This window comes from Phyllostomus hastatus, unplaced genomic scaffold (genome assembly GCF_019186645.2).
Source record: "Phyllostomus hastatus isolate PE091 unplaced genomic scaffold, TTU_PhHast_1.1 phas_scaffold_21, whole genome shotgun sequence".
In the NCBI taxonomy this organism is placed as follows: domain Eukaryota; kingdom Metazoa; phylum Chordata; class Mammalia; order Chiroptera; family Phyllostomidae; genus Phyllostomus; species Phyllostomus hastatus.
Window position 1 is genome coordinate 30,653,060 of NW_025334017.1, and position 1,153,433 is coordinate 31,806,492.

The 1,153,433-nt window shown below is 35.1% G+C and overlaps 1 protein-coding gene, 1 non-coding gene and 3 pseudogenes across 4 annotated transcripts; 2 read left to right on the forward strand and 3 right to left on the reverse strand.

The window, feature by feature from the left end:
- Window positions 1–15,911: 15,911 nt before the first annotated feature.
- Window positions 15,912–907,105, reverse strand: CSMD3 (CUB and Sushi multiple domains 3). 3 transcript variants are annotated; one of them, XM_045861255.1, is made up of 71 exons: window positions 906,928–907,105; window positions 810,261–810,483; window positions 794,894–795,006; window positions 711,602–711,796; window positions 648,812–649,019; window positions 614,536–614,648; window positions 569,315–569,626; window positions 554,195–554,272; window positions 546,545–546,632; window positions 535,051–535,175; window positions 483,636–483,757; window positions 453,748–453,851; window positions 437,952–438,064; window positions 380,468–380,650; window positions 378,626–378,952; window positions 375,476–375,670; window positions 356,804–356,942; window positions 350,426–350,613; window positions 347,274–347,462; window positions 344,152–344,268; window positions 338,436–338,651; window positions 336,779–336,967; window positions 304,519–304,688; window positions 295,096–295,252; window positions 281,320–281,511; window positions 276,383–276,509; window positions 273,972–274,174; window positions 254,214–254,405; window positions 247,441–247,579; window positions 244,013–244,200; window positions 240,787–240,981; window positions 222,254–222,370; window positions 161,452–161,565; window positions 160,848–160,943; window positions 159,101–159,304; window positions 148,192–148,316; window positions 139,830–139,926; window positions 137,678–137,782; window positions 126,158–126,276; window positions 124,775–124,844; window positions 119,164–119,280; window positions 115,947–116,156; window positions 113,384–113,572; window positions 112,520–112,697; window positions 111,504–111,649; window positions 97,637–97,717; window positions 96,824–96,937; window positions 94,319–94,507; window positions 93,797–93,943; window positions 91,113–91,301; window positions 85,575–85,760; window positions 84,216–84,410; window positions 81,229–81,402; window positions 75,076–75,249; window positions 72,245–72,418; window positions 70,868–71,053; window positions 68,730–68,903; window positions 66,063–66,245; window positions 62,998–63,174; window positions 52,576–52,755; window positions 50,390–50,563; window positions 45,405–45,578; window positions 43,945–44,018; window positions 37,064–37,175; window positions 34,782–34,961; window positions 32,076–32,141; window positions 28,555–28,713; window positions 24,314–24,426; window positions 21,668–21,755; window positions 19,308–19,443; window positions 15,912–17,662 (listed from the first exon to the last, which is right to left on the reverse strand). In XM_045861255.1, the coding sequence occupies exons 1-71, from the start codon at window positions 907,103–907,105 to the stop codon at window positions 17,503–17,505; spliced, it is 11,124 nt and encodes a 3,707-aa protein (XP_045717211.1). In that variant the 3' UTR covers window positions 15,912–17,502. The 3 variants fall into 3 exon arrangements, with proteins under 3 accessions (XP_045717211.1, XP_045717212.1, XP_045717213.1); XM_045861256.1 differs by lacking the exons at window positions 84,216–84,410; window positions 569,315–569,626; XM_045861257.1 differs by lacking the exons at window positions 160,848–160,943; window positions 161,452–161,565; window positions 554,195–554,272; window positions 569,315–569,626.
- On the reverse strand, window positions 295,882–296,043 carry LOC123833398. Its single transcript, XR_006788238.1, has one exon. It is a non-coding gene; the product is annotated as a U1 spliceosomal RNA (small nuclear RNA).
- LOC123833150 lies at window positions 537,257–538,005 on the reverse strand (annotated as a pseudogene).
- On the forward strand, window positions 789,411–790,772 carry LOC123833149 (annotated as a pseudogene).
- A 244,602-nt stretch (window positions 907,106–1,151,707) lies between the features above and the next one.
- LOC123833284 lies at window positions 1,151,708–1,152,274 on the forward strand (annotated as a pseudogene).
- Window positions 1,152,275–1,153,433: the final 1,159 nt, after the last annotated feature.

Here is a 1,153,433-nt window from a genome sequence, read left to right on the forward strand (position 1 = left end):
ACCTGGAAGTCAGTTCTGTGATTATCATGTCTTATTATACTGTGGTGTCATAAAGATACAACTGGCATTATGAAATTGTTGTTAGGTATTCACCTTTAAGAAATAACCTTACCGGAATAGACAAGGGGATGCTAGGAACAGTATAGGCCATGGAGAAGCTAACGAACTTACACGTACAACCCATGGACATGACCTAATGAGGGGGAGTACAGGAAGGAAGGGGGCATCCTGGCAAAGGTGAGCAAAGGGGGCAAAACTGAGACAACTATAATACCATAATCATTAACACATACTTAAAAAAGAATAAAATTTTATCAGTTAAACCACAAAAAGAGAAAAGAAATAAAAAAAGAAAGAACCTTATCATATTAATTTTCTTAAAAACGCTTTTGCTAAGTCAAGGCCTACTATCTCACAAATGATGACACCTGTCAGTGTCTTGACAGAGAAAATAATGCTGAAAGACCTTAGAACATTTGCCAACACGTGGATAACTCTTTTGCAAATTTGTCAGTGTGATTTTACTCTTAACATAAAAGCTTACCAAGTTTACTTTGTTAAGAATCTGGGTCAAGCCCTGGCTGGTGTGGCTCAGTGGATTGAGTGCTGGCCTGCAAACCAAAGGGTCGCCAGTTCAGTTCCCAGGCAGGGCACATGCTTGGGTTGTGGGCCAGTTCCCCAGTAGGAGGCACACAAAAGGCAACCACACGTTGATGTTTCTCTCCCTCTCGTCTCCCTCCCTTCCCCTGTCTAAGAATAAATAAATACATAAATTCTTTAAAAAAAAACCTGGGTCAGAATGTTACACCAATATGAACCAAATAACTTAGAATCTAATTTCCTGATATTTGAGCTATTTCCAAATAGCTCAAAACAAATTTAAATTACTAAATGGAAAATGGCCTGACAGTTTGAAAGTCTGTTTTCTGTATCTATGAGTTTTTCTTTATTATTGTTTGTTCATTTGTTGTCATTTGTTTTTATCCCAGATATGAGTGAAAGCACATGGTTCTTGTCCTTTTCTGTCTGACTTATTTCACCTAGTATAATATTCTTGTGATTGTCCATTTAGTTTCTGCTACATAGTGGAATTGTAGCTCAAAAAAAATAATCAAGGTGAGTTACATAACAATAATGAAAGTTATATTTCTTATGCACTTGTTTTTGCAACCTGAGATTTGAACCTGCTAGGCAAAGCCTTAAGAATAAATCAAGCTCCCTCAAATAATCGAAGGTACATTGAAGAAAGTACACATGGAAATAAAGATAACAGAAGCTCAGAATTTTAGGGCCTGAAATATATCAGGGCTTTTTCACAAAGAACAAATATAATTTAGAAACTGGAAAATACACGAGAACTCCAGGGACCGGGTTATCTCTACATGCCCTCAACAGCAAGAATGCATTACTCTTCTGGGTGGTGACTCAGCATCTCTGTATCCGTTTCTGTTGTTCCTACAGATAATAATCACCTTACATTTTTCTCTCCCTCCATTATTCACCTTACAGCATGTGTGTTGTTATCACTTTTACTTATATCTTCTTAATAGGAATAGGCCCCAGCTTCCTGTGAGTTCCCTTTGTCTTTACAGCTCCTGCTCCCTATATAAACGGTCTCATTCTGTTTCTATATTTCTAATTCAAATTCCTAATAGAGATACTCTGACTGGCCCAATTAGTCACCCTTATATCCAATTGGACAGATGTTATGGTGCTCATCAGCCATGGCCCCTTAGGTCAAATATAACATGAAGTTGTGGCTTATATATTTCCCTTAAGTGGGACTTTCATATCCTTATCTCTGCAATAAGATTAATTATAAAATTTATAATATGTTGCTTAGTTGCTTATATTCTTAGTAGACTAGTGTTTTTCAATCTTTTTTTGACTATTGCATGCCTATGAGAAAAATATTTTGAACATACATTTTGAAATTTAACATATTTATTTAGACATAATCAATATGTACTATTGTGCTAATTCCATAGGTACATTATAGGGCATACTAACCCAACAGATTTTAAAATTGTTAGAAACACTAATAAGAAACTGAGTCACATGTACTTCCCTCAACTGCAAAATCGTTTTGTCTACAATAGAATCAATGAACTGTTGATATTGTGCTACTGTATTAAAAGCAATTAAGCTGACTGGTGCTAATTAGTATTAAAAATAGGAGTAGTAATTATAGTAGAATTAGCAGTAAAGGAAATGGTAGTAATAATTGTACTGCTAGTAGTAATATTAATGATAAGTGTAGCAGTTGAGAGAAGTCACAAAAATATTGATTGAATGCTTATTATTACAGGTACCATGTTAAATATATATATATCACCATACCTTCTTCCCTGGTATAGATATTAAATATAATTTCACATTATATGCAGAGAAGATAAGGCTTAAAGGAACTATACAAGTTGCTTAATGTCACACAAACCAAGTTCATAGATACAGAGAACAGATTGGTGGTTGACAGGTGTGGTGAGGTTGGAGAAGGAATGGGTGAAGGGGTTAAATTTATTTTTACAAATATTTTACAGAAATAATCTATATTTTATTTATACTTTTTATAAACATTTTTGTTAAGTATGCCAAAATTATATTCGAGAATATATATAGTTATTACATATGTAGTAAAATTCCACATGTATATACTTATGTATGTATATGACCCCTGCAGAATTGCATGTGTGTACATGCCTGCATGTCTGTGTTCCTACATAAATAATTCTAATTCCTTGAGTGTAAAACATCTCAGCTGAAAAGATTCAAGTCAGATACTTTTCCTATGGGATCTTAACCTCTTCTGAAGAGCTTATTTTGCTACTTGGCAGTTATGAATTAATAAAAGATGCTAGTTGGCTTTACAAATGGGAATCATAGGAGGAGATGAGAAATAAGGAGTGAGGTCAGGGACCAACTTTACCTGGTTCCCTTCTTAATGGATGCTCATTGCTGCTGGATCCTTCAGCCAAAAGCCAGAGCCCAGCCCTTGCATGTGGTGTTCTCAAGCCTGATGGCCACTGTCCCCATCTTGCCTCTTGATACTTAAATAGTGGAATAGAATAGAGAGGAATAGAATAGTTAGAATATTCTATTTATTAGCCTAACTGAATTACTGGTATTAACTTATTTAAACCATATAGTGGTCCAAACAGCCAGGTACATCCCCTTCTATTAATGATCAAAGATCTTAAAATACACATTCCCGCCAAGTCAAAGGTACCATACTTTAAACTGCTCTCACACATATTTTCAAAAGGAGAATTTTGAAGAAATCATCTTATTAATTTGCTTTTGTTCAGAACTTAAAAGACTACTTGTGAATGAAAATCCATTGAACTCCATTTAAAATTAAGTAATTTCTTTTACTTTACTATTTTATATTTGTTTCATTTTTCTTCCACATTGATGATTATTTCTCTTTCAGTTGACAAATTTCCACTTCTCTCCTCTTAAGTAATTTATTTAAATGATTATAGTTTCATCTGCCATTTCCTAACTGCACTTTTAAGTCTATTCTTAGAGGTTCATGAAAAATGATTCAAGTTCTCTGTCCTCACATGTGAAGCTGGTGGGCAGAATTAACTGGCAATCAAACAAGCAATTGTGAGATATCTATGGGGTAGCTACTCCATACTTTCCATTATGCTTAGGTCCCCAGGGAATGTGCATATATATATATATATATATATATATATATATATATATACACACACACACACACACACACACACACACACGCATACACATTAATCTCTGGCCTTGAAGGCTTTCTCAATCTGTATGTACAAACAAGGTAACTGGAAAAGATTTTGTAAGCTTGATTGTTACTGGTTCATCATATTGTAGCTATCCATAGTTTTAGGATAAATGTTGTCAACCATCTTTAAAAACTTATGTGATAAAAATAGGACAATATTTTAAGGTCAATCTGTGTACTTTTGAATGTATTTCACCCCGGTAAGGGAATCTACCAGACCAAAAAACAGAAAACAAAAAACCGATAAAATGTCCTTAACTTTTCCACTGAATATAAATTTTTCTACTTAAAATTTTTCATCTTTGATTCCAGTTTTCACAAACTTTCCAGTGCCTGGGGCTTTAGTTTCATATGGCTCTAATGCTCTTTTGTAAAAACTATTTTTTCTCTTGTACCTTCAGGGTGGTTGAAATAGGTTGGTGTTAAAATAACCAAAACAATACCTCAAAAGATAAAGATCAAACGTTAAAAAAACACTAATGCAAAATTTTTAAAAATGATAAAAAGTACAAATGCAAAACAGTGTGAAATGATTCCAGACTACTAGTTGCTCATAATGAAAAGTTGTCTGTAGTGTTCTTAACCACCTTCTTTCCACGTTCTCATAGAACATCCCACAATTCCAAATAAAAAATGTTCTCCCAATTTATCTGCTCTAGGATATAACTACTTATTTGAGATATGATTGAACACCAGAAACTAAATATATTTAAAATTGGGCTTAAGACCACCTCTCTTATATTGATCAACACGTGTGTTTTCTCTTGCACTTAATTTTATCCATTGTTACCATTCTACATCTGCACTCTCCAAACCAGAAAATTGCAGATCCCATTTAGACTATCCCATTAACGTACTGTCATTCTCTGTCTCCCAGCACACTCAGCTTGCACCACGTTCTTCCAAGTCCATCTCGACTCTATGACCCCAATACATACCCTCTGTCCCAGCCAACTAGAACTGGTTTACATCATCTTTCTGACAGACCTCATGGTCTTTTCCAACCAGACTTCTTACTCTAAACTCCTCTCCTCTAACGCTGCTTTTCTCTGCTTCCAGAGTGATATCTCTTTCCCTAAACAAAAATTTCATACTGTTTCTAAGTCTAAAATCTTCACTGAATACCAATTTAATGCAGACTAGAGTTGGATTTCTGTATCATTGCACAGGGGATTTTCTTGATCATGTGCTTCTAAAGTTTCTAGTTTCATTATTTTTCTTTCCTTCAAATGTACTTTAAGCTTCAGGGTTTCTAAACAACAATGTTAATTCTACCATTTCTGTGTCTCCCCATATTTTGTCTCTTTGCTGCTATTCTGCCTGAACTTTCCTTTTACTACCCACTTCTGTCACCAGTTATCTACCTTTCAGATCCTTATTCATCCTTCAAGAGTCAACTAAAAGTATTTTATTTTTATGTAATCTTTATTATATTCCATTTTCCATTACCATTTAGTCCCCTTCCACTCCCCTGCGCCCCACAATCACTACACTGCTGTGCACGTCTGTAAGTCCTTTTCCCTTTGTGCTCACTCCCCCCACCCTCTAACTTCCATCCCCACTAGTTGTCATCTGATCTCCATCTATGAGTTTGTCGGCCTCATCCAACAAGGTTAATCACTTTTTCCTCCTTGTTTTATTAGTACTGGGGACAGACTTTGTCACTTATTGCAAGGCAACATGTGTGATTTACAACCTCACTGTGGCTGCTTTACAGAGGACGGGCTAAGAAAAAGAGGACAATGTGAAGAGAGTACTTAGCAGGCTACTGTACTGTATAATCTGAGAGAAAGATGATGTTACTTTCAACTAACATATTGGGCAGAGAATGGATAAATCCAAGAAATATTTAGCAGGCAAAATTGGCATGACATTATCATGCACTGGCCTATGGGAAATGAAGGTGAAAGAAATGTTAAGGGTGCCACTCCACTGATGGTGTGAATAATGTAATAGCTGGGGTGCAAATCATTGAGTCAGATGCCTGAAACTGGTCTGGTTTTGATATGCTGAGTTTTAATGAGGGAAAGTAATTGAAACTTTTAAAACAGCTTTTTGAGGTAGGAAAAAAGTTGTTCCCTCAGGAATGTGAATACTTTGAACAAAAATCTACTTATATCCAGTATATACAGTCACACATTCATTACCTAGAAACTTCCGGCACTGTACACATATTTGTTTAAAACCACTTTGTTAATGGGCGTCTAGTTCTCATGTTATGAAACTATTACCTACCTATGTTATGTAAATATATCCTAAATGTTTATTTAAGGTTTATAAAAAGAATCCACAGTTTATTAAAAATCTAATATCATACATTACAATAAATGAGGTAATCAAAAATCTGTACATGGAGATAACAAATAATCTCCTATGACAGTAATCTTTTAATAAAACATTTCAATTGTTAGCAATAATGAAATATCCTGCAACTGTATTAGCATAGCCCTCCAATTAAAGCTAAAGGAAGAAAAAAATTCAGCCTAAATTCTGGTATAACTCATGTTATCATTGAGTCCAAAGTAGACTACATCTGAGAATGAGAAAAATGGCCCCTGACATCCAGGCGCTGGCTGGCCTGGTGGAATCAGACAGGACTTTCTGTGACAATGAGTTACCTTGGCCCTGAGATAGAACCTGATGTTTTCCTGTTAAAGATGGGCAATTTCAATACTGTATGACTATGATGGATCCATATAAATATGAGACCACACTGTAGTCGTATGTGAACAAAGACAAACTACGAACATTATCCAAGCATAACAGTTACCTCTTCTGACCAACGTGCATGACTCTTAACTTCTGTACCAATTATGGCTAAACTCCAGTTTAATGTTTCCTCTTTGTGATGATTTATTAAAATGCTCAATCATAGAATTGGCCCTGCTTCCAATCCAGTGAAGAAACCCACTTACGTAAACACCAAAACCATGTAATACAAGCCCAAAATCTACAATCTGTCTGTTCTCACACTTCTTACTGAGGTACACGATGATTCCCCATGGTGTGCATTCTCCATGACTGAGACAAGTGATAAGACAAATTTTTTCAAGCATATGTGTGTTCCTGGCAGCCTTCTCCTGAAGGAAATTGATACTAACACATTTAAAGTCAACTAAATGCAAAAGAGTTGTGTTACATAAGATGAGAAAACAATCTATACTAAAGCATGTTTCACTACAAGGAAGAAAATCATTATTAAATAATTTTATTTCGTTACAGAGTTGATGTTGGTTTGTTACTGGCACACCTTCTAGAATAAAGAACGTGGTGAAATAAAGGAAGCCACCTGGAGATCACTGATGAGGTAGGTCCTAAAGGCAGAGCCTCCGTCCTCTTAGGATGTTTCCTCACTATGTCTAGAAATCTGTAATCTTCTCACATCAAGCCTTTTGCATAGGGTATTAATTAAATAATTATTCTCTTAACAGATCAAACCTTAGTAAAAATTATTTTTAAAGAAACCAATTGTAAAAAATTACAAATATTTGAATTCTTGTGCAAATTACCTTAATACTTTTAATGACATTTCTTCATCCATATTATTTTTACCATAAAATACTTTCATGAAAGATTGCTACACATCTTTCTTAAAATTTATAGTGCCTTAACACAAAGCAGAATTATTTCATAGCTTCAGCCCTTTGGTCAGAAGAATATAGTGTTGACTTTATTTATCTAAATAGTATTAACAGCATTATTTTTATGCTAGTTACTATACAGAAAGTTTTAAATACCTTTATTATATAACTGCAACAAAAGTATTAAATGCAATATATTTTATAGACAATGCTTAACATAGGTATACCTAGTATCTTCCCTGGTAAATAATGGATGTCAGTAAACATTAATTTTTTCTTCCCACCTCAATTGCAGCTTCACTCAGTAGAGTGAGCTACAAAGATAAGATTTGACCTTGGAAGGGTTCACATAACTCATACAAGGTCAGATATTTCATCATACAAATATGTTAATATATCAGCTATTATTAATGTAGATAAGAAGGATTATATGAGCATAAAGGAACAACCTTGCTTTGCTTGGATGATTTTGAAAGCTTGTAGGTACAGGTGATTAAGAGGGTAAAATAATGGGAAAGAAATGTAAAATATATGTATTTCTGTGCAGATTTTCTTATGTACATTTCTTTGCCAATAAAATTTACTTGAATAAAAATATTATTTTATTTTTTGAAAGGTTTCCTGGTTCTTATTTGTTGGTACTTTAGTATATTTCCTACTAACATTTTGATAATACTTATCACTTTTTTCTTACCCAGTACTTTTGTGAAATACAAAAGTTAGGGAGGGAATATCTTTTAGTTGTGACTGAAACTCACACTGGCAAAATATCAGAGTTCATAAATAATTCTTCTTTGAGTTACAATGCATTGTTCCCTGTCTACAGTTTCAGGTATTAAGATATCAATGAAGATAAATAACTTGATTGGAATATTTTTTGGTTATTTAAAAAATATCCTATGCTAATTTGATTAACTACAGAGAAGTTAACCTCTAGACAAACATAATCCTAAATATTTCTGGGCTTAGAGGTGTGTTCCCAAATTGAAAAGGTCATATAGATCTTTACTTTTTCCAAATTATGTTACCAGAAATTCTGGTGGTCTATGTGATGCTAATAGGTATTCCATGGTTAAATATTTCCAGAAACATTTTATTGATATTCTCATTTGCAATATTTAATGCACATTAGATTGTTAAATGTTCTGAGAATTTCTAGGGGAAACCTGTTCTATTCAAGGTTTTCTAAACTATTTCTGGCCATGAAGTTTTTATTTTCAAAACATCTATTGAGCATTTTGAGGAACACCGGTATCTGTGGAACATAATATAAGAAATTTTGTCATAGGTGCTGAGCAATACACTGAATGGGACCTATGGCATATTGAGTAAATAGTATTTATGTAATAATTTTTGTTCAGAGAATATTAGAAAGTAGTCACATTCATGGCTATACAGAAACAATTAAAATCATTTATGACTGGTGAGAGCATAAAATGTCACAAACCTATTTTATAGTTCTTTCAAAACTTCAAATGTACCACATCGTTTGACCCAGCAGTTTTGGTTCTACGAAGTTAACCCATAGACCTATTGGTAGGTGTACAAAATGACAAAAGTATGAAGTTCGTTATTCACTGCAGTATTTTTGTAATACCTTTGACTAAAACGTCAATGGAAATACATGTTGATAGGACCTATTTATACAAATTGTGATAAATATGCATACAGTAAAATGAGGAAGCTTTCTGTGTCTAAATAAGATCTTCAAGAAATATTAAATTTAAAAATGAGGTACAGAAAAGTATGTATAGTTTTCTGTGATTAGCTTAAAATAAGAGGAACTATTACCTCCTGTAAGCATAAGATGATTTCTGCAAGAGTAAAGAACAAATTTAAGGAACAAATTAGTAAGACTAAGGTTCATAGGACCTATATGTATGGGGACAGGGATAAGAGAGAGATTTTTGCTTTATGGAATTTTATTCTTTCCAATGATTGAAACATATTAATGCATTAAAAATGGGAAAACAAATATTTATAATTCTGCTCTAACGGGATATAGTGTTATTAAAATTCACCATGGTAGGCAAAATCATTCAATAAAAGGCCACAAGGTTTTGAGGAAAATTTATGGTTAGGGGCATGACACTCAAGAATATTGCCAGTAGCACATGAAGGAAAAAGCCCATACAAATCTAATTAAAATGATGGTACAGTTATGTAAATATTAAATGACCCCAAAATATGCATGCATTACAATAAATACAGCACTTTAGCTTGAAAAAATCAGAAGTGTGTTTTTGGGAGTGAATGTTGAAAGGATGGTAGCTTGTGAGTTACTGGGTGGAGGAGGGTGGAGGGTTAGCTGAAATCTGAGGACAGCTGTACCACCACGTGTAGATGGTATTTGCCCATGTATTTCCATACAGCTTAGTTCAGTGTGTGTGGGGGGGCACTGTCTGTGTTGACAATTTCTTGTGGTTGGGGGAGTCATTTATAATCAAAGGCATAATTTGTTTAAGACTCAAATTGTTTCCTGAATATCAATCATATTGGAACAGATTCACATTTTCAAAACAAATGATAAACAACTATGAATTTTGCCGTTTAAAGACTTTTTTACACATTAAACTTATTTTGTGAATGTTTACTTTGTTGATTCTTAAAGCCACTGAGTTAATGTTAACTTTTACGCATGTTACACTAATTACCCATAACTTTACTTTCATTTCCTCTACATTTTTTCTATAGATTCTTATACACCTTTGTCATTGGCATAATGTCAATCATATTCTGAGAACTGGAAATGACATTGTAATTTTAAACAATAAGTTACCACGAAAATAGTGCCTCGGATTCTTTATGTATGAAAAATTAAGGCTTGTTCTCCCCAAACAATTGCTGCTAAAATCTGCCATTTAATGCTTCATGTGGTAGGTAGGGGTAGAGGGACGTATGAAGACCTAAAATTTCTTTTAAATAAAGAAACCACTTATTAAATTACTGGGTAAATAATATGCTTTCTGCTTCTTTCAGTACTTAGGAATATTTTAAACTGTCAGCTAATAATGATGCACTTAGTCACATAGCACTGTTCAAGGTAAAAGTACTTTAAATACATCTTAGTAACAGAAAATGCCACGTAAAAGGCAAAGGATTTTCACAGTCTGAAAGAGAAACCAGAGCATAGGAAATGTTATGTAAAAAAAAAATAGGTTGGGTAGTGTAATTGCTTTAAGTAAAAAAAAGATTCATTAACTCGATAGGCTCAAAGGAATAATCACAAAGTTCTTAACATTTAAAAAATGTTATACAGTCAAACCATCTACTGTCATAGTTATTTGGAGAAGTATTTATTTTCTAAACCAGATAGAACAAACTAAAAATGTTGCTTCAGCTTCTTTTCAGTACCATAGTTACATTTTTAGAAGTTCAGTTTTCATGAGAAAAAAAATTACCTGTTTGTCCAATAATATTCGGGGTAATTTTGATGCACTGCAAACAGCTAAAGGAAAGTGAAAATATATAGGCATTAATCTATTATTCAAAGATTAAATTTATTTATTTAACTTATTTAAACAATTTCCTGCATATGTACATTATCCTTTTTAGTTCTAACGGGTTTTATTCATATTGACATGGTTAATGTGAGTTGATGTCCTAAACTCAGGCTCTTCAATTATTGCTTCCAGGTCTAGATATTTGTCTAAGTAACTCGTATCATCAAAGTAAAATCTAGTTTTTAAATTTCAACTGATTTTTCATTTACAGCTATTATTTTCATATTGAAATTAACAAATATGCACCCTGGAAAAAAGTAAAACAAGAACATTGTAATTATTTACACACATTCCTGATAATCAGATCTACTATTCACATTGTATTTCTTTAGTTCAAAATATCTGTGGTTGTATATGTGTGTATTTGAAAGAAAAGGAGAGAAACAGGGAGAGAAAAAGAAGTAGTCATTTTTGTTTTGAATGCTGAAGTCTCCACACCATTAAAATTTAAACATAATTTTTAATAATTAGTTATACATTTATGGTCATTTCTAATATAATTCCAGATGAATAAGTATTTATATTGCTGACACATTGGTAACTAGCAATGTATTTTTCACCATATATAAATAATGCATGACTTGAATAGCCATGCCAAATCCCTCTCTATTTATTTCTGTTGGATAACCTATTAGGTAGATTTACTAGGCAACAAAGAACAATGATTTTTGCTCACCCAGAAGATAGTGTTTCTTTAAATATACTTTGACATCTGTCTTGTCTTGTATAATTAATTTCTATTGAAGCTTTTTCTCTTACATTTAAGTGCAAACAATATTTTATAGATGAAGTCTCAACTAATAAATATCCCTAAGGAAACATATACAACTGAAATAAAAACAGAGGGTAAAACATACATTGCTCAGGAAAACTTTGAAGAGCCTATGACCATAATGACAGGAAATGTCCAAATTTTCCGTGTAATTAAATTGACCTGATCTACAATTTTAAAATAAAATCCATCACATTTTGAATATTCTGAATAATATGTATCAATGACATATAATCAAAATGATTTCTATACCCCTCAATCATTTGATTAAAAAAGGCAGCATCTTATTCAACAGACTAAAATTTTAAAAAATATCTTGTTTATAATTTCATAAACAAGAGTCAATCTTAACTAATAGAAAATAGTGAGAGAATGTATACATAGACATACAATAGATAACAGAATTATTATTTGGCATTTTTTGATATACTTGAAGAATTTTTAGTAATGTGAAAAGACTAGTTTACTTTAGGATAAGGTCCATATGTTTCTTGACATTTTATTCATCTAATATTCATTATACCTAATGTATAGTAGTATGCACAGGCTTAATGTTAAGAAATATATGTTGCATTAAGAAATTGATGACTGGCATTTTGCTATTTATGCTCAGTCCTTCACACTGGGGATTTCTTCTTAGACTTTCTACTCTTGTTTGGTGGTCAAAGTCCATATGAAGCACTGTGCTCTCATTGCCAACAGCGCAAGAAAGAAAACTATGTTCCTTTCTGCCCCATCACAATGCACTCGCTGTAAATTCAAGAATCTAAGGTTCTTAATCTGGTACACAGATAGAATTCAGAGAGTTTGTGAAGTTGGATGGGAAAAATGTATACTTTTACCTTCTTGATCTGCTAATAAAAATATAGTATTTCCTTTAGTAAAAAGTTGGGCAAAAATAGTCTCTGCTTTGGCCACCAATAAAAAAAATCCACAGATATTTGCATGTCATGTTAAGTATTGTGGGTACCTCAAAATATTGTTTATGATACTATTCCAAGTTATAGACATTATTGGCTCCCCTGCTAATTTAATGTATCAGAAGAGTACAGAAGTATGTATTAGTATCTCTTTATATATTTTTATATATTCATGTATATGTATATTAGTATATAAGGCCTGTTCACAAAAAGTCCAGTCATTGTTAATATAACAAGAATGGTGCACGTGACATCAGTGTAACCTGGCAGCCAAGGAGAGTGGCCTGCAATGCACATGCATGGCAATGACAACTTCAGGGCACTAGTCAGTAGGAGGCAGTAGACACCACCAAGTGAGCATGTGTACTGTGTGGCTGTCACATTCAAAATGAGCGAGTAGAGCAACACATCTGCATCAAATTTTGTGTTAATCTTGAACATTCTTCCACAGAAACTATTTAGATGATTCACAAGGCAGCAGCTATGGGTAACTGGTGACTGGTAGCTTCATCACGACAATGCACCTGCCCATGCATCGTGTCTGGTGAGGAATATTTTGGCAAACAAAACATCAAATCACCCAGGTGACTCAGCCCCCTTCCACCCAAGATTTCCAGCCTGTGACTCCTGGCTTTTCTCAAAACTAAAATCACCTTTGAAACGGGAGAGATTTCAGACCATCCATGAGATTGAGGAAAATACAACAGGACAGCTGATTGTGATTGAGAGAACTGTGTGAGGTCCCAAAGTCCCACTTTGAAGGGGACTGAAGCATCATTGTCCTAGGTACAATGTTTTTTGTATCTTCTATCTTCTTCAGTAAATGTCTCTATTTTTCATAGTACATGGCTGGATACCTCCTGGGCAGACCTTGTACATACTAAAATATTTTTAAATGTTTTTGAAACTATTTTGTTCTGATTAATTTGTTTTGTACTTCATGTTATGCATTTAAAAACATCATACATAAAAGAGTGCCATAGTGTGAGAAAACTGTTTTAAAAATAAAAAGATTAGGAGTGCATGCTCTATTGACTTGCTCTGTCATTAACTGTTAACTTGCTTATTGGGATTATAGTGCCATCATATGATATCCTCCAGATAACATATTCCATTCTAACAAGTTCCTTCAGGAGATGCAAACTCTGAACTCAAGGGTGTAAAAACATCCTTGTTCAGAAAGAATCCTTTTGGTTCATATTAAGTTACACCACACAGGTAGTTTTATATTTTTCTCTACATCTGTATATCTTATTGGTTCTGCCAAATACACATTTTCATAGATATGCTGACAGTGACAAGCAAGGTTTGGATTTTTATAAGAGTTTAAACACGAATTTCGTATATTGTGTCTTGTGCTACAATTTATAGCTAAGAATTTGAATGTACAGAATATACTTCTTTTCCAAGAATAATAAAATTATTACACATGAGAACTTATTAAAAGTTGGAAGAGTATCTGGTAGGTGTTCGCTGTGCCCATTTCTTTGCATACTAAAGAAAGAAATCGGATATCCTGTGGCCATTTCTATTCCCTGGTAGCTTTAAAATAGGCTCTTAAATTACTTTGGAATACCCGGCTCATGAAAGTGATGACAGAAAAGTATTTCTCAGATGTTTATGACATGCATATCTTCTCAGATCAATATCTCATCTCCTCCAAAGTCAGCCTAAAAAAACAAAAAAGAAGCAGCAGCAAATCAATATTACTTTCAGCTACATTTCAAACTACCTGTTCTAAATTATTTCCTAGACACATAAGCTTCTATAATTCTATAAAATAGTTTTTGAACCTTTAGTTTCCCTATTTTAAATTTATAGATATTTACACATTAATACTTTGATAGACAGTGTGTTCTCTTATCCTCTTTCAGAGAGAATTGCCTAGTTATTTTTATTGACGCTCTTAGCCAATGTGTGCTCTCTTTTTTCCCCTCACTTGTAAGTGAAAATGACAAGTAAAATAACTCTGATCCTTGGTCTATTTCCACAACCATTATCATCAGTCCACAGTGTCAAAAGATCATGCTGGAACCTATGGCTTTAATGTGCTTACATATAAGGGAAGCACAGGAAGACTCTTTAAAATTGCTTTCTTAATGGCAATTTGCTAAGAGTGTAGAGCTTAAATGTTCTCACCATAAAGAAGAAAGTATACCTTTAGTGGATCATCACATTTTAGGCTTCAAAGACCTTATAATATTGTTAACTATACTTCAACAAAGCTTGGAATAAATAAAAATAAAATTACCTTATTGTTAACCTTTGAGAGGGTTAAGTACAAAGAGCACAGAGAAAAAAGAGAAATAATAAATGGTTAATAAGAATAATATGTGCAAAACTAAGAAATACTATTAAGAAAAGCATCAGGAGAGAAAGAACAAAAAAATAGAAAATGAAAAAGGAAGAAAGAAAGAACAGAGAGGAATAATTTAAGGGCAAAGAACAGCAAAGGAAAATATAGACAATATGAAATGAGTGAAAGGTGGAAGTCATATAGTTAACAATGTAAAACAAGAAACTAAAATTATATCAAGAAGCATTTATTTGTAAAATGAAAGTGTAATAATCAGAGATAGACTTTAAAGGCTGGAGTCTGAGGTTTTGAAATATAAAGACAACATCTATGTTATGAAAAAGAGTTCTCTGAGAAAATTGAACTTAAATAACTTGTGATTTGCACTTAATAAAAACTTGATTACTTTCTTGCGTATAAAACTTTACATGTTCCATCATGGCAAGATACCTGTTTTTGAATATTAGTTTAATGTAGCTATTCAAAAGGTTACTGTGTTCATCCTTATGAAGCATATTAAACATAAATATGTCTAAGAAAAATATAGAAAAGAAATATTAGAAATCATCAGGTATCCTTAAATAAATTCAGATGGCATTATTCAAATGTTTATATTCGAGAAAAATTCCAAGATGAGGCTCTTATGATACTATTACTTTAACTGGGAATCTATTCAATTCTGACAGGGTGCCATAGATGGAGAACAATAGAATATAAAGAAGAAAACCATCTAAACTTCATTGCTACATTGCTAAGTGTATATAATATGCAGTTTTGGCACCTTAAAAAATCAAATATATATGGGTTGTTCATTCTTTTTACTGATCATTCCACTGTCAGACAATTTTTTTGTAAAAAATACACATTTTACAAAAGCAATTATCCATTTTTATTTTGTTTACATTGCACTGAAAATTTACATCATACTTTTACAAAGTTTTTTTTTCATAAAAATATACTTCTTTACAAAAGTGTATGCATTAATATAAGAGGAGTAGCCAGTTGCAGAAGAAACATCGTTTAAACAAGATCATAAATGTATTAACCTTAACATTAATGAATGAGTCATTGTTATTGCAGTCATTTGAATAAACAAGAATAAATAACTGATGGCATAAAATTTAAAACAGCATCCTGTCAGTAGAGTACCATGTTGAGAAAATCGCATGAATTTCCAAAACAAAGTATCTCCAAGTGGTTTACAAGAAATTCACTAAATGTTGTAGAGATAGATCCAAGCAGCGCTCCGGGTGCAATGATTTCTCTTAGGCACTCTGTCTCGTGATACAAAAGGTCAAGACTGTTTACAGAGTTATCCATATGTGAAAGGGACAGCAACAAAGAGTTCACACTGGGTACATAATTTATTCAATGAAGTAAAACATGCTATGAAAGGAAGACAATGGCCTATGAAATCAAAATGTGGGCCTTACTGTGTGCCATGGATGTAAATGAGCCACCAGTAACTTGAAATGCATGTCTTAATTTGACAATGAAAGAAACCTGTCATAGCTGAGCCTACGTAAGAGAACAGCATACAATTTTTAAAATTAATGAAAAGTTTTTAAATCCACAACTTTAGGATTGGAAAGAATCAGATTTTTTTGTCATTATGTTTGGGGACTCATCCAAAATGTATGATTAACTTGTTAGATAACATTCCAAAACAATGTTAAATTAATTTGAAGGCTCAACCGGAAGGGCAAGTCTAAGGACTGTTAATGAAATATATAATAGATTAGTAAGTTTTATTTGGTCTTTCAAAAACATGGGGAAGTTTGGTAAAGGATGATGTTTGGTGTCTCAAATAACTGCAAAATCATCATTGTTATAGACAATGTTTGCCAGCTAAAGTGGCTTCTGTGTGACAAAACCAAACGAAGCAAGGAGTTAACACTGCATCACGGCTCACTGAATACTATTGGTCCGAATATAAAGGGGGAAATCAGAACACAGCATGATGATCCTGACATTTGCGGAAACTATGACAACCAGTCTAAATAAAGAGGAGCAATGTGACTGTGAAAAAAAAAAACAAAAAACCAAAAAACAAAACGAGTCAATTCAGAGTGGGTAATCATATCTCTTCTGTGGCATAAATTAGCTCATCCACATTTCAGGGCTTGACTCAAACTCAAATAACCATGGAAATAAGGAAAGCAATGACTTAATTAACAAGACCAAATAGCCAATAGAGTGCTGTGAAATACAGACTGATGGGTGTGATGTAGCACATGACAGGTAAAGTCAGTGATCTACCGACTCTTGTTAAGTATAGCTCTTATTGTCTACCCTATATCATTTTTTTAAAACCCAGTCCCTCTAATATAGTTTATAAAGCACAGAAATACTGATATGGATGCTCCTCCAATATATGCAAATAAGTTTATGTTTTAGAATAATCTCCTTTTTTAAAAAAGCAAATAAACTGTGAGTAAGCACTCTCAGAGTGCAGCCGAATCTCTGTAAAACTCTCCATGGTAAACACGAAGAAGAATTATGGTCCAGTTTATGAAAAAACACTCTTCTCTATCATTCCTCAGGAAAAGGTGACCCAGCAAGTCCTGAAAAGTGTGCTTTATTTTTTTTTTTTTTTAGCAGTGAACTAATGTGCACTGTTCTGTGTGTTGACTTCTGAGCTTCGAGAGAAGGCAGAGGGTTGCCATGCTATACCATTGTGCAGACCGTGTTCAGGTTGGGATCGAATCGCACTGCCTTCCCTTCCACTGACTTGGCATTGGTGTCGTACATGGGGTTTTCAAACGCTGCTTGGCCATTGTTATTTTCATGAACTGAACATCCCGTGTACTGTGTTTTGGGTGCAGTCCTGTTGATGAGAACATTGATTAGCTAAGTGTTAAGTTTCTTCCAGAAATAGCAGCGTAGGCTCAAATATAATATTCTTCAGTTATCATCGTTAATGGACAATGGACCTAGAAAGTATTTACTGACAAATCATAAACAGAATACATCTGATTTGAACAAGTTACTTTCACTTTTAAATCCTGGGTGACTTCATTTACATATAATACATATATATATACAGCACCAATATGAGCAACACAAGTATAAATAAATGCTATATTATGGCTACTATCTTAAATTTTCTTATGAAATAATAAGTTATCATTATGAATTAACATGTATAAGTTGTGATGATGATGAATTTAAATCTCATTACTATTCATTCATTCATTTATTAATTATTTACTGAGCATCTATTCTGTGCCAAGCATGATCCTAGACATTGAAAACATATGTATAGTTTTAATGCATATCAGTACTCTCATAGAGCTCATATTGTAGTGACAGAAAACAAAGAACAAATTAAATAGAAGTAAAACAAAAAATGTTACCTAATCAGAATTGTTTTGATGAAAAGGAAAATGGGTACTATGATAAGAACTGGAAGATACTTTAACACATAAAGCATAGCTAAGGAGGTAAAATACAATCTGAGACTTCTGTACTAAACAGGAGGGGATTCCAGGAGTAGCAGATAACTAACGCTGGGGCCAATTTGAGAAGAGATTTGGAGTATCTTCAAGACAGAAATACGCTGTTCTTTAAAAATGCTATGTTTTAGAGCATGTAAATTCAAAATCTCAAAGAAGAAATGACTATACTGATACTCAAGTCATGAAAACAGTTTGCCTTTTAGTTAATAAAAAATATGGAGTCCAGGCTGGCTTGTGGAAGCTGCTATGGCACAGTCCTGCTTCATTGTTTCATTCCTCTCACCTGTGGCTAATGCTTATTTCCAGTTTCTCTTTCCCACATCAGTCATTTACTGACACTTGTAATGGAACAGAGGCAGACTTGCCCCTACCTGTTTCTGGGACCTAATTCCTAGAAAAAATATATATTAATATAAATGTTTCTCAACTCCTGTGTTTACACCAAGCACCACTAATTTTAATTATATTTTATCATGACTTATATTTGTCATTATATAATTTCCCTATCTCAAATGCATTTTCTGATTTTTTTTTATACTGAAAACCATTAGGTAATTTGAAAGACAATTTTTTAAAGCAAAAAGCTATCTCAAGTTTCTTTTAGAGGCATCAAATATCTGCTTACCTACACATTTTCTTTTCTTGATAAAGGATAGTCCTAAATATTGTAGAATTGCATAGTAAAGCCCCTCACCAGGAAGTTGTAATGGACGTAGTGAACAAGGACCGACTTATAATATGTATAAATCCTACGTTAGACATATCACAAATATAACATATCAATTTCATAATCTCCTAAAAGCAGGTATGTTTGGTAAACACATATCTTCTTAGTGTATATATGTTTGGTAAAGAGGCAGGCAGGGAAAATAAGGTCTACAAAAAATGTGGCAACATTTGGCACAGATATTGCAACAACCCAGAAAACATAGAAATTACAATTTGAAGTAGGGTAGTAAAAAGAACTCGGATATAGATTTGGAAAATATTTGTAGTTAAAATAAACAAACTTACCTTTGTTTATAAAGATAAAATCCAAATCCTGCAAATATAAGTGCAAAAAAAGGCACAAGAATAGCAATGGCCACAGAACTACTATTTGTACCATGAGGTTGATTTGAAGAATTTAAACCCTCTGACACATTCAATCCTATAAAATAAACAATAAATTAGAGATATATAATCAATTCAATTTTATCACAATACATTTTTACTTTCTGAACCAATTAATATATTCCTTTCTTGGAAATCTACATAATATAAAAAATAAGTCATGAAACTTTCAATTCATTTCCACACAATTTTGCATGGTGCCTACTATACCTAAGATATTTTTTTCAGAAAAGGGTACAGAATAAAAAATAAGTGAAGTTTCTGAACTGAAGAGTTCATACAAGTGTAGGAAGAACAATAAGACAGAAAAAAGTGAATTCATTGGCATGAATTAATGATTAATGAATGCACTTTAGGAAAGGAAGGGGTAATTCCATCGGTGGTATGCAAGAATGTTTTCTGGAGAATATACAGTATGAGCTTGGCCTTGAAGAATCAGTAGAGCAACAAATGGAGGACGATGCAGGACCATCATAAACCTAGAAACGGGAAGTTCAGTGGCATGTTCAGGCAATGTGACTAGCATTAGGCATAGTACTGTGGAAGAGCCTCTGCTAGGAATAGGAGGCTAAAATGGTTAACGATGGCTAGACGCTGAAAGGGCATCCATATCCTAAAGAGCTCAAACCTACTGCTCATTTACAGTCAGGGTTAACTGAAGGTGTTTAGAAATGAAAGCCTCAGTGATAAGTCATAAGAGTGAGAATGGTGGCTGGGGTAGGACGGGCTTGTGGGAGTCCAGACTGACAGACAGAGCAGTTTGAAGGCTGCAGTAAAAGCCCAGACAAAACAAAATTAAAATGTGAACTAAAACATTAGAAAGAGCATGAAAAGATAAACTGAGGGGAATATTTTGCAGTTAAAATCAACAGAACTTGTTTGTGTGCATGACAGAGGTAAAAAGGCGATGCAGGCATGTCCAGCCTTTTCGCCTCTCTGGGCTGCACTGGAAGAGGAAGAGAAGTCTTGGGCCACACATTACATTCATTGTGACACATAATCACCAAAAAATTCTCGTAATATTTTAAGTAAATGTATGCTTCTGTGTTGGAGGCATTCACAGCCGTCCCGACTGCATGTGCCCGTGGGCTGCAGGTGGGGAACCCCGGGTAGACTGTTTTACTCGGGCTGAGTAAATGGCGAAGATGTTAGCACAGTTAGAAAATGAGAACAATCGGGTTTGCCAACATTTTGACACATGAAGCGAGAGAAAATAACTAACGGTCATTTTTCAGTTCCTTTCTTACAGGTTCTTTTTCAGACATGTCATGTTTGAGATGCTTTTGGAAATATTACATGACAACATCTTGCATTTAATTACATGACTGGGTTAGTGTACTATGCTAATGTCTTACCCTGTTGTTAAAAATAACATGATTTTACATAAGACATTATCAAAAATGACATCTTATTATTACTGTTCATTTAGAGAAAGCTAATTTCACTTTTTGATAAATAGTTACATTGAGGTTAATATCAATAATACCTTAGTCCAGGTTGAAAAAGTTAGTAACTCATTCTATACCTATTTTTTTAGAGACTCATAGTATTTATATAAAGTTCAAAGTAAATAAATTTGTTAAAATAAATATAAAATGGTAGTTTTGGAGCCTGAATTTATTCTTTATGTATCAACACCACAATAAGATAATGGGAGAGAGTATAACCAAAACTATGCTAATAAATACACTTCAAACAAGGCCATTTGATGTTTACATATATTTTAGCAGAGTCCGAAATAAGAATGAGAAAGCCCTGTGTCCTTCATCACAGCAAATTTACATAACTGCAGAGCACAAAGTCCTGAAAAGAGATCCATTCCTCAAAGTTATTTTCCCTTTCTGGACCCTATGAGTTTCTCAAAATGTCACTGAGTTTTGGAAGGAGTAAGAAAATTGCAACAATATTCAAACTAAAGAGAAGTATTACAGTTTTCATAAGATAATATAATTTACAGTTTAATATTTTCCTTTATATCTATAACACTTCTCCTTTTTATTTGCTTAAGGGCAAGACAGTTTGTCATGTTTATTAGAAATATGATGAAAACCACATTGTGCAGATGTGGTACATGGAGAACCAATATTTTGAAGAATGTGATTCTTTTAAAGGCTATCAGAATGGATCAATGTATATAGTCCTGACAATACAAAACTCAAACTATAGTAAGTGTGCCTAATATACAGAATTCTCTGCATTTTCTTATGATGTCTAGAGTAATAAAGAAACTACATGAAAATGAAAATGAATAAATACATTACCCAGTCTTTGTAGTCCAAATTGCCCATAATCTTTGCCTTGAATAAATCCTTGAAACACATAAGTAGCTCCATCAGGCTCAGCAGAAACCTAAAAATATTTATAATTAGATTAAATGTGAATTTGGCCACAGCTGTATTTCCCCAGACTTAATGTTTAATTTTATCCTAAATGAATATTGTGCAATGTTCTTTCCTCTAGATCTTCCTCCTCTGTAAAGTACAGGACATTATACAAATTTGCCATCATTATAAACAAAATCAAAATTTTCATTTTTAAATAATTTTGATATCAGAGAGGTTACTCATTAATATTGTTGTATATATACATAGATTTCTTTCAGGTCAAGGAACCTATTGTCAAAAAAATAGAGACAAAGATATGGTGAAACAGAAGGGGGTAAATGCTCAATTAAAAATTAGAGTAATAAAACACTGTGTTTTTTAGATTCCATTACTGTTCAGCATATATGCACTTCTCTCCACTCCCACTGACCTTCATGGAAAGAGTATACTTCCCATCTCATTGAGTCAGGTTTGGCCCTGTGACTTGCTTTGGCCAATGGAAAGTGGGTGGAATAGACAATGCCAGTTCCTAGCCTAGGCCTTAAAAGGCATCATTCCCATTATGTTAACTTAAATAAGTCAGTCACAAAGCCCATGTATTACATGATTCCACTGATATGAAAGTCCAAAACAGGGAAATCTGTACAGACAGAAAGCAGATTTGTGACTGCTCAGGGCTGGGTGGTGATGAGGGGTGGCTGGGTGGGATGACAGCTAAAGGATATGCAATTTCTCTTTGAGGTGATAAAGATCTTATAAAATTAGCTGTGGTGGTGGTTACTCATCTCCAAATAATGAAGAGCCACTGAATTCACCATTTTACATGGGTAAATTCCAGGGCATATGGATTACATTTTAATAGGGCTGTTAAAAACAGGAGCGAGTGCATATCTTCTACTATGTCCCTCAGTGCTTCTGACCTCCAACAAAAAAAGAAGGTGCTCCCAGTAGCTGCTGCCCCTCCAGCTTGGGCCCCAGAATTAGATACCTGGATCTTATCTGAACTTGGTACCATGGCTTCAAGTAGAGCCAATGGAATGTGAGTGAAATGAACAATGAGTCTATCTACAGCCAACTTCAGACATATTAGAACCATATACTGGCCCTGGCTGGTATGACTCAGCAGATTGAGTGCTGGCTTGCGAATGAAAGGGTTAGTTTGATTACCAGTCAGGGCACATGCCTGGGTTGCAGGCCAGGCCTCCTGTGGAGGACACAGGAGAGGCACCCACATATTGATGTTTCTCTCCCTCTCTTTCTCACTCCCTTCCTCTCTCTCTCTAAAAATAAATAAATAAAATCTTTGAGAAAAAAAAGAGCTATATACTAGTTGACTGTCTCTGAAGATTTTGTGGCAATGTCTAATGCTGGAGTGTATTACATATTCAAATAAGACTTTACAGGCATAGTACCATTTGATCTCATAGATAGAATAGGAATTGAAACTTTTCAGCATTCCTGGTTAAATGAAGTTTGCTTTAATTACCAGTAGCTGCAATTAGCTACCAAAGCCATGTATGCTATTGTAAAAGTTGTAAAAACAAACAAAAAACCTTGAATCTTGCCCCTTAAAAGCAAAATATCATACAAAACCATCCATGTAAGTTTGATACATCACCACAAGTAGTAAGATTTATTCTTTATTATCAGACATCATACTCTGGTCATGGACATTTTTAAAAATTAAATGCTTCTAAAGAGAATAGCTCAAACTCTATTTTTTAAATGTATTTATTTTGTTTCCTACATGAAATGATGCAATTAAATGACCTGAGTGCATTGAAAAAAGAGTTGGTCCCCAACTCCATGAATAATGGCACAGATGGGGAAACAGAATGGACATGTTTTCCACAGGAAACTAACTAACTGAAGGCTGTGACTTACTATGTATGTTCTCTCCCACTAGGTGTTCCTTGTAAAAGAAGGCTTGTTATTTGAGAGAACATGGCCAGAGCTCTTTCTCTCATGCTCATTTTTAAACAAAGGATCCTAGGCATTATGTGAATATAAGACTTGCTTCCAACTCCCAATTTAGAAACTCCATTCACACAAGTGGCTGAATAGGACAGGGTGACTCCATGGTGAAGCTATGGCAACTATCTCCCCACATGAAGCAATTTATATAACTTCCTGTTCATAGACAATTTTAGAAAATATTCTAAATCTGTGCCTAAAGTTAGTGGGCATACTTCATCTTTTCTGAAGCCTTTTATTATGGTGCATATGCCTTAAATAGTGGTTCCAAAGACTGAATTATATTTTATCCAGATTTATTTATGACAACTGACTTCAAACAAAATAAATTTAATGAAACCAATGTAAAACTATATACTACCCCACACATAAATATTACAGAAATAAGGAAAGCTCACCAGAATCTAATAATTCCAGGCGTAACACTCGAGATTAATAAATATACTTGGTCATTTTTTCCAAAAAACTTACCCATAATAGTAATTTTACCATTGGATATGTAGTGTTCATAATTAGCTAAATTTAGGAACTCACCTTTTCCAGGAATCTGAATGACAAACCTAAGCACAAATTTGTGTCAGCAGCAGGCTTGTAAAGAACTATACTTACAAAGCCATCCATGGCCCAATTTTCCTCCTTCATTTTCTTCACAGAAGCATGAGCTGGTACTTTAATAAGATAGATGTGCAACATTAGGCGAGCTTCCTGGCTTTTATATACTCCTGTAAAAACAGTTATGCTTTATTTCATTATCTATAACTCCTTAAATATATCATGTAATACACATGATTGGAAAAGAAATAAACAAGGCCAAGTCAAGGCCAGTTTTATTGGTAATACTGTTTACCAATCCTGCAATATACGTTTGGTCTCTCTTTCAGCTGAAATGCTCAACTTACATCTTCATTGTGGGTTTAAATGACCTACACTATTACAATGAAGTAGCACTGTTCTTAATAGCACCATTCCATGACAGTGCAAAGAAAAGTATCATATTTTGAGGTATATAATGCACATTTTTGGCCCACATTTTTAAGGGAAAAATAAGGATGCACATTCTACATGGGTAGTACTAACTCAGCATCTATATAAATGTTTTAAATTATTTTATTCATGCTTATATGTTAAAAGTGTAACCTAGAAAGCAATAACGATATCTGTATGCAAAAATGATACCCTGGAATATGATAATCAGTTTTGTTTCTAAATATAAATAAACAAAACACTTAATTAAAATGAAAGATTCATTTACTGAAAGTTTGGGCCAAAAACGTGGGTGTGCATTATACATGGAGTGTGTTATAAGTGGTAAAATATGGTATTGCTTCCCCCAAACATATTTAAAATCTGTAAAGATATTAATCACATTCTAAAACTGCTTATGTTTTTCTTAAATTGGGTGGCAACCATGTGAAAGAGAGTATTCTAGATGCAACTTGAGCCGCAAAGACAAATATATTTTGTTCCTATATAAAGATAGGATGCTTACAAGTTTTCTCCATGAAGTAGAGATTTAAGTCAGGTATACAACTAATTAAAACAGATGAGACAATACGATAGGTAAAAGACCAGAAGAGAGGGATCATTTCACACTGGAGTGATCAGAAGTGCTTACTTAAAAAAGGCATTTGAGCTGGGTTGTTGGGAACCGCCCTGCTTGGTATCAGAAGCTGTAACCCCCGCCTAGGCTAAAACTAAGGGAATGCCCTTGGAACCATAAGCCAGCAAGGGGACAAAAGCTTATCTCCCTGGCAGGAGCCCTGCTTCTGCTGCTTCATTCATAACTGAACCCCAAAGCTTGATTGGTTAGCCAAAGACAGGTAAGATTCCCCAAGGGGGGAACGATCTAAGACAGGCACTATCACGTGGGAAACCCCCAAGAAAGGACTTTGGGGGCTACAGCAAAAGGGGGTGATGGACCCTCGCTCCTCGGCTTTGACATAGCCTGAGTCCTCTTAGACTGGGAGAAAATCTCCTTATCTCTTGGTTGCCTTAGTTCCCTTGCTCCACCTAAGCCTGAAACAATGACAGGGTGGTGCAGCTCTGTGCTGAAAAGGGCAGATTCCCCAGGTGATCAGGCCTAAGAAAGAACATGTAAATTATTGTGAAACCTGCTTTGTTTAGAATGCTCTCAGTTGAATGGTAAGGGTCCAAGGAAGAAGTAAGTTTGTTCCTCAAAATTTTACAGCTCTTTGACCCTGACTCAAAATAGGCCCTCAGACTTCCTTGTTTTCTATTTTTTGATCCTTACTTCCTAGCAATGAGTAATTAGCTTTTACCTGAATTCTTATGCAAACAAAACCAATAAAAAACCTCTCCGGAGGGGGAACGGCGCACTCGCCCCACCAGGGAGGGTGGCCATGGTGCCCTCCAGGAGAGAGGGTGGCCAAGGCACTCCCCACGTGAGGAGTGGCCTTGCTGTTCCTATTCCCCCACAGGACCTGGTTGTCTCTGTATATGTTTTTCTCGTGTTTCGACGAGCCATCCGCAGCGTTCCGTGATCACTGCTGGCCGGTGACCCACGCATCACTGGGTCTTGAACAATCAAGTGGGATTTTTTGTTCAGCAAGGTCAATATAGGTAATGGCATAAAAGACAGAGGCAAAAATATATACAATGATTTTTTTCCCCTTAAGTTGAGACTTTTTTAAAAGTAGAAATAAGCTGGAGTATAAATGTGTTCAGGGGAATAATAATAAATATAATCATAAGTAAAAATTTTGTGTTTAACTGATGTCTGAAATTTGACTATTCATTCTTTCACTTAATCTTCTTACCTATGTGATAAAGCATCATTAGAATGTGCTGGGAACACAAAATAATGATAAATAGATCATAATATAAATGATATAATATAAATTATAATTAATAGAAAAAAGACATAGGGGTAATCAAAAATAATATTAATGGGAAAGGTTATAATTCCTGTATATGGAGACAGTGATAGCAAATGAAATTAATTTTTGTGTTTGCTTTTCTATATTTGTAAAATAAAATTTGAAAACTTTCTCAGAGCGAGTACCCTTGACCCTAGAACAACATGGTGTCAGAGGCACGGACTACCCTCATGCAGCTGAAAATCTGTGTATCACTTAAGCCTGCTCTCTACTTTGGCAGATCCCAACTGCTTGTGTACCCTTGACCAACTCGAGTTTGGACTACATATGTCAACTGGAAAAAATCCACACATGAAGTGGACCTATGCAGTTTAAATCCACACTGCTTAAGGTCAATATATGCATTTATTTTGTCCTAACTCTTTTACAGAAAATTTTTAAAAATCTGCTTGTTTCAAAGTCATGTAAATCAGTAGTCATAATTTAAACTCATTGCTCTTGTTCATATAAAGCTTGTTTCAAATTATATTGCACAAATATCTATAATTTTAAAAATGTAATACATATTAACTTTTCATGCTTCTATTCAGGGTTTGGTGCAGGATCATTCAATAATTTAAAATGATGCTTGATATATTTCTACCCATAGGTATACTTCCAAGATCCCAGTGGATGTCTGAAATTGCAGACAGTGCAGAACCCTATATATAGTTGTATATTGTTTTCCTAAACATAAATACCGATGATAAAGTTTAAGCTACTAACTAGATACAGTAAGATGTTAACAACAGTAACTATGAAATAGAACAATTATAACAATATACTATAAGAAAAGTTATATTTGTGTGCTGTCTCTCTGAAAACATCTTATTGTACGGTACTCACCCTTTTATGTGATGATGTGACATGATACAGTGCTTATGTGATGAGGTGGAAGCAAGGCAGATGCCAGAGGCACTGCGACTCAGTGTGGGGTTGCTGCTGATCTGCTGTGGATACGGATACTAAGTGACTAAGGGTGGGGAGCATACAGCATGGATACCCTGATGGGATATATCACTTCCCGGCTGGGAGGGATGGAGCAACCTAGAGTGATATTTCCTCATGCTATGCAGAATGACTTGCAATTTAAAACTATGAAGTTCTCATTTCCAGAATTTTCCATTAAATATTTTTGGACCATAATAGTCTTGGATAACTGAAACTGTGGAAAGTGAAACTGCAGATAAGGGGGAACTGTATTTAGGATATAAAATAGCCAGGATGTGTGTGTGTGTGTGTGTGTGTGTGTGTGTCTGTATGCAATATCAAGACATAAAATAATTTTAATGAGAGCAATAATTCATATTCATTACTTTGACAACATTCTTTGAGGCCTATTTTTTGGATGCTGTTCTAACCTCTGAGATATAATCTGACTGTGTTTGTAATACGGAGGCTACATTAGAAGGGTAATCAGGCATACTGTTGACAAGATGACATTTAAGAAAACGTGAGTGTTTTCTTAATGAAAGAAGCATGCACCAGATAGAGAGAACAGAAACTTGAAAAGGTGAGCAGATGGACAGTGGTCTGGGTCCATTATGCCTGTTTAAAGTAGTGTAGCTCTTACCCCTTCTGTCTTAACTAATTGAGCCCACATAAATATTTTCATATGAAGAATTTTGTGACCATAAAATAGATTGCAAATCACAGATCCAGTCTACTTGGTGTTATGAGAATAGAGTAAAATTTCATTGTATTCAAATTAAAAGTTCTGTCCTACTTCACAATGTCTCATTCTGACTACAGAAAAATATCCTTGAGGGAGCTTATTTCAGCATCACGGAGATTTATATTTGTGTAGAAGTATTTATGTGTCAATCCAACAACCAGAAAGCTTTGTTTCTGGATAAATTATAAATGTCATAAAAAAGTAACAAATGCTTCCCAGTATTAGAATCATGAACAAAAATGACGGAATGATGGAAATGAAGGCATGAAGGCATTATTTGTTGCTCTTTAATGGGATACCTGAGAGTAGCAGCTCCATGTTGCTGTTGCTGAGTGTTGCATTGACTCTCCCGGTGGAAGCATTGAAACTAGTAACTGTCAAGGTCATGGGTTGTTTCCTTCCTTTGAAATTGTAAGAGCCTTTCCATATATAATTTTGGGCAAACACATCATCAGGAACTGTGAATGGATTAAATAAATACACACATTAATTTTATGGTGTCCCATAAATACAAGCCTTAAGGAGTGGATTAATGAATATTAATGTGTTGGATAATGAAATGTGCTAAATACACAATAGTGTGGAATGTGTAATATAAAATAAATTTCTCACATAAATGTGTTTCCATTACTTTAGAATAAACCAAAATTGTAATAACCTAGATTTGTACATGAGTCATTAATAAAAGATAAATAACCACTACCAATTAAGGACATGGAACTCATAGAATCCAGCTAAATAGCAAGTTTCTTTGCATCTGTTCTCCCACAATAGTATCTTTACTTCAGGAGGAAAACAGAATGCTTTTATTGGGCTAAGTCGGTCTGTACACCAGCCCCAAGAGGCTTCCTTTTCTCCTGGCAGTGGGGATAGACTCACAGGAGCGAGAACACAGAGTTTAGCTCCCTTGCAAAATAGCCCTTGAAGATTGGCAGGAGGGACACTCCTTTGTCCCCCATACGGAGTTCTAGTTCAGTTATTCCAATAATAGATGCTCCTGAGGAAGAGCCGGGCTCCACCATATTCACACCTTTGAAGATAAAGGTATTTTTAGAAATAAAAGAATTGCCACTAGAATTGCCTGTCATGGGAGAGAGACAAATTGTGGCAGAACTAAAGATTTTTCTAAATGCTATAAAATGTCCATCTAAAGAAGAAACACTCTTGTGTTAGATACAGCCAATTAAGACTTAGTATATTTGTATAAATTGTTATGTGACATAGTTAGATAATTTAGACATGTCAAACTCTATTCAGAACCTGGGAAAAGGCTGAGAGAAGTTTCCATTAATCTTATACATCATTGTAAGGATCACGCTCAGCAATCAACTAGTCAATGGATACATGCCTGCTGGGGTCAGTGAGTAAATGCATGAACTTAGGAAAACGGTATTTTTTTTTTAAGTTACTCACATTTGACACCTGATCTTCTCTATCATTAATATCATCATGCAGATAAAATAGGGAAACCTCAGGTTGTATACTCACTGCATAGTTGCTAATAAAACATGTACTCAGCAGACATGTAATTAGCATCATGAAAAATCCACAGTCCTGACCCTGTGACCTTTGCCAAGTCATCCTTCTAGTGGCATCCCTCCTCAAACCTCAAATTTCACAGTGATGCTCTCTATGTAGAGGGTACCCTTACCTAAAATTTTGATAGCGTGCATGGGTAAAAGTCCTTGATTTGGTAAGTATCTTAATGAGTTTTCAGCTTTTAAAAAGTATATCTGGAACAAGTTTGCAGGAAGTAAGAAGCTAAACTGCCCTGTGTTACAAAAATTGGGAATTTCAAAGTGTTAGATTCTTAGTTGTACAGGTAGGAGGAGAGCAAGGGGGAAGAATGTTCTGACAAAGAGCAGGCACTCAGTGAATGGCACTGTGGAAATGGTTTTGACCGCCACTTTGCTATGGGATTATTCAAGTTTTATTAGATCCAGTAACATATACTTTTCTAGTAATTTGTCCATTTAGTTTAATAATTTTTAATTGACAGTTTTGATAGTTTTGTGTTAATATATTTCTCATTTATTTTATCTACTCTCTATGTAATTACATTCACATTTAATTTTGTTTTTATTTTTGTTGTTTTCTTGATCAAACATACCAGAAATTTTTCACTTTGGTTTTTCAGCGAACTACCTTTGGGTCTGTTTAGATTTTTCTATTGTATCTTTGGTGTTTACTTGTTTGCTCATGTTTATTACATTGACTTATGATTTTGGGTTATTCTGTCATACTTTTTATATCTTCTTAACAGGAATACTTAATTCACTAATTCTGAGGCTGCCTTCTTTTCTAATGTAAAGATTGAAGTGTTTAAATTCTCCTGGTAACTTTTCTTTTGCTTCAATTCCCAAATTTTGATATTTAGATTTCAACATTAGTACTAGTGTTACATTTTTCATTTTAATTTCACCTTAACTCATGATTTATTCATCAGCATTAATTATTTTCTTAATTTACAAACATTCAGAAGTTTTAAAATGCATCCATTTTCTTGTTAACTTTGAACTGTATCATGATCAGAAGAAATTGTATTTTGAAATTTGTGTTGATTATTACTTGATATATGATCAATTGTTACAGCTGTCCTATTCCTTTAAAGACAGTATATATTCTATAATTGTTTGATGGAGAAATCTTTACATTTGTATATCAGCCAAACTTATTGTGTTGCTTAGTTTTTCCATATTGTTTTTAATTTTGGGGGTCTGCTTGGTTTATTTATTGGTGAGCACCGGCTGTGTTTTGCCCAGGACAGTCCAGGTTTACACGTAACATTCTGGAGTTATTGTTCAGAGCACCCTTCTATTTCCAGATAAAGCAGCTCCCACAGGGAAATTCTGTGCACTGATTGACCATTATGGTTTTCTGACTCCTTGCTAACCTTCCTGTCTTATGATGATTGAAAGTCACTGTCCTCTGACTGCTTCAGTCACAGTCTGTTATTGCTGAGTGTTGAATAAATCAGTGTCTCAGGGTTCTGTGGGCACTCCAGTTTGGTAACATGTACATTGAAAATTTTTGAAACCCACTAGAATTAATCTTATCATTGTTCTTATCTCAGAACAACTGGGCCAATTCTATCTCCAAAGATTAGACTCTAAACCTGTAATTTTATTAGTAGCTTTTCATTTATATCATGTAAATAAAATTCTAATATGAAAACAGCTGCTTTTGTATATGAACCCTTACTATTTGTTAAGCATTTTGTACTTCCTTTTCATACAATTCATTTATAATAATTTAATCATTGTATGTTTTGTTAAGATATATAAAAAAACTTCTCCAAAGTCATAGGTTAGGAAAGATACAACATGAAAATTGCATCATGGTTGTAGGACTTCAAAGCCCATGTTTTTAATGACTATGCTAGGGTTTAAAATTTGCTTTTTTAAATCTAACAATTGAAAATAAACTGGACCAGTTCCAGAAGTTTCTGAACTTTTTACTCAGATATAAATTGCATATGGTTTCTTTGTTAAAAAATCTGTATTTAAAAATTGTATATAACATCTCATTTTTAATTTATATTTCAAATATAATAATTGATACTATTATTTAGTCAATTTTAGACACTCTTGAAAGAGAATTTTGTAGAGAAAACTATAAATAATATTTTTGGAATATTACTAAGTCACATCATTACACTGGTTGAAATTCAACATGTTATAAAACAAATTATCAAATTCCAAATAGTCAAATGCATTGTTTTCACATACTGAAATAAATTTTTATAAATAAATACTCATTTTAAAGTAGTCAATAGCTTTTAGATATTATGATTTTTAGAAAAAAAATTGACGTTACTAACCACTTAGCTTTGGGCTGGGTGTTCCTAGCACCGGTCTAGGATCTTTCACCAATATTTTGGAACCAGCTATGAAGAGAAATAAAAAAAATGTTTAAAAAGTTAATATAATTAATCACATACATAGACACACCAAAAATATAGTGTCCTGTCAATTTTATTTTCCGACTTATCATATCGTTTACTCCAAGACGTCCTATTTTTCATGGCACCGCTGCCCCTCACCGACACTCCTGTGGCCAGCATGCATTTCCAGTAACTCCCCCACCACGTGCCAGTGACACAAGAGGGGCATTAGTGCCGCCATATGATGGGTTACTGTGTCTCACTGTAGAGACATATCTAACATGGAAAATGTGGGTTCTGACATAAACGTTGAGGGCTGAGCTCATGTTCCCTTTGCAAAAAGGCAAAAATCATTGGTATAAACCCTGATTTTAAACACAAATTTGTGTTTAAAATTCAAATTTGTTGAGATAGCTCATAAGACATTGGGTAGGCCCAATGATGAAAAGTTAAACCTAAAGCTTTAAGTCAAACCCAAAGTAGCCCCCCAAACCAAGGACATCCCTGGGGTGTTGGAAGTGCCTGGAAAGTTACAGGAGTCCTGACAGCCAGTGCTTACAGACCATGTGAAGGCTTCTATCTTTATCTGAAGGACCATGTGACGCCTTTAAAAGGTTTGAAGGGGAAGTGATTTGGATGAACGCCATTCTGGCTGAAAGATGGAGACAAAACTGAACAGCAGTGGGTACTGACATGGGCAGGGAAGTGAGAAGGCTGCTGCCGTGATCCCGGGATAAGTAATAATCCTCAGTGAGACTACTGCAGTGGTGATGATAAAGCAGAAAAGGGGACAGACAAAAAGCTGTTGAAATCCTGGTGGATTTAAAGGGATAGGAAGATGTCAAAGCCGACTACCAGGTTTCTATGCATGACATGATGATAGACCACTGAGACAGGATTACCAAAAGAAGACTATGGTTAAAAGAAATTCAGGAGTTCAGATTAGCATATATCGAGTACTGAAGTTCTCTGGGGAATTCAAGAAGAGATGTCAAGTAAGCAACCGAACATACAAGTCTGGAGCTAAGAAAAGATAGATAAGCTAGAAATATTAATATGCAAATAGTTTCCATAAAAGACACTGTTGAAGACATTGGCTTAAATGAGCTTACCTAAGGAGAGAGTATAAAGTAAAACAAAGAGATGGCTAAGAACCAAGCCTTCAGAAAACCATGGGTAGAAAATTAATTTATAAGGGAGAATAGATAGGCAGAATTATGAAGTAATAACATACTTATTTTATTCAAATATTTATTGAACAGTTTGCACACGCAAGGAACTGATCTCAGTGCTAAAATTAGAGTTTCAAACACGTTGAACAAAGGTTTTCTATTTATTGAGATTATATTCTAGTTGGGGAGGAGCAGATGAAAGCACAGAATGGAGAAAGACAATGAGAAGCAAACAAGAGAATAAGGTCTCAAGGGCAGGTATTTCTATCATAAAACTTTTCCAAGTTAAAAAATAATGGTAATGTTCTAGCTAAGAGAGTAAAACCATCTCAAGAAGGATAAACTTACTAACATTTGTCAGTGCTGCAAGAGATCAAGAATTAGAAGGTCTGAAAAAATGTAAAAAAAAAAAAAAGAAAAAGAAAAAGGTAGTTTATTGATGACCTTATCAAGAATTCAAAACAATTTCCTTTTCTCTTTCTTCTGGAAATACAACCCTATTTTCTCTGGTAAATTTCTTACATCTTGTCCAGATGGGAACTGTCCTAATTAAGCAGCAAGAGGAGTGGTCACTTCATCTAGACAAGGTCAGTGAAACCTATCACCCCGGTTGACTATTAGTGGATTTGGATATGGACTCTGTTCAGCACCGTGACGCTCGAACTTCTGAGGAGTGCTTTCACGACCAAGCTTTGGGAAAGGCTCTTTTGACCAGGGTTGCTCTGCCAGAAGCCTATGAGCCTAGAAATGTCGGCAGCAATGTTCTCTCCCCTAGTAGGTTGAAGAGTATACCCCCCAAATTTATGTTCACCAGGAACCTCAGAATATGATCTTATTTGGAAAGAAGGTCTTTGAGGATATAATCAGTGGGGGCTCTCACGGTGAAATAATCCTGAAATAATCCCTAAATGTAATGACTGGTGTCTTTACAAAGAGCGGAGAGGACATACAGGGATACGCAGGACAGGCCGTGTGATGATGAAAGTAGAAAATGGAGTAAGGCTATGAGCCAAGGAATGCCAAGAACAGCCAGAAGCCATGAGCAGTGAGGGAAAAGTAAGGAATGCAGGGGCCTTTGGAGGACATATGGACCTGCTGACCGCTTGATGTTGGACCTCTGGCCTTGAGAACTGTGAGCGAATAAATTTCTTTTCTTTTAAGCCACCCACCTTGTGCTATTTTGTTCCAGTTAGCCCTATACAACCAGTACAACTACTATGAATAGAAAACTAGAAGAAGTAATAAAGGCAAGAATAAAAGCCAGAGCATAGAAAAGAAGCTATAAAGAACTGAATGATATTTTTGTGCCTCTGGCTCCCAAAGCATCTACATTACTCCTCTCCTTTAATTGTCCAACAAATTTCCCTTGTGTTAAGCTAATTTGAATTGACTTTTTTTCTGTCTCTTGTATCTAAGAGAGGTCAAAATAGTACAACATCTTTTGTGAAAAGGTCTTATACATAAAACATACCTTCACAAACAGGAACTTTTCCAGTCCAAGTGTTATCAGATCTACACACCCTGTGTTCTGTTCCGCCAGCTAAGAAGAAGCCAGGCTGGCAGGTATAAATCAGTGTATAGCCGTGGGAGGGAAGGTCCATTCCTATGACATTTGCATGAGCAGGAGTTTCTGGCTGTTTACAGCTGTGGGCTATATTTAAAAAAGAGAAAGAGAAAAATGTTCATTTTTATAGACATGTTAAAAGAAAATTTTGAGACTAGAGACATGATATATTTTTAGAGGTATGTTAACATCTTTATATAAATATAGTTTAAAACAATTACTCTAATGAGTCAAAGGAAATGTACAAGTGTAAATATACATTCTGATTTCATAGATTAGCATTTCCTAATCATCCGGTGAATATTATGTTAATAGGTAAACTGAGGGAAAAAAGATTGTGTATACTTAAGCCTGTAAATGTATACTATATCACCATTTTAGAGAGTCATATTACATATTAGCATTTTAAAGGGCCTAAAAAGTCTCACAATAAGAAATGTCTTATAGTATGTCAAACTCTAATTTTCTATACCAGTTTAGGGAATATTAGTTCATGATACTTTATTATATTTACTTTAAATTAAAAACATTTTCTAAAGTTAAATCCAACCACAGCTCATTATGTCATTCTGATATTAATTAATACTCCCTAATGTAGAACGTACAATTTAATGTTTTACATGTAAAATTTTTTGGACATATCTTGGGTTTATATGCTGGCAGTACTTTTTCATCCATTAATGTTTTGTCCCATTTCTTCTCATTCCTAGTTCTCCACCTCGATTCCTCTTCAACTATACCTTTGTCACTTCTTGGCCCTGACCCCCCAGTTCACCTGTTTATGTCCTTTAAAGACCATTCCTTTATGATCAGAAATAGGTGGTACAAGAATTTTCCCCCCTAAGACAACATTTCTGATCATTTGTTCATGGATAAAAATCTTTAAAGGGTATCTGAACTAAGTGTTCTGTGGATAAATTTGGGAAAAAAGTTTTCATTTGTCTCCCAATGGAGATTTACAAAGGTATAAATAACATTTTTAACACTATGATCACATAGTGTATTGTATTACATGGTTTATATTTGATATAATTCTGTTAATGAATATGATCCTCATGAAGTGAATATTGCTAAGGATAAACACACATAGTCAGCTCTGCTACATTCTTAGTCTTCTCATTATACACATATTAAAATTCTGAGATGCTTTGCAGTAACAGAAGCTGTTTAACTTCATTTAAATCATCATATCCCAAATGTAGGTCATCAAGGAATTTAAATTTACTATGAAATACTTAGTCACGTTCCACACAGCTGTTCTAAAGTGCACACTGAGGAATTCTTTTAAGGGATTTTGCCACATTTAAACATAAACAAAGCGGGTGTGTGACACGACTTAGTGGGGTGTCCTGCTGCTTTTCGGTGACCTGCAGGTCCATGGGGGCTCCCATGACTATCTGGGTGGTACTGACAGGGCTAGAGTAAATTCTCAGGTCTCATTTGAACTTCAGCAATTCCTAAAAGTTACATACCATTCTCTTCCTGCTTACTCTTTATTTTTTCTCCCAAGGGGGCCAGAATTTAAAAAGATGGGGGAGGAGATAAAAAGAGGAGATATGAAGGAAACAAGAGATAAGTAACTTACCAGCTGAAATCGATTTCTAACTGTAAGTAAGAAAAGACTCTTTAGTAATGACCTTGGAATCTGTTCTAATTTACTGTGTACAGCAAGTGTTTTCAGTTTAGGGTCAGTGCACATTCACAAGCTCCAGGAAATCCCAAATTAGTATTCCAATTTTCAGTCAAGGTGCATATTTTCTTACATGTGTATCTCTAGCATTCCTCAGATTCTCAGAGTTTCACAAGTGATAATATTAAGAGTCACTATGTTGGAGTCTCCTGTATCTGAGTATTTCAGGTTCATACTACAGATCTATAAATCTAAAAAATAATTATCATCTAAAATTACCAGGTGACTGGACTGAACACAATGCCCAGGGCTTTTCAAAAAGAACAAAAATGTGCCTCCTGCCCTCTCATTTCTTTAGTAACAGTGCTTCCCAATGGACACAGGGCTATGACATAGAAAGAAAATCACATAGATGAACATATAATATATGTTCATAATAATATAAAACATCAATGTGATGCAACCATTGTGTGGATATGCATTTATTTTCATAATTAGAAGAAAAATGCATACACATTCCTATCTATGATAAATATAATTCCTTAGCCACAATACTTACGTATGCATTCAGGCTGAATTCCACTCCATGTGAGGTCGGGAAGGCAAGTGCGTGTTGTAGAACCCTGGAGAAGGTGTCCTTTTTTGCAATGAAACTGTACAACACTTCCTACCTGTAGCAAATTACAGAGGGAAAAAACAAAAACCGATACCACAATGCAACTTCAAATATGGCAACAAACAGAAAAAACTTTGGGAAAATAGTTCAAAAGCAATTGTGTATGGTGGAAGTTGGAGGGCAAATAAACTGAAATCTGATTTAAAATAAAATGGGCGGAGGGAAGAAAAACAGATCTCTTTGTGTGCATATCATCATCAAATATTTGAGTATCCAAAGTTTACAAATATGCCAAACTTTTTGCCATAACATTAAGAAGATATATGGGTAGCAAAAGGTCAAAAAACTACATATAAGTACAAGGTAGAGTAACAGAGAGACTGACAGAGGCTAAAGATAGAGAAATAAAGATGGATAACGATAGATATGGGAATAAAGATAGCTAACAATATAAAAGGCAAATGAATATAGAAAACAGTAGATGCAATATTATATTTGATGTAAAAGTGTTTACTGAAGGTCATAAAGGTAATAGAAATACACAATGGAAGACATGGAGTTTGCACTGAGTTTTTAAGGATGCAGATTAGAGATAAACATATATAGCAACGGTTCTCAAAGTGGGGGCCCAGGACCAGTCTGGGAAATTCTGGGACCTTACCCCAGACCCACTGACTCAGAAAGTCTTAGGGTAGGGATTATCAGTCTGTGTTTTAACAACCCCCCTAGGTGATTTTAATGAACACAAATGTTTGAGAGCAACTGGAATAACAGTGGAAAATATAAAAAAAATGATGAGAAAATGTGTGGAGGTTAAAATACACATCATGTAGTTTAGTGAAAATGAGACTACATTTCATTGTTTGACACGGATAGTTCACACAGTGAGCAGAGAAGCTGGGGGTACAATGGGCGGCAACAAAATACAGTTTCAAAAGAAAGCAGACCCCACGGGGATATATACTTGGCTTTAACTTTGGATCTGATCTTACTTGAATAATGTATATCTCACCTTTGAGACTTAACTTCCCATCTACAAATAAAGATGATAATATTATTTGCCTTGAGATTTGTTTTAAGGATGAAATAAAATAAGATACATAATCCACTCCACACAGGGATGGCATACAAGTTTTAAATAAATTCTAGCTATAATTATTAAGTCAGACATCAGTAAGAATTAAGGGTCTCAAATGGCAAAAAGGCAGGCTATGACATTTAAAATCTATTTTTTAATTGAAACAAATTTGCTGAAGCTTTCAGAGCAAGTAAAATTGGTATAGAATATAATATCTTTAGAAAATTAGCTGCCATATGAAGAAACTATTAAACAAAATGAATAGTGAATGGTGATTCTGATTATGAGGCTGGCGCTGCCATTTGATAGAATTGAGTGGGTGAAAGCTGGGCTAACTTGTGGAAGGAGATGGGGGAAGGAAGTTGTTTACCCAAAATATATTTCGAGGAAGAGCTACCAGGATTTATTAAATGCTTAGAAGTGGAGGACAAGATAAGGGACTGTTAGAGCCTGCCACTTCAACCTGCCTCCCCAACCAGAGTCTGAGATGCTTAATTGCTCTCTTAGGACTTACCACTGAGAACCTGCTCCCACTTTCCCCTTAGTCCCTACTGCCACCTGCTAAAGCAACATGAGGCTAAGCCTAATGCGACATAATTTAATACAAATTCTATTTGGACCCCGAGACTAGCTAAATTCACCATTTCTCATAGTCTCATTATCTGCCAGAACTATACTCTGCCAGAAACACTTAATCCCAGTAGTCATTCTTTTATAACAAATGTTATCCATCCAGTTACTTTGTATTATGTCTTCCACAACACCTTCACTTTAGCCTTTAGGAAATATCTTATCTCTTCAATGCCCCATTTCATCCAAGATTACTATATTGCTCAGCTCCAGGTAGCACTTGCCATGCTGTATTCCATAGAAACAGAGTCCCTTGAATTGTTCCAGAGCCATTCACAGATTCCCTGAGATTGTGTAATACAGTGCTACAGATTCTTACTTTCTCCTGTGGCCTAGATTATGTGACTCATCATGCAGATTTTGCAATTCTGTTCTTTAAACAGTTCTTCAAAACCCATCAATCCAACAATCCTGCTTCATGCTAGATCTCAGTTAATGGGGCTACCTCTTACCCCTAAATCTACCCTCATTTCATCTACTACCAAATGCTGACAGTTTTACCTCCTAAATTTTTATCAAACCTTCTCCCCATTCCCTTACCACTTACATAACCTGTTTTAGTCCTCAAAATCTTTCCTGCAAGCTTTGTTTCTCCAAAGTTAGCAGATGTCATGATCGCCAGGAGGACTTACCAAAACACACATAGCTGAGGACCCCTCTAAAGTTTCTGACTGAGTAGAACCTACATTTCCAACAAGTTTCCAGGTAAGACTGCTGCTGCTTGGTCAGGGACCACACTTTGAGAACGACTGCCGTGGGCAATTACCATAAGTAGTGAACTTGTCTGCATTTCTCCAGTCTTGACCCATGAAATTGCATGCTATTCTTCCTGTATGAAATGCCTTTCCCAACTTTCTTTTCGTAATCTTACTCTAAAAGATTTAGTCCAGACAACATTTCTAGAGAGGCTTCCCTGCAGCAACCAACTAGGAAAACTATGTGCTTCCTTAATACCTTTCAAGTTATTAATGTTTTACCCATCCTATGAGACCACATATTCCATCTGACTCAAATACCAAAATCTTCCAAGATTTACTAGTAAAAAGTGCTATTTGGTTCTGGCCAAGTTGCTCAATTGGTTGGATGTCATCCGTACAACAGTGGCTATTTTGTGTTTGATTCCTGGTAAGGGTGCATACCTAGGTTGCAGGTGCAATCCCAGGTCAGGTCATACATGGGAGGCAACCAACTGATGTTGTTCTCACATTGATAACATTCTTTTTCTCTCACTCTCTCTCCCTTCCTCTCTCTCTAAAATCACTAAACATATACTTGGGTGAGGATTTTTAAGAAGTGCTGTTTGTGTAAGCAGTTATGTACAATGTGAAAATTAATACTGAAAACTATTTTTATATCAGGAGTTAACAATCATCCATGTTGTTTTACTTTCACCAGTATGGTAATAAAAATTACTTTAAATCAACCCAAATCATCATGTTGTATGCAAATGCATTATAAAACTTTAGGTCATGTCTAATTAGTACATATGGCATCCTTTTTAGCTCATTATTTCTTCTTTAAATGTTATATCTCAGTTTCTAAATCATGAAGTTTAGAGAACTAAATACAGGATTAATTGAAGTTTTTGCACAAACTTAGAACTTTCTAAATAAGATCTACCTTCCCCTTTCATGATATTTCATACTAAATGGCTGCTAGAATTTTCATCACTGTATTCATTTGTATTTGATTTTTAATATCACACACTTGTTTAATTTGAGTATACAGTATAGGTCCCAACAACTTTCAAAGTATACTTATAGTTAAGGTTTTAAAAATTTATATGCTCTCTGTAATCTATTTTAAACTAGCTTTCTACTTGTATTTTTATTATGCTTATATTGCACATTATACTCTTCAAAATTGAGGTAACTATTAATAGAAGACATACATAAGTTAAGGTTAATAGAACTGAAGGAGAAAAGTAGGGTCATAACAATAAAGGAATAACGTGTTAAGATGAGATGCAAATGGGGGTTTTCACTGATCATCAATTTTTAACCCTGAGTTTCCTGGCTTTTAAAAAATCTTGTGAGTTTGTATTAAACATAATCAGATTTTAAATGAGCAAATAAAATTTACATTTTTTTGTTTTAAAAATTTCTGTTGTCATATTCATCATTTAAAGATAATAAGACACTAGTAACATAGTTACCTTATTTAATATACTTATACATTAATTTGGATTATAAACTAGAAATAGCACAATCAGCATGGTCATTTAGTTAGGGTTAACTATTTTAGTGTTAAATATCTTGGGGTTAACCATCTAAGAGTCAGATTCAAAACATTTCATATATATATACACACACGTGTGCACGTGCACACGCATATATATATAGCTTTATGTAACTAGTCCTAAATCTAAATAATGTGTCTTCTAAAGCTCAGATCTCAATTTAAAGAGTGATACAGTAGTTAATGAAATATATATTTGGCATATATCCCATAATTAATCTACATGTTGTATCAATCATTTTGACAGCTATTCCCTTCACTGCCAGCCTATTTCTAGCAAAAATTGTTCCAATTTTCAAGAGTTTAGATAAAAAGATAAATTACAATATGTTGAGTATTTTTTTCAATGCTAGAATTTTCATCATCTCTATCAAGAGGTGATACATTCTTATATGTTAATAGTTATATCTATGTCCACAAAAATCTATTAGTATTATAAATCCATATAGGAAAGGAGAGTGAATAAATGAACACATAGAAGAGAAAATGATATGAAGAAAATGATTGGAGTGCTATTGCAGTCATAATTTTCTCCTTTTTCTTGTCCCTCCCAGAAGTGAGGTTCCTACAGCTCTTTCTACTTAACTCTCTATTGCCACCTGATAAAACCAGTGGTGGATACAAAAGTTAGAACATTCTGATTCTCTCTCTGGAAATCTGGAACTGAGATTGAGGCAATTAATCACTTTCTGTGTGTGACTGAAGTGTAAAGAGAAACAATACACCCCTGGCCATATGGCCAATATGCAGAGAGAGAAAATGAAGTAAACAGACGAGTGGAAAAGACTGAGTACTGTAGTCCAGTTACTAAATTCTGGGCTTGGTGGGTCTCACTTGAATCCTCTTGTGGCCTCAGACACATCTGCCACGTGGCATGTAATGCCTTTAGGGTTAAGCTAGTTCAAAACAGTTTCTGTCACTTGCAAGAGTTTTTCTCAACCAATAAAGATGCCTTTTCTGGTTATATAAGACCATATGCATTTGGAATATTAATAAATTGATAGTAGTTAGAATTAGAATTTTTAAAATTCTGTTGGCTCTCTGCAGATTTAGGAAATATAATTAGTGCATACCAGAGGGGCAAAAGTAGGTTTAGAGTTGTTTGCATGGAAAAAAGTCCAATAATTAATAAATAATAAAACAAGAATATACTGTTTTGCATACTCACAACTGTAAACCTACTCTTGGACCACCCTGTATATAGAGTAAATATAATTAGTATACATAAACAAACATACACATATACCTGCCATATGCATGTACAAAAGTTGATTTCTAATGTAACATACTCAATATATCATTTGTAATTATAATAGAGATTAATATAATTATATATAGACTTTACCATGTTTGAAATCTAGTTTATTCATATATACCTAGATAGAAGATAATGCTCTAATATATTTTTATGAACCAAATAATATGGATTCAGGGTTAGTTTCATTTTTAAATAAATTTTTAATGATTGTAATAGAATTCTTAAAATGCAGACTTAAGAATGCTATTCATTTTTTAATTTTCTTTTTCCATTACCATTTGTCTACCCTATACCCTCTTCCACCTCCACTCACCGTTTAATTAGTTGACTATTACAAACTCAATTTTGATCATTTCTATTTCCATTATTTCAGAGCTAGTTTACTGGAAAGAACCCATGTTTTTTTCAGAAAAATCACCTGATCCTGTGCACAGATAGTAGCTTCTCAGCTCTGTGCTCTGTGAGAACACTGTCAGTGACTCACTCTCTGGCCACAGACACGTCACACTCTATTGTAGTTTCTTTGCCCATATGATGAAGACTGATGCTGCTTAGCTAGTGGTCAACGTTTCAGGATTTAGATAAACTGATAAAACTTTTCTGTACATAGGAATTTAAAGTTTTCTAGGACATCAATACAATAGAGACTGAGACACTTCTTTTACACTTTCATTATCTAGGCAGGCCTGAGGCAAAAGGGGAGAGTTGGAAATGCTCTCAAATCAGTGTCCATACTGAGCCTGATCTGTAGATAAATGAAAAGTATTCTAGCAACAAAAATATGGCACCTTTGATGAATACTCTTTTTAGAAATAGATGTTCTTCAAGTTCACACTGAATTTCACACAAAATAGCACAATTTGAAAACCCTACAACACAAAGCGGCTGGGTGTTGCGGAAATGGACAATTTCCTTTTGGAATCAGTATGCACTTTGGCTTCCCCGAGGCCCTGTAATGAAAACCTTGCCGAATCTCCACACAAGATCTAAATTGGAAAAGAGAGAACAAGAAAGTCGGCCACACATGACTGGGCGTGCTAAAGAATTGTAATTTAACCATCCAACTACGCATGGTGTAACAACAGGTTACGGTTAAATTATTTTCTCAGATGGTTCTCACATCAATGACAATGTGTAAAAATATTTTGGTATTATATACACATTATCAAACAAAAATATTTTAGACTTACTGTCTTACTGAACAACCACATTTTATGTATTAGGTAATTCAGTCTCAGTGGCCTCTCCTTTCCCCTCTTTCGCCTGTTCTGTCCCTCACTGTCCCCACCTCTTCCTGTAGAGTGTACTCATTCACTCCCTCACTTACTCTTACTCCCCCTCTCCTCCTGCTTATGGATTTCCCTATGCTCATAGCTATCTCCAATGTTCCTTTATCCTTATGATCAATTAGGCTCTTACTATTGAAGCCTATTTTTCTTTTATTCTCCTTTCACTTCAACTCTTTGTGTTGCTTGTTACCTTTTATAAATACATTCATTAATGCAGAGATAAGTGTAACTTTTCCTCTGTTTGCATCAACAGGACTTCGTGTTCATGAACCAATAAAGCCCTTATGATACAGTTTGATGTTAAATGGAAATTTTTATTTAAATCACTCACTTGAAATCCAAATGTATTGTTCTGAGATCCATGCCGTGGCACCCCTGGGTTTTCACATGAGGTACGAGTGGGCTCTAAAGTGAAGATTAAAAACATAATATTTCTTCAAAACTTACAGTTATATTTAAATGTATATTTCTCTCATACAAAACTATTTTAGGTGATATCAGCTTTAATGAAATGGCCCTGGGTAATACGAGTGTAAATCTAATAGCATCTCACCATGGACAGAAGCCTACTAATAACACAGCAAGCAATCCAGGTAAATTACATTTTATATAAATTATGCAATTCTTGAACTCTGAAACCTTGTACTATAAAAGCACTTGACATGCAACTAAATCTGTAGATAAAAATTTAAAGAAAAGTGGAGAACACATACATAAAATATTTGTCTAAGAACTTTGCTACATTATAATCTCAGGTATAATAATATTCCCCTCAAGAAGTAAGAGTTTTTTCCAGTCACAGGACCTAGTTATTTGGATTATTTTACTGATATCTGTAGCAGATTCAGACATAAGAAGGGTAGGGCTGGTTGTCTCTGAGTTGGCTAGTTTGTATGACAGGTTATCTGGTTAGTTTACCAAAAGTGGCATTTAGTTTAGTTAGGATTATAGAAACGTATTTTGACAAACTGTCAGTTATAAAAATAGTCACACAGTTGTAAAGTAAGCATAGGGGATAGAGTCAATAATCATGTCATGGCTATGTATGGGGCAAGATGGCTACTATACTTATTGGAATGATCACACATTCATAAGGTATATAATTGTCTAATCACCACATCGTACACCTGAAACTAATACAATATTGTATGTCAAATGCAATAAAATGTAAATTCATTTGCCCTGGCTGGTGTGGCTCAGTGGATTGAGTGCTGGACTTCGAACCAAAGGGTTGCCCATTCGATTTCCAGTCAGGGCACATGCCTGGGTTGTGGGCCAGGTCCCTAAAAGTGTGTGTGAAAGAGTTAACTACAAATTGATGTTTCTCTCCCTGTCTTTCTCTCTCCCTCCTGCTCTCTCTAAAAATAAACAAATAAAATTAAAAAAAAATTAATTCATTTTTTGTAAAGAATGAACTTAGAGCCATTTATAAATCAATGTATCTTTGGTATATTTTTTGGAGCAAGTTTAATTTAATTTGAATAATTTTTATTAATGCTAAAGATCTATACTGATGTTAGTACTTAATAATGTTACTACTAGGAAAGATTTTGCCTTTTTCATTTTATTGATAAACAACAAAAAAGGTATTTCAAGTGTTCCTTCTGGAAGTTTTCCATGTTAAAAGTAATATCATGTCTACCAATGTTCATTTTCAGTGTCATCTATATTTTACATTTGTTTTTCACGTTTAGTCAAATCCAGCTTACAGGTTAAAGAAACTCATTAAATGCCACTACTATCTATTGGATACAAAATTACAAAGCATGATCAACCTTTCATTGACGTTACCTATGCAGTGAGGTGACGAGCCGCTCCAAGTGCCATCTGCTTGACATATTCTGGTGCTCGATCCCACTAATATGAAAGGCGAATTGCAACTGAACGAAACCTCTGACTGGTAGATAAAGCTTTTGCCTTCTCGCTTTCCCTGGGCAGGTATACCGGGGTCACCACAGAACTTTGCTGGAAGTGAAAAAAAAAAGACAATTATAACAAAGGTTTAGGATGCATTAGAGTAAACAATTTAGAAAAACGGTGACAACTAACTGAAATAGTGCACTAAAGTGACATACTATCCAGTTAATCTATCCCAATGCATTTTTTAGCTTTTGTCTACATGAATACTGAATGTTCAACTCAGTATACTATTTTACAAATTAGTCTGATTCAGATGTGTCCCACCCAATGGCCCCTTAATAATTGCAGGGTTTTTAAAAAATATTCACCAGAATCAAACCACATAGTATCTGTAAATACAGGCTGCAAAGTTGAATGTAACCCTGAAAAGGCATGTGCTCCTCAGATAGCTCTGTCAAAGGGAATCGACCCATGGCATCTAGGTCGTACTCTCCAGAGTGCTGTGTGAGTCAAGTACACGGTCACTTGTTCTGTAGTGTACTGCTGACCGAGCACACACCCCACTCTTTTGATGCCTTCCTCTTCAGAATACTGTGGGGAATTTTGAGTGTTTATCTTTAAGAGAAGACCATCCGATTTCAAAACTATACAAAACTAAGGAAACTCAGTCTACAGCAACCTCTAAAGGGATCTACTTCTCAGGATTTTTCACCCAATTGATTAGATAATTCCATTCAATCTTTTTGATTAATTAGCTCCATTGAATCTCTCATATTAATAGCATTTTCTAACTACTGAAACACAGTATTCTATATCGTTGTAGACACGTGGACTTATCAGTAAACAAACTAAGATCCCTGCCCTTGTGGATTGCCTGTATTTGTGAAGAAACCAAACAATAAACATAATAAGTAAAGGTAATGTATGGGAAGGTGATAAGGTCTTAAGAGGAAAAATTATGCAGGAGAAAGAGATTAGGACTGTGGATGCGTGGATGAGATAAATGGCGAGGGCTGGGAGTAGATTTTAAATAGTGTGACAAGGGTGTCTCTCACTGAGAAAAGGTTTGTAGGAACAAGGAATTTAGCCACACTGCTACCCCAAGGGAGAGCATTCCAGATGGAGGAAATAGCATTGCCAGCACGTTGGAAGAAGAATAAGGCCAGTAAGGCTGGAACAGAGTGAGCATGCAGGAGTGTTGTTATAGGGAGTAAAATCAGATGGTTTCAAATCTAGTAGATAACCAAGGCATCTGTACGCTAGGCTTCCAATTTATTTTATTGCAGTACAAATACATGACAGATAATAAGTTACCATTTTAACTATTTTTAAGTGTACTCCATTTTTTAATTTGTAGAGTCAGCAGCTAAAAACTTATTTTCCTACAACGCAAACAAATAGCAACAATAAAACATAAATTCTGCCTTAAGATGGCTATAGGTTGGATGACCATAAAATGCATTATCCAAACCAAGACACTTTTGGGAGTGAGAGGGACCTTCTCACTGGATCAGACAGCTATGGGGACAAGAAGAATAACTAGGAATGCTCCAGGCAAACTGGAATGAATGAATGCCCTAATTATAGAATACCTCAGTCTTAAGCTCAATGTTCAAAGAAAGACTTTTGCTGAAATTCAAGACACTACAAGAGACTTATATTTTCAAAACTATTTTTTTACAAACTTTTCCCCTTTTTAAACACTTGAAAGTGATCATAAATAATAAAATCAAATAAGTCAATGGAAAAATTGAGAGTAAAATGACACAGGTAAAATAAACATTTTTACTGTGTGTTGTTTCAATTGTCACCATTTCTAATATATATGAGCACTTCTAGCAATATAACATGAAACCCTAGACTCCCAGGCCAGGCTCCTTGTCTCACTATTATATCTCGAGTACATTTTAAATTGAATGGTGATTTCCTCAGGGATCATTATCAATGGGCACTTTAGCTTTAGCAATTGTTTCTATTGCCAACTTATTTCATAACTCATTTTTGAAGAGTTTCTCTTACACATACATTTCTGCTGAGTCACTTACCTCAAAATCACATCTTAGCCAAAAGAGAAAGGAGAGAAACACACCCACTCACACTCCCCAGGGCTGTCCCATGCTCATTGTTCCGTCTGCTTCTATCTGCAGATTTTCACATCCCCAACCAAACCGCCTGTGGGTGTCAGGCTTAGAGGCTTAAGACGGTTTAATTTCAAAGGCTCCAGATCAAAATGACAAAAATTTTAACACAAAATGACATGCTTTGAACAGATTTAAAAAGACTTTCCTCTTTATCAAGATCTCTAAAATGAATGAACTTGCCTATTCAATGGATAAGAGAACTGTCTGTTAAGTCTACCTTCTCTGAACTAGAATGCATACTCAGTCATTTCCTGGCAGTGTAACCATCGGCCACATAACGATGTGGCTTGTTCCCTAAATAATGACAGTATTCTCACTATTTGATCTCTGAGCCCAACTGTCATTATCTATTAAAGTGTCATGACTGAACATATTTACCCGGAGCTCTTGTTACATGTAGTAAAATTATATATGTAAAACAATTGGGACAAAGTTAGCCCTATTATATTTGTATAGTTATTATTATTTAAATGTCAATGACAAGAATTTTATTATTATTTGTATTTTAATAGGTCAAAAAATAAAACATCATTATCGAGAAATGCTTTAAAACAATCTTATGATGGGTGTTTTGTTGAGCAGAATAGTGTCTATTTTAGAACACTTGCCAGAAATAATCCATAGATGATGAAATGCCAACACAAGGCAATACACATAGCACACACTCCAAAGGCTGTTACGACTGGGAATGTCACAATCCTCTTGAGATAACACTGTATATAATGTGGCAGCTAATATTTATTGAGTGTTTCCTATAAGCCAGTTATGGGTACATAGGAAGGACTCAACAAATATTTTTTTAATGAAAAGAAATACAAGAGAAGGTAAACAAAATAAATATTACTGTCATCCTTTGAACTTCCCAGAACTTCCTAGAGACCATCAGATTGGATTTACAGCATAACACTGTATTCTAGGAAAATGCAAAAGGAGCTGAATGGAGGGATGGGCAGCATCCCGCACTATAAAGATGTGTCAGTGTGAGGTTTGCCTGTGGCTGCTAGGGAAAACCATTTGATGGTGGAAAAATGAAGCACAGAGAGGATGACTTTATTCCTGTTTCAGAAGTAATCAATGTGGGCATCGGGGTTTACCCCAGACTGCCTGATTTACGCCATTCATTAGTGAGTGGTCCCCATGGTAGAATGCTTTCAATCCAAGATGGAACCCCAAACTGTTCTGTAGAAGATGTCAGAAAGATGTAAGAAAGCTCTTGATTGAGATTTTTTCATTTATAGCAAACAAACTTTGCCATAAGCTCATTTCTGTAATACCTCCTTGTCCCCGTCTATGTGTAAGCAGCCATACACATTGATTGGTTATTTGGCGTGAGAGACCATGTGTCTGTGTGTGTGTTGGTAAACCGAGTGCCTTGTTTCATCAACTGCAATGTCCATTCTTTCCCTGACTGCTTAGCTCTGTATTATGCCAAGTATCGTGAATGATTCTGTACTCTAATGTAACATTGCTTTACCTTCCACCCCTGCACCAATGTCAAACTGCCTTAGGTACTATAGCATTCTAAGTTTTGATATCTGCCAAGCGCTGTGCTACACACCTGAGACACAACCTGAGTGCAGGGCATCATACATATAAACACAGTAAGGAACATGTAGAGTGTGTTATAAGGAGAAAAAAAGAAGGGATGACAGGAGATGACAAAGGAGAAAAAAATAAAGTCTAAAAGGGCAGTGTTATAGGTCAACATATACAATTTTAATTATGATGACGAGAGAAGACAACATTGAGAATAGATACTCTGAATAAAAAAGCCCAAACAATAAAAGGAAATTTCCAGGCGAAGTAAAAAGTGAATACACGAAGGACTGATGCCAAAGCCAGGCTGAATGAATGCCCAGGGACAGGCAAGGAAGCCTGGGTGCCGGGGTTAGAGTGGATGGAGGGAGAATAGCAGGCCATCGCGAGGTCAGGGGAAATATGGAAAAAGGCCGGATGAGGCTGCAGGCAGGCAGTTCTGCTTCTCCTGTGAATGAGCTGAGACTGCAGGATGCTGTGCCCCTTAGTTCGCCCTGCCTCACCTCAAGGCCATGGGGACAGGGAGAGTGCTCTCCTATCTCATGCTGGGAAGGAGAAGCCTAGGAACAGGATAGCAATTCCTGTCTCTGAATGCGTACCGCTCACATCACGTGCTGAAATAACTTAGAGAAAACAGAAATCTGGCTTTTTTTTGGTTTTGTAATCTTACAGGTTCATCTTCAAATGATATTTGCTGGGATATAGAGTATACAAATACTTTTGCAACCTTTCTAACAAATAATAATCTCTTATCTCTGCGCTTAGCAGTTTTAGGTGTCTAGTCACAATCATTCTCACACTGAATGCCATTATAAGAACTTGATTTCAGTGAACACGTAAAGGTAACATGAATTTATTGCAGAAAGAGATTTGGGGTTAAATTAAAGCATTCAGCTGTGATATTCCAGGCTTAAATAAGAATCATTTTCTGGCAGACTAGTCTCAGAGGTTCTCTATTTTGAGGAATAGTTTTGAAAATTAAGAAAAGTTTGCAAACACAACAATTTAGTCTAAATTTTAGAGTTAGAGCAGAAGAAACATAATGGTTGGATTACACGAAAAGTAGCTACATCAATAAATACTGACTTTTTAAATTAACCTTTACACTTTGGAAGGAATAAGCTCATATTTATTCCAACAAAGTTAAAAATTGTTAAGTAACAGTTGTAATCTAAGTAAAATAGTTCTAAGAGAGTGGAAATGGGGAAATATAATTTTAAGTATGGAGATTATACTTACGTAAGCACTGCGGTACTTCCCCACTCCAGGTACCATTCCCTACACAGGTCAAAACAGCGGGAAAGGACAGCTCATAGCCTGGAGAACAGATGTAGCTAATACTGAAGCCCCAGTCGAAATTTGTTCCTTCCAACCTGCCGTTGGAGATTTGGGGAGGGGCTGGGCAGGTAACAGCTGCAATTACATCAAAAGCGATTAGACACAGATTTTGAAATATCCTGGGTGTAAAAAAAATAAACAAATACCAATAGGAGAAGCATTTGTGCTATTTTAACCTTTTAGAGGACAATACGGTGTGTGATGTTTTATTCTCCTGGTCATATTCCTGAAAGCTTCCTGGAATTAGTCCCTCTAGAACACAGCTACTCCCCGGCAGCATTTGGCCAATGAAGGTCAGAGATTGTCTTACAAAACAACAAACTGCCTGACATCTCAGGGGAGGCACACAGAGGGTCATCTTCATCCAGTACTGTAACGGATAAATTACTGGTTTTATACTCTTTTCCAATGACATTTAGACAGAATAAAGAGCTGGGTTGTTTAGCTATATATAGTGTGTGTCAGCATTGTCGTAAGGAATGAGGTAGTAATTATATGATATTTTCGAAAACCCAAATCATGTTATCCCATTAAAATATCTAAATTGTTTCTATTATTCACTTAGGTTCATAGGTTAAAATTTAATGTAGAATATTTTAATGCATTATTAGATTTTTAAACATTCATTTTAAAAATTATTTTGAGTTGTCCTCAAACAGAGATAGGTTGGCTCAGGTGACAGAGAAGAGGGGAAAAAGAAAGGTACCAGCTACGAGAATCTAAAAATGAGGAGTGATTATATGACTAGCAACATATCTGAATAATTTTTGGACTTGTTTAACATTGTCATTATCAGGATCAATTACTTGTATGTGAAATAACTTCTAAAACATAAAGTGTCTATTCACACGTCTTCATGTCCTAGTTCCAGTGATCTGATTCCCAAACGGTGACATCAATAAGAACAACACACATCCGAGTTTTTTGTGTTAGATTCTTTGTTAGATGCCAGGGAGATACAAACTTATCAATGTATGGAGAGAGACACCTCAATGGGAAATCTAAATTCGTTTAAAAGATCAATAGTATTATTATAAGATACAAGTTACATGACATTACAATTACGTTATTCCACAAGCAATCAATCGGAAAACCTGACCAAAAGTATGAAAATATTTCCAATTGAAAAATAAATACCATAAGGTAGCAAATCTATGTCTATATTGCGTAAAAGATTAATTTTAGATCCTCCTTTTCTTTAAGGAAAATTACAGTTTTGTATTTCGGGTTAACTGTTTTCAAACTACTAGAAAATTTCCCCCTATCCATGTATTATTTGATCCAAATGAATCACCAAATTAAAGTTTTAACAGTGATTTTCAACTGGCATGCTGTGAAAAATTTTAAAACATGCAATAACTGACTACTCAGGGGCACTGACCTCTTTTCCCTCAGATTGTCAAATTAAAAAAAAAAACACTGCCAACACAACAATAGCTGACCAGTGTGAATACCTTGTCTTGAAGCATAAATACATAGGTCATGTAATAGAGTTACATCTTATTGGTTATGTTGCATAATAAGGTTGTATCTGATTGATTAATTCTTGGTACCAGAAATTCTTATATACAAGTATAGGCACCTGATATTTTAAAGTCACTTGAGAGCAAAAAAGTAGTTATTTACTACTATTTTTTTTGCAAGTCAAAATTATACCTTTGTTTGTCAGATTGGCAAAAAATATAAATTTTTGGTGTGTCACAGAAGTTTAGTAATTAGTTTATGCATGTCATGAGATGAAATAGGTTGAATTGCTATTCTAAATCATGAAGGTTATATTCACCATTAACTATTCACCAGTCAATGTAAATGATAGTAGTGTTCACATGTCAGAGTACATGATATTTTTGTTGGTTTTGTTACATTAAAGTTCACTGTCCCTACACACCATAAGATAAAATATTTTTGAATCCTATATATCATTATCTTATATATGGTTCAAAAATAAAAACTAAAGCAATCATTTTTTCAGTTTCAAAAAAGTGAAGCAATCCACAAGACACCATTTAAATTTACTTTAAAGCTGCACACTAAAAATGGACATCTGTGGTCCTCATCACTTATAAGTAATGAAAAAGTCCTGGTACCTCTGCAGCTTGGCATCACTCCACTCCATGTGCCATTAGTTGTGCAAGTCCTGATTCTGGAGCCATTGAGTTCCATGGTGTAGCCTGGCTGGCACATGTACGAGACATTTTGTCCAACTACATAATCATCTCCATATCTCAGTCCGTTGGCAGGTATACCTGGGTCTCCACAACTGATGACTATCAATATTGAAATATAGAAGCAGATGGTTAATGCGGTATATATTTAATAGAGAGGAAACCAAGCATATGGCATACTTAATATGTAAGTAGGGAAAATTAGTCATTACATTTCTCTTTAATCATAAAAGACAAGCATATTTAAACCACACACTAGAAATTCTTGACAATGACCAAGTATGTTTATTATGGATTCTATACATATAGTTCAGCAATTGTCATTTACATCTTGCAAAGGCTAGGTTATTATGCCATTATATGGTAGGGAACTCTGACACGGTAGCCTGTTTTAACATGCATCAGGTGATCATGAGTAAGCCATCCATGGAATCAAGATTCTAGCATATTTAAATCTGTATGTTTATGTATGGCTATTGAAGTTTCTAATGAATCAGGCTTGTTGGACTGAGAAAATATTTTCTGCATGGTGTTACTCAACTGGATATTATAATAGTTTTTAATTAAAACAATGCTAGGTGCAAAACTAATTTTTATTGAATAGATAACAGCATGAATAAACTCTAAATTGTGAATTTATCATGTACAGGGTGGGATACCTAATTTGTGAGGCTCAGTAAAAAAATAAAAATGCTACACACAGCTAGAGACAGAGAGATCAATTTCCCATTTCCAACAACTCATTGCCAACCTAAGTGAAAGAACAACCCAGAAAAAAAGAATAATCTTTACTCTGGAATGAGCTTGCTCCCTGGATTAGGTGCAAGTGAAGAGCTTCCATCAAGGCTTCTGTCAAGTGCTGCTAAATATGCCATGGCATGGTGGGCCCAGGACAGAGATAGTCTGCACCAATTCTGCATGAATACACCAAACTCTGACTGCCCTTTGCTTGCAAAAGGCAGCCAGCCCTTCAAACAGGATGGAGAATGGAGATGTAACATGAGCCTTCCTCAGCTGAGGACAGGATGGAGCATCTGAGCAGTGAGCATCAGTGGCCCCTAAGCAGGGGTGCGGTGTGAACAGGGAGGCCAAGCGGGCACAGGGGGGCCAGGTGGTGGGGAACAAAAGGCCTACAGCCCATTGCATTCTACAAAGATGGGGAGGCACGTGAGCTGAGGCTCCAAACCCTCATCACATGCTCCACTGTGCCAGGGGACTTCAGTTATAAAACACACATTCAAAGGTAAAGTGATTGAGTCTTTTGAGATAGTAATCACAAAGCATTAAATCCTAAGCACAGAGCCCTTTGAAGTTCTACCAGCAGCACTTGTCCATAACGCATGCTTTGATTACTTATATCATCACTTACGATGCCACCCAAAAGCTTTCAAAAAGACTTAAAACAGCATAGAAGATTAAAAAAATCCTAATATGACATTTAAGAATAAGTCATAACAGATTATACATAAGCTACGAAAGCACTTGCTGTTTTGAGCACATGATTTAAACATGATTTGGGCAATGGATAGCCTGAAAATTTTCTTGCTGCTAAGAGAAAAAAGAGAAAGACAGGGTATACTTTTTCTTTTCTGGATATAAAAAAAAACAGTGGTATGCTTGTCTTTTACTTTTTTTTTTTTGCTTCTTGAATCTTTTTGCTCATAAAAGGGATAATAACTACACCAGGTGGATCTGGGTTATATTTACTGATTCTTATTTTTAGGTAATTCTTCCTAGGTACCTACATACATAGGAAGGAATTCAAGTAACACCTTCCTAATTTGAAGGTATGAGGGTTAAAGACTAAAAGTAGATATTAGATATTAAGTCTTGTACTTATTAACTTAACATTAGGAATTATGATCTCAACATTTCTTTCATATTATTCTAATCTATTGACCCTAAGAAGTTTTAGGACCATGAATAATAGCAAATACATTAAGAATGATGTTCACAGACTCCACCTGCTAATCCTCAAAGCTCTGGGGGAAGGTTTGCTGAAATCACACTCTTTAAGTGTTTCTATAGGACTCCTAATAAGACTTTCTGCACATAAAATTATTTTTGTTCTTTTAATTATTGATGAAGAAAAGATTTTTAAATTATACAACCAAGTGGGATAGGAAATCAAATCTTGTCATTTCCCCAAACTATGCCTTTTTTTTCTGCAGTTTCAAAAATTTTTGAAAGTGAGTATAAGCCTTCAGTTTATTTTTGTTTTATGTTACCTTATTTTATATTTTTAACCTAGATTCCAATTATGAAGAGGAAAATGAAAGAGAACACCCACCATTGTTATTTTGGGGGCAGTGCCTTACAGACTGAATTAGAATCCTGGCGAGAAAGAACATCTAACAGGGTGGAAAGGCACAGGAGCTGAGATGTGTCTATCAGAGAGAGGACAGGGGGGTTATTTTGCAGAGACGCTGAGAAAGAGTTCTGCCTAGCATGGCAGCTCATGAATGGAGCACCGGACAACAGCAGCTTCAGAAGGATGTGTTTGGTGACTAATGAAGCAAAGGCTCTAATGAAGCAAAGGCCAGTGAAAGAGGCAGTCTCCAATAGCAACGGTCTTTTTAAACAGCACCTGCTCCACAAGTCAATTCATTCACCACCAGCGTGTTTTCAACAACAGAAAGAGGCTTTTGGTCTTTTTGCGTGAAACTTTAGAAGAGTAGCTCCTTAGAGCTGTACCTTAAAATTCGCAGACATCAGTACTGATGATGGAGTGCCTTGGTTTATTGCAAGAAAATCTTTTCAAAAGTCATGAGAATCGCTAAGGACACAACATTTACACACACACACAAGCACACTTACAGACACACACACACCAATAAGCTCCATGAAGAGGGCTGATCTCCTTTCCACACTGCTGCATTCGCAGAGCCTAGTCTAGTACATCACAAATACAAAGTAAATACTTGTTTCAGGAATAAATTAGTGAATGAGCATATAAGGAATGACAAAATAGCTTGGATTTGCAAAAACACATACGTTCTTTTAAAGATTTGAATTTGTTTTTATGGGAGGTTTACTCATTAGCTTCTATCACTTAACTGATGCTCATTTGGTATCATTTATGATAAACTGAAGTAGATAACCTCTATGCTAAAAATAAAACATATCTGTCATAATTTTAATCTATGGCACTTCAAAACATCTTCTTAAATGATCATTATAAATATGCATATTTAAATAAAATAGGATCATACTACCTACACTTTTAAACATAATTTATTTTTACTCAATATCTAGTGGATATTTTTACGTGTAAATACACATAGATCCATGTAACGTTTTAATCACATAATACTCTCTTATATGGATAAACATGCAATACAATTCATGAAACCAACACCCTGTGGACTGATGTTTTGACCAATAGGAAAAGGAAAACCCATTGTTTTCCTATTAGAGACAATGTAGCAATACACTTGCTTGCTCAGGCATCCTTATGCACTTGCTTTGCCAGGTTTCAAGCCTGGAATAAAATTCTACTATAGCAAAACGAAGTTCCAGAAAGGTGATCAACTGTTTCTCTGACAGCGCTTTTGGTTTTACATGATCTCTCAATTCAACTGTTGACTTTGTTTTTAGATCTCAGTGAGGTAAATTTTCTTTATTTTAACCTTGGCACTATTGACAGTTGGGACTAATTAATTCTTGACTGCATGAGGCCACTCTTCTCATGGAAGGTGTTCAGCATTGACCTCTTCCTGCTAGACACTGTTAGCACACTCCACTCACCTACACTGTGACAGCCAAAAATAACCCCAGACATTATCAAATGTCCCCTGAGATGCAAAATTGCCTGTTTAAGAACCACTGCATTTAGCCACAGCGCTCTCTCCTTGAGGAGATTTAGATGACTTTTTAGCCTCACTTCACCCCATTTCATGCTGGGATAGCTCCCAGCTTTCTCTTGTGTGAGACTAGCCCCATCTCCCTGGCCTATGGTCTACAAAAACAAAGCAACTAACAGACAAAAAACTCCGAGAGTTCTCGGGTTGGTAACAAAGTCCAGTGAGGACCACTTCTGTCCTGGTCCTTTGGAACAACGAGCCTTAGATTCATTTATGACTGGGTCTGATTAAGGATGCTGTCCCTGACCCAAATGACGAGACCTGCTGGAGGCAGGGCATTGGTCATGTTGGAAGAAGTTCTAGTAGATTTTTAAAAAAATCCAAGAAATAAGTGGATGTATTTCTTTTAGACTTAAAAGCCAGCCCTTACTCTACCTGACAAGCCCCTCCCTGGTACGGATTGTATCTTTCTCTCCAAACACTACGAGCACTATGTGCTCCAGGTTCCAGAGGTGGCTCAGCCTCTAAGATGGCAAAAGGTCCTATCCTATACATACCCTGAGTGGTTCTTGTGCTGACAAAACAGAAAAACCATAACAACAAAATAGTATTTTTGAATGAGTAATTTACCTGTGCTTAGTTTTTAAATCTTTTCTTTCAGTAAGAACATCACAGAGAAGAACTTCAATAAATTTTATAATTGCTGTTATGAGGTACCAGTATTATGGCAAATACTTTCCTTTCCAGTTTGGTTTAGTTCTGTGAATGTTTCTTAATATTTAAAATTCCTCTGCCAATGTGTGCACAATATTTGAATGTGTGATCTTAACCTCAAGATATATGCTTGTACCCACCCTTGAGGATATCTGGAGGAAGACTCACACTCCAGCACGGGTGATGAGCTTGATAAGGGCCTGTTTGGAGTTGTAGAAGGATGGATGTAAAGAGAAGGGGAGTGTTCTTATTTGTGAGGCTTAATTTTAGAGAAGGATCAATTAAATGGGAAATTCCCCAACTCACTTACAATCTGAAGTTGGTTAAATATTAGCAGGTAGAATTTATGGGAGAAAAATGTTATACTTTTACCAACATCTCCACTATGGTGAGCTATGAAGGGGAAGCAGAGGGGAATGACCGTTGTTGTTAAATAATGTATCTTCCGAAAATGTTTCACAAAAGTTCAAAATGTTTCATAAAATGGGGAAAACAATCACAGATGACACATTTATTTATTTATTTAAAAAAATTTAGCTATTTATTTTTAGAGAGAGGAGAAAGGAGGGAAAAAGAGGGGGGGAGAAACATCAGTGTGTGGTTGCCTTTCACATGGTCTCCACTGGGGACCTGACCCACAACCCAGGCATGTGCCCTGACTGGGAATCGAACTGGGGACCCTTTAGTTTGCAGCCCACACTCAATCCACTGAGCTATACCAGCCAGGGCTCAGATGACATATTTAAACATATGATGGGACTGGAGTTTTTAAAGGACATAGAAGAACATGTGTGTGCATTTGTGAGATGGCTGTGGTATGTGCATGCACATTACTACTGGACATTCAAGCTAATAAAAGGTATATTTTCAAATCACCTCAGTGAGGAATTCTCAAAGGGCAAAAATCCTTGGAATCCCAAAGCTACTACACCGGCCTATAAAATATTAGAGACCAGAAGGCTTATGTACTGAACTCTTTATTCTCATTTCCTGGCAGAGTGCCCGAAGGTAGTAAGTTTTGTGTAAATGATTTTTTTATTAACTGAAGCTATAAGTAGTCCAATTGCATTATATCCCCACAGGTCTCTATTTCATTTTAACTGTATTTATAGATTAAAAATATATATTGATATAAGTTAAAAATAAAATTACTGGATCACTTCTCTGGTATTCACTATGGAGGAGGCACTAAGGACAGCATGCCTAAGGACAACTGGCCTCGGAAGAAATACTTCAAGGAAGCAAGGTTTTATTTTTTTAAGTGGAAAACTCCAAATTAAATTTATTTATATTTTATTTTCATCACACTATTGTAAACTGTAACTTATTTAGCTGTCTTTCAAGGACTTTATTAATTTCTGCAAAGGTCTCTATTAATTCTTTAATATTCAAGTCACCCTCTTTTGAACCATCTATTACACCATCAATCTTCCTGATTTCCTGTCTTTCCACTGATACTGTCCTAATTCTAGCTGATCCCTCTTGTTAATAATTATATATGTGATTCAACAGTACTTGGTTCATTTCCTTTGAGTCATTATATTAAACTATTTCATCTCTTGTAAGATTTTCAGATGTATTATGGACCTATATTTGTACTGTATGTGGGATATTTTATCTTGAGACAAGCAATAAAATTACTAAGGATATAGAGAGTATATTGCAGTTTTAAGCAGAAAGGATTGTTAGGCAAAAACAAATTTTACCAGTGGTCAGATCAATGAGAAATGATACAGCATTGTAGTACTTAAATTGGTAATGTAGAGAAATTGAAAAATTTAGAGAAATAGATTATATAACTTAACAAAATAGTTCCACGTGCATAATAAACAATGTCCTATTTTACATCACGTCAAATACACTTGACTATTGTAGCAATGATAGTAGATAAAACAAGAAAACAAAATGGAGAAAAATACAAAAGGAGAAAATGAAATGAACTTGAGAACATTGCACTTTGAATCAAATAGACTTGGGTTTCAAACTTTAGATCCTGTATAAACTAGCTGTGTTTCCAGGGGAAAGTTCTGTTTTCTTTATAAGATACCATTTCTTCAAGTGTGAAGTAGAAAAGATAATAATATATACTTCATAGATTTATTATTAGAAATAAGTGAAAGAATATATGTATAGCACATAGCACAAATCTTAACAAATGGTAAACACTATTATGATAGATATTAGTCTTTATGAGTAAAATTGATTACAATTTCAATTTTAAAAGGGAAGTTATTGTTTCAGTAAGTTTTCAAAAAATTGCTATCAGGGTTTTTGTTTGGAAATTTAGTTCAGGCACTTTAATTTTTTCATAATTAATTTGTTTCAGATTATATTTAGGTCCTTGCACATAGATACCAGAAAAAATAATGTGTAGCAAATGCAATTAAATTAAATCAAAAGTTATTTAATTCTTTTTATTTGAACTTAACCTTTCTGGCATGTATAGAAAATGCTAAAATTAAATGGCAAACCCAATCCATTTATGTTTAGCAGTGTCAGAGTCAATTAAATGATTTGGTGCCTCAGTTTCCCTACCTACACATGTGAGTCTGTAACACAATCTCTTCCAGCTCCAAAATTACAGAACTTCTATCAACCAAATATTTATATTAACTTTCACTGCAAATTAATGAGAAGGAATCTGAAATATCAATTCCAACTCAATTTGATCACCATATACAAGCATTTTCAGTATATTAGATTCTTTAACTACAGAAGTTTAATCTATTCTTATTTTATTTTATTTTATTATTTTATTTTATTTTATTTTTGATCCTCACTTAAGGACATAGTTTTGATTTTAGAGAGAGGGTAAGGGAGCGAGGGAGAGAAGAAGCATTGATGGAGAAACAAACACCCATCGGTCCCTGCTTGTACATGCCCCAGCCAGATCTAGGCATGTGCACTGACCAGGAATCAAATCTGTGACCTTTTGGTTTATGGGAGGATGGGTGAAACAACTAAGCCACAGTGGCCAGGGCAGTTTAATTTATTTTAATTGCTACTGAAACTTTACTCCTTGTTCTCTACCTGGGTATATTTTTGTGTTTTCTTTTGGTTTGGGGAGTTCTTCCTAGGGAATTAGCAACTTTTTTTTTACCTATAAAGTCAACTGTTAACACGTTTTCAGTTTTTAGTTTAATAACAATTCATCATTTAAAAGCTGATGCTTGAAATACCTTCCTTGACACAATATTTCTCCTTGAAGAACTGACATAAACAAGGGACTTTCTTTATATTTTTGATATGTTATTTGTACTTCATCTTTCTTGAGTTGAGTGATTTTTAACTTGACTTACAACTCCTAAGGAAAAATGAAGACCATTAAATTTTAAAAAATTAATGCATTAATGTAATTTTCAATCCAAGAATTGGGATATGCTTACCTGTTTATCTTTATAAAAATTGGAAAATATCTTAAATATAATACTTAGGTATTTATCCATGATGAAAAAAATCATTATTCTTATTGTGAAAAAATGGATGTGCTATTCAGATTTCTTTTACTCAGATACACTCATTATTTCAGCCTTTCCATGAACTATAATTTTAAAATATACAATCTACTAGAAACTTATAAGCTCTTTCTGCAACTACTTTAAAGTGGAGTGAAATAATAAGTTATGTATGCTAATAGGTAAAATAAAATTCATATGCGATATTTGAGTCAGTCAACAACTATTAAGTCACTCGTGTGTCACGTGATGTGCTCTACCCTAGAATGGCAATGAGACAAGCGGACCTAGTTACCAATTCCCTACAAAGTTTACAGGTTAACCTACAGGTAATTGTTAGAAGAGTGACATGGTATAGAGAAACCACTTTAGCCAGAAGGAATATGAAAAAGCATAGTGCTGAAAAGGCTTTTGTCAAATGTGCATCATTTGAACTTATACTAAAATGGCACCAGTAAGAATATTAAGGCTCACATGGGTTGCTATAGTGTGAAATAGTACAGCCTATTTGTTAATTATTAACAAATAATTGCAAAACTGAGACATTTTCAGTCAGTAGGGGGACTTCTATCTTCAGGATGGAGAAATAGATAAGACTTCACTCTCCATTTGAAACAATCCCCTCCAAAAGGACACGGTATTAAAATAAAACAAACAAACAAAAAAACAACAACAATTTTTTTTTAAAGTTTCAAAAGGCAGCAAAGCACAGTGGTCCTTGAGTGAGAGGAAACAAATGAGATGAGTCCAGAAACAGTCCTGTCTCTGTCCTGTTGCATTAGGAGTTTCCAGGCTGTAGCACAGGGAGGAGGACCCCACACAGAGCCCAAACAACTCCCTGAATTGGAAAGGTGTATCTGAGAGTCAGGAGAGAATGAAGTGGACAGAGTTACTGAGACAGTCCCCAAGAGGACACAAAAAGAGATCTTTGGAGATCTATAGGGAAAGAACTCCTTGAGTGTCCTGCAGAATACTGCTCAGCCTGCGAGGATGTTGTGTAAGGTGAGGTAAAGAACTACCAGGAGATTGGATGTGTCAGCAGCATTTGGTGCTGACACGGGGCCAGAAATATTACTTGTCACTGACTGATCAACAGCTAGAAAATGTTTTGCTATTATATTACTGACTTGTCCGTTATGTTCTATTCAGAGCTTATTTCAACAGCCTCTTAGCTATAGTCTGCCTTCACCTTTCAAGAGACACTGTACACACGGAGTATCTCAATAGCCCTGTCAACACACACAATTGTGCAGGCAACATATTAACTACAACCAATTTTCTCCAGAATCACAGGTATGATGTGACAATACTCTAATGGCATCCTCCCCTGAGTAGATTTATTTGAACCACTCATTCAGGATATACAAATAATCTCAAAGAAAAGGAGGCAGATGGTACAAGGCCTGGATTCTCACTTAAATTTCTAGGTGTTACTAGCTGTCAAGAGCAAATATTAGCCTCTTAACCCTGCCTGTTAAGAAGCCCAACACCTTTTTAGGCCCTGGAAACAACATATCCCTCATTTACAAATTTTACATAAATCCAATTTATTTTGTTATTCGCAAACTGACCAACTTTTACTGAAGCCCCTATAGCAAAGACACATGTAACACGTCCAAAGTGCAATACAAAAGGCATCCTTTACTCTCCCCAGTGTCTCTTTCACTGTGGAGGCTTAGTGACTTCTCAGGACCCCTGGAGTCTCGGAACACGGCTTAAACAGTCCTCCTTTCTAAACATCCCATGATCTCCACGATGCCACCAATGTTCTTCTAAATGAATAAGCAACCATGGTTTTCCAATAGACACATTATTGTTACTTATATAAATTCTATTTTATTCCATACATAAGCATTAATTTATACATAGGAATTTAAAATACATTTAAAAATTTTCTTCAAGTGAATAATTTTATTATAATACAGACTCTCTAACATACCATATTTTTTTGAGCCTATCAAAAGGGCAAATCAGCTACCAGGACTCCCAATGATGGAGATGCAAGAAGCCATGAATAATCAGTACAATTTTAAAAAATCCAACTCAGCTATTGATATGTGTTAGACGGGCAAAATAAAAATTGCATTCTTTTTATTAACCTTGATTATAGCTCATAATATATCTCTATTCTTCAAATATTGTTAAATTTCAATTAATAGCACTGATTTTCTGTGATCCCTCTTTGCTAACTGATTCTTTAAGTCACTAGTATAAACCCTACCCATAACACCATCATTTTTTAATCTGAAAGACAACACACATAGTCAAAACCTAGTACAGTTTGATTAATTATAAATTGCACCTATGCATGCATATACTCAACTACTTCTCATGTAACTAGCAACACTGACAGACATCGAGGAGAAACGTACTTGTGCAGTTGGGCAAGGTCCCGGACCACGTCCCGTTGGCCGTGCACTGTCTGACCGACGGCCCCAGAAGGCTATAGCCCTCCATGCAGGAGTAAATGATCGAACTGGAAAATGTTGTGCCATCAATCCGAAAAACCCTTCCATTGGCTGTTGTTCCTGGGTTACCACACTGTACAGCTACAAAAAAAAAAAAAGTTAAGAGTATGTATAAAAATAACATAATTAAAAATCCTCTCACAAAAACTTAATGACTTAAGTTTTGTTTCAAATTATCCAGAGGAGCTATAAAACCCTCTAAAATAAGCATTAAATTATCTTTTACAAGTGGATGAAATTCGAGATTAATTTATGTTGATTTTATTACTTTAATCACTAGAATACAAATTGTACAACAACAACTTTTTCAAAGTTTTTTGTTAGTAGCTATGGTAAAAACTTTATAAAGTAATTACTCAAAAGTATTGCCTTTGGGTACCGCAAAATCTTTCAAGGAACTATAAGAGTCTCTGCCTAAAAAGCAACTAATGTAAAATGGAAAGATATGTGATAATGAGATGCAACAGAGATTTATTATAATTAAACTTCTAAGAGGACAGATATAAAATAAGCAATTTAAATACTTTAAGTATCCATGTATATTTTTATTTATGTAAGTATATAAATTCTGAAACGGCTTTCATTAAATTTTCAACATATTGTAAACAGAAGTCACAAACACAATGCCGTGTGTGATTCACACTCTACTACGTTTAACTATTTGCCATTAACACCATAGTGACTTTTAAAACATATCCTAAAAGGAAGCCCATGTCCAACATGATACTAAATTTTGTTGTAATATAAGAATTTAAAGCTTTATTATCTTCATAAATATAATCTAAAATTATACTTTCTGAAAATATAATACCATCTATATCACTTACTGCATCATAAATATTTGATTTTGCCTGCCCTTTACAGTGGTGCTGCATGTTTCTGTATGTATGTGTTAGAGACAGGGGACTAATACAATTTATACAATTGCAACAAGATCAAACTGTGCATAGTATTTTCAGGGGAACCTGTGATATATTAAAAATGTTTACATCTGTTGTTCAGAGTAATTATCCTCTTCTGTATTCATTAGTATCTGCCTAAAATAACAATCTGGTCATATGTATTTATGTGTCACGATCCATAGTCTTGACACAAAAATCCAAGATGGATTTGAAAAGTATCATCCTTGTTTGGATGAACCACAGAATATATATGTATAACCAACAGACACGGACAACAGTGTGGTTATGGCCAGAAGGAAGGGGGGAAGGGCTGGGTGGGAGAGGGCAAAAGAGGGGCAAGCGGGGACATATGTAATCATATCAACAATAAAGTAAAGTTAGAAATTTAACAAAATGCCAAGTGATTTGCATTTTGAAATAGAGACCTGGGTTCAATTTTTTTCAACAATAAAAATGAAGAAATTTATAGATATAGACAAATCACACTTATACTTCTGTCCTCTTGTCTCTAATTCCTTCACATTAATACACATTTTTTTATCCACAGTATTATTTGAATTAAATACAAGTACATTAACTTAAGAAAAGAGGTACTGTATTTTTCAGACTATAAGATGCACTTTTTTACCATGTTTTTTGTTTCAATTTTTTTTTTTCCTATTTTCCTCTTCTAAAACCTAGGTACATCTTATGGTGTGGACCCCAGAGGCACCTCGGTTTTAGAGGAGGAAAACAGGGGGAAAAATTTTGAAGCAAAAAATGTAGAAAAAATGTGTGTCTTATAGTCTGAAAAATATGGTAAGTGCACCCCCTATCTAGAGTGAGGGCTGAAAGCTCTGTGGACACAGTGAAGAAAAGCAGCAAATACTTTGCCTCTGAAATGTTTTTCTGCATTTTTTTGTTCATTTCCTTTGTGCATTCATCTACTAGAATTTGTTTTTCTAAATGATTCGTATAAGCTCTATTTATGACAACAATATTAATTCTGTTATATTTTCTACAACTCCTTGTTCTTTTTTCTTTGTAAAATAGGTACTAATACATCAGTCAGCACCAGGTGGTATTTCATCTAAAACTCTTCGGCAGTTCAGATGAACAAAGGCCTACTTAGATATCACCCAGTAATGTCTGACATTATAGAGACTCCACCTTTGCAAAGTCTGAGTGATAAAGCTCATAGTTAAGTCTTACTGTTTCTTGCTCAACAGCATTGTCCATCCACTCCTTTCCCTGCGACAGCTACTGAGTTGTAATATTCTCTGAATTAAGGTTGCCAAATGTGCTACTTTGAGATTACGATCTTTCCTAAAATACAGATCCTAATTTTAAACACAACAAGTTTCTGAAATATAATCAGTGAAAAAACTGTCAAAAAACCTTTGGGGAATTATTTCCTATTTATAAAACTAGCACATTTGATACAATATGGAATAACTTTCAAAAATATGTTTGCAAGTTTAGTTTTTGCACTAAAATCATCTCAAAAAGAACAATTGAAATTATAAAGATAATTTTCCAGCAACATTTCATTTTCTAGCCGATCTTGTAAATATTTAAATACGTGAACTCAGAACAATTAACAATTTTACCCAAATATCCAAAATTTAAAAAATTCTAGTTACAAGCAATGCAATCTATAAATAGAAATATCATTTACATTTAGACATCTTTGTATATGTTCTTATTTCTACAAACCTACAAACTAAAACAAGTCTTGAGATGATGTTGATGTAAGAACCTATTTTCCCCCAATAGTGTCTACAATACAGCACTGTGATAAAGAGGAAAAAATAAACCTTTTAAACAAACATTTTAAACTTTTCCAATCCAGATGTTTGCTAAGATGTGAACAATGTTTGTATGTAAATGACCCATGAGAGATATTTTTATAATTAATATTTATCATATAGAGAGTGCTGTCAGTAAAACTGAAATACTGCTGCTTTTATTCCATGGTTGGGTGCAACAAAGAACTGGTAGGAATAATTTCATTAGTACTAACAACTTGAATTTGAATACACATTAAATTCCAGCCATTTCAACATATTCATTTCCATTCGAGCTTACCTTTGCATTCTGGCTGCCTTCCAGTCCAACTGCCATTAGCTAAACATGTTCTTTCTTCTGAGCCATGAAGGATGTAACCAACATCACAAGCAAAACGTACAGAAGTTTGGGTTCTGAAATTGCTTTCCTGTCTGGAACCATGACCGGGGGTACCTGGATCCCCACAGGTACCAGTGGCATCACCTGCAATTCAGTACAGTGCAAGTTAGCTTATTTCAATAACCATTTACTAGGATCATAATTTAGTTTGACATTCTTATAGGCATTGGTTTTATGCATGTTATTTTTAGTGTGAAGTTGATCAGGTAAAATCATAATTCATCTTTCCCATCTGAGTCCAGCCTTAAGAAAAAGCCTAAATGAAAAAGAATATAGTTTCAGAGTGTGGTGTTATTTTTCTTATCAGAGATATTTGGACTTATTAATTAAGGTCATTTTGTTAGTATTTCCAGCAGTTGGTTAATAATGAAGTTATTGGAAAATTTATAAATGACAGTACTATAGGCTTGTATGACAGTGGGTTTACGAAACTAAAGTTAAAAAACTGGATTTGGTAATTTACATGTTTCCTTCTTTGCATTTTCTAATTAATGAATTTTGTTGTTGTTAAATTAGATCAGTAGTGTGCTGGAAAATGTAAGTGTTACAATACAATATTCCCCGAACACTAAAATTTCACGCCCCAATTTTCTCTACCAATGATCACTGCCCCTGGTAAATGAACTGTGTACTTCTTATACCTGAAATATAAAAATAAACTGTAAATAATCAAAGATTAAAAACTCTGACTTAAATTACTAATTAGGATTTTGTTCATGGCTAGGTGTTTACCTTTTTTACTGTTAGGAATTTACTTAGTCCTTTTATCATTTCTTAAATATTTTATTCCACCGAGCCACACCAGTCAGGGCTCATTTCTTAAATATTTCAAATAAAAGTTGCTATAGTGTTAGTATGTATTAAGAAAGAGAAAGAAGAAAAGAAAGGGCGATACCATATTTTTCAGACCATAAGATGCACCTAGGTTTTAGAGGAGGAAAATAGGGAAAACAATTTTTAAAGCAAAAAATGTGGTAAAATATGTAATAACATAAATAACATAATATTTCACCAATGTAAATTTAAACAGAATTCAACAGCAGTGTTAACAACCGTTATTCCTTCAAAATGGGGGTGGTGGTGGTGGTGATGCATTTTATAGTCCGAAAAGATGGTATATAAGTACTGAAAACGCTTTCTCTCTATTTACATACCTTTTTTGACATGCCCTGTGTATTTGGAATTCTTCACACTTTCTCATTTTCATGAGATTTAATATTAATAACCATATAAATTTTAAGATAAGTGTATCACTTGTAAATATCTATGTGCAATTTCTATTTTTGTAATTCAATAAAAGTTTCCCAATACATCAGAATGTATGTGTATAAATGTATGGGATTTTATGCATAAGCAGTTATCTGACAGTTTTTAAAGCCCTATAAAGCTACTTCATAGAGATTAACCACTAGTTACAAGGAGATTATAAAATAAGTAACCACTTAACAACTTTTACTCCTAAAGGGAAGACAATATAAAACAACTCCTCATAAGTTTTTACCATGCTCTCTATAGATGTAAAATCTATAAAGATAAGTGGACAATATATAAATAAAAACACAGGCAGAAAAAGCAGCACCTGTATCTGGTTACTGGGTAAAACAAATAGAATAGGTAGTATCAAATAGGGAGAAGTCACAGATCTAATACTTAAATGACACTTTATTTTATTTTTTTAACATTTTATTTATTTTAGAGAGGGGAAGGGAGGGAAAAAGGAGAGAAACATTGATGTTCAAAAGATACATTGATAGATTGGTTGCCTCTTAAACACACCAGACTGGGGACCTGGCCTGCAACCAGGGCATGTGCCCTGACTGGGAATTGAACCAGCGACATTTTCCTTCACAGGCTGGCACTCAATCCACTGATCCACACCAGCCAGGGCTTAAATGACATTTTAAAGAAAAGCATTAAATGAATCAAAAAAGATTTATCATACATTCACTCTGCGAAAAAAAAATATTGTTTAAAAATAGCCTTAATATTCACTTATTCTAAACTATTAATAACAGAGCAGTGTGGGTTAGAGAGACTCAGAAGGTATATGTTGCCTATTAATAACAAAGAAAGATAGAAAACATAAATATCTTTCATAAAACTTAGTTTAATTTAAAACATTTAAACCTTTATTTTAATGTATACTATTAAGCAACCAATTGTTTAGAAAGTGTGATAGACACGAATTCTAACAGAATATCACCAAAACAACATTGCCCTCTGGGAAAAATTGTATTTGGTAACACCATTTTAATGAACATAAGTACTTTACAGAGTAGCACTCTAAAACCACTTATTTCTTAACATTAGCCACAATACAGTACAAAACATATTATCTGTAATTTACCATCTGCAACATTAGTACTAATATATGCTCTGAATTTATATTGCTTTAAGAAGTATTCCAATAAATGTATAAATAATATTACAGCCTCTCTCAGATTCTTTTTTGTTTAAAAAATATTTGTTTAAAAAAACAAGTATTTTATTTCTTTTGTGCATACATTTCTAATAATAATACTAATAATGTAATTTCCAACAGACACTGTCCAATTTTCCAAGTGGTACCTGAACAATGAGGCTGTGATCCACTCCAGTGGCCATTTAATTGGCAAGTCCTTGATGAATGGCCTAGAAGGACACGCTTTCCTGTGCAGGAATAGTGCACAGTGGACCCAAAGGTGTACTTCTCACCAGACAGGACTGCATTAGGAGGAACTCCAGGGTGTCCACAGTCAATCACTACAATACATAATTATTGAATATAAAATTTTTTTATATCTCCTATCGAACAACCTGTACCAACTTTCTACAAAATAAATCAAAAGTAAATTATCTGTTCAGATACATCCAACCTCAAGAAATCATACATCCCGGTGAAACCTGACTCTTTAAAAAATAAAGTGGAAGTTGCAGCTATGGGAGCAATTCTGTTATCCCACTTACCCCGAGCATGAATTTTAAAGGAAGTCTGTAAGTGAGCATAAATGATTGAGTGAGTGTAAGTCTGCATGTATGGTGGTGGTGAGTGTGTGTTCATACGCATATGTGCATGGGTTTGAAGTACATATGTGCCCAGACAAGGGTGTGCAAGTTGGGGAGAAGAGTATATGTGGATTGGCTAAACAAGGATATAAGATGCCAATGGAATTCAAAATGAGCCCACATAGAAATCAAAAGGGAAGGACTTTGAGGGTAAAATAAAAGGGGTAAGGATGTATCTGTGCCATGTTATCTAATAAGTAGTTTAGAATAATTATATTCCTAGTCATTAATAAATAAATTATGCTGTACAAAGAGAATAATCAGTGGCTTGCTAACCCAAACACTGCTGGCACAGCAGAAGCAGATGCTAATATGTTGTAGAATTTTCTTGATGACCTAGAGGTAGCTGAGGAACTTACTGTGTGCCTGCTTTTAAATGTAACTTGAAAAAATATTGAGCACAATAAGAGTGCGGAGTATTAAATAGCACATAAGAGGACATAAAATTAATAAGTCCATTGAGATCTTAGCACAATACAAGGAGTGCTATATGAAATAAAGAAAGGTAAAAAAGTATATGAGAGGTACAAAAATCTAAAGTTCATGTTTACATGTCCTAGAAAATACTTTCATTTTAATGTTATAGCCACATAAGGGCAAGTAACTAAATTAGTCAAACTACTGGACCAGTGTACAGCAAGAAAGTGAAATACATTTTAAGGAAGCCATAAACAACTGACTTAATGATTTTCATAGAATCTGAAATTTAATAGACATTGCATAAAATTTTAATTTAATGCATGAATAATATTACAAAATTTTCAAAAAATCCTACCACATAAATGTGAAGTGCCTCTAAATAAAACATGATCATAAAAATAATTTTATAATTTAAAATTATGCATAATCAAAAATTACACAATAATTTTTTGACATACTACCCCTTCAATCTGTAAAGTTATTTTTTCTATCATGTCCAAGATTCTCCAACTCTTTGAGAAATGTGGCTATTTTTGAAATAGCTACAACCTATCAACTTACTGAATTCCTAGAATTCATGTTCACTTTCCTATTCTTCACATAATTTTTATTCATTTCTATTTTCTCAACACACATATCAATTACATGTATATCTGCTATTAGTTATCAAATTTATATTCTACAACTCCAACATAAATTTAACTAAATACATTCCCCAAATGTTCACTGACTTGAAAGATGATATATATCAACACACCTATATTCATATGTGTATGTATTGGAAAATGATAAATATTTATGATCAATTAGTTTTAAGCAACACCTTTGTTTAAATCCTCAAGTATTCTGAAGCCCTAGTGGCTGTTTACATGAAGACTAATATTGCCTTAAACGAAATCTGAAATAGCAGTACAGAAGACGATCCAAATAATTGCCCTCAGGGGATGATAATATAGAATATGAAAGATGTCTGCTTTTCATAATCTGTCTGCTCTTTCAAATTTCAAAGTCAAAGAATGATAGAGAGATATAAGGCACATTAATATTAATAAGAATGACATGTAAGCATTGAATTAGTAGAGTATAGGAAAGTGTAGTTTCAAAATGAAACAAAATAAAAAGTCAAATTAAAGTAATATTTAAAAACAAAATCCTTCTGATTAGCTCTAGATATAAGACAACAAACATCCATGTTACTTACGTGGCATTTTCTCAAGGAAGAATTCACATTATCTACTTACTGATACATTCTGGTAGTGGTTTGTCCCACTGTCCATTTGGCTGACATATCAGAACTGAAGATCCAAATAAAAAATATCCAGGATTGCAGTCATAGAACACAACAGTACCATAGGTGAAATTCCCATGTTCTATTTTACTTTCTCTTTTGGAATTGGCTGGAATTCCGGGGTCAGAACAGTTCACCACTAAACAAATGACAAATTTTAAAAGTGTGTTTGAAATAACATACATATATGTATGTAGATTTCTATAAGAAATTTAGAAATTTGTTTCAAAGGTAAATTAAATCAAGCAATAAAATGTGTGTGGTTGAAATATAGAAAAAAGAAAACAATTTTTGCAAAAAATTTTTGAACAATAGCAACTCCATAAGCATTATACTTATTACAGATTTTGAAACTGATTCATTTTAAACTATAGTTAAACCATATAAAATGTAAAGTTTATGATTGTGTTTTATCACATATGAAGTATACCATACTTTATAACATGGAAAAACACCGAAAAAAATCTTTAATTTGTTTCTATGCAGAAAACAACAAACTCCCCATGTAGGGGTCATGGTAATTCAGGCCTCAAACATACTTACCCAAAACATATATTTAAAAATTTTTTATTGTTGTTCAATTACAGATGTCCTCATTCCCTTCCCATACTCTCCCCTGCCCTCCCCACCCCCTGCCTTCCCTTGCCCTCCCCACTCCTACATTCAATCCTCCCCCTCCCTGTTGTCTTTGTGCATGACTCCTTTATACATGTTCCTTGACTTGACCCTTCCCTTTCTTTCCTCCACTTATAGAGAAAATAAATGCTAAAGTTGAGTTTCATTAAATATGGAGCAAACAGTCTTAATGACACTTTTTTCAACCCTCACATGAGGACTTTTCTTCATTTCTTTTTAGAGAGAGAAAAAGAGGACAGGAGAAAGGGAAGGAGAAAGAGAAACACTGATGCAAGAGAGAAGTGTTGGTTGGTTGTCTCCTGTATGCACCTGGACCAGGGACTGAACCCACAACCTAGGTAGGTGACCTGACTGGGAATTGAACCCACAACCTGTAGGTTACGGGTTGACACTCCAACCAGCCGAGGCAGGGTATGATCTTAATGATATTTCATATGCAGACATAAAATAGGAACAAAAAAATAAATACAAACGGTTAATATAAAGCCTGCTGGTGTTAACTTTAAAAAAAAAACAAGTTAAAAATGAGAAAAATTAAAAGCATTGCTAACGAGATGACATCAATATTAAATCTTTTTGTTTTATTAGCTGAAGACTTCCCACTGTTCTGCCCAAACTGTTTCAAATGCGGTCATCTATGTTTCCACAGACACATCGCTACCATGACTGAGCTGGAGGAGTGTGAGGCTCGTACCTTTGCACATGGGTGGGGGGTGGCTCCACTGTCTGTTGGCCTGGCACTGGGCCTTGGTGGGCCCTTGCATAAGATACCCAACATTGCAGGAGAATGTTACCACATCATTAAAGTTGAATCCGTTCCCACTTGTTCTTCCATAAATTGGACTGCCAGGGTGACCGCAGCTGACAGCTAACAGCAGGAAGTGGGGGCAGGGGAAGCACAAAACAGTATTTGGTTATCAGTCATCACATGTGAATTACCCCTAATCATTCCAAACAATGTAGAAAGAAGGGCACCTTTATGTGAAAATATGTCTAAAGTACTTTCACTAATGCAGAGGAATGATTTAGAATGCTGCAAAAATCTAATATAATAGAAATATATTAATAAGTAGACAATTATAATTGTGATAATTTTATGCAAGTGGTACACAGATGTTTACAATTTCATGGTACTTTTCTCTATGTTTTTAAAGAAGAATATTGAATTTTAGGATTCTGGGAATGAATAAAGTTCATATTATTAGTAACAGAAAGAAATTAAAACTGAACTATCTTTTCCACTTGAGAACTGAAAGATACTTGAAAACAGTTTTTTGTATTTAACTTTTTTTACTTATACAATTTTTATAACTAATGATTGATAAGCAAATATGTGTTTGAAAAATAATTTGTGACTATAAAATGTGGACAATAAAAAATAATGCTGTACTAGAATTCTTACTGGTTTATGTTCTTCACAATTGATATCTGATAACTTAGCACAATTTTGTTTGTAAATAATGGTATCGATTAGATGCATATTTAAATTCTTTTAGTGTTACAGTCTATTCCAGATTTTATGTAGTTCTGGCTTTTCCCAAATACTCCATTTCCATGGCACCTGTTTCACCACATAATCTCACTCTATTAATCAGAGCAAGTCTTGTAATAGTTCTTCATAATTGGGCACAATGAAAAACCAGAGTCACTTCCAGTACTTTTGAAATGACCCAAGAGCAATTATTCTTCAGCTGTATTGTTAATGTCAGCCTACTCATTTGGAAATGTAATTGCATAGTATTCTTGTTAAAATGATCAATAAGGAAACCGGTTTTACCCCAAGGGCCAATTTTCATTTATAGTCTCAATTATTCAACAAAAAAATAGCCAAGTGGTATGACTTGGTTATGCTTGAATATAAATGAAAGAAAAAAGATCTAGGGAAGCCCAAGCACACTGTTGCTGTCTCTAAGTCACCAGACATTCTGTGTGTGTGCTCACGGGCATGTGCAGGCTCACATCACCCTTAGTCAAGCAAGTTTAATTGTTACCTATATGCTGCTCTGTCCTATTAAATCTCAACATACAAATGTATTTTCCATGAATCTAGAGTTTCAATAAATTTCTGTTGGTTGAATAAAAATTGACAATGATGTATTTTACACATATGGATATAATTAGTTACAGAATAAATTAAATATTTTTTGTGAATCCACACTATGAGACCAATGTGTTACTAATCTGAAACCTCTAAAATCTGTATTGTATAATCCTAAAATGTTACAATAACAACATATTTTCAGTGTTCATTCTCATTTTCTAATATCACTTTTAATGTAAAGGTCAGTCATTTGTAATACAAATAATTAGGAGGAAAAAAATAAGAAACACATTGATAATTGACTTCAAGTCCAGAAAATGATAGATTATGATATGAAACATGATATACAGCTAAAGATTCGATGGGGTAAGAAAAGTAGAATTATCAATATTCAACTATCTTCTGATTTTAGTAGTATAATGGTCATAATAGATGCACAATGGGCAAATCTATGTCACAGATACAGCAAACGCAAAGCACAGCAGGTATAAAGATTAATAATAAAAATGTACTATTTTAAAATCCCTTTAATTCTTCGTGTCAAGTCCTAGGTAAATTAACTTAAAAGATCAGATAGATATATTTGTTGAACTACTGAGTTATTATATTAAAATAATTTCAAAATTACAAATGGTTACACAATTTTCTGTGAATTTACAAATAGCAGGAAGAATGCTTGAGACATATTTTTAATTAAATTTAATATTTTATAATCTATCATAAAATAGTATAATCTCATTATCTATGTATATATAATCTTGATGTATTTAAGAATGGCATAGATTTTGAGCCACAAAGGGTCCATAATGATAAATACTTTTAATCATTTACTTTATATATAAGGTAATTAGGGCCTAGAGAGATTAAAAGACTTTCATTAGCTCACCTAATTAGCACTGAAACTGAAATGAGAACAACGGTTCTACATGTCATGTCAGATGACTGTCCCCACACTAATTGTACTCCATGAATATCTGATTTTTATATGACACTATACTATCATAATTATTAGTAAAAAATGTATCCAAAGTATATTCTGCTATAAAAAGTTACACAGTATTACATTACAGCAATACTGACACTACTACAACACAGTGGTCTGAAGATAAAATCCTCGTAACTAAAATTTGTCAAGAATGCATCTTGATACAAATATGTTTGTAAATATTATATAGACCTACTAAATACTAGAATAGTTCAATTTAATTTTTGTCTTTATAATAAAACATAAATAATAGACACTTTCTTCCACTTTCAAAGTAGATGGCTTTATATACCTCTGAACACACCCTGTTTTAAAGAGTAGGACATAGCAATATTAAAATGACTTTTGAGAATTTAGTTTATGTCTTTGTCCTTAAAAAATATATGAATATATATTTACATATACATGTGTGTAAACTTATATATCTTACGTAAGAATACTATTACTGGTAATTGCACGAGAACAGAGGTTTCTGATTACTTCTGCCATGCTTACTTACGCACACAGGATGGGAGCTGACCGGACCAATTGTGATCCTGTTGACAAATTCTCACTGAAGAACCAATCAATCGGAAACCAGGATTACACTGATAAACAACGGTGTCTCTGTATCCATAATTTTCTCCAATGACTTGACCATTCACAATGAGTTCTGGAATTCCACAGTGACCCGCTGAAATGGGTCAGAAAATAATATTTTTAATACTGTGATCTACATTTATTTTATTTGTGTATGTCTGTACATGTGTAATATTACTAAACCTTTAAAACTGACTTAGAAGCATGCCACAGACAATGCAAATGTGATTACATGGCATAAGCGACTGAGTAAAAATGCCAAGTATTAGGGAATTTAAAAAAGAGGCACCTCTAGTAACACTTGCATCTAGTAGAAATTAGAATTTCAGCCTGTATAAAAATGAAAATATAATATTGAACTTTAAGAGATTCAGATAAAGCAGTGCATGGTGGGGAAATTTATAGCATTAAATGCTTTACTAGAAAGGAAGATATATAATTAAAGACCTAAGATTGAACTTTAAGAAGAGGAAAAAATGGAGCAAAATAAAAAAGAAAAGAAAGCCAAAGTAAGTAGATGAAACACTATATTAAAGTTAGTGAAAAAAATCAAGAGAAAAATAGAAAGACTAATAGAAAATATCATCTAAACAAAAAATTCTTTAAGAACAGCAACTAAATTGTGAAACTCCTATCTAATCCTATCAGCACAAAGTAAGAGAGAACAAAATTACCAATAACAGGAATGAGTGAAGTAATATCTACATAAACTTACAGAAAATCATAAAAAAATATAAAGAACAGTTTTATGCCAATACATTTAAGAGTTCAGAAGACAAAGTCTTGGAAAATAACATTATACCAAAATAAACAGAAAAATAGAAAATTTTAATAGTCCTTTATCTATTTAAAGTATCTATATTAAAACCTTTTCCACACACACAAAAAAAGTGTCCAGCTCAGAGGCTGTCACTGGTAACATTCAATGAAACATTGAATAATAATAAAAAAAATCTTACACACACACTTTAAGAAAGAACCATTTCCTAACTTGTTTTATGAGGTAATCACAGCCACAATAGTAATCCTGAAAAAGACACAGGAAAGAAGCAGTGCCCTTTATGAACATACCAAATGCTAAACCCCTTAAAAAATTTCAGAAAATCAGTCCAGAAACATATGTAAATAATAATACATCATATCTGGGGTTTATCCAGAAACTAACAGTTGTTTTAAAAAAGATGGAAAATCAACTACTGTAACTTATCATATTGATAAAGAAGAAAATAATACACGTACAATTACTTCAATAAATGAATAAAAAGCATTTGGTAAAACTCAATGCTCACAGGTGATTGAAACTAACAGCAAATCAGGTGTTTAAGAAAAATTTTCAACCCAGTGAAGACATCTGTGATATTGTGACTTATAATAAGAAATATACATTTAGTATTGGTTTCTTTTTCTTTCTTTAACAGAGCTCCTAAAACCCTTGGAATTACCTGAATGTTGAGAGAAACTAAGGTATCTTTTGTTATGCTAACTAGGTGACTTTCTGACCTCACCCGAGGGTAGGGGCTGGTTGCCAGTGGAGTCAACTAGGTGATTAGAGGATTTAAAATTTCAGCCTCACCCCTTTAGCCTCCAGGGAGGGGAGAGGGGCTAGAGGCTGAATTAATCACCAATGGCCAGTAATTTAATCCACGATGCCTTTGCAACAAGGCCTCCATAAAAAGCTAAAAAGACAAGGTTCCTAGAGCTTCCTTCCCAGGTTGTGAAGAGTAGGGATTCTGACAGAGTGGTGAGCTCAGAGAGCAAGGAAGCTCCCAGCCTTTCCCTCACATTTTGCCCTCTGGATCTCCTCCAACTGGCTGTTCCTGAGTTACCATATTTTGCCGTGTACAATATATACTTTTTTGCCCAAATTTTTGAGGGAAAATAAGGATGTGCGTTGTACACAGGAATTAGTACTAACATGTGGGTACACATTATACATGGGAGTGCATTATACACGGCGAAATACAGTATATCTTTTTGAAAAAACACATACTATCCTAATCAAGTAGTAATTATAGAATAGGTGGTACTAACAGACTCCTAGAAAACTCACGTATTAACAGCTTTCTTATGAGTAATGTGTAGGTATCAGCAGTTGCAGTCCCTGCCTGAGCAAGGAACACAGGACCCTGCCCACAAGAACTGGACAAATGTCAGGAATTCCTATCAAAACTCGCAGAAACATTGCCTGCAGGTCCTGCTCCTGAACGTGGGCAGTGAAACTGTAGGTAGAGCCATGGGGCTAGATCATGACACACACAGGAGATAACTCTGAGACCACCCCAGAGCAGAGCTGGGAAACTGCACATTGCCAGAAATTCCTTAGCCTCCCGCTTCCCAGGGTTCCTCCATGAACACAGCCGGGATGTCTGAGCTGCTATGAAGGTTTTGCAGGCATGAGCCTGCCATGTTCTCAGGCTGTCAACTCCTGAAGAAACCCCTGGCCTTCTCAACCATAACCTGCCTCACGAATTTGGCTTTGATGATGGTGGGCAGCTGGACCTCTGGGTCATTTTCCCAGTTTCACTTTTGTAACAAACTCGTGAGCTAATAAGTAAAATGTTTCTCTTAGTTCTGTGAGCCTCTTTAGCAAAGTAATCAAACCCAGTAACGAAGTCACTGGAATTGCCAAACTTAGCCAGTTTTTCAGAATCACAGGTAACTAACTACCAGGGCTTGTGACTGGGGACAATCCTGTCAGAGTGAACACTTAACTTACAGAATCTGATGGTATCCCCAGGTAGATAGTGCCAAAATAGAGTTGAACTGGAGGACACCCAGCTGGTGTCTAGAGCATTGCTTGTTTTGGGAAATTGTGTGTCGAGCACCCAAAGACATCTAAGAGAAACCTCCAGCTAACATCATATATATGGATGAAATGTTGAATTCTTTACTCATGATACACTGAGAAAGACAAGGTTGTCTGCTTTTAGCAGTTCTACTTAACATTGTTTGGTTAGCTCTATCCCGTGTGAGACAGGGAAAGCATAAACCTGAGAAATAAGAAATTAAAACAGCTCTATGCTCAGGTGATACATATACAGAAAATCCTACTTTAAGTAAATCCTAAAACTAATGAGTAAATTTAGCAAAGTTGCAGGATACTAGGTAAATGTTTTAAATAGTAGTGTTTTTATGTACTACTGAATAGCAGTAAAAAATTGGGAAATATAGTTAAAGATGAACAATTTTGCTTACAGTAGAAATACATTGAATGTTTTGAGGAATAAATTTAGCAACAGACATACATGATCTCTATGCTAAAAATAGAAAATACTGCTACTGAAAAAAAAATTAAAGAAGAGCAAAATAAAGAAATAAATATAGTAAATATACTGTGTCCATAAACTGGAAGGTTCAACATTGTTAGATGCCAATTTTCCACAGTGACCTATAGATTCTGATCATTAGTTAACAGGCCTTTTAAAAATAAAAATCAATAATCTAATTATAAAAGTTTTATAGAACTATAGAGGAATTAAAGTATCCAAAGTTGTCTTGAAAAAATAAGACCAAGTTTGGAGAACTAACATACAAAATTTTAAGACATAAAATACATTTTATGAATAGTTTCAAATATCTTTATGGGAACAAAAAAACAAAACAAAACAAAACACCTTGACTTTACTCTGCAATACTTACAACCACAACTTAAAAATAAGTCACAGATACAAAAGCAAAACCAAAACTGCAAACTTTCTAGAGGAACACATAAAAGAAAATCTTTGTGACCTATGGCTGAGCAAAGGTTTCTCAAAATCAGCTACACAAAGTAGTAACCACACAGTGAAAAAAAAATATAAGATAAACTATCAAAATTGAAAATTTCTGCATATCAAAAGACACCATTCTGGAATGTCTACACAAAATATTCAGAAAGCACATAGACCTGGCAACCAGAATTTACAGAGAACTCCCACATTTCATAATAGAAAACAATTCAATATAAACGATACTTTTACAATGAAAATTTACAAATGTCCAGTAAGCCCAAGAAGCTGTAGTACATAAGTAGTTATCAAAATAATGCAAATTAAAATCTTATAACTTTATACACCCAACAGAATGAATAAAATTAAAAAAAAACTGACTATATCACATGCTGGAGAAATTGTGAGACCACTAGAACTCTACCAGGAAATTTACTCCTGATTATTAAAGAGAAATAAATGCATATGCACATGACAAGAGTTTTACATGAACATTCATAGCAGCTTTAGTTAAAACAGCCCCAAACTGGACAGATCTCAGGTGTCCAGCAACAGGGGGAAGGCTAAGTGTGGCAAATTCACACAACGGAATTCTACTCAGTGATTAAAAAAAAAAATGCTGATACACACATTAACATAGATGAAAGAGAATGAAAGTAGCCTTAAACAAAGAGGTACCATTCCAAGCCAAAGGTGTCTGGAGCTCTAAAGACACGTTGTTTTCCAACATTAGAAGAATGACTGGGCTACGTGAATCCATAAGGTCACTTGAAGCTTAAGATGCTAGGATTTGCTTGTTTGACAACTGCACTGTCCTCCTACCAACATCCTTTCAAATTCACGTCTGATGTCAGCTAAGTCCTCTGCAATGGAGGATGACACTGCTCTCACAGACTGAGAGGCAATGTGTTCTCATAAATATTTTGTTATGTCGGGTCTCTTCGGAGAACAGAATTGGGATTCTAAATAGCTGAATAAAACCATCCTCTCTATACATAATTTTCAACAAGCAACATACAATAACAGTCCATAAGGGCAAAGAACCATAAAATATAATATTTTGATTTTAGTTTGCATATACATTTTCAAAACTGCAAGTAAACTAAGTAATCTGTAATTAAAATCAGTATTACCAAATTCAGTTTAGGAATTACTAGAAAACCTTTTTATTTGCTTATTTAACCCTATATTAACATAGAAAGATTTAATTTATTTACTATTTTCTTTTTATACAGTAGTCTAATAGCACATTTAAATGTATGTGCTCTTACAGAGAAACAATTGTTGCTATTTCCAAGTACACCAATTAACAGATATGACTGAAGTTGTTAAAAAAATATAATTTTACCAAAACTTCTAACAAAATCTTTTAGGCTTCAAATCACCATTGCATTACCATGAATATTTTCAAGTTAATTAACAAAACAACATGCATTTAAATTGCTAGAGTATAGAATTTTCTGCAATGTGTCACATTGTAAACAGTAAAACTTCACAAACTACTGTACACATTTATCATTACCCTGTTCATAATAATCAGCAATTTTGAGTTGGTAAACACAATGATTATGCCTGTTCCCAAAAGACAAGTGAATAATTAGAACAATTTTTATTATACCTAACTCAGTACTGGCTGTCACACCTTGATATCACTGAAGAGAAAAGTAAGGCATAAATCATACCAGTTTCTTCATATTGAAAAGATACTGACATCTTTGCAAAAGGAGATAAAGCATAAATCATAATATTATTTTAATCATAAAAGAGGAGGTGTTAGGAGAAATAGCTAATTCAGTTTTTTTTTACTGCACAATTATTTTTAAATATTAAATTCAAAGAGCCCCAAAGAGAAAAAAAAAGTGCTTTTGCCCTAAAACCAGGTTGGCAAACATATATTTTTAAAGTTTTAGTAGAAAGTAATGTTACACATGTTGAAATTGTGAAACAAAAAGGGAGGAGAATTTTTAAATGTGGAAATCATTTCTCTTCTTTGGTTATTACCTTAAACAAATAGGTGAAGGAAGAACTGACTGTGGTTTAGAATGAATTAATTGCTACAGCAATTAATCCAGCTGAGTGTGCAGATACACATCTTTCAGCCATTAGTTTTCACCTTTTTACTTTCACCATGCCTGGAAGACAATGTGTCACTCCTTAATGACGTGAGTTTCATTTGCCATAGTTGACTATTACAGTTATTTGTTAAATAACTTTCTACCATGAAACATTTGTAAATTAAATATTTCCTAGTGTGAACCCTTACTGAGCAAATAAAAGTTGTTCCCTCATATTATGAAAAAAATGACTGCATCTTTTCCAGAGGGGAGGAAAAAAAAGGTTGGTTAAAATGATTTAAAGATCCTTACCTAGACATTTGGTTTCGGACCCACTCCAAAGACCAGAAGAGAGGCATTCTCGCACGGCGGAGCCCACGAGAATGAATCCCGAGTCACAGGTAAAGATGGCAGTGGAGCCGTAGGAAGTCTGGGTTCCAATCTTATTTCCATTTGGAGGTGTAGGTAGTTCTCCACAGGAAATAACTTCAAATCAGTGAAAAAGTTAAAACTGTTAGATACATAGTCAATATACACGGGTAACAAAACCATGCTTTTCACATTCTGAGTTTCCTTTGACTGGACATATTTACGTTGAAACTGACATCTGTAAACCATGTTTGAAAGAGTGTGAAAACATAGAGAAAATATGTGACATCACTTAAAATGTATCCCTTTTCAGTTCCAATAAAATCTAAGTTAGAGTGCCATGTGATGAAGCTACTGTAGTTGTGTTTTTGGCTTAGCCAACCTGGTTACTCAGCAAATTGTAGAGGAGAAAAAAAAAATCAAAAGATTAAAGGGAAGCTAAGTCATTAGCCCAAAATCTTTCTCTGACTTATCAAGTGACACTGGGCAATCCCTTGACAAACCTGAGACAAAGTTTCTTCATCATCTAAACAATGCTAAGACAGTGATTATAACTACTTTTTTTTGATGACCCTACTATTCAACAAGAATACTTCACATGTGAAATATTTGGTTCTCACAAGAACCGTTAGATAAAGTTACAATTCACATTTTGTTTGTAGGCTTTAAAATGGAAAAGGGCAGATTAACTGACTTTCTAGGTCTTTCAGAACCCAGATCTTATGACTCTTCTATATTTAAAGATGACAAATGAATTCTCTTTCTAGGAAAAAGAAAATAATGGATCATGTTTATTGAGTCTTTATTTGGTACCAGGCACTATTACTAGTGTTTTTACTTATGTGATTCTCCAAAGAACCCTGAGGGAGATGCAACCATTATCAGAATTATATACACTAGGATGTGGGCACAACAATTTAAGTAATAAGATTATTCAGCCTGTAAGTAGATAATCAAAATTAAACCCAGTAGTTGAACTTCAAATCCAATACCTAACCGTCAACCCATAATGCATTATCCTGGCTCCAGCTCTGCTTTCAGGTCAAGCCTTTAGATGGCCATTAGATAGACAAATAGAAAGTCTGAGAACTTTAAATTGTTACACATAAAACTGAAAATGAACTGACTGTTTTGAACTAATCCCCAAATAATCCTTTAAGGTAGCTATACTATTTATTAATATTAACAGCATTAATATATATTATTTGAATTTAAATGATGAGCAAATGGAGGACCAGAAAAATTACTATTTTTCTATTTCTCAGTAAATTGCAATCATTAGATTCCTTGTTGCTCCCCATTCTTAGCTTTTGGCAGGGACCTGATCTTACAGACCAAGTAAACCCTTCTGCACGATAGAGGACGGAGCACAAAGAAACCAGACAAACATTTGTTGAATGTCTCATTAATGTTTTTGTTGGAGAGAGTTTTTATTACCTCTTTGAAATATCTCTATGTTACAGGCCTTTTTAATGAAATTATATTAAAAAAAAACACAATAAAGGTGGAGGCAGAGAAAGATCCTGGGAGAAAACCCTAAGGAACAGGGCAAAAAGTTATGAATACAGGTGCATATTTTTTTTAAAGATTTTATTTACTTATTTTTAGAGAGGGAAGGGAGAGAGATATATATAGAGAGAGAAATGTCAATGTGTGGTTGCTGGGGGTTATGGCCTGCAACCCAGGCATGTACCCTAGCTGGGAATAGAACCTGGGACACTTTGGTTCCCAGCCCGCGCTCAATCCACTGAGCTATGCCAGCCAGGGCTACAGGTGCATATTTTTAGAATATCCACTATAATTTAAATACCTATATTTGAGATTTTAATTCATCAATATGATTATCTTATAAAAAGGACAACTCAAAATTTTATGTTTACATGGAGATTAAGAAAGTAAATTACAAAACAGAAATTAATTATTAGAATAAAACTTGGTAACTGTGTACTTACTACACAGATAGTTGTCTGCTGTATTAAACTTCTTATTTATCATTAGATTTCTGATTCCTTTTTTAGTGTGTGTATATACTATATATAGTATTTTAGTGTGTGTATTTACTATATATATATATAGTAAATGTCTATGCCACAGATAGCTTAGAGTTGTGTTGGACACAAAATAAAAGGATGAATTTTCAGCCTATTTCCTGGCACTAAGTAAACACTGAATAAATGTAGTCAAGGAAGTTCAAAGTGAGTTCAATAAATTTCATCTGAATATCCTGTGTTCTGTTAGTTTATCTACATTAGACGTTGGCCATTTATATTATAAGAATGCATGGAAATAGAAAGGCAATATATTCAATTTGATTCAATAAATATTTATTGAGCTCCTGTGGCGAATCAAATTCTAGCTGATATTTTTCAACATATCATACCATTAAATCTTTATAATAACTATGAGATGGGCATTTATCATAATTTTATAGTTTAAAATATTTGAATTAAAAGGAATAAACACCTTATAACATAGTGGTTAGAAGACAAGGGTGTAGTCAAACTGCCTGGACTGAGTTCCATTTCTCCACCATTTATCTGTGACATGTAAAATAATGCAATCCCTTTGATAAGATGAATATAATAATATCAACTAATCTGTAGTATGGGAACTAAGGCATAAATAAAATAGTATATGAAAAGGGCTAAAAGTGGAGCTGGCATAGTGGAAGTATGCAACAGCATTTTCTAGTTGTAGTAAATGACATACCGAGAATTCCAATACAGGTTTCTGAAGCCAAAGCCTGTGCTTTCTGCATAAGCAGTTACTAATGCAAAATAAGTTAGAAAATTTTAAAATTTAATGAGAATAAATAATCTTTTAAGTAATATCATGTCATTATTGCTCAGTGTGCTTGGACACTGGGAAGTGACCAAGCAAGCACTCACCCAAGGTAGCTTATGAAATAAATTAGCAAAGTGGATACTTACTCTGGCAATATGGCCTTTCATTTCTCCAACTCCAGGTGCCATTGGGAAGGCATTCAATAGAAGCAGGACCTAGTCCATGGTAACCAGGGTCACAGCTGAACACTACCTTGGTTTTGTATTCATAATGGGAACCATTCACAATTCTCCATCTTCCATGTTCCAAGGTAAAGGAATTGATGCTTGGACATGTAACAACTACACAGACGCCAAGAACATAAATGAGAATAAGTCAGTTTGTCTATTCTACCTCCTAATTGTATCTCAGGTCTATTCCCTCCTTTACATCATGGCTGCCTTAATTCATTCACTATTGTGCCATGCAAGGTCCTTTAACATTTGTTTTTATTTCTTTTCCTTGTGATCTTTTCCTCTGCTCTATGGCATTGCTGGGAGTTGAACATGCCTTGTTATTTCATACTTCAAAGTCTTTGTACAGGTTTATTGAGGTATAATTGACAGAATGCAGAAAAAGGGAACCCTTGTATAAATTGGTGAGAATTTAAACTGGTACAGCCATTACAGAATGCATACATACAGCTAGTATAGAGGTTCCTCAAAAAATTAAAAACAGAGCTACTGTATGATTCAGCTACTCCCCCCCCACCCACCCCACCAGTATATATCCAAAGGAAATGAAATCAGGGTCTCTAAGAGGTGTCTGCACTCCACGATCATTGCAACATTAGTCATGACAATAGGAAAAGCCCATTCTCTTCCTTCTTCATAAGTTTTGGAAGGGCTATATTTTAAGGAAATTTGTTTTATTAGAAGGGTCTTTTAATGCAAGCATTGTGATATAAACTTGGGCTAATTCAAAACTTGCTCAACATAAGCATTGTTAGACACCTATGTTAAGACTGCAAATAACTTAACAAGACTCACTTTAAATTAAATCACAGCTCAATTAAAATGTTAGTACCAAATTTTTAAAAACCATTGAAACACAGAGAAATAGTGAAGCCTTTATTAGAATTATAGTCTCAACATTATATAATATTCATTTACCTTTTAATGTTGCAATGACAGCAATGGGAAATATTCTAAATGTAAGTAACCCAAAGAATACTGACAAAATCAGAAGTTATGGATCATCTTGGCAGCATAATTTTTTATTATAAAACTCAGGACCAATGTATTGAAACATAATTTATTAATGAAAACTTTAAAAATTTTTCAAGGGCCTTTACTTTAAAACACAGATTGATCAATGAATGATGAAATAAATGAAGCATTATTATGTAAGACAGCTAAATTAACTTTTCCTCTTAGACATCACACTTCATTTAAACATTACATAAATTCCAAATCATGTAAGATGCCAATAGAAACACAATGACAAACTTTCCTTAACGCACATACCAACACAGCGTGGGGTCTTGTTGTGGTTGCTCCACGTTCCATCTGATTGACATACGGCAGTGGTGAGTTCTTTAGACGACAACCTATATCCGTCATGACAAAAATAGGTGACTCGGGTGCCTACCAAGTAGTCTGTTGTGAGTATTCCTCCATTGGTTGGAGCTTTAGGAATCCCACAGGAAATTGCTAGAATAAATACATAGATACAAAATTATAGAAACAGGAATACAATCAATGTTCTAAGTCTTTTAAACTGTAAAGCATGTAAAGCTATTTGGGATTTTATTAAACCCTGAAACAATATCAGAATACCTCCTAAAAATCCTTTTCTGAACCAAAAACTTTTTGAATAATGTATTTTAAACCCCTATGACTGTGTTTTTTTATTTGGTGAATCCATACATAGTTAACCTTTGTTTCTAGTTTCTGACTTATTTTCTTGTCACCATGTGCATGGTTATCAGCTATCATATAGATTATATGAGAATGCAAGTAAGGTAAATATATAAAGCGTATATATAGGGCTTACCAATGACTATATCACCACATAGCAAGTTTGGTCCATTCAACATAACAGGTAATTATTAAATACTATAAAGGGAGTGGTAACCAGTAGTAAATAGGACTCTGGCTAGGAATAAAACAAATAAATTTATTTGAGCTGGAAGCTGGTTCGTCTTTGTCTTAGGACCAGCCACATTCTACATGCTTGGATGCATCCATGAAATGTCATGAGTAGGGGCGTGTTTAACAAATATAAGGCCAGGACTTATTGTCTTAAAAACTAGTTTTAGGCTTCCTGTATTTCATTAATGTGTCATAAGTGTCTTCATTTTCATAAACAACAAATATGATTTAGGTGAAAATTAGTTTTATCATAATCATAATGTGACAATTACAGTTCAACTTTTATATTTAAATAGATTATGTATATAGGATATTTTTACATCTTATTAATTCCAATGACTATACAGACATCTCCTAAGATCATTTGGCATCCTTCTCTGCTCTACAAGTACACAATTTGCGTCTCAAAAAGAACAAGAGCGTAAGTATTCAAAGAATACATTTGGCAGCTATGCTCTAAAGACAGTGAGATTATCTGTATCTTTTATATCATATTCAAATATGTGTAAATATTTATACATCTCTGCAGCAAAAAATTAGAATATAAGTATAGCCACAGGACCAGTGAAGTTATTATGTAATATTTGGTATATGTACTATATGTATATTACTGATTCAAAATCAGAAAATGTCTGAATCTTGAAATATCTAGTATTATATGTTTCAGAAAAATTCTAGATTTGCAACTATATATATTTTTCTCATATCAAAAGAAATAAAGAACAGAAAGACATGAGCTGAGTTTCAATGTTTACAAATGCCGTATTCCATTTACCTGTCTCCAATTTCAACCTAAAATTGCTTCTACTTTTAAAATCTATCAGTAAGTTGTTTAATTTTAATTAATCCATATGAATTAAATATAAAGTAAAAAATTTTAGTGAAATCTATATGAAATTCTTACCATTTAAACTTCTGTAATTTGATAGCCTACATATTATGAACAGAAAAGCAGTAATACTGGCTAAATAAATTGTATAAGCAATCTCATGTAATTATGTTATTATCCTTAATATCCAATTACAGACGTTCTAAAATAATAGTGTTATAAATGTAAATAGTTTCCTGATGTCTGTTAAAGAAATGTTTGTATTTCCATTTAGGACTTCTGGGAATTTCAAAAACCAAAGATGGTATATTGCTTGATCTTTTAACAATTAACTCTACATTGTTGGAGTAGTATAGGTTGAATTTATATCAAAGTCAAAAGACAATATAGGTTAATAGTATAGACAATAATAGTATAGGTTCCACATATGTGGTTAATGCAAAATAGCTATATTTTAGAACTGGAAAAACCATCACTGAATGGTTGACAAAGAGGTTTCTCTACAGAACTCTCAAAATAAAGCAAAAATTAAAAGTTAGGCAGGGAGTACACAGTGACAGTTTCTACATAATACTGTGTAATACTCAATTGTATAGATGGATGAAATGGTTCAGTTCCTGAAACGTGTGGGGGTAATCAGTGAATGGCTATTTGGTGTGTCCACAAAGAAACGAAACACCAAACCAAATCCAAATAGAGGTAGTAAACTAAATTTTTTTTCTTTAAATATGCTCACATTGTTGCTCAAGTAAATATATGTACAAGGAGACTGAAGAGATAGAATAAGGATAGAGAATGTAAAAAAAATGGAACAAAACAAAAATTTACATTATGTGAATAGCTCTTTCCAGTGACATTTCAGCATTTTACTTTAAACATCTGTCTAAACACAGATAGGTCACATACAACAAACATTTTTAGAAAACAATCTATCAAAATTGTTCAATGGTAGGGGTAAAGACAGTCCCTTCCAGTAAATATTGTTGGGAAAAGTGGACAGATACATGTAAAAAATGAAAATAGACCACTTTCTTATACCATATACAGGAATAAACTCAAAATGGAGTAAAGACTTAAATATAAGAGCTGAAACCATAAAACATCTAGAAGAAACCATACACAGTCAATTCTTTGACAATTTACTCTTAAGTAATTTTTTTTGGATGGAACTTCTAGGGCAAGGGGAACAAATGAAAAATAAATGGGCTGACAGTAAACTATAAGGTTTTTTGCACAGCAAAGGACACCATCAACAAAATAAAAAGACAACCTACAATACTGGAGAAGATATTTGCCAATGGCATATCTGATAAGAGGTTAATATATGAAATAAAAAAGCTCACATATTTACACTAAAAATAATCCAATTAAAAATGGGCTGAGGACCTGAATAGATATTTCTCCAGAGGCCAACAGATATGCGAAAAGCTGTTTAATGTCATTAATCATTAGAGAACTACAAACTGAAATCATAAAAAGATATCACCTCACACCTGTCAGAATGGCTATCATCAATAAATCAACAAACAAGTGTAGGCAAAAATGTGGGAAAAAGGGAACCCTAGTGCAATGTTAGTGGGAATGCAGACTGGTACAGCCACTGTGGGAAACAGTATGGAATTTTCTCAAAGAATTAAAAATGAAACTGTCTTATGACCCAGCAATTTCACTTATGGATATTTATTCAAATAAATCAAAATATTCCTTCAGAAAGATATATGCATCCCTGTGTTCACTGCAGCATTATATCTGATAGTCAAGGTATGGAAACAACATAAATGTCCATCAATGGATGACTAGATAAAGAGGAGGTGGTTCATACATATAAGGCAATGTTACTGGGCCATAAAAAGAATGAACTCTTACCATTTGCAACAACATGGATAGACCTAGAACTATAGATAGCACTTAGTGCTATACTAAGAACTATGGATAGACTTAGTGCTATACTAAGTGAAGTAAATCAGAGAGAGAAAGACAAATAACATGATTTTACTTATATTTGCACTCGGAAAAAAGTAAGCAAACAAAACAGACTCATACATATAGAGAACAAAATGATGGTTGCTAGAAGGAGAGGTTTGGGGGACTGGGTGAAACAGGTGAGGGGATTAAGAAGAACAGATTGGTAGTTGCAGAATAGTTATGGGGATATAAAGTACAGCATAAGGATTACGGTCAATAATATTATACAGTAATAACTATGTATGGTGTCAGACTTGTCAAGGAGGAACGCTCCATGAGCTATATAACTGTCTAACCACTATGCGGTACGCCCGAAACTAATAAAATACTGAACTCAACCTTAACTAAAAACAATGAAAATTAAAAAAATAAGTAATATTGTCCAATGGTAATAAAAGTTCCACTTTGGAATGACTGCTTGAATTACAAGTATTTCATTGCATTTCAATTTACCTATTCTAATTGTAAAACAATTTTAAATCAATTAAAAAATATGATTCCATATGTAAATGTTATATTATATACAAAAAAATAATGAAATTTTAGAGCTGACTACCTAGCAATTTCAAAGTTTCAGAAATTGCAGGATATATTTTATTTTAGCCAACAGTTAATTATTTCCCTAAAGATTCCTAATGATTATTATATATTAATATACATTTACTGCACATAATAAATATACATATTAAATATATAAATAATTCTTATATAATAAAATGGAATAGTTAAAAATTCAGAGCATTTTAATATTTATTTAAAATGTATGACATAGCGGTAATTATACATACATATATTTGAGATTCCCACAATTATAAAATTATGAGATCAAAGATTTTTTTCCCAAACAAGTTCTTAGAAATTATTTAATACTAAGAATAGGTAAATACATCTGCTACTCATGGCTCAAAAGAAAGCAGAGGTTTCTATATTTATTAAAACATATGTATTCTACATGAAGTGGGCACCCTCAGTGTTTGCGACCTAGTAAGGTCATGATACTTCCCACAATTCTAATAAGTGGTTAATGTTTCCTGCATCACTAGAACAAGGAAACAATAGTTCTTTCATTTCTCATTTATTTACACATGTCTATTGGAGATATTATCTTTTCATGAATTAAAAATTGCAGCTTAATATCTAAGATAAGCCATTTCAGGTGTCAGGTAATATCTATTCTCTGCTTATTTTAACTTGCTGTTGTTTAATTTTTCATTCTAATTGATTTTATTAAAATCAATTTTATTACATTTTATTTATTTCATCAAAATCACCTCCATTAAGCAGCCTACAGGTAAGAACCATCATTTATTAACTAAGAGCATGAACATTTTTTAATATGAGGATTCATAGTTGTCATATACACCTCCACATTGTGGGAAGGATACATCAGATTTAAAATTAAATTTCATATTGACAATATAATGTGATATGTTAAATATTTTAAAATTCCAGTGATTGATTTTCTTGATGCTGAATTTGTCTTTGTGACTCTACCTAGTGAAGAGACTAAACTGCTTTTTCAAACAAGACTTGGTCCAAAGCTCTAATAATGTGTCATTTGTTAATTTTGTTTTCAGTAGCAGAATGCAATGCTCAGACGGTGCCTCGATTTTTAACAAAATACAAATGAAAATGAAAGACATCTGTTGAGTTAGCTGAACAGTGAAAAAACAATGCAGTGACTATCTACATTGCCCTCCCCCAAAAGAGTTGCTCTGCCAGTACATTTCTGCGTACTCAAGAGTGAAAGCCCTCAGTGCTTGCCCTCTCTTATCCACTCCATTCTTCCTTAGATGCACAGTGCCACCACCTCCAGCTCAGGGTCGACCACGCTCTGACAACAGAGTAATGGAAGTGGTGGATGTATGAGCAGGGTGTGTACAACAGTGGATAGAATAAAGGCCTAAATCACATGACAAATGAAGAATTTAAAAAGATATATGTCAAATTCTCCTTACATTCATCCCTCTGTATTTTTAAGCCATATTTTCATGAGAGGCAGCTATAATATGCTTCTGAATTTCTATAACTCTGGAAATTACAGTAATCCAATTTTTTTTAAGGAAAAAGAAAACTTTTATTAACGTGTTTATCCTTTCATGAATAAGACACTTTACCTTGACAGGCAGGAACAGGTGCATCCCATGCATGATACCCATAGGAAGACTTTCTGCACACGGCACTGCTTTTTCCAACAAGCCGGAACCCTCGATCGCAGGCCCAGCGGACCATGCTATTAAGCTGTCCGCCCGTCTGGCTGATAATGTATCCATGAGGCGGGGATTCCGGTGTACTACAGTAGAACGCTTTTCAAAAGAAAAAAGTATCACTGTATAATTAACAAATCTGCAATGCCTTACAACCCAGTTATAAAAACTTCTAAGTGAAGACCAGTATTGAAAAAAATAGGCTATCTATATAAATTTTATTTTATATGAACATTGTGTTTTTTTCTATCCTCTTGACAATCTGACATAGCTCTTATGACACACAACTGTCTCTGAACTTACTTCTTTTATTTCTTATTGTCACCAAAGATGCCCTCTAAATGGAAATATATCCTATTTTCTTTTTTTAAAAGATTTTATTTATTTATTTTAGAGAGGGAAGGGAGGGAGAAAGAGAGAGAGAGAGAGAGAGAAAGAGAAACATCAGTGTGCAGTTGCTGGGGGCCGTAGCCTGCAACCCAGGCATGTGCCCTGACTGGGAATCGAACCTGCGATGCTTTGGTTTGCAGCCCGAGCTCAATCCACTGAGCTACACCAGAGCTACATTTTCTTAATGCCAGAGAGGTACAGAATCCCTGCAAATATTTCGGTGACTTTGGGGTGTGAAGACCACAGCCTGGGTGAGCATATTTGAGAGCGTGTAGTTACACTTCACTGTGGCCTTATCTCCAGACACCTACATCACTTTAGATCATGCAGTTAATGTTGGTTCACATTTAAAAATGATCCCCTCAGTCCTGTAATCTTTTCTCTCAGTTTATTAAAGGGTTCCCATGCTATCAAGAGGGCTTACAAATGGTGACAAAAATGTCAATAAAATAAAACCTTTTTCATCTTCTGAAGTCTGAATTGCCACCAGATAATGTCAAGTGGCTTTTTCACGTACGTGTACTTTGAGACCGACTATTCAGCCTGGCAGGATCCATTTAGCTTTTGAGACGCCAGTGTATACATCTGAGAAAAATGAGACTTCAGGGGTGAATGGTAGGAAATAGATTGGACTTGGAATATATGTGTCATAACCTGTCACTTCTAAAGGAAAAACATATGTTTATTCAATATGTCCAGCTGTTTGGGGGTTAAAAGTGGTGCTCTCACTGTATTTTTACCCGAATGTGTCATAAATTTCAAAAACATAAGGATTTATTCTAGAACTTGGCAATCTAATGCTTATAATGATTTGATTTCAATGGTTTCCCTTTAAGTTACTCTGGTCTTTAAAAATACAATTTAATGTGCTGACTTTTAAATGACATCTTTGGGCATGACTTTAATAAAAAGGCATTTACATTGTTCATATGATAGAAACATAGATCCAGATATAAAATATCTTAAGGAACAATGCATATATTATGACTAGATAATATATTTCAAGTTTTTAAACCATTTCTCCTTTGCAAGCCCAAAACATTTTTTTAACTTTATAGAAATCTACTTGGTGATAAAACTTGCATACATATTAGTAATATGATCTTAATGATAAAATGCTTCTAGTATGTAAAAGAAAATTGTTAATAAGTTAAAATCAAACTATCATCATATGGTTTTAAAATCAAAGTAAATAGACAAAAATTGTTTTATTTACATAGTTATGCAAATTAGTCTAGATGAGTGAAATTTGAGAGTATATTTTTAGAACCAAAATTCATAACTCATATAAGCCTCTGACGAGAATTGAGTTGCAATTGCTTATAAAATATTCATTAAAGTAATTTTCAGTTGACTGAATTAGCAATGACCCATGGCTTGGGGAGATGTGACCCGAACACTGAATGGAAAGAGATGACCTATTGGTTCAGAAGTCTTGCATTATTGAACACATGACACATGATATGAATTAGGATGGCAAACAAAAACAAAAGGAAAGAAAGAAAGGAATACAACTTTTACATAACAGAGACCTATTTATGTACACTTAATAAGAAATTACTAACTCAGAATAGGTACACCTTATAAACAAAAAGGCACTTATAAAAAGTTATTTCATGTTGAGATTAAGTATTTCCAGCCCACTTCTTTCTAAATATTATTAAATGAAAAAACAGTAAAACAAAGATTTATTTCTTAAAAAACATTTTAAGTGATATACTAATTTTCTTTCAATATTTAATATTGAAAGTAATATTTAGCAAGTATTGCAAAGTGGTGAATAACATGAAAACAAATTAAACAATTGTATGTTTATCTTTTGTTTAAAATTGTCATTTAAAGAAAGTCTCAAATAGATCAGATATACACAATTGAGAAACACTATTGACTTTTTGTGAGAGTTCCAGGGAAACAAATTTACTGAGAAAAAAAGCATTAAAATATCAGAGTTTAATTGATGATTAATTTAGATACAAATATCCTAAGTTTAATTTTTTCCAAAGACATATGACCAAGTTGTAGAATTATTATCTTTATAATGAGGAAACAGACAGAGAGGATACATAAATTGCTCAAGAATCATCAATGGAGGAAGTGTGATTTAAATTCACGTCTAATTCCATAGTGTTGGTGTCCGCGCTCTTTCATCACAGCCATAGTGAGGACAGAGATGAGATCTGTATTGAAGTTTAAGTATCACATACCTATGTATCTTATCCGGAAGCCTTTCTTGTTATTGCCATGATCTGCTGACCACTGAAGAAATACTTCATGACCGTTGCTTGTTATATTAAAAGCAGAAGAATAGTCTCCGCTGAGGGAAATAAGCACTGGACTTTGAATACTTGGTCCTTCAAAAAGAAAATAAAACAATTTAGATACAACTGAATAATTATCTTCCAACTTATCTTCAGCATTTTATATCTTTAGAACGGTGTTAAATATGGTTAAATTGCTCCACAAGCAATTTAACTCATCAACAACTTAAATATAATATAAAATATTTGTTTTATACATTTTAACTTCCTAGCTAGAGAATCTACAATTTGTGCAATAATAACTGAGTTAACTACAATGTTCATATGGTATATAAGCAAAGTTGACAGTGATATTCTAGAAATATAGCATAAAATAATGTAGGTTGTTGTTTACACTGAAGGTCTGTGTGTACAATAAATAGTTGGGGCTGAAATTATGAATATCCAATAAACATAACCCATGGTTACCATCATACACCTGAAGAACATCAAATTCCTTTTCTGTCTGGAAGAATTCTACAAACATGCTGATATTATATCCCTTTTCTACTGAAATGCTCCAGGCACACATCTGAAGATTGGGGTAACTGTCAGGATATCCAGGGCTCAGGATGACTCCCGTGGAATCAAGTCGTAATTCATTAGCAGGGCAGAGCACTGGCACAGAAAAAGATCATTATGTAAGATTAGTGTTTTAGGCTTATATAAAAACTGCATTTTAAATACTGGATACTCTGCTTTCACATTCAATACTAGAGAAATATAAAAGGATACCTTAAATGATGTGTTAGAAGACACAACTTATATTAAGCTTGCATTTCAAAAAATGGAAGAATGGCCTAAAAATTTAAGGTATGGATTTCCATGTTTTTTACCTTTCTAGACAGTAAATAGATAAATAATTAAAATATGAGACATCTAAAGGGCACAGTCTTGCAGATTCATCTGGATGAAATCCATATATTTAAACACCAAATGTAATCACTCATTATATTTCAATTATATAAAACTCTTTGGAATACACCACATTTAGAATTGCTTTCCATATTTTAACCGTGAGATAGGAAATTAAAGAGGATCTAGGAAAAGAATAACAAAAATGATGCAGTATCATTTAGAAAAAGTAAAAAAAAAACATAATAATAATAATCAAGTAATTTAAAATAGACTAAAAACAATGCAGATTTCTTTTAAAATAATCCAATCCGATGACTGTTTCAGCAAGCTTGCGAAGTAACTCAAACAAAAATGTAAAGTAAGCTTTTTAGCGTAAGTATCTGGTCAATTATTCAATATAGCAACTCAGCATGGACTCATTCTGAGGGATGATTTATTAACTTTTAGCTCACATCTGATGTTATTATGAGACAACAATTTATTGTCTTGTATTCTCCACAGCAGATAGAATAAAAAGAGGTGCAATTACTAATCTATAGGAAATTCTGATTTTTAAAATTAGATATTGAAATTCTAAAAGATTAGTGATTGTGACATAAGTAGGTTATGCAAATATTTTATTTTAATTTTTAAAAAGTATTAAATTGAGATCCAAGTATAAAATAAAAAAGTTCTGCCCTCCAAGAGAGCACTCACAATGTAGTTTGCACATTGTGGTCAAGAAAAAAATCCTGGCATATAACTGCTCATTCATGCCTTCCTGCTCCACCCAAGTCCTTTCCCCTGCATGATCTCCCAAAAGCTGAGGCTCTGTCTTCCCCATTCACATATCTAAACATCTATACTGAATCCTAAATAATTTACTGTAAACAATAAATACATATATACAAGAGAGTTGTATATAAAGAAGGAAGTTGAATAAATGACATCTAAATATCAGGAATATATATGATAGATTTCAAAATATCCAACCAACTTTGAGATGTTCTAAAATCATGACTAAGAACAAGGCAAGTTCTCATATTGGCACTGGTTTATACCTCCAAACTGTTTTCCTTTTTGTTACTGTAAAAGCCCCTTATGAAAATCCTTCCTTCTTTTCGTAAGAACTCCAATGACACAGAAAATCAAAACTTAACTCCAACTTTTAGCAAGTTCGATATAATAAACAGAGCTTTTGTTGTAGGCTTATAATAACAGTAAAGATAGTGCACAGGAGACAGGTTTTCATTCCTCAGAAAGAACCTCAATGAAACAAATAATCCAAGAACATCTAATTTTATTTGAATCAACCAATATTGATAAATAGTTACTATGGGTGATGCTATTCTGGATCCTAGAAGCTACACACATGAACAACACGTGATTTCTGAACATCCCAACTGCTGCACGTCATTCAAATCCATCATTGTCTTGCCCTTCAGCATGGTGAATTCCTCATAGTCCACACACTACTGTTCTCCACTTCTGTGTCTTTACATTCGCATCTGTCCCTTGAACCACACTTTCCCCATCTCTGCTCTAACAGAGGAAGTCTCACTTGTAATTTGGAACTCGTGCCTCAGGGGGCAATGCCTCCACAAGCTTTCCTTTCCCCGTTGACAAGTACACATGATATGATTCTACAGCCCTCTGTCATAGCCCTTGTGTTATGCTGCCTTCCTAGTAGGGGCTATTTATAAGTTGTTTTTTGTTTTTCCCTTAGATCCTCAAACTTGACAGGCGTTCAGTAAAGTTTAATGAATCAGTGGTTAGATCAGAAACTACTTTCAAATTAAGGCAATCAACATTGAGCCTTTATTTAAAGTGATGTATCTTATTTTCCACCTTTTGGCAAAAATAATTTAAGGAGGTTGAACTGACTTTGGATAAATTAGAAAAATTAAAACTTGGAAAAATAGAAAAAATGTTTAAAGTCAAATGTGAGAAATAATGGAATTAAAAAAGAATACCATATATGAGTTGCATAACTGTTAACATTATTGCTAGTTAAATATTAAGTATTTAAAATTATTCCTGGTATTGAGTTAAACATAAAACAAATATTTAGAAATAAGTAATCATAATAATCGGTACCTTGGCAAACCGGAGGTGCTCCATCCATCTGGAGTCGTTCTCCTAATCTGCATGTCAGAATTGCATTACCCACCAAGGTAAACCCTGGAAGACACTGGTACCTGATAATATCACCTATTAAAAGAAAAGAAAAGAAAAGGCAGAGGGGCATCAGAGGCTTCTGATGAGCAACAAGGTGAAAATTAACAGGTGTTTCTAAAGCAACAAAAATGCCTATTAATTTTGAATCAGTATTAAAATTCTATTAACTCTAAGTAGGGCTGATATTCAAAATATTGAACTACTAGTACTTCACAGGCACTGATCAATCAGTGCCAAAGCCAAGAGTAGATGACCAGTAAAACTGTACTGTGCATGCCAGTTGGAAAGAAACAGTAATAAAGTAATAATCTGGTTGGTCCAGGTAAGATACTCATTAAAAATGTATGAAACAGTTAAAATTATTCTTAGTTATTGCTTTTACATTAAGATTAGATTTACATTGGTCATGGATATTTCCTTACATTTATCAACCAAAATCAATGGGATAATAATAAAAGTTTTTTACGGCAACATTATACAGTTATGTGGTTTGAAATCCCACACTGTTGTCTAATTGTACATCCTGGAAATACAGAATTCCTTTTCCTTGTCTTCTATCTAGTCCCCTTGCCTCTTTTCACTGCTGTCCATTCTTAAGAATTCTAAACATTTCCCATCAAAGAGGGAAGATGGTCTAAGGCAGGCTGTAACTATTCTTTATTTTTGTTTATTTTTAAGCAAATAGCTTTGTTAACAGTGCGGTTGCTTTGAAAGTAATTTCAGAGACATTACCTATTTCAAATTCATCATCTTCTGTCAAAATTTCAGCATTCGGTACGGGTGGTGGAGGTTGGCACACTCTTAGTTGATAGGCTAGGAAAACAGACAATGTGTTTATTCCTTCTCCAAGCAGCTGTATTTACTCCAAGTGCCTGGCACACAGTCACAACAGCAAACAAGTACTCTGCACTTACTCGAATCCAGGAAATATTATCAACACTTCACTTACATTAATTATATTAGCCCTTATACAATTCTATTTATTTTATTACTCAGTTTATGTAACTATTTTTATAATTATTCCCATTTTATAAAAGAAAAAACTATTAAAATTAAAAATTGGGTCTACATCACATAGCTATAATGTGGTAGAACTGGAATTTAATCAATCATTTCCTTGATCAAAGCTTTTTTTACTAGAACTCCTTTTTTAATTTCTTTTTTAAATATATAATCTTTATTATATTTATTTCCAATACCATTTAGTCCCCTTAAACCGCCTCTCCCCAGGAATCACCTTTAAAAAATATACTCTTGTTCACTCAAGAAACACATATTAGTCAGGGCACATGCCTGGGTTGCATGCCACGGCCCCCAGCAACCGCACATTGATGTTTCTCTCTCTCTCTCTTTCTCCCTCCCTTCCCTCTCTAAAAATAAACAAATAAATAAAATCTTTAAAAAAAGAAAAGAAACACATATTAACTATTATAATATTTGAATAAAAATGTGTTTTATATGCTTAATTTTATCACTTAAACATAGAAGTTATTTATACACCTCGGTGCTTAGATGTGACAGGTAAGACTTAAAGAACACAGGGACTCGTCTGTGGTCACACAAGCAGCACAGAGCTCGCCAGCACCACCTCGTATATCCCCGAACTTCAAAGCCCATCCCTTCGGTGTTTTCCCTATCACACTACAGTTATTATTACTAGAGTATTGAGGTACATCAATTAGACCAGTTAATGAAGACTCCTGTAAAAGCAGATGAATGAGATGAATCTTGAAAGATGAGAAAGAGCCCTGACTGGTGTGACTCAATGGGTTTGGCATCCTCCTGCAAACTGAAAGGTCGCAGGTTCAATTCCCAGTCAGGGCACATCCCTGGGTGGCACGCCAGATCCCTCTGGGGGGTATGGAAAAGGTAACTGATCGCTGTTTCTCTCACACATGGATGCAGCGATGTTTCTCTCTCTCTTTCTCCCTCCCCTCCCCTCTCTCTAAAAATAAATGAATTAAATATTTTTTAAAATGCATAGTATATTTCCAGTTCTGAAAGGTAATCATGAACATAAGAGCATTTCAGATGTAGGAGAAAACAAGCAAAATTTGAGCACCGATTCATCATCAGATAACAACAAAAAACATTTATAAGAGGTTAAGAGTAATAAACTTCCAGGTTACTAAGAACAAAGAAAGAGAAAACAATTTCAAAATGCAGATGAAGAGGGACAAATCAAGGGAGATTTGTTTCAATATCAAATCAAATAGCAGGATATTTCTTTCAATATCCTGCTGTAAATGGTTGTCTGTCTCTTCAAACATCTTCCTTTCAGTGCTTTAACCTGTTTATAAAAACCCTCGCTGTGCAGGGATGTTCCTCTGCAAGTAAAACATTGCTCTACACAGACAGAGGAGTTTCTACTGAAAAGAAAATCGCTGGGAAACAAGCTCTGGTCAGAGAAGCATAACCTAGATTTTTCTTTTTAATTGTTGTTCAAGTACAGTTGTCTCCATTTTCACAGTTGGGAGTAACATTAGGAATTTTGAAAATCATATTCCTGAATTTAGACCTTAAAAGGGATACGATGGTCAAGGTAACAGGTCACTGTAAGACATACTAAAGAGTTGAGAGAAAGGGGAGGAGACACAGAGAGACTTAACATGGAGCAATTCTTACCAAACTATGCTTCTGAGAAAAACATTTTGTCTGATCTTACCATAGAGCAGAGGTAAACTCAGAAGTTAGAGAAGTGCAGAGATGCCCGTATGTATATTATTTTACTTTTGTTTGACTATAAAGTTAGTTTTAATTTTCATGCTAATCATCTTATTGTCTTATTTAAAAAGAAGCACATTTTTATCATTGATGAGCCCATGACTATTGCAGCTTCAGAACATGCTTAGAATGACTCAGGTAACTCAGCTGCAGAGTTTATAGGACCAGAGTTTGTAAATTATTATTAATGAGGAGTGTGATGTACAGGGATATGTCATTTTCCCAAGACAGCACAGGTGCTATGAGCTAAATTCTATCTAGTTCTCTGCCATTTCTGATCACCAACACTTTCACAAACTGTTTCCAGAGCCAAGGGACCGCCGTGGGGTCATGGAGGGGTCCTAATGTCCTTCTCTCCCACCTCTATGTCAGTGGGACCAATTCTACTTTCATCAATTTTATAGCTTTGGATTCTGAATAAACTTTCCTTTGAACAAACTTTCTACCATCTTCACCTAAGTGATTCCATGGATTTCTTCACTTCGAGTATGACTTCAAGTTTCAAATCCCAAATTTACATTACCGCAATAGGCATTTCTTCCGAGCTCCTGACTGCCTACCTCCCCTTATCCTTTACTGTTATTTTCAAATCATAGAACTCTTTTATGGCACATGTAATACTGCCTTATTTCAAAATCTATAATTGTTCATCTGTTGGCTTGCTTGTTCATTGTTTGTGTCTCTATCTAGACTTTAAGTAGCATGAGGGAGGTGACTTTTTCAAAATTAAGTGAAGAAGATAATGGGGAAAAAAACCTTTGTGTCTTTTTCTTTAGACTTTTGAAGGCAAAGAACTACAAAAAGTTAAATCATAAATGGCTTCCAGCAATTCTATTTTCTAAACCTTGTCAATTTCTACTAGTTTGTTTGTGAAAATAGGTCTAAAATTTTCCCAGTGTTCTATTCCTTCTTGTTGCCAACATCCTGGTGTGAACCCCTATCATTTCATACCTGTCGTACTGGGTTGAACACTATTCCCTAAAATGTATACCTTTCTGGAAACCTCAGAATCTTATAGGGAAATAGGTTCGTTTCAGATATAACAAACGGAGGTCAGATTGAATTAAGGTGAGCCCTTAAACCACTAGGAGTGACCATTATAAAAAGAGAGGAGTTAGAGATGGACACACAGGGAAGTAATGTGATGATGGGGACCAAGAGTGGAGTGATTTATGTGCAAGGTAAGGAATGCCAGTGTTGCCTGGCTGCCCCTGAAGCTACCCACAGCCTTCAGAAAGAGCATGATCCTCCCGAGACTTCTTCACACATCTACTTCTGTGTCTTCACACTTCTAGCCCCCAGACCTGGGAGAGAAAAACATACTGTTTTCTTAAGGTACCCAGCTGTGGTGCTTTGTTACAGCAGCCCTGGGAAACTAATACTTCTATATGATGAAATCAATCTGCAGGATGTTATCTGGTTTCTGTGTCTTTGTGGCATAACCCTTCCCATGGACGAGCAAAGTGGTGCAAGGGAATTAAGACAGTATTTACACGAAATCCACTGTGTTCAAAGGAGCCGGCGAATGTGAAACCAGCAAAGACAAAGGTCAGGGGGTTAGGGGCTAGGGTGAGAGAGAACCCAGGACAGTCTATGGGCTGAGTTCAGGACCAGTTTATTTTAATTCGAGGCCAGTGGGAAACCTGTGAAGAGTTTGAAGTCTGGGAGTAACATAATCAGATTTCTCCTTTTAAAAATTGAATCCCGCTGCAGTAGGAAAAAAAATATACACTGTTGGAAGGGGACAGGCAAACGTGTTCACCCAGACTCTACACTGTAGCAGGTGTTCAATAAACACTTGTTGATTGAGTCTAAAAAAAAAAACAAACCTCATATGTGTCCCCAAATGACTTGACATTAAATTAAAAGTCTTGGCTATGACCCCCAAGAACATTAAATTAAAAGTCTTGACTATGGCCCCCAAGGGTCTCTAACTTTGTTTAATAAACTGTAGCCCCAACTATTAACCAGTTTATATCTTTAGCTGTAAACAACAAAAAAATAGGTAGTTCCTCTCTGCTTAAAACTGAAGTACCCTGATTTGTTATGTCACCCAACTGCAATGCCCTTCTCTCCTCACAAAAAGATGTTAAACTGCATCTCTTCACTTTTTCCCAAAAAAAGTGTTTGAAAAATCAAACCTGTCCACAACCTCACCCTTACCATGGTCTCTTCTATCCTCTAATCAGCATAGCTCTCCAATGGTTGCTAGTGTAACATTTGATAGTGTGGCTAAAACCTTATGCTCTATATAGCTTTTTAGATTTATTTTGCTTTCTTTTTTTTTTACTTTTTTTATTGTTCAAGTACAGTTGTCTCCATTTTCCCCCTATTTTGCTTTCTTTGAAACCTATCTTCCTTCCTCATTTTAAACTTTATTCTCAGATGACTAAAATAGAGACATTTTCACTGCTACCTAGTGTTAACTTCTTACAGTTATTATGTTTCACTTGTCTTTATTTCCACTCTGCCAATTATCACAGTCTGTAAGAATGATCTGTTTACTGTCCATTTTCTTTCACTAGAATGTAAGCTGTGTGAGAACAGGTGCTTTCGCTTATGTTGACAACTTCGAACTCCTAGGGGCATAATACAGTAGATAACATAGCAATGATCAGTAGTTATCTGCTGAGTGACTGAGTTCTAGAGAAATGAAAAACTACATGGTGCATGAGTAAATCACATATAAGTAAGTACTTTCTTATGATATTGAGCATAAATTCTGTCCAGACTCTGGATTTCAACATCATTTCTAAGGCTGACAAATGGAGACATTTGGGGCAAGTTGCCTCTCTTCTGCCTCATTTTTTTCTCGTTTGTAAAACAGTAATGATAATGGTAATAATTTTATGGCACCTCCAAGGATGGCTATGAAGACCAAAATGTTTATATATGCAAAGCACATGGAGCAGCGCCTGGCACATAGAAGCACTGTGTATGCGTAAGCCCTGATTATATGAAATTGTGGCATTCCATTACTTCCAGATAATTGGTGTTGAGAGATAAATAAAAACATTTGGTAAAATATTAATACTTTCTGTCTATCCCAAGTTTTGCTTTTATTCATGAAAGACATTTGGATCTGGCAGTTACTGAAATGATTACGAGCAAAGGTTGGTCACATTATCCCTGTTGGCGGGACCAGGCTGTAATAAATAAGGCAGCAGTCTGAGGAGCAATGAATGCCTCAGATGTGTCTCACTGAAGGCAATAGTGGGGAATTAAGCACTGTGGCTTCACTTCTCCTTCTGGTGATGCTTCTGTCAAGCTAGTCACCATCGCTGGGAAATATATATCCTCCATCTTGTGTTGGTTAGTAACAGTTCTGTGTGCAAAACAGCCTAAGCTTCTGTTTACCCTGGAAGCTTGCTACTTGTGTTTCAATCTCTGTTCTGCTAGCTCTGTGACCTTAGGGAAATTGCTAAGACTCAGTGATTCAATTTTCTCATCTGCAAAATAAACACAGAACCAAGATTGAGTTAATAGATTGTAAAGTGCTTAGAACGGTGCCTGACGCCTACTTCAAAGGGAAGCACAAGCCTTGTGTGTCGAAGGTTAACCTGAGCCCAGCTGCTGTGACGGCAGCTGTGTCCCGAATGCAGAGACCTCAATCCGAGGTGACCCCATGCACAGCCCCGAAGCCATTCCAAGGGCTAGTACACACGCAGCTTCCCAGAACACATCAAACAAGTCATTTTGTTTCTACTCTGATTTAAATTGACTATGCTTTGGAAATGCTGAAACTATTTATTTATTTTATGTTGATGCACAATACATTATACTGTGATGTAAAATCCTTGAGTTTAGCAATGTATTTTAGAGTCCTGCATAATATATGCTGTATGTGTCTGTGGTCTCAAAACTGCTAGCACAATGCCCTGGAAATCGTATTCGATACATACTACCTGATAACTAATTGAATCAAAACATGATTGCATCCTGTATAATGCATATACTTTGGTTACTTTGGAAGACAATAAATAGGTTTAGGATGAATACGCCCAACACTGTATACGTTAGAATCAAAAGTTTTTTTATCTGAAAGTCACTGGGTAAATCACCTATCCTGTTTGCTTTATTTTGCTGCACTAGAGGAAGGAGGAGACCTAACGGAGTGGAGTGAGCCAGATAAGGTCACACACCCAGTTATGGGCACAAGGGAAATGTTTAAATGAAATTAGTGTTTGGTATGAAGTTAAAGCAGGTTTAGCATTAAGTTTCTCAGAGTAGCAACTTGAGCACCGACTTCAACAATGCTCTGCATGTTTGTAATGAACAGTTTTTGAAAGAGCTACTTGCAAACTACACAATGTTAAACCAGGAAATGGCATTATATTATAATATTTTTTAAAAAGCTGTCAGTACTTTGCACACTAGGTTCAGCAATGTATTCTTTCAAATAGAGAAACACATTTGAACTAAGGGATGCATGTATTGTCTATTACATAATGTGTAATTAAAATGTTTCCAAAATCTAAAATAAATAAATAGTGTCATCTAAATTTTAAATAGTATTAGCATATATTTTAGTTCATGCTTTTTATGGATTATTCTATTAGAAATAGCCTTAGAATTATGATCATTAATGAAAAAGCTGCATAACACAGATATTTACACATTTGATCTAAATCTGTGTTATCTTTAGAGGAACCACTTATTTGACGTGTCATTCAACTTTAAAATACCATTTAAATTTAATAACTACATGAGGATATATTCAACATGTCAGTATCTTTTGAGGATGACTATTATTTGAATTATGCCTTGTTTTGGTTCAAGTGTATGTAGCTGCCTGGTTCCTGGCCAAACACATTTGCTTATTGAAAATACTTTAGGCTTTGATTCTGGAAATATTTTTTGGTTATGTTTTATTTCCTATTTCCTTTGTAATGAAACATCCAACCTAATTCCAGGAAAGAAGCTGTATTTATCTACTTTACTTCAATGGAGCTATTCAAGGCTCTTCAAAAAAGACAAAACCGAACACTGGGCAAATTGCCATTCTTTCTCTTACCCAAAACGGCACAAGTACACGGCCTTTCTGACAAGTAAGAACACAGCATTTCTTACAGAGGGAAAAAACATAATATTCTCTGTTCCATTGTAAAACTCTAAGATCTCTATGACCACTGGCATACTTCAGTGGCAACCCAGATTAGTTCAACTACAATAATTTGACGATTTGGGAAAAATTGTAGGAGAAAAGCATATTGATAATTACATAGTCAGTTATGTAATTCAGGCAATGTTACTATAAAAGTTATATAAAATAAGTTTATAAGTCCACGTAAAAGTGGACTGAGGAGTGTTTATATACATCTTCTATTAGTTGTAATTAAGAAAAAATAGTAAATAATATTATTCTATTTTGGAAAAAAATCTGGTAGTGAGTTGTTATGAACCACGTAAGTAAGTTTCGGCAGTGGTTAAATTACTTACCTATATCATTTTTGTGCCACTAATATTTTATAATTGGTTTATTTCCCTGCCTACAAAAAGAACCTCAGAAATTAAGAGAAATGCTCATCCCTAAATTTAGAGATGATACAGAAAAGTCTCTAAGATGAGAAATGAATCAGCAAGAGTTACCTCATTCCTGGTATTTCCCTAGAGATGGGATGACAGAAGAACAGTAGGCAAAGCTATTGGGAAATCTGAATTATCCATAAGAAAATTCCAACATCTGTTGCATGAATTGACTTCTCCCTAATCACATAGCTAATGTAAAGTATCCAGCCTTTGTGCTCAGCACATTAGAACCTAAAAGTAACGTGCCAACAGTCACCTGGCATATCAGTAGATAAGAGCATATCAACAGTGCCAGTTTTTCTTTTTCAGTCTCTAATTTCTTTTCCCTCTTCACTACCAAGTTGAAGTGCTTTGGGCTTTAAAGGGACATGCTTTAGCTATCTTTATTACTTTAAACTATTCTGCATATTAAAGAAAAGAAAAAAGAAAAGAAAAGACAGGACACAGCTCCTGTGTGCTATCAGCTGGGAGCTGGCTTGGCTCTAAATGATAGACCATGATTTTCTACTGTCGACCATAAAAAGCTTCACTAACAGCTAACATCAGACATGATAATTATTTGACCTTGTTGGAAAAACACAAACACAAGACCTTTCCATAATCATGTCTGAGCACACAAAGATAAAAACAAACAAATACCAAAAAAAAACCCCACAAAAAAACAAAGAAGCAAGAACACAGTCCAAACAACCAAACTGACCAAGAGTCTTCCACCTCAGCTAATACGAGTGAATGGTGCTTCCTACTACAGTGATTCTAGGTTAGGGATGTTCCCATTCCTCACACCTTGTAGAAAAAATGCATTATGATACCCAATTGTAGAACTGCTCCAACTTTCTGATAGTACCCAATCCAGAGGAAAGCATGTGTCCTTGAAATTTTCCAGAACCATTGAACATTGCCCACATCCTACTACTAGCTCCTCCTAACACCTTCTTACTGATATGCCACAGGGTCACTCGAGGTGTATTTATCTCACTCATTGTAATGAGCCAATACACCCAACTTTATTTAACTAAGGGTTTTTTCCCGATGGACTTTGGCTGGAAGGGGCTGACAGTAAGATATTGTAGAAAATAAATATCATAGCTTATCAATAGGTGTGTACATACAGCAAAATGTCAACTATAGTAAGCAATTTTGACATGTCTTTTAGTTACTTAACTAATCACTAAGTAGTTATTAAGTAATAATAAATGACATTAATTCATAGTAGCTTCACCAGTTTGGTATTTAGCTTCAATATATGTATTTATATATAATTGTATGACATCTATAACCCTATGTTCTCTAGGGAACATCAATGAAACACTTTATGAGTTCAATGCATTATCTACTGAAACATGAAAGGAGGTCAGACCTGCAGGTTGTGTGAGGTGAAGGGGTCACATAGTCCAAAGCAATGCTGATTTATGTTTTTGTAAAATGTGCCCTTACAGCTGCAGCAGTCTCTTTTAGGATGGGACTTTCTGGAGTTAAACATACATGTCTCCAAATGCAACACTTATTGTAAATCCCACATAATCTTAAAGGATGACTTAAAAGATAGTGCCGTTCTTTTAAATACAATTTTTAAAGTAATCTGAAAGTCAATATATAATCAACTCATCTTTTTATAGAAGATGTGCCAACAATAGAAAATAGTAAATAATATGTTATTAAATCATATATGATTACTAAGAAAAGTCTTCTGAGTGTAAATTGAGGTACCCTAATACTCTGATATTAAAAAAATAAGTGACTTGGATAATGGATTTAAACATTAAAATGATACCTTCTGTTTTAAGTTAATAAATACATATTCTGGTTATACTACAGCCTCTGGTTGTTTTGATTGGAATAAGTCAGATCCTCACTAAAACTTTTTTTCTCTCTTCACAGTTACCATAGAACATTCTGGGAACTATAAAGAAAAACGTACTAAGTTGCGATAAACCTATGGACATATTGTAGTTATCTTGTAGGTCCTGAAGGAGAAGCACTAAGGAGTCTGAAGCTCCACGTTGTCATTAAGAAGGGGTATTTTCTAGAAAATAAGATGACCTACCATCTTGCTAAAAATGAAAATCATTTCTGCTCATTTTTAATTAGGTTTATATACCATTAAATACAACCTGGGCATGGGACAGTACCAGTTTAGGGCATTGCCTGGCACTTACATTATTGCTGCGGCTGTTGTCACTATTTAAAAAGAGGTCGTTTTTTGGAGTCAGACAGACCTATTTTGAATTCCAGGCAGCCCTTCTATTTATTAGTTCTCTGGCTTTAGGTAGGTTACAATTTTTTATTCAGGTCTTTCATTATTAAAATGAGAATGATAATGCTTACCTTGCAGAGTTAAAACAAAAATTAGCAATAATGCATGGGAAGTACCCGGTGTAGTGCCAGGCATTTTAAGTTTTCTGTAAATGGCAACTATTGCTATTATAGTGGCTATTATACAGAGTCAGTGTCTGCAAAAACATGTGGTTAAGTAGATTTTGTGCAGTTTACCTCCAAAGAGTCATTGCTTAGGACTGAATAGTGTTATTATTTATTATAAGCCAACTCCATCTTGAGTATATGGCAGATATCAGGAAAATTCAGCAATACAGAGGGAGACAAAAACATCTCTCCAGATGAAGAAAAAGTATGATAGCTGAGATAAAGCACCTACACATGTATGCCTGTCCTATTTTTTCATTGCATAGAAATTGTATTTTTCAAAGCTTTTTATGAATGTTATTTTTGATCATGAAAGGTTTTATGAAAGTGATATTTTATAAAAGACAGATGGCTGGCTGGATCTCATAAAGGAAGTTCAGCTTAAGGAGAAAAAAACACTGTTTTCATTCTTTTCAAATATATTAAAAATACATTAATAAATAAAACCTAAATGATCAGTGTGACCTTAAGAAAATATTGATCTATCAGATTTATAAAATAAATATACTAGTCTTAAGAAAACCACTTCTGACTTACAAGGTTGGGCACAACAGAAACCAATAGGGGAGTAAACCATTCTAAACTTAGCTATACCTAATCAGCTTAAAATAAGGGTTAAACAGTCATTTATCTACTGGCTTACTTATTTAAAAAGTACCAAATGACTTGAACAACTCTTTTTTAACATTACAAGAATTCACTTTGGCACTAAGCTACAGGTACTGAATATGGGCCCAGGATATGAATAATATATTTCAGATGCATTAAATTATATTAGTTTTATAATACTAATTTGAACACTGGCATCTTTGTTTCTTTGAGAGGGAACTAGCATACATCTATATATTATAACATAATATTTTTAAAAGTTGTCACTAATACAGGTAAAAAATTAAACAACTCTTTGAAAGAATCGGAACATACATTCCCTCTGTAAGACTAACATACAATTAGTCAGCCAATCAGTCAATAATAAAAAATATGCAAGGGCTACAAAGCAGAACTATGATATATCTTCAAAAAATGCATTCATTATTATTAAGCTTGCACACTTGTAAAACAAGATACTACCATATTGTAATTATGTTACAATATAGTAACATATTGTTACCATATTGTAATTAACAATTCTCAAAAGTTTGGTAAAAAGAGCAAGTGCTATCACAGAGAAGGTGGCAGTAATACCTGTATGCTGGAATTATCAAGAAATGGAAGAAACGAGACTCAAGGTGGGGAGACTTAAGGACTGAAGATAACTATCGAAGTTCAGGAGACAGTGAGAGAAGGAATCTGCCTGGGGGGGAATATTCAGTAGCCCAAGTGATAGGGAAACTTTACATTTGATTTAATATAGGCATCCTGTATTCTTGAAAAGGTGAGTTGGGATGAAAGCAGGGTTTAGGAAAATTATCCTAAAGCAGCTGTTGGAATGTCAGGCATGTGTCAATTTTAATGTGAGCCCTGGCTACAACCCCAAATTTCAAGGTTAGTTTAAGGTTTGGGTAATATTTCCAGGGATGTTGATCCAAATGTTGGGATTCTCTAGGCTCTGGCAATTGTGTCTTATTATGAAATTATTTAAAGCATAAAGATAAGTGTCCTATCAGAAAATCTAAAACGTGAGATAACTTGCGGTAAGGAGAGGAAAATGCACTGGACATCTGCTCTGCCAGGCGCTCTAATAACTGTGTATCATCCATTCCCTCCGATTCTCCGATCATCTCAGCAATTTGATGCTGATAACAAGGGCAATGGCAGCGATTATTTGGGTGGAGCTATGCCAAATTGCCAATATTGAGCATAGTTTTACCAAAATTTTATATGGTTGAATCCAGTTTATTCCAGTAATTAGAGTGATGGCTACATGTACAGTAGCTCACTCATCCTCTCAGCAATCCTGCCATGGTGTTTTACAGCAAAAAAAGTGATTGACCGAAGGGTAACTTGTCCCCAGTCAACAAATCACTGCAAAACAAAGCACCCCAAAATATTTGATCTTCTTATTCCTAAGCTAGTTCTATTATATATACATAATTTTATATAGCTTATAGATTATATAATTATATGTAGCTTATATAGCTTATATAAGCTATAATTCTTATAGTTTAAGACTAAGATTAAATATATACGAAAATATAAATATATAAAATATATAAACATAATATATGTATATTATATAACGTATATACAATATATACCATTCTATATTGTGTATATTATATAATATATATGTATAAACATATAAAACATATATAAATATATATATGACTCAAAACCTAGTTACAAAACAGGTGAAACATATTTTACTATGAGAATATATTTATACCTTTTCGTAAGTGTCTGTATAAATCCACATCTGTATGTTGTGTGCAGACATACATTCTATCCTCATGTTTTCTATATGAATACAAATACACAGGCATCTTTTTCTCTGACCTTACTTTCCCTTTGAATCATGTCCTAAGTTTTATAATAATTTTACATTCCTTATAAGGTTATCTAATGCATATTTATAGTCCGTGTATTGTTATTTGTTCAGGCAGGACACAAAATAATAAAAATATATGCAGACATCCATAAAAAGAAAAAATGTTTTATACAAAATGCAGTCAGCAACTAATTCACCCTTTAACTTTGTTATTTAATTTATTGGCTTCTGGGTTATGGTTATTTATTAAAATAATAAAGCTGTTGTTATAGTCTTAGACTAGACCTACATACTGCTGGCATCAGTGTCCAAGTCAGTAAAAAAGGCAAAGGGGTTACTTTGGTGAAAGCCGGAATAACATTTGTCTAGCTGCATGTCCCTATCTTGTTGGCTGTGCTGGAATGTACACACAGCTCCAGCAGCTGTGGGTCCTGTGGAAGTACAGCTGGGTACCATTTAGCAGCTGGTGAGTGCTGAGATTAAGTAAACCAAGTATTTTCTGGTCTATGCTCTGACTATATCCAAACCTGATGTACTCTAAATGTGAGCATAACTGTATTTGACGTAGCATATTTCTCATAAAACATAGGATTTGGGTATCAAAGTTTTAAAGCTTTGCATTAAAAAAGATGAAAGCATTAAATTGTATATCAATGTCATAGACAAAACACAAGTTCATGTTGCAAATTTTCATATAACTTACAAATCTAATTCAATAGCTTATTGATCCTGTGAACTATTCATGGAATTCATCTTACATAATCATATAAAACAGAATGTGTTTCATGGAAGTATGGTCATAGCAGATAAAGGTATGTACTAATTGGAAATAAAATGATATTTTATATATAATTAAACAAAATCAATTTGAGATGCAAGACATTTTTTAAAACTGTGAAACCACCTGAATGTTCTTTCAAAAAGTTACCATTATAAAGCAACAACCTAGAATAATCCTATACAAAGAATTCAAATTGAAACTCTTCGTAAATTATTCCACAGGAGTACAGCTATGAACTTAATGATCTGAAATAGTCACTTAAAACTGTAAGAGTCTAGAACAGATATGGTTTTGAGACAAGAGTATAAATGATTAATATGATTCAAAGCATAAAGATATTGGGTAATCATTTTAGAAAGACTCACAGCAGGTTGAATAGATTAAACATTTTGTATTGAAAAATCTATTAATGTCTCAAAGTTACATGCAGTAAAATATGAACAGCTGGTTCTCTTTTATTGGTTTCCATGTGAAAAAAATGATTTTCTACTGGGTAATAATTGAGTGATTTATTTCTTATTTCTACTTGCTTATATTTTAACTTCCCTAACTGTTTAGAAGAGGTTATTCTTTGCAAGTAAATGTATTTGAAATAATGAAAGTGTCAAATTGTAATACCTTTTCAATCATTGGTTAAATATATTTTACATTTAACTATCCAGAACTATTTTAAAGATTACCAAATGAAATATAAACTCTTAGATAATACAAACCATGATAACTGAGCACAAAAAAGCCACTTGTGGTGAAATCACTGTGGAATTTGATTAGAATCTGATTCGAAGTGCTATAGACTGATTCCAAAGCAGTATTGCCACTGAACTGCCCAATCTGAGGTGAGTTTTGATCTGGCCCATCCCTAATAGAAAGAGACACAGCAGAGAGGGAGAAAGAGTAAGATTAATTTGGGGGAGTCTTCCACCAAGTGTAGTAAAAGCATTACATATGAGATGACATAGAGTAGAAGAAATAACCAATGAGTGGCAAATCATATCGATATCCTTTATATTTACATAGGTGATAACATTTAAAACATGAAGTGTAAAAATAGATCATAGTTTTACCTGAATAAAATACAATCACATAGTTGTTATCAATTACACATTTTGGTTTTCTGACCACAACCCAGAGCCTCCCAAAAGCTTAAAGTTTGCCATCCTTTTATGTTCTTCAAAATAATCTTAAGTATCACAGACTGTTAAATTAGAAGGAATCTTAGAACTCATACAGTGGCTCTATTAACCATTTTCAATAATTAATGCAGATATTTCTTTATATTTTTAGATAAAGATGTTTCAATTAACAGGATAATGATACAAATACATTTCATAACAAATTATTATGACAAATTCAAAAGTTATATTAAATAATTGTATTTTGAATATAGGCTTTCAATTTTCACTGGTTTTGTAAATAGAGAACTTTCTTATCTTAAACTTATCCTGATATTAATTCTCTGTTTTGGCATATTAATTTAATCATACATTTAAATGTTTGTCCACATATAAAGTTTTCATTCAAAGTGTCTAGCTGCTTTATGAGCAAATGAGCCAAAATCTATTTCTCTTTTGTCTCATTCTACAAAACACAAACTGCCACCTTCAGTCACACAATTCAAATATCAGATGTCAATTTCTGTTTACAGAGGACTGTGATGTGTATTTTCATTCCGACCTTGTTTCACTGGTATGCATAGCTGAATCAATCAATAACAATGGTCCTGGCTTACCACACAGTAATGAAATCATAGACTGGTTCTGTTTGAAGAACAGTAAAATTGATGTAGATGCCGTTCCCAGGGGGTACTCGTACAAGCCAAAAGCAGTCTTGGAAGTTGGGATACTCATCAGGATACCCGGGAGAGTAGATGGTGCCATTCATGGCAGTTATATTCCCTCCACAAAGAGCTGCAGAAAAGGTGTGAAACAAAAGTTAACATAAAATAACATGAGATGATTTGATAAAAAGCCAAACATTTTATTCCTCTTAAGCAGTATAAAATACATCTGTATTAGTTTTTACCTCAGTGAGGTGTATGAAATGAAGTTGAAAACATGAACAAAATACAGTCAGCTTTTACTTATTTTTCAGTATGGCGCATGCTACATAGTTATTATCAACTATCGCTAGATTAGTAAAGCACACCATCTTCATCTTCTTTTTTTCCAAATATTTTATGGATACATATATTGTTAACTCTTATTTGTCTTTTACCATGTCTGCATATATAAGTTCTTACAAGAGGTTAAGGCATTATTATGTAAAAGGTTTTTTTTTAAAGAACGAACCCAAATTCAGTAGCAGTATCTGGGTTACTGGTTTATATAAGAATGATTATTAAATACATACACCTACACAAATACACAAACAGGAGAAGCTGTAAAGTGTTAACTTTCTTATGGCCAATGGGGAAGATTTGGACTTCTTCCAGTAATAATAAAATCAATTATTCGTTATGGGGCTTTGAGGGTTTGACCTGTGTGCTAATCACAGTTACTCAACTGAAAGGGAGACTCTATGTTTAGCATGCTGTTTGAAGAGGAAGACAAAAAAAAAATGCCCTGAAAAACTATTGAAGATAGATGAAGCATACCTTCACACCTGGGAAGTGGATGATTCCAATTACGACTCACTCCATGGAGGCAGGTGAGAGCTGAATTTCCAATTAGTGTGTACCCAGGGAAACATTCAAATGAAATGGTTTGACCCACAGTAAAATCGTTGCCGATGACAAAGCCATTTCGAAACGGGCGTGGATCAGGGCAGCTTTGCAACTGGTAGGCTGCAAAAGGGAAAAAAAGTCCTCTGAATTTTGGAAGACCACAGATGGGGTATTATTTGCAACTTGCAAAATAGATGCAGTGCTGCTTGTAGTTGGTTATAAATAGCAATTCAGATTTATAATAAATAATGTCAATGAGAGTATGTTATGAACTTCTTCTCAAGTCTCCAATTTTCACATTTAAATGTTAGTACAATTCATAAAAAATGCATTCAGTTTCTTCATCCACTTATGCAATCTGAATTACAAGTTTTAATGAAAATGTAAACTACTCTTACAGCCACAATTTTAATCAAACATATTCTGATTTCTTTATATAGAGTGTAATTGCTTCCTAGTTACACCGCATATACATAGGATAAAATAAACACACATGTAACGCTAACTCTGAGCCTTTTTGAATTTTATTTTTACTACTTTTTCTCTAAAAGAAACATGCCACTGTTAAGTTTCTCAAAAGTTACTTAATCATATAAAGTATTAGGAAGCAAATTTCCTCGTGATGTAAATTTTGTATTCCAGTTGTCACAGTATTTTAGCCACTGCAGCAAAACCACACGTGCACTCGTCCCTACTCCTCTCACTCTGCGTTCCACATGAGATCAACGCTCCTGTTTTGTTTGTCATTGTGTCCTAAGCCTTGCTGACTGCCCTTCACATAGTAGGTGCTCAATGCACTCTGCGGAGTAAATTTTGAGCCTGTAAGTAATATATACAATGCATTTTTCCAAAGTTCAGGAAGTTCTTAAAGTCTAATCACAAGATCATTTAAAAATAACATTGGTTTATGACCGTGCATAAATTAACCTATTTCTCAAATATGCCATTAGCTCAATAATATCAATGCAGTAAAAGAAGAGATAGTTTTAAAATTCTATATAACTCACCAATAATATGTAGTGATGATCGTAACACATTGTGGCTGATGTCAATAATATTAATATTAGATCAATAATGGTAACCAATTCTTTAACTTTATACTTTTATTATGAAAAGAATTAATCTTTTCTTCAAGGGCATATTGATGAAAATGTAGTGAATGAAGTTCAAATTCCAGTTTTACATCATTCAAATATGAACATTATTTTGAGCGACAGAGAAAAAAATGAGGGCGGGGAAAAGAACCTGAGGCCAGGTTTGGGTTAAATAGCAAAGTGCTGGCATCAGGCCCCGTACACTTTCCAGAGAAGGACAACAAAGATAGCTCCGAGTCTTCTAGAAACAAAGAAGAAAATAAGTAGTTGCCCAATTGTTCCTGAAATATTTAAATTCTTTGGGAGCACAGTTAATTCTGTACTGCCAGGTGGTAGAAATGACTCCTATTTTCTGTAAAGGATAATGTGTGTTGCAGTGCTCTTACACTATATCTGCAAATATGATTCAGGTTTTCATTATTTTAGACCCATGCAGTTGGACGTTACAATATCTCCTTTAACTATATTTGTAAGGTCTTTCAGTTATATGTGCTTTTTGTGGAAATCACATCCTAGAGCATCACATACTCATGAGGTCCTTAATAATTGTGGCAGATGTATAATCAAATTTTAAGTTATTTTATTAAACACTGAAGTCATTGGAATTACATCATTTGTGTAAAACATCATAACATTAAATATTTCATTTTAAATCTTCGACTTTGAAGATCTAAAATAATATAATAACAATAATAATAGCTAAAATGCACTAAATACCTACTGATGGTATATACCATGGTACATATTTTACATTCATTTTATAATATAAAGTTCAAAACAACTATTACTAACATGCAAATTAAAAAAAACATGGAGTTGAGTCCCAGGCCACTTTAGGTTGAACAGGGGCATTGACCTCCGATTTTGTGTTACCCAAGTCGAAACTATTCATAAGGATTGTGCTCAGGGTCATGCAGCACTTTTATATTAGAATAAAGCCTAATAGAATACGACTGTCAAAGTGTTTATTTCCTATTCTCATGGCTATGAAATGGAACTAAGGAATGTCATACCATTCTATCATTAAAGGTAAAAAAAAATAATTTTACATATAACAGATGAGTACTGCAAAATATTTTCAACTCATTCATGTTGATATAAAAGCTAAGATAAATATTTGATGTCCAGCTTTGCTTAACTACCTTGCCTTGATGGGCTTAATTTCACTGTGCATTAAGATTAATTGAATCCTTTTGTTCATTATACGATTTTTCTAAGGCCTCAGAATGACATCATTCCCCCTATATAGTTGCCTGAAGATTGAATAATTTTAAAAATCTTGCTAACTGAAGGTTTAGGTTATTCTCTTTCTGAAACAGAAAATAGAAAATTCAGAGTTATTTAGATTGCTAGTAGCTGATTTGGCACTAAGTCAACTTTCACTTTGTTATTCATCTCACCTTGGTATACAATGTGGAACCCTTGCTTGTTTTGTGAATAGTCACTGTGAAAATACAGGCTGGTTTCATGAGTAGTGCTAAATAAGGAAGATGGGATCTGCGGACCACTAAGTCGGCCGATAACAGTACTAGTTTCTGAGGTTCCACTTCTTACTTCCAAATAATCATGTATAGTTTCTGTAGAAAAATTAACAAACTGGAGATGTACACCTAAAGAAGAAAAGCACACAAAATACTACTTTATTTTTTTAATAAAGCAAATGCACACACAAACAAATGCACACGTCCACATTAATGCACTTAGACCTATTTCCATTTAGGCTGCGAGGTATACTCTCTGGATCTGGGCCCTGGATTTGCTGTCTGCCTGGGACAATTAACTTTGCTATATGGTTCAAAGAAACGCTATTGCTCGCAAACGCCCACTAGTGGCCACATGAGGAACATCTTCCATTTTACTATGATGCCACCATAGTAAAACTAATCAAGAAAATGGCTTTCGCTCTATTTAATATTATTTAACAATATATCAACCAACTCTGAGGTAAAAAGAGACTCAGTAAATTGTACTTTGTAAAATACCTATTGGAGGCCAAAATTTAACTGCTAAGTTTCTATATAGTAATGTAATCAGACCCCATAATTACATTAGAAATTAGTCATTCATCAGGGGGAAAAAATTAACTTCTTTAAAATATCATTCAGAGGCACACAAGGTATCAGTATGCTCCTTTAGTACTTTGATTGTCAGAAACTAATGCTAAATGTTATGAAATAGTCTCAATAAAATCTAGTGATCCGTGTTATATGCCGAAAAAATTGCCAAATAGTCTTAGTTTCTTTATAAACAAAACTAAAATATGAGATAGTAAATATCCCTGGGATGCAAAACAACATAAAATAAAAGCTCATAAAGGCATGTTTGCCTAATTCAATTTATATTCAATTTTAGTCAACTTGGTGTTTTTTCCTACAACGACCATTCTGCAATTGTTAATAATAAAATCTGACATTGAATATTTTCTTTCAGCTAGGCACTGTTTTAAGGGTTTGTTTAATGCTCACAGTTACTCAGAAAAAACTGAGGCACAGAAATGCTAGACAAACAAGCTAGGTTTGCACAGCAACTTACAAAAGCTGAGATTTGAAGTCAGACACACGGGCCCTTGAGCCCTTGCTCTTAATAACTAAACTACACGAGGGTTCTCAAGTCAAGCTGTATTTTGTTACTCAGAAAAGGGTCGCATGGAAAAGAGTTCCATAGACAAATAAAGATGGGAAATATTGAAAATATTCTTTAAAATATTAAATATATTCCTCGACAATGAGACAAACTTCTTAGAATTTGGACATGATACCTTTTTGTGTGAGGTCCCCAGGGATGCAGATTCACTCTAAATTGTTTCCCCAAATTTTTCCCTGAGCCCCTTTTCCACAAATTATCTTGTCAATAATTTTTTTATGAGCACAAGAAAATAATTCTACAATTATTGATCTGTACTCAATTTTATTTAAAAAATTATAAAGTACTTGATTCAAATACATTAGAACCAATATCTAATTTAAGCAAAAGTCAAAGAAAACAGTGAGATTTTTTCAATGAAATCAAACCAGAAACAGTCTCTTATGTTTTCATTTCTAAAATATGTCTTTTTTATTAGGTGTGTCTAATAAAAATTAGATGTTTCTAATTTTTAGTGGACAGTTTTTCAAATCAAGGAAGCATTAGCGACAGGTAAATTGAAATAATGATACTATTGAAAATGTTTAATAATATATTTTAAAATAATTTATTTAACTCCATAAACAACATGGGGTAAGTAAAAGATAAAGAATAGCCACATTGGTGCAAATCTATTATTCATATTTGTCAGTATTCTCTTTCAATCAATGAACAAGAATGTGACTACTTCAAACTAACAGTTTACATATTGTAGCCAGAGTAATGCTCATTAAAAAGCCCCTAAGCAGTCTTTTTTTCAATGGTTTCCTGTTCTCTCAACACCTGCGTGTAATAACACTGTGTTCTGCCTTGTTGAAGTTCTTCAGTTTGTCTAGAATTTCTTTCCTATTTCCCATAAAATGACCCTTCTTGTCGGACTGACTCTTCCCCATCTTTAAAGGCACAGTTCAGGCATCAGCCCCTCAGGCAATGCTTCTCTGAATTTTTTGGACTAGGCTGGTTGTCTGCACTGTCCAGCCCTGTACTCTTGATTATACCTTAATAGCATAGTGACTATCTGTATCCTCATCGTGACTGTAACTTATTTGGGGAAAGGTACAAAATCCATTTTACTATGCATTTTATCCCCAGCACTTAGCATAGTACCTGAAATATAATATGTACTCAGTAAAGAATGATCAAAACTATGAATTTCTGTGAAGTTCTGTAAAACATTTACATATAAATTTTTATTCTGAGGCTGCATATACTTTTGGGTAACCAGGTACTTGAATTCAGTCCTCACTAAGTGAGATAGTACAGAATTTCTAAATTGCACTAAATCTACCAGGTTTCCACAAGAACTGCTCACTCATCCTAGTCTTTTGTGATTTAATAAGCAATCTAGAATATCTATTTATGCATTTATAGGTTCATGTGATATGAAGTTGCAAGTGAACATATTTGTGATGTAAAGTGAGAATAAAATTATTAAGTGCAATATATCCAAAAAACTGGGAATTATATTATTAGAATGAAAAAGTAGTATATAGAAGTAGTATTTAAATCTAACATTAGAAAATATGTACTATTTTTCAAATATAAAGTTTTATTTATTTACAATGAATATTGAATAAATTACATAGATTACTGGAAAATAATTTGGTTACAAATAAATTACTACTTGGTTACAAAATGAAGAGAGTTTCAAAAATAATTATACATTAAAAAGTTAAGCTGAATTCATCATTGCCACACACATCTAATTCTGGCTACATACATATGTATCAACTGGAAAACGTCATCAAGTTATCTATTTATCTATCTACCTATCAAATTAAAAAAATCCCTATATGTTTTTAGTTATTCAAATATTCTTGTCAAAATTATTTGGCTTAGGCAATTATCCAAATTCAATTCCACAATTTACATAAATGTACATAATCCAAAGTAAACTATAATTTTGTGAATATTTTATATTAGACATTGATATTTATTTTCAAGGATGCATTTAATGATATTGAAAACTTTTTCACATGTTTTTAATGTACATACCAAAACCTACGGGCAGCTTTATTGTCCATGTGCAATCTAAACTGCTGGGGTAGTTTCCAGGGTACCCAGGGCTGAGAATCACGCCACTGAAATCAGACATGGAGCCGCCACACTGAGCTGCAAGATAACAGAGGTCCCACGTGAGCCAGGGTGGTGGGATGCCCTACTGCAGTAAGAACAAATCAAAATCATTTCCAGACTTGTCAAGTCTCTGAATTAAAACTGAGGTAAATTTAAATATTGTCAGCTCTCATTCACCACACACTAGAAATCAAATATAATCAACTGACAATGAATTTTCTAAAATAGCACAGAAGACAAGATGTTTCCTTTCTCAGCAACATATACAAGGAAAACGAGCTTACAGCACAGCAAGGGGTAGCTCGTGTGCCATGAACGCAACCGAGTGAGGAGCACTTGTCCTTTTCCACAGTGGGCAGCTTATTCCTCATCCTTAGGTACTTCTAGTAATGATTTTGTTCATTCTAAAGATGATATAACTCAGAACAAAATCAAGCCTACAATACCCATTCTAAGTACCATGTTCAACAGGGAGCTATTTTTACAAACTTCCCTCCTTTTACTCATTTTGTAAGAAGGATAAATAAAAATAATTAAGAAAAATATTGGTTTATATCAGGAATGTGTGAGGAATTCACGTACCACACATGGGGTATGGTCTTTATCCTAAAAGAATCTAAATAAAGAATAGGGAAGTACAAAATATGTAAAAAGATACACCTAACTTGGAGAATTTAGGTATAATTTATCAATGTGCTTGCTTTAGAATCTCTGTAACACTGATTTACTATTGATAAGGTAAGTAAAAATTATAAGAACAGATGATTACCCCAAGTTTTAATTTTTGGATGATTAAACAGAACTTCTTAATATAAAAGAGTAATAGCATTTTGGAAGCTAATTCTTCTAAATGAACATTTTCATCATTTCATCATAAAAAGACTAAAAAAAACACATCTGTTAATTGTGGGTTGAAGAATTACATTTCATGACTGCACATCAAGTTTGAAAGTTACCTGTACTGAACACTGACTTATAATTTCACTCGTTTATTTCTTGTTAAGAATAGTAACAGACATACGCTCAAACTTCAGGTTATATATCAGAAAGAAAAATTCAGTAGAAATGCTATCAATGTTCTGTAGGATAGGAATAACAAGTTTGACTGCTATCTTTATGTGAACTGAATAAATTATGTATCAAGTAGATTTTATTAGGGGGATATACATAATCTAGCAGTCCATCTGCATGTAAAGCTTTTTTTCCAAACATGACTACCATTGAGATCTAAAGATACAACTGTATGCTTTTCCATCCTTCTGTGGCTCCAGAGTAGATTTTGTGCCCCATGACACTTTTTGTTAGGGACACAACCATAACATAGCACTCCAAGGTAAACTACTCTTTGATTCTTCCTTCTAATTTGTCTGTATTACCTAAAAATCTCAAGTGACTTTTCCTTTCTTCCATCAAAGTGTCTGGCAGATTATTTATTTTCCAATTCACTAGGCTGTAACCTTGTAACTTGATGATGAGACTTTTAACATTCTCTGACTTAGCCTCATGCTATCAGTTTCTCCTTATAATACAGCCATGATGCCGATTCAAACACTGTTATCAGTATAGTGCAAACTCGGTGTCCAAAAACTACAAAACACAAAATAAGATGGGTAGAAAAGAAATAAAAATGCCCTATAATTCCACTTCTCACAGCCTGTTTATATTCTTTTTTTCTCTTCCGAAAAATATGTGCATGCATGTGTGTTTATATGCATATGTACATAATGAGAATAAAATATACTGTTATTGCATATTTTTCACTATAACAGCTACTACTCAGTGTGTTCCAGGTTCAGTGATAAACACTTTAAATGCATTCTCCCCTTTAATTTGTACAGTAGGCCTGTGAGGAAGATATTATTATCCCATTTAACAGGTGAGCAAACAGCACTGCAAAGAATAATATACTACCAAACATACCTATTGTACACTAGCTAAAATTTGAATATGGACATATTGGACATCCAAATCTGTTAAGTATTCCATACAGTTTCATATCAATATATCCTGTGTAATAAAACTTAAACTTCTAGCTAAATTATATTAATATATCATTTCATTCTAGTACTTCCCTTGTGAATAAGGTACAACGGGGAATGGATGCATAGTTAATCAAAATGCAATACTTTGCCTAAAAAACTAGCAATTTAAGAATAATAATTGGTGCTACTAATATAGAAAGATGAAAATCATCATACAATACTTTGTGATATTTAACATAATAATTTTATGAGAGCAATTTAGCAATGTTTATGAAAGTCTTTAAACAATTATATACAATGGCTTAATCAATCAACTTTGGTAAAATCTTAAGTAAACAATTAGAGGTATTCATGAAGGCATGTGAAAAGGCCTTATAAATATGTATTGTGAAGACAAAGCACAATTCTAACAAAAAGAGAATAACTACACAAATCAGATTTATGCTATAAGCCACGGAGCCATTTTAAAACTCAGGCTTTTAAAAACATGTTATGGCCCTGGCTGGTGTGGCTCAGTGGATTGAGTGAACCAAGGAGTTGCTGGTTTGATTTGCTACAAAGGAGTTGCTACAGGCCACGTCCCCAGTAGGGGGCACCTGATCTTTCTCTCCCTATCTTTCTCCCTCTCTTTCCCTCTGTCTAAAAATAATTAAATACAAAATATAAAAAAAAAAACAAAATAAACAAAAACATTACAATATGGGTAATTCCTCTAAGTTAATATCATGAAGGGAAACACAACATATACACACTGTAGAATCCCAAAACTTTAATTTGTTCATCAAACAATATTTATGGGATGTTTATTTAAAATGACAGCTTTCATAGGCATTGGAAATAGAGTAATGAACAAAACCCTACACTCTCTGCTCTCATCAGCAGAATATACACGTTATTTGTTTTTTATGCTCTTTTATGTTCCCAATTTTTATACACAATTGGATACACATACATACACACTCGCACATATAACACATGCATAATTGGCATTATCTGTATATATACATTTTAAAATAGACATTATATATATTTATATTTTATAACTAGTATTATATGCATTTGTAAGTTGCTTCTGATATTAAAAGAAATACAGCCTTTAAAAACTATCATCCACTCTAAAGTCTGAATGTTGTCAACATCTTTTGCCAATTAAACACATCCTTACTCTTAAATGTTATTTTCCAGTATTCTCCACCAAGAATTGTGTACACGGTACAAAGTGTTACAGAGTGAATTGTGGCCACCCAACATTCCTATATTAAAGCCTTAACTCCCGATGTGACTCTGTTTGGAGACAGGGCCTTTAGGAAGTAATTGCAGTTAAATGAAGTCCTAAGGGCGGACCCCTAATCTAACAGTCCTGCATCCTCACAGGAACAGGCAGAGACACAAGGAGCACTTGCTCATGGACAAAAGGCCATGAGGAGATGTAGGGAGAAGACAGCGATCTACAAGCCCAGGAAAGAGGCCCTCCAAAGTAAATACTCCTGCCATCACTTTGGCCTTGAATGTCTAGTTCCTAGAAGAGTAAGAAAATTAATTTCTGTTGTTTAAGCTATCCAGTTTGTCGTATTCTGTTACGGCAGCCCAAGCAAACTAATATAATTCAGGTTTGTCATTGCATAGAGGTAGGTCATACAAGTCACACCAATTCTTCTGCCTTTGCCCTTCTTCCTCTTCAGAAAAGGCTTTCTTCTTCATCCATGTATCGTAATTACACATACCATCCAAAAGTCTCTGTCAATTATATGAGCTGACTACGTTTCCTAATGACTTCAGTCAACAACAGCTCATATTTCTGAAAGTCCATAACGTAATCAATGATTAATTTAACACTAAATTACTCTTATTTCTTCCACTCTAAATGGTAAATGGATATTTTAATGACAGGGATCCTCTCTGACATATCTTTTCATACTCTGTAGAGCTCATTATAGTAATGGTTGCATACAGATAGCAGAAAGGAGGAAGAAAGAAGAAAATTAAATGATGGAAAGAAATAATTGGAAGCAGCATTAAGTTAGGGCAAAAGTTTGCCCTTTTGGTATATGAGGTCTGTCCAGAGAGAGACCAACAATTGTTAATATAATGAAAACAGTTTGTGCAACTCCATGTAACCTGGCAGGCAAGGAGAATGGACAGGAATGCACATGCATGAACAATGATGACGTCACTGTACTAGTCAGTGGGGGCAGCAGATGCCACTGAGTGAGCATGTGTACCGTGTGGCTCATTCAAAATGACTGAGCCAGTAGAGCAACAAATATGCATCAAATTTTGGGTTAAACTTGAGCATTGCCCTGCAGACATTATTCACAGATGATTCAAAGGGTTTTTGGGAATGACGGAATGGAAGTTTCCTGGTTCTCCACACTAGAAAAATGTGTGGCAAAGTCACAGCAAGATCAAGACTATATTAACTGTTTTTTGATTGAGAAGGTGCTGTCCATCACAAATACATCCCCTAGACCATACAACTAATAAGGAGTATTACCTCAATGTTTTTCATCGGTTGAGAGATGAAATAAGGTAAAAATTGCTGCAACTATGGGCAACTGTGATTGACAGCTTTGTCATGGCAACTTGCCCACTCATGCATCATCACATCTAGATGCAGAGGTTTTTGGAAAAACATCACATCACCCAGGTGACTCAGCCCTGCTACAGCCCAGATTTGGTACCCTGAAACTGCCTTTTCCCAAAACTAAAATCACCTTTGAAAGGGAAGAGATTTCAGATCATTGAGAATGAGGAAAATACAGCAAAAGGGCAGCTGATGGCTGTTCCAACAAAGGAATTTTCACTATTTTGAACAGTGGGAGAGATGCTGGGAGAACTGTGTGAGGTCCCAAAGTGCCTACTTTGAAGGGGACTGAGGTGCCATTCTCCTATGTGTAGTGCTTCTTGTCATCTCGTATCTTCTTGGAGGCTTTCTCGATTGCCTGTCACCACTGAAGATATCCCATGGAGTGTCATGCTGCCTTTGGTAGACTCCAGATTCCTTGTCTATTCTGCTCAGTAGTAAGCAATAGGATATTTACTATTTTCCTGATTCCTGGGTACTTCTATCATATCATGCTATAAAAAATTCTCTGGGGATGCCCATGCTGGTGTGGCCTAGTGGATTCAGCACCGGCCTGTGAATTACAGCATCACTGGTTTGATTCCCAGTCAGAACACATGCTTGGGTTGTGGGCCAGGTCTCCAGTTGGGGGTACATGATAGGAAACCACACACATGTTTCTTTCCGTCTCTTTCTCCCTCCTTTTCTCTAACAGTTAATTAATTAAATTAAAAAGCACTCTGGGAAATCAAAAAACCTAATATTTTTTCTCAATTTTCTACAGTTTTAAGTTATCCATTGATATAGAATTGGGGTTAAAAATGTAAAAGTTTAAAACAAAAAAAAGATATATAACATTTATATCAAAGTATCATTTCCATAAAACCTAACAGAAGGCAAACTATATATTTAAACAATATCATATACAGAGTGTAATGTTAAAATTTGATAAAGCTTCTAAATGATTTATAGTTCTTTAACTTACCCAAACAAATCGGGATTGGGTAATTCCATCTTCTTACAGGTCCAGGCATACATGTTATGTGAGAATGACCCTATATAGACACGACAGTGCAGGTTAGTACACCTTTTACAAGTTAAACAAAGCATAGTGAATGATTATTATGAAAACAAGCTGAAATATATATTGTCATCTTTATATTTTTTAACTTACTATAAATCTTAGTATTAGTTAGAATAAGAAAGGTAATTATATATACTTGTGACAAAATGTAAAAAAAATAAAGTTGAGATAGAAAAATTAAGACTCCATATCATATTAGAATTGCATTTTAGGTCCTAGCCAGGCAGTTCAGTTGGTTAAAGTGTCTTTCCTATATGGTAAGGTCCCAGGTCTAATCTCCAGTCAGGGCACATATAAGGAGCAACCCAGGAATTCATAAATAAGTGGAACAACAAATTGATGTTTCACTGTCTTTCCCCCGCTCCTTCCTATGTCTCTCTAAAAAAAAAATCAATCAGGAAATACTTTTTTACAAACTATATTTTAACATTTTTAATCAAAACATTCTAGTAAGATATTGCAATGATTACAGAAGTGAAAGGGCCATATGTGGTGGTTTATAATAAATTGCTACAATATTCAAGGTGAGATAGGTTAAATAATTATGAAATCCTTTCATAAAATATTAAAACAAGTCAGTTAAGGTATATTAAATTTTAAGTTGATATAGAAAGTCCAGAAATATCTGATTGCCCTTCTGGAACTAATCATTTGAAACACAACTATAAAGACTATAAATTATTAATCTTTAATTTAGCTTCCTCTGAGAAATTTACTTACTTAACATGTGAAATAGTTTGTGCATCAATTTTTTCCTTAATTTTATAATATGTCTAAACTTCAGAGAGATTTCTTACGATACCATAATTTTGAGACCCTTAAAACACCTACAACACATGGTCAATATAAATATAAGAAGTATGAATACACATTGCAAATCCACTTCCTTAGCAAAGTATATGTATGGTTAATTTTCACTAATTTGAAGAACTTATTATCATGGAAATTTAGTTTAATGCTTTACATAGTAATTCATTTTTATTTTCAAATTCTAAAGAACCAGGAGTTCAGTTGTCACACCCCATGTGAATAGAGAAAAGTGAAGAATCAATTTTGCTTCAAAAATCACTTTAAATTACTTGCAATCAACACAAATTTAGTTCATTCCAGCAATTTCTCTCATACACATATTTTAATGAAAAATTAAATGTCATTTAACTTCAGGCTAAATTAGGAGGACCAATATCCACATTGTTTTAAAACTTGAGGATTACTATCATTGGTTTGTTGAAATATTCTGAAAGGGCAATGAAAATCAAAACTGTGATCTTAAAATAAACTCACCTGAAGAGAGTAGCCTTGGTCACACTGAAAGGACACTACATCACCAACCATATATCTGTCTCCAATTTTAATTCCACTGCTGGGAGTTTGTGGTTCAGGACAGGAGTCCAAACCGATTGCTAGGAATATGTAATGAAAATATAAGTAACCTTCAAATAATGAATGCTTAAATCATGCCTGTTAAATTAGCAAAACTGAATATCTGGGTCATTAAAACCAGATGTTGCATTGAGACATTAAGAATATTCTGTGAACAAGATTTAACTGTAGATGTTAAGAGCAATGTGCTTTGGAACTCCCCCATAAATTTTTTAATTTTCATGGTACTAACTATTAAATAGCTCTGTGATTATAATTAAATTATCTTTTAACTCCCAGCCTATGTGTCTTCTACTGTAAGACAAAAACAAAAATCCTTGAAAATTAAATCCATAAATAAAAGTAATAATGTATTGTGAGAATAAAGTATTCATAAAATTTTCTTATTAAAATGACTAAAAATTATTTGTTACTTCATCCATATCACCTGATTTCTTCTTCCTTCACAAAGAGTGGGGTTTTAATGAGGTATAGTTTAATATATTTATTACATGTAAAATTTTAAAAATGTAATTATAAGTAAGATTTGTTTTCCCAACAAACTATAATCAGAAAGGAGAGAAACAAGTATCTCACTGAGACCTAAAAGTGTTGTGTAATACATGAAATCAGTTATTTCTGAGAAGATAATGATATAATTCAAAAACACTTTCATTATTTTATAGTAAAAAATTTATTTTTAACACTAAAGAATAAGAGTATATAACATGTAAAAGATTTTCTTAAATAATTCATTTAAGACTTAAAAATTTGTTTAATGTTTTTGGCCAAAATATTTTTAAAACATTGTTTATATTATATACTATTAAAATCTTTTTATCTTCAATAAAAGCAATCTTTATTATATTTTTATTCACATTTTAAGCAATCATCACTCCAAAATTATATATATATATTCATTTCATTAAAATGCATTTAAACAAAATTCTAAAGCATGACAGTGTTTCATATATTAGTTCACTTCTCAACCACATGATTTCCCACTGATAGATTCTCTCACAGCACCAACTTCTACATTTCCTCTGTGGCACTGAACATAAAATAATAGTGAATAAATAATTATGTGATTTATTTTCAAGACTGATCTTCTCTCTCAGAACAGAAGCTCCATGAGGGCAGCTCAAAGCACAGCATCATATTAAAGAAGCATTCAGTAACCACTGGGTGTATGGATGAATATATACTATAAAAAAGAAAGTAATTCTTACTGTAACTACTTTTTAATAAACGCAAATTTCTATGTCTGCAAATGGAATATACTTTCCCTATTTAATACTACAATGAATGGTCAGAGTAGCTGAAAGTCATGCCTAATTAGGCAGCATTTAAGGATAGGAAATAGCAGAATGGCAGTAACTTGATAGAGTTATGATTAGATCAGGAAATAAGACAGAAAGAGGAGGAGCTAATTGTTCATTTGGAACTGCATTTGAGGAAGTCCTGAAAGTCTGTGGAATGGAATCCCAGTGCCCAGTACCTCAATTAGCTAGGTCTCTAAACATATATAATGTTCTATTTTTCTTCCTTCCTCCCTCCCTCCCTCCCTCTCTCTCTTTCTTTCTCTTTCTTTCTTTCTTTCTTTCTTTCTTTCTTTCTTTCTTTCTTTCTTTCTTTCTTTCTTTCTTTTCTTTCTTCTTTTAGTAATCTTGAATTTATAGACCTAGAAAAGATGTTACCATTAAATTGTGACCTACTTTTAAAATTTTAAGGGATAAACTCTCACTTCCCCAACTATATTGTGAGATCCAAGAAGACACAAAAACTTGGAATTATTTTAATCTCATTTAATACATATTATTGGGCCTTACACATTACATGCATCTGATTTCATAGAGCCCTTTTCAGGAATTACTGAATACAAGGAAAAAATAAGTTATGATATAGACATGTGTCTTGTCGATATGATTTTACCTTCCTCTGGTTTCTTGGGGCTCCTGAACAGGGCATTTATTACCCTTCCCCATTAAGGTCATTCTCACAGTCATTCTTATAAAATAATAAACTTACATTTTTTTTTAAAGAAAAATTTGGCCTGAGAAGAGCAGGCCAAATTTTGTTTGGCCTGAGAAGAGCAGGCCAAATTTTGTACATGTTTATTTCTTTCCCTTTCCATCAAGGTCTCCATTCAACAACATATACCTGGAAAACTACTGATAACCAGATGTGTCGATTTTCTCCTCTGGGAGGAGGATAAATAAAACTGAGCCAGTGATGCCATAGATATTGTGAGCCTCACTTTTATGCAAGGTTATTGCATAATACAGAATAAAATAGTTATGGGAGGGTTTTACATTTATAAACTGATATGAACTCTTACGAACTATGTAATAGCAATGTTGTAACTTAAATATTCTGATATGTATATAATCAGAGAAAAATGACCAAAAGGATATATGACAAATGTTAGCAATGATTATTCTTGACTATGAAATTTTTGTGACTTGTATTTTTCTGCATTTCTGAAATTTCTATGATGAACATAAATTATTTTTGTAAGTAATAAAATATCTTATCTATTGGATAAATTAGTACTAGCTGAGAATTTGCGGGTGTGAGAACATACTTCCTTCTATTTGTCTAAAAACAATTGAGTTGGACCAGCTAACCTGTTGAATAAGAATATTTCAGGGAAGAAATTAAGATGATGAGTTGATTAGAGATGCAAGACAAGTCATATAATGGCCTCTCATTTTTTTTTGCATCTTTTTTTATGTGTACTAGAGGAAATAAAATTGAAATACTTGACAATAGTGCAGTTCATATTTTATAAACACATTTTACTTACACAAACCTCTGAATATTAAAAGTAATTTTAAACTATTTCATTTAAGAATTATTTTTCATTTCTTCTGAAGTGAACAAACCAATAAGTTATTATTTATAGGAATGAACAAAGAAAAAGAAGTTTTGTAAAAATGTTGCAAAAGATTCATTCATGCTTAACCATGGTAATCAAAATATTCTCATTTTCAGCTTCGTGAGTGTAAATTTTATAAAATTAGGCCCTTTGCAATCACAGATGCTCTTTGACTGAATTTTTCTTTAATGAGAATTGGGTCAATTAATGTGCTGTTGTAGCTGAAAACAAACAGAAACAAAGCCAGGGACAAATCCCTATCAGAAGCTGCAGAGTTAAGTTTGGTGTCAAATTACTGTAGGCAATTACATTGACTGAAACATCATAACCTCAGTTCATCATTCTAATATTTATTTATAGCTACATATAATTCTCTCCAATTCTGTTTAGAAAAGAATCAATCTGGAGTAGAAAATATTGTTAATCATATGATTTATATCAGATAATTCTGATTATATAATTACATGTATATTATTTCCTAGTATTTAATAATGATTTAAAGGAAGCTTTAATGCATTGAGAGAGGGAGACAGGACGAAGAAAGTGTATTACTGCTAAGACTCTCAGTAACATTGTTCTGTAAAAGGAAACACTCCTTCATAAATTTTACTTGACAACCCATGTATTGAAGATGAAGATGAAAAAAACATGGGGTTTGCATTTATGTGAGAAAGAAAGAGAAATTGAATCATGTCTCTGTGCAGGAGGTGGTATTCACTGAGAGTGAAGATCTTGCTTTTTAAATATATTGCATGTCTTCGTTTAAAATTTCTCTAAACAATGGGTACAAAAGAAATAACTATTATTTCTATGTTTATGGTACCTTTGAGGGTATTTTAATGTACTAGAATTATCATTTGGCATTTCACACTTATCATTTTGAGGTAACAGGTTGAGAATCACATAGAAGTCGGTGGTGACCAAAGTATGAATTCAATATGTGTTGGTCTAGTGCAGGGGTGTGAAACTCATTTTTACTGGGGGCCATATCAGCCTTGAGGTTGTCTTCCAAGGGCCGAAATAATTTTAGGACTGTATAAATGTAACTACTCTTTAACTGTTAAGGAGTTGAAATTACATTCAACCCTTTGAAGGCAACTGCAAGGCTGGTATGGCCCCCAGTGAAAATGAGTTTTTGACACCCCTGGTCTAGTGTGAAAATGAAGAAAACTACAATAGTAAGCAGGCAGGCTTTTTTTCTGGTAAAATATACCTTTGGAATTCATAAATCAACTAAACAAATACCTATTTGGTAACAAGTAACTTGGCTGTTTGTGGATAAGTCTTTTTAGAAGGAACAATTCTGACATTTATTAATCTCCTATGGGCACTGGTGATTTAGGAACATGTGGCACAGGCTTCATTCATATTTACCTTGATACTTAACATTTTCTTTATTTATGTTTACCTTAGTTAACATTTAATTTAGCACTACTGTGGATAACTAGTTGGATATCCAATAATAGGTAGCACTTAAGAAATTTTAGCCTACAGAATAATGCTAAATTAAATGATAAAATGTTTGATGGAATCTGACATGAAGGTACCATTCATTCCGGTAAATAAGCAATTACATAAGCAATTATTGAGCACCTATTGTATATTTGTATCACGCTAGATGCTGGATATGCTAAGATCGATTAGCAATATAACCAGGTTCTGATCTAAAGGAACCCATTTTGGGCCAGGAGAGAGGTTAGTTTAAAAGATGATTACAGTATAGTAGAATAATCACTCTAAATGAAGGTTTTTCTTTGTTTGACTAATTATTTAATAAGGGATAACTTAACAGAGCACTAAAAACTTTTATGTTGTACTGATTTATGACAATAAGGGAGAAGGTAAGTGCGATATACTTTCAAACAAAAATAGCATGGAATTCTGAGTGATTTTTCTTTCCTTTATGTAAAAGAGAAGTGTTTTTCCTGAAAACATAATGTAGAATTAGGGGAGAGGCAGCAAGAAATGAAGCTGAAAAGGAAGGCAGGGTATAGATTGTAAACAGTCTTTTAATCTTAGCCAATATAGGGAGTTGCATTTTCCTTCTGCAGGTAATGGAGGGAAAATTTGGGATTTACAGCCAAATTAACAATGTATTCATTATGGTAATTTAGCTATACAGAAACACTTTTCTTTAACGTGGCTCTTTCTCCTTTCTGCACATCCATTCCACTCCCTTCCTTAACTCATAAGCCCTCAGGACATGAGGTTCTGGTCAGCATCAAACTGTTTTAGGAACAAAGCCTCAGGTCTGTTGATCACAGAAAAAGAGTATCCTTCAATCTAAAGATAACATTGAGACTTCAGTTGTGTTTCAACCCCAGGCGGAAGAAAGCAGAATGACCCTAGGAACCACACCCTCATGAAACCAGACAGAACAGAACAATGCCATAGCAGACATCAGGACCTGACACAAGGACCCTACTCGGGCCCCAGCCAATCAGGAGAGCCCACCACCCAGCTCATCCCCAGGAAGCCAGGGGAGCCAGGTCTCTGAGCACAAGCTCACCTGCGACTGTGGTACCACTTCCTTCAAAAGAAATGTTTACTTCCTTGGCAGCAAACTTCTGTTTGCTTTTGATTTGTCTTCACTGTGCCCAGGCAATGCATGCCTTCAATCTGGTAACACTAAGTCCTGCCTTTGGCTTCCTCAGAGACTGCACCCTGAGACCTCTAACCACCCCTACATTCCCAAACAAAACTACTGCCTGTATTTTCCCCTTTTAAAATATATACCTGTTATAAATTCAAACCCCAAAACTGTTCATTGATTTATATATATTCTACTTTACCTCTAGGAATTTCCATTATTTCCAAATGTGTGTCAAAAAATTTAAGGAAATGTGAAGAAACTTACATATGCATAAAACAATCAAATAGTTATTTCAAAATTATCAATGATGAACCTTTACCAGAATCACAGGGGCTGAGAGACTAGAAATTACAAATTCACTTCATGAAAGCCTACTAACAATTGATATATTTAATGGCATTCCATGTACAAGGGACATTTTCCCTACAACAAATAGATTTATGCAAGACATGTAGTTATAACCAGCATCACATGTATTTAAAGACAAAAAAACATATGAATTGTCATTTTAAAAATTGATTCCCACCACCTCATAGATTAGGGGACAGAGAAATTTTATACTTTACATTAAAAAATATTGGAAATAACATATTAACTCAGAGCAGCTACATCTATTCACATAACTACCAAATCAGTACACTTTCTCAACAAAAAGAATGATGTAGCTTCATGTCAACTTTTGATAACTCAAGTTAGAACAAAGCAAAAATACTAAGCAGACTATTAACTAATGTTTCAGCTTCCTTTTATTGAGCAGAGAGAAATGCATCCTCTCAACTCTGGAACTACGGTATATATGCCTTATGTTTTCCTGTGCCTCCCAAGGCATGTGAAGAATAGATTGGGCAGAAGAAACATCAGATTTGTTTCATATTATTAATAATAATAATCAGGTATTCCCAAGTTAAAATGTTATGATCTCAAATTCAAATGAGCATTATAGATAAAAATCAGTCTCTTCACTAGCACTTACTTTTTAAGCAAATAAAAAGCAAAGCATATCTATCTAGTAACTATGCCATCAAATAATCTAGTTTTTTGTATTTTTTTTTCCTGAAAACCTTACTTTCTGGAAGGAATCTCAGCCAAATTTCCTTTCCTACGACAGGACACATGCCATGTTTCCTGAAACCTTTACTATTTAAAATACTCCTTTAGGAATATAGTGTTTACTTTCTTGGTTTTAAAAAACCACATGAAATCTATCCTTTTTATAGCAAACCTTAATGTCTTCTGCATCTGTTGCTGGTATTCAGAGTGTGATTATGAGACTGTTATTTGCCCGTTGTGATTCCTTCCTTATGTTACCCCATGGGCAGAACTTTTATCTTAGAGACTGTCACAAATGAAATACCAAAGATGTGCAGTGAAATAGGTATTCTCCATGGAGAAAAGTAAATATAACTGTTGTATTTAAAATGCACACAATTATTTTGTCCAGAACACAACTGCTTAAGCATGACACTTTTACTTAGCATGACAGCAAGGGATTAACTTTTGTTTCCTTTTAGCCTTTTTTATAGTCATTAAAATATACAATTTTCTCTGGTAGAGGCTATTGTGTTCTCATATCTCAGCCAGTGACTTCAGGGCTGTCTCCATATATAAAGTTCTTTAAAAGTTTATGTCTACTTAACATAACCTGCCTCCATCAGTGAACAGATTCTTGCATTAGAACAAAATTGATGTTTGTCCACTAAGGGAAATTACTATTTGAAACTTGACAGAAATGATGATTTCCTTTCTAAAAATTAGATGGAGTATTTTCAAAAAAGCCACTAGGCTTGGGCGTCGTCTCTGGAGTTCCTTGAAACAGTGTTCTCTGGGGCACTGAGTGATGCTTTTGCATTCGCCCCGCTGGACACTCCACCCAAACCACAGCTGCTCTAACACATTGTTGGTCCCACCAAATTCACTGCGGGTACCTGCTTTTCACTCTGTTATTGACAAAGCAGCCAAAAGTGCTGCCATAGCTGGTTTCATAAATTTGACCTTAGAGACTAGAGCAGAAGTTAGTTATGTTAATTTGTAAAGCTGTGTTTCAAATTTCCTTGTTTAACCTCCCCCCATTCCCTTTCACTTATAATTTTGCAATTATTATGTTAATATCAATGCTAATTAGACAATGGATTTGAAAATATGAAGAATAGTCCCAAACCCTTCTAATTACTTTAAAGAATATTAGGTATCCTCTGGCACTGGTTTCATTAAATCTACCATTTTTTCTTTCTTCTCCGCTCTTTCTCTGTCCCTCTTATTTGCCCCTCTTTCTCCGGGCTCTGTAACTCTATTTTTCAGCTATCTCTCTACACTTCTTCAGTTTTTGTTTATAGTTCCTATTTTAGTTTAAATTCACTCACTTTGTTAAAAACAGCACATACAGCTGGAGTATTTTTATGTGACAATATTACTAAGTTGTAACTATTTAATTGCCCCCTCCGGAAAGGTCTTTTTATACCTCGAGAATATTTTCACTTCTTTGTTTCAATTTGATAAACATTCGTGTCTTAATATAATTCCACAGAATTTTTGTAACACTGGTATTTTTAAATTATATTTACTTTAATCCAGAAAGTTTTTCAGAATTTCATTATAATTAAAAGGAAACAGAAAATATTTCAATGTCTTAGTTTTGGGCCCTCAATACAATGTTTTAAAAATCTGGTGATCATCTTATCATCGTCTGATAATATTCCACATTCTGGTTTCTGAAAAATACAATTAATATTCTCGTGTCATCTAAATAAGGTGTTTAGTTTTCTGTTCATTTTCCTCTTGGGTGGAGGATCCATACATCTAATGATTCTTAGGAAGTATCTGGGGATCAGTTTAAATACAAAGCATGATTTTGTGAACATGTACTTGAGTTTATGTGAATTAAAAGCTAACGAATTAAATGCCATTCACTGTGAGTAGCCTTCAGACCACTAGGAGTGTTGTTGGTCTTATTTAAAGCATCTGCACACAAATACATCAATACACCATTCGTTCCTATGCTTATTCATTAGCAACAGGGAGTTCTTTCCCGCATTTCTTGAGTTTAAAACAGATAAGTAATTTAGGAAGTAACAGCATTCCTTCTTCACTGCTCATTTTGTAGAAATAACTGTTATTTTATAGTTGGATAAATAATCACAAACATAGACAGAAATCCACATTTGACATAATCAGGTTAACCTTGATTAGGACAGAGATGTATCTCATTCATAGCCCACTCCCCCTACAGTTCTAATCAGAGTTCCCTTGACATGGTTAGGTGCTTGACTTCTTAAATTAAAAATCATGATTAAAGATGCTTAAATTATATTTAGAGTGCACCTTTTCTGCCAAAAGATTGTAGTTTTTAAGACCAAAAATTGCAAAATTTAAATCCAAAAGTCATTTCTTTTCCTTAAGAGTAAACCCTCAGTTCTTCATCTAAAAGACAAGCTACTATGTATACTAACACCTAATATTTGATAACCAGGATATGGCTCAATTTTCTGCATTTATTGAACATAATTAACAGTTTCTAGCCAAAAGAACAGTTTGAAAAATACTATAGATCATTGGATAACATATCTCATTAAATTTTAATGTTCTTATATTATCTACCATATACCAATAAAGGACCTTCCTGGCATTTAAGAAAACATTTTAGAAATGTAAAAGTCATATACAAGGGGCTTTAAAAAATTGTTGTACCCTGGCTGGCGTAGCTCAGTGGATTGAGTGCGGGCTGCGAACCAAAGTGTCACAGGTTCCATTCCTAGTCAGGGTACATGCCTAGGTTGCAGGCCATGACCCCCAGCAACCGCACATTAATGTTTCTCTCTCTCTATCTCCCTACCTTCCCTCTCTAAAAACTAATAAATAAATAAAATCTTTAAAAAATTGTTGTAATTTATTTTTGATTATGAATAAATATCATAACATGTGCTGCTTTTAACTGCATCACTTACAAAAAAGTTAAATTCCTGATCATGACATCCTATAACTTTCAGGAGTTGTCCTACCTATATAAACATTAGTTCCTTGTGCTGCCATAAACCTTAGCTTAGCCCTTCTGAACTAGTTGCAATTCTCCTAACAAGCCATACAAAGGGGGAACCCAGTGAATCTGGACTTATCTTCTGGAGGGTGGGACCCTTGTAATAGGCTTCTCTGCCAGGTGAGTGTTCTGGAACCCATCTGTATCAGTGTATAGCTGGTATTGTTGTGAGAGGCTGCACTCGGCTTCAGTGAATGTTTTTTGAAGACTCTTTCAACACGTTTGCCCATTTCATGAGGAGTGATTTACGAGTGGACTTGCCCACAGTAGGCCGAGCATTCAAAAGTTTTTGACCAAAAATGGTCCCCATGATCCCCATGCCCCATGCTTCCTGTTCACCCTATCATACCCAGAGATACTTTTTTTGTTTCCCTGGATGGAAAAAAAAATCCTCGAAGAGAAACTCTTTGCTGATGTGGAAGAGGTGAAAAAAATGACAGAAGCACTCAAAGGCATCGAAATCAACTGGGGTAGTGGAAAAGAAAAACCTTGCTAGGTGCATTGCATTATATGGAAAGTGTGCTAACAGTGACTACAATTAAACATGTAAGAATAGATACATAATTTTTTATAAATAAATACTGGTTTTTGGAGGGGTCTAGCCTCATATATCACAGCACTGTCAGAACCCAAAGTTTTCATGCTGAAAACATCCACTCTTGTCAAATCGTGAAACTCCTACTTGTTCATTCAGAACAGCCAAAGTGTCACCTCCTATTTGAAATATTTCCTGAACTTCATAAATGAAGCTGATTACCTGCTGCTTTTATGCACTCTACCATAAATATCTCCATTCCTGTATTCAGAACACTGGATTTTGCTTGATTTCTTTGTCTCTTCTACACTGAGGTCTCACCAAAAAAGATACTGTGACGTGTTTATCTTTGCATTTCCCATGCTGAGCATAGTATGTGATATTTAGTAGGTGTTTCAAAAGTTTATTGGTTGAATGAAGAATAAATGAATAAATGTGTTTTGACTTGTAATCTGTTAACATTACAAAACAGTAAGAAACAACACGCACTGGTGAGGATGTGACAAAAGGGAATGCACATGCTCTGCTGATGAGGATGTACACCAGCACAATCACTAAAGGTGCCCCCAAAATGAAAAAATACAAGTATCATAGAATCCAGTAGTGCTGCTTCTGGTTATATATCCAAAAGAAATAAAATCAGGATCTCAAAAATATATTTGAGACTGTACTGTGCACTCATTGAAGCATTATTAACAATAGCTAAGGTATGGAAATAATCTAAGTGGCCTCTGTCCATACATGAAGAAATGAAGATGTGTTATTTCTCTCTCTATATGTATAACATTCATATGGAAAAGACACTATATATAAATATTATTCATATATAAGTGTATGAATATTATTAGAACCATGGGAAAAAAGGATATCCTGACTTTTGCAACAACATGGAAGGACCTCGAGAACGTTATGCTAAGTAAGTAAGTCCGAGAGAGGAAACAAATATTGCACGCTCTCATTTACACGAGAAACACCAAAAAGGTGAACTCTCAGAAGCAGTGAGTGCAATGCTGGTTCCAGGGGCCGAAGGGAAGAAGAAGTGGGAAGCTGCCGTGCACCAAGAATAAAGTTTAAGTTATGCAAGATGAGAAAGTCCGAGAGATCTGCTCTATTTGTGCCTATAGTGAATTCTACTGCTCTGTGCACTTAAACATTTTGTTAAGGGCATAGATTTCATGTTCGGTGTTCTTAAAATTAAAAAAGGACTTGTAAATTCTGATGAACATCAGGACTTCATGCACACAGATTTGTAACTGAATCCAAGGAACACATCAAAATCTTTAAAAAGTAAATCGAATGTTCTCTTTTGACAAATTCCAGTTAATTTCTATGTTCATAAAAATGATATTTAAAATTTAATACAATTGTCTTTAACTTCCTTCAATAGCACACACTATTATATTTACCTGTGTACTCAAGATGAAATCCTGCAGCAGAAACACTGATGTCCGACTGGAAATTTAGGTACAGATTGTTAGACGTGCTGTTCAGAAGGTGAGGTATTGTGGTTCCTGAAATGGTAATCGAAAAGGCAGGTCAATGTTCATACAACAAAAAACACAATAAAACTAAGTAAGTTAACTACAATCAGCCAGTAGGTTATCATTGAAATGATGTATTTGTTAATTTTTTCAATAAATGTCTAGTACAAATATTTCTCCCATTTTATTGTTCCTGATTATCTCCAAGGGGACAGGTCTTTGAGATCACTTAAGATTGCTCCTTAAAAATAGGAGCAAAGAGAGCTGGTAAAAGTTAAAGTAGTAAACGTTATGGTCGCCTAAAATAAATGTTTTGAATTTCATGTGGACTTCAATATTTCATACAGTTAACTTTAAAGTTTGCATGTGATTTTTATGGTATACTAACTTAAGGCTTCAGAGGATATACTCATTTATTGTCCTTTATTATAATATATGTTATTTTTTATCAGGTCAAGTACCTTCATGTTTTTTATACCCTAATAGCAAAGCAGGTAGGTAGCATTCAAAAAATCCCATTTATGAGCTAGCGTTAGCCTTGTCTTTCAGCAAATGCATCATAATGATGTTCTTCTAAACTTCTAAGAGAAATCAACTTTATTCAATTATTGGGTAAAAATATAGAATATCTGTTTAAACCAAATACTTCTTGACTATTTGACACTGAGTAATAGTTTAAGACCCGTAAGATTACAACTCCAAGCAGTTTCAAATAACAAGCACAAAAATAAATGTCAGTTCTATGTTTTAAGATAAAGTCCAATGAACATATCAGATGATAGTGTGCAAACAGTTTTTGGTAAGTAACTAGTTACTTTACACTTGCTTTGCACAACTCTGTGAACCTTAACCACTGGTTCTTCTATAAAAGAAATCACAGCAAACTCATTACAGAACACACAATAGCCTTTTTTCTTTTTTCCTGAACTTCGTCCACAGTTTCCACAGTGAATCACTGAAGACAGGGGTAAATAAAACCTCAAAGACCACTCAACTGGCCATTCACCCCTTAGAGAATCTAAGTCTCAGTCCCCTGGCTCTGGAGTCACATCAGCGGGGTCCTAGCCTCATTCTGACTTTAACTGCACAACCCTGGGCAATGTAATCTCTGTAAGCTGCGATCGCCTGTGAGGACTGCAAGATAGATCAAATGAGAAATTGATGACAAGCCTCCCACAGGGCTTGGCTATCATGAGCATATCATTTATCACTTTTATCATCTTTACTTTAGTATCCACTGTTAGGAATATATTATACCTAATCTATTATAAACAAGTATATACTCAAAATTTTATAAATATTTTTTTCAGGAAAGTTTTGTCAAAATATCTAAAATATATTTTAAATCTAAATCAGATCACTCCTACTCTAACTATGTCTTCTTTACTTTCCTCAATGATGATGCTAAAAAACTGGTTATAATACTCTATTTAAAACATAATTTTAAAAAATCCATTCAAACTTATTGCAGTGTATCTAAAACATGTAATTTAACAGTTTAACTACATTCATGTTTCTAGAGTTTAAAAGTATAATTAAAGTGAATGTAAAATGCATAGTTAAAATTAAAGTAAAACTTCATGTAACCTTACATGCTACAAGAACCTGTTGGATTATTACATAAATTACCTTTAAACATCTTAACAAATTTTAAAAGCTTCTAATCTTTGTACATGCGTATACATTATGGTATGACCAAAGGTGGACATACCATAATTACCAGGTAATGCCTAATGTTTATTTACTATTGCTCACTCTTTTTTTTTTTTTAAGGGTAAAGGCACAACACATATATCACCGATGAAGCACAGGGGAAAATGCTACCCTTAACATACAAGCATCAATAAATAATTACACAAATATAGTAAAAAATATAGTAAGGCTTTAAATAGAATTTCTATTTCATTACCTTTAAAGCCTTTTAAACTTCTACCTTCATGATTTAGTTCATTACATATAGTTTTTAAAAAGCAAATTAAAACCACCAAGTCAGAGTTGCAGGGAGCATTTTTTAGAGAAAGAGTTTAAAATTACTAAGTTCAACTGTACTTTAATTAAGCCCAGCTCTCGTGTTTACCTGAATAACTTCCAAGCCTTGGAGCATTGCTGTCTCCCCCATCGTAAAAGTCCAGGGAATCCCAATTATGTTCTGTAGCAAAGCTGACAACTTGTACCTGTGAAATAATAACTGCTGGTAAGAACACACGTTTCTAACAAAATAAATATGCTGTCACTTATCTACACGTCCTAGAAGAGAGTGCTAAAGCCTGGATCCTATCACTGTGGCCCTTCATAAAAGGACCTCAGCAGAACTGATCTCTGGCAGTACGCCTTTGGCCTACAGGAGTGACTGCCATGAGAAGAGCCTACAGGGCACAGAGCAGTGTCCACTATGGATGCAACACTGAGTTCGTCACCGTCTCAGAGCATTCCCCTCATTAAAAGCTCTGTGTTATTCTAATATCTCAGTGCTAGGATCCCAATGCATATTCCATTCAACTAGTTAACTTCTGTGTTTTGGAGTGGTAGATTCTTGTCAGTGATTGAGTTTTCTCGTTTTCTTTAGCTAGTAGAAAATAACCAGATTTGTGGTCTATAGGTATACAGGACCTTATACTATAAGTGTTCCTAGAATTATGCAGGATACAATATATTTTCATTTATTTCCATAACCTTTGTTTGATTTCTTATCTTCTATTTAAAAAAACGTTTCCCCATCAAATTGTTTATTAGATTGATTAAATAGCTGAAAGATAATTCATTTTGTTTGGTACTCTTCTAGAAAATATTGCAAGTTTTAAATGAACTTTTAATGCATAAACAAAATTATTTTACTGTACATAAAAGTTTTAACATTACTATTCCCTTTGGACATATTTAATAGGTCTCAGGATAGATGGCCAAAATGATACTTTGTAACTAATTTATGTACATCATTTGAAGATTATTTTTTATGAAAGAATCATAATCACTGGGAAAGTCTTAAGGTTAATAAGGGAAATGCTGGAGTGTAAGTCTCTCATGTCTTAAATTTTATTTAAGGAAAGAGGCATGTGTTACTTTGTTGCACTTCACTTAGCACAGCTTGAGCTTCACAAGAACCCACAGGATCCTCACAACTGTGGATGTTACCTGCTCTTCTCTTTGTTTAAAACAGAGTTGACAGCTTTGGAGATGGAAAAGGAATAACTTTATTAAAGTCCACGATTTTATTTGGCTGAAGTGTTCTCAAGTATTTAGCTAAAGAAAGCACAACATACTTGCTAAATAATTATAGCGGTTGCATTCATTAAATATGTCTTATCCACAAATAGTCCATCACCATTCTTCCATTCAAGTGAAGGCTAGTGCCTCCTTCCCAGGGGTGAGTGCCACATGGCAACAGATACCCTGCCTGTGTGACAGGCATTCTGCCTGATGGCAATGCCCCAGGACAGGGAGAAGACCAGAATTAAAGCTGTGTGATTATACTATAATCATCACCTCCTTAAACAATGATCTATTCTTTTTGAATATTTTCTTTCCCTTCAATTCAGGAAAAGAAAAGATTACATTCAGCTCAAAAAAAAATTGAATTAAGGATTCATGCAGGGACTGACATTTGAGATAAGCTAAATGCATTGAGAGGTTTCCACCAAAAGGAATTATTGAGTTAGTAAAAATGTAGAGAAGTCAAGCCAAGAGGTGGATTTAGTGAGCCATTAGTAATCCAATTTAGCCACAGTGGAGGGTATTTGCATAAGAGGAAATATGCATGCAAACTTCCAAAAAGGAGAGGAAGTTTAGAAAGAGGAGAGCTTAGTGGATAAATAAAAGAGATATTAGAGTCAGAGTGCCTGCCTGGGTTTGCAACTTCCTGGCTCCCTCTACTCTCGGGTTTTGCAAGACCCTCTAGAGTTTTATTGGCATGTAGACCTGGAGGAGTGGCTGATCACTCTATGCCTTGGATCAGTGGTTTTCAACTGTCGTGCCTCAAGAAATTTTAAAACGTGTAGTACCTGACTATTTAATCAGGGCCACTGACCTCTTTTCCCTTAGATTGTCAAATAAAAAATGACAACTGCCAATACAACAGTAACTGTCCAGTGCAAGTAAACCAAAATTGTACCTATTTTTTGTCAGATCAGCGAAAACGACAATTTTTTGGTGGGCTGCACAATTTTAGTAATTAGTTTCTGCGTGTCATGAAATGAAAAAGGTTGAAAATGGCTGCCTTAGATTACTTACATAAATCATTGTAATTAAGATATCTGGTTCATAAATTTCTTATAAAAACCAAATTAATTTTAGCTTAGGATAGCACCCAGTGTGTGTTAAGAATTAAATTTATCTTAGCTAAGAGAGAGATCGAGAGAGACTTTTAAGAAGAGACTATAAAGGCTGAACACTATATTAGTTATGCAATGATGAAGTGTGTTCCACTAACGGTTTTAGAAGCAGGTAAAAGGAGCACAGTCAGGACAGTGCTTTAAATTCAGTGCTGTGCTGGGGAGAGGAAATGAAAGTGAAGAGATGACTTCAATGTCTACTGCCACAGCCTGTGTGAGAAGCAACGACAGACTAAAGCAGGCTGGAGGCTGGAAGAGGAGGAAGTGGTACCCAGATGTCACAGGTGTTGCTGTAGGGAATGTTACTGGATTTTGCATGATATGAACAAGGGAAGAAAGCGAGAAATAAGATTTAAGAATAATTTATCTTTTCGTTCCTGGCTCATTGAGATCAGGCTGGTGGTAAGAACAGAAATGTAGACATCTCCAGAAAAACCTATTACCTTGGCAGGAGGAAGAAAATATGTCTAATTTCGGGTGTGGGTACAAAGGTGCAGCAGACTGAATAATGGCTCCCAAAGATGTCAAGTTCTAATCCCTTGGGGCTTGTGAATATTGCCTACATGGAAAAATGTTCTTTCACATTGGATTAAACTAAGGATCTTGAGAAAGGGAGATTATCCTGGATTACTCAGGTGGGCTCTGAATTCATTTCACATAAGAATGATTAGTTTTATGTGAAAGATGCCAGGGAGATTTGACCCAGACAGAGGAGGAGAAGGCAACATGACCACAGAGGCAGAGCTCAGAGTGAAGTGACCAGACAGTGAGGAATGTAGTCAGACACCAGAAGACAGAAGGGGCAGGGAAGGACTGTTCCTCAATTCTGCAGTCAGGCGTGGGGAGGGTGGGGGCTGGGCATGCAGCCCTGTTTTTCAGCACACCTGAATTGGATTGGAAATTCTAGCCTCCCGTACCATGAGAGAATAATTTTTTTTTTAAATTTAAGATTTCATTTACTTATTTTTAGACAAAGGGGAAGGGAGGGAGAAAGAGAGGGAGAGAAACATCAATATGTGTTCGTCTCTCGTGCGCCCCCTATTGGGCACTTGGCCTACAACACAGGCATGTGTCCTGACTGGGAATCAAACTGGCGACCCTTTGGCTTGTAGGTTGGTGCTCAACTCACCGAGACATACCAATCAGAGCTGAGAAAATAAATTTATATAATTTTAAACTAAACTATCAAATTCATGGTAATTTGTTACAGCAGCCACAAAAGACTACTACAATTTACTACTAAGATTCTGGTCAAATTATAAATGCAGTCTGGCATAATAAACACATAAAATGTGTAGAAAACTCAAGTAAAATAACTGAGGACAAACTAAAACAAAAGCCAAACAAGAGTCAAGTAAAAGATAAAAAGAGAAGCAACTGGTTCAGTGTTCAGAAATGCTTCACGTTAGGAGGAGTTGTCCGCCATAGATAGCTATCCCTCCCATAGACATTCAAATCTCATTTTGCTTTGTGTAAAATATATTAGTGATGACCATTCTATAAATTAAGACAATTAAGTGACCCACTATTTTTCCCTATGGTTTATCACATAAAGATTTATCTTTGTTTCATAAATCTGCTCCTGTTGAATGTAGCCCCTTTGGAATTCTTCCTTCAATATACTTTGCTAAAATGAATAGGCAACCAAATGGAAATCTTTCTCCCCACAAACTTCTCACATAATATTAATGGAAAAAATTGATCTATTTGTTGAGGTTATTGCCAAAGGATGCTAAATCATCCTATATTATTTGTAAGTACGTCAGCATTTCAAATGTTTCTTCTTTTTTCACAAGTGGTTATCACACTTCATCTCATATAGGATTTATTGGGCATTCATGTAATTCCTTATCCATACACATAGTCAGCCCAATAGAGTACAATGAAAAGAAGCATTGCTTTAAATCTGGCATACCCACCAGGTAGCTTTTAGGTGAAGTCAGTGAAATTTCAAATATGTTATATATTCCATATGTATGTGTGTATTCAGATATTATATAATTTCTTATGATTTAATGATATGTCTAAAATTAGCATACTTATAAGAGGCTAGTTAGAAATACATGCTTGGTAGTCCTTTAGAATATTTAAAATTATAAGTTCAATATGCTTCACACTTTACAAGTTTGATAAATGCTCTGCTAAACTTAAATTTGTTTTCTAAAGTGGATTCATTAAACAAAATGCTTTCTCAGTGAAAAATTTTATAGTTTCATTTATGTGTGTCCAGTTTTGAACAGTGTTTGACTAGGGCAAGTGATATATAACATCCTTTTTTCCCACAGATTTGTTATTAGTTTATTATGTTGTATTAACTCCTTAAAATAGCCCAAAGCTTCAGTGATTGTGGATGTATTCATTAGTTCATTCTCAAAATATTTATTGGGCATGCATTGCCACGCACTGTGTTATCTGCTTTAGCAGACTAGATCACTACTCTCATGAACTTATAAATAAGTAAGGCATAACAGTAAAACACAATGGATGTTATGGCAATGAAAATACAAGAATCTGGGGACATATAAAATGGGAATTTAATCCTGTCTCAATTTCATGGAAGGTCTTCCACAGAAACTGACCCTAAGTTGAGACAGAAATAATGATTAGAGTAAGCCAAGTCACAGCAGATTGCAGAGTGTGTTGCAGGCAGAGGGAACGACACGCACAGAGGCCCAGAGGCACGAGAGGGCCGGGTTTTTATAAAGAATGAAAACAGTGTGAAGAGAAGAGGCAAGAAATGGAGATGGAGCACAAAGACTTAATCAACTGCGTGAAGGCATTGAGAACAGAGGGGACAGACAAAGAGGCATTATAAGCAGGAAAACGCTGGTATTAGACTTTTATTTTTAGAAGGTTACTCGATTTGCCCTATGAAGAATAGACTGACGGAGAGTAAGAACTCGAGCCAGGGATGATGGCCACCTAATCTTACACGGTAGAAGTCTGGGTGGAGAGAAATATTTACTTAGGTTTGTGAAAGACAGACCTGACATAGTTTGCTCAGAAGAGTAGCAGACAAAGAAAACTCTTCAAGATTTCTGGCTTGTGCAACTGAATGAATGAAGGGCTCCATCTGAGCCAGAACACACCAGGGAAAATTTCCATTTTGAGAAAAAAATCATGAGGTCAGTTTTGAACCAGTTGAATTTAAGATGCCAGCAAGAAGTTTAGCCAGCAAGAAGAAAATGTCCAGTTGGGTCATTGGATACACAGGGTGGGGCAAAGGTAGGTTTACAGTTGTGAGTACAAAACACACAGAGATTATTCTTGTATTATTATGTATTGATTTTTGTATTATTTTCAATACAAACAACTGTAAACCTACTTTTGCAACACCCTATAGGTAACACAGCTTACGTAACAGGTCTGAGTTGTTGGGAACCGCCCTGCCTGGTTTCAGAAGCTGTAACCCCTCCATGGCTAAGGCTGAGTGAGCAAAGTTTGGGCCATAGGCCAGTAAGGAGACAAAGCTTATCTCCCTGACAGGGGCGCCATTTCTGCTCCTTTTTCTTCACCCTTCCTGGCTCCCAGTGCTTGGTCAGTTAGCCAATGATGGGTAAGATTCCCCAAGGGGGGAACAACCTAAGACAGATACAATCATGGTGAGGCCCCAGGGAAGGACTTGGGGGCGCTATAGCAAAAGGGGGTGATGGACCCTCACCTCTCAGCTTTGACATAGCTTGGGTCCCCATTCTGTCTTTGGGAAGTCTCCTAATCTCTTGACTGCCTGACTTAAGCCTGAAACAATGCATTAAGCCTGAAACAATGCCGAGCGTGGGTGCAGCCCTGTGCTGGAAAGAGTGGGTTCCCTAGGGTGATCAGGCATAAGAAAGAATATGTAAAATCCTGTGAAACCTGCTTTGTTTAAAATGCTCTCAATTAAATGATAACGGTTCAAGCAAGAAGTGACTTTGTTCCTCAAAGTTTTACGGCTCTTTAGCTATCTGACCCTGACTCAAAATAGGCCTCCAGAGTTCTTTGTATGTTACCTATTTTTTGATCCTTACTGCCTGATAATGATTAATGAGCTTTACCTGTATTCCTGTGCAAAACGAACCTAATAAAAGCCCATTGAGGAAAAGGCTCTTGGCCCTTCTCCTTTGAGAGATCGGCCAGCAGATCACGTCTTGGTAGACCTATTCTCATCTGTGTCAACTGGGGGGGGGGGGTCCCTGTGGGAAGAGCCCCCCACACACACACTGAGTTATATATTTAAGCTTTGAAATGTCATTTATTCAGTTCTTCATTAAAAAATGTTTTCTAGTGGTTTATTATGACTCAGGTCCTAGGCATCAGGACACACTGGCAGCAGAAGCGGTGCTGGCAGACAGGTGGCAGAGAGACTGCTGTGAGGAGAGGAGAAGGCCCGGAAATCTCAGAAACACATCTGAGGAGCTGAAGAGGAAGAGGAGACCATGTGCCTGCATGTAAGAGCAGGAGCATAGATACAGAAAAGAAAACAAAAGTCCAAGAGAGTAGTGGTGCCATGGAAACTAAGAGGAGAAAAAGTGTTTGAGAGGGGAGGGGAGAATCTGCAGGACAGATTGTCACCGACAGACTCAACAATGGATTTAATGACAAGGTCCTGAGCGCTCACTGTGTGACTGGCTCAATTAGAGCGCTGTGTGCTGCAAGCACATGGCAGGCATCAAAGACGCAGAATGAGGAGTAGAAGGAAAACTCCAGTGTTGCATTGTTTTAAGATGAGATAGAAATGGACAAGCTGATGCTAACATAAAGCATGCTCTAGAGTGACCTTCATAATCAAAGGGTGTAATACATGTTCTATAAAGATTCTAAAGGTTTCAGTTTCCCTGTTTCTAAATTCTTTGTTCCTAAAATCCTTGTTAATTTTAGTGATGATAAGGTAGGCGTGATTGGTTATCTCCCGGGTTTACAAATTGGTCAGAAAGTGGTAGTAGTTAACCAGAATGTACACACAGATCTACAGTATTTTGATTTTTAATGTCCTTAAAACACTAAAAATGTATGTTTCATGTTTTCTTATTGGCTTACTGACCTATTTGATGCCCGAAACCTGTCAAGTAAATTTTTTAATTTCCAGAAATATTATAAAGGTAAGTTAAAAATTAGATTTTTTATTGTAAATTATACTTTTACCTAATTAATGATACCTTGGCTACTTTTTCCATAACCAATACATCTCAAGTTCCTAAAGGAAAACCTTATGATTCAATTGGAGAAGTAATCATTATTTTTATGGAATACAGACTATGTAACATTTTGTAAAGCATAATTACCTTCCTTGGAGTATATGAGGATATTTACTCAACAGTAAAATGCCATCAATTTATCTGGAAACAATCTCTTTGTAAAATGGAATAACCAGTCAAATCACACCCCCACCAAAAAAAAAAATGGTCATAAATGAAACAATAGGGCAGAGACCGCTATCTCATAAAATAGCATCCTTGAGAAGAGAGAATGGGTTTATTCAATTAAATGAGAGCTGTGCACATCAGAGAAGGCCAGGCTCCTTGCCTGGTCCAGGTACATAACATTGATTTGTCTGAGCCAAATCAGAGTAAATCTTTTGCTATTGCTTACTGCATAGCTCAGGAATGGATATGGTTAGAATTTTGATCAAGAGCACAGGGGAGGAAGTCTGCTGGAAGTTTTCTTGAAAAGATCTTTTATGCATTTTAAAGGTATATAAGACAGACACGTTCGGTTTGGGGTGCTGGATATTGCTACGTAAAGGCTGTTGTGCTCAGGGCTGTTGCCGCCCTCCACCACCAAAATGGGAGCCCAAGAACCAAGCCAACATGCTGGGATGGCAGAACAGAGACATGGGGAAAAGATCTGGTCCAGAACGATCTGACTGAAACATTGAAATAGACAACCCTTGAGTCATCTTATCCCAAGACTCAATGTTATAAGGGGAGCAACACATTTTTCCCACTTTTTATGCCATTTAGAATTGTCATTCTGTTACTTGCAGGTGAAAAAATTAATAATAAGTAGCTTTCTATTAAGTTCAACCATGTCAGTCAAAAGGCTATACCTTTGGCAATAAGGTACATTCTGTTCTCTCTGAAAAGATTGCTTTCACACATACAATGAAAAGAAGTAAAATTTAAATATCCTTACTTGAATGCCAGCTCCCTCTGGCACTGTGATCTTCCACACACAATTCAGATTGTTGTCGTAAGGCTCCGGGTACCCGGGAGACAAAATTGTTCCTTTACGCTTAGTTAAAATTCCACCACAGGGCACTAAAAGTAAAGCAGTCCAAGAGAGGAAGTTAATTCTAATGCAGAAAAACCCAAAATAAGACAAAAAGTGATAGCTAATGTGTTGGGTAGATACTAGACTTGCAAATACAACCAAATCACGCTTTTGTAAAAAAATCACAATTTTTAAATTCATAAGAAAAATTAAAAAATAAGTCTTCTTATACCACAGAAATATTAAAAATTAATTCGACACATTAATGGATAACCTTACAATTCCATATCTAAAATCATACTGTAACTAACTTAATGATAGCATGTCACTCATTGTGTAATACTAAAAAGTTCATTGACACATTCACATGAAAAATTTCTAAATACAATTTTTTTGAAAAAGTGTTTTTTTATTTGTTACCTTTCCTTTCATGCATCCTGTGAGGAGTAACAGCATCCTTTGAGGAGTAATGATGGTGAGGATAAGAATTGTGTTGTAATCATGACATTTATCTAGAGCTTACTCTTTGCCAGGCGCTCTTCTAAGCACTTTACATATTTTAACTTACTATAGTTCAAACAATGCAATGTGATGTGAACTAGCATATTCTCCATTTTAGAGCTGGGGAGGTAGAGTCATGAAGAAATCAAATAACCTGTGCAACATCATGTAAGAGAAGCTAGCAAGAGAAGGCGCTAGGATTTGAATCCTGGTAGTTGGATTCCAAATTCTGTGTTCTTCAGGGGAAGGAAGGAAGATACCCAGTCTGGGTGTCAGTCTGCTTATTGCCAGAACAAGTATTATATGAGAGAAGTACCTGGGCCTGCTGTAAAGTCAAAAAAGTTGTCTCTCAAAAGTCCTAATCTTGAAGTAGAATTCTCATAGTATCACCTTGGTTTGCACATGATCTAATTTACAATTTTAAATACTCTGAGATGTCAGACATATTCCTTAAACTCTCTGAAAATCAGGTACCTTGTCTGTGAAATGGTAATGTAATTGCTTCCAAAGAGCTTCTGTGGAAAATATCACATGGTAATGTGTATGAAGAAGCTAGCTCATTACTTCAAAAACAGAAAAAAGTCAATAAATCATATTTCCTTTTGCAACTCATTTTTTAGGTACCAATGACACTGTTACCCTTGGGCATTTGTCCTAGTCTGGTTATAATGCTGAAATATCTAAATAGATCTTTCATAATTTTTTTAAAGTTAAGAAGACAGTTTTGTGCCACTTCCAAAGCCAAATGCAAAAATCTAGAGTGCTCAGATGTTTTTAATAGTGTGATAACATGTTTTTTTTAGAGAAAGTCATTTTGTCGTATTTTCTTATAAAGTATATTACTGAGTTACACACAAATTTAGGTTAAATTGGTTGGAGAGAATTTAGCTCCTTTAAAAAGAAAACCAACAGTTTTGTATGATTTAAGAATACATGCCAAGAGTGGAGAAAGTACTATAAAAAAAGATTCACCCCAAATACAGGAGAGAAAGAAGTGATTGATGACGTGGTGATCCTGAGTCGAAAGGAGATCCTTCACGAATGCTCCTGCTCTCCATGTTCACTGGCACTGCCCTCCTCCACTCATTTTTTCTAGGTTACTATATTAATCACTTCAGTGGTCTTCCTTGTGACTGCTATATTTTCCATGTAATATAGTATCCATATTAGTGTTAAAACGGCCTTTTTAAAAAGAAAATTTGATCATATTGCTTCACTGATGAAAGTCCTTAAGACATCTTCCTACTGCCTTAATTCTACAAATAAATACAGTTAATTAATTAGCTTTTAACTACAAGTCCAAGTTTCTATGTACCCATAATTTCCCAACAGTTCATGATCTAAATTCCCTATCTCCAGTCAGCCTACTAAACTAATATTACCTCTTACTGCTGTGACTTGACAGTCCTCTCCCACCTGGCCTACCCTCCGTGGACGTTCAATGTCACCATTACCTCTCTCATTCTTCACTGACTCCGTTGTGTGTTAAGTACCCTATAGTTCACCAAGTGCTTTCCTCTCTCTGAGTTTAGCTCATACCATGTTTTCGTATTCTTTATGTCAGTCTCTTTCAGTAGGCTGAAACCTGGGAAGATGAAGTAATCAATTTTTTTTTGTCTCGAACTCTGTTGACTGTGTGTGGTACCAGATAGTAACTCCACTACCCTCTGCATTCTAGGGTTTCCTTCCCGCTGCCCCAGTGACAGTCAAGCTATCCCCTCTTCCTCACTTCCCATTCACTCCTCTACTCATTTCACAGGCCTCTGTCTTTTCCACTCTATTGAGACGACAACATCAAAGTCACCAGAATGCTCTTGTTGTGATATGGTGGTCAAATCTTATTTTTCATTTTACTCAATCTATGAATAATTGCCTACCGTATTTTGCCATGTATAATGTGCACTTTTTGTGCAAATTTTGGAGGGTAAAATAAGGATATGCGTTACACATGGGCAGTACTAATTCTGTATTTATATAAATGTTTTTAATTATTTTATTCTCCTTATGCATTAAAAATATAACTAAATCTATAAACCAATAATAGTATCCATATGCAAAATAATACTCTAGAATATGATAATCAGTTTTGTTTCTAAATATAAATAAATAAAAATTGAATTTAAAAATTAAAATGAAAGAATTTTTTTTCCTGAAAGTTTGGGTCAAAAACATGGGCATGCATTATATACAGGAGCACATTGTACGCAGCAAAATATGGTACCTCCTACTGCCCAACACTCCATCTACATCAGTCTTTCTTCGCTTAGTCAGCAAACAGCACACTCTCCTGCTTTCTCCTATGCCACTGCTTACAGTCACTTTCTTTTGTTTATTTAGCTCATTGTGTCCTTTCTGATCCTTCAGTACTTGGTGCCTTCTCTGCTTTTCTAACCACCAGGCCTCAAGAATGGCATCCATTTCCATGTCATTTATATATTATAACTACTAAATGCTTATCTCTAGCCATGACTTCTGCCCAGAACTCTGCAATAATATGTCTAGTAAGTATCTCAAAATTAATGTGTCTAAAATAATACTTTTGAAATTCTCTCCCATCCACACTATTTCCCATCTCAGTAAATATCACCACCTTTCATCCAGTTCTCAGGCCAAAAATACAGAACTCAATTTCTCTTTCTTACATTCAAGTGTACATTTACATCTATATTCAATCCATCAGTAAACATGTCAGCTCTATCTTCAAAATATATCTCAAAGGTTACAAGTTCTCATCATTGACCTTGACCTTCCCATCTAATCACCATTACCTTTCCTCTTCACTACTGCAACAGGCTTCTAATCAATCTTAATGCTTCTATTCCACCCCTCCTGACACTAGCCATTGTTGTTATTATTATTATTATTTTAAAAACTAAAATCATATCACCACCCAGCTCAATAAAGTCTCACGCTAGTTAGAAAAAAAATCACAGTCCCCACAGTTTTTAAGGCTCGATATGACTTAGCCTTGGTTCTGCCTTTCCAAATGTTTTTCCTGTCGGTCTCGCCATCACTCACTCTTAGTCACAGGTTCTTGCTGTGGCTTGAACGTGCCAAACTCTCCCCCACAGTCTACAACTAGCTCACTCCCAGACTTTTATATAACCCTCCATTTTGTTTCATTTAAGTATAAAATAGCAGCATGTTCTGGATGTCTTTTTCTAATCTCCAGCCCTGGTTTACTTTTCTCCATCATCCTCACTACTGTCTGGAAGACGAGAATATATTTGGTAATGTGTTCTATTTCCACTAAAATATCAACTGCATAAGTCAGGAATCTCCTTATTCAGAGCTTTGCTGCCAGTGCCTGACCCTTAGTAAGCATTCAATAAAGGTTTGTGGAATGAGATGTTGAATGACTAGTTGTATAGCCCAGTGTATCTTGTGGTTATAAATTACTCTTTACCAATCCCACATCATTCCTTTATCCCAGTGTTTTCCTAACAAGCCATATTGTTTAAAATTCCACTTTAATCATTTTATAGTTTACCAACAAAATGCACTATAAAAAATGTTCCCAAACCTGATCACATACATAATGTTTTACAAAGTTTGACTGCACATGCATATTACTTAACCTAACACTTGTTTTCTATTTGAAAAAGGCTAGGTTACACATTTCCTTTTTGATCAGTGTTATACTATACAGCATATGCATGCATTAAGAGAACAGGCTTTAGAATCAAGCAGCCTGGGTTCAAACCCTAATTCTGCTTTTTTCTTTAGTAACTTTAGAATCACTAAAGTCTAATTCTGCTTTTATTATCTATAAGAGAGAAATAATAATCCTATCTACTTTTGATATTGATGTCAATACTAATTGAGATAATGCTTCATAGTGTGCTTTATACAAATGCTAATAATTGCTATGCATTATTATGTCATGCTTCATACAAATGCTAATAATTGCTATTCATTATTATATTTAACAACTTTTTCATGGATGAGTGGATGGATGAATGAATGAATGAATTCTTGTCCTGAATGAATGAATGAGTTCAGGTCCTGTATATATTTCTTCATCTATTTCTTTCCCACTACAAAGAAAGATGATACAGACAGGTGTTGCCATGGAGCCAATACAAATAAAATGCTTCTTTCTGAGTCTCTAAAGAATTTTGAAAAAGCAAACCCAGACAGGGTAATGGAATGATCAGCTGATTAAAGGCTCTTGGCCTAGGGCTAGTAAGTGGCAGGTTCAGGGACTTTTCAAAAGAGGCCTCCCGGCACCACCCACACTTACGCCTCAGGCTCTACATGGGGAGCACTGTTAGTGGCTGCAGGGGCTGTTTCTATCCAACGTCTCAGCGGGAGCAATGCTGGAGGTTTTAAGAGACTAAAAATTTTAAGAAATCTGAAGTATAACAAGGTCAAGTTTCAAAGATGGAAACTCAGTCTTCAGCATATTTTTCAGTTTTATATTTGTTCCAAGATCAATGTTCTTTAAAAAAATCACTGTACATTATTGTAATTTACCTAAGAATGGCTCAATAGAACAGATTGGTATAAAATCATTAAATTTTGTTTACATACTGGTATTTAAGTTTGTACATCCCTTAACTTGGTACCTGACCATTTTTACTCGAAGCGCAGCTTGCCTGTCATGTCTAATGGGGCTGCTATCAAGTCAACAATTTAATTCCAGTGTGTCAGTTTATGCAGAATTACTGAACATTTTATTGTGCTTTACTCTGACAGAAAAAGAAATGGAAGTGTTGATAGCAGTATAATAAGAACTGTGAAACTGAAACAATACAATTGAGATGGAAATCATTAGGAATGTGCAAAGCTGTTTTCTTTTCATTTAAATTGGATCTTCACTTGGTTTAAGCTGTTAACTGAGCATTCATTTAACAGTAAATGCACAGAAAATACAATCATTATGTATAAAATTCTGACAATAAATAGTCAAAGATTATGTCTAAACTACAAAGTATAACTAGAGAATTTGTTTTCTCTCAGAATAAAAATACACATGTCATATATAAATCTATTGTTTGTGTTCTGGCTGTGTATCCTTTCTAGGGATTCACAGAGTAGTTTTAAACTTGATTTCAGATGGGTCGTAAAGATCTAAGCAAGCAAAGAGAGCAAGAACATCACCATGTGGTGAAAGTCTGAAATTAAAATGCATGGGCCCTGGACTCAAAAAGTTGGCCAGTTGTTCAACTTCCACAAAAATTCAGGAAATGACAGTTCTTGGCTAAAATCCAATCATTAAACAAGTGTTTACTGAGCACTTACTATGTGCTAGATCCTTTTTAGTGTGAGCAGAAAAACAATATAGTGTCAGAGGAGAGATGGACAGCAGAGATTAAGACATTTTTTAAAACCACATAGTATGGGGTATAGTTGCTATAAAAATTTTTAAAAAGCAGAGTAAAAATACAGAGAACAAATGGAAGATGGATGCAGAAAATTATTTTAGATAGGATGTCCAAGGAGAATAAACAGGTGGAGACTTGAATGAAGTGAGGCAGTAAACCCAAAAGAAATCTCAAGGATGCATGTACCAAAGAAAAGAAATACAAAGGTCAAATGCCTTGAGAAAGTCAATGTGCCATCCATTAATAGATACTAAAAATGAACAAAAATTGAATATAAAGCTTCCATATTAATCTAACTCTGCACTCGACTCATATTTGAATCTTTAAGACAGCCAGTTCTTTTTTGAATATTTTAAGACAATGATTTTTTATTCAGAGCATTTGAAGCTAAAAATATTTATAGTTAAAAAATAGAACTGCAAAATATGTTTTCATTTCTGTAAAGATAAGCAGTTGGACCAAATGGTAAAACCTAAGCTGAGCCATTATCCAGCTGTCATTTAGAATCATCACCTTTCTACTTCTTGCTCTACACAGATCCCATATGTCCTTCTGCTCTATATTCGATATTCTGGATTTGTACCTATTTTTACAGAATGAACAATATTTTTAAGTGGCGTCAAGTAATATATCCTTTTCATGTGATCTTGGCAGGACACAGAAGCACTGATACAATTTCTGTCTCTAGGTATGTACTTCCAAACCAATGCAGAAACAGAAGTTGGTCTGTTCTGTGTGTGGAAACTATCCTTAGATGTAGTGACACATTTCTGAAAAAGTCCAGGGACCTTCAAAGAGAAGAGTTTTTGACAGAGGGATTGTAATGGCTCCTGAGAATGTTGTGTTTTGCCTTTAAAGCAGAAACTGTGGCTGAATCCCTGCAGGGTGAGGGCAGTACCTTAGCATTGACTCCTGAATAGGAATGTCAGCCATGGACTTGCACAGTCTTTCCTGACTGGCAGGAGCACCTGTCATTGCAGAGATGAACCCATTATTGATGCCATGACCTTCCTTTTACTTGCATGGAATTTTACTTCTGATGGCACAAATACAGGGATTAACAAGCTGACACATTAACACACAAAAAAGCTTTATAATAAATATATAGGAGTTTTTTCTACTTTCAAAATGGTTTATGTTTCTAGTTTAGAGTTCTTATTCTCTAAACTTCATCTCCCAAAATATTCTTTTACTTTAATTTTCCTTTCCTCTTTCTAAGATGTTCTTTTTTCCTCTTTTCTTTAGCGTCAGCTCATTTCTCCCCTTTATCTCTTTCCTCTTTCTAACTCTATCTAATCAGCATACCTTGTGGGCAAAAGAAATTTCTTTGGATACTATGATGTTTGGCTTTTTTCAGGGTTACAAAAACATGAAGTGCAAACCTTGGTTAAATATGTATATTTTCAAGGACAATTAGAATTGTAGTGATTGTTATTTTAATGTTAACTTTATTTTTATTTTATACCCTTGCAAACAATGAAAACAAACCATATCATGATTGCATGCTTATGGTTTTAAATCTCTGCTCTTTATTTGTCCTTAAATGCATCAATTGATGGAAAGAAATTTCATTGTCTGTAATAGCACAGTCTAACAAATAATTACTATAATTATAAAACAAACTGTCATGATATTTCTTCAAAGCCTTCCTTAACAATTTTAAGTGCAAAGGAAAATAGTGAATTCAAGAAACCCTAAATTATTAGAATTGAAAGAATGAAGAGAGATCATGCTTTAGCCCTTTCTGAGATTCACAATCATCTGTGGAAGATAAATTTCAGATATAACTTTAAAGTATTATTAAATCAAACTATCAGTAAATAAAAATCAATAATATCAAATTCTTTATCAGCATTGCACATAAATTTTATATTCTAGATCCAATACCTTTAGAATCTTCTGATTCTATGTTGGAGGATTTGGCAACAACAAGAACAACCTAATTTTAGGATACATACTTGGTTGCAAGTGTGCCAAGACTTTAAATCATTTAATAGCCACAATAAATCTAAGAGAAAGTTCTCTCATTTTCCTGTTTTATCAATATGGGGGATAGAGAATCTGAGATTATGTAAATTTTCCAGAATCACATCATAACTCAGTACCCTTCAGATTTACCATCAAAAGCCAGACTATTACCCAAGATTTAATTAATACTTATGCTAAACTCTATTACAATTCCCAGCTGTTGAGATTTCATTCAGTTTTACACAATTCTTTACAAATTTTCTCCAGTAATTAGGACATGAATGTAAGTATACAAACAGAACTTTTAAGGAGTAATTCATAGAATTACATTTCAGTACTCTGTATATGTAGGTATTTAGAACACTCCAACTGGAGGAATAGATGGATTTTTTCAATAACATTTAAAGATTAATTTAGTAGTTTGTGAGTTTCCATTATCTTATCATATAACTCTACTTTTATAATAATTGGTTATCTTGAAGGAATTTTCTTTAGATGTATGAAACTAAGTGAAAATAGCTACTTATCTAGTTACCTTCTATTATATGATTTTGGTATTTTCTACCAATACCTAAATAAATAAACTTAAAGGGACATAGAAATTATGTAAATAACTACAGGCAAAAGTGAGACAGAAATAATGAATGATTCCTGATGTGTACAGAGAAATATTTTTAAAATCCACTGTGAGCTGAAGAGATTTATTATTATTATGTGTCTATCCTCAATTATTAAACTGATTTAAAGCACTGTAATATCTATTTATGCATATTATATGACTAATTTTGTCACAAAAATAGGAACATTTCTCTCAGCTCATGGTTTCTTAATTTAGAATTATTTATTATTACTTTATAAGAGGGTGCAGTCAACATATATTGAGGCTCAGAAAGAGGAACATATCTCTCTTGTCTTTCTATGAGAGTATGAAAGTGTGGGAAGAGGAAGACCCGTTTGTCCATTATGGTAGCTCCCTGCTCAGCACAAAATAGGAGGGGCCATCAAGTCCAAATGATTTATTCTCCTTTACTTACTGATTGTCAAAAAGTGTATTTTAATAGGCTAAGAAATTCCACATTATAAAAATGTGTAGAATTCTAATTAGAAAAAAAAAGCTACTTTTAAGTCAAATCATAAAGAGAAGCAGTCTCTTATCACTGAAGTTCGAGTTAGAAAAAATCCTGCCCTTACTTCACTGGCTGCTTTAGGTTACGTCACTCTAAAAAGAACTGTTTTACCTCTCTAAGATTCAGTTTATTTGCATAAATTCTGAGAGTTAACTTCATAGGTTTACTGTGGGGATTCAATTTGTATTTAAATTATTCAGTATGGAACCTGGAAAATAGAAAGCATTAAGAAATGATAACCATATCAGAGATTGTGGTTATTTAGCTGACAAATGAGACAGCTGAACAGTCATTTACAGCCTTCAGGGTTTTAAATTATTTTTATAGGTGGTTTACAACAAAAGAACGAATAATAAGAGAACAATTCACATTTCATTCATTGTAGTGGACAGAACTAAAATATCTGCTATAAAAATAACAAACTGTGAAATATGCTGGATAAATCAGCTGTGGGGCGTGGTATCAAGTTCCTAGAGAGATCAAGTGACCATCCTTGGTCTACACCATTTTCCCAGGAAAATTATTCGTGATATTCTGATTTGGATGATAAAAATATATGTGTATTCTACCCATTTAGACCAGATATATCCTGTAAAAATTACATGCCCTGTGAATACATATCAACAGATTTTACCCTTTCCTCAGCAGAAATTAGTGTACCTTCCACATTATTTCACAATTTAAAAATATATTTTATTTTAATGAACTGTGAGCTAATGTTATGTTAAATCTGTGTAAAATATTGGTAAAATGTGTCTTAAGAGTTAAGAATAAAAACTACTGACACATGTAAGTGCTTTTTAGGTATGGCAAAAATGTCATTAAAATAAATTTTATGAATTACCATATATATGTTATGTGTGTGCATATGTACACTCATGCTTTCTCTATAAAAATTAGAGAACTGAGGTTATTAAAATAAAAACAAAATTTTGCTTCAAAATAAAAGAAAAATCTTTTCTTTTATTTTCCAAATCACATACCAATAAAAATTTAATGAAAAAGAATTCAGCACAGTAGAAGTATTTCTTAACTGGAAGTTTTACCACTCTTTTTTTAATTTAATAGCATGTAATTAAAAAATAAATAACTTCCAGATATGATCTGGAGACAGAGAGGAAAGAGACTTCCTGAACTTCTACATTTTCCACATTTATGGAACCAAGAGCCACTGTAATAATTCTGGAATACTGTACAATTCTAAACTACTTTTTATTGTTTAGAAAGTGTTTGTCTGTTTCATGTAACTTAGCATGCAAAGGGCCCATCACTTAGTGTGTGTTCTATTTACCAATTGAAGTTGGATATAGTATTGAAAAAATAATGCTTAAAGCAATGAGATTTCTGGCTAAACCTATGCCTTCTATGTATTAAAAAATGTTACCATTTATATTTGTAAAAGACTATTAAAATCCCTTATTTTATATTTTATACATATTTATAACTAATGGAGAAATATATTTATTTACTAATGTATATTTTCTAAATCTTCTGATGCCAAAGTAAAATATGTTAAAAAATATCAACTTCTATGATCTTTAAAAGACATGCAAGTTCTATACATATTGGCATAGAAATCTTCACATAAATTTTTTTAAAATGAAAAATGATGTCTATTTCAATACCTTATTAGGAGCAATCAAATTCTGTTATTGGAAATATGTTGTATATTTTTAGCTATATAATACATAAGTGAGGAAATTTTCCAGCTACTTTTTCATTGACTGCAGCACACCTCATTGCATCAATATTCACTCTAATTTATATATTTAAGTATAGTATAACTAATAAATTAATTAAAATTAATATATAACTATTGAATCTGAAATAGAAACACCAAAAGAAGCAAGATGGCTAATTCGATAGAAAGTCTGTACAATCACAAAGCATACACATTTATATACTCACCAATACAGGTAGGTAAGGAATCATTCCATTGGGCCAAAGAATTGGGCACTGTATCACACCTAATTGCAATGGATCCATGGAGGATATATCCTGGACTGCATTCAAAAAGAACCAATGAACCGACTGCAAATTCATTGCCAATTCTTCTTCCGAATCTTGGTTCAGGCACAGAACTGCACTGTGTGGAACTTGTTCTAGGAACAGCTGCATACAAACAAGTCTCGATTTTAACTTCGCAGTTGATAGACAAAGACAGGTTTCCAAATGTAACTATTTAAAGAGATTTCAAAGAAATCTTCACTTTTTATCAAAGCTTCAATTAAAAATTTAAGTACATTTCTAAAAATTTTAAAATTAATACAGGATTGATACAATTAAAATGAATATTGTTATCAAAGTTTTTGTTGTTAAAAACATTTTGCTTTGATCGTTTAAGCATTATTTTTTCTACTTCTTTGTTTTACAAAACTCTTATTAATATAACAAAGTATAGTTTGAATTATATAAGTCAATTTATGGGATGATAACTGAATATATGTTTTTCTTTTTAAACTGGGATACTGAGTTCAAATAATATGTGTCTGATTACATGAGGTAATGTCACAATTTTGTCAGTAGTTGTTCCTTAAAAACAGATTTGAAAAAGCAAACACAACACTTTATTAATTTCATAGCACGTTTATAATCTTAGTTGTTCAACACATGTTTGTTATTGATGAAGACTAGAACTACATTCAGGCTAAGCAGAAGTCAGACAGATTAACAACAATAGAAATTTATCTTTTAATAATTATGCAATATCAAATTTGAGATTGCTTTTAGAATTATTATCATATCCTTTAATTGTTACTTTTTTTTTTAGTAAAAGAGAATGATAACAGGATGTTTTTTCTTTTTAAAATACATAAAGATGGGATCAAAGTGTTTGACAATGCCCCCCAAAATGATATGATGAATTCCAAATAGATTGATTCCTATTATCTGACTTGAGTAAAAGTGATTCAATTTTAATAGTGCCTTTTAAATTCACAATACCCCACATTGTTTAATAGAGGGAATACTATTAAAAAGAAACTATATTATAACCAATATTATAAATAGAATTAGAGGGCTTAATAAAAATATCAAATCACAAATAATTACAAATTTATTAGAAATGTCAAGATACATTTGAGAATACTATATGTTCATATATAACTCAAAATATTTCAAATGATAGATTAATTTAGTTTAGTGATAATGTGGATGATTATCTGTAAAAGGTGAGAAAAACAGTGTGAACCTATGTTTAATTGTGCAAGAATATTTAATAGCCATGAAAAACATTTGAATTTTCCTGAGACAATGAGAAACTAAAATTTTAGAATGGAGTAATGTTTCCTTGGCATACCTAAGTACATCAGCACAAAATTTTGTACAATTCAATTTAGAGTTCAAAACTATGAGGAAAATAGAATATGTAGAATGTGAAGAATTGTCAGAAAAAAATGACTTTTGAAAACAAAATGTTAGAAGAAAAGGAAATTATATAATCGAGAATGATGATGAAGCAATAGGTCTTTTTTGACTTTGGTCAAGGTAATAGTGCTGTAGTGATGGGGAAGGAACAGGGCAAAACTGTCCAAAGAAAAACACAGCGTGTGTCCCTCTTATATGATTATGAGGATTGGATCATTCAATAACTCTGAACACAGCATGGACACTGATATCATTCCTTAGTGTGTTACTAGGCTACTGGGTCACTTACCTTGGTAAACAAAGTGAAATCCCTTAGCTGTTATTGGTCCAACTGAAGTAAATCGAATTGTGATCTGATTACCTGAACTCAGTGGAAGTGATTCTCCTACTCAACAAAACAAACACTAAGATATCATAAATAATTTCATTCAGTAATCCTAACAAATTATATTAATTTACACTGTCACTTGAAAATATGAATCTATGTTCTATCAAATTACTTTAGTATATCCTATTGCTGACAATATATTTTCTCTGGGTTCAGCTTTAATTGCAACCTTTTTACTGGCAGGCTTTAAGTACATTTTAATACATACTGCCTCATTCTTTAAAGAATCCTTAAATATTTTATATTACATTAAACACCAAAGACTAAGTGACTAAATATTATATTTACTTGATCACACCCCCAGCAAACAGTTGGTTATAGTTTTCTCAAAAGTTTGACTCGCTATTAATTCCGTTTCTATTCTTTTTTTAAAATAACGCGCAATTCTATTTTCAGTTTACTTTATCTCTAATATGGATGACATAAATCTCAATTTTCACTACAATATCAATCAAAGTCAGTCTTTAATCAATAACTGAGGCATGGCAGTTCTATTAAAGGATACCTGAATGGGATCCTGAGAGGGAAGATAACAGAGAAGACTGCTGAGTTGGCCCATCATACACCTCAACAACATCGTGGAGTGATGTCTGGAAAAATACAAACTGGCCAAACACCACTGATCAACAGGAACCAGGAGAAGCAAACAAATCACCAACCATCCAAAAACAAAAACAAAAAACAAAAAACAAAAAAAATAGAAAGAGGAGGAGAGAGAGAACAAAGTATTACAACATAATAGTCATCTTTTTTTTCTATATTTAAAAAAAGGATAGGTGCCAATTGGTTGATATGCCTAACATATGTATTTCAGGTCATAAAAGTAATGACCATGGCCTACAATTTTAAAAAGTTATAAAAAATAAATAAAATGGTTATAAGATTTAATTTAGATTGGAAATCATGAGGTTGGTGATTAATGCTTTATAATAACTATTTTTTGATTTTCCCATTGGTAATTCTTAATTCTTTAATTCTTATCACTTTGTGACTCTCTTCTCTTTTTCTAATTTTTTTTTCCTCTTTTATGTGAGATAGATGGAGTTTTAACTTGGGGGAACTTTATTTTAGTTTGCTTTTAAAATACTATCCCATTATGAGTAATTGTTTCACTGGAAAAAAATATCAGCAAGATATTTTTCAGGTATAGTGTTTAATTCACACTTTAAGTTAAAAGTGATCTCTAAACATTTATTGTTAATCTTCTGCCACAGTAAGGAAATACTATGTATGATTCCTCAGCAATTGAGATATTATAAAATTTCACAATGTGATTGCTTTTTCATGGTAAGTACAGATCTGAAGTACTTATCTAAAGAGCTTTAAAAATGTTTCTTTTTTACTTCATTTCATACTTTTCCTTAAGTTATGTACTTACTTTATGTGCAGAAACTACCCAAAGTATAATTTAAAAGAACCTGTTTCAAAACAGAAATCAGCTTGTTTTGTGTTTTAAAAAAAGAAATGGATAATAAAAATTATTCTGAAAACATTTCGTAGGTAGAAAAATTGTGGGGTTTAAAAGGGCATGCTTTTTTTTTAAGTTTAATGTTGTAAAATAAAGGTATGTTTTATAAATTCAAAATCACGATTGTAATTAAACTATACAGTTCATTATGATCTATAATATATAGCGAGTTCTTCACATTTTACACCTTAAATCAAGATTATGGTCATCCCTTGGTTGTTCTATGAAGACAGGCCAGTTCATTAAAAAAATGCTGGGTTTTGCATATGAACACATATACAAATACTGTATACAAAGCTATACTTATTTTTTGGCCTGCTAAAATAAGCTGGTAACCTCAGTCCAGATCTTTGTGGAGTAAAGAGGATGAACAGGGTTGCTGCTTCGAACAATTTCTGGAAATTAAAGTGGTAAATCTCGTAAAAAAATTCTCCTTAAAACATTCCCTATAAGTCACAAAAGCAAATTTATATTTCTACCAAGTCGTATAAATGTAGTCAATTATTTTAATGGTTTGCAAGTCATATAAAACATATTCAGTTCAGACCTTTTTAAAAGATCCATATTTTGATCTAGCAAATCCCAATCTATTTCAAAAATACTCCAAAAGACAGTAAGAAAGTTTTTGTTTTTTGTTTCTCCGCTTGTTCAGATTGGCATTTAGATGATCTGCTTTAAAATGTGGTTTAATGGGTTCTAGTATAAGGCAGACTTTGCCATTGTCTTTCCATATCCAGAGACCAATCACAGGGACTTTGCTAAACCAAGTACACTAGGCTCCTGACGGGTAACATTCTTTCTCTATGTCTTTTTGTGAATCATTAGGAAAAAAAATAACATTCAACATCTTTTACTCTTTATGCTAAGTACCTCAAATTTCCAAGCAAACTACTACATTTACAAGCAACATCTAAAACAACCAAAGTATGCATCAGTGATCTAAGATATTTTTCTAAGGAAAAACAACAACAACAACAAAACTTCACTCTTTTGTTTTTGTTTGTTTGTTTGCTTGTTTTGTTTTGTCTGTAGGCCTCTTATTCTCAATTGTTATTTCTATAACTGATAGAGTAGAGTTTTATATCACCTGTAAACTGGGTATTTAGACTATCACTTTGAACAACAGATCCATTAGTATCATTTACTTGCATTATGTTAAGTAGAGAAAACTGTAGGGCATGCCCTTTAGAATAACTTGTGCCTATAATTTATAGTAGCAATTCTAAAGTGAGGTTAGGGAGAATTAAGAAATGTAGGGGTTAATAAGGGGATTGTTGAAACCTGCCTTACTAAGCAAGCAGTAATCTACTTTTCTTTAACTGTGACCTAATTTTGCATTAACATGGCCAAAGGAAATTTTATTTAATTATTTATTTATTTTTGTTTTAATATAACTGCTCTTTTTTAAAAAATGTGGTTGTTACACAATATTATATTAGTCATATTAGTTTCAGGTGTATAATATAGTGATTTAATATTTTTATACCTTGCAATGTGATCACCCCACTAAGTCTGGTAATCATCTGTCACCATGCAAACTTATCACAATATTGTTGGATATATTCCCCTTCATTTTTTAACACATTTTCTCAACTATGTCCCCATGTTCAATGGAAATTTTAAATTAAAAATAGGTTTAATTAGAGAAGGAAGTTATTCTGAGAGGATACTGAATCATTATATCAAAGGTAAAGTTAAATACACTTTTAATGTTTTTTGTAGTATGAAAAATCAAGAACACTTGCATACCAGATCTGATTTTTTAAACATCAGGATAACTATTTTCTTACTTAACTGATACATTTCAATTCTAAATCAAATACCCTCTTCTTATCCAGAAATCTCAAGAATTAAATGGTACCCTTGAATTTGCTTCACCATTCTATCTGTAAATGTCTTAATTTACTTAGTTTTTTAATGTTCAGATAGCAGCAGGCCTTCTGTTTATAAAATATTTTGAATGACCAACTGTACCCTTTGCATGTTTTAGACTATGTAGGAAAAAAAATTGTGGTAGACTTTAAGGTGGACCAAAAAATAACTGGATGCTGTTTTTTGTAAGCAAGATGTTGTCTAGCACATGCTTCTGTGTCACCTGTGTTTATGCTGGCTGTGGTACAGGCAATGGATCATCATCTAATGGACAGAGCTGTTTTGTATCTATTTGTAAATTCATTTCATCCTCCACCCATCATTGATTATTCAAATTCTCTTTCAAACCATTGTAACATCTTATTGGTTCCCTCATTAATTCACGACTTAAATATTTTATAAATGTTTGTGCTGTATTTGTATGGGAGCCATAATTATTTCCTCTTTAAAACAGAAATAAAAACAGAAAAAATGAACATTTGTAACATTAATCTACATGCTGATACTTGAACTTAATGACTGAACCACCCTTGTGTTTCTAGGACTATAATTAACTCCCATAACCTGGGCTAAATACACCTTCTGGAATTATCAGCAACAGTCTATCTTCTTTTTCTTAGTTTTCAACAGAAATACTGAGTTCTGTTCATCTCAGCTGTGAGTTTCTTGCCATTTTTCTGGAGCTCTGCATGTAGATATAGAAAGCACTTTGCTCTTAGGCTATTAGAGTAGTCTATCAACACTAAGCTGTTTCTTAAGGGAAACACCATTTTAAAGAAATTTTTCTTTTTTAAGTGTAACAGATATTTAAAAAGTTTTAACTCTTTTGTTAAAAATCTAATTTTATATGTTATAAGTATCACAGCAAGGTAAAAAAAAGGTAAGAAAAGGGAAGTCTACTAAGAAAGAAAGAAACGAGTAAAAAATCCCTATAAATAAGCCTATGCATAGAATCTATTATTATGCCTCTAACTACTTCTGAGACTCTTATTTACCAAATTTTTCTTCTAAAATACAGTATATTAATTCAGCTACTATCTGTTGATTCTCTTTTATGATGTACCAGGAACTGAGCTAACCACTGGGGTTAAAAAGGTAGCCAATACATTGAAGGTCCCTGTTGTTAGACTGCATTAATTATATTTGTAGTTATTCAGTGGAGTGTACCTACTTTTCTCCTTATAAAAAGATATTAAATCAGCTAATTAATTATAAACCAACAACAGGACTCGCAGGGTACGTCTTTCCATACAGATCGCTGCTGTGCTAATCATTTAAGTCATTCTTTTAAGAAAGCTGTCTACCATCCTCTAACGGGTAACATTTGCAGGCGGTCCAGTTGCATTTTTAGGAAATCTGTAATTTAGAATTTAGAAAATCACGTTAAATTCTGATCAAATCACTTAAATAGAGAGAACCTTTAATTTAGATCATATTGGTAGGATGCTTACCCCAACTTTGAAATTTTGTCCTGGTTCACTTGATTGTCCCATGACCGGCTAAACTCAGATGAGACCAGATATTGTGTCTGTCTGCAGTAGGTGGTTAGGTATGAGCAAGAATGGAATGTCGTGGGGTCGGGGGGAGCACTGGGTAACTATCAACAGGAAACTATAGGGTGGGACCTCGCCCCCAGGGTGACCTTTCCTTCTCTAGCACATCCTGGGTCATGTGATTGAAACCCTCCCACCTTTCCTCTCCTAGCTCGCTGCTGTTCTTGTGGTAGACCCCCTCACAGGAGGAACAAGGAGGCTGGAAAATGGCCTCAGATAGCCCTTGCATGGCCACTTTATTAAGTGTTAAGCCCTCAAGACAATGAGGTTCTGAACCATATAAAACAATCTTAGGAATAAAGCCTCAGGGCTGTTGTCCACAGAGACAGAACTTTGGTCAAACTAGAGGTAAGATCTAGGCCTCAGTTGTGTTTCAGCTCCAGGCCCAGAAAAACAACAAAACCAGGCAGGGCAACGCAGTGGCTGACATCAGGACCAGGTGCAGTGACTAATGACCCCCTCCCCTAGTGCTAACCAGTCAGTAGAGACCACGATCCAGAAAGGACACACCTGGAAAGCTGATGAGTATTCTATTGAGATCCTCCCTTGGGACCTCCCCTGGGATCCCCACCTTTAGAGAGGGGTTAGCAACCCTCAGAACAGAGAACTCAGCAAGCTCTCTCTCTCTCTCTCTCTCTCTCTCTTTCTCTTTCTCTCTCTCTCTCTCTCTGTTGCAACCTGCACCTTTCCCTTCCTTTCCTTTCCTCTTTCCTTTTGCACCAGCACCTCTTGCATGAGTTTGGCTTTTGTTGTGACAGGCAGCCGAACCTGTGTTTCAGTTATACCACCACTGCTTAAGTAATTCAGGAATTTTTGGAAGTTAACCCTTATTTCTTTTTCCATCAAAATAACTAGCTAGTAGACTGGACAGAGGCTTCCCGATTAATTAACTTTAAATGAGATAATAAGCAAGCATGGGCACGATTATTGTTATTTAGTGATCAGGACTGGAGTTATTAAATAAAAATGAAAATTGAGCAAATAAAATTCAAATAAATTCATAAAATTCATATAAATTCAAATAAAGAAGGGTTTCAATGTTATTTTTGTAAATTTTGTTTTTCTCTCAGAAGGAAGTAATTCAGAGTGTCCTAATGGCAGACTAGTGTGAGAAGGGAAGAAACTCAGAATCAGTCTGAGCCAGGACCAAGGGAAATACTTTAACAAGTTCTGGGAAGGTGGTAACTAAGGTAAGATTAAACTGTCTAAGAGTTTATGGAGGATTCAGGTCCATGAAACTTCCTTTGACGTAAAAGGGCTCACATTTGGTGGGGAGCGGCAGTAGGTGTCTCTGGGCAGTGGTAGTTCTGCTAGTCAGACGGGGGTGCCTCATTCATTATCATACATACCACAATACTAAAATGACAACATTTCTTTGCTCCACAACAGAATGGATAAAGCAGTTTAAAGATTGTCAGCATGTGTGGCTGAGAAGATTTAAAAAGACTGATGCTTTCAAATTACCACTCTGTGAATCTGACATCAGGGCATTTCAGAAAACTACCTGATGAACCGTTAAGGATTCAGTTTCTGGAATCAGATTCTTTAGGATTGAATCCAGTATGTTATACACAGGAAAGTTACTTTACCTTTGCATGCCTCAGTTTCCTTATCTGTAAACTAGGGATTATAAGCATCCTCAATTTAGTAGGATTGAGGCAGATATTACTTAAACTGATCATTATAAAACCCTTTGCATGATGCATGAAACATAGCAATAAATATTAGTTACTATTTCTAACTACTTAGCTGTTATTATTTGTGGATAATTCATTCTGAAAATTTACTGATGGACTAAATTTAATTGACCTTTGTTATTAAACACATGTCCTTTCTCATCCTCTGCTTTCCATACATGTATTTTTTGAACAAATGACAGAACTGTTTGGGTTAGAAGAGTGTTCCAGCTGTTACAGTCCAGGTTCATTGCAGTTCAGAAAGGCTATGCACTTCTCTAACCACTTGATTCTATACCCTCTCCCTGTGGGTGGAATGTGCAAATGTAATTAGTAGCTTTCTAAGTGGGCAAAGAGAAGAGGCAGACAAGAGGCCATTCTGCTTCTGTTTTTGTTTCTCTCTTCATCATAATTCCTTCTGTTGCAAAGGGAAACTCCATTACAAAGACCTGTTTCCACACAAAGGGAGTTTGGACAGGAAAAGAACTAGAAAATATAAATTCCTATTAGATCTCAGCTTGATTCTCAATGTGCCTGTAACTGCTTTTGAGAAATCTACACATTCTTTAGTATTTAAGGGTTCATTTGGATTACATTAGGCACTCAGCTAGCTGGTCACTATGCTAAAATTTTTAAGTCATAACTGTTTTGCTAAGCTTGCTTTTTATTAACCAACGCAGTGCAGAAGAAAACACACATGTGCACTCGCATTACTAACAGAACAGAAATAAAGGATATTCGAGGCAAAGGTATGTTCGGAACTGTAGTTGACTACGTATGGAGGCATAAAAAATGACTGTTGGTGACATAAACAATCAAAAAGCTTGGCTAGCTTTATTTGCATTTTGCCTCACACTTTCATGTAAATATTTCAAGACATTTTGCAGAAATGTCCACCTGTGCCAAAGGCTTCCTCTTCAAATTAGTAACATCAACACAACTATTTGTTCTCTGTAAGCTCTGAACGTGAGACTACTTATTGTACAAACTGCTCCAAGGATGCACTGTGGAACCAAACTACTCGGGTATGTCATGATTTTAAAGGCTCTCTCATTTAAAAATAATTATGAGGTATCCAACTGACACTTCTATTTTATGAAAAATAAACAAATAAGACGTAAATATTATGAAAATTTACTGTGGAAAGCACCAAAAGGCAGCATTTTAGAAACCATCTCAAATCAAATCGGTGCACTACTTATTTTTTAAAAAGTCATTTAGTGGGAAAGTTGAATTAATTGATAAAATAATAAATGAGAGTATCATTAGTATTTTGGAAGTTTATAATTTCTACATATCAGATTTCAGATACTGAAGGTTATTATAATAGTTGTAACTCTTAACTCACAATGAGGTGCTTTATACTGATCTAATATTTTAGTTAAGGTAAACCATGTGAATCATATTTGAATTATCTAGGGGACTATTAAAACCTCCACACAGATGCTTGGCTCCAACCTAGATGTAGGGACCAATCCTGCCCTAGAGCAACAATCTAGAAGGGCTGGGTTAGCAGCTCACGGAGCACAGTGAGGTCATTCTAGCTCTGCAAATAAATGTGCCATACCTTATTACTGCTATTTTGTAATAATCAGGAAATAAAATGTTATGTTAAAAATTCATTGATTTTTAGAGAAAGCAAAGGGAAGGGGAAGAGAAAGAGAAACATCGATTTGTTGTTCCACTTTTTTATGCATTCAATGCTTGGTTCCAGTATGTGCCCTGACTGGGGATTGAACCCCCAAACTTGGCGTATATGGGGATGATGCTCTAACCAACTGAGCTACCTGGTCAGGGCTTCTAAAATGTTTGTGTGTGGAGATATATATATATATATATATATATATATATATATATCCATGACACCCAATTATTTAGTAACTTAGTAGCTCCAGAACTCTAGTCCTGTTTGAGGTCATAATAGTAAATAGGATTCTAATTTATTTTCCTGTTAGCAATTTCTGGTGTGATACTTCTGTCAATCCATAAACTAGGCTTACTGACTAAATCCATAATATTTACTTTAGGTTTCCCTTAAGCTGACTTTCTGTCTATATTGTGACCATTTCCTGACTAGCCAAATTTCAAAACTGCCCATTTGACATATTTTAAACATATAAACATCCAAAAAAAAAAAGAAAAAGCACCTCATATAGCAAATATATTTAAACTTTCTTTAATTTTTTTCCAGGACCAGATATCTGTTCAATTGCAAGCCAGCAGCTTATCTGCAATTTGGCAGTTGTAACATTTCCCAACAGCTCAAAATTAATTTGGTGTTGAAAAAGCAATGAAATCAAGAAAAACACAATAAGCAGTTCTACAGAATGTCTGAAGAATTAAACGAGGAAAGCAAAGGAAAAAGTTTAAAGTGTTGGAATATTACATTAACACTTTTTTAAACTCAATTTCAATTTAGATGAGTGTTTTTCTTGAATCATCTGTAAGATGTTTTTCTGCATATTTGGTAGAATATGTCTTCCAAATACCAACTAGACCAGACAGGTTTAGGTCAGGAAAAATTTCTCACATGGATAGTAAAATAAATTTGTGAGATATTTTTTAATTATGGAAATTTCCAAATATGTACACAATTGAAAGAACAGTGAAGCAAACACCCAGGAACCCATCACCTGGTTTCAGACCTTGTTGACACTGGCCCATCCTATGTCAGTTGAGTTTTCCCATCCGCCCTGTATCCCGCACCTGGCAGTGCTGTAAACAACTCCCAGTGTCTGCCCTTTCCCCATGAAAGCTTCAGCATTTATGTGTAACAGATAAGGACTTAAAAAAGAAGCACAATGAAATCACCGTATCTTAGAGAACTAACAATGTCTTTCTATCATTTAATAACCATTTTGTGATTCCATTTCCAGATGTTTCTCCCTCCAAAAGGTAGTTTCACAGTTGCTTTGATTAAATCGGGATCCAAACAAAATCCATATATTTCATTGGGTTGATATGCCCCTAAACTTTGCTGGTATAACATCTTTGACTCCCATCTTATTTTTAATATCATGTACTTATGGAAGGATAGGGGTCTTTTGAAGTTAGGTAGACTAAACTAAAATAAAACCCAGCTAATCCACATTAATTCTGTCATCTAGTTTTTGTTGAGGTTTAATTTTATGAAGTTGCTATTAAGCAAGTGATGTTCTCTGTTTGGAGGACACCTCTGAGCTGAGAGGGCTGCTCTGTGGGCATGGTCCCTAATCCTCCCAGGTCCCATTTCACTCAGGGTGGTGTGAATTTCCCTGTTTTGCATATGGGACTTCCACAGACAATTCAGAATTTAGCCTGAACTCAAAGTCTTGCTTTCACTGACTTCTTAAACTAACTCAGGATATTGCCTCCTACACATCACGTCTTTTCTGTGGGCACAGCCCCATCATGAACCCCTCAACTCCCAAAGTTCTGCCTAAGAGCTCTTCAGTTGGTAGAATTTATAACTATTTTAGGATGGCAGATGAAAGGGTATATCATAGAGCAACATTTTTTAAAAGTTTCTCAGTTTTTCCATAAAATCATCATCAGTCATCTCTTTAATTTGGGCTCTAATCTCATAACATTGAGAGTCATGCTTGTACATAATCAGAGCAGAAGAAATTCCAGGCCTACTTATTCTTATTATAGACATAATCCTACCATGTTCTGAGATTGATTTTCCTGAACCAGTGTTAAAAATGTGAGAGAATCTGCTAATGCTAGAAATTTAGAAAATGGGATATCTGGTGTATTCAACTATTTACTAAATATATACAAATATATTTAAAAAGTCCTAAAATTATAATATTAACCATTTATCATTCATTGAACCTTTATTATGTATAAGGATATAGGCTAAGTTCTTTTTTCATATCAGCTAGATTGATCCTCAGAACACTGAGGTAGTTAGTCACTATTATCTCCATTTTAAATATGAAAAATACTGAGACAAATAAGCTAAGACAACTCTCAGAAACAACAAAGCCATCAAGGGGAAGGAAGAGCTAAGATTTGAATTTGTGAAGTATGACCTAACATAAGCACTGATGGTAGCCTGGGGTCTACTAGTGAACACGTTGCTTTCAAAGTCATTGAGGAGAACTTAAGGCAGCAAAACCACGCAGATAAGATACATGATGAAGACTCTGAACTGAAAGAAAAAACAATATTTTGCTGAGACAGGTGAGGAAGATATTTTTATAGTAGATTTATAAATGCATCTGTCCTAAAGAGCCAGAATGTTATTTATGATGATTAAAAATATGGGAGTCAACTCCTGTTATCTGGAAAATGCACTCATGTCACTTACATGAAAATGTATTCTTAATAAATAAGGTGTCATATGTCCTGTAGACTATTGGCAATATGTTTTAGACTTCAGAGTAGTAGTAGCTGGATCTATAACTTCTGTGGTTATAAAGATTATAAAACAAAATGTTAATTGCGAAGAGCCTGAGATTTGCAGTCCTGTAAACCTGGATTTGACCAGCTTTGCTCCTTGCTGTTGCGTGACCTTGACCAAACTACTAAATCTTTCTGAATATTTTTTCTAATCTGTAAAAAAATACCCACTCCATAGGATTTTTTGAAAGATCAATCTGTAAAGCGTCTTAACCAGCAGGTGCTTAACATACACAATGTCATTCACATATATACACACACAGAAAAACATACCTCATACCTTGTGACCTTTCTAATGTCTTCTATTAAAAGGTTTAAAGTGAAAATATAATTTTATAAATAAAATAAGGTACCCATTTATTTTTTTTAATTTTGTCAAACATGATGGTCAGCAGTAATGTTCAGTAGCAATCTTAACAATGAAAACAGTAATGATAGATTGTCAATTTTGATGCTGTCATTTTGTCCAAATCATCAGGTCTGTAAATATCTTTTTAGTCCCTAGCCTTCCCAAGAGAGTACATACACACGTAATGGACACCCACATGATGGAGTATGGAGGGCTTGTTGAAATAATTCTACAGATTATATATTCAAGGAACACACTGAGGTGTATTAGTGGACAAATTATCTTATTTATGGTTTCAGTTTCCCAAAAGATTTCTCTTCTATTTTTTTTTCAGAAACAGTTTCAAACTATTATTATCCATAATTAAAAAAAAACACTAAACTAACTGCTGAGAAATTTATAAGCAAATGGAAATCTAGATGTCATAAATATGAATATGTTTCAGCTTTTTATATAAATATATTTTGACTAGAAATTTATTTAGGTATACAGATAGGTGGAAATAAATTTGAGATGATTTTTTTTCCTTCACTTGGTGTGCATGTAATTGATAGTTATGGTCAAACAAACTAACCTTCCACTGAACTAGTAAAATCCCATTTCTGAGTGGTGGCCTTTTATTAACAAAGAACTATACCTCATGGAAAAAGTGATACAAGGGCCCGTGGTGGTTAATGACAGGGGGTCCCATACCAGATCCATCTACAGTCTGTAAACGGGTTATGTTTGAAAGGATTACCGGCAAGCTCTTAAGATTTTAAAATGCACATTTTCACGGAAACAGTGTAAAAATAATAGGTGCCCAGATTAACTCACAAAACCAATTTGACCTGAAACCAGCGTAGTTCATGAAAATAATAGAATATTTTAACTTTGTAGGAGATTTTGCAACCTTCTGGTTCAATTCTTTGTTCTACAAATGAGGAAAATGAGGCTCAAAAGAGGCTGAAAGATTGGTTTGCAATCTGAACCCTGTAGGAATGCATTCTAAGGTCCAGCTGAAAGAGCAAGCAACATATCCCAGCGGGATTTGGGATTTCATTGGGGAAAGAGAGCTTGAAGCCCTTCAACACGACTGGAAAACATTGCTTAGTCTTATGATGCCTGTGCTGTTATACTCAAAGATGCCTAAGTTGATTAATAAGGTGGAGAAATGGAAAAAAGTGAGGACTTCATACTGAACCGCAGTTATCTTCACATTGGAATAAGCACATGTGTTTATGTGCCCGACAAGGGTCCAGACTAAGAATGACTGGACACTTGCTCTTAATTTAAATTAATAAATTTAAATTTAAATTACTTTTAAGTTTCCATTCCTAATTTTTGTGCCTTATTCTCTTCGGACTGTGTCTACCCACCTCCAGCCACCCCCCCCCCCCGCCCCTCCACTCCCAGCGTCAGAGGGTGAAAGCCCTTGGAGTGTTGTGTGATAAAGCATTTAAGACCCATGTGTAGTCTAGATATGTCAGAAGCCGTGAAGTGTGGAATCATTCTAAACAATCTAAATTACTTAATAAGTTATAACTCCATGGAAATAGCTCACTTTATATTGTAAAGGAGCATTTTACTTGTATTTGCAGAATTTATTCATAGAACTGTATAAAACATTTAGCTGTTAACAGAAGCTGTGTGAAAAATGTGTTTTGGATTGTCTTCAATAGAAAAATGGTTGCAAATTAATCATTTTGGTTCTGAATGCAAAAAGAGCTGAAATAGCATCACTTTCACTCCTCCCGACTTACTTGTAGGAATGGTTAACTGTTCAAAGCCCTGACCAAAAATAAATAAAAATAAAAATAAAAATAAATATATATATAATTTAAAAGTAAGATTTCAAAAAACAACAACTCATCTATTTAACAATTTGGTTCTAGATACCATAGCAAAGTTAAGAATAATTCATGTTTAACTAAAAATTAGTTTATAATCACATAATGATTATTAAGAATGTATATATATATATATATATATATATATATATGATTATTAGGAACACAAAGATCTGTGTATGGGACTCACTTATATCACCTGTTGTTAAGTGGTTTACTAAGCCATGGTCACCAGTTTCAAAACACAAATGGAACACTTTTTTTTTCCTCAATGAATGGATCTTCATTTTTAGTGGAGTTTTTGCTAGAACTCCCGCTGGAGATCAAGGATATAATATGTAATTCAGTAAACTTACTCCACTTTCCCCAAGTATGTCTGACCTTGATCCAAATTACCATAATGGAATTTTTGCTCCTTTTCACATTTCCATGCTTCTATTTTTCTCTTTTAATTAATTAGAATACTATTGTTTAAATATTTCTTGTACAACAGCTATTCTGAGTAAGTGACTACATTTTATTTCTTAATTGTTAGTTGTTAAATATTCATTACAGTTAAATAATGCTGGGCCCTAATGAGCAATACTCATTAAGCAAAGAAAGTACTGTAAAGAGGGACTCATATAATTTATCAGACATCATATTCCAAAATAAATAAGAGACTCTGAAAACCTTTGGAGAGCATATGGTAAAAAGGTCACAGGTAGCTTACAAGTCAATTTTTGAAAATGAGAACCATAAGAAATCTTACAGTAAATCCTATTTTATGCATTTCTCATATTTAGAGATGATAGGTATAGCATGTTAAATAATATTCTGACTTCAATTTGTGAGCTCCAGACATTCTTCAAGGTTAGTTTGGCTTTAATTTATAGCTTAGATAACTCACTTCAGTTCTGCAGAGGGTGAGGAGAGGCCATGAGAAAAGAATCCAAAGGAAGCCTATTGCCACTGTGATGGCCACATTTGCTGCCCTTAGTAATGCTGCCAGGGGTTGGATGTGTATTTGTATTTTCTCGGGATTGACTAGTGATGATTTGAGCAGAGTGTTACTATCCCTGTTTTGAGGATAAGGAAACTGAGGCCCAAAGGCCGCCTCAAAGGACACTTGTGCAGCTGAGATTCACACCTAGAGCCTCCTGAACTAACACCCACTTTTAGCCACTGTAGAAAACTACGGCCTACCAAACAAATCAGGCGTGCAGTGTGAATCATTTGTGACATTCCCTCCCTCATATGGTAAAACTACTTTCATTGACAATCAGAAAATAAGCAAATAATAACGGCCAGAAAAGATACACAAACAGTGAAAGAGTTTCTTTTATTGAACTGAACTGTGGTGCGTATGAGGGGGGACCCCAAAAAACTGGAATTATCTTCTGGAGGGTGGGACCCTTGTAGTACAGGCTTCTTCCATTGGGTGGGTGTTCTAGGAACCTATCTGTATCCATGTACCAGCTGGCATTGTTGTGAGAGGCTGCCTCTGGCTTCAATGAATTTTTTTTGAAGACTCAGTGCATTTGCCCATTACACAATGGGTGATTTACGAGTGCACCTGCCCACACCGCACTGAGTGTTCAGCAGTTTTTGACCAAAAAATGCCAGATCCTTCATGCCCCACCCTCCCTATTCACCCTGTCTTGCTCCCAAGTGATTTTTTGTTTGTTTGTTTCCCCAGATGAAAAAATGTTCTCAAAGGGAAATGTTTGCCCATGTGGAAGAGGGGGAAAAATAGCAGAAGCACTAAAAGGCATCAAAATTGATTAAGTTCAAAAACTGTTTTGAGCAGTGGGAAAAAAGTCTCAATGGGTGTTTATATCAATTGAAGAGTATTTTGAAGGTGACTAAAGTTTGAACATGTAAGAATAAATACAAAATTTTTTATAAATAAATCCCAGGTATTTTGGTTCCCCCCTCATATATAGTGGTTATAATGTGTACATTATAATTTGCATAATTATATAATTATACAATTATGTATAATAATGTGTTATAGTAGTAAAATTTTCAAAATAAGAAAACAAATATTATAATACAGAAGGTAAAATGTAATGGAGTAACATTTTAATTATACACCTGTAATTTCGAAAAACATGGGAAAATACATCTTTACTGAACTTTGGACCCCATTTCAGTCCTTTCAATTTTAAACAAAAATAAAAGATCCAAGTGTCCACAGAGGATGGCTTCACTGAAATAAGTGAAACTCAGTTTCTTTGCTTCACCATCACTGCTCTATCCTGTGGATACTATTTAAATGAAGGAATGTGTAGTATGATGGGGCTGCAGACACGAACCCAGTCATTACAGCCTTTAAGAAAGGATAGCATTTGCTTAGTTCTAGTGGGTAAAGGGCAACAAGGTAAGTAAAATAAAACAGCTCTTGTGAGCTAATGTCTGGGTAAAGACATTTTAAAAATTAGTTACACACTGCCCTAGATGTATTGTATTGATTGTGAACTTCTTATAATATTTTTAGAGACAATTCTTTGAATCAAAGGAACAAAATAGAACCCCATGTCTGGTTGAATTTTTAAATTTATTTTATAGATAAAAAGCAAATAAAAGTGAATTATCTAATTGATGAGTGATTCCTGGTACTCTGTGAACCCCTTTTTTCTGTATATTCTCCCCAACTTCTTTCCTGTATATTCTCTCTGCCTTTGCATATCTAGACTCTCTGCATCATTTTCTAAGCGAATGTCTAGTCATCTCTGCAAACTCCAGTCAGAGAAGCTGTCACTGAGTATTCACTGCCATCACCTCAGCATTTACTGGGTTAAGGGCTGCTTGCATATCTCCTGCTTATTCTGATCATATAAATTAGCACAGTATTTTGAAATTTTGGCTTAAATGTCTTTTTCCTCCACCATTTGATATTACTCATTTGTGTATCCCAGTACCCACGTCCCTGGCTCACAGATTTGTGCAATGAACATAGAAACTTCAATTATGTTCAAAAAACTAAAATAAAAAAATGCTGAGAAAATGTTTTTACTCTGTTCAGATAATCACAATATCTTGTATCCATTTCAAATACCAGGTGTTAAAAAAGATTGTGTCAGCGTGACAGGACTCTCCTTTTTTGTTTCCTTGTTTTGTCTTACAAACAACATTATTTAAGCAATTATCAATCACGTCTGGCAGAGCTTCCTTAAATATAAATTGAGTTGTCATAAGTTGTTTAAAAAAGGATAACAAAAATAAAGGTATTCAGTTCAGTTCATTTGAGATGGATGGCCTTGAATGTTTTTTTAAGGAGGCAAGGCAGGAAGCTACCAGTCAAAAACAATTTGCCTCCTCCTCTGCCAAGTCTCTTGAGAAAAGATATGTGCCTGGTCACCAGATCCACTCTGCAATACGTATGATGACCTACTTTGCACCTATGCTCGGTCCCAAAGCACAGGGTCTGCCCCCGAACTGCTTCCTTGAATGCTTCCTTCTGGTAGCCTCACATATAGAATCACACAAGTCATTACTTTTTATCTTCTAAATGTGTCTTGATTCTAATTGAACCACCTTCTCTCCCTTCCATTCCTATTATTACATCAGTGCAGGCCCACTCATCTTTAACCTGCTCTGTGATGTCCCTGCGTAGAAATCGGGGGCAACTCCACCTCATTCTCCACACCTTTATGGAAGTAATTAATCTAAAATGCAAATCTCTAATCATATCAATTCCCTATCTAAGACAGTTGTGCTGTGGAATTGAGCAGATGGGCTACATGAATAGTTTGATATTTTCATGTTCTCTCCCCCCGCAACTGTTTCCCTGGCATTTAATTTCTAAAGCTTGTCTAGATCCCTGCCCACCACCACCGTATCTACTGTTAAGAAAAAATACTCACGGACACTTTTGCACTTTCTGATGTAAACTGTAGTTCATTAAGCTGTATTAGTGTCTTGGTAATGCTCATTAATTAAACAATTGCAACTGTTTTTGCAATTTTTAACGTCTTGATATGTAACTAAATCTTTGGAAAAGGGATCTGGAGGTACTAAAAGCCAAGCTAAAATCAGAGTATTAAGAATTTAAGCACACACACACACAAATTGTCTTCAAAACATAATTCATCATAGAAAGTAACAATTTAAAATATCAAGCAGCCAAAAAGAGATTTAATTTTAAGAAAAACAAAGGTGGGAGGGTAACCTGAAAACTTGGCCTCAAGTTCATGAACAAATGTGAAGTAAGGCTAATATCCAATTATTCAACAAATATATTTACTGAACATTAGTAATGTATAAATAAATATTCTTGGAGCTGAAAATATACAGTCCACTCCCTCAAGGATCTTACAGGCTAGTGGAGGAGATTATGAGAATGTCTTTGAGTTTTGCCCCGTATTTCTGAGGCCGGGAAAAGAGTAAATATGTTTATCACATGGAAGTACTTGTACTGTGTGCCTCATGTCAGGAAGCACTTCAAACCAGCTCTCCACCCCCAGTTCTCTATTTCCTCCTCATTACTCACTTCCCCAGACAAATCCAAGAATTAGTCATACAATGAGTATGTTCAGCAAAGAGTGACAGAGGCCAGATTAAGTGGGAAAAGAGAAAGCAGTTATTACCAAGCCCCAACAGTGCCCTCTATAACTCTTCCTAAGATAAATACACTGTCCTATGGAAAACTGTCACATGATTAAATTCACTTATTTATGTCATCTGTTATAGTAATCACTATCTACGACTGGTACCCAGGGTTTGCTTAAAGCATGAGGGCATCCCCAGCTTGCTGATAATTTGTTGTTCCTTCTAACCAATGTAGTATTCTTTAAATACATTCTGAAACTAACAACAAATTTGTTTTTAAGTAATAAAAATTGTATATATTTTTATGTTCAAAATTTGGGATTTATTATATGTGAATATGAATTTATAAAACAGTATTGATGAATCAGACAATACATATCTTAGGAGACATAGCAAACTCTTTACATAAATCACCTGGTAAACAACCTTATGCCCATCATTCATAGGTTTCAGAATTACAATTAGTGACAACTTTTGATTTTGGATACTACTGAGTTCACTAAACCAGAGATTGATGGCACAGATTGTAAAATGTAATGTGGCTCCTATGTTATTAGCCTGTCCCAAATGTACTCAAGAGAGATAGATCAACTGAGGGAAAAGGGGATTTAATTTAGCTGTTAAGGAAGTGTGTGTGTGTGTGTGTGTGTGTGAGTGAGAGAGAGAGAGAGACAGAGAGAGAGAAAGAGAGAATGTTTCCACTTGAGGTAATTGGATAGGGATTCTAGATAGGAATGAGATTAATTTTTATTTCTGTGGATTGATGCCTAAGATCTCTCAGCCCCAAAATCAAGCTTTCTGGATAATTCAAGCCATTCTCTACTCTCACAGATATAAAGGCTAATAAACATTTCAAGAGTATAATGGAAATAGCCTATTTCTAATAATAGAAATTAATAATAATAGAAAGAGAAGTAAAACTGAAGGAAGGCTTCACTACACCTAGATATCATACACTTGATATTTCCTTTTAGTTTTGATGTTTAAAAGGCATGCATTATTATTAAATAGAAAAATTCATTTTTAACTTTATCATTAAGAATTAATGCTTTAAAAATGTATTTGTGTTTAAAGCTGGCTGACCATATAAAGCAGAGGTGCTGACTTCTTTAAGATTAATTTCATGAAAGAACAGTTTTTCACTGCATAGTTTCTACACATAGGATATACAGTAGTACACTCTCAGCTGCAGATTGTTAGCAATGACTTAGAGCAAAGGACAGTAAGAAAAATGAATGGGGATGAGGTATGGCATGTGTCTACTGTTTAATTTCTTTGGAGAGGCAGAGCTTGAACAGAGAAATGATGGATGATTTCTGTAGACTACATTACTCAATAAATATATGAAGGCCACCTTGAGCTGTGAAATTTACTCTCTTAAAAAAAAGGAAAGGAAAAGAAAAAGTTGAGCTGACCAATGCTTGTCACCCTGAATGTGAAACTTGCTCTACTTCATAGATCCATGTTAGTTTTCAGAGATTGACTGGTTCTGTGGTAAACATTCATCAAGTACCACCTACTGAGTAACAGCCTTCACAAGGATGAACATGCGAACGTGCCAAAAATGGAGAGGAGGTAGAGCTTAGTAACACCCATTTTTCTTTCAAAACGATTTCTCCTCTCCTACACCCAGCATGTAAGACATTTCTCTCATCTTAGAGAATTCTTTTCTCTTAAGCCCAGTCCTAACCTTCAGACATCAGTTTTTCCTATCCTCTCACTTTTCTATTTCTGATTCCCTCTCTCCCTTTTCTTGACTGTACATTGTACAGCTCTACTGAATAATCTGGAAACTTGCAGATTCATCCTGCATGGGGTGGGGAGCAGGGGGAGAATGAGCAAAGCAATCATCTAAAGTAAGGGGAGGTGTAGGGAACCTCTTTGCATGGTGTGGAAATGTAGCTCAGCCTCCACTTAGAAAACTAGTGGGTAGCAAGTGGCATGCAGGACCACACCCACAGATAGGTTCTCCTGTGGGGAATCAGGCCTGCACTGTACCTAGACTGCTATGAGGCCTGCTTTTGCTAAAACTCCGTCATCCTGAATTGAGGCTGCAAGTGCTTACTGTAACTTCCTAAAGTCTGTGCTAAACCTCCTAAGTATGGAATGTGACAGTTCAACCACTTTTCCTCTTGGTCTGCAACATCCTTTTCTTTGAAGTAATTAGCAGCATTATTTCTTCAGTTATCTGTAAAAGGTTGTCCCCTGCAGTGAAACTGTGCATAGTAAATGAGGACTATCCTCCATGTAATGTACCCAGAAAAGCAATAAAAGCCTGTCCAGGCAGGGGCCGGAGCCCTCTCACCCTCTTGCCCTCTCTCTCTCAGAGAGTGGCCATGCCACTTTTTCTCCACAGGACTTCTGTAGTCCATGTGCATCTGTCTTGTAGCCACAACACATGGATCCTGTAGGCCAGGATCCACATCAGGGAGGAGTAAGGCTGAGAAAATTCATGTGATAACAAATATATCCCTGCCATAAAAGAGAAAAACATGTCTCCTGCATCTTGTATGTACCCAAGGTTTTCTGTGAAAAGTGTTTTCACACTGAATGTCAAGACTCTAAATAGTTTATGAAATCAATGTATTAGATCAGAACAAGCACTGTATTTTAATGAATAAGAGCAATATGGAGTAAAGGAGACCAGACCAGACCAGAGACATGTCAGAAAGAAAGGAAAACTGAATATGAACTGAGTTGAGAGGTGACACATTTCTTCCTGTGGGTCAAAAAGTTTGTCAAAAAGTTTGAGAGTCTATACTGATATTAGGTGCTATACTATTAATTTTTACATAAAGACAAAAACTTTATCATGAAATATATTTGCTGCAAATTTTTGTTAGAACTATTAACCTAGGTCCAACCATATTTTGACATGGATTAGGAAAAGTAACTGTGGCCCCAATTAAACTCTTATTCCAAAACTACTGGCTGATAAGCTCATAAAGTTTGTGTGAGAGCAGTGCTATCATTGTTTATTTAGAAATAAATTAAGAGAGTAAGCTCATATTCCAAGAAGACAAAATAATTCAGCACCGTAGACGACTACCTCCCAAAGGCAGAAGTGATCTATGACAGGGAAGGAATGAGGAACGTTCCTTTTATGTATTTTACCAGCTCTGTGGAACAGATCTAAGTTCTCATGGGCAGAAGAGTTTAAGAACACATTTATGTAGCTACCTGTATAATTTTCTGCTTTACAAATGACTGTAGAAGTGCTTAAGTTAATAATTAACTTTTGGGTTTAGTGAGTTAAAAAGACAGCAGTAAGTCAATTCTTTCGGTGGCAAATTACTTGTGTTAGGATTGGTTATTTCCTGCATTTATTGTAATCTATAATGGTAATTGTACTGAAGTTACTGGCAAAGTCTCCTGAGTGTTTTGCATATGGTCTAGGAGCTATTTTGTTTCTTAAAAGGGATAGTGGGGATAAAGCTGCCAGGGAACTGGGTGGATTTTCATATATACTAACTCCAGACTCCTTTCACTTGCCGAGAGAATAAATTTAGACATCCTCACCCATGCTCAGACACCCCAGGGAACTTGTGAAGGCAGTGTGAAATGGTCCACGTGCATAAAGTCTGATAGGCTCGAGCTGCAAACCCTACCCCAAAACTTGCTAAGGAAAGGACTTTGGGCAAGTTAATAGAACAAACCTACCTCATTCCATTGTTACAAAGTTTAAGTGAGACAAAAATGCACACCCCTAGCTTAACGCCAGGCCTATCATTGGCATGATTGCATTTATTGTTATACAATTGATGTAGCAGAACTGGATTTAATATCAGGTCGGTTGTTTAACTTATTAATAAAACTTCCAGTTCACTCTACTAATGTATCATCATCGTGTGTACTGTTGTACTCACATTGATGAGCACGTGTCTCTCATTCTCCTTCTCCAAATAGCTACAACATGCTTCTCTCTCTCTTTAGGACTCCTTAGTACTTATAATCTGTGCCACATCATACTATCTAAGATACCATATCATTTTATAAATACACTGTGAAGTTAACCAAGTTCCTGCCTTGCACAGGCTTCTGCCAGGACCTTGGAAGAGGACCATCAATGCATTTACAAGATATACATTTTGGCAAAAGTGCATATTCTTTTTCTTAAAAGGAGCTCCCCAAAACAGATCAGCTTTAGGGCACACAAATCCTGTATGCATTCCTACCTCTGAGCAAAAACTCAAAGGGAGAATTCATTTATTTGTAAAGTTGCCTCCAACTTTAAAGTTTTGACACTCTAAATGTGTGGAAACCCATTTAATTCTGTTGAAACCTAGTTCAACAGAGTAGGTCTTCAGGTTCACAGTACATCTTGACTCACTGCATACTTTCAGGAAATGGGGAGATGCACATTCTTTCAACTGCTCTTCAGGCTGTAGAGCAGCTCCTCTTGGAGCTGCCAATCAAAACAGCACTTAGATTTTGGAGGAGTGAATGAAACGAAAGAATTTGGGAGCTGTCAGCTCTGGGACAATATTTAAAAAAAACATAGGTTTGATTCAGGAAAAATAATGCACAGAAAGACGATTAACAAGTAGTTATTTTTCTGCAGAATAGAGAATACTTTTTTGTGTGGGAGAGATAGCACTGAATCGTTAAGCATGCCAAAAATAATAATAAATAACAACAGCAATACAATAATATCAACAAGAAGAGTGCTAGATGTCTTATAAATTCTATTTTCAAAGTTGAAATAATTCTGTGAGGCAAGTATTAACATTCCTGTTTAACATGTGAGGTAATTGACACTTACCATTAAATAATTTCACATGATCGTACAGCTAGTGAAACACAAGCCAGTACTAGAACCTAGTCTGTTTGACTTTTAACCATTGCACTTATTGCACATGCACTATATGCCAAACAAGAGAATCTTGGCCTTTAGAAGAAGGAAAGCAGTTGAAAAGCATATTTATTCATCATGAGCTCAGTCCTAAGGTCAAATTTCTTAGGTGCATTTCAGTGAAGGCAGATCCAGGCTCTAGAAACGAATAAACCTTGGTTATATGGTGTAACAACTTAAAATATTTTTTGTTAAGTAATCATTTTTCACAGCAGTTAGTAGAGTGCTTACTAAGACAAAACAATAGATGGGACACATTTTTTTAGCTTGGGTACTTTTCGAGATAGCTTAAAATGATTTATGACTTATATTTCAGAACTGTGCCTGATACACTAGGCACTGAACACAATGTGCATTTTTTCCTCTATTTTTTCATTGTATTGTCATTGTTAATTGGTGAATGTACTCTCAGGGCCATGTTTCTAACACTCTGAAGGACTTTTATTTATTTATTTTTAATTTTGGAGGCATTTGCAAGCCTAATGAATTTCATATATATACACATATATGTATATCTACACACACGTATGCATATATATGACATGTGTGTATATATGTATATATATATATACATATATATAGAGAGAGAGACAGAGTGCATTTTAATCCAATTACATATCAAAATCATTGTGGCAATGCTCTGAGTACAAGAGAAAAAAAGGCAAATAAGACATGACACATTCCCTCAAGTGGTTTCAATCCTAGAGTGATGGTTGTCCAGGAGAGTGCACACAGGAATCATTTTGGATGCTTTTGAAATTAATGGAGGAGCTGTTCCCCAAGCACCTCAGCTATAACATTGACATAGAGCCTAACTAAGGAACCTACATTTTTTAAGAAGTACTCCACTGATTATTGCATGGCTGGTCCTGACCTTGAGAAATGGATCTAATAAAAAAGACAGACATGCATACAACCAATTGCAATATAAAACATATTAAAATAGGCATAATAAAGTTATAAAGTAAGGAAAGATGAATTCTTTTATGCATCTTTTTTGGATTAAAAAATCACTATTATAGTCATTCTCTATTTACAAAGAAAACAATTGAGACAAAGCATGAGTATTTAGAAAAAGACCCCCTTCTTTTATCCATACATGCACTTACTTATAGTATTATACACTACACTCTGTACTGCTGACTAGAATAAACTGTTCCCAGCTACAGAAGTAGTTTTTCTATCCTAAAAACTTTCTGAAGAAAATTGTATTATATTGTGTAGACATAGGCACATTTTACCCCATCAGTGTTGTTATTCAGTAATAAATGTTTCTTCCTCAGTTCTAGCAGGATATTTTATGCTAGTATAACAGCAGTCTACTGAAACTCTGGCACTTGAAATATATTATTGGAAATTAAGTCAAAATATCAATAAAATGAAATGTGTTACAAACCCCACACAAAGCAGAGACATATGGCATTTGAATGGATGTGAATGCCATTGTGAGTACTCAACTGTGGTTGCTCAGTGGGAAATCCTTGTGGTTTTGTGTCTAGTCTTTATCCAATGTGGACTTTAGACTTGGCTGAATAACAGGCTCCTATTGGAGCACAGCTAGATACTGATTAAGTTAGGTTCTGTCTACACCATAATGAAAGTCACCGAATTTATATAAGCTTTGGCACCTGAACCAAAAGAGATATGAAGAGTTATGTCAACATTAGAATGTTGAAAAGGAAAAGCTTTTGGAGTAAAATCAACAGGAGAAATCAGTTGAAGCATCAGTCCATTTAATTATTTCGAACATGTTCCATGTATTGCTGTCAATTATCATTTCCAACAAGCAAGCAAATGCTGCTATATTTCAATCAATTTAAATATCCCATGAATGGAAAATAGAACCATAGTTTAGTGTATACGTATTTAAAGAAAGAGTTTATCTATACTTTGAATATGCTTTTTCAGAAGAACAGATTGCAAACGTCTCAGATTAGGAGTCAGCTTTGCACATTGCCTTTGACATGAGGGGAGCTGGTGCCTGTTCACTGAACAGATGATAAAGGGATCCTTGGCACTGGGAATGTATATGTCAATAAAATGGAGGCATCCATAAAACATGGTTTTCCTCTCTTTTGGAGGAGGAGAGCCTTTTCTGAAGCCCTTTTTTTGGCTAGGTACCTATACAAATCTGAATTATATGGCTGAAATCACTTGGATTTGTGAAGCTTTTCCTGTGTAACAGAACATACTCTTTGTTTTTGTTGTTAGATTTTAGTGCTTTTTACAGCCGTACAGTCAGTGGCTCTCCGGTACTTTCATCAATGTTAATTCTTACAAAACTGGCACGAGCATGGCAAATACAGTAGCATTATTCAGAGCAAAAATAGTGATTTTTCCAAGTTCACATAACTATATAAAAATTCAAGAGTGCTTCATAACTCCCATAAAGATACCTTCAGTTCCTCAGACTTCAGTGATTCTCTAATTTTCCCTCCTACATTATTCAAGGTCCATTCTAACACTTAGCACTTGATGATATTTTTTCATTTAGTTCTATATTTGGTGTGTCATCACCTCCACACACTAATAACTCTTGAAGGGCAGAGGCTCCAATTTCTCTCAAAAACAACTCCAATACCATGTTCTCAGTCACTGAGTAGTAAAGTCAACTTGGATTTCTCCATCTCACCTAACTTCTCCACCATGCCCACACATTCACCGGAAGTAGAAGAATCATCTCTCATATGCTTCTTGATTCTGTCACTTTCCTTCTGTCCATGCCAAAAGTTTCCATAGAAGTTACAGGGGCAAAACATAGGAATGTAAGTGAAAACAGACCAATATAAATTAAGAGACCAGCTGTTGCCATTTTAAGAGACAACTCAGTGAAAAGATGAGGAGGTAGAACTTCCTGAAGATAGATGTTGATTTCTGATTACAAAATCTAATATGTGGCAGAATGCTGACCATTCAGATTTCTGGGGGAGTCATGGAGGTACTATTTTGTTGAGTTCACTTTCCACTTTTCTATTTAAGTAGCTAAATTAATCTCATTGACATCACGTACTGTCCTGAATGTTCAGAATTATGTCATCAGTATTAATTTCAGCGCTGCTTTTAAATACTTTTCCCTAATTCTGCTTTTGGATTTTCTATTTGAAATCTGAAGTAATGGAGTATAGCAGAATAACTGTTAATTTAAAAAAAAAGTAAAGAAAAAATTTACTATCTTTTAAATATTTTTCTTTTATAAAAAAGTACTAAATTAAAGGGAATCCTTGGTTTTCCCCAGGCAGTGTTGAAATGACCAAAGGGTCATGGATTACATCTTATCCATCTTGATGCAGCTAGTGCCCAATAGCAAAGACTAATAAAAAAAGATAGGATTTGGTTAGATAGATTTATAAAAAGTTACAACCCAATAGTAACTCCTTAATGCAGGATATTATGCCCTCATGCTACATTTCCAATGAGTTTTAAGTGAATTTTCTGAATCTTCTCCAAAGTGGGCACTACCTTATGAGGGAGGCTGTAAAGGAATAGATTCTGATCCTGGCTGTTATTCATTATCTTGTACTCTGGCTGAAATTGTAAGACATTGAACATCACTAAGTTTTCTCATATATGAAATTATAATAATCATACTTTGCATGCTTCACAGGTAATGTAATGATAAAATGAGAGATTCTGTATCTATAAACACTTTGTAAAATATGATGCAAATAATATAATTTTAAAATGATTGTCCCATTTTGGAGACTGGACCAATTGTCTCATTAATAATAGCATAAATGTATATAATCTGTATAAACATTTTAGATAAACAGTATTTATTTATACATTCAAGCAAGTTTTGGAGGCACGCAATATAGTAAGAAGAGCACAGAACTTGGGGATATCATTGATATTACTTTCACCATTGTGACACCTGAATTTGCATCTCCCTTCTGGCAGTAGTGTAGGGCCACAGAGAAACTACTTAACTCTCTGAGACTCAATATCGCCATCTAAAAATCACATGATTTGATACATCTCAGAAAGATGATTTTTCCCTTCATTTGTACATCTTTCCCTTTCTCCCTATAGCTGAGAGAACTTAGTGTTCCTCCGTATCCAATCTCCCTCATTCTTTCAGTTTACAGTAGGGCTTATAGCCATCTGGCTAGCAAGTCCATTCCCTGGGTTCCCCCAAGGCCTAATGCACTTTTGTGACTAAGCATTCACCCACAGAATAGGAGCAGAAGTGGTACAACTTCTGTGTGTCATTCTTTAAAAGGAAATGACTTGCCTTCATTTCATCTATTTCACATTTCCTACAAATAGCAATGCAAATGTGATGCAGATGAGTTTGATTCCATCTGTAAACAAGTACACAGCGTGGCCTACGAGACTTCAGACCAGGGCGGCACTGCAGGTCCTGCCTACCTTCTGCCTGTCAAACAAGAAAAGTACACTTCTATTTTGTTCAAGCTACTGTATCTGGGGGTCTTTCTGATGCATTATCTTGGTCTCTATCTTAAGAGTATAATCCCCTTTTTCCTATTTTCTTTGTCTACTTTCTAATCTTATTTATTGAGTGTATAGCTGGTGCCAGACATTTAGGTATGAATTTAATTTAAAAACTTAGGTAAAGTGCTTAGGACAGTGATGCTCCATAAATGCTCTTCTTCTCTCACCACATGCCAGGAGCTAACCTGACAGACAGGAAACCGAAGATGAACAGGTCTGACCCTTGTTTGTGACAATAACTAGACAGGCAGTGGCACGTCTTTATTCTGAAATAACTTACCTCATGTTCATTTAATACAATTTGGCCAAAGTGAAAATATGAAGGAAAAGGATGAACAATACCAGTAAAATCTGAGAAATATAATTTTTGTGTGAATAAAAAGAGCACAGTCCAACAAAAGCAAATTTCTAAGATGTAATCAGGCAAAATACATTTTATCAATAGTTGTGAAAATTTCCATGGGGAAACAGTAAAATATTGATATGTATATGCAGAGCTGCTTGTAAAATTTCTTCATCAAATAAGATAAGCACATAGGTTCCTTTCTTTTTGCTTTGTTTTTTGGCTCATCTGTTTTCAGATGAATAAAAAAAGCTAAGATGAGAAGGGGGAATGCTTTTGTTACGTCTATCTTGATATTAGAGTCAGCTCTATTAAGTTCAATGAGAATACACTTCATAAGGACAGATAACATCTCTGTTTTGATAACCATTCTTGTCTCTATGGTTAGCAAAATGTCTGGCCCTTAACAATAGTTTCAATAATATTTATTAATTAAGTTTATTATTATTAATATATAATATTAATACTGCCATTGAATACTTACCATGTGCCAGACTCTGCCTTAAGTACTTTATATACGTTGATTCATTTAATCTTTCTAAGAGGTAGATGCAATACTCATGCCCATTTTATAGAAAAGGAGGACAGAGATAAAATTTCTCACAGTCATAATGCATTACAATGTAGTAGAGCTGAATGAATACTTCAGAATTTGTCATTCAAGAAACGACCAAATTAATCTATAGTGATACAAATCAGTGCTTCCTCTGGGAGGGAGGAGAGAGTTAAGGTAATTGACAGCAAAAGGCACAGGGAAACTTTCTCAGGTAATGAAAATGCTCTTTATATTGATCTGACTGATGGTTATAAAAGTATATAGACTTGTCAAAAGCCATTGAGGTATATACTTAAGATCACTATATTTTATTACATGTAAGTTGTACCTAATGAAGTATGATTGAAATAAAACAGAAGCATATAATATTAAGACTAGCTTTAAGAAAGAATATTGTTCAATGTTGCTAAAAAAGAAGGGGGAAAACTTTCTGGAGAAATACACACAGTCATTTGTCAGTGATGCGATATATGTGGTACAGCCATCTGGCCTTATGATGATACCATTTTTTATGAAACCATGTTCCAAAGCTAAGTGTAAATTTTATAAGATAGTACTTACTGCAATCCCTTCCTTCATGTAATGGAGTCTACAAACCGCACTTGAAGAGTCAAAGCTTTTGATCATGAAAAGCAACTACTTTGATTTCGGCATTATTTAGATTTTTTTGTAACAGAATATATATAGTAAAAGCTATTATGGATAAACACTGAATGATTCTACTTACATGGGGTATCTAAAATAGAAACATCGACACAAAGAGCAGAATGGCAGTTGCCTGGGGCTAGTGGGAGGGAAAATGAGGAGTTGTGGTTAAGTGGGTATAAAGTTTCAGTTATGCAAGGTGAAGAATTTGTAGAGATCTGATGAATGACACTGGGCCTTATAGTTAAGAATGCTGTATTGAGCACTGAAGATTTTGTAAAGAATGTAGATTTCACATTAAGTGTTCTTAGTACCACTACAACAGCAAAAGTTAGTTCCTAAATAGTTCTAGGAAAAGGTAAACACTTTTCCTTCCAAAGAGATTTTATAAAATGTAAAGTTTAATGTTTTCTATAGTTTACTCTTGAGTCAGCTAAGACTCAGAGACATCATTGAACTTTCCCATGGGCATGTAGCTAAGAAGTCTTGTGACCAGAATTTAACAATCAACTAGAGTGTAAAATTGCAACTTGTGCTCTTACCTCATTAGGCTGTCCTGTGTCCCCCAACTACACTGTGTCCCCTGATGGAGTTCACGCTCAGTAACACATTGTTTTACTTAAGCACAAATGTTTTCACAAAACACCAAAAATAAAATTAAATGTGGCAAGGCCTCTAGCATAGTTACCTGCTAATACTGACAATATTCACACTTTGAGACATACTGCTGAGGACATTTTAAATGTGTATGTAAGAACAGATGACTCTTGTGCCCTATTTATGACACCCTGCAACCGAGTCATTCACATTCATTCTTACCGCATCAAAGCTTCTGAATAAGAAGCCCTCCCCGATTTGTTGATTTCTATAGTTTTTATATTTTGTCCTGTGGTTAGTTGGCAAATTTTTTTCAAATTATTTTTCAACAGGAATAGTGTTAATGTTTGTTATATATGTAAAACTTTTCTCCTTGTACTTTAAAAAATATTTATTATTTACAGTATCTTTAACTTCCATTCATGAAAATTCAACCAAGTTACTTTTGAGAACTTAGAAAAGGTAGAAATAGTTCATATAACTCAAAAAAACTTAATTCCATCAGTAAAAAACTAATTACAAAAATTGTAATTATCAAATTTTAATTGACTTCATATGGTGCTAATTTCTAAGTGTTTGAAGCATTTTAAAATTATAAACTTGGGGTAAAGTTAAGATATTCCAGGTGTTCTTTGTTGGGAACTGGATGGGATCTTCGGGATCACTGATCTGCATGTGGGGTGGATTTGTCATGTGGAAAAATCAATTCACATTTATTTTTCTTAAAATGTACTTTGATTTTCCCCCCACTGCATTACAAACCTCATGCTCATCCCATATAATTTGGTTGGGACTGATTTCTACACTCCATCCAGGAATACTCTTAATTGGTATAAGTGAATCAATATTTCCCATTCAACCACCTCACTGGACAGTTAGGGATTGAAAGCTAACCCGATCGGAGTTCTTGAAATATCAGGAATTATTTTGAGGTGACTCTTGCAGGAAAAAGATTAATTTCCCTTTCCTTTTCTTGTTTAAAAAAATCAAAGAGACTCTCACTCTTCCAATCATGTGGTATAAAACCATGAGGTTTAGAATTGCCCGAGTGCTGAGTTGTGGTGTGGGGAGTGAGGCTGGGGACAGCGACATGGAGCACCGCAGGGAGAGTGGTGATGGCGCTGCCACTTACAGAAGAGTCAGGAATCCGGCACCATGGTTTTATTGGCTGGATCGGGTGTTACCTGAAATCAGTGTCCTCTGGAAATTCCAATTATGTATATTGTTTATTAAATCAGTGATCATTTATATATTATATCACTTAGGCTCAACCATCAGAAATTTGTTTTGAAAGATTGACCTATTTGTCGTGAGACTTTAGTGACTTTTGAAAGGCAATAAGAATGTCTAATATTTCTATTGCAAAAACACTACAACTGAGGGGGTTTAACAGTTCAATTTGTGCCTATAATCTGAAAATAATAGTTTTTCTTAAAAATATAACCCCCCCCCAGAAAAGCACAATATAAAATAATACATGGCATGAAAATTGATAATAGGCATACAGGCTGATATTTTAGAATTATATATTAATAGAAGCAGATACAAGTTTCAAAATACTTTAAACAAAACATGACTAAGAGTCCTTGAATGTGAATCGATCCTCTCCTTTCATTTTAGTTATTTCATACCAAGAATAGTTTTAACATGTACTGAGATAAGATATTTTAACATAATACAAGCCAAATATAAGACTTGTATTTTTTGGATACTAACTCATAACAATCTTATCTTACAAATAGCTCAGAGTATATATATATATATTTAGAATATAGATATGCTAAAATAAAGATGATAAAAAGTCAGTCTTCAAAAGTGTTCTATAAAAATAGATAATCTAAAGCAAAGAGTTAAAGTGGCAGGAATGCTTCGAAGCACACACAAAAACAAAACACTTATCTAAAACCCAGCTGCACAGGATCCTCTTCCACTTCACGGTTCTGAGAAAGAACAATGGCACTCCAGCGGACCGCCGGCAGCATCAGGTCAACATCCGGACTCACATAGGTGCTCATCTGCAACCTCTAGTTAAACATTTTCACTGACAGAGAGAACTCACGGTGTGGCAAGGAAACTGCTTCTTGTTAGAAAAACCTACTTTCCAGACCATCGTTTTTTATCATGTGCTAGAGTCCACCTCCATGCATTTGCTTCCCATTAAGTCACATTATTCCCTACGAAGTTTCCTTGACAGTGAGCCTTTCTTGGATGTCCCTTGTCCTTTAATTATGTCTTACATATAATATGGCTTCCAGATAGCTCACCATCCTCAAATGGGGAAAAATCTCATATTTTAGTGACCTTATTAACATTCCTGATCTAAAACAAATTAAAAAAACAAAAAAACAAAAACCTGTGCACTATCCTCCTAGGCTCATTTGAACATGATGTTATTTATATGTTATTCGAATCCCAGTCATGGGATATTCAACATCAGTCATGTTTCCTGCTATGGTGCATATGACATGGTAACTTTCATAGGGTGTTTACCACTTTCTATAAGTTATATTTATGATACATTTATCTTTTCATCTATACTAATGCCTCATTAAGATTTCAGCATCTGTTAAAATGAAAAAAAAAGAAACAATCATTTTACATGCTGTAATTAATTCATAAGCTCCTGAGTCTAAAAATTTAGCTTTAAAGAAAGTGTTAATGGCTCAAGAGATTTTGGATATCTTTTACACAAAAGCTTCTTATGAAGTCATGTGAGTACTGATCTGTTTTAACTGTATCTCTTCCTGGTTATTACTTAAGTTAGAGAGGAAAGCCAATGCATATTTACCGTTTCCTCAGTCAGTTTTGTTATCATTTAATAGTTTCATTCAATTTCTTTGAATTTTCTAATGTGCAATGGTATCATTTTCAAGTAATGACATTTTGCTATTTTCTGTTCAGTATCCATACACCTGTTTCATATCTTATAACATTCCTAAAAGGAGATTAAATAATAAGCTTGCAAGACATTTTTGTTTCACTCTAAAGTTGTAACCAGAATGCTCTACAGATTTATCAGTTAGTAATGTACTCACATCTGGCTAAGAATGTATTTGGTAAGTTGAGAAAATATATAAATATATATATATATATTCACTATATATATATTCACAATACATATATATTCAAAATATATGTATATATGTATATATACTAAGGATATATACATATATCTTTAAATTCTAAATTATTTCTAAATTAAATAAAAACAAAAATCTTCAAGAAGACAGAATAAGAGTTAGGTATGTGCATGAGAAATCCCCATACTGCAGAGAGGTTGTGAAATGATATGATATGCAATGCCTCTGTTACATATCATTTGTTCATAAAAGCACATTAATTTTTTTTTAAATTGTTGAAGATATTTTAGTCAAATGTGTGGGAAAAGAAAGACTTGATTATTTCTACTATGAGATAATAAAGTAGTACTTGTTAATGTTTAACAAGCAGTTTCTATATTCTGAGCACTTGTACATAATTACTTCATATAGAAAATCCTCCTGATAACACTATGAAATTATTATCTTCCTTTTACAAATGAGGAATCTGAGGCCTAGAGAGGTAAAGAAATGTGTCCAATGTAATAATTCTATTAAGATTGGAAACCAGATTTAAAAATTAGACCGTCCACAGATTTAAGAAACACACTATCAAAGGTTAATATGATCTCTGAAAATGCAAATGTATGACAGATTGCATTTTCTTACATTGTAATTAGTATACAGAATGGTGTATATCACAAATCGTTTGAACCACCAAACCAAGGGAGCTTTAAAAGTTTCACTTATGGGATAGAAAGGCAAAAAAAATAAAAACCAATCTGAAAAACTGAAATGATTGTAGATACCTAGCTAAAAGCTGTTTTTGAAATGTTGTTTATGAAAGCACAACCATTTCAAAATACCAACCCAATAAAAATCGGTATACTATAGTCTTACAAATGGACAGATGCTTGATGCCTAAACTAAGACGTCATGTGAAAGGTGATGCCCAGTTGTGGAGAAGAGAATGCAAGTCATGTATTGTGAGGGTATAATCTGTAGCAAAGATCATGTTTTAGCTCATCATTAGTTTGAAAATTAGACATTATTATCACTGAATTATTTTATAAAATGATTCTGCACTCTAAAACATAATCTTCAGATTTCAGTCTATAGGACTTTACAGTCAGAGAGAAAATGTATCGGTTTGCTAAAAGTAATATTCAGGGCTATGTGGTATAGATATTTCCCTGTGCAAACTAACAAAATGTCACCTCATTTACAAATCAGTATTTGTAAGTGCGGCTGAGGATCTGGAGTCCCTGAAGACCGGTTCAGGACTTCGTTTGGCAGTTGCAAAGCTGAGGACTGAGTTTACTGAGTACATCGGGGTATGAGCATCTCATGAGGCTCCTATTGAATTTCATTTTTTTCTGGACATTTTAATAGAAAGAAGTGCTTTTGAATTTGCAGCTGATTGATCTACAACTTCTAACTAAATGACATAAGCTTCTAACTAAATGATGTAAGCTTCTAACTAAATAGTAGGAAGTGCTTTTGAATTTGTAGCAGATTGATCTATAGCTTCTAACTGAATTCAAAAAGCAGTCGAGTACAATAATGTAGGCAATTATCATTCTTTTTGGTGGGACTCTAAACTGGCTAAACTTTTCTGGAAAGTAATGTAAAAATATGTATCCTCAGGCGTTTCAAAGAAGTTCACGCCCTCTGATTTAGGAATTTCTTTTGGGGAATCTAGTCTAGATATTAATCAGATTCAGCCAAAGACTTATATTAAAGCATGTTTGTCACAGTGATATTTATGAAGGAAAAAAGGTGGGGAAGAGAGACGATCTGGATGTCCAGCCTTGTGGATATGGTAAAATAAATTTAGGTACTAATATATGATAAAATAAATATTATGCAACTATTGAAATGATGATGTAGTATGATAAAATATTTAAAATACAGTTGGCTAAAAATAAATAGAAAATGATATCTATTCTACATATACTCTTTCAATAAAACTAAGTGTAAAATACTTGGAAAAAAGCTTCAATGTTTATAATAAATTATCTCATGATAGTGGCATCATGGATGGTTTAAAACAGTCTTTGGGTCTCCTATTTTTTTTCTACATTTAGTATAAAATATTTAAAATAGCCCAAAGACATATCTTTAAAAATTGTACAGGCATTATTCTTGAAGGTTTTCAAGAAACCAATCAATATGATTTAAAAATGAAATTACTCTTTTCTTAATTGTGCCTTTTTTTTTCACTTTGTTTGATTAATGATATGGCCTTTTAATATTCTTGGTGAACCAAATTAACAACTATATGTGAGTACAAATAATCTTTTAAAGGATAGAATTTTAACTTTAGACTTTAATGATGTTTCTATTTTATTGTATGTAAACATATTCATTATTTAGAATTATTTTTTAACAAATTTTGGGGTAATTTATTATCTTGGTTACATACTAATTTTCCCCACAGCATCTGCTCATTTGGCTTACATTTTCACTACTGAACCAGTGACTGAAATCCTCCCCAGCTGTGATTTATGATCTGTTTATATACAATCTGCCAGACCACACTGCCATGAAGTCTGTAAGATTCTCAGCTGAGAGGAAAGTGAGGTTGTATAGCCTATTCCAGACTCCCCCATGTTTTACTATTTAAATCTTTGCAAGCTACAAAATTAACTTTGGATATAAAAGAATCTAAATAGCTATATGATGAATCCATATCTGGGGTTTCCAAAACACACTTTATTCTTCAGTGCTGGATTCTAGTTTTTAATACGTTGTGGGAAGGGAAATTTAAAACATGTAAGCCTTACAAACACACTGTTAGTTGCCTAAAAATATGAGGATCTTTAATTGAAGATTAAAAGAGCTGACATTAAAGATATTTTTAAGTATACACTATATTTGTAGGTAACTGCTTCTCAAGACATGGAAATGTAGCCCAGTACTCACGTGGAAAACCAGTGGGGTGTGTTGCAGCACACAAGACCACACCTGTGAAGAAGTTCTCCCATGGGAAATCAGGTTCGCATAATACCTAAGCTGCTCTGTGAAGTGTGCTTGCTGAATATCTTTAAAGTAACTTCCTGAAGCCTGTGCTAATTCTCCCAAGGACTGAAGTGTAACCAGACTTGTTTCTCTTATCGTTCCCTTGCACTTGCAATATTTTTCAATGGACTGAATTTACAAGTTTGGGTCCTAGCAGCCCTTGGGTGCCCCCTTGCCTTAATCCTTATTTGTGCTTTATGATATATATATAATTTTCGTAAGGTCAAATTCAGAAACAGCCAATAGTAGTTTTCACAGGCTTAACAGCTACAGTTGATTTCAAAAACAAAAAAGGGGGTGATGTTGGTAACCACCCTACCTGGTTTCAGAAGCTGTAACCCCCCCTCCCCCGCCCCATGGCTAAGACTGAGGGAGCAACCTTTGGACCAGAAGCCACTAAGGAGACAAAGCTTATCTCCCTGGCAGGGGAACTGCTTCTGCTCCTTTTACTTTATCCATAACTGGCCCCCAATGCTTGGTCAGTTAGCCAATGATGGGTAAGATTCCCCAAGCAGGGAATGACCTAAGATAGGCACGATCATGTGAAGGCCCCAAGGAAGGACTTGGGGGGCTATGGAGAAAGGGGGTGATGGACCCTTGGCCCTCGGCTTTGACATAGTCTGAGTCCTCATTCTATCTGCAAGAAGTCTCCTAATCTCTTGGCTGCCTTACTTCCACTGCCTGACTTAAGCCTGAAACAATGACAGAGGGTGATGCAGCCCTGTCCTGGAAAGGGCGGGTTCCTCAGGTGATCAGACCTGAGAAAAAATATGTAAAATCCTGTGAAACCTGCTTTGCTAAGAATGCTCTCAATTAAATGATAAGGGTCCGAGCAGGAAATGAGCTTGTTTCCCAAAGTTTTGTAGCCCTTCAGCTAACAGACCCTGACTCAGAATAGGCCCTTGTAGTTCTTTCCATGCTATCTATTGTTTGATCCTTACTGCTTGACAATGATTAATGAACTTTACCTGTATTCCTGTGCAAATTGAAACCCAATAAAAACCTGTCAAGGCAAGGGTTGGAGCGCTCTCCTCTTGAGAGAGTGGCCAGGCTACTCCGAGGTGCTCTCCTCTTGAGAGAGTAGCTGTGCCATCCCTTTTCCTCCACAGGACTCAATAGTTCATGTGAATTTATCTTGTATCTCATCCATAATGCCACAGACACTGCGGGCCGGTGTCCACAACAATATTGTTTCTAAAAAGGTATTCATATGGTTTTAAAAATTAAGAGTAGAAAAAATTAAACCATGTTTTCTAAGCCAGTAAAATTTTTGTGATTAAATTTTTTGTGAGGGGCTTCTGGTCAAGAGATGAAGTAGGTGAATGTAATAATCACATTCTCCCATGACTATATAAAAATTATAACTAACCTACAGAAAAACCATCATATTCAGAACCAGCTGAAATCTAACTGAATGGAAGTCCTATAACTAAGGTACACAGAAGAAGGCACATTGAGACTGATAGGAGGGGTGGTGAGGGAGAAGGGCTCCTCCCACATCCATGTATGGTTGTTAAAAATAGGGAAGGGTCTCCACTGCAGAGGTCCCCCCTGAGGAACAAGGGTTTCTGATTCCCCACTAGGTATACCAGTCCAGGTTTCAGTGCTGTGAGGATAAATCTTCATTATTTCTGAAAATCAGCCGGAATGATGGCTAAGTGAGACAGAGGACTGCTACAGTCCAAGGTATTCCTTTTTACACACACAGACTTTCTCAGAGTGTCTGGCTTGGGTGACCACGGAGGTGGTTCCAATGGGCTCCACAGGATACCTACCACAAAAGGCCACTCTAAGACTGCGAGATGTAGCAGCTCTACCTAATATATAGAAACAAAGAAAGAGAGGCAGCCAGAATGAGACAAATAAATGTCCCAAATGAAAGAAGAGAATGAAACTCCGGGAAAAAAAATGTAAACAAAATGAAGTCAAGCCATCTACCAGATGCAAAGTTCAAAACACTGATTATAAGATTCTCAATGAACTTAGGACTCAGTGAGAACTTAAACAAAGAAATAGAAGACATAAAAATTAAGATAGAAGACATAAAAAAGAATCAGATAGGAAGAATACAAACACAGAAATGAAAAAAAATATGTTAAAGGGAATGAATAGTAGATTAGATGAACTACAGGATCAAATAAGTGATTTTTAAGAGAAGAGAGCAGAAAACTTAATGAGAACAGCAAAAACAAAAAATAATAAGGACAGTTTAAATGACCTTGGGCACAAAATCAGTCCTAATGACATTAGCATCATGGAGGTGTTGGAAGGGAAAAGGAAGGGAGAGGAATTGAAAACCTAGCTGAAAAAATATTGATGAAAAACTTCCCTAACCCACTGAAGGAAATTGATGTACAAATCAAGAAGCACAGAGTGTCCTACACCAAGGCACATCATAATTAATACACCAGAGGTTAAAGGCAAAGAGAGAATCTTAAAAGGACTAAGAGAAAAGCAGTTTGTTATCTACCAGGGAGCTCCCATAAGACTATCAGCTGATTTCTCAACAGAAATTTGCTAGTCAAAAGGGATTGGCATGAAATATTCAAAGTGATAAAAGGCAAGAATTTACAACTGAAATTATTCCACGCAGCAATTCTAAAAGCTACCATTTAGAATTGAATAAAAATACTTCCCAGATAAGAAAAAGCTAAAAGAGTCCATCATGACCAAACCAGTACTATAAGAAATGTTCAAGTGCCTTCTTTAAGAAGAAGAAGAAAACACAAAGATAAAAAACATGAATAACAAAATGTCAGTAAGCAGAGGATGGGGCAAAAGTAGGTTTACAGTTGTCACTCCATTAAGCACAGAGTTTATTCCTGTATTATTATTTATCAATTTTTGTATTATTTTCCATACAAACCACTATAAACCCATTTTTGCCCCACCCTATACATTTTTAGAAACAATTACTTTAAATACAAGTGGATTAAATGCTTCAACCATAAAACATAAAATGGCTAAATGGGTAAGAAAACATGACCCTTATATGTGCTGTCTACAAGAGACCCACTTCACACTGACAGTCCTGCACAGCCTTCAAGTAAAGAATGAAAAAAAGCTCTGGCTGGTGTGGATCAGTGGATTGAGCATGAGCTGCAAATCAAAGGGGTTGCCGATTTGATTCCCGGTCAACAGACATGCCTGGGTTGAGGGCCAGGTCCCCGGTGGGAGCCACATGAGAGGCAACCACGTATTGTTCTTTCTCTCCTTCTCTTTCTCCCTCCATTCCCCTTCCTCTAAAAATAAATAAATAAATTTTAAAAAAGAATGTAAAAGATATTTCATGAAAATGGAAACATATAAAATATATAAGAAGTAAAAAAAAGTCAGTGACAATACTTATACCAAAGAAAATAGACTAAAACAAAAGCTATAACAAGATTTTTTAAAAAGCAAACTAATGAACAGCAATTCCACTTTAGGGTAATTACCAGAAGAACCCAAAACACTAAATCAAAAAATATGCATGCTTCCACAAGTTCATTACAGCATTATTTGCAACCACCAAGACATGGAAGCAATCTAAGTGTCTATCAATAGATAAATGGCTAAAGAAGAAGTGGTGTATATATACAATGGAACATGACTCAGTCATAAAAAAGAAGGAGATCTTGCCATCTGTAGTAATGTGGATGGACTTAGAGAGTATTGTGCTGAGCAGAAAAAGTCAGACAGAGAAAGACAAATGTCATATGATTTCACTCATATGTGGAAACTGAAAAACAACCAATCAAGCAGAGCAGAAGCAGACTCATAGATACAGAGAATATTTGGATGGTTGCCAGAGGGAATGGGCATTGGGAATATGGCTGAAAAAGTTGAAGGGATTAAGAAGCACAAATTGGTAGTTATAGAACAGTCATGGAAAGTCATAACTATAGAATAGTTATAGAATAGTCATGTAAAGTACAGCATAAGGACTATGTCAATAATACTATAATAATAATGTTCACATGTGTTAGATGGGCACTGGATTAATCAGGGTGATCACTTTGAAAGTTATATAAATGTATCAATCTTGGGTTGCCCACTTGAAACTAATAAAATATTGTATATTAACTGGAATTAAAATATAAAAAATGTTAAAAAAGTTCTTTAAAAGTTCTTAAACTTAAAAATCAGTACATAAATTGATACTTATAACTTTCTTTGGTCAGAGATGTGAATAGTTAGTAGAAAGGCAAGTTTTTATTAAGGTTTTAAGACATTTTCAGTGACACCTTTTTAGCATTTTCCAAAGAGCGATATATTATCTGGTAATTATATTGAACACATGTTGCTTGTTTCAGTAATGTGTTTTTTCTTTAATTACCAGCTTGAGAGCTCAAACAACTAAACCTATGCACATCTAACATAATCCTGTGCATGTCAGGACATGGCTGCTATGGGAATATCACCATCTAAATTAATAATTTAGTTCACATGAGTAAACAGGCATATGCACCCACTTATAACAAGATGTATACCTTTACTTACCATGACATCTACATAAACAAATAACATATACTGTTCTGGTACATGCAACACAGATCAATACAAATAAATTATTTTGTACATTTTAAGTATGTTTTCATTGACAAATTTGCCTTTGTCACTACAACATAAATTATAAAAATTACTTTCTGACATATTTTGTAGAATTATACTTCCCATCTTCTGAACCATGATCTATGAAATATAGTGAACTGAAAAAAATATTAAATCTAGTTTAGAAAAAAATTAATGGCCTCAGAGAGGTGATATTGCAAACAGTTGATATCAACTGAGATTTTGTACATGCCACCTACTATGTTAAATGCTCTAAATAAATTATTTCTTATTAGATTCTTGATTCTCACTAGAAAGCCATTAGGTTGGAACAGTTATTTCCTCAGATTAAGAAAGTGAATAAAATAACTTGATCAAAATGGCCAACAAGTACACGGCAGAACTGGGATGAACATGAATCTCTACTCACTTCTAGAGAAGTCAGAGGAATAGAACATAACAAACAGGCCAAGACAAAATCAAAGTGTAAAGAAATTTACAGTGACTATATATCTAGAAATATTTTATAAAGTCTTTATAGATGAGGAAACTGAGACAAAGGAAACTAAATGGTTTTCCAGCTTCATATAGCTTATGAAATAATGGACTACAGGCTAGTTGCCACATTCAGTCTTTAAGAAGATATAACTATTTAAATCTATGGAGATCTAAGGTATAAGAAAATGAATAATTTATAAAACATTACACAGTATGCTGCTTCACTGGGAAAACTACCCCAGGCAATTCCTCAACTCTTGGTGATGTAAGTTAAAGATTAAAATATGTAAAGGTATAGATTTTACATTTATTTTTATCCCATTTGTAAAAAGAATACTGGTGAAAGATTAATTGATTTTTCAAACATTTTCATGCAGAAAAAAATTTTAATTATAGACTTGAAAACAATCTGGGGAAGCAAATCCCAGATATTGTATCATTTTCCAAGTAAATATAAACACAAAATTTTAAAGCAGGAGAAAAGTAGAGGATGATTCTGTTTTAAATGTTATAATAAAGAAAAACAAGTGATAGAGAGCTAGAATAAAATGACTAATGATATGCTTTATAATTAGGTAAGAACTATAAGTGTGGGCTAATTTTTCAAGTAGGATATCCATAAAATAATTATAACAGAAATGAGCAAAATGAAGGGGAATAACTTGATAAATTTTAGAAAAATTTAGCAAATTAGTATGGAGGGCAATGACCAGATAGCTGAAACTTTGTGATCAGCAGCTTGAAGAGCTCAGATTTCATTTAATAAAGGATTGTAGTATGGTCAAAATTTATTGTCAAGTGCAGTAAGCAATGTGTAGAGATAAATGGTCCTATGAAAACCTGTTAATGAAATATGCATGTACCTCCTGGGGTGGAGAAGAGTCTATTATCTGAAGGAAATAGAACCAAACACTTGCTCAGTACTCAAAAAATATTTAAGATATGATTCTAAAAATTATGTCTTAAAATAAATGAATGAGAAAATAATACATTGAAAAGATTATAATTAACCTTTACCTGAGCCCTAAAATTTACAATATGAGCACGCACACACACATATTTTACCCTTACAGAAAAATCTTATGGATTATGGGGCAGGAAAAATTACCCCTGTTTTATATGAGATCATCTCAAAAAAGATAAATGATATGCCTCTGGTCACAAGAGTGGTAAGACAGAGTGTAGCCCTGGCCAGGTAGATCAGTTCATTAAAGCATCATCCCTATATGCCAAGGTTGCAGGTTCAATCTCCAGTCAGGTCACATACATACAAGAATCAATCAATGAATGCCTAAGTGGAAAAACAAACTGATCTCTCTCTCTTTCTCTCTCAATCTCTCTCAAATAGATGATGAAAAAAAGAGAGAGCGTGAACAGCACTGGAACCCAACTCATATTAGCTTTATGAGGTCTGTCCAGAAACAGTTCAGCCATTGTTAATGTAATGAGAATGGTTTGTGCAACATCAGCATAACCTCACAGCTAAGGAGAATAGACTGGAATGTGCATGCATGAACAATGACAACTTCACTCTACTAATCAGTGGTGGTGATAGGCACCACTGAGTGAGCATGTGTACTGTGTGGCCATTGCATTCAAAATGACTGAGTACAGCAACAGATCTGCATCAGATTTTGCGTTAAGCTTGAACATTCCTCCACAATCACTACTGGGATGATTAGAAGGCTTTTGGGGAAGATGCAATGAGTGCAGAAAAAATAAAAATGTCACATGAAGGCTTCAAAGATGACCGAGAACCTGATGAAAGTGATCCATGTTCTGAAAGGCTTGCTCTGAGCAGAACACCTGAGAATGTTGAACATGTTCAGGCTGCAAGCAACAAAAATCAGTGATGGACAGTGTGAGAACTAGAAGTTGATCTGGGTGTTCCCAAAACTACTGTGCCTGAGATTTTGATGCAGGATCTTGGTATGAAACAAGATGTGGCAAAATTCATTTTGCAGCTTCTGCTACCAGAGCAGAAGGAACATTGTGCTGCAGTTGCCAATGACTTGATTCAAACCACTACTAATGAACCAAATTTCCTCAAGAAGGTCATAACCAGAGATGAATGGTGGGTCAATGGCTATGATCTGGGAATGAAGGCCCAGCCATCTCAACAGAAATTTATTGGATCTCCAGGCCTGAAGCAGCAAGATCAAGACCATTTTAACTGTATTTTTTTATTGGGAATGTGTTGTCCATCATGAGTACACACCTCCAGGCCAAATAATTAATAAGGAGTACTACCTCAATGTTCTTTGTTGGTTGAAAGATGCAATATGACAAAAGCAGCCATAGCTATAGGCAATTGGTGATTAGCAGCTTCATTACAACCTGCCACCTCATGTATCATGTCTTGTGAAGTCTTTTGGTGAAATATCAAATCACCCAGTGACTCAGTCCCACTACGGCCTTGATTTGGCTCCCTGAGACTTCTTGTTTTTCCCAAAACTAAAATCACCTTAGAAAGCGAAGAGATTTCAGACTGTCAATGAAATTCAGGAAAATATGACAGGGCAGCTGTTGGCAATTACCACAAAGGATTTTGCAGAGTGTTTTGAACAGTGGAAGAGACTTTGGAAGAACTGCATGAGTTCCAAAGGTGCCTACTTTGAATGGGACTGAGGCATCATTGTCCTACATACAATGTTTCTTATATCTTTTTCAATAAATATCTCTATTTTTTCATATTACATGGCTGGATACTTTGGACAGACCTATATGTTTGTCCTTTTACAGAAGAGATTATACTTTCGGTTATATCAATGGTCCCCAACCTTTTTGGCACCAGGGACCAGTTTTGTGGAAGACAATTTTTCCACAGGTGGGGGGGGTGGTGGGAGGGAGGACAGGAGGTGGATCTCAGGTGGGCATGGAAGTGAAGCTTTGCTCACTCACCCACTGCTCACTTCTAGCTGTGCAGCCTTGTTCCTAACAGTCCACTGGACAGTACCTGTCTGAGGCCTGGGGGGTTGGGGACACCTGATTTAAATGGACGTGGCTAGACATAAACCCTCATTATGTATGAAAGTAAGCTTACAACATGATGTGAAAAAATATATTAAATACATACAAATATTAATCTATTAGTCAAGTATAAATACAACAGGTACATTCCCCAAAATTATAAATAAAACTAAGCATCATACACGAGTCTCTTTTATAAAACTGCTTTATATTAATGCAAGAAAATATATTGTGATTTTTGATATGTATTAATATTTCCTCCCTCCATCCACAGAACCTTGTACCTTATACCCTTCTCCATATAGAGGCTTCTAATTCTATTCCTACCACACTTTAGGAGAAGATTGACATAACTGAACAGAAATAATGGTCAAATTCACATTTTTTTAACTTCAATGATAAAATCTAGACATCAAAATAAAAAAAAATTGGAATTATGTCTGGCTAGTCAGATGGAGTAATTCTTCTGCCCCGCGCTACCACTGTCATCCTGGGTAGAAGCTTCCCCACACGGGGAGGGAGTGAAAAGAGCCTGAAGATGAGCATGCAAACTGGTCGCCAGCAGCAGCCTCCTAACTGTGTGCCTGCGCACAGTCCTCCCCAGGCCGGACTCTGGGAGGCACCCTTGAGTAGGATAAGTAGCTACTCGAGCCTCGGTTCTTGGAAGGAATTCAGGTGAGCATCTGTCTTTGGCTTCGTCCTACATAGGCAGACATTCAGCTGTATCTGGGAGAAATCAGGTGAAGGAGGCACCTTGCAGCCACAGTGAGGAAGATGGAACAGCAAATGCTGTATTGGCACTCAAATCAGACACAAATGAAGATGCCTCAGTGGGTACTGAAGGACTAAATGCTACATCGCAACCTCCCAGAGTTCCTCTTTACCCCTGCCCTGCTCACAAACCCCCGTGTTTACTCTGGCCTGGCAATTTCTAAACTTGAAGAATGTAGATCAAACTGGATAAGATTGGAATTCACATTTCTTGAACACTTTAATTTGTGACATGAGGATTGTATCATTTCATGTATTTTAAGAGCATCACAGAATATTTCTCCATAGAATTAATTAAAATATTTCAGCAGGAAATATGGGTCACAGAACATGCTGAAGAATTCTAATTAGCATTACACCTTTTTTAGAATTTCATTTAGAAGAGAAATTCCCAATAAAAATATTCAGGGTCACTGTTTCCAAAGAATCCAAAGACAGATAACGATAGTGCCAATAAAAACGGGAGTTTTGTCACCATAAAGATTCACTTTCAATTTAATAGATGTTATTTCTATGATTTAAAAATTAGAGTATTTAGCCCTGGCTGGCATAGCTCAGTGGATTGAGCATGGGCTGCGAACCAAAGCATCACAGGTTCAATTCCCAGTCAGGGCACATGCCTGGGTTGCAGGCCACGGCCCCCAGCAACCGCACATTGATGTTTCTCTCTGTCTCTCTTTCTCCCTCCCTTCCCTCTCTAAAAATAAATAAATAAAATCTTAAAAAATTAGAGTTGTTGTGTACCATGCTTACCTATAACACGTTTAAATTTTTAATTGGTAGCCAAGGTAGGACAGTAAAATAAGTTAGAATCAGCAACAAAACATGACGTGAATGGTCTTCTAAAAGAGAAATCAATTATAAGCATTTCCTTAAGAAATTACATGTAGCCTAATTTTATGAATATTAAAAAGGAGTTATCAATGAAACAAGCATATGCTTGATGGATATACGAGTATACTCATCTTTTGCTTACTAAATATGATAGATAAGAGTCTAGAAAAAAAATAAGGATATGCCATCCCAACCCAGGATAAAAGTTTACTCAATTCATTTATTAATCCAATCAGTCACACTCTTAAAATACAAATTGGGTTGTTATAAACTGTCTGAAGGATTATCAAGCTCTTAGGATTTAATAATAAAATAAAATTTCTGGTCACAACTTACACATTAGTGCAATATTGTTATTGGGGCTGTAAATTCTAAAAAAGAGCCCCAACTAAATATGTAGAAATGTATACACACACACACACAGATAAATATGTATACTGGCATATTAAATGTTCTCAGAAGGCTAAGAAGAAATAAACCAAAAAGCCTTTCATACTTTTTTTAACTCAGTGTTTATAAACATTCTTTTAGGGTTTCTGCCCCTGCCCCTCTAACCCATGTGTTAATGTTCGCTCCTGATACTTTTGGAAAGGTTGGTGTAGTGGATTCTAATGAAAGAAGTTCCTTCCTCTAGGTAGGTTAGAATGCTTCTTCCAGCTATAGTTACTGAGATGACTTTCCTTTCAAATGTCATTAACAGTCTTCCTTTCAGATGTCATTAACAGTCAATAAACTTCTCATCTATAATTTGATAAATAATTTTTTTTGTCACAGAGTAGATTTATTCATCAATATGGAGGGTTTTAGGCAAATAGCCAGGACAAATAAGCTTACCGGATATTCTCTCACCATAAATTAGCTAATTGGCAGTGCGATTTATACATCAGTATCTTCTGGGTTTGGTTAGCAGTAATCAGTGTAAACCAATCTCCTAAAGTTTGACAACCTCAAATTGAATTGGAAAAGCTTATGACTGGATTCTGGATCTATGTCTGGCTCAAGTGCAGACACCAGGAATGGCTTTGGCTTGGGTCTTATTGCCTCTGTGATATCACTTGGTCCTTTTCACTCATATGCCTGCCTTCATCATATTCTCTTTGCAGACCATGAATTACTCTAGAATACTAACCAACTATGTATGTTTTGTCCACCTCTGATATTCTCTACACACAATGAACTGTTCCTCCCTTCTCCTAATACTTAAGTCAATGTCCTCATTGACTCTTACCTATGACTCTCACCAACCACTGTCTCCCTGCCACCAGTGACATATCTGAAATCCCCATGAGGCTGTGCTATTCTCATGCTTAAATAGTTTCACTAGTTTTTACAGCATACACAACACATTTCAACCACCTTTTATCCTTCAGTTTACAGAGTATTGCAATCTTCACTAATTTCACTGAACTAATTTTGATTTTTTTTTATTAATTTCTGTTATAGAACCTTATTTTTTTCCTTACTCTTCACTCCCCAAAGCAGGATGTTAGGTCATAATTGTGTGTGTGCAGGTTTGAGTGTATTCAATTATATTTACAAGGTGACTCTCAAAATATATAATCAATATGACATGGCCCTGCCAGTCAGAATTAATGCTAGGCTAGGTAGTTATTTAGGTATTACACCTTTAATTGCTGAGGGAAAAGGCTAGATGGCCAGAAAAATGAGGAATCATTCAAGACTACCAATAGCATGGAAATATTTCAAAATTCTAACAAGTGGCTGTGCCAATATTATTCCTAGATTGCCTGACCATTTAACATACAGTGTTTGCTACTGAACCCAATTAAACATTCTGTTTCATTGGGCATCAGGTATCCCCAGCCCAGATAATGTCTCTCCGTAACATAGTGGGAACTCAGTAAACATTTTGAATTGATCTAAATGTGGCATACAATGCCTTCCATAATCTACTTCTCCAGTTCCAAGTATATTAGTTTCTGAATAGTACTTTGTTCTTCAACCAGAGAGAAAAATGTGTACTACAGTTCCTTTTAAACACCATGTACCATATGTCTATGCTTTTGCCTATCTTGTTCTCTCTGGCTACAGTATTTATTGTTCAGGCAGCTTACAGTTCCTTCTCAAAGACTCAGGTCATGCATCATCTCTTCAGCTAAGCATATCTGACCCCAATATACTATGACCCCAATTTCCCAATCCTGTCACCAGTCTGCCTCAGGTGTTCCTTCTCCATTTTTCCTTAGTAGCCTCATAAACATCCATATAGCATTTTCCACATTCTTTTGAAATAAACTCTTCAACTATGGAATTCCTTTTCTGTGATCTCTTGAAGAGTAGGAACCATTGTTTACATAACTTACATACTCCAATTCTAGTTCAACACTGAGTATGCATTCGGTTTGAATAAATGATCCAGTTAGTGAAAAATTGCCGTTCATAAGCAATATAATATAGATTTCTACCCACCCCTAGGTTAGAACTCATACAATGACATTTCTACAGATTTAGAGATGGTAAAATACAGCAAAGGGGTAAGGGGAAGGAAAGTGAAGTCCTTGAGTTTCCATACCTCTAAATGAAATACCACAAACAGATTCAGATTCTGAATCTGATGTCAGATTCAATCCACTCCTGAGTTTTGTTTGGATCATATTATATTTTCAACATTCCGGAATTCACCTGTATTCAAGAAGGCATGGATCATTCATTCACCAGACACCACCGTTTCTTTCTGACTAGGCCCATATCCTAGCATCATTTATGTCATCTGCCATTAAGTCAAGGCTTTGAATTTTAATTTGAATTGGCAACCCCTGTTACAGTAAAATATGTATTATGCCATATTTTTAAAAAAATTTATAAAATGTTGCTAACAGAAGCAATAGGACAGATGGAACTCTGACATTTAGTTTGGAATTTTAGCAGCTAAGATAGCTTTAGTAAATTTGGAAAATATAATTACATATTTGTTTTAGATTTTCCACTCTCAGCAAAAGCAGCTAAGTTAAAAATATTAAGAGTTTTAATAAACTATAAGAGAACGTACTTAAACCCCACTTAACTCGGGGACTGGAAGGACACTTCCATAGTGTGTGATAAGCACTGTGTGTCTGTGTACCAACCAGACAACAAACACTCAATCATGTAAACTAATTTGAAATGCAATTCATTGAGTTTTCAAACAAATGAATTATTTCAAAATTCTGTTTTGTTAGGTCTACAGCAGACAAATTAATTCATATGAGTCACCAAAACAGAAAAAAAATAAACATCTGTATTTAATTGTAATCAGCACTGGATTGCAGTGCTGAACAATCAGAGATCATTATACCATCCTTAAATATCAGTGGGAGAATGTCAAAAATGGTAAGCACTCCGTGTTTACAGAAGAGTCTGCCTGTGGCATGCTGTGTGCTTTTGTGAATCATTTATCTTCGAGCTTTAATCTGTCAGAGTATGAAATATTGCAAATGTGAGTCTGCATGACAGAATAATGAAACACTAAAAAAGCCTGTATTTAATGACTTCTCCATAGAAACTTTTTCAGAAAATGTTATGCATACATATGCATTTCTTTTCCTTTCCATTATTTCAGATATTCTTCCATACCAAGTTCTTAAGGGAAAATCACCAATTTTATAGTGAAATTGCAGGTAACATTTTCTCCCTAGATATGAGTATTTGAGTTCATTTATAGAATTATTTGGTAACCCAGCTACCAGTAGGAAAGTAGAATAGGAAATTAATCTTCTAACATTAGTAGTGAATAAAAACTTTAAAAAATGCTCTGAGAAGTATTTATGGAACACTGATGAGGAATAGAGGGAACAAAGGTGAAGATAAACATCAGGGATATTCTGATGAATAAAACCAAACCAAAGCAAATAAAACAGAAAAGAAGAGGAGAGGAAGAGAATAAAAATAATGTAGCATATCATTATTATATAACTTATCTCACTTTTGCAGGAACATAGAAGACTCAGAATTTGTTAAATTCACAGTCACCTTTAGAATTAACTGAAATTACACAAATCCATATATTTACATAAGGAGACTCCAGGATTTCAGAAAAATTGGCAGGACTTTCCTATACTATAGTTGTCTAGCTGCCAGTGCCATACTCTTTATGAACGAAGACAACAGGGGGGATTGAATGTGGGAGGTGGGGGAGGGTGGGGGAGGGGAGAGTAATGGGGGGAAATGGGGACAACTATAACTGAACAAAAATAAAAAAGAAAAAGAAAAAGTAGATTTCATATATGTTTTGAAATGGGCAGATCATTGGAGACCACCGAATCAAAATTTTATTGACTTATTCTTATAAATAAAGAAAATGAGGGTCAGAAAGCTTAAATAATTTACTTAGGTCACACTAGCAATGGGAGAGAGATAAAAGACTGCAATTCAGACCTTTGGACTCCTGGCTCGGCTTGTTTTCCACTATTCCACAATAACTGTCCAGTCTGTTCCTCAATCATTTTATCATTGTTACCTTCATTGACTTTATTACGTTGAATCTCATTCCAAAACCGTCTTTGGCAATCTGATGCCAGCCAATTGGTATTAAACAGCCTGATGAGGCAATGACTGAACTTATCATCGTGGTAAAATAAAGCAAAAAATAAAAGCAAACATGAATTGGAAAAATACTGCTATGGTGAAATATTGCTATTTAAACAAATTGTAAAATGTCTAGTCTGATGTACTTGTACTGTGTTCTACAATAATTTCTTCAGAATTATTGCATAATTTATTTTTATGGGCACTATAAAAAATGAGAGAAATATGAAACATCAACCTTGACATTCATTACACAAGGAGTGCAAATATACTTTTACCATAATGACCTCATAGGTCATTTGACAATTACTTTGAAAAGCCAACTAATCACATTCTACTCAGGGGTGTTCAACCTTTTGTTGTCTCTGGGCCATACTGGAAGAAGAGTTGCCTTGGGCCACACATTAAATACACAAACACTAATGAAAACTGATGAGCGAATAAAAATGGTTTTAAGTAAATTTACAATTTTGTGTTGGGCTGCATTCATAGCCATCCTGGGCTGCATGCGGCCTGCGGCCTGCGGGCTGGACACTCCTGTAATATTATAGTTATTCACTTGGAGGCTGAAAGGAAATAATTTTGTTTCAATTGGAAAGAGAATATTATTATAACAAGAGAAAGTTTGAGATATATATTGATATACATATCAATATACATATCAATATATATGTTATATTATACAATTTATATATTATAAATGCAGTTGTATAAATATAGCTTATATTAAAGAGTCAAAACCATCTTTTGTATTAAAACTCTAAACCATCTTTTGATGTTTGACTGTGACTGGCATTCAAGCCCCGCCACTCTCCTCCCCCTTATCTGGGCCAGCTTATTAGGAAGCGTAAGTCCTACCTCCTTTGGCAATAGTGGGAAGTTCAAATCATACAAGCTCTGAGCTGAACACAAAACCCTCACCCACCACCATTCCATAACCACAGTAAAACTCCACAGCCAGTTTTCTTTCCCTGCTCTCTCATGCTATTTTGAATCTGTTTAAGATCCTGCTATGCTTTCCCCAGAAAGTCTAGCTTATATGAGGAACAAAAATGTTCACACTCCCTTGGTGGTTGAGTGGTGCCATCAGTTTCCAAGTCTAAACCGACTGTGGGGTAACCACAACAGTCGATGCAGTGAGGAGGGCACTTAGGTGACCACCACTGTGACTGAGGGTCTCCCTTCTCTTACTTTGTCTAAGTACCTGGCTCTGCTACCTGCTAGCAATCTTGTACTTTGAGCTGTGCTGCCTCGGGCTGCATTTGCGGAATTCTACCAAATCATTACCATAGATTTAATCAACCTACATCATAAGGTATGATAACTGGCATTTAGAAACAAGAGTTAGGGTCTTCCTTAAAGTGACTTTAGGTTGTGCTTTCGCCTGTGTCTACCAGTGTGTCTCAAGTTGAACAGTATGTCTTGATCCCAGTATAAGCTGTGACTAACGCTAGGTTCAGAGATACAACTCTTACTTTGTGACTGTTGTTTGTGAGTCTCAACCAGGCATTGGCTTTCTTTCTATAGAGTTCTTATGGAAAACGAACACAAAAAACCTGATGCCCCGTGCAATACATGGGCCACTCTGGTGGTCAGTTGTGTGGAAGAGCAGTTAACATGCGGCACACTGAGGTCTACATTCCTAAGAGCAAATGCCACACTAAGATCCTATAAAAATGCTTTTACTTCTGCACAGGCTCCTTTGCAAGACAGATCTTCCTTCATGGGCTTACTGATGAAAAAACAAATGGTGCCCATAACACACAAATAAGGAGGTAATTCAAACTCAAACTCCATATCCTTAAACCTTATAAAGCAACAGTTGTTATGGGGAAAATATCTAACTCAGATATTACAGATTTGATACTTTCTGGTGGAGAAAATTTAGAAATAGGAGTAGGGTAAAGAGATCATTCTTCCTCCAAAGTATGTCCAGGAACTGATAAACAAACTAGATAAAAGGTGAGAAGAGACAGAATTAAAGGAAGAGTTCCACAATTTGAGCCAATTAGAGAACCAAAATTTGCTAAAGAATGTACACAGCAAAAATAAAAAATACCTCTAATGAATTTTGAAACTACAACAAAGGTTTTGAATTAATTTTAACAACTGAGATGCACCAGCTGTCCAACCTTCATGGTCTTAATTGATACACAGGATGGAATTATAGTTATTTCTTGGGGATCTCACCTAATTTAAATGAGGTATGAAATATAAAACATTAAATGAAGAAGAATTCTTCACCTTAATAATCAGAATTATTGCCCTGACTAAATATCCCATAGTTGTCATGGAAAGTTTGACTGAAAAATATAATATATTAAATTATGTCTTTTGCACTTACAATAAATAAGCTTGACAAATTGACACTCCATGGGTCTTTCCCTGCAACTAAAATAGTTAATATGTTGAATATGTATTAAAAGAGAGCCTTAAAATATTAAGTAAAATAATTATTCAGAGAAGTGACATTCATTCCACTATTTCTTCATTTAACAGCCCATTGCCTGTTCTTAAACCTGGGAAGAATGAATGATACCTTGTAACAGATTACTGCAACCTTAATTCTTGGTCCCACCCACTGAAAGCCCATAATCCCTATTATTGAAATTACTGACTCCATCCAATCACCAGTGGGTAAACCTTTAGCTATTATTGATTTGACCCACCTGTTCTATTTTATGCTGATTTCAACAGCCTCTTACCCATAGTGTCCCTTCACCTTTGATGAGATACAAGACTTTCTGCTTTCAGCTTCAAAAGCAAACATGTGCTTGACTACCCTAGTGGTTTTCAACAGCTCAGCCATAGCACCCTGTCTTAGTAGGCTGGATCATGGATGGCATCCAACTTTCCCAGGCAGAATAAATAATGACATCACACTGATGATATCTTCCTTCTAGGACATCCATTCGCTATGATCATTCAAGGCATACAAACACAAAAGAGCTTACACAAAGGGGGAGGTTCTATTTCCTCACACATAACAGGAGGCCTTAGTTAAATCTCTAGGAAATATTTGATCAGCCAGAAGATGCTGTATCTCTGACACCATTAAAAAAGTACAATTAACCTCATGGCACAGCAATGTTATACTTTAAGAATGTTTGCATTTTGAGTATGATATATTACTCATTTAATATTTTACTTAAGTCCATTCCTGCTGTTCCTATCTGGCTAGTCACCTCAAATAGAGCCTTCTACGAAAAGTCCCTAGAATCTTTCCAAATAATAATTATATAGGCACTGTCCCCTGGAGAGTCCTTTATTGCAGAGGCTTCAACAACCTCTTCTCATACTTCTTGGAGTCTCTGGACCACCCAGGACAGCCATATGTTGCCCATGGACTTCTGATGTAAGAAGCTCCCTTCCTAAGCCCCATGCCATAAGCCATTACAGTGGTGATTCTGCATTCTGTATCTCTTGGGAACAGGGGCCCTCACAGGGTTTGAGGCCATGACTCTGTATCCAGCTGCCCATCACCACTTGGGTTATGGAAGTAGCACCCTGAAAATATGGTGTGACCGCTAAGGCCTCCTTGGTAAAATAAAAATGATACCCCTATGCCAGAGCCAAACCTAGGCCCTCTGGCATATCCCACTTGAATGAGGGTATGTGCTTCCCTGTCCTCAGTTCCTTGGTAGATTCCACAGATGGTCACTCTTCTGGACCTGTTACCTATTTGAAGAGCCCCTTGGCATAAGCTGAGTGAGCAGCAAAGGGAGTCTGTATACCTTACAGATAGTATGGCCACCATCATCGCACATAACTGAACTTTCTGGAGAGCTGCTGCTTTTAATATCTTAACTAAGACATCCCTGATAAAGGACTCAATTATCAGGACAATTACCCAAACTGTAGACAGTCACCTCCGCACCAGATGCCCTGGTTTGCAATCAGGTCAGTAATCTGTTCCAGCTGAACATTTTCAAAGACCCTCCAGCCACTACCAATTGTCTGGCCAATGAAACAACAATTTCCTAATCCAAGACTGCTCTTTAGGGGTTAAAAATTTCTGGGAATATTGCCTCAGAGATACCTGAAATATAAATTAGTGCTACGCATATCTCCACACACAACGCAAGGCCTCACCACTATACTGTCTATCTTCTTCAGCATTCTAGTTGTGGTTGACAGTGTTCAAGGCACTCATTTCACTTCTCACAACACGTAACAATGCTGAACTAGGCACTCAGTAGAATTTTTGCCTCCCTAACCAATCTCTAGATACAGGCCTGATAAAATACCATCGTGGTTTAATGAAACAAGACCAAATTGTATTAAATTAAACATGGCATGGTTCACTCATAAGTCAAACACCAAGAATGAATTGTGGTAAAGTCTAATCAATTTTTGATGTTTGACTACTGACAGCTTTCCAGTCTCACCCCTCTTATTCCCGCCTCTTCACCTTCTGCCCCGTATCTGGACACGTTGTTAAGAGCCTGGGCACAAGCTCCGTAAGAACCAGCAGAAAGTTCAGACCGCACACAGCCCTGACCTGTGTTAGGGAACTTCCACTCCAGTGCCAGCCACCCTGGTGCCACAATTAAACCCCAAGCCACTCGGCTTGTCTTACTCCCTTAAACGATTTTGGATCATTTGGAAATCTGCTCCGTTCTTCTCAGAAAGCCTCATTAGATGTGTAATAAAGCTTTTCACATCCTCTTAGTGCACATATGGTGTCATGAGTCTTGACATCCAAATCAGATTGCAAATGGGGGGAGGTTCTGGTCCTACCTGGTAATTCAACATACCTTCAGATATAATTATATACATAGTACCCAAAGGATTAAATAATGTAATTATTAATATACATGATGATCTCATTTTCCTTACTCTAAAATGTTAGGCCAACAAAATATAAATGGTTCTCTTTGTTATAGGCACAGAATTAATATATAATAATCCTCCTTTACCATTGGAAGATATACTCCAAGACCCTCAGTGGATGCCTCAAACTGGAAATGGTACTGAACCCTATATATACTAAGTTTTTTTTCCTATACGTACATACTATCATAAAGTTTAATTTATACATTAGGCTCAGTGAGAGATGAATGAAAATAACTACTAATAAAATGCAACATTATAATAACATACATAATAAAAGTTATGTGAATGTGGTATCTACCTTTCTCTCAAAATATCTTACCCTTCTTCTTGCTGTGATGATGTGAGATGATAAAATGTCAAAACTATTCCTGTATCTGTGTAATCAGACTTTACCTGCGATAAATGGTTCGTGTCTCATTTCTGGGCATCCCAGATCTGAGGTCTTCATAAATGCTTTCTGGCGCAATGAGTTACCATCAATTGGAACATGTTTTCCTTTCACGTCTTCCACCACAAATTCAATGCCTTTTCCTTCTTAACTAAGCACTTATTGCTCACTGTGGCTGTCATTTTTGCAGTTTGAAGTATGGCAGCAAAATTAACACAAATTTGTTTTTCCTTCTTCACAATTTCATTGATAGAAGATTCACGCTTACTATAGATCTTAGCAACCTCGATGTAAAATTTTTCTTTACTTATATTAAGTGGAGAAACTTCACATTTTCACTTAAAGGAAGCATTTTATGGATTCTCTTTAGCATCGCTGAATCGCCAGCATCACTAGTCTCGCACTTTGGGGTTGCCGTTAAGTAAAATAAGAGTTACGGGAATACCAACACCACCATACTGTGTCAGTGGGTCTGGTAACGAAGATGGCTACTGAGTGACTAAGGAGCATCTTAGCATGGAGATGCTGGAGGGAGGGAGGGTTTGTGGCCAGCATGGGACTGAGTGGGTCGCATGAGATTTGTCATGTTTTCAGAATGGCACACAATTTAAAACTTACAAATTTTTTATCTTATGAATGTTATTAATTATTTCTGAAAATTTCACTTAATATTATCAGACTGCTATTAACCATGGAAAGTAAAACCACAGATAAAGTGAACTACTGTATCATTCCTGCATTTTTTCCCATAAAAACAGCCATTAATAAAAAAAAAGTTAAGGTTCTCTTTTCTTTTTAATTGTTCCCTATCTAATAAATAATGATAAATAGTAAACTTAAATTTTGAATAAACACAACTTTGTGATCATTAATTATCATTTTTAGTTAAGTAAATTCAGTATTTACAAGATAGTGAGAATTGATTTTGATGCAATTCTACTGTTAAAAAATAGTGTCATGCACTTTAAATATAAAATGTAAAAAAAATCTTTATTGACCATAAAGGTTCTTTCAATACTGAAAATGTCACATAAGGAAAAACAGAATGCCAATGAAATGATTTACTGACTTAATGAGCATACAAAAAGTATTGCCAAAAAATTAGTGACAATAAGTTACTGAATTAAGTATTAAAACAGGTCATGATAATATAAGTTATGTAAATGATGCCGAATAAAATAGATCATTTACAAACACCTAGATATAAGATCAAGGGGCAAATGGTCGAATATATGTAAGTTTTAAAGGAGACTATACATAGTATAAAAAATAGCTATTAGTTTTAACATATAAGATCTGAAGAGTTAGTTAACTTTACATATGCAGGTCAAAACTACATTAGTATATATTTACATATTAAAAAACTCAGATTACCCAAAGGAAAAACATATATATGTACATTTATATACATATATATCTCGGTTTTAATTTATTTTTTCCTTTTCCTTCTAATTTCTAAAACCTACATATTTTCTTTAATGAATTAATTTAAAAATTGAAGTTATATTGATTTATAACATTCTATACATTTCAGGTGTATAACATTATAATTTAACAACTTATATATACTACTACAGGCTCACTGCAAAAAGTCTAAAGTCTAGTTTCCATCCATCACTATACAACTGACCCCCTTTACCTACTTCATCTTCCCACCAGGTCCTTTCCCTGTGGCACCCACCAACTTGTTGTCTGCATCTATGATTTGTTTTCCGTTGGTTTGTCTTTATGTTCTATATATCAGTAAAACCATACGGCATTTGTCTTTCTCTGTCTAACTTACATTATTTGGCATAATAGCTTCCAGGTCCATTCCATGTCACTAATGGCAAGATTGTATCCTTTCTTTCTTTAATCACTGAGTAGTATTACATCTTCTCTATGCATTCACTTGTGGGTGGACACTTCGGTTGTTTCCTTATATTAGCTATTATAAATAATGCAGCTGTGAACACGGGGTGCTTATATCTGTTCAAATAAGTGTTTTTGCATTCTTAGGATAAATACCTAGAAGAAAAATAGCTTGATTATATGCTAGTTTTACTCTTAATTTTTTGAGGAATCTTTATACTGTATTCTATAATGGCTAAATGAATTTACAGACCCACCAATGGTGTATCAGGATTCTCTTTTCTCCACATTCTTTTCCATACGAGTTACTTCTTATCTTTTTAGTAATAGCCATTCTAACAGGTATGAAATGATATCTCATTGAAGTTTTGATTTGTGTTTCTCTAATAATTAGTGATGTTGAACATCTTTTCATTTGCTTGTTATCCATCTGTATGTTTTCTTTGGAAAAAAGTCTATTCAAGTAATCTACCCATTTTTAATAAAATTTTGCTTTGTTTTTGAGTTTTATGAGTTTTTTAATGTATTTTGGATATTTATGCCATATCACATACATGATTCAGAAGTATCTTTTCCTATTCAGAAGGTTGCCTTTTCATTTTGTTGATAGTTTCCTTTGTTGTAAAGAAGCTTTTTCGTTTGATATAGTTCCATTTGTTATTTTTGTTTTTGCTACCTTTGCTGTTGGAGCCAAATCTGCAAAACCACCCATAAGACTGATACACAGGAGCATAGCATCTATGCATTCCCCTATCTATTCCATGATTTCAGATCTTAAATTCAAGTCTTTCATCCATTTTGAGTTAATTTTTATATAAGGTGTAAGATAGTGGTCTAATTTAGTTCTTCTACATGTGGCTATCCAGTTTTCCCAACATCATTTATTAAAGAGACTTTCTTTTGTCCACTGTGTGCTCTTTGTAAAGAAACCTAAAATTTTAAAGACTACTTTTACAGAGAACAGTTTATGTAGTAATCTGAAAGATATGATATTGCAAAAATAAATTGCATTTAACAATCACTATGTAGTCACTTAAGTCTATAAAAGAAAATATTAAATGTAATGAACATAATTTAGATAGTTATCTAATCACTACCAGTATTTTAATAAAGTATTATGGTAATACTTGAAATTAAAAAAAAAACTACAACCCTTTATTATAATCAGTGACATAGGGAAAGGTGCTTTTGGACTGGCTGGAGGAAAAAAACAGCAATGAGAAGTAGAAAAAATAATGGCTGTGACTAAGAAACCAATAGAAGATATGTAGAAGTAGGAGAGAATTTCAAGATTAAGACAGTTATTTAAAAAAAAAGCCTCTCCCACAGCAATACACAAAATGTTTTAAAAACTCTATGTGCCCATTGTACAGAGTAATTCATTATGCAGAGTAGACTAGAGTGACAATAACTTTTCAGTATTGGGGCATTCCTAAGTTTGAAACCTACACAACCAAGAGCCCACACCAACAACACAAGACATATATGTATATATATAAAAGCAGATTAACTGGGAAATCCAAGGAGAAAAATGTGAAAAGGTTTTCATGCACACTTCCAAGATTCCACCTGGGGAAGCTAAGCCTGGGAAAGAGTAAGCTTTGTAGCTTAACCAATATGCATTCAGGGTGGGTCTTTCAGGATTTAAAATTCTCTGGGAGGTTACACACAAAATTAAGTCACCATATATTATCATCTTAGCTATCCTCAAGGTGATTTATATATTGAAATTCTCTGAGAAATCTGAATAACTTCAAATGAAATCCGATGATGCTCATGGGAATATTATAAGTGACAATTCTCTTATTGAGAAAAAAACAAAACATAGAAATTGAATGATAGGTCAAAGAGTATTCACTTAATCAACCAGCAAAATAGAATCAGATATGTGCACATTTAACTTATATGAGTTCAATTCTACATCAGGCAAAAATAAATGGAAATAATTTGGTTCCACATGACCTGTATAAGAAACCAAACGAGCTTGTCTGGTACTATATTAGCAAACTGTTGTCTGGTTTGGCATTGGAGGAAAAAAATGTCTTGTTAGAATTACTCAAAGACAATATAGCCTGTGCAACATCATGTAGACAATCTTCTATGGGAGGTTTAAGGTATTTCATAGGTAATGGCTATATGTGATTTTTCTCCTTAAATAACTTGTGAACCTTCATCCATGTAAAAAATGAAATCCCAATGACTAAAGTGAGTGAATTAGACCAATATTATGCTAAATGACTTACAAAGTAAAATTCTAGGAGTGTATACATAGTCAGCATATAAAACATACAAAGTAGACATGATTATGATTTGAGATAAATGAGAGAAAATAAAAATAAGTGTTATGTTCCCAATATGGCAAAAGAAGGAAATTAAGCAGAGAATGAGAGGTAGCCAAAGCAAAACAGAAATTTTATTTGTAGAGACCTAGTGACTATTGCTTGATCATCTCACAGTGACTAGGCAGATGTAAAGCTAGGACAAACTCAATGATTGATCCATATTTATTTAATTCTGCTATTCTGCTCCCAAACTTTAAGGAATCACAAGGTAATTGGATATCTACTGGAGATGTAAAATACAAAATATTTGTTTGATGCTTCAATTACACAATATAAATGTTTTATTTTTAGTCATGCTACTCTTAAGAGCCTAGTCCAATCTAATAATCCAGGTCATTTTATTTTATCTTTTTTAGGGGGTGTGAGGGACTATGAATGTGAACATAAAGGAAAGTATGTGCATATGTGCCCAGATGTGTTTATATGACTTATTATGTGTTATTTGCCACTTACATGTATAGTATTTAACTATAAAATAACCCTATGATGTAGACATTTATCATTTCTAGTTCACAGAGAAAAGTAAGGCTCAGAGAGGTGACGTGATTTGTCTAATGAAGAAGAGCAAATTGGGTTGGGCTCTGAACCCAGAAATGTGACTCGAAAGCTGGCACTCTTAAACCTAACGGTATTGAGCATGAACTTTATGCAACACACTTTATACGTACAATTGCACTTATTCCTCACAACGCTGCTCTGTAGACATAACGATCCTCACTTTGCAAATACAGAATCTAAGTCTCAGAGAGATTATATAATTGTCTAAAGGTAGATTGCTAAAAGGTGATAGGCTGAAATTAGAATCCAAGTCTCATCAACTTTATATGTATTTTGAAATTAAGAATGGTGCAACATCTATAAATATAAAATAAGTTTCCTTATTACTAGATCAAAGTATAATCGATTTTATTGACAATCCTAGATTTGTTTTTTTAAAAAATAGTGTTAAAAACTCCTGATTACTGGTTGCATTATTTTTATATTAAAAAAATTAAATTTACCTTACATTACCCTATTAAAATAAAGATTCCATTCTTTATGAATCTGTTAATAGACCTTTATTTTAATCACTATTTTTCCTTCTCTTTTTGAACATACTGTAAAATATCTCCAGGTGATCAGCATATCTACCTATCAGAGAAAGAGCCACCTATTTTTCCACTTTTTCAGTCTTGTGGCCACATGGCATCCCAAGAACAGTGTGCAGTAAAACAAATCAATGGCTTCTCAAGATGACTCAGATGGCCATGAGTCTTCTGGACCATTGTTGTTGGGATTCTGTCTGCAACCATGTAACATTTTTGGTAGCTGAAGACTATATGACCTTTCCAGAAAAGAAAGAACTCTCTTGGGCACAAAATGTAGCAACAGCAACAAAAACACAGTTCAGTAGAAGATATTTTTCTTTTTAAACTATTCTTCTCCTCACAAAGAGGTCAGCTCTAATTCAAACAATCACAAAGCTAGGAAGAACAAATATTTTGTCGAGTACAGAAACAGACACCTTGCTAATCCTGGCATCATCACTCTATTTCAAGGTTAAAATAAAAAGTTTAGTACATCATTTTGGATGACAATATTCTCTCATGTCAGTTAAGAATCTTGGACTTATTTCAGAACAGAGAAAAGGAGAATATATAGGTAGTATCCGGTTATAAAAAATTGGACTAGAAGCATCAGCTTATTTTATAAATCAGCAGAAACCTGAAGTCAAGACATGATCTAAAAAACCTTGATATGATAAAATCCTTGTCCTTCTGCTATAACACTAAGTCACCCAGACCCACACATCCATTAAAGCTATAGCAAATCCTTTACCATATAATACAATGCTGTAAATCTAAATTCTAGAAATCTGAACTTGCAGCCTCTCTGCCATACTTTACTGTTCAATAAATTGCCTTTGCCTATCAATCTATAAGCAGAGCTTAACGGGCGAGGTCTAGCTGGATCTCAGATCCAAAACCTTTAGAGGCAGGCTGGCGACTTCTAAGACTTGTGATCAGGGAGATGTAAAGGCAGCAAAGGACACATTATCTTCTCAGTGCCAGCACAGACGAGATTGTCAGGTTGACAAGATGAGCTGAAATGTCCTTCGCTGCCTTTTAATGCTCATGGCTGCCCCAGAAACTGGGTCTTAAAAACAAAATTTCTTCTTTCTGGAAATGTGTTCATAAATATGACTTACATGATTGTATTTTAACATACTTTTGTCATTATCATATTACTTCTGTATTCGACTTTGTGCATATTTTCCAGAGCAAACTGCTTTACGCTCCAGTGATTACCCATTTTATATAATTCAAATATGAAGGCACTTGCAAGGTTACTGGATGTACTTATTTTTAAAAATTAAAAACAATCCTGTTTTCATTTTTATATTGTTGTTCACCTGTGTATTTGACTGTAAATTTAAATGGAATAAAATGACCTAAAATTTTTATTTTTATTATAAAGCTATCTAAAAGGATTGCAGAGTAAAGTACTTTATGAATATTTTCATTTTAAAAGTAACATTTTTGAATAGCATATAGTGAAAAATAGAGATGTCTATAATGAAACACTACACGATGAGATGAATCTTACTTACCAAATTCCTTGGGAACTGCTATGGAATAAACACAATTATGTCCCACACTATAATTTTTGGGGTAATTTGGTGATAGAACAGTGCCTTCTGAACCTGTTGAACGACTTCCACAGGGAGCTAGAAAATAAAATAAAGTGATAAACATTATTTTTGAAAAAATCAAAAATCACATTATGAGTATTTTCCAAACACAAAAATATGGCTACTAGATTTTAAGGTGCATCGTGTATCCCCATATTTTAATGAGATCCCACATTGTCAAGTATTTAAAAATAAAATAAAAGCTGTGAACAAAACATTTCAAACATCAAGATCCACTCTTCTCAGAAATACAATAATATGATAATGTTGTAATGCTGCCATCTCTACAGGTAATGATGATGGGCCTGTTTTCACTTATGAAAAAAGTGTAATGATAATCATCTCTTTTGTAATGATAAGAAATTACATATGCAAGGGAGAACCATTTCACTGCCAGGCTTGAAATCTACTGAAAATCAACCCTGATTGTGCTGTCACCAAATTAAGTAAGGATTTCTAAACATGGTATAAGGATGGCTGTACAAATACATTCACTTACTCATCTAACTAGGATATTCTCTCACCATCTTTTATCTGTTTATATAACTTACATTTAAATTACAGAGGGTGCTGATGGTATATAGAGGCAGACTTTTTGCTACCTCAACCCTCAATGTGCTATGTTCCTAAAAGAGATGGGAGTGAAACCAGTGCTCCTGGTACATGTGCAGACGCTGGCCCCACTGCTTGCAGGAAACATGAACACATTAGGATTCATAGTTGTGGAGCTCAGAAGGAGACATGAGCTCCTAACAGATGCAGGTATCCAAAGAACAATAAAGAAGATGGTTGATGCTTTTTAAGTGAATGATATCACTCAGAAAAGTATATGTTAATAGAGTAGGAAAAGATGGTCAAAAAGGAGGTCTGAGGGATGCTCAGATCACATAGAGGGCAAATACAGAGAAATTAGTTTCTTGGGAACCCAAGGAGAAGACAGTCTCAGTTAAAAGAGAGTTCAAAAAGGTTACAATTTGTAAAATGGTAATACATGAAAAATGAATCCGAGTGGATTTGACCATCTGGAGTGCCAGGGAGCAAGGAGCTTCTTCTCTATGCCCATGGTTTCCCTGAGGAGGGATTTTGCCTAGCATGCCTGTCTGCTGTGGAGGTGGAATGAGCTTCCCGATTTGTGGGCTCAGGGCAGGAGCTGGACTGACAGATGGTCGGGAGCCACCCTGCCTGTACAGCACAATGGCTTCCTCCTCTACAGAGTATTTCAGGGTGGGTCTGTTGAGGGGGTGGCCGGGGTTGTTGCAGGTCACCTGCAAGTGTGTAGGAAGCCCAATGTGACTACTTGTCAGCTTCCATTAATATTAAAGCTGGTGGTTGAATTCCTTCAGTCTATCTACCTCTTAAATAGCTTTGAACTTGTGCAGGATTCCTTTCAAGCACACAAAAAGGAAGTTTTGGGTATTATTAATACAGTAGTTTTTATCAGAGAAGCTTTCTACCAGTTATAGCCAGCCAATTGTACCCAGCCCACGCCAAGAAAAAATTTTTACATTTTTAAAGAGTTACAAACAAAACAAAAGCTAAGACTATGTGACAGAGATATGGGGCCAGCAAAGCCCAAAATGCCATTTGGCCCTTTAGAGAAATAGTTTAACCCTTGAAATAGAGAAGTGGTAGCTAAACCCTAGTTGAATGAAGAGTAAGTGGTGGATAAAGAAATGCAAAAGTAATCAGAATCCTAACCACAAAGAGAAGGAGAAGGTAGAGACAATGAGACAAAGATGCAAAGTGGAATGAGTTTCTGGTGTGTTGTGTTGTGTTGTGTTGTGTTGTGTTGTGTTGTGCTGTGTAAAGGGAGGAAGGAGTCCTTACAAAGAAAACATCAGGAGTGCTGGCCTGGAGGCTTAAGAATATAAGATTAAGAGCAAAAGTGGAGTGACTAGTCTCTGTACCTGAGAAAAGGGCTCAAAGTGACATAGTTTGGGTCTATGTTGAAAATGTTGGAGTTAATGACTGATTTCCTTTTTTTTACATTTTCAAAATATATTTTATTGATTATGCTATTACAGTTGTCCCATTACCCCCCCTTCATTTCCCTCCACCCTGTACACCCCCTCCCATCCACATTCCCCCCCCCTTTAGTTCATGTCCATGTGTCATAAGTTCTTTAGCTTCTACATTTCCTATACTACTCTTGCCCTTCCCCTGTCTATTTTCTACCTACCATCTATGCTACTTATTCTCTGTACCTTTTCCCCCTCTCTCCTCCTCCCACTCCCCTGTTGCTAACCCCCCATGTGATTTCCTTTTAAGAGAACTGAATGGGTTGTGCTATGTGGCTTGAGAGGTGTCATGCAAGTTTCAAAAAGTGAAAACTTTGGATTGATTCCTGGCCAAAGTTTAAAATATGGCAAGCTACTAGTATATTTAAATACATACACACACACACACACACACACACACACACACACACACAGTATGTTCTACTGAGATGGTGGCTAATAACTGTTCTGCCTTTTTTCTCTTTTAACGTTCTATAAAATGGTAATAAATAGACTTTCAGATACTAAAATGAGAACTCCCAGAAAAGCAATGCATTGACAATGATGATAATAACCAAAGACGCATGACTCTCATCACTCATTACTGTTTGACATTAGCCAGGGGTATTCTCATTTTGGCACTGATAACTCAATTCAAATGATAATACTGCTGACTAGAGAATCATTCAAGAATAAGTAGTATATTTTATCTTAACTTTCTTTCTGATTTTAAGGTGCTCCCAAATCACATACTTTGAATGTATGTGACAAACTCCTATTTTTTTTAAATTTTGCAAGTATGAACAGAAATGAGAGCTTCTGAGTGAAGCTAAGCTGTTTGCCTTATGAATATTCTGCCATTCCACGTTAATGTACAGCTGACAGCTCAATTTCTTTTGTGTATTTTATTTTGCATAATGGACATTCAGGGCACCTTTTGTTGTAAATATAATTTATAAATACAAAAAAAGTTTTTATTAAACCACTGATCAATATATATAAGGTTGCCTCCACTCACATTCCTTATGGTGACTAATACTATGTTAGATTCCGTTATTTGTACAGGTAGCAATAATTTTATATTTCATATGGTCAGAGATTATACTATGGCTTAATTTATACTCAGTTATGCTGATTGCTGTAGTGACTGAAATATTTTATGCAGTTATGTAATATAAGTAAGGGAAAATTAACTGGCATGAGATTTAGTTTTATTGTAATTGGTTTTATATTTATACAAATATAAATGCAATAATGACTAATCCAGGCTAACTTTACTAATTTTTCTAGTATTCTCTCTCCCTGGTTTAATTTCATCTTCTTGGCTAACAGAGAAATGGACATCCTTTCTCTTCCTGGCTCTGTTAACAATCCGTAGAAGAAGATACAAGCCAGCCAGGACTTGAATCTCATGCTTATTTTTTCCCACCTGGCTTATACATTTAGATCTTTCGTCAAACTGACTGCTTTTCTCTAAACTGCCTTTGTTACTGGAATGCATTAAATGCAAGAGCTCACCTATTCCTGATCACAACTTATGTGACACTATGCCTACCTTAAAGCTGCATTTTAGTAGCAGTTTTGTAGAACATGTGAGAAGAAATGGTCCTAGGGCTAAGTTTGGGAAATACTGGTACATAGATTTAAAAAATGAGATTCTTTACTACAGGAGTTCATTGAATTGTTTGTAAGATTTGGGACATCATGTGATTTCTCATAAACTTATTTGATCATAAAGTCTGTTTCACTCCAACAGCACTAACATTCCCCAGAATGTACCTGGCAAAATGCTAGACTTACGATTCTAAAATAGGCTATTGCACTGGCAATAACTCTAACATTTTTCATTGACTGCAATTAATTATGATTTTGCAGCACTATAGAACTGTGTTTTATGTTTATATATATAGCCAAAGTATTTTAAAGATTTAAAATGTCAAAATTAGCCTGTTATAAAACACCTATACCCTTGTTGCTGTCTCCCTGGCTTTTGGGCTCCAATACATCATTTGTTGTTTGTGCCCTACTATAGCTGATCAGCCCCTCCTGCCCGCCATTGTAACTGCCACGATCCAGACACCCAGTGGCTTCCGTGAGAACTCTCCCAATGCACAGCCAGCTTTCCTCATCAGCACATGTTCTTACCACTTCTAGTTATGTTTATAGCACATGTGTCTTATCAACTCTTGTCTTCCAGAACAGTTTTGATAAACTCCTCAAGGTCTGTCGCATGATTAAATGAACTGCACTCGCAAGACCAGGCTACTACAAAAGAGTGTTCCACAGTCAGCACATAACACACACTTCATTTGGTTGAAATTACCCTAGAAATTCACTTAAATCCAAGAAATAATTGAGCAAACCATCTCTTAATAAATCCATATACATCTGTTTTTCTTTCTGTGATTAAAATCACCAATGTTTCTTTAATTTCCAGGAATCACTGTTGCTTTGCCTTTAGAAGCAATATTATGTGAAAGATTATGTCTCTTCAAACATTAGAAATGTATTCAATGATAAGATTTTTACAACAGGAGAGCCACATGGATACTGAGCTTCACTGAGGAAATACCAACCAGCAAATGCATACCTACCACTCCACAGTAGCAAATTCATGTAGCTAACGTTTATTCACTCTGGAGTAGTCCCTCACCAAGTAAGCAAAATCAGCCCCACAGTTTAATTATTTATTATGCTTTCTCTTCTCTCTTTTACTGTTTGTGCTTTAAAATCTTATTTTGGCTGAATTTTATGGTTTGATTTGTGTAAGTGAAATGTGCCCATGCTCTAACTGTCTTGTATATGCTTGTTTCACTCCTGAACTAGGAAACAATGATAGAATAGATGGATGTGGTATTTCCAGGGAAACGAGAGGGTGAAACTGCAGCTGGGGTTTAAGGCTTCCAGCCATCTAACATACATACTTCCCACCTGTGGCTTGATCACATGTGTGGGATGGAGGAGGAAGATGAGAATGATGATAACGATGACGTGCAGGAGGAGGGGAAGGAGAAGGAGCAGGAGGGGAAGTCTTCCCACTGAATGAAATAGATGAATCCCAAACCATTTAGAGGGAAGAAGCACTACTTAAATGTCCATATATCATAGACTTTTAATACATGCAACATTGCCTTGAGCTACTTGCAGTTTCAGATCTGTCTTTTCACTTACGTTATTTATAATTTATTATCAAATATACTTTATAATGAAAATTTTTATATAATGCATATTTTTCTCAGAAAGCAAGATCTGTACTTTTAAGTGATGGATTCTTACAGGTCACAAAAGAGCAATATGATATATTAAATCAATAATTTACTAGATGTGACCTGTGACTCCCTCAGTTTGAAAGAACTGCTGTACTTTACAAAAGTCCTCGTCCAGGTCTAGTGAAACACTCATACCCTGATGTAGCCTGATTGAATGTCACAAATCACACATCCTGATATAGAATGTGTTGAAAGCTTTATCAACCACAGAGTCTTTTCTTTTTTTCTAAAGAAGGACTTTTATAACCTTAAACTCTGTGATGTGAATTTGTAATGCAGGCAGCTAGATAGCCATTATTCCCAGTATTGACTTTAAGATTAAAATGGCTATCACCTCTTTTTTTCCTTTGTTCAAAACTTTGATCTTAGTAAAAATGCCTAAAAATCCACCTATTTATTTCATTCTGCTCTTCATGTCTCCTACATAAGCATGCATGTTTCATTTTATCTGCCTTAGATTTTAAACTTCCAATATGGCTATATTATCATAATGGTGATAAATACTACTGTAATTATAAACCATTACATTAAGTAACTTATTTGTTTTGTTCCTCATTTTCATCTGCATTATGTTGACACATTTACATTTATTTACGTTATGAATTTTCTATCGCTTCATCTCTTCACCTAAATGAAAAAACAAAAATCAGCCCTTATTGCTTATGAATTAGTTTTGTGTTATAATTCCACACTCTTGTTTTGCACACACAAAAAATGAAGTCCATCTCAGTGTTGTAATCAGTGGCTTTTAAACCGTTTTAATGACTCACTGAGTCAACTTAGTAGGATATGAGCTTCTGCATCTGTCACCTCACTGATTGCTGGGCCTCATTCATTTGCTTTTGCTGGTTGGAAGTCATTCTCTTCCCCCTCCAGTCCGTGAGCCATGTTCTCTCTCAGAGGTGTGTTCTTAGAACAAAAAGAGTCAGTCTATGACAAAGGCTTTGAAATAGCCACATTCCTTGGATAGGTCTTTCATGTTACCATTTACAAATTCTACTAATAATAGTAGATGTGGATGTTGGTAGTTTATAATTGGTAGTCATATCACTCATTTTAGCCTCATTTTCAAGATTGGGATATAATCCTTTGAAATTCATGAAATTCATCCTTTTAAAGTATACAACTGAGTGTCATTTTTGAAAAGCAGATTCACAAAGTTGTGTAACCAGTGCCACTATTTCATCTCAGACTTTGTCACCCCCCAAAGGATTCCTGTACTCATTAGCATACACAGTCCATTCACTGCACCCCATGTCCATAGCAGTCTCTAACCTATGATTTTATGGCAACTGTGTAAGGGAAGACACATTCTTAAAATGATAGTGAGTGAATTATTAGCACTTTTGAAAAACTCAAATCCCTTTCATCACTTAGTTTTCCTTATTTCTAAATCATAGATTTTTAGTGATGACAATCTTTTATTTTTGATAAAAATAGTTAAAACAGTTAATGTATTAGTATTAAATATGTTTAGATGGGAAGAACCCTCTGTAACCGTTTAACTCCTACTTGATCTGCCCTCAAATGTTGTCTTCTCAGGAAAGTCTTCCGTCTGCCAGACTACTTCAGAAGCTCTCATAATACAACAGTTCAGCAGTTGTTTTTAGGACACTGATTACAACTTGTAATTATATATTTACCTTTATGACTCTGATTAAAGCCTGTCTTTATCCCTAGACACCAAGATCTATTAAATTAGTTTCCATGTCTTTTAAAAATATTTATAACCCTGGAGCCTAGCATAATGTCTGTTTATATAATAAGATATATATATATATATATATATATGGAAAATAAAATATAAATTTTATTAGTGTCTTTCTGTTGACTAAATGCATAAAATATAAAATTCATGGGTTATTCAAACCCTTTGTTTAGGGTAGCAGAGAAGAACGCCATCCAAATCCAAAGATTTGGAATTGGAAAAGACTAGGTTTAATTTCCAGCTTCACTGTTTATTCACTGAGTAGCCTTCTAAGAGAGGAAAATCAAATCAGAACACTGGAAGTGTCTGTTAGATTTGATATATGAGGTGGGCTTAAATAAAATGAATTAAGATCTCTCCTAACTTACTATAGAATCATCTGGAGGTGATATAATGAAGCTTTCATAAAGGTCTTAGGGTGATGAACAAACATCATAAATCTCAGGAAGGAGTACAAAGAGTAGTGAAAGGGCAGGAGGAACTTCCCTGGTGTTTCTGCCAAACTCTTCTCTTGAGAGTGTTAGGGATAACTTTTGTGACCCTCTCCCCTGACCACCCAGGGCATTGTGTATAAGGAGTTAAGGTTTTTCTTTTCCTGTCCTAATTTTTCCCAACTGTGAAAAGCACAATGCTCCATCCCAAAACAAGAGGAACCTAGAACTTCCATCCAGCTCTTTTCTCAAGGGGTGCAGTCACTGCACCAGCTGTTAATGGTCAGTCTGGGTGGGGTCCTCTGTGTTTTCAGACTCTTTTCTTCTCAAGTCCAGGCAGAAATAGAAGTTACCACTATGAGTGAAAAGGAGGAGACATTGCCCCATCTTCTCTTTTTCCATATAATTCAGGGGTTCTTCTCATTGTTTCATGAATTTTAGATGGGGAAAATGTCTATATTTTCACTAGACCCTACATTAATTTTGTTTTCTAATTGGATTTTAGCATTTCCTTTCATTTCAAGTGTAGACAACAAAGCACAGTAGTATGAAAAGTAAGTGGGACTTTGTCACCAACAGAAATCAGATATTTTTCTATTACGTTATAACTGATGCCGATACCTCAGCATATTGTATATGCTCATCACTACTAAAATCCCAGTAGTTATGAGACCTGCTACTATAGCTTTTAATTGAGGCATTAGTTAAGAAGTAACATATGATTACATCAAAAATGTTTTTATTATAGATTTTTAAGTACTTTGTAATTTGTTTATTTTTCAAGCTTACGTGCTTTATTTTATTTTATTCACTTAAAAAGATGATTCTAAGGTCCATCAGGTTCATTAGAGGGAGCACAAAAACACACAAGGAACCCTTGTTCTATTAGATTTATCTACTCTTTTCCTTAAGGGAGATGGCTTAGAGACTGTGCTTTGGCCTCAGGAGATCTGAAAAATATTACTTTTATTGGAGGATTCTTTCTTTCCTGCTCTTTTGCTTCTTTTCCTAACAGGACAGATTGATTCTTCCTTGAATCAGAAAGGTTTGGAACTTGGGGAGAAGTATGCAGTGACTGGACTGGATGAAGCTTGAGGCTATTTAGAACCATAGCCTAAACATGGCTGAGATTTACTCACTAACCCATCCATGTGTTTCTACGCAACTCACTAGGTTTCTGTTTCGGGACTTGGAACCAAATTCTTGGTTACACAGAAAACTCTATATTGTCTTCTTTTATGCATGTATATCTGTTAGGAATCTTGCAGTGAATGGCTCACTGGTTGAAGTTTAAGTGTAAAATGAAATTTTCCTATGTTTAATAAAGAGGAGGGAAGTGTCAATCTCCCCTGTCTTCCTTTACATCATCTCCTTGAAAATATAATGGACCAACTTTTTCATTTTACAGGGTAATGGTGCTGACCTACTGACCTTTGGAAATATAAACATATATTTCTGAAATGAACTCAGGATCCATAACAAGGTATCCATGAAATAAGGTACATCAACTGATCTCTCGGAGATGGTGTTATTTGATCTTTTTTTACTATATAAATTTGCACGAGATTCTGTCTGGTTTTTGCAGTGTGTTTAATAAACTGCCTACAATGTGCACTGTACTCTAGTTATGCTCATTCAATAATAACACTGCTTACTTTCTCTTCAAGGTCCTGTGGAATTAACTTTGTTAGTAAGATTTCTGTTTCCCTAATGAAAGTAAAGATTGGTCTGTTCTTAGATCTCTTTTCTTAATACCTTAAAATCATTCTGTCATATAATTTGAATCACACTATGACTACTAATAATTATCGTTATATACATTATTTTCTTCATCTATAAGGAAAGAATCACTGGGTTGATTCAGTTTTCTGTATAAACAAATTCTTTTCTTTTTTCTGCAATACCTAGCAACACATTAGGAAGGTATGTTTGAAGTCTGACTTAAAAATAGACAGCATTGTAGCAGAGAATGGGGACATCTTTGTACATTGAGAGGCCATGTGACCACCTTTCCCAAGATAAGGAGTCTCATTAAGATGCCAAAGGCAGGGGAAATAAAAATGCTTTAAATATGAGCTCTAAGTCAGTGGTCACAAAAAATATTCTGTGAATTATAGCCATTGATTTGCAATCAAATTTCTTTTTACATGGTCAATTCTACATAGTATGCTCCAGAACCCAGAGCAGCAGAGGATGTATTTATAACAATGCTAATGATTCTCTAGAGTAGCAGGCAGGAGGCCAACTGGAGTGAAAATTACGTAAGAAGGCCTAGAAAATAGCAGGTACTTAATAGCATCAGCTTTTTTTCCAATTTCTTTCTAAATAATACTTTCACCTGGCTGGCGTAGCTCAGTGGATTGAATGCGGGCTGTGAACCAAAGTGTCGCAGGTTCGATTCCCAGTCAGGGTACATGCCTGGGTTGCAGGCCATGACCCCCAGCAACCACACATTGATGTTTCTCTCTGTCTCTCTTTCTCCCTCCCTTCCCTCTCTAAAAAATAAATAAATAAAATCTTAAAAAAAATAAAAATAATATTTTCCTTCTATTGTATGAAAATGAAACATGCTTTAACCTTATCCCAATACTACCTTAACTTGTTTCAATACAAAAATACATCACACTTCTTTATAGAACATTGTTCTGACACAGGGTCTGTATATGATGTCCATGAATAAAATTCCTATGTAGCTGATGAAAGGCAGGTTATCTTATCAGATACTGAGAAATAACTTACGACGAGGTCTAAGAGATCTAAGTTTGTTTTATGAATCTTTCACCCATATGCTTTAATTATATCATGTATTTAAATGAAGAGCAATTCTAATGGCTCAGAATATTAGACTAGATAACCTGTACATACATGTATAATGAAACAGGACTACAGACTTGTTTCACATCTCCAAAACTGATATACTTCAAGGACAGTTAAAATAAGAAATTAGTCCAAGGTAAGTTATGCCATTTAAGCAGAAGATCTGGAATAAAAGTTCAGTTATTTATTTCTTCATATAGTCTAACAGCATGATTTAATTAAAAGTAGGCCATACGAGGCTGCTAATGGGAGACAACTTTAAAGTTAGAAAGCTATAATTACAAAATGGCCATTTTATTTTTCATTTCTTTAGTTGTTTCATTTTTTTCTTCTTCAGTTGTTAGGGTAAGAGGGCTCTTTTTTAAAAAAAAAAGCTTTTATCATTCCCCATATATCTAATTGGCAGGTGAACAAAGAATAATGTCAGATGACTACTGGATGTCTAATAGTGACATATTCATGTTAATGCACGTTGGACAGACTTGAAGGTCATCAGTGATTGAGATACTTCATTCTTTCATTTTTCACTCCCCCACCCCCAGAATCCAGAACTTGTGTTAGCATGATTGAAACAAAGGTATTAAAAGTAAGTTGCAAATTTTCAAAAGAACTAAGTTGGTAGTAACTGCATCTATTGTCATTTGTATTCTGTGCAAAGTTGATTTAAAATGGAATGGAAAAATGCACTTCAGATAAATGCTTTTATCAGTTACTGGTAGGAATTTACCTTCACAATTCTCACACTTAGCCTGCAGGGAGATTTCAGAAGTAAGTGGAGAACCCTAAAACTCCCCCTTTATTCTTGGTGCGTCAAGTCCGTTCATGAAACATCAAACCAACTAAAATACGCCAGGTACTCTTAGGCTCTAGAGATACAAAATGATCAATGCAAAGTCGTTTGAAGAACTAACCAGCCTACCTATAGGACAATGATTAAGCGTATGGACTCCAAAACAAGGCTGTTACACAAGTGTGCCTTTGAGCAAGTGACTGAACCTCTCCGTGTGTCTTGGTCTCCTCATCTGTAAAATGAGAGTATCAGTACTCCCGAAGTGAAGGAGTTGTGGCGAGGTGTAAAATAATAGTGGCACACAATTACATGTTGTGCTCAGCACAGGTAGGTGAGCTATTACTTCTCATCATTCTTCCTCACTATGCACTTGCCCTATTGAGCTGCTTTAATTTCTATCCGAAATTCCCTGTTTACTCTTGTTCCTGCATGTTCACATATGCTGAACCCCAGGGGTGCAACACCATCCCCTCACACCCTGTAAATCACCTGGTTCCTTCTTATTTGTAATTTTAAGATTCAGTCCATGTATCACTTTTATAAAGAAGACTTCCCCGATCTCTCTCTGTAACTAGGTCAGACACGCCTTCATGCTGTGTGCATAGTAGTTTGTTTTTATTTCTAGCAATGGACCTTATCTGTCTGTATCTCATCAGATTGTAACTCTTTACAGGAAAGGATCATACTGAATTCACGTTTGGTCCCTAATAGTGAGTATAGAACCAGGCTGATAACTGGTACTGTTGAATGCCTTTAAAAAGGAATGAATGATACCATGTCTTCTTTAGAACAATTGGCAAGGTAGTGATTATTTAACAGTCCAAATACTTTTAGTCCTAGAGTTTTATTATTATAATTATTAGTTGGGTGTTCACTGTATGCTATGACAATGAAAAAGGTCAAGAAGGTTGTATTGGTCCAGTTAAAAATAAGTAAGTCACAGGGCTGTAATGTATAGCACATGACTATAGTTCATAATACTCTATTCATAGTTGAAAGTGGATAAGGAATAGATCTTAAAAGTCCTCATCACAAGAAAAACACTTTTTTGGTAACTATGTGTGGATAAGGAAGTTAACCAGACTTATTGTTGTGATCATTTCTTGATATATACAAATATCAAATCAGTATGCCATATACCTGAAGAAAATACTATGATGTTATGTCAATCTTACCTCATTTAAAGAAATATTGATTAGAATTATGGCCAATACTCTCAAATTTAATGATTTACCTTTTAAAGTTCTAAAGCACTAACATAACTAAGGCTTTGCACACATCCGGGCTGTCTTTACACAGGGTATATTGTTTCAATTTTAGATGTACATGATTCCATGCTGGGAGCTTTAGGGAGCAGGGGGAAGGTTAAATGATAGGTTTTTTGTTTTTTTTTCCTAAGAAGAAATGTGACCATATATGCCTAAAGGAAATCAGAGAGCTCGCCAGCCAGAGACTGGGGGAACTACGTTCACACAGCAGTGACCACAGAAGCTGAAGCTCTGATGCAGAAATGTGAGCAGTGCTTTGAAGAAACATGAAGGCAGCCAGTGTGGCTCAGTTGTGTAGTAGAGAGGGGGACCAGTAGAGAGGTCGGTGTGCATACAGGCAGATGAAGTAGAGCATTATAAAATGCTTCGCATTTATTCAGATTTGGGAAGTCACAGGTGGATTTTGAGTATATATGTGATACAATCTGACCTATGATTTCAAGACCACTTTGTGTGTTCATAAGAAATGGAAGAATCAGGGAACGGAAGAAACTAGTTGGGAGAGGGGATAAGAAGTAAGCGATGGCTGGTGCCCTAGATGTGTTTATATAAACAAATGCAATGCCATCAGGTGAAGGAAGTCAAATCATGAATATTAAGGAGAAAATATGAAATCAGTCACTATTTGTGTTTTATTACCTTTACTTAACATTGAATCAGATCATGGATAAGGATGATATAAGGTAGTTATGTGTCAACAGTTATTTTTTAAACTATGTAAAATAACAAAGAAAAATTATTTTCTAAAAACATTTTTTATTACAAAGTGTTTTGCAGGTACAGATATTCTGTTCTGCTATCATTTAATGCATGTGACTTTCTCATGAGATAATATGCAGGGTTTCTTATCACTGAGCAGAACTTCCCACAGGATGCTATCATTTTGGGTATACTTTTGATAAAGATAATCTCTCAGTGTCCAACATAAGCTCTTATAAACATTTTTTTTCAAATTTAAAAGGTGCACTTAATCCTAAACAATGATAAAAATCTATAATCTAAAATAGAAAAACTTTGTGCATTCTTACGGTTCGATTCAGGTTAAAAAATATTTACTTGGAGCCTTGTTGTATAAACTAATGCACTGCATGCTGAAAGGTGGTATGTAGCACAGGGCTTCATAAGTGTATGGTTTTTGAGGTGAGACTAAGACAATATTATGAGAAAAAGTAAAATATGTACAGTTGCATTTTAAACGTGTGCAGAGTAAGGTCATGTTTATTTTTGTATAAAAAAATAAAAAAACCTTATTTCCGCCCTGGCTGGCGTAGCTCAGTGGATTGAGCACGGGCTGCGAACCAGGCATTGCAGGTTCGATTCCCAGTCAGGGCACATGCCTGGGTTGCAGGCCATGACCCCCAGCAACCACACATTGATGTCTCTCTCTCTTTCTCTCCCCTTCCCTTCCCTCTTTAAAAATAAATAAATAAAAATCTTTAAAAAAAATTACTGTATTATACTGTAACTAGAGTTGTTTAAAAAACCTGGCTGGCGTAGCTCAGTGGATTGAGCGCGGGCTGGGAACCAAAGTGTCCCAGGTTCGATTCCCAGCCAGGGTACATTCCTGGGTTGCAAGCCAAAACCCCCAGCAACCGCACATTGATGTCTCTCTCTCTCTATCTCCCTCCCTTCCCTCTCTAAAAATAAACAAATAAAATCTTAAAAAAAAAATAAAATAAAAAAACCTTATTTCCTTATTTTGGCGTTTAGGAATCACAGTCCAATAGCCAACTTCCTACTTATACACGCTAAAGCAAAGGCTACCAGTCAGTCTAAAGCTCCAAAAGACTCAGCATGAAAAGCAGCTGAGACTCGCCATCTAACACGCAGACACTGATGAAAGCGAAATAGAGGCATGAGCAAATTAATAATGACAAAGGCAATAGCTAGAATAAGCAAAATTTATATATCTGCGGAACACTGAAGAGGGGGGCTGTGGATGTGATGTAACTCCTTATCTCTTATTTCAGGGAATCAATATATGTTGTCTAGAGTTGGTGAGACAAGAAATGGAGCTTCATAGGTAATGCAGGGTCACATAGAGGGCCATTAGAGCAAACAGGAATAGAAATTATTACAAGACTTGGCTGACACTTAGGATAACGGGGGGGGGGGGTCGGGGAGGATGACCATTGCTTTAAATGGTAAGCTGTTCTCTATTATATTTTTGGTTACTGCATGCATATTTTACTTTAGTAAAAACATCAGTTATATCTTAATTAAAAGTAACTTATCCTTATGAACAACAAACCCTCCCATCACTAATGCACATGCTTTACACACTAATTTTGACTTTTAAAGTATTAAATGAATAAATATGAAAGCCAGCCAGTCCTGTGTGTTTTGGATTTTATATGATCACAACAGAGAAAAACAAATAGATATGTGTTAAGCTGATAAAAAAGAAAAAAAAAAGCATTAATCTCTCCTTACTGTGTGACAGTGACAGTCACAGGACCAAATGCTTTAAATAAGTTATTTAATATAATTCTTGCAAGAACTTTACAAATGACACAACATTATCTCATGCTTAGATGTACAAAATAAATAATTTGAACAAGGTCACAGAGCTGACCCAAGCTTTTTTCTCGTTTTTAAATCATTGTTTATATTTAAATATAGCTAACTCTAAAACATGGGGATCTTTTTCCCTTCCAGTATACCAGAGATTAACAGTTATAGTCATATTTATAACTTCAAAGTATTTTGACTGTTTTCTAATAGCTTAAAATATGCATTGAATAACTTTTATCTGTTTTCCATAATACCTTGGCATTATGGTTAAAAGTCACATGAGATCCAATTATATTTATGGTAAATTTTTTTACCTCTAAAGGAATTTAAAAATACTGAACTCCTATGATACCTTTAGGAAGGGGGTAAATATGTAGCCACATGATGACATTAATAAATTATATTTAGTTAATATTAAAATGACAAAAATATAGTATTTCAACTAAAATATAACAGGCAGTGCATGTTTTCCAGTGCTATGCTTCTTGTTGAAAACTTTACTGGGTCCTCTGTATGTGTCATGTTCATTAATGGAGTCTTTGCAATAACTTATTGCAATAAAACTATTATCCAGTTTTAGTGATTTAAAAATTGAGGTTCAGCTTGCCCCAGGCCTTAGGTACATGAGACGACTTGAATCTGGGTCTCTTCTTCCCTCCAAATTGTTTGTATATATTACTATTACCAACATGGAACAAGATATTTAATTGGGCTGTAATTAATCCAATAAGAATTCATTTGTGTATATTATGACATACCCCTTGCTGATATTGGTACTGCTGTGACCTATCAATGGAGAAGAAATGGGATTCCTTCCCTGTTGGGAAGGAATGGGATTATTTCAAGCAAGCACGTTCTTAGTGAGCACATGCTGTACTCCGGTACTCTCGCCTTTCCCACCAAAATCAACAAAAGTCACCTATTTAATCATTTATCCCAGTGTGCAGAACCTATTATTTTGATCTAAAACTATTTGCATACTTTGAGTTTTGTCCATCAGAATTTTTAATTATTTTTTGTCTGGATTCTGAAATTTTCCGTAGTTTCTTGATGATCACTGAGAGTAAGTTTTGAAAAGTGTTTTAGTATGCTTATCTGGCTATAAATAAATTTCTCTTTTGTATAGCTCTTAATTCTGAGACAATGTAATAACTCTTTTCTTAAATTTCCTATTAACCTCCATGTATCCATTGTTTTTTCTTTTTTTCTTTGGGAGAATTAAATCCAGACTAATTAATTCTATTTTTATTTCCCTCATTTTCTGATAAATGAAATGATCAATTCAAGGCAAGAACTAAACAGCTGTTTTAATAGTAACAAAATGACCCTTTACTAGATACCTACCTTTTCTTTACTTCTTTATAACAACATTTTGAAGTAAAGAATTTCAATTTTCCCCATTTTAGAGATGAGTCAATAAGCCTAGAGAAGTTTAATGGATTGTGTTTTAGTCAGAAATCATCACATGCAATTCCAATCTATCCACATATCATACAAGTTGAAGAAATTACCATGTGCATCAGACACCAAGAATCCATGATTTTAACATCTGATCAGGGCTGTAGGGGTATTTCTTCCCAGTGAAATTCATAGTAAGCAACACAGTGCATACCATAAAACATAAACACCGGCATGCAAACATACATACTTGTACAGGTATATTGACTCCATCTTATTTATCTCCATATGTAACCAAAAAAGTTCCACAGATAATATTTATCTTTACTGGGTTCTTTGAATTATAATGTTTTTCTCTTTTTCTAATTTGTCTTCATTTATTTTATTAAATTTTATGTCAAATATAAAAATGCTAGTCATGATCCAGTGGACTGATTTTATGACTCACAGGTGATGACCCAGAGTTTGGAAAACCTGCCCTAGATGATGTCATCTCCATGTCCATTGTGTGCAATGCATTAGGATCGTTCACCTGCCTAGACCGTCTGTGATGACTTTCCATTGTGGCATCATTGTTTCTCTCTCCTTATTGACTGTTGTTTCCACTGTATTGCTATCCTCATAATATAGTTGTAGACAAGCATATCATTTTTGAACATGCAATACTATTTTTCTAATATAATTATTTTATTCCATTATAATACCCAATTCCAACAGCTCAAAATACAAAATTGCCATGGTGTACAATTGAACTCTCTGTCGCTTTCTTTTAAAATGTCTGTTTTTCTCACCACCACTTTCCCCCTCTTTCCAGAGACAACTATATTCAAACAACAATACACAAATGATTAAAAATAAAATAAAGTGTTTGTTTTTCATTAAAATAATTTCTAAAAACACTCTGTATTTGACTTTCTGTTTAACACTCAAATATGTTTTTTTTGTGAAAGGCCACAAGTCACTAGTTCCACAAAGTTGTGAACTGGTCCTTGTTTTGGAGAATTCTCTAGGAATTCATTCAAAATATGTATTTATAAAATTCTGAACCACCAGCATCAAACCTGCTTCATTGTTAACTGGTGACTTGCATGATTTCCCCTCTCGTGCCCAGTCTTGTCCCTTCAAAACCATCCCCAAACTGTTCATTGATGCAGCTAACTGCTTAGCAAATTCCGTTCCCCAAGAGAAGGTGCCTCTCCAATTGGTAACTGCCTTCATCTCAAAAATATTAAGTCTCTCCCCTTTCAATGTATTTTTCCTAAGACTTTTTCTAGTATCAGAGGACTTCTCCTAGCTATGATCATTGTCTGGTCTTTTGTCAAATTCATTCTGATGACTGGTCTTTTACTAACTCTAGCTACGGCAGTTCCGGCAACTTTCGTACCTGATATCATGCCACCGAAATTAGCTTTAGGTCCGTCTCCACCCTGCTGTGTCGTTCGGTCTTCCTTGTGCCACTGGAGCTGTCTGAGCAGCTCCGATTCAATTGTCACTTTTACGTGACCAGATTCTTAGGAGAAATAGATACTTTCCTTTACCCCTATTTCAGATAAAGATCGATCACTGATTCTTGATGATATTTAAGTTATTGCAGTTATCTACTTCTGTTGAAACGTCAGTTGCAGTGTGTTTGTTCCTCATTTACTCAGCCAGTGTTTTCTGAGCACCTGAGATTTCAGGCAATCTCCGAAGACCCGAGCACAAATGAAGAGGTGCTCTTGCTGCTCTCAGCTCCCAGCTCTCCTACCATCATGTGCATATTGCCTTAGAGACACCTGGGAATACAAACACTTTCCAAAACCATGTCTTTATTGAATTCAATCTAAAAACCCTTGATAAAATCTCTGCATTGCTATATCTAATTTGTAGGTTACGTGTTAAATGGTTGATTTTTTTAAAGTACAGACATGATATTAAATATTTATTAATTCCTTCTAATAATAAAAAAAAACAACTTAGCAGCCCTGGCCAATGTGGCTTGGTGTTTTGGAGTGTCATCCATAAACAGAAGGGTCATGGATTTGATTTCCAGTCAGAGCACATGCCTGGGTTGTGGGTTCAGTCCCCAGTTAGGGTATGACCAAGAGGCAATCAATGTATGTTTCTCTCTCACATGGATGTTTCTCATCCTCCATCTCTCCCTCCCTTCCCCTCTCTCTAAAAATCAATGAACATGTCCCGAACATGTCCTTGGGTGAGGAATAAAAAACAACAACAACAACAACAACAACAAAACTCAGCAAAAGAAAATGCTTCTTACCATGACAACTCGGTAAGGGTCTGTTCCATCCAGGTCTTCCATCATCTCCCATGATACAGGTGAGTGTTGAATAACCTTGAAGAACATAGCCAGCATCACAGTAATAGGTGACAGTTGACCCTAATTTATAATCCATTCCAAGTCTGGTGCCATTCATTATATTGCCTGGATCAAAGCAGGACTCTCGGAGTTTTGCTGTAAAACAATGTTGATATAAGTGAATTGTTTTAAAATATTGTTTTCTACATAGCCTTTAAGATTTCTGCATTATCACCACTAAAGGAGAGTGTCAGCACCCTTTCAGCCTCTGAGTGCTTGGCTTTTAAAGCAGCCCTTAACCATATCTGGCCGTTTTGCTAATTCATATTGCTTAGTAAGAGAATAAAATGCTTCATTGGTTTTCTCATTTAAATTAGTATCTAATATATATATATATATTTGACTATACATATATATAGACAAATATAGGATTTTAGGGTCTATATAAAAAGAAGTAGGACTCATTGCCTTATTTAATATTTCTTTGTTAATAGGCACCCGTTCCATGATGTCCCTGCCCATGTGGAGCTCAGTTCATTTCACCACTAAGGGGAAAATGAAAGACACTTTCTTTTGTCCTGAAAACACTTTTCTTAACCTACTTGCTCTTGTCATTTCCCCCCTATTTCTATCAGACGCCTGGCCATTGTAAGATGGGAACAAAATCTTTATAAAACAGTATCCAGAGGGGAGAGGGGAGGGAATTTCAGGGGAAAGGGGGAAGGGTTTACAGGAACAAGTATAAAGAACACACGGACGAAAACTAGGGGTGGGGTAGAAAAAGGAGGGAGGTGGGGAGGGCTGGGTGGGTGGGCTGGGATGCAAGTAAAAGATAGAAAATTGTACCTCAACAGCAATTAAAATAAAATTAAAAAACAAACAAACAAACAACAAAAACCAGTATCTTTTAAGACAGAAAGTTTGTCAAACTAAGCACTTTCAAAGCAAATAGAATGAGACAATTGTGAAAATATAGTCCATTCATGACAAAGGAAATGCTTCTTGCACACCCAGGTGCAGAATAAATTGAATAAACTCAATTTTTGAGTTACAATGCAAAACTAAAAACTTGATCTCCCAAATGTGTGTACCTGTGTCAGCATGCACACTTGCACACATGTACGCTCACACAATTTGCACCCACTTATTATATTCACTGTAGAAATTGTTTTCCAATCCAAGAAACTATATCTCTTCCCAGATAAAATATCCATACAATACTGTTTTCAGGTAAGAATCAGTGGGGCAAACACTAAATTTAGTCACTAAGAACCAGGCTTTAGTGTTGCAGGGGCTACTTGTTTAGTTTTAAGAATAAAACCTCACACTGAGTCTCCTTAAACAATCAAGAAAACACAATGTAATTTTTAGGCAGAACAACCACCTAGCATTTAAAGCTGGCCTTCATGAGATTGAACTAAATCCCATGAGGGAAATGGAATGATTGAAATTACTGGTTAAAAGGATCACTCTCTGACAAGTCTAACAGCCTAATATTTATCTTTTGGAAAGTTTGCCTTTCCTTCTTTAAAGCTTCCCCAAAAGTCTCTATCATTGATAAAGCTCAACAAAATTAAAGGCAACATTTTCCACAAAGGTATGAACATGATGGAAATTTAAAATTATGCATATAGGATAAAGGACAGGAACATGATAGAAAATATAAAGACGTGTAAGTATTCAAAGATGAAAACCATAAGCACCACACACAGAATTAGGAAGGTACTGTCATGAAAAAGTATGGCTGACTGAAAATAGCCTTGGGTGCTCATCATGTTTTGCCTGGGTCATCAGTGAGCAGGGTCCTGCCACATGGTGTTGGTCGTGAGCTTTTTCTAATAGAAAAAACTGATTGAGTGCTCAAGTTCAACTCTCCACAAGATGCTTCCTAGACCGCAATCACAAGGTCTAAACTTCCCCAGGGTCCTGTGTTTTGGAGCAGTTAGCATCTGCGGACAGCCCCAGTGAACAGCTGGCACCCCAAATCCTCACTGTTTGGTACCAAGCAGCCTGTGTATTCTCCTGGTGACATGGCCATTGTCCTACTTGGCTCTGTAAAATGGGAGACCCGGAGAAGGCTCAGTCTTCCTATTGGAATAAAATCCATGCCATGCCCATGCCCAGCAGACACCTTGTCCCTAGCATGCATTCCAAAAAGTGATGAAGATATTGGAGGACTCCAAGCAATTGTATCTTTCTCACTTGTGAGTTTTTCCTTTCCCTAAAAAAGCCTTCCTTAACTCATGGTATATAAAGTTGTGGAATTTATCCTGACTTCTTTTGATAGCCCTAAAGAGACAAACCCAGTCCCATGGCAATCACAAAAGACATTTAATTGTATATGCAATATTTTATTTCTTAAAACAAGAGTTAATAGATCTGAAGCAAATGTGGCACAAGGCTAAGGTTTGTCAAGCTAAATGGTAGATACTCGCAGTTTATTTTATTATTCAATATTACTTTCAGTTATTGAAAGCACTTCATAATTTTAAAAAGCCAAGTGGTATGTTACAAATCCAATATATGTATTTTCAAAACTCAACTGACAGCTTCAGTTAAATTATCACTATGCTCTTTATGCACTCAATTATTGAAAAATAAATTTTAACTTTAAACAGCTAAGATCTAATTTGTTTATAATCACTGAGAGTAAAACTTAAGGAAAATATATTTAGAAGCATCCATAGGCATTGTAATATTGATTCATTTAAATACATGCAAAATATTCTAAAATATTATAATTATCACTATATTTTATTATCCTTATTCTGAATATTGACATATTTAAATTACATTAGACATTTAGACATTTTCTGAAATATAATTATCACTATACTTTGTTCTCTTTATCACTGAGAGAAGTCTCTGAATAAAAAATATTTAAATGAATCTTCAGCTCCTCTAAAAATGAGTTTTTTAAAATTATTTTGTGGTTTCAGCCAACTCTCAGAGTATACTAATTGCTAATTTGTTTGCTGATACATTTCCTTTGGTAGTAATTAGGGAAATGCTAATTTCCTTTTCACAGATAGGAAAAGTCAGAGCTCTTTATGAGATGAATTGTAGGTAGCTTGCACTAAGAAATACACAGATAGTAACCACTGACAACAGCCAATAGAACATTATTCTCCTTCATAAAATACTCACAATTTAAATCATGATGCTAAAGTCAAATGTTCACATTTACCTTTATATTCTAAATGAAATCCAGTGTAACTAACAGATCCATCGCTCCGAAAAGCCAAATGCATGGTATTGGAGCTACTTTCTATTCTCTCTGGTAACTTGCTGTCTTGAAAACTTCCAATGAGTAGACTATTACTGTCTGGCCCATCGTATATATAGAGGAAGTCATAGTTTGGTTCTATGCTAAAACTAAATGAGAGAGAGAGAGAGAGAGAAGGAAGTGGTATGGTTATTACTAAGAAATTAACCTGAAGCCATATAATCATATACTAATATGGTCAGGATCTTTAAAAATAACAAGTCTCTTCAAAAATAAGTTAATTTGAAAATTTGCCTGGCAACAACACATTGAATATGAACATCAAGTCAGCAGTGAAAAACAGAAAAGACATCTTGATATTTTCAAATATGTCTAAGTTGGCATTGTATCTTCAGGGAATAAAAATGACTGTAAGGCAAACAGGTTAGCTGATGAAAGGGTAAACGTTTTAGAGTCATAAATGTAGGTTCAAACCTTGATTCTGTCTTTGTTAAGGTATGTATTCTTATATAAGTTACTTTATATCAGTAAAATGTGGAGGGTGATATCTATTTTTAATTTTTTCATTCAGATATTTTTCATCAGAAAATGAAACCTCTTTTTCTTTATCAGTTATACTACTTGCGTTGATTTCAAAACTTATAAGCAGTTTTGCTGTTTTAAAAGTCAACTGCATATTAGATTCAATCAAAAGTTTGAGATATAAATTTGCACTTAAATTATACAAATGAAGCAACACATAGTTTTAGGTATACCTTTTTGGGAAATAGATATATTTTCTTCTTTTAAAACTTAATGTAGAAGAAATCAAACACACTGTCAAAATTAAGTAATGTGCAAATAAAGACATTTTAGTATGTAAGTTTTCTAAATTGATACTTTAATATTGTAAAAATTGCACATTAAATTTGCCTAAGAAACCTGCCAAGGTATGATAATTGTCCCATAATGATTATGGAACCCACGTATGCATAAGGCAGAACAAAGCAATCATTTGTCTCTCTATCACCCAGCTCACATTTTGGCAGAGAAGGTAATGGACTTAATTGGGTCATTAGGAAAAGCTAGTAAGTTCATGATAAAACCAGTAAAGCTTGTCATTGTTGAACATCCGTCAGTGGAGAAACTTTTTTCACATATTATCATCCTTGCATCTAAATAAGAAATGTGTCAGGTGACAGATACTTTCAAATCTACTAGATTTACAGAGGTTGTTTCCTCCACAATTCTAATCCTTTATGTGTGCCTGGAGGTATAAGGGAGGGAGATGCCTCTGCTTACTTGTGCATAAACAGTGGTGAAGCAAGTACTGGGATAATGCAGAGGTTCCCAGCCTTTGATGTACACAAGGGACTCTGCAACATGAAAAAATTGGGGGACCCCCTACTTTGCTGTATTTTGTTTTCATTCATTCAGTTGCTTTACAAATCTAATGCAATTAATTGATCTTAAAACCTTTCAGTGCATACGAGGTCTGAATTTTAGCTTTTGCTGTAATATAGCAGAAGTTGGAGAATAGGGCCTTATTTTCTTACTTACTAGCCTTGGTCTAGGGTAAAACACAACCTTTCTGAACTTCATCTCTTTCAATTTAAGATTTCATGAGAATTACAACTTTCCGGTCCATCTCACTTTGGGGATAATCAGGACAAACAAGTGCTCTGTAAATGATACATTATAGTGGTGTTTACTATCCTTGAAGGCCAGAAGCTCAGTTAAAGTTGGATTGCAATACCTTTCTTTTTAATTTGTAGTTTGGGGTTAATTAAATACTTCAAAATATTGATTCATAACTTCTTTGAAAATGATAATAAAACAAAAACAGTGTTTTTCTAGGAAACCTTTGAATATTAACTATAATGATCATTTTTTCCTGAAAAACTTGAAAGACAGTACATTCTAGTAATACATTGTATTTTATAAGTCACTTTCATAAATATCAGCTTGTTCAGACCGATAATCCTGTGGTATAGGGAAGGGATCATCATTTCCATTTTCTAATGAGTGCACTAAGAATATGAGTGGTCTCCTTAAGGTCACATAATAAATGACACAGCTGGAAATCAAATTTAGGTCATGCACTTCATGTGAAACAGCCTCGACCACTCATTTACTTAACTAGAATAATTTTATAACAAAGCCCTGTATCATACATTTCATCATTTTTAATGTCAATGTTGCCATTTCCTCAACTGTAAAATAGGAATATTAATAATACTTACCTCAGGAAGTTGTCTTATAGCTGGGTCCTGCATATAACTAATAATATCATTGTTGCTTTGTTATTACCAATTATCAATATATCACTACAAAATTATAGAAATAAAAATTCTATACATGTACACTTCTTTTCAAATGTTCATGAATTCAAACTATCTTTAATTTTTTAGAAAATCTATCCCTGATATATTAGAAAAAATGCATAATTAATCTTGACCTTTTACCGAACTACCGAGCAGTTTTAACACACTAGCAGAAGGAGGAGTTGTGTTACTCGAGCCCAAGTACATGAGTCTTGGACACTGAAGAGTTGTAACATTTCTACTTAGGACATTTTTGATTTGTCGATACCAATGACTCCCAGTGAAATGTTAAGGGCAAGAGGTATGTCAGGTTTTGTCATCACAGCCTATTAGCTCCATGTGAGAAAACAGAGACTCATTCAAATAATGTACCCAAGGTGACAGGGATGACAGCGGCAGAGCCAGGGCCCAAAACTCAGCTGTCTCCTTTCTCACACAATACGCTACATTCTCTGTGGCTTCCGTACTGACTGAGCTAACCCTGCGATCAAGTACAAGGTTAAACAACAAGTGCCAATTTGAAAACACTTCCGTGGAGAAATATAAGGAGGATCCATGCAATTCTTTTTTTGTCAGCTTGCTTTAAGGAAACCACCAGCAGAGGTGGTAAATAGATTCTACATCTTCCCAAGCCCAATGGTGGTGCTGCACAGATGGATATTTAGATGCTTCGAAAGATTTTGGGTGACCCACTTATGGAGGAAGAAAAAAATCCTTGAAGTACTGACCTTTTCATCTTGAAGCTTAGGAAAAACTGAATTTTTTGAAGCTGTGATGGCAAGTACAAGGAGGCAGAAAAGGTTATAAAGAGATCACATTTCATGCGAGTCAATAAGCCACCTGACTTTTAACACGTTTCCCGTTCACTGGAACCTGGTGAAGATGCTCACTCACCAGCCTTCTGAACTGCACTGGCACCTCTGCTATTAGACAGGGCTTTGCAAACTGTAGACTGTGGCGTGTTGGTATTGGAATTAATAAGCAATGATAAAAATGTCATGTATAGAAATAAAAATTTGCCTAAGTAAACATTAGAGCAGATGACAACAAGATTTTTTTTTTATGTGGGAATGCACAGGCCCTCACCTGATAAATGCCAAAGAGATGACATAGTCTGTGTTGACAGTGATTGTCCAGTCACAGTCCCTGCTGTGGGGATACGGGTGAGGGAAGTTTGGCGAAAGAATAAAGCCCGAAGATCCCGTTAAGTTGCCTCCACAGGGTGCTTGGAATAAACAAAGAAAACCCATTAAGTAATTAATAAAATGTATTAGCTATCAATATTTGTAAAGACAGTTTTTAAAAGATGTTGAGGCTCCTGGTGGTAGAGTCTGACTTTACATAAATGAGAAAGACAGAGACAGATTGAGATACTCGTGATTTCATAATGACTCCTGTACATACTCAGCACATCAGAACTCTTCTTTTAAAATTATAATTTTCTCAGGTAAATTTTACCATTTTGTTATAAGGTAGTCCCCATTTTGTTGACAGCATAAAACTGGGTGGGTAGGAGGAAAATTCTGGTTCTGGTAACACTGCAGATCTCTGTTTTTTGTCTGAGTCTAGATATGCAAAGTCATGAACACAATTTGGGAACTTTTGCCATCTAAATTATGGATGTCCACCATTACAGTTCTCCACACCCCTCACTACCCTGGCCTCAGTGTCTCAGACACAGTAGGGTAACACAATCAACCTGGTCAACTATGTGACCAGGACAACATCCTCAACCTGGTCACACAGTCCCTCTTTCTTCTCCAGAACTTTGTACATTTACCTCCTGCACCCTCTAGCTTCTTCCCTTCATCCACAGCATACTCAAGTCTCCTTCATCTTAAAAATAAAATGAAGTCCCCAAAAAGTGTTTAATTTTTTACCTGAGGGTCACTTAAGAAATCCCTTCGACATTTTGTGTGGGGTTAAATGAGTTGATGAATTCACTGTTTTTGGCACCAGGGACCAGTTTACTAAAAGGTGGGGGGGTGGCAGGGAGGACAACAGGGGACTGAGTTGGATGGGACATAGGAGGCAGAGCTCAGAGCTCAGGTGGGCTTTGATGCTCACCCTCTGGGGATTGCAGGGTGGGGCTACAGGAGGCAAAGGGGAGCTCAGGTGAGCTGGGCTTGCAGCTCTGTTCCTAATAGGCCACAAACTGGTAGCAGCCCACAGTGGGGGATGGAAACCCCTGCAATAACCCATCCCTTTCATTTTCCTATGACGAGCCCAGGCACAAACCCTGCTAATTCCCACTGTTTGACTCAAATGGTAAACTGAACTGCTTGTCCACCCAGATCGATCAGCATTAAATGCCCGCGACCAAAGTAGGGTTATATTTCCCTCATTCCTCTTTGTCCCTGAACTTTGGCCCACTCTTAGCCTTGAGCCAGCACACAGCCACTCCTGAGAACCAACCGGACTCAGCACAACACTCTCTGATCTAGTATCCTGCCCGGCCACCCTTGCATCCCACCTCCCCGCACCTGGTTGTTTCTGGCCTTGTGTACTCCTCTCTATAAGAGCAAACTGCTTTTCACTTAACTCGGGGTGCTGGGACATCTCAGGGTCACATGAGTCTCCCTGTCACAGCAGTCCCTGCCCCCACTGCCCTACCCTGACATCATTATTTTTTAATAAAAGTCTCTTTACCTATTTCAAATTTACCTTTTATTTTACAAGGAAACTTTTGAAAAGCAGATCTAATCACATTGTTTCATATCTGTGTGCTGTATTTACCCACAGGCTGACTAACATGATTAGCAAAGCAAGTCACCACTGGGAAATATGGTTTCTCATGTTATATTTCAAAGAAAAGCACCACAGTGTTCATTTTGAGAAACCTTATTTTCATAATAAGTTGTATTTGGAGAGACACGGTAACTTTTTTGTTGCTTAGGGATCTAGATGTCTTTATTTGGTACTCTCACCTCTCATTCTCTCGCCAGTCATGGCTAGCTCCCTTGCCAACAATACAAAGGCATCTCAGCTCTCCCTGAAATGACTTTTCCACTGACTCGTGCAATGGAGACTTTCCTGCTTTTAGCTTTCTCTTCATATCTGTACTCATCCTTAACTGTTGACTACATTAATTTCACTGTCTTTATTTTCAAACTCCTAATTTTCTTTGTATAGACCTGTTTCATCACCAAGGAATTTTTCTTTTACTTCATCTTACTATTTTATTATTCTCCTATGTTTCTTACCTAGTTATCTCTAATTTTCACTCTATCACGTTCTTAGTTAACCATACCCATTTTTTTACTTTGTCTTTGATTATATATGGATGACTTTTTTCCTATTTTCTCTATCAGATTTATCTGCTTAATCCTACATCATATGCCCAAATGCACACTGGTTATCTCTACCTGATAGCCTATAGGTACATTAAAAACAGAATATCCAATATGCCCAAAGCTCAACTCAAATTTGTTTCTTCTTTTGCATTCCTTTGTTGTTTGATTAGCACTATCATCCACCTATATCCCCTAGCTAGAGATCTAAAATTATTCTTCTCTTTTCTTCACTTCTCTTTCCACACATACTTGTGTCCAATCCAATCCAAAACTCCACCTCTCTGACCCTCATGGATATTTTTTAGCCCATCTCTTCTCTCCGTGCCTAGTAGCATATTTCTAGATCTGACCTTTGCATCTGCCTCCAGAATTACTGCTGTGGCTTCTTGTTTCCCATGCTTCTAGGTTCCATCAATTCATCTCTCCCCTAGTAGAAGCATCTAATTATACAATGCTCAAGTACAAAATCCTGCAGTTGTTCCACATCACACAAAAGATTATGCCTCAGCTCTAGCACAGATTTCATAATCTAATCCCTGTGACCTTTCCACTTGATTCAACCATTGCTCTAGACATAATTTACACTCAAATCCCACCAAGGTGCTCAGAGTTCCTGTTGCTTCCATGTACTTGCCCATACGACTTGTTTTTCCTGAAATGCCTTTTGCCTTTCTATACTTATATAGCTTAGTTACATTTCAAGATTCATTCTGCCTCTAGGAAGTTTCTTGGAAATTTTCAGTCTGGGCTCTGTTTAAACTTTCTCCAGTGCACTTTAGTATCCATAGCAACCTCTGCCTATCTCCATTATTTCTCTTATGATATTTTATTTAAATATTCCTTTCAGGTGTTGGAATTCACCACTAATCTGTGAGATTAAGACTGTGATTTATATGTTACTTTATCCCCAGGATTCAGCACTTACTGTACATTCCATACACGTTTGTGGAACTGGTAGTGACCCTTTGTATTGATTATGAAGGTAGTTAACATGACTACAGATGAATGTGCAAATCTAATTTGTACCTATGTGTTTTGATAAGAGTAATAGCATATTTTGCCTTTGATACTTGTAAAATCAATGTGAATTTGAAAATAAATAGAAAAATATGTGTCATAACAGCAAATATATGTAAGTATATATGCATAAAAGACAGAAATAATAGCAAAATGTTTCTTGTGTTTATTTTCATGTGTTTAAGTTGTGGGATTATGTGTAATGTGATAGAGCACTCTTTGCTTCACTTTTTCTTATTTTTCACAGGAACACTGGTGTTTTTATTGTTATAAATTTTATACACATACACACATTCATATATATACTTATGTAGGTATACCCTTTCTCATAAAATATATAGAAAATATATTACATTTTTAAGTATTTTATGGAATATATTTCATGACTATATTATATTTGGGTATAAGATCCTATAATTTTTTTCAAGATTTTTATTTATTTTTAGAGAGGGAAGGGAGGGAGAAAGATAGAGAGAGAGAAACATCAATGTGCGGTTGCTGGGGGTCATGGCCTGCAACCTAGGCATGTACCCTGACTGGGAATTGAACCTGTAACGGCACTTTGGTACACAGCCTGCGCTCAATCCACTGAGCTACACCAGCCAGAGCTAAGATCCTATAAATTCTTTTAATTCTATTATTTAAATTATTTATCAAGGTTTTTCTGATTTATTGATGTAATTGATTCTGAAAATCTACAAGAGCCATTGAAATAATAAAAAACATTATTTGACATTTATATATTTCAAACACTCAGTGAGTAAAGAAAATTTTTGTTACCTTAAAGGTACTCAACTTTAATACCATTTGAAAAATGCATATTTTTAATGCATCTAATGGTACAGCATGAAGAATAAAATTCTCTTCAAGTCAAATAGATTTTTCAATTAAATATTCAGTTGGGTTCCATGAAATTTGGACATTGATATTTTTTTCTTAGTATAGTTTCTTATGACGAAGTTACACAGACCACTATTGATAACTGTTTTACAATCTTCTTAATTATTCACTCCACTGCAATTTTATTTGTGTTTACTGTCTATCTCAGCAGCCCACCCACACTGATGTCTTTGTTATTTACCTTCATATTGAGTGCTGCTACTTTCCCTCTGGCAATGTCACAGTAATCTTCACACTGTCAATTTTGTGGGAATGAATTCTATTAACTCTCTTAAAGATGACGTCCTTCTGCTTAGCACTTGCCATAAGGCTGACTACTTCTACATGCAAGCAAAATGCTTTATGCTCCAGGGTCTGAGACACAGACTTATGGAGTTTCTAAAAAAGTTCAGGGTTTAATCTTTGGCGTCGTGTTTCCAATCACGGAGTTCTTTCTTATCAGTTGCAGAGGTCAAGCTTTCTGCAGCCTTAGCAATTTTTCAGACATTTTATTTTTAGGTTATTTTCTTCCTCAGAGAAGCTCTAATGCATATCTTCTCCTCAAGCTATCTTTTCCTACCAAACATAATATGCAGCACCATAATCCACACAAAAACTTTCCACAATCAGCTCAATTTAAGTAAGATTTAGTGTTCAACTGTTTCCCCCCACCCCACCCCAGAATTAGGACTTGCTAGTCTTGTTTACACATGGAATTTTATAATAACCAATCTCAAAATTCTTCCTTTGATTTTTATTTTAGTGATTACTAGAACTTCAGTAAAAAGCTGTTCAGTATTTAGAATTCTAAACATAAAAACCTACAATAAAGTCCTTCTGGTTATTCTACAAAGCAACACCCTATTAACCAAATCTAAGAATCACAATGAACAAGAAGTTCTACATTAAGTCTGCGGTGTTCTGTCATTTGCTCTTTACACAAAGATTCTCTTTATGAGACACTCAGTTAAATTCCATTCAGTTGGAATGCGACATTGTGATTTAATGGCATTTTTTTTAGGTTAACTGAGTAGTAAACAAACAAAAACTTCACTGTTCCAGTTTTTTTTCTTAACAAATATTTATGCTTGCTTCTATGAGTTTGTTACAATGAATATGAATTAATTAATTTTGATGACTTAAAATCTTGCAGGGGGACATGAAGAGGTATAAATGGAAATAATAAAGTGCAGAGGGAGATATGGCTAAATCAGAAATGGTCCAAGCTATGCCCTTATTTTGTGTTTTTTAAAAAAGTCTCTATAATAGGATTTTCCTTGGACATGCACCTCATTTTCCACACAAGTCTAGAACTGTCTGCCCTCTCCCTGCCTGGTCTGAGCTATTGAATATGTTTTGCTTAGTGAATCAGATGATTTTTTTTTAATACCAACATACAAAATACAAAAAATGTGATGTGACAGTTCTGATTTTTTAGTTTCACTTCACTAGAAAGTAGCTGTGCAAGAACAAGAAACTTCCCTGTTACGTTTTACTAATAAATTCTCAATGTTTAAGTCGGTACCTACAATATATTGAGTGACTAATAAATTTTGAGTTTGCAACTCCAGTATAAAAAATTACAAAATGGGGTAAAATAAATCTAAATAATTGAGTCATTGAATTTGTTCACTGACTCGCTAGTTAAGCTATTATCATGTTTTAAAAAATACTATAAAATGATTATTTAAAATGCATTTATGAGTGTGATTAAGTAAAAATATAAGGCTTTTTCTCTTAAATAGTGTAAGAAATATACTATTTTGTCTGTGCTAAATGGCATAAGAAATACAAGGATGAACAAGCTATGGAATCTTCTCTCAGGTTGTTTACATTGGAGTGAGAAATAGAGTATGTGAAGAAATAAAACTTTGAGTAGAGAGCACATATATTGGTGAAAATGTATCATACATTTAAACACCACCAATTCTAAAATACTTAAGCTAAAAGGTTGGAGATTAAATGAGTTTAACATAAAAAATTAACAATGAGATTTTGAAACAAAGACTACATAGCAAGTTTTGCACTGTTTTTATTCCAAAGGTGGTATATCCCTCTCACTTTTTCTCAGGCCCAGTACAGCAGTGAAATGCACTTTAATTTTCTGGAGTCTAACTTGGGGATTCAGGAAGAGAGCATGGGGACTAAAGGCAGAGAGTTGGAGGCAAGAACAAAGCAGTTAAAACTCCTTAGATCATCAAACTCAGAACTAATATTCTTTTAGAATACATAAATTGAATGAAAAAGTCAAAGCTTTGAAGCACAAGCTTAAGTTCCAATAAAATTTTTTTCTTAGAAGGAATAACTATTACAGAGGCAAAATCAGTATGACCCATTTAAAATGTAGTCTAAACCACTGTTTAAATACTAAAAGCGGTGTGTAACTGCATTTCTATAGTAGATAAAGAAAGATCAGGATTTTTCAAGAGCTTTGTTTCTTAACTCTTTTAAGGATCTTAGGACTACTGAGAACCTAATAAAATTGTGGACCTGTCCCTCACAGGAAAATTATGATCATTTCAATAAAGGTCATTGTACATTTTTTGAAGGTTCATGGATCTTTGAAATCTTAGACTTTCATATTAGGACCTGTTCTTAATTAATGATACCAATGCCCATTTATAACCACTTTATACTTATTTAAAATTTTAATTGTTCTTTAATTCATACCTATACAGACTGGTGGGCTGGGCTGCCAGAAGTACCGATTTTCTACCTGAATGCAGGTTATTCTTTCTTCTCCTTGAAGTTCATATCCAGGGTCACACTGAAAGACAACAGTGTCCCCAGGTTCTCGGCCATCCCCATTTCGAGTTCCATTCATGGGAACACCTGGATCACGACATGCAGTGGCGACAGAACCTATGAAAAGATAGAAACACAATTTTAGTTTTGGAGGTACCAAATCAATTCCACAGTTCCAGACACTAGAGTTAGAACCTTCCACGTACCTACGTGCTTCTAGAAAATTAAAAATCCTTCAGCTGATCTTTAATGCCCATACAATACATATTTAAATATATACTAGTTAAGTAACTTGTGTGCTAAATTATTTCAAGAAAGGGTATGGCATTTCAGTAGCTAAATGGTAGATTTACTCAGAATTATTAGATGCTCTGTGAAAGACACTGTGAAAAGTATGAAAAGAAAAATGCATGCTGGGACAACATGTCTGCATGGAATATATTCCACAAAGGATTTGTATCTAAATGTATATAAAGAACTCTTGAAACCCATCTATAAAAAAGAAAAAAAAGAAGCAGAAGAAAAAATCTAATTACAAAATAAACAAAAAAAATTCAGTGAAGAGGATTCCAGATGGCACATGAAAATGCATTCAACATCATTAGCCATTAGGGAAATACAGATTAAAACCACGATGAAATATCACTACACCTATCAGAATGGCTAAAATAAAAAATTAGATAATACCAAATGCTGACAAGATTCTGGAGAAAACTAAACTACTTATCCATTGCTGGTGGGAATGTAAAATGGTACAGTCACTCTAAAAGGAAGTATGGCAGTTTCTTGCAAAACTAAACGTGTGCTTACCATACCACTCAATGATTGCACTCTTGCCCATTCACCCCAGAGAAATAAAAACTATGTTCTCATAAAAACATGAACACAGATGTTCATAGCAGCTTTATTGGCACTAGTTGAAAACTAGGAATGACCCAAAAGCCTTTCAAAAGGTGACTAATTAAACTGTGGCAATTCATATCACAGAAAAGTACTCAGCAATAAAAAAGAATGATATACACATGACAACTTGAATGGTTCTGAAGGGAATTCTGCTGTGAGAACATACACCAAAAGGCATGCACTGTTTGACTAAATCTATGTAACATTCTCGAAGTGACAAAATCATGAAGATGGAAAACAGGTTAGGAGTTACCAGGTGTTTGGGGCTTGAAGATGGAAGGAGGTGACTGTGTTCATAAAAGTAACACGAGGGGTTCTTGTGATGATCTGCACTGCATTTTTGATGTACTGGCAGTTGTCATACACATCTACATAGAGCTAAATCAACACCCACATGTATATTTAAAACTAGTAAAATCTAAATAAGATCAATGGATTATAGGTCCATTTTCTGGTTGTGACATTGTGCTATAGTTGTGTAAGAACTGTTATTGGGGTAAACTGGGTAAAAAGTACGCAGGATCTGTCTTTATTATTTCTTACAACTGCAGGTAAATCTAAAATGATCTAAAAATAAAAACTTTAAGCACAGCAGTGGAGGAGAATAGTATGAAACCATGGGAAAGTAACATTTTTCTATGCACAGTATATGGCACATTTAATAATAGAATTAACTCCAATTATGTAGGTTAATGGAAAGTATTATTTTGAATTATCACAAAGTACATTTACCCTAAAGCATATGCCAATTAAGTATCAAGACAAAGAAGCTATTAAAACATCCATTTAAGCCATTATTAAATTATATTCACAAATGCAGGATTCAGCACTTCTACAAATTATTTGATGAGGTGCATATTAAAGTAATGAGACAAATTGCTGGTTTACAGACACATAACTGATATTCACTCACTCATTCACTCACTAACAATATATTCCAGGTATTGTGCTAGGCACTAGACATACAAACAAGAAATGAGCAGATGCAAATAGAACTGCACAGGCATCAAATTGTTTTGTATAGTGGTGGTACTAACAGATTCTACTGGATACATTCCTAGTAGGTGAGTAAGAAGGTAGGTAGACATATAGATAGATAGATACATAGATAGATCAAATGATTAATCAGTGTGTTAATCCATCCATAAAATTTATTCTAACTTATCCCTCTAATACACATAACAAAAAAGAAACCAGAGAATCTGTACACAGCATTGTAATATCCTGACTCTCAAAGTTGTGTGACAAATAAAAGAACTTTATAAATTTAAAACTTAGCAAAAAGTGGATATTGATGGTATGTATAAAAGCAGCAATGACAGCAAAAAGTAGTTGTATATACATTATATACATACATACACACACACATTTTGTTTACAACTTTGAAAGAATAAAAGTGTTTATTTTTTAAAGGGTTGTGTTTTTTTAAAAGGATTACAAATGTAGACTTAAATTTTATTTTACCAATCACTTAAATAAAGCAAAATTTATTAAATCGAAACTCTTATAATTTTGCTTCATTTTACTGATGAACTAGTGATTCTGAGCGATGGCCTAAAATAGGGACTTTACATGTATACTTCTTTTAATTATTTTACCAAACCTATGAGTCCAGTGTCACTATTATCCTCATTTTAGAAGTGAGAAAACCAAGGTTTTCTAGGAGGACTAACCTGTCCAATCCTGCAACTAAAGAGTCCAGAACCATGATCTGAAATTGTCTGCCTAATTTCAAAAACCAAATCCTTAAATGTTGCACTAGACCGCCCTGTCCTGTTCTGGTTGTAATTGTCCCAGAGATGCAGTTTCTCCTCTCAGTTAAAGTGAAATGATAAACCACAGAAACAAATTATGAGAAAAGGTGGAGAATATATCCATAAGTAAAAAAGCTACAGGGAGCCTATATCCGAATCCTCTTCAAAAATATTTAAATCTACCTTTATGTAAGTAATATATTTTTGGGATATGTGTTTTTAATTGTTCATGAGACAAAAAATTGAACTCATACTAGAGAATATCAAGGGTAGAGGGGCAGGGTCTTGATTCTAATCCCTGCATTGATTTGTTCTGTACAACTATCTGTGACCTTTAGGGAGCAACCACCATGCACACAGAGTCCGGGCAATGACAACCTTTGAATACTGATAGTTTTTGTAAACTGTTTTTGTGATAAACTCCTTCATTAACATTTTCCTTGAAGTGCTCTAGGGCAGTTTCCACCAAAACTAAAACTTATCTATAGACTGGTTTTGCAGTATATAAGTGGAAAGCGATATTCTACAAGGCTTATATTTTAAATGCTTTTATTGAAAAGAGGTGACATAAATGTGCTATTGCTTTTAAATTGAAAAGTGGGAATAACAAAAAATTATGAGAAAACTTCATTTTTTTTGAGGCTTCCCATGTGCTGGATTCTGTGTCTGCAAGAAGTTTTAATCTTAAAAATCACATTCTCAAAAGTAAAAATGTACATATAACAATGTTACAAACACATATAGAAATTAAAGCAGTTGCTATAATCCTGTCCTAGCTGAATTTGAGGGGGACTATGTTGTTGCTCTATTGTCAGATTTACTGTGCTTAACGATTTAAAGTGGAACCAAGTAGCTATAATAAGATACTGTATAATATGTGAAATAGCAAGCTAATATATGTGAAAACATGCATTTGCTTTTGGGTCTGTTTGACCCAAAGAAAGAAGTGGTTAATAACTATTGTTTCTTTTTCTTTTAATTAACAAACAAATTAGTAGTAAGATTTGAAGGCACTATAGAAAATGACGGGGTTTAATGAAAGACTAAAGAAGTTTTTTCCTCTTGCAATTACTTGAGTTCTAAAACCAATTAGTTAAATACACACAGGAACAATTACTTCGTGTAAACACTACTGTCTTATTTTCTTATGGAATGTTTGAATACCATAATGGTTACATTCCGTGTTTGTGGGTGGACAAAATTATAATAATTTTAGTGTCAATCATTCTTGTTCTTTGTATCAAATAGAAAGTGTAACCTTTGAAAAAAAAATAGATAACCATTTAGAGAGCCATGCTATCTCTCCTTAGGAATTTGGAGTGAAATAATCTCGCATACTTATATAGATGATTAAAAACAATACATGATGTTGGAATTTAACAAAGCACTAGTCACACGTGTTAAAATAGATTAATAATTTTATTCAATACTTATTTTTCACTTTTGAGGAACATATAATTCTTAAAATATATAATTCTTATTTGTATTTTTTGTGTTACATATGTTTTCAAGTAGATGTTTGATCATCTCTATTTTCTCCTGTTCTAAAATAAGATATAGGGTGCTTTTTATAAAATGAAGACTTCTTTGGTAAGTAAGCATTTTATTTTATCAACTACTTTAAACATAATAAAAAGTATATGTCAAAAATATACTTATCACTGACAGAAAATTATTATTTATTTTCTTAATTTCTTCAGTTCAAATTGCTTCTAATTTAATTCATGAAATGAATACCTGCATTTGTTCTTTTAGGTTTAAATATGTTGTTCATTTCTGCATTTTCCAGACATAAATATGTACAATGAGCAGAAATTCCAACAAAGATAAGGGGTCTTAACAACCTTGTCGTCTTGCCTATAATAAAACCATAGAGAGAACATTCTGGAAAATGCATCTACTAGGCTTACATGCTATAGCGTTCAAATACAGCTTGAATTTAACTTACAAAACCTTATGTTGTTGATAATAAAAGATAACATTTTTTTCTTCTTTCCTTCCTCTCAAAATAGGAATTATCAAGTGGCTAGTCTTTACGTAACTGTAGATAGTATTCCTTATACTAGCTGATTACTCAACAGAAATGATAAATGTCATAGGGAAAGTTAACATTGTTATATATAATATTTATTGAGCACTATCTTAAAAAAGCACTATGTTGTGGGCTGTATCTCAGTCAATTTACAAGAAGTGGGGCTACTATTGTTATCGTATTTTTTTTCAGTGAGAAAATTGAAGCCTAAAGGGTATAAAAAACTTACCCAAAATCGCATACTTACCTAGGCAGTTAAAGTGGGAATGCAGACATGAGACCGTATCAAAGGGATATTTCTTAAGTAAAAGTGATAGACACTTCCTAATAAAATGTGCTTAAAGTGTGGCCTATATAAACTCAAATGATATGAATACTTAATCTCAATAATACAAAGCTCAAATAATGTGATTAGTTAAATTAAAATTTCTAAAATGTTATTAATCTTTAAATGTCATTTTAATATCAAAAGACCAACTCTCTACCTGCCTATCATTCTATGGGAGTAATCTAAAAACCTGCACAATATTTAATTTTAAGTGTAATTGATCACTTTTTTTACTAAAAGAATGACATAAATATCAATTTTATAGCCTTATCTACAGGAATGCATTAGTACATATTGTATCAAACTGAAAAAACTCTTGTGTATTGAAGAAAGAGATACAAGGTACTTGTTTAACATGAAGGAAAGTTAATTAAGAATAGATACCAGTAAAATAGTTATAATAATGATGACTCTCTGCTGAGAGAATATAGTTCATAAGATACTTCTCTGGAGGCTAAGTTTATACTTTAAGCTGAAACAAAAAATATTTATGAACTATTATTTATAACAAAATGAGTTTTGTATCTAGTTACTAGGATAAGTTTAAAATAAATTTGTAATGACAAATTTTTGCTTTCAAAATGGAACTATTTATTCTACCAAAACCAACTTGTATCCATAGCAGTTTTTCTTAATAATTCTCAAGACCCAGAATGTGACAAAAAAGACAAGCAGGAGTAATCGTTTCATAACTACTATTGTACATACCAGGAACATTTTTATAAGATATGTATGTTGTTCTTGTGTTAATTATTGGGTTGGCCAAAATGTTCATTTGGCTTTTTCCATAAGATGGCTCTAGTAGCACTTAGTTGTCTTTAGCTTCATTCTAAACAATTTTGTTAGATTACATTGTGACAGACTCATATCAATGTGCATTAAAAAAACCCTCAGAATTGGTAGATTTTTGTGTAGGCATTTTAATATTGAAGATGAAGGAAAATATGCAACATTTTCAGCATATTATATTATTTCAAGAAAGGTAAAAACACAACTGAAACACACACACAAAAAAGATTTGCGCAGTGTGTGGAGAAGGCGCGGTGACTGATCAAACATGTCAAAAGTGGTTTGCAAAGTTACATGCTGGAGGTTTCTCCTTGGACAATGATCCACCGTCAGGCAGACCAGTTGAAGTTGATGGCAATCAAATCAAAACATTAACTGAGAACAATCAATGTTATATCACTCAAGAGATAGCCAGCATACTCAAAATGTCCAAATCAATAAAGTTATTGGTGAAAATGAAAAATGTGTCTTTCATTTTATGGAAAAAACTAAGTGGACTTTTTGGACAACCCAATATACATGGTCCAGCAGAAGTAACACCTGTTTGAGTGTGGTTGGTAGGGTATGTGAATGCCTTTTACGAGATGGGCAACAATTTGAACATTTCACCTAATATGTCATATGGTGTGCTTGAGTGTGATATTGTTGTTACACGGTTGCATGCGTATGATTTTGAAATAGAAGATTTTGTAGAAGAAAAGGGGTATTGCCCTGGCTGGTGTGGCTCAGTGGATTGAATGCCACGCTGCAAACAAAAGGGTTGCCACTTCAGGGCACGTCCCGGGGTTGCAGGCCAGGTCCCCAGAACTGGGCACATGAGAGGCAACCACACAATGATGTTTCTCTCCCTCTCTCCCTCCTTCCCACTCTTTCTGAAAATAAATAAATAAAATCTTAAAGAAAAAGAAAAGGGGTATTACTTGTGCCAAACCCTGTATATAAGCATCTCTCTCAGCATGCATTAGAAAACAGTTTATGCTTTAGTTGAGTAAGTTTATATAAATGTTACCTAGATGTATTTTTTTTAAATTGCCCTCAGTCTTCACCAATGATCTAAGTTCACTGAGTTAACTGCAGTCATTAAATAATGTGACCTTATCAAAACAAGCTTTGTCCTTTAAATTGTCCTAAGATGTTAAGAACATGAGAAAATCTCCCACAACAATTAAAAATAGCTCATTAAATAAATATTTATAAAATAAATGAATGGATAAAGGAATAAAAGTATAATTTATAATGTCAGTGTATGCCAAAAACTTATTTCTGTTTCAATGATTTTCTGACACTGGGAAATATTTATTCCACATATGTGGTAAGGGCATTAATATTACACTTTAATTTGTTTTAATCTATCTGGATAACCTGAGGATGTTTCCAGAACAAAAGATTACCCAGATTTACAAGATACGATTGAGTTCTCATCATTGCTAAAACTCACTGATATTATGAATACATTTCTAAATTTTCATTTTATATTTGTGTTCATCTAATAGAGTGTAATTCAATTAGAAATATACACTTTACCTAATACAGATTTTACAGTCCTAATGAGTGCATGCATAGGTTTCAATAAAATTATACATGATAGGGTGAACCATTTTTCAGTGATGGAGCCTACATTACTGTCTTGGTGACCCTAGACAAATTAACATTCCAGTTTTCTTGCTGAGTCACTTTCTATAGCAGATAATAAATACACTAAAATCTCTCAATATGTTCTCATGGGTCCCTCCTGTTAAGAAAGTTGACTCTAGTATAAACTTTTTTATCTCAAGACCTTTCATAAAAGATAAATCTTGAATTTCATACTGCTAAATAAGTACTGTTATCAAAAGCAGGAGACACTAGATTTTAGTCTCTAGTGCAGTAAGAAAGGGAGATTAAGTAGGTTGTAGACATTCTCTGAATTTTAGCTGTCTCGTCTATAAAACTGGCAGAGTAATATTTTACCTGCCTGTTTTAGTAGCAGATAAAATCTCAAAGTTTCACTGTAACAACAATATTGCATCATTTTAAGGAAATATCAATTCTGAAATGAATTTTTAAAGATGAGTAGATTTTATTGTACTATTCACTGTGTAGTTTATCTAAAGATAAAGCCATTTTATGTATTTTTGTAGTATCAGGAGAGTTCAGAAAAGTTGTAGTTCAAATGTGATATTCATAAGGTCTTACATTCCTCTCTTTCAGTTCTATTGTCGTATATTGTTGTATTGATTAAGAAATGACACTATATTCTTCACTTCACTGTCTGTAAGGAAATAAAGTTGGGTAACAGGAATGTTTAACCTGGAAGGAAGTCCCATCCAGAGTCAAATCAATCAGAACATATTTGAAATGCAGATGGTAACCTAGAGGTGGATTTCACCCTGGAGAATTTTGACCTTGATTGAGCCCTTGCTTTGTACAAGATCCATCAATTTTATAAAGAATGTTCAACATCATTATTAGGTCTGTGCTCTGCCAACTACTCAGCAACGTGGCTATCTTTAGAATTTCATTATGTTTCTAAGGATGTACCTAATGATATGGCAAGTCAGGTTATAGTAGATGGCAGTGTGACAGAGTCATTCCCATGGGGGAAACGAAGTGGCTTAATGCATGGGATGCAAAAGAAACCTCAAAGTCAGTGTTGTAATATATTTATAAGTATACAGAAATCTCATTCAAAAATATATTTATTCATTTAACTCAACAGAAATTGTTGTATGCTCACAGTAAGCCAGATATTTTGCTTAAGATTGGAGATGTATTTTAGTAAGAGAAAACACCTCCCTATATTCCTTGATTATTATGCTCCCAAAGTGGAGACAAGTGGGGGGTAAAATTACGGGTATAGTTTTTGTGAAATCAAAAGGCATGTTAGGTTGAAGTCTATCAAAGTTACCTATACAGGAAACTGATTTCATATCTAAAGGTTATAAAAGATAATGCACATAAGGGTCTAATTTGAGATAGAATTATTATATTTGGGGATCACCAGAATTAATGAACAAAAATCAAAGAAAAACCAGACAAATTTCTTTTACGCTATTTCTCATAGGCAATACGTATATAGCATTAGTATGCTTTTAGTTTTACATTATTATTTTTTTTCTATCCAATCAGATTATTTTACATTTACTAAGTATTAAGAACCAGGTGCAGGGCAAAGTTCTGTGGAAAAAAATATCAACATTGTAACATCCTTGACCTTCAAAGGAACACAACCTAAAAGGAGCCGTGGATGTGTACATGGCTTTCATATAATAAAATGGGTATTAAAATCAGGTCACATTTTGCCATTCAAACTGAAAAATTCTGGGAATGAAACAGGAAGCTAAAAATAATTTAAATAATGTCAAAATATGGAACTACTAACAGAACTGTTATGTTAATGATGAACATTTCAAAATAGTTATTCATACAAAAGCTATTTTAAAAATAAAATAATTTATTTAAAAATGCCATATACCTTTCTTTTGCCATGTGCAAAAGAAACACATTCTTTATATAAATTATTTAAACATTAAGAATAATGGAAGCAGAACAATCATTTGTAGTACATCTGTATTTTTAAATATGTTTCTTAGTCATATTCAATGCATTTTTACTTTTTATGAACAATTTTTTTCCAAATTTTTATTTTCATTAGTATTGCTATAAGAGTTTTTAAATTGTTGATATGTTCAACAGATGTCTCCATAGGCAATACTATTTTGAATTTAGAAAGGTTTTTCTCTATAGGTGCTGAGGTACCTGCTAAATTTTCGGCTAATTTTTTTTAATGATGGAAAATTATAATTAGATTGATTCAAAAACAATGTATATACATTTCAGTTTAACTATTTTCATAGAAACTGAATGTTTATTTTTCAGAATACCTTCTTTGACAAATTTTTATTTCGTGGCAATCAGTGACTTTAAGATTTACAGTGACAATAGTTCTAGTCAACATTTTATACTTACATAGCAGCCTTCAACATAATAGCAATTTTGTAACTACCAATTCTTAATCCTTTCACTTTCTTCACCCAGCCCCAAACCCCCTCCCCTCTGGCAACTTCAGTGTATTTTCTGTATCTATGAGTCTGTTTCTGTTTTGTTTGCACACATGAATTCATACAGCATTTGTTGCTGACTTATTTCACTTAGCATAATATCCTCTAGGTCCATTAATTTTGTCACAAATGGCAAGATTTCATTCTTTTAACAGCCAAGTAATATTCATTGTATATGTACCACACTTTTTATCCAATTATCTATTGATGAGCACTTGGGTTGCTTCCATAGCTGTGGACTTCTGAATCATCTGAATAGTTTCCATGGAGGAATGGTCAAGCTTAATGCACAATCAGTCATTTTTTAATGCAATCACCACACGGTACACATGCTCACTCTGTGGGATCTACTGCCCCCCACTGACTAGTACAGTGAAGTCATCATTGTTCACACATGCACATTCCAGTCCACTCTCCTTGGCTGCCAGGTTACACTGATGTTACGTAACCATTCTCATTGTTTTAACAATGGCTGGACTTTTTCCAGACAGATCTCATATATCTTCTTGAATTATTGTTATGGATTTCTTTATATGTATAAAGAAAACTGCTGGATATTAAGGTAGTATATTTATTATTATTATTTTTTTTTTTACTTTTTGAGGAACCTCCATAATGTTTTCCACACTGGTTGCAACAATTTGCAATCCCACCAGCAATGCATGAGAGTTCCTTTTTCTTCATATTCTCACCATCACTTGTTTGTCAATTTATTGATGACAACCATTCTGACAGGTACAAGGTGATATCACATTGTGTTTTTAATTTGCATTTTTCTGATGATTAGTGACATCAGATTTTTTTCATTTTTTTGGTTTTCAGTTGTATGAGATTTTTATAAATTTTGAGAATTAACCCCTTATGGGATATACCATTGAAAAATATCTTCTTCCATTTGGTAGGTTGTCTTTTGTTTTGTTGATGGTTTCATTTTTTTTTTGCAAACATTTTTTAGTTTGATGTAGTCTCATGTGTTTATTTTTTCCCTTGTCCAAAAAGATATATCAGAAAAAAAATATTGCTAAGAGACATGTCAGAAATTTTATTGCCTATGTTTTTTTTTCAAGGAATTTTATGGTTTCAAGTCTTACAGTTAAGTCTTTAATCCATTTTGAGTTTATTCTTGTATATAGTATTGTTGGGAACTGCCCTGACTGGTATCAGAAGCTGAAACCCCCGCCTAGCTAAGGCTAAGGGAGAGCCCTTGGAACTGTGAGCCAGCAAGGAGACAAAAGCTTATCTCCCTGGCAGGAATGCTGCTTCTGCTGCTTTATTCATGACTGAACCCCAAAAAGCTTGGTCGGTTAGCCAAAGACGGGTAAGATTCCCCACGGGGAGAACGACCTAAGACAGGCACGATCACTTTGGGAGGCCCCCCAAAAGAAGGACTTTGGGGGCTGCAGCAAAAGGGGGGTGATGGACCCTCGCTCCTCGGCTTTGACATAGCCTGAGTTCTCAGCATCTGGGAAAAAACCTTGTCTCTCAGTTGCCTTAGTTTCCTTGCTCCACCTAAGCCTGAAACAATGACAGGGTGGTGCAGCTCGGTACTGAGAAGTGCGGATTCCCCAGGGTGATCAGGCCTAAGAAAGAACATGTAAATTACTGTGAAACCTCCTTTGTTTAGAATGCTCTCAGTTGAATGAGAAGGGTCTTAGGAGAAAGTTATTTTGTTCCTGTCTTACAGCTCTTTGACCCCCAACTCAATAGACCGGCAGAGTTCTTTGTTTTCTATGGTTCCTTACTTCCCCCTAATGAGTACTGTACCTTACCTGAATTATTATGCAGAATGAGCCCTAATAAAAGCAGGTATGGACTGTAAATCAGCACGCTCCTCACTAGAAGGGGTGGCCATTTCGCCCCTACTTCTCCACAGAAACTAGTTTGTCTCTGTGCATGTTTTTTCTCGCGTGTTTATCGTCGAGCCATCCACAGCGTTCCGTGATCATTGCTGGCCGGTGACCCACGCGCAACATAGTATAAGAAGGTGGTCTACTTTCATTTTATTTGCATGTACCTGATCAATTTTGTCAGCACCATCTATTTAATAGACCATCTTTACCCCATTGTAGGTTCTTGCTTCTTTTGTCAAATATTAATTGAGCATATAGGTATGAGTTTATTTCTGGGCTCTCTATTCTGTTCCATTGATCTATGTATCTGCTTTTATGCCAGTACTATGTTTTTCTGATTACTATAGCTTTATATTATAGTCTGGTATCAGGTGACTTAATACCTCCAACTTTATTCTTCTTTCTCAAGATTCCCCAAGGCTATTCATGGTCTTTGGTGGTCCCCTATACATTTTAGGATTATTTCATCTCGTTCCATGAAAAATGCCATTGGTATATTAATATGGATTGCATTGAATGTATAGATTGCTTTGGGCACTATGGATAGTTTAATTATGTTAATTATTCCTATCCATAAGCATGGTATGTGCTTCCATTTACTTTTATCTTCTTCAAATTCTTTCTTCAATGTCTTAAAATTTTCCAAGTACAAGTCTTTTACATCCTTGGTTAAATTTATTCCTAGATATTTTATTTTTTGACATAATTGTAAATGGGATTTTTTATATTTCTTTTTCTGACAGTTCATTATCGGTGTATAAATATGCAACAGATTTCTAAATATTAATTTTCTATCCTGCTACTGAATTCATTTATCAGTTCTAGTAGCTTTTTTGGTGCAATCTTTAGAGTTGTTTATATACACTATTATGTCATCTACAAATAATGACAGTTTTACTTCTTCTTTTCCAATATGGTTGTATTTTATTTATTTATTTATTTATTTTGTCTAACTGCTATGGATAAGATTTCCAGTACACTGTGGAAGAAAAGTGGTGAAAATAGACAATATTTCTTGACAAAAATATGTCATGTGTCCCTTGCCTCATCTTAAAAAGTTAGTATATAACTGTCTGCTTAAAATTAAAAAATATATACTGTGGTATTAGCATACATAGAAGTGAAATAAAGGAAAACAATACCCTAAACACAGAAGGGGAAATTGGAAATAATGTAAGGCTCTTACATTATATGATAGATGGTATAATATCACTTGACTATGTGTTTTAGTAAGTGAAAAAATGCATGTTACAAATAATAGAGTGAGTACCAAAAAATGTATAGCTAACAAGTTAATAGAGGAGCACAAAATGATAGTAAAAATAGAAACACAAAACAGGTGGATCCCATAAAAATATACAATAATAAGTTAGACAAACTCAACCACATAAATGATTACATTCAATGTAGATGATCTAATTATTCAAAAGTGTATAAAAGGGAGAGATTTTCAGACTGTAGAGAAAATTAAGACATAGCCATGTGCTATCTACTAGTTAATCTAAAGAGCTATTCTAAATATTTTCTTAAAATTTGTAGGCAATTTGTTCACAACACAAGAATACCAAATATCAATATCTTAAAATTTAATACAGTATTACATTTAAATTTCCAACATCTCATGTGTTAATATAATACATACAACCTCCTCGATCAAAATATTTCATCTGTCATATAAGGTCAACAAATTATCAGCGAAAAGCTGGCCTATTACTATGAATTTTGTGATGCTAAGGACAAATGCAATACCAGAGAGTACTTTTATTTAGGAAGTAATTCCACTGAAAAGAATATGGCTACCGAAGACAGCTACTTTAATATAATTAAGGCATTTAATATACTGAGTATTTAAAAATGACAAAGCTAAAGTTAATACTTTATCGTGGCTCCAAATCACCATTTAATTATGCTTCATATTTTATAATATAAAGTCACCCCCGCCATAGCCTCCTGAATGCTATAACATGACACACAAAATAACACTCTCATTATGTCAGTATCATACTCACTTTTTGGTTGTGCCAAAAAGTGCCCAATCCACATGAGTTCCCCTCCAAAACATTTTTTACCACTTATCTAACTATGTTTTATTGAAATGAAATCATGTGGCACTCCCTGCTTTCTAAAAAATGTGTTTTTGGAGGTACTAAAATACTTTGATTTACAAACAGTGATTAAAAAATTATTCTAGGTTCTTTTCTACTACATTTTTGGCCTTAGTTTCAACTTCTGCAAGGATCAGTTTGTCTGACATCCCTGGGGACCCCTGCTTGGAATCTTCTCGAGAGACCCTGTAATGGACTGACCTTCTTTTTGGACATCTTGGGGGAATTAGCTTTCTTTTTCTTTTCTTTTCTTTTTTTTGGGGGGGTACACAAAAGTGATTTTAACTTTTTTATGTTTTTATTATTTTTCTATTACAGTTGTCCCAACTCCTCCCCGTGCTTTCCCCTGTCCTGCCCACCCCTCCCTCCCTTGTTTAGTAAATAATCATTCACTAGGCCTGTACTTTCAAAAAGTCCTCTGCTGCCATAAATATTTGTTACAAAATATTTAAATATCTCTATGATAAAATAAATAGTTATGGTTTTACTCCATAAGATAAATAACAAATACACTTATAGCAAGAGCATTCAGATTATATCTCAAAGCAGCAATTTTCAGCTGGTGTGTTGTAAGAATTTTTAAAACATGCAGTGCCTGGGTATTTAGTCAGGGTCACTGGCCTCTCTTTCCTTAGTTTGCCAAATTAAAAAAATTACAACAGTCAAAACAATTCCCATCCAATGTGAATGAATCAAAATTATACCTATTTCTTTTTGCCAGACTGGCAAAAGCATGTATTTTCTGGTGTGCACAGATAGCTTATGTGTGTGATGAGTTTACAAGGGGAAAAAAAAGGTTGAGAATGGCTATTCTAGAGCTCTATTGCATATCTGCTGAGCCTCTATTTTCGCATGCAATTCCCACTAATTCTGCCAGTTCGTAGCCTGACAGCTTTATGTAGCTGTCAAACAACAGCACAGACTATGAGATCACTTGCTGTGATACTGACTAGCTGGAAGGGCAACCGCAACAAATGCATGCTCCTCCCACTACCACCTAAATCGGAATGGGTTAGGTGTTCATGTCAGAGACTATTTCATTTTATCTACAAGCGCCCTGTCTGCTGTCCTTGAATGGGAAGTATGAATAACCTAGTATCTGGAAAAGATGGGGAAACAGAAAGGAATAATCAGTTTTTATCCTTCAAATTTAACCATGTATTATAATTAATCTGAGCACTGCAAACAAATCTCACACACTACCAGGTGAGATCAAGTAGAAAGTAGAGAGCTAAGAAATATGCTTCGGCTAATTTAGCAGAACTATTATTAATGATACTTTACTTTTTAAAAAAATGTCAAGTGCAGGGCTAATGGCAACCAGTCAGGGTGCTGGGAAAACATCCATAAGCCAGGACTGTCCAGGACAAACCGGACATGTGGCCAGTCTAAGAGAATACGCACACAGTGTCACAGCAGTGCGGATGTGAGAGTGTCCAATTAGGAGTTCATCGGTACTAGAGGTGCTCGGCCTGGGCCTTGGAAAATGACTAAAAGTTCATAGAATCTGATATGGACATACATGCTCCAGGAACAAGGAGGGGGTTTGTGAGAGAAGCAGAAATGTGACTGCCGTGCAGTTAGTGACTGGCTGTGCCAGCGAAGTGTGAGGGATGAAGCTGGCAGGTAGTTGGGACACAAAGTGTGAGGGCTGTAAGTGTAACCCCAGTGTTTTGAACTTATGACTGTGTGGCCATTAAAGAATTTTAAACAGAGGAGTGATGTCTGAATTGTAGTTTTAAAATATCAGTCAGGTGGAACTGTGGGGAAAAGCCTGGCTGGAGGGATAATGAAGCAAGAGGCTAGCTGACTGTTACAGCAATGCAGGCAGTAATGATGAGGGTGAGAAAACAGGCGTGGGTGCTATGCCAGCCTTTGAGACTGGGAGGCATCAACCTCTCATGGCTAAAGGAGTCCATTTCCTTGAGAACTTTAAACAGCATAAGCGATAGGCCTTCGTATTTAATATTACCCAGCGGGGGCAGATTCTTAACAGAGAGGTCAAAGACTGAAGAGCACAGAAAATGCTCTGTCAAAATCCACTATTCTGTGGGCAAGTGACAGTGTGATACTCAAAGATGCCCTCCCTGTGGAACTGAAGTGAGACAAGCAGATTACAGTTTAAGCAAGGGGGTATAGTGGCTGACTGCTGAGAGCCAAGGACATAGGACAACATGAGATGCAATGTCAGACTCAAGTAGCTCTGATTAAGCAACAGTGCCTTGCGGACTATAGCACCAAGCGGCATAATGACAGACCCCACACAGAATGAATAGATCGTGAAATAGGAGGCATGAGGCTGCTTGTAGTGGCTTGATGATGATTACAAAGTTGTTACATGACCTACATTTCAGTTCCATTCACTTTGCGCCAACTTCAGTGAAATATATTTCATGGGTTGCGTTCTGTTGTTGAAGACTGAGCTGCTATTATACTTTGACTATTTCTTTTTTTTATTTATTATTTGACATTCAATAAACCACAGCTTTTTGCTCAAAAGAGGGATGCACATTGTGTGTGTGGGGAGAGTAGGGATACAATAAAAGTCTGACAGCTAGTGGGGGAGAAATGGAACAACTGTACTTGAGCAACAGTAAAAAATAAAAATAATAAAATGACACATCCTGATTCAGCCACAACTGTTATTTTATGCCTATTGTCCAGTTTAACTTTTAATAATTTCTGCTTTTACTCTCAAAACCTACCTTAGATTAGTAAATTAAACTATCCCTCAATATATATTTGGGGAGCAAAGATCATATAATTCAAACATCTTCGGGACAATGCATTGATAAACCATTTATTCTCGTCTTCATTTGGAAAAAATCACAGCTGGTACCTGGGGCATGGGCTGGAATATGTCTAATAAAGAAGGTCAGAAAGTGTCTTATAAAGAGAGGTCTCGGTGCTGTGTCTGTAAGAAAGAGTAGGACTGCAGCGGAAAGGAACAGAACGACATGTGAGGTGAAAGAAGGTTTAGAGACAGAAGTCAGCAGAGCATTCTTGGGGTGGCCATGTGTTATGAAACCAAGATATACCTCCGTGAAAGGGGAGGTGCAATTGAGAAGTAATTGGTGATAGACACGTTTAATATCTGGCCCTTACTAGACTCTCCTCAAACGAATGAATGAACAAATGAATAGATGGGTAGCGTGAGATAACTGTATCTAGGGGAGAGGACTTTAGGAAGGGCACTAAAGGGGCAAACTGACCTGCAAGACACATTTGACCTAAAGTGCAGTGGCTTATTGGCTTATGTAGTCTGTTAACATTCCCTTTAAGTTTTATTGTTTTCACCGAAAATTAGATGACTTTACATAAAAAATACTTATTTCCAGTTGCACTTTAAAATTAGCCTGTCTTCCCACAGCACAAAATGACTAAAGCTAGACAGGACAACTGTCCCTTTTAAATGGGCACGTGTATGACCCAGTTTTCCTTCAATCCACCTCAGTGCTTCGCTTCTACAAACCACCTGCTTTTCAGAGTGTGACCTTAGAAGTGGTTCTTGAGAGCGTCATCACGAACACAAGCTGATGAAATTGTATAACTTCATCGTAACTAATAGGACTAAAAGCTTCCTATTTCCTCCAGCATATTAAAGCATGTACACAAATAATAACACAAGCATAATAATAACAATAGCAGCTAAGCATTTTACTGTGCTCCAGGCACAGTGTCAAGCTCCTTTCAAACACCTGGACTTGAGTCACAGCTCCAGACTCTGCTAGTGGTATGACCTTGAACAAATTGACACACTTTCTAAACCTTAGAGTGTTTATTTGGAAAATGGAGATGAAATAACATATCTCGTATGGCTTCTTCGAGGATTAAATGAATGACATCACGCAATGGAAACATTTAACACCATTCTTGATATACACATAAGAACTCATTAATTAAAAAGATACTTTCACATCTGAAATCTGGGCACTTGGTAAGCTGTGTAAGCATGAGTTACAGAAGATAGCCAACCGAGATGTCCAATCAATTTTCATTGGCTGATGCTATTCACAATATAGTAAACCTCAAAGCAATTTTATTTTGATACGTAAGTGTTTAGTCTCAGATCACTAGTACAAATTCCTATGCTTCTTAAAAGCATATTATGAAGGCAGATTTAGCAAAGATCTGGTATTATATGTATTAAACATATTGTTTTGAAACTTGAATATACCTGACAAATACAATAAACATAAAACCACATTGCTAATTTCACACAAAAAATCCTCATTAAAAATTCCCAGAAATTCATATGAAACTCCCAATTTATCCAAAGAACATGCACTTGGCATTCACAAGCACTAGACTGAGGCACTGTTTAACATGAGCATTTTCAGACGTTTAACCACAAAAACCATTTATTGTAAGACATTATATGCATTATATGTTACTAACTTAAGGTAAAGGAAATGAGAACTGTTAGCGGTCAAACTATAACTAGAAAGAACTGAAATCAGACAGCAGTCAAAAGCAGTTCTCTGACAAACTGTTCATAACTTAAAAGACAGAGGGTGGTGGGGGACGGAGGGAAGGAGAAAGGGAGGGAGGGAGAGAGAGGTAAACATTAGAAAACAGAAGATAAAAAATATTTGGTGTTTCAGAATTAGAAGCCATTTATGTTCACTAATTATACAATAGTTTTCTTATTTTTATAACTTTTTGAAAATATATATGTATTTAAATTACAAATTTAAAGATTTTGATTCTTCTACATTGACTTACACCTCTCACACAAGCTTGGTTTATACACTGCCAAACAATTCATTTCTATTAGTTAACTATATCAAACAACTCTATTCCACAAGCAAAAAAATCCATCAATATTGCATTAACTAGCTGTTTACCTAAAACAATATATTTGTGGAGAGTCAAATTTTAGAAGTCCTCCATGCTTTACCCATTTTTTTCAAGTTTAATTTTATATTTATTCATATAATAATAATAGCTCACTGGGCACCATCTACTCACTACCAAGTATTGTGCACGCATTATTATTCCTATGTGAATTAGAGCACAGACTCAGGTAATGAGGTCAGGTGCCCAAAGTCAGCAATTAGTAAGGAGCTAGGACTTGGCATTCAGGGCCATTTGAAGAATACTGGCTTGCACCTTTCTTACAGATGACCTTGCAAATTTGGATATGTTTCTGTCAATAAATTTTTTAAACACCCTACAATGAGAAATTCTATTAGGTAATTTTATTAAAGACACAATGTGTCTTGGCAATAAAAGTAAATTGTAGCAATTAAAAACTGGAAGTTGTATTTTTCTCCAGCCACTAAACCATAATTCTTTTTAGCAGAACAATGTACTTAGTCATGTATGAATGCCTTGGAAAAATATAAGAAGTGAATACTGGTAATTACGTATAAGCCATATGCTTCATTGTTTAAGCAATCTTAAATTTAAAAGTGGGTCTAAAATCTTTGTGTCAAAGATATCAGTGACTATATAATAAAGATTTTTTTAACAGAAGAAAACAAAATTTGTAAAAATGTAGAATTACTTGTTTTTGTAATGGTAAATATTCATTTCTTTACTTACCTACAAATATTGCACATTTTGGAAATATATTGTTTGATTGTAAATCCAGATTGCAAGCTTTTGTAATGTAATAATTTCATTTGTGGAATCATTATAACACCACCTATATTTTAAGGAAAATCAGTTTGACAATTGGAGAGAAGGTCTCAACAATTAATTTTTTAATTCAAAGTTAACCGCATTTCTTTTCTCCAAATATATTTTACTTTAACTGTAGATTAATAAGAAGATTAGATAAGACTATTTAAAATCATTAAAATTTTGAATAGTACAGTTAACAGAACTATTCGAATACCATTCTTATTTTGCATTTAAGAAATAAAATAGTAACTCACTTGAAAACTGAATTGCAAATCCAGATTTGCTGATATAAAAATCCGTGTCAAACTGGATGGTCACAATGTTGAGGGTGCTATGGATTCCTTCAGGGATAAGAGATCCACTAATTTCCTTTAAAAGCATCTCATTTTCTGGCGGACCATCCCAAACTCGGAGTATATCATGTGATGCTTCCGTATCGAAAGCAAGAAACTGTAGGCTGTGGGAAAGATATATGTTTGATTATTTTAGGCACAAATTGAGTTTTAAATAAAGAATACGACAAATGTGCATCTTTGCTTTTAATAATTGTTACTTTTATTCTATCAGATAAAAATGTAAACAGCATATGTATGTAATCTTAATCAACTTCTGAACTTTTTCTATAATTTATTTCTTTTAGAATATGATCAAATGCACTATTATGTCATCTTCGCAAATTACCAAAATTTCAGGTACACATCCTTTCCTGTGTTCATGAACTTCAACGATGACAACAGCAAGTGACACTTTTGGAGGATCTGGTACATGCCAGGCACTGTACAAAATGCATCATTTTTATTTGTTTGTTTATTTAATTACTATAATGACCCTATAAAACAGAAACAATTTTATCTCAATTGTATAAATGTGCTAAATGGAGAAACTAAATAAAATGGTCCAAAGGGTGGCAGAGTCATGAACTGAAGTTTTCTGATTGCATAGTATACATTTTTTACCAACGTTTCATGCTTGCTTTATTAGAATCAAATGAGATTTATTCCCAATTACAAGCATAGTTCACACTCAGAAATCAATATCATCACAATGACAGATAAAAGGGGGAAAAATCACATGAACATCTCAATATATACAGAAAAAATATGAGTGTTTTTAAAAAGTCGATGTTATAATTACACACAATCTATGAATAAAAGGAAACTTCCTAAACATGAAAAATAATGTTTACCCACCTCCCAGAAAATGAATAAGCCCTCCAAATTGTTTTATATTAAGTCCATTCTACTTTATATTTAATTCAGACAAAATTAGTATCTCATACTTTTCACAGCTTATGCCAAATATTATAAATCCAATTATATCAACAGATCAATTCTTTCTACATATACTTCATACTTATGTTTGATATGTGAATTGTCATAACTTCAAATCTGAGTTGCAATTAAATATCAACTTTTGTTCTTTAATTTTGAAAAAAATCCAGATACCCATTGAAATTAATATTTTCAAGTTTTCTAATTCTAATATTTAAATAAAACAATGTATTATTTATGCTACATAAAAATAGGCTGAGGATCAGCCTTCCAAAAACAACATACCAGTTCATGTCCAATAACATACTGGTTTACGCCTGACAATACACTCAGTATACCTTTCAGCATATTTTTTGAATGATGATACTTGTTTTCTATAACCACTTGCACCCCCCACAATCCTGTCTGAAATCCCATTTACAGAAAGAATCAATTCCTAAGTTTAAAGTCATTGTTTATAAGCAATGATAACTAGCTCATATGACAAAGACAATTTGTTCATTTATTAATCCATTACCAGTCATAACCCTGATATTTAACCTAAGGTTGAGAGCATGTAATAGGGTTAGAAACCTGCTTGTTGTTGATTTAGGAAGCTCTCATCTAATGGGCATTGATGTCAAGAATTGATAGCCACCTAACTAAGCAGGGGATGAAAATCCAATCTCAGTAAAGGGGCAGAGAGCAGGTGCTCCAGGGTTATGGTGAAAGCCATGAAAGGCATGGGGTAGTCTAGTCCCATTTCTCTTCTTATTTTTTCTAAATGTTTGTGAGGTTAATTTTTTTAAATATTCACTTGAGGACTTTTTTTTCCATTGCTTTTAGAAAGAGAAAAAGGGAGAGAGAAACATTGATGCAAGAGAAAAACATGGGTGGGTTGCCTCCTGTACGTGCTCTGACAGGGGATCTTACACACCCCGGTCCAGGGTTGAACCTTCAATCCAGGTATGTGCCCTGACCTGGAGTCAAACCTGCAGCCCTTGGGTTGTGGGATGATAATCCAAGCAACTGAGCAACACTGGCCAGGCCATGAGGCTAAATATAGAATTGTGACTTGGACAACTGTGTACACCCAAAAAAGTTGCAGACTCGATGTTTTAAGTCATTGAGAATTATATGAGTAGAGTGCCCAAGAAGCAGAAGAATTTCTTTCCCTCTGTGCCCTCTAATAAATATGAAAAGCTTCTTTTTAAGGTGTTACATGAGCTGCCAATGTGACCCATAAATCAATAAATCATGCTCATTAATAATGTTTTCATCTGTTTCACAGATGAAAACTGAGTTTTTCTTTACCAAAATTTAAAGATATTGAAAAATCTTGATGTTGATTGGTACTGTTTTTAGGGGCTCATCAGGAAATCCCGAGTAATTTTGACAAAATGAAATCCGTTTACCTGACAATGTTTCCTGGGTCTACTTCAATCATCCACATGCAACGCAGGTTATTGTCATATGGGAAGGGATAACCAGGGGACAAAATTCTTCCTGATGATTCTCCTTTAAAACGACCTCCACATTCAGCTAATAAAAAAGTGATGACAATTTAACTCACAACTTAATGCCAATCTTTTCAAAACAATACAAATTTCACAGGCGCGCACACACACAAACATGTATGACTGTAAGGAAAATGAGAATTGATCCCCCCTCTTCTTGCAAGATGTATTTGTGTATGCTTTCTCAGATTAAGGTATGAATTGATGCAAGAACATATTGCGCAATGAAGCAAGAGAGTTGAGTTCGATCCCATAAAAGATAAGAAAATGAACACAATTAGGGATTTAAAACAAAAAAGACACATTCAAAAACTCTGAGTTTAGGCTTCCAAACACTTTAAGATGTGTTGTTAAATAATGACAATTTAAAAAGGAGAAACAGATGGCCAGCTGCTCACTGCTAGTTGGTTGCAGGCTGAATAATTCATCATCTTGCTACACCACCTCCGAGAAAAAACTAATCTTTCCTTCAGTCCCTCAGGCCTTCTCAATTTCATTGCCCTTTTATTCCCCTTTAAATCACTCTAAATATTTTCCCTTTTAACCTTCCAAAAGGCAAAGTGTCATTTTTATTAGATTTCTTGCTTCAGTTAAATATAGTTTGGTTTGGATTTAATGTGGTCTGATTTTCAGGAAATTCATTGAATTAAAATGTAGGTATTGTCACAAAATATAATTAAATTGTTATCTTGTGGGGGATTCCCTCTCCACTTTGACACTACTTAATATATCATGACGTCTGCTGTGGTCTTACTTCAGTGAGCAGATAGTCTAGAAAGAACTCTGTATTCAAGAAGAGAGAAAGTAAATGTTTTAGTTAGTATATTGTACAACATTGCTAAACCCTAGAAATTAGGAAACACTATCTCATATATTACACATTTTAAAAATCTCCAGCTTATTTTCCACTAAAAAGTAATCTAAACAATGTTTACTGTTTGCTTAAATATTTGAAGATATTCTGATATTTTTCTTGTTCTCTCAACTGTTTGTATTTTACTTAAATTCAATGACTGAATTTATCTTCTTGGCTTTTGTTTTGTTTTGTTTTGTTTTTATTATCAGAGCAAGGCTCAAAGACAAAGTTTTAGCTTTTGGGAGAGACCTAATAACAGAGCCTAACAGTTCAAATTTGCAGGCTTTGTTCACATAGGTAAATTTGTTTAGAAGATTTTAGATATTACATTTCAATGCACTGTGGTGGCTAGTTGGATGTGGCAAGTAGGCGAGGCTATAGGACCCAGTTATTTAATCAAACACTGGCATAGGTGTTGCTATGAAGTTTTTATCAATGTGGTTGATATCTACAATTAGTTGACTTAAAGAGATTACCTTTGACAATGTGGTTGGCCCTGAACCAGTCAAATGAAAGGCCTTAGAGCAAAAATTAAATTTTCTAGAAGAGAAGAAATTCTCCATCAAAACTGCAGTATAAACTCTTGCATGAGCTTCTAGCCTTTTAGTCTTTCCTAAAGATTTTGGACATTTCAGCCACCACAATTCCTTAAAATAAATAAATCTTTTTAGAAAGATCAATTATAGATGATAGATAGATAGTTAGACAGACAGACAGACAGATAGATCTAGATCTACTATGGATTCTGTTTTTCTGGAGATGCCTGGCACACATACACACAGAGCACTAAGCAACTTTATTTTGTATCACAACATCAATTCAATTAATAACAATTTGTCCTTTTTAAATAAATAAGTGGATATCTATATTCAAAATGTCACTATTACTTGAGGTTCTCATTTTTCAACAAAACTTTTGTTGAACAACTAGAACTACATAACTATATTATTTCATGTTTTGTCATTTCTTATAATTCATCACTATTATTGGCATATATTTATTATGCAAACATATTTGATACTTCATTTCTCTAGATTAATTTTTAATCAACTGCAGGTCAATCTGGAGCTATGTGCACTATGTTGTATCTTGAATTTAACCTAGCTTTTTTTCCCTCCATATTTCTTTGCTACAAATATTGCTTGGTATCTTGACTTCAAATGAGCCAGGGTCATATGCCATAGCACTAGTGTTCATTTCTGTAAGGAGACTTATATTTGCAGTATAAAAACGAAGGTGTGTAAAGAAGGTGTACCAGTTAAATCCCTCCAGCTATGATGTTTAAAAATTAATTTTTATTTGATCAATATATAAGCCTCAGAAAATTATCTAGAACTAATTCATATATTAGAGAAAAGTTTCTTATTTGACAGAGGCCAAAATATAGCCATACAAACATTTAAGGTTAATAAACACAGAAAATTATAATTTTAAGCCAAGAGGTAAAGCTATTCATTGTTGTCAGTAAAGAACACCACCTAAAATAGAATTGCTCCTTCTGTTATCAGGGAAATCATCAGCACAACACACCATGTGTCCAGCTGCTTTTGAGCTGTTATTCCTGATCATCCATCATCGAAAACAACAACAAAACTTTACACTTCTCATGAAATCTTGAGCAGTAGCAAGTCACTAAGTTTGTCTTGGGATATTTGTAACTATAAAGTTCATTGATTCACTGCAAACATAACTAAAATCTTCTTCTGATCATAGACCAAATGTCCTTCCATTTGCGTAATTTTTTTCCAAAATACAAATAGTGTCTTCATCTTGGTTCAAAGTAGATAGAAAATACATGGTTTTAAACTTATTTTGTGATTTTAATTTTAGGGATAGCATGCAAATCAGTACTTACAAGTTTATAGTTTTATGTTGTTATAAACCTTAATGATTCCTAAATTTGTTTCCTACACACATAAAAAATATAACCACAGAGAGAATTAATCAATGTTACATTTTTTTTCATAATTGATGCCAATGGGCTGATTATTATTCATATTCTAAATTCCACACTTTATCAATTTAGATTGATTATTATTTTAGCTATAACCCTCAAAATCTATCCAAAATTCAGATGCTGTCTGCAAATAAAGGACTAAGTTGCATTTTGGTTTGACAAAAACATGTTTGCTTTCTGCATGAATTGATGTTTTAATAATCCAATAGCGGTTTTATGGCACCAAAAAGACTATGCAATTAATCTCTAGGCCTTTAATGACTAAAATTCCATTTTTTAAAAAAATTGTATTCTAGCAAGTTTTGTGAAAATTTCTATGTTGTCCATACCAACTAACAAAGATGAAATTTTGTCTCACAATGTGCAAGGTTCCAAGCTCCTCAAGTTGTATACAATAAATATGTACAGTTTTCTGGGGTATCAAGTATAGCTCAATAAAACTATTAAAATTATTTAGGTTAATTTAAACCATGTGGATCTGATGTGGAATGATTTGCGCCTCCATAAATGCCATGGTGAAATGAATGACTGAGGCATCACTGCAGGTTTGTTCTCTACCAAGGAGTTGTGTTTTGTTAAAATGTTGGATTCTTCGTGTTGCCTTAGTATTCTCACCTGGCACCTATTTAATTTTGAGGGGAAAAGAGAAAAAGTGAGGTATTTATAACACTTTTCTATCTACTGGCCACCACACATACCCAGTGCTCATTAATTGATCTATCAAATGGTAGAAAAGGATCATTCCCTAGCTTCCCATAAGCTATATATCTGAGGCCACTTTCATATGAATCTTATGGAAAGCAGTTAATTATGTTACACTACATACACATTAAAAAACATAAAAAACATATACAGTTCCTTAGATTTTTGAAAAGTTAAGTATATAATGAAAGACTTTTTGAATTATTGAGAATAGTTTACTGATTTTAATCTACCTCAATAGGAGGATAGGACATAATTTTTTATATTGAAACAAATCTGTTCAATGTGATTTAATAAATGTATATGATGAGTCTTAATATCTTTTTGTAATGAGCTAAATTTTATATCAAGACAGGAAAAATAGAATGACTTCATATTATACAAAATAAGTATTCATCAGTAAAATTGTTAAAAGGATACATTCACTTTCCATTAATGTCCTGTTGACAAATTTGAGTTCATTAACTTATTTTTTTAATTTTCAATTTTTAAATTTTTAAAAATTATTTTATTGTTATTGTTATTGTTAAAGTACAGTTGTCTGCATTTTTAAAATTAAGACAACTGTACTGCATTTTAAAAATCTTTTAAAGATTTTATTTATTTATTTTTAGATAGGGGGAAGGGAGGGAGAAAGAGAGAGAGAGAAACATCAGTGTGGTTGCCTATGTAGTGCCCCCCACTAGGGACCTGGTCTGCAACCCAGGCATGTGCCCTGACTGGGAATCAAACCAGCAACCCTTTGGTTCAGAGTCTGACACTCAATACACTGAGCCACACCAGCCAGTGCCATTAACTTATTTTTTAAGGTTTTGAAAAGAGTGTATTTCTTAGTCATAATATATATTTTTAAAATTTTTATTAATTCTATTGGGATAACATTGGCTAATAACCTTATATAAACTTCAGCTTTACAACTTTATAGTGCATTGTCTACTCTATGACAACATGAATGGATCTCATGAAATGTCAGACAAAAAAGGAGAAGAACTTATGATTTTGCTTCTATGTGAGATAGAAAAAAAGTGCCAAATGAGCAAGCAAAACAAACATACAGAGAAACAAACAAAAACCTCATAGATGCAAACAGGAGAATGGTGGTTATCACAGGGGAAAAGAAGGTGGGGGGGCACAAATTGGGTAAAGGGGGTAAAACACATGGTGATGGAAGGAGACCAGACCAGGTGGTGAGGACACGTTAACTTCTTGATTTCAGGTACGAGCTGTGTGTACCCAGATGGAGTCACTTGAAAAGGTACAGTGTATTTTGCTTAACACTTCTAAAGAAATATTTCATTAAAATCTAAAAGAGCACCCTACCAATGCAGGAAGGCAGAGGGTAGTCCCATGCCCTTCTCTCCCCGGTCATGCACTTGAGGAGGCTACTTCCATGGAGAGTGTAGCCTGGGTTGCATCCGTAAATGATGGTGCTACCCGCAAAGTGGCCTTGGTCACTGATCTTGTATCCAAATTGAGGAATGCCAGGATCCTCACAATGGGAAAGTTCAAAGCCTGTGAGAAGAGTATAAATTTATTAAAGTTGAAATTAAACAAAAAAAAATAAAATTCTACAAATCATTTCTTCCTATTATTTTAATAGTTGCATTACTATTTTTTTCTTTTTTGTTTTTTAAAGATTTTATTTGTTTATTTTTAGAGGGGAAGAGAGGGAGATAGACAGAGAGAGAGAGAAACATCAATGTGCGGTTGCTGGGGGCTGTGGCCTGCAACCCAGGCATGTACCCCGGCTGGGAATCAAACCTGGGACACTTTGGTTCCCAGTCCGCACTCAATCCACTGACATTACTATTTTTCTAATTGTAGTATTCTTGCCATGTTTAAATTTGATAGGATACAACAGCCCTAGAGAACTTTTTTTTATTAGAATTTTTTGTTATTTTCAAATGATATCCCATGGTCTATTTGGCTCTATCATAGCTTGTTACAGTACAAAGCTTCTTGCCTGCTTCTAGTGATTAACAGCCAATAATAGATTCTGACCATTGTAATTCTCAGGATTCTTTCATCAAAATTTTAAAATTCAGACAAAGTATGTGAAATCATAACTTTCCAAGCAACGAATATGTCCATTACAAATATAAATTCAGACTCCTCTACTTCTATAGTCTTAGAAGAATGTGAAATAGTTCCATATTTAATACATTCTTTATCAAGGGGTAATATGCCACAGTAACTAACATGAAGAAATCTGAAATGTTATATTCTAATTTCTCCAGAAATGCACAGCTCTGAAAAACTCTCACAGGAAAAAAAGAAAATCACATATGTTTCTTCCTAAATGTTGTCACTGTGGGGTATAATAATGCTGTATTTCTGCAGAGTGGGGCTTTTTGCATTAATTTTACTGAAAACTTGGGGATCTGGGGCCAGAGCAATGCTTGATAAGTTATTTTGCAACTGGAACAGTGGTAAGAGAATTCCATGGAGATCTACCAAACTTAGAGGAGTTTGTGTTTACATTCAAGGGAAAATGAGGCCCAGGACCTTACAGACATTTCCAGATTACAAAAACTAAAGACACAGGAGGCTAAGCTGGTCTCTGGAGAGATGTATTTGAATTCCAAAGGTTAGAATAAAAACCTAGGGTCCTTCCTGTCTCATCTCAAAAGTGAAAAGATTTTCCCCTCTCCTTTCCAGAAAGGACAGGGCAAAAGCTATACTTTAAGCAGAGCAAGCCTATTTTTCTTCACTCCTTGTCCCCGTCCACCTGTGCAGGTTTTTCTATCCGATTTTCATTTTGTTACTACAGGGTTAAGGGCTGGGTCAGAGGGGGCTGACGGGCTTATTATTGCTATTGTTACATCTCCTTAATAATGATTTGATCTCTCTAGATCCAGAAGACTTTGTGTGCACATTCAGAATAAAATTAATAAAGATGGATATTAGAAACCTAACAATCAGAGCATCATGAACAGTTAAGATTCTGAGAAGAAAAGGATCCTTCATTAATTTAAACCAAATATGACACTAGTCATCAAAACCTAAGCTCCCCAGCTATGGAATTCTAGATTTAACGTTTTACAAAACATAATAATAGGTGGAAAATTATATCAGTTATGACTTCTGAGACTAGAGGATGACAAAGAATATTCCATAAGGCTGTTCCATTTTTAGGTTTTTGAGGAAATAACATACTGTTTTCCACAGTGGCTGCACCAGTCTGCATTCTTACCAACAGTGCACTAGGGTCCCCTTTTCTCCACAACCTCACCAGCACTTGTTCTTTGTGGATTTGGTTATGGTAGTCATTCTGACAGCGTTGAAGTGGTGTCTCACTGTGGTTTTAATTTGCGTCTCTCTGATGGCTAGTGATGCTGAGCATCCTTTCATATGTCTCTGGGCCTTTGGTATGTCCTCCCTAGAGAAGTGTCTGTTCAGGTCCTTTGCCTAGTTTTTATTGGGTTGTTTGTCCTCCAGGAGTGGAGTTGTATGAGTTCTTTGTATATTTGGGAGATCAAACCCTTGTCCAAGATATCATTGACAAATATATTTTCCCATACAGTCGGTTTCCTTTTCACTTTGCTGATCTTTTCTTAAGCCATGCAGAAGCTTTTATTTTGATGAAGTCCCATTTGTTTATTCTTTCCATTATGTCCCTTGCTCTAGGGGACATATCTGTGAAAATATTGCTGTGTGGAATATCTGAAATTTGCCTGCCTATATACTCTGCTAGGACTTTTATGTTATCAGGACCTACATTTAAGTCTTTTATCCATCTTGAGTTTACTTTTGTGTATGGTGTAAGTTGGTGATCAAGTTTAATTTTTTTTGCATGTAGTTGTCCAGATCTCCAAACACCATTTGCTGAAGAGGTTATTTTTACTCCATTTTATGCTTCTACCCCCTTTGTTGAATATTAATTGACCATAGAGACTTAGGTTTATTTCTGGGCTCTCTATTCTGTTCCATTGATCTATGTGCCTGTTCTTATGCCTATACCAGACTGTTTTGATTACTGTGGCCCTGTAATATAGTTTGATGTCAGGTATGGTGATTCCTCCTACTTTGTTCTTCAGTTCCACTGCTGGGATTATACCCTAAGAATACTGAAACACCAAATCAAAAGAACCTATGCACCCCAATATTCATATCAGCACAATTTACAATAGGCAAATGTTGGAAGCAACTTAGGTGTCCATCAGTAAATGAGTAGATCAGAAAACTGTGGTACATTTACATGATAGAATACTATGCAGAAAAAAACAAAGAAAGAGCTACTACTCTTCATGACAGCTTGGATGGAATTGGAGAGTACTATGCTAAATGAAATAAGTCAGGCAGTGAAAGACACATACCATATGATCTCACCTTTAGGTGGAACCTAATCAACAAACAAACAAGCAGCAAAATATAACCAGAGACATTGGAATGAAGAACAAACTGACTGCAAACAGAGGGGAGGAGGGAGGGAGATAATGAGGGAAAGAAGGGAAAGTATCATCAAGGAACATGTATAAAGGAACCATGGACAAAGCCAAAGGGGGGAAGTATGGAGCATGGGAGGTGGGAGTGAGTGGAGTGGGGGGAAAGTGGTGGCAGGAAAATGAAAGTAACTTCATTCCGACACCAATGGAAAATAATACTCTATATGGCATCATTCATGAGGGAAATATGTGATTTTAAGACACATAATGTTGGAGACAAGGAAAAACTTTGCGTCTTAAATCATAGGATAATCAAAAAGAGATTTCCATCACTTTTATAGGCCAAATGATCCTTGACCCTTGACCAAATTAATCTAAACTTGAACTAGAAAGAAAATAAAAAGAGCGTGAATTAGATCACTGATGTCAAATAACTAATTGACATCATTGGCTTTTTAGAGTATCAAAACATACATAAAATCACCAAAACTTGTAACCTGAAAGTAATGAGTGTATACACTTCCTGTATTGTGAGGGATACATTAGCTCTTGGAGGAAAACAAAAAAAGAAAGGATTCCTTCCTTGTCTCTTTTAGGACCCATTCCTTAATCATTCCCTCCTCTGTTAACCCATAGAATCACTCTGTACATTTTACTTCATTTACAATCATTTGCTTCTTTTGTTTGTTTCCCTAAAACTGGAATGATTTTTTTTTCTTTCCCACAATGCCCAACCAGCACAAATCCTGGCACACAGATGTTCAATAATGTTCATGAGTGCATTTGGATTCTTACAGGCAATTATCTCCAGGTGTCAACTAGAAAAGAAACCAAAATAATGCTAATAAACTGAAATTCATGAAACAATGAAAAAAGCCACATGAAGGTACACGATCAAAAAAGTCAGTCTTTCAGCCCTGGCTGGCGTAGCTCAGTGGATTGAACGCAGGCTGCGAACCAAAGTGTCACAGGTTCGATTCCCAGTCAGGCCACATACCTGAGTTGCAGGCCACGGCCCCCAGCAACCACACATTGATGTCTCTCGCTCTCTCTTTCTCCCTCCCTCCCCTCTCTAAAAATAAATAAATAAAATCTTTAAAGAAAGTCAAGTCTTTCAAACACAGAAGTAGAAACAGTAGAAGTTGTAACTTTAAAATGGGTAACTTTGCATGGATCTGCATATTTGGTACTAGTTTTAAAGTGCCCCTGCTGAAAAATAGCAAGATCTCATTCTTTCTACCAGACATAATATTCTGTTTATTCAAGATGCAACCACTTTTGAGTTTCATCACATATCATCAATCAAAGCAAAAATGTAAATCAAGTTTTCTTTTCAAGGGTTATTACTAAATGCATCCTTCCTTAGTTTGAATATTCTGTGAATGTGGTCTGCAATTGCTGGAGATGAGGTAAAATGGAGACATTCTTTGTAAATTAAGAGAATTTTTAGTATTTTGCATTGTAGATAAACATGCACATGGACAATAGCACATAAACTACAAAGTACAACATAACTTAGTCCAATTTGGTGGAATTATTGTTGCTTATTCATAAATATTCAGAACTCTCTTATCTTATGGAAACATTCAGCTGCCAGTCTTTTCATTGAAAAGCTCAAATACTTAAAACTTACAATTAAATAAAGACTTGTATGAAAAGTCACATGTGCTATAAATATCCCCATTCCTTGTGAAATTTGATAGTCTGATGAAATGAAAATTTCTAGAGCACAAAAGTAACTGAAAAGTTCCCACGACCTGAATCCTTTTAATTTGCTGAATAACTTAAACTGAGACCTAATGCCTTTCCTGCCACACGTACTCTATTTTCTAAGGGTTTCTAATTTAGTTTTTAGTTTTAATTTGAAACTTACCAAGGGGTAGAAAGGATAATGTTACTACCATCTCACTCTATGACATTCTGGAGTCGTGGTAGCTTCAGGTTAATATTAATTTTAATTAAAATTCATTTTCAGATTAATATAATAATTGATTAATAGTCATAGTAACATTACTAATAAAAGGACAAATGTTGCAAAACAAGTTCAAGTTCCATTTGTGTCCCTCCTCAATCCCTGTCTGGTCTTTCCCTACTAAGAGTTTGTGAATGTTCTGAATTACCATAGTTTGCCATGTATAATGAGCACGCACATTCTTGACCCAAACTTTCAGGAGAGAAACATGAATGTGTGGTTGCCTCTTGTGTATCTCCTACTGGAGACCTGGCAGCATCTCAGGCATGTGCTTTGACTGGGAATAGAACCAGCCACCTTTTGTTTTGCAGGACAGTACTCTATCCACTGAGCCACACCAGCCAGGACTACAAGTTGTTTTTTTTCAAGTTAGCATACAACATACTCATTTCAGGTGTATAATATAATGATTCAACATTTGTATATACAGTATTGTGAAATGACCTCCACAATAAGTCCAGTTAATATCCATTACCAAATATAGTTACAATTATTTTTCTTGTGATGAGAATTTTTAAGATCTACTCTCTTAGCAACTTGCAAATTTATAATACAGCACAATGAACTATAATCACCATGTTGTACATTATATTCCTAGAACTTATTTTATAACTGGAAGTTGGAACCCTTTGATGACCTTTACCTATTCTAAGGAGAAAAATGAGAATTAGATTATTCTATTATAAGTAATATCTACAGAACACTTTGTTGGATTTAATTCATAATATGTAGCAGAGTAATCTTTAAGAATTATATTTAATATTTAGGCATTAAATTTCATTTAGGCCATCAGTCTTGAAAGAAAAAAAGACTAAATGACTAAAGACTAAAAAGACTTATTTTAGTATTCTTTATGTTTATATTAGGATGTATATAAAGCAGAATGTCAACTTTGCTCTTTTAAAATTCACAAGCAGGAAATAATCCATGACATACACAATAGCTATGATGATTCTTTTTGATTCAGACCTAATGAAGAATATAATGGGAGTATAAATAGAGACTGTTGACAAATAACTACACATTCCTTTTTCTCACTGATCAAGTGAATAAAATATTGATACACACTTATTTTCACTAATCAAACTATATCAAGCATATCAAATTTTTGAAACTACAGTTAAATTCTGAAGGCTTTCAGAAGACAATCCTCACAATTTTTAGCTTGTAGAAGTTAAGAATTTAAACAAACAAAAGATTGTGGAAATTATTGATATGTATTGTAGGCTAGAGAAAGAAGAGGTAAGGTAAAGAATTTTTTTTAATCTGCTGACACTCTAAATCCTATGTATAAAGTTCAGAGAAAAATGTGTTGGTTTGTGTATATAAATCATTCAGGAATGGTGATATTCAGCTTTCCCTGAAATTTTTTTTTTAACCATCAGCCATTTGGTATTTGGCCAAATGATAAGTGGTGCAATCTAGATACATATATTAATAATATTTTACTGGTATTGCTAAATTACTAATCTAAGTAGCTCTACCAATTTATATATACCAAAGATAAAAGAGTTTCAAGCTATGCAGACTGTCATCAACACTTGGCATTATATAGCTTTTTCAATTTTTACCAATTTTGTGAATATGCAATAGCATATTACTTGGAGTTTACTTTTCATTTCTTAATTTCTATTAAGCATTTATTTCTTTTGTATATTGTCCGTGAGAGTATCCTCTACTGTGAAGTTTTCTTTTATCCATATTTTCGGTCAGAAATTGTTTTCTTATTCACTTGTAGAATTTTTTCATAGTGTATGTTTTTCATATATATGAAAAATATATAGATATTAGATATATAGATATAAAACATTATATATTAAAACATATAAACATATATACATAATACCTCCTAAAATGCCTTATCTTTTTACTTTTTTGTGGTATGTTTGTTATAGAGAAATTAAAAAATGTATTTAATGACTGGGGCTTGGTCAGGAAAACAGGAGCTCCTAAATAGTTTGAGTTGCTAAGATTCAATAGAAAACAATTAGAGGGAAAATATGACATGTGGAGGGAGCGAAGGTCAGAAGACCACTGCTGGCTTCCAGGAAGTCCCGTTCTGGGAAGCTGCTGCCACACACGTCCACCTGCCAGCTACACCCTGCTGCCTGAAGGTGCAGGAGGGAAATAACGGTGTCTCCACTGTCCCACCTCCCAGCCTCACAGGCTGCCTTTACGTGGCAGGTTCTAAGCAGAGATCCTCACTGGCAAGAACACAGGAAACACAGTTGTCAGGTTTCCACCTCTGCCCTTCAGGACGTGCTGAGGAGGGCCGGAATGCTCCTGCCTGTGGACGGGTCTCTGCGTGTATATTTTGTTTTAGAAATCTTTCTCCAACAGAGCTATTTCAAGAGACATCTTTTTTCTAAACATTTTAAAGTTTTGATACTCTTATATGTCCTCAGCTGCCAGAAAGGAAATTTTATGTAAAGAGGAAATTCGTAGGAATGTGGAACTTAAGTTCGAAATTTACAAAAGCTTTTGGGATGTGAAGGCTGTGAAAATGGTAATGACTCTTGTCATTCAAGTTCAGTTATATCCAGTATTGTCCATATAAATAGATAATCAAGAAATATTTCTTTAATATTATAGTTAGAATACCTTTTGTTACAAAATGTATCATTAATTGGTATTTCCTTTATTATTTGGTTAATTTAAGATTTAAAGAATAAAAGGAATGCCAAAAATATTTGTTTTAAGTGGCTATATTTGTTTATAGGCTATTTAGGAATACATGGTGTAACTCTGTTGATCCCTTGTAATTTAATTATTTTTTTGCTTGCCTTTGCATTAAATACATTATATACTAAGAATAAAGTTAGAGTTAATTGGTCATTTGATTAATTTTCATGGTTAACATTGCTAATAAGATACTGGTAGTTAAAATAAATGGTTTATTTTTCAATGTAATCTTTATTGTATTCTTTTACATCACCTTTTAGTCCCATTTACCCTTCTCCCCCTAGCCATTACCTTCCTACCTATCTATAAGGCTAGCACATGAGAAAAGGCATCACACATTGGCTAATGCCCATCTTTAATTTGAATATGAAAATTAAAATGGCCCTGTTCCGTGTGTCTTATTAATCTTTTCAAGGAAACAAACAAACAAACAGACAAAAACTTGGAAGGCTAAAAGAGTCCAAATATATCTGAACTTTTCCCTTTGTGGTAACACGTGTCTCGGTTAGGCTTTTTAGTGACTTAAATGTACAGAAGTTATAATGAGGGGACATCTGAACCCAGAGGTACTGCCTAATGGCTGTTCTGGACATTTACCAGATCAGCTTTACAGAAGACTATGCTATGATCCATCAAAAGGAAACAATTTAGCTCTGTTGTGGATAGCTTAAAATACCCCATTCGTTTCTACTGAAAGAAAGTGGAGTAACTACAAATAAAGAGCTAAGAGAACCTACAATGAAGAAACAGAGTTTAAAAGCCTGATGAACACCATAAAAGAGACAAGAAGCAAGTCACTGCCCTACAGACCACTTACCAATAGGAAAGCATTCAGGCTCTCAGGCATAAAATGACAAAAGTGTCTTTGGGAAGAATTGCATTAATGTTTATTATCGCTGGATAATAAAAAGTATTCATTCATGGAATTTTAAAACTAAAACGTCTCCAATAGGTTGGGAGTTACAGAGTGTAGTACTTAAGAGCATAGATTCTGGAAGCAGAACGTCTCCGTTGGGTTTCCGTATCTGCATTTATCAGCTATGTGACCTTGGGCTTCGTTTTTCCTCCTCTTCTCATGGGGAGTAACAGGACCTCACTCACAGGCTTATGTCTTATATCTAGTAGGTGGCAGATAAATGTGAGCTATTGTTTTAAACTCTTATATTTAACATGGTATTTTAAAAGTCTCGGTGTGCTTTTTAAACAAAACCCAAGCCCCCTAGTTTAGCCCACCTCTCTCCTGCCTAGCTTCCACTGGGTCCCCTTCTTCTTCCTTGTCCAGCTCCAGGTAAACAACTCAGTCTCAGGCCTCGTTCAGGCCTCTGCACCTAGTATCTGCCTAGAGCCCGCTACCCTCAGATCTGAATGCGTTGCCCCTTTTTATAACCCGAGGATCAACCCAGGTGATGCTTCATCTGAGATGGAGTCCCTGAGCCAACCAGCTACCGTAACCCCATCAACTTCACTGTATCTATCCCATTGTCCAATTATAAACTAATTCTAACTGCAGTTCTCTTATGTTTTGTTCATGTCTTTATTTTCTGTTTTAGCTCAATTAAAACGTTGGCTCCACTAGGGCATACACTTTGTCTTGTTCATTGTTTTTTTTTTGTTCCTAGACCATAAAACATGTCAGTGGGGAAAGACAAAATTTAAACCTATGACCAAATTAATAAATGTTTTCAACAATAAATAAGTTAGTTCTAGTTTAGGAGAGAAAGGGAAGATAAGACAAGTCACCAAATAAAAATGACATTTTTCACAAGGTAGCCTTTAAAGAAAGAAATGCAGTAAAGGAGACTAGGTTTAGAAATGCATTCTTGAAATATGCATTGAGAGGCTAAGGGAGTCTGGTCAGAGTAACTCATTAGGATTTCCCAAGTTCAATTATGTAGAGAGTTATCCAGAGCAGAGTGATGTTTTAGCAAGATACTCTATTGAGACCCTAATGTCTGATCTGTTCTTCCAGCTTTAGAAAAAGGAACGGTAATTTTTCTTACTTTACTCCTCTACACCCTCTAGGAAAGATAGCTAGCTACATCTTCAACGCTCAGAGGGAAATTAACCACTAATTTGTGTTATACAAAGCACCTGAAAATATGCTTCATCTAGATCTTTATTTGGGGTGAGTTTAAGATTTCTCAAGGGCAAAAGTAATTGCTGCCATTATTTTGAGGAGAATGGAAGAGTGATCTGACTCAAGGAAGTAATTACTTCCGAGAGGCCGGAGGGATGAAGAGCAGTGGGATCCCCTGCCTGGTGCAGTCAAGGTCTGGCCAAGTGCAGCAGAGATTTTATATTCAAGCAGCGTATCTGTCCACACTTCAACTGTATAATCAAACTAGGATTGACTGAGAAACTTATTAGGAGGAAAAAGAATAACTCCACAAAAGACTAACTAACATTATTCTTGACAACTCTAAAGGATAAAGACAGAAGAAGTTTAATTTGCTTTATAACATAAAGGAATAGGACATGTCTCCCCTCCAGTGTGATGGAGCATTTTTATACTGAGTACGTATATAATTTATTTATTGTTGGAGGAAAGTGAGAAAACTTTACTGTCTTCTTACTGTAGTAAAGCTAATATTAACAATGGGTAAACCAAATGCTTTTCTTTTCTAAACACCCAAGATTCTCTGGGCTTCCACAACACCAATGACCATGGAAGCATACAACAATACAGTATCTTTGAACATACTTTTTTGGAATGTCTGCTACAGCTGTACCTAATAGTAGAAACTCTAGGTTGTCCTTTTAATGTCTCCTTTTCACTTCTTTCTCAGTAACAAACTCCTGGTTTTGTCCCCAGCAGAAATAGAATCATATCAGGCAATGTATCATGATGGTCTAATAGCAAACCATTTAATCAGCCAAATACTTAATTTTCTGGTGTGCCGTGCCGGAAAATTTAGGCAGAGCTACACGCCCAGTTGTAGACAAAGAGAGATTAGAGAATGTCTGACAGATGATTGTCAACCCTAATAAAACAAACACGTGTGGTTGGCACTGCCTATTCCCTCTTTCCTCCTGCCCTGAATGTATCCATCTGTGACCGTGTCCCAATGAGCACGAGGACAGACAGAGAACACTAGAGATGCTGCAGCAGCAAGAGAGGGGCAGGGCCCTTGCTGACCAGATTGAACAGTTGAATCAAAACCTATGCACCTTCTTTGTTGTCCTTTGTCTTGTATTAACAATAGAAATAAACCATGGTTGTTTAAGCCATGGCTAGGTTTTTCATTACTTAAAGCCAAAAGCAGTTCTCTCAGCCAGCATTTCCACCAGTCCATTTTGCTATTCGTAATTAACCAATGGACCAATGAGACAATTGAAATAAAATACAGCTTAAAGGCCTGTTCTAAAACATTTCTTCATTTTTATCTTAGTCAAATGAGATTCTGTCTATCCAAAACTGAAAATAACCACAAACAGCAAGTGTTATTAAGTCAACAAAACAGACAATACTAAGATAGAAAGTGACTTTCATTAAATAGTGTGTCATTAGACAAGGGTGGTCATGAAAGGCTTCTTTATGCTAAGACTAAGCTATGAGAATCTATGGAAGTAGGATTAATCTGAATTGTACTATATGCCTTGAATGTACTTAATGAGTTCTTTCTAATCTCTGTGCCTTTCTTCATTCTATTCTCTTTGCCTGGAGTACCTCCCATTTCCTTCTGTGGCCTACCAGCCCTACCTTTAATACTATCTAATTCATGGATCTATACCTGACCTGCCTTACCCTAATGTTTTCTCTCCTCTCTCAAATTCTCTTAATGGCAGGGGTGGTGTTAGACTTAGGAATGACTGGACACAGGAATTCAAACACAAATATGTGCTCTTTTTCATGTTTTCCTATAAGTGAACACCTTAGCAAATTCTCTCATGTTAGGAAATTCATTATTGCTTCTAAGAATTTTATGAATATTTGAAATATGTGGCCTGGTAGAATCTTCTGTATCACAAAGGCATTTTATAAACTCAGTATTAAGATCACATGTTAACTTATTAAGAATATGGAAAAAGATGCAATTGAACTAAAATCAACTAAAAATATTAGGAAGGGAAAAACAACAAAAAGCTATGCACAATATGTTTGAAAAATATAGCCACCATGCAGTGTGATAACTATTATATTAGTTGTAGATATAAACACACATTTATAGATGTACATCTGCCCTCTTAAAAATAATTGCCTTATACTCTCTTCTGAAAATCTTTAGCTTCCCATCTTCATAAAGATGTGCATTCCATAATGACCAACTAGAGTCATTCGAAAAGAAGAGTGACTTCAAATATTTGCTTTTTAAGGTTTCTTTCTCTTTTTTTGACACCCAATTGCTCAGGCCAATGACAAGAAAGTCAATGATTTTCCTTATTCCAGACACCCAAGCACCCCATACAATTTAAAAATCCAGATATGTCACCCCAGTAAATTCAATTAAATAAAAATTCAGGTATGTCCTACAGTGTACAATATCTTTGCATGAATAGTCTCAAGTTACACAGAGTTTAAATACCAGAAAAGAAAATCCAGATTTTCTCTATGAAATCCATTAACATTTTAGACATGGATAAATGCAAAATGATGCAGAACAAAGAAAGACTATTATGTAAACACTGAGCCATGACTTGAAAAATGTCAGCAGCCGTGTTTGAAAACAGAGAAAAGAGGAAAGTAGATTTAAAAATATTTTCCTTTCTGAAGAGATCACATTAATTATATCTGAACAATAATCCTCAATACCATTAGTTTAGTCTATCATACAGTAATATTTGTAACACAAATTGCTTGCATTTCATTTGTCTTTGGAAGGACTTCATAAGAAATCACATTATATAACAGTTCTCAGGAATTAAAAGTAGGCTTTCAACATTCATTTTGTTAATTTATGTTTTCTTAATGTTAATGATGTAACAATTAAAGAACAAGTAGAAAAAGCCTTCAGATAATCAGGGAGCAAGAGTAATCTCTCAGTTTTATACACAAGGATATTTTAATATAATGAATCATTATACTCTCTTATCTACTACTCCTCATAACATTAAGAAAGACTATTTTCAGAAATGATAATTTGATTCAGATTCCCTCTAGGATCCCATGTGAATACCTTAAATGCTGTAACCTTTTTAATTTCACAGTTTCTGTGATAGTTTCTATGCATCTGACTTCTTTAGAAAATTTATAGGGGTCATTAGATTTTTTTTCCAAATATTCTAATACTAAAGATTCCTGGATATTGCTACTTAATTTATTTTGCTATATTAAATAAATAATATAAACTTTTAAAAACTAACTTGATCTAGTAGATGGAAATTTATTAAACACATGTAACCGCTTCAATTTTACATGTGCTTTACTTTTAAGTAGTGTCTTATAAATATGTTATTTGAATATAATTTATTGGACATGGATGCTATTAGTCTGTTTCTTATATTGTGACATTGATAAAATAAATTCATACAACAATTGAAGTAAGCCACCTGGTTCTCAGTCTTTGAACTGCTACCTGTTAACTGTTAGAATAGTTGACTTCAATATCATAGAATAGGCTTGTATGAAGTTATTTTTAATAAAGCAGTTCAACAACAACAAAACAAAACAAAACAAAACAAAAACTTAGCTATTCTTCATTATAAAATTACCTAAAACCATCGTTTGTCATCAATGACTGTCCAATTACTATGGTTACATATGTATTGCGTCTGTTTTGCAATTATGGTGGGAGCTGAAATATTAAATGTCTATCTCCCAAAAATTTAATTGTGTATTTCTTAAATATTCAATGAGGAGAATAGTGCCATTTAGACAATACATAAATAAGCTCAAAGTTACAGATTAATTAGCTTCTGAACCTTAGTTGTTTCAAATGTAAAATAGCAACAGTGAGGATACCTATAATTTATGGAATTGTTGTTAGGGTCAAATAAAATTATATATTTAGAAGGGAGTTCCATACCACAAGTTGGATATCACTTCACCTCATGTACTTTAATTATTTAACAAATACTCAGCATTAGTGTTTGATAACTTTATTCTTCCAAAATACTTACTGGTATAGACAAGTTGAAAGCCTTCATCTGTCCCTTCAGAATCAGAATTAAATTCTAGCCAGAGCTGATTTGAAGTACTACTAAGTGTCAGTCCTCTCAGAGATGCACCAGTGAAAGCACCTAATAGATGAGTCGTTTTATCTTTTCCATCATAAATCTGTAAAATATATGTATAATTACAACATAAATGTGCCAATAATCACCAACTCAAAGGATATATTTATATATACATGTAAAAGAGAAAATTATTATACTCTTCTTAAATCAGTTTAGTTCATGTTTCCAAAGGACAATTATAGATGCATATAAATTCCTACAAATATCAAGTTAAGAGTTAAAATGCACATGCATAATTTTATTACTCCATGCTCAGTAGAATCTAAGTAATATTCAAACTCATGTTATGTAATTTTGCTCTTATTATAAAAGCAATGACTTTTTATGGCAAACAACTTAAAATTGAGAAGACCTATGGAGAAATTAGTTTCCTAGGTTGGTTGGTTGTTTTTCAAATGCAACTCCCTCAAGGGGACCAAACACCTGCTTTTCTAGTAACATAAATAATATAAAATGCACTTGCTTATTTTGCAAGTTCTATAACTTACCCATGTTCTTTCACTTGTTTCACTTTTTACATTTATTAAATATCAAGGACAAGAGTACTAACTGCTTTTAGAAACTAATTCGACAAGTCAAAAGTATACAAAAACAAAATTGATATGCTCCCAAGCATCACTCCATTGCACTCTCACTTGCCTTGTTTTATTTCTTTCTTCTTTTTTTTCAGGGGAGGGCCTGAACATAGGCCCCCACTAGCATGAATTATGCAGTCTAGTTTCCCACATTTGGGGAAACGGTAGGGGTCAGCACAAGCTGAGTGTAATGGATAAGCCTCGCCATGGGGAGACCACCTTCATGATCATGGTGTCTCCCCTGCCAGGTAAATGTAGCTTTTCTTTCACCCACACATTCTGGACACCTCTTCAGGTCAGTACATAGAGAGTCTTCCTTTTGAGCACTGTGTAGTATTTCATACAGTGACGTTAACACAACTTCCTGTATCATTTCCATATTAACAAACTCAAGCTTTTTGCCACTAAAAGTAATGTCAAAATAAGCAGATTTTGCTGGGGCTGGGAGTCTCTTAGTTGAATGCTAATGAGTAGAATAAACAGAAAAATTCTGCTCAAAGTTATGTCTCTGGCTTGGAAGTGTCTTTCTCTGACCTGACGTTAGAGTCAGAATTGGGTCACTAACATCCTAATCCAGTGATCTTTCCACCAGTGCTTCTCAAGTGTGGTATTTATTACATTTTTATCACCTAAGGGAGGATTTCTAGGTCATGAAAAATGGCAATTATTGTTATCCTATTAATCTGAATGATCTATTTTTATTGTGCTAGTTTATTTGGTTTAATTTGAAAATCTATTTACAATGTTTTCTATAATTTATAAATAAAAACTTATGTGTAATTTTCTTTTTTTCAAATTATCATTAGCAGGTTTTAGTGTTAAGTTGAACTTAATCAAATGAATTGGAAAATTTTAACCATATTTCTAAGCTGGATTATTCAAACAAAATAATGAGCCTTTTCTATCTGCAGATTCAAGACTTTCTTTAACACAAGAAAATGTTCTGGAGTTTTTATTTATTCCATTATTCTGTCCTTTTGATCCTTTTATTTTCCACCTGGAATTCCTATTATTTACATATTCAAGTCTCCAAACTACATTGCAATTCTTTTATATTCTCTCTTCTGAAATTTATCTATTTTTCCCTCTGGAAACAATCTTTCACTGGATCTTGCATACTAACAATTAGAGTTGCACCAGAGACTAATTTCTTTTTAGGTCTTCTAAGACAATTCTAAATTTTAAAATCATTAGTTAAACTCTAGCAAGTCTCTCTCTCTCATACTCTATTTATATTATTAAGATTTCCCATAACTTTTAAAATTATCACAAATTTCTCTTTTAATGCTTTCCTAATTCAAATTAATGCATAGCTCTTGTTATTATGTATTTGTCTTTGTCTTTCTTCCCTCTGATTACTTAATTCCCTTAAGTATGTGCTTATTGATATTCAGCCATTTTCAGTTTTCTGCTTACTTATTCTGGATACAAATTTAAATGTTATAGGGACAACACAAACTTGAACATACCACACAAATACATTAAGGACCTTTAATATACGCTTCTAACCACATTCCCCATTCCCTTTTCTGCACAGGAAGTTTCAAATCTACAGTGACAAGTCCTTTCTGCTCTCTACCCTTGTGTTGAGAGAATCTACAGCCTCATACACATCCTCTAAGCCCCACCGGTTTATTTACTTGCTGCATCACCACAGAGAGGGCGGTGGGTGGGAATAAGTCCAAGCCAACATCTTCATTTAATTCCTAATAGCAAACATCTTACTAGCTACCCTTTTTTTAAAGGTCTTTCTGACAATTAAAAAAAAGTGTGTTGACTATTTAAAGAATGTTAGAGGTAATAGAGAGAAGGCTGTATGGACAAATTTCCTAAAATCATATAGAAATATCTTGAATACCTGGTGGAATCTACTTTATCATACAAGCAAGTTTCTGTTTTAGATAATAGAAATAATTTATTTGTCTTCAATAATGCCAAACCAAATGTTGAGGTTTTGTTAGTGCAGAAATGTTTTTTGTTTGGTTTTATAAGATTCAACTTTTCACTTAAGAATATTATCAATCAGGGATAATCCAGAGCAAGGATCAGAAAACACAACTTTTGTGTCTGTGAGTTTCAAATGTTCAATATTGCCAGAAGTCCACTTCTGAATACATTTGTTTTATGAAATGAAATAGTTCATATACCCAATAAATCTGCTAGATCTTATTTGTGTTAATATTGTCAAGGTAACCCCAAAGAACAGTTCCATTTTATTTCCCTTAGTTCCCATCAATATATAATTTGATTCCCATGTTAAATATATATAATTGTCTTTTGGATTTCACCTAGTTCTGAATCATGTTGTAGACACACTGAAAGAACTTCCAGTCTGTCAAAAACAGTCAAATAAAGGGAAAATATAAACTAAACAAGTACTTACTATAACTGAGTAAACAAGAACTGGTTGTTGAAAATTTTTTAAGTCTCTCCTAACAATTTTTTCTATCAAATTTTGATGGAAATAAAAAATGTTTAATGATAGCAAGGGCCATTACTTGACTCCATATTTATAAGTCATTGCTGTATATAACAATGTAAAAACTAACAAAGTAATTTAACAATATTTCCATGCATGTGTTTGGTTCTAGGAATAAAAATTAAAAAAACATTAAGACCTTCTTAACTCAAAGAAAATTTTAAAAATTAATCTAATATTTTCTATTACAGGAGAAACATTTATTTTGGACCTTTGTATATATTTAAGCTAGAGGCATACTTTCTTCTTTTCAAAAGAAACTTTCTTAGAGGAATAATTTTAAGAATAATTACTGAAAGAAGGTCATGGAAAGGAAAAACATTAAAAAACAGGGAAAGAATTATCTGATGCCCATCTGGGAGGACCTAATTCAATGCCAAAATGCAGGAACTACAGTTTATTTCACAATGTATAGTCAAAAGATAGAAAACAAATGCTAAAGAAGCACTACCATAATTAAGAAAGTACAATGAAGCGTGATTATCCAACCATGAATTTTAAAAGCATGTACAAAATTATTAAATCCAATGAAAAGCAAGTGTTCAGAAGGCTTTTGGAAAAGAATAATTTTATAGTAATAAGGTGATGCTGTTTAACTGGTAAATAAAATCCTTCAAATGTATTCAAATAACTATGGAAGCATAAAGGCAACACGGAAGGACAATGTAGTGTAGCCAAAAACAAATTACTTTTGAAGGAAACATGAGTACAAAGCACACAAATAAGAGATCATAAAAAAATGTACCTTTCAGTTAAAAGTAAATTTACCATAACAGTCATTATTGGGGTGATCAGAAGCATGCAGAAGCATGAGGAATTTTATTTGGGATTGTTACTTGTCACAATTCTATTCTTACTAAAATCAGGACCTTTAAGAATAGTTTTATATAAATGGGCCTATTTTTTCTTTTTACGATGCATTGTAAATTAATATTATCATTATTTTCAGCATATATCTTAATCAATATCTAATTTTATCAGAAATTAGAAAGTTAAAAAATTAGATAACTGTGTAACACATTTTCGTTGGAAGGGAACAGACTCTTAGTGTTGCCCACAGAAACATTCTTAGTCACTGAGCACCTAATTCAGACCCTGAAGACTTATTTTTATGCCAAATATGGAATTTCAAGTCAATTTAAGAGTTAATATCATGAAAGACACTGAGTGATTTTATAATGTTAATAAAATTATTTGATAAGACTCTAGTTTGTTAAAAGGTTGCAGTTAATTTGGTAGTCTAACAGTGGAACAGACTAGAACTTAATATTGCCATTTTTCAATTACCAAACCTTTTGTAATGGATCAGGCCTCTAAATTAGTTATGGTGTACAGAGCCTCCTAAATCTGGAAGGTCAAACCCTACGTTAATGAACTGATTATCAACCCTCAAAACTGTTGTTAATTTTATAATACGTGTATGATTAGAAGGCATACAGTCAGTCATTTTTCCAATGAATTAGCAAGAAAGATGTGATTTAAACCTGAGAGCAGAAAGTACATAAAAAGTAAAATCAAAAGAGAGAAATACATGTGTACTTATGTGTACAAACCTCCAAATTATTCCTGCTCATGAACATTAGAATTTTTATTTTTGATCATTTGTTTTATAGATTGATTTGGAAACGTAAATACATGTTTTTCTAACAGAGTAAGATACCGAATTGTGAATGAACAAGAAAGAATACATTTTACAATGGTTAATCAAAAATGACTATATTTTACACCTTATATGTTCCTCCAAAAGTAATGTGAAACAGAGCAGAGAACTTTTGTTTGCATTCAAATATTTGTGCCTTGGGAAGAGCTATATTGTGTTTCTCAGATATAAGAGCTGGTACATTTTAGTGAGGGAGTTGGGGGCACAACAAACAGCCAGGGGCATTAGCTGTGTTGTTAGGTAACTAAGTTGACGTCCCAACTTTATGGTTCACTTTGTGTGGGCTATCATTAATCATTTCACTTCTGTGATCATCAGTCGAAGAGAGCTTGAAGGCTTTTGTGAGGCATAACACATCACATTAGGCTAATGGATATTTAGAGTGCTTTTGGAAGGAGTGATAAAGGATTAGCAGCGAACAGCAATAAGCAGAGTTGGTATGTATGTGTGGTGGTCATCTGAGCTCACTGATTCGCTGGAAAATGTTTAACAACTAGCTCTCAAACCAACAAAACTGGGAGTGTATACGTTCATACACTTTTTTAAAAAATAACTTTTATTGGCATAAGGAGAGGTTGATAAACTTTTTCTGAAAAGCATGAGATAGTAAATATTTTAGACTGCTGGGGTCAGAACATCTCTGTTGCATCTACTCAGTCTTCCCATTGCTGCACAAAAGCAGCTATGGACAGTGTGTAAACGAATGAACGTGACCTTCTCCCAACAAAATTTTACTTACAGAAACAGGTCTCAGGCCCATTTTTTTCCCCTTAGACTGTCATTTGGGAATCCCTGATTTAAAGGATATATAGCACACAATTTAAAAATAGTAATAAAATACACAATATTCATTGTTATAAGTCCCACAGAGTTGATTGATTGTTACAAAGTGCTTTCAATGTTTTTTTGCCAAACTATTTTATCTACACTTTTTCATTGCCAACTGACAAACAACAGTAGTTCCTAAATGAATATGACTTGATATTTTTGTTAGACAAAAGTGAAATATAAAAAAAGTTATAGCAGAAGTTAACTGGTATGAAAATGATATGAACAACTTTTCTAAGTTGAATAGTTGATACCTTTTCAAATACTAGAAAAGGTATTGTTTCAATTTGTGGTACTACTTACAATGTACAGATAATGAGCAAAACAATAAATGAGGTCAGGATTTGTGGTGCTTGCCAATTTCTGCAGTATAAATGCTTCGACTGTGACCGTGATCGCCCTAGCAATGGAACATCACTGAACGTAGAGTTGGGAAGGGATGCCCACTTGGATATATTATGTCCACCACAGAGATACAATATGCATAACTAACATAAAAACACAGATAGTCAAAGTAGTAAAATAATTAGGATATTAAAGTGTATTCATTACTTCTGCTATTACTATAATTTAAATGTAAATAAATTTAATAGTAATCTAATTCAATTTTTAATAGTGACTATATATAATACCAAGCTCACAAAATTACTGAAAATCTAACAATAGGCCCCTAGAAGTGGCACACCCAAATGATCACATATAGGTTAGGAAAATGGTTTGAAAATAATACATCTTAGAAAACAACAACAATAACACATTAATAACTTTATCACACTCCTAAAAGATATTATTAATCAAGTTCTTCAAATATCAAATTTTTCATAAACATGACACCAATTGTCCTAACCCTTTCTTTGGAATCTCAAAATCAATTTTGAGTTATTTTGCTGTCTCTTTTCAATAATCACCCTTTTAGTCTACATTCTGCATAAGAAATAAGTCTTAAACTGTATAATGCTCACTTTGATAGAAAGATTTCCTTGAATTTTGTCTCTGCTAAACAGCAACAAAAATGGGAACAGTATTTCTGATTGGTATTCAACTTTTGTCCTATCAGGCTGACGATGAGAACTCTTCATTGTTAATTGTTTAGAGTCGACATCTAATCAAACACCTCCTATAAATGTTAATTGAAAGAATTAATTACATTACATATTTTGAGTGAGGGTTTAGGAAGGTCAGTATTCTTGCCCATTGAAAAGAGTAGAACCAAAGAAGGATATACTTGTAATTCTCAAACCTGGGGTCATCAAGTAATCTGGAGAGTTTTATAAAAATACATAACCCTAAGTGCAGACCAATAGAAACAGTTTTCCCAGGCTTGAGTCAGAAAAATCTGTCAGTGGCACCAGGAATAGACTACCTAGAAGGGTCATATGACCCTTTACACTTGCTATAAAGTTTATTAGTGTAGCTATAAATAACTAAAGTAGTTCATGGAAAGAAGGGGGAGGAAGAGAGAGCATGAGTAAGTGAGCAGCAGCCCAGATTGTGAGCTCTCAGAAAGGAAAAGTGTGTGTGTGTGTATTTAGAAATAGATAAACACATACACATATTTTCTGTTGCTGTTTTTGTCTTTATTAGAACCCAAATACAGTGATGTCCTAGTGTAAATACTACCAGAAAAAAAAACCCACTTTCCAAAACCAGTATTTATATAAAATTACAAGAGAATGTGGCCAATCCTACCACATAAAGAAAATAATACTTTTAAGTTCTTTCAGTCAATGGGGCAAAGGACTCTACAACAGGCTGTTTATTGTTTTACTCATTTCTTCTTATCTCTTAGGCCAAATGTGGGGAGAGAACTGATTCTATTAGGTTTGATATTAGAAAGTGCTGGGGATTGGGACTAGCTCTCAGGGACTAGTTTGCAGTTAAGACAAATGACCTTTCATCCTTAGAGGACTTGGGCTCCATCCACAATCTGAGAATTTTTCCTTTTTCCTCAGAGGGCACATCTGACTGCCTGTGCTTGCCTAACTCTACCTGTGCCATTAGGTGTTTGTGAACTATTAGTTGTCCATGGGATGAATGGGCAGAACTAGGTACCATATTAGCAATTTACGTCTTACACTGATGGAGAGACCATGGAGACAGACTTGGAGTGTAAAAGCCCATGATCCCAAACTGTCTCTAGAGAGTGGTTTGTGGAAGTTATTTTAAAGTAACAATTTAGAATAAATCCCAGGCAGATTACCAGTAGGGGGACTATTGAATTTGCATGTTTCTATTTTAATATTTAGCATATAATATTTTCAGTTTTGGGAATTACTCTAAGAAAATTACCAAAAAAATCTTAAAAATTGCTAGGTATATAAATTTCTATCCCCTCATTAATGAAGGGAATTCATTATTTAATGAAATCCAATAATGTATTAAATTGATATTTTTTGGCCTGCATTTATCTCTCACCATCATATCCCCTCACTTTTGTCACTTATTACCGAGGTCCTACGCTACCTCAAGGTGACACATGTCACAAGTGCATGTTCCCATACCCAATACAAGTAAGACTTTATAGTCAGAGGGCACGCCGAGGAACACATAAGAGCTATTTTATTTTTAAGAGATGTAAGCTGTTATTCCCAATTAATTTTCCAATAAAAAACATTATTCATGCATACATTACTCATGCATTCATTCATGAAAAAAGAATGCATATATTTCAGCATCCCAGAGAAAACAAATATTCTAGAAAAAATGGGGACGTATTTCCTGGCTTTATGACAGAAATACATGTTTATTATGTTGCTTGTGTGTTACAGAGTAGTGGCTGGGCTTACCCTACTCTTTATGTCTCCATACTTCCCCTCCCCCACCTATATTTAGTGTGATGAACAAAACTGCAAAAAACAGAAATGGACCTAAAATTAATACCAAAATTTTATGTATTTAGGTGTACTGCAGGAAATCTTTCCCATGTCTGTAAACCTTACATGCATACAGTACTGTTTGTGTTAGAGAACCATGAATTATCATTAAAATAATCTATATTCTTTTTTAAAAGAAGAAAATAACCAACATACTAAAATCACTGCTTATATAAGAGATAAGTCAACCTGAGATATCTTAATTATTTTCAAGATTGTGAAAATAGAATTGTGTTATTTATGTTTACTTAATTCTTATGTTAATTATGTTTACTTTTATTTTAATCATATATATAAATTATATTTATCAAAACCGTACCTAAAAAAATAAAAATCAGTAAATATGGAAATATTTATTTGCTTAAAATTAAATCTTTTAGAGAAAGATACCTGATTATTTCCAAATTTTAATACAAGTAATTAATTTTATTCTAAATGTTTATTATTAACAGTTAGTTTAAAAATAATTTATAAATATTGAATTTTTAGTTCTATATATTCATAAATATGAATTTTATAGTCATATTTGCAAAGAATTATTGATCTATCAACACAAATAACTTTAATAAACAGCAAAATAAAAACACTTATGACTATATTTCTTGAATAAATGACTATTCTTTTAATTATTATCTATATATACATATTTATCAAATATAAGATATCTGGCATGAAAATGTTTTTGTGTTGATGTTAATAAAACATTAAACTTTTTGTATCATAAAATAAAGGTTACTTATAAACATTAGAAACAAAACACTTTATCTCAATGAAAATAAAAAAGAAAATAAAAATGAAAATTTATAGTTGATTATATATGCATATATATGTATTAATGTATACTTAATGACTAGGAACAATCAAAATACAAGTATGTCTGATGTCACTTACCTTAAGAACATCTCCTTGTGCTAAATGAAATGTTCTGGCTGAAATATTGATTCCCTTTCCTGCTTGAACCTGAATACTATAAATGCATTCATGGTTGTTTTCATAGTTGAGTGGGTAATTTGGAGAGAGCAAAATTCCTTCATTACTTGTTGCAGACGCGCCACATTCAGCTGCAGGTAAAACAGAATATTGAAGTACAGTTTAATAGAAAGCATTACCATTTTCAAGTAATGTAATGTATGAGTGTGTAAATGTATTTCATTTCAACTAGAGCCTAACAGGAAAATAATGTACAGAATGGCTATGTGCTGTAGATGATTCATTGCCTCAAATATTATATGGGAAGAACTGCCCGTGGTCAGGACACTTGTACATAAATGGAAATATACAATAATTTCAGTACCTCAGCCCCTTCCCCATGAAAGTATAGCAGGGGAAAGTCTGAGAGCAAAAGATTTTCAGAATATACTTTAAGTTTCTAGATCTTTAATTTATTACTTTTAAACTTACAGTTTAATTATTTAAAGTAAAATAGTTGAGAAATTAATTTTGTTTTGTAGTGATTCTAATTGGATCTTTTTATTTTTACTTTTGAATTTGTCCTTTTTTTCCTCCCAATAGTCAGCATTCTCCTAATCCAAGAACTTCAGTAACAAAAAAGTAAATGAATACTACATTGCCTTGGAAAAATATATAACAAGTAAAACCCACTAACCAATAATTATAATAAATTGGGTGTCTTTAGAAATGGTATCACCTTTCAGTTTAAAAGATAGAATAGTTTAAAGCATTCTCTTAATCAGTGTACGGTACTGCTAATTCTCCAGGACTGATTATGCAAAATTTGTAGACATGTCTAACTACTCAGAGAGAATTAGAATTTTCTTACTTATTTTTCAAATTTAATTTCAACTTATTTCTTAAAAAGATTGTAGCAATATTGCAATGTCAAACAAGGCCTTATAATCCCCAAACACTTTCCTTATATCTCAGAAACTAATAACTCTGTTTTTAATCTTATCTAATAACTTGCTTCATATTACCGTTACCATTGGGAAAGTTATATTTTTAAAGGATTAACTAACCAGAATGTATATAATCATTATATTCCAGAAATAAGACTTTTTAAGTAATAATTCATGGGAACAGTCATAGGAAGTCTACAAGAAGGTGAGTGACAATGAACTGCTTTACCTTTTAAATGACTGAACGTTAACAAAATTAAGGCAAAAGAAAAAAAGCCTAATGAGAAAATGAAAACGATCAAGACTGCGCAATCATTATAATATCAACATAGTATAAAATAATAAAAACTAATGATGTGATGCTAAAACTCAGTCACATGAAGAAATCTAGCCTAATATAGTTCTTTCAAATTTATTTCAAGTAAAACAAAACAAACCTTACAGACTCCCAATACTGATTTAAATTATTTTGTTACTTAAATATGTTCAAATATAAAAATAGATAGGTCCTGATGCTGTTAGTTGTGCATGATTATAACACCAAACCAAGTTCACAAACACAGGATAAAAAACTCCAAAAATAATTAAAATAAAAATAAGAGCGACAAGTATCTAATGTGGCATAGATTGTGTCTTCCTGAAATTAAATTGCCCTCGGCAATGTGAATAAAGAGCCAGCTGCCAGAGTACTGGCTTTTGGAGTTTGCTATGTCTTTCATTATACTGTGCTGTGTGATGGTTCAATTCTTCTGTATCTTACACTTTTCTGAGCTGCTGAGAAACTTTCATGGGTATAGTGTAAAACGATACCATGAGTCCTTCACTTAGTGGAAAAGAATCGTTTAAATTTTAAATCTTCCTCCTTTCCTTCTCACTAGCTTATTAGAATCTAGGTATGCTTGTGAGGACAAGAAGATAAATGTATTGAACCATACAGATGATCCAGAATGCAAACATAATTTTATAAGCTTGATAGAGAATGTGAAGAGTTTTAAAGTGTTATAAAATCATGGGGATCTGACAATATATTTTTGATGCCAGTTTGCAAAACATTGATATATTGATTAAGAGCTCATGCTTTAAACTTTGGAGGTTTAGTTTTCAAAACTAAGCTGTATCTTCTATCTGCATATTTTTGGCAAGTTATTTGTTCTCTATCTTACACCTCAATAGTGTTATTATTACAGCGGGAATAATAACACCCTCCTCAGCGGATGTTCGGTTTGTCTGTGTATGAATTGAAAATACATGTACACTGATGATACCTGTAGAACATTAGCAAAGGGCTGGCATATGACAGCAGCTTCATAAATTAAAGTTATCATTATGAGTATTTTAAATATGAATAATAATGCTGGCACCATGTAATACACACACACACACACACACACACACACACACACACACACACACACAAAAGAATTTGGATATTTATATTGTCCCTAATGTGACTATCCAGGCGTATACAGATACTTATATATATGAAAAGCTGGAGGATTCTTCCTAATTTTGGAGAGTCACTTATGATATTAAAATCATTTTAACAACTTATATAAAACTAAGATTTTGCTCAGTAAAAAGTTGCTTCAGCTATCTTTTACAATATACTAATAATTTATTGTTCAGTTTCCAACATTTGAATAGGCTGTTAGAACTTTCTGCCATAAACATGATTAGATTTATACTGTATAATTTAAAAGAGGTTTGCTATTGTATGAAAAATAACCTGCTTTTGTTATACTTTAATATTTCAGTTGCTTTAAAATGGATATGAAGGACTTCTTATTTGGTAAAATAAAATGAGGACTTAAACCAGAACAAAGAAAATTAAGAAAGAAAATGTCAATTAAGTTGGCACATTTTTCATTTAATCAAGGATAACTGTAAGTCGTGGGGCCCAGTGCAGAAGGAAAACACACTGACCCTTGTTGATGTGTATTAACAGTTTCAGGAAACCAACAGAGCGCTAAACCAAGCATAGGGACCTTCTCAGCTTGGAGCTGTGGGCAACTATCTGTGTTCAATGCCAATGAAGCCAATTCCACATTTACTCCTCACAACAACTTGCAGGGAAAAAACTCTTTTCGACCGTTTTATAGATGAAGACACCAAAGTGAGCCTTCTTGCTGAAACCCAATAGACTGTGTCAGAGCTGGGATTTACATCTGTCATTGCACATGGTGTTAATCTACATACTTTTTAGTGTGAAAGGAGGCACCTTTGATAATTATCCTATGGGACTAGAGAAGTAGTTGTGTATATTTATACATACTCATATAATGTATATATCTGTAATTCATCATACATAATTGGTAACATTCAGAATGATTATTTCATTTGAAAGGAAGATCTTGAAATATAAAATATATAAAAAAAAGTCAACCCTGGCTGGTGGGGCTCAGTGGATTGAGTGCCAGCCTGAGAACCAAACGGTTGCTGGTTCGATTCCTACTCAGAGTACACGCCTGGGTTGTAGGTCAGGTCCCCAGAGCAGAGCGTCTGAGAGGCAACCACACATTGATGTTTTTCTCCCTCTCTTTCTCCCTCCCTCCCTTCCCCTCTTTCTAAAAATAAATAAATAAAATCTTAAAAAAAACTTTTTTTTCAGAATGTACTACTTATATGTACAGGAAAATGGACACATCATTTTTTCAGTAAGGAATTTAATAAGTTATTGACTAACAGTACGTTAAGGAGGAACTTGTTGAACCAAAGAACTGAACTCCAGAAGCTAGGTGATTAATAAAGAATTTATTTTTACATGGAATCCAACCTTTGGTTTTATCTTTGAATTTAAAATTTACCAAACACTGGCTTCCCAGTACCCAATGCAGCACTAACATTTACCTTGTATAAGCTCTATCTCTGCATTTCAGCTGCAGCAGTCTTGTTTGTCAGTTGAAACTGAACAAGATTTAATGTTGAAATTCACAACAAATTTTGAACAGTGTGACCATATGTCTAGCAAGTCTAGCAAGGCACATGCTTCCATCTCTGTTGTGTAATAAGCCGACACAATGATATTTTCCAAATGCAAATCTGATCTTGCACTTTGCACCTAAAATTTACTCATCATCAGCAAGTCAGAGTCCACAGAATGTCACACAAGTCCATTTATAATGTGAACACGGTCTAGCTTTCTAGCTATTAACTATCATTCTCTCCCCTGGCCTTTGCAATTCAGTTTTCCTAAACTACTGGCCCTTTGCCACAGTCTCATACTCTTGGCCTTTGTACATGCACTTTTCTCTGCATGTAAGCATCACCTCAAGTCCCAAGTGATGTGATTCCAGGACCCAAATAAAGAAAAAAAAATAATGTGATATGGAATTATACTATTATGATTCTTTCAAGCACTGGGCTGCAGCAATGGTGTATGAAATAAATGAAATAATGTCATATTGAATTATCAAAGATAATTCTCACAAATAGTCATGGCTGCAATGTTATGCATGTCTGGGAAAAACACCATAACTACAACTTCTCATTGTATAGGACATGAATATAACAGCAAGTTTTCATGAAGCATACTTAAATGAGAAGATATGAGTATTGGCAAACTGTGATTGAATATTCTCAAGACATCTTAAAGTTAACTGAAAAAGAGCAACCAGCAGAATAGCTAGCCTAAGAAAGAAGGGTGGATCCTAGGAAGATATGGGTACATAAAACAACTAACTACATGGAAAAACAAAGGAGTTTGAGTAAAAGAAGTCCTAGAAATTCAAGTGGCAGAGGTAAATTGAAAGTAGTCATCATTCCCCAGTGATAGTGACATTTCTGAACTGTATGCAGCTGTAACTGAACGAGTCTGAGTCTGTGACTGACCACGCATGGGCAGTGCCTGAGTTTTCACACGAGTGCATCAGGGTTCAGGGGTTGCAAGGGTTTCTGGAAGTAAGATAAGCACATTTTCCCTACCTTCATGTAATCTCAGCAACTGTTTCCCTCATGTTTTGATCTACAGTGAATTGCATGTTCTTGGTAACATCACTAACTTTTAAAGCCTGTGGCTATTAATACAATTTCCTACAAAATAATCAATGTTAAAGTATTAATAGCTGATAATGTCTCTTTCCTCTGATTTGAACTGGGGGGCCATCTTGAAATCATAGAAATTAATAATATCAAAATACTACATAATTTAGCAGAGTACTAGGGAAATATTTTTAAGAAAATGCCTTCAGTACTAATTAATAGACTATAAATACTTCCTACTTATTATGATGCCTTTATTTTGTAAAAGACAAAAATCCTGTTTATATAACATATTTTTATTTAAACAAACAAATTAAGAAATGTATTTGATTTACCAATATAAAACTCTTTGCAGACTCGAAAATAGTATGTTGATAAACGTGGCCTTAGCCGGACTGGAATGGAGGAGATATGTGTGCTGGAATCTGGTGATAAGAGTCACTGCTACAATGAGAAATACAAGAGAGCTGGCGTATCCATTGAATTCCATTTTTTTCCCTCACATACTGAAAAACAGAGCAGCCCATGCGTCATTAATCTCCATTACTGTGGTAGGCAAATCTGGTAGTATCTATTGTTTACACACAGTCATATATTTCCAGATAAACTGGTAAAATGCTTTTCTGTAATTTGGCTGGAAACTTTGAAAAATGTCTATAACGAGTGAAGTGTGTAGATACTTTTAAGAATTTGCATTGCAATTGAATTCTTTCTTTTATGTTATTTTGATAGCACCACAGGTTATTTTTAAAATTGTTTTATAAAAACAGTTAAAATAAACTTGACTTGGATTATTCAAGAAATTCAGCTTTTAAACGGAAACATATGGTATGCTAAGTCAAGTAAGGTGTAGAATTAAGTAGAAATATATTTTCCATATGTTTCCAACCAGTGAAAAATAACGGTAATACATGATTGTGTTCATACAGGAGGGGAGTGGGTTCAAGCTGTCAAATCCAAATTAGCCATTTCTTCTTGTCATATATGTGAATGTGCCTAGCTTTCTAGTTTTATTTTTAGTTTGTTTTTCAGCTAATTGAACCCATTATGTTCCAAATCCAATTTCTACATTATTTCTTCAAATTAAGACACCATAGAATGTAGGAGGTATCATTCATTTACATGCCTCTAAGAAAGTAAAACTGTTGACAGTAATATATAATAGCCATTGGTTATGGGATACATGCCAATTTCAGAGATGTTAAAGTGTTTTGAAAAGAGCATCTGAAAATTGTGAAAAATGATAAATTGTGTTAAGATTGAATATATTGATGAGAACTTCTAATATGATTTTATTACTTGGCAGCATTAAAAATGTTTTTTTAAGAAAGTTTTTATAAACATTATTTTTTTTAACTGGGTAACTGAAAAATGCTTGGATTCTCAGAAAGGGGTAAAAAGTAGAAGATAGATATAGATCAAAAGAAAAGCTGGGATAGAAGTACTTGTATCAGTCAAAATACACTTTAAAACAAAGCCTGTAATAAGAGACAAAGAAGGACATTTCATAATGATAAAGGGATCAATCCAACAAGAGGTTACAACCTTTGTATACATTTATGCATCTAACACAGAAGCACCTAAGTACATAAAGCAAAGATTGACACACAGAAAGGGAGAGGTAAATAGTAATACAGTCATAGTAAGGGACTTTAACATCCTATCGTTATCATTGTATAGATCTTCCAGAGAAAAAAAATCAGCAAGAAAATGAAGGCCTTAAGTGACACCTTAGGTCAGATGTATTTAATTGATATTTTTAGAGCATTTCACTCCAAAGCATCAGAATGTACATTCTTTTAATTAGCACATGGGACCAGCATTATTATAATAACCAAGATATGGAAGCAACCTAAGCACCCATTAATGGACAATTGGGTAAAGAAGATGTGGTATATACATATGATAAAATATTATTCAGCCATAAAAAATAAATTCTTACCATTTGCAACAATATGAATGAACCTAAAGGATATTGTGCTAAGTAAAATAAATCAGATACAAAAACAAATACCATATGATTTCACTTACATGTGGAATCTAAAAAACAAAATAAATGAATAAATGAAATAGAAACAGACTCACAGACACAGAGAACAAACTGATGATTGCCAGCTAGAAGGAGGTTCGGGGGAGGGGGATGGCTGGGTGAAAAGGTGAAGGAATTATGAAGTACAAATTGGTAGTCACCAAATAGTCCCAGGGATGTAAAGTATGGCATAGAGAATACAGTTAATATTATTTTTGTAAGTAACTATATGTGGTGCCACGTGGGTACTAGACTTATCAAGGTAATCATGTAACAAATTATGCAAATGCCTCATCACTATGTTGTACACCTGAAACTAATATAATATTGTATGTCAACTGTAATTGAAAAATAAATTTTAAAACATCTATGATTCCCAATTCTATATTTCCAATATAGTTCTCTTTTTTTCTTGTTAAGTTTACTAGGCCTTCAAGTTTTTTTTTTAATTGTTCAATTACAGTTGTCCCCATTTTTTCCCTATCACTCTCCCCTGACTTACCCACCCCCACCTCCCACATTCAATCCTCCCTCCTGTTGTCTTTGTCCGTGGGTCCTTTATACATGTTCCTTGACTCATCCTTTCCCTTTCTGTCCCCTGTGATCTCCCTCCTCCCTCCATTCTGAATCAAGAGGAAGCAGAAAGCCTGAACAGTCCAATAACAGCTGGCAAAATTAATACAGTAATCAAAAAAACTCCCAGCACACAAAAGCCCCGGACACCTGGACCAGACAGTTTCACAAGAGAATTAAAAAAAAAAAAACATTTAAGGAAGAGCTAACCCCTGTCCTCAAATTATTCCAAAAAATCCAAGAAGAGGGGATATTCCCAAACTCTTTTTATGAGGCCAACATCATCCTAACCCCCAAAACAGATAAAGAGATAAGAAAGAAAGAAAACTACAGGCCAATATCACTATTGAACAAAGATGCTGAAATCCTTAACAAAATATTGGCAAACCACATCCAGCAATACACTTTTAAGACCATACACCATGACCAAGTGGGATTCATCCCAAGGATGCAGTGATGGTAGAATATGTGCAAATTAATAGACATAACATATCACATAAACAAAAGCAAAGATAAAAATCACATTATCATATCAATAGATGTGGAAAAAGCATTTGATAAGGTACAGCACTCATTTATGATAAAAACACAGAGAAAAGTGGGAATAGAGGAAGCATTCCTCAACATAATAAAGGCCATATATGAGAGAACTACAGGCAACATCATACTCATGAGCAAAAACGAAAAGCTTTCCCACTAAGATCAGGAACAAGACAAGGATGTCCGCTTTCACCATTTCTATTCAACATAGTATTGGAAGTTCTAGCCACAGCAATTCAGACCAGAAAAAGAAATAAACAGGCATCCAAATTGGAAAAGAGGAAGTAAAACTGTCACTGTGTGTAGATGACATGATAGTGTACATAGAAAACCCTATAGACTCCACCAAAAAACTACTCGACCTAGTAAGTGAATTTAGCAAAACAGCAGGATACAAAAGTCACCATTCAGAAATTGAAGACATTTTTGTACACCAACAATAAATTATCAGAAACAGAAATTATGAAAAAGTCCCATTTGCTATAGCAATCTAATTCTCTTTATCCAGCTCCAGATTTGTAAGCTGCTGTCTACCACCTATCTCCATGTATACATATTATAAGCAGTTCAAATTTCCAAACTGAAGGTACTTACTTCATCATCCCAATTCGCAGCCTTCTGTGCCCTTTTGCACCCTATCTCAGTGAACAGCAGCCAAGCAGCTTGTCAATACCTATACTACCACAAATGTGTTATTCTTCTTGACACTGGACTTTGCAGGAGACGTTACCCCTCAACTGAATATTTTCTCTTCCTTTCACACCCATTCTCCCACCCAGCATCCATGTATCTAACACCTGCTCATCCCTTAGTCTCAATTGGAGATCGCTTCCTCTTGGAAGAACCTCCTGTTTTATAGCATTTATCATGCTCTATTAGAAATGCCCATTTACTGTTTATACATCCTTAGACTGTTGGCTTTCTGAAGTAAAGGAACTTATAACGATACTATATCTCAATTACCCGGCATAGTGCCCACCCCAGAGTGGTTCTTATTAAGTGAATACTCAGTAAATCTGTGTTAATTAAAATAGTCCCTTAGAGTGCTAATCTTAAATTAGGTTCCATGTCTTTTTAAACTAGGTCAAAACTTTAAAAACATGTTTAATAAACGGCTTGTTATTTTCTAGCCTCAGTAACTATGAGTAGAGATGTTTCCCACTTTATGTTTCTAATTATGCTAATCTCTAATAAATAAGTTTAGGAAATGAATTAACTCAACAACTCTAATTTTTATGCTGAACCATGAGAATAGCAGTAGAGTACTTTAAAATTTAAACATTTTAAACTTAAGCATCTGAAAATGAATTAGCAGACATGTATAAAAGGTACTATTTGTGTACTAAATTGGTTCTTAAGAGGTTTTTAAACACTCAAAGTCCAATCCTGGTGACAAACACCTTAACAGGTATACAGGAAATGAGGTTTAAACTAAAAATAATTTTAATTTTTAACTTTGTATAGCTCTTGGTTTGAAATAGAATACTTTGTTTTAGGAGGGAATGGTTAACAGTAAGACTGAGAATGAAATTCCAAAAACGAGAATGTAGCTGTCCATGGAACAGACAGATACACAGAAACTCTGTAATGGGAGTATTCAGTGTGTCATGAAGCTGTGTGTCAACGTGTGTTTGTGTGAGCGTTGGGATAAGGCAGCTCAGGGGAGGTGACATTGGAAGCTCCAATCACAGCCCTGGAGCAATATCCCTCTAGGGTACTTTGTTCTGACCCTCAGGTTATCAAGCCCCCTTCTGATGACTGATTTGCTATCCCTGGAAACATAATGTTAGAAAAGAAAAACCTGAAAATGACTATAAAGATTGTGATGGGTAGAATAAAATATATTCCTCTCCCAATAAATTAATACATTCATATAATCAATTTTGTCTGGCATATGCAAATCCACTGGAAGTGCTTTGCCAAACTGAGTTCCTATCCTGCAATCTGGTTTTGAATCAGGGGACTTCACCAGAGAAAAGACACCCATTGAGGCTTCATAGAGTGACCACTCTAGTTGCAGCTTCACATAACAACTTTGTGCATGTAGAGAGTGGGTTTTGGACTCAGACTCACCTGACTTCAAAAACCCAGCTTTTCCATTTACAAGCCAAGTAAGTGACTTTTGGCAAGTTATTTAACCTGGTGTCCCAGTTTCTTTATCAGTAAATTAAGTAAAATCTCTCTTACACTAGTGAGAATTAGAAATTATAAACTTAAATTGCTTAGAACCAGGTTCAGCATATAGGAAATACTCAATACATGACAAGTAGTAGTATCCATTATAGTAGTAATTTAGTAGTAATACTGCCTTTCTCTAATTGCAATCTCAAATTTGTCTAAATATTAGTTACAGTGTATTTTGTAATCAGAATTATAGAAGTTAAGACCGTAGTACTTACTGACAGGCTAGCATGGAATGCAAATTAGGCTGTATTAAAATATTTAATTGAAACTTAAATAGTGAATAAAAACTAAAAATAGCCCTTTAGAGCATAATATTATATTGGGTTAATCTGCTAATGGTCATTTGCACCATATATACAAGGTCTGCCCAGAAGGTATCCAGCCATGTACTATAAAAATAGAGACATTTATTGAAGAGGATACAAGAAACTTTGACCATAGGACAATGATACCTCAGTCCCCTTCCAAGTGGGCGCCCTGGGACCTCAGTTCTACCAGTCACTATCAGCTGTTCCATCATATTTTTCTGAATCTCATCAACAGTCTGAACTCTCTACCCTTGCAAAGATAATTTTAATTTTAGGAAAAGCCAGAAGTCGCAGGACACCAAATCTGGGCTATAGGAGAGCTGAGTCACCTGGGTGATTCAATGTTTCACCAAAATACTCTGCATGAGATGTGAGGTATAAGTGGGCAAGTTGTCATGATGAAGCTGCCAATCACCAGTTGCCCATAGCTGCAGCCTTCTGAATTATCCAAATAGTTTCCATGGAGAAATGTTCAAGCTTAATGCAGAATTTGATGCAGATTTGTTGCTCTACTTGATCAGTGATTTTAAATGCAACTGCCACATAGTACACGTGCTCACTAAGCAATGTCTACCATTCCCACTAACTAGTACAGTGAAGTCATCATTATTCATGCATGTGCATTCCAGTCTACTCTCCTTGGCTGTCAGGTTACAATGATGTCTCACAAACCATTCTCGTTATATGACAATGACTGGATTTTTTCCACACAGGCTTCGTATATAATCTCAATTAAATTGTTAAGCATAGAACACAACCACCAAATTTAAATATACATTTTTGACAGTTAAGAACATTATAACTTATGGAGAAGATTACTTAATGTCCTAAATTTCTTTAAAAGATCATAATTTACAAAAGTGACTCTAAACTAAAATAATGCTACACAGATATTTATGAGATTTTTATGTTGTCATTTGAGATTTTATAGTTTGTAATTTGAAGAGGACTATTTAAGCTTTTTCTGAAGCAATGAATTCAGGTAAAACTTCAAAGTGTGCTATTCTATAAAACATACTACAAATATGTTATTTACTGATTATTTGGATAGTCATATTTTTATCACTTTGAAGTTCTCTTGAATTATGTATTTTGACTTGTCACAAAATAATATTTCTGTTTTTTTAATGACCTACAACGAATGAAATTTCAAAAAAAGTTGTAATTCCTAACAAACGTTGAGCTGAAACTTAAAAGTGGTAAAACCTTTTTAATCATGCTTAATGTAGCATACCAAATGCTATCACAAAACATGAACTTGAACTGTCAAAACCCATTGTAAATGAGATTAATTTCAGAGCTTTGAACCATGACATTATATAGCATTTGACAAAAACTGAACAAATATGTTTCCCAGAGTTAACCTACCAATAAAACTTAAACACATTTCCTAAAATACCTTTTTAAATGCTCATAGAAGTAGTCATAAAATTACTGAACCTTCAAATTTTAACTGAGAGTTTGTTGATCTTTCCACATATTTAAGATAGTACAGTAATTGGTACCTAGAAACATGCAGAAAAGTACCTTATCATGAAACAAAAAAGTTCAAATAAAAAGATTTTTACAGTTACTTTTGACAAGATATAGAATATGTCTATATCATACAATTTAACCAATAATGCAACCAATACTTGCAAAATCTATAATGTGATTCTTAAAGAAAGACAAAACTATAACCTATATAGCATGAGTTGTCTGAGAAAAAATGTTAGTATTCTGGGGCAGTGTTGTGGGCATTTACCTATTGTCCCTAGGAATACTGGAACTGCCATAAACAAAATATAACAAAGGGGCAGTGGACATATTCGGTTATTAAATTCTGTCAGATAAATCTGTATGTGGAAATATTCATATGAAATAAATATCAGTCTTGTTTTTAGTGGAGGGCACCAGTAACTTACTGACTCTGGAATTAAGGAAAGAAAATCCATTTTCTCCTTCTTTAACTTTAGAAGCATATATTCCCATAAAAGTGGCCATGGGCCTTGTTTGAACTACCATTGAAATCGTAATGTTAGGGACGTCATACTAACTAACTAGAGGCACAATATAATACAGCAATTAAAAGTGAGTTGGACTTGGAATTTCTGGATTCTCATTTGAGCTCTGACGTCAAGCATGCTAATCTCTTCAATCTGGATATGCACCAAATTCTGTGTCCTCGTGAGGATTAAAGAAGTTCGCATATGAAATGGATTTGGAACAGAGCCATGTATCTGGTCTCTAGTCAATAAATAATATCCGTTTGTGTTATTTTATCCTCATGTATAATCTTTTAGTGTTGTTCCTATTTTAGAGACACAGAAATACATGAGGTCAACATACAAGGATTGAAAATGTCTATCACATATATTGTTCTCTTCCATGACATAGCACTGCTGCTCTACTAGATAAATGAACTGTAGGCACTTATTGAACGTTTCAGTTCAGAACATTTTCCCAATGAGTTGCGTTATTGTCAAGTGGTCAAGCAGCCCCTCAGTAGCAGTGCAATGGCTAATAAAGCCAAAAAGCCACTACTGCAGCTGCTAGTCTGGCTTGCCTCTTCCAAAGGTTTTGTTGGTAAGGTGACAGCAAGCCCAAATGGATTTAGTTTACTATTCACAGGGGCAGGAAACAGAAGATCAGCATGATGGCATCTTCCTGTAGCCCCTTCCCCACAGGATGATACCGAAGAAAAAGAGGCCAGGTGATAGATGGCGTGGGTTTCAGGTCACTATGCCATTGAGGAGCTAACTCTAAATTACAGCCAACAAGTTCCCAAGGCTTATACAGAAGCTTGCAAATGTTCCTTATGAAGGAACAGCAGAACGTCGTGTGTTGACCAAAACCAGGGAGATGGGTGAGAAACAGCCTGGTGGCCACACTTCACCAGGGTGCCTATCAATCACATATTCCAGAAGGAACCCCAGGACATTCTACCAAGAGTCACATCAGGCTGCAGACAAGTCCCAGACACATGATGTACATGGAAATATGCAATGTCATCAGGACACTCACAATGCAGTGAAGCTGTTTCCTCACAGGTGTGTCTTCCTTGAAACATTTGAGAGTAATACAGTGTAAAATCTTCACAACAAACTAATATGGATTACTGTAGTTAGGGGAGGAGTAGATTAACACTAATGTATATAAACATGACCTTCCATGGTCCAGCACAAGGTGAAAAGAATATTGTGTTCAATTCTTTTTCTTAATTTAGGCAAAATATTAACACCTATGCTATAAAGGAAGCCAGGTGATTGTACTATTTCCTATTTAAAAAATTACTATTTCTCTAAACATGCATAGTTCTGGCCCAGGTCATTATTCGACCACAGTAAGAAAGCACATGAATTAGGGTTTAAAACACAAGTAAAGTCTTTGCAATATGGGGTAGATTATGTGTAAATATGCCTAAGAGAAAAAACTCACAATAGCTAAAAATATTCAGGCTCATTAGTAAAGCACGCAGGAGTTTCAAATCTGTAATTATCTCACTGAATAAAGAGTCTCTCTTCTATTACTTAAAATAATGCATTTCACATAGATCCTTGAAGGTCAAAAACTCAAAAGTTTGAGATTATGTTAAAGAAATTCCCTGGCTAGGAAACTTGCAAATAACCTGGCCTTTCTCTGGCTTTTTATGAGTTAGATCCTAGGACCATTACGCTGATGTACAGTCTGTACACGCATTTAACAGGCTGTTTCTGGGCTTTCAGCTCAGCGTAGGTATGGAGAGACCCTTGTTTCCTACAGCACACAATTGCAGCTGCTGCAGGGTTCACCAGGACCACTCTTTTGTGTATTTATCTGCATCCCTGTATTTATATGTAGGAGCAGACATAATTTCTGAGAAAGGTAATGAAACCTGATTATTTTAACTCTACCTTTGAGGCCGACACCTAAAAATGTGCCTGATAAACTGGAGGGGTTCCAGTGGAGGCCAAAGCTCCAGGATGGAGGGCAATGTGAGCAAGAACTCACCATGCGCTCAGGAGGCATGGCAGGCAGACTAGAGGCCTGAGGGGGATGCTGAATGTGGCACCACCTAGCGCTGCAACTGCTGAAACCTGTGTGGCCAGCTGCCTTGGAGCCCTGGATCCATCCTGGGTAAAGTAGTTACTTGCGCATCTGGAGTGCCTTATTACCAAAGTGCTCTAATGTAACAGGGTATAACAGCCAGGAGGCGGGGGGCGGGGGGGCCCGAATAGGGATTTGGGGTGGGGCCCAGAGCTCAGGGTGTTCAAGAAATATTAGGATGTCCTCACCTCCACCCCCCAGATGTGGGTTGGGGGAAGGGACACATGGAGCAGGGCCATTGAGAGCTGTTCCTCATAGCAACAGTTTTGCAACTAACCTCTGGCATGGTCATTTAATATATCTATAACCTTTAACTGGTTACATAAATATGTTAAATAGCTGTAGCCATGCTCTGAGCTAAGGGTAATGGAAGTAACTTCCCCACCAAGATGTAACTGGGGGGGCAAGTCCCCCGAGTTACAGTGCCTACATGGGAGCTTGGAGAAGATTGGCTCCATGATATGGGGCTACACCTGCCCAGACCCACGATGGCAGCCCAGTCAACTTGGAATAATACAGGAATGCTGGCAGGTGTAACTGCTTGTAGGAGGAGTCGGAAATGGGGCTGCAGAGGAGGACTGGCGCAGGGATTTAAACCCAGACGCAGCAGCCGTTGGGGGGAGAGCCACGCAGTTTTGGCTGAGTGGGGACTCCTGCGGCCATTGTGCGGAGAGGACCACACGGCTGGGGCAGTGGAGAGAGAACCTCGAGGCTTTGCTAGAGTGGGGACCCCTGCAGGTTTAGAAGGGGGAACCACTGCCCAGCTTTAGCAGAGATCCCGGCGACACAGTTGAGGGTGCTGGAACCGAGGGAGGCCTACCAGACGAGAAGGATTACTGAGAAGAACTGGGGGCTGCCTGAGCCATGGATTTCTGTTTCTTTTCCTGAGATACGGTACCCCAGACTGGGCAAAGGGGGAAGGAAGGACTGTGTGTGTTTGTGGGTGTTTTAAGGGACTTTGGGATTTTGATGAAGACATTAGGTCACTACTTTGTTTGTATAGAATTAAATAAACATTTCCTTTCCTTTTCATGAATCTCTGGCATTGAGAGACATTTTTCCCCTGGCAGCAGATATAACAAAACTAGGGGGTTCCTTTCGGGTAATAGTATATCGCCCTTAGGCCCCCCCTTGTTGCTCTGTAACACTAACACTTTGGGTTCAGCCACATTGTCTGTAAAACGCTTTTGGCAGAAGTCTTACCCAAAGGCAAGCATTATTTTCCCTCTCAACAGAGAAGGTTTAGCAAACAGAAATGGTTCAGCTCAGTTTTTAAAGACTTTGGCTTTGACTCTGCCCACTCCCTCCCCCTCCCCCAGCATTTTAATGGACCTGCAGCTCTGTGGGAACTTTATTTGCAGGAACTTTTTCACAGTCACCTATATAAAAATAACTAGTAAACACAAACATAAAACATATTCTCTTCTTTTACATGTTCTCCCATAAAATTTTCCTTCACAATAACTTTATACCCATTTCAATCCCAAGTTATGAAGGACAGAGGGCTAGTGACTTGTTAAAGACAACATAGCTGATAAGCAGTAAGTTAGAACTTAAATCCAGACACTCTGACTTGAAATTCCAAAGTCATTCTATCATGCCAATTATTTATAAGCAGGAGCATGAAGTGATAAAATAGCACTAGCTCAGGAAAGTAGTCAGTGCATTCATTAGGGATGATAGGAAAAGAAAGAAAGACCTCCTAACAAGAGAGGTAGGACTACTGAGGAAAATGCTCTGGATAAAGATGAAAGAGTTCTCTAGGTTTCAAAAACAAAGCAGTGTATAGACACTTTTTCCTGCCTAACATCATGGCACACAATAAGATTCAGAGCAAGAAAGAAAGGTTATTGAAAGCAGAGGGTTTTCACATTGTAAAGGAATTGCCCAGGAGACTTCCATTTCTTATAACTCTCAAGTTAACTGAAATTGAGAAATAGCAATTAAGAAGAAAAACAGAAATAGAATGAGGAATAGAAATAAGATTATTAAGTCCTAGTCAAGAGAGAAGGCTTATCTTTTATGGATTGGTATTGTGTCTTTGAAAAAGGAGAAACTGAAACTTTTTTGCAATCAGAATATTAGCAGGAATCATCCCAAACTAGATTTACCAATGGGGCTTAAGTTTCGGGGACCCTCATGTGCAGGGGTTCCCTCCAATGCTCTGTGTCTAATTTTGCATCCATAACTTTCTATAATTCTCAGAAAGGGCTCCCAAATTCTTTGGGCTTTAGGTACTATGAAACCTAAATCCATCTTCAAAGGCTACTAGTCCAATCTGGACCATTACAGAGTATACATGCTGATGACTGGGGTTGGCAACAGAGAACAAAGACCATAATAACATTTGGGGACTCAAGTCAGAACAAAGGCAATAACTAATCTTACTACTTGCTAAACGTTTTTATCAATATCCTACAGAGGAGTGTTAATACTGAAGAGTTATCTAAGTATGCCTGCATATTTTACAGGATATACTCATGATTAAGTCAAGCTCACGACCAGTTTTTCTGGGCTTCAGTGCCTTTCAAATCTATGGTTTGGATCTCTATTTTGGTTCGGATAATCTTTATATTAAAAGGCAGCTGAATCAAAGTGATTCAACAGGCCCAGAAATCAGGCTGAGAGCTGCGATTTCTGATCCTTTACTTATTGACCGCATGGCATTCTATTTTATCTCCCTGTGCCTCAGCTTCTGAATCCATAAAGTGAAGATTATGATAACAGTGCCTACATGGGATCGCTGTGAAGATGACATTTACGTAAAATCTGAGATCAGTGCTAGGTGTATCACTAAGTGCTCGGCACTGATATTACTCATTTCAATGCATTCTCTGCAGTCTTCTCCAGTAGTGGCTCTTTCCCCTTCTGTGCTCCATTTCCCACTTGGCCTGCAGGGGGCGCAGAATTGCTTATTACTCACCATTGCTCGCTCCCCTCCTTCTAGGCTTCCACATTTTATCAGACTGTACTTCTCTTGTTGCAGTCATTACAAGCCCTCCGCACCTCCTCCTGCCCCACATTTCTTCACTAAATTCACGCTCCTGGCCCACTGTTACTCTCAAACATAACTACTGTCTGATTTTTTGGTGCTTTTAAAATTCCCTAATCCATTCACCGCCCCCATTCTTTAGTGACTATTTCACACCTTCGTTTCTCTCCGCCAAGGCGAAGGTCTCCTCCTCACCCCTCCTCTTAGCTAATGACCTTGCCTCTTACTTCACAGAGAACGAGAACATGTTACAGGCTTCTCCCCACACAGCATCTCATTCTCCCACCTACTGTGTCTGAGCCCACGTCCGCTGTCTCTCCACGGTGATCCATTGTTTTCGGTGCTCATGCCTGTGCTTAAGGTTTGTACAGTAGTCCTGCCTATGCAATGGCATCCCTTTATTTGCCATAAATTTTTCCTCCTCATCAATTTATTTTCATTGGATCATTTTCATTAGCATACAAACGTATTTTTTTTGCTATCTTATTTTGTTCAATTACCTTCAATCAAGTGATCAAACATCATCCATAACAGTGACACATCCAGATTTTTATTCGACACTTAATGATGTATAAGCATCACCCATGAAGGATTAGCGTTAAAAAATGTTTAATCAGAAACTAATCAAGTCCTGACACCTAGCTTTCTGTTTACATGACAAACTGCAAGGGGGTTAGGAGTGGGAGAGTGGTGTAACTGGATAAGTTAAATGACCCGTTAAGAAAACAGACAAATCCAGAATATGGAACATTTTACATGAGAACTGTCCCAGATCTTCAAAATGTAATTTTACAGGGGAAAAGACTAACAAATCATAACCAAAGGTCAGCCTGAAACTTGATTCAGATCATAATTCGGAAAAAAACAGCTACAATGGACTTTTGGAGGAAAATTTGGGGAAATCTGAGTATGTGTGAAATGGTAAGTGATTCCAGGCATAGTAATGGTATTACAATTATATAAGAGAATGACGTTATATTTAGAAATAAATGTTAAAATATTCTGGGGTATAATATCTGATGTATGCAATGTACTTCCAAGTATTTCAGGAAAGCAATACAAAAACAAACATGAAAAATTTAAACAATCATTAAACCTCAGCGGTACTTATATGAACATCCTATTCTTTTGTCACTGAAGCATACATTTTTTAATTATCATAAAAGGTTGTGGGGGACTCCCTTGATCCAACATTTCCCTCCAGCTAGCACTGCATTACATGGATATTTTCAGCAAAACTCCTCAAAAGAGCTGTCTGGATTCACTCTGCAATTCTCCTCCCTTTTTCTCAAACTTTCGCCCTGTCACTCACTGAAATTGCATTTGTCAAGTTCACCAGTGACTTCTACATCACTGCATACATTCACACCCCTCATTTTACTTAACCTGTCAGCAGCCTTTGGGGCAGGGATCGCTTTTTTCTCTTCCAACCCCTTTCTTCACTTAACCTTGAAGGCATCAGTCTCTAACTTGTTTTTCTCTCCTGTGTTCCAGACTCCTCCTTCCCCATCTCCTTCACTGGCTCCTTTTTCTCTCCCAGACTTCTAAACATTGGCAAGGCCCAGGGCCTGTCTTCTCAGTATATGCTTACTTCTGGCCTTATCTCATCCAACTTCATGGCTTTTGAGAACATCTATATGCTGGAAAGCTGTACATTTTTTCTCAGCCTGGAGCTCTCCCATGATTTCCAGATGGTGCATTCGGTCGGAACCCTCCTGTGTCTGTAGCCTGGAGACCATGTCACAGGAGTAGGGAGTACTTCTCCCTGCTCTCTCCTGTGCTATACTCAAGGGGAAGTGGGTTCTTGGAATGGTCTGAAGTCTGGCTCTGATATAAAAGCAGTGAAAGAGCATAAATAAAGGTAGCTCTGTGAAATTCTGATGGGGACGCCAAGAATCTGCCTCTGAATGGGAGACGTTTTTCTAAATTGATTCGAGGAATTGTGACTTTACTAGGCAAAAACTGCTGTTGCATGTAACTTGGACAAATTATGGAACTTGTAATTAAACATTCTGAGACTCTCTAGCACCAATATTCTTCAGTTCTTAAAATGCCCCCACGTCTCCAATTTTAGTGCTCTGCCGCTTGAGCTTCTAGGTAGGACATGAGAACTCCTTCTTAATGGATTTCTCTAACTTCGGTAAAGCAAATACAAGTTAGGGAAACCCAAATCCATTATCCATACATGTAAATACCTTGTAAAATGCAACTTTGATCATATCATTCCTTTGCTTAAACATCTTAATGGGTATCAGTTACTCCTTAACGTAGTATACAAGATTCTGCATCATTCAAACTCCATCTGCCTCTTATTTTGTCCAGCCTTCATCCTCTTACACAAGGCCATGATGAATGTCATGCTTTGGCTTTCTCAAAGAGTAAGCCTTCTAATCTGGTCTGTATGTAAAAGAATGAAGGTCATTCATGCTGAATTAGTGGGGCCCCTTCACAACAATGTAAAAGTTAGGCAATGAGCATTGTGTTATCTTTTTTTTTTTAAGATTTTATTTATTTATTTTTGGAGAGGGAAGGGAGGGAGACAGAGAGAGAGAGAGAGAAACATCAATGTGTGGTTGCTGGGGGTCATGGCCTGCAACCCAGGCATGTGCCCTGACCGGGAATCGAACCTGCAACACTTTCGTTTGCAGCCCGAGGTCAATCCACTGAGCTACGCCAGCCAGTGCAGCATTGTGTTATCTTGAGCACATGGCTACTTAAGTAAAGCAGCGTTGCTGTATCTCATTGGTCTCATCTGAGAAATGGAGATGTTAATAATACTTTCTCCATCATCTTTGCTGAGAAGATTGAATGGGTTAAAAAATGCAAAAAAACTTAGCACAGTTCCCCACCATAGTACGAACTCAATAACCTCCAAGATTTTTAAAACTGTATCTTCATTTACAGATGGGGTCAGAGGGGTTAAATATCTTTTCCAGCTTGCCACAATGACTAAGTTATGAAGCCATGATTTGAACCTAGAGTGTTGTTTTCCCAAATCCAGAAATATGAAATACTGCAGTTACTACTTATTAATACATCAATTATACTAAACCACATACAAAGGCTTCTGAACAACACCGAGAAAGCTGTGAAATAAGAACTATTTATCATTTTAAGAAATGTGGCCTTCATGAATTGATTAAAAACAAGAGAGGAGGAAGCATCAGCTACACATTGACTACACATTTCACTGGGATTTCAAACGGAGTAGACCCAAAACAGATTTGTAAATATATCAATTTTACCTACTTGATTTATCTTATATCCTTTGCCTATGATGCCTTCCTCACCTTTTCTATTTGGAAAAATCCAGCTCATTTTTGTAAAAATGGCATTTTCGAGATGCTGCTCCCTGTCTTTTCAGAAAACATCTGTTTTCCTTCTCAGCTACATTAAAGATTTGATTTATCATTCTCATCTTGTGATGCCATAATTAGTCTTAGGGACTTCCCCTTGTGATATAATAGGAGATCCTCAATGAGAGAGTATGTTTATATTTAATCTTTGCCATCCAACTCAGTGTTCACTAAAAATTTGTTGAATTGGATTAATCTAATTAATGTTGGATAGAGGAATAGATAAATCTATCAAACTTATTAGTATGCCCTAATAAAATAATTGCTAATATCTAATTCATCTTCACCTTTACTTAGCACAGCACAACAGGCATTGTTGTCAGTCGAACTAAGTTCAGTGAGCTAATGAATAGATGAATGAATGAATGAATGAATGAATTCTAAATTTCAAAGGGCTGAGATTAGAGCTTCCCAAAGATAAAATGTAAGAGAGCTTAACTTGAGAGAATGCTGATCCATTAAATAAATGACTTATTTTGGAGAGTAAAGGGGATATATTCTTAAAATAAACATAAGCAATAAACAGCAAAGTTTTTGAAAGTGTTCAATGCTATAATTCACAAAGAAAAAATAATTCTAACCCTAACTAGATCATTTCACGATATTTATTGATATTTGATTCCTGTTATTTTTATTATCATTTCTATGGAAAGAACATATAACATAAAGAAAAAAATTCTTAAAATATTCAGAAATTTGAAATAAATTAAATATCATAGAGCTACTGATCCTAAAAAATAAGTTAATAAATTCAAGGACAAATTCTTTGGCAAATTTTATAATTTTATTTTTAGTCCCCAAACTATCATCATTTCCCCCTGAAGAAAAAAAAATTTAAAAGGACCTAGTCAAGGAACACGTATAAAGGACCCATGCACAAGGACAATGAGGGAGGACTGAATGTGGGAGAGGGGGTGGGCAAGGCAGGGGAGAGCAATGGGAGAAAACGGGGCAACTGTAACTGAACAACAATAAAAACATTTTAGAAAATGTTCACAGAATGACAATATACTTCTCAAAATGTCTTGCTGCTTAATTATCTGCCATTATTACAATTCTGTATGGAGTATATGGAATATGGAGTATAAGACTTGGAAGATATAAAAATCTATACTTTACGTACTCCTGTGACATTCAGTGTAAGTCACTTCACCTCCTTGGACATTGCTCTCTCAGTATGAAAAGTAAAAACATGAAAACCTATTTAATGAAATTATGGGAAGGGGTAAATGAGAGAATAACTTTACAGTATCAGACACACTGCCATGCACATGAAAAGCAATTGACAATGTTACTACTCATCCGTCTCTTTTGTCAGACAACTGAATGGCTGGACCCTCTTTTCAGATACGATTTCCGTATCTAGGGTATTTGGTTTTGACCAACCAACGACTCACAGGTCCCTTGCTGCTCATAAAACCACAGCAATTTGCATGTCCTCTATAATCCTGCTGGATTACTTTTTAGGCATTTCTTCATAAATTGTTTGTTTCTACTTTTATGAGAAAGACATTGTGAGATCACTAAATATAATATAATCAAATGAGGATGTTTCAGGGGAGGGATAAAAAACATTAAAGAAAGAAAACACAACAGGAAAGTGTAAGGTTTGTAGTTTTATAAAATTCACTAGTTTTTATTTGCCCTCATTCAGAAGGGAGAAGGCAGAATGCCTCTTAAACAAGCTACCACGGAGGTAACATTGAATGAACTTGTATTAGATAAATAAAGGAATTTGGCATAAAGAGGCATAGGAAGCCTTGATCATATACCATCAGAGGAGTTTTTCTACAATTTTTCCAAGAAGTAAAAGGTATCAGCCAGTCTTTCTTTGACATATAGGGTTCAAGGATAAGGAGGTGATGCACTGCTACAGTGTTTTACAAGTAATTGACACCAGGCGTTTTCAAACACCATGGTTGAACAAATGGGAAATTCTCTTATGCATCAGGAAAACAGAACACCCTCGATTTAATCAAAAGTTTCCAGAACAAACTAAATCTAGGATTTCTTTTAGAAGACAGTGATCAGATTCAGTTGAGATGGCAATTTACATGATAAGAAAAGGTTAATATTTTACGTGTGCAGAACTCTGTAGCCAAGGATGATAAAACATCAACTAGTGGGAATTCAAAAAGGTATAGTAGAATGCATGAAGTAAAAACTATCCATCACCTTTTGAAACACAGTATTTGTAGACAGATTAAAACACATGAAGAGAAAAATGTGACCTACACATTGAGCATACCAATGATGGAACTGGGATTCAAAAAGAGCTACAAAGAGAATATCTTGATATAATACAGAGATATAGAAACCTGCCTTATAGCCAGACATTTAGTCTGTGGGAGGCTTACTAATCTCCTTTTTAAAAAACACCTGCTTGAAGGGCAATATTTAAATTCTGAAAATAACTTCCTAAAACTCTACGTTCATTTTTCTCTGTTTTCTGAGTCATTTACCTTGACATTTTTAAATGATTACCAAAGTTATTGCTTATTTAAATAAACACTCTGTCTCATACCTGACCCATATGCCCCTTCTTGATTCTGGATTTAACTTATGATGCTTATTTTACAACATTATATTATTTCCATGGCAACTGTTTTGGTATAATAAACAAAAGAGGATGACTTTTGCTGCTTTATCCTGCAGTGAAGGAACTGGGTTTGAGATTGGTAAGTCTGAACTGAACAGCAAACAGCTAACGACAGAATTAATTATGAAAAAAAAATAAAACTCACTTTATTGCATACCCTTGATTAAGTGCTGAATGTATTTACTAGGCAGAAAAATCACAGTCCTTCCTACTCTCCTGGACTCCACATAAACCTACCCCCGTTAATGCTACTGAACTTAAGGCTGGCTGGCTCCTTAGTAAAATGCACTGTTACTATTTAATAGTTCTAGTCTATTCCATTGTTCTTTTGTCTGTTTTCAAATCCTTAGCTACATTTAAATACATCTTAGCTAAGTGCATCACCAGATGACAAATAATAACACCATTTATTAGAAATATACTTCTGTACTGACATACATTTCGCTATTATTTTCAATCTTATGAAACTAAATGGAAAAAAAAAACTATACATGTATGTCATACAAAAACAAATGGATGCATGAACTTTATAACAACATAGAATTAGATGTAGTAATTTTAAAACCTTTTTGCCTAATGTGACAATGACCTTTCCTTTCAGTTTCAAAAGGCTTTTAGGAACTGTCAGTCTATTGCAACTTCCATTAAACCCTGCCCTCTCCTGAGACTAATTCAGTTACAAGTAGTAATAACATTTAATTATCTCCTCCAGTTAACTACACTGCCAGTGATAGTATTTCCTGAGAGCCACAGATGTCACTGTTGTAAACAAGAACCAGGTTGGGGATACGGACTGAATATCAGAACCACACTGATGTGTACAATGCTTTTATTCCTTATGGCTCATATTTGCATATAGCAAACATTTGCTTCCCATCTGAACTACTTCAAACACAATTTTTGTTAATATATTCTCCTAGGGAAAATTACTTAACCTTCCTGCGCCTCAGTGTCCTTATTCAAACCTCATAAGAGCATGCCAGGCATTTGGTAAACACACAGCTAATATTAGCCTTTATTATAAGCTCAGGTAAACTATTTCTTTTCTGGCCCTAATATGTAAGTCACCTTTGAATTAAGTGAAAATATATTAGGCTAAAAGCAAAAATTAATTTTTCTCATGAAAAAGTTGATGAATTGCATGCATTCTAGGTTATTAAATTTAGTTTTAAACACTTATAGATATAATTATTTCCCTTTCTTTCCAGCATGTTCCCCAATGTGCCTAGGTTAAGTTTATTAGACACAGTTACAAGAAGAGTATGCTATAGGTATTTATTTCTGAACTTGGGAATAGTCTCCACAAGACCAGGAAGAGGTTACTCAGAGACCATACGGAGGTTAGGTAGCAGCTAGGAGGGAGCAGCCAGAGGGCACTAAAGGCAGGACCCTGGCTATAGCAATCTAATGAAGAACTTAATACAGAAAGCTAGAAGCAAAAGGAAGACACGTCTCACCAATGAACTTAGCAGCCCCAAGCTTGGTTTGATAAGATTGTCAGGTTGTCCCTAGCATCACAAGTAAAATAATGCAGGAGAAGGGGAGTGTTTGAGACTGTGCTGAGAAAAGGGGGCTTTTGTAAGCTTCTGTAACCATCCCACTAAGATTGCCAGGTGTCCTGAACATCATAAGCGGGAATAGCCCAGAAACAGGAAGTGGTCCTTGAGATTCTACCCTGGGAAAGGGGACCTCTGTAACAGTTTCGCTAAGACAATGAGCCTTTGCTAACTGAGAAAGAAAGCCTTTGTAGAGGTACATTGTTCCCAAGTTTCCAAGGGGGAAGAAGGAGGAGAATTAAAAGCTAACTAAGGTATATAACTCCTGAACCCCAACAGTTGGTGTAATTAGATTAGCTAAATGCACACGTGTTGGCTTGGCTCAGGTGTATAGAATAATCTCACAAACAACTTTATTTCCTCTATTCGTGGGGCATTTAGACTAGCTGCGTGCCTGCTTACAGCTTTGTGCTTGTATGTATTTCATAAATAGACTTGCTATCTCATTCCAACTATATGCATTTCTCTTTCACTTCTATTTGTGTCTTGCAAGCCAAACAAGAACCCAGGGGAGGGCGGAGGGCCTCCTAATTTGAATTTCTCTCCTTCATCTGTAACAGAGAAAGCAAGTTTCTTTGGTACTTTTGTATACTTTTGTGATTGTTTCTGGTGTGAAACCCTCACTATTACAATTGTTCAAGGACATGACCTTGAAGCATAGCTACAATAAATATTTTGCCTTTTGCCCCTGTTCTGTGACTCAACTCTCTAAAGCACTCTGTGCCCCCTATGTAATCCTAAAACTAACTCCATTTCAATTAGCAGGCAAATTGTAGCTTGCAACAAGATTTATAGTGAGAGGGCATATATAAGGTATAAAGTGTTTTAAGGAGTCTGCTCATTTATCATCTTAAAATTTTAAACATCGTTCAAGGGTATTTAGACTCTAACAAGGTAGAGAATTGCTGTAATGAAAATATCCTTAGGAGTGAATCACTCTGGATAGCTGTACTCTGATTAACTTGGTGCATGGTGATCACGTGGTGAATTAACTTCATACTGTCTTATGCTCCAAATGAGCAACTATGGTCTGCCAAAGCTTACAATGGGCACACAGGGGGCACACAGATGACTAAGGTACAGCCTCCACCACCCAAAACAGCGTGTATTCACTTGTCAGTTACAGTATAATAAAGTTTAGAAGCTTGTCTGCTAATGGGCCAGTTAGATTATAAAAGGTTCTCCATGAATCCATTTGCTTATGAACCCCAAAGGAATGAAAAGATTTTAAGCTCACAGTCTTCAACGCATTTTCATTATTTGGAGCTATATATTGATTATTCACATTTGATGATCAGTTTCTATCAGGCACATCTTTTCTTCCTTCATTTACTTGAATTTTTAATAAACTTTTGTTTTAGATTAGTTTTAGATGTAGAGAGAAGTTACAATGATAGTAGAGTTCCCAGATATGTGGCACTTTGTTTTACCTACTATCATTAATTTTTAAACTTAATAATACATAATGATCAGTATATGTCATAGAAAAAGTCATAAGATGTAGATGTGCACTGTAGAATTGTCATTTTTTGATTAATGATTAAAATAAGATTGTTATTTGTCCAAGGTCAGATAAAAATTAATGACACAAAAAATTAGATACAGATATAGATAAGTTAAATGGAGGATTTTGAGGATGAATGAGTGTCTTTAAAATGACCAAAAAAGTGTGGACTGCACCCTACAAACAAATCGTTACTAGTATTTAATTTACTAATCTACTTTCCAAAGTATATTCTTTCATTAGCTCCTTGTTTATATGCAACATGACCTGGCTTGATGTATAATATATTTGGAATGCTTAGTAAAGACATAAAGGTTTTTGTCTTGAGTTTCTGTATGGCTAAAGAAAACATCAACAAAATGAAAAGGGAACCAAACATATGAGAAAATATATTTGCCAGTGATACCTCAGAAAAGGGTTTAATCTCCCAAATATACAAAGAACTCACACAACTCCACTCCGGGAAGACAAACAATTCAATTAAAAAATGGGCAAAGGACCTGAACACAGGCATACAGAGGGCCCAGAAACATATGAAAGGATGCTCAGCATAACTAGACATCAGAGAGATACAAATTAAAACCACAATGAGATATCACTTCACACAGTTCAGAATGGCCATCACAACCAAAACAACAAACAAGAACTGGTGAGGATGTGGAGAAAAGGGGACCCTAGCACACTGTTGGTGGGAGTGAAGACTGGTGCAGCCACTGTGGAAAACAGTATGGGATTTCCTCAAACATCTAAAAATGGAACTGCTTTTTGACCCAGCAATTCCACTGCTGGGATTATACCCTAAGAATCCTGAAATGGCAATTCAAAAGAACCTATGCACTCCAGTGTTCATAGCATCTTTCTTTATAGTAGCCAAGTGCTGGAAACAGCCTAAGTGCCCATCAATAAATGAGTAGGTCAAGAAACTGTGGTACATTTACACAATGGAATAATATGCAGCAGAAAGAAAGAAGGAACTACTACCCTTCACGACAGCATGGATGGAACTGGAGAGTATTATGCTAAATAAAATAAGCCAGGTGGTAAAAGACAAGTGCCATATGATCTCACCTATAAGTGGAACATAATCAATAAACAAATGAGAAAAACATAATCAGAGACTTGGAAATAAAGAACAAACTCATAGTGACCAGAGGGGACGGTGGAGGGGAATAAGTAGGAAAGAAGGACAAGGGTCAAGTCAAGGAACACGTATAAAGGGCCCGTGGTCAAACACACGGGGGGATGGAGGACTGAATGTGGGAGAGGAGGGGTGGACAGGGCAGGAGAGAGTAATGGGGTAAAAATGGAGACAACTGTAATTGAACAACAGTTTAAAAAGAAAAATAAAGAAACATGATGGTGGAACTGCCAGTGTTTTGCTGTGATGTGAGTTTCACAAAAGGAAATTAGGGACTTATTTCTTGACTCAAAATAGGGCAGTGTTTCTTATTTTCAAAGTAATCAGGTTTCATAAACTTCTTTATTTTTATTTTTTTGCTTTGGACATTTGGTTGCTACTTGAAAAGGTGACCAGATATCCATTTATCCATCTACTTAGAAACACGCCTTTCCAGGATGATCACTTTAACATAAAATATCTTTACTAAAATATCATTTTGCCTGTTATGTTTACCTTTTTCAAAATTTGAAAATAATAATGAAGGTAAACTTTTTATCTTGATCATTAAATAGTGAGATGGTGTGTGTGAAGTACTTAGCTGCAGATAGCACACTACCTCTCTTTTCTCTCCTGCTGGTTTGTGAAAATCACTTCTCACAGCTATCAGTGATTGTGGCTCAAAGGAGAATTGGCAATATGGCAGAGAGAGTTAGAGGTGTTAGGAAAAGGGACGAAGGTTTCCTGAGCAAATGCCATGGGTTGAGGAGTTCATTGGGTAACCCACGTGTCTTTCATTGTTCAGAACGATAACCTGTCTTGCAGCATTTGAGGAAACTTGGCAGAAAAGAGATCTGAACAACTTCCCAAAGATCATACAGCTTGGGAAAGGGTGGAGTGTAAATATGAACTACATGACTACATTGGAGGCCAACGCTTGGAGAGAAGGATCCCCGCTTCTATGTGGGGTGGTATGTCCTGGATTTCTATCAAGGTTCTTCTCCTGCCTCTACAAATTTATGGGGGATACTTATGTTATCCCCCATAAATGGGTCATGGTTGAAGAAGTTTCCTCCTATGAAAACAGAGGACAGCATAAGGAGTTCTCTGAAGCCACGAGCCTACTAGAACCAAGGCCAGATTTTCTCCTAACTTTTGAAGCGTCCAGTCAAAGACTGTATTGTGTTGCAGTGAACCCAGCACAGGCCTGGGGCTCAGAACACTGTGACAGGCATGGTTCTGCCCCTAGGTTTGTGTGCACCACGCGTTTTTTTATAGACATTGCATTTTCTCTGACGGTCATGCTAAATCTACGTTCACAGCATTGGTAGGTTTTGGGATGAGATGCTGCATGATAGAATTCTTTATAGAGTGTAAGGACTATAAGGTGGTGTTATTATTCTTTAATATTTGTTAAATTATCACCTGAGAACATAAATGCAAAGATTACTCAGAAAACTGCTTAAATGAAAACATTTCTTACTATTCATTTGTCATTCAGCATTACAATAATTTTCACCAAATGCTACCAACAGAAATTGAAAAGTACTGACCAATTTATAAACTAAATATAGAATCAACATTAAATACACATAAACAAAAAATGAGCAAAAAGTAAGTTTCCAGAATTAGCTTTGTAACTTAGTTGCCTTACTGTCAGATGCCTTCTTATACAACTATGTCTAGACAAGTTTTTTTAGTAAATGGTGGTATTATTTTTACACTTGATATAAAATTTAAAACCTCATCTGTGGTTTGTTTTGAGAAGGTATCCATCCTTTGCTACCCTATGCCAGGGAAAGGCATTTAGTTTCCAAAACACTGAAAGATAAGCAAACGCTTGGAATACGACCTACTTATAATTTGGCCTATAATGTAAGTAAGAGTCTGGCAATGCTGAGGACTAAACAATAGTTTTTGAGCCAGTTACAAATCATGTACATTTTATGTGACTAAGGACTGTGAATTTTGAAAAGACAACAAAATAAGAACTATAAGGGACCCAGAATAAAAAAACGAAACACATTTGTTTTAAGTCAAAGTAGTGAAGAAAAGTTTAAAGAAAATTAGAGAAGTAAAATTTTTAAAATGCCATTTTATTTGGAGAAATATTTTTCCCCATCTTGTAATTTAAATGTATACCTACAGTGGCATTTACTAAGGTCAACAGATTTAATTGAAAATTTCATAAGCTTAAAAATAAGCATAGTTAACTTTAAATGGGGGGGATTTCCATGGCAATAACTTCACTTTCTAAATTTTCCCCTAGGGTGATTTTATTTCATTCTTCCCATGAAAGATTTCAGCACAAATAAACCTATTCTAAAAAAAAAAAAACACTTTAATAAAACAAAACTAACTTGAAGTTACTTTTTTCCAAAGTCAGATTTCCATAAATCCACTTATTGAAATTTATTTTAAACATGGGCAAAACTTTAAAAATATACATGCAACAATTTATTTTCAGCCCGTGTTAGAAGTCTGACACATGGAGAAAAAAGCATTAATTTTTGTGACTCTGTATGGCTGATAGTCCTTTGAGATCCACCTTTCCTTAGATTTTTTTGAGATAAAATCATCTGGTGGGAAAAAACGTTGGGTTTTAGAAAGAGAAAGACTACATACAAATCATAGTCTGCCACTTATAAGCTTGATGCTCTTGGGCAAGTTATTTAACTCTAAGGCTCAGGTTCTTCCAATGAAAAATGAGGGGAATAATCAGGACTGCAGCAAGGATTCAAGGTGATGGATGTGTATGGACGCCTAGTGGAACCTCATACAGATTAGTGTTTTATGAAATGCACTGTATTCCCTACTACCTACGACTTTATAAATGAGATCGATGGGTTGGACAGACAGCAAACTATACTAAAATTATAATTTATAATGACATTTAAACTCTTGGTCCTTTCCATATTCCAGGGATTGTACTAGGTGTCTGGCTCACATGGGTAACCTCTTTTAATCCTCATGACTAACTCATAACAATGAACTAGGTACTACTGTTGTAACCATTTAGCAGATGAAGAAAATGAAGTTTAGAAAAGTGAAGGAACTCAATATCAAATGACCAGGATATAAACCCAGACTCTCTGCAACCCTCAGTTGGACTATTTTCAACATTCTCATTAATTGACCTTTGAAAATATTCACACAAAACAATAATGAAAATGGGGGCAATTCAGGTAAATAGAGGAATTCTAAATCTGGCAACAGCAAGGGAAAACAAAAAACAAACAAATAAAAAAAACACAACAAAAAACCCAGAGAAACTGCACCCTCCTATCTTCCAGGAAAATATGTTTTGAGAGTGTGACTGATCATCACCTCCCAGCTTTAAGCCTCTGTGGTTGCTTGTGTCATCGCTATAAAAGCCTGTGATTTTGAAGAGAAATTTCATTTGTTGTAAGTCAACTTGTCTGTTATATAACCCGTAGGGTCTGTGAAAACTATATCATCACTATAAAGGCCTTCAGAACCACATTAACCTGGAGATCATTCCTTGGACTTGATTTGGAGATTCACAGGAAGTGGACAATGTGTGGAATAAGGCACATACGGCATTCTCATCTTGACTCTCATTTTCATATGAGCCCTCTGCTGAAAAGGACAAGGTCTTGAAGCATAGATCAATTTGCCCAATTTTGTAGCATATTATAATTTACACAGATCCATGACCCACAATTAAATTTACTAAGTATAAATTATATGCTCTGGAGAGTTTTAATAGCTTTATGAAATAATTTATAAAATGACCATTTGCATCTTATTCTATTATAAAAATAAGAACTGATAATGGCTGAATGACTAATGAACTGAACACATTCTTGCTTCTCTATTTTTTAATGATTTAAGTCCTAACACAAAAAATCCTTCATTTTTGCTATAGGATTTTTTTTATCAATCACAACATTAATTTCCAAAGATTGAGGTGGTGGCTCCCAACTTTTAATACTTTAATTATTGCTTCTTAATTAATCTAGATGATTAACTATATAGATGTATAGAGTCAATACACACCTTGAACACCATTAAATTATCTATTATTTATTCGACACATTTTTCCTTGTAATCATCTTTTATAAATGTTAATTCTCAATGATAAAATATTGTTAAAACTTCAATCAGAAGCCATGGAAAATCACCTATTGATAGAACACCAGAAAGTAACTTTCTGTAAGGTCTCTAGATATGATTCTATCTATCTATCTATCTATCTATCTATCCATCCATCTATCCATCCATCTGTTGTTTATCTATTCACTCCTTACACCCACCATTTGGAAACAAATTTAGAAGTATGGTTGCTTGTATGGAGAATTTGAAAAGTTAATTGAGGTACACCAGATTGCCAAGTGGAAAAAAAAATTGAAATAACTAATATGAAGTAAATGGAGAATTTCAACAGATTGTAAAAAACGAAAGGTGTATAACCATGCAGTTCCATGAACAGTGACTACACATACAAGCAAATGAAAGCAGCTGACCACGTACCCACACACCTTGGCAGAGGTGCACTCCACACCCGTCGGCCGCCACCAAGACAGATGATCTCTGATGTCCCTTCCAGTCGATAACCTGATGAGCACGAGAAGGTCAGAGTGTCACCAACCCCAAAGTTGAAACCAATTCTGTTACCATACTGAGGAGTTCCAGGATCTTCACAAGGTTCAAGGTTATATTCTGTAAATGAGGTGAGAGGTGGATAGAGAAAATGATAGAAGTCACTTTTAAGGTATATTCCCATACTTTGCAAACTGTATACTCTCAGAGCCTAGTCATACATTTAAAAACTGACTACATGTATAATTATGGGAACATGCAAGTGACACACAATTTTTCTTCTTTTGTTCTAATAACAATAACAGTAGATAATATAACAATAAGTTATAAGATTTAATAATAATAAATACTTATATTTGGGAAATTCAATATAGATAAAATGTTAACTTCTGAGTGATAAACTAAAAATGTGGCTATTTATCTCAGTCTTTCTTTTGCATTATAAAATTCATTTTATAGATTTTTGACTTATAATACTGGCATAATAAATGAATGTTTTCAAACACACACACACAACATTTGAAATGAAATCATTTGCACTTTGGAGATGCATTTTACCTAGTGGTTTCAATCATATGCCTCTGGTGTACAAGGAATTCAATTAATCCATATTCTGAAAACACCTGACTTCAGATGCAAGGGTTTACATAAGAGTGAAGAGCCCACACACTGAAAACTGTTATATTACAGAAGCAATGAATGAACCTCATGAAAATGAACAGCTAAACACTCTTTAAAGGATGAGAAAGTAGAACTGAATGAACAATATTATGCTACCCTAAAAAGAAATCACTTATCTAAAAATATTCCCAGAACAGTCACTTACTATGTATTGCAATGAAGAACAATAAGAATTGCTTCATGTCAATGAACTATTATTATATTGTTCAAAAATTCATTTGTATATACCGTCAACATTCTAGCTTAAAATGATTTATGCTCATTTACTACTTATTATGGAATATGTGAGTTATATAATAAGTATTTCTATGCAAATACTAAAATAACAGCTAAAGAAAAGGTTAGCATTTGTATGATTTTATATATTTATAAGTTTTAATTTTAGCAAGTTGGTATAAGGTTATTTATTGTCCTGTATGAAACAATAACTACTTTTTCACAATTTCACTTAAGTAGACAGTAGAAATCCAACTGATGGGAACACTTTTTATTCACTTTGATCTTATAAGTTTTATTTTTTATAATCTAAGCCATAATGTTGCCTACAGATGAGGTGGTTCTAAACTAAAGTGATGACCACATTAATTTATTTCTTGATCATATAGTTCCAAATGAGTATATTTAGGATATCTAATTTTTGGCCTGTAAACTATCTCTTTTTCAAGATACTTAAAACTATAATATCACTGGCTTAATTCACATTTTATTTTTAAGTCCAATTGAAACTTTAAAATATATATTTGAATTTCCATTTTAAGTTCACTAGGTATTTTAGCTAGTTTTTCTCTCTTTTAGAATTCTACAGGAGAATAAATTTAAAAATATGTAACAATGTACTTCTAGTGGATTTTTTAGCAAATTAATTTATTTCTTTGAGGTATTTCAAACTATGTGTCTATTTTCTTACCAGAGAATGTAATATTGAATCCTTCATAGGATATGGAAAAATCGGAAATGAAGCGCAGCTGAGCCCTGAAATTTCCATAGAGACCAGCATTGATGGTTGGAGGGAGTTCGGAACCGGTCAGGCGTGCCAGCGGCCGGGTAAAGCTCCCGTTCTCTGTGATCAGTAAGTAATCGTGATGGTCTTCCAGGTGAAAGGTGTGGAAGTTGAACTGCACACCTGTCAAGAAAAAGGGGAAAATTAGATTCACAGAGTTACCAAAACAATTCATAAGAGTTGCCAAACTAACAAAAAAAACAGGCCCTCCTCATAACTGATTTCTCTGAAAATGAGAGGCACTGTGATAAAATATTCCCATATTATCTTTTTTATTTTTTAAAATCAGCCCCCTTATAAGAGATACAGTGAGTCATGCCTTAAAAACTGCTTGGAAATAAAATGTAAAAATCAATTCCTAAAAATAACCCATTTTATTAAAAAATCATAGAAAATGTATACTCTTTATTTATAATAGGAGTACAGCTTTCTGTTGAACATTTTACATGCTTCCTTCGATTCCTTCTGCAAACCCCTCAACCAACATAGCACCTGACTTCCAAAAATGGTTAACTCTATTTTAGAAGAGAGATATAAAGCAGGCATAAGGAAAAAATATTTGTTATGTGAATATAATGACTATATTTTTCACACCTTTCAACCTGTGCACATAATATACTGAAAAATGCTCACTGAATTTCATGAACTGAACACACCTTTGTCAATGCACCATAGTAAGCAGACACACTACCAACACCCAGAGCTCCCCTCACTCAACTTTTCTGTCGTTTCAGTTAGCCGAAAGCAACCACTTACTCAACTTCTAATGGCACAGGCAAATTTTACTGCACTATATAAATGTTTCTGTAGTTCATATAATAGATTCATGTGTCATGCACTTTTTTTGGGTCTGAGTTCTTTTACTCAATGTTAGGTATGGGAAATTTATCTCTGTTTTTGAGTATGGCTGCGGGTTGTTTATTTTAATGTTGTACAGTAGAGCATATCATTTTGTGAATATACCACATTCATTTATCTTTTCAATATTTGATGGTCAATGTTTGTATTTTAGCACAAATGTCGACAGTACTGCCACAGCATTCCAGATTGTCTTTGAAGAACATATGTGCTTACTTCTGTTGGGTAAATTACTGGACCATGACATACATCTGTATTAGAAACTATTTGACAAAGTGACTGTGCAATGCACATTTCCATCACCAAATCTGTTTGCTCTGTATCCTCATCAGTACTTGACATTTTTGACCGTTTTTTTTTTCCTGTTCTAATGATTATGACATGGCATTGCATTGTGGTCTCGTGTCAGTTTTTGATGACATTGTCTAGAGTACATAAAAAGACTAACAATTAAACACACACAAACACCCATTTGTGTAAGATCCCAAATGAAATATACTATGTGTAAGGTCCCAAATGAAATATATGATTATTGTACCATTCATCTTTCCCTGAGTGCTTTATTTTTCTTAATCGACCTAAAAATTCACAATAATCTTTATTCAAAATCCCCCAAACTAGAGTATGATAAGTGACATTCTTTAATATTATTTGTTTACATGTTAGTTCTTAATGCTAAATATTTCTGGAGTCCTCTTTGTTTTTTAAAAACAAATAAAAAATGATATGAGACCAAAACAAACTGAAAACACAAGCAATGATAAGGCAACATCTGGCAGTGAAGGCAATGACCTTCAAAAGTGAGAAATGTGTGGAGGAGCAGCCCTCGGGTAGACTTTCCAGGAACAAGTGCAGACAGGTGAAGACACAACCCTAACAGGGCAATGGGTATTTGAGGAATAGTAAGGAAAAGTCAGTGGTTCCAACATCAGGGTAGCTTCTCCTAGGAGTGATTATTCATGAAGCCCTATTAAGGCGATTTATGTTGCAGAAATATATGAAAAGACTTGGGCTTAAAGTAAAAGTATCGTGAATATCTAGGTTTTAGTTGTCACGCCACCAACCATGACTTTGAGGGTGCCATGCTGACTCCCGTGTATGTCTTTATTCTACCTTTAAACAAAGGATTGGACTACACTTTATCTAAGTAAGGACAATCCCAACTCTAAGTGTTTTTTATGCAGATTTTCCCCCTCAGGATCTCCAGAAGGTTACAAATAATTAGCATCCTGGTTTCTGTAAAGAGTTTAAGGAAAAGACCTTCTGGTATTGTGTACATAGGAACAATACAGTTCAATGAGACTGTGTGTAAATTAATGTAAAATGGCCAAACAGCTCTATGTGTTCAAACACCTTCCCTTAGTGTCAAGTGGTGCAGAGATCACTGATGGTAGGTTGGATGTTTCCTAAAGACTTGATGGTCATGATTATTCAAGAAAATTCTGACTATATAATATAAATATAAATAAAATAAAATTATTTCAAAATGACCTCACCGGAACTCTGGATCAAAATTAATATGATAAATATAACAGGAGTAAATATAAAAGCCTGTACTAGAGAGAGAAAAAAAGCAATTGTACAACTACAGAATCTTAGGAATAGGGCTTCACTATATTTTAAAGTTCCAACAATCTACAAAGATGAATCTGTTGACTACAAGCTCATTATAAATTAGTAGTATGACACGGCAACAAAAAAGTTAATGAAAGCAAACTGATGATGGCCATACTGCATTTCCTTCTGGAGAAACACATGTTTAGAATATTGGTGTCCCTGGATATCAATAAACTAGAACACACTCAGAGAAAAGTAATTAAAATAGGGATGATAATGAAAATATTTTACTATAAAGATTGGAAGTGAGGCAGGAGGTAGTCAGGAAGGAAGCTCCCGAGGCCCCCGCAGGGCTGAGGTAGAAAACATCTATACATGACAAAGACCCCCTAAGATGGGTGGTTCCTGTTTTCTGGGATAACTCTGAATCATAGAATGCGCCTGCCTGCGAGCTACCCCTGATTCATTATAATATCATTATAATGAAATAACATTGTGGGACTCCCTTCTCCAGTAGCCAATCAAGAAAGTCATGGGAAACCATGCATGCAGCTTTGAAATCCAACTCCTTGTACCTGCGCAGGAAAAGCCCGCCAAAGACTAGCAGGGGGCTTCTGCCCCTATAAGAATAGAATCCCCCAGCCCACGTGCCCTTTTTTTTTTCCTCTGCCCAGAGCTGGCTCACTCCCGTGTCCTGTGGTGTGTACTATCACTTAATAAACCTCCCCTCTTTCTTTATGCTATAAACTTTGTGTGTTCGGTTCAATTCTTTGTTCTTGATCACTAAGAACCTGGTTACCTGTGCACACCTGTGCACACCTGTGACAGAAGGACCTGAGAGTTTTTAGTCTGGAAAAAAAAGGCTTAGATAACAGTTTGGGGGTAGTGGATGCGTTAAACTTGGTGGCCACAGAATAAATACAGGTACATTTGAAGAACTTTAAGTTGGAGCAGGGATTAGGGTTGATCAATTGATTGATTTTCTAATTTCAAGGAGCTGAACAGGGATAACAGGTACAGAATAACTGCCAAACAATTAAAACTGTACACATACTGGGCAAGTTTTCCTAAGAAGTTTGAGCCAGTTTTCCCATCAACAGAAGTATCAATATTGCGTTTCCACGTCGTGTTTCTGGAACACTGTAGAAATCAGTATGCTGGGTGAACGTTTAGTCTAGACTACCTTGACAATTTCTCTGGACTTTAAGAGATTATCCTTTGACACAGGCTGAGCTTCTCCTGACAGGATTGGCATTTTCTTCAGCTTTACAGGAAACTCTGCACCCAATCAGCAGCCATACAAAACTTGTACCAGTAACCACAGGGACCTGCATTACTGGACTGGACAGAGGGACTTTCAGACCCTGATGAGCCACAGAGTGACTTCTGCCTGATCTTATTCTCACTAGTATAAAATGCAGCCTGGGCGGAGATTTAACATGCTAATGAGACACATGACACATGAATAAACGTACTATATTGTGAAAGTGCCAGACTTCCTGCCTGTACATGCTTAGATGTCTTTCTCAGACTTCATATTTCCCACTTAAACTCTGTAAAACACCTCCCCAGCCTTTTTATTTTCGAGAGCAGACATTTCTTTCCTCCTTTTGGTGTTGTCTCCCTCCTACGAGCTAATAATAAATCTCTCCTGAGCACTCTCTTTGCGGCAAACTGTCTCGATTTCTACCTTGTGAATTCCCAAGGACCCCGGATGCTGGTAACACCTTCACATAACTTTGGCTATACTTTGGAATAGCTATACTTCCAACAAACTTTGTTGGCTCTTAAAAGAATGAAATCCAAATCTAGATTTCTTGCCATGTAAATACAGATTTAATTAACACTTGCAACCTGTGAAGATGTAAAACCTTAAGTGCTAATTAAGCCTCTATTTACATAGCAAGCAGTATGTAGCCTTCCATTTTCTTGTATAATACGGAAAAGCTTATTTTAAACTCCTTTAATCCGCAGTGCCTGGGAATAATAGGATGCTTTGCTTAACTTCCAGCCAAGTGTCTTGTGTTATGAAGAAAAACAAAAAACAGTTTATAAAATCTCCTACTTTGTTCCTGTTGTTCAATACTAGATTACTAAGTTTTACATTTTTCTCAATAATTAATTTTATTATAACAATCCTTATATAATTCTTATCCTTGATGAAATAATATATAATTTTAACAAAGAAAAAGTTCATTTGTGAAAACACAATGAATTCAAATGTATTGAACACATGCTTTAATTTTTTAAATTATAACATCTTTTCATTAGGATTTTTAAAAAGCTTTTCTATAGTAAAACTAACAAGTACAATGTAATAGTAAAAATAATGAGAACAGTACAGCAACAGAGTTAAAAGAAAACATACTTCTCCAGAGTAGTTTTTTAAATGAACAAATCAACTCATTTTTTGAACATTAGTATATGCATATTTTCTGGTCATTTTAATCCATTGTTGTGTGGATATATTATGATGGCCATTTGTCCACTGTTAAGTTGTTGCCTTAATCACTTACATTGATTATATACTGTCTTGGTTGTGCTGCATGCATGAACTCTACTCAGTGCTATAAGGCCTTTCATTTCTTTGTTTGAAGAACATTTGTTAATGTCTATCATACGCAGAGTGCAATTTTGCACCCCCGTTCATTATGTGAGATATACCTGCCGTCCTGGTAGAAAATTTAATACATGAAGATTTCTGAGATGGTTAAAAATTTGTATGACAATACAATTATATGCATTATGTCATATAACCATAAACATTTTAACAGTCTAGTGTATATAAACATGTACTTTTTGCTTTGCTGTTGGTTCAACACTTCCAACCATCTTCATACACTTTGATATAAACTTTTGAACTTTGAAATCAACCTTTTAACACTCTTTTAAAACTATGCCAGAGACAAAAGCCATCCTGTCTGCGATTTCTTTGATTTGCAAATTCCAAATAACATTAGTTTAACACATCAAAAGAAACTAAGGCTTTCTTATCACCATTCTGGTAGAAACATGAGCATATTATAATGCTATAGAAAAGTAAATATAATCCTCTGTTGCAGTTACTCAAATTGAATATTGTTTTAGCTTTTTTTACTACTGATCTGTTTTTCTCATGCAAAATGATTCTGTAAAGGACAATGGAATAAAAATAGATGCAATAAAAATTCAGAAGATAGCCCAATTATCATTGGATGAAGAAAATTACCTTTTCCGTGGGTTACATCAACAGTCCATGTACAATTCAGAGAATTTGGATAAAATTCCGGGTAACCAGGTGATAAGATTGTTCCACTAGGCCCTCTAACATCTCCTCCACATAATGCTGAAAATAAAAAGAAATACAATTATATTATAAATCATAGTTAGAAAGGAAGAACCTGAACACACTTCATGCCTCCTCCCTTGAACCAGAAAGAGTCTGATGTTCTTAGGTTTAGCTACTTCCTGGGAGTAATGATAGGGGACTCAAGCCTTGGGAAATTTTAGCTTAAGGTAAAAAGTTGTAAGTCTAGTAAGTAATGTATATGTTAAGTTTTTGTTTCAGCAACTGCAGATAAGGCCCATCCTGGTTCCTGGAAAAAGCAGCTGACCTCCTGGGGCATTGGCTAGAGATTACCATCTGGGGACGAGTTGGAGGCCTTTTTGTGTCACCACCTGCCCCCTTGGGAACAGCTAAAGGCCAGAACAGGAATGTTGCAGCTTCTGAATTTCAAAGCCCTCACTGCACCTTGTTTGTCCTCCCCCACCCCATTATAAAAGATCTGGCCAGGAAAGAGAAGGGAAGATGGTTTGTTAGGGTATGAACCCGCCATCTTCTCAGATCACTGGCCATCTGAATAAAGCACCCATAAAAGATTCAATCCCTGTCATTGCTTATTGGATTTAGTAGTGACAGGTAGCCTGAACTCCCGTGTCTTTTCCAGTTACAGTAACAGCAGTGTGTAAAGACCTCCTCCAATACTGAGAAGGCTTTTCATCCATTGCAGCAGCACCAGAGAAGGAAAGGGTATGTAATAGCCTCTGAGAATTAATACTGGCCCCAAAAGAACATAGCTCAACTTGCCATGTTTGAATTTGAAGTAAACACTTATATATTTCTAATTATAAGCAATATTTGCATAAATTGTACATGAATAATTAATTGTTTAGCAGGCCCCTCTTTTACTAAGCTTTAAGAAAACAAATTGTTAATTATATAAAATTCTTTTAAATTCCTAATCAGATATTTGCCATTCTGCATAGAATTATTTTTAAAACAGTGAAATAAACTAAAATTTTGAAGGCTGTTTCTTTTTTTTTAAGATTTTATTTATTTATTTTTAGAGAGAGGAGAAGGGAGAAAGAGAGGGAGAGAAACATGGGTGGGTTGCCTCTTGTACAGCCCCAACCAAGGACCTGGCCCCCAATTCAGGTGTGTAGAAAGCAGAAAGGAGATCAAACTGGGCAGAAAGGAGAAAGATCTGGAAAGGATGGAGTCCACATGGTTAAAGACCAGAATTCCGTAATTAATAATTTGAGCTTCCATACTTAGGCAACAAACATCCATTAAGTACTTTGACATAGGGTATAACATGGAATGACTTCAGTGTGAAGGATGGAGGTTGACCAAAAAAGTTGGAGGCCAAGTTTAAGCTTGACGGTAGTCATGATGACAACAGAAGATGGGTCTGTGTTGCTCCTGGGAATGCCAGATGTATTCACTTTTATGTTTAATCAAGTTTAAGCATGTTGGTATACTTAGGCATTATTTTTATCCCTGCTTCTCCTGATATCATTACCTTCATACTTTTCCATCTTGGTGAATTTACTCATGCCAACCATATGGCTTTACCAGAGCCTGACAAACATAGTGTCTTTATACCACTATCATTTGTCTCAGCCACAGGAACGGATGGACACATGGCCTGGTCAAATCCAACCGAAGTGGATGCTTCTCTTTTACTATAGTAACTGGTCTGCAAATGGACCGATCAGAGACCTTTCCTGGGATTTTTCTACTTGGAAGAACAAAGAAAACTCTCATTCTTCTCTGATAATAAGAGGCTAAACATTTCAAAATTCCTGAGAGTGTAATCTTCCCCGCCATTCTGCTGTGCATAAAAAGCCTGACTGCAATTGCAAGGAATTATGGTGATGAACAGAGACTTGACTTGGGGCAGTGAACACCTATACAGTGTGCAAAAGATATGTTGGAGAAGTGTGCACCTGGAATCTGCACAATTTTCTTAACCAGTATCACCCCAAAAATGCAATAAAAGGACAAAAAAAAGAAAAGGATTTTGTGAATGTACAGAGAAACACCTAAGAAAATAGAGAGATCTTAAAAAGTTTTGAATTCATGATCATAATTATTTATGGTAAGTACACCACTGTGACCTTTTCTAAGATTTGAGTAGTTGTACAACAAATTCTGTTTTTATGTTTTAAAACCAGTTAGAATTGAGTTTCTGTCACTTATCATCATAAGAATGTTAGCTATTACAAATGGTATTGTACCAAATACTGGGAGATGTGCTGACCACTTTTTCAAACCTTGTTATAAAAACGAATTGGACTAAAGCTGTTACAAAAAAATGATAGCACTGACAGTACTTGAAATTTAATTATAAAATGAATAATGTGGTCTTTCACTTAGAAAAAAAGTAAGTATAGAAGCTGAAAATAGTGTTATAAATAAAAATTAAAGCCCAGAGCTAAATAGTGCATAGATTTACACTGTGGGTGCTTTTTGGAAAAGCAAGTATGAAAGTACTTCCCAGTCTTAGGGAAGCAGTTTCTTCCACTGTGTTTTCATGTGTCTTTTCTAAAAAATGAATCATTTCTTACTTATTCTCCGGGGAAACAAAGAACTAAAAAAGACACTGGTATACTATTCATCATAACTCGCGACGTGCCACCACAGGGCGGCCTGGCTGCACTGCCCAGGTGGTGTGCAGCTAGGTAGCATTTGAGTTGGTACACGTTGCCTTCCAGAGCAGGAGGTAAACGCTCTGTTCTTCAGGGCATTCATCCGGTGCCAATTTGCCATTTTCAATGCTCTTTTGTCAAAAGGTCCAAGCACACAATATGCAGCTAAAATGATTACCTCAGCACATTCAAAAATAGATATAGCATTCTTGGGCATGGGGTAGATTTGGCTGGTTATCAATATGCATTCTTTCTTTTCTTTATTAATGGTTTGATCATGTAAAATTGCCAAAAGTCAAGATTTCATTAAAAAATGTCAACTATTTTTAGTTATGTTAAATCTCACCTTTTATAAAGACTACATTGATTTCTGTTTTGGTTTATAACTCAGTTTATTTTGCATATTGAATGCATTCTTACCATCACAGGTTGGGAGCGGATGACTCCACCAGTGGTTTTTTTCACATAGAAGGGGCTCTTCATGGCTCAGCCTGTATCCTGGATCACAGCTAAATGAGACAGTAGATCCGATGGAGAAATCCTGACCATAGCGACGGCCATGTACAGGTATGCCAGGGTCCAGGCAAGAGTAAGTGTTCACTGTAACACCTGGGAAACAGAGGGAAATGACAAAAAGTAAGCTTGATGGGAATCAGATGCGCTGAAATTTTTATCTTTGAACAAATTTCAAATGATGATTTTCACTAATAAATCAATGTACTCAGAGCTTTATTTTAAAATAAAACAATTTATGTAACAAATTTGTTTTGTTGTTTCCTTTGACATCCCCACAAAGACTAAATTCAGGTCATTTAGTTTTATAAAATCTCTATGAAAATATATAATTATCAAACTCTGTGTTATTGTAAATTTTATATACATGCACACACATACATATATATATTATATATTATTATATATAATATAATATATATATATATATAATCATAGTATTAATTAATGTTTCTTGAGCTTATCATATTCCAGGGACTACACTAAAATTGCTTCATTTAGTCATTAAAAGTCACCTCTGAAATTAGTTTTACCATGAAAATTTCATTTGATTGTTAGGTGACTCTAACTCTGGAGCCCTTGCTCACAACTGATATTATACTTAAGGTTTATAATGACTTTAAAGTTTTAATCAACTTTTAAATTGGAAGTTTATCATTTTGATAGACAATGTATATAAAAAGAAGAGTAGAGGCTTTTTGCTATATATGAAACCATGAACACTGGTATCTTTCTAAGTAAAACAGTACTTGTTACAGTACTTGTTGGGACTCTCAATTGCCTATAGTGCAGTTTGGTGTTTTCTGATGATGATCTCTCTTCAGATGTAAAATCTTTAACTGAGACCATATCATGACTATGCTTTTCCCTTTAATAAGACCTGGTTTCCCAATTTTGGCACTGTTGACTTTTGGGGCTGAATAATTCTTTGCTGTGGAGCTGTATTCTTCTTGCAGGATGTTTAGCAGCATCCCTGGCCTTGACCTGCTAATTGCCGATAGCATTCCTATAGTCATGACAATCAGGGATATCTCCAGGTATTGCCAAATGTCTGTTGGGGTGCAAAGATGCCCCAATCAAGAATTGGGGTACAGGGTAGAATAAATAATTATCTTATTGTTCCTAAAAGGAAGATGTGGCAATAACTAACTACTGATTAAATATTACAAAAATAATAATTAGCATTTAAAAAATTATATATCATATTCAATCTCATTCACATGAGAAAATATTTATTTGTATTAGTGACCCAATTTTAAAGTGAAACTAAGCAAAATACTAAAAAATAAGTTCAATTTTAAAGAAGTAAAGTGGACATTTAAAGTATATTTATCAACCATATTTATTTTATTTCAATGCTGTTATTTTTAATAAGAAACTAAAATGTATCAGAAAACTTTATGTTCAACACAATTAGTTGGCCTGCTATACTCCTCTTCTAAACATGGCCATTATTCTTTTAGGCACCCAAGGTTTTGAAATCCCCTTTCATTTTGAATCCCTCTCAGAACATTCCTTCAAAAAATATGTCTGAAATCCATTGAAAAGCACAATATCATTCATTCTCTTTATCCTACCCAAAGCCTTCATCACTGCAAGTGTGTAACACAAACAATAATGTATGGCCTTTATTCCAGTATCTTCCATCTCTAATCTATTTTATGTACAATTTTGGATATATACATCCCTAAAACCTGTTATGTCATCGCTTCTGTATCCTATTGCTAATGGTGCCAAGTTCATTATGTCCCCGTAGTCATTCTTCATTTCCAGTCAGGTAAGTCTCCTCATCAGTTTTAGGCTTTATTTCTCTGCCAGGAATACCCTAAATTTTCCCCTTAGTTTACACAATTGTCTCATCTTTAACAGACAAGCTCAGATCCACTCTCTTTGAAGTCTTGATCTTCTATGCTCCAGCTCACATATAACATTCCTTTACTCAGAACTCTTACATTGTAATGATATTTAAGAAATCAGGTAAATGGGGGTTTAAAGGGGTTACACAAAATGTGAATTGTGGGAAATGGAAGATTAAGCATTTTTAATTAATCAAAAGTGATTTTATTTTATTTATTTTTTTGAAAGATACTTTTTTTAAGATTTTATTTATTTATTTTTAGAGAGGGAAGGGAGACAGACAGAGAGAGAGAGAGAAACATCAATGTGCAGTTACTGGGGTTTATGGCCTGCAACCCAGGAATGTACCCTGGCTGGGAATCGAACCTGGGACACTTTGGTTCCCAGCCCGCGCTCAATCCACTGAGCTATGCCAGCCAGGGCTAAAAGTGATTTTAATTGTTTCAGATTACTCAGAGTAGAATCCGTCAGTGAATAGTACAAGGATAATCCTTTGATTTGTCCTCCTTATCTTTCCAAGTGATACATGAATAAGATAATATGTTTCTTGTAAGTTCCCCAGAGTACTATACCCACCCACCACTTACAGAATGAGTCTGAAAAAATATTTCATGATTGACTGACAACCAAATAAGGGAATGATAATGTTACAAAACCAGGAAAATCACAAAGATAATGATAAACAGATAATATAACTTATTGACAAATAATTGTTAAATTTACAATTTTGTTCATTTCCAAAATTTAAAAATCTTCTAAACAAAATAATAAAATTGAGTATTTTAAATGGAAAATGTGTGCAATTATTAAGTAAAATATAAAAGAACCATTGAACTTAGGAAATAAATGCTAAAAGAATTTCCCAACGTTCACACACATCTTCCACTGACATTCACTGCCTATGAGCTTTTCAGGCTATACACAGATAACTAGTATGTGAGCTTATTTTAAACATTTTGTTGTTTGCTACTTCTGGCATTTCCTTAGTATTTCTTTCATAATGATATTAGACAGATATTGTTAGAAAATCTTTGGCAGAATTTATTCAAATGCACAACCTGTAAACTATTAGCATTCTCATACACCAACAAGAGCTTTGATTTTTAAAAGAATACATTTAGTTCTCTTAACAATACAATGGTATAATCAAATGTAGGGAAAAGAGAATAGAAAAATCAAAAGACATTTTTGGCAACACTTACTTTCATAATGAATCTTGAAACCATTATTAGAACGACTGTTGTCTGTTGTAAACAGCAGGTATATGAAGTTACTGCTGCTAAATAGAAACTGGGGCACTTGTGTGCCATTGTAAGATCCAAGCAAGGGTGACAGGAGATTTGGCCCATCGTGAACTTCCAGGACATCGTAATTGAGTTCAGTCTGAAACCTGAGATTAAGAGACACATGCAAAATATATTTATTAGCATAACACTATATAGGAAAGTAGATTATTTTCCTGAGATTGCTATTTAAATTACTATTTAAAATGTTCACCAGTTTTGTAATTTGCTTTAGCTTATTTAATATATATCACTTAAGATGTCATCATGTGCAAATACCAAAGTTATGAATTCTTATTCCTAAGAATTATCATTAAAAAAGTAAGTGTATATATTTGTTGCTTATAAGTAAGATTTCTTTCAAATGTTATGAATTGTCCTTGGTAAATAAGTAAATGGCTTTTTCACTAATGAGGCATATTTTTGGATTTACTTTTCTTTTGTCCTTGTTTCTATGAAAAACTATATGATTTATATTTATCTTCAATCAGAAAATCAGATGCTCATTAATTGTGTGTACACACACGTGTATATATATGTATGTATATATGTGTATGTTTATATATATATATATAATCTGAACTTTGCTTTATATAGGGGTTTGACTTTGACAAATGTTTTGGACATTAAAAGACATTAAATTTTTATATAGTTTTGATTTAAAAACAGAGGTTCTAATTATAAGTAGGTAATAATAATGATGATGTAGTTGATGTTTACTAAATACATGAAGCTCTGCTAAATACTTTATTTACATTAATTTATCTAATCCTCCCACTAATTCTGTAAATTAGCTCCTATTATTATGAGCACTTTGAGGGTGGAAACTCCTGGTATTTCACTGGTATTGCATTTTCTTAAATGACAAAGCTGAGCCTTAAACTCAAGCATCTCAGTTCCTGACCACCATTCTATCCTGGATGCTTTTATTGTTGGATTTTTTTTTTGTTGTTGCTCCTATCATTTTCAAATTTATTTAAGATACAATTATTTTATACACTGCAACCAATACAGAGCTACTTTTAACATTCCTAGCACACATTAATAAAAGAGCGTGTTGCATTCCTTCCTTGTACTTCAAGATTATGTATTCTAAATCTGGATCAGAAATCTTACCTGTGAAAAACTTCATGTGGAATCACAGAAAACTGAGCATCTTACTTCCTTGCTCATGATAATCCTGCAGCCCAAGAAATTCTTTTCCTACCTTCACCGAGGTTTTCCTACAGGTCTCACAGTATTCAGCTGAACTGTGCCTTAGGCAGACTATCCCTAACATCACTGTAGGTCAGTTACCTTACTATATTGCCACAATATACCATGCCTTCTGTGACATTATCACAATTATGTTTGCTTGTTTAATAACTGTCTCATTCAAGAGTCTATAAGGTTGATGAGGTCAGTTAGTGTTGTTTTTGTCAATGTTTTGCATGTTGCAGCCATGAAATGAATACTTAGTGGATAAATATAAATGGATGAATCAATGCATTTTAATGACAAAATTATCTTTCATTTCTCTAGGGCTGTTAGCAACTTGATGAAAAAGCACTCAATAACATGGATAATGCAATTTTAACCATGCATTTTTATCCTTTTAAAATGTATTTTCCAAAACATTTTTGGTAACTAGGTATCTCTAGTACACTTCAAAAATAATTTTCAGTTGAAATGTTTACTTATTTTTAGATAATCACTCTTACTATTAAATCTACCAGCCTTTTCAGGGTTATAAGATTAAACTACATTATTTTTCAAAAAAAAGCAGAATCAGACAAATAAAACTCAGTATCTGGTCAAAATAAATCAAATGGGAACTTTAAAAATTAGAAACATCATTTCAATACAAGATCTCTGATGTGATTTTGAACATGGCATGCAAGTGGTCAAAATTAAGTGTGTAATTTAAAGCTATTTAAGAAGTACAATTGATGGCACGACTTATATTTAAGTCTTTTTATCCATCTTGAGTTTATTTTTATGTATAATATAAGTTAGTGGTCAAGTTTCATTTTTTTGCATGTAGCTATCTAGATCTTCCAATACCATTTGTTGTATGAGAAAATATATTTGCCATGATACATGGGACAAGGGTTTGATCTCCAAAATATATAAAGAACTCATATGACTCCACTCCAGGAATACAAATAATCCAATTAAACAAGGAGCAAAGGACCTGAACAGATACTTCTCCAAGGAGGAAATACAGAGGGCCCAGACCATATGAAAGGATGCACAGCATCATTAGCCATCAGAGAGAAGCAAATTAAAACCACAATGAGATAACACTTCAAGTCAGTCAGAATGGCCATCATAAACAAAGCAACAAACAAGTGCAGGTGAGGATGTAAAGAAAAGGGAACCCTAGAACCCTGTTGGTCGGAGTGAAGATTGGTGCAACCACTGTGGAAAATAGTATGGAATTTCCTGAAAAAACTCAAAATAGAACTGCTTTTTAACCAGCACATCCACTGCTGGGATTATACTCTAAGAATCATGAAACACCAGTTGAAAAGAACCTATGCATCCCAATGTTCATAGCAGCACAATTTATAGTAGCCAAGTGTTGGAAACAACCTAAGTGCCCATTAGTAAATAAGGGGATCAAAAAATTGTGATACATTTACACAATGGAATACTATGCAGCAGAAGGAAACCAGGAACTACTACCCTTCACGACAGCATGGATGAAACTGAAAAGTATTATGCTAAGTGAAATAAGCCAGATGGTGAAAGACAAATACCATATGATCTCACCTATAAGTGGAACCTAATTAACAAAACAATCAAGAGAGCAAAATTGAACTAGAAACACAGAAATAAAAAAACAAACTGACAGTGACAAGAGGGGTGGGAGGAGGGAGAATAATGGAGAAAAGAACAGGAAGGGTTAAGTCAAGGAACATGTACAAAGGACCTGTGGACAAAGACTAGAATTGAATGTAGGAGGTGAGGTGTGGGCAGGGCAGGAGAGAACAATGGGGAAAAATGGGGACAACTGTGACTAAACAACAATTAAAAAAAAGGAAAAAGGTACACTTGGAATATCTTTCAATATGTACCACTGTTCATTCTGTTAAGCAACACTTAGTAAAATGAATGGATTTCATAAGTTTATCTTACTTTTTATTTTGAAACCTGGAATATATCATATTTTTTCAAAATAATTTTTTCAATAATATAATCTAGGATAGGAAAAGTATAGGAACACAATCATTTGTATAAGAATGCACAATCAGACAACTGTGCATTATGAATCCTTTATTTGGTTGTTTAGTAGTCCATCTATTGTAGTATTTAAATTGGAGTTTCACTTTGATAGGTAGTCAGCTGATAATAACCAAATTAAAATGCACAGAAAAGTCGGGGATTACTTCGAACTGAAACATAAAGTGACTTAATTCTTAATAGAATAGAACCATTAACTGGTGATATAGAGAACATTGTTCAGTAGGAGCAAAGCTTTATATAGAAAATCATCACAAATTTTCCCTAAAGAACTATAAAAACATATTATGCTAACAAAGGGAATTGAATAGGGTTACACAATAATTTGAATTTTACTTTACACTTTAAAATTGCTGTTTAAATTTCTCATGAATTGCCTTCGTCTAACGTTCATTTGTTCATGACATTAACAAATTTATTGTTATAAAATCACTAGATGATATTTAACAATGTAGCTGGGTCTAATTTTACCAGTTACTTGTTTTGTTTTTAAGATTTTATTTATTTATTTTTGGAGAGAGAGAGAGAGAGAGAGAGAGAGAGAAACATCAATGTGCGGTTGCTGGGGGTCATGGCCTACAACCCAGGAATGTACCCTGGCTGGGAATCGAACCTGCGGCACTTTAGTTTGCAGCCCACGCTCAATCCACTGAACTACACCAGCCAGTGCTCAGTTACTTGTTATTTTTAAAAAAACATTCTTGGTATTAATTCAAACTTGTTCTGACCATATTGTGTTAGCCCTCGTAAATTTAAAAAAAGAAAAAAATGGTCTCTGGAAGACTGACGCTGACTGCTTGTGGTCAAGAATTGTAGTTGAGGATGGGAAAAGGAATAGAAGGGAATAAGAAAGAAAGAGGCTTGGCATGATTAGTAGTACAATAAAATATGTTCAGTTAGGAGCTGCTATATACTGAGAAAAATTTCAGAACTGTGGGAAGACACAAGGCAAAAATTTCTCTGTGGCTCTAAGGACTAGACTTGTCAACAGTGCTTGATTATGTCACAAAGAGATAAATGCTAAAAAACACCACATATGTTCAATGGCATTATTGGTACTCTGTTTGTACTTGATACACAATTATATTTCTGAAGCTTTCAGTGACTTAAGCTACTTGAGATGACCTCAAGTAGCTAACTAATGGCTACTATGTTTGTAATGCTTTTTAGTTTTTTCTTTTTTTCCTGTAGATTCATTCTAACCAATTTATACTAGACAATATAGGAAAACATTTTTCTAAAAAAGCTATGCCACCATCTCCATTATAGTAAATAGATAACTGTGACACCATCTTAATTACACTATCTGATATTTTAAAATTTCATTTTTAACATAATTAATTTAAGTTATTCATGAGTACTGTTACTGTAAACAGTCAGGTGGAGCCCTGGGGAGTCCTCCTCATTGGTCAAGATGGCGACAGGGGGAGGTTCTTACACTGAGCACGCCAAAAGCTAGAATTATGAATGGATAGGGTCCTGAGCACGCCAAAAGCTACAAAACTAATTGGATGGAGAAAACGTCCTTCCTCCCTAACCCTGTATGGGTCTCGGGCTAGAGCAGGAAGGTGGAGACGGTTTCTGAGGCAGGAGTCCACCACTATCCCGGGTTGCACAGCACCTGGGTAACACCTCTTTCCTACCGCCCCAGCACCTGCCTCAGGAGTCTGGCTTTTGTGGCGGCAGGCAGCCGAGCCTCTGTTTGGTTTGTTTACAGTACTAGAGAGCAAGTGACATAACTCTGTAAAAAATACAATTCATTATTTGGAACCAAATTCTATTAAAAATATTCTCAGGATGAGAGGGACTATTAAAGAGTTGGCAGTGTCCTTATGAAAGCTTGGCTGGAATTCAAAAGGAAATAAGGTTTTTCAAGAACATAATTCTTGTTATATACTCCAGAGATAACTTGTTTCTTAAAACAATTGTAAGGGAAAAATGAAGCACCAAGATACTAAGGGTCACTAAACAAGGAAATGATGGATGATTTCATCTATCTGATATCAAAGTGACTATTTCATGACACCACACTAACGGATTAAACTCTCATTTATTTGCTAACTTAATGAAGTTTCAGTGTTTTGCTACTGAAATACTACAAACCACGTGACAGCTGTTTAAGATGTGGATTATTTTAAGGAACCAATTATCTAACAAAGCACATGGAGTGTTAGCAGTTCTAAAGCAAAATTTCATATCCTTAAAGGGTTTTAGGAAAGAAGAAATGAAAGATATTTCAATAATTTTCCCATCAGATAGCTGCAACTCAAGAATCTTATGGGCTTGTTGTATGAATTATGTTTGTTCAAATCAATCATCAGAGCATAATTCTACTGTATTTATAAATTTATATGCTTACTATGTGAATGCAATACTTACAGAGGTTTCTTTCTTTTTAAAGAAAGGTGTTATGAAATGGAATCAACAATATAATTAGGAAATTATACAGATGCTTCTATTTGGATTTCTGAAAAGCAATCCAATCACAGATCATAAGCTTCATTCTTGTAGTCATTGATATTACAACCACGTACCTTACAGATAACTTGCAATAATAATTCAAAATCAGTAATACTAACTTTCCTAGGAAAGGCACAACTAACCAATAATTAATACACATTAATTTGATAGTCATTTTTCTGAAAGACTTGTAAGTGTAGGGATATGGGTAGTGTGAGTAACTGTCTTAGGCTACAACAGATATTGATTTGAATGTGTTTACAGCTCCTTTGTTGAAATCTGGCACAGCAGAATTCACAAGGCCTTCAAAATATAGGGCAATTAAATCATTAATTTAAAGGTCACATATTAATTTCTCAGTAGAATGCATATATATTTAAAGCTAAAAGGTCCACCTTACATATCTCAACAGTACTGATACAGCACTAAACAAATAGAAAAATAACTTGAAAACAGACTGGAATGTTAAAAGGGGGCAAACCAGATTAAACATTCAAGGCATAAAAAATATTTTTTACAGCAAAATTATACATTGATTTGGTAAATAAAATGGGAAAGTCAACTCTTCCTTCAGAGAGTATTTTTAAGATAAAAACAAATATTTCCAGAGACCTTTCAAATGTAATTTTGATAGAGTGTCCAGGTTCAGCTTCAATCACCCACTCACAGTTCAAAGAGTCTTTATAGTACCCTGGCCATCCTGGCGAGAGAATCAGTCCACTGGGAGCTGAGAAATGGCCACCGCATGGAGCTGAAAAGTGAAATCAGAGAGTGAACACAAAACTTTCAGAACAAGTTACAGAAATTATTTTTAGCATTTCCTATAATTTTTAAAATGAATCTCTGCATGTACTATTCAATGCTAGTTCATAATACTTTTAAAGTGCATCTACTCCTTCTATTATTGAATGCTTACTGTCCTTAAAAAGAAAGTAAATTACTTTTTAAAATATGGCATAGGTAGCTACACATTTAGCATGGCAGAAAACTTGATCACCTCAAGTCTCCTGATAAATCCCCTAAAGGTGTTCTTGTGTCTCCATCTTCATCCTCAAAGCTTGAAAAAAAAGAGTGGTTAGTTTGTTTTTCATAATTTTCTGAATTATGTTTCCAAACACAACTAATTCACACTACATACTATCTAAGACTTTAATTTTCCTTTCTCCGAAGTCCCTACTACTATTTAGGCCTTCATCGATCTGTTGTTCTCCTCTGATTTTCCGTCTGCTACTTTCTCTCTTGCTTCAGTCCAGCTGTCAGATTAATGTTCTTCAAATTGTAGTTTCATCATACCTTTTCTTTTCCTAGATAAGCCTTTTCATCTCTCTTCTTTTCAATCCAGGTTATTTAAATACTTATCAAGTATTCAATCTTTTGCTTTTCCCTACACTTACATGCAATTTAAACCATAATAATAGCATTGCAATTTCAGTAACGACATGATTAGGTCTTTTAGTGTAAACACTTCATTTTGGAGATAAATAAACCAAGTTCTGAGAAGAGAAGCTTGATGGAGTTCACAAAGTTTGAAATGTCTCAAAAGTATTTTCAAGTCAGTTTTTACAAAATGGAACCTCAGAACAAGTCCTCTCCCGTTATTTCCTGTACCGGTAAATGAAACTACCACTGATGTAGTTGTGTAAGCCAGAGAGCTAGAGGTAGTCATCTTTCACATTTGCATTATCCTTCCATTTACCCCCTTATCCAACCCATTCCAAAACTCAATCTAGCTCTGTAGTCTATAGCTGCCATGATAGCTAAATTACCATAATCTCATCCATGGAGCAAACCTTCATAAATGACCTTCCTAACTGGTCTCCACATTCACGTTAGCTATCCTCCATATTAGAGTCAAAGTGCTTTTTGAAAACAACATATCTGACACTGCCCTTCAATGGCTTCTTTCTGTGTTGCTCAGTAAGGCCGTTCATAACCTAGGCGTTTCTTACTCTCTAGCCAAGCCTCTGAACTCTTCCCTTCAATCAGCAGCAGCCCAGCTGCATTGGCCTGCTCTAAACACCTGCAGGGAGTACACATAGGAAAACATGGAGTAAGGAGTATTTGAATTGCTGAAAATTATTAAGAAAGAAAAAATGAAGTGTACTGGAGAACATTCCAATGACTTCCCCAGTTATATTTTTATTTTCTTTCAATCTTTCCATTTAAACTCTATCTCTTATGTTTTATTTGTTGTTGTTTATTTGTGTCTTTCTATTTATTTTACAGAATTTATAAAAACTATTGTTCCAGACACTATTTTATACTTTTTCATTCTTCAGATAATTTGATGTAATACAAATGAAATAGAAAATATTTATAAATTGGCCTAGGAATCAAGCATTACTGAACAATGTCCATTTAGGAAAAAATATTTTCTATGTAAAACTGGCAAAATGTGTTATTTGTATGACAAAAATATCTTTCACATTAAACTAAATATCCTTCCTTAGTAGAATTTAATTGTTTCCTAAAAATCTTTTGAAAGGACAATTTTTATGAAGATTATTCACTTTTCTTTGTCATAAGGACTCATAAGTAGGTCTCCTGTAGGGTTATTATACATTTAAAAATACAAGTATGTGCATATAATTATTTAAAGTACTGTATTTTTAAAAGACAGAATAAAGTATTTTAGTGAGAGAAGGTCTTGGAAATATAGCGAGTTTCTGACAAAAATTCTTGATATGTCTTCAGCTCTCCAAGAGGGTATGAGACCTAAGAGAAAGACGTTCAGAGCTTGTGAGTCAGGAAAAGCCTCATGACCATGCTGACTAGTGGGCATGTGACAGGAAACATGCAGATGGAGAGGCCATGGTTGCCACAGCAGCAGAGCATGGAGTGGACAAAATGAAGGACAAAAATAAGAAGAAACCAGTGGTAAAGAAAAAAAAAGATGTAGAAATCTACTCATAGGAGAAAGCAGTATAAAATATAATACAGAAAGAAAAAAAAAGCTTTGGAACAAAGAACTAATAATAATAATATTAATAACAAAGATTTGAATTTGTAAAGAGAAACCTAACAATACAAACAGAAAGTCAATAACTTAGTTGCCCCAAACTTGCAATTTTGTTATATGCATGTACTCCTTATATTATATTTAATAGTTTTCTTTACATAGATACACATTGATTTTAACTTAAATGACCTCTTTAGACTTGCCCTAAGCAAAAATATCTGTGAAATCATAGCTTTTGTATGCTAGTTACATTTTTTCCCCAAATGCCTGGAAATAAATATGTAACTATTGAAATTTAAGAAGTGCTTATATATTTAACACCTACAATAAGTTTGTGTGTTTCCAGGTAAAAAGATAGTACAGTTTAAGAAAGACTTCTGTAAAAGACAGTTACTATCCCTTACCAAACAAGGGAAACTTGGAACATATAGAAAGCAGAAAGATAAACTATAACAAGATCATTCATCATTTATTCGTTCATATTTCAATCATTCAACAAGCAATGTCTCAAAAGTATTGTGTGTCTGGTATGTGCCTGTGTTGTGTTTGTACTACTTCTACTAATTAACATTTATTGAATATTTTCTATGTGTCAGCCACTGTGTTAGAAACCCCTTCAATTATTTTATATAATGCTCAAAATAATCTAGACTCATGTGCAATTGTTATAGATAAGAATAATGATATGTAATTTAAACAATTTGCATGTCAGCTAGCAAGGATTTGAACAGAGGTAATTTGACTTTAGAATATCCCTTCAAATGTTATTCAGATAGTCTTCTTCTTTCCTCCCCATTACACATGTGCAAAAGACACAAATTAAAAACAAAAAGTAATAATGCCATAAATACTATAAAATATGGAAGTCAATGGGATAAAGGATCTGGAGGAGGGCATTAATTAAGGCTTCATGAAGAAGATTGTGTTTGAGCCTTCAAGATGTCAGAGTTCACCAGAAAGAAAAGAGAGAGAACATATTGTAAGTTGAAACAACATGTGTAAAAGAGTAGGCAGATGAGTTAGCACAATATTTTTGAGCAACACCTGTAAATTTTTAGAAAGCTGAGAAGTAATGGGAGATGAAGGAAGAAGGGTGCAAAAGGATTCAATATGCTATGGGACAGCTTTAACAGTATAAACAATAAAATATAATTTAAAGTAATAAAAAGTGAACGAGAATACAGTTAATAATATTGTGATAAGTTTGCATTGTTACCAATGACTACTAGAATCGGTGGGGTTATAACATGGTAAGGTATAAAAATGTTAAATCACTATATTATATACATGAAACTAGTATAGCTAATATAATATTATATACCAACTATATTTAAATTAAAAATTATGAAAAACCTTAATCATTGAAAATTATAAAGGATATATATATACCATATATATATATATATATATATATATATATATATATATATATATCCTACACCTATCTACATATACATATCTATAACTATATCTATATGTGAAGAGAGAGAGACAAACAAGATTTCAATTTAAATGGAAGTTACTTGTAATATGGATTAGGGGCAGTACACGTGAAGTTGATGAGATCAGTTAGGTTATCTAGGAAAGTCATAATCAGATTCTGAAATACAGTTATTATAGGGAAGGGTCAAATATGAAAGATATTTAGGAAGCTGATTGAGTAGACTCAAAAGTATTGATGGATTACATGTAATGAGTTAGCAAGATTCAGTGTAACCGGTTGTTGGGCCCCTGGCATGTATAACAAGATGGACAGTAATTCCATTCACTAAAACAAGGAATGCAAAAGAGGAAGTTTTATGTAGAAAGGAAATGAGATTCAGTGCTGAGGCTGAAAGGTCTGTAAAATATTACAACAAACAACAGAAAATGGAATCTGGATCTCTTGGCTGTATTGTGTCATTTTCAACATAGATTGATCTTAAAGTTTCAATGTAGGTAGAACATTAATGTGAATACTTAGAAGAAAAAATAAAAGATGGTTTAAGATTCAACCCTTTGAAAAATATTTCAGCGTAATAAAATAAATAGATTTGACCAGTATTCATTATATCAGTAAACTAGGGCAAAGGCTCACATGGGTTATTTCTATTGGGCCTTCCTTTCCCCTAACTGTGTGAATTATTATAATATTAGCTGATAAAATAAATAAATGCCTAGATTTTCATAGCTTAACATTATGTTTATTTCTTATTTGACCAAAATGGCCTTCAGCTTGACTAAACTTTAAACAGGCTCCTTCAAGACTCTAAAACGCTCACCTAATTTCCTCTATTAGAGGAAATTAGTATTTTCCCACAAGATCACAGCAGTTGAAAAGCTCCCCTCAGTGCAGTTCAGTTCAATCTCTCTCCCCTATTGCAATAGTCTTGGATAAAGTCTCCCTTGCCCATTTAACTTTGGTGAAATTTATCTTTGACACATTCTTGTAACAGCACAATGAGGTAAACCTACTGGCAGAATAACTGTCTTCTTCCTAGTTTCTCAAGACCCACAACGGCAAAGCCTTGGCCATTCTCACCACCTGACTCCCTAGATTACCTTGACCATCTATTCCATTTCAGGTGGCAGGAAAGGGAACAGAGCATGGAGGACCACACTGTGTATGCATTTTATGGACCATGGCCTGGAAGGTATTTTTATTACTTCTGCTTACTCACATAATTTACCTAACTGCAAAGGAGGTCAGCTGGTTAGCTATTCCTCTTCTATAACTCTATATATGGGGTAGCACAACTTAAAGGTGAACAGCCAGCCATTTCTGTTATACTAATTAAGATAGTCATAATGGTTTCCAGTTTAGCGTATACATTTATGCGCATCACTCAATTTGATTCTTTTAACAATCTTGTAGCACAGCAATGCTGGTTTCTTTCCTATGCCAGTTTTGCAGATGAGGAAAAAAGTCATGAAACATATGACCATATGACTGGTGAGAAACACAGATCTAGGTAGTGGCAGAGGTGAGATTCAAATCAAAATCTTTAAGTTCTAGGTTAGGAACGCCCTTTATGATAGGTCTATTGAATTAATTTTCCAAGAGAGACATCTATTGAAGCATATCTTATCCTCTTTAAATTAGGTTTAGTGAAGACAGAGAAGGATGATAAGGGACAAAGAGTATTCTACCCAAAGATTTTAATATAAATCTGAGATTCTAATCACCCCATTTTAAGTGCTTACCCATTATTAATTATTCATTATAGGGGACCGGTTTGTTTTGGTCTGGCAAATGTGACTCAGCTCTGTATGGAAAACCTACAGAAGCGAGGTGGTGGGCAGGAGCCAGACCTTCAAACTGAGTTTTCCCGTGGGAATCATGGGAAAATATATATAGACTGTTATGGCCTGCTCTTGCTAAAACTCCCTCACCCTGGTCTGAAACAGTAAATGTGTATTGTCTATCTTCAAGGTAATTTCCAAAGCCTGTGTGAATTTTCCCAAGGACGGAGCTAATCAGTTCATCGCCTTTCACTTCTGCATGTGTTATTTTCATTTCCTTGATTGTACCTAAAATGTAGACAATAATATTCTACGTAATAGATAATAAATCCTTCTTTGATGTGAGACTCTAGAAAAACAATAAAAGCCTGTCTAGGCAAGGGTCAGGGTGCTCTCCTCTTGAGAGAGTGGCCATTTTGTCCCCCTTTTCTCCACAGGATTGCTGTAGCCTGTGCATTTATTCTCATCTTCAGTCACAACAGGTGGACTCTGCTGGCCAGAGTCTGCCACAATTAATGTGTTTATTTATTTCAAGTACAATTGAAAGTCAATATTATGTATTCATTAATTCAAAAAGCATTCAGTTAGTCTCTGTATGTGTATAAGATACTATGCTAAAGGCTAAAATTGAAAAAAATATATATGACATTTTATCTGTCCCCAAGAGACACGAATGTGCAAGCAAGACAGGCACAGCTAACATGCAATGTAAGGAGCATGCTTGAGCTGAGTAGATCAGAAACAAAAAGACTGCACATGGGAGACAGAAAGAACAATAATGGGAAGTAAGAAATACTAATGTATATGAAAGGAAGTCAAATAGTTTTTCTTTCTGATGCTGATAGTGGACTGAGGAGAGAACATTTTGATTTTATGCAGTGGTTACTGCTTTTGAAGACCTTCAGTCCTTGGTGGGTATCTAGGGGACTTGTTAAAAGGCTGATTCCCATAAGGTACTTCTAGTATAAATGAGGAGATACCCCCAAAATGGACTTTATTTACAAAAAATTGTGTATTTACTCTTACAAGTGTAAACTTCAGTCACCTTCAAAGTACTCTCCATTTGATGCAATACACTTATCTAGATTTTTTTCCACTGTTCAAAACAGTTTTTGAACTCATAGATTTTGATGCCCTTTAGTGCTTCTGTTATTTTTTTGTTTTATCTCTTCAACACTAGCAAAGCTTTTATCTTTGAGGACGTTTTTCATCCAGGTAAACAACAAAATTTCCTTGGGGTGAGGTTCAGTGAATAGGAAGGGTGGGGCCTGGGGGCCATGCTGTTTTTGGTCAAAAACCACTCAGCACTCAGTGCAACAGTGTAGGCAGATATGCTCATAAGTCACCCATCATGAAATGGACACACTCATTGAAAGAGTCCAAAAAATTCACTGAAGCCAAAGGTAGCCTCTCACAACATCACCAGCTAGTGCACTGATACAGATGGGTTCTGAGAACACTCACCTTGCAGGGGAAGCTTGTACTGCAAGGGACCCACCCTCCAGAAGATAATTCTGCTTTGGGGGATACCCCCCTCATACAAAGTGGGGCCCAGAAATCTAAATTGTTAACAAGATCCTCACCCCACCCAATAATTCAGGTCATTTTATTGCTGTTGTCTCACAGTCCACACTGCCAAAATCTAAGAGGAATTGGCTATCTTGTAGCTCCCAGATTCTCTTGAATATTCTATTAGGTTTCTAGGGTAAAGAGGTGACTTGTATCTATTAGTGAAATGCATATTTTTACCTCTAATTCCCCCCTTATTTATTAGCAATGAAAATAGAACATGAATGATAAATATAAAATAGATAGTTTATTCATCTAGTCATTTTTCTAAGGCCAAAAGAAAGTCAGTTATAAATAATTTGTATTGGAGTGCTGATTCATTTTTGTGCTACTTTAAGTAGAATGGACAAATTCAAAATACATAGGTATTGTAAGACCTGTATGAGAGGGTCAGAAGTGCCTGAGACTATTTAGATAAAATTCTCTTGAATAAAAATGCTAAGGAATTCTAGTGATCCACAGCATAAGATGCTCTGACATCTGAGAAGTGGCACTTAGTTGCTCAGCAGGGAGTTAGGCACTGGATGAGCTGGGTTTTGATGGCAGGGATTTTGCTGTACATGAATTTTAGAAGTGAGCATTCTAACATTCGGGCTGATAGACTTTCTGTGGAGCTGTGCTTGATGAAATCTAGAGGACACATTGTGAATTATCAAACAATGATGGTTCCATTTCCTTACTTTTTTAAACTTGTTTTATAGTTATACATATGGTAATTAATCACCAGCTCTCTCTAATCTCAACACTGGATAATGTTTCAAAGAAAGAAAGTAGAATAAAAGACTTAAATATAAGTCGCAACAACATACAAGTCCTAGAGGAGAATATAGGCAGGAAAATTTCAGATGTTCCATGCAGCAATATTTTCAGTGATATGTCCCCTAGAACAAGGGATATAAAAGAGAAAATAAACAAATGGGACATCATCAAATTAAAAAGCATCTGCACAACTTAAGAAAACATCAGCAAAATGAAAAGGGAACCGACTGCATGGGAAAATATATTTGCCAATGATGCCTCAGACAAGGGTTTGATCTCCAGAATTATTAAAGAATTCACATGACTCCATTCCAGGAAGACAAATATTCCAATTAAAAAAATGGGCAAAGGACCTGAACAGACACTTCTCCAAGGAGGACATACAGAGGGTTCAAAGACATCTGAAAGGATGCTCAGCATCATTAGCCATCAGAGAGATGCAAATTAAAACCACAATGAGATACCACCTCACACCAGTCAGAATGGCCATCATAAACAAATCAACAAACAACAAGTGCTGGTGAGGATGTGGAGAAAATGGAACCCTAGTGCACTGTTGGTGGGAATGCAGACTGGTGCAGCCGCTATGGAAAACAGTATGGAATTTCCTCAAAAACTAAAAATGGAACTGACTTTTAACCTGGCAATTCCACTGCTGGGATTACACCCTAAGAAACCTGAAATGCCAATTCAAAAGAACCTATGCACCCCAATGTTCATAGTATCACTATTTACAACAGCCAAGTGCTGGAAGCAACCTAAGCGCCCATCAGTAAATGAATGGATCAAAACCCACGGTACATTTACACAATGGAATACTGACAGCAGAAAGAAAGAAGGAGCTCCTACCCTTTGAGACAGCATGGATGGAACTGGAGAGCATTATGCTAAGTGAAATAAGCCAGGTGGTGAAAGATAAATACCATATGAGCTCACCTACAAGTGGGACCTAATCAACAAAACAAAAAAGCAAGCAAAATATAACCAGAGACATTTAAATAGAGAACAAACTGACAGTAACCAGAGGGGAGAGAGAGATGGATAATGGGGTAAAGAAGAGGAAGGGTGGTCAAGGGTCAAGGAACATGTATAAAGGACCTATGGACAAAGACAAAAGATGGGGGGAGGATTGTGGGTGTATGGTGGGGGTTGGTGGGGCAGGGAAGAGGGGTGGGGGAAAATGAAGACAACTGTACTTAACAACTATAAAAAAACTTCTTAAAAAAAAAGAAAGTGTGGGAAACAAGTTGGTTCTGTATTTAGAATAAAAAGAGGAAACTAGGAACAGGCATTAAAGGTCCAGGATGGCAGAGAAGCAATCACGGCTCTGCACCTCCTTCCATTTCTATAAACGCTTCCTCCTTTTGCCCATCTCCAGCTCTAAGGAGATTGATTAGCAGCAAAACCCTGCAGATTGTTACTAAATTAGTTTCCCCTACAGTAGTCCTCTAGAAGACCTGGGATTTAATACTACCTAAATATGTAATTAAAAGAGGGGGTTACTTTTAGGTATAAATATGTATACATGTGTGGACATATATTCTCTCTATGAGAACTATAAATAAATTCTGATCTGTGCATCGGACTGTTACTCTAACTGCTCCCTCAAAGGAGTGCTCTCTGAAGGGAATACAATATCTGTGAATGAGAAACATTTTCTTTCCTCTGGGGCCAATTGAGATTCAAGAGAAAACCCCTTATCCTCAAAGGGAAAGTTCATCAGGAATGCAAGTCTAGACATCCCTCAAACAGTTCTCCAGGGACTTCAGTCCCATCCTATTCACTCAAGGAATTCTCTCAGATATCACATTAGGGAGCAGAAAGGAGCATAACCCACAGTTATGCAGAGAGTTCTCTGCTGAGGGCAGAGAACTTCTTGCTTGTGTGAGCATTTTATGGAATATTCTGAAACTGGGGAACAAAAACAGAAATTAGTTTCTTTTCTTTCCCCCTGATTACTGCCTTTGAACATTCCCTGATGAATCTCCTCCTTAAAAAAAATGTTGGGTAGATCCTCTAATTTTCTTATTACTTTGCATATTAAAAAATTCCATCCAATCCAACTTAAAATTGTTACCTTATTCCCTCCACCCACCCACCCAAGTGCATCTTTGAGCAATGGTCAGAGAGACTTAGAAGATGGAGAGGTGGGTATTGATGGAGGACCAGCACTTGCAGATTTATTTATCCATTCATTTCAGTACTTGGAGTAGAAAACACATAGCCTCCTTATTGTCATCTTATCCCCTACTTCTGAATTTTAGGTCATTCTCCCTGCGGTGTATTAGGGCTGGGATGCGGAAAACAGTGCTGTAAAAGTTTCCTAGCTGTTGTTTCCTTCACTAACTATGACTCATCTCTGATGTCTTTCAAATGTCAGATATGGAAAAGGGTTGTTCTCGTACAGTAGAAGCTCAACCATTTCCAGTCCCTTCCCTGCTCCCACCCTTGCCAGAACACTGCAGGTCTGTGGCTGTTGCATTTCTTTCCCAGGGGAGCCAAGCCCAGGCACTGTCTTTGGTAATCTTTCCATGCACAGGAAACTCACATCGTTGACCTGCCAAATTGTTTAAACTAGACAGCTTTCCCTCTCTTCAATCTGCCAGCTTTCACCAATTTTCTTTCACGTGTTCAATGGGCATAGAAGCAAGGTCAGCAAGTACACTGTATAATAAGATACCCAAGTATGGATTCTAGCTTCATTTTCTCACAGGCAACTACATTCTCCATGAAGGATTCTTTTACAGCCTTTCTCTTCAACTTGGCTTGAAGAGAAGGAGAGTAGCATCCTCCTTCCTGTTGGGAGGCAAATAACAACCTGAACAGCTTTTGACTTCAACAATTACAGATAGATAGATAGATAGATACATACATACATACATACATACATAGCAAATACGTACATACATAATAATATAGATCTTAATTTCGGTTACTTTTCTTTTGCTGCTTATATAAATTGGGAATCAGATGTCTGAGGTTGTGACTGAGAGAGTCCAGTCAGTTAGGACCCACTTAATAGACATGCAGGGGGTATCTGGACCTCAAATTTTTGGAGGGGGGATATTGAATCTTTTTTATCCCTTAACTAGAGGTCTAAGTTGTCGATTCAAAAGCAATTGGAAAGTTTGCCTCAACATCTTGTTATGCACTTTGCTCCTATTATGTTTCTTGTCAGGGACATTATAGTATAACAATATACAAACATTATGTCTCTACAAGGAAGGGACAACTTTCCTTTAATTAGTGTTAACTCAGCATCTGAATTAAGTCAACAGCTTTAATCCAACAGCATTCATCTAACTCTTCCAATGTATTTCATTACATGTAATCCTCTATATCTATAAAGCAGTCCAGTGAATGTATTATGTCTTAATTATATTCAAGTACATGGCCATGTAACTCAGAAGGCCAATATTCCATTTCCAGCTTTGTTGAGAGGATTGCTTTAGATCAAAGAGGGCAGCGCTGGATATAGTTCAGAAAGGATGAAAGACAAACCAAGTAAAAAGGAGAGACATGCATAGTAAATATGCATCAGAGTCTCTGAGTCCCAGAGAAGAAGTGGCTAAGAAGAAACTAATCTGTGGGCCTAGGTAAACTGAACAACAAACCATTTCTACAGAACCAAAGAGCAGCAAGGACAGAAGCTGGGAGACCAGTTAGAAAGCTACTGCAGTAATCTAGACCAGAGATGACAATTGCTGGCACCAGGATGTCAGCAGTGGAGAAAGTAAAAGGCAGATGGGCTTTCAATCTATTTCAAAGTTAGAGCTAATGTTTTTTTCTAATGGTTTGTGTATGGATGTGATAAAAAAAAATCAGGAATCACTTCAGGAGTTTTGGCCAGAATTACGGGAAAACGGAGTGTCATTAATGATGATGGAGAAAGCCTGTGACAGTGGCATGTTTGGAGCTGCTAGGGGACATCAGATCAGTTTCTGACAGGCCAAGTGTGAGGTGCTTATTAAACATGTAAGTGGCATATTAAGTAGGCAGCTGAGTATAGGAGTCTAGACTTCAGGGCAGAGAACTAGGCTGGAGATATATACATTTGAGAGACATCAGCACATGGCTGGTATTAAAGTTGAAGCGTGGATGAAAATTACTAATAAAGAAAGTGGAAATAGAGATGAAAAACTGCCTATGATCTTGCTCTGTAACACATACCAAAGGAGATCACAGATAAGAGAAGAAACCAGGAAGAGAGGATAAATAAGCCTGGGTAGTATAGTTAATAAAATGAAATTTTAAAAAGTATACATTTTTAGACCTATTTAAATTATTTTTCCATGAATAGTTGAATAATGTTATACCTTGAAACTATTAAGAGACATCCCATTAAAAAAGGTAAATGGCAGGCATTACAGATTTTGCAGCAAAATAATAGATACATTTTAACCCAACTCTCATATGTGTTCTGCAAATAAATCCTTTTCATCTTCCAGTCTACATGAGTACAGTTTAGTAGCACTTAAAAATGGCATTCACCAATAAATAATAAATCCTCATACACAGGAATAGTTCCTTTTGTGACTGAAACAGAGATAGAAGATTTAATGTATGTCCAACTGCCTTGCTTTTTAAAGCACACCTAGGAAGAAGAAACCTTTCATGTTTTAATCTGAGTCTCATGGCATAGCATCTCTTTAAAGTTCTTTTGGGATTCATTGGTTGACTTTTTATTGGCAAATACTGAAACAGCTAGTTATAATGTAGAAATGCAGCTCAGAAGGTAGCATGAAAAGATATGTCAAAAACTTGATCTCCCCCTTTTTGTAGGCAATGCATAATCCCATATAATAAGGTAGAGGAGTGTATTCACCAAGCTTCCAAGAAGACAGAATCTTAACTGCAAACTATTAAAATGAGATGAACGGATCTTTCCTGGGATCAGAGTTCAGTGGATTTGGCAGTTTAAGGATGGAGGAGAGGGTCTGAATACGTGCAAGTGAGGACATGGAGGAGATAAAGGGAAAAGAAGAGAGAGAAGACCAGTCTAGTGATAATAGGATTATGGGTACAAGCACAAAAGGAAAAGATGATGGGGAGGAGGAGGATAATTTTTACCTTAACAGCTATCTTGGTCAGAAGATGGGGGAAGAGATAGGTTAGTAAGATACTTGGAAGACTTTCTGTTTACTGCACTATATAAAACTTTTTCCATCTGAACTCTAAGGAAAAACAAAGTAAAAAATCTCCATTATTTATGAATGCTTCTTGAATAACTGTAATTTCTGAGTCTGCCTGAATCAAATCATGCTACTCAATTGAGCCACATTAGCAGCTATATTATTTGGAAAAAAATGTATTGCCTAGTGGTGGAAAGAAATCAGACGGGAGCATAATATAAATGCAAACCCAAAAGGACATTGCAGAAACTTATTCAGAGTCTGAAATGATGTCCAGGGAGAATGCAGAGTTCAGGATGAAGTGGGCTGGCCAGATTCTAGGAGCTAGAGGGTCAGACTTGAGCAGCATTACATAAATTCACAAAGAGGACAGACCTAAAACTTTTTCATGAAATAACTGTCAGGAAAATGGTTTTTACATAAGTGCAAAAGACAACCAAGTTCTTGGAATATTGAGATGTTTTCTCTAAAGGGGAAGAGTGGATGGCCTCTTATCCACTCCTTTGACTTATCACACTTCCCAAGGGATTGGTCACTGCTGTTTGATTTCCAATGAAAGTGACCTTCATTATCAGTAAATCAAGCCATTTCCCTCTTATAAGACACCTTTCTTCTACTGTGCAATGAGGGACTGCATGGGCTAATAGGAACGCTATTGTCTGTTGTCAATGGTATCATTTTTATATTATTAATTATTGTCATTACTGTTAAATAGAGAAATGTCTATCTGTAACCATGTTCCTGAAAAGTGAGACATCACACCACACACTTAGGAGGGTAGTCTGTTTTTTTCAACCCATCTAATTCATTTCTCTTACTGCCTTGCTAATGTAGGCACGTGGGGTCATGACTGCTACTCTACTGCATTGGGTATGAGGTGTTACTTTTGGACTCAGATCCATCCAAACCTCTATCTAATGGAATTTGGCTTCACCATATTGGAGAAACTAAATATTCTATCAATTTGGGTGGAGATCTAGTGTTGGAACACTATGTTCTGGATAGGTGCTAAACTCAGAAATAGTTACAGTTAAGACATCTTCTGGGAAAGGGTATGAACCGATGCAAGGATCAGAAACACCTGTAACAAGTTCATGGCAGAGTGGACTTCCAGCAAATTCACCAAATAACCAGATTCAAGCCCCACTACAAAAGGTGCCATCAATCTAGTGAAGCAATTCAGAGTTGAGAACAATGGTTTAGCTGTGGCTATATATAAGAAAGAAGGCCTCAAACAACATAGATTTTCATCTAAAAATGGTAAAAAGAGACAATTAAAAAACAAGGCCTAACGATGATCATTTGAGGTGGGATGATAAGGCAGGCATGTCTCAGCCCTTAGGACTGGTCCTTGGCAAGGCAAAATAAAGGTGATGGAAAATAGTGTTTCCCAAAGCCCAGTAAGGAAACCACTCAGAGTGCGTCCCATCTTTCACCTAAATATGTGCCTTCTATATAGCCATGCTGGCCAAAAGAAAACTTCCTGTGACTAGAAGTCCTCTGGGATTTTTCTCAGTGAAAAAAAAAAAGATTCCAGGATTTGAGGGTCAGGGGTGGCTCCAGTTTACATCACTCAGCGCAGTAAAGGAAATCTGGTCATCCACTACTCCCTTGACAAAAAGAACAAAGTGAAAGCACCATTTTACTCATGTCTCAGGAGATACAGGCACACACACACACACATACAGGTAAAAAAAACAAATAAATCCAAGTGCAGTTATACCATGCTCCCCTCCCACATCTCCAAATTTCCTAGAGCCTAGGCTGGTGGAAGGGACTTAGAAAAACACAACCTGGGTGAGGCTGGCAGTGCCCTCAGGGACCACAAGGTAACTCTGACCATATTTTGGGAAAGAAAAAGGGTGTGGAAAGAAGGAAATCCAAGGGAGAAGATTCTCATGAGAAAACCTTACTTTTCAAAAGGCTGAATTTAATGAGGAGGCTCACAGGTGCCCGACAGGGCACATGGGCTGTGTGGAACAGAAAAATCAATGAATTCAAGGGCAGGAGGGTCATGAAGGGACCACTGGGCAAAAAAGGGAGAGTGTTTGTGCAGATGCTATGAGTGAGACACTTTGGTGGAGAGAGAAGATTTTTAGAAAATGTTTTAGGAGGTACATCATGAAAAGCCCTATGCTGGGTGGACCTATGATAACCATCTACACCATTCTTTATGGCTTTGTGATGTGTCTCTGAAGGAGACACCATGCAGAGACTGGCTGTAGAGAAAGCCAGTTTTATTCAGGCTACAGTCCCAGCACGAGATGAGTCAGTGATTGTCACTAAACTGAGTTAGGATGATCATGGAATTCAAAGTGAATGATGTCAATACTGAATGTAGTGATTCATGTATTTTGTTTTCCATTAGCAAAATCTAAATATAATAAGGCTTTAAGAAGCATCTTTCTTCTTCATGAGGAAATTTGATGAGAATCTATTCTGAAGAAATAGATTCAAATTTTCACAAAGGCATCCTAAATCTATCCTTAGTTATACGTCAATGATGAGCTTTAGGTCAGTGAATAAATTATATAACCCAGTTCTTTTTGATTGCAGTTAAGCTATGTGAAATGAGTCTACTGTGAGATCCTAAAACTGAAGCATATTATGATCTCATTTATCTCTTTTGGTGAACAATTCTTATTCAAGGACTGAGGCAAATAGTTTCCTTTCGCTTTTCTCAAAGCTTTACCATAGCTTTAGAGTTGAAGACTGGTTGACAAGGATAAGTCACTAATTTAGCAATATGTCTAAACTTCTAGACAATTGAGGTGGAGAGAAATTGGAGGGAGAAGGAAACTTTTGAGTGGGTTGCAGCCCTGGATTGTCTTATCAAAACATTTTATACAGACTTCCCTTGCTCCAGAAACTCCGATTAAAACAAATAACTTTCTACTTTCTAATTTTAACACATACAGAACAACCCATACACTAGGCAACTATTAATGATCTGTTTGATTTGAGAGTGTTTTTGTCTAAAAATAATCTAATGCAAATAGAAATTTATTTGCATTGATCAGAACATATAAACATGTATGTATTTCATCTACATAAAATATTCAATATGATAATAAAAAAGTTTTAGCTAAAAGAATGAGCATATTATTAGAGGCAGTAATAGTCCTCTAAAATAGACTATAATAAATAATAAGCAAAACTTTTCTGTCAAAATATGGACCCTGAAGAACCAAGAAGATAGGCAGAGAGAGCTCCCAGAAAGTTCTTTTTGGAAGTGAGGGTGGCTGTGTGGCCACTTGAGGAATGGTGAAGGGTGGGCAGGGGGTAGTAGTTAAAAAAATAGAAAACTTAGGGGAAAAAGAGTTTTCCTCAGCTAGTTTCAAGTTTTTGTGTTTTGTACCTAAGTAGAATTGAGGCAAAGTTAAAGGAAATCTTTACAAAACTGCATTAGAGTTGAAGAAACAAAATTTCCTTAGTTATATAGGAGTTGACAATAGTTTACTTTATTGGGTGGAAATTGGCTCCAAACACAGTCTGGGACATGGCAGGTAACCAGGGGGTCGCCATGTAAGAGTGCTTCCAGCCCCCTATGCCTCTGCCTTTTCTGGCTCCAACCCTATCCCTAGTGATGCCCCCAGCTTGGTGTTGGATCTAGAACTTGGCAGGAGAGCTATCTGCACATAACTTCACTCATGCGTGCAGGAAAAACAAAAATCTTCTCCTTTGGACACTTTCACGAAGTTCTCTTCTGGGGTGGGGAGGCCTGTTGGCCTGTGCCAAATAAGAATTCTGAATACTTCATTTTACTCATTTTTAAAAGTTCTATGCCATTAATTTTCACAGTGAAAAATATCACTGAAATTGTTTTCACATTAAGCAGCAATTCATAACATGATTTGTTGATACCGACCTCATTATTTTTACCTCTCCATGCAGCTAGACACTGAGCAGCTCCTAAACCAACACTCAAGTTAGGCAAGTGAGGGTCCAACAAGGTTCCGCAGTTCCCGGGAGGTGGCCTCTCTGTCTGTCCATTAGGACTGCACTGGACCCCCAGTGCAGAGGACAGACTGACTCAGATCATGTCACTTCCTGCAGGCTACAGGATAATTTTGAGTTTGCTTAGCACTCTTAAAGCATGTCACACTCTGGACCCGACTGGCTATTTATCAAACCACTATCTTCCACTCTAGTTACATGAAACCAGTGCTGTCCCTTATGTCTGAAACACTCTTCTCCCATCTCCTACTTTTTCTTCAAATACTAGCATACATTTTCTTGACTTATTCCCCAACTCTGAGCCAGGAGCTGTGAGGAAAAAATGAATGAGTTCAGGGGAAATGTATGTTGGAAAAAATTGAACATCACTTTCCATTTTTCCCTTTTTATTGTGCATATCCATTCCATTTTTAAAGCATAATAGCACAGTCATAACCATTACCAGGGGTAACACCTATAACATTTGAGGTTTGGAAAGGAGCAGTGAAGTCATCTTGTTTGGCACCCCTGATATTAAAAATGGGAAAGGCAATGGAAATGGAGAGAGGTAACTGAAGGGGCTGATAGGAAAACAACAATTGCATGGTCTGGGTTACTTCATCATGAAACATTATGTACACGTTCATTCAATGAAATTCAGCATTTACAGATAATGGCTGTATCACTCAATTAAGTCTGCTGTACTTCTGAAAAGTATATATTCAATGTTCTCAATTTATCAGCTAGAAATTGAAAAAAGGTTCCATTTTTAATGTGGGTGTAGGTAGGAATAAAAATTGGGAAAGCAAGAAAAAGAAGAAACTATTACAAATTATCACGTAATCATTACACAGTGATTTATTAAAGGGTGTTTCTTGGTTGTAGTTCATCAATTTCTTAGTAAAAGCTCTTCTATATCTTAATAAAATAGATTTGTAACTTTAGGTACTAGATTGGAAGGCAAACAGTAGAATTCAGAATGTTAATCTCCACTGGGATAATTCTGAATAAAGCTGCCACCTGCACATCTATAGATTCTAAATTGATATACTATATATCTGTTGTATTTTACTTTTAACTATGAGCATCCTTCCTTCTTACCAATATAACTTATGATTTTGTATATGTGCATATATTCAAAATTATATACTTCCAAAGAGTATATATGTATATTACACATTTATGCATACATTGTCCTGAATTTTCTTGACCACATTTATTAGGGCAATCAATATTTTTAAAAAATAGCAAACTGTGTCCATAAAAATTATACATTTTAAATAATGGCTGCTTTAGCACAATTTATTTATTGTCATTAATAATTGTTAACACATTTTTGATAATTAAATGTTTATACCACCAATGGTTAAAATACCCCAAAAATGTGAACAGAAACTATAAAGCACAATAAACTATAACTATAAGGTATACTAAAGAGAATGTGAACATGCAATCAATATTTGCCATTTATTAATATATATCTTTTCATAAAAGCTCTTTTCAAAGAAAACTTCTAAATGGTTTCGAAAATTATTTCAACATGGAAAATTAAAAGTGTAATTTTTAAAACTATATATGTCTAATGTATAAAACTAGCATTTCAAGAAAAAGATCGCAATGGTTCTGGTAGAACAGTGCATTTCCTGTTACAGTTTCTGGTGTGTCAAGATGACAGGGTTAGGTTTTTGCATGGGCCTGCCTGCTTACCTCCACATTTTGGAATTGGTCCACTCCACATCACTTTTCCGTCCATAAGAATACATGTAATTGTTTCTGTTCCCTGCGTTTTAATAAATCCCTCTTCACAAATAACTGAAATCGAGCTTCCTAATTGAAAGTTGTCCCCGAACCGCCGTGCATTGATTGGTGTGCCAGGGTCAGGACACTCATTGTGTCCAAACGCTTGAGGAGAGAAAACAAAAACGTGCAAACAGTGTGAGAGGAGCACTTGGGTATTTGAGGAAACAAGATTTTTTAAAGAGTTATGTTTATTTCTAGAAAAGTCTTTATTTTTTAAAAAATGGAGTCTCTCTTTTGCCCACACCTATTTGCCAGGATGTGCAATAGGTGTGATTGTTTTAAAACATTAATTTTACAAAAATTTCTAAATACAACTTTTTCTGCTTGTTTTTGGACAATATTAAGCTTAGTCTATGCAAAAATTTTGAGTAAAAGTTAGTCCATATTCCAATTAGTGTGAATACAGAGCAGGTTAACATACACCATTGCAAACTTATCTTATGATTCACTGTTTGGAGTGAAAAACTAGTCTCATTTTGGGAATTAAAGTGTTTCCATCTAGCATGAAGGTCTTACTATTTCTTTATAATTTTTCATATGTCACCTACTTTCTGCCAGCTAGGAAAAGGGAAGAGAGATAACTCTTTTGCAATTACTACGTTGTAGACACTGTGATAGAAGTTTTAGAAATGCTATTATCTGATTTAACATTTAGAACAGCCTGGTGATCAAAGTATCACCACTTTGTGAGATACAGAAAAACGTTAAATAGCTTGCCTCAGAGCACAGAGATGGATAGAAACGTATCTCCTGGTCTGGCTTTTCATTTTTTCTCAACAACATATTGCATCTTGGGCTGTTTGTCTCATGTTTCTCATGGGAATGTGAGTTCTTGAGTTCAGAGCCTGTGTCACATTTCACCTTTTGTCTCCCACAGGGTGTATGCTAGCACAGTCCCGGCAAGAGCAGAAGTGGAGTGACGATGCACTTTTTTGAATTTTTCAGAGATTATAGATTCCATGAGCCCTACAATTTTTCCTTATTTGTCTAAATGACTCAATATGCATTTTAAATTTTTAAATTAGTATAATATAAATGGAAGAATATTTAAAGCAGCAAAGTCTAAATGTATAAACCATTTTATTAGGGATTTACAATTTAACATTATTATAGTCATATTGAATAAGTACATGCATACTCTGGTTTCTCTTCAGAACACACAAATCGTTCACCTTTGCCTGAATAAGTACATGCAGTTATTTAAAATATTCTCACTAATCCTCACTTTGATATTGTTCATAAATTATATAATTGCATTATCGATACTTCTTTTTTCTTTTCTTACCTTTATTTTTTTATTTTATCAGGATTTGATGTTGATTTACATTCTGGGTCTAAATATTTTTAAGTTAAACAGTATAAAATATAACAAAGTGAATTCTAAAATATATAAAATACATATTTAGGTACACATAGCTAACCATTGTTTTCTACTGTGCTTTTAAACCCAACTTAGATTAAGCCTAGTTGCTCCTATACAAAATTCCTGATAGATTATTTTCAGCAAAAGAAAAAAGAAAAAAAAACAAGAATTTCATTAGTAATCATTAAATATAGGAATTTAAATATGATAAACTAAGCTTAAGTAATTACTATATCAATGGAACAAGGAACAATGAGGCATATTTCTGTAATACCCCAAAGCACCAAAATATTAAAGTAAAAATATGTGTTTAAGATAAAATAAATACTGGAAATAGATATGTGCATATATGTATATATATTTATATATAAAATGTTTCAAAAAGAACTTTCAGACAAAGCAAACATTTTAAATAGCAAGTGTCTATGACATGTCACAGGCAATTTAGCTTTAATGATGAGCAATTACCTGTTGACACATTAGTGACAGTATTCACCACTAGTGACACTTTGAAAAGGCAATAACTGTGTTTTATTACTAATTGCTAGAGCTCAGCATTCAACAGACAGAGATGTGGGAGGGGTGCAATTCTTTTTTAAAAAGTAGAAAACTAAATCTTATTCTTATATGACATAAATATTAACTTGTCAACTTGGTCAATATCCAACATTGTGGAAGCTTCAAGGAAAAACAATAAAAGTCACTAGTAATCTATGGTTTCAGGTAAAACCTTTAAAAATGGAAGGATTAGTATCTAAGTAGATTAATTTACTAAGATTGTTTTTTTCTTTATGTAAATTATCTTTTGGTAATATTGATGCCATTTTTTGGGAAAAATCATATTCTTTTCAAATACAACAATATGACAATAGCTAGGTAACATTGAAGGCATCTCAAATCTAGAACAATATAACAAACACAATAATATACTATTAAATGTCAAGGTAACGGTCCAAAAGCCAACTAAACAATAATAGCTGGTGTTTTCTGAGCATTTATTAGGTACCATATACTCTATGCTAAATTATTTACATGCATCACCTATTTTACTCCTTACAGAAACCCAGTATGGAGGACACTGAGGCAATGCTATTAAACCTAAAATATGAGGCAAAACCAAAACCTGAAGCTGCAGAGTTTGGCTTTAGAGCTGATCTTCTTAATTGCTAAGGTATTCTCCCCTCTTGGTAGCTTCACTAAATCAGCTCAGCAGGTGACTGTCCCTAAATTAATAATTTCCTTCTTTGTGATACTTTCTTAGCCTCATGGATTTGTCTTTGAAATTATAACTCTGTGCTGTTATTATTTGCTCCAGTCTCCTCTTGGTTTATGAATATCTTGAAGGAAAGTTCTATCTCCCTTTTATCTTTGCATAAAGACAAAGCAAAGCATGTAATATATAGTAGGTCCCAGGTTATGCTTACAAGATTTAATAAAATAAGATAATATATTGGCTGATATAATAATGATGTTTGAAATATATATCTTTAATATCAGGCCTCTCAAAAACAAAGAGAAATGAGCAACAGGGAGTAAAACATGGTTGGAAACCAAGGATGGAGTGAAAACCCCTAGAGCAATCATGTGTATTACTTGGTGAAGTTTCCTTCTCTATGGAACAACAGAGTTGCTTTCCAGAATTCCTTTCTAACTGTACTTTGTAGAAACACGTTAAGTGGAAAAAATCCACTTACTGTTATAAGTGATGTTAAAGCCACGTCCTGACATTGAGTGGTCAGCTTGAAATTCCAACCGTAGTATATGACTGTTACTTGTCAGATGGGAAGGCACCTCAGCCCCAGTGAAGGTTCCAAGAATCGGAGAGTCTGGAGAGTCTCCATCTTTAACAGCAAGGAAGTCAAACTGAGATTCCAGATCAAAGTCATTAAAGGAAAGGTGTATGCGACTCCCGGGATCAGAGATTATTGTCCAGATGCAGTTTAAATTATTTCCATACCCTTCTGGATAGTCAGGAGAAAGGACTGTTCCCATCGGTGCAGTAAAGTTAGAGAGGCAAGGAACTGTTAAAAATAAGATTATAGAACACAATAAATGTTCAAAAGTCATATTTTACCTTATTTTGCCATATTCCACCATTAGATAGTCAATTACAGTTTAAAAATAATATTAACAATTTAAGTTATCATATAAGACAGAAAATAAAAATACCGTTTTTCAGTACTAGAAAAAGCAACTAATATTTTGGATGACTATACGCTTAAATACGCACCAAAGTATAACTGGAGCAATAACAGCAATTTATTTAGACACTTAGGTTTGCATTATTGTACACAGTTTTTGTTCCTGTGCTTAAAAATACTGTAAGAGAAATATTTAGAGATTTCATAGAAAGCAATAATGCTCATGAAATAATGGAAGATGCAATATATTATGTGACTATTAATAGAAATGGGCATAAGAGCAGTGAGTTGTTGAGTTTCGCTCCTGCGGTGGCCATGGGCTGGGTGCTCTGACAGTCAGTAACAGAAGAGGAGGTGAGTTGACTTTCATAATCGCTGCCACAGATGGCTAACAGTGGAAAAACAAGCAAACTTTCACATCAAAGTCTGCACCCACCACCAGAAAAATACATTTTCAAAAGTGGAAAATGTATTTTTTGGCATATTTATAATTCAGATAAAATGTAGGTCTTGAAAAATGCCAGTATTTTTTAAAACCAGGAAAATATGGAAGTGAGGTTTGCACTAAGGTCTTTGCAAGAAATGTGAGATTTCACAAATGAAAAGCATTATGATTGTAAGTTGGATACAGATGGAAATTCTTATATTTAAAAACAAGAAAACCAGTTTTACTGGCATGATTTTTGGCATATATGTTTTCATTTGTGGATATTCAAAATGAAAATTCAAACTTTTCAATATTGCAATCATACCCAGCAAATTGTATTTGTTGGTAATGAAAACAGTATTTAATTGAACCTAAATGTGCCTCAGTATATAATATAAATTATATTTTGTTGCAGTTAAAATAATTTTTAATGTATTTGAAGAAATATATTTTAAGCCAAGTATAGTGTATTTCATAAATATCGATGAATTTTATTCTCTGCAATATAAATAAATGACATTTAAGTATGCATTAATGTGAGCAATTACAAGCAAAACTAAGTTAAAACATCATGCATAGAATATAAGCTTTAACTATATAAGTGTTTTTGATTGCATATAAGCATATACTATCTTGTTGAAATAAATGAGTCTATTAGAATTAGCTCAGATGTATCATTTCCATAAGAAGTGTGCTATCTATATAGTATAAAATGCCACCCATAAAGTGTTACAAGAACACATGTAATATATACTTTGCAATTAACAAGTGAACTATGTTAACTTTATTTAAATCTGTAATAAAATTTATAATTTGGCATAAGTACACTTGTTAAAGATAGTATCACAAAGTGCTACTCATTCAAAAATAATTACATGGTTCCAGCTCTTTGCAATTAATTACAAAAGCAATTATATGCAAGGACAGGGTAACATATGCTATCTGGAAGCAAAACATTTGGTACTCACAGATACAGATGGGTATGTTTGCAGACCATTGGTTATTCTCTTGACAAATAATGGATTTCTCTCCAATTAATTCAAACCCAAACTGGCATTCGAACCTTAAAACATCACCATTAGAAAATCCATCGCCTTCTCTGATTCCATATAAAGGTGTACCAGGATCGCCACAGCTTTCTTTTTCAATTTCTATAAAAATAGGTTAAAGTCAGTTTCCAAGGCTTTCAGGCATTTAAGATACATAAGTCCAGTTTAGTTCATATATAAATACTTTCTATAGTTGAGATATTTCAGAGCAAAATATAAAAATGTTATCCAATGGTGTCTTTTTTCCTTTGCTACTTTTTTGAACCTGATCTCATGAACTGATCTGTAGGGAATAATTAGTGTATTTCTCTCATTTTGGGAAAACTGAGGTCATCAAAGCTACTGGTATTTTATTTTTATCTATGTTGCAGTAACACTGGTCTATACTTTTTGTGTTTGCACTGGTTTTACCAGTGCAAGGATGCAAGTTTAATATCAAGGGACAAGATTAGTGATTTTCTAACTTTCACTAGTTTTGCACAGCAGATTTTATAACAAAAAAATTTGCATCCTTGGGTATTAGAACTTGCCAAAAAAATAGCTGACTGAATCTGGTATAATTTTGAGGTACATATCTGACTACCATTTCTATCTCCTCTAAAATTATTTTCCTATTGAAGTATGAATTTTAACACATTCCTTTGTAGTTGAATCAAGTTCACTTAGTTCAGCATCATTCAATCATTTAAGTTATTCAGCAAGTATTTATCTGAACACCTGTGATATGCCAGATTATGTTCTAGGTATGTGAGTTAAATCAATGAATAAACAATGATTTCTGCTCTCTGGTAGTGTGAATTCCGCAGGTTTACAAATAACAAACAACAGAAAAAGCATCTTGTTTTAGAAGGTGACAGGTGCTTTGGGGAGGGTGTTGAGCAGGGAATATTGGGATTACAGTGCTAGGTCATGGTGGAATAATATTGTTGCTAGACTCCAAACTTTTATTACTTATTGAAATTGCTTCTTGTCTTGAAAGAACGGATTCTTCTTCACCTGAAAATGTCTTTATTTTGGAGGCATTGATTTATGAAATTCTCAACTTACCTCTAGATCTCATTTATAACTTTATATGTTCATTTATGCTTATTTATTTTAGGGATGCCCTACAGCCTCATAACAACTGAGATTTTCTCTTCTTATTCTTAAGGATCTGTATATTACTTTTAAATGTTTCTCATCATTGTTGGGTTAGGATTAAAAGTGTTTATGCTTTAAAAACCATACTTTTTAACTTTGCTCTTTCAATTCAACATTCTTTAAAATAAAGGAAATATTTTCAAATAAAGGCATAATTTTGAAGCTGCAATACTCTCTTAGACAGAAAAGCAACAATATGCAGTAAGTAAAATAAACATATACCTATTGTATATAACTGTTTTTGACACTTCTTTTCTATCCAGGAGACAAATCTAATATCTGAACAAATAATTCATGTGCAACAGATGAGCACTATACTAGAGATATGTACAAAGAACAATTGTGGATAATGTCAACTATCACTTACTGAGCATTGAAACTGCACTGGTACTATAAAAACATTTTAAAACATTTACTATGTAATTTAATTGTCATTTAGCCTATGAGGGAACTATTGTCATCAAATTTACAGAAGAGAAAACTGACAGAGAAGTAATATTATAGACTGAATATTTGTGCCTACCCCTCAATTCATATGCTTCCCCAATTCATATAGTGAGACTTAACCCCCAATGTGAATGTGACAGTATTTGGAGGTGACGCTTCGGGAGGTTATTAGGTAACGAGTGCAGAGCCCTCATGAATGAGATAATGTCCTTGTACAAAGGACTTAAGTCCCCTTGTCTCTTCTGCAGTGTGAGGACACAGGGAGAAGATAGCCATCTCTGAACCAGGAAATGAACTCTCTGCAAACACTGAATCATTCTGTGCCTTGATCGTGGACTTTCTAGTCTCCAGACTGCGATGTTCCTGGTTATAAGCCATATAGTCTATGGTAATTTTGTTACAACAGCCCAAAGAGGCTAAGACACTAACTTGTCCAATTTCACACAACTTGTGAATAGCATAGTTTAGCAGTGTCTGATTCCAAAGTCTTCTGCACCAAGTTCCTGTGGAAGAATTTTCATTCAATAATTACCAATTTATAAAACATTTATTTAGTTTCTACAATGTATCAAAACCAATACTAAGCACTAAGAACATAAAAACAAATAAGATGCAGTCTCCATCCTTAAATGAGAGCACAAAGAAGCCATAGCAAAGACCTCTTACATGTGGAAAGTAGCAAATAAGTAAAAGTTTCAGAGCATTGGTGACTTTTGAGATATCTTTGAGTTATGCAACTGAGTGAACTGGGGAAGAGTGAGGAAGAAAAGGTATCCAAGTAGGAAGAAGAAGAGCAGTGTGAGACAAGATATGAAGTGTTTTTCCTTCTCTGTCCTTCCTCACACCATGACTTGATTCGGGTTAGCCGGGAGACTGCATATTACGAATGAAGGATTTGTACTTGCATAGCTGTCATGACCGTGACAGACAGGGAGAACCGAGAAACACATCCAAACTGAAGGAAATAAAGGCGACATGACAAGTAAAGGAAATGAAGTTACGTGGGTTGCATCCTGACAAGGAAGGAAAAAGAGACATACTTGGATAGAGAAATTTGAATGGGATCTGTGAATTATTTGGTAGTGTTGTATCAATATTTTCTAATTTAGATGGTTGTTATGTGAGAGTCTTTATTTTGGTGAAATGCAAAAAGTATTTGGGAGTGATGAAGTATTATGTTTGTATCTTGCTCCCAGATGGTTCTGTGATGGTTTTAAAACATGTCTGCAGATTCTTTACTGTTCTTCCTATTCAGGGGCGGAGTTAAATTCTCCTCTCTTTGATTATCGGTCAGTGTTAGTAACTGACATATAGTGAATGAAATATGGTACAAGTGACAACCACGACCATTCCTTTTGGCTTCCCTCCTAACACTACAAGTTGTCTCCAGCCCCTGCAAGTCTGGAGCATGGAGTGACCATTGGTATAGTCGCCTTTATCTTGCCCGTCGTGGCAAAAACTATAGCAGCTCCAGTAGCCATATTTGACCCCACAGAATTGCCAGAAGCATGATCTTCCTCAACAGCTTTCCTAAGGAGCTACTATGAAGTTGAGAGAGTTAAATGTCTGAGGGATGAACTTGGACCACCAAGAAGCAGGAGATGGGAAGGAAACCGGTAGATAAATTGTTAACCCCTCTTCGTCCAAAACAGATGGCTCCAAAGCAGAGCTGGTCCACGTAGCCCACATCACCCAATACACAGCTGTGTTTTTCTCGAGGCTGTTACCACTCAGCAACACGCCATCCTGTGTTTGATTCTCCTGTTTCCTTGTTATTTCTCTCTCTCTCTCTTTCTCTCTCTCCCTCTCAACTCATTTTACTGTCTTGGAATTGCATTTCTTCCTTCCTGCCATAAAATATTAGTCCATAAGCTTTGCCTCAGTGCCTGCTTTCTAGGGAATCAGAGACAAACGATGTCACGGGCACAAAACTAGTAAGCAAGGTAAGGGAATGAGCTATCTAAAAAGTATAAGCATAGATGTGATTTCTAGGAACATAAGAACATTAGCTGTCATTACCGAGTGACTATTTGAAGGAGGTTTGCTAATTATTATTACTGTTTTAACTCATGTATTTCTTATTGGAACATGGAGGACAAGGCACTATTTTTCTAGTTTAACAAATGGAAAAATTAAGTTGGGCAAGGCTGACCAAGGTCACATATGTAGAAATACCTCCAATGAGATTCTACTCAACATCCACCTGACTCCAGTGACTGCACCCGGCTCCCCTATTCCATGCTGCTCAGCAGAAATGACAGAGAGAGTATTGTGATCCAGGTACTGGGATAACTAAGAGAGAAGATTCCAGTATTGGAAGAGAAAAGACAGCAACGTTAATTTTTAAGTGTTTTGTCTTGAATACTTCAACACACTAGTTCCACCTCTGTGTGGCTCAGCTACAGAGTGATTTGAAAACTATTCAGATCTCTTCAAATTCTTTTCTTGTCTCTCAAGTCCTGTCTCCCACCATTTTCGCTACAAGCTACCGAAGTGTCAGGCATGTAGAAACACTCGCTGTTCCCTTTCACACCTACATGCCCTTAGGCGTGACAGGTTCTCTGCCTAGAAAGGAGGCGTTCTCCCGTGATGGAAAATCGGAGGAAATTCTTATGCATCTCCCAAGGTAAACCTGTACCTCTTCCATGAAAGCTTTATGCTTGCCTTAATCTTGCAAGCAGTTACTTCCTCTCTTCTTTGGGCTTTTATAAACCTTAGGGCATACTTGCATTGGTCCATATATTTTACTATAATTATTAATCATTCATCTGTATCTCCCCGTTAGCTTTATTGATCTTTGCATTTCAAATGTCTACACACATGGTGATAAACATTTATGTATCATTTATATGTTAGGCAAAATTCTAAATACTTATTACATTAAATGCTGACATGGCCCTACAAGGTCCCAAGGAGATAACTTGTCTAAAGTCACGCAACTTTTAAGTGGCAAAACTGGATTCGCACCCAGATGAAGTGGTTCCAGAATACGAGTTCTTAAGCACTACATGCTCTCTCAGAGCCTAATATTCAATAATAGTTGTGGAACACACAAAAAAGGAAGGAAAACAATAAAGAATTAGCATACAAAAGTATGTGGTTCTATTAGTAAACTATATAAACCATAAAAATTCATGCAGTTATACAGAACTACATACATTAAAAAAGCATAGAATGACACAATCACAGCTCCTGAATTATTTAAATGTTAGAGCTGTATTATTATGGCAGGATTTGAGTGGTGGATATTTTCTATTAACCCCACAAGAATGATTCTCCACACTTTTCTGCCTTGGTTTCCCCCCACCCCCAAGCATGGGAGTAGAGGCTGGCCCACGTGGACCCACACGAGGCTCCTGTGCTACCAGACTTCCCGAGTGTGCATCAGGTGGTCAGGAAACAGGTGGCCAGGAGAAAAAGTACAGTAGGGGTATTTTCCCCCATTTTTCCCCCATTTTTCCCCCTGCCTGGTCACCACAGGTTGGATGCAGCCCTTTACCAAAAGCCAAGCTCATTTCAGGCTGCTCTGTCCATACAGCTGTCCTCCGAGAGGAATGCTCCCATTCCTGAAGGTGGGGAGGGCTCCCCAGTAGCACCAGTCAGGGGAACTGTATAACCCTTGTTAATTTCCTCAAGCTCTGCCCACACACCCAGAGTTTAACACTGGCTGTGTCCTTTATTGACCACAATATAATTCGCCATTGAAATCTTCCACCTCCTACTAACACTTGATTGCATTTACTTACAATATTTTGATTTTTAGAACATAAAATAAGGTTGGGATTCCTTTAACAACTGTTACCTCTTTTGGGAATCAGCTAAATAGTATGCACCACTCGCAACTACATTTGGGAGGAACAAAGTGAGTATACATTCTCAGAGTCAGAGGGTGGGCACCATGGGATAGCACCTGGTTCTGCTCTTTTTCTTCCTTGCTGCGGAGGCAAAGAAATCAGAAGCTGGGGAAGAGGTGCTAAAATACGTGAGAATGGGAGATTAGAGGAAATATAAGCAGAACACTCCAGAAGACTCACCTGCAGTGAGTTGAGAACAAAAGTGGAAATGTAGGTTTAAATGGCAACGGCTGAAATTTGTACAACAGGACTCTTTCAACATTTTTTTTCTTTATTTTTTTTTGTAGTGATCAAGTAACTTTGATCCTTGATGCCTAAAGTAATAAACTCTAATTTTAAATTCAATCAGATTTCCAGGCAAAGACTAACATCTGGCCTTAAAGTGACACAGAAATTCCCATTGATCAATCTCTGGCTTGACAACAGTTGACACAGTAATTCAAATACTTCACACAGAAACTGTGTAGGTTAAAAGAAAGTGATCTGTAAAACTTGCAGTTTTGCTGATTCTTAATGTTAAGAAGCCTCTTGGGAATCTCATTACCTTGGCAACGGGCTTTCAAAGGTTGCGAAATATAGAATCATGCGGCTAGAAAAGACCTTGTGAGTTAAACTCTATCTCACCTTCAAGCATTTCAGACAAATGAGACTACAGTCAACATTTAAAGATATTTTGAGAAGGAAGTCTATAACTTCCCAGGCAAAGCAATGAAGGACATGTTTGCAATAATAAATGTAAAGTGTTTTAAATCATGATGAAAACACTGACATTTAAAAGCTTCAGATTATGTACAACCACTTAATTAAAAATATGCAAAATTTATACTGCTGATAAATAGACCTTGAGATAAGACTCCCAGATTTGACCATTTCACAGAGCTAGTATAAAAGACCACCCACAATCAGTACTTAAATTATATGCTCTTTTGAGAGGTAGCAAATGCAGGCACTCAAAAACAAAGAAACTAAAATACCTCAATTCTTAATCATACTTCACCTTAAAAATTACTGAATACCTTAATATATTTAATAGAATTGGGAACTTCTTATTTGTGGTAAAAATAATTTGCTTTTCTTTGGTTCTAAATATAATGTTATCTGACATATTATTGGAGTTTCTTCTTTTAATTGTGTTTATGTATTTATGGCAAACCATTTATACATTGCTATCTCAGTGCCCAAGTCTTAAATGGGGAAGATAACTGAGGGACCTACAGTTAATGTCTGTGGATGCAAAGGAATTCCCTGGACTTCATAGGTGCCATGGTCTGGATGTGTTCCCTCCAAATTCAAAGATTCCAGTGACAGGAGTTGGCTCCTGTGGGGGGTGATTAGGTCAGGAGGGCAGAGCCCTCCTAAATGGCATTTGCGCTCTTTCTAAAGAGGTCCCCTGGGGAACCACTGCCCCTTTCTACTGTGTGAGGACACAGCGAGAAGGTGCCAGCTATGAACCAGAAAAGAACTCCCACCAGAAAGTCACATGCTGGCACCTTGATCTTGGACATCCAGGCTTCACACTGTGAAAAATCAATTTCTATTGTGTATAAACTACCCAGTCTGCGGTATTCTGTTATAATAGCCTAAATGCACTAAGGCAGTAGGTTTAAAATCTATGAATTTTTATTGTGTAGCATAATCCTCCAACCCAGTGATTATCAGACTTTTGGTCATGAGTATCCCAGGATTTTATGCAAGATAATACTAAACGATTTTAAGTGTACACTATTTCTCTCTCAAGAAAACATGCTGAAATATAAGAGAGTGGGACTAAGGTTAATTTTAGAGAAAATACTAAGTATCTTCTAATTTAATTAAAATAAATAATGCACAGAAGTAGGTATCTCAATCATTATTCACAACAGATTTCTTGAAATTTCACAACAGGTCAGAATAAACCACAATGTAACAACTCCAAAACTGAGAACTGATGCTAACACAGTAGTTCCGTGGTATATAAACTTATTCCATTGTTCAAAACAACTTAATTGGAACAGATGGGAGTCAATTAAAAAACATAAACAACAGCAGTAACAAAAACAAAGCCACTTCCTGATGATAATAAAGTACCTTAGTTCAGGGAATCTAAAGGCTATTCTTACCAACTTCAAAGCACTTAATCAAGTTACTTTAGTTCATCATTTACTAAGGACCCATGGTGTCCCAAGAACTGTGTAAGAAAGAGTGACCACAGGTGCATGTCATAATCTCAGCCCTTAAAACACAGTCCTTTAAGAGCTGCCAGATAGATGCATTAAGGATACAGTTTTACTTCCTTGGCACACATTTTTAAGAGAGAGACTACCAGTATGCTCTGAATAACACTTATGTCACAAAATGTAAACTTTTTAAAACAAATCTCAAATCCAAGATGACTTGAGAAGCAAAATGCATTACCTATGTATTCTGATTTAAAGAAAATCTTCAATATGAAATGTCCAGTGACAAGTGGCTCCTCCCTGACTTGCTCTGAGGTAGCATCCTTAAACTCAGCCCGTGTGTTTACATACTTAAGGTCCTTCAAACAACCTCGTGGGCACTTGCCTTCACTTTGTGACGAGGTTTCCATACAGTGTTTGTGACAGAAGGACAAGGTGGAGGGCTGATTGAGATTTGGATAGCCAGGAATACATGTTCAAGGGCATTTTCACCATAAAAATCTCATGTCCTTTGATGACATCAACCATAGCCAGCTAACTATAGATAGCTTCATTACCAATTTTTTCAGGTACAGTGACCTTACCCATTTCTACTTTCATTCAATCACCTATTAGTATTGCCACTCAAGAAAAAATGTCTTGAAATTGCACTATGTCCTAAATGTTGGGAACTTAGATGTAAGACTTAATCTATTAGTGCTTACCAGGAAAAGACAAGTATTATAAATAATATAGTTTTAGAATAAAATACATGGGAGACCTGAGAGGAAAATCAACAATTTTACTTAGAAATGGAAAGACAAAAAAGATTCTACAAAGTGAAACAAAAACTAAATCTGGGCAGATTTTAGGAATGTGTGTGGTTGGGGAGGAGAGAGGGTGTGTGATAGGTTCAGACATTTCAGGTAGAGGGAACAATTTGACCAAAGAGATGATAGTGTAAAATGTATCTGGAGAAATTCAAGTAGCTCCATACTGCTGAAGGTTGGCTGCAAGGGCGGTGAGGTGAGGTTAGAGAGATGTGGGATACCCCTGTGTGCTATAGTAAGGACCTCTGACTATCTTCTAAGCAGAGATAAGCATTCTCATGATGTACATCCAATAAACACTCTACACAAAACAGTCACACTAATCTTGTGCAAAATGAACTAACCATGAAGAGTCAATCAAGAGACATGACTGTGCTCTTTCAAACGTATAGTCTAATAATGGAACACTAAAAATAAAAATATCGGGAAGCACACCTTTTTAGAAGACTCCATAGCATTGTTCAATTGCAACCTCACTTAACCTTTCTATTCTTTAAACATTTTCCTTTGAAGTACCTTGGATGAAAGAACAAAGTGAAATATAGATTTTTGTCTAAATCTCTGTAGCTACCTGTTTAAAACAGTTCATAAGCAGGGATAGATCAATATTTTTTTAACTATAATAGTAACCAAAGTAAATGGATTTTTCTTTCGAAAGAACCGTAACTGCTAGGAGCCTAACAGCAGCCATCAAAAACTTCTTTATTGCTCTTACTGCATGTACCAGATGGTAAAAGGACTTACAATTATTTGAAGGTATATCTACAAAGCAAGTAAGAAAAATCAACTAATCTTATTATTTTAAAAAAAGACTACATAGAGGAAATGAGCAGAATACGCCTTCTGTCTTAAAAAATAATAACATTGCTACAAAAATAGACCTTTATGAAATTAAGCCCTGGCTCTATTCTTGTGCCTTTTTTCTATCTAAGAAACATGCATCAAGCTCCCATATGTGCTGAGCTAGTCACTGGGGAGTGGGGTGGGGTTGGGGGAAGTATCCTAGATGAACTGGTCTAGGTGTTTGCTCAAGAAGATAAACACAGCATTTAATCAGGCATTTTGAAGCACTGGTGATAGGTAAGGTTTTTGGATCTGGTTCCTTCATATAATTTAGGTCTCTGGGGCTACTATGATAACCACTTCTGCATTGTATTTTCTGTATTTCAGGTTCCAGGGACTCTGTCTGCATTTAAAAATCTATTCTCAGAAGAGGACCCGATGTCAATCATATCTATATATATATATATGTCATTCTGTAACTTCTTATAAGCTATGTCCTTGCAACTTTGAAATTGAATGATCATATAACTCCTTACAAGTTAAAATACTGAATAATATATAAAAGATATTTTACAGGTTAAGAAGTACAAATTGCCAATTACAAAAATAGTTACAGGGATGAAGGTAAAACACAGAAAATATAGCCAATAATATTATAATAACCATGTATGTCATCAGATGGGTACTAGACTCATCAGGGTATTTCATAAGGTTCATAAATGTCTAATCACTATAGTATACATCTCAAAGTAATATGATATTGTATGTCACCTGTCATTTAAACATTTTAAACTTAAAAATTTTTTTTAAAAGGAAAGACAATATTTTCACCAGGTAAATTTCATCCCTAATGAGGAGATTTTCCTTGCAATGTTCTAAAATAGGCCAGAAGGCCCTAAGTGGAGACCACTCCAAAACTGAGAATACAGTATATCTCAAAAGATTTACACAAAATTACACCTGTGATTTCCATTATTTTTCAAAAATTCTGGAGAAGGCAGCAAATGGAAGAGAAGAGACATATTAAAGTTAATTGCTATAATAATTTTATTTCTGTAACTAAAAAAAACAGAAGAAAATAATATCAGAGAAAAAAGTAGAAAGTGTTGAACTAGTTTAATTAATTGTGGACTCCTTAAACAGCAAACATTTCTAGGTTATCTTCATATACCTTGAACACAGCAAATGGGAAGCATCCAACATGTTTTTTTCTCTTTTTTTTATTTTCATGAATTATAAGGGAAACCAGACATAGACAAATTGGAAGCTAGAGCTGGACCTTGAGAGAAACCCCAATTTTCACTAATTAGTTGTTACTGGACTTATCCCAAACACAGTAATCTGAATTTATAAATAGGTGTGCTACATTTGATTTACAGAGAACCATTCTAAACAACTGTGTGATTTATATGTCATCACCATCATTCAAAAATAATTATTTATTAATCATATAGCAAGGCATTCTAGAACAACATGCTTTAGGACGTCATGCCTGGTCATTATGTGACTGATGGTGTGTGAATCTCTGTGGACCTGATATAGAAGGAGATGAAGGGGGAAAAAGTTACGTGCAGAGGCCAGAGGGAAGAATGAGGGACTCCAATGACTAAGAAATGTTGCTTTTTGGACCCTTGCTGGCCCAAAGGAAAGAGTCTGATCTCAGATAGAGAGTGAAGTTGGGTTCACTGAACATAAAAGACAACATATACTGAGTTTTCTTTTGTATTTCCCTGAACATATAAAATAAAATATGCTAAAACAGAGACCCACATTAGGGACTGATAACATTCAGATGACATATTTTGGTAAGTAACAAACAGGTTACATTATTTGCTGATGGGAAACAAATAATAACTTATCTGTCAATGCATCTATGAAATGTAGAGTTAACTTATCAGTGCAAAAATCGGAAAAACTAGAAATGTGATCATCATTAACTTAAGCATGTATTGAGGTGGAACCACTTGCTCAGTTTGAAAGAAATTATTAACACAAGGAGAAAGAATAGGGAACACTGATATTACAGATTTCTTAAATTATAAATGATGAGCACGCATTTTCTCCTGAATCTCCTTGTCAGTAATGACAGAATATGTGCTGTCCCTATTTCCCAGTAAAGGAGCTATCCCGCCACTGTGCCACCAATGGGTCCAAACGGCGCAGGACACCTCTCATGAGCGCTTCCGTCTGTATTTGCCTGTGCTGGTGAGTACATCAGATTGGACACGTCACATCTCACACTCTCGAAGCCTTCGAATGGATTAGCTGGTGTATTTCATTAAAGTGTAAGATACATCCTAAACATCAAATGTCAGCAACGATCACTTTTCAGTCTTGTCAAGAAACAAGGCTATTACTCTTCATGCGCATCACCAGGAACTTCTTTTCAGAGTTCAACCCACTTTGCTACACAGATTTTAGATGCAATAACGAGCTGATATTAACATGGAACAAAACAGAACACAGGCTTTGGACTCAAGCTACTCGGGTTTAAATCTAGTCTTTGCTACTGTTGCTTCTGTAACTTTGGATATATCACTTAAAATCACAAAGACTCAGTTGCATCCTCCCTTCCAGAAGGAACACAGCAATAACTACCTCATAAACTATTAGTATGCTTAATTCATGTAATTAGCAATGCACATACTAAGCACATAAACTCTATTATTCAACAGTAATGTACTGGACACACACTCTGTGCCATGTACTACACCAAGCACTTGGGTAGAAAGGGTGTATGCAGAGAAATCAATTAGAAAATTATGGCAGTAATCTAGATGATTGGCGATGGTGGCTTGACCAGGCTATTAGCAGTGAAGGTGGTGGTCTTGGGTGCATTTTCCTTTCTTAAAAAAAATGTGTACTTATCTTTTAATAAACATTGTATTTTATATGGAGTTAATTTGGGGAACTAACAGTTATGCACTGGCTGCCTTTCTTCATCCTTTATCCTCCCTCCCACCATGTGAGCTCCCCAACTCACACACACACACGCAGATTCAGACACAAGAAAATTTTCTCACAATTTTCTTGTGAGAAAATGCATCCTTAGTGGTCAGAAATGTCTGAACTCACTTCAGGAGCAGTATGTGTCTCCAGCTCCTTTGGTCTACTTGTTCCCTTATTTAGACAAGTAAAGTTTGAAATGAACCATCATAAGCAATAACTTTAAAAACAAAGAGACTTAATTTGCATTACTTCGATTCTTTTTTCTTCTCTTTTTAATTGTTATTACCATTGTCCCAATATTTCCCCCTTTGTCCCCATCCTCCCTTTAGCAGAGTCAATGCCAGCACCCTTGTTCACATCCACGGGTGATGCATATATGTTCTTTATCTAATCCCTTCACCTTTTTTAACCCCTGCCAACTTTCCCCTCCCCTCTTACAGCTGCAGACTTCTTTGCTTCTGTGTCTCTGATTCTATTTTGCTCATTAGTTCATTGTGCACCTCAGATTCCAGTTATAAATGAGATCATGTGATATTTGTCTTTCATTGCCTGGTTTGTTTCATTCAGCCTTGGTCTCTAGTGCTTCCGTCCATGCTGCCACAAAAGGTAAGAGTTCCTTCTTCTTCTTTTTTTTTTTTACTGCTGTGTAATGTTCCATTGTGTAAATGTATCACAGCTTTTTTATCCACTCATCTACTGATAGGAGCTTAGGCTATTTCCAAATTTTGGCTCGTAGAGTGAATAGGATTTGCTGATAGATGAGATGAGGAGGGAAGATGAGAGAAAAAGGTCAATCAATGATGTCTGTGATAATGTTGGTTTTAGTAACCAGAAAGATGACATTTCCATCAATTGGGATGGAAAAGACTGTGGGGAAGGCAGTTTGGTAGAAAATCAGTTAAGTTAAGTTTGGGAGTTCTGATAGTTATGATGGTGAAAATATCAAGAAAGCCATTAAATGTCTGGAGCTCTAGCAGAAGATGACAGTAAATGTGAGTTAACATATGCATGGTAATTAAAACACATCAACATATGGAATCACGGAGGTAGTGAGTTCCAGAAGAGAAGAATTCTTGACTAAGGACCATATACATTAAGCAACTGGGTATAGGAGGAGAAAGTGTGGTAGGAAATGAAAAAAAAAAGAAAGTGTAATGTTCTGGAACACAAGGTAATAAAAGGAAAGAGGAAGTCCAAGCATTTAATGCAGAGTTAATTACTGCTGATTTGTCAAGTAAGATACGTACAGAGGATCTACTGCTAGACTTAGCAATGTGGAGGTTATTTTTTTTATCTTGAAAAGAGATGTTTTAATGCCACAATAATACCTCTTTGAAACACTGTGTATTTAAGAGACTATAGGAGATGGCAAATCAAAGATAAGCAAGAGTAATCAAGTCTGTTGAGAAATTTTGTAGTTAAGAGATGCAAAGCTATGGAGTAGTAGCTAGCAGGGGAATCGGGATTAGGTAACTGTTTTCCCCTTTTAAATTAGGGGAACTAAATCTATGTTTGCATGATCAAAGGGATAATTCTATAAAGATAGAACATTTGATTTTGCAAGAGAAAGAGGGGAGACTTGGCTGGAGCGATGTTCTGGAGCAAGCAGTCGGCAGTGGGACTTAGTGTCCTAGTGGAAGGGTTGAGGTATAAGCATTGCTATTCCACTTATAGTAACAGCCAGGGAGACACCCTAAATAGGTAAAAGTCTGGATATCTGTGTAAATCTAATAATAGATATGGCATATAATTAATGTCAACTAAAATCTGTTTAACTGCAATGGGAAACGTGAACATGCTAATTTGGTTCTTTAACTCATCCCGCAGTGGTTCAAAGGGAAGCTGATTAAATCCAAACACATGGAATCTAAACCATTTTTACACAACACATTTATACAAATTAGTTTCTAGCAACCAAAATACAGTTTGTTTTCTTTTGTGTTGATTAAAAGGATAATTAACCAGCAACTGGTTTTACAGGCTTTTGTAACATCAAGATGTAGTACTTCAAAATTTCTAATGTAATTTAGAACAAAGACAAAAAGATCCAAAGCATTCCTTTCAAATACTTATATAAGTGATAAAGTTCCAGACATTTGGATTTCAATTCACTAAAATTTATTTAAGGTTTAACTAGTGAGATGAGACTTCGACATGAAAGGAAAAGAAATATGTGATTGTAATTGCTCAAGACACGCAGGTTGCTACTTTCTGTTGAGAGACATCAACAGTAATTATATAATTATGGTTTAGGTGAGGGAGGCCCTTGATGTTAACTAGCATATCACCTTTGCTTCCTCCTATGCTTAAAATACATCCTTAGCATTTAGTTAATGACTATGATTTGGGTCAATAGTTGAGATAATTTTATTAATGTCTGAATGTTTGTGCCCTCTTCCCAAAATTTGTATGTTGATATTTTAATCCCCACAGTGATGACATTAGGAGTAGGGGCCTTTGGGAGGTGATTAGAGAGAAACTGGCAGTTTGTAACCGGGAAGAGGGAGGGCTCTCGCCAGTTATCGAGTCTACCAATGACTCAATCTCAAACTTTCCAGCCTCAGAACAGTGAGAAATAAATACTTTCATTTATAGACTCCCCATTCCATGGAATTTTTGTTCTAACAGACAGAATGGACTAGTCAGGGAGGTTATTGGAGAAGGTGCAGGTATTAACAAGGCCACCTATCCTTGTAAGCTCAATACTGAGCAGAATGTCTGGCGCATACTATACTCAGTTTATTGATTAGATGTTGATTAGATTCAGATTGTACTTTGGAAGAAGGAACATTGCTTATCCAACCAATAGGATTTTGGCCTTTACTAGTTTGAAATTATTCTTTACCCCATACCATTACAGACATAGCTAAGACAATAATGGAATCGAGTAATCCATACACTACAGACCCCTCTTTAAATTAGAGCAAAAGAGGCTGAGAAAGGAGTGATTGGATAACTGATGTATGGTATTAAATTTAATGCTTAATTAATAACACTGGGCAACAAAATGATGCTGCATCAAATAAATAAAGAACCAGTGAGGATAAAATTCAAGAGAAAATGGCTGATTGAAGCTCACATTTTCCTCAGTTTAGGTTATGGCCAAATTAAAAAAAAAAAACTTAAAGAAACAACAATGGTACTACTTGACTTGTTTAGCATCATTCTTCAGGTATTTCTAAACCTCAAAAATATAGATAGTATTAAGAAGTTTCATATGTTATTAAATACGCTCTTAATTAAATATTTTCTTAATTCAAAATATATGTTCAATCCAAGCCAAAACTACATAAATGTTAACAGGGGAAAGTAGGGGAAGGGTCAAGTCAAGGAACACGTATAAAGGACCCATGGGCAAAGCCAAAGCGGGGTCGGATTGAGGGTGGGAGGTGGGGGTGAGTGGGGTGGGAGGAAATGGTGGTGGGAAAATGGAAACAAATGTACTTGAACAATAATAAAAGACATCAGAAATAAAATAAAATAAAACATTTCATTCTCTCAAAAAATGTATAACTACCTTGAATAATTGTTTTATTCACAGTAAGCTTTGTTAAGCTTACTATATAGTATATATGTTAAGGCCATATATGGAATCAGCAGCAATGATTTGTCAGAAATAAATTGTGGCCTGAATCTGATTTTCCACCAACTGAATATAATTAATTGGTTGTAGTTTTGCAGATGTGAGACTTTGAGCAAAACAACATAAACATAAAGGATCTCTTTTATTGACTAATCATAATCTTCTCTGGCTTCTTGCCAACTCTGTTTAGCGTGTGAACATGATATTTTCTGTTGAATTAAACTAACTAAGGGGATGATTGAGTATTTAGACTCCAAGGACTATTCTTGGAGAGTGTTACATAATACTTGAAGATTTTTAATGACCTCAGTAGAAATGGCATAAGTTCTCCCTTCACATTTTGACAATGGGGTTTTTAAAAAATGCTTACCACCAACCAATATATAATTACAAAGGATAGGATCAAAATTTAATTATCTCTAGTTTTAAACAAATGTCACTATAAATCTTTTATTTTATAACACTTGACTTTAGAGACCCAGCATTCATTCTATAGCATTAGTCTATTTCAAATTACTTTTCTGAAATAAGCCCAATTCACCCAAATCTTATTCAAAATGAAATGCAACAGTGAAATACTGTTTACATTGTGGATTCATTATATGTGAAGTTATCCCATTAACCAAACAGTGATTTTGAGAACATCAGATAATTAAATCTTAGTATTGACATTTGACTTATCATATTGTCTAGACTGTAAACTCTTAGACTGAGATGGTATCAATTTGAAATTATATTTTGTAGTGCTAAGTTTCTTTCCTAAAAGCAGTTACTAGTTGTTTATGATGAAAAACAAAAGGCATTAACTCTGGTTAATTGGTGGTAGTTATGTGATAGAAAATGCAGAGCATTTGGAAGCATTAAGCTTTGTAAATTGTAGTCCTAATTCCCCTCTATGAAGATTAGCTAAAGTGCTCTCAAGACTAACAGATTATGACAACCTAACAGTATAACTAAATTTATTAGGTCAGAGGCTTAAGATATTGTTTTGTTAATTAGGTCCCACTTATAGGTACCATCATATAGTATTTGTCTTTCACTGCCTGATTTATTTCATTTAGCATAATACTCTCCAGCTCCATACATGCTGTTGCAAAGGGTAGGGGTTCTTTCTTTCTGCTGAGTAGTATTTCATTGTGTAAATGTAGCAAAGTTTTTTGATACACTCATTTACTGATGGGCACTTAGGTTGCTTGCCATACTTGGCTATTGTTAATTGCGCTGCTGTGAACATTGGGGTGCATAGGTTCTTTTAAATTGATGTTTCAGGTTTCTTAGGGAATAATCCTAGCAGTGGAATTACCAGGTCAAAAGTCAGTTCCATCTTTAGTTTTTTGAGGAAATTCCATACTGTTTTCCATAGGGGCTGAAACAATCTGCATTCCCACCAATAGTGCAATAGGGTTCCCTTTTCTCCACAACCTCTCCAGCACTTGTTTGTTGCTTTGTTTATGATGGTCAGTCTGACTGGTGTGAAGTGGCATCTCACTGTGGTTTTAATTTGCATCTCTCTGATAGCTAGTGATGCTGAGCATCCTTTCACATGTCTTTGGGCCCTCTATAAGTCTTCCCTGGGGAAGTGTCTTTTCAGGTCCTTTGCCCATTTCTTAATTGGGTTGTTTGTCTTCCTGGTGTGGAATTATGTGACTTCTTTAAATATTCTGGAGATCAAACCCTTGTCCGAGGAATCTTTGGCAAATATATGTTCCCATTCAGTTGGTTCCCTCTTCATTTTATTGATGTTTTTCTTTAGTTGTGCACTACCTTTTTTAATTTGATGAAGTCCCATTTGTTTATTCTTTTCCTTATGTCTCTTGCTCTAGAGGACATATCGGTGAAAATATCAGTGCATGGAACATCTGAGATTTTCCTGCCTATCATCAGTGTTTTTATAAGAGAGGCAAAAGGAGATAACATAGACACACAGAGAAGGCAGCATAAGGATGAAGACGGAGTGAAATGACATAATCATAAGTTTCAGAATGGTGGTGCAGACACTGGAAGCTGGAAGAGACAAGAAACAGCTTCTCCTCTTTTTAAAGCCACAGCAGGGAACATAGCTCTATCAATCTTGCACTTCTTGCCACCAGAACTGAGAGAATAAAATTCTATTGTGTTGAGCCACCAAGTTTATAATAATTTGTTACAGTAGGAAACTGGTGTCACCAAAAAACAAGTACATAGTGGCATGTGTATTATCCTACATATTAAAGTAACATCTGAGGTTCAGTTATGAACCTGATGTGCCATTACTTGGTCAGGTGGTATGGGAAAAGGATACTTTCTTTCAAACATGATTGGAACATTTCTAGATGAGCATGGCATTACAGAAATAATAAGCAGTAAAGAAGGCAATTTTATGGTTTTTGCAAAAGATTGGTTATAATGAAGGATGAAACTGGTATCTAAAGTAGAAACAAAACAACAAGGGAATAATGAACAGTAAAATAAATAAAGGTCTATTAGTCAATAAATTGGAATATACTTCTTGTGAAGTGCTCAAATTACAAAGTTAGAAAGCAAGAGATAAGGTCACTGGGAAGTTTGTTGTAGAAATGGCACAGGGAATAGAATTATTAATGCTAATAAATAAATGTGTTGTGCCAAAGTGGCATGATAGGCACTTTGCTCCAAAGAGATTCCTTTATTTAGACTCTCTGACCAGCTTCATGATTAAGGGCAGATAAACGTCAATTTGGGGTTTGAGTTTCTGAAGAGGGGTGGCTTATCACCCTCCATTCCTTGCTTTAACTTTCTTGATGTCACCTCCACCCTTAGGTACTATCTCCTGGAGTGCCGGCCATCTCCTGGGCTAAACACATCTCGATTTATTTACGGTGGGAAATAGTATACCTGTGTCCTTGACAGTTCAAAGACCATCTCCAAATTGAGTTTATGTGCTTGACTTGTGTCATATGGCTATTACTGCACCAAGTACATGACAAGGGTAACAGAAAGTGACTGGCTTAGCCCCATCAGCAGGCCCATATTTGGGGGTGGGAGTGGGCTCAATGCATACAAGAAGAAAATAGAATTTATTTCAGCTCAAACTCAAAGAGTAGGATTTCTTTCATTATGTATTCATTATGTATTCATTTATGTATTTTTAAAATATCCAGTAATTTTTACATTAACCTCTCTCATTTAAGAATGTGTTTGACCTTCTACATTTGTTCGATTATCTATCCCTTGAGGAATATGAATCTACCTTCAGATCATGGGTTATGTGTGGAAGGTAGCCATAGTAAATAATAGTATGGCCTAGTAAAACACTAATAGTTCTTTCTCTAACAACACATGGCCAGCCTTCCCCTTCTTCAACAGAACTGAAAAATAAAATAAAGATATGACTGTGTCCTTCCAGATAGATTCAGTCATTAGTTTGATGTACACTTTATTTCACAATTTAAACATGTTTTCATACTTCTGTTTTGGCTAAATAAATTATAATTTGAAAAAAAAAGATAGTGCTTCACATAGTGCTTGTTAATTGTTTTTAAAATTCACTATAAGTACAGTCTTATTAAAGAGTCTTATTAAAGGAAGATCCTCTGTAAAATATCAATAAATGTAAGCAGAGAATGCCGCATTTATAAATGTCCCTGTGTAATTACTAATAATGATAAAGCTCAATGATGCACAAATGGATTGAACAACTTTAAAGAAAACTGAGAAATAAATGAAAGGAAAGTAATTTGTAAATTTTATGGTAATTAGTATTGATTTAATAAGAAACTAAGAATACATGTATTTACTACTTTTGTAAACATATTATGAAAAGAGCTTTTAGTCATACAAAAATGAGATTATGCTAATTCTACTGAGAGAGAGAAACTGTGAGACACTTTATTTCACTTCGGGCAAAATGTTAGTGTCTGTGTTATTTGTACATTAAAGTGAAGATAGTGACAGAATCTCGAGGAGGTGCTGTGAGTCTTAATTAATTTCTTCAGAGTTCTATGGGCACGAGAAAAGCAAAGGCAGCCTGGGCATTTTATTACTAGTAGTCCTCCAAGAGTTTTCCTTGGTGCTGTCTGAGGAGTCCAGGGGAAAGTCCACCAAGTTACTGAGTGCCGAGAAGGAAGATCCACACTGAACAATAAAATAAATGAATTAAAAGCTGGCATTTGAAAGAAACCTACAGCAGGTGAAAAAGTTCCCCATTTGGGGATAGCAGAGGGGGTTAAATAAATTAACCGTATAATGTACAGTTTAACAAAAAGTAAAAATAATGTATGATGTAAGCTTAAAGTCCTGAAACAGAAGGAGAGAGGAAATGACATAGGTACGGAGAGAGAGAGAAACAAAAATTAAAAAATAAAAGAGATTTTATATGTGTATATCTTACATAAAGGAAAGAAGAAGGGGGTGTAGGAAGTGGGGGAGAGCAGCAGGATGAAGGGTATGGGTTAAGGTCATTGTCAAACACTAACAAATTGAAAAAAGATTAATTCAAAAGATTATAATATTCTAAAGTGCTTGGAGAGCTGTTAAATCTCTTCAAAATAATAAAAAAAATTACAGCAGAATTAAGATTGATGTTCAGAACTCAAATGATTTCATGAGCTGTCTGACTCGGAGAAATTATAAAACATAAGTCCTAGGCGTGGATAAGTTCACATTTTTGTGAGGATTTATTGAAAATATTTCCATGTAAACTACTCAGAAGTTTAGCAGATAGAAAATGCTGTCATTTTTAAAAGAATTATCATTATTCAAACCATAATGATGCACAAGGTAAAGTTGCACTAATTTCTTGCTATGTCATGTTTTCTCTTTTATTTTAAATATTTTATGTTTAAATTATTAGCTGTGGATGTTTGGTACTATAAGAGCAATCCCAAGTCATAATTTGAGTGACACTGAAGTTTTCTGAATCATTTTGAAACTTGGAACACATTTTTCCCATAGAATCAATGTCATATATAAATGTTGTTTGTTCCCAAGGCATAAGTTCTCTGTTCTTTGGATATTTGTTGAACAGTGCTTTGTACCAGTCATTTGGGAGAAAACAATACTAGGAAGTGGTCTAAAGCAGTTTACTGCTTAATGAACTGATTTAAAATACATAAATATGTGAATAAATTAAAATAAATGCAATGTAAGATAAATGCCAAGAAATATGATATTTAATTCTAAGAGAGAAAATATTTCTAATACATTACTTCCTTCTAATATCATACTCATTCCTCCATACTTTTTATAACTTACCAACAACAGGGTACACTCACTAAAAGGTCCCTGAATTAATAAAAATGGAAGGAAGTGGAAGGGACAGCTCATTGGCCAGTTTTGTGCCTTGTTTAGAAAGTTCCTCTGGTGGTGTCAGAGAAAATACATGAATTAAAAAAATAACATGGGCAAAACCAAGAAGAAGGGTGGAAGCAAGGGGGGGAGGTGGGTTTGGCTGGGGTCGTGGGGCAGTGGTGGGGAGAAAAAGCAGACAACTGTAATTGAGCAACAATAAAGTAATTTAAAAAATAAAAAATAAGAACATAAATAACTATAAAACAAACAAAATAATTGTTCTTTGGGAAAAAGTATCCAACTCTAAGAGAAATGCTTGAGCAAAACAAAACAAAACCAAAAAAAAACACCCTCACAGTTATTAACAACCACACCTAAAACAAAAACAAACTAAGCAAACAACTAGAACAGAAACAGAGTCACAGAAATGGAGATCACATGGAGAGTTATCAGCAGGGGAGTGGGAGGGGGAGAGAGGGGGAAAGGCACAGAGAATAAGTAGCATAAATGATAGGTAGGAAATAGACAGGCGGAGGTTAAGAATAGTATAGGAAATGTAGAAGCCAAAGAACTTATATGTGTGACCCATGGACATGAACTAAAGCGAGGGTGGGGCGGGGGATGTGGGTGAGAGGGGCTGTGCAGGGAAGAGGGGAATAAAGGCGGGGGGGAATGGGACAATTGTAATAGCATAATCAATAAAATATATTATTAAAAAATCTGGGTTTTTGAAAAAAAAAAGAAATATAACCTCTATCAAAACCTCCCATTTATTCTACCAATCTGGCTTGGCCTATATAGTTAAGCATGACCTAAAGTTTTGTAAATACATGATGATTTTTTAAAAACTGCTGAGAATAAAATTAAAAAACACATACAGAAATCTTAGAAAAGCAAGCAAAGTACAATGTGAATGGAACAGAAAATTCGGTATACATTCTTGCCTCCAAACAACACAGCAAACAAACAACTTGAGTACATTAAATCCCAGTTAAAGCCCCTGATCTTGCTAATGATGAAAAATACTTTAGATCTGAGGTCCCCTTGTAAGTGTTAACTTAAGTATCCTGTATTCAAATCCTGGTACCCATCTATCTTAATTTTGTTTGACAATTATCTAAAGTTTTATCTCTCAGCATTTGTTCTAGGCTGAATTCAAAGACATAATTCTTGCTGAGAAGCAGCTTATAGCTCAGAAAAAAACAAAGAGTATGTAAACCAACACTTGATGAAACCTGCAGGTTGCTAGCAGGTGCTCACCACTTGAGGTCCGCTGTCGCCTTGAATAAGAGGCCTGGGTTTATTGGGTCAATGCCATTTTAGGAAAATATATGTTTCAGGCACAGCCAGTCTAATATCGATCGCTGTCACACTCTCACTCACCTTCTGGAGAAATGTGCCGAGAACAACATGATGCTTTGTACTGTTTTTATTGATTCATCATCTATCTTTAACTCTCTGGACAGGGATCAGTCGTGGGCTCAGATGTATGAGTTTAACACAGATCCTCACCCATGCATCAACAAAGTCTAAACATTATAATTATATATTTCAAGGACTAGGGTAGGCAGGAAACCGACCGTATTGCAGTTTTCATTTTTTATAAAAAAGATACTGTGCTCAAGTCCTCTTCTGTTTACGTAATACTTTACTGCCCTGATTCGTCTTTGGATGCTCACCACCTGGCACAGTATTTAAGCATAAGTACATGTAGAGTGCATGAATATGCGGTTTCATTGCTTCTGGATGAGTTAAAGGCCAACCTCCTCGTCACTGATGGACTTCTCTTAGGCCCTCAACATTTCCCTCCATGTTTCTACAACTCCTTTTTTACACTGTTAACCAAATTGGTTTTCTTTTTTTTTAAATATTTTATTTATTTATTTTTAGAGAGGGAAGGGAGGGAGATAGAGAGAGAGAGAGAGAGAGAGAGAAAAACATCAATGTGCGGTTGCTGGGGGTTATGGCCTGCAACCCAGGAATGTACCCTGGCTGGGAATCGAACCTGGGACACTTTGGTTCCCAGCCTGCACTCAATCCACTGAGCTATGCCAGCCAGGGCCAAATTGGTTTTCTTCATAAACACCTCTGTTAGATCCTGCTAACTCTCAGTTACAAACCCCTTCCTGTGTTACCTAGCTCCACTAGCACGCTGACCTACCGGCCTTAACAGGCACCACCTCGAGGGTTTCTTGCGTTCTAGTCCCATGCCCCTGCTCACAGCTTGCTGAATGCTGCGTTGCCCTCTGTGATTGATTACATGCTTTATGCGAACTCCCCTCGGCCTGCAGGATCATTTCCCACTTCTCTGCTTGGTAAATGCTCACTCATGCTTTGGGATTCCACTGGTCTATGAACTCTGTGAAGCTTTCCTAGATGAGAAAATCCATTTTGGTAGTCTTTGATGCTCTTCTCTTTGCTGTTCTATCGGGTTTTGCTCTTCTATGATACTGTGAATCAATGTTAGTGTATTTATCTCTCCTGCTGGACTGTGAGAGAGAAGCTATGTCAACTCTCATTTTGTATTTCTAATGTAGCACTTGACTGTAGAGAACTCTGTTGACTAAATAAGTGAATGAATGAATGAATAAATAAATGGATGAATGAATGTATTTTTTGTCAAAAAAGAATGTGAGGGAATCCCTGAATCCATGCCAGCATTTAGTTTCCTGACAGAAATTAGAGCTTTTGCGTCTACTAGGCTCATAGAAATAACTGAATCAGTTTTGCAAAATTTTACTGCTTTCACATCTCAAATGTGTTCTCTTTAAATTCTTTAGAACGTACTTTAATATTGTTACCATTTATCTCTTATGCCCACTTTTAGAAAAGTTAAGGCAATCTTCCGTGGAAACAAAATCCAGGAAAGAGAGAGAATTGAAGTAAGGTAGAACTAAGTGCTTGGATAAGCCAGCGGGTAGCTTCCTGCAGCCAGCACAGTTTGCTGGAATGAAGGGGCAGGGAGATGTGTATAAAAGAAAAGACTCTGTACAAAAGAGTGTACCATTTCTGGAAATTTCTGAGACCTTGACAGGATAGGAAGTTAGTAATAGGTGGAAAGGCAAGCCTATAATTAACACCATTTAGAGGATATTCCCTTGCTGGACATCTGTCTTTTGTCTTTTGTTACATATGCTAAAACTTTTCATAGAGCTAATGTTCTGATTATTTGATGGTGTTTGACACGTAAAATGATCAGTAGCTAAAGGCAAATTTTGGCACAGAAGTTAGAAAAACAAAGTTCCAAGACAGGCTACCCTAAGTCTTGGCTTGCCCTGGACTGTTCTGGTTTATGCCTATTACATCACCCGCATTACTCATAGCACCCCATACCATTCTGAGAAGTATCCTGGTTTGAACGATAAATTATGTTTTCACCTTAACAATGAGGAAAAAAAATGGGCTGATGAGATACGTAACAAAGCGTCTGGATGTGCTGAAAACAAGTACAGACATCCTAACTGCTGACCCCGATTCCTTAGGGCTGACACCTACAATTCTAAAGGAAGCTTTACTTGCATATCCCATTTATGCAGTTGAGGAACATGGTAACAATAAAGAAAACCCTTTTTGACCTTTCCAAATAATGAGCTTATGAATTCATTACTGTAGCTTACATTTCCATCCATGAACCTCTCTGCTGTAAATTAAAACACGCCGGGTCTCGGGGAGATTATTTATTAATGTAAATTATCGTCTAAACTCATCTCCTATTCTTAGAGCTATGATTGCCTTCTGATGATAGTTTGATTGATAGCTAGATAAAAAATAGTCTTGATAAGCAATAAACATGGAAGCTTACAGTGATATGACCTGACCCTGGTTTACATACGATGGTGTGCCATTGTTGCAGGTGAAAGGGGAGGGAAGAGGGATTAGCCAGGGATCTGTAAGTGTGCTTGTATGTCGCTCCGGCATTTTTCAAGTAGAAAGTTGACTCATATTTTAAATGATTAAGCACTCATTTTATGAATGTGAAGTTTGAATCTCCAAGGTTGATTAAATAATCCTTTCTAAGTGGTAGAATATCAAAAGATGCAGCCATTTCATCATTTCAACCAAGTATTCCAACAAAGTCCTTATATAAGTAATCAGTACCAATGATTACATAACACAACATTATAATGTTATGAATTTATTCACTAGTCAACTAACCACTTATATAACTATAATCATTCAAAAAGCCCACTACATTTAACATTAGTAAATAGCTCCCTTCCTGCAATTTTTTGGGGAAACAAATTTTGCAACTCTTGCAAAGAATGATAACATGCTATTTACTTCACAAGAGAAATAGCTGTACCTCAAAGATCTGAGAGACTCTTGGGAAAAATAGGGAAATCACTAAAAATTTTTCTCAAAAAATGGCTCTCATTATGACCATGTTAAATGAGTTACATATGAAATGAAGAAAAATGTTTTGTGCTTAATATTACTTTTAAAATGCCCAGAAGAACAAGAGAGCTCTTGACTTATTTTTTGTATGTATTTTAAGACCTAATGTTCCATTGTAATTAGAGTCTAAATTTTGCCTAAAATTGAATGCAATGAATTTATTTCAATAATTTTTTATTTAGTTTCAAGATAATGTTTCCTGTAATTCTTTCCAATATTCTAAGTTGCAGAGATTTGGACAATATTAATAGGACACATCCTAAATGGATTTTCTGAATGAAAATCATCTTCAGCATAAAGACTTCCTATAGTTTCATAATTCACTTATTGATTAGATGCTAATTGAGTATCTATCTAGAAATAGATCTGAATCAAAAGCTTAAAATAGTTCAAAAATCATTTTTCAATGTTCACCTAAACAAACCCAAGTCAAATAAAAATAGTGTATGATAAGAGTATTCAGAATATGAATGAAAGGTTGAGTTAATTAAGAAAGCTGTTTTTTAGCTTTAAACTATACATGCTAGCTAAAGAAGGAAGGAATTTGACATGGAAAGCCTACTCTTCTAGAAATTCTGTATTTATATAAATTTATAAACAGTTATAATTCTTTCATATATAATTTTCTGTACAATTTCATATTCTATATTACTTCATACTCTGCAGTGTTTTTCATGAAAACTGCATCAACTTTAAATCTGCTTTTCTGTATGTTCAATTACAGTCAATGATGAATATCGGCCACCCTCTCATTAAGACCATAAACCTGGAGAATGCTGTATTCTCTGCTTTCTTGTTACATCCATAATTCATATTTATTAATACTTCTTTAATTTTTTACATAATGAAAGAACATAGATTGTTCAGGGAGAAGATTTTTAATAAAATGAGAAAAATTCAATTTGGTATTTTAAAACTTGCTTCACTAAAATCTGTATGTCCTCTTAAAAGTCTCTTAACCTCTTCGGATATCAATTTCTCACATTTAAGTAGAAAGGTGAAAAGCAGTCATTGTTTTCTAGCTCTAAGATTCTAAGGACAATGATAAAATTATACCATGTTTATAATCATCAAATATAAAAGTGAAAAAACACCTAAATGCAGTTAAAATCATATGCATAGTTTTTTTTAAAAAAAGGTTAACACCAACATACTATTTGTTTGGATGTCTGAATGTTAAATGTTAACAATTTAATTTCTAAATGTGCATTTGTACTTTCTACCCCCATTTATAATCTCTAATTTGGATATCATACATATTGTCACCAAACTCTCACAAGATGGTGTATTGTAGAAAAATGAAACAGCACAAAAGCTAAATTAGACAAAAAGCAATCTGAATCTCATTCGACATCCTTGCTAATGTTGACATCAACGGCCACAGAGAATTCCTTGGAAGACATTTTCATGGGTACCAGAAAGTGTGATAAAATTGTGCATTTCCAAAGTATCTGTAAACAAATATTTGATTTTTTACAAAGCTATTAGTCTCAGAACTCTTGGCACTACTTGCTCACTGTATGTAATTATGATACAAAAATTAAAAGACACATTTTGATATGTCTCGATTCCTTTCAATATGCACCGTCAAGCCTATCTTTGCCCATCTTATTCCTATTTCTAATAGTTTTCTTTGCTAACTTTTAGTCTTTTTTGATGAAGAGCTAATGATGATGAAAAGGCATTCCTAAAATCTAACATAAGGTTTTGATCTCTGCTTTGGAAACATTCCTTGTCTGTTCATGTAGAGCTTCCTCATTCTTTTTTTTTTTTTTTAACTAGCTGAGATATTGAAGATTCAAAGATGAGGGAAACAGAATGTCCTACAGAAGTCAAGTGAGTTTTATACATAAAATATAATTAATAACATATGGAAGTGACCCATTAAAAATAGGAACGCTATTATAAGTTCACAAAAGAATCATTCATGTACATTCCCTAAGAAACTCTGTTTGAGATTTATGGAGTAGGTGGGGATGGAACTGGAAGAGAAAGTAAGTTTGTGGAAGAGCATGTGTGTGTGTGTGTGTGTGTGTGTGTGTGTGTGTGTGTGTGTGTAGACTGAATGGCATGTGCAAAAGGCCTGGATTAAATGTCCCTGTAGAGCAGAATGCATAAAATGTTGACTGTTTCCCTACATTTGGCCACAAGAATCACGGTAGGGGGAACAGCTTCTTATGAGGTTGGAAACACATATTTGGGATGGTTTGTGAAAAAGGGCTTGGTCTTTATTCGTTTACAATATGGATTTATGAAGAGGTAGTTAAAGCCATTAAAACAGACAAGTTTTACCAGCAAGAAATCAGAGAATAAAAGGACAAAACTGTGGAGAACACAGGTCAGAAGGAAGATGAGGGGCATATAGAGAGGCCAAGAACTGTATCTCAGAAACCAATGAAAGACCATGTTTCTAGTAGGGACCTATCAGTATTTCAAATTCCATAGAGGCTTCGAGATAACTAAAACCTCCAAAAGAAAAAGATGGTGTCAAAACCAAGAAATTATTGCCAAGATTAAAGTCATGAAATTTTCCCCATGTTTTCTTTTAGAAGTTTCACAGTTTTACGTGTTATGTCTTAAGTTTGAAAACCATTTTTAGTTGATTGTTGTGTATTGTATAAGATAAGGTCAAATTTCATTCAGTTGCATGTGGATATCCAATTTTTCCAGCACCATTTGCTGAAGAGACTACCCATTTCCCTGCTATGCATTATTCACACCCTTATTGAATACCAGTTGGTTAAGTGTGGATTTATTTATGGGCTTTCTAGTTTGTTCTGTTGGACTATTTGTCTGTTTTTAAGCCAGTGTCATTCTATTTAAACAAGCAAGGAAAGCAAAAATAGCCAGGTAGGACTACATAAAACTAAAAAGTGTCTGCTCTATAAAGGAAATAATCTACAGTGTGGAAAGGCAACCTGCAGGGTGAGACAAATATGTATAAACCACATATAAGATAAGGAGTTAATATCCAAAATTTATAAGAAATTCCTGTAATTCAATAGCAAAACCCAAATCACCTGATTAAAAAATAGACAAAGAAAAATAAATAGAAATTTTCATAAGGAAGACATACAAATGGCCAACATTATGCAAACATGTACTTTATCACTAGTTACCAGGGAAGTGAAAATCAAACCACAATGAAATATTAGCTCACACTTGTTAGGAGGGTCATTATCAAAAAAATAGAAAATAATGTGTTGGTACAGATGTGAAAAAATTAGATCTCATGTACATGTTAGTGGGAATGTAAAATGGTCTAGCCACTATGGAAAACAATATGAAGTTTCTTTAAAAAATTAAAAGGAGAATTACTATATAATCCAGCAATCCCTCTCCTGGTTATGTATCCAAAAGAATTATAATTAGCATCTTTAAGAAAATATGTATCTCCATATTCATTGCAGCATTATTCACAATAGCCAAGATGTAGAATCAGCCTATATGTCCACTGATGGTTGAGTAGATAAATAAAATTATGGTATATACATATAGTAAAATATTATTCAGCCATAATAATAGAAATCCTGCCATAGGCAACATCATGGATGAACACTGAGAACATGCTGCCCAGCCACCGAAGAATAAGTGCTGTGTGGTTCCTCCTACGCAGTGTATCTGAAATAGTGAAGCTCTTGGAAGCGGAAAGTACAATGGTGGTTTCCCGGTCTAGGGGGGAAGTAGGTCTCTGCTGAATGGATTTCAGTTTCAGTTACACAAGATAGATAAATTCTAGAGATCTGCTGTACATTTGTGCTTATTGTTAACGATACTGTAGATTTTAATTTTTGTTGACAGTAGATGCCATGTTATCTTTGCACAATGAAAAAAATAAAATACAGATTATTTATTTCAGCAATTTAGGAAGAACCCAAGTTGTAGTGGGTTGAAGAATATGCAAAAGGAAAGTAAAAAAGAAAGTAAATCATTTCAAACATATATGAAATAAGATGAAACTGATCAAGTGTGGTCCCAGAGGAAATGAAGGGCAATGGAATCAACAGGCTTGGGGAAAAAAAGGGATAATTTCCTCAGATATAGAGAAAAAAGCATTTCAGATGCTTTTTTCTGAAAGTCCCTGTAGCTGAGAGGTCCAGGTATAAGACAGACTCGTACCATTTAGATTTTCACTCCCCCCCAACAATATGCCCAACACACACACACACACACACACACACACACACACACACACACACACACACAGATATAGAACCAACTTAATGGGATTCTGATTTCCAGTAAAATTGTTTAAAATTTTTAAGATACCACATTAACACTTTTATATTGAAACTACTTCTGCATAGGTTTGTAATTAATGCCCCCCTTTCCATTGTCAGCAGAGCCCAGAAATCTTTGGCAGGCTATTCTGGATGCAAACGGGAAGTGCGCACAAGGTGTGTGCAGGAAATCGGTGCTGCATCGGGAGATTGGAGGTGGCTCCTCACAGGCAGAACATTGTAAGGCTCTTGTGTTCCTGTGAGAGTGCAGTCGTACACTGAGTTGGAAGCACAGTGTGGACACTGTACTTAAAAAAATTATTTCTTGCCTGTCACTGGGTTGTGTTATACCTCAGAGACTTTATAGGTGAGACAACTTATTTAAGAATTTGCTACAAAGACAGCTTTTGATTTTACTCTGCCCAAATTCATGGGATAAAAATATGACCTATGTTCTAGTCTTGAGGATAAAAAAATATTCTATCAGTATAAATGATCATAAAGTAACGTTAATAGCAGTAACTGGTATTTTATTACCATTTTTCCTCCTGAACTGATTCGACAGCAAGAAAATTGAAAAGAAAGCTAACTGCTTATTAAGACTGTGAGGTTTCCCTGCAGAGACTGCGAGCAGCCCGGCCTGCCTAACAAATGTGCAATCTGTGCAATCACACTGGGCGCCCTCTTGGGATAGACTCCTTCTTGGTTTAATGCTTTTCTGTTGCCATCTTGAAATTCTTAATTATTTTGAACACGATATCCACCACTTTCATTTTGCACTGCGTCTTGCTATGTATCCAGCTTTTGCTGGTGGAGACCAAGGCATACTTAGCACATATTCATTTGTGTGCATGTGTGTAAAAATAATGTTGAAAATAATGGCAAACCAAATTTTAAAAAACAAAAACAATTAAGCATATGGTAGAAACTAGTTTAAAATAATTTTTTCATACTTTAAAGGATACGGCAAAGTTATTAAAGCATGCATTTTAATAGAAAATATAGCAAAGTAACTTTCAAAGGAGAACTGAATATGAGGATTTCTTAATGACTAGTTTTAATTGATAGAAAAAAAAACACTAGTCCTGAAGAATCATTCTCATAACTAAATAAAGCTGTGGAATAAGTTTTCAACACGAAAACTTTTCAGTCACTGATCTTTGAAGAAAGAGTAAAAGTGAAAAATGTCTTCGGGGCTATGTGGTGGTAGCTAGATCTCAGTGGCAATGGGTATGTGGAATACTTATGTTTAACCTGAGCTTAAAGAAAGGATTTTGCCTCAGCAAAGCTGCCTCTGATCAAAGAGTGGCACTGTACCATAACTCTGGGACCAATTATTATGTTCACTTATATAACAAATCTAGTAATGGTAACCAGGTACAGATTGCCCTCTACAAATATTTTATACTAATGAAGCTTTTCAGTACTTTTATACAACCCCTTGAAGGTTGGGACAATGGTGAGGAGGGATCCCTAATAATGACAGAATTTTCTGAGGATTCAGCGGATGATGATGCTGAGGCAGATGTAACTGGGTTTTTTGTGTTTTTTTTGAAAAGTAACATAAGATTTCCTGCACACAGTTTGTGCTGTAAAATTTGTATTGAGTACAATAAAAGTCAGTTTCTTTGCACACTTAATAAATGCATATTTAAAAAGACATTTAAAAATATCCATTTGAATTGAATATCATTACATTCACATGTCAAAGACACACACATATTTTTATTTAACACAGAAAATAAAGCTCCATTTGAGAAAAACACTTGAGTAGTTGCCATGGAACTATAAAAAAATAGGAAAAATGTGAAATATTACAAAAGAGAAACAATAATCACTGATTAACAAGAAAGAAAGGCATGGTCCTAAGATTTCTAAAAGTGTAATCTTTAATTGAATGGAAGAATAAACAAAATAAATATGAAAATGGGAGTAGATTGACATTATATTATTAGTCATGTACCTCTCAAATGAATCACTATTCAGGTCTAAATTCCTACACAAAGTCATATTTCAGGTTCTAATTTCAGGATCTAATTTCTAATCTATTCGGAGTAGCAAATTCTTTAATACAAAATTTCAATCCCTTACTTTATACAAGTAATTGTTTTATGATATGAAATAAGAAAGTAATAGTTTAATCTTCATTAGGAGCTAGAGAATAATCATATCATTAATATGATAACTAGAATAAATAACTCATCATCAAAATATTTTGTATGCAACAAAATATGTTCAATCTTCTTGGCTAATAGTAAGTGCAATTAAAATAAAACATATTATACTCATAGGATATTAAAGAAGAACTGTTCTTTTAGAAGAGAAATATTTATTGCTTACCATTTTAAGGAAAATAATTAAATATTCAAAGCTAGTTGCTGTTAAGTGAAAGACAGAATACCCCTTTGCACTATGTTCTAAGAGTGACCAGCAAACTGTGAACAATTCAAAGAAAAAAATCTCAAGCCTAAGGAATTTCAATGTGTTTTTTATAATCCAGGACAAACGAATAAATATCAGCAAAAATATTTTGACCAAATATAACATCATTTGGTTATAACAATAGAGAATGAACAGCAACAGAATTTTCAGACTTCTAAATTCAATTCTCCTGGATACATCTACATTTTATTTTTTTAATAATTTTTAATTTATTTTTATAGAGGGGAAAGATGGGAGAGAGGGAGAGAAACATCAATGTGTGGTTGCCTCTCTCAAACCTCCTACTAAGGATCTGGCCTGCAACCCAGGCATGTGCCCTGACTGGGAATCCAACTAGCGACCCTTTGGTTTGTAGGCCAGCACTCAATTCACTGAGCCACACCAGCCAGGGCATACATCTGTATTTTAGAATGCTACACAAAAATAAAATGTAAAGCTAAAAAGCCTTTACCATTTGTAATCATAATATTTTAGTTTATATCAATTAAATATATATGCACTTATTTTGTAAGTGTATATCTATTTTCCAGTTGAAAAGATTGATAGAAATGAAATACAGAGATTAAGTTCATTTTCATTGAAGCTAAATTAATTTAATTATATTTACTGTATTATATAAAGAAGCAGATTTAAAAAAATATTTATTTACTTATTTATTTATTTATTTATTTACTTATTTATTTACTTATTTATTAAGAGAAGGGAAAGGAGGGAGAAAGAAAGGGAGAGAAACATCAGTGTGTTGTTGCCTCTTGAGCACCCCCTATTGGGGACCTGGCCCACAACCTAGGCATGTGCCCTGACTGGGAATTGAATCAGTGACCCTTTGGATCACAGGCCAATGCTCAATCCATTGAGCCACAGCAGCCAGGGCAAGAAGCAGAGTTTTTAAATGTATACCTCATTGTTAAGTTCAAGAACAAATTCTTAAAATATTTCTTATGATTCTATCAGAAAAAAAAAACTGAAATCTAATCCTGGCTATTCCAATTCAACACCTACATTTTAAAGAAAAAAAAATTAATATCCAGAGTATTGTGTTTTCCCAGAAAATTATTTGTTTAATATTTCTTTATTGACTACCTATTATAAGCCAGACGTTGTTATATGTTAATAAGACAAATTCTTAGCCTTGGCTGAACACAATTTCCAATGGATAACAATTGAATTAATGGCAGAATTGAGGCAGGCTACAATTTCACATTCTTTATTAAAAAGAAATGAAAAAAATGCCTTTGAAATTCTTGGGAGTTTGCTCTGAAAAATACATAATTTTAAACTCACTCTTTAAGAGAGTAATAAGTTAACTGAGTAATATAAACTATTTTATTGTTGAAATTTACTGGGCTTGCTATGGAAACCAGTATACATTCTGATGGCTTCTGCTGAGTGACAATTTTTATTAATCAAAGAGTTTTTAGAAAAGGTTCTAAAGTGAGTTATTTTTAAAATTATTTTTAAACAAAATTACTTTTCTTTCTTGAATTTGCAAGTGAAAATACCACAAACATGCTTAAATAAATGGCAACCAGAACAGAGTTAAATATATGCTAGAAGTTGTGAAGTGAAGGGAAGGAGTATCTACTTCTACTATCAGCCATTGTAAGCTGAATTATAGTTCTATTATCATACCATCTAAATGAAATGAAACAAGAATATAAATCTAATGATGGTTATGAAGGAGGGTGCATTATACACATCCTCTTCGAGGTTGATATGGCAAGAATTTGTCACAAATAAAAAAGGTGGAGGGAGAAAATCCCAATCTAAAATCTACACAACTGGATGCCCTCAGCCACCTCTCATAATTGTCCCTTGGAAAAGGGTCAGGGAGGAAAAGGGGGCCTCACACTAAACTTGACAAGCTCAGGGGAGGCCAGCATGGCAGTCCCCACAAACTCAGAGACTGAAATTAACCAATAGGATGGTCTGAAATTAAACCTTTCTAACTGAAGGTGAGTCATGGATGGTAGTCTTGTCCTAGTCCTAAGTAAGCATCCTCCTTGGCAAAGCTCAAACTTTACCTTAATTGAGCCACTCAAGTTTCAGAAAAAAAAATTTTACTTAAAAAGATTATTAAAGAAGGAGAATGACTTGTTACTTCAAGTACATATGATTTTTGCAAATATTTATCATCTACTGCATTGGCCAAAAAGTCTGCATGTTTTTTTTCTGTAAAATAAGACATATTTTTCATTTTCACCAATAATTTTAATGATTTGGATAGTTGGAGTATGTCAGCTATCTCCCACGTGATATAACACTGATTATTCTCAATTAATTTCTCTATTTGATTACTATCAACTTCAACTGGTCTACCTGACCACAGAGCATCATCGAGTGAAAATTCTTCAACACAAAACTTTGCAAACCACTTTGGGACACATTAGATCAATCACAGCAATTTCTCTCATGGGAAGGTTTGTTTGTTTGTTTTTGCATTTCAGTTGTGTTTTTACCTTCCTTGAAAGAATGAAGCATAGTATGCAGAAAATGTTGCTTATTTTCTTCCATCTTCAGTATTAAAATGACCACACAAAATCACCAATTTTGATAAGTTTTTTATAATGCATACTGATATGACAGCTGTTACAATACACTCTAACAAAATTGTTTTGAATGAAGTTAAAGCCAACTAAGTATTACTAGAGCCATCTTGCAGAAACTAAACAAACAAACATTTTGGCCAACCCAGTATTTATCTATCTAGTGGATGTATGTGTTTAACTAAGGGAAATTGCTGATAAAGGCTTATACAAATGAAGGGCTTTATCAAAATCACTACTGAGGCTGATTTTCGGAAGAAGTCAACAGCTGTGAGATAAAGACAGGCTTTCCTAGCTTTGCCGGCTGTGTTCAGCGGCACAGATGTCAGATGTCTTTGATGACCCATCCTGGAAGAAGTCTCGACACTACAGGAGAGTCAGGTATATCCTCACAGCAATTAGTTATAATTTGTCTTATAAAGATTCTCGACTAGGATCAGAACTCAGGTTTTATATTGATAAAGCCCGAACAGTGACTTTACAAAAGTTCTTTAATATTGAATCTCCAAAATTGTTTTTGGTTCCTACAACATGATTAGATCTGTGTTGGCAACATTCAAAGACTAACCGTTGAATAAGAATTGTACATGGTGAGAGAGCATAATGTTGTGATAGCATATCTAGTATGCATTTGATTAATATATGAAGTGCCTTATGTTATTTAATTTGCAAACTATAAATTCATTGTATCTTCAAACCATTATTGCACAATAAAATGTGTTATTTGCTCAGCTTCTTAATGATGTTTCCACTGTTCACTGTAATTTCCTTAGAATAAAATTTGACTGAAAGAAACCCCATTTCAGAGCAAAATTGTGTCTTACAGTTATAATTATTCTCAGAATAATAGCTACCACTTATTTTATGTTGTACAGTGTTAGGCACTCTTCTAAATACTTTAAATGACTTTAAATGTGCTCCTTTCAATAGCATTATGAAGTACTAGTATTATTACAGATAAGAAAACTGAGGCAAAATAAATAACTTATGAATGTCACCCTCCAAATAAGTGTTAGAATCCAAACCAGGCCATCTGACTCCAATACTAAACTCGCAATCACTGCACCCTCTGATTTCCCACAGATGCCTCCAGGTTTCCCTGTAAGACACTACTGTAATACCAATTATGTTCAAAACGTGAAGACTCTGACATGACTACAAGTAACCAATAGAACAAGCGCATTCTAGGTCAAAGTTTCCAGGAGTGAAACTGTTTGTCTGTCAGAAGTAAATCAATGCATGAAACTGTCTCTAGTCCGTAAGAGCAGTCAGCAAAGAGGGTGGGATTGCTCGCTCTCCTCGGTAAGTACAGACTGATGATCTCAGGCAGACACCTGCTTTCAGTAATTTGTTGGGAAAACATGAAATATGTCAGTTTTACTTTTTTAAATCCATAGTTCTATACATAAATGTTAAATTATTAATAACTAAACAACTTAATTATATAATTTCTATGAAAACCTAATATATCAATGTAGATCATGCATTAACAAAAATAATCTAAAAATTTGCTAATGAAAATTGAAGCCATTAAATGAACAGTGCATACGGCATTGCTTTGGGGCCAAATAAGATTTTTTTTGTACAAATAAAATGATTGTGTTTTTTTAGATTTCCTCATGTGTAATAAAAGCAATATGTAATTTAAGGCACTTCTATATTTTTGTTTAAAAAGCAATATGTAATTTAAGGCACTTTTACCTTATCCAGTATTCATCTCCAACTTACACAGGAATAGCCAGACCAGCGCTGCACTTTTAGGGGGATGCTCAGTGGACCCCCAAGATTTCTAATGACCTTGTGTTCTGGTTTGACTGAAAAGTCATATGAGGCATCACTACTAGTATCCTTTACTGGAAATAAATCTCTTTTGAAAACCACAGCACACGATAATATTCTCCTTTGTGAAGATTTGATTATTTAAATAAACTCAGAGTCGTGCCCTCTGCAAACGAGCTTTGCTGGTGCAGAAATGTTTCTAAGAAAAAAGTGGAAGACCGATCAGGAGGTCTCCCGTATCCCCTTTTAAAGAAGCAGATGTAATCTCTGTTTCAGTTTACTGTGGGACATCTTCAAATCACCTTGGTGATTTCCCAAATTTATTTACTACCATGGAGCCAACTTGAGACTGAGTTACCGGTGGGACCGTGCCACAGTTTCATTTATTTCTCATTGAACACGCTGCTGAATCCAAATGCCTTTTCCCCCACCGAAAAGAAGATTACCAAATGGAATTCTTAAATAAATGGATTCTAAGTTTGGCTTGACATACATGGAAAGTTATTTATTTCAATATTATAAATGTTGTAAAACATATAAACAAATGTTTATAAGTATATGCAGAATTATTTTCATATTATTTAGCTAATTTAGTCTTTTCACCTCTTTTTCTTTTACTGTCTGATTTAGGAATCAACAATTTGGCTTCCAAGTAAACTGTTAAAACCTATACCATAGATAAAATCTGGAAAATGTTTTGTGATTAACCTTACCTCTTTAATGCCTATAGCCAAGAATAAATTAAAACATTAATAACTGTCAAAATCTGGCTCTTGAAATTCTGTATCTAAAGGGATTTAGGAAGTTTAAATATACTTACTGAAAAGGGCCTTTTTTATTTGCTGTGTTAATTCACATGTGTATAACCATGATGGGTAAATATCTTTTGATGATACACTACTATTGGTTAAACTTTTTTGAGCTTGCCCTGGTACTTATTTATCACTTGTATACAGGTGCTACTGTATTAATACATCATGTTCCATATATTTGTGTGTGTACATATAGCAAGTAGTTATCAATCTATTGTACTATCAGTGAAATTTTATTTGACTGAAGCCAAATATGTTAAAGATAAATGTTCAGTTCACAAGGTAAACTGTGTGAACACCCATAATTGTTCACCTTTAATATGATGTTATGCCTGAAAAGTTATCAGCTCTAAACTTCTGGTTTGCCTTCCTTTTAACAGCAGAGGTCATTTAATACAGCTGTTTTACGTAAGTTACTACCAGATGGTATTCTCACATGTTTGATCATGTACACCTATTTCAAAACTAAGATCTACTTTATGAAATTATTGTTAACAAAAATAATCTGCATTCATCTTTTTATTTAAGAAAAAGAGGTAGTAGGTATATTACTGTGCTGAAGGAAACAAGTTCTAGGTCAGATTCTTTTCTCTGCTTTGGACAAATTCTTTTACTCTCACAAATAAAGGATATTGGACTAGACGGTTCAATTCAAATGCAGATTATCAAACAGCTGTCCTATCCATGGTACTATGCTAATGTCTAGGAGCTATAGAAGTGAATTGTCAATACCTTTAACTACTTGCAGTTAGTTAATAAATATTCAGTAGAGCTATTTATCTAACTATCATTTAATTAAATCATTAGATTTACTGTTTCTATTTTTTTTGTAAACACACTGGAGGTAAGTACCAGGCAAATTTCAAATGATCTAATGTGCTATACCAAGAAATTTATACTTTGTTATATACTATATAGAATTAATCTTCTATATTGATTCCACATATTATTAGCCATGCAAAGTTATCACATTATGTTTTTGTTGTTAATTGGTCAGTTGGCTTCTGACTGGTTTGTATTAATAGAGCGGGAAATTCCATGATCCAATTTGTGCATCATAAAGATGCATTGGAATGCAGCAGGCTTATACCAAGGACAGAAAGAACAGTTAGGAGTCATTATTGGAGGAGAGAGATATGAAAATAATGTTTTAGTGAAACATAAAAAAATTATTTTGACACGTTGAGCTTAAAGATCTGTGGTACAACCTGTGGAAAAATAGAAGTTTGATATGGAGTGGAATAAGAAGGTGAGGGATATAATATCCCTTTCCTTTTTACAGGAAAAAATTCTGTCAAATATGTTCAGCAAAATTAACAGTAAACTTTCTCTTTTTAATCTCCCAATGTATTTTATTAATAGCACAGAGATTTTTTGAAATTGAGTAGTATGACCATTTTATCCAAAAAAGTGACATCCAAAATCTTCAGATCCAGATGCTAAAGTAATGCATCCTGAATAAAAAAGAATATTAACTCATATTTCAGTATAATAAACTGTGTTATATGTTATTTTGTGATAAAAATGAAAATATTTGTTATTATATTTAATTTTTATATTATGTAGTGAACTTTGTTATCAAACTAACAGACATATAATTTTGAGTATAGAGAAGACTCCTATTCCCTGTGGGAACTGCATGGCTTTCAAAGGGTTACAGTGATGCACTGTATGGTTATGAAGCATAGACGCTTCTCCGATTTTCTCCCTAACACAAAGTCTTCAGTGTTTTATTTTCCCTAGCTAGCAGCCTCATACTTTTGAAAAATTCAATTATGTATTTTCCTTTTAACTTATAGGCAGCTGAAAATACTGAATTTCCCTAAAGTTTTAAATGCTTTCTATTATCAGAACGAATTTATTAAGTGGTTCAACATAATATCTTACTTTTCTACCTGGCTTAAAAAAAGAAACACTTCCAAAAGAAGTAATATAAGAGACTTTGCAGCAAATACTATGCTGTTGAAATGAACTAAGAAATGGCAATCTTAATGGGGAAAAAAGTCTTTTAGAAATACACCCAAGGTTTCTGTGGTTATATTTGCTTACTAGACAAGATTTAAAGGACTATTGAATGAATGTAGAGGGAACATTATCATTTATAAGCAAACATTTAAAAACTTCCTGTTCATGTTTTTTATATAAAATCAATATAATGTCCTTTAGGATATAAATATATCTTAAATATATTTAAAATTAAATATATCTTAAATATATCTTAAAATATATCTAAACATATAGAGATTTAATAAAAACATCAAAATTAGGACAAGGCAAAGAAGAAGAAAAGTACTCTAAACAGTAAGTTTTGGATCAAAAAAAGTTACTTTTTCCCTGAAGTTAATAAGCTTATACTTTGATTACAGCAATTAAGCCTAATTTTACCTTAGTCTTAAATAAAATAAGTATATTTCAAATATTTCTTTAAAATTCCAATTCACCATATTTATGCTCAATTATATAAATTTGGAGACTAAATATATAGTCTCTTTTCATCTGTTATTTCTTCTACAAAATACTAATCACTAAGAAGTTATAATTAAGAGATTTATGAAATTTTTATTGTTAAAAATGGATATAATATAGTATTTACATATATTTGTTCTTTGGACATATAAAATGTGATAAGCACATTAATACAGGCTCCTTCTGCTTTTACTTCTGAATCTATACTACAGTATTGTATACATTTAATATATGTAAATGATCATTTTTGAGGTATTGAAATGAGTTAAAGATGATTCTTTGCTATGTATTGTGGCACAATGGGAAGTTTTTCTTGAAAACATGCACTGTTAAAGTATGTAACAATGGTAAATAAAAGAATAGCATAAAACTGGTGAAAAGAAATTTGTAGAATATAGCCAACTTAATTATTTTTAGTAATTGGGGGGAGATAAGTACAATTACATTTTTTAGCAGTGTATATGTTCAAAACAACCAATTAAAAATTCTTTACTGTTTGCATTAGTAAGTTTGAAAATTAAGGAACCTTCACAAAAGAGGTTAGCAAACATTTGTGCAGAAGAATGGTTTAGACTCTGGGGAAATATTGACTATGGTTGGGTCAGGAGGATAGGAGAGGAAGAATCTGAACAACACACAAGGGAAGGACACTACAGGTCTGGTATATAAAGTCAGCAAGGGAGAGAGAGACAGGAGCATGGCTTGCTCAACAAACTATCGTTGATACACACAGTGAACAGAGGTGACAGGAAAAATGAGGAAAAGAGGTGGATAGGGTCATCAGATTTAATTCTGGGAGCCTTTAATACTTTTGTAAAGATATTTAACTTTGGTAGAGAGATAAATGGTAGCCACTAACAGTAAGAAGTAACATGGCAAGATTTATATTTCAAATTTACTCTTTGGAGGAAAACTAAAATTAGATGGGAAGATGTTTTAAATGTTCCTGCAAGAAATTGCAAGATATTGTGGTTCTGGATAAGAGAATATTAGCAAGGAAATGGATTCAAGATATAAGAATAAATGTCAGAGAGAATCAGTGAACAGGTAGATGTGGGGCCAAAAAAAAAAAGTGAGGGCGTTAGGATGTGATGATTAGGTGGTGGTTGAAAGTGTGAGATAGGGTTTCTTAATCCAGTCAAGGCCCTGAGTCAGGACACACTTTTTCTTGGACAATGAAAAAAATGAGCCACTGTGATCCAGTGGGCAGGTGATCAGAGTCCTTGGCTCTCCACATGAGGAGTTTTCCAGTACAATTTCTTGTGCATGTGTCCATTATGACTCTCTTACTGAATAAGTGTTTTCAAATAGCTTACCATAGTTAAGTACTTATTTGCTTGCTTTCCCCCGCAATGTCCCCTGTTTCCAATTTCCTATTTCAATTTCTCATTATTAGTGTATGCCAACTGATTGCTTTGTGTCTAGACTTTAACTTCACTGTCGTTTATTTCAAATCAGATTTCCTGGATACATTTCTAGATGCTCATTGTGAACATCAGGAACTATAGCAAGCTTCACCTACCTCCATCAGCTGCTAATTTCTGGGTGGAGACCAGTGGAGCATTTAGAGTTCTCTATTGCCTATAGGACTGTGATCTGGGCTGCTAACTCTTTCCTAAAGTATTTCATTTCTTCTATGCCTGTGAGTTAGCCCACACTATACTGCTCTCATATCCTTAGACCCTCCCTTACAGAGCTTCCCCTGATGGAGAAGATTTCTGGAGGATCAGTGATTGTTTCGGTAAAGGGTTCTCCTCTCCAAGTATCCTCCGCCAGGGAAGGAGGAGAAAAAAATTCACACACATTAACCAGTGTAACAAAGAAAAATTTAACCTACCCAAATTTGATCTAATCCATGTTACTCCACACTGGGAAGATTAATGACAATTAAATTGTTCAGAAAAGAGTGTTCTTGCAATATTTTATTTCTGGTTGGAATTTGTAAAGACATGAAACATAACACTTAGGATTAGGACTGAGGGCCTCTCTCTACATTCAGGATCAGAAATCAATTTCTCTTTTATGCTTTGTATGTATTTTTTTTTCTGGTTGTGTCTCCCAAGAACTTGAATTCAGTAAGCTATATGATATATTTTTATTTTATATATATATATATATATTTATAAAATAGCAACAAGTTGTTGCTATAAATAAAGATGTCTCAGCAACTCATACCTGTGAAAATTAAATGAGGGCTATGCCACCATTTTTAAAAATCAGCGTTTTTACCAGCGACGGGACTATCACACAGTAGACAATAAACAGTAAAAGCAAAACCTTGAGAAAGCACTTTTGCTGTCCTCCTGGCTGCAGAAGTAGAAAGGCTGATTTTCTTCGATAAGTGGCCACTTCTCTATGCTCAAGGGACACTTTAATACAAGAGGGCGAGCAGTTCCAGAGAGACAGAACTTGTGCTCTAACTTTGGAGATCAGTCTTTCTAATGGCGCAGCAAATTGCAGTAGTTAAGAATTCTGGAATTAGAACTGGGGGCTTTAAATCCCAGCTCAACCGCTTACTAGATTTGTGACCTTAGGCAAGATAGTGAACCTTTAAAACAATTGTAAAATGTAAATAATGACTTTGCTTTCAAGTGCTTTGTAAAGAGGAAGAACATTCAGGAGTAACAGACAGTTAGTGAGGGCTTACCTCATAGGAATGTACAATATATGGTAGAGTTATCTTTGATAATTCACTTACTATGGGAAAGTCTGGGACTCCTGAAGTAAAAACAAGTGGGATAAAAAAAGCGCAAGAAAAATTTTGTAGAAAAACTGAGGTTATGAATCTGTACATGAACAAAAGATGAAAGAGGATAGTACACAAGCAGTTTAGGTTTGTAAGAATTTACAGCAAAACACGACACCTTAGAAATGTTACTTTAATAATTGGACTTGGGCTGCTTGCAGAGGGAGAGTGGTTAACTTTGGTTCCAGAAATGCATAACATTGGTGTGAAACAACATAAAATAGGACAGCGGATTAAATAAAACAGAACTGAGATATGGGATGATATATCAATGTAGTCAGGTCAAAAAGAGACCAACAATTTCTTAGAAAGGAACAGATTGGTGATTAGGGGCATGGATACTAAAACCAGATGGCCTGGGCCCAAATCCGGACTGGGAATTACGTGGCCATGTGCCTCATGCTGTCTGGCCCTCAATTAATCCATCGTGTACAGACTGGTTAATAACAATGCCTACCTCCTTTAGCATTGTGTGGAGTTTAATGTCAAAAGAAATAAGCACTAGATTCATGCTTCTGTGACAAATAATATCAACAGAGCAACATCAAAATGGGGGCATGGCTCCACCCCAGAGGAACTGCTTTGCAGTCTTAGTCCTCAGAGCTTTGGAATGGTAACAGTGGCAAAATAAGCTTGGGGCTAGGTCTAAAGCAGCATTGCATTCCAAACAATTGCTTGCAAAGCTAACAGGAAGCAGACATTATGACTATAAGACTGAATATTAAAAACATTCTTTAGAATTATATCACTACATCAGTTTATCTTCACCTATAGAAATTCCTTTTTTTCTACTCATAAATATCCTTTGACTTTAGCTCTTAACCCTGCAAGGTCACAGCTGATCTGAGAGATACGAACCCGATGAACTAATTGTAAGATCGGTGTCATCTCTAAATGCCAAGACCATGTGATTATGACTGGAGAAAGATGGTGGCTGCCTAATGCTGAACCTCCCCTGCACTGCCCCTAAAAACTATGTAAATAAACAAGAATGAAAATAAAACCAGTCAGGACCTATGGCTTCAGAACACTATGCTACGATTTGTCTATAACCAGTGAAAAGAAAGAGCTACCTTCCTGACTATGAATATTGAGCACAGGATGGTAAGCTTAAGAAGGTCTGTGGGGAAAAAAAAGGTCTGTTGAAAATAGAGTAAAAGAACAACAAGGAAATAAGCAAAGCACAAATAGATTCACCCCCATAAAGAGAAAGTTAAATATTAATTGCCAAAGTGCTAAACATAGTACTGGGACTCAGTAGTTCATAGCACGAGATAAATGGAGGGAACTTAAAGTATGTGGAACTAGGAGAAGCAGTCTCGGAAAGCATTAATTACAAGGCAGATACACATATATAGTGAAATGATAGTACTCATTGGAAATGAGACAGTGAAGAGAAATCATGAAAAATACAGAAAAATACAGAAAAAGAAATAAAGAATCCCAAAGACTGTAATCCATTTTGAATTCATTCTTATGTGTGGTGTAAGAAGGTGCTTTAGTTTAATTTTTCTGCATGTATCTGTCCAATTTTACCAACCAAAACCATAAAAATCTTGGGAGAAAACAGAGGCAGCAAAATCTCAGACATAGCTCATAGCAATATTTTATCAGATACAACTCCTTGGCAAGGGAAACAAAAGAAAAAAGAATAAACAAATGGAACTATATCAAACTAAAAAGTTTTTGTACAGCAAAGGAAAACATCAACAAAATAAAGACAACACACAGAACTGGAGAACATATTAGCCAACACATCTGATAAGGGGTTAATATACAAAATTTATGAAGAATTTAAAAACTCAACACAAGAAAAAGAAAGGAAAGAAACAAATAACCCAATTAAAAAATGGGCAAAGGACCTGGACAGGCACCTCTCCAAAGAGGACATATAGATGGTCAATAGACATATGAAAAGATGTTTAGTGACACTAGCCATCAGAGAGATGCAAATTAAAACCACAATAAGATCCCACTTCACACCAGTCAGAATGGCCATCATAAACAAATCAACAAACAACAAGTGATGGCAAGGTTGTAGAGAAATGGGAACCCTAGTGTACTGTGGGTGGGAATGCAGAGCAGTGCAGCCACTGTGGAAAATAGTATGGAATTTCCTCAAAAAACTAAAAATGGAACTGCCTTTTAACCCGTAATTCCATTGCCTTGATTATACCCTAAGAATCCTGAATCACCAATTCAAAAGAACCTATGCACCCAATGTTTATACCAGCATTATTTACAATCACCAATATGTGGAAGCAGCCCAAGTGTTCATCAGGACATGAGCAGATAAAACAACTATGGGACATTTACACAATGGAATACTACTTGCCTATAAAAGAAGAAGAAAATTTTACCCTTTTTGATAAAATGGATAGTATGGATAGACCTTTGAGATAGTATGGATAGACCTGGAGAACATTATGATAATTGAAAGAAGCTAGGCAGAGAAAGACAAATACCTCACTATTTCACTCATATGTAGAATCTAATGAACAAACTGAATTAACAAGCAAAATAAAGACAGATTCATAAATATAGAGCAGGATGACAGCTGAGGGGGTGGGTAGGGGATGGAGGAATTGAGAAAAAAAGGAAAAAGGACTCATAGACATGGACAACGGTGTGGTGATTGCAGGGGGGAGGTGGTATGAGGAGTAATAAAAATACAATAAAATTTATTAAATAAAAACAAACAAACAAAAAAAGAATCCCAAAGAGACAAGAGAGAAACAAGACCTGTCAGCCCTTCTCTTACCCCCACCAACACCATCCCATAAAAAAAAAAAAAACAACAACAAACAAAACTATAAAGAGAACAGAAGAGAGCATTTTCAAACTAGGAATGCTGCCCATAAAATGAACAAAAATAGGAAAAAGCAAACATATCTACACAAAAATATTGTGATAAATCAGAAACAGGAATTAACACATTCCAGATGATAAAAATTTTCACCTGAAAACAACCATGGAGTTGAACAAAATGATAATACAACTCTCCAGACTAAAGTAACTATATTCAGAGAACCAACTAGGGGGATTAAAAACCTCCTTGAATCAGAAACATAAATAGTAGAACTAAAAATAGACATAAAACAGGTTATAATGAAACAAAAGTTAATTTAACGCAGGAAAGAAATAGAAGAAAATAATAAAATTATACTAGAAGTGAACATAAATCAGAAGGTACCTGGGGAGAAAGATTAAAATGAATATTTTAGAAAGGACATTAAAGAAAAACAGTAAAAAGTAAAACCCAGGTCCATGACAATGAGAGAAAAAACTGAAATGGATCAGAGATAAAGTAGGTGAAATGGAAGACAGGCAAGTAGCATGAGTTAATTTAGTGTCCCTTAAGCAGAAAATCAAAACAGTAGAATCAAATTAATATTTCCATTTATATAACCAAAGAAAATTTCCAGAGGTAAAAGTGGCAAGTCTAGACTCGAGAGGACCTACTGGGTGCCAGAGAAAGGTGAGGAAAATTCTAATTAATTTGTTAAACAGAAGAATATCCTTCAAGGACTCCAAGTAATAAGTTGAAATGACTCACAAAGACATAAGAATTAGAAGCATAATTTTCAAAACAACATGCAAAGTAAAGCAACAGTGAAGAAGTATTTTCAAGAAAGTTAATGGAACAGAATACTCAACTAAACTGTCTTTCAAGTAAAAAAGAAAACTAAAGCTATAGAAAAATACCCTTGAACATGAAAAACTCACAGAATATTGTATGTATGTGCTTCTAATGAATTTACTAGGGGAGGAGCTTTGTCTAACCAAGACATAATTAAGAATATTTTGGCCAAAAAATGATTCTTTAGAAATTCTATTTTTAGAATTCAGATTAAAATAAGAGTGGGGTCATAGATAAAATAATGATATATTATTATATTTTCTGCCAAAGTAGAGACCAACCAAAAATCATTTAAACATTTAGGGGATGAATAATTTGAGCTTTCAAGAAAGCAAGACAGTCTTGTTACCTTTGAACCTAAAGTATTGTGAAGTCAAAGCAGTTACATCCATCCACCTTGATACCCTTCACAACCCCTTGTCCTCTTATTGTAAATTTTCTGAGCATCCTTGTTTTCAAATTGAGAGAAAATTTAAACCATCAAGTATGAAAATCCACACTTTCTTGATTCGTCCCTCCTCCCCAAACCTATAAATCTATCGGCATTCAAACCCATCATTACACATTTATGAGTGATATCAGGAATCATGTCTATTCCTATGCATGACTACTCAACGTCTATGTCCACGATATCGTGTCTAACAATTTCCCCAGAGACACTTTGGTGCATTGTTGAGTTTCCAGTCACCTAATTACCACCATATCTACCAAGAGTTCTACTTAAGATATGTAACACATCTCTGACTTGTGGAGTTCATTCTATAACATACTAACATACATTATAAACACTACATTATAGCTGGTAGTAACTACTTGTTCCTCAAATCTTCCCATGAGACCCTCCTATTTTATGCAACTGCACTCCCAAATAAAGAGCCCAGATCTATTTCTTGAGTTCAGTTGCATATTGACAGCCAATTTGATGTCTCACAGTGAAATTATATGCAACAAGCCTAAACCTATTTTATTTTTCTACTTTCACATCTGATCTTCCTTCCCAATATTATATTTCCTTAATGTAACTGCTGTTCACCTCATCACTCAAGTAGAAAAGCTGGGCACAAACTTTAGTTATCCCCTGTACTTTATTCAACACAACTCTTACCACATCTGTTCGGATTCTAGCAACTGCCAATTTTGTCTCTAGATTCTCCTGCCTTCTTACAACCTTGACTGCCATTGTATCTTAGGTTTGGGCTCATCTCCTTTGTGGATGATTAAAATAGATTCTTGGTTCACTTTTTTCCTCTTTAATTCCCCTTCTATAAAAATTTCAAAACAGTATTATCCAAATAGTCACAGGTTACTGTAGACTGCTGAAATCGCTTCCTAGACTCCCACATGCTAGTCTCCTCTGTGGGTGTTCCTTCCTTGTCACCATTAAGCTGCGGAAATATTAACTACTTGTAGTTGACTCCTTTGAACCAGGCCTTTCATCATTCTATATCTTTGCCCATGTGCTTTACAGACTGTCCAGGATCCACCCCTTCCATCTCCACCCTTGCTGACCTGATACCACCTCCTGTCTGGAGCCCGTCCTGATGCTTTGTCCCCTGTCAAATCAATTACTCTCCCCTCTGTGTTACCACTGCAATTAGTCCAAGCTTCTATTATTGCATGCACCACAATGTACTTTTATTTATGTCTATGCCTTGTCTGAAAAGGCAGGGGCTGCCTTAAAATAAGAGCTCCTGTCCACATCACCTCGCAGTGTAGGTCCACACATGGTATTTGTGTGATGCATGAATGAATGAGTTATAATTTGAAGTATCACTGTGTTAAGGATTCATCCTTTTGAATCCCTTACTTTTTACTTATATATTAAGAATGATTTATAAATTAGCTTTTTCTCAGATAAATGGAAACCAAGTGTTCTTTATATTTAAATCATATTTAAATATTTTGAATAAATATATTTAAATATTTGCATAGATTTTTCCCCCACTATAGACTAGTTGGAAGCAAGCAAAATACACGTATGAGTATTCAAAATTGAGTGGGTCTTGAAGTTCCGTGGTTACTTAAATTTGGCTCTGGTGAACTGAAATTGTGTGCACACATGGAGATTAAATTAGATCACATAATTACAACTTGTAGCACGACGTTTGGTGTATAGTAGGTGTGCAAACAATGTTAGTTACCATCTCTTACAGACAGTTCTAAGTGAGCCACACATGGAGAGAGCAGGCTTTCAGAGGTCAGCTTACCTTTGAGAGGCATAGAGCCCGATTTCCAATTCAAATTGGCTCCTCACTTTAACTAGATGTATCAGGGTGATCACATCTTAAGTTATATAAATGTCTAGTCACTGGGAGTACACCTGAAACTAATATAATATTGGCTGCCAACTGTCACTGACAATTATTTAGAATGTGGGAGACACAACAGCAGCACCAGCTGAGTTTCCTCAGTGACCACACCCTGCTCATGTACGCTGTCAAAGGGAGAGCACTGGACACCATCAAGTAGGGCCCTCACCCATTGGGACTATTCTTTTATGATCCTTACATTTTTCTCCACTATCGATTCATATTTTTTTAGTTTTTATTGTCTCTATACATTGCCCTGCCCCCCCCAAAATAAATAAACAAACCATCAGCTTATAGATATAAACATTAAAATTAGCTACGATTTAGGTGCTTAGAATTTGAATTGTTTAGAAAGACATAATTTTTTTTGTGTGTGTGTGAAGTAATGTTTCTGTTCTTTAATTTTATTTATTTATTTTTTAAGATTTTATTTATTTATTTTTAGAATGGGAAGGGAGGGAGATAGAGAGAGAGAGAAACATCAATGTGCGGTTGCTGGGGGTTATAGCCTGCAACCCAGGCATGTACCCTGGCTGGGAATCGAACCTGCAACACTTAGGTTTGCAGCCTGTGCTCAATCCACTGAGCTACACCAGCCAGGGCTGAAAGACATAATTTCTTTTGTTTTTTCTTTTGGTATGTTGGTATCCAAATCTTATAGCTAGCTTTCCAAATCTCGTTGTTACAGGTTTACTTCCACGGTGTCTTGAAACTTTCTGTTTTGTTTCTTCTTCTTCTTTTGTTTCTTGTTCTGTTTGGACCTTCTTCTATCTTCAGATCTAAAGGTGATGGGAGAATTGCCTTAAAACACACTGTGAACAACAGACTTGAAGTGGTGTGAGTTTGACCAAAAGTCCAATTATATATTCCTGAATGAACATTTAAATAAGTTTTAAAAATTATGCTTTGGTTTTAAAGCCATGGATATTATATTGTTTTATTATACTTCCTTCAGAAGTCTTTGTTTTTTAATTCTCTATCTTGGTTGTTTGAGAAATACCCCCTTGGGTAAGTATTTTTAGTTGTTTCACTGGTGTAAAAACTGATGACAGGAATATAAACTAATTAATCTCATCTTACTTTTTTATTTCTCTTACAAAATTATTTTGGGAAAGGACCCTAGACACAACTATGGCTCCAGATCTGATGATTTGGCATGTACGTGGCCTTTGCACATGTATTGGTATTTAATTTTGCCATTTTAAGCTTTAAGCATCAGATTTCCCAATGGTTATACACCTTTTCTGACCACAACTTGAAGATGCAGTGTCACAAAATAAAAGACATACAAATATAATGATCACATAACATCTTTGTGAATATGTGTAAAAATTCACAAAACTTTCCCAGGCTTTGTCAGACTCTTTGCTTAAGTAGAAGCAAGATGAGATTTCTCTTCCCACATAACTTCACAGCACACAAACCATGAACAGAAAATAGTCATGCTTAAGATAAATAGATACTGGCTGTCAATGTAATTCTCTATTTTATATTCTGTTACTTTGTATGTGTTGTTTATATTTTCATTATTGTATGGTCACTTCATCTACTTCAGAATGCCCATCTAATATATCTAATAGCTTCATGTGCAGAGGATGCTTAATAAATGTTGGCTGTTCATGATGTTTATGGACCATAACATTTGCCAGCATATACTGACAATATGGTTATTTCAAAAAGGATAAACCAAGGTATTTACAAAAAAGCTCTTTTAACCTAAGTGTGTAATGTTCTTCAAAGTAACAGAGGGAAAAAAAAGATTTTCTTCTACATTAGCAATTGCTTTGAATGTGCCCTGACTTGGTGACTACTGTACTGAGTTTCACAACTGAATTAGGATAAAGAGATAGAATGTTTCTACCTCCTTATTACCACCAGGGATATATCCAGCAGAAAATAGCATTATTATTATTTTGAGTGATGTTTTGCAAGACAATCTGAGTCAAAGTTACTTCTTTGAAATAAACTTAATGTAGTCTGAAATACAGTGAAAGCTACAATCAACATGAATGACAGTTTGGGGTACTGGACAGAATATGCTGTGGACTGATGCCCTCACAGAGTCGTTTTTCTGCTTCTTTCTTCCTAGCCTGGCACCATGCCATGGTAACCGAGTGGCAGAGTAAGCCAGAAAACTGTGTTAACAGATCAATGTGAGCAATAACCTGAAGCTTTCAAATATTATACTTCTATAAACATAAAGTAGTATCATTTTACAAATGGTCTTTAGGAGTACTATTAAGTTTTGTTTTGTAAATTTTATTTTTTAAATCAATACACTTGTTTTTAAGAGAAATTTTAGATTGATAGTAAAACTGAGTAGAAAATACAGAGAGTCCCTAGATGCTCTTTTCTCACACACACACACACACACACACACACACACACACTCCCTCCGTCTTGACATCCTGCACTAGAGTAGAACATTTGTTACAATCAACGAATCTACATTGACTCATCATCCCCCAATGTCTTTGGTTTACATTAGGGCTCACTCTTCATGGTGTACATTTTGTGGGTTCTGACAATTACATAATGGCATGTATTCACCACTATAGTATACAGATTAGATTTACTGCCCTAAAAATCTTCTTGCTTTGCCTAAGAATCCCTCCCCCCTCCTTAATTCCTAGCAACGAGTGATCTTTCTACTGTCTTCATAGCTTACTCTTTCCCAGGATGTCACATAGTTGGAATACTGTATGCAGCTTTTTTACATTATTTTCATTCACTTAGCAATATGCATTTAAGTTTCTTCCATGTGTTTTCATGGTTTGATAGCTTGTTTCTTTTTAACACTAAATAATATTCCATCATCTGGATGGAACACAGTTTTTTTGTTTTTTTTTTTTTAGATTTTATTTATTTATTTTTAGAGAGGTGAAGTGAAGGAGAAAGAAAGGAAGAAAAAGATCAATGTGTGGTTACCTCTCACACGCCCCCTACTGGGGACCTGGACTGCAACCCATGTGCCCTGACTGGGAATCGAACTGGTGACCCTTTGGTTTGCAGGCCCGCATTCAATCCACTGAGCTACACCAGCTAGGGCTGGACCACAGTTTATTTATGTGTTCAACTACTGGAGAACATCTTGGCTGCTGCAAGTCTTGGTAATTACGAATAAAGCTACTATAAATATACATGTGCAGGATTTGTATGGCTATACATTTTCAGTTATTTGGGTAAATACTAAAGAAGTATGATTGCTGGATCATACAGTCAGAATATAGTTAGTTTCGTAAAAAACTGCTGGCTGTCTTCCAAAGTGACTCTACCTTTTCCATTCCCACCAATAATGAATGAATGAATGAATGAATTCCTGTTGCTTCACATCCTCATCAACATTTGGTGTTGTCCTCATTTTGGATTCTGGCCATTGTAATAGGTATGTAAGAGTATTTCATTGTTTTGATTTGAAGTTCATTAATGGCATATGATGTTAAACATCTTTTCATATGTTTACCTGCCATGTATATGTCTTCTGGTGAGGTGTCTGTTCATGTCTTTTACCCATTTGTTAAATTTGATTTGTTCATTTATTTATTGAATTTTAAGAACTCTTTGTACATTTTGAAAACAGTTCATTATCAGGTATATGTTTTGCAAATATTTCCCACCATTCTGCTCATTCTCTTTACATAGTCTTTTGCAAAGCAGAAGATTTTAATTTTAATGAAGCCTAGCTTATTAATTTCTTCTTTCATGGAATGTACCTTTGGTGTTATATCTAAATATTCATACCATACTCAAAGTCATCCAGGATTTTTCCTATAGTATCTTCTAGGAGGAGGGGTATAATTCCACATTACACATCTGGCCAATGATTTTACTTGTACAGTTCTGCACTATAGATTCAGGTCTATGACACATTTTGAGTTAATTTTTATGAGGGGTGTACAGCCTATGGCTTGATTTATTTTATGTATATGGATGTCAGTTGTTCCAGCACCATTTGTTAAAGAGACTACCTTTGATCCACTGTATCGGCTGTGTTCCTTCACACAGTTTAGTTGATTATATTTATGTGGATTTGTTTCTCGTCTTTCTGTTCTGTGCTGTTGATCTATTTGTTCATGTTTGATTCTTGTATGTGCCCTGACTGAGGAACTTTGCAACCTTGCATTATACGGACAATGCTCTAACTCACTGATCTACCCAGCCAGGACCAACACATATTCAAAATAAAGAAATATGTGTCTGAATGAATTAAACTGAAATATAGACATTCACTTTTTTACAAGTTGAGAGAATTAAACAACAAAGAGATGGCAAGTGTGTTAATCAGGATTCATTTAGTTATAAGTGACAGAAGTAGAATTCCCCACAGCTTAAACAAGGATAAGTTTATAGCCTCACACAATTGGAAAACCAAGGCATAGTGTTCCCTTTAGGCATTCAGGGTTTCAATTATGTCCACAGTACAGTGTTTCATTCTTCCATCTGTTGGTTCTGCCTTGTCTCTGTTGACAAGTTTCTGACACAAGGTAACAAAAGTTGGCCTTTTTTGGCACCAAGTTAAATGGCTCTTAAGAGTTTACAAGCTCAGAAAAAAAGATGTGTTTTCACTCAGAATCTATATCAATTCCCCCTCCTGAAATGACAAGTGTATCAAGGGAGTTTTGATTTGTCCAACCCAAACCTTAGAGCCATACTGAATTAGAAGAGGTCAGGCTCACCGAAGCTGAGGGAGAGCAATTACTCAAAGAAAGTGGAGTGATTTCTGAGTGGGCAAAAGAGCAGGTGAAGACAAAGAGACAGGAAAAGTTACTCCTTGAAATTAATATGTGCTATAAACATAGCATCTGGAAAGATATCTTTATTATTTTTCAGAAAGTGGTTTTTATAAAACTAAGTATATGTGTCAATATATTTGAAAATTATTACTATGGCTTAGGACATTTTGTAACAAAATTAAATGACCAACATTAATACAAGAAGAGTTTTGAAGAGACTTATAACCACTGGGGGAAAAAATAAAATTCGCTAAGTATTTACATTTAAGGTAAAATTACCAAATGGTTTTATAGCTAGGGCCTCTCTTCCTCTCAAAGACCTGTAACTTTTATGCTATTCAAAGTATTCCAGAGCATTGAACTACTTTCTTAGTCATTCTTTGAAACCACAATAATCCTAAAACCCAACTTTTACGAAACTAGCATAAAAAGAAACTCTAGTGCTTGGTCAAAAAAGGTGAAGGGATAAAGAAGTACAACCTGGCAATTACAAAATAGTTGCAGGGATGTAAAGTACAGTACAGAGAATATGGTTAATAATATTATAATGACTATGTATGGCACCAGGTGGATACCAGAGGGAAGGGGAGGGGGGAGTTAATAAAGCAAAAATAGTCAAATATATGGTGACAGAAGATGTGACTCTGGTGGCCGGCATACAACGCAATATACAGATGTTGTAGCATAGAATTGTATATTTGAAGCCTATATGATTTTATTAATCAATGTTGCCCCAATAAATTTCATTTAAAAAAACAAACACTGTCTCAGGCAATTTGCAAAACACTATTTAAGGATTACAATGAATTGTTTTAAAAAACACCCTGACTGGTGTGACAAAGTTGGTTGGGCAACATCCTGCAATGCAAAAGGCCATGGGTTCAACTCCTGGTCAGTGCACATGCATGGGTTGTGGGTCCAGTCCCCAGTTGGGGCATGTGCAAGAGGCAACCAATAGATGTTTCTGTCTCACAGAGATGTTTCTTTCCCTCTCTCTCTGTCCTCCCTCAATAAAAATAAATAAAATCCTAAGATAATATGTTATAAAAAACAAAATCTAAGTTATATAATTTAGTCACTACCTTTAAATTTAAAAAGAATCTATATAATAAAATATGTTTAATTTACAGGAGAGCTACATTTAAAACTATGTCATACAAAATCTACAGGTGACAAAAAAAAAGAAGTTATCTTTAGATCAGAACTGGAAAGCTATTTTAGCAGGTGTTCCATTTAGAACCAACACACTACTTAACAGAGAGCATGATAATTATGAAAATTATTTTTAGTAGGCTAAGTTGCTGAAACTATCTGCACATCAAAATCTGAAACTTCTCAAAATGAATTCTGCCTTAACTTTGAGTTCAGCTTTTAAATAATGGAGAATGTAAAAATGAGCTTTTCATTGTAGAAAAAAAATTCATGCTAAAAAAACTTTTGAGGACATATTTTATCCTATATTACATTATGTGATTTAGGTTAAACCATTTGTTCAGCTTTATTGCACAGTCATTAATCACCAACAGTGACAAAAAGGGGGTTGCTGTTGGAACAATAAAGATGAATATGACATTGCCATCTAGTTATGGGTTATGTAATATACGAGGGGGACCCAATACAATGAAATTTTTTTCTGGAGGATGGGTAAGTGTTCTAGGGACCCGTCTGTATCAGTTTCCCAGCTGGCATTGTTGTGAGGGGCTGTGTTTGGTTTCAGTGAGTTTTTTCTTGAAGACTCTTTTAACCTGTTTGCCCATTTCACGAGGGGTGATTTATGAGCGCACCTGCCCACACCACGCTGAGTGTCCAGCAGTTTTTGATCAAAAACCACAGGACCCCTGTGCTCCCGCTCCTTATTCAATGGATCTCACCCTGAGTGACTTTATTTTTGTTTGTCCGCCTGGATGAAAAAAATCCTCAAAAGAAAATGCTTTGTGGATGTGGAAGAGGCAAAACAACAACAACAAAATGGCAAAAGCACTAAAATGCATTAAAATCAACAAGTTCAAAAACTGTTTTGAGCAGTGGGGGAAAAGTTCTCAATAAGTATATTGCATCAAATAAAGAGTAATTTGAGGGTGACTGAAGTTTAAACATATAAGAACAAATGCACAACTTTTTAATAAATAAATTCAATGTTGGGGTCCCCACTCATCTATAATGGGAGGTTTTATAAAACTGAAGTGTCATTTTGTAGTAGGTGGGATTATGGAAAACTCCAGAGAAGAAAACATATTTGAACTTTCTCTTGAAGGGGGAGTAATGTGCTGTTGAATTCAAATTAGAACAGGGATTCAGGCAGAATTTACTGAATGCCCAGAGGAGAAGTGTGAAACGGCTTGTTGGGTTCAGAAAATTATGAATAATTGGATAAAAAATCGATTGTGTGGAGGAAGACAAAAACAGTGTGAAGAAAGCTGAAAGATAAGATCCAGGGAGGGTTCCGACTCTAACTCCAGACAATGAAAAGTTACGGAGAGTAAAATCGTAATAGAATGACCTTTTTGCTGCTTGGAGAGCACCATTAGCAGTGTGGCGGTTAGATTGGAATGAGCAGAATGCAGTGAGGGAGGATCAGGGCATTATTCACTGAGAATCAAATATCTCATCTTTGAGGACATTTGTGTCTGAATAGTTGGGTACATTTTCCTCAGTCACTGTATTATGATCTTCCTGAGAGAGATGATACCTGGCTGTTCCTTCTGCATTCAACAACTCATTCTGTAGTTGGCACATGAACAGATCCTTAGGAAATATTTTTCTGAGTTAGTCTTATTGAACACTGACAAAAAGAAAACAAAATCATGCTAATTTTTGTGCTATTTTGCAATGGTACTTTTAGCTCTTGAGCTACAGAGGAGTGAAGAGCTTTGTAAATACCAAGAGACTCTCCTGCTGCTCCAACCTGTTCATGAGCTTTAGTGACTGTGTTCTCTGTTGAAGCACTGCCATTGATGATGAATACAGTTTCTACCGTTTGAATGACTAGGTTTTCTGGCAGCTAACCTTCATAGGGCAAAGAAAATAACAAAACCAAGAGGAATATAAGGATGCCAGGTTCAATTAACCATTTAGAGGGGAAACAAATAAGAAAAAAAGAAAAATCAAGATGTAGATACTTTCAACATAAGCTGACCACTCTTTAAATTCTGTAACATTATTTCATTTGCTGAGGATAGACGTGGATTTTAAATGAAAGAGAAGTATATTTTAAATTATAATCAGGCTAACCTTTTTACTTTTTTAAACTGACATTTATATAGATTTTATGGACTATTCAAATTAATATAGTGCCAAATTTAGTTACAAGTTAAACACACAGATTGCATATGTCCGGTTTCCTTGACAACATCAAGCATTCATTTCCATGTGTCCGGATACAAAGGCATGACAAGCCAATGTTTAAAGAAGGAAACTCTGAGTAAAAATTATAATTATGCAAGTGGGAGAATTTTGCATAGCCATTGTTTAAATGATAAGCTAGAGAATAATAATCTTTACCACAAAAGAAATAATAAATTCAAGCAACATAATGTTCTGATGAGCTCTTTTACATTTCCATCCTTTAAAGCACGGGTTTTAATGGAATTTGTCAACATTTACATATTTCTTCAGTCATAATTCCAAATTAGCATTTCTAATATGCACATTGTGTATATATATCCATTGTTTCTAACTTTAACCAAGGTTCATCGTGTTCAAGGTATTCATGATTTCACACTGCTTGCATCTATCTCTTATAAATGGAACTAGAACAGAAGATTTTGTTACACACATGTAATTAATCATCAAGCTTTCACTACCAGCACCAGGATGGGCTGTATCAACTCCCCTCATTTGTGGTGTATGAGTTACATAGGAGTTAATAATCTAAACACTAAGTCTAGGTATTTGATCTGAGAGAGCCAGTAAAAGATTACCAAAAAATTACCTAAAATTCTTTGAGATATTAAGCCCTTTACTTGCTATTTAAGAGTTTAATAAGTAGTTTAGACATGTATGTCTATATACCTTTTTTTTTTGGCCAGGGACAGTGTATGAGGTGTATAAAACTGCACTGTCTATTCTGGGAAAGGCTAGGAGTTGAGTGACTAAAGCATAGGGCTAGTATTGTGGTCCAGGGAAGACATGGTATATGCAAAATAGACACATTCAAATACAACTGTTTTGTGTAAAGAAAAGTGAACTAAACATTTGTAGGTAGCTCAAAAAGGAAAGCATTTCTTAAATATATCCTTGCTTGTATTCTGGAAAACTTATTTTGTAAATGCAATTAAACTAGAATTCAAAAGCATTTTCTGGTGGTATTAAGATAACATATTTCCCATAGCAGCAATTCATCATTACCTTTGTAGTTAACCTTGAAGCCAACGGATCCGACACTTTCGTCTGTTTGAAGGTGCAGCCACATTTGGCTACTCATGCTCACTATCAAGTCTGGCACAAAGCTTCCAGTCAGCCTAAAAAGAGATGGTTGAAGAAGAGTGAAATGGATTATTAAAACACTCTCTGTAGGCAAATTATGAGAAAGATATGTTTCTCAATACACTCTTGGCTAGAAAAAAAGCAACTGTCAGATAAATTTACGAGACTATGCACTGATATAACAGAGCAAACACAATTTAATGATCAGGTTTATTATAAATAAGTACCATTTAACGTGTTTAACTAGCTTAGCTCTTTCATACTCCTGAGGCAACACATTAAATTTTAGATCATCAGAGAATTGTATACTTCTTTTTGAGCTGAAAAGAAAAGAAGGATCTATAAAAATCTTTAAGCTTAAAAAAATAGCACTAGGGATGTACTACATTTTAATCTTGCAAGTTTCACAGAACTCTTGTTCTAAAGAATATTGTAAAAAATATTTAAGCACTGTGAAAAACAATAAAATGTTAATTAATGTAATATAATCCTTTGTAATACCAATGTTAGGCTAGCTATGTCATGTATGTTTTACTGCAAATATTTTTTTTATTTTAAAAACCATGCTGCTAATTTCACATAGCATCACTAAATCTATGCATTAATAATCTTACTCAGTAATGCTCACTTTTATAACCCAAACAAGGGACATTACTTCATGTTTCCTCTGTCACTAAAAATGCTGTAGTCACATACTTGAAACAAAGCCAAAGGTCATATAAAGGAGGTCAGCAAATAAGTAAACAAGATCTTGGGGGAAAATGGCTATCAAGATTAGAAAGAGAAACAAATGGATTCCCTGATGAGTAAAATACTCATATAGCTAGGGAATTCTAAATTATATTTTAAAAATACATATGTTTAAAACAAGAGATTACCCTGACAAGCTTTATTACTGTAACCACGAGGAGAGCTGAATTGAAAAACTACATTACAACTTGTCAGCCCTTTCCCATCCGCGCAGCGGAGGGCGGCTGTCACGGGGCAGCGCCCCTCCCTGGTGGTCTGGAGGAAGGGCTCCCTCGGCTGCTGACAGCACAAAAATGTGTGGTCTGAGCAGCTCGGTCCGTGGGCATTGGGTTTCTAGGAATTGGTTTTGCTGCTCTGTCATTTCGTACCTGCCCCTCCTTTCCCTGCTGCCTGCCACCCAGATCGTTCTTCCTACGCCCTCTTTGTGTGGTAACTTCCTGTGTGTCCGTTTTCTTCGTGAAGCCCACCAGCCAAGTGTCCAGAAGGCCAGGAGGTATGCGGGAAGGGAGTAGTCCAAGCAACGTTAGCAGCAAGCGGTGCATGAGTGGATGTTGCTGGCGGTGGGGAAATAAAGTTTAAAATGTATGTATCAGGCTGTATACAGAGATGGCGATTAGTCTGAGTGGTAAATAACACTCCTTTAAGCCTGATTTTACGGAATTGTCATTCAAGCAAGCACCTGACCAACTTTCTAGAAGGAGAAGGATCCTGGAGGTGATGCCAGCTGACGTGAACGGTTTGCATCCACTGGTTTAACTTTAGTGGATGATGATAGTATTGAGGTTGTTACTGTTTCACCCCCAATTCTCATGGAGACAAAACTGGAAGAAATTGTAAACATAAATTCTACTGGTGACTCTACAGCCACGCCCATTCCCATGGAACCTGCCCTAGTGTAACCACCCTAGCCACCTTGCAGTGAATACCACAATTATTAAAGCAGATTCTAATACCACAGTGAAACCAGCATTTCCAAGTGACCTTCAAAAACTTGATGCTAAGACTTTTGTGACTATATCTGCCCATCAGACTATTTTAAACAAAGTTTCATAGACATCTGATCTTAAACTTGGCAATCAGACCCTTAAACCAGATGGACAGAAGTTAATTTTAATAACTTTTGGCAAGTCTGGTTCACCAATTGTTTTAGCACTGCCCCATAGCCAACCACCCCAGGCTCAGAAAGTTACAACTCAGGCCCAGGGAGCAGATGCTAAGTTAGACCAGGGCAGCAAACTAAAACACTAATTACCACTAGAGAGAGGCCATAGGTGCGACCCTCAGTGGTGTCTCAGCACTGACCCCAGGAAATCAACTGACTAACACTACAACCAGCCCTCTGTGTTACAGACCCAACAGTTAAAAACAGTACAAGAAAAAAAAAGGGGGTGGGGGCTTATGAATTAAAATGTTTGTTAAACATCAAGTTGATTGGTAGTTGTGTTTGTAGGGTGATTCATTACTTAGTTGTTAGTAAATTCCTTTGAATATTGTGTTTGGTGATTTGTGTGAGTGAGTGTGTGTGTATGTGTGTGTGTAAAGTTTGATGTGTCTAATCCTTTGAATATTTTTGCTAGAGAAGTTAGGGCAAACTTAATTTTGGTTAAATTCCAGATGAGTGTATTCATATCTTTTTACTCATTTTTTATTATTGTTCTAGTACAGTTGTCTCCATTATCTCTCCTCCACTCCACCCACCCACTCATCCCTGCCTCCCACCCTTTTTACTTATTTTTAAATGCATTTTATTCTTAGTAATAGTTTGATTACAAGGATGTTCTGCTGGTATAAAGATGCCAGACTTACTGATGGGCTGTCAAAAAATCTCCCAGACATAATTTTTTCAGTTAACAGATGGCCGAAGTCCAGGAAAACCTGCTGCTCTGAGAAACCCTTGGAGCTAAAAATAGTACATAGTAGCCAGTGTACGCTTCCTTTGGAGTTCACTGTCCATTGCCATCACTCACCTTTGCATTTTAGAAAAGGCAGGGCCATGTTTGTGATGGAAGGTAGTGTACAGGCTTTCAAGGTGGACCAACTAGATTTCAGTGGCCTGTCTTCTACTCTACCATCTGTAGAACTTTGGATAGGTTACTTATCATCTCTGAGTTTTTGACTTTAGCTGGAACATGGCTATTTGATCATGATGAAATACATAGTAATAGCAAGTACTTGATGTAATTCTCAAGACTTTGAGGATCCTTCAAAATGGTAGCTATCATTAGTGTGAACAGGACCTTAACATAGAAGGTTAACAGAACATCTATTAAATAGTTTCCCAGTTTTCATGCCCAAATAGTCCTTTTCTGGTCACTACTCTTAGAAATACAATGATCCACTTAAGATGAGGGAACATAAATACATTTCCTGTTTGAAAGAGTCACATTTTTTAAAAAAGGAGGAGGCATGAGGTAGAGAACTAAAGCAGTGGTATCAGGAGATAAGGAGGCTCAGGAATGATCCACTCTCAGCTGACATCAGAAATAATGTTTGGTTATTATGTGGGCAAAGTATTAGAAACTTCTTTTTCATGGGCTTTTCATTTAAGAACTTGGTAAGATTTCTCAGACCTTGTAACTTGTCCATGTCCCTTCTGCCACTGCTAACCATTCAGTGTTCTTTCCTTTTTTATTCATTATCATCTCAGTTATCTGTGACTTCCTTTCACTTCTTTTGATGAGGGTATCTTGAATGACATATCCTATCACCACCAAGCATCCTGTCCTCGGGTTGTTTTTTAAACCAGTTTTGAACCTTGTTTTTTTCTAATTTTTAAAGATTTATTTATTTATTTATTTTTTAGAGAGGGAAGGGAGGGGGGAGAGAGAGAGAGAGAGAGAGAGAGAGAGAGAGAGATCAATGTGTGGTTGCTGGGGGTCATGGCCTGCAACTCAGGCATGTACCCTGACTGGGAATCGAACCTGCGACACTTTGGCTCACAGTCCGAGCTCAATCCACTGAGCTACGTCAGCCAGGGCTGAACCTTGTTTTTTATTGGTTTACCAGAGTATATCCGGCCTTGGGGATATGGGTCATAACCATGTCACAAGAAGCCAATAATATAAATCAGAATGTACTACTTTCATTTACAACACCAATGTAGACACACGGTTTTCATGACCGATTTATTTGTATCCATTAGTTTTCTGCGTAATCACCTAAGTGCTGACAACAAAAACAAACACTGGGACCAAAAAAAATAATAATTTTACATAAAGTTTTCCTCCGTAATAAAAAGGATTCTCTGAGAGCATCTCTTGGATGGAGGCTATACTATGATAGACCAGAAGAGGGCAGCATGGAGGAACACATCCTTGAAGTGACCATGGCTGCAAAATGCCAGGCGCCAGAAACTGTAAAATATCATCAGTGGACTGCATGAGCAATATAACTACAGCACCAGTGTCCAATGTTACAGGATTTATGTGAATCTGTCACAAAGAAACCCAGTTAAATATCATGATTTAATTATGGGATTATACATGATTTGGGAAAATTGTGGTTGTTATGATATAAAGACCTTATAAGATACTATAAAATTTTAGATTATAGTTATTTCTTACTCACAAAGCAAGTTTCAAATTATTATAATATAAAAGATGCACAGGTAATTCTCCTTTGTAATATATGTATGTATCTGTGTGTATATGTCTACATACTACCATTTATTTGAAAACACCTTGCAATTAAATGTTGTGGCATGTAAACTTTTAATTTCCAAATCGGTTAGTTAATACATTCTAGTCTTTTGGGCTACAGTAGAAAAACAAGTTTATGGGCAAGAGTAAGAACTCAAGTCAGAGATGACAGAAAATAAAATAAGCCCATTATGAAATGGGCATGAAAGCTTGAAACTATAGCATGTGTATTAGATCCATTATATCAAATATGCCAACAGTCCATCTCACAGAAGATATTAAAGAGGTGTACAAGTCGAAATTCAGTTATTTGTCTTTATTATATCCTCTTGTATCCATTCTGTCAGAAATGTTACCAGACAAAGCCTCCAGCGTGGTAACTTTGTCAGTTCATGAACAACTACTGCATATATTCTAAACCGTTTCCTCGCTAATTTGTTTTCCTGCTGGTCACGATTCTACCTAGTTCACTACTCATTTGTGGTGTACAAGTAAGTGTAAACCTAAACTAATAATAAATAAAATAATAATTTTCCTATGCTAGAAAGACAAACATCCCCTTTTGTTTAGCATTCCCTTTAGAAAACTTGACGTTATAAATGGTATCTGTTACTTTCGAATGGTTGGAATCTTTTAAGCTAAATGAGCCCCTTGCCAATTCTGCATGCCATGAATACTTTTCTTGGAAGCCTTGGGACCCTCTCTTTGAAATGTGACCCTGAAAGAGGATGTCACCCCGTCTCCCTGTTTCTGTGGAAATTTAAGTTCAGCCACAGAGCTGTGGTGTAACACCCTGTTTGTCATAAAAATAGAACTTGTATTTCTTCTTTGGATAAGAATGATAAATGTGTATGTAATGGAGAGACTGTATCTGCTTGACTATACAAAAAATTGAGGTTTATTTCTCTTAGCAATCTCCTGAACAGATAACCTGGGATGCATATCACTGTCAGGTTTAATGCTTATTTAATATTTAAACTGCTCCATTATTTTCTATGCTTGGTGGAGAAGGTTCACTGGGATGGCAGGCAATTTAAGTTTGAATGGTATTTCCCCAACAGTGTGATGATGAGGGTGAGAGGCAAATGGCATTTCTAATGATGTGGACCAGTGGGAGTTCGTATGGCCGCAAAAAGTCACATAGAGGCCCTGGGTTAAACAAAGTCTCTCTTCTAGTGCTCTGCCCTTTTGGAATACTAGCCAGATGAATTCCCCTCTCCAAAGTCAAGATTTTACTGTTGAGTAAGCATGGGTAAACTGGGCTCTCAAATGCCATCAGGATCATAACTGCTTTTGATAAAGAAAAACTATGGGAAGCCAGGAATGTTGCTGGCAGTTCTCTCTCTTAAACAGCTAAACTCCTCTGTCACATTTGGAATGCATGTAAGAATCCTGCCTTTTAGAATGTTTGAGGGTTTTAGGAGGACACTGTTCTAAGTAAACAATTACTGGTATTGATTGCATGGGCATCATCCTAAGAAGAAAGTTAAAAATGACTTGGATAGCCAGTGGGGAAGAGAAGAATGGAAGAGGGAATGTGAGAATTAAAAGTACTCTCTCTTTCACAGCAATCTTTTCTTCTTTTCTTTGCTATTTATACTCCCTCTGTTCCCCCTACACCTCTTTATCCTTTCTAGCCTCGAATACATCCTGGGAAGAGAAAAGTGGTGATTTGTGAGATATATGGTCCCATTTGTTAGTGGATTTCTCTTCAAAGAAGGACGAGGACACAACTCCTTTAGCTGATAATGAATTACCTGTCTTGTGTGCCTCATATCCTAGCCCTGAGCGCACACTCTGTCACAGTGTGGATGCTGTCTCCATACATCTTGTATCTGGGAAAGCAGAGATTATAAACGGATAAGTTTAGGGAGTAGCTGAGAAACTTGTGGAAAAGGGTGATCCCAATATGAAGGCAACGCTATGCAAATCAATTTCCCTAGGTAGTTGGAAAAAGGCAAAACTTTAACAAAGTTTTATGTTAATGAATATACCAACATGAGAAAAAAAAACAAGCTGTGTAAGTGCACGTTTTTCTTGTTAACCTGTGAGAAAGACGAGCTTCCGTATTTGATCACTAGTGACGCCGATGCCGTTGAGAATCTGCCCAGCATGGCTGCTCACTGATACCATTCACGTGAAAGCTTTCCCTGGTTCCTGGAAGTCTGCAGACCTCCCTCACAGTGTTTTTAATTCAGACCCCCACGCTTGCACATGTGCACAGGCTATTGTGTGAAACTCCCTAAGCAGCAGGCTGTGCTCACTTGATGTCACAAGCCTACTGGGGACCAGAAGATGACCCAGCACATCAAGGAGTAGCTGACTCTTCACCACCCTGCACAACGGGAGAACTCAGGGCTTGGGAGACCACTGGAAGAGACCGCCCAGAGCCTTTCCTCTAAAGGTGAGCTGGGACAAACTACAGTGTTATATACTCCAAAGGAGGTGACTGACCCATTATTTTCCACCAGCAGATTTGCTGAGAGATTCTCAAAATTTAGATGCATGGATCCAGGGGCAGATCAAAATCACCCTCTGGTCCTATCCACCTTTACCTTGGCTCTCTTGCTGATTAGCCAAACTTAAATTAAAAAAAAAAAAAGATGGTAGAATAGCAAGGTCAAACAGTTACCCAAATCTTAGCAGCATTTACTCAGTTTTGAGACAACCTAAAAAAATATGAAGCCCTGGCTGGCGTAGCTCAGTGGATTGAGCGCGGGCTGCGAACCAAAGTGCCGCAGGTTCGATTCCCAGTCAGGGTACATGCCTGGGTTTCAGGCCATGACCCCCAGCAACAGCACATTGATGTTTCTCTCTCTCTCCCTCCCTTCCCTCTCTAAAAAAATAAATAAAATCTTTTAAAAATATGAAGAAAAAGAAGTTAAAAACAGGTGTGTTTACTGTTCAGTTAAAAATTATTTGCTAAAGGAAATAACCTACATTCTGACCAATCTAGAAAAGAAGCAGAAGAAGAAGCTGGAACATTGGAAAAGGAACTGGAGAGACGAGATTACAGATGATGCAGACATTACAGAAACAGGAGATCAGGAAAGGGCGTGATTAACCAATGGTTTACAACTGACTGAGAGAATCTCAGAGGTAGAAACTGGTGAAGAAGATGTTTCAATAACTTTCTCTCCAGTTAACATTTTCTTGCCCTTACTGGTAGATACTGGTGCAACTTATTCTGAAATTTGCCTGGAAATTCCTCGCTTTCCCTTTGATTGGTTGTTGGTATTTTGAATAAGCTTTATACTTGTGTGTGTTTTTTTTTTGTCCCATGGTTCCCAGGTGAAGCCTGTGAATGAGAAACATGTTTTCTCATTGCCTCTTGCTTCCCATGTAAGCCTATAGTGGAAAGACCTCCTGTGCCACTTGACTATCATATTATATACTCCACATGGAGGGTCTGGGGGAGGGGTGGTGCCCTGGGGAAAAAGCATCTGATTTGCTTACTGAAAGAAAATGGATCCAGCAGAGAGTGGCAGCCTCACATGGCGCTGGACAAGCAGCCTTGAGCAGAAACAAATTAATGCATCACTTTTGGGCCTTGTAATATGCAACATTGGTTTAATCTGAGATGTAGAACCAATAGAAATGGCTTGTTTCTCAAAAGCATAAGCCATGGCCACCTGTCAAACAATGCCCTCTGTTGAGAGCTCAATCAGAAGAAATAAATGCAGTTGTGAAAAGAATGAGAAAAAGGAGGAGCAGGGGTCTTTTAAAGATTTTATTTATTTATTTTTAGAGAGGGAAGGGAGGGAGAAAGAGAGAAAGAGAGAGAAACATCAATGTGTTATTGCTGGGGGCCATGGCCTGCAACCCAGACATGAGCCCTGACTGGGAATCGAACCTGTGATACTTTGGTTTGCAGCCTGTGCTCAATCCACTGACCTATGCCAGCCAGGGCTTAGGAGGAGCAGTTTTAAAAGAGCACCCATCCAGTAATACCTGTGCTGCTAAATATTCAGTAAAGGAGGAAGGTAAATTTGGTAAGGAAGGCTGACCTTTACGCAAGATCTTGAAGAAGAAAATAAATTCATTGTTCCATTAACACCTGTAGCTCCTAACATTGGACCATTATAAATTTGATACCATCTTCTTCAAAGGTTTTCTGAAATTTACCTGTGCTCTGCTTTTTTTGGAGGAGAAGATGGGGGGAATGCTGTTCCTGTAATGGACAAGTCTAAGTTTTCCTTTGCTTTTACTTATAAAGAGTCCCATATTTGTGGCAAAGTTTTTCTCAAGAGTTCCAGTACTCTCCTATACTTCTCTAGTCATTTACAAAAATACAGCTTAGCAAAAGCTATCTCATCAGAAGGATCTGTAAGTATTCATTATATAGATGGTTTGCTGGTGGAGTCAGACACTAAGGAGCGAAGCAAACCTGACGCCTTGTCCTTGTTACAATCCACCCTTCATGGAGCATAATGCATCACTAGATAAGCAGAGTTATTACTGAAGCGAGGTGAAATATTTAGAGCACTTGTTGTTCTTGAGGCCCCCAAAGAGTTGTCCCAATTTGCAGATGAAATTCCTATTACCAACAACAACAACAACAACAACAACAACAACAACAACAAACTGAGGCAATTCTAGTGACTAGTAAGATATTGTATTCCAGCTTTTGCAGTGTGAGAAAAACTTCTGATGGAGCAACTGCGTAATAACTTCTCAGATATTTGGATCAAGCCTGTGCATTCTGAAGAGGCTTGTGACCAAAACTTGCTATGGTCTTGGTTTGGGGGATTCCAAATTTTGTAAAGCATTTCTGCTTGTTTGGTCATGAAAATACAGGTGCTATTTTTGGAATTTTAAATTCCAAAGTTGGTTTCAGACCACACATCGATAATGTATTCCACAGATCTTCTGGGGGCCACAACACTGCGGATGCTGTGACAGCAGCAGACTGCCTATAAAAAGACTGAAACCCTCACCTTTAGTTACCAAACTTATTAGCATGCCAACGTATTGCAACAGCTATCTTACAAGGACATAAAATCCAGACTATGCGAGTATGCCATCAGACTAGCTATGAACAGACATTAGTATTCAATCCCAACAGTGTGCTTGGGAGATTCAATCTCCTACATCTTGTTAGTCTTTTACGAGATCCTCATCAAACAGATGATCATGCTGTACAACAGGAAGAGAATTAGATGGTAGGCTCTGGCCCGATTCATCTAGTATTCTTGTTCAGAACGCCGATTTAATGTTTGCTGATGGATCATGGACTCAGGATGAAAGTGGCCAACTTAAAGCTTTGCATGCTATAGTGACTTCTTCTGAAGCTTTGAAAGTGTATATTATTCCTAGAACTAAACTGGCAAAACAGCCTAGTCAATAGTAGTAACAAGAATTGCAATTCTTGCAAAGATTGGATAGCAGCCTAGTCCATAGCAGTAAGAAGAGAATTGCGACATGGATGTGTGATATGTTTGATGTCTGTCATGAGCAGAGGAAACTTGGGAAAATACAGCATTCTTTACTTTGAGAAGAAATAAAATATCTCACAGAACACTGACAGCTGATTTGGGAGAGGCTGTACATCTGCCTGCTCAGACCCGCACTCCATTGTGGAGCTCCCAGGGAAACATCCAAAGGCAATGATTTTGCTGATGGAGCTGTAAAAGCCGCTGTTCAACGTGGCAGACTTCAAACTCAGAAGCCTCACATTTAATATGACAAGCAATTTTTGTTATTTTCCACGAATGCACTTTGCAGAAGAAAACTGAAAGGGAGGCTAAAATAAACTTTACTAAATTATGGGGATAATCCAACAAAATCATTGCTATGCTGTGATCCTTATTTCTCAGTTAATAATGTTGTGTCATCAACATAATCATCTAAGTAAAAGAGAGATTTTAAAGGCACTAGACTCCAACTATGTGCATCTAAAGATGAAGCTCTCCAAAACACATTAAAGACATGAGCAATGTGTCAACAGAATTCTTTACAGGACACTCCCTACGTATAAGCAGGCAGTCTTCCCCAACCAACTTCACTGGAAATTGGTGGCTTTGGATTTTATTGAATTAGTGCCTGTGGGTTGTAAGAGATTTTTGTCCAGTTATGGTGCATAGGATATGAGGGTGGTCTGAAGTCTTTCCCTCTTCAGAGGCCAATGCTAGGTTGTGGTAAGGTGATGCCTCTCTTAATTCACATATTTTCTATTTTGAGGATACTAGAGCATAATGAATCAGAGAGAGGAAGTTGTCTTATTTCCACTGTCATCTAGTAATTATGCAAATGTTTGGCAATTTCCATAAGTTGAATCAAAATCATTTGCTAAGATTTAGCAATATACTAGATTAAAATAGCCTATAACTTTATGGCGAACCTTGTTAAAAATGAGAATATCTCCTGGAAGCATTGTATATTTCCCTTTGAACTTATATTTGGTAGGCTAACCCATGTGGCTGTCAAAGGGAAAGAAACCCCAGGGGCTCCCACAAAGGACTTGAGGCCTAAATTTTCTAGAACAACTGATAATGGCACTGAGCTCAACTCAAAAAGATATTCTAACAAACTTATAATTCTCATTGACTGCCTTACTGTCCTATTCACAGTAGTGGTTTTTTTATTTACTTAATCAAATTTGACTAGAAAACTAACATTTATAACACTACATTTTTCTTTCTGTACTCCCAGTAATATTTCCCATGATCCATTTCTAAACAGTTCTAAACTGTACTTCTAACAGTCAAGAGCACCTTAACATTCCCCTCAGCTTTACACGAGCTTAAATTATGAGGGGTTTCTTCCAGACTATAGACTCCTCTCTTACCTTTTCTTAGAACATTACTTTAGAAACCTTGCAATTATAAATCTTGTCTCGGTCCTTTGAACTGTAACATTTCTACAACCCAGGAATGTCTTTCTCAAGGACCTGGGAGCTATCCCTTTGAAGTACAGTGATCAAAAGAGATGGCACTCCTGATTCTGTCTCTGTGGGAGTGTAGGAACCCAGCGTTCACAGGCCACTATTAGAAAGCACAAATGGCCTGTTCACACTGATTATTCTTCTACCTACAATTCTCTGGTACTTCTTCACTAGCTCACCCCAGCATTTAAAAACCATCCTGGCCATTGACTCAGCAGATTTCAGTTCCACTTCTCTTTCCTTTTGCAAAGGTCTAGACTCTTTTTCCAACAGTTGGGCCCTATTGCAATAGTCCTGACTCCTGCTGCACCTGTCTTAAATACAGTCTTCCCTGACAGTTTACTGGCCTGCCAGGATTTTCCTCTTACACAGTATTGACACGGTCTGTGCTTGTAAATTCAGCGATCCAAATATTGGCAGAGTAAATGCGAAACCATCTTCTTACTATTTTTTAATATCAAAGTAAAGTAACCGATAATGCATCCAGATACTGAATCTCCAAATATGACACAAAGAAGTAGTTTTGATAGTTGGTTTGATTGGAAGGATGGTACAGGATGAAATGCATCTAATGAGGAGGCAGACAGAAATCTACCATTTACAGATCAAGACTGCAGAAGATGGGTCTAATGTTATTTGACTGACTTTGAGATACCAGTTCTCTACAGTCCAAGTATAGATAAATAAGTAAAAGTGGATATCTATTATTCATGGAGCTTTAATTGACTGTTATAATGATTGATTTACTCACATAAAAAAATGGCCTGTAGGCTGGGTTTTTCCTCAAGACTTACAACAATTAGAGTCCTGTAAATTAAACACTGGAGGTTCCATATGTACCTTTAAATAGTGCCTCATAATAATGCTGGATAATGGTTCTGGGTATCTTTGTGTTTCCTGTCTGGGAAAAACTACTTGGAAAGATGTAATAATTATGGAAAGGACTAGGTTATCTCATTAATACAATGTTTCTTATGTTATTGATGTAAATTTATCCTAAGAAAATTATTGCATTATTAAAAAAACTCTTCAAATAGTTTTAACATGTTTTAGTACATCTTTTCAAATCTATTATCTATAAACTTAAAAAAAACTTTTTAAATATACTTATTAACAGGCAGAGTAACCTCAGTGTTCAAAATGCACCCTAATCTTTCTAGTTAGTCCTTTAACACTAGAATAAAAGCATAAAAGCCCTAAATAAGTGAACTCAGAAATACCCATCAAGCTGTTGGGAACCGCCCAGACTGGTATCAGAGGCTGAAACTCCCGCCTAGCTAAGGCTAAGGGAACGCCCTTGGAACTGTGAGCCAGCAAGGAGACAAAAGCTTATCTCCCTGGCAGGAATGCTGCTTCTGCTGCTTTATTCATGACTGAACCCCAAAAAGCTTGGTCGGTTAGCCAAAGACGGGTAAGATTCCCCACGGGGGGAACGACCTAAGCCAGGCACGATCACTTTGGGAGGCCCCCCCCAAAAGAAGGACTTGGGGGGCTGCAGCAAAAGGGGGTGATGGACCCTCGCTCCTCGGCTTTGACATAGCCTGAGTTCTCATCGTCTGGGAGAAAATCTCCTTATCTCTTGGTTACCTAGTTCCCTTGCTCCACCTAAGCCTAAAACAATGACAGGGTGGTACAGCTCGGTACTGAGAAGTGCGGATTTCCCTGGGTGATCAGGCCTAAGAAAGAACATGTAAATTACTGTGAAACCTCCTTTGTTTAGAATGCTCTCAGTTGAATGAGAAGGGTCTTAGGAGGAAGTTATTTTGTTCCTGTCTTACAGCTCTTTGACCCCCAACTCAATAGACCGGCAGAGTTCTTTGTTTTCTATACTTCCTTACTTCCCCTAATGAGTACTGTACTTTACCTGAATTATTATGCAAAATGAGCCTAATAAAAGCAGGTATGGACGGTAAATCAGCGCGCTCCCCACTAGGGGGTGTGGCCATTTTGTCCCTACTTCCCCACAGAAACTAGTTTGTCTCTGTGCATGTGGTGTTTTTTCTCGCGTGTTTATTGTCGAGCCATCCACAGCATTCCGTGGTCACTGCTGGCCGGTGACCCACGCGCAACATCAAGCACTCAAATACAATATGAAATAAAAAACAAGATCTATTAAATTTCTATTAGGTTCAATATCTGATTTTCTTTATAATCACTCTAGACATATGGGTGTATCCATTAGAAATAAGAACTGTAGGCCTATATTACAACATATATTTTGTATCACCCCAATATGTAATTTTTGACTTTTATGGAAACTCATTTAGCATTCTTTCTTCTAATGCAGTGTTTTCAAGGGTGATCTATATGTTCATTTTGGATACATGAAATCTACCAAACCTCGCAATTGTTGAAAAAATTACATTTAAAACAATCCCTGAAATTTCCCCAGTAGGATGACATAAGTAAGCGATATCACTTCACATGGTAGCATAGCTGTCATAAAGAAGAGAAATAATACACGTGGATGAGGGTGTGCGGGCAAAGGAACCCTGTGCTCCGTCTCAGGCACGTAAACTGGCATAGCCATTGTAAAACAACACGGTGGTCCCTCCAGGAATTAAAACTATGACAGCCATATGGTCCAGAAATCCCATTTCTGGGTACATGTTTAAAAACTTATTATCTCAAAGAGATACCTGTACTTTCATGGTCACTACAGCATTATTTACAACAGCCAAGGTACAAAAACAACCTAAGTGTCCTTCAACAATTGAGTGGATCAAAAAAAGGTGATTAAATGACCTTTTTTTTTGTATGTAATTTTCAGTCCTTTAATACCCTGGTACATCTACCGATCACATTAGCTCTATGGCTGCCAATTTCTAATTCAACATTGACAGCATAATAAATCTAAGCTATGGCATATAAAATCACAAGAGAATCTAGGATGAATTATAGATTATTTCTAGAAGGTATCTGCCCAGTGTAGTGCAATGTCTACCAGGCTCATCGTTCTGATGAGAATGCTGAGGCTTTTAAGGGGTGGGGAAAGTATAATACACAATTTCAGCACCACAGCCAAACAGGCAGACCATATAAAATGCTGACCCTCTCGTCCATCCTATCTCAGAAAGCCCAAAATGGAATCGCAGTAGGCTCAGAGACAGACAACGAAGTCATGGCTGGCAATGATGTCCCTGTTGTGGGGGGAGAAAGAGGTTGACCTTGAGGTCAAGTATGCACAAGGAAGGACAGCTAAGAAGAGTAGAGTTTGTCTTTTGTTTTGTTTTAGTTTTATTATTTTTTTTTCCTTGAAAGAAAATAACTAAAAGGGAATAATACTGGGGCCTATAATATACACATAAGGCAAATCCTTGGCTTTATTACAGGATGGAATTTGTAAAATTGGCAAATATAATGAAAAAAGATAAAATAAAAGAATAAACTAAAATAAGCTTACCTTCAATCAATTTGCACAGTAAGAAACACATACATGATAAGCACATTACACCTAGAAGATGTATATGTTGAAATGATTTTTTAAATATTTATATAAGTAGTTCTGAAACTTCTGATGTGCATAAGGATTACCTGGTCAGTCTATGAAAATGTAGATTTTGGGGTCCAAATCCCAGACATACTGATTCAATAAATCAGGTATAGGAGTCCAGAAATCTACATTTTAAATAGTTTCCCAGGTAATTTTTTTGCAAAAGAAAATGCACTTTGAGAAATATTGGCTTAAGCCTGAATTGGAAATCAAGACTCATGAAAGAAATACTGAGAGAAAGCATGCCCTAAGCTTTTGAAGCTCATAGAAAAGTAAATAATATACTTTCCCAGTAGCTTTTCTTTATGCCAACAGCCAAGGTAGATAAATGGAAGATAACCCAAGGACCCAGTGATTAATACGTTCCTAATATTTTCCTTTCTCTAAACCTAAGTTCATTCTTTCAGCTCACACTAAGAGCTACATTTGGTCTGTTCTAAGTATCTCAATTCTGAGATGACTGTTGGTCATTGCTGGTTCACTATTTCAAGTTTCATTGCTGAATACTTCAAGTTTCAAACTTCTGATAAACTCTCAACTTCAGATCTTAACAGCTAGGGAGAGTTGGCCACCAACAAGTGAGCAGCACTGACCAGTCTTTACAACCAGTATGAGTCCCTAGGATCAATTTTATACTTCTTTTTTTTTAAATTTCTCCAAGAGCAAGGCTATTTTCTAAAATAAGGCCCAATCAACCACTTTCCAATTTCACCCCAGGCCTCCATTTCTAACAGGCTCCTGTCTGTCAATGCATCCTAAGAAGCTGTGTTTGGATGAAGTACATTCTGTCCCATTGAAGATGGATTGCTTAATATATGATAGGTTGGTTAATCATAACTAAGGTTACTAAGCTTATTCTGTTGGTGGCAATGAGACAGCAATAAAAAAGTAATAAGGATAAAAGTTTGTAAAGACCTGATAGGCAAAGTCAAGAACGAAATATTGAAAACTTACACTTGGAGCACTGTCCTCGGGTCTCCAACTTCCCCCCCATCACCAATTGTCAAAGTGTCATAGCCAATCTCCAAGTCAAATTCTTCAAAATTTATCTGGATAACCTAGCAATGAACAAAAAAAAAAACATCTCAAATATATAGCATTGTGTAATGAACACAAAAAGAAAGCAATGACAGAAAAATATTTAAATTGTACATCAGACATTTCATTCTATGGCAGCAGATCATGTTAGACTGTGGCTCAAGTTCAATTATTATATTTATCAGACAAATTTCACTTGCTCCATTGTATCTTCTGTAATAGTTTTTCAATGAAGTGGCATGGCTTCTGTTTATAGAATATTCACATAAAGTATTTGAAGTATGATTAATGCAAATCTGCTTTGAGAGAGCTTTATAAAAAGCACATGTAGGTGGAGAGTGGTTTTCCATACATTTGCATATATTTTTATAACGCTAACATGAAGAAACACAGAGTATGCTATTTCCATTAAATAGTAGAGCTTAAAAATGCTACAGCTAAATTTGAATCTAGGTCACCAGTTTTGAAGGTATCGGGGCCTGAGTCCAAAACGGCAACATATGAAGATCCTGAACTCACCTCCTCCCACAGACACACCAAGTTTACAACTATGTATGCATCATCTCCCTCTGGAAGTCATCTGAAATCTAGATGAATGTCTAGAATGTCTAGAATGAATTTGCTGTTGTCCACAACAAAGAGTAAAGGACCATATCAGACAGAGGAAAGGAAGAAAGGAAGAGATACTCTCTCATAAAGAAGCCCACCCCTGCTGTGGCAACACACGATAGGGAGGGCCCTCAGCAGACAGGCGCCCCTCCCGAAGGAGCAAAGGTTTGGTGCCCCACACCTGGGACCCCAACCCCTGGGAGCTGCACCAGAGAGACAACCCACACAACAGCTGGCTTAGATAAGAAGCACAATACTTGGGAAAACACATTAAACCATGATAAATAATTAAGTATTATTATTAACTAAAACATACTCATGCATTCATATTGCTTATGCTCCCATGCAAATACCCATACTTAATTAAATTACAATTCTTAAATTAGAAACATAATATTAAGAATAATGTGACTAAAAATCAATACAGTAAGCAATTACATAAATGCTATCCTATATACAATCAATTCTTAAGCGAAAATGCATTTATAATAAAGTATTGTTTATCATGAGATAAAGAAAATGAATGCTTTAGGTTATCAAAATTAGTAGAAAATAAATAAAAGGCATTTCTTTAATAATTATCATAACTAATTTTATCTTTGGTAACATAATTTGTTTAAATTTTATTTATGTATGTATGTATTTATTTAATTTTTGTTCAGTTACAGTTGTCCCACTTTCCCCCATTGCTCTCCCCTGCCAGGCCCCCTCCCCATGCTGCTCCCACAGTCACATAGGAATAAGTGCTAAAAAAAGAGAGAGATATTTCATAACATGGTTTTTAAGAGCTATATAACAAAAATTTGTGATTATGACTCTTTTTTTTAAGATTTTATGTATTTATTTTTAGAGAGAGAAGGGAGGGAGATAGAGAGAGAGAGAGAAACATCAGTGTGCGGTTGCTGGGGGTCATGGCCTGCAACCCAGGCATGTACCCTGACTCGGAATCGAACCTGTGACACTTTGGTTCGCAGCCCGCACTCAATCCACTGAGCTATGCCAGCCAGGGTCGATTATGACTCTTTTTAAAAGTGATTTTACATTAGCATTGACTAAAGCAATTGTTCAGTCAAATTTAAATATAGAATATAGAAAACATTTAAATATACAATTTTCATGACTGCAATTAAAAAATTTGTTTCCCAGTTTTACCCTGAGTTAAATATAAACATTTTCAATTAATAATTCTCTGTCAATAGAGGTTTAGGTTGCTTCCCTTTTTCTGCTATTGTAATCAACATGGTTATGAGCCATATTGAACATTTTCTGGTTCAAACACAAGTATATCTTTATGTTATATACTTAGGAGTATGATTTCGGTATAATAAAGCAAAAATTCAAATTCATAATATTGTGCCATGTGTTTTTCCAAAACTATTTTACTAATTTAAATTTTTACAACATGTGTATATTAAAATTTCATTATTTCTACCAATCTAGAGTATGCAAATAAGTGATCTTCTTTGCATGTTCTTCATTAATGATTAAGCTGCATGTCTTTTCATGCGTTTGCCATTTACATTTCCTTTTCTGCAACACGACTATTTGTAGTTCAGCTAAATTTCTCTTGGACAGCTGTCTGCGTGCTCTATATTACAACAATTCTTTCTACCAGCGATTCCCCACCGTTTTCCATTACAGCACACATAGGAAAGCACAGGCACAATGAGGCGAGCAGTGAAAGTTGTTCCTCCCCCCAAGGCCCCGCCCTACTCTGCCCTGTCCCACAGAGAGCTAAGATCAATATTCCAGTCCTACCTGTAACTCATTCATAATGCACCATTCATAAAACACAACTGAGCCTGGCTCGCCTCTTGAGAAGATCAGCTTTATATAGTCTGGATACTAATCCATTACATGTTATATGTATGTTGCAATATCTTCAAGTTTATAGTCTGCTTTTTCACTTTTTGTGTTGTCTTTTGATAAGAAATTATTAATTTTACTGAAGTTGGACTTGATAATTTATTATAAGTAGCACTTCTGCACTGGCCTATGGTCCAAAGTCATAAAGACATTTTCTTTAAATCTTACTCTTTAAGAATTGACTTTTTTTATATAAAGTATAAGGTAGGTATGCATGGTGAGCAGAATTCTTAGATGACCCCCAAGATCACCCGTGACCATGGAGAAGGCTTGTATAATTACTTCCCCTGGAATGTAGGCAAAACTTATTAATATCGTGGGGTATCAATCCCATAATGAGTCATATTATACAGATAATATAAAGGATATTATAGATTTACAGATGTATTTCAGGTTTTTATTTAGTTGACTTAAGTTCATCAGAAGGGAGATTGTCTGGGGTGGGCCTGACCCAGTTCGGGGAAGTTCTTTAAAGAAGGTCTGGAGCTGAGAGACGAAATGAATTAGTTTGCCCTTGAAAGACGCACTGTGGCACTGTGAAGGGGTCCAGGTAGCAAGGAACAGTGGGTGGCCATTAGAAACTGAGAACCTCAGTCATACAACCTCAGTAACCAAATTGTTCTAAGAACCAGGGAGCTGGGTCTCACTGTCTCCAATGAGATCACAGCCCTGGCCAATACCTTGATTTTAGTGTAGTGAGACTCTCTCTAATAAGAGGATTCAGCGGACTTGTGCCTAAACCCTTCTCCCATGGAAACTGTGAAGTAAATTTATTCTGTTTCATGCTGCTGATTTGGGGTGATTTATTATACAACAATGAAAACTGGCACAGCACCACTTTCATTTTTTCTTTAATTCCAATATGAACAAGACATTGTCTCAGTACTTTCATTAGATAAACAGTATCCCTTTCCCCAGTGATCTGCATGGCAAGCTCTGACATACATCAAAATTCTATGTATCAGGGAGTTGGTTCTGGGGGCTCTAGACTCTACTCTCCGGATCAGGTTTTCCATCCCTAAACCAACACTAATTGGCTTAACTCTTATTTTTTATACATACACTGATTTTTTTCATTGTTATTATAAATAGTATATACTTTATACTGTCAACTGTTGGCATATAGAAATAAAATTTATTTTTGCATATTGATATAATTAGTCAAATTGATATGTTGACTTCAGCTTCTCTATTACTTAAAAATCTTTATAAAGTATCTGTATTTTCCTATACAATAAGCCTGTCTTTTGTAAATAACATAAATTGTAGCTTTTAAGCTTTATTCTGTATTCCTTTTATCTAAACTTCCTTGGACCTCCTGTATACATTTTATGGAATAGGTGATAGTTTACCTCATTAAAGTGTATCACATTTAAAAGGGAATGCTTCTAAAGGTTCACCACTAAGAATATTGTTAAGTTAGATAATAGTTTATGAGACTGAGGAGGTTTGCTTCTCTGGTTTTCCTTGCTGCCTTAGTATTAAAATTTAATATCATAAAATAAGTTGACAAGTGTACACTTTCTTTTCTATCATGAAAAGCCTCCATAACTTTGAGAATACTCTATTTTTTTGGAAGTTAAATAAAGCTATTCTGTAAAAACATCTTAGCCTCCTTTTGGGGAACAGTAGTTGACATTTTATTGCATGTTTATGTAATAGGTGTAGTCCTTTTGTTTTATATACTTATTTTTTCTTAAGTCAATTTAAGTTAAATTTTCTTTTTATTTTTCAAGCAAAGTAGAAGCAATGTATTTTATAGCAGAATTTTCTTCCAATGACTATATATTCTCTCCCACCCCATATTAAAAAAAGCAGCTTCCAAAATTTAGTGATTACAGTTAAAATTCAGAGAATCTGTCACACTTGCATTCTACATTGAAACATATCCCTTACAATAATTGATCTGAACTGTTTCATCCTGATTTTGGGAAGAAAGTTTTCACATCTCAGACTGTTAACACCTGGTTTGGAATTGAATAGAGGACAGCATATACTATAATTCAAATGTACAAGTGACTCCATATATATGTTTACTCAATGATAATTGAAATGCAGTCAATCCTGCCCTTTGTATCTTATTTCTATTACATTTAAGAGATCCTTTCCTACCTTGTGTTTTTGGTAAGAAGGTAATATTTAAGGACAATTGGACAGTTAAAGAACTTCGCTAAAATGAACTATAGCAATACTTATATTGGCAAAATAGCTCATTTTAAGACTCTTAATTCTGCAGTATAGTGTCACGGGGGTAAACCTCAGGCAAGACAGAACTGATTAATTGTTAACCATGGAAACCATACAAAAGGTTACTGAGGAGTAAGATCTGCTTCTCTGACTGGCTGGCATAGCTCAGTGGATTGAGCACAGGCTGTGAACCAAAGTGTCGCAGATATGATTCCCAGTCAGGGTACATGCCTGAGTTGCAGGCCATGACCCCTACCAACCGCACATTGATGTTTCTCTCTCTCTATCTCCCTCCCTTCCCTCTCTAATAAAAAATAATAAAATCTTAAAAAAATCTTCTTCTCTGTTGTAGAGAATTCCCTGGTTATTTGTCTATGCCTTTGCGCCGCTCACAATAAATCTCTAAGAAAAATAAAATCATTGAAACTGTGGTGCATCTAACTTAACTCCTTAATTCTTGGCATCTTTAAAGCCTGGGAGTACTCGAAAGCAGTGGGTAAATATGGAACATCTTTCCAGAATGTAAACTTTATGTTAATATCTAACATGAAAACAAAAGGCAAATTAATGCATGGTTTACACTAATTTTTAACAGATGAGATTTCCCACAAGCCCCTGCTGTCTTTTGTCTGGTGTCATCTGACTTTGAAAAGCTCTGTACCAGCACGTGGTTACTTTTGCCAGATAGTAAAAGCACCTATAGTTCTTAAAATGTCTATTTGAGCAGGTCACATATATCTTGACCAAGCTCTTCCCTAGGTGACACTACCTAGCTAGAAGGCAGTTGGGTAGATGTTATTTTAGTTTAATTGCATTGACGGTATTTACACCTCTTCATTTAAGGTCAAATTTTCCTAGAATGATTTCAATCCTGAAGAAGTTTCCAAACTCACTGTCGTATAGTTATTCCCTCTTTAGTCTATGTTGGGTCTGCACTTTTATCCTGTTTCTATTTCTAATATTATTAAATGTATGTCCTCAATATTTATTTACCACTTTTATTGTGGTAAATATATGTAAAAGAATGCTTATAATTATAACAATTTTTAGTGTGCAGTTCAGTGAGATTAATGACATTTACAATGTTGTACAACTGTAACTGCTGTCTGTAGCATGTGCCCTGACCAGGAATCGAACCAATGACCTTTTGCACAGTCTTGTGGATTTCCTTTGCTTTTTTGTGAACCAGCAATGCTCTGAAAATTTAAAAGAAAATTCAGTGTATTCTGAATACTTCATCTGTCATCCTATCAAAGGAAGAAATTTCATGATCTACTTTACCTCGTACCATTTCAAAATAGATACATGAGTGCATTGTGTTGAAAATTAAGGAACGTCTCCTTTTATGTGCCTTAACAAGCCTAATAGACTGCTAGATACAAAATATGTGTCTAATAAACGACTGATTGATTGCTAATTCATGCAAAACCCTTCATAGTCATTATTGTATAATCAAGTCCTAAAGAATTTGGACACCCATTTAATGGTAGATTTTATTTTGCCTGAATTGTAAGTGAGATTCATGCATGCATATATGCCACAATGAGAACTCTTCATTTTAAATTAAGTGATGGATTAATTACTAACTTATCCACATACTTTCCGATAAGCACTTAACCACTGAGCTGTCACTAAAATTTTAGGCACTTACAATTCTTGAACAGTTTCAGTGACACCCAATCACTGAGAAGCTAAGATAGTCTGAATTTGTAGAACACATTAATTTTAACTTGATTCACTGAGGCTTATTTTAAACATCACTACTCAAATAGTACTTTAAAAGTAAAATCTATGAGTTAAAAACATTTAAAAATCGTCTTTGCCTCAAATGGACAATAATTATCATAAAACTCAAAAATAGCACATTGAGTCACTCCCAAACGAGAAAAATAATTTAGTAGACTATATAAAGGTAATTTGGAAATATTAAAAAAGAAAAATTTGTGTAAGAATATAATAAGTAAAATCAGGAATATGATGTGAAATTTTCTTTTTATGGATATTCTTGTAATATGGAGTTGACGAATAGTCATTTTCCATTTTTTGACCTTTGTATAATGTGGAAATAAAATTCAAAGTTTAAAAAATGAACAAATGATCATCAATGTAATATGAATGCTTTCTGTACATGTTAATTTGGTGGTAGGGCTGAAATATTTAGTAGGGAAAGAGGAAGAATATGATGTTTATTAGTAGAGAAAAATGTCACATATTTTGTCTCTTTTATTTGTTCCTAATCACTTGCTGAAAAAAGAAAACTGCATTTAGCTCATAGAACTGCTTAAATAAAAAACGGTGATAATAAAATATGCCCCTAAAATATAAAAAAGCTTATAATTGTTTTGATTTCTTTGTAAGAAATTAAGCTGCTCTTTTGGCTTTCATTTTCAGAGTGGCAATTCTAAGCAAGTGCTTGTACAGTGCTGTTTATTGAGGGTTATTTAAAACTTTGAAGCTACTAAGGTAGTCCATTAAGAATAACCCCATGCATTTTAACATTGGCTTTACAGAGGTGTGACATCTGTAAACAGCATTAAACATTAAATGCTTCATAGATCACTATCCCACTAGGCCCAATAGATGGATTTTTTAAGGTATTTTGATAGAAGTTGTATAAAACTTAGGTCTCATAATTCTAATCTCTGCATTATCCACAGAGGATTTTTTATGAAATTTTAGTTATTTATTTTTAGAGAGAGGGGAATGGAGGGAGAAAGAAAGGAGAGAAACTTCAATGAGAGAGAGAAACATCTATCAGTGGCCTCTCATATGTGCCCTGAATGGGGACAAACCTCAACCCAGGCATTTGCCCTGACCAGGAATCGAACCAATGACCTTTTGCTTTGTGGGCCAACACCCAACCAACTAAGCCACACTGGTCAGGACATTTACAGGGGATTTAAAGCCATGATTTCTCCATCATTATATTTGTATGAAGTCATGTGTAATTCACACTTGATTATAAACTTTACATCTGTTACCCATGAAATTTTAAAATTGGAAAATATTTATGATATGTAAGTTATTGGACTCATTATTACATGCATTGCTTTATTTTAACCATCATAGTACATGCAGTGTATATGTGTTCATTAGTTTAGCCACTTAGCACCTGGATATCCATCTTGTATTTGAGAAAACAGGAGCATACTTCCCAGTATGAGCAGATGCAAAATACCCGATCACTAATTGCATCTAGAGTATAGACATGCAACCTAAGCTTCAGCAATTATGTATTCTGGCAGAGGGTGACAGAAGCAGCAGAAACATCCAGTTTTAGGTGCAATAGTTGTCATAATACTAACATCTTTTTTTACATATAGAATTCTTTTTTTTTTTAAGATTTTATTTATTTATTTTTAGAGAGGGAAGGGAGGGAGATAGAGAGAGAGAGAGAAACATCAATGTGTGGTTGCTGGGGGTCATGGCCTGCAACTCAGGCACGTACCCTGACTGGGAATCAAACCTGCGACACTATAATACTAAAATCTTAGAGAAGCATTATCCAATAGGAAAAACAGATCCTCCCCTGAATCAGAACCAGAGGCCATGTCACACTATAACAAAGTAAGATTCTAGAAAGATGAAATTAGTTCTGTTACATTCCAGGCTAATCAAAGACTTCATTCCACTTCCAGAGAAGGTAGTCTTTCTTCACCAATCTTGTCTAGCAGGCTAAAATATTCTATACACCAGTGTAATTGCAATACTCTCTTCTGAATGGGCATTTGTATGATGGTTATCACAACTGTTTTCTATCATTTTATTATATGGGATGTGATGATAACCTGTCTTTTGGCCATAGTCTCTGGACAGTGAAGAACTACTTCAGAAATAATGGAGAAGCCAGTGCAACACTTGGAGATTCCAGACTTGTAGGCAGTACCTGGCTGAGATTTGGGGTTTTTCCACTAATGCAGATAGAAAGTATGTTCCATGTAGGCCTTTTACAAAGTTAATGCAGGTGAAAAAAAATATGCAGCTATATAGAAACCTGATAATCAAAGGAGAGAATTACAGCGGAAGCAATTGATTGCCTTCCCAAAGGGCCTCTTCTGTGTTCATCCCAGGCCTTTTTCTTCCTGACAGAACATTAATTTGTTCAGCTATGTGCCTTACTCTGTTCATCCTCATGCTTTGTGGGTTGCTGACCCCACATGGAGTTCCATGGAATGGGTCCTCATCAGCCTATGCTAATTTTAGCAGTATCATTTCAATTTGTCAGGCATGAGATTAGATATCACTGTGTGACCTAATTCCAATCAGTGGAAAGTGAGAAGCAATCCACTGGGAAGCTCTGGGGAGAAAGGATTTCTTGGTGCCCAAATTAAATGCTGAGTGGAAAAAGTCAGATGCAAGAGGACAGGAAATGTATGACTTTACTCATATGCTGGATATAACATATAAAACAATAAGTGAAAAAGCAAAACAAACAAACAAAAGAACCCAAAGTCATAGACACAGACAACAAAAATTGTGATTACCAGAAGGGAAGCAGGTTGAAGGTGGGGGTGGGGGTGGAGAATGAAGAAGATAAAGTGGGTCAAATAAGCAGCGATGAAAGAGGCTAGGCTCTGAGTGGTGGACACACAATAAAATTACATAGATGTTATCTTATGAAGCCGTACACCTGAAATTTACATAATGATATCAACCATTGTTACCCACTTTAAATTTAATTTTAAAAATAAAGAAAAAGACAAAGAAACTGTCTGTTTTGGAAGTGACTGTATCCGACTGTATTGACTGGTGCTATTGCAGCCGTTTCTTAATATGTGGCTTGAGGTCAAAGCCAATGTGTGGAGATGCCCAGAGCCGAGAGTCAGATGTTTTTCCTGTGCACCTCAACATGTACACCTCCGGGCAGTGTGCTGTGCTAAATAATGCATTCTCTGTGATTTAAGGTACTTGATTTATGGTTTCCCACACTCGAAAACGTTCTAGTGGACAAATAGGTACAATTAATTCTCATTTTAAAGAAGTACCTTGCCCCCAAAATTTACCCACATTTATTCGCTTAACACTGATGAGGCTAAAATCTATTTCAAATTTGCCTGATGCCACAGTCCTTGCACTTAAACATCACACTATTCTGCATATTCATAGTAAGGATGGCAATTAAGAAACACTTTTTGTCTGCCAAATATCTGATACACCTGTAATCACTAGGTCCTTTAAGGCTGGGCATATGCCATTTGTGTTACATAGTGTTGGCAAGGGAGGTTAAATTCTGAAATCTAATAGCTAATAAAAGTATGTCAATTCCTTGGGGAAAAATACAGGAGGGATGAATTGGTATAAGCTATTTTATCATCCATGGAAAAGTCTGTATTATTATTACTATTATTATTTTGCTTCAAAACATATCTGAAAGTTAATGAAATTTCTCAATATTTCTCTAACATCTGACCGTAGTATTAGGCATTTGTACCCACAGAGTCAGTACAGAATTCAAATAAACCTTTGATGATGTTTAACTAAATAAATTAGTGATGTTTTAATATCAATACCATGCTATCCGTATTAGTGAGACATGAGGATATAGTTAAGGACATGAGCAAAGCCTAGGGTGTTACGGCCCATCACTGCCAGAGCATGTTCTGTTATTTGAGGGTAGTCTCTCATATCTATAGAAGAGTATTTATACTTCAGACTTCCTAAGATTGAAGCTGTGCTTGCTATATAGTAGATCTTCAATAAATGATAATTATTATAAGCTGTGATAAATTAATCATTAGAAAATAGATGTTCTTTTCACAATAAATCTTGAGGACTCAGTTCTTTTTTTCTTTTTTTGGCAATGGCTCTATGATTCAGAGTTTTCTATAATTCAAAAGAGAAGGGTTCCTTCCTCAAAATCTATGCTGCCAGAAATTTCTCTCTTCCAACAGTAGTTTTCCCCCATTATGTTCATTTTAGAATGTCAACAATTCACTCCAATATTAACAAGTATTTTTGCTACCAGATGAGGAAATATACTATGCACACTATATGCATAAGTATAAAAATATACAAAGTTTAATTAAATTTTAGCTATGCAATACCATGTCACCTAATCAACTTAACATCTAATTAAAACACTTCCATTTTCACATATTTTCCAGAGACCTTGATGCTCATAAGACAATGGTGAGAAAGGAGATAAATAAGATTAATACAGCATTCTGTATTAAGTGCTTTGGGACATGGACACACTGGGTTACTTGGAAACAGAGATGAGAGCCACCTAACCCAGTTGGAGAGTAAAGAAGAATTATTTCCTCCAGGATAACATCCCCAGGCAGCTCACTGGAAGGTGCTGCTGGGAACTGGGAAAAACATTGTAGAGAAAGAACAACAAAAAAAAGGCACAGTGAAAAGAAATGTTCTTTTTGTTTCTGTATTATTAGCTGTGAAACAAGAAATGATGAGGAGGAACACTAAAGGGGGAGATAGGGGCCCAGTCACATTAAGAACTTGAAGCTTTATATTGTAAATGAAGAGCAGCTAACAACCAGTTCTAAGCAAAGGGCTGACTGTGTTGAATTTTGCCTTTCACTTGCTTACTTGGGCAGCAGGAACAATCTGGATTTGAAAGGAAGCAGGTCAGGGTGAAGGTCAAGACCTTAAATTTTGGCTGCAGAAGTAAGGATGAAGAAGAGTGGACTTGATCACAATGCCTCTACCATAAGTAAAAATAACTATAATAATTTTTTTCTTGTTTTCATTCTCTATACATATAAAAGCACAATTGAAAAGTCCACTTAAAAGAAAAACAAACTGTGGCTTGCAGGACTATTTTACCAAATTGTATTAAGTATAAAGTCTAATTAAGACAGAATAGAATATGCAGTACATTCATTAAAAAAAGACACACGTTTCAGAATAATTGTAAAATGTGCCTGCTTTTGTAATGAATATTGTACATGGTATGCATTTCATATGCATATGAAAAACTAGTGTTTAGTAACTGTTAACTTAGTAATAATATTAATTTGCTTATGTTTGTAAAAAGATATATACAAAGTTAAATTTACATGAAATTTTTGGAATAGATAAATATTGTAAGATATCAAAATTTAAAAAGGGCACATGCCAATCCAATGTTCACTCATTTGAAAGTAATCTCACTTTAAAGAAAGAATGAATCTCAAATTCTTGGAAGAATTATACACCATGGTAGTACACATGGACATTTTATTACAGAAGACCTATTGCAAGACTCTGAACTAGACCACTCATAGATGAGAAATGCCAACCTAGGCAATTTTTTAGGTTCATCCACTTTGCTTCCAGCATCAGGTTAATAGTTTCGGTTCTTACAAGGGATCGTATTTTAGAGACAGGCGAGGAGAGAGTCTGGAGACACAGAAAGATATCGATGGAATAATGAAAGTTTTCAGCTTTGCTTTATTTTTTTATGCCTTTTGTGTCTGCACACAGGTCTTCCCCTGAAGGGAACTACTGGTATGTAACAATGACAGATTAAATATGGCATTACAAATGCTTCACTGAAGGGAAGAAGCTAGAAAATTTCTTTAAAAAATGTATCAAATATTAAATCTATAACACAATAGTACAAAACTGTAGGTTCTTTTCTGTCATTAATTGATGCTTAGCTACTGGAGGATATAATTTAAATTTCATAATGCATATAATTGATCAAGTTGAATTTAAAAATTTTGAAGAAAATGCTTGAGGATAATGTTATTGGTGTTAGGAGGATTTTCATTACACATTTGTATATGTTAGGTTGTACATATCCAAGATATTTTGAAAACAAATAAAAATGAGGCTCATGAAAATAAGTTTGTTAAAAAGAGCCTTGTGCTGGTTTTGTCTCATTAATAATTGGTCAGCTTAACCTATGGTATCTATTTATTGTTCCATTTATGTACCTATATCTATTTTTATATATGGAGAATCTTTAATTGAAGCTTTCTTAAAAATGAGATTAGCTCAAAATGACTGAACACACAGCTATAATAGTGACAATCAGATACCACACACTTTTACATACAATGAATCATTCAGTGGGTTCTAATTTCTATCATCAATTTATATTTAGTGTTTTTCTTATAACTACAAAGCAGAAGGATGAAAGATATTAGCTTCTCAATTCACAGTTTTTGCTGTTTATTTTTGTTTATGTAATTTCTTCAAGTATAGCCATTACTTAATGGATCTTTATAACTTAGTATCTATGGAAGACTTTGTTTACCTCCAAAAATATCTTCCTGAATAAGCATTTAAGTAGGAGTCCAAGAAGTTGGGATACAAGAAGATTCATTTGCCTCTGAATCTACTGCTTGTCATAGCTATACAGGTAGAAATATCTTTAGACCATGAATAAATATTCTTTTGAGTGAGTGGCTGAGTTAAAAGTGGGGAGAGGTAGTTACACTATGGTTTCCTATTTTATAAACTGTTCTTCAATTAATAACCTCTATCTTCAGTTTGGGATGTTATGATGAAACATAATTCAGGTAAAGTAAGTCCTCTAAGTAAAAACTCTCAATTTATTTAACTCATTCTATAAACACGTATTTAGAATTTATTCCTTATGAAGCATAATTCTACAATACTACAGACTCACTGGCTCTGAACTCCAACACTAGGGCAGCAGCTTGATAAGCCCCAGACAACCACAGTGAGGAACTGAATTGTCTGGCTTCAGGATGGGGACTGGAAGGGCAACTTTCTCATAGACAAAAGTGCTGGTAGGCACCACTCTCCCTTTGTTAAGCCCTCCCATGACACCACCCAGCTGGAAGGTGCATCAACACTCAAGTATCAAACAGAGAAACTAGGGAACAATCCTATTTACTATAGCAACAAGAAAAACAAAGTACCTAGCAGTGAAGTTAACCAAGGAGGTAAACACCTGCTCTCAGAAATATACAAAATGCTGAAGAAAGAAACTGAAGAAGATACAAACAAATAAATGGAAGCATATACCATGTTCATGGATTGAAAGAATTAACATCACTAAAATAGACATACTACCCAAATCAATCTATAGATTCAAATAATCCCTATTAAAATACCAATGCCATATGTCACTGATACAGAACAAATACTCCAAAAAATTATATAGAACCATAAAAAACCCCAAATAGCCCCAGCAATCTTGAGAAAGAAGAATAAAGTTGGAGGAATCCCAATATCTGATATCAAACTATACTTACAAGGCCACTATAATCAGATAAGATCGGGTGCATTCAGGGTGGTATGGCCACTATAATCAAAACAGCCTGGTACTGGCATAAGAACAGACACACAGATCAATGAAAAAGAATAGAGAGTCCAGAAATAAACCCACATCTCTATGGTCAATTAATATTTGACTATGGGGACATGAGCATACAATGTAGTAAAAAACAGTCTCTTCAATAAATGGTGTTGGGGAAACTGAACTTGTACATGCAAAAAAAAAAGATGAAAAAAGATGAAAGTACACCACCTACTTACAACACACATTGGAATAAACTCAAAATGGATAAAATACTTCAATATAAGTTGTAATACCAAAGAAGTCCTAGTAGAAAACACAGGCAGTAAAATTTCTGATACTCCACATAGCAATGCTTTTGCTGATACATATCTTAGGGCAAGGAAAGAAAGGAACCAATAAACAAATGGGACTACATCAAATTAAAAAGCTTCTGCATGGCTAAAGTAACCATCAATAAAATGAAAAGGAGGTGAGTGTATGGGAGAACATATTTGCCAATTATAAATCAGATAAGGGTTTATTCTCCAAAATATATAAAGAATTCATTTGACTCAACACCAGGAAGACAAAACAATCCAATTAAAAACAGGCAAAGGACCTGAATAGATACTTCTCCAAGGAGGACATACAGATGGCCCATAGACATATGAAAAGATGCTCAATATCACTAGCCATCAGAGAGATGCAAGTTAAAACCACAATGATATACCACCTCACACCTGCCAGAATAGGTATCATCAATAAATCAACAAACATTAAATGCTTGTGAGGTTGTGGAGAAAAGGGACCCTTAGGCACTGTTTCGGGGAAATATAGACTGGTGCAGCCAGTGTGGAATTTCCTCAAAAAATTAAACAGTATGAAATTCTGTAAAAAAAAAAAAAATGGAACTGCCCTTTGTCTCTGCAATTCCATTGCTGGGACTATACCTTAAGAATCCCAAAACACCAATTCAAAACAACTTATTCAGTACCATGTTCAAAGTAGTGCTATTTATAAGAGCCAAGTGCTGGACACAGTCTAAGTGACCATCAGTGGATGAGTGAATCAAGGAACAATGGTACATTTACACAGTGGAATACTATGCAGCAGAAAGAAATAAGGAACTTCTACCTTTTGCAACAGCATGGATGGAACTGGAGAATATTGTGCTAAGTGAAATTGGCCTGTATACACACACACACACACACACACACACACACACACACACATATATATATATATATATACATAATGGAATATTACTCTGCCATAATAATTAAGAAAATCTTGTCATTTGTGACAACATGGATGAACCTAGAGGGTATTAATCTAAGCGAAATAAGACAGAGAAAGAGCAGTGTTATATGATTTCACTTGTAAATGGAATTTATAAAACAAAAAGGAAGCAACAAAACAGAAACTTAGAGATACAGAGCACATTTGATGGCTGACCCACTGGAGGAGAGTTGAGGGGATGGACGAAAACGGGAAGGGAGTCAGATGTGTAAATTGGCAGTCACAGAAACAGTCACAGGGATGTAAAGTCCAGCATAGGGAATATAGTCAGTAATATTGCAATAACTATGCATGGGGTCAGAAGGGCACTCCACTGATCAGGGGATCACTTTGCAAGTTATGTAAATGACTACTCACTGTGTTGTACACATGAATCTAATGTAATTATATTTCAACTATCATTGAAAAAAATATTTTAAAAGTAACAATTCTAAGCAGACTCCTGTTTATTCTACCCAGTGTTTTCTTCAAGTTGTGACTGTTATTTTCTTTTCTTTTTAAATCACTCATTAGGAACTTCCCGAAGATAGAAAAATTTTCTTTCTAATTGTTAATCTATTATAGATTCAGCTTCCTATTCAGTAGAAATGCAACATTTCCTAGGAAAATCTTAGGATTTACTACATCAGTGTTCCTCTGGCTAGTCCAAGGTATATGAAGTTTTATATAGTTGCTCTGTCATTCTAGGGTTCAAACAGACTGAAAGTTTATGCAGAGGTGGTCCTAATAGAGAAGGGGTACAATTACTGCATGTCCAATGAATGTACACAGTTTGCAAACACATGTATATGCAGTAATTGTACTTCCTTTTCTCCCTCCCTTCTCTCCTTCCCCCTGGTATCACACAATGTGAGTGGTTATGCTGCTCATTCAGGAAGAGTCTGAAACTAAAGGAAGATAAGTAATTCTGAGCAAAGGGATTAGGCAGATTGCACACTTTTATGATAGATACCCTATGTGACTCTGGTTGTATGAAGATAATAAAATCATCTATGTGACTCTCTTCCACATTGGTGAGCTATTCCAGAAGACCAAAGAGCTGACAGGCAAATGCTGGATACACAGGTACAATATTGCACTTATCTTTCCTTACTACCTAGCTGCAGCTCTTGTTGAGGTGCTGGGCAGCTGGAGCCAAAAACAAGGTCCCAGAATGGTGACTGTGGTTCTCACTAACTCCAAGGCTGCCATTAAGATAACCTTCTACTGAGCGGTAAAGTATCTCAGGGAAAGGAAGCAAAAGCTCACAGCACTCTCCAATTCCTTTTTCAGGCTCTTAATGGAAGCTATTCTGACTTCTTAGAAGGATGTGCTGATGGCTCTGATGACTAATTTCAGCAGAGAGTCTCCACAAGGATATAACAAGTTCTCAAATGTGCAAGAGCACTTGTTATCCACACAGGAGAAAGGAAAGCTCAAACGCTGGTACTTCGGCATGCTCTGGGAACAGGGTGGTGGTGGTACTAGTTGCAGTAGTAGTAGCAGCATTATTATCATTAATAGTAGTAGTAGTACTATTAACATTTTTGAACAGGTACTATAATCCAAATTCTGCTCTAAGTGTATTGTGTATTAACTCATATAATCCTTTCTAAACCCCTCTGAGAAATGCATTGTTATCTTTGTTTTATTATTGAGAAAACAAAAGCCCAGGTAAATAAAATTTTTGGTGATCTGTGACTCATCATACCATTGTGAAATACGTATACCTGCATACTCATAGGTAACTTTTATATTTTAGATTATAAATGAGTAACTGTTAGCACTAAGGATACAGAATATAGAAAGGGAATAGAATATCGATATACATAATATATACATATTGTATATATTAAATATAAATATATAACTCATATATACTATGTGATATATAGTATATATTGTATATATTATGCAATATACACTATATAATATTGCATAATGTATAATATATATTGCATATATTATACAATGTGTATAATATATATAATATTGTATATATTATATACAATATATACTATGTATATTATTTTAAGCTGTATAATGGATAGGTGGTGACTTATCTTCAGGAGAAAGTAAAATGTTGAAAGTCAATGGTTATTATTGAGAGTATTAATTTCTCATGTTATAAAAAACTATGTTGCTTCAGTTTTTAAAATGTAAAATGAAGCTACATCTAACTTTGTTGAAATTGCAATCAAGGATACTGATCATGCAATTATGGAATTAACTAATATGCATATGATGAGTGTTAAAGTGTTATTTTAAGAATAAGAGAAATATAATACTTCTAAAATATATATTCTTTGAAAAAAAGAGAGATTTTGTTCTCTTTTTGTACTTCTCTGTGCCAGCATTTAGAAAATGATAATCATAAACAAAAAGAAAAACAAGTTATAAAAAGTTATAATTATAGAAATAAAAGATATCTGAAAATGATATAATACTAGAAGCTATTTAATAAGTTATGAAATAATCATACATAAGTCATGAATAAATTCAATGTCCTTTTACAGCCAGTGCAGTGTCTTGCACACAAGTTATAAATATTTGAGAACTGTTTTACTAAACAGAATATAAATGTTTTATAATTCATTATATTATTGCATTTAGGTGATTTTAATAATATGAAACTGCATACAGCAATTGCTTATACAGATATTTTACAAGCTATCAACAACAAATAATCAACACCCAATATTTCTTAAATATTTATCGTGTGATAGACACTTTTCTAAACTCTAAGCCATAACTACCTCTTCCATTCTCTTTCCTGTGGAAGAACTTTCCCCTTCTCTAACTCTTATTTGAAATTAATGATGATTAACAGGGCTGATCTTTTTAATTAATAGATGTGACAAGTTAAGTATATGGTTTAGTTTGGAGATTTTTTTTAAACAACAATTTTTTAAAACATTTATTTATTTATTTTTAGAGAGGGAAGGGAGGGAGAAAGAGAGAGAGAAACATCAATGTGCGGTTGCTGGGGGCCGTGGCCTGCAACCCAGGCATGTGCCCTGGCTGGGAATTGAACATGCGATGCTTTGGTTCGCAGCCCACACTCAATTCACTGAGCTACGCCAGCCAGGACTAGTTTGGAGATATTTTGATATCTGTTTTACACAAACGATTCTTCTTTACCTGTTTTACTGCTTTCTCTCTTTTTGCCTGTGTTTTTCACTATTAAAGACTTTGTGATGGGCAGGCAAATATGCAGTTTGCAAAGCTGGAAAGGTGTCATCTGCCTAAACAAAATACAAAATCTCCAATAGGTTTAACAGGATAACCACTGCACTTCGCTATATTAACAATGAAGAAACATATCAATGGTTCCATTACCTTTGCCTGTATTAATGCAAATTCATTTAATGTGCTTACAACTTCCCATTTCTTGAACCACTGAGGGGGTGTTTGCTGATCAGCCCAAGTTGTAACCAGGAAATGTTGAGGACCTACTCTGGACATAAATGCTTTCCATCAATACTCCCTCCTTCCTTAAGTAGAAATACAATCCTTCAGTGCTAGGGATAGAGAGTGAAGGCATGAAATGAAAAGGGCATGGGATTTTGGAATAATTAAACAATGTTTAAATCTGTCTACTGACAAAGGCATGCATCTGGGAAGAAAAAGAGACAGAGTGGGACAAAGTCAAGATTTGAAACTTTCCCTTTTATATCTTAGCTAGTAATTTGTTCCGGGTCTCCTTTGCTTGGCAGCGTTTCCCATTTGAAGACACCATCCCTTAAAAGGCCTCTGTTCTGCAATCCCCTTGACTTCTCTTTCCCACCTGCTGTAAACAGAATAGCAGCCTCCCAAAGATGACCATTCCTTAATCCGGGGAGCCTGTGCATATGTTGAAAGTGACTTGCAGATGAGGTTAAAGACTTCGAGGTGAACAATTTGTCACCCATTGCCCAGTTGGGCCCAAACTAATCACACAGTCCTCAAAAGTAGAAGAGAAAGGCAGATGATCGGTCCAAAGAAATGTGACAGAAAGAGAACTAGGCCTGGATTTGAAGATGGAGAAGGATGGCTGGAATGACCTTCAGTGGAGAGCCAACAACAAAAACAACAACAACAACAAAACAGAAAACACAGGGCCTCAGTCCTACAACCACAAAAATTACATTCTGCCGACAGAATGAATAATAGGAAATATTCTTCCCTAGAGTTCCAGAAAGGAATGCAGCCTCCCGAGACTTCAATGTTATTGCAGTGAGACCTGTGCTGAACCTGTGACCCACAGAACTGTAAGATAATACATGGGTTGTTTCAAGCAAAGTTTATGGTAATGTGTTACAGCAGCAATAGCACCCTCACCATCATAATGCCACCCAGCCCTCATAACTTTCACATTGTGTAGTGTGGCCACTTACCCATAAGATTGAGACAGGTTATTTAAGTTCTCTGAACTTGTTTCTGCATGTATAAAATGAACCCAGTGATAGCAACTACGTCATCTAATTAATGAGAGGATTCAGTGAGATGATACATAAAAAGAACTTAGAATAGCTCCTGACATAGGTACTCAATCATGTCCATTTTAATGCATTCATATTCATGTTCAATAATATAATATTAATAAACTAATAGTTATTTTCCTAATATCTGTCCTCTTACTAGACAGTCTTAAACAGGAATAGTCCTCATTTACCCAACAATTTGGACTAATTCTGTGTAATAGGGTTTATAAAACCTTTCCCAAACATCCTATTACCCCTTCTTCTATAGTAGTAGGATTTCTATCTGGTGTCAAGTTACCCCAAATAAAGACTGTATTTTCCATCTCTCTTGTAGCTGAGTATGATCATGTTGCTAAGTCATTTTATAAGTAAGTAAGTAAATAAATAAACAAACAAATAAATAAAGTGTTTTGCAGGAGATTGCAGAAACCTTTCTTAAGAAATAGCTTGCAATTGTCCTTTGCTCTCCTTCTTTACTTCTTGCCCCAGTCTGCTTCCTGGAAACTGTGAGACACCACGCTGGGACCCAGAGGGCAAGGGCTCCTCCCTGGGAATGGAGGGGCAGTGAATTAGCCTACTTCATTGAGAAATTCCTATAGCAGCGCCACCACCAGTCTTGGACCACATCTTGTTTCAGTCTCTCTTACAGTGGGGTTTTCTGTCCCTGAGAGCCAGGCCTAATCCTAGCTGGTAAACCTGGATCCTGGCAACTGCAATTAAAGATTCCTTTGTCTAGTGTCTCATTTTCTTTCCCTAAACCAGTTCCTCCAAATTTTATTTGGCTGTATAAAGTATACTAATTGCTACCATTTGTATGAATTACTTAATATTTATACCTAATTGTCATTTAGCATGGCTTTGGTTATATATATATATATATATATATATATATATATATATATATATATATATTTAAACAATTACAATATTGAAATTAAAGTGATAGGGGCACCAACAGTTAGTAGTGGGAGGAGTAATGAAAACTAAAAATACTTTATTTTTACATACTTTGTATCCCTTTTTGTAAGAATTCAAGAAGTCCCCAGGAAAAACTAATAAACATGCAAATAAACCAGTGAGATTTTTACATGGGAACATTTAATCATTTCTTTCAATATTCATTTGAAAAACTCCCACATGGCATCTAAATGTTAAGGATGCAAAGATTCAAGCATGCTTTTGTCCTGAAAAGTTAAACTAGGAAAACAGATGAGTAAGCAGATAATTACAATATAATATGATAATTGGTGAACTAGTATGCAGAGAAGGATCTTAAGCCTGTCAAAGAAGAAAGAGAAGGAAGTGTTCCACAAAAAAAAACTAAAATATGAAATGAATCCTAGAATACGGCCAAGAACAACCAGGATTACAGTTTAGGGAGGTACAAACAGAGAGGGGAAGGGTATTCCTTAAAGAGGGAGCAGCACGTCCTGCAAACTGGAGGGCTCTGTCATGCGCAGGCATGGAGCGGCGTGCTGGGGTGTGAGCCTGGAAAGGTGAGGGTGTTCAGGTTGCCGATGGGGTCATCTGTGAAGCTACATGGATCTATATAAATATTTCATCAAGGAGGAAGATATTTTATTTTAGAATAAAATATCGCACTGGATTTGTTAGTAATCTTAGCATAAGCCGTAAAAGGAGATGAAAGTTCACCAGTTGAAAAGTTGGTCGATAATCCAAAGGAGAAATAATGCAAATCTGGATGAGAGAGTTAAGCAACTTTGAGGCATATTAATGATCTATACTGAATTCATCAGACTTTCTATTTAGATGTATCAAGGAAGAATATACAATGAATATGCTTGACTTCAGAATATTGAGGAACATGAATTTTACGGACGTGGCAAACGAAGACGAGTACTGAGAAAAAGCCTGAGAAGGTAGGAGAAAATTTAGGAAATCAGAAAATAAACAAGCAATAAGAGAAAGTTTCAAAAAGCAGAAAATGATCAACAGTGTCAGTAACTGTCTACCTATATCTACCATTTTCCTTTTATTCATTTTTATTTTTAAACTATATTTTATTATACAGCATAACATATATTACTGAAATTTAAGATACATTTTTGTTAGCATACAAGTAAAGTGGGAAAAAATAAGTCTATTCCTCCAACCACGAATAATCATTTTAACATTATGAAATGTTTATTTTTTTCTGTGTTGATATTTATTTTTAGATAGCTATTCAATGTGCCCACCTAAAGTTACTGATTTTAAATAAATTAGTTCAAATAAATAAATCAGTTTGACCAGAGGACAGGTCACAGTGTCAGGTGCTGGGAAGAATCAAGAGGTGCTGGGAAGACAGGTGGGAGTCAGTGAATAGGAGGGGAGTAAAGGTCAGTACCTTTGATGGTCACCCCCTCCCAAGGCTGGTTGTCCTATAAATGGTGATCACAGCCACTTTGTCTAGCTTAAGGAACTTCTAGTTTGTTTCCCTGTTTTCTGTCTTATTGATTTATACCACGGTCTGCATTTTATGACTAAGCTCTTTCTGAATCATTACTTGGTAAATCTTGGTAAGTCCAAATGGCTTTGATTTCAGTTTATCTCTGAGCTGCTGCCTCAAGTTCGCTCCCTCTTGCCTAACTAAACTGTAGCAGACACTATCAGTACTTCATCTGGACAGCTCCCCTTGGATGCTTCTTGTCTTTTCTGTTATCTGTTTGCTGCCTTCCATATTCATTTGCCTCTCAGTCTTGTGGGGACTGTCTTTGAGTTATGGGAACAGCCTGTCCATACATGAGCCCTAAAAGACCTGTCTAGCCCATAGCCCATGATTATGGCATGCAGAAGTATGAGATCCCAGCTCCCCCGCTCTGAGTTGGGGTAAATTCTCATATATAATTTACATGGCATAGAATCAGTCTGAACCTTGAATTTTGCCTGAACTTGCTCTCCTACTTAACTACTTATTTACTGTCTTGCTTCTCCCCATTCCTTAATAGTTTTCTGAGCACACTTTCTTAATAAATCACTTGCATACAAATCCTTGTGTTATGTGTGCTTTCTGCAGAAAAGACAGCTGCAGGCTGCAGAAGTAACAGTCTCCATGCCTGGCTGAGGTCTCAGACCTGGCACGGAAGCTTGGCACACATCCCCAGACTCCAACTACTTGGCACATAGAACTAGTACCTAAAGTGGTCAGGCTAAATTAAGTGGCAAAAGGCGAGCTGCCATGATGGAACAGTGACAGTATGGAAAGGCTTCTAATAATAGTGTTATAATGGAAGTCAGGGGTGTATTCTGATGCCTGCAGAGTTTATGGGGAGGGACACTGAGGGGAGGGTTTATAGATCTAAACACAAACCATGGGCTTAAATGTTGTATTAAATATAGGAGTGAAATATTAAAAAAATAGTAATCATGTTATAAAATTGACCTTCGATACTTCTTTAAAAAAATAAAAGAATAAAAGCACCTCCTAGAAGGGGATAGCAACCTAGAAAAGGTTGTCCCTTTGTACCTACAAGTGCATGTGAGACAGACATCCCTGTGGAGGTCGAGGGGAAACTCCCATCTATCCTGCCACTCCAGCAGAAACCAAATCTATGTTAGGATAATGTGAAATGGTACAGTGAACCTTCATGAGTATATGGAAAATCCAGTAACTTTGTTTTATGATTTCTCTAGAGAAAGTAATATACAGGTATAAATATTATTTAATATGAAGTAAATATAGTTAACATTTATTTATAAAGCAGTGTTAAATGGCAACAAAATATCTTCTATCCATTGTGCACTAATTTTAGACTATGCTGGATCAAAATGCCTAATCATTTCTCACATAATCCATATATACTGCTTATTTTTATCTATTAGCTCTTTTATTTATACAAGTGTTAGCTGAGCACCCACGGTAGCTAGATACCATTTTAATGTGTAAACCTTCTTAATTACTCAACATATCTCAACCTATGTATTTTCCTCTATTTGATGTGCCTTCTACCTAAAATAATCTTTGGAATTAGGGAAGGTATAAATAATGGCAAATATAATACTTTAAATTTGCAAGATAATTTCTAGTGTATAAAGTGTTGTTTAGTTTATTGATGTCTGTGATTGACATGGCAGGTGGGGGAGAGCCGTCCTGCCTTAAATGTGAGGAAACTTGCATTCAGAGAGGAGAGACAATCTGCACAGCAATTCAGGACATTAGACCCTTAGATCAAAACTCCATTGATGCATTATTCTACATAGAATAATAAGAAAGTGATTTATAAATAGGTCAGAAAGGCCCAAAGTGGGTTCTTAAATATATGAACTTAAAAATCATAACAGCCCCTGGATGCTCCTCACTGACGTGCCTAAGTTATAGCAAACAACATTCTCTGACTCCTAAGGTGCAAACGTGAGCCATTGTTGGAATATTTATAGTCTTGGAGTACAAAAACCATTCTGCTTTTGGCTAGTGTTACCCCACATTTTAAAAAAGTCAATTCTTACTCTTTTGATGACCAGTTTTATTTCTTCTGACACTTCAGACTTCTGCTAAACCAGTGAGAGTTTTAATCTGAACTGAAGGTGACCTCATGTGCCTGTCTTTATTCTTCTGAATTATATTCTTCTACGCTCAATTAATTTAATCTTTCATTGCTGACCTCCCAATGGATTGTATTTTCTCAGTTGTGAGATCTGCTGACATCCTTGAGACATCAACATTACTCTTCTCTCACTCATTCAGTGTGGAGGCCAGAGCATTCTACTGAAAGTGGGCACAAGGACTGGTCAAAAATTCATGAGAATTCAGTTCCACAATTTTTTCATCTTAGTTCTGCATATTACACTATAGGATTATTTCATTAAAAACTGTTTAAATTTACCATTAATTTATATGTTTATATTTGAAGAACCACTTATACAAATGCATTTTATAATTTTAAATACCAATGATATATATTTATATTTGAAACTAAGTACAAATGCACCTAAGGTATTCATTCTGCAATTCTTCCATGGATATTGGATCTTGGAGTGGAAATGGATGGCATTCAAATGTATAAATGTAACATTAAAAATACACACAATATATAAAAACAGATTTCCAGTTAGGTACCCTACTTGTTTACCTTTGCAAGCTGTTCATACACTATTTACTATAACTTTGATCCTCCTCCTAAGAATTACTTTGTGATCTTATTCTGTCTAGTGGCTACAGATAACATCTATATGCTAACAGCTTGCGAATTTGTGAGTTCCTGTTTTACAAAGTCCCTACTACAAACTCTTAGACTCTGTAATACCATAGTTTCTATTTTCTTCCTCCAACTATATCTAAAGATGGTGTCTGCCTGTATGGTTATTGCTTATGTGTTACTTTTTGTTATTTCAAAATTAGTGCATAAAAATCCTCCAAATCCATTCAACACGTTTTAAATAACTATTGTGGATTATAGTTTTCCTGACTAGACCTTGACTGATACATCCCTTGGTGTCAAGAGGTGCCCAAGAAATAGACTCTTAAACAAGGAGTTTTGGAGAGCACTTTGTTTATTTTGGGGTCTTGACATAGCAGGGCTCTTGGTCTGTAGAAAATGGCATAAATATTATTTCATTTATTACTTGAGATTGGAATGAAACCCTTATTGAGGGAAAAGTTTGGGGGTGTGTGGCAAGTGGCCATTGCAATGATGACTACCCATACCCAAAACTATAAGGACTATGGAGGCAGATGACCACGAATAGCTTTACTGGAGTCAGAAAAAAAAATTAAATTACAGTGGACAAGAGACCTTCTATGGTGACCCTGTGACACTGGGCAGGTATGGCTGAAAATTACATCCATAATTTAATAATTCGAGTTGCATAATTATAATATGACAAATTGATAGACTCTCAATTTCTCGCATGGAAATTAGAAGATTAATTGAGAAGGAATGTGATCTTATAATTTGAAATAGACACATTTGGATGCTTCATAATAAAGCTGAGAATCTTAAAACCTCCAGTCTTTCAGAGTCACCTCTGCCAAAGGGAGCACCTCCTCTTTCCTCGAAGCCCCAGTAAAGGCTTCACTTGAGGCAATTCCCTTGTGATGGGGCATTCTGTCCCCTTGAGAGCCACCACCACGACCTCTCGTTTTCTGAAGCAGAGCAGTCAAACACTCCGTGGGGGTGGCAGTGTCCAGTATTCTGTACAATACGGTAGCCACGGCCAACATGTGGCAGTAGAGCGCTTGAAGTGTGGCTTGTCTGAATTGATGCCACTTAACTGTTAAACATGCTCAGTAATTCAAAGATTTGGAGTGAAAATAAAATGATGGTAAATTACTGCATTATTAATTTATGCTAATTGCATGTTGAAATGATAAAATCAGCATTAAATAAAATACAATCCTAAAATTAGTTTTATACTTTAAAAATGTAACTACTAGCCCTGACTGGCGTAGCTCAGTGGATTGAGCGCCAGCTGCAAACTAAAGCATCGCAGGTTTGATTCCCAGTCAGGGCACATGCCTGGGTTGCAGGCCACGGCCCCCAGCAACCGCACATTGATGTTTCTCTCTCTCTCTCTTTCTCCCTCCCTTCCCTCTCTAAAAATAAATAAATAAAATCTTAAAAAATGTAACTACTAGAAAATGTAAAATTATATGTGTCTCACATTATATTTCTGTTGGACAGGGCTGGTCTAGAGAGTCTTTAAACAATTCCATACACATAGATCAAAGGGTTTTGAAAACTACCTTCTTATATAATTTTAAATAGGCATCTATTAAAAAACAATTCTAAGTGTGAGTAGATGCAAATATTGCAATTACTATTACACTCTAATTTTTTAAACACCAAAATATAGTTTCCTTAAAATCTTGGGTCATTAGTTCATTTAATTTCTAATATTTTCCACCATATGTTAAAACTGAAAAACCTGTTAAATCAATTTGACAAATCATAAATGTTTTGTGTTCAAAAAGTCAAACTTTGTATTTCAATTCAAATAGGTATATAATGTACTTCTCTGTATTGTGAATTTTAGTTCCATTATAGACAGACTTATGAATAGATAGATGGATTAAAAATAGGTGTATACTTGGATGAAAGAAAGATAGACAGATAGATACATACATACATATATAGATGCATAGATAAAGAGATGGGCCGTTCAATAAGTTTGTTGATAAAATAAAGTTGTCTCCTAATATATCTTAATGAATCTATTTTTTTGCTTTGTTCTGAAAGACTCCGACTTAAGAGCTATGCACCTGGAATTACTTACTCTTAATCTTCAGAGTTTTATTTACACTCAAATAAAGTAAAATATTAATATTTCAGGGGGAAGAGTAATATGTGCCTTTATTTTGACACTGTGAAAGACAGTCATAAAAGGAAGAGTGATAAAAGAGAACAAACAGAAGACAGATGATCATCAGGCAGGACAGTGATAGAAACTGGAGTATCTTAAAATGGTGACCAGGACCCTCGGGTACAATAAGGGAATTGTTTTTGGATCCCAAGGGTACATGTACCTCAGGTTAAAGACAAATGCACAAGATCACCTATACTAAGGAAGATTATCCTCATAAAAATTAAGAAAATGTTGAAGACAGAATATTATTTATTTCACATATGGATCTATTGTTAAATGCATATATTAATGCAAGAACAATTCTATGATCATATTATTTAAAATATCAACTCTAATATTTTAACTTCCTGTTATGAAGAAACCCTCAATTGCATTCATTACTGAAATGCTATAATTAAAGGAAACATTCCCTTAAAGAGGCTTGTGGAAGGGATATAAAAGAACCTTAAAATTGCATATTACTATAAAATTATAATGCCCAGTCATTATATTCTATTTTTAGTAAGCTTAATGGCAATGGTAATATACTGATCAGTAAAAGTGACTATAATTTATAGTTTAATATTTTAGTACAAGACACAGTTACCTATAAATTATTCAGCCACATAATCAAATATGGAAGAAAATAGTTTGTAGTAATGTTTTATTGCAGTAATACATAAACTAAATCTAACAAATAACTGAAGAGAAGAAGCATATTTCTTGCCAAAATGGCAAAATTTGGCAATAATAATTGCTATCGTTTAAAGCGATCCTACTTTGAATCAGAAATTTCACACTTTCTTATCTAATCAATAAAATGACTTTATGATATGGTATTATTGTATCTAAAAGATAAAACAAAACAAACAAAGAAGCAGACGCCTGTGGCTCAGAGGACTCAGGGGTCATGCCTGCCTAAAACTGCGTCATGTCTAGAGTACAACCCAGATTTGAAACCCGTTCGGGCTGCTTTCATTCACTATCAAATCTCAGAGGTTTTCTTTTCTCTCTCTCTCTCTTTTTTACCTACCATCGATTTGTATTGGATATTGAGAACACCATGATTAGTTTACAAGTCCCTGAACATGCAGAAAAACATGAGCAATCTTTTTTGAGGAAAAGTATGGATACTGAGGGATGCAGAATGTTGGCTAACTGGGGTGTACACCAACTAGGAGAGCTGTGTGCCTGTGTCTCATGCCAGCAATTGCCTTCCAAAAACGAGTTTCTAATGTGGGAATCTAAGCAAGCAAGACTTTAAACAGTATTTTTTAAACTGTGTGTTGCAACTTGTTAGGGTATCATAAAAATTATTTAGTGAGGCATAATCAATATTTTAAAGATAAATAGGTTACGATTCATCAGAATACAAAATAGTGAAGTCCACTTTTGTTGTAAGAGGAAATATTCCGTGGCACTGTGTGTGTGAGCAGGTGTGTGTCTGTGTAGTGTGAACGATCTGGGACACGATAACACAATGTCAAATATAACTCTAACTGTGCAGAGTGGTTAAAAATGCTTGAAAACCAATTTCTGTAGATTATCCTAAAATAGAGGCGAGCCAACAGATTAAAAATTAATGTCCTCAGTCAGCTATTTGATAAAAGTAGCAAAGAAGTAAAAGTAATTATGTCCTCTTTAGAAAATAAATTGGATTTTTTTAAGAAGAAAACGGGGAGATAAAAGTTTGGCAGATTAGGTCAGATAAACAAGGAGAAATGAGACGACCTCTGTGAATCTTCAGGTAACTCAGTGATGAAAATAAATTAAACTGAACAGAGCCCCTATCTTACAGAACAGAAAATAATTACCACATTTTGATGACAATTACAGGTAATTACCGTGGCACAAAAAAGATTTCTATCTCCATGCAAGATTAATACAATGCGTTTGTTCCGTACTTTACAATGAACTCACTTCATGCTTATCTTAGTGTGAGATATAACCTCGTAAATAGCACGTGTCTCATAAAGCACACATCTCTGACCTTTGCTATTTATGTAATCGTAGACAAGTTATTTAGCTTCTTTGTTAAAAGCAGGAATAAAACTATCTACCCCCTGGGGGAGTCTCATGAAGATTAAATAATTCATAAAGAGTGCTGCAAATTTTACCTGGCATGTTGCTAAGTGTTCAATAAACCTGAGTTTATCTTTCAAGTGCTTCATGATTTTTTATTTTCTCAACAACTCATAATTTGAACAGAGATGGTGATCAATAAATAAATATTTGTTGAATTGAACTGACTGATGACATGGGTTGGGTGGTTAAAATGATTTCCTCTGTATATTCTTACAAGGAAAAGCCGGGGAGAGTAGGAGAAGGAACCGACCTAATTTTTCAGTTGTTCCTACATTCATTCAGAATTACTATTATGTTTGAAGTATTGTATCATGTGCATATTTAGATGTATTACTCACTTTTAATGAAAGAGAAAGATAACCCAACCTTTTAAATGTTATACTATGAGTCTTCTATTAGTGCCAAGCACATTAAAATAAATCATTTATAGTAAAGAATAGGTGTGTGACACATGGCAATAAAGAAACATTAGAAGCCAGCTGTGTTCATAAACATGATACACCTGAATAATATGTCAAGTAAAAAAGATAAGAAGTGAAAGCCATTATTCATGGCCTCTTTAAAAAAGAAAAATATAATCATCAAACACTTGTCTCAGAAAGCGTTCATTTATAATTTCAATGTGCTGTCAATTGTACGTTAACATATGGAAGTGCAATTGTTTTATTCTACATTTACTTTTTCCAAATTTTTCATACAAATGTATGTTCTGTATAATGGATAAGTAGAAAAGATTGCAGAAATCACACTTTCTGCAGAAATGTTTTTCACAGTGCTTTCCTCACGCTCTCCTTGCTGTTGGCCCCCTGGTTCTGCTTTTCTACCACAGGCCATGTTCTCACCTTATTTGTATTCACTGCTGTGATGACCCAGACACACTGTGCATTGCTGTCATACTGGAACGGGAAGTTGGGAGACGTAAAGATTCCGCTTGGTCCTTGAAGATTAGAGCCACATGTCTTCACTGCAAGAGAAATTGGATTTTAAATGATGAGCTTATACCATATACAAAATCGTAGCAGTGAAATAACTTGCAAATAGCCTTTAAATGCAAAATTGCACAATTAGAACCACACTGAAATATATATTCTGGCTATAATGTTCACATATCAAAATGAGAGTATTTTTATACACACTAAAATTCACAAGCTCAATATTTTCAACAATTGAAAACTAATGATGAATAAAATGCCCTTTGACTGTAAATAGGTTAGTTTAATTAGAGAAAGGTATATTTATTCAATATTATGTTAACACAAATCTACAAAAAGAAAACACAAAAAGCCTTGGATTGACTAAGCAATCTAAAGGGTAGTATTTTCATTTAACTACCCTCAGACACATAATAGCATAATTGAGGCATCGATATTAAAAGTACTCTTTCCATTCTTACAACTGTGAATTAGCACACAGTGGCTGCACAGAAAGCTACATGGGAATAATGTGAAGTCCCACAAAATTTAAGTGTTCTAAGTTCCCGCTAATGCTTCTTTCTTCTACTTAACAAAACAACTTGTGACCACACTGCATTTGCCTTAACTTCTTTTTTTCCCTTGAGTTTATAGCTTGTGATTGAAATGGTTGCTTTTGATTTTCTCTTGTATGTGTCTGATTTCCAGTTTTTATTGCTGTTCAAATACAGTCGTCTCCATTTCCCCCCACCACCCCCACCCACCCATCTCCACCTCTCACCCTCATTTCTACCCCCTTTGGTTTTGTCCATGTGTCCTTTATACATGCTCCTTGATGACCCTTTTCCTTTTTCCCCTCCCATTATCCCCTTGATTTCCAAATTTTAAACAAAAAAACCTTATTTTGTGAAAAGGGAAAATCAAAGTATATTCTTCCTTTAACATTAATTACCAATCTTTCCTTTTTTATTTACTGTCTAACTTATTATAAGTCTTGTATGCTCACTACTTCATTTTCTTCTGTTCCATTCATTCTGGTGTTGTTTGTTCTCCAATTACCATGGTATAAATACTCCCAGACTCTGGCTAATTTGAAGCTACCAAAGGCTTATCAAGACCTCACAAATTTCTGAATATTTCACAATTGGCTCTTTTTCCCCAGCTCTATTGATTATAACTGACATGTAATACTGTGTAAGTTTAAGCTGTATAACAAGATAACTTGATATATGCATATGTGTGTGTGTGTGTGTGTGTGTGTTTGTGTGTGTGTATATGGCAAAATAATAAAAGTAGTTAACCTCCTCATCACATCACATAATTACTTTTTGTGTATGTGTGCAGTGAAAATATTTAGGATCTCTCATATTCTCTTAGTAATATATTAATACGGTACTATTAACTATAGTCACCGTACTGTGCATTAGATCACCAGAAGTTGTTTGTCTTATAAATGGAAATGTATTCCCTTTGAAAAAAACTCCTCCAAATTTCTCCTGACACCCCCATTGCCACTTCTGGCAATTCATATTCTCTGTTTCTATGAGTTTTTTTTCTTTTCTATTGTTCTTTTATGTAATTTTATTGAGATATAATTCATATAATATAAAATTCACCCTTTAAAATGTATAATTAAGTGATTTTGCAGTAAAGTAACAAAGCCGCACAGCCTTTACTACTACCTAATTCCAGAGCAGTTTCTCTGTATTTCCCCTTTATAATCTCCACCTTCCTGTACATCCCCTCCCCCCTAGCAATCACCACACTTTTGTTTGTGTCCCTAAGATTCTTCTCTCTCTGTTTTTTTTTTTCTTTTTTGGCTCAATCCCACCATCACCCTGATTCAACCCCCGCCCCTGCCCCAACAGCTGTCAGCCTACTCTCTATCTATGAGTCTGTCTCTGTTTCACTTGTTATTCCATTTTGTTCATTACATTCCACAATGTGTGAAGTCATATGGTAGTCGTCTTTCTCTGACTAGCTTATTTCACTTAGCATAATGCCCTCCAGATCCATCCCTGCTGTCCAAATGGTAAGAGTGTTTCTTTTTTAGGTTTCACGTATAAGTGAGATCATTACCCACAACTTCTTATAAGCCATCCATACTCACTACTCCATTTTTCTCCCCCATTCACTTTTGAAACTATTTCAGTTTTTCTTCTCTGATTTCAGTGTGAACATTGCATTCTCAACACCAACAATGATCACCCAATTGCTAAATCTAACATCTCTCCATTTTCTCCACATTCTGGATCTCCCACAGTAATGGAAATGTATTGCTAAACTTTGAAATTCTCTGCCTTCCCTTTCACAGCCCTGAAACTGTCTGGATTTGGGACATATTTGTTTAAAATAGTTATTCTCCATACCTGTGTCCTGGTTCTATTTTTTTTTATCTGACCCTTAAGTAGCATAATTATAAACTGATTTAATGGCCTCTTTTCTCTTTTTTAATGACCTCTCTGAATGTTTAATCTCATTCACTTCTACAGTGATAACTTCTGTGTTGATAGCTCTCAAATCCACATGAACAATTCTGCCATCTCTCTTGATTTCTAGAGTAAACTTCTGTTTGCTGGGTATTCCATGAAATATTTCAAAGATGCTCACAATTAAGCCTCTGTGATCTAATCTCTCTGACTCTCTCCCGTATATACAGCACTTCTGAAGACCTACATACTCCCCTTCTGAAGCACCTTTTTTTCCTTTTCTTCTTCTCTTCCTGATACCCATTGCTTTATCATCATCTTTTTCCTGAGCTAGAAATAGATACTTGACTTCTTCTTATACCCTATTTTCTCTGCTCTTTTCTTCATTAGTGTTACTATATTTTCTTCCTAAAGTACAGATTTGATCATTTTAATTAATGGCATAAAGTCTTGATCACCTGTTTCCTATAGGATAAATTAAAACTGGTTAATGTAGAATATAAAATGATTCCTGTGAGGCCCCACATTTCCTTTCCAATGCAATTTCCTGACATTTTATACAGCCATATACTTAACTTCTGCCAGAAAAGAATTCGTGCTCTCCCTTAAATGTAGCATACCCTTTATAAATTTCCAGTTTTGCTATGATGTTCTTAAAGTCTAAAATGTGATGCCTTCTTGCATTTACCTGCAGAAATGTTATTTTTGTTTAAAGAAAGCTACGCCGATGCACCACTTCCGTATATAGAAAGTGTTCCCATTTTGTCCACCCAGGGTTCAGTAATGGGTAATAGTACTCACAGCCCATTATTTGAACAGCACATCAACACATATGTTTAGATGCTAGTGATCTGATAGAAAATGTAGTTATAAATATTTTTAAAACTTATAGCAACAAAAATGTTGTAGTAGTCAAATAACTGGTTTGAAGTTAGCACAATAGAGCCCTGTGATGGGGCATACTGCTTCTCTGAGTGGCAATGACTGCCTGGTGTTTCACTGGTGTGCTTTATTTTCTAAAACGTATACACACTTACCATTTTCTGTAGACAAGGCCTCGTTTATCATCTTTGTTCACTAACTCCTAGCTAATTTTTTTTCAGATTTTATGTATCTATGATTATTTTAACTGTTCATGCCTTTGAAGAAGCTGTTATTTTACAATACATTGTATGTTGTATCAATACCTTTCTATAGTTTCCTCAGGTCAAATACATAAAGTTAACTAGGCTTTGAAAAATGTCTAAGATCAAGGCTCCATTGTTGTGTGGCCTGTTGGCATGAAGGGAAGGCGGCGGTGAAATGGTGTATGTACACAGCACTCTGTACTCTGCAACTTTTCTGTGAGCCCGAAATTATTTCAAAATAAAAAAGTTTGACTGAAAGAAAAGAATAAGGTTAAGTGCAATGAAATATGTTTTGGCTCAACTGGAACCCTTGGGCGTTTAGATTTATGCTGGATATAACGTTTTTATAACACAAGTAAGACAAACTAAAATTTTATATTTTGGTGGAGTATTAAAGTTACGACCCAGAGGTTAAATATTCTTTTTGCACACAATACCCCAACTGAGGCCTGTCTGCGGTGATCTCTAGGCCTCCTGTGCCCTAAAGTACCTCTTTCGCTCTCTCCTTCCAGAATCTCATGATGTTTGTACAATATTGAGGCACTTTTGTGGTCTTGTTCCAACATGTTATCACGATGTGAAAAATTCGTAAAGCTCCTATGCATCTGCAATTCCTTAAGCGCACTGACAATATTCCCACTTTAAGACCTTAGCATTTGCTGGTTTATTTTCTCATTTTGTATAGTTTTCTACTCACATGTTTCTCAACAAAGAATCTGTTTTGATTAATCTACCTAAAGTTTAGATTTTTAAGTATCACCTTCATACATACACATACACAGATATCTTTCTTTACATGCAAGTGTATACGCCCACATACATATATGGGTATATGCATACAGTGTCTATTGTCCCTTTTCTTCACTTTAGAATGACAGCTTCGTGAGAGCAAGGACTTGGCCTTATTCCCCACAGTGTCCCCAGTGCCCAGAACAGTGCCAGGTACATAGTATATAAGAAATATATAACTGGATAAATAAACAAATAATTAAAATAATGAGAGTCACAACAGAGGTGTTTTTGTTCCTTTGTTTCTGGTTTATATCTTTCTTACCCCCTCTCTCCCTTTGGATGTAGTGGCAATTCAAGCGACTGCCCTGGGTGAATATTCTCATCCCTATGGATTCACAAACAGTTGTCTGAGTAACTGAATCCTATTGTCTGCTTCCCTGAAGCTGTTCTATGAATGCTGGAAGATTTTTAGTAAGAAACATTGCATTTGGTCATATCTATGTGTTTCAAAGTAGATAAAGTTTTACTTGTTAGTTTCTGTATCTTCAACTGTCCCTACATCTTCAACTTACTCGGTGTTCACACTTGAGCAAATCCAAACCATCTGGATCTCAGTTATTCCACTTACAAACTTAGACAAGTAGGCTATGTCACTCTCTAATGGACATAAAATGATTACATGATTATATTATGCAGTTATTCATATGCTCTTAATGGCTTCTTCCAATGGGTGCAATGAGGATAGTAGAGCCTGTAAGTTATGTTTTGTGCAATGATGCTTTTACTGTCTCAGAGAAATAGACTTATTGTTATTAAAATGATTTGATGACATACAAAACATGGAAAATGATGGATCCACCAAAAAGTCAATTTCAATTCAGTAGTATTTATAGTACTCCTTTTTTATCATCTGTGAGTTGGGAAACATTATGATCTTACCCTTAGCAAAAGTATTTCCATTTCTACCTTTCAATATCCACAGTTACTAATTTGCTTATTAGACAGGGATTGGGATAAAAACAAATAGTGTTAAATTATGTCTAAGAGTAATTGGCCATTGGCCATGGAATAAGCTATATTTCTTCTGTTATTCAAGAGGTGGTGGACAAGAGCAGGTGATACTAATTTTACCTTAGTAGAGTTTATATTTCCCCTAGAATCTCTATTTCCCCTTGAAAAATTAGACATTCTAATAAGGTATAACGATGTAATAATAAATAAGTATGAATGGCTCAAACTTTGTGAAATGCACCAAGTCACGGCTCACACCATGGAAAATGTCCTTGCTAGAGGACCAAAAAAATATTGGTAGAGACAAATATGAAATGACTGGAGATGGATGAATGTTAGTACCTGCTGGGTAGGTACTTCTACTAGCCACAGGAAATTGAACATAAAGAGACATGGCGTGGCTCCTTTCTAGGCCTAAAAGGGAACTATCCCTGGTTTCACAGAGATAAGCTGGGGTAAGTGCCACCTACAATTTCATTCTAATCCTTCCTTCTCCGATTATCACCATTGGTATTTGAACAGTATCCATACCATCTACATTTTGCAACAAGGTTGTGTTTTTATCATAACATTTGATTGAGGCACTAAGTGGGGGTTTTGGTGGATTTTTTTAAATAACTCATTTTCTGTCCAGGAGGTGGGAGAATGTCCCCTGGGACTGTGTAAGGCCAGGAGGGGAAAATAAGAGAGCAGTGACCACATGTCCAACAACTGAGTTAGAGTATTCTGGAAAATTGAATTTATTTTTTTGTATTCCAAGCTGGTGAAATAAGCATATTGTCTGTTATAAATACTCAATGTTGGTTAAAGAAATCAGACTTATTATAATTTTGGAACTTTAATAAGAGTCTAGCATTTAAACCTCTATATCTATGATGTAAACTGATATTAAAATGTTTATCATTTATTTTATAGCATATATTATTATATAAGCAAATATAAACTAATATCATAGCAATATATGATAAATGTATAATGCCAAAGAAATTAATATTTTTTTATTATTTATTAAGTAAATATGTTCCATGTCTAGAAATAAATATGACCTAATGGTTAAGAACTTTTTTTCAGTGAAATGGTAAATCAAATTGTTCACTGGAAAAAATGAGTGTTTATATTTCAATGTGTTTTATTCTGATAAATTCTGCTTATTCGCTGTTAGATAATATAGTTTAATTCATTTGCAAAGTTGAATGCTGTAAGCTTTTACTCTGCATGTCTACATATTCCACAAAACATTCAATGAGTGCATGTTCTGTTTGAAACACTATGCTGGACATTGGAAGTGGCAAGGCAGAAAGACAGTCAGTCGAAATTCCTGCCCTCATGGACCTTATCATCATGAAGAAAAGAGAAACACTTAACTAATAGATAAAGCTGGGTTTATGAGGGCTTTGAAAGTAATAAATCAAGAAAGCCAATGGAATTAGTTAACGAATCAGGAAAGGCTATTTATAGGAAGTGTGATAGAAAAATAATCATTTATTTCTATGTTTTGTCCCTCATTCAAACCCCTCCAGAGTAATTTGAGAGTCCTTCTCATATGGCCTTTGTAGAAACCTTATAAGGAACAAACTCATTCTAATCAAATTGGGGTGAAGTTGTACACAATAACCCTGTTTCCATTTCTATGGCAACATTTCATGAGACATTATCTTTTAAAATTAGAATGTTATCATTACTATTAGAGATGGCTAAATTGAAATGCTTTAGGGACTTTCTAAGAAAAAAAAAATTCCATGTTGGCAGAGGTATGTGCTTTGAATATAAAACAGTGCACTGTGAAAAAATGGCTTTGAGAAAATAAGATGACTCAGAAAATTACTAATTTCTAAGATAGAAGTTAAAGGAGATACAAAGTTTCTATTATTAGCTCAAACAGGAAATGAATATTTTCAAAGTTGAAAAAAATACTTTATAAAGTACAATATTTTTAATGAAGGAATTAGTAACTTAGCAAGGAAAAAATGCACAGAAAATAAAAAGAAGTGCTGAATTTTCTACTCAAATCAGAAAATATTTGCTGTAAAAAATGGATAAAATATGGTAGAAATGTATTATCAAAGTAGATAAAGGAAAACAGGACAAGAGAGAAGAACACCACCCAAAATGAGTGTCCTCTCTCTCAAAGGACATGAACAGGAACTGTGGGTTTTCACACGGAAAATTGAATTCCATTAAAGAAGATACAGATGTATGGGTTGAACGTCACAACTGTAATCTTTCTGCATGACATTTGACATTTATTTTGAAAGACTATGTTCAACCTCCCTTTGTCTTTCTTTTGCACTTCCTTTCTGGGAAATAAACTCCTAATAGTTTTGAAAGTCATACACAAAGTTATTCATATTATACGTTGAAATCTCACCTTAGAGTTTATAACAATCTACATGCAAAAATGTAGATTTAAATAATGTCTTAAAATATGGTTACAACGCTTTTAATACACTAGAATTTCATTTTGTTTTTATTTTACTTTCATTGTTTAATAGTGTATATAAGGCACCTGAACAATACTGAATTATTTACCTAAATATCAAAGAATTCTTATTAAACTGCAGATAAACAGGTACAGAAACTTTCCTCTGAATCAGTTAAAAATCAGATTGTTGACTGTTGATCATAAAACACACATCTGAAGGTAAATGATAAAACTTATTTAAATCACTGTCTAGAACTATCAATAAGTAGTTCAGATTAATAATATTTAATTGAACATCCTAGTCTCTATGTCTTCATGCAAAGCTGATAAAATGCCGGAAGTGGAGTAGCAATTAGGACTAATCTTCAGATACATCTAAGTGTCATCTGCGTAAGAATGGGAGTCTAACCCATGTCATCACTGACAGGAAGCATACAAATGTGGAATAATAATGATATAAGTCCAAAGCAAGGAATTGGAAAACAGAGGAGATGCTATGAAAGGGACAAAATTAATTCAGCAAGTGGCAGACTACACAGGATCAGATAAATTTGATTAAAACCAAACAAATGCAATTTCTATTAAAAAGAGGTAACATGTGCTCCTTTGTTGAGACAAAAGAAAAGTAAGCAAATGCTCCCTACCCCCATGTCTTGGCTCTTCGTAATTTAACCTAGTCATGAAGGTTATGTCTATATAAAATTCCCCCTCTGTTTGCTGTTTGTTTCTCTGAATCATTTTGTCTGCATACCAGGGTGAAAGCACAAACAGCATTACATCAGAAATAGAGGTGGTTTCTATGAATTAATGGTTCATTACACTTTTTGGCAGAAGTATAATATCCAACTTAATCTAGGTTTGTCAGTAAGAAAGTGAGACAGATAAGGTGGTAAGGTAGAATGAGATGAATTAGCATGCACGTATATCTGTGCGTGCGAGCGTGTGTGTGTGTGTGTGTGTGTGTGTGTCCTGCAGTGCCCTTGAGGCCATTCAGGAGGGAAGGTGAGTGGAAGAGAGATGGGAAGCAGGAAGAAGAAAAAGGAACATAGAGGTGGCATGAGTGGGATGACGATGTGCAGCGAAGTCAGGAGGAAAAAAAAAAGCAACTAGTTGGGCAAAGAATTTTTAACAGATTAAGAGTAACATTCAGTTGCCAGCTCTTTCTCTACCTTCTATGTAGATTACCTTCATCCTTTCCAGGTAGAGCAAGTCACCTCCTGTATACTTAAACACTGTTCTTGTTGGTTTGTTTAGATGAAATCACGGACAATGGCTACTTGAATTTATGTAAAATTTACATAATAACAAAAATTAGTAGAGCAGGAATTTGGAGTCAGTATTAACCATTAGATGCTACATTTCCACTTCCTGGCCCAATAGATGTTCTGAAAGCTTTAGAAGGTTGTGTACTGTCCCAGAATTTAAAACAGGGTATTAGACTATCTGATCTACAACTACGGAAGCAGGAAGCTTCATTTGACAATTTGTAGTTTCAAAATGCACCATGCCCTAAGTTACGTCTATGGCTTTGCACATTCAGTTTCCTTCATCTGCATATTAGGTTTTAGTTCCTACCCTGCTGTCTAAAATTCATTCTGCCTCATCCTTCCTTGTATTGGAACGTTAATACTTCACATTAATTGTTTGTTTTCCTACAGAGTCCCCTTCTGTCAACAACTGTCTTTCATCTAGTGACTAGAAGCTGGCTGTGAGTATAACAAACAGAGAATACTCAAAAAAGTTTTCTGAAAAATGAATTAATGAATAACTCAATAAAGTGAAGTATACCTACATGGAAGAAATTCTTTTAAATGTCAAAGTTTATAATTTAAATGTTTCAATCAAAATGCAAGAAGAAAGACAATTCATCAAAAAAGTATCTCAGGGAAATTCGCATATCACTTGTAACTCTAGGCAATCTTTTCTTCTGGCTAAAGGTCAAATGAATATTTAATGATAATTTGTCATTATTCTTTATGGAGATACCTTGTCAACACCAAACATTGACTTAGAAGGATTCAATGCAAAAAAAGGAATCAATTGGATCCTTTAAGGAGCTCAAAGTCTTAGAGAAAAGTTAAATGAGCAACTTTAGCAGTGTGCTGTAAGTGCTAAGATACAGACACGTAGATGCTATGGGAAGGTAAGGACAGTTTTGAAACTTGGTTGTTTAGAAACAGTATCCTTGAGATGATGTCAGAGTTGATTCTTGAAAAGTAACAACACATGAACACAGACTAGAAATTTAGGATGGGCTTCTAGGCAAAGGAAAACGTGCACTAGATTATACATCGTAAATGAGAAAACTTTGTAATTCCCAAAATCTCTAAGACTGTTTGGGGATGGAGAGGTTCTTTAGGTGGCACTAGAGAGGTAAATAACTACATATATAAGAGGCACCAAATATGTTAGTCTACAGCAATTGTTGGATTTTTGCTTTTTATCAAAACTAAAGAGATACTTTGGAATACTAAAGGGCACTTTACTGAACCGTGACCAAATTTAGGTTACTCAGTCCAGGAGCCAAAAGCAAAATGAATTTAAGAAAGAAAGACCCAGAGGCCTAGACACAAGAAAATGAACATCAAGTCATGCAATTTTTTTTCTCATATGTACTTATTTTTTAATGTAGATCGATTTACTTTTAAATACAGAGCATAATGTATTTCTTCATTTATTTATTTACTCAATCATTCATTCAACTAACACTATGTATTCAAGAACTATGATGTACTCAGCAGCGTGAGAATTAGTGATCACACAGTCATGGAGTACGCCTCCCTTCCCGCACCTCACATTATAGGGAGAGAGACAAGCTTGACACCACCTATTGCAACATTATTTACATAAACATTAAAAATGCTACAGAGAAACTTCAGTCAAGATAGAGGCATAGGAAAACAGGCTTTGCCTGCTGGCACAACTACAGCAAAAATTTCAACTAGACTATAAAACAAATATCAGCCAGATTCATCAGAAAATCAAACTGTATGGAAGTCCAACAACCACGGATTTAAAGAAGCCACATTCATCCAGGTGGATAGGAGGGACAGAGATGCAGAGGTGCACAGAGAGGTGGAGAGGCATGGAGAGTTGCAGAGAGGTGGCAGGATGGGTGGTCTCACATTCACATGTGGAATATAAAAATTTGGAGGGATACCTCAGGTACAAGGAATCCCAGCTCCACACCAGGCCACCCAGCCCAGGTTTTCAGCACCAGGAAGATAAGTTCCCATAACTTCTAGCTGTGAGAGTCAGTGGGACTTGGGGCAGTGAAAGAAACTACAAGATTCTCAGGAGACTTCTTTTAAAGGGCCCACAAAGGTCTTAGGACTTACGTAGACCCATCTCCTCTGGGATTCAGCACCGTAGCAATAGCTGGAGGAGCACAAGTGGCATAGGTGGAGAAAGTGAAGTGACTGGCAACAGGGCAAGTTCCAGAATCCTCCTGGGAAAACCTTCAGAGGCCAGGCAGCAGCATAGTCCCCTCTCTGAGCCCTCCCCGCACAGAGCCACAAAGTGGGGGAATGGGTTGCCTTGCCCTGGTGATTACCAAAGGCTCTGCTCCCGACAATTGACAGATGCTCTTTTCTACAATAGGCCATGCTACTAAGACATGGAGGCAGTGCAGCTCTGTCTAATACACAGAAACAAACACAGGGAGGCTGCCAAAATGAGGAGCCCAAGAAACATGTCCCAAATAAAGGACAGAAGAAAACACCAGAAAAAGAACTAAATGAAAGGGAGATATACAACCTATCAGATGCAGAGCTCAAAACACTGGTTATCAGAATTTTCAAAGAACTCACAAGGTACTGCAACAGCACAAAAAGGCCCAGGCAGATATGAAGGTTACATTAAGTGAAATAAAGACAATTCTATAGGGAACCAACAGTGGATGGGATGAAGCTGAGAATCAAATTAACGATTTGGAACATAAGGAAGAAAAAAGCATTCAATCAGAACAGCAAGAAGAAAAAATAATTTTAAAAAATGAGGTGGACTAAGGAGACTGGGTCATCTCCAAATGTACCGATAAATGAATCATAGGGGTGCCAGAAGGAAAAGAGGAAGAGCAAGAAATTGAAAACCTACTTGAAAAAATAATGAAAAGAAACTTCCCTAATTTGGTGAAGGAAATAGACATACAAGTTCAGGAGGCACAGAGAGTCCCAAACAAGTTGGATCCAAAGAGGACCACGCCAAGACACATCATAATTAAAATGCCAAAGGTTAAGATAAAGAGAGAATCTTAAAAACAGCACGAGAAAAGCAGATAGTTATCTACAAACTATCCATTAGTCTACAAACCATTAGTCTGTCAGCTGATTTCTCAAAAGAAACTTGTAGGCTAGAAGGGCCTGGCAAGAAGTACTCAAAATGATGAAAAGCAAGGACCTACAACCTAGATTACTCCATCCAGCAAAGCTATCATTTAGAATTGAAAGGCAGGTCAAGTGCTTCTTAGATAAGGTAAAACTAAAGAAGTGCATCATCACCAAGTCATTATTATATAAAATGTTAAAGGGGAATATAAAAGAAAAAGAAGATAAAAACTATGAACATTAAAATGGCAACAAATTCACGACTATCAACAACTGAATCTAAAGAACAAATTAAGCAACAAGCAGAACATGACAAAATCATGATATGAAGATCATCTGGAGGGTTATCAGCTGGAAGGAGGAAGGGGGAGAATGGAGGGGAAAGGTTCAGGGATTAAGAAGTACAAACTGGTAGGTACAAAATAGGCAGGGGAATGTTAACTGTATAGGAAATGGAGAAGCCAAAGAATTTATATGTATGACCTGTGGACATGAATTGGGGGAGGACTGCTGGAGAGAATGGGGGTACCAAGTAGAGGGGAGAGAAGGAGGAAATACTGGAACAACTGTAATAGCAGAATCAATAAAATATATTTTTAAAAAATACTACAAAGGAAAAGTACAGGGTTCCTAGCAAGAGGCACAGAGCATGCTTATAAATATCTGAATTATACAGTATAGTTAAGAGGAATTTAGAAAATTATTTTTTTCAAATGTATCCAACAACAAAACCAAATGCGAATATTTTCTTTGAATCTTATACATATGTTTCATGAATTGTTAGAAATGTATGTGCTATATTTTAGCTCTTGGCGATGTTGTTAAGCAATCTTTAAAAGTATATGAAAGCAGTTTGTTTTAGATAGGCCTAGCATCTTCTGCCCTCTAATCTTTTTTATTTTTACCAATAGGCTTGACAAATCCTTGGTGATATGAAGGCCACATAACTTCCAACCATTTCCCAAAATAATGGCATTTCATTAAAAGCCTTTTCCTGCTAACAACAAATAGAATATCCCTCTAAAGTAACATCCAAGGTCATTATCAAAAGAATAAGGAAATGAAGAGTGGAGGAAAAAAAGACTAAGAGGGTAGTTCTGGAAATTGGGTCAGGATATTCTAGGATATAGGAAACAATGGTACATAGGCAAGTCCAGTTCCCTATGCAAAAAATAATATTTTAAAAAGTTACAATTGTTTCAAGGGACAAAATAGAAGACTCTACAGAATTTCCATCGCCAAGGTCATCTGTGTTTATACTACTCATTCCTATTCCTGGAAGATTGGCCAATAGCATGACATCATCATATCATTCTTAGAAACACCAGTAACAATAACCTTGCTGTGAGGGTTTACTATATACCAGGCACTGTATGGGAGCTCTATCTATTTTACAGCTTTTAATCATTAAACACACACATGCACACATGCCCCTATGAGGTAAATATTTCTTTTGAGAACTAAGGTTCAGTCAGTGGAGCCTAATACATGGGTTCAAATCCTGGCTCTACTGGGTACCATCAGTTTGCATACAATGAATCACTGAAGGGCTCTGCATGTCAGTTCTTTACTTTGTATGAGGGGAAGAACTGAACAGTATCTGACAGGCTTGTTGAGAGGTTCAAATGATACACTTGAATCTTATCTAGCAAATAGTAAACTCTGTATAAGTATTAATTGTTATAATAGTTACTTAGTATTAATATTTGAATTTTACAGAGAATGTAACAGATTAGAAATTTAAATCACTCCAAGTTTATTTGAATTCATAGCAGCTTTATGTCAAAGTTCTGAACTAGTGTACTATAAATATTTGTTACATTTTTGGTAATTTTGATTTATTTTGTAGGTATAATTATGATAGAATATTACTGAGAACATACTCTAATTAGCCAATGTAGCTTTTTATTTGCATATGTGAATTAATTCTCATATAAATATTAACCGTTACTTATGTGCATTTATAATATGTAAATTTTTTCATGTTTGAATACATGAAATTATTTCTTATTAATATATATTCACTGCTTACACTAATATTAGACATATTTCTTAATCCCTGATCCTAGAAAAATAAAGCCTTATAAATATGTAAATCATAATTTTTTCCACATTCTGCATATTTTTTATTTTAAAAAATTTTTAAAGATTATCCTCTTCTTAAAGATTTTTATTTTATTTATTTTTAGAGAGGGGAAGGGAAGGAGAAAGAGAAACTTCACTGTGTGGTTGCCTCTCATGTGCCCCCTAATGGGGACCTGGCCTGCAACCCAGGCATGTGCCCTGACTGGGAATCGAACCAGTGACCCATTAGGTTTGTAGGCTGACCCTCAATCCACTGAGCCACACCAGCCAGGCTGCATATTATTTTTACTGTATGGATAGTACATTTACATTTTTTAAAGATCATAGGCCTGCAAAGGATGAACAGTTGATTACCTAATAAAGTGTTTGATAAAAAAAAAGTCCATGTAAAAAACATCCTGCACATGCCAAGAATTCAGGATTGTCAAGAATTTCCCACAGCATATAAACCATCACCAAATAGAAGACAGCAATAAAGTCACATTTATTTAGTCTATAAATCAATTCAAACAGTTGGTGTTCTACCTGGTAATGAAATCCTCTAAGTCACTGCAAAATGTGTACAAAGCATACTTCTGGGTGGGAAGCTGCGTGGCATTTTCAACTCTGCAGTGAGCCATAATAAATTATTTCAGCAACTGCTATTTCCCCTATGTCCATATATAAGTATAAAGCCACAGAACAGAAAAAAAAAACAACAGTAACATAAAACTCAAACCAAACCTATCCACAACACAACTATCAATCTTGTGAAGACATTGACCTCAGTATCTATTCCCTAGAAATATATCAGTGATTGTACCATCCCCTGGAAATTAGCACAAACAATGCCCCTATGGGTTAGGAAAATATCTGAATTCCCTTTGGGACTGTGGATATCCACTGAGCTAAGGGGGCATGGAGCAGAGATGTTTGCTATATTTGAGTTTCCCACGGGATCTTTCTCTAGGGATATACATTTCTGATTATTCCCCAAGCATGGGTAATGCAGTTATATGACCCCAAGCCAAAAGTCAAGTAGGGATTGATTGAAGCTATATGATGTGTACTGAGAGTCAAAGGGGGGGAGGCAAAGGAGGTGCCCATAAAGTGACAACTTAGACTATGTTACCCAGAGTGGTGCCTGGGCTAAGGTCTTGTGTGTGAGAGGTTAAATTGGTTAGATGGTCTTGGGGGACAGAAATGAGGAAGAGCTGGGAATGAAACAGGTCTGAAATGCAAAAAGGTCAATGCAAGGATGCGTTATCCAATTGGCTATCACCAAGGATAACTGGTAGGAGACCCTATAAAAACTTCTGTTGAAACTTGTAAAATGCCTCTCAGGATAGTAGAGGAAAGTACAGAAGAAAGGAGGATGCATTTCATTTGTTCTTATTTCCGTGAAGTTTAAGAATTGACTCCTAATGCATTAGCTCCTCTACAAGTTCTGGTAGTACCTGTGTAAAGGCCAAGCCACTTTATCAACTTCCTGATCCAGGTGTCAGAGAGGCCACAGGTTAGAAACTAAGATGCAGAAAGAGAGACATGATCAGGTGCACCTGCAGAAAATGTACCTGTCACCACAAGTTCTTGGAATAAGGGACAGGATTTATACACTGTTCAGATGTTTTGGACACTTTACCTCTTATTAAAATTCTAATATTAAGGCAACCATTTAACAAAAAATAATTCCACTTAATAGGTTTAAAATTTTAAATCATTTAAGAAATGTTTTAGTACTACAAGAAGTCTCTAGTTGCAATATTGCGTCCTCTAACGGGAAAAGAGAAAGTTAAATGTGCTCTGGATTTTCCTCCAAAACTTTCCTCTCTCTTCCCCTATATTTTTCATGTTTTCCTTCTAATTCTTATAATTGAAATGCCAGGAAAATCCTCTGCTCTATTTCTGTCCCAAATAATAGATTTAGAGAGCAATGAGATACCATCATTACCCTGATGCTATTCAGCTGCGCCATTCATTTCCTCTGGACTCAGATGGCATTAAACCTCTGTACTGTCTTTAGCAGCCAAGTCTGGAGGAGAGACGAACTGGCACACTTCCAAACCATTAAAGACAGAGCGATTTGGCTGGAATGCTGGAGAAACACCCAGGGACTTGAAAAGAGGAAGTTTGGGCTTTCTCAAATGAACTGACTCACACAGACCTGCCCGGTGTCAGTCTATCTCTAGGTCTCAATCTGCCCAGGCATTGCCAGGCAGCACCTAAGGGAATGAGTGCCTTTGGTCTTCTTGCATTTAATGTGAACCTTGAAGACTGCATTCAATGATTTAATGTTTGCCTGGGAAATCTTCAAACTGACTTACGAGCCGATACGCAGAATGTGTGTTTTGGTTATGTTGGTGTTGTGAAACAGATAACTTGGAATTCCTCAAAAGAAAAAAAAAGATGTCTATAGAAAGCATTAATTACAGATGCAAAGTCTTTATTAATTCCCTTTTAACAAAGCAATTTTAAACCATGACACTCCAAGTAAGCCGAGATCTTACTGATTCTGCTCTTCCTTTCCACCTCCAGACAGTCTTGCAAGGGGGTATAGCTAAAGAGGATCCTCAGGGCAGACAGCCTTTAGAACTGAGCCCAGCTGTGACCCATGTGAGACTCCTATCTTTTAATAGGCCCTTACAACCCGACAGATCATTGCTCCTGAACGTTGCCTTCAGAAGGAATTCATAAGTGAGTAATATATGTGAACTAAGCATAGCTTTAAAAAAGGACAAGAAAGCACTTGTCCATTTTTAAATGCACAATTTTCACAAGGTCACTGAAGTATTCTGCAGTCAGTTTTGTCATGAATGGTTTATTCCCCATTAAAATTCACAGAAGAAATAAAACATCAGTGATCTTATTCCCATCAAAATGCAACAAGTGACCATAGGATGTTACCATGGGGTTAAACTGCTCTTATCTAAGATAGATGAAAAACCTTTCAATGATTGGCAGCACTTTTGGGGGGGTGATGTCTTTGCTGTACGTCTCTGGCATAGAGGAAAACAAATGTGGAGGAAAGGTCAGCTATTTGAAAAACATGAGATAATATTACTTTCATCCCCATTCTATAATTGATACAGTTTCACGATGACAGAAACGATGCCAAGTGAAATTCTTTTCCATTCAATGACTTCACATTGTGGGGCAAAGATCAAATAAGCAGATGATACTCAGGATAGGCTCATGCTACAGCACCAGGAGCCTGAATTCAGGATGTTACTCGATTTCCTGGAATACCTGAAAAGTGTACACGTTAGCTTCTTGAAGTCTACCTCCTTTCAAACCTTCGTCATTTGCAGAGCAGCAGCGTCTACATCCCAGGGAAGCCTTTTTGGGAAGGCAGCCTCCAGGCTCCAGGCTGCCTCCCCTGAGTCTAAACCTGCTTTCATTACGTTCTCCAATCTGCACGTTCAAGCTTGAGAAGCACTTCTTTCTGCCACAGAGCCCCTCCATATGGAGCTGCCCATCAATTAATTAAGATTATTGATGGGAAACTTCTCTCACTCACATTTTCTCTCTAGTGCCTCTCGTTTTATCATTCGAGAGAGGGATACTTGAACTGTGATGTTTCTTTGTGACCTCTCTAGCAGCACGACCATTATTCAAATGCTATGAATCTTGTAGAGATGATTCTGCTTTGCTAGGTTATCAGGTTCAATGCAGTGCGCTCTGTTCGGCAATTTTCTGCTCTCTCTGCTCATGAAATAGAAAAGAAGGACTAAGTTCACCCTGTCAAACCAAGCAAATAGGGGATTAGGATTTCTACAGTTAGGGTATTCAGCCAAAATGTTTATGTATGTGTAACAATGATGTGAAATGGGTTTCATTATTTCTGTTTTATAACTCAGGAGACTGAGGCTTACAAATAATTTTTCTATGGTCATACACATAGTTACTGGGTTGAGTGGGACATTAAACTTATACCTCTCTGACCTCAAAGTCTGTTCTCTTAAGCAAAGGCTATGCCAACTCCCTAAACTGAGGTGTGTTTGTGAACATGTGGTCATCTTGGGGCCAGGAAATATGGACAGATGAAGTTATGCACACTCCAAAAGTCTTATGATATTTATCCATCTGGAATTATCATTGTTGATTAAATATCAATTCATACTATATGAATTGATTTCCATTTCCTCTATCAGTTAGTGATACATGAAATTCATTTATCTGTATTTATATCCCTCATTAATTTTATACCTACTAAGTATGAGGGGGGACCAAATAATGGAATTTATTTATAAAAATTTGAGTATTCTTACGTGTTTAAACTTCAGTCATGTTCAAAGTACTCTCCATTTGCTGTAATACACCTACCAATTGAGATGCTTTTTCCCACTGCTCAGAACAGTTTTTGCTCAGGGTGAGATCAGGTGACTAGGCAGGGTGGGGCAGGGTGGGGCAGGGTGGGGTATGGGGGTTCAGGGCATCTTTGGTAAGAAAATTGTTGAACACTCAAGAGGTGTGAGCAGGTAATCTTGTAAATCACACAGGATGAAATGGGAAATGCATTTAAAAAGTTAAAAAAATCACTGAAGGCAAAAACTGCCTCTTACAACAATACCAGCTGGTGCAGTGATGCAGATGAGTTCCTAGAACATTCACCTGGGGGAGAAGCCTGTACTACAAGGGGCCCACCTCCAGAAGATAATTCTGGTTTGGGGGGTCCCCCCTTGTATATCCCTCCTACGTTGTTATTCCTCTGAGTATATAATTTTATCTTGGTGTAGTTGAGTGAATATAACCATAGACCGGATATGTTTTCAAATATTTGTTGACAGGTAAAAATACAATTACCATTGTGAACACACATAAGAAAAGAGTTCAAAGACCACACATTTCCATGACTCTAGAGAAGATGAAAACTTTGAGTTAATTTTTCATTCCAGCTCTGCCCCACATTATGAGACCTTAACAAGTCACTAAATATTAATGCCTGATTGTCCCTTTCTATAAAATAGGAGTAATTATGCCTTGTTGATAATGATTTTATCATGATTTCAAAAAACCAAACGAAGTAATACATAAAATTTTACTGTCATTCAAAAAAAAATAAATAGTAGGCTTTTAAAAACCAGAAACAGACTGAACATTTAATTTACATATATTATGAAAGTGCATTATGCAAACACTGATAACCTAACGTCAGCACTTTATTACTTGCTGTTCTCACTGTTGGGGCGACTGCTTCCTCAGGTGATGAGCATTCCCCCGCCCCCCTGCAGCGTCCCAGCACACTGCTTAAATGGCACCTCAGAGAAGACTTCTCTGGCCATTGCATCCAAAATAACAGTTTGTCATTCTTAGTTTTTCTCCACAATATTTATCCTGCAAATACTCTCTATTCCTGTATCTATATTCCTGTATCTTAGTTCTACAAGAGGATCTTGACTTCTTCGTTAACCATTTTATCTCCAGAGCCCAGAGCAGTGACTGGCAAACAGCGAATTCACAGCGAATGCTTGCTGAATAAATGAATGGGCGAACTAAGTCTACATGGAGCCATAGGAAGAGGATCAACAATGATGGCACTACCACTCTCAGCTAATATGCTTATTAGATGCCAGGAATTACATGATCGTAGCAGTGAACTCTCAAGCCCTCACAACCACCGTGGGAATGAATACCATTATCTCCATTTTCCAGGTGAGGGGATTAAAATTTAGGCTAGACTAGACTAAGTCATCCATTCTCAACCTTGTTAGTACATCAGAATTACCTTGTAACATTTTACGAATGTTGTTGCTGAGGCCCCAGCCTTAAGAATTTCAATTTCAGTGCAATGCCCACACTAAAGCAATTCAATTAAAATGTCTATGGGTAGGAACAGAGTATCAGTATTTGTTTTAAGGTATGATTGCAAATCACAACCATCCTGAGAACTTTATCACTGGCTTAATTAATTAACAACCTTCCCCCTGTTCACCTGATTAGTAAGTGGTGGATTAAAGATTTGATCCAGTTTCTCTTTTACTCAATGCTCCCTCTACTACTGATGTGCTGCTTTGCACATCTACTGTAGGGGAGTGTATGATTTCAGTACCTTGCCAACTACAATATTACTACCTAGAACTTTGAGACAGTATGATTTTATATCTAATAGCACTATTTTTAAATCTGTGTTGTTCTTACATTCAGTTTAGTTCCCTCAATGAAAGAAAGAAAGAAATGAACAAACAAACAAGCAAACAAACAGAAAAACAGAGAGCAGCTATTTATCATTCCTCCTCTCTCCATCCTGGAGAGGTGCCTCTATGAATAACGTGCGGAGAGAGGAGCTTTCTATCCCGTGGACAGAGAGGGAAGGCCCAGCCCTTAAACTACTTATTTAAACACTGTAACAATGTTAAAAAGAGCAGAAATGTGTTACAAAAGCAAGGCCCTGTGACATGATGAAACCAAATTAGGGAGACATCCAGTGCCGACTACATTATACTGTTAGGCAAAATCTGACAACTTAAAAAAAAGGAGCTAAAATTTAGATAGGGTGTCCCTGATACAAAACTTGGGTTAGTTTTGAGAACAGATCATTTGAAAAGTTTTCATCTACTCAGTTAGGTTCTAAGGGATCGTAATGTCTCCAAATATGACAATGCTTTCCAGGATGAGAGCCTCATCAGGGAGAGATCTGTCTGTGCGGGCATTACTTTCAGCCAGATGTATAGACAGTTCTGGTATAACTTATCATTATATAAGTGGTAAGTAACCCAGGCCCTTCCTCACCCAGGAGTGAGGAAGACTGGGGTTTGAAATTCAGTCCTGCTACTTTTTAGCTGTGTGGACATGCACTCCAACATCTCTGGGACTCAATTTTAACTACAGTTAATTACACAGTATTATTAACTACAGTCACAATGCTTCACATTAGATACCCAGAACTTAGTCATCTTATTAAAAAGAATTTGAAAAGGGCAAAAGAGAATGATTAGTATGGAGAAGCACATTAGCAATACTGGTCATAGAAGCCTAAATAAATGAATAAAAGAAATCAGTTATGCTTCTGGGAAAATTATTCCAGAAGAAGCAAACCCCAAGGGCAAAATCCTCGGGAGGAAATGAGCTGATTTATTCAACGACTTGCAAAAAAGTCACTTGTCCAGACTATTGTGATTAAGGTGGACTTGGCCATACCTGGCAATTGACTGCAGTTGGTAGTGAGGGAAATTAGTCAAAAATAAGTCCTAGACCAGAATGGTTTTGCCATTAACTGGAAAAAAAATAAGAGAAATTTTGAGAGAAAATAAGGTATTTGATTTTAAACAATTTAAGCTGGAGATGATGTTGAGACACCCTAAGGACAAGAAGAAGCTCCAGATACTGTGACTTAGAGGAGGGGTCAAGGATATATAGGTTTTTGAAGATAGGTTTAGAAGTATGAGACAAATTCCTGAAAGAGCAAAAGTTGCAGAATAGTTGCTTAAAGATCAGTAGAACAGTAGAAAAAAAGAATTTTTTCCAATTGTCATCTTTTGCTAGTGCTTTTCTCTCAGTAGAGGGTCTGTCTGCCGTCGAGTTACCTATACTGCTTTTAAACACGGCCACGGATTCTTTGACCCCACCCGTCTTGAACAGAGGTCGACCTACTAAGGAATATAACACGGTGGAGGTGACGCTGACGGATTTCAAGGCAAAGTCATAAAAGGCACCAGAGCTTCTGCTTTTCATTCTCCCTCAGTGTCTGTCCTTGAAATGCAGTCACTTTTCTACACTAAGAAATTTGGCTGGAGGAGTCAGGCACCTACATAGAAAGTCCACACAAAGAACTTCTGGCCAGAGCTCTAATACATTTCAGCATCAGTCAGCATCAAGCTCCAGACATGTGAATTAGAGGAATGCTGTGGTCCTAGCCTTTGAACTGCCCAGCAGATTCCAAATGATACAGAGAGGAGCTGTTCCTGCTAGGCCCTGCCTTATGTGCAGATACCTGAGCAAGATAAATATTACTGTTATTTAAACTACCAAGCGTTGGAATGATCTGTTACCTAACCAGACATAACTAGAAAATGGTAAAAGCCAGATATTCAGAAGTCATTTATGATTTGGATTTTTTTCACCCAGTCCCACTTTATTTATTTATTTACTTTTAAATATGTTTTATTGATTATGCTGTTCAAGTATCCCATTTCCCCCCCTTTATTCCCCTCTGCCCAGGAAACCCCTCCCACCTGCATCCCCCCCACCACTTTAGTTCATGTCCATGGGTTGTACATACAAGTTCTTTGGCTCCTACATTTCCCATACTGTTCTTACCCTCCCCCTGTCTATTTTCTACCTACCATGCATGATACTTATTCTCTGTACCTTCCCCCCTCTTCCTTCTTCCCACGCCCCTGCAGACAACCCTACATGTGACCAGTCCCACTTTATTTAATCCTGCAAATCCTGTGGTGTTTTCCTCTTACATAATCTCTAAAATTAATTTACTTTTCACCATTTCCATCACCACTACAACAATCCAATTTATAATATCTTGCTGGGACAACCTTCGGTTCCACTCTCTATACAACAGCCAGCCAGCATGCTATATTTTCAAACCTCAAGTCCGATTATATATACCCCCAGCTGCTAAAAGTAACAAAAACAACAACAACTTTCTATTGCCCTAAGAATGAAACCAAACTTCCTTAGCATTGCCTATAAATCCCTGTGCAGTCTGGCCCTACTTGCCTCTACAGGCTTATTTCAAAGCACTCTTTCCTCTCTAGTTGCTACTGCCTTCTGATTTCTTCACCTGCCTTCCCTTTAGCCACGGCCTTTGCATATACTACACCCTCTGTCCCAAAATCTTTCTCTCCCTTTTTTAACTTCTACTCATCTTTCAGAGGTCAATTTAACCATTATCTGGTCATAAAGCTTCCCATTTCTAGGCAATCACCCAATTCAATGTTTTTATTGAGCCAAATGCTCCTTAGGCAGTCATTATTCTGATACAGTTGTATTTATGTTTAGATGTAGGCATGTGTTTAATTGCCTTCTTTCCCGGGTAGACAGTGAGCTCAGTGAGGGGAGAGACCATGTCCACTGTGGTTAACATTTTATTCCAAAAACCTAGTCTGATGCCTGACATACGGAATGCACTCAATCAATAATCTACAAATATTCACAGAATAAATTAAGAAAGACTATAAAGACGTCTTTGTCAGCAGCACAGGAGGAAATCATCAGGCTAAGTAAGAGCTTAGTAATTGAAGAAGAAAGTGATAAACTAGATGTCTCTCTATAGAGCTTGGTTCTGGCCCTACCAATTGCATTCTCTGACTTACCTATCTTGACTCCCATCATATAAGTAACTCAGAAACTTGGCCATTTTGGTATATAATCTCCTAGATTTGAACATGTATATTAATGAAATATGTTAATCTCCCAGGAAAAGAGTCACTTTAATGGAGAATTCCTAAATATACAATTACTGTGTGTGTGTGTGTGTGTGTGTGTGTGTGTGTGTGTAGGGGAAGCAAGGGCAAGAAGAGACACAAGATGAATGAAACTGGCATAAAAAGAGTAAGAGGCAAAGAGAACACACTCTAACTACAATATAAAAGGAATAATAAGTACATGTGGCAGGCAATTTTATTTCTATTATCTAATCTCAGGTTAAAAACAAAGTTAACATGGCAGATATTGAGTGGTCCCCTCTTCAGCAATTTATTAATAAAAAACAAGATGGAGGAGTTCAAGTTTAAAATAGATATTGCTTACTGTCCTTATATTTACCAACCAAATCATTATCCATATACAAATATATTTTTTAAGGTTTTATGTATTTATTTTAGAGAGAGAGGAAGTCAGGGAAAGAGAGATGGATAAACATCAATGTGTTGATGTTTCTCACATGCCCCCTACTGGGAACCTGACCTGGTCTGCAATCCAGCCATGTGCCCTGCCTAAGAATCAAACTAGCAACCCCTTGGTTTGCAGACGAGAGCTCAATCTACTGAGCCACACCAGCCAGGGCCATGTACAAACCTTTTTATAAATATAAGTTATTTTCCTTTGTGACCATGCACAAGTTAACATTACAATAAAAAATAGGCAACCTTCCAATTTTAAATAATGTCATACATTTACAATGTCTAATAAAAACCTATAAGAGAAAGGTATCAAGGATAGTGACATCCTTTTTAGAGCTTAAAGACAGTGATGTTGGTGGATTGATTTCAAAGAAAATGTTCTTATACTTGAAGAATTCAATTTTCCTGCCAATAAAACAATTATGCTTAGCTTGCTGATGACACTATATTTCTGTTGCTTTTGCATTAGTAAAATGTATCACATATCATGCATTACTGTTTTCACTTGTCATTATGGATCTTAAACCCAATTTTTATATTACCTGTGAATAAAAGACTTTTGTTAGATAATAGTGTTCTAGTAATTATTTGCTTTAAAGCAAGAGGAAGTGCTATATTTCAGCTTCCTCTATTTCTGATTCTGCATAATCTGAATAATAATGTGTAAATGTAATAGAATAATAAAATGTATAAATGTATTAGTAATGCCTATTTTAATATGGTGTACACATTGGACATTTTGTTGCAGCATTAAAATAAAACTGAGTATGATTTAAAACAAGTAACACATAGATGCATGTATGTATGGAAACACATACATAAGCCCATGTTTGTGCCTGCACACCTACATGTATGTATTAAGTTGTCAATCACTTGCAAAATTACAGGAAAAAATGCTATTTTATTGTTAAACCAAAGTATGTTTTTTAAAAATCTTTCATCACACAAGAGATAATATGATTACTATAAGAAGATAGATGGCATTTTTTCCTCTGTCATAAAACATTAAATCCATGGTTGTTCGATAGTATGGTAGGAAATTTAAAAAGACATAAAACTTGAAACTGCTTTTAATGGTTTTGTATTATATTGTGTAACATGCAAGTTTTACCTTCAGATAAGCATAAGGTACTCTTAAAAATGAGCAATAATATATTCATAAATAGAGTCAATGAGCTTAATTTCCATTTCATATACACAGAGAATATAATTTGACACACATACAACATGCAATGTTCTTTAAAATATCACTGAACTGCCGAAGTTTTGAATCCATAATTCCAATGCTTTATATAGTTCCAGTTTATTCCTACTTCAGCAGCCTCACCTACCTCCTTATAACCTGAACTCTAATTTTACACTTGTTCTGGTCTATGCAGAAGGTAAAATTTTTGCCTCTTCATTTACTAGTAGTGGAGCAGAAAAATGTGCCTCTCAGCTCTGCTCTTGTAGAAACCTGATTAACCAGCATTAAACAGTGAATTTATCATATTGCTCCATGCCCCTTTAAAAACTTAAATTTCCACATTGACATTAAAAACATTATACTGTTTATAAACATTTTAGTCTCTAAAACTCTAAAGAATTCACTAATGATTTCTCAGTGTATTTTTTTTTTTATCCATACCCAACAAACCCAACATTTTGCTTAAGTGTCTATTTGATATACAGGGTGGACAAAGTAGGTTTATAATTGTGAGTATGTGAAAAATAAATGCAATTTATTCTTGCATTAATATTTATTTATTAATATATTATTTATTATTATTAACCTATTTTTGCCCACCTCTATATATCTATATAAATAGATCTTCTAATCAGCCTCAGCTTAAAAGATGTATTGCCTGATATTCATTTCATTGGTTAGAAATAATTGCATCCAATATAGAATGCTATAATTTTTACTGAAGAAAATTATATTGAGTTCATATTTCATACTTATGTTTTTCTCTCTATTTTCTTTCCTTTGCTACCAATGGCCATATTTATCTAATCACTGTATTATTGACACTCCCTCTGTGCCCATGGGTGGGGCAGCGAACAACCCCCTGCAGGGCCATCACGGAGTTCCCGGCCAGGGGAGTCACGGCAGGCTGCTGCTGAGAATTTGGTGCTGATGAGATCAAGAAGTTAATTCTGGGCAGCTGGGAGACAATTCTCCAAGGGTCTCTGTGTGTTTTCACTTCTTGCCTATAGAACCATTGTTTTGAACTATATTTTCAAAAATTTATGGAGCAAACACCTGTAGAAGAGAGAGGTAGCATCTCTTTCTAGAACAAATTCCATGTTTGCTTACCATTTGGGAAGATAAGAGTGCATCCCCCAATGGAGATGAAAGGTCAGCATTCCCTAAACTCAGTGTTCCTCTCAGATAAGACACAGCGAGGGCAGCTGGTGCCTCGTGCTCTTCACCTGGCCACGTGGAAACTGGGGCTCAAGGGAGTGGTGCAAAGCTCCACTCTGGCTACTCCCATCGTCGTGAGTAATAAACTAAGACCGAGACATCTTTTGCTTTCTGCCTGTAGCCATGAAACTGTGAAAGTCTGAGTTTCTAACTTGAAAATATGGTAGAATCTCACAAAACTCTGCATATGCTATTCTCTTCCAAGTAGAGCAATCTCTGAAAAAACGTGGCAGTCAGTCTCAGGTGCACACCATTCTAACAACTGGTATTAAGATTTCTACCAGCAAGAGGGGCCAGAAATGTCTGCCCACCTTCAGAGAAGATACAGGTATGTTTACCTACACTGACAGGTAAGCAGGTGAATCTACAACCACTATGTAAAGAAATAACTGTTCAATGTTTGGCTCACCTCAGAGGTGAGGGCAGGGGAATAATGCTTGAGAAGAAGGAATGACAACAGCAGGACCACCTTACGACACAGACTCCATGGCTGCATACAATGCCAACCACAGATCCACTTGAAAACACCATGAAAAGGCCTCAGAACTTTTGGCAATGCATTCCGGCTGCTGCAGGGGAGCTTCAGCCCTCATGGGTTTATTCCATTGAACAAACTTCCATAGGAAACCATAAATGAAGCACTGACTACTATTTCTGCTTTTCCTGCCCCAGATGGAGTTTACAATGCTGCCAAAGTTGACCTACTGGAGCAGGGGAAACTCAAAGATATCTAAGAAAAATTCCTGAATGCAGCTACTGCAATGCTCAAAACAAAAAGTGAAAACACTTTTCTTGCTGGGGTGAAGCAGTTTTCTGCATTTGTGTCCTGATTTCTCCCTTCATCCACCAGCCTGACCTCAGATACTTTGAAGACAAGGATTAGGAGTGGAACTAAAGCCTCTCCCACCCCCTGAGTCTGGCCATTGGCCACACTCAGTTCTCTAAATATGCTGAAGAATTTAGGAACAGGAGGGATTTAGATTATATAACTAATAGATATTGGCACATGAGTCACTATTCTAGTCAGTGCTGTGGACTATTCAATTCCAAAATCAAATAGATGTGTTTCAAGTAGAGTTCACGATGGAGAACTGAAGATATTGTGCCCTGGCAGGCAGGGCCTTTAGGGCAAAATCAATGTACGGTTGTTGAGTACTCTGCAATACATAATGAGTATTGATGCGCTACTATCTTCTACTACAAATGCTCATAAATGTCTAAGGGGATTCTCCCAACTGCGAAGATCATCTTGTAGAGAAGTATCACAACCTTTCCCCGCTGTAACCTTAATGACTCCTTTGAGAGAGATATCAGTGTCCACGACTATTTGGAGGCTATTTGGAGTTTCTGGCAAAAGGAGACCATTGTGAATGGCAAGCCTACTTCTGAAAAACAGCTCTTCTTTTACTACCAGGTTCTTGTCAGATAAAACTCATTTGGGATGGGTCAACACGGACCCATTGATTAACAAAGTGGGGAGGGCCTATAAGCTTTGCCCGTCAAACGAGAGTGGCATCTTGAAGGAAGTACCTAACCTGGCTCCAAGGCATCTCAGCTTTACAGGGAAAAGCAACATTTTCTTCTTTTGGAGGAAAACTACCCTGTACTCCACTGTCTCAAGCAAAACCTCTAATCCAATATACCATCAATTCAGAATTTTCTCTAAACAGATGGGCCTGTCTCAATGACAGTATCCTCTGGTCTACTGTGGCTATTCAAACTCTGCATTAGCCACAAAAAAAATCTGAAATGGACATTGGTCCGTCAACTCAACGGGCAGTACTCAAAACCAATTTCACAGTTCCAGTTAATACTGTCCCTTAATAAACCTTATGGATTCACTTTCTCTTGGGCTGCTCTTTTGCCTAGCTGTTTAGTCTGTCACTTTGAAAACTATAGATTATAAAATGAAAGATACACTCTTTGGGGCTGTGAATTGTGAAAAATGCAAATGATTAAAACTAGTCATTCATGCAGATTCCTGTGTTAAGGCCCTTTTCTCTGTGAGACCTATTGAAGGCAAGTCTGCACTACCCAGAGCACCACCACCACTGCCCAGATCTATCACCCTATTGGACAGGCTGGATGCAAAGTAAATATAAATATAAATATAAACTGGATGCAAAGTAAAGGACACTATGTTTCTGGTGCAGAGGACACCATTACCTCTCAGATTGTGATTTCTTCCTAAGGCTCTCCCATTTGTCTTTTGGCAAAAAAAGCCACATTGCAGGAGTCATATTCTTACCTAGTCCTGGAACACTGGCTGCATCATATCTCTGACCTGTCAGTTATCAGTGGCGCGCTGGCACTGCTCACACTCTTTCGGGTTATGGTGTTGCTGGTCTGGTCTGATCCACCTGATCCAGACATACCACTGACTGAGACCTTGAATCAAAACTTGTCACTTTTTTTTCTTACAGGGCCACTCTCAGTCTAAAAATTGTTGAACTACTGTCACAAAAACCATTCGAATCTGTGATTATAATGGAAGTATTTGATAGATCGTCCACGTCTTCTACCACCCACAAGCATCTGCAATGGTTGAGTGTGGAAATGACTTCTTCAAAAATAAACTTAAAAAAATTCCTTACCCTACCTCTTCCCCTTCTTCCAGGCCACCTTCAGAAGGGGATCATTGGTCTTCTCAGCTACTTCCTGAGTAATGATAACAGAGCTGCAGCATATGCAAATCTATTTTACTAATCTGAGATTCCAGCTTGACTGTTCCTGGGCAGGTATGTCTTTCTTTCCCTGACAGAAACCACTTCTCTACTTGGCATGTACACTGCTGCCTGGTTTTGCAGCCTAGAGTAAAAAACTCACTAAAGATACTGAGACTTAGCTCTGCTTCTGTTGGACTGACATAACCTAGAACATAAGGATAACAGTCACTCAGTTAATTACACACCGATCACTGACCCCTCTACAGAGGCCCATATGGACCAAATTGGGGGATGTATTGGGTCTCTGTAAGTTTTGTAAAAATGCCCTTATTATACTTATAGCTGACATATTTGAATTAAATGTCCAAACCAGACTATATGATGATTGGACAAAAGGTGGAGTTATCATTCCTGATAGGATATAACATTTCTGTGGTGGTGAAGGAGCAGTAACATAAGGGGGGGAGATGGGTATAAATGAGGAAGGCATGTTATTGACATTTGTTTTTCAGAATCACCCCGCAGCCTATTTTAAAGAACAAATATGCTTTAGTATAGCATTCCTAAGTTGTTGTGACTATCATAAAGTTAACTTAGTGACAGATCTGCCATCTCCTGCCAGATATCTTTGACAATGATTTGACCATAATTGTCCTTAGCTTACCAAGAAGTCTATGAAAACAGCAGAGCATGACCCCAAATTCTACACCTACCAGGTAAAGCATTCATTCATACCTCCAGATATTCTCCACACCTTCATCCTTAGAGTTTTCTCTCTATTGCTCCACTCTGTGGGTGAACAAATGCCATGTTCTGGTGGCACAGACAAATAAGACAGAGAGCCCCTCCAGAAACAAGAACCAAACCCAGTTATTTGAACTTAACTGAGAAACCTATGGTTTACCAACCATCTTTTAGTTCTTCCTCGGGAGATGGGGACAGTAATCTTAAATAAAGCTTTCTTTCCAGAGGCAGGGTGTATTCACTAGGGACTGTTATTGTGTAGAAGGTATATATTAGCCATCTTCCTCTACCAGAATATGGTGACATCTACTTTAAAGATTTTTAATAAAAGACATTCAAGAGTTCAAGGAAAATACCACCCATAGGCCATATAGCCATAAGACATTGTGCAGAGCTTGCCATTTGAGACTACCTTGGTTACATGGGGAAGTTCCTGGAAGGAACAGCTGATTCATTATTCATAAGTCTCCTGTGGGCACTTCTCCTATGATAATGAGGATTACTGAATTAGAAAAGGTTGTATGAAATCAGTCCCTGACTTCTGCTGAATTGATCAATAACACCACACTGATTCTGGAAGGTATTCAGATCAACCTCAATTTACTTTCCAGGGTTATTAGATATGGTAGAATTGCCCAAGACTTGTACCTTGTGGACCACAGTAGTTGTTAATGTATCCCAATACTTGGATTAATGCCTTGGGACAATGCAAAGAACAACAGAGAAATGAAAAGAAAGCCACCTGGTTTTCTAAAGTAGACACTGATGGTTGATGTGATTTGTTTTGCTAGTTCTGTCTGGGTCACTGGAGGTAAGCCACATTCTGCAGTTTGGAGTCCCTTGGATAATAATCTTAATGAAATGCTGCATGATGACAATTTGAATGGATTTGTTTCCAGCTTCTGGCATTCAGATTAATCAGAGTGTCGTACTAATGGAAATTCTCATGGGAGAGTGTACCAGAAGCCAAATGTTATACAAATGATGGGTGGATATTGCCAGGAAGAAATTCTCCATGGGTCCATCTTAGTAGACATGTTTCAACCAAAGGCACTAACTGCCTTTGCTCTGGAATAATCTGTTAAAGTTGTTTGTACATTGGAAAAACATTTGCCCATTAGACAACCTTGGAAGATGGAGGCAGGGTCTCCTTCCAGAGCAAACAAGTGAATTTATAGTCTTGGGAGAAAGACTGTATCCCTCCAGTGCAAAGGAATAGACATTCAAGGAATATGCATGCATATGGGTCCTTATAGAAGGTTTGAATTTCCTAAGCTCCTGGCTCCTTTCCTATAATACAGTATATTACATGAGCAGCTGTTTTCCAATCCTGTTTGTGTGGCCCTGTGGAAACTAGGCCTCAGGGGAGCAGCAACATTTAGGACTTTGTAATATTCTGGCCATCCTTGCTGTGAGGAGCAAACTGTCCTTTATCTCTGACCTAGGCGTGTTTTGACTTCTGTTAGCAACTGAAAAAGTATGGCAAGCTAACTTGCTAACTGCAATTATGTAAAATCTCACAGCCCCCATAGTTCTTGACACATTCCTCTGAACATCCTATGAGGCATATGCTGAATCCACAAGGCTGAAAAGGAATGAGCAGAGTGCCTATTTGCCAAAGAATCAAAAGCTTTTCCAAAAAAACAAACCACATACCTCCCCATCCTTTAATGAAGTCAGCTTCTGTAATAGTTGAGAGCTCTCAATTTTATTAAAAACAAACAAAAAAACCTTTAATAATTGGAAGAGGAGACAACTGTCCTTTAAATTTATTACCTATATTTCCTAGCTACTATGTTACTAGGTCAACTATTACTTAAGGTTTAGGGCATTTACATTAAAGCAACACAAACAGGTTAGGATTAAATATTAGATTTTTGCTTCCTTTTCCTGTGGGAAATGCCAGGTTGAGAGTAGTATGCCTTCCTGTCTCCACGTCATGGAGTGTGCTTGTCCACTGATACCAGTGCACTATGAAAAGGGGAATCATCCAGCAAAAATGTCACTTTGCCTGTTGTGCTCAAGGCTTCCATTTGACCAGATACTGTGAACCTTGTTCACACCAACTGGCATAAACACAGCAGACAGCCCTATACTGCCAATGAATTGGCAGGACATGAAACCAGGGCTGAATCCTGAGGTGCTGGCAGAGCTGTGGCTCAAATTCCCAGAGTTCAAGGTGGTGGGACTCGTTGTCCCGGCCAGGGTGCTTTTGGAAATATGTGTCGTGGGGGCCAAATGTGTGCACCAACCAAAACTTGGCACCGTTGGCAGCACAGAGCAAACACAACACAGGAGCGATCCGCCATCTGCTCTGCCCTGGATGCCTCAGCCTTACCAGCACGGGCCTGTCTACAGGTTGTCGTACTGAGGATGTTCCTGACTTCCTTTGGTGGCTGAAGGTAACACTGAAGGCTGCAAGAAAACCAAGGAGGCTGTTTTGCTTCTTCAGAAGCTTGAGGCCTGGAGTGATATCACAAAGGGCTATGCGAACGAGAGCTGGCAAGGGCAAAATGAGCATCTGTCCTCGTATCCAGTGCGGGGGACTTTGGATCATCTGTAATGAGGACGGCGGTCTCCTCAAAGCCTTCAGAAACCTCCCTGGAACTACTCTGCCTAATGTAAGCAAACTGAACACTTTGAAACTTGCTCCTGGTGGGCACGTGGGCCGTGTCTGCATTGGGACGGAAAGTGCTTGCTCACGTTAGACGATCTGTATGGCATTTAGCATAAACCTCTACAGTATCTACAACCTGCTCAGGACATTCACCCATTTTTTAATCGGGGTGATTTTTTGTGTTGAGTTTGTAAGTATAAATTTTGGATATTAACCTTTTGTCAGATATATGGGCGAATATGTTCTCCCATTCTGTGAGTTGTCTTTTTATTTTGTTGATGATTTTCTTTGCTGTGCAAAAACTTTTTAGTTAGATGTAGTCCCATTTGTTTATTTTTTTCTTTTGTTTCCCTTGCCTGGAGAGATATATCCAATAAAAAATGTCTATGTGTAATGTCTGAGATTTTGCTGCCTGTGTTTTCTTCTAGGATTTTTATGATTTCTGGTCTCACCTGGTCTGATATTTAAGTCTTTGGTTTATTTTGAATTTATTTTTGTGTGTGGTGTAAGCAGGTGGTCCATGTTCAATATCATCTGCATGTATCTATCCAATTTTCACAACACCATTTATGGAATAAACCATCTTTAGCCCATTGTATGCAATTGCTTCCTCTGTAGAATATTCATAGACTATAAAGATGTGGGTTGATTTTAGAGATATACAAATTACAACCACAATGAGATACCATCTCACACCTTTCAGAAAGGCTATCATCAATAAATCAACAAACAACAAGTGCTGGTGAGGATGTGGAGAAAGGGGAACCCTTTTGCACTGTTGGTGTGAAAGGACACTAGCGTAGCCACTATGGGAGACAGTATGTATATCCCTTAAAAATTTAAAATGGATCTGCCTTTTGACTCAGTATCCCCACTGCTGAGAACATATCCAAAGGAACCCAAAACACTGATTTGAAAGAACATAAGCACCCCTATATGTTCATTGCAGCATTATTTACAATTGCCAAGACATGAAAATAGCCCAAGTGTCCATCATTGGATAAGTGGATAAAACAACTATAGGATATTTACACAATGGAATTCTATTCAGATGTAAAAAAGAATAAAATTTTACTCTTTGAAACAGTATGGATAGACCTAGAGAGTGTTATGATAATTTAAATAAGCCAGAGAAAGATACAGGCTATATAATTTCATTCACATGTGAAATCTATTGAGCTAAATGAACTAACAAGCAAAACAGAGACAAACTCGTAGATGGAGAGCAGATGACAGCTAGTTGAAGGGGTGAAGTTAGGGGGTGGAGGGATTGAGCACAAAGGAAAAAGGACTCATGGATATGTACCACAGTGTGGTGATTGCTGGGGAGAGGGGGACAGAGGTATAAGGGGGCTAAATGGCAATGGGAAAATACAATAAAGATTGAATGTAAAAAAAGAGTACCTACAAGTGTTTCATGCACAAGATGCTCAATACAGACCTTAGCAAAATCTTGTAAAGCCCAGAGATTCAAAGAACCCTTAACCACCATGCAAGACAATTCATCTCAGAGACCTGAGGAAGAATCCCCTGAAAAACCTGAGAATCATGTTGAAGCTAAATCCATATGCAAAGACCACACGCCATTAAGACCATTCTTCACCAGGCCAGAACCACAAGCGCCAGGTGGATGAGGCAGCAGCAGTGCTAGAGGCCAAACCAGATGAGAAGGGGGCTGCAGGCAGGAAGCCTGGGGTAGGGAAGGAAGGGGAAGAAAGGCATTGGCGTTGAGATGCAGAAGCAGCCTTGGGTGGGGAAAACGGCTGTAGCTACTAAGAAACCAGCAGCGGAGAAGAAGCCCACAGAAAAGAAACCCACACAGAAGGAAAGAAACCTGCAGAATAAACTTATATCTGTTTATTCCATGAAGATCAAATCAGTTTGGAAAACGAATTTTGAGCAGAAACATGATCAAAGGGGTGAAAATAATAAAAACAAAAAATAAATATTAGAGCTTTCCCTTTGCACAAATCCTTTCTTCAGTGAGAAAACCCAAGGATTTCTCACCGGCTTATCTTTTCCAAAGGCTTCAGTCTCTTTCCATATTGCTCTGTATTCTACCAACCTTTTAGATCTGTCCTCTTCTCAGCCCCACATCCCAATTCTCCTTTGCTGAACAGTTCCTTCATTTCCCTTTACTCTCCCAGACTATGGCCGTAGGACCTGAATATCCATGAATAAAATCTCCTGTTTCTTTCAAAATTAGTCAGCGTATGAACTAACAGTGACCTCAAGCTCCCTGGGGCACATTACTAAAGCACAATTGTGTATGCCAATGCTTATCACAATGTTTGACTATGAAGAAAATAAAAGATGAGCATGTGAATATGTATCTTCCAAACTGGTTACTAATATTCCAGAATTTGGAGATAAATTGAGTTTTAGGAGAAATCACTTTTCCTAGGGACAACTCAGGGGAGATGAATAAAACAAGATACAGGTTCATTCAGAAAAAAAAATTATTTGGAAAAAAATCCAGAAATGCTGCTGAGTCAGGGCGTAGGTGGGAGATAAAATAGCAGTTCCTAACGGAGGCAGAACGTCTTATACAGGCCGGAACTGAGAGTCACTCTTATTTGCAAGAAACTTCCTAAGAGCCAAAACTTTACATGAATCTTTGCAAAGCGAAATTGTTACTCATCATGTCCTTGGTTTGTATATTTTGCATTTTTTGGTGTTCTGGGCTCTTTAATTCAGCATGGTACAGTGAAAACCACGTGGACTTCGTGGTTTTCCCCATAGGTTCCAGTTCCAAGCAACACTTGGGTCCCCCTGCAGGGATGAACTCAGCAAGGGGAGGCTTCGGGGAGTGGAAGGGTGGGGTAAGTGATTCAACAGGTTGTGGAAGGTGGGGGACACAGGCTCATGTGAGCTCATGGTGAAGAAGAATGGTCCACTTTCTAAACATACACAGCTCAGAAATCATGCACATCTAAATCCAACTCCTGGTCCCAGCACCTAAGAGCTGTGTTCCCTTGAACAATTTACCTGACCTTTTCCTTTTCTCAACTATAAAAGAAAAAGTTATTGGAGTAATTATAGATTTTATATATATATATAATAAATTATATATATAAATAAATTATATATATATAAAATAAATTATATATATAATAAATTATATATATATTAAAAAGGTAGTCAGCATGATTTATATATATATATTATATATATGGTAGTCAGCATGATTATATATATACAAAAGGTAGTCAGCATGATTTCTTTTACAGAGGAGTAATCAAAGAAAATATTGGTGTGGAGGAGATGGTTCTTGAACCTAGGTATTCTGACTCTCCGTCTGGGATTCTATTCACTAAGGGAACTTAGTGGGATGCAGCATAAGCTGTGGTCATATCTACCTTTCTGAGCAGGGTTTATGAGTGGGACTAAGAAGAAATAAAGCTTAAAAGAAGTTCAGAGTAGGTTTTTAGAGGCTCCAACATGTCAAGCTAACAGATTTTGATTTGAATAGTAAACCAATGAATCATTTGCAGAACAGAATGACATATGGAAAGAGGTTTGCTCCCTCTTTCCATACAATGGTTGGCTCCCTCTGGCTTAGAACTGGGGGCAGGTCTGTAAAAGTTTGAGGCTCTCCAAGGCCTGTCTGTACCTGTTGGCTACTCTGCTTCTCCCTTAGGCTGCCTGATCTTACTCTGAAACCCTTCAAAGAAAAACTGCACAGTTGACCCAGACTGGCTGTGACCCACAGGGTGTGAGCTCAGTGGGATGGGGTGATCAGGGTTGGGAGAACAGTGCTATTAGGTCCCCTGCTTGGGGGAAGTGCCATCAGGCATTCAGTGAAGGGATACTGGCTCCTATTCCAGAGATCTGCTAACCATTCTCTGCCAGAGTCTCCAACTCTAGCTTCCCCAGGAAGAGTATGCCATAGGTTTAGGTTGGGTGCAGCAAGCCCACTCCTTTGCGGAAGAATACATCGAAAGAGTATCGGTTGGGGGTAGGTCAGCAGAGTCCATAGGAGGGGTACACACACTTTGCCTTCACCCTGCTCCACAGCTAGCCACGCGCACAACCCCATGCCCATTGGAGACAAGAGCCTCTGAAGGAGACTTGCTCTAAAGGTCCCAGTAACATGTGCTTTCCCCCACGGAGCTGAGCTCAGCAGGGCAGGCCACTGGCTTTTGGTAGGGGAGATCCAGACAGTCTCCCATTGGGGTTGGTGCCAGCAAGCTTGTAAGAGGTGGGTGGGCACTTCTTCCTGTTCCTTGGCAAAAGCTTCTGAAGGAGACACACTCTGAAGGTCTCAGCTTCAAGAAGCTCTCAGGTGCCCCCACACGATTGACCTCAGCAGAACTGAGATCCTTGGTTGCTAGAGAGGCAGGGCAAGTGAGTCTCCACGGGGGGGTGGGAGGGGGAGTGTGGGCTGAGCTCACATGTTATACAGAAGTTGCCTCCCCCACCTTGTGTTGGAGCCACACAACCCAGAACTTGCCACTCTGCTTCCTAGGAAAAAGCCTCCCAGGGAGATGTTCTCCATAGGTTCTCGTTCTGGGCAACACTTGGATCCCCCTGCAGGGATGAACTCAGCAAGGGGAGGCTTCGGGGAGTGGAAGGGTGGGGTAAGTGATTCAACAGATTGTGGAAGGTGGGGGACACGGGCTCATGTGAGCTCATGGTGAGGAAGAATGGTCCACTTTCTAAACATACACAGCTCAATCACTACCTGAGTCTCCAACAAGAGCTTCTCCAGAAAAAGAATGCCCCAAAGGTCTCTGGTGGGTACAGCCAGCACACCCCTCTGCAGGACTGTGCTAGGCAGGGTGGTGTCACCAGTACTTGGAGGACCAGGTGGTACACTCTCCAGGTGCCGTAATGATAGGAGTACTCAACCTGGGGATGCCAGAAGATGGCACCTGGGTCTGTAGCCAGCATCCTTCTACCTCAGGTAGACATAACCCCCACTGATCTTCACCGCCAGATGGGTATGCAAAGGCTCCTCTTTCCCACCTCTGTGTTCTGGGTTGGGGATCTCTGAGTGCAGTTGAGCCCCCACACTCATGGAGGGGGTGAGTTTTGCCACTGAGGCATCCCTCCGGCTTCGCAGCTGCCACGTGTGTGTGTGTGTGTGTGTCGGGGGGACCAGCCCTTTCTGCATGTCCACCCTTCTCACCAGCCTGTGTATGTCTTCTATAAATCCTTGGTTATACTACTTCAGTTCTGCTAGCCTTCAGTTGGTTATTTGGGTCGGTTGCTCTATAATTTAGCTGTAAATCTGGTCTGGCACTGGGAGGAGGTGAGTTTAGCTTCTACCTACTCTGAAAACATTTTGGAATGTCCAGAAATATTTTTTAATAAAATAATTTAAATGATAAGCCAGTAAAGCAAATGCTGCACACATAAATTGGACTCTCAATACACACACAAAAAAGAGGTACAAAAGTAATGCATTTGTTGACATGTGGGCACTTTTGACAAACTTTAAATTCATTTTTCAAAAAGTCATAGTTAGTTATTTAGTCTTCTTCTCACAATTACTTCTGTGCTGCAAACCGACATTTGTCTTCTCTCCTTTCCTTGGAATAAATAAGGCAAAGGTGACTGGGAAGGGACAGTGGGAATGCAAATGAGGTGCAGCTCCTTCCGTGGTGGCCCCGTTTCATTTCTTTTCAAGAAACACTTAATTCAAAGTAAATCAGTGCCATTTTCATCTGGTAATACATGATAAATATGAAAATGAGTCCACCTTTGACATTTAACATGCAAATTTATATTGCTCTCAGTATCTGCATGTGTCCGGCAAGAAGAGGCAGTGGCTAGCTGCCACTTCGGCTCTGAGACCTGAATGCACCAAACTCCCTCCCCTTTGCCACTCTGTAGAACAGGGATATGATAAATGTAACAACATATTCCAACCAGCCTGGTTGTGAGTACATTACTCCTTGGGAATGAAGGAGAGACTTCTTAAGAAAACAGAATATAATTTCAAGTTGTTTTTTGAATCCTTGATGCAGTTAATTTTATCAACTTATCCCAGAGGGAATGAATTAATTGAGTTACCCTCCACAGACTTTGATGTAATTGTTGTGGGTTGGGACCCAGGCATAGGTTGCTATTTTAAAAGCTCTCCAATTGATTGTAATGTGTAGCTGGGGATGAAGACCACTGGGCTAAATGAACTCCATCAGGATACGCTTGTGTTTCTCAGACTCTCACTGCCTGGTGACTTCCCCTCACTCCCCATCCCCATTAACTTTGTCTTGAAGTGCATCCTGCTTCATCACAGACATGCTGGGTTTCTTTCTCTCCTTATAAAGTTCACCTACTTTACAGACGAGCAAGGGGGAGAGGGGACATGCACTATTGGCGAATCACACCTTCTTCTGTTCCCCACCTGTAAAGTGATCTGTACCTTCATTGGTTGCCTCCTCATGGTCTCCCACTCAAACCAGAGGGTGTGTTAGCTCCTATGCGAGGGCAATGCCATCCTCTCTATTCTGAATCCCAAACCCTTCACGACCGGGACTGTATTTCCAGTCTTGACCCAGTTCTCACTTGTGTCTCATTCTCTCACAAGCACTGGGGCTTTGTCCTTGCTTTTAATCCTCTCATACCTTAAAAACAGTCTTTCCCCAATTGCATAGCCCTTTCTATCTATTAATCTACCTCTTGCCTTTGCTTCATAGTTAAGCTTCTGTTTTTCACTTTAAGCCTCAATCTTCTCATGCTGTTACTCCTCAACTATATCCATGTATCTTTCATATCAGCAGTTCCAAAGAAAATGATTTTACCAAGGCCACTAGTGACCTCTTGGTTGTTGAAGTCATTGCATCCTTATTTTCTCAAGTGATTTGCAGCATTTAATAATATTGACCACATCTCATTTATAAAGTCTCTCAGTCATGTTACAGTAGCATTTTTCTCATATTATCCATCTTTGTTTCCAGCTACCCATTTTTTGTCTCCTTCACAGGCTCGACTTCCTCTTCCATCCATTACATATTAGTGTCCTTTGTACTTCTAACCCCTTCTCTATATTTCTTTTACCACTGATTTAAGCTAAAATCATCCATAAAATATCCAGCTATGTGCTATGAAAAATAGAGACATTTACTCTAGAAGATACAAGATGCAAGAAATATTGTACATAGGACATGACACCTCATTCCTCTTCAAAGTAGGTACCTTGGGACCTCACACAGTTCTCCCAGGATGTCTTCCACTGTTCAAATCACTCTGCAAAAATACTTTGCTGTAATTGCCATCAGCTGCCCTGTCATATTTTCCTGAATCTCATGGACGATGTGAAATCTCTTCCATCTCAAAGGTCATTTTAGTTTTGGGAAAAGCCAGAAGTCTCAGGGAGTCAGATATGGGCTTTACAGGGGCTGAATCACCTGGGTGATTTGACGTTTCACCAAAAAACTGTTCATGAGACATGATGCATGAGTGGGAGCATTGTCATGATAAAGATGCCAATCACTAATTGCCTGAAACTGCAGCTGCTTTCATCATATTGCATCATATTGCATCAAGGTAGTACTCCTAATTAATTGTTGGCCCTGGAAGGGTGTACTCATGATGGACAATACTTTCCCAATCAAAAAACACAGTTAACACAGTCTTGATCCTTCTGCCACTTTGCTGCACTTTCTTCCAGCATGGAGAACCAGGCAACTCCCATTGGGACAACTGGGCCTTCATTTCAAGATCACAGCCATAGCCCCATGATTCAGTTCCAGGTGTGACCTTCTTGAGGAAATCTGCTTCATTGGTAGCAGTTTGAATCAAGTCATTAGCAACTGCAGCATGATGTTCCTTCTGCTCTGTAGCAGAAACCAGAACAAATTTTGCCAGGATACGTTTCATGCCAAGACCCTGCAGCAGAATCTCAGACACAGTAGTTTTTGGAACCCCCAGATCAGCTTCTAGTTCTCTCACTATCAGTGGCCAGTCTTTGTTGATTGCCAGGGAAAAATATTTTTTTCTTATATATATGCTTAATTCTGAGATAAAGTGACTAAGTAACATTTTCATGGTCAATGTAATTTATTGTCCAAAGTTTAAAACTATCATTTTTGTCTTATGTCTTTTATTTGTTTAGAATCATGCTTGTGACTTGAATATTGTCTGTGCAACCATGCCTCTGTTGCTTTAGGGATGTTCTGTGATTGTTTTATTTTGAACGGTATGTAGAATCAATGAGACTATAAATTCCTCAAGGACATGATTTGTTCAGTTCTATTCTGTGTTACTTACATCGTGTCTAGCATAGTGGGAAACAAAACATTCACTCATTCATTTATGTATTCGTGAGCATGTCTGGTATGTGCTGAGCATTGCTAGTTGTTGCTTTGTACCTACATCTACAAAAATTGCTGTAAGACTAGCTAAGCAGTAGAATGCAGCTTATGTCTTAATGGAAGAATAGGTCTGTCAAATGTGATAAATTCTGTATGTCTGTATCAAGGGTAAAACCCTATGCCTTTTGTTCCCTATTTGGTGTCCATGTCTTTCCCAGGTTTGTATAGATCCATTTCACTCTGTATCTTCCATTTGGCATCATACAATTCTATATTTTGCATGCATAGACAAAATGTCAGATAGTCTAGGAAATCACGTGATAATTTTATCTATAAACTCTCCTCTCCAGAAGTAGCTCTGTTTTTATTTAAAAAAAGAAAGAAAAAGTTTGTACTATGGAGACGCTAAGGAAAGAAGTGGAATCCTCACTCCACTCTCTTTACTTCGCTCATCTTTTTATGTGATCAGAATTAGTGGAAAGGCTGTTAAGTCCACATAGATCTTCCAGGTGGTTTGTATTAAATAGCACATCTTGTCAGCCCACACAGAAAATAAGGCTTTCTACATCACAGGGGGATTTTGAGGAATCTCACGAATTTACTACTAACATGATGGAGTTATTTTAAGAATTCTTTTTTTTTCTTTTTTTAAGATTTTATTTATTTATTTTTAGAGAGGGAAGGGAGGGAGAGAGAGAGAGAGAGAGAGAGAGAGAGAGAGAGAGAGAAACATCAATGTGTGGTTGCTGGGGGTCATGGCCTGCAACCCAGGAATGTACCCTGGCTGGGAATCGAACCTGTGACACTTTGGTTCCCAGCCTGCGCTCAATCCACTGAGCTATGCCAGCCAGGGCATAGAATTCTTTGAAATTAGATTTCAAATGGGTAATTTCTCCTGCTAATTTGAAATCCCCTGTTCTGATTTCATTAATTTTTTATTTATCATCTTTTCATAAAGATGAAAGAGTTCCCCCAGTTTGCTCAGTTCAGTGAAAACACCCATTGTTCATTTGGTTGTTATTGTTTTTTCCTCAGTTATCTGTGCTTTGGCCATGACACGTTCCACTTTACCCGTATTCAATTTCTGGCCTTCACGCTTTTAAAACTATATATGCTAAAAGTTAAAGAGCTTTTTCCTGTTTATTCCCTCCCAACTCTCCTAGAATTGTTGATTAATTATATGAGTTAAAATATATGCCATTGCGAACTCTCAAACTATAATTCTAAGCATATAGCAGAATTAAGAATCATGTTATGAGCAACTTTATTTTTCTAAAGATACATTGTTTAAAATCAAGATATTTTAGGGGTGCATTTAAGAGTAGGAAATGTGTGGATCCAGCTAATTATTGACCTTAATATGAAATTATATTTTAATAGTGAATGAGGTATAAAAGATCCACAGAATCTAATTTACTCTTAAGCACTTTGCTGATTGATAACCATAGTTTTTGCACTAAATAAAAGCAACACTTGCTTATTTTAAAACTGCTACTCAAAACATAGTGCCATAGAGAACTACAATATCCTGTTGGCAATAGTTTATCAGAGACATACTGGGCCTACAAAGGTAAAGAAGAATATTGCTGTAAATTAAAGAGTTGTGCCTCTCTCCCCAAAGAATTGATAGGTTTAATCCTAATACCCAATGTGATGGCATTAAGAGGTGAGGTCTTTGGGAAATGATAGGTGATGAGGGTACAGCTTTTAATAATAGGGTTAGAGCTTTATAAAATAGATCCAAGAGAGATCTCTTGCCCTTTCCACCATGTAATGTTATGGGGGGAAGTTTAGGATTTGGATGAGTTTGGGTCATAATTCAAAGGTTGTAAAGGCAGCTGGCCCTGACCAGACATCATCTTTGACTTCCCAGCCTCCAGCATGTGAAAAAATAAAAATGGTGGTTGTTTATAAGCCACTCAGTTATGGTATTTCTATTATAGCTACCAGAGCAGACTAAAATAAATATTGAACTAAAAATAACCTCAACATGATCCTAAATCCAGAAAAATCAATAATTTCACTTAACTATATTTAGAATTTACAATGGAAAGAAGTTCATAGTAATCAATGGGCACAGGCTCTTATCAATGTACAAGAAACCAATCTGAAGTTAAACAAAGGTTAAGAAAGATGAGCAAGGCCACACTTCCAGGAAGTGGGTGACCTGGAAATAGAAAGTTCTCACAGATATCTGTGGAGATCCCCCCATCCCATATGAAAGGGAATCATTTATTTGCTATCTATTTGTGTATTTTTCTAATAATTTTTGAAGTAGCCAATATGTGTGGAAAGTAGTTCTGAACAACTGTTGAAAGGATACCAATGAAATACAAAATTTCTAATTGTTCAGGTAGTTTTAAATATTAAATGACATACATAAATGCACCACTATTCTCTTCATCAAATAGCACATAAATACCATCTTATCATTAAAATATGTTAATCATTAGAGCTCAGTAAAATGCATTTTCTTATCAATATCATATAATAAATTTGTAACTATTGTGTTTCAGAAAAAAAAGACCATCAAGAAACACAAATGTATGATAAATATCCATATCTAGACCTATTCTTCACCAGATGTTACTCTATTAAATTCTAATATCACCCTTATTATGCATCATCTCATTTGTAACATTATTTCATGAAACTAAACAGGCATCAATAACAACTACATAAAAATACCTACTATATGTGTTTCTGGTTGATAAATTCCAGCAGGTTCTGGTTTGTTCTTGGGCAAAATTTTCTGATTGGTTTTACACAACAGGAAACCATCTACCAGGGCAAATTTCCCTAGTCACACCGAGTGCTTTACTATTTTCTTAAACTGTTTTTAAATAATTAGTAAAATCTGCAGAAAATTATTGTTTAAAATGTTCATTGAACAACTCTCATGTGAACAAAAATATGGGCATCATACTCACTGGGCTAAACTTGGTGAAAAAAAAAATTCAGTAGGAACTTATCCATGAATTAATGTAGAAAACCACCAACTCCTTAAATAAATACTAGATAATAAGGGTCAAAGCTCTTAGGTTTGGCTAGCAATTACCTGCCATATAAACTATATATGTATTTTTTACTTTGTATATGAAGAAAAGAATGTGAATGCATTATGATCATTCTGTTTAATCAAAGGCAATAGATGGCTACACTACATAGATAACAATCCTCTTCATGGAAACAATTGAATCAGATCCACTGAAAATTCAAGCATTTTAGAAGTGTTGATTATTGTGTTTTTCGTGAAATGGTTTTGGTTGAAGGAATAGGTCTCCTGCTCATGAATGATTAGGAACCACTGCCAAAAAGAATAGAATTCAATGTTAAATTGTGTGATGAAGACTGTGAATGTGAAGTAATGCTAAAGAAGGTGGAAGAGGTAAAGCAGGATTAAAATTGTCAGAAAAGAATTTTGGAGAAGGTGAAAATTAAGTAAGACATTGAAAGGCAGGCAAAATATGATTAATAGGTGTCCTTTCATTCAGGAAAGGTCAGAGGTATAGATCTAAAAAATAGGATGGTGGTATTCTCAGTATTGAGATGTTTGAGTAGATTTTGCTATAAAGGAAGAACAGGACACAGGTAAGTCATGGATGATGTTTGAATTCAGGTGAGTTAACAATTAGCAGCAGTAGCAGCACAACCACCTATCCATTAAGTGTTTGTGTTTCAGCCCATATACTAAGTGCTTTTACATGGATTATCTTATTCCACCCACATATAAATTCTTAGCAGCTTATGGATTAGGTATCAGCTTATTCACTTATTAATATACTGATTAAGTTTTGGATTGGATACATATTAATAAACATTAGTAGATACCCAGATTCACTATTAAATTGAATATACAGTGATTTTTATTATTTTGTATTATTTACAAGGCATGAACAGTAAACTAGTATTACAACACACTATTTTTTAAAGAAAGGTACAATCCTCTGCAAAATTCAGATGACAAAGATAACTGATGATTGAAAGAATAAAGAAATTAAAATAGGACTACCATGGTCTTTTAGCCAAATGGCAAAGTGGATAAACACTGAGCTTCTTGCCTCCCATAACCACATCAAAATTACAATTAAATTATAAAAAAAACTATCCTTGTGAATTACCTCACAAGGTAAGCAGAACTCTTATAACTAAAGATATAAAGAAGAAGCCACCTGGAGATTGGTAGGAGAGGCAGAGACTAGAAATGGGCTGGTCCATGCCCATGTATGGTAGTGAAGAATCTGGAGAGATATCTTGGCTGTGAAGGTCCCCACTGAAAAGCAAGGGGTCCCAGCCCCAGCCTGGGTTCCCCATCCCAAATTATCAGTGATGGAAATGGAAGTCCCCACAATAGCTGCTGTGAAAACCAGCAGGTAAGACAGTGGGCTGCTGTAGATCCAGACACCTTCTTAGCAATGCAAGCACAGACTCACTCACAAACACTCTCTCTAAGCTCCAATGAAAGAACAACAGACCAAAAAAGCCAAGGACATATGAAGAGGAACTGAACTGTCTGGCTTCAGAGTGAGGGTTTCAGGGACAGCTTGCTCTGGGACTACAGTGGAAGTAGGCACCATTGTGCCTTGGTTGAGCCCTCCCTCATACAGCCTGCAGGCTCAGGCAGAAGTGCTGGCAGGTGCCATTGTTCACTCATTGAGCCCTACCCCCAACTCAGCCTGAAGGTGCAGGTAATTGCTAAGTCTGGGTATCCATCAACCTGGCTAACAACTTTCACCATGACCTGGTGATTCTCTGAGACTCCATGCTATCTGATTTACAAACCACACCTGAACCATTTTCACAGGTGAATCCCAACAAGTGGCCAGCCTGGTCTAATACTGTGGAATTTCTTCAGATCTTTCAGAGGTCCATAAATCTCATGACAGCTGGTATCAGCGTGCCGTTTACCTCTTGTTAAGTGGCTTCAAGCCCAGTACTGGAGACAACCAGCCTTGGTTCAGGGGAAAAAAAAAAACTTCTAAGCCCAGCAGAGATAGCTAGCAACTGCAGAACACTTGGTGGTTCCCACTAGGTGGTCCTGGGCCAGGCACAGGCAGTGGCTGACCTTGGTCTGCACCAGAGCCCCTCCCAAGAGGCCTCAGGACAAACAAACCTGTGGATGGCTTTAGACCACACCAGATTGCCCCCAATTATTATCACAAATGACAGATCCAATGGGTGGACTTGATAGGTAATGAGTCCTTCTAAAGCAAATCAAGCTCCATGAGGTCGGCCCACCCACATAAGCTTATTTGTGGTATCCTGGTCAGTTCTTACAGCCAATTATCTGAGGATTAACCCCACCCAATGATGCTCTGACAGCATATGAGACTCAACTACACCATGAGAGCACACACAGCCTACACAAGGGACATCCCTGGAGTACACAACTCAAGTGAGAAAGAAGGCTGCACCACTGGGTCCCTCAGGACACATACCATATAAGGCCACTCTGCTAATACTGGGGAGTCATAGCAGATCCACTTAATACATAGAAACAGGTGAGGGAGGAATCAAAATGGGAAAACAAAGAAATGTCCCAAATGAAAGAACAGGACAAAACTGCAAAAAAAATAACTAAACAAAATGGATGTGAACAATCTACCAGATGCAGTGTTCAAAACACAGGTGATAAGGATGCTCAGTGAACTTAAGGGAAAAATAGATTATCTCAGTGGGAATTTCAATGAACAGACAGGAAACATTTTAAAAAGAAGATAGAAAATATAAAAAAGGACAAGTCTGAAATGAAGACTGCAATAACTGAAGTGAGAAATACATTAGAGGAAATCAATAGCAGATTAGATGACGCTGAGGATCGAAACAGCAATTAGCAATTCAAGGTAGCAGAAATACCCAATCAGAATAGCTAAATGAACAAAGAATCCATAAAAGTAAAAATGGTTTAAGGATCCTCCAGGACAATATTAAGATTACCAACACTTGCATCATAGAGATTCCAGAGAGAGAGAGAGAGAATTAAAAAAAAAAAACCTCTTTTGAGAAATAATGACAGAAAACTCTCCTGATCTGACAAAGAAAGTAGATGTATAAGTCTAGAAAAGTCAAAGTCCCAAACAAGGTAAATACAAAAAGACCCACATCCAGATACACCATAATTAAAATGCCAAATGTTAAAGACAAAAAAAAAATCTTAAAAATTGCAACAGAAATGCACTTAGTTACCTAAAAGGGAGCTTTCATAAACTGTCAGCCGATTTCTCTGCAGAAACTTTTCATACGAGAATAGATTGATATGGAATATTCTAGGGACTGTAACTAAGGTTACCCAGGAAAGCTATAATTTGGGATTGAATGATAAATAAAGAGTTTTTCAGACAATAAAAAGAAGGAGTTCAACACTGCCAAACCAGCATTACAAGAACTACTAAAGGGACTTCTTTAAGAAGAAAAGCAAAGACATTTAAAAAATATGAATAAGGAAATTTCACAAAGAATAATATTCTCACTGACAAAAGCAGGCACATAATGAAACCAGTGAGTCAGTCAACAATAAAGCTATTACAAAGGTTCAAAGGTAAAAGCTGGAAGATCTCATGTAACTAAAACAGTAATTTAAGGGATACACACAAACACACACACACAAAGAAGTAAAAACTGACAAAAACATAAACTTGAAGGAGTACAAATGGTTGTGATTTTACTGTTCAAACTTAAAGTAACCATAAACTTAAAATAGACTGCTATAAACACAGCTTGCTATATATGAAGCAATGGTAACAGCCACAAACCAACACTCTATAAGAGATATGTGATAAATAAAGAGAAAGGAACCCAAACACAACATAAAGTCATCAACATACAAGAGAAGAGAGCAAGAGAATAAGAAAGGAAGATAGAATAAACAGATAAACAATACAAAATAATTAATAAAATGGCAATAACTACATACCTATTAATAATTACTTTAAATAAATGGATCAAATGCTCTGATCAAGAGGCGAATGGATAGAGAAGAGGTGGTACATATATACAATGGAATATCACTTGGCTATGAAAAAAGAATGAAATCATAACATTTCTGACCAAAGGGGCTGGCCTGGTGGGCATTTTGCTAAGTGAAATAAATTACACAAAGAAAGACAAATACCATATGATATCACTTATATGCAAAATCTAAAAAGCAAATAAAGAAACCAACAGAACAGAAACAAACTCATATATGCATAGAACAGAGTAAGTGTTGTCATATGGAAGTGGTTGGGATTACTGGATGAAAATGGTGAAGGGATTAAGAAGTACAAATTGACAGTCACAAAATAGTCACAGGGATATAAAGTACATCTTAGTGATTATTGTCAGTAATATTGTAATAACTCTGCATGGTGTCAGGTAGGTGGAAAATTTATCAGGGGGTCACCTTGTGGTATAAAATAATGTCTAACCACCATGCAGTACACCTGAAACTAACAATATTGAATATCAAAAGAGTGACTTCCTGATTTTTAGCCAAGTTTCCAATATTTTTTTCTTTTGCCTTCTTTTCTAACTTTCCTCTAATCATCCCTTCTGTTACTCCCACAACTGATTCATGTCCTTGTGCCTTAACAGACAAAAACTTTTCTTCTATGGGAGCTTCCAAATAAATATAGATTGAAAATTAGTCAAAAATATTAGTCAAATCACACACTATCAACTCTGTTAAATGTATCTCAGTTAACAAACGATCAGTTCTCAAACAAATGTTGTTTCTTTGAACATCGTCAAAGTCTAAAGTAAACATTCTGTATACCTTCCAAGTGCATAAGTCTGCTTACTTGCACGAGTTCCAGCTTTTGGATAACTACTGCACCTTCCACAAAGAAATAATGTTTCCATAACTGTAAACTGGCAAATATCCCATATATGTATGGAACACACACACACACACACACACACACACACACACAAACACACCCCATTTAGGGGATAAAAATCATTGCCTGAATTTGTGTAAAATCCATTAATATTAATTTGCCAATTGCTCTTTTTCTTTTAATTGATAATTTGCTGTTTGTGTGAGCTGTCAGTTCCTTTAAAATCCCCATTTCTTCATTGCTCAACCATGCAATCCATAGACAGCAGCTATATTAATAACCTCTCAAAGGTGCAGTGCACTGATACTGCTATTTATGCTGCTGTCTGGAGAAAAGCATATTTATTCTGTCCAAGCACCCATGAGACATGAAAACTATTCTTTGTTCAGACTCACAGTATATAGTCATTTCAAAACTTCAATTACTATTTCAGCATGTTCCCTCCATTACCATTGCCAGCACCACAGCCAGTAATTTCTAATAGCAAAACGTACTTTATAAACCATACACACATGCACCCTGCATGCAATGAACAAATAAGACTATGTATAAATGATTAATATCTGCAGGAAAATGTAAAATTTAGGTGAAATAATATCAATATATAAATCTTGAACATGCAAATTTTATACCTCCCAGCTAATAACAGATGACTCTTGAATGATGAATATATGTATATTCATCATTCATGTATATACATTCAACATTCATATGTATATTCATCATTCATGTACAAATAGGTATTTATATATCATTTATCTTATAAATGAAGAAAAATAATCATATATTAATATTTGATAAATATATCTTGATATTCAAGGCAGTACAGAGCTATTTTTGTACTATAGCATTTATGAAAAATAAAATAATGTAACAATTCTGCCTTTGAATAATTCACAATTAATATTATTCATTCTTTTTATTGAATTGAGAGGACTGAATGAAAGAAGATGGTTTACAGCCTCAATCTTACTTTATGCAGACCTTAAATTCCATGATCTAGCAATCACTTCTCTTCTTGTTCGAGATTTTGTTTCTTCGTTAACATCAATCTTTTTTCTTAAATCTATTCTCTATATTCCCATTTTTTATTTTCCATAAAAATGCACACACCTAATGAAGCAGAACACTTGGATCACACCATTTTAAAAACAAAATTTTCAATATACTGTCCCTCATAGCTATAGCTTTTCTTGAGTGGAGGACACCATAAAAAATCAACCTTATACAGTTAAATGTTGTTTTCATTGTTGGGATGAAAGTAACTGCCATTACACTTATTACTCAGTGTTTACTTTATGAAGAACAATGCAATCTATTTCAGATCCAAAAGCCAGGAACAAAGTTTGCTTTTGTTCTGCCATTCTTTTATTTGTGTTTCACGTACACTGGTTTTCATGTAAACTGGTCAGGCTTCCCTATTTGTTTGGCAACTCTCATATTTGTCCAACATGTAAAACATTCTTAAAAGTTATTTATCAACTTGTACGTAAACTTTTGTAACTATTTTACCTTTTTTCATTATCCCTATTTCAATATTTATTTATGTTCACACTATTGCACTATACCTCATTTTGTAAGCCTTTCAAAACCAGAAGAATAATGAATAAACATCTACCTCTCAGTGGGAAGTTGTACTTAAACCTGGGAAAAATCTAGATTCTCCTTCTTATTCTGAGTTGCCATTGCCAAGTGAGTGGAATACACCTGTTGCTTCCATTTTATCATGTTCTACTCTCCCCTTAATATTTTAAAACCTTTCTCTCCATTCTACAGATAGTCTTACTACAGACTTTGCCATTTTTTCAAGTATTTGAGCTTAGAAAAGTAACTGGCTCTCTCTATGCCTTGTATTCCTGATCTCTAAGATGGATATGAAAATGCTTCCATCAGTTTGTTTTGAGGATCAAATGAGGAGTATGGGAGTGGTGAACCATGCCTGGCACAAATCACGTGCCTAAAAAGTGGTTCTGATGATGACAGAGGTGTAGTAACAGTGGATAATCCCCCATACGACTTGATTTTTCAGTCCCGTCATACTTCTAAAAGCATGAGATTTTTCTAGTCTCATGGGCTTACACATTCATCTTTGACTCTATCTTGCCACTTTCCTTTTTTCTGTCTAGCCAGTTCTCAAATAGTTTGTCTCTGTCCCTTTACTGTGGCTCTCAAGTGTGTCCCTTCTCTGTCCCTCTGATATCACCCTCATTCTGTCTGACAGAATGTGGTGAGTTAATGGAAATGTCCTCTGAGGAAGAGCACTAACAGGATGATGAGTACTGAGACACTGAAAGATGCAGAGACATCATAATTACAAATAACAACAACAAATAAGCAATGAAGGAGCCAGGAGGCTAGGAGGAAGAAGTGTTCATTTTCAAACACAGCTTAATAAAGTTGAGGGAAGAAAGGGGGTTCATTTAATTTAGATGGAAATATTTATATGTAGAAAAGGGTTGGAAGTAAATCTCACCTTAGATTAAACATTTACTAACGATAGAACCTGTGCTCTTCATCCACTGCCACCGACATCACTGGTATTGGACGCATAAGTAGTTAAAATGCCAAATCAGGCAAGTAGAGATAGAATTATGGTTTAATAAACTCCTAACAACCAAATCAATGCCTATACAAGGCAAACTGTGATTCAAATAAAAAAAGGCCAACAAAATCATCAGTGCCTTATATTATATCTTTTATGCTCCAATCTGTTGCTATATGATTGTCAATTTGGGAACTCCTTGGAAACCTAACATAGTGGTCTGCATATTACAGATTTTCAATAAATATTATTAAACACATCAGCTAAAATTTCCTTCAAGACGACATTACACCTCAAAGATTTAATTAAAATTTATTCTCTGTAGAGCAAATGTCAAACTATTAGAATGTGTTAAGAGAACATTTTTATTTCAAAGACTTTTCTTTACCTTTACATACAGGTCTGTGATCACTCCAAGCAGCAAAGACTTCAGCTATCCGTTGGCAAGTGATGCTCTTAGCGCCCTGCAGGACATAATCTTCATCACAAGAAAACTGCACAGTTGATCCAAGGCTAAAATTGAACAAAGGATTAAAAGGCAGGATTAGAAGCATATAACATGATGATTAGGCTCCACTGCTACTGGCACGGTCCAACAGGTCAAAATGTTCCATGGTGACAGAATCTTCCTACTGTGAAAAAATACATTTAAAAATGATTTGAGCAAATATATAACAAAAGTCATAAACAGATGAATCTATCGTAAAATGATAACATGCAGATACTAGTAGGGATTGTATAAAACTGTCGTTGAGTTTAATTATCTTGTTGTTAATTGTAGAAGCCAAGATTAAATAACTGATCAAGTGTCCCATCCTAAGTAGGTAGCAAATATGAAGCAAAAGATGGACTTCCTAACTTGCATCCCAGTGCTTGTGTTCCTGCCACATCAGAGTACTTCTCTAGCACGTGTTCACATGTGTACTGATTTGGACATATATTTGCACATCCGTTACTTTATGCGTGTTTACATATATTTAGGGCTGCAAAACTGTGCTGATTGTTCACATAAAATTCTTCCACTTTTTACTATCTACCCTATTGCAATTTGGATTTTACTTCCCTTTCCACTAAAAGCAAACTTACTAAAATGACCATTTTTAAAGACCCTAATTGATAAAGATAACAAATGCTTTTTTCTAAAATAAAAAATTTACTGTGAATTTTCTTTCATAAAATCCTCAAACAGCAATTCACCTGCAAAAAAATATATATATTCCGATTTCTTAAACATGACACAAAAAGGCCTCTGGCAGGTAAGTGCCTGGCAACCTGCACACCTCATCTCTAAGCCAGTGCCATACATAATGGGTGTTTCTAGCAGCTGCTAGTTTCTACCCCTGTCATGCTGACTGTTCTTGCCCAGAGGGCCTTCCCTGTGGCCTCTCAGCCAGCCTGTGCCTGAAGAGCTCCAGTTCAGTCCCTGAGCTTATCACACAGGGGATTGCATGGTCACATTTGTGCTGTAAGAAAAATATCTCTGGAACAATGTGGAGAACAATTTAAAAGGAAGGCTATTAGACAAAGGGAGGCCAGTAAGAAAATACCTCAAGTAATTTATGCCAAGTGTTGGCAAACCATGTTCTGCGGGCCAGATCTAGTCCACTGCCTATATTTGCACAGCGCAGGAGCTATAAATCGTCTTTATACTTTTGAACATTTGAAAACAACCACAAAAATAGCCTATTATGAAGTGTAAACATTACATTAAGTTCACATTTCAATGTCCATAAATAAAATTTTATTGGAACACAGCTATCCTCCTCTTTCATTGACATAGTAACCTATGACTGTTTTCATGCTACAGTGTCAGGGTTGAGTAGCCACAATGGAGACTCTTTGGCCTAAAGAGTATAAAATGTTTACTATCTAATCCTTTGAAGAAAAGTTGACCCACCTCTTGTCTAGGCTAAAGAAGATAAAAGACCCAAAGTAATGGGTGGCATGGCAAAGAACAAACAGATTCAGTATAGAGAAAAATGTAGGCACTCAAATCTACTTCCCACTGGAATAATTTCCTTTCTCTCTCTCTTTTTAAAAAAATTGGTTTTACTTTAAATATAACAGGAGTTTATAAAAGTGTATAATAATGCACAGTTCATTGAATTATCATAAATTAAACACCCATATAACAAGAGATAGATTATCTTGATAGTTTTCCTGGACTTCCAATGACTCTAAGTTTTATTTAGATTACCCTGCAGCCTGAGCAGCCTTACAAATTTGCCTAATGCTTAATTCTCTTTTTTTACTTCCCCATCTCTGTAAGTGAAAACTCTATCCTTCTAGTTGAAGGCCAAAACAGTGGAGTCATTCTTCACTCATCTTTTTTCTCTTATTTTTCACATCCACCCCATGGAACAAATCCTGTTTAGCCACACCTTCAAAACGAAGAGCTAAGATTTCTCACCCCCTGCCGTGTCACCACCATGATCTGAGCCACCACAGTTTCTCATTTGTGTTACGCCATTTGCTCTGTGTTGGTTTCCTGTTTCTCTTCTTGACTCCCTGCAATCTATCTTTAAATAGTGTCCATAGCAATCCCTTTTTTAAGTGTTTGATCTTATTTATTTATGCATTATTCTTAGAAGACCTCATTTTTGACTGGACTCAGACTGAGAGGTAGAAGCTCTCAGAGAGGATAGCCTACATCTCCGGGCAATCTGTTCTTGGTGTTTTTCTCTGGCCTCCTTCATCCTCGTGGCCAAAAGTTTAGCCTATTCTACAGTCTCTTCCTTATTTTTCTTAGGATGTTGTTTCTTCAAGGCAATATGCTGGCATTTGTGTTGCAGACACGTAGGATAACAAGACACTGAATCTTGGGTGCTTTGGTCATAGATTTCATACCTTCTTTGTTGAGGGGCTTTAAAACAACTCTTTGGTGGACTTCATCTTCTGTAGAGAGGCTGAAAAATTTGCAGATTCTGCTAGCTCTTTTTGGACCCCAGGCAACAAGGCACAGTAGTATCTGTGAGACCAGGAATATCTTCCTCCCCCTTTTTTCACAGTGACCGAGTTGAGAACATTGAGATTGGCATCCACAGTGCAACCCCCAATGGATTTGTACTTTCACTCCCCAGTCTTCCTTGGTCTGTAATAGGAATGCCCCTTGCTCAGCAGCAGGCAGACACGGTCATGGGTTGAGACACTCTGCTCATGGGAAACCTTGTTCATTGTTCCCTCCACTGATTTGAACCACATAACCCTTCTATTCTTCACCCAGAGCATCAGCAGCCACTTCTGTGGCCATATGCTTCTTATCAAAGGTACTAAGCTTGCATTCATCATCCACTTCAATGAGTTTCTGGCAACCACAGGCTGGGAAAGAGATGTTCAGCTTCATCTTGAAACAGCCAAACACCTCTGAGGCACCACAAGAAAGAGAATTCCATGGCAATCTTTTTAAGAAAATGGCTCAAATTATGCCATTCTTATGCATCAAACCTTCTAGTGCTTCCCCATTTCACTTAAAGGAAGCACCCCTGTAAAGGCCTATGTGGTCTGCCCATACTAATTCTCAGAATACATTTCTTACCACTTTCTCCTTCAATCTCTGTGCATTAGCCACATTGACTTCTTTGCCCTGGTTTGAAAATATTAAGGATCCACTTGCCTCAGGGTCTTTACACTGCATCTATATTAGTCTGAAAAATGTTTTATCAGGAGGTGCATATCTGTTACATCCTCATTTCTGATTTTTCTTCACATGTCATCTTATTTGTAAGTTCCTCCTTGACTATTCTCTATAAAACAGATACTCCTATTCCATAGTCATCTTCTACATTATTTCCTTCACAATATGATACATCACATAATTATCCATCTGCTTGTGTCCCTCATTGTACTAGAAAAACTCCTGGCACTCCTCTGTTTTGTTTTCCAACCTATAATATGTATTCTAATATACAGTAAATAAATAAATGAATGCATGCATACATAATTTTTAGAGTGAATAAATGCTCTTTATAATATATGTAGTAAACATGAATATGTATTTTTAATAATACAAATTCATTATCTGAAATGGCTTAATCCAGACATAACATATCCCTGTAACTGGACAAAGTTACTCTTGGGTAAAGTACTTTCTCAAGACTATTTAAATGGCTTATAACCCACGTGCACTCACCTCCCACCTACTGACACATTTGGTGCATTCCAGTAAACAGCAAAGAAAGTAATGTGATTAGAGCATAGAACATGAAGAAGACGGGGTATGAAATTAAGTTAAAAGAAGCAATTAGAGAGTGGGGTCAGATCATTTATGAATTTGTAGGCCACAGTAAGGATTTTAACCTTTATCCTGAGGGAAATAAGCAGTAATTGCAGGACTGAGAGCCAAAGAAGTGATATTGTGTAACTTCATGTTTTAAAGTGATAATACTGGCTGCTGAGTAGACAATAACCTGTAAGGGGCAAATGTAGAATCAGAGGGAATAGCTAATAATCCATGGCAGCAACCCTAGCTCTCACAGAGATGATACTATGGTGACTTGTACCATGAGGGTAGTTTTCAGAAACTAATGATGGTAAAACTTTTTTTTCTTAGAATGCCTTAGCATAGGCCTGACCCACAGAAGTAATTTTAATTACTGTGTTCTCACTAACTTAATGAATTAATGACTCTGTAAAGGTCACTCAGTTTGTCACAGATGATTATAATATTCTTGTTTAACCAGGCTCTTCTTGCTAAAAATAATAAATTTCATTTGTAACAAGTGTTTGAGCTTGTTTCTTTTGATTATAGCCAATGAATTCACATACTCCGAAGATAGACAACTGGCAATAAGTGCATTGCTACTATACCAAAGACTGGCCAGTGATGGCCTTTGCATCAAACACTCTCCCTTCTACTCAAAGATTAACAATCTCAACAATGTTTTCTTCCTTCAGTGCACTGGGGAAGTTAGTTTAGAACTGCAGTTAATAGTTTCAGCTGCAGAGTCGGAGAGATTTTTCAAACCCCAACTCTTCCTTTTTTAAGCTGCATGGCTTTGAAAAAATACAAATTTCTCCAAGCTTCCTCATTGGCTATGATCACATAATGAAATATAATTTATAAAGTATGTAGGGATGAACACATTTTGAACACTAAATTATCTCCCTCACACTGGAAATAATTATGAAAGTCATTAATTTCTTCCCCACTATTGACAGAAAGACTCTTTGTATGATATCTGCATATATCACCATCCAGGATCACAGCTAAACTTCAACACATTCTAGACTGAAAATACAAAAGTACTAAACGGCACAGAGAGGACAAAAATCAATGAAGTAACCAGACTTTTCAGTAGCACACAGGCTCAGTAATATCTAGGTAGTCAATATCTTGAACAAGTGCACCATTTCCTTTTTATGAACTGATTTAACATTTGAATCAAACTTAAAGACCACTACCAACTAAGTTTCATCAGAAATATGTATTTCTAGGAAAGTAGTTACATGGTAGAGACAATAAAGGAAGATGAGCTGTACCTACTGTAATTTCTCTGTCATTACTGAAGACATAGCTAAATAAAAGCCCAGCTAAATAAAAGCTTCCACCTTAATAGGTTACTCAACCTGATAGCATATTCCAAAATAAATGATTGAACACATTTTTAATTTCATTATCAAATCATCAATCATACAGTATGCAATAGCATAGTTTGGAAAACAAATGTTAATCTTCACCATGATTATGCATGTCTGTGTTAAAGTGATATTTTAAAAAAAAAACTATGGTTATTATTGCAAAGTATACCATAATGGCAAAGCTCTCAATGAAAAAGATATGAATTTTCAGAATATATAATATGTTCCTATTTTTACACAAGACAGCTAATATAATTATATATAGATAGATATATAAAGGAATATAATTATATATATATATATATAAAGGAATAAAATATGAACTAATATAGAGATAGGAAGGACAAATCATGATGGTTGGGCCACAGAAGGGGATTTAAGAGATAAAGAACAAGGGATCTCTAGGGTATCAAGAGTGTATCAAGAGTGAATTTGGGCTGCTTCCAAATTTTGGCTATTGTAAATAATGTTGCAATGAACATAGGGGTCCATATATTCTTTTGAATTAAGGTTTCAGTTTTCTTTGGATAAAGATGAGTAAATTAAAAAAAAGCTGTGGTACATTTACACAATGGAATACTACCTGACCATTAAACAGGAGGAAATATTACCCTTTGTGACAGCATGGATGGGCCTCAAGAGTGTTATGCTAAGTGAAATAAGCCAGTCAGAGAAAGACAGTATCATGATTTCACTCATGGAATCTAATGAACAAAATAAGCTAACAAACTAGAAAAAAACTCATAGATAAAGAGAACAGACTGATAGCTGTCAGAGGGGACACTGCTGGGGGTCGGATGAAAAGATGAAAGGACTAATAAAAAAATTAAAAGCACTGACAACAATACAGTGATTACAAAAGGAAAAGGAAGGCGGTGGCAGGTTGGAGAGAGTAAAGTGGGGATAAGTGGTGATGGGAAGAGATTTGCCTTGGGGTGGTGAACACACAATGAAGTGTGCAGATAATGTGCTGTGGAATTGTGCACCTGAAAGCTTTATAATTTTCTTAACCAGTGTCACTCCAGTAAATCCAATAAAAAAGAAAACAAAGACTGAAATGTATTTAAGTATATTTTTCAGTTTGTGTTTTTGTTTGATTTAAATGTATGATAATGTCCTGGATGGTGCAGAAATTCCTCACTTAAAGCAGTTGTATATTTTTCAAATGATCACTGTACAGGTAGAAATTAACCAGGCATGAAGAATGAACTAAAAATTAAGCAATCTGAAAATAATTTCTAAAGTAAAAAAAAATACTAACCATGCAGAAAATAACAAAATTACCGTAAAATACCAGTTTAATATCTTTGAAACTAAAATGATTCTCTAAATGTATTTACATTGTTAATTTCAAAAATGATTTCACTGCACAATAGAAAATCCAAGCTATTTTTTGCTGAAATAATATTTGGAGTTGAACATTTCTACAATATGATTTTTCCCATTTAAAATTACACAAGTGATTTATGATTATTATAGAAAATGTTGAAATGAAGATTAGCAATAAGGGGGTAAATATTACTTTAAGCTCTACATTGTTAACATATTTTAATGTAATTCCAGAATTCCAGTTCTGTTCATATCTACATTCATAGTTTCAACCTCCCTTCCTATGAAAATGGAACAATTGTCTCTTCTAAGAGAAGAGACAATTTTTCTACCTGGTTTTGGATTTGTGCACCTCTCCTTCTCATCACTTGTGCCATTAATCATTCTTTCTCTCTCATGAATATTCAACCTTCCATTTTAAGCTGGAAGCTAAAGTGGCATTAACCCCCCTATTAGGAAGTTGAAAAATTACATGTTAATATAATTTATTCTAAGGAGATGATAAATTACCTTATTTTAAAATTATTTTGTTTCTGGTTCTACATTTTATGATAAGTTGTGTAGACATTTTAGAAGATTTTCAACATACACCAAAACTTTTCTTCAACAGAGAATAAAAGATGTTCTTTTGACATGGATTGCTCATTCCATTGTTCTTATAAAATTAATGGCATTCCTCTACAAAGATAGTACTAGCAGAACTGAGTCTATGTTAAATGCAAGGACAATCTAACTCAGTATTCACACACCTTCATATTTCAGTCTAATCTAAAGCCTTCTTTGCACTGTTGGTTATGAGCAGGTTGGATATTGTTTCTGTGCATCTTGGTTTGTGCAATGTTAAAAGCCATTCAGTACCTCAGTCAACACTGAAACCAGCTACCACCCTGTTACTCTCCAGCAAATCGGCCCTTTATGCACAATTTATAGTATTGCTAGATAGCGGTGTTGCTTACTGTCCTCACCTCTCCAATACTTCTTTTCACTTCAACTTAAATCATATCGCTAGGAATAAGTCCTACTACTTATGGCTTTAATTCATATATTTATATACTTCTATGAAACAGCACAATAGGTTGAGAAATGGATCAATTTCAAATGGGGTAATATCTGGGAAAAAGTAAAAAACACCAAAGGAATAGATTACTAAGAAAAATAACAACAACGGAAGAGCACTAGGTATTTTTTTTTCTTTTGTTAGTTTATTTTGTTCATTAAATTCTATGTATGAGTGAAATCATGTAGTATTTGCCTTTATTTGACTGGTTTATGTCACTTAGTATAATAATCTTGGTGTCCACCCCTGCTGACCCAAAAGGTAATATCCCCTTTTTTTTATGGCTGAATAGCATTCCATTGTGTAAATGTACTACAATTTTTTGTCTACCCATCTATTGATGGGCACCTGCCTGCTTCCAAACATTGGCTATTGTAAATAATGCTGCAATGTATATTCAGTTGCATATAGTCTTTCAAATTAGTGTTTTGGGTTTCTTCTTAGGTGAGCACATTAATGTGGATTTTTGTATTGAGAACAGCTCTTCATTAATTAAATAGTTAACTAAGGAAAAGCAAAAGCCATTAAAATAGTTATAATTCTATATATTCAGAAAAAAATGTAGAATGATTATTATCGCAAGTCCTTTAACTTCCAAAGTTAACTGTGCTTAACCCTTCAGAATCCTTGAAAACCCTTGCTTATTACATCTGACAAATATATCAAGATTTTAAAAGTCAGTATAATTGTGAAAAAAGACATCTTAAGTTGTTACTTTATCTTGATATTTATTGTTTTTTCTCTGGAGTCTACAAAATACATTCTTGCCACTGGATGCTATCTTTTCTTTGGTTGTATTTTATTTACATCTTATGTTCAACATTTCCTAGATCAAATTGTGTCTTAATTGAACATAATTTTGTTTTATAGATGTTTAACCCTTGATAAATGGCGTTTTTACATTACAAGTGAAATATCATACAGCTCCATAACCGTGTTATAAAGTAAGAAAAAAGGTACAAGGTAAAATAATGATATTCTTCAAAGGAAAAAAATAAATTAGTAGAGTACTTTTGACTATTAGCAGTGATAAGAGTTAGGAAGTGACATAATATTCCAAACAATCACAATATAAACAGACACTTAAGAACCAAAATAAAGTATATTTAAAAATCTAAACAAAAACTTTTTTAAAGATTTTATTTATTTTTAGAGAGAAGGGAAGGGAGGGAGAAAAAGAGGGAGAGAAACATCAATGCGTGGTTGCCTCTCACACGCCCCCTACTGGAGAACTGACCTGGCCTGCAACCCAGGCATGTGCCCTGATTGGGAATAGAACCAGTGACCCTTTTGTTTGCAGGCCAATGGTCAATCCACTGAGCTACACCAGCCAGGGCTCTAAACTCAATTTTTCACATTCAGTTTATCAACATTATAACACACTGAGGAAAATTTCAAGTAGATTGTATTAGATTATCTCTAGTTGCGTTATAGCTGTAACATTTCATGAATCAATATGTTTTTTTATGAAAATAAATCTGCCAGAACAAATACACCTCAAATATTTCATCATGTTTTTATGCTGTTGTAACTCTAATGAATAAAGAGCATCTAACTTTTAAGTTTGGTGTGTTTAACTTTTAAACCATTCTCATTTAACATAAATAACTGTGCTATAAGGCATTTCTTCTAATATGTATACCATAAAATTACATAATCTTGATTAAAATAAAAATCTAATTAATATTTCTTCTTGCAGTAAAAATAACTTTCCAGTAAAAACTAAAACTAAAAACAAGAAATAGTGGTTTAATGGATGGTTGGCAAGTCTCAGTATCTGCTGTCTGAATTGTAGAGAGTGATATGGAAATTACCAGGTAACTTCTGAGGTTTACTTCCCAGGGATAAAATTCAGGAAGGCTATAATAATAGCTATTGTAATGAAATACAAATAGTTATATAAAATATATAAATTGGTCTATGGATTATTTTAACTTTAAAAGAAAAATAAGTCCCAAGCATTCTACAAAGGTAGGGCATACACAGACATTATAGCTCAGCTAGGGATTACATGTCTTACCATAATTGTTAGGGGAGACATGTCCCTGGGTGTATCACCCTTCCCTGCCTCTGTGCTCTCTCTCCTTCAACTATGAAGTCATCTGGAGATTATAAAGCATGGAACTGGAGATTTACAAATCACCTGTATCATATACTCTTATCATCAGAAAAAGTCAGAGAAGAGTTCCACATGATTTCTACACAAGTAGAAATGAGTGAGTGAACTGCTACCTTAAAGCTATTGATTGTATTTGAGAAGTTAAACTTAGAGTAACACAATTACATTATTTTAGATTTTTTTAAAGAATTTCAAATTCTGTCATGATCAAACTGGTGCCCAGCATGTCAGATTAAGAGTTCAGAAGTGTGAACTGGTGAGGCGTTAAAGATGGTTTTGCACGTTGAATACAAAGTCTGGAGCTGAGGGAAATCTACAGGACAACCCCACAGACAGCAGACAGGCAGACAGAGGTACACCAGGATAAGGCAGGCTGGTGTAGATGCCGAGCCTGGAGAGACTGGCTGGCATTTGCAGTGTGGTTACAAATACCACAGCGTTTGCCTGGACTCTGGCAGCAGATGCAGAAGTAGCTAAGCATTCAAGCAACAGGTATTAGCAAAACACAAAATACAAGTGCCAGCAGTCATTTTACACTAGATCATTCTCTGCCTTTTCTCATCGGCTAAAACAGCAGTTTGCCAACTGTGTTGGACATGCCAGGTTCCCGCAGTGAACGGACACACTGGGGCTGGAGTGTGCTTCAAATTTTTGAAGAAAACACAGACATCTGTCATTCATTGTGCAAATTACTGGCTTCAGACAGTTCAGCATTAGATCACTCTGTTTCTTTCACTGACATCATGTGTTCACCAAGCTGGATTTTCAGTAACCGCTGTGATAAATAGCTAGTACCACACCCTTTCACTGGACCAGGAAATGAGAGTGGTGATATCCAATCTATTTCCAAGTTGTGAGAAGTTACGAAGTGCCCAACAGTGCCAAGTCATTAGAACATAAAACTTTAAGACAAACTACTTAACAGATGCATGTGTTAGGTTTTTCTTTGGGCCTGGGGAGATGTGAAAACATGACTGAAATATTAAGAACACTGTGATCCTAAACTACTGGGAATTTTTTATTGTGCTAAAACATTATACTCCATTTTACAGGTCTGTTTCTTTTTGTAGAGCATTGTTTTTCAAAATGTGTCCTGAAGGGGGAGGTGGTTACTTACTCAGACATACTGACCACACTCAAATGTCTAAAGGTGAAGATTAAGAAACTGAATTTTTATACTGAAATTTTTAGATAATTCCAAGCAATGAAGAGGTTTGAACATGAAAAACTTAGTGGTTAGCTGGGAATATGGGTCAAGTGGGTATAGCAATAAAGCAAGTACTTGGTGTGAATATATTTTAGAAATAATAGCTATTATTAGCCATCATGTGAAAAGCTCTACAGAGGTTATATATTGCTTTCCAGATAAAGTGTAAGATCTCTGGGATATAAAATAAGGGGCCACTCATGATCTGGTTGCTCCCTACATTTTCAACCCTCTCTTCTACAATATGCACCCATCTTCATCATGGTGACTGACCTCTGTGACCTCTTCTCTCTCACACACACCACACTCTCCAACAGCAGAATTCAGATACAAACTCCTGTCCTTCAAATCCAAATGCCATGATTTTCACTTAAATGATAAATTAATCATTTAATTTCCAAATGTGTTCTCTCATGTTATCCAATTTGACACTTGAAAATGATGAAATGTCATTAATAGTAACATATGAACAGAATTTATCTGCTGTAGTTGTAAGTCACTGTGCTTTCATCTCCATATTATTAGTTATTTTTAAACATTTAAATTAAAATATACTTTAACAAGATAATGAAATTAACAATTAAAAATATTACCTAAAGTCTGATCCAACTCTCTTCCCATTTTCTGGTTCCCCTGGGTCTGGACATAAATTGGAAGCTGTTTTAATGCCACCTTCATTTACTGGAACAACAGAAAAGAAAAAGAAAGAATCAAAATGTATATAATTAGAAAATTAAGGATACTAATATAAAAATTTATATAAAATGTATTCTTATATTTTGTTATTAGAATTTAAATATCAAAAGTTAAAATATAATTCTATAACCCAGTAATGAATACAAACATTTTTTTCTATTTTGGATCTACAAGTAATTAAGTTTGATATTCTAATTCATTGCCATATTAATATGAATATTAACTCTTCAACAGTGAACACTTAATTTTTCATTACCATCAAAATTGTGAAATTCCTGGAAATGCATTCCCAGGGTATGGATGCCAAAGTTTCTATTATTATTGGCAGTAAAGAAGTCATCAGTTCTAATAATGTCAACTGGGTACCTATTATTGTTAAAGTTGCAGTAGAAAAATAAGGCCTTATGAAAAAAGTTCAAGGTTATTAGTATTTCTTATATGGTCTTTAACAAAGCAATTTCGTCTACAATGCCAAAGTAAAACTATGCTGCAAATTACCTAGTATGTCCTAGAATTATAACAATAAAAACCAAAATAATGGCTTTACCTTCTAGCAATTTTCATGATGTTTTACTTAGCCATTGTACTCACTCTCAGTACTTTTTCAGAATACCCAGTTAACAAAAGATTAATTAATATGTTCAGTAGATGTGATCACATTGGATAAATAAAGTCCCAAGGTAGAATTTTTAATGGGAAAATCATTAGGCTAGATAATTCTGAAACATCTGAGTGATATTGTTTTATAAATTCAATTGCATAGTAAATTAAGAATAACTACTATTTTGCTCTTTTTGTAATTACATTTTATTGATTATGCTATTACAGCTTGTCCCTATTTTTCCCCTTTGTCCCTCTCCACCCAGCCCCCCCCACCATTCCCTCAGACAACCCCCACACCATTATCCATAGGTCATGCATATGCGTTCTTTGGCTACTTACTCCCTTCACCTTCTTTCATCCTTCATCAGTTTAACTGTTTTGGCTGTGAGTGGTAAAAATATAATGTGATGTCTAGATGATGTGTTATGGAGTTGTACACTTGAAATCTATATAATTGTATTAACCAGTGTCACCCAGATAAATTTAATTATTTTAAAAAGAAAATAATAGGGTCTGAATAGATATTTCAGAATGAAAAAAAATAAAATTAGCAATGGTTCCCATCTTACACTATGGATTATAATCACTATGGAGCTTTTCTTTTTTAAAGAATAAAGATGAATATGTCTACCTCTAGATATTCTAATGCATTTATTTATACTATGGTAGAATCCTGGACATCACTTTTGTTTGTTTATTTATTTATTCTTAATAATCCTCAAGGTGATTCTAATCTAAAGCCGATGTTGAGGACCACTGGATCCCTGCATCATTTGGTAAAGACTGGTCAATGTGCTGAAATCGATTTATCAGATAACAGGAGAGCTGGACTGTCGGATCATGGCCCAACAGTCATAGCTTTAACAACAATGTGACATTTTTAATTCCATATTAAATTGTACTTTTGTACTCATCATTCTATAAAAAGCACCTTCCTAAATTGCCCTAACTGCCAACTTTATTACACATTCATGGGTCCCTGCAAATTCTGGGATATTTATGCATCATTTGGTCTGTTGACTTGCCATTTCATTCCATTTACCTCTCTGACTGTGCATGAGAGTGTGTGTGTGGCTATTCTGTTACTTTGGCTGATATAGCATATAGGGGCGCAAGTCACTGACCCATGTTATCCAAATTTTATATTTCCTTCATAGCCTGAAAAATTACCTCTTTGTTAATGACTCCAAATCTATGGCTTTGTCATCTTTTTCAAGTTCTTTTCTTGTCCTTTCAATGACTTAAGAAACCAAAAAAATCCCTAATGTCATCTCATGTGCCTGCTCATATTCACCCTAATCACAGATGCTTTTATGACTCTATTATCATTCATCTCCAGACCTTCTTGAGTGATAGAGGATGAAACTCTATTATCATTCATCTCCAGACCTTCTTGAGTGATAGAGGATTACCATTTAGTCACCTATTATTCTAGGTTTCTAGTATATCTATTGTATTTCCCACTAGTCATCACAACACATCCACAACTCAAGTCCAACCGATTCTTCATCATCCTGCAGTTTCACTGGCCAGCCCTCCTGACCCCATGCTTTGTCTCCATGTCTCCATGTTTTTCCTTTCTTCTGAATATCAAAGTCCTATTTAATTTTCAAGACTCATCTCAAGTACCATTTTTTTAAATAAAATACAATCTCCCTTTTTCCCAGATTATTCAAATCCCCCTTTTTACATGATATGGACAATGTTATATTAATTTTAAAATCATTTTATCATATTATAAAAGAGTAATTTTACATTCTTTAGTCATATGTACAAAACATCATGTCCCTGATAAGGGTAAAACATAATTATTTTAATATACCCACTATACCTAAATAGGAGTTAGTAACTTCTCATTAAATATGCCCTAGTTATTTGATTAAACTATATCTTGTATATTGTTTTCAATGAGACATGTATTTTTGATGGGAGGCACCATCTTTCCTATTTTTAAATGGCTTTTGTAAGTATTGTAGTGCATATTATTAAAATGTGACTTTTGAACATGGGATGGAGATAAGGAAAATAAGTGGCATGACTACACTTACCTATTTTATTATATTATAATATATAACAGATTATACTTTAACCTAGAAGTACTCTATGAACACAGTATTAAAAATAAAAATAATAAAACATTATTTTTTTCATTTCATTATTGCTTCAAAATGTGAGTCTAAGCCCTGGCTGGCATAGATCAGTGGATTGAGCGCGGGCTGCGAACCAAAGTGTCTGAAGTTTGATTCCCAGTCAGGGTACATGCCTGGGTTGCAGGCCATGACCCCCAGCAACCGCATATTGATGTCTCTCTCTCTCTCTCTCTCTCTCCATCTCCCTCCCTTCCCTCTCTAAAAAAATAAATAAATAAAATCTTAAAAAGAAGTAAGTCTAGGCCATATCAATTTTTACAATAGCTAACACTTACATAGCACTAACTATGTTATCAGGAGCCATTTTACACTGACCTTACATGCATCAAATTATTTAATCTTCACAACAATCTTAAGTGTAGCTACTAATATTATATACTTCCTACAGGTGAGGGAACTGAGGCATGGAGAGGTTAGAAATGGTTTCAAAGTCATAGTGATAGTTAATGCTTTACTAGAGGTTTAAACCTTGGCAGATTGATTCAAGGAATTCCACTATTAACCCTTTAGCCCTATATCCTGTCTAGACATCTCAGTAAGAAAAAACAGCATCATTAATTAAAATTCAAAACACATTCAAGACATTTCATTTTAAAATGCAGAGAATAATTATAAAATTTACCATTTTCACTTAGTTAATCCCAGGTTTTTATGATTTCAATTGTCAAATTATTTGTGTCTATTTGAAGCTGTCCTTTAAATTGCTGTTTTTGAATATCTGTGATATGGGGAAGACTTCCCAATGTAAAATGTAAAGATAACAGAACACCTCTGTACAATACATGTATTTAATGTTCATTAATTAAAAACATTTACAACAAAAAATAAAGGATAAAATGTATAATCATTTATTTCTCTGATATTTAGATGTTTTATAATTACCCATAGTTAATGATGCCAAGAAGTTCAAATGAATTTACTACTCATTTTAATCAGCAGCTTTCACTATATAATGCTATTTAAGCAATTGAGCACATTTATCACTTTTACTTCTTTTAACATGAGTAGTAACTTGCAGAGTGTTAAGAGCCTATGCATTGCTTAAAAGTTTAAATACATGGACAGGGTGATGTTTCTTGAAAAGAGCATCATTATGAGGGAACCCTTTTGCTCTGATCTTTGGGATACTACTACTACTACTACTACTACTACTACTACCACTACTACTACTACCGGGGTCCTTTCTCCAGACGTCTATGGGAAAAAGAGAAAGGGACAAAACTGATAGCATTTAAAAAATTAAACAGTCATTTCACATATCATTGAAGTGTCTTTATTATATATGTTTATAAAATATGCTACAGAAATCTTAATTTATCATATCATTGTATGTTCTAGCTTGAAAACACTATACGATTAGTCAACATAAAAATATGGTATTGTTATTATAAGCAAGTTATCTCAGTCTTTTAATGTTATTTAGTATATTGTCTACTATAAAATAAAAATAAGTAGATTTATACCAAAATTCACTTCCACATTATTTTATACAACTAGTTACACTGCTGCATTTCTTAGATTTTTTAATATTAGATTTTAATATATTATGTCTCCTTATTAAAGAAACAGTGTTTTTGAATATTTCTCTGAACTCAAACATCGTAGATATCGGCAGATTGTTATTTTATACCAACTTCATGTCACACACAAAGTTGCCTCTTAGCTGATTTAGCTTCCCAGTAAAATTTTAGATCCTTGCCAGCTGAGACCACACTTTATTCGTTTACCTGTTTCCCTTCTCTGTGGTGCTGCCATGGAGAAGTAGCTCACATGGAATTGTGGAATGATGGAGAATGTGAATGAAGCCAAGCGTGGATTTAAAAAAGATGAAATAATAAAAACAATAAATTGTGGGAACCTCACACTTTCTTTACAATTGTACTTTACTATTTTAGAATAGCCTCATAAAAAAGTTGACAAAACTAGTTCACTAAGCTCAGCATTTTAAATTATAAAGATGTTTTTATTTTTTAAATAAATTTTTCCTTTCTTCGAAAACCTATAATATTTGATAAAGAATAACAGAGGATGGACAGAGACTATTTAATTCCACACATTAAAGTTAGAAAAAGATCAGGTTTAACCATTTAAACAACCAAATACTCCCCATGAAGACCACCTGCAGCTTTCTGAATCCTTTAGAATTTGTTTTGTAGTTAAACTTGATCAGCTGCTGTGGGGAGATGTGATTTGGCAAACTGTGTAGCCGTGTCCTTCCCAGTTATGCTTGCTTCTCGCAGTGCCAGTGACAGAGTTGTTGTTTTTACAAAGACCGCAAGCTTTACCATGTTTTTCATTTGAAAGGTGTCAGATAAAAAAGATCTTTTAAAATTGTTTGATCTTGCCCTGGTTGGCGTAGCTCAGTGGATTGAGCGCTGGCCTCGAACCAAAGTGTCGCAGGTTCAATTCCCAGTCAGGGTACATGCCTGGGTTGCAGGCCATGACCCCCAGCAACTGCACATTGATGTTTCTCTCTCTCTTTCTTCCTCCCTTCCCTCTCTAAAAGTAAATAAATAAAATCTTTAAAAAATTGTTTGATCCTGTGTTAAGTGATGTCAAGGAAATGAAGAACTGAATGCTTACTTGATAATAGATATAGAATATTAATAATACTTAAAATAATACAACCTTTTTCTATAAACAACTTTTGAGCACATATTTCTGAAACTAGTTGTTAAATATTTGACAGAACATTGTAGTAAAATAAAGTAGGCTTGTTATTTTTGTGACTAGGAAAAAATGGCATAATTTGTATTGATTGAAGTGGATTGCTTATATTCAACAACAAAAAAGTACAAGAGTAGTTTTCATTTCACATAAAATGCAATAGATACATGCAAATTTTGTTTTAGAACTACTAAGTAAATTAACATTTTGTTTTATATTCATATTTTTTAAATCCAAGTTTTTCCCCCAGATGCCACATCATGTCTGTTGCCTTTCTTGATCACCCTCATAAACCCTGAATAAAAACAATAAACATAATATAGATGCCCACTAAGGCAATATACTCAGTATAGAGTGTTACATGTATCTTAATGCCTTAACAAATCTTATATACTTTAGTATAAATAGCTTGAATTTCCCAGGACATCTAAAAGAATGAACCATGCAGCATATAAAATAACATTAGTGTAGCCAAAACAAGGAATGGGTGAAACAGGCATAGCATATAACTCTGCTGAGAATTCCAAAATAAATATATTGGCCACATGAAATATTAGAAATAAAGGTAGTAAATCTAATATTTAAGTCTGCCAGCATCTAACATTTATTTCATGTTGACATGATGACATCGATGTCAGAATAATTAAATCTGACTTTTTTCTGTTTATATTTTCTATTATAGAAAACATATCTTTCTAAAATATATCATATAATTCAGGGGTGTCCAATCTTCTGGCATCTCTGGACCACAATGAAAGAAGAGTTGTCTTGGGCCACACATTTAATACACTCTGACATGTAATCACAAAAATATCTCAGGCTGTTTTAAGTAAATTTACGATTTTGTGGTGGGCCATGTTCATAGCCTTCCTGGGCTGCATGCAGCCCACAGGCCACGGGTTGGACAGCCCTGTATGAGAAAAGAAATTGTAGCCCTATTTGTTTTCCTTAAAAACTGACATATCAATATTGAGTATGTGTTACCCCCAAAATATGGCAAGAATCATAATTACACCACTAAATACTTTAAAATGAACTGTTCATTGCTTTGCAAACAGATAACGCTATCTAATCAAGAATTTCCAATTGATATCTGTCATTTTTGGTTTAGTATTTTCAAATTTAGTTCACTCTAAAGTTGTGATACTTAAAATGTTTTTAACATACAGGCTCCAAATTTGTTTCCTGATGACTGATGTAGCTGCTTAATTTGTCATTTTCTATTATATATAGAAATCTATGAACAGGTAGGTAAAATATTTTTCGGATATAACTATAATAAATTATTTTTGTTGAATAGTTATAAACTCATTTCATTGAATGATTTGGAAATAAAAATATGATTCTAAAAATATACTCCTGCTAAAATAACACATTATTTACAATTACTAATCATATTTTCTATCAACATGTCATTCTGCAAATCAGATGTTATATCATGAATGGCTACTTTCAAAATGTGTAATATCTGTTTGTGTGAATATAAAGACTGGAATGACTACAAATTGCTATTAATTTATATTGCAAAAATGCCTACCTTTCCTAAAACTTTTAAGCTTGTTTATCGTAATAAAGATGAATTCACTAATGCAATGATTCTCAATCAGATTCATGGATGAATGGCATAATCAATTCATGAAAGACTACCAACTTTAAAAGGTTTGGATATGTAAACTCAAATTAAGAACAGTTTTTTTCTTAGATGAAAAACTATTAGATGAAATTACTATTAAGTGTTTTCCTTAGAAAATTAATGTGAAAATGTAGATATAATATTTATATTATTCAAATAATAATTCCTACAAGGAACCACCAATTTAAGGAATTTCACTATTATTTTTTAAATCTCCTCTCCTGGAATTACACAACTAGAATATTACAATGCACTAGATCAAATTTGTTTACCTTTTGAAATAAGCTGGGCTTGGGCATTCACCATATGAATCCATTAACTCAGTACACATTTAAAAACAATAGGATAATGAATAATAATCATGCATGTTATGTAGATATGAATGCAGTTAATTTGGTCAATATACAAACAGTTTCATAAAACACACACAGACCACACAAACATCACGACTTCACTCTCACACCAGAGAAAGTAACGAAAAGGAGTGCACTCACAGAGAGAAAACTTGTTGCTGTTGTCTTTCCCTGGAAACAACTTAAATCCTCTAGATTTAAAATCTATGGCCTTTTTCACTAGTTAAAGAAACAAACAAAAACATGTATCAGGATATACAATTTTAAAATGAAATTCAAGTTAACAAATTTTGTTAGCATGGATTTATGCAAGTTAAAGAAACTGCTTTCTTAAGTTTGATATAGGGTACCCAGAAGAAATTTATTAAAAAAAGAAAAATTAGTAATATTATCACTAAGGAGTAAAATACCAAGCAGTAAGGAAAAATTTTAAGTGTTCTATGGGAAAAATCCAGCATATATGTATAGGAATTTTTAATATTGTCCAAGGTTTTATATGAGAGCAAAGCATTAACACTTTATCATAAACCACTTGAATTCATCAACTTTTATGTATTAGATTGGAAAAATTAAAAACATAAAAGTGGAAAGAATTTAATCAACTTGGTGTTCAAATAAACTAAAATATTTCTAAGGTGATTTAGCCTAATTGAAATGTTAGGACACTTTTAATAAAATGGCATAATTGGAAAATATAAAATATATTTTAACATTTCTGCCAATAACCACTTCCTTTCATAGTCATTGCTTTTGACAGTATGATTGACATCAGTGCATAGTGCATAACATTTGTGAAAGTAAATTACAGCTAGAATGTCTCACTGCTCTTTTTGATATGACAATATTGGAGATCAATACCACAAGAGTGTGGCATACTGTATCGTGCACTGTAAGTTTAAAAGCATGTGACTGAGTTTGCTTAAAATAATAATAAATTCAAGGAAGTAACTGAAAACATTTTAAAAACATGTTTGCTTACTTTGAATAAAAGAATAATTTCCTTTTATAAATGAATTATTTAACTAGAGTTGCTATGTCATTTTTAAAACTAATAAACAATAGTTCAGAAGACTATTTAAATTTTAATGACACCAAGTAAAATAAAGCAAATCTATTTAATTAAAAGCTCAATAATTAAAAAGTTATGCAATGTTGTCTAATGAGATACTTAAATATCAATTATTTTCTTTTAAAAAACCAGTATGAACAAGAATACTAAGGATAGAGTTTACTTCCTCAATTATAATTAAAAATTTTTTACAAATTGCTTTTCATGAGGTTTATAGGTAGAGATAATGGACTAAAATACTAGACAATTAGGTTTTATTCATGCCACAAATGCAAAAAGAAACAAAACTGCTTTTTGTTAGTTTAAAATGACCATCTCACAAATTGCAAAATGCCACTTTATCCAAATAGTTCAAATATTTTATTGGCTTTGAAACATTTTAAAGTTATTTTTTCTTGTTAACATCTTCAAAAGCAGAAAGTTAAAGACAAGGTCTAATGGTTTTCTAGAATATAGTTAAGAACTACCCATATATACTACATATAAAAAAAAAGAGGAAAATGACCACCAGCGTAGGATTTTAAAGAGCACTGATTCTTAGCAAGTATTAGTTGTGTGATTTTGGACTAGAATCTGCCTTTTTACCTTGGTCTCTTCTCTTAAAATAAGAAGCTTCACAGGAGGACTGCTCAGTCCCGTTACAGCTTTGAGATTATCTATGTCCCTTAATTCACAGTGCATCTCTCAAGTTGTACTTTTTGTTGTATATTCTCTTTCTCAAACACACCCTTATGGTAAGCTAAAGTTTATTTCTACTGGAGTTTTCAATTGCTTTAAATTTATTTTCTGTCACTTGTGAATTTGCTGGCCATATTAAAATTCCTTGCATTTTTTATCTTGAAGCGTAATTCTAGATTCTCCAAGTCCAAATACAAACTATAAGTAGGAATTCTGCCTCTATGTTTTTTTTGTATTATAAGATTTGAAGTAGTACAAATGAATCTACAGATTTCATGGTAGTTTCAACACAAACCTAGGATTCTTAAAACTAAAAAGGTTGTAAGCCAACACACAAAAATTAAAGAAGGAAAATACAGAAGTTCAAAGAGCTCAGTTCTATAATGTGTCACTAGGAAAGGATGTTGAAAACTACAAAACTGGGGTGTGTGTGTGTTGCTCCAATTGTGTGCTGCGCCAGTTTTGTGTTGCATGACATTCACAGACACCCCTGGTAGTTGGTTTAGGTCCTAAATCCGTGGAATCTTATTTTTCAATCACTTTAAAAAAATATGTGTAATATTTTTTTGCTTGGAAAACTTAAGAGAGTAAGGAATTTTAAAAGAAGACACTGTATTTTACAAAATCATTTTTTTAATTTTCATAAATCTAGATTGAATTAATTTTGTAACTTTTTATTTAAGTAAAAGTGGATGTATGAAATAACTGGTTTTAAATCATACAACTAATATTTGAATAAAGACTCTAAAATTTGTACATGGGATTTTTTTTTCCCCAGAATTCAAACAAATTCAGGAACTCATAACACTAAAGTAGATACCAGCAGATGTGTCCACAATGCTCTGCGTGCTATAATAGGTCTTAAAGTTATAGTGTGTTCTGAAACATCAGGATGAAAAATGTGGAATTTTTACAAGCTCTTTACGAATTCTAATAATTAGCAAATAGAATTACTACATGCCAAGGGTTACCATCAGTAGGGTTCACATTTTTAACAATTTTAAGACTGTCTCAGGCTTTCATTTAATTAAGTTTTAACCTTCATTTTCTGACACTTTCAAATAAACTTTTTAGTATCTTTGGTTCTACAATTAAATATGAAGCTCCCCTCCATTCACTTCCTTAGATCCCCCTTTCTTGTTTTGATATATCATTCTTTTGAGTGGAAATGAGTTTCTGTTTTATTTATAATTGCTGTTTTCTTTTTATGAATTAATTTTACCAAAGATAATTTGACTATAAAATGTAACGTGAAAAATGATTAATATTCTTTTTTTGTGTGTGGGAGGGGATACTTAGGATGGCCCTGGTTTTCAAACTTCCCAAATGATCTCTACAACAAAAATATACCTGTAGGTCTATTTTTAAATATTCCTATTCAAAATAAATACAGGAATTTTATGTCACATGCCAGTACTTGTTTTACCCTCAATGTCAGAGAGCACGTATGTACACTATAATGCCTTCTAGCATGATGCTAATAGGGAAAGAAGCAACTGCTTCAATACTGGTGACCAGCTGGTGCAGTTAATGAACAGCATCAGACTTAGTGCAATGGAATCTATTCCTCCATTACAAATTTCATTAGGACACTAAACAATTTTAAATAAAAAACTTCAGACAAATTACTTTAATGCATGGCAATATTCTCTCATCTCTTCTGATATCTGATTATCATATTTTATTCAAGTTCTTCACTAGAAGTCTTGTTATCATTACCTGGATTCTATTTTTTCTAAAGTGTAGATGGGTTCTGATATCTGTATTTGATGCAGGGTTATACTGCCAAATTCATGGCTATATATGTGTCATAACTCATGTTCTACATTGTCTACATGCCTTCCCAGATCCTGTCTCCTCTTCATTCTCTGTACAGAAGGTTGATCTGAATGGGCTACATGCTGCTACACAAACTGTAGCACTACACTAACAGCACTGGCATCACCTGGGGGCTTGTTAGAAAAGGGGAATATCAAGCCCCACCCCAGGCTATTGCATTAGAATTCGTGGCTTAACAAGATCCCCAGGTAATCCTTATGAACATTCAAGTTTGTTAAGCACTAGACTCTATCAATCAGAGTCCCTTATACCTTGAAGAATGCAGGAAGATGGAGGGTGGGAGGAAAGCAAGATCAAGATTATTCCACAGTTTCTCGTCATTACATTGACTGGTGTTGACTAGGACCCTTAACTGAAGGCTATTCTCAAGCCAGCCAACTATATACACCTCTCCATTCAACATCTCTCCCCCGTCATCCCAATGGGTTGAAAATGGTGGTAGCCTAGCTGCTACCACTCTAGGTTATTACGTGTTTCCTCATGGTTCCTTTATGTGCACTCATTTAGAAATAATCCTTTGGTGTAAACCCTTGTTGAATTAACACTTGTTCCATTGTTTCCCAATGGACTGTGATGATTATGCCACTGGTACATGGAAATCATTAGAGATTTGATTTTTCAGGAACTATATTAAGTAGTATCTCTTAATTTGTCTATAACCACTCTTACAATCTTCAAAGGACTATATCCAAGTAAAATTATGGATGGCTGTTGCTGATCATTCTAACACTGGTTGCTTACTTGTTTCCTAGGGAATGTTTTGAAGAATTATATCACCCATCTATGCTCTTTTCTAGAAATTATTTCCCAAAGAAGAACAGAAAATTCACAAGAATAAAATAGATGAAAGGCAAGGCAAGTGAGTTGGTTGTATTGAAGTTAGAGAGTAACGGAATGAAGGGTAAACTGGCAAGAAAAAAGTATGAGGCTAATAGAAACCTGAGATGAACTGAAAGTTACATATTAATTTGGTACAACTTACACATGAGATTACTATAAGTGGTACTAGATAGAACTGTATATATTAGTCATTTCCATAATTCTCTATCAACATTGCATTAAACTTTGATTGCAACATTGCATTTTTATTTCTAAGAAAATCAGCTACCTAAGGTATTTAAAATTCTGTGCTAAATATTTTCTTAATTTCTTTATTATTTTTTACCATATGAGATTTTTATATAACTAGAACATGGTTTTGTTGTAAAAGTGCCACATGGGAACAGTATCACTTATTGGTTGTGTTTCTAAGGCATAGGTACTCTATTCCAACTGTCTTTTATAAATAGGATTATTTCCCTCCTTCTTATAGATATAAAATAGAGAAGGGCTAAGTAAATTGCTCAAGTTCATACATATGTTAGTAAAATGTGTTCACTCATTGACTCTGAAACTCCAGTCCTGGCATCTAAACCACCGCCTGACTGTAAATAATAGCCTTCGAAATATGCAATCAGAATCCAAGTGTACATAGATAAGATTAGTACACCCTATTCTTATTTCTTCTTTTTAAGGCAAAGCTAATAATGAAAACTTGAAGTAGTCAACAATATCTGATTTTAAAATGGTTTAATTTAGTATAGAGCAGAACCACCTTTATTAAATGAATTTAATAATGAATAAAAATATTTACTGACAGTGCTGAGTTTAACCTCAAGGCTTGTAGCCTCTTAACACTTTATCTTACATGTGTGAACAAATGAATTAAAAAGGTATAGCAAAAGCCAAATGGTTTATGAAATTCAAATCATCATACAGTCATTTTAGCAAATCATCTTTGCCTGCATTCTTTTATAATGGGAAGGTTCAGGAGAGCTGATGAACTGTATTTCCCCTTTTATGTAAACCTACTAAAGGAAAATTTTTCTAACCTCTCTGGGCTCTAGATCAAAACTGTCTAGGAATTTCTGTCATTTTAATCCCTTTTGGCATTGTGGAGAAATATCATTTGAAGAATATTTTAAACAAAGAAAAGTCAAGTATCGACTCCAAAAAACTATAGTCCATGACTTAGAATACAAATGATGTGATTATGAAGAGAAAAATATTCTAGGCAGTGCACCCCAAACCTAACACCATGCCGTTCTACCACATATGAAGGTTCTGCTGTTTCTAAAATTTTAAAGCTTAATTGTATGATTTCACTCTGCGCACAGCAGGGAAACCATATGCTCTAGAACACTGCATGTGAGGGAAGCAGCTTGTTGTGAAAGTGGGTGAAAATGCCCTAAAATAATTCTGAACAAGATAAAAGTGTCTCTGACACAGGACCGCTTCTTCAACTCCAAAAAGCAGAGGAGTCAGCTTTGGCACTGGCTTTGATCACAAATAGAAAGTCTAGCCCCTTCAAAATATTTTAAAAAGGGAAAAGATTTAAAAGTCACGAGCATCACATTCACTGTGACTATCTGATTCAAAGGTAAAATAATTAGCTATGGAAACCATTCGGGAAAATCAGTGATACATGAAACCGATTTCATTTCCTATCTTTAAAGGTAAGCCTTCCCTTTTAATTCAATGCAGTAAATATTATCTTCCTTGTTTTACCCATTCTATAAAAAATAGAAAGCATTACATTAAACCAATGAATAAGCTTCCAAAATATCTGATTAATGATTATTAGCAAGCATAACAATGGGGTTGAAAATCCAAAAAAAATCACTAATGAAATCAGGTCATTGTTATATGATGTTTCCAGGTAATATTAAAATACATATACTTCCTAAGGTCTGCTCAAAGAAAAAGAAAAACATCGGGTCATTAGAAGTTCTTAATTTCTATATAGGAATAACTTGGAAACACAGCTGGAGAGGTAGCACCCAATAAAAGTGTTAAAATGGTTAGCTACAGATTTATCACTGGTGAAAAAAATAGAAGTGCTATTGCTTAATATTGTCATGAAGCTTTTCAGGTATTCAGATTGTTTTAATCTTATACCTTTTTAAAATACATAAACCTGTTTCCAAGTAAATCTTAACACTTCTTTTCTCCCTAAAAACAATTTATTCTCCAAAGTGTAAAATAATTAGAAATAAAAATATATTTACTGTTATGAATGAAATAGCATTGACAATTTCACAAATGTGATAAAATGTGGTAATAGAATATAAAATGAGGATGATGTTCAATACATAATTATGTATTTGAATAATAAATTGGTACATTTCAGGACATGGGTTTGTAAATTACTCCAAATATTGACAGTGAACACAATTTTTCATAAAATAATATAATTAGATAATGTCATGAGAACTATAAGAACAGAAAAAAGATATTGATAAAGCATGTAATAGTCAATTTACAAATATGTAGTAAATATGTATTTATTTGACCAGTATTGAAGTTCCTACACAAAAAGTAATAATTAACTTAATAGAGTATCTTATAACAATCATATGAAACAAGATAATTTTTAAAGTTATAAATTATTCACTCAGTTATTATTTATGCTGAACATGCATGAAAATCAATACATCTGTTAGTCTCATAGAGGTCTAGGGAATTTAATCAAGCAATCAAATGCAGTTTCACCATTTATATAAAATGAAAGGTAATACTTAATTATTCAATCATAAAATATTTTGAATTGGCAATCAATTTTTGTATACTTCTTTTTTACTAAATTTTGTTTCCATCAATCAGGTAGTCTTTCAGAGATTTGAAACATGGTAAGTAAAGGGAAACTAAAACCTGTATTTTTCTTGTTACTTGATAATACACTTAAAAATAATTTCAGGTATAGAGAATTTAGGGTGAAAATTAAAAGTAATATTAGTTAAAATTTGACTTGGGAGTGTTTTCATCATTTATTCACATATCCATTTATCTTTTTAGTGAAATCATAACTAATGTCATCAGCTGTGTCTTAAGGATTGACAGAATTAATTACTGTCATTAAAGTTCATCAAAGAAATCCTTCTGCCTAAGATATCCATTCCACTCAGGAATTTCCTATCTTTCAACTCACTCTTATAGAATTAAAGTGTAGCTTTAGAGTAATATCTAGGGCAGCTTATCAACATTGTGATTATTGCAGTAGAGAACAAGTTCTCAGGGACCCTGGATGGGGACAGGTGCTGTTTGATGGGTATTGCTCTCTGCATGCCAGTCATCCTCATTTATGTTCTTCTTATTCAGTGTATCCGCACAACCTGCAATCTTGTTATAAATTCAACATTTAAGATTCCACTCCAACCCCATCAAGTCACAATCCACCTTTTGGCCAGACCGCCAGGTCATTTGGGTTCACGTTCCAGTTTGAGAGAAGTACAGTCTCAGATTTAGACTCCAAATCCCTATCAACACTTTATTTCACCTGTCTATTTGACCAATTCATCTGCCTGCCTCAATTTGCTTGTCAGTTTTTTTTTAAATTTCTTGCTAAAATGACTTCTTTTTAAAAGTTCCATTAGACAATATTACTTCCCTGCTAAAGCCTTCTTATCTCACTTAGATCAAAATAAAGCTCTTTACCCAGGCCTCAGAGCCGACCTATATGGTCTTATGTATATATGGTCTATATGGTCTACCTGTATGGTCTGATGGTATCTCCCCTCAACACCACCGCTCTCAGCATCCACTGAGATCCAGGCATACTAGGCTTTCTTTTCCCCAAGCAAAACTCAAGCTTTTACCAGCTAATTCTTTGCTCTGTCTGATGCTTTCTCCTCTAGTGCTGGCATGGCTGTCTTCTTCCTGCTATTCAGGTCTCAGTTTAAATTTTAACTCCTCAAAGAGGCTTTTCCTGACCATGTAATCTAAGGTTACTCACATATTATATAACCTATTTTAATTTTTTGGCACAGATATTGCTTCCATCGGGTAGTTACCTGTTTATTTGCTTGTAGTTCATTTGTCCCCAGATTAATATCAATTCAACTACACAAGGGCTATTTAATTTTGTTCAACGTTTTATAGTCAAGCATTGGAAGAAAGTCTCATGTGTAAGTACATAACAAATGCTTGCTGAAGAAACAAACAGATAAGGAAGGGAAGGAAAGGAAGGAAGGGAGGAAGGCAAAAAATAAAAGAAAGAAAATTAAGGATGGAAAGAAAGAAAAAAAGGAAGAGAGGGAGGAAGAGAGGAAGGAGAAAGGGAGGAAAGAAAGATAGGTAGGTCTTAAAAAAATAACTCTTGTCTTGGACACTCCCTGAAAGACAAGCTAGAGTTAGATGTTCAAATGGAGTGTTTTTTGAATTTAAAGCAAATATATAGGCATAGGGCCCTGGGCAAAAAATGTACGTGATGGAGTTCCCCTTTACTGGGATTAGAGGAGCATCAATCTCTAACCTTCTTGGTGGTAATATGGGCCACTTTTATGCTTATTTTAACCTTGGCACTATGTTACATAGATAACATAATGATGTGACTGTCGACTCAAACATCAAGAGAAAATGTATGATAATAGCTATGTTCATTAATAAACAATATCTCTGAATAGCTTCATAGACACAGGATTAGAAGGTACAGTGAGAATCATATTATGACACTCTTTGATGTTTAGATGCTTTCTAAATACCCAATTTTACCATCAAGTTATTTTTAATACCTTATTAGTCATTGAGGAATTTACTATATTTGAAGCAAACTCAATATGAGAAGAGTTTACTTTATCATAAATTATTTGCATCTTCAGGGGTTCTGTACACTAAGTTCTACAACTACTAATGAACAGGTTTAATTTCTCTTACATATAACAACATATCACACAGTAGAGGACAGCTATAACTCATCCTTACTTCCATATCATACTCATTCTGTAGCAATTTTTCTCTTAAATTGATCAATAAATTCTCTCTGTATTGCTTTTCCTTTCAAAATAGGCACCATATTTTCTACTTCTCCATCACATGCTTAGCACAAAGATACTATGTTCAATAAAACCCTGATACTTACTAGACATATATCAGTATCCATTAGGCAACCATCCCTAAATTAACTTCCCCATTGTGATATTTCTTATGAAGATTTAAAAGAAGAAGATGCTTTGGATTTACAGCTTAATACTCTATGAAACTATTAACAGAATTTTTCAACACAGTATCATTGCTTGCAAACTATTAAAAAAATTAAAATATATTTTACATGTAGCCAGATAGCCTATTAGTGAAAGGCACATAGTAGATCCCCCCAAATTGTTATTTTCACACAGTAGAGATTTTTTCACATTACAGCCTAGTTTTCTGAACAAAGTTACATACACTTTAGCATCTCACTCCTGAAACATACTGTGAATGAAGTGGAGACCTGTGTCTGACAGTCTGTGGTCTTCCCCTTTTTGCCGAGCAATGTAAAAGTGAAGACAAGCTTATTCAAAAAAATTGCTTCGGACACAAATGAAAAAACTTGATTTTGTTTGGTTTAAAATCACTGATGTAATATGAATGGTTTTATGCTGCATTACCATTCTTACCTGAAAATAGTAAAAAGTTCTATTTAAAAACTGATTAAAGTAGGCTTTCTTTTAAAAGAAAGTGAAGATTTCATTTATTTATTTTTTTAGAGAGAGAGGAAGGAAAAGAGAAAGAGAGGGAGAGAAACAACAATGTGTAGTTGTTTCTCATGTGCCCCCAACCAGGGACCTGGCCTGCAACCCAGACACATGCCTTGACTGGGAATCCCACCAGCGACCCTTTGGTTCACAGGCCAGTGCTCAATCCACGGAACCACACCAGCTAGGGAAAAACAGGATTTCTTTTAAGCTGCCATTATGGAGGGGGAGGGGGCTCTACAGCATACTCAATTTCAGTTAAACATAATTTCATGTTACTTTGTAAATTAAACTAAAACCCTGCTTAACGCTATTGAAATGCTAGCTATGAAACATCGCACAGTCAGTGTAGAAGAACCGACTACACTACGTCACAACAATCAGCAGCCATGGCTACAAAGGCTCATGCGTAACATGTACTGGACTCCACAGATGGTACAGCCATCTAGTTAAGTTTCTACTACAAAGGATAATTTTAGAAAGAATGTATATATGTATATATATATATATATATATATATATATATATATATATATATACTTTTCCAGATAATATGTCCACATTTTTTACTTGAAAACAGAAACAACTGAGACTGTTCATTAACAGTTGACAGAACTTGTCCACACATTTAAAAATAAATAAATAAATAAATAAATAAATAAATGTCACTCTAGTACAATACACAAGATAAACAATGTTAAAATAATTTTTGGTAGTAAAACACACATTAATGATTATTTTTGAGATGGTATGACTACAAACTTCCAGAGGAAGAAAGCCCAGCTGTGCTCATCATCTGTATTACTTTAGCCTTAAGTTAACCTAATACAAGGCTTTGCATACATACATTGGATCCTGTGAGTTTTGAATACATAAAAGAATGAATGAATACTAGTCCAGCAATATGATGGCCAAGTTTTCATAAGGCTCTGCCAGACCATAATATTCTTTACAGAATAATGGTGTTTCATTAGATAATCTGAAAGATTGCATCTAATTCTAAGATATATAAATTTAGTAATATAGGCCACTTATAATTTTTAAATCATATCATCACATAATACCTGCTATTTTAAGGCAACTTTGAATTGAAATATTGATATCCTACTGCTGTATATGAACTAATCGATTTAGGAATTATTAAGAAAAGTATTTTATGTTAATATTAACAAATAATTTCAGAAGACATATTGTTAAGGCAACAAACTATTCTAATAAAATTATAAATATCACTAGATATTACGTTATCTAACTTTAAACACAAGGATAGTTTATAAACTAAAAACATAGATTTTTACATTTATTTATGTGAATATAAATCTCCCTTTAAGCATAGTTGAACACTTCCTTTATTTATTTTGATATAGACTTATCATATTTCTATTCAGCACTAGTATCTACTCAACATTTGAATGCATCTAAGTGACAGAAACACAACTTACTAGTTTAACATTTTATTCACCTTTCAAGAATTAGTTCAAATATTCTTCAAAAAAAGTGAAGAAATAAGCCTTTCTTCACTTACATATTGAAAGGTAATCAGTCTACTTTACTTCAATAATATTTGAAAAATACTGTTAGGACAAGTGTTTCTCAGAATAAATTTGTAACTACTCTTTTTAAATGTTATATAGACTACTGGGTGGTATCGCCTGCATTGTTCAGTTTTATAGCCCTAACCTCCATAGTCCAATGTCATGCTTACAGCAAGTTAAATGAATTTAGAAAATAATAAAAATAAGAACAACAGGTATTTTTTTAACACAAGTCAGCATCTGTGCTACATTTTTTCACACAACTGCCTATGAGGCAGGTATTCTCAGCTACTAGGAACTTGCAGCTCTGAGAGTGCACGGTTTTGTTCAAAGTCACATAGCTAACAGGGGGCAGAGTGGAGTCTCAGCCTAATCTCCGACCTCAAAACTAAACAGAGATGGTGGGCCTTCTGGTTTTAACATTCAATTAGAAGAAACTATCTAAATTTTAACACTCCTACCCAATTACATACATCTAATCATGCTAATAATCATAATGTTGCATGCACTGCAATACTATTTTGCAGATATGGAAATTGACTTCCAATAATTCTGTGACCTGCCCAGGATCTCACTCACAGTAGGTGGCAAAGTGGACTAAAATTGAGTCAATAAAAATTGAATTTTTGTTCTAAGGACTACTGGGCACTAATCCAGGAAACTGCAGTGTAGTGCTAATACACAGTTCAAAGAAGATCTAAAACAATATTATTTATTAGTATTTTAATTCATTTTTTGCTCCTTTTTATTTCAGTGTCAAAAGACTCTAAATGGTAAAAATAAAAAATGGTGTTGTTTTACTGAGAACAAGTAGAAAGCAAAAAAAGTTCTTTAAGAAGATAGTTTAAATTGATTTAGTGCTGTTTTAACTCTAGTACAATAAGAAAATTAGTTGCAGTGCCATAGAGAGAATTGAAAATATCTTCAATAAATATTCTAATTTTTCTCAGATTTATAATTGAACAGTTGTTCTTTATAATAATCTAACTAGTTATAGTGATTAAGTGTAACATACCATAAAATAATTCTGAGCCCACACTCACACACAAGTACGAATACTATTTGCAATTTCAGTGTCCAGGTCTTCTTTGTATTCATAGTAACATTGATGGAAACTATAAGTACTCTGCCTCCAGCTATTAATAATAATTAGAAATTATTAATGATTAAAAACACCATAAATAAAAGTTTAACTGCAGTGTGAATAGCAAAAAGTGATGGAAATGCTAAATTATCACACAAGGCATAAGAGTGTGGGCTCTCAGGCATCAAAGGCACCAACGCTGCTGCACCCTCTTATCACAGAGAGTAATTAATTCCAGTAAAATAACACCCATTTTATTATACTGATATTTATTCATGTGAAATTCATTAACTATAGAGTTCTTGTGTTTAATTACAAATTTCTTTTGACTTCATAAATGTATAAGAGCTATAGGCAAGGCATTTATATCGTTTGAACTGTTAATATAGTAAAAGCAATATATTATTGTGGGTTAATGAAAATGTTGTTACCTTTAATGGGGATAAAAAACAGTCTCTTTATAACTGTGAAAAATGAAGTAGTTATCTTTAATTCTGAAATGTGCAAATATTTGATTATAGTGAAGTATAATCTTATGTCTTTTAAATGAGGTGAATGCTCTGGCTAATGAAATTATAGAAAGTTATCCATTAGTATAGAAAATATCTAAATATGTCTATGTGTTAGAAGCTAAAGTCTAGGAGTGAAACATGAATAAGATCCATCTACTCCTTAACTCGAAGAACTTAACATTTACAGGACAAGGGTAGGGCTGCCGATTCCAAAAGCAAGGAAAGTCCAGGATACAACAGTGAGTAATACCAGAAAAACCTAAACTTCATGGAGGTGACAATTTGAGCTAAAACTTGGGGAAAAATTAGAATGACCTGGTTGCAAGAAGGAAGGGATACATTTTGAAAGTAGCTTAAGGTAGAAAAGAACATGGTGAGTTTGACAAATTTAAAAAAAAAAGGTTCTGTTTGGCAAAAAGTGAGAGGGAGAGGGAGAGAGAGAGACTCTGACACTGAGTCACATGAGACAAATTTGGAGATGTGGACCAAAGCCAGAGCATGAAGTTTCCTGTGGGTTATCACCAAGTCTTGATTTTATTCCTAAGATCCTTGGGAAGCCACTGGAAGCCTTAACACAGTGGAATGATATAATTAAACATTCATTTTTAAAAGGTAATTCTGACTACATTGTGGAGAATATGACAGATGGAAAATAATTATTTTATCTCTAAAATATCTAGAATAATTAAGCAATTAGTTTTATATCTACCAATTATTTAAAATGTTGATTGACTCACTGCCTGAATAGCCTACAACTTCTTTAGTATTGCTATCAGCCATAAGCTTCAGAGAATCTTCCTTGTATCACCAAGATGGGTTTTTCTATGACCTCTACTCTATCGCTGTCTCTTAAAGGAAGAGGTCACATATTATTTAACTTCATTTCCCATAGATCAGAGCAAGGTACTCAGTAGGACTTTCATGCATGTGGAAATTAATTTAAGCTGACATTATTTTAATAACAATACTGGTTTGATGTCAGCCAACTGCAGTTTAGAAATTTGGCTTTAGTGTGAGGGGAGCTCTGAATGTTTTTTTTTTTTTTTTAATTACTTATGGCATGGTCTGTAGAAACCATGCCTAACCATTTTACATAAACCATAATCATTTTAGAAAATACAGGATAATGAGTTGGAACTAGAGTTGGAGTAGACATTTGGTATTTAAAATGTGTTCAATTAATTAATATTTCCATTGATGCATATATTGATATAAATAAAATCCATTTATTTTTTTGACACTACATTGATTTTTTTCTCTAAACTGATAAATGAAACTTGCTACTAAGAAACAGAAAAATACACTTGCTACCCTCCTGAATTTTCTGTAAGGTAAGCAGGCTAATATTAAATGACTAGAAAATTACCAGTATATAATTTGGCTTCATGGTACTTTTTGTCTAAAATTTAAATTATAAAGTTAAATAATATTTAAATTTGGAGCCATAAACTCAGTGAAGAGCTGTTACCTTTTCCAAATGAGAATCTGTCCTCAGTACAATAACATGGGTCAGGTAATTTAGAAATAGAAAAGTAAGCTGTGCAAAACCATCACCAGACCATTTCCATTTTTCCCAGATTATCTATTTTCTCAATCATTAATTAGCATTTATTTGTATAGCATAAATATCTCATGCAAATACTGAAAATTACTACATCAGATAAATCATCAATGTGTAAATATGTGCAATTATTAACAGAAACTGGCTATTTTATTTTCATGTTATCTCAACCTCATAACTGGTATGTGATAAACAGCAGGTATTTAGTACTTGTTTTTACTACTTTTTTCATGCATTCTTTTCTCTCTGCTTTTACCCCCACCCCTTTTAACCTTCCCATTGCACTTTGAATTGTTGTGTATTTTAATTTCTATGCCTTCATATTATTCAAGTTTTGGCAGTACTATCTATATTTTTCAGCTACTACTTTGAACTCTGTCTTTCCCTTCCTACGTCTTGTCTGTCTTTCAACTCATTCTCTAATTAGAAACCATTACCAGAATATAGCTTCGGCTGTAACTAAATGGGCACAAGGAAAATAACGTCCAATACCTCTATGAGTAACAACTGCAAGTTCTTTAGTTCTTTCTATCTGTTCAGCATTTCTTGGTCTTCTCCTTGTACTCTGTGTATCTGCTGGATGAGGAGGGAGCCCGTCCTCGGACGTGTTGGGGTCCAGACCTGCATTTCTGAGATTCGTAACTTGCACTCGCTGTTCCTCGGAAAGTCTACGGATGGTGACAGCTGTAACACTGGATACAGTAACATCTGCAGGTGTGCTAGCAACAGCAATAGCACCAGTGGCAGTCCTGTTATGCTCCGCTAACTCACCAGTGGAGGTAGTGTGGGTCAATGTAGAAGAACCTGTGGGACACAGTAGCACTAGATGCTAACTTTTTCTTTTAAATTGTGTTTATTTTTTCTGATAAATTTAATAAATCATATCCCCTTCTATTACCTTAAGGATAATTAACATTAAGAAGCATAACACAAACATACCACTAAAATGTGAAGCAACCAGATCTGATGGCTGGTTTGAATCAATCAACCTACAGATCAATATTACACATAAATACATCACATTTTAACTATAATACAATAGCGGGGAAAAGGTAAAACAGTAAACCATTTATGTGGCCCTGAATCAATCTTCTTTGCTATTTATTGATAGATGAATTTTAGCAACAAATGTCAAGCAAGTGACAAGTTCTGATAGAATGAGTAACTATGTAACCACACTTTTCTCAAAAGAATGCTTTGAATAGTCAGTGCATCTTTCTCCATAATTTGGGGGAAAAATATGAAAATAATCTATTTTAAGACAAGCAAATGAAGAAAGGAGAATTTAAAAATCAAAGCCAAAATTAAAACAAAATGATTTTTAAAAATGAAACATTGAAATATCTGCTCTATGTAAATATTAATCTTATTTGCCAGAAAGCAGTCAACATGATAAAATATTCAATGTCATGAGCTATACATACTTTAGAACTTAATGAACTGTTTGGCATTTGGGTAATACTTGTCTCAGTTTTAAAGTAAAATTTGAGATTAACCAATTTTCCATGAATTAATATCAAACAAATCATTTTATTTAGAAATTATTGAAAATTAAGTATATTACTGTGAATATTTAATACAAAACTTGCTTTAAAATGGTTCATAATTTCTCAATATCTCATAAGCATTCTACAATATATATCTCTCATTTTTAACTTTATTATTAAAGATTTATTATAATTTAAAACACATTTTAAAGATGCCAAATTAGTTCTCTTTTTTTTCCTGTTCACTCAAACCTTTTAAAAGATTGTCCTGGATAATAAATAATTCTTACATATTTTTAAAAAATATCCTTATAATAGAAGCATGAAACTAAATGAAGATACATTTCAAAGAATCTTGACAGCTAAAATGCCTCACAAAAAATATTAAATTTTGGAGGTGTACCCTCTAACTACAGATAGCAGTCAGGTCCAGGTTAGATATCTTCTGAATATTTTTTAAAGCCAATGAGTGGCACATGCCTTCCTATACATGTGCCTTCTCAACAAACTGCCCTCACCATGTCTGTCCACAACATAATTACAGTTTTAGACAGAAATACACAAAGATATTTTAACCACTCCACAAAAAGAAAATAGCTATGTCACTTAAGGTGTTTGGGGCATGCTCTGCTTTTCTATCTTCCTGTGGGCAGGTGCTTGGTAGACAAAACACTGCTGGTCACTGTTTTAAAGTAAAAAAGGAAGTCATATATGCAAGGCATTTCGTGAAGATTAGAATCTACTCAATTCATGTTAACTATGCAAAGTGGCCAGCATTACTTACTAAACTAATTTTTGGCAAAGGCTTTCCTTAATCACATAATTACGAAATAACTGTGCTTCCACTACTGACGTTCAGTGATGGACCTCAAGCTAATCAGACTTTTGGGATGCCCATGTTCTGACTCATTACCATAAAAAGTTACCCGATCCATGTAATTCTCTTGAGGAATTTAACTACACCTTCCATTTTTGAAAGAAATCATGAAAATAGAATGAAAAGCTACTATTTTAAAACTTTTCAGAATTTCACTATAATTTCCAGGCTTTTAAGGTTTAGTTTTAAAAGGAAACCATTTAGCTATAAACATATTGTCAGATAAAATCTAAAAGTATGTAAAAAAATGAAATTTGTGCCCTGCCTCCAATCTTAGTGTTCCTAGCTTTAACAAAATAAACGGAATAGCTATTATGGTCCATCAGTAAGGTCATTACAACTAAACCCAAATGATTAAACTGAGCATTTAGACCTAGGATTTACTAGTGACCCCAGTCTTAAAATCTACAGTAACAGAGCTCTATTTCTGGCTAATAGTGGTGGTGATTAAGTACCATTTTTTAAGACAAAATATTTTAATATGATTATCTTTAAAAAATTAAATTGTCAAAAATTGATGATTAATCAGATATCAAAATTTTAAATAAAGGGTCAACATTACTGACTTTTCTGCCTCGATCTGCATTTTTTCTTTGTTTTTCTTTTTTAATTGTTGTTTAAGTACAGTAAGTACTATTTTCTTAACCACTGTGTAACAGGCTATATACTGTTGAAATAAAGCATTGAAAATCCCATTTCTTTAATAACAACAATCTAACCAGATATACACTGTACTTCAACCAGAAAGTTTACTAACTGGTTCTTATGCTTTATTTTTTAATTCACATTCTTTCTTCCCCATACTAGGAGGCAAGCTCCCTGAACACTGATACTTCTATATATTCTAGACACTGCTGAATGGCATCTAGTATGCTGCCTGGTATGTAGTAGATGCTTAAGAAATATGTGTTGAAAGAAATAATAAGTTAATGAATTGATTTAATAATAATGCTACAATGATATAAACAGTAATAAAGGAGATAAATTTCATAAATAAAATATGATTATAATTTTAACATGGCCAAGTAGTATTTCAAAGAATATAATGAATCAAAGGTAATTGCAAAGGAAGAAAAAACTGAAAATTTAGTTTTGAACTTTCAAAAACATCACTTTGAAAAAGTGTGGGATCTGTAGATAAGTAATAAGAGCAACTTTAAGATTTTTTGTCATCATTCCCAAAACATGAAAGCTTACAGTGTTAGTGTAAAATAGGCTTACTTAGAATGTTCAAATTTCAATAGAGTAAAAAGTAGCTATATTTTATAAGGTCAGGGTTAGAAGTGCATTTAATTTTCTTTAGGTATGTTTGATATATAAAGTGGAAATATAAAGAAATAATACTGGTTTCCTTTATTAAAAATCATCCTCTATCATATAGTCATATTATATATGATATAATCATTTAACTAAAAATGTAAACAAATTTAGAATATTGATTTTGGTACCACTTTAAATTGGCAGTGTGTGAAAGAGATTTCTAACTTGTCAAAATGTACCATTTAACAACGGAAAAACACTCAACATTTTGCATGCATAATTGTTTTATAAGGTAGTTATTATTGTCAAAAGTCTTAGACTTGAGTATAGCAACATTCTGATAGTAAATATGTAATATAGCTTATCCAAAATTAAAATATATATTTTACTATCTTTAAAAATTTTTAGGGAGGCTACACAATTTTGTAACATTATATTTAATAGCACAATGTTAAATACTTATAAGACATACAAAAAATTAAGGAAAATAATGTACATTCAGAAAATCCATTCTTCATTTGAAATAAAATCATGTATACAAGATGTAGTTATCACAATTATATTATTCTTTCATTAAGTTGCTTGAGATATATTAAATTAGATGTTTACAACATAAACACACATCTAAAATATGTTTATTAATATTCTTTAACAACACATTTCCCAATATAACAAAAATAAATGAAATGGATTACATATATAAGCATGCTTCTAGAAATCATAACTACATGTTATCTTTGAAATTATGATAACAGAAAATGACATACATAGTACATGTAAACTTGCAAATCTGTTGAATAGTAATATTTACAATATTAAATTTAGTTTTTTTATTAATGAAAATCATGTTTTTGAAGGCTTTTTATTTCAGTAGCATATTTCCAAGAGACTAAGCATAATTAATGAAAAGCCATTTATAAATGTGTCATTTAGAAAGTACACAAAATACTCATATCATAATTGATTTTGATTTTTTTGATTAATTTTAAGTACTGTATATATATTTAAAGTATGCTACTTTGTCTTGTAATTTTTGTCTAACTCATCATGGAATTAAAGAACAGAATATGTTGCTAGAGATTTAAGTGGACAGACATATATATATATATATATATATATATATATATTACTATATAAGCACAGTGAAAGATAATTGCATATTCTGAGAAGTAGTTTTTAGGTATTTATTCTTGACATGTTATTTATATAAAACCATATATGCTGTTCCATTAATTTTATTATTTCAAATAAAAAGCACAAATGAAAGTTTAATTAACAAAATAATTCTAAGTGAATAATTTGCAGTACTGTGATATTTAATAAAGAAAATGTAAAACATTAAACATAAAAACATGCAAAATAAAAATATGCAAAATATCAAAATAAAATCTAAATACAACTCACACAGCACAGCAATTCTATCTGAGCAATAATTTAAATATCCCATAAAATGTAGCATATGTAATTTAATGTATATGTTGTATTTATTTTGTTTAATTGTACATGAAACTTCTAGAAACATGTACCTCAATAGGCAAGGTCACTTGATAATTAATTGAAACTTGAGGATTAAAACAAAACCTCTGCTTTGTTACGTGTTACAATTTTCAGAAAGCAAATTATGGTTGGCAAAATAGGATTTTTGCATTTTATACATTATTAATTGCAGTATCCCCAAACCTGTATAGACTAGTATTTTATTGCATAAATTAGTAAAGTGTATGTAGTATGAATATTTAACTTAGGAAGAGATGGGTAAATTGAAATGGAAAGTAGCCCATAATGTATAAAATATAAATGATCTTCATTACTTGTTACCTAATAGGACATTGTCTAACTGGGAGAACTTTAAGTAAACAAATCCTGAAAAAAAAATTTTTGTCATTTACTTTGAAAGAGTAGGTCTATATTGGTCTTGTAAGGTTTTTATTTTAAACTAAAATGCTGAATTGATATTAAAACTACATATTATTATAATCTTAAAATATCTAATTAAATGAGTATAAGATACTCTTGATTATAAGATATATGCACCTCTAAGAAAGAAAACAGAGGCCAATTTAACCTTAACATGACAATGCAAAAATGCTTTCACCTGCTTACAGATTGCTGAGATATTAAACTGAAAAAAAATTGATCTTCATAAAGTAAAAAAACAAAACAAAATCAGTAACACAAATAAAAGATTTTCTATGAACATGATTAATTAAATGAAAAAGGTATGTGTTAATTTAAGCATACAACTAAGAGATTGAATACAAATTATCTTTCTGAATTGGTTGAGGTATCACTATATATTTTTGTTTATATTTGTCACATTTTCAATTTAAATTTCTAAGCATTAAATAAGAAACCAATATTAAGTTTTACAAATATATTTGTTAATCAAGTACAAGTGATCTTACTGATTTAATATAAAAAATGAATGAATAAATATTTGCAATCTAAGCTGAAACTGATGATAGCAAGATTTAATGATACATTTACTAAATCCACACCTACTATGAGTAAATAAGTGATTATAGAAAATACTCAACATACAATGGGCTAAAGATAGTTTACTCAGCAAACAGTGTTGAGAAAATTGGACAAATAGGTGCAGAAAAATGAAACTGGACCACCTTCTTACACCACACAAGAATAAATTCAAAAACGATCTAAGACTTTAATGTTATAGCCCAAAACATAAAAATAGTAGAAAACATAGGCAGCAAAACTCTGATATAGCTATTAATAATATTTTATCTGATGTGTCTCCCCAGGCAAGAGGAACAAAGGAAAAAATAAACAAATGGGAGTATATCAAATTACAAAGTTTTTACACAGCAAAGGAAAATCAGCAAAGTAAAAAGACAATCTACAGAATGGGAGAATGTATTTGCTGATACATCTGATAAGGGGTTAATATCCAAAATGTATAAAGACCTTAAAAACTCAATGCCAAAAAAACAAACAACCCAATTAAAAAATGGGCAAAGTACCTGAATAGACACTTCTCCAAAGGGGACATGCAGATGACCAATAGACTTATGAAAAGATGCTCAATGTCACTAATCATCCGATAAATGCAAATTAAAACCACAATGAGATATCATCGCACACCTGTCAGAATGGCTGTCATCAATAAACCAATAAACAAGCGCTGGTGAGGATGTGGAGAAAGAGGAACCCTTTTACACTGTTGGTGGGAATGCAGACTGGTGCAGCCACTGTGGAAAGCAGAATGGAGGTACCTCAAAATATTAAAAAGGGATCTGCCTTTTGACTCAGTGATCCCACTTGTGAGAATATAAATGAAGGAACCCAAAATGTTAATTTGAAAAAACCTAAGGGCCCCTATGTTCACGGCAGCATTATTTACAATTGACTAGAAATAGAAGCAGCCTAAGTGTCCATCAGTAGATGATTGGATAAAACAACTGTGGGGCATTTACACAATGAAACACTACTCAGCCGTAAAAAAAGAAGTTTTACCCTTTGTGACAGCATGGATGGACCTGGAGAGCACTATGCTAAGTGAAACAAGCCAGTCAGAGAAAGACAAATATCATAAGATTTCACCCATCTGTGGAATCTAAGGAACACATTGAACTAACAAGCAAAACAGAAGCAGATTCACAGATAGAGAGCAGGATGGCAGCTAAGGTCGGGGAGAGAAAGGGATGGATGACTGACTGAGCAAAAAGGAAAAAGGACTCATAAACATGGAAAACAGTGTGGTGACTGTGGGGGGTTAAGAGGGGTTAATGAAAAGTACTATAAAAATAAAAAATAAACAAAAGAAAAGAATAAAATATATACTAATGCCAAGTTGTTTACATGGAAGATAAAGTACTCATATTCTGAATTTTGAAATTTTGAAAAACCACAAGTCAACCATAAATACCTTTATCTAAGTGAAATATAAAAAAATAAATGTTTCAGAAAGTATATGATTACTCTGTTAGTCAACTATGACAAAAGTATATGTACACACGTCAATTATGCCATATTATGTACAATATATGCAGCAAATATATGTTGTATATGCTATATAAATTATTTTATTATTTTATAATATAATTATATAGTTATAAGAAACTGAACCTGTCCAGATATGTTCAGACAATATAAGATCACATAATTATAATATAACTGGAATTTATGTTTCACGTGGATAGAAGTAAACAAAAGAGAGGAAGAAACATCCAAGAACTTACATGTCACACCATATGTATTTTCTCAAAGGAGGGTAGCATTTCCCTTCTCTCCCCTTTCCAGCAACCTTTTCCTCCAAAATGTTTTATAATGAAAATATTTTATATGGTGAAAGAGACAACAGAAAGAAGTAGAGAAAGAGAGCTGGTGGGGTTACTCTTTGTACCGATCATCACGGAAAGGGAAAATAAGGGGAGGTTTTACCCTAACCTAGCTGACCATGTCCCCAAGTCCAGCTTACCTTCACTACCTGACTGTATCCATGTTTACCCTCTGTTTAATTCTACCACAACCTTTTAGTTTGGGGAAGCTGGAATTTCATCATTTTTCATTAATTGTAAGTGTTCCTCCTTTTTCATTCCTATATTATCAAAGGTACATAATGTTGGGTTGATGTATGAGATATGATTTAAAGGGAAGCACAGGGCTATCCACACCCCCACATTTTTCTGTCCGTGGGCACAGATGCTACCACGATGATGCTCTCTTAGGTAATGCCCTCTCAAGATTGGTCTCTTACAATAAGGAAAATATCTTTCTGGGTGAGAGAACTACCCACTACAGTGATTGCTTACCTATCTCATTTGAATGAGTTTATTTTAAAGTAGCATCAGGGGCAGATTGAGAAATACTTGTTTGGGGGAGAAGTGTCAAGCTTGCTGTAAGATCATTGTGGAGGCCTTTGTCATCAGTTGTTACCTGATCTTATGTGAGGGTTAAATGATTGGAAAAACTGCATTATTATTAACAGGTGGGTTATAATGGTGGCGTAGGCAGATTGGAAAGGGCTGGCATTCTGAAGAAAAGGCAATTATGTTGTTGATTGTGTAAAGGTTGCTGAGCAACTGGTGAGCAATGGCATGAATATACTGAAATAGAGAAACTTAATAAGAAACTCAAGCCAAAATTGTCTTAGTTTCCTTAGTTTCATACACTCTTTGAAACACTTGTTATTCTATAGCAGTTAATTAATTGGTAGCAAGAGTGATTTGCTTAAAAATAAATACCATTCTTGGCTTAGACAAGTAGCATGTTAAAGGGAAAAAACTTCAGAAATGGTAACAGCCTACAACGTTTAACATCCAAGGTTACCATTAACTGGAAAGGCAAATACATTATATATCATGTATCAGGGTATTAAATATATATTGTGATATTTATAGATTTTCATATTGAGAGGTAAACCTTTATATTTCTTCATGCATTACTCTTCCAAGTTTCTTTTCACAAAGGATAATTTTATCTCCAGACAGTAATTTAAAAATATCTTGTAGTACCATCAATAAAACTGAGGCAGGAATGCTATAGCAAGGATGTCTGAGATATACATTAATACTTGGCTTCAAGTATGTTTTGGTTCTTTAGTTTGATTATGGAACTAGATGGTGTTAAAATTTATAGATAACATGAGGAGATCTGACGGAAGGATCTCTCAATCATCAATGTGACATCTGGCCAACTTTCTCTGGCGCTTTCCTCTCTGGGAGTACAGGGCTTGATTCTCTGAGTTATACACATCAGAAGGTTCATTAGAGCTTCCTTTACTCAAGTCTTCCCTGGGGAAGAGACACATAAATGTGTGTTTTAAGTACAAAGAAATTCCACCTCACTTAAAGTTACTGGGAAAGACAGGGAAAATGAGAGTAAACTGTAAACAAAGGTTTTTAGCCAAGGACTTGTGCTTTTACATCTTTGTAGATGCTGAAAAAAAAAGAAACCTTGTCTTGTATTCATTTCAGAGAAAGAACATGTATACTTAGTGAATCTTTCTATTCCCCATCCTTTCTATACCAAGGAAAGTGACAGTTTTTCCCTATTCTGTCTTTCAGTAGCATTTTAAATGTGACTGTAATACTTAGTAAGTTCCATCTTCCCTCTTTTCTAACAAACATGAGTTAACAAACTATACAAACACACACACACACTTTCACACATAAAATGACTATATGTTTAAATAGTAAACCATCAAGAATTTAAAACTTTAGAGCTGCCCCGGCAGGGTAGCTCAGTTGGTTAGAGCATCATCCCGGTATGCCAAGGTGGATTCCCAGTCAGGGCACAAACAAGAAGCAACCAAAGAATGCATAACTAAGTACTAAGTGGAACAACACATGTCTGTCTGTCTGTGTGTCTGCCTTCCTCTCTTTCTCTCTCCAAAATTACTAAATAAAAATTTTTAAAAATAAAAATAAAAACTCAGAGCTATGTGTCATGTTCAATAAAGAATACACAGAGAACTATGATAATGCAGCTGGGAAGCTTTTAGCTGTGCTCCAAAAGCAGGAAAGACTTTATTAGCAGAGGTATTGGGATTGAACTTAAGAGGTGAGCACTGTTTGGTGCATAAAGAGTAGAAAGAACATCTAGTCACCGATAACAGCTTAAAAAAAAAAGGAATGGGTGGAGAAAAGGCAGGACATGTTCGAGAACTGCAAATTATTTGGTTTGCAGAAATTAAAAGAGCCACGGCAGGTTTAATAGTCACGGACTAATGTTTTGAGACTGAAAAATGTCAAATCAAAAAGATGAAGTATCAATGACAGATATTAAGCAGGAGGTTGATGTGACAAAACTGTTATTTTAGAAGATTGTAATCGCTGTAATATCGAGAAGACATTAGAGATATATGGACTAAAGGGAGGCCAAATATGTAGCTAACTCAGTGACATGACTATGAGCACCTTGGAATAGGGTTGTTGGCTTTATAAAAGATCTTAACATCACTGTTAATTTGAATATAAGATAAACACTGTTTTTTCTAAAAGTATGACCTGTGCAATACTTGGGGCACATTTATAATAAAAATTTATTCATTGTTTATCTGAAATTCATATTCAACCAGGAATTATGGAAACCTTACTTTGAAAGTGATTCCTACTTACAAGCTGAAAATTTTCTGCAGACAAGCAAGGACAAACGATAAATAAACACCAATCTTTCTAATTTAAGTATGTTTTGATTCATCCTGTGAAAACTTATGGAATGCCAGAAAGTGGGCATGATGACATCACAAGTTCAACTAGACAAAATCTATGCAAGTATTTTTTTAATGAAATAAGAAATAAAGACACTTTAAATGAGGTATGTGAAGGCCATTTATCACATTTGTATTTAAATAATTTTAGTATTAAAAGAGTAAATACTCTAGCCCTTTATTCAGTTCCATCTGAATAGAAAAGTATAGAAAAGTATATACTATATACTATAGTATATACTATAGAAAAGTATATTTTATGCTTATGTTTGAGGAAGAAAATGCATACTGAGCATTAAATCTATAGAGGACTGTGAAAATTAGTAAAGGGAAGCTTCACTACCATGTAGTGGGCAGGCCAGAAGGGGGAGCTCTCACATAGCATCACTGAATGTTCAATCATAGGAAGAATTGTTGATTATAGTCCCCGGTACAAGAATCAACAGAAAAGAATGGTCAGTTATAGACCCCAACAAGAAAAGATGTACACTGCATCTCCTACAAGAAATCACTTACCCCAGCAACTCTATCAATGAGAAACCACCCTCTCCCTTAATTCTCCCTTTTCTCCAATGGACTTCCATTTAAAACAACTTATTCCAATTTCCTCCTTTTTCTCCATAAACTAACATTCCTCTCCTTGTTTGTTGAACTTGCCTATGGCTTTCGTTATAGCTCACTTGTCCCAAATTGCCATTATTTACTATTTCTGAATAAATGTATTTTTCTGGTTAAAAAAAATGGCTTTTAATTTTAAGGTCAACAGAACATTCAAAACATGCCAGCTTTCTTAACAATGCTTTAATCCATTAATACTTGAATTGAGCATAGTTCCAGCAAGAATGAATTGTATCACAGCACTGGCAATGACAATAAATATTGAATAAGTTGACCATTCTCTAGTTATCGAGTAAGCTGTTTTATTTATTACTCTTTTTCCAATTCTTGTTTTTTCAGATGAGAGAAAATACAGAATGGAAAGGAAAAAACCCAGTTCTATCTCTCTCTTCCTTGTACTTTTTCATATATAAATTGAAATCTAGACACATATGAGATATTTAATGAAAATTATACATATATCCCTGGCTGGTGTAGCTCAGTGGATTGAGCACGGGCTGGGAACCAAAGTGTCCCAGGTTCGATTCCCAGCCAGGGTACATGCCTGGGTTGCAGGCCATAACCCCCAGCAACCGCACATTGATGTTTCTCTCTCTCTCTCTCTCTCTCTCTCTCTCTCTCTCTATCTCCCTCCCTTCCCTCTCTAAAAATAAATAAATAAAATCTTTAAAAAAAAAGAAAATTATACATATATAAGATACATATATGAGACAGGAGAGGCTTATAGACATTATATACAAAGAGACCATATATGCATATATATGGTGTATCTCTATATATGTGTTTGTGGGTATATGTGTATGTGTATGTATATATATGTATATATGTATAATTATATATAAAATATAGACATACTTGTGCATACATTAAAAACTGAATTCTGAAAAGAATTTTTGAGTGTGTTTTGTTTGATCAAGATCATGTACATTCATGTATATTTCAACAGGTTGACTTCCTGATGAAAAATGTTAATTAAATCAAAGGAAATTCTCTTAATCATTAAAGTGGTTTTGCATATCTGGAGGTTTTTATATCAACCTGAATAATTTTGATTCGTTCCAATTACAGGTAATAATAAAGTTACCGAATCATTTTCCTGAGGTATACTTTTAACTCTCAGAAGGGTGATGGAGAGTGGGGGGCGGGTAGGGGTGAGCAATGGGGAAATGGTGGGACAACAATAAATAAATAATTTTAAAAAAGAATGATGGAGGCTTGTTCCTGTATGTGGAATGGTTTCTTTTTATCTTTCCAAATTTCTGAGAGGTAATTAAGATGCTTTTAATTGTATCTGATATTCCAACAGGTTTACTTCAAATGACTACATAGCAGAACTATTTAAACAAATATGTTATAAAGAGCAACCAGTATTTATTGAGCATTTATTATATCCAAGGCACAGCCATCATTGATTTCATCCTCAAAAATATCTATGATAAAACTCACAGCAGTTTCAAAACATACACTGACTCACTTTGCTAGTAAGTGGAAAAGATAGGATTTGGATCCAAATTGTGTAATCCCAAACCACAATCTTACATCCTGCGAATTAGTACATTTCTCTCTAGCCCCTCTAATATAATACAACATGTAAACTAGTATCTGAATCAACATGTGATTTTTTAATGTTTTGTTTTCATTGTATTTCTTTCTCATTACCTCCTTTCCTTACATGTATCCTTTTCCATCTGCTGCTTTGAATGTCCTTGCCTCAGGGGAGAATGGTTCTATGGGGCTAAAGGGAGATTTGCTCTAAGATCTTGCCATAGCTTTTGTTTCCTGACAGTCTAGGTCTCTTCCCGGGATTGCATCAAGTCCTGGGACCTGGGCAATGACTACGGACAGAGGTGGAGAATGCCAGTGAGGCAATGATATGCACACCTTCCCTTCTGCACTACAGAAAATGGAACGGTCCAGAACCTGGACTTTCACCTTTGGCTAAGAGTTCACACAATGGCTTGTCATGGAAGCATAAGATCTCCCGCCTTCATGGGAAATGTGTGCTTCTACAGGATGGGTGGGTGCCTTTTTTCCCATTGACCAGGTGCTACAAAGATCCCCTGGATTCTTGTGCAACTCAAGAGACGAAATAGGCACCAATGTTTCTTTTATTGTCACTCCAATGACCTACATAGAACGTTCCTCCTGTCAAGTGCAATGGGGGCTCTCTAATGTATTTGAATTTAAGAGAACAAACTGACATTTCTTGCATATACAAGTTTGCACATTAAATTTCACAACTGTTTAACTTGCAATTACAGCAAATATGCACACTATACCCCAACAGCCTTTTTTAAAAAAATAATTTACTTTCAGCCTGACATGATGCCATTGTGTTCTATTTCCTCCTTTAACTATTATAGTTTTTTGTCTCATAAAACAGTTCTTAGTAATCTAATTTCACTTATCTTTTGAAAATCACCAACTGCTCAATAGTTACATGACTCATATTATCATCCCTGAGGCCTCTTATTATGTTGTAAAATTGGATCTTTGTTTTCTTTTTTGACATAAATAAAGCTTCTGTAAATTTCTGGTTCTTAAATTTTACCTACAAGGACTTCTTCAATCTTCAGAAAATGTCACGGGAGTACTCTTTTTCCTCACTCCCATGAACGTTTTATTGCTCATGGAGAGTAGATGCTTTACTATGAGGACTTTTCACCCAGGAATCAATTAGTCCTCAGTAACTATTCCCCACTGATGCAAAGTCATAAGAATCATAGCCTCCAACAACTTCTTACTTCATGCAAGCTCTATGGTAAATATTTTACATCTAATCTTCTGAACATTCATATGCAGCAGATGTTACTATAATTTATATAGTCAGAGGTAAAGAACTTGATTAAGGGTATTCATTGATGTATGCATTCAAGGGTTTGTTACCTTAGGCAACTCATTCATTCACTCATTCGTTCTTTCATTCATGTATTTATTCACAAGAAGTTATTGAGTTCCCCCTCTGTGCCAGACACTGAATGATCCAGAGGTGAACAGTACAGACAGTATGCTCCCTAAAAAGATTAAACTCAAGTGGGAGAGACAAAGAATGGACACAGTAATATAACAGCTGGAAGAGAAACACAAGGTGACATTTGAGCTCAAACCTTAATAAAATGAAAGAGTAGGACATGACAATATGAGATCTGATAGATCTGGCACTTTTATTCAGACTGTCAGATTCCATAGCTTGTATTCTTAACCTTGGTGGCAACCTGCTTCCTAGGCAGTTAGGCATTTGGGCATTTCCCTTTGTCTATAACAATGTTCTACAGTCTCCTGTGCTATGAAGTAGTATGTATTTTCATTTAATATAATGTTATGTTTTAAGAATAAATTCCAAGCCCTGGCTGGCGTAGTTCAGTGGGTTGAGCGCTGGCTGCAAACAAAAGTGTCGCAGGTTCGATTCCCAGTCAGGGTACATGCCTGGGTTGCAGGCCATGACCCCCAGCAACCACACATTGATGTTTCTCTCTCTACCTCCCTCCCTTCCCTCTCTAAAAATAAATAAAATCTTTAAAAAAAGAATAAACTCCACATTTAAAAATAAAAAATTAATAGCAATACCACCATTTACTTTTTATTCGATGAATATATATAATCTCCTGTTTCCTAGCCACTGATATGAGCTATGATACAATGATGAGAGAGAGAATGTGAGCAGGGAAACATACAAACAAGAAAAAAAAACAATAAAATACAATTGCAATATATTGGTGTGTTAGATTAGATGTAGTCAAAAATTCTTTGCAACTCTCTCTATCAAGACATAGGCTATTTCCCCACCCCTAGATCTGGCCTGTCCTGTGGCTCACTACGACCAAGAGTACAGAAGAGTGATACGATGTGAGTTCTTGGGCCGCAGTTGCAAGAAGGCTTATAGCTTCCAACTTTGCTGGGGAAAGCTTCCCTGAGACTGCCATGGGCTAGTATGCGCAGCCTGCCGGAAGCTGGGCGGCACAAGGAGCAGAACTGATGTGTGAGGCCATAGAGGACCCTGAAGCACGGTCAACTTCCGGCTTAATGTAACCACACGCGTGAGCACAGAAGCAGCATGCTAAGCAAGAGAAGTGTGTGAAATAATAAATAATTGCTGGTTTAAGCCTTTAAGACTTGGGGTGGCATTTGCAAGCCATGGTTAACTGACACAATGAGTGAAATACAGAGCTTTATAGGAATATACAATAAAAGCTTGCATCTGATCTTGGGGTGGGGTGATTAATAAAGAGGAGCTTTTTGGAGAAAAATCTGGTTTTAGATTAAAACCAGGAAGATGCATAGGGGTTTCCAAGGTGAAGAGAAAGAAAAGAGGTGGTCCAGATAGAGCATGCTCTACGTACAAAAGCCAAGAGGAAAGACAGATTTTTGTTAATTCCCAGAAATCAAAGATCATTTAGTGTGGTAAAAGATAAACTGTGAAGAGGAAATCACAATAATTTAGGCTGAAATTATAGGCGGCGTGTACACTGTTGGAAGGTCGTAGAGCAGATCTGGTACAAGACATGCAGTATCTCTCGATATTGCCATGTAGCAACAGAAACAGTCCCTCGATCCCACTCACTCTTCTAGCACCATGTTTCTCTCATTCCTTTTCTGAATCAAACTTGTTTCTTTAAAAAACTGTAGTAGTGCTATGACAGGTTGTATTCTTGTTTCACAGGTGGAAAACATAAAAGGCATTCTCGAGATTCAACTTCTCCTAAATGTGGTTACCTGGAGGCATGTCTAAAGCAAACTGGGAAATCACAAGTAGTTTGGTTTTTGAACCCACGAGTCTGAAATGTCTGCATTAATTTCCCTTGACTGTCAGGTTTTATCTTCCAATGCCCCACCTACAAGGAACTAGTTCATCAATTTTTTCAAAGGAAGAGAGAATTTTTTGTTGATTTAAAATATATTTCACAGCAAGGCTAATGCAGGTCCTTTGAAACGCATGCTGTGGAATCCCAGTCACTAACCAGAAGGCTGCAGAGGATTTGGTGGATGTCAGGGGTTCTTAGAGACCCCAGAGATGTCACACGACCACAAAAAGGGTCCATCTGCAAAAATGGTCAGCTCCAGCGATCCTTTGTTTGTGATTACATTTCAAGATGTGTGACCCAAAACGGCATTTTCCATTCAGAAAAATGATTTCTGCTATTAAGTGTCACAAAATCGGTGCAGTTCTTCCTTTCCTGATAGAGAGCAGAATGCTTTCAAATACAGGTAAATAACTTTTAAACTTTAATTAGGATGAAACTGCAGATGGTAGGCCTCGAAACACATCAGAATGAAAAAATATGCCAGTCAGTCAACAACACAGACATTTGCATTGTAGAAAAGAGAGGACAATATACTAATGTGACTACATATATACTTTCTCTTTTTGCAAAATATAATTTTTACAATTTTTTTTATTGTTGTTCAAGTACAGTTGTCCCCATTGTACAACTGTACAACTGCGCAATAGGGGGCAGTTGTCCCATGCCCCCTGGCACAACCATCCCTGCCTCGATCCTACCCCCGCCTTGGCTTTGTCCGTCTGTCCTTTATATCTGTTCCTTGATGATGTATTTTTAACACGGCCTCATAGATTAGCTGTATATAATGTGAAGAAAAACAGTGTTTGGGAATTTGTTGTGGGTTCATATTGACTATGCTGAAATGCTGAAACTAGGAATAAAATTGTGGGTGATTTGCCTTAGCTTCCTCATTTATCATATGAGGATTATGGGCAGAATTAGTGTTTCTCAAATGTTTCATCATGAAATGCTATCTTCGTTACATTTCTGGGGGAAAACCCTTTTTCTTACAACTAGAGTGAATCATTTTCAAAATTAAAAAAGTATGCTCATTAAAAAAATCATGGAATCTTCTAATCAGCACTTCTAATCACCATGAGGTAACCAATCTACCACCGGGCTAATTTAATTACAGTGTGTAAGCAAAGAAAATTGATGCTTTAGTTAGCATGTGAGACCCTATAATGGGTAAATTTTAATGGTGTTTTGTGAAATAAAGAAAATAATGCATTATTATTCTTTCAGGGAACCCCAAAAAGGATTACAGGGATACAAGATATTTTAAGGTCTATCTCAGCTCTACAAATCCATGAGAATAGAAATTTTAATATAAATAATTAATATATTTTAACACATTGTCTGCCTGCCTTCCTCTCCTCCTCTAACCCCCAGTACTCTTCTCTCTATCCTTGTCTCTCCTGTCTTCTTTGTTCTTTTTTTTTTTTTACTGCTACAAACTGTGTTAGGAATTTAATATATTTCAGACATTCATGGTTCTAAAAATTATCAAAGGAAGAAAGGAGATACCAAGAAAGCAAGCATGGCGATTTCAGGAATGTCAGTGCCATTTAAGTACAAATACAGGAGGTAGTGAGAGTAAATGATGAGGTTATTGAGGGTAGCCTAATTCACATTGGCTTATCCTGAGAAGGAAATTTTTATGCTGAGCCTGAATGGTGGTGGGTGGGGGGAGCTTGTCATAGGAAGACTTGAGTGCTTAATTTTCCACTCAGAGGGAACAGCAAATACAAGGAACCTAAGGCAGATTAAAACCGAAACAAACAAAACTGTCTAAGAAGTCAGTGAGAGAATGCTAAATATTAGGAAATTAGGAACTTGTGGGCCACTGTAAGAAGTTGGTTTTTTTTTCCTCTAATTTATTCTAAGTAGGCAATTGAGAGGGAAGAACTGGTTTAAATTCAAACAAATCACTTTGCTTTTAATGGGTAATGTGTCTGGGTGCATATGTGGGCACGCTTGTGTTGTGTGTATGTAGGGAACTGATGATGCTACTAGCTAACTGCTGTGACAAGAAATATGTGACACAGTAGCAGTGGAAGAAAATGAGGCAGATTTCCTGGCCCTTTTCCCCACTAGAGCATTCCAAAGATGAAGAAGTTTGAAAATAGCTGCTACAGAGCTTCTGCACCAGAGTGCACATTTGCAAAGACTGATAAGGTAATATATATCAGACCAGAGAGTCCATATTAAGAGCCATGGGCAGATCCATGCCGAATGAGGAGCTGCCTGGGATGATATGAGACGCATAATGAGTACTGAGGTTTAAAAGTATCCAAATGGCTAATTGGAACTGATGTTTCAAATAAATAACAGAAGTGATGGGGATGCTAAAAGCTGAGGGGCACAATCTCTGATAGAAGCAGGTGCTGTGAGCAGCAGGGAGACACCAGCATAACTGGCACAAATGTGACTGTGAATAATGCTCTTCCATGACCCTCAAAGCCTCTAATCCGTGCTTGGGAAGTGTGTCCAAGATACTCAGAAAATTTTCATCTTGGAAGTTTTAAAGAACAACAAGCATACCAAGGCAAAAATGGGGCATAAAAACAAAACAAGATTGGGCATTCTACAAAATGAGCTGTATTAATTCTTGATTCATTTAACAAATATTTATTGAAAAAACATACTTATTGAGTGTCTACCACATGCTAGATACTCTTATGTTGAGGATCTTCTTTTCTTTTTTTTTTTTTAAAGATTTTTTATTTATTTATTTTTAGGGAGGGAGGGAAGGAAGGGAGAGAGAGAGAGAGAGAGAGAGAGAGAGAGAGAGAGAGAGAAAGATCAATGTGCGGTTGCTGGGGGTTATGGCCTGCAACCCAGGAATGTACCCTGGCTGGGAATCGAACCTGGGACACTTTGGTTCCCAGCCCGCGCTCAATCCACTGAGCTACGCCAGCCAGGGCGTAGAGGATCTTCTTTTCAAGGAACTTACATTTTTAAAGGAGAAGACAACATCAAACTAATGAATTATCATAGAAAGGAAATATCCAACAGTGAATTGAAGAAATTTTTAAAAGTAGCATAATGGAGAGTGCCTGCTACCTAGTCAGTGAAGGTCTCTTTGAGAAGAAACCATTTATATTGTGACCTACAAAACAAGAATGAGTCAAAATTATATGAAGGACGGGAAAAGAATTCCAGAAAGAAAGTCAAGGTTGCTGAGCCACAGGCAAGGAACAGAAGGATTGTAAGAGTTTGGTGACACAGGCAAGGGCTGACCATGGAAAAGCCAAATAGGTGATCAATTAATTTTTTTAAACACATGTGCTGGTAAGGAATGGTGATGTTTGGAGTCTGACCTGGGTTACATTTTAAAAAGTCATCCTACTTTTGTGTAGAGAACAGAGAGGCAACGGAGTCAGAAGACACAGACCTAAGAGAAGGCTAGTGAAGTTTTAAAGGATGGAGATAATGTTTCTTGATAATCAGGGACAAGGGGTGGACTCAATAATCAAGGAATAATTAAAGCTAACATGAATTTTATATCAGATCATATTAGCTTAATTCTTTGAAATATCAAGTACACATTTGTGATGGTTATGGTTACATCTAGGAAAGAAATTTTAAAAGCTCATAGTCTGTGTATGTGAAGTGATCTCCTATATTTTGATCAGACAGGTCCAACTCAATGAACATGAATGAATACTTCCAGCTACTATCAGAAATAGGATTGTTGTAAAGAATAACTAGATGCAAAAGGTGACTAAAACCTATAAAAGACCCCAAGCTTTTTCATTATTATTACTCCAATGAAGAGAATAAATACAATAGAGAAGATATAGGATGTTATGTTGTCAATTTTTTTTCATGGAAAATAAGCATAATGGAAATTATTCATGTGAGCTCCTAGTATGTATAAAGTGGCAAAGTACTGTAATAGGTTCTTTCAAAAATATCATGGGCAATAATTTTAAGATAATATTGTATATTAGAAAGTGTTATTACTGTTTTATCACTGATAAAATTGAGATTCCAAGGGCTAAGAACTTCATCGGTGTGAGTCAAAGTCTAATAAATGTTCCTCACTTTATAATACTACATGGACACCCTACATCTTGATATCCGTCCCTTTTTCACATTGTACTGCAGATAAATGTAGAACCAACGCACACATACATATAAGCCATATTTACTTGGAAATTATAACACTTATACAAGCAATTCAGTTCACTCCTTTCCCAATGGAATAAAATATAGGGAATAGAAATGGGGAAGAATAATGACCTTGCCAATTAAAAATAATAGAATTATATATTACCAGTGGTAAGCAGGTTTTTTTATTTTTGAAAAAAATACATCCATACGAATCCAGAAACAGATAAAATATACCTTACAAAATATTTTACAAAAATTAATAAATATACATTTATTCTCTGGAAGATACCCAGATTTATAATCCCCAAGGCACTATTTGCAGTTTGAATAGGAGTACAAAGGTTAGTACGACATACCTTTTACTTCTTAACAGTTACAGAAATTTTACAAATTAGCTACAATCAAGGGAAGAATGGATAAAGAAAAGGATCACATCTGAATTACTACATAAGGGAAAATACAGCGAAGACTGCATTTGAGTGATGCAGGCAACTGCAGGATGAGCAGCCGGGGCTGAAAGCAAGCGTGCACCAGGAGGAAGAGGCATGAGGAGAATAGAGGAAATGGCAACTAGGTCAGTTTGGGTGCAGACAATGCAGGAGGAATTGGTATAGAAGAAGTCTAATAAAGGGTAGTATAAAAGATATTAGACAGTTTGTAGCAGTCCTTTGTTACTATACGGCCACCCAGAAAGCATACAGCATGAGAGATTCATTTGAAGGATTTTAACTTGTCACAACTTTCAGCTCTTATCTCTAATTTCTAATTCTCTCCAAGTCACACTTGGAGGTATAATGAATATTTAATCAAAATTCACGTTGTGAAATTTTAAGTAACTTAGAAGTTTAAGTATTTAACTTATAAATAAAGTTCCTTAAACAATGGGGATAATCAATATAACCATGATTTAGTTTTAATTCATACAACCTTTTATGCAATCATGAGGATGGAGGCAGAAATCCCCTAATGAAAGGGAGAATCCTTGCCTGTCATTTTCACATCCTTAACACTACTAAGACAGAAATTCTATTTGGATGATTTGAACTGTAAAATGTAATTGTAAGTGTTCCATGAATTATATTATGTTTCATTAATGGGTATATTTACAGCTGTCCTAAGTATCCCCAGTTAGAATTATATAAATATAAAGAATATTTCTCTCCCTGAGGGACAGGGCAGTTCAGTTGCCCTTCCACCTTATGAAGTCCAGGTTATGAATTCCTGCATTGATGCTTTTCAGTTGGGAAACCTGTAGGAAATTAATGAGTAACTATGGACCTTAGGTAATTCCTCATTTGTACAAAGAAGAAAAGAAAACCACTACATCATATTTTGTGGATATGAAGTACAGGGAATACAAATCCTAACAGTACCTGGCACAAAATCAATGTTCAGTGGTACCAGTAATAAGAAAAAGTTGATAGATATTATTATTCAGGGAAAAAACAATATTATTTTATTCTTCTCCAAGTTAGACAAGCTCTCCAGTAAACTTGTTACACAGTTAAAACAATTTGATTAACTGAAAACTCAATTTCTAAATTATTTATTCTGGACCATTTGTTTCAGCCACATTTTAAAGCATTTATTCATTTCACTCAATCAGAATTACCATGCGTATTAATGATTTATGATTATTTGATGACTACCTGTTTTCCCTAAGCTACTGTCTCTATGAGACATGTTTGTACAAAAGTTTCGTTTTATGAATGTATGAATAAAAGGTAAAAACCAAGTGTCAGATAATTACTGGCTAGGGAATTTACAACCTACAGAATAATTATATCAGAACTCCAAAATACCTCAAGATGGTAATCTGGTGGTCAAAAGACATTATATTCGCACTTTTCCTTAATGTCATATTAAGTGACATTATCCGAGGCTAAAATATTAATTACTGAACATGTTTTATAAGATTGTTAACTTGATTGCTGTACTGAATCTCTCCTACCATTTCATTGTGACAAAATGCCAGAACTAACAATACTGGAGTTAAAATGCATTTCCCAAATCTTGCATTTCATCTTTGGAAGAACTTCTTTTATAATTTCATTTCTTGGCATTATAACATTCACACAAAAAATGTAAGCAAATTACATAGTGAATTATAGAGAAAGAGCATGGGATTTGGAATAAAAACATACAGATTCAAGTGCTCTGCATGTGTTCCTATTTTATTGTGGAGTTCTTTCCTAACTTTCTCACCTACTCTCTTCAGTTTAGGTCACACCCATGTTGGTGAACTTCTGACCTCATATACCTATCTCTTCTTCCACAGATTTAACAATCTTATAACTCAGATTATTTTAAATGTTTATGCTGAAATGTGTGACTCGTTCCAAATCCAAAAACTAACCTTAAGTTTAGCTATTATTTCTTTAAAATATTTTAAGTAAAGAAGCATTTTTAGCTCTGGCTAATATGGCTCAGTGAATTGAGTGGCGGCCTGCGAACCAAACAGTCACTGGTTCAATTGCCAGTCAGGGCACCTGCCTGGGTTGTGGACCAGGTCTCCAGTAGGGGTCATATGAGAGGCAACTATACATTGATGTTTCTCTTCCTCTCTTTCTCTGTCCCTCCTTCCCTTCTCTCTAAAAGTAAATAATTTTTTCTAAAAGAAACATTTTAATGACATTTATTCAATAAACATTTATTAATATTTTCCTTCTCATTAACCCGGAAATAAAAATATCCTTCCTCTTAGTAAAGACAAACTAACAAACCAAATTCATCTACCCTTCTGTGCTCTGGATCACATTCTATGGCACCTCTAGGATTTGGGTCCTATGGTTATATTCTTTGTTCTCCTGCATCATGAATTCCTCTTAATTTATATGGTCACCTACAATACATAAAAATATACTCTCAATCTCTAAGGTTAAAAGACAAAAAATAAGTAAAACCATATTCTGACCCTACATTTCACTTCTAACCACCTTCACATTTCTCTCTTCCTTCTTAGCCGAATTTCTTAAAAGCATTATTTACACAACCTGTTCACTCCCCACTTATTATTTATACTTTTTTAAAAAAAGTCCATGTAGAATCTTGCCCAACTTTTACCACTAAAATGGCCTCTATGTTACCAAATCCTATCCTGTGTCCTCAACTTACTGACTTGACGAATGTTTACTGTGCACCTTCCATACACCAAGGAATCTTCTGGTGACTCAGCACACAGCAGAGTAGAAAATATTCAAATATCATTGACTTTAGGAAGCTTATATTCAGATGACAACCAGCACTATGAAGGAAAATGAGAAGGGGAATTTAAATGCCAGCAAATAGATGCCATTTTAAGTAGGGCGTAGGAAAGACCCCACTGAGAATATGAGATTTAAGCAAAGGCATGAAGTGTGTTGGAAATTGAGCCATGCAAATTATCTGAGAGAATAAGTTCTCAGACAGAACCATGACTGCAAAGTATCTAGACAGGAGCACTTCAGACACTCTGGGAACTGGCAAGGATGCTGCTGCGGCCAGAGGAGTTGGGAAGGAAGAAATGAGGTCAGCAAAGCAGAGGGCTGAATCACGTAAGTCAATTAGACAAGCCCTTCCTCTGATAGGGACACAACCATTACAGGGCTCTGAGCTGAGGAAGGGCACTAACTGACTTAGACTTTAAAAATATTATTGTGGCTGCTTTATTTCTAATAGACGAAAGGAATGAAAGCAGGAAGACCTTTTAGGAAGAAGCTGTGATGATGGAGACAAAAGGTGGTGGCGACTGGAAACTGGGCATCTACAATAAAGGTGCAAGAAAGTGGTTACATTATGGGTGTTTTGAAGGTAGAGCTTGATCATGACTTGCTGATGTGTGCAAAAAAAAATGAGGCATCAAGAAGGATTTCAAAGTTTTTTCTGAATAAGTGGAAAAAAGAAAAATGGTCATTTGTTAATATGAGAAAGACGGGAAGGAGCAGACTTTGTGAGAAAGTATCAGTTTGGTAACGGGGATGTTAATTTTGAGGAGCATATTAGGAATCCAAGTAGAGGGTTTGCAAAGGAACTTGCACGTATGCCACTGGGGTTCAGGGCAGAAGGTCTGAGCTGGAGACACAGTCTCGAGGGTCATCAGCACAGAGTGTTTATGTTTAAAGCCATAGGAGTGCATAAGATGCCCAAAGAACTCCATGAGGAGAAATCAGTGAGGTCGGAGAAGAGCCAGCAAGTAACATTCTTTTCCATTTTTATAAGATTTTATTTATTTAATTTTAGAAAGAAGGGAAGGGAGGGAGAAAGAGAGAGAGAGAGAGGGAAACACTGATCAGTTGCCTCTCACACACTCCTCAACCAGGGATGGAACCCGCAACCCGGGCATGTGTCCTGTCCAAGAATTGAACCAGTGGCCTTTTGCTTTGTGGGATGATGCCCAACAATGGAGCCACACTGGGCAAGGCGACAGTACCAAACACATATGCAGAATGTGTATCAATGAGGAGGGGAAAACCAACTGTGCGAATTTCTGTTAAAAGGTGAAATAATACAAATTTTGAGAATGGTGACCTCTGTTCGTCACTGGCACAGACGCTGCTTGGAAGTGGTCCAAGACAAACGGAATATAATGAATATGTTAAAAATTCTTCTGAGAACTTAATATGAAGGAGAACAGAAAACCTCCAGAGCATGGCATTCATTGACTGCTCCTTCTTTTCGAAATGTTCTATTTTCTGGGCTTTTACAAAAACCACTCTCAGTTTTCCATCTGCTATACCTAACTTACCTTGGTGGATTCTTTTCAATCTCTTGTTGGTTCCTCCTTGTCCACACACAATCTAAATCATGAATTTCCCAGGGCTCCATCCTGGATTTTTTCTTACGTTGCACTTTTGTTTATTTGGGGAGAAGTGATCAAATACCATGGATTTAAATGCTCACTTACTAGACTGAATTCCAAACAATGTTTTAGTTTAGAATTCTGCATGAACTTCAGCATTCCAAATGGTTCTAAACATCTTGCTTATTAGCATGCATATATGGTCATTTCTGTGATAACACAGATGTACTCTAGAACACAAATAATACAAGTCTCAAAGAGTACTTTTTCTTTCTTTCCACTATAAAACATTTTGTCCTTACAGCCTTTTGTATCTTACCAAGGAAACTTTAGAAATTATTTATAATTTCTTCTTTTCCTTCGTGCCAACTTCCAATTAGTCAGTAAGTCCTGTCAATTTCAATTCAAACTTATATAAAATCTGCTTTCCCTTCATTTTTTCCTTCACTATCCTAGGTCCAGCAGTCCTTATCTCTCACCTAGAGAAGGCAAAACAGTTACCTGACCCACTTTCGTTCTTCTACCTTGAGAGCACATTTTCCACAGCAATGTGAAGAGAAAAAAAAAAGAAGCCTCAAAGATTAAATGAAGTTTCTGCTTCTCTCCTGCTTAAAATCCTTCTAGGAATTCCTTATCACTGCCTGAGGACATGATTCTACAACATTACCTAAGGTCATTCTCACTGAATTTTGCTGCTTCGGCCACATGGGGAAATTTTAGTTTCTTCAAACATGTTCAGCTTTTCCTTCTGCGTGGACTACGTCTGCCCTGACGGGCCCACTCTCCTCCACGGCACTGCCCCTACCCCACTCTGCTCATTCTAAGCTTAATCCTGTCTTTTACCTCATTTCACAGGGAAAATATGTTCCCTGAGTATCTACCTATACTAGGTCCTACATCCCTATGTTATCCCCTATTCCAGCCCCCTCATTTATGTATTTATAGCAAACATTCACACTTACCTTTCTTTATTTGTTTAATGTGTATGTATTTGTATATTCAACTTGTTTTCTCAACTACATTGCAATAGCCATGAAGGCAAGGACTCTGCACTTCCCCTCATCCATCCTACCCCTTAGAGCAGCACGCAGATCATCCTCAATAAACGTTTGTTGAATGAAGGAATGGATGGCTGAATGACTGCTATGGCCAGGTCACAGTGGGACTATAAGACTGAATTGAATGGGCCTCTTAAGGAACTTCATTAATAATGGAGATAACTAAAGGTAACTATGCCACAAATATCTTATGTGTCTCATAGAAGTGTATCCTGATGGGTAGACATTTATAATATAAGAGCTGACATTTTTTTTCCAGTTCTTAGTGTTTATTTCCTTGAATAAAATTTTATTTAACACACAAAGTCTTTGATATAAGTTGCATTAACATATCTCAAAGTTGTATTTCATAGTTAAAAAAATAAAGTTTATGAAGATCCTAGATTAGTTAAAAAACTACAACAAATTTTGAATCAAGACCTCTTTTTTCCAGGAGTTGCATTTACAATCATGAATGAATACAAAAAAAAACTTTACCATTCACAAATTATATTTAAATTATTTTATATTTTTAGATACATGCATTAATTTTTCACTTTTATTAAACTATGGTTTTTAAAAACTGTTTTATTGAAAATAGAAAAAATAGACATTCACTTACAGAGAAGAGAAAATGTGAAATCAGAAATATAAGCCTTCTGTAATGAAGCAATCAGCTCAAATTTAAAAGAAATTTTGAAATAATCAGTGTGTTTGCTCAGGGATCAAACAGCATTCAATTTTACTGTGTTGATGAGAAAACTGGATGTCAGAATTTAAGGAGTTAAAGAAAAACTCAATTAGCTCATTCATCAGGTTAGGTTAGATATCTGAAAAATATTTAATCTGACTATGATGGACATTTTATCATATGCTGCACATTTTCTTTCTCATGTTTCCAGGCATTTATTATAAAGAGATATAAATTATTCTGTCAACTCGTTTTGCCAGGAAACATGCTATTACTCCTCTGACATCTACCACAATTGATCTCCATGTTACATGAGTTTCCAGTTTGTGAAAAATGGTTAATTACATGGTTATAAGTCATGGTGTGAGAAATAGTGGGTATTCAGAACTGTTATTGCATTCGAGAACTTCATATAGAAATGAACTTGTGTTCAAGTTACTAATTTTTCCATGTTTGTTTGTTAATTTTATCTTTATTTATTTGTTCTTCAAAAGATTGATCTTTTATTTTGCACCCTATAAAAATCAGCATACCTTACACTATTTTAATAAGTACTTTCCTTGTTACTGTTTTTTCCTGCAGTATCTTTAATACCTTTGTTTCTGCCAGTTACATAATGTAGAACATGGATAATTTTACCTAGAAATGGAAATAAATTATCAGAATAATTAGAACACCTAAGCAGTAACATTTTATGGATTAATAAGAAACAAAATAATCTCTGGGAAAATAGACTATAGAACAGAGGTTTGGAGGGAAGGAGAAGAAAACACAGAATCTAGATTATTTACTAAAGTATTCTTAGAAAAAAATCATGATTTTATGAAAAAAATGGAAAAAAAAAACCAAGATTTGAATCAAGACATTATGATTCCTCAAGCACCATTTACTACTATGCTACAGAAACCAGTGTTGCTATTGCCATCGTATTACATCATAAGGAACTCTACCTCAGCAATGTATAAATTAATCCATAAAAAGATGCAAATGTATCATAAGTACAGACTTAATAACATAGCTCTATAACTTTTGGGAAGACATTAGCTTCAGCAGATATAAAATGTTTTTCCATCCTACCATAAAATAAGAAATAAAGACAGAGAAAAAAAATGAGGAAGGAAAAAACACTGTAACAATACTATTTATATTGGAAGGGACATCACTTTTTTTTTCTGTTGGTTTTGATGACATTATCTTGATTAAAGAGTCCCTTAGGCAAAGACATTATTGGAATTTTTTTTTATTAAGTTAAAAGAATAGAACTTGTACCACCTTTAAAATATGTTATACTCTAAGTCTCCTCCCCCCAAAAAAATACTTAGGAATAATATTCTCTTTTAGGGTATGAGACAAGTTAGTCCCACTAAGATTCAGATGGATTCTGGCCTACAGCCCTACATATCATTTAATTAAGTGGGGATGCACTATGCAGAGCTATTAAGTAAGTCATATACCTGAAGAAGCAAAGAAATGTAGCATGAAAACACATTGTAAATTATATAGGAAAAATTCTCAGGAAGATTAAAGTATATTGCAGTATTGCAGGATTATTTATACACAAAGGTATACTAAAGAAAAATTCAATATCCAAGAAAATGAGATAAAATAGAAGAGTTATTGGACAATGAAGAGAAAGGCTTAAAATGGTGGGTCTTAATTTGCAAAATAATATTGGCTTAAAAGAGGACCTTGACCTCCTTTCCTTTCCTTGGGAGTTGTGGGAAGTCATTCCATTTTAGAGGATTTAGCATGAGATTTAGTTAGTGGATTTTCTCAAGTAATTTAATAGCTGTTGAATCAATAGTGCAACCCAGTGGAAAAATGATAAAAATTAAAATTTGTATATTAAGAATAAACTTCAGTAATTTAGCAATTCTTATGCACAAATTTAGGTAAAAAAAAAAAAGATGAGAGGCCAAAGCTTTAATTTACTGATTAAAATATTAAACATGGTTGGCATAGTTTATTAAATTATTTTAAAGATATAAATAAATCATTTAATAATAAAGTTGTCAAACATGTTTTTAACAATGATAGAGCAAACTTGGTGCCCCATTTAAGTATCCATGGATGAGTAATTTCACTTGAATCAGTGATAGATAGATAGACAGATAGTACGTAGATCTCTAGTGATCTCCTTTTCATAAAGAAAATACAAAAAACACATAACTTTAGAACAAATAAAAAAAACAATATTTGACTCCAGACATTACGGTGAGAGGGATAGACTTTGAGAAAGAGAGAGAGATTAGACAGATGCCAGAACAAACCCCACACCAACTACTGCCGAGTCATTGCATAAACCAGAGGAAGGACACAGTGTCTATCTCTTCAGTCAGGTCTGTAGCTGCCACATCACACAGTGAACAAATAACTGTGGCTGCACAGTCATGGTTTATAGTCGCCGAGACTTTATTAAAAATAAACATACAAATGAATGAAGTCATCATGGAAAGATATATGCTGTATGAGAACATATTCATAAACCATGAACAGTATAATTTAAATTAAGATCATATAGAAATCTAGTTCATTTGGCTAATTCTCATTTAGAGTTAGAGATGCAATAACAGCTCCCCTAAAATTTATTCTCATAACTATATACAAATTTTGAAACAAAACCTAAATATAAGCATGCTCTCAAATGTTCTGTCATCTACAAACAATTCACTGAAAGTCACTGATATACCATTTAAAAAAGAAATTTAACCACTTAAGATTAACACAAACTACCCAAGAAAAAAGTGTAATAAATATATAATCTACCTCCCTTATTTGTGAGTAAATTAACATTCAAAGATATCAAACAATTTTAAAAAGTTAACCGCTAACATAAGTGAAATTCCAGTAACGCATTTTAGATCCCTGGTTTAATATCGGTGTGTCCCCTAATTTCTTAAACTGAATGTTGGCAGCTTTCTATTTACCTCAGATTTATCCTAACCACTGAAAATGCCCCTCTATAGGCTAATTTTGCATTATCTATTCATCATTGGTTCTCATATTTAGTTTATGAACTACACAATATCACAAGAGTTCAATATGAATGCGACAAATAGTTTCTTGGGAGAGGAAATTTACAACTAAAATAACACAATGAAGCACACCATATGAAAAAATATCATACCGATGGCAAATATAAATGAGAAATGAACATGATAAATATAGTTTCCACGAGGTATTACATATTGTAACAAAGTGTAAAGCCTGATTTCAGCAAATGAGTAAACATTTCCATATATTTGTATGTGTGGAGTACGTGTCAGGTTAGAGCAGGATTCTTCCTGACTTTGTTTAAGTGGAAACAGTGATTTAGTAGATATTAAGATATTTAAGTGAAAGTAGGATATTCAGCTTCTTGTATGAATCTCCTTCAGAGGAAATGTAGAAGAATCTCTTTTGTGACTCTTGGACTCTTAAGGCAGAGCAAGATGAAGAAGGTGGGCCAAGAAGAGAGATCGAAGAAAATATTTCCTTTGAGACATCTCTTGTAGGTCGGTTAGTACCCTGCCCAGTGCTGTCTATGTGATCTCTCATTTATGAAATTTGTCTCACAAAGTTCACACACACAAAAGACTGGTGTCTATTTATGTCCGACAAAGCTAAAGTCAAAGTCACACATGAATCAGCTAAAACTCATATCTGTTGGGGAAATCTAGAGAGGAAGAGAATAAGCCTGAATTTTTTGTGTTTCTTGTAGCAAAGATTTGTTTTCTGTTTCACCAACAATGATCATGCATCACATGGCATCATCAGAGGACCTGCCCAGGTAGGCCACCTGAAGGGTAAAAAAATATCTCAGCCAAAGAACGCTGAGGGTGTCAAGTGTCTGGGATGGACTTGGGCAAGTGTCTGTTTAGGATATGGGTGAATCCCCCTGGGATGAGCAATCGCAGAAGACAGAGGCCAGCTGGAATCACTGGCTAGGTGCCAGGACTGGTCATGCCGGTCAGCCTGAATATCAGGACCGGAGAGCATATAGCCAGGACTTAGGACTTATTCCAAACCAGTTACCTTTACCTTCTCTGCCCTCCACTCCGTTTGACCTTAGAAAAACCTGAAAGAGTGGCAAGTGGGAAGCTTAAATGAAGAGGACAATAAAGGTCTAGAGACCAGGATGGCCGATCTTTACCCTCTCCTTTCTTTACACAGGCACCAGGCTAACAATGCCTGGGAGAAAGAGAAGGAAGAATTTGATGATCAATCAAATTTAGTGATTTGATTAATATCTTGGACTTGGTATTCTAATTACAGAATTCAAACTGTTTCTCGCTTTATGGATTAATTTTTATCTCTCTAAAATTCATAAGCTAAACTCCTAACCTCCAGTGCCTTTACATGTGGCTCTATTTAGACATAAGTTCTATAAAAACTAGTTAACTTCAAATGAGTTCTTTAGGATGGCCTCTAATCAAATATGACTGATAGTCTTACAAGGAGAGGACATTTGGATATGCAGAGACAGACCCAGGTATGGGTAAGCACAGAGGAAAGCGAGATTAGGGCACAGCAAGAAGGCACCCATCATAAGCCAAGGAGAAAAGCCTGCAAAGATCAAGAACCCTGGCACCTTGATGTTGAACTTCCAGCCTCCAGAACAGTGTGAAATAAGTGTCTGTTGTTTAAGGATGTTTTGTTATAGCAGCCCTAGCACACTTATTCACCAGTTTAAGGTGCCCTCTGGACCTAAATGGATTTTCATCCTGTGGCAGGTGCATGTAGATGGTGTTTTCTTTTATAAAATTAAAATTTATTAAAATTTGTCAATATAGCTAAGTGTGAAAACTAGATAAAATCTGAGGCTTTTCTTAAACCTTAATGCACATCTGATATTTTTCTTTTTGCATATAGTTACAATACTTTGTGATTCACAGAATGAGTATCCTTATGGGAACAATAAAACAGGCCAGTGGTAGATAATCAGAACATACTGAATTTGAAACATTCATCACAATTCTTAAATACGAGTGTAAGCCTCCTCAATAACTTTGTGGTAGAAAAAAGGCCTGTACTACATGTCTCACAGAGGGATTGAAGGCACAAAAGAAAAAAAAATAAATAGAAGTTGGTTTCAAGTAAATTCCTGTCTTTCAACTTTAAAATGAAAATATTAGAATTTTGTTGAAAGCCTTTATTTTATGGATTTATTTTAAATTGCATAGGATGGGGTGGGAATCATAATTTTTAACTATGGATTCTAATGTTCTGAAAGAAGGCAGAACTTGAAGTACAATTATCATATTCAATAAATCATTAAGTTTTAGTGGGTAATAACAGCCAAAAGCTGAATAAAAATATGAAAAATTACGCCATCATATTTTCTCAATGTATTGCTGTGATTTTGAAAGTTTCTGGCGTTCTTGTAGTTGAAGAGTACAACTTAACTTCCACAAGAGGGCGCTTCACCTGATCTGCTGAACATGCAGAGTTTAATATGGTAGCCACTGGCCACTTCTGTCTTCTGAGCACGTGAATGGTAGGTAGTGAGACAGAAGAACTAAAATTTTAATTTTATTCCATTATAACTTATTTTCATTTAAATTTAGAAAAAAGGCAGCACAAAATATTTTTCACTAAATACAATTTTATTGTTTTAGTAAACTGTATCCGTGCACTGCTTAGACGCAGAATGACCGTGAAAGTGTTAGGAGTATACACTGATGTAACATTATGATGTGTTTATTTAAATATTTTGTGCAAACAGTAAATTCCAATGAAACATAAGGAAATCATAATTGCCAATACATTTAAATACTAATTATTTTATTTGTAAGTTAATTATTCTTTAATAAAATTAATTTCTTCCTAATGAAAACTTAATTGTCAGTATGAGTTATGCTGTGTGAAACATACACATATATGTATATACATAGATTTTTGAGACTCAATTGAAAAATAAAATACAACAAACTTAACACTTTTTACATTGTGTTGAAATGTTAATATTTTGGTCATATTAGTTAAATGTAATTAAAATGAATTTTGTTTCTCTTACATTTTATGTGGCTGCAAGAAATTTTACAACTGTGTGTGTGTGTGTGTGTGTGTGTGTGTGTGTGTACATAGCACTGTGAAGCTGAGCTACCTTTAGAGCAACTTTCCCGAGTTACAGGCATAGGGAGCAGACTAAGCCAGAAAGTTTTAGACCTGGAAAGAAGTCTAGTATTCCATTATCTAGTCACCTCAAAATCCTGAGATGTTATGGAAAGCATTCAAGTTCAGAGAGTGGGTGTTCTACCCAAATCTACCAATTTCTAGTCCAGTGCTCTTTCCAGAACAATATGTGTGTGAACAGAACCATACTTGTGCAAAGAAAAATTTATTCCTGGGTATCTTTACCTGTTGCTACTTTCCCAATATTAGTTTTTATTATTGTTTCTCACTTAAACAGCTGTCTTGTGTAAAAGCTTGAAAGATTTTTTACATGGATAAACTAGGAAAATTAGCATATGCTTGGAAATTTCAACAAAATTTCATGACCACAAATCTGGAGCCTCGTGTTAGCTATAGAAACTTGGTGTAGTACTTGTTACTACATTTTCTGTAGGAAGGAAGAATGTAACATGGCTTTTTTTCTTGTTAGACCAATAATATAATGTTTAAATTTGACCTTTTCAAATAACAGTGCACTGGGGCATTATGAAACCAATGCCTTTTCTGATAAGGGTTATTATATTTCTTTCACCTCAAGCTGTTTTATTTTTTTATAGCCACAGATTTCTTCTTGGGTTTTCCGATAACAGTCAGTATACCTAATATAATAAAGCAATGAATAAGCCTGTAAGAACAGATGTTTTAGTGTTTGTTGTAGCCTATGCACATCTGGTAGGCAAGGAATACACTCTGCCCATATACCACATGGTTAATTTTTAAGACAAATGCCTGTTAAGTATTTGGTATAGATTTCCTAGGAATAATTTTCTTTATATATCTAATATATTGAAAACTATATTAAATGAATTATTTTAAAAAATCAACAAACACCTATATTATATAATCAAACAAATATGAGTCCCCGAGAAGCTTACTGTGAAAGGTGGGGATAGTCTTATTTCAAACAATACTGCTCTTAGTCCTAATATGCTTGAAATTGCCCTACAAGTCACTTTTAGTCAAACAGTAAGGGGAATGATGCTTCACCTGCTGCTGCTACTGATAATAGTAATAACAGTTACCATTTTATATAATTCTTAACCTGGTAGACACTCTTCAAAGTGTTTATGTATATTAACTAACTTTCTAATGGATATGGTTTTATTAACACAACACTTTTAATCAAGTACAATGTATTGACATGATTTTTTATTTACTCGCCAAATTTGATTCTCAATGAATTTTAGCCTTTTCTCAAAATAAAGAATCTATTCTATGAATTTGCATATTTGAAGACAATTAAGGCTGGAGAACATAGTAAAATTATCATAGAACTTAGAAGCAAAAAAAAATCTCTAAGGATTAAGAGCTGGTTCTACTATTGTCTAATGTGGCCTAGAAAAATAAGCCTGTTTCTCTGGGTGGCACAACATCAGCCCATTGCGGAGCAAGAGGTTCACAGCTCCTGCTTGACACCTAGCCTGATGGCTTTATGCAAGGCCTGCCTGCATAATTTATCCCAGATCTTTGTTTCTTGTTTGGTAAGTAGAGAGAATAATATATTAGGTTGGTCAAAAAGTCCATTTAGTTTTTTTCTGTAAATTAAAAGGCACTTTTTTTTTCATTTTCACCAATGACTTTATTGATTTGGATTTGAATACATTGGTTATTTCCTGCTATTGCCTGCAGGGGGTAGAAGCCAGGGGTGCTGCTAAATATCCTCCAAAGCATAAGACAGCCTCACAACAAAGACTTATTTGGCCAAATATCAATAGTACTAAGAAACTTCTCAAACCACTTTGGACATGTACAATCAGTCACTGCACCCTCTCCTTATACTACACAAATCTTTTTTTTTTTTTCGTTTCATTTGCTTTCTTTACCTTTCATGAAATAATAAAGCATAATACACTGAAAATATTGTGTATTTTCTTCCATTTTCAATATTTAAATGGCTACACAAAAATTCACCAATTCTGATATTCTTTATTGCATGCTGATATGACAGCTGTCACAATACAATCTAATAAAATTTTTGAATGAAATTAAAGACATGTAAGCAATCCTAGAGCTATCATACAGAGAAAAACTAGGCAAACAGTGTAGCCAACTCAATAATTGATGGGTATTATGAGAATTGCATGAAATGATGCAATAATTATTTTATAATTATTACAAATAATTATAATTATTTATAATTATTATATTATTATAAATAATAAATATTTTATAAATTGTGACATTTATGAATGTGTAATATTTAATTATTCCTTTAACATTCATTGGGCATCTCTAATATGGTAAACTCTGGGTATACAGAGTTAAAAAGACACAGATGTTATCTTTAGAAAGTTGTAAATTATAAAACCAGGTAACCATAAAACAACTCAGAATTTGCTTTCTAGCTTTTATACAGTAAATGAAACATTTATATATCTGTATCTTCTAATTTACACAGATATAAGCTATTATTTAAAGTCAGTCAAGAGTAATAGAGAGTACTACTTTTTGCTTTTTGCTGTTCACTTTGAATTTGTCATGAATCAGAAGGTCTGGTGTGATATTGAGAATATTTAATAACAGTTGGTTGAGACTAGAAACTGAACTGTGAATGTCAGCCACAGAAGTATCCAGAATGCACCCTACCATACCAGCTATCAGCCATTTGTTATGCTATAGGGCAATCCAGTGGATCCCGAAAGAGATGAGCAATTCAGGATTTGGAAGGCAGTGCTGGTACTCTGGGTCTAGAGGAAGTGGCTATATGCTAATCACTTCTATTGCGATATTTAATGATCTCTGCAGCCATTATGGACTAACATAGTTTTATACCACATAAAACTATGTCACATCTAAAAGTTGTCACATCTTCATTCTAACCTAAAACTACCCGAATCTTTCAAGACTCAAGTCACGAGTCAGGGTCAGGTATTCTGAATGTTTTCTTGAGCCATGCATTCTCTTTCACTCCCCACGTGAGTCCACAATTTCTGAATTTTAATACTTCATAGTTTTTAATATGATAATAACTCATCTTTTCACGTCCTAGTCGGGAAACTCTCTGATTTCAGGGACTGTGTCATATCAGAGCCTAGCACCGTGTCTGGTGCAGAGTTGGTGCTCAGCAATGTTTTTGTTGAACAAAATTGGACAGATGGGCAAATGAACAAATAAACAAATGTGCTATAATAGATCTCTAATAGGGGTTTCAATTTTTAAAATATTTTAATTTCATTAAACATCATTAGCAATGTGCCTGCCTCATTTATAACTTTGGGTAATTAAATAACTAAAGAAAGCATCAGGCTAAAGAACGATAAATTCATTGTCAGATGAAGCTAATTCTTTCCATCATACCTCACAGGGTCATTTCCCAAAATATGTCCTGTGTTAAAAGTAGTTCCAAAATAAGTTTAAAGGGCTTATTTGCTGAAATAAAATAATTCAGCTTAAATTTGTTCAATTGTGTGTTTCCAAAGCTTTTCGAGCTACAGCATTGACTCCAGTATAAACACTAAATACCCCACAGCTGTGAACGTGAGGAAACTCCAAACTTAGTGTCTCTGTCATCTGAATAAACTTCCTAAATTGCCTTTAGCTATTTATATTTTTGAATTTAAAATAAAGTATCTAGGGATTTTAATTTAATTTGATGATGCCCTCTTCAAATAGCATGATAAAATTGCCTGCAGAATAAATGTAAGTAAGGTCCACAAGGCTTAATGCCTCAGACCCCATTTTTCATGCCGACATGGAAGAATCAGTCATATACAATGTGTTTGACTGCTTGAATATGCTGTGCTTGACTGAAGTCCTTTGTAGGTCGTTTTGTGTAATTACTTGTGTAATTACTAAAACCAAATTACTTGTTCAATATACAGGCTCTGGTAGAAGTAACACCTGTTTGAGTGTGGTTGGTAGGGTAATAATATGGGTGTCATAATTCATAGTTTTAATTCAAACATTCCACCTAAAATGTCATATGGTATGCTTGAGTGTGATACTGGCATGTTGCAGAATTGCATGCTCATGATTTTGTAATAAAAAGAGGTGCTATTTGTGCTGGACCCTGTATTTATGTCAATAGAATTTATAAAACTGAAATTTGTTTATTATACACCAGCTTTATCTGTTACTTCTGCTATGTGTTTATCCTTAGGTGTTATAGCAAAATTGCCCTCACTACAGATAGTAAATGTGAGCAGTAAGGATTATGTGTGAAAACTATCACATATATTCATATGCAAATGAATACTAAATGGAACACTATTGAATCACCAGAAAGCACTATAATAAAAAAATGCAACTTTTGTAATCTACCAAATATACTTTAACCACAATAAATTTATACTGTTATAGACTAAAAAAGCATTATTCATGAGTTTATTACATTATAACAATTTAAAATACTTCACAGAAATAACATTAAAAAGAAAATGCCAACTCAAAGTTAGTTGGGATAATAAAGATAGTAAATATTGTAACCATAAGTATTTTTTGAAAAAGCACATTGCAGCTATAAATGAAGCTTGAATATTAGTAAGTCAATACATAATATATATTAGGCTTATTTAGGAAAGATAATGTAAATATTTCCTTGAGGAGATCAATTTCTCACTTAATAAAACCCACCTTAATAGGTGAGCTGTTTGAAAACTTTAAACTTTTGCATTTCTCATTCCTATTAATTTTGACATTGTAGAATTTCCTTATTCTTTGAGCACCTTGGATTACTCTGATTTAGGAGAGTTCTTCTACAACTTTGAGTGAAAATTACATCTTTAAAGTCCATACCCAAATATTAGTCTTGAGAGTCATGCTATGGTGAGAGAGATTATGGAATATGAATTTCAAAAAGTTCCTTTTTCAGCTCAAGAGACAAATCAGGAAGACTCAGATAATAGACCTTAAAAAAAGCCGTGATTAGGGAGAATTCAGGACATGACAAAAGAAGAGCTCTCCCAAGGTCCAAAGAAGCAAGAAGTCTAAACTGTCCCATTGTGTAAAAAAAAAAACTCTTTTGCAAGATGAAGTAAGGAAGAGTACAACCATCTATATAGATTTGTTACGTGCCATTTGCTTAAGGAATAATTCTGAATCTTACAGTATCAACTTACGGAGCACGCAAGCCCCATGAAGACACACCTGCGTTCAGCAGAGCAGCAGAGTAATGTGTGTCCAGCCACTGGTAGGCTTACAGTTTGATGAATGATGAGTGTTAGGTGGCAGATAGGTATGGTTAAGTGAGTTAAAGAGCCCCACCTTGCCATGGGGCTATCCTGGTATGGGAAAAAGAAACTGTGGGGTAGAAAATGTGGCTTAAAGAGTTTTAGCAGAAGTGGAGATGGTAGACCCAGCAAAAAGTGTCACAGAGTCAGCAGAGTAGGAAAGGTGGAAAACTGACCGTGCTAAAAGGGCACACAAGTTGCCTTGTGGACACCAATGGTAAACATATGCAGGGATTTCAGTTGCCAAGAAGTGACATCACCATTGAAACCAGCTAATATTTATGAATAAGAACAAGCATTAATAAACAGACTAGTCCATTTCATCCTATCACTATTAGGGCTCAGAGGATATCACTTGCATCTAGACTTTTTTTTTTAAAGGAAGAAGGCAGTGATCTAAACCTTAAAAGTTTCAGCATCTACCCAAACGTTACTGAATTAACATAAAAGAGACTATTCTAGAAGAGATTGAAAAGTTTTAAGTTTAGTCTATTATCAGAAGGAATCTGTGGGCCAAATTAAAATGTTGCTGTATAGTGATATTTTTGTTCAGTTTTCCAGTTGTTGAGTGAAATATTTTAAACCCACTATATGTTTCAGAAAATATTGTCCATATTATAAGTGCATATTTGATATATTATCTCCAATTCACAATAGTTGCCCTATTTGAAGATAGTAATCTAAACCACAACAATTTTACTAAAATACTTCTAGCTTCTCACAAATTCCAAGTGATTGTAACATGCAGTTAATATAATTTCCCTTTCACTTTATAAAATATATCAATAAAAGTTTGTGTGTATGTATGGATTAAACACTGACTGAGAAAGAATACTTAGTAAATATTAAATAGTTTTTAAAGAAACAAAATACTGGCTTAAGAAAGAACATTTAGCAAAATAAGCATTAAAGACCTTTTAAAAATAAAATTGTGATATTTTTCCTTTTTACTATTAGAGTCATTCCTATCAATGAATATTAATTCAGGTCCTTAAAAAACAATGAAAATTGTATAACGGAATCTCCATTTACTCCTGAATATGCTGATTTCTGTGACTATTTCTTAAGTGCATACACTTTTGTTCTTTTACACTTGACTCAAAAGCCTATTATCATGTGACTTTAAGCAATCCTCTTTATCAAAATCTGATTTAATGTTTCCAAGAGTAACCTTTTCTCATGAATGATGTCTATCACTCACATGTAGTCTCAGCATTAATACATAACATTAACTCAATCAGAATAAAAAGAACTAGTAAAAAAGCAAGATAAAGGAAATAACATTATTACTAACATACTACTTTATTTCTAAAATCTCATTTTATGGGCATATATATATGTGTGTATAGATTATACGTATATATGACATACAATGTGTTGTGTATATAAACTGTAAAACTGTATCCCAACTCTAAATATAGTCACATGGCTTAATTTTTAATTCATGAATGTTAAAATGTATAGCAAGATGAAGTATTTTACTATAAACTATGTTTGACTAGAGTGAAGCAAATTAATCACTAGCATTGTTTCTGACACACAACACTTAGCTCAGTTTACCAGGCTGTGTATTGAAGTGGAATTTCTATTTGAGGGAAATTTGAAATTAAATGACAGCCAGTTTACTGTCAAACACACCCACAATTGATGCACTGAATTTTGAGCTAGAAAATGTATAAAGATTGGTAAATGAATTTTGAAGACAGAAATGAAAAATTAAGTATAGTCAGCTATGAAAGAATTTAATCCAATCATTTTATCAGCTAATGTGGTAAAAGTCCTTAAATTTTATACTGGTACAACTGTAAAAATATACACTTTCATCACAAAAAAATCCTTTTGGGAGTTTTTATTGGCCATTTTAGACAGATCAATGTTTACTTAGACAAACCATTTTGCCTACTAAATACATTATTTTCTTGATCTCTGATGACTGTGTTGATAATGTACTAATTAAGATGATAAATCTGAAAGACTAGACAGGTTCATAAAGCAAAAAGAAAAGAGAAGTTTCTTATTTTTAACCCCTCAATAAAATAAAAGAGAATTTCCAGGTGAAAGTAATTATTTTGAATTGACAGTGATGTGAAGAAAAATGATGATTTTAATAAAAATCAAAAGAAAATAAACCAAAAATATAAGACTAGAAATTATTCTCAGACACTGAAGATCAATAAAATTCAATGTCCTGTTCTCTCAAAACTCAATTAATGAAAATAACTAGCTTACCTTACAAATTTAAAATAATGCAGTTTATGTACAAAAAGGAAATTATTTTGAGATAGGGATTCAGTTTATGAATTTTCCCACAGCATGTACCCACTAAAAATTAAATAATACTATAATGTGAAAAAAAAAACATATTCAGCAAGACTTCTTGAATTATGCTGACAAAGCCCTCCCTGTTCACTGTCTTTACTGAGACTCCTATTTGCCTATGCTCAGCATTTCCATGACAATGAACCACACCTGTGCTGTCTGAACCACAGTTTTGATCTTCACTTATGGTGTCACTCTCTCACTTGCAACCTAGAAATCACGCACCTGACCCACAATGATAGTTATCGAATAGAGGAGGCATTTTATGATTCAAATGGTGGATATGATTCCTAGTCTTATATCAACAATGGACATATAAAGGTACTGATGTCGGGCCCTGTTTTTAAACCTGGGCTAATAATGTATGATTTAAAAAATTCAGTTATACAGAGCAAACTGCTTCTCATTTTTAGTTACAAAAATAAGTTCTGTTTTAAAATTGGGTTAAAGGAAAAGTGATTTTCTTGGGACAAACATTGTTTTCCACTTTTAATTGCTTGTTGAATTTGAATTTTATGTTTGATCACAATTTTTAAATGATTTGTACCTCGTGGTTAGAAAGTGAATTTCTCACCACTCCATAGGGTTGATTACCTCATTCCTCTGAAGTATCCTCCTTCACTGCATATCTCACATTTACTGTAAGAAGTTTTACTATCTTTTGGTTTGCACGACAAAGTGTCTGGCTACTGTGACTTTAACTGATGGGGAAATCAAGGCTCAGCCAACTCAAACAGCAACTGCTAGTCTCATTATTTAATCCTCACTGTCTGACTACAAATCCTACACTCTCTTAATATACTATGCTGCATCCCCAATAATATTATTTATCTTTTTTCAGTAACTGTGCAAATACACTTGTCAAAACATTTCCATGTGTAAACAATGGAGTAAAAACCCCCAAGTTATTTTAACATAAATTATGTGCATCAAAAATTCCAAGGGCCTCTGGGTAACTGAAGTTAATGGCAGTGCATTTTCAATACTACTTGAAAGATTGGTCCATGAAACATGTTTTCTTATCAAAAATATACACAGGTGATACAAAATTATGATAACCTCTTTGAGAATCTGCATAAAATATTATTATTCATACATTAAAATAGGCTCTACTAATATTGATATATCTGTTAAATTGAAAATAAGAGTCTATAAAATACTAAACTGCATAAGAATTACATGAACAATATTATGTAAGAAAAGAGAACAAAATCAAATGTGATAAAATCTATAAGGATCTAGAAGATTTAATCTACAAGATAGAATAGTGATATACTTTGACATTTGGAATTGATTAAATGCTGCAAGTCCTAAAGTTACATGTCCAAGACAAGTTTGTCATTATCTAAAGCTACAGCATCTGTGCACATTAAAAAAAAAGGTTAAATGTATAATAATTTAAAATGAAAAATACGGTAATAATATTTGTACTTGAATAACTGAGGTTTATGGATAAAGAATACTTTTAATAAACATCATCATCTAGAGATAAAATATTCTGTATTAGTAAAATGAGTGTCAACAAAAAATCTTCCAATTTGGAAATTAGGAAAACATCATCACAATGGAATACTACACAGCCGGAAGAAAGAAGGAGCTCCTACCCTTCATGACAGCATGGATGGGATTGGAGAGCGTTATACTAAGTGAAGTAAGCCAGGCAATGAAAGACAAATAGCATATGATCCCACTTATGAGTGGAACCTAATCAACAAAGCAAACATGCAAACAAAATATAACCAGAAATCAAAATAAGAACAAACTGACAGTAACCAGAGGGGAGAGGGGAGGGGGATAATGGTGAAAAAAGGAGAAAGGAACATGTACATGGGATCCATGGACAAAGCCAAAGCTGGGTAGCATCAAGCGGGGGGAGATGGGGATAGGTGGGGCAGGGTTGGGGAGTGGTGGGAGGAAAATGGAGACAACTATATTTCAACAACAGTAAAAATATTTTTAAAAAGAAAGAAAACATGATCAAATATTGATAGAAATGGAAAATAAACTGTAGGTTTGCAATAAGACCAAATGACAATAATATGTAGATGTCAACAAATAAATTAAAATTTTCAAATACCACATCAGGTTATACTATTTAAAAGTAGGAAATTGCACAATTCGAGTTCTCATTAAAAGAGGTTTAATAGAACTTGAATATAGGAACATTATTGAAAATAAACACTAAAATAGTAAAATGATACTGAAATTATTTTCATTAGGAAGAGCTGAAAATAAAAGAGGAAATATTTAAAAGCATAGAAGAGATAACAGAGGTTTAAAAGAAGAGACTTCCAGCAAAAAAGAGGTGCTTTTGTTGATTTTTGATAAGAGCAGACATATGGAATGGGGGATCTGGGAGAGGGAAAGCATTTTCTGTATCAAAGGGATTTTATTTAAATCAGTACTTTCCTTAGCACTCTTGAGTTACAACAGAACTACATTGTTAGCATGTTCTCAAACTCGGTTTAATCCCATTTATATTATAATATCTAAACCAATAAAGACGCAAGGCTATAACAGAACTTGATGGAAGCTCTATTGAGGAGAGCATGTTGTTGTATCTATGTGACTACTCTATGGATTATGCAATTAGCTCTAAAAACAGCTGCTAGCATTTAGGAACTCCTAGGAGTATACAGTCCATTGTCATGGTGTTTTATAAGACCCACGTTAAATAGAAATGCTATGAGGAAAGTAATCGTCTTTGGCAATCTAAATTCCATTAAACAACTAAATATTTAAAATATTTTAAATAATTGATAATAATTACTCAATAAAATGTTGAGTTATAAGAAACTCTTACACGGAGAGTTGGTTGTGACTGTTGTATATTATACTCCAGACATTTCCGATCTTGAATTACTTTTCATTGAGATATCACTGAAATTAAATGGTAGCATGGGATAATCTAAAAAGCATGATTCCCACTTCATGCTAGGGCATGTATATCAACGTGTCAGAATTATGATTTTTACAGCTATTTAAGTTTGCTTATTAGAGTTTTCAGTACACATTTATTTGATTGTAGTTTTAAAAATTGCTTCTCCAATTGAACTTATATTGTCTAAGTAAAATATAATTTGGAGATAATGCAACAAGAAAATCAAGTCTGCGCTTGATCTTAGCCAAAAGGCCAAGAAGCGATTTGAAAATCAAGTCTGAATCAGAAAAGTTTTAAAAGGATACAACGAAAAGGTATATTTTTGTATAATAAATTTTGTTCTTGAACTTTTTAGAAAATCATAGCTTCTATATTTTAGGCCACTTTATTTTCTCTTTATAATGTAAATATAGATTATAAGATTATACTCAAAATTATCATCTTTTAACTTTTTTCCTGCTGAAAATAGAAATAATTCATACCCCATAAAACACTTCCTTTCTGTTTTACTACAGTGAATTCATCGATATGCTATTTTTCAGTGATGAAACCAGACGGACAATGCTAGAAAATAAAACTGAATCCTGAAAATACTATAAAAGTCAATTTAGGATCAGCAAGTAAAATATTGAAAATGATAATTAAATACACAAATCTACTGGCAGCTTTGCACTACTGTCTTGTAATGCAAAATAACCCTATTGACCAGTTTCATGAAACTGTACTGCATAAAGCAAATGAAGTACCATTTTATTTTGGGAAGAGATTTATTTTTCCTCCAGAAAAGTCTATTTAAATAGAAATTTAGACATTTCTATTTAAATATAAAATGAGTACTATTTTATTCATATTAAGATAAAGAAGAAGAGGCACCTGATTTAAAGATTCTATGACCACATGGGTCATAGATGGTAGGCCTTTTGAATTTCCCCATGCCATCCGCCTTAACTCAGAGCAGAGGGGAAGCAGAGCCATACAATCTTGTGGATGAACAACTCAGGGGAGAAACACAGGCTCCACAACAATCACTCTTTTCAAGTAAAAGAAGTCCTCTGATTTTTGAAGTACAGAAGCATTTTAGAAATTTAAATTGGAAACTGAAAATATTGTTCAAATTTAAAGGTGACTTAGGTTAAAATGGAAAGATTCAAATTACTATGGTTTTGACAGTTATTTTTAATAATATATAATAAAAATTTCTATGAATATTTAATTTTTAATTTTAAAGTGTAGTGTTCTATGATGAGTAATATATTCTGAAGAATGTTAATATGCATAGCTTTAAGAGCACATTTGCATTCATATTTCTTTTTTAATTCACTACATCAGAAATATAAATTATTGATTTTTCTACAGTGGATTTTGTCTAAAACCTTTACTATCAAGTTACTTTTTTCAGTGAATTTTATTACAGCGATACCAAATACACTATTATAAGTGTCAAAATACCATCACATCACTCTGTTGCCATTAGTGTGAGAGATCGTAGTGATAGGGTGATAAAGAGAGGATGCTGGTCCTTGAAATATAAACTGACTGTTAAGATTCGTACCCCAGAAAAACATGTGGTCTAATACCATTTTGGTATAGACTATAAGCTGGCTAAAGTCACCATACTAAGTTTTCAAAGCGGTTAAGCCTGAAGACTACCAAAAAGGAAATCATTTAAAGAAAACAAAGAAATAGATGGGAAAATGTAACTGGCAATGCTCACTATTCCTTGAACAGTAGCTGATACACTACTGAAAATGAAATAAATTATTTACATAATAGTCTGAGGATAAAGTACACTAAACCCATATAATATTACTAAACACTGTAGAAGCTACAGTTTCATTAGTACTCCATCTTCATAATAATCTTATTATAAACAGAGAGTGTTTTCAAGTTATTATATAAAGTATTATATCCCACTTATTCAAAATTATACCTGTTAATAAAAATGGTAGATAAGAAACTTAAAAAGGTTAATTAAACTAGCAATAGCAGACACACTGCACAGGGGAGTTAATTTCAATTGAGGAAGAGACTGCTTACAACTGCAGGTTTTCTGCACTGTTTGGAGATTCAGCTTCAGGTAGCATGTCCAATTCCTGAAGCACTTTATGGAAGTAAAATACAACATCTGTCACATGCTACCTTTCAGATGTTGTCACATTCCTTGTCCTGAAACTGTGCTATAAAAATCAACTAAGTTTTACACTGTAATTTAGCTATGATAATATTATTACCCTAGCAAGAGAATGACCATTTTTGCTTGTTCAAATGACCATTTATTAATGCTAAAGATATGTTGCTTCTATCACAAAATGCAGCTGTGTATACAGAAATCATTGTACACATCAAAAGAGGCAGAAGTGGGCATGAAATATACCTTGATACGGAGCACTAAAGCCACGATATCTGTGATTGCTGTCGGTAACGAAATGCAGTCTGAGCCAGTTTTTGTTGCTGATAATTGGTGGCGGTATATTCATTCCAGACAACCTGAATTATGGAAGACAACAACAACGCAAATTTAAAAGGCTTTTCAGCAGTAAATGTTTTTAGTTGAATTGGGGCCCCCTAAAGTTTTTCTATCTGTACATTACAATATTTGTGACTTTGTATTATTAACTTTTAAATCACAGATGAAATAGTTGTTTTATGCATAGAAAAGTCAATAATAGAATAGCATAATTTCACACACATGTTGTGCCTATTAGGTTTCATGTATTAATAAAATCAATAAAGTGCCTATGGTTGTTTATTCACCCAAATTTCTTGCATAGATATTAATGAACATACAGGAAGCTGAGCTAATGGTGCAGGTGATCGTGTTCCCTATGTTATTATGGATACAGTATAGTTACAAAACAGAAAGAATTCAAAGCAATAGGTATACTTTTCCCTTCTAATATATTTTCAGTATTTCACATTTGGTGACAAGTTTCACAATTTCATTTCACAGGACAGAACTATTTTAACATAATTTCTCAATGCTATAAATTTTTTTGATTAACTTTCTTTATAAAATACAGGGTCTGACACAAATAATGCCCCCCTTTGTTTTTACAAAATCTTTTATTACAAAATCATAAGCATGCAATTCTGTAACATAACAACATCATACTCAAGCACAGAATATGACATTTTAGATGAAATATTCAAATTAAAACTATAAATTATTGCGCCCATATTATTATTACTCTACCTACCAAACTCAAGCAGGTGTTACTTCTGCCAGACCCTGTATATTTTTATAATGCACTAAAGATCTGCTCGATAAAAAATATATTCTATTTTGGATATATGATGTCTGTCCAGAAGGTATCTAGCCATGTTATATGAAAAATAGAGACATTTATTGAGAAACATACACAGTACAACATAGCTAGTCACAAAAAGTAAGAAAGCTTTTCATAATTCCCTTAGAGCAAAATCTTGAAACTATGCCCTAGATATTTCTAGGTGTGTTATAAAGCCAAGGTTTTCTCAAAAGAAATAATATTATAGAGTTAAGGAGACTTTTAGACTACAGTTTTCTCATAACTAGTATATGCTGTATCTTTACCATTCTTCAAAACATAACACTTTTTTCTTTATCAGAAGGCAAAATAAACAGCTGCTTTCTGTGTGTGCATGTGAGTGTGCCTGTGGTGCATATAACTCTTCTCCCAGTCAATCTAGGGAACCACTAGGAGGACACTGGAATATTTGTCACTGTGCATGTATAATCAGTAGTGAAGTTTAGAGATGATGATGAGAGCAAGCAGCCTTTATCCAACATCATCCTCCCTTACCCCCACAAACCAACATTACCTAGCATGTTTGGGAGATAACCATCACTCACAGTGACTGACGACCTGCTAAGTCATGGAAGTCTGAATTCACCTTTATTGTACCACTGTGCCCTTAGGTATATAGCCTGGGCTTGTGTACTAATGTAACCTAATTTTCTTGGCCTCTCCTATCAACAAGTTGGGTTTTATCCCATAGATTTCTCATGTCCTTTCCTTTTTTGGACTCTGTCTTTAACTTTATCAATACCATATTTTCTCTTTTTATAGTGGTGTTTCTCTTTATGTGTCCAGCCGGCTTGTTTTTCCTGTCAGAATTTAGTAAACATAAGTAATTCATCTGTATAATTTTAAGACTCAAGTTTTAAAATTTTCACTTCATTGCATCCATAAAATATCCATTTTACATTTACTCTGTCTGCTTATTGCTCAGTTTAGTTCAAAAAGAAATTTAATGAAAAAAAAATTTGGATTTGATATAATTTAATTTTCAATAGAGTAGCATGTTTCATGCCAGATTTTGATTTATAATTTGGTTCTCTTCAATTCCCTGATCTGATAAACATAAATATCCTTTCAGAAAAGTGTAAATTATTTTTGACAGACTGTACATATTTTTTTAATGTAATGAGTCTATATTTCATGGATGGTTGTAATACAGTAAAGTACAGGGTACTGGTTACCTAGTACTGCTTGTTAATTAAACACAACTTACACAATAAGGCTTTTCTCATGCTTTATGCAAAGCAGTAGTAAGTTAATCTACTCATCTTTGTACCCCTTTCACATGTTATCAGAGGATGTCTTAGAAATAGAAAACTAAAAATATGTGCCACATAGAGTCCATCAAACTAATTGTTTTTTTTTAATTGTAATTTTCCCATTGCCATTTAGTCCTCTTGTACCACTCTGTCCCGGAAATCACCAAACTGTTGTCCAGGTCCATGAGTGCTTTTCCCTTGATCTCTACACCCCCTACTCTCCCACCTCCCTTAGCTGTCATCCCGCTTTCCATCTATGAGTCTGTCTCTATTATGCTTGTTAGTTCAGTTTGTTCATCAGGTTCCACATATGAGTAAAATTATATGGTATTTTTCTTTCTCTGACTGGCTTATTTCACTTGTAATGTTTTCCACATCCATTCATATTGTTGCAAAGGGTAAAATTTTCTTCTTTTTTATGACTGAGTAGAATTCCATTATGTAAACGTCCCAGCGTTGTTTCATCCTCTCGTCTACTGATGGGCTCTTGGGCTGCTTCCATATCCTGGTGATTGCAAATAAGGCTGCAATGAACACAGGGGCACTTATGTTCTTTCAAATTAGTGTTTTGCGTTCCTTCAGATATATTCCCACAACTGAGATTGCTGGGTCAACAGGAAGATCCATTTTAAATTTTTTGAGGTATCTCCATTCTGCTTCCCATATTGGCTGCACCAATCTGCATTCCCACCAATAGTCCAAAAGTGTTCCCCTTCCTCCACATCCTCATCAGCAATTGTTGTTTATTTATTTATCAATGAAAACCATTCTGACAGTTGTGAAATATTTGTCATTTTCATTTCTGTTATGGTTAGTGATGTTGAGCATCTTTTCATATGTCTGTTGGCCATGTGTATGTCCTCTTTAGAGAAGTGTCTATTCAGGTCCTTTGCCCATTTTCTAATTCAGTTGCTTGTTTTTTTGATGTTGAGTTTTTAAGTTCTTTAAAATTTTAGATACTAACCCCTTATCAGGTGTATCGGTAAATTACGTTCTGTCCTCCTGTGGGTTGTCTCTTTATTTTGTTGATGTTTTCCTTTGCTGTGCAAAAACTCTTCATTTTGATGTAGTCCCATTTGTTTATTTTTTCTTTTGTTTCTCATTTGAGGAGACATATCTGATAAAATATTGCTATGAGCCATATCTAAGATTTTGCTGCCTATGTTTTCTTCTATGATATTTATGGTTTGGGTCTAACATTTAAGTCTTTAATCCATTTTGAATTTATTATTTTGTATTGTGTAAGAAAGTGATCTCATTTCATTTTCCTGCATGTATCTTGTCTAATTTCTCCAACATCATTTATTGAGTAAACCCTCTTTAGTCCATTGTATGTGTATGCTTCCTCTGTCAAATACTAATTGATTATAAAGATGTAGGTTTATTTCTAGGCTTTCTATTCTGTTCCATTGATCTATGTGTCTGTTTTTATACCAGTACCATGCTATTTTGATTATTATAGCCTTACATTATAGTTTTGTATTAGGTAGCACGATTCCTCCAACTTTGTTCTTCTTTCTCAGGATTGCTGTTGCTATGTGTGGCTTTTTGTGGTTCCATACAAATTTTTGAAATATTTGGTCTATTTCTATGAAATGCATCATTGGAACCTTTCTTATATGGAATTTATATGTACTGAACAAGCTCCAAGCTGGTTGGTTAGCTATTGAAATAACAAAGATATCACCCTCAAGGGACTTACATTCTGGTGGAGGAAGAGAATAATAAACACATGAATGAAAAAATATGTATATAGCATGACAGGCTTTTATAAATACTATTAGTGAAACAAAGTAGTGTGAGAAAAATAGAGAGTGATGTGATTAGATAGATCAGAAAGAGGGTTCTCTGAGAATGGCCCCATTAGTTGAATACTGAAGGAAGTGAAGCCACAAACCACATAGGTATCTGACATGTGGCATATACAAAGAACCTTGAGCTGGGCTCCATGGCTGGAGTGGAGTGACTGCCAAATGCAAGGGTCAGAGATGATGTTAGAGGGATGGCGGTTGGCCAACATTGTGTAGAATCTTGTGCAGAAGCTATTGGAATGTTTTTATTAGAGGAGTGTCAGATCTGCTTTGCATTTTACAAAAACTGAGCTGTTGTGTTTAACAGAGAATGGCTGCTACCAGTGGAGGTTATTCAGGAGATTGTTGCTGGTGTACTCTGGAAGTAAAGTTGATGGCGGTGGAGGCAGAGCTTGTTCCCTGAATTAATTTTTCTGAGAGTCAAAGGAGTTTGTAAGAAAGGGAAGAGTTAAAGATGATTTCAAAAGTTTGGTCTAAGCAACTGAAGAGATGAAGCATCCCTAACTGAGATGGAGGAGAATGTTGGAAGTGGATATCTCGGAGGTATGAGTGGGTGCCCAGTTTTGAACTTGTGCAGTTTTTAGTACTTATCAGAAATTCAAGCACTTATCAAATTTACACTTCAATATAGAAGTCACTAGTACATATGTATGGTTATTAAAGCCATGTTTCTAGACAGAGTCATCAAGAGAATAAGTGTTCATGCTGAGGAGCAGAGGACTGAGAACTTACTCTGCTCTGGTTCCCTCCACCAAGGTCAACCCCAGAGCCACAGCAGAGAGAAAGATGGAAAGAGAACTTTGAAAAGTTTTCTCCAACAGGAGAATATGTGGATCCTTCCTTGAATCCCTCTGCGGATCAGGGAGTGTGGCAGCCAGTTTTGAGGATAGGAGAATAAAAATAGTAAGAGATATGTTATTCTGCTCTCATTTTTCTTCCACTCTTGCCTTAGTATGTCAATGCGCTCACCTACAGAGTTGGCAACTCCTAAATTCCCCTTCATCTTAACTCGTCCTGGCTGAGTGACATAAGGTTGTCACTTAGCCCTGTGCTTCAGATAAAGATTTGTGAAACACGAGTAAGGACCACTAGCTTTGGGGGAGTTTCCGCCCACTGTCTACTGCAAATCTAAATGGTTAGTAGGGTTTAAACTCATATAGTCTAACTTTGAAGCATATTATTTCTAGCAAGTGGTATCAAGTATCTTTATATTAACAATATTTTATCTGTTTCATTTCCTCCCATTTTGTTGTATGCCTTTAATGTCATTTTTTGGAGAAAAACTAATTATATTTGTGTTGTCTTATTATAATATTATAAATTGCATTCATGCTTAGAAATCCACTTTTATTCAGAAAATAAGTGAATCTTCCTGTCTACCTCCTACAACATATTTCTGCTTCTATTTTAAGCATTGAAATATTTAATCCTTTTTTCATACATTTTAGTGGAAAGTGGGAGTGAGATATAGGTTGAATTTTTTCCCATACAGCTGGCAATTGTCCTAGTACCATTTGGAAATACTGTATTCTCATTTCTTACAGAGATGTTATCAAACCTTATGTGCCAATATGTACTAGAATTACTGCTTTGTTTTGTTGACAGCATCTGTTTTTCACGTGTACCTACAACATGGCTTTGATGATTGCATCTATTTGTATTTCTGTCTGTGTCTAGTACAAAGCTCCACCCTCATTATTACAGTTTTTGAAAAGTTGTAGTTATTTCTACCAGTATTTTTCCAAACTTATTATCAAGTGTCTAGTAAATAGTTTTTGAAGTTCTGACTGGAATATTATTGCACTCATTTGGAAAGAATTAAGTCTGGACCATGACTAAAAGTAGTTACCAACTGGAACAGCCGAATCACAAACTAATTAGAATGGACAAGAAAATTATCAGCCTTTTTTTAAAAAATATTTTTGAGCAAACTCCATACTGTTTTTGAAAATGGTCACATCAATGTGGATTCCTACCAACAGTGCACTAGGGTTTCTTTTTCACCATATTGTTGCCAACACTTGTTTGTTGATTTATACCAGACCAGTGTGATATGATATCTCACTGTGGTTTTAATTTGCATCTCTCTGATGGCTAGAGATGTTGAGCACTTTTTCATATGTCTATGGGCCATCTGTATGTCCTCCTTAGAGAAGGGTATATTCAGTTCCTCTGCCCCATCCTTAATTGGGTTGTTTGTTTTCTTGGCGTTGAGCTGTATAGATTTTTCATAAATGTTGGAAAATAACCCCTTATCAGATGTATCATCAGCAAATATGTTGTCCCATTCAGTGGGCTGGGGTTTTTTTCATTTTGTTAATGGTTTTCTTTGCTGTGCATATTTTTTGTTTGATGTGGTCTCATGGTGTTTTTTTCTTTTTTCCCCTTGCTCGAGAATATATATCAGAAAAATATTTCTATAAGAGATGTCTGAGATTTTACTGCCTATGTTTTCTTCTAGGACTTTTTATGGTTCCATGACTTACATTTAAGTCTTTAATGCATTTTGAGTTTATACTTTATACTAGTATACCATAAGGAGGCCGAACTGCCTTATGACCCAGTGATTCCATTTTGTGGAACATATTTGAAGAAACCTGAAATGCTAATGTGAAAGAACGCATGCACCCACATGTTCATTGCAGTGTTATTTACAACAGCCAAGATTTGGAAGCAGCCCAAGTACCCATCAGTAGATAAGTGGATAAAAAAGCTGTGGTACAATTACAAAATGGGATATCTTTTGGCTACAGAAAAAGCAGGAAATCTTGCCTTTTAGGACAGCATGATGGACCAGGAGAGTATCATGCTGAATGAAATAAGACAGTCACAGAAATACAAATACCATATCATTTCACTTATTTGTGTAATATAATGAAAAAAATAAACAAACAAAATAGAAACAGACTCAGATACAAAGAACAGACTGACAGCTGTCAAAGGGATGGTGGCTGGGGGACTGGTGTAAACGGTAAAGGAATTGAGAAGGAAAAAAAAAGAACATACAAAGACAACAGTATGTTTGCCAGAGGAAAATGGGGTGGGCATGCTGGTAGAGGGGAAAAGGGATAAACGGTGGCTAAAAGAGACTTGACTTTGAGTGGTAAGCATCTGATGCAGTATATAGAAGATGTGTTACACACTTTAAACCTATATGGTTTTATTAACCAATGTCACCCAAATAAATTCAATAAAAAGTACAAGCCTGATGCAGTCATCTGTCTTCTTTGATATCTCCCAATGCTATGTTTGTCTAGTTTGATTTATCTCTAGTTTCCTCACAACTCCTTTACAATGTATAAATAAGTTGTGCTAATATTAAAAATGAGCCACCCACTGCACAGTATTGATTTTTACATTATTTTGGTAGACCAAGTAAAAAGAATTATTTTTTTAAGAATAAGAAACAGGTAACACAAAGGAAGAATACAGAAGTAAAGCAGATCAATAAATATGAAGACCTCCAAAATAATAGGGCAAGGTATATTCTATGGTGTGTGTGTGTGTGTGTTTACATTTACAATTGTACAAAGTCTTTAAAATAAGGAAGAGTTGATGATGACATATTTTTAGAAATGAACTTAGGAAGGATTGTACAAATATAAGGGAAGCAGTTAGAATATTTCTTCCCTGTTTCCGATTCACATCATTCATAATTAGGATTGTTTTCAGTGATTATATGAGTATATGATACACCCATTCCCAAGTCTTAGTGTAAATGACATAGAAAGGGTCATATTGTTTCACATTACAGAATTTTCATACAAAGTTGACTATAACACATCTCAGTCTTACAAAATACTTTAAATAGCTATGAGAATTGCATGAGAGGATTTGCTTTTTGACAGTAGATACAATCAGTTATCTTTAGAGGAAATAAAAAATAAAAAATTAACCTTAGTTTGAATACAAATCAAAAAAAATTAAAATAGATATTTAAACTATAAGAGCTCTAAAGTGAAGTAGCATAAGTTTAAACGTCTCAGAAGGCATACATCTGAGTGATAATGCCTAAATCTGGCTTGCAGGACTGCATGTAACGTAACATATATTATGTCTGATTGATAAGAGGAAATGGAATAAAAAGCAATAAATAGAAATCTTGATTTTTCTATAAGCCTTTAAGCCCATTTAAATTTAAAATGTGCAAAAATATTGTTCAAAACATATTTGCATTCTATACTGCACATTCAGTTACCTACGGAAATAAACTATGTGTGGTTGGTGATCTGATTTATAAGCCTGCCAGCAGAGTGCAGAGGCAATGTTGCAGAAACAAAAAGACTACCACGTCCTAAATAAGAAAATAGCATGAAAAAATTACCAAGCTCTTTCAGTGATGGGAGAATCACACATGTCAAAGCCAGAATACATTCATATCAAGCTTTACAGAATAGTGCTGCAAACTCAAAAAGAAACATTTTAAATATATATTTGTACATATCTATACATTTATTTTAAGCTTTCCATTTTTAGATTCGTGACGTGCCCAGCAATGACATGTCTCCAAATGTGGTTGTCTGAGGGACAAGCTGTTTAAATACATATGCATGAAGCCTCTTTAAGTATAAAGTGTTAGGCATGTGAACCAATCCAAACATCTCTGAAATATCAAAATACTTTATATAGACAACCATATTAACTATATAATCTGAGATAGAATTATACATTCTCATCTTTTAGCAATTCCAAATTCTGCAAAAGAGTGCAGTTTCCCACATCTAGCAACAGCGATGCAACATTTGGTGGGAGAAAGGGAGTGAGAAGGGGGAACTGTAAATTTAGATTATTATCAAATTGTCACCTTCCAATTTTATTTCAACAATTTAGCATTGAGTCAACATGAAGAGTGACAAATACTCTAACAATTTTCCTATGATGTACTCAAAATGTAGTAATTCTCTTGAAGCTGATGTTTTGTGCATTAAATGCTGTATTTCTGACTTAGGTTGAAAAATATGCTTTTGGTAATGGTGGTTGCATTAGCCTGGAAGGCTATTCAAAGAGTCATTTCATCCCCCTACCACTTCCAAAGAGTATTGCATATGGTCTAGATAGACAAACTACTGCCTATTCGATGCCTAATTTTCAAAAGTGGTAATTTTGTAAAGAAACTTGGTGATATCGCCAAAATTAATATCTTGGGTATCTGTCAAAATGTATATACATTTCAAACATCTCCATTAGGTAAAAAAAGTGTTTCTATAGAAAAAATATATTATTTTTTCATGTTAAGAAGTGAATGATTCTTTTCTGAAAATCTGTAGTTGCAAATTTTACCATCTTTTAATCTTCAGTTACTCAACTTTATGCACAAAAGAAGTTTTACACATAAAATTGTAAAGCACATGTTTACTGGCTACTTAACACATACATAGCATACAATGTGAGATATGTATTTGAAGAATTCTAAGATCTCATGAATTAACTTCAGCTCAAATGCTGCATTTGTGTTAAGATACTACCAACCACTTTGACCACTGAACTATATTAAAATTTCCTTAAGGTCAAGGTTTCATTTGAAATTCGTCACAGTGTTTATGGCACAAGCATGTAACAGGTGCTCAATAAATGTGGGCTGAATCGTATTAAATGTCAACACCCAACCTTCGGGAAAAAGTCATCACTTTTTCCCATCACAGAAAAGAGCAAATGTGACAAGATGATATGTCAATAACACACCGTGGAAATGGGATTTTTAAAGGACTTCACTGATCCCTGGCTGGCGTAGCTCAGTGGATGGAGCACGGGCTGTGAACCAAAGTGTCACAGGTTCGATTCCCAGTCAGGGCACATGCCTGGGTTGCAGGCCATGGCCCCCAGCAACCGCACATTGATGTTTCTCTCTCTCTCTCTTTCTCCCCCCGTTCCCTCTCTAAAAATAAATAAATAAAATCTTTAAAAAAAAATAAAGGACTTCACTTAAACTTACCTTCACTTTTCTCATAATAAATTTGGAGATGATTCTGGTAAATTTCAGGTAAACTATACTTCAGTTACCTATTAATAGGGTCTGCATATTATGATGGCAAATGTAAGTGTTCTTCATTGTCATAATTACAAAAGGAGGTTTGGGGGACATTTACCTGAATGACCTTACAACAGATTAAGAGTAAAAAATATTTCAGGGATCTTATATTAAAATTCTATTATAAAATGTTCATTTTACTTTTATATAAAAACATTTAATTGCAGTCAAATTATAATCTTATTGAGAGGTCCTACAGTTATGGAGTGTTTTCCTTTAGCACCTGTGCCATTTCATCTCTTTGCTCCCCCTCAAAATGGCCCTTTTGAAAATAATTCTATGCACACATGGTCATAATTTTCTCATCTAACTTTTCCTCTTGCACCTACTCCACTTAGTCTTCCAACCATTCTACTTTACTTAAATGACTCTAGAGGTGGCCAAGACTGTTGCACTTAGTAACCCTTAATCCTGGAACACCTGTTCAGAGATATCTGCATGAGTCTCCCTCATTTTCCCCATCACACCTTGTCAGTGTCCGGGCTACCCAATCATTGCATTAACATTTTATCTCTTACCTGCATTGTCTATCAGCTTTCCCCGTATTATTTTATTTCAAAAACTTATAACCACATAGCATATTTTATATTTTACTCAACTTGTTTACCTGTCAAACCAAACGTTATGATTTATTCTCAGTTCCATCATCTCCTATAATAGTTTCCTACAACAAGAAATCAATAAACAACTTCAAGCTTGCCAACTCCCCTTTACATCCTTATATCTTTAACCTCTCAGCATCATCAATATGGCTTACAGTGTCTCCTTCAACAAGCCTTTGTGGCGTCCTATCATTCCACACTCTAGATTTCCTTCTATCCCATTAGCCTGTCATTTTTAATGCAATTTAATAGCTCCTTTTCTCATTGTAAGATATTTGGATTTAGTTTCCTGAGGTTAGTCATGGGCCACCTTCTTTAATGAGTATGCATTCGACCCAAGTGATCTCATCAAGTTGCCAGACATTAAATATCCCCCATAGTCAACTGACACCAAAGTCTATATAACTAGACAATCTTAATTTCCCCTCAAGCTTCAGACTTCTGTAAAATTCTGATGTTAACTATACTCTTGTATGCTAAAATTATTTTTCTACCTCCTGGGTTGTGCAAACACATTTAAAAATGAGAAAGACATTAAAATTATTTATCTTCTAAGGTTCAAGTTCAGAACAAGAGAATTAAATAGGTGACATTTATAATTACTTATGTACAAGACCTTTAAAGGGGATAAGTAGCCTTCTTGGGGTAGCAGAGTTTATTACTTAAGTAGTTGTCCTACCCTCATCTCTCTGTGGGACAAGCAAGGCATTTGGTATTGTTACTCCCAGAGCTGTGGGCCCTGAGAGAGGTGCTCCTGTAGTTTGAATACCAAATACCAAAGACTGGCAACATGTATGAGGCCTTACGAGGGGATAGCATAAAGAACAGTGACAGCTGAGTGTACAGGGTGTGATAAAAAGGCAAGAGAGAACAAAAAGGAACCAGTGAGGTTTCCAAGATTCTGAAGATAGATCAGAGTGTTGTCCTAGGAGAGCTTTCACAAACATTTAAGAAAGAAAATATCTTCAAATGTTGTAAGTTTCATACCTTTTGTAGAGCATCAGAAACTATTCTCCCACCCCTGCTCTGATGATCTGTCATTTCTTAAATCCATGACAAAGTGAACAAACAAACCCAAACAGTGTTTGACAGCACACAATGCCTACACTAAGAATACCCAGACAACAAAGGAGATCAATGTAGACACCCAAGTAATATGAACAGTTGTGTGGGCATCAAACACTATGGAAAACCACAATCAAAAAGAAAATTCTCTCTTTTGTTTTTGTATTTTTACCACCACCATTTAGTCCCCTATACACTCCTCTCCAACACTATGGCCACACTGTTCTCCAAGGCCATGAGTCCTTTCACCCTTTTTGTTCAATACCGTCATCCTCCTGCCTCCCCACTCCTTAGCTGTCATCCTGCTATTTATGAGTCTGTCTCTGTTTTGCTTGTTAGTTCAGTTTATTCATTAGATTTCACACATGGGTGAAATCATATGCTATTTGTCTTTCTCTGACTGGCTTATTTCACTTAGCATATTGTTCTCCAGGTCCCTTTTGCACTGTTGGTGGAAATGCATGTTGTTGCAGCCACTGTGGAAAGCAGTATGGAGATACCTCATAAAATTAAGAAAAAAATGGATCTGCCTTTTGACCCAGTGATTCCACTACTGGGAATATATCCAAAGGAACCCAAAACATTAATTAGAAAGAACATAAGCTCCCCTGTATTTATTATGATGTTACTTGTCATTGCCAAGATATGGAAGCAACCCAAGTGTCCATCAGTAGATGAGTGGATAAAACAACATGGGGCATTTACACAATGGAATACTACTCAGATGTAAAAAAGAAAAAAATTCTTAATAGCAGCAGAAGCTGACTCAGCATGCAGAATATCACGTAACAGTATACCAGAACAGAGATTAAAGCCAGTTTCTTATTATCTATGTCAAAATGTCTCCTGTTTTTCAATGCTACCCAATATATCCAATTATCTACTCAATATTTACACTTGGGTAAATAGGTGTCTCACATTCGTTATGTCTAAATCAAAACTTTTAATGTACACTCCACAAGTATGTGCTTCCTTTATACCTCAATCAAATGGCACTGTCACACAAAAGTCACTCAGATATTTGAGTCATTTTAAATACTACATTCTTCTCATTTCTAGAAGCCCAATTCATTTGGAAATCTTCTTCTGTCTCTGAAATGCATCTTTAATGCATTAATTTTAATTTATCATATTTCCTTTCATACTAGCCAGGTCTCCATGGTCTCATCTAGACCCTACAATGGTCTCTTCATCAGAGTCCACTGCGCACTCCTAGAAATTTCTCTGTATCCAGTAGATGGTGTGTTACTTTACCATACTACATGTCACTACAATGCTTAACTATTCATTAAAATTGGAATTATTTTTCTTCTTATTGAATTTATTGGGGTGAAACTAATCAACAAAATTATACAAGTTTCAAGTGCACAATTCTACAACATATCCTTTGTACACTGTATTGTGTTCACCAAACCAAGTCAAATCTTTGTCCATCACCCTTTATCTTCCTCTACCTCCCTCTACCCTTCTTTCTCTCTGGTAATCATCACACTGTTGCCCCTGTCCATAAAGAGAAAAAAAACTTATTTTTTTTCCTTTTCTTTCTTCTTCTTCCTCTTCTTTTTTTGCTCAATCCCTCTACCATTCATTCCTCATCCAGCTTCCCAACCTCCTCCATACCAGCAGCTTTCAGCCTGGAATTAAATTTAGACTCTTAACCTAGGTCTTACAAAGCCTGGAAGTTGTGGTCTTTGTCTACTTTCCTTCCTCATTTCATATGAAGTCCCTTTACCTTTACTACAAAGATGCCACATGCCATTTATTTTTCCTTAATCATGGGGAACTCTGCCACCACAATGCTTTTGCATTTAATTTTCCAACCTTGAAATGTCACTTCTTCACACAGTCCTCTGGTGAGCTGATCTCATCTTTCATTATTCAACATTTTGTATTGTCTGATTGAAAATAAGTCTTCCCTATTTTAATATTGTTTTCAGTTTTTGAAACCTTATTTTATTTCTTAATTTAATAATTTCAGAACTCACATATTTAGAATATCATAATCATGCCAGCAGAGATGGTGCCTGTCTTGGTCACCAATCTATCTTAGGCCCACAGAATAGCACAGAGTCTAATTTCAACAAATCTGAAAATTGGATTGAATAAAAACTTTAACATTGATTTCCATGTAAAAAAAGAAAATTTAGCTCTTGCATTTAGGTAAAAAAAATTTTTTTAATTTATCTCCATCAGGCATTGTAAGACAGTAACATGAGGCCCTTTATAATCTAAAAGTTGCCAGAATATGAATTTAGAACTCATAGTTATTACCAAATAAATAACTATGATGATATTTTCAGCTATTTGATAAAAGAAATAACTTATAAGTTGGTTGTTTATTTGACAAATGAAGTTATTAATGAGTATTTTTGTTAGAGTCATGAGACATGGTGAAAGCGGACACCCTTTTTTTGTTCCTGATCTTAGGGGAAAAGCTTTTACTTTTTGCCCATTGAGTATGATGTTGACTGTAGGTGTCTCACATATGACCTTTATTACGTTGAGGAATGTCCCTTGTACTCTCACTTTGCTGAGTGTTTTTATCATCAGTGGGTGCTGTACTTCACCAAATGCTTTTTCAGCATCTGTTGATATGATCATGTGATTTTTTTGTCTTTCATTTTGTTTATGTGATGTACCACATTTATTGATTTGCAAATATTGTTATCATCCTTGCATCCCTGGGATGAATACCACTCGATCATAGTGTATGATCTGTTTAATGTCTTTCTGGATCCAGTTTACCAATATTTTGTTGAGGATTTCAGCATCTGTGTTCATCAGTGATATTGGCCTGTAATTTTCTTGCTTTGTTGGGTCTTTACATGGTTTCAGAATTAGAATAACACTGGAGTCATGAGAAGAGTTGGGGAGTCTTCCTTCTTCTTGAACTTTTTGGAATAGTTTGAGTAGGACAGAGGTTAGCTCTTCCCTAGAAGTTTGGTAAAATTTGCCTGCGAAATCATCTGGCCCAGGGCTTTTACTGATCTGGCCAGGAGTTTACTGATTACTGCTTCAATTTCACTAGCTGTTATAGGTGTGTTCAGGCTTTCTGCTTCTTCTCGATTCAGTTTTGGATGATCATATGTTTCTGGAAATGTTTCCATTCGCCCAGGTTGTCAAACTTCTTGGCATACAGTTGTCCGTAGTAGTTTCTGACAATCATTTGTATTTCTTTGGTATCACTTGTAATTGCTCCTTTTTTATTTCTTATTTTATTTATTTCGGTCCTCTCTCTTTTTTCTTGGTGACTCTGGTTAAAGGCTTGTCAGTTTTGTTTATCTTTTCAAAGAACCAGATCCTGGATTTATTGAACCTTTGAATCATTCTTTTAGTCTATATGTCATTTAATTCTTCTCTGATCTTGATTATTTCCTTCCTTCTACTCGCTCTGGGCTTTGTTATTGTTGTTACTCCAGTTCTTTAGTTCTTGTACACGTAGAGTTAGGTCATTTACCTGAATTTTTTCTATCTTTTTTTAGGTAGGTCTGTATTCTCCAAGGAGGACAGAGGGCACATAAACATAGGAAAGAATGCTCAACATCACTAGCCATCAAAGAGAGATGCAAATTAAAACCACAATGAGGTATCACCTCACACCTGTCAGAATGGCCATCATTAACAAAGCAACAAACAGCAAGTGCTGTCAAGGATGTGGGCAAAAGGGAAGGAACCCTAGTGCACTCTTAGTGGGAATGAACACTGGTGTATCCACTGTGGAAAACAGTATGGAATTTCCTAAAAAAAACTAAGATGGAACTGCCTTTTGATCCAGTGATCCTACTGCTGATTTTATACCCCAAGAATCCTGAAACACTGATTCAAAAGAACCTATGAACCCCAATGTTCATAGCAGCATTATATACAATGGCCAAGAGCTGGAAACAGCCTAAGTGCTCATCGGTAAATGAATGGATGAAAAAAACTATGGTACATTTACACAGCAGAATACTACACAGCAGAACGAAGGAAGAAACTCCTACCTTTTGTGACATCATGGATGGAACTGGAGAATATTATGCTAAGTGAAATAAGCCAGGCAGTGAAAAACAAATACCATATGATCTTACCTATAACAGGAAACTAATGAACAAAATAAACTAATGAACAGGCATGAAAACATGGAACAGGCTGACAGTGGCCAGAGGGGAGGGGTGGGATGATGCTGGAAAAAAGGGGAAGGGACTAATCAAGGAACATGTGTGAATGAGCTATGGACATGATGGCAGTGTGGGAATTGTGGGAGTGGGGTGTGAGATGGGTGGAGGAGAGCAAAAGAAGAAAAATTGGACAGTGGTAATAGACTAACATTAAAAATGACTAAAAATTATGTCAGATTCTGTGTTGTCTGTTGATAAATTCTAAAAGTGTCATTTGTTTAAGATGTTAAAAAAATCTGAAATTGTCATTGTATGAAATATGCAGATATAATTTGCTAATGAACCTGAGTTTCAGAACCATGAATCACTTTTGAAACCACAATTATTCTAACGAAAGTTTTACATATTGGGAGCAAAGAAGAAAGGGAGATGGAGATTTAGTTAGATATGGGCTGGCACCTTTGCTACTGGGTCTCCGTTGGAAACATTTGGGTTGGAGAAATAGGCCCTAAGAATTTTATGTTAAAATAGCAGAGGAAAGCAGAAGCATTTCTAGGGAGCTCAGCAGCACATGAGTCAATGTTAACACTTTTTTGTTTTAATAAGATATACAAGTTAATTAAAAGCAATTAACCTAGCAGTAGGTTCTGGGGACTGCAGGGCCTTGTCTTCATGCCAAGGTTTACGTGGCACTCTGACACCTGAAGGGCCTTGGAACAGGATACCATAAACTTGACAGATGGGTGACAAAATACAATTAACTATAAAAATGAAATGGTAATATCTCTCCAGTCTATGTGTGCTTATTTAAAACCTTTGCATAGGGAATATAGTCAACAATGTTGTTATAACTATGTATGGCACCAGGTGGATGCCAGATTTATTTAGGTGATCATGTCATAAGGTATACAAATGTCTAATTGCTATTTGTACACCTGAAACTAATATGGTATTGTATCATAACCATAATTAATTTTTAAAATAAACCAAATGTTTTAAAAATTAAAATTTTAAAAACTTTTATTTTATACATTGTTCAAGTACAGTTTTCTGCCTTTTACTCCCATTCTAGCCCACCCACCCAACCCTCCCCACCTCCCTCCAATTTCACTGCCACCTAGTTTTTGTCCATGTGTCCTTTAAATTTGTTCCTGTAAACCCTTCCCATTCTCCCCTGAAATTCCGCCTTCTCTCCCTTCTGGTCACTGTTAGCCTGTCCTCTATCTCAGTGTCTTTGACTATAGTTTGCTTTTTTTTTTGTTTTGTTGTTTAGGTTCCTGTTAGAGGTGAGATCATATGGTATTTGTCTTTCACTGCCTGGCTTATTTCGCTTAGCATAATGCTTTCTAGTTCCATTCATGCTGTTGCAAAGGGTAGGAGCTCCTTCTTTCTTTCTGCTGCATAGAATTCCATTGTGTAAATGTACCACAGTTTTTTGATCCATTCATTTACTGATGGGCACCTAGGTTGCTTCCAGCACTTGGCTATTGTAAATTGTGCTGCTATGAACATTGGGGTGCAAAGGTTCTTTTGTATTGGTGTTTCAAGGTTCTTAGGATATAGTCCCAGAAGTGGAATTGCTGGGTCAAAAGGCAGATCCATTTTTAGTTTTCTGAGGAAACTCCATACTGCTTTCCATAGTGGTTGTACCAGTCTGCAGTCCCACCAACAGTGCACTAAGGGCTGGCTTTTCTCCACAACCTCTCCAACACTTGTTGTTTGTTGCTTTGTTTATGATGGCCATTCTGACTGGTGTGAAGTAGTATCTCATTGTGGTTTTAATTTGCATCTCTCTGATAACTAGAGATATTGAACATCATTTCATGTGTCTTTAGACCCTCTGTATGTCCTCCTTGGAGAAGTGTCTGTTCCAGTCCTTTGCCCATTTTTTAATTGGGTTGCTTGTCTTAGAGTGGAGTCGTGTAAGTTCTTCATATATTTTGGAGATTAAACCCTCGTCTGAGGTATCATTGGAAAATATGTTTTCCCATACAGTTGGTTCTCTTTTTATTTTAATACTGTTTTCTTTAGCCGTGCAGAAGCTTTAAAAATTAAAATTTTTGCTAGTAAGGTATGGTATTCATAAATTTCAGAAGCAGTTCTACATATTATAAAGAAATATCATTTACTTTCAATAAAAACACAGCTATGGGAGAAAAGGGGGCTATTATTGGAAGATACTACACAACTATGCAGTTGGCTTCCTGCTACACACCTCCTTGTCTTCTCTTCCACAAGGCCAAAACTCTGTTTATTTACATAAACTTTTTTTCTTTTCCAGAAGTAATTAAATGTTTGTTTCATTTGAATAAAGTTTCTCTTCATTTGAATTAGTATGAACTATGATCAGAAAAGTAAAGGTCAAAAACATAAAAAATGTGTATACCCTATAGTGGTCAATTGGGATTAGAATTCAGATTTCATTTTTTGTCCTTTCAATTTGCACTGTAAGAACAGAACATTCTTCCTTCCTCCATTAAACATCCTGCCCAACCAATATTAGTCCAATATTGCTCCCGTCACTGCTGGGAGACGATGTGACTTATTTAAAGCATATCCTCAATGCATGGGTTTTTTTTTTGAAAATTATATCAATTTAACATAGACATTACTTTTTATATTAAAAAATAGCATGCTCAATGTTTGAGATATAATATTTTCTGCATTTTAGATTTATATTTAATTTGCTGATGAAATTACAACTGAACCCATGTCAGACTCACTACTTACACACTTGGTTTCCTTTGAAAATTAAAACACTAAGCTAGAACACAAGCACACTGTTCAGGGACACTATCTCACATGCTTGTTTGTTAGCTACCTGCTGTTCTCAATAAATCAGCCTGCAAACTACTGATCCATGTCACAGAATTTCATCTCCCTGTTTGTTGGAAGCAATTGCCTACAACCTAACGCTTTTCATTGAGTTTGTTCAGTGGAAGATATCCTGAGTTCCTTAGTGTAATTTATGTTTATACATTTTTAAAGCAAAGGAAATATCAATAAAAAGTAATAGTAGAGTAATTATGTCTAGAAAATCAAATATTAATAGGCTAATGCTGTTATATTTTTCAATATATTAGAGTCATGTAAATTCATTCTTCAAATCATAGTATTCATTATAACTACAATTAGAAGAGGCTTATTGTAATCAGTATATTTCAAAATAATTTCAATAATTTTATATTATACCATTTGCTTTTACTTCATCTTCATTGTTAAATAGCTTAAGTAATTACTTATCCTTAAACAGTTTTGATTATTGAATTAAATTAGAAATAAATTTATGAATACAATTAGTATACATTGATAATGCTCCATTTTTGTCCATTTTGCTAAAAGATACATACGATTGTCTAGGGTTCTTTGTGTTTTGTTTAAAGTCTAATTTGTTTAACACATTTGCAGAGCAAGCAACTCATAAAGAAATAGTACATAATCAATGAAACAAACAAGCAATCAAAATACAACCAGAAACATTGAAATAAAGAACAATCTGATAATAACCAGAGAGGAAGAAGGAAAGGGATAATAGGGGATAAAGGGAGGGGGGGATCAAGGAAGATGCATGAAGAACACATGGACAAAGCCAGATGGGGTAGGTTAGAAGGTGGGAGGTTGGGATGGGTGGGGCAGGAGGTGTGGTGGGGGGAAAATGGAGACAACTGTACTTGAACAACAATTCTTAAAAAAAAAGAAATAGTAAACAAGTTACACAAAAATGTGGGGTTCTTTTAAAAGAAAAAATTTAATAATTGGTTTATTAAGCTCCACCTCAACTCCAACAGCTTTTGATACTCTTATGGATAATACATTGGGATAAACGAAGCTATTCAGGCAATCAGTGAAGGGTAACTAACAGAAGAACAAGACAAAGCTGTCCAGTGGTGAGCTGGAGCTTCCTGGTATCAGCCTGTGAGACTAATTCTGTACCTGTCTTCATATGCTCTATGTTCAGGTGCAGCAGTTAGTAGCTTGGGCCATGGAATTGAAACATGCCACAAATTAGGACAATGTTTCCCTCTATGCTGGGAGAGGGATTTTAGCAGCACATCACTAATGCTATTTCATCTCTGCAAACATCTACTAGAAAATATCCTGGTCTACTCCACCAAAGAGACAAAACGCTGCTCAATATGACAGAAGTATGCAGCATAGAGCAGAGCCACCATAGATATAACTTGGATATGTTTTTAAATCAGTATGACTTGATACTTTTAATTAGGCATCTATAGAGTAATGATTTATAAGTTATGTCATTTCCTGATGTACCTTCTTCAATAAATTAGTGAGAAATGCACAATGATATAATTGGTTGATATTGGTAATCTAGAGTTTCTGGATATGTTAATTAGGTATCTGTACATACTGTAATACACCAAACAGTGCTTTGGGTCAGCTTAGATTTTACTCAGCTATTTTCTTTGGCAATAAATAAGTAGCTGGTGTGTTGTTTCTTATGCTGTCATTAGTCTGCAGCAGTAATGCCATAAAATTATTCTAGAGAGGTTACATCTTGCTATTTTAAGTTCCAAGTACATCAAAAGCTATCTTAGACCATTAAAAGTCCAAGAAAGAGATGAGGGGTGGGGGGTAAAAACAGTCTGTTTTTCTTTGATCTGGTTATATAATACATTCTTTCAGACCCTCCATTATGATGTTAATGAGTTTTAGGAGATATTACAGTATGAGTAGCTGAATTTATATATTAAGCTTACAAACCTTAGAACCAGTAGCTTCTATATCATATGTGGAATGTCCAGAGTTGTTACTATTGCTTTCTATTATGTAGTCATATACTGTATAATATACTAGTATGGTATGGTTATATTTTATATTAGGTACTATGTTGCTATATAGTATAATATAGGTGTATGTATATATACATGCATATTATATAAATAAATATACAAACAAGCAAATAAGCATATTCACAATCCATGCTCAGAATTCTTTTTCTACATAGGTGTGCCAGTTTAAAAAATATAGAGACCTGTGTTCTGTTCTTTCTTTTCTCAATGCCCAAAACCCAAAAGCCAGTAATCTCATTCTGTATATTGAGTTAGAGTAGATTACTGGTAGATTAGTGACCAAATAGCCACATCTAAACTTGGACAGCTTATGTTCAGTATATAGGGATGCAGGTTCAATGCATTAGGAAAGGAGCACTCATTTTGACAATGTGGTATAGGGGTGAAGACCAGGTTTCAGGTCGGCTCTGGCAATTAGTATAGCTAGGTGATCTGGATAAGAAAATTACTATTTTAAGATTTGGGATTTTCATCCATAACTTCTAGGGGAATTTTAAGATTGTTGTGAGGGGTTTGTAGCATTTAGTGTGTATCTTGAAGGAAAAATAGTGCTTTTAAGTATGAGGTCCAGGCCACATCTATAGTTGCTGTGGCAGAATGTATTGGGGAATGAGGAGACAGTAGGAAAAAAAGAAAGAAAGGAAAAGAGCAGATGGAATACACTATCTAAAAAGTGAGTAAGACTAAAGTTCTGTTTAGCCAGTTAGAGAAAATTTTAGAGTCACAGAATTAATTTCCATGACATTTTTTAAATTCAAGCCTTTTAGAATCAACTGTGCTTTTGGTTCTAGATTCCCCTACATCAGAAAAGAATTTACAATATGTCTCCTTTGGGTTTGTATTCCTATCACAACCCTGAAGAAAAAAAACAAGGCTCACTCACATCACTCATGCATAATACATGTGAGGATAAATAAGAATCTGTCCTCACGCCTGATTTGAATGTACAGGACAAATTTTTAGTATAAGAAAAGGATCTGACATCAAGTGCCATCTAAAATCGTGGACTATCTCTGGATCTTCTGGTTCAAATTCTCGAACAAGTCATGACTAAGAAAAATGCTGCTTTGTAATGCCGTTATACAGACTCATAATAAATTAGACCAGATAGGGGTGGGAATGATGCTATTTAATTCAAATGGAAGAGAACAGCATACAGTTGGCACCTGAATCCAGGAGGATCATTTGACAGGTCTCCTGGTAATCTAAGATTGGTATTTGCTATCTCTTTAAATAGCAAACAAGAAAAATAGAATTCCAATATTAGTTACCTTCTTGTGTTCCAAGAATTTACCTAAAAAATAACCACAATAAAAAATGATGAAGTAGAAAATTTTAGGTTTCTTTAATCTTCACATTCTACCAAGACCCAGATTTTCCAGGGATGATCCAGTCTGAATGGAAGTCATTATCACTACATTAAAAAGTAATTGTAAAAATCGAGTACATTACTACCTCTGGTCCATGCATTCTTGACTGTGAACGACAGACCAACAAAGCTGGACAATACACACTTTCTTACAATCATGCAGATAAGAAGGCTGTTCCACAGTGAACTTGGAGGGACATGTCCAAGTCTAGACACTGAGTTAGATGACTTCTATAGATTTTGTATAAGACACATCACAAAATCTTATGACCATTCTGTTTTTCAAATAAGGAAAATCTTAAAAAGGGTAATTAAACCATTCATGGATACATGGCTAGTAATTGGTAAACTAGGGCTTGAATTCAGGCCTGTCACTTTCCAAAACTCCAGCACGTAAAACTACTACCCTATGTCTCTCTTTGGAATGTTGACCAAAGGTTCCATCCTGTGTTAGTACCCCGCAACGTCTTTGAGGATTTTTCTCCTATAGTGTAACATCTTATTTCACACAATGTCCTAAATCCAGTGGCTATTTGCATCCATGTCTATGAATTTCATTTTATTTTTGTTGAAAGTACACTTATTTAAATTTTGAATTCTTTCATGTATGGAGGTAATGCATGTGAATTACTCCCCTTGTGATCAAAGATTCTGTCACCTTCAACTAAATACTGCTGGCATACAGAGCTAGTGTTTAACAAAGGATGGGCAATCAGTGAAAAAAAATGAATACATGAACAAATGATCATTTGGTGAGGGGGAGAGAGGAAATGAGAATGAGAGTGTGTATATCTTAGAAAGAAGACTATAGATTATACTTGATTTAACATATAGATACAGTAGTCAAAATAGGCTATGGGAAGGAATTCTATTTGAATAGAAAACTATTCAAAATTGTATCATGAACATTTGGAGAAATAGCTCCTCATCAGCAAATTTGTAGTAGGTGAATTAAACCAGCAAATAATATGGGTCTCTGTATTTCTTAAAAGAATTTCATTATGGGAATATATCTACATTCTAGTAACTTTTGAAGATCTAACATCAGAATGTTGGAAAATCTTAAAGAAGTTTGAAAATTACTACAAGAACCACTGGGGGGTGGGAGGATGACAGAGGGTGGGGTCTGTCCATATACGGCAGCCATATTGTGGCAAGAAGAACAATTTAAAAAGAGAGAAGAAATATGCAGAAATTTAAACTAGTTAATACCACAGTTGTAGGGATAATAATAAGCAGATTAAATAATGTCAAATGCTAAAAAATTAATAACAATAAAAGTTAAAGTGAATTAAGTACTTTGATGATTAGATTTTAAATAAGGATAAAGTTAATACTATGAGGTATTAGGGACATTAAGTTAACTAAGAAAAATAAAATTTTATCTTAGTGTAATTGTTTAGATATACACATATTATATAATTATAATATTTAGAGATAGATACCTCTGCTTAATATTTTTTTCACTCTTCCATTACTATAATATGTTAAATCTAACCAAATTATTTTTCTTCTCTGTCTTAGATTTTAGCTTTTCAGGGATACTACTTATCTTATAAAAGTAACTGACTTAAACATATTTAAATGTAGTTACCAAGTCATTATTTCTTTTATATTTTTCTAAATCAATATATTTAACCACTTTCAGATTTGTTCATTTTATTTCTCCTCACTAATATTTTTTCCAAAACAAAGTTACAGATAATAATATTCTTGCTGGATTTCATCTTCTTATACAATTTTACCTTAAAATGTATGATAATTTTTCATCTCATCCAATTTTCAGCTCATTTGTTGCTAAATTGGTTTTCTACTGTATTGTTCCTGCTTGCTACATGTAAATCATCCCTCAACCACGCCCATTCCCATTTGTGAAGCTGTATCTATAAATTATTTTTCCATTTTTCTGAGAGACTAATAGGACTTTAAGTGATAATTTTAATTTTTAATCTCAAGGATATTAATGCTTTATTCCATTCATCTGTGTTTATGTGTTATCAAATATTTTAACTCCTTTTATTTTTACTTAATTGATCAAATTTTTGATGTCATATACATATCATATCTGTATAGATTTTATGTGTGTGGGTTTGTATATATATCAGTGCACAGTGTTAATAAAATCAAGAAACATTAATAAACACAGAGCATGCCAAACATCACTAACCCAAACATATAAATTTCTCTTAAGGAAACATGGTGATCTATTGTTATCAATAATTTCTAAGGATAAAAGTATATAAAGTTGGCTAAAACTATAGAAGATATTTCAGGCTAGATGGAAGAGACTATATCCAAACCCTTCTGACAGGAAGAGAGGAGGACTCTGAAGACTCCCTGGATGTAAAATACTAGTTGAATAAGTCATTAGGTCAGTTCGCTGCCAGAATGCTCAATGGTTGGTAAGTTGCTGGTAAAGACCATTCGGACAGGAATAAATATGTGCGCATTCATGTTTCACCGCACTGTCAGCTGTGTCCTTTGTATGTTACTACAGACAAAAGACTAAATCCTAGACACATGGCCATATTATTGATCCATAATGAAGGCAGAATAGTATATAATTGACTAAATTGTAGACCACAGATTTAAAAAGAATGTCCCAGTCTTTAAAGGGGGTGAAATGCTGAAATTTATATAGTTTCAAGCCTAGAAACACATATAATATTCCTACTTGGATGTGTTATTAGCAGGCAAAATGGACACTAAAATATTTCTAAATGGAAAGGAAAGATTATAGCAGGAAGAAAACTCAGAAATTATCTGATTTATTTTGATGCCTTTGTAATATAAAATATTTCTCATGCTTCCTTTTTTCTTCCAAATCTAACACCCAGGAAAACAGTGGTAGTGCTAGTTGGTATGTTGTATGCTGATGGTTTTAAAGAGTTAATATGGCTCTTTAACTTGAAGATAATAAATGGCCTGCATTAAATCTCTCATAGCAATATCCCCAGATCACCAGGGCAACCCTTGCTTCACTGGTTTCAATGTGCCCTGGTGGTTTAAACCATAATTGCACTTCCCTGGACACCTAATTGACTACAAGGGACTGATTTAGCCACATTGAATAAAATTTGAATACTTTCATTATTGCTCATTGAGGTATCCCAAAATTTTAAAACAAACTGTTCATGTGACATCTCATTTCCAGGAAAAGGGGAAAAAAAGCACTCTCTAAAATTAGTTTATCATTTTAATAAAATACCAACTTTATGACAGAAGAAAGTAAAATAGTCTTTATTGATAAAGCTTATGATGTGAATATAATCTTTATTGTCAAATAACAAAAGGAGATGTTTGGAAAACTGAAAATAATAAAAATGCCTAAAATGTATTCAGCATTCAAATTAGGCTCATGGTGGTCTCTTCTGTGTACAATACCATATTCCCATGAGGCGGGCATCAATATTCTACTCATTTTAGAGAAGACTGAAGTATAGAAAATTTAGAGTAAATTGTTCAAGTCCTAGACACAGCTAGAAAGAGGCAGAGCTAGGATTCAAGGCAAGAGTTTTTGGCCTCAGTGGTCTTGACTATCACACTATTAAATGAAATAAAAATAAAAATATTGATCATTTCAATAACAACACCATTTCCTGTTTGCCATGTATGATACTCTGATAAATATGATTCACACTAGACAAAGTGTGACCCATGACAAACATGGGCCACACTGGATGAAGAATTGTCTTGGGCAACACATTAAATACATAAACACTAATGAAAACAAAAAAAAATCTCATAATGTTTTAAGTAAATTTACAATTCGTGTTGGGCCACATCCTGGGCACCATGAGTCCTGCAGGCTGCATAATGGATATCCTTGTGTCCAATTTAACAATTTAATAAATTATCTCATCTAATCCACACAAGAAACCTTCTCCTCTACATGTTTTTACTTAGCCCATAGGAAAGGCATCACTTACCATAACCCTTTGTATTAGTTTGCTAGGGTGCTTGCAAAGCACCACACAGATCTACAGGCCAGAAGTCCAATATCAAGGTGTAGGCAGTATTGACTCCTTCTCAGGGTTCTGAGGAAAAAATTGATTCATGCCTCTGTCCCCTAGTGTCCTGTGATTTCCTGAGAATTTGGTGTTCCTTGGCATGTAAAGGTGTCACCCTAACCTCTGCCTCCACGCTCACATGGCATTCTGCCTATGTACTGTCTGTGCCCAAGTTTCCCCTTTTCATAAGGACACAGTCCTATGGAAATAAGCTCTACCTAATGACCTCCCTTTAACTCAGCTATGCAAAGACTCTTTCCCAGTAAGTTTATATTCATAGCCTCCAGGGTTTAGGGTCTCAACACATGAATTTGGAGGAGAGGAGATCCAATTCAACCTATACATGTCTTGCTCTCCCTCCCACTTATCTTTAGTTCTCTTTGCACAAGAGAAATGTTACTAATATGACTGATGAGACACACAGCCATTTATTGGGCCATTTCTCAAGTTTTGGCAGTGTGACTGATTTAAACGTCCAAAAGCAATCTTCATACACTTCCTATCTATCTCCATGTGGTACGCACACCTGGTCCTTGGGACTACGCCACCGTCATCTTTGTACGTCTTGCTAGAAAAGTTACCGACATTCTTCTCCATAGCAGCAACTTCATATTACAGAAGTATAAACTGAAAGCCGTGTTTGAATTTTGGAACTAAGCCAGAAAAATTATTGTACCTGGAATATCTGGGTTTTCCCAATTAAAAAAAATAATATAACTGATTTTCTATTTGATTATTAACGTTCCCACTATGATGGCTTTGTGACTGGCAAATCCAGAGGTAAAATGTTATAAACAGACAAAAATCTAGCATATAAAAACTACCCAAACCTTGACGGATACAATATGGGTCTCAATATATATGCTATTACACAGATAAGGAAACAATAACTTGGGAATTAAGCAACTTAATTAAGGTTTCATGCAAATGAGAGAACAAAAAAATAAGAAAAACAGAAAAGACAAATGATTTTTCAGATATATATTAACTTCCTTCCTCCCTGCCAAAAGGACCAAACAAAATAAATTTTATTAAGTTTCCAATTTACTTCCAAATGGGCTTAATTTTATGCTTTAGAACAAGCTGTTTTAAACTTGGCATACTCTTACAATGGCAACTAGTAGTTTAGGATACAAACACATATATGCATGCCAGGGAAGTGCTCTCGCCTTACAGTGCGGGAAACCGCAGTGCAGAGAAAACCTCCAGGTCCCACTGTTTGCATGCCTGGAACCACCCTCTCTGTTTCAGTGCCCACTCCATTCTGACGCCATCCCTGTCTGCTTTTGTTTTCAGCAATATAGGATCTGACATGGAAATATCTAATTTATTTTAAATTCCATGAATGTAAATCAAAGTATTTTGAGAGCTAATTTACAGTAAATTAAACATTTTTATTTTATTCTGATATCTGCTAGGATTCTGTTTCGCCAGCAGACACAAAATTGATTTATAATAGCCCTTATAAATAGAAATACATTTTCTTACATAGCAAGACATCCAGGTGTGGATGGTACGGGGTTGATAAACTGCTTAAGGTGCCTTAGAGAACTCCATCACTAATGCTCCCCACTTTCTAGTATTCTTGCCTTTCCCGAGCACTTTGAAGACTATACTTTGTTGCCCTCTTGGAGCTAGGCAAGGCCAAGTGAATAGTTCAAGGCCAATTGCCTAAGAGCAGAAGCCTGGTGTTACTTTCAATCTAAGGTAGGTGAAAGCCCTTTCCTGATCCTTTTGATCTCACTTCTTCCCTGCCTTGACTTAGAAACTCTGCACTATAATTGTACATACAAGACAGTAACAGACTAAATTCCCGAGCTCCCCCATGGCAGAGATTTTCAACCAGTGTGCTGCAGAATTCTTAAAACATGAAATGCCTGACTATTTAGTTAGGGGCCCTGACCTCTTTTCCCAAGATTGTTAAAATAAAAAATAACAAAAACAACAGCCATCAGTGGGAATGCCCTGTCTTGAACCATAAATATATAGGTCATAGGATACAGTTGTATCTTTTTGTTCACATCATATAATTAAGTTGCATCTGATTGGATAGTTCTTGGTACCAGAAGGACTTATACAGCAGTATAGGCACCAGGTTTTTTAAAAAGTCACTTTGGAGCAACAAGGGTAGGTAATTATATTTATTACTTTTTTGTAACTCAATCAGAATTATATCTATTTTTGTCATATTGGCAAATAATATATTTTTGGTGTGCCACAGAATTTTAATAATTCATTTACATGTGCCAGGAGATGAAAAAGGTTAAACATCTCTGCCCAAGAGAGATGATACTAGAACTGGCTTTGCCTGAGTGAAAAATAAACCTTTGTTTAGTAAGCCATTGAGATGTCAGGATTAATTGGTTACACTCCACAGCCCAGACTCTGACTAATATATAATGATGGTTTTCATCATCATGCTTGCCATCCTTTTATCCATCACTATCACATGTCAGGCCAGAAAGTATGGGAGAAGGGGAAGGGGAAATAGCCAAAGAAAATCCTAACCAAGTATGCTTTTTCAAATTTCTCTCCCAAAAGGCAAAACTCAATGACTTGTACATAAATTCCTGTGACCCAAATTCTTTCATATCACCATTACAGTTGCCTGGAGAGAGGTGAATATATTTAACTGAATATTCCACCATCACCCAAATTGGTAAGAAGGAAGAGAAACTGGGAATGAAGAATTTACCCAGCAATGTCTGTCATAATATTATTTGAATTCTTCTATGAAATAGTCATTTCCAAAATTTTTAAGATCCTTCTAATTTCTAAATCCTTCTAAATGACTTCTTGATTTTTCTCAAATTTCAACCCTCAAGGCCACTCTCTTCCCTGAAACTCTCTCCTCTCACTGCCTCCATGGAACCTAATTTTCTGTGTTCTCCTCCTTTCTTTCTTACAGCTTTCCATTCGGCTCATGAATTTCTCTTCCTGCCCATATCTCAAGGTTGCCCCTTATCAGTGTTTATTATTCTACTAATTCCCTTTGAGCTCACATATTCCTATAGCTTTAACCATGAGTCCTCAAAATCATTCTCACTCAGTTTCAAAATCTCTTCCACCAACCAACCATCTCGTCTTATTCTTTGGAAATTATTTAAATAAGTATATGCTTTTATCCCATTAAATTACTCCTTTTCCCATTTTCCTCATTTCACGTAGAATTGGAAAACTTTCAGAGAAGCTCAACCCCTCCATCTCTATTATCTCATCTTATTTTCTACTGACTTGCAAGTACCAAAGACTGACTGCTAAGTTAAATTTACATCATCCTCGTCATCTTCAACCTGAGTACAACTTTATTGGTTCTTGTCATTTTCATCACTCCCAGGATCCAATTTTCAAAGCTTCTAAGCTGGAATGCTTTCCCACATTCTCTCCATCCTCACTCAATACCTTCAATGATAATTCCAACTTCAAGTCAGATTGTGTAATGTACTTGTTTAGAATCATTGTGTCCCCATTGCCTAGTCAACCTCCCTGGAATGTTCATTTTTCAGGGAAGAAGATGCCTGCTATCTTTCACACAGATGCGATTTCTTAGCATTCTTGAGACACAACATACTTTGTGACTTCTTGGAGATACTACATTTGGTTTTTTCTTTGGGGAGATTCTTCATGAATCTGTCTCATTTCTGCATATCTAGTAAGTGGACACATCAATTCCCTTATTTCCAGACTAACTTTTCAAGAATTTTAAAAATAAAACAGCCTTGAAATATGCAGTTAATACAGTCCTCTGAGCAAAGGCTAGATTTCCTCAAAGCTTTGAAAGATATAACATCTTACTCCGGAGAAATAGGCAGACAATTCTTACTGTGTAGTATAACAGATTCAGGTGCCTTGAACTCAAGGTTTCTCTCTTGTAATGAATCCTACTGCTCATGCAGCTCTCGCCTGGTCTTTTTCATGTCACTCTGTGGGAAATGAGGTAAGAGAAACTGACAACTTCAGTTCACCTTTTCTGTGTGATGATTAATAGAGCCCATTGGAACTGAGTTAGGTGTCTTATGTCTTCTGCATATTTGAAAATGTGGCAGGCTAACTTGTTAGCTGACCAGTAGGATACAATTTCTGACCCTTCAGAATTCTTAACAGTGTCCTCCTGGGAGAATATTGCCCAATTTTACTTCCTGTGGAACCCAGTCTTGTCATCCTAATTAATTGTAAACCTTTCTCGAAGACTTTGTTTAAATGTACCCTCTCTGTGAAGTTTCTCCCTTAAACTCCTGAGCCAGCCTTTTCCTCCTGTGTTGCTCCAGATCTGCTTTATATAAGAACATTTCATGTAAGTGTTTATAAATGTTTTCCTTAAAAGACTGTGATCTTGCTAAATATTATATCTAGTTTTGACTTTATGTGTTATATAGTGCACAGTATATAGTAATAGTGGGCCTCTCTTGAAAATAAATTTTTGATGGATTTTTTTACATATGCTCTCTCCAAAACATGACTTAAAGCACACATACATGCACATGTAGAATACCTTGTTTTCCACTGGTCTTTTTGTAACCAATGCATTTTTCCTACATAAACCAACACTAGAATCTCACTTTTTCCTTGAACTTGTAATGCATTATTACTTCCATCTTAAGCAAGTTGCCTGTAATTATAATTATCTTTCTAAAACAGAAAATGCAACAGCTGCACCTACTCTGAAAATGGATCCTTGGAGAATGTAATTAAGTTATTTCAATTTAGAACTGAATATTATCAAGAGCTATGGGATATATAACCTTAATGCATACCTTTCCACCAGGTTTTTAATGGTATGCCATTTGTAGAAACCTAGATAACTGAAAAATTAGAATGTAAGTTTCGTGTCTGCTCCAATCAGAGGTTTAATAAATGAAATTATGTATCATACAATCTCACATGCTATAGTTAAAACCTTTTGTAGATGATAAAGTCATGTGTTTATTAGCTTTGTGATATTCCTTACAGCTTTATTTAGTTGGTTTTATTGCTATGGAGATTTAAGTTGTATTTAAATAACAGACAATATGAAAAGAAAGTCTTTATAAATTTCTAGCCTCTCCAAAAAAGTCTATTCCAAGGTCATATGTGATTTTCTACAGTTTATGCCTTCATATATAAAAAGTACAATTTTATCCTTTGCAATTACCTTAAGGATTACTTTATGCCAAAGGGGTGTAGGATCAAGGGTGGGGAGTGGGTATGGCTAGAGTATGGTGGAGTAGTAGCAGGGAAATGGAGACAACTGTACTTGAACAACAATAAAAAATGTTAAAAATAGTTCAAATATTTTGGTAGAATAATGTTTTCATAAACATTTACCACATCTTATTTCTTATAATTTTACTTTAGATAATGCTGTACATTTTAATGGCTGAAATGATCAATATATGGCTAAACCATTGGTGTTGTAGCAAGCATTGTCTCTAAGAAAAACTCAGGCTAGGTGAGGTTTTATTTGATGAACAGAGCATTTGATGTTAGTAACACTTGACAAATACTGAAAAGATTGCCAATGAAAATAGAAGTCTGGCATTAAAAAGGTATTTCAGTAATCATCTAGCATAATCACTATCGACATCATAAATTCTTTATTGCCAATAATCAATTGCCTAGACTTATGTAGAAAAATTTTCCAAGAAAGATACTACCTACAAGTGATCTTTTTTTGGTGGGGAGGGGTTAAATCATTATTTTACATGTCTACTTATCTTGAACCAAATTTTCTCCATTTATAATTTGTAACTAGTAGCTTTAGTTTTTCCATTTATTCAAATAGGCTAAGTAAATCCCTCTTGCCTTATAAATATTGTAAATATATGAAATAATATCATATGACCATCTGAAGTGTTAAATATTTCCTGCATAAGGAAATATTGAAGCTATTATAAATTAACAGCTTCATTGAATAAAATACAGTATCATTGCATTTTATGTACCTTATTAAACTTGTCTAAAGAGAAGCAACCCTGATGGAAAAATGGATAAAGAAAATATGGCGTATGCACACAAAAGAATATTTTTCAGCCCTAGTAAAGAAGGACATTCTTGAGGACATTATGCTAAGTGAAATTAGCCAGTCACAGAAGCACAAAGCACTAAGTCTGCCTGATAGAAGCAGAGAGTAGAATTGTGTTTGCCAAGGGCTAAGGGGAGTCAGAACTAGGGAGTTGTCATTCAACAAGTTTAAAGTTTCAGCTGTGCCAGACAGAGAAATTCTAAAGATCCCCTGTACAGCATTGAGTATTAACAATATTGTATTGGACACTCAAAATTTTGTTCAGAGAGTAGATCTTGTGTTAAATCTTCTTACCACAATAAAGAGTATATTGTGTTCAAAATCACAGAATCATGATAGATATTTAGTCAAGTTACTTTACCACAGATACGTAGTAATGTACAAAACCATAGCTTCATTGCTACAAGAAACCTTGGATCACTGCCTGAACTTTGGGAACAAACTATAATGTATAGTAGCTAGTGGCACATTTCAAGTCCCTCAATCAGAGACCTGAAGTCAAAGAAACCTTTTTTAAATTTTATCATTTACTTTTATATTAGTCAAATATGTACTACTCTAGAAACAGCAATTTCTAAAACATAGGGGTTTTTTTTTCCCACTCTCAAGCATGTAAACCATAATTGTGCTGGGTTTTTTTGCACCTGGGCCTGAAATTATCATGACAAGAATAACATTATAGAACCCTAAGCAGTGCGGCCTAAAGGAGGGGGAAACACAAACATAAAACAAAGTGGGTACAGCTACGTGTGTTATTTTTGTCTTATCTTAGTAGGTATCTATTAATGTGATAGATACATTTGGTAGTTTCACTGAAGCCTAGCCAACTATGAATACATTAAAAAATCATTTACCTAAAGTCCTTTCATCAAGAGTCTACAACGCGTTACCTACTCTTCTGCATATTTCTTCTCCTTTTGTCTGAATTCCTATTTCCCTTAGTTTTCCTCCTGCCTCTCTGAATGTACTTATTCAGAGTCCTTCAATGGATTAGCCTCCTCACCCTGGCTTATATAAGCTGTGGATGTGCCGACTTACTCATTCTCCACTCCTGTCTTCTCACTCCATCCTGTCTCTATCTAGACATAATTCCTGTGTCTACTGGTTCAGTTACCATCAGCATCCACTATGATATCATTTACGCTTCTACTAAGAGTCCCTGAATCATATAGACAGATATAGTTATCTATTACATTGCTTTAATAAAATGTCTAAAATATTTCAAGCTAAATAAATCTAAAACAAATTTTAATTATCATAGAATTCCCACTGCAAATTTGGCCTTCATTCAACATTCTCCAATATGTCTTTAACAATTTGTGCAAGATCTTTTATCATTCCTCAGTTCCCTCCAGAGTCCTTTTTATCACACCTCCTAAATATCTCTCAACTCACTCTACTTCTTTGTATCAATCAACACCCTCATGATCCAAGCGACCATGAGTTCACTCTTGGGTTTCAGCAATCACCTCTTAAGTGTTCTTCCCACAGCTACTAGAGCCCTGCTTCAGATCAATTCTTAAACATAAATAAGAAAAATCACTTGAAAATTCAGACCTCTTCATGAAATCGTTTTTGATAAAGCACTTTAATAAATCCCCATTGGTCGTATCAAACCTTCATGTGGCTTAAAAGGTTCTCCCTAGTCCAGTGTTTATATTTCTTTCCTTCACCAATTTCATCATTCTTTATTCAATTACTGATTCATAATTTACTTTACCTTGCAACAATATAAATGGATTTAAATTTTCAAAACAGCATAAACATTTTGTTTTTAAAACTATTATATCCTGAAAGTATGTTCTCTAAATGGCAGTTTGCAGAATGTGTCTTAAGTCTCTAAAGAGACCATACTCACTCAGCTCACATTATTTAATTTTTGCCTCAGAAAACAGGGTACATGAAAGACCTACAAAAAATAGAACCAAATTTCTTCCAGGACTATTCAATTAATTTGAAAAGAACCATCAAGCATGGACTGACATACTAAATAACACAACTGCAAGTTACATTAGGAACAACTTTAATTTTGGTATACAAATTTTTATTGTCACATTAGTTTTCATTGATGGAGTAATAAAGAAATACTGATGGAAAGCTCTTGTCTTTCAAATTTTCAATCTATTTGCTATATCAGTGTCCATATCTTAAATGATCCTTGAGTTCTGACAGCTGCCACTTGTAATTTTCCTGTTAACTCTAAGTTTTTTCAAATATTTAAGCCTTTAAAAGCCCACATACAGCTGTTCTTTGATCTCCAGTTTGCCTTAGGCTAGGACATCAACACTAGGTGAATAAAAACTATCTACTTACCATATTGTAGGTGGCTCAGAACCTTCTATTTCTAAGTAATCATACTTTTCTTCCATTTGGAAATCAGTAAATATGAGTGAAATCGTGTCTCCAGGCTCTGCTACAATGGTCCAAGTGCAATCAGCATTGTTATGGTATTCGTTGGGAAAGCTAGGGCTTGATATAATGCCACTGGATCCTCTCATTGTTCCACCACATGCATCTTCAGCTGTTAAAAACAAGAATGAAATGTTCAGATATGTCATTAAGAGGAATGTAACTCTTAACATTTTTTTAGATTTTTTTATTTATTTATTTTTAGAGAGGGAAGGAAGGGAGAAAGAGACACAGAGAGAGATAAACATCAATGTGCGGTTGCTGGGGCCCATGGCCTGCAACCCAGGCATGTGCCCTGACTGGGAATCAAACCTGAGACACTTTGGTTCACAGCCCGAGCCCAATCCACTGAGCTACGCCAGCCACAAACTCTTAACATTTTTTAATAAAGCAACAGTGCAAATGTTGAGATACCAAGTGCATATTATATAACAGAGATTAAATAAAATGAGAAGTCCATGAAAAAATTAGCATATATATAAATATAAACTATATCTTAATGATTTTACAATCATGGTTGAAACAGCAATAAATGTAAATAAAAATCTGCACTCTAGTCAATCTCAATATAATAGAACCAAGATTATCTTTTAATTGATTAGCTGATGATGCTCATCCTTAAGGTGATGAGAAATCTTTAATCACTTTGTTCATGTTCGTGGTAGGGCTGAGTTTTTCTTTTTTTAATTTTTAATAGAGTTCATTACAAAGTCAAGAAACATTTTGAGAAACAATATAATATAGTTTTAGTCAATGTCATGATTCAAAACTACTAAAATATTTATGGAAATGCAATTTAATCATATTTCTAGGAAACTTTAATTAGAGAGAGAAATATTATAGTCACAAATAAATCCTTGTTAGTAACCCCTGTGACTCCATCAATGTAAAGATAATTTTCAAGGTATTCAAATGATATATGTAATACAATACTATAAATAAATCTCCTACTAACTTTACTTTTGAACCTATGGTTTTCATTTTCCAAATAGGGACCATAAATTCTCCATGAGTTTACTTTTGCCCAGTAATGTATGCTAACTGAGGGGTTACATGACTGCCTGTGTTCAGTGTGAAAGTATAAGATAAAGCTCCTTATTTCATAAATAAATTGAAGCTATAAAACTTGTCTTGCCATAATGCTGTTTAGACCAGTTAAATTAATAAGTTACTAGCTTACTTGTGCTATAAATTGTCTCAAGATTTATATTGCTGTCTTGATCACTCAGGGGATTCTTCTAATTCAAGTCAAATGTTTCAGGGAAAAATATAGCTTTCCAATTATTATTTCATGTAATGGATAATAATCCATAGCTTTCATAAATATATGGGGCAGTAGCCTCTGTAACTCACAATAGGCAGGGAATAGCAAAATAGCCTTAGTACTGGGAAAACTTTATCACTATGTTGTATTCATCAAAGAACATCCGCTTCACTCTGCCCCACTCTTTATACATTTAATTCTGTGATTCATATATTAAAAGCATAAATATATTACTCTTAAAAGACATTTAAATTTATTAATAGGCAATGTAAATATGATATTTATTTTCACTGTATGTCCTCCCAATTTTTTAATGTTTTCTTTTAATTGAAATGAGCTAGTGGTCCAGTCTAGACTGCAAGACATAGTACTATAATTTTTCGCCAGGACACACTGCCTTCCCTCAATACCTTACCTTTAGCACCTGGTAAACATGTCTTGCTGTTCCCCCATCTCCAACTACAAATTAGTTCTACTCTTTAACTTCTCAGTACCAATACTAAGGATGAATATTACTTTGGAGATAAAATGTCACACTATTATACATTTGTAGTGGAACTGGTATGAAATCTACTCAAATCATCTCTGTGTGCTATTTATTTTCCTGTCTTTAGAATTTCAGCTCACACTCAGATTAAAGAAAAAATTTCTCCATTTTTTAATGGAAACATTTTGATTGATCAATTAATATGTCCAGTCGCGGGTAGTCTCTCTCTCTCACACACACACACACACACACACACACACACACACACACACTACTTCATTTGGGTTAGGGGTCTGTTGGGCTTGCAGCAGATGGTGCAGAGGTAAGGCAAAGAAGCGGGCCCTTCTTCCCTGTTTGCCTTCCTAATATTTTGGTTCATCCACCCCACTCCCTGAGCTCTCTGTTATTCCTGCTCATGTTGGAAATAGGAAGGATCAGGGGATGTGAATCTTTCCATTTGCCTGGTACTGATTTGATACAGGTTTCCAAAACTATGGCAGATTATTAAAAACCGATGGTTATTTTGCTTATGAGATTTTTCATGGGCCCCTCAGAGATATCCCAATTAGTTCCATCATGGGGGAATGTGTCTCTCTGGCTGGCTGCTTACATTTCTCTTTCATGCCATGGGTATAGAATTGTGTATTTTCATTTTATTTCTGACTGTCTTCATATCCTTGAAGTGAGCATCTTGGGCAGAATCTAAGACAATTCCAGGCTAGAAATCTCTTACACAAGTCCTGAATTTGGCCAAATGAAAATATATCCACTGTATTCATCATCTGTGCAAGTTCAATTTCTTCCCACATGCAGTCCTATGGGCTTGCAATAGACATTTAAATTTTTCAACCTTGATTTTTAAAAATAATAATTCATGTGTCCTCCAAGTTCCAGGGCATGCAAATAAAATTCTCTGTATGGTCCCCTTGAAGCTCCTCAATTCAGGTTAGCAAAAGAGAAAAATAATACCAACCTCCTAAAACATGCAATGGAGAGCAGTTCACAGAATAACTCACTCCTAAATTCTTATTTTACAACAAAATAACTTCAAGCCTAAAATTTTATTCATTTACACTTGAAAACAAGGAGGAGAACTCACATCTTCCAGCATACAAACAAATGCTCTTGCCAATTCTTGTATTTAGTTCTTCATTCAGCACTGCTGTTTGATCTCTTTATTACTATAGAAACTATCATAGAATCCTTATAGGATAGAACTGTGAAGTAGGTAGATTGCTTTCAGTACATGTTAGATACACAGTATAGATACGCAATATTGTTCCTAGGTGGCCCTCCCCAAATGCTAAAACTTATGCATTGTTGTTACAGGGTGCAGCCAAGAGGGGGGACCCCATATGGGCATTTGAAATGGGGTCCAGAACTCAGGGTGTCCAGGAGATTTTAGGATGTCCTCACCATCCCCCCACAGGTGTGAGCTGGGGGCAGGGACAAATGGAGCAGGGCCATTGAGAACTGTTTTGCATAGCAAGAACTCTGCAGCTAACCTCTGGTGTGGTCATTTAACATATGTATAACCTTTAACTGGTTGCATAGATATGTTAAATAGCTGTGCCCATGCTCTAAGCCAGGGGAATGGAAGACTAACTGGGGACAGGTCCCCTGAGTTACAACGCCTGTGTGGGAGCTTGGAGAAGACTGGCTCCATGACATGGGGCCACACCTGCCCAGACCCACGATGGCAGCCAGTAAAGTTAGAAAGGATGTGAAATTGATGGCAAGTGTGGCCAAGTGTGGGAGGAGTCAGAAATGGGGATACAGAGGAAGATTGGCATGGGGATTTAAACCCAGATGCGGCAGCCGTTGAGGGGAGAACCACATGGCTTTGGCAGAGTGGAGACTCCCGCAGCCCTGGGAGAGAGAATCACCATGAGGAGTTAGCAGAAAATTGCCACTCAGCTTTGGCAGAGTGGTGACCCCCCTCCCCTCAGCTTTGTGGAGAGATCCATGTAGTTTCACCAGAGTGCAGACCCCTGCAGCTCTGGTAGGAGAGAACCACGTGGCTTTGGGGTGCTCCTTTTGGCCGCTAGGCCTAGGAAGCAGGAGAGACTTTACCTGGAAGTAGGGTGAAAGAACTCTTACCAGTAGGCCATGAGAAGGTGCTGCATGGCTTTGGATTAATTGGAGATCCTGCCTGGACAGCGACACAGCTGCTGGTGCCGGGAACCTAGGAAGGCCTACCAGCTGAGCACAGATTACTGGGAAGAACAGAGGGCTGCCTAAGCCACGGACGTTTCTTTCTTTCCCTGAGATATGGTACCCCAGACTGGGCAAAGGGGGGAAGGAAGGACTGTGTGTTTGTGGGTGTTTTAAGGGACTTTGGGATTTTGATGAAGACATTAGGTCACTGCTTTAAGTTTGTATAGCATTAAATAAACATTTCCTTTCCTTTTCACGAATCTCTGGCATTGAAATAACGGACCTTAACAGACCTGGGGTTTCCTTTCGAGTAATAATATTGCCTAGGCCTCACCTTGTTGTTCTGTAACATTGTGATTTGGTCTGCATTTAATAGAGTATTTATAAAAACCAGTACATTTTCTGTAAACATGGACTCAGAGCAGAATGTATTACATAAACCAAAATTTTTACTTTAAGCAGAGTCAGAGCACTTGAAAGGCAGCATCAAAACAAACCATGAAACTCTCAAACCTAGTGCTGTGCTCTTCCTGCTAAGTAACATTGTCTGGTCTCTAGTCATGTGAGTTGGTGCAAATCCTGTAAATGACAGGACCTTTTTTCAAACTGAAGTATAATTGGCATGTATTATCTTATTAATTGCAGGTATACATCATAGTGATCCAATATTTATATACATTATGAAATGATCACCACATTTAGGTAAATATCTGTCACCATGAAAAGTGATTATAATACTATTTGACTATATTCCTGTGTTGTGGAAGTTTGTGGTTCTTAATCACCTATTTTGCTTATCTTCCAACCCTTCATCCCTCTAGTAACCACAAGTTTGTTTCCTGTCTTTATCAGTCCATTTATGTTTCGTTTTGTTTCTTCATTTTCATTCTTTAGATTTCACATACCAGTTAAATCATACAATATTTGTCCTTCTCTGTCTGACTTATTCCACCCAGCATAACACCCTCTATGTCCACCAATGTTGTCACAAAGGGCAAGATTTATTTCATTTTTATGGCTGAGTAATATTCCATTCTATAGTCACACCACAAATTCTTTATGCAAACATTTATTGATGGGCACATAAATTGCTTCCATTTCTTGGCTACTGTAAATAGTGCTGCAGTGAACATAAGGGTGCTTCTTTCCCTTCAAATTCATGTTTTTGCATTCTTCATATAAACACTCAGAAGTGAAATTGCTAAATCATATGACAGTTGTATTGTTAATTTTCTGAGGAAACTTCATACTGTTTTACATAATGGGTGCACTAAATAACACTCCTACAATAGGGTACTAAGGTTTTCTTTTCTCCACATCCTCAACAATACTTAATAAATTAGGATCTTCTTGTTAACAGCCACTTTGATAGGTGTGAGGTGATATCTCATTGTGATTTTGATTTGCATCACTCTGATGATTAATGATGTTGAGCAATTTTTCATATGCCTACTGACCATCTCTGTGTATTCTTTTGAAAAAAATTCTATTAAAGACTTCTGCCCATTTTTTAAATTGGGTCGTTTGTGTTTGCTATTAAGTTGTGCAAGTTCCTTATAAATTTTTAACATTAACCCCTTTATTATGTGTATGATTTGAAAATATCTTCTTCCATTCAGTAGGCAGACTTTTCAGTTTTTGATTGTTTTCTTTACTGTGAAAAAGCCTTTCAGTTCGATATAAGTCCATTTGTTCATTTTTGTTTTGTTGCTCTTGCCTAAAGACACTAATCCAAAAGGATGCCAATCCAGTGTCAAAGAGCTTCCTACCTATATTTTCTTCTATAAATTGTATGACTTCAGGCCTTATATTAATTTCTATTCCATTTTGACTTTATTCTTTTGTGGTGTAAGATAGGAATTCAGTTTCATTCATTTTGCATGTGGCTGTCCAAGTTTCCCTGGAACAATTTATTGAAAAACTTTTTCCCATTGTATGGTCTTGTGTTTGTCATCATTGATCAATTGGCCATATATGTATGTGTGAATTTATCTGTGGGCTCTCTGTCCTATTCCATGGATCTATGTGTCTATTTTCATGCCAGCATCATACTGTTTTTATTATGATAGCTTTGTTGTATAATTTATTTTTATTTTATTTATTTTTTAATGCATCTTCACTTGTATTTAATTTTGAAATCCTGATGATCAAAAGCCAAATCCATTTACATGAAATGATTTTTTTAAATTTTAATTGTTGTTCAAGTACAGTTTTCTGCCTTTACCCCCATCCAAGTCTATACCCCCAGCCCTTCCCACCTCCCAACTATCTCCACCTCCCCTTGTTATCGTCCATGTGTCCTTTATAACTGTTCCTTCAAACCCTTTCCCCCTTTCCCTGAAATTCCATCCCCTCTCCCCTCTGGTCACTGGCAGCCTGTTCTCAATTTCATTATCTTTGGTTATATTTTGCTTGTTTGTTTTGTTGGTTAGATTCCTGTTAAAGGTGAGATCAAGGAAGACACAAACAAATGGAAACATATACTGTGTTCATCGATTGGGAAAATTAACACCATCAAAATACCCATACTACCCAAAGCAATTTACAGATTTGATGCAATACTTATTAAAGTACCAATGGCATATTTCACAGACATAGAACAAACACTTCAAAAATTTATATGGAATGATAAATGGCCCCAAATAGCTGCTGCAATTTTTAGAAAGAAGAGCAAAGTAGGAGGGATCACATACCTGATACCAGACTGTATTACAAGGCCACTGTAATCAAAACAGCCTGGTACTGACATAAAAGCAGACACATAGACCAATGGAAAAGAAAAGCAGGCACATAGACCCAGAAATAAACCTAAGTAGAGACTTAGGTCAATTAATATTGTTGTATAATTTTAAACCAGGCAGAGTGATGCCTCCAGTGTATTTTTCTGTCTCATGGGTCTTTTGTGTTTCCATACAAATTTTTAATTCTTTGATCAAGTTTTATGATATAGCATTCAAAGGTTGAATCATGAAGAAATAGAAAATTTGAATAAGCAAATACAAGTAAAATATCAGAAATTTTAAAGCTGCCATAAAACAGAAGTCCAGGAATAGATAGCTTCACAGGTGGATTTGACCAATCAAGCATTAAAAATTATGTTTTTTGAGTTATTCCAAAAGGATTGAAAAGGAAGGAATACTTCCAAACTCACTTTATAAGGCATTACCTTCATACCAAAATCAGACAAAGACAACAACAATAACACTTTCAGGTCAATATCTCTGATGTACATAGATTTTAAAAATCCTCAACAAAAAATTAGCAAACCAAATTTAACAATACATTAAAAGGATCATATACCCCAATCAAGTGAGATTTATTCAGGAATGTAAGGAAGGTACAATATTTGCAAATCAATGAACATTGTCTACCACATTAACAAAACAATAGGTAAAAATCATATGATTATTTCAATAGATACAGAAAAAGCATTTGACAATATTCAACATTTATGATAAAACCTCCCCAAAAAGTGGATATGGAAAGAACATACCTCAACATAATAAAGGCCATATAATACAACAAATCCATGACTAACCTCATATCATCTCAGATAAGACCTTATTCTTAGACCATCCCTCCGTGTTCGTCTCTAGGCTTACCTGCTTGATCAGGGTCGTTTGCAACAATCTTCTGTCCAACAACTCACCGAAATGGTAAGGTTCACAGAAGGTTGTTTGATAGAACCATTTCTTAACAGACTCAAGATGTATGTGGGATCATATTGGCTATTTTTCAAACTTTCTGTGAATTTTCAAGTTTCTTCATTTCATCATTTGTTAAAACTTTTATTGATATCCACTAAGTACAAGGAGGAAATATATTAGTCTCTCGGGCTACAGTGAGGATAAAAAGTTAACATGATATCTGCCCTCATGTCTAGTAGAGAGTAAGGCTAATAAAAAATGGCAAAATAAATGTGCAAAATTACATTTCTGTCAGCTATCATGAAGAAGCAGTATTGTTCAAAGCAGTGAACGGGGTATGGGATTCAGAAAAAAGAGGAACTCTCTGAAGAAATGATGTTAGAATAGAAACCTGAAGAGTGAAGAGTAAGCATGCACTAGATGAGAAGCAGGAGGAAAACTGTTCTGAGCACGTGTGCTGAAACTTTCACCGAGAAAAATGGGCGTTCTGCAGACTGAGAGTCTGTGTGCCATTTCTAAGCCAATGAGGACCTATATGGTGCCAGAGGAGGTTGGAAGGGTAATCAGAGGCCAGACCTTGCAGGAACTTCTGACAAGACTATGGAATTTATTCAGAGCAATGGAAAGTTATTGATGGGTTTTCAGCAGAGATCATAGGACTGGATTTGGATTTTGAAAATATCATTCTGGAAGCTCTATGGAGAAAATAGAGGAAAGCAGTGATAGAAGAAACAGATTAGGTCCTGAATCAATAGTCCAGGCAAATTACTGTACATTTATTGCTTCCAAAAGGTAAACTATCCCTTCTTTATTCAGTGTTTTAGCATATTTTTTCTCAATACCTGCAAAAGATTAGATTTGTGGGCACTTTGGAATAAATACCATTGTGGCAATATAAATTAGAATACCATCCTTTGGCCAATTTTTAAGAACAATTTTTTTCACCTAAAAAGTAAACCATAGTGTTTAAATATCTTAGGTTTCTCTTGAGGTTAACTAGAAGTTTTTCTGGCTTCAAATTGCAGTAACTTAACATATAAAAATATAGTGCATAATAAAAAGTTAGTATATGCATACACACTCTTGTTCTAAGAAATGGGTATCATAAAATTTATGGTGTATTGATTTTTTATATAAGTATGTGTGCACATACACGTAGGCTGGATGATGGCAAGCTGCATGTTAAGTTACTTTAAGAGTCAACTGTTGTAAAATACAGAGAAAACAACTATTCTCAATAAAATCAACCAAAGCAATGTAATATTATAAAAATAAAGATTTTTTAAAAAGCTATTCCTTATGACTTGAGAATATTTCACTTATCTAGGGGAAATGCTAGCAAGTGCCTAGTAAGTTTTTATTGTATTTAAATCTATTGATTAAAAACTATGAATGCTAAACTTAAAATAGTATTAAATCTAATTTTAATTCTTCCCAATGTTATAAATTTATCATCAAATAACTCTTATTTCTACACTTTTGAATAACTGAATTTATGTTAACTTGGTAAATCACTTTCAATTTCTTACCTATAGAGTAGGGAGAAACAGTTCAGTATTTTCCCACAAATGTATTTTTCCTAGAATTAAATGTAGTTATTTTCAATTTGTTTTGGCTTTAGGTCATGCATTATATTTAAGATACAGTAAATTAAAACTGTCCCAAAAAATGACAGTTAAAAAAAAAGACAGCTACAAAAACTACTGGACGAGTTTTCTGTAATACATAATTTCAGACACTCATCTCTTTCTGTGCGCTGCCCTCTTAGCTTCTTGGGAAGTAGCTTAAGGATGAGGGTGGGTCAGGGAGGGAGACAGGAAAGAGGCTTGTTTATCAGTGAGGAAGAACTGTAGGTTGTGGCAGACAAGTGCACTTGATCAATTCCAGAAGTTGAGCATTCCACCCTGTCTCCAACTTCTTCACGGGAAACTTTCTGGCCAATCTCCCTTGTTAAATCTCAGTGTTCCTTCTGCCCCATCAGCACTGGAGTAAAGCTGTCATCTGCGCAAGACTTTGTATTTATTCCCAAAGCAGGCATCACTGTTGTCTGACTTTGAATTAGAAAATCTATAGTAATGTTGCACTCATTAATTACATATTATATTATATACACAAGACAGAAGTCTCATTTGTATAACTGCCTTTGTTCACATTTAGTAGTTCAGCCTTATGCCTCTTTGTGTTTAAGAAGAAACTATTTATACAGAAGAAAACTGAGCAACTGCTAGGTAAACTGCACGGCTTCTAGACTGTTAGTTTTATTTTATGTTTGTCAAGGCACAACAAATAATGCTCTTCCAAGTTTTAAAGAAAAGTGGGTTTTTATGATTATGAAGAAAAATTAAAGGGCTTTAATCATTTTGATTTCTCAGTTCAGCTTCTTTCATACTAAAACATATGAAATTAAATTCATCTGAGAATAGATTTATAAATCAAAGAAAATATTAATTATTCATTCTGATGAACACCTCATAGAAAGGGAAGAAAAATCTATGAATAATGACATCTCAGAATTGGAGGCTTTTTCCTTGAATACTCAAATATGCTTTTGATCAAATATTCCATGATATCACCCGTTTATAATAAAAACACTCAGCAGACTGAGAATAGGGGGAGCATACCTCAACAGAATAAAGGCCATACATGAAAACTTACAGACGACATAACACTCAACAGACAAAAACTAAAAGCTTTCCCCTTAAGATCCACTTTTACCACTCTTATTCAATATAGTACTGGAAGTTCTAGTCAGAGTGATGAGACAAGAAAAAGGCATCTGAATTGGAAAGGAGGAAATAAAACTGTCATTATTTGCAGATGACATGATAGTGTACAGAGAAAACCCTGTAGCCTCCACCCAAAAACTACTTGGCTTAATAAGTGAAATAGCAAAATAGCAGGATACAAAATCAATATTCAGAAATTGGTGTCATTTTTGTAAACCAACAATGAAATATCAGAAAGAGAAACTAGGAAAAAATCCCATTTACTGTAGCAATAAGAAAAATAAAGTACCTAGGAATAAATTTAACTAAGAATGTTGGGAAAATGAGAAATAAACTTAATGCACTGAGGCAAATAATAAATAAATATGTGGAGTATAGTTTGATTGTTTAATTTTAAATCTTGCTTAAAATAAATTTCAGAATGTACAAATAAAAATTTGGGTGTTCACGATAATTAAAGTATTTGAAAAATAACTTTACATCAAAGAGCTATGACAGAGCAACAGGCAAAAAATTGCATTCTATTCTTCAAAAAAATTAAAAACTTAGCAAAATATAACTGTTTTCAAACACTGACCCAGAGTCATACAGAACTGTGATCCCAGAAAAAAAGAGAAACAAATGGGGGAAAGCCCTACAATTGCCTGGCTTTCTGTCTATGAGCACATTCGGGACTGTAGAGCAGGAAGGGTGATTCTGAGTAGAACACGGTGTTCTCTGCAAGCTGAGTGCAGGGAGCATGAGGTATCTGTACGTTATAAGACAGAATTCCAGAGAGGAGAAAGCTCTTCAGGAAAATAACTCACAAAATCTGCACTGTGGCCCCATGGATCTCAGCTAAATACTAACAAATGGATACAAAGGGAGAAGCTGCATGGAGTCAGGGAAAAAAGAGACCAGGGATCTGGTAGCTGAATGATTCCAAGTCAGCCCAACACAGGGCTGGGTTATTTTTCAACTTCTTCCAGCTAGGATCAAGAGTCCTCTTTAAATAACCAAAGTATTCAGTAGAAACTTCAGAAGGGACACACTTCAATTGAAGGAATAAACTATCCCTGGTGAAAAGGATACTCTAGAACTTCCCTAACAAGACTTCAAAATAAACTTCAAAAGACACAAACTGAACCAAATGTAACTACACATATACCAGAAGAAAGCCCAGTGTCTTCTAAAGAAAGGTAAATAAACCCAGACACTCAATAACTTAAAATTCATAAAGATCAACACCCAGTAAAAAATAGTCACAAAAAGAAACATAAAAATGTGACCCATTATAAAGAGAAACATCAATCAATAGAAATAGAATGAAAACGATTGAGATGGTGAAATTAGCAGACAAGGACTTTATAACAGATAGTATCATTATATCCTACTCTTTAAATCAAGGGTTAGCAACTATAGTCCAGACCATATCTTGTCCACACTCTGAGATCTAAGAATGATTTTGTAATGTTAAAGGATTGTAAATACAAACGTAAAACAAATCAGAATCAAAGATAAATAAATGATAGATACCATAGATACCATGCAAAGTCTAAGATATTTACTATACAGCCCTTTTTGGAAGAAGTAAACACAGTCTACACAGTAAGGAAACAAAGGGAAGATACAAATGAAATCTTAAGAGATGAAAACTACATTATTAGGTTTTTAAAAAAACTGTTCAGTGGGCCTGACAGCAGATTAGATGCAACAGAACAAATCATGGTGAAATTGAAGAGAGAGCAATAGAAATTTTCAAAACGAAGCAAGGAGAACAGGAAACCTTTTAAAAAGTTCCCTGTAGAAAATATCAAGGAGTTTAACATAAGTGATACTGAAATTCCAAAAAAGTTATGGGGCAGGGAAGAAGTACACAAAATTACTTGAATAGATAATGGCCAAAAGACTTCCAAAAAACATAGTTTTTTTTTAGGCATCTTGCTGTGGCAGCGACAATAGCTAAGCACCACCTTTCCTGTTCCACCTCCACATGGCAGCTGTTGCTGGGCAGCAGCTGCTCCGCGAGGCCAAATGTTCTGATGCGCTGCACATCTGGGTGACGTTGTGTAACCGTGAATACAATTCTGGTGAATAGATGTCAGTGAATGAGCTGCCACTGCCTGCTTTGCCCATTAAAGCCTACAACAAGATCATTCTTGTTCTTTTTTCCCCTCCATCTGCTCTCCAATGTGGTGGCTCTGGGGGACCTTATAAGCCACATGTTGAGGGAAGAGTTTCTTTCACGTGAGTATTTGAAATCTCTAATTTATGAAGTCCACAAAGCAAGGGTGTTTGTTCATATCATATTTCTATTGTTTTTAAAAGATTGTCATATAGTAGGAATTTATATAAATGTACTGAATTATATATGAAATAAATGAGTGAATATAATTATGATCACTAACTAGATTAGAGTACGATCTCTAACACACTAATTAGATTATGATCTCTAATACATCTATGAAATAGAATAAAAAGAAAATCACAAGGAATATGTCACTATTAAAAACCAGAGAAAGAGTATGATAACTGGTATCAAAAGTCAAAACAAAGTAGAAGGATGGGAGGAATTGCCAAATAAATTCTAAAATCATGTGGTGGGTCAAAAGCTTTATTAAAAATGAGAGAGAGAAAGAAAATAACTGGAAAACACATATTGCTATCCCATGCAGAAGGTGGAAGTTAGTTAACTTTTAAATTTTACTTCATATTTAACTTCAGTAAATTACAACTTCATTATTCATAGATGACATAATTATATACCTAAAAATTGAAATGTAGAAGAGACTCACCAGATAAAATATACAACTTAATGTGTAAATTTAGCAAGATCATTGAATACAAAGGTAACATATAAACATATATCAGCAATAAACAATTAGAAACTGAAATTTTAAAACATCATTTCTAATAAGATACAATTTTAAATATCATTAAATAAAACCAGTGAAACATGAAAACCCTGAGTAAATTTCTACTTCTCTTACTGAGAGAAAATACAGATCTATCTAAATAAATAGATAATCATTGTGCTCAGATTTCAAATCTATAAATGCCCATTCTCCCCCAGATTAACCTATGGTTTTACTATAATCCCAGTCAAAATTTGGTGTCTGTATATGTGTTGAGGAGCTGATTTTCTAATTTATCTAGAAATGCAAAGAAGCTGAGGATAACTAAGATAATCTTGAAGAGAAAAATAAAGCTAAATATCCTGTATTAAGACTTATTATAAAACTACACCAATTAAAACAATGAGAAATTAAAAGTGAATATAGACCAGTCAAACAACTGAGCAAAATAAAGACTTCAGGATCATACACACAAATACACACACAGAAACACTTAATTTTTGTTATAAAGAGTACTGCATAGCAGTGCGAATTTTTTAACATCTTTATTGAGACATAATTCATATCCCATAAAATCCACCTATTTAAAGCACACAATTAAATTATATTCAGTAATTTTCAAGATTCGCCTCTGTTGTAGCACATATAATAACATCATTCTATTTTCAATAATATCCTATTATATTGATATAGCATATTTTTAAAATGTATTTTTTAATTAAATGGTATTGGGCCAATTGGATATCCATTCATACACAATAGTCAATTCCAGATGAAGCATGACTTAAATGTAAAAGTGAAACAATACAGCTTCTGAAATATAAGACAACACCTTTATGTCCTTAGAATTGGTGAAAGTTTTTTAAATACATAAATCACACTGAATTAAAATGAAGAATTCTATTCCTTAAGTGGTTTCACTAAGTGAGTCCAGACACACAGTGGAAGATATTTCCAATACACATAACTTACAAGGGCTCATTCAAAATCTATGCAGAACACCTATAAATCACTAAGGAAAAGGCAAACAACTAAATAATAAAATGAACCAAAGACTAGAAGAGGAATCTTACAAGGGAGAGCCAACAAATTGTCAATGGACATGGAAGAAAGGGACTCCACTCATTAGTTATCCATGAAATTTAAATTAAAACTACAGTGATTCTCTACTGGACACACACCAGGATATCTGAATGACAAAGATCAATATAGTAAATGCTTAGCAAGGATATGAATCAACTACAATTCAAACAACCCTTGCTAACTCTGTAAATCAGCAGAGCCGCTTTGGGAAACTCGTTAGCAGCTGTCTGATAAAGCTATCCATATTCTATGACTTAATGTTTCCACTGCTAGACATTTTCTCAGATATGCATCAAAGAGGTATTTATAGGAATGTTCACAGACACATCATTTATAGTAACCAAATGTGGGGAGAATCCAAATGTTCATTAAAGATAACACATAAATACTGATTTAGTCCTATAATGTACCACCATCAATCAATAAAAATGAGTAAACTATTACTATATGCAACACCGTGAAGGATCTCTCAAAGAATGTTACTGATTAAAGAGCAAATTACATAAGATTCTATTTTACAAAAGTTGAAAATGGGCAGGGGGGAAAGTCTGTGGTGCTAGAAATCAGAGGTGTTTACGCTCAGGGAAGGGCAGGGTAGTGACTGGGAGGAAGTATTCAAGAGATTTCTGACTTTCCTGTAACTATTCTGTTCTTGATCTGGGTGCTAGTAACAAGGCTGTGTTCATTTGGTGAAAATTCATCACGTCGTACACTTAAAATGTGTGACTTTTTCTGTATATATTTTATATTTTATTTTATCAACAATTACCTTATTTTTATTATTTGTTACTATTTTATTGAATTTATTGGTTTTATTTTTTTAATTTAAAAAAAGCTTTATTAAATAAGAAGGAAATTCTTCAAAAGCACACATTATCCTTCTAAGGTTTCTACTGTTCTTTTCATAAATATCACCTTTCTCTCAAGCTGGTATTATCTACTCTCTTTATTTCAACTACCCTCCAGCTATACTGATGATTCCACAGTCTCTGTCATTTAGCTCCATCCTCTTCACCATCCAACTGCCTAAAGGGAATCTTTAATAGTAATAAAACATATTAACTATTTTGGGTAGCAATCATCCTTCCCAAAATCTTTGTTCATTTCATAGTGATTGATTGTATAAACTTCAGTTGGAGGAGTTAATTCTCATCTGGAGAAAGAGCTCTCAGAAACTGTGGGAGTTTGAAAAAGTGGCTAAGAATGAGTAAAATGGAAGAAACAGTTATCATTCAGTAATGAGGAAACTTTGCTTCCAAGATTCAGATGGAAAATGTTATGAGGCAGAAACAATATTTTATTATGTGTTTACAGATCTAGTTCATCAGGAAAACTGCACATGCCACCACCCAGAAAGTTAGGATGGTACCTTGAAACCATGGGCTGTCCAATGGGAACTGAGCAAAAGTGACGGAAGTCACATACTAGCTTAGCCCTTAAACATACCCTTTCAGTTCCTCTCTGCCACAGAATACCATAGGATATGACTTTAACACCATCTTCTCCTGCCCTTTCATAATTTATTTTCTACAGTGAATCCTGGAGTGATTTTTTTTAATTTTTTATGTGATTACAGTTGTTCTTACTTTTTTTCCCTTTTACTACCTCCATTCAGCCCCATCCTTTTTTCCTTCCTAAATCAATCCCCATATCATTGTCTGGTCTGTGTCCATGTGTCATGCATACATGTTCTTTGGTTAATCCTTTCACTATCTTTCATCCACTCCCCCAACCCCAGGCTCTGGAGACTGTCAATCTGTTCTATGTATCATATGCTTCTGTTTCTATTCTGTTCATTAGTTTATTATGCTCATTAGATTCCACATATAAGTGAGATCATGTTGTATTTGTATTTCACTAACTGGCTTATTTTGCTTAGTATAATGTTCTCCAGGTCCCTCCATGCTGTCACAAAAGTTAAGAGTTTTTTGTATTTTTTACTGCTGTGTAGTATTCCATTTTGCAAATATTCTATAGCTTTTTTATCTACCCATGTACTGATGGTCACTTAGGCTGTTTCCAAATCTTGGATATTTTAAATATCACTGCTATGAACATAGAGGAGCATATATATTTTTGTATTGGTGTTTTCAGATTATTAGGGTATATCCCCAGAAGTGGAATCACTGAGTCAAAAGGGAGATCCATTTTCAATTTTTTCAGGATGCTCCATACTGTTTTCCACAGTGGCTGCACCAGACAGCATTCCCAACAACAGCTCGCTAGGGTTCCCTTTTCTCCACATCCTTGCCAACACTTCCTGTTTATTGATTTGTTGATGGCAGCCATTCTGACAGGTGTGAGGTAATATCTCATTGTGGCTTTAATTTGCATTTCTCTGATGATTAGGAATGTTGAGCATTTTTTCATATGTCTATTGGCCATCTATATGTCCTTTTTGGATAAGTGTCTATCAGGTCCTTTCCCCATTTTTAATTGGGTTGTTTGTCTTCCTGGTGTTCAGTTGTGTTCGTTTTTTTCATATTTTTGAGATTAAGCTCCTATCAGTTGTGTCATGGTGAGAATGTTCTCTCATAGACTGGGTCTTGCTGATGGTTTATTTAGCTGTGAAAATGCTTTTTAATTTGATGTAGTCCTATTTATTTATTTTCTCCTTTGTTTCCAATGCACTAGGAGATATGTCAGCAAAAATATTGCTATACAAGATATACTGAGATCTTACTACCTATGTTTTCTTCTAGGATTTTTTATGGTTTTACAACTTACATTTAAATCTTTGATCTATTTTGAGTTTATTCTTGTATGTGGTGAGTTGGTGGTCTAGTTTCATTTTTTTCAGGTACCAGTCTAGTGTTCCCAACACCATGTATTAAAGAGACTGTCTCTGCTCCATCATATACTTTTGCCACCTCTGTCAAAATCAATTGATCATATGGGTGTGGGTTTACTTCTGGGCTCCTTGTTCTGTTCCATTGATCTATATGTCTACTCTTATACCAGAGGGATCATACTTCAACATAACAAAGGTCATATGTGAAAAACTCACAGCTAACATCATTTTCATTGGGCAAAACTAAACACATTCCTCTTAAAATCAGGAACAAGACAGAGATGCCTGCTTTCACCACTCTTATTCAACATAGTTCTGGATGTCCTAGCCATAGCAATGAGACAGGAAGAAGAATAAAAGGCATCCAAATTGGAAAGAATGAAGTAAAACTGTCATTATTTGCAGATGACATGATATTGTATATAGAAAACCCTAAAGACTCCATCAAAACCTACTAGACCTAATAAATTCAGCAAAGTAGCAGAATACAAAATCAGTACCCAGAAATTGATGGCATTTTTATGAGCTCACCAATAATGAGCTATCAGAAGTAGAAACTAAGAAAATAATCCCATTTAGTATCACAACAAAATAATAAGGTACCTAGGAATAAATTTAACCAAGGAGGTAAAAGACCCGTACACAGAAAACTACAGGGCACTGAATAAAGTAACTGGGGAAGGTACAAATGAATTGAACCATATATCATATTTATGGATTAGAACTAACATAATTAAAATATCCATACTACTGTAAGCAATCTACACATTCAGTGCAATTCCTATTAAAATACCAATGGCATATTTCACAGAACAAGAACAAATATATCCAAAGTTTATATGGAACCAAAAAAAAAAAGACCCCTAATAGCCTCTGCAGTCTCGCGAAAGAAGAACAAAGCTGGAGGTTTCACAGCTCCAATTGTCAAACTATAAAATAAAGCCACTGTAATAAGAAACCTAGAATATTTTTTGAAAGTGGAAGTCAGATCATGCCACACATACTCTCCTATGTATAAGGTTTTAATGGCTTCCCTTGAATTTGGAACAAGACCAATGCACTTACCATGGCCTTAAATAATCATAATTCACAGAACTCTCAAGATAACAAAAACAGGGGGCAGTAACTACAAGATCAAGATGGGTACCTAACTTATAATGGATACTGAATGGGTGAGAAATAAATATTTACTGCATTAGATAATTATGATGTCAGGATTTGTTTATTTACAACATAAACTATTAGTTATATAAACTATGGAAAACCTATCCTACTAAAAATCATTTCATCAATGAATTTTTTTAAATTTCCAAAAATAAGGGATTTCCAAAAATAAATAATTTTTATTTTCAGACTTAAATTTGATGTATTTTTGAGTGTCTTTCTCCCAGTTCTATATTATAGGCCAGTAATTCATGTCTTGTGTTTATTTTTCTAAATCTCATGCTGTGTTCTACCATTTTATTTATGGTAATTTACCATATATATATTACAGAACTTGAGTCAGTTTACTTGAAAACAGAAAATTTAAAATTTGAGTGCATCTGTTAATTTATTTTATGGAAGATAACATTCATTTTGGCAGCAAGCATTTAACCCTGTATATAAAAAACAATGTCTATCATTTTCATCCTTGTATTTTCATTGCTTGGAAATATGTTTAGTACTTAATGGATAGCCAGAGATCTATCTTAAATGATCCTGAATAAAATGGCTTTGGAAGATAGAATTCACTGACTTTCAAGTGGACTTTGAATGATTTCTTGCAAAATTAGAGTATTTACCTCCTCCAATTCAATCTTACTGACATCTTTATTGTATAATTCCAGGTGTAAGTGCAAATCGTTTTAATAAGAAAGATATTTTTACTTTCAACCTGGTCTGGCACTGTTCTGAAAATGATAATAAACAGTCATTAAACTTAGGATATTTCTCAAATCTTTCCAGATAGACACCGGGTTCTTTAAAGACAGAGGTTTGATACAACTAATAGTACTTATCTATTTGAGTATTCATTTTGTGCCAGTCACTATGCTATCAATTTCAAATAGATATAAATTCTTGTCTATTTCTCACTATATTTTGGTTGATGTTTTTATCCATGCTCCATTGTTTCTCAGTGGGACCAGATTAACATCCAACAAACTTCTTCACTTGTCCCATTACAATACATCCTCTACATGGAAGTGAAAAGTATTTTTTAATGGAAATTAGATAATGCCATTCACACACTCCTGCTTGGTTAATGACATTCGAACAGCTTTTCTTGAATTTGAAATGAAACCAGTGATCTTGCCATGACCTTAAATGATCTTAATCCACAGATCTCTAAGTAAAGTCAGGCCACAGTATCATTTTTCATTTTCTTAGACAACAAAGTTTCTTCCACCTTGAGATAACTATCCCCTAGGCTGGTGCCTTCTTTCTCAAGGTCTTCTAAGGCTGGCTGTATGATGCCACTCAAACCAGTGAGGCCTTCCTTGACTAATCACTATCTCAGCTACAGCAGTCCCTCGTCAGTCTCTATCACATCACCTTGTTATATTTTTTTCATTCAACTCATCATTATTCAGTAATCATTGTGCTGTTTCCTGCTTTACCTGTAAAATATAATTTCCATGCCCTCTTGACTACATTATTCATACATTGGTCAGAGTACTATCCCAAGCATCAGAACAGATAGCTAGCTTATGGTAGGTATCTAAATAATACATGATTTGATTAACTATATAAGTTTACTCCTTAGTATGTCCAGGAAATTTCTTGAACAATTATATGAAAGACAGCATTGTGCTGAACTTAAAACTTGGTGTTCTTGAATCACAGAGACCTGGAGATAAATCTGACACTTATGAACTATGTAATCTAAATGAATTTACTTAAACTTCTAAGCTAGTTTATTATTTGTAAAATTATATTTATTCTGATAGTGTCTGCCTATTGACTTAAATGTTGCTAACGATCTCTCACTTACATATTTTCTGGGTTTTGTTTTGTTTTGTTTTGATCAGTATCCCAAGAGTTCTATTTTTGTTGGTGAGGAGAAGGATCCACAAGGTGATGCACAATTGACTTGTTACTCCCTCTGGCAAAATTGTCACAGCAGGGAGACAGAGAAGACACTCTCAGTCCCATATATTTCATTTCACTCTTGCCATCTCCACTAGTTAAATGACAGGTTCACTGCTGCTGCTTGTTTCTCATTTTCTGCTACAAAATAGAGTAGTAAGAAGAGAATAGGAAGTGAGAGAAAGTAGCAAATTGTTGTTATGAAAAAGCCCTATGAAAAGGCAAATTATGAGAACACTTTTAGTATAATTTGAATTTTTTACAGTGCCTGATCACTGAAAAATAGGCTCTTTCTCAATATGCCCCTGAATTTACTATACTTTAATATCAGTTTGCTTTGGAGCCTATTTCTAACCAATAAAATTAAGAAGAAAATAGATATGTAATGAATCATAAAGCAGATAATTTTGGTTATTAATTACTAATATTCATTGTGTACATAAAGGTAATTTTCTATGACTTTAAAATAATGTATCAAATTTAATCCTAACAATACCTCTGTAAGGAAAACAGAACAAGACGAAACAATTATTTGTGTTCCACAGGAAAGAAAACTAAGGCAGAGAGAGGTCACTAACTTGCCCAAGATCACACAAGTTAAAAAGTGCTAGTACTAAATTACAAAGGAAGCCATCGAAGTGAATAGCTTTAACCACTGTACACAGTGCAGAGTGATATCAAATACAAGTTATGAAAACTCAAGGATGTACTGTACCACCAGACACAGGGAGACAATGTGGCGAAATGGAAGATGCCCAAAGGAGAGGAAACCAAACCAAATCAAATAAATAGGATTGCCCTTTTTACTTTTTGTAGAGAGCCACTTCTGACTAGCTTTAAACACATATAATAAAACAACAATGTTCATCACAAAATCCTCTCTCAGTTTCTCATTTTCTGTATTTGAATTAGAGTTCATAGAAAAAGTAGTTAAGTACACAGTATAAAAGTTCATATTGGGTAAACAGGTTAAATATAGATAGATGGCACATTACATTTTTGGATTTGTTTTATTAGTAAATTGTAATCACAAGATTTAATGATTTATGAAAATAAAACTATTATAACATTTCTATAGTTTCTATGTTATTACTCTGTATTATTTTCTCAAAAATGTGGATTTTAAATAGAGTACATTTTTATTTAAAATATTTAAATAACTCACATACAATGTTATAGCACACAGTAGAAAGAATTTTTTAATGTTTTTAAATGCACAATTGGGGTATTAGCCTAAACACAATGTAAAATATGAATACACACATACAAAAATATATATACACATCCCCAAAATATCTTAAAAATGGGTTACAGTGAATCCTTCTACAACCTACTTCAAGTACAATAATTTTTTAAAAGTTTATAATGTGATTTTGCAATATGACACAGAATGTTCTTGTGCAAATTCATGATTTTATTATAGTAATTTTGACAAAATTTATAACATCTTGAAATATTTCCACTTAATTAAAAATTATAGGCTTCCCATCTACCTTGAGAAATTCATCCTTATTAAAATTAAATAAGCCCTGGCGGGCGTAGCTCAGTGGATTGAGGGCGGGCTGCAAACCAAAGTGTCGCAGGTTCGATTCCCAGCCAGGGTACATGCCTGGGTTGCAGGCCGTGACCCCCAGCAACCACACATTAATGTTTCTCTCTTTCTTTCTCCCTCCTTCCCTCTCTAAAAAAAATAAGTCAATAAAATCTTTAAAAAATATAAAAATAAAAATAAAAAAATAATAAAAATTAAATAAAATTAAATAAACTATTAAGTCTGGTATTTAAAACAAATATAAATTAGAATTTACAAATACTAATATAAAATAAATTATACTAATTTGTTTCATTATTTATTCTAAAGGAAATTAGTATTTGTATTTTTGTATTGTAAATGCACAATCTGAGGAGCAATGGTCAGGATATATTTTATTTTCACATTAATTTAATATGATTGTCACTTCTGTTCTCTTTCTTCCAGTTATTTATTTATTTTATGGTAATGGTATAACCCACAATTACCTGTTAGCATAAAATGAAATCAAAGGAGAAATTATGCATATTATTATTTCATAATTTTTGTTGATAGACCTTTTGAAACAGGATAGTAAGAAACTAGGAAAATACCCTGGCCAGTGGAATAGGGAAACAGAGAGCTGAACGCAGGGACCTAGCAATTGACAGCCAGATACAAAAGATCACCTCCCTGGAGAAAACATGGAGTCCCCAGTTGCATTTCAGCTCCAGGCCCAGAAAAGCAGCAAAACCAGGATCAACTACAATGACTAAAGAACCCCTGCCTTTCCACTGACCAACCAGAGGAGACCATGAGAGAGAGAAATGATGAATATTCTATTGAAACCCTACCCTGAGACCGCCCCTAAAGTTCCTGCCTGCAAGAAAGAGGTAAAACCCTCAACACAAAGCACCCAGCCAGCCAGCCCTTGCCATTTCCTTTTTCTTCTTCTCCCCCAACTTCTTTCTTCATAGGCACCCATCTCCTAGGCTCTAAGGCAATCTGCACCTGGCAGCTTGTCCCAAGCTAATGCCCTGAACCTGTCCCCAAAGCCTCCTTTTCTGTGACTTCCCAGTGAGCTCAGCAGCCCAGCGTAAACTCTCCTGTTGCTGCTTCTTTGCTAAACCCTTCCTTGTTTCACCATCCCCATTTTAATAAATGCATTCTCCTAGTCACCTAATTCCTGTTGTGAAACCTTCCCTGCACAGTCAAGAACACACTCAGGGCCGGGCCCCTGTCCAGTAACAGTTTAACTGTAATACAACTGCATATTTCAAAACAAAGTGTTTTTATATACATACAAACGTGTTGGTCAAAATTAGATTTTCATCTCATCAATTACAAACTTCCAAGTTAAGAAGAAATAAAATGAAAACATGAATGCCTCTAATCAATGACTTATGCCACATGTAAAAGTAAACACTGTTTTCATCTGTTTAGTAGGTAATATGAATGTCAATCTTATATAACATATTACTATAAGAAATGTGTATCTGATTCTAATATAATAAATGCTGCTATAGCAAAAATGCATTTATCAAAAATTATAGCCAGTCCATAGCTCACCTATAAATTTTTAGCTGTGTATTGTTCATCCAAAATCTTGCCATGTACTGCTTATCTGGGTCACCCTTTCATGATATGAGTTACCATGTGCTAGGGAATACAATCTAATTTTATAGAGTCCAAACACATTATAACTGGGAAGGTTAAGTTCAGAGCCAAACATAAATGAGTTTTGGATATTCTGCTCTTTTGGATAATATCTCTTGGCATGATAAATAAAAACTTGGCTGCAAAGTCACAAAGGGGGTGAACAGAGAAATGGCACACCCACATTTACATGCAGGGCCCCAGGACAAGCAAAGCATAAATTTTCTACATGGTTAATTTCAGCATCCATCCAAACATCAGTGAACCAGTTAGTGAGGTGAAGCTGCACTTTAAATGATGTCCAAGGGCTTTTTTTATACAGTGTTAACATTTGCATAAAACCGGCTTTTTTCTGTGCCTTATGTTTCCAAATCAATTTAGCTTTGTGTGCTAATATTTTACTTGAGCCCTGAAGATAAAGAAGCATGCGGGTCAGCCATGTGTGCTGCTAAATCCCCAAAGGAAACCACCACTAAAAACCACAAGATTGACACCAGACAAGATTAGCAAAAGAATTAGTCATGCACAATCAACTGTGTTAAATACTGGGGAAAAAAACATCTGCTTCTCTTGTCCTTCAGGAAAAGGCTATCAGGACATATGTTAATGCTTCCAGTGTATATCATTATGTGATTCTGAGTGTACCACTGTTTTCTATGAAGATGAGTTAATTAGAACCAACTACCATGGCTACTTTAAATGCTACTAATGAGGTGCGAGAGTCAAAGCTCCAGGCTCTGTACTACTGGATTCCCAGACCTAGGTGGACCCAGAGACCTTCTCCCCAGATCTCTTTCTCAATCTAGAGCTAAAGAGGCTTGGGTTCTAACATCAAAAATGCTATACAATGACAGAAAATTTCCAAACCGACCGAACAACACACAAAAATATTCAACAGGGAATCCTTTCCCAGAAGGGCTTATTATCCAAAAATTTTGATTATACCATAGGATGAACATCTTACCAAATAAATAAAGGTGCTTATAATTCAACTTCTAGAAAAGTAAAATTTGTTCAAAGTTCTTCATTACATTTTTAATATCCTACATTTTAAGATCTCAAAAAGAATTATAAAAAAACAAATGCTTTAAATATTTACTCAAATGCATCTCATACCATCAAATAATATTTCATGTATGGATTATGTTGAAGTATTGCCATTAAGAAAAAAAAAACAAGAGAATAGAAAACAAAAAGAAGTACAAAAAGATATATACTCATATATAATTGTGTACTTTTATGTTCATTCAGTCCATCTCATTCCCTTCTTAGGTCCATATCAAAAAAATAAGTTATTTTAGGTGAAGAAGGGCTTTAGAAAATTACATGGTTTCTTCTGAGACATCATTTCTTCCTACGTGAAGTGACAGGGACCAGTTAATTGTAAGCAACACTAAATCTAGTAGCCTCAATAATTGAACATATATTCCACGCAAACCCTTTGTTAGATGTTACTTGTATTGTTTAATTAGGCCAGCCACATTTACAAGCCTATTTTAAACAGAAGGAAATTAGCTCATTTACAAGCCTATTTTAAACACCAGGAAATTAGGGTGAATAAATGTATCCCCATTTACACAGCTAACAGTAGAAACATGTGGATTTAATTTTTGAAAAGTGTTAATGTGTGGTAAGCAAAATGATGCCTCTCCCCAAAGATGTTAACTCAGGTAACCTATGATCATGTTAATTTACATGGCAAAACAGAAAGTGTTGCAGATTAAGGTCATTGATCAGCTGACTGCAATCATGAGATTACCTGGAATTATCCCAGTGGGAGACTAATTGAAAGAATGCTTAAACTCATGCATACACGCACATACACAAAGTTATATGCAAGGCTTGTCCAGAAGGTATCCAGCCATGTAATTTTAAAAATAGAGACATTTATTGAAGAAGATTCAAGATATAAGAAACACTGTACATAGGACAATGGCTCCTCAGTCCACTTCAAAGTAGGCACCTTGGGACCTCACACAGTTCTCCCAATCGTCATTAGCTACCCCATCATGTTTTCCTGAATCTCATCAATGGTCTGAAATCTCTTCCCTTTCAAAGGTCACTTTAGTTTTGGGAAAAGCTACAAACCACAGGACACCAAATCTGGGCTATAGAGGGACTGAGTCACCTGGGTGATTTGATGTTCTGCAAAAAAAACTCTGCAAGAGACCCGATGCATGAGCTAGCATGTTGTTGTGATAAAACTGCCAATCACCAGTTGCCCACAGTTGTGGCTTTTTTGAATCATCCAAATAGTTTCTGTGGAAGAATGTTTAAGTTTAACAAAAAAATCTGATTTAGATTTATTACTCTGCTTGTTCATTTTGAATGCAAGGGTCACACAGTACACATGCTCACTCAACAGTGTCAACCACCCCTACTGAGTAGTGCAGTGAAGTGATCATTGTTCATACATGTTCATTCCAGTTAATTCTCCTGGGCTGCCAGGTTACATAGATGTTGCCCAAGCCATTCTCACTATATTAACAATGGCTGGAATTTTTCTCAAAAGACCTCATATATATTTGTGTGTGAAAATATAATAACAATGTATAAATTTGAAAATACATAAAGTATATCTATAATTGAAAAATAATATAACTAATCTAAATAAATATTATATAAAGTTGATACTAAAATAATAAAAACCAAATAATTGGGGTGGGATTAATAAAGGTAATATTTAATGAAAGTAAAATTGGAGACAGATTTTTAAAGAAATGGTAACATAGATTAAAAAAATGAAAAACAACAAAAGGAAGAGACATGGGGAAGAGAACATACAACTCATTTTTATGTTGTTGTTTATATTGTTGTTGGCTGATCAATTTTGGCATCCTTGTAACCCATAAGAAAAAGCAGAGGACTCAGTTTACTTTCCAGGCTTCAGTTCTTCCCACAGCTCACCTCTACAACCCTTCTACTAATAAACACAGTGCTCTCCCACTCAGCACCAGTGAGTCCCACTTTTTCTCTCCCCTTCCTAGATAATTCCTTCTCCTTTTGTCTCCTTTACTGACTGGAAACTCTAATTTTTGCTATCAGCATCATGTCAGTTATTATTATTTTTAAGAATGGCTTTTCTACTTTTTCAGGCCAGGTAACTATTTCCACCTGTTTATATTGCACCATAAGGATACAGATAGATCTGTATCAGATCTGGCCAGGCTGTGGAGTACAGGAGGGGCCAAGTGAGGGAGGGGTCCCAGGAAACACCAGAGGGGCAGGGGTAAAGCCACTCAGCCAGTCCACCCAGTGGTGATTTCCCTAGCCCCAGGCTGAGATGAGTAAGAGGGGGCCCTGTGGGGAGTTGTGCAGGCTGACGAGGGTGACTGATGAAGGGAAAAGCCCTCCTACTCCCTTCCTGAACATGGCAGCAGGGGGAGGTGCTGACCTGCCAATCTAGCTTGGGAAAACTGGACCAATCCAGAGTGCACAGAATTTTGGACCAGGAAATTTAAATGTAGGATAGGGAAAAACACATGTTTTTTTCTACCTCTAGCTCACCCTGCCAGGTGGGCTAGAGCACTGGTAGGCCAGCTGGCCAGGTGTCAGACCCCTCTCCACCCAGCCTGGGAAGCAGTGGCGGTGCAGGCAGCTGGCAGTGCACAGTCACAGATGCACTGATGAGCCGACAGCTGGAGGGATGGTTGCAGGAGCTGAGCTGGTGGAACAGCTAGGAGGAAGCTGGCAACCACCAGACTCTGGGGAGAAGCCCAAGGCCAACAGTTATGGGCAAAGAAGCAAGTCACCTGGGTGATTGTACACTGGCCACCTGTGATTTCCCGAAGGATGGTGTTTTTGAATGGGAGAAAGATCTCCAGGTACAACCTTAGGTCGGTCTGGCAGAAAGGAGCAGGAATTTTCTCTGGGTGTTTTTGGAGAGGATGGACTCTGAGGCAGAAGCCTGCCATTCTCCCAAAATTATGTAGCTTTTGAATAAACAACCTCTTTCCTATTTCAGCAAACTTCTGCCTCTGGAATTTTGCTTACAGGGTGGCAATGGGCAACAGAACCTCGTATCACTGTCTGCTAACCATGACACTACATTATAGAAATATATTTCTTCATGTCTTCAAGACACCAGAAACTCTTTAAGAGTAGGACTGTGCCTTCTATCTCAACTCCATTTGAAATAGAAGAATGTATTGCTCTTGGAATGTATTGAATTATCATTTGTCGAAAGGAGATTACTGTTGGCAAATGGTTCACAAATTATAAATTAGATGTCCAAAATCACACATAGATAATCACCTTTCATATCCACTTGGATATCTCACAAGCATTTTAACCTTTATACAATAAAAAGAGATCATAATCTACTTCCGTATTCACCACCTTTTGTAACATATTCATTCATCCAGTTAACCCTTCCGGCATAAAACAGTAATACTGTGTATGTGGGCTAGCCTGAATGTGATGCTCTTGGAACCACCAGGACTACCACCTACTCCACTGCTCAGACAGGGACCCTCTGTATTTTTCCTTCTTTCCCTCACCCCATTCCCCCCATATCCTAGTCATCAGCCAGTCCTGTTCATTTTATCCCCAATGAATCCTAACTGTGCCAACTTCATATCTCCAGGTTCAATCACTTGATCCAGACTGTCTCTGTATGTTCTTCCTCACTCGAATCTTTGCATCACTTCTAAACCCCTTTAATCTATACCCCAACCAGCAGCAAAACTGATATTCTAAAAATATAAATCAGAACTTGTTACTCTCCTCTGACAATGCTTCAATGCTTCAGATTATATTTAAACCAAACTGAGAAGTCTTTCCTGTAAGTCCCAGAAACCTACATGACCCGATCCCCCAATTGTGCCTTTCCTATTGTGCTGCCAGCTCCAAACCATTTTTCATGTCATCAAATACTCCATCCTGCTTCTAACTTCAAGGGGTTGTTTGACTTTTCTTCTACCTAAAACATGTTTTATTCTTCATTAGGAAATTTACCATCTTTTAGAGTTCAGCTTAAGTATTACCCACTGAGAGAGGACTTTTCTGACCACGCTATCTGAAATAGATATTTATTATTCTTCATTTAAGTCATTTTTTTTCTTCACTTCAGGCTCTGGTTTCTTTCTTTCATAACCTATACTACAATTTGCAATTTTTGTCATTATGCATTTTTCTTTCTGTCTTGCCCAATTCAGAAAATAAGTATATTGAGTTCCCTGGTGAATATTTAGTTCCTAGCAGAATGCTTAGCTTAATAGAGGCTTAACAACATTTACTCAAATGATTGAATGACAAATGATGAAAGGGAAAAAAAAGGTAGAAAGGAAGGCAGGTAGGCAAGAAGGAATACAGAGTTATAGCTTGCTGCTTATTTATTAAAACAACATTCATGAAAACAGTTTTCTTCCCACAATTGGAAAAATTCAAGCCCAGATCACTCTAGAACAGATTTACATTTTAAAAACATAGCTAGAAAACAATATTTGCATATGGATTTTTACTCTATCAATGGCTATGTCAAAGTGATTTTAAAAATACTACATTATGTAAATCGTGGTATTAAAATGTATTAAAATTGTATGAGAGTGGAAGACCTAGGTGCATTGATTTATATCATTAACAAATCATAAATGTAATTAAAAATAGTTTCTAAATATAAAAAGAAGTTAATATGTTTAAAAGCTATAAAAGATTCAATTAATATGTGCTCAAAAGCTTCCTTATTTAAATTTGAACATATCTTAATATATAAACCAATTCCAGTAACTGTTTGTAATTTCAAGAACAGTTTCAAGGTATTGCTCATTGTCTGTGTTTTCTTACTTTCAAATTAATTCATAGCTACTGATAGAATTCTTACAAGTAAGAATACTTGGTGCTATGACAATATAACTCCTGAGGCACAGTGAATCAACTAAATGGTATAATTTTATGTCACATTGGATAATATAATACTTTATTAAATCTCAAAATTCATTTCTGCTCAAAATACTCTGTTTACTGAAACATTTAAGCATTTTTGAGAAAGGTAGTTATCTGTTACTAGATTGTCTTCCATTTGGAAGTAATGAGAAGTTTCACATTTTCTTAACAATGATAAATGGAATCAATGAACTGTTGCAAATAAAATCAATATCAATATTCAAATGCATGACAAAGATCAGATTTTCACATACACAGAATTAAATTTTACACATATTTTTATATTTTTCTTTTCACATTGTAAACCTAAACTCAAGCAACAGATACTCAATCATGGCAATTCAACAGGTTTTTCATGTCTTTCTCATTGGGAACTCCCACCTTTGGAAGATCTAGGGGGCACCATAGTAGGACACAGGATAAAAGGCATGAAAAGAATAGCATAGTCCATTTTTTCCAGGATTTAGGGAAATTTTCGCTATTTCCTTTAGAGTTTCAATGATAAGGAATGGACAAAACCAGGAGGGTCAAGAGTAGGCCACTCAGTCTTCCCTATACTCGTCAGAGTTATGAGAAAGGAAGCCAAGCCTACATTATTGACACAAATGACCAGCTAGAGACTTGTGATAAAATACACATTTGCTGAACAAAAATTTCTTGCCCACCCTCTAAGACCAAGCAGTCTGTTAGGCATTAATGATGGGAAATAAACGAAGTATTATAGTCTCAATAAGTTCCATAACCAGTAAGAAATTATGCATTGCATGGAAAAAAACACAGGACACTTTGGAAATACTGAAGAGTGGGAGCTCTCCCGAAGAAGGGTCAAATGGAAGCATGAAGTTTGTAGAATACTGAAGAATGACTATAAAATATGCCAAATAAAAGAAGGGCAGGGAGAGTGGAGAACATTTCATGCTGAGAAAGTAACAAGAAAAAAGAAAAGAGTGAAAACAGAAGGATCTATGTGGGAAGTCCAACTGTAATTAGCAATAAAAATTCCTCAGTGGCCTTGTTTTCATCTATGCTCAAGGCATGGGCTGGCCATATGTTGGAACCTGGATCTGGTACCAGGCCATGAATTTGTTGTCTCAGGGACAGGAAGATGGCTGTAGCCAATAATTTTATAAAGATCTTTAAGTTTATACATGTGTTGACTTTATGACATTTTCAAAATCTAACTTATTAATAAATATATAATATCAATAAAATATAATGAATACTATTGTCATACTGCCTTTACTGTATTAAGATATTATCATGGTTAAAAGTCAAAGCACTCTACAGGTACTGGGCACTTTGAGGCAGTCCCTGTACTACCTGTTGTGTACACACTATAATTGTATTCCTACATGACTATCTACATAGAAATTGCCAAGAAATCTACAAAAAAACTTCTAGTACTAATAAATGATTTCAGCAAAGCCTCAGGATATAACAGACATACAAAAATTAATTCCTATATATATATTAGCAAAGACCATTTGGAAATTCAAATAAAAAGTACAATATCATTTGAACTGACTCAAAAATATTAAGGTAGAGGAGTGTGGGTTTTTTTAGAAATCAATTGTATATTTATGAGGCAAACAGGTAAAATACTGTATATTTGTATTTGCCTAACTTTTTTCCCATTATTTTTATTTTTATTGTTATTCAAGTATAGTTGTCTCCATTTTCACCTCACCACACCCCCTGCCCCACCCATCCCCATCTCCCACCCTCAAACCTACCTCCTTTGGCTTTGTCCATGTGTCCTTTATACATGTTCCTTGATGGCCCTTCCCCTAGTGTCCCCCATTATCGTTCCCCCCCACCCTCTCTGGTTCCTGTCAGCTTGTCCTTTATTTCAGTGTCCCTGGTTGTGTTTTGCATGCTCATTTGTTTTGTTAACTAGGTTCCACTTATAGGTGCGATCATATGGCATTTATCTTTCACAGCATGGCTTATTTCACTCAGCATAATACCTTCCAGTTCCATCCATGCTACTGTGAAGGGTAGGAGCTCCTTGTTTCTCCCTTCTACATAGAATTCCATTGTGTAGATGTACCATAGATTTTTTTTATCCACTCATTTACTAACAGGCACTTAAGTTGCTTCCAACACTTGGCTATTTATAAATTGTGCTGCTATGAACATTGGGGTGCATAGATTCTTTTGAATTGATGATTCAGGATTCTTAGGGTATAATCCCAGCAGTGGAATTGCTGGGTCAAAAGGGAGTTCCATTTTGAGTTTCCTGAGGAAATCCCATACTGTTTTCCACAGTGGCTGCACCAGTCTGCATTCCCACCCACAGTGCACTAGGGTTCCCTTTTCTCCACATTCTCTCCAATACTTGTTGTTTGTGGATTTGTTTATGATGGCCATTTTCACAGGTGTGAAGTGGTATTTCACTGTGATTTTAATTTGCATCCCTCTGATGGCTAGTGATGCTGAGCATCCTTTCATATATCTCTTGGCTCTCTGCATATCGTCCTTGGAGAACTGTGTGTTCAGGTCCTTTGTCCATTTTTTAATTGGGTTGTTTGTCTTCCTGGAGTGGAGTCCTGTGAATTCTTTATATTTTTTAGAGATCAAAGTCTTGTTCAAGGTATGGTTTGCAAATATGTTTTCCCATACATTTCTTTTATTTTTTTTTCATTTTAATGCTGCTTTCTTTAGCCAAGCAGAAGCTTTTTATTTTGATGAGATGCCATCGGCACACAAAAGCCCTGGACCTGATGGTTTCACACGGGAATTTTATAAATCATTTAAGGAAGAGCTAACCCCTCTCCTTCTCAGACTATTCCAAGAAGAAAGCAGACTCACAAACTCTTTTTTTGAAGCCAGAATCATTCTAATTTCAAAACAGATAAAAACATAAGAAATAAAACTACAGGCCAATATCACTGATGGACACAGATACTAAAATCCTCAACAAAATATTGGCAAATTGCATCCAGCAATACATTAAAAAGATCATGCACCATTACCTATCTTGTTTTATATAAATTCTAACATAGTCTTGCATTGTAGGTGGCTAAATATGTTTTATCAAAGAAATGTTTCACGGGAGGTGTGCTACCCCATTGGAAACTATCTTGGTAGATGGTGGCCAAATGTTTACCAAGTAGCAGTACTGTATTTGAGGTTTGCTCTGGATCTATTTCAAAGTTTATGAAGATAGAGCTAACGAATGTATGAAAAAATAATATTTTACCATATTTTAATATAACCTGAATTTTATCTGAGTATGCTAAAAAGATATGAAATAACTGCCCTGGCAGGTGCAGCTCAATTGGTTGGAGCATTGTCCCATATGCCAAAAGACCACTGGTTCAATTCCTGGTCAAGGAATATACCTAGATTGTGTGTTCCCTCTGCAGTTAGGGCATGTACAGGAAACAACTAATCAATGTTTCTCAATCAATATTTCTGTTCCTCCTTTCCTCTCTCTGAAAAATCAGTAAACATATTTTTAAAAAGATATTGAATAATTGTCTATCATATTTAGTTTTAAAAATATTTAAATAACATAGGTGTAATTGTAACAAAATGTATACAACTATTGTATAATGATAATTATGAACTGTTGATGGAAGAAATCAAAAATAATATCTAAAAACTGGAGTCATTCAATGTTCATGAACAAGGAAACTTAATAAAAATGTCAGTTTTCCCCAATTTGAGCTATTGTGATTCCTATTGAAATGCTAGCACATTCTTTCTAGACATAGACAAAAACATTCAAAAATTAATATGAAAAGGCTGGGGGCTATAATGGCTAAAATGATTTTGAAAAAGTAGAATGAAGTGGAATGAAATGGCCTACCTACCAAACTTGAGACTTCCATAACTACAGTAATGATAACTGGCTGGTATTGTCAGCGGGTAGACACACAGATCAATGGGATACAGTAGAGAATCCAGAGATAGACCCACGGAAATACGCCCAACTGGTTTTTGATAAAGGGGCAAAGCAATTCAATGGAAGAAAGAGCCCTTTCAACAAACCATGCTTGAAGCAATTGAAAATCTGTAGTAAAAATGTGGCATAAACCTCGGCTTTTATATAAAAATTAACCCAAAATGAGTGACATAAATGCAAAATAAAAACTACAAGAATTTTAGGAGCAAAGCAAGAGGAAATCTTCAGGATCTAGTACTATGTAGGACTTAGACATGACACTGAAGGGACGATTTATAAAATGAAAAATGGAGAATTTGGACTTCATAATTTTAAATTCCTTTATAGAATACCAATTATGAGTATGAAAGAAAAGTTTCAGGCTGAGAAATTATATTTATGTACCATATATCCAATATAGATTAGTATCACAAATACATAAAGAACTCTAAAAGCTTAATAGTAAAAAACAAAAAAAAATCTGAAAAGAGGCAAAAGACATGAAGAGACATCTTACTAAACAGGATATACAAATGGTAAAGAAACACCTGAACAGACGTATTACTGTGCACTACTGAAGTCCTAAATATGCCGTTATGTTCAGAGACCATGGTTAGTACACATATAAATTATTTTTTCAGCTTACTTTAATAATCACTTATTGAGTTCTATAACATGTGATGAGGATAAAGAAAAAAAAAAGACCTACACTCTGCCCTCAAAACTATGCATTGCACAAAAGTCTCCATGGTCTCTAATAAATGAATTTGGCAAAACAGCAGGATACAAAATCAATATCCAGAAATCAAAGGCATTTCTGTACACCAACAATGAAACAGCAGAAGCAGAAATCAAGAAAAAAATCCTATTTGAAATTGCAAAAAGAAAAATAAATTACCTAGGAATAAACCTAACCAAAGAGGTAAAAGACCTGTATTCAGAAAACTACATAACACTGAGGAAAGAAATCAAGGAAGACACAAACAAATGGAAACATATACCGTGTTCATGGATTGGAAGAATTAATATCATCAAAATGTCCATACTACCAAAAGCAACTTACACATTCAATGCAATACCTATTAAAGTACCAATGGCTTACTTCACAGACATAGAACAAACACTTCAAAAATTTATATGAACCATAAACGACACCAAATAGCTGCTGCAATTTTGAGAAAGAGGGATCACAATACCTGACACTAAACTATACTACAAGGCCACTGTAATCAAAACAGCCTGGTACTGGCATAAAAACAGGCACATGGACCAATGGAACAGAATAGAGAGCCCAGAAATAAACCCAAGTCTCTACAGTCAATTAATATTTGACAAAGGAAGCAGCAACATAAAATGGAATAAAAATAGCCTCTTCAACAAATGGTGTTGGGAGAACTGGACAGCTACGTGCAAAAAAAATGAAACTCGAGCACCAACTTACACCTTATACAAAAATAAATTCAAGGTGGATAAAAGACTTAAATATAAACTGTGACACCATTAAAGTCCTAGAAGAGAACGTAGGCAGGAAAATCTCAGATATTTCACGAAGAAACTTTTTTACTGACATGTCTCCTAGAGCAAGGGACATAAAGGAAAGAATAAACAAATGGGATCTCATCAAAATTAAAAGCTTTTGCACAGCTAAAGAAAACAGTATCAAAATAAAAAGAGAACCAACTGTATGGGAAAACATATTTGCCAATGATATCTTAGACAAGGGTTTAATCTCCAAAATATATAAAGAACTTACACGACTCCACTCTAAGAAGACAAGTAACCCAATTAAAAAAATAGGCAAAGGATTTGAACAGGCACCTCTCCAAGGAGGACATAAAGAAGATCCAAAGACACATGAAACAATGTTCAATACCGCTAGCTATCAGAGAGATGCAAATTAAAACCACAATGAGATACCACTTCACACCAGTCAGAATGGCCATCATAAACAAAGCAGCAAACAACAAGTGTTGGAGAGGTTGTGGAGAAAAGGGGGACCCTAGTGCACTGTTGGTGGGACTGCAGACTGGTACAACCACTATGGAAAGCAGTATGGAACTTCCTCAGAAAACTAAAAATGGATCTGCCTTTTGACCCTGCAATTCCATTGCTGGGACTATATCCTAAGAACACTAAAACACCAATACAAAAGAACCTTTGCACCCCGATGTTCATAGCAGCACAATTTACAATAGCTAGGTGCTAGAAGCAACCTAGATGCCCATCATTAAATGAATGGATCAAAAACCTATGGTACACTTACACAATGGAATTCTATGCAGCAGAAAGAAAGAAGGAGTTCTTATCCTTTGCAACAGTATGGATGGAGCTGGAAAGCATTATGCTAAGGGAATCAAGCCAAGCAATGAAAGACAAATACCATATGATCTCACCTTTAACAGGAACCTAAACAACAAAACAAAGAAACAAGCAAAATATAACCAAAGACACTGAAATAGGGGACAGACTGACAGTGTCCAGAGGGGAGAGAAGAGGGAATTTCAGGGGAGAATCGGAAGGGTTTACAGGAACAGATTTAAAGGACACATGGACAAAAGCTAGGGGGAGGGTGGTAATGGGAGGGAAGTGAGGAGGGTTGGGTGGGTGGGCTGGAATGGGAGTAAAAGGGAGAAAACTGTACTTGAACAATGATTAAAATAAAATTTAAAAAAAAGTCTCCATGGTCTCATTCTTCTATCTAATTGTAAAATTTAAACACAGCAGTTAACAGTTGGTATTCCTTCCTTCTCAAAACATCCTTCTGTTTACTTTTGTGACTGTGATTCAAGAAACACAGTCTACTGGTCTTTTCTTATATCTCTGAGAGATTTCACTATTTTTCATTTGTTACATCTCCCCACTATTGGAGGTCTTACATATTTCAGTACCTCTGGCTGTAGTCCTGAACTTGGTTCTCTTCTCCATTCTATGGTTCCTCTCCAACATGTATATTCCACAGATCCTCAAGAGTATAACTCCAGCTCTAGGTTTCCTATCCTGTGCTCCAGATCTGTATATCTCATACAATTTTTATTTTACCATTTAAATATCTTATAGATATCTGAAAATAAAAATGAACAAAACTATTCCCAGTGAAAATATGCTTCTCTGTCTTTATTCTTCATCTCAGTGAATGATGAGTTTCCCTCCCCCCAGATCTAATCTCTTGCTGATAACTCTTCATCACTCATCCACATATCCATTGATTTAAAAAGAAATCTGTAATTTCTATTATTCCCTTCCTGAGAATGTCTCTTCTTCATCATACCATTACGTCTTCTCCCCAACATCTGTTGCCCAAGCCACCAGCACCTCTTGCAGGGAACACAACAAAAGCTTCCTCTCAGACTGTGCTCCCATGTACTCTTGGTCACTAGAATCTTCCTTGAAAATGCAGATTTCCAAAACTATATAGTAGTATTCCAGTGCACACAGAATAAAGATAAAAATCCTCAAAATGACACAACATCCTGCATCAGAGTCTCATTTCCAAGTCTTTTTATACCCACACATTCCACTCCACTTTATCTCACATACTATGTTTGAAATGCACCAGATTTTTTTTCAGTTCTTCAGAAATACAAAATTCACCTTATCTTTGACCATGTTCTTCCATCTGCTTAAAATGTTCTCTTTATCACCCTTATCAGCCTCAGAGCCTTTTGCTAGGTTGGCTTTATTTATTCCTCATATTTCAGTCTGAATGTCATTGCCTTGGGATGCTTTCTGTAACCCGAGTGTCAGTTACATCTTCCCACAGAACATGTTATCATTTCCTCACAGCACTTACAACAACTGCATCGTATCTTCTGTATAATTCTTTAACTGAGACATTTAACTGCCTTTGTACAGATCAGCAAGAGACATGAGGGCATAAAATGTGTTCCTGTTGTGTTCACAGCTATATTTCTGGTACCTGGTCTAAAAGTGTTATCAGAAGTACAGCCTTTTCACAATGTGTTAAACAAACTACAAACAAAACTTTGTTGGTTTCTTCCTGCATGTTATAAAATGACAGATTATAACATTACAAAATAATCAAAGTGATAGCACATGATTTAGAAAAGAATTAAAGTTAAGTAAACACTAATTTCTCACATGATCTATTAGCATTTAGGTTAATTATATATTTCTGAAGGTTAATGTAGATATTATCGGTGACTTAGTATATAACTTTTAAAATAAATAAATTATGTCATGATACATAGCACAAATTCTGGATATGTGTACAAAGTCTGTCTGGAAAAAGTCAAGCATGTGTTAATATAAGGAGAAAAGTTTGCACGACATTGACATAACCTGGAAGCCAAGGAGAATGGACTGGAATGCACATGCATGATCAATGACAACTTCACTATACTAGTCAGGGGGGTGGTAGATGCCATTGAGTGAGCATGTGTACTGTGTGGTTACCCCATTAAAAATGACTAAGTGAGTAGAGCAATGAATCTGCATCAAATTTTGTGTTAAGCTTGAATATTCTTCCACAGAAACTATTTGGATGATTCAGGTCATAGTTATGTGTAACTTGTGATTGGCAGCTTCATCACAATAACGCACCCACTCATGTATCATGGCCTGTGCAGAGTTTTTTGGTAAAACATCAAATCATCCAGGTGACTCAGTGCCCCCTACAGCCCAGATTTAGTGCCCCACAACTTCTGGCTTTTCCCAAGACTAAAATCACTTTTGAAAGGGAAGAAATTTGAGAACATAGATGAGATTCAGGAAATATGATGAGGCAGCTAATGGGAATTGGGAGAACAGTGTGAGGCTCCAAGGTGCCTACTTTGAAGGGGACTGAGGTACCATTGTCCTAGGTACAATGTTTCTTGTATCTTGTGTCTTCTTCAGTAAATGTCTTTATATTTCATACTACATGGCTGGATACCTTCTGGACAGGCCTTGTATTTTATGGAATCAAATCTGAGAATCAAGTTAACATTTCAGAGTTTGACTGAATGATAAGTCTATGAGAGGTAAAAGTCCAAATTTTTACAGTAAATTCATTCTCTTAAAGGGATTTTTTAATATTTCAATTTACATTATACAAAATATCTGGGACATAGATGTTTACTACAAATCCATGCTCTCTGCCATTTGCTTCCTCAGTACTGCAGTGGCCAAGTTGCTAATATAGGATGTGTGATCTGCATCTTCATCTTTCATTGCCTTCCCTCACTGTTGTTATGTGTTGATACAGGCATGTTCTACATTCAACTGTTTTACTTCTAAAATTATACTCCTTCTAGAATAACCCAAAATCACAGTTCATGATAGTTAATCAAATTCAAGTAATTCATTTAAAGCTACAAAGCATGCCTTGGCTTTCTTAAAATGTGTGCACTTACATTTCCAAAAGCTTCAAAATATATTTTCTAAGAGACATGATTTAAATATTTTCCAAAATCTCAATACACAACATCAACCCAACCCAAGCCCTGTGACTGTATATGGTGTAATCCTAGACTCTACTTTTAGCTAGAGGATAAAATGTTTCCCTAAGATCTAATTTAACCACATATAAAGAAGGAAAATCCTTTGGAAATAATGTGAGATTTCACATATGTTATCCCTCAAAGATTCCTAGAGTCTCCAAGGTGTAACAGCTGTGGAGCCATCTGTGAGCTGAATCAAGTACCAATAGCAAATACCATTAATACAAAATTTAATCCAAAAAGTTAGAATCAGGTCAGAACTCATTAGTACAACATTGCTACCTTCCTAATGAATAGGTCAATCAGCAATTAATACTCTGACATTTATTGTGGGAGAATAAAATTTTTGAGCAACACATATTTTATTAGGGTTTCTCAAGAATTACCTATCTATGCTGAAGTTCATTCATTCATTGATTCATCCAGCAAATAAATATTTAGTGATGGCACCATGATATGCCATCAGGTTGGCCACAATAACAAACAAAATAGAAAAGTTTACACTTTTAGAATATTCTGCAGGGATTGTGGCCCCTCACTTGAGTGCAGGCATAACCTACGAAAATAATAGAATATCATTTTCTGATTATTGTGTGTCCTATGGCAAAGGGATTTTGCATATATAAGTAGGGTTCCTAGTTAGTTGACTTTGAGCTAATTAAAAAGGAAAGTATCCTTGGTGGGTCTCATCAAATCAATTGACCTCTAGAAGAAATGAAGAGCACGTGAAGCAGATGATTTTCTACTGACCAGGTGGAAGCAAACTGCCATGCGAAGCATTGTGCCACATGGGAGAGAATGGCAAGCAGCCTCTAGGATTTAAGAATATCAGGACTAAGCTACAAGGAACTGAAATGTGACAGCATTTTAAGTGTTGTCCCAATAAGTCCAGGACAATACTTATTTCAGCCTGGTGAAGGATCTGAGCAGAGAATCCAGCTAATGCATACACAGATTTCTGACTTACACAAACAGTGAGGTGAAATTGTTTGTTTATTTTTTAAACCACCAGATTTGTGGTGTTTGGTTATGCAGAAACAGAAAACTATTATGCAAGCAGGCAAGTCTTGCACTTTTTGCTTCTTTAACTGCAGAAGGAAGCTATTTTGGTCCCTTTTCATCACTTCTAAACTTCATCTATATAGATACCAGTAAATTACTGCACTTTTTTGGACCATAAGATACACCTAGGTTTTAGAAGAGGGAAATAGGAAAAAAACTTTGAAGCAAAAGTGTGGTAAAATATTTCACATAAATAACATAATATTTCACCCTAGGTGGCGTAGCTCAGTGGAATGAGCATGGACTGCAAACCAAAGTGTCGCAGGTTCAATTGCCAGTCAGGGTACATGCCTGGGTTGCAGGCCCTGATCCCCAGCAACCACACATTGATGTTTCTCTCTTTCTCTTTCTCCCTCCCTTCCCTCTCAATAAATAAATAAATAAATAAAATATTTAAATAACATCATATTTCACCAATGTAAATGTAAAGCTACATTCAGACTATAAGACACACCCCCATTTTCCTTCCAAATTTGGTGGGGGAGAGTGTGTCTTATAGTCGAAAATACAGTAAGTGTTATGATAGGGCATATTAGGGCATAAAAGTTAAGAAGTGTAATAGTGTTCAAAAGGGTTAAGAACTGACATCTCTCTACACTTTTATCTCTGTATTTATGATAACAACCCTAGCTCCATGAATTACTATAAGCCCTGTGATGAGCATAAGCTATAGAAATTTTTTAAAGAGTGAGGGTAGAACATAGGGATTCATAAAAAATATAAATTGAGGATACCTAGCAGCAGGAAAGAAGGAGCTCTAGTCTGAGAGCACAAATAATATGCCATTAATCAATACTTAAACGTAGTTATCTAGGGTAAAATGTTAGAATCAGACTTAAGTCGATCAGGTTTTATCTTTGAGGAATATATAATAGTTGTAGGTGAAACACTTTATTCCAGCAGGTTCAAAACTGTAAAAATGCTGCGTGCATCACTAACAAACACCACACCCATGTCTCTGACTTTGAAAGCACAATCCACTGTTTTATGTCTCATGTTAAACATCCTTATCCATTTTAGCCTTCTCATTTCTTATTTAATATTTATCTCAAGATGCCTTTCTTCAGAAATATTTTTTCTCAGTTTAATGATTATGCCCAAGTCTTTTTGGGAAGCCAGTAGAAACTGTTTGAGTCAATCTTCTTCCCCTCAAGCCAAAACACAATAAATTATATGTAATGTATAAAGCAACTTGTCAAATAATAAGTCATATAAAATAGTAGGAAATGCAAATTTGGAGACTCAACAAATTAGTTTGATTTTAAAATGTAATAATGTTAACAAAAATTTCTCATATTTGGAAGCATTTATTCAATTTCATAACTGACATTTTATTTTGACAGAAGATCAACAACACAACCAAGTGAAGATACTATGTTCTTTTACAGATATTTTGATATGGTGAGAAAAGTCTAGAGTTTGGAGTAAAGAATATTTAAAGTTACATTTTATTTCTGCATGATCTTGGGGAAAATACTACACTTCTCTGCTAAATATTATAAATTTTGATTATGCCAAATTTTGGCCAGACATAACAGGAATATTGATGCCTTACTAATGGGAATACAACCAGGTGTGGCCATTCTGGAGAACAGCTGAGAAATAATTAGTCACACTAAGAATTCATTTGCACTTATGTCTCAGAAATTACACTCCTGAGTGCCAAATCAGTGTATAGACTTTTATAATATGAAAACTGTAATGTTCTAAGTCACTTTAAAAAAAATTAAGCAGAAAAAAAAGAATACAGGGTTAGGCAAAAGTAGGATTACAATTGTGAGCACGTGAAATGGAGTTTATTCTTGTTATTTATTAATAATTGTATTGTTCATTTTTGGTACTTTAAATTTACTTTTGCCCACCCCTATGTTGATGTTAAGGCCTCACTCTCAAAAATTCATATCCATTTTGTCTGGAAAGTCCTGGAAAGACTAGACAGTTCATAGAAGGCTCTGCAGTCAACATTGAGAGCTTTGGATAAAGCGTAAAATCATAGCGCTCAGTGAAGGGTAAGAAACTGCAAGAAATCAATAGCACAATTCCACTAATTTAAGTTGAAAGACAATATTAAAAATAACACTTATTTTATAAAGACAGAAATAAAAGATGTGACATACATATTTGAATGGTCCTCATATGGACAGATTCAAGAGTATATGGAATGGGGATAAAAGAATTCAATATATAGTTATCCATTGAAAATCCCTGCATGCTGACAAGAAAGGGATCTGTATGTAGTCTTACAAGGTATTCTGGTAACAATGCTCCAGGAATAAAAAACATGATTAATTCAATCTCCTATACCTAAACTACAAACACCAATAACAACAGAGACTACATAAAATCAGAGGATAAGACTATTTGCTCTTTAAAGTCCTTTCTAGTTTATATTGTGTATTTTTTCTCTGGGTAGCTCTTTTTAGTATATATATTCATCCAGTTAGAAAGGTTCTCTTTCTTTGGCTGAGTCTCACCTACTAAGTGAGAATTCAGTAGCTACATAGCTATGAAAAGGCCAACACTTATGATTAGTATAAGAGGAATAATAAAGAGACCAAGCAATGATTGCTCTGAAGAAGGAAAAGTCTTGGTGATGGGCAACAGGACTATGACCAATGTTGTCCAACATGTGAGAGCCCTTCATCTGTCATTTGCAGAAAATAAAAATGATATTTATTTTGTTTGGCACCAAACAAAACAATATGAATCACCACATGGAATTTATGAGACTTCCATTTCAACATAACAGAGGACTTCTATTTAGAGTTGTTCAAAAAGTGAAGACCTGCCCCTTAAGACTGTGAGTCACAGACACTGGAGGGTTCAAACACAGCGGGAGTGAAATGGAAGGTCGTCACATGTTGGTGCTAAGAAGAAATGATCGCCACTCTTTGAGTCATCATAGTTATACCCTTTTTACCTCTCCTTACCCTCTTATTTGGGATCTATGATAAGAATGTAGGTCATTTTTTTCAATAACTTTTAGGTTCATAAATACCAAGGAAGGTAATTTACAAGGATTCCACTAAAGATTACCTATGAGAGGTAAGAAATGAATCCATGCATTGCATGAGTCAGCCATCGCTCTATATTCTACAATATATATCAATTTCAATATAAGATAACCTGCATTCCAGTAAAACTTATATTTTTAAAAAGTTAAATTTGCATTCCAGTAAGAAACTTAAATTAAATTAAGTTAAAAAAGTTAGCCCTGCCTAGCGTAGCTCACTGGATTGAGCACGGGCTGCGAACCAAAGTGTCGCAGGTTCAATTCCCAGCCAGGGTACATGGCTGGGTTGCAGGCCATAACCCCCAGCAACCACACATTGATGTTTCTCTCTCTCTCTCTTAATCTCCCTCCCTTCCCTCGCTAAAATAAATAAATAAAATAAATAAAATAAATCTTTAAAAAAGATATGTGATTTGCAAACATTTAAAAAAAAAGGTTAAATTTAAAATTCCTGAATTTTAAATAGTACATGAAAACACAGGTCAAATGAAAAAGAACTGAACATTAGAGAAATCTGCAGAAAAGGGTATATTTTATGTTTGTGCACTAAATTTAACTTTTACTGGAATTCAGTTTATCTTATGTTGAAATTGATATATATTGTAGGCTATAGAGTGATGGCTGATGTTCATAGCAGCACAATTTATAATAGCCAAGTGTTGGAAGCAACCTGAATGCTCATCTGTAAATGAGTGGATCAAAAATGAGTGGATCAAAAAAATTATACAATGGAATACTACACAGCAGAAAGAAAGAAGGAGCTCCTATCCTTCTGACAGCATGGATGGATCTGGAGAGCATTATACTAACTGAAAAAAAAAGCCAGGTGGTGAAAGACAAATACCATATGATCTCACCTAATCAACAGAACAAATGAGCCTAAGTAGAACCTAATCAACACAACAAATGAGCAAGCAAAATACAAACTGAAACATTGAAATAAAGAACAGACTGACATTAACCAGAGGGGATGGAGGAAGTGGATAAAAAAAAGAAAGAAGCGGAAGGGTCACCAAGGACCCATGGACAAAGCCAAAGGGGGGTAGGATTGAGAGTGGGAGGTGTGGGGGGGGGAGGGGATGTATGAAAACGGAGACAACTGTACTTGAAAAGCAATAAAACAAATAAAGAACCATATAAAGGAACACACAAAACAGAAACAGACTCCTGAATACAGGGAACAGATTAATGGCCACCAGGTCAGAGGGGCTTTGGAGACTGGGTGAAAAAATGAGAAATACAGATTGGTAGTTCCAAAATAGTCATGAGAATGTACAGCATAGGAAATACAGTCAATAATACTGTAGACTATGCACAGTACTGGAAATATCACCCGGAAAAACTTTGTAAAGTATACAATTGTCTAATCACTATGCTGTACACCTGAAACTAATACAAAATATAATTAAATGTATATTGAAATTTAAAAAAAATCCAAACAGGACAAATTTTATGTACAAAAAAATAATGAGTAATTTAATGGTTTTAAGAGAAAAATTATCTAAGGAACTGAATTATTATAAATCAAAAGAGTTTAATAGTAGTGATATTGATAGGATATCTGGGTATCACTAAGAAAATACTTTATTTGAGAATATCATAAATTTTACTGACATTTATTAAAGCAAAATAAAGAACATCAAAGCTAGAATTAGGAAACTGTGAAATTAGTAGTCGTAAAACCCAAGTTCACAGTTCAGTACTGCTACCTAACAAGTGTATCCTCCTTTGCAAAACTCAGGTTTTTGATTTCTGAAACTCATTTTAACTCATTAAATATTCATTGAGTGATTACTATGGGGTTAATCCTGAGCACACAGAACACAATCTCAAGGAGCTCAAAATCTTAGAGGGGGGCTGTCTGTGTAAGTAAATGCTTGAATTCAGGTCAAAAAAATGAATAATGGAAGTGAACACCTTGTGCACTTGCTGCAGAAGGAGGAGATTAATGGCTTGGCGAGCATAAGGAACCGTGATGCTGGAGGTAACAATACCAACTGCAGAGCTTTGGTTTAAGGATGAGAAGAGATAAGGGGTGCTGAAGTATCTTAGTACTGCTTGTTTTCTCATCTGATGGAGGAATTTCTGAATGTGCACTCTGTCATCCTTCTTTTTTATGGCCACTGATACTATACGTGGTTAAGCTCCTAATCCCTTCCCATGCTAACTATAAATCTGTCTCTTTTTGTGCAGTATGGATGAAGCTATTTTCTTCAGAAAGCTAAAGTTAAAATAATATATAGTTTCTTTGAACAAATAAGTTAGTTTGGTGTCTGAAGGTGAAGAGAACAGAAAATGAAATATGAATTATCTTTCAAAATTTTGCCTGAAAGACTGCATTTAAACAAAGTTAGGAATACGTTAATAATTACTGGTAGTAACAAGTTAAAAAGTGAATGGTAGTGCTGGCATGGGGAAAATGTCTTCCTTTAGTGATAAGGCAGCCAGCACATTTAGTAACTTAAGTATCTTGTATAAGGTCCCACATCAACTACTCCATTTTCATCAGAGTCAGGAACTGACTATTCCAGATGGCCCGCCTTACATAAGGGTGATAATGCCCACCTCACAGAACAACTAGAACAAGACATCAGGTGATGACCCTCATCAAGCACAGTGCATGACATAGAAGCACATCAAAAGTTCATTTTCTTGGCTTCCATACCTTTGCTTTTGTTAAATTATTATACATGTCCATGGCACTTTTTTATTGAGATATACAAGATCTGTCTGGAAAATGTCCAGACATTGTTAATATGACAATAGTAGTTTGCCTGACATTGATGAAACCTGGCAGCCAAGGAGAGTGGACTGGAATGCACATATGTGAACAATGGCCACTTCACTGTACTAGTCTGTGGGGGTGGTAGATGACATTGAGTGAGCATGTGTACTGTGTGGTTGTCACATTAGAAATGACTGAGTAGAGCAACAAATCTACATCAAATTTTGCATTAAGCTTGAACATTCCTCTGTGGAAACTATTCAGATGATTCAGAAGCCTGCAGCTCTGAGCAACTGGTGATTGGCAGCTTCATCATGATGACAAGTCTACACTTGCATCATGTCCCACATAGAATCACCCCAGTGACTCAGCACCCCCCGCTCCACGGACCAGTGGCTTGGTGCCCTGTGACTTCTGTCTTTTCCCAAAACTAAAATTACCTTTGAAAGGGAAGAGATTTCAGACCATCAATGAGATTCAGAAAAATGTAACAGGGCAGCTGATGGTGATTGGGAGAACTGTGTGAGGTGAAGGTGACTACTTTGAAGGGGACTAAGGTGTCATTGTTCTATGTAGACTGTTTCTTGCTACTTGTATCTTCTTCAATAAATGTCTCTATTTTTTATATTGCATGGCTGGATACCTCCTGGACAGACATGGTATTCTACCATATAACATTGTGTTAATTTTGGGTGTACAACATAATGATTTGATATTTGTGTATATTGATCAACACATTAAATCTGCCTAATATCTACTTCCATGCATAGGTAAATTATTTTCTTGTAATGAGGACATTTTTTTAATCCTTACCCAAGGATGTGTTTATTGGTTTTAGAGAGAGATAAAGGGAGACAGAGAGAAAGAGAGAAAAACATCGATGTGAGAGAGAAACATTCATCAGTTACATCCTGTATGCTCCCTGACCAAGAACTGAACTTGCAGCTAGTTATGTACACTGACCAGGGATCAAACCCACAATCTTTCTGTGTACGGAATGATGCACCAATCAACTGAACCACCCAGCCAGGGCATAATGAGGACTTCGAAGATTTAATCTCTTAGCAACTTTCAAATATGCAATGACTGTGCTGTACTTTAAATCCCCATGGCTTACTTATTTTATAACAGAAAGTTTGTACCTTTGAACTACCTTTTGCCCATCACACCCTCACTTCTGGCAACTACCAATGAGCTTGCAATTTTTTTTACATACAAGTAAGATCACATGTTATAAGTTTCTCATGGCACTTTTATCTATGAAGAAAAGAAGAATGCCGTTAGAAAATTAAATAATATAAGCTATTATTTAACTAGGGAAACTGCAAAACATCTAGAGGCTTTTAACATATCATCTATCAGACAAGACTAGAGGGTTGACTATTCAAGGAAAACTTCATAGTCAAAAAGGAAACTGAAGTAGAAGTACAGCTGGATGAGAAAATTCTATGTATTGTGAATATTCCTCTAAAATTAATTCCAAATGGGCAAACCTGAAAATATTACAATTTTAAGAAAACAAACAGCTTGATTTTTTCAGAAAAATGCATAACTACGATGCTGTCGATTCTGACAATGACCTTGCTTCTCCCATATATGGTAGGAAGCTTAGTACAGATATATTCAGTATGTAACTACACACTGAGTGATGAATGACAACATTTAGGTTTCTCAGTTTTCCAACTAATAGAGAAGATGTAGACAATATAAGAACTCTCAGGGGGTGGATATGTGAAGCCTCCTGATTTCTCTGGTTTTCTATAATGAATGCTGAAAGAGTCCTTTGTTTCCTGGAATCAAGAGTTAACAAATCAGGATTATTGATGTACCTAATTTTCTTGAACGTTTTTATTCTTTGTTTCTTCTTATTAAGTACTTTACAATGGGCATCAGGCCAAAAGCAAGCACTTTGAGTTTAGCTGATTGAGATTTAGTTTTAATCTGAACCAAAAATTGCTAGGAAAGGAAAATTACTATCTTAACTTTATAAGAAAACTAAGTATATTGACCTCCTCTGTATGCAGGTTCCCAGAGTAACAAAGGAAATATGTTGTAAGTAAAATAGGGTACAATTGCAACATATCTGCATAAACCATGACCATATGAAGCAAGTAAATTTTCCTGTCAATCAACAGGTGTGTTTTAATGGCACCTTACCATTTTTATGGACCTTTCCCTTCATAGCAACCATCATAATTTGTAATTACATATATGTTTTGTGTGATTGTTTGCAAACATCTCTCTTCTCTACTATCCTATTCTCTTCCTGAGTGTAGGAACTATGGTTGGTGATATAGTTAGCTCTACAGTTGTATCTCCAGTGTCTAGCATAGTGAGTAAATGAATGACTCATCATCTGTTCTGGCCCAGCCTTTCTCTCTTTACTGCTGCACATTCACAACAGATGCTGTTCAAAGAGAGCTGCCACAGTCTAAAGGATGTCATAAAGAGAAGAGTGGTCTGATTGTATTGTTTTTGACCATTTAAAAGTAAGATCAAGGGGCTACCTCACACTCATTAGAAAAGCTACTATTAAATAAAAACAAATAAAAAAGAAACTAAGGGTTGTCCATAATGTAGAGAAATTGGAATCTTTGTACACTCTTGCTAAGATTCTAAAATTCTGTCACCACTGTGGAAAATGGTGATGTGATTCCTAAGGAAATTAAATTAGAATTATTATGGCATCCAGAAATTTCACTTTTGGGTATATACCTAAACGAATTTATGATGGGGTCTTGAAGACATATTTATAGGCCCATGTTCATAGCAACATTATTCACAATAGCTATATCATGGAAGCAATGCAAGTGTGCACCCACAGATAAATGGATAAACAAAATGTATTACATACACCCAGTGCAATATCATTAGCCTCAAAAAGGAAGGAAATTTTGATATAGGCTACAACATGAATTAATTGTTAGGGCATCATGCTAAGTGAAATAAACTATTCACCAAAAGACAAATACTGTATGATTCCACTTGTATGAGATAACTAGAGAAGTCAAAATCAGAAAGAAAATGATGGTCGATAAGAAATGGGGGTGGGAAGAAGAGAATGGGGTACTACTCAGCTTCAGTTTTTGGTGTAGTGTTTCAGTTTTACAAGAGGAAAAGAGTTCTGGAGATGGTGGTTGTGCAACAAAATGCATATGCTTAATCCGCAAAATTGCATGCTTTAAAATGTTTAAGTGGGTAACTTTTATGTTATTTTACTACAATAAAAGGTAATGTTAAGCAAAAACATGGTTTATGTTAATATGCAATACAGAAGCTTGGCTGAAAAAAAAGCTGTCTCTATCATGATTATGACCTAACCTTTTTAAATCATTTGAAACCTAAAAGCTCATACTTAATTCTCAAGTGTAAAGACTTCTCAGGCAACCAATAGGGGCTGTGAGAAAATGACACTCTATTTTATGGAAGGAAAGGCTCTCTCAGAAGTCATAATAAATGGCTTTGTGCAGAACTCAGGGTTGTCTCAAGGGACTGAGATGCTATTTCCCCACTTATTTTTACCCTCTGAAAGTACTGGAAAGATCCACAAGCCATCCATGTGGCTGGATTTTTAAATATTCTTTATAATCCCTGATAAGAATAATCATTTACAATGTAATATACCTAAAAGTAATTGAGAACATATTTTAAGACTTTGTATTTTTCATTATCAGCTGATAAATGACAAAAACAGAATAGACAAGAATGGCACAAAGGTGTTTACTACCTATCTCTAAGGATATCCGTGATTACAGTCATTTGACAAGCACCAAAATATCTAAATTCATTATTTTTAAAAAAGAAAAGTAGTAGACTTTGGGAAGAATGTATTTGGATCTTAGTACAAATACACCTTTGGAACAGAACTTAGCCTTATCTGTTAAATGCATTTTGAAGTCAAAAACAAGCCATTAAGTTCCTTTGTTCTTGTCAGGTGATATGGTATTTCTGGAATTTTATATCAGGGAGAGGACTACAGTCAGGGAAGTGAGGCACTCATCTCAGATGCTAAAAATTCAGCACACAAAATAACATATTAAAAGAAATATTAACACAAAAATTCTATGATATCAACATTTTAAATAAAGGCAATCAAGTTTTTGGCTCCCACTCCACTCCAGCCCTCCACCCTACCCCCACTTTTAAGTCCTTTGACTCTAATATGGCTGGGCAAAACACTAACTTTTTTGTTTTAAACATTTTATAATGATATTAGTATAATAAACAGCACTGGAAGATAAAGATAGAGTCTCCCTCTGGAGCAGAGAGGAGATTTCCTGACAAGGATAATGAAAATCATGTCTTGAAAGTTACAGGTCTTATCACCGAGGGTGCACTGTTCTCATGGTCCCCTACTTGGCCATTTCTTTTTTAAGTTAATGGACATTTTTAGATTGGGTTAAATGAAGAACTGGCTTCCCATTGTGCTATAAAATGAACAGAAGATACTTAGAAGTAATTAATCCTTAAAGGTACAATGTTTACCAGAGCTATGCTTAATAATGTATAAATAAATTATACAATATGTGTAAGAGAACGAAACCCTTGTTAAATATTTACCACACAGAGACAAGAAATAATGTCTTCCTTTGTGGCGAATGTTAGGCAGGTTTGCTAAAAGTCTGCATTTAAAATATTGAGGTTTCATAAGTTTGAAATTCCTCAAGGTGACACAAACTCACTGCATCTACGGTGTCCACCTATGACGGTTCAGGTAGTCAGATGACAACCGATACAAGGTGAACAGATTTGACCATGAAGCTCATGATACTTGATATACTTAAATTAGTAAAGTCCTTTATCCCCTCCCATGAAGTCTCATTTTGTTTTGTTTTGTTTTGTTTTGCCAGGATACATAACACTATGGCAGGCTAACTTGCTAGCTCCTAACTAAGGCAAATCTTAAAACCTTAGTTGTTATTGACAATATTCTTTTTCATTTGTTTCTCCTCAGTTTCTTCAGAGGTAAATAAAAATCTGGGAAATGTCTATGTGCTACAATATGGGGCAGTTTCACCTGATAACTGTTCACTTATACCAAATAATTAACTTTTTAAATAGCTTTATGTATCATTAATGCTTAAAGGTCCTTAGATGTATTTTTCTCACAAAATTGTACACTAAATACAAGGCCTGTCCTGAAAAAGCCCAGTCATTATTAATATAATGAGAACAGTTTGAATAGCATGAATGTAACCTGGCAGCCAAGGAGAGTGGACTAGAATGCATATTCGTGAACACGATGACTTCACTATACTTGTCAGCAGGGACAGTAGACACCATTGAATGAGTGTGTGTACTGTGTGGCTGTTGAATTCAAAATGACAGCAAGTAAAGCAACAAATCTGCATCAGATTTTGGGTTAAGCTTGAACATTCCTCTGTTGAAACTATTCAGGATGATTCAGAAGGCTATAAGGGAAGACACAATGAGTGCAGTGCAAATAAAAGTACAACACAAATACTTCAAAGTCACAGCAAGATCAAGACCACGTTAACTGTGTTTTGATTGGGAAGGTGTTGCCCGTCACGAACGAGTACTGCCTTCTGAGGCAAACAATCAATGAGTACTACCTCATGTTTTTCATTGGTTCAGGGATGAAATATGATGCAAATGGCCACAGCTGTGGGCAACTGGTGATTGGCAGTTTCAGCATGATAACACACCCACTCATGTATCACATCTCATGCAGAGATTTTTGGTGAAACTTCAAATCACCCAGGTGACTCAGCACCCCCTACAGCCGAGATTTGACATCCTGAGACTTCTGGCTTTCCCCAAACTACAATTGCCTTTGAAATGGATGAGATTTCAGACCTTCCATGAGAATCAGGAAAATATGACGGGGCAGCTGAGAGCGATTCTGGCAAAGGATTTTGCAGAGTGGTTTGAACAGTGAAGAGATGCTGAGAAAACTGTGTAAGGAGCCTACTTTGAAGGGGACTGAGGTGTCATTGTCCTATGTGCAATATTTTTTCTATTTTGTAGTTTCTTCAATAAATGTGGTTTTTTTTTCCACAGTGTATGGCTGGATACTTTCTGGACAGACGCTGGGTATGTACAACTGTCTGATGTCTGTACATTAGACATTGATGGAACTGAAGAAAAGAGTGGGTATTCATACACTCTCTGTGTTTGCATTCAGCATTTCAGAAATAGATGCTCAAAATGCAGAGGTAGTTAAATTTTCAGAGGATGAGATATGTATTGTAAGCACATCTTTCTGTGAATATAAAACTTCCCTATGCTGAATTTAAATCTAATTTTGTGACAGCTGTAAAAATGGCTACCTCACAGAGAAAAGCAAAGAAATCAAATTTATGCTATTCTCTGGAAAGTTACAATGCTAAATAAAGTATTGTTCTGAATTTTAAACCATAACATTTCCACCTCTAGTGAGGTTCCTGGGAAAAACTCAGCTCTTTAGAATAGATTTGTAAATCAGCTTTCATGATGAAGAATTTTGAAATAATTTCCAAACATAAGCAGTAGTAAAAGGAGGGGTGAAACTTCACACAGAATGTATTTGTTTACAAACATCTATGGCAGAAAAAAATGCTATGGCCACTAACTGATTGAAAAATTATGATTGAATTATTCAGGTTTGTACTAAACCTACATGACACCAATTCTTCTGGACAAAAGGGGAAAAAAAGCAAACCAAAAAAAAAAATCATCCTTAAGAAAAGCTGACATTACTTATTCCACAATGAGCAGAGGTGCAGGAACAAGAACACATACAATTTGTGAACCATGTGTGTGACAAACTAGATGCCCCCATAGATTATCTGTCTTTGTAGTTCCCCTTATGAAGAAATGAAAGCAGACAATAAATTAAGGTGAACTCCATCTCTTGAGTTGACTCTCCCTAAGCTCATAGTTTTCAGATAGATGCAAGTCGCTCATTTTCATTCTGGAAGCAAATTGAAACAGGTAGTGATATTTTCATTTATCCTTTCAAAGGTCAAAGAGCCTCTCCCTGAGTAAAACTGCAAATTTAAGCTTAAGAGTCTTTGTAACCATTCGCTCTATACATAGCTTATAAAATATGGTACTATAAAAAGATATGATCAGAAAAGCTTTTGGTTTTATATGTGTGTATGTAGCTCTAGATTTAGATATCTATGTATTGGATAACATGTTTAATGGACACATTTAATACAATGCTAATGATAGGAAATATGTCCTGAGTTTGGAGTAATAATCCCTCTTTCAACACATGTAGGAGGGAGATGAATGACAGAGGATAGTAAAGAAAATGGTGTCAGATTATATCTTAAAATTAGCAAGACTTCTAAAGAGTTTTCCCATTACTCAAATGTCTGAGATACTTTCCCTGTTTGCAAAAAATTGATCATTCTTTTTAGCTCAGAAAAAATTACACCCTTGTTAGGAAATCCAGATATAATTTCTGTTATTTACAGTCACATGGTATTATGAATGTTTACAGATATTCTGCTACTACCTCTGGGTTTGTGGTAGGTTTCTACTTTTCTACCATTTTCAAGTATTCATACTCATGTGACTTGTTTTGTCCAATGACATGAATGAGGACTTACCCAGGGGCACCTCCTGATCAAAATTTAAAGAAGCACTGCCTAATTGCCACTTCTACTTTTTTTTTTTTACCCTACTATAGTAATTACAGAAAAATGTCCTGCGTAGGTGCCTCTATAATTAACAAAATGTAAAATAAAATTGAAGTCATACTAATACAGAAGCATTATGTTTTTGTTCTGTTGGTTTGCAGGCCAAATTCCAAATTTACAAATTAGGAAAATGATACAAATTACAAAAATATGCAAAAATTGTTTCAGAAGAAATCCTATAGTTGAATTTATGTAACTTTCATCTTGGCCAGGGTCCATAAGCATAGGTGTTTTAATTATATTGCTTTTATGAATACAACTCTCAATCTTTTCAATATCAAACTGTGATTTATATGTCACTAAGAGATGTCATGCAACCCTAAGAAGCTCATTCATGAGTTCATATTTACTAGTATTGTAAAGCAAATAGATGATTAAATTATACTGTCCCTTCTCTGTGATTTATTGCTTAAGAAATTTATCACTCTGCTTAATAAGTTTGGTTTTCCATCAAATACTATTTCCTTTTACTTTGTGAGACTATGAACCAATCATATTTTTCAGATATGTTCAGGTTCCCAAATGGATTAAAACCAGATATAAGGTTGGTTCTATCAAGCATATAAGAATGCAGAACATTGCCCTGGCTGTTGGCTCAGTGAATTGAGCATTGGCATGTAAACCAAAGGGTCGCTGGTTTGATTCCCAGTCAGGGCACATGCCTGGGTTGCAGGCCAGGTCCCTGGATGGGGGGTGCACTGCATGAGAGGCAACCATACTTTGATGTTTCTCTCTCTCTCTTTCTCCCTCCCTTCCCCTGTCTCTAAAACTAATACATAAAATATTTAAGAGAAAAGAATGCAGAACATTATTCTAGTGTATTAACTAACCTCCCTCTTGGTTTCATCTTACTCTTCTATTTCTTTTAAAACAAGTGCCCCTATTCACGTTTAATTCATTTGCTATGTGTATTGTGTTTTTATGCTACACCAGCTATTTTTTAAGTTAGCTATATATTAAACATAAATATGTAATAAATGAACTTAATATTTTAACATAGTTTAAATGCTATGACACCCCTAAATACAAGGATTAGTAAATAAAGAGAAAATTGCCATGTTAAAAGCACAGGGAATTAGTAACATTAATAGGAGAACAACAAAAATGAGAGACAAAATACTTATTTATCAAAAATTAATTTTAAGCTATTTACTGCCAGTTTTACATATGTAATAATTATATAGTAAAAAAGAAAATTATTTCTGTTCTTTTGAGTCAGATCTGCAATTAAGAAAAGCCTAAGGAAAGTAACTATAGAAAGATTTTAGATTTCGAGCACATTCAGCAAAAGATCAAAACACATAGTTTCTAAAGGCATACAAGTTTCAGCGTGAGATTTTGTCCTCTGTTATTAACTATATGGAAGATCTTTTATCATTGCATGGCTCAAGGGCACACACCCTTAATGTAACTTATTCAGGATACTGGTGACCAATCAAACTTCACAAAGGAGAAAGAGCCAAAGATCAAAAATGTGTAATGTCCCTGTAGAATGATTCTTATAAAAATTCTTATTACTGTGCTTTCTTAGCACAGAAAAATAAGAACTTTTCACATGGAGCTGTTCCATTAAAATATGTGTCACATGGCATTAGCCTATGCCTTTGGTGGGCTACCATCCCCTTGTCCATTCATTTATCCTAAATTATTTTGTCTCGTTTTTAGAGTGGTGGCTTTACAAAGAGCAACGGAATACCAGATGGCCATTACTGTGGTTCACTGAGTTTATATCCTATCAGGAAGTTAGATGATTGCTTTTCAAGGTTCTTATCATGCAATTGAACAGTCCATTTCACCACAGGGGATTCTGAAGCTGTCAATATATTTTTGGCTAAGCATGCCCCATCATTTTTCCTTCAAGTCATGGTCCTATATAATCATTTGAATAAAAGATAATATAATATTATTTCTGTCTACACATTTTAAAACATAGGTAAGTGTTAAAAATGAGTATTGCTTAATGTCTATAAAATTCTATTTTGGGAGCAATATTATAAAACTATTTCTTATAGCTTCTTCAAAAAGTATAAACTTTCCCCATGCAACCTGTATCTTTCATTTAGAAAAAAAATGTTAAATTCATAATTGTCAAAACACATATACAAAAACTACAAATAAACAAAAGCCTCTACAAAAACATATGAGTCAAAGTTACACAAAATGGGCAGAAACAATTAAAACTCAATTGCCTCAAAAAGAAACTGATTTTTGTGTTTGATTTTCCAAACATACAGGTCAATGTCTTTTTTAGGAATTATACCAAAAAATGGAAATGATTCTATTAAGGTAAATAATATAAACCTTATAAATTAACAATATATTATCATAACATATAACATTAAAAAATACAGACCTAATGACTGTCTCTTAATTGTCAATAAAAATTTATCAGTTTAAAATGAAAATTAGAGATGAGGGATCAGAAAAACTTGGAAAACAGAGTAAAGCATCAAAAATGTTTGAGTTATTATACACAAAATAAAGAAGGGAAAAAAGTAAATAGCCTTCTGAATGAAGACTCAACTCACAAATACCAAACAGGAAAAATAACGTGTGAGTTGAATGTTAAAAACTAGGCTGATTACTAGTTGCAGCAGCAGAGCACAGGCCAATTATGGTGAGAATAGAAGGCCCTGATTTTATTTTCTAAGGATCAGAAATATATGGAAGGCCAGCATTTATTGCTTATGCAAGAACACTTGTTTTTGCATAGAATTAGAGGGCACACATTTGGGCGATAACCACATCACCAAATAGGTAACTTTCCAAATAAAAGGTCCTATACTTAATAAACTATGGGTTTCAGGAGGCCCGGAGCTGTTTCATCTATCATCGTACTTAGCAGTGTGGCCTGTGCATAGTGACTTCTAATAAGCATCAGTTTAATTATGAATATATTTTAAATATGAGTACTTCCACAAACAAATGACTCAGAAATGCTATGTTAACCTTTGGAAACATTTTTTCACCACTAATGAATGTTATTTGCTGATCCCAACCTAATTTGCTAGGTTAATGTGGAGCTAACAGTTCCCCATAGCACGCAGGTGGCAAACAAAAGGCCCACAGGTCAAAGCAGCCCTCCACCCTGTTTTGTCCGGCCTGGCACCTTGTTTCTACCCGCAGCAGCACCAGCTCTCGCTTAGCTGTTAAGGAGTAGTTACATTTATACAGTCCTAAAATTACATCCGGTCCTTTGAAGGCAACTACGAGGCTGATGTGGCCCCTGGTGAAAATGAGTTTGACTTCCCTGCTAGCCACAACTCTGAGAAAAATTAATTCTACTTCCCAAATAGTTCTAGAACTTAAATATGTCCATTCTCTGGTGCTCAATTTTCATATACATGTTTTGATAATGCCAATGTACATAAGATAGTAGTTACTGTGAGTTGAATATTAAAAGATCAGGTATTTTATATACATTAACTAATATAATTCTCATCATAATACTATAATGAGAAATTCCTCTATTATACCAATGAGAAAACAGAACTGAAAAATTAAATATCTAGATAAAGGTTCTACATTTTCTTAGTGGCAGGTATAAGAGCAAACCAAGGCTTTTACTTGTCCAGTGTCCACTCTTTCCAGAGTTCACACTCTTATTTAAAAAATATTCTCAATATTCTCCATTATAAGAACACTTTAATTGTCCATGGATATTTTTAAATATTTTAAACAAAATAAAAACAATAATGATAGCTATGTCTTGTATATTATTTGAAAATTTACTATTTTATATATTTAGAACCAATTTGCATGTTTTGAGTACCTTCTGTGTGCTAGGCATTATATAAACACTTTTAGAAACATCATCTCATTTAACTTAATCTAACATTCACAATCTCATGAAATAGATAAACAATATTCAATTTTTACATAAGAAACCACGTTGTCAGGTAATGCATTGTAATATGTTGCAGAAAGGAAAATTGACTCACAGACCTTATACCCCTAACTATAAATCACGTGCCATTTGCCCCAACATGCTGGATACCGCTAAAACAGTTTAATCAGGACATTTTCATCAGTTTGTGTCATACATAGACTTTTAAGAACGAGGTTAAGGTACATGAGAGAGCAACTGAAGCTTGGCCCGACTGACGGTAAAACAGCCAGCAGTTTTCCAAGGAGAAATGAAGAAGGCTCCAGTGACCTGGGAGACTTGTAATTCTTGCCTGTGGCCTGCTATCACTGGGATATTGCTGGCAGCCTAGTGGAGAGATACTACATCCCCGTCACCAAAGGATTCCTGCTTGACTTGCTCAGGTTTCCAGAGCACTGAGTATGGGAACATACTAACAGCGCATATCTTTGCACTACCTCCCTGACGCCAGTCTGAACAGTAAGTTCTTTACAAAGTATCACTTCTTTTTAATACACTCTGCTAGGTTTTCTATTATTTACTTGGTTTACTTTTAACCTTTGATTAGAAGTTACCACATCTTTGGAGGGCTTTTGATGTAATTTTCATATAGGAAACACCTGGCCAAACCTTCCCTTCCCTTCCCCCTTTCCCACTGTTCCTTTAATTGCTCATTTCAATTCCTTCTTTGGGTATAACACTTTGATCTCAAATCACGTATCAAGGTTTATAGCAGGAGAATAATATTATATTCTATCAAAAGAAACTGCTGTTATTATTCCATTAACTATTTATCATATAGCAGTAGAAGACAATTTTATACCAAGAAAAAAATTAGAAGACCTTTCACTCTTCATTGTTAATTCATTTAGTTGCAATTTCTTTTGCTTTGTAAGCGGCAACAGTTTACTTATTAGCACTTTTGCTTATCTGCACTGACAAATATTTGCTTTAGATGGAACCAATGACATGACATCCACAGCACTAACATTCAAGCCTTCCTCTATCAGGATCTCCCCTGTGAGATCAAAATAAATAACATGTTTACATCATATACCTCAATGATCAGTGCTTTCTGTGAATCCTCTTATACAAGGTCTGTCTAGAAGGTATCTAGCCATGTAATATGAAAAATAGAGAGATTTACTAAAGAAAATATAAGAAACACTGTACATAGGACAGGATGTCCAAACCTCCTTACAGTAGGCACCTTGGGACCTCACACAGTTCTCCTAATCACTATCAGCTGCCCCATCATATTTTCCTGAATCTCATCAGTGGTCTGAAATCTCTTCCCTTTCAAAGGTGATTTTAGTTTTGGGTAAAGTCAGAAGTCACAGGGTGCCAAATCTGGGCTGTGAGGGGGCTGAGTCACCTGGGTGATTTGATGATTGGCCAAAATACTCTGCACAAAACGTGATGCATGAGCAGTCATGTTGTGATGAAGCTGCCAGTCATGAGTTGTCCATAGCTATGGCCTTCAGAATCAATCCACAGAGGAATTTTCAAGCTTAAAGAAAAATTTGATGCATATTGTTGCTCCACTACCTCAGTCATTTTGAATGTGACGGCCACACAGTACACATGCTCACTCAACAATGTCTACTGCCCCCACTGACTAGTGAAGTTTTCATTGTTCATGTATGTGCATTCTCGTCCACTCTCCTTGGCTGCCAGGTTACATCGATGTTACAAAACCGTTCTCGTTATAGTAGCAATGGCTGGACTTCTTCTGGGCAGACCTCATAAATTCCAGGATCTTTACTTTTGGCTATAAATTTACTCAAATCAACAAGGAAATACAAAAACACTGAACATTTTCTATAATCTGTCCAAAATTCATCCTAATAAGCCTTAAATGTACTATGATTAACTCTATATATTAGAATGTTAATTCTTCCAGCATATACTTTGATTTTTTTGTGTGGACCCAGATTTAGCTGTGTCAATAACACTGTAATTTATGTGTAATTTTTATATTTGTATTAGTTTGTGCTGAAGTGTATATATCAAATGCCATTCTCAATATAGAATACCTTTATGAATTTTAGTCTGTTTAATCTAGGAATAACATATCGATTTTACATTGTCTGCCAACTGCTCACATTTAGTAAAAATTATTGGGAGCCTGGGTAGAAAAGGACTCTGAGAACAGTCAAAGCTCAGTGGCGATAAGTGTAATGGAAATGTCTATCAGAGGACGGATGCAGAAAAGGAACGCATGCCAGGTATTTTCATTCCAGGGGTAGAGTTTCATTTTCATAGACTACTGTACAGCCCAGCATCAGGTAGTTAGTTGTCTTTTACAAATAATAGCAGATGGTATTGATAAAACTCATCCTGCCTGTGAATAAACACAAAAACCCTTGCACCATACCCTATAGGTTGAAGTGCCATTCATTTTTCTTAATTAAACTATCATTGTTTGGAAGCATCGAAAGAACTCCCTGAAAGCAAGTGTTTCATCACGGAGAGACTCTATGTAAACACTAGGGGAAGCAAAAAGCCTATCATTGCAGGGTCATCATCCCCCAACAAAGTTATAAAATAAAGAATCAGTATACTACCAAGTGGCAACAAACAGAGCGGAAGTCATGGACTGAAGAGTCTCCTATTTTTTTTCAAAATTAATAACTATATAAAACCCAAATATACTGTTCCTCTATTTTTTCAGTTTTTATTTTTAAAAAATGGTTAGTGGGAAATAAATTGCTCCTTAGAAAATTAGGTCATGTGCTTTATGAACCAGTGACTATCAGTAACAGAGAACTGCCCTGGGGAAGGAAAAGATAATGATTGACTCATTGAAACTGTTCTTGCTCTGTGGACTTTCTGTGTCTAGTAAGACCTCTCTGAGAGTTCCCCTTAAAGCACTGTCCCTCGCTGAACTTCCCTCCACTCCACTGGCAGAAATGAAGATTTTCCTTATTAAGGCTCCTAACAAACTTTATAGGTTATGCTATTAAAGCAAGTGTCATATATTATTCTAATTATTTGATTACATTATGATAGCCCCACTAGAGCTCCATTCTTAAAGGCTAAACTTGTTTCTTAATCATCTTTTTGATTTTCAGTGCATGAAATAATGCTCTGCACAAGGTGGGCCCACCTTTAATACATCTATTTCAATGAGTAAATGTATTTATTAATATTATTGTTAAAGAGAAGAAAAGATGAACTTGACAGACTTAAGTTGAGCAGGCAGAATTTCCAAAACAGTAGGTGTCATTTTTGAGAAGATGAAAAATACCACAGAAGGTAGAATGGAAGTCAAAGGATATTAGTGTGGACTTGGGGAAGATGGGTCTACCCTATGGCAAAAGCAGGAAAAAAACAGCAACAATATGAAGTATTGGTTTTAGGGTTAGACTTGGATATAAAAATACTTGATTTTTATGCAGTTTCTGTTGACTGTAATTCCTTTCTCACAGTAGGAGATAGTAACAACTGCTGAAGGAAATTAGAAAAATAGAATTAGCATAAATAATAACATAATATGTACCTGGCCCTTTACATATACTATCATATTAAACACTAATGGTATTGTGAATTTGGTATCTCTATCTCTTTATCTTATTATAGCTAAAGAAATAGTCACCAAAATATTTTTTTTCTCAAAGGCCCTAGTCAGTAAGTGGCAGAATCAGTATTCAGACTCATCTGTCTTACTAAACAGGCTGTGAACTGAGATGGAGCAGGAGCCCAACAACAGAAATTAATGCTCAGGTAGTATTGGGACTGCTCTACTGAAACATTTAAAAAATGTTTCTTGGTTTTGAGTATCTCCTTAAGTCCTTTTGACTTATGCAGTTTTATGCTTTAAAAAAGTTGACTATGTGTCTTTTGGCTGATTCACATATAAAATTCCACTTCCCCCCATGATAAAATATTTTTTGAGAGTGATGCAAATTATTTTGTGGAAGTGTCAGTGTGGTAGCAAGCTCAGGCTTTGAAATCAGACAAAATGGGTTTAAATTTGACATCCTCATCACACCCCATTCACTGCTAGCAGAAATTTCTCCATGGATTCTAACATTTCTGCACATCTTGTGCTTCTGCTCTTTGTACCACACCATGCCTACCGCCATGTTCATATAACAAATAGACTCGAAGAAAAGAAACAGTGCCTTCCACCACACTGAAGGGCAAGTTAGCTTACAAGCTTGGAAGAGAGACACGATCTCCCTCCAGAGCAAAGGGCAGGTGTGCCCACTGTGAAGGATTTCCCCAAGTTCATGATTCCTCTCCTGTTATGCCACCTACTACATATGAAGCTATCTCACATTGTTCATGTCATTCTATGAGAATTGGGGCTAGCAGAACTGGCACAAATATTGATACATTAACTCCTACACTCTGTGAATAATGAACTCTCTTTTGTTTCTGACCCAAATGTCTTGTGTCTTCTTATCACCACTTAAGTAACTGTGGCAGAGAAACTTGTTAACTTGCAAGTTGAGTTAAATCTCATGCTCCTCATAATTCTTGACACTTACTGAGTAACCTTGAGCAATAATTTTTAATTTTTTGAGCTTCAGTTTCCTATTGTTGTGAAATTTAAAAATGATTATGCTTATAATTTCTTAGTACACAAGTGCTCAAATAAATGGTAGTTAATAGTCATAGAAATAGTACCAGCAGTAGCAATAGAAAGAGTAGTAATAACAGTAATAGCAATAATAGGACTAGTAATAACAGTAATGAGTATTAGTACTAGTAGTGGTGACAGTAATAGTAGCAGCAACAGCATCAAAGGGAGATAATATTGAAAGAACATCATATGTGGCAGATATTTTACCAAGTGGGAGTTATAGGCTATCTTTTTGATCCTCAACAAATAAACAGACTGTTTTTTCCTCTCACTGGCTAAATGAGATAAATTTCACAGAGTTGATGATTTGCCTAAGGTAACTTGCATTGTAATTGTCAGATCACGGACAAGAAGCTAGCTGTGTCTGATTTCCAGTGGTTTTTCCTGCATACATTTGTGGCCACATGTTTGAACTAAGCAGTTGGACATCCCTACATCACATCCATACAGGATAGAGGAATTACAGAAGTAGATGTCAAAAGATAAATGAGACATCTCCTTTGTTTTTTTCTAGAAAAATGAAAAAAAAATGAAGCACAAGGAGAAAGCAATGTCAGTCTCCAGAATTTCTGTGGGCATGATTCACCCATGATTGCTGCTAATGAGGAACACATTCTGTCTTCTAGTCTCTGTATGTTTTTTAAAACATTGTAAATGATTTTTTGAGAGAGAGAGTTTTTTTTGTTCCACTTATTTATGCATTCATTGATTGATTTTTGTATTGTGCCTGACTGGAGATCAAATCCATGACCTTGGTGTATCAGGATCATGCTCTTACCTAAATGAGCTACCCAGCCAGGACCCAGTCTCTGTCCTTTGAAATTATGTCCACACTACCACATTGTTGTGTTTTCACCATAATACCAATAATGTTTATCAGCATTGGTAATAAAATATACAGCATTTCTAACTTCACAATTGCCCATGCTCAGTTCTCAACCAGAAATCTTTAAAAGATTCACAGATCCAGTCAATAAATTCAAAGTTAAAGAAAAGGTCCATGACTTTGACAACCTAATTAAATTTCTAAACATCATAAACTCTAAGCATCATAATAAAAATTAGAAGACATACATAAACAATGTATGCATGAATATGTATATAAATGTAAAAATATATTTTACTTCTTTCATTTCACAAATAAAGTCACATTTTACCTAACATTTTTCTAAACTTGTCATGTAGTATATGACATATAAGTAATTTTTAAGTTTCATATATTACAAAAGGAACAACTGTCAAACACCAATCATGTTTTGCAAATATACTACCTGATTATAACTTCTTCTTTTAAAATATTTTCATTGTGTCTAATATACAGACAGCATAAAAATAAACATTATATTTCTCCTTACCTCTGCAGATGGGAACTGGAAAATCCCATGAAGCTGTATTAACAGAATTGGCTATACAGGTGAGTTGAGGGTGGCCATCAAGGATGTATCCAGTTACGCAGTTGTAGCGGATCTTGTCCCCAACGTCGAACCTTGTACCATACAATACACCTTTGGGTGGGACTCCTGGATTTCCACAAGAGCTACTCTGCAACTCTATAAAAGACAGGAAAAGGGTAGTTTATAGTTATCTAGTAGTTTAATGTATATTTTAATGTGTTAGATTTATAAATATGTAGATATAATTGTATTCTATCCTTTTAGGAGGTCATGAAAATGTCTTCCATTTAAACACATGTAACACAAAAAAAATGGAGAAGGGAACTAAATTTTATTGAACAAATATCAGATTTTTTTGATGAAAAAATTTACATACTTTATATGAGATCTGTCCAGAATGTGTCTAGCCATAGATGAAAAATAGAAACATCTATGGAAGAAGATACAAGATATGGGAAAAACTGTGCATAGGACAATGACACCTCAGTCCCCTTCAAAGTAGGCAGCTTGGGACCTCACACAGTTCTCCCAGTGTCTCTTCCACTGTTCAAAACACTCTGCAAAATCCTTTGTTGGAATCGCCATCAGCTGCCCCATTATATTTTCCTGAATCTCATTAGTCTTAAATCTCTTCCCTTTCAAAGGTGATTTTACTTTTGGGAAAAGCCATAAGTTGCAGGGTGCCAAATCTTGGCGGTCAGGAGGCTGAGTAACCTGAGTGACTTGATATTCCTCCAAAAAACTGCACAAGACATGGTGCATGAGTGGTACGTTGTCATGATGAAGCTGCCCATCACCAGCTGCCCATAGCTGTGGCCTTCTGAATCACCCAAATAGTTTCAGTAGAGGAGTGTTCCAACTTAACACAAAATTTGATGCAGATTCGTTTTTCCACTCACTCAGTCATTTGAATGCAATAGTCACACAATATACATGCTCACCCAATGATGTCTACCACCCCCACTGACTAGTACAGTGAAGTCATCATTGTTCATGTATAAGCATTCCAGCCCACTCTCCTTGACTGCCAAGTTACATCAATGTCACACAAACTGTCCTCATTAAATTAACAATGCCTGGACTTTTTCCAACAGACCTCATATTATTTAATCTTTGTAGCAATTCTAAAATCAGTATTACTTGTATTGTACAGATAAGTAAAACAGATTAATACAATTTACATAGCTTCTTAAAAGTTACATTCTACTAACATAGTAGTAAGAAATCAGTTTTATTGATACATTCCACATTATTGTGATGTTTATACTTAACCCTATAATGTAAGCATTCACCTGAAAAAAATACACATTTGGATGAAAATTCTTTTTTACTTAAATGAGAAAAATATAATGCTGTAAAAATAGACATAGTTTTGAAGATAGAGATTGGGCTACGGTGCCATCTGTCATTTGTTTAACCTTGAAAATATAATAAAACTATAATAAGTATATAAACTTGTGAAGTTTTAATTAGATCAATACACAAAATGTCTGATATATCAGAGTATTTTACCTAGTGCCTTATTTTAGTTGATGCTAAAAAGTATGTAAGTATATAAATATGAGATCTAAAATAAATACTTATTTTGGAGAAAAATCAATTTCACTTTATATTTTAAAAAATGAAAAAAAATTCATAGAAATAGCAGAACTTATAGAGTCTAATGAGGTTAGGGGAGAATTTTTTCCCATATATTATTTACTAAATTTCTAATTTATAAACATCCTATTATATTCCTTTCATTTTCATGCTATAGATAGTAATCAATAGGAGTAAAAAAAGTAATGAGTTCCTGGGCTAAAAATGTATTCCGATTTGAGTAAAGCCTATAATTCAGTTATTGGTATTATGCAAATGTTAATTTCCTAGTTTTGACTTTAATACTATGGTTACATATGTGATAAATACTAAGGAGAGCTGGATTAAAATATATGAGAAATCTGAACTGTTTTCACAAATTACATGAAAATCTGAAATTACTGCAAAAAAAAAACCTAAAAAAGACATTTCAAGGCAAAATGAAGTACACTTCCATTTTGTTCAATAGTCATCCCATTTGTGCAGTTATCGACGTGATCTCATTTTATATTAAGCCAAATAGTAATAAACAACTTTATACTGAAAATACCTGTAACTTTATTACATAAATAGCACAATTAAAAATGTTTCATACTATGAAGTGGCTTTACAAAAGTGATGTCATTTATGGATAATAAGTGTATGTAGAACTGAAATTTTCCATTTTTATCCATGAGGTCTATTGGAAGTGTTTCAAATATAGAAAAGTAAAGCACATAACTAGTATCAATTAAATACCAATGGTTTTTATAAATAGCACACAATTTCCTTACTCTTCCTCAGCACTTAATGACATCATGAACTAATATTTTAAATATCAGTAACCAAGGTTAATCATCTGTAATATTTTACCTTACTATTTTTGCCAGGCTTATGATACTAGCTGATTTTCTGTAAAGTTCAAAACATGTATTGTCTATGAATTTGGAGCAATTTTTTAAAAATGCAATTTGAAATGGATAGTTAATTTTGAAATAGCTAATTTTTTGAAAACTTATTTGATTAATAGATGAGATATTTGCTGCAGGAAATGATGAAGTTAATAGGTTTTGATAAATTGAATAAGAACTCAATCTCTTGAATATAATATTAATAAAGGAAATACTTTTAATGAAACTACCACTTGTGGTCTTAGAATCCATCCACTTCTTTCCCTCCCACTCCTTAAAACATAATTAAGGTCAAGACTTCAATTATCATAAAGTCATATATTTAGGAGAAAAAGCAGTTTCCAAATCATTTCACAGGAAGCAGTTAGGCATAGAAATAACAGGAAAGAGACAGAGGAAAGCTTTAAATAATTATACTCAGATTTAACTTGGACTTGAATGAACAAATAAACATTACCCAGAACAAAGTACCTAAAGCAAAAATGGACAACAAATGAAGTGAATCAATGAATGAATAACACTAGTTGAAATCTTAATAAATTAGCCAATCTGTCCCCTTCTCTGTGGCTGAATTACTTCTAAACCAACAGATAAGAATTTAGACAGTTTCAAATGAAACTAAAAGAAGATAATTCAAAAAAGATAATTCCTGCTTCGATTGGTTTTGTTTTTGACCTTCATTAAATAAGAATAACTATACTTCATCCTCTGTAGACCAAAGACAGTTACTGAAACACTTCACAATGAGGTTTAATAGATTCTAATTCTATATACACTGCTTATGGATTCTACTTTTTTGTCATCTCTCATCCTTTAATTTGGGACTTCTCTTTAGGATCTCTATTTCTAATTTAAAATGCAGGGCCAAGAAGGATGTGTTATTAACTAAAAGAATTATATAACCAACCATCAAAATATACTTTATTCTGATTGAAAATTCACTTGTTGTTCTTCATTAAAAAAAATAAATAGTGCTGCATATTTGAATTTTTTAACTAATTTAGCTTTCTTATTAACATGAGTTTCAGATGCTAAATTAGACTAATTTTTGGCACTGTATCTACTAACTCTGAAGAGTTTGAATTTCATAAGTGATGCAGAGAGAGACAATTACTATAAGATTTCACTGTTATGTGGAATCTAATGAACAAAATAAACAAACAGAATAGACACAGGCTCACAGATACACAGATCAGACTGACAGAAGGCAGGGGTGTTGGGGGACTCAGTGAAAAGAGTGAAGGTATTAAGCGGGACAAATTGGTAGTTACAGAGCAGTCACAGAGACGTAGACTGCAGCACAGGAAATACAGTCAATAATATGTGGATGACTATATGTGGGGCCAGGTAGGTATTTGAGGAAGCAGGGGGACCATCTGTAAAGTACCCGATTTTCTAACCACTTTATTGAGCATCTGAAACTAATACAGAATAATATTGAATATAAATTGTAATTGAAAAATTGAATAAATAAGTAAATAAAAAGAGTTTGAATTCCAAGGCAAAGTGAAGACATATGCTATGTTTAGTAGTACTAAGCTAATTATAAACTAATCATTAACATGCACATTATTTACAATAAATAATGATTTTAATTATTATAAAATTACCCTTAAGAAAAATAAAGACTTAAGCAATAAAATGAATAATTCTCATTTAATCCATCCCATGTACCTGCAAAATAATCACACTGTGCTTATCATTTCAATTCATTTCTGAAGCAAATACTTACATTTAAAAGCAGAATTGCCAAACAGACTGTTCTCTTCTTTCACCAAAGATGCCTCTAATATATCAATCAAATTTTAGGTGGTTAAAATAAAGCAATTATGGAATCCTGACAAATTCTATCTGACATTTATTCCATAATTCAAGTACTAAGTTGGGGTTGGAGTGGGGTGCTGGGTGTGGGGGAGGCACTGCAAGTTATTTTTGCCACACTGTTGCTGAGCACTGGTCAGTTTTTGAATGCAAAAATGAATATATAAAAGAAACTCCTCATGTACTGCAGCCTAATTTGAATTAATTCTTGAAATCTATCTCATGGGATAAAGTGTGTAGATAGAACAGAAATACTTAGAGTACACAGTTTAGTGAATTGAGAAGATCACTGGAAAATGTGTCTGAAGACATTACATTCAAAACATGTCTCTGTTGATTAGGTTCTATGTATAGGTGAGATCATATGGTATTTGTCTTTTACCACCTGGCTCATTTCACTTAGTATAATGCTCTCCAGTTTCATCCACGCTGTCACAAAGGGTAGGGGTTCCTTCTTTCTTTCTGCTGTGTAGTATTCCATGGTGTAAATGTATCACAGTTTTTTGATCCATTCATTTACTAATGGGCACTTAGGTTGCTTCCAGCACTTGACAAAACAAACAAGCAAGTAAAATATAATCAGAGACAGTGAAATTAAGAACAATCTGATAGTAACCAAAGGGAAGGTAGGAGGGAATAATGGGGGGAAGGGGGGGAAGGGTTTTCAGGAACAACTATATAAATCACATGGACAAAACCAAGAGGGGTGGAAGCAGGGGAGGGAGGTTGGGATGGGTGAGGAGGGGGAAGTGGTGGGGGTAAATGCAAACAACTATACTTGAACAACAATAAAACAATTTAAAAAAGTATGTCTCTGAAAATGGTAGAGAACCTCTAGGTAAGTTTACTACTCTATCCACAACAAATGATTAAGCTAACTAAAATTCATCTTTTTTTTATTGAAAAGATATGTGTTTTATTTATTCTCTCTTCTCAGAGATATTATCAGCAAATTATCAGAGAAATTATCAGCAAATACGATGAAGGCATTTTGGCAACATAAACTATTTTAGAGTATGAAGTATGGATTATGCAGCAAAAAATTACTTGGAAAAGATCCAAGAAAAGCAAAAACCCAACTGTGTTACAGAAATTAAAGTTTAACGACACATGTCAATATTAGTTGAAAGAAAACACAACTCATCAAAAACTCTTGAGGGTTACTACTAACATTGCTCTGTGATGTGCACAAGGTAAAGCAACACCACCTCCTCCTGCTTTCTAAGAGTTCACAATTTAGGAAAGTCAGTAGTCTCGATGTGATTGTTGAGATCAGCTCTGAGCCATACCCTGTCCTAGGCACATAGACATTCATATTCCCAATTACATTTCACAATACATCCAACAACACACATGATTTTCCTCATTATGCAGAAAGGGAGCCTGAGACTGAGATAAATTATGTAATTTCCTCAAGGCCACCCAGCTAATAAACAGACTTGTTGTTCAAGCTTAGATGTCTCACACTTAAAACTCTCATATTGTCTTACAATTGCATGTTATCCATGAAAAGTAGGTATTATTTTTACAAATGTTTATTTAGCAGCTACTATGGGCAATGTTCCAGATACACAGATTTGCATATGATACATAAGGCCCTGCCCTCATGGAGTTTATCACCTGGTATTGACAATGGCAATACAGAATTAATTACAGAATATTAATTTTAATGTGCCTAATAAAATAAACTAACATATATGCTATAATAAAAGTATACAATTGAAGCCCTGGCTGGTGTAGCTCAAGTGGATTGAGTGTGGGCTGCGAACCAAAGTGTCGCAGGTTCGATTCCCAGTCAGGGCACATGCCTGGGTTGCAGGCCACGGCCCCCAGCAACCACACATTGATGTCTCTCTCTCTCTCTCTCTCTCTCTCTCCCCCCCTCTAAAAAATAAATAAATAAAATCTTAAAAAAAAGTATACAATTGAGAAAACTTAATTAGTCTTGATTAAGAGGAGATCTGAAAAGCATCACATGATAAAGTAAGGTTTAAGTTGAGATCAGAAATAGGATAAGGAGTTAGCTGGATAAAAAAGAGAAAAGTTAGCAAATATATTCAAAATTTTAAAATGTAAGAATCAATGTACTATAATAAGTATTGGACTTATCAATGTAGTGAATACAGGTTCTATGAATGCGATAGGGTAGAAACTGAAGTGGGGAAAAAACATTCCAAAAGAGCAGAACAAAAATAGGCTCACATAGTTAATGTAAATGCTATGCATAGGCTCCTGAACAGAAAGGGGTGCTATTTAAGTCATCGCATTTTGTTTGTTCGTTTTTGAGGGAAACAAGTTAAGCTCTTCAGAAAAGAATAACTGAAAGTAATAATTGAAATCCATTCTAAAGAAATATAGGCAGAGGTTTTCCTAATTATGTATGGTATATACTGTGTGAATTCACAAACTTACTACTAGAGTAATATTGAATATGAATGATTATTAAAAATATTCCTCAAAATTTTAAAACAAAGAGTAGCCAAAATAATATATACATATTAAATATGAGAATATCAAATAGGGCTGTTGATATGATTACATAAAATAATTCATGCAATTAATTTACATGCTGAGCCAGCTCTTTCTACATAGAGGGTATTATGAGCTCAACAAATTGCAGCTCTATTATTATTATAATTAATTTTGTATTTGAGATATCTAAATTAGGTGTGATTAAGTTATGATCTACTACATGTAGGGTCATGTCTTTATTATATGCTTATGTTATGTCATTCCTGCTGTCTTAAAAATTAGTCAAAAGTAGTAATTTAGTCAAGGATAAAATTCAATTAATCTTCTCTATATCATAAATGAAATTCAAGAAATAATCTCAACTCCTCTATTAGTTGGTACCATTTATCAATTACTATGCCAGTCACAATGATTATAAAAAGATATGAGTTCACAGTGAGATTTTTTTTAAAGAAAAAATTTTTAAAAGTAAAATGTAAATTCTGAAAGATAGTATATAGAAAGAACTATAGGGGAAAGGGTTTTCATCCTGTTTTCCTTCAAGAAATTCAATAAAACTCTTCTAAGCAATTTAGAAAGAGTGAGTTATACTAAATAAACACACAAAATAACCTTGGCTCTAAGAAATCCCCAATTTGTTAGGAGCACACAGATAATTGTGAAAGGCAAGATACTTAAGAAAATATCAAGAAGAAAACCTGACCTTGAAAATTGGAATGAAAATGGAATAAAAGGGATACCATGACTACAGAATTGTGTAATTATTCAGTCAAGCAGATGAAGCATGATCCTGCTAAGATCAATTAACAATGTTTTAAAACACTGTAAAATTATATCTACTAAGGGACATAAAATCAAGTTGTTTGTACTTCTTACAGAAAATTAATCTCAAGGCTTTATTTCCCAGATGATTAAAAATAACTTAGAAAAACATAACAGCAAGTTAAACCACCTAATACTGAGCCATCCTGAGACTTCAAAGCACTTAGCAAACTAATATGTTTTCTAACTTTTTTAGTGGTATGAAATGTTCTTTTATTACAGATACTGAGCCACTCCATTCATATAAGATAGAAATGGCATCATTTAAGAATTCACTTAGAGACTGATTTGAGGAAATATTTTGTGAATATTTTGAATCAGTTACTGCATTTTTAATGTTCTCATGGACTTTAATTCATGTATATACCTAAATTTTCATTCAGATATATATAAATTTTAATTCAGCTCTATAGATACAACTGAAGGAAATTGTTTCTTTATACATTTTCTTTCTCACTAGACTGTGAGCACTTTGAAAACAGGGTTTCTAATTCATCTTTGTGTTTCAAGAACTTAGCCTATTACCTGGTAATGTTGTTATTAAGTGACAAGGATTACTCAGTTTATTGAGTTATTTCCTCTGCTAGAAACACATAAAAGAGGATCATCACACGGAGTTTGTCGAAGTAAATCCAGAGACACAGATGACAGAGAGGACCAGTAGAGCATCAGACAGCTGCAGGCACACCACCAGTTAAACCAGCGTCAGGACAAGCCCTGGGCCACGCTGGCAACACGTGATCTTGTTGGGTCAAACTGCACACTGTGCCATTGAAATCTGTTTTGTTGGTTTTTTTTTTATTTGTTAAGATTTTATTTATTTATTCTCAGGGTGAGGGGAAGGGAAGGAGAAAGAGACAGAGAGAAAGAAACAACAATGTGTGGTTGCCCCACTGGGGACCTGGCCCGAAACCCAGGCATGTGCCCTGACTAGGAATCGAACTGGCCATCCTTTGGTTTAGAAGCCCACGCTCAATCTATTGAGCTACACCAGCCAGGCATGCTTTTTTTCCCCCTAATTAAACTACCTTAAATTCTATAAGACAGATGGTAAATATAAGCACAATTCTTTTTTTCTTTTTATTGTTGTTCAAACTACTGGTTATGTCACAAGTCCTCACTGATGTTGAGATGGAGCAAATGTTAGTCCACATTTGCCTCTGAAAACCATACTGAAATTTAGAAAAGCTTTTATCATATTTGGCAATCCAAGGAAGAATGTCCACTACCATTTTTCTTATCTTCACTCAATGAAAGGGAATTCAAACAAACTATTGGCTGCTGGAGAAGAAATGAGAGCACACCAGCACTGACTTAGTTAATATGCCTAAGAGAACCATAGAATACTAGATTGGTTTAGGTGGGAGAAGGGAGGATGCACATAGATTACAATGTATTTCAAGCACTAGAAAGATAAAAGCCTAATGTTACACATATTTTTTTCAAATTAAGATAAATCTGCAGGTGGGCGGATTACATTTCTTCCAAGTGAGGGAAGTATGGGGCACTGAAAGGGTCAGTGTGAACCAGACAAGTAAAAACGTATGCTGCCTAGGCAGCAACAGCCCATTTGGAGTGTGGGGTGCAGACAGAGCCCACAGGCAACACGGGTGACAAGTTGAAAACCAGTTTGAAAGTAATGGTCAGATACAGTGGAGAATACCCACTGCACAACATCCAAAGAATAGCAGTTGCTAGATATGTAATTTTGGTATGTGAATAAGAGGCAATTAATGTTCTTTCTGTTTCAAATATCTGGGTCCTTTTTGACAAAACAAAATTTACCACTGAAAATGAACTGATGAAAAATTTTATTTTTGTTCTGTAAACTATCTACCACTGCATTAAAATAAATAGGTGGTAAGGTCATTAAATATAAAAATATGATTATTGAAACCTAACTATATCCTGTGTAGCTACTAGAATATTAACAAAACAAATATATATAGAGAATAGGGGCATATTAGAAGCCATCCTCACTTTACAGTTTCTAAAAATGGAGTGATGCAGCATCTGGCATGGGTGGCATTTGATAACTTGATTCAGAATAGAAAAGCATGAATAGACTCTCCCCTCTTTATGACAGAATTGGGACAATATCTGTATTAAGGCTTTTAGATAAAAGCAAGTTAATTCTTTTAAAAATGTGTTAAGCTGATTGTGGATAATTTACTAGATTACATACTCATTGAAAAAGAGTGAGTGAGAGATGCCACTATATTTCAGCAATTAATCAATCACCAAATTGAAGCCTGAGGTATAAATGTGAAAGGGATATAAAAATAGGACACTATCTCCATAACTTTTGAAATTATAACTCAGCTGGAAACATAGGGCATGCATGCATACTCTGACCTTCTGGTAATTAAATAATAAAATAGATTCCATGAGGTAAAGTAAAAATTAAATAACTTATATGCTTATGCAAAAGGACGAAAATTGTATGAGATACAATAAGTAGGATTTTATTTGAAGAGGAATCAAGAGAAAAGTCAAATAAATTGCAGGAATAAAGGCCCCTAGAGAGGAATGTACAAGATGTGGTCAAGGGCAAAGGCAGAATAAATGGCTTGAGCAGAACACTGTAGATGTGGAAACACAGAATGAAACTTTAGAACAGAATGTCAGGGTCACACTTTGGAAAGCCTTTAGATCAGCTGTCTGGGGGGTCAATGCTATGCTAATACTACAAAAGGCCTCAAAATGGAATGGCTTCAATAGCTTGCAGTTATTTCCTGTAGGTGAGTCTCTGACTGGTCTAGGCCAGGATGGATCAGGCTATACCCTGAGGTCATCAGGGACTCAGATTTTTTTTCCATTTTACTGCTCTATCATCCTTTAGGTCATTGCGTTTAAAGGATGAAGCTGGACCATCAAAAACACTGACATTCAGGCTACTGAGAGTTGAATCAGAGAAAGAAATTCCCCCTCCCTTCCATTATGCCTGACAAAACCCCTTCTCAAGTTACTACATCCTGCTCAAATCTAAGGCTTCCTAGAGAGGCACAAAATCTTTTTTGTTTTGTTTTGTTTTGTTTTGTTTTCCATTAAGGTCAACTCTATATCCTCATGGATCAGTGACCTGTTACAGAAGAAAATGTTCATGGAAGTGAATAGGTGCTGATGGACTGAAATGAAAACCCTCCATTCTTGGAAGGCCCTGGTTCTGTCCTGGAAAAGGTGCTGCCTTGTCTTGTATCTTGAGCTGTCCCTTGGCATTTCCTGTTGAACAGTTCTTCCTCATCCATATTCTCTGCAGCAAACTTTGAGGTGGGTGTGGGAAGGTAGACCACCCTCGGGAGTACACAGTTCTTACATTCTACATCTGCTAATATAGATTCAGTGCTTGAAAACTGCCTTAAGGACTGAACAATCAAAGGGATTTGAAAATGAGTTCTAGAATTTATTTGGCTAAAATTTCCTTCAAAATCTTATTAGAGACTGGCTTGCACGCTTCCAGTTATTGTCATGTGCCAGGGAACACTCCCCACCCATCCACACCCTGTTTTAACCTTCCCTCTCATTCTCTTTTCAGCAGGGACTACCTCGGGGTGATCTGAAGCAACCTGCAGGAATGAAACTCGCTTTGCCTGATTTCTGCTCCATCCTTGGAGTAAGAAAACAGGAGACTTACCAAGCCTTCTTACCCTTACTGTAACATAGCAGTTGACTTTTCCATTCCATAAATCACCAGGATTTTAGACTCTATGTCCTTAAATCTCCCCTTGAAAAAGAGCCAATATAGTCCTGAGCCCGAATCTTTGTTGTAAGACCTTTTCAAAGGGAGTCAGGAACAGGCAGCACACCTTAACGACAATCTTGTTAACCTCAGCCTTTCAAGCTAAAGCTGCAGTGGTCCCCTGTCTATTCAATCATAAACAATTACTTCATCATGCTTGCCATAACACAGTGAAGTCACCAGCTTTCCAGCTCATAATAGGCTTCCTGATCACAAAACAGTAACAAATATTTTAGGTTTTTATTTCAATGCACCACTTCTGTTATAAATACATCATTAATGTCAGAAATAAAAGCCAAATTATTAAAGCAGAAAGGGATTTAATAGAGTTCAGGAACAGGTTCTGGGGTGGACCCCTTGATTAATACAGAATTAGCCCAATAAGAGGACTGCTTCCCAGAGGCCACCACTGAAATGAAGTTTACCTGGAGTCGCTGCCACCTCACCACTGACCCCTGAACAGCAGGAGACTGGACAAGAGCCACTTGGAATTATATTTCAATGTCAAGGGAGTTAGAGCAAGAGGCAACAAATACAAAAACTGTGATTTGCCCAAAGGAAGCCAGAAAATGCTGGAAAGTGCTTGAGTAAAACACTGATAGTGAAATCAAAAGCCAGAATCTGCAAGACAATTGCCTTTGCCTAAATTCAACGTTTCATTCTCACACAGGTGCATACAGGTGGGGGACATAATTCACATCTACTCAAGGAGCCTTAGAAATGTGATCTTGTGTTTTTTTCTAAAACTTTCATATAAAAAATAATGGAATGGAGAGTGAGAGAAATTGATCACACTGCCTAATATTCAGGTATTCCCCCTTCATCCTGTTTCAAAATTTATAGGTTAATTTTTTCAAAATACCCCTATGCAGTCCTTCCAACTCTGCCTACAGAGAAGAATGTCCAGCCTCTCACTTGATTGGCAAGATCCTCCACAATCCACAAGCGCACCCCTTTATATGCATTTCCTATATATCCCCATGCTCACCTACTCACATGCTCTATTTCATTCAAATAGTCACTTCCCACCAAAATGTCACCTGTATTCCTGCTTCACAGATTTACTCACACCACCTTGAAATGTCTCCTGTTTTCTTCTTTGTCTATCCAAATGTTTCTCTTCTTTGATATTTAAACCAATTCCTTTGCATAACAGTTTCCCAAACACTTCAGTCTGACCACAGTGATCGCCTTTGCTCTGGAACCACAAGTTTTTATTCTCTATTATATTCATGGATTACTTATTCAAATGTTTTGAGACATTTCATTTTGCCATCTTTTGTTGCTTTTCTGTTTTTTTTCTTTAAGTTCTACAGTGGTGGAGGGAATGGAGACAACTGTTCTTGAACAATATAAAAATAAATAAAATAAATAAAATTCTACATTGCTCTCTATCTTATGCTATATAAACAGTCTACTTGATGCTGTGTTTTTCATTTGCATCTCTAAAAGTGCAAACTCTTTAACTCAGGTACTTGGCTCTTGATATTTATTTGGTTACAGAACTAGCTTAATTCCAAGAATAACCTGAAGGTTAGAAAAATGTGAGAAGTACAAATGATTTCACATCTATTTGAGAACTCAATACCCTTCGGTGAAAAAAGCCCAGATTCCATAGTGAATCAAAGGATGAGACAATAAACTTTCTGGGGACAAGCCCGGGTGGGAAGCAGAAACCAGGGCCTGGATGACAAGTACAGTGAATCCACAGTCTTACTCTTCCACGATAATGCTCAGCCTTTCCTTCCTACAGGACTAGCTCGGAAATTTTTGAAAAAACAAAAAACAAATAAAAGCTCTTGACCTAGTTGATCTGCATTCTTGCAGTTGAATTCATCATTAGAAAACTAAATATAATGAAATGAAATAAATCTAGCTTTGAATCCCATCTGCCATTTACTAGTGTGTGACCAATATGGCATTCAGTACTTCAGTTTCTTCTTTGACACCATAGGCGTGTCCAACATTTATGTGAGCTACTTAAGCCAATTGATAGTAAGTCACTAAGATTATAACTATGCTGTGATTTTCTTGATATTGCCACATTCTGAGGTTCATTTGTTAAACTGAATTTATTGGGGTAAAATTGGTTAATGAAATTATATAGGTTTCAAGTGTACCATTCTATAATACATCATCCGTACATTGTATTGTGTGTTCCTTGCCCTAAGTCAAGTCTTCCATTGCCATTTATTCCCCCTTCTACTCTTTTCTACCTCCCCTTACCCCACTTTCTCTTGGTAATTACCATACTGTTGTCTGTGTCTGTGAATTTTTTTGCTTAACTCCTTCACTTTTTTCACCCAGCCCCCAACCCATGCCCCTCTGACAGCTGTCAGTCTGTTCTCTGCATCTCTAAGTCTGTTTCCATTTTGTCTGTCTGTTTACTTTGTTCATTAGATTCCACACATAAGTGGAATCATATGGTACTTGTCTTTCTCTGACTGGCTTATTTCACTAGCATATAATACTCTCCAGTCCACCCATTGTTGCAGAATGTATGATTTCCTTCTTTTTTACAGCAAAATAGTATTCCACTGGGTAAAAGCATGACAGCTTTCTTATTCACTCATCTACTCATAGGCACCTGAGCGGTTTCCAAATCTTGGCTGTTGTACATAATGCGGCAATGAATATAGGGGTTCATAACAGGCACTTGTTTGATGAAAAATAGTCATTTGCACATAAACTAATTTTCCGCAGAAAATATGTATTAATGAGGCTTGAATTTATTAAATACATCTGATTTCATTCCATTCAAACAACATCATATTTAAAAATGACAAAGGTTTCCCAGCAATGCATTTACATTATTATTCAGTTCACTTATCTTCACTGAAATTTTAATATTTAGAATGTATTTTACCTTTTTAAACACTGAAACGTAGTAGTTGTGACACTAGTTTTGTTACTGGTTATAGCTCATGGTATAGTACAATAGGAGTTGCCTCAACAAAGCTATGAAAAACTAATTGAAACCAATTATGATAATTATATCTTAGTTCAATTACTTCATTGGGCTGCTTATTCCATACTGACAGACTGCAGACAATTTTCCCAGATGCCATCTACCCAATTGCATTTCAGGCTTTATTTAGTGGTCATGTATACTTCTAATTAAAATCAATAGGAGCTATGCATGAATTGAGTGAGGATCGGAGTTATTAGGATTGTGACATGAATATAAGTGACAATTAAGTATCACTGGACCTTTTTATTTTAATTAAACACCCAAACATTCTTAATCAGCATATAATTAAACTTAAGAGAATGTACATTGTGTGCTAATTGCCATTGATTATTAATAATATGCTTATTTATGCATGCAAGCTCTATAATAGCATATATCTCCAAACTGTTTGTGAATGACAATAACTGAGCTCAGCATAATAAAACTATTAATGAAATGGAGTCTCGAAAAAACTATCAGGCAAGAAAATAGCTCAGATCTCAGAATCATTTTCTCTATTTATTTTGAAAAATTACAGCAGGCCACATGAACTCACACAAGAGAACATGAATAATTATATTCCACTTTATTTTATCAATCATGTTTTATTTTCTGGGATTATATATGTTTTGGGAGTATTTGACTAAAATATAAAAATAATTCATGTACACTAGGAACATAATCTTTATTGTATCTTTATAAATGGTATGCTTTTTTCTCTGATTATGCCAGCATATACAATTAGAAATGACTCTTCATTGGATGCTACAAGTTCTTTTTTCATTTACACATTCATTCGCTTATACTACCTAATGGTCACTAGTGTATTAAGCACTGACTGCATGCCACACATTGATCGAGGCACTGGGGACACAACAAGGAGCAACATATACCTATTCCTGCACGGCGTTTGAGCTAAACTTGTGAGCAGGTGGTGGAGAGGTGATTCAATAAATAAAATGATATTTAGGGTTTTGTTGGATAATAAATCTGAAAGAGAAATATATAGCAAGAAAGGTGAAGAAAATTTTGATGGGAGAGTTGGAGGTTTTATATATAAGCGAGGACCCCCCAAAATGGACTTTACTTATGAAAAATTGTGTATTGATTCTAACAATTTATTTAAACTTTAGTCACCTTCAATGTACTCTCCATTTGATGCAATACACCTATCTAGACTTTTTTCCACTGTTCAAAACAGTTTTTGATTTTAATGCCTTTAAAATCTCTTCATTTTTAGTGCCTTTTAGTGCCTTTTAGTGCTTGGGCTGTTTTTTGTTTCACCTCTTCCATATCAGCAAAATATTTCCCTTTGAGGACTTTTTTTTTAACCAGAACAACAAAAAAAGTCACTCAGGGTGAGAGCAGGTCAATAGGAAGGGTAGGGCATTGGGGTCAGGCTGTTCTCTGGTCAAAAAAAAAAAAATCACCCATTATGAAACAGGCAAACTCCTTGAAAGAGCCTTGAAAAGAAATTCACTGAAGCCAAAGACAACTTCTCACAACAACATCAGCTGGCACACCCACATTCAGATGGGCTCCTAGAACACTCACCCAGCAGGGGAAACCCATACTATAAGGGGCCAACCCTCCAGAAGATAACTCCGGTGTTTTGGGGGGTCTGCCCCTACATTAGCTAGGGAAGATAATACTGAAATGATGACATTATAGTTAAGATCTGACTAATGGCAGCAAAAGAGCTAACCGTAAGGATATGCCAGGGAACACATTCTAGAAAGGAGAGCTGCAGATGCAAAGACCCTCAGGAACCCATGGGGTGGTAAGACCCCCATGGTAGGTGGAGCGGATTTACTGAGGGGGGATGGGAAGGAAGTGAGGTCTGAGAGTTAAAACAGAGCCAGAGAGTGTTAAGACATTAGAAGCCACTATATTTTCAACTCATTTGTTTCCTCACTACCCCTCTCACTGAGAAAATGTTTACATAGCTACTTCATGATTTTTGGTGTTTCTAGACATATAAATTATTTCCTCATAATGGACAAAAAGATTTACTCTCCTTGTCACCCCAAACTATCCCCCTCCAAATACTCTCTCCATAAATTTTGTTGTTGAAATGTTCAGTGTTAACATTTTAACTATATAAATGCTATTCATAACATTCTTAGAAAAGCTATCCATTATATTGATTACTTTTATTTTCTGAAAAAGTTTCTATTTTCTGTAGAATAATTTCCTTTTTAAAAAATTTTCATACTGAGTAGAAACTCAACTTCAAATTCTTTGCCACTGGTTTGAATTTCTTCCCAAATTCATTCAGGTATATCAAACATTCAACTTCAACACTAAAAAAAATATATTTTCCAGAACACTCTAATCTTTTCCATCTGAATAAATTGATGTCTATTTTATGTTTCTATCACCAGTAATTATTCTATATATTCCATAAAACTATCTAAAATGTTGGATTCTCTTTTGTATATCCCACCCAAGTCTCTTTGTTATAATGAAACACTAGTAACTTCCTAAAAATGTTAGGAAGTCTCAGAGATCAGTAATGCATATCTATAAATGACTTATCCTATGCTCAAACTCCATGACAGTTTGGATGGGTATAGAATTCTAATGTGAAAACCATTTACATTAGGATTTGGAAGGCAATTCTTTGATACTGTTGATGTTTTGAGGATCAAAACCATTCTGAATTATGGCACTTCAAATTTCAGTTTATTTTTCCCTATTTCACTTGCTAAAAATCTGTATCTCTGATAGTGTACAGTTTTTTTGTTATTTCACAAAGAAAGAATTTACTTTAATCAATTGTTATGTATACTTGTTGGGCCCTTTCAGTCTGGAAACTTGTAGAAAGAAAGTTCATAGTTGTAGAAAGTTGTAGAAAGAAAATTTTGGATAATTTCCTCTCTTTTATTTTATCATACTGTCTTTTAAGAATGACTATTATAGACTCCCCTAATTTCTATTGGTTCTGCTACTACTTTACCTATTCTTTGCAAATTCCTAAGTCTGTTTTCCCCCACTTTTCTGAAATTGTCCTCAAATTTCACTTGAAATCCTATTGACTTTCATTTTTTATTTAATTTTATTTATTTATTTTTAGAGAGAGGGGGAGAAAGGAAGACAGAGATGAGAGAAACGTTAATGTGGGAGAGAAACCTCAATCACTTGCCTCTTGCAGTCCCCCAAAGAGGGACCTGGCCCACAGCCCAGGTGTGTGCCTTAACTGAAAATCAAACCAGCAACCTTTCATTTCGCCAGCTGGTGCTCAGTCCAATCAGCCACCCCAGACAGGGCTCCTTGTCTTCTTCTACAGTATTATGTTCATGCCTTATGTCTTTCAGTGAATATTCAGATTTTTTGTTTGTTCATTTTTGAATTTTTCTTCTGCCCATATAGACTGTGTCCTCTAAACTACTACATTTTACTTGTTTTAGACTTAGATTCTATGCTACAGAATGTCTACACAAATTAAATTGTTTATCAGATAATATTTACAAGCCATTAAAGAAAAATCTGAATAGATATTCTGAATATATGGGAGCTGTTTCATTGCTATAGATTTCACTGTAGGGTCATGTTCTTGATAATTTTATGTCAGTATCTTTAAATATGTCCTATTGGATTGTTTATTCTGCATACAAGAATCCTTAATCATTTTCTTGGAGAGTACAGTACTGGCCAACAACTTTATGTGAGAGTTAAGGAGTGAATAATATGTATGTGGAGGGGGGCATTAAATTTTTGTATGGAAGTATTTACTTAATCTTCTCTTTTTTTCCAATTATAGCTGAGACTCAGCATTTACAGATCCTGTTAGCCACTTCAAAGAAGAAACTTCCAATATTCAAATACAGTAGAAAAATGAAAGTTACCTAACTGCATGTTTTTGCTCCTCTCACTGCTACTTAGTTGGATTTTCAACTAATCACCTGTTTTAAGCATGACCTTCACTGCCTCTGTTAAAGGTTTCTGTTGCCAGTAATTCAAGAGGCTGTTAGGACACTAAGAGAGGTAAATTTGATTACTTCTTGGCTTTCCCAACTAGTTCCTTAAGATTCAACCTTCTGATGAATTCTAAATTGTTCCTGCTGGTTCATCCAATTAATAGTTCCTATTTTTTTTTGTTTGGTTTTAATCCTCTCTTATATATTCTCATGGGTTTTGCCATTTAAGAATCCCACCCTGGCTGGTGTGGCTCAGTGGATTGAGCACCAGCCTGTGAACCAAAGAGCTGCTGGTTCAACTCCCAGTCAGGGCACATGCCTGGGTTGCAGGCCAGGTACCTAGTGTGGGGCACAGGAGAGGCAACCACACATTGATGTTTCTCTCCCTCTCTTTCCCTTTCCCTTCCTCTCTCTCTAAAAATAAATAAATAAAATCTTTAAAAAAGAAAAATCCTTTTCTGTTTCAGAAGGGTTTCAGGAGAGAATAACAGTTCATGAGTTTAATCCTTTATCTTCACACAAAACTCTAAACCCAGTGCTTACAAGTCAATTGGAAAATGACAAATGAACTACAAAGTGAGCATGTTGGGAACTGGGGATGGCTGGGGTGGGGCAGGGAGTGGTGGAGGGAAAATGGAGACAAATGTAGTTGAACAACAATAAAATAAATAAATAAATAATTTTTAAAAGCTCTGTATAATCCTAAACCTTTCTAGTGAGCTATTTTTAAATATTTAACTATGTTTATGAATGAATTGAAACATATTTACTAGTGAATACACAGTGTGTTAAAGGACCTGGAGTCATTAAATTAGCCAATATGTTTGATCTACCTGCATATACTGTTGAGTCCTTTTAAATTAAACTCACTAAAATCTGTACACTGATTCACTTTCTGAGTCTGGAGAAACAACATAACACATTAAAATTGTAAAATAGAATGACTGTTAATTTCCATATATTGAACTAATATGAAACTTCATTGTACCAAGAACAATCTACCTTTGGGGGAAAAAAGCTACAAATAGAACATTTTAAACGGGTTTTTAACTGCACAGGAGAGACTGTCTCGAGTGACAACACAGTGAAGGATGCTGCCTCGCTGCCCTTGAGTCATCATACTTAACAGTTAATCACACTATAACTCTATGCATAAAGCTACATGTTCAAATGTTTTTAAAATCTTAACTGTATTTTAATGAAATGTATTTCTGAAACAATGGGATCAGTTATATTTGTTCTAATTGTTTGTATGTTGCACTGCAATGCACAAAGTACTCAGTCAAAAGTGAATGAAAAAGGGAAAAAAAACATGGGGGGAGGAGGAGGGATGGATAGGCCTAGAGCACAGAGGATGTTTAGGGCAGCAAAATTGCCCGCATGTTATTATGACAGATACCTTTGTCCAGACCCCTAGAACGTACAATGAGGGTGAAGTGCAATGCACACTGTGAATGTTTGGTGACAATGACATGTCCGTGAAGGCTCTTGGATTGTGACAGGCATGCCATTTTCATTCTGTGGTTCTCAGACAGATGCTCCAGGTATTTTGTAGACAGTATTTTTATTAGATGACTTCGCAGCTCTATTTAGAGAAACTTAATTATTCAGGTCTTAAAGACTTCAAGAAAATACAGATTATTAACATTTCAATATAATTTCCTAATTAGCAATACGAAACCTACTAAGCTAGCTATGTATTATAATAAAATTCAATCAGAAAAGGGAGTTAGGTCAAAAGGAAATATTTTACTATCACTGCTTACAATATTCACTATATGATAGGAAAAAACTTGCCCCAATTCCTCCTAAATTCTATGCCTGAGCACCACTTCTGCATGTGTGTATACGTATATAATTGAAATTTAAAGGCATATATAAATTGTATAAAAGTGTATACATTTAAGATATATAATAACATGCATTGTCGATTTAAAAATAGGGAGTGTGAGAGTATGTCTATTCAAGGGGTTTATGGGAACTTTGCCTGTTCTGCTCAGTTTTGCTGTGAACCTAAAACTGTTCTAAAAATAAAGTCTATAAAAATAATATAATATGATGCTAGTTTGCATTGACATTAAATTTCAAGTGTTCTTCATTATATGACCCTTGATGTGAGTCAGGGTTAGGGTTAGCTTGCCATCAGGTAGATTTCACACTGGTTGACCAAGTGAAGAAATGTACAGACCGTAAGACATCTGTTACCAACTTGTAAGTAGAGGTTACAGAACCGTCCTCCATCTCCAATTGCCCCTACTCCCTCACACCTACTTCTCCACCGCTGTAGTCCCATCCATTTAACTACCAGTCACCATGCCTGTACTTCACTGAAATCAAGAAAATACAGGCATAAATCATTTTCTTTACATTTTCGTATATATGATCACTCTAAAGGTTACTGATATGTTTTTTGCTTCTTACTAAGAAACGCTTAGTGCTGACTAAGCTCTATTTCCACAATATGGCCAGTTCACCAAGTCACTCCCCACCCCCAACTCCAAGGATCCTTATTATTCTTGTGTTTTTCACACTTCAGGTGCTTGTTGGCAACATTTGTATTTTAGAAAAATCATGAGATTGTGGAGTGCCTGCGACACAAGCAAAGTATATTGAGAGAGCTTTCCTCTGACACATTTGTTCTTAGAAATCAAAAAAGAGAGAGCTTTGGGACAGAAAGCCTTCAAATGGAATTTGTGGGCCAGGAAAAAAAAAGCACTATGGTTTTCTTTTTTAAGAGGATTGCCAGATAAATTAAAGAAAGTCCAGTTAAATTGGAATTCAGACAATGAAAAAATAATTAGTATAAACATATTTGCTAAATTCAATGCCTTCATTTGAGGGCGGGTACCATCTAGGGAGTCTTGGGCAAATTCACAAGGAGGTCTCGCTAATACACAACAGCCTGCACTTCCCGCTGCCACATTTGGAAGGGACCTACTGCTAGATTTACTGGACTAAATGTTTAAAAAATTAACATCGTTTTTTTTTTTGCACAATAGTAGGTATAGTTTGATAAAACTCCATATCCCCCACAGCTTACTTTTCCTTCACCTCTATTCAATGGAAAAGTTATATATTCTTCCTGTACAAACATTTGAGGACAACATAGACTATGAGAAAACTTGTCTTCCTCTCCAAATCCTTCCAGTCCACTTATTAAAAAATACCGCCCTCTTACAAGGTTTGCAGAAAAATTTCAGTCCCTTTCTCCCTCCACAGAAGAGTTATCTAATTGTTGCCCAGCACGACAGCTTTTGTTGTCTGTATCTCCTTTAAGCTATTTGTCTGAGAACTTTTTCTGTATCCCTCTCCTATTTTTTGACAAAGTAAACTCATTGGAAGGCTGTGGCCCTAAAGGAGAGCCCTGCCATTTCCCATCTGCTCATTTTGTGGATGAGTAGGTATGTGATGCGAGGCTCAAATGGAAAGCTGAATCTAGGTCCTGGGCTCCCTATAGCCTCCTTTCCAGCTTCAGAATAAAAAGATAATATTCTGATCCATCTACAGCTACTATAACTACCGTCTAATTGTTCCAGAATGCAGACAGAAAAGGTAAGAAAAGAGACACTCTCTTAACCCCAGCACATACATTTCTTACCTTTTCTGCAAATTATTAGTATTTTTCTCCATTAATTTATTACTTAGTTATTGGAATTTTCTATGCCCAGCATTGTGCTGTATCTTTCAAAACATGTTCTCTGCTCTGTAGACTCTTACTCTCTAGTACAAGAAACTCTCTTGAAAGTTTGATTATGATATTGGGAGAGTAGGTTGACATGCAAAGGGCATGGGGAAGACAGAAAAGGACAATCCAGTTAATTTTACTTAGAAAACAAGAATATATTTGAACTAGCTGTGACATTACACATAAAAGCTCACTTGGTGAAGATGGGATAAAAGGCATTCCGAAGACAGACTTTTTGCAAAACCAAGAGGCAAAATACAGGAGACTTGTTTGGGTAAGATAGCAGATTGAATAGAGTTTACAGTATATGCTTATGTAGACAAATAGAGGTAAAGTTAGAAAGATATATTGGGGCCAGATTGTAAACACTGTTGATTACTTCAAATTTTCGTCTATGATGCCTGGGCACATGGAAGGCTTTCACAGAAATTAAATGACATGATCAGGGTTATATATTGAAAATATAACTATGGCAAGAGAATCAGAGCTGAGTTGAAACAGAGAGCAAAAGGACACTGGGGACAATAGACTCAGCTAGGAAGTTTCCTCAATTAGAAAAGTGGTCAGAAGGTCTTATGCTGATGATAAACTAATTTCCTTTTCATCAGCTAAATTCACTCCCATGCTGAGGAATTTATCATGGCTTCATATTTCCCTTTGCAGAAAGCCTCGCATCTGCCTCACATCTTGTGTGGCATTAATTACACTCACAATTTAAACTCACTCTTCTTATATAATCATTTCCGACTCCAGTTGTTTAAGATACCCCCTAAAACTAGTAGAAAAGTGATTTCAAGAAGACCTGCAATCTAGCTCAGGTTCCGCTACCCTAGTTTTATGACCTCAGGTGAGTATTTTAACCCATTTGTAGAACCATTCTCCCTTCTAGTAAGTTCCATGCGGGCATGAACCATGTCTACCTTGACCATTGTTTCATCTCAGCCTAGAGTATATTACTACTAATGTTTGATGAACATTCATTGATTAAATGGCACGGTAGCATGTGCCTTCTGTACCAGATAGGAGTCTGATGAAAATCAAATCAAAGAATAGAGGGGATAAGCATTTATGAACAGTTTAGCCATGTTAAAAATATTAGTTTGATTATTAATTATATATATATATGTTCTGCTTACAAAAATAATGCATAGTTACTGTAGAAAAATTTTAAATAACAATAAATCATAAATGAAACAACAGGAATTCTTATGCTGTGCAGAAACAGTCAGCAAGCTGGGCTTACACCCAGGCTTTTTCTCTGGAAATATTTACCTTAAAAGAAAAGATCTTATAGCACAGAATATTTTATACCCTATTTTTCCATCAATAATAGATTGTAAAAATTATTTCTATCATTAATGTTTCTTATAATGTGGCCTTAGTTGTACATTATTTTATATGCTATATGTTCAGTAATTCATTTAATTATCCGACATATTGGGTGATACCATTTCTGTTTCTTGTAGACAGATTTAAATAGAGAGGTTGTTTTTACAAAGAAGTCAATTTACTGAACAAAACACCGTAGGAGGACTCGGCACTAGTGTCACCTACATGTATTTGATAGCATATAGAATCTTAATAATTACAGTTGTTTCTATTATAAAGGATAGTATAATCGCATGAGTGCTGAAATAATCAATACATGAATCCTTATTCACTTTACAAAATATCTAAAAAGACCAACACACCTCACAATCTATTATTGTGTAGTGATTCCCATGTGGACTTGGAACTGTGGCCGTGGACTCCCGTGCTAGCTCGGCCGTGTATTAGCAGCTGATCACTTAATCTCCACGAGCCCCAAATTTCTTATATGTCAACTGGATATAATAATAATCATGGCAAGTGGTTGTTATGAGGATTATATGGTACTGTGCCTACAACACACTTAACACTCTGCCTGACACATGGTTAATCACTGAGTATAAGCTATTGTTAGTGTTATTGTCACAATTACTCAACACATATACCATCAGCCTATTAAATCCCAACAGTCTCTAGAGAAATCTCCAGGATCCTCTCAAGTGGCTCTACTGGCATGATTTTTACCTCTCCGCAAAATACATCATGAAAATTACTACATGTAAAACAAATCATTTCTGGTTAAAATTTATAATGGAATGAACTCATTAATTCAATCAGTTTCAAAAATTTTTAAATTTAATTAGCAGGAATGTAGAGTTCTTAGATTTATAAGTAGAAAAACAATAAAATTGCTGGTTTATTTTTGTAAAATCTGAAGAATATTTTATCATGCTATAGCATGATCTTTGAATTTTACCATTTAGAAACCAATCTGACTTCTATTATTGGTCTTAATTTCCAAATATAAGGGAAGATTATATACGTATAGGTTTAATAATTCTTCTCTGGAAAAAAGTGAAAATAAAATATTTAGCCTGAATTGTATACACATAACTTTTGAAGTTCTTCTCTGAATAAAGATAAACAATTTATGCTGGGGAATATGTGACACTTTCTATTATGTAATCCACATATGAAACTGATAACAATGTCCCTGACCAACATTTCTAAATACCCCTTTCTTTCCTTGGATACACTAATGCAGGACGGTGTCTTTTATGTATAAAGTACATTACTACATCTTAATTCAGTATTAAGTTTATCTTAGATAAACTAAATACCTTAGTCAATGATTTTGCAATTTTATTGATTACTATTTAATCATTACTCCCTGCTGGACACTGAGGACGTGTAACCATAGTAGCCTCACTGAGGCTCTCTGCTGACCACTTCAGAAACTTCAGTGTGTCCCCTGGTTCTGTACTTTACCCAGATAACATCTGAGTTTCACTTGGGAAAATACGTAAGATTATCTAGATCATTAAACAGAGCCAACATTAAAGATATTCTAATATGAAATTACTTAGCTCCAAAGAGGCAAGTCAACAATTTAATTTTCTGACTATGATATATCATTTCTAATTTTTAATTTCCAGCAGATGCTATGTATAAATTATGCTTGTCAGCATGCTAATCAAAAAATAAATTCACACTTAACAATGGTGTGAGCAATATAAAGTAGTATATTTCTAGTACACAAATGAAATCTGGTTGGGGTAACCTTCTAAATCTTTGTCAGGTATGAAACTACTTAGTTCTTTTTAGTCAACCCCTTAAGTTAAAAATTGCTTTATCATTTTTTTTAACCTGATATAGTTTAGGTTGGATTCCCCAACAGAAAATATGCACACACCTAATAGGGTATTGTTAGCTGCCTATTTTCACAGAGGATGAGCAAACAGAGGCCCAGCGACATCAAGCAACCGGCCTCAATTCAAACCATTAAGTGGTGGATGCAAGTTTTGATGTGAGCTGAATGATGTTTTCCCACTGGACCCTGCTGCCTATCATCCCTAAGGAAATCACAACAATTTCCACAAGCCTGCAAAGCTCTGAGGAAATGGAACACAATGAAATGACGTATTAGAGGTTAGAAAATAGGAAAGGAAAGAAGCATCTGGAGGTGACAGAGCTGCTTCCTCCTGTGGGAACTGCACTCTCAGGCCCGGGCCTTGGTTATCGGAACGCATGCAATGGAACGGTGCTTGATTACATGCTGACGCCTCCCAGGATTCCCTCCAGCCCCACCTCCTCTCTGTGCTTCCGACTACACACCCAACTGCCTACTTAACATCTTCACTTAGATGCCACATGGGCATCCCCACTTGAATGTGCCCAAATGAATTTCCTGCTTTCTCCCCAGTCTCGGCCTTCTTCAGCAGCCAGCACCACAACCTCCCCTGCTGTTAAAAGGAGAACATTAGGAGTCCTCTCACACCATTTCTTCAATTCATCTTCAAATTCTACCACATTTATCCCCAAAAGATAGGTCCTACCGGCTCTCTTCTTTCCATCTCCACCGCTACCACCTCATTTCAAGCCACCAACCCCTCTCCTGGCGGTTGTGATATGCTCCTACCTGGTCTGCCTGTTTCCATTCTCACCCCCTGCAACCCATTCGCCTACACAGCACAAGTAGTTATCTTAAAGGATAAACCACAGCATGGCACCCCCAGTTTAAACCTTGTAACAATTCTCATGTCATCTACGACACTATTTGTGCCCTAAAATGCCTACGTGCTCTAGAACAGACTGTGCTGCAGTGTAAGCAGGCCGCCAGTTTCTTTGAAACAACAAAAAAATACCTATCCCTGTACTTAGTCCCTCCTTTTCTCACCTGAACTTGCATGGATTCGAAGATTATATATATAAAATTGTATATATTTGGCATATATTTGATCTTTAGTAACACTTATGCAAGAATAATTACTGAACTTGACATTTGCTTCTTTAGTGCTCATGGAAACTATAAATCTCTTCAGGCTACGTAGACGCTATCTATGCCTATTTTGTTTGCCAGTGCTCCCCAGTGCATTGTTTAATCCTTGGCATCTAGAAAGTGCTAAGTACTAGTTGAATTAATTAGTAGGTTAGAGTAGAGAGTTCACAAAGAAACGAGATCCATGGTCAGTTTAAAGGGGGCAATCTGAAATATTTTTATCTCTCTCAGAACTCTTTTTACAGAAAGCTTCATAGGAATGATCTCCTTGCATTATCTTGTTCTAGATGGCATTGCATGAAGCTTACAGATTCATATCATTGTCTATAGCCATAGGTCTGCTAGGAGGGTTCTAACATGCTAATAAATATCCTACTTATTTCAAAGCTGTGTTTCACAGTTCTCTGCTGCCAACAATTAAAGAATGCATGAAGTTAATTAAGAATGCAATGCCCTGCATTTTATCATAGTTGTGGTCAAGTATTATACAATTTCAAAGTCCTCCTGTAGCTTTCAAAGGTTAATTAAAAGTAGAATTATTAAATTTCAAAATTATAACCTGAACTTTATCCAAACAGTCTTCTCTTGTCATATGTGTCCCAGAATGGTCTAAATTAAACATTCCTTAGATACTGAGCCAAAAAATAAATTATCTGATGGTCTGTTTTATTTTTTCTTTCATAAGAATATCACATATTACCAGGAAATGCATCATTACAAACACAGGTGCATTTGTCAGAGTCTGTGTTTACTGGTTTTACCAGAGTTACTTAATGTCATAATATTTTCAAGGTGGTCCTTTGCCTTTCAACTTGGAGCATTATGCAAAGAGACATGTGACTTTTTGACATAAAAATTGTATGTTTGTTTTTTTAAACTTTATCACAGGATAAAGTTTTATTTTACCTCATGTAAATCTAATTATCACATTAGTTCATTTTAGAAATGCATTTAATACACTCTTTTAAAGGAATGGGAAAAGATAAATATGCACATTTTAATGTCTCACCCAACCCAGTTCACTGGGACAGTTTTTATTTTATAAGCTAAATTTCAACATAGATTTCTTGGTATTATATACCTTTCAGCTACAGCCCAGACTTTCACAACTAATAAGCCACATGTTTTGCTACTAAACTAGAAGAATAAAAGCTGGAAAAATTAAAGAAAAAACAATGTTCTCTGGATGGCACTTTGACAAAATTGTAAATCTACGGGAATTTTTCCAAATTGTAACACTGGACATCATATCTGCCCTGTTGCTATAAACCAAGGCTAGTAAAAAGCAACTTTCCATGGCATAATGGCTGCTGTTTTTGCTTAAAAATAATTACACATGTGATTAATTAATTGCAGCTCTTTAAATTGATTATATAAAATGTTATTTATTCTTGGTCTTGCTCAGATCTCTCAAATTATAGTTCTCTAACTCTGAAAGCAACCCTGAATTTTAATAAAGGGCAGGGTTTGCAAATTACTGTTGCTCAGTTGCTGCCAGTGACTGACAAGCCTCTTTTAGAAACTGAATGAAGTTCTGTTGTTCATCTGTGAGAAGGGACTCAAATTACTTGACTAGGCCACCAGAGGGCACTCTGATAACCAGAAGATACTCCTCTTGGGGGCTGCACTGCCTTGAACTGTCTCATTGGAATTGCTAGTTTCTATAGGTTCAATGCTTTCTGGTGCAACATGTTACCAATTGGGACACCTTTTTATTTCCACATCTTCTACCAACAGATTTTGGGTCTTTTCCATCTCAATTAAGCATTTACAATGCTCTGTGGCCATAGCTTTTGCTGTCTGAAGTGTAACAGCAAAACTACCATGAATTTCTTTTCTCATTTTCACAGATAGAAGATTCACTCCTACCATGGATCTTAGCAACCTCAGTGTATACCGTCTTTTTTCCCTTAAGCCAAGAAGTTTCACCTTTTCATTCAAAAGAAGCACTAGACAGCTTCTTGTGGCATATCTGAATTATCAGCATCATTACCCTTGTGGTTTGGGCTGTTATTGAGTAAAATAAAGGGTACTTGAACATAGGCCCTGCAATAGCATGACAGCTGATCTGATAGCCAAGACAGCTACTGAGTGACCAGTGGGCAGGTGATGTATGCAATGTGGGTAGGCTGGACAAAGAGATAATGCACAGCCCAGGCTGAACAGAGTGGGGATATGGGAGATTTCATCATGCTACTCAGAATGGTGTGTAATTTAAAACTTATCAATTGTTTATTTCTGGAGTTTCCATTTAATATTTTTAGACTGCAAGGATTTTTAAACCATGGATAAGAGGAGACTTCTTCTAAATGCATGACAAAATTTATTTTTTCTATTTTATTCAGTTTTTAATAGAAGTCCAAGGTAATTAACGTTAGGAAAATACAGCTTTTATCAAAATGATTATGTGTGTCCAAAATACTCATAGAAAATGCAAAATTTTCTTTCCTAGAATTGTTCTTTCTTAATATTAAAAAAAATGACTTACTTTCCATATTTCCTTACCTTTGTAAAATAATTGACCCTGTTTATCAAAGTAGCCACAATTTTCCTTCCCTCAAAAAGTATGTGTGGGAGGGTGTGTGTGTGTCTGTGTGTGTGTGTGTAAAATGTCATTTACCATGTTATGCATTCTTTAAGAATTTATTTTACACTCTTGGATTTTGACAGGCCCAGCTACTGGAATTGTCATATTCTGTTTTTCAAAAATGGAAATTGCACCCTTGATATCTACAAATACCCACTCCAGTTTCTCATCTGAGTTTCTTAACCAGAAATTTCAGCTTGATCTTGAATCCTTCAATTGAATTGCACAGATTCACGAAGGATGGATAAGAAATAGTATGATTCTTGCTAGACAATTTTAAATAGCTTCCATTAGAAGATTTAAATTGATTCTGATTATATTAAAATAATTCTCTTTCTGAACTAAAGACAATACATATGTAATCTATTTCTCATTTCTAGAACAAAAGTAAATATAAAAACACAATAGCAATGATTTTAGCTAATAAAATTGTGAACATTTTATACATTTTAATCAAATTATCATCAGAATCATCCAAAATAAAAATTACTGTTTTTACCATATGTAAAAGAAAGCCGAAACTCAAAAAGGTTGCCTAACTTAGCCAAGACCATGCAAAGGGTCCGAAGCTGACTCGAGATTTAAACTCATGTAGCTTTGCCTTCCAAATTCATGTTCTCTCCAATCTACCACTCTTCCAAACCATATATAACAATGCTGGCATGCCCTCATGAAGAACTACATGAAGGCACAAATAGAATTTTATTAGGTTTTAAATATAAGGAGGCCCTGGCTGGTGTAGCTCAGTGGATTGAGCGCGGGCTGCAGACCAAGGTGTCACTAGTTTGGTTCCCGGTCAGAGCACATGCCTTTGTTGTGGGCCAGGTCCCCAGTGGGGGCCACGTGAACCACACATTGACGTTTCTCTCTCTCTCTTCCTCCCTTCCTTCTCTCTAAAAATAAATAAATATTTAAAATAAATAAGTAAATAAACAAATAAATGGAATAATTATCTTCCTGGGTGAAAAATAGTTTCTCCTGTAAGCAAAAATGACTGAAAACAATTATAAAACTTCTTATACACTCACTTATACTTTTGCAAATGTATTAAAGAGTTCTCTGAATCTTAACCTTTTCCAGAAATCCCTATCAATGACCATAAAATGACTTTAGGCACCAGGAATAATAGATTTGAGGAATAAAATGAAGATATAAAATGAAAATTTCTAAACAGTATTTAAAAGGTTCTTTCTCTATATCATTCCAAATATTTAATATTGTTAAACTTTTGAAATTTCTAATCCAATGAGTATGAAATAATGTTTTGTGTTGTTGTTTTAATTTGCAGTTCCCTTAGTCACATGAAGCATGTATAGTTTCCTTTGTTTACTAGGCACTTCATTTCTCCATTTTATTCATTGCTTGCCTGTGATCTATTCCCTCATTTTTTAAATAGACTTTATTGTTTTATCTTTTATAGATTTGGGGAAGCTCTTCATGTAACATGATGTTAATTATTTTTCTGTTGTATGTTATCATGTCCCATAAAAAAAATCTTTACTCAGCATGGGCTGTGAATCGGACACCCACATAAATCCCAGAGATGCACTGACCTTAAAAATCCCTGCCCTTTACAGCACAGAAATCCAACCTACACAATGTACATAAGTTAGTAATAATGCTGTGACACTAAGTGTTTAAAAAGCATTGCGTGACACTACAGAAATGGCAATTTATGAATGTTTTGAAAGTCTTACGCTTCAGTAGAAACCAAACTAAAGTGAGGCTTCTGCTCCTTATTGTCCCTGTGGTCTTCGTTCCTGGTGTAGTTAATATAAAAGTTCATTTTGCTTCCCACTATATCAAGGTCTCCTTTCATATTTACTTTTAATTTTACCTATCCACTGCCATGTGTTTACAGAGAGGTAGTGTGTTTGTGCAATGAATAATTGGGAGGGAGATGTAAGTTATTTTGTGCAGTCTGAGTAGTTCCTTGACCCCCAACACCTCGTAAGTTGTTAATGCAGGTTTGGTGACCTGAATACAGCGCTAGCATCTGCATCATACACTATGGAGAATCTACAGAGATGTGATTTTTTTTCTTCTGAGCACAGTGTGTAAGAAAAATAGAACTTCTCATCTTCTGCATCATCCACCTTCTAGTTAATAAAACATATCTAGGGATTATCACTGTCTCTTTCTCTATCTTCAAACTCTTATGTTCAATAACTCTTCCTACAAAAAACCTGTAACATCATCATTTTACTCTTTTACCCTACGAATCACCTTGTTTCAGAAAAATTTGAAGGAATGCTTGAAAATGCCATGGTGAGCAATGATGTGATAAAGATATGTTCATATCAATTTGGTTGTTTTGTATGATATGAATAGCAGATAATGATGTCATTCTTTAAAACAATATCCTAAAATATGTCCCTAGTCTAAAATATACAGTAGATTAATGTTTGTCACCTTAAAGTGAAATAAATTTCTAAGTACCTATAGATCTTGAAACATTGTAGAATTCTATATATGGCCTGGTGATTTCAACATAATATGAAAATAAGAGAAAAGTCTATGGACCAGATAATTTAGACTCTTATAGTGTCGATAAACACTTAAATCTTTCATACACACATGCCATGGTGTATGGAACCACAAGACAAACTCATATGGTCTTAATAAAATATGATTTTTATGGTTTTAGAGAAGCATATGAGTTCACTTATCTGTACTTGTGAACAGACTGGCTTCATCTGTGATTTTAACAAAAAAAATGACTCTGTTTTGAGCTTTAAGGTGAGGATAAAAAGTCTGATGTGGTTTAACTGATCAGTTTCAAAATTAAACCAAAGGAGTGAGAAGAAAGGTTTCAAGAATTTCCATTTAATACTTTCTTGTCTTATGTAGAAAGACAATAGGAAAGTTAAACATTAATAAAATAGACTCAAGTTGTTCCTCAGAATGTAGATTTAACCTGTATCAGGCTGGTGGACCATTTGTTGTTAATGATGTCAGTGAAATTACTAATCAAATAGAAGTACATTCAAATTAATTGAAGCTGACCTTGGGAAAAATCATTATTATCTAAATAGACATTCAGCTGAAGGTGAAATAATTTCAGTCTGACTGTGGGTCATTAAGCCATGACTGCAAATTTTCTTTTCTGAAAGTTATTTACTCTCAAGTAAATATATAATAAATCAATTTCATACTAAAATTACATTTCCCACATGATGTGGGATAATGCAAGCACAGGAAAAACAAATAAGAAAACCTTAATAAGCCCCAGTGTGTTCACTTTCTTTCTCTGTACTATACACTTTTGTGGCTGTGTTCTCTCCTATACTAAACTACATAAACTTGCAAATGTCTCATTCATCTCTGGGCTATTTATAAATTTTTTAAACAGTATATAATGCTTGGTACAGTCTTTTATTCTACTTCAATCAAGTTCAGCTTCTGTAAATAATTTTCAAAAGAAATTTGGTAAATGTATTTTGACAAAGAGACAGGGACACAACTATTATAATACATTGTTGGTGAAAAAGAATTGCTTTATGCTTTCAGAAAGTAATCCCAAAACATATTAAAATGTATTTTATTGAGGATTTTAGCATGTATGTTTATCAGGGATATTGACCTATAATTTTCTTTTTTTTCTTTTTTGTAGTGTCTTTAACTGGTTTGGAATTATGACAATGCTGGCTTTGTAAAATGAGCTTGGGAGGCCTCCCTCCTCTTGAATGCTTTGGAATAGTTTGAGAAGGAGAGGTATTCGTTTTTCTTGGAATGTTTAGTAAAACTCACCTGTGAAGCCACGTGGTCCAGGGCTTTTGTTTGTTGGGAATTTTTTTGAATACTGCTTCAGTTTCACTAGGTGTAATCTGTCTGTTCAGATTGTCTGATTCTTCTTGATTTATTTTTGGAAGATTGAATGTTTCTAGGAATTTATCCACTTAGTCCATGTTGTCCAGTTTGTTGACATATAGTTGTTCATACTATTTGCCTACTCCTTTGTATTTCTTTGCATCAGTTGTAGTTTGTCCTCTTTCATTTTGGATTTTATTTATTCGGGCCCTCTCTCTCCCTCTCTCTCTTTGGTTGCTTCTAATTAAAGGCTTGTCAATCTTTTTTATCATTTTAAAGAACCAGCTCTTGGAATCACTGATCTTCTGTATCATTCTTTAGACTCTATTTTGTATATTTCTGCTCTTATCTTTATTATTTCCTTCTTCTAGACTCAAAACCAAAAACAAATCCTAGAAGAGCACATAGGCAGCAAAGTCTCGGACTTTGCTCGTAGCAATATTTTATTAAATATATCTCCCCAGGCAAGAGAAACAAAATAAATAAATAAATAAACAAACAAATGAAACTACATCAAATTAAAAAGTTTTTGCACAGCAAATTAAAACATCAGCTAAATAAAAAGACAACCCAACAGAATGCGAGAACATTTTTGCCAATGCATCTGAGAAGGGGTTAATCTCCAAAATTTATAATGAACTTATAAAACTCAACATCAAAAAAATAAACAAACAAGCCCTGGCTGGCATAGCTCAGTGGATTGAGTGCAGGCTGCGAACCAAAGTGTCGCAGGTTGATTGCCAGTCAGGGTACATGCCTGGGTTGTAGGCCATGACCCCCAGCAACCGCACATTGATGTTTCTCTCTCTCTCTCTTTATCCCTCCCTTCCCTCTCTAAAAAATAAATAAATCTTAAAGAAAAAAACAATTAAAAAATGGGCAAATGTCCTGAATTGATACTTCTCCAAAGAAGACATACAGATGGCCAATAGACATTATGAAAAGATATTGAAGTCACTAATCATAGGAGAAACGCAAATTAAAACCACGATGAGATGTCGTCTCACACCTGTCAGAATAACTATCATCAATAAATCAACAAACATCAAGTGCAGGTGAGGATGTGGCATAAGGGGGACCCTTTTGTACTGTTGTTGGGAATGCAGGTTGGTGCAGCCACTGTGGAAAGCAGTATGGACATACCTTAAAAATTTTTTTAAATTAAGTTTGATATGCCTTTGACCTAGCAATCCCTCTTCTGAAAACATATCCAGAGAAACCCAAAATACTAATTAGATAGAACATAAGCACCTCTATGTTCATTGCATTATTTACAATCACCAAGATATGGAAGCAGCCCTAGTGCCCATAAATAGATGAGTGGATAAAACAACTATGGAACATTTATGCAATGGAACACTACTCAGCTGTAAAAAAAAGAAAGAAAGAAAAAATTTTACCTTTTGTGACTTTATTAATTGCAAGGGGATAAATTATACTACATGTGCACTGGAGAGAATCAAACATCCAGGGTCAGAGACCCAGGTATTGGGTTGGCCAAAAATTTCATTCAGTTTTTAGTTTTTTCCATATGATGGCTCTAGTAATGTTTAGTGGTCTTTAACTTTATTCAAAACTATTTTGTTAGATTGTACTGTGACAGCTGTCATATTAGTGTGCATTTAAAAGGCTTATCAAAATTGGTAAATTTTTGTGTACTCATTTTAATATTGAAGATGGAAGATAATACACAACATTTTTGGTGTATCATGCTTTATTATTTCAAGAAAGGTAAAAACACAACTGAAATGCCAAAAAAAATGGTTTATGCAGTTTATGAAGAAGTTGCTGTGACTGATCAAATGTTTCAAAAGCGGTTTGTGAAGTTTCTTGATATTATTGACATTTTGGCCAAATAACTCTTTGTCATGGGGCTGTCTGATGCATTGGGAGATGTTTAGCAGCACCTTTGGCCTCTCCCCAGTAGAAGCCAATAGTAGGAGATAGCCAACACACTCAAAATATCCAAATAAATAAAGTTATTGGTGAAAATGAAAAATATGTCTTATTTTACATAAAAAAACTAGACAAACTTTTTGGCCAACACAATACATTATATGCCTCCAGATGCAAGGACCAAGCATCACCTATGCTGTATTCCACCTGAAAATTCAAATCCTCTATCTAATCATGAGAGAAAATCAGACACAACATGGTAAATCTTCTAGTTTTAAAAAGTAGGGAAGTAGGAAGACTATTTTCTTAAAAGTAAAAATCATAAAAGATAATGAGAATCTGTGGAAGTATTCTAGAGTGAAGGAAGTTAAAAAGGCATGGCGACTAAATGCAATACCTGATAGTATGTTTGATTCTCTATTAAAGAACAAAATTAATAAGAACATTATTGAATCAGCTGACAAAGTGGGAATATAAATAGATTATTGTAGATTACAGTATTGTGTCAATTTTAAGTCTGCTACAGTTAAACCACAAGAAAATATCCCTAAGAAAATATGCACTAAAGGATAAGAGTAATGAAACATAATGTTTTTAATTTACCCTCAAAAGGCTTAAGAGAAAATCTATATACGTACATGCATACACACACATGAACACAAAGACCAGCAGAGCAGGGCAAATAAAGTAACTGGACTTCAACTTGGATAGTAGGTCAATCTGCATAAAGGTTGAATGACTGTTTGTACTATTTTTATTTTTGCCACTTTTCTCTGAGTCTAAAGAATTGTTGAATTATAAAGCAAGATAGAGGGACCTAATTTATCTTGCAACTGACTTCCAAGTACTTTCTCTGTTTGGCCTCCTCATCTTACTGTCCTCTACCACCCTGGTTTTTTTCTACACCCCAAGCAATGTCGCTGTCTGCTCTTCCTTCAGCTTAGAATGCTCAACCTTTGGATACGGACATATTTTGCAACCTTATTTTATTCAGGTCTATACTTAAATATGGTCTTAGGGAGACATTTCCTTTTTAGTCTTTTCAAAAGAGCATCCTCATATCTAATTTAATCTCCTAAATATGCTTTAATTATTCTCAAAGCACTTAGTATATATTTTTCCCCTACTTTATTAGAATGTTAGTTAATGAGAGCAGGATCTTCATTTTGTTCATTACTACAGCCCTCAAATGCCAACAGTTATTGGAGCAATAAGAATACTCAATAAATATTTGTTGATAGAAGCAGTAAAGGCAATGACTAGTCATGAAGTTCAAATATGGAATATGAATTTATAAATTTCAAATAAAGAATGCAGATGATGTAAAAAAGACAACTATCCCTAAATATTTTAAACATTTTTTGACTCATAAAGCCTTTAGAAATTAGGGAGAGTTCCAAAATTCTTACATTCTAATATTTTATACTGAAATTTGTTCTTTTTCCAATAAGTATTATAATTCAACAAATAACATTTGTTGAAAAATCTCAAAATAATATTCAATATTAAATAAAAACAGGCAAGATTCCTCTCTTCTAGTATTTTCTTTTAGAAAAATAAAAAAAAACTGTATCTTTGGAATATTTTGAAAAGATATCTAGTAATACATATGGCTAATAATCATGAAATATAGTAAATGCATCATTTCAAGAAAACAAGTTCCAAGTGTTATAAAACATGAATTTGATAAATCCAAACTAAATAGAATAAAATTTTCACAGTATATCACATTCACACATAATTAAATGACTCTAGAGAATTATGCAAGGAGAAATAACTACCATTTATCATCATCATGCAGATAAGAGTTGCACATGGCTACTTAATATGCTTGAATTATTTTCATACAAAACACATATTACAAATTAAAAAGTTAAATGTCCCCTCTACATCAGCGCTTGCAAATTAGTGTTACTTTGATAGCAATTTCCCTAATGGAGACATTTTAAAACAACTCATATTGACATACTTCATTTGACCTTTTTTAAAAAATTAATCACGCATGTGACTTAGTTGTAAATTTCATTTTTATAACTATCCCTACGGCTTTTTACACAGCACAGTGTACTTTTAAAGAAATAGGGAGATTCACTCAATATTAGCTGCGTTTGTTGATGTGGATTCATAATTTTTTCTTTTTTTTCTTTTTTTTTTTGGTAAGTAAATGCTTTAGGATGAGATTAATGTTAGATAGAAATTGCAGAAATAAAGCACTATTTTGAGATCATGCTCGTCCTGTTTACTACTTCCTAACACATGCTTTACTTTTCTTCTTCCTCAAAAGGTTATTTAACATTATTTTTTACTTTTCTAGGTCATCTTAATATTTATTCAAGTCTATGCTAAATGCTGAATTAAAAAAAAACAGCAAGACAGATTTTATTGCTACTTTTACAAGTTTTCCCTAACTTAATATCAGTCTAGCATAATTTTTAATATTTGAGCTCCAGAGCCAAATAATGTCACCAAATGCAAGCTCTACAACTTCCTAGTTTCATGACATGAGAAAATTACAATAGTCTCTGTCCTAGTTTCTTCATTTATAAAGTATGGATGGCAGTAGTCTGCCTAGTGTGGTTGTTATGAATATTAAAAAGGTTAGCAATTATAAAACATGCAGAAGAGGAAATGGCTCACAGCAAAAATAAAGATTAGCCTTTATTGTATTATTCACTGTGTTTTTAATAACATGTGCTAGTTTCAATATATTTTAATAGTATTACATTTTATAGTATATTTTTTATTCTTATTTCAAAATTATTAAGTATTAATTTAATATGTATTCATTATTTTATTTGTCCATGTATTTATCAAATATACAGGGTCCAGAATAAATAATGTCCCTTTTTATTACATAAAATATTTTATTAAAAAATTATAATCATGTAACTCTGTAACATAACAATATCACACCCAAGCACACCATATGGCATTTTAGGTGAAATGTTCACATTGCTGTCCATCTCATGCAAGACATTCACATAACCTACCATCCACATTCAATGGTGTTACTTCTGCCAGACTATGTTTATTAGGCACTTTCTTAGGCAAAAACATCATTCTAAGCTGTGTGGGTATATGTGTGTGTATAGTCCTATATGTATTTGTATGTTGGTATAAAATGTAAAAAAGATGCAAAGTTAAACAAGATGTATTTCTACAATTAAGAGGCAATACTATTATTATTATTACAAATAAGCAATACTATTAATTAGTAATGATTGACAATATACAAGTAATCCCAAAGAAGAAACTCAGGGAAAGAGCAAAAATCCTGAATGTGGGCTGAAAATGAAAGAAACCATCCCCTATTTTCTAGCAAGTTGTTAAAGCATGTAATCTCTGATTAAGTCAGATGAGTAAGTGACACCATGAATTTTCATCAGATGCCCCACAACTTCATGCTTTCAAAAACCTTTCAAACAAAACATATGTTTTCTCTGTATTTTGTGCTTTATATTTTGCAGCTTCTGCTTTTTTAAACCTCAAAAATTTAATGTAACTTTGACTTATATCCTAATTCTGCATTGGTTTATTTTGTTTTGTGCTAGTTTTTATTGAAACTGGTCATTTTGTCTCTATTTTGCTTCAATAACCCACTCAAGTCACCAACCAAGTTTTGCTAATATTTCCATGTATTGCCTTCTATAATTGCGGCTTTATATTCCCTGGAAACCTCAAAATATTTCATAAAGCTATGACTGAAATAGTATAATGGATTATTTTCTCTTACAAGCAGGTATTCACATCTATTATCATCCTTCGTGTCACCACATTTACAATATTTTGCCATGTATAATGCACACCCACATTTTTTGGTCCAAACTCAGGAAAAAAATCTTTCATTTTAATTTTTAAGTCAATTTTTATTTATTTATATTCAGATACTTGTCTTTGTATTACAAAGGAATTTTAGCTTTTATTTTTTAACATGTGGATATTGTTATTGTTTTCTATTCACACTTTTAACACATGAGCATAAATAAAAGTATTAAAACATTTACATAGATATGGAATTATTACTACCCTTGTATAATGTGCACTTACTTTTCCCACAAAAATTTAGGCAAAAAACTATGCATTATACCCAGCAAAAAATGGTATTTTCAATGAATCTAAGTTCTGATTTTTTTAATAAGCCTCTACAATATATCACTAAAAATTTCACCTACCCAGTACACACATGAAATTAGTCTTGCATTATCATGTGCTGATTAACTTTTGCCAATAAACATTAAAACATCTTTTCTTAGTCATATTAATTGCAACTTAGTTTTCTAAATAGCAAACAAATTATCTCATGCAAATAAAATATATACTGTAATAACTATGCACCTAAATTATACTTATACAGTGATCTTAAATCAAGAACATTGTAATTACTACACAATGTCTGTGTTTACTATCTGTCTCTTCTCACATGCATAGAAAAGTATTACATATGCTTATATACTTACTAAATTCTGGCTAAAATGTGTCTGTTCCTTTAAATTCCCGGTGTTCTTTATTCTTCTTAATTGCTTTTGATTCCCTCTTTGATCTAAGAATGAACTAGTTTGTGGTAGTAAGTTTTATTTTTTTTCTTGTTGAAATGTAATCTCAACATCTATGTGCAATTACTTTGAGACTGAGTGGCTTAAAGCTAAAGTTTACAAAGTAAATAATATAGAGCTACTTAAATACATTGTTTTTATCTTTTTTATTCTTATTATAAATCTGATCAATATGAAAGTGATGAGTTTAGATGAGCCGAGTCTTAAATACCCTGTTTTTCCTAAACACTGTGTTAAATCTGTATTTATATTAATCCCAGATAAGGCATGGAAAAGCACTGTTGTTACCTAAAACACCAGAATTATCTAAATAAAACAGTGAAACATCTAAATGGGATTAAAGAGAGAAGAGGGGAACTAATTCCATGAATTTCTTAACCAAAAACATCTAGGGAAGAGTATTCGGAAGGTTTCATTTTGTGTGGGGGTTCATCTCTTGTCCACAAGTGTCTCAGCTCTTATTGCATTGCTTTTTCTCTCTTTTCCAGTAGTCAGAGTTCCAAACTCAATTATTACATCCATGAAAATTAATATAAGCATGCTAAGGGGTCAAGGTAGTTTGGTTTTCAAGGGGCACATTCTACTCTTATTCAATTCTGATGCAGTGATTAAGCAAATGTGCCATATTAAAATGACACTTAATAAAGACAAACTTCTTTGAGAGAATGTTACTAAAACCAATTGGTAGGGGTGTTAGATAATTAAACATACACTTCAGTAAAAAAAAACTCAGATAATGAAAGGAAATTCGGAGTTTATCTTTGGTAGTCACCAAACAAAAACTACTTTATCAGGTTAGCAGGGGGGGGGGTTGTTTGTTTGTTTTTCATCTTTCTTGTTAGTCCTGAGTAATAACTACATTGTATTTTCATAATTAAAGTGGAGTATGAACCTAAAGTAAATAAATCCTTAAAAATATTACATGGATACCAACTTATATCTCTGCCCTCATCATTATGAAAATCCACAGAAATTAAGAGAGCCACAATATGATTTAAACTATACAATCACTGTTTTTAGATAACTTTAGATAAATATATGTAGCTTTTCATTGCATATACAGTATAATTTCATCCTTGGGATTCAAGCAACCCCACAGATGGTGTTTGTGGGTCTGTCTGAAAAAGCAGATGTTTGACCTGAAGTCATTCCCCTCACACATATGGTCCCTCCCTAGGCTACGTTCTCTAGCCACTGTTAGTTGTTTTGTCCATACAGTGTTCTTCAACGCTTTAGTTGACATTAACTCATGCGCTATTGATTGCTACAGAGGACAAAATGTTGTTTCCTTGTTGTCAGCACATAGTCTACTGCTTAAAATATTAATTCTAGACTCTCAGAAGGAAGCAGTGTATGGCAAGAAGATAAGGACCAGGTTATCTGTGATTTACAAACATATGAATTCCATCCCTGCCCCTATCGCAGGTGTCCTTGATGCTCTTGGGGAAATAATTTACCTCTTTGAGACAGTTTCCTCATTTGCAAAATATGTATAATATTTTTCTTCCATATTCCGTAAGGGTGCCATACAGATCAAATTAGATACATTTAGGAAATATTTTGACAGTTGTAGCACTATATTGAATATTGGTATTATTAACTTTATGGTATTGCTTTAACCTAATTTTTCCACATTTTTTTCACCCTGAAAATTAGATAATTTACCAAGTAAATCCTGGTAAATTTACCAGGATTATGCCTGTTTACATAGAGAACATAGTATTGTTGGGATTTTAAAATAAGCAAAGTGACTTGCACGTGGTCATTTCCTTTTCTATATACTCCTACATTAACTTTAATTTCATTTCCTTCATTGTATTTCAACCACTTTTAAAAGAGGAGGAGAAAGAGAACAAAAGAAAATAGACAGGTAGCAGGAATTCCTGCAGAAGAGGACCACTGACCCTCGAAGAATTCTGCAGCGCTTACTAGTAACATGAAACCACAGAAAATTCTGATGTCATCTAGTAGAGTCCATGTGGGCCCATTCTAGGACATTTGCTTTCTCTCACTAAGGACCAGAATAAACTATATTCACAGAGAACTATGGCACTAATCTAACTCACAAGAGACTAAGGTATTGACCAGGATGCAAATTTACTAACAAAAAAATAAATTAAACTTTATTAAGAATAGGGCATGAATATCAACCATATCCTCCCTAACAACTCTCATACTTGTTCAAAACAGAATAAGTACTTAATGCAAATATTCCCAAAATTTGTCTATCAAGGTGACTAGATATTAAAGCCACTTAGTCAAAATTATCTTCCACTTATGTTTCTTAGGTCATTTCCTAAATTCAACCCCTCTAACTCTTTTGAATCTGCACTATCAGTTTATGGTTTGCCTCTTGTTTCTTTCAGTATATTTTTATATTGATTGTTAATATCACAAACTAAACTATGGCTATAGTCTATATTTTGGGGGGGGGTGAAAAAGAAGGCATCCCTATCTTCTTTAAAAACTTCCCACATCTTTTCATCCTGCCATTATATCTTTGCTAACTTTTCACATTCAAGGTCCACCTTTCCCTATTCCTGTATAATTATGGGAGCATGGTAAAGATAATAATTAAAGTTACAAGAAGAAACATAAAATGTTATTACATAGTGCTTTGTCAAATCCCCATACCAGAAAAAGTCAATCAAAAAAGTCATAAAAGGTGATTTGAAATTTACCTTTTAAATATAATGCTTAGCTATTTGGGGAAAAAAATGGTTCAAATATATAGCTGTTCTATATTCAAATGCATATGCATCCTCCTTCTAGGCCTGTCACATATTCTGTTGGCAGACACACTAAACTCTGCCTACTGGTCCCCCAAAGATAGCTAAAAGGTATGACAAAGTCAAGGAACTCACTGCTGAGCATTTAGTACTCAATGACGTGCAAATGTGATTCTGGAAGAACTCCACTCAAGCAGCTTCACAGGAGGATAGTTAAATTATTTGATATTTGCTCTAGTGAAATTGTAGAAATAACTTAAATAGACATATATATATAGTCCCAAAGTATTTTCTTCCTATTCCATACATTGAGTACCCATCCATGTAAAAGTATAAGAAGATTCCCATCACTTAAATAAGGAAACACACAGCAGAGTGACAGCTAGGGGGTGGGGGGAGGTTAGGGGGTAAGGTACTGGGCAAACAGGACAAAGGACTTGTACATGGACAATAGTGGGGTGATTGCAGGGGTGTGTATACGGGAACTAAATGGTGATGGAAAAAACATAATAAAATAAATAACCAAACATATAATTCAGCAAGCCCAAGACTTAACCATTCCTATATTCTCCTTATATGGCTATATCTCCATTATTAATGGCACATCTCCTTCTAGTATTATATAATATCATCTAAATGATGAATATAACACTAACAAAGAACCTAGAATATGTCAGACATAATTAACAGTTTTCTCCTCTGGCTCAGTGATGTAAGTGAAGTCATATTCAGCATTAACCTTATATTTGAAAAACCACCAATACTAAGTACAAAATGGCATGCTGGCTCTAAATCTATCCTCTGGAGGTTAATATCTGAGATGTTGTTTCTAATGGAAGTTTTGTTTAAAGATACGCTGAAGGAACATATTTGTTTGCCACTTTCCTAATATGAACAGATCTTTCAGGTCTTTCTGAATGCTCTATCACTTTGTTTTAAATGAGTAAGTTTGAAATGAATTCCCCATAGTCAGAGAGGTGTCATTTTTTTCCCTCTAAAAGTTTCAACACCCAAATAAAGTTTTAAAAACTTTATACCTACAAGTGTACAGGATTCAGATAACATTTGTTTGCCATCTCAAGGTATAATTGAGATATACTTAAGTCTATGCTAGAAGTAAAGGAATAATTGCCTTAACTAAGCTTTCTTCCCTCAAACTCACCTATCCCAAGATAGAGTAGGAAATTAAACACAGATATATAGAGACAGGTAAGCTGTCTAATGGAATGGGAATAGAGAGACTCATGAGTCATGGATAGGGCAGAACTGTAACGTGGTTCTTGGGTAGAGCCACAAAGGAGGTGGTAAATCACAGACTGGGAATGGGGCATAAATCCTATTTGGCAAATGAGACCAAGGAATAAGTGCATGTAACCGAGGTGGGAATGAAGCCAGTGGGCCATTGGATCTAAAGGGCCCTGTTAAGGAGATAAATGGATTTTCCATCAGCTACATGTATGTGCAGATGATTCTACTGCCTCAGTCTAAGGCATAACTTGAAGAATGTGAGGACCAACAGAATGGCTCGTGTAAAATTTCTCACCATTATGGACGCTTGAAATACAATATAAATTCAATTCAAGAGAATGTTTAAGTTAATTCTTTTGCATACCTTCATGAGTTAAAATCATACTCACTACTCAGTATTTATTCTTGTATTAAGAGCTGACTATATGTTAGACACTACCCTAGGACCATGGTCCTATTGCAAAAGAGCACGGCAGCATGAGTTCAAAGAATTATTAAATGGAAAATTAAGAAAAAAATGTAGTTTGGCAAAGTCACAGAAAAAATATATTTCAATGTATAATTCCTACAAAGATTTCCTTCTCTAAAATTTTCAAGACTTTGTAAACTTTAAGCATGTCAGATATCCCATTTGCCCACTTGTTGCTGAATCCTTTTATTTTCATTAAAATTATTGGGGTAAACAATAAAATTATACAGGTTTCAAGTGTACAAAATCTACAAAGTCAAATCTTTCATTGTTAAATCTTTGCTCTTGGGTTTTTCTAATGTTAATCTACTCCCTGCTCACACCCAGTCCTCCACAGGTCCCCTGTCTGCTATATATGTTGTAGTGCCATATGATTTGACTGGGTAATATTTACCATACTTATAATTACCCTTTATATATCTGTACTTTCAGCCCTTTGTCTAGAATCCACACCACTTGAACACAGGGATTGTGACTACCATAGCTACCACTGTGTCCACCATCTCAGCATGGAACCTACTGTAGACAGGAAGTTCATGAAGGGACTGTTGAATGTAATTAACCATATCCATGAAGGCATGTCTGTGGGATGCTGACATACTAGGGTCTGAGTCCTTCGGTTTCTGGTATCTTAAATTAACACATGGATAGAAATTAAGAATTAGCAGAACGGTTAGTGAAGACCTCCATTAAAGACTTGGTTTAAATTGTCAGATGTTTTAAAATCAACTTTCACACATTTTGAACCACCAATAATTACGTGAGTTAGCCTAGGGTAAGTTTAATGACACTTAACATCCATAAATCTCAGTTTCATCCCTTTCAGAATTATAGGAATGGTTGAAATGATCTGTAAACTTCCTTTCAGTTTTAAGAATCCTTCACTACTTTTTGTGTTGCCCCAAATCTTGTACAATCAGGGGTGTCCAGCCTGGGGTGTCCAACCATCTGGCATCTCTGGGCCATGCTGAAAGAAGAAGAGTTGTCTTGGGCCACACATTAAATACATTGTGACACATAATCACCAAAACATTTTATACTGTTTCAAGTAAATTTACAATTATGTGTTAGACTGCATTCATAGCCATCCTGGGCTGCATGAGGCCAGTGAGTGTCAGGTTGAACACACCTGCACATGAGTAAGTCTGCTCATACAACCTCCCAGTCTTTGGACAGCCCCAGAGATCTTCTGTCTGAAACTAAGAGTGGTGCTGTTAGCATCATCAGATTATAAGAGTCCAGATATTCTGAGCCCAACTTCCACCAAATGCAATGTAATAACTCTCTCTGAAAACCTCCAGTGCAAGAGTATTCCAAAGACTATTGAATACTCTCATACAGTGTACTCAATACTTTTGCCCATTCCATTTTTAAAAGACACTTTTTTGTTTAATGTTACACTGACTGTTATCCCGTTATTAATATTTTAACACTGACGCCCAGCAAGTTTGTTTATAATTCTGCTCATTATCCTTATACTAGACCATTTAGTCCCTTTCTCCATGTTAGTTTTTAAAACATTTCAAAAATAGCTGTCAGATTATCACATTTTAATAACACATTCATTTATCTCCTTCAGATTAAATTTTCTCAGCTAACAATTTTTTTTTCATATGGACATGATTTACAACAATCTTAATTGCACCCTTTAGCTTGTAGATCTGCCCTGTACACTTGCCACCTGTACTCATAAATATAAAAATGTCATCAAAGAAAATTGGAAGCTAGCATACTTCCTTAACTCTAGGAAGCGTGCATCTCCTTAACTCTACTTCAATTCTGTATTTCTCTGAATATAGGAATATACACATACTTGAATGTGAATTATTCAGGATTTCTGTAATCATTTTGCATTATTCTTTTACACTCAGAAATTTCATAAACATATCTTATACCCTTTATAGTCATAATATGGCAAATAAATTAGTATCAGGCAGTAAGCTGCAAATGATTTATCCATTTTCCTATAGTTAGATCTTGGTTGGCAATTTTTTTCACCTTGCTATAGAAAAATGACAGATATTTTTGTTTCATAAACTTTTCTTCTTACAGTGAATAATTTGTTATTTGAGGTTATTTTGCCAATTGGTAGGAAAAATTGGGTCATGGACACATATCTAAAAGCATAATGTCCACTCATAAAATAATAACATAGGAGTAAACTGCAGTTTACTATAAATATAAGAACACTTAGGGCTCACTAATTTTTAAAATGGTACCTCAAGTATGTTTTTGTGGAAATATTTTCAAATGAAACTAAATGTGATCTTTTTATTTCAGCTAATATCATAATTCATTGTGATATATGTTAATTTTGAGTTTATTATAAATTCCTTCCAACTAACATTTACTGAGAGTTTTATGGCATAGAATTATAGTACAAATATAACATACAAAGATGCTTTCCGCCCTGGCTGGCATAGCTCAGTGGATTGAGCGCGGGCTGCGAACCAAAGTGTCGCAGTTTTGATTCCCAGTCAGGGTACATGCCTGGGTTGCAGGCCATGACCCCCAGCAACCTCACATTGATGTTTCTCTCTCTTTCTCTGTCTCCCTCCCTTCCCTCTCTAAAAAAAATAAAGATAAATAAAATATTTTTTAAAAGATGCTTTCCTTCATAAACTCTATAATAGGTATTAATAGGTAACATTTTATTCAGAAATTAGGGAGGAGAAAGGCAATCTGAGAGTAGTTTTCTGAAACAAACAAACAAACAGGAGCTTCTTTTCATTAATAACAAGAATGTTGGTAACAAATGGTTTGGCATTAAAACTGAACAATGTTTTAGACACAAGCTATAAGCAGTGCTTACCAGCTTAACACCAGCTCAATACCATCCCTAGATGTACATATCAAAAAATCTGACGCAAGTCAAGAATCTTTTCAAGTCATTTTCCCAAAACATTTAAGTGAAAACCAAGGACATGATTTCAGTAACACCTTATAAAAGGTTTTGATTTTAAGTGAATGACCCAATTAATGACACTAATTAAAAATGAACTTACAAGTTTCGGCCAAGATGGAGGCGTAGGTAGAAACACTTTGCTTCCTCACACAACCAAAAGGATAACAAACAATATAAAATCAATAAACAACCAGAAGTGCCAGAAAATCAAACTAAGAAATTAAAGAAACAGTCAAACAGAAAAACCAGACAGGTAAGAACCTGTGGTAAGTGCTGGCTGAACCGGAAACTGAGACTCAGAGCTCACTGCAAACTACGCACTTGCCACGGTGGGAGAAACCCCCAGTGTCACACGAGAGTTCGAGTTCGTTGTTAAGTGAGCTAGCAGGTGAGCTGCATTGTTCATTCTCTGGCCCCTCTCCCATAGGCAGCGCTGCAGGCAGCCCAGCAAGGAGGGTCGCCCTGCTCAGGTTAATACTGAAGGCTCTGGCCCCTTACAACTGAGCAGGTACACCAAGACAAAGAAATATGGCCCAAATAAAGTAACAAAACAAAGCTTCAGAAAGAGAGCTAAGTGATGAGGGGGATAGCCACCTATCTGATGGAGAATTTAAAGCCTTGGTAATCAAAATGCTCACAGAACTGACTGAGCTTGGTCAAAAAATGAAAAAAAAAATCCAAAATGAAATAAAGCAAAAAATTTAGGGAACCAACAGTGACAGGAAGGAAACCAGAACTCAAAACAATGATATGGAACAAAAGGAAGAAACCCAATCAGAACAGAATGAAGAAATAAGAATTCAAAAAAAATGAGGAGAGGCTGAGGAATCTCTGGGACAATGTGAAATGTTCCAATGTCTGAATTATAAGGGCACCAGAAGAAGAACAACAGCAAGAAACTGAAAACTTATTTAAACAAATAATGAAGGAAAATGTCCCCAATCTGGTGAAGAAAATAGACTTCTAGGAAGTCCAGGAAGTCCAGAGAGTCCCAAAGAAGTTGGACCCAAAGAGGAACACACCAAGTCACGTCATCATTAAGTTATCCAAGATTAACGACAAAGAGAGAATTTTAAAAGCAGCAAGAGTAAATGAGAGAGTTACCTACAAAGGAGTGCCCATAAGACTATCAGCTGATTTCTCAAAAGAAACCTTGCAGGCAAGGGGCTGGAAAGAAGTATCTGAAGTCATGAAAGGCAAGGACCTACATTCAAGATCACTCTATCGAGCAAAGCTTTCATTTAGAATGGAAGGGCAGATAAAGTGCTTCCCAGATAAGGTCAAGTTAAAGGAGTTCATCATCACCAAGCCATTATTATATGAAATGATAAAGGGACTAATCTAAGAAAAAGAAGATCAAAAGTATGAATAGTAAAATGACAACAAACTCACAACTATCAACAAATGAACTGAAAAGACAAACAACGAAAACAAAAACTAAGCAAACTAGAACAGGAACAAAATTAGAGAAATGGACAGTACATGGAGGGATTTGAGTGGGGAGGAGGAAGGGAGGAATTGGGGGAAAAGGTACAGGGAAGAAGAAGCATAATTGGTAGGCATAAAATAGATGGGGAGAGGTCAAAATTGGTATAGGAAACAGAAAATTCAAATAACTTTTATGTACAACCCATGGACATGAACAGGGGGGAATGTTGGAGGGTTAGGGGGTACAGGGAAGAGGGGGGGAAGGGGGGAAATTGGGAAAACTATAATAGCATAATCAATAAAATATATTTAAAAAATGAACTTACATTCTTGAAATTTTATATCATATATCATTTGGCTTGAAAATTCCAATTATTTCTGAAGAGGACACAATTTGATTGTATGAATTGAAACATTAAATTAATTGCTATATAAATTCCATGTATTTTTATACTAGTTATTTGTAAAAAATTGATATTTGTGAAAATGTATATTTTACATACTTACTTTTATAAAACTTATTGAGAATATTAAAGTTCTAAATTACCATGATCAATTTTTTTCAGGAGACTTAGACACTAAACTGTTCAAAAAATGTTCTTTTTCAAACTGATCAATTAACAAGGACATATTAATCTTACCTCTTCCATATTTTCACTGTTTGGAAATGTCTTTAAATTATCTAGATCAGTATTTCTCATATTGTAATCTGTGTTAAAATTTATTTTCAGATATGTTAAAATATATAATCTAATTCAGTAGGTCTGAGTTAGTTAACAATGAAATCTAATATTTTCATTTTAATTAATGCTACTAGGTTATGCTGCTGATTCTATGAACTACCTCTTAAACAGCAAGGATCTGGGCACACTCACAGTAAAACTAAAAGTAAAAACTTTAATTTTGTTCTTCTCATGTGGTTAAAAGATATAAATACTCATTATCTATATCAACTTCTGTTATAGGAGTAATGTCCAGTGTGTTGGACAGTAACTTTTAAGGTAATCAAATACTTTGCCTTCACTACAGTATTTGAGCATCCATGAGTGCCATTTATTGGTTCATTGACTCTTCTACGAACATTATTCTCATAAAAACTCAACCTAAACTGAAAAAAGGAAACAGTCGTGGAAGTCTATTGTAAGTGTTCCTCCCACAAATGTGTTTCCAACTGTGACAGATTTAATGTCTCGTAACATTATTTTTTTATGTAGGTGGAACATTTGGTTTTTATCCTTTTACTCTCTTCCCCAGCAATGATTTTAAAAGTCAGATTAAAGTTGTTAGATTGTGTAGGCACAAAAGTTAAGGTACACATTTTAATAATCTATACGTACACGTTCTTGTTATTTCCACAATTCTTGGAGGCTTTCCTAACACCTTTTTAAAATTGGAATTATTATTTTAGCTTTTTCTTTTTTATTATTATTATTCTTTTTTTATTGTTCAAGTATAGTTGTCCCCATTTACCCCCACCACTCCCCAGACCCCAGCCATCCACACTCCCCACCCTTGATCCTACTCACCTTTGATTTTGTCCATGTGTCCTTTATTCATGCTCATAGCAAAAGTTATGTCAGAAAGTCAATATTAACATGTTGAATTGAAATTATAATATCAATTAATACCTCAATTAAATTCATATGCAATTAAGTCATATTCAGAGTCCAGATTGCTAACCATTACACTATGTGACCTGCAAACTAAGTCATATTCAATGGATAACTATTCATATAGCCAAGTCTATTTACGTCTAATTTATTGCTAAACAATATCAAGGTTAAAGTCATTGTGTCATGCAAGTAGTATTTGTATATTTCTTTTAATAATCTCTTGGCTACAAAGTAAAAAACAATCAATCATACCTAGTTTATGCCCAGAGATTAAAATTACATTGAGTAGCCAGATTTTTCTTTAAATTGCACATATAACAAAGTAGAATATCAATTATGAATAGAAATAAATTATAAATAAGGTAGAAGATTAAATAAGAATGGAAGAGAGAAGTGAAAACATATTTATTGATCAGAAAAAGAAAATGAAAATAATCAACAGGTGGAGCAAATAAAATACACAGTGTCGGGGTAGATATTAATGCCACTTACTAACCATAGGCAGATTATGAACTTCAATGTAACAAAAGACAAGCAGATTGGACAAAGAAAATACCCAGCCACAAGTTGTTTATTATGCTAAGTGAAACAAGAAAAATACTACAAGTATCACAGATATAGAGTCAAAAAAAAAGTCAAACTCATGGAGACGTAGAACAGAAAAGAAAGTGGAGTTTGCTAGGTGCTGGGTGAGAGACATAAGGAGAGGTTGGTAAAAGGGTACAATAAATATTTTAGTTATATGATAAAGTGTGAGGATCTAATGAATAACCTGGTGACTGTAGTTGACAACATTCTATTGCATAATTGAAACCAGGCTAGAAGAGTAAAACTTAAACGTTCTTATCAAAGGAAACACAAGGTAAACATTGAAGTGACAGATATCATAATGTTAATTAACACAATGAGGGAAATTCTTTCACAATATATACAAGTATCAAATTATCATATTTTATACTTGAAATATCTTATAAAATTATTAATCTATTATGCATTAACAAAAATAAAAAATAAAGAAAAAAGAAATACACATATTCAAGAATTAAGAAAAGCTGAATATAAAAGGATAAAGAAATGTACAACATAAAAACACAAATCAAAAGAAAAGTCAAATGTATTGACTGGCAATGTACATTTTAAGGCAAGAAGCATAATTTTAAAGAATAAATAATATCTGATTATAAAACATTAATTCTCTGGAAGATGTAATAATTCAGAATATATAGATATCTAATAACATAGACACACATAAAGCAAACATTGATAAAAATAAAAAGAGAAACAAATGTACAATTATTGACAAAGGAAGAGTCAAAAATTCTGCTCTACTTTTGGTTAATTATAAGCATGCATTCTTTAAAAGGCAGTCCATGTTATTTTACTATATACATTTAATCATATTCATGAATGCCAGCTAAACAAAACATTCTATTTAACAGAAGCAGACACATTCTGCATTCTGCATTCAAATGTTAGCAAATTCAGATAACCAGATTTGAATCAACTTTAGAAATGGGCAAACACTAACTAAGTAGTATATTTTTTACCTCTCAAAGGCATAAGCTTTATCCTCAGTAAAGGATCATTCAGAAAGGGGGGTGGAGGGAGGCAGGAGAGGGTATAGTGTGGTAAATAGTGATGGAAGAAGACTTAACTTGCAGTACTGATCATGCAATACATAGAGAGATGATGTATTACAGAATCGTACCCTGGAAACCTATGTAATTTTATTAACCAATGTCAATCCCAAAATATCAATTAAAAAATGGGAAAAGAGAGAAATATCTTTAACACAAATGCAGGTTCAATTTATTTTTACTTTTTATTTATTTATTTACTTATTTTTATTGTTCAACTACAGTTAAATTTAAATTTTTACATTTGTATCTTTTCAAGTTAAGTCTATTTTTACATATATGTTCACAAGAAATATTAGTCCATGGTTTTGTTTTCTTGTGAAGTGTTTGTCCAGTTTAGGTGTCAGGGCAATTCTGGCCTCAAAGAATTAGGAAATGTTCTCCCATCTTCTATTTTTTGGAAGAGTTTGTGAAGGACTGGTGTTAATTATTCCCTATTTGGTAGAATTCACCAGTGAACCCATTTAGCTCTGGGCTTCTCTTTGTGCGACTTTGTCTCTTAAGAGAAGTCATGAAATTTCAACTTTAAGCCATGAGAAATTAAAAGAAGAATAGAAGAAATGACCCAGCTATTGTTCTTAGTTGTTTTTTTTTTAAAAAGTGATTTTAAAAATAGGTAGTGTAGCCTTCAATGGTGTGACTCAGTGGTTGAGTGCCCGCATGAGAAAGGGTCGCCAGTTCGATTCCCAGTCAGGGCACATGCTTGAGTTGGGGGCCAGGTTCCCAGTAGGGAATGCGCAAGAGGCATGCACACACTGTTGTTTCTCTCCCTCCCTTCTCCTCTGTCTAAAAATAAATAAAATCTTTTAAAAAATTGATAGTATATATATAACACACAGGCACAGACAGCAGTGTAGTGATAGCCAGAGAGAAAGGGCTAGGTGGAGGTGGACACAGCAGGGAGGAATGGGGACAGAAAGATGAGCACAACATGCAGTGTGCAGATTGTTTTATTGAGTTTGTACTTGAAACCTGAATGGTTTTGTGAACCAATGTCACCCCAATAAAGTCAACTTAAAAAATAGGTAGTAATAAAAAATAAAGCATTTGTTCCTTCATCCATTCATCTATTAATATAACCTTTTAAAATTTTAAATCTCATGGGTTTTAGATACCTTAGGCTGTCTAATTTAATCCTACAAGAACTGGAGGAGGTTCTATCCTCCCCACTTGATACATGAGGAACTAAGGCTAAGATAAATCACATAATCTGTCTTAGGTCATAGACATAGAGTAGTGTTTATGAGCAGGAACTCAAAAATCACAATTCCTCCTTGGCTACTTAGAAAGTTGGCATGCTGGGTGAATTACTAACTTTTGGGCTTCAGTTTCTTCATCTCTAAAATGAGAATAATAACACTACCCACTTCTCAAAATTGTTGTAAAAACAAGCCATGGAAAGTGCTTATGCTTGTGCCTAATTTACATCACATGCTCAATATTAGCAGTGATGTTTACTATTACTAGGTATTGCCCAGAAATGCCACTTAAGTTTTAATTGTTCTAAAACTATTGAGCTGTAAGACAAATAAGAAACTGTTAAGTCTCACACTGGAAAATATAACCACTTAAAGTAAATTTGATCCCAATCACATAAACCATTTTACTACTGTTTTGTTTTGTTTTTGTACCTTCTTGTTTTACTACATGTAAATATGGTAAAAAAATTTAATTTAAAAGGGGAAAATATGTAGAATTTGAAGTGATCTTTATTGTAAAGGTTCATCCATTTAAAATAAATCTTTACCCAGCTGATGTGGCTCAATGGTTTGAGTGCTGGCCTGCAAAGCAAAAGGTCCCCGGTTTGATTCCCAGTCAGGGCACATGCCTGGGTTGCAGGCCAGATCCCCAGTAGGTGGTACATAAGAGGCAAGCAGACATTGATATTTTTCTCCCTCTTTTTCTCCCTCCCTTCCTCTCTCTCTAAAATAAATAAATAAAATATTTTTAAAAACTAAAATATATCTTTAATATCTTATTTACCATTTAAAATTTTGTTTTCCATTAATAGAGACATTGGAATTAATTTTCCATAGCACTTGCTTTTTTCCTGTAAGCTAAGTAGGTTTAAGCTGTAAACACTCAAAAACATATTGCTAAAGATTCCCTAACTTCTTTCAAGACAAAATTCTCTAAATAATGTTCACAGGTCACAGTGAAGTTTAATTTAAAATTACATTTGTCGCAGTGGTGAATTCAACCCACACTTTCCTGACAAAGTTCTATTGTAAAGTCCATGTTACAATTATGTTCAAGCACTTTTATTTCCTAGGACCATTTATGAGCTGCCCACTCTCCTATTTGCACAGCTCACTACACTTTCAAAATAGTTTCACATGCACCATCTTATTTGTACCTCCCAATAGCCCCTAATGATAAGGTATGCAGGCTAGTTCTCATTGGAAACCAAGGTGTTTCATAAGCTAATTGACATGCTGGGCGTGAAATTCAAGTCTCTTAAGCCTCCATTTATATCTACCAAATGGCACTTAATCCCCTAAAGCTATAGTGCAGGGCAAAGTGAACTCTGTTAAGTGAAAGAATGCAAATAGCATGACTAACAAAATTGCAGTAACAACTTCTGACAAATCCTTTACCCCTCCTGGTCCTTGGAAGATAATGTGCTAATTGAACCGTGGAGTTAATACAGTAAAGTGAGGAGGGATGCTGACACCCATTTTTAGATAGGTTAGAATATCTGTTTGTTCTGCAATTCACTCTAATAACACGGATCATGAGAGCCTTCGCAAGATTCATTTAGCCAGCTTGTGTGTGCGCCCTGACTGGTATGCAGAACTCCCACACAATTCTTTACCTCTCTTCTAAGTATAATTATAGCAAATGCACATGTGATTCTACTGATGAAGCTCAAACACAGCTGAAAAAAGGACTGAGATACAGAATGATTTTGAAAAACAATGCACTTCTCTTCAAAAACTCTCTACTTACTAAAAAATTAAGCAAAAAGTTGTCCTTCCTAAATTAGAGGAAGTGAATTAACAGTGGTTTACCTTTGTCTTCCCCACACTTTTAATAACCTGCTCAGTTTAACATCCCTCAACCAGCAATCACGCGTGTCAGGCTAACAGCTAACCCACAAGGTGGTTTCTTCCTCCTATCACCATCAATGCGACTTCAAGTCCTGGGAAACAGGACGTAAACAACTCAAAGACTACAATATCAGTGCAGTGGACTAACAGCATTCTCACTATAATAATGGATTGCAATCATTATTTACCGAGTAGTTAATATGTGTCAGGGTCTCCTACTTGAGACGTATCTTAATTTAATTCTAAAAATAACTCCATTGGCATTATTTTGTCCATTACTTGGGGAGACAGTAGCACAAAGGGTAAGTAAGCTGTCCAAGTTCACACAGCAACAGTTGGCCGATGAAGGTCTTGAACGTGGTCTTAACTTCAACCACTACTCTCAGCTGGAATCGCAACATGATCTTTAAACTAATCACATGACCCTGGGCCAGTCATTTCAGTTCTGGGCCTCAGTTTCCCTCGACCTGCCCTTTCAGTCACATTTAGAAGTGACCAAAAGCAGTGAGCTCTTTGGTGCTTCCCTGCTTCTAATGCCCTGTGAATTCCTCCCTGGATTACTACCCATCCCTGAACACATGAAATGTTAAAACTAGTACATGTTCAGCCACAGTGTGTTCTAGTATATTTTCCTTACTCTTAGGGGTGTTGGGATCCAGTCTTTTCCTTGATGTTTCATTTTCAAATATTCAACCTATAACAGTAATCCTAAATATTCTCTCATGGTGGGCTATCGCCTTTCTGTACCATTAGGGGTACTGACTAGGCCTGACCTACTCGAGACCTTTCCCTTGTTACTCCAGCCCACCTTGCTGCTTCCCAGGCAGCCAGCAAAATGCCAAAGAAACCCCTAGAAGCAAAGCTATAAGAAGCAGTGAGGTTTCCCAGAGGTCAAGGGGGGAAGGGGGACTCTAAGACACCTGCCACCACCTCCTAAGCCCCTAACTCCCATAGTATCTAGGACTAGGCCCTGGAAACTCGGGACCTTTGGCCCTGGTGCCACAACCAGCTCCTTAGCCGCCGGGACTCTGTGCTGTCCACCCAGACCCCAGTTCGCCAAGGTCCACACAGGTCAAGGACACGCAGCCCTTGGGTCTCACTTGGGGCCTCTGGTTTCCACCTGCAGCACCAGCTTCCCATCCATCTCAGCACACCTGGTTGCCAGACAGCATTGCAGATCCAGCGTGGAGGAGGCCAAACCGCACTTTTAAAGGCCACAGAATCAAGAGGGCTCCACCCAGCTGTCAAAGAGTCCCACTCCAGGGAACCCCCTCCCCCGCTTTTTAACAGTTTTTTTTTCTCTTTGCAGTTATTTGATGTTTATCCCAACCTTGCATACTGTGTGTGCCGAGGTCAGGTTGTGGAGGAGTAAATAATGTGCCCCTTACAGTCCATGGTGTCCGGAGCTAGAGGAATGATCTACTCAAGGATCTATATCTAAGTAACCTCGTGGACATAAGGGCCTGAATTAAGTGGCAAGGTTGTGGACAGCCCTTCAGAGATAAATAATACAATAATGGGTATTACTGTGAAGTCCTTAGGGAGTGAGTGCCTCCAGTTGGAGCAATGTAAATAATTGGGGAGTAGACTGCATACTGAGGCAACCTTAAACAAGGACAACAAATTACTTGATACTCCTCTTAATCAGAGGTGAAGTCTTTGTTCCCAACACTTAAAGGCAGGCAGGCTTGCTACTGCTTGTAAACAGTAGAATGAGCCAGTAACATGCTGCGTGACACCTGAGGCTAGAACACAAAAGGCAACGCAGCTTCTGCTTTATTGGTGGAGCGTTTGTGTTCGGAACACCTGGCTGCGGTGGAAGAAGTCCAGGATCCAGAGATTGCCGCGTCGGAGAGGGCATGTACACGTGCTCGCCCAGCTGAGCTCACAGCTGACAGCGAGCATCTATTCTCAGCCATGTGTGACACATCTCGGACATAAAAAAAAAATGGTAATTTTTTTTACACAGCAGTGGTAACTGGGACAAGATAGAAGGGTTGGAAAAAGAATAAAACACATGAGTCATGGAAAACTAAATGTAGGAAATTTAAAATATCTAAAGTCAAACTATTATAATTAAAAACATATTTGAAACATAACTGGAAACAGGGACCAATCAGTAAATGTTCATTTTCTTTTTAATAATCCAGTGATGTATACTTAAAAATAAAATTTTTATAAATAATAGTATTAACCTTATGATGAAAAAAAAACCTCCATAAAGTATCTTTTCACAAAATGAATTTGTATCATCTTAAATAATCAGGAAAGCATTTTATCATACAATAGAAAATATATCTAGTACGTTATTGTCCAGATGAATACTTCGAACGCCATTTGGAAGTGCTCTGTACTTGAATGCCTAGAGGCTGCTGAAGGTCTCAAGTACAAAAGGTTGAGTTACAAAATGGGAGTGAAGAAGTACAATTTTCCAGAAAGGAAAACACTTTAAAATCTCTCAATAAAAGAGGTCGCTCCGAAGACATTAAGTATTAGAAATTGCAAAGAACGGATGTCATTTCAAAATGAAAAATACAATTCAAGTGGGAGGATTCTATCCAGCTCTCTGACACACATCACTGACTTTTGCAGAAAAGCATCCATACTGACGCTAAAAAGTGCTGTTATTTTTTTAAAGGTCTTGATGTGCACTGAATACAAGATTTCATAAGCAAGGTAACTGTTTATGTGAAAAATAACTAAATATCCATACACAATTTTAGATAAGTAAAATATGCATTACACTAAAAATATTAACACTATTATACAAAAAAAAATTTCTTCACTTTCCCTCATGATTGAGTAATTGTGATATTAATTTAAAATGAAAGAGTTTAATTTTAATAAAATGATAATTACTGAACTAAAATGTTAATGTGAATATATTAAATAGCTTTATGTTACTTGCATCAAAAGATAATCAACATTTTAGAGTTAACCTTGGGTTTTTTAGGGACATGTGCTCACTCCCATATATTTTAGTTTAATGGCCAAAATGAAATCTTAGTATAATGGAGTTCTTTTTGTTTCTCTAAGTATTATCAGATATCATTTCAGGGGCTGAGGAGACATTTAATGTTTTCAATTTATTGTAATTGAGTCAGTCAGCTCTGTACCATTTCTGCGACTTGGATTCTATTGTAACATCCAGTGACTTACAATAAGTGATGAAAATTTCTGTGGACAGCTGCCAGAATGGCTGAAGTTCACTAATCTGAAAATCAGAAATCCTGCTAACACCATAGTAAAGAAAAGTGATTAGATAATCATCACATCGCCCTCCGTTTCCACTGTGTCATTAACAGCAATTCTGCTCCATTGTGAGAACTCATTGTTAGGTAAGATAATGGACTTTGAAATACTTTTGAATTTTTAAGGGAAATTAATTTACTTTTGACACAGATCTGTGGTAACAAAGAAATGCATTCATTTATGCAATATTTAAATATGAAATGTTTGCAAGCAAACTTATAATGATATGTAAAATTCTACTACATATGAGACTTGATTTTTCTCTGTTAAACTGGAAACTTCTACAGGGAATCAGGGCATAGATTATACACCTAGAATGCATGCCAGGACTCTTGGTAAGGCTTCATTAACAGACTATTCATATTATTTTCAAGAGAAACAATGAAAAGTTTCCTCTCTTTCTATGAATGCAGAAAGATATATCCCAGAGACTTTCACAGGCTACTTTAAAAGTTATACTCAAACACAAATAAATTTAAAAATTGACTGGAATCTGTAATAGACAGACCTGCATAAACTTGCAAGGTGATTAAAGTGATTTTTACTTTGAATATTTTGATCATATTTCTTGATTTTTATTTTCCTTTGCATATTTATATCTCTCTAAAGCCCAGAAATAATATATATCAACTTCTTCCTAAGGGGAAAATTGTATTCCATATAAAATTACTTATACCCCATTTTAATAAACTTTCATTGAGATGTAATTCATAGAACACACATATTACTTTTTGAAAGTGCCAAAATCAATGGTTTCTAGTATAATTACAGTCATGGAAACATCACTGCTGTCTAATCTCAGTACACATTCGTCACCTCAGAGAGATACCTCATCTGCCAATGGGCAGTCCTCCCCATTCTCTTCCTCCCTTACTCCCTGGAAACTTTATCTACATTGGGTTTCTACAGATTTTCTATAATGGATATTTTATAAAATAAATATTAGTGTATAGTCTTCTGTTCTTTGGTTCTCAAGGCTCATGCATATTATTGCAAATATCACTGTCTCATTCTTTTTTAATGGTTGAGCATATTTAATCACATAGATATACAGATATACCCCACTTCCCAAAGTTCATGCTTCACCACTTTGCTTTTAAGAAAGACATACTATAGTACCTGTTTTTGCTAACATGTGAAATCTAAAGAGAAGGTTTGCTTTTACAAAAAAAAAAACCATTACTTTATTAATGTAAGTCTTTTGTACAGGGAAGTGGTGTAACACAAACCTTGGGTAAGCAGGGAGATGCCTTGCTTTATGCCGCTTTGGCTCATGAAAAGTTTATGAGAAGGCTGTACTTTCAGATGGTGGGGGAATCCTGTGCCACTTTTTAAAAAATTCAGTCATCAGTTGATGGGCATTTGGGTTATTTCCACATTTTGGCTATTATTGAATGCTACTGCTGTGAGCATATATAGTTTTTGATTTTTTAAAAGGAAATCATTCTTTCTTTTTTTTAAGATTTTTATTTATTTATTTTTAGAGAAAGAAGGGAGGGAGATAGAGAGAGAGAAACATCAATGTGCAGTTGCTGGGGGTCATGACCTGCAACCCAGGCATATACCCTGACTGGGAATCGAACCTGCGACACTTTGGCTCGCAGCCCGCGCTCATTTCACTGAGCTATGCCAGCCAGGGCTGAACACATATAGTTTTTGATTTTTAATACTATGTATTATCACGCTGTTGACTTCCAATACTATATACTATTGCATTGGATTTTAAAGTACTTGATGTGGCTACTCTTGCTTTAAGTAAAAATAGACTTTGCGGGTCTTGTTTACAGTAAAAGCAGAACTAATCTATGACAATAGTATTGAAGAAAGAAAGCAATGATTTCTTTTTTTCTGCTTTTACTTTTATTAGCATTTATTTTATGCTGAATTTACCCCAGGGCCATAGCTTTTGTTTCTTCAGTTTTTTTCTGGAATATCTTGTACTTCTGTGTAACTTCCTCTTCTGGTTGAGGAACAATCTGCTCTTTTTCAGTAGGATCATCTCAGTGTGGCAGGGAGAGCTCATGTATGGTATAATCTGCCCGTGACCTCTGTAAATGCTACACCATGTCTTGGGAGCTTTCTTTACCTGGATGTGCTCTACATCTAAACTTTTAAGTTCAGCAGTACTCTCTTCATTTTTAAGTGTGTGCTGCAAAAACTCAGCACTGTTTTAGGGTCACTGACCCTGTGTCCAGCCCCACTGTTTGGCCTGGGCACACCTACCAGATCCACTGTTGTAACAATGGAATGGGACACATTGCTCCTTTAAAGTGACATCTTTCAGATACTTGGTGGCTTTTCAAATAAGCATACCCTTGATGGGCTGCACAGTTTCACGAGTGTTCTTAAAGTGAACACAAATATTTGAACCTCTTGATTTGCATGCTTTTGTGGTGTTTTCTGGGTCAAGTGAATAGCAAACCATTTTCAGAGATCACCTCTGGTTGGTTTTAGAAAGAGGAAGAGCAAAAAGCAATAATTTAAACAGTAGGTCATAGGAAGGATGGGCTGATGGCCAACTGGAAAACAGGGCAATTATTCTGTATGCATATATAAAAACATACTAATTGCAGAAGAGGTATTGATTTAGCTTAAAGACATAAAAGAAGTTAATTGATAAACAAACACTTTTACTTACTCAACAATAACTACAGATATTAGCTTCCAACCAATTGGGAAAATAACCATACTTAAGAAGGTCATAATTGGGCACTAAAATAAGTAAAATAGGAATAACAGAACTTTAGGAAGGTATGAATATTGTGTTCTGTGTTCAGAGAGTACCAGATAGGGATTAAGCTATAAGATTTTTAAAATCTGTTTACAGAAGATTATATAAAAAATAATAGAGTCCCTCAGTATCTACTATGTGCAAAATGTAAATGAGAATCAGCAAAGTGAATTAGGCATGTCTCCTACTTTATGACATTTGTAGTATTTATAAATATATACTGTAGATTATCATTTCTTTGATAAAAGGGTCCCCATTTCTGCATCTGTCAATGACTCAATTACAATGATGGAGAAACAAAGAACAGCAGTAGAAAGCACTAAGTATCCCATAGATGAAAGTGAATTTGGGTGTGAGTTTACATTGAATAGTTGAACTGTTCCAGGCCCTTAGTCTAGACTGTGGCTGAAACCTCAAACTAACTATAATATTAGAATTCTTGAGTCAGAAGAAGAATGGTATGAGAGATACAGTTTTCACTCCTTAAGTTTATTTATTCTTTTTTTAAAAAAGCACAGGAAAAAATAAAAAGTTAATATATACTTTTTATTAGAAAATAAAATATCATATATATATATAATGTCTGAGAGTGAAAGAATTCCCTAATTCTGTACTTACTTTGGGATTTTCATTTTTTAGAAAAGTTAAATAAACTATTACATCAATATTAGGTTAAACAACTTAAATAATATAGTATCCAAAAACACTTTCATAAGGAAACCACCATGGTGTATTGGGAGTATTTATTCAGCATATTGGAAACGAATATGACACATCAATTTCTGACCCCTGTGCTAGATATTCGTCTAGGAAATTATGAGGTAAAAATGCATTAGCTTTAGTAATCTCTGTTCTTCTTAATCTGACCATTGCCCTGACGTACTTGACAGAGTTTTCATGTCTTTTTATAAAAACTAAAAAATAAATTTTGTACTTTCTACTCAAAACTCCCATGGGTTTCATAAGTGTGCATATAAAACAATTCAGGATGATATGGTCACATACACCTTCAGAGAAATTTAGTATCTAATCAGCACTCATTATATTATACTCAAATATATTTTCACAGATACCATAAAGTAAAATTTACTCTATTTTTTATACTGCTGTTATATCAGAGGAAAAAATATCCTTAAAAATCTAATCAACTTTCAAAAAAAATGCCATGGCTTCCCAGCAACTGTCTTTCTAATTTCTATAAATCCCTTGCCCTTTTTTTAGTAATCTTTCCTTCTCTGCTTCTGTCCACTCATCAAAATTAATAATATCCAAAATTTATCTGATGAATCAATATTCATAAACTATAAAACAATATCTGCAACATTGATTTTCACAGCAAGTATCATTCTTTTTTTTTGCAAGATTTTATTTATTTGTTTTTAGAGAGAAGGGGAGGGAGAAAGAGAGGAAAATAAACATAAATGTGTGTTTGCCTCTCATGTACCCCCTACTGGGGACTTGGCCTGCAACCCAGGCATGTGCCCTAACTTGGAATTGAACCAGTGACCCTTTGGTTCGCAGGCCTGAACTTAATCCACTGAGTCACACCAGCCAGGGCAAGCAAGTGTCACTCTTTAACTAACTATTGGCAATTCTGTATAGCACCAAAGAATAATCCACAAAGGCTTAAAAGCTTTCTCTCTATTTACCACAAGGGGACATGAGGTTGTAATTCTGTAGGGGAAAAAAAAAAGATTAAACACATGTCAACTTATTTTTCTTTAATCCTTTCTAATTTTATGAAAATCTTTTCACTTTCTTTTTCTTTATTCTTCTGCTTTCAAAAAAACTTTCAACTGTCTCTTTGTTATATATAGATTGGATTCTACCACTCACTAAAACTCAATAGAGGGAAAAAAAGAAACCTTTTCATCTCTCTACTTTCTGCTCACTCTCCATGACCTCCTCTACTATGACTGGCCTGATTTCATTTTTTAATATTAAAGTCAAAAATTGGAGTAAAGCATTTGGTAGAAAATTTTTACATGAGAAAGTCTATAGTTTACTAAAATTTTAAGTTTCTGCCCTCAAAACCATAAACAGCACATGGAGATACACTGAATATAAATATAAGAATTTCCAGAGTGGTAGGCAAACCAAACTAAGAAAGGCTAGCATCTGATTTTGACACTGACTTCTTGTCCCTATCAAGAGACTACAGAAGCCCTAATAGTGGACAATCGGAGCTGCCAGGTATATGAAGAATAGAAAAAGGCATTCTACAAAACTGGAGACAAACAGAAATGAATGTTCTGCTGGAGTAGATGAAACTAGAAGATGTAGGGCTGGACTCCCCCACCTGATAGAGCGGGAACTTAGTTCTTTCTCCTAACTAGGACACAGATCAATAATATGGATACTAAAGCTCAAAGAAAAGTTGAGGGTGTGAGTCCAGATATGAATTAAACCAACACATAGGCCACAGTTATTTCAGATTTCCCAAGCCAGGATTCGCATTTCTCCTGAGTTAAGGGATTGCTGGGGACATTAGCGCTGGTCAGCTGACAAAACAAACTGATATTATTTTTCTTATCAATTTTATGTCAAACTTTTCTTTCTGCTATTTCATCCCTTCCCTGGAATGACAGAACTTTGTGCTATAATTTACTCATTAGCCAAGTACCATTGACTTTTTTTTCATATTTTTCTGCCTAAAAATCAGTTTTATTTTTCACTTGCATTGTACTACTCAGTAATTTTACATACTTCCCTATCTCACTTTCTCACTTTCTCACTTTCTCACTTTAAAATGATCTGTAATGATAATATTTAATCATCTTCAACTAGGCTCTATTTTTGCTCTGGCTGTCACTGGACCATGTGTTCATCTCCTTTCAAGTCTCTTTCTTTTCCCATACCTCATTTCTTCCTTTTGGTGAGAGGTTTTCATGGGTCATAACCATTGCCACATATACTGAAGAAATTAGTTTTCTACTGGAGCAAACCAGACCTTTCAGGGCTTATCCCCAGGCACAAAGATAGAAAGTGTAGTTAGCTCCTGTGTGCAGACAGAAATTGATGTCCTCACTGGGTCAGTTTGTGCCACCCCATTTCTGAACCTGGGATATAGTTAGTTACATGACTTTTCTTTCAGACATAAGTCTTATAATTTTGTTTGTCAATTATATATCATAAAAGCTAAAATTTTTTAAAAACTTCAATATTTCTCTACAATTCAATGTCATACTTCTTAAATATACTTCATCCACTGTAAACCTGGACACATCCAAATTGACACCATTATTTAGTACAGAAGATTCTTTTAAATATACTGAGTATGACCCAGTTGGTCATACCCTATTTCTCAGTCTGGATATTTTATAGAATAAGTAATATAGTTTATAGTCTTCTGTTTTGCAACCTGTATCCTGAGCTGAGAGTTAATTGCTACTTTGGAGTCCTCTCTTTTTTGTTCTGACACTGCCCACTGAGATGAAACAACTAGATAGTCCTCTGAAAACTAGCAAGGCCCTCCATTCTGCCACACTTAAGTTCTGCTATTCCATCTTTTTCAAAAAATTTAGCACATTTAACAATGTGCCTCTCTGTAATGTATATGTTAGGTTGATTGTGGTAGTCATTTCACAGTGTGTCTGTGCATCAAATATACCATAATATTCTGTAAATATATACAATTTTTATTTGTCAATCATACTTCAATAGAACTGGGGAAATATACCTCTCTTATCCTGGCTGTTAAGTTAAAGTTTATAAGAATTAGAATCTGAGGAATATCTTGAATTTATGTAATTAGGTCTCTTCTCTTTGCATCTAGTGATTAGAAACACATTTATGATTTTGAAGATAATAGTGGTACAGCTTCTAATTATCCAGTCTGACCCTTAACAAGTTTTTTTAAATTTTCTGATCAAATATAGACTTAACCATTGTCTGTTTGTCCAGTGAGGGTTTCAAATGAGTTTGGAATTTCAATGAGCATTCTTTCCTTAATCTCGCAGGTGGAAAATTAAAAAAATAAATTTAATTAAAGGCTAGTTGTTAATAAATTATATTTTACATTAATTTTCACCTGTAAAACTGAAGACACTATTTCTAACCTGTGTCATTATTTTCATATAACAAGAAGATAAATAAAAGCTAACTCATTGTTGTATTCTTCTAGAATTTTCTGAATGTTCTTTATGCATATTGGAGAAGTAGAGTTGAAATACATTAATATTTCAGAATCTTTTAGAATTATACACTTTTTTAAAAAGAAAACCTGCACTAAAAAGATTCAGTAAAATTGTAAAACCCTGATATATATGCATTGAAAATGTTCCAAGAGTACAGCTAGTCTCAGCACTCCATCATTAACTCCAGATTTTATAAAGACACCTTAAATACAACTTATAATGTTCAAGCACTGCACCCAAATAGGAATGATTTGTTAAGGTTGCTCCCAGGAGTTTCTATTCACAGGAGACTAATGACCCATCAGTTTCAACAAAATGCTCCATTAACGTAAAAATGAATTTGGCCATTGGAAAGGCTATTAAAATCCACCAGGAGTTTTAAGAGGAGATTTAGGTTTTCCTTTATAACATTAAATAACAGTGTCTATCATCTGGCCAAAGAGGGAGAGGCGTAATTGAAATGTAATACTATGTCAAAAAATGGAGAGAACTTCCTCATTTATGTTTAAATAAAAGAGGTAAAAATGAAATTGGGGTGGAAATCCTGAGAATTCTAATTTACCTCAAACTTTTAGGTTTCCTTTTACAACACAGGTGGCAAACACAAGGCCCACGGTCCTAATCTGGCCTTCCCCTTTGTTTTATCTGGCCAAGCACCTTGTTTCTACCCAAGCAGCAGCACCGAGCTCTCACTTAACAGTTAAGGAGTAGTTACATTTACACAGTCCTAAAATTACATTCGGCCCTTTGAAGGCAACTGCAAGGCTGATGTGGCCCCGGTGAAAATGAGTTTGCCACCTGTGTTTTAGAACAACTGTTCAGATTATATTTATTTTTTAGCAACACACAATATCAAAGTCATCATCACTGGACTACAATGGACACTCAATTATTCACTAGTTCAAGTATTCATTCAACAATAATTTTTGAGAGCCAATTAAATAAAGGCATTACACATTTGGAAAAATATGAGTAGTTCACGAAGCCTGGGATCTAGCTCTAGCTCTGGTTGATGTAGCTCAGTGGATTGAGTGTGGGCCTGTGAACCAAAGCACCACAGGTTTGATTCCCAGTCAGGGCACATGCCTGGGTTGCAGGCCATGTCCCCAGTATGGGGTGTGCTAGAGGCAACCACACATTAATGTTTCACTCCCTCTCTATCTCTCTCCCTTCTCCTCTCTCTAAAAATAAATAAATAAAACCTTAAAAAAAAAGAAGTCTGGGATCTAGAACAGAAGTGAGAGAACAGGAGATGAATGAAGATAAACAGATATGAAAGAACTAAATTCTCTTATACCTTCATTAATGTATAGCCATGCCTTTAATTGAGAGTCGCAGGAAGATTTATTAGACAAAAAACATCATTCATTTCTAATTCTCCAAATGCCAAGCAAGAATATTACTTTAGAATATGTAAATGTAAAAAAATGTGGATCTTTTCAGTCCATTATATAAAGAAAAGATAATTTAACTAGAAATTGAGACTATGTTTTAGTCTCTGTTAATATGTAAAATAAAAGCTTCCTCCATCACCTGATCTCTGACTCATCACTTTGTTATTTTTCATTATTTGTTTTAAAGTCATAAAATGGATAATGTTTATTGCACTGGAAATTAAGAAGAGCATAAGTTATATTTCTGTAAAAACATTGTAACAACTATAAACAGCTATGAATGTAAGATTTGTAGAAAAACTGATTTATATTTGTAATTTGGAGAATGGGACTGCTTTCTGGTAATAAACATTGAGACTAAGTACGGTGCAGAGACATCATTTCCATTTAATTTTTATTTCTAACTATGAAAAGTGATTGACATCAATTTCAGCCATGTTACAGGAGGAAAATTAGGATAGTTTAGCTGCAAGAAATTCCAGCTCATATTGAAGCCACTAAAATATGGCCAACTGATGCTATTTTGGAATTAACACAATGACAAAACTGCCACTGAAAATTTTAAAACAAAATAAAAGATTTTATATCATGAGGTTTGTGGCGTGTGAAATAGCATAGCTGATATCACTTACAATTCTGTTCAGAATGCTGGATCCTGAGCCCCCTGCCAAATGTTCGAAATAAAAATCAGTCGTTGAACAAGATCACCAGGTGGTTCTTATGAACACAGGATTGTGGAAAACTCTGCTTCAAACCAACACGGGAGAGAGAGAGGGGCAGGCTATAGAGAATGAGGACTTCCAGTCGTCAGCCTGACATTTACTTCCTTGGGCTGGTAAATGTTTAATCGCTAGTTCTCTGAAAAAGGAAAAAAACAACAACAACGACAACAACAAAATCCTGCTTTTAAAAATCTGCTGCTTTTCCTAGTGCAAATATTTGCAATAGAGCCAACTTCGAGGGATCGTCATGAAGTCACTGGTGGCAGTGTGGAGAAGATTCACAGTGTGCTCTCTCCTGACCTGCTCTGAGCTGGCTCACAAACACTGCTATCTGTAAGTCAATTGTGTCGTATTTTCTTTTGCGGTAGATCAGAATGATAATATATATCAGACTGAATTGTTTTATGTCCATATAAAAAGATGTAAATACTCTTGTGAATTATTAGGAAATTAATTGCTTTTATTTCTTTTTCTCCAGGTAATCAATCATAAGCATCCTGAGAGCCATTTTAAAGGTGTTCTAATACAATGGCTAGAATATGGTTGGTGCATCATAGGTATTTTGAAATGCATTAATAAATAGATAAAACTGTGCCTCATGTTTCTTTATTGGCAGAACCACATTATTACTTTTTAGAACCACATTATTTTAATCTTCATACAAAATATTGAGCAAGAATGTATGCTAGTTTTTATTCTGACACTGTGGCAGAGACTCCCTGCTGTTCCCCACTGGCCTCTGTTCCTTACTCTCATAGCAATACATTGTTTACCTGGCAATAGTCACATCCTGCATATGGACTACATTTCCCAGCCTGCAGTGCAGCCAAGTTCCAAGTGACTAGAATCGGACTGATTAGATATAAGTGGAAGTGTCATATAAAGGTTTAGAGTTAAGTAAGCATTAGGAACTGACCATTATTGAAGAATGCACTGGTGTAGGAAAGGCAAGAGAGAAAGCTAGGAAACCTGGTAGAGTCTAGTGTAGTAGTCTAATTTAATCCAGGGGAGAAATGATGGTTACTTAGGCTAGCGTCTCAGTAGTATGAATGGTGAGAAGTGGTAAGATTCAAGATATATTTTGATTCAGCATTTGCTCCCCTCCCTTAGATGTAAATTGCTAGAATAAGAGGAACAAAGCATGACCCCAAAGTGTTTGGACCTCAGCAATTCAATGTATTATGTTGCCATTTACTGAGAAAGACATGGGGATGAGAAAACTTGAAATTAAGGTAGACATCATATTGGAAAATATGATGGGCAAATATAGTGAAATAATTCCAAAAATGTCACAATTTACTCATTCTGTCTGCCCCTTACACATGCCCTCTGCCGTATAACTGTGCCATGCCCTCACGGTCTGATCTCTGACTTACTTGTGTGACTTCCTTTAGCTGATGGGATGTTAGACCAAATCAAGCAGAGACTGGAAAAGTGCTTGTACATTTTCTTGTTTCTCATGATAGTTTCTCTGGTGTAGGCATGAGAACCTGCCTAACGTATGATGTCAGTGGATGAGAAGTTTGGGTATTGCCAAATTCCCCCAGTTGTCCTAGGTGAGGTAAATCAGATTACCCGATAAGCAGAAACATGAGTGAATCTAGCCAAGATCACCAGAGTGACCCCTTCAGAAGCTTGAATAATAAATTTCCTTTGGTCAATAGGATGTGTTATGAATTGACCACTATTGAAGAACGATATGGTCAGTTCACAGCACATACAAGCCGGAGGAACAGCACAAGGGGTCTAAAGAATTAAGGTGCACTAGTGGGAAATCAATGATTAAATAGGGAACCCTGGGAGACAAGTGATAGAAATGATTTAAAAAGAAGAGAGAAGTACAAAATATTAAATACTAAAAAGTGTTAGAGTAATTTGGGAATTGACCTTTAAAGCTATCAATGTTTCTATCATTGGTAACCTTGACATAAGAGTCATTTGAATAAAGGAGGCAAGTCCTAATTAACATGATTCAAGGAGGTAAATTAAAAATGGAGAAGGTGACCATAGAAAATACAGAAAACTTTGTGAGGACTTCATTGTAAGGAGTACCAGGCAGATGGAGCAAGGGATGGAGGTAATTCAGGGACACAAAAAATTGTTTTTTTAGTTTTGTTTATCTTAAGAGGAAAGCTAATATCATATGCCTTTACAGAAAACAATAGGAAGTATTTATTAGAAAAAAAAGATAGTACACAAGAGACATAATTGCAGAAACAGAGTAAAACAACAAAAACCCTAGAAGTGAGTATGGTTTAGCCTGTACTAGGGCCATGATGTCTAACATCATACATATATGTAGCTGTGTACAAGCTAGAAAACCCTGAACTAGGTCAGAGTCATTACTTTTCAGTTTTTTAATGCTGAAAAGTTTAAAGTTTGTTAAAAGTTTTAGCAAACTTTTGTTCTATGACCTAGCTCAGTGTATTTTTCATTAGCATATAATTAGTAAACAATAGAAATGGTTTATTTATACTAATAGTAATATAATTTACTAATTTCTAATCATTTATTTACATTTATATTTATAAATTTTGCATAATTGTATTATATTTGACACCAATTGATAAAGATTCCTACTAGTCATAACTAATTTTAAAATAAAATATTCTAGCATTTTCTATGTAGCAATAAGTATTCTCATTTTATATTTCTGATCTAATATTCTTATTCAATCCTACATAACTGAAGAATTGTTAATTGTGCATGATTCCACACATTTTCCCTGTAATATTTTTGAGAACTTTTGATGATCCTAACACTCACTGAAGCTTCTAGTAAAATCACATCAACAATTGTATTTACTTTTCTTAATGAACTAGTGTTACAACGCCTTTGAAAAGTATTGTTCAACACCTATTTTTTTCAAGTGGCAAAAAATGTGAAAAAAGTAATATAGACTATTTGACGGACATGTTAACATGAGAAAATTGAAATAGGTGTTAAGTATTCAGCTGTCACTTAAATAGGATTTATTTAAACTGTGCTATTATCATCATCATATATCTTTATGGAATGAAATATATAAAGTAATGCTAGATTGCACACATCTTGTTTTTGGTTTTGCACTTTCTTTTTTAATTAAATTTATTAGGGTGGCATTGGTTAATAAGATTATATAGATTTCAAGTACACATTTCTACATGATCTGTAGATTGCATTGCTTGTCCACCACCCGAAGTCAAATAATCTTCTGTCACCATATACCTGAACCCCTTTTCCCTTTACTATCTCCCTACCACCCCCTTCCCTCTGGTAAGCACACTGTTTGTGTCTATGAATTTTTCTTTGTTTTTCTTGTTTGTTCACTTGTTGCTTTCAGTTTTATATCCCACATAGGATAAATGTTATGGTTCATAACTAAGTGAAATGTTATACAGTGAATTATTACAGTTCATAACTTTCTGATTTATTTCTCTTAAAATGGTATTCTCATGGTCCAACTATGGTGTCACAAATGGCAGTATTTCTTCTTTTTGTATGGCTCAGCAGTATCCCATTGCTTATATGCCCCAGGACTTCTTTATCCATTGTCTATCAAAGGATACTTCAACTGTCTCCATGTCTGGGCCACCATAAATAATACTGTGATAAATATAGGGATGGATATATCTTTGTGAATAACTATTTTCAAATTTGAGGGATAGATACCCAGAGGAGGGATTGCTGGTCATAAGGTAGTTCTAGTCTTAATTTTTTGAGGAACAAGCATACTGGCTGTACCAGTTTATATTCCCACAAGCAGTGAAAGCGGGTTTCTTTTACTTCACAAACTCTCCAACGCTTGTTAGTTATTGGTAGTAGTCATTCCAACAAGCAGTAAGTGCTACCTCATTGTAGTTTTGATTGGCATTTTTTCTAATAGCTAGTGAAGATGACTATCTTTTCATATACCTACTGACCATTTGTATGTCTTCTTGAAAGAAGTATCTGTTCATATCCCCTTCCCATTTTTTTAATCGAATTGTTTGATTCTTTGGTGTTGAGCTGTATGTGTTCTTTACATATTTTGGATATTAATCCCTTGTCGGAGCTGTTGTTTGAAAATATCTTCTCCCATTTGGTTGGTTGCCTTTGTTGTTGTTGTTGTTGACAGTTTCTTTTGCTGTATAGAAGCTTTTTAGTTTGCTACAGTCCCATTCATTTATTTTTGCTTTTATTTCCCTTATGTTCAAGTTCAAATTCATAAAACACTCTAAAGTCAAGGTCCATAACTTTGGTACCTATCTTCTATGTAATTCATTTGTCTTATATGTAGGTCTCTGATCTATTTCCAGTTAATTTTTATATATGGGTACACTGAACTTTATCAATTTCAGATGGTCATGGGGTAACTGAAATTTGAAATTGAAGCAGATCTCTATGACAAAATTTAGTTCATGTGACAAACGTACCTCAGTATGTTTGTAAACAACTGCTAGGAACATGATATGCATGGTTTATTGAAATATATAAGGGTTAAATAACTGATATTGTTAGCATGTTTTCCACTGTACATAAAATTATATCAGATTGACTCAAGAGCAAAATTAAATAACAACTGGTCATAATTAAAGAAATTTAAATATAACTCAAATGTAAAATAACAGACTTGCAGGCTAATTCCTTAAAATTAATAACTTGGAGTCTTTGAAATTACACACAGGTGGACCTTTTAAAATTATGTAAAAATAAACAAACAAAATTTCCAAAATTGTTGTAAAGTGAATTCTCATTTACAAAAAGGCTGTGTACTATCCAAAGTACATGAAAATATACCATTTATTGTTTCCATAACTCAAATCTTTTCTCTAACTCATAAATAGAAGGCATTTGTAACATAAATTCCCTCTGTTTACATTAATCAACTTACATCTGAAAGATTTCATTTGATAATTCTTCTAAACACATTTTTAATTGCTTTTACTTCATCTCATATTTATTCTTTATGCTTACTAAGCTCAAAAGATCTTTTTGTCATTTTTTCCTATCAACAAACAAAAAAATTTGTAAGATTAACATTAGTGTTAATGATAAATTTACTCTAGGTTAAAGTCTTTTATTTGCATGCTCTTGGCTTGTTTTGTTTTTTTAGTAATTTTTAGTTAATCTTTTTCACAAATGTTATATCAGAGATAATGATGTTATATGTATATAATGTGAATCTAATATAAATCACATGTATTTCCCTATAGATTTCGCATTTTAAATCCCTACTTTTGCCTTAATATAAAAACTTTATTGTTGTTATTATTATTCAGCAGCTTTCACATGTTATTTGTCTATTAATAGTTTCCTTAGTGATATATTTTATAGTTTTTGCAATTAGCAAGCTGTCCCCTCCCTTGAATTGATGATATTCTGCTATATTTTTTATAAACTGCATATTATAATTTTTTAAATTTAATTATTTCCAGCCATCTGGAGTATATGTTGTGGTAACTCTGTTAGGAAATCTCTTCAACACATCTGATGAACTAATACTATCCTGGTATGAAACAAACAAAAAGTTGTACAAAAAGATTTAATGAGAGACTACTTGTATAAAGAAATGTAAATGGATAAATGCTTATGAAATTATGGAGTAGGTTTATCTCACACTATAGAAAGATAGTTCAACAAATATCTCTCAGTATAAAAGGTGGACAAAGGAATATGAACGCATTATTTTCCAATGATATTTACAACAATATCCTAAAGTATATATAGAATGTTATAGTTTATTAAGCACTTTTAAAAATAATATTAAATATGACCAATAAAATCTTAAATTTTTAGATAGCATCTACACATTTGAAGGATCTTTATATAATTATACTTTGAGGTATCATTTATTTGGAATTTTAAAAAGTGATTGAAATTGTCTAAGATTATTGGATCCTGAAGCTGTGGTAGCAGAACACTGTACCTACATGTTGGAATATGCCTCTTGTGTTTTCCCCATCTTGTAAGCAAAGCTATTTACTATCCTGGTTCAGCAGCAATATAAAAGTAGTATCTCCTTCCAGAGGAGAGAGCCTGTTTACTTGGTATCTATTACAGAAGATCCCTAACTGCAGAGTTCCTCTCCGATAGCACATCTCACTGTGCAGGTGGGCATCACCAGGCCCTCTTCTCATTGCCCTGTGAAAACAGGTTCTGGGGACCTAAAGGATTGTTGATAGTTTGGCTATTTCTATTACTGTGTGTATTAAAGTCATTTGTCCCTGACTTAGTACTTTATGCCAGCATCTGTGAAACTATGGCAGGCTAACTTGTTAACTTTCAAATAGAACAAAATCTCAGAAGCTTCACAGTTCTAGGTAGTATGTAGATACAGAGAACTATAAAGTTTTGAAAGACGAGTCAGTAGTTTCCATTGTTTCTTTGTTACTTGGAGAAAATAATTAATCAAAATGATCAAAAGAATACCCTGTAATAGTTTGGCACATAGCTACTTAGGTTCTAGGTATCATCTCTTCTAGCCACAATGTCTATACAAAGATGTCTGTTCTTTGCTTCAGGGACCTTATAATTCTCCATAAAGTTCCTAAGAATTTTTGGGTTTTGCACTTACTTAAAGGACTGTATTTTTGTAACAAGCATTATTCAATTAGTTTCTACACAAGACTTGCCATTCTTCCATTGTACCCTCTTCTCAAGTCCATTGGAATCAGTACCTTGTCATGATCCAACAGGACTGCCTCTAGCACTCACCTGTTAGCTCAGAGCTACAACAACTCTTTAGTACTTCTCTTAGCCTCTGTCAGGGTTTTGACATTTGTCACAGGAGCAGAATTGTGTGTGTTTGTGCATGTATGAAAAGTGCCATTTCTTTCTTTGGTTCAATCTGAAAGTGAATTACTCCATCAGCAACAATCTGATTCCAAGAAACCCTACCCGAGGATACTTCTGCATAACTTATTTGGCCCAAATAATACTTGGGTAAATTGTCACATCCATTGTCTTATTTGACAACACTCTAAGGAAAACAAATCCAATACTTGGATATAGTGTTCCTTTTGAGAAAACAGAAATTCAAAGGGTTTCTATAACATGATCGACCATTATAATATATATCAATATTATGTATTCGGTATATTATTATATTGATGTGATATTAATATTAAATATGCATCAATATATAATGTTAAATATATATATCTATATATTGTATATGTATGGTGTAACAGAAAAAATAGTAGCTAAAATATATTGAATGGTGTTTATATATAAGGCACTACTCTGTGGACATTGCATCATTAACCCCCTTGATCTTCAAAACGACCTTGTAGCATCAGTATTATATTACTCATTTTACATTAAGAGGACCTGAGCCTACAACATCTGAGTGATGAAGTCAGCATTAAGTATTAGGTCTTGTAATGCCATGTCCAGCGTTTAGAAAAATATTTCCATTACCCTAAAAATGTCCATTTCCACTAAGAAGAAAGACATTCAGTATTAAAAACGCATTCATACTAAAATGTGAAAATCCTTAAAAATGAAAATATGAAGTACACTTTAATTATAAGATTATAATGAAATTGTGTTTAACCTATGCATTTGCATATAACAATGTGCTATTTACTGACCTAAATCAATATACCAAAGTGAAGGAAAAAATGTAAAGAACCCATCAATTATATCTGTTTTTAGCTAAAAAATGGAGCCATTTAGGTTAATTGATTATAAAATGTGTCTTCTAACCTCCTATTCTTTCCCTTCTTGTATTTTTTAATCACATTTTCAACTATCATCCAAATGAGTTACTCGACAGGATCTGCAAGGCAGAATTCTAAGATGGGGTCCAAGACTTCCACCCCCTCCCATGAGTGTAGTGGAATGTATGGATATCATGGGGTATTCCCCCTTCATTAGTTTACATTATGTGCCAGTGGTAATGCAACAGTCACTCCTGTGATCGTGTTATTCTATATACAGCTCCCTTTTAGCCAACTGGACAGGGAGGTCAAGTCAGAGAGGTGTGCTCCAGCTGAACTGGAAGAACGCCGGACTGTGAACTGCCTTTGGAGGGAGGAGAGTAAGGAATCTCAGGCAGCCTATAAAAACTAAGAAAAATCCCCGGTCCATACCTGGCAAGAAAATAGGAAACTCAATTATTTTACTGCTAACAAATATTATACCAGCAACACATAAGCTTGGAACAGGACCCTGGCCTTAGGTTTAATCGCAGTGCTACCCAACACCCTGACTGTGGCTTTGTGAGATCTTGGCTAAGAACCTGGCTGGCCCCTCCCAGTCTTCTGACCTACAACATCATGAGATTTTAGTTTGTGTACTGTTTGTCTACTAGATAATGGCAATTGTTATGCAGCAATATAAAACCAACACAGGCCCTGGCTGATGTGGCTCAGTGGATTGAGTACTGACCTATGCACAGAAATGTTACTGGTTTGATTCCCAGTCAGGGCGCATGCCTAGGTTGCAGGCCAGGTCCCCAGTTGGGAGCATCTGAGAGGCAACCAGTCAATGTATCTCATGCACATTGATGTCTCTCTCCCATTCTTTCTCCCTCCCTTCCTATCTCTCTAAAAGTAAATACAATCTTTAAAAAAATAAAAATAAGACCAACACAGATGGAAATGTTCATTTTGTTGGGAAAATTCCTTCAAATATCTCTATGAGAAAAAAATCCTATAGTATGTCTACCTGGAAAGTAACGATGAAATTTTTTTAAAGACTTTATTTATTTTTAGAGAGGGAAGGAAGGGAGAAAGAGAGAGAGAAACATCAGTGTGCAGTTGCTGGGGGCCGTGGCCTGCAACCCAGGTATGTGGCCTGACTGGGAATCGAACCTGCGACACTTTGGTTTGCAGCCCACACTCAATCCACTGAGCTACGCCAGCCAGGGCATGATGAAATTTTTTATGAAGCATAGTTTGTGATGACTAGTGCTGAAAGTTCTGGCTGCAAGAGCACACCGTCAGAGAACTGTTTGTGAAATGAGGAAGAAAGTCTTCATGAGCAGCCCCATGAATGAAGAAAATGTATCAATAAGGGTCTTCAAACATGATAGAGAACCAAAGAAATTACTATAAATGCAAATGAATATGAAGAAAACTACTTAGAAAGATTCAATTACTTTATCTAAATATTTGGAAATGTTATCATTAATGTAATAATTAGATTTTACAAAAGAGTAATGACAAACGAACACTTAGTTACCTGAAATACTGAAACGACCACAAACAGTGCCTTGAGGTCAATTCACATGTTGTTACATAAGGAAGCATTGACATATGGTTCGAAGAGTATTGTGAATTAGTATTAGTTCAGAGTAGTTTCTTCCATTTCTTTTGATTTTTGATCATCTACTTCCCATCTACGTTAGCTTGTTATAACCTTAGAATAACTAGGATTTTCTCCCTCTACTACGCCAAGCATGACCGACTGAAAACCACGCTTTTTCTCCTTTGCTTACTATGGCATTCCATTAAGTACGGTTTTGACAACATCTTCCCACACTCATTAAAATGACAGATTCACTTTTTAAATTTTTGACTTAAAGAGTATACAAAATCTACAGAACTTTTTGAACAGTTAACATATCACACTACATAGAAAAGGTATATAGTTTTTATTGAAATATTGAAGACTTATTATAAACTATGTTGTCCAATGTGGCATGGGAAAATTTCTAAAACTCCATTTTAAAGCTGAAAATTGTGTACTAAGTATTGAAAATGGAATTTGATGATACTATTATTCCTCCTGTAAGATAAATAACTTTATCTAATACAGTGAGTACAATAATTAAATCAAAATGATTGATATTGCTTATTACGCCCATCAAAATATTTGCTTTTCACATTGTATTTTAGCTATTTATTTTTTATGAAATTAAATGTTACCCTGTTAAAAAGCATAAAATTCTATAAGAAACCATTAAGTTTTCATTTCTATGATATGCTATCACACTTAAAAACAAATTTTAAACATAAAATTATATTTTTGTAACTTACTAGATTTTGGTAGTGGGAAAATCAAGATAAATTCACAAATTAATTTCTTAACCAAGCTCATACTATACTTGTAACCCACACGTTGTGTATTATCAATTGTAACCGTTTATCACAGTGTATGCCCTTTGAATCTATGAAACACAAAAAAGTATTTTTGACATATAATTGGAATCTTTAATCACTGTCTCAATCTCGCACTCATATCAAAATGATAAATTATAGCAGTTGACAAATATGACACACTTAGCAACATATATAAAAGAGGGACATTCCATATGAAATGAGATTACATACTAAGTTTAATCATTCTCTTTCTGGAGAATAAAACACAACCTTGAATGCCATCTCATCTTTTCCACATGAAGCACAAAAATTAAGTAGGTCATATATCACTGACTTGAGCAATTTTTCATTTTGGCTTGCTTTTTTTTATGCTTTATGAGCAATTTTGTAATTTTAAAATGCATCCTAAAAAACCCGTTTAGCCGCCCTGGGCCTGCGGGCAGGCACAGGGGGCAGGTGAAGGGGCGTATTGCTGGGCCCATGCAATGGGAGCCCCCGCTCAGAGCTCTTGGCCTTGCTGAGGAGTGTGTTCAGCTAGCCTTCCACTGCTGCCTCCTGGAGCAGCTCAGCAGCACAACTCAGGTCTTCACAGCGCATCTCAGGGTGCAGACTGAAGACTCACAGTCCTGAGAAGCAGCACCAGACGGAGAAATTTCCTAACCAGGTTTATTTTGTAGAATCATCACTGAAGTTTCAGAAAGCATATGTTCCAGGTCACGGGTTTTCTGGCTTTCCTGAGCAGGGGTTGGGAGGTGAGCAGAGCAAAGGTGTCCCTACTTGTTTATGAAGTCCTCCTCCAGGGTGAGGAGCCAGAGGTGAGGCTGGGTGCACTCAGGACTCGGCAACACCAGACTCTGGGGGTCTCCTCTAATTGGATGCATATTTCAGATGAGACTGGAAGTTCACCAAATATCCCATCTCAAGGGCAGAGTCAGGCCAGTGTGAAAAAGTGACCCCATGCTCATCAGGTCTGTCTCCACCCTGAAAGATGAGGGTGTATGTATGGTCGGGGGATGGCACAGGAATTAGTATGTAAGACATGCCTGGGACAATAGGGAGCCTTATTTAGAGGAGAGAAAATATTCAGCAGGACCCAGCCATGCTTTCCAATGATTATAAATTATTTTATCAGTGCATTCGCAAAGGTTTGTAAAACCTTTATATTTTTCCTTCGATTCTAGAATTACCAGTGTGACAGCTAATGCAATGATTTGTTTCAAATGCTAGTATTTAAGTTGTATGATGCTGATTTTATATATTTTTCTCGTCAGCTGTATTACAGTTAATGAAATTAAACACACCCATCATGTTTTTCCCCAGGGGCCAAGGAACTGAGCACACCACTGGTTTATTTTCTATCAAAATAAATTGCAGGCAGCTGCATTTGAATGGCCAGGGCTGGACCAGTATTCAAGAGATTATGACAGCTGAAACCTACAATAATAAAAAATGCAACTTTGGTGATAATATTGAGGATCATTCCCTTGATCTTCCTAGAAAAAAAAGGATCTTTAATTTCACTAATAAGAACATGAAGGAGGTTAAGAAATTTATAAAACAGCTGGTTACTTGCATAAATAGAACAGTTGGATAAGTTGTGAATAGCTCAGATAAACTACATAAGGTGTCATACCACAGAAAGAAAATTCATCGTCCTCTTCCAAATCCTTCTTATAAAAAGAAACAGTCCTCTAGGTGTTGGACCAGTGGCATGGCAAATCAAGAAAGATGCTGGCTCGTGCAGGCCACCTGCCTGAAAACTTACACTGTGATAGCACTGATGCTCGCTCTTCACACACACCTATCATCACAATATAGTAAAATTTATTTACTTTTCCTGAAGTTTCTCAGGACCGCGCAACAATGGCACATGCATTGTTCAGTAGGAATTTGACATTGAATGTTGCTTTAACTTTCAGGAAAAAGAGAAGTGTAAGTGAACTTCCAACTTATCTGAAGACAGGAGACCTCAGAGTGCTGGTGGGCTGCCTGCTTGTACTCATCAATAGTTTACAGGAAGAAAAATGATATATCTCACTTGGCTGTTGCGCAGACTTGTTGTCTCTAGTAAAGTTACTACTTAAAAGAAAATTTGAGGACTATATAATGAAAGAAAAGAAAAGCCCCTTGTAGGCCCTCTTTACCAGAGCTAGCTACCTCTCTTTCCTTAAGTCTGCCAGGCATAATGAACTGTTGTTTCTCTGAGCCTCCATTCTCAGGACTGGGAAGATTACTAAAAGCCTTCCTGGCGCAGGTGTTTTAAAACATATACAAGCAGGACATACAAGAGTAGAGCAACCAGACCCTGAACCCAAAGAGAACAGTGAAACAAACTGAAGCCTGCACTATCAGCCTGAAACCTCCAGATTTACAACTAATTGCCATGATTACCCAGCTACAAATTCCTCCCCCTTTTTGATCCAATAAAAATTCACAGTCCCTACACCTCGAGGCTGGTGCATTTCTCCGCACCTAGCCCTTTTCGTCTCTTGGGAAAGTAAAAAATAAAACTTTGCTGTCTGCATTTTCTTCTCTTTGTGAATTCTTTCACAGCCCACATCCCTGGTCACCCTAACATATAATAATTGTTTTAAACTGGACTCAAGCAGTCGTAAAAAAGTGGTGATAAGAATTATCATCCAAAACAGAAATTTAAAGAATAAAAATATTCACATTTTAAAACAACAAATTAAGTGGATTGTGGGAACAAGAAAACCTTCTTACTTTGGTTTCAGGATATGCTGATAATATAGCTACAGATGTAGATGCTTATTTATTATAGGTGTTTTGAGAAACTTTATCTACAAAAGAGATTTGCTTATTCAAAACATCCCTGAACTATTTGATTTCCAAAAATGACATAAAAAAAAACTGAATTGTGGAAGAAATGGAAACCTTTTGTAATGGGATTCAAAGGTTCCCTGAAAATAGGAGAAAAACCCTACAACCTGTGGTTGGGGGTGGGAGGAAGAAGATGATATGCCCTTTAAGATACTTGCATAACAATGACAAGTTAATAGCTGTGCCTTTCTTGAAGGGTAGGGGACTGCTGCCTAGAGCAAAAGGTGTACTTGACTTTAAGAATATATAATGACTCCTGACAGAGCCAGGGGAGGCAGATACCAACCCCAGAAGTCACTGGGAACTCTTGCCCTGACTTAAGATGGCAGCCAAAGGAAGGTAAAAGATACAGGGGAAACTGTGTGGTCACACAGGAAGTCCTGGGCTGGGCATTTATAATAAGGGCAGGCTGAGAGAGAAGGAAGAAGCCATGGGTCAGTAGTGAGAGGAGCTACTTATTCTCTGGGGAAGAAGTAGCCAAGCAGTCTGAAAGGGTACAGATGGGAGTCATCTATGATGTCTGGTATATAAGGGGGAAGCCACATGGTTTGCAATAAGAGCATGCCATGAGGTCTGGAGTAAGAAGGCGAAGACAGGAGCGTAACTGATGGGACTGTGTGGGGACCTTCCTGACAAAGCACGAATTCGTAGGAGATGCTTGAAGCTGAACTGGGACTGGGACTATAGAGCTGCAGACATGTGCTTCCCTGAAAGATGTACGGAGAAGCCACTCTCTTGGGACACGTGGCTTCCTGGACTCCATCATGATCCAATGTAACAGGGCACATGTTTCCCTGGACCATTACATGGAGGCTGAGAACAATGTACCCCAGGTCCTCAAGGAGAGAGCTGCTGCGAGAGGTCGGCGACTCCGAAACCCGTGAATGCACATTTTAGAGAGGATAGAGATCCATTTGTGCAGCTGGCTTAAGAAGAGATAAGGTTATGGGGAACTTCTGGGCGTGGTTTTGGCTTAAAGTCTTGTGGGGAGAGCAGGAAGTGCTGGGTCTCATGGGAGAGGAGGGCTCTGAGCTTGAGTGCTCTCAGCCCCACTAAGGTTGGAACCCTGTTAATAAAAACCGGTTTCCCGAAACACTAATTGTTGGCCATGTGTCAAGGCACCATGTGGCCAAGCCCCGGTTTACTCTTACACATTTCTTTTTAAAGATTTTATTTATTTATTTTTAGAGAGGGAAGGGAAAGAGAAAGAGAGAGAGAAAGAAAGAGAGAAAGAGAGAGAGAAACATCAATGTGCAGTTGCTGGGAACCATGGACTGCAACCTAGGCATGTGCTCTGACTGGGAATCGAACCTGCAATGCCTGGTTCGCAGCCCACGCTCAGTCCACTGAGCTACGCCAGCCAGGGCCTGTTACGCATTTTTTAAAAAGTGTAACTTAATAAAAAGTTTCATAATAAAAACACTAACAAAATTGTAACAATCTACTTTGGAATAATGTCCGAACGAGATAAATGAAGCCCATCACTTTTTCCCTAAAAAATCTCATAAGGAACCTGTGAATATGTCATGCTACATGGCAAAAAAGATTTTGCAGATATAGCTAAGTTTCAGGATTTTAACAGAGAGAGACATTAGCCTTGATTACCCAGGGTGGGAGGAACGGAGGCAATCATATAGATCTTTAAAAGCTGAGAAATACCTCCAGCTGAAGTCAGATAAGTGCAGGGAAAAAAGATAGTAGAGAGATGTGTCAGAAGATGAAGGCTGAGAGATTCCAAGTGTGAGAGCATCTCACTGCTCCAGTCACTCATTGGCTTTCAGATATAGGGCCCCGGAAAGAGAGTATATGGAAGAGCGAGGCCTGTAGGAGCTATGAGCAGTAGATTCTTTCCAGAATCTTCTGATAAGAGCCCAAGATGCTGACATTTTTTATTTCAGCCTTTGAGATCCTGAGCAGACAATATGAGATATATTTCTGCTGTTTTAAGATGTTACATGTGTGGTCATTTGTTTTGGTAGCAATATAAAACTAATATACACAGTAAAGGATACCCATCATAAATCAATACCTGAAGATTTCTGCAGCATGGTAGCCATTTCCTTAATACTACCTGGATGCCTAGCAGCTTGTATTTTAAGTCAGGAACTCCCACACATGCATTTAAATGTCCTGAAGATATATGAGTCCATTTCACTGAAGCAGAAAAGTCAGGCAGAAATTTAATGTTGCATATATAGAAACAATAGGGAGCTTAGAAAATATTTTTTAGCATATTTTATAAAACTTGACAGTCACACCAGAAAACATCAACATCATAATTCATCTTCCAAGTTGCTACATTTTCAGCATACTTAATACTTACTGAAAGAATCAACAAGCCCAAAATACCTTTGTATGTTGATGCACGGAGACAGGTTTTTCCATTAAGTAGAAACTTATTGTATTACTGACTCCTTCAATGTTGCCAAAATTACATTATTTAAAATGAAATCACTGTGTTTAAAACTAGGAATTAAGTTGCCAAGATAAAAATATTCAACTGTTGCAAAAACACCTTTAAAATAATGATTATTACTCACACAATGGAGGAAAATAAGTGCTGGAATGCAGCCACCCTTGCTAGACAAGACAGAAATGTAGTTTCAGAAATGTATTAGGTAGAAAATAGTGATCAGCACTGTTGTAATGTGGCATAGTTTAAGATGTGAAAAAGAGAAAATATTTTTACCGAATTGTTTGCTAAAGGGCATTTTTATTTCCTAGTGAGAAAGGTAGCACTGGATGAAATGTAAACTGTTAACCTTTATCCTACAGCAATTGTACTTCCTATGTGATTGTTCTCTAGTGTGCTTTTTAACATGTCATATTTTGAATTATCAAGTGCTGTAGAGAGTAACCACCCCTGCTACTATGTTTGTGTATCTCTTATGAAAATATTAGGTCTGGATGATAGAGTCCTGGGAGGTGTGGTGAACTCTGACCTACTATTCCTATGGGTAAGGCATGGGCTGTTACTAAACTAGGTGAGAATATTGTCAAATTACATACAGAAAAAATTTACAAGTCTGTGACCTCTCTCAAAGCCTCAGGAATAAGTTATTTTGCATTAGAATTTTCTGACATTTAAAAAAAACATGCAGATTCTATAGAGTTTTAATACCCTCAACAGAGCCTGGGGTAACACTCTATTATCAAACAATATTTCTGTAGTGGCGCATGAAGTCCCTCACTATGCAGGATAAATAAAGATTATAAATGACCTCTAATCAGTTCAGGTCATGTTTTGATGTCAAATGAATTTGTAACAAACTTCTAGATAAAAACCTTCAGTACAGCCCTGGCTGGTGTGACTCAGTGAGTTGAATATCATCTCGCAAACCAAAAGGTCACTGGTTGGATTCCCAGTCAGGCCACATGCCTGGGTTGCAGGCCAGGCCCCTGATCATGTGCCTCTCTCACATTCACTTTTGCTCCCTCTCTTTCCCTCAGCCTTCCCCTCTCTCTAAAACTACATAAATAAAGTCTTAAACAAAAACAACAAAAAACCCTTCAGTGTCAAGAGCTTTTTAAGTTTCCATTTTGGTATTAAGGTATTATAGAACTGTAGGTCTGGAAAGGTTAGTTTACAATGGAAGATGTTAATTCTCATGTCTTAGTGGCCTTTTACTCCAGACTCCAACCTGCAGAGAAGACAGATTACTAGTTTGTTTCCTGGCAGAGAAGCAAAGCTCAGGGGAGAACGGGGCGGGGATCAGAGTGCCTGATTCTCTAATCAGGCCTGGTTTCCTGTTTCTCTCACCTTTTTTTCCCTTCCATTAACATCTAACCTTTTAGTGATTTCTTGGTCTCATCTCCTAAGATTTAAGGGAAAGACTTTTTTGTTTAGGTGCACTGCCATGGAACATAAGAACCAATTAATTTTAGCATTTTAATATACACATATATTAATGATGAATAACAAAGTGAATTTGAGGACAGGATTTGAGATCGCAAGAAGAACTGTATTTTTCTTCCAGATGATTCTTCCATTTCCACCTTGGAGAATTTCAGTTTGACTAACATTACACTGTGCCGCGGTCCTTTTATATCACCACCACTTACCTTCATAATATACTTTAAACCCATGAGCACTAACTGCAAAATCACTGGTCAAACGTAGTGAGAACACAGATTTGGTACTTGTCACTGGTGGAGGCAGGTGGAATCCTGTCAACCTAAAACAAAAAGGAATGAATTGTTAGAGTAATAGATATTTTAACTAATAGGGTTTAAAGAGCATTATAGTAATTTTATCACATCCCCAAGCTTTGTATAAGTTATGCATGTTCATTTATACACATATACCTGAATTTATGACATGTTGATTATGTCACTTATCAAAGGTGATTACTGTAAATATAGAGAAGTATATTAATTTACTATTTATGTAAATTACTAGATATTATATCATATTCTTCATCTATACGAGAATATTAATTCAAAGTTTGGAAAATATGAATATAAAAATTGCGAGAATGTGTCTTTGTGCATACTTTGTGCTTCTGACTTTTACAACTAAACATTTACAATTTTGTCAATTGTTAAAAATATTTACAAAGAGTGGGAAGTATTTAGTGAAATTTAATACTAAGAGATGTGACCTAAACATAAAATCTTGTTTTCATGTTTTAAAAATGAAGAGCAATTTTGTTTTTATCAGTTTATCTAGTAAGTTCTATTATATGCAATTACTTTTTGTTTAATATTGCATATATTCACAGAACAAGTATTTGACATTCTACCCAATAAATTATCACTTATTTGGCTAATAATTTACAAGCAATTTTATACAGTTATATGAAAGGTAATTTATAAATCCTAGCTTGTGTGCTCAGACTGAGCACCAGCCTGCAAACTGAAAGGTCGCCAGTTCGACTCCCACTCATGGCATATGCCTGGGTTGTGTGCCAGGTTTCAGGTTTGGGGTGTGCTAGAGACAACCAACAATGTTTCTCTCCCTCATTTCCCCCTCTCTAAAAATAAAAAAATAAAATATGTTATGGTAATTTATAATTGAAACTTTCTAAATCCTAAATAAAAATTAAAAATTAAAAAAGCACATTCACAAGATATAATTTTTCTAAAATGAATGAAAATACATAATTTTTTATTTCTTTGTATTGCCTTTTTGATTTTTCTCATTTTAGTTATTATGTAAAATGTGTATGCAATAGAATTATATTTTTACATAATTGCTATTTTTTACCAACATTCTATGTGTAGGATCAACCTATACTGAAATGAGCATATATGTTTATTGCTGTATAGCAGTAGTTCTCAACCCTGTCTTAGGTCTGCTTACATTCTAAAGCATTACTGAGAACCCCAAAGGGATTTTGTGTACTGGATCTTGCAATCTTCACCCTACTTAAATTGAAGCTGAGAAAATTTGAAGTGTGCGTTTATTATTTCATTTTCAAATGGCCAACCACAATAAGTTAATTTTACTTGGAAACTCAGACTTTATTATGGACAACAAATCTTGTCCGTTGTTTTCCTTGAAGGAACAAGTCAAGTTATTTTTTTAAGAAAACATATACCAAATAGGCAAGTGCAACTAACCATAATTTATGTGGTTAAAAGTAACCACACTAAGTAAAAAGTTTGTTTCATCAAAAAAGTGGCTGGCTCAGCTGCCAGTTCAAGCATGTAACTGTTTTTCATTGAGACAACCATTATATTTTTGCAGGAACAAGAAGGGGCTTTTTCATACTTTTTATTTGGCCACAAAATTCATTAAAAACAAGGATACTAGTGGGTTGATATTAATGAAATTATTTATAGCTTCAACATAAACATTCTTAAGTACAACTGGGTTTCTTCCTTTCTTTCTTTCTTTTTTTTTTTTTTTTGCATTATAGATATGCTACAGTAAAGAATTCAGTGACTGGTAAATACTGGTATAGTTTGAGATGACTAATTAAGATTCTTTAATGCACCAGCTGTTTTTCCCACCATTACTTTTGTACCATGAGAACTAAGGCCAGCACAGTGAAACAGGTGAATAATGACTCAATATTATTATGGAAATAGTTTTTATCTAGTGGACCCCCAACAATGCCTCAGGACCTTCAAGGATCCATGGATCACATTCTGAGAACCACTCCTGTATGGGAATACCTTGTCTTAGACATACATACTTCATTGATTCATTCTACTGTTGGTGGACATTTGGGTGCTTTAGAATTTGTCCACTGTGTTTTCATCAACATCTTTGTAAAACTTCACCAGTAAAACTTCACTGCTACACTTACGTAGCAGTTTCTCTAGAGTATAAAAACACTTAAAACTAAATTTTCTTCCTTCCTTCCTTCCTTCCTTCCTTCCTTCCTTCCTTCCTTCCTTCCTTCCTTTCCTTCTTTCCTTCTTTCCTTCTTTCTTTCCTTCTTTCCTTCTTTCTTTCTTCTTTTTCTTTCTTTCTGTCCTGTATAAGCTACATCCCACAGGAGACCTATTCAAACAGTTTTCTAAATTCCTTTGTGATTTCCATTTTGGTCAAAGGTTTACAGCTACATCTCTTAAATTATAAACATAAAAATATGGTGACAGAAGGAGACCTAATTTGGGGTGGTGAATGTACAATGCAACATACAGATGATGTATTGTAGAGTTATATACTTGAAACCTGTATAATTTTATTAACCAATGCCACCCCAATAAATTCAATTTTAAAAAACTTTGTAGCATATTACTGCTTATAATGAGATTGGGGAGAAATAGACAGGAGGAGTGGTGAAACAGAGTGAAGGAGACAGGGGGGCTTTATTTAACAATAAAAGTGGTAACATTACCCAAATCTCAAAATGTGATTGTTAAGTAAGAGAATTCATGAGGAATTGCCTAATGTATTTTCTGGAACCTAAAAAAATAGCCACTAAAAATCAATTTCATTACTGTTATGATTCAAAATCCATTGCCCTTCCATCTAAATCTGGCATGCTATGGCTGAGATAAATTGTGTTATAACACCAACATTTTCACAGTGATTTATCATGACATACAGTAAGATTTGTGGATATGAATTATCTTACAATTTTGCTTTGGTTATACAGTTCTTAGAAATGAAGCAGGTGATATAAAGGGAATTCTCTGCTGAAACAAACTATTAACCTATTTAATTTCAAAACGAATGAGGAAATTGCAGGAACAAGTAGATGTTTAAAGTAATGACTGTTCTGTGAGAATAAATCAAGCATACTCTATTGATATCTGGGTTCATGAAGCACAGCAAATAACTCATGGCTATGTGAAGATGGCAGTAATTGTACTATTAAAGGAAAAGATGGCTGTGGCAATATTTGAATAATTATATCATTTGCTGAAAGTAAATGATCTGAAGCTTCTATCAAATACAAAAATTCCTGAAGAAGGCATCATGTGTGAGAAAGGCGAATTCATAATGTTAGGACCATGTGCTAGGTATAGCTCTAGATTTAGAAATTAAATAGATGCTGATAGATGTATGGATAGGGATTGGGGTAAATATGGATATAACTATGAACATCATAAACATATAGATAAATAGATAAGCAGTCAGAATTCATTGCCACTGTTTTCTATTCTTTCCATTGTATTAAATGCCTTTAAATTTTAGAACTACACTTGCCAGAATATCTTTAATTGTCACTGGCTTCTCTGTTAGATTTTGCCAAAGAACACACTTTTAACATATTTGAAATGTAAATTAAAAGTGTCAGCATCATTATGCCTTGGCCAGTAGCTGCATGGACTGTAGTGTGTGTTAAAGGTGAAGTTTTTCTACCAGCTTACCAAAATTCTTATTTATATACCTGTTTTGGTGCTACAAACAATTGAACTCATCACTGATGGTTTCCCACAATTTCTGCAAATTCCGTATTTCCTGAAAGTTAGTGCAAGCTTTCTGTAACACCCAATGGCTCAGACTTAAATTTAGAATTTTATTATTAAATTCTTTTCTGATATAAGTACTGTATTTTTTTGTATGAACCCCAAGGAATGGGAAAATGTAAGAAATCTCTACCCAATAAAGAAAACAGCTGACAATATCCTTAACTCATTATATCCAGAGTCAATCCATACAGACTTCAACAGAAGTGAGGCCTGCTTAAGTGTGGTTGTGATAATATGAGTGTAATAATTTATAGTTTTAATTTGAACATTTTACCTAAGATATCATATGGTGTGCTTGAGTGTCATATTGTTATGTTACACAATTGCATGTTTATGACTTTGTAATAAAAGATTTTGCAATAAAAAGGGAGCATTATTTGTGCTGGAACTTGTATATAAAACTCATTTTTTCCCAAAGATGTGGAATTTCATATTAAAGATCAATATTTTTATGGTAACCACATAAAATATAACCAGAAATTTTCTTCAAAATTCAACCTTTTCAATTTCTTCTCTTTCTGCTGCAAATATTGTCCTTGCTTCATAATCTCAGTTTTTATTAAATTTATTGATTCATTTATCTTTAAAGCTATAAATTATTATAATTCCAAAGGCAGTCCAGTTCAGGCATGGAGAAAACTTGAAGTACAGTAATGTTATGTTGGACATTTAATCAATGTCAGATATTTAAATCTATTTAACAGTGTCCCCAGGTGCATAAACACCTGATATTATTAATGAACATATTATTTCCAAAGTCTGGGGTTTTTAAGAAGCAGTTGAAGTTATTGACTATGAGCTTGGATTCTAGACTATACAACTGGAAAAGATATATTCTACTGTTTATCATCACTTTGATATTGGGTTTACTGCTATATCCAAATAAAATAAGTTTAATACTAGAAATTATCCCATAGTCGAATTATGAGGATCAAATGGGATATTGCTTGTAAAAATGTAACAGAGCTCCTATCACATGCTGAATATTTTTTTTACCGTAATTTGATAATGAACCTACCCAGGGCTCATCTAAGTAGAATAAACATGTTACCTGATAACTCTTGAGTAAAGTACCTGGAGTACATCTCAGTGTTGCCATTTACTGTTTTGTGGTGTTGGGCAGGTTACTTCCCTCCCATTCTGTTTTCTGTCAAAATGTGAATGAACATATTTATAACCTACCCTTTAAGTTTCTGTCAGTTTTTAAATAAGTTAATACAAGCATGCCACTTGGAGCAATGGCATTTATAAACCATTACAAAAGTATTTGTTACTATTGTTATCCACTCCTAATGAAGAATGTGAGAATTAGAAAATTCTTTTACACACCTAACAGAATTTTCTTCCTGTAGTAGCCAATTATTGAGACTTATAATAAACTTGGATTATTTGAACAAGTGTAGTTTTTCAAATATATGCTATTATGCTCTTCTACATTTTTTCTTTCTTCCAATTTAGCGTTCCTATAACTTTTGATTACCTTGGATTTAAATGAGTAAAGGCTGATTATATGTTGTTTGCTACAGTAAATTTAAAGCAAAACAATGACAAAGAAAGAGATCAGAGCATTATTACCTCCCAGTCATTGGTGAAGCTTCTCAATTAGGAAGAGGAGGAGAAGGAGGGAGAGGGTGAGAGAAGGAGGGAGGAAGAGACAAAGATATGAAGAGATCAGATGAGAATTTTGCTGTTAGGAATACAATTCCAGAAACTGAGTCAAGTGACGCTCCCAGCTTCCCCAAATCCTGACATTCATTAAGAAAAAAAAATCATGACTCTACAAATGTATACTTTGCATTCTTCCATATCGACAATTATTTGTTTGAACCAGGTATGCAATAGACATCAATAAGAATTTAACTGAAAATTAATGGCTGTTTTTGGTTACTGTCAGTCTGTTCTTTATTTCAATGTCTCTGGTTATATTTTGCTTGCTTGTATGTTTTGTTGATTAGGTTCCACTTATAGGTGAGATCACATGATATTTGTCTTTCTAGTGCCTGTCTTATTTCACTTAGCATAATGCGCTCCAGATCCATCCATGCTATTGAAAAGGGTAGGAGCTTCTTCTTTCTTTCTGCTGTATAGTATTCCATTGTGTAAACGTGTCACAGTTTTTTGATCCACTCATTTACTGATGGGCACTTAGATTGCTTCCAGCACTTGGCTTTGTAAATTGTGCTGCTATGAACATTGAGGTGCATACTTTCTTTTGAATTAGTGTTTCAGGATTCTTAGGGTATAATCCCAGGGGTGGAATTGCCAGGTAAAAAGGTAGTTCCAGCTTTCATTTATTGAGAAAATTCCATACTGTTTTCCACAGTGGCTGCACCAGTCTGCATTCCTACCAATAGTGCATTAGGGTTCCCTTTTCTCCAAAACCTCACCAGCACTTGTTGTTTGTTCATTTGTTTATGATGGCCATTCTGACCGGTATGAAGTGGTATCTCATTGTGGTTTTAATATGTATCTCTCTGATGGCTAGTGATGCTGAGCATACTTTCATATGTCTCCAGGCCCTCTGTATGTCCTCCTTGGAGAAGTGTCTGTCCAGTCCCTTTGCCCATTTTTTAATTGTATTGTTTGTCTTCCTGGACTGGAATTGCGTGAGTTCTTTGTATATTTTGGAGATCAAATCTTTGTCCAAGGTATCATTTGCAAATATATCTTCCTGTACAGTTGGTTCCCTTTTCATTTTGCTCATATTTCCAGAGGAGAGGGGAGAGAGAGAGATTAGGGGAAAATAGTGGAAGGGTTGTCAAGGAACCTGAGTAAAGGACACATGGACAAAGCCAAAGTGGGTAGGATCAAGGGTGGGTGGCGGGAAGAGTGGGGCAAGAGGGTAGAGGGGGAAAATGGAGACAACTCTACTTGAGCAACAATAAAAAAAGAAAAAAAAATAAAGACAGTTAATTCTTTAAAAAGAAACTATTTGCTCTTTCTAATTCCCAGGAAGGCATTATGATGATCTTTCAGATTTAGCAAAATTTATATTAATATTATTTATTTATATATTTAAAACACATATATTAGAAGTATGGAATTTTGTTTGTCTATTTTTTCAGATTTTAAAGAGTTTGCTCCAAAAAGAAAAAATGACTGTGCATTCAATGTCTCTGCATAGATAATGTAGGGACTGATGAAATGATAACACTATGTAGATAATGTTGTGACTCATCTGTGTGTGTGTGTGTATGTTTGTGGTCTATATTCTTTGTCATATGATCCAGTGATGAAAATGGCTATTAAATTTAATCAACCTAAAAGTATTATAAGGAAGGTTTTGGGATTCTGTGTCCTCACCAATTTTATGGATTTATACAAGTAAAAACTGTAGTAAGAAGTAGTATTATATGGTACATAAAATTGAACACTGTAATTGCAGAGTTTTCAATATATTTTTAAGTTGGTAGTGATTGAAGATGTTCTATAAAGGAACCATACAATCTAACTTAGACAATCTAAAATTTAGGAAAGTGATGACTTCTTCAGAATAGTTTTGTTTCTGTTTAAGTCAACTTTTTAATTTCAAAGCTATTGGATAAAAGCATTTGAGAATATGACTACTCTTACAAGATGTACATAACCATTAATTATACCCACTATGTCCAACACCACTTTTTAATAATTTTCACAGCTGCACATTGATATTATTATCTACATCTATAACTATCTATCTATCTACAAAACTCACAACTGGTGAATGACATAAGATCTTGAAAACTTCTTATGATACAGACATACACACAACTTATGAATACATAGCACCTTGTAAACTTCTTGTAGTCATTTTAGGTTGAATCAAATTATAATCTCTCTTCATTGGAATACATCATGGAGAATAATTAATATGAGAATGCAATGACATAGAACATATGTACACTCATTTCTCTACCTAATTAACTAGTGAATTTGGACATGATTTATGAACTAATTTAGTGTTATCAAATGAAAATTTTTAATGTCAAGTGCAAAATCACTCAACCATTAACCTAGTACTTTTAAATAATCATATTTCAGATCCAAACATTTTTAATTGGACTAATTAAAATTAAGTCATAAATTAGTCCTTATACTGTTAGGAAATGTTTTACTGTATATAAAGTATTTTTAAAAATTATTCTCTACATTGTCAAATAAAATGACTAAAATGTTTCATGTCATTGTACCTCTTTGACTTTCTTCACTTCACTCCTAAGATTCCTTTCTCTCTCAGTTTCCTCTTAGTTCCCAGGCCTCTGCCTTTTACATCCCCTCTGCTGGGGCTGCCTGACCTCCCTAGTCTCTGTGCCTGAAGTGCCAATACCTCGGTCCTCAGACAGCTTTTCTGCCTCACCGTGTTCTCATCTACAACCATGCTTTTAACTGCTGTCCTTCCTGCCTCAGCTCCAGACTTGTATATCCAAACACCCACTTGTTGTCACTACTTGTATGCCTAGTAGGCTTTTAAAACTTAACATACCAAATCAAACATTTTATTTTCAACCTGCGCCCAACATGATTATTCTTTTCTTTATCCAGAAAAACACAAGTATTTCTTTGGTGTCAGTTGTTACTGCCCCTCTTTCATTTCTGATTATATTTATTTGGGTCCTCTCTCTTTTTTTTTCTTGATGAGTCTGGTTAAATGTTTGTCAATCTTATCTTTTCAAAGAACCAGATTTTGGTTTCATTGATATTTTATATTTCTTAGACTCTATTTTGTTTATTTCTGTTGTGATCTTTATTATGTATTTCCTTCTATTTGCAGTACTTTAAGCTTTGTCTGTTGTTCTCTTTCAAGTTTCTTTAAGTATAAACTTAGATTATTTGAGATTTTTCTTGTTTCTTGAGAAAGACTGTATTGCTATGAATTACTTTCATTGTGTCCTATAGATTTCGGTTGTTGTACTCTCATTTTCATTTGCTTCATGGAATCTTTTGATTTCTTCCTTGATCTCATTGTTAACCCATTCATTGTTTGGCAATATACTATTTAGCCTCCATGTCTTTGTGTGTGTTTCTCAGCTATTGCTTTTTTGTTTGTTTGTTTTGTTTTGTTTTTTTGGTGACTGATCTCTAGTTTCCTACCATTATGGTCAGAGAAGATGCTTGATACGATTTCAACATTGTTAAATTTATTACAACTTCTTTTGTGTCCTAAAATGTGGTCTAGAGAGTTATCTACAAAGGAGTTCCCATAAGACTATCAGTTGATTTCTCAAAAGAAACCTTGCAGGCAAGAAGGGGCTAGAAAGAAATATTCAAAGTCATGAAAGGCATGGACCTACATACAGGATTACTCTATCCAACAAAGCTACCATTTAGAATGGGAGGGCAGATAAAGTGCTTCCCAGATAAGGTCAAATTAAAGGAGTTAATCATCACCAAGCCCTTATTATATGAAATATTAAAGGGACTTATCTAAGAAAAAGAAGATGATCAAAAATGTGAACAGTAAAATGACAACAAACTCACAACTATCAACAACTGAATCTAAAAACAAAAACAAAAACAAACTACATGAACAACTAGAACAGGAACAGAATCACAGAAATGGAGATCACATGGAGGGTTAGCAGCAAGGAGGGGAAGGAGGGAAGATGGGGAAAAAGGTACAGGGAATAAGAAGTATAAATTATAGGTACAAGATAGACAAGGGGAGATTAAGAATAGTATAGGAAATGGAGAAGCCAAAGTAATTATATACATGACCCATAGACATGAATGAAGGAGGGGGGAATGCTGATGGGAGAGGGGTGCAGGGCAGAGGGGAATAAGGGGAGAAAAAGTGGGACAACTGTAATAGTATAATCAATAAAATATATTTGAAAACAAATATACAAAAATGCAAAAAAAAGAGAATGAATATTCTGCTGCACTGGGGTAACATGCTCTGAAAAAAATCAATTAAATCCATCTTATCTAGTGTGTCATTTAAGGCTGATGTTTCCTTGTTGATGTTCTGTCTGCTAGACCTATCCATTGAAGTCAGTAGAGTGTTAAAATACCTGACTATGACAATATTACTGTCAACACTCCCTTTATGTCAATCAAGATCTGCTTTACATATTTAGGTACTCCTATGTTGAATGAATACACTTCTTAAAAGGTTGTATCTTCTTGTTGGATTGCTCCCTTTATTATTATGTAGTCTACTTCTTCGTCTGTTACTATAGCCTTTGTTTTAAGGTCTGTTTTGTCAGATATAAGTTTTGCTACCCCAGCTTTATTTTTATTTCCATGTGCATAAAATATCTTTGTCCATTCCTTTATTTTTAGTCAGTGTATAGCTTTTATTCTGAGGTGGGTCTCTTGTAGATAGTATATAGATACTTCTTATTTTCTGATCCATTCAACTAACCTATGTCTTTTGATTAAAGCATTTAAGCTACTTACATTTAAAGTGATTATTAATAGGTACACATTTGTTGCTATTTTATTCTTTTAACTAGGTTCCTCAGTTTTCTTCTTCCTCTGCCTCCTCTTCTATTTTTTCTCCTACTTCTCTTCCTTCTCCTTCTTGTTTTCCTTAAAGAAGGCCCTTTAGAACAGACTCATAAGTAGAGTGCAGACTGACAGCTGTCAGAGGGGTGTTATGGGACTAGGTGAAAAAAGTAAAGGCATTTCAGGGGAGGATGGGAAGGAATTTCAGGGGAGAATGGGAAGGGTTTAGAGGAACAAATTTAAAGGACACATGGACAAAAACTAGCAGGGGGGAGTAATGGGAGGGAAGTGGGGAAGGTTGGGTGGGTGGGCTGGAATGGGAGTAAAAGGGAGAAAACTGTACTTGAACAATGATTAAAATAAAATTTAAAAAAAGAAAAAAGTAAAGGCATTAAGCAAAAATAAACAAGCAAACAAACAAAAACAACTAAACACAGACAACAACATGGTAATTACCAGAGCAGGGAAGCAAAAATTGGAATAGGGGAAATAAATGGTGATGGAAGGGGTGTTGACCTGGAGTAGTGAACACACAGTATAATATGTAGATGATATATTGTAGAATTGTATACCTGAGACCTATATAATTTTATTAAGCAATATCATCCCAATAAATTCAATTAAAAACAATGAATAAATAAATAAACAAATAAATAAATAAACAGAATCACTAATTATAAAAAACGAGGGGTAACAGTGACCAGTGGAATTTAAGGTAACAGTATGAGAAGCCCTTTGACCGGGTTTCAGATTCTACACTACTACTAGCCTTTAAGGAATTACCACTAGTCAAATTTTGATATGGTAGCAAAGAAGAATATCCACAATTGTCTAAAAGAGTCTTTTAAATAATATCTCCTTTTCCAAATGCATATGTGTGTAAAGTTAGATTATCACACATTTCAAATCAAAATCATGTCTTCCCCCAGATGTACTGCTGGAGCAGACATGCTTCTGTAAAGGCATACATTAAAGATATTTGCAAAATTATTTTTAGGTGCCAAACTTCCCATTATTTTTGGTTTTGCAAATATAATTATTTTCATGAAACTAAGTTTTTTTATATTAATATGTAATGGGCTTGTTCTTTCTATTTTTAACTTACAGTTAAATATACAAAATATTTTTAAACAAGTAGAATTTTTTCAACATTTTATTGCAGAGGTCTAAGGAAAGAAGCTCAACTTCATTTCAATTATAAAAATGCAAATTTGAATAATGAGACCATTTGACACCCAGTGTACTGTCAAAAAGTTACTATACATTAAAAATAATTCATCTTAGCTCTGGCTGGTGTGGCTCAGTGGGCTGAGCACCAGCCTGTGAACCAAAGGGTTGCTGGTTTCATTCCCAGTCAAGGGCGCATGCCCAGTTGTGGGCCAGGTCTCCAGTAGGTGGCACATGAAAGGCAACCATATATTGATGTTTCTCTCCCTCTCTCCCACCTTTCACCTCTTTCTAAAAATAAATAAATAAAATATTTTAAAAATAATAAGTCATCATAAATTGTTGGTGGTATTGTAAAGAGGTATGATCACTTGGAAAACAATCGGCATTATGTAAATTTGAATAAATCCATATTTGAGTACATAATCATGAAACCATTATTATATGAAATGTTAAAGGGACTTACTTAAGAAAATGAAGAATATCAAAACTATAAACAATACAATGGCAATAATTACATATCTGTCAACAATTGATTCTAAAAACTAAACTAAGCAACAAGAAGAACAGAGACAATCATGGATACAGAGTGTTTTGATGGTTGCCAGATGTGAGGGGGTTTGGAGGAATGGGTGAAGAGGTAAGGAGATTAACAAGTACAAATAAATAGTTACCAAATAGCCATGGGCATGTAAATTAAAGTACAACATAGGAAATGGAGTAGACAGGGAACCTATTGACGTGATCTACACACGCAAACAACGGTGTGGGGATTGCCTGAAGCAGTGTGGGGTGCTGGAGGAGGGGCGCAAGGGGGGAAAATTGGGACAACTATAATAGCATAATCAATAGAATATTATTGAAAATATAATAAAAACTAAAGGGATAAAATGTAGTTTTATCACAGAAATTTAAAAAAAACAACAACCCCGACAAAGCTTCTCTAGGCAAATTTAGTTGATCAGATAGTAACTTTTTTCACATTTTTTATTGTTGTTCAAGTATATTTGTCTCCAATTTCTTCCACCACTCCCCCCCCCCCACTGCAGCCATCCCCACTTCCCACCCTTGATCCTACCCCCTGCTTTGGCTTTGGCCATGCATCCTTCATACATGTTCCTGAAAGCCCTTTCCCCTTTCCTCCCTATTATCTCCTCCCACCTCCCCTCTGGCTATTGTCAGTTTGTTCTTAATTTCAATGTCTCTGGTTATATTTTGCTTGCTTGTTTTGTTAATTATCTTCCACTTATATGTGAGATCATATGGTGAAATGACTTAAAATATGCATAATTATAGTTGTGCCCAGAACAAGCTAACTGGGCCCTATTATTTAAGTTGTCATTGTTACAATTCCTTAAAACACAGTCCATCCTAATTCCTGTTCTCTATAATACCCATATGAAATAAAATGAATCTAAACTCTTGCACACCTTCAAAACCAGTCATAATCCTAAATATAAAGCCTAACATTCCAAAGCTTCTGAAGAAATCCAGGCACTAACTTTTCCATCTTTGGATAAGCAAATATGTGTTAGACTACATAGAAAGTACTAAGAATAAAATATTAATTAAACTTTATCAAAAGTTAAACCTTAAGCTTATCAAAATATATTGTAATAAAATGAAAAAAGCAAATCATAGATTGAAAAAAAAATTAACAATGTGTATATTTGTCAAAAAATGGCATAAAAATTGCATCAAGACACATATCTCAATATTAAGACACATCAAACAACCCAGTTGGAAGGGAGGCAAAATATTTGAACACACATTCCATACGATATATCAGTAAATTTTAATAGCACTTTTACAATGTGCTTAATATTTTTAATATTCACAGAAATGTGAAATGCAAAGTAAAAACACAATATTGACAACCTCAAGTGTTGACCATGATGTGGTTCAATCAGAGAACTCTTGTAGTACTATGGTAGAATATAAAATGGAGCAACTATTTTGGGAAACTTTTTGGGAGTTTCATATTTTAGTTATATATATTTACATATGTAGTAAATATATATATATATATATATATATATATATATATATATATATATATTTACTATATTGACTCAATAATACAGAATTTCACTCCTGGGTATTGTCCAAGACAGCATAGCCTCCAAAGTAAAACCATTCAAATGTTCATTTACACCCAGCTTTTTAATATCACAATATTAATGATCACAGAAATAATACAGTCAGCTCTGGCTGGTGTAGCTCAGTGGACTGAGTGAGGGCTGCGAACCGAAGACTTGCTGGTTCGAGTCCCAGTCAGGGTACATGCCTGGGTTGTGGGCCAGCTTCCCAGTGTGGGGCATGTGAGAGGCAACCACACACTGATGTTTCTTTCCCTCTCTTTCTCCCTCCCTTCCCCTCTCTCTAATGATAAATAAAAACTTAAAAAAAAATAACACTGTCAGATAAGTCAACCATACTGTATATTTTTAATTGGATGGATATCGAAAGACTTAAACAGTGCAAAAAAAAGAAAAAAATAGAAATATTAAGTGTTGAATGTATTATGAGAAAAAATGGAAAAACAGAACCTCACTTGTAATCATTCTAGTGGCCTTTATCTTTGCATAGACATGTAGTTTGAAACAATTCAGGCATTTTTAACTGCCATTCCAATGAGAAACATGGCCAAGAATGTAAAAGAGCTTTTACTTCTCACAGGTTATTTGCTTAGAATATTTTGAATTGGAAGTTTGAAAAATAGCTACAGTTAAAGAAAAATATACACACATTGGCAAAAATTTAGGACTAAGTGAAATATGTAATATCTGGCATTTTGAACTTGAAGAATAAGAGTTGATCTATGTTTAGAAGAAATTTTTTCATAAGACAGCAAAAATATTTATTTTTAGATATCTTCTTTGTCAAACTGAAATTCAGAAAAACCTGAAATAACAGGCAGGCTGTCAGCTAATTTTCACATCTGTTTTACCAACTAGCTTAAAAATAAACGATTCCCAGTCAGTGCACATGCCTGGGTTGCAGGCCATGACCCCCAGCAACCGCACATTGATGTTTCTCTCTCTCTCTCTATCTCCCTCCCTTCCCTCTCTAAAAATAAATAAATAAAATCTTTTAAAAAAAAGATCTTTTTTTTAAAAGATTTTATTTATTTATTTTTAGAGAGGAAAGGGAGGGAGAAAGAGAGAGAGAGAGAGAGAGAGAGAGAGAGACATCAATGTGCGGTTGCTGGGGGCCGTGGCCTGCAACCCAGGTATGTGGCCTGACTGGGAATCGAACCTGCGACACTTTGGTTCGCAGCCCGCGCTCAATCCACTGAGCTATGCCAGCCAGGGCTTAAAAGAAATAAATAAAATCTTTTTAAAAAATAAACAATTTCATTTATCTGGACAGAGATGTGAATATTCCAGGTGCTCACATGAAAGGATCTACTTTTCAGATATTTATATTTTATAAATCATATATATTAACTAAAAATAATGTGTTATTATCATATGAATATTTATTTTAAATGTGTTTATTTTTGCATATTGTTGTATATCAAAATTGGGTACATACCACTCAAAGACATATTACATGGTATGCACTCACTTTACCAAAAAGACAATGGTGGGGAGAGGATTGAATGTGGGATGTGGGGGTGGGTAGGGCAGGGGAAAGTAATGGGGGGAAAATGGGGACACCTGTAATTTAACAACAATTAAAAAAAAAACTGAAGCCTTGAGATAAATATTTAAAAATAATATCTTTAACCACTTTAAAGAGGTCATAATTCAATTAAAAGTCATTTTTGTGAGATATTGATATACTAGTAGTATAAAATCAGAGGCACATAGCTAATTTGTTCATGGGATAATATATTTCCAAATAAATAGTAAATGGTGTATACAGCTTTATTATAATTGTACCACAAATGTTAAGCATCGTTTGTGAGATAAAACTGCTATTATCATAAAATATTTTCTTTCATTAAAAATATACTAACCTTGTTCTAAAGTTCGTTGGATGGGGATGTCCATCATATAAGGATAAGTAGTCATATTCTTCTTCTAGAGCGAATGACTGAAAAACAATTTGTATTCTATTTCGTTCTTCTGCTATAATTACCCATGTACAGTTTGCACCATTTGGATATCCATATGGAAAACCAGGGCTTTCTATAGTGCCATTAAGTCCTTTTAAAGTTCCACCACATGTATAAATAAATCCTGCAAAAACAACAAAAAAAGTAGATATTAACATTATATAAAATAAGAATAATCCAGGAGATTTATTATTGTTTAACAAGACCCAGATTAAAATAATTTTCTAAATGACAATTAGAATGATAATTTTATCTAATTTTTAAAAAAGATAAAACAGAACTAGCAGAATACTAGAAGATTTGTCATTTATCATACATACAGGGTTTAGTAATTTTAAACCAGTGGATAATGTTAAATCCTCCATGTCTCTGATTCATCATCTATACCTGATTCAACACACAAACAGTTCTAAAACATGATCCCTCTCCTGGTAGTTTTCAATCTAATTTTAGATACTCTTGAACAACAATACTGAAAAACGTGAGGAGATTAAGAACTACAAATTGGTAGTCACAAAATAGTCCCAGGGAATTAAAGTACAGCATAGGGAATATGGTTAATAATATTGGAGGACCTCATTGTAAAGTATATGATTGTCTAGGTACTATGAAGTATACCTGAAACAAATATAAAATAATATTCAATGTAATCTATAATTGAAAAATAAAATGTAAATAAATTATGAGTTTACTATGCATTTTGGATCTTAAAAACTTAACTCCACCTTGTTTTGGTAAAGCATGATAACTCCTATTGGTGTGCATGCCGCTACCCGCACCAATCATTGTGCTTCAGGACAGTCTGCCCCACCCCCCTGATTCTAGCAGACTCAGACCTAAAACAATCAATGGCACTGCTCTGTTGTCAACCAGAGGCTTTGGTCCAAAATGTACACACTCCTGACTGAACTGCAACAGGTGAAAACTGAGGTTGGGAAGAAAGCAGTTTCAAAAATTGAATTCTGGACAACTGTCAGCAGGCATCCTAAAAACTTCCCTACTGGGTCTACAGGAGACTGGCATCACCGAGAGCATATATATCTCTTGGAAATAACTAGAAGACTATGTTTCTGGAGAGACTGATTTATGAGAATTTAATATGTTGTAGCCATGCCATGTAATATAAAGCCCAAAGTTTATATAACGGTCAGAGAAGTTGGTCCTCAGCATGTACCTAAACTAGTCTATGCGCTGTTAAAGCTTGGATCTGGAAGTAGCCATGGTTGCAGATGCTCTGATGAGAACTCTTCACCCAGATATTATTTTCCCATTTGTGGTCAGACATGAGGCTCGAGTGCCTTGAAGGTGTCATTCAGAGATACGGAGCTGACCTGGGGGAAAGGAAATTAGTTTGGCTAATAGGGGAGGCCATACCACCCACAGCATCTGCGTTTGGAACTAGACGAAGAAAATGCAAGAACCTTGGGGCTTCTCCCTCTGAGAAGCAATGCATTTACGTATTACAGGTATGGATATTTTTCAGAAGTGTGAAGACATGGAAACAACAAAAGTGTCCTTTGAGAGGTGATTGGATAAAGAATGTGTGTGGTGCATTTATGCGATGGAATACCACTCAGTGCTATGAAATGATGAAGTACTGCCATTAGCAACAAAATGGATGATTGGAGAATACCATGCTAAGCAAAATAAGTCAGACAGAAAAAGTTAAAAGCCATAGGATTCCACTCCTGTGGAATATAAAACAGAAAGGAATCAATAGATAAAGACGAGAAAAATGAACAAACAAAAACACATAGACACAGATATCAGCATGGTGGTTACCAGAGGGAAAGGAGGGGTGGAGGGTAGTAAAGGGCAAAGGGGGTCAAACGTATGATGCGGAAAGGAGACTTGACTTTGGGTGGAGGGCACACGATGCAATATACAGATGATGCATCATAGAATTGTACACTTGAAACCTATAGAGTCTTACTAACCATTGGCACTCCAATAAATTAATTTGAAAAAGAAAAACTAACAAAAAGTATGAAAAACCCTGCGAGAAAGATGGGAAGCCAGAGATGCAGACTGTGGCAGACAGAGGCCAATTTGCGATGTTGAACATTATTCCTACACTCTCCCTTTCTTTGCTAGCGGAGCCTCTTCTCTACCAGACTGTGTGTTCTGAGTAGCTGACAGTACTGAATGGTGGTGAGGCCTATGGCTTAGCACTGAGTTAATCAGTCTAACCTTATCCTCCTAACCTTAGTAAGTTAAGAAATCCACTTCAGTTACTGCCATATATGGCGAAGTCCTAAGCCTGGGACGTTCACTGGATGATATGGACCAGAGGTCTTGGGATTCTTTTGCCTTTTTAAAAAATGAACTAAAAAGTTGGATAAGGTAGAAGGTTTTAAAAACCAGCGTTTTGGTGTGTGCATATGTTTTTACTCATTCACCAAATGTCAAATAGGGCATTTTATTATTTTCAAAGTAAAAAAAGAGAAAGGTCCCTTTTAAATTGCTTCCTGCAGAGCAATTACTTTGAAGCCTTAGGTTAATTAGCTATCACCCATTTCTATTAGTTTTCTGCCTGAACAGCTTCCAATTTGGACTTCATAACTAAATGCAAGCCTGAATCCCTTCATCTACAAACTGATCTCTGGGCTATTTTATAAATTCACAAGCCTCATAACCCTGACAGTTTTAGAAAGAGGACATGTGTCCTAAGATAACATGCTCAGCTTTGTCCAGTATCTCCTCAAGGACTTGTGGATTCATGAATTTCAATTATTTTCCTTTTTTAATTCTCCAGACAAATTAGAAATTATACCTATTTTAAACATTCTTATCTGTATTTTCTATTTAATTTTCATTTTTGTTGATATCTAAGTTTGATGAACATCACATTATTCATAATAATAAAGTACATATTTCCAACACAAAATATTAGAAATAAATATGGTTTTTAAAGCTAAAACAAAATGGCCCCTCATTTACTTCTGCTTCACAAGGTTAGTGATTGTTCTTAACTTAGTGCTTCTCATTCCAGGCCAGGTCTAGAAATACATGCACACATATTTGTGCATATTATCTATGCATATTTTTATGCATTGTGTATTTTTTTAACAAATGGAGTCATGTATACCATGAATTTTTCTGAATCTCTATATTTACTTTTATAGAATATTATGATTTTATTCTGGACCCCCTGTGTCCTTCTACTACATTCTTTTGTAATGATACATAGCTACATGGCATATGGTAGGTCTGTACTATAAATTATTTTATAAATCTCCTTTTGAAGTCATTGTTCTTCATGGTTGCAAAGTGTAGAGGGGAACTTTGGATGTATATTCTTGTGTACCTGTGAAATAGTCTTCAGATGCAGTTCCAGAAATGGAAGCACTCTATTTTATATTTAGATAGACATAGCTAAATTATCCTCAATAAATGTAAAAATGTCTACTATTATCTCCAGGTTATGAAGTATGGAAACACTTTATACCTCTGACCCCAATTTTGGCAATACCAGATTTGTCACAAAACAAATTTTGTGAGGCAAAAGAATGCTATCTCCCCTATCCATGTACTAACCAGGCCTGACCCTGCTTAGCTTTCGAGATCAGATGAGATCAGGAGCATTCAGAGTGGTATGGCCTTAGACAAAAAACGTTATCTCTCTATTCCAGAATTTGAGGAATAGAGCATCAAGAAGATAGAGTTGTGCAGCAAGGGGTTTATAAGAGTTCATGTGCATTGTCACTATTAATTGATGGCTGAAGGTGATGCTGTAGATTTACAGAGTAAAACTATCCAGGTATTTCCAGTAACACCTGCCTGTGCTTTGTTGCTAGAACAGAGAAAGGAGAGGTTAAGCAGTATCAGGGAACAGCAGTGTAATGGGTAATTAGGTGTTAGTTTTTCTAGAGTTAGCAAGGTCTAATCAACCTGTTGTTGATATCTCTAACTACCAGCTGAGACACCAGGACCCTTGGGAGTATGAACATATGCTGTAAACTAATACGTATTCTAGACTTTCCCTGATAAACATTAAGGCCAAACTTTGACGAGAGAGACAAAGTTTGGAGACTGAATCCTGCCATGTTATAGTGCTGGGCAAATACTTCAAGCTTTCCATAAATTGCCATTTGCAAAGTATAAAATAAAAACTACCAAAGTTTAGGGTAATAAAAAATAATGCAAATCCCTTCTAAATCAAGAGTCAGCACTCTTCTGAGGAAGATAACAGAATCCAATGTCTCTAAAATGTATTATTCTCAATGTCTTAGTATCAATCAAAATTTACTTGAAATTTAAATAAACGGGAAATTGCAAACCATTGTTGAAAAAGATGAAGAGGAGAGAGAATTAAAAGAAGATGAGGAAGGCCTTGGCTGGGGTGGTTCAGTGGATTGAGTGCTGGCCTGCAAACCAAAGGGTCACTGGTTCAATTCCCAGTCAGAACACACGCTTGGGTTGCTGCCGGGGTCCACAGTTGGGGTCACATGACAGGCAACCACACATTGATGTTTCTCTTCCTCTCTTTCTCCCACCCTTCCCTTCTGTCTAAAAATAAATAAAATATTTAAAAAACAAGAAGATGAGGAAGAAGTGGGGGTAAAGAAAAATAGGAGAGGAAGAAAATAGAATTTAATGAAAGATTAGCCTGATACAGGACTTTGCAATAAAGATTCTAAAATAGCTATCTTTGGAGCTGTTTAAAAGCTTTTGAAGTTGTTACTTAAACACTTTATTTTATTTAAAAGTTCTAAAGCTGTTTGACATATTAAGAGAAGATAATATCATCTTAATAATTGAACAGATAGAGAATATTAGTAGAGAAATGGAAAATAAAAAGAATCAAAGAAAATTCTAGAGCCTACTAGATCGACATTATAGCATATTAGAAACTACAAAAGAAAAGATTAGTGAATTTGAAGATATATAAATATCAATTATTCACTGTGAAAACCACAGAGGAAAAAGTTGAAAAATATTATCCAACCTTCAAGTACGTGTTGGACTAGTGCCAAGTGGTTTAAAATTAGTGCAATTTGAGTTCTGGAGGAAAAGATAGTGAGTTGAGATAAAAATAACAATTGATAAAATAATGGCAGAGACTTATGTATTTTTCATGAAGTATGAACTTATATCTTTAAGCAGGTCAGAAGAATAAGAAAAAAGAACCAGAGCTCACTAAAGCATTATCAAAATGCTAGACTTAAGTAAGAAAAAAATGAGTAAGGTTTTTTTTTGTTATTTTTTTTATTGTTCAAGTACAGTTGTCTCCATTTTACCGTCACCACTTTCCCTTGCCCTACCCACACTCACCTCCAATCCTCAACCCTTTCCCACTTTGGCTTTGTCCATGGGTCCTTTATACATGTTCCTTGATGACCCTTTCTCTTCTTTTCTCCATTATCACCCTTCCCCCTCTTCTCTGGTTGTCAGTTTGTTCTTTATTTCAGTGTCTCTGGTTATATATTTCTTGCTTTTTTTTTTAAATTAGGTTCCACTTATAGGTGAGGTCATATGGTATTTGTCTTTCACTGCCTGTCTTATTTCACTTAACTTAATACTCAAAACCCGCATGACAAATAAGGAAAAAGATTAGGAAAATTCACCATCTGAATACAATGTAAAGATAATTTTAAATTGATAAGAGAAAAGCAATTCCACTTATATTGATCAAAAATATTTTAAAGGGTTAATTAGTCATTTTTCAAATAAATGGAACCTGAAGGGAATCATCTTCTGCAAATGTGCACTACAAAAAATACAAAAAGATCTCTGTCCTTTAGGAATAAGATAAATGATAACCAGTGGAAACGGGACTTTACAGAAAAAATGGAAAATATTGTAAGTGGTAAATAAGTGCCTATTTTTCTTCTCATAATTTCCTTAAATGTCAAATGACTGTTTATATTGTACATATAAAATAAAAAATGTTACAGCAACCTGACAAAGATAAACAAGGTCACTTAAGTGAATAACTATACACCTTTAACTTTATTACATTCCTTTAAATGTGAGGTTAGGATTATAAAACAAGAAGGAGAAAGACATGTCAGATGCTAAGAGTGAAAGGAAGAGAAGGAAGTTGGAATTTTGAACACATTATTTCATGGAGAGCAACCTATAAGGTCATGTCCTCACATTTATGTAAAATCATCTATGTTTCACTAATCTCATAGTTTCATATTTTCCCAAACTACCTTAACATTTTTACATGCTACAAAATTTTGCTTGTTTAATTATGTAATTGATTAGAATTATAGAATCAAGACCAATTGTCAGGTATAATCTTTTTAAATTTCCAATGCTTATTGTGTACAGAGTATACAGGTGCTAATAAATAAATGTTTATTAAAGTTTTTAAAAGTATGTCCAGAGTACATTTTAAACTATTGTATGATTGAGAAATTAAATAGAAACATAAATAGATTAGTTTAATTAATATAGCATAATTTGTCCCTTACATGTTGTGGCAATTTTATATTGAAAGCCATCAAATTGGCACACTCTTTTCTTCATATTCTTTGTAGGTCCATAGATCAATTTATACCAATATGTTAAATTATTAGGTTTTTTATATTCAGGTAACAATCTCTGAGTGTGGAAATGACAGTTTATTTATTTAGCTTTTCATTTTCAGTAAGCTCTCCTATACCATGCTGAATTGTTCGCTGATCTTTAATTTTTGTTCTAGGGTTTTCCACCCTCTTCTCATTTCCCACCCTTAATCAATTTATAGGAATATGTGTTTCCCTTTTAAAAAGCTTTCTGTAATTTTTCTTTGAAATTATAAACAGTTTGAAGAGTTATCTAACACCTCTTGATAAATTAACTTTGAGTTTTCAACCTTGTTCTCCTTTAAATTTCTGCTCAATTGAGAAATATAATAGACTTCTGGTCAAGATGGAGGTATGGCAAACGTGGCTTGCCTACTGACACAACCACAGCAAAAGTTACAACTAAACTATGAAATAACTATCACCCAGAATCATCAGAAAACTGAGCTGTATGGAAGTCCAGTGGCCAAGGAATTAAAGATGTCACGTTCATTCAGGCGGGTAGGAGGGGTAGAGGTGCAGAGACATGGAGAGGCAGAGCAAACGATCCCACACTCAGGTATGGTCAATAAAAATCAGGAGGAACATTTTGGAAGCTAGGGATCCCAGCCCCACACCAGACCAACTAGCCCAAGTTTTCAGTGCCAGGAAGATAAGCCCCCATAACTTCTGGCTGTAAAAACCAGTAGGAGTTAGGGTGGCAAAAGTCACTGCAGGATTCTCAGGTGTCTCATCTTAAAGGACTGCAGCAGACTTAGGACTTATGCAGACTCACTCCCTCTGGGCTCCAGCACCAGAGAAGCAGCTTTAAAGGTACCATTGGCATATGGGGAGAAACTGAAACATCTGGCATCAGAGCAAGTGTCAAGGGAAGGCTTCCTCCCAGACAATACTCCAGAGGCCAGGCAGCAGCCATTGCCCCTTTTCTGAGCCCTCCCCCACACAGAGCCACAGAGCAGCTGCACCATATCTGAGACACCATCAACCTAGTTCATAGGGGTTGCCCCACCCTGCCTGTTACCTAAGACTCTGCCCCATCCAACTTACAGGTGTGCTTCTCTACATTAGACCACGCTACCAAGACAGGTAGTCACAGAAGCTTTATCTAATACATAGAAACAAATGCAGGCAGTCTGCCAAAAGGAGACAAAGACATATGGCCCAAATGAAAGAACAGAACAAAACTCTAGAAAAAGAACTAAACAAAATAGAGATCAGCAATCTGTTAGATGCTGACTTCAAAACACTGGTTATTAGGATGCTCGAGGAACCCCCTGCGAACTTCAACAACCTAAAAAAGACCCAGGCTTCCTAGACAAGGTAAAGCTAGAGGATTTCATCATCACCAAGCCATTATTATATGAAATGTTAAAGGGACTTATTTAAGAAAAAGAAAATCAAAACTATGAGCATTAAAATGACAATAAATTCACAACTATCAAAAATTGCATCTATAAAACAAACTATACAAACAAGCAGAACAGAAACAGAATCATAGATATGGAGCTCATTTGGATGGTGAGCCTTTGGGGGGAGAATGGTTGAAAAAGTGCAGGGATTTAAGAAGTACAAACTGAATAGACAGGAGATGCTAAGAACAGTATAGGAAATGGAGTATCCAAAGAACTTATATGCATGACCCATGGACATGAACTAAGGGTGGGATTGCCAGAAGGAATGGGGGGTACTTTGTGTAGGAGGGCAAAGGGGGAAAATTTGGACAATTATAATAGCATAATCAATAAAATATATTTTTAAAAACAACAGGCAAAAACATAAAAAAAGAAAGGTAATACACTTGGTTAGACCATTAATGTAAGATGAATAGGCTTGAAAAAAATTCCAGGGTGGCTGTTCAAAAGGCTCTTAAAATTAAAGAATCAAAAAGCTCTTATTCTTATGTCATAATTCAAATAATGGCGTATGTGTGTGATTGTGGAAAAACTGTGAGATGTGCCAAGAAAACTAGTTTTTTTTTTAAAAAAAAAAGGAAGCTGTGTATGTCTTCTAATACAAGTTGTTCTACACAGAGCAGCTTTTCCGGAATGTATCTGGGACTTACGATTTCTCTGTTTTTACTCAGCCTCATTAGAGTAAACTTTACACGATTTAGTCTGTTAGTTGTTATCAACTTCCTATCTCCAATCAAATAGTAAAATAATAAAATGATTGTGAGGAATATATCAGAGAATCATCACAAAACATAGAAATTATAAAATAACTTATAGTTATGTGGCAATAAATATTGCTTTAGTTTAATGATCTTATGCTTTGCCATGGTTAAGAATACAAACAGGTATTATTTTCTCTACTGTTTATAGCAAATTTATAGCTTTGGGGTAGCAATGGAGAAACACAAGATTTCATGGTGTATGACATTTAACTTGTTTTTCCATCATTTATTTATGACAAAATAAAAATACTCCAGGCAATGACATTCTTCCAGATTATTATATTTGGGGATACTGTTAATTCAGTCTCCTCATACTTTACAAAATTCAGAGGTGTCCTACAGCCCTCCAGACACAAGCTGCCTCTCATGTTTATTGCCTGAACACTTCCATTAATTTTTTTTTGCAAGAAAGTGCTGAGCTGGAAAGAGCAGAGAAAATATTTCTATATCAATAAAGTAACTGAAAGGCATTCAGGGTTGTATTTTCCAACTTATCTTCTTTTGACGTTTACTTTTCTCCACTGCAGCAGCAACAATGTGATTTGCCTTTTTTCCCTTCTTATTGTTAGCTGACACATGTTAACCCAGTGCTAATAATAATGGTTCTGGTGATTATCTTCCATTCCTCTGCTCTTCCTTGAGTCCTACCCATCACTATTTACTTTGGAAGAAATAGTACATTGAAAAGCAAGTCAAGATGAAAAACAGGCTTTTTGTGATTCCAAAGAGTAGTTACAGCCCTTGGCACATCCACAAACAAATCATAAGGACTTCTGAATTCCTCTGCAGGCTTGCTTTCTTGTACTGTTTGGAAAGCAAAAGTGTGAGTGACAGCTAAGAAGATATCACCATTTGGGGGGGTGCTCAGTCCTGCCCATGACGTAGTACAGGGGAATCAATGGAGGTGAAAGATAAATCGCTGCTGAATGGGTTTTCACACCACGGAAAGTGTCTTTTCGTTGAACAGTAGTGACAGTCCAACTCCAAACTGCTGACAGATGGCTGCTAGCAGGAAGATGCATTTGAGACTTACTGTCAAGATACAAGCTTTCATGTTAACCAAAAAATATTTTTAAAAGAGTATTTCAAAGGATGATGGGAAAAAAAAGAGAAATGCTATTTAACACATACCACGTGAAAAGAATATCTGAGGGCCCAAAATAGAGCCTGGGTTGGCAAAGGGAAGGTAACTACCTTCCCTAGGAGTGAATACCTCCAAGAAAAAAGTAAATCCTTAAGGATAAGGGTTGGCATCGGGTAAGAGAGCCCACTGAAAACTGCCACAGTTACTGGGTAACGACAAGTGAGAGAGACCTTTACCTCAGGTTCTCTCACCAGAAATTTGGGAAAGAAGAAGAGTGAAGGTAATGTTAATGTGCCATGACCATAATATGCATTTTGCATGCTATCCATATTTATTTAGTGGAGATTTAAAGATTAAGGGCAATCTTTAATTGATAGGTGTGCATGGTACTCTTTTAAATTGTGTAACCTTCACAGCCTTCATCTGCAGTTTTTAATCACAGCACACAGAGGCACCTACTATTGCTATTTCCTCATTTTGCAGAAAAGGAAGAAGTAGAGAGAGTTTACATGATTTCTCCAGATCATGCATCTTTAATAGGGAGTGAATCTTTATATCAAACACAGACAAAGTAAACCCATGGCCCTCGCTCTTACACTGTTGGTGCAGCTTCCTATATAAAATATGAAGCCATTTTAAGTGATGAGATGCCTCTCTTTACCAGGGCACCCAGCTTTGCAAGAAAGGGTGAGGATGAAAAGAGATAGCTTAATAGTAATAACAAAACCAACCCTGGGTATCAAAGGGGTAGATGTTTCTGGCAAGAGGAACAGTGGGGGGCTACATCCAGATTGTCCTCATATTCAGTTAAAAGGGATTTAGTCTTCCAAATACATAACATAATTGAACCAAAAAAAATTAGTCACAGAATGTTCGAAGATGAAGGTATTTTTGTTTTGCTTTGTTTTTCCTTTGATTCTTGATTTTGCTCTGTTTTTGGTGGTGGAAGGGTGGTAGTGGCTGTGGTGTGTATGTTGTGTGTGTTTTAGGGTGATGTTTATTAAAATCTGTCGTCTTCAGTTGTAGGCATCATGCATATCATACAGATTTTCAGTGTGTTTGTAAATTAAATTACATCCATTTTAAGACCCTTAAATGATATAGAATAAACTTCATATGATTCTGTCTACCGAAACTTTTCTATACAAATGTAAAATATATTTATTAATTTCATGTCTTGAACACAATGTTAGTAGTTCACTACTATTTGATTTAAAATACAGGAAACCAAGTTGGAAGGACTATGGCCTAAAGTAGAGGGTTCCCTACTGTTATCACAAAAAATTAATGACGCTTCATTTTCCACTTTTTGTTTTATCTACTTTACCTACCGGTTTCTAACATTGACCAGCACATGTGCCAAAAGGACATATGAACCACTCCTTTTAATGTTTCCCATTGGAAACTATTAGTCTATAAAGAGATTTTTCTTCCTATATGGGATGATTATAAAATGTATGTCTTATCACAAAAGAATTGCTAGCTCATGAAATTTTATCATCACTGTTGAAACTGAAGAGGATACAAGGAACAGCATACATGCTTAATGCATTTATAGAGCTATCTAAGCCACATGTCTCAAGAATATTTTATAGGCATATGCAAAGGAAAAATAATTTCTTATCAGTTTGAGGAATAACTTGTTCTATAAATATTTATAAGTTACCATATACCTTTAAATTAATATTGCCTACTTCAAAGAAGATAATAATTAGAAAAAAAGGAATATCTTTTCAGAGATGATCTGCAAAATGGCTCAGTGCCAGTGATGTAGTAATAGTAGAAAGTTTCTAAATAATCCCTCTCATTTCTACATCCTCATGTCATTCCTCCCACCAAAAGTGAAATCTGTTTCTCCTCCTTGACTCAAGATAGGATGCATGTGTTAGGTAGCAGCTGGGAATGAGCAGCCAGAGGGGACATAAACTCAGGGCCCTCACCATTCCAGTCTCACAAAGAGCTTAATACAGGAGGCTGGAAGCAAAAGGAAGACGTGTCTCACCAATGAACTCAGCAGCCCTGAGCTCAGTTTGATAAGATTGCCACGTGGCTCAAGCATTATGAGCAAAACAGGGCAGGAGGAGGGGAGAGTCTCAAAGACTGGGCTGCAACAGGGGCTTTTGTAGCAATGTTACTAAGACTGTGGGGTGTTCTGTACATCACAAACAGGAATTGAACAGGAGGAAGAGAGGCACCTATGCTGGGAAAGGGGGACTCTGGAGCAATATCACTACCTAAGACAAAGAACCTTTGCTATCTGAGAAAGAAATCCTTTATAGCTGCACATTACTCCTAAGATTTAGAAAGGGGAGAAGGGGAAGGGACCTAAAAGCTGACTAAGGTATATAACCCCTGAACCCCAATAGCTGATATACTTAGATGAGCTAAGTGCCCACTTGTAGCCTCAGCTCCAGTGTACAGAATTAAACTTACTAACAACTGCATTTCCTCTATTTGTGGGGCATTTAGACTAGCTGAGTGCCTGCTTGCAGCTTTGTGCTCACATGTGTTTCATAAACAAACGTGCTATCTCATTTCCACTATATGTCTTTTGTCTCTTGCTTGAATTATTCCCTTTATTCTCTTGCGAGTGAGACAAGAACCAAGGCAGGGGAGGGAGCCACTTGACTCAAGTCTCTCTCTCCCCATCTGTAACGTATGCATTGCCTTTTCCAGTACAATGCAGCTAAGTCTGTGCCATTTCTGGACATAGCTATTAGGAAGCCCTGTAGTCTTCAATTTCAGTCTTGGAGTCCTGGGCCACCATGTCAAAACCCAAATCCTTGCTGAAGAGAGACACAACCAACCACAGCCTTGTCAGCCACCCCAGAAGAGGTCCAGGACATGCATGTAAAGCCATTTGAATGTCGTAGTCCCAACTGGGGTCCTAGGTAGGGCAGATCAGACAACATGAGTGTGACCCCTGCCAATGCAACATGGAAGAGAAAAAACATTCAACGGAGCCCAGACAGCCCAGGGAATGGTGAGAGAAAACACCATTGTTGTTTTAAGGCACTAAATTTTGGGTGTAGTTTTTTTTTTCAGGTTTAGAGAACTGAAATGTATCAAAAACTAAGAGACAGTAATTAAACCTAAAATATTAACTTAAAACTCCTTAGAAAATCAAGCTATTTCTCCAAAGGGAGTGTGATAAGAGCTACTAGTATAAGTTAGGAAGAGTTTTATGTCAAGAGTGAACAATTACTATTTAAATGAATTTAAGCAAGTCACTTAAATTCATTGAGAACTGACACCTAATTGGATGCCAAGTGTTTGTCACTTTCTTTTTTCAATTTACTTTTATTAGTCACTTGTTAATGTCACCGGAAGCTATTCCCCTTTTTCCGACTTCACCTGTAAGGCAGCGATCACACCCTTCCCACTTCTCTCAAGAATTACTGGGGCCCTTATTCCCCATACCTTCTCTTTAACTCCTCTCCAGTTAACTTCGAAGCCCTAATTTGCTGCTTTCTAAAGTGTAGATGAAATCACCCCTGACCTAACATTCCTCAATGATGTTCCAGGGTCTAAAGGATAAACTCTGTGTCCATTGCATGACTTTGCAGCCCTTTGGTGTCCGACTCCCCCACCCCCACTGCTCATAATTTGTGTCACCCTCTTCTTTGAACCAGGACTTCAGTCACATTAAGCCTTCATGACTTTGCATCTGCTCTTTCCTCTCCCCCGTTTTTCCTTTTGCTCTATAGACCTAATTTCTGTGTTTTAAAAAAAAAGACACAATGACAAAATAAAATACAAAACAACTTTTGGCAGACCATGCCCTGCGCTCAGCCCTGAACCATTTACCGGACTTTAAACTACCTTGTCAGTTGACATTTACAGCTTCACAACGCTGACCGCACTCCTTTAGTGTGCTGCCTGAGTGCTGGAGGATGGCTTTTAGTGCTTTTTCCCCAGCACCTAGCTCAGTGCCAAGAATGCTAGCAAGTGCAGTGCTTAATGAATGAGTAAGTGAATAATAAATGAGACAGATAACATGCAAACGTATATTATAAAGTTAGAATTGCTTTGCAAATGTTATTTTGATAATTTCCATGTAACAAGTTGTAAAAATAGTTCCCAAACGAATAGACTGAAACCCAGGTGAATTAAATGACTGTGTCTGGGGGAAAGTGGGAAGTGATTGCACATACAGACAATAGAAGTAGCCTGAAGGTTGCCAACAAAAGAAATATAAATATAAAATACATTTATTTATATGTTTGTCTGTAAAAAGAATAAAATAATTTTATACTTATTTAAAGACACTAGGGAATAATGAAAGAAATTAATGTTACAACCAGAAAATGACCTTTCATCTTATATTGTATTTGTCAGAAAAAATTAAATTATTTATTATTTGATCAAGGTGGTTTTAAAAGAGATTTGGGAAAAATGGGGATAAAGGTAAATTAGTTATATTGAATAGATTTAGAAGGATGCACTTAAATTAAGCAATATTTTATTTAGTCACATAATTGAATTTATTCACCATTAGAATGAGACAATATTGAATCCAATTGTTGAGTGGTCCATAAACTTCAGGCATTGCACTAAGTGCTTTGCAGACATTATCCAGTTCAATTCTTAGAAAAACCTATATGACAAGGATTAGCATCCTCCCTTTAAAACCATGTGAAAATTAAATCCGTCCATTTGACACTGTCAATAAACGGCAGAGCCATTGCCAAATTTATGGCTTAAGCCCATGCTTTCCTGTCATCAGTGAGAATGGAAGACAGGATGAAGCAGTGGAATTTCCTGCATCCAAGAATTGTATTAAAAAGAAAAATTACCATTTCTCTTCAATTGCTTCATAACTTTTTATGTATGGAAGAAATACTAATCCTGTTAACACCATGGCTTTATTTTAGCTCTCACTTCCATGAATGTCTGTCATATCAGAAGTCACATGTCTGAGAAATAACAAATGTTTCTAACATCAATTTGTGGTTTACTGCTTGCCTTTAAATTGCCATACAAAAGCACCTGTGTAAAGAGGATTGACTAGTGGCCCTTCAAAAAATTTATTTCCATCCTCAGAATGTGGCATTATTTGGAATTAGCGTATCTGCAGATATCGTGAATGTAAAGATCTCAAGATGAGGTCATTTTTTATTAGGTAAGGCCCTAAATCCAATGACGGTATCCTTACAAGAGAGGATGGAAGACCCACAGGGACACAGGGAAGGCCATGTGAAGATGGAGTCAGAGATGCAAGTTTTGCTGTCACAAACAAAACAACGCAAGGAGGGATTCTCTCCTAGAGCCACTGGGGTCAGCACGATCCTGCCAATGCCTTCATTTCAGGCCTCTAGCCTCCACAATGTGAGAGGATGCATTTCTGTTGTTTTAAACTGCCCAGTGTAAACAGACCTGGGAAAGTAATAAAGCACCTATTTCCCATTTCTGCACACTGGCCAAGAGCAGGGTTATGCCTAGGGCAAGGGCAGCTCATGAATTCCTTAGTTGTTTACATGCAGTAGTTAGTGGAGGCCCTGTTGAGGCGGTGACGTTTAAGAGTATACCAGCAGTATTTCAAACAACAGTGAACAGACAATAAGATGGCTGGAGGGAAGAGACAATACAAAGACTAGAAAGAATTTAAGAGTGTTTGTAGGAGGGACCGGAGACCAGTGTGGCCAAAGTGCAATAGATATGAAATCAAGCGGATTTGAGGGATGTAAAAAGAAGCCAAATTGTGTAGGCATTTGTACAGCTTATCAAAGAATTTACATTGCATTTTCAGTTCCACGGAAAGTCATACAATGATTTCATAGTTTGTGTGGAAGTGCAAATGAGATACAAGCTGAAGAATGTGTGATTGAAATTTGTTTTAAAGTGGCGATATTAAATACTGGCGTGTGGAGAACAAGCCGGAGCTAACAGGATGGAGGGAAGGAGATGGGGAAATAGGCTTTGGCAATTATCTTGGAGAGGTAACAGTGGGTTTTCCAGTAGTGGCAATGATCATTGAGACATCTTTTAGGAATTTTGTGGATGTCCTACTCCATGTGCTGGTAAATATAAAGGGGGAAACAGCAAATCTCTGCATTAAGATATCAAAAGGCATAAGGGGGTATAGAAGCCACTAACTTTGAGGAGTCGAGAGAATTAGGGAATGTTATTCACACAATACATGTATGTATGTATATACATATATACACACAGTGGCATACATGCATGTATGTATATTCATGTGTGTGTATGTATCTATGTATATACATGTGTACACATATACATATATATGTATGTGGCCTACTGATTTTTTTTAATTCATATGAATGTGGGAAACAAGAGGCTGTAGGGAGAAGGGCAGAAAAATAATTTTTGTTCTAAATGCTCTTCTAACGAGCCCAATTTGCCGTTGAGCTCTGTTTGTATCCTTTAGACTATAAAGAGCAGTAATTACATACAACACTGAAACACTAAATTATTCCTTTGCCTCAGATTTGTTAATCTTCCATTCTTTTACTGTCTGCCTGCTTTAGCACTATTTTCTGCATCAAGACATTTTTAGATTTGTTTAAAATTTGAAATCGTTTTATTCAAAGTGAGCTTATTCATACTTTTTCTACTTTATTCCTAGAAATATTTTTGCTTTTCTCACCAGTTCTACACAATGACCTTATAAGGGTTCCGTTAAAGTGAATTCACACTTTAGACAAGGTTTCTTATCAGGTTTTCACACTTTACTAGAGAGGACATTTCCCCCCGTGAATCATGTAATGGTTCTCTCTATAAATAGTATTCTGCTATTTTGTGTCAAGCTAGTCTATGTTTAAAAAAATAACACTGGCTAGAGTATACCTTTTAAGAATTACTTCATTTTTAAAAGATAGTACACATTTTCCTGCTTGTCTCAGTGGCCTACTTTCCTTTTTAAAACTCTGCACTAACTTGTTTCTCCTGTCTCCCAGCTTCCTCATATTATCTGCTTTCCTTGTAGCAGCCATTCCAGTTTATTGTTGTCTGTAATAAAGAAATACAGTGTTATAAATATCCTTGTATGGTCTTTGCATGTATGTGAATTGCCTGTTTAGGTTAATGAAAGACCACTGTACGTTCAGGAAAGGGCATGCCAGGTAAAATCAGGACACACTGTATCAAAGAGGGTTCAAGTTTTCCTTGGCTTCTGCTTTTTACACAATACTCCCATTCCTGGAGCATAAAATAACTTCAGTTGGGCACTTTTCAGAATTAGTAAACTTGGTTTTTCACTCCTGAATTTGAATGTCTGAATGAATTGATGAAAAAAAGTTTTTATATGAATTAGAGGAAAGAGTTTCAGCAAAAATATATTAACTCTATCTAGGGGACTCTCCTTGAAGTTTAAAGAAAAAATGCCTAAGACAAATGAGAGACTTCATTTCTGGAAAATGCAGTACAGATTAAGAATAGAACTAAATTATGAAGAGCTTGCATAAATTAGTGAATAATACTGGTTGATCCTGTTAAACATGGGTGTTTAAAGAATAATCTTTTTTTTTGAGGGATGAAGGAGGGCTATCTACCGGTGTAAAATATCAAAATTTTCCAATTTGCTCCCCCAAAGCTACATAGGTGCCTCCCAAACCTTCCCCATCTCAGTACACAGCAATGCTGTTATTAGAGTTGCACAAGTCAAAAATTAGCAGATTTCATGAAATATAAGATTACATTAGAAAAGCAATGTGTCAAAATTAATATATTGTTATGTGTTATATAGTTTTAAATATATGTGTTAACATATAAGACTATTATCACTTGATAATTCCATAGGTCCATCTATATTTCTAAAAGTGTATGCATATAAAACTATGCATATATTCTTGAGATGTGAATCTAAAAAATAAAAGAAGAAAGATGCCCAACTTTAAGAGAAAACCACAGAGTTAAGTGATTCTCATTTTCTCAACCCTCCTCCAATAAATATTTCTTGAGCGGAGGTAAGCACTCAATCAATACAAATGTATCAAATAAATAGGAGAAAGTAATGCCTGAACCAATGGAGAGACTATGGGTGACACATTCTCACTAAGAATGCAGCAAGTATCAAAAAAAAAAAAAAAGAAATAAAGAAAAAGAAAAAGAAAGAAAGAAATGAAAGCCAATGTAAATCTTTTATGTAAAGTGTACTAAGTTGGACTCTATTAAACATATGTAATAGAACCACAGGAAGTATATTAGAATGCAGAATACTTCTAAATATGTTCATATGAAGGAAAAATTAATCATATCTACACTAGAGTTACCTAAATGATACTATTATTTATTTCCATGAGCATTGTGAAATACAACCACAAAAAATTACCTATAAAAATTACCTATATGTTTCTTGAAGTAATATGTAGGATCTATAACATCAAAAATAATTTTTTTAATGTTATAAAGTTGGCGCTACTGTTGGTAATATTTTAAAGCTCTGAATACTATTTAAAAACAAACTGATATAAAGCAAACTTGTTAAGATCCCTGGAAAATAAAATATATATATTTGCATATATATGCACATGTATATATGTTCTTACATGTGTGAATGCATAGGAAAATGTCTCAATGGATACTTACTAAAAACAAAAAGTCAAAAAGCCACGTTGTACTTATATCAATGCTAAAAGCAAATTAGTAGGCTACCTTATGTCATTTATTATTAGTACTTATTAAATAACAAATGCAGTTTTTTTTTAATAATGGCTAATGCAAATCATGTTAAAAACCTATCATAAGCACTTACTTTGTGTAATATTGTTCAGCCTTTTCAAACAATTTGTGAGCCAGCTGTGTTTTTTCACCCTTGATTCCAGATGCAGAAACTGAAACTTAGCAACTTAATCTCCCGCCAGTCACACTGAGCAAGCGGTGGAGCTGCACGTGGAATCCAGACCTGCTCTAGACCACAGCCGGTCACTGTGGAAGCCGGCAGCCACTTACCTTCATTCAGCGTTTGATTTGTAGACAGTGCAGCCAATGGAAAGGGGGAGGTGCATTCTTCAATTTTACTTAATTTGTTTCAATCAATTTAAGCTCCAAACCAAAGAAATGTAAAATAGTTTTTCATTAAACATAATTGTGGTATTGGTAGGACTAAACTTGAACATTTATTTTTTTTTACAAATTTGTTGTATATTTTAAACATTTTATTTTTTCCAATGCATAATGCTTCTAGATGCTTCCCGTGCATAATGTCGTGTCTGTGGGGACTCAAGAATAGTAGCGATGATGGTGGAGGGGGCAGAGGCAGACAAAAAGTTATACAAAGCTGTTCGAGGGTGGAAGGATTGAGCAAGAAGGAAAAAGGACTCATGGACAGGGACAACAGTGTGGTTATTGCTGGGGGGAGGGGGTATAAGGGGACTAAATGGAAATGGGAAAAAATATGATAAAGATTAAATTTTTTTAAAAAGTTATACAAGCAGGTCTCACATCAGTACGAAGAGCACCAGCTCTGGCTTCAGGCAGACCAGGGTTAACATTCCACCTCAAACCCTTGCAGGTCTATGATATTGAGCTTGTTCCTTAGCTTCTGCAATTCTGCGTTTTATCAAATACAAAAACAGTGGTGTAATAATAGTAGTTATGTCAAAATGATTTGTAGATAAATTAGGACATATCAAGAAATTTGTACCATGCCTGTCGGCATTGATTTATTCCTGCCATGACAACAGAGTGGAATATTGTATGCATTTTGTGCTTGAGGTAATATATCAATAAGCCCTAGGGCCCATGGACATTGACTACATTACAAACATTTATTAACTAAATATGAACGCCCTGATAAGCCACTTCAGTCCCAATAAAATCTCCTTGTATAAACCCACCAGCAATGCGATGCTTGATGGACTCGCAGAAACTAAAATATGTCTAATAAATCAATAAGGATATTTAAATATGATTTCAATGGAAATAATCTAGTTTTTACAAGTAGTGAGTGAATCCTTTTATTTCACACATGAACATTGAGGGGATTTCTAAATTCCCTGTGTTTCAGACAACAGCCTGAACTAAAGATTACATAACACAGCAAACGAAAAGTGCCACCTGCTGGCTTTGGATTTCACTGCAAACTCCTCGTGATCGTGTCCTTCCGCAACTGCTTCCCCTCCCCACTACAGTTACTCTGCGTGTGATTGCTTCTCCGTTCCCTAAAAATGTTACAGTTTTGTATTTAGACTCAGTGATCATGAATTAATAGATGAAATGACTAAAGGAATAAGGCTTGCACCGTGATATAAACCTGCATTTTGAACCCACGGCACCGTTGTCAGGAGGCAATAAAGCAGCAGAGTTAACTGTGTCAATGAAAGAAGACCTTATGATGAATAAATATCCCTAAATATTTTAACAAGTGTATTTTTATAATGCGTATTAAATACCTTCATTCATATTTGAATAATCAATTCTTATGACAGAAATAAAATTATTTTGCTATATAAACCTCACTTCATTGAAATACCATATTTTTAATAAGTTGTCAAAAAAATTAGATGAGACAATCTAATTTCATTCTATTCATCTGGCTTCTGAGAATAACTCAAAACTAATATAGTCTTAGTAGAATAATAGGTCATTTAAAATTTATTCATGTGGAATTGTAATTTTAAGTAACTGAATGTTCATGACATTTATAGGAACTGTATTCATGTACAAGCTACAAAGCACAATTTATAATATAAGTCATGTGAGCAGAAAACAATATCACTAGTTCATTAGCAACAATAAATATAGCTGTAATATAAACTAATCATAATGCTTCCTTGATCAATTTAAGCTATACTCAGTGTTATTTCTCATTATACGTAAACATGTATATTAATAACTAGAGACTGATCTCAAAGGGAAATTGAAATAGATTTTAAAAAATACAGGGTCTGGCAGAAGTAATGCCTGCTGGAGTGTAGTTGGTTGGGTAATAATATGGGTATAATAATTCATAGTTTTAATTTGAACATTTCACCAAAAATGTCATATGGTGTGATTGAGTATGATATTGTTATGTTACAGAATTACATGGTTATGATTTTATAATATAATTTTTGTAATAAAAAGGGTGTTATTTGTGCCAGACCCTGTATAACTCTAAGCTCTGATTAGCCAAAAATCTATATAAGTAAGTTATCCAAAGAAGTTTGTTCATCTGTAAAGAATCCAGGAAAATAGCATTTATAGCTTAAAATTTAAAACGATGCATTTGAGGCTTTAAACTGAAGTTGAACATAAAAGTCTAGTTGGCCAAATATTTTGATTTAAAAACAATTATTTATCAAAGACATTGGGTGAGAAACTCTGCCAGGTTTGGGACATGCTTGTCCCAAACAAAACACAGGTCATAAGTTTGACATCCATATAAACAAGAAGGGAAAATATGATTTAATAATTGTAGCAACAGAAGCAGTTAGTTACACATGCCACAGAGAAGAACTAAAGAGGAAAATTGAAAATATTTCTCATTAGATACCCCCCATGATCAAAAGTAAGTATATTATGTTTGATCTTCAAAAGATACTTCCTAGTATACTTTTTTATTTTTTAATTATTTTTATTTGTTGATTTTAGAGAGAAAGAGGAAGGGAGAGAGAGAGGGAGAGAAACATCAATTTGTTATTCTACTTATTTATGCATTCATTGATTGACTCTTGTACTTACAATGACCCAGGATTGAACCCACCACCTTGCTGTATTGGGACTATGCTCTAACCAAACACGTGACTCAGCCAGGGCTCTACTATACTTTCTTGTAATGAATTAATCAGAATAAAAGTTGGGAACTGTTTCCCTATAATTAGAAAGTCACCATGCCTGGTTTTGTGCATCGTAACAAGATTATGATAGTGTAAAGTAGTATCCATCACTTAATATTTTAATAAGAATTTTTAGCCCATGGCAAAATGTATAGGTAGGCAAAATGGCTATCTCTCTTTACTCAGTATTTTCACCCTTTTTTGACCCTTTTGAAAGTGTTGTGGGAGGCATCTCTTCTGAATGCTTGAGGCTTTGCTCTGTGTGGCACCTGTTTGCCCATTAGTGCAGCATTCTGGATCCCTGCTCCATGCCCCACTCTCTAGTCCAAGGACAGGAGTGACAGCCTGACTGGTGTGCTCTGAAGGAGAACCTGGACACACACAACAGCTCATTCCTCACCACCTTCCCCTGGGAGTTAGTTGCTCTATTCCTGTCTGCCACAGAGTCTAAATGCAGCATTTGCTACTGCAAGCCGGGAAGCCTGAGGTTTTGGTGGTGTTACCTGAATTCTAACACTAAGGAGATAGAGACGTTGAACCCTTTCTTCCTTGATAATACTCCCTATTTCCACCATCTTTATTATAGATAAAATCTGCTAACTTATTTTCTATTAATTCATAGAGTATTACTTCTAAGGTGCTATTTTACAACATAATGGTTTATTTTGCATATTTAAACCACATATCTAAAGGAATGAGCAATTTGTAGGAAACATTAAAATGTCTATTTAAATTTATAATTAATTTACACATGTAAATGCAAAAATAAGTTTTAAATTACTGGAAAACACATGTGAGTGCTTTTTCATTATCATTTGGGAATGGAAGGACCATCCATCCTCAATCAGGAGACTCAAAACACGAGGGGGTCAGAATGCCTGAGCCGAAAGTCTGTCGTGACATTCAGCACATCTATGCTGAATTATTGTTGAGGTCCCACCAGGGAACTGTGGCTATCCATATAACTGCCTCACATGCTCACTATGAGAATTAAATAATCATTTAGTGAAGGCAAAGTGAGATAATGCAAGCAAAAGACTTAGTCTTGGTGCTCTAATATATGAGTATTAAATATCAGAATGGACTGTGTACTTTTTAATGAAAAACTAGACAATTCATATCATATTCAGTGTGTTTACATGTTCTGATTTTTTATTACTTGACAAAATCATTGCAGAAGTTTTTGTTCTTCCTAAGTATTTTTATTTTTCCCTTCTTAATGTAAATATAATTTAATAAAATACAGAGAAGGACAAAGTAGGTTTACTGTTGTGAGTATGCAAAACACGGAGTTTATTCTTACATTATTATTTATTAGTTATTGCATTATTTTCCATACAAACAACTGTAAACCTACACTTTCCCTACCCTGTATAACTTTATTTTATTTTTAAAATATTTTATTTATTTTATTTTTATAGAGAAGGGGAGTGAAAAAGAGAGAGAGAAACATCCATGTGAGAGAGAAATACTGATTGACTGCCTCTTATGCATGTTCCAGCCGGGTTGGGCACAACCTGGGCATGTGCCCAGACCAGATCAAATCAGCAACATTCACTTTGCAGGAAAATGCTCATCCAACTCAGCGACGCCGGTCTGGGCATCCCCACCCTGTATAGTTTAAAAATGAGCCTTATGTACTATTACTTGATAAAAAGCAGTATTTTTTTCTTAAATATGGCTTTTGCCTTTACTAAGAAATTGGAGTTTTAGATGAAAGAAAAAATTCCATGAGTGTAAAGTATAAAAAATATCATAAATTTACTTAGTTTTATGTTCTTTTTAATTCAGAAAATCTATAAAACATGGTAGAAAACATTACCATAAAAACTGTTAACTTTTTTACTAGCAACATATTCAAATGAAAGAAAGTCATGGAAAGAGAATAACTGTAACATATATTTCAAAAACAAGACTCCCTGATATAAATAAAACCTTATAAATTGATGAGAAACTAAAACAGCACAAGTATAAAAATCTTAAAATTATATCAAGAATATAAATTAAAAATAAATATTGGAAGAGACCAATGATTTCATTAATTATTAAGAAAATGCAAGCTAAAATTAGATAAGGTATTTCCGACCAGAAACTATTCAGCCATGTACTATGAAAAACAGAGACATTTATGGAACTAAGATATAAGAAGTGTTGTACATAGGACAATGACACCTCAGTTCCCTTCAAAGTAGGTACCTTGGGACCTCACACAGTTCTCCCAATCACCATCAGCTGCCCAAGTATTTTCTTGAATTGCATTGAGGGTCTGAAATCTCTTCCCTTTCAAAGGTGGTTTTATTTTGAGGAAAACCAGATGTCACAGGGCAACAAATCTGGACTGCAGAGGGGATGAGTCACTTGGGTGATTTGATGTTTTGCCAAAAATCTCTGCATGAGATATGATGCATGAGCGGGCACATTGTGCTGATGAAGCTTCCAGTCACCAGTTGCCCATAGCTGTGGCCTTCTGAATCACCTGTATAGTTTGTGGGGAGGAGTGTTCCAGCGTAATGCAAAATTTGATAGGCTCGTTACTCTACTCTGTAGTTTTGAATGTGGCAGCCACACAGCACACGTGATCACTCAGCAGCGTCTACTGCACCCACTGACAAGTACGGTGAAGTCATCACTGTTCATGCGTGTGCATGTAGTCTACTCTCCATGGCAGCCAGCGTACATCGATGTTGCACAAACCATTCTCATGCCATGACAGTGGCTGAACTTTTTCCAGTCAGACCCTGTTTATACAGTCTAAACATACAGTGTAATTAAAGATTTGATATTATATATTATCCCATAATATAATCAATAAATATTTAAAATAAATATGTAAAATAAAAAGTCAATTGATATACTCAGTAAATATTTGGGGCGATAAAGTGATGGAAAATTATCAGAAGTTTAAATTCTTTGTGAAATTCCACATCGAAGAATCTGTCATGATTACAACATAGTGTTATAAAGGTATATTTTCCATCATTATTTATAATAGCCTTAATTATAAAGTGACTTATGTGACCGTGAAGAGGAAGACTGCTAAATTATAACATGAGTACATAGTGGGAAACAATATGCATCACTTTAAAATAAAGAAATAAATATATTTGCCTGACCAAGAAATTGTTCAAGAAAAAAAGCCATTTGTAGTAAAATTCACAATGCTCAATCTTATACTTGTAGAACAATAATATCAACAATAAACATGATAAAAAGGGAAGTATTTTGCAGTATAGATGTACTTAGCCATATGCAAGAGGGAATGTGAAGTGAAAAATTACTAGTGGTAATTGACTCTTATGCAATAGTGGAATTTTAAAGTGGAGACTGTGGTAAAATGAGAAGATAGGGATCACCACTTGTTATTTTCTAACTTCTCAAATTCACAATAAAAAATTGTTAGTATTTGTTTTGCATGGTATATAGTTGTTTGAAATAAAAAGACAAAACTTTCTTATTGGAGTAAATGCAAAAATAAGCAATAAAAAAGCACAATATCGTCAAAAACACAAACAAAACAACTTCATGAAAGGAGCAGCCAGAGGGAAAAAATAAAATCCCCCACAGATGTTAAACATGGTATTCTAGATCATCTTTTACCCTATCACACCTCCAGTAAAGAATGGTCATTAACAACAACAACAAAAGATGGGGCTGGTGATCGATCCCTAACACGCAAAGAAATTCCTTTAGAAAATGATTTTTGTTGATTACTTCTCCACTCCATTCCCATTTCAAAGGCACTGCTACCGCCCCAGCCCCAGCCATCGTGATCCCTTGCCTGTACTCCCTACGCTCACCACCTCTCTGACTCCAGAGATATCTTCACAGACTGTCAAGGTGAGTGCCCCGTGCTCTAAGCAAAATCTCTCACTGGTTCCCCACCAAGTTCAGAATGAATCTCAGACACAGAGCCTGGCCCTTCCATCAATGACTCTGACCCCCCCAGCCAAAAGAAAATATTAACCTCAGCAGCAAAGACTTTCTAATTTTTCACAGTCTTACAATTAGAAGGAAGGGAGAATTTCTCCTCATTTCAAGGAATCCACTGCCATAATTTCTAATGTGCTTGGCTAGAAAATAGTCATCTTAATTAAGATAGTGTCTCCAGCACCCTACATCACATTCATCCCTCTCCCTATATAATTAGGTCAGCATAAAAAGGTCTTCTATTTAGGTGGATCATTTTTCATGATAGAGTATATATGGCTTGAAGGATGGATTCATTTACCAGAGTTCCATAAAACACAGATACTTGATTGCCATAAATACATCCCATCTTTTGAGAAGTGTCAGCTTCCAGAGGCTTCGCTGGCTAAGGCATCTCCTTGGGGCAGATATATTTCAATTGCATTCTGCAGAATGATTACTGTATGCTTACATCTGCCAAAAATAAGTATACAAAAAGTGCAGGCACAGGGATCACATTGTACTTTCTAACTCTCCATGGAGATGTGGAACAGGTGGGTCCCACACCCACATATAGCAAATAAAAATTTGTGAGAGCTGTCTCTGAAGTGAGGGGGTCCCAGCACCAGATCAGGCCCGGCCTCCAGCCCAGGGTATCAGTGCCAGGAAGAGAAGCCCTATACCTTCTGGCTATAAAAATAAGCAGGGTTGGAGTCAGTTAAAAAACAAACAACAACAGCAAAAAACACTGGACTCCCTGGCAGTTCAACCTAAAGGTCCTGTGCTGAACTTATTCAGATGAATAAGTTCATCTCTGCTCCAGCACCACCGGGATAGCAGCTTAAATGGCACCAGTGAGATATGGGGAAGAAATGGAGTATCTGGCAGCAGAGCGGGAGCTGGGAGACAGCTCTCTCCTAGACAGAGAGGTGGGCAGAGGCCATTGTGCCTTTTTTGACCCCTCCCCCCACAGCCTTGGAATCGAAAGGCAGGAGCCATATCTGAGACTCCATCAACTGCTTTACACTGTTCGCCCTGCCGTGTTGTACCTGAGGCTTTGCCCCACCCAATTTATGGCCCCTCCCCCAGCCCTGTGCCTCTGTCTAAGTGGCTCTAGGCCCTGCACTAGCAGAGGCCAGCTTTGGATCACAGTTTGGCTCTGTCTCAGAAGCTCCAAGCCCAGCACAAGTAGCATCCATCTGCGGATTGCTTTGTGACTCATACAGGGTGGCCCCTGGCCCCAGGCAGAACACAGGTTGTGGCTGTCCCAACCAGCACCACCCATGAAACCCCAGAGCCTGAACACCCAGTGGATAGCTACAGACCATGTCAGAGCACCACCACCCTGCCCCCACACAGAGGGAAGAGGCTGGCAGTCATTGGTCAAGCCAGTCTGTGCAGCTAATGGGCCTGGGTAAATCCCTCCCATTGACCTGCCAATAGCAAACAAGGAAGGTGTACTCAGCCCACACAGAGGGCACAACTGGGGCACCCGATTCAGGTAATAGGGGAGGCTGTGCCACTGGACCCTTCAGGCCACACTATCAAGACAGGGAGTCTTAGTGCCTCTATGTAATACACAGAAACACAGAGAGGCTGCCAAAATGAGGAGACAAAGAAATATGGCTGAAGGAATGAAATATGGCTGTGGATGAAACTGAGAATCCAATCAATGATACAGAAAATAAAGGGGGAGCCCTGGCTGGCGTAGCTCAGTGGATTGAACTCGGGCTGTGAACCAAAGCATCACAGGTTTGATTCCCAGTCAGGGCACATGCCTGGGTTACAGGCCACGGCCCCTAGTAACCGCACATTGATGTTCTCCCCCAGTCTCCCTCCCTCCCTTTCCTCTCTAAAAATAAATAAATAAAATCTTTAAAAAAAAATTTACCAGAAAATAAGTGGGGAAAAGAACAACAAAAACAAGCAGAGCAATAAGAAGAAAAAAGAATCCAAAAATAAATGAGGGTAGTGTAAGAAGACTGTAGGACAATTTTAAACAAACTAACATTGGCATCATAGGGATGTCAAAAGGAGAAGAGAACAGGCAAGAAATTGGAAATCAGTTTGAAAAAAATAATGAAAGGAAACTTCCCTGATTTGCTAAAGGAAATATATATATGGAAGTCTAGGAAGAACAGAGAGTCCCAAACAAGATGGATGTACATAGGTCCACATCAAGGCACATCATAATTAAAATGCCAAAAGTTAAAGAGAGAAGCTTATAAGCAGCAAAGGAAAGCAGTTAGTTACATACAGGGGAGTTCCGATAGGCTATCAGCTGATTTCTTAAAAGAAACTTTGCAGGCTAGAAGGGATTGACAAGAAATATTCATTGTCATGAAAAGCAGGGAACTATACTCAAGATTTCTCTACCCAGCAAAGAAATCATTTAGAATCAAAGGGTAGACAAAGAGCTTCCCAGATAAGAAAAAACTAAAGGAACTCATAATATCCAAACCATTATTATATAAAATGTTAAAGGGACATATTTCAGATAAAGATCAAAACTATGAATAATAAAATGGCAATGAACACATACCTATGAACAACTGAATATAAAAAAAACAAAATAAACAAACAAGAAGAACAAAGGCAGAATCATAAATATAGAGAGTGTTTTGATGGTTACCTGATGGAAGAGGGGTTTAAAGGAATGGGTCAAGAGGTGAGGGGATTAAGAAGTATAAATTGGTGGCCACACAATAGCCATGGGGATATAAAGTACAATATAGCTAATGGAATAGCCAAAGAATTTATACACATGACCCATGAACATGAACAAAGGTGGGGGATTGCCTGAGGGGAGTTGTGGGTACTGGGTGTGGGGGGAAAAGATGAACATTGGGACCACTGTAATAGCACAATCAATAAAATATTTTTTAAAGCTTGCCTTTTCATTTTGTTTTTTATTTCCTTAAATATATCCATTACCATCAAATGTCCTTCCACCTTTATTATTATTGTTATTATTATTATTTTGTATGCTTCATTCTTTTTCATTGTTTTTTCTTATTCTTTCATTGATTGCATAATTACAAAGGGCCTTTCTGTGAGTTTACTGATTCTTTCTTCTAATTGTTACTAAGACTCTCTATGGAGATTTTCAGTTCGGTCATTGTATTCTTCAGCTCCAGAATTTCTGTTTGCTTCTTTTTTATTACTTCTATTTCTTTGTTTTATGATTTCATTTACTCGAATATTTCTGTTCTCTTGTAGTTCACTAAGCTTTTTAAAGACAGTTATTTTGAATTCTTTCTCAGTTTTAGACCTCCATTTCTTTAGGGTTCATTACTGAAGCTTTATTCTGTTTCTTTCGTGGTGTTAACATTTTTCTGACTCTTTGTGTTTCTTGTAGCCTTGATTAGTGTCTACTCTTATGAAGGAAAAGTAACATTTTCCAGTCTTTACAGACTGACTTAGGCAGAACCAGCCTTTCACCAGTGACCTTAGCCAGAGGTTCCAGTGGTCTGGTTGGCAGAATTCATGGGTGGGTGGGGCCAGCAACAGGGGTCACAGTCAGGCCCAGTGTGAGGAACCAGGGACCAGCTTTTGAAATCTGTACATTTTGCTTTTTTCTTAGCTACCCCCACATGACCTAGCCATTATTCCCTCAATGTTCTGGATGAGGTGCCACAGCAGTAGACCTTTTACCTAGTGCCCCCAAAGGCTGGGGAAGACGATCATTTTGCCTTTCTTTCTCCCACAAGAAAACTCACAGGCTCTCAGTGCTGTATGTGCCGGTTTAGGGAAGGGGTGATGTGGGGGAAGTAAATGTGTTCTTCTTACCCTTTTCAATAAAACCCTTTCTCATTTCTATGTCCCACTAGTACGCATAAGGTTCTCATAAAGTTATTTTCATCTGTGAATAGATGTTAAATAAGCATTTCTGTGGAGGCACAGAGCTGGAAACGCCTATTCCACAGTCTTACTAAAATCACTCATTGAATTATTTTTTGTGAAATGTAGAAGGTCTGTATCTAGGTTCCTTTTTTTTTCTTTTTTGCATGTGAACACATAATTGTTCTAGCACATATTTTTACAACATTCATATGTATCTTTAGAATAGGTGTTCTCTAAGTTTTGGTTTGCACATTTTATTAGAGTTGGTCTTTAAAAGAGCTAATACAGACTATGAATAAAGTATGGGGGCGTGAATGGAAATATTATCAATCTGTGTATAGTTGAGCAGATCTTATCACCATACTACCTTGCCTTTACATTTATATTTTCCAAGTTCTTGCCTTCAAATGGAATACTCCAAAGAAAAAAAATATTCCTGAGTGTGTATTCCATTTTGCCAAAATTAATTCTTGGGGAACCTATAATACAATATACTTGACAAACATATTTCACCAAAACATGTATTTCAAGACCAACAAGCTTTAGTCTTCTGAGAGAATATCCCCAGATGAAATTTTCATGATGAATGCATAAAGGGAAACAGTGAACTGTATGGCCCAAATGAATCAGCAATAACAGTGCAATCTGGAGATTTTGCTCAATAATTAAAACGTTCAAGTGATTTCCTTTAATGTTCTAAGTTGTCCAATATATATATACATCTGAGAAATTTGAGAAAGAAAAAAATTCAGCAAATGGCCTTGTTTATGACTGTGACCCCTGTTCTGTACTAAAACGAGGTTCTGAAACAAATGCATGACCTTGATCATGTGTCATAGCATGTATGTGAAAAATCCTTCAGGGGACAGATATTGTTGACAAACAAGAAGAAGAAGGAGGAAGAGGAGGAGGAGGGGGTAAAGGAACGGGGACAAGGAGGACAGTTTTCTTTATCACAAGTTTCTTAAATCCTATAACTGGTTACTCTATTATGTGTATTTTACATTTGGAGTTGATGGCAAATCATAATTCTAAAAGTGGCTGGCCTCAGAACCATTTTTCATGAAACACCTTTCAATGTCTCTCATGAGACCAGTGTTCTGTATTATGTATTTATATGGCATGTTCAACTATAAAAATGCCTGGACCAGCTGAGCTTTTCTTAAGAGAGCAGGAGTTTATGACTTTTCACAAAAATTAGAGTAAATATAAGCAGAAGGAGATTTTAGATAACTCATTTTGATGTGGGAGAGTCAGCCACAAGTGTTGAAAATTAAGCTGCTATAAAGAATTCAAAATTGTCAAGCTCTCTAGCATTAAATTTTGAGAAATGTAAATGTACTTCATAAAGTACTTATATCTAAAATAGTACATTTTCATAATTTAGGAGTAAAAATAAATTTAAGTTTTCATTAAAATAAATTGAATTTTAAAATTAGTCAAAAGAAGAAGCATATAATCCTCTGGGGATAGAGATTTACAGTGAATTTTCAATTTTACATATTTCCATGTAACTTCAGTGAGAATGTTTTCAAGAAACTCATAGAATTAAAACTAACATGTTGACATTTAGTATCATGAAAATATTCTTCTGTTGTATTTTAATGAAAACTTTAATGAACATTTTCATATTCAATATTTATAAACCATAGTTCTTGGTAGAGTGTAGAGTAGTTTTCATTATGAAGGCTTTATATAGGAAATAATATTCATTGCCAGTAAACAAAAGTCACACTTGAAAATGGGTTTTCTATGTGCCTTCACCTCTGCTGCACACTTGCTCCAGAATGACTCTATAAGTGAAATTTTATCAATAAAATAATGAGAATGTTTTTCTTATATTGTGTTCAGTGTCAATGTCTCAGAAACATAATTCTATCAATTCATGTAATCTACTATTAATACATACCACTTATTTTTGTTAAATTAACTTCATAACACTGGCTGAAAAAGTACTCAAAAAACACCATATTATACATATTTTTCTTAGAATGTATAAAGTTTCCAGTTTAACCAATAGGTTTTTTAAATGTTAAGTCGAGATCATTTTTATTCACATATAATTGGTACATTCATCATACAAACTATTCCTAAGATTGCATCTATAACTTCTTTCAAAATACACAAGAAAAATACTCCACTGTTTTATACTAAAAGCTATCAGTATCCCAGCAATGTTATCCTACCCACTGGCGTTAATAAATCGGCTGTCTTAGATTTTATTTTGTTTTATATTGTTTGCTTCTATTTTTGAAGGTGACAGAATTTCTTCATGTAGCTTTGACTTACTGTTCAGAACTCACCTAGAGCTCTCTCCCAAATTATTTTCAGAGACATTCTTAGAAGATATGGTAAGTCTGATGGCAAGACACCACTTGCTAAAATACATATATTTTCCTATAAAGCACCTCAAGCAACACCCCTTAAATTTCCCTATTTATTAAAAAAAAAAGCTTAAGATACCACAGGCAAAATACCAAAAAAAAAAATGCCTTAGTAAGAACTATAGTTACTTTAAAATGCTATTTTATAAAAACTGTTTTAGTCTATAATATGCAATACTGATAATAAGTAGTGGTCCCCTATTTCCTTAATAATTTAAAATACAAGTTTATTTTTTTCCTTTTCGGCTCAGCTCAAAATTGAAAATATCTAATGATTTATATGAATATTTAAGTATCTTTTTCTTCAAAATGAATTCTTGAGGACACTAAAATTTTGAATGTCTAATATATGTGATTGTACTTGATAAAATTTGTTTGCTGATTTACAAGCTTTACAAAATACATATAAAGCTAGAAGCTTTTTATATACTCTTTAAACATAATCTACTACATCTTAATAGCTACTGTCTAGGGATGATGTGTTAACCATGAAAAATTATGCTTAGAGAATAATACTAAGAAAACCCAGAGTTACGTAAATTATTGATGTTAGAGCAAAAAGTTTTCCTTTACTCCACAGTATTTAAATATATGTCAAAACCTTATTTATTAAAATTAAGTTATTCCCTTGAAGCTAGCTTTCAAAAATAGTTTTCGAAATATGTTGGAATAAGCGCTTTCTAGGTTGAAGCTTAAATATTCAAGATTACTGTGTGATTGACATTTCGATCAGATTAAGGATTTACTTCCAGAGAAGAATGAGTGTGGTTAGTGTTTCCATAAATAGAATGAATACCTACTAATCAGATAATAATTTTATAAAATAAGTTGCCTGCACTATCAAATCACCAACACATAGACCCCCTTAAAAACAACAGCATATATCTGTTTTTCTTATTTATTTTTTTATTCAACACAAGTTCTGATATATTGTAAGGAGTTTGAGCTACCTGTGGAGAATACACTATGAATCCTTATCATAATTTTGCAACATTTACTTCATCTTCTAATATTTTATTTGTAAGTTATAGATTTCTTTGTTTATATTCTCACCAGCTATTGCTTTATAAAGTCTTGCACATAAATTTACCTATTATAGCTTAAAACACAATTGCGATTCCTCAAGATTTTAAACCCCTGTTACTGAAATTAAAATAAAATCCAAACTCTTCATCATGGCTTATAAAGTTACTCCACACCCTGGCTGGCATAGCTCAGTGGATTGAGCACGGGCTGCGAACCAAAGTGTCGCAGGTTCGATTTCCAGTCAGGGTACATGCCTGGGTTGCAGGCCATGACCCCCAGCAACCGCACATTGATGCTTCTCTCTCTCTCTCTCATCTCCCTCCCTTCCCTCTCTAAAAATAAATAAATAAAAATCTAAAAAGAAGAATTAGTTAATGAATTTTAAAGAAAAGGATACTCCACAATCTAGTTCATACTTATTGTTTTAACTTCAACTTACATCCTATGAACCCCCTCGCTCTCCTTGCACTTGACCTCCTTCGTATTTCTCAGGCAAGCCAAGGACTTTTCATACAAGACTTTTGCACTTATTATTTCTTATGTCTAGAAGACTATTTTCGTGACCATTGCATGACTGTCTTCTTCCCATAATTCAAGTCTCAATTCAAACCATGTCTCCATAGAAAAGCCTGCCCTGGCCACCATACTTTAAGTGATCTTTACCACTTCACTGTATGCTCTCCCTCACAGGCCCTTATTATTCATATATTTGCAGTCTATGTATTTTGTTCATGCTAATTACAATCTAATTTTTTCACCCTTTTACGTATTTATTGTCAACTTTCAGCAATGAGATGGAAACATCATTGTCGTACCTGCTGTTTGACACTGCCTGGCAATAGTGAGTGGTATGTATTTGTTTTTAAAAAGAATTACATTATCAATCATACTTCCTATGGGTCCCTTTGGGAAACCAGTTAAGTGGAAATTTTCTCTTCCCAAATAATGTTGTCCCCAAAGAGTATAAGTCGGCCAATTGCCAGATTACTAAATTTCTGAAGCAGCATTTCTCCTTTTAGACTAATATCAACTTCAAACTCCCCAGTTGTTACAAGAACACCTTTCAGTTGTTCGTTTCACCTCTGAGGTCAGCTTCTTTGGGGGAAATGCCTGGAGTCCCAGAGCAGATTTTCACTTACAAGAACAGACTGGATAAGCTAGATCCCATCTCGGATAAGCTTGGAGAGCCAGTCTTAGTCCTGGCCTTAAACTCAAGTGTCACAGTTGGCAAGATTAAATGATATTACAAGGTGTATGTCTGTATATCTGCACATCTATATTTTTGCAGTTTCTTTTATAGTAAGTGTTCCAGTGGATTGTGAATAGGTAAGTTCCTTCGGTATAAAGATCTTGATGTCTTATTTTCCTTATATATTATAATCTTTGTCTACCTAAGTGTCAAATTTTTTTAAAAAACCTGAGTTTTCAACATTCCAAACTCTTTTATCTGTCATCATAAGGCCAAGGAAGAATAATCATGGCAAAGAAAATGATGAGCCCTGACTAGTGTTGCTCAGTTGGCTGGGCTTCCTTCCAAGAAGCAAAAGGTTGCCAGTTTGATTCTGGTCAGTGTATGTGCCAGGGCCGTGGGTTTGGTGCCTGGTCGGGTCGCATCTGAGAGGCAACTGATTGATGTTTCTCTCCCATTCTTTCTCCCTCCTTTCCCTTCACTCTAAAAATAAATAAATAAAACATTTATCAAAAAAAAAAAAAGAAAGGAAAAATGATGACCTTACCACACATTGTAAATATCTTGAGCCTTTGAAACTATAGAACACAAAGACTGAATTCCATGATCCAATAATTGATTGACATTTACTTTAATTTTTAATTTTTTTTTGTCAGTGCACATCATATCTAGGTAATATCTAGTCCTACTTTGATCCTCCTTTAATCTTTGCTTATCTGAGGTTTTCTCCAGGTAACGTTTGTGGGGAAATGGACACTGAGATTGCTAGGACTGATGGAGTACTCAGGGAATCAAATCACCTATAGGGAGTCACCAAGGAATGGCAGGTGGCTCTGCTGTCCAAAAAAATCAATCCTTGGGACAAATACATCCAGTGAAATATAATTTCATGAAAATGCCTCCCAAAATATTAAAAAATATAACTTAATATGCTCAATGGTGACAAATGAGATAAATGAAAGGAGAATATTAATCATTTTTTATTTTGGGGATCGGATTACTGTCATTATTGCTGTTCCTCTCTATCCATTCATTATCATGTTTTGAGGTAGAAAATAATTTTAACTTTATTTTAATTAAGCCATGCATATCAGTCCCAGAGAATCTGTGCACCAGTAATAAGGGATGCTAGAGTTTTGAAGAGTAAAACAGAGGTTTGGGAGTCAAGTTCTTTGATGAATTCTTGCTATCTGTATTTATATTGCATATGTCTTGAGAAAGAAAGTTTCTCTCTGATAAAGATATGCATGGATTGTTGACAGTAGGAAAAAGATATCCCCAGCTGAGAGAGAATTGTTTTCCATTCTAACATCATATAACAAACTGGAGTGGCAAGTATTTGAACATGACTAGAACACAGGCTTTCACCTACCAGTATTTTCTTCAAAAGCTAGGGTATAAGGACCTTGTCAAGTTGTCCTTAGGTGTTTGACTTATCCTGTAGACAACTCTAGAATCAATGAATTGTTACTGAAAAGTGAATATTGTGAAAGATATTTTCACATCATTTATTGAATGCATGCCTATATTTTCTCAAAAAATGATATTTCTTTTTTGATAAGAGAAAAACTAAAACCCCAGTTATGGCCTCCAGAGTCATTAGTAAATAAATGCCTTTGTCCAACTTTTCAAAATGTATTCCCCACTCTCTCTCAGGCTATTAGTCTTTTCTTAAACATATTATAAACCTACACCTTACAGCGATTTTACCATGCTTTGACAAGAGTTTTATCTCTAACTTATGTCCCTATTGAACTCTAAGCCCTGTACTGTTTATTGACCTTTTCCCATGAGGTCTACTCTACTTCTCCCATAAAAATAATTCTCTTTTTCCCCTTTTCTTCAAATGTCTGGAGCTTTAAGAGGCTTGGTTTTATCTTGAATTCAAGTAATATAAAGTTATTGTATGATTATTAATCATATTTATTTTTGGGCTGTGTCTCAAAATAACATGCGAGTAGGGAATATTAATTACAAGTATAAATAAAACAGCTTGGCTCCTTGAAATTGGTTTTGGCTATGATTGTTTTTGGATCTGACACCAAGAGCAAAGACAACAAAAGTCAAAAAAAAGCGAGACTACATCAAACTAAAAGGCTTCAGCACAACAAAAGAACCTATCAACAAAATGAAAAGACAATCCACAGGATGGGAGAACATGTTTGCAAATCATGTATCTGGTAAAGGCTTGAAATCTAAAATATATAAAGAACTCACAAAATGCAATAGCAAAAAAACCAACAGACAATTCAATTGAAACATGGGCTTGTAGCCTGGCTGGTGTGGCTCAGCGGATTGAGTGCTGACCTGTGAAACTAAGGGTCGCCAGTTCAATTCCCAGTCTGGGCATAGGCCTGGGTTGTAGGCCAGGTTCCCCAGTGTGGAGCATGTGAAAGGCAAGCAAACACTAATGTTTCTCTCCCTCTCTTTCTCCCTCGCTTCCCCTCTGTCTAAAAATAAATAAAATATTAAAAATAAATAAATAAATAAAACATGGGCTTGTAGACATGTAGACTTGTTTTTGCAGAGAGAACATAAAAATGGTCAACATGTGCTAAATGTCACTAATCATCAGGGAAATGCAAATCAAAGACACAACAAGATGTCTGTCAACTCACAACTGTTAGAAAGGCTATTATCAAATTCTTAAGAGACAACAAGTGTTGGCAAAGATGTGGAGAAAAGGGAACCCTTGTGCACTGTTGATGAGAATAAAAATTTGCTCAGCCACTATGGGAAACAGAATGAAGTTTCCTCAAAAAATTAAAAATGGATCTAGTTAGCCCTGGCTAGCGTAGCTCAGTGGATTGAGCGCAGGCTGTGAACCAAAGTGTCACAGGTTCAATTCCCCGTGTGGGTACATGCCTGGATTGCAGGCCATGACCCCCAGCAACCACACATTGATGTTTCTCTCTCTCCCTCTTATCTCCCTCCCTTCCCTCTCTAAAAATAAATAAATAAAATCTTTTAAAAAATGGATCTAGCAATTCCACTCTTGGTACTTATCCAAAGAGCCTGAAATCATTGTCTCAGAGAGATACCTACACTCCTATGTTCTTTGCACCATTATTTACAGAAGCCAAAATATGGAAACAATTGTGTCCATTGATGGGTGAATGGATAAAGAAAGTGTGGTATATGCATGCAATGAAATATTATTCAGCCATAAACATAAGAAATTCTGCCATTTATCATAATATGGATGGGCCTTGAGGGCAACATGCTAAATAAAATAACTCAGAGAAAGACAAATACCAAAGGATCTCACTTGTATGTGGAATCCAGAAAAGCTGAATTATAGAAATAAAAAACATACTGTTAGCTGCCCAAGGCAGGGATGGGAGTGAAAAATAGATGAATGGGGTCAAAAGGTACAGACTTCCAATTACAAGATAAGTAAGTTTTGGGAATTTAATGTACAGCCCGTTGATTATTGTTCATTGTACATTATTGCATATTTGCAAGTTGCTAAGCAAATAAATCTTAAAAGTTTTCATCATAAAAATTTAAAACCATGTGAGGTAATGGATGTTAGCTAAAGTTATTGTGGTAAATACACAAAATTATTATGTTGTACACCTTAAATTAATACAGTGTTGTATGTCAATTGCAACTCAAATAGCTGAGAAGAAACTTCAGTGTGGCCACAAGATTATAATTGTCTAATCTGGGCTATGGGTACATGGAGGTTAATTATATTATACTCTCTACTTCTACATATATTGGAAATTGTCTCTAATTTTAAACATAATCTTTACAAAATTTATGTTATTTCACATTCAGATAATTTTAAATGAATATAAAATTTGTCTGCTGTAGTTAGTTGCTTACACAGTTGTTTTCTCCAACATATTTCTCAACTATATCCTTTTTGAGGATACAGACAGTATTCTATTAGTTTCCACATTATTTTTAAAAATACATTTTCAAGTATAAGTAAACATATGAATAAAATTTAAATGAATTATACAGAGTACTGACAATATATATTTTATCCTTTAATTTTTGTTACAAGTGTTTGTAAGTTATAAACTATAAATATTAAACATATATGTCAGCAGTATTTGCTGCAGAACAGGGGCAGAATTATTAGATTCTTTAATTTGTTTTCTTAAATTTATATTTAATGTAAATTAAGCTTATAACTTTTATTATTATTCGTTTTGTGTTGCTTGGATGATAGGTACTCTGAAACTCAGCGCAGCATTCATAAGCTTAAAGTGAATCAGTGATATTGAAAGGTGATCACAACAAACAATAGTGGGAGGTAGGTGAAACATCAGTCTTTACGCATATGAATTGAGAAGTAAATCTTTAAGCAAGGAAGAATAGTGTCAGCTACTCGATTCAGGAAGGGATATAAACACAGTTAAGAGATTCCAAAGAGATCAACAAAAATATTAAAATATTGTGAAATAGGCTTTATGAGAAATGGTTGAGAGAATTGTGTTTATTAGCTTATAAAGTAAAAAGCAAAGAAAGAACAACACTTTTTACAGGAAAGTGTTCATATGGGAGTATTTCAACAAGAATTACAGCAAGTAGAATTGAAAAGCACTGAAAAGGATTTCAGACTCACATAGCTATAATGCAAACACTTGTTACATCTGTAGAGAGAGCCATAGCGGTTAAAGAAAGTTAAGGTGAGGTCAATATGATTAAATCCACTGATTCATTGTTCACTCTGGATCAGTGACTCCACAAGGCCAATTATAAGTTTTCCTGGTATTGTAAGTATTTGGGAAGAAACATGATTTTCTATGTAAAAGAATAGGTTTATTCTTCAAGGTATCTAGTGAGTTTAAAATTCCATGAAGTACCATAACATGATTTTGAATGTGTTCCCATTAGCACACGAATCTACAGTGAGAATCTTTTGTTCTTTTAACCTCCTTAGTAGTTAGCATATTCATTTGGTAAACTCTTCCTAGGTTGGCCCAGGTAGTTTAGATGTTTGGGTCTGCAGGGGATGAATATAAGAATTAATCTGTTAATATCTTGAGCCTCAATCTCCTAATATAACACATGAGGGACTGGGTTGTATGATTTTAATTTATCAGTCTGCTAAATTTTTAGGTTTTCATGAGTGATTTAAAAACTGCTTTTAATGCAAATGAAGCAAGCATATCACCAGTAGGGGGAGTCCTGATCTTATCCCCAGAATTATAGAAGCTCTTAGAGTTTGGCACAGAACTGTGACAAATCTGGCTGCTTTCCCCCCCCACATGGGGAATGTATATTTATGCCAAACGTGTAAAAAGTAAAAAATGTAGAGAGGTATTATCCTGTAAAATTTTTCTGATATCATAATAGATTTTTTGACTGTTTATAATTAGCTTTTTCACTTCATCTTCATAAAAATTAACTACTAGTTCCAGGAGTCACTCTGAAGTAGAATCAAATTCCCAAATCTTTCAATAACAGTGAAAGAAAAGATTTTGGCTACACTTAGACACACACAGATGGCATTCCTATATTCTGTGCCTCCATACATAACACCTGCTACAAATCTGAACTCAAAACCGCTCTGGAAAAAATAAAATATTTGTCTCTGTTGATTTATTTTTAAAAATATTTTTTACTCATGTATTATAAAATAAAATAAGTTGTTATCTCTGATTTTATAAATACAACATTAGTCTTTTTTTGTCCATTTTATTATATTAATATTATACTTGCCTTCTTCCAACATTTTTCAATTTTAATTCCGTTTTCATCTTAATATACAAAATATAATAATACTTAGAAGGAATTTAACATTTACCCAGAATGGCATATTGTTTCCATTAATCTGCACAACCTGTTTTAGGAGAGCTGTCCATGTCAGTTTCATGAAATGCATAAGGTAAGATTTCATTTATATTTAAAATATGGGAAACACTAGGGCAATTAAAAAAGATATCTCTCTGTCTTTCTCTCCGTCCGCCCCCCATTTCTCTTTCTCTCTCTTGCACAAAAGGGACATTTGAGTATAGTTATAAAGGGAGAATGTAAATTATTATTATTATAAATATAAACCCTTTTGGGTAAACAGAACATGCTAGTATCTTTTTTCTCTTTGCCTAAAATGAAAAAAAGCATTAACCTGCATATACTCTTTTGGTAATAAAAGGTTTTCTGTGAATGAGACACACATACCACACACACAATTCTGAGTATTGTGTGGGTTATAGAATAGCATGAGAGATGACACAGGAGTGCCAGTAAGGAAGCTACAACAATATCCAGGCTGAGTGCAAAAGATGCAAACTTGGTCTAGGAAGGAGGCAATAAAAATGGAGTGAACTGCTTGGATTTAAGGCAAGCAATGGAAATAAGACATGACAACTTTGTGATATGTTAGGGTGCTGGTAACATGAGGAAGAAGACCTGTTCAGGAATAATTCCCAAGTTTTTGGCTTTAGCTCCTAAGCAGGTTAGGTGCCAGTAATGGAGATGCAATAGAAAGGGTGTGGTTATGAAAGAACTGAAAGGAATTCCCTATCTCCAAATGCCCCACCCCCTCTGTAATTTAGTAACATTTTTTATTTAGAGTTATTCATAATCTAACCTTTGGATATTTCATTATATTTGAACACAATTTATCTTAGAGCTACAAACCAGAAAATAGTGACTTTATACTTTAGTGTTTTTGTATCTGTAGGAAAATTATGTACATCAGTAGAAAACTAACTATGTATTATTTATTGACCTCTCAGTTTATCTGATTCCTGTTCCCTGAAAGCTATTTTACAACTATGTAAATTGTAGGAAACTGATAGCCATGCAAATTTGGCCCTTTCCGGTAGATGTTCAATTGACTTTCCAGTTTGCCTCAATTTGCATAATCATTTCAATGTTGCTGTTCAAAAACGTGTCTATTCTTTGAAAGATTGGTTCCTTAGAACCATCTATTTGGCTCCTTCATTAATTAGGAAGTGAAATAAAAATGTTAACATTTGTTCATTTTGGTAATTTTATGAGTTGTAATTTCACATTTTCTTGGAAAATTATATTTCCACATATTTATTTTATTGCATTTTAATTTAACAGGACATTTGCTTTGCTAGTTCAGTTCAAGTTACTTGCCATTACTTCCTTAAAATCCTCAAACAGGGGCATGAAGAAAATATAGCTGAAAAGTCTATCCTATATCTGAACTATATTTTACTGAGTATGTGAGCTGGGGAAAAAGTAGGTTTACAATTGTGAATATGTGAAACACAGAGTGTATTATTGTATTATCATTTATTAATTATTATACTATTTTTATGTGAACAACTGTAAGCCTGCTTTGCCCCACCCTATACTGTTGGAATATTTACACTCCAAAAAGCTCATCTGTTTCTTCCCTTATTAATTTAGAAAGAGGAGACATGATTAGAAAAGAGGTACCACTATAAATGCCTTTTATGGGAATGGATCTTAATCCAGGTCTAATGTTCCTACAACTTGTTGATAAAGAATAATTGAAACCAATTTCCTAGAGACTGGCAATGAATACCAACCACAATTAACTAACAAATCCAATTTCAAAAACAAAGTGCCCCAACAGTAGCCTTTCATTATAAAGCAAAATTATTTTAAATTAGCCCAGTATTCTGTGAGTCAAACAATCATTGTTTAAGTTAATTACTTATAACTGATAAATAAATCATGGAATGAAAGTTCCATCTTACCCCCAAAATGCTTTATATTCTCATGTCTTTTGACATGTGCTACTCCAAGACAAAATGCTTTGCAAAATGTGTGATATAATCAAATACAGTGTCTTGAAGTCCTTCAGTCTGTAGTAAAACAAATAAGCCAAAAAGAAAAAGGAAAAAAAAAGAGAAAAGCAAATCTCAGAAGATTGCTTCTCACTTCTTCCCTCAGGCTTTTCCAAACAGTCAGCTCTTTCAGCTAGGAATAGATCCAAATTTTGCCTCCATATATAAATGCCAAGTTTGCACAATATTTCTTGACTTCAAAAATAGATGTTTCTCTTCAATAAAGTTGTCAAATTATTTTAGGAGATTTTCTCTTTATTTGGCACAACTGAAGAATTTATCACTACAGGTAAACTACAAAAGTTTCCTAGTTACTAGTGGAAAAGGGAGCACAATAAAATTGTTTTCATAGAATAATTAAAGTGTAAGTGGCAAAATCAATTTATAAAGCTTATTTGGGAAATATAGAGGGTTGTACATCATGAAACTTTAAGATACAAAACAAAAATTTATGAAAATAAAGAATGTTCAAGGATCATAGACAGATCCAGGCATTTAAGTTCTAAAATTTTATATGTCAGGGAACTTCATGTTAAAATATATTTAAACTTCATTCTATTGAATGCAAAACTATAAAAAGAAAATGACTAAGTCCTTTGTTGGGTTTTTGAGAAGCTTAAGCAAATGCAGGACTAGGAAGCTCAAGGTTCATGAAAATAAACACCTCTCTGATGAAGAAGGAAAATTTGCAGTGCTGTCCAATTATTGATTCATTTATTAAACAAACATTTAAGGAACCTAAGACTCCCTCACAGGGCCGTTTCTGAGGAATACAACGAGGGGGAAGAAGAGGGCATGCCCCACTGCAGCATGTGGTCTGCATGAATTCAATAACCAAGAGGCCACTTTGGTAAAGAAAGTAAGATATAAATTTATGAAACAAGCTATATCTGAAAAATTCAAAAAATACACAAGCATAAGGAAATAATACCCATATTCCCACCATACCTATGCCACTATTTTGAAGCAGTATTTCCTATTTTATTTTAGCCCATTAACAGATAGGTAGTTGTGGTATGCTTATGACAATACTGTGTATTCAGATTTATACCACTTTATTTATATTACTGTACTTCATAATTATTTATTTTGAATATTTTATATTTTAAATATGAAATTATACTTAATTATAACAAAATGTGCTTAAATATCCCCCTATTACTGGAAAGGTTTTGTTTTAAATTTTTACTGTTTTAAACATTACCATAATTAACCTAAGATAGGTTGCATATCTGTTTAGAGTTCTACCTGTAGGATTGGTTGGTTGTGTGAAATATGATTTTCTAAAGATATTTTTATATATTATTATTTTCTCAAGAAATATTTACCAACTTTAACTTACAAGAATTTTAAATTAAGACCATTTTAATTTTATACCAGTTTCATTATCATTGTTATGATTTATAAATAATTAAAAGTTGATAGTCAAAAAAGTATTAAAGTTTTGTTTTATCTAACATTTATTTAATTCAAATAGAGGGTGAGTCACTTTTAGGACTGCTAGCTTTTTACATTTCTCTAGTGACTTGATAATTTAAATTCTTCATCATTTTGGAGGGAAGTTAGTATTTCCCTTTATTGCTTTTGTATTTTTTTGTCAAAAATAATTTAGTGGATCATAGCATAGTAAGTTATTTTTACTTGGTGATTTTTTTCCTGAACATTAGTGCCACATACTGAAATGTAGAAGAATTATGAGTGAATAGTAAAGTCAGATAGTAATAATAAAGGGGGAAATCTTAGGAATCAATATAACAAACCTCATAAACCTAGCAATTCTCTCCAGCAAATATTTATTAGGCACATCTAAACACAGTATTTCACAAAAGATGTGGTATTGAGATGAATCTAGAGAGAGAAGGTGTGGCAGCAGCCACCTCAAAGAGAAGGAATGTCATTTAGATAACCACAGAGGGTCAAGAGAGGGAATACAAGTGCTAAGAAATTAAAATAGCTGCATCTTGACAAAAATGGAGAAGTTAGGAAAGTTCAGGCAAGAAAGTGACAAGACAGAAAGGGCTTAGCCTGAATGACAAATTTTTAAATAAAGTAATCATCTGTTCAGATTTGTACTGTAGGAAGACTAAATATCAAGAATCTATAGAGAGATTAAACAAAAACACAAGAACAGTGGTATTTCTACTAAAATGCCCGTACTACAGCTGGGGGAGGGGCTTGGCACAGGACTCCCAGCAGAACTGGAAAGGAAGAGATGCACATTTGAAAGAGACAGTTGAGGAACTGAATGAGTGGAATGAGGCAAGGAGACACCTGACCTTTAGAAATGAAAGCAAAATTCGACAGAATGAGGACTCGGAGAGAAATACAGTTTGGAAAGACAGCATGTGTTTCCTTTGCATCAGGTTGGTTTTCAGCTGTCTGCAGATCATCAGGCAATGCTGTCCAGTAAACAGGGATTTTATGTGTGTGTTTTTTTTTTCAAACTGACATTTGGGAATTGACTTTTAAATTATTTATTATAGTTGGAAGACTTGCCAGACATTTAAATCATTTGGACCACATGGGAGGTTTCTCACAGGTGGATCAGTCCTATCTTATATTGGGCTCATCTCCTCCTCATTCTGCTGTCACTCCCTTCATTCAGGTGCTCACTGTGTCTGACCAACACCCTAGACCATCACTCTGGTTTCAGTCTTGCCTCCTCTCTAACTGTTCTCCAACACTTGCCAAAGGGACTTTCTAATGCATATGATTAATTTACCATCTTATTATTTCTTATAGTCTTAAGAAAACTACCTGGACCACAAACATTTACAATGTGTGTTACATCTTAGTTCTCAACACTCATTTCTTAACCCAAACTCCCACCATACTTAGGGATATATCCTGATGTTTTATCCATTCCTTAAAACAAAAATATGAATCTATGGTCATATTCTGTAATATTCTAGAGAAAATATTTGTATTTACTCTAGCACTTAAGTATCCCTAGCACTTACCTCTGAACCTAATATTTGGAGGGTGCTCAAAATATGTTTTATAAATGAATTGTTTCCTCTGAAAGAGTATACCATTCATTTTTTTAAGATAGTTTTGGATGGGAGTCTATGAGTACAGTGCATCTGTAAGGATCCAGTGAGAGACAAAGAAAAACACGCTAGGTATTTCAACAGAGAGAACACACAGAGCACTGGCTAAACAGATGTGGAAGACAGAAAAAGTGAAACAATGAATCATCAAATAGGAGATAACAGCAGATCCATCTATTGAACTGGAGAAATAAAGGGAAGGATTGGGGTTTATCAGAACCCAGAAGCTCATTGAAGGGATTTCAAAGATTTGGAAATCAAATCTCAGAGGAGGGGGCATCACTCAGCTGGTTCTTGAATGTATGAGAAGACATAATGAGGTTGCTTTGAGAAGTGCCAAAAGATTCTGGAGAATAAAATGAAGTGCAAGTGGTGAGGTAGAAGTGAGGTAGAAGGGTGCAGTCAAGAGGGGGGCCCCAAATAGGGATTTGGAATGGGGTCCAGAACTCAAGATGTCCAGGAAATATTAGGATGTCCTCACCCCTTCCTCTTCAGATGTGAGTTGGGGGAAGGGACAAATGGAGCAGGGCCATTGAGAGCTGTTCCTCACAGCAACAGCTTTGCAGCTAACCTTTGTTGTAGTCATTTAACATATCTATAACCTTTAACTGGTTACATAGATATGTTAAATAGCTGTGGCCATGCTCTGAGCCAGGGGAATGGAAGTAACTTCTCCACCAAGATGTAACTGGGAAGCAGGTCCCCTGAGTTACAGCACCTACGTGGGAGGTTGAAGAAGATTGGCTCCATGACTTGGGGCCACACCCACCCAGACTCAAGATGGCAGCCCAGTGAAGGTGGAAGGATTTGAGAGTGTTGGCAGGTATAACTGCTTGTAGGAGGAGTTGGAAATGGGGCTGCAGAGGAGGATTGGCGTGGAGATTTAAACCCAGATTCTGCAGCCATTGAGGAGAGAACCACTCGGTCTTTGGCAGAATGGGGACTCCCTTGGCCAGTGGAGGGAGAACCACGTGGTTTGGGGCTGAAGGGAGACTCCTGCAGCCATTGTGCCGAGAAGGACCTCGAGGCTGTGGCAGTGAAGGAGAACCTCCTGGCTTTTCCAGAGTGGGGACCCCCAAAGCTCCAAAAGGGGAAACCACCACCCGGCTTTAGCAGAGATCCTGGTGACACAGATGATGGAGCTGGAAACCAAGGGAGGCCTACCAGCTGAGACAGATTACTGGGAAGAACTGGGACTGCCTGAGCCATGGACTTCTATTTCTTTCCTGAGATACGGTACCCCAGACTGGGCAAAGGGGGAAGGAAGAACTATGTGTGTTTGTGGGTGTTTTAAGGGACTTTGGGATTTTGATGAAGACATTAGGTCACTACTTTAAGTCTGTACAGCATTAAATAAACATTTCCTTTTCTTTTCACAAATCTGTGGCATTGAGAAATGTCTTTCCTCTGGTGGTGGACATAACAAACCTGGGGGGTTCCTTTTGGTAATAGTACATTGTCTTTGCCCCCCGCCTTGTGTGCTCAGTAACAGAAGTCCACAATAGAGCATTACTACCAGGAAAAGGAAGAAGACAAGAAGATGCAAATACCTTCTCTCCATCTTTTCACTTGCTCCCTAATATCCTTATTTGTGGGACCTAGTATTTCTCACCAGCTCGGTTGCTGAAGGGATAAACTGAATTTACATAACCCTAGCCCCAGCATCCAAAACAGAGTCTATTTTATTTTATTCTCAAAGCAGATGGATAAATTTAGAGTTTAGAGAATAGCTTAATAACCAGTATATCCATAAACCAACTTGGTCTTAAAAATTTATTCTAGAATCCTAATATATAAAAGCAGCCAAGATTCTTTTTAATAAAAGAAAAAAAAGAAAATTATACCCATTCAGAAAAGAAATAATAAGAGATGACTTGCCAATGTCCTAAAACATTAAGGAACTAAGGATAGATCTTGCTTATGCCCAGCAGTGATGACATAATATGTAAAATAAAAACGAGCTCACTGAACTCATGGGTGCTCCCTGGATGGCTTGAGGACTGATCAGGAGTACACTACCAGGAAGAGGTGCTCAGTAAACCTCGTGCTGACTTCACAAAATGGCTGTGCCTAATATTTTTTGGCCTTGACCCTTGTTGGAGGAACTCGAGTGTTAAATATGAATTTGAACCTCAAATAACATGCCGGGGCTAGGACTAGAGTCTGTGGACTCTTCAACATTTAATTGAAACCAGGAGAGAGGATAAGATCTCCCAAAGAAACGGTGTACAAAATGATAAAGTACCCAAGATTGTTCTTGGGAAATGTGAATATTTAAAGTTTATGGCAGGCTATAGGGAGAGAGAAAAAAGAGAGTTTGGAAAACACTAAAAGATGCCATTCAGGAAAGATGGGTCCAACTATTACTTTGCTGTTTTAATTTGCATTTTTTATTAAAATCCAATTGAATGGTTTTCTTGTATTGAGTGCTCATTTATTTTTGGTAACATGTATTTAGTAGTCATTTATTTTTGGTAATATGAAGACTATCTATTTATTTCTATTAAGGTTTTATTTTGGAGCTATCATGATTTTCTTTTAAACATTTCTATGAACCTTTAAATATAAATTTGTATCCTAAGATAGCAGAGAATCTTTAATGACATGATTCTAACTGTTCCTATGAAACAGCCTTGAATTTTTAGTTGCAGTTTTAAGAAATGTTGTGCCAAAAATACAAACTGTTTTGGAAAAGCCCAAATATATGGAAATGCAACCGAAACTGTGCCAGTATTCTCTTATCCTCTTCCTTCTCCTGCCTTTTTCATTTTTGTAGGCAGAATCCAAACACAGTTGGTAAGGGTGGGGAGTGGATATCTGAAAAGCGCATTCCTGGATTGTGACCTTATTTTGACCAATTACAAGCATAAGCTTCTGAGTAAATTATGCACCTTCTCTGACTTATTTTCCTCTTTTGTAAAATGAGAATGTTTTGTCACTAAATTAATTGTAAATATTAATTGAATTGATACATGAAAAAATTAAATCAGTGCCTGCACATAAGAAACATCTAATAATTAATAGCATTTACATTTACTCATCTCTGTACTCCCTTTGACTAATAATCAGCACATACTATTGAGATGTCTCTCTCAATATGTGTATTACCTATATAAGAGCCTTTTATTTATAAGTAAGAAAACTAAGGCTTAAACATATTAATATTTTGGCCCTAGAAAAAGCAAATGGGCATTCAGTGACAATCATAGTTATCAGAGTACATTTACCAATCTTTTTGAAGTGTGAACCACAGACCACCAGATTAGAATAAACTGCAATGCTTATGAAATAAGATTATTGACCCTGACTCAGTCTTACTGAACAACAGTCCATGGAGATTAAGCCCAGAAATTGCATTTCACACTGCTACTTCAAATGATACACAAGCATGCTGTTAGAAAATCTTTGTGGAGAAAAAATATGATCCAGAATTTATATGAAAGGGAAATATGAAGGAAAAGAGCTTCCACTGATGGCGTATATAGAACACATAAATTATGAAATATTTCAAATCTTTTCTTGCAATTAATCCTTGGAAAAATTATCTTCTTGATCCAGAAAAGAAAGGAATATTTTAAATTGAAAGTATTCCTTGATATTAGAGGATGATTCTATTGGCTCTTAAAGAAGATTCAAAACAGAAGTATGTTGAATTGTATAAATTCTTTATATATTTTGGAAATTAACCCCTTATCAGATGTATCATTGGCAAATACATTCTCCCATTCAGTGGGTTCCCTTTTCTTTTGCTGATGGTTTCTTTTGCTGTGCAGAAGCTTTTAAGTTTGTTCTAGTCCCATTTGTTTATTTTTCCCTTTGTTTCCCCTGCCCTAGGAGATATATCAGCTTGGATGGCAAATTCAAGCTATTTTTCATTCATTAATTGGACACATACATGCTGGTTCAGTTTTTCAAGATCCAGCTGTTAAAAAAAAAGCAGACAATTTATTTTCTCATTTAGGCATAGTTACATTTGACTTTTATAATAAATGACCTCACATCAATGAGACTGAAATTAGATAATGTCTGTAAAATTCCATAAACTGTAAAATGTAATGGACTGAGCAATAATTGTTATTCTTTTGGAAATACAGTAGTATTTCTACATTGCTTGCCTACTTTTTGCATACCTGAAATAATCAACAGATACATTAGAAACCTACTATGTTTCATAGACTATATGAAGCCTAACATTAAGAAGATAAATAAGATAAAATTCATGCCCCCAGCTTGTTCATAGTCAGTTGAAAAGTTTCAAAGTTTAATAGCATAACTGTAATCACAGAGGTGATAAGACACAGTGCATGTAGAACAGAGAGGGGGAATTTTAAATCTTCTTGAGGGTTGGCAGAGAAGATGAAATATGTATAAGAAGATGAAGAGGATCTCCTAATGTGAATATGATTGAAAGGGGTGACAGAAGAGGAGCTACTGCACATAGAAGAGCCAGAGCACGGCATGCTCGTATAAGCCAGATGTCCTGATATTAGCAGGAAGGTCAATAATGAACCTGGGTAGGTCAGTAGCTAATAGATTCATTCATTCATTCATTCACTCATTCATATTTTAATTGAACCAATGTTTGTTTATCTTTCTATGCTATGCTAAGGAGTATAGATAATGCAGAGCTCAAATATGCAATTTTAAGCAGGGAATATCCCATAATTATATTTATATTTTATGTGCTATATTGAGATGAGCCAGAGGCAAACACAATTGCTCTCATGGACAATGATACCAGCGTGAAGTGAAAATTGCCACAGGTGTGGAGTGGAAACAAAGGATATTAATGGTTTTAAGGTGGAAAGTAAGGGAGAGAGACCAGGTTTTTGTTTGGATGAGTGAATGAATAAATTGTGGTACTATCCCCCAAGAAAACGATTCTGAATGGAAGATGATTGATTTGCTCTTGTACTTTCCATCTATATGCATGTGATCCTATCTAATTATAGTTATCTGATGCCTTTTCTGAATCATATGAATGAGTTTGAGTAGGAAACTGACATCCTAATTTTTAAAACCATTTTAACTCATAGCATTTAAACCAATATTTGTCACATAGTAGGCACCCAACATGGTTGTTGTATTGAATTGAATATGTGTACTATGGCCTTTCAAGTAGACTACCAAATTTACAAAATTCTCACTAAGGAAATTCAATCCAGGGAGAAATATTTATATGATTATGGTTGCTAAAGTTCTGAATTCATCAGCATGCATTCCTTTCAGAAAAGGCATCTTCAGCTATCTGAATTGCTCTTTTCAGTTGTCACTTATTGACTTCCATTCAGAGATATTTTAAGCACATAGATATTAGCTCCTGAGACATAGTTGGTAATCAAACAAGGTACCTGTTTATCATGAGCTCAAAAGCACCATGGGAATAATTATAGCATGAGCACATGAGTGCTTGAATTTTCTGAGTTTCAGCTGTCTTTGAGGACACAAGTCATTCGCTTTTCTATTCTCTTTGCCTGTCTCTGCCTCATTACTGCATGACATTTATGAAAACAAATCAAGATGCAAAATGACAAGTTACCACATCACAGTTGTTAATGAAATAGAAAGGGTCCAGTGGAATTAATGTGAAATTTCTGTTACTCGGGTTTATGAAGACCTGTCTATCTGCAGCTAATTCCTACTGTTAACAGGCTGAAATAGACTAAGAATACATATTTAGGACAAAATGAGTGGGCTTTTATACTTAAATTCATTATTTTAAGCACAAATTTTATTATTTTTCATAAGTAAATCTATGCCCCTTCAAGTTCTTCCTAAATAATGGAGTTACTATCTATTCAGTCTGTAAAGCTAAAAATAGCAACAATGACAACAAAAATGTCCCTTCCAAAAAATCTTGGGCCTTTGATTCACTCTGCTTGTTCTTTATCTTCAGTTTATTCTCTTAATTTTCCACAAAATATTCCTATATTATTTATGCAGTCATGAATAAAGTGGCTGATGTATTGAATACTTTTAACACGCCACACTGGCATGAACACTTATTTGTATGGATTATGTCATTTAATTTTCATCATTAAAATACTCCATGAGGTAATAATTGATGTTATATGTACTCTGCCCTTAAAAAAAACACTAAATCATAAAAAGATTAAGTAACTCTCTCAAACATATATATGTTTCCAAAGTGAGAGTATCCAAAATTGAATTCCATCTTCACCATACTAGTTGTTTGATCCTGGGTGAATTACTTAGTCAATTCAAGACCTAGGTGACTCGCAAATCTGTTTTCTCTAGACTGAAGGACTTCCTAAAAGACAGGACTGTTAGGGCTAAAATTGATGTAGACCTTGAATAACTGATTACCCTTTCATATTTGAAAAGTAAGCACAGTAAAAATACCCAACTGTAAGAATTTTGTTGAGTATTAAATGATAATCTATAGTGTATTAGAATAATTGGCTAATAATTAATGTTCAATAACTGTTCATTTTGATGATAGCTATTGTTTTCTCCTCTATCTTCTTTGTCTTAAATTCCCTGCTCTATTCTGTTCTCCATACAGCTGCCAGGATTGCCTTGTAAAACCTACTCTGATAATGCTACTCTCGTGTTAAAGATATATGGTAACTCCACATTTTCTATTTAATAAACTATCTATTACTTAACATTAGATTCTTTGTAATCCATTCTTTACACTGTATAATGAACTTCTTGGGGTAAGGTGAAAAACAAGGCAAATTCTGTGGGGAGATATTCCAGGTTTGGATTCACTGTACAGTCTCTTACCTGTGTGGCTTTGGGAAATTCTAAAACTCTGTACATTTTAGATCTTTCACTTCTAAACGGTGGACCATGATATCTGCCTCAGTGAATCTTTGTAAACATTAGATAAAATAATGATTGTAAATTATCTTGCCAATAATAGGTCTCCAATCATTTGTTTATATCCTCTGGGTTTCTTACACCTGACTTACCTTTTAAATCTGTCACTTCCTCTGCATCTATAAACCCAAAACAACAATGCAAAAATGGTCTTAACAAAGTATTTCATTCATTCATCCTCTTTCCTTTCCAAGTAATTTTCCTTCCCAACTTCTAAATGGGGACAATTGTTCTTATACTTTACTTTAGGACTCACACACAAAAAAATGTCATTTCCACTGAGGAACATTTCTAATTAAGTTCCAGAATATTCTTAATAAACTACTTACCTTCATTATAAAACTTTTCACATTTTAAAATTATTAATTTATTTATTCAGTTCCTTCTACTGTCATATTGTGAACCTCCAGTTTCACATGACATTTTGTAATTATAGAAAATATTAATAATACTCCTTTAAAGATTAGTAAAATTAATGGATAAAATGACTTGTGTTACTATCTTTTATGTGTGGACTTGGGTTCCACCAAGGATCTGTCACTTAAAGGAGCTCACAGTTCTCAATTACTAAATGACTAAATAGAATTTGTATGATGTATTCAAAGGGACATTATCCTTTGGCTGTTACATATGAAGGTCAGTCCTGAAGAAGTCCAGCCATTGTCAATATGACAAAAATAGTTTGCTTGACATTCATGTAACCTGGCAGCCAGAGAGAACAATGACCAATTCACTGTACTCGTCTGTGGGAGTGGTAAATGACATTGATTGAGCATGTGTACTGTGTGGCCGTCACATTCAAAATGACTGAGCAAGTAGAGCAACAAATCTACATCAAATTTTGTGTTAAGCTTGAACATTCCTCCACGGAAACTATTTGGATGATTCAGAAGGCCACAGCTATGGACAACTGGTGATTGAGCAGCTTCATCAGGACAACACACCTGCTCAGGCATCATGTCTTGTGCAGAGCTTTTGGGTGAAACATCAAATCACCCAGGTGATTCAGCCCTGCTACAGCTCAGATTTGGCACCCTGCTACTTCCCAAAACTAAAATAAAACAAAAACTAAACTTTCATCTTTGAAAGTGAACTGATTTCAAACCATGGATGAAATTCAGGAAAATATAGCAAGGCAGCTAATGGCAGTTGGGAGAACACGGTGAAGTTCCAAGGTGCCTATTTTGAAGGGGACTGAGGTGTCATTGTTCTATGTACAATGCTTCTTGTATTTTGTATCTTCTTCAATAAATGTCTCTCTACCATATTATGTGGCTGGATAATTTCCGGACAGAGCGAATGTATTAAAATTTTTTTTAATATATTGTGGAACCTCTCTCAGACCTATTCATACACCTAAAACACTGACATTTTAAAAGAAATCAGTCTTATGATGGCGGTATAACATTTATAAAGGAACTTCCATAGTAGAAGGGACAACAAAAGATTTTTTTATGTTAGCAGCAAAACTGGAAGGCACCTAGTTCTTTCTGAAATTGACAAACCTTATTATGCATTAGAGACACAGGAACTGCAAATGGATGCAAAGAATACTGGCAAAGAAATGCTGGCAAACTCTTACACATCCCATTAAAATTATATAGATGAATTTAGCATATATGCAGTTAAATAGATATTCATATTCAGCAGAAATATCTAGAAATACTAAGACACTATGCAGGAGAAGATCCATAATAAATTGAAGGAAAATTTGTTCTACATATAGCTGCTAACTATAGGCATTATGCATGCATATTTTAACTGTTCAAATATTCCAAGTGTTCTTCAAATTGACTTGTTATTATGAAACATTGTAATAATTAGAAAGCAAATCAAATATGTATAAATGCTCCACTTGGTTTCCCATGGTAGTATCATGGGATAATTAGTTTGTTCATGAAACTTTGCATAAAATCCTCAAAGAGTTCCCTGGCTTTAGAAGTAATTTATTTATATTAGAAAAGCAATGCCATAACTGTGACAATGCATGTCATTAAGGAATTATGGGAAGTTGTAACTAGTTTGAGGGATCTTTGAATTGGTAAATAGCTCTCTTGATTAAATCTGAAGTTTTATGATATGAAAATTTGTTTTAATGGAAAGTTTAGAAACATTTTCTGAAGAAAAATTCCACATCTAATCTAAATACTCTTTTATCATGACCAGTAACAAACAGTACAGGAGAAAAGAGGTGGAGAGATGTCACATACCTAGCATTGACAGAGAAAACACAACTCATGCTGGAAATCACTATAAAAAATAAAAAAACAAATTTAATTAGTGTTTAAAGTACAAGGAATCTTTTGTGTAGATGCTGATTGGTCTAGATTACAGTTTGAAGTAGAGAATATTGACCCATATATAATGCAAAATTAGATAGTAAGAGAAGTACATTTTTTATACCAAGTCAACAGAGTGCTGATCCATTTCCCTCTGTTGCTCAGGAGTTGACAGGAGAGTGGGAGCAAGATAAGAGGGAGGAACAGGGAGCATCAAAGTGTCCTGCGTGAATTATAGAAAAGGGACTACAATTCAGATGAAATTTAGCCCAATGCCAGGACTTGCGATGTTTCTACTGAGTGACTGTGTGACTTGAGGAGGGTTGCTTCCTTTGCCTCTCAGTTTTATGATGTTAAAATAGCGTCTAATCTTGGAACCTCATAGCAATAAGAGTAGCTAACAGACTTTTAGTGTAATCCATGTGACAGGAACAATCTTAACACTTTATGTATATTAACTTATTTCATCTTAACAAAACCCTATGTGATAGGCCATACTATTATCTTCACTATGTAGATGAGGAAATGAGCGCAGAGAGATTAAGTAACTTAGCCAAAGTCAGAGGTAGATTAGGAGGAAATCTGGCATGGATGCCACATGATTAACCTGAATAATATGCCAACTTCTAGAATAATGTGGTATCACTAGATTCTGAACTATTAGAAGATGTGTGTCAAGTAAGTTAAGAATCTGATCACTTTAATGATTTATTGTTAGCAGGTATTCAGGAAATGTTTCCAGGCTGGTGATGATAATAATAGTGTATGTGTTTGTAGAAGAAAAGATTAGGAAGCACGTTCACATATATTATCTCAGATGAGCCTCACAAGAAATCTACAAATTACCAGAAAGGAGACAGCAACTTAGAAAGAAAAAGTTATTTGGGGGTTCAAGAATCGATGATGTATATATGTACCACATTTTATTTACTCAAACATCTAGTGAAGGATGATTCGGTTGTTTCCATATCTTGACAACCATGAATAGTGCTGCAGTGAACATAATAGCACATATATCTTTTCAAAATACTACTTGGCCATAACAAAAGATGAAATACTGTCATTTGCAACAACATGGATGGATCTTGAAAATATTATTCTAAGATGCTAAGCAAAATAATTCTTGGGGGAACAAATCAAGAACCATACAATTTCACTCATATGGTATATAAAACTGAAAGCAGCAAATGAACAAACAAGACAAACAAAAACTCATATACACAGACAATTGTATAATGGTTGCCAGAGAGAAATGGAGTTTTAGGGGAGGTAGTAAAGAGTAAAGGAGATCAAATATATGGTGAACACACACTGCAATATACCAGATAGTGTATTATAAAATTGTGTACTTGAAATTTGTGTAATTTTATTAACCAATGTCACTCCAATAAATTTAATTTAAAGAAATGATAATAACTTTCTAGTCTTTCCATTGTATACTTTTCTTCTTGCTCTTCTTTGCCCTAATTTTTAAATATGTTATCATGCTATATTTACTAATTTTTTGTACAATTAACTTTGGTGCAAAAATGCTTAATGTTATCATGCATCATATAGGCATGCTTTGAGTATGCATCTTATCTCTCTATAGCTCAAGGACACCTTATGTCTTACACTTTATTTGTATGCATCATAGAATCTGAAGGGCATTTGTGTGTGATAAATACTGCTGATAATTTGAGGGTTTTGTTAAGAACCTTTTTGAAAGCTTAGACAGGACATTTTGATCTTTTTTATTGCACAATACTCAAGACATCATGAAGGATCATGGAATTTTCACTAAAAAGTCAAATGCATATGCATAAGACATAAAAATGAATGATCATATAAAAAATAAACCTTAATTTAAAAGACATTCTTCTCAGCCTTTATAGTGACTGAGGTATATAATCTGAAAGCAAGATGAAGCAGAAGAAACTGTGATAAATATGTTTTGTGGTAAGGTATGTACTATATCTACTTCATATATTGAGGAGAAATTCAAATGCAGGCTTCCCAAGGTTACAGTGGGCAAATGATGCTAATTATAGATTATAAATTTCTGTTAAGTTATTCATGAAGGGAAAAGAAACAGCTATAGGACAGTTTCACAGTTGGTAGAGTTTCATTTCACTCCAAAGATGACAAACACAACTTGAAAGCATGAATACATTACAATAAATAACAAAAGCTGTTAAATTGATTTGTGTTAGCTTTCATACACGTGGACAATGGAGAAGACTCATGTTTGGAGATTCTTTCAAGGTCAGGAAAACTATTATTCTGCTCCTCAATTTTATTTTTTGTTAAAATCACCCAACATAAACATTTAATGTGGAGGAGTCCCTTGTCTTTGCATATCTCTAAAAAATAAAGCAGACTCCCAGACCCACATTTGTAATATCATATGAAATAACATATTTGCAAGTGTTTTGTAAAATACTTATATACTTTGTCTTATAAAGGCAAAACTTATAGTTTTCAAGTATACTTGGAATGTATAGAATATATATTCTATAGATAATATTGCCCCAGATAGCTTGCTAGCAATAGTAAATATGTTATACCCAGTTTTCTCTAAGGCATATTTTGAGGAAAGAAAATTAAAAGAAATAAAAGGCCTGGAAAACAGTCAACAAAAGGGAAGTTACTCAACATATATCTCATAGACAAAGTAACAGAGCAAGACACTATATAGTTATCAAGGTCAGGGTGACAGACTCCACTAAGAGGAATAGTTTCAGGAACAACCTTCCAAGGCCCCAAATTTTGATAGAAAGCTGTACACACACACACACACACACACACACACACACACACACACACACACGCAGGCAGGCAAGCATGCAGTTGTGCGCATGTGCACACTACTCACACACCAAAATGAAACCAAAATAAAGAAACAAGCAAAGAATGACATAAATAGAGAAGTGTAGAAATTTGCAAAGGTAAAGGATAAAAACAGAAATAAACCTGTCTCATTCTCATATGGTGAGTAATTCAGTAAGAGCAATTGACCTAGAAATCCTGCCAGTTTGCATAACACAATCCAGAAAACCATTCATCAGAAAAAGTAAAAATATATATCATATAAGGTTGGCCAAAAAATCCATTTGGTTGTTTCCATAAAATAAAAAACACATTTTTCATTTTCACCAATAACTTTATTGATTTGAATATGTTGAGCATGTTGTCTCTCTCTCACGTGGTATATAACATTGATTGTTCTCAGTTAACGTCTTGATTTGATTACTATCCACTTCAACTGGTCTACCCAACAATGGAGCATTGTCCAGCAAGAAATCTCCAGCACGAAACTTTGCAAACCACTTTTGACACATTTGATCAGTCGCAGCACCTTCTCCATATACTGCACAAATCATTTTTTGTGTTTCTGTTGCTTTATCACCTTTCTTGAAATAATAAAGCATAATATGCCAAAATGTTGTATATTTTCCATCTTCAATATTAAAATGACTACACAAAAATTCACCAATTTTGATGTTGTTTTAAGTTCATGTTGATATGACAGCTGTCACAATGTAATCTAAAAACATTGTTTCAAATAAAGTTAAAGATAACTAAGCACTACTAGAGACATCTTATGAAAAAAAAAAACACTTTTTGGCCAATCCAATATCTCATTTGGTGAAATTTTTGCACTTGTATCTTCTCATTGAATCCTGCCAGAAACCATCATCGTATTAGCAAAACTTGTGAAGATTGGCTTTCAGGGAGGTTAGGAAATCAGCCACAAAATACACAGCAGAGACACTATTTGCACCTACTTAGAACAATTATTTTGGTTTGTTTTGTCACTAAATCTTCTAATGCACAGGTATATGAATAGTAGCTTTCCACTTCCAGTAGAAACAAAAAGTAAAATGCTTGGTATAGTCTTAGAATAAGGTAAATAATAACTCATGGGGTGAAACAGAAGCACGGTGGTATACAAGCTGAAGGCAAGACATAGGGTCTGAGTTTGAAAATGGTTTTGTTTCACACCAACAGCACTTAGAAAAATTAAGTTCTCTATTTCTCAATTTTGTCAAGTAAATACAGAAAAATAATAATAGAATCTATTTCATAGGAGCATTTAGCACAGCATCAACATATTGTTGGGATTCAGAGTCAGCTCTGACTTGTAGTTTGAGGTAGTTGTCACTAAATAGAAAACTCGATTGTGCAATAACACAGAGAAAAGAACATACACTTTGAAATCCACAGAACATAATTTGTAATCAGACTCCAGTGTGAATTGCCAGAGACTCTTCGTATGTGTTGTAACCTAAGTTTCTTTGCTGTTTCTTCAAAAGGTTCTAATATTTTCAGAATTGGGGCAGGGCCTTAGGAAAAAAAGTGAAGGTAAATTTCCCAGTCCAATGGCTGACACACAGGCAGTATCAAGAATGGTAGCCTTTGATGACATTTCAATGAATTATGTTTATTAATATTTCATATGTAATATTTAGCAAACAGAAAAAAAAGAGAGAACATTGTCTGAGTCTTCCCTGCTGCTCACTCAGACTTATAGCCATATGTCTCCAAGACTCTGTGGAGGGATGCTTAGCATCTTGGCCTGCTGAATTTAAGCTGAAAGAAACTCAATGTGCACTTATTTGAAATGTAGCTTACAGATGGAGAGTCATTATTTTGCTGAGGTCACTTAAATGCCTATGATAGGGCTTGGCCAACAATTGAGTTTTCTGATATTTGTTTCAGTGGAAAGAGGTCAATTTCAGAAGTCATCATCCAAGAAGCTGGAATATGTGCTATGACTAGAAAATGTAATAAATATGAATGGGTAAGCAAGAAGGGAAGTATTCTGGGGTGAGCAAAGTGAACAAAGCAAAGTGCATAGCTCATTTTAAAAGGTGAGTTGCCCACTATCTCTGAAAGGGTGTTTCCATTTAGAGGAGTTGAAAGAGATCATGAAAATGTAATTTCAGGCCCTTGTAGACAGACATGAATGCCTGGATTATGTAGACACTGTCCTAGAGATGGAGAAGTCATGGATGAGTGATAAAATTGGCTTTCTGAAGTATCTTATACTGTTTGAAATCAAGAGCAAGGGGTCAGTGAAAGGGAAAAGAAAACACTTTATTTTTTTCTTAAATGTGTTTGGAACTAAACATCAGTAGCAAGAAATGGAAGATGTAGGATAATGCATACAGTATACAAACAAGCAAATAAAAGGCAACTGAGTCCTTCAAATAATCATTCCTTTCAAATGAGTACAAAGATTTTTAAAAAGATAGAAGGAAGGAAAATGCTTTAAATAGATTTTTTAAAATTTGGTTAAAGTTAATAATGGCAGCATTATGGAAAAAGATATATGTTAATGTCTTTAAAGGCATATGTCTGTTGAGAAATCAGCAGAGGACAAAATAGTAACAGAAGCTTAGATGCATGAAACAGACTAACAGCTGCTGGAAGGAAGGGCGCAGCCAAGGGATGAAAGATGGTGAAGGTATTAACCAGAGACCATTTATGCAGGACCCTTGCACACGGGCAACAATATGGGGACTGACTTAAGGAGAAGAGACCATGGGGCTGGGTGGACGTAAAGGGAGAAAAAGAGGTCACAACAGTAATAGCAAAAATAATAAAAATAAATTGATTCAATCAAAAAGAAATAAAGGCAATGTCCGTCTACAAAGCAGAATGTGGACCATTAGAAAAGATGACCATCTTTGCTCCAGGCAGATAGCTCTTCATTGCTTTGATTGTTATGTGATAAGGTCTTTTAAGTGGCAACCAGTTTTACCTTAATTTTCTGATATCACATTTTTCTTCATGACTAAGGGTTATTGGTTCTTACCACCCAAGTTGACACATCATGGTAAACTTACCCATCGTAGTAAGATGATAATTTGGATTTGACACTCTTGGGAACTGAGAAAACAGTCATAAAAGCAACTAGAATCTTTGGCCAAAATATAAATATTATATTTTAAGTTTAAATAAATTTAATATATACATACATACACACATACAATTAATGTTTTTCTATTTTCTTTAAAACATGGACTGCTATATGGCTAGGGTTTCAGTACCCAGAGAAGTTGCTCAAAACTACTCAAAAGAATATCTGTATTTTCTATGAATATTGCAATATAGATAGTGAAGCTACAATGTCCCAGAATTTAATAATCTAGTGAGGATATGTATTAATACAAGATAAAACATCCGATCCAATCTTATCCACTGTTACAATCATCTTCTTTCTGATAGTGATGCTTAAAGAAATTTGATAGGATTCTTCAAAGCTAGAATTTTTGTTTAATCTTAACTCTAAAACAGTTATCACAACTCAAATAAATACATTCATCACTGATATTAAAATATAAGTAACTAAATATAAAGAGGAATTCTGAGATATTAGTGCAAAGAGTTAAACATTTTATTTTGCTAGTAAATGATTTGTTATAAAACAATATGCTATAGTAAAGTATTGCTTTTAAAATAGTTGATTCATTTTTTGTAGCCTACATTTTCTCAGGGAACATGTTTTGGTTCTGAACATTATGTTATAAACCAGGTGCACTATCGACATCAAGACAGAATAGAATAACTATACAAGCATTAAATACAATTGCACCCTCTGAATATAAAGACCAATTTTCAGTCCTTACTCGGGCAAAACTATCTTTAGAATCAGTGGGAGTTCTTACTAAATTAGGAATGAATTGGATTTAATAAACCCACAGCTGTGTCCATTTTAGCATTGCTTTTATGCTAGAATTCATCACATTTTTAAAAATTTTTAACTAATGAAAAACTGTTTGTATCACAAATATGCTGATAATTTAACAACTCATTTTGACAGCTCTATTTCTGAAAATCTTGAAAAGATAATATCACTAGAATAGCATAGAACACTCATGCAAAAAAAACCAAGGGTTTTAAATGCAGAATCTAATATTTTAAATTATATTTACTTTCTGTTTCTATGGTACCATCTATGGGTGTATTTTTGGATCTAATTAAAAAGAGTCTGTAGTCTAAAAAAATATTTCAAAGGAATAAAGAAGAGAGGGGAAAAGAGAGAAACTGAAAATCTGGCAAAAGCACTAGGCTGAAGTTTGGAAACTTCCCATTCTTCCTTCATCTTATTTTCAGAGAACATAAAAAGGAAAAGAGTAATAATAAAACATGATTGCTTCCTACAATTATGAAATTCCAAAGGGAAAAGCAATTTTTGTATTAATACTATGAAAAAGTCTTCTGAAAAGCCCAGAACAGCTGTTTTAAATTCACTGATAGCAAATGTAAAAGTAAATACTTCTTTTGAAATTATGATAAAAGTGTCATCTTAACAATCAAGCCATATTTTCCCAGTACAAACATTTGTGCTTCATTGAAAATAGAGAGTTTTTCTTCCCCTAAATGATAGAAAGAATTTCATTGGACCCCAGTTGGGAATTGAGGCAGAGTAGTTACTGCAGTGGTTGTTGAAGTTTCATGCATGACAAAGTAATGCCTTATGATCTAGTCCCGTGCAAAGTTTTAGTTTCAAGCAAAAGAGACTGGAAAACTTGAACCAACAAAGGTATTCTCAAAGTCAACTTAATAAAGTAATAATATAGAATTGAAACATTAATAACTACTTTTTTGAAATGTTATTCATTTCTTAATTACAAATCTGTTTTAGAAGCAACCTAAGTGGCCATCAGTAAATGAATGGATCAAAATACTGTGGTACATCTGCAGGATGGAATACTACACAGCAGAAAGAAAGAAGGAGCCCCTACCCTTTGTGACAGCGTGGTTGAATCTAAAGAACATTATGCTAAGTGAAATAAGCCAGGTGGTGAGGAACAAATACCATATGATCTCACCTATAAGTGGAACCTAATTAACAAAATGAACAAGCAAGCAAAATATAACCAGAGACATGGAAATAAAGAACAAACTGAGAGTAACTAGAGGGGGAGAAGGATAATAGGGGAAAATAGAGGAAGTGCCATCAAGAAGTATGTATAACAGACACATGGACAAAGCCAAAGGGGGTAGGATTGACGGTGGGAGGTAGGGATGGGTGGGGTGTGGGGGAGTGTTGGGGAGAAAATGGAGTCAACTGTACTTGAGCAACAATAATTTAACAAAATGTGTTTTGTACAATTTCAAAAATGAACCTAGCATACAACACATTTCTTCCAAATTTTTTTAAAATAGGTTAAAATATACTCTATATTTTAAAATCTATGTCCATATTTTCATTTACTTCATGAATAATGAAAATGAATGTCAATGCATGTAGTTTATGTATAATAAATAGAATATATAATATGATAAAAAATAATGAGGTATTATTACCATGGCTTGATATACAGTAACCATGGATAATTTAGTCATGCTCAACATTGTTTAAAATAACTTAAAAAATGAAATAAATAAACACATTTATAAACATAAACTTTAAAAAACGTGATTAAACATGTTTAATCATATTGATAAATTATGGAAGTTTCACTCAATCACAAGAGAGTTTAGCTTTCAACTCCTTGCAGGCAGGCTATGTCTATTTTTCTTTTTTTCTTTTAAATGTATTTTATTGATTATGCTATTACAGTTGTCCCACTCCCCCAGCCCCCATTTTATGTCTATTTTTCTATCTAGAACCTAATTCAGTGACTGGGACCTAGCAAGTTTTCAGTGTCCAGCTTCTATTATAAGTTGAGACATTACATATTATAAAAGGGAAACAACTATACTATAATTCTAAACTGATATCCTGATATCTGTCTAAATAGAATATTTCTTCATTCACTCATTTGTTCAACTAATCACCATTAGTTGACCAATGGTTAATGACCATAACCATTTTTGGGAAAAGAAAGACAAACACAAGAATGATACTGGTTGCCAGAATTAAGAATGTATATTCCTATTGCAGATTAAAAATAAAATAAACCATCTGACAACCATTTTTTCCTTTAAAATTTATATATGTATAAATTATATAGAATGTCATATAAATTATATAAAATATGTACATTTTTGTGTGTTAGGCATGTGCTATGTGTCAGATGTGGACTTAGGTCCTTACTATATAAAACATAAAATAAAACAGATCCTTGCCCTAATGAAGCATGTGTTGCTAAAGGTGAACATAAATTGTCTAGATTTTCAACTGGAGCCCATGATGACCACTTAAAACATCACGGCAAATGCACTCCCTTTGCAGTCTCATAAATCAGTAAACAGCAGCTTTCTTTTCATTTAATCCTGACCACCATGAACTGTGTCAGGATTGTTATTGTAACTTTCATATGTATCTCTAGTAGCATAAAATTGATATGGATATATACATATACACACAAGTATGTACAAATATCCTTAGTATAAGAAAAACAATGTCCATAAAATTAGTGCTAAATGATGATATGCTTTCAAAACCTGAAAGCAGAGATAGCATTACCTATTAGAAAATTCCCCAGTTTTCATCTGAGAAGATGTGGATATAAATTGAATTTCTGTCATTTGGGAGATAGGTATTTGGGCAAATTTCTTATTATGTCTTCTTTTCTTTTGTTTATTGAATTCATTAGGGTGACATGATTAATAAAACAACACAGGTTTCAATGTACAACTCAAGAAAACACCATCTGCATACTGAATCACGTGCTCACGCTCCAAAGTCAAGTTTCTTTCCATCCCCATTTATTTTTATCCCCCGTTTGCCCACTTCCACTTTGCCCAACCTCCTTTCCCTTGGCTATCATCATACTGTTGTCATGTTTATGTGATTATATGAATACATACACACACATATATTATATACATATATGTATTCTTTTGTTGTTGTTGTTTGTTCATTTAATCCCTGCAGCTTTTTCTACCCAGTCTCCCAACCCTCTTCCCCTCTGACAGCTGTCAGTCTCTTCTATGTATCTATGCTTCTATTTCCATTTTGTTTGTTATTTTGTTGATTAAATTCCACATATGAGATCACATGGTATTTGTCTTTCTCTGACTGGCTTATTTCACTTAACATAGTAACTTCCAAGTCAATCCATCCTGTCACAAAAAGTAAGGTTTTCTTCTTTTGTACAGCCAAATAGTATTCCATCACGTAAATTTAGCACAGCTTTTTTATCCAATCATCTGCTGATGGGGACTTGGGCTATTTCCAGATATTGGCTACTGTAAATAACACTGCAACGAACAAAGGATGCACATATTCTTTCAAATCAGTGTCTTGGGTTTCTTAGGATATAGTCCCAAAAGTAGGATCACTAGGTCAAAAGGCAGTTTCATTTTAATTTTTTGAGGAAACCGTACTGTTTTCCATAGTGGCTGCACAATGGAAATACCTACCAACAGAGCACTAGGGTTCCCTTGTCTCCACATCCTTGCTAACAATTATTGTTTATTGATTTATTGGTGATAACCATTCTGACAGGCATGTGGTGATATCTCATTGTTGCTTCAATTTTCATCTTTCTGATAACTGGAGACCCTGGGCATTTTTTTCATATGTTTATCATCCATCTCTATGTCCTTTCCAGAGAACTATTTATTCATGCCCTATGCCCATTTTTTTTAATTGAGTTGTTCATGTTAGTGTTGAATAGTATATTTTTAAATATATTTTGGAAATTAACCTCTTATCAAATATATTGTTGGAAAATAGGTACTCCCATGAAGTGGGATGCCTTATCATTTTGTTGATGGTTTCTTTTGCTGTGCAGAAGCTTTTTAGTTTGATATAGTTGCATTTGTTTATTTTTTCCTTCTGTTTCCCTTGCCCAAGGAGATATATCAGCAAAAATAACACTAACAAGAGATGTCTGAGATTTTACTGCTTATGTTTCTTGTAGGATTTTTATGGTTTCATGACTTACATTTAAGTCTTTACCATTTTGAGTTTGTTTTTTATGGTGAAATTTGGTGGTTTAGTTTCAATTTTTTTTAATATACTTGTTCAATTTCCCAACACCATTTATTGAAGAAACTGTCTTTACTCCATTGTATGTTCTTGTCACCTTTGTCAAATATTAATTGACCATAAGGTTGTGAGTTTGTTTCTGGGCTCTCTATTCTGTTTCACCGATTCATATGCCTATTCTTACATCAGTACCAGGGTATTTTCATTACAATGGCCATGTAGTATAGTTTGATAATATGTAGTGAGATACCTCCAACTTTGTTCTTCTTTCTCAAGATTGCTGAGGTTATTTGGAGTCTTTTTTGGTTCCATATAAATCTTTGGAATATTTTTTCTAGATCTGTAAAATATGCCATTGGTATTTTAATAGAAATTGTGTTGAATCTATAGATTGCTTTGGGTACTATGGGTATTTTAATGATGTTAATTCTTCCCCTCATGAACACAGTATATGCTTCGACATATAGGGGTCTCCCTCAATTTCCTTCTTCAGTATCCTATAATTTTCCAAGTATAGGTCATTTACCTCTTTGGTTAATTTTATTATTAGGTACCTTATTTTTTACTGCTACAATAGTAAATGTGATTATTTTCTTAATTTCTTTTTTGATAGTTCATTATTGATATGTAAAAATCCCACTGATATCTGAATTTTAATTTGGTATCCTGCTACTTTACCAAATTCATTTATCAGTTTTAGTAGTTTTTTTGTGGACTCTTTAGGATTTTCTATATACAGTATCATGTCATCTGTGAATAGTGACAGTTTTAATTCTTCTTTCCCAATTTGGGTGCCTTTTATTTCTTCTTTTTGCCTGATTGCTGTTGGTAGAACTTCTAGTACTATGTTTAGTAAGAGAGGTGAAAATGGATATCACCATTTTCTTCCTGATCTTAAGGGAAACACTTTTAGTTTTTGCCCATTGAATATGACGTTTACTGTGGGTTTGTCATATATGGCCTCTATTAGGTTGAGATATGGTCCCTCTATTTCCACTTTTATGAGAGTGTTTATCATAAATGGTTACTGAATTTTATCAAATTACTTTTCTGCATCTGTTGATAAGATCATGATTTTTATTTTTCATTTTCTTTATGTGATATATCATATTATTGATTTGCCAGTATTGTACCAACCTTGCATCCCTGGAATAAATCCCACTTGATCATGATGTATGATCTTTTTGATGTATTGCTGGATCCAGTTTGCTAATATTTTGTTGAGAATTTTAGCTTCTATGTTCATCAGAGATGTTGGTCTATAATTTGTTTTCTTTGTAATGCCTTTATCTTGTTTTTGAATTAGGATAGTGCTGGCCTTGTAAAAAGAGCTTGGAAGTCTTCCCTACTCTTGAACTTTTTGAAGTAATTGGAGATGGATAGGTATTAGTTCTTCAAATGTTTGATAAAATTTGTCATCTGATCCAGGACTTTCATTTACTGGGAATTTTTTTATTACTGCTTGACTTCATCAGTTACAATTGGTCTGCGCTGGTTTTATCATTCTTCCTGATTCAGTTTTGGAAGACTTTATGCTTGTAGTAGTTTATGCATTTCACCTAGATTGTCCAATGTTTTTGCATATAGTTTTTATAGTACTTTTTTACAATTCTTTGTATTTCTGTGATATTAGTGGTTACTTCTTTTTCATTTCTCATTCATATACTTGGGTCCTCTCTTATTCTGTTTGAGCTGATTAAAGGTTTCTTAATCTTGTTCATCTTTTCAAAGAATCAGCTCTTGGTCTTGTTGATCTTTTATATGTATATTATATATATATATATATATATTTATTTAGTCTCTATGTCATTTATTTTTGCTCTGATCTTTATTATTTCCTTCATTGTACTTCCTCTAGGCTGTTTTTTTTAAGTTATTTAGGTGTAGGGTTCAATTGTTTATTGGAGGGTTTTTGTTTTTTTTTTTTTTGGCTTCTTGAGATAGGCCTATTTTGATATGTACTTCCCTCTTAGCACTGCTTTTGCTGTGTTCCATAGATTTTGGGTTGTTGTGTGTTTATTTTTATAGATACCTACTCCAAATAAGTTGTTTCCAGGTAGCTTTTTATTTCTTCCTTGATCTCATTGTTTACCCACTCATTGTTTAATACCATGTTCTTTAGGATCTATGTGTTTAGATGTTCTTGTTTTATCTTGTGATTGATTTCTAGTTTCAGAGCATTATGGTCTGAGAAGATACTTGATATGACTTCAGTCTTCTTAAATTTACTGAGACTTGTTTTGTGCCCTAACAGGTGATATATCTTAGAAAATGTTTCATGTACACTTGTAAAGAATGTATATTCTGCTGCTTTGGAGTGCTCTGAAAATACCAAATCCACCTGGTTTAGTATGTCATTTAAGGCTGCTGTTTCCTTGTTGATGTTCTGTCTGGAAGATCTACTTATTGATGTCAACGAGGTGTTAAAATCCCCTGCTATGACTGTATTACTATTGATCTGTCCCTTTTTGTCCATCAAGATGTGCTTTATATATTTAAGTGCTCCTAAGTTGAGTGCATACATGTTTACAAGGGCTATAGCCTCTTGTTGCTTTGCTCTCTTCATCATCACACAGTGTCTTTCTTCTCTTCTTACACTAGCCTTTGTTTCAAAGTCGATTTTGTCTGATCTGTGTGTTGGTACCCCAGGTTCTTTTTTTCATTTCCATTTGAATGGATTTCTTTTCCATCTCTTCATTTTCAATCTATGGGCATTTTTGTTCTGAAGTGGGTCTCTTTCTAACAGCATATATTATACAGGTATTTTTTTTCCTTATCCATTCAGCTAAGTTATTTCTTTTGATTGGAACATATAATCCATTTACATCTAAAATTATTATTGATAGGTACTTATTTATTGCCACTTTATCCTTTACACCTATGTTCCCTGCTCCATGTATTTCTCTTCTTCTTCTTAAAGCAGTCCCATATGTCTTATTTTTTCATGAATAAAATATGCATTATAGTTTCTATCAGCCTAAACTGTATTTGAAAGCACTTATAAACTACAAATAACATGTAATATTTTTATTAATTGAAAATATGAAATTAGGGGAATAAGTCCAAAAGAAATTTAAAAAAACATATCTGGAAATTATAACAATAAGTCATTATAATGATTAGAAAAAGAAAACTGAATGAATTTTAGGGGAAGATTCACATGAAAGGTTATGTGCACATGAGGTGGGAGGCTGCCGAAGAGGGGAGGCTAAACACAGTCCAAGGTTAAAGACTAATAAAGGTGGCACAACCTGTGTGATGAATATCAGGCCAACTAAAATTTAGGGTTATTTAAGGACTGTAAGCATTCTAAGCAACAAAAACAAAAAAAAAACTTTTAAAAGGTTATCTTCAAAACTGACAAAAGAGGGTAAGCAAGTATGATCTGGGTCACATAGTATAAAGCAAATGCATGCTTTTTCTTTCTTTTTTTTTAGGGAGAACATAGAAGGCTCATGATTAAGAGCAGCTTGAAGGTCAGCATGAGAGAGGATTATTTAGAGCATATCAAGCTGATTTAAATGAGTTATGTGGAATTATGTCCTTGGATAATATAACAACTTGCCGATATGATCTTACAACCATTGTCACCACCTAATAAATCACAAGAATGAGCAGTGCTGTTAGAAGCTGTATATAGCAAAATGGTCGAACTTCAAAGTAAGGGAGAAAGCGGATTTCAGACATATAAGAAAAAGAACCTGACACAAAACAGAGGCACAAATCTAGAAGAGAAATATTAATTCTAGTTTGCAAGTATGTATTAGACATTTTCTATTTTAAAGAGCTGTATTCAACTCTGATACTTTGAGATTAATATAGCATAAAGTGTATACTCTTGGCATGGCAGGGTCATGGAAAAACGCCATGTGATAGTCTCTGTGATAGATTCATATGCAAATGTTATGAAGCATGTAAGTGAAATATTAATTTTATCTAAGAAAGTGATCATAGTATTTGTATAGGAAATAATTTTTAATCTGAATGTTAAGCAGGTGAGTTGGAATTTTACAGAAAGAAACATAAACACTTCAGTGCATTTGAAAAATAAGTAAGATGCCAATAACAATTTACTAAGAACAAGTATTGTAAAACATGGCATAGTGGACAGAACAATGAACCTGGGTCAGGCAATGTAGTCAGTAGTATAATACTGAGCTACATGACTTTAGTAGAGGTACTTGGGAGAAAATATATATATAATATTCTGGATCTAGTTTTCTTATATATAAAATAAAGATTATGCTACAGTCTTTTTTATCTATTATAATCTACTGAAAGAAGGGAATCCCACAGAGCAAATGTCTTGATTTAAACAACAAATTTGGGATGGAGCAAAAACAGAAAAGGACTCATAGAAATGCATAACAGTGTGGTGATTGCGGAGGGATGGGGGTACAAGGGGGATAATTGGTAATGGGAAAAATACAATATAAATACAAATAAAAAACAACAATGTATTAATTATCAAACTAATAATCAAAATGGTCATTTACTAAGTGCTTTTATACATATCATATTTCATCATGATGATACATATATGCATTGTATGGGGACATGTGACCTGGATAGTGGTAAATTGCAGATGCTTCAAAAACTGTGTCAACAATGGTCTATTAGGAAATTTATGGCCAGCTCAATAATGGTCTCTAATGACATGCCACAATACTCTGATTTGGACTGTAGTGTTATTAAATATATTTTGCAAATTTGTATACAGAGTACACAAGTTGTGTTTACCAACTTAGTACATTACAGAAGTTAGAAAAGGGAGCTAAATTAGATTTTTATAAAACTATGCATGCTGCAATAATAAGCATGGAGTAAAACAATAATTTATAAAAGAAGATAAATGAGAAATCTTCAAATTAAATTAAGAACTATAATCAATAATATTTGGTATTAATAGATTGTAGAAGTTTCATCTTATCACTAGAAATTTGTCTTTAAATTTTCTGAAAGAAACATATATGTCTTCTTTTTGCTCTGTGTAGACTCTAGTTCAGTGACTGGGACATGGCAAGGGTTCATTCATGTCTTCTCTAACTGCACTTCTCTGAAATTAAGTGAACCAGCATGTATAATAACTTTACAACATTGCAATGAATACTAGTTTAACTAAATTATAGTGTCCTGGATGAGGATAAATCTCTGCTTTGCACTCTATAGAGCCAATCTGAGCCATCAAGGTCATGTCCAGGAGCTAAACTTAATACTACTTGACTGTAATACTACTTTCACCACAAAAAAGAAGCCAGTTTTACCCTTTGTGACAGTATGAATGGATTTGGAGAACATTACGCTAAGTGATATAAGCCAGTCAGAGAAAGACAAACACCACATAATTTTACTCACATGTGGAATCTAATGAACAAATTGAGCTAACAAGGAAAATGGGGAAAGACTCACAGATAGAGAGCAGGATGACAGCTAGTGTGGGGGCAGGGGGGAAGTTAGGGGGTGGAGAAATTGAGCAAAGAGGAAAAAGGACTCATGGACAACAGTGTGATGATTGCTGGGGGGAGAGGGGTATAAGGGGACTAAATGGGAATGGGAAAATACAATAAAGATTAAATCAAAAGAAAAGACAAAATGAAATAAAAAAAATTGAAAACATTATAAAGTAAGGAAGATAGAAGTGGGAATGGGAAAAGAAAGGGGAAAACAAACAAAGAAACAAACAAACAAGAGGTTCATTGACAATAATTTTAACACTGAACATTGTGAAATTTATCATAATTATCCATGTATATTTTTCTGTGATTCTATGTGTACCATTCTTACAATGTTATAGTTACAAATAGTTAAACAGAAATTAAAAACAATCCACAAACAAGAATTTGCTTTCAGTTGTTGAAGGTCATGGTAAGGCCTTTCTCATGAACTTGAAAATTAAACGAATGAAGTTGCCAACATTCAGTTATAGAAGTTGACTGACCCCACAGGGTTAGAAGGCTAAAATAATAAAATAAAGGAGGATACTCAAGCATTTCTTTCATTAGACAATATAGTTCTAAACAAGGAGAGCTATATTCTGTTCTTTTTGCATCAACAAGGGATCTAAGATCTAAAGAGAAAATAAAGGTATTGAAATAATAACAATACTACTACTAATAAATGATAATTAAATAAAGGAGCAAAGAAGCATGGCCACATTGCCACATGATTTAGAAAAAATATTTTTAACAAAACTTCAAATGCTTCTAAATGCAGAACGAACAGTGAGTTATTTCTGAACGGCTTCTCTGAATGAGACATTGTGTTACCTTATCTAAATTTCTTCAGTCCCTCTCCATTTTCATTAAAGCAACTATTGGTTTGTCATGAAGCTTAACTGCAGAGAGAGGCATTGTAAATCCCCCAAGAGCACGCCTTGGTCAGTATTGTATAATGCCTAGCAGACTCCTGGAAAATAATGAAAATGAATGAATGAATGAATGAATGAATGTTTATTTATTTATTTATTAAATTGAGGCATAATCACAGAGAAAGCAGGTATTTGTATCCTCATGACACTCCCCATTCACAGTGGGAATTAACAGATTCAAATTCTTTTGTCAGTCTTAATTCTGATGTTTAGTTACTTAAAGCCAATTGACCTACATTGCAGCCCAAAGAACGAAAATTTCTAACCTAGAGGAGACAGCCAAACACAGTCCTCCTTATTTCTGGGAAAACACATCTAGCTCTTCTAATTAAAATAACCATATTGTTTCATTTTTACATAAACAAATTACTTTGCTCTTCTTAACTTACTCATTGCCTACATTCATCATCCCAGATGTTGATATATTCTCCATATTCTAAGCATGGCAAATAAGTTCTCACATAAAAATACGGACACTGGTGCCTGAGGGTTTGTTATTGCTTGTTTTGGTGTTCTATCCTGCAATGGGTATTATGTATTTAAATTCTAATTACCAGGGCTCCAGAAAGCCCTGTCCTACTCACCCCACCAATAGCCCACATCATAGGTTCATTAGGAAAACTGTGTATGTGTGTCTATATTTTCTCATCACCTACTACCTTCTTAATTCCTTGCAAATTGATTTATGCCTCCACCACTCTACTGAGACAACTCATTAAAAGGTTATTTATCAATGACCAAATCCAATTAACTTTTCTAAGTTGTTTTTCTTTAATCTTTAATGCCTTCAGTGTTGTACATCTTCCCCTGCTGCTTGAATACCCTTATATTCCCTACCAGTGAACTCTCATGGTTCTCTTCCAAATTCCATCAATTGTTCTTTTGTCTCCTTCATTAAGTCATTACCTACTTTCTACTTTTAGAAATCAGTGGTCTCCAGGGTGCTATCACTGACATTTTGCTCTTTTGTTTTTGCATGCTTTGTACCCCTCAATTCAGGTGCATTCAAAATAATCACAACACAAAACGTCTCCCAAATGCTGGATTACTCTGAGTATTAAATGAACTAGTATGTTTAAGGAGCTTTGAAGCATATAATACACATTCAATAGATGGTAGCTATTATTATACTTTCCTGAAAATCTAAACACATCTTTTCTATCATTTACTGGGTATCAATAAAAAATATCAAATATCTCATACCCAGTCTTTAAAAATCTAGTTTCCCTCTCCCCAATAACCAGCTTCTTATTCTCATTATCCTGTTTGTTATTATCATCTTTTTATCTTAATTTTTCATATGCAAATCTCTTCTTCCCTAAAAGTTTTAATCTATGCAGAGTATAAGGTTTTATTAAGTCAATGTGTAGAATATGTTCAATTACATACATAGCAATCCAGCCTAATCTCTTCATTTTGTAGAGAAGGCAAATGAGGCCCAGAGGGTGTAAGGAATTGAGAGTAAGTGATCTGCTGATGTTCACACAGCTGGTTCAGGCAGAATCAGATTTGCACCTATCTTCTTATATATTTTAGAACTGTTTTATGGGAAAGAACATTTTGAATGTGTAAAATGAAAAAAAATGCTGTGAAGGGGAAAGTGAGCCATTTGTCAGCCTCTCATAGTGGGGTGGTGATGTGTACCAATATTTTATTACAAGAAATTGTGTCCGAAAAAAATCATTTTAGCTTATGAGATGGCTGAATGTCAAACATAGAATCATGCTTTTTGGTTGTCACCCCACACACCTGGAGTCAACCAATATCCTATTGAAGAGCCTTAACCACCAGAGACATGGAGGCCAAAGCAACTTTAGCTAAGAACCTGTGAAATAAGGATTTGAGAGGCATCTCCAGATTCTCTGTGCTGCTTATTCTTTTCTGACCTGCATCCCACCTCAAATAACTGGATGGTCTTCTTTCAATATAAAATACCCTCATTAGAAAAAAATTCATATTTCTTGAACTCAATAAATAAAATATATATATCATTGCATATGAATTCCAGGCTGTTAAAAAATTTTAATTCTAACTGTACTTGAACAACAATAAAAATTATGAAAAAAATTGAAAGAAACCAAATTTTTTTAAATTTTATTTTAATCATTGTTCAAATACAGTTTTCTCCTTTTTACTCCCAGAAAACCAAAATTTTTTTAAAAAGCTACAAACTTTAGTAAGTAGTTTGGTTTGTGAGATTGAATCAACTGAGTAAGCTTTTCTCAAAATTAAGACACAACACTTCTTTAATATATAAAAGCCTAAAACTAATCATTCATTGTGCTGATGGAGTTTATAGCACTCTAGACAAAAAGAAATAGGAACCCATATTTCCAGCTTAATCATGTCAATTTAAATATACATTGAGCTGTTGAACTAATCCATCTCTAGCAACATGTGTAGGATACTGACAGCTTCAGAGCAATATCTTTTCAGTGTATTATGTCAGTTTTATGATAAAAATATTTTTAAAATTCTAACTACTACAAAATGTTCTTATCTGCAGCATAATGGATAAAACTATAACTTTAGGAGTCAAAATGTATGGCTGAAATCCTGTTTCCACCATTTATTAGCTGTGTATTTTTTGTATCACTCCTGCTTTTACTATGTGCTGGTGTTATTTTGGTTGTGTGTGTGACATTTGGAATGATCTGGCAGGTTATTTGAGGCCTCTGGGAACATTAAAAATGTTTCCATATAAATTAATGGTAATATTTTCCCGTTATGCCATTTTAACTTATAAACACTTTCATTGTTTTTTGTTATACTGGAATGTTAAGTGTGATACATAAATTAGTGCATCAGAATATTTTACTTTTTATGGTTTAAATAAATCATCACAATTAATTTTCAGTGGATGAAGCAAAGTAATGATCGCATTTAAAAATTGGAAAAAATATCCAATGTAAAGCCTACTATCTGAAAATATTCTGTTTTGTTGGTAGTAGTTGTGCTACAAAAGCATACAGAATTTTGTTATCTACATGTCAGATTTTTTTACAGCTATTTTATTCTGCTTGCCAATATCATTACATTGCAACAGCAGTTTTCACTGGGTAGCCCTACATAACCCACTAAATTTTTAAAGTCAAAGACTTGGCATTGGAAATTATTGCATCTCTAAAACAAATGTCAGATTCAGTCATGCTGTGAAACACTATTATAATTTTATGTCTATAAACTACGTCTGCTTTGCAAATAATCACTCACCTGTTACAGTCGTCGAACAACTGAAAGCTGGTTTTAGCATCCTCCACTCCCCTGTGCATACAAAGCAGCAGGAGTAGAATAAAGTTGCTGGAGTATACCACTTTCATAGCTCTCTGCTTCCTTCCCACTAACGCAAGAAGTAAGCTAAAATAAAACATTGATGGCAAAGCCCCCAACTAAATATCTAAGCATTTTTCGGCTATGTGATTGTCCTATTGTAAACCAGTCACCTGGGAGTCATCATATTATTTTTACTAAAGATATTTTTTGTAGCAAAATGAATCAGGTTAAATAACTCTGAATTAATATGCTTTCATCATAAAATGGTATAAGTATAAAATGGTAAAGACTGATGTGTACTCTATACTTACTGTCAAGAAGGCAGCAAGACATTTTTAAAAACAATTGGCTCTTTAGAAATATAGGTACAACAGGCTAATATAAAAACAGCTTTGATAATTACAAAAATATACCTGGCTTCCTAGAGGCAAAAAGGAAATAAAAAGTAGTTATTTGTGAAGCAACTTTAAGTACATAGAACAACAGACAATGGTACCTTTCAGAGCAGAGCCTGCCAACACCACTTTCATTGCTCCAAAAAGTTCTCATATCCAATAAAAAATTCAAACAAGGAATATAAAAGCTTGTTTAAATGTTTCAAATTGAGGAAAATAACTGGCAAAGTAAAATTGTAACAACAAAAGAAAGGCACACTTTGATATGTCAAATAGCAACACAGAAGGGCAGTTTTCAACACCCTGAGGTTCTCTATATTTGCTCCAATGTTCACAATTTAAATACAAAAAAAAAGAAGACAGAGGTAAAGATGAAAACAATGAGAAAATAATGGTTGAAAAAGAGCTTTCACAATCCAAAAGATAATGTCAATGGGTAGTAGGATAGAGGGCATTTTGAAAACAAACTTCAAAGATCTTCAACACTACCGTTCTTTTCACCTCAAGAAAAATAGAATCTCATAAAGATAAGATTTTATTAGTTAATTGGTTACCTCAAAGTGGTGGGGATATCTAAGGGAAATAGATATAATGCAAGTGATTGGATGTCTTAATTTTTTTTTATAAAATAAGAAACCTGAAATAATTGTGTCCAGAAATTTTAAGAAACATAAGTAATGCTTCAAGAGACATTTCAAATTCTAAAACACATAAAAAAGAAGAGCAAATAAATAAATAAATAAATAAAACACTAACAAAGGGCAGGTTAAACAGCATAAAAGTAAGTAATGTCAAATTCTGATTTTCTGCAATGGCAAATTATGGAAAATCATGGAGGACTAAAACAACATAACAAAAGATTCAAGGAGGTAGAAAAAAGATAAATATTAATATGTTAATTATGAATTAATAAAAATAAAACTATACAAAGTGATATTTACAATGCCAGAAAGTGGTAGGTCAGTTAATATTCTACTGTATTTCAGTATAATTTAGAGCAACCAATATTATTTAAGTTTCTATCTCTAGAGCACTGTGCAAGATTCCTTAGTAATTGCTAAATACACAGCCATTGACTTCTCATATTTTTCTGTTACATGAGGGAGATAGAATATGCATAAGTTACTAAATACAAGGTTGACCATGGTAATAACTGTAATTCTGATACAAATAAAATTTAGGGCTGATGTGAGGAAAGAAGTGTTTAATTTCAACTAGAGGGTTCCTAGAGATGATATTTCAATAATGTAGGAGATACATTTTACACCAGGGAACAGGTTTGTTTTGTTTAAAACAAAATAGTTTAAAATCCACTCCAGAAATAGCACTTACAGAATGAGAAACTGAAATAACTATGCATACAAAAAATAACTATAATGAAGAACTATGGTCATCTACGGTAGTGGAGAACATTAAATTCTATCTGTAGTACTGTTAAAGTATAAATTGGTTGAATTTTATTCTCTGTAGAATGGCTGGTTCCTTCATATGCTCCCCATACTTCTAAACCATGAAGAAGTCTAGGATCACATTATAGAAAAGTTTCCCCTGGAATCATGGTCAGCCTCAACAGGTTATTCACAGGTTTAGATTTGTTTCAAGAACAATATCAGGAAAGTAAACAAAAGGCACAAATCCATCAATGGCCAAAGAATGGCAATAATCTAAATTTCAACTTCATGGTTAGAATATTTGAAGCTTTTCAACAGGGGAAAAACTTTCTCTAAAAAATGTGGCCAGAAGCAACCAATTTGAAAATTATAAAGAATCGCATTAGCACTACAACTAGATATTTGGTCTGCTAGATATTTGGAACTATCTTGAAAAATATTGGGTTGTTAGGAGGTAAAATATAATTTCCTCATACAGCAGCCCCTCATTATCTGTGGGCAATATGTTCTAAGACCCCCAGTATGTGTCTGATACTGCAGGTAGCACGAAACCCTATATATGTTACATTTTTCCTGTACATACCTACCTATGATAAAGTTTAATTTATAAATTAAGCACAGTAAGATACTAGTAAAAACAATGCACAATAAAATAAAAACAGTTATAACCCTAGACAGTAGCTCTTTGCCTAATGTCATCATGCAGTTCTTGAAAGTTGTGACTTTATGTAAAACAATGTGTTATGGAAATTATTTTACTATAGGCTAATTGTTATAACAAGACAAGTTCTTATGGTATAGGTTGGGTCACAAAAACTTCACCATACTCCTAAATAAACACTCAAAATACTTTCAATATTAAACATTGAAATAAATGTGAACAATACATTTAAGAAAGATGAATAAAACTGAGTCAGATGATCATTTTCTAACCCACTTATTCAAGTTCAGGGTCATGAGTGGCCAAAGCCTATCCTGGTGGCTCAGAGATCCAGGCAGGCACTCATCCGGGACATGATGTCCTTCCACTTCAGGGCTACTCATACAAATGGCAAAAAATGTAGATACACCAGGTGAACATCTTAGGGATGTGGAAACAAACTGAAGTACCCAGTGAAAAGACCAGACATGAGATGAATGTGCAAGTGCAAAAGTGCAAGTACACAAACTCCACACCAACAGTAGCATTGGCTAGGAGCTGTTTTTTCATCAACCTTAGAACATTATCCAAAGAACATTGAAGGAGAGGGTATTATTGGAGGGCCTGCTCTATTGTGAGAAAAGTTATGTCAATGTGAGTACTCCCTCTTTGTGTCTTTCAAAATGACTTTTTAAAAGATTTTATGTATTTATTTTTAGAGAGAGGAGAAGAGAAGGAGAAAGAAAAGGAGAGAAACATCAATGTGTGGTTGCCTCTCACACGCCTCCCCAGTGGGGACCTGGCCCACAACCCAGGCATGTGCCCTGACTGGGATTCAAACCGGTGACCCTTTGGTTCACAGGAAAACACTTAATCCACTGAGCCATACCAGCCAGGGTCCAGAATTACTTATTGTACTGTTCTTACCCATCTGTTGTGATGATGTGAGGTGATACAATGCCTCATGTGCCTGATGAGACACATTGAGGTAGAAGATAGGCTCAGCCTTGGCCTGCTATTGACATTCTGGCATATGCAACAAACACTTTACGGCTTCTTGTGGGCATATCTGAATTGCCAGCATCACTACTCTTGTGCTCTGGGGCCATTGTGAAGTAGAATAAGGATTATTTGAACACAAGCACTGCAATAGCGTGAGAGTCTACCTGAGAACCCATATTTAGATGGCTACCACATGACATGGATACACTGGAAAGGGAATTACTCACACCCTGGCTAAAATGGAGCAGGATAGCAGATATCACCACACTACTGGAAAGGCATGCAACTTAAAACTTACAAATTGTTATTTCTGGAATTTCACATTTAATATTTTTGGAAATATTTCTGGAACCTCAGAAAATAAAACAGAATAAGGGGGAACTTATTAAAGAAAAAATAATTATCTAAAATCTTATATACATGCAAAATTTCAAAAAATACTCTTATCATGTAGTCAAATTGAAGTATGCTTCATTGTGAAAGCCAAAAAAGTTCATTTGAAATGTTTACTACATAGAGGCATAAGACATCCACTACAACATCCTTTGGTGATTTGTTAAGGGACTGTCCCGCCTAAAAATTAACACTTGGTGATGGGTGCAGATATGGAGAGGGTAACATAAAAAGATGATGCATGTTATAGGTCACTTGAGTCCAGAGGGCCACTGTCTCCCAGGCCCCCAGACTGCAAACACCAGCACAACACTCCACCATGAATCTGCTGTGAAACTTCCGTCTCCATTCTGAGGCTAGTTCACCATTCTGTCCTCTCACTCCTGTAATGTTTTGATCTCCCTTTAAATAGCATTTATTAACATATACTAAAATTACTTTTTATGAGCTTTTCTCTCTCATTGGAATGAACTATGCATGTTTTGATGGTATGAAGAAGCCATTATTCAACTCTTACTCTCAAATCCACCATTCTGACTAGACTTAGAAAATGGGAACTCAATAAATGCTTATTAAAGTGGAAATGTCAAAAAGTGTCCATAAATGTTCAATTTTATATTTGTATTGTTCAGATAACAGCCTAAGGAAATACTTTAAAATCTAATAAAAGCATAGTGATTAAGAAAAATAGCACAAATTAGACACCTCAAATAATAATATATATGAAGCAAAAAATAATAATGACACCCTAAAGAGTTAGGCAACAAAAGAACCTACATTAAAATTGATCTTAACTTTATGTAAGTGTTTTAAAAAAATTGCCTATATACTGAATGGTATAGATAGGCATAGTAACTAAAATATCTTTATTATACATCACATATCAAACTTAATTAATTATGTTTTATATTACAAATAAAAATATATAACTATAAAATAATATACATTTTCATATGAACTCACTAAATGAGGAGATTCAGAACCAAAAATTAAGACTGTAAAAAATAGTCTTTCAACATAGATGAATAGTATGTTTTCAAAGGAGTACCTTGAAAAAACATTGTATGTCATAGTAAGACATAAAGAAAAAGAAAAATAACGGAATGTCTCTTCATAAAAGTTCAGAAGCCAAAGAAACAAAGATGGAAGTAATAAAACTAAAAATGGAAATAATGTTGGGAATAATTATAGCATTTATGTTTATAATGATATTCTTAAATATATTAACAAAGTTCTTAAATTATAAATTCAATTTATAATAAAAGAAAGTAATATAGAAAATAAAGTCAGGAATATCAAATAAAGTCAGGAATAGCAATAACAGTATAGTGATAACTTGTGTGAACATTGTCAAATCATTTGGAGAAATATTATTCACAGAAATAAATACAAATAGCATTACAAAATGCCCAAACTAGTACAAAATATAATTAGGGAGGAAAAATAAACAGAGAATATGTAAGAAAATAGTATAAAGAAATATTCATTTCATACTCCAAATTTCTAAAAACAAAAAATGCTTATTAATAAATCTAGCAAATATGCAAACCAAATATTGACAGGATAGAAAACAATCCCACATCAGAGGAATTGCTGAGTGGGGTTATGTAGGGTTTTTCCCCAGACTGCAAGGCTGGCTGCTGCCCAGGGGAACAGTTAATATATTTTATCATTTTAACAGAGAAAACTAGTTAAAATGTATAATTAAGAACATATATCCAAGAAAATAATCAATAAAGTTGATTATTTATTCTTTAATTAAAACTTTTGAAAAGTACAAAGACCGTTTTTAATTTCTTCATTGCAAAGACTACATTTAAGCAATGCCCAATACAGCTAGCACTGACTTACAAAACCAATTATTTTGGCTTAGGGCATGATTACTCATTTTATCAAGGAACCTGCTGGTTTATAGAAAAGAACACCTACCTCAAGGCTTATCTTAAATAACATAAGCGTGTTATTCTAATGTAAGCAAAAGATGATTTAAAACAATCATCTCATTAAATGTTTGAGAAATGAATCTCATTCTTTTTATTATGTTAACATGTTATTGAATAAATTGAAGTATGCTTAGATATTTTCAAATAAATATTACAGTAATTATTTAATTGCAATAATCATTATCCGTGGCAATGTATGCTTCTCATCCTAATCAATGTAGTATCAGGATTATGTCAGGTTTACAGATAATGTAAGCGATGAGGAACCAAGACTTAAAGAAGGTAGTTGGCGTCATCTGGCCAGTAGAATGTAACTGGTATTAGAATCCATGTTCTATTCTTTCAGGTTAGAGATTGATGATGATGATGATGATGATGATGATAAATGTTTCCAACTTAATTTTCTCTATTGTATATTCAAAAGTGAAAGTAGCAAAGGTGATTCATGCTTTTACATGCTTAATAGATATACAAAAATTTTGTGTTATTTTATTTCCTAGAAAACATTGGATATCCAAATAGTTATCAGTAGCCACTATTAATGGAATTAGAAATATCTGAAGTCTATAACAACTGAAAGATTTGGGCAATATGTATTAAGTCAATATATATTGAATCAGATTGGACTTAAACTAAATTAATGAATTCAATTATCTCCAATCCAATTCAATTATCCTAATATTTAATTAGTGCTTACTCTGTTTATAAGAGTCTATGTTAGGTGTAGAGATCCCATCTTAGTGATTTAATATCTTTGACAAACTCTTTTTTACTCAGTACAGTTATGATTAAGGAACCACATTTTATTTCCTTTATGTTTCCAAGAAATAAATTCACAGAAAGTTTTCCATAAAGTCTGAGCTGTTGAAAATAAGATAGAATGTAAGTAAATATGAAAGGAGATCTTATGCATACATAATAGTGATGGATCCCTTTCTATCTATTTTAATTTGTAAAATAAAAAAAACACAATATGAGGTAGCATTAAATAAATACCTAACATAACAATATAACACCTAATATATATGTATGTATATATAAAATATAGGTGATTATTTATATAATGTTTATATATAATGTTAGCATATGTGTGTACACACACACACACATGCACACACACATAATAACAGCAAACTGTAACTTAATAAAGGATTCAACAAAGCATGTCCAAACATTAACATGAGGCCTGTTCCTCTGGCAATGTAACCACAACCAGTCTGACTTTTCTGAATCCTCATGTTTCTATAGCCTTCCCTTCATCTCGCAGCATATAAAATAAATTGTTCTATATTCAGAAATACTCACTGCAAAAAAAAGATAACTTTATACATGTGAACAAATTTAGAATTCATCTCCATCTCTGACTTTTTTCCCTCAAAGTCAATGAAATACTGTTCAATGTGATAAAAAAAATAAAAAGAGCAAAGGTTTTGAGTTGGGCAAGCTGGATTTGAACTGTTTTCTTCACTTGTTGGCTGATTTCCTCTTTCTAAGTTGTTTCCTCAAATTTCAAAAGGAGCCAACTCTACCTGCAAAGTTGAGATGCCCAAATGAGAGGTACTCAGAGCACACAGCAGTGGCCAGGGAAAATCAGTTCATTTTCTTGCCATGAAGATGGGAAAAGAAATGAAGATCCTGAAGAAGTAGAAATATCTATGATTTATAGTACTGAGGAAAATGTTTTCACAAGTACTTTAGAGAAAAAGGAACTATTATAAAAATTGAAGTAAAAATATAAGAGACAGAAGTCATTAACTGTGGATATCTACTCTTAAATATACAATTAATAGGAATGCATATACTTTTGATCCAGCGATGTACTGCTGGGAACATACCCTCAGAATCCCTAAATACCAACTCAGAAGAACTTACGCACCCTGATGTTCAGGCAGCACTATTTAGAATAGCCAAGTGTTGGAAACAGCCTAAGTGCCCATCAGTAGATGAAAGGATTAAAAAACTTTGGTATGGTACATTTACACAACGGAATGCTATACAGCAGAAAGAAAGAAGAAGGAATTCCTACCCTTTGTGACAGCATGGATGGAACTGGAGACTATTTTAAGCTAAGTGAAATAAGCCAGTCAGTGAAAGACAAATACCACATGATCTCACTTATAAGAGGAATCTAATGAATAACAAGCAAATCTAACAAGCAAAATAGAACCAAAGACATGGAAACAGGGAACAGATTGGCAGCTGCCAGAAGAAAGTGGAGAGGGGAAAATCGTGGGAAAGAGGGGAAATGATTAGTCAAAGAATGTATATGAATGACCCATGGACATGGACAACAGTGTGGGAATAATAGACTGTAGGAGCGAGTGGGGTTGGGTTGAATGGAGGAGGGCAAAGGGGGGAATATTGGACAATTGTAAAAGAATAAATAAGATTAAAAACATAAATAATATTAAAAGAGAATGCATATACTTATTTGGTGTTGTGTTTACTCACTGTCAACAAGCTTTCATTGACTGAATTTAATTTTGGAGTTTAAGAAGTACTTGAAGAGTGTGTAACAGAGATGCCTCTTCTATGTAAACATCTTTCTTAGAACTAGCTGAGTGGGCAAAGTTCACCAATCTAAACCTCTTCTAATTTTCATAAAGGCTGGCTTTGCATCTTATAGGTGACTTCACTGGGATTCTCTTGTGTATTCATAACAAACAAGTCAGCTTGAGAATCTCTCCACATCATTTTAGGCAAGCATTCCTTCTTATAATACAGTCATTATATGTAAACTGTCAGTAACACTTTGAATGAAAGAGTTGGAAGTTGAGAAGAAAAGAGGAAATGAATGGGAAGGCAGTACAGGGCTGGTTATTTGTTTGTGGGACAGAACTTTGTGAAAGGTGGAGGGACCCCTTTCTTTGACATGGCAAAGAAACGTAGACATTGGTGTTGAAACATTGTTGAAACCAAGTCAGCATACCCAGCAGATCATCTCCCCTGAGTTAGTTTGGCATTTCAATAAATGGAGCTAATCCTGTGTATTGTGGAAAGTGTTGTAAATTCACCATGGTGCACACGGAAGTTACTTCTGTTTGTTTGTATCAAGTTAAGTAAAACAATTCAAAACATTTATCTCAAGCTTCTAAATTTACTTTTTTCCCCCTGCTGAAGTAATCAAAGCAGAGAAGATAGTAATATACACAAACAACAGAAATGTTTGCTTTTTATCTTATATTAATAGTTAAGTTTTTGAAACTTAGAAATTGAAAAACCACTCAATATTTGTTGCATAATATAAACATTAAATCTGTTACTTTACACATTAAATTATCATTAGATTTTGAAGAGTACACTTTATGGATTGTGAAAGGGGATAGGGAGATGCAAATTGTGAAAGAGGACATTGGTACAAACATTAAAATAGCGTGAATCGACAAAGCAACCAATGTAGGGAATGAAATAAATACATTTTATTTTATTTTTTGAGTTTTTTCTGTTTCTTTTTTGGTAAATCCCCCACCTCCTCTCAGTCCCTTAACCCTCTACCTACCCCCCAGAACTGTCATCCTGCATTCCATCTATGATTCTGTCTCTGTTTTGCTTGTTAGTTCATTTTGTTCATTAGATTCCCCATATGAGTGACATCATATGTTGCTTGGCTTATTTCACTTCAGCATAATGCTCTTTAGGTCCATCCATGTTGTCACAAAGGGTTAGATTTCCTTCCTTTTTATGGCCATGCAGTAGGAAATGAAATAAATATAAAATGGCAGATCACATTTGGTGAATGTCCTAACCTTATAATGATAGGTCATTCTACTTGACTTCTTTATAACCAAAATTAATATTAATTCAATGTCATTATCTCATCCTATAACCATTTATAAATCCTTGTATTGCTCTTTATATTACAGATTAAAAATAAAGAAAACTGAAACATAATCTACTTATTTAAGTCTCCAAAAATACAAAAATAAGGAATAGAAAACTGTGACACAAACTGTTGTATTTTATACTTAGTGATGTGTTTGGCCCTTTGCATGTGTTCACCTTGGTAAGTTAGCTCAAGGCTCCTCTCATGAGTCACTAAATTCCGGGGCTTAAATTTAAATTTGGACTGAAATTTGAAAGGATTAGCAAATCATTGAGGAGTTCTAAAGCAGAAACTAACCTGGAAAAAATGGGTGCGAAGCACAATTTGCTGATCACAAACTATTATGAACCTGTACAAACACTGTCACAGAAATACACATGGAATCATCATTAATACTGGATAAACTAGTTAATATCCATTGGCTGAACAGATGGAAGTCAATAAACATTTTAATTGAAAATTAGCAGGGAAATTACATTACATTAAATCACAAAATGATGCATTTAATTGGAAAGTTTCAAACAGTGTCTGTAGGATGTTAAGACTCACCTGTGATAGGATAAAGATTTACTATCTAAGATATGTAAATAAAGATTGCATATCACCGATAAATCATAGAAAAAGAGTCCCATTGAAGAACTAAACACTTTCACAATAACCAGATTGGTGTGGTATTATGTTGACAGAAAGCTTGCTTCAAAAATAAAGAAAGACTATCTTTTCTCTTAGAGTAATGACTAGATATTCATCTCTATATTCCCAAATGTAGGCAAGGGGTCTACATATATACTGGTCCTCAATAAATTATTGTTGCCTGAAATAATATGTTGTGAGTCCCAGAACTGATAAAATAAGCCGCTGGTTCTTTTTGTGGACATAAAATCTATTGACCATTGTGTTTTTCAAAACTCCTGACTTAAAATGTGTCCAAGCTATAATATTTAATTCAAGATAATACTGTTCTAAATAAAAGAGATAATAAACCAAACTGGACTTTTAACCAAAATAAAATGATAGAAACAATTAAGATAATATTTATATGAGCGAGCACAAGATATAATATTGGAAGACCTAAGATCTCTAATGTCTTCCAATTTCTTGTGAGGCCTTTGAGCATTTTGCTTTTGAAAGAATTGCATAATTAGAAAGCAGTCTTTCTAAAATAGGGAGATTCCAATGATCTATGCAATGACAGGTAAAAATAAGTAGCAATTTTTAAATTATTGGAAAATGGCTGATTTCTAAGTACTTATACATTGGTACTATTTAGAAACTATAAGTTCAAAATATGATTCCTATTTTTATCTATTGATATGTAAATGAATGCTGCCACACTCATACAGATATTAAAGATTTATTAGCACTTTGCTATAAAATGGATTTGAAGAGTTACTATTTGACCTCTTTTAAAAGATTGAACCAATAAAAGGACTTAAAGTACTAGTAGGATTTATAGAAGAAAGTTTTTTGAAGCCATGAGTAGCACATTGAACATGAATTCAGCACAAGTAATGGTGGACCTGTCATCACTTCTATTGCAAACTTCATGGAAGAGAGTTTATCATCTCTATCATCTGTAGAAGTTATGAAACTGTAAATTGGCACACAAATTAGCAGCCTGGATGCAAATTTGTTTACACAAAAATTTTAATCAGTCCAGCTGTTTTGAGTTAGACATTAACCCCAAAACCTTAACCCATGGTTTCTGTAGGTATGGGAAAACTGAGTAAATATGTTGTCTAGACTGCAATGTTCAGTCAGCTAGAACACAGAGCTGGTAAATCTAAGGTAGCCTGTGTTTCTTCTCCAGGAGATAGTACTTTCATTAATGTGAAAATCTAATATCATTACATGTAAGTGTCTGTGTCTCCTTGTAAAATCACTTCAGGAAGTACTGTGTTAAGTCTGATTAAGATTTTGGGGTAGGCACAGTGTTCTTCCATCTCAAGAAGCTTTGCTCCCATAATCAAACCAAGACTAAATAAAGGGGCTCATAGGCAGCATGCAATAAAGAGAAATGTGCAGTAGACAAGGAACTTTGAGGATGGTTTGTACACCAGCTTGGCAAGTCACTTTATTTCTCTGGCCTGCATATCTTCTTTCGGTAAAGATATGCAGGTAAACCTCTACATTTTGCCAGGGTGCACATATGGAATGAAGTAGACTCTGTTGATGGAGTTTGCATATGAATATTTTTTTTAAAAATACCTTTCTGAACAGTTAAAATGAAAAGAGAACCAACTATATGGGAAAACATATTTGCCAGTGATACCTCAGGCAAGGGTTTGATCTCCAAAATATATAAAGGATTCACACAACTCCACTCCAGGAAGACAAAAACCCCAATTAAAAAATGAGCAAAAGACTTGAACAGACACTTCTCCAGGGAGGACATACAGAGAGCCCAGAGACATATGAAAAGATGCTCAGCATCACTAGCCATCAGAGAGATGCAAATTAAAACCACAATGAGATACCACTTCACACCAGTCAGAATGGCCATCATAAACAAAGCAACAAAGAAGTGTTGGAGAGGATGTGGAGAAAAGGGAACCCTGGTGCACTGTTGGTGGGAATGCAGACTGGTGCAACCACTGTGGAAAACAGATGAAATTTCCTCAGAAAATTAAATATGGAACTGCCTTTTGACCCAGCAATTCCACTGCTGGGACCATATCCTAAGAACTCTGAAACACCAATTCAAAAGAACCTATGCACCCCGATGTTCATAGCAGCACAATTTACAATATCCAAGTGCACAGGACCCACACCCATGGATAGGTTTTCCAGTGGGGAATCAGGTCTGCAATGTACCTAGGCCACTATGAATCTTGCTTTTTGCTAAAACTCCCTCACCCCGAATTGAGGACATTTACTACAAAGCAACTTCCTAAAAACCATGCTAAACCTTCTAAGGATGAGTGTAACTGTCCAACTACTTTCGCCTTTTCATTTGCAAATATTCCTCTTCTGTGATGTGATTAGCAGCATCCTCTCCTTTGTTTTCTGTATAAGGTAACCACCTAAAGTGAGCCTGTGCATAGTTACTGAGGACCTTCTTGTAATGTGCCCAGTAAGACAATAAAAGCTCATTGGAGCGAGGGCCATGACTCCCCTTGGGAGCAAAAGCCATGCCATCCCTTTTCCTCCACAGGACTCTGTAGTTAGTCTGAATTTGTCTCATATTTCATCCAAAATGATGAGAACCCCACGAGCCGGGGTCTGCATCACCAAGTGCTGGAAGCAACCTAAATGCCCATGAGTAAATGAATGGATCAAAAAACTGTGGTACATTTATACAATGGAATACTATGCAGCAGAAAGAAAGAAAGAGTTCCTACCCTTCATGACAGCATGGATGGAACTGGAGAGAATTGTGCTAAGTGAAATAAGCCAGGCAGTGAGAGACAAATACCATATGATCTCACCTTTAACTAAAACATAATTAGCCAAAGAAGAAAAGCAAATAAAATATACCCAGAGATATTGAAATTAAGAACAACCTAACAATAGCCTGAGGGGAGGGGGGAGGGTACAGAGGGGAGAAGAGTTTTCAGGAACTACTATAAAGGACACATGGACAAAACCAAGGGGAAGGATGGAAGCAAGGGAGGGAGGTGAGTTTGGCTGGGGTGGGGAGGAGAGTGGTGGAGGGAAAATGCAGACAACTGTAATTGAACAACAATAAAATAATTTTAAAAAATACCTTTCCTTGCCCATATAAATAAATCTAATGTGCATTTCCTGACTAGATGACACTAGGCTAGATAGTAAAAATAGGTTATAAGAGCTTTCCCATCCTTAAAATTTTATAGAATCAAGTGGAAGATTAAGTTACCAAAAGGAAGAAATTTATTTTCCAACACTTATGATATAGTTGATAAACAATTTCTATGCCCATGTATTATTTTATATGTGAAGTCCATAAATTCATCTGCGTTCATAAATTTTAAACTTTACTCAAGACCACTGGGTTAGAATTGAAGGATTATAAATTAGTTTTGGGTGTTTTGTTGTGTTTTGTTTTGTTTTTGCACTTAATGCACTAAACAGTTTTATGTGTTTTATTGACATAGTTAACTTACATATTATTGTGCATTTGCTTCACTTAATATTGCTTATAAAAGTGGAAAATACCTTTCACATTTATCTTATAGAATCTTCTAGAGAATAAAGCAAGACAAGTAAAAGATGTTGAAAATTACAAAACTGAGAAGTTATATCTTAATGAAATTGTGAAATATATAAATAACATAAATATTAATTGTAGGCTTTTTAAAAATTAAATTCTCAAGGTCTGTTTTTCTCTTAAAAATGAAAAGGTTTCATTAGTAACTTAGACACAGTTTCAGGTTTTGCTAAGTCTATGAACTTATGAATCTTATTTCAGATATCACTCAATAACTAGCTAACCATATAATCCTGGGAAGTTTTTGTCCTCTCTGGCCTCAAGAAATGGGGATAATTTGTAAATGGAGATAGTAATCTGCGCCTAAGAGATAACAGCTATCTCACAAGACACTGGATAGGTCTCTAAGCAGGGAAGTGAGGGAGAGAACCACTATTTGAGATGTAAATGACACGCAATATAAATGGCTTAGTACAGAGCTTCCCCCATAAAAAATATGTAACAAAGAATTTTATCCCAATACTATTTCCCAAAACATAATACTGTCTTATGTCCTCTCTATAAGAAGTACTTCTGAACATTCTGGAGTCACCCGGATGGACTTGTAAATGGAAAACTGTGGCAGGAACCCTTGCTTTTTCAGTTATTAAAATTTAATAAATCCACTAATGCAGAGTCTACTTCCATTAGCAAATTTATTTTCAAAGTGGTATCAACCATATTTTAAAGGTAACATTTTAAAAAATTCTTACAATTATTTAAAAATATATAATCATAACTATTCCTTTAAAATTGACTAACAAAAAGCAAAGAGGGGAAGAAGGCCTTTATAATCTTGAACATTACAATCTCAGCTTTTAAAAGACTTGCTCATTATTTTTATATATTTAAATCACTTTCTGAACATTTAAACTCTTCAAATTTACTAGCATTCATTGTTTTGAACACTATTCACATATCATAAAGAAAAAATATTTCACATATTGATAATATTAAAGATAACCCCTTAACAGTATTGATGGTCCTTATACTATTAATATTTGTAAAATGTACTATTACTCCTATGGTAGAGTTTTGAGTGACACCATTGTCTCATATAAAGTGTGCAAGAAAAATATAAAGAGAAAAATGAAGGTGAGAGAGAATGCATAAATCATACATCAATATGACTTAAACATAATAAAAAGTGAAGAAAATAAATTAAGAACAAATTTTCTAGATTTAAAAGCCTTTAAACAAGAAATTTTGTCCAGATTATAAGAAAAATAAATAAGAATTTAACTAAGTACTATCCCTCAAATTTGTCTATGAGACATGAAAACCTGTCAGTGCATTAATTTTATTTTTATAGACTTAACATCTTCAAGAAATAGATTTTATTAAAAATATGATTATTTATTTCATACACATATTCTATATTTTAGAAACTGTTTTCATTACATAGTTATTTCTTTTTGCCTTCTACAAAACAAATGTTTAATACATATTTTTTAAATTTTACCACAAAACACAATCACTTACATATTTATATGGTACAAATTGATATATGGTACTTAAGTACTAACTTTTGAGATTGTGTTTATTGGTGCTATCTGAGCAGGCCCTGTAGTAAAATTGATAAGGTGTAGTACAAAGATAGTTAAACATGAGCTTGAATGTCAATGACCTAGTCTCAATTCTGAAGCTAGTGATGTCTGTCACCTAGTAAAATGCAGTTATCCTTTCTAGGTATGTGCATTTACTGTGTAAAAAATTAGCATTGAACTAGCTGATATTTAAGAATTGTTCCTGTCTTGTAAACCCCACGATTTGTAACAAAATGAATATACAGATTTATGTAATCATATTAATAACTCAATATTAAAATGTCAATTCTGAAATGCAACAGATGCAGTGAACCTAGAAGCAGAGCTAACATTTTAAAGCTATGGGTCTGGCCCTGATTCATAGAGCCAGTACCTGAAGTAACTGAGTAAGGGTGAGAAGTACAAATTTCAGAGTGTTTCTCAAATAGTTAAAAGCCTGGGAACTTAGCCAAAGTGAAATAATAGGTAGTGAGAAGATGCCACATTTTTTATTTACTCCTGTGGAAAAGCTAGGGCTAGTTGTGTAAGGGATAGAGCATGTGAGAGTTTATACTGGCTTTGCATATAAAGTGTATTTTGGTATCATTGATTATAGCCGCCACTGTCCAGCACTATATATGTTACATCTATAATCTCCCTATAGGCCTCTGAATATTCTAAACTTTTTTAAAAAGTAGGTAATGAAAGTAGAGGTTAGGAAAGTTGAGTGGTTAGTAGATTCATTATTTGATATCAGACCTTGGTGGCTCCAGAGTTCTTGTTCTTCTTCCCACTTTACTCCAGGGGTTCTCAAATTTTAGAGTGCATCGGCATTACTTGGATGGCTTGTTAAAAAGACCAATGTTTGTGCCCAGCTACCACAGCATGTTATTCAATAGTCCTGGGGTGGGGATCTGAGAATTCATATTTCCACAGGATGCTGATGCCACTTTTTCAGGAATACTTCGAAAATCACTGTAATGAAACCCCTTAGGAGCCAATGGAATAATAGTGTGATACCCAATGCCACGTGACAATCACCGATATTCCCGTTATCCAGTTCCAAGGTATGTGATACATATGGTAATGATGTAAATGTAGACTTTTTAAAGAGGAGATTTTAAATCAGATTGTGAGCAAACAAGCCATCATTATATAGAAAATATTAATCCTTATGAATTCTCAATCAGCACCAAGAAATAGCTCAACAAAGGGCCTGAGAGCACAACGCACTTGGGCTGGCTACAAGATGAGAGGCTTGAGAGAAAATGCCTGTCGATGATGAGGCCATGAACATGAATACTGAAAGGTATTCAACAAATTGATTTTTCTCAGTGTCTTTGGTACAGCGATATACTGGATGAGAATAAGAGCCTTGCCAGAGGCCTAACTCTGAGAAAATGCAGACATGGAGACTGATCTCCCTGGAAAATACCATGAATCACCCATCTGATCATTCTGAGAAAATAGATACTTTTTGGTAAGGATAGGTCTATCATCCTGACCAAACCTCATCCAAAATCCAAATCAGCACTGCTGCTGTGTGCCTAAACTATGTACCCCTTTAGATTATGAGTAAGGGGAATGGAATAAAGAGATAGAAAATTATGTTCCAATGTATAGATAGATCAAATAAAATGGTCTTAGGTTTTATTTGCACCTCACATATTTTTCTCTAATCTCTTCATTTGCAAGCATTTTGCTTCTAATCTCTCAAACACTGGAATTCAAAATACAAGATGGCATATTTTCTCATAGCCATGTTACCCTAAGTAACAGGTCCCTTGCGAGACATGTTGTTGATCGCTTCACAGTTATTTTACAAACTGAACAAAACATTGAAAGTATTTGATATTCTGAAGTGCTTTCTGAGACCCTTGAATAAATAGAAGTCACCTCTTGGGACACTGGGAGAAGTATATTTGGAGCCTAGATAGGTGCAGGTTAGTCCCTTTTAGTTACTGGTTTTCAAGACCTTAGACAAGCATTTAACAGCAGAGTTTGTTTTCACACAAGTAGAAGGGCATTATTAAATCACTTTTTGTTTTCTCAGATCTCACTTTACTATAACTATGTAAAGATGCCATTAGCTACTGCTTCATTTTATTATTTCAGTGTTTCTGTAGACATTGGATTATATGTTCAGGGAAAAGACACATATACCCCCTAAAATATTCTGTTACCTCACAAGTGGTAGCTCTAATTAATATCATGAAGAGTAATAACTACTGCTACTAAGTTGATACTCCTGGAATACCTAATACACTGGGTAATTTTCCCTCCTTTCTCCTTGAAGGATCTCAAAGAAGCTGGAATCACGTTTTTAAGAGGCTGAAACCGGCTCCTTAATTATTTCTACTCACACACTTTTGCTACACCAGCTTGATGCAGCCTCCTCCTCCCCAACTGTTCAACACCAGAAGATTCCAGAAAATACGGTGCTGCAAAATGACATTTCAGAACGATTTCACCAAGATCGCTGTACAGGGCAAGTTCAGCTCAGAACTCTGGGTGCTGCCCAAGCCTTTTCAGGGCGGGGAATTGGGTTGATTTATCAGCTCGGCGGTGCAAAGCCTCCCTGAAGTCGCAGTGCTCAGGGAGAAGGGACTCCGCCTGATGCCCGAGTGGATTTTCTTTGGGCTTCCCGCTTCATTACTATTCTGCAATGCGCTTCAATCCCTGCGCACTCCCGGCTCTCAGCCCTCAGCTGGCCCTCCAGCCAGGCAGGAAGAGGACCCACACCGCGACCAGGATGACCCTGCGCCTTTTCTTTTCTTTTTTTTTTCTGCCCTGTCCTCTGGGGTCTAACTAAACCATTGCAGCGCTAGAATCCTGTGACTGGCCCCCTGCTTGCCCTTCGGAGACAGAGCTAGGTTGGGGATGCCGGTGGTCACAGAGGAGCAGCAGTCTCGTTACTTGCTCCCCATGAGGTTTTCCAACTCCCCAGTGCCTGTTAGAGTTGAAGTTGCCTGAAAGAGAGCAGTGCTAAGGTCAACTTGAGGAAAGGGAGCTTTCTCAGCGCCTCGGCCAGATTGCGAGACAGCAGTGGCCACAGCTCACCGACCATCATGGTTCCACCCGGGAACATAAACGCTCGGTTACCAGCCACCCATTTCCTCCTCCGAACCCCTCTCCTAGCTCTCAAGGCATTCTAAAGGCCCCTCTGTGTCAATCCATGCGGACCTCCTCCCAGCAACGCATACACACACGAACGCACACACACGTGCTGTGGTCCAAGCCAGTCACTGGGCTTCAATCTCCCGGTGGTCCTTGGGATTTCAGGGAGTGTGGCCTTCTAAAAGGTATTAATAAATATTCCCAGAGGAAACAGATGAAAGGGATAAATACCTGCCCAAACTGCAGCAGGACAGGAACCTCTGAGTCTAACACAAAGGTCACACCTCCCAGCAGGTGTCTCAGTCTTGCAAACCTCAGGGAAGGATTTTGATGATGATGGCGGTGGGTGGGTTTTGTTTGTTTGTTTGTTTGTCTGTTTGCTGTAACTGTTTGATAAAGACATTAACCCACCCCACTCCTCTTTGAAAAGCTCCCTCAGGGTAAGACAATTATTTTCCTCACCTGCCAGGTCAGACTGCTTTGAGGACAGGGAATGAGGGTATCAGTCCGGTGGACAGGTGCGGGACTGAGACCTCTGGTGTGGCCACCGCAGGGGCTGGGAAAGGTGGTGCAGCTCTCCCGCCACGAGGACACCTGAAACAAGACCCTTTCTAGCAGTCACTAACTGGGGCAGAGTGTGTGAGCTCCACTCTTTCACAAGAGCTCTGTGGTGGGAGGGAGTAAGAAAGACCTCCTTGGAGTTCCAGAGCACATGGAAACGTGGATCCTTCTGGAAGTCCGGGGTCCTAAGAGAAACCCTAGAAGCACGCCCTGGCACAGGGTTCAGGACCAGCACACTGGCTCCCACCTGCTTTTGCCCGAGGTCAGTTCATTCTGTACCTTCTCTGCACTGGTTGTGTGTTCTTCCCCTCCAAGCCCCATCCCAGGAGAAGGAGTATGGGAAAGTACCCCACAGTGTCGGTTTCCGGGGGCGGGATGTTTAAGTACGACTTGGAGACTCACAGTTTCTATCTGCTTGAGACCTAAACAGACACGCTGCAGTTGCAGCCTGCATTTCAGAAACCTCTGCGTGTGTGTGTGTGTGTGTGTGTGTGTGTGTGTGTGTGTGTGAGTCAGTTTGAAGCAGGCAAGCAAGCATCAGGTCTAAGCAGCCCCTGCCCTGCCCCACCCCCCAACCCCCAATTATCTGCCCTTTATCGAGTTTCATTTTAGATGGCAGTGGACATACAATGCCCAGAGAAAGCTGAATTTTTTCCAAACCCCACCAGGGAGGTTCAGGCCTACTACTGAAGGCCACTATCTCTTCTACTCTGAGGCGTTTCCCCCCACGGAGCCTCTTTGTCATTGCTGTTGCAGGCAGAGGTGAGTGGTGGAGGGATGGAAAGTGTGGATACAAGGTGGAAATTTCATGCTGGAACTGCTCACTTAGAAAACTGTGCGCCCCGACTTCCTGAGCCCTGGAGTTAGCTTGGGTTAGGACCTGCAAAGCCCTTCCAGTAAGTCCCCAAAGTGAGCTTTCCCGTGGGCCTAAGTGTCCAGAAGCAGCCGCGTGGAAGACAAAAGCAGATCTAGACTAGACATTAAGGAAAACAACATTTATGCCATTTCAGCAATGCCAGTTCTAAGAAAGCCTTGAGACTAAGGTGACATTAAAATAAAATAAGAAGCAACTGTCAAAATCGGCACTGTCCTCGACGATAGGGAGCAGGTCTGAAGCAAACAGCCTAAGTTTGTTTCTCAGAATTTGAGGACGGTGTTCCAAAGTGTAATCTCTAGGAGGTGCCTCCCAAGCAGCAGAGAGACGACGACAAAGAACTTTACTACCATTAAAAACATTTTTTAAATGGTCCGTAGAAGATTGGTTTTGAACAGATCCAAAGCAGAGTGCAACACTCTTCCTTCTCCCAATGCCCCTCAACCTGGTACACGTTCAGTGGAGACCGACTATCTTAGTGCAAAGTCCAGGAGTTGTGAGTAGAGGGGTCCCGTTTCGGGTGTCATTTAAGTCGCCATTCGGTTCTCTAGGCGCGTCTCATTCGGAAAATACGGTAGGTGCGGGCAGCAGGGCTGTAATCGCAGGCGGCATGGACCTGTGTTTGTCAGGCTGGCGTGCTCTCCCTGCTTCGGAGACTCCCTCCCCTCACATGCCCCCCGAATGTGTTTTGGCTCAACAGGTATCACATGAAAACTCGCTCTTCACCCCCGGTCATCCTCTAGCAGGAACCACCCCAACCTTTTTCCCGTTCTTGGCTCTCTGCGCCTCCCCCACGCCGAGCGCCAGCGCGCGTCTAGCAGTCAGCCCCGGGGCCATCCATTAACCAAAGACTCCCAGTGGCAGACAAACTAAGCATAATGGGAGGCTCCTCACAAGTCGAGCCGGCGACGAAACCCCCTGTAAGCAACCCGAGACGCGTTTTGTGCACTAGTCAGTGTAGTTATGCAGCTTAGAACAAGCGGTTTGCCTTAGATCTGCGCTGAGGTTCCAGGAGGAAAAAATGAAGGGGAAAAAAAAAACATGCTTTAAGGAGCAGGTTTAGATTACAACGCTGTTACTATCAAAGAGCCTAGGGACGACTTCTTGGCATTTAGGGATGTAAATTAAAATTCGAAACCATCATTGGTCCTAATAGAGGGAGAGGTAACCCCTCCAGCTCCCTCCACCCAAAACATGAATTATCATTTCCACTGAATGCAAATGGGCTGCCTTCTGTGGGGGGACAGCCAGCTGCAAGCTGGACAATAAACTGTTTCATAGAGACGTGGGCCGATTGCGGTTCAGAGAGGCACTCCTTCACAAAGGAAGAAGCGTCCAGTTTGTGTTGACAGCCCTGGCGCGCCTGGGCCAACACACCCCCGCCCCCATCGCGCACCCCTGACACACAGACACCCAGGATTTGAGACGAGCTTCGCTGAAAGCGACATCCATCTCGTCTATTCGAGCTGCCATGAGTATGGGGAGGCGATTGTTCGAAAATGATGGCATGAGTCACATACACCCCTGAGTATTCTTTGCAGCAATTAATGGGTAGCAGCAGGGCGCAGGATAAGTTGTGGAATAGAGCTGGGGATTTATTTTCTCCCCCAGGACAGCTCTCTTTCCCATGCTCCTGACTGTCCCTTGCCTTCCTGTTTAGGAATAAATTTTACATCCCACCCACCACCTCCCCTTGTCTGTGCATGTGACACTCTACCTGTCTGAACGCTGAGACTTGCTGGGGATTTTCTTTTTGGTCGTCAGCTAATGACTTTCCTCCTACCTTCATTCATTCCCAGAGGTGGATCTTTGTACTTCAAGGTGTCTCAGATCATGTTAAAACCACCTTTTAAGCTAAACCTCTACCACAAGACTCAGGGAAGCTCCCCTACCCTTCACCAGTGGATAAGTGCCCACACAGAATTAATTCACACATGCATGAAGATATTTACGGAGGTGGGGGGATGCTTGGAAAACCCCTGAGCTCTATTGCATCTAAAATCATCACATTCCTAGTATGTCAGTAACTTTCCTACCTGAAAGGGTTAAAAGGCATTTCCAGGAGTACCTTTAATATAAATATTCCAACCAAAGCATCAATCCACACTGGTTTGAACAGAAATCAAGGTAATCCTCACCACCAAGAAAAGTCTTGCAGAGGAATTCTGTCTGGATATCCACTAGTTAGAGAGGCTATAAGAACCAACTCACGTATTCGTTTGAGCATACTGCAAGAATATTTATTGAGCACAAGCTCAATCACTGCATTGAACGCCAAATCTGGCAAGCAAAATGCATTTCCTATCTGAGGGGGGAAAAGAGCTCTGAATCAACTCCTTCAGTATAATTATGATTATTTTATCGGTGCAAATTGCAAAGTAAGATACCAGCCTCTCTCTGGTGACAAGTCAGCTCCCCTCCATCCGAAGCAGAGGGGACCCCCCCAAAAGCAGACCTACCTTTCACACAAGACACCGTCAATAAAAAGACGAGGTTCCAAAACGTAAATCCACTTTTAATCCCCATTTTCTTCATCAGGAGAAAGTCTAGGCGGCCACATTTAGCACATCTTCTCTTGCCAGGCTCCAGGGGCTTGGATTCCTTTGCTCGGCTTTCCCCTTTGCGGATCCCTTTCATATTATTCGCGAGCTCCTAATTTCTGCTCCTCAGCCCGGCGCAGTGGAGTTGTTGCTGTTGTCGGTGCGCGGTCACAGCTCGGAGTGAATGGTGTTTCTGGGATACCACAGCAACCTTGACGAGGACTCAACCATCTCTCCAACGGGGGCACAAAGTCTCCGTACTCTGGGTTCTGTCTTTCCTTGTGCGTTTTTTCCTCCTCCAGCAAAATCTACCTCAATTCTAGCTCCTTACAGCAACCACCAGAAACCACTAGTGAGCCTCTTACAGCTCAGCTCGGCTCTCTGACAAACTCCCCACAATATTTGAAATTCAGGGGCTTGTTTTTTTTTCTCCCCGAAGTAGATCAGTTTTGCCTGTAAAAGCAGCCCAAGAAATATTATGTTAGTGAGCTCTCCATTGCAGCCTGTGAATACAGAAGCATGTTAAAGGAATATTTTAATCGGAGGATATGTGGTGCCTTTAGGGATACCGCGATGAAAATGAATCGGGCTCCATCGATGTCCACGTCGCTATAATGGGACATGTGTTACTACTGTAATTGCAGCATATTACAGGAAGGGGCCTCGCAATTATTATCCCATGATTTAATTGCAAAAGGACATCACAGAGAAGAATTTGTTTGGACACATGCGTCCACATTTTCAAACGCATACGTGTAAACCGGGAACCGGATTTTTAAGATTCGGTAAACCGATACGGTCGGAGACCGAGTCGTAGGTGGGGGGTGGGGCGGGGGAGCTTGGGGTGGGGAGGGAGTCAGAGTCATTTCCCCAAATAGTTCGCCCTTTCATCGTCCCTTCCCCACTTTCAAAGCTGATGTGTGCTGCAGTTAAACTACTTTATCTGTGGTAGCTATCTAGAACAGATCCATTTGTCTTAATTCTGAACTGGTCCCAAATATGTAAATAGTAGGTTTCTCTCAAAACGGAAAATACAAGTATCCATAGGACTAGACTTGGCAGCCTCACACTCAGCTCAAGGGTTAAGATTGTACAGAGGAAGAGTTCTTGCGCCATCTACTGGCCATGATTAACTCTCCTGCTTCTCTTTCTAGTCTCTGAGGGACCTCAGTGAGTCTCGTCCCCTAATGTAGGGGCTGCTTCTGGATCCCGGCGCGTTTCACTGCTGTGTGTCAATTTCCTAATCTTTCTGTCAGCTGGTCCTGTCCTAGATCCTACGACCAACAAGTTCCTTAGACTAGACGCCAAATGGTGATCTGACCTTTTCAGGGATCTGATCCCATCTGGGGGGTGGGGGGGGGGCGGGGGGGGGGAGGAGGAGAGAGGGCTACCGCGCTGGTTCTGGAATAGATCATTGCAAGGGCTTCTGGCTCTATTTGCTTGCTGAAAGCAATCAAGGAGATCAGCATCTATTTACAGGACTTGGTCAGAGTACTCCCCAATTTGAGTTTGTAGCTTTCCACATTGCCTACAAATGATGGCTCCCGTCCCGTACCGCACGATCATCCTAGCCAGCCTTTGTTCCCGGGCTCCAAGGTGCAGCTGCCGGCTCAAGGGAGCCTGGAGGTTGCATCTAAAGGGAGTTTGGCTCTGGGAAGTGGGCACATGCCAGCGAGCGTCTATAAGACGTGCGTGGTAAGTGGATTCAGTCTGCATCATAGGGAGGATTCTGAGTTCTCCGGCTACGGTGTTTTGTGATTCACCCAGGGAGTGTGTGTATGTGTAGTGCTGTAGGGAAGGGTAAGAGTGCGTGCTTATGGAAGATGATGGAAGGTGTGATTTTCTATGAGTGGGTGTTTTCCCAAGTATGTTTGCGCAGTATATATGCGTGTGCACGCGGTTATGTTCGCGCGCGCGCGCGTGTGTGTGTGTGTGTGTGTGTGTGTGTGTGTGTGTGTGTTAGAGAAGGATTTCTCTCCTGGGTAGGGAGCCTTAGCAAGAGGCAAATGCTGTAGACTTCCAACTGACCTCATTAAATACGGAAAGGTGCCTTTAGGGCGGTGTGGCCGAATACTGTTCCTTCCCAACAGCGCTTCCTATTGTCCGCAGGTGCAGATTTCCAAGGGGAGTGAGCAGCAAGGTTGGGATGAGACCTGACTGGGAGGATCAACGGTGAAACCATCATTAGCCTGATCAGCCACCTTAGTGGAGGCTCTGGCATTGATTTCAGTCAAGATGCCAGGGTGTGTTGCTGCTGCTGTTGTTTTTGCTAGACAGAACAAGGAGATAGATGCAAACAGGTCCTTGGACTTGATGAGCACACAGGACAAAACCTTCCTCACAGTGTGCAGGGGTTAGTCACCTCAACTGAATTCACTGTTCATCAAAAGAAAACAAAACTCTTGGGTGTACATAATCTGCTTAAATGCATGGTTATGTATTCAGACAGGAGGACTTCAAACAAAAAAAACATTATTTCTCAGAAATCAGGGATATTTTAGTGGGAATTAATGTGCAAAAAAATAAACTTTGACTACGGGATCATCATCACTACTACTCAGATACTAATTGCTAATACTTATTTTCAAACATGCTAATTCTGTAAGTCAGTTATCTTTCCCTAATGATAGGCAATGAATCTTGCCTATCATTTCAATGTGAAGTTGTTAAAATTATCTGGTAGTTAATAACACATTGAACAACACTACAGTTTCTAGTTTCTATGGCTCATAATAAATCAAAAACCATTTTTACTGTCATCTTCCAGCTCCTGAGACCAAATAGAAAATCATTATTTTACATACAGGAGAAGTTAGGGCATAGAGAAATCAAATGTTCATCCAAGGTCATTATCAGGAGCATGGGCATTTAGTCCACTCATTTAGTGTTGGATCACACTCTAGTCTTTTAAGCTAAGCAGACTCCTCTTCAAAGGAGCATTTCCAAAGGCATTCCAGAAACATAACACGATAAGCCAAAATCCTGCATGGGAAATCCCTCAACTTCTCTAAAAGGAAAAACACAGTGTCTACGTTTGGGAGGTAAAATCACCTCTCTCAGTTGATCTGCAGAAAAAAGACCAGTGTTGTACACAGATTTAGTTAAGACTTTTAGAAAAAGAAGACAGAAATAGGTAACGTAAGAGCAAGCATTAAGTGCTTCCTGTATGCCCCGACATTGCATTATGCTTGCATGGCATATCTTTGTCAACTCCATTATAATTTGCTGAGATAAGTACTACAATTATCCTCATTTTATAGGTGAATAAATTGACAGACAAAGGTGTTAACTGTCCCGCTTTGCCCAAAGTAATATGTCGAAGAGGAAATATAAACTGCTGTTGTCCAATTTCTGCATCAATATGCATGCTCACTGTGCTATGCCATGCCAGGTCCCAAAGATGCTTGTTCTAAAACAGTCTAATAATAATAAAAAAATTTATAGTAAATGTATCTGGATAGTCATAGAAAAACAAAGATTTATAAGATAATCTAAAGGTGATCAAGTTTTAAAATGTATATGTATACATATAAACTTTTTTTATACGGGTCAGTCACTCCCATCCCCCTTTTTTGTGCCTCTTGCACACTGTTGATCTTCTCACATACAGGCCAAGGAGAAAAGTGACTTGGCAAGGATCCTTCAAAAGAGACAGGGAAGAAATGGATAGGTGTTTTAAATGGAAAGTTCCAGATTTCCGTTCTTTTTCCATTTTGCCAAAAATACTTGTGTAATATCATTAAGTATGATCTTAAAACAGGGCTCAGTTGGAACTTAAAAGGGAGAAAATAAGCACTTTTTAAAAGTGCTTCGTATTAACCAAATCCTCTCTATGTATTTACTCTGTTTTAACATCACAGGGGTGACATCACGGAAAAATGACTGAAGCAGAATGAGCACTCTGAAGAAAAAAACAAAACAAAACAAAGACTTGAAGACAGGTTACCTCAAATTTTTAAAAGAGGTATATATACTTTGGACAGAGTTGTGAACTTAGGAAGTGCTTTTCTTAACTTACGTCACAGGGATGGATACAGGTTTACATGAGTATTATTCTCCAAAAGCAGCATGTATTTTGTTATAAAATGTTCCTGACTTTTGGAGCTGAGTGTCTACTGATTGTAGAGATAAATTTTCTAATTAAAATGCTCAAATTCCAATCTGTGAGTCTGTGGGGAAAATCTAGTTGGAGTAAAATAAAAATGTTAATGATCTACAAATAATCAAGCCGACTTTTTCCTGTTTGTTTGTACTTTTTCTATAGAATTTGTTGCCAAGAGAGTAGTAGAAAAGAACTTATTTCCTAATTTTTCTACAAACATCCATTCTTGGATCTGTCCTGTCTGTTCTCTCCAACTCCTGGGAAATAAAATATTTGAATGTAATTTTGAATAATGAAGGAATTCTAATTCAAATCTATAATTTCCTTGATGATTTGCGATAGTTCTTATTTGGCTGAGGAGAAAAGAAAGCGGTCTAGTATTCAGGGTAAAACAACTTTTTAAAAAATTATATTTAAGAAGATAAATTATCAGGCAGATCAGAGTATGTGTCCTGCCTTTAATCAGGAAGCATTGTTGAGAGTGGGAGACAGCCTCCTGGAAGTGCTACTAAGCACGCCTTCCTGGACGTCCTTAAGTCCTGACTCCTCTGAATTCTATTATTAGTGAGGCTTAGCAGGCAGATCAGACTTTTTAAGCTTTAACAACATTAAGAAAATCAGAGACTAAAAGTTTCTATGTTACATAAGGGGAATACTAGTGTATTTTGAAGAATTTGAAGAACAGGAGAAGAGAAAATACTTAAAATCGAAGGCAGTATCTATTGTTGTAGTCATATAAATAAACCACACGTTTACTCCCTCCGGAAAACCTTATTTTGGGCATAGGCCACACACATAATAAATTTAGTACATTAACACTCACATTTTATTAACTAGTGCCTTCCTAAATACAGATTGTTTAATATACAGATATTTTACTTTAAGTTATATGAGCACATTTTCCCGGAAGAAGAAAAATATGGTGAAAAGTAGGGGTACACATGGGTGATGACCCTAAAAGAAAAGAGGTAACAATTGAGAAAATGTTTAAAAACTTTTCTGTTTGTCTTGACATGTATTTCACTCTCCTGTTCCCACCTGGCCTCATATCACTTGTCTCTGTGTAGAGAAACAGAAATAAAAAGTTAAGCAAATGCTTCCCTTGATGAACAATCGGGATACTCCAGGCTTCTCCTTTTCGTAAGCAATGCAGTTGTTTCCCTGACACAGTCTGAATAAATCTCAGTTCCTGGTGTAGCAGATCTATCTATCATCATTTCTTTAACCCTGATATAGTTATGTGGTATTGGCCACAAATGCACTTGAGAATACATAAATATTTAGAGACTATAAATCAAAAGAGTGATTTCAAAAGATATTAAACCTATCAAAATTACTATCAACATGCAATGCATATTTGATTTCATATCCTGAACTATCTGCCAATAAACTCATTAATTCCTTCAAATTAATTTTCTAACTTTATTCTCATCCATGTATTATCTGCTACTCTTCAACATTGATTATAAATTCTTGACATAAATGCATATTTTTTAATATTCACAATACAGTAAAATCCCTAATGCATTTTACTTTGCAGTTTTCTAGTCTATCAAAGATTACATAGCATGTATGAGACCTTCTTTATATTGCATTTCATTTATCTACTTAAACATAAGTTTTGCAAAGTTTTGCTGAGGACTCTTAACACTAGCAGTAAACAATTTTACAACTGAAAGTTAATTCTGGAAAGGTGCCAGCATTTGTTTTCAAATTATTATTGATCATAACCTCTGAATCCCCAAATCAGAAAAACACAGCTTACAGCTAGACGGCCAGTGCCAGTCACCTGTCTCTCAAATTTCTCTCCACAAGATAGTGAAGTTGTTTTGTCCATGATACTGCAGAATTCATTAACTTTTTATAAATATAATTCTGAGATTATTTTTTTCCTAAAGAATTATAAACCCTCAAGACACAGGAACCATTGTATAATAGTGGCACTGTAGGAGGGCTCACAGATTTGCAGTGTATAATCTATGTATGTGTATACACGTGCTTTTGTCTGAACCACATTAAGAGAATGAATTCCCATTATTGCATAATTTGACCCAGTGTTTAAACTTCCCTAATGATCTCAAACAATTGGTATTTCATTGGTTTTCCAGATGTATCTAACATTAACAAATGTTGAAATATTTCTCAGAATAAGAGTACAGGAAGCCAAACAATATATAGATCCTTTCTTCAGAGGAAGATAACATTTATCCTGACTTAGAAGGACCGTTTTGGCCACCAAAGCAAATCCATGCAGCAGATTCTGGCTTAGCTACACATAATCCAATTTGTATTGTAAGGACGAGTGTCTGCCCCATGGGGCAGGGATCCATTTCTTCGTCACCCCTCATGTAGCAGGATCATTTTCATCTGCCTGTTCATTCACTGATTTGAGAAATTATTTTGATTTCTTATTGTGAGGAAACATAAACAAGAATTGCAACTATCCTTACGTTGTAAGGAGCTTACAATGTAATAAGGATAGAATATATTCTCAAATAACAACAGTGAATGTCAATACAGAATAACCATTTTAGGGGCAATACCTGTAAAATGCTAAGATGGTAGGGGATTCTAGCTGGGGGGATTAGAGAAAAATTCGAGGAAGAGATATGCATTTGAGCCCTTCTAGAACCTCTTGGGGATGTTTGACAGGAAAAAACCTTGGTGGGGAGGCTGTCTTGTAGAAATATTATAAGTAAAGTTTATGTGCTATAAATATTTTTTGAAATGTAGACAATTAGGTTAAGTGATACTTTTAGAAAAGATATGGCAAGTAAGTCCAGAAAGACAAAATTTGCCAGGAAGAAGTGTGAACTGGGAGACAATGAGTCCTTGCCAATATTTCCTACATTTTTTTCTTTACTAGACTATGATGATTGGTCAGTTCAAGTAAACATCTAGTGGCACATTTTTTTAAACAGCTCAATCAATGGATTGTTTCACTGCATAGGCAAATCAATTTGGTTTAGTATTTTGTATGGCAGTGGTTTATAAAAAAATCAATTTAACCTTTCAATTTGGTTGAAGTCCTCAGGCATTCATTTTAAACATACTAAATAAGATTTAATAAATTTTAAATGATATAACTTAATATAAATGTAATATATAAAAATAAATTGTACAACATATAATATTAAAATATAGCTTAAATGTGATACTAGATCCAGATACTTTCATCTCTATAGTAACAAGATGAACAAATGCTAAATTGCAATTGCCTAAGGAATTTATTTCATTATCCAGTATATGCACACCAATCTGAATTTTGGGAGATTTCACCTGTTTAGCGTTGGTTCAAATGGACCATGAATCAAATGCATTATGTAATATTTTTATGGATATAATAGTAATTGCATCTCTTAGGAGGTTAAACTATTCAATAATAACAATATGATAATAACCCAATTTGCCCATTTTAATATTTTAGAGGGTATTTCTTCTGGAACAAAAGGAATCTTGTTCTTAATTTTTCCCAATTAACTTTGTCCTTTTCCAAATAAATTTAAAAAGCAAACAAACCAGCAAAACTCAATCAGCAAGCAACACCAATGACAAAACACACAAACAACTAAACAATTCTATTCCTGGATAGAAAGCTTGCCCATTCAAGTGATGAGAAGATAGCGAGTAGAAAGAATGTGACAGATGAACACAAATTCTTTCCTTCCAAAGGAAAAACAATACAATAGATGTTTTTTTCTGAGTCTGCATCAATGTACAGTAATGTCTTCAAGATAAAAGAGGAACTGGGATTGAAAATGCCTTTAGGGTAAGAAAGCTATCACTTTTTTAAATAACGGAATGGACCTTAATTTTTCATCTGTAAAATGGGAACAACTGTTTACTTCACAGAGTTTTTAGTAACTCTCTCAACAGGTGTGACGGTATAAGAAATTACTCCATACCTTGTCATAGTTCCTCTCACTGGTTAAACAGTATACCCCCAAAATGATATTTCTGAATCCTAACCCTTGGAACCTATGAATGTGACCTTATTTTTTAAAAGAGTTTCTGCATGTATAACTAATATAAGTAAAACAAGAACCTTGAGACGCAGTCATCCTGCATTTATCGTGGCCTCTATATCCGATGATGCCTTCTTAAATAAGAAAGAGAGAGACCTGAGACATAGAGATACAAAGGAGGAGACAATGGGAAAAAGGAAGCAGAACCTGGGGTGATGAGTCTAAGAGCCAAGGAACTCTGAAGACAGCTGGCAGTCACCAGGATACAGGAGAGAGGCATGGAATGATTTCTCTCTCAGAGCCAATAGAAGGAATCGATCCTGCCAACATCTTGACTTCAAACTGTGAGAGAATAAATTTCTATTGTTTTAAGGCACCAAGTTTCTAGCAATTTGTTATGGAAATCCTAGAAAACTACAATGCCTGAAATTGACAAGACATTGGCCTTATGAACACAGCTACTGGACTTCAATTTGGTAATAGGCTCTTCTTTCTACCTCCGCCCTAATACTGGAGCACTCTTTATTGGAATATTTAGAGACCTCATAAGTTATTAATATTTCTTTATTTCAAAATAGTTATGTATTCTTATGACTCATGTCTTTTAGAATGAGTTTCACATAAATATCTCAGTCTGAACTAGAACTCTGAAGCCCTAGGTTGAGCCCTAGACACACATTTTATTCTCTTCCTGACATCTCAGATGCATGCAGGTAATATTGCATTCATCCTTTTCATATGCTCCTTATTCCCCAATTTGCTTCTTCTGATCAAACTTCTCTGTAATCACTGCCTTTTTCATCCAACTACTTATTCAAAACCTCACTTATAGACCTCTCTCCTCATGTTTGCAGTAAAGTCAAACATAATATCTGAAAATATCTCCTTTATATTAGACTCCACTGTGTCTCTTTCTATCTATTATTTTACTGCCATCACCTGAGCTAAGTAATAATGATCTCTTGCATATATTATTGCAAGGACCTCCCAGATACCCTTTCTCCAGGCTTACAGCTTCTTACAGCTTCATCCTAATATGTACTAAGTACAGTCATTTCAGCATGACTCCAATCTTCTGAAACCACCTTTGGGTCCTTTCATTAACATTATCATCAGGAGATATTGATGGTCTATGTCACAAATGTCACAGTCAAGTCCATCCATGGATGTTCCCTCCCTCTAGTGAGTCCACTTTGATAAATGCAAACACTGAATGTGTTTGCATTCTGCATTAAGCTTTTGTTGATATTGCTCTCTTGGCCTTTAATACTTGCTTATCTTTACTAGCCTCTCCAAATTTCATATTTCAACTCTTAGTTCAGGTCTTATTTTCTCCAGACATGTGGTATTTGTCCATTTCAATGGACTTTAAGCATATCTTTGTTTACGTTTATAGACTATCTTGTGACATTTATACTACTTTGCTTTACTTATGTTTTGTTATTTACAGTTATTTTCCTTATAAATACACTGAACTATGTTAGGGTTTATTTAGAAATGTATCATTAAAATGTCTTCTATATACTCAATATATATTTACTGAATGCCTAGTGTATGACATTTTGACAATTTAACTCTTTGAGTTTTTGTTTTCAGTTGATGGAAACATTGGTGTGGATGTGCTTATGGAGGGGTGGGGAGGGGGGAGAGAGAGAGGGAGACAGAGAGAATGCACACCACACAAAGAAAGCAGGAAAAAGAAAGTTTTGAGTCCACAACCACTAACATTAATTATAATAAAAGGTTTGATTACTAATGCCAGAAAAAGTTCTCTCTGATTTCTTCCTTGGCTCAGAGACACTCCAATTTCCCATGCAGAAGCAGTTCTGTCTGTTTGGCAGATTGTTTGAGCTGGAATTAAATGTGCACAGCTGGTACCATCTGCCGTAAATTCTTTAATTCTTGTTATCTCTTAAACAGCTTTTGGTTTTGTTGTATTCATAATTCATTTCTGGAGCACGAGGAAGATCTATTGGGGTCTTAATAGTGGGGTCTTAATGGGTGTATTGATGGTTCTCAGATTAGTAGTAGACAATAGTACTCTGATTTATCAATATTGCTAAGTATCTACCTAGGTTTACTGGTGACCAGATTGAATTTTGAACTAAAACCAAGGTCAATTTTAGGTACTCAAATAGAATAGTTCTTTTTTAAAGATTATGTATTCTAATAATACTAGTATTGAAAATTGCCCTGGCTGGTGTAGCTCAATGGATTGAGTGCTGGCCTGTGAACCAGAGGGCTGCTAGTTTGATTCTCAGTCAGGGCGCATGCCTGGGTTGCTGGCCAGGTCCCCAGTAGGAGGTATGTGAAGGGCAACCACACATTGACATTCCCCTCCACCTCTTTCTCCTTCCCTCCCCTTTCTAAAAATAAATAAATAAAATCTCTAAAAAATAAAATAGTTATTTGTTTAAATCTTCAAAATCTCTCAAATTAGGGTCTTCTTATGAATCTCATCATCAATGACTTTGTGCAGGCCCTCGCCCTGAACGCCCCCAGGCCACTTCAGTGCACCGTCTGCTGAGGATTTTGAGCGACTTTTCTGAAACAAAACACCGACTATACTCTCCTACCTAAAATTCCCCATTGTCTATATATTTTCTCCAAAATATATTTGAAAATCTGTATTTATACCAGTTACTGCTGCTCGTTTTCCAACATTTACTCTGCTTCTGTTCCCACTTTGCTTGGAAAACTCTAGAATACAATTCAAACCAAAATTCAAGTGACTATTTTCTTTTGTAGAATTTATTTCTTATTTTCCTGGGTTTGAACAAAATGACCTTCTATGTTTCTGTAGAAATTTGTGCATAATCTTGTTGGAACATTTATCATAATATATTGTCATTTTTAGCTGTTTAGTTTCTGCATTGATGTTTGCAGTCCTAATGGACAAAATGTATTTTCCCCCCCAAAACTTCAAATACTAGTCCAGCACCCTATAAAATTGGAAATTTGATAAATTATTTAATGGATGAATGAATGATTAAACCACTAGATCTGTAGTGAAATTGGCAGGAAAGAATTCAATTCATAGTGGACAAGTAGAGGTTCCTTTATAAATGAAGGTAAGAAACTTACTCTAATCTGGTAATAGACACTTAAACACACATAAAAAACATCATTATTTCTCATTTTGTTTTAAAAATATCCTCAAGTAATTTGACTCTAATTGATTAAAGGTTTCAAACACCTCTAATCAATGAAAAAAAGGGCAGCCAGGGCAGCTACTTGGGCTGCTCAGCTCTAAATTTAGTTTTGTATTGATAGAATTCATGCTGGTTTTTTTCACTTGCTACTCTGCACAGAGGCAAGCAGTTGGCTTTTCCTTTAGTCTGACAATTGTCTGATCTGGCATTGGTAAGATACACTATGCTCAGTGCATCCTGCTAAAATGCAGGAAAAAAATATGGGGAGGCTTGGTCAGACAATACATTGTGGAAATGTCTATTCAGAATGTTTAAGAAAGTAGTACATGTAAGGAGAAAATATGCAGGAAAATACAGCAAGTTTTCTGATATTGTGGAAGTCATGAAGAAAACCTGTGTATGGCACTTTGAGATGCTTCCTGGTCATTCTGCAAAATACTAGAGAGAAATGTTATGACATGTCACTTTTTCTGGCAGATCATGATTTTATGTTAGTCAAATTCTGATAATGTTGAAAGGGTTTCTCTCTGGAAGTAGCAATTGGATTTTTCTGTGCCACATATGGGTGAATTTTTTATTTTGGTGTACATCAAAATGACCTGACAACCTACTGTATCAAAAGGAATGGGAGCAAGGCCCCTATATTTTTTAACATGCACCTTTCCAGTAGAGGTTAAAAGAACATACTAAATTTCACATAGCTAACTTTTTCCAGGAAAGAGAATAGAATCCCTCCCACCCACCAGGTCTACTCAAGCAAGCTTTTGGGTGTCATTGGCTATTAAATGAATGAAAAACAGATGTAAAAATATTAAACAAAAGAAAAACACACCTGCTATTACAATTAATTTAACAGTGTCATACACACACATACACATACATATGTTTTTACTCAATACAGATTATGCAGTTGGATACTTGAAAGTTGTAATCATCAGCTAATGTGGACAGAGACCCTGGGAGAACAAGGGCAGGAAGGGCAGCAGGAAAGGCATGTTGTTAACTCATTGATAAGTTAGGTAAGCTGCTGCTCAGATAAACAGTTTTCATCAATTATTTTGCTATTCTTATAAAACTTGCGTGTAGAAGAATCCTGAAATTGATCATCTTCATATACATCACACAGATAAATGTTTAATGCACCTGTAAATTTTTATTTCCTTTTTCATTTGCAGAGCAAACCAGCTTTTAATTCAGAAGTGGAATGCAATCAACAACTATTGGCACTTACATCAGTTGGAGATATGTCGATGTATTAATTTATTAGGAAATTCATTGAATGTAGAACACTCAAATATCACTGACTTCTAAACATCGAATCTAAATGCTATGTAGTTGCATAGCTCTCTCAACCCCTAATATTTGTGCAGGTGATGAATGAGATTTTGACCTGGCAACTTTTTGGTATTGTACACATATGATAGCATGAATACAATTATTTTTCTCAGTTATTCATAACTAGGGAAAAACTTTTCTTGAATCCCAGAATTTCCTAAATACCTGAGAATATAATTCTTGAAGTATAATTCAAAATAGTTATTGCTCCAAAATTCAGCACATTTTTTTATTTTAAAAAATTGTTTCAATAACTCCAATGGTAGGTAAAAACATCAATTTTTGCATAGTGGAGTTTTGCATTGATCTCTGATGTGCCTCTCATGCTTTGGTTGACAAGAAGATCGAATTCCAATTGCAGCTCAAATCTCATAACAGTTCCGGATCTTTGGATTTGCTTATCTTTCACTGGCACTTTGTCCCTAGTTCTGACATGATGTTATTGGGTATTATTCAGAATTTGCTCCAGCCTGCACATGACTCCTGTCTAACCAATGTGCACTTAACAACCTTTGAGAGATGTGTTTTGAACAATATTTTTGTATTTGTTGTTTTTTTACTTTTGCTTTTCTATTTGTGCCATATAACCTCTACTTTCTTCTCTCCCTCCCTTCCTCCCTCCCTCCCTCTCTTCCCCCTCCCTCCCCCCCCCTTCCTTCCTTCCTTCCTTCTTTCCTTCCTCTCTCTCTCTTTCATTACCACTCTTGGATTTCCTCACTGGCTATTACCTCCCTCTTCTTTCTGTAATCTTTCAGAGTTTCTGAAGACTGAAAAATGGTCAGAACTATTTTATCGCAGTAATGAAAACCAAATATGACTGTAGTTAACTTCTACTACTTGGAATTTTTTATTTACCTGTGTCTTCACTTTTCTATTTTATTAATTTTGTGTGATCCCACTATCTCTAGATCTCTATAATGAATATCCATTTCGTATCTGCTAGCCAGAATTGATTTCTATTGCTTACCCTGACAAGAGTAACAGTTCCATAATGCCTACAAGGGGAAGATAATAAACAAACAAACAGTCTAAGTTTTGAGTTCTCTGAATTTAATTAAAATTTTTCCATCTGCCTTTGACACTTTCCTTAAGTTAGACATTCCCCAAAAGTCATCAATAGAATAAAAATGAAGCAAATAAAAAAAAATCTGGGGCTTAAAGAAGCAATTTTTTTCACTAGGCATGTAACATCAGTTCCATTCTTCAATAGCCCTTTCAAAGTCACTGGCTAGGGCTTGAACCCACTGTCACAATCATCACCCCTTGCTTCTATTGCCATTGTCACCATAAAGTCACCCCCTGTTGACATGGCTGTGGTACATAGCCTTCAGCTCTTAGTCCAGGAGTGTATTCCTAGCAGCAGCTGGTGATGAGGGAGGCCAGCTGGTCTGACAGGGCAGAGGCTTGAGTGCTCGAAGGTGTGGATTGGAAGAATCCCTCTGTTCAGACTCTGCTGGACAAACCACCTCCCCCATTCATCACTACTTCCTCCCTCTGTGACTGGACAATTCTCTTCTTCTTTTCTTCAGAATTTTCTCATGTCATTTAAAGTAATTTCAGGTAAGGTTCATAAAATATTTTTTGAAATAAAGCCAATCATGAGCACACACATATGTCGTATATATTTATGTTAAATGAATACAAATTGATTTTATAATTGAGGTCATTTATATGATTTTGTCATTTTTGTAATTCACACTTTTCTGGCAGATGGTCACTTTTCATTATGTCCCTTCAAGCTGTCTCCTCATTGTCTGTAGATCTATCTGGAATAGTCTACCACTCACCTTCCTATATATTTATTTATTCTAATTATTCAGGAGCTTGGAAACCACACAACTAAATTCTATAATACTGATTCGATGTAATAAATAGGGTCTCAGAGAGAAAATAAGAGCCGTGACTGTGAATAGTTTGTGAATGTCAGTGTAACTTGAACTATTATTTCATTACTCAGAACCATTTAAGGCTCGCAGGTCGGCTCCGATGTCTGTGTTCTCTATTAATGGACATTGTTAGATAATAGAATTTGAGAATGGTAAATTAATTTACTACCTTACGTTTTTTATTTACACCCAACCTGAGAGGTGATCAGTGATCAAAATAAGAATTATCTTCAGGGAGTTTAAGTTGCTTGCTTATGGTAACACGATACACTTAATGGGAAACTAAAACAATTGTTACTATTGCCCTGCCTGATCCTTTTGTTCCACTTGTCCGTGTGTTTGCTGCTAAGTCTGGCCCCTGCCATCTTTTGACAGAATTGTCCTTGGGCATCTGTGTGGAAAACCTGCAATGCCTGGGGGTCTTTTTCCCAAATTCTTCTGGAGGTCACCCATTGTCAATGCTTGTCTGGTATCTCAAGATAGACACACTGAAGTGTATCATTTCTATTCCAGTTTTTCTCAAGGGATTAAACTGCATCTGGGACTTCACCTCAAATTTCACCCTTGTTTAGCTTCTTGTCTTTTCTTGTTGCATCATGCTGACCGGTACTGGCGCCTGAGGCCAAACAAAAGGTGTGCACTCGTATGCGTACTTACCAAAACATTGTCCTGTATTTTAAAGCAAGTAGAAGTTAGTGAAAGCTCTACGGTTTAAACACGACAATATCGAAGGCCCCATGTTGCTTTATTTGCTTGCACCCCATTGCCAATGGTCACAAGCTTACTTGACAGGAGGGCTGGGGAATCCGTGCAGTTTGACACGGCTGTTCTTGTCACATAATGGCACAGGTCACACACCAAGCAGAGGACAGCGCAACAGCCTGTCTTTATTTAGAAATTGGCATTTTGTTCATCATGACTTTTTCTGTATTGATTTTATTTATGTAAAATATTGCCTTAAAATATAATTTATCGTGATTGCTGAGATATGTGGCCACCTTTGTGGCGCACTTGCTTCCCCCTCATCCAGGCCTTACTTCCCAGTCCTGCTTTCACCCCCACTCCTTTTTCTGGTTCTTGCTGGGAATGCTTCCGTTATAAATCATTTGACCCCTTTGCCTGTGTTCTCCATTAATGCACATTGTTAGAATACTGAGATGTATCCTTGTCTCAGGGTCAGGTATGAGAGAACCTGATCTAAAATAGTGAATAAGCACAACTTAGCTTAAATCACAGATTATGGATAGGGACAGTATTCTTTCTCTGGCAGCAGATTTTGCCTTGTTAAACAATTCTTCTGCTGTTTAAGGTTGCTTTAACTGTACATCTGCTTAAGTCTTATAAGAAATAAACTCATCTTTTTATTCAATTTACATTAATTATATCTGCTTTACATAGAACACAGTGTGTATATTTTTGGCCCCCATAAGTGCTATTTGTTATATAGTTGAATGCATGACTGTTTGACATTCTATGGTTTATATTTCTAAATCAATTATCTCACTATAAATAAACATTTGCTATTTTAATACTCTTAACTATCTTCATCTGTATTGAAAACAAACAAGCAAATATTTGCTGTAAATCAAATTAGGAAATTTTATTTTAAGGTACAAATTAAGGTACATTAAAAAGACAAAATCATTTTCACTAACTGGATAAAAATAAAACCCCCCATAACAAATCAAGAGATAACATCATTTAGATTGTGGGCCATTAAATAAGAACAGGCAAAAATGCTAACTCTAAAAGAATTTGAAAGCCCTGGCTGGCACAGCTCAGTGGATTGAGCGCGGGCTGTGAACCAAAGTGTCGCAGGTTCGATTCCCAGTCAGGGTACATGCCTGGGTTGCAGGCCATGACCTCCAGCAACCACACATTGATGTTTCTCTCTCTCTCTCTTTCTCCCTCCCTTCCCTCTATAAAAACAAATAAACAAAATCTTAAAAAAAAAAGAATTTGAGATCCCTTTTAGGAACTATGTCTGTTCATATAATGAATTTGATAGAATAAACTAAAATTTTGTGTTTTGTGGTCATATGACACCCAGTAATTACTGTAAGTGGATTGAAGTGAATTTTAAATATTTCACATGACTAAATACCATATTAAATTATATACTTTAAATCCAAAAAAGGTCCAATGAGCTTTTCATATAATTTCCTCCATACACAAGTAGGACGGTAGCCTCCAGGTGTCCAGAATGAAGCCGAAGGGCGTTTGCTGAGACGAAGACATTCAGGGTGCTTCGCCAAGCCCACTAGGGGGAGTTTTAGTATTTGACTGTGGTACCATGGGGCTTGCCATATGCTGAATCAGACCAGCCAGGAAACAAACTGTGGCAACTGTCTGAATCTTCTAGTCTTGATCTCTTGTGTTTTTGTACCACTAACTAAGATGTTCAATGATTTCTTACCCTTGAAATCTTAACTTGCTGACTCTTTCAAATGGGTACTGTTGCCTTTTCTATTTATTAATCGAATACCCAGCTATTGCTTATTATTCAGTTAATCTATTTATTTCTCCATTTATTTATTCCCTTAATAAAAGTTTATGGCATGACCTTTCCCCTTCTATAGCATGGAATTGGTTCTAGCCAAGGAAAGTGTTTCCCAGCCCCCTTTCACCCTTTAGTCCCACGAGAGTAGGCCTAGTGAATGGAATGTTAGTGGAGGTGGTTCATTTGTAGTCCAAGAATTTTAAGAAGTGAGTGAGAACCCTTCATTCTCATTTCCTCCACTTGGAGGCTGGAAAAGGAGTACTTTGAGGGCTCTGAAGACATCAGTCCTGAGACAGAAACAACCTTATTCTATGACAAGCCACTGGTCAACCTGGAACACATATGAGTTACATGTCATGGAAGTAAGAAATAATCTGCTTTGTAAGTGATAGATACATTCCTGTTTTGTTAATTCCCCAGAATTTGGAAGCTTGCTTCAATAGTTAGTGTTAACCATGAAGGTATATTTGCTATAATAAAGCAAATGAGTAATATTTTAATATCAATAGAAAACATATAGTTATTTAAATAAATAGCTAATAAGCAGACATTTCATGAAAAATTAGCATAACTAGCCCTAGCTAGTATAGCGCAGTGGACTGAGCACAGGCCTTCAAACCAAAGGGTCGCCAGTTCTATTCCCAGTCAGGGCACATGCCTGGGTTGCCTGCCAGGTCCCCAGCAGGGGGCACCGAAAGAGGCAACTACACACTGATGTTTCTCTCCCTCTCTTTCTCCTTCCCTTCCCCTCTAAAAAAAAATAAAATCTTTTAAAAAAATTAGCATAACTAGCTATTACCATTACAGATATGCATATTGAATGGGAATCTCTTCCCTTTTGCCCCCAATAGATTGGCAAAAGTTTGTTAAATGTATATTGGTTCCAGTGTGGAGAAATACTGGGATTCTTGTACATCATTAGTGAGATGGTAATTGCTACAAAATTTTAGTTAGTTTTATAGAATTTGGCAAAAAGTATAATTATTCAAGAATTTTCCTAGCAATTTTCTTTTTAGTGTCTGCCCTTGAGCACGCACTCCCACAGACATGTCCCATCCAGGACAAATATATTCAGTGCAACTTTGAAGTCATGAAAAATTAAAAACAACCAAATATGCATTATTATGGGAATGGTCAAATAAAATATGACAACTTTTTACAATGACATACTATGTCCTAATAAAAAAAAAGAGGTAGATGTCTATACATGGATATGAAGAGATTTCCAAGGCACATTAGTGGGTAAAATAAGAAAATATACAGTATAATTCCTTTATATGAATTAAATGTATTTCTATATACATAAGAAAAGTACACACACGTAAGAAAGTGTTGAAGACATGTGCATAAAATACTTATATATTTGCTTTAATACTAAATTTTCTCTTCTTAGAGAATAAAATTCTCTATTATATGAAAAATTGACAAGAACGTATTCATATGTTATGCGTTACAAATAGAAAGCTCTTAGATTTATAATCTTAACCTCTGTTAGACCAACTTTTCCAAAAAATGCTTCCCTTTTCAAACTTACATCCTGAAGAGTAATATACATAATTGAATTGTGGTAAAGATACTTTGAATAAGTATCATCACTAAGATACTTATTTCTGAAAATTTATTATTTAATTTAGTAGATTTCTTATATTTAGTTATTAGTATTCATTCTTGATTATTGCCACATATCATGAATAGAAATGGATAATATATTCTCCCTATATTATTCTCCCTGCATCATTTAATATAGTGATAAAAAGTTAGTGGACATAATTTTTCAGCAAACAGCACATTTAGTTATTATTATTGTAAGTCATTGATCTTCTATGAGGTTGAGTAGATACCAGCTATTCTCACTGGGATGTAGACAGAAAGCGGTGAGATAAGACTGATGTGGTTTTCTTCATGTTTAAAGATTTCTAATTATGGCTCATACATCTTTTGCAAAATAAATCAAAATTATGATAACAGCCAATGGCGGTGATGTGTAGTCATTTATTATCTCAGCAGATATTGTCTTCCAGAGTGTGGCACAAAGAACAACACAAAAATATTGTTTACTGTAATTTACCAGCATAGAAATAAATTTTATATTTGTATAAAAAGAAAAAAACAATAAGAACTACACTTTGTTTTCACTGTTAAAACATTATTTTTCAAAAGCTAATTATTTGTCTAAATTAATGTATTATGACCATTTAAAAATGTAAGCTCATACATTTCAACTCAGCCATTAGTTGATGATGATACCAATGTTGAGAAACATTTAATGATTTGCCAACATTCAAATAGTCACTTATTCATGTCAGGTCTAGAACTAGACCTTGGGACTTTCCCTACAGCATTTACTTTATTTCTATTAAATTATATCTATTTCTGAAAAGTTGAAAGAAATATATCGGCATATACTACTCAAAAGGGTATAAACATATAATTAACTCTTAAAAAATAATCGCAAATCACACATTGTTACCATGTCTTGTGAAAAAGGAGTGTGTGTGTGTGTGCGTCACATGCCATTAGCAGCTCTTTGACAACACACAAGTAGGTGTAAGCAAGGTCAATACCAATCACCCTTGTTTGGGAGAACAAAATATAGTAGATAGAGATCTAACTCCTCAATTATTTTTTAATATTACTTTGAGTAAATAAACAAATTCACTTATCTCATTAAAGAAACATATAATTACTTTGTGCTAATTAATCCAGTTTCTTCTTTTCCTTTCTGCATGCGCATATTCTTTGCAGTCTCCTAGATACGGGTAACTTCAGTTGTCCCTTTTGTAGATTTTTTCTACACTTATGTCTATCTCTCTTCCTAACTTCCCTCCTGCAGCTAACTTTCTACCTTTCTGACTACTTGAAGGTTGCACAAAATTCTAAATTTAGCATGCCTGAATCAAGGCTTCATCAACTCCTTCTGCTACATACATTTTCCAAAATTCTCCCATTTATTCATGTCATCATTGTTTTTCCATAATGAAGATGTGACCACCAGTGTTAGCTCCTTCTTATTCATTCAATAAAATAGCAGCATAGTAAATGACTGAGATGTTCCCTGTACTGCAAGATGCTGTGGCTTATAAACCATATTCTGTCATCTTGTAATTTTCAATATACTGTGAGAGAAAGATAACCAGAAAATCACAGTCCTGTGAAATAATATTATAGAAATATCCAAGCGCACTTTGATAGCATCTTCCAGAAACTCTCCATAGATGTTGCAGGAAATGAGTAGAGGCAAGAAGAGATGCATCAGAAGTCAGGAAAGGCTTCCTGGATAAGGTAGTGCTAAGTACTGGCAAGTGTCTCTCTGGAAGATTCCTTGCTTCTGTTATGCATCCCACCATTTAAATGATACCTTTTTTTTTAAGTGAGCAGTCCCTTCAGTTTAATTATTTTGGTTTTGTTTTTCTTTTTTATTGAATTTATTGGAGTGACATTGGTTAATAAAATTATATTGGTTCCAGGTATACAATTCTATAATACATCATCTGTATAGTATATTGTGTATTCACTACACCAAGTCAATTATTCTATCATCATTTGTTCCCTCTTTACCCTCTTCTACCATCCCTTATTTCCCTTCCCTCTAGTGATCTGTGTCTATAAGTTTTTTCTTAACTCCTTCTCTTTTTTCACCAAGACCCCGATACCTTTCCTCCCTGAAAGCTGTCAGTGTTTTCTCTGTATCTGTGAGTCTGTTTCTGTTTTGTTTGTTAGTTTATTTCCTTCATTAGGCCCCACGTATAAATGAAATTACATGGTGCTTGTCTTTCTCTGACTGGCTTCTTTCACTTAGCATAATACTCTCCAGGTCCATCCATGCTGTCTCAAAAGGTGAGATTTCCTTCTTTATTTATGATTCATTAGTATTCCATTGTGTAAATGTACCACAGCTTTTTTTATCTCCTCATCTACTGATTGACACTCAGGCTGCTTCCAAATCTTGGCGATGGTAAATAATGCTACAATGAACATAGGGGTGCATGTAGTCTTTCAAACTAGTGTGTTGAGTTTCTTTGATGATATTCCCAAAAGTGGAATTGCTGGGTCATAAGGCAGTTTCACTTTTAATTTTTTTGAGCTAGCTCCCTACTGCTCTCCACAGTGACTGCATCAATCACATTCCCAATAGCAGTGCACAAGAGTCCCCTTTTCAACACATCCTCACAAATACTTGCTGCTTGCTGATTTATTAATGACAGGCATTCTGACAGGTGTGAGGTGATACCTTATTATATTTTTAATTTGCATCTCTCTGATGATTAGTGATGTGGAGCATCTTTCCATATGTCTGTTGGCCATCTCTATGTCCTATTTGGAGAAGTGTCTATTTGGGTCCCTTCACATTTTTTATTGGATTGTTTAACATTTTGCTGTTGAGTTTTGTGATTTCTTTATGAATTTTGGAATCAAGTCATTATCACATTTATCATGGGTGAACATGTTCTCCCATTCAGTGGGTAGTCTTTTCAAATTGTTGATGTTTTCCTTACTGTGCAAAACTTGTTTAGTTTAATGTAGTCCTGTTTGTTTATTTTCCTTTTGTATCCCTTGCCTGAGGAGACATATAAGAAAAAATATTGCTAGGAGAAATGTCCATGATTTTGCTATGTTTTTCTCTAGGGTTTTGATGGTTTTGAGTCTTTAGCCTATTTGAGTTTATTCTTGTGTATGGTGTAAGAATGTGGTCTGGTTTCTTTTTTTTTTTCACATATCAGTCCAGTTTTCCCAACACATCATTTATTGAATAGGCTATCTTTACCCCATTATATGTTCTTGCCCTTTTTTGTCAATTATTAATTTACTATAAATGTGTGGATTTATTTCTGGGCTTTCCATTCTGTTCCATTGATCTATAGTTCTGTTTTATGCCAGTACTTTGCTGTTTTGATTACTATAGCCTTGTAATACAGCTTGATTACAGGTAGCATGATTTCTCCAACTTTGCTCTTCTTTCTCAAGATTGCTATGGCTGTTTGGGGTTTTTGTGTTTCCATATACATTTTCCATATACATTTTATTCTAGTTCTGTGAAATATGCTATTGGTATCTTTATAGGAATTGTGTTGAATCTATAGATTGCTTAAGTAATATGGACATTTTATGATGTTAATTCTTCCAATCCATGAATATGGTATGTGCCTCCTCTTATTAGTATCTTCTTCTTTTTCAATGTCATAATTTTCTGAATACAGGTCTTTTACATCCTTGATTAAATTTATTCCTAGATATTTTATTTCAATTTTTGGTGTATTTATAAATGGAATTGTTTTCTGCTAAAACTCTCAATAGTATATTATCAAACTGGATCCAGCAATACATTAAAAACATCATAGACCATGATCAAGTGGGATTTATTTCAAGGCTACAAGGTTGGCACAATATCTGCAAATCAATAAATGTAATAACACTGGATAAACAAAATGAAGGAAAATCACATGATCATATCAGTAGATGAAGAAAAGCATTTTATAAAATCCAGCACTTATTTATGATAAAAACTCTCAGCAAAGTGGGAATAGAAGTAATGTACCTCAATATAATAAAGGCCATATATGACAAACCCACTGCCAGCTACATACTTAATGGGCACAAACTCAAAGTGTTTCTTTTAAGATTAAGAACAAGACAGGGATGTTCACTTTCACCACTCTCACTCTTTTTAAAGAAATTATCTTTATTGTATTTTTGTATTACCTTTTAGTCCCCCTTTCTGTCCCTCTCCCAAGAAGTCACCACTCTGTTGTCCATGTCCATGAGTCCTTTGTCTTTTTTGCTCAATCCCTGCACCTCCTAACCTGCCCCCACCACTAGCTGTCATCCTGCTCTCCATCTATGAGTCTGTCCCCATTTTCCTTGTTAGTTCAGTTTGTTCACTAGATTCCACATGTGGATGAAATCAAATGGTATTTTCATTTCTCTGACTGGTTTATTTCATTTAGCATAATGTTCTCCAAGTCCATCCATACTGTCAGAAAAGGTAAACTTTTCTTCATTTTTTATGGACAAGTAGTATTTCATTATGCAAATGTCCCATAGTTGTTTTATCCACTTATCTACTGATGGACACTTGAGCTGCTTCTATATTTTGATGATTATAAGTAATGTTACAAAGAACATAGGGGTGTTTACGTTCTTTTGAATTGCATTCTGGGATCCTATGGATATATTCCCAGAAGTGGGATCACTAAGTCAAAAGGCAGATCCATTTTTAATATTTTGAGGCATATCCATACTGCTTTTCACAGTGGCTGTACAGGTCTTCTTTCCCAACAACAGTGCAAAAGTGTTCCTCTTTCTCCACATCCTCACCAGCACTCATTTGTTGATTTATTGATGATATTGCTTGTAGAAATTTTTATAAGATATATCTCCCCTGGCAAGGGAAACAAAAGAGAAAAATAAACAAATGAGACTACATCAAACTAAAAAGTTTTTGCACAGCAAAGGAAATAATCAACAAAATAAAAAGACAACCCACAGAATGAAATAACATATATGCCTATATAGCTGATAAGAGGTTAATATCCACAATTTATAAAAGACTTACAAAACTCAACACCAAAAATAATCCAATAAAAAAATGGGCAAAGGACCTGAATGGACACTCCAAAAAGAACATACAGATGGCCAATAGACAGATGAAAAGATGCTCAATGTCACTAATCATCAGAAAAGTGTGTATTAAAACCTCAATGAGATACCACCTCACACCTGTCAGAATGGCTATCATCCATAAATCAATATCACTCTTATTCAACATAGTATTGGTAGTCCTAGCCATAGCAATCAGACAATAAAAAGAAGTAAAACACATCCTAATTTAAAAAGAGGAAATCTGTCACTATTGCAGATGACATGATACTGTATGTAGAGAACCCTGAAGGTTTCACTAAAAAAGACTACTAGAACTGATAAATTCAGTAAAGGAGTGAGATATAAAGTCAATATTAAGAGATCAGTTGCATTTTATATACCAGTGAACTATCATAAAAAGAAACTAAGTAAGGCAATTCTGAGGTTTTCTTTTTTTTACTTTTAGAATACCCACTTGCAAAATTGTCTACTAAAGTCATTTTCCTCTTGTTTTTGTTTTATTCTGGTTTGCTTTTTATAAGGGTGTTAGTTGAACATCTTGATATTTTCTACACTCCTACTTCTGCTATTTCCCTACTGGAAAACTTGAAATGGTTTCTATTGTTACCATAGGTAGTTAGCTAATGATTATTGAAAAAGAGAACAAAGGGAATTACTTTAATTTTGATATTTATTTTCAAAATATTAATAATCCAGGTACCTTTGAGTCTCATTTTCAATTAGACCACTTCCATCCTCACAGATACTTTTTATCAGGTAGTCTTATTTTTCACTACTTTCAACTTATTTTTAAACACATCAGTGGTACTTCAATCAGAAAAAATTCCTGTTTAATTGGTAGTCCAGGGTCATTCTCCCTCAACCATGAGGTTTTTTTTACCTGCCAGACTGGGCCATTGAAAATGTTATGGGAGGGGTGTATAATACCCACTCAGTGCAGTTCTTAAATAGTGTCTCTGATTGTCTTATGCCTCCAAGTAATTTATATTTTTGACAGTTACCCCTCTTCACGGGCAATAGACTTACTGGTTCCCAGTTGGTGTTCCCCCTCAACATTAGTTTGATTAATATAAGCCAAAGGCACAATTCACTGATGGAAGTTTGCAGAGTATGATGATGTAGGATATTAAAGAAAAAAACACAGGCCCAAAATTGGCTCTCTTGTGCTAAATAAAGCCCATGAAGCCATATCTAGGTTTAATAATTGATGTAATGCTGTTTCCTAGAAACATAATCTTAGTCAACCAGTCTATAACTTTCTAGTCAAGATCAGTGAGGTAATCCCTTACCTAACCCCTATTGAATCCCTTACCCCTATTCCTTTCCACCCCCCCAACCCCTCCCCCATACAGAAAAGAGACAATCTTCATGATAAAAACTTTTGGCATTCCCTTTTCCCCAAAAGAATATCTGCTAGCCCAAAAATAATCCTTTATTTCCCTGTCCAGTGTGGCTCAGTTAGTTGGAGCATTGTTCCCAGACAGGGCATACATCCAGGTTACAGGTTCGATCCCCCTTCGGGGAGCATATGAGAAAGCAACCAATAGAGGTGTCTCTCTCATCTCAATGTTTCTCTCTCTCTTTCCTTCCTCACACTCTAAAAGCAATGAAAAATGTCCTTGGTGAGGGTAAAAATATAAAATTAAAAACATAAAAATAATCCTTTCTTTTCTTTTGCTAATAGTTTCCTTGCCTTCCATCTTGTGTAACCTCTGAAAGTGTCCTTCTAATTGCTAGATGGGAGCTGCCAGATTTATGGATCATTTAATAGATCTCAAATTTTCTCAGTTGACTTTTGCTTTTTAGCAATATCAATGCCAATAGGATCTCTGGTATTAGAAATACAAAAATCTTATATTCTTGAGGGGTAGAGCACCAAATGTGCAGTGTCAAGGAGACCATTCTTACCATAACCATCCGCTCTCCATGATCGTAGATGGTACTAGCAGGGCCAGAAAACTTCTGAGGATGACCTTGTGTTAGAGTACATTTGCTCCAGAATCAACTAGAGCCAGAATCTTTGATTTCTGGGGGACCAGTGAATAGGGAGATCAACATGAGGCCTCCCTGATAGCCTCCAAAGACCCTTCCTTGGAGACAATGTTGGCTGGCATTTTATGCCTGTTTGGGAGGCACACACCCTAAATTAGGACTGTATCTCTGAAGACTCTTCTGGAGCAGGAGGCATCAAAGATGGTAGGGGCAGGTAGGGCAAATCTGAACTGCGGTTACGATTTTAAAACTTTCGACAAGCTGACCAACACAGTGTTGGGTTTGATTGTCAGTCTCTATTTTCAGGTGGGGTCCAGGCAGCATTGAGGTCAAACCACATTTGCTTTGGGTTACATATACCAGACCTCTTATAGCTGATTGGCTTTCCTAGCTCCCTTTCTATCCTGGGTCTTTTCCACAGCCCATACCCATTCCTGGCATGTATCAGTTTCTCCCACATCAGCAAGGGATTGTTGAATATCATAAATGTCTTGTCCCACTGAGGTATCTCTCTCGGTTGACACCATGCCTGGGCTCAGCATGAATATCCGTGTCCCATACTAGATGCTGGGGATGATTTGGAGTATCTTGGCTTTCATTCTTATAGTGAATATGACCTGACCGGCATTTTCAAAGACAGAGGGTATAGATGGCCTGTCTCATTTTCAACTCCCTAATAATTGTACTTCCTCCATAGATTTCCATGTAGTCAGGGAGAGGCCCCTCATTGAACCAAGCCTTTCTGCAGGCTAGAATAATCAAATCAGTAATGAATCCAGTATCCTGACACCTGACCCGACTCACCCCCTCAACTCAGCCCCAGGGTCATGAAATTGTGGTCAGAGGGCAGGGTGTGTGGTGATGTTGATTTTCTCTGCCTCCTGTCCAGCTGCATAAATGTCACATTTCAGATCCTGTAACTGTATTAACCATGCCTGTGTGCTTTTGCTGGATCTTGGTGGCTATATCTGTACGCTCAAATGGAGTACATCTTTCCATTAGGAAGATTTCCTTAATGGGGGTTGGGGGGGCTGGAAGGAGGGAGTAGCTGCACCACTGGCTGAGACTACTGTTGTAATTTTGGTTTTCTTTGTATTAGGGGTTGGAAGCACAGGGCTTTTCCTTATTTGCTGTCAATCACCACAACATCCTCTCCTCACTTTCTCAGGGATTTCATCTTAGTGTTCCAATCAGGCTTTACTATAAGCACCTGGACCTTAATCCTCATCAGTTTGAGTTCTAGCTTTGCAAAACAACACGCTAAGATCTCTTACTTATTATCCTGTTCTCCCACCTGTCTGCAAGCCCTGAAGCTAGTGTAGTATGGACTACCTGCACATCTTTCTCTAACCTCAGTTCTTCTCCCAACTTTCTGACTAGAGTTTCAGCCTCTAGCAGGGCATTGGTGGCCCACCACACTGCCCACAGTAAGGCCAGCCCACAGCTGTGGCCACTTTTTCCCTCCTAGGCCTCTGTGAGCTCAGCACAGTTCCTCAAAGAATGCTTTAGACCAACCAATGCCTCTGGGGCATCTGCTAATCACACAGGGGGTGGGGGGTGGTCCACAAGCCTGTAACATAGCCACCACTCCTCACTTAGAGGTCAAAGACCAACTGGGGGTTCCCACTCCTCCTGCCACTTTCCCAAGACTCATTTTTGTCTGTCTCTGCATTGGCTCATTGTTTGTAGGTCCAGGAACTGGCCCTGTACCCAGAGGGTGGACAGAGACCCAGGCAGTGGCAGATGAATCCAGACTGGTAAGGTGAGAGGTTTAGTAAGGAAGGAAACCAGCAAAAGACTCTTATTTGAGGCAGCTGTGAGGAGAGTGGATCTCAGCACACACCTGCCAGAATTTTATAGAGAGGACTTAAAGGGATTCAGTCACATATACCAAGGCTTCTCAACAACACATTGCTCTTTTGAAGTCTGCATTCTTGTAAACCGCTCTGGCTGTGGGATTAATGTGCAGAACATGCAATCCAAAGAGAGGGAAGGGGGTGGGGAGCCTCTCATTGCCTAGGTCCAGCTGACTGGTCAGCTGCAGGATCATGTTCTCTCCCCTAAGATAATGAATGTTAGAGATTGAGATACTCATGAAATGGAGGCAGGGGGTTAGAAGCAGGATAGTGGGGAAGAGGCAAGTCAAGGGTGAAAAAATGCAGCATTGACTAATCCCAACATTTTTTGGTTAAATACAGAGCAAACGGGAATTTTACTCAGAACTGATTTTGAGTCAGGCTCTCTGCTCAGAACTTTGCAACATATATCTTACATTTCAATATAACCCATTTAAAGCAGGCATCTGATATTTCATCAGAGGCTCCCAGGCTAAACCTTTTGCTCAAGATTTCACAACAGTGAGGGAAGGAAGTGAGATTGAACTGAGGCCTATTCCCTCCAGGTCAGGTAACATAACTCTTACCCATACTGACTATATTGGCTGCTTTAATCATTCACTAGACAATAGTTAACTCTCTTCATTTCTCTTTATGTTTAAATGCCATTGATTTTAAAATACTTCTAGTATTCCCAAAATGGAATGAATATAGAATAAAGCAAAACTTTCTCTATTTTTATAGCTATATAAAATCATGCTGCTTCTTTCCTAGCTAATTTGCTCTTGCAAAAAACAAATTATTCATTTGTCAGTTATAGGATTTATGACTATAACGAGATACAAAAAGGAAAATATATTTTCTTTGCTTTAATTTTTCTAATCACCGTATGAAAGTTACTAAAGGCAATATACTTTATGGTAGGGACCAGCTTTTCATGGGTTTACCACGGCCATTTCTTAGTGCTTCAAAATGATGAAGTGAATTGCAACAAGATACTTTATTTTATGCCATAAAAAATATTCTCAACCCTTAAAAATTAAGTCTCACCATAGATAAGACTCCCTTAAGTAAATTCTAAAGTGTAATGGGGAAAAATTAAAGAGGGTAAAACATATATCTAATACCCAGGGAAAATAATTCATATATGAAATATTTTACTTCTCATATATATAGTGAATTCAACTCATGGGAAATAACATTAAAGACAGCATTAGAAATAATGTAAAACCACTTTAAGCAAAACATAATTCTCTAAAAAGTGACAAGTCGACAGCTTAAAAGGCCTCAAGCTTTATCCTGCCAATGTTCATTTCTTTTCCTCTTTTTCATTTGAAGATGTTTTTAAAGATAGGCACCATCAAAGTATTCCTGGCAATGCTAAGGGACGGTATCAAGAGAATAAGGAGGATTTCCCCTCATTGTTAAGTTTGATTATGTATAGGATGTCGGTTTTGAATTTTATCCTCAAAGATGTGCCTATATTGATCTAAATACCAATGTCATTAAAAGGCATATTGTAACTTTGTGAATATGTCACTTCTCGAAAGGTCTTCTTTATCATTGACCTTATTGAACAGTTTTATTTTTCTGAGAGAGGAAAGTCTTTCAAATAAATGAAAATCACCATTAAACAAAAAGGTACATATCTCTTAGGTAGGCAAATAAATACATAATTTGAAATAAGAAAATATATTGTCTATGGATTTGTAAAACAATTTTTGTTAAAAATACTGGCTGATTCTGACAAAAATGAAGCATTTTTTAACCAACTATTAAGTTGAATTAATATATCTAGCAAATTAAATTAGCATATTATAGTTGCAGGACAGTATATTTCCACCCTGTTGGAGAACCAGGAAGCAACTTGTTTTCATTATAATATGAATGGGCAGATGCTTTGCTCTTGACTGCAAAGAGAAATTATAACAATGACAGAACCAAAAAAGAAATCTACAATCTTATCTCACATACTGCTACTGTCCCCTTGGTGCTTTAAAATGGATATTGAACCAAAGTGGAGGTATATCTGTTTATTCAAGAGAAATCTGCCTCTTATTATAAAGCATTCAAATATAGAAAGAGAAATTTTATTTCCAATTAGTGTGTTCCTTTATTTTGATTATGTGCTATACAGGGTGTTTAATGCTGAATACTATAAAAATGGAGACTCAAGACCTGTCTTTAAAATTTTCATGATGTAGTAGAGGAAACTGATATGATAATATATAACTATGATCACATGTAATGCTCGTAATTGTACTATCAACACTGTGCTGGAGAAACACAAATCACATTAGTGACCTTGTTGCCTGGAAGAGTGCAGGGGAAGTGACCCCTTGGAACCGATTGTAGAATAATGAGAGTTAGCTTGTATGTTGCAGGAGTAAAGGGAGGGTGTCATAGGTTAGAGACATACTATGTGAAAATTAAGAAAGGTGAAATGTCATTTTGGATTTTGTCTTCTTTAGAGAAAATATCTGTGTTAATGAAGGGTTGAATATTTTATGAGTATGTTAATTTCCTATCTTTGATCTAAAGAATTTCAAAGACATGATTTTAAACAGTATTTTTGAGATATAACTCACATGCTATACAGTTGACTCATTTAAAATTTACAATCCAGTGGCTTTTAGCATATTCAAAAATATGGTCCTTCTTGAGTTCTTCTGTCTGACTTATTTTACTTAGCATGGTTTTCTCAAGATCCATCCATCTTGTTGCAAGAATCATATGGTTTCACTCACATGTGGGACATAAAACTGAAAGAACAAATAAACAAGCAAGAAAATCTCATAGACACAGACAACAGTATGGTGGTGCCAGAGGGAACTGACATAGGGAGGTAGTAACAGTTAAAGAGAGCCATGTATATGGGGAGAGGATTTGACTTTGAGTGGTGGGCACACAATGCAATATACAGATGATGTGTTATATAATTGTGTACTTGAAATGTACATAATCTCATTAACTAATATTACCTCAATGAATTTGAGTAAAAGAATAAATATTAGCCTTCCCCCAAAAGTACAACCATCACCACAACAGTCAATTTTAGAACATTGTCTTCACCTCAAGAAGAAGTTCTGTTCTCCTCTAGGACTTTTATGGTGTCACAACTTATATTCAAGTCTTTTATCCACCTTGAATTTATTTTTGTATATGATGTAAGTTGGTGATCAACCTTTATATTTTTTTGCATGTAGCTGTCCAGCTCTCCCAACATCATTTATTGAAGAGGCTATTTTTACTCCATTTTATGCTTCTACCCACTTTGTCAAATATTAATTGACCTTAGAGACTTGAGTTTATTTCTGGGATCGTTAATCTGTTCCATTGGTCTATGTGTCTGTTCTTATGCCAGTAATAGGCTGTTTTGATTACAGTGGTCTTGTAATACATATGATCTCACCTATAAGTGGAACCTAATCAACAAAACAAACAAGCAAGCAAAATATACCCAGAGACATTGAAATTAAGAACAAACTGACAGTAACCAGAGGGAAGGTGGGAGGGGATAATGAGGGGGAAGGGGGAAAGAGTTTTCAGGAACATGTATAAAGGACACATGAACAAAACCAAAGGGGGATAAAATGGAGAGTGGGGATGGCTGGGGTGGGGTGGAATGCTGGGGGGAAAATGGAGTCAATTGTACTTGAGCAACAATAAAAAAAAAGTTTAAAAAGAGGAAATTCTGCATCTATTAGTTATCACAACCCTATTTCCCTGTCCTACCCTCCCAACACTATGCAGTCATTAATCTACTTTTTATTCATATAGATTTCTACAAGGTATTTATTTAGTTTCTGTACTTAAGTCCATTTGTCATGCATATTGTCTGCATTTCTAATATCATTTTTTATTTGACTAGGAATACATTACATTTCTGAGCCAGCCAACTCTGTACTATAATTACCAATTCTATAGATTTTCCACAATTTCTCTAAATTGTATCATATTTTATAATACTTTTAATTTTGAAATTTTAAAAACCTCATGTGAGGGTATGTTCATTGATTTTAGAGAGAGGGGAAGTGGAAGATAGAGAGAGAGAGGTGAGAGAGAAAAATCAATTTGTTGCTTCCTGTATATACCCTGACAGAGGATTGAACCCACAACCTATGTATTTGCCCTGATCAGGAATCAAACCCAAACCTTTTGGTGCATGAGACAATGCTCCAAGCAACTGAGCCACCCAGCCAGGGCTTTATCAATTTTTCATTACCTCTTCTATTATTTTTTCAAAAAAATTTTGGTTAAATGATTTATTTCATTTTCATATCTTCTCTGATTATTAATCAAACTTTTTAATTAACCATTTTCTTGATTACAGCTTTGCATTTAATAGGTTTTGATAAGCTGAGCTTTGATGTTTTATTTTATATTACAGCTTCAATTCTTACTTGAGCCAACAATTTTTGTGAATTTTTTTCAAGTTCTCGGAAGTTTGGAATTTCATTTCATTTCACAGCTTACTGTGTTTATTAATTTAAATAATTACATTAAATTAATTTATTTAATTTGATAAATTCATATATATACATATGTGTATGTGTGTGTGTGTATATATATATGACTTTATGTTGGGTAGATCAGTTTGCTAAGGCTGCCATAATAATGTACTATAGATTGTATGGCCTAAAGAACAGAAATTTGTTTCCTAAGAATTGTGGAGCCTAGAGGTCTAATATTTAGGTTTCGAAGTACTGGTTCCTCTGAGGTCTCTCTCCTTGTCTTGTAGGTGACTGTCTTCCTCTGTCTTCACATGGCCTTCCCTCTGTAATACTGTGTCTGAGTTTCCTTTTCTTATAAAGACACAACTCATACTGTATTTTAGTTGTATTTGGTAATGAGGGTGTTGTTGAGCTTTGTTCTTTTTGATATACTTTGATATATTGAGGGTAATGTACACATGAGTACAGTTTTTAAAATGTTTTGCTATGCATAACCCTTTTAATTAATACACTATAATAGATATATTGCAAGGGCATGTTTTACAACATATTAAAAAATAAACTAGAGTCTTAAAAAACATATTCTCACTATAGATCTATTATAGCACCATGAGGATTTTAAAATATTATTAAAGTATATATGGTACTTAGTTAGATTAATAAGTACTTTAAAATGCATTTATTTTTTTAAATATATTTTATTGATTATGCTATTACAGTTCTCCCAGTTTTCCCCCATGGTCACCCTCCAAGCAGTACCCTACATTCCCTCCAGCAATCCTGACCTTAGTTCATGTCCATGGGTCATGCATATATTCCATTTCCTATACTGTTATTAACATCCTCCTGTCTATTCTGTACCTACCAATCTGTACTTCTTAATCCTTGCATTTTTTCCCCCATTTTCCCCCTTCCTCCTCCCAACTAAGAACCAACCAAATAACCTCCTTGTCTATGATTCTGCTTCTGTTCTGCTTGTTTGCTTAGGTTGCTTTTTAGATTCAATTGCTGATAGTTGGGAATTTATTGGCATTTTAATGTTCATAGTTTTGATCATTTTTTCTTAAATAAGTCCATTTAACATTTCATATAATAATGGCTTGGTGATGATGAACTCCTTTAGCCATACCTTGTCTGGTAAGCACCTTATCTGACTTTTGATTCTAAAGGATAACTTTGCTGAATAGAATAATCTAGTTGTAGGTCCTTGCTTTTCATCACTTTGAATACTTCTGCAGATCCCTCCTTGCCTGTGAAGTTTCTTTTGAGAAATTAACTGACAGTCTTATGGGAACTCCTTTGCAGGTAACTATCTGTTTTTTTCTTGCTGCTTTTAAGATTCTCTTTATCTTTAATCTTTGGAATTTCAATTATCATGCATCTTGAAGCAGACCTCTTTGGGTCCATCATGTTTGGGACTCTTTGTGCTTCCTGGACTAGTATGTCTATTTCCTTCGCCAAACTAGGGAAGTTTTCTTTCATTATATTTTCAATTTCTTGCTCTTTCCCTTCTCCTTCTGGCACCCCTATGATTTGAATATTGGAACATTTGAAGTTGTCCCAAAGGCTCCCTACCCTATCCCCATTTTTTGGATTATTTTTTCTTCTTGGTATTCTGACTAAATTTTTTTCTTCTTCATGTTCCAAATTATTGATATGATTCTCAGCTTCATTCACTCCACTGTTGATGCCCTATAAATTTTCTTTATTTCACTTCGTGCAACCTTCATTTCTGTCTGGATATTTTCTTATGCTTTTGAAGTACCTAGTGAGCTCTTTGAGCATCCTAATAACTAGTGTTTTGAACTCTGCATCTGATATATTGCATATCTTCATTTTGTTTGTTTGTTTGGAGTTTTCATCTGTTTTTTCATTTGGGCCATATTTCTTTGTCTTCTCATTTTGTCAGTCTCCCTGTGTTTGTTTCTATTTATTAGGATGAGTTGCTTTGACTCCCTGTCTTAGTATTGTGGCCTATTGTAGTAAATCACACCTGTAAGGTGGATGGGGTGGAGCCTTAGGTAATCACAGGGTCAGGTGCGCAACCCGTGTGAACCATGTTGATGGAGTCTCTGACGTGGTGCAGCAGATTTGTGGCTCTGTGCAGAGCAGTGCTCAGGAAAGGGACAATGGATGCTGCCTGGCCTTTGGAATTTTTCCAGGAGGAAGTTGTCACCTGGCACTCACCCTGATACCAGACATTTCAGTTTCTCTCCATATGCCACTGGTGCCCTTCCAGCTGCTGCCCTGGTGCTGGAACCCAGAAGGAGTGAATCTGCTGAAGTCCTAAGTCCATTGAGAGCCCCTTAAGTGGATACTCCGAGAATCCTACAGTCTCTTCCTCTGTGCCAATCCCCACTGGATTTTACAGCCAGAAGTTAAGGCAGCTTATCTTCCTGGCACTGGAACCCTGGTCTGGGTGGTCTGGTATGGTGCTGGGATCCCTCACTCCTGAGCTATACCCCCCAATTTTTATCTATTACACTTGGGTTTGAGACCACCTCTTCTGTGTCTCTGGATCTCCATATCTCTGCCCCTCCTACCCATCTGGATGGATGTGATTTCTTTAATTCCTTAGTTGCTGGATTTCCATAGAGCTCACTTTTCTGATGATTCCAGGTGATAGTTATTTCATAGTTTAGCTATAACCTTTGCAGTGGTTTTGTGAGGAGGCAACGATGTTTACCTATGCCTTCATCTTGTGATTTTCTGAGTCAGGCCCCTGGGGTATGTCACATCCAGCCTCATTGGCTCTTCCCTGGTCTTCATCAGAAAGAATGTAAGGCAGATGTCAGTGGTCTGCCTGTGTGTGAGTCACTGCAAGGTTGCAGGGTTGCACATAGCTGGAGTGGGAGTCAGCATACCTAAAAAATGTATTTAAATAAAATACTTGCTTCTGTATTAAATTCAAGTCAACACATAAACACATTTTTCTATGTAATCTAGCATAATCATTATGCTTTATGAGAAAATTAGTGTATAATTTAAGTTTATCCTAGCTAAAACAATTTCTTTAAAAAATTAATTTTTTTCTGACATCTAAAATGTTTTTTCCCTCATTAGTCTCTAACCACATATATTGAAATTAAAAAAAACTTAATAAGGCAAAATTCTGCTTAAAATTTTAGTGAATTTTTGTTTGGGGAATTGCTTTGTGTGTTTGGCAGATGATCCATAGAAAAGCAACATGATTAATATCTTTAAATACATTTTATGAAGGCTTCTAAAGGCTTCTAGAATCCTTATGAAGGATTCTAAATCTACTTAACAGGTAGATTTAGAAACCCTTGCTATAGATCCGACTATACAAACCTTCACAAACAACTTAAAAAATTGAAGTATTGTTTTAGTCAGTATTTTTTTTTACATATTGCCCATAAGCTAAGTTGAAGGATGAAAAGCAGAGTTTTACACACTCTGTATTGGATGAAAGACATGGGCTGACCTTTCAGAATGGTTTAGTGTTTAATATTTAGTGTACAGAAGAGTGTATGTAATAAAGAGGGCAGAAACAACATCTGTGTAATTTTCAGTGCCTGAACGCATTGCAGAATGTCTAGTCTACCACACAGCTGGTAGTGGAAGTCCACTGTGTATTTTGAGCAACAAAATTGCATTTATCAGAAAAATTCAATTAATGCTTGGCATAGTGTTAGCTACTAAGTTAGTCTTCATCAACATCAGTAAAATGAAGGAAACATTATGGTCAATAGTTAAGTGTACAGAGTAATAATGATGCAAACACAATTCATTAAAAGTTTACTAGGAAATAAGAGGTGATTGATCTACCATGGGAGCCTTGAATGGAAAAGCAAATTAGAAAGTCAAGGATAGAACCCTACAGAACACCAAGAGAGCCAACAGATATAAAATAATGTTTTCTCTTTTAACCAAGTAACTTGTTATACTTTCTCAAGTTTGTTAGTATTAAAAAATAACTGTAAAATAAATTTAATGATAAAGAAGGAAAAGGGAATATTGCACAGTTTGAAGAAAGTATTATGATTTTATTCATGTATCTACATCCACATTGACAATTTTGAATGAACTAACCTATTGAATGAATTATAAGCTAATAGTGCTTAGAAGACTTTATCAATTACTTTACTGAATTCAATCAACTGGTCAAAACAACTTGCCCATCTAGGTAATATTTTCTCAAAAACAAATACTCTGAGATGTGTATATATATACACACATGCATACATTATAACACCCCTCTACATATTAATTATTCATATTGTGAGCAATTTGATTTCACAGATTTTGTGAAAGAGGTGAAATTCTACTGAGGAAATTTGGGAAGAATGATGCATAAATTTAGATATCTGAATGTTCAGTATCTTTTCTAACTTTTTTTCCTAAGGGGTACTGTAGTTTTGGGGTCATTGTGTAATTGATGATAAATTGCATATAAAACCCATTTGGTGCTTTTGTCACAAGTTGTATGACCTGAACTTTTTTAGTGGCAGCTTTTGGAATAAGGTGAGAATTCATTCTAAGGTTTTCACAGCTACTGTATGCTTACCAGCTGTTTTGTTAGACTATTAACCATAAACCAATCAATGTATTATAAAAATATAGGAAAAAATGTTTATATGAACAGGCTAGCATCACTAAGTAGGCCATTAAGGCAAGAGGCCTTGGCACTAAGGGAATTTATAGTGAAGTGTGTTGTTTATAAGAGCATTACTTAATTCTCAGTTTATATTTCACTATAATAAATTCTGAAAAAGAAATGTAGGAGGTGTATGAGCTTCAGGACAATGATGGAAAACCTGTTTTCCCTCTCCCCGCCAGGCACACAGTGAGCATACAGTGAATATTTGCTGTTGTTACCAGTGCCCTCTCCTTTCCACCTGCTTTGTTCTCGTCTCAGTTCCTGCATGAATGCTTTGCTGAAGAAAATATTGATACACTTATTCAAGAATATTTGATTAAGTCTCATTGTAGTGTTTTATAGTATCTGCATTCTTGATTGTAATTTCTGAGCACAAGATCTTGGGTTTGCCTCTTTTAATAAAAAGGAAAGTAAATTGCCTCAAACTGCACTTTAGGGAGAGTGTTCATTCCATAAATGTACCATTTATCTAAGACTAGAAAACTTAGGTTTCTGTAGTAAATTAAAAGGGGTATGCTGAATGGTTTAGACAATAGAAGTCCCCAGAGAAGGGCCTAATAACCCCTTTCAAACAGCTTATTTGATGGAATTAAGTAGGCCAAGAAGAGCCTTTATTCCTATATGACATTAATGTGTTAGGACAGTGATTTCCAATTTTTTCACAATTATTACATTCATTGAACTTCGTACCTATGATTCATTCCTAATAAACTGAAGGCACACTCTCCTTTAAGGTGTACCTTAATTGCTTTTAATCAACTGGCCCAAAAACGTGCACACACGAAACCATACTTTAACACCCAATACTGTTTGCTAAATAAGCTTTGTAAGTCTTAGGTGAAACTGGGTTAAAGCAGTATCTCTATTGCATGCCTCTTTCCATTTCATCCATTATGCTCTGTATTCCTCATCAGATGAACAGAAATTATATAATATACAGTAATTCTAGGAGCCCGTGTATCCCAGAATGCTATTACTTATCACACATATTAATAGCATCTGAAAGCTTTTTCATGGGAAAATAGAAATAGTTTTGTTAAAAAACCTGATCTAGTATATTTTTTATGTAAACTTATAATTTTAAAAACAGCTTTAGACTTATGGAAAATTACAGACAATGCAGAGAGTTTTGCCATATTATTTAGGATATTACATTAATATGGTATATTTGTTCCAGTTGATGAATCAATATTGATGCATAATAATTAACTAAAATCCATGCTTCATTCAGATTTTTTTTTACTTTTTACAAAATACATACCCCTTTTCTATTCAGTAGCCCATATTATATTCAGTCATCATGTCTCCTTTAGGATCCTCTTGGCTAAGACCTTTTCTCCAAATTCCTTTGCTTTTAATGAACTTGACATTTTTGAGGAATACTCACTAAATATTGGGTAGAATGTCCCTTAATAGAAAATTTTTTAGACTGGCGATATAGGTTTTTATAGAAAGACCACAGAGATAAAGTACCATTTTATCATATTCTATCAAGGGGAGATACCATTAACATGACATCACTTGGATCATAACCTTGATGACGGTTTTCTGCACAACAAGGTTACTCCTTCCCCCGCCCCATTCCAATAGTGTACCCTTTGGAAGGAATCACTATATTTATCTCATACTTAAGTAGTGGAGAATGTATATTCCATATCTGTGAGAGCAGCACCTACATAAATTATCTGATATTCTCCTGTTCCTTGTTCTTCCTTATTTATTTATGTATTATTTTACTTATTCAATCACTTACTTATATAAAGTATGGATTCATGGATATTTATTTTATAAATAACTTTGAGTTATAAATCCAATGCTACTATATTTTTGTTGCTAAAATTGCCCCAGGTTTGTCCCCTGGGAGCTCTTTAAATTCATTCCAGTGTCTCTTTGATATACCTTCTCTTCTTCATTGTGCTCTTTACATTTTTTTATTTTTTATTTTTAGCACTTTCTTACTTTCTGACACTACACACTGTTCTAAACTCATTTTACGTATTTCCTTTTCCAGTCTTAAAATCATCCATTTCCTCAAGAACTCTGGTTATCTTTATATATTTGCAATACAGTTAGATTGCTTTGTTACATTTTGCATTCCAACCTGGGATTCCTCTGACTTCCTGAAATGGATAGAGTAGTTTCACTCCTGAAAATCCCCTTGTGTATCATGTCTTTAAACCAACCCCCTGACCCTATAGTTCTGAGAATCACTATACTCTTCACTATAATTATAGTTTTGCCTTTTCTAAAATTATATATAGTTGGTAATGGTATAGCATATAGTCTTTTCAGACTGGTTTCTTTCATGTAGTTCTGTGCATTTAAGATTCATTCTTTCTTTTGTAGTTTGATAGCTCATTTCTTATTATGGTGAAATAATATTTCATTATATAAATATTTGGACATTCCAAACAAATTTGTTATTCAGTCATCTATTGAATGACATCTTGGCTGCTTCCAGTTACTAGTGATTTTGAATAAAGATTTTATGAACACTCCTATGCAGGTTTTTATGGGGCTATAAGTTTTCAAAGCAGTTTGCTAAATACCTGTTATCACAATTGCTGGATATATGGTAAGACTAAATTTAGCTTTGTTGTTAGTAATGCTAAATTGTCTTCCAAAATTGTTGTAGTTTTGTATTCCCAGTAGCAATGAATGAGAGTTTCTGTTGATCCATATCCTTACCAGCAACTGATATTGTCAGCTTTTAGAATTTCAGTCATTTATAATAGGTGTGTAGTGGTATTTCACTATCGTACTAATTTGCAATTCTGCAATGACATATGATGTTGAACATGTTTTTAGATGCTTTTTTGCCATCTGTATATTTTCTTTTGTAAAATATTTTTAATCTTTTTTTTCCAGTTTTCAAATGGGGTTGTTTTCTTATTTTGAAATTTAAGTGTTCTTTTTGTGCTGAGGATACAGTTCCTGTATCAGATATGTGTTTTGCAAATATTTTATGCCAGACTTTGACTTGTTTTTTCATTCTCTTAAGATCTTTCACAAAGCCGAAGTTTTAATTTTTAATAAGGTACAACTTACATTTTTTTCTTTCATAGATTGTACTATTTATATTGGATCTAAAAGTCACCAAAGCCAAGGTCATGTAGATTTCCTCCTATGTTTTTCTTTTTTTCTAGAAGGTTTATTATTTTGTGTTTACATTTAGGTGTATTATCAATTTTCAAATTCTGTGTAAAAATAAGGTTTGTAATTTGCTTTATATTCTAGCACAAGAACATCAAATAGTTTCAGCACCATTTGCTGGAAAGATTACCTTTGCTTCATTGAGTTGCCTTTGACCCTTTGTAAAAGATAAATTTAGTAAATTCACATGAATCTATTTCTGGGCTCTGTATGTCTCTTCTTTTGCTTAAATGTACTGTCTTTTTCTTTGTTGATAACATTTTTTTTACTTAATTGTTGTTCAAGTACAGTTTTCTGTCTTTCACTCCTATCCTAACCCATACCCCTCAGTGCTCCCCATCTCCCTCCCATTTCCACCCACCCCTAGTGTTTGTCCATGTGTCCTTTATACTTGTTCCTGTAAACCCTTCCCCTTTTCCCCTGAAATTCCCTTCCCTCTCCCCTCTGGTCACTGTCAGCCTGTTCTCTGTTTCAGTGTCTTTGGTTATATTTTGCTTGTTTGTTTGTTTTGTTGTTTAGGTACCTGTTCTGTCTTGATTAATGTAGTTCTACAGTAAGCATTGGAGTTGAGTAATGTGAAACTTCTAGCTTTGCTCTTCTTTAGTATAGTGTGGCTATTCTAGATCAGCTTTTCATAATGACTTTAGAATGATTTTGTTTACATCTTCAAAAGAGCTCACTGGGATTTTCATAGAGATTATGTTGAATTGACAAATCGGGTTCAGAAGACTTGACATCTTAGCAATAATTGAATTTTGCAATTCATTATGTGCATGCCACGTGTGTAAGTATTCCATATATATGAAGTCTGTCTGGAAAAAGTCAAACCATTGGTAATATAAGGAGAATGAACTGTGAAACACGGATGCAGCCTGGCAGCCAAGTAGAGTGGACTGAAATGTGCATCTGTGAACAATGATGACTTCACTGTACTAGTCAGTGGGGGTGGTGGAAGCCATTGAGTGAGCATGTGTAATTTGTGGTCATCACATTCAAAATGACTGAGTGAGTAGAGCAGCAAATCTGCATACAATTTTGCATTGAGCTTGAACATTCCTGTGGCAGCTATTTGGATGATTCAGAAGGCCGCAGGTATGGGCAACTGGTGACTGGAAACTTCACCACAACAATATGCCTGCTCAGGCATCACATCTCATGCAGAGTTTTTTGGCAAAACATCAACTCACCCCAGTGACTCAGCCCCTGCACCCCTATAGCCCAGATGTAGTGCTCTGCAACTTTTGCCTTTTCCCAAAACTAAAATCATATTTGAAAGGGAAGAGATATCAGACAATCAGTGAGCTTCAGGAAAATACAATGGGGCAGCTGATGGCAATTGGGAGAACTGTGTGAGGCCCCAAGGTGACTACTTTGAAGGGGACTGAGGCATCATTGTTCTATATACAATGTCTCTTGTATCTTCTGTGTTCTTCAGTAAATGTCTCTATTTTTCAAATCACATGGCTGGATATTTTCTGGAAGACATGTGATAGAAAAGTCAAACAAATTATAGGTCATATTAATACAATAAGTACTTGAACTACTCAACTGCAATTAAAAATCAGAGTGACACAAAATAACACATTCTCAAGTGACAAAACAATGTCCTTTTTCTGAAGGTTATACATTCACATCAATAATTTCCACTTTATGTAACACTTAATTTTTTAAACATGAGAATTTTATATCCACTTTTTTTTTCATTTGCTTTGATGTGCTGTGCTACATGTGCTATTACCAAAAAAAAGATATTTAAATTATAGGTAGATCCCTCAAATAAGAAATCTTTCTTCCCTTCTCTTTGACCATAAGTTCGAGCATTCTAGAACTGGATCTAAAGTCTAGAAATCTTTTTATTGATATGAGTTCAGAAAAAAGAAAATCTGACCCATACTTGAGATAGTGCTCAAGACTTTTCAGATACATAGTATTTAGTACATCAGTTGGAATTCCCTATGTTAGTAGGCAACAGAAAAATGGGTATACAAACAAAAGCCTTGATGTTAAGTCTAAATCCCCTTAATCTTTTCTTTTTCTTTTTCATTCTCACTTTGTGTCTTCACTCAGCTTTTAACACAAGTAAACCTACTGTTGAATTCAGTAGGGGTATTGTCTTTACCTAACAAGAAAACTAGAATGCCAGAACATACAACTAAATTAATGTCAAGGAACATCATTTTTTTTTTAAATGTACCTCGAAGCTTATTTTTTAAAATTTAATCTTTACTGTATTTTCCATTACCATTTAGTTCCCTTAGACTCCCATCCTCCCAGCAATCACCAGTATCCTAAAGTTTAAATGGAATAATGACTAAATCCACATGTTTAAAAGTACTGTGATATTTCCCAAGACCCAATTCATAAAGGACACTAATTAATATCTCATATTTATATTTATTACATTTAGATATCTTTCAATGTCTTTATAGGTAACTTTATGTCACTTCAGACTCATCAACAGAGGTTTTAATATACTTACAAAAACAAAGTATTCAGTAAGTTACTTTTAAGAAAAGATTAGTTGCAAATGTTCAACAGTTTGCAGGAATTAAGGCATACCATATCTGTTTGCTTGATTTTGCATCCCGTGGGAGCCAACTACACAACTTCAAACGAGAAGACACACAAAGTCACTTTGGGTAATTTGGTATGGGAAGGGTAGTTACAGTTTTTGCCGAATTTCAAAAAGGCATTGATCATCTTATTTTGCCCTTGATATGGGTAGAATAACAACATGGATTACACTGAGTAAAAACTGACAAAAACTTCCCATGAATTAATTACTTCACATTCACTCTCTGCTTTGTGGATTTTAATACTCAAGTTTACATTTTGCTTGTCAAATTAGTATCCTCACTCATGCAGGAGGCTTCGTATGCCAGAAAGTATTTGTATTGTCATTCCTGCATAAATGGAGGCATACCCCCTACCTGCCTGAGCCCCTTGGCTGGGAGGCACCCTTGACCTGCGTCAGTAAATTTCTCAGCTGACCATCACTTTTAAGGGCTTAGCACAGGGATCATGTCTACATCTTCTCTCCTGTCATTCTTGAGCTCTTCTTTTCATTCGGAATCTACAAGAGATGCTTCCATTAGTCAGCTCTCACTGGGTTAGAGTTTTTTTCAAGACATTTCACCCTAATGTAAGCCATTTTATATTGAAAAGAAGATACATATATTTACTCACTCTGACACTTCCCAGCATAGAAATTGTAGCTTTAAACCAGACTTTTAGAAATCCATAAAACAGTAAAAATACTTTTTTTTCTTAAGGCTTGTCACCTGGGGGAGGATTAAGATGTACTGACAAGTCTTCCCTCCTCCCTGCCCCCAGCCTACCCTCTACCTTTGCCCTCTTACTGAAATTAGCTTCAGCCCAAAGAAGTCATTTTCATCTCACCAAAATTATGCCAGAAGTAGATATATGCATAGCCCATGACCATATAAATTCTATATATTAGCATCTTGAACAGAAAAAAATTGTCAGTTTATATGTCTTAAATTCACCTCTAGGTGGTACATCCCCTAGCTTATTTTTATTATTTAACTCTGTGGAAGTGTTCTGGCTCTATGACTGTGGACCCTAAGATAATGCCCTTCTTTTGATTGCTGGAGGTGGAGATCCTCATTGTCCTGCAACGCGTAGGACCATTCAGAGCAGTAATGAAATGTAGCACTCAGACGGGCAACAGCGCCACAGCTGAAAAACACTTTATTTCTAATCAGATCTCATCCGTAGATCCACCATACTTTAATCCGAAGTTTAATAAAGAAATAGCTTTTGCCTACTCTTACCAATTAAAGTTTTGTGTCTCAATTAAGAACTTTTACATTTGAACTTGGAGGCCACCTGTTCTAATTAGAAAATTATTTCTGATGTCCAGCTTTCTGAGTATTATCATTTGTAACCCAATTAGCTTGCACAACGCATAGTGCTACAAGGTCACTGCTCTCATTTCAGCCTCTCTGTGAAAGCAGCAAGATTAGCTTGCACATCTTAAAACAGTTACTCACAATTAAAAGTAACAGCAAAACTTTAAATTATTTTCCCTCTTCCTTTTGATCTGACCCCCTCATCTTTTTCTCTCCTACAGTTGAACTGCATCTGTATGAGGCAAAGCATTTCTCAGCTCTTTTTGACCCATTCCCATATTTAATACCTCAGCAGTTTGCAAATACAGCCTAGCAAGTTGCTTCCTTGCAGACTGGGGCTTGCAAGGCCCACAGGACCTCAGCCAATCACAGCACCACCATTACAGCTGTCTCCTTTCCAGCCACAGAGACCACAGTTTTAGTATTTGCTTCCTTGCCAGCCAGACACCGAATCTGGTGGTTTTCTTTTCCAAAACCTCAGGTGCCTCTCCTATTGAGCCATTAGAAGCCACTGGGAAATTACACATTTTGCTGGGAAATTATACATTTTGCTTACTTCAGATTCGTGTGTGTGTGTGTGTGTGTGTGTGTGTGTGTTTAAACAGTGGATCAAAGGGCAGAAGATCCTGGAGTGAAGAGGGAACAGACTTGTAACTGTTCTAGGCTTTCCAGCTACCCGGAGTTTGTTTTCTAATACTAAGAATGGTTAAAACTAGGATCCTATTTTCTTTCTGAGATCATACCCTTCTGCTTTCTTTATGTTCCCAAGTCAGTATTCCAGAGTGCAATGATTTGTGTTAAATTTACTTTAGGCATCAATCAGCGGGGCTTCCATCATGACACTGGTGTCAGAAAGATGCCCGAAGACTCAGCCTAATGACATAGGTCCTTTAATGCACAAAAAATGGCTATTCAAAGCTGGGAAAGCAATAGCAGGCTCAGTCAAAAGGCAAGCTGCTATGACTTTCAAACCTCTGTAGCAGAACCCAGTACCACCCCCTCAACAGAGTGTGCAGCACAACACTCCTTTTCCAGGAAAACTCTGCCATTTTGGGGGGCGGGGGGCAGGATACTTGTCCTGCGTGTGATCCTGCCAATCAAAGGCACATGAGCACTTACAATTTAAGTATATCCTTTAGTGTTTAAGGTGAATCAAAGCTTGGTTTCTCAGGTGTACCATTTTCTCGTTATTTCAAGCTTCCTTAAAGTCTGTTTCTGTAGGTAATTGACTCCAGTTTCTAACTACCATTGAAAAGAAGTTTTAACAACAATTAAACTGTAATACAGCACATAAGTATTACCAATGACTATATTGGGCTCATTGAAATGCATATTGGGTATTATGCTTCTTTAAATCAGCTATATCTCAGAAATATTTGTGAGGTTTTTCTCTAATGAAGTTAGACTGTTGGTAATGTGCACTTTGAATGAGATTCAAACCAAATGGATGTCTAGGAAAAACAGCTAGGATTACAAATAGCATCACATCTGTAATGTAATCTAGAGTTTTGGACTTCAGGTGTTCAAGTAAGTACAACTCAAGTACCAGATTATATCCAAATGGTCTTCTTAGGGAAAATTCTAGCCATATCTTCAGGTATCTTTCAAAGTTCACCTTTTTTATTCTGTGATATTCTTCCCAGTTGAACAAAATGTTGCTGGCACTTTTTGACAATTTTGTTAGAATATCAGCCCTATCACCTGTTGATTATGACAACCTTAACATTATCTTCTTTCACCTATATGGAATAGCTTCATGCTAAAATTATCACCTCAAAGTATCTTGTTATTCAGCTTGTTATAAAGGCTTAGAAGATAAGACTTTTACTTTGCCTTTTTTAATAAAATTATATTGCAAGGTTGTACTTTTGGGGCACATTACTTAGTTTCTCTAAGAAATCTTCATTTGTTTGTATTTAACGTTATGCTCTATACCAGGAATTATAAAAATAGTCAAATGAACATTCCTAGCACATTTGTTGTAAAGTTCCCCTCACAGACTCGAATAACATATAAAGTTATTCCTTAAAGTTTTCTTGTTTAAAGTGTCTTAGAATTTACTAGCAGAAAAATACTATTGAAAACTTGCCTGTTTTTCTCATTATTCATTATCCATAATGAAGATGATATAATTATCTATTTCATTTCATTGTTCTACCTTTCAAGAAATGCACCTTCTATTTAGACTAGTAGACCTCTAAAGTGTTTGATGAACTCTTACTCTGGAATAGCATAAGCATTTATTGCTGCATAACAAGCACCCCAAAGGATTACCATTGTATTTGCCCTCAATTCTGTGGGTTGACTGGATGGTTCTATTGGCCTTGCCTAGGCTGAGTCCTGGCAATGCCATGACTTGATGGTAGTCACCTCCAGAGACCTTCTAGCACAAGACAGCTGAGAATTCATTACCTCTTGGGTCAGTAGATTTGCTGCTGGACAAGCGGAATACAGTTTTTGATAATTTTGATCAGTCAGGATATTTCTATGTTGTGAAATAGTAGATCAGTTGCTGAGAGGGAAAATAGTATTAATCAATTTATGAATCCATTTATCTTTAGAAAGAGAAAGCTGGCCCCTGTTACTAAGAAGCCAACCTAATGCTATCAGTTAGGCCTTAGTGTTTGTGGGAATTGCCTAGCACCCATACCTAGGTGTTGGTATTCTCTTGTGGAATCAAAACATGTTATCAGACAAGGCTACTCTGTGACTAGAATGAATCCAGAAAAAAAAACCCGAGACCACCCCATAATCACATTTGAACAGAAGCAAAAAGAGGAACATTCTCCAAACAAAAAACATGACAGTACAACCTCCTAATGTGGCTGATGTAAGCCGCAAATGCTTCTTTACTGATTACAGCTTTGGCCTTTGATTTGTCACCATCACCTCAAAAAGAAACATTCAGATACCCAATGATAGAATTAACCCCACCTCCTGATTGCATCAGATGAAAAGTAAAGCTTTGCTTTCCTAGAGCTGCCCCAAAGTCACCTGGCACAGGACCAAATCTTCCATGCTCTCTGATTCCTGCTTACTGAGATTTCCTGGTTTTCCATGATAGGTGTTTTTCCTCCCTTCTGAGTCTGAAAGACAAACTAATTTAACTATGAGTATGCTCTTAGTGAACCTTGACTTGCTGTCATTGAAACTTTATTCAATAAAAACAGATCACAAATGCCTATTATGCATTTAGGCAATGCTAAACATTAAAGATGCTGTAAAAAAGACTATTCCCAGGAAACTTACATTTGCATGGGATGGAGAACAATAAAAAATGAGCTACTGTATTTCACTACAGTATGATATAAGCCTTCATAAGAGCATGTAGAAAAGGATTCTATACTGTGTGTCAAATGTCAGTAAGAAAGTCAAAGGCAAGGCAAAAATACTGAAGCACTAAATTCAGGCTTTAAATACATTAATGGATTTTATTTTAATATCAGCATTCTCACAGATTCTACCTTGGGGCACCAAGAAAGTAAGCAGTGATTAGTGGCGTGGAGATGTCTCGTATTTTCCTTCATAAAGATGTATCTGCCTGGTATGTTGTGTCTGAGGATGTTTTCTTCTCATAATTAGAGTTTATATTACCAAATGTTGTTTATTATTTTTTCCTTGAGTATGTTTGATAATAGAATAGTTTGTCTCACTCAGTATTTGGTTCTCTCTCTTGTTAATAGCTTCTCCTGAAGAATATTTATTGTTTTGATGTAATCAAGATTTAGTAATCATAAGTAGGTTTAAACTATACATGCAAGGATTTTTTTTGTTGTCTTTGCTTCCTTCTTAGAACTCTGCCTTGTATTTTTCTTTTATAAAAAATGCTGGATTGTACTGACTCATTTTTCTTGCTGATGTCAGCATTCCATATATTTTTTTAAATTCATTTTAACTAAATTTTTATTTTATTGCTCTTTATTGCCAAATATTTAAGATGTGTGTGTGTGTGTTTTCAAGGGTAAATGATATGTATCATTTACTTCTTTAAAACTTACAAATGGAGTGATTTAGACTTTTGGATTCTTTTTAGAAAATGGTGAGAAGAAAGCAATATGGTTCAAGACACTTTATTATATGTATGGAAATTTTAAAACTTCTAATCAGAGGTAATCATTCATTGACATGCTAATTTGCCTTAGTAGTGCAATTTTATATTTCAACATCTTTCCTTTTTAATCCTGTTTTCTGTTAATATGAAAAGTAAATATCCTGAATAATTTGTCTATAGGCAGGTGTTGATGCGTGCACACAGGGGTGTGGAAAGAATAGGAATGAATTCTCTCTTAGTACAAGCTGTAAGATCCTGGAATTTTTTCTCCTTTTAAAATAAAGACTAGAAGGTTGATCATTAGAGATAATTAGAAATAAACTTACCCAGCAAAAACATTTTACATTTAAAATAAAACATTAAGTTTGATGGTTGATTTATTGCCCCTCCTTGATCCAATATTTGTCAAGAACCACTGTTTTAAGTGAGTCAGATAAAACTTTTTGTCCTCCATGGTTCAAAATTCAGTAGCAAAGACAGAAGAGGTCCATACTTTAGTGCTAAGACTGTATCTAGGAGGGTTTGGGATAAGATAAAGATAAGGAAGATTTAATTTGTAGTTATTTACACAAAGGAGTGAAGGCACTTCAGGCAGAATAAACAATGTATGCAAGTTGATGGAGATGAGAAAATAAAGCAGACATTTGGGAAATTTAAGCAGTTGAGTTTGATTGGAGCACAGGGAACTTAGGGTAGGGAACGTATTTATTGGATCTAATCATGAAAGAGGAAACTTGTATTTGTGCTAGGTTAATCCTTATGAAAGGTGGGTCACTAAAGTCTTTCAGTCAAGGGGATGACATCATTATATCTGGATTTTTAAAATTTAATTGTGTTGTAGGATAAAAGCTCTAAGAACAGGGATAGGGAGTTCTGGTCAAGGCAGGACAAGTATGAGTGGAGAGAAAGGATTTGTGACATATTTATCAGGAACATGGATGGGATTTGGAAACCACTTGGGTAGAGTAGATAAGGAAGAGAAAGGTTCTCCAGATTTTTTTGCTTAATGAGATTAAAGGTCAGGATTTCTAAATGAAGAAATTATGGTTGAGAACTGTTGTAGAGAATAGGATGAAAAAGTTCATTTGGAAACAGTGAATTTATATAACATTGGATTGTACCATAGTGAATATCTAGTAGGCAGTTAGAAATGTTCAGTTGAACTTCAGTAAAAAAATCTTATGTTAAAATTATAACTTACCCAAAGTCATTCAGTTGTGACAGAACTCATCATTACCTTTCTCAGCTATCATTCTCTGATACTTTGGCTAACCTGGTTTATTGGTCCTTCTTTGTGTTTTTGCCCTTCAAATGTCTATTTAGTTGCATTAAACTGGTAGACTTTTTTTTTTTTTAATTGTCGCTTGTTTGTTTTGATCCAACAATTTGGTTGATGTGTTGAGCATCAGGGTTTGGGCAGGGTTAAACAATGGAATTAAGACAGGATTAAATAACAAGGCTTGTCTACTGTCACATAAACAGTAGACAGGCAATCAATCAGTATGTAACATTTCCTCTGTCTCCCTCTCTCTTCTTTCTTCATGTTCCATCATTTTCTCCTTTCTATGCTTCCTCTGTTCCTGCCGTCCTTCTTCCCCTTCTGTCTTCTCACTCTCCTTTCCCCTCTCCTCCCTTCATTACTTTTTTTTTTTTGCAGGTATTTACTAAGCATGTACTACATGGTAGTGTTAGGAATAAAGTAGTCAACATCACAGATATATTCCTTGATCTTTCAAGATTTTACTCTAGTAAAGGAAAGATGAAATATACCAGCAATTTAAAAATGCTTATTACCTATTTAATCTAAATTGTTATAAGCTCTATAAAGAAAACAAAAATGGTCAAGACTTTACATGTAGTATTTACTATCATATATCAAGAATTCCACTCAAGACTTTCTGATACTTAATATGCATTTAATAAATATATATTGAATGAATGAAAAATAAATACAGTGAGAGATTAATGAGTGATGAGTAAATAAGCAGAACCCAGGTTTTATGACTTTTAGTTCAGTAAATTCAAATTATAACTTGAGATTTTGGAAGAAAAGAACTTATAATTCTGTATTCTGAAATCAAGGCTACTAGAAAAGTTATATAAATATTTTGAATGCTATAATTCATTAAAATTGCTCTTAAAATTTTAGGTCAAATTTTGCTTTTTAAAAAAATAGTATCTGTGTATCTCACAGCATTTCTACCATGTAAAACACATTTAAATTATTTCTAAAGTAGCCGATGCATGTGACTCCCTCAGTTAACCCTGGTTTACTTTCTTCCTGTAACTTTCAACTGTCATGTTCTATTTCATATTTTATGTTGACTAGAACTTAAGCTAGAAGAGCAGAAAGTTTATATATCTTCTTACTTTTGTTTTGCTAGCTTCTAGAATTTTAAATACAATATAGTTGAATAAATAAATAAATGATTATGAACCAAAATTTAAAATTCTCTATAAATGTTTTAAGGGTATTTAAATGAACAACAAAACCCTTATCTCTGCTGTATTGTTTTAACACCAGAGAATTTCTTGTGGTTTTTAAATCATGATTTATTTCAAAGAAGTAAATTTATGTTATGTTGACAACCATCTGGTGTTATAGAGTTGGAGTGGCAGATTCAGTGGTAAACTTTAAATTCCTTTATGAACACTTTTATTTATACATTAATATTTTATTTGTCAAGGTCTCACTTTGATATCTGACTGAATAGTGTAGGCACATTTTTAGTTTGAAATCTAGAATTAATATTTAATGTTCCTCTGGCAATATTTATTTACAATAAACACATATTCATGATCCAACTCTTTTTCTTTGCTTTATTTTTATTAAAACAGAGTATCTAGGTCTCTCAGTTTTACTTTCACAATATAATATTTTCAAAAACATTTTTCTTATCCTAAACTCTTTTTTTTTCTTTTATGGGAAACTTTGACCTGAACACATTTACTCAGAACTCCCTAGGGCCTCTATGCTTCACAAACCATATATTTAGCTTGATTTTGAGATCCCTTATTTGTTTTACAGGCAGGTTTAAAAATCCCATGGCCAGATATATATTTGGCCTCTGTAGACACAGTTTGCCTTTGTAAGTATTCAGATGATTTCTCGGTTCATGATAATATAATTAACCACTTTCCATATAGATTTACAACTTGTCTGCAAAGATCACTGATTACATTCTTCTGTAAGCCTAGAATGTTAAAAAAAAAACCCAATGATAGGAGAATCTTAGTAGCATGCTGAGTGTATGCTCGTTCTTCTTGGGTCAGTTCTAAGAGCTTGGGCTTTTGTATAACTTAGAAAGGCCAACCAAGGGTCTGGAAAAAAATTGCAAAGTGTATTTTATCATCATAGTTTTAACCGTTTTTGAATATTATATTAAGTTTACTTCTTTAATAATTAATTCCTAATTCTCCTCTTTCTCAATTCACTAATTAAAATTTTCCCAATTACTTTGTGCTATTCATTTTATGCCTTCTAACTAAAGTAATTGCTTCATAGGATATTTTTCAGAGAAATAATTTCTAATAGCTATTAATAGTAGTCATATTCATTGGCAGCCAATTTTATATATTAATTCCAGTGACAAAATGAAAGCATGAGATTACACTTTCTTTATTTTGTTTGTGTTTTTTTTTCATGCCAGATTATACAATGTGCTGGGAAATGTCTCCATGGCCATCTTGTGATTTTTATTGAAGTAGGGTTTTTACTGAAGATTTGTGATGATTTCAGCTACTGACTATGAAAAAGTGCAAAATTGGACTTCTGGCCAAGATGGAAGCATAGGTAGATACACTGTGCCTCCTCGCACAACCAAAATGAGGACAACAAAAATTTAGAAACAAAAGAAAAACAACTACCACACACAGAAAATTGAACTGTATGGAAGAAAGTCCAACAACCAAGGAGTTAAGGTAGACATATTCATCCAGACTGGTAGGAGGGGTGGAGTCTGGTGGCAGGGTGGAGAGGGGTTGCAGCAAAAAAAGTGGTGTCTGGTAGACCCCAGCCGCTCAAGACAGCAGCTGATGGACCCCAGGTGCCCAAGACAGCAGTGGACAGACCCAGTGAGGCAGCGACTGTAGAGGGGCATGGTGCACAAGGCAGCTGGAGGACCGGGCAGTCCAACATTCCATGCAGATAAACCAGGAGAAACTGGGGAGCAAGACAGACAATGTATCCCAGGGTCCCAGAGCAGGGAAATAAAACCTCAAAACACCAATTGAAAGCACATGTGGGGGTTGAGGTGCCAGAAGAGACTCTCAGACTCACAGGAGAGTTCATTGGAGAGACCCATGGGGTCCTAGAATGTGCATAAGCCCATCCACATGGAAATTAGCACCAGAAGGCCCAGTTTGCTTGGGGGAAGCAGGGGAAGTGACTGAAATCTGGCAGAGAGCAGAGCAAGCACCATTGTTCCCTGTCAGACCCTTGCCCCACATACAGCATCACAACCCAGCAACTGGGTTGCCCCACCCTGGTAACAGGTGCATCACGGCAAAAAAAAATTGACCCAAATGAAAGAACAGATCAAAGCTCCAGAAATAATACAACTAAGTGATGAAGAGATAGTCAACTTATCAGATGCACAGTTTAAAACACTGGTATTCAGGATGCTCACAGAATTGGTTAAATTTGGTCACAAATTAGATGAAAAATGAAGGCTATGCTAAGCAAAATAAAGTAAAATGTACAGGGAATCATTAGTGATGGAAAGAAAACTGGGACTCAAATCAATAGTGTGGACCAGAAGGAGGAAAGAAACATTGAACCAGAAAAGAATGAAGAAACAAGAATTTTTTAAAAATGAGGAGAGACTTAGGAACATCCAGGACATCTTTAAACGTTCCAGCATCTGAATTTTAGGGGTACCAGAAGGAGAGAAGGAAGACCAGCAAGTAGAAAAGTTATTTAAACAAATAATAAAGGAGAACTTCCCCAATATGGCAAAGGAAATAGACTTCCAAGAAGTCCAGGAAGCTCAGAGAGTCCCAAAGAAGTTGGACCCAAGGGGGAACACACGAAGGCACATCATAATTACATTACCCTAGATTAAAATGAAGAGAGAATCTTAGAAGCAACAAGAGATAAAGAGACAGTTACCTACAAAGGAGTTTCCATCAGACTGTCAGCAGATTTCTCAAAAGAGACCTTGCAGGCAAGAAGGGGCTGGAAAGAAGTATTCCAAGTCATGAAAGGCAAGGACCTACATCCAAGATTGCTCTATCCAGCAAAGCTTTCATTTAGAATAGAAGGGCAGATAAAGTGCTTCTCAGATAAGGCCAAATTAAAGGAGTTCATCAGCAACAAGCCCTTATTATATGAAATGTTTAAGGGGCTTATCTAAGAAAAAGAAGATAAAAACATATACAGTAAAATGACAGCAAACTCACAACTATTAACAACCACACATAAAACAAAAACAAAAACAAACAAAGCAAACAACTAGAACAGGAACAGAACCACAGAAATGGAGATCACATAGAGGGTTATCAACAGGGGGGTGGGAGGAGGAGAGAGGCTTAACATCCACTTGTTATATAGTTAGATGGCATACTATTGAAAGGGGAAGGAATGAATGAAACTGAGGCAGCACACATGTATTTCTGCCCATTTCAGTTTTCCTTCCAAGCATCTTGGTGACATGGCTTCAGTCCCTCTAGTAAATCTCTTATCAATTTACTGGCAAGAAAAAATCAGGCCACATTCAATTAATAAGGATGCATCAGGTAGCATAAGCTTAAAAGTTAGAGGGTGAAGTCTGGCTCATGAAGACCTAAATTGTTAGAAATTGGGCGACATGCTTAACTTCTCTATTTAAGATGGCTGCTGAGTGAGCTGAGGAAACTGGGGAATCAGGAGGAAAGGAGTGGAAATTTTAATAGTATTTTCCATTTCTCCCTGACCGATTATTAGGCGTGGTCAATTAAACAACCATTTTTGCTATTCTTCTGAGGAACAGAATATTTATTGGAGATGAAGTGAAAATATCACATTAGCCAACTAATGCTTTTACTCATATTATCCTATCCTGGGCCCCACAGAATGGGATTCCCTCAAGATGCCTGGCTAGTGATGGGTATAGTGGGGCTGGGAGTGTTGCTTCCTAGACCAAGACTTAGGTACTTCCAAGTTCCCACTTACTTCATCCTGGAAACCTTGCAGTCAAATATGTTCTCACAACATTATCTGACCAGTCAGGTTGAATATTTTAAAAGCTGTAGAATTCATTGTTTTAATAGTGCTTTTCCCTCAGTCACAGTATCAGGAGTTGGACCTGCATTACAATGGAACATATTTGGAATTGCTACATCAGATAGGACCTGGATGTGCATTATTCTGGACTTACTGATTACTAAGTTTCCACACTGAATTTGAGAGCCCACTGCTCATATGAGACACTTTAGTATCTCATATCATGAAACATAACTGTTACTTTTATCTCTTATTCCTTTTATTTCCTATATATTCCCATGATGTCCTTGCTGTGGGCAATACTGACTGAATTTTTGAAAGTAAGCAGCTTACACAATATCCCTTGGTAGAAATAGGCACACAAGCTGCCCCACTAAATTTTAACTACCAAACTGAATTTTCAAATGCATAAAGAGCTAAAATTTTATTTCAAATATCATGTAGTATTCAACTGAAATTTTCCAATAAAACATAAATTAAATTAATCATGTGTTCCCCAATATAGTGAGCTTATTGTAAGTCATCTTAATAACTTTGTTTCCATTCTCTCATTGTGTGAAATTGTTGCAAAATAGATAGTAATTTTAAGAAAAGACCTATAAAACTATGTGCTTATAATATGTATTTACACAGAATTTCTTAATGAGCAATCAAATGTTTATTTTTTGTAATAGGAACCTATGCTTGGTTCATAATAGCTACAATATGTGTTTATTTAAATAAATGAATCAGTGAAAACTGACTTTTTTACTTAGAGAACTGTAGGTTATCAAGAGAACTTTATAATTTCTTAATACTCAGAAGAAACATATTTTTTAGTGTGTAGTAAGTGCATAATATGCTTCAGATAATAATTTTTGGATGTAATATAAGAAGAGTACATTCCATTTGGTTCAATAAACAACTTCAAAAATAAAGAGACTTAATGCTCAAGAACCTACAAATTTACTATGTAATATATCACTTGAAAAAAATTATCAGAATGCTCCAGGAACTCATTCAGTACTTCAACAGAATTAAAAAAAAGAAAGATAGAAAAACCCAGGTAGAAATAATTATATTAAGTGAAATAAGGAAGAATCTATAGAGAACCAACAGTGGAGGGGATAAAGCTGAAAATCAAATCAATGATTTAGACCATAAGAAAAAAAAGCATTTACTCAGAACATGAAGAAGAAAAAAGTAATTTAAAACCTGAGGATAGGCTAAGGAGCCTCTGGGACATCTTCAAACATACTAACATCCAAATCATAGGGGTGCCAGAAGGAGAAGAGGAAGAGCAATAAATTGAAAACTTATTTGAAAAAGTGGGCTGGATTGGAAGTAAAAGGGAGAAAACTGTACTTGAACAATAATTAAAATAAAAATAAACTTATTTGAAAAAAATAATGAAAGAAAACTTACCTGATTTGGTGAAGAAAATAGACATAAAAGACTAGGAAACACTGAGAGTCCCAAACAAGATGGATGTGAAGAGGATTGCACAAAGACACATCATAATTAAAATGCCAAAGGTTAAAAATAAAGAGAGAATCTTAAAGGTGGCAAGAAGAGAGCAGATAGTTACCTGAAAAGGAGTCCCCATAAGACTGTCAGCTGATTTCTCAGAAGAAACTTTTCAGGTTAGAAGGGACTGGTGAGAAGTATCCAAAGTGTTAAAAAGCAAGGGCTTACAAATTAGATTACTCTATCCATCAAAGCTATCATTTAGAATTGAAGGGCACATAATGTGCTTTCTGGACAAGATAATCCCAAAGGAGTTCATCATCACCAAGCCATTATATGAAATGTTAAAGGGAATAGTATATGAAAAAAAAAAGGCCAAAACTATGAACATTAAAATGACAATAAATTCACAACTATCAACAACTGAATCTAAAAAAACAAGCTAAGCAAACAAGAACAGGAACAGAATCATAGATATGGAGATCATTTGGAGGGTTATCATTTGGGAGGACATAGGGGGACAATGGGAGGAAAGGTGCAAGGTTGAAGAAATATAAATTGGTAGGTACAAAATAGACAGGGAAATGTTAAGAAAAGTATAAGAAATGGGTTAGCCAATATATGGATTATGCATGTATGCATATAACTTATATGCATGCCACATGAACATGAACTGAGGGGGGACTGCTGGAGGGAATGTGGGTACAGGGTGGAGAGGGCACAGAGGGAAAATTATACAACTGTAATAGCATAATTCATAAAATATATTTAAGGAATTAGAATGTGAAACTTAATTTAAAATAATCCTGAAAATAATGCCAGATAAACAATTATTTACATTTTAATATGAGATTAAAGGCAATAAAACTTTTAACCAACTTAAAACAGAAACATCTTTTGTAAATAAATATTAGAAATAATCTATACTTTATAAAGAGCATTTTCTCTGTTCATTTGGCAAAACCCATAGAACTGCACACACCAAACTACATATTTTACTGTATCTAAATTATCAATAAATATGCAAATGACCAAATAAATGAATGCATAGTACTATGGAAAGTCCTTGAGGTATTTTCATGAGGAGCTAATCTCTCTGTTTCTTTTGTTTCATTTTTGTTGTGTTTCAGAAAGACTAATTGGAAATTCAGTGGAGAATGGAGTGGTGGGCATCATGGCAGTACTGACAAGTGGTGTAATAGTTGTGGGGTTTGCAAGTAATGGAGATGGAAATGTTGAAGGCTTGGATTGGCAAAAATTCATGAAATTAGAGGTATGAACTGAGATAGCAAATGGTTGGGAGGTTTAGAGCCAGAAAAGTTGATGAATAAAATAGAGGTGGTAGAACATATGAAGAAAGAAATCAAGAATGCTCTATCTTCTCATTGTTCCATATTTTCACCATGTCTTTTCCCAAGTGTTATAATTTGCTGGCAAAGAGAGAAAGAGTAAGAAGTAGTGAGCCCTTGCACAGTGGTTGTTTCCCACTCCATGCTTCCAGCTGATAAAAATACTTCTCTCATTTTATTCTTTTTTTAAATTTTATTTTAATCATTGTTCAAACACAGTTTTCTCCTTTTTACTCCCAATCCAGTCCCCCCTCCCTCCCCTCCTCACTTCCCTCCCATTACCACCCTCCCCTTAGTTTATGACCTTGTGTCCTTTAAGTTTGTTCTCGTGAACCCTTCCCACTGTCCCCTTAAATTCCCTCTACTCTCTTCTGTGGGCACTGTCAGCCTGGCCCTTATTTCAGTGTCTTTGGTTATATTTTGCTTGTTTCTTTGTTTTGTTATTTAGGTTCCTGTTAAAGGTGAGATCATATGGTATTTGTCTTTCACTGCCTGGCTTGTTGCTGCCATTATTTTACTTTAAAGGTACTAGGGTCAATTAGTTGAACACTTAGCAGCATTGTTTTCATAGACCTCTCATTTTAGTTTGATGCATGCTTGTTTTACTAAAAAGGTATATTTCTAATCACATTTGTTCTTAAAATGCCTCATCTTGTTCACATTGCTTTGTCTTTCCCTTTGGATGAAATAACTTCTCTCATTTCTGTACCTTCTCAAGCCCACTTTTCCTCTAAAACAGTCCTACTCAATATGCCCTTCTCTGAAAACATCATTGTTCTTTATGCCATCAGTGTGCTTTGCACTAGATTTTCTTGGAACTCCTGTCCCACTGTATTCAGTAATAATTTATTTACCTGTCTTAGTCTCTGACTAGTTTGAAAATAGAACTAAGATGATTTCATCTCTCACAGTGCAGTGTACTTAGTAGACATTCAAAAAATGTTTTGAATGATTGCAAGAAAGAATAAGTAAATTGCTAAAAAAAGAGTTTATTTTAAAGAATTAAGGAAGAGACACAATCAACGACATAAGCCAGTCATTTGCCGCTCTATTGCCTGTGTGTTGAATTGAAATGCCTGTACTTTGGGGGACAAAGAATATTGCATGGCAGTAAACACACAGTCTCATGGCTTATCAACATGAAAATTGGTTTTGGGTGGTCATATTCTGGATTTATTCTGAGATCATGTCCTTAACATGATATCAATAAAGAAAGCTACCTAGACTGGAAAAGATTTTCTCTGACCCTTGTATAACTGGCCAAGACCACTAATAGTTCCAACTGGATGGGAAAAAGAAACCAAACTATCCCCACAATTTATTCTAAAATACATATTCATTAAAAGCCAGACAGGAATAATTTTCAAACTTTCAAAGAATTCTGTGATCAATCTAAAATGGCATACATAAGAAGATATTCACTTACCAAGAAATTGTCATTAATGGGTTATTAGAAATGAACACTCTGGTTCATGGAAAGTAGAAACTCCCACATCTCCAACTTTTAACTTTCATGACATTTAGAAGTTTAATCTTTTCTCATCATTACTTTTCAGCTTCCTCCGTGTTTCATTTCTGATTATAAATGAAGGAAGAAAGTTGTACCATGAATATTTTTTTTTACTTCAAGCAATGGAAAATTCATATGGGGATATTGAATCACACATGCTATGAGAATTCAAATTGCCTATAAGTTGGCAGATCCATCATTCTACTCAGCATCGCTTATCCTCCATGAATTGAACCTTTCCCTACAGTCCCACCTTAATTCTGCAAACATTTATTGAATATATTCTACATGGAAATCATTGTGTTAAGCGATGAACCATTGGCAATGTTTAGGCAGAAGTTGTGGGAAACACAAATATATCTGTATATCCCAAATCTATACTGGTTTAGAAAAAAATTGGGTTGCTAATAAACCATTTAACTGATTGATGGAATTTGAAGATCTACAGAGAACTAATAAGTTTAAAGTATAAAGAGACAATTTTCATCTTGACTGAACTTAAAACTCAAAATCAAAATTTTAGTAAAACCAAAGAGAGGGATAAAAAAATTAAAATAATGAAACATTTTGATATTTGTGGAAGTATTTCAAAGGGATTTTAAAAGTTATTTATACTAATAAAGTTATGTTATAACTCAAATGTTGAAAAAATAGAAATAGTTGTTTCTATAGATACATTGATATTTCATATTTTTATACATACATATTTATAAATAGATTTAGGTGAAAGAAAGAAAGAAAGGAAATAAAGAAAGAGAGAGAGAAAGAGCATTTGGAATTAATACTGATGAATGGTCAGAATTATGTGAAGATTGATTTGTTTTATCACCAGTTGTTATGATTTCCCCTGAATTATCCACAATTTCTTTTCTAATAACTATTAATTATCTGTGTTAAGTGTTTATTTACCAGGGGGCTGACATTTAATTAATATTAAGTACAATTTTGCATTATTGGATTAGAATAAATCTAATTACCTTTGGAGTAATATCATTCTTGACTTTGGCTTTATTTCCCTTGCATTCTGGTCATCTGAAGCAGAATTTAACAAAAGATACATGGATTAGTAATATAGTTTAATTTAAAAAAATGCTCTCCTTCCCTTCTTCTTTGTCAGTGTCTACTCTTTGTTTTTTCATTTCAACATTTTATTATATTTATAATGGTAGGTATCACAGTTGTAAAATATTTCTTATGGGTATTTTTGCCAAATTTTATTATTATATCTGATGTATATTTTCTTCCTTATTCTTCCAAAAAATATAACATGATGCTCAACATTTAGAAGATGATACAGAAAACTTTTCTGGGACCAGTGATTTATTTATTAATTACTGCTATTTATGAAGGTGACACTAGATTTTCATGGATGCCTTGTATTATTTATAAATAATATGTAATGCTTAAAATGTATGTTGGATATACATTTAAATTGGAAATGATGCTTACTAATCTTTATATTATTTCTGTTACCACAAAATTCATCCCACTAGAAAACTATCCATTAGGTTTTCACTTCTCATTTTCTAAATAAAAGTATTTAATCTGAGTATTCATTAATTTTATTTGACCAAGTTTTCAGAGAGTCAGAATTACAATATAGGTCAAATGATTTATCTTAATTTTGCTTGACTATTGGATTGTGAACTTTTACTATACAGGGATAATTTTCCTGCAGAATTTATCTTTCAATATATATGCATTCTTCAGACTATTTAATTCTTACTCATAAAACTCTCTGGTTTGGTCCACAATAAAACCACCAGCCTTTGCTAGGGTATTTCAATTACTCTCTAGCTATTGATTTTTCCCCTTTCTAGCACTCAATTTTTGCTAAGAGCTTAATGCTTTAAAATCAATGTATTAGGTAAAATGTAAACTTTCTTATAATTTTAAGCATGTATCTACCTACCATTTTTGCAACAAAATAAAAAGTTACAACTAAAATATTTACTGAAAATTAAAAGGAAGGAATACAATAGAAAAACACAGAGTAAATAATAATGTCAATAAATTGCTCACAAAGAATACCACAAACTGCAGCAATAAAAACAATGATAGTTCCAATTGCATAGTAAAAAGGAAAATCATGAACAAGGTCAAGAACTCAGCTGGTTTTCATTCTGGCCTGGTAATTTGTCATTAGTCTCCCCCACACACCATTGTCTTCAGTGTATTTCAGACCTGGATTATTCAAAGTATTGTAGGTGGTGATACATTCTGGAAAAGATATTGCTGTGCTTTGAATAGACAATTGATTGCCCTTTGGCTGGTAGGGCAAACTTGCTGATCATGTTCACTTGACATTCATTTGACAAATATTTATGTGCTTACTTCATGCTGGGGACACAACCATGAACCACATACTGTATTTTGCCATGTATAATGTGCACATTTTTGCTCAATTTTTTTAGGGAAAAATAAGGACGCATATTATACATGGATAATACTAATTCTGTATCTATATAAATGTTTTTAATTTTTTCATTTATGCTCATGCATGAAAAGTGCAACTCTAGAAAACAATAATATCCATGTGTAAAATAATACCCTGAAATAAGATAATCAGTTTTGTTTCTACATATAGGTAAATAAATAATTAAATTTAAAAATTAAAATGATTTTTTCCCTGAAAGTTTAGGTCAAAAACTTGGATGCACATTATGCACAGCAAAATATGGGTAGTTTCTGTCCAACAAGGAGATTTCTGCATTGGGGTGGTGGTCGCCTCTACTCTGTTACTAGCTGACATATATTAATAAAATGGCTTTCTGGCAGGAGGAAGGGATCCTATGCTTTAACCAAGCTAATGGGTTAAAGTCTAAAGGGACTTAATCAATATAAAAGGACTTAAACCTTGACACCATTAAAGTTTTTCTTGTTGGAAGAGGTATTGTTTATTTGTTTGTTTGTTTTCATGGCTGTATAAGACTAAGGGTGACTCAGGTAATCACATAGAAAGTTTGTTAAAAATGCAAATTTCTGAGACCCACCTTCAGAGATTTTGATTTAGTAACTCAAGGCTCATGCTCAGTAACTTGTATCTTTAACTAGGACCTCCGGTGTAGTCCTTACTTAGAAAAAATATTATATTTGGTGTACAGAGTTTGTGTAAGTTTGGAAATATAGTTTTGGTTTTGAGAGTTATCTGTTGTTTATTTCCCCCTTTTATAGGACTGTGAATTTTTTTAAATCTTGTGCCAGTTTCTTGTCTGGCATGACATATTACTGTGTAAATTTTGGTTTTTTCCTCTCTCTTCACATGAATTTTGTTAAAGCTCAACAAAATAGTCTTAAAGAGAAGTTTAATATATACTATTTTTATTATATAAAACATACTGATATAGTGGCTAGAAAAGACTGAAGATGAGAAAATTTTTACAGAGAAAAACCTCCAAGTCTTGCAGTTTCAAGTAGGGCAGTAGTGGAAGCCAAAAAAAGTTTCTTTCTTTCTTTCTTTTTTTTTCTCTTTTTTAAACACTTAACCTGCAAAGTCACGTCAAGTACAATGGATTTGGGATGTCAGCACCCTGATTAACCCAAGTTGTCTGAACTGTAATCTCTTAAAAGGGACTTTCCCTTTCTGTTCAAATTCTGTTTTCTTGTCTGTGGATGAGATGTTTCAAGTTTGGTGTGACCCAGCTAATTTTTCTTTGTGGTCATACACACATTCAGGTCAACTACAGGTACTATAGGAATCTCTAGATTTATGCAGAGTGTCAAGTACCATTTTTCTCAAAGAAAGATATTTGCGTCCATCTGTTTCATTTCTTCCTAAGACAAGGATTTCTCATAGCCTTTCCAACCTTGAAAGGATTAATAGTTACAGGCATAGAAGCCATTGATCAAACTACAGAGGACTATCAATGTGAAGTATGTGAGCTCAGGTTGAAAATACTCAAGGAAGTCAGCACTCAGGTTTGCATTTCAAACTATGCTTCTTCCGTCTTGCCTAAGTTGTCATGAACACTTGGTGATTAAGTTTGACCAGCTTAAATAAGAACTGTGGTATTTATTTAGTAAGCTCGGTTAAATCAAAGGGAACTGGGATTCTTTTAAAAATAAAAATTTCTCCCTCTATATAGGGAGAGTTCTGCATACTCCGAAATTTTTGAATATATGCCTACATATTTTTCTATTTCTGTTGTTTTTAATGTAATAACATTTACTTATGTTTACCTAAAGAATTGGCAGTATAAAACCAAGGAAAAGTAAGTGTACCACTAATCTCAGTATTTCTCAAGAATTTTACATAGTATTTCTTTTTTTTAAGATTTTATTTATTTATTTTTAGAGAGGGAAGAGAGGGAGATAGAGAGAGAGAGAGAAACATCAATGTGCAGTTGCTAGGGGTCATGGCCTGCAACCTAGGCATGTACTCTGACTGGGAATCGAACCTGCGACACTTTGGTTCGCAGCCTGCGCTCAATCCACTGAGCTACGCCAGCCAGGGCCAAGAATTTTACATAGTATTTCAGTGCAATTTATTTGTTGCTGGTAGTTCACTATATTTAACCCTACTTAAATTACCCAATTGCTCTGTTTGGAGAATGTTCTCTTCTAAGACATAGTAATCTGGGAAACAATTCAATTTACTTCAATCTCTAAATCAGCTCTATCTCAGCAGTTCTCAATTTATATTTAGAAAAAAGAAAGAAGTAATGGATTTAACTGAAACATGAGTAATGTAGGTTAGATAGGAAGAAGACATTTCTGACAATAGGGTTTTAAAACTTTGAATGAATTACAGAAGGAAGTTATACAATCTCTCCTCAACTGAGGTTTTAAAAATATTTAATTTATATCTTTCAGTAATGAGTCTAGGCTTTTCTATACTGAATAGAAATGCTCTTGAATATTACCTCAAGACCTATGGGGTTTGTAAATTTAAGATTTGCATTTAACAGAAGTGAATTCACTCTTTTAGCTCCTATAATTGACTCTTGTCATGTACAGCTTAATAGAAATTACTGAGTTTGCAAGTTAACAGAATTTAAATGTAGTATTATTTCTGATATACTCATTTTGAATGACTAATTTTTATTTTTCAAAAGAACCACCTGAATGTCAGCTTGATTAATGGGTTTTTTATAACTGATCATGGGAAAACCATACATTTTGTATCCTACTTTTCTTCAATGTAATTCACATATCAGAGAAATGTTTTATTGTGATTCTTTTGAACTATATAGAATATAAATGTTCTACAGGATCCTATTTAATCAGTAAGTTAATACCCTAATTAGAATTTTAAACAACTATAATAGAAACATATAATAAAGATATTTTCTCTGCTAGAATATAGAATATTTGTTTAGAGAATTGGCACCCTTCAGAGATTCAAAAATTACAACAATAAGGGGGCTGGAAAAGATGATCTCTAAAGCCCATTTAAGCTCCATGAAGCTCTGATTATTTGAAAGTGCTGCTAGAGTCTGGACTACATAATGAAAGCTGGAAATTTCTAATTTTCTCCCTTTCTCCCCAAATATGCATACATTGCTTCATATTTGCATCTTAGAAGTTAATCTAAAAGTATAAAGTTTTAATTTCCTATGCGTTTGCCACAGAATGCCATATACTTTGGTTTATTGTTTATGCAATTTGGAAAGTATAGAACTTAACATTACTTAATCAAATCGTTGCTTGCTAGTAATTCAATGTGATACTACTTTTTCCTTTAGAATATTCAGATTAGAATTTTACCCAAGTGTGCTATTTAATGAGTAGCTTAAATGCCTTAAAAAGAATAATGAATTAAGTAATAGATCATTTAATAAGAGAGAAACCAGAGGCTGCATACCATCTTTATATATATTATATTTTTTAATTTATAAGTGAGCCTTTTTTCAAATGTTAAGGAACATTAATAGACTAAGATATGGTCATATTATCATATTATGTTATTTGTACATAGCATATTATTTGGGCATGTTATTTGTATATAGTATATTATTTGGGTATGGGGTGGGACAGAGAATGGACCAAACACACACACACACATTACTGCTAAGAGCTGCATATGAAACGCTGCTACCAAGTGACTTCTTGGAATAACTAAGTTCATCTCATTTTATTTTTTCTTAAGCTTCCAACTTATGAATTATTTATATTTCAAAGTTGTTTATAAATACATTTCACATTTCAGGAATATACTATTTTAGGACAGCAATGCTGTAGATAGTGCTAAGCTACCGAACAACCTACAGGAATTGAATTACTTCAATCCTGGGCATAATTGTATCACTGGAACAAAAAGTCAAAGCTGCAGAGATTTTTAATTAAAACATATCAGTTTTGAAAAGAATGGTAAGTTGAGACAATGAACTCATTCAGGTAACATTTAAGGAGCAAAGCTCGCTAGGAACGATACAAAAGTGTTTAAGAACCATGGCGGCAAAAAGAGGTGGAAGATAAGCCATTCCCTCCAAGTCGGAAAACTGGATGTTCCGTGGAAGGGCATTGCCATTGCTTATTGGAATAAATGATTGTGTGTAAAATAAGGTGTGAAGTAAATTACAGGAGACTGTTGCCACTATGTTTTCCCCAGAAATGACATTATTGTCCCACTGTATTTGGAGTTATCTTGTGTGTGTGTGTGTGTGTGTGTGTGTGTGTGTGTGTGTGTGTGTGTGTGTGTGTGTGAATTTCCTTTTTGCTAGATCCCCTCCTATCAGGAAGATAAAAAATGATACTGAGAATCAAGAAAATATACCGGGGTGGACAAAAGTAGGTTTACAGTTGAGAATACATGAAACACAGTTTACTTTAGTATTATTACCATTAATTATTGCATTACATTCCATAAAATGACTGTAAACCTGTTTTTGCCCACTACATATGGATAGATCTTCACACCGAAATTAACTTGTAGAATTCATTTATGTAACCTGGGTATAATTCCTTTGTCAGAAATATGTTGCTAGCCTGTGGCTTGCTTTTTCAATTACTTGTCATGTCTTTTGATAAACAATTCTTAAACTTGGTGAAAAACAGGTAAAACATTTTTCTTTTATGGTTGGTGAAATGTAAATTAAACCCAATGAGGAATCACCTCACACTTATGATCCAGCAATTCCACTCTTGGTATTTATAAAAAATAATTTAAATCAGTGCCTTGAAGAGATAGTTGCTCCTATGTTCATTGTACCTTTATTCACAATAACCAAGATGTGGAAACAACCATGTAGATGTGAAATACCTATAAATTAGTGAATGGATAAAGAATATGCAGTATGCACATACAATGGAATACTATTCAGACTTAAACAAAAAGGAAATTCTGCCCTATGTGACATCATGAATGAACCCTGAGGATGTTATGCTAAATGAAATAAGCCAGTACTGCATGATTCCACTAATATGAGGTATTTAAAATAGTCAAACTCATAGAAGCAGAGAGTAGAATGGCAATTTCCAGGAGCTTGAGAAAGGGGACAATAAGGAATTTCTTTTCAACAAGTATAAAACTTCAGTTATGCAAGAAAAGTTATAGAGATCTGATGTATAACATTGTGCTTATAGTTAACAATAACATATCGTACACTTAAAATTTTGTTAAGAGGGTAAATCTTAAATGTTCCTACCACAATTTTTTAAAATATTGCATAATTGGATAAATTTATTTTACAGACAGCCATTAGATAAATTGTATAATAAAAATATACGAAAAAGAGAACAAAATACTAATTTAGTTATATTCATAACTGAATAATACATATTTAAAATTATCCATTTATTTTAAAATGTCCTATTTATAAAATCTAGTGTTATAAAAATAAAGATTATAATATTAAATTCATTTTGGGGATAAAAACTTATTTATAAATTTCATTCGTAACCTAGTTAAAAATCATGTGGCCATATACATTTGGGCCTATTTCTGGACTTTACCTGTGTTATTGCTTTGTTTGTTTAACTTTACATCAGTGCCACCAAGTCTTAATTATGAATGTAATACTTCAAAAAAGAGGTTACACTAGTAGCCATAAAAGTATGGAAAGATGATCAAAATTGTTTTCATCAGAAAAATACAAATTAAAGCCACAATGAGTTATGATACAGCCACTAGAATAGCTAAAGTAAAATGACTAACTGTACCAAAAGTAGGTGGGGATGAGGGGACACCTGGAACCCCCACATTGCTGGGGAGGGGGCTGTAAGATTATCAAATCACTATGCAAATATCTGTCAGTTTCTTATAAAGTTAAAATATATGTACCTTATAACCCAGCGATTTCAGTCCTAAGTATTTGCAGCAAAGAAATGAAAATATATGTCTACAGGATAAATTTTAATGATTGTTCATTTTAGTTTTATTCAATATAGCAAAGGATTGGAAGCAGCACAGATATCCATCAGTAGAAGAATAGATAAACAAACCGGTCTATTTATGCAATGGAATACCACTTAGAAATTTGATGGAACAAACAGTAATATATGAAAAAACACAGATGAACTTCAACAACATTGCAATCAGCAAAGAGGCCAGACCTAAAAGGACAGACATTATTACCTTATTTTAATTAAAATCAAGAATAGCTATATGCAGGCCACTGGAGGAGGATCAACATGAAAGGCATGAGGGGACCTTCTAGGGTAATGGTTATACTCTACATTTTCATTGGGATTTGGGTTATAAGGGTGTAAACATTTGTCAAAATACTTTGCACTATACCCTTTGGGTTTGCGTTCTGCCTTAATGTATCACAATAAAATCATACATGCATATAAGTCATTTCCAGCATAAAGACAATTTTATATACTCTTTTATATAGAACCTCTCAAGGCATTTTCACATATTTTGGTAGATAGTTAGACATAGTTGTATTTTTATAAATTGAAAACACTGAACTTCCTAAAAACTCAGGTGACTTGACTGGGCAAATTATATGAACTCTAGTTTCCTGTCCATTACAGTCGCCAGCACACCACCGTGTACTTTAGGTTAAGTCCAGTCTGGAATATCTGACAGCGGCGCTCTGAGTGCAGCGTAACAGAGGCGATAAGAACACAGTCTAAGTCACATTGCCTTTGTTTAAAACATGGCTGCGGCCCTTATGAAGTGTGTTCCTGGGACAGTTACTTAGCCTTTGAAATTCTTGGTGTCTTCCCTTGTAAACAAAAAAGAAATGATTATAAATTTATTATTTAATTGCTGTTGGGATAAAAGGCATGTTGCCGGTACAAAAGCACTTGCAGCACCATGGACTGTAGTAAGTGTTCCTTATCGTGTCTGAAAGCCATACTGCTACTACTACTTTATAATAATTATTTTGTCATGAAATTAATTGTGCATTAATAAATAGTATCCATTATTTTAGTAATATAATTAATAATTATTTTAATGGAGGCTATTTACCAGGGTTGTGCTGGCTCAATCACTTTCTACTAGTCCAGTTGGGATGGCAACTAAATAAAGTCCCTGTGTAACCAAGAGCAAGCCACTGAATTCAGGGGAGAATGAGAGAAGCTAAGACTGTAAGGCAGACTTTTCGTATTGCTTATGGTACACCCGACCATCCAAGCACAATTCTTTTGCCTACACAGGCAAACCTGTCAGCACCTCTCAGGGAATACATACTATCTTATCATTGTCACAGAAAGCAGCACTGAGTCCTGATTATAGGTGTCAGTTGTAAAGTTAGACAGCAAAGAAACTGAGTAGCACAGGGCATGGAACAGGGCAGGGAGATGTTTACAATGATGGGCCTTTCCTTTCTAGCTTGGGTGACCTACTTTGACACTTCTTTATTAAATGAAATAAATAATGACATTCTTCTAGGGCAGGGTTGTACAATACCCAGTTTCACAATTGATTTTTCTAATTAACTGATTTTACTTTTTAGAAAAATTTTACTTTTTAAATAAAATGAACAGATAGTACTGGGTTTCAGTGTTCTCCTATGTGTCATCATAGTTTCCCCAAATATTAGCATCTTCTATTTGCGTGGTACCATAGATTTAACTAGTGAACCAATATTGATATGTTATTATTAACTGAAGTCCGTAGTCTACATTAAGGTTTATTCTTCGTGTTGTGTAGTTTTGTGGATTTTGACATGTGCCTAATGTAACATGTCCACCATTTTAAAATCAAACCAAATAGTTTCATTGTACTAAAATTCCTCTGTGCTTGTCCTACTCAACTCCACACACCCCTGCCCAGTCCTGCCACCCACTTGTCTCATTACAGTCACTACGGTTTTGCCTTTTCCAGAAGTTTGTATTGTTGGAATCATATGGCAGTTAGTCTTTTAAATTTAGATTCTGTCACTTAGCAATATGCTTTTATGTTTCACCTGTGTCTTTTCATGGCTTCACCTCTCATTTCTTTTTATTGCTGAATAATATTCCATTGTATGGATGTGACATGATTGTTTATTCATTTACCTGTTGAAGGGCATATTATTAGATTTTTATGTGGACATAAGTTTTTCTTTTTACTTTTTAAAAAATATTTTACTTTTCAATTGCAGTTTATGTTTAATATTACTCTGTATGAGTGTCAGGTGTATAACAAAGTGGTTAGAAAATCATGTATGTTACAAAGTGGTCCTCCTGCTGCTTAAGGTACCCAGCTGGTCCCACACATATTTATTATGATATATTGATTATACTTCTTTTTAAAAAATATTTTATTTATTTATTTTTAGAGAGAGGGGGAGTGGGGAGAGCGAGAGAAACATTAATGTGTGGTTGCCTTTTGCACACCCCCTACCAGAAACCTGGCTTGCAACCCAGTTGTGTGCCCAACTGGGAACTGAACAGGCAATCGTTTGGTTCACAGGTCTGTGCTCAATCTACTGAGCTACACCAGCCTGGCTGATTATGTTTCTTATGCTGCAATCTAGATCTCTGCAACTGTTCTCTAACTACCAATTTGTATTGCTTAATCCCTTCACTATTTTCATCCAATCCTCAAACTCCCCTCCCCTCTGACTACTGTCAGTCTGTTCTCTGTATCTATGAGTCTGTTTCTATTGTTTGTTTATTTTGTTCATTAGATTTCATATATAAGTGGAACCACATTGTATTTGTCTTTCTCTGTCTGACCTATTTCACTTAGCATAATATCCTTTAGGTCCATACATGCTGTCAAAAAAACTGTTTGTTTTTTAATGACTTGCAGGGTTGTTTCTGGGATTAGCCATGATGTAAAAAACATAGAACAAGGCTGATTTATATCAAGAATGACTATTATTGTATTTATTCATATCACATTTTCTGTCATCTGTGTGAAATACAATAAATTTGAAACTGTGTAATGGTACAGTCAGGTTAACATTAAAAAGTTATTCCTTAAAAGTAATTTTCCCAAAAGTCATCCTGTCTTAAAAAAACAAACAAAGAAACAAGTAAACAAAAGACACCTCAGTTAATGTGGAAAATCATATCAGTATAACATTAGAACTGGCAGATCAGGGAAGGAAAATATTAAATACTTATGTAGGCACCCTATTCGATAAATTGTAATTATAGGGATTGTACTAGTTTACTCAAGCTTCAGTAATAGTGAGTTACTATCTTCATAATAGAAGTTAAGAATTCTTTTGATCATGTAAGAAAATAAGACTAGAATAATATATTTATCTCTCTTGAGGATCAGATTGAATAAACTCTGAGAAATAAAAAGTCAACACAAGATTTTTCTGTGCAATGATATAAATAGTCACTAATTAGAGAGATCACTATTAAGTTCTACCAGTATAGAACTTAAAGGTTAGAGTACTTGAGGCTCATATTTGTTTCCATGGGCTGCACCTTTCATCAGTTATCATCATGAATTTAGAACGGTGGCTTTTATCCCTGGATTTACATTAAAATCACTTGGGAAACCTTTTAAAAACATGATTTTTTGGTCCCCACCAGCCAATTATATATGAATCTCTGAGAGTGGAACCCAGGCTTGAGAAGTTTTAAACGTAATCCAAGTGATTCCTAATGAGCGCTCAAGTGTGAGAACCAGCAATCCAGTGGCAAATAACTGATAAATATCCGAGTAGTTCTTAAAATAATGGAACAATACCTAAAAGTTTTGTTTCATTACCATCTGTGGGAGAAGTGGACCTTCACATTTCAACTCTAATATTTGATTGAAAGTAAATAATAAGAAATGTAGAAAATGTAAATTGTGTTGGGGATCTAAAACTAATAGACCTTACATTCTTTTATATTCCTACTTCAGAAAGAATCTCTGTCTTACGAGTTATATTAGCAGCTATGTGGTGATTGCCTGGGAGAAATTGGAGCAAAGTTATGATTTTATAACACTTTTTTTTTATTGCCAATTCTTTAATCTGTATAAGTTGTTGGGCCATGGTAGCAAAAAAATTCAAAGATGCTGTCTTATGGAAATACCCTTGAACTTCAGGTCCGTGGTCCCTGGAGCTCTGAATTTGTATATGCTAATGGCACACATTGCATTAATTGATGCTCTTTTTGCAGGGGGGGAGGGATGGAGAGGGGAGGAAGTACCATTACAATATTTGTTCTTTACTGGATAAAAACAACAGGTCCCAGTGAGGGTTAGGGTCATGATTATGATACTCTAAGCAACAGAAAGAGTGAGCCAAAACTAAAGAAAAAAAATAAATCATCAATAAGTTTTAAAGTTATATATAGATAAAAAATCTGAGAGATGACTGAAAAAGAGTAATTTTCTTCAAAAGTCTGAGTGGCCTTGAAATGTGCTTTTTTTTAAAGCAAATTATTTTTATCATTTGAATTACAAATGAAATTTTGATAAAATTGGACTGATGAAAGCAATTATTATTATAGTCCCAAGGCTGAGAAAATTACTTAAATTCATGCTAAGTGGGGCAAGTACCAGCTGATAAATGTAACAGAAGTCAGGTCTTACACCCACACTGGTATATGTATAGGTTAAAATATGAGAAGCTTCATGTGGGCTCTCCTGAGTCCTATTATTTTTGTATTACTAACAGATGTCTTCAAGAAATTTAAAGTATTTGGAAAGCATTTAGAAACAAGTTGATAGAAATCCAATATGCATTACCATATATAATACACATAGTAATATTTCATTAATATTCATAAGCCTAATATTGATGAAACTGCAGATGGAAGGAATCCAATAAATTGAGATTCAATGTGTTGCAAATCTGTGTCCTTTCATTATGAAGCTTTGCTTCTGAAATATGATGTTTTAAATACATTTTGAAAAGATTTATTTCTACTTTTACCTTTTTTATTACACAAATTGATCCTCACACATGACTATTGCTTTTCCTAAATGCTAAACATTTGCATGAGGATTTGACAATATCAAAATAGGTGACACAATTACAAAATAAACCCCATAGGCCCTGACCAGTGTGGCTCAGTTGGTTGGATATCATCCCACAAAGAGAAAAGTCTTTGGTTGGGTTCCAGGTCAGGGCACAGGCTTGGGCTGTGGTTCCATTCCACTTGGGGTGTGAGTGAGAGGCAACTGATTGATGTTTCTCTCCATCTCTCCCTTCCTTCCCCTCTCTCAAAAAATAAATAATCTTTAAAATAGATAAATAAGTAGATAAACCCCATAGGAGGAGCATACTTTTATAATTCATATATTCAGAATGTATATTCCTTAATGAAAAGTAATATTTTGGCAAGACCATCAGATACATTTGGAAGGTAAAAGCAACAAAAATTAACCTTTATTTCTTTACTGAAAAGGGACTTTAAAACAAAAACAGATGTATCAGAAGTTTACAGAACTGAAAGCAGACTGGGAATCTAGGCTGAAATCCAATAGGCAGCACATGAGAAAGGAAATAAAATCATCATAAAGTTTTAAACAAGAACACCCAGAAATCATGCTATTATTAACATCTGCAACCATTCTCAAGCCCCAGATCTGAATTCTAAGGGAAATTTTGCCTAGGTCACTTTATATACCTGTCCTTTGACTTGCCTAAGGATGAATAGGTAATTTCTCCAAACAAGGTGTTGACGTAATGTTAAAATAAATGCTGAACATCCAGAAATAAGCATATCTTCCCTATTGAAAAGTATGTAAAAATTGGCTATACTGAAAACTGCAATCTGAAAGTATTCTTAACACCTAGGTTACTCAAAGAGGCATGGACAGCACCAGGCTTCCTTCGTGCATACAGGTATTTATTTTTAAATGTTATTTGCAAAGAACGGAAAACAATTTCCCAAGGTTTTAACTTAAGTCAAGATGCAAGAGGGGGATCTTTATTACTACAGTTTTCATGCATCCTGACAATTGTGTGCTAAGCCCAGCCATATGCTGATCATGGGTGAGCATTATTAGAGCTGAAACCTGCATGAAATGCAGACTGTGTTTTCACAGAGCTACTGATCAAGGAGGATTATAAGTATCTACTGAGCTTAGAATCCAATTATCCTGCTTTCTAAATCCATGCTCTTTTTCAGTTGAAATATTGAGAGCGCATTTCCATTATAATGTGTTAGGTAGTATACTTGTGCAGTTTTTTTTTGTGTGTGTGTGCCATAAATACTGTAGACAGGCTATGTGAGGATAATACAAGATGGAAACTTGGATTACTTTACTTTTGGACTATTTTATTTGGTTCCATATTTTCAGTTATCTTCTTCACCTCTTCGACTTGGAACACCCTCTCGAAGCAAGTTGTTATCTCAATCCCATTGTTAACTTACAAAAAAACACCTTTTTACTGCATGGTATATGATAAAACACTTCTTTTGTGTCAGAAAGCATGTCAGTTATAATTTGATATGACTAAACATTATAGTATGCATTTCCTTTTCATGGAGTCTTTAATGATATGTTTATTTGCATGTTGGGCACATTTGATTGCTTTCCCAGCAGCCGTTCCTTCTCTTCCTTACTTGCAAACAAATTTTAAATAGAGTTTCTACAGTAAAATGCCCAGCCCACGTTTGGGGCGGTGACTATTTTGGGTTTAATTCTATCATGACGGTCCTACTCTTTTTTTTTTTTAATGATTTTTCTAGGAATAAGCATATGATAGAATTCTGGCCAAAGAGACATAGTATCTGTTTAAGGCTTTTGGGCAAGATTTTCTTCCCTAAAAGAGAAGGGATTAAGGATTTTTAAAAATTATTATTTATTTACTTGTTTGTTTGTTTTTTAGAGAGGGAAGGGAGGAAGAAAGAGAGAGAGAAACATCAATGTGCGATTGCTCGGGGCCGTGGCCTGCAACCCAGGCATGTGCCCTGACTGGGAATCGAACCTGCGACACTTTGGCTCACAGCCCCCCCTCAATCCACTGAGCTATGCCAGCCAGGGGGATTAAGGATTTTTGTTACTGTGGATGGTGTCCTATAAGATTGCAGTGTTTTAACTGCTACATCGTGTAAGGCCATGAAGAAAAGCCAAGAGAGACGCAGAGAGGTGCCTGCTGCTTACCTTCTTGAAACGGGAAACAGGCATTGAGGTTGCATGTTCTGTTAGCTGTAGTCAAAAACAATTCTAACTGGTGCACCAGGAATATATAAATGGTTTGTTTTTCATTTAACAACTGATAACCATAGTTTATCTTAAATTATACAAGAAAAATATTTTTGGTGAAAACATTCACAAATTCCTTATAAAGTCATCTGTTATTTGGATTAATATGAGTTTTAAAAGCATAGATTGACAGTATCTTGGAGTTATTACATCAAAAATAAAACAAATGCTGAAACATGGTCAATATATCATAAATGTTATTGTATTTATTAAAGTAAAGGGATTTTAGACTGTCATTTGCAAGAACTTACTCGCAAAGTAAGTACATATTGTGATATGCCTTCCATTTCAAGTAATTAAAAATGTTTCTGTATATTTTCTTCACCATATGAAGAACAAGTTTATAATTCTTATTTTAACATTGGTTTTGATTTACTAGAAACAATGCCATTCTTGCTATAACTCAAAATTATAACTCAATTAGAGAAAGAAAAAACAAAACTAGTTATTTACAGTAATTCTTAATGGTATATAAAAACTCCCAAATGGTATTTCATATTTATTATAAAAATAAGCAATATCAGCACAATGCATGAACATCCAACATTTTAAAAAATTTTATTATCTTTTACTTTTTAATTATTTTTCAATTATAGTTTACATTCAATACTATATTGTATTAGTTTCTGGTATGATGAATATTGGTTAGACAATCATATACTTTAAAAAGTATTCCTCCTGATATTTCTAGTACCCATCTGGCACCGTGCACAGTTCATTACAATATTATGGACTATATTTCCTATGCTGCACTTTACATCCCCATGACTATTTTGGAACTACCAATCTGTACTTCTTAATCCCTTCACCTTTTTCACCCAGTCACCCACCCCCCCTCCATGACAACCATCAGTCTGCTCTCTGTATCTGTTAGTCTTCTTCTGTTTTGTTTGATCATTTATATTGTTCTTTAGATTCCACATATAAGTGAAATCATGTGATATTTGTCTTTCTCTGACTGACTTATTTCCATTGATATAGTACAGAAGAATAATACTCAGCCATAAAATCAATAAAATTTTACCATTTTTAAGAGCATGGAGGAACATCCATCTCTTAACAAATGACCAAATCTCTCCCACCCTCCATAAAATATAAAATGTGTGATTACCTCTCATGCACCCCCTACTGGAGACCTGGCCCCAACCCAGAAATGTGCCCTGACTGGGAATTGAATCAGCGATCCTTTGGTTTGCAGGTTGGCACTCAATACACTGAGCCACACCAGCCAGAGCTACATTGGGAGTTTCTTAAAGGGAGAAATAATGATGTCTCTCAGCACCTAACAGAATACATAACATACATTGGATTTCAAGTAACTTTTACTTAAATAACAAATTAATACATTAGCAAATAAATGGTTTAATGAATAGGCAAATAGATATCAGTATCTAAGAAGGTATAAATCAAGTCCATATTAGCTATAGTATATTGATATAGATTATGCTTTTTGTACTACAATAGTGTTCTACTCAGGATGTTGGGTAAAGACACTTTATTTCTGACTTTTTGATTGGGTTCTAAGTTTCAATAGTTTCCTTGCATAGATTTTGTGAACTCAGAATGCCATAGTTTATCTCATAAAATGAGAAGGATGAAAAATCAGTACGCACATGTAAGATACTGGTAACTAATTTTACCTGCAGTCCTACTTTCTGACTGCTTTCTTTTTTGTACTTGCTTAAATACCTAATATCCCATCTTTGCATTTTGCTAAAATCCTACCTTTATATTCGACCACGTAGAATGTCCAGGTTAATCACCTGCTTAATCCTACTCAATATTTTGCCTCATTGAGCGTGCTTCCTTTTGTAAACTTCCTCGGGACTAGCTTTTTGTCTAATATTAAAGAGATAAGTAATTTTTTGTTTGTTTGTTTTAGTTATTCAGACTAATGAAGGTAAGAAAGTTCAGAGGTTCCATTCACTAAGTGCTTATGTTGGGTTGGCACCTAGATTATCAGCATATATTACATCACATCATTTTTCACTGCTTGAGTAAGATTCCCCATCACTCTAGTTCATAGTTCACTAGGCACAGCAATCCACCAAGACTGAACATGGTGTCCGACCCATCCAATCTAAGGAACCTTATGATTTGCTGAGGCTTCAGGAAAAGGGATTCTCTCTTCCCATTGCAACTGGATTTTTGAAGAAAGATTGGTTATGCCATAGTAGCTATGCGTCGAGAGGGGTGATATTAGGTATTGGAATACATGTAAAGGAAGTTAGATTCAGAGGAGGGAGAGAAGTTAGGGCCTTGTAAAACTGAGTCCCTATAATAAACGCTATATTTGAAGCCAACCCTACCAAACCCTGCTTAATATGGTAAATGAATGTATCTCCTATATTCTTAACTCACTTTGAGGTTAGTTTTGTCTCCTCTGCATTAAGTTTTGAACAGATTGATACAAATAGCAAGTGTGGAAGTCTTACCTAAACCCAGGTTATCTGACCCTTAACTCTGTGCTCTGTCCACTGCCCCACACTGACTGTTTCAGTCTTCTTGCTGCTGATGCGCTCTCTCTAAAGCCCGCTTTTCTGGTATGTGCCCCTACCACCTCCCCACTATCCAAATGTCTTCCTATCATCTGTACTTTTGTTCTGTGTGTGTACAGTCACCTGGTCAAGTTATTTAGTTGTATTTATATTTTATTGTTGTTCAGTTACAGTTGTCCCCATTTCTCCTAGGAATAGTTTGCTGTCATGTTCTCTGGTATTTTTCTACTTCTAGACACGTGATTGCCTTCCTAGCATTTCCCACTTTCGGGCTTCAAATTTTGACTCCTGTGCATTCCTATTGCCTTCATTTAGTTTCCAAACTTTTTTAAAAAATGTTTTATTTATTTATTTTTAGAGAGAGGGGAAGGGAGGAAGAAAGAGAGGGAGAGAGACATCAATGTGTGGTTGCCTTTCACATGACCCCCACTGGGGGACTTGGCCCGAAACCCAGGCATATGCCCTGACTGGGAATCGAACTGGCAACCCCTTGGTTCGCAGCCCGTGCTCAATCCACTGAGCTACACCAGCCAGGGCAGTTTCCAAACTTTTGGTTCAGTATTAGATCAAATAAAATTCCTGTATGGTATTTTACTCGTGTGTTCATTTGATCACTATTCCCGTAAAATTCCATTTATCCTCAGCTTTACTCTCTAGCCTCAACTACAATTTCGGTTGCTATAATCATAAGCCAGTTCACACAGAGTCCAGACTTCTGAGTGGATGTGCCTGGGTTGGGAATACAATTATGTGTATGGCCATGGCTGGTCCAGGTGGGACTAAGTCCTTGACAGCAACTTCCTCTAGAAAACCGCTGTGCATTTGCTTTGCTCCAAAGCTAGTGTGGAGAGGGCAGTTCCCACCCCCAATCCCACGCCTGTGAGGAGAAGACTAGTAATTACCTATTTTTAAGACTAAAAGAAAACACAGAGAATATTAGCCTGGCACTGGGCTCCTTATGATCTACTGGCTAACTTTACTGGAGAACTAGCATTTATGGCCAGTTTTTTTTTAAAAAATATTATTTTTTCCTTTCCTTTGGAAAACATAATCTTTATCAGGAAAACAAATTTCATTTCATTATATCTAAAGCCTGGCAGGATATATAGGGATTGTATAAAAGAATACATTAAATCCTTAATAATTTAACTTATAAGTAATGAGAACATATAAAGTCCAAGTCTATAATATATAGCTATTTATACAATCAGGCCTTCTAAATTACTGTTGTAAAGAGCACACAACTGGTCAATTAAATTATTTTTCCATAACAATTACTTATAAAAGTGTAAGTTCCATAATACATGATCTCTATGCATTAACCCCTACTGATATTTAAAGCACAGTAAGATTATTATTTTTAAAGAAATAGGGACTGTATATAATGCATGACAAGTGAGTTCATTATTTAAATGCCATGGGACAAATAGATTTTGAAAAACTTATTATGGAAAAACTTATTCTATTTAGTCATTATGTATCTATGGAAACAATCACTTACTAGTACTCAAATTAGAGAATTAGGTCCACAATTATGTGTACAGAACCAGCCCAAAGGTGGCCTAATTCTGTACACAGTGAGTCTTAGGCTGTGGATATGTAAATGGTTGTCAGTGTTCCCTTTAACGAAAAGAACAGAATGTGAATTTCGTTTGGATACTCCAAAGCTTAATTAAATTATAATTTTAGAAATGAGAGGTATTACTTTTAACTACTTAAATTTGCCAGTTTCAGATTATTTGAAAATTTGGTATTTATACATATAATATAATATCCTAAAAAGTTTTCTTATAAAATCTCATTTTGTATTAGGTCTATTTATTGTTGTGTGATGTTTGTTATAGAACAATGTTAATAATAGTAATTGTAGTAGCAATAAAAAATAATACCTATTATTTCTTATCCTCTTCATACAAACTAGGTCTCTAGTATTTAAAAAGCAAAGTGTTTATATTAATACAGATAAATTAATATGCAAAGAAACATGAATTTTGTAATGTTGCAAAGCTAATATTTGGTACAATGGGGATTCAAATTGGGTTTATGTAATCCTTTGTAATTTATGTAATTTATGTACTCCAAGGATCATTTGTATTCTAATTCTGTCTGAGGGTGATAAAAATATATACACATTTGTGCAAGTAAGAAGCTTTTGTGGGTAGCTCATATGCTTACAAAGATATTCTCAAATACGGGGTCACACAAAAGTAGGTTTATAGTTTGTGTGGAAGAGCCATGCAGGTTACAGTTATATTAATACAATAATAAACTCTGGGTTTTGTGTATTCACAATTGTAAACCTACTTTTGCCACCCCCCTGTATTTGAGAATTTCCAAAAGAATAAGGAACAGATTTTACTCATTCTTCTAGTGAATATTTAGTGAGTGTTTATACTATGAGTCAAGTACAATACTGGGCACTAAGGATAAGTCATAAATAGTTTAAACATGGCTCTTGCCTTCATGCAGAGGTTCTCGTGGTTCCACAACTTTCACTCTATATTACAGAGAACTTAGAAATTATTTTCATTTTCCATTTGAGACTTGTGGTGTTTAAGTTACTGGTGATGGAGTAAGGAAATACCTGTATCTTTGGCTTAAATCAATGCTCCAAATATTACCATTTTTATTCTCTCCCATTTTAATTCATTGCTTCTATGAATAGATAATTTTAAAAATGTTATTTTTATAATAGAAATTAATTTTAAAGTATAATTCACTTTCCATCAAATTTGGTACACTACATTTATGTTTGGTAGAATTAGAATTCTAAGACATTCTATATCAGATTATTCTTAGTGAATAACTGACAAATGCATAAGTGGATTGGAATATTACTTTTTCCACTTTCAAGCAATCAATAATTTATATTAACCAAAAGTAAGATTGTACAGTTGACTCTCATTTATATTTTACACATATTGATTGCTATTTACCTTTTTTTATATTTGTATCAAACAGTTGAGAGAAATTGTTCTGTGTATGTGAATGTATAATGCAAGTGGATCAATAACACAGTTTTGTTTTTTCCTCCAGACTACCTTGTCAAAAATATTCCACATACTGTAGGCAACACTATTGTAAGATTTGTGAATATCTACTAGGAGTGGAATGCTTGATATGTTTTCCTTACACACATTTCATAACTTTACACAATTTTCATGCACCAATGAGACATTAGGTTGATTAGCATATAACTTCACTAAAATGGCATGTAATTAAAAGGTAAATGCAGTCATCACACTTTCTTTATGCTAATGATTATATTCTCTTCTGTGGGTCCCCTAAAGTAAAAGAGTCCAGAATCCATTTCACTCTTTGCCACAAAAACAGCTGTTTGATGACTGTTCATCTTAGTTTAGAACATTTCACAATTTCTTTCTTCAGGAAATTAACAAGAAGCAGATGTTTCATTTGATTCTTTTTCTAGGGTAGACCTTTCATGAAGATATAACTGTGTTAATCTCAGATATTCTCAAAAGTTTTCACCTTTGACCCTGAGTCAGGTCCTGACATTTTTACATTACATTAGTTTAAAAATTATTTAGAATTATTAATACAGGACTGTGTATGCACTAGGTGGTTAACAATTGCTTTTTTCATTGATTCATAATTATGTTTATGTTGGATGGTATACATTAAAATTATAAAAGTTTTGAGAAGGATATTATCTATATAGAGAAAGATGTAGATATCTCATTTTTCATATGTAACAATTATAAATCTCTTTGAAAAGAAAATGTCCTTCCAGCTATTTACATTGCCTGGGGCCACTAGACTAAATCATTAAGAATGTTAATTGACTCCATAATATCAGCAACTGTCATGAGGTCCCTATTTTTATATGGTTTATCTTGTGTCTAATTTATTTAAAATTGTGTTTATAGTCTCATTTCTAAATATTAAAAAAAACATTAAGCATTGGTTCCAGTGATAAGAAGAGCCTTTGTCTATTGTAGCTTTTTCCCAAAGATAGTGACATGAAGAGAACATGTTTCAAATTTTTTCAATAAATGTTTTGCTAGTTAAATGAATAATGTTACCAGTGTGTCAGGATAAAGTATCAATATATTAATTTGTATTTTTTACCAGTATATTCCTACTGGTATGTAGCTTTCTCTGCCTCTGCCCTTATCCAGATAGATAGATAGATAGATAGATAATAGAGACACAGTATTGATTGTCAGGGTTTTTCCTCTTTTCCAAAATGACTTTAACATTTTCCAACTAAGTCTAGTCTTCTCAGTCAAAAAGATGTTTTGCGTTGTGGAGGCTGTATTTTAATAACTCTTCAGCCAAGGAATTTGTTTTGAGAATACACTGGCAGAATAAATGAGGCTGGTAATAAGTCTGGAAGTGGTAGATTTGCCCTGCTCACATCGATTAAAAGAAGAGTTACTTGGAAGTTGGCCACAATGGCAGATGTTAGTGTAACCAAATGCAGGTCTGTCTGCTGGCCATTACGGATGCCAATACTGGAGAGACGGGATGTAAAGGGAAAGTGGTTTATTTTCAGGTGCCAGCCACCTGGAAGATGGGGAGCCCATGTCTCAAAGCGCATCTCCTTGGGAAGATGGGGCACTCATGTCGCAAAGCTCATCTCCACACTTCAATGGAAGCAGAGGTTTCTATAAGGAGGGGGAAGGGAACAGAACAAAGAGATCAAGGGAGGAGGTTTAAAAGTTCTCTATGTACAGAGGAGCACAACCCATTCCAATAAAGCAAGTGCTGGTCCGCTGTGCATCATCCCAGTTTAACCGTACTGGCTTCACGCCGCCCTGGCTCCACTTCATCCTGGCTCCACAGCTGAAGGTCAGCAAATCTCTCAGAGCTGGATGCCTGAAGGTCAAGGTCTGTATCTTTTGAAGTTAGTTCCTAGGATTCTTATACAAACATGCTGTTTATTTGTAAGTTACACATTAGTCAGAGTTCATGCTTACAGAAACAATGTCAAAAGAATGATGGGGTGGGTTACAATTCTCCCTTACAGTTTTCCAGTGTTACTTCAGTGGATTGGGTACTGTGACCTGTTTCCTGAGATGCGACCCCTGAGGGGATGGCAGTGGACTTCCTGGAAGGTGGCCATGACCAGCAGCTTTTTGACCATGTTTAACATGGAGAACCCGGAGCTGCCGCCTTCCTCAAATGACCATACATAATTGAGGTTCAATACAGTGACTGCAACTCTTGGGCTACAGATCAAAAGTCCTCCCCCCGCCCCCAGGTAGTCATAAAGACCACACATTTAGAATTCTCATACAACAGTAAGGAAAAATGGCTACCCCGTTCCACCTGATGCAGAAGCACTTCACTACTCTGTCTCGTGGGGTGGAGATGAGTCAACATTCATCAACTTTAGAATCAATATGATTATGTGGAGCTTCTTAAATGTCAGTTCCGTTCATCATATTCTTACTATTACACAAAAATCTGGGTGACACACTGGAAACAGAGCAAGATTAGGAAGACCATACTGGAGCTGTCACCATATAGCAGTGATGATCTATATCGTAAAAGCTGAATCATAGGCTTGATTGATCATTTCCATTCACATTCATCAGGAAGGACCACAAAGCCTGTCTTCGCATCCATTAGTGTCTATTTTACTTCAAAAATTCATTTTTTTCCCTAGGTGATGAATTGCAGATCAGATTCTTCCTATAATAAAGGTACAATGTGAAGGGAAAGGGTACTTACATACAAAGACATGTAATAAAATAAGGAAAACATATTTTATACTATTTAGAAAATATCATTTCTTAGAACAGACATATTAAGCATGTATGGGCTTGAGGGACTGAGCATAAGGGAGAAAGAACTCACAGACATGGACAACAGTGTGGTGATTCCTGGGGGGAGAGGGGTCCAAGGGGACTAAATAGTAATGGAAAAATATAATAAATATTAAGCAAAAAATAAAAACTAAATCTATGAATTTAAATTTCATATTTATTAAGGAAATGCAGATATAAAATTATGTAAGATAAGTAAAAATAATTTAGGGAGAACATGTTGAACAGTGTTTGGAAAATTTAAGGTTATTGCATGCCATACATGTGTAGTCTAAATAGGTCTCCATTTGTTCATTTATTTATTTATTCAACTATTGGTCATTGGATATCCTTTTGATAGGCACTTCCTTCCTCATTTTAATGGCTACATTATGTTTTATAGTGAAGAAACTCAAGATTCATTTACTTGATAATACATTTCTTGAATAAGATATAAAGAAGAAAATACAGAGATTCGATAGTCCTCTTGAGGCTTATTTTAAACAACTTATATTGCTTTTGGCCATTTAATTTCTATCTTGCTTTATTCATAGTACATTTGGATTGTGGCTACATTTGGATTGTGGCCATATACTTGCTTCTCGGTGTGGACTGAACTAAATGTTGGGGAGAACCAGGAGACCCCGGAACACTTTAGTCCGGTAGGTCAGAAAAAGGGAGGCTTTCTGACTGCAGAATGGCCTCTGGGATTTGGGGAGTAATAGAGAGATTATCACTCTTCCTTTCAGCACCTGGCTTTGGGGCCAGGAACTGGCATCTTGACAAAGTCTATTAGAGTTTATGGCATAGCAAAGACTACTTGAAAAGTGGAACAGAAAGTGCCATGTTGACGGGGACAGTGTTGGTGAAAGAGATGGTGTTATCAGAAGTGGAGAAGGGAACAAAGATGACTTTGTTCTGGCCTCCGACCTAAGAGGTCACCTGAGAGAGGGTGGTCCAGTGCACAGCCAAGGACGGGCAGAGAAATGACCTTTCCCATAAAGTGCCAGGCAAGTGTAGCTGCAGTGCAGTAGCTACTCCATGTCCATCCGGGCAGGGGAAACAACTCAAGCTGTATAAACCATTGTAGAGAGTGCCCTCTGTTGCAGAATCAGAGGTACTACACGGAAGCTACAGAAATTGATGCTGCTCATGAGAACAATAAAATTCCGTTTTAAATATATTCTGAACCCTCTTAGACACAAAAGCGTAAAAGAGGGACCTGGATTCCAATAGTCAGAAAGGCAGCACTAAACACTGTTATTGCCACTTAATAGTTATCCACACTTCCCTTCCTCGGGCTGGTGTTTCAAAGAGATCCTATTACACGTGCGGGCGACCTGGGCTCCTTTCTTTGCCAAGACAATGACTTTGGGGCTGACGTAGACACCATTAAAACCTCTTTGTACATGTATTTGCCTGTGAGTCACATTCATCAGGGACAACCTCCTGTTCATAGCCTGAATTCTTATGGACTCAGACCCAACAAATGTAGGGAGTTGTAGCCTGTCCATCACCCTGCTGTTACAAGCGACATCATCCTTTGCCCACCACTGGTAACAAGCCCTTTTGTCAACTTGGTCCTGAAAGTAATCTTTGAGAAGGTACAATAGCAGATTCTATGATATTTAGTGAAGAAAGGGCAGTTCCTTTCAGGATGCATGGAATTTGCCACAAAAATTATACATTGTTTTTCGTTAAAACAATTGACATTTAGGTAGAGAATCATCTGCTCTTCAAAAGTAGAAATACATATTTTTGTAGAACTCTCAGTGAGCAGTTTTTCCAAAAACTTTCATGAGTTGGGTAAATTGCTTCTTGCTTACCTTCTTTCTCAGCCTTTTGACTGTTGAAAGTTTCTGTGGATTCCAGCTCAAAAAAATCCTGACAAGGGCTTCAGTGGTATGATGAGGACTTGTTGTTTAGCTCCTTCTGTTAGTCATTCTCAAACATGTCGGCTCCATTCTTGTTCTTCCTGTTTTCAGTGAAAAATCTAGATGCACTGTCAGTATATCCATTATTCTTTTCTGTTTCTTCCCTGTATTTCTGGAATACACTATAGCACAAGACCCATGCCGACTTCATAAGAACAGATTTTCACTTTCATTTGGCGTGAAAATAACTGAATGCTTGATGGCCAAGTTCAGAATTGGCTTTGGAAAGTCAGTTTTTATTCACTAAGGAAAAGGAAGAATACAGAACACAACTTTGACCTCAATTTTCTATAATCCTCCTGGAATCTTGCTAATTCCCCATCCCCTCTGCTTTGGTCTTCATTCCCATTCAACCCCCTAGGGAGGCCTACGGGCCCCTCACAGCTCGAGGGAGATCTTGACTTTAGTATACAGCTATATAATGGGAAGAACACAGCCCAATATATCCAAACTGTCTACGTTCTATTTTCCACACCTGTTTGTTCTGTGATTTAAACAATTCTTTGGAATACTACCTTCACTCAGGTTGATCGCTGTGTAATATCTAATCCAATGCAGAATTTCTTGAAGATGTGTGGTTTTCGTGTCTTTTTTTTTCATTCCTCTCCCAAGGATTTTTTTTTTTTAATTTAGAGAGAGAGAGAGAGAGAGAGGAAGGGAGAAAGAGGAAGAGGGTGAAAGAGAGACATCGGTCAGTTGCCTTCTGTGTGTGCCACGACTAGGGAGGGAGCCAGCCAACCCGCATCCCAGGTTATGTGTCCTGACCAGCAATCAAACCTGCAGCCCATCTGGTTTAGGAGACATTGCTGCAACCAACTGAGCAACCCAGCCAGGACGGTGTTTAGTTTTTGAAATCTCTGTTTCCAGCTTACAGTTGTCTATTTCAGTTCACCAGACAGAAGGTATTTGTAATCTCTGTTGCCATTTAGTTTCAGCACATTTTCTGCCCAGCTGAGTTGTAGTTAGTAGGCACCTCTAAGCACGAATCAAAGCTTCCCTGGGTCAACTATCAAACAACAAGGTCAACCTTGAGCTTCCAGAGCCTTCTGTCAGTGAGGTCTCAATGAGGTGTCTCTAAGGACCCCTTTGTTACATGTAAGATCAGAGAAAAGCAAGAGACCTCCATATTAACCCACCATACAGATATTTGATGTTACTCTTTGTCACTTACTGAACAAAGTGAATTTTAATAGAAATGAGGTTGCAGTTGTACTTTTCCTATGGCTAATCAACAAGTCATCTGTCAGTTGTAAAATTCAAAACAAATGTGGCTTAATGTTAAAGAGAAAACAAGAAGAAAAAAACAATACAATATTAAGGAAAACGTTAAGTTATATCTAATATAAATTATATCAAAATGTGATCCATAATAGTCATATTAACTTTTGAAGAGTTAGTCTTGTAAGAATTCAATATCACATCTGCAAGAATCGCCCATAGCAGATGTGTTTGTACTGGAAATGGAGAGCAGTGGGAATTAACCAGAGGAAAGAGGTGAAGTGCATAGCATAAAAGAAGAACTGTTTCTCATATTCAGCCTTGAGAGAAATAAAATGGTTCAAAACAAGAAAGCTGAGTCAAAATCTCCAGGCCTTCAAAAAAATTGTTGTGTGTTAGTGAAAAAACTAATATAAGTTGTAACATATTTTGCAAGTTTAGGATTTCTAGTCAGAAATCTTGGTGTTATCAGTTGATTATACTGAGGTTTTATTTTAAAAGGTTTCAGTAAAAAACTTAAAAGATTCTGTTCCATTCAGCTTTCTCAGTCTCAATGTACAGAGCAATAGACAAATCTAATTAACTGTACATTTTCCTAAAAAAACATAAAGTAAATAATTTTGATTTCCTGGCATCTCACTCTTAGCATTATTCCTACTTTCCCATTCTTGCAAAATACCATGATGTGCTATTATTTACTTAAAATGTAACTATTGCAATTAATTCATATATTTTTATTTCTAATCCTAATAGAAGTCTATATAAATATATAAATTGAGCTTGCATTTTTTTATTTTTCTAAAATTTAATTTTTTAAAATTTTTATATAAATGTTATTTTAAAAATAGAGGCTTAATTGATATATGTATTATATTAGTTTGAGGTACAACATTATGATTCAATGTTTCAATGTATTGCAGAATGATCACCTAAGTGTAGTTAATATCCATCATGATGCATAGTTTCAAGTTTTCTTGTGATGAAAATTTCTAAGACTGAACATTAGCAGCTTTCAGATAGGCAATACAACATTAACTACCGTTGCCATACGGTGCATTACATCCCTATGATTTCCCAATTTTACAACTGGAAGTTGGGGCCTTTTGATTCTTCTCACTCATTTAACCACTGCACCCTAACGTGGGCTGGCAACCATCGACCTGTTTTTGGTATCTGTGATCTTTTTTTTTTGATTCTACATATGAGTGAGATCATATGGTACTTTCATCTGGTATTTCTGTCTTTATGACTTACTTCACTTAGCATAGAGCTCTCAAGTTTCATCCATATTGTCTCAAATAGCAAGATTTCAGTGTTTTTTTATGGCTGAATAATATTCGATTTGATATATATGTATATAATTATTTTTTCATTATCCAATTTCGTCATCTACTATCTGTCAGTGGGTGGGTGTTTTTATTGTGATGTTCATCATTTACCTGGCATTTTATGGCAGAGCAGGAATAACAATAGACTTGGTATTTGAAAACTTTGGTTCACATTACTGTGTTGTGTCATTGTTAAAGCTCTGTGCTCAAGTGTCAATTCCTTCTTGTATAAAAGGAAGTTAATAAGTTTTCTATCCCTCCCCAAACTTTACTTCCTGTGTATATTTAAGATTCAGTACAGGTCTTTCTAACTTCAAATGCTCCTCTCTAGTTTAGGCAGTCAACTCGGAATGCTATTCTTTCTTTCCGTGTTTGAAAGAAACCATTGAATCGAGGGGAACATATAAATAGATTTAGCTATTACTTCACGAACACATCGGTTTAAAGTTTCTATCAAAGAGCCGTTTTATTGTATTCAGAGCAGTGCTCCTAAACCTACTTATGTGACTAACAGTTGCAAAGAAGCTTCTAGTATTTCACAGGTGTATCTGCCTCAAAAACATCTTCTGTCCACACTGCCAGATGATCACACATCAGAGCCTTCTCTGTCCCTGTAAGTGGCTATAGTTTTATAAACACTGTAGTATGCAGGTTATTTTTAAACTTTTGGTTTATTTATGGTAGTGTTTACTTGATAACTAAATATTATACATATGTATTTTATATTGTTGATACTACTTGATAGTTTTATAATCCTTCCATATCATTTGGAAAATACAATGATAACCAGGTCAAAAAATACAGCTTTTGACTTTTACACCAAAATTTTCAAGTGAATATTTTGTTTTACAGCCTCTTTGGTTGAAATGATTAAAATTCAATAAGTTCATATTATATAATATGTAGCAGGAAAATACAAGTCAGAAGTTTCACTGTAAGGTTCAGGAGGTGTATTCTCAGGTGTAGGATCTTTTTCTTCTTGATTGAACCACTATAGGTCCATCTTAGACACCAAGACACAAAGGGAACTTCTGTGTCTCCCAGGAGAAAAAAAAACAACAATGTAGAGCTAAGTGATATCCAATTCTGAGGTGTCTAAAGAGGGCAAAGCAATCTTACCATCATAAACTTTAGGGGTTTGTATTCAGTTTTTTTTTTTGTAGGTTAAGGATTTGAATCAAAACAATCCCAGGGTAGACAGAAACATGAATGACAAGAAATATTTACAACATGAATAGCAAGAGGTTAATATCCCTGACATCTTAGTGGATGAAAAGCTGCAAATAATGCACATAGACATATTTAAAATCCTTATATTGGAAACTATAAAAAAGATTGATAAGATCCAGCGTTGCTGAAGATGTGAGACAAAATACTTCTCCCTGATTAGGTAGGTAATGATGAGAGTAAAATTTGTTCTAGTCTCTTTAATTTTTCAATAAAGATAAAACATGAAATAACCATACAGTTTGACCCAGCAATTTACCAAGCAATTTATCTTCAAGGTTTCTTTTACCAGAAACAATGTCCACAAACATATACATATGTGTATGCGCATTTATTTACATGTATGCTGAACAAACACAAAGATATATACATACATACAGATACAAGTCTATTTAACTTACTTAAAAATATAGTTCTCTACCTGTAAAATAGGGCTATTAATAGCTCTGGTATCATGGAATTGTTTTTATTAAATGAGAAGACAGAATATATGTAGGCAATTTAGACAATGCAAGACACATAAAAAGTAATCAATTTGCTTTGTTGTTATTATAAAAACTAAAAAGAAAATACTCTTTTATTCTGTTTGGTCACAAAATTAGTCTGAAAAACACATTCCAAAACATACCAGAAGAACGGGAACAGAGAAAGGAATGAGGTAGGAAGAGAAATGTCATGTCACGTACTATGGGCCATGTTTAATACATTTTCAAAGAGGAATTGTGGGTGTTGTAAATTAATTAATCATGATGATACTGATGATGGTAGTGGACTGGTGATCACAATCTAGAAATTCAGGAATTTTCCACTCAGAAATCACTTAATTTGACCTTGGATGGAAAAGATTTGTTTCATTTAGAATCTTATCATTGGTCTATAAAGATTCAATAGTAACTGGGACACAAGTTTCCCAGGAAGGATAGCTGTTGAAAATGTTTCACAGAATATTTTGGTTACATTTAAGCTGTGGGGAACACATCTTAGGAGAAATGTCAAGGTTAATTAATTTGGTAAGCTTGATTTATCTCTGAAAGAATTCATCTGATGAGTTAGCTGTTCTGTGTAAATTTGGAACGATGTTCAAAGAAAGAAAAAATCTTCATGAAAAATCTCTAGTTCTCTTAAACTGGAAGCTGTGAGCCAGGAGCAGGAATCCATAATTGATCTTAGCTGCACTGGGGGAAGGCACTAATTTTTCATAACTCATGCCCTTGATGTTTAAAGTTGATGCTTATCACAGTGTTGTTGAATGTGAATGAGCATGACAAAAAAGCTGACGCAATTAGTGGTCTCTACAAGAAAGCCTCTATGCAATGATCTTTCTTGTAGTGGGTACCAGTAATCACTATTTACCATGTTGCCCCTTAAACATAAAATTATGTGTCTCTAAATAACTAATTTCACTTTGAATTTTGTTTGAAAAAGTGTTTTCTATTCGTGTCTCTTCAGGGCATTAATTAAGATGTCTTTTTTTAAATCAAGATATATATTTTTTATTTTGTAGTTCTTTTCTTTTCTTTTAAAATTTTATTTATTTATTTTTAGAGAGGGAAGGAAGGGAGAAAGAGAGCAAAAGAATCATCAATGTGCAGTTGCTGGGGTTCATGGCCTGCAACCCAAGCATGTCCCCAACTGGGGATCGAACCTGTGATGCCTTGGTTCTCAGTCCGTGCTCAATCCACTGAGCTACACCAGCCAGGGCTTGAAGATGTCTTTTTATCAACGTGTCTTTCAAACTGTTTACACTTGGACTCTTCTCACTGTTGTAGTTCACCTAGTGATTCAGTCCCCAGGGTTCCCAGCTGGCATGCATGTTTCCTGACTGGGACCATTCTGAAGGTCTGTGTGGTGCCATCATCACTAGAATATCGACCCTAACCTATAGGCCAAGTCTTACTACTGATCCTGTATTAACAACAGAGAATCCTTACAGGAAAGTACTGAAGAATAGGTAGGTAAACCTATCGCTGAGGAAATAAAGAAGAAAAAATTGGAGTGTAGGGTAATAATAAGCTAAACTCGCATCCTAGAAAGATTTTCTTCAACTTGTTTGGGTTTGTGCTTTCTTCTGTTCAATCTCTATCATTCTGATTCCATCTACTTTTCTTCCATACTTTTTTTTCCAAATTCTGACTCACTGGTGACATCTTGTCCCATGGCTAATATTGTAATAATTTTATTTTTCATTTGTATGTGTCGTATCATTTCAATGGTATTTTAAAGGGGATAGAAAATAAATATGTTTACTCACTCACCCATCTTTTTCTGAAAATACCAATCTATCTCATTAACTCTGCCATCACATAGGGGTTTATAAATGATGGCAACTAGTACAGAGGATAAAGATGAAAATGTGTACATATTTCATTTTCATACACTAGATTGAAATTCTGATTTCAGATGTGAATTGGGAAATCATTCAAACAAAAAAACATAAAAACTATACTGAAACTAATAGGACATTTAATCTTCAAAAAACATTTCCTCATTTTTCAAGAGTGAGAATCATCTAGCATTTCATTCAAAGACTGCCTTCATTTGTGTGTGGGATTTTTGATGACAGGCTGGATGGAGGATGTGTCCAACCTGGGGGGCAACAAGAGCCACAGCCAGGACTCGGGATCCCTCACTGTTTTCTGGTGTGTTCACAGGCAGCAATCACTCTCATTATTCCTGCCAGCATCCGGTTTTCTTTCAAAGTAGTAAATTCATTATGTTCACCAATGAACTGAAAAGCCAGAAGGCACAATATTAAGCAGCTTCTATCAATCTATCTTGATATTTCTACATGTATATAATTTATAAATGTATTTTTAAGCATATTTCAGTGTGAAATGTAGTCTTTTTACTGTATTGATAAATTTTATTGTTTATTTTTCCTTTGTTTAACTTTATATTTAATATATATTACTTTACTACCTTAATGAACTTTTGCTGTAATTATTAGACATATCTGAGATTATGTCATCAGATGGTTTAGTTATAATTCATATTCCAGGTTTTTTCCTTTTATAAGTCTAGGTGGCAATATTTTAGTCATACTTTATTTTTCCTTGAATTATTAAAATATTGAGCTCTTTTTAAATTTCTGAAGTTACCTAATGAGTGACACTTCATATATGACAATTGTTAAATGTTGAACTGAGATAATTAACTGGATATTAATGTTTATAAAGTGAATTGAATAGGAATTCTCATATGAGTAAAACCACTAAATTTGATTCATCACTGACATATAAAATAATAAAAAACAACTCTTCTTTATATGTTGATTTAGTATCTATCATGCTGTTCAACAACAATACAAAATTTTTCAGTTTTTTTCTTTTGGGTTGACTTTACAAGCATCAGAGTTCATCTTACACTACACTGTAGGTAAAGAATCCCAAAAATATATATCTGAGAGCTTATAAATATCCCCTCTCTCTCCCTTTCTGAGATCGAGAGAGAAAATATTGCCTCCTAACATCAACCCATTATTCAAATCAAAAGAGGAAGAATCCTGGGTTCTTACCCTTTGGAATATGAACAGTTGTCTCTAGGGGAGAGAGCAATGGTGTGTCACCAAATTTACAATCCAGGGTTATTTATAGTTTTGAAATGTAACTACTTATCTCAAGGAAAGTACATCTTTTCAGAGTTTTTCTTACATAGACTTGTCTGTTAACTCAAAGTTTTAGTCAAATTTGCCCAAGATGTCTAACAGCATAACATGTTATGTCTACATAAGAGTAGATAGAAATATAAAGTATCTCAGTGTAATGTATCAGTATAAAACTGTATTCTATACAGTCCCACAAGAGGACCATTGGTTTTTGTTCTTTTGCTTTGCTTCTGTGTGCTTTCTTAAGGAAGATGACAGTGGAACATGTGATGGAAATGCCCACTGAAGAGAGAGAAACTGTTAATTCACGGAAGCATTGGATCACTTGCTAGAGCAAATTTCTGCAGGAGTTGAGAATTAACAGGTTACAGAACAGATGTGGAGGAACTGGACAAGGCAAAGCACACAATGTTTTTCCATCTATCATACCAGAAGAGAAGAAAGAAAACACAGGTACGAATACTAGCAACTTAATAAATTTTGTGATGAGAACATGAGGGGATTCCTCTCTGATTGCTTATCCTCTTAGTGAAGTTTACTGCAAGTTTATTAGCTAAGTGATGGGATGGGTTAAGAGTATGTGTATGTTGGAGGTTTAAGATTAGAGGAGAGACCTAAAATATCTATCCTGATGATTGGAAGTATGACTTTGCTGGGGAAATATAGTTGGCAAGTAGTTAGAATAAACTTGTAGTTGGATTTTTTTGCAAATGAATAATTTTTAAAAATTAATAGAATTTAAGGAGGTATGATAGTTAATTTTGCGTGTCAACTTGACTAGGTTATAGTGCCCAGTTCTTTTGTCAAACACCAGTCTGGGTGTTCCTATGAAGGTATTGTGTAGATGTCACTAACATTTGGAATATAATGGTTTATTTTAAGTAAAGATTATACTCAATTATGTGAGTGGGCCTCATCAAATCAATTGAAGACCTAAAAAGGAAAACCTAAGGTTTTCTCCTGAAGAAGAAATTGTACCTTAAGACTATAACATAGAAATCCTGCCTGAATTTCCAGCCTTCTGACCTGCCCTACAGATTTCAGACTTGCCAGAGGCAACAACCAATGGATCATGTTAGCCAATTCCTTTACAAAAAAATCTCTCACTGGTTATGTTCTTCTGTAAAACTTTGACCATTACAAGGTGTTTTCATGTGAGTTAACTTCATGTAAGTTATGAACTCTGAGTTGGGTAAAGATAAATAAGACAAGGTAGGACAGGGATAGATTTAATAATATAGGGAGGTCAACGGGTCACTCTCAACATAGCCATCGAAGAAGAGCTGAGTGACATGAAAGTTTTGAAGGATTTCCAGCATTTACTGATAATAAACTGAGTATCAGGAAGTAAGATGAAGAGTATTTGAGGCAAGAAAGAAAAGGACATTTAGTGGGATTGTGAGCAATAAAATGTGACATAGAAATATTCTGGGTGATTAGAAGGCCAGAGTTTCTAGTACTGAATGAAGGAAATAGGCATATGGAGAATAATGGAACTATCTTACAATGGTGTGGGTGTTAAAGTTCAGCTGTTTTCTGTGCATTTCACTGGAAGTTATGGGGACCTTAGTAACTCATACCTCCTGTGGGATAGTTGATTCCATGGGAATAATAATAATAACAACAACAAAAAGAACAACAGAAGACCAAGAACAGCTAATATGTCTATACTATGTACCATGTTGGCATAATAATTAATAACAATAATAGTAAACAACAATAAAAAGAAGACAAAGAGCAGGTATTATTGCTATACTATATGTAGTTCAAAGCACTTTGCACATGTTATCTATTTAATTTACTCACTGAAACTATTTGGTGAAATAATTTATCCATAGTTTATAATGAGAAGTAGCTTTTTCAAGGTGACACAGATAATAATATGATCTTGGACAAAATTCCCTATTTCTCTGCTTCTGTTTTATCATCTTTATTAAGGAGATAAATAAATGGCACAGTGGGCTAGATGAACTCATCAAAGCTAAAGACACCTAAATAGTTTTTTCAAAGTAACAGACCTGACCAGAACTCACTTCCAGTGCTAGAGAAGTAGAAATCAGTATGGACAATAAGGAATATAATCTTATCATATAGCTAATAAATGGGATCCTGTCTAAATGTAGACATGCTCTGCTGTGTGCGCACACACAGGTTCACCAACTGCATCAGTCATGGACCTCGAAGGAAACAGATGACACACATAAATAAGGTAACTGAAAGAAATTTAATTAAGGAAAAACACAGTTATTTACAAAGTTGTTGGCAGACTGCAGGGAGACCAATCAAACAGTGAAACACACTCTACCAGCAACAGTGTGGTGGAGTTATTACAATGCCAAGGCCTGAAGAAGGAAAAGTGAAGGAGCAATGACCAGCATACAGAGAGAGTTGGGCCTTTGGTAGAGGGAAGCAGTCAACCTGTGGCTCTGGCCATTCTCTTCCCTGCGTTAAAGACTTACTCCTACTGGTAGACTCAGATTGAAAGACAAAGGGCATGGGTGGCCCATGATGAAGCCCACAAAGTTCAGCCCTACAAGGGCACACAGAGCAGGGTGGAAAGAGAGTAGTTCGGAGAAACAAACAGGGACTCTCTAGCACACCGAAACTCCAAGCGGAGTCCACACTACAAATACCTATGGATCCAGGATATGCATGTAATCCTACATCCCCAAAGTCCCGTATATTAGGGAAAGACTAGAATGTCTTGAAGGATAAAACATTCATATACAAAGCAATGGGAAAGTATGTGACCCTTTTGTTTTTTGTTTTTATGACTGTAATTTTTTTATCTGCCTTAAGGGTTTTATCTTCTAAAAATCACTTTCCACAAAGACTAAGAAGTTAGAGATACTCACCCAGTTTGCAGTTACGAAGTGACAAAAGGCAATGATCTTTCCATTACCATACTGCTTCCACCAGAATAATGGTGTCCCCTGGATCTTCGGCTTCTCCCAGCAAGTTAATCTCACCTGAGGTCCTTTCGTTTTCATCTCTACAAAAATATCTTCCTTATCCTCCTTTTTTCCTACTTCTTCACTTTGTATAGAGTACCTTACTCTTCTTTCTGCTTTTTTTCCTGTGTCACCCTCTTGAACCTAACTGAACCTCATTAGTCTTTTATTAATGATTGCTCCCTGAGAATAAACATGCTCAGGTCCTACGAAACTGACCCTAATTTCCTAATAGGCTACCTCTTCAAATTTCTGTCTTGAGCATTTCACTAACACCTTTAAAATCTTGATAAGTGTACAACTTAAATGATTTCTCCCTTAGTTCTTAGCCCCTTTCAATTCTGAATTCTGGCTGTGCAGTTCCTGGGGCTGTTTCCTTTGAAATAACTAGGGATTTAGGAAAATTGATCTCCAAACTTTTTTTTTCCTTTAGTATTCATGCCCTGCAACCTACCTACAGAATTTATTTTGTTATCAAGAGAGTCTTTATTGAAATATTTTCCCCTTTTTCTTCCAGTAACACAATAGCATACTGTTCTGATTCCATTAATTCTCTCATTTCAATTTACCTGTCCTCTTTGATGTGTTCTATTCCTGTTTCCCTCTAAAAAGTGTAAGAGTTATCCACATTTGTACTTTGTTCTCAGTTCTAACTGCGTATGTTTCTTAGCTGTTTTCAGCGATTCCTACATTTAACTGTCATCTCTATAATCTAAAGATCTTCAGTCACTTTTTTCCTCATAATTGTCATCCTTCCATTTAAAGGACCCATATAGGAAACTTCTATACCTGTTTGCTAAAGTATGTTCTCATGATCACATATTCCACAAAATATATACCGGAAACATTTTCTGCAGCCCAGCATTTCCTTTCCTCTCAGAAAATCATCATGTATATGTCAGTGTTAAAGGTGCAGAGTCTTGTAAAATAAATCATTTTAGTCAGGTCAGATATTCTAACAATTGTTTCACCAGAGTCCATCGTCCTTTTTTTATTTTTTTTTCTCATAAAAGCTTACTAATTGCCACCAGAAATTTGGCTTCCCAGAAAACCCCCTGCAGGATGGCATTCCAAGTGAAGTCCTGAATTCAACAACTGCCGAACAGAACTAATGACGTGCCGTCCAGGGGCTCCAGGAAGCTTCCAGAACCTCATTGCAAAATGTTGGAGTTATCGTCTTTTCTGCTGTTTCCAATAGTCTCTGTATCTAATCACTCAACAAAATTGGTTGACTCCATTAAAACAATGCTTCATGTAGTTTTTCCTTTTCCTACCCATTTTCATGCATATTATCCTATATCACAGACTCCTTTTATTTCTCAAACAAAATTTCAAATTTGAAATTTTGAAATTTCACTAACAGCATTTCTAGTTAGTTTTCTCATTTTCCTTGGTATAAACTATGATGTTATCATTTTCCCATTTAAAATCTTCACTGATAAAATTACTCCAATAAAGGCATAGATATCCCTCTTTCTGACATGTATAACAAATCCTCCAATACATGATTCTAATCACTTGATAGAGAATGAATTTATTTTTCATGGGGGTGTTATACTACTTAGCTATTTTAGGATACTTCAAACCATGAAATATTTTGATGATCTTGAATCAATTTTCTCATTCACTAAAATTTTGGAGTGTTCAGTATATGCCTGGCTTAATGACATGTAATGGGAATATGCAAAGATAAAGGAGCCAGTATCAGGGCACTGTACTTGTGTGTCTGTGAGCATGTGTGTGTGCACATGCCTGTTCTCACCGTGTCATACTGGTTCTTGGGTTACTCTGGGGGAGAATTTGCTCAATGGAAGCTACCAAGAATTGTAAAATAAGGTAAACATCCCATATAAAGGCAACTCATATTAAATAAAACATGGCATATGTGTGTGACTATGGTTATAAACTAAATAAACTTGAATTAAAATGTTTATGCAGAATATGTATGTTGTGTTCACTGCCCCCCCCCCCCCGTACTAATATATGCACAAATTCATTGCCTGGGTGAATGCTACTCATTGTTCAACTGTTTAGCTCTCCTAAGTCTGTGTTTGATCAGCTGCTATAACACAGTGGTTTAGACTTCATGATCTGAAACCACACAGCATGGATTAAACCTCTGACTCCCCTAATAATCAGTCTTACTTTAAGTAATAAAATATGATTTTTAAAAAATATTCTCATTTCAGAATTTGTGGCAAATATTTTTACTGTAGGTGTTCTTGTGAAAATTAATGTGTCTAGTATATAATAAGTATGCAATTAATGTTACTGATTATTAGTGTTTATTATCATTTTTCAGACATTCTCAAAGAGACATTGACTTTGTTTTATTAACTTGTGCATTTCCTCTGTAGTTCACATAGCCCACAAATTCCTTCAAGACAGTGTATCAGTTTTCTGTTGCTGCTGTAACAAATTACCACATATTTCTTGGCTTAAAAACAACAAGAATTATTTGTTACATAATATACAATACTAAATAATATATAATATATGTTATATATTATATCAGTATAATATAATATAAAATATAATTGTTTTATATTTTTTATATTTTTATATTAATTATAAATATAATTTCTGAGAGGTAGAAGTCCCATTCAAAATGGGACGTACCCCATTTACATCAGCATGTTACGGAAGCCACATGCCTTCTAGAGGCTCCAGGGCAGAACCTGCCTTTTCCACCTCCTAAACGCCACTTCCATTCCTTACCTCATGGTCCTTTCCTTTATCTTCAGAGCCACTGTTGGGAACTGCCCTGACTGGTATCAGAGGCTGAAACCCCCGCCTAGGCTAAAGCTAAGGGAACGCCCTTGGAACCGTGAGCCAGCAAGGAGACAAAAGCTTATCTCCCTGGCAGGAATGCTGCTTCTGCTGCTTTATTCATGACTGAACCCCCAAAAGCTTGGTCGGTTAGCCAAAGACGGGTAAGATTCCCCACGGGGGGAACGACCTAAGCCAGGCACGATCACTTTGGGAGGCCCCCCCAAAAAGAAGGACTTGGGGGGCTGCAGCAAAAGGGGGGGTGATGGACCCTCACTCCTCGGCTTTGACAAAGTCTGAGTTCTCAGCGTCTGGAAGAAAATCTCCTTATCTCTCGGTTGCCTTAGTTCCCTTGCTCCACCTAAGCCTGAAACAATGACAGGGTGGTACAGCTCGGTACTGAGAAGTGCGGATTTCCCAGGGTGATCAGGCCTAAGAAAGAATATGTAAATTACTGTGAAACCTCCTTTGTTTAGAATGCTCTCAGTTGAATGAGAAGGGTCTTAGGAGGAAGTTATTTTGTTCCTCAGTCTTACAGCTCTTTGACCCCCCAACTCAATAGACCGGCAGAGTTCTTTGTTTTCTATAGTTCCTTACTTCCCCTAATGAGTACTGTACTTTACCTGAATTATTATGCAAAATGAGCCCAATAAAAGCAGGTATGGACAGTAAATCAGCGCACTCCCCACTAGGGGGGGTGGCCATTTTGTCCCTACTTCCCCACAGAAACTAGTCTGTCTCTGTGCATGTGTTGTTATTTCTCACGTGTTTATCGTCGAGCCATCCACAGCGTTCCGTGGTCACTGCTGGCCGGTGACCCACGTGCAACAAGCCACCAGAGTAATAATTTCACATTTCTCCTTCTAAGTAGTACTCCTTTCACTCATAAGAATCCTTGTGGCCCTGGCTGGCGTAGCTCAGTGGATTGAGCTTGGGCTGCGAACCAGGCATCGCAGGTTCGATTCCCAGTCAGGGCACATGCCTAGGTTGCAGGCCATGACCCCCAGCAACCACACATTGATGTTTCTCTCTCTCTCTCTCTCTCTCTCTCTCTCTCTCTCTCTCTCTCTCTCTAAAAATAAATAAAATCTTTAAAAAAAAAGAATCCTTGTAATTACATTAGGACCACCTGGATAATTCAGGATAATCCTATCTCATAGCCTTTAATTTAATCAGATCTTCAGAATTCTTTTTACTGAGTGACATATTCACAGGTGTCAGGGATCAGGAAGATGTCTTTAGTAGCCAGCATTCTGTCCACCATAGACAGGTTCTATAGGGTTTTTTTTTCAATTTTTTTTCAGTTAATTTCAGTTTCTACAGTATTTAGTATATATCTTCTACATTTGTGGGGTACAATGAATGACTGCTGAGTAGATAAATCAATAAATGGAAGTGTCAATGAGTTAATAATAGTAAATTTAAAAACTATTTTGATTTCCTACTCTACTGCTGATACTACTTAATCAAACCAGAACTTCTTGAACTCCATCACAGTAGCCATCAACACATGGAGGATTTATCTATCTGTTATAAACTGGCTTGCTTATTTTATTATATACCAACTTGGAATGCACCTCCAACAAGAGGTGTGCCCTCAGGACATTCTCACATCATCTTAACCTGACTGGCATTCACAAATAATGTACTGTGGCTGCAGTGGTAAGATTGTTTCAGATGAGTGACATGTGTCAGGAATGTTTCTTTGAATACAGTGAGTTCTGGAGTTTGTACCATGAAGTCGTAGTCATGCTTAGAAAGTTCTAAGTTGTGATTTTAAATTAAACGCAATTTTGCTTTGCAGAATGTCAGAAGGTTTTCTTTTCTGTATTAACTAAATAAAAAAACCACGTATCTCTATATCCATGAAGACTTAATAGAATATGTTCAATAAACTTAGCATAGATGCCAGTTACTTATATAGATTGTACTGTTTCTCTATACACTAAAATCCTGCTTTAAGCTACAGTGAAAAGCTTTGTATTTGAATAGTTTTTATTTGTAAACTGCTCAGAGCTGTTATTCAATATTCAGTTTTAAAGGTTTTGCAAAGCTCAGTGGAATTTAGTTCATACATTTAAACTTTAATCATGGCAAAGCAGTACATGGATTAAAATTTATTGCTTCAAAATAGAACCATGAAATGACAAAAATGTTTATATCTTGATTGAAATATGAGTATTTACATGGTTATTATATTTAATTAACTTCATGCTAGCAGCACCAATAGAGTTTTCAGTGTTGTGATTCTGTGCTTATTTGCACTACAGACTGAAGGTTGCTGTCTCGACCTGCCTCAGGCAGAAAATGCTGTGTGTGACATTTTTGTCATCTATGTTTCCTTTATAGATATGTTTTAAATTAAAACATTTATAATCAACTACATGCATTGGTTAAAAAAACACTCCCTACTTTATGCTATAGATTTTGATATTTTCTGAGAGACTGGAATTAAATAAGAAATGCCTGCAATGGAAGTGTTACCAACCTTCAAACCTGTCAGTAGAATGCCTTATTTGAAATGTAGACATTTTGGAAAACATCTAATTTATAACTGTAAAGAAAAGATACTGATAAATGTAGGAGACCTAGATATGTGTTTTGTTTTGGTTTTATTTGTTTAGTTTTAGTTAATGGCTACTGAGAAAAGTAGTAGAGGAATAGAAGTGCCAACGATATTGGCAAGTGGACCCAGGGGCTAATCTTAAATTCTTAAAATAAAATGATAAAAAAAAGTGTTGAAAAATTATGGAAAGTACCCTAAGGTGAGACATTCTGGGGACTGGCACTAGTACGGAGCAGGGGGAAAGAACCTGTATATCTAACAAAGAAAGTATTTTATTTAATTCAGATGGAACTTACTAGAATGAATGAACACCACAATTTTCTCCACACAGTCCCAGTTTACACCGATTGCCCCATGTAATTATTTATAGCTGCTCCTGATGCTCTCAAAAATATCCAAGTTAGAGTGATAAATGATGTGATCGCATAAAAATTATAGACCTAATACTTTAGACCCCAAAGGACATTTACTACTGAGAAGAAATTGCTCCCTAAACTAAAAAGATTCCCAGAATTTGAGCAACTTTTCCTATCCTATTTGACTAAGACATCATGAAATTTGAAGTCCAATCTTTGAGAACTGATGTATTTGATGTGTCTATTGCTTGGTCCAATCTGTGACGGTTTCATTAAATTGGTGTAATTTTCTTTGGCAGAAAAGTGATTGTATCTAATTCAGAGCCAACTCTCTTGAGAACACTAAGCTAACAATTGCAATATGAGAAGCTTATCAACTATTTAAATTTTAAGTTAAGGATTTATTGTGCTTCATGAAACTTTTTCAAGATTCTGTAATTCTGTAGGAGAGTGAAATATGAGACATTTGCTTATAAATTACTCTTCTGAGAGAATAGTACAAACCTCAGTATCTAAACAATGATATACCTGTTTGCTTAACATTAATACTTCTGTCTTGATGTGCTTATCATCACTTAGTAATGAGTAGAGCTTTTTATTCAATGACCTAAATGAATTAATTAATATTAATAGAAATAAAATTAAACCAGATGAATCCAATATTTTTGTTTTGTATCTGCATTATACTTTAATATAATGGACTTTGAGGAAAAGAAGGGTAGACGACATGATTTTTGCTCCAGTAGAAATCATTGTGGCATCAAAAATATCAATCATTATGATAATTTATAATAGCATCAAAGTCCTGGCAGAAAACAGGGGCAGGATTCAAGTTGAATATTTTGAGGAAAGTTTAATAAAGGAGCTTTTTTCAAAAATATGTAAGGAAAGTGCTTCAGCTGTAGAGAAACCACAAGGGCTAATGCAACACTGAGGCTGGTAACCAAAGAGCTATTATAACCCCTGACTCCACCTCACCTGCCCCAGAGAGGGATCCACAGTGATATAAGTAGATAGACTTCAATTCTTCTTCCTCTTTTAGTCTACTGTTGGTGCTCCCCATTGGCCAGGGTCAACAGGGCATGAATGGTAAGAGAGAATACTAAATTAGTCCCTATAGACTTCAGCCTCCCAAGGCAGAGATCATGGTGGAAAGAATGCAGAGTAGTTCTCTAGGGTGAAATATAACACAGCCGTCATCATCCTCATGCCTAATTTTTTTTTAATTTACCTGCTATATGGCAAGGACTGATTATATATTATTTAACTTAAGCTATACAATAATGACATGAAATTATGTGTTTACTCCTTATTTTATAGATAAAACTCAAATAATTTAAGTAAATCTCTAATGGTTGTAAATCAACTAAGTGGAAGAATTTTTATAAAACCCAAGTCTATTTTAAGACCCTAATTATGTTCTTCATCACAGCATTTTTCCTTAATAGATTTGCTTTTGAAATATTGGACATGGATTGCTAGTACAAGGAACAATGGAGGAGTCATATAAGGAAGGATATCATCCAAAGTATGAAAACTTGTGATATATAGAACATGAGAGTTAGTATGGCTAACAGAAAATGACATATAGTGAGGGTGCATTGAGCTTGACTTTGTATAAAGTTTTCTGACATTGGCTCTCCTACTGAAATGGAGTTAGACAACCAAGGAATACAAAGCTAGTTACAAAGAAAGCAAAACAAAAAAAGAACACTTTGTGAGACCAAGGCAGAATCACTTACTCTGAAATCACGATTAATCAAACTAGAAGGCAGAAGACATTGAGGAGACCTGTGTGACTAGGGCTTGTGTGACAGGAAGCAGTGGGAGATGATATAACTGCTTCCTGTCACACAACCCCTAGATGTTCATCTCCAGTGGGAAAACCAAGTGTTGAAGAAGCAATGTACACTAAATGCTCTTCCTCTAAAGCTGTAGTTCTTGGAATTACATACGTGAAACTCAAAACTCCTAAAATATTTCCCTCTACTTAAGAATGTGATAGGTAATGGCCTCTCTGAATCTCCATGACTCAAAGTTCCTAAACGGTTTTCTCTTTTGTTGCTGTGTTTAGAATATTTGCTTAGGATATGCTGGAAAAGACAGCCATGACGTGAGAAGTACAAGAATATTTCCTTATCAATCACTGATACACGCAATGTCTGGCTCCCCTTTTCTTTACCACCATTAGTCACATGCAGTCCTTGCATGGCTGATGTCCTTTGTCTTTCCTTCAGCAGAGCTGCATTCTCTAAAAAGAAGTTGACTTTTTAAAAAAATATGGAACCTTATTTCTAAAAAAGATTTTATGTTTTTCAATGGATGCATATTTTTATATTGTATAAAATAACTGACATTTATTTAACTCACTATATGCAAGATATTGTTCAATGATATATTTTATTTAATTTTTTTAACTTTTTTATTGTTGTTCAAGTACAGTTGTCTTCATTTTCTTCCCCACCACTCCCCCCATCCAGCCACCCCCACTTCCCACCCTTGATCCTACCCTTTTTTGGTTTTATCCATGTGTCCTTTATACATGTTCCTGAAAACGCTTTCCTCTCCCCCCCGCCATTATTCCCTCCCACCTCCTCTCTGGTTACTGTCAGTTTGTTCTTAATTTCAATGTCATTGGTTATATTTGGCTTGCTTGTTTGTTTTGTTGATTAGGTTCCACTTATAGATGAGGTCATATGGTATTTGCCTTTTACCACCTGTTTTTTTTTCACTTAAGGCCAATGAATTTTTTATATATTAGCTTTCATATGTATTAACAATCCCAAATATCTTCAATTTGTAGATGAGGAACAGCTCCAACATAGACATGGTAAATTGTTGAAAAACATCCTGTCAGTAACTGTGGAACATGGCATTAAGACACATTGTCTATGGATTCAGAAATATTCTCTTTAACACTGTATAAAAGCCTAAGATAAACCTTCAAGCAAGGCTTCACATTGCTACGGAGTATGGATGAAGCCCTCACTTCTACTTCTTTGTGCCAGGCATACTTGGCCAGCTGTAGATAGTCTGGCTCAAATTTAATTCTATGGTCAGGCTAAAGGAGTGAACCATGAAGTGCTAGACAACTTTGGATTCATATGGCTTAGCCATGGCCTCTGAGGCATCGTTCTTCATTCTTTGAGATCAAATTGGCCCTGGATTCTTTAATTACTTAAGCTCTGACTAGTGCTTAATTTTCTATGACTCCCCTTGTGGGTTTATCCATAAAACATGTTTGCTAACAAAAAATTAGTAGTGATGACCTGTGTATTAAAATAAAATGCCATTTTTTATGACTTGAAGCAGAGAAGAAACTTAAAGAACTTATTGCCAGCCCTGGCTGGTGTAGCTCAGTTGATTGAGCGTGGGCTGTGAACCAAAGTGTCGCAGGTTCGATTCCCAGTCAGGCCACATACCTGGGTTGCAGGCCACGACCCGCAGCAACCACACATTGATGTTTCTCTCTCTCTCTCTCTTTCTCCCTTCCCTCTCTAGAAATAAATTTAAAAAAGAACTTATTGCCAACTAATAAAGCTGCATTAATGTTCTGGGTCTGGAGTACTTTGAATCTCAGAGTCAGATTTGCTTAAAAGTTGAGAAGAAGCTGGATTGCTCTGAGAAGAGTGCTTCAGTCTAATAATCTGGATAGAAACAGTACAGAAATAAAAACAAAATTAAATGAGCCAGGCTGACTGAAGTGGAGGAAGAGTGGTATTCTTAAGAAAAAGGTTGAGATCTTAGAGGACAGATTAGATATATCTCAGGGGAAAATGAGATCTCAAAGGTCAGGTCAAACTGATAAGTACTGGTATATAACTGCTCTTTAACAGGCCATGAAAAGAAAGAAGTATTTTAAATGCTATTGAGAGAAAGTGACTGACACCCAAAGAAATTTTACAGGGAAAAGCAAAATATGCCAGAATAGATGGAAATTATTCCTCCAAAGGGAATCTGAGAGCTATGGTTTAGGGATTGATAATAAAAAAGATTGGAGAATTACTCATTAAAATTATTACAGATGTACTTAGAGGTTAAAATTTCTAGACATAGTTGAGGGAGAAAGGCCTGAATGTTAGAATATAGCCCTTGTGGGTGGGTTGGTGGCCTTATGTGTACGCTGGTGGAACATGCCCAAGCTAAAAGAAGACACAGCAGGGGAATTAATGACAGATGAAGACTATGTCTAGAATAGATGTTCAGCTGGATAGAAAATACCTCATAACTAGAATTACACAATTCAGGAAAGTAAAAGTAAACTACATGTATTAGATGTGTTTGGCATTGAATGACGGTGACTTCTGAAGCTCTAAAAGAACTGTGCCCATTTCATTGAGAAACTTCAGGGATGGTCACTGGGAGGATCTCAGTTATACTCATGTTGAAGTCCTCTCTGAGACATGCGACTTAGAGGAACTTAGGGTGTGCACTCTGATGTTTTTCTTCCTCCCATGTTCTCCTTCCAGGTGCTAACATGGCTCACCTCTCAGTTCACCTACCTCAAATCATGCTTAAATGCACCTTTTTAGTGAGGTTTCCTGTAGCCAATCTACTTAAAACTCTCATCTGTAGCCTCCTAGCTCCAAACTCACTATTCTCTTTATCCTGTATATATTTTTCCAATAGCACATTTAAACATTTTATATAACTTATCTAATGTATTATTAATGGTTTACCTTATGCCATGTTCTCTACAAGGTCATGAGAGCATGGATATACAATATGTTTTATTCACTAATGTGTCCTAAGAATTTAGAAAAGTGCCTGTCACAAAGGGGATGCTCAATAAATATTTACTTAATGAATAAATGTAGTACTTATGTCACTTGGAAAACAAAGGCAACTTCTGGGGCTCAGCAGGAACCACACAATTCAGAGAGGAAAATTCTAGCTTCTACCAGGCATCAAGAATCCCTTCAACAAAGAAAGAACAGATTAAGAGAATTGGGAAAATGGTTTTAGGATTTAAATTAAGACTATGGAACTTTAATCAGTAATTCACAAGTAGAAGAGATTTTCATTTTGAACTTTAATTCACTGAATTTTTAATGTCCTTACAAGGAGGTTTAATTTTTGAATTTTAATTTCTCCCCCAAAGAGTAATAAAGACTTTGTATTAAATTTGGAGGCATTTCTGTATTTGGCATGTGTTTATGGTTGAAGTAAATTTGTACATCTCACTGAAGTATTTTAATATTATTTGTATTTATTGACTTTGTTCTAATTGATTTAGAATATCGAATAATGAGGCTGTTCTTACTTTGTTATGAAAATAGAACAAGAAGGGAATTTTTACTTGACAGTGTGGAGTGACCTTGCAGTTAGTTTAATGAATGTATTGTTTCATTTCAGAATCTTTGGAAGGCAAAATCTAAACTGAATACTGATGGTTTCAGAAAAACACCCAAAGGAGCATTTGCAAATGTTTGCAGAAACAGATTCATGAAATGTGCAGTACTCCTCAGATAAGCTGTTAATCACTTGGGCCAGAGAAGACACAACAAAGTTCTTTAACCACAGGTTCATTGGTAAGCTCGATAGAAGGGGGGAAAAACAACTAGGAAAGGATAAGGGAACCCTTTCTTCCATGCCTGATATTTTCTTCCTTTAAGAAGAGGTCAGTCCTCTTTTCACCTTCACTCACTCCTCCCTAGACATGTGTAGTAAATTGTCCTACTGATAAATCTGGGAATAACTGGACATACTCAGCTCAGCTTCTACCTTCTCTCTTAGAAGATAACCAGCCCACAGAAAGCGCAATACTTCCCTGCCCCTGCTCAGGGGAGGACTTTTCAGGTCTAGCCTGGCAATGGCTGTTTGGGTAAATGTGCCTCATTTGGGGATCTAGCTGGGAATCCTATTTTATGCTAAACTAAGCTACACCCTACACATTAGCCTTCATTAATAAGGAAGAAAATAGAGTAGCCTCTGTTTTTACTCTTTGTTATCTAGACTAAGGCAGATAAGTCTGCTTTTTATTGCCCCTTTGTGCCCTTCTTAGCAAACCCAACAGAAAGTTTCTTGCTGATACCTACTTGGGTGAGAGCTCCTCATTTTAAGACTTATGGTGGTAAAGAGATGTTTTCTTTTCTTCTTCTTCTTCTTCTTTACCCTGTATTACATCCTCTTAGAGCATCTTGGATCTTACTTGCTCTATCCTTTTTGTCCTCTGGCACAGCCTTTTGTCTCCAGCCACTCCAAGCTAGTTCAGTGAGCTGATCCCTCTCTCCACGAGGGCCAGCTTTGAAACAGGCTGCTGTACTTCTTCAAGGATGGGTTCATTGGCACTGAAAGTATAAGCAAAAGCTTTTCACTTGATGGTCTCATACTGATATAATGAGATCCTAACTCAACAAAGGAAGTTGAAATTTGTTTACTTTCTAAAGTAATTTAAATGTACTCTTTTTTAAGTCTTTCTTCCTGACAATCCTCACAGCCCCTTAGAGAAAATGGCATTTCTACACATTAAAAAGAATGTATACCCCTGAAACTATTTTCTTGTCTTTGTACAATGCCCTATTTCTATACCTATTATTTTGCAGTATTATCTGTTTTGGACATTTAGGTAATGTAATTCATGAAAGGATTTGTACTTCTCTACTAGAGGTCATCTGAAAATATGGGAATACAGGTTGGTCGTCAAAATGACTAGGGAATTGTACCGTTATTTTTGGTGGGCTGGAGGATGCTAATTAGACCACATTAAAAGGTATACTCCCATCCACATGTGAAAAGCACCCCATTAATTAAAATGGAGAAGTTCATTTCAGGTTTGGGTTGTTCTGAACGGTGCTGAAATGATCATTGTTGCCTGTCTTTTCTTGCCTCTGTGCACAATAATGAAATGGCTGGGATGTATAGACTATGCTTTCGTATGTATTATCAGTCAGTTTTCCTAAGTGCTTGTATAATATTTATATCTTCATGAGTAGTGTTTGAGTATTCCAGTAACTCTACAGGCTTGTTACCACTTGAAATTTTATTATTTTTATTTGTGTTTAGGTTTAGCTGCCTTGTTCAGTGTATAGTGTTATTCTGGCTTGAATTTGCTTAATCGTGACTACTATGGTTGAAAAGGTTTTCATATATTTTGGGGGAATTTCCTCCAACTGTGTTTTGAAATTCCTTTTCAAAATTCTCCTACTTTATATCCTGCCTTATTACTCTCTAAATTGTATTGTGTGATGCACCAAAAGGTAACAACTTACTAGTTTTGTTTTTTTTTATTTTTCAGATGAAAGTATTTTAGTATTTAACATTGTTAAAATACATTCAAATGTTTTTCAAAGCTTACTTTGTGACTTTCTCTTTGACTCATGGGTTATTCATTTATTTATTGATTGTGTTTTTTCCATGACCATTTATCTCCCCTCTTCCAACTCCACCTGCCCCCTGTCCCGGCCATCACCACGCTGCTGTCTGTGTCCATGAGTTTTCTCACTATTTTTCTTTTTGGCTTGATCCCCTCACCCCAGCAACCACACTCCCCACAAAGCTGTCAGCCTACTCTCTATCTGTGAATGTATTTTGCCTGTTAATTCAGTTTGTTTATTGGATTCCACATATGAGCAAAATCATGCAGTGATTGTCTTTCTCTTCATGGGTTATTTAGAAGTGAGTCATTTAGTTTCAGTATCTTTTGGGAATTTCCATATATGTTTCTTTTATTATTCTCTGGGGATCAGAGAAAATACTTTAATTCTTAAGTTTTATTTCATTTATTTTCTCCAGTTTAATTGAAGTACAATTAATAAATAGAATTAAAGTAAAATACAGAAAATTATTATTTGATAATATATGTATATATTTGAAATGATTGCCAGAGTAAAAGTAACACATCCTTGACTTCATATAGTTTACCTTTATTGTTGTGTGGGGTGAAAATGCTTAAGATCTGCCCTCAGTATATTAAAGCCTGTAGCACAACAGTATTGCCTGTACTCACCGTGCTGTACATCACCGCCAGAACTTACCATCTTATAACCGGAAGTTTGTACACTTCCACCAGCATGTCCCTGTTTTCCCCAAGTCTAGCTGCTGTTAACTACTTTTCTACTCTCTGAGTTCTCTTTTTTTTTTTTTTTTGCAATTCCACATATAAATGAGATCTTTTTACCTTTGTCTGTATGGCTTAGCATGATGTCCTCCAGGTTCAAGACTAGAATGACTTTCTTCCTTTTCAGGACTGATTAACATCCCATTATATATACATGTGTCTCCTATGAGGAATGCTTAGGTCATCGCCGTGCCTCAGTGATGGTGCCCAATGCTGCAATACACATGGGGGTGCAGATATCTCTTCAAAGTACTGATTTTGTGTCACCCAGTTGTACATGAAGAAGTGGGAGTGCAGAAACATGTGGCGGCTCTACTTTTAATTGTTGGAGGGGCCTCCATAGTCTTGTATAATGGCTGTACCAGTTTCCATCCCCAAGAACAGTTTATAGGAGACCCTTTCTCCACATTCTCCATAATACTTGGTCTTTTTGATAAATGCCTTGGTAACTGGTCTACAGTGGTATCTCATTATGGTTTTGATTTGCATTTCTTTGTTGATTGGGGAACAAATTTCTGCAGAAAGACAATGTTTTACAAGAATGGTAGGAAGTAATTAAAGCTCAGATCATATTGGGACTTGTAAGAAAGACATTGACACTTTGGGATCAGGGCTGTATCCTACTCAAATTTGAGATTATTTTGGATCCTGTACAGAGAATAGTCAGGTGAGCACTGGAAGCCGAGTGGCCAGGTATGAAATGCTAAAGATGCAGAGTAAAAGATTTTTAGCATAGCTACTGAGAAATCCTGTTTTTGTATTTTTGAGAAATTGATGGAAAATTTGGAACTTCCTGAAAATATAGTTAGGTATGCTTAATAACTTCCCTATGAGAATACCAAGAGAATGTTGATTAATGACTCAATGTCAAGTTGAAATGAACTGAAGCATAGGACTTGGTTTTTAATATTATCCTGTTCAGTATCTTTATCTGTGATTCAGTCGGGTGCAATGAAAACATGCTAATGAAATTCACAGGTTAACTGGAGCTGGCAGTAAGCCATCGAAACCCTAGTCAGGCTATTAGATTACTACCACAGACTGGAAAATATAGTCACAGTTTCCAGATATACTGTACTTTGCTGCAGAGAAGCAAATCTGGGACACTAGACAAAAATTCCAGACAAAGCCAAGATCACCAACCCTGTAAACTCCCGTGTCCCATAAAAAGTTTAACAACAGAATAGAGTTCAGACTATAGCTATAATAACAGATAAAAACAAGAAAGGGTGTCATCAATATGTCAAAAGTCTTCAGAACTTTCTGTCAGTAAAAAAGGAAGACTTTAGTTACGGATTCTGCAGAGAAACACAACCAGGGAAACCACAGTTCAAATCAATAGCAAAAATATATAGTTGATGCAGTAGGAATATTTCAAGGGATATATAAAACAGAGTTAATAGAAATAGTATTGAACCCTCTGGCATTCACTAGTGTTATTAAGTGGAAAACTTTAGTACAGGTAGGTTTGGCTAGTCGATGTTAGCACTGAAGAATGAGGGAAATGCTTTTGGGAAATAATAACCTCCACATAATCCTACCCCTTTAATACACTCAACAGAATTAAACACATAAAACAAACACTAGTGAGCAAGAATAAGTCCTTGAAAAAGATGGGGAAACAATTAGAAGGGAAACTAATGCCAAGGATAAAAGCCACCAAACTAAAATATGGCTAACACTCAGCAAATCAAATTTAATAGAACAAAATCAAGAAGTCTTTGGAAAAAATATCATTTGTCTCTTAAAACATAGTTCCAAAGAATATTAAACCCAAGGGAACAATCAGTTAGAATTCTTGAAATGAAGACATTTTACTAAGTTAACCAAGAAAGCAAACTAGTGAAATGGAACATAGAAAAAATATTGAAAAAGAGTAGAAAAAATACAAAGAGGGAAGTTTTGAGAAAAAAATAAACACATGAAACAGAGATCGAGACAGTCCAAACTTTACTTAATATAAAAAGAGAAACATAACTGAGAGGATGGAAATACAAATATTTAAAATAAAATTAAAGAAACTGTATGACTGATAGAGGAGAAAAACCACCTGTTTTATATACTCAGTCAGGAAGAGAGAGGTTATGCTGCAGTTAGGGTACAATTTCCTCATCTCCTGCTTTAAAGGAACAATGGTTTATTTCCCGTTCATACTATATGTCCTTCTCGGCTTGGCACAGGGTTCCAGTCCATTTCATTCTCACCCAAGGACCCAGGGGAGCGGATTATTCATCATCTAAACTATTGCTCATGGGGAGAAACGAAGGTGCCAAACTGCACACGGCCTCTTAGGGCGTATTTTTCATGCTCTGAGGTGGCACATATTCCTTCTGCTCGTATTCCACAGCCTGAGCGATTCACAAGGGTAAAGCCTCACTGCAAAATAGAAACAAAACAACCATGAAAAAAATATATGAAAAAGGAAGCTCTACCTGGTGTGGCTCAGTCGGTTGGAGCATTATCCCATAACAAGAGGTTGGGGGTTCAATTCCTGGTCAGGGCACAGGCCTAGGTTGCAGGTTTGATCCCCCATCTGGGTGCATATGCGAGGCAAACAATAGATGTTTCTCCCTCAGATTGGTGTATCTCTCTTTCCCTTCTACTCTCTCTAAAAAGTAATGAAAAAAATGTCCTTGGGTGAGGATAAGTATGTGTGTATACACACACATACACATATATATGTATATATAAAATGAAGAATATATATATATATTCAAAATGAAGAATAGAAGATAATTATTACAGATACAAAGTAGGATCAAGCTATTTATAATTAGTATTCGAGAAACAGACAACAGTACAAATGAAAATAAAATAGTAGATACAAATATGTAAAAGGAAAAATATTCTTAAAATAGACTTGAATCTATAGATTGAAAAGGCACCATTTATTACAGGAAAAGGCATGTAAATAAATATTTCCGGCTAATATCCTGTATAGCTGACAGGTGTCTATTCATGTTAAATCTAAATTTTTAGAACTGAAAGTCAGTTGATACAGTTAATAATATAAATATGTTTAAAGTTATGCGGATTCTTTTTGTATATTTTAATATCACTTTAACATGATCATGTTCTACATTAACATTAGACATATAGTAATTTTTTCAGACAGCAACATATCTTCTCATACAAATATGAGAACTTATATCAGAATGAGAGCTTATGTGAGAATGTATCCATTAGCTACGTCTTTGTGAAATACATGTTAACAATAATTAAGAAAAGACCCATTTCACAGTGTTTTAATTGTGCACAAAGTTTTACTCTTTTCTCAAACATCAGAAGCTTGTCATTCAAGCGTGGGCCATTGCTTCTCCAAGTTAGCAGTAACCAGTTGCCTTCTTGATTTCCAATGATAGTTTCCTAAATTACGGCCCTCAGTATTATAGTTAAGATGTTTACATAAGCTCTCTATATTTATAACCAAATCCCAAGCACATTAAACAGAAACCAAAGGAAGGAGGAAGTTAGAGGAAGGCAGAGAAAAACACACCTCCTCTCTTTAAAGACACTTCTGAATTTAGTAGACTGCTTGCTTCCTTTGATATTCAGCTGGCTAGCACGTGGCCAGTTATCTACGTTCAACTACATGGAGAAAGGAATGTAGTCATTCTTCTGGACAATCATAAAGAGACAATGAGAAATATTTGACACGATAAAGTTTTTGGTCTGGAACAAAAAGACATGATGGACATGAAATTGAACACTTAATATGTTCAGTGTCTAATACATAAAAGAAGAATGACCGATAATTTTTGTGACTCTAGAGGGCTAAACTGAGATCCCTGTATATAATATTTATGGGGGAAGACTGCAAAATACACTAAAAAAACACACACATTTAAATCTGTCTGCAAGTGGAATGCGTATCTCCTATGTTCTGTGAAAACATCAAACCCTACAGTGCTTCTACCAGACACTACACTGTCTTGAACTAACTAATCGCTACAGTCCATTTCAGATCTTAGATGCCTACAATAATAAAACAGAAAATATCTTGTTAATGAGGTTTTAAGTAGCAAAATTAAGGATTAAACATGTAGCAGTTATGAAAAATCTTTTCTTCTGTTATTATTTCTTGCTTATATAAGAAATAGATACAATATTTGAACACTTACGCTGGTGAAACTCTTTTAATTTAATAAATAAATGTGCCCAAGATAAATGTGTTTCCATAAAGTGAATATGAAGATATCACAGGAAGATGAAAAAGGAATAACTGAAATTAAAGAGAGAAACACAAGTAATTTTCCTTAATTAAATTTAAATCCTGCAAGAGAACTGATCTTAAATCCTAAAATACCATAGGGTACAGTTTGTAATAAATTGTTTTTTTTTAATTTATTTTCTTATGGTTCTTTCAGACTCCATGCAAAAATATTCCAAATTCACTTATTAACTCACTAATTTTATCTACTCAGGCTTGCATTTTATGCTAGTTTAGATTGCTAACATACTTTTTAATAACCACTGAAGTAACAGTTATAATGGTTAGAAGTACCTCCATCTTTTCTCCAGGGAGTAAACCTCTCAACCTGGTTTTGGTTGCTTCCAAAGTTTGCTCCCCTCCCTTTGGACCAGATAAGGAAAATTTCAGTGATCAGAGTGGTCCAAGGAACAACGTTTAATTCTCAGGCCTCAGCTCTTGAATATTTTTTGAAATATCCCCACCAAGTTTCTTCTTAAAGCTACCTCTTTGTTGATAAACTTTATATTTTTTAGCCTTTAATTTCATATGGCTTTGGACTGCAAAAAGATACAGATAATGGGTATGCATTAATTGAAATAGAATGTTGATGTGAACAATTCAATGTATCCATTAAAGTAACCATAAAGACTTTAGATTTCTGAGAAAGTGGGATTACTTTATTGTTAGTGAATAACCATCAACTTGATTATTTTCTTTTAATACATATCTTTAAACATCATCATTTTTATTAAATGTTAATATGAAACAAGAAGAGACTATTAATTATTTTCAGTACCTATTCACTTCCTATTTGTTTAGATACTTACCTGGACATGTGGTCACTGCTAACGAAGCTCCATCTTCCTGGGAGCTGAGAGTGCTTTGTGACTACATTCAGTCAGCGGGATTTAAGTAGAGCCGGTGTGTGGCAGCTATGGGAATCTTCCTAAAGAGATGCTGAGTAGGACCTTGATCCTATTAGTTTTTATTCTTTTTCCTTCTTGTTGCCTTGAGCACAGATGCTACTCAAAACATGAGAATGAGGCACAGACTCTGGATCAGGCTGAGGAGTAAACTGAGTCCCCAAAGATATTTTTTTGCCATTACGCCACTGTAATTTTGGGAGTTTTCTATTGTTCGCAAGTAAATCTATAACTAAATTACATATGCAGTATTCTCCTCAGAATACATGTTTATATTTGAGTGCATCTATTCCTCCTTAATGTAGATGTGTTAGCTTAGTCTTCAAAAGAGTTAAGTCCTATTTCATAGAGAGTCATTTGTTACTAGCTGAATCAATGAGAAAATGGTCTTGATACCAGGAAATGATGAAGTTCACTTTACTAGAAACCAAAGTGATAATTTTCAAGTACGAGAGATCCTTTTTTTTCCCTCTCAGAAATTGGTACTGCAATTCTTTGTCTTTTCTCTCCTTTTTTTTGAAGTTGGTGTACTTTAATGACATTGATAAGCTTGATGATCCTCATAGTTACAGACCCAATACCTTCGCCCCCTGAACTCCAAGCCTGTGTATCTATTTTCCTACTTCATGTCTCTACATGGATTTCTAACAACTATTGCTAACATACCATCAAAAGATGATTGATTTTTATACCTACACTCTCAAGAATTATTTTTCTTATTCTCATCTTTGTATATAAAAACTGTTGTAGATTTTAATGACTTTATTTACAAAATACATCACAAATCCCTTCTCTCCACTACAAAATACATCACAAATCCCTTCTCTCCACTACTGTCACTTTAAATGAATCCATTTATCAGATCTAATCCAGGATTAACAGAGTCATATTTTATTCTAATGTTTCTTCTTCAAAATTCATGCCCTTTCAATTTAGTCTCCATGCATCCATTCATTTATTTCCTGCATTTGAGCTAGAATGATCTTTCCATTGGATATTCAGATCCTGAAGATACTTTGTTTAAACCTTCAGTGAATTCCCATTAATAAATAAAATCCAAACATCATATGATATTCAAACTAGTCTAACATTAACTAAAGCCCTATTGGCTGACTTCATTTCTTGTTATGCAAGTATTGTATTGGTTATCACTGGAATAAGGCTTTTCCTGGAAATTTAATGATGTAACCATTCATTCTTTATCTCAATGAACATATTTCTACTATATAATTTAGCACTTTTGACCAGTGTCATTACTTTTTGCTTTTTTTCTATCTCCCTCCACTGGAAGCTAAGTTTCATTAAATAGTGATCTTATCTTGTTTATTTCAATTTCCCCAGAACCTAGAACAGCACTTGACATTCAGTGAATCTATGAGTATTTAGAACAAATTAAGGGTCAAAATATTTGGAATTTACCATCCTGAATGGCTGTTGGCTAAGGATGCTACCTATATTGCACATGATGAATTTTTGTCTCTACAGTTATAAAACAGGCAGTAAAAATGATTTATAGATTTTGACACAACAGCTCTTGACTGAGGTAAATGACTTTGTTTCTTAATGCAGAAAACATTTTCAATTATCTGTAGAGAGAGTCATTGGACTGATGCTGTACCCAACGCCAGGTCTACGGCCTCTTAATTGGTGAAAAAGCAGAGCTCAACTTGCACTGAACTCCCCTGTGGAGAGGGTTACAATGGAAATCTCGGTTTCCGGTGACTGCATTTCCATGCGTTTTACACACTCATTTCTGATGCAGTCCAGAACAGTGGTTAGCTCAGCCTTTCAGTTCCTAAGGTAGGTGGCAGCTATTAGCCAAAAACTCCCTTTGTGGAGGTAAGAGTGTTTTAGGATTCAAGTCCTGGCTCTCGGCTCTCCATTGTGCTTTTCTAAGGTTAATCCATTTCAGAATACCTAGCAGGAATCACAATTTTTAACTATCTTTAATGATGTTGCTCTAGTCAATTAAAAGTTGATATCAGCATAATAAAAATCACATAATTTGTTAAAATGTACTGAGAGCAAAGTACTCCAAAATAAACTCCAACATTGTATTTCCTATAAAACCCTATTCTTTGAAGTGGTTGTTATTCTTTTTGATATTAAATATATTGGGGTAACAGTGAATGATGTAAAATAATTTTCAGTGTACACGTTATAATTCCCCATCAGTGTACTTTGATTACTAGTGTCATTACCATTGCGAATGAGAAAATTGAGACTCAAGGATTTAGAAGACTCAAACTCAGACACTCAAGTTAACACAATTGGATTTTAGATTCCTCACTTATACCCACTATTTCATGGAGCAAGATTATTTTTCTCAGGAAAAAAAAATTACCCAGCTCTTTTGGGTTATATAAGACAGAAAAGTAATAGATTGTCCTTCTTTAATTTAGGCCATCAAAATCAGGGATTTTCTTAAAGCCTATACTTGTGAAGAAAAATGCCAATTTAGGTGAGAAAATAGTGAAAGCTTCAAAAGTAAGGTAACACACCATGAAGAAGTTTAATTAGTGAAAATACCTGTTCCATTTAAAGGCAAAGATCAAATTTCCATCAAATTTTATATAGCTGCCATTGGGTCTGTTTTAGAGCTGATCCATTATCCTCTAAGTGCTGAACAGAATGATGTAATTGGTAAGGCTTATCTGGCACTTAGAACATAGCAAAATACAAGAATTCACAGTAAGAGGAATAGCCTCTTCTTTTATAATACAGTCTCTTGGAATAGGAGAAAATCCAATTTAGCGTACTGATAGATCACTTTAACTCCTTAGGTTGCCTAACTTTATTTTTCCAGTATATAGAGCTTTTCAATAAACAAACTCAAATTAATGTTACACCTCATTTAATGGATCATTTATCAAACAAAGCCATTTAACTTGATTGTTACCAATTTGAAAAGCAAGGAAGGTAAAGCTATGGAGGCTGAGGGGCCTATCTTCTACTTGTTTTACTCTCTGTAACCCTTAGGTGGTTCCAGTGTGCACACGTATACTCACACACACAATTAAAGAGTAATTCTGAAATCTGAGTGAGTATGGTTCTACCTAAAAACAAATCCTTGAACTTTTTCAAAATATGAAGAAGTAGAACAAATTAAATTATGGAAAAGAAAGTAGAGGCATAAAAGAGCATATTTTAATTATCTTTAAAAATTATATATTATGTCTCTCTAACCATTGTTCATTGTGTTAATTACTAATGTTCTTATTGGCAAAACTGGCCATTGAAATATACTCAAAGTTCTAGTCGTGAAGCTTCATTTAATTATGACTAATCCAAACTGATGTGTTTACATAAATGAAAAGTATTAAACCAGCTATTGTTTCTTTCAATTCACTCTTTTCTATTTCCTTAGAACAAGAGACTTGAATTTAATCAGCATTTTAGAAATATAATATTTTGTTAGACAGTAAAAGAGGAATCATAATCTTGAATTATATCATGTTGCCTAAACTGTATCACTTATACCGTGGCTTGCAAAAATGGACTAAGTCTATTTAAAGGGGCACAAAGAGAAAGATGTCCAGAGCACTGAGAAATGACTTCTAATTATCTGCTGCCTCATACACATCACTATGTGATTCCATACAGAGGCTATTGGATCATAATTTAGCCTTGGAGTGAAGTATGTGCTTCATCTATGGGATGAAATCTTGGAGAAGCTTGTTATGACTGTGAAATTCACAGGATAATTGGCTCAGCATAAAATATTTATTATATCCCTTTCCTTGAATAAATAATCTTTATTAGGCCAAAAAAGTAGTGGCATCAAGAACTATTTATGTTTACACTTTTTCCCAGATAATTAAATAGATTTCCTTATGAATGTTGCTATAACTTCTATCTAACCAATGCCAGATTAAATCCAATAAATTTTTCATATATATTCTAATTCCACAGGGCAACATTTTATTAAAAAATTACTCAGTCGTTCAAAATGGGATAAAACAAACCACTCTAGTGACAGGCTTCCTGCATAACAGTATAAAACTATTTGATTAAATAAACATTCTTTTCATTTAATTAAAGAATAATGATTTAATACTGAGCCTGTGATTCCTGACTTGCCATCAGGGGTGTGAAGACACTTATCCAGAGACCCAGAGGGGTGGAGTCCACCACCTTCGAGGTATAACTGAGGCAGGCTCCGGACCACTGCTGAGACAGCCGAGCTCCACACACCAGAGTGCTGCTCCACGCCACGCTGATCTCCCTCGGCATCGTCCGCCGGAGGCTCTGTCCTGCTGGACTGAGAACTTCATCTGCCCTGCTGCCCACCTGGCTCATGAGATCCTTCCTTGCAAGACTCTAATGATTCCCTTGCCCACCGTGCTGTCTCCTGGACCTGCAGACTGTTTGGACTCGGGTTCATACTCCCCACATGCTCTGTGTGTGCGTGTCATACAGGGTCTGGCATAAATAGTACCCCTCTTTATTACAAAATCACAAGCATGTAATATTGCACCATAATAATATCACACTTAAGCACCATGTGACATCTTAGGTGAAATGTTCAAGTTAAAACTGTAAATTAGTACACCCACATTATTACCCTACAAACCACACTCAAGCAGGTGTCACTTCTGCTGAACCCTGCCTTTCTCTTTGATTGTCAGAGTGTGAGTAGGCTATTAATGTATGTTGATGTTCCACTTTGAGTGAACAGCATAGATACTGTGTGTGACTCTTGTCTATTCCTTGGTGCCAGCCTGCTCAGCAGGCAGCTCGCCAGGCAGTTGCCCAGCCAACTCATAGGAAAGATTGTATCATGAACATATGCTTGTGACACATGGCCACAGGAAGATCCAGGAAAGGGATTGAATAGTTTGAAACAAAACTTACCCTTTCTGAAACCCAAGAACATATAATTAAATCTTAACAAAGGCCCACAGCTCTGTCTCTCGGCAGCTGAGGCCCAGGCATCATCAAGCTTGGCAGCAGACATGCAGATGGAGAAATGAGGCTCGGAGTTCTGCATCTCTGGGCCCTGGCCCTTCTCCTGGGCTTGGTGAGGACAAGTGTGGGCCTCCGCCCCAGAGGCTGGACTTCTGCAGTGGGATGGAGCTGAGCTACCTGGCGGTCATGGATGAGACTTCGATGGTGTACCTGGGGGCAGTCCTTTGTTTTCTCTTCAATAGATCTTGCCACTGTATTTCAAATCTTCCTATGCTATATCCCTGAAATGCATTCCCTGTGACACTGTGGAGGAATCATATTTCCTCTGGCAACTATAAGGCATCATTGCTGTATTAAGGTGATGGTTTTGAAATCCCCTTGACTGAACAAGATAGGATAACTAAGCAGTAATTGAAACTTCTGTTTGTGTTTTACTGTGACTCAGGGAGGCAATAAAATTCAACTTGTGTTCCCGTTTAGAAGTAGCATGAAATAATAGATGCAATATATTTAACTACTTCACTCTCTTTCTCTTTCTTTTTTTGTTTTGTTTTTGCCCATGTTGGTTGAGGGCAAAAATTGGCTTTAGGCCATTGGCAGCTGATCATAGAAGACAATTGGGTGTGGGAAGACAGAGTCAGTATGGATGGTAGATTTCTTAAAAGGTGGGGTAAGTCTGAGTTTGTACTTCTATATTTTTATTTTCACTTACTTCCTGGATATTTGACTATTGAATTTTTCCATTAAAAAATAATGACAGAACAACTGTACTTGAACAACAATAAAAAAAAACTTAAAAAAATAATGACAGAAATAAAAGAAGGAACCATAGTAGGGAACAAAATCAATTGGCAATAGTAAACAGCCCGAAAATTTTAGATGGATATGGAAATTATAAAACATTAAGGGTAATAATGCCTATGCAGTATACAATTTACATAAACTAATATGAATGTAAACAATAACACAAAATCTGAAATTGAATGAATATTTTCAATGATTGCAGACAATATTTAGAGTGATAAAGATAATAAATGTTTAATATAGTAAATCAAAGATTGTAGTTATAATTTCTAGTATAACTGCTAAAAGAGTACTGAAAGAATGTAACTAATAGACAAAATATAGAAGAAAGTGGAAAACCCTTTGATTAATTCAATGAAACAGAAAGGATTAAAAACAAAAACAAAACTAAACAGGGAACAAATTAGCCTAATTGAAAATAGAGTGAGATGGCATATTAAAACCTAACTATTTCAGTAACTATTATAAAATACAAATGAACCTAATACTGTATTGTGACTAACATAGCTAGACTCAATTAAAAATACTCTTTGCTGTTTGTAAGTGACACACTTAATTTCCATATTCAGGAAATTGAATGGTAAAAAATACAAGCATGTAAATATCAACAGTCCAAAAATATCAATGTAGCTATGAGAATATAAAACAAAATACACTTTAAGAAAAGACCCATTACTAGAGATAAAGGAATAATTCATATAAATAAAGCAGTTAATCAAATAGAAAATTGTCACAATCCTAAATATATGTGCATAGCTTTAAATATGTATATCAAATGAAAATGGCAGTTATAATTAAGACCACTGAGTTTGTCCCTTTATAAACCCCATGAAAAACTGGCAAAAAATGCCAGAATCAATATTTTCAGATTCTGGAATTTAACATAAGGCTCGCAGCAACCTAGGAAGCATTTAGTCAAGAAAAATGGTTTATTCCTTATAAGAACAGAGAGCTTTGTGACATTTTCACTTATCCCAGTCCCATATCACAGTCCCTAGTACAATGGTAGCTTTCAAAACTAATAGGCTGCTTTCTTGGTACAGGTGGGAGCAGAACAGAGTGACATCCTTTTCAAAGACTCATTCCAAAAAAAAAAAAAAAAAAAAGAGTCACTTGAAGTATGGAGTAGTCCCTGATAGACTCTGCTAGAAAGGCACATCTTATATGATCTTACCCAGATTCACCCAGTGCTAAAATCATTCCTCTAGAACTCAGAGGCAATTTATTAAATATTTTAACATCGTCACTGCCTGAGGTGATAGATAACAACTGGAGCAAACAACTGACTAACCAAAAAGTTTAAAAAGAAAAACTGAGTAATTAGATATCCCTATGAGTTTTAGAATTCTCCCATATATTTTGGGAATCTTAAAGAGGACACATACACATAGGGTTTGGCACATGTTCAAGAAAGACCTAAGAATGTCCCATGGCTCTCACTTCGGACCGCATCGCACAGAGTGAAGGCTGAAATACAGTTGTAACCTTCCTGGCTGACTGTAGACTCAATGAAAATCAGGAATCAAAGAGGGAAGTTTTTACTGACCCTCTATAAATTAATAGGAGTTGTAAGAATATACTATGAATAATTATATGACCATAAATTAGATTGCTTATATCAAATGGACAAATTCCTAGAAAACACAAATGACCAACAGACTAAGGAAGAAATAAAAATTCTGAATAGACTCATAACACATAAAGAAATTGAGTTAGTAATAAAAAAAATGTTCCACAAATATAAACCAGCACCAGATGTCTTCACTGGTGAATATAATTCCAGCAAAGGCCTAAAGAGGAATTGTAACAGTGAAAACTAGTCTTCAGTCACTTGTCACCCTTATATATGACCCAACCATTTGTGTTGGAGGAAACGGGTTTTCATTAACAGGGTTCCAACTTTGCCGGGACTGAGGGCACTCCTGCTCTGAGCCCTTCTCTCCCACCAGACCCAGAACTTCTCTTGCTATCCAAATGCCTACTAGCCAAAGTCATGCCCAAAGGTTCCCCATTTCCTTGTCTATCTTTACGTCAGCCAAGCAAACAGATCCCTGTCCTCTCTGACATGCACACTCGAGAATTTCAGAATCACCATCTTCTCACAGCAGCTCTCTCCTTCTGGATCTAGAGTGTGCTGCTCTCTGTCTCCCATAGTGGTCCAGAACCAGGCACCATGCTACACTGGATCATAGTGTCCAAGGTGCTGGAACCCAGGGAGGGATGCTGCCTCCAGAAGTGGGCTTCCTTCCATGTGGGGTCTAAACCCCTGGTGGGATGGCATCTCCTGGTCCTATGAGCACTCCCACTGATGCAGGAAGCAGGGCTAGAGGCTCAGAATGTCTGAATGCTGAAAGCCCAGAGAGAAAGCTTGTACCAAACTCCAAAGCCCTTCACCAAGAGCATATTGCTCACAACTGAGAGGGGGAGAGAGAGAGAGAGAGAGAGGGAAAGAGAACAAGAACATGGGTACAGAGCCTTTCCATTCTTTACTTTAAAAGGCGCTCCTGAAATCCCATGTGTGAGGGAAGCCAGTGGTAGTATCCAGCTTCTTCTATAGTGAGTCAGTGTCCACCATTCCCCAGTGTCTTTAACCCTCTTCCGGCTGCCATCTTTAGTGAGGGCTAAAGTTCCCCAGCCATGCACCAGCGCACATACATCATGAGCTCCGCCCCTCCCCACCATGACATAGTGACTCTACTGACACACATTCTCACAGTCACGCTTTCTTCGTTTACAGATTGCACCAGACAGCAGCCTCCTTCAGCAGCCTCTCTCTACAGGAAGTCCTAGGCCATGTTAATCTGTCTTTTTTATGCAAATGAACCCTAAGCACTGTACCTTCTGCTCTTTTGGCACCCTTTCCTGCCCCCCTAACTTTTTCTTTGGGGGGGGTTCCCCTGTTTTCTAGGGACCTTTGGTCTGACCTACCCCTGTTACATAATAAACACTTATCTTTCACAAACATTTTTAGAAAAATGGAAAAAGAAGTTGTATTTCCTAACATTTTATGAGGCCAGCTTGTATTTTTTTGAAACTGAAACTAGACATCACAACAATAAAAAAACTGCAGATTAATATCTCTTATGAATATAGACAAATTTTTCAACGAATTACTACAAGTCAAGTTCTGAAGCATATAAAAAAAGATTATGTTCCATAGTCAGTGGCATTTATCACAGGAATGAAAGGTAATTTCAACATATAAAAATCAATGTAATACTCCATTTCAATAGGACAAAAGACAAAAAACACAGACTTATCTCAATTAATTAATGAAAAACATGTTAGGAAGTCCAACTCTCTTTCATGATGAAAACATGCAATACACTGGGGATAGAAGAGAATATTCTCAAGGTAATAATGAAAAACCTGTAGCTAACACCCTATTAAACAAGGAAAGACTTCATGGTTTGCTGCTCTGACCAGGACAAGAAGAATATCTACTACCCCCACTGCTGATCAACATTGCACTGGAGATTTTAGCCCAGCAATAAGCAACAAAATAAAACAAAAGGCATTCAGACTGGAAAGGAAAAAAGTAAAATTATATTTGCATATGACAGTTTTATACAGGGGTGGGGAAAAATAGGTTTACAGTTGCATGTGAAATACTTATTCTTGTATTGTTATTTATTAATTTTTGTAATATTTTCCAACAAACTATAAATCTACTTTTGCCCACCACTGTTATAATTTGAGTTCTTAAATTCAAGTATTTGATCCATTTCATAATTTTTATTGTTGTTCAATTACAGTTGTCCTCATTTTTCCCTCATTAATCTCCCTGCCCTACCCACCTCCACTGTCCACCTTAAATCCTCCCCCCTGTCTTTTATACAAGTTCCTTGATGACGCTCCCCCTTCTTTCTCCTAGTAGCCCCCTACTCCCTCCTCTCTGGTTACTGTCAGCTTGTTCTTTATTTCTATGTCTCTGGTTTTATTTTTTCCCTTTTGTTTTGTTGATTAGGTTCCACTTACAAGTGAGAACATATGGTATTTGTCTTTCACTATCTGGCTTATTTCACTTAGCATAATGTTCTCTGGTCCCATTCATTGTTGCAAAAGGTAGGAGTTCCTTCTTTCTTTCTGCTGCATAGTATTCCATTGTATAAATGTACCACAGTTTTTTGATCCACTAATTTACTGACAGCTACATGCAAAAAAATGAAACTCAACCACTAAGTTACACCATACACGAAAATAAACTCAAGATAGACAAAAGATATAAGTTGCAATACCCTAAAAGTCCTACAGTAGAACATAGGCAGGAAAATTTCAGATATTCCACACAGTGATATTTTCACCTTTATGTCTGCTAGAGCAAGGGACATAAAGAAAAGAATAAACAAATGGAACTACAACAAATTAAAAAGTTTCTGCATAGCTAAAGAAAAGAGCCACAAAATGAAAAGGAAACAAACCATATGGGAAAATATATTTGCCAGTAATACCACAGACAAGGGTTTGATCTCCAAAATCTATAAAGAACTCACACAACTCCACTCTAGGAAGACAAAGAATCCAATTAAAAAATGGGCAAGGGACCTGAACAGTCACTTATCCATTGTATTAACTTTTGCAAATAGTTGAGGTAGGTGTCCAATTGATTTATTTGCATGTGGATATTCAGCAATATTTGTTGAAACAACTATTCTTTTCCCACTAAATGGTCCTCTTGCTCTTAAAATGAATCAGTCATAAATATGTAGATTTATTTCTGTACTCTCAATTCCAGTTCATGGAAATATATGATTATGGGCATTCCAGTACCACACTGTCTGAATTACTGTAATTTTGTATTGTTTTAAAATTGGTCTTCTAAATCTGGTCTTCTAAATTAATTCTTCTCCTTCAAATTTATTTTGGCTATTCTAATTCTGTTGAATTTCCATATACAATTTAAGATCGGCTTGTCAATTTCCACAAAGAAGTTAGCTGTGGTTTTGATGGGGGTTTCATTGAATTTACAGATCAAATGAGTCTCCCAATCCAAGAACATAGAAAATCTATTTATTTGTCTTCTTTACATTGTTCCTCCAATGTTTTGTAGCTTTGTAGATACAGCTAAATCATAACATTTACTCAAATTTTTTGATAATTTATTCCATAATAATAAGAGTAGATGCTCATTTGTATTTTTTGTTTAAAATGATATTTGAAACATATTCTATGTATAATAAGCATTGTAAAATTGGAGGTTGAAAATAAATAAAAATATTCTAAAAACATTAAAATTTAATTCACTTTAATGCTTCCAATTTTTTTGTCATTTATTTTTGCATTATATCCATTGCTTAATGTTAGCCATTACTGTTACATAAGTTAATCTGTTTTAACTATGAACTTTTTTTTATTTTAGCAGTACATATTTTTGTAGTTGTTTTTAGGAAAAAATGAGGGACCTGAAAATAATAATCACCATATAAGTAAAATATTGACTCCTTATATTAGAATAACATGTAAGAGAAAATCTGCACGTCTTTCTGCTCATTTGAAATGTCAAATATTTGTAAATCTTCTTCAGGAGAGTGAACACAATAAAACAACTAAAAACTTTAGGGAATGTAGGTGGGAGGGAGAAGATAATACAAAACGTTTGTTTGTTCCTAAGGGCAAAAGAAATACATTGGTAACTTTAGAGAAAAACTTTCTAATTGTTTCTCAAGAATTAGTGCCAATTATTATTGACAAGTGTTCCAAATTTGTAAATTGGACTTAAGTACTAGAAATATAACTAAAGACAGAAGAAATGCCATCTAGATTCTAGTTCAATTTCTCTGGTAAGTCCCAAATTTCTTTTCACATCTTGCCAATTGGGAGTTGGAATGGGAGCTTGAAGAAAAGTTTATTTGGAAAACTGAGTGACAAAATAATGGAGAAAGGGTTTTCCCATTATATTTTATAAAACCCTAATTTTAATAATCTTCGAATATATTTCTTTTTAGCATCATTATTAGCATGATTATATTTTTGGGATCTCACAGGGGTGGGAGTTCTCCATGTAATCTATAAACATTCCTATAACTTTTATCAGATAAAAGAGCTACATATTTTGGAATGTATACATCAACTAATGGGATAAATATATTGCTGAATATGAGTTTACAGATAAACTAGTTACATATATTGTAAATGATCACATTTAGTCAGCCACCTGTTCCTTAAATATTAGGACTTATGCACAGTTTCATCATCTGTGTGTGTACATATACTTTTTACAGTGCTGGGAAAATGCTGACAGAAGTGGAAAACAAAATGATAAGCTAATGAAACTTCAAAGCACATTGTATATTTACCTCCTACTTCTAAAGTACACCTGTTGTTGCCTTTCTGAAATTCCAAAATTAATCAGAATCCTTTTGTGAAAACAATGCATTTAAATTCAATTTTAAATGCTTTGTAAATTCATAAGCTTGTTTGTAAATGTACACAATTGGTCTAAATTTTTGACTTTCACTAAGATAATTTTCCATAAGCAATATGTAGCCATCGAGTTACTTTAAAAAATCACTACTAATTAGCTTTGAGGAATTAAGGTAGTCACTGTGACCACATTTTCTCAAATTTGGAAAAAAATTGCATATGCACAGGCATGCACACACATGCATACATGGTCAATCAGATAAGAAAGAAAATATAGCTTTTGAGCTCAATGTTTCTGAAGAGTACCGATGGCATAAAGTTCTCTTTATACTTGCAAATGGAGGTAAAAAATAAAGAAAAAGAAAGGAAGAAGAGAGAAGCAAGAGAGACAATGGGAAGGAGGGAAGGAAAAGGAGGAAGAAAAAAGAGAGAAGAGAGGGAAAGGATTGTAGAGAATGTTACAGAAGATCATAAAGGAAGAAACAGGAGGAAAATAATTCACAAAAATAAAAAGGTTAACTAAATTCTTACCAGGAAAAAATATTTAGAATTTAAAAGTTATCAATATAAGTAAAACTTATAAATATGCTTTAAAAATCTTGGAAATAGATTTATCATACAATTTTCCATGTGCCAACACAACTTTGATTTTAAAATATAGAAGAAAATGAGTTTTGTGGGGTTTTTTGGTGACAAATGTCACATTATAACTTCAAGCCATACTGAGAACAGAATAAATGTGATTTAAGTTCTAGTCAGATCAGATTATCATATGGTCAATAGGGAATGACAAAGTAGTTGCAGCAAAGTATCAATATATTTTCACTGAGTCGAAAAAGAAGAGAAAATACAGATCATTATCTAAGATTATCATCATCATTACTGTTATTTGAGTTTACAATATGAAACTTCTTGAGAGTAGATAAAATCCCTGATGTATTCTAACTTTCTGTATACTGTGAATATGCATTCCTTAACTGTTGATAATTATGCTAATATCTTGGAGAATTACAAGATGGACAGTGATGGTGCATTATAAACAACAATAAACAGTAGTCTCACTCTGAAGAATGCAAAAGCCGTTTTGAGTGTTTGACCTGTGAAACAAATCTTTAGTGACTCTCTTTACTTAGATCTGGGTTGCTATCCTTTAGGGAAGTTTATTGTTTATCACTGATTTCCATAGAATTATACTGAGCCATAGTTTTAACAACTTGAATTATTGTAATAGGGTTCATTTCTTATTTGTTATTAGATACAACCACTAGTGAATTCCAGGGGCTATGTAAACTTCTGAGGACTTAGGGAAAGTCGATTCATATATGGAGAGTCAGATAAGTTCTGAAACAGGTACCCGAGCATCACCAGATTCTTGATTTTCTTTATCTTCTAGTATCCTCTTTCCAAACAAAATAAAACATGACACACATCTGGGGATTTTGGAAATGTGTTTTTTCCCCCTCCCTGCAAGACACAATGAGAATGCATCCATGGTGGGGTGGGGTGGGGGCGGGGGGGTATATTACAGGATATTTTCTTTCTTCCTCCAGTTTTATGAGGCAGAGCCTTAGGATCCCACTGGAAATGCCAGACAATGTTTCCCTCATTTTAGTTCTACTTGCCTTTTATTCTTACAGTCCAGTGTTAGGTTTTCTTTCTGTGACACTTTACGGCACTGTTTTGATACTGATGGTTTCTGCACCTTCATGTGTATGATAGTGTAATGTGACATGTTGCAATGAAAATTGAAACGTACGTGAGTTAGAATGTCTTCATATAAACTTTCAAGTGTCCCTCAATATGCTTTCTGAGTTGGGGCTGGATAGATAAAGTGGCCTGGAAATGCTCTCTCTTTTTATTCTTTTAGCTCCTCATTGAACTCTTTATTTATTACCTTTCCCAGAGTTGGAAAATGCTTTCTTCTTGTAAATTTTTCTAGATACCCCAGTTTGGTTGCCGTTTGATTCTGAGACCCAATTTTTATATATTTACTCCATAGTACAGTTTTTGCAGTTACAATTTTCTTTTTTCTGTTTTGGCTAGTAATTATAAAAAGCATATTTTGTTAACAAAAGTGGCCTTTTTCTTTTCAATAAAAGCTTGACTTAGTTTTATACATTGTGAAGGCTACAAATATCCATTAACTCTCTATTTAACAACACATGGGAAATAAACTGATCAGCTTTTCATACTGAATGGGATTTACGAAATAGGACTAATACCAGTAGCAGAATTATCTTTAATTGATATCTTTAACTGATGGTGGTTTCTTTTTCTGTGCAAAAGCTTTTTAATTTGATGTAGTCCCATTTGTTTATTTTTGTACTTTATTTCCCTTGTGCTAGGAGACATATTGAAGAAAATATTGCTACATGAGATATCTGAAATTCTACTTCCTATGTTTTCCTCTAGGATTTTTACGGTATCATGACTTATATCTGCTTTTCATCCATTTTGAGTTTATTATGGTGTATGGTATAAAATGGTGGTCTAGTTTCATTTTTTTGCATGTACCAGTCCACTTCTCACAATTTATTGAAAAGATTGTCTCTGCTCCATTGTATGCTCTTGCCTCCTTTGTCAAATATTTTTTAAAAAGAACTGATTGACTATCTATGATAAATTTGTTGTTCTATTTGTCCTCTATGTTGTTCTATTTATCTATATATTTTTATTATCAAACTACTTTATTTGCTTTAGTTTTAGAGTAAGCCTTGAAATCAAATAGTATATGCCCTCTAACATTTTTTCTTTCCTTAAAAAATTTGATGCTTCTATGTCCTTTGTGTTTCTGCATAAATTCAAGAATCAGTGTATACAGTGCCAAAAGTAATGTTGTGATGCAATAGGATTGCATTAAGCCCAGACATTAGTATGGGGAGACCTGACATCATACAAATACTCCTTTACTCCATGACTATTGTACCTCTCTCAACTTCTTTGACCTTCTTTAATTTTCTTCAGCTCTGCTTTATAATTTTCAGGGTACAGATCTCCCAAGTAAAATGTTAAATTTATTTCTAAGTTTTGTTTGTTTTTCATGCTATAGTAAATTGTTTTTCATATTTTTTAAAGAAACTTTATTTTAAAAAATTAGAACAGCTTTAGATTTACAAAATCATTGCAAAGATTATACAGGAGATTCCCATATATCCTTCACTTAATTTTCCTGTTAACATCCTTCATTACTACAGTACATCTGTCACAATTAGTGAAACAATACTGATACATTTTTACTTTATGTTATTTTCAGTACTTTAAAAAGAATATGATTTATTAAGTTATTCCCATTATTTACCCAATGTTCTTTTTCCCAGTTAGGATGTCATCCATGATACCACATTATAGTTAGTACTAGTGTCTTAGGTTGATCTTGGTTGACTTTTCTTGTTTTTGATGAATTTGAGAGTTTTGAAGAACACTGGTAAGGTATCTTGTAGAATGTCTCTCAACTAGGATTTCCCTGCTGGTTTTGTCATGATTAAAATGTTTTTGGAAGAAATACCACAGACATTTAATTTTATTTATTAAGAGTTTTATTTATTAAGTGTCAGTATCATTGTGTCATGTCAGGTATATACTATTAATATGTCTTATCGCTGTTGGTGTTAACCAGGAGCTCCTGGCTTCAGGTAGAGTTGTCATGCTTTCTCCACTGTACAGTTACTATTTTTCCCTTCTTATTCTATACTATTGGAAGATAGTAACATTTCAATCCACACTTAAAGGCAGGGGAGTAATGCTCCATTTCCTTAAAGTCAGAGGAAATACTAAATTATTTGAAATTATTCTGAAGAGGAAATGTATTTACTCCCTCATGTTTATTTATTTAATCAATACTTTTTATATCAATATGGGCATACTGATATTTTGTAATTTGGGTTATAATCCAATACTATTTTATTGATCATGTTGCTGAAATTGTTAAAGCTTTGGCCACTGGGGCCTCTTACAACTGGCCTCTGAGTTCTTTTGAAATACTTCCACTATTTACACATAGGGGATTTTTAAAAAGATTTTTTTCATATATTCTGGGCCCTGGCTGGTGTGGCTCAGTGGATTGAGCACTGGCCTGCAAACCAAAGAATCACTGGTTCAATTCCCAGTCAAGTCCCATGTCTGGATTGTGGGCCAGGTCCCTAGTGAGGGGCACTTGAGAGGCAACCACACATTGATGTTCTCTCCCTCATTTTCTTCCTCCCTTCCCCTCTGTCTAAAAAAAAATTAATAAAATGTTTTTAAAAAGATGGTTTCTTGTATTCTGGTACTACAAAGTTCTCCAGGTTCATCTTGTATATTTCCTATCCAGTCTTGGAATCTATCATTTTTTTCAAGGGTCATTGGTTTCTTTCATGGAAACATCATATCAAAAACCAAAATATGAATATTAGAAGAACTCATTACCACCAGGCTATCATTACTTCTAGGCCTTCTCAGCTGAAAAAGCAAGGATACACACACACACACACACACACACACACACACACCTTTGTATATATACATATCTCTCTGTACTTCTGTGTAACAATCTGTATTTATATAAAGGTAAATATGAATTCATACTCATGTTTCCAACTCTAATCCATACCACATGTATTGTTCTATCATCCTCCATATTTATCTGTAATTTTCTAATTCTCCATCATCCATTTACTTAATTGCTCAGTTCTGGTAGACATGTATAGCTATTTCAGAATTGTCAACCGATACATCCGTGATAAACAACTTCATCAACTGGAGTACAAGTCTTAAGTACAATTCTTTTGTTTTTAGTCTCACAAACTTCATTTACAAAGGCCAGCATCTTATTAACTCAATCCCCTTTCGAAGACTTCATTTCAAACGGTTGCAATACATTTATATTATTCTGTAAAATTTTATAAACCATAAGATTTACTCTTTGTACTGCTCAGTTCTACAGACTGTGACAAATGCTTACTGTCTCACATTCAACATTACAACCTCATACAGAATAGCTTCACACCCTAAAACAATCCCTGGGCACCCCCTATTCCACTATTTTGCTGATTAACTTTTTATCCAGTAATTTTGCCATACTTGTCTATTACTTATAGAAGTCTTTGGTCCATTCTTTGGTATTTTCTACATAGACAATCTTGTCATCTGCATATAGAGCTTTATTTCTTCATTTCTAATCTGTATATTTTAAAATTTATTTTTATTTTCTTATTTTACTTGCAAGGAAAGTGCTACTATGCTGAAGTGAGTTCTGAGAGAGGACATCCTTGCCACACCAAAACAAGGAGAAGGTGCAAAGATTTCCCGTGTACTTCCTGACTCCACAACCGCACAGTCTCCCTTATTGTCAGCCTCCCCTAGCAGAGCAGTGCATTGGTTCCAGCTGATTACTGCTTTAAATGTCCTACTGTTTTTTGCCAGTACATAAAAATATAAATGATTATTATGCACAAAGTTCTTGCTATGCATTTTAGTATGGGGCCATAAACAATACTTTTCAAACTGGAATGCTGCAAAGCAATCTTAATACTCAATGATAAAAATTAAACTGTTTCTTTCTCCCAAAGCACATATTCTCCCAGCACCAGAAATGGCCTTTGGAATACAATGGATGTATTCGTTTTGACCAGCTAGAGGCTGGTATACACATCTCTTTGGCTGAAATTATGTCACCTGGAGGGGCAAAGTTCATGGCCATAGGAGACATACCCTTTGGGCATAAAGACAGATCACAAAGGATATTAATTTATATTCCAGGACCAAAGAGAGACAAGACCCTGGGGTATAAGGAGGGCCAGTTGTCTCTTTATTTTACTGTTTGCTTGCAAAACCACAACCTACCATGAATGAATGCGGGCTCTAGGAGAAGGGGGATCACTCAGGCATCCTAGAGAGGTACATTCAACTTGAAACATGAGTCTGGAACAGAAAACTACTACTTACCACTGACCAGTAACTTTTCTTTGTTTATGAGGAGAAAAACCTGCCTAGAATTCAGTTCAGTGACTCCCTCTCCTGAGTCTCCAGTGCTTTATGAGTGTTAAGCTTAAGGACAGAGAGAAATAATCAAAGAGCCCACTGTCCTAATACTGCAGAGATGACCAGAAACTTCGGGGAACATTTCAGGACAAATAGATATGTGACAATACCTGGAGGAACTGCTAGAACATTTTCCCCCTATAGATGTGAGACACAACTAGATTCAAAATTTATTCATTTGGAATTGCTAGCAATTTAAAACACGTGAATGCTGGCAGACAGTGGTTAACATAGGAGCCTAACGTCTCACGGAAGCAACAGACTGAGCCATCAAAAGATGGAAAGAGAGCCAATGAACTCAGGAAGCAAAAAATACTTCCTTCGACTCTGATTCCATTTGTGGACAGCCTGCTGTATTAGAAAAGCCCCCCTCCTGAATTGAGGGGATGTCTGAGAGATTAATGTTCTCTAGCTCTGGGCCAAACTCCTGGGAAGTCTGCCAGCAGCTGAAGTTCCGTGGCTGATTCAAAAACCAGACTGGATATGAAAAAAAAAAAAAGCTGATGGGAAGAAAATTGTCAGCATTGGACAAACTGAGATAGTGACAAGAAACATCTGGATGGTGAGAAAGGAGGGGGGATATCCTTAGGAAGACATTGTGCCAGGAAAGCCAACGTTAGGAGCCTACCGTTTTAGAGCTCTGGGGTATGCCTTCTCGACCCCGCAGCACACAGCCCCTTACCTCTCAGTCACAGAGGGAAGGAGGGCTGCTTATTTTATCTCCAAATACTTCTAAAAAACTCTTCACTATTCCCATTGCCCCATTGCCACATCGCCATCAGGCTTCTCTGAGTCTCCTCAGATGAGAGGAGAGCAAGGGCTGGAGGGCAGGGCAGCCTCCCTAAGCAGATGCTTGATGAAAAGAGAAGAAACTCCTAAGATGTCTAAGTCAAGTGGACACCAGAGCCCTCCCTGGAAACTGAATTTTGCCTCCTTTCATGGAACTGTCTTTTCTTCAGCAGCAGCCAAATAAAGCTAGCGCTGTTGAGCTTGCTCACTAACACCAGCCAATGGCTTTTGGTGAAGAAAGGATCACATCAGGGCTTGCTGCAGGCTAGAATGCTGATGGCAAAGATGTGCCTACACAATAATCATAGCTTTTAACAGGAACTCCAGACTTCCAGGAAGAAAGAACTATAGAAATGGGAAGTGACAATGAACTTCCCTTTCCTACTACAACTTCAGCAGATGAATAGACATTTACACCTGAATAAGAAAAACAACAATAACAATCTGAGACTGAGGAAAGAAAACAGCGATGTAAATGACTATCTGTTTCACTCCTGAGGGGAAAAGACCAAACACAATTGAGACATAGACATAATACACTACAAAGAGCAAATGACCGTTCAGGTCAAATGGAATGACAAATAACTCTCTTTCTATTTTTGATGCCAGATGGATGCGATAAGCCCCTGAATCAAGGGGTTTAACTGGAGTACCATGAACAGGAGTCTCTGAGGGGACCTCCACGGGACTTGGACTCTTTGGTAGGTAGCTAGTGTCCTAACAAATGTTTTCTAACTTTGTTTTGAGAAAAGTGTTCAGAAGTTTTTCTGTTTATGTGAGATGGACAATAGTCCACATTCATCCCACATTAATACTCGTGCTCTTGCTGTCACTCCCAATTTAGTTCACGAGGATGTTAACATTGACATTTCTTAGAATGTCATGCTGTGTTAATGGTGTTGTGCTGGTTGAAACTGGCAAACAGAAGTGGGACGTGCTCTGGATGCCTTGGTAAGAGTGAAGGAGATAAACTTCAAAAATTGTTCAGGGGCCTGAAATATTAATGAAGCTTTTAAGTAACCAGTGGTTTGCATATGCTGAGATATCATCTTTAATGACAAAGCCAGATTGTTGAAATGTTCATGCCCTACTATCAAAACAAGAACTCAGACTGTTCCAAGGAACAGCTCAGTGAGGCTCCAAGGATCCAAGAGGAGTCTCTGAGAAGCCCCAGGGAGAGAGTGCGTGGTAGGTAGATTCTCATTCTAATTCTGGTTCAATAACCCTTACCCTTGTGTAAGCACCTCCTATTAAGTGAATGAGGAGCCTGTGTACATGACCAGTTGTCACTCCAATGATCATGTTATCTTGTATATTAAAAGGTATTTTACTGAAGTAATTAAGGTTGCAAATCAGTGTACCGTAAGGTAAAGATTGGTCTTGGTGAGCCTGACCTAAGCAGGTGAGTCCTTAAAAGGAATGGAGTCTTCCTGGTGAGAGATATTCCTTTAAAATGTGAAAGGATTTCACATGAGGGTGATTCCCTGTAGCTGGCTTTGCAGATGGAGTGTACCAAGCAGTCGAGTATGGAGGCAGACTCCGGGAGCTGAGAGTAGCACCTGCTGACAGCCATCAACGAATGAGGGCCTCTATACTACGTCAACAAAGAATTGGCTTTTGCCAGCTGTCTAAATGTGATTGGAAGCAGATTGTTCCTCAGATTTTCCAGGGTGGGGTGGGGGAGAAAAAGAAAAAAAAAACTCAGTCTGGCCAACACCTTTATTTCAGCCTTAGACAGTTAGCAGGAAACCTAGCAAGACTGCCTTGCCTGGACTTATGACCTACAGCATTGTGATATAGTAAATGTGTGGTGTTGTGAGTTGCTAAGCCTGACATATACTTTCTAAGAGTCGTGTAAAAGCTAGTCTTTTGTTGCAAAACTGTGTATAGTGATGGAGGAAGTTATCAAGAGGATAACAGCCTGTTGACCTGAGCACTGGACCTGGACAGTCAGAGCTTCCTCCACTCCTCTCCTCTTTTGTTCTTGAGTGCACCTACTGTTCACTATTTCCACAGTAGTTGCTATTTCAAGGACAAACCCTTCAGAAAGGAATGTGGATTGTAGACACGACTGAACTCTGTTAAGGCCCCTGTAAAAATTCTCAAGATTCTGGCAGAAGGGTGTGGAGATCTCATTAGGGGCTGCCTCCCAGAACAAGTCTTGTATGTGAGATCCCTTGCTTATTAACCCTGCCACCTACCGATCTCCAGTGGTCTGCCTTTTCCCTCCATTTCTCCTTGGCCTTGGTGAATAAGAGCCAGTTTAGAATTTCACCTGGGGGTTCTCCTGAGGTGGGAAACTGACGAGTAGCAGGGCACCTCACCTTTCACAGAAAAGAAGCAGGAGAATCTCTTCCAAAAATGCTAAACTCATTCTCTATCTTTCAGCATCTGCCCAAAGACTCATAGACATACACACACAGAAAAAAGAAAAGAGAGGAAAAAAAAGGAATGTCTCCTATTTCAAAATAAAGAATTGTATTAAGCATTTTAATTGTTTTTCATACTATTTTCTGGAGATTAAATTTGCCATTGGCAATATATAATCAAATACACATTATTATATTAAGTTGCTTTTGGTAGAAAAATTTTGAACATAAATGTGAAGGAGATAATAGTTTCTAAATATTATATGTAGTATATGTATTTTATATATTTAGTTATTTTTCAGTAGTATTTCATTTTCAATAATACTTTCCAAGAAAGCTGCAACTAGCTTTCATTTACAACTATTAGTTAACTTTTGGATAATCATTTATAAACAATTCTTTTAGTATACTCTATTCTTTGTCTTGTTATTAACTGGGATTTCTAGTCACTATGTTTAGCCAAATAGTATGAGACACTTCCATGGAAAATGAAGATCTCTCACCCGGATGAGAAGAGTATTACTATGTATGGTCTTCCCCAAATAAAAGAGTGTTGTTAAAGCCCCTGGCTCTAAATCACACCTGTACTGCTTGGTGAATGCAAGGTGTTCGTTCCTCTTTGCGTTCTCATATTTTTTATCCATAAAGTGGAGACAATATTAATGACACCTAATTCAAAATTGGCTAGGGATACTAAATCAGATATTCTGTGTAAAGTACTTCACACTGAGCTGGTTCAAAGTAAATGTCAATAAATGTTATTTTTATTCTTGCTACCTCTATGGATTTTTTTTGAATGCTGGATAGTGTAGTGTTTGAAAAATTAATTTGTATATTATTTATATCTGTTAACTAGTAATTACAATTTTGTTGTATCAAGACTAAAATGGTCTCCGTAAATCAATTTAGGGTGATTGGTGTCTACTTATTATATCAGAGGTGATAGGGCAAGGTCATTAAGTGGGTCAGGAAAAAAGATAATTTCTCTTAAAATATTTTAATGTGGGGGAAGCTATCTGATAATTGAATAGTGAAATATAATTAATTTATGAGTTAATGACATGTTGAATATCCTAGATATATTCTGCTGTAGCCCTCACTTTTACGAGTGGACACATATTTGGGATTTTCTTGCTACAATTGGGAATAACCACATTAAATAACATAGCCCTGTTAGAAGACTGAAAATTTGTAAAAATAGACACATCAAGAATAGAATGAGACATTGCAAAGTGAGAGTCTAAGATTTAACTCAAGTAAAAAAGAATTCAAATGAGAGAACCTGACACAGACAGTAAGATGTCTGCAGACATGGGTATGCACTGCCCAATTTCGGCTTCAAAGAAGGACTGGATGTCCACCAGCAGGGAGTGCAGCCAGCTGTCTAGATGTCAGCTCCATCACGCCAGCCTCAGTTGCAGAGAGCCAGCTTCCTCAAAGTCACATCCTTCCTGTGACAGCCCATGGACAGTTAGTGAATCAGGTGGGGCCATCAAGGTTTTGTCATTGCAACAGGGCATTAGACATCCTTCCAGGTGGTCCCTGTTGCAGAGCCGGCTATTATGCTGGCCGAGGCATTGTCAGTCCTTTACTGTAGTTTGATCTTTTGCTTTTGCTCAGTCCAGCTTATTCCACTCACAGGCATTGGTTCCCTGTGAATGTAAGACCTTGCCCCTTAAATTTCACCTCAGTTTCTGTTGCTGGAGAATATAACTTGTGACACTAGAGCAGAATGAGAAAAGCCTTTCCCTAGCTTACTAGGATAGCAAACCGAGGCAAATTGTTTTCCTCTAAAGTTACTAGGAAATAGGAGAATATGTGTGACCATTAAAACAATGCTTTAACTTTGACAATTTCTGGTAATAGAACCAAAACAAATGATATGAAATGAAACTAAAGTCAAATCAATTATTTTCTTGAGAAAATTAGTCTTGAGAGTCCTAAATATCAAAATTATGGTATATTTACTCAAGTGGGATATTATATAATAATTATTTATTATACAATGGTTATGTTTATCAACTATTTTTTAAATTATTTTGTTATTTTAGAAAGAGGGGAAAGGAGGGAGAAAGAAAGAGAAAGAAATATCAGTGTGAAAGAGAAACATCAATCGGTTGCCTCTCGCACATGCCCCAACCAAGGTACAAGGCCAGCATCCCAGGCATGTGCCCTGACCAGGAAGTGAACTGGTGATGCCAAGCCAACAGAGCCATGCTAGTCAGGGAAAATAAGTAGTTTTAATGTCAAAAAATGTCTTTAAGATTTTAGGAGATAAATGGGATAAAAATCAGTACATTTACTTATGCTAAAAAATATGATCCAAATGATAAAATATCCAATGTCATTTTATGTTAAAAAAAACATTATGCATAGAGGGAGCTATACCAAAATTTAAAAATATATACTGTTATTTTTTGGTGGTTTCAATTTTTGTTTTCTTCATGTCACAATTTTGTGTTTCTCTTTCAAAAAATGAGCATATGAACATTAGAAGTTTACTATTATGTGACAGTTTCTGCTCTTATATTACTTATTTTCTAGCCAAGGAGATAGGGCTCATGATAAGGTACTGGTATTGGCCCACTAGTTACTGTAGATATTCTATTTCCAGTAATTCATACAACTTCAGATCTCATTTGTTATTTTAGCTGCTACATTATTTCACATTAATTAATTAATTAATTAAAAAGTCAACTCGACATATACTGCTACAAAGCCACAGTTACTCTATAGCCAATTTGTTTTGCAAAGTATTTGAAACTAAGGGCAGAATTTCTATTCCTATTGAGAGTCACCTTTTTAGATTCAGCACCAGTTCCAGCCTGTTAAAAACTTTTGGATGTATATCCTATATTATAGCCTTCAAAGGTATATGTCATCTGAAAATCAAATCAATTGCCATCAATTCCTACTCTAAATTTTTGTCAAAAAATATCTTGCTGACTGGGATCAGAATTTTTCATAAATTTGTCTGGGGCTTATTGTAGCCAATTAGTATTCTCTGAGTTGGGTTATTTAATATTTTAGGGATTCATCCAAGTGTAAAACTTTCTAGTTGATAGTTTACACTTGTCCCATAAATTCAGTGGGCAACCAGAGAAGAGAAGGAGAAAGAGTTATGTAATTGCATGATGGAATGGTCTGCAAAGGGGCACAGGTAGGATGAATGACATTGTTGGACCTAAAGTCTGATGATGAGAAATCTATTGGTATTTGCAGCACCTAAATTATCACATAAACAGCCAACCACAAGCAAGGGATAGATAGATGAAGGAATGAATGACCCTAATGTTTGGTTGTTGCCCAGTTAATCCAAGACAGTAAATGTAAAAAATCACAAAGAAAGGGTTTTTTTTAATTCCCTTTTCCTTTATTTTTTCACCTCTGGATTTTGAGCCAAGTTTTTAGGGCAATAAAACCCAGCTTTTACTTTGATCTATTCAGACATTTCTTGTCTTTTTGTCTATTTAAATTTTTGGTTCCAAAGTACTTCCATGCTTCCCAACTTTTAAAATTTTTGGTTTCTAAAATCATCTTAATATTTTATTTCCTGAATTTAGAAATATGATCAAATTAGTGTTCTTTTATGAGATCTTCTAACAATATCTGATTTGTTTTAGAAGCTTTCTTATTTTCAAACTCACATGGTTATTATGCATGGATAAGACCCAAAGCAACTTTACTTTATTGATCTTATTTGGATTCATTTTATTTTCCTCTTACATCCTAGGACTTCTTATGGTTTCTGCACTTTACATAATCACAGAAGACAATAGAGCATTTTAATCTATTGTCTAAAATGGTCTTTCCACTGTTACACACTTATTGATTCTCATACTTTTAAAATCTCTTTTAGAAAACAAGAGATTTTAAATGTTTTTATCCATTCCATCATGTTTTGTCCTTGACATATTCTTAATTCCAGTACCAAAAATACATTAATTCAGTTTCAGTTTCCTTGACTTGGTCTGCTTTATCAAACCAAAAGTGAACGTTATAAAAAGAAAAAGTGAAAGTTTTTATTTCAGATATTTCTTGATGAGTTTTCATTATTCTATTTAAATCATGGCAAAAAGACGACAGTACAACCTGGGCTTTACGTTTCCTCATGTTTAATTTATTTTGGGTTGGAAGAACATTTTCTAAATTGTCAAATATGTTGGTTTATATTCTTCTTTTGTCATTCTCCACAACTCATGTGCGTATATATGTGTGCATTCCTGGTCACTCCTTTTCATTCTCCGACGCCCCCCCTCCCCACCCAGGTATGATTCCCAGCCACACAATTCTCTTTCTGACCATGACAATTTATCTTTGGAGTGTCTTCTCCTCTACTTTACCCAGTTTGTTTTATTCATTAATTTTAAATACTGCTTTAAATTTTTCTTTCACCATTGCACTTATTGTGATTAAGCGTATTTATCTCTAAGTTCTTTTGTTGTATTTAAATCTAATTCCCAGGAAAGCAATTTAAATATATTCAGATGCTTCATTTGCTTTCATACTTTTTATGTATTTTCTCTGCGTGTAATAAAAATTTCCCTTTCTCTGATATAAAATTAAATGTTATCTCCTATAAGAAGTTTTTCTATTTCCACTGGGCAGAATTATTTGATATTTATTGCCACTAATTGACTAGTTTATATGTATGTTGCATAATAGAAGGCATTCTAAATGCTATTTGATAGTTTAATATTAAATAATTGCTAGTTTCTTAGTAAGGGATACATATATATTTAAGTAATCAGAAAAATTAAAGCATTTTCTCCACGTTCTTTTATGATATAGACCCTAGGACAGGGAATGGTGTGAGTCAAATTATTTATATAAATTGTGAAAGTAGAAATCTTGAGATGTTTTATTATAACTTCCAAAGACTAGTAAATTACTCACCAAATAGTAGTGTCCAATAAATATTTGTTGAGTTAATTTTGTCAAATAAAATTTAAGTGTTACTGGTCACCAAAGAGTAGTTCTAAATTAGCATACTGCATTTGTGACTTGCTACATATATATATATATATATATATGCCTAACAGCAAAAATTATTCTAACAACTACTAAATTACTTTTTGAACTAAATATGGTATTAAAGTTAAAAACTTATATTATGCTTAAATATAATTTAAAAATTAAATGTTTGGCTTATTTTCTTATTCAAATAGCTTATTATGCTCTAACAGTCAAATGTGTATTCTATATATAATATTTATTATTTAATGAATTTTTAATTTTAATTCAGAATACATGAAAAGTCAGTATATCCCACAAATCATTACTCTCATGTAATGATTGTGTATCTCTGTTTCAACTAATGAATGACTACCTAAGACCAAACACACTCAGAACTTGTTGGTTATATTTTCAAACCAGATCTAAATGCAATAGCAGACATACACATTTAGAAAAGTAGTCTCACAGTGAATATCAACATAACCTATTTAGAATAAATCTTTCAATACAACACAGGCATGCTTTATCAATGACTTCATTAGAAGACAAGAGGTTTGCTACCACTCAAAGTAAAATATGATGGTCTGTGTCAGCGTATTACAAAACACATTCTTCCTAAGAGCAGAGGGGGGAAAAGAATGAAAAACATGATGGACCTTGAATAACAACTCAACAGTAATTCTGTTTAATTGCTTTTCATCCTTTCTAGCAGCAGTGAAGCTTTAAAACATTGATCAAAGATGATGACTATCACAAAGTACTTAAAGTACAGCACATTGTTAAATTTCCTCAGCCTCTGAAATAATTACAGGATGAGCAAGCATAAAGATGATTCCCATACCTCCACCCGCCTTTCTCAAATGATTTTCTCTGAGCCAAGGTTGATGGGATGAAGAGAAATCTGACATGAGTGAGCTATATGAAAACATCAATGTCAAAGATATATCATAGGCACTTGCCTCAAAAGGATATAAATATCAAAGAACACTTCACATTAGTGCACACCAAAATTCAGTCATGCTCCTTAATGACAAACACATTACTGAACTAAAGGACACAAAACATGCACAATGGATGAGGAAGTAAACACAGGAACAGAGAGTGTTCTCTGCTGGTGTAAAGGAGGTAGCTCTTCTCTGCTAAGACTTTATAGCTTAAGAAATGATGGGGGGGAGGGGCAGAAAGCTTTTCATCCATTTAAGGGGATAACTGGTTGAGGAGTTCTTCTCCCCAAGAATATGGTTTATGTTAGATTAATATTTCAAGCTCATGGTTTTATTAGAATTTATTAACTATATCAATTTATCCACAATTTAATAAATTAAAAATCATTATTGATATCCTACTATGTGCCAGACCTTGTGTAGGGACACAGGTGCTATGCTCTTACAATAGTTACATGTGGGGCTCCAGGCCACATCATTCAGCCCATCTGATTTCAGCACACACGGCTAGGTTTGACGGTCACACACCTTTGCCAGTTTCCTATTATCAAGTGTTCACTTGATGTCTCTGTGCTCTGGAATACCACTCAATTACAATTAGAGGAATTAGGAACCAAGGGGAATTTAATGCCTTTCAAGTGAGCTTCAACCAATGTCATCACTCATTAGTGGATAGATGTTTCATCCCCCATGTTCTCTGGAAGGATAATTGTAAGATGCAATGTACTTTCTCAGATGATTCCCTTAGAGTGGTTTGAGCCCTCATTGGTCAAGCACGACAGTAACCAGCTCATGCGTGCTCAATCACTGACTTTTCTTTTTTTACCTGTCCCATTGTCCCACTCTTTCCATTCTGTTATTCTACTTGCCCCCCAAACTTACATATATCCAAGAGCTTACTGCAGGATCTGCTTTCAGGGAGGAACCAAATAGTTGGCACTGGAATTAGAAATGGAAAGTAACCCCTTAAAATGGGATTCTGAAATCAATTCCCCCTAAGGTCAAATGGCAACAAAGCCCCCATCAGTGGTCATAAAGGAGGTGCTGAAAATTTCAGATTTGCTTTACTATCACATTTTTTAAGACTCAACTAACTGTGGACAGTTGAATGAAATTCAGGTGGGTGGAGGTACACAGGTGTATCTAATAACTCCAGTGCTCAAAAACCACGAGAGCATGGTATTTATAAGGCTTGGGGAGGTAGTGTACCTTTTTTCAACTGTGCCACAAGTCTTGAGGTTAAAGAATAGCAGGCTCAGTTCAGGCAACTACCAACTCATGACATGCTAGAAAACCAAGAAGGCCTTCTTGCTGTGGACAGACAGCACTGAAAAAAAAAGAAGAAAAAACAGGTCCAGGATTTAGTCATAAGTGTTGAATGAATGCAAAAGATGTGGAATGCTCAGCTTCTGTGGGTCTCCTCACATCAAGGTTTGGTAGTGAATAAGTGGGACCCGAGGACTTGATGCATTGCTGGGAAAGATGGAGCTGAGAATGCTGCATCCCCATATTTTCTGGTGTCTCTGGACTTTGAGAGCAGCACCGTCACTACTGCCACAGTCTCTGCTTGACTGTGGGCAATGTCAAGAAATTCTTGGAAGTGAGTGCCTTGTGGTATGTTCCCCCTCTCAAGATCATATATATCTTTAATATTTGACTCAAATCTATACATACGCTGAATTGTTAGTCCAGGAAGGGAAATACTCTCTAATATGGACTGGCTCATAGGTAAATATGTACTAGCATAAGCTCAGAAACAAATAGAAGTGAATACTAAGAATAGTGCCCTGGATAAGTGTATAATATAAGCCTGGAGAAGTAAGGCTTTATTTACCTGGAGGCACACGCCAGTGACATAAAATATAATATTCTGGGTGACCACCTGGACATGGTTTGAATGTACGGCTGGGAAGAGTACTTAAAACTTGAGTGAAGTAGCGGTTTAGAGTAAATGAAATGGAGATGCAAAATCTCCTGAGCAAACTTTTAAGGAGGTGGTCACAGTGGTGAGCCTGAGCAAGGTGAATGGTGTATGCAATGAAAACTACCGAACACTGCAAAGAGATATTATAGAGGAACTAAGTGGTAGAGGGTTACATAATGCACATAAATTCAATAATATAATTTTAAGTTATTCTCTGCAAGTTGTGATTTAGATTTAATAAAATTTTCAATTGAAGTAACAGAGAGTTATTGTATCAAAATTGACCAGCTGGTACAAGATTTATGTGAAAATGCAATGAATCTAGAATAGCCAAAATACTTAGGAAAAATAAGAAAAAAGATAGAACTTATATTACATTAATTTGTGTTCCAAGTCAAATTTTCATCAATAGATGAACTGATGAACATATTAAGTACATCAGCAAAATGGAATATTACACAACAGTAAAAAAATACTCATAAACACAACAAAATTGAATCTCAAAAATATTTTGAGCTAAAGAAGCCAAATGCAAAAATTGTATATATTGTTATTTTATTTAAATTAAATAGTTTGACATGAATCTATATTAAGTTAGAACAGGTGAAACTAAAATGTAAGGACAGAAAGAAAAGAACGGTTTACTGGATATTTACTTCAATGATTTTGAAATTTTGAGGGAATGAAAATATAAACATGAATATACATTTGTCATAATTCCTTGAACTGTACACTTTTAAAATCATTGAATATCACTACATGCAAATTATACTTCAAAGTTTACTTAAAATAAATGCCTGAACAAAGTGAAATTTCACTATAGTCAAGTAAGAAACAGAATCATTGGTTAGTCAAGTTCTGTGAAATAACGGAATTAGTGGGCAGGTATTAATAAAGGTTGAGAAGCTACTAAATGGCTGCTATTATAGTCATTCATGATACTTAAAATACATTTGAAATATTAACTAGTTTAACTTTCAATTGGAAATGTGATTAAGCATTTTCAAATTGCCTCCTCCCACTTTGATGCACCAACCGCCCACTCATGCTGTGTGTTTCCACACAAAACTCTAACATCGCCAGTGAACAATGTATTACAAAAATAGAAACCCAGTGACATAGAATACAGGAAGGATATGTCTATGCTCCTTCACATTTGTGTGAGTACACTTATTATTTTGGCATATTTCCGTATAGTCAGTTTTGGCATACATGTATATTTTTCCCAAAGTTATAATTATGTTCTACTTTCATTTCTCATCTAGTTTTAAAAAATGTCATTATACCATGTAAATAAGTACACATTTTGAAATAGTTTTACTGGATAATAGCATTCCATGAAATTGGATTAAGAGTCCCTTAATTTATAACTTTTAGTTGTATTTGAGTATTCTTTTGTTAGATATACCTCCCACATAACTTGAAAATAATGAAATTGAATGAAGCTTCCACTAGTTTACTCAGTGTATGAAATTAATTTATCAGATGGTGCAAACAAAAAATTATATGTTAAACCTTACAAATTGAGACATTATTATATTGTATGTGTAATTTAAGAAGATAAAACATAATCCATTATATTGTACCTTGCATAAAGAAAGAGTGAATAGTAGCATAGGATTGTAAGATTGGGATATAGAACATGTATGTTTCCATCAGAGTCTTTCCTTCTGGACTTTCAAACTTGAAGCAGTGTTAGAAGAACATGGAGTTCATTAGTTAGAGGTCACCTTCATCTCTGCTGCAGGAGCAACTCTGTAGGCAAGACAAATCTTTACTGTGGTTGCTAATGCCTCTGCTTTCAGAGCTTTTTGGATTCTGCCAGTTTCCTAAGCCTCAATTCAATCTGATATCCTGCCAATAAATCCCTTTTTGGCTTAAGCTAGTTAGATTCATTTTCTGGCAGGTACACTTAAATATCTCTTTACTAGATTACAACATCTTTAGAGAGCAGGAAACACATTTTATTCATTGTTTTGTTCCCAGTGATACAGGATAGGCCTAGAACTTAATGCATGGCTTTAACTCGATACATGCGTGTGATGGATGTTCACATGAAAGGGTCCAGTGTGGTGGGCATAGAACTTTTTTAGAGAACATAAGTTGGCCTGTTTGGTTGAAGAGTGAGTGCCTTAAAGGGAAAAATGGGATACAAAATTTTAAATTGTTGCTAAGGATCATAATGTGAACAGATTTAAAAACCAGGTTGAGATGTTTGTGAATAATTTGTTGGCAAGGTAAACCTTATGAAATGGTGACTGTAGTTTTTTTAAATGCATCCAAAGGTGTGTATACAGAATGCATTTGACAGAGATTTTTCTTGGAGAAAATATAGATAATTTCAGTTACTGTTTTTTAGTCAAATATCTCAATGTAACATACTAGTGAGAGTGATCCATTTGTTTAAAAAAGGGGTAAAGTTTAGAATGAAGACACTTAGAAATGTATACATACTCACAATGTAACCTACAATTTGAAATAAGCAACCACAAAATTCTAGAATATCTATGGCAATGTCTTCTATTACATCTATCTTAATAAGGAGAAAAGAAATATACATTGTTTTTCCCCCTTCCTAGAAATAATTAGGAAGAGAACTAAGATGGTTGTATTTCTAAACTGACTGATCATGTGACTTCTGTGATAAATAAATAGTATTTAGTATTTTAAAAATAAATATAAGTAAACTCAATTGTCCTGACATTTCCTTAAATTCCCATACACTCACCTATTTTCCAGTCCTACAAAACCCAAGAGCTTTCAACAATATACTTTCTCTATGTTTTTAACCATTTTGATAGATAGGACCATTTCGAGTATCTGTTTCTTAAATGAGTCTCCTGGTTATTTTTTCCCAAAATGTTCAATTTATAAAGCTGGATTTGTTCATAATATTTCTATGCTATTTTTTTAATGTCTGTGGAATCAGGAGTGATGTTCCTTTTATCATTTCTGATATTTTAAATTTTCCTTGTAAGTACCCCTCACCCCCAGCTTGAACCATGATTTATTTAGGAATTGTTAGTATTTTGGTATTTTATAGGCATGTTTGTTACTGATTTCTGGTTTAAAATCTGTTATAGTATGAGAACAAACTTGGTATGATTTCTATTCTTTTCAGTTTCTTAGACTTCAACTCCTGTTTGCACTGAGCATAGATTTCAATCAAAAGTGAAAACTTAAGAGTTTCCTCATGTTTTTGCTGCCCACACCCTTCTTTGGTTATATGTGTGGCTTTTAAAATTTCCAGGAGTATATGGCACTCTTAAATACCCTAATGCCCTAATGAAATTTTCTAAGCTTTTCCCCCCAGGTTTTAGATTGTCTCAAATGTCACAACTGTGATCTTTTGCCCCAGATAACTGGGCATTTTGATTGCCTTACAATATTTTTAAATGATTTTGTGCTGCTTTTCCACCCTGTTGAGTAGAGTTAGGCAAAACAGAAATCAGTAGCTCATGTAAGTTCTACCGGTAGGTCCCAGATAATGGATAGGAAACAAGCTAAATGATCTATAAATAAGGTGTGCTCTGCTCTCTCTGGAACTAGTTACCAGGGTAACACAATTACTAAGGAACACAGATTTCCATTTTTAAGGCAGCTTCCAAACCATGGAGAGGTGAAGGGCAAGGAAAAGAAAAGATACCATAAAATTTTCTTACCATTTTTAAGTTGCCTTTTTTTTTTTTTGAGTTGTCATTTGCTTGGTTACTGTAAACCATTGATTGCTTTTTCAGAGTTCTGAATAAATTGGTTCTTTTGAAGTGATTATTGATATGGTTAAAGTCTACAATTTTTGGTATCTATTTCATTTGTTTTTTTTTTTGCTTTATCCTATTTTAATTTAGTATATTTTATAATTCAGTTTTCTTCTACTGAGTAATATTTTTATTATTTTAACTTTTTGTTGTTTCCCCTAATGTGAATATTATACATCTCAAAATAATCTCAAGACAACCTCAAAATACACAATATCACTCTGTGTGCAGTCTAAGGACTTTTGAACAGCATCTTCCCAATTCCTTCCACCTGTCCCTGCTCTCGTGTTGTCAAGCATTTCAGTTTCACGTATATAATACAAACACATTTTATTACTATTTTTAACACAAGCCTACTCAACTTTGTTTATTTGTGAATTTGTTCTGTGCACAAGTCTTACCACTACATGGTGCTTTAAATCTGTTTTATTTTTTTCACTGTTGTTGTTACTATTATATGGTTTAAACAATAATTTTTGGAGAAATTAAGAAAGATATGTTTTTTATTTCCAATACTTTATTCCTTTCCGTAGACCTGAGTTTCTGACCTGTACTGTCGTTCTTCTTGGGCATTTTTAGATTAGGTCAAGTGAAAATCAATTTTTCATTTTTGTCCGAGTAAGGCTGTGTTCTTTCAAGTATTTTTTGAATTTATTGAATTATAATTGAGGTTCACTGAATTTTTTTCACATATTTAATGTATACAATTCAATCAGTTTTTACATATGAAACCATCACCACACTCTAGTCTCCTGCTTAGTTAATATCTTTCATTACCATTTTAAAGTGTATTTACTTGCAATTTATTTATAAAAGAATTCAAGTTGTTTATACTTTCCCACATTCTGTCTTTGGCTGTCTGCAGTACTATTGTGGTATTTACATATATTTTTGTGTTTTGTTTTCTGTATTTCCTTTAAATTGGTAGTTAAATATAGAGATGTCATTGGATGCAGCTCTGATTTTTTGAAGAAGTGGACCAGGCTACTTTATAGACAAATTATCTTCTCTTTGTGGTGAGGCTTTACTTTGAGTTGGCACTCTCCTTAATGTTTAGTGAATGCATATTCTAGATGTAGACTTCTGGAAGGATAGTATTTTTCTTTCAGAATTTTGTAGGTGCCATCTCATTTTCTACTTTGATGAGAAGTCTGCTTTAATTTTTCTTATTTTTTTCTTTATAAGGAATGTGCCTATTTTTCTCTTACAGTTGTCAAAATTTTCTTTTGCTGATTTTCAGTATTTTCAATATAATATACATAGATTTTGTTTGTTTTAGTTGAGGGGTGGTGTGTGTGTATTACTACTTAGTTTTCTTTCATCTTGGATCTGTGGTTTAGTGTCTAACAATTTGGATACATTTACATTCATTTTCAAATATATTTCTTCTTCCCAATTGTCTTTTTTTTCAGTCACTTGTGAGTTTGACCTTTTAGTATCATCCCACCGCTGTTAGACACTCTAAAATGTTCTTATTTTTTTTTCTGTCACTAAGTTTGGATAATTTCTATTGACTTGTTTTCAAGTTCACTGATTCTTTCCTTGTCTGTATCATCTACTGATTCTTCATCTCTGTTACTGTGTTTTCTTTATTTCTAAAATCTCCTTTTGAGTCTTTCTCATAGTTTTTATCATTCTAGTAAAACTACCTATTATTCATGTTATGTAATTTTTTCATTAGAACTTTAATATGTCAAACATAATTATAAGAAATTCCCTGATAGTTACATCTTTGCAATATTTAAAGCTGGTTTTGATTCATCTTTTGAGACTGTCGAAAAATATTTTTGTGTGCTTCATTTTTATTGTTGAAAGTTTGACAGATTGTATAGGACACTGAAGTAAATGATTTTTTAAATTTACTTTTTTTCTTTTTAAGGTTGTATATAATTTATTTTTTCTATTCTATGAGCATTAATTCTAAATACAAAACAAATTTTTAACAAAGTTCAAATGAATAATAAATAATGTTATCTAAAAAATTAACCTCTAGACTCTTTTTTTACAATAACTTATTATAGGATTAACTTCTGGTTTTTCTCAAGTACACAGGTAGATATCAAACATTGGCTTTCAAAGATGAGTGCGTGCGTGATTATAATTAAGAGGAAAGTACTGGGCAGAAACTCTAGGAAATGTGGAGGCTGGGATTTCTGGCTAGACTACAATTGTAACTGGAAAAGACACCGGCGTTCGGGCTGCCTGTCACTACCAAATCCAATAAGCAATGACAGTGATTGAATCTTTTATAGGCGCTTTATTCAGATGGCCAGCGATCCGAGAAGATGGCGGGTTCATACCCTAACAAACCATCTTAATTTTTCTTTCCCAGCCAGATCTTTTATAAGGGGATTGGGGGAGGGCAAACAAGGTGTCAGCAAAAGTCTTTGAAATTCAACAGTTGCCTCCAAGGGGGAAGGGTAGTTGCTTGCTTCTTCCTGGTACAGACCTCTCCAAGAGGTCATCTGTTTATTCTTAGGCACCAAGATAGGCCTTATCTGTAGTTACTGAAACACAAACTTAACATACACATTACTTGCTAGATTTATGACTATTTACCTTAAGCTAAATTTTCCAAGTTTTGAGTCCCCTATCACAATTAGGGTTTACCACATACTGCATCTCAGTTATTTGTCGTTCCATAAGACAAAGCTTAAGTGATATTCAAAATATCAATGTCTTCTATGTGTGGGTTTCTGTTAATGTAGTCAGGTGTTGGGCTGGTTTTAAAATTCTTTTTTCTGTGCTTGCTCTCAGTGTACCAGAGACTTCAAATTCCTCTACTGCTAATTTGTGTTTAAGGAGTGGGCTAAAATGTAAAGTGGGTGTTTTTTTTCTTAATCACTTTTGTTTGGCTTTGGGTCTATCTGCTCAATCGAGGGTCTTTCCTTTGTTCTAAACCCTAGAGAAAATCTCTCTCCTGTAGATTTCCTACTTGCTCATACTGTTATTTTTCCTTGACATTTGTTGACATGATGAGGTGAGCAGGTACTCAGAGAGTCTTACCTGATTGTAATGAGGAAGCTTCAGTCTTCTGCAGGCACTGTGAACTTCAGTTTTGGAACTGAGTATCTCTTTAGATATAGTACCAAGTCTGTCAAGTATTCCTGCCCACCCCCTTAACGGTCTCTTTGTTTTCCTTTCTATTTCCTCTCTTCTAGAGGTAGTGGATTTCTATCAGTGCCCTCAGGTATTTTTGTAACTCTTCCACTTTTAGGTTAAGGCTTTTGTTCCTGAGAGGAAGTCCCTAGGTGAGAGATCAGCAGTGGCTACTATCAAGGCAGGGAAGCTTTCTCAGGATCTTTCTTAATCTTGTTAGAGCCTGCAGGGCATTCCAGAAGGAAAGGCCCACGAAAGGGTATTAGTCTCACTATGTCTGTGTCTCTTGCGGGCTTCACAGACTCACACTAGTCCATACGTAACCCAAACAATTTATAAAAATATTATAAAATTGATTCATCTACCTGACTTTTGTGACAATTGGAAACTTCTGTCCCAGGTAAGCCAATGCCTGGATCCTGTTTCTTCCTTCTATTTTTCAACATGTCTTGGGTCAGTTTGCCCGCCAATCTCAATTTCCTCAGGTAAAGTACTTAATTTGTCATTTTCAACTTTTTGTTTTTGTTGTCAGTGTAAGAACAATACCTCCAGCTCTCAACATTTTTGAACTGCAATGGAAAGTCTCCTCTGAAACTATTTGAAACAAATTTTATAGGAAGCTCTGTGGTAGAGATGAAAAGTGCTTATATTTTAGAATCCAAATAACTTGGACCAACTTCCAACTGTTCCGCTTACATATTCATGTGCCTCGAAGTAAATAGCTTGACCTCTGATCAATACCAAGAGGATGCTGATACTAACCTTGTAGAGCTAATAACAACAAAGAATACAAAAAAGGCACCTATTAAATATTTGTCTTTTTCTCTTCTCTTGCTATGGCAAAATTTTCACTTTGAATTGCTTATGTGTTAGTATGATTTAGCAAATACTGTGTTCTCTGAAAGTAGGAACATTTTCTTATTCAGATTAGACTCCTCAACTCTACACACAGAGCTTGGAACATAATAATTTTTGTTGAAAAAACATTCCTGCAGATATGCTTAAGACTAAGCTGTAGGTGGCACTTAGGAAAAAAATTACCAGATGTATTTTCAGTATGAAAAGCTCCTGCAAGAAGACCATTAAATGGTCAGGAAAATTATACACAGAAGGGTGAATCATCATCTCTCAGAAGTAACTTTTCCCATCTGGAGACCTTTACAGAACTGAGTAGAGAACACAGGTTTTGCTGTTAGACAAACTTGGCTTTGATTTTGGCTTCTCTAAGCCACATGAATTTAGGCATGTTAGTTAACCTCTCCATGGATTCAGGTTTTCCTCTCCCCACTTCACAGAATATTGAGAATTAGAAATAATTTATGTAAAGTTTCTTACACACAGTGATGCTTGAAAAATATGTTATTCTTAGTTTTTACATAAAATTTCCTCCTGGGGGGAATCCTGTTCTTCTAGTAGAAAGGACTTGCCATGGTTAAAAAGAAAATTGTACTCTGCACAAAAAGAACTATGCATTTTCAGAATTTAGAGAAGACACATGTCTTGACCCAGGGAAAACTGGTTGTGTGGAGAACGTGAATTCTCTTCAAGTCATTTTCCTGGGCCAACAGTCAGCATGCTAAAATAATTATGCTGAAAAATTTATAACAGCCAATTTTGAAAACATAAATATGCCTGAGTTTATATCTATAAATTTTAAAGATAAATGTTAGAGTTATATGTAGTAGTTAGAAATGTCTCTCAAATAGTCTCTATTGACTTATAAAGTCCTGCCTCTTAAAAGATATGAAAAAACTAAAAATATCCACTTTCAAAAGTGGGAGGATGTGGGGAGGAATTTTTTTTTATTATTATGGAATATTTGTAGCCTCAGAGTAAGAAGAAGTTTCCAGAGAATATTGAGTTGGTCTGTTTCATGCCCCACAGACAGAAAAAATTATTAGAGTCCTGAGGCAAACGCATTTTTATTATCTGATAAAAGATATTTATTTATCTACTTCTAATTCATTAAAATATTTATTATTAAAACTTTTATTGCTTTAATTTGACAATAAACTTCTTTTTGGTTTCTTCACAGAGTGTCCTTTTATCATTAAAATATTTCATTTTCTTAGTTTGATTATGACATAAATTGCAATTCTTTTCCTGGAGTTTATATTCAAGATACTTGATTAAAACTTAAGAAAAATAAAACCTTTCAGTCATGCTTTTTCAATAATTTCTAGTTCCTAGCCATTTTTTTGAATGGTAAAACTTTAGATTTGAAAAGAAAATAATAGCAGATAGGTTTTTCTAGAAAAGAGGGAAATAGGAAACATTAATTGCTTAAGCACTTACAGATTGCAGAGTACTTTACTTATTCTAGATGGTTTTCAAAGCATTTGGGGTGGGTACATGTGAATAAATAACATAGAAAACCACAAAACTAATAAATGGAAGAACCATGACTCATTTCTTAAATTCAAATTTAGTTTCTGACTTACTTGGAAATAATACAGCAGAGTCAATTTGGTTTATTTTGCATAGTTTCAAACACAGAGACAGTTATTACAGTTAAAGGTCCAGTGTAGAATTGAACCAGACCACAATGCCACTATGTAACCCTAACTCCCTCTCCTTTTCTCTCTTTATGATTACAGGAAAATATGTGATTTCATTTTCATTGATAGTGATAACATGCATTTTGTGAGGTTTCTGTAAAAATCACAATTTTACTTGATGTTATCATGCATAATGCCATCATAGGTTTATCTTAAAAGATACCTGGCATAATTTCAGTATGTTATTTGGAAGTCGAAAGGCCTACTCTAATTTTACTCATGAATGAATTGTTCTCATTCTCAGAAATGAATCTTTAAAAGAAACATATGTTCAACATTTCTTTTTTTTTTAAAGGATGACAGTTAAGTGTCTAAAGGAGCAAAGAGTGGATCAAAGAGGAGAGAAAATAAAGATGGATGTACTTAGTTGTTGAATAAGAAGCTCAGCCACAAAATTTATCTGGAAAGCTCTCAAGGATAGAAAGTCTAAAGAGGAGTTAATTAAAATAAATGTAAGCATCACTGCCTAATTGTGATCATTTTCCTCCTGTACCTACTTGATCTCACTTTAATCCTCACCATCTAAATATAAAATAATGGTCAGCTTTTGCAATTACTTTGCCAAAGCTAATCCATCAAAGACATTTAAGAGAAACCAAGGGATCTGGAAGGGATTTTGTTTTTGTAAAATAGAGATTGCTTCTTTACTTTTTAACCTTAAGCATAAATTGGACATTAACCCAACTCATTTTCTCTCCTTGGGAGAGTTTTCATATCCTTGCACTGTTACCTAGGATACCAAGTCTTTGCTACATTTAGACACCTGGATAATTGCTCTAGGTACATTATACCAGGTCACTTGTGAGACAAATCAAAGACAATCATTTAAGTGAGATTCTGATAAAATAAAAATTACAAAATAATATTTTGAGGTTTTATGTTTAAGAATTTTGAAATTACTCAGAAAAAGAATTCCTGCCTTTTCCAGTGTAACTTTTAAAATCAACCAATTTTTCCCACCAAAATATTTGCCTCTATCTTTAAAATTAACCCTATCATACCAAAGTACTATGACTGAAATTTGTGACTTTTTGTTGTTTTTCTTAACTATGAGGTTGATGCTAAGCCTACTTTATTCTAATTTAGATGCTGGAGTCAGTATTTTTTTAATGAGGCCTTTGGAATGAGATTTTGATAAACTTTAGATAACCAAGAAAGTTGACTAAATCCCTAATAAACATTTTAATTGTAGAAAATAGAAATTTTATATTAGAGTCATTGTATAAAAATATCTCTGACCTGATCTCCAAGAATCTTCTTTTGAGTAAATCACACCATGATTAAATTAAATAGCAAGTCTTATTGATTTCACCCATACATATTCACACTTCTACAATACCTCTAACACACCATATCCAAGTTTCAGACAACTTCTTGTGGACTATTCTAACAGGCACTTAAAGAGTATTCTTGCTTTCATTCTCCCATGATCCACTTCTACATAGCAGCAAAAGTGATCTTTTCAAACAGAAAATTAGACTACATCACTCACCGAGGTAAAATCCTCTCCTTCTCATTATACTTAATGTAAAATTCGGACTCCTTACATTGGTTTAAAGAATGCTATTTGATATGTTCCCAGCTATTTCTTGGAATGCATTTTTATATGTTCCATCTCATCTACCATATCAGTGATACTGGCTATGGTGCAATGAACACAACAGCCAGTTTTCTTCAGATTGGATGGTTTTCACTAGCTATATCATCTCTGAATCAGAGATCGTGCTTTAGAACTATGTAGGTCTGGTTATAGGAAAAAGACTCTGTGGTGAAGATTTACTTGTAGATAATTTACCTAAGAGGCTGCAGTTGGATAGAGATATGCAATTCCATAAGAAGTTCTGAAGGTCAGATAACACTTGAACAATATACCTTATTGGTGCAAAGGAATAGGGCCACTGTACCCACCGTGGACCAATCATTGGGTACAGGATTCTGCTTAGGACAGCCTGGAAAGCTGAGAAAAATTAAATCTGTCTGGCCAAGGGCCAAATATTGTTAGTAAGCAGTATTTTCGGATACCAGAAAAATAACACTTTTTATAAATTTTATCTAATTGCTATATGTAGTAAGTCCATATCTTTTGGGAATAGGGCTTCAGATTGTTCTTTTTTTATCTGGGAAAACTTATAAAAATAGAGCTAATAGAATGAATTACAGCCCCTGACACTGTAACTGGTCTCAGGGCAGCAACTTGCATGTATCACCTTGTTCCTCTTCTACCTCATCTATTTGTTTCTCACCTGTAGCTGCCACCTCTGAGTGCCTGGATGAGTCTGGTTGCTATATATTTCTTAGGCTGTGGCTGCCGATTCTACCCATTTACCATGAATATTTTAGTGGAACAATTGACACACAGTGGACTATCTAGATCACCTAAATCTCAAATGTATTCTTTTCTGCCTCTTGTGTTATAGCTTCCTCATGAAAATCAGGACAGCACGTTGACTCTTTCACTGGTCTCTTAAAACAAGAAATACAAATTACCAGCAACAGCCTTGACTTTACTTTTAATTAGACTCTTGCTTATTTCCTCAGGGAGAATCCTGCCTCTGAGAACCAGGAGACCTATACCCACACAACTTAGAGTTGTAGAAACAGAGAGCAAAAACCCTAATCGAGTTACTGGAAGTGACAGGAGGCCGCTTCTACGGTTCTTGGTTTCCTGACCCATGCATGCTACATGTTACACACATAGAACTGTATAATTTTTACTAATATTTACTTAGTATATATATTGAATCTGGAGGATGTCTGTCCATCCTTGTGAGGTACCATCTCCAAGCTGGAGTTTTAGTTGAACGTTCAAAAGTGTGTCTCATTTTTTTCTTCAGCCTTGTGGTTGCTGAGTGTATGGTATGCAGTGAAATAAATGGATGTCATGGTCATACCTTCAGTGATACATATCCCCTGCTTGGTCCCATGTGAAATAATGAGGATCTATGTCAGTGGGTCACTATATAACTATGCAAGTATTTAGATAATAATGCTGGCTGAGATCCTAGGAGAAAGAAAAACAAATCCAGTTCAGAATGTGGGTCAGTTTTAGTGAAAGGAGCCCAAGGTAATCACCTTGGAACCAAGTAGCTTATTGCCACCTCCTAGAGATGATTCCATAACAGATCTTATGCATTGGATTCTGTCGGATATTCAGAGGCATCAGTAGCTAGATTACCCTTGGCTAGTGGGTGTAGCTCTCTCCATTGCTGTTACCATAGGTTCATTGTAACAACACTGGGGTTCCTGAAGACAGGCTGGCTGACCTGAATTTGTCAAGACAGAACTTTACCAAACAGGAGATGGCACCTTCCTGTCAGCTTTCAGGGCCATTCCTGAATGTGGTCATACCATAGAAGGGGTGTGTCTTGAGTTTGTGTCCATGTATGAGCTGACCCATGCACAAGCCACGCTAACTTTGTTCTCCCATCATCTCTTTTAAGCACCACCACTGCCCATACTTGGGCACCCAGAGTTATGACCTAGGGGAAGTATTTCTGGTGCAGCTTATTTCTGCCCTCTGGACCTACCTGCACCCTATACTTCATATAACACTTCTGTCTTAAGACACTGCTACCAGGCTTCCCCAACCTTTTGACTCGGTAACTCGATAGGTCTGACAAAAACCATCTATAATGGGCATTCTTAACTCAAGGTCACTTGATAACTTTTAATTATATTTTCCATATTTCCAGTGCATAGTAGCATGCTAGGTGTTGTTTTCATGTGATGACATAATCTTGTCATAGAAAACTAAGTTTTCTGAAAGGTGTGAGGTGATCTGTCATTGTGGCTTTAATTTGCATTTCTCTGACAATTAGTGACATTGAGCATCTTTTCATATGTCTATTGGTCATCTCTATGTGCTCTTAGGGAAATGTCTATTCAGTTCCTTTGTCCATTTTTAATTTGATTTTTTGTGTGTTGAGTTTTATAAGTTTTAAATTTAAAATTTAAATCTAAAAATTTAAATCTTTATAAATTTTGGATATTAATACCTTATCAGATGTATTGGCAAATATGTTCTCCCATTCTGTGGGTTGTCTTTTTATTTTGTTGATGGTCTCCTTTGCTATACAAAAACATTTTAGTTTGATATAGTCCCATTTGTTTCTTTTTTTTTGTTTCCCTTGCCTGGGTAGATGTATCAGATAAAAGACTGCTACAAGCAATGTCTGAGATTTTACTGCCAATGTTTTCTTCTAGGATTTGTATGGTTTTGAGTCTAACATTTAAGTCTTCCATCCATTTTGAATTTATTCCTGTATGTGGTGTAAGAAGGTGGTCTAGTTTTATATTTCTGCACATATCTGTCCAATTTTACCAACACCATTTATTGAATAAACAATCTTTAGCTCATTGTATGTGCTTGCTTCCTCTTTTGAGTATTAAGTGACTATAATGATGTGGGTTTATTTCTGAGCTCTCTACTCTGTTCCATTGATCTATGTGTCTGTTTTTATGCCAGTAGCATGGTGTTTTGATTACTACGACCTTATAGTATAGTTTGGTATTAAGCATCATGACTCCTCCAACTTTGTTCTTCTATCTCAGGATTGCTGTTACTACACAGAACCTTTTGTAGTTTCTTATAAATTTTTGAAATATTTGTTCTAGTTCTGTGAAATACACCATTGGAATCTTGGTGGGAATTGAATTGAATCTATAGATTGCTTTGGGTAGTATGGACATTTTAATGATGTTAATTCTCCCAATCCATGGACACAGTAGGTGATTCCACTTATTTGTATCTTCTTCAATTTCTTTCTTCAGTGTCTTATAGTTTTCTGAGTATTGGTCTTTTACATCCTTGGTTAAATTTATTCCTAAGTATTTTATTATTTTGAATGCAATTGAGAGCGGGATTCTTTCCTTAATTTCCCTTTCTGCTAGGTCATTATTAGCATATAAAAATGCAACCAATTTCTGGATATTAATTTTGTATACTGCTACTTTGTTGAATTTATTTATCAGTTCTAGTAGATTCTTGGTGGAATTTTTTTGGGTTTCTATGTATAGTATCATTTCATCTGCAAATAAAGACAGTTTTACTTCTTCCTTTCCAATTTGGATGCCTTTTATTTCTTCTTCTTTTCTGATTTCTAGAGCTAGGATTTTCAGTACTATGTTGCATAGGAGAGGTGAAAGCAGATATCCCTGTCTTGTTCCCAGTCTTAAGGGGAGAACTTGTAGTTTTTGCCTGTTGAGAATAGTGTTGGCTGTGGGTTTGTCATATACGGCCTTGATTATGTTTAGGTATGTTCACTCTATGCCCACTTCATTGAGAGATTTTATCATAAATTGGTGCTGGATTTTATCCATTTTTTCTGCATCTATTGATATGATCATGTGGTTTTTATCCTTCATTTTTTAATGCAGTGAATCACATTTATTTATTCATTCATGCATTCATTTTTTTTCTGTTGTTCAATTACAGTTGTCCCCATTTTCCTCCCATTACTCTCCCCCACCCTACTCACCTCTGAATCACATTTATTGATTTGCAAATGTCGTACCAACCTTACATTCTGAGAATGAATTCTACCTGTCAGAATGGCTATCATCAATAAATCAACAAATAATATGTGCTGGCAAGAATGTGGAGAGATGGGAATCCTTTTGCACTGTTGGTGGGAATGTAGATTGGTGTAGCCACTGTGGAAAACAGTATGGAGATACCTTAAAAAATTAAAAATGGATCTGCTTTTTGACCCAGTGATCCAACTTCTGGGGAAATATCCAAAGGAACCCAGAACACTAATTCAAAAGAACATAAGCACCCCTATGTTCATTGCAGAATTATTTATAATCACCAAGTTATGGAAGCAGCTCATGTCCATCAGTAAATTAGTGGATAAAACAACTATGGGACATTTACACAATGGAATGCTGCTCAGCCTTAAAAAAGAAGAAAATTTTACACTTTGCTACAGCATGGATGGACCTGGAGAAACTTATGCTAAGTAAAATAAGTCAGTCAGAGAAAGAAAAATACCTTATGATTTCACTTATATGTTGAATGTAATGAACAACCTGAATTAACAAGCAAAATAGAGACAGACTCATATCTCTATGACTCACATCCCATATCCCAGGATGACAGCTATTGGATGGGGGAGGGTTGAGGGTAGAGAGATTGAGCAAAACTAAAAAAGGACCCATGGATATGGACAACAGTGTGGTGATTGCTGGGGTGGGGGAGCAGGTACAAGGGGGTTAAATGGTAATGGAAAAATTACAATCATGTTTTCAAAATGTAAAAAAAATTAAAAATAAAAACAGGTTTTACATAATGATACTCCTACTGGGGCTTGCCATACATTCTGAGTAGTGTCACCTCTGCAGGGTCACATGGCCCAAGTAGTACAAGGGCTGTTGGAATCACAGCCTGTGTCTGCTGCAGATACCTTTTCCAGTCCGGGCCCCATGAAAAGCTACCAGACTTCCAATCACTTGGCAAATGGACCAGAAACAATAATACCCAGAATGACATATGCTGTATCCAGATTATGCAGAGTCTATCAAGTTCTGTGCTTCCTTTGTAGTGCTGAGTAGTGCAAGATGCAATTGATTGTCCTTTATTTTTGAGAAAAGCAGACAACTAAAATCTTCACTGCTGCGATAGGTTCCATAGCATTTTAGTGTTTATCTTCTACCTTCTAGAACCCCTGAATCTTACCAAGTCTTCAAATATACTCGCTCTTTTTGCTCAGTTGGTTTAATTGTTGTGCCATTGATGTAGTGAACCAATTTGATAGTCTTCTGAACAGTTTAATGGTCTAGAGTCTTGAGGAATATTTTATGAGGGGGGACAGTTGACATAGTCTTGGGACATTATAAATGTCAACTGATTCTGGTCCTTTTCATGATTAGGTTTATAAACTGATCAGATTAATTACTGCAGACTGTGTGCCTAAATCCATGTTAATATGCTCTTAGAAAGATAGCACCTCTTGCACAGCAGCAAAAGGGATACTACTTGCTCAAATTCGAGGCAGTTGACTGTCATTATTTTGTTTTTATAAAGGCCAACATGATGAATAAATGAGAATATAATAGTGACTGCAATGTGTGAATTCTTTAGGTAATTATAGGCAGCACTGACCTCTTTCATGTTCTCTGATATATGATATTGTTTTATTTGATAACTGGGCTGGGGGATGAATAGTTCTGCAGGCCTCACCGGCAAAAGCCTCTTACTATATAGGCCAAGGAACCAATTTGGGGATTGGTTTTGTGACAAGAACGTCCAGTTAGATTACACACTAAGGGACTGGGGAAATGAAGATGAGGTGCCGTTTTCTTATTGGGTCCCACTGTAGGCCAGACCTGAGCCATTTCTGTACTTAGTACTCGGCCGCCTCTGTCTGCCACTCTAACAAGAGTTATGTTCCTTCAGGTACCATCTATCAGCATCAGCTAGGACTCTCTCCACCAATTCTCCAAATATTTTTGTATTCCTCAGTCCCTAGTATATTATTTTCTGAGTGAATAGTCCTGGACATTTTTGGGGACAGTTTAGGTGAATTATTACTATTTACACATGATGTGTTATTTCAGTGTTCTTCCTTTTGGGAATTTTGACCCTCCTTCATTTAGTCAAATAGTTCTGGGCCAGAAAACTTGCCCAGCATCAGAAAGCAGGCACAGCTTCATGACTTTTCGATGACAATCGTGAGTGGCTGTCTTCAGCCTCCAGATCATCCATCCTTAATTCATCTTGATTGTTCAGATTGATTATGCAGATCAAGCCATCTTGCCCTATGTATCTTTCTCCCCAGGATGCCATATCCTATTACAAATCTCTGTGTCTGGATGTCAGCTTTCACCCTGGTGTTGCTATGACATTGTTGCTTATGAAAATAATGGCAAAACAAAACAAAACAAAACAAAACAAAAACCAACACCTTGTGTCTGACAGTTAAGAACCATCACATGGTCTTCATTCTTTCAGGAAACTCACATTCCCCTTCCCATTGCTATCGAGGAATGCAGTTCTACTGACCGGCTTGGACTAGAGCCTCACAGAGAAACTGCTGTGTAGTGTCTCACCAGTGCATGCGCTGTTGACTAGGTACATGGAGTGTCCTTCAGGCCTCCTTTAAAATGTGGTTGACGAGTGGCTTCCAGCCTTACCAAATTGATATCCACTTCAACATTCCATTTTGCTGAACTTCTCAATCCCTTTTTACATTGCCTGCTATGATAGTTATGGCTTCTATTTTTTACTTAGTGGGGGACATTCTTCTCTAGGCTTTCAACTGCCATCCTACAAGGTTAGCACTATCTCCTGTGTTCTTGACAGGGTTGTAAATCCAGTTTCATAGATGATCATTCCCAATTTTATAAACTTTCCCTTACCTGACTTTATGTCATGATGTCCTTAATATCAGACTTTCTGCATCCAGTCCATTACGTGGGCTCTGATTCCTGTTAATATATTTGTCAAGGCTATGTAGCACTTTCAGTTATAGCCCTTAGTAGATCAAGTGCCATCCCAGCTGAGTTATGTTGTCACTTAACTCTGGCTGTGATCTCATGAAATAAAATAGGAGAAGAGGTGGTGATTCTGTGGGAGATGCATTATTTTTTAAGGCAGGGCTTGGTAGATTTTCTTCAAACAAGTTGTATGCAAGATTTTAACATGGAGATCTCCTAGAGGATTCTGGGGAGTACAGAAATTCTCAGAGGGCTTAGGACATTTTGTAGTCTCAGAATTCAGGAGAAGATGGAGGTTCAAGATGCTCATGCACATTGGCCCATATGTCTCAATCCCAAGTATATTGTAAGAACCTCACTCTTCCCAAATTGTCATTTTTTTGCCATGTATATAAGCATATGCATTATACATGGGCAGTACTAATTCCCGTGTATATGCAAATTATACATGAGAATTAGCACTAAAATGTGGGTGTGCATTTTATACAGCAAAATATGGCAGGGCTCAGGTCATGGTGTAATGGAATTGCTAGGGTCAAGAATCCAATCTTCTCTGGAGCTACACTATCATTATAACTAAGTGCTGACCTTTAGCCTCAGCTTTCTGTTTTCCAGCTTTAGGAGGTAAAATTATTTATGTTGCCAAGGAGGCACTGTGGCTTTTAAACACATAGTCTTAAGTTGGTGAAGCATTAATTCAGGCTTTTGCTGTCTTTCTCCAATTTATTGATCACCCTTAGCAACACTTCTAGAAAGTATGTTTCTCATAATTACTATTTCTCCTGAACCTCTCAAGTACCCAAGATATTGATAATTCAGTGCATTCCTTTCACTAGTATAGCATTCCAGTGCACCATTGGTGAGAGTGTTAACAACACTGCTAGTGCATGCCAGAGGCTATCAGTACTTCACCTATCCTCGTAATGGGATCCTCATTGCCAAATGGCCAATGAATAATTCATCTCCAAAGTCCCATTTTTAGAGACTGCTTCTTCCTCCAGACACCATCAGTCAATAGCCTGATTCTGCAGAAAACTGAGTCCTAGTAATGTTGGGGAATGTTGAGGTTAAAGGAAGGAGGACAGGGAAGAACGAAAACTTGGCCTGCAATGTAGCTGCAACAAAACTCTCAACCAGTCCCAGGAGGTGATCTGAAGCTGGGGTAGCTCTTCAGCAATATCCTCCATTGCATCCAAGAGGTAGGAGGTAAGGGGATGCTTTGTACCCTTGCATGAAGCAGTCATTGGAAGAAGGCTCTCCCTGGGGAGGAAGATTAACTTTGTGCAAGCAAATCCCTTTGCCTAAGAACATTTGCAGAGATTCAGCCACAGCTCATCAGTAGGCAACACTTTCAGTCCTAAAGAGAATGTCTGTGTGGTGAGCCTCAGCATTTGCTACAGGCCTGTGATGAGAGTTCTACTGCAGCTCTGTCCTTACACTCAGATCTACAGCTTTCCAGGTTTTTTCTTCTCTCTTCCACCACACAGAGATCATTTACAGAATAAGGCCTGCCCCTGCAATTTTCCACCCAGAATATCACAGAACTTGTGAATTCTGAAGACATGCTATTGAAAAGATGAGAAAGTGCAGCAGGGGATGCTTTAAGATTTTTTACTTCCTTCATTGTGTCTCGCTAATGATGTGGGTCACACCTTTCCCATGGAGTAGGAGGCGTATGGTATTAGTAATTGGCTAAAACAGTGGCAGTAGACTGAAAATATTAGGAAAGGAAATAATTCTATTTTACATTTTCCAAGGGTTTTTTTTCCCCTCTAACTCAATAGCAGCACCTTAGAATTTTAGTGTATTTTATTTATTTATTTATTTCTATTTATCTATTTATTTATTTATTTTTAATTATTGTTCAGTTACAGTTGTCTGCATTTTCTCCCCCCCACTCCCCTCCACCCCAGCCAAACCCATCTCCCTCCCTTGCTTCCACCCTCCCCCTTGGTTTTCTCCATGTGTCCTTTATAGTAGTTTCTAGTGTATTTTAAAATACACCAGAACGTGGATCCATCACTGGCCAGTTAAATCACAAGCACTGAGGCTCTGAGATTGGTGCTTGGTGACCTCTTGGTTATGCATGCTTACCAAGTCAATCTGAAGTTCAGTCAGTATTGGGCTTATGGTCAAGGTTGCAATCAACTGCTCTTAGAGGCACTGTCCTGGGAAGAGACTAGCCATTGCAGGTCCACGTTTGTGATTGCCCTCTGCCATTGTCAACAACTGCTGTGTTGTGTGTCTGGAAGCACTAGAAGGCATTTTTTTTTAATTTTGTCCTTGAAAGACTTCTACATGGATCAAGGGTGACAGTCCCCGAAGCATAAAATGTTCTCTCTGGCCTATCTACTATTTTGTATTCCTCCCAAAGAGAAGTTATACAGAGTCCAAAAGACAGCGTAGAAAAAATTCTCAAATATTTCAAGATTATCAATGTTAAAGGTTGAGAAAATTATTATTATTAAATCCTCTAAATATTTAAGATCTCATGGAGAAAGTAGAGTTCAAGAAATAAAATATGTGAAGTTAAAGATGTAAAAGTCCACAAGGGTTCAACAAGCATTTAAATAAAAATCTTAATTTTTTTATCCTGTTCAGTTTTAGACAAAAGAATTTCACTGAGATGCTTGGGTGGAAATGGAGTTTCCTTCTTAGTCTCTCACTGCAATAAATATAACCTTGCAACAGCTCTGAAAATGATCTTGTATATAAACCTTTAATGTGTTCTATGTTTTCAATTCTAAATGATGTATAATTTAAAGATACATAATTTAAAGGTTTTATAAGCAAGCCTTCAAATAAAAACTGTTGAAAATACACATTTTCAATTCCTTAACTTAGCTAATAATTTTCCAGGCTTACTTTTTATTTTCTATCAAAGACTAAAGCAGAGAATTAGTCATTTCAGACAGAATGAGGTAGAGGGAGGGAAGGAATAATTTTCTTTTAGCTTTGTCTGGATGACTACAAATGTATAAGTTTTGCAGAATCCAAAACTTGGGAATTTAAAGTAAATTAAGAGAGCTTCTATCAAGAGGGTAAGCAGCATGTTTATTAGCTAAAGAGGAAAAAAATTGCCCAGACTTCCTCTTTAGATAAATGAGATTTATACACTTTTTAAACAGGATTTGAAACAATACTTTAGTGATGCATATCTTATTGAAGGTAGACTTTTTCCATGTAAGATATTTCATATCTCTTGTTTAAATGCAAATTTTGAATCAGGAAACCTGGGGTATTGCCTGAGATGATCATATTTAATAAGCTCCCCGGTGATGCTGAAGATGTCAGTCTAAGGATAACACTCTGAGTAGCAACGACTTAAAGCACTGAGTCTCAAACTGGGATCTCTGGACCAGCAACATGAACAATGCCTGTGAGCCTTGAGATATTCAAATTCTCAGGTCCCATATCAGACACATTATACCAGACACATTTAGGATCAAAGCCCAGAAATATGTTTTTAATAAGTTCTTCTGACTATTCTGCTGTACATCAGTTTGAAAAATCACTGTTTTAAAGTATTTGTTTCCTAGATTTATTGAGGTATAATTGATATAAAATAAAGATATTTAAAGTACACAATTTAATAGCTTTTAAAACTATCAATGCAATGCAATATGCAGATCATGTATCATAGAAATGTATATTTGAAGTCTATACAATCCTACTGACCAATGTCATCCCAATACATTTAATTTAAAAAAGCTATCAATGCAATTAAGATAATGAACATACCCATCATCATTCTGTCCCCAATTTCCTGCTTCTTTCTTTGTAAATCCCTCCCTCCCTGCCTCCCCAACCTTCACTACTCTTCCCTCTCAACATGAAACTCTTCCTCTTTTGATTACTATGTATGTTATCTTGCATACATAGATTTTTTTATATAAATGAAACCACAAAGAGTATACTCACTTTCTCTCCATTTTTTTCAGTCTTCATTATTTAATCTTCACCTGGGGATATGTTCATTGCTTTTAGAGAGAGAGGAAGGGTGAAAGAGAGAGAGAAACACAGATACGAGAGAGAAGAATTGATTGGTTGCCTCCCATACATGCCTCCCATACCTGGGGATCGAAGCCACAACTTAGGTATGTGCCCTGCCCAGAAATGGAACATGCAATATTTTGGGTGTATGGGACGATGCTCCAACCAACTGAGCTACCCAGCCAGGTGGACTATTGATATGCTTGGATTCACTTTGAGTCCAATAATCATACTTTTAGCCTTTCCAATAGTTTCTTTCTCTTCTCTCTCCTCTAACTTGTTAGATAACTTTGAACAGTTTCACTTGCCTTTTTGCTTTGCTAACCCCATAATAGATTCAGTCAATAATTTTTTCTACTGACATTTAATAGTTGAGTAGATATATTTACATTTATATTTTTCACTGAGTGACATTTCTTTATTACTTCCAAAGTAGACCTGAATTGCTGAATGTTTTGTACATTTTTACAGTCAATACATTGAGTGAAATATAAAGAAATTATGAAACTCAGGACCCTGAAGTAGGGACAGAATATTTCTGTAATCTGGTAAATATCCTCTTATTTGGTTTTAGTAAGAAGAGTTTAAAACAGTTAATCTAATTTAGGTATTTAATTCTATTTGGCTCAGAAAAAAAATATTATTTTATACTGTAGTCACTTATATAGTTTGGAAAGAAGAGATTTGTTATCTTCTTTTTTAAAAAAAATAAGTTTAAATTGAAGCCCAAACCATTTTATTTTATTTTATTTTATTTTATTTTATTTTATTTATTTTAATTTTATTTTATTTTTAGAGAGAAGGGAGGGGAGGGAGAATGAGAGCAATAGAAACATCAATTTGCCTCTCGTGTCCTCCCAGCCAGGGACCAAGTGCACAATATAGGCATGAGCTCTGACAGGGAAACCAACTGGCAACCTTTACGTCTGCAGGGTGACAAGACGCGCAGCCCCATGAGCTAGACCAATCCAAGTGAGATTCATTGTCTTAATTTTACCTTTAAATAGAACTCTCTTGCCTAAAGAAGACAACTTTTCTCCAAAACTGACATAGTTTTCTAAATATTTGCAGAGTTAGTGATGCACACCTTACATAAAATTGATTACTATTCTTGAAAATAACTTAAATATTCAAAACAGTGGAAGTAAAATAATCATTTCTATCCAGCTGATGCATGTCCCTTTAGTGCATGATATGACAATGTACAGGTAACAGTATTTTTCCTCTGTTCTAAATAAATGAAAAATGATAAAGTCAAGTTGCCAAACTGATAATTGCACAAAGAAAAACTGCAAGTATGATGCAATTAAAAACACTGTTATCATATTTTCTTGTCATATATTTTTTCAGTGTGGGTGGTCTCTCCAAGCATGAGATCTGTTCTTGGCACTTTGTTTCAGGTAGCAACACTGGTTTTGAATGTAATCTCATAATCATACATATATAATGCATATATTTTCAGTTGACTCCCTTTTGATAACATGTGTATTTTCATTTCTTCTTTGTGAAGAATAAGGTGTACAACTATATATTCTGTAAATTCTTCCAACTTTATTTTTGAAATATCAGAGACTAGCATTAACTGACTATATCTAGATGAGGACTTTACAAGGGTGAATGTCTTTCAACCTAACATAATATATCTTCTGAACACCAATAGTAGAGCATCTAAAAAGCAGTAATGATATAAAACAAGCTTTCACATCATGTAGTGGCAAAGTATCTCTCCATTAACTCAGCAGAATACATTAAGCACCCATTACATATTATGTATAATGTAATTATTTGGGTTATAAATTCAAATTGTTTGGGTTATTTGAGTCAAACATTGATACATAAAACTCGTTTCAAAATATGCTTTTGATTATGGTTACACATATAATTGAAATTTTAAAGACTTAAGATAAAAATTAGTATAGCAAAGAAGGCTACATTATAGGAGAGAAAGATTTTAATAACCAGAAGAGGAAAGGTATTACTAAATTCTACATATAACTTCCAAGACCCCATATACACCACAAGTGATGCTTAAATTTTGCAAAAATATTTGGATAAAGTCAGTTGACAATATTTCTTATTGAAAGAGTATTACATGTATGATTAAAGATATGGATAATTTGAGACCTATTGACTTATTATTACATATTTTGCTGTTAAATAATACTAAATACTTACATAATCTATAGTTTGTTATGATGGTTTCCATTTTTAGATTTTTAAAAATTATATTACTTGTTTTTACAGTAGCCCTGAATATGTCTGCTTCTTTCCACCTGTGATATTTCAATTTATCAATAGGAGTAAGTGCAAAAAGAAAAAGAAAACACACTAAATAGCATGTTTTTTAGTGATTCTATAACTCAGTAAATTTAATATATATTTCTTTTTATGTATCTGCTGAATTTTGGCCATGAGTTTTACCTATATGTATTTATTCAGTGATAATTCTAGGGCTATGTTTAGAAAATTTTATCTTATAATGTTTATAAGTCCCTAACCCATTTAGAACTTGTTCTAAAAATAAAAATTAAAACTTATATTTTAGTTATAAGCAAACATTAACTTTTAGCTTAGGTTATCATTTGGATCATTTATTCATTTTTTATGATTGTGGAAACAGGGGCAGTATGGGGCGGGGAGAACAATGGGGAAAACTCTGGGACAACTGTAACTGAACAATATCAAGAAATAATAAATAAAGCCAAAAATATGAATTTGAAAGAATGCAGCATCGAATTCACTTCTAAACCATTCTCTACTAAGTGATATAAAGACGTGCACTTCACTCTCATTCTTATCTTCTTCATCAGAAATTCTAGAACAAATTGAACACAGAACTATCAATGGAATGTGTCAGCTACAGTCAGTTTTTTGTTTAATTTTGTGTTTAGTTTTTGAAAACCAGGTAACTTAAATAGATCCCCCAGGATCCTTTGCTTAGTTTTATCTCCCTCGAAACTGGAAAATAAATGCACACAGACACATACATGCTAAAGAATGGGTGTGAGCAATGAGTCTTTATTTCATAACTTGTATATTCTGGCTTTTATAGACAAATTGTGATTTTCATCTGCTGATACTCTAATGTGAAGTTCATTTTTATATTTGAATAAGATTCATATTTGTAACAAGGTTTTGATTAAATGCATACATTTGCTTTCTACATTTTTAGGAGTGCATTAATTTATTTATGATCAGATACAAATACACTAAATGTGAATTTGGTTTCTAATTCCTGCTTAATTACTTCTCTAGATGACATTTCATAAATAATTTACACATAAACATGCATATGTAATCCACTTAATATGAGCCTTTTATCATACATGTTTACTATACTAACTTTTCACATAATCTTAAGGTTGTGAAACAAATTGGAAAAGATGCTAGAGTTAGAGAATTTATGTTTAAATCTTTGTCATAGCTTTTGAAGTTATTGTTTATATTATCACTGTGATATCAAAGGTTGCCAATGATTCTTGCACTGATGGGTAAAGTTTATGTGTCAGATGAATTATTATATTTGTAATTGGTTAGTAAATTACAAGTACTACAAATCTGTTATGTTGCTATTACTATTATTATTATCATCAAGGAGATCTTCCCGTCAATGTCGATTATTCTACAGTTACAGAAATGAGGTGTGTGTGTAAGGCCAGATAGTTTGGGAGTTAAATTACTCATAATTATTTAAAGCAGTTATTATTGTTGAGTATTAAGTAATGGAGGGGACTTGGAGAATGGCTCACTCTAAAATGCTAGCCTGGCAGGCATAACAGTATTTGGTAAAAGAGCATATGGTAGGCGTAGCAAAGAATAAATCTTTTTAAGACTTTGAGTTCAGACTACTTAAAATATCTGCATTGAAACTGGTCAACAGCCATGATTGAAGGAAACTTTCACAAAGAAATATAATGAACACAGTTCTTGATTTTCAATACATGGTTTGATTGGATTAGGTCATATGAAATATGAGTCTTTTGTTTGTAAATTATAAACAGATAAGTGAAAAAAGTCAACAGCTGAACCAGATACTTTTCATTAGAGCAAATATTGAAGCAAGATGAGACAGATTGCTAGTGAACAGAATTCCAAACAAATTAAGATCTGACAGCATTAAGAAACATTATTTACATAATTTTTGAAATTTGGGTTTTTTTATTGCCTTACTCTATGCTTTCTCAAAATTCTAGTTATCTCAAATAGTTACATGTTTCTTGTAGACTCTCTTATTCTCTGCTGTAGTACTCCCTTCATTTCCTTTACATTTATTTATGTTTTTCAGGCCTTTTTTTTTTTAACTAGACTATCAATATTTAAGGACAAAGATTATGTATGTAGTGGGAATACCTAACATAGTTCTTGAGGCTTTGTAGCTATTCAAATACTATTTGGGTGAGTCGATTGAACTATTCCTCATTTATTCTCTGTGTGTCACTTGCATATTATCCACCCTGTTAATATATCATTGCTGGACTTATAGTCAAACATATTTTTTCAGTAGTAAGTTGGGTTTTCCTTTCTTCATAGACACTAATAAAGAAATGATGACAAAGCTTTCCCTAGCTGTATACTCAACAGACATCTAACTAAAGATTTAAAAGCTGCAGATATTTATATTTCTTATGTGCTATTTGGTGTACTATTATAATTTTCTACCCTGCCAAGTATTAGTGCAAAGATGAATTATTGAAACTAATATCTACTGTAATGTTGTAGCTATTTTGGTACATTGTATAAAAATACCTACAGATGACTATTAGAAAGTATGAATTGATTTTCACCATAGCATCAGCTAAATGAAATTAGCTCTCTTACTACCTTTGATTAGTTTAAGGTTTATTTATTGTGCTTAATTTAACAATCTCTCTCTTGAGTCTTTATTATTCTTATTTTCAGAAGATTAAAATAAGAGGTGACTCCATATGTAGTATTTAAAGATTGTGGATGTTACATGGAAGCAGTCTCACATAAAAAAAAATGTGCCCTTTAAAACTAAAAATTTTTTTAGAAACTTTATTTTTCAAAGTAACAGTTTTCACACTAAAATAGAGTTAATTTTGGACTCACTTTTTTGTGGGACTCACATAAGTATGTGCATAATTAAAATTGTGTTTTTCTCCCCTGTTTTAAAAAAAGTAGTCACATGTCAATCTGATAATCACCTTTAATATTAGCTTGCATCTTCCATGATCAATGCACTGATATACAGTCAGTGTTTTCACTTTGCTGGATTTGGATAATATGATATACGTTTTGCAGAGTCTGATCCTAAGCATGAAGAAAGAGGAATCAAACTGCTTTTCAGTCATCATTTTGTGAACATGATATCTATCAAGTAAATCCATGCCTGACATTTTTAGAATCAGACTACACCAATGAAAACTGATTTACTTGCCGTTAATAATCTATATAAATTGGTAAATTATTTTTTAAAAAAATAATCTTATTTTTCACAATTTCCTTTATAATAATCTTTTAAAAAATATCATTGCTCTTTTTTAAAAAGATTTTATTTATTTATTTTTAGAAAGAGGGGAAGGGAGGGAGAAAGAGAGGGAGGGAAATATCAATTGCAGTTGCCTCTCCTGCACTCCCTACTGAGAAACTGGCCGACAACCCAGGCATGTGCCCCAGCTGGGAATCAAATTGGTGACTCTTTAGTTCTCAGACCAGCACTCAATCCACTGAGCCACACCAACCAGGGCTGCTTCACAATATTCTTTATAGCAGTTTATCGAACTATTACATTTCTGTAAGTCATACCATCACCTTTTCAGTGATAGGCTAATTAAACATCACAGTATTTTATTGAGGCCATTTATGTAGATTTTACACAATGATTTTTTAAAAGGCATGAGATGACTCTGATAAGAACCACAGAAACTTGGTCTTTATCTTCTAATGTTTTTCTGTTAAGTAAACTTTGAAAGAATTTTTGAAAACTAACTGACCTAGGTTTTGGTGGCTTATTTAAAATAAATCATAACTAGTATGTACAATTATAATACTGTCACAGTGCTTAATTTGATCTGGGAGTGCTGGTATGATAAAAGAGTCACAGGTGAATAGAACAAATTTAATCTGGTAGCAGAAGAGAAAAGACAAGTAAATATGAGTATTTTAGTGACATTCTGGGGAATAGTCTCTCTGATCCTGAGAGCATCTTGAGAGAGGACGGATCTGAGAACCGAGCATGCTGGTTATAAATGCCAACGCATTGTACAAAGTTACCATGAAAAGATATTACTGGAAATTAAAGAAAGGGACTGTTTTTGAAGTACTTGTTCCATAACCCATGACCTCAAAAATCACATAGAGAAACTGGTGGGTAAACACATGTGCAACTTTCCAAAATGAGCTGATTGAAGACCCTGTAAGTAACTCCAGGCTTTCACAGTCAGGACCTTCCCTGCTTGCTCACCTGGCACCTTCAACCACCCAACTGGCATGCTCCCTCTCCGGATCAGGTAGGGCATCGTCTCTTCCAAGCAAAGTTTCCAGACCTGCACAGTGGTCAGGTATCCTTTAAACTACCCTGGCAAAACCTGTTTCTCTTTAGCATGGTTTTTATTACAGTATATTGACATTTATAGTTTATTTATTTCCTTTATCATAGTAACTGAGACCTGTAACAGAGTTCATTTTCTGTCCTATGGTAGGCATTCAATACGTATCCCCAAAAGAATGAGTAAACAAATAAGTAAAATAATAGTAGAAAAAATAAATTAGTTAAGCGAGAGAATGATTTACTCTACTGAATCTATATTTGAAGAAAACACGTTCCAGCTAGTTCAGAATCGAGATAGGATTCAACGACCTCAGATTCTAAATGAGAAAATAACTCAGAAGCATCTAGGGATGCTTAAAAATAGAACCTTGACATTGCAGTTATGAATGTTCAAATTAGAAATAAAAGGGGAAGGTATCTAAATGGAATCTATGTACTGAGGGAATCTAAGGGCATAGGGTGCTGAGGAATTCTACTTGAAAACACTTGGATAAAAAATTTTAAACAAATAAATATATACTTCTTTTTGAAGAAAAAAGTATCCTTTATGAATGTTTATCATCAAACAATTCAGGTGTAGCCATAAAAATAGAATAGGGCACTGGCCAGTGTGGCTCAGTTGGTTGGAGTGTCATCCCGTAACCAAAAGGTTGCAGGTTTGATTCCCTGGCGGGGCACATATGTAGGTTGTATGGTCAATTCCTGGCCTGGGTGTTTATGGAAGGCAACTAATCATTGCTTCTCTCTTGCATTGATATTTCTCTCTTTTCTTTACTCTTTCTCTAAAAGCAATGAAAAATGTCCTCAGAAGAGGATAATTTTTTTATTTATTTGAATAGGAGTGAACATATTTGGAATTTACTTATGATATTGCCTTGACCATTTTCAAAGATGAAAAGGATCCCTATGGCTGATTGTGGAGAAAGCTGTAATTCAGGCATAGAAAAAACCCAGAAGACTTTTGTAAAGACAAATGATGTACCAATAATTAAAATTGCTTGCTTAGGATTTTGGTCAATCTCAGACTTTCTTAACTTTCTCAGAGAAAACTATGAAGGAAACAGCCCACACATCTTAAAGTGACTATAATTTCAAACAATATATTTAACCACAATATAAAATTTTACATGTATATCCACATGTATATTTATTATGAACTCACAGTACTGGATTTTTTTGTTTACTTAAAAATAAAACTTTTCTGTCTGTAGCATCAGCATACTATTAGAAAAGCAAAGGGAAAGATTCAAATTGGTCGTCTCTCTTCTAGAATTATGAATAAATGTCTAAGTGTTTCTCTAAACCAAATGAAATTATTGTTTCCATAGCACTTACAGCCACTATGCCAAAGAAAGCTATGATGAATTACCATTGTTTTCTTAAAATTTTACTAGAAAGCTATTTTGTAAATATATATGTGCATATATGTTTGTATAGATGTTTAATTTGGTCATAAAAGAAATCTGAATTTTATATTGTGATGTGTAATTTCATATAATTAAAGTTTATAAATTGTCATTTTTAGTGCATTTCAAAACATTTTGGATGCAATGTGCTTTGTCTATCAGGTCTTTTTCCCTCTTATGTCAGCATTGAACATTGAAAAGCAGCTTTTTTTCAAAAATTATATACTATTCAGTTATTAAGTTAAATGTTTGGATATTTTAGATATCTTCTCCAAATGCAAGAAGACTTGAGACCATCACAATAATCTGGGATAAGATGTATACATTAAATTGAGTGGAAAAGTACCGTACTAGGTTAGCTAAAGTTAGGGAAGGGAATAAGGCACTAAACAAGAAAATGATACAAAATAAATATAACACATTTGGAAAATGGATCTGGAATCAAGTGCTGAAAGGAGTCATTTTAATTTTTTCAAAGAAAATAGAGCTGAGTTTAGATGGTTCGGAATGTATTTACCCTACAATTTACTTTCTAATTTAAAATCTTTTGAGGGTGATTCATGACAAAATCCATGATCCGTGGCAAAATTACAAGTTTAAGATTTGGCTTTCCCCTCTTTAAACTCTTCCATACCAATCACTTATATTTACTTAGCACTCACTTACGGTTACATCTCTGGCTAGGCTCATTACACACAGAATGCAATATAGGTGTGCACCACTTTCCCAATTTAATTTTAAAAATGAGGTTCAGAGAAATTGGGCAACTTTCTCAAGGTAACGCATTTACTAAGTTACAAAGTTAGAATTGTAATGCAGGAATTTTGGGCTTCAAACTTACTTAAGGCCGTGTGTTCTCTACTAAACTGCCTGTTACCCAACTGCCTATGTGTTCAGGACCACATCTTACTATTTGTATTCCCAAATCACTTCCCACTAAGACAATATAAAAACATGCTAGTTTTCTGAAAATCCCATGACATGATCTTTCATATCTTCCTCTCTTTATAGTTTTTTTCTGTCTATATTCAAGTTCCTTCTATTGTACTTTTACAAACCTGATAAACTCTTATTTTCCTTAAAAAGTATTATCATATTATAGATTCACAATAAATTCATTCCTGACCACCACTCTTCTCTGGAACAGGGACATTTACTCTCTCTTTAACTTGTGGACTTTTATGTTCTCTGCCCCTTGTATGCCTGTATTCTGTTTTTATGTATTTACATACTGTATTTTTGGGACTATAAGATGCACTTCTTGACCCCAAATTTGGGAGGAAAATGGGGGTGTGTCTTACAGTCCAAATGTAGCTGTACCTGGCTCACTGTGGAGGAGGGGGCGGCAGTAGAGCAGAGTCATAGCTTATTAAATATTTTACCACATTTTTTGCTTCAAAATTTTTTCCCTATTTTCCTCTTTTAAAATCTAGGAGCATCTTATGGCCCTAAAAATATGGTATATATCTAAATTTTCTAATACTGTGTTGGCTTCTCAAGAGAGAGTGCCATGTTATACTCATATCTGAAACTCTAGTGCCTATGACATTATCTGGGACATAATATCTGCTGAGCAATGGTAGAAATAAAGACATTAGTTTTTTTTCTCAATCATATTTATGAAGAAAAGAAGACAAATTGGTTAACATGATTAGGAGAATATCATTGCCTTTGTTATTAGATTACTGGAATGAGGAGTAAACATTTTAAAAGGTGAACATTGTATAAAAGGACACTGAACTTGAAATCAGAAGACCTCAATAAATTTGTGCTTTGCATATGCAAGCAGTAGGAATTTAGGCATTTCATTTCTCTCTAAGCTTACATATTTTGTCTACAAACTATGGCTTATGTAACACCTTTCAAATCATAATGTTATTTGGGGGAATCAAATAAAGGGAAATGATGCATATAAAAGCACTTGCAAACTGCAAACCATTACATGTGATATTCCCATTATTATTTCAGGGAGAGAAAGTAACCTCAGGAAGATTAGCAAGATATAGTGAGACCACCAGTCTAGTGATTTAGCAGAATTACCAGGCTAGGTGCCATGGACTTTCTTAAGTGAACTCTTGAGTAAGTCTTCTGAAGACTCAATGATGACTACCTTATTTATTTATTTAAAATGTATTTACTTTTTATTATTGTTCAAGTGTAGTTGTTTCCATTTCCCTGCCACCACTCTCCCCCACCGCACCAACCTCTACCTCCCACCCTCAATCCTACCCACCTTTGGCTGGCTTTGTTCAAGAACCATTTGTACATGTTCCTTGACAACCGTTCCTCTGCTTCCCCCTGTTATCCACTTCCCCAGTTTTCTCTGCTTATTGTCAGTCTGTTCTTTATTTCAAAAAAAATTGAAAAAAAATTGAAAAAAATAAAATAGGAAAAGGGTTTATAATAATACATACATTAGTACTAGTTAATACACCTTTTAAATTTGGATTTAAATGTTACATCATTGATCTAATAAAATGTAAATCTAAAAAGTTATCTAACAGATCTGTTTAATTGTACTGAAAATAAAATTTTTTAAAATTAAAAAAAAGACTCAGTGATGAAATTTGTCATGAACTGCAGTTGCCTGAGATGCCATTGTTAATGTCATGCCATGCACTGAATTTAGTGCTTACCTATTTAGAAATCGCATCTGAAATTAAAATGAGATGTAAAACTCACGAATGTTGAAGACACTGTTCATTTCCAAAACTGCTCACTAAAAGGTAATGAAAATTTTGAGAAAAATAATTTTATAATAATTTAGGACCATTTCGTACCATATCCTCTTGTGATGATTCTGAATGCACGTATGCAAGTTAAATATTTGTTTCTTTTTAAAGTTTAGCAATGTTCAGAAAATATAGGTTGGGTTTGAATGAATTCCAATCCAAGTTACTATCTTTCAGAAAGCAATTTGGAAAAACTGTCCTAGAGATTTTGGTCATATGGAGAAGGAAATAAAAGCAGAGGGACCTGAGATTTGAACAGGTGTAGCTGGAAATTTATCCCCAGCTAAATATTCAAGTTAGGAAGGATGTAATCATTAAGATTCCAAGAATTGCTCCACTGTTGAGGAGGGTGTTTCATTTTTTGGAGTAGTCATGAAAGTAGCAAAGTGTTCTGTCAATCAAATATATTAGGCAGAGTCATCTCAAGGTCTCAGAAAACCAGCAGAGCACATTTTGTGAATATATTTTTCTCATCATTACTGCTTTTTTTTGGATTAAAAAAAAAGCTGTAGGCTTGGATGTAATATTTGTTCAAAAGGAGGGAGAGAGAGAGAAAGAGAAAAAGAGAATGAGAGCACATTATTGCAAAGCAAATATATAAGGGTATGTACCCATAGGGAAAACAAACTTTTGCTATATATTAATTCAGAATTAAGCAAGGGCTGTCTTAATAATACCTCTTTAAAAGCAGAATTAATTAATGGTTGAGAAATTATGGAATTATTAATTGCCATATATAAAAAAAACTCATGGGCAAGCACTACTATTAGTTGAAAAACTGTAGCTGATATTGAAAGAGACTACTTATTAAATTTCATAAGGGAATTTGGAGTATACAGATGTAGGCCAAAACATAAATGTCTTTAGGTCAAATGTGAAATATTTTAAATTAATTTTTGGCACTAAACTAAAATGATTTTTGTACTGTGATTATTTTTTACTTTCATTAGCAATGGTTCTTGAAATTCAGTTTCTAAAGTGTGATATTGCAAGGTTCTTAGTAAGCACTTATAGTAAATGTGTTCTCACTTCTAGCAGTTTAAATCTCTTAACAAGTCTTTTATGAATAATTTTACCAGCTAAATGTCAATATTACTTTTGGTTATAGAAAAATGTATTGATAGTTTTTGCTTATTAATGAATTTTTAAACAGAAGTTTAATATTTAAGTAAAGCATTCAGATGGTATTCCTACAATAATATTAGAAGATTGAAAATTTATTAGATAAAATAACATCATCGGGCACTTTTTCAGAATCCAGTTTGAGAAACACCATAAACCTCCATTTTATTACTTACATTATTTACAATCAGTGTTAGACGTGAATGCATGCATTGATTTAGACTTCTATAAAATTCTCTAAAGAAATTGAAAACCTATTGAAAAATAGATGATCTGGAAAAAGAAAAGATGAGGAAAAGACTGGAAATAAAAATTGCAACAACAACAACAACAAAAATCACCTGATTCTAAGCTTTGAGGAACTTTCTAAAAGGAGTGATTAAAGAAATGCCATCATGGAAAATAGTCATGATCAGGAAACATGACAGGATTTTTAAAAAAACACATTATGGTAATATGACATAATATTCCTTCATTAAAATGTCATCACTAATAAATGACAGTGATACACTCATCCACCTACAAATACTCACTGCTGTCTATTAGATTCTGTAAACATAAATAGAAAACAAGAACAAAAAATGAAAATGAAATGTTTGCCCTCATGGAGCTTACATTCTAAGGAGGGGAAATAATGGACAAATAACTACATATGTAAATGTAAAATGAAGACAGATAAAATGGAAGATGACGTGGATGTGCCTGAGGTGATACATGTTACAATTTAGGTTGGGTAACAAGGGAGCTCTTCCTGGAAACAGGACATTTGAACAAAGGGCTGAAGGGAGAGGGACAGGAGTTGAAGGAGCCACCTAGAATACCATTGGAGGGGACCCACACACATACTTTGCTATGGTTTTAGTGAGGCCTATGAAAGCATCTCCTATAAAATTTAGATATTTAATATAATTAAAGGGTTTTAACTATAAATAAAAAAATATACTGTTTGTTCATAAAGTGATGTCAGCTTGCAGTGATGTACATATCAAAGATTCTGCCTTCCAGTCTGTATTCTTCAACATTTCAGATCTGGCTAAAAAGAAACTTTAGTTAAAATGCTTGAAATGTTAGGTCGGCCACAAGTTATACTATAGCTACATCAGAGTGAAAAATAGTTATATTAAGTTAGGCCTTCCTATGTTGAAGAAAATAACTCATCCCCATCTTTCCTGGTGATTATTACATGGAAACACGTTCAATGTTCAGAACGCTATTTTAAGGAGGTGATAAAATATTGATGTTAATCCTGAAAGGAAAATAACCCTAGAGAAAAATGTAAAACTTTGCACATGGTCTCCCAGAAACATTTAATTCATGTAACAGTCTTTTGTTCTAGAATCTCAGAAAAGTGTCCATTTTCTCAGTGGTCCTCTTAGCCTTGTCAATATAGAGAGCCTTGTCAACATTTTATGTCACTCACCTCTGGACATAGCTTTTTACCCATGAGTAGAGGCTTGCTGGACTAACCTACTAGGAAAAGCATTGTGAAAAATTATTTCTACAAATGGGGTATTGTTTTTGGAAAAGCCATGACTGTAAGAACAAGAAGATCACTAACAGGAGGCTATTTTTTTTAGGTAAAAAAAAGAAATAAAACAAGTAAATCTGGATGGAAAGTTGTATCAGAATACCGTAGAGACCATGTGTGACTTTTCCAGCAAAATTTTCTGTAAATGCATGATCAAAGGTGGTGAATTACTACAGAGCTTTCATGAATGGCCTGTGGTCCAGCAAGGAGTAGCAAACTGAAGAAAGAAGTCCTTCTCAGACTTCGAAGAAGTCTCATGCCTTGAGAGACCCACCTGCCAAGAGAGCAAACAGCATCGAGGTGCCAGTCCCTGGCTGATGACCATGAAGAAAACAGAGGCCTCAGTCCTACTATCACTAGAAATAAAATCTGCCAATGACTGCAGGGATCTTGAAGTGGGTTATTCCCTAGTCTAGTTTTCAGATTGTTGTGATTTTGTTGAATTAACTTTTGTTAGGCAGACCCTCTGGGTGTTGATGGTGAGCCAAGCTTCAAGGCAAGACCACAAAGGGAAGTAAAACAGAGAAGTTCATTATTCACAGGTCCTGGAGGAGCTGCACAGCACACCTCCAGGGTCCATGGGGTGGGAATGTAAAGGCAGAGCACACTAGGACCTGCATGCAGTACATGCCTTTATTAGGGTCTGCAGGAGGGAGTGCTTTGGGGTTCCCAGACTGAGGGTGGGTGGGTCAATTCAAAACAGAAGGGGCAGTATTTTGCTAAGCTTCAATAGGATCTTATCAAAGAGATGCACAAAGGAAAGGCTCTAGGAGGTGGGGGGTACTGTGCTTATCACTAGGGAGATCAGAGAGGAATCTTACTGGTAAGACTTAGGGCTCTGGGGACTGTTAATCAGGATGTGAACTTGAGCAAAGAGCTAGGGTCAGTTCAAGGCACCTCAGTATAAGTGTGCATACGGAAGTAGTAACATTATGTCGTTTAGCTAAACTCTCAACATAGATAAAAATACAGCTTAGCGAAATCCTTAAATTCAGCCTCATGAGACACTGAGTGAAAGATGCAGCTAAACTATGGCTGTACTCCTGACCACAGAAACCATGAGGTAATAACTGTGTGCCATTTAGCTTCTAAATTTGTCGTCATTTGTTATTCAGTAGCGGAACACAAAAAGGAACCATCTGATCAATTTTGATAGCCGGGTGGTGTGGTGGTAGTTGCATAAGTTAGGTCAAACCAAATGGGACTTCATTCCCTGAGCTCGAAAAAATTGATTTAGAGATTGAATATGAATCAAGGTGAGTCAATCAAATTCTTTTTAAGATATTTCTGCTACAGCAGATAAAACATTATCTACTAAAGCTTTTTATGTCAGTCATCATGCTACCTGGGAAGAGCACATAAATTTAAAAATACTTTTGTATTTGCTCCATCCAGCTATATATAAACTGTCTCTAATCAGATGCACATTCTAGAATCTAACTGTTGCTTAGGAAATGTGTGCTCTGCCCATGAAAGAGTCATGACTTATACAGAATAAAAATTTGCATCTATTGTCTTTTCCCAGCATATCTCTCATAATCATTAAATTCTGGCCAAGTGTCACTATATGTCATTTCTCAAACTCATGAGTTATATTTGACTTCTGTATTTTGTTCTACAAGTTTCTTTCTCTGCAATGCACTCCCTTTTGTATGCTTTTACTTGGCTTTTTATATCTACCTTATATTCATTCTTTAATGATAACAGTTGAAGTTGCCTGTCACCAGAATGCGTTTGTTCAAAAATTCAAAATAAATTTCTAGAATTGTCTTACCTCAATCATGCAAATTATTTCCTCTTATAGAATTCAGTAAAAAATGTCTCTGTGGCTTAGTACATGATCATTTATAGTAATTCCTCCCAGCTTATTTTAAATGAATATATATATATATATATATGTAAATATATATATATTTTAGGCTTTTTTTTAAAAGCACTTCATAACTACTTTAAGAACTATTAATAGGCCCTGGCCAGTGTGGCTCAGACGGAGCATCACCTTGTAATCAAAACATTTCAGGTTCAATTCCAGGTCAGGGCACATGCCTAGATTGTGGGTTCAATCCCCAGTCCAGGCACATGTGAACCCTATTCTGGAAGTGTACAGGAGATGGCCAATCAATGCTTCTCTCCCACCCTGTCTCTCTAAAAGCAATGAAAAAAAAATGTCCTTTGGTGAGGAAAAAAATGAATAAAAAGGCACTGTTTATAGGATTTCAATTCTGATGTAAACATATCAATTGTCATTTAAATTTTAAAAATATTTCTAATGTTGATATTTTAAAGGGTTAAAATTTGAAATATGGAGAAATGGGTGATGATAAGTATAATCTTAATTAAGCAAAATGGTCCCATCTTGATTTTTGCAAATGGAAAGTCTACTATACACTAGACTACTGGAATAGGATACAAAACACCTCCTTCCACTTTGGCTACTCACTACACTAGTCACTCAGATATTCTGATACAGCAATCTACACGTCTCATCTCACACCCTAATGATTTCATACCTGTATGCATTCCTGCTCCATTGTCTAGACTGTAAAATCCTCCTGATACAGGGCTATCATCAGATACACCTCCATATGTGTGTCTTCCCAGCTGTGCCCCAGTGATAAGCACTTATTTTATCTCAGTATGCCTTTGATACATAAACAAGAACCAACTGAGGAAGCTGTGTGGACAGTTCAGAATGGAAGCACAGTAAAATGCTTCCCACTTGGCGGCAGCACAGGGGGTTTGGCACGAAGTTAATAATAACAGTGAATTAGTCTGCTGAGGAATAGGAGGGGATGAAGCAACCTTGTCTGATGGCAGCTATGCAATGCACATGCATCCTGATATTTTTAAATCAAACATCAAGACCTTACTTGACTGACATGTGTTTAACTTTACTATGATATATGCTCCAGAAGGGCAGGGAGTCTGTAGGTAGTGTTTATGTATCTGTTCTTGTCTATTCTTAGTATGTATCAGACCCTTGATTAATACTGATTAATTGGATTAATGGATCAATCACTGAGTCAAGAGTTAGATATATGAATTAAAATATAATTTGCTAAAAATGTTTTCTTTATTTGTTACATAAATTCCTCATGTCAGTTAGAGCAACAACACCTAGAGTGAAAGCCAAGAGAATCTACTTGTATTTATTTACAAAATGTCTTGGTTTATATTAAGGAACATTCACTCCTCACCTCTGAATTCTGACATTTTTATATTTATGTTCCACTTAGTCTTCAAACATAACAAGTTCAATCCCAAGATCATCATTTTTTCACTCAAAATAGATTGCCCTTCTTGTCTTCCTCACTGTTAGAAGAATTATAATATTTCTAGCCATAAAAGCCTGCAAACAGGATAATTTTCAAATTTATTTTTGCTCCATAATATACTGTTAATTGTCTTAGGCTTTCAGGACATCTGCCACCCACATACATTTTGACAACAACCCGATGGGATAATGTAGAACTCAGTGTACGGATAGAGAGGTGTGGGAGTGGGGGCCGCTTCCCCAAGGAAGGTTCAGATAACCGTTTTTCAGGCCCGGATTCATTCCATTTCCCCATTAATTCTTTCTATAGCATTCACTCTCATATTTACTTTTTCCTGGTATCTATTAATGCATATATTTTACTTGAATAAATAAATGTTAATTTCATAAATCTTATGTTGTAGTTGAACAGTTTCACTTGTGCTTATCATCTTTCCTCAGACATACAGAAAGCTCTTTGCTAGCTTAGACGGAGGCTCTCTCTGGCCACCTCTGAAAGGTGAATGCCTGTAGCACTTTCCATTTACTGTATGGAAAACCTTGACACTTCCTCTCAGGGCACTTATGATTCTGTGTTTGAAGCAGCCTTGTGATCACAGAGAAACCTCTAGAAGGCATCTACAAAGTTCTGTTTCATGTTTTTTCAGTGTAGTTGATATGTTCATCAAGCACAGTTCTAGCTATTGGGCTGAGGTACATTATCACTAATCCCTGAGAAGCCACAGTCAAGTTGAAAAGACGTGCAAGAAAATACCAATTTCAAGAGAATCTGATAAAGATATGCAATGGGTGCCATGATAGCTGTAAGTTATCATATGATACCTATATGGAATACCAAACTTAATGTGGAGAAGCCCTCAAAACTTTTTTTGCATGGGGAGTGGGAAAGGAGAGAATAATTTTTATTGAGATGAATTTACATAAAATCTACCACCTTAATTATTTAAAATTTATAATTCAGTCCAGTGTAGTATATTTAGTGTTGCGCAACCATCACCACTGTCTGAAATTCAAGAAAAATTTCAACACCCCAAAAAAGAAACATTGTTTTCATTAGGGAGTTGTTCTTTATTTTTTCCTGCTCCTATCTCCTGGAAATTACAAATTCATTTTTTGTCTGAATGGATTTTCCTGTTCTGGATATTTTATATCAATAGAAACAAAAAAATAGATCAATCTTTGTGCAGTAAGGTTAATGTTTGATCTAACTTATGGGCAGTTTCTCTTTATTGCTTTCCTCCCCTTCTGTTCATGGTAAATGCTGTCTTGTTTATTTGAATACATCATATTTTTGTTGAAAACTGAATGCTTTTACAATGATAATGTTAAATGTGGAAAAATGGCATCTTTGTAAAAACAGTTATCCCCCCTCCTCAGGTTTCTTGTTGCTACTCTAGCCATTGTTGTCATTTATTTATGAGTTTTCTCAATGAATTTTGTTCAAAGAGTACTCTTTGTCATTCATTGCCACTAATGTGTTAGTTTAGTAGAGAGACTGGACTGAGATTTGCTTAAAGACCTGAAAATGATAAACTTCCAGTCTTTGCTGATGGCCTCTGTATTGCGTGGTGGGTATGCCTTTAACACTCAGTGGGGCAGTTTACAACTCGGCCTTACTTCACCTCCTCTCTGCGCAGCACCTGAAGCTCGGTCAGAGGTGACAGTGTAGGGCCCCTTTGAGATTTCTTCAACATGTGCCCTGCTCTGGGGTTTCACGTGGCCTTCTAGATTCCCAGGAATATATTTGAGCTTTTAAAAATTCTTATTACCCTGAAACATTTTATTCCCCAGCTTTTTCTCCCAAGCTATTTAGTTAGTCAATGATGTGTTCCAAAGATTATCCACTGTGCCAGAAAGCAATTGCTAATAAATTTCCCTGTATGTGTTTTTGGAAAAATACCCTAGATAGCTGCCTCAGCACCAGGAGAATTCCTAGTTAGGAAATATAAAGGCAAGCCCATTGGAGCTGGGTTTCCAGGGAAACACTAGACAAGTCAAAAGAAGCATAGCAGCACAATTTACAATAGCCAAGGGCTGGAAGCAACCTAAGAGCTCATCAGTAAATGAATGGATCAAAAAAACTATGGTGCATTTACATGATGTACCATAGAATAATTGGTAGCAGAAAGAAGGAAGGAGCTCCTACCCTTTGCAACAGCATGGATGGAACTGGAGAGCATTATGCTGACTGAAATAAGCCAGGCAGTGAAAGATAAATACCATATGATTTCACCTATAAGTGGAACCTAGTCAACAAAACAAGCAAGCAAGCAAAATATAAACAGAGATTTTGAAATAAAGAACAAACTGACAGTAACCAGAGGGGAAGGGAGAGAAGGATAATGGGGGAAAAGAGGGGAACTGTCACCAAGGAGCATGTATAAAGGACCCATGCACAAAGCCAAGGGGGTAGGTTCAAGGGTGGGAGGCAAGAAAGGGTAGGGTGGGGAGGTATGGTGGGAGAGAAATGGAGACAACTGTACTTGAACAACAATAAAAAAAATCCCCAATAATGTTGTTTGCAAATGAACTATGCTCTGATCCCTCTGACACTGGAGTTACTGCAAGAGTTATGGGTTACACTCTTCACAGGCATTGCATAACTAGGGGATGTGAAATGCGAATAAGGTAACTTAAAATACCACAAAGCTCTCTGTTCTTACCAAGATTTAGATGGCTTTTCTTACTTAAGCATTACCCCCCTTGCTGCAAGCTTTTGGTGAGTTTCCAGAGTTCCAACAGAGTTGATTATGACAGTTTTTACAAGTTTTTCATTGACTTTATGGAAGGATGAACTTTTGGATTTCTTTGCCATTTTCCCTGAAAACACTATAAAAATTTAAGATGATGTTACAACTAAGCTGGGTTTGAAAGAACCAGCAGGAATTAGTCAGGCAGAAAAGGTAAGAGAACAAACCAGGTAGAAAGAGCATTGGGTCAAAAGGCCCCAAAACACCAGGAGACTCAGTCTGTGCACTGGGAAATGCCCCTTGTTCAGCACAGCTGAATTACGGCATGCAATTAAAGGTAGAAAGACATGAATTTTAGAGGAGGCAGGATGGGCACTCAGAGCTCATTATGCCATAACAGAATGTTTGGACTTAAATTAAGCTATGTGGATTGAATTATTCAAAGAAGATTTTTAAAACTATTTTTATAAACTTTGTGGAAGATGGATTATTTATAAATGAATTTAGACATGACCATTGAAATGGAAAGGAGAGAATACTTACATATTTAATACTTAGGGAAATACATAGAAGCTAACATTTATAAATATTGACCTCCAGTTGTTTCAGTGTTGGGGGGAGATAAAGGCATGACAATGAGGAGAGTGAGGAAAATGTTTAGAATAGTGCTGATATTTTGGGTTCAGAAACGTGAGAGGACACTGATACCACCCCCTGAAATTAAGAATGCTGAACATGAAATTGGAAGAGGAAAGAAAAACTAGATGTGTTCAGATTTGGACACTGTGAGATTCAATTGTCCATGAAACATGCAGGGGTGGTAGTCAGCAGACACTTGGAGACACAGGCTCGGTGCTCAAGAGGAATTTAAAGCTTCCAGTGTAGATGTTGGATACTCCAAAGCATATAAAAGTGGTGAAAGAAACTATGGGTATGAAGGAATCCTTAGAAATAGAACTGTAGTGAAAAGAAAATTAAAGCCACGCTGTAATACTTTAACAATTGAATAGACGATTTGTCAGCATTCCATGTAAAATTACAGCTTACAGTAAAAGTCAGTGAAGAATTGTCTTCACACTAACATAGGAAGAATATCGCACTCTTACTTAGTATGTGTGCCTTAACTCTAGAATTAGTAAAGTTTTTTTCTGAAGTCAAACCAGAACCTTTTTTGATGGAAAAATAAGTCTGGAGAAAGAGCTTTGTTCCAGTAGGATAGGACCAAAGTTATTACTTATCTTATACTGTAGAACAGCTTACCTGGGGATTATCATTTTTTTTTAAATCTAGGTCATCAATATCAATTTAATTTTTAATAATGTAAGCTGTAAGAAAATCAAACCAGTAAGAAAACAAGCCAAGAGATTTTCAAAATATAACCACAGGAAAAACTGCTTTCGGGAAATCTTGGGTATAGTAAACTCACCCAACATTAGCCATATTACCAACTTTAATCTACCTTAAGGTTAAGATTTAAATAAAAAAACAATATTTATGTGCTGAAAAATAATGATTTATTTCTATTTAAATGTTCAGGTTTAAAAATTAATAGCATGACTAAAGAGAGTAATATTACATATAATAGAAAATACAATACATTGAAAAAAAGAAGTGTATTATATTTTTAAATAAAGATTGAAATAATCAGTTCAAAATGGGCAGCATTTTAATTTTTACATCTTAATTTCTAATGAACAAACCAAATTATTCAGAAAAGGATTATTTCCATGTGAGTATCTCCATTCACAGAGCAAGATAATTTCCCAGTACATTTTTCATATATGGATAATATCTGTGAGGGGCAATAAACATTTCTATAGATATTCAGATACCAATATTTTCAGTTTTTCAGTTCATGCCATCTTTCATAACTATTCACATCCATTCTTTTATTGCAGTGACAGCTATGGACAATACATGAAGGAATAAGCAGACTTGTGTTTTCAAAAAGCCTTATTTCCACACACTAAAGTTTGATGTCCTGTAATTTTCTTGTGTCACACAATTGTATACTTTTGATTTTTAAAAATATATTGGGGGTGAAAATACTTTTTTAGTTCCTCATACAAAACAAAACACAGGAAAAGGTCACACTAGGCATCTGGGCTGTAATTTGCAAATTCCTGGTCTAGCACCTAAAACATGCATGATTATTTTCTCAAACTGTATATGTGTGTGTGTGTGTGTGTGTGCAGAATATACACAGGCTAAGAGCAAGTTCTCTGGACTCTGAAAACTCTAAGGCAGTTTGATCCCACCCTTGCCATTCCTTTTATTTTATCTAGAATAAAGGATTGTTTTTGTTCTTACTGTGTTTCATAGGCTCAAAAAAATGGTATTTGGAGTAACTGTAAGCATGTTTGACTGAGTGAAAATATTAACACCATTTCTGTTCTGGCAGGGCACTAGAAAGAACCAAAAGTCAAATGACACAATTTTCTTTCTTCCCATAATTTTTATGTAGCTGTATTATAAGAACCCCCATTTCTTCGTTGGTATTGATTTAACCCACCATGTGTAAGGATGAATAGTTTTTAAAATCCCATACCAATTTCAATGGTTCACAAAGAAGCATTATAACAGACTTTACTCCAGGGGCACAATGAATGAAACACATTATTAGTTCTACGCTTACAAAGCATAGGCATTTAAAGACTCAAGTATTTGGGGGATGACATCGGTTAATAAAATTATACAGGTTTCAAACCTGGAGAGTATTATTCTAAGTGAAACAAGCCAGTCAAAGAAAATAAAGTAGCATGTGATCTCACTTATATGTGGAATCTAATGAAGACTCAAGTGTTTCATGACTATAATGAAGAGTGGTTTTGAATATGCCATTACTTAATAAGTATGTGTGTGTAAAAACAAGATAATTACATTGATTTTTATTTTGGAAGCATAATAGTGTTCTAAGTGTTTTAAGGTCTATCTTCCCTACGTCATATATGGAGTTGTGCTAACCTTTGCATATATTTAGTTATTCAGTTCATAGTAGTTTAACACATCATGGTGTACTTATTGCAGCATAATTATTAAGAGCATAGGGTCTGCAATTATGCAAAATACATGATTTTTTGTATGTAAATGTAGATAGATCTACATCATGTATGTAGATCTATCTACATACATGATCTACAGACTTCAGATCTACTCATTCCTGGATGTGTGAACTCGCAGTTTACTTATCTGTCTTATTTTCCTCTTCTTTGCATGGAGATAACAATTGATAGCTCATAGGACATTGAAATTTTAAAGAGTTAATGTGAGCAAATTGTTTACAATTCTTTCTGGTACACTTTAAGAATTTGTATGTGTGAGCTTCTAACACATATACATTAGTCAATAAAATATTGCTATAAGACTTTTTACTTTTAGTTATCTATTTTATCCAACCTGGAAAAATTATGATATGAAAAAAATAATTTTAAGCCATTAAAGAAGATTCCAGACAAATTGGTTAATATATTCAGAAGAATGTTTTCAGCATACTGGTAACCTGAATTGAAAATCACATTGGAAGGAAACTTAGTACCAGCAGAAAGCAACTAAACACCGTGCAGAAATTTACCCTAAAACACAAGCAGGTGCTTTTCTTTCTAGAAGGACATATTCATATTCATCCATAGGCACACATTTGTTTGCATCAAATTTATTTTATCTTTAAATATTTTAAGGTAGAATTCACATCTGTTTCTCATTGATGTGAATAAATACCCTTTGGATGAATACTGCCTCTTCCTTGGCTGCAGAAGCATATTAATTTGGTTATTTATAAAACTATAAATTATTTTATATCACTATCACTATATTAGAATATATAGTGATTTCAAAAGTGGATAGAAATAATAAACCATGAGGTGACATGAAACTAATTGGGGAAAAATTAAACTTTTCCTTAGCCAATATTATATTATATCTTTAATTCATTGATAAAGATCCATTGTAAACCTGGCTGGTGGGCTCAGTGGATAAGTACCAGCCTGCAAACCAAAGGGTCACTGGTTCAATTCCCAGTCAGGGAACATGCCTGGGTTGCCAGCCAGGTCCCCATTAGGGGAGTCACATGAGAGGCAACCACACATTGATGTTTCACTGGCCCTCTTTCTCCTCCATTCCCCTCTGTCTAAAAATAAATGAATAAAATATTTTTAAAAGTAGATTCATTTAAAGAAATTTACAGTCTGTTTGGAAACTTCCAGAATAGACATCTTGATAAAAAAACAAATAATCCCCGAGTATCATCATGCATATTTGGATGGGTTTTGTTGTTTTTGTTTGACAATGTGTTGTTGTAGTTGTTGCCATGATTCATATTAAGTGATTTTGTTTCTTAGTGAGTAAAATGTTTGGCAGTGGGTGGTTTTCGATGTCTAGGATAAACACTGTACCATCACCAAGGTAAATCTCCCTTACCATTCCTAAAATTGATTTGCATTTTATAATTTTGAGAATGCCAACCCATACATTCCAAAACCAAATAATAATTTTTAATTAAAGTCACAATGAATTGTGTCAATTAATTACTATTTAATCTTTTTAAAAATTATTTATTTATTTATTTATTTTTAGATTTTATTTATTTTTAGGGAGGGAAGAGAGGGAGACAGAGAGATAGAGAGAGAGGGAGGGAGAGAAAGATCAATGTGAGGTTGCTGGGGGTTATGGCCTGCAACCCAGGAATGTACCCTGGCTGGGAATCGAACCTGGGACACTTTGGTTCCCAGCCCACGCTCAATCCACTGAGCTATGCCAGCCAGGGCTTAATTACTATTTAATCTTATCTGAGATAACCTTTGACACAGTCGTATTTGTAGTGACAGCATATGAATCCATTTCCCCAACTGAGAACTATTAACATGTAAGAGCTTCTCTACCCTTAGCTGATATGTCCATATCACTGCCTTATTACTTGCCTGACTTTCCCTAACACCCCAAGCCATTATCCTATTACAATGCCTTTTTTCATATTTTTCCCAATTGATACATATATGCCTAATTTTATATTATTTAGTGCTAGTCATTTTGCAACTTTAAAAAATGATATCATAATATATTATCTTATATTTTTGCTCACTTTGCTTATTATTTCACCAGTTACATCCATATTGCTATATGAATCAAACATATGTATAAAATAGCATTTGCTTTTAAAATAATGTTATTTGCTTTAAAAATTATTTGTTAGTCTGTTTTGTTTATTTGATTGGTCGGTTTTTGTTAAGAGATACCACAGCTCAACTTTATTTTTTAAAAAACATTCAAATAAGATCATGTACAAAGTAGAAAAAGACTCCTGGATACAGAGAATGGACTGACAGCTGTCAGGGGAAAGGGCTGTGGGACTGAGAGGAAAGGTGAAGGGATTAAGCAGAGGAAAAAAAAACCCTTATAGACACAGACAACAGTTGGTGACTATCAGAAGGACAGGTGGGTGGGGCAAGGTATAAGACAATAAAGGGGGAATAAATGGTGACGGAAGGAGACTCGACCTGGAGTGGTGAACACACAATACAATATACAGGTGATGTGTTATAAAATTATACACCTAAAACCTATCAATATATTATTTTATTTACTAATGTCACCCCAATAATTTCAATAAAAGTTTAAATAAATGCATAAATTAAAAAGGTCATGCGTGTATTTCATTTAGAGAGAAATTTTATTTAAAAATTAACATTTTTACAGTGCTTAGTTACCCAGAATTTCCACCTAAGAAAGCATTTGTAGCTTGGGCATTTTTAGCTATGTGTGGCTGCTGGATGCAGCAAGACTCAGTGGTAGCTGATCTAGTTTTAGAAGCGATATATTTATTGGAAGTAATAAAAAAATTCAGAAAGGTTTTTATAAAAATTCCCTCATATCCACAATTCTTTGTTGAATTAGATGGAAATACCTATTGTCATAGACAGCCCACATTTCTCTTGGTGTTTTTAGTTAATATTTCAGTGGGATGAGAATAACTCAAACCCAAATGTAAAAATGTGCTTTTTGCTAAATCAAAGGACATTTAATATTATTCACAGTACCAAATTATATCACTATTACATAAAAGTTTAAAAATAAAATAATTGTTTCTCTTCATTTAAATCTGACACCTTAATATAAGTTAATAAGACTTGGAAAGCTGGCTCAAAGACATGGCTCTTTTATGGCTGATGTTTATATAACACAGTGTGTTGCAAATTTTAGGGTGCATAAATAAAATCTAGAAGATTGTAAAAAAATAGGGAATATTCATGGAGTTCCTTCTCAACAGAGGAAGAAACTGTAGGTCTCTGTAGGTCTGGATTAGGGCTGGAGTTTGGACTTCAGAGGTTAATCTAGCTCTTTTAATGCAGATTGTCCACACATACAATTATGAAAATCACTGTGACTAGTCCCTTCTCTGGACATGCTATAGTTCACCTTTGATGAAGAATGAAGTATTGTCCAGGAGTGCAAACAATTTTCCTGGTGAGGAAAGAACCTAATTTTATCAATGGTCAGAAAAAGTTTTATATTACCTTTTCTTTTTTGATATTAATCAAATTTTATTTTATAAATTATTAGGCACATTACATTTTAAGGAATAATATAAATACCTTTCATATATAGGGTCCAGCACAAATAATGCCCCTTTTTATTACAAAATCATTTATTACAAAATCATAAGTGTGCAATTCTGTGATGTAACAATATCACAGTCAAACACACCATATGACATTTCAGGTGAAATGTTCAAATTAAAACTATAAATTATTACACCCATGTTATTGCCCTACCAACCACACTCAAGCAGAGCCTTACTGCCGGACCCTGTATTTCTTAGAAATCAAATTGTACTTGGACATCTTCATTTATAACTTATTTTTCTTAAGTTTATTATTCGTTAGTTTATATGTCTACTATATTTATATAAATCTTTCACATTAATTTTTTAAAATAAAAATAATTATTATTGATTATATATAACATATCATATATGGTCCTTGAGTTACTGGGATTACAGCAATAAACAAAGTCCTGTCCCTGACTAACTCTGCGATTGAGTACTAACTATCAGGGAGGGAAGAATGGCTATGAACATATTAATTACATATTAGGTAGTATTAGATGTTTTAGAGAAATAGAACAAAGTTGGTGTATCAAGTGCTACAAAGGGCAGCTATTTTATACAGACTTGTCAGGAACGGACTTTGTGTGGAAATGGCATTTTCCCAGCTACCTGCATCAAGTGAACGCAACTGCTCAGGCATCTGGGGGAAAGCATCCAAGTCCAGGGAATAGCAATAAATAGCTCCTAAATCAGAAACAGGCTTAACAATAAAGATAATGAAAGAACATTATGAAAGTAGCAGAGTTAAAAGGACAAAGTGGTAGAAAAGAAGACCAGTGACATAACTGGTGACCTTTTGGTCATTAAAAGGTGTGGTTTAATGTGTGTTGAAGGGGAAGATACTTGATTTTTCTAAACAGAAATTCATTATCATGGGACCTTTCTGGAGAATAAAGCATTGGGTGGAGGAGTGATGAAGAAAAACTGGTCTGGAGGCTGTTGCAATGACCTAGGTAAAGGTTGACTGCATCTTGGACCAGTGGGGCTGTAGTGGTGAGTATGAAACAGTGGATTATAGTTGGATTCTGGATTTATTTTCAAGCTAGACTGAACAGGATTTAATGATGAATTGGATGGGAAATATGAAAGAGATGAATGGAAAAAATGACTGAAAAGTTTGGCCTGAGAAACTGAAAGAATAGATTTCTACTTACTGAGAAATATGATTGCAATAAAAGCAAGTTGAAGGTAGACAAATAACAAACCCCATTATTTTCTACATGTTGGGAAACCCATTAGTTTGCAAGTGGGCGTGGCTGTAAGAATTTCCTCTGGCAGTCTGGGTTATGTTTACCATTTAGCTCCCAGTGGTTAGTGTTCTTACAACCCTGGACATATAAGTTTTAGTGGCTATTAATAAAATTTACAAAACCATTAAATACTTGGTTTTAAGCCTAGATTCTGAGGTAGTCACCATGTAAAACTCCATACCAAATAAATTCGTATTAACTTCTACCTCTTGTTTTTGTTTTTAAATAATCTCTCTATTAATAAAAAGCAAAACTCCTACCCTTCAGTTTTCTCTTACCCTTTTCCCCACCCACACACTCAGAAACCCACACCGCACACACCCAAAAATACCCCTACACACCTCAAGAAACACACTTCCTCATAAATATTCAACTGTTTTAACTAACAATTTGTTCTTGTTCTTAGGAAGATACTATTTATTACATTTTTCACTCCATTAAGCCTCAATTAACTAGATATATAATTATAGAAAATAGAATTTCCAATTATATTTACACATAATTATTATTTAAATTAAGAAATGGTAAATCAGGTGTTAACCTGAAATTTGGGAATTTTTCTCTACAGTACAGGTCTTATATTTCCCATTCTCTTCTTGTTAAATATAAGTGAAACACAGTTTAGCCTAAGGTTCACAAATATAAGTACATTTTGCTTTAACAATGAAAAGGCATACAGATAACTTTGTATAAGCCGATATTAATATGGCTATAGAAATGCTTGCTTGTAAGCAAAGCAAAATCTTTTAAAATGAGTCATAACAGTTAACATTCACTGAAACCTACTACACACTATGCATTTCGCTGAGGGATTTAAGGGAATCATCTTGTTGAATCCTCCCAAAGATCCTCTAAGCCTCTTTTCATTATCATTCATTTCTTTAGATTATAAAAAATTGAGACACTGAGATGTTAAGAGATCACACCATGGTAACACACTGTTAACAGGAATAACCTAACCAAGTTCCCACTTCATCTCACTCCATCAACTGTTTTTATAGACATTAGGCATAACGAAGTTAAACAGTGAAGAAATACTTCTGTAAATGTTCAGTTTTGATATAACAGCTTTATGTTTAGATGGTTAGCATCTTGAAAACAGTGGGGTGGGCTCCTCTAGGTGTCATTTGTCTTAGGATTCTTTCAATTACTTTTTATTAGCCTTCCAAATTCAATTCCTGTCTTCAAAGAGGAATTTCCTGACCACTTGATCAGGAAACTTTCCTTCACCTACAATGTATGTGGGTATTATTATTTTTTATCATGGACTTCTGTTCATTTTCTTCACAGACCTGCATGTGCCATTTATAAGTTTATTTATTTGTGTATTTATTGATGGTTTTGCCTTCCTCTCTAAATTGTAAGCTTCTTCACTTTTCCATGGGTAACAGCTGTCAATCACAGCACTCTGCACATTACAGATGATCAATAGTTACTTAATAAATTTATGAATTAAAAGTGCCACTACTCCTCTTTAATCTCCCCAACTATACCCAACAAATATGACTTTGCCTTACTTCTCAGTTCCTGGTATTAAAGGGTACTTACTTTGATTGACAGATGTGGGTCAAAATGTGAGAAATTAAACAGGCATTGTACAAATTAAGTTAGCTCGGTAACCACTTGCTGCAAACAGATTTAGTGTAGTGTTTGCACCAAAATTATCCCAAATTGTCACTTAAGAATCTTTCTTAAAGTCTCATCATCACCTCACACTCATAATTAAAACAAAACCAGCTCTATGGAGCTTAATGGGGTCCTATAATAAATCTGCTTCTGTCACTCATATCCTGAACCTAAAATCTCAATCTCTAAACTTCATTTCTGAGTCTTCTTTATTCCTTGCCCCATGAACCCATATCCTCACAGAAACCTTTACCCACTCATTTATCTGTAAGTCTCTTATTGAGTAGCAAGTATGTATAATATCCTACAGTATTTAAAAAAATAAAATCGTCTCTGAGACAATATATATATTTGTGAGGCTCAGATTTATCATCTACATGAAGGGATTGATATTCTCTGGTTCTATTAGGTGTTGGAAAATTTACACAATAATTAAAACTAGAGCTTTGGGATTTGATTGGAGTCTTACCTTCTCTACTTTACAATTTTAAGTCTCTGAATGATATTCCAACCTATAAACCTGAAAATTAGAATAATATCTACATATTTCATATTCATCTAGAGTAAAATGTGTACCTCCTGCTGCACAACAGGAACTAAATAACTGGTAGCTTGGTGACTCAATGGGGGAGTTGAACATATAAATGTGACCCCAATAGCAAGGTTATACATAGAATAATAAAAGCTTTATATTCATAGTGTGGTCACAAGAGAAGGGAGTAGCCAATTCTTATAACGAAGGGATTCTTTACAAGATGAGACAATTGAACTAAATTTTGAAAGACCTGGTGGATATATATTTTATGAAGAGGAAGCGAATGAGAAGCAATGAGAAATGGTATTATGATCTTTGAATTGAACATTGGATGAAAGTAAAGGAAAAAAGGAGGAGGGGTAAATATGCTTATAGATGTCAGTAGGGACCAATCAAGAAGACCTTATGGGGCATAATAAGAAATATGATTTGATTTTTACTGAGGTAGTAAAGAGCTGGAGGATTTAAACAAGGGATTCATCTAACCACTAAAAAAACTCTTGTGATATTGTGATTTATAATAAGAAATATATGCTTGATTTTTGTCCCCTTTTCTGACACATAGTTTCCAAAACAATTTGAATTTCTTGAGTACGAAGAGCAATAACATGTGTCTTTGGTATATTAATGGGGTGATTTTGGGACCCACTTCAGGAGAACCAACAATGTGATTACAAGTTTGGAACTTGTAGTCCCAGCCCTGACCTCCAGGGTGGGGAGAGGGACTGGAAGTTGGGTCAAGAACCACTGACCACTTATTTAATCATTCATGCCTATGCCATGTAATGAATCCTCCATTAACAACCCAAAATGACTGGGTTTAGAGAGCTTTCTCATTGGTGAACGTGTTGACACTGGGGAGAGGGGTACTCCTGGAGCAGGTTTGGCTGCATCATGCCCTTTGCCCATGCATCTTTTCTACCTGGATGTTGCTGAATTACATCCCTTTATAATAAATTGATGATCTAGTGATTAAAATGTATCTCTTGAGTTCTATGAGCTGCTTTAGCAAATTAATTGAACTCAGTGAGGGTGGTTTTGGAATATCCAGTGTATTGGGTTGGCTAAAAAGTCTGTTTAGTTTAGTTTTATTTTGTTTTTGTTTTCTTTTTGTAAAATAAAAGGCACAGTTTTCATTTTCACCAATAGCTTTATTGATTTGGATATTTACAGTATGTTGACTACCTCCCATGTTGTATAACGTTGATTGTTCTCAATGTCCCAATTTGATCTGCCCAACTGTGGAGCATTGTCCAGAGAAAAATCTCCAGCACAAAACTTTACAAACCACTTTTAACATATTGATCAGTTACAGCACCTTCTCCATATGTTGCACAAATCTGTTTTTGCATTTCAGTCACATTTTTATCTTTCTTGAAATGATAAAGCATACTATGCTGAAAATGTTGCATATATTTTTCATCTTCAATATTAAAATGGCTATACAAAAATTCACCAATTTTGATGTTTTTTTAAAGGTTTTATTTATTTGTTTTAGAGAGATGGGGAAGGGAGGGAGAAAGAGAGGGGGCGAAACATCAATGTACAGTTGCCTCCAGCACACCCCATACTGGGGATATGGCCTGCAACCCAGACATATACCTTGACCTGGAATCAAACCAGTGATGCTTTGGTTTGCAGGCCTGTGCTCAATCCAGCCAGGGCCATTGATAAGTCTTTTTAAATGTACAATGATATGACAGCTGTCACAATACAATCTAACAAAATTGTTTCAAATGAAGTTAAAGACAACTAAGCACTACTATACTAGAGCCATCTTATGGAAAACAACAAACTTTCTGGCCAACCCAATATATATTGTTAGTTGGTCAAACCTTTAACCTGTAGAATCTGACACTACCTCTGGTTAGATATTGTCATAATTTAGTTGACTTATAAGATACCTAGCTGATACCTGAGAATTGTCACTAGTGTGGCAATATCCCTGCCTCCCTCAACCTTGAAACTGGGTGATCAGTACTTTTATTGTTAAGTAGCCAAGTTATTCGAAAGCAGTAGCGTAGTGGCAACTTCCAGGTTCTAGTATGGCTCACAACACTTCAATAGATTCACCTGATGAGAAATAATAAACTCAAATGAATTTCAAAACTAGATTACTCACAGTACAGCACATAGCATGCATTCCACGTCTGTATCAGTACCTTGCCCAAGTCCCACAGGCATGCAGCAGAGGTGGGCTCGAACACATGTTGTAATGTTTTATGTAAAGAGGTCCATGTCAATGCTTAGGAAACTCCTATTCTTACAATGTGACTGCTAGAAAGAAAACTGCTGATCTTTGTCTTCAGAGAGAAACTTTATCTTGATTACCCTAAAATGTAAGCAAGTTTTCTATGGGGAGAGAATTGAGATTTTTACAACTGCAATCTTAGTAGATACATAGATGATAGATAGATGATAGATATAGATAGATAGATAGATGATAGATAGATAGATAGATAGATAGATAGATTCTTTATCTTTACTATCTTGGAATATAAATAAATTTAAGAATATGTGCTATGAATACCTAGGCATGATGAAATGTGAGATTCATTGAAATTTTCTTCTCCCAAACAAAAGCACTCTTGAACAGACATTTGAATTAAAGCAAGGGATCCAGCATCAGAAAACCTGAAAATGAGTGCTCTAGGATGTGAGGCCAATAAATTTAAAGCTCTGGAGTCACATAAAATCGCTCAATAGAGAAACAATGAGATGTTATATTTGACAAAAGCAGAGTAAATAAAGCATATAGTGGTAGGAAATTAACTCAGGGAGATAGGCACAGGCAAAATTACATAGAATATTTATTATCACTTTTAATGTAGACCTCATGTGTAGAGTCATGGGAAGCTATTTAAGGGTTTGAGTAATGGAATGGCAAGATTTAAATTAGATTTTCATAACTTCACCCTGGGTGCCATGTGGTTGTATAATTTGAGGAAAAATTACCCTCTAAAGAAAATGAAAATATTATAAATCTGAAATGATTGTGGCCTGTAATGCATTGGTTAGATTCAATATGTTTTGAAATCATAAATGATAGAAGTTTCTGGCAGACGGAGTGTAAATGAAGAAGTGTAGTTAAGAATGAAACATTATTTTGGATTAAGTGCTTAGGTGAATTGATTTGCTGTTATTACCATGAATAACACCACATTGGGGAGTGGGTTCAAGAAAGCTATTTGGATAGAATGTCCATATTATCCAAATCAAGATCTCCTTCAGATTGAATAGAAATGTTTTACTAATTATGCAAAGACAATTGTTGTAAGTGTAAATGAAGATTGTTTTGGCTAAACAGGGACCTATGGTCACAATGGCTTAGATATTGGAGATGTTTATTAAGTACTCAGTAGTAGAAGTCAAGTTGGGGGTTGGATAAAGGAGTCCATTAATCAGCAGGGAGAGGAGATGGAGGTATGATTTTGGAAGTCATCAGTGAATGAGTGATGTATAAAACCATGAGAGCAGTAACCAGAGGAGAGGTGAGAAGAGATAATGGAGGAGGGGAAAGTGTTTTCAGGAACAACTATAAAGGACACACGGACAAATCCAAGGGTGGGGTGGAAGCAGGAGGGGGAGGTGAGGATGGTTAGGGTGGGGAGGGAGTAGTGAGGGGTAAATGCAGACAACTGTAATTGAACAACAATAAAATAATTTTTAAAAAAGAAAGAAAATGCAAATCAACACAATGAATACCAACAAAAAATAAAAAATAAATAAAACCATGAGAACAAATATTAGCACCAGGAGAATTAATGTAGATAGAAAAAGTAACCAAGAAAGAGCTCTGAATAAACCCAACTTTTAGAGTTTAAGAAGAAAAACTAGTAGCATAAAGGAGACCACGAAAGCAGACAATTTTTTCTGTCTGATTTATTAATGTATTCTGAGCTCCTAAAAGCATAGTGGGCACAAGGTATTAAACATTTTATACAAACACTGTTGGCTGCAAATAGATTATTTAATTTGGTGTGAAAACCCATGAAATGAATAAAACACTAATAAATGCTCCTTTTACGGCTTTCTCAATAATATTTTATCACCAAGGCTACTGAAGAGTGAATCAGGCACACTGCAAACATGACTGTAAATCATTAGCCAGTTATCATGAGTCATGTTTGCATAAGGCCAGCAAAACCAAGACAAATAAGCCCATTTAATTGGCTTGTTCAGAATCTATTTATAGAAAGAAAATATTATAAGCAAGTCTAATATGTTTATTTAATACTGATGACATAATTTACATACAATAAAATAAGACGTTTTTATATTTTTATTCTGCCAAGTTTTGTAATCATGCATACCTATCCAAAATTAGATATAGAACAGTTGCTTTGTCTTTGTTTCTGACCCAGAAGGCTCGTGTCTTCTGCCAGCGTCCATGAACTGTAGCTGGCTGACTTGTTGGCTTGCCCACAAAGCAAATCCTAGATACTTCTCAGTTTAACCACTAACCACTGAATACATAATCAGAATGAGTCTATTTGGCATAAAGCATAACCACTGCATTTGGTGCATGGCCTATGTGATAGAAACTATTATAGTTTGTAACTGTTTGTGGGTCTTCTGAAACTGATCCTGATACAGGGTGCAGCCAAGAGGGGGGCCCCAAATAGGGATTTAGAATGGGGTCCAGAACTCAGAGTGTCCAGGAAATATTAGAAAGATATAAAGGATGTCCTCACCCCTTCCCCCGACAGGTGTGAGTTGGGGGAAGGGACACATGGAGCAGGAACATGCATGGCTGTTTTGTACAGCAACAGCTTTGCAGCTAACCTCTGGCATGGTCATTTAGCATATCTATAACCTTTAACTGGCCACATAGATAAGTTAAATAGCTGTGGCCATGCTCTGAGCCAGGGGTGGAAGGGACTTCCACCCAAGACGTAACTGGGGGGGGGGGCAGGTCCCCCGGGTTAAAGCACCTGCGAGAGAGCTTGGAGAAGATTGGCTCCATAATATGGGGCCACACCTGCCCAGACTCACTATGGCTGCCCAGTAAACTTGGAAGAATACAGGAATGCTGGCAGGTGTAACTGATTGTAAGAGGAGTCGGAAATGGGGGTACAGAGGAAGGTTAGGGCAGGGATTTAAACCCAGACATGGTAGCCATGAGAGAGAGAACCACGCAGCTTTGGCCAGGGTGGGAGCCCCCACAGCTTTTCTGAGAGAGAACCATGTGGCTTTGCCAGAGTGGGGATCACTGCAGCTTTGTGGAGAGAAGAACCACACAGTTTTGGCTAGTAGGGACCCCTGCAGCTTTAGTAGGAGAGGACCACATGGCCTTGTGGTTCTCCCTTTGACCACATGGCCTGGGAAGCAGGAGAGAATTTGCCTGGAAAAGGGGTACAAAGACTCTTGTTGATAGGCCATGAGAAGGTGCCACATGGCTTTGGATTAGCTGGAGATCCTGAATGGCAACACAGCTGATGGTGCCGGGAGCCTGAATCACAGATGTCTACTTCTTTTCCTGAGATACGGTACCCCAGATTAGGGCAGAGGGAGAAGGAGGGACTGTGTGGTCTGTGGGTATCCTAAAAGACTTTGATATTTTAATGAAGACATTAGGTCACTACTTTAAGTCTGTATGGCTTTGAATAAACATTTTCTTTCCTTTTCACAAATCTCTGGCATTGAGAGATATTTTTCCTCTGGCAGCGGGCATAGCAAACCTAGTGGGGGTCCTTTCGGTAATAGTATATTGTACCCCCTTTGGCCCATGTTCTGTAATGATCCTCCTGGACAGCCAGGATTTTAATTAAATAGCAATCATATCTTTGAGGGAATAGCAAAAATTAATAGCACTTAAGGAACTAATAGATATAGGAGTGGTAGCCCTACTCTATCTCAGTTTAATTCACAAGTCCAGATCCTGTAAAAATCAGACAGTACGTGGAACAAAAAAGTTAAATTCCATTATCTAAAGCAAGGAGCAACTCTAATTTCAGACTCTACCAGGTACAGTAATTATGCTAGAGAAAATTAACATTAAAATAGATACATGATATCAGGCCATATATTTATCAAATTTGTTTACATCTCTATTTGGAGAGAGAATCAGAGTAAGGTCACATTTATGTGGAAGAAATAACAACATACAGTCACAGCTTGCCCCGAGCTATGTTAACTCTGTTGCTCTCTTTCGTATTATCCAAAGAGATCTCACTGTTTAGGTATCTCACAGACTATCACCGGTGCACTGAATTGATGATACCATACAAATAGTGGATCAGAGGCCTTGATAAAACATGTGCTCATCTAACCAGTCAGCAGACTCACCTACCTGAGAGTTTTGATATCATCATTACCATCTGTGGGGGCAATTCAGGCATTTACACTTTGCTTAATTTGGGCCATTACTTTCTCCAGGTTTCAAAGAACCATCTTAGCAGGAAGTCTCTTCTTGCTGTTATTATTTCCTAGATGTTATTATTTACTGTTCCAAGAAAGTACCTAAAAATTAATTATTATTTATTCAGTGTTATGCTATAGTCCCTTTGAAGCCTCAGACAGAATCTCAGAGATGTTTGCTGGTTCATAATATGATAAGCTGGCTGGATCTTGCAATTCCTTTCGACTGTAATTACTTTCCACCCTTAACAGGTTCAACATCTCTCCAGTCTGCTAATAACAATATAACTCTTGTTTTGGGCTTGATAACAAGGAAAGTAGCTCCAGAGAGAGTCATCTGTTGCCGTGTAGAGAAAAGGCCTTACCCATCTTCTTGTACGAGAGAGTACTGTGTCATACTACACAGAGATGGCCCGCCTTTTTAATCTCTGAGCGGTATATACACCAAAAGTCCTTGGCATTCTCTGTGGAAATATACCACCACACATTTAAGGATACCAGATTTTACAAATTATGCCTAATGTTAGCATAACAACCAGCCTTGACAAATGTAAACATCTCTGATCTTCTATGACTCAGATCCTGAGTTATATAGTTATCTCAGTCACTCTTCCATTGTAGGAACTAAGGGCTTTTTTACATGCTACCAAATAAGATCTAAGGTTCCTACCCTGAACCTTTAACTTTAACTGCCTTCAGTTTCTTCCTAATCCTTCTCTGGTAGGACACTTAATGTAACTTAGTAGAAAATGGCAATTTTGTTGCCCTTGTAGATATTATTTTCTCTACAACTTTCAAATACCTATATCATTTTACCAAGCAGTCAAGGCATCTCCCACCATTAGGATGTTTTCCCAGGTTACCACTGAAAAAGTCTTCCCGAAACAGGCCTGCTATCTTGTGCATCACTACGCTCTGTATTCCACTCAGGATGGAGTCTTCCCTACCAGGTGGAGAATGAGAGAGAGCCTTAAACCTCACCTTCCTTCCTGTTTTCTCAGACCACTCTCAGTGTCACATGTGTTAGTTCAGATCAAAAGAAAAACAAAACCATAAAAACCTCTAAGAGTAGATTAAATAGGATATATACAAGTTTTTTTTGGGGGGGGCAGAAATCTTCTGTGAAAGATAGAAGACGAGAAAGAGAAAAGCAGCCCCTATCAACAAGGAACTTCCCTGATGCTGTCAACCAGACCTTATTGTTGCTAGAAACTCACCCTGTGGTCAGAAGTAGACTGGGCTGTTCTATTGACATGAACGATCTCACAGAACATCAATATCAGTCAAGTTCAGTCTGCGACTATGATCGACCAACATTAAAACAAGCCTATGTGTATTAGTCTGTCTGGGCTGCCGTGGTGAGATATCATAGGTGGGAGCAGGGGGCTGAAACAACAGGAACTTGTTCTCACAGTTCTGGAGTTTAGACATCACAGAGAGAGGTTCCGGCAGATTTGGTTGCTGGTGAGAACCCTTTTCCTGGCTTGAAAACAGTGCCTTTTAATTGTGCCCTCACGTAGCCTGTCCTCTGTGTGTACTCTAGAGAGCTCTCTGGTGTCTTTTCTCTTGTTTTGGAGGTACTAGTCCTATCAGATTAGAGCCCAACCCTTATGACCTTATTCAACCTTAATTACCTCCGTAAAGACCTTATCTCTAAAAACAATGGCATCTGGAATTATAGCTTCAACATATAAATTTTGATGAAAATCAGTGCAGCCCATTAAACTCCATAACATGAACATTGTCTAATCCACAAAATAGAAAACATCGCCATAACATAATAAAAAACACATTTGGTGTCTGGTCCCATTTTCTGATAATATTTGGCCCTTGGCCCCATTTCCTGATATAGAACCCCTAACACCTAGGAATTTCTATTCTTTGTGCATGAATGTGCTGACAGGTGTCAGGTGGCTATTGAATAGCAGAGGATGAGCAGCTGGTTGACAGGGGAAATAACCATGTGGTCAGAGGGTTAGAACTTTCATTACTCTCCAGGCCTCCCCTGCAGGGTGAGTTAATCATGAATGACCAATGAATTGATCAAACATGCCTACTCGATAAAGCCTGTATTCACAAAATCCTCACCTGAATGGATTTGTGGGGCTTCCAGGTTGGTGAACATATGGGACTGCCAGAAAGGTGGTGGCCACCTGCAGAGAGATGGAAGTCCTGCACCTATACCTCCATACCTTGCCCTATGCATCTCTCCCACCTGGCTGTTTCTGAGTTGTATTCTTTTAGCACAAACCAGTAATCTAGTAAGTAAAGGTTTTTCTGAATTCTGTGAGTTGTTCCAGCAAATTATCAAATCTGAGAAGAGGGTTGTTGGAATCTATGACCTATAGCCAGTTGATTAGAAGCACAATTAAGTAACAAATTAGATTTACAATTCATCTCTGAAGTTGGGTAGGGCAGTCCTGTGGGGCTGAGCCCTCAACCAGTGGGGTCTACATTAACTCCAGTTAGTCTCAGAATTAGGTTAAGTTGTAGGACACCCAGTTGGTGTCTGAAAAGTTGAAGAATTGGTTGGTTTGGGGAAAAGACCCACATATATGCTGTCAGAAGTGTGGTCTGAGTGTAACAGAAACAGTTTTTTCCCTTCTTTCAGTTCCTGTTTTCTAGCTAATCTGAGTATCTATTGCTTCTTTAACAATTACAGCTTTATCCTTTCAATAGTCTTCCCTTCTTATGATGGGATTTATTAAAATATTCAATCATTACCCTACTTCCTGAAAATATCCAATACAGAGCAAAGCTACACAATTTCATTTATTCTCTAATTACCTAAAATAAGTTCAGATCCTATGATTTTTTTTCGGATACCCTATAATTAAGACACACACAGTTTTCTATGACGTACTCTTCTCTCCTTGGAATGTAATAACCCACATTTTCAACACAGTTTTGCTCCTGGTGGATTTTGACTACAGGACATTGACAAGTTTGGAAGGGAATAGGAGCAGCCTTGGAGAGTCTTTGGTCTACAATGCATGCCTGATCCGTGTCTGACTAAATATCAGGGTGAGGGGAGAGAGGAAAGGAAGGAGCCTTGGCTGGTAAGAGACTGAGGATCCAGTGCAGTTCTGAGTAAATCTGATTTAGGCAAGTGGCATAAGCAAAGATTGGCCATTAAAGGAGTCTTTAATTTTGCAGGGTTTGTCTCAGCCTTTGGTTGGAAGCAGTCTGGGGCAGGGCAGCCACAGTGTGCATACTGGGGTAAATCTAACTGTATGGCATCAGATGCTTATCATTCAACTACACTCATCATTAAAGTTTCTCTTAATAGCATATCTGACTGATGTACCTCCATGGACACTATGGAGAGAAAAGAGGTAGCAGTAATACAAACTACAAGGCTAAAATGTTATCACTGATGTAAGGCAGTAGAGTTTGAGAGCATTGATGCAAATAATGAATGCAAGAGCAATTTGATATTTTTGTTAAAACTTCACATCTGACTAGATATTGGGGTATAGAAAACAGGAATTATTGACAGATAACAAAAAGCTTGAAGTTTTAGTAGCTGGGAAAATGGTAAATTTCAAAATAATAATGTTAAAGTTTATGATAAGAGAAATTCATGGGAGATATGATGAGTTGATTTTGAGATTCTGGAGGGATTTTTAAATCAAAATTATAGCAAAATATTAAAATATATGAATGGGGGTTATAGGAGAGGTTGTTTAAGTTTTTTTTAATAAAAGAGAAGAAAAATCTAATATAAATTTATCTGGAGATTATAGCTGAAATGATTAGTGGTAAGATAGTACAGAAAGAAAAATGACTAAGAATTATGGAACAGTGTGACAAAACAGCAAAAGTAATGATAAAGCAAAAGGAGGAAATATTAATGAAAACCAAGAAGGAATCCAAAAGTATAAAGAACAAGGGCTAATTTAGAACCCTACAATGACAGAGAAACTGTATATAAATTAGATGAATTTGAAAAGGTGTCAAATTCTTCAGGGAAAATGAGGACAAGAATTATTCATTTACTTATCAGAGAATCATTTGTATTAATTGAGCAGTATTAACATGGAGATCAAAGCAGAGGATGAGATATTTTAGGGATAGAAAGTATTTTTTGATATTTAGTCAGAGCTCCCACTAGAATTAGAAATAGGGATTCCTGAATTTCCCCCACAATAGCTAAATCAGAATACATGGGAAATTAGTTGGTTGGGACAGCAAGTGAGTCACAGGAATCAAAATTTGAGAACCAGTAGTAATATCCACTTTCTACAGATAAGATAAGCAAATAAACAACATAATATTTAAAAAGGTTAATTAATAAACCATTAGAAAAATAAGCCATTCCATGGATAACATGAGATAGATAATCTGATAAATAATTAACCAATCCAGAGCTCCAAGATGATAGTAGAGTGGGGAATGAAGAATATGTGTTATAGTTATCTCTACAATAGAGGTAGGTCAACTCTTCTTTTGAAGGACAATATAGAAAAGAAGGAACAACTCTATGAAAAAGTAGATAAACTTTGAAAAAGATAGTTGAATAATTCTTGTCATTTCTTCCCTACCAAATCACCAATATATCACTCTCTAAAATGACAGAGGTGCTTAATCTTCATAAGTTTTGGCACTTTTTCTTTAGGGTCAGTAACTATGTTAAAAAATTGAAAACCCTGAAAGCTTCAGCAATTCCATTATTTACTTGTGGTCAGTATGGAAAAGTATGTCAGACTTGTGCATGTACCTTATATAAGAGAAGTGTCTGATAAGGACAAATCTACCTGTAGGGAAGGTGGTAGGTTGAGTGTCTATTTCACTTTCAAGTCTGCTTGTTAGGAAAAGGAAGGAGTGAAAAATGTTTTGGGGGCAAATCTCCAGCATTTGTCCCTTTGATATTCATATGTCTCCAGTCAGAGTGATGCCCAAATTTTATATGAATGATCAATGAAGGCCACAATTTATTATTTAGTTATTTTTACCTTTTGCTCTCTTTTTCTCACTTCTCCCCCTACCAGGCCTCGCCTCTGGCAACCACTAATATGTTCTCTGTTTCTATGAGCATCATTTAAGATTTCACATATAAGATAAATCGTGTCATATTTGTCTTTCTGTGACTTGTTTCACTTAGCATAACACTGTTGAGCTTCATCTATGTTGTTCCAAGTGGCAAGATTTTATTCTTTTTATTTTTAATTTGTTTTCTTTTTATAGAATTTATTGGGCTGACACTGGTTAACAAAATTATTCAGGTGTAAGTTGCACTCATCTACAGCACGTCATCTGTGCATTGCACTGTGTGTGCACCACCCCAAGTCAAGTCTCCGTCCATCACCACTTACCCCCTATACCTTCCAGACCTTTCCCCACACCTCCTCTTCCCGACAATCATCATACTGTTGTCTGTGTCCATGAATTTGTCTCTTCTCTTCTTTTGCTTAATCCCTCCACCTCTCCCACCCAGGCCCCAAGTCCCCAGCAGCTATCAACCTGCTCTCTATCTATGAGTCTGTGACGTTTATGCTTGGTAGTTCATTTTGTTAATCAGTGGTAGTTCATTTACCACTATGTGTGAAATCATATGGTCCCTGTCTTTCTCCAAATGGCTTTTTTCACTTAGCGTAGTGCTCTCCAGGCCCATCCACCTTGGTGCAAAAGGTAAGATTTTCTTCCTTTTTTATGGTCAGGTATTATTCTGTTATGTAAATGTATCACAGCTTTTTTATACAATCATCTACTGATGGGCACTTGGGCTGCTTCCAAACCTTGGCTAATTGTAAATAATGCTGCAATGAACATAGGGGTCATATTATATTCTTTCAAATGAGTGTTTTGGGTTTCTTTGATTTATTTTTGTTGAATTTATTGGGATGATATTGTTTAATAAAATTATATATGTTTCAGGCATACAGCTGTATGCCTGAAATGACCTATTGGTCATTTGTATAATGCACTGTTCATTCACCACCCCAAGTCAATTCTCCTTTCATTACCATTTATCCTAACTTTACACATTCTACCTCCCCCCTTTTCCTCTGACAATCAGCATGCCATTGTCTGTGTCTTCTTTTAATCCCTTCATCTTTTTAATCCAGCCCCCAACCCCTCTTGCCCTACTCATATTTTTGAAGGAGTTTGAGAAGAATTTTTATTAATTGTTTTAATGTTTGGTAGAACTCATCTCTGAAGGATTTTTTTTGTTGTTGTTAGAGAGTTTATGATTACTGACTCAATAGCCTTGCTTATAATCAATATTTTCCTATTTTCTTTGTCATCATGATGTACACTTTGAAGGTTGTAGGTTGTATGTTTCTAGGAAACATGCCTAATCTAAACCTAATCTTTTAGGTTTCCATTTTTGGGCCTATAAGTTTTCATAATATTCTCTCATGATCCTTTGTGTTTCTGTAGTTTCAGTTGTAACATCTCCTCTTTCATTCTAATTTTATTTATTTAAGACCTCTATGCACTATGTTTTTAAAATTTAAATTTATTAAGTTAACATTGGTTAATATCATATAACTTTTACATAAAATTCTGTGCTATGCATTCTGTACATTGCATTGTGTGCCATATTTTTTATAGTGATTAAAATTTATTCTATTCTGTTTCTTTTATGGGCTAAAGAATAATTGCAGCTTATTGCCATGTTACTTTTGGATAAATTTTCTTTGTGTATGTACATGTTAATGTTATAGATAAATATAACTGTAGATATACATATGTATTTAGGCACAATTTTAAATACTTGTAATTCAGCTCTATAATTAGGCTGATATTTTGGAGTACTACAAATCAGGTTTTCATCACAAGATACCTGTAACAAAATTTGAAACACAAACTTTTAAAACAAAAGAAAATATTTTCAGTGGCGTTGGTCTATACAATCAGTGTTGTGTAGTGAAGGTCACAAGTCACTGCAATAAGCATAAACCCTAAATAAGTGATGCCAGCTAAAGTCACAATGAAAACAGTCACTTTAGTGATAGCATGAAAAATGTGATGAGGACAGGGATAACACCTGAAATAATACTGAGTAGTAGAACTGTTCTTGAAGTTTTACCCTTTGGGGTTTTACAAAACCGTGGCATTAAACACAAGAAATAAGTCAGTATCTGTCTGCTTTGTTTGATTCTATTTTTTAAAGTAAATGCATTTGGTATTATGTATGGAAGAAAAGTGGTGTGAATTGACATACACCATTTTACAATGAGGAATCAGTTATTTAGCATTGTATTTTATTTTAAAATCTTCAGTGATTATTTCATTAGAAATTATAATTTTCTAAAAATAATTCTTTGCTTGCATATGAAACATGTTTTATGCAAGTCTATACTGCAGTAGAAACTTGAATATATGTTACAAAGTTTTTATTTAATTTTCTGAAAGTGAAATGATCAAGAAAACAGTAAAGGCTGAGTTTAGACATTACATGGCTGGAATCCTCCTCAGTCTTTCCTGGTCTTTAGCTGTGGAATCATATACAGCATTTATCACAATCAGGATCATCAGTTTTACTGACCTTCCAAAATATCATCTTTATTCTAAAAATAACAAAACAGAAGAAAAAGCATGATACATCTTCCAAGAAAAAATATCCAACCTATGAACCACTGAACAGGAACTAATAAAAAATAATCTTAACTATAAGGTAGTAATACACAAAATATGAGAATACACTATTTCTCAAAAGATGAAAAATTATTTTTATAAATAAGGTCATTTGAAATCCAGCTTTTGAACCCAAAAGATAACTGAAAATGTCAAGTGTTCACAGTTCCAAATTTGTCTATGTACACAATTTTTTATATTTTATCTTTTACTTAAGCATGAACCTAATAAGTATTAATTGCTTATGGAAAATGTATATAAAAGGTTTAGAGAGATAAAATTGCACAAAGAGTTGTATCTACAAAAATTAAAATCGCCTTCATTGTATATATAAAAATTGGACTTTTACAAAATATTTTTCTCTGAATCTCATCTTTCTTATGTGATGAAGCTTCACAATTTTTAAATAATGACAGCCTTGAAAATACTGAAATTATTCAGAGTCATCCTTCTTGGAGAATCATGAGTGGGAATTACCATTTATATTCTGTTATACCAGCATTTATCTTTTTCACAGATACAGAGATTATTTGATAAAATACTAGTAGGTAAACTACAAATCTGACAGTTCTTCCTAGGATTCTACTCTATTCATTGCATACAATTTTTTAAAAGTAAATATTAAAGAGGTGAAAGTAGATAAAATACTCATGGCAATGGAAACATGTAAGGTAAGAGTGCTAAAAGAGCTCTTATGGCATATTCAGTTTTAAAATATTTCTAAAAAGTGTAATCAAACTTCTGCTAGCTCTACAACTCCTTGTCTACTGAAGATTTTAAAAGAGTCTTTAAATTCCTAAATAAAAATGTCTGGATATACACAGCATATTATTATTTGGGTTATTAAAACCATTATAAATGTGTCTTCTTCCCCATCGCCGTATATATCCTCTTTTCTCTGTGTTATTCCTAAAAATGTTTCTTCTGTTGGTTTGAGTAACTCCTCCCCCTTTATTTTCCACAGTTGGGCAACATTTCTCAGGATAATTCAATGTTGTTAGCTGGAAACTTTCCAGGGCACAATGTGGGCTGATTATTTCGTCTACTAAATAGACAAAAAGGTAATCAGAAAAGAGAGACTTTTCCCACACTTTCCTTACTGAAGAACCTTCTCAAGTAGAGTCCTTTTGGTCTTTTCAAAGCACAGTTTATTTGGCCAGGGCATACCACGCATGTGCACGGGAGCACACTGTCATCTTCCTGTTATTTAGCAGACATACAACTAGGCAGACATTTATATAAACGCATTTTGCTAAATTTGTGCTATAATAGTGATTATAATATTATAAACACTATTTCAAATACAAATGCAGACTCTAGGACATAAGGAATTGATTATTTAACATGTTACAATTTAAAATTTGCTCATGCTCAAATGCTGGCAGATTGGGATATTGGAGCAAGTTGCTTAGTTATGTATTGAACTTGACTAACAACTTCTATAAAGGAATCAAATATTTCAAAATGGTTCACAAATTTGGGGTTTCTTTCAAAGCATTACAGTATGTCTATCATCATTTAAAATTTTTTACTGTTATTTCTTTTTGTTGTTGTTGTTTAGTTACAGTTGTCTGGCCTCTTTCCCCATTGCACACCCCTACCCCTTCCCTCCCTACTACTCACAGTCAATTGTCATCCTATTGACCTTGCCCATGAGTCCCCTATTCATGTTTCTTTGCTTGCCTCTTCTCCTCCTTTCCCTCCTTATCCCCTTGCCCCCTTCCCTCTGGTTGGTGTCTGTTTGTTCTTTATTTCCAAGTCTCTTGTTCTATTTTGCTCATTTGTTTGGTTTGTTGAGTATATATAATATAAAATTTACCATCTTGACCATTTCTAAGTTCACTGTAAATAAATGTATCTATAATGTTCTGCAACATTTCCAATTAGTGTCAATTTCCTAGTGTGGCATAATGAAAATTTCCTGGAATTTTGAGTTATACAAAGCTCAGTTTACCAGCCAGTTCAAGCACTTAGGAACCAACCTTCTGTTCTTTCAGAGTCTCAGTAGCTTCATGTGTAAATATAAAGCAAAAATACTACATCTCACAGTTAAGACCCTCATTACCTAGAGTAGCATATGTTAAGAGGCCCACCAAACAGTGAATGATTATATCATTCTCTTCCTCTCCTTTTATTTCAATCAAAATATTATATATTTCTATTTTTAGACATGTAGAAATAAACTCCACAATATTTATCTGTTAATTTACTTATTTCTATAACTAAATTTATCCCAAAAGAGATATAATAGAGTTTGCAACAAGAACACTTATAAGATATTAATGGAAACATTCAAATAAATGTCTGGCTGAAAAAATGCAGATACATAACACACAAACATTTACACAGCTGACAAAGTGGAATAACTCCAAGATTTTGGCGAAAGTGAACAAAGAAAATAAACAAAACATAGTATATACATACATACAATGAAATATTATTCAGCCCTATGAGGAAAGAAGTACTGATACATGGCAAAACACTGATAAGTTTTGAAGACATACTAATTTAGTCACAAAAGTGCAAATACTATCTGACTATATATATATAGTCTAGAGTAGTTAAATTAATTTAGACAGAAAGTAGCATGGTAGTTGCTAGCTACTGGGGAGAAAGAGGGAAAACTATAACATGGAGTTTCAGTTTTGCAAGATAAAAATAGTTATGAAAATAGATGGTTGCAATGATTGAACAACATATATTGAATGCTTAATACTTAAACCATTGAACTATATGAGGACTAAAAGGAGGCAAAAATGATAAATTTTATGTTGCATATGCTTTACCAAAATTTTTTTAAATGTTAGAAAAATTGATATAAAAACCTTGTTTTTTTCTTTTTCTAGTGAAAAAGTAAATTATAAAACAATTTGAGAAAATCAATAATAGCAAAGCAGTGCACAAAACTTTTATCTCTGAATACACAGGACATCACATTGATATCATATGGTATCATTGATTCATTAAGTAGTGACTGAGTTTAAGAATCTATTTTTAAATGTGCCAGTCTGGTAATTTTGATAAATAGCCTAAATTAGCAATAAACATGATAGTAGCTAATATCCTCAATAGCATTTCTATAATACTAGTATGAATATTATGAGAGGGTACAAATTTTGCTCACATGGTCACACCTTCAACAGGGCACGCTGTAAAATCTATGGAGTTCAGTACGGGTGAGATGTAACTTTCTAAATTGGAGGTTTCTTGTTTAGGAAATGCCACATCTATGAAATGCAATGCCAACTCATTAAGGATTATAACCAAGGAATTCTCTAAGGTATTATTTTATGCAATGAGAAAAGGAATTGGAAGTTTATACTCAAACTGAACTAGAGGACATAAGTGTTTTCTATTTCCATATTAATGAAAGAGACAAAGGAACCCTTATACTCCTTATGACAAGATAGAATTCCCTGGAGATTGGACTTTGGGAGCTGACAATAAGGAAAACACTATAGCCACTGGGGGAACCTGCTACTGGAAATTATAGACAAGTTGTGCCAGGACCCAGAAACCGTGGTAGTGATTAGAATGCTTAGTCAAGATTGGAACATTGTACTGCAGTATCAGTGAAAACATGGTGTGCCATAGGAGCTCCACAGTCATTAAACCATCAATGTGTCAGGATTGGAAGCAGCAATTTTTGTTTAAAGAATATTTTATTTAACTGGACTGTTATGTGGATTGAACAATATTCAGCATGCCTGGAGCTTGCACCAACAGCCAATCACACACACACACACACACACACACACACACACACATACACACATACACACACAAACAGAAGTCTGCTAGTGTTTCTGAGATTCTTACACAAGGGCTTGAATGTGAAACATTAGTGTCAACCTTGTCTTTCATGAATTCTCTAAGTTTTCCTGCCCTGCCCAAATGTCAGGTGTTATAAAGTATTTTATACTTCCCCACACATTTTATGTCTTTACCTTTAGCATTAATTCTTCAGCCTATGATTCTCTCATCTCTTATGTCTTTACATGTAGGTCTATACCCTCCCTGTCAATCAGTCTTGTTCCATCCTAGTGCACATGTGTAAGTCCTCAATAAGTATGTATGTGAACGATACACACATGCACACAGAGTCCTGAAAATTCACAATACACATGGAAAAGGAAATTAAATTTAAAAAGTCTGGCTTCTGAAAAACTGAATGGAAACATAAATAGGAAATAATACAACAGTTTTTATTCCCGAGTCTTTGTTTTTCATTTGCTGTATAATTTTCTGAACTTATTTAAACCACTACATTCCATTCCCTCATAGCAATTACAGTGTTGTCCCAGTAATCATACTAGGATAGTGCAAGTCTTGAATGAAAAGTACTACAAATTCTCCAAGAATATGCAAGTATAAAAATAAATATTTTCAATTCTTGACCATTATATATAATGCTATAATGAACACAGGAGTGCATATATTCTTTTGAATTAGTGTTTCAAGTTTCTTTGTGTATATTCCCAGAAATGGAATCATTGGGTCATAAGTCAGTTCTATTTTTAGTTTTTTGAGGTACCTCCATACTGTTTTCCACAGTGGCTGCACCAATAGACATTCTCACCAACAGTGCATGGGGGTTCCCTTTTCTCCACATCCTCGCCAACAATTGTGTTGATTTATTGATGATTGCCATTCTGACAGGTGTGAGGTGATAACCTCATTATGGGTTTAATTTGTATTTCTCTGATTACTGGTAATGTTAAACATCTTTTCATATAGCTATGGACCCTCTGTTTGCCTTCTTAGAGAAATGTCTATTCAGGTCCTTTACCCATTTTTTAACTGGATTTTTTAAATTTGAGTTTTATAAGTTCTTTATAAATTTTGGATACTAACACCTTATCAGATGTGTCACTGGCAAACATATTCTCCCATTCGGTGGGTTATTTTTTATTTTATGGATGGTTTCCTTTGCTGTGCAAGCATTGTTGTAGTTCCATTTGTTTATTTTTTCTTTTGTTTCACTTGCCCAAGGCTGTATACAAGAAAAAATATTGCTATGACAAATGTCTGAGATTCTACCGCCTACGTTTTCCTCTAGGATTTTTATGGTTTTGAGTCTAACATTTAAGTCTTTAATCCATTTTGAGTTTATTCTTGCACATGGTGTAAGAAGGTAGTCTAATTTCATTTTTTGCACATATCTGTCCAATTTTCCCAATCCCATTTATTGAATGGACTATCTTTATCCCATTATATGTTTTTGTCTCCTTTGTTAATATTACTTGACCATAAAGTCATCATTTTCTTTTGTGGGAGGGGGTCTGTATTCTGTTCCTTTGTTCTATGGGTCTGTTTTTATGTCAATACCATGCTGTTTTGATTACTATGGCCTTGTAGTATAGTTTTATATCAGGTAGCAGAGTCCTTCAACTTTGATCTTGTATTTGAAGATTGCCATAGCTATATGGGTTATTTTGTGGTTCTATATAAATTTTTGAAATGTTTGTTTTAGTTTGTGAAATATGCTACTAGTATCTTGATTGGAATTGTGTTGAATCTATAGGTTGCTTTGAGTAGCATGGGCATTTTAATGATGTTAATTCTTCCTATCTATGAACACAGTATGTGCTTCCACTTATTCATATGTTCTTCAATTTCTTTCTTCATTGTCTTATAATTTTCCAAGTACAAGTCTTTCTTATCCATGGTTAAACTGATGTTTATGTATTTTATTTTTTGAAGCAATTGTGAGCAGGATTTTTTTTGTGGTTTCCCATTTGATAATTCATTATTTGTGTATAAAAATACACCTGACTTCTGGATATGTATTTTATACCCTGCTACTTTATTTATCAATTCTTGTTACTTACTTTGGTGTCCATCAGTACATGAGTAGATTAAAAAAACCATGGTACATTTATACAGTGGAATATTACTTAACTGTTAGAAAAAGGGAAACTTACCCTTTTCCAGCTTGGATGAATCTGGAGATCATTGTGCTAAGTGAAACAAGACAGTCAGAGAAAGACAAGTATCATATGATTTCACTCATATATGAAATCTAGTGAAAAAAATATCCTAACAAACAAAATATAAACATGCACAGAGATAAAGAACAGAATGACAGCTGTCAGAGGAGTTTGCAGGTTGTGGGGCTGGGTAAAAATGGTGAAGGGAAGAAAGAAAAGAAAGAAAGAAAAGAAAGAAAGGGAGAGAGAAAGGGAGAGAGAAAGAGAGAGAAATGGAGAGGGAAAGGGAGAGGGGAGGGGAGGGGAGGGGGAGGGAGGGGAGGGGAGGGGAGGGGAGGGATATGGATACAGAGTCTTGGTAATTCCCAGAGGGAAAGGGAGGCAGAAGAGAATGTATTGAGGATAAATGGTGATGAAAGGAGACTTAAGTGGTGAACACACAATAAAATATACAATCGATGTATCTGAAACCTATATAATATCACTAACCAATGTCATGCCAATACATTCAATTAAAAAAGTAAATATTTCCTTTATAGTTAAAAATGTCCATGATTTAATTTTTACAAGTCTCTCTGCTCTTGGTTTTATATCTCTTTATTACTTACTGAATGATTTCTTGTTTCTATTTTATTGGCTTTTTAACCCCAAGGAAATTTTCACCAATGAATGGTAAAGAGTAAATGAAGATTATAGTTCATACTCATTGCATTTGCCCTTCCAGTGTACTTATACTATTCAAACATGCAGCAAGCCGAGGTTCCCATTACTATTTTCAGGGTTAATTCCTTTGCTGAATCAAATGCTGTCTCCTAACCTCTCCAATTCTCTCCTCCTCTGCAATAACAATCTCTGCTTCATTGATGTGGTCTGTTGTTTGTATGTGAGATTTTTTTTAAAGCACTGATTTGCAGCCAGATGTTGCAGGGAAATTCCAAACTACCACCTCATGATCAGTGAAACAGGTACTCAGTGCTTCAATTGTGCTTTGCTCTTTTACTTGGTTAACAGGCCAGAATAAAAAGCAAAAAGAACTGGCAGAATAAAAATGATTGCCTAGGAGAGGTTACATGGCACTTTAGGACACAGAGGCTCCAGCAGTGTACAATTTGAAATTCAGTATAATGAACATCTCACTTTGTGAGACATTGCTATTGTGGATGGAATATGCTGTAATAGAGAATAGAGGAGGATAGCTAAAAATAATCATTGCATTGTGCTGCTATCTATGAGGCAATTCTGCTGTTCAAAACTCCTGCCACTTCGTATGTGGAAACCAATTAGGTGCAGGAAGGCTTTTGGATGGTGTACACAATCCAGCTAGCCCCGTTTCTCTTTAAAAGGCATGACAAGAAGAAAAGAGTGAAAAGACATTTAAAATATTTGTGTTCTGGTGACAGGTATCCCAGAGGCTAGGAAAAAGATCCAGCTTCCTATAATTATTCTTGCTGAATTATAATGCCCATAAATGTGCTGTTAATACATTTATTTTAGTAATTTTTGTATCTAATAACACCTTTTTAAGAAAATGAGCCAAAGCTACTGTATCATATATAAGCAATCACCAAAGTTTCCTCCTCTTAAAAAAAAACACACAAAAGAATAATTTAAGGAAATTTACATCTTCTCTACTGTCCGAACACCCAATGTTTTTTTAAATAATTAAATGTTGGCATTTTCAATGTCACTTTCATTTTCAAAAAGTTTATGACTCGGTTGTAGAAATCAGCACCAAAATACAATTTGGCACAGTGAGTTCTTAGTGGAGGGAAGTGATATTTTAAATGAATTTTTTAGTAGTTCATGTTATTTATTGTATTTTTTCATTACCATTTGTCTCCCCCCCATACCCTTTCCCACCACCCCCTCACCACAATCATTGCATTGTTGTCTACGCCCATGAGTTCTTGTTCTTTTTTGTGAGATCCCTCTACCCTCAACCCCCCACAGCTGTTAGCCTGCTCTCTATCAATGAGTCTGTCTCTATTTTGCTTGTTCACTAGATTCTACATATGAGTGAAATCATATCAAATGAATTTTTAAAATACCGAGTCCAGCACAAATAAGCCCCTTTTTATTACAGACTCTTTTATTACAAAATCATAAGCATGTAATTCTGTAACATAACAATATCACACTCAAGCACACCATCTGACACATTTTAGGTGAAATGTTCAAATTAAAACTGTAAATGATTATACCCATATTATTACCCTACCAACCACACTCAAGCTGGCATTACCTCTGCCAGACCCTCTATATATTGTAGACTCTATTTCAAAGCAACTGGCTAATTTAATTTCAGAACATTTCAGTGCTTCCTTCCCTGCAGCTCCCCTGCTATGCTCTGTGCAGAATCTTCTGATACACAGATTAGGGGAACTCCAAAAAATATCAGCAGAGTGCAGAAAACAGAAGTGTAATTTACTCTGAGAGTTGCTGATTCAGTGAGCTAAATCATATTCTTGTATTAGGAAGTATAAGAGTTGGGGGGGGAAATTTGGGAAGCTATAGCAAGTTCAATTTTAGGATGTGAACAAAATGTTACACTTTGTAATTTTCAAGTGAACTAATTTCAGATACAGCAAAGCAAAATAAACAGGGTAGAACAGTTATGCACAGCATAGTATTGTGGTCAGTGTCATGTGCTCTCATTAAAGAGGTAAAGGCAGAATGGAAAAATGGATGGTCAAAACAGGTGGAAAATATGCCCGAGTATTAAGACAATCGGAACACTGGATTGAAAATCAACAGATGAGGTTTTGAGTTATTAATCCATAACTTATCAACTGTGATAAGAAACCAAATTATCTCCATCCTTTAGTATTGGGGTCTTCAAGTGTGATTTAAAGAATTTTGACTCTTAATTTGCACAAATTCCAGGCAGAAATTTATTTAATGCTAAGAAATTTCTCATTTTTCCGTGTCTTTATAAATGCTAACTTAAAATCCTTTAGCTTTATGACCAATTAAGAATTTTATATTTATAAAATAAACTCTTAGAAACTTGACAAAAGCCCAATCTTATCAATCATCCTCTACTTTCCAGTTTTTCAATTATATAAATTATATTTTACGAGACAGTGATGAATGGTGAGAATTCCATAATGCTGAAAGGTTTTGAGAAACACATAAGTAAAAAAACCTATTTTAAAAATGAAAGCAAAAGTATATAATTAAAATAAAGTTTTTTTTATTTGTCCTGAAAAATATGAAAGGCTCAGGAATATTTATTTTCATATAAAATGAATGTGCTGGAGTCCCAGGGCACTCAACACTTTTAAAACCAGGCAGCTGGGCCATTCATTCCCATAATTGTTTGTGGCTGCACTTTCTGGCTTTATCAATGTTTTCTAGTTAATAATTATGGATGTGGTTGTTGTGGCAATTAAGTGTGTAGATTTAGAATCTTACTTGTTTTGATTTTCTCTTTATCTAGTATACTTTGGTTTTCCTATTTGGAATTTAATACAAATTTCTATGTCCAAATACAGCATTTGGTCCTTTCTTAGAGAAGATTTAGCCTCATGAATCTGGTTTCCTGACCATCACCTCCAAATCCCATATGTCTGTCTCTCGCAGATAGACTCACTGGAGCGAAGGGAAAGGTGGAGATCAGCCCTTTGCTGGGTTTGATGTGGTTCTTTCTTTTAGCACAAGCCATTTCCTACAATGGGATTTTTAAAATTACTTTGCCTATATTTATTTTTTTGAGTTTCTATCTCTCTCTTTCATTATATTAAAATAAACTTTGGTGGGAGAAAATCCTTCTAAAGATCACAAACACCTTTAAGCACAATTTCACAAGGCATATTTTTGTTTTTCCTTGGGCACTAACTGGTTACTTAATAGCAAATCTGTCAGTTGGCTATTCCATGCAGTTTCAGTATTTTCCAAAGTGGATTAAAGTTCCAGATCCAGATCAAAGGTTATATTCTCTTCTCTCTGTGCTGAAATTGAGCTCACAGGTTAAAATGTAATAAAATCAGAATGTATACATCATCATCCCAAACCAAGTGTTCCATTACAGATGACAGGGGGTTTAAGAACTTATTAAATTGATGTGCAAATTAATTTAAAAAGAAGGAGATGAATAGCTTTGGTGGACACCCCTCTGCCAATTTGGCACTGTCTATTGAGTTACATTAACTTCTTGGAAGGCCGTAAATATGATAATGAAAGGAAGGTGCAGGTGAGGAAATAGTACAGAGGCACTAAAGCTGAGAAAATGTCAAACAGGGATTTGTTGCTGACTTTAAAACGCTGATGCTGTAACAGCTAAACCATTTAGTTCCAAAAAAAAGCTACTATTTATTAAATATATTTACGTAAACTAATATGAACTATGATGTTCTTACGCTATCATATCACATACATAATGTAGAGTAAGGTAAGTCAAACTTCATGAGACCTTTCATACTTTTTAAAAATCTCAGTTAAAAATATAGAAGTCAGATTTCAGTTCCATGAAGTAGAATTTAGAAGTTTTCACACTTTTTCCTATAATCAGAAAAAAACTACACCAACTGAAAACTGAGAGGTTTTCTCCAGTTCATTGCAGGGGAATTGCCAACCCGAATGTCATGAGACAGACCCATGCAGAGAGTTATTCAATACAGAATCAGAGCACCCTGGGTAAGGTGTGCTGGAATGGCAAACTGAGGAGGCTACTTAAACAGTCATTTTGATGAGCAGATGAAGCCTGAGTGTGAACTAGAATGGGGCTGAGAAATTCCTGAAGCTACATCTGGGGAGTTCCCACACTGTTTGGGGATTTCCTCCATGAACCCCACTAAGATCCTCCTGGGGAAGTCTGATAAACATACCTTCATGGCTTCAGCAGGAGGAGTGGGAGTTGAATCCTTGAGAAATATGCCCAGAATATTCTCCATAACAAAGACCTACTGTCCTAAAGAAAAGACTTTGTCGCCCTGGCTGGCGTAGCTCAGTGGATTGAGCGCGGCCTGGGAACCAAAGTGTCCCAGGTTCGATTCCCAGCCAGGGTACATTCCTGGGTTGCAGGCCATAAACCCCAGCAACCACACATTGATGTTTCTCTCTCTCCCTCTCTGTATTGCTCTCCCTTCCCTCTCTAAAAATAAATAAATAAAATATTAAAAAAAAAAAAGAAAAGACTTTGTCAAAGCTTCATCTAAGCTAGAGGAAAGGACTTTTCCCCAAACCAGTCTCTCCTGCTTTTTCTGTCTCATCCAAATTTTGGAAAGAATATTTTCAATAGAATGTAGAGCTTCAGGAAAATGGGCTGGGAATGCTGCAGTCAGGGGAGGCAGTAGAGAACCGGGGAAAGGGGAGGGCTGTTGCTGGTGAAACACTCATGAGGGTCATGGCCCAGAGCTCAAGACTGGGATTTATACATTAGATTCCAGAACACTTTCCTTCCTCCGCCTCTTACTACTAGGCCAACAGGGCTTTAATGTCAGAACAGTGGGTTAGAGCTGAAGGAGGCAGACCTTTTCTCAGGAGGTGTTCTTAGAGAAGTCCAAAGTCAAGGGTGGTGACAAAAACAATGAAATTAAGTTAGTTTAATCTTATGGTACTTAAAGCTAAAGAAAACATGAAACAGCACAACTCTTACCCAAATTAACATAAACCCTGACACTAAAGGCTTATTTGCCTCAGAATCTATTACCTGGAACATGTCTGGCTTTCAAAAAATTATAAAGCATGCTAAAAAGCAAGAGAAAACATGGTCTGCAAAGACAAATGAAACATCAGCACCAGTTTCTCATATTACAAAGATATTTGAATAATCAGACAGGTAATTACCAATAATTACGCTTCTAATGGAAAAATATACAGCATGCAAGAACAGGTGGGTAATGTAATCAGAAAGAAACTAAGAATTAAAAGAAAATGCTAGAAATCAAAAGCACTGTAACAAAAGTAAATATTGCCTTTGATGGGCTCATCAGTAGCAGTAACATGGCTGAGGAAGCAGTAAACTTGATGACAGGTTAATAGAAACTTCTACAACTGGAAAGCAAATAGAAAAAAAAGCAGGAGAGAGTATTAAAAATTTAACTGATGCAGCATAAGCTCCATGGGAACAAGGCCCAGAAGTAACTCCACAAATGAGAATAGGTGCCTACAGTTAAAGTTCAAGATAGACATGAACTAAAAGAATGAATAGCTAAATGAATAAGAAATAACTTTTAGTACATTCTATGATTAACTTGGCTTAGTATATTACTACTTTTATTTCACCTTAAGAAAAAGAATGGGCCTGGCCAGGTAGCTCAGTCGATTAGAGCATTGTTCCCATATGCCAAGGTCGTCGCAGGTTCAGTCACCAGCCGGGGCACATATGATAATCAATCAATGAATGCATCAATGGAACAACAAACTGATGTCTCTCTTCTCTCAATCTCTTTCTCTCTTTCTCTCTCTCTCTCTCTCAAATGAATTTTTTTAAAAAAGAAAAAGAATGCCTATGAAAAGACAGAATGGGAAAAAAAAGGGTGGAAGAGAGATACAAAGAAGGCTTTTCCTTCAATCACAAAATGGAAAGGACTGATTCACCCTCTTTAAACAGTGATGTGAGTATGAATTAGACCTCAATTTGGAAAGAAAGAAAGCTCTTCGGTTCCTGTTCTCAAAGGACCTATAGCAAGGATACACATGAGATGTCAGAGCCCACTGAATGTGACTGCTATTACCCAAAGAGCTGTTTACTGACTCACCCACAATACAAATATTTTGTAAAGAAAAATGACACAAAATTCAGATTTCTAACTCTGTGGGGATAGGCATATGGAGGAGAACTATTCCACTTTGACTTCTCTTGCATGCTATAGGAAATCCAACTGATTATTGCAGTGTGGTTATTTCCATTAAGAGAAATTCAGGTCCTTTCTCTCTCTATTACCATTTCAGGATCTAAGGAAACCATAACAGTATCCATTCATCCTCAAGGTGCTTAAGGATTTGAGGTTAGAATGAAGAGAAAACCCCAATGTTCTTCTAGAACTTAGAATTACACAGGAAAGAAAATAAGACATATTTATAAGAGAGACTGTTTTTGGTGAAATGTAACAAATTTTATAAGAGGTAATATTTTAGTTCATTTTGCTAGACAATTTTCAACAAACTCTTCTGCTTAAAACCAGTACTTTAGAAGTTACAGAGCAACCAATATTTATTGACTTTCAGGAACCAGGACTATGATATTAGATCTAATATGAGTGCATGGTGGTGCTGAGGAAAACATGGTTTTAATAGTGCATAAAATAATCACAGTGTTCAGTTAAAAAAGAGAATATCTAAGTCTTTTTATAACCTGGACACACTGTAAATTTCAACAAGAGCTGTGTTTAAATAAAATAATATTTTGATGGTTCAAAATGTAACATTTTATTGGTTATTTTGGACTTTTACATGATGCATGATTTTATAATGCTTAAATTTAGATAGTAAAAATATTATATTGTCAAAAAGAAACAATCAGTATATCATACATTATATTTTACTTCTACACTCTAAAGTGTGGTCAGTGGTCAGCAATCATTTAAAAAATACAGTTTTTGAATTCATAGAAATGCACAGATATACCATCATATATATCCCATCCTGGGGTATTGACCTTATAGATATAGGCTTGATTATCATAGAAAATCTGATGTGATTTGCATATAAATTGATAATCAGTGAATTAGTAGTTTTCAATTGGTTATATTTTATTCATTCTGAGCAAAGGGATATGGTGAGAGTAAGTCGTATTTTAAGGCAAATCTCATATACTTTTTCATAAGAACAAATATACATACTCTTGCTCCTGAATTTATATAGTCCATTCTCATATCAAATGAGAAAAACTTCAAACACCACTGAGATACACACAGAAGGTAAATGTCTACATTCACAAAAACTGTTACTGGCATATCTTCTGTGGGTTTAGTATTTATTGTCTTAAGAAGATCATATGTATAAATCTAAACTTCTTTGTGTACTTTCAAAGTTCTCAGATCTTTCACTAGTTGCTATACATATATACCTGTGTATATATATGTGTGTGTGTATATATATATTCCTTTATGTATATATTTATTTATATATTACTTGCTTTAATAGAGTAAGTTAGGGACAGTTTTATTTTCACACATGTAAAAACTGGAGGATTAACTTTAAAAAAATTTTAGAAGTTATTTAAAACATAGTAACTTTAAATAAAGAGACTGATAGTTCTATCATTTACACATTTTGAGAGCCAGATACATTATTTTTATATGATTTGTGTGAGATAACTCATCCCTCAGATCTTAAAAGTTAAAAACTAGAAGAAAATGTAACTATACCTTCCCTCTACAATAGATTTAAAAAATACTTAAGGTAAATCAAGCAACTCTCTGCTGAGCAATAATGGCAACGTAACAGAAAGATGAACTTTCACATCAATGCGATATGTTTCAGCATACCACATTTTTTAAATCTAATAGTCTCCCCAGGAAGTACATGATAGTGCACATGGAATTATAATCATACTGAGGAAGCTGTAAGTCACTACAATGGCATGTGAAGATTTTCTGAGCATCAATAACTAGATACCTAGATTGAAATCCTCCAAGTAGACACTGACTTTGTGATACAGATGTTCTTCTTAGAAAATACACATTGCTGGACTTCCAGTCAACATGCAGGCATAGGTATACATAGCTTGCCTCCTCACACAACCACATCAAAATTACAGCTAAACTGTAGAGCAGCCATTACTCAGAACCATCAGAAATCAAGTTGAATGAAAGTCTGACAGCTACAGAATTAAAGAAACTACATCTATCTAGACTGACAGTAGGTGCAGAGGTGTGGAAAGGTGGAACAGGCTGGACCTATACCCACTTGTGGGGAATAAAAATTTGGAATGGATATTATAGGAACAGGGGATCCCTGCCCCATACTAGTCCCCCTAGCCCAGGGTTCCAGTACAAGGAAGACAAGTCTTCATAACTTCTGGTTATAAAAACCAGTGGGAATTGAGTTGGTGGAAGAAACTGGGGAATTCCTAAGCAGTTCCTTTTAAAATACCCGCACACAAATTTAATCAGACTTACTGACTCTGAGCTCCAGCACCATGGTAACAGCTTGAAAGGCACCAGTGGCATACAGGGAGGAACTGCAGTGTCTGGCATCAGGGCAAGAGCTGGGGGACAGCTTTCACCCCGACAGCATGGTGGGCAGAGGCCATTGCTTCTTTGCTGAACACTCAATGCACAGAGACACAGAGCCACAAAGCTGGCATGCAGGAACCATATCTGAGACTCCATCAACCTGGCTAACACTGCTTGCCCCACCCTGGTGTTTCCCTGAGGCTTCACCCCCACCCAACTTACTGGCCCACCCAAGCTGTTAACAATGGCTTTTCCATATGAATGTCTGATTTTGGCTCATCCTTCACATCTCCCTAAATCCTCTCAAATAAGCAACATACAGTCTCAGCAAACCCTGAACCCCTGTACCTGTTGCTAAGTGGCCCCAGATCCAGCTCTAGCACCAGCCAGACTAGGTTCACAGCTTAGCTTTGCCTGGAAACCTCCAAGCCCAGCACAAGTAGCAACCATCTGCAGATTGCTTTGTAGTTCATGCTGGGTGGCCCTAGGCAGAACACAGGTGGTGGCTGATTTTGGCCTGCACCAACTTGGAAAACCCAGAGCCTGTGTACCCAGTGGAAAGCTACAGACCATGTCAGAGCACCACCACCCTGCCCCTGAACAACAAGTCCTACATGGAGTGAGGAGATTGGTGGTCAGTGGTCACAGCCAGTCCCTGCAGCAGGCTGGCCTGGATAAATCCCTCCCATTGACCCACCAAAAGCAACCAAGGCTCAACTACAAAAGAAGGGTATACTCAACCCACATGAAGGGCACACCTTGAGTACACAACTTGAGTGAGAGGGGAAGCTGTGCCACTGGACCCCACAGGACTCCTACTACATAGGCTATGCTACCAAGACACAGAGTCTAATACATAGAAACAAACACAGTGAGGCTGCCAAAATGAGGACAAAGAAATATGGCACAAATTGAAGAACAGATCAAAACACAAAAAACAAAATAAAGGTAAGCAATCTATCAGATGCAGAGTTTAAAACACTGGTTTTAAGAATGCTCAAAAAACTTAATGAGGACCTCAAGAGTATAAAAAAATAGTCAAAAATAAAGGATGCAGTAATTGAAACAAAGAACAATTTACAGGAGATCCTAAGTAGAGTGAATGAGGCCTATTATCAAATCAATGATTTGGAACATAAGGAAGGAAAAAACAATCAGTCAAAACAAAAAGAAGAAAAATGAATCCAAAAAAAATGAAGATAGTATAAGCAGTCTCTGGGACAACTTTAAGTGTTCCAACATTCACATCACAGGGGTACCAGAAGGAGATTAGATTAGAAAGGCCAAGAAATTGGAGATCTGTTTGAAACAATAATGAAAGAAAGCTTCCCTAATTTGCTGAAGGAAATAGACGTGCAAGTCCAGGAAGCAAAGATAGTCCCAAACAAGATGGATGCAGAGAAAACCACACCAAGACATGTCATAATTAAAATGCTAAAGGTTAAAGATAAAGAGAGAATCTTAAAAGCAGCAAGACAAAATCAGATAATTATCTACAGAGGAGTTCCCATAAGATTGTCAGCTGATTTCACAAAAGAAACTTTGCAGTCTGGAAGGGATTGTTAAGAAATATTCAAAGTCATGAAAAGTGGGGACCTACAGCCAAGATTGCTCTACCAAGTAAAGTGATCATTTAAAATTTAAGGGGTGATAAAGGGCAGATAAAGAGCTTTGTGGACAAGAAGAAACTAAAGGAGTTCTTCACGAACAAACCATTATTATATGAAATGTTAAAGGGACTTATTTAAAAAAAGATCAAAACTATGAAGAATAAAATGGCAATAAATACATATCCAGCAATGATTGAATCTAGAAAACAAACTAAGCAAACAAAAGAACAGAGACAGAATCATGGATTCAGACAGCATTTTGACGGTTGCCAGATGGGAGGGGGTTTGAGGGAATAGATGAAGAGGTGAGGGGTTTAAGAAGTATAAACAGGTAGTTACAGAATAGCCATGGGGATGTAAATTAAGCATAGGAAATGGAATAGCCAAAGGATTTATATGCATGACCCATGGACATGAATAAGTGTGGCAATTACCTTACAGAATGGGCATGCTGGATGGAATGGGGCAAAAGGAGAAAAATTGGGACAATCTGTGATAGCATAATCAATAAAATATTATTTAAAAAAATTAGAAAAAGAAAAATACATATTGCCAACCTATTAGATATGCTAAAATTAGACTGGTTACCAATCTATAAAAAACATTTTTTTTGTTTATTTATAATCAAAGATCCCAGTTTTTCTAAAAACTGAGGGGAATTTAAAAAAATACAGTATAAGGCTATCATTAATATTTTCTAGCTAAAATAAACAATTTCAATCTATTGTACCATATATGTTTTTCTCATTGTAGTAGCTCAGTTTCAGTTCTGTAGCAAACATTTCAAATTAAATAATAGATGCAATGAAATATAAAACTTATAAAGTGTCTTTTATAATTGATAAATTTGATACATTACAGTTTATAAATTTAAGGTGTACAGCATGTCATCTTGATCCATTCATACATTGTAATATGATTGCCATTGAAGAAATATTTATCATATTTTATTTCTATAGTATTGTGTCATTGTCTGTGTTCATTGTATTGGGTATTAGATCTCTATGGCCTATTTACTCCTAGTTACAAGAAAATACAGACCTCTTTCTGGACCCGCATGTCGTGTTTTGCAGGGCCATGCTCGTGTTATCTGTATTGTCAATATCAGCTATTGTGCTACCAAAATGAGCACTCAATGTACTGTTTTAATGATTATAAATATGGTAAACTTTAATTATAAAAGTCTGCTCCATGAGATGCTAAAATGCTGAAAGTCCAGGTAGTGGATTGTGGTAACTGGTGCAAAAATAGAAATTATTCATTTTTACTCAATTTAGAAATATTCAAAGCCACAAGAATTTTTGTAGAATGCAGAGAGGATATTTTGTTACAAGAACACTAATAATAGCATGTGTTTTTGTACAAAATTATTTCTGAAAATGTTTATTCGGTACCCACTACTTACAAGGGCAAAGTAACATTCCCTACTCTTTTATTCTTGGCCTGACCATATGACTTGTTTTGGCTAATGGGATTTTGCCAGATGTGACACAAACCGAGAATTGCTCTCTTATATCTGCCACAACCATGTGAAAGTCACAACTAGACTGACTACTGGTCCCAGTAGAAAAATAGAAACTTTTGGGGCAGAAATAATTGCTCCTATCTTTGCTCAGCCTTGAACTACTCTGAATAAATGACTGGTGTAACACAATGACTTCTAAGTTGTTGTTGTTTTTCCCAAAGCCTATCTTCACGGTCCTCTTCAAATGCCACATTTCTCTGAAAACAGCCTGCTATCAGAATTTATTTATCACTTTATATTTGTTTCCCAGAACAGAGCCTTTTTATTGGTTTGCAGCACTGAGAGATTATACTTTGTAAGAGAACTGTCTGTATACTGTTCATATACCTCCTACTGGAGAATACCTGTGAAGTGTGGCTTGTGGCATATTTATATCACTGTTTGTAGGTTTTGGAAACTATAGTGCTTATTATGCATATTTTGTAACTAGTTTTATAATGAAGAAATATATTTATTCAAGAATGTATTTGGGAGTCCTAATCAAAAATATAAACCTATTGTTGCTGTATTAGAGGGGTGGGATGAGGAAGTAATTCAGTTAATATTGGAACAAGTATAAGCCTAACTTACACACATTATAAACTGGTCATGGAATCATTGGCTTGCAGAGCTCAGGGTTCCTTAGCTGCTTTCTGGCTTGCCATCAACATCAAGCATTTTCCTTTTAATATAATTAGAAAACCTCTGATATAATCCACTGATGTCGAGATACTGTCTTCAATTTCTTTACAATTAATAGAATAGTGTTTGCTTGATGCCCTGTTGTTCTCTCACTCTAGTGAACAAAACTGAGTAATTTTGAGCTAGAATATTAAAATAGCTTCAAGTATATTTTCTGCCACAACCCTGAATCCACAAGGAGTCTTGATGCATTCTAATATACTGAACTGGACAATGGCATTTAGAATACTAGTTTTGGGCTCTGGGTGTGCTTATTATTGCTGGGGTGCTATTGCTTCTCAATCTCCTCATTGTACAGAGCTAGGAAATATAAGTACATACTATACAAGTAAATATATCTATAGTTATGTATCTAATTACATATGCATATTTAATGCATTTTGTGAATGGCATAAATATATATACCATAATTGTACTAGTAAGTTAAACTTCAATCCAATACCACAGACTTAAATTTAAACTGCCTCCTTTCAGTATCTATGATTTTTTTCTCCAACAGCAAGAAACCAGGTTTTTATTAGCTACAATATATTTACTTGTTTGATTACTATAATATACATACAAAGCAGTTTCAGAATTGCTACACTACTCCTGCATGAAAAATATTATGTCCTTACAATATCCAATATCCAGTCAAAGTACTGTTTTCTGAAGTTGCATAAGATCACTCTTTCTTTTGCACCCATCAGCATGTTAATAGAGTTAGGTTTATTTATTGATATTTGTATTCCATTTTTAATTCTCCCACATCCTGGTTGATTTTAATTGTTGATTTGTCTTTAAAGTGTGTAAAATATTACTATGATTATAGCAGTTTGAATATACAAAAGATAATGAGAAATGTCACTTTCTCCTAGTGTCTAATATCTTATTACCAATACTTCTTTCTATTTCTTTTCCATACACCCCTGACAAAACCAAACTCTTGAGTTCCTGGTTTATCTTTTCTTCAATACCAAAGAATACAGTCATGCTAAAAAGAAAAAGAGATGCAGGATTGTTGAAAATCACATGCAAAATGAAGTAATGATTGCCTATTTGAGTAAAAAGATAAATATAATAGTACTTGATTATAACCCAGAGAATCAAAATAATAATGAATCTATAAATATGTAAATAAATATCAACCTTAACATATATTAGCCACAAAGGAAAGACAATAACTTTCCAGTGGAGAAACCAGGAGGGTCAACATAACCATACTAAGACAAGCAGATTATGGACCCAGTGATGTGATGCTTTAAGAACTCAACATCAGCTTTGTGATATCATTGACAAAGACATATAGCTTCAGTCTAGTCATGAAGATGTCTCAGACTCAATTAACTGACATTAGGCAAAGTAAATTATCAGTAGTCTTTGCAAGTATCAAGGTCATGAAAGAAGAAAAAGTCTGAGGGTATGTTACAGACTAAAAGAGATTAAGGAGAAATAATAACTAAATACAAAGTGGGATCCTCAAAGAAAAGGAGAACATTAGTGGAAAACTGATGAAATTGAATGAAGTCTTATGTATAGTTCATGGTATAGTGCCAATGTTAATTTCCTAGTTCCAACAATTTCATTATGGTTATGTAAAATGAAAATATTAGAGAAAGCTGAAGGAGGGGTATATGAAAACTCTTTGTGGAATTGTTCAACTAGTTTTTAAGTATAAAGTTCAAAAAATTAAAAATATCTCTAATTGTCTGAGATTCAAATATGTTTATTAACAATTATCAAAACTGTGGGTAGCTTTAAATATCTTTCATGCCCAAATTTGGAATGGGATTCAGGTTTCCTGCTTCCAAGTTCAATAATCTTTCCAATCCTCTGTCCTTCCAAATCTTTTGGGGATATTTTTACTCAAAGTACAATTGATGCAGTAAAGCATTGATCTCAAAGTCTATTGTTAGTGTAAAAAAGCTTCATGTGCCCAATTCTTGACTTTCCTAAAAATAACCTATTAACTGATTCACCTAATTTTGTGGTTATTCAATTAGTTACTCTCTCTATGAAAGAGATGAGAAACCCAAGGTTTATTTTTAAGAAGGTAGTAGGCTATCTTTTGTTTATATATCTTAGCATAGGAGAGCAGAGAAAAAGCATTTAGAATATTTCTATATTCTCTTTTTTCTATCCTGAGCTTGTTCTTAAAATTGGTCCCTTCATATTATTCCTGCACTTTTATAATACCCTTTGTACTTTAAGAATAATCCTTAATGAGACAATACATATATTTTTAAATGTAATCAATAGAGACCAAACAGCAATTATGTGTATACAAAAATATCTCCTCCCTATCTGCAAAATCACTGTTGTCATTTTTTAAAAGCATAGTTAAAATCATACTTCCTGATGCTAAGTTATTAAACAGCACTATCAGGAATTCCTAGATACTGTAATTTATTTTGCTCTTTGATTTGGTTACAGTTTCCAGTGCTACTTTCTTATCTGACTGGTAGGTTGTTACTGAATTGCCACCATTGCTTGTTAAGACATGCAGAAAATTAAGCTCATACAATTATATATGGGATTTTGTAGATGGTTCTATGGTGATATTGCCATTATCACCATAGTATTGAGCTATTGAGGTTTTATCAGAATTAATGAATATATTATAACATTATACAGCTGTGGCATGTAAAAATTAATAAATAGTAAGAATGAAACACTGTTGTCTGAGGATTTATAAGTAAAATACAAATTTTATTAACTAAAGTTTGCAGTCTGAAAATACTAGGCTAAAATTCCAAGCTTAAATAATTTTTCTGAACCTTGCTCTGAACCTATAGCTTCTACAGGGTCATCATTTAAGTAACTGATTTTGCATTAGCTTCTTTCCCATGCTGATCAGCTAATTGAGAAAATTATATTTGTCATCTTAATTTAAAGCTTAAATTAAGTGAATTTACTTCTAAGAAAGGTCCTGGACAGAAATGGGTACAGAAAAATCCATTTAAACAGAACATTCCTTTGAAGATACCACAGAGCAGAGCTCGATAGAAGCTGTTGGTAATGCAAACCCTGGGGACAGCCTTATTAGTCTGCCCACCAAGTGGACTGTGTGTACGTTGTGAAGTCTGTGGGGTAGCAATAGCCAATAATTTAAAGCTAGTAGAGGAGTCACTAAATGCAATCACCTACCCTTTGCTGGCATTTAAAATTCAGGAATAACTACAAAGGACACACAGACAAAACCAAGGAGGGTGGAATCAGGGGAGGGAGGCAGGGATGGCTGTGGTAAGAGGGAGAGATGGGGGAAAGAGGCAGAAAACTGTACTTGAACAATAAGATTTTAAAAATGGAAAAAAAAATTAAAAGCCTAATACTTTAGTAAAGGGATTATCAGACCAAAATCTAATTCGAACTCAGTAACCCAGAGAAGTAAGCTGAGCACTGAAGGTAATGTTTCCCTAAGCACATTTGCCAAGCAAGTCCAACTTGGACTTCCCTTTTTTGTTTGTGTGCGATTTCCCTTTAAGGACAGAGAATAAGGCTCAGGGTCCTAACCAAGACGGAGAGTTTAATTCAGGGTCCCTTTTCCCATAAATCTAGTATTGCAAAGGTCTTCATCCTGAGGGTAAAGATGAACCACTATAAAAAAAAAAAAAAGAAAGAAATGAGCCAATGTGAAGTTGGTGAAGTGGACTGGAGACTCTCCAAAGTGACACCGGGAGTTGTCAAATGGATTGTAACGACAAGTTTACTTGCATATGAACCTTTAGGCTGTTCAGTGTTTTCACTTTTGGCGGTGGTAGGGATAAGTTTTATAATATATAATCAAATGTTTATTGTGCTTATAGTACTCGGTCTCTAGATGGAAAAAAGCAGGGAAGGATTTCTTTTCTAAACTAAAATATACTGTAATTAGAATAATTACTAAATGGCTGATGTGGGTGGTGATAAGGACAGTTTGGTGAAGATGACAATGACAAAATACAGGGACAAAAGTAAGTTTACAGTTGTGAGTACGCAAAACAGAGTTTATTCTTATGTTATTATTTATTAATTATTGTATTACTTTCCATATGAACAACTGTAAACCTACATTTGCCCCACCCTATATTTTAAATTTAAATGTAAAAAAATGCAAATAACAGGAGGAATAAATTTAGATAGGATGTGCTGGTCAGAGTTCAGAGTCTGTGGTCTCTGAAGAATGTATCCCTATTCTTGTCCTCAAATTTGTCTTCATCCTCCCTTCCCGAGTTAAGGAATGTTGTCGGTATTTTCATGACACCAATTCCCCCAACTTCTTATGTGAATTAAAGAGAGATGTAAACCCTGCTGAGCTTTCTTTCATTCCATTTCTGTGTGTACTTTAGATGTGTACTCATTTTGGGTTTCACACTTGTCATTTTATAGTAACCTTTCTTGGTCTCGTTTCCTACATTTATCTTATATAAAAACACATTTGATGTGGGTTTCTTGAATTAGGTTTTACTTTTTAATGCTTGTCTAGAAATTTTTACATATTTTCTACTGGCCTTTATCAATATATTTTCAAACCTGAGTCAAAATACAGAGTGGTGTAGAGTATCTAAGGAACTAACCCAACAGACCCTTTCATCATTGAGGCCAACATGTTCTGAAGCTATTCTCTCAATGTTCTAAGCACGGCAGTCCCTATGGCAATTACATTAAAGAGACAAACAATTATGGGTCTCCCCGTGGTATAATTTTATCAGGACAAGTACTTATGGGAATGGAAAGCACATTGTAGTAGTGAGATCAGCATTATTTTAAGCACTAAAATGCAACTTACTGAGGCTAATTAACCCAAGTAATAGCATTCAGAGGACATCCTTAGGTTTGAGGTTAGCAAATGTTATCAATGTCTTTGGCTATATAACTTATTGTGTAGAATTACAAACAGAAATGTATAAAAATGGAATGTCTCAGAAGGTAGAAGTTAAAGAAATCAAATTTAGACTCTATATATCTTGCAGTACTATTTTATTAGACTTCTGGATTTTTGATGTAGTGTGGTCAGGTACAAGAGTCCTTAATCAAACCAGTTGCTTCTTATAAATATTAAAGACATAAATAGACTTCTACTCTCCTCTTTCCTCCTTACCCAAACTTTACAGAAGTTTGCTAGGTTCATACATAAACCTGAAATGGAAATCGCTTTTATGATCAAGAGCTCATGGTAATTTCATTCTTGCAATACTTACAGGTCCGTAAAAGCAGTAACCAAGTCTCCAGTAATTCTTTCCCCTGTCTTCTCCTTCTCCTGTATGTCTGCCTAATGCTGCGCTTAAAGCAATGCTGTTATCAGTAGGTGTGATATAATAGGTGTTATGCACCAATCAGCAGGCATTTTTCACTTTAACTGAATAAATGAGAGAATAGGCTTGACTGCTACCACCCCTGTTCTAAAATAAAAGCTTGTCATCCCTGAATAGTGAGTTATCCTGTGAGACTGCTTAGTAACTTAAAAGAAAAAAAGTATAGTCAGTAATTTGTGGGCTTACAAGTGTTAGGACCTTTATTACATACTGAAGATACACTCAAAAACAAAGCAGGCAAAGTGCTTTACTTCCATGAATTTCTGGGTTTTAATTTTATTTCTTTAAGGGGAAGCTCTTGCTAAAACTTGAGCCACTCTATTCAAGAGTAGAATTTATATTATATTACAGCTGATGCTTAAACAATGCAGTGGTCAAGGGTGCTGGCATCCCTACAATCCCTGTAGTCAAAAATCTGTGTATGACTTTTGACTTCCAGAACACTTAACTACTAATAGTCTGCGGAAGACCAGAGCCTTACTGATACCAAAAACAGTCAATTAACACATATACTGTGTTACAAGTATTACATACTGTATTCTTAACGATAAAATAAGTTAGAGGAAAAATATTATTAAGAAAATTTTAAAGAGAAAACACATTTACAATAATGTATGTGTTTTTTTAAAAATCCACATGTAAGTAGACTATTTGAAGATAAAGCATCATAGTAAATATTATGATATAAGTAGAAAATCAATGTTCTGCATGAAATATTGTAGATATAAGTAAATATTTTTATAAGCCACATGAAATTGTTCAGACTTCTGTAAATTCTTGAATGTGAATTTCATCAATAGCAATATGATATATTGGCTTTCAAAGTGTTTTATTTCAAGACTGAGTGTTCCTTTATAAGTGGAAACATAGGAAATCTTAATAGAGAATATTATTTATTATTATTATTATTATTGTATCCAATGCAATTGTGATGTATTAATCAGAAATAAAACCATAGAAATTTAACACTGTAGACAAATGAGCCTGTGTATTTATATGGCAAATGTGAACAATTTAATGTCATAGCCAATGGGCTAGTAATTCATCATCTTGTATTTTATTGCTAATTTTTTTTATCTGTACTCTTTTGGTGAAACTGAACCATCAAGTTACTAAAGAAATCCATAAAAGCTTACTTTTGTGTATTATTCTTCTGACAGAATACCTTCTCACTGCTAATGGATGCCTTTGTTTTACATTACATTTAGAATTGAGTGATTCAATGTTCACTGTTTTTGACTCATTTATGACAACATGGCTATAAAATTAATGAAGTAAAATAAGATCTTTCTACTAGCAAGAAGTTAAAAAAATTAAAGTGCCAATAAAACTCTGAATCTTGAGCCCTAATGAAAAAATTTTACTTATTAAAGAAGTTGATAGAATTTCTTAAATGATGTAGAAAATAGTAGACAAACACACACATAGATCTAAGTCATTTATATCATTAGCAATGTATCATTATTGAGCAACAATTACTGCCTTTATTGCTAAATGATAATATAAATAAAAATCGTGGTAGCTCTGAAATTATTCTAATCTATTCTAAGAGATTTATCTATCTCCTCTACTCTCTGAAGAATAAGTGGACAATAAAACCTAGGTCTTTCATCTCTGTAGTAATAACAATAATAACAAAACTTGTAAACATTTCATTGTATGTATATATTTAAGCACTTAATAAACAGTCACTTAATATTCATAATGATCACATGAGGTAGGATCTCCTATGTAAGCTGATTTCAATCCTAGCGTATAGTACTTTTAACTATGATTTATGCAATGTCCAACAGCACATTATAACCAGCAAACATATGTCTCACGTAAATGATTTATAAAAATGAATATTTATTTAAAATCTAGGACTGAATTAGCACATTAATTAATGCAAAAAATACAAACCCTTTTCCCCAGGGTCTCACAATGTAGACTCAGGAATCTATGTACACACACATATGAGTGCGTATAGGTGTACTTTTTTGTGGTTGTATTTTTTCACCTTTTCTGTTTTCCAACCTCTGCATTGTTATTTTTTTCTATGTGCAGCTGAGAGCATATTTCTGAGACTGATTGCACACATCTTTTGAGGCTTTTTCCTCTTTAGAGGGAAATTTATTTTATTTTTAAAGAGGCCCCTGTTGGGCTATAAGGCTGCTGTAATAGTGTTTAAGCCGAAGATTCATTTTAATTACAAAAGGGTACCTGGATGCTCCACTACAGTAGTACTTGTTAGATAATGAAAGCAAGAGAATTTAAAACTTCTATGAAAACATAAATACAGTGTTGCATTTAAATGTTTGTGATTTAATTTTTAAACTCAAATTATCATTACATAGAGAATGGTGTTCTTTATTGGGAAGTTTATGTTTTCTTCCAAAGATTGTGCAACACATTACCAAACATTTAAATCTAGATATAATGTACTGTATTTTGCTGTGTATAATGCACACGTTTTTGTCCAAATTTAGGGAAAAATAAGGATGCACGCTCTACATGGATAGTAACCTGAAACACCTCGTATCTGTTCTTGTGTTTTTGGGGTCTTTTTTAATATATTTTATGAATTATGCTATTACCATTGTTCCATTCTCCCCTCTTTTATTCCCTTCCATTCTGCACACCCCCTTCCACCCCTATTTCTCCCCTTTAGTTCATGTCCATGGGTCATACATATAAGTTCTTTGGCTTCTACATTTCCTATACTGTTCTTATCCTCCCCCTGTCTATTTTCTACCTACCATCTATGCTACTTATTCTCTGTACCTTTTCCTCCTCTCTCCCACTCCCACTCTGTTGATAACCCTCCATATGATCTCCATTTCTGTGATTCTGTTCCTGTTCTAGTTGTTTGCTTAGTTTGCTTTTGTTTTTGTTTTAGGTGTGGTTGTTAATAATTGTGAGTTTGCTGTCATTTTACTGTACATATTTTTTATCTTCTTTTTCTTTGTTCTTGTGTGTATAATTATTTGTTATACAACATTTCTTGTACAATAATATATTAAAAAATAAATTCTAAATTCCCTTTATAATACAAAACAGTATCTAAATATAAATAAATAAATAATTGAATTACAAAATTAAAACAAAAGATTTTTTTTCCTGAAAGTTCAGGCCAAAAACATGGGTGCACATTATACATGGCAAAATATGGTATATCATGTCTTTAAGATTATAATATTCTAAACATAATTATTGCTGTCTATACTTTTAGTTGTTTCTTATTGTGGAACCCTTGTCTTATTTTTCCTTTTTTTTTTCCTCAGGAAGAATTTTATCAACTTCATATACTATTCCCTATTCATAATGAATTTAGTTAATTGCTATATTTACTCAAGTATAGATGCCCTGAGCTTCTAGTTCAGAGTCATATGAAATAGGGTGGAGATATATATATATATATATATATATATATATATATATATATATATAGTCCAAACTGAGCCAGTCTTTACAATCAAAAGGATCAATTATTAAGCAAGTACAACCAGTACAAACCAGGACTATCCTGAGTACCCTGGGACATGTGGGCACCCTGCATACAAGTGTTCCCACTCCACTGGAGGTCATCTGCGGTGGGGGAAAGGAGAGGCATTCACAGCTGCCTCACTGTCCTCATGCTAAGAGCTGCTGCTATTAACATATGAATGTATTTGTTTTTTGTATAACTTCCATATCAAAAGTCTAATAAATAATTAGGAAAGTTGTCAATATCATATCCTGTTATTTTCACCTATTATTTAATATTCTTTTTACAGATTCTAGGTCTGTGAGAAATACATATTTAAAGCTTATAAACTATGCCAGAGATATTTCACTTAACCAGTCAACTAGGTTGAGTATTAAATTGTTTAAAGACTTTAGCATTATTTAGTAGCAAACCATTGAACATCTTGGCATCTCATCCTCACCTTTAATATAAATTTACAAGTAGAGAATTACTCAATTTTGTGATCTATTATGATTTTACACTTTTATGTAATAGAATCACATTCCCTTTCCTACTTTCCACTTATTTGTGATTTCATTCTATTATGCCCGACTAAATCCATTAGACATTTGTTTCAATTTTTTAAACTATTTACTACAAAAAGAAGGCATTTGTAGTATCAATCTGTATTTGCCAAAAGCATTAGATTTTAAATAATGGCATCTTCAAAATATCTCCAGGGAATATTTGCCTTTCCCCAATTCAAGCAAATTGTATTACACAAATTATCTCCTATAATGACTTCTTTTCCTATTAGTAGAATTTTGTATAGTGGGTCTTTTTTCAGTCCTCATTCCTCTTGATGTTTCTTGGTGATTCTACTATGGGAGAATTAATTTTTTCCTCACTGACTTGAGAGAAAATAGTAACCTCCACAACAGCTTTTGCTAAAAATTGGTTTTGTATCTGATAGAACTTAAGGGATCCATAAAACTTTCCAAGAAAGAAGTTAAATGAGCTCCTCCACTTTAGCAGCTCAGTGTTGCGACATTATCCAATCTCATCGCAACAATTCTGCAGACACAAACTCTCTGAGCTGGCTCCTCGTGCAGGAGGGGCCTGTTTGGATACCAGCGGATGGAGCTCATAGGTTAATTTTCAGTGAAAATCTCATACATTTAAATCAAATATATTTTGAAATGATTATACTTATTTAAAGAACACATTAAAATGTTACATTTGTCATATTTTATATATTTTTTCAGAATTGCCTTTTGCCTAAGAATCAAGTATATTTCAACTATAAAAATGGTCATGCTGGTTTATTTTTTTTTTACTATCATACTTCCTCTATTATATTTGGCATACATATCTGATTTATCCTTTAACTATTTGGGGGGCAATTTGAAAATAAATTATGTCCTCTTGCATCTGTAATTTTTCATTTAGAAGGTTATAAGTACATAAACACAATAGAGGAATTCTGTTTAGAAGACAGCTATAGCTTTCTCTTTAAAGTTCCATGTATGCAAATAGAGGTATAAAACAATAACATTTATACAGAAAATGAAGTGTCAACCTTTTCTCCAAATTTGAAAGTTATCATGATAGCTTTATCTTTAACGTAAAGATATTTTATATCTAAAAGTTAAGAAAAACATGTTTTAAAGAAAACACACTTAAAACCATGACTCATATATTACCATAAAATGGAATGTTATCTTTTAAAAGCTTAGTTCTCAAAAGACTTGCAGAATTCATTTTTAAGCTGGGGCTGTTGCCATTAACCAAAAATTTCAAAGGATTTTTATAAAGTTTCCTTTGGATTATACTGAAGTCAGCTCAACTGTCATTGTGACATAATAAAATTAGACACTTTGATTGCGTGTATACCAATACCAGAACAAATGTAGTGTACATAATCAAAATGATAGCCACTTCCTCCTATTTCAATTTTTTTACTTTTTAAAATTGTGTCAATGATACCTTTATACTCCCAAGATAGCCATGGATATCAGATATTGATAGCCAGTTGAGGTTAACCAGCAAATTATCTCATTTAGTTTTTTCAGCTACCTAAGTGCTCACAACTGCTAATTACTTACTGGCTTATTTACCTTGACCAGATTTAAGTCAGGCTTCCCTGCCCCACAGAACCCTGAAGGTTGGCTTACCCCTTAGCTTAAATAAGCTCTAAGGTGTATGACATTCCTCTTTATCAACTCACTCTAAGAACTGGCTGACCACATAGACACATTTCCTATTAAGACACCAAGTCATACTTTCTGCTCATTCTCCCAAGTTGTTCCATCTACAACAAAATTTCTGCTAGCCCTACTTACCTGTCCCTGTATTAAAAAAATAATAATAAGGCTTTCTCTGTTTAATTTGGAGATGCTTTTAGATCTTGTGGTCAGAGTTTTTTATTTTAACAATAATCTTTTCAAAAGAGGCTTATTTCTTACCTAAGTCCAGGTTCCTGTTAATTGACATACTCACTCAATGTTGTTATCATTATTCATTATCCTCAAATTATATGATAGAAAACTGCTTATAAAAGACATAAACTTATTTAGCAAAGATTACATATATAAAATGTTGATACTAGAATTTTAATATAGGTCTGTATTATATAAAATTCTCACTTATTACAGTGCTTCATATTATATGGCTTCAAATATAATAATATTCATTAGAAAGATTTTACATTTTAAAACAGTACATTTTAAAACATTAAGGCCTAGTTTTCTTTTCAACTTCTAATCTGTTTACCACCCTTCTTCAATTGTGGAAACGGAACTTGTCAATCCACCCCCAAGTAGAATTATTAGGCGTGTATATTCTTTTCACACTTGGCTGCATGCTTCTCCTCAGGATCACACCGTAGACACCGTGGTCCTGGCACTGGGGGCACCAATACTGCCTCTGGCTGCCTGGCCGACTCCTCTGTGAGTCCTGGTCCTCAGCTGGTGTGCTCCCTCCCCTGCCACCCATTCCCCAGAGTCCTGAAGTGCCATCTAATTATCACATTCCAGGAACTGATTAAAACTTACAGGGGACTCTAAGAGATATAACTCTTAAACCCAAATGAGCAAACCTGTGAATCCCCACCTCACTGAATGAAAATTCAGAAATTTCAGTATGTGGGATTTCTTGGGAGTGAGGGTCTTCAATTTGTTCTGTTCTTATTTTATCACAGAGGAATTGTGTGTGAATTTATAATGTGTACATATGATAAATTTATGACATACAGCAAAGTATCTATATCTACTGAAAAATTTATTCCCAAATCCCATTGCTTTACGCTTTCATTGTAGAATGAATGAATTAGTGCTGCCTGTTTTTTTAACTTATATTAAAATCAACAAAGGTGAACGTCCTAATTTCCAACTTCTTTATGTACTTTTAGGATAACTTACAAATCATAAGTTTTTGATTATTATTTAATGTATTCCCCTACAAACATAGTTATAATAAGTCACAAATAGTTCTATAGAACAATTCAAAATATGCTAGGTAATGAAATTGTTTATAAGGCCCATACCATATGATTCTTATAAGTGTAATTTCCATAATGTAACCCATATAATTCTGATTTCATGTTTCTTTTAGAATAAATAGCAGAAAGAGAGAAGATTTTGGCACACAGAAAAAAAGAGCTGTATCCTGAGAACAAAATAAAAATAATTCTGAGATTTTAAGTTTAAGATGTTAACTATGATTATGGAACCTTGCTGCAAATAAGTGAAGTAAATGTCTGCCTTTTTCTAGGGAAAAGAAATAATCATGACTATGTTCAAAGATCACAATGAGGAATTATTTCATTTGGTAATGCAGAAAAATATCAAAACTTAAGTTTATATTCAAGTTGAAACCTAAAGCTGAATTCTGTGCCAATCTGAGCCATTGATTGTGCCCCACTCCTTTGTTTGAAATATATTTTGGTATCCTGTAGAAGTTATGCGTGGTCAGTCAACTATGGAATTACAAACTCTCCCCAGTAAGAGTGATGCCAAAATTAATATAAAAAACTGAAGTACAAAAAAAAAACAAGTTTAAAAGAAGAGAAAAAGGCTAAAAAGAGGGAAACCAAATATTCAATGGTGGGAATCCAGCCAATTAATAATTTTTAGATTGATTTTATTTTCTATTTAAATTGACAATTTCATTTATGCTGACTTTGAGATAAACTTATGGTAGAAGTTTTATGGTGAAAATAGAAAAACATTAAATAAATAAAAATAACTTTTGTTAAAACAAGACTTCAATAATTATATACCTATATGTAACCATATATGTTTATTCAAATATTTTATTGTTTATGCTATTACAGTTGTCCCAATTTTTCCCCTTGCTCCCTCCCCACATTTAAACTTGTATATATTATCTTATGAGTTAAAATTAATATATATATATATAGTTGACAATCTAGGTTTGATTATAGTATTTAGAATACTACTTTTAATTTTGTGGTTATATATTGAATATTTAAAAAATGTTTATCTATTGTAATTCTATTTCTAATTTTCTTTCTTATTTTCAATATCTCTACCTTTCATAATTTTTTCTTCTTTTTACCTACCCAGTTTGGAAGTTATATGTAATTCTAGAGTCAGAAAATGTTTACAAAATCATCAAACCCTACTCTCTAAGAAGAACTAGAGTAACATTTCTTATAGTAGTCACAAACAGTAATCTCATATTTACAAACCAATTTGTGTCCAGTAATTTTCTGGATAACACAAATATCAGTATGGCCAATGTTAGCTCACTTCACATTTGTGTTAATATTTATAACATGCAGTTTTACTGAACAGGTATACAAGTTTTTCTTGAAATTATTTGGTATCTTCCAGTTTTCTATCTCAAGCATTCTATGGAACTCCTATTTTAACTGAGAGATACTAACTTGTACATTTTGGAACAAATCGAGAGGCAGTGTATGTTCACTTAGTTGTCCAAGGTCACATTAGAAAAATTAGAAAACTCTGTGTTTATGTAAAGAGAGGCTTTAGGTAAAACAATTAAACATTTTTAGTTGCTATAGCTTATTCATTCTCATGCCATTAATTGAAGTAGGTAATGGACAAATTAGATTTGAGATTGGTGGGGAACACACAGGTTGATCTGTCCAGGCAGCGGTTGAAAACACTAGTTTGCAGTTGCAGAGAAACTTTTCTCCCATAAATGTTGAACTCAAGAATTAAGTATTTGTTCAAGAGGGCTTTATTAAATGTTTACCACCATGGTATAAGCTAGGGATAAAGTTGCATTGAGCTGTGACGGGATTCTCTGATCCAATGGATTGAAACTGATAAATATACAAATGAAAACAAACATATGAGAGAATCTAAAATAATTAAAGTTATATGATAAAAATAAAGTAGGTAATTTTTTTAAGTGACTGGTCAGGCAGGGTCTTTAGGATAAATGGTCAAGATACTCTTTCTGAGGAGGTAAGCCTTCATCAGAGATTCTAGCCATATGAAGAACTACGGAACATCAATAAGATAAAGAAAACAGTGTCATAAAAGGTAGATTATTTAGGTGAGCCTGGCATTATCACTTAAACATTTTCAATCTGGATATTATTCAGAAATTCAATTTCAGGTCAGATATTAAGGAAGTTAGAAATTAAAGAAAGAGAAGGATTCAATGTACCATTGCTGGCTTTGAAAATGGAGGGGGGTCATGTGAAAAGAAATGAGAACAGCCTCTATGAGTTAACGGTGGCCCAGGCCAGCAGCCAACAGAGAGTACACAGCCCATGGAGGCCTTTGTGTACTGAACAGAGAACCAAACCACATTTTGATGAATGCCTCACCTATGGAATCGTGAACTCATAAATGCTGTTGCATGTGCTATAGTTTGTTAGATAACATTGGGCCACTGTTATAGATGAGTGTAGTACCTGATTCCAACAGGTTCCAGGGAGGAGAGAGAGCCACTTTGGCTGCAGCAAGGAGTGTACCTAAGAGTGATAAGAGGAGATACGGGAGCCCTAAACACAAAGATTCAATTTGATGTAAATGGATAAAATTCCCTTGGGGGTTCTGTAGAGTGAGAAAAAAAATTGTTTTAAAAGAAATAGTAGAAAATAGCATCCTGTTAGGAATAATAGTAAGAAGGGGAATACCAACAAAGGAGCCTGATTAAAAAATAGGCAGAGGACCTAAACAGACATTTCTCCCATAAAGATATATAGATGGCCAAAAGATGCATGAAAAGATGCTAACAATCACTAATTACTAGGGAAGTACATATGAAAAGTACAATGAAACATCACTTCATACCTGCCAGAATGTCTATCATCAATAAATCAACAAACAAGTGTCAGCGAGGATGTGGAGAAAAGGGAACCCTGTACACTGTTGGTGGAATTATACATTGGTGCAGCCACTTTGGACAACAGTATGGAGGTCCTCAACAATTGAAAATAGAACCACCAAAGGGAAAACATTGAACTCATGGCCTAATTGGCAGTGCATGTGCAATAATCTTAGTTAATAATTGTATTCTCTAGCTTCCAAACATCTTTAAGCCTCAAAAGTCTATCTTGAAGTGAAGTGGTTGAATGTCTGATGGGTAAAAGTAATAAACTTTAAGCTATTCTTAGCTAAAGGGTGTGGTTTAAGGCAGGACTCTGGCGTTACATAAGTATCTTATTTCTTCCTTAGGTAGTCCAACAGTGATCTGAAGATAAAAAATAGAAAATCATTGCCCTGAGAAAGTGAACACCTAGCAAGTTATTTTTAAGCAAGATAGTAGAACTATAAAACCCAAGCCAATATCAATGTTTCAAATCTGTTACTATAATGGAGAGAATTAATGCCAATATTTTCTATTTTAATCCAACACTTTCCTCCATAGTCAGAAGACTGATACTGTACTACTTTCAAAATTATATGTAAGCTTTCAACAAACCTATCAAAATGACTTCTAGCTTTTATTTTACTTTATTTTTTAATTGAAATTATTAAGGTAATGTTGGTTAATAAACTTACACAGATGTCAAATGTCCAATTATATGTCATCTGCTTATTGTATTGTTCACCACTGAAAGTCAAGTCTCTTTCCATAACCATTTACTCCCCCTTTGCCCTCTTCTTCCTCAACACACCTTCCTGCCCCTCTAGTCATCACCATACTGTTACCTGTGTCTACGAGGGTTTCTTTTTTTTTCTTAAATACCTTCAACTTTTTTACCCAGCCCCCCAAACACCCTCCCCTCTTTCAGCTGTCAGTCAGTTCTCTGTATCAATGAGTCTGTTTCTATTTAGTTTGTTAGTTGTGTTTGTTTTTTTTTCCCATTAGATTCCATGTATAAGTGAAAACATATCATACCTGTCTTTTTCTGACTGGCTTATTTCACTTAGCATTATGTTCTCCAGGTCCATCCATGCTGTTGCAAAATATAAGATTTCCTTCTTTTCTATGGCCTAGTAATATTGCATTGTGTAAATGTTCCACAGCTCTTTTATCCACTCATCTACTGATGGGCACTTGGGCTGCTTTCAAATCTTGGTTACTGTAAATAATGCTGCAATGAAGACAGGGATGCATTTATTCTTCTGAATTGGTGTTTAGGGTTTCTTTGGATACATTTCCAGAAGTGGAATGACTGTGTCATGAAGCAGTTCTACTTTTAATATTTTGAAGTAACTCCATACTGCTTTCCACACTGATTGCACCAATCTGCATTCCATACTACCCAAAGCAATCTATAGATCAACACAATTCCTATCAAGCTAACAATGGCATATTTCACAGAACTAGATCAAATATTTCAAAAATTTATATGGAACCCATAAAGGCCATGAATAGTCACAGCAATCTTGAGAAAGAAGAACAAAGTTGGAGGAATCCCACTACCTGATAGAAAACTATACTACAAGGCCATAGTGATCAAAACAGCATGGTACTGGCATAAAAACAGACATATAGATCAATGGAACAGAATAAAGAGCCCAAAAATACACCCATGCCTTTGTGGTCAATTAATATTTGGCAAAGGAGGCAAGAACATACAATGGAGTAAAGATAGTCCATTCAATAAATGATGTTGGAAAAATTAGATATGTGCCAAAAATAAAACTAGATTTTCTTACACCACACACAAGCATAAACTCAGAATGGAGTAAAGACTTAAATGTTAGATGTGAAAGCACCAAAATCCTCAAAGAAAACACAAACATTAAAACCTTAGACAATTCTTGTAGCAATATTATTTTTTCTAATATACCTCCTTGGGTAAGGGAAGCAAAAGAAAAAAACAAATGGGACTACATCAAACTAAAATGTTTTTGCACAGCAAAAGGAAACCATCATCAAATGAAACAACAGCCCACTGAATGGGAGAACATATCACCAATGGTACATCAAAAAAAGGGATTAATATCCAAAATATATGAAGGATTTCTTGCTTTTAAAGTAACAAATCATTAGCTCTTTGGATTCGGATCTGTGGCATAATTCTAGGTTAGCTGCATGTTTGCTAAAAGACCTCTGCATTTGTGTCAGATGTTTCCTGTGGGCTGCCAGGCTTGACATAGATGTATACTGTAATGATACAGCCTAGAGCTTTTACAGAAAGTGTTTTCTCTTAAATGTAGCATGGAGAAAGATAAAGTGTCCTGAATTCCTATTAAGCTTATACTTTGGTTGTCGTTTCTTCTGAGGAAGAAAAAAAAAGATTACTGAAAGCTATTTCTGCATGAGATTTGTCCCACCCCATGGTATTTATGAATGATTAAGTAACTAATTTGGCAAGTCATATTATTTTTTTCTATGCTTTTTTTCCTCCATTACATTTCCTAGGAATAGCATCATTAACATTGAATTGGTTTTTTTATGAAGGTTGGAGCTCCCAGTAGCTTTTGAAAATATTGTATAAGCTTTGCAACCCTCTGCTAATTGATGTTTCACCCTTTTCCTAATCACTTTTAAATATGTAGATCAAAAAAAGCTAAAATATTTTGAATTTGATATTGAATGATTATTCAAGAGTAACTCCTTAACACTGTTTTTATACATTTATTAAAATAAACTTAGTATATACACTATTTAAAATTTAGCATGGAAATTGCAGTTTATAAGATGCAAAATGTAAATGTTTTCATGTATATTTGGAATAAGTTATTATTTCTTCAAATGTTTAACTAAGTAATCAATTAATGTCTGTTGCACAGTTCCATATTAACATGGAGATTGGCTGGATGCACATTGGATAGAACTACAATAGGCTGAGTATAAGAATGAAGACATGAAGACACCATCATCAAAACAAAAAGGGAACCAACTGTGTGGGAGCACACATTCGCCAATAATACATCAGAAAAGGATTTGATCTCCAAAATATATAAAGAATGCATATGACTCAGCACCAGGAAGACAAACAATCCATTTATAAGAAAAGGGCAAAGGATCTGAATAGACACTTTTCTAAAGAGGATGTACAGATGGCCCATAGACAGAAAAAAGACACTCAATATCACTAGCCATCGGAGATACAAATTAAAACCACAGTGAGTTATCACCTCACACCTGTCAGAATAGCCATCATTAATAAATCAACAAATAAGTGCTGACAAGGATGAGGAAAATAGGGAATCCTAGTGCATAGTTGGTGAGAATGCAGACTGGTACAAGCCTCTGTGGAAAACAGTATGGAATTTTCTCAGAAAACTAAAAATGGATCTGCCTTTTGACCCAGCAATTCCACTACTAGGATTATATCCTAAGAATCCTGAAACACCAATCCAAAAGAACCTATGCACCCCAATGTTCATAGCAATGCTATTTACAATACCCAAGTGCTAGAAACAGCTTAAGTGCCCATAAGCAAATGAGTGGATCAAAAAACATTTACACGATAGAATACTACACAGCAGAAAGAAAGAACTCCTATCCTTTGGAACAGCATGGATCGAACTAGAGAGTATTATGTGAAATGAAATAAGCCAGTTGGTGAAAGACAAATACCATATGAACTCACTTATAAGTGGAATCTGCTTTCGGCTTTCAGCTGGGAGGAGGCGAAGGTGCAACTTTCTTTGGTCCTTCCGAATCCAGTTCATCCAGTTCAACCAGCTGCCTCCCCCATGCCTCCAAAGTTTGACCCCAACGAGATCAAAGTTGTTTCCCTGAGGTGCACCAGCGTGGAAGTCAGTGCCACGTCTGCCCTGGCCCCCGAGATTGGCCCCCTGGGCTTGTCTCCAAAAAAGGTTGGTGATGACATTGCCAAAGCAACTGGTGACTGGAAGGGTCTGAGGATCACAGTGAAACTGACCATTCAGAATAGGCAGGCCCAGATTGAGGTAGTGCCTTCTGCCTCTGCCCTGATCATCAAAGCCCTCAAAGAACCACCACGAGACAGAAAGAAGCAAAGAAGCATCAAGCACAGTGGAAATATCACTTTTGATGAGACTGTCAGCATCGCCTGACAGATGTGGCACCAATCTCTGGCTAGAGAACTCTCTGGAACCATTAAAGAGATCCTGGGGACAGCCCAGTCTGTGGGCTGCAATGTTGATGGCCGCCACCCTCACGACATCATAGATGACATCAACAGCGGTGCAGTGGAGTGCCCAGCTAGTTAAGAACTACAAAGGAAAATATTTCAATTAAAGATCACTTAACAATAAAAAAAATAAGTGGAATCTAAAGAACAAAATAAACTAACAAACAAGATAGGATGATAGGCATGGAAATGTGGAGCAGACTGAAACTGACCAGAGGGAAGGGAGGAGGGGGATAATGGTGGAAAGAAGAGGAAGGGACTAGACAAAGAACAAGTATCAATGACCCATGGACATGGACAACAGTATGGGGGAGCAGTTGGGGGGTGGGGCAGGGGAGAGCAGCAAGGGAAAATTGGGACAACTGTAATTGAACAACAATAAACAAATGATAATAAAAATGACTGATGAAAGGACTTCTGTTGCTTCTGTTGGCTATACAGTCCTTTTAAAATGTTTTTTTTTTGAAAGAATGAAATCTTACCATTTGCAGTGTTATGGATGGAACTAGAGGGTATTTTGCTAAGTGAAATAAGTCAGTCAGAGAAAGACAAATACTATATGATTTCACTTTTATGTGGAATCTAAAGAACAAAATAAGCAAGCAGCTCTATATACATCATCCAAACAGAAAATCAATACAGAAATATTGGCCTTAAATGACACATTAGACCGAATAGACCTAAGTGACATTTATAGATCTTTTTATCCCAGAACAACAGATTATACATTTTTCTCTGGTGCACATGGAATATTCTCAAGAACAAACTATATATTGGAACACAATACTAGCCTCAATAAAATTCAGAAGATTGAAATCATACCAAGCATATTCTATGACCAAAATTCTTTGAAATCAGACATTAACTGCAAAAAGGGAAGTAAAAAACAAACAAAAAACCAAAAATGTGTGGAGATAAAACAACATGCTACTAAAAAATGACTGGGTCAAAGAAGAAACAAATGGTGAGATCAAAAGATAATACACAAAAAAATTATATACAGACAAATGAGAATAACAATAGGACATATCAAAACTTTGGAGATTCAGCAAAAGCATATCTCAAGAAACAGGAAAAGTCTCAAGTAAACAATCTAACATTATATCTTAAAAAACTAGAAAACAAAGAGCAAAAGCAGTCCAATTTGAGCAGAAGAAGGGAAACAATAAAAATTACAGAAGAATTAAACAGAGAACAAAAAGATTATAGAAATATTAACACAACAAAAAGCCAGTGCTTTGAAAAGATTAATAAAATAGACAAATATGTGGCCTGACTCACTAAGGAAAAAA

Bases quoted from the DNA above. Each gene is read 5' to 3' on its own strand.
- CSMD3 (XM_045861255.1), bottom strand. From the start codon at position 907,105: ATGAAAGGGATCCGCAAAGGGGAAAGCCGAGCAAAGGAATCCAAGCCC. The intron at 247,580-254,213 runs GTATGAATTAAA...GTTTATTCCAAG, and splicing joins CAGCCCACCAGTCTGTATAG to CACCCTGTGGAGGCAACTTA. The intron at 45,579-50,389 runs GTAAGTATAATC...TTTCACTTCCAG, and splicing joins GGAAGTACCGCAGTGCTTAC to CAAAGTTCTGTGGTGACCCC.